Source organism: Equus caballus, chromosome 20 (genome assembly GCF_041296265.1).
Source record: "Equus caballus isolate H_3958 breed thoroughbred chromosome 20, TB-T2T, whole genome shotgun sequence".
Classification (NCBI taxonomy): Eukaryota; Metazoa; Chordata; class Mammalia; order Perissodactyla; family Equidae; genus Equus; species Equus caballus.
Window position 1 is genome coordinate 13,758,558 of NC_091703.1, and position 1,125,893 is coordinate 14,884,450.

The 1,125,893-nt window shown below is 41.6% G+C and overlaps 6 protein-coding genes, 6 long non-coding RNA genes and 1 other non-coding gene across 36 annotated transcripts; 6 read left to right on the forward strand and 7 right to left on the reverse strand.

The window, feature by feature from the left end:
• Positions 1–205,658: 205,658 nt before the first annotated feature.
• PHACTR1 (phosphatase and actin regulator 1) lies at positions 205,659–705,579 on the forward strand. 21 transcript variants are annotated; one of them, XM_070244095.1, is made up of 16 exons: positions 205,785–206,224; positions 206,801–207,034; positions 208,010–208,162; positions 233,441–233,587; positions 510,221–510,385; positions 597,303–597,383; positions 618,700–618,867; positions 620,986–621,192; positions 637,445–637,766; positions 657,298–657,545; positions 660,407–660,563; positions 692,025–692,080; positions 696,794–696,855; positions 701,468–701,608; positions 703,857–703,933; positions 705,091–705,579. In XM_070244095.1, the coding sequence occupies exons 3-16, from the start codon at positions 208,060–208,062 to the stop codon at positions 705,104–705,106; spliced, it is 1,950 nt and encodes a 649-aa protein (XP_070100196.1). In that variant the 5' UTR covers positions 205,785–206,224; positions 206,801–207,034; positions 208,010–208,059; the 3' UTR covers positions 705,107–705,579. The 21 variants fall into 21 exon arrangements, with proteins under 21 accessions (XP_070100199.1, XP_070100196.1, XP_070100194.1 ...); XM_070244093.1 differs by having other exon boundaries at positions 205,818–206,224; positions 206,801–206,847; XM_070244102.1 differs by lacking the exon at positions 620,986–621,192 and adding an exon at positions 207,558–207,724 and having other exon boundaries at positions 205,982–206,224; positions 206,801–206,847.
• LOC111769264 (uncharacterized) lies at positions 351,432–366,570 on the reverse strand. Its single transcript, XR_011429511.1, has 5 exons — positions 366,455–366,570; positions 358,364–358,478; positions 353,539–353,829; positions 351,896–353,085; positions 351,432–351,753 (listed from the first exon to the last, which is right to left on the reverse strand). It is a non-coding gene; the product is annotated as an uncharacterized lncRNA (long non-coding RNA).
• Positions 678,769–684,397, reverse strand: LOC111772298 (uncharacterized). The gene is made up of 2 exons (XR_002806153.2): positions 684,285–684,397; positions 678,769–678,865 (listed from the first exon to the last, which is right to left on the reverse strand). It is a non-coding gene; the product is annotated as an uncharacterized lncRNA (long non-coding RNA).
• Positions 689,734–696,346, reverse strand: LOC138919357 (uncharacterized). Its single transcript, XR_011429510.1, has 2 exons — positions 696,061–696,346; positions 689,734–692,668 (listed from the first exon to the last, which is right to left on the reverse strand). It is a non-coding gene; the product is annotated as an uncharacterized lncRNA (long non-coding RNA).
• Positions 705,580–708,105: 2,526 nt separating the features above from the next.
• Positions 708,106–719,974, reverse strand: LOC106782322 (uncharacterized). The gene is made up of 3 exons (XR_001379311.3): positions 719,784–719,974; positions 709,073–709,185; positions 708,106–708,378 (listed from the first exon to the last, which is right to left on the reverse strand). It is a non-coding gene; the product is annotated as an uncharacterized lncRNA (long non-coding RNA).
• A 2,005-nt stretch (positions 719,975–721,979) lies between these two features.
• On the reverse strand, positions 721,980–742,937 carry TBC1D7 (TBC1 domain family member 7). Of its 3 annotated transcripts, none has more exons than XM_005603581.4 (8): positions 742,621–742,937; positions 741,183–741,302; positions 740,070–740,150; positions 736,442–736,629; positions 732,005–732,142; positions 724,871–725,016; positions 723,644–723,773; positions 721,980–722,568 (listed from the first exon to the last, which is right to left on the reverse strand). In XM_005603581.4, exons 2-8 carry the CDS (start codon positions 741,292–741,294, stop codon positions 722,482–722,484), a joined length of 882 nt encoding a protein of 293 aa, XP_005603638.1. In that variant the 5' UTR covers positions 741,295–741,302; positions 742,621–742,937; the 3' UTR covers positions 721,980–722,481. The 3 variants fall into 3 exon arrangements, with proteins under 3 accessions (XP_005603638.1, XP_005603637.1, XP_070100214.1); XM_005603580.4 differs by having other exon boundaries at positions 742,663–742,925; XM_070244113.1 differs by having other exon boundaries at positions 742,838–742,913.
• Positions 742,938–742,975: 38 nt separating this feature from the next.
• LOC138919358 (uncharacterized) lies at positions 742,976–774,926 on the forward strand. Its single transcript, XR_011429512.1, has 2 exons — positions 742,976–744,157; positions 768,536–774,926. It is a non-coding gene; the product is annotated as an uncharacterized lncRNA (long non-coding RNA).
• Positions 774,927–775,391: 465 nt separating this feature from the next.
• GFOD1 (Gfo/Idh/MocA-like oxidoreductase domain containing 1) lies at positions 775,392–882,838 on the reverse strand. Of its 2 annotated transcripts, none has more exons than XM_001492454.7 (2): positions 881,539–882,838; positions 775,392–782,335 (listed from the first exon to the last, which is right to left on the reverse strand). In XM_001492454.7, exons 1-2 carry the CDS (start codon positions 881,789–881,791, stop codon positions 781,416–781,418), a joined length of 1,173 nt encoding a protein of 390 aa, XP_001492504.1. In that variant the 5' UTR covers positions 881,792–882,838; the 3' UTR covers positions 775,392–781,415. The 2 variants fall into 2 exon arrangements, with proteins under 2 accessions (XP_001492504.1, XP_070100215.1); XM_070244114.1 differs by lacking the exon at positions 881,539–882,838 and adding an exon at positions 824,529–824,589 and having other exon boundaries at positions 780,157–782,335.
• Positions 882,839–956,673: 73,835 nt separating this feature from the next.
• Positions 956,674–991,971, forward strand: SIRT5 (sirtuin 5). The gene is made up of 9 exons (XM_023624472.2): positions 956,674–956,805; positions 964,745–964,894; positions 968,468–968,601; positions 970,957–971,182; positions 973,966–974,053; positions 974,872–974,925; positions 976,320–976,443; positions 978,572–978,687; positions 991,464–991,971. Exons 2-9 carry the CDS (start codon positions 964,780–964,782, stop codon positions 991,537–991,539), a joined length of 933 nt encoding a protein of 310 aa, XP_023480240.2. The 5' UTR covers positions 956,674–956,805; positions 964,745–964,779; the 3' UTR covers positions 991,540–991,971.
• LOC111769373 (U6 spliceosomal RNA) lies at positions 981,776–981,882 on the forward strand. The gene has a single exon (XR_002802363.2). It is a non-coding gene; the product is annotated as a U6 spliceosomal RNA (small nuclear RNA).
• A 1,249-nt stretch (positions 991,972–993,220) lies between the features above and the next one.
• On the forward strand, positions 993,221–998,474 carry NOL7 (nucleolar protein 7). Its single transcript, XM_001915240.4, has 8 exons — positions 993,221–994,626; positions 994,713–994,773; positions 995,432–995,490; positions 997,002–997,033; positions 997,292–997,379; positions 997,694–997,815; positions 997,896–997,973; positions 998,266–998,474. The coding sequence occupies exons 1-8, from the start codon at positions 994,361–994,363 to the stop codon at positions 998,340–998,342; spliced, it is 783 nt and encodes a 260-aa protein (XP_001915275.1). The 5' UTR covers positions 993,221–994,360; the 3' UTR covers positions 998,343–998,474.
• Positions 998,475–999,210: 736 nt separating this feature from the next.
• Positions 999,211–1,091,930, reverse strand: RANBP9 (RAN binding protein 9). Its single transcript, XM_023624471.2, has 14 exons — positions 1,091,222–1,091,930; positions 1,078,307–1,078,418; positions 1,032,100–1,032,152; positions 1,031,017–1,031,184; positions 1,026,568–1,026,590; positions 1,018,814–1,018,998; positions 1,015,895–1,016,007; positions 1,014,258–1,014,366; positions 1,012,433–1,012,623; positions 1,011,164–1,011,308; positions 1,007,329–1,007,450; positions 1,005,454–1,005,605; positions 1,003,393–1,003,504; positions 999,211–1,000,203 (listed from the first exon to the last, which is right to left on the reverse strand). Exons 1-14 carry the CDS (start codon positions 1,091,799–1,091,801, stop codon positions 1,000,073–1,000,075), a joined length of 2,196 nt encoding a protein of 731 aa, XP_023480239.2. The 5' UTR covers positions 1,091,802–1,091,930; the 3' UTR covers positions 999,211–1,000,072.
• Positions 1,024,967–1,026,491, forward strand: LOC111769265 (uncharacterized). Its single transcript, XR_002802137.2, has 2 exons — positions 1,024,967–1,025,220; positions 1,026,356–1,026,491. It is a non-coding gene; the product is annotated as an uncharacterized lncRNA (long non-coding RNA).
• Positions 1,091,931–1,125,893: the final 33,963 nt, after the last annotated feature.

A 1,125,893-nucleotide genomic window follows, 5' to 3' on the forward strand; every position in this document is an offset into this window, starting at 1 on the left:
ATCCTGGCTGGCTCTGCACCTGCCAGGCTCACTCCTGGCCCACTCCTCTACTCGTTCTCTTCTCTCTCTGAATGTTTTCCCAGATTCCCACCTGGCTTGCTCCCTCACCTCTGTAAAACCTTTGCTCAGCTGGTCCCTGCTGGTGGAGGCCTCCCATGTGAGCACCCCATTGAAAGTTGGACCTGTCCCCAGCACTCTCTCTAATCCTCATCTAATTTTTCTCCACAGTACTTCCCATCTCAATATATTTTATATATTTGCTCATTGTCCGTCTCTGCCCTCCCCGCCCCATGACGAAAACTCTGATGGGTCAGGACTTTTCAGCCGTGTTGTTCACTAGTGTATTCCCAGAACCAGCAAGAGTGTCTGGCACATAGCCTGTGCTGCATAAGTTACTGTTGAATGAACAAATTATTGAACTTTTCAGCTTATATTGTTTGCTTAACTGGTTAAGGAGCGGGGTGGGGGGAATTATCAAACCAGAGAATAGAAGAGAGGGAAGAGGTGCAGCAGAGGAGGAGCAGCCAGCACCTTCTTCAGGGGAACGGTTCATGGAAGCACCCTTTCAGAAGCCGCAGCCGGGGAAAGTGCCTCCTACGTCCAACAGCTGTCTATGCAGGCTTGCGTGCGTGCCTGCCATCTGAGGAAGGACACTGGTGAGAACCAATTGGTCAAGCTTGGGTTGATGAAGGAGAAGCAGAAAAAGGGAAAGTCGTGGCCCTTCGGTAACTGTGTATGGTCTCTGAGTCTGTGTGTTGTCAACGACAACAACTAAGTGACAGACTATTCAGTTACTACCTTAGCAATGAAGCATTCATCCTTGTTTGTTAAACGTCACAGAACAAAAAAGTCTGTATTAATACTCAGCAATCCTAAGTAGTGAGGTTCTAAAAAACTTTTAAAAACAAACCTGATTCTTAGGTACTATTTACACTGAAAAACAAAACAAAGGGTTTGAAAACTGCAAGTTGTATGAATTCTTTTGACATCGTTTTGTGACATTCTCTGCATGACAGTTAGGAAATTAGATTTACACTTAACTTTCTGTTTACACTATCAGAGGGAGGAGACTCAAGAGATGTCCTTGCACTTTATTCTAATGTTCTTCTGTTTATTGCATTTACCTAACAGAATTGTACTCTCCCAAAGTGTATGAACTGGACTACCAAAACCTTTCAAATAAATTATTCTCACTCCTGTGAACTCATGGACACTAGTTCTCGAAGGCTCTGCATGAAAGGAGTGTTTGTCTTTGTCCAAACTTTTTCCAAGCCTATATAATCTTGTTTAATATGACCTGTTTCCATTTATCCTATTTCCAAATGATTCAGAGTAGAACTCCTTAACTGTCTTCCTCAGATTTCTATCTCCTTGGATGACTAGAAAAGCCTTAACATTATAAAAGCAAGGGGTGGGGGAATGACTTCATTCTCTAAGCTGCAACTCTTTCATAACCCCTCTTGGACCTAAAGCAGAGCTGACCTGCCAGAGAGAGCATTTCACTGTTGCCTTGGCAACTTCCTGACTCATTGACTATGAACCACTCCCAGAAGTCCTTAAATAGCTGTAGCCGATGTAACCACTATCAGAATGCCCACTTTGGTCCATGTTTACTGTTGCACACCCACCCAGTTGAAATGCGTTTTGGGCTAAAGGTGGGACAACCAGTGATTGCTTGCCCAAACATGAAGAGGCAGGCATCTCAAAATCAGGATGTCTTGCCTGGTACAGCCATGGATGACTCAGATGAGTTGGATTTGGGGACGAATACTTGTTAAGATTTTACGAACCAGCCAGCAGCATGGTGCTCATTTCACTAAGAGGTTCTCTGTGTCACATTGACTAATGCGAGTTCATTCTGTTCTCTAGAAACAGTGAAATAACCTAAGGAAGTTTGTGTTCAATCAGTGTTCATGTTGGACACAGGTTGTTATAATTTAGGGCTTGCCTCTACCTTCAACTCCTGATTGTGCAAAGCAGGAGAGGCATTTCTTATATAGATAACCAGTCAATAGGATTTACTAGGTCTCATTTGTTTGACTGCTGTTCTCAGCTCTGTGGTGGTAGTTGGGAAAGACGTAAAAGAATTATAAAATATTGTCTCAGGTTTCAGAGAGGCTGTGCTCAAATTATGAACACCAGGATGATGAACTGGTGGTGGAGAAGCAGCCTCAAAGCCTATTTGCAAGTTAATTTGCATGGAAGGGAAGCTCCTTTGAGGAAGAGGTTTGCACAAAAAGGCTTCCAGCTACTGGTGGGGAAAGGCTGGATGTGGAGAGCAGATGCCTCTCTCCCAGCCTGGCCCGTGGACTCAGTGAGAGCATTCTCAAAAGAGAAACTGCAGACAGAAGCTGAGGAGGGGACTTTGAGAGATACAGATGCTTGTGCAAAGCGGCTTTGAGGCCTCAGTGACAAAGGGCAGCACATAATGAGGACAGAGAGAGAATGAGGAGGAGAACATTCTCCCTGTGTATGAGTGGGACACAAACTGCACAGTTCAGGTGCCCACAGGCCTGCAGCTGGGGGAGACTCAGCATTTATACTCCTGCAGTGGATCCAGATGCTAAAGGGCACAGGCGGTAGTGGCCATCGCATGGGCCAGAGTGGACAAACAGAAAAGGACTCTCGGTGAACATGTGTGAGAACCACCAAGGGAATCCCAGCCGTAACTGGGAGAGATTTAGGGTGGCGAGGTGAGGGCCTCATTGTGTAAGTAGGTGCAGTGAGCCAGTAAATTTCACCTATTACTCAGCATTACCTTATTTGTACCCACATGTTGGAGATGATTTTCCTGACTTGATTTTTGGAGTCTCTCCAACATTTATTAAAAAAATAGTGCTGAGGCAGTTCTTTCCAGGACACGGCTAGTCAGAGAAGGAGCAGGCTGGGTGGAAACAGAGGAGAGGCTCGGAGCCTGGGTCAGTCCTGAAAAAGTGAGATGAATGATGTGAATGTCATTTCCCATTTCTCTTCTCTTAGTTAGTTAGAAGATTTTGGACTAAAATGACTTCAGAGGGTTATAAATTCCTGGACTGATAGAGAACAGACGCAGAAGGAAACATTCTAATGGAGGTTAGGTAACATTAGTCCAGTGGAATATTGCTCCCACATGAAACACTATATTTACTTGGAGGGGAGTGCTCCAAGTGACCACACACACTCTGCTGATTATCACCTCTCTCTCCTGCTGGCTCAGTAAGGCAGAGGTGAACTGGTTGACTGGCTATGTGAGTAAGGCAAGAAATAAAGTTGAGGCTCAGTTAATACATGCCGCTCTAATTATTGACAGCTGCACATGAGCATGCGTCTAATCAAGAGATCATCAAGTGAAGAAAGATTTCACCTCTTTAAATAAGTCCTGCAGTCTCCATCTTTTTCTCTTTTATTATCTGACACTTGATCCAAATCCTACTTATGCTAATATAATGATCAGAAACCTAAAAAAAGATATGCAGCTTGTCCTCTCTTATTTATTGTGACTTCCGCAAGCTTGAAAATGCCTGGAATTGTCTTTTGCTGGCATGTTACTTGCTTTTGGAAAACTTATCATAAGAAGGTTAAAACAAATATGCAAAAAAGAACTTTTATAGGTTCTGTCATCCCCTGCTTCCCTCTATTAGCACCAGAAATATCTGGTTTTAGGGATATTTCACGACTGAGATTTTGGGATGAAAAGTCGGTTGTTAAATTGGTGTATTCATTCTTCTCTGAAATATTATTTGAAATAAAATACTAGAATTCCTTTACAGATAAGGTCTTAGAGGAAATATTTTATGTTTGGTTCGTTATTAAGACCATCCATTCAGAATAAAATGATTTCACATATTCCATGTGTCAAAAACTGAAGGATATAAGGTTTTACCATACTTATAAGCTGACAAGTTAGCCTGCCAGATTCACGGATGCGGGTGGAAGACATGAGACTCCTCGGTCAAAGACAAAGAACTTTGTTGACTCACAGCAATAGCAAGAGGCCAAGTATCAGCATTCTCCTGTGCCATTTCCACAAGCCCAATTGCACAGTGCAACTCAAAGAGCCAGGTGACATCTGTATGAACAGTGGGTTGCATTACAAGAAAGGAACCCTGAGCTCAGGGAACCAGAATCTTTTATAGTAAGCATACCTGTCCTTTGCTCCAGAGGGAGACCTATCTCTGTCTTCAAAGGCTATTATTCACTACACAAACGCTTTTGAAAAGATAGTCCAGAACAAAACCAGTCAATACATCTGCTTGCAAAATGTGCAGAACGTGAGCTATCCATTGAGAGATGTTTCCCAACCGTACACATATTTTTCAAAAGTGAACATCCATGTCATGTCAAATTACATAAATTAAAAGTAATAGGCCCTCAAAGTAACATTATAATATGAATTTTACTTTACAATATATAATCTTAATTTACGTCATGTTAAGATTCACTTCCCAATAAATGTTTTTATAAATATAAGCATAAGATAATGACACTATAAAGAAATACCACTCTTTTCTAAAGTGACAAATTTCTATTTGAACTGAGGTTATTAATAAAGTTAGGAATCAAGTAGAAAATCAGTTTGAGAAGGCCTTTGCAAAATACACTCAATTACAAGAATATTAGGAAGAGAAATAGGTAGACTTTGTTGAGTATTGATTTGAATGGAGAGACACTAGCGTAAATGAATAAGCAAAAGGAAAATTGCTTGTTCTCCTTGCTGAGAAGGAAGATCTTGGGCAGGGCGTTGGGGAACTGGAGGACATAGTCCATATGCTGGCAAAGGATACCCCAAAAATGCAGGAGGCAAAGAAAAGAAATTGTCCAATTCAGACTTTTCTAGTGATAGGTAAATACTAGTTGACTAGTGCTTGATCTTTTTAATTTTTGGTTTTCTTAGTCTTAGAAATACTTGATTGCTGAAATACAAGTTCTTATCTTCTCTTTCATTTTTCTTAATCTTTATACTTTCCCCATCCCAAGCCAGGAAAGATAGTAATCCTATAAATCCTGGTTACACACAATTTATTCAGATACAAAAAGTCTCCGTGGGTTATGCGTCCACCCTCCAGAACTTGACATAACTTTAAATACTAGCCTATTGAAATTAAATTAAATTTAATCTCTTCCATTTTCTTATTGAGATAAATATGCACCCATTTGGCTTCTGACATTTTTAGATGCTTGGACAATATGTCTTTATGATCTATGATGATGTTAACATTGACTTATGTAAATAATCTTACACAAATATAACTTGAATGTCCTAGAAAGCTGTCCCTTACAGTTTTCCCCTCACATATTGACTAAAAATAAAAAAACAAATAAAATTATATTTGGGCGTCAAAGTACATGAGAGTTTGTAAATGGCATTTTTTCCCCCACAGAGGATCAAAGCATTGATTCCAGAGACAAAGGGTCCGGGTCCAAGTCTTTGCTGCACCACTTCCCAGCAGTGTGACCAAGGGCAGCTTCTCCACCCGCTGATGCCTCAGTTCCCCAACTGTAAAGTGCAGATAACGAGGTTTTACCCTGGTGGGTTGCTATGAACTAATATGTATAACATCTTTAGAACAGTGCCTGGCACATAGGATGCCCTTTATAAGTGTTTACTAATATTATCTCAAAAATAGCATTTTTTTTTCTTGTATTTTTTTCAGATCAGAGTGAAGAGTGGGCCTTGGCAAACATAAAAATATTCACATCAACAGAAATTTTATGAGCATGGTGTCAGGCGCATGGTAAGCATCCAGTAATTATTTGTTGAACAAATGACTACATTAAATGAATACATAAACCGATGATGCTCACACGCTCATCTCTTTATTCTCATTTTACCACAAATCCAATGATTACATTTAAAATTAAGTGAAAGGGAGCTGGAGAATAGCCCTGAGCCTGAGCCGGTTCCTCTGGCAATCTCTTGAGCACCTGCTTTGGCCAACACCAAATTCCTCCCTCCTTTAGACAGTCTGATATAATTTGGTCAGTGCACGTTTGCCTCTTTCTCTCTTACGGTATTCAATTGTGGTGGTGGCCTTCTGGATAAAACAAGACAGATCTATGCCCTCAGCTATAATGGATAATTAAGGTGGAAAGTAAAATGTACCCAGTCACATAATGTCCTTGGAGATTATAGAAGATGAAAAATAAAATTTTACACAATTCAACCGCTCTGTGGTCTGACCTTTAAAACTCGGAGTCATGGCATTCCACGCATAGCTTGATCTACAGATTTTACCCTCCATCACTTCTGGGTGAAACCTATTTGTAGTGTCATTTGGTTAGGAAGCTCTGGAGTAGAAAGGACTGTCTCTGGGGTGTTTTATTTTTAATTCCATGTAATTACTCAAGTTGTTCTATTTCACTGCCTGATTGAGTACAGCCCGAGGTAACCCGACAGATATTTTCTGACATATCTTGGCAATTGCCTGATGCCCCACCAAAGGCTTAGCTATGAAAACAAAACAACTGTAACTTGGTCCCATTTGGAGCGGACTTGGTGTTGGGAATTGTAGTGGTGCGGCTCCTAGGCATCAGGGACTATGTGAATAAGAGGGTGGGTGGAGCCTCAGTAGACATTACAAGTGTCAGAGAGATTTTCACAGTTATAACATCACTACTATTGCTATCAGAATATGAAGGACCTATTTTGTTCTTAAGAAAAATAAACTTGGGAAAAGTTAGCACCTGATACTGAACCGACTTGGAAGGAGAGGGCACAATGTGTGTAGTTTAGGTTTGTTTTCGTAGTTCCAGAAAGCCATCACACAGAGTCAATGGAAGAAAACAAATTTTTAAAGAGACTTTTATGAGCTGAGTTGTCTCCCTCTCCCCAAATTCATACTTTGAAGCCTTGACTCTGAGTGTCTCAGTGTCACCATTAGGGTGGGTCATAACCCAATATGACTTCTGCCCTTATAAGAAGAGGAAATTCACACACAGACACAGAAAGAGGGAAGATAAGAAAAATCAGAGAGAAGGCAGCCATCTAGAAGCCAAGGAGAGAGGGCTTGTAAGAAACCAACCATGCCAGGACCTTGATCTCAGACCTGTAGCCTCCTTAACTGAGAAAATAAATTTGTTCAAGCCACTCAGTCTGTGGTAATCAATTATGGCAGCTTCAGCAAACTAATATAGAAGACTAAAGACATTCAGAGGCAGAAAAGCAATGACTCAAATTTCTGGGGTCAAAACTGTCATAAGGGTCACGAGGAGAGTGGAAAGCTTTGATAAAAATGAGTAGTGAAACATTTTCACACTCAAGTCTCCGCTATTTAGTTTTGCACAATCATAGTCAACTTACATAGTATTTCTGGACTTTGATTTACTCATCTCTAAAATGAGCTGTAATTTCCTTAAGGCAACCACAGGGACTTTTCTCTGTTTTAATATGAATCTAGCTCACAGAAAACAATATTTTTCTAATAAATGAATCAGTGGTTCTAGAAAAAGAAAGCGAAGCAGTCCTCTCTCTTCAAAGAGCTTACAACTATTTAGAGGGAGATGCATTGCATGCACAAGAAATATAAACAGGAGGGGGGTAAATGCTGAGTACTCAAAAGAGTGAGGGCTGTAAACCTTCCAGAAGGAGTGATCCTTGAACCTGGGGTGATCGTGGAAGGCTTCAAGGAGGAAGTGAAATTGATTTACTCTTTGAAAGTTGAGTCGAGATTGGGTATGAAGAAAAGATAGACATGCACCAGATAAAAGCAAACAGGTAGAAAATGCGATGTATGTTTTAGGGACAATGAGAGGAACAGCTTGTAAACGTGGAGCCCTTTGCACACTGAAGAGAACACTTTTAGGTGTTCATGTCGTAGGTTAATTCTTTGTGAGCCATGGCCTTTTAAGAAACAGTAAGGAAATGTGACTAGTTGTTGGAGGCAGAAGGAACCTTTCCAATTATTAAAACCAATCACGCTATTATGAATTCTATCACAGTGAGTGAACGTTTCATCCAATAGAAAATGTTTCTTTCTACTCCTTCTGACCTGGATAAAGAAACTACGCTGTTCTATTGCACCCCATTGACACTTGGGGTTATTCGGACAGGGACTGCACTACAGTTACATTTGCTCCGTCTAAGAAGAAAAGATCTGCCAAAGAAGCAAATGGAATAAACAAGACTCCAAAAGGAATGCTCCCAGAGCTTTAAATACCAGCTCCATTCCAACTGCTACTCTAATTATGAATCCTTTTAATCTTTTCATTGAAATAGAAATCTGGAGGATTGCCATTTGGCATTGCCCTTAGGCCTGTTTAATCCATTCTATATGTCTTTGAAAGCAATGGCTCTATTTTACAATTTCAGCTTTCAATTCAGATTGACCTTTACTATAGTTACGCAAATGCTTACATTTTACTGGACTGTACTGTCAATCTTCTATGAATTAAATCAACAGATAGTTATGGAACTTCTACCACGGACAGAATTAACTTTAGGGAAGAAATAACCCTAAAATAACTGATGACGATACTGTGTGATGTACAGATTTTCTATGAAAGCCATGGAAGGCTCCAAAACCCTGGCAGTTGATAAACATTTTACTTAAATTGAGGTAAGAATTGGTGGAGAGTTTTGGATTTTGAAGATGATGAAAGCGGTCAAGTCATAGATTTATTGAGGATAGTGTTACTTGGAGAAGGCTGACAGCTCTGCTAGCCATGAGTATCTTTACCAAAGAGGAGTGGGGAGGGAGAGTGAGAATAAACCTCTAACAACATTTTGCTCCTTATTGGTCGCTTGGACTAGAACTTCATGAGTGCTGCTGTTGAAGGAAGCTTTGTTGGAAAGGGCATAGGGTCAGAGAAGCAGGTAACTATTGAGAGAAAGGCAGGGAGAGACCAGCTTATTATCTAGAGCTTGGCTTTACCTTAGGAGCAATGGGGAGCCATTGGTGTCCTGGGAGTAGGGATCTAATGAGATGCAAATTAGATTTGGTGAAAATTGTTTTAGCAGCTATCTTCAGAATGTGTTTCAACTAAAGAGGCAAGAAGGCAGGCTATGTAAGACTGATCATCTGAGTGAGATTTATAACAGTGTGATGGGGAAGAAGGTAAGAATTCCAACAATGTTGGCATAAAGACTGAACAGAACAAGAAAATTTGGGGAAACATCAAATCAGGAGACCAAGGTGACTGAAAGCTGGCAGACCTGCCGCACAGAGGGGCCGCCTACAGGACAAGCTGTTACAAAGGTTATTTAGGATGATTTCCAAAAAGAGAGAGAAGAAACACAATCAGCTAATGTCACAGTTATTTTTGCTCATGTCTTCCAGTGTTTTCAGAAATCTACATGCGCTCATGACACACTCATGAACTACTCAGAGACTAAAGTTCCTGCCTTCTTTCTTACCTACTGACAACGATGCCAATGAGCAAAAGAACTGTTAGCTGTTTCATGAAACATCATCTGGAAGAGCTACGGCTTTATCTCTCGCTGTCTCCAAAATCCCAACCTCTCTACCAATTCTCACCCTACCTTGAGTAGAATTGTGCACTTCCTTTATATTCACAGGGCTCACACCACCCACAATGCATTGTTCGAGTTCATGCCGCCAGATTAGGGGACCAAGTGAAGAGCAATTTTTAAAAGTAAAAAAAATAATAATAATGAAAAATAAATACATGCTCAAAGAAGAAAATACCAACTTGGGAGTATATTTCCTCCACCTTTCATAGCGAGACAAGAGTTAGTAGAATTCCTCTTCTCTCAAAGCATTAAGTTCCACTCGCTGACAGTCTATGGCGAGGAAAGAGGAAGAGGACCAAATCAGATCCTGAAGACCTGGTTGACAGTGTGAGCTGTGTAATTTCTTAGTTTAAGACCTTAGGAAGCTACCCAGACATCCGAGCAACACCTGCCACCTCTGTAAAATGAGATTTTACCCATGAGGCTCAAAGGAAATTACTTTCAATGGTCTAAGTACTAAATGACAGATGTCATTTCTGTTACTGTTTTTGTTGCTATTCTTATGATGTCACTGCCCTGCTGTAAACATGGGCTGTGTGACATTTCTGAACTATTTCCTGCACTGAGGTGGGAGGAGCTGATGTCTCAGGCTTGTCCTAGGTTTGGCCTCTTCCGCAATCTAACTTCACATCATTTTATTTTATTTTATTTTATTTTATTTTATTTTATTTTATTTATTTTTTTGAGGAAGATTAGCCCTGAGCTAACATCGGCCGCCAATCCTTTTCTTTTTGCTGAGGAAGACTGGCCCTGAGCTCACATCCGTGCCCATCGTCCTCTACTTTATACGTGGGATGCCTGCCACCGCATAGCATGCCAAGTGCTGCCATGTCCGCACCCGGGATCCGAACCAGTGAACTCCGGGCCGCTGAAGCAGAACATGCGCAGTTAACCACTGCTCCACCAGGCCGGCTCCATGTCATTTTATTTTTATAGAAGATTGAGAAAGGAGATTTATTTTGGTGAAGGTGCTTCATAAACTATAAAATCCTTTAAATGGCAACAGTCTTTTGAGAGGAAGATTTTCTTGGGAATGAAGAACTGTAGAAGTAAAAGCAACGAATGATGGTATACCAGGACAGCTGTGAGCCCTACAGTTGGTTTTTATTTAATTCACAGAACTTCGTAATGGTCAGTAATGACAGACCAGGATAAAAGCATGTTTAGGCTTCCCATGTGTTTCATGGATTTGGACTCAGATCAGGCAACTTCTTCCTCAGATTTGGGGGGGGTCCCATATACGTTCTTGAGCTCTTTTTCTTAAAGCAGTAGTTCAACTCTCCAGTTTGGTCATCAAGCCATAAGTCGCCCATGGACAGCAGCTCTTACTTCAGATAAACAGTCTACAAGCTGATATTTTTGGCAGAAAACCATGCTCTGGGTAATAGGTCTGGTATCTGTAATAACCTTATCTTCGCTCTAGTTTGCTGACCTCACTTCTCTTCTGTGACTAAAGCCACTTCACAGGTGAGTGCGTGCTTCTTGGAGAGAAGTGCTGGGTGCACTTCCAGTTCCCTCAGGGACTTTGTGACCTTTGACAAACCGTAGAAACACTTTGTGCCTTGGAGACAGTTACTTCTCATTACCTCCCTCTGACAGGTGCTGTCAGAATTAGAAAGCTCTGGAAGATCCTCAAAACATAGACTTAATATAATAATTATAATTAATAATAGTAATTAGCTTTCATCACAGGTGACTCATCTATGCATTGGAGCTTCAGTGATAATATGTTTCAAAGTTACCCCTTAACATTTCCTTACTTGCTCAGTCTCACTCATCATAAAAGATAAGTTGCATTTTATTTTTTATTTTTTACAGCTTCACTGAAGTATAATTGACAAAAATTGTACATATTTAAGGTATACAACATGATGTGTTGCTATATGTGTAAGCTGTGAAATGATCAGTACAATCAAGCTAATTAACTCATCCATCACCTCACATAGTTACCATTTGTGTGTGTGTGTGTGTGTGTGTGTGTGTGTAGTGAAAACACTTAAGATGTACTTAAGATCTACTCTCTTAGCAAGTTTCAAGTATACAATACAGTGTTGTTAACTATAGTCACCATGCTGTACATTAGGTCTCCAGAACTTATTTATCCTACATAACTGAAACTTTGTATGTACCTTTGACCATCTTCCCATTTCTCCCACTGTCCAGCCCCTAACAGCCACTATTGTAGGTTCCATTTGAAGGAAAATATTCATAGTTTTTGAAGAGAGCCGAGAAAAGTTTTCCTATCTTATATTTAATGCATTTGGATGGCTGATATTGGAAAAAAATGATTTTTTCCTTAAACCACAAAGAAAAAAAAGCAGTACATATTTTCTAAGATAATCTGTAATTCTATATCTGTAATTGTGTTGATACTGACATTTTTGCTTTTAAATTCCTTCGATATTCAACAGGGCAGCTTATCTCCATGAAATGTTTCCTTCTTCCCCTGCCCAATAACAAATGGATGGGAAGTTCAAACATTTGTACTTTTTCTTTGAAGTAATTGCCCTAACCTGGTAAAAGCTGTTTCATCAGCCACAACTTTGAGTATTTTTATTTCCTCCTGATAAAGTCTTCAGTCTGTACTCATGAACAAGAAATATGACTGTCAATAATCATCTTTTCAGCAGATCGAGTCAAAGCTGGTTTATCAAACATGACAAGTTACTGTTCTCCAGGTCTTTTTCCCCCGTGATGTATTGCCCAGTTATTTCACATTCTTGTAGTATAAAACAAACACGCTAAGTCTGTTGAGATTCTGCTGTAGTTATTTATTTTTCAAATTTAATAAGAAGGAGGAGGATGACCTCTCCCCCTAGGACAGGAAACAGAATTAGACCTGACAGTGATTCATTATCAATTTTCACGACTCTGAAAATATTCCATAAAGCCAGCAGTTCTCTACACTCAGGTGACCATCCACACGGGCCAGTGGAGTCATAAAACCCAAATCCTTTCAGGTTAGTTCTGAGTTAATTTTCCATTTGCTTGCAGGGTTTCATTTACTCTGGCAAGTTTGATAACCATGCATAATTATGTCAGCTTTCTTCCTCGTCAAATTCCACTACATTTTCGGGCCAAAAGGAGCATATGATTCTCTTTTCGACGCAGGTAAAAAGAGCATGGGACTCTGCAAACGGGTTTAGCTGAGGGATGTACCAGGGTAAATTTGCTTCATAAAATTGAACCAAATCATTTTATCTTCCTATATTTACGTTTCTTATATAGACGAAGACAACATAAATAGGTTCTCCTACCCGGCAGAGTCATGACCATGAAAATGCATGATAAAGTTAAAGAAAACTACATCTATATGTACATACCAACTGAAAAAAAATCTGTGGGCAGTCCTGGGAGAAATGCAATGCTTTCAGACACCCTCATTTTTCTGTAATCACAATTTAGGATTTGGTTTAAGTGAATATGCTCTCATAGCCAGAAGCAGAATACTGATAGGTGCAAGGCAGTCAAGGGCAGCAAGATTTGAAGATTCAGAAGCATAATGTTGTTTAGAGTCGAGGAAATTTATTTCTAGACCTCGTACAGACATTGCAATTTCTGTGGCAAAGGGAGAAAGTAACAAAATAAGCAAAGAGATGAATCCAAACAGCTCTCCTTTGAGAGCTTAAGGAAATAGAGGTACTTCTCTACATCAATCCTCAATAAAATTCTCTAATTTTCATCTCTATAGCTCGATTCACAGTTTTGCTTTGTTTTAAAGGGGATGGATTTGGGGGAAAGGAATGGTTACTGAGTCTCAGATTTTTAAAAAATGCAACACAGGGAGAATTCTGATGAGGGCCCCACAGTGATTGGATTCACTGTTTTCCTCTCTCTGGGTGGTAGATTGATGATGAGAAAATACAACCCTGTCATCATTACTCTCTTTTCTAGGAGTTTCAGCAGAAAGGAGTCTGCTCATTGTATTCAAGCTTCATGAAAATTGGTTTGGAAAAAAGAAAATTAGTAAAAGAAATAAGTACAAGATATTGTCAATAGTGTTAAAGTTGAATCCTCTGAAACGAAGATATGTACGTACTAATGTCAGATATCCATACGAAGATTTGGATTTTCATGGCCCGGGTGTTCGATTTCAATGTTGGTCTTATTTGCTTGGGATGCAATCCAGGTTAAAGGTTAAAGCCCTGGGAGATATAACAAAAAACATCCCCGAGTCCAAGTCAGTGCAGATCCATTACTGTTACTCCCAATTTATTACCATTATGGAAATATATCTTAGCTGTTATTGGAAATAGAGTGAATCAGGATGATGTTTTGAGGATCATGCTTTCATACTTTGAAATTCTAGATAATACATTTCCTTGTATTAATAAATACTATGGACAGTTCTACAGTTTTTCCTCACTTTTATCTTCCTCTCCAACCCCTTCCTCTTCTCATCATCACGTTGTCAGCAGGTTCCTAAATAATTTCGGATATAAGCAAAGTTTTTCTTTTATGAATGAGCAGAATGCCAGGTTCTCTTTGGGGGTATATTTACACATTTTATTACAAAGTTTAGTTTTTGATGGTGCATTTGTGTTTGTGCTTTAGATTTCAAGATTGCAGTTCCTTTCCTTTCCAAGTTTTTCTCATTGCTAAAACAGCCTGATGTAATTTTTTAAAAATTTCAGTAAACAAATTTCTGTCCATTGCAACCACAAGTAAACAACTTTTCTTCTTCTCTAAGTTAGTCATTTCATCTGTCAGTCGTGGAAAGTTACCTATGTTAGAGATTGACAGCAAGACAAAATATCCTATTAGGTCATATGTACACCTTTTCCTTCAGGGCTTTTTTTTTTCCTTTCATTTTTGATCTTGCATAAAGCACTTAAGAAATTCTTGATGTGGAATAAATTTTATTGTGGTTAAAACTTATTCTTTCTGGGGATGAAACTGCCAGTACAGAGTCACCAGAACATTTCAGTCAGGCAGCAATAATGTTTTCCAACTCTCAAGCCACCAAGTCATCCACACTCTGGAGCCATCCTCCTGTTTACTGAAAGACAACTGTCTGTAGGAAAACAACTGTTCCAACTTGCAGCTGTATTAGAACAGAGTCTTGTCTCACATCATGGCTCCTTGGCCTTCTTAGGGAAATCATCAGTGAGCTGGTTAGGCACATTCCAGGCGAGGATTTGGCACTCAGCATGGAGAGAATAGTTCTGCTGTCAGTTCTCAGTGAAATGTAAATAATTCCAGAGAGGAGCAGAAGAAAGAAAAAAAAACAATCTCTTTCTAGTCTTTGTCATGAGTTTTACTTATGGCCAACTTTCTAACTGGTCCTCTCAGATACTGGGATAACAGGACTTTCCTCCTTCGTGGTTAAACCAGACACCAATGGCAATGGAAAGGATCCCTAGAAAGAGACATGTTTCCCTCCATTCTGCTCCCCGGTCTCTCTCCTGATGGGACTCCAGAGGGTAAGTATGCTAAAGATGCAGATGGAAGTAGTTTGATTGAGGATGTTCCTTGAGATCCCAGGGATCTCGACAGATTTTCCTAAGGCAAGAGATCTCTCAAAGAAAAGGCACTCCTACCAAAAACTGCATACTCTTCTGGGACTTTTGGTAACAAGGGATAGAATCCTAACTCAATTTAGTTTAATAAGAGAAGAAAAGAGAGAAAGAATTTCTTGGAAGTCTAGATATGATTGGATCCTGGATTTGAAGGTTGTCCTCAGAAGTGCATACCCCTGTTCTGCTCTTACATTTACAGATCAGCAACCCTGAGTCTACGTAGACCTTTGAACTTGTGATCTCAGAGGATGAGATGCCATCTCTTCCAATAGCTCTGACAAGGGTCAAGAGAGTGCTCTGATCAGCGTGGGTTGGATCACTGCCCATCCTTAATTCAGTCTTTGACTAGCAAGATGAGTGGCCACAATTGAGTCAAGTGTCAATTTCTAAGGCTAGTGTGGGGTTAGACAAAGATGAGGGCTTTGGAATCACTTGGAATGAATGGTATTATTGAAGACTGAGGGAGAATTGGTTCCCTAAAGAGGTATTAGAAATACAGGAAAACGTATGTCTACTGCACACATAAGAAGACCTTGCTGGAGCATTCACTGAAGGAGACCATAAGCATCTTGGTGCTTGAAGAAGTGGAGGGTCCTGAATGAAGCCTGCATAAGGCATAAAGTGAGCTGGAGACTGGAGCCGTGGACTGGATTGTGAGCACAATCAGTTTCAAGAAATTTCAGTGTACTGTGCTGGTTGGTCTGGTCCTGGATAAGACTGTGAACTCAGTTACAGTGGGGTTTTGTGTGTCTCTCTTGCACCCATGGTTCTGTTTTCTTTCCCTTTCTACCCACTGTCCACCAAAGCTCTTACAGCTGCCAAGCCGTCTGATCCTGATATCCCACACCTGAGCAATGACAGGAACATTCTACCCCTCATTCCTTCCCAAATGACCTGCCCTATGCTTTAAACTTTAAAGACCTTCAGGGAAATTGACGACTAACATAAACTAAAATGACCAGACCAGATACTATTGATGTTTTAAGAAAAGTTATCCCTTAACCTTGCGGCTTCCAGACTTTGAGGTTTTCATAGACTGGTAAAATGAGAGAGAGAGCATGATAGCGAGAAGGGAAGGGGAGGAGAGAGAGGAGGAGAGGGGAGGTTTAGGGTTTAGCATTTAAGGTTTAGGGTTTTTAAGCATTTTCTTTTGTTAAGGACCTTAAAAATAGCCACAAAAAGCCTACTATTTAATATCACCAAAATTTTATAAGAGGAAGGATATTCTAATACCGAAATAATTTTAAAAGGGCTTAGTTTTATATTCAAAGAAAATTCCGTAAATTTTAAAAATTATAACCCTTTTGCAAAGCTCACTGACGTGTCCTGAATTAGCCAGAGATCATTGAATGTTTTATCCCAAAGCAGCCCTTGCTAAAGATTAGTGTTTGGGAACCTCAGCGTTACCCCCAAAGTGTTTAATGGAGGGAGTTTTAGGGCTGTGGCTCATCGATGGGAGAATTTTATGGCCATTGAGACTTCACACCATGAAGATAAATAATTCCTCTGTCTGTAAAGTCCTGGCCTTGGTTCCAGGCCAGGGATTCTGGTAAAATATACACACATGAGTATCACCCTTGATAGAGACCTTTCCTCACTCAGCACAACCTACTCTTTTCATAGAAGGGGAAACTGAGCCTCAAGAGGTGAAAGGCTGGGTAAGGCCACACTCTGCAAGTGAATCCCATAGCCAAGGTAGGACTTTTATGAACCAGGACTCAGCTGGTATTCGGAGAGAAGGGTCAGGATCTGAAGACTGAACACATCTTTGGATGGGCCAAAGTGGAGAGTGGGCAAAGATGGCCATAGGTGATGGGAAGGAGTCCAGACCAGCAGGTGGCACACTTCAGCAAAAGAGAATGGTGTCAAGGGATAGATCCCAGCCTGGCCATCAGGGGGTTTGTGGCTGGGGTGTGCAGCAGTGGAAAGGACCCAGACCATACCTCGGACTTGGCAGTTTCCAGGCAGGCGCCATGAAGTCTAAGCAAGACCATACCCCTAGAAACACTAGACCACCAGGCCAGTTGTCAAGACGTGGGTTTGGGCCCCCTGAAGGAAAGATCAGGACCTGAGTTCCTAGAAACAAGGGGTAGGGACAGCTGGAGCAGTAGCGAGAGAGACCTGATTGACTTCAGAATGTCAGAACAGTGGGAGGACAAGCTGATTCTGATATGAAGATTAGAACGTCAGCAGCAGAAGGAATGTTTTGCTGCAAATATGCGATTTGGAGGGAAGAAATCTGTAGGATGTTTTTCCCAGTAAAATTGCCGTTATCTTTAATATTTTCCTGTGATTTGAGCTCCAATGCTGACAAAAAAAGCACACATCAAGGACTGTGTTAGAAAAGGTGTGGCCACATTAGGTTGAGGGGTTGTTTGGTTAAGATTGTAAAATTGTAAGGAATTTAGAAAGAAAAAGAAGAAATTTTGGTGAAACCATGGAGAAAGACAAAGACTGCCTCTTAAGAGAACTGGAAATTAGTTAAAAGTAGAGTGGCAATGCTGTCTCAAAGCACCCGGGAAAAAATCTCAACATGAAGCACAGGCAGAGGGAGAAACGCAATTGGAGCTGAGAGTGTAAACCGTATGGAGGTTCAACCTCTGCGGCTACTTAACAGTTCTGAAATCTGGCGGAACCATGGACCCCTGCCATGTCTACTAAGAGACGCTGAGGACAAGGTAAGCCTAAAACCAAAAGAGGTGGCCTGAGCTGGGAGTAGGGATGATACAATTTTTTGAGAAACTTAAAAGACTAAAAAAGAGGAAGCTCAGACTGACTCCCGAGGAAAGACATGCAGTGGTCCAGTGGGCATGAGCCACACCCAGAATAAACACAGTCAGGCATGCCTACGATTCTTCAAGGCTTTCAGATCTTTGGAAGCCATCCCTCAGGAGTATTTCACATTGCAAGAAATTTTAGTTCTGTCATTTCTAAACTGATTAACTCACGGTTGAGGGGAGAGGGGTCCGAAAGTGTGGCACTGCGCCCCTATTTCTTCTGGAACACAGCAGTGCCCTGGATCTGAGAAATCTTTGGTGAAAATATCAGCATTTTCAACAAATAAAATATCCTTTGACTTTAATAATTAAACTTTCATATCTTTTACAACAAAAACAATACTCAGAGCGCAGGCATTACTGGAAATTCATGAAATGAACCCTCTTTTTTGGGTCAGTGTTTACTACAATCCTGATTGTTTCAGAAAGAAAACTTTATGAAAGGAAATCAAGAGCGTTTCTCCAACCCCACGAGTACTGCAATAACAGGAAACAAAACTCCTATTTCTGTAGTTTGCCAGATAAGAACTGAATAGTAGATTTTTTTGAAGGCATGTGGCAAATACTGTTAAAGACGTATAAATTACTGTCTATTGCACGGTCTTGGCTGGGTGACTCACATTGTAGCTTCTATTTCTGGTTGGGGGAGACACATACATTTGTCATTGCTTCAGAAAATGCTAAAAAAATGACAAGTTGGCAGAAGAGAGTTTGTTGCTAAGAGTGAGGCCCTTTCTGCCTTGGTCATTCGGTGGAGCCACTCTGCCCCAAGAACATTCTAGAACATGAATTTGAAACAAAACAAGGGCCAATTTACTAAGCAGTTGAAGGTACTTTCCATTGGACTCCTGAGCTGCTGCAGTTCAGATGTTCTCTAAGACTGGAAGAAATAATGGCACCCAGTGGCCTTGAATAGGATCTTTCTTTCAAATATACAAGGCGATGTCTTACACACTTTAGTCCAGGGTAGATTTGCTTTTTACATATTTTATAATGCAAGTACAATAGCTAGCTGGCCTATTACAATATACTTCCTCAAACTTTTCTCAAGTTATGTTGTAACAGCAAACATAATTAGGGAGGTATGTGTTTTCGTTTTAAAGTGTATCCTCTTCAGTAGCTTTGAAAAGGGCAGGAAAGACAGCAAGTAGGTCATTTAAGACATAAATCTCTCAAAACACACCTTCTAAGATTATATTGCTATTGAAATGCGTACAATGAGGGATTCTTTAAGCGATAGTGCAAAGGTTCTTTTCTGGTCACGGTTTTCAGCTTTTCAATCATGACAACTGATTATCAGTTTCCTTATTTGCTAAGACATCACTGATGTCATCCATTGTTGGCAAGGTGCAAAGAAAAGAATTTTTAATATAGGATTATGTCAAAAATTGTGAAATGTTGCTGAGACCAAGTAACAGAGGATGAGATTAGTGCTTCTGTTGAATGTATTATTGTTACAACATTAGGGAATTATAAAGATGCAAAATAAGGTGCCATAATTCAATCCCCAAACCCGGATTCAGTCACCACCAGCATTTTGCCGTGTTTGTTATGCGTTTACTTTTTACCTCTATAGACTGCATTTATCCACAATTTTGTATCCTGCTTTTATTTCACTTAACTTTGTATCATAAACAAGTTCCTATCTATTAAAATTCTATGCAAAGATCATTTTTATAAATGTGTCCACTTTGTATGAATATACCATAATTAACATAGCAGGTTGTTTGCAGTGTTTCCTGTTGTAAATAATTCTGTGTAAAACATCTATGTAAAAGTACCCCTTTTCTTATTACTTAGGATTTCCTCAAGATCCTTAGGAGTGAAATTACAGGGTCAAAGATATAAATTTTTTAGAACTCTTGACACATATTGCCAAATTCTTTAATGGAAAGGTTGTCCCAACAGAAGTTTATGAAGGTAAGCAGGAAAATGTGCTTAATTTTCTTTAATTTGGCCATAGTTTTACGAAAAATTATACTATAGTAAACAGAGCATTTACTAAAGACAAGCCGTTGAAATATTTTTGTTTAAGGTAAAATGAATGAGGAAGGTATCTTTAAATTACTAGTAAATGCTAAGAATTTAAAAATATATTAGTCAGGAAAACATTGCAGGCACTTTTTTAAACTCCTTTTCTTTTTTTGGCTGAGGAAGATCAGCCCTGAGCTAACATCTGTTGCCAATCTTCCTCTTTCTGCTAGAGGAAGATTGTCACTGAGCTAACATTTGTGCCCATCTTCCTCTATTTTATGTGAGACACTGCCACATCATGGCTTGATGAGTGGTGTGTAGGTCTGTGCCCAGGATCCAAAACGGTGAACCCCAGGCTGCCTAAGCAGAGTGCACAAACTTAACCACTACTCCATTGGGCCAGCCCCTAAACTCCATTTTTTAAGAATAAAAATAATCCCTTATATTTTCCACCTGCTTAGTTGCTTGCAAATACCTTCATAAATGATCTCTCATTAATCACCATGAACTTTAGCAAATTCTGAAATAGCTTGGGGTCTACCAGAAACCTTCAAACACAGTCACATTAAAAAATATCTCACAAAGTTGTCTTGCATTTTAAATTTATTTTCTCACTAGTTTTAAAATTTATATTCCCATGAAAGATCTCTCCTCAGGGTAAAGGATAAATTCTGTGGCCTGGTTCTTTCCCTTCCAAGCAGCATAGGAAAGCAGGGCTGCAAGATCTGCTGGATAGTGTCTGCGTGGCTACCTGCCTTTGCATCACCTTGAAATCAAATTAGGGAAAGGGAGAAACTTGCAGCTTCCTTGAACACACCAGGCCTACCCCGACCTTGGAATCTTTCTACTCGCTGTTCTCTTAGCCTGGAGCTCTGCCCTCACCCTTCGCCGCCATAACATCATGGCTTCCACCCTCCCTTCCTCCAGATCTTTGTTCAAATGATACAATCTCCACTGGGCCTCCTTAAAATTAAAAGCATGGCTACTTAAAATTGCAAGCACCACCATCCCTCCCCCCAGAAAAAGGCACTTCCCTGCTTCGTTTTTCTACATACTGTTTGTTACCATTTTGTTTGTTTCACTTAATTGCTTGTTTTGGTCTGTCTTCTCACACCTGACTGTAAGCTCCATGAGACAAGGATTTTCATCTGTTTTATTCACTGCCACATTCCCATTACCGGGAACAGTGTCCACTATACGGTAACCAATAATATGTCTTTGTTGAAGGAAAGAATGACTGAATGGACGTGGGGCCTGGAGTTGTCTAACGACTTTCTGGATATGCCATAAAGGAAGAGAGCACTCTCCGGGGGGGGGCCTTTGACTTTGACGCCTACCTTGCTAACAGCTTGCCTTAGAGTATGACATTTGTCCCAAGGCTAGATAAGGAAAATTAGGGACCAGGGAACCAACGTTTATTGAAATGTGCACAGACAGACTCTGTGCAGTCAAAAAGTCCCAAGTTTGCCACCTTCGTGCTGTGTGACCCTAGACAGTTGGTCAACCTCTCTAGGCTTAAGTTTCTTCACCTGTAAGATGAGAATGGGGACACCCACCTCTAAGAATTATCGTGAGGATTCAACACAGTGACACAGGCAGTACCTGGCACATGGAAGTGGTCAGTAATTGTTAGCCTTTATTATGCAGGCGATACTGAGTTAAGCATTTAATGTACATTATTGTGCTTACTTATCACAGCAACATTAGGAAGCAGATAAGCTCTTCTGAATAGGTATTCCGAGGGTCTCCAAATAAGTCTGGATAATGCTAGGTAATTCATACCTCCACTGGAGATCCCTATTATGTATTCACTTATCAAGGTCTGCAATAAAGAAACCTGCTCAATTTTAATTTGATTTTAATCTCTAATTTGTGTCTAATCAAGCATTACCCAAAAGATGCTTTTCATTTTTTACACAACATGCATTGTCATTGTGTGAAGATGGTGATTCTTATAAATCCCTTACCAAATAGAGAATATGTGATTTTCTCCAATTAACAGGGGAGAAGCTGAGGCTCAGAGAAGTTGGGTGAATCACACAAAGTCACATAGAGAACAAACTCCCTCACAACCTGATTCAGGAGACTAATCGCACCACCACTTTACTGCACGTGGCCACCAGTTGCCTAACTTGCTTATGATTACTCCATGCAGAAATGGCAAGACAGCAACACAGCAGCATTTCTAGAACTGTTGAAAATTCAAACTCAACTGGAAAATGGATTTGGGATAAGACTGCATTTCGCGAACATAAAAGAAGCATGTTGCATGAACTCCAAGTGCCCATCCACGGCTCGGTGCTCCTGATGACTTTCTTCTTCCTGACATTTATGTTGTAGACGGGCAAATAAAAGTAAAGCTATTATCTGAAATGTAGAAATGGCATGATTAACTTATAAAGATTAAAAAAGAATCGAATTTAAATCAGTTAATTAGAAACACATGGAGACGGACATGAACTCTGAAGCTGTTTTCCTTTTGTCAGGAGAAAACTGGAAACTTTCAGAACATTGAACAATAAAAGAAAAACTGAGCTTCCAAAAAATTATAGGTCTCTGCTGTTTGTTAACCTGGGGTGAGCCTCATAGACAGAAATCCCAGCGAGGCAGGCAGCCTTGCCCACGGATAGGTGGGGCTTGCCTGTTTTGGAGATGTGCTGATTTGGTTTCTGGATCAGTTCATCTTATGTAACCATTTAGACCTTTTAAAAATTCTGACAAAGTGAGACCATGGGGTTCAGAGATGAACAGAGATTACTCAGATTTTTGTTGTTCTTCAAATTTATATTTTATTGAAAGTGAAACAAAAACAAGAGTCCATAGTAAATAGGGAAATCATATTTGAAGTTAATGAGATCTTTAATCTCAGTCTCCAGAAAGGATTTCCAAGGAGGGATTGGCAAAAGTGACGAGAAAACCCAGATAAGATGAGATGCCAGAGAAATATCACAATTGTAAATTGCATTTGGTGTCAAGACAAATCATCTCAATTTAGATAAGCTGGAAACAGTTTATCTGCCTTTCATCTAGCATACCATGTGAGATAAATAAGACTGGAAGGAGAATCTTAAAGATTGGCTCATGTATTCATCTAGTCAGTTTGTTTCGCAATACTGTGTCATTTTTATGCCCCTCAATGGCCCTCAATAACTGTACCAAGATAGGAATTGGTAGAAATATTCAAGTTATCATTTTCTTTTGTCCGAACCATGATAAGCATACCCAGGTACCTGTCCCAGCCCCGGAATGAACTATGTAGACTTCTCCTGAGACATTCCGTGTTTCCTGTACAATTTCTTTGTGTTTGTAAAGACAGTACACAGGTCAGATCTAAGCAGGGATTCTTGGGTATGCTTCTGTGCAGTGACACAGAGGCAAAATAATTCCAAGTCACTGTCAGTGGCAACCCTGATTACAGAAAGAACATGAAGTCATGCCCCATAATCACCATTTGCTGAGTCCCATAAACAACAGAGGGGATGAGACCCAAGTGCATGGAGGATGGTTCATTGCTGTCGATGAAATAAACTTCTTCTATCCCTGCTTACACCCAGGTTAGCAGTCCTAGAGTACTGGGAAAAAGGACCTCTTTATATTCTTATGATGTCTTATAGGAATAATAGCCTGCACATTTCTAGCATGCCACTCTTTTAAAAATGATTAAGGATTTTGGTTTTGCCAAAAATGCATTTCCAGCAGGGCTTGCAGTGTCAACCTTAGAGGTTTGTAGGATATCAAGTATCTACGCTTAGTGCAGTTTGTACATTTGGACAAGGCTGAACTATTTATTTTGAAATTGAAGTGTCTCCAAGCAACCGTGCATTACAAAACACTTTAGAAAAGCCTTTTGGCAGTGGCTAAGGAGAACTTTCCATATATATGAATAAGCATGTGGAGATAATGGGCCTAAAACCCATTTTCAACTTCTGACACTTCTCGCGCCTGATCTTACCTTAGAAGAAACAGCGAGTGGCTTGCGTGCAGTGACTTGCTCTGTACAACAGCTTCTGAGCCAACTTTTTTTGACATGAAGTAATTACACATGATGTATACTGCAAGAGCAAGGCTAAAGTTTATCTCAAGGAGCTATATTACTAAGTTCATTTTTCAGATAGTTAACCTCCTAGGAAAGTGCCCTTTAGGCTAAACATTTTCTGCTCTTTCCCTATATTCTTTGGGCAAATGGAAATGCCTATTTGAGAATATCTATCAAATTCCATAATGGCAGGAAAAGGTGGGAAGAGAAGCCTTTGGGCATGAAAACGATGATTATTGTTTATTAGTATATTTACTTGCACTGCAGATGGCATTTCTAGAACTTTCTCTCCTGGTTGACAGGATAATGGAGATTGCATGACATTGTCTCTCTATTATGGGGGCTCCTGAGGCTAGAAGGTAGGAGATTACTCTCGATGCTCTGCTGTTGTTAGGACAATTCTCAGTCAACTGGCAGGACCTACCTTTTGGGGTTAACTTCTGGCTTGTCAACGCCTTATAGAATTGATTTACATTTGGAATTTTCTTTTCTTCCTGACCATGAACATTTTGAAAACCTTTCTTTATTCGCACAGGGATCATCCTTTAGTTGAAATTGCGTCTCGGCAGCATCCTGTATGTTATACCAACCAGAAAACAATTACTTAGTTAAATATAATTCAAGTTTTATACCTCAGCAAAACTTCTAAGGAGTCCTGCAAATAAGCACATCATCAAATGCTAAAATCCTTGCTAAGCTCAGACTTTCCCTATGAGAGCTTGACGCATTTTAGCACTCAGTTCCTTGAACTCCTCATGTTCTGAGTCTGAGCACATTCTGAGTGTGATTTGTCTCCCCACGCAGGTTTGACTAGAGAGAGAGAGCTCACTAATGACACCAGCATGAGTATTCCAGTTCCATGACAGTTCTATTTCTTTTTACAAACTATACGTTGGATACATATGAATGACGCTCTACGTTGGTTCATTCGAGTCTGCCTGCTCTCATCGCGTTAACAAACTCTGGTTGCAGAGTCCACAAGGCTGAAAGTCAGACTTGGGTCCATGGTAGGTAATTTCTCCAAGACCTTCTTGGCCAGGCAGATTGCTGGTCTGCTCTCCTGGAGGCAATCCTCAGATATCACCATGTGGAAACTGCTTCTTCTAAATTTCTATAATCGAGTTTGTATTTTTGCTCTAGGGAAGTTTAGAAGCTGTATGAGCAAAAGTATTGTGAAATTGGAGGTAGATGTTGGGGAAATTGAAGTGATACGACTGTAGAGGGAACACTTGCTTTGAAGGGTAAAAACACTAGGTCAAGCAAGGATAGATTCTATATCCTTCCATAGAGTGTCCACAACATTGCTGGCATGCCAGTGTGAGGGAAGAAGAAAGGCTTCGACAGAAGGGAATGTTTATCTAATGATAGCCAAATTTTGGAGGATGAGGAAAATAACAGTTCCCTATCTATATTAACTTGCATTTGTCTCTACCCTTTATCATTAATCACTGCTGCAAACAAAGTTAATGGGAATGTTATGGCTCAACTTCTGTGGACTGGGGAAGCTTATCAATGGGGCTGCCACTTCCTAGCTACTTGTGGAATTTATCTGTGTTAAATGAGTTCACTCAGGGATGTCACGAACGTTATAAATTCTGGCCCACCAGGATGACGAAATATTAGAAAACACACATTTAGAGGAAAAAAGAAAGCTCCTAAAACCCTACTTCTGGGGCCGGCTCCGTGGCCGAGTGGTTAAGTTCACGCGCTCCGCTGCGGTGGCCCAGGGTTCGGATCCTCGGTGCGGACATGGCACCGCTAGTCAGGCCACGTTGAAGCGGCGTCCCACATGCCACAACTAGAAGGACCTGCAACTAAGATATACAACTATGTACGGGGGGGTTTGGGGAGATAAAGCAGAAAAAAAAAATGAAGATTGGCAACAGTTGTTAAAAAAAAAAAAACCCCTACTTCTTCCCTCCATTCTGCCATGAACTTCTTGCTCAGAAGACTTTTATAATTACATGCAGTAGTAAACATCAATGGAGCTTAATTATATTTTAAACCCAAATCATTTACAACACTATTTTTGAAATACAGGTTGTTATTATTCAAGGACGCACACTTTTAAGAAAGAATATTATAAAAGATCATAAATGATAAATTAGCAACACAGTGAGTGGTTGCTTTCTTGGGAGTAAATCGACCTGAATGGCTTACAGTCTGAGACAGTTGCCTTTATTCATATAGATGTACAAAGTTGTTTATTACGTTATTCATCTATTGAGTCATTCCTACTTAAGAACTCTTGATTCCTACAGCAAAGAAACAAGGCCACATCAAGAACACTGTAGCTGAGTTACAAAGGACTGTAAAATTCTTGCCCAAAATGACATAGAAAACTGCTTATAGAACCAATTCTTCTAGTTAAAGACACATCCACTAAGTTCACTAGACTACTCTGTATTTCAATTAAATTGTGTCTTTGAGCAAGAAGAGTGAAAAGCAAATGGTTTAGAGATAGTAGCAGCATTACTAAAGGAGTACCCAAGAACCCTGCTATTTGTCTTTGCTAAGCTCTGGGCTATTTATGTGAAGATTTATGGTATTGAGAGCCCAGATAGCTTTAGTCATTTTACGTGTTACCACAGGGGTGGGGTGAAAGGATTAGGCAAGAGGGGAAGGACACCTCACTAAAGAATGTCACCCGCCCAGTCTTCCTTTAAAGCTTGGGAAGAATTCTACACTTTAATTTTAAAAGCCACTATGTGACTTTCAGATTGTGTCTCTTAAATGTACTAAGACAGGGCTTTCTGGAAGGGTTATGCAATATGAAGCAACTAAATTAATTGAAGTAGCTCAATTTCACAAATTTTTTTAGGATCTCCAATATACTGGCTTAATCAACATTTCTAGAGAGAGAACTGTCTTCCTTCCTCTCACCCCAAACCTCTATTTCCACATTATTCACAAAAAGTATACCTTTTTGTGAATTAGAATTGATTTTATTTGACTTTGAATTTCCTTTAAGAAAGAGTCTCCTGATAACTAGGATGATAAAATACTCTTTGATATAAGATATATCCCTAAGGATTTTGCTAGGATGCTAAAAAGAATAACTTTTATTTCTCATTTTCAAGTTCTGTGGGCTTTGGCTATATAAAAGCTTCTCTACTCGTAGCTAGGTCATCTTGGAGATGCTAGTTCAATTCTCTGAGCTTTGGTTTCCTCATATACACAAATGGGAGGCTAGTGATTCCTACCCTCCATGGTAGTCATGAGGATTAAATTGGATAAACTATATAAATTTTTTGGTGCCTAGATTATAGTAGGTGTTCAGTATTTGTTGCCCCTATAATCCATTCAACCACCACTAGATGTTAGCCTTCTTTGGTACTATGGTAACCAAATTTACCTATTATTAGTGCATTTAGTCATCAAAGGATGATATGCAAATTGTTCATGACAGAATATAAATATATTTATTAGAACCATAATCAAAGGCATTAGCTTAAATATGCTTTATTAGTAGTATTTTCCCAACACATAGTACTTAATTAACACTTCATCAAATTCTAATGTACATATTAATTCCACTGGCAAGAAGATTTTATGAAAGGATATGACATAAAAGGAGAAGGAAGACATCGTAGGGCTTCTCCAGGCAAATCAACATGATTTTATTCTTCAGCATTTGTATGATACATAGACTTCTTTTCCCTACTTACCTATTTCATGGTGGTATCATCAGGTTGTAGCTTCTCAGAGTTTCAGAATGTGATCTCATGCCACATATTCAAACTTAAGTTTCACTGTTCCGGCTGTCTCACTCTTTCTTCTTTTCTCCCTTTCTCACAGAAACATTGTATACATATATGTGTACATATATGATTACGCTAATTGTCAGTGCCATTTATTTTACAACTTAGTTGTCCTCTTATTTCACTCATAAGAGTTTTCTCTCTAAACTACATTGAAAGGTATTCCTGCCCTGACATACCTTGCATTGTTTTTGGTACCTCCTCTATTAAAGCTCTAAAATATCGTGACACACACAGACAGCTCCCAGGACAGGAATACATACAGAAAAGATGGGCAGAAAACGCTTTTAATTCACAGATTCCACTGGTCTCAAGAGTGATTAATTGTACACAACAGGATGAATGAGATCAGCAGCAGTGAATGTTATAAACACACAAGCTCCTGAAAGATATTGGAAGGCTAAATCAACATACGAGAGAGTTGGAATGTGTGTGTCTTATTTCTTTACCCTTTGGCTATTTATTCTATGTAACCTAATTTAATTTGAACATTTGCATATAAAAATGCTTGCCTACCATCAAATAATACTTTCTGACTTTGCTGAATGTCTGAGATGACCTTGTCCTGAAGACATTGCCCTCCATCTTTCAAACTGTTTTTTTAGATCCTTATCCAACTCAGTGGGATTTGTATTCAAAAGTATCCATTCTTTTCCTTGCAAAATTTACTTTTTAATCAGACCTCTTATACCTCTTATCTGTAAGCACAAATTAGCCTTCACTGAATGCATGAACTTAACTGATAAAGGATTACATTATAGATGTGTAAAAAAAAAAAAGTATGCTGTTTAGATGTAGCAAAATTTTGTGGATGATTGAGAAGTTAAAGAAAGGAAAAACTCCCTGTAAGGTATTCCATAATTCTTGCTTTTAAAATTTGTGAAATTAGATAAGTATGTCATCTAACATAAGGGGACTGGCTTCCACTTTGAAATCTGTTTTTCCCTAAGTTGACCAAAGCTTTTTCATTGCCCTGCAGAACACCTTGCAAAACAAATTTTTTAAAAATTCTTGCACTGTGGTAGTGATAGATGGAGATCTACATGTTCAAGGTTTTTAATTTACGTGGATATATATGTTTAGATAGAAATTTTAGTTGATTTTACAAGAATCCAGCCATTCTATGGAGCTATCTGAGTTCTTTTTAGACCTTTTGGCACTCTGCCAAACTATAGGTAGGAGAGAGTATTGGACAGTGTAGATGAGAGAGGGACAGTTTGGAAAAGGTGAAGAAGAAGAAAAAAGAAGGCTTTCTAAAGTGGAAGGGTTGGAAAGTAGCCCCGTGCGGCAGAAAGGGAAATATCAGCGAAAGAGACATCAAAAGAAAATGGAAATGAAAGACTGCATGGAATCCACAACATCGCAGATTCCCTTCTCATCTTTCTCTACCCTCTTCTCGTGCAATCTGTTATACTGCAAAACTGAGAAAATGAAAACTACATTTCCCATGCTCCCTTGCAGCTGGGGGTTCTGGACATGGTCGAGGTTCTATCGATCAGAGGCAGCTTTGAGAGACCTGAATTTAGCACTGAACCAAGTGGGGAGCCAGACAGCGGCAAGTCAAGCATCGATCTTTCTGACAGATACCATAGTGGATACCAAGCTCTGGAGCCAGTCATTCTAATGTTGGCTCCCTTATCCCCAGATCATAGTTCAGGACATGTGATCCTGGAGATGGTGACAATCTCAGCCCTAGATTGCAGATAAGCTTAGGACAATGGCTTCCTGATTCTCAAGCTTTTTGATTGTGGTAGAGATACAGCGTGTCCCTCCAGTACTGATTCTGTGTTTTGAAGCTTTCACTCATTAAAATAGATAGAACGTTTTCTATTATCTGTAACTGAAACCTGATCAATACACATTACTTTTACTTAGTGGCCCTAAAGTATCCGTGAGAGAAAATTTAGGAGTAACTGCCTTAGGAAATAAAACTTCACTTTATCATTGTCAATGTACATTAGGCATGCAATTTACACGTCACATCTGTATTGATAAATGTAGTTAACACTATCGTTCCAAGGTCTGCTCCTCCTCCTCCTCAGCTGTCCTGACCATAGCCCCTAGTACTGGAATTAAGAAGCAGAAAGAGCACCTGGATAATTCTCGTAGGTCCTCATTTGGTGAGCACTAAGAGTATCACTCCGCTCACCAAGCCGTGCTGAGGTGGCATCCCACATGCCACAACTAGAAGGACCTGCAACTTGAATATACAACTATGTACTGAGGGGCTTTGGAGAAAAGAAGAGGAAAAAAAGAAGAATATTGGCAACAGATGGTAGCTCAGGGCCAATCTTAAAAAAAAATTTCCCACTACTTTTTCACATAGCCTACTTAGTGTGGTCACTAAATCAAATTGGTGAGTTTTAGCTGCCCCTCCCTTTCTGGCTTTACAGTAAGGTCCAAGGCAACAGACTTTGCCTATAACCAGGAATGGGAGGAAGGAAGAAACGAGGGAAGGAAGGACAGAAGGAAAGAAAGGAAGGAAGGAACAAAAGTTATATGTATGTGTGTATAGCTGTTTATTTGAAAACCCATAGGAAGTAGAGTGAAAGTCTGCAAGGATGTGTAACAAATCTTAATGGCAATGCCCCTCGGTAGAGAACCTAGGATGGGGAATACATGAGGGGAGGAGGTGTACAGAGTGAGGGGCAAGAAAGCTGGAATCCTCTTTGACTCCCTGTTCACCCAGATGTAGTCATCACCAAGTCCTTTCAATACTGCCTTCTTCATAACTTTAGAATTTGTTTTGAGAAATAGCCATCCCCAACTAACCTTCTTGGTCTAGGCAGCCATTATGTCTCACTTCAGCTTTGAGCTACTCTTCTAAGTGGTCTCACTGCTTCTAGTTTTTCTTATCCACATCATCCCACTGCAGCCTCAAATCTATGCTACTGCCTTAACCATAATTATTTTTAAAATCTTTTAATTTTACGATTAGGTATCATACAATTACATATTATGCATTAATATATTTTCAAAGCAGAAAATTCAGATATCAAATCATCCAAACATTTCCTATCTGCACCCGCCACCCCCCGTATCACTTCCCAGCACATTCTCCTTCTAAATTCCATTTCCCTCCCTAGAGGCACTATGAGTGATTTATTATGCATCTCTCATCTCCTTTTTATGCTTCTTAACACACACACACTTCCATCTACCTTCTTCTCTGTTAGTTTTTTCAAAAAGCATGATTATACCATATACACTATTCTGCAGTTTTATTTTTCCTCCAATAATTTATCTTCAATTTTCCATGTGTATGTAAGGTCTATCTTATTCTGTTTAACTGCTGTAAACTGTTTCATAGAATGGATATATTGCTATCATTTACTGACAGACATTCGAGCTTATTACACTTCCTTGCTGTTAAAAAAAATGCTATGTTTCTGGGGCAGACTCATTTCTATAGAACAGACTCCCTAAAAGTGGAATGCTGGGAGAAAGTGCATGAATTCTTTCTTTTTTGATACGTGCTGCACCAAATTACATTCTAAAAACTCTTCACTACCAGCACTTCCACCAAATGTGCTTGTTTCTGTAACCAATTTTGTTTACCTTTTAAATTTACTTATTATAAATTTGCACTTACTTATTGTTTTAATTAGTAATTCCAGAGATATTAAGCATATTTTGGTTTTGCCTATCTCTGCCTCTGTGTTTTGACAAATACATGCTTTTTTGTCCATTTTAATAACTTTTTTAATTGATTTATATTAATTCTATCTATTGATTGATTACTCTTTCATCTGATGTACAGATCTTTTGGATTTTTTCCTATGCTCAGACTGTCCTAAATACAGATTTAAAAATTATTCTGTATTGTCTTCTGATAATCTATTGGGAATTCATGTTGTTTATGGTGTGAACTAGAAGAGTCCTAACTTTTCTTTTTTTCAAATTGATAGGCAATGGTCTAAGACCTTTTTTGTATAGTTAGTCATTTTTCCATTGATATGAAATGTCGCTTCACAATAAACTACAACACCACGTAGACATAGTCTGATTCTGGTCTCTCCATTCTTTTTTACCAATGTTTTTATGTTTTATGTTAATGCCACAATGTTTTAATGATTATAGCTTAAAGACGTGTTCTTATATTTAGCAATGCAAGTTTACTTTCCTTCTTTTAAAAAATTCTTTTGGTTATTTTCATACATTTTGTTTGTCATATGAAATTGAGAGTCAGCTTGTCAAGTACCATGAAACATCCTGTTGGGATTTCAGTTGGAGTTATGTTAATTTCATGGACGAATTTGGGGGAGAAACAACTATATTGCAACAATGAATCTCCTTGTCCAAGAACATGGTTAATTACTTAGGTCTTCTTAAATGTCCTTTCTTACATTTTTATGGTTTTGTTTTATATGATTTCTTGTACATTTCTTGGGTTCATTATCAGGACTTCTGTTTTTATTTTGTGATTGCAAGTGGATCTTTTAATTTCAAAATATTGTCTAATTAGTCATTTCTGTTATTTGGGAAATTTTTTAATTTATGTTTTAATTTTCAGTCTACCTACTTTTTAATCCGAAATCTTTGTGGTTCCTTTCCTAACTTCTTGCATTTTATGCTTTATATTTGGGAGCCTCTGCCTGGTTCCTTTTGAGTTACCAACATCTGCCTCTGTTGAGAGTATGACCATGGTGAAAGTGCACCACTGGTTGTTAAAAAGTCCTATCTTTCTTCTTTTTAAAATTTTATTGATAATTGACAAATACAATTATATATATTTAAATTGTACAATGTGGCAATTTGACACATATATATAGTGTAGAATGATTACCAAGGTCAAGATAATTAATATATCCATTACCTCCATAGTTAACAAAGGCAGCTTTTTTGTGTCTGGTGAGATTGCTTTATACCTACTCTTAACAACTTTCAAGTATTCAATATTATTTCAAGTATTCATATTATTAACTATAGTCATTATGGAAATAGTATGACAGTTCCTCAAAAAAAATTAAAAATCGGACTAGCATATGATCCAGCAATCCCATTCCCGAAGAAAATTTTATATGTGTGTGTGTGTGTATATATATATATATGTATATATGCAAACACACACAATGGAATATTAGTCAGCCATTTACGACAACGTGGATGAATCTGGAGGGCATTGTGCTAAGTGAAATAAGCCAGGAAGAGAAAGAGAGTCCTGTTTTTCTGAGAGGCCAGTATCTTTCCTGGAGTGCTTCTGCATCTTCCTGGCTGCAGTGTCCACCCTCACTTATTCAGTGCTGAGTGCACACCATGACTGCTTATGTGCAGCCCAAAACGAGGAAGGAAGTCATGAAGGGCCAGGTCCCAGGGGCTCCGACCACAACCACGGTGAGTTCCATGATGTTTCCTCCCTGGGTCCTTTGACTGAGCTGGGAGTTCCCCAAAGTTGCTCCAACTTCTGTAGCGTTTTCCTCCCCTGAGGTATATTCTGGACACAGGAGAGAGTACATTTTCTTTTATACTTTTATTCTCCAGGAATTCCTCAAAATCACAGATCCACCACTGATACTGTTTCCTGTTTTCTAATGTTATTATTAGTTTATTCTTCTTCTATCATCTTTTCTGTCTCATGGTTTTGGGATACTGGCAGGTAAATAGAAGTTGAATTAGTTCACTAACCTGATCACCACAGTGATTTCCTCCAGATGTAAATCTTATCACATCATTCACTCCTTTAAAATAGTCCAGTGATTCTGCAGCTCCCTCCTTTGTCTCACAAGGCCCTTCACCATCCAGTGCCTGCCAGTAGTCCAGCTTCCTTTCTTGTCCCTTCCCCCAAAGTCCAGCTCTCTTTTCCAAGCTGGAGACATGCTGACTGAACTACTAGTGTTCCCCAAACACACTCTATCTTGCCAGTCCTTGGTATCTGCTGCCCCTTACGCTCTTCATTAGTCATGTCCATCTCATCAGTTAGGTTACAGCTAACATGTCAACTCCTCCAAGAAGCTTCCCCTGACCTCCAAAGTTAAGTTAGATGCTCTGCATTTATTCCTCCATGATACTCTCTACTTATTCCTGTCACTGCATTTGTCACACCATATGACAATTTGCCTTTTACTTATTCGTTGCCTCTTTAGCCTATATTTTATGTGAAGGGCAAGAATTGTAGTTGTAAGCTCCCTGATGTAAGGAACTGCAAGTGATTCTTATCTATATACTTTATAGGACCTGACAGAATGCCTTAAACATAGCTATTGTTAATAGCAGGAGCTTTGGAATAAGGCAGACTTGGGTACAAAGCATAGTCTGGCGTTTATTAGCTTTGTGCAGTGCTGGCTACATAATTTGCAGGGGCCAGAGCAAAATGAAAATTTGGGTCCTAACTGAGGTGGGGAACTCAATCTCCTCTTCCCACAAGCCCACCTCCCCAACTCACAGCCGATGGGCAATCCCCAAGGGGTTGCAACCTCCTGGTTGGGATGGGATTCGTACCTGGACTGGGAGCAGGTGAGTGGCTCTTGCCATCACCTGCCAAACATGGCATGGCACTGTCAGCCCAGGGTAGAGACCTCTTCTGCCTTGCTCCTCCCAAGGACCCGACCCTCCCTGTTTGTGTGTGTGCAGGCCCTCCAGGGGACTGATGGTGATGGTGGAACATCGGACTCCCCCGTGCAAATGGTCACTGCCCTGGTCATAGGGTGGAGGCTAATCGCAAGGATGGGAGGAGAGAAGGTGGTGGTATCTGATAGGCTACAGGAGCCAGGGCCACTTCTAAGCTGAGGCTTCAATCCTGGCGCATGCTCCATTGTCCCCTCGGACTTCACTTTAAAAACACAAATTCAATGATAAAATATTGAAAATGTCAAGAGGAGACCACAGAGCATTGATCGCAAGCACAGGCCCCTTCTGAGTGGGGAGTCCTATGCAGCCGCAGCACTGCTTCCAAGCCCACGAAGCTGGCCCTGACTCAAGATCTAAGAAAAGTTCACCAAATTCTGAGCCTCAACCTCTCCACCTGTAAAATAGGTGGGATGAAATCTATCTCACGAGGTTCTAGTATGCCTTAAAGAAGTAGTGTCCCCAAAGCTCGTAGCACAGCACTCTCATGTTTTTAGGGGAAATTAAACATCTACCGCTAGAATTTTTCAATGCAGTTTTCTTGGTAATGCTTGAAATATTTCATAATTTACTCAGTCATTAAGCATTTTAGTCATTAACCCATTGCTTAGCCATTAACCCTTTTGGGTTAGGTTGTGAGGTAGAGGAGGAAATGGGCACAGGATAATTTCACCTCTTTAGCCTACACCTGCACCACGCTGTATGGACTGGATCTCAGCGCACACCTCAGAGCAGCTGCTGATGGTTGTCCCAAGGTGCTTAGAAAATACTATTTCCTGAGCTCCGATCAGAATATCTGGAGAAAAGATCCAGGAATATATGTTTTTGGCAAATCTTCCAGAAATTTTTTCTCAATATTTTCTTATTTTTTTCCCCCTTTTGAGGTAAACTTACAGACATGGAATGGACAGATCTTAAGTGCACAATGCATGCACAATTTGACGCATACATAGACCTATGTAATCTAAACCTCATCAAGACATAAAATATACTATGGACTAAGTGTTTGTGTTCTCCCAAAATTCATATTTTGAAGCTTAATTCCCAACGTGATGGTATTTGGAGGTGGGGCCTTCGGGAGGTAATTAGATTATGAGGGCAGAGCTCTCATCAATGGGATCAGTGTCCTTATGAGAAGAAGCACCAGAGAAATGCTCTCTCTGTTGGCCATGTGAGGACACAGTAAGAAGGCAGCTGTCTCGAAGCTAAGAACCTGGCCCTCACTGGATACCTCAGCTGCCAATGCCTTGATCTTGGACTTCCCAGCCTCCAGAACTGTGAGACATAAATGTTGTTGAAGCCGTCCAAGCTGTTGTATTTTGTTATGGCAACCTGAACTGACTAAGACAGAATATTCCCGTCACTCCAGGACATTTCCTCATGTGCCTTCTCAGTAAATAGACATGCCCGGCCTCCCAGAGGTAACCACTGTTCAGATTCTTTTCCAACATACATTTGTTGGCCTGTTTCAGGATTTCACATAAAGGAATCATTTATTACTACGCTTTCCTGTAAGGCGCCTTTGATTCAGCATGTGTTGGAGATCCATCCATGATGCTGCCTGTGTCAGTGGTTTGTCCTTTCTTTTTGCCGAATAGGATATGAATTCCATGAATTCTTCCTGTTATATAAATATAGTACCATTTGTTTGTTCATTATCCTACTGACAGACAACTGTACTGTTCTCAGTTTGGGGCTATTGTGACTAAAGTTGTCACTAACATTTTTGTGTGTACTAGGCTTTCTGTGAACACAGGGCTTCATCGCTCTTGGGTAAATACTTAGAAGTGGAATTGCTGGGTCATAGAGCACATGTATATTTAATTCCATAAGAAAATGCCAGCTTTCCTTCCAAAGTGGTTGTAGTATTTTACACTCTCTCCAACAACGTTTGAGAATGCTGGTTGCTTCTCATCCACACCAACATACAGTGTTGTCTTTTAAATTTAATTTTAATCATTCTGGCAGATATTTAGTGATATCTCATTGTGGTCTTAACTTTCATTTTCCTGACAACTATTGATTTTGAGCACTTTTTGCATATGCTAATGGACCATTCAAATATCTCCTTTTGTAAAATGTCCATTAAAATCTTTTTGCTGAGGAAGGTTAGCCCTGAGCTAACATCTGTTGCCAACCCTTCTCTTTTTATGCTTGAGGAAGATTAGCCCTGAGTTAACATATGTGCCAATCTTCCTCCACTTTATATGTGGGTAGCTACCACAGCACGGCTGACAAGTGGTGTAGGTCTGTGCCTGGGATCTGAACTCGCGAACCAGGGCTGCCAAAGTGGAACATGCAGAACTTAACCACTGCGCCACAGGGCAGGCCCCCCTTTTGCCATTTTAAGTTAGGTTATTTGCCATTTTATTATTGAGTTGTAGGAGTTCTTTATATATCCAAGATGTTAGATATTCTTCATCAGCTATGTCTTGCAAATAGTTTCTCCCAGTTTAACCTGTCTTTTCATTTCTAAATAGAGTCTTCTGAAGAGCAGAATTTTTTAATTTTGATGACGTTCAATTTAACACTTTGTTCGTGTGTGGTTAGTGCTTTCTCCCCCACCAACTTTTAAGAACCCTCCTCTGTATTCTCTCTTCTCTAAACTCCTAGCTTAACCATACGTGTGAAACAAGCAACATAAGGGGCCCTCCACCATTTCCATTCCTCCTCACTCTGGGATAGTCTCCAAACTCTGCTCGAATGACCTCTGAAAGAGAACTTCTGAGGAGGTAGACTCAATAGGCACCTTTAAAAAGAGCCCCCTGCACATGATGCCAACGTTTGGTAATTATTCTTATTTGGAGAAAAGGGCAGCTGCCTTTGTTCCCTGCTGTTCATATTTTTCAGAGACACAAACTCCTTTCTATGTTTAAAAATTCCTGAGAACATCAAGCTCAAGGCCAAGATTTAAAACCTTTAGAATTATGAATTCACAGTGGAAGGAGAAGGGAAGATTGGGATAAATGTAGTGAGCTTCTCAGGCTCACTTTTTTTATTGCTCTGTGTTTAGAAACAATTATCTGAAGATCCTCTAGCATTTGACAGAGAGTTAAGTAGCAAGGTAACCATCTTCGGTGAGAAAAAGCAGACACGGGGAGAAAGCACGTTGCCTAAGGCCACCATGGGGAGCTTGGAACAGACGCCAGGCCCCTATCAGGAGATGCCAGTTGCCTCTGAAATTCCACGATCTGCACAAGCAGAACACAAAAGAGAAACCCACTGAGGAGAGGAAATGTTTTCCCACAAAAGCAATTTCCTCCAATTTGTATTCCAGCAACAAATTTGTTTCCAGTTTCAGATGCCACTATTCAAAAATGACCTGTTGCCTCTCGACTATAATAGAACCTCTCTTATTCTTCAGTGATTTGCTTGTAAATATTTACCAATACAGCTTGGCCCTTAGCCCCCTTTCTCTGACTTTATGGTGGTGAGCCCCCAGCCCCTGTAAGCATTTCTCAAGCCTTGATTACTGTTGTCTTTCACACGAGTTGATGTATTTTCTCATGTGGTGTATGAGGTGCTATAAACATTTACAACTGAACTGTCAACATGAATAAATAAAGCACTGTAAATTTTACAGTTCTGTGACCTTTATTATGCTTTCTATACTCTTGCATAGGTCCAGAAGATTTGCTTTATCTCAAGAAAGTGGAGCAAGAGATTAGGTTAGTTTAACTCTATTACTCAGTACCAGTTGCATGAAAATCCTGAAATTGTCGCCTGCCTAGAATTAGATGTGTTTTTTTTCTTTAGTTAGAATCTGGTTTATTAATGATAGAAACAAAGCCTTGATTAAAATTTCAGTCTTCCTCTCATTGACAACTACAGTCGTCTAAGGCAACAGCTCTAAAACTTTAGCAGGCATCAGAATTCCCTGGAGAACTTGTTAAAACATAGATTTCTGGGCCCCACCTCCAAAATCTTGGATTCAGAAGAGCTGGGGTGGGGCCCGGAAATTTGCATTTCTAATAAGTTCCTGGTGATGCTGATGATTCTGGTCCAGGAAACTAAAGCATTGATTTGGTTCTTCCATCTGAAGAACCAAGGGTACTTAATTTCAGTTTTGATTTCCAACAAGTGGTACCTTATTTCTATATACGTGTCTATTGAGCTACACAGAATAATAAGGCTTATTCTTCACAGCAAGCAGGGCTTGCCTCAGGTGAAATTGGAGAGTAAGTGACCCTCACACATAGACAAACATACATCTCAAGGTCCTGGGGGTGGGAGGATACCAGAGGGCACCCTGCCCGGTCTCAGTGGCCTCTGGCTGTGCTGGATCTCTCCTCCTTTGGGAAGGCCTTGTGAGAATGTTCTAATATGCTCTTTGCTTTCTCCACATCACTACCTCTTTCTAGCCAGCTACTTTTTAAACTTCTTCTGCAGGAATCTGTTAATCAGGAGGACTCATTTCTCATTCAGTCTTACCCTCCACGCCCTCATCTGTTTTAACCAGACATCTACCCACACTTAAGGCTCAGCTCAAATCTCACCCCCTCTCCAAGGTTGGAGAGCATTTTGGTCACATCTCACTGAACACATGGTCTTGCACTTTTCTGATTATATGTTTGTCGCTCTTTATGAAACTTGGACTCTTCTAGACAGAGCAGTGTATTATTTATGTCTATCACCCTGCAAAGTTGCACTCAAAAAATTAAGGGAAGAAGGCAAAATGGAAGGAAGGAGGAAGAGAGGAAGTTCTGCTCCCAGGGAGTATGTACACATTTATTGTGGAGGGGAATAGGATGGTAGCTGAGTGGTTGGGGAAAAGAGTGGGGGCTGCTACCAACTGTGACAATCCAAAAGATTGATCCTGACAGCAACAACAATGGAATCAGCCACGTAAATAATTTTGCTTTAGCAAAGACATGGATCCAGCCCAGTGATAGGGGAAGAATGCATAGTGCATTGTCTGAACCCTTGTGGTTTTCATGGCTCTTTGGCAGACATGGTGCTGATGCCATGACAATAGCAGGCGGCTCTTGGAGGGGATTTTGTTTCAGGCTAAAGGATTTTGAGACTCAGGAAGGTGGACGAGATAAAGTAAAAACAAAGAGAGGAATAATATTTGCAAATAGAGTCGCTCATCATTGGCCACCATGTGCCAGGCACTGTTCTAGGGTAGATGTACAATGGTATTGGTTAGTTACATCGAGGTTTATGTAATACGTTAAAATAATATGTGTTTGTCTCTTCTTCATGTTTAAATACTATTAGGCTTTCCCTTAATATAGACTCTTTTCTATTATCTATCTCCAATATCTTGCAATGTATGAATGATGAATAAATTCATATCATCAATATATGTCTTTTTGCTGCTTCCAAAAATATTTTTAAAATATTTCTTTCATATAGCCACATTGTAATACAATTTGGCAGTATCTTACAAGGTAAACATAGTCTTATTGTACAATCCAGCAATCATACTCCTAGGTATTTACCCAAAGGAATTGAAAACTTATGTTCACATAAAAACCTGCACATGAATGTTTATAGCAGCTTTATTCATAATTGCTAAAAATTGGAAGCAACCTAATGTTCTTCAGTAGGTAAATGGATAAACAAACTGTGGTACATCCATACAAGAGAATATTATTCAGCGATTAAAGGAAATTAAACCAGCCCTGGTGGTCTGATGGTTAAGATTCGGTGCTCTCAGGCCACCACCTGGGTTCGTCTCCCAGTCAGGAAACCACACCACCCATCTGTTGGTTGTCACACTTCGGTGGCTGCGTGTTGCTGTGATGCTGATGGCTGTGCCACCAGTACTTCAAATACCAGCAGGCTCACCTCTGGTGGGCAGTTTTCAGTGGAGGTTCCAGAATAAGACTGACTAGGAAGAAAGACCTGGCCACCCACTTCCAAAAAAATGACCATGAGAACCCTCTGAATAGCAGCGGAGCATTGTCTGATATAACACCAGAGAGCGAGGGGCACACACTGGTTAGGGTTCTGCTCTGCTGTAGCCAGGGTCACTAGGAGTCGGAACCCACTCGATAGCACTGATGACAAAAAAGAAATGAGCTATGAAGCATGAAAAGACATGGAGGAACCTTAAATGCATATTACTAAGTGAAAGAAGCCAATCTGAAAAGGCTACATATTGTATGATTACAACTATATGAGATTCTGGAAAAGAAAAACTGTGGAGACAGTAAAAAGATGAATCGTTGCCAGGGATAGGGAAGAGAGAGGGATAAATAGGTGGAACAGAGAAATTTTTAGGGCAGTGAAACTACTCTGTACAATGCTGTAATGGTGGATACACGGCATTATACACTTGCCAAAACCCAGAGAATATATAGCACAGAGGGTAAACCCTAATGTAAACTGTGGACTTCAGTTAATAATAATGTATCAATATTGGCTCATTAATTATAGCAAATGCACCACAATAATGCAAAGTGTTAATTAAAGGGGAAAATGAGGGCAGGAGAGAAGGAGCACATGGGAACTCTCTATACTTTCTGTTCAATTTTTCTTTAAACCTAAAACTACTCTAAAAAATAAATAAAATACGACACAGGAAAAAATATATTTTCCTCGTTTTATCTCATTGCATTCTCAAGACATCTAGAGATCCGTTCTTTCCCCAGTTCCCAATGTCTTGTTATTTTTAAAGTTGAATTTTTTGTGTGTAACTCGCTGTTGGCAGAGTACACGACATTTCCTCTCCCCTAAGCAAAGGGAGATAATATTTAATGCTGATTTCATGAAGACTTACGAGGAAGTCAGTTTCATGAAATAGCAGTATTTCTGAATGAATGTATTACAAACTAAGAGAGGAATGGGTTGGAAATTCAGACTTAATAGTATCACTCTTAGGGAATTTGGTCTACATCAATTCAATCTTGGCAGCTGAGCATTAGGGCTTTGAATGGGTATATCTTGAAAAATATTCTAACTTCTTTGGTGGGGTAAGGATGGGGAAGAAGAACATAAAACGATTTTTTCTTTAACAAATTTCTATTTGGAAAGTCTAGTCTCAAGACAATTCTGGAAATGGATTTCAAAGACTGCTATTAGATTTCTGTTTTGTGATAAACAGGTTTTATAAAGTGTCAAATTGATAGTTATAGGGAAGCCTCTTTATAATAGTACAGCACATTTTTATAGCATTTTTAACTTGCAAAAGTGCTTTTCATATATTATCTAATTTGATATTCACAGTGATCCTGGGAAAATTATAGAGCAGATGCTAACAACCAAATAAATAACCACAATTTCACAAAGTAAGAATACTTGCCTAACTTTTCTTCTGGCTTTTCTCTCATAATCATGATTTTCGGTAGGTGGGTCTGCTGGCCTTAGAAAAGCCATGCTCAAACAACACGCCTGTTTTCAAAACCATCAAAAATAAATCGTCTGGTAACTCTCAGTCTAGGATCATTATGAAGAGTTTTTTAAATGAATACTTCCAATTTTTCCTTCTGTCTTTTGTGAAAAACAGTTCTGCATATCAAGTGCTTGAATGAAAAGAAAAGACTTTTCCCATACATTATAACCAGAGATGAAAATAATATTGAATTCGAGTAAAAATAAATATGTAATCAGAAATAGGCATCTCTGAAAACAAAATGTAGACTCTTCTAGCAAGCATTGTTCTCCCATTTGTGCTGTCTTCTGTTTTGAGTGTGAATGGAAATGTGCATCATTCTGTTTGTATCCACCTGCATGTATATTCTCCACTTCCGGGGTCTCTCTCCTTGAGTCAGGGCCTCAGGTAAAGATCTAAATGTAACATTGGTTAACCTTCCCCATAGGATGCTGGGGAGCCTGCATATTCAAAGTTTTTTTCTGGAAGCTTTATTGGACAATACACTTTCCATTTTGGCTACTATATGGGATTATTGTCAGAATTCCACAGAGACAATTGATGTCTATAGAGGTGGGGAGACCAATTCAATGAGATTCATTGTTAAAGTGGCCTGCTAATCCTCACATGCTCTCAGACCCAGGAGTTCGCCAGGGGACATTCAACCTATCTTTCAGAGCAGGACTTGCTGAGATTACAATTGTTCAGGTTTGGATTTAGGCCCAGACTGCACAGAAATGGAGTAGAATCACTCTGATTCTAATCTTGGATGTCTGTCTAAGGTTTTTGTCTTTCTGGTCCATTTTAGGGAGTGTGCCCATTCTTATAATTTTTGACCTTTTAGTTCATAACTGTACCTATACATCAAAAGTCCAGATATTTTTAACACAAAATATTTGCAATTGAGGGTTTCATGTTTTGTAAACATCAACCCTTTTTTTCCTCCTGATCTGTTTCATGTGGAGAGAAAACAAAATGTTGGTTCATTAGTTCCTCTTTCTAGACATGTTGTAAATTACATATAATTATAAGAATGCTACTCAGTGTATAATAATTTAATTTTGGGATAAAAAAACAAAGTTTGCTGTGATATGTTAAAATCAGGAAAATACTTTCTTTTATTCAGATCAGTTGCCCGTTTATGGTGCTTTTATTTAAGCAAGTGTCTCTTTAAATATTCTAGGACATTCTTACTACCTCTCCTTCCAGAAAGGCTAGAGTCTCTTCGGGCAATCTTGGGTCTGCAGGGCTAGGTAGGTGCATTTTCTCATTACCCAAGAGTGTCTTGGGATCCACTACTGCTTTTTTCTAGAGAAAGCTGCTGATGTTTGAAAGAAAAAATCTTCTAAGCTAATAATTATGCCTGTGTGTGAGGAAGGTTGGGAATTGCTGGGAAATGCTACCAAAAAGTCAACGCAGGCTTTCTACTCTAAAGGTGCCTACAGGCCAGTGGAGGAGAAAGATGCATTTCCACTAACTCTAATACAAGAGGGACAGTCACCATCACTTGCAAAAATGATATCAACATGCAGCACAGAGGAGGAAACAATTATTTTCCACCAGGGTGTGATGGAGGGGAGGTGATGTCTTTGTCTTGAGAGATTTGGAGCTCCCTTTCTTTTTTTTTATTTATTTATTTTTTTTTTTTTAAAGATTTTATTTTTTTCCTTTTTCTCCCCAAAGCCCCCCGGTACATAGTTGTGTATTCTTCATTGTGGGTTCTTCTAGTTGTGGCATGTGGGACACTGCCTCAGCGTGCTTTGATGAGCAGTGCCATGTCCGCGCCCAGGATTCGAACCAACGAAACACTGGGCCGCCTGCAGCAGAGCGCGCGAACTTAACCACTCGGCCACGGGGCCAGCCCCTGGAGCTCCCTTTCTTGACAGATGAAATCAGTGCTGGATGTATCAGTAAATTCCTACAGTTAGAAAGAAGCAAGAACACAGCACTCCACTTATACAGTCCCTAATGAATAATACTGAGAAAGACCTCCTTAGACAGCGGAAAAAAAACTTCTCCGACATAAGTAAATCAAGCCTCACACAACACAGCTTTATAGGTTTCCAATCCTCCTCCTTCGATCTTTTCCACAGCAGAGTTTATGTCCAGTGGGAAACTTCCATGGCCTTCCTGAGGGAGGTGGCATCTTTGCAGCTCCACCTCGATGCCAGTGGGAGGCTTCTGTCCAGAGCACACACCTGGAGGTCCTTCTGAGAGCACTCCCTGACTCCTTCTCACAGGGCTTACCTGTGGGGGTAAGGGAATTGAGTTCCCCCTGTAGGGAAAGAAAGGGTAAGTTCATGCTATGGGTGTTTTGGTTACTTTTAGCCTTAATTGATGCCATTAATTACGTTCTCTATCATTAACTGGTGTTAAATTGCCCTTTAGGAGTCCACAGTCCTCTGTGGTTATTCAGTCCAATTCCTGAAAGAGACTGAGCTGCCAGATTGCATGACTTTACTATTATTACTGTTACTATTGCTATTACTCCCAAACCACGAGGAATAGCATGTAGACCTGTAGACCTTGGGAAGACGGGGGAGAGTTCGTCTCTTTACATTAGAACAAGGAGAGTAATCTAGTTTGCCTCCATTGTCCTAACCAGAGAGATGGAACACTCCAGTAACACTAGCTATCACTTATAAAAATGGAGGCAAGTGTCCGTTTACACCAACTCCCCCTGCAATTGGCTCTGTCTAGTCTCTATCAGACATGTCTGTCAAGGGAACACGTAATGCAAAGGGAAGAGAGGGACTACATTGAGGAGTGGGGCTTTACTGACATTTGCTTCTTTTATGGAAATTGTGTTAAGTGCACAACAGGAAATAAGATATTGGACAGCTGTACAGTCTTCCCTCCCCTCAGTTCCCCAAAAAGTGTGATCTACCTGTAGATGTACGTGTGTACCTTCACATGTAAGTGACTAGCAGCATGAGTCACACTAATGGCTTGGGCCATTTAATGGTCAATGTTTTTGGAAACTTCCATAAGAACCCTCTAAAGACACTCTAGAAATAAGAGAACAGACACATGAGTTAAGAGCGTCTAAGCTGTGCAATTATGTGTCTCATATCTGGAAAATCTTACAAATCTCCTATTTCTCCTCTTGTAGGAGAAAAACTAGAGGAAGATTCTGTAAACATACCCAGATAAATCCCCTCTATGGTTGCTTATGTATTTTGCTCTGTGACATTCAAGGGAGTTCAGGGTTTGTCTGCAGAGCTGTCATTGCCAGGGAAAGAGGACCTCATCAGAATGCAGCTGCTTCAAGTTGCAGGGCCCCAGTTACTGGGTCTTGTGCTTCGTCTATGACACACATGAATCTCTGTATCTAAGAAAGTTATTTTCTTCATATGAATCTATTGCAAAAACATATTTGTCAGCTGGGTCGAAACAGAATACCACATCTCGTTGCCTGATTAGAACTTGCTGATGGAAAGAGAAGCAGAGCTGGAGGAGAGACCATTCCATCCTTCAGAAAGAGTAGATGATACTAACCGGGCCCTCTCTACTGAGTGCCTTCCTGTCAGGAGTTCTCCAGAGACCAAGAGAGCTTAAATATTTGTTTCTAATAGGTATGTACTTCATCTTCTATGAGAACATTGTAATTTTACATGGCCCAGGTAAATTCAACATGGGCTGCTTCACAACTAGAATTGACACTAAAGTTATCTAAATCTTTAAAGCTGGAACCAGTGATCTGAATTCCCTGACCCTCAGCTATTATTGGAAGCTTTCCCGGAAGCAACCTAAATTCTTATTGTAATTTTAGATTTGTTCCAACCCAAAGGCCTGAGTGATTTCTAGAGAGTATGTGAGCTGATACGAGCTAGATTTCAGCTATTCTGAGTGTGATAAAAACCCCAATGAGGTATTTCCCCATTTGCATAATCATGAGTCTATATGTATATTGATTCAATAATCCAGGAGAACGATATTTTTTATGTAGAAAAGTACCCTTCAAGGAACCATCTTCGTCCAATTTTTGTCTTATTGGCGATAAGCAACCTGACTTTCTTATTCTTGCTATAGAGAATGGTATAGCAAACAAGCTGACAGGTTCATCCAAGAAAAATCTGAAATGTGGAAATTTCCAAAGTGTCTTCTTTAGGAAGGCAAAGAAGATGTGGTAAAGTTTGATTATGAAGGCTCATTTCACACGCACCATTTAGTTTTTAAGTAAAAGATCTTGAAGTTTAACTCTCTGGAAAACTTCATGCTCTTTCTCTACTCTGCCATTGTGTTCCTCTGTGCATGATATTGATATTTCCAAAGTTTTACTCTCTGTTTAGGGTTTATCTTAGGTACTCTATCAGTTTTTTTTATTGAGGGAACATTGGTTTATAACGTTATATAAATTTCAGTTACATATCATTATATTTTGACTTCTGTATAGACTACATCATGTTTCCCATCAAAAGTCTAATAGCCGAGGCCGCCCCGGTGGCTCAGTGGTTAAGTTTGCACGTTCCGCTTTGATGGCCCAGGGTTCGCCAGTTGGGATCCCGGGTGTGGACATGGCACTGCTTGGCAAGCCATGCTGTGGTAGGCGTCCCACATATAAGGTAGAGGAAGATGGGCGCAGATGTTAGCTCAGGGCCAGTCTTCCTCAGCAAAAATAGGAGGATTGGTGGCAGATGTTAGCTCAGGGCTAATCTTCCTCAATAAATAAATAAATAAATAAATAAATAAATAAATAAATAAATAAAATAAAAAAGTCTGATTTCCATCTGTCGTCATACAAATGTGCTTCTTTACCCCTTTCACCCTACCTCTTCCCCCTTTTCCCTCTGGTAACCACCAATCTGTTCTCATATCAATGTGTTTTCTGTTTGTTTATCTTCCACATATGGGTGAAATTATATGGTATTTGTCTTTCTCCATCTAATTTATTTCACTTAGCATATTACTCTCAAAGTCTATCCATGTTGTTGCAAATGGCAAGATTTTGTCTTTTTATGGCTGAGTAGTATTCCATTAGATATATATACCACATCTTCTTTATTTATTCCTCTATCGATGTGCAATTAGGTTGTTTCCCAGTCTTGGCTATTACAAATAATGCTGCGATGAATGTAGGGGTGCGTGCATCTTTTCGAATTAATGATTTTGTGTTATTTGGATAAATACCCAGGAGTGAAGTAGCTGGGTCATGTGGTAGTTCTATTTTTTATTCTTTTTTGAGGACTCTGCATACTATTTTCCACAGTGGCTGCACCAATTTACATTCCTACCGGCACTGTATGAGGGTTCTCTTTTCTCCACATCCTCTTCAACACTTGTTATTTCTTGTCTTTTTAATAACAGCCATTCTGATGAGCGTGAGGTGATATCTCATTGTGGTTTTGATTTGCAATGCACTAATAATTAGTGACATCGACATCTTTTCATGTCACTGGATTCTGCATGGCTGAGGGACTCTACTCTTATATTTTACTTTTAAACTAGTCTCCCAAAGTTTCTGATTTTCACTAATAATTCACATTAACTTACCACTGCATTTCCGAAGGACATCCAGAACATTTTTTTAGGCTTTTTCCTGATAGTGTCTGCTTGAAAATAGCATGATTTCAAATGAAATTCAGTTTAATTCATTAGGTCTAGACGGGGAATTTACTTATTCTCCTGACAGGCAAATTCATGTTTAGTTGGGTTCAAGTAGCCCACAAAATCAAGCATTTCTGGATGTGATCTGAATGTTTATCCCTCATTCTTATAGCTGGGGCTATTTGCCAGGTCATTTAGCAACTTAAAAATGATTGTTTAGAGCAAGACAATGTACTCATGTTGTGGAGTGTGCAATGTGAAGCCCTAGCCTAGAAGATTGACACTTAAAACTTGACAGAAACATTCCTTTTGCAGTAAAATAAACAGTTTTCTCTCCTCCTAGATAAGGTAGAGTCATTTTTTTGATTAATCCATATGGTTTGTCCTCTTGCCTAGGAAACCACTAAAGACAACAATTTTCCAGCTCCCTTCCTCCAAGTTTTTATTATCAATAAATGCCTGTGATATCAGCTGAGACTGTTTAGCCCACACATCCGGGCTGTATCTTAATTGCAATAACTTCTTGTCACAAACAGCTAATGCAGTGATGTATGGAAACACTTGATTTTTTTCCCTCTCCTCATGCTTCCCCTGTACCTCCAGTCCCCTTCTCTCCATTCCCCATTCCCAACCTCATGGAGCCCGGAAAGTCTTGCAGCATTCCTGAAAAGTTACATAAGACATCAGAAGTAGATAACATTGTATGTTTCAAGTTTAAAATGCAGAATGTTTATGCCTGTAGGGAGAAAAGAATGAAAGAATGTCCCTTTCAGGAATCATATCTGAAAAGACTGGGAGGCTGACAAGTGCTTCCCTTATTGTAAAAATGATGTTTAAGGAGTTTGGGTGTTCTTTACTACCTGGTAAATAGCACGTTCTTTGTTCTTCAAGAATAAGTAATAAGGATCTAAGAATCCGTGTTACGGCCAGCTGGGCTGAGATTTCCAAGGTTTCATTTGAGGCAAGGGCAATGGAAGAAGAAACTTAGATCCAAGAGCAGCATCTTAGTGCTAAGAACTGGTCTTCCTTTAGTGGTATGGAAGGAAAGAGATGGAGGACACCACTCTTGGCTTGGCAGGAAAGAAAGGCAAGCCGGGTCCTCTTGATGGCAGTTGATCACATCTAATGGCTAACTTGCAGATACGGAGAGTAAGTTCTGTTCAACATCCAGCGTTTTTAATCACAGCAGCTCTTCTCGTCTGTCATAATACAATCCTTCTCTGAGAACAGATGCAACTGTGCTGTAATTTGGGAGAGGTGATCATTTAGTTGGAAAATGGAGGCACCAAAAAGAGGTTTAATGTGTAAACATATCTTCCAAATCAATATGCCACACAGAATTGGTTCTTCCCTAGCCTCCTGACCTTGCCCTTCCCTTTGGCAAGGTCAGCAGCAGCAGACACGCAGCCCCGTGGTTGATTCCAACACATTACAACAGTCTCCAAGACAACACAGACTTAAGGTCATCTCAGTGCGGCTCAATTTCCAGGAAGCTTCTGGGGCACTCTGTTCTTTGTGGTCTGGCATCGGGGTGGAAAGTTTAACTTGAGCACAAATGGAAGCTGGTCAGTCCCTTCAGACTCTGTGTTCTTTTCTCTGGTACATCAGGGTTGTGAACAAGGATTGGCCCCCACCTATAATGTCAATATTTTTTAAAGGTTCGTAGAGTGTAGACATAACCTCTGTCCAATGGACTTGCTACCCATCTAGATAAGTAACGAAGGAAGGGAAATACAGTGAGCATCTCTTCTCACTTCCTTAGAAGGGAACGTGACTTGGGAATAGCAGTAAATGAGGGAGGAATGAACAATACAAAAGGTTTGGAGCAGTTTCTTCCCTCTGTCCCTATTAGCCCCTGTTCTTATTGTTCCTTTGACATCCTGCTGAGCTTATTTATTTTATTTTTTGTAATAGAGTTATGCTACGGGTGGGATGGGGAGTACTTAATACAACCGAAATAATACACAGTGTTTACCAATGAATCTCCTCACAGCAATGACTCCTCTTGATTTTATTTTTTTAATTGAGGTAGGATTGACATACACAAAAGCTGTATACATTTAATGTGTTCCTCTTGGTGAGTTTGAGTAAGTATTCCCCTTTATTTTAAATATTGTCTCAGCCAGTTTTTTCTTGCATGAGTACCTTCACTTAATATCATTGATGATATTTATTCCTGCAAGTATTCATCAAAAGATCATGGACCCCCTACTAAGCACCAGACACTGTACTAAGCCCTGGGACAAGGAAACAGACAATGACAGTGCAATCTGTAAGCACTGTGGAAGTCAGGAGGAGCAATGACCCTCCTGATGGAGTGTCCAGTGTAATGGCCTTGAAGGGATGTTTTTGAGCACAAAGTAACTGAAGGACACTTCACCTGCTAAGATACTTAACCTCTCTGTACTTTGGTTTCCTCATCTGTAACATGGGGGCAAAAACGGTATGTCTTATAAAGGCATCTTCTGAATTGTATCCTGGCTTAAAGTGATTGTATCTTCTACTTGTAACTCATCATTGGCCACGCAAGTTCAAAGAGATTACCCATTTGCTCCCCAAGTTTGCAGTGACTCCCAGTGCTGAATGGAGTAGGTATCCTTACTGGGGATGAAAGAGGAGTCGAGTTTACTTCATTTGCTGGGACCGATTCTTCCTGCATCTCCATCAATTTGTAGGATTAAGTTAGACATAGATGTGGCAAGTCCTATCCAGCTGGGTGAAAACCAACTTCAATCACCCAGGCCCTGGGCACAGTGTGGCTCACCAAATCTCCAGCCATTCTAGAAGGCATGAGAATGTGAACATCCATTTGTCTAGTGTGTTATGTCCAGACAGACTCAAGAGAAAAAAGGCAGTTGTAATTCACACAGCCAAGAGCCAGGATCACTTTTACAAACAGGACCTTGTATCCCATGATTCCATCTGGAGTGGCCACATCTCAACACAGTAGCTCACACAAAGGAAGATCCTCATGAGGACTTTAACTGTTTGCCATACCAAAGAACCAAAGAACTGAAGCTGATTAAAATCTTTCAGAGACATCATCACTAGCTTTGAGGAACGTCCACAGTAAGACTAATAATTTTCATTTGACCTAGAAGATCAAGGTAGGACGAAGAGGTTTGAGGCAGTGGAAGTTGGTGGTCTTGTCTCTTATCTAAGAGATTTACAGAAAATCTCCACTTATGCGGCTTCTAAACTACGGATGCTAGAAAAACTCTAAGTAAAAATTTTCATACTCAGCATTTAAGACAAAGAGCCAAAATCCAGGGAGACGTGCCATATAAGTAAAATAAGCACTCAACCAAAAAAACTCATAACTCTTCACAACCACCTCATGAAATGGATGTTATCCTCATTTTACAGATGAGGAAACTTAGGCTTAAAGAGATTAAGTGACTTGCACAAGCTCACCCAAATCACCTTTCACTGGCTCTAAAACCTGAGAACTTAATACAGCAATACTTTTACGTCACAGATTTATTTATGTCAGACGCACAACTTCCAAAAAGAAGCAACATTGGAGGCTACCTAAAGCTCTGAAGCCTTAACCATAATATGATACTGTCTGATATTAAGAGATTTCTTTCAATAAATCATCTTCTAGGGTAGGGGTTTGGAAAACTACATCCCATGGTCCAAGTCCGGTCCTCTGTCTGCCTTTGTAAATATGATTTTATAGGAATAAGCCCATTCCTTTATGTATTGTCTATGGTTATGTTCAAGCTACAATGGTGGAGTAGAGTAGCTACAACAGAGACCATATGTCCTGAAAAGCTGAGATTATGTACTATCTGGCCCTTTACAGATTAGTATAAAAGAGTTGGTGTAAAATGAATCCATCTGCCTATGTATGATACTCACTCAATATTTTACAGCATTCATAATATTAAGCCTGAGACTCCTTGCAACCTCTGAAGGTATCATCTAAATCATAAAAGACTCAAGCCTACTTGGTTCAGTTTTAGGGTTAAGCGTATTTTACAATATTGAAATCTGCCTTAGGTAAACAGCACAATTCTCTTAGCTAAAACATTCTATCTCTTAAACATCCTGGATAAATAAGATATTGGTGTGAAAATACAATCTCTAGTGTATAGCTCAAAATTGCTACAGTTACAAGCTGCATACTGGTTGTGGACTCAGCAAATTTATTCATATTAAAACATAGTTTAGGTTTTAACTTTGTTTTATAATCCCCTACTTGTACAACTTGATTTCTGCTGCTTGCTGTGCTTTTATGATAAGCAATGTATCTCTCCTTCTCAGCTTTTGGGATAGCTTTTGCCTTTTTCTACATATGAATCGTCAAACAACCATACAATGAGTAAACGGCAATTGTTCCTCTCTTTTCTATACCATCTATTTTTCATTCCCATTAGCTTATGAACCTGCTTTTATTTTCTCTTATCTTAAGAAAAATCCCAAAAACCAAAACATTCTCTTGACCAAACTTACTCTCTATGGCCCTACTTCTTAACATCTCCTTGAAGTTAAACCTCTTCAGAACTTTTATCAATTTCTCTTCTCTCTTCCTTTGTAAGCTTTTCCATTCAGTCTTTCACCCTCTCCACTCTCACTCCAACTACTCTAACTAAAATTCTTCTCAACTAGGTCAGCAATGACCTTGTTAAATCCGTATTCAACTCTCGATCCTCATGCCGCATGACATACTCCCAGTAGCATCTGCTATACTTGCTTGCTCTGTTCTCCTTGATATACCTTCTTCTCTTGGCTTCCAGCATGCCACACTCTCTTGGGATCTTAGGTTTTGTCGTAGTTCACACCTAGAACTGTGCCTGGCACATGGTATGTGCTCAGTAAGTAACTGTTTAAGTAAAGGAAACTGGGACATCCAACCTCATCTGCATCACAAAATAAATTCACACCACTGCCAACAGGACACTATCAAATGTTGTTTAATGCTTGTTAGGAAAATATATTTATACTAAATCCAAATGATCACATTCCAATGCAAAAATATCAAGTACTTTTAACAAAATAGCCAACCCTCATTGATATACTATCTATATACTACCTCCTTTAAGGTGTTTAAAGAAGCCATAAAGTTTTTGTTGATAAAGTGATGACAGAATTTCATTCTGAGATTACCACTCATTTTCGAGAAAGAGTTTCAAATCTGGGTGGGTCACTGATTGAAAAGCATGGCCTGACATCTTTCTTCTTTAGTTAACATTATATTTGACAGAAATGGTAAGAAGACCTCAGGAATATATCAGTGATGGATATAGTGGTAGATAGCCATATTGGTAAAGCCGTTTCAGCAGAAAGGATTAGGATGACACATTAACTAGGGTGTAGTCTCCTCTGGTGAGATAATATGCGGCACATGTGTTAGGGAAACCGCCTTCCCAGCCTTCCCACTCCCTGTTAAATAGAAGACAAGCTCATTGTGGGTATCTGATAATACTTTGGAATGGAATGGAAATGAAAAAAAAAGGGTCCTGGTAAATTTTAACTGATTAAGATTTGATTTAAGAAGGATTTTATTCCGTATGTCTTTCCTAAATCAAAATGCTATATGTGGTAAACAGAAATTTAGAATCCAGACTCTCGCAGTTATTCAAAAGAGTCTTTGAGAAAACTGAAAGTGATTTTAATCAGCATCTGCACGTTTCATGAGAAGAAAGTCACGTATCACAAGAGCACTATAAACATTGTGTGAGAACGAAGCTGGGATTGTGATGCACAGGGCTTCCTCTGGGTGGGTGACATGCCACCAAGACAAATGGCATTCCAGCCACTCAGTTGGCCAAAGTCTAAGATTATTAACCAATTTCCGTCCTGTTCTCTTTTTATGGGTTTTAATGACCAGGCGAGATTTCACTGTTTAATATTTAAACAAGTGTTTTTATGCTGAGACAATAAGCCACTGTTGAGCCTGGATAGAACTGTTTAAGATTCTCCCGTATGGCTGACTGCCGTTCCCACCGGAGTAAATGGCGTAAGTTGATTTCTAGAAATGGTGAGAAATTAAAGCTCCCTTTTTGGTGACACATGTAAATAAAATCTCCTTGAGTTGCACACATTGTATACCAGGTGCATCTGGTCTGCCCCACAGGATTTCTTCTATTGTTCTGGCTCTTCTAGCAGAACACGATTTGGTTAGCATAGCTTGCATTGGCTAAACACCAGACTTGCTTCCATGTGCTGCTGCTTCTCTGCATTGACCCTTATCAATTTACTGACAATAGCCTTTAATAAGCCCCTTCTTAATTATCCATCATCAAAGGCAGCTGGGTGACAGGCTTCCATTTTCAGGTTGAATATCCCTTATTGGCAAGATGAGCTTTAGCGAACCATGGAGGTAAGCTTACTTAGAGTGGGAGCATGTTTCACATGAGGCAGGACATCTCTCAAAATCTGCTTTGACCTATTTACACAGTACGTTTATATTTTTTCCTCAAAGTTGAGTGTTATAATGATTGGATCTGACATGAAGCAAGAAGGCTGACTTTACAAAATGTTCAAGATCTTTTATGTACCTAAAAAAATTGTGATGGACAACTTTGAAAAACATCTTTGAATATACCCTGAAGTTATATACCATCTACTGTAAGGTTGGGCGTGGGAAGGACAGGTTGCAAATCACCATCACTATCCCAGTGGATTTTTAGACATACAACCCTGCAAAATATTGAGGCTGTGAATTATACCTGTACCCACCATGTTTTAACTAGTTTCTTCCCTAGAAGAGATGGGTTCCAAGATGGAAGCCAGCAATTTGAAAGAACAGTGTAAACCATCTTAAGTTGCACAACCACAGCAACAAAACAGGGGCCGATTAGAATCTTAAGTTAAACCATTTGTTGATTTTTATTGTTTAGCTTGCATTCTTTAATAATAATCTATATATATCTCAAAAGTAAAAAATAAAATCCTTTGATTATTTTTGTGTATAAATTCTAAAGCTTCCATAACACACTGTCTGATAAATAAGAACGTGATTCCTCCAACCCAAAACCCAGAGCATACGCATTTAAGAGCACACTTTCTCAGAACAGGTATGAATTGGTATAAATTCATCCACATTCTCTCACTCAGCTTTCTCAGATTCACAATTTTAGTAACAGCTGCCTGCGGCCAGGAAACCATGTAAAGCTACCTCGCCACAGGGAGAAATGTTTCTCAAATTTGTCAAATCAGAAGAATCACTTGAGGCATTTGTTAAAAATATAAATTCTCGGCACCCTCACCCACCCACTCCTCACTTCAGATTGACTCATTAGATATGGCTTGGAGCCCAAGAATGTGGATTGTTAACAGGATAGTTCTTTACAGCAGGAAATTGTGTGAAACCCTTCTCTAGGATATATCCCAAAATCATGACCTCACTGATTGAAGATGTACCAATTTTATGGCTTAATGTATTTACAGGGCATGAAGAAGAGAACCAGAGAAGAGTTAAGAAGTGTAAAACATATATAAAGAACGTATATGAAGGAGAAAAAGTAAATAAAATTAAGTATGACAATATAATATCAGCAATGAATAGTGACTGGAAACTTAGGATGTGGGAAGATGACAAAGATGACAAAGAGACAAAGACAGAGAGAAAGAGAGAGACGCTTGGAGAAATTTTCTTTCTCACATCTACTCTAAATTAGTTTTGGCCTTCTCTCCAAGGTCAAGGTCTTTCTTCTCATTACAGTGCTCTGCTCAATAGCCCCTACCTTTTTTTGTATATGTAGTACTAGACATCTGGAAGCTAATTAACAATGCTTGGGGTTTCTTTATTTATGTATTTATTTTAAAGTGGAAATCATTAAGGAAAATAAATAGAAAGAGTAGGAAATGTATTGCTGGAATAGCTACCATTTATTTAGCATCCAGTTATGTTCCACACACCATCCTCATGTTATATCATTTCTTTATTGGCCTTCACAACAGCTCTCTGAGAGAGGTTTTATTAAAATTTTATTGATAAGAAAACAGAAATGATTTAGTCTAAGGTCACATTATCTACAAGTGATAGTTGGGATTTGAACCCTGATCTTTCTAGTGTACCCTATGTTAGTGAGAGGGAAGGTTGTGGCTCATGAGGCAAGAAGCTTGAATTCACTTCTTAGGTCGCCTAATAACTCATTGTGTGTATTTAGGATCCTTTGTGCCTCAGTTTCCATATCTTCCAGTCTGTAGGCAGCTTTCCTGTTATCTGGTTTTTAACAACCCCTAATATAGCTCCAGCTGATGTCAATACAGGACTTCTATTTGGGTTCTAAATCTGGTGTGAAATTGAGAGGAACATTACAGAAATCTGTCAGTTGCTATCAAAATGGCAGCATTCACAGGTTAGGGAGCCCATTAAAACAGTCCAAAGCACCACCTGCCTAACTGGGAACCATCTGATAAGTTATTACTGTCTTTCTTTTTCCTGGAGAGTTGGGGGGCATGCGGCAGGGGATGTTGTGTCTGTCATTTACCAAATTGTAGTCATGAGGGCAGAATGGTATCTTATCTTTTTTAAAATTTAATTTCCTAAATTAATTTTTATTGAGGTAACGTTACTGTATGATTTCACTCATATGTGGAACATAAACAAAAAAACAAACACATGAGAGAGAGACTAGATAAGTGGTTACCAGAGGGGAAGGTGGGCAGGGGGAGGGCGAAAGGGGTAAGGGGGCACTGTGTACAGTGATGGATGGGAACCAGACTTTTGATTGTGAACACAATGTAGTCTATACAGAAGTTAAAATATAATGATATACAACTGAAATTTACGTAATGTTATGAACCAACATTACTATTGCCTTTTGACCCTCATACTTGTGAGCTTGCTAAACTCTGACAAAAATGACAGAGTGGAGCTACTATCTAAAACAAAGCATTCTATTTCAATTGGCAAAAGGCAAAGTGGTCTCCCAGCCTCTTGCGTAGAAATAATCATTCTCTAATGAGTTGCTGTTTTTATTAAATATTGCGTAGAGCTGATTCATCCTCTTGGATTACAAGAGACACAAACATAACGCAATGTGCTTTTCCTATGCATAAGCTTTTTCCAGACTATGTAACAAGTCCCTAGTGAATCTCTACAAATCAGTGATATTTGTACAGATTTAAAGAGGTTTGCACAAAGCTTTGAAAGAATTAAAAATAAGCATTTTCAAACAATCACTTCTAACCAAAGGACTGTGCTCCCTGGTGTCAAGGCGTATCCTTTGCACGGAGCTGGGGGACATGAAAAGAACATGAAATTTAATGTTAAGAAAACAGATGTCCAGAGCCTTAGGGACTAGCAAGGCAATTCCTGAGCAAGAGAGCTATAAAGTGCAAATGAGTCCAGGAAGGAAATGTGATAATGTAGGGGAGTGATGTCTATTGGGTAGGTCCTAGGTCTGTAGGGGTTTCATATTTTCAGCAACAACTCAGTGATGGCACCAAGAACATATTTGTGTTCATTATGTTAATAGATGACCCCAGGCTGACCCAGAGAAAATTAAAATTCAGAATGACTTTATTCAATATTGGGGGAGGAAGTTTGTGAAGATTTTAAAGATTTGTTTCAGGCAACGCACACACAGAAAATAACATGGCAGGAGAAAATTGTTTGGGGTTTACGATGAACTTCAGGTGTCTCTAGGTCACCAAAGAACAATTGCAGTACAGTTTCCAAAGGAGCATGTAGGATGTACAATGTTCAAATGGAAAAGAAGTATATGGTGGGCTCCCTTTTCTTCAGTCAGTAAAGCAAAGGACAGAAGGAGATAATAGGAGGGAATGGAGATTCAGATCAACCAAGAGGATGAGATTTGCAATACGGAAAATTGTTCAACACCAGAATATATGGTTAAGGATGTAATTATCATCCTTATTATCACTTTTATGAGATCTCTAAAAATCATAGAGGTTCTTGTCCAACTGGGATGACTTAGATGCCATTATGATTATGACTATCATCGCAAATGGCATCTAACCTTAGATAATTCTTTTAGGTCCTCTTAGCCTGATATTTCTGTGGACATGAGGAGGAGAAAGTGCAGGCCCTGTTTGAAATTTCCCTAGGGCCCCCTCCTCTCATTCTGGACCCAAACAGCTCTCAGGATAACACAGATTTAGGTTGTGCTGGCCCTTCATCTCTCTATGCTTACTGATTCTTGGAGCATGCACCTGTTTCTTCCTACTCTGTTCCTCAAAATGGAACCAGACGAGTTCATTATATCCTGCCCTGCACTAGCTCTGAATTTGCTAGCTCACCTTCTCAAATTTAGTTGTCCCACATACCAGACTTAGATGAAAAGGCAAAGAAAAAGACAGGGATAGAAAGAAGAGAAAGCAGAGGCAGTGCCAAGAGGATGACTAGGGACTTGAGCTTTGGTTTAATTTCCTTTTGCACATCATGGTAAATGGCACTCAACCTCAGTTAAACAGTATCTTTGGCTGTGGAAATGCAGCTTTAACACAAATTGTTAAGCTTCCCCCTTCCAATCAATTTGCTATCCTAAAACTAAAAACGCTGGAGCTTCCAGTTCTTTTATATTGTCAAAGAAGTCTCTGATTAAAGAAATGAAGACATCTTGATCTGTAAGAGACATTAGAAGAAGATCATCTAGTCTAACGACTTTATTTTACAAATGAGCAAACAAATAACCAGACAGATAAATGACTAAACCAAAACTATCCTCCTCTAGTACAAGAGAGCAAGGTTTGCAGTCAAGATTGTGGGCTCCATGTGGGCAGGACACTGGTCCACATTTTTTCGTGCCATATCCTCAGAACTTAAAACAGTGCCAGGTGTATAGTAGGAACTCAATAAACACTTACTGACTTAGTGAATGATCTATGATTCCTAATGTCCTTTATCATGTTCTTTCCATTCAAGTACACATTTAGCTCTCCAAAAAAACCCGAAAAACAATCTGAGGACCAATTTAGCTCACTTCACCCCACCTTAAGCCCTGAAATGACCTAATATTTTATCTTGGAATGTTCCACTGTGTTTCCAAAAATTTCTAGTATGCAGTGGTGTGGTTTAACTTAATTCCATTTTCATAAAAACAGTTTGGCTAAATGATCCCTTCACAAATGCTCCATTGTTAGCACCAGACTCAACTTTTCACCAGTGAAAACGCGTCACCTTATTAAATTTTCGGAGTTTTGATTCTAAGGTTTTTCTTCTATTGTTTACAAAAATTTTCCCATTCCCCAAACTGAGGGAATTCTTTTACCTTAGTTTATAGTAAAAGTGAGTTTAGCATACTGTAAGCCATATGCAGGTAAATCTCACTATGTATAAATTCCAATATCAGAAAATCTCATTTCAAAACAGATACACTGCAGGAGAGACCAATTCTTTGTAGTACTGAAGGATTCACCATAAGATTCCTTTGAATATTGGTCTAGGGTGTAAATGTGTTTCAGATCACATGCAACTTTTTAGGAACACATTTATTGTGCAAGAGAGGTAACTTTTCCGAGGCAATCACAGAGTAGGCAAAGCAGCCAAGTGATGTGGCATGTTTTTGGAGTGACTCAGGGTATTAGGAGCCAGAGTTCCCAAAGTCGTCTAAAGCATGTGGACTCTGTCAAACTCTAGAGGTCAAGGGAAACCTAAGAGCTACCATATTTAAAATTGCTTCTTCCACAGCCAGTTAAATCCAAAGATGGGAGTTGAATTGAAATAGGGAAAGAACATTTTAACCCCTACTGGAACGTCAAATGCCCTAGGCCTTGCTAACTAAAACTTTAACACTGAGGTATTCGTATTCTACATTTTGAACCAAATTTAATAACTTACGGGGACACATAAAATACAATAAAATTGATCGACCGTGCATGAGAAAAAGGATGGGAATATAAAAACAAAGAGAGAAGCTAATATAACAGTGCATACCATAATGTGTACTATTATAAGAGACATTGATGTGACTCCTAGCTTTAGTAGTCAATGAGAAAAAGAAAAATGATCAGCTACATAATTCACTGTCTTCCTAAGGTTTTCTTAAATGCTCAAGAAAGTATACCAGAAAGAAATATGTCTCCTAAGTCCTCATAAATGGTACTGGATAAATAGTAAATAACATCCCTAATGATATACTTGCTGTAGACCAGTGGTTCTCAAACTTTAGAGTACATCAGAAGGACCTGGAAGACTTGTTAAAACACAGATTTCCAACACCACTCTCAGAGTTTCTGGTGCAGTACATCTGGAGTGGGGCCCAAGTATTTGTATTTTTAATATGCTCCCAGGGGATACTGATATTGCTCGTCCAGGAACCACACTCTGACAACCACTGCTGTAGGCACCAGGCCAAAGTTCCCAGGTCCTCTCCTTAAAGCATCCTTCCATGTAGACTGATGGCAATGCAGTAACTGCAACTGAGCAGTTCCCTGGGATTAGTTCAATAGAATCCAGGTGCAGTCCCTCTGCAGGTCAACCCATAGTAAGAGGTACCAATGTGAGGAGGTAATGGCCATACCATTTCTCATTCAGTATATTTGCTATCTTGTTACTTAATGTAGTCCAACCCCATTGGTTTACTCATTGTCTTCCCCAACAAACTTATGGATTTCTTCAACACTCATCAAATTTTTCTGCAACCCAGAGCAGGAGGAACTCTACCTATTGGAACCCAACCATCCTTCATCAACAATCACAAGAACAAGATTTTCTTTTTTTTTTTTTAAAGATTGGCCCTGAGCTAACATCTGTTGCCAATCTTCCTCTTTTTATTTTCTCCCTAAAGCCCCCCAGTACATAGTTGTATATTCTAGTTGTAGGTCCTTCTAGTGCTTCTGTGTGGGATGCTGCTTCAGCACAGCTTGATGAGGGGTGCTGGGTCCATATCCAGGATCTAAACCATCAAGCCCTGGGCCACTCAAGCAGAGCACACGAACTTAACCACTTGGCCATGGGGCTGGCCCCCAACCTTTTCTTATTGAAGACTACCTCTTAAATGTCAATAGATTTTTGCACTTACATTACTTACTACTTAAATGTTCTCCTTTTATTATTCATGTACTATTCAACTTTTTAAGACTGAGATTCTTTGTATTTCCAACCACAGTTCATATTCTATGAGCCATGTCTTAGGCTTCCTTGTCTCTCTAAAACACATGGTATAGTCCTTTGTATAAAATAGGCACTTGATTATTTGAGTGCTAAACAAAATGCTTAAGAAGAAACTGGAAGAAAACTGTGAAGCTGATAACTAGTACCAACAGAGGAGATTCCTCTTAGACACCATAACATCCCTTCTTTCTCATAAAGGTACACTGTATTAGATTGACCACTTTCTATTGAGAAAAAATGTGTACAGAAAAAATGTGGTTTTCTTAAAAATATAAACAATGTATGGTGTGGTTATTCTCTTTGAAACAGAATTTTTTCCATTTTTTAAAGCTGAGTTCATTTATTTCTTCAACAAATACTTCCTGAATATTTACTGTACGTAAAGTAGTAGGAAAACAAAGAGGGTATTCTTAAGGGGCTCACAGCACAATAGGGAGGATAAACATATAACCTATAAACATGACCCATGCTAGACTAGAGGTACACACAAGGCATGTTGGGGAAACAAGGAAGAGAACACACAGTCAGTTTGGGAGTGGCAGAGGGTGGGCCTACAAGGTTATCATATTTGAGGTGGCAGAATGCATATGGAGGGTGGCAGAACATTTTAGGAAAACAGGACTCAAATTCTTAGGAATTGGTATGCCTTGTACCATAACAGGTGAAACACGCAAACTAATCCACTAATCAACATTCTACTGTGCGCAAGGCAAGCACAAAAATAGGAGGACTGAACTGACACACATAGTGATACGTTTTGAGAGGAGCCAGAAAGGATCCCTGGCCAGAGATCCCACCATGGACTGCCACAGTCCTGACATTTCACCATTAAGAAGCCATTCCTATACATCTTAAGGCTCTCTGGTTTTGAAAAGTCCTCAGGAAATGCTATTTCTCCAAAGACAGGATCTCTCGACCTTGGTGGCACTATTGACTTTTGGGCCAGAGAATTCTTTGCTTTGAGGAGCTGCAGGTACATCATAGGATGTTTAGCAGCATCTCTGGCCTCTACCCGCTAAATGTCAATAGCAGCCTACCCCTTAGTCATGACAATCAAAAATATGTCCAGACATTGCCAAATATATCCCCTAGGAGGTAAATTGTTCCCTGTGATCCAAGAACAGCTCTCCTCTCTCTGAGGAGACTTATCCACTCCCCCCGCTTATCCATGATGCAGCTGAAGGAGAAGGGACAGACCAGCGAGGAAGCAGGAAGACAATTGCCTGCCAACCTAATTGGCTGTACCAGCTCTGGCTGTCAACGGAGCGACAACTGTCACCTCCAACTGAAATTTAGGAATCAAACTATTTGAGTATAGCAGAGATCTCAAGTGAGGGAAAGGAGATAAATCAGAGTACGCCAAATCAAAATGGCCCAATTTTACATGAGTTTGAGGAAGAATGTCTAAACTGAATCTTTTCTATTTAGATATATCATACAGCAGAAAAGAATTTTACTGGTGATTTATTGATTGACCAAATGTCTATAAAGTATGTAATTATTATTGATTTATTATCAATAATCTTGAAAATAACAGTTTCCTCTACACATATATAGTCCTTTACAGCTTTAAAAATCCTTTTCACATAGTACCTTTTCCAAAAATTAGCAATATGTACTGACGTTTCAAAAATCAAAACAATCTGGAAAGGAAAAGAATGAAAAATCTCATTTCCACCCTTGTCCTATCCATTCCATTCCCTCCTCACTGCAGATAACTATTTTTATGAGTTTCTTTGGTATCCTTCTAGAGCTTCATTATGAAAATATACAAATATATTTCTTACACAAAGGGTATCATACTACACATTCTATTCTACAGTTCGCTTTTTACTTTTTCCTCTTAACTTCTAGGAGACCATTCCATACAGACAGCTCTCTCATCATTTGTTCTTGTAGCTACATGTCTTTCATTACACAGATTGCCATCATTTGTATAAATAGTCCCCTATTGATGAACAGTCATATTGCTTTCAATCATTTGCTATTGCATGCAATGCTGCAACAATTATCCTTGACTGTGCATCGTTTTACCTGTGCACATGCTACCTTTCTCTGATCCTTACATCAATCCTATGAGACAGGCAGAGAAACGATCTTTCCTCATTTTACAAACTTGATTCTTTTTGTGTGGTAAAAAACACATATAAAATGCATGATGTTAATCATTTTTCAGTGTACAGTTCAGTAGTGTTAAGCATATTTACATTGTTGTGAAACAGGTCTCCAGAAGTTTTTCATCTTGCAGAACTGAAACTGCACCCATTAAACAAGTTCCCTTTATTTGTCCCTACCTCCAGCCCCTGGTGACCACTGTTCTACTTTCTATTTCTATAAATTTGACTACTTCAGACACGTCATGTGAGTGAAATTATACAGTATTTGCCTTTTTGTGACTGGTTTATTTCACTTAGCATATTGTCCTCAAGGTTCATCCATGTTGTAGCATGTGACAGGATTTCCTTCCTTTTTAAGGCACGTAGAATTTTGTTGTTTGTATATACCACATTTTTTTTATCCATTCATTCATCAATAGACACTGGGTTACATCCTTCTTGCTATTGTGAATAGCACTACTATGAGACTGGGTGGACAAATGTCTCTTTAAGTACCTGCTTTCAATTATTTTGGATATATATTCAGAAGTGAGATTGCTGGATTACGTGGCAGTTCTATTTTTAATCTTTTGAAGAACCACCATACTGTTTTCCATGTTGGTGGCATCATTTTATATTTTACATTCCCACCAGCACAAGGGTCAAAATTGATTCTTAAATACTCTAAAGTTGATAGCATTGTGTATGCAAAAACCAATACATGCTGCAGCCTCACCGATAATACAAAGCTGAAGAGGGACAGGCCCACAGATCTTCTTGACACCATCTAGTGCCCTGTATCATTCTATTTATTGCATCAAAGTCCCAAGTGAAGCAAACAATGCAGATGTTATTTTTTGTCATCACTAAGTTTAGTTATACCTGTTAGAGTTCCTGTGATAATTTTAGCCGATGGACTTTTGTACCCTTTGAAAGAATAAATCTTCCCTTGTTCCTCACTTCTGCTACTGGTCTCCCCCAGCACCACCACCCAGCTTTACACTCCAAAAATATAGAAGATTGGTATACCAGCTCATTGGTTGTTATTTAACCTGGGTTATATTCATCCTCCACTATCCATAAATTAACTGAAATCCTCAACTTGGAAACAGAATGATGCCCCAGTGGCCCAGCACTGGAGAAAGAGCCCTGAATGACTAACACAGTAACCTGGCAGGACGTGTTTACTAACCCAAAAAGCTGTGATCTCTGGGCCAGACACGTGGGGCCAGAGGAAGAACTAACTCTTGGCTGTATCACTGGATTTTTCCACCAAAGAATTATTGCAGGAAGACAGGTCACAAAGTCAAAGCATATATTACCGAGCAGGGAATACCATCAGAGGCAAAAACAAACACCAGCAGGAAAAGAGGAAAGCCTGGCCCACTCTCCCTCACACGTCTCACCTCGAAGATGTTGGTAGCTGGAAGCTGTTTCAATAATGATAGCTCAAACTGATGACAATGCTCTCTAGAACTGTCCTTGCAATCCAGTTGTTTTACATTTCATAAAACATCCGACGAAGAAAAGGAAGGTCATTGCCATGGGGAAGGATGTGACTGAATGTTGTTCAGCAGAGTTAATACTTTCCTGCTCTACACATGCCTCAGATCAGCTTTCAAAGGTTTTGTGCTCTGTCAAGGAGCTTGCCGCTAACAATAAAATAATAATCTCTGACACTGGAGTGCACATATCGACATTTAAGAAAAAGATGCCTTTTATGCGTGAATGGAATAGCTGATAATCTGCTAAGAGTACTGGAACCCGACATAGCAAGGCAAACTAGCAAGGCACCATTTTGGTCTAAAGAAATCTGAATCCAATCCAGTTCCTTCGGAAATAAGCCTTGACCCTGAAATTCCTTCTACTTCCCACTGATCAAAACCTGAATCTTTTCATAAATTACCTAATCCTTTATCTTAACACTTTGATTTACTATATAGTGTAAATTCTCCCAGAAAACAATAACACATGAAGATATTTTTATCCTGGTATCTATTGTAACTCTACTCATAACTATCCACGTAGCTAAAGCAATTAACTCTTTTGAGCCTCAGAATTGATCAATTCTAGAAGATTGAAGCAAGTTAAGGAATGAAAGGTAAATAAAATTAACTTTTTAAATCAATGGTCTACTCTATTAAAATAATTTCTTATTTCTCATAAAATTCTATACTGTGGATATTATCATTATTAACAGTTTTGCTAAGTTATAGGTGAGGATACTGAAACACAGTCATTAAGTAACTTGACCAAAGTCATGATAAGCAAATGGTGGTAATTTGCAAAGTAGGATTCAATACACAGTAAGCCCCAAATGCTTTGCTACCATATTGGACATACTGCCTCACTAAGCCTCTTTCTAGTACTCACGTTCTATTGTTCTTTCTAGTACTCACGTTCTATTGTTCTTTCTAGTACTCACGTTCTATTGTTCTTTCTAGTACTCACATTCTATTGTTCTTTCTAGTACTCACGTTCTATTGTTCTTTCTAGTACTCACATTCTATTGCTATGTAAGAATTTAAAAATCAGAATCAGTTTCCTGTTCTATAGTTAATATCATGTCCTTCATATATATTACTATATTTCATCCCAGCCTCAATAAAAGAAAGCTTGTGTAATGATTTATTCTCCTTCAAAGATTAATTTCTCAATGTGAATGAAGCACCTGAAAGTAATTGTGACTGGTTGTTGAGAGAAAGAAGAAAAATTTTCATTCATTTCTGAATATTTTAGAGGGACTACTATGTTCTGGGGCCCATACATATATCAGTGAACAAGTCAGAACAAGTTGCTGTTATGAAGAGTATATTATGATAGGGAAGTACATAAAATAAACAAGTAGAAAACTAATAATGGCATTTAAGAAAATGGTAATTGCTATTAAAAAATAGAAAAATAGAATAGAGAATGACTGATAATCAGGACAGGGCTGCTGTTTCAGCAGAGAGGCTAGGAATTGCCACTCTGAGATAGTGATCTTTGAGAAGAGTCCTAAATGATGAGTTTAAAAGCCAGTCATGTTGAGATTGGGGTCTCAGAGAAAACTTTCCAGCCAAAGGGAACAGCAAGCAGAAAGACCCTAAGTAAGGAGACGCTTACTTAGTGGCCTGGGGTATGTATGAAAGACAGAATGATTAATGATTTCAGAGACATGGGCAAGTCTAGATCATGTGGGACCTTGTTTTTAGTTGGACGCCACTGAAGGATTTTATTACATCACTCTAACTATTGTTTGAAAAATGGAGTTGCAAAAGCAGTACAGGGAGTTCCCAAATATCCTTCACCTAGCTTCCTCCAGTGTTGACATCTTACATAACCACAGTACAATGGTCAAAACTAAGAAATTAACTAAACTACAGACTTTTTTTAAATTTCACCAGTTTTTTTCTCTAATGTTCTTTTTCTCCTTAAGGACCTCACGTTGCATTTAGTTGTTACGTCTCCTTAGTCTCCATCAGTCTATGATAGTTCTTTAGTCTTGTCTTCCATGACCTTGCCATTTTGAATAATGGTCACCTACTTTTGTAGAATTTTCCTCAATTTGAATTTGTCTGATGTTTTCTTACGATTAGATTGGAGGTATGCATTTTTGAAAAGGATATCACAGAAGTGATTCTATTCTCTGTGTATCACTATATTAGAGGGAACATGATACTATTACTGCTGATGTTAACCTTGATCATTTGATTAAGGTATGGTCTATTGGGTTTCTACAATGTACAGTTATTAATTTTCCATTTGTAATTAATAAATATCTTGGCAGAGATTCTTTAAAACCAGAAAAATATATTGTTTTTCCTCAACTTTGTGTCCACTGATTTTAGCATACATTGGTGACTCTTGCCTGCAAAGATTATTAGTGTGGCTTTGACTACTGCAAAGTAGGGGGAGCAGAAGAAAAAAATCTAAGGCTCATTCAAAGTGGAGAGTCTAATAGGAGACAGCACAGGCTGAAATAAACCCACTCACAGAAGGGAACATCAAGGAAAATTGCCTGCCTTAAACTTAATGTTGTGTGGAGGGCAAAAATATTTCCTTTGGGTTCATAACAAAACTCTGTCTTTCATGTAGATTTGCTCCCCAAACTCAGACTTGGCAATCTAATCCAAAAAATCTCAATCCAAAATTGTATTTTAAGGTAGCTTTAGGTTACCAGTGTTCTGGTCAGCTCACAAAAGCAAGTGAAAATAATCTTAGCAGAAATCCACTCCCAACATTGACCATAAGATATTTCCCCAGATAAAGTCCCACAGAACATAAATTCACAGTTAGAAATTACAAAACACACAAAACAAAAGTATGCCTTGAATGGGAGTCAATAGAAACAATGCGTAGTAGAATCAGATAAGCCAATATTTCTGACAGTGGAATTTTTCAATAAAAACACTTAATAGGTTTAAAAAATAAAAGCAGAAATTAAAATATGAATACATAAATGTCTATATAATAACCAAACAAATTTGAAAAAAGAAAAAAATCACTTAAAAGTGAAAACTATAATAATTGAAATTTAAAACTCTGCATGAACTAAACCACATTTTAGATCAAGTTGAAGAAATAATTACTGAACTGGAAAATAGAGCTAAAGAAATTACCCAGAATTTAACATACAGAGTCAAAGAGAGAAAATATGAAAGAGAGTTTAAGAGACATGGAGAAGATGAGAGAGTCCAATATCAGACAAGGAGAGTACAATTGGAAAGAAAAAGAAAAGAGAGGAAATACTTGAATAAAGAATAACAGAATTTTTCAGAATTATAAAAAGTAAGAGATTTCAGAGTCAGGAAATCCAGAAAATCTTACGCAAGATAAATAAAAAATATTTGCAAATAGGCTAACCATAGTAAAACTGAAAAACACTAAAGACTAGGTAATAATCTGAAAATTTGTCTGAAAGAAAACATATTACTGACAGATTAACAATGATTTCATTAACTGATATCTCAATAGCAGTCATGGAAGACGAAACACCTTGAATGATGTTTTCAAAGTGTTATGTAAAAACAATTATTGACCTAAAACTGTCTACTTAGAAAAACTACCTAATAATGATATTTTTAGGAAAAACTAAAATGAGATAATTTTCCACCAATAATATTTACTAAAGGAAGGTATCAAGAGAGTCCTTTTGGGGCCAGCCCGGGTGGCACAGTGGTTAAGTTCACACGTTCTGCTTCTCCATGGCCCAGGGTTCACCCATTCAGATCCCAGGTGCGGACATGGCACCGCTTGGCAAAAGCCATGCTGTGGTAGGCATCCCACATATAAAGCAGAGGAACATGGGCATGGATGTTAGCTCAGGGCCAGTCTTCCTCAGCAAAAAGAGGAGGATTGGCAGAAGTTAGCTCAGGGCTAATCTTCCTCAAAAAAAAAAAAAAGAAAGTGCTTTAGACAGAAGGAAATAATCATATATGGAATGCGTGAGATGTAAGAAGGAATGGATGAATAAAGAAATTAGTAAGGCATATGAGCAACTTACACAAACAATGATTGTATAAAATAAGAGCAATAATTTCTAATTTGTTACAAAACACAAGAGAGAATAAAAATACAGTGCCCTGACAGTATTTAAGACAGGAGGAGATGTTTAGGATTATAGTGCTATTAGGTTCTATAATTTTAAGTACCAGGGCAAAGGTAATTATTAACTTTATGTATTAGTCAGGGTTGTCCAGAGAAACAGAACCAATAGGATATTTATTATAGGAATTGGCTTACACAATTATGGATGCTGAGAAATTCTCCGATATACTGTCTGCAAGCTGGAGAACCAGAAAGGTTGGTGGTGTCATTCAGTCCAAGTCCAAAGGCATGAGAACAAGAAAAGCCAGTGGTGTAAATCTCGGAGTCCGAAGGTTTGAGAGCAGGGCAGTGCTGATGTCCGAGGTCAAGGGAAGATGGATGTCCCAGCTCCAATGGAGAAAGCAAATTCACCCTTCCTCTGCCTTTTTGGTTCCTCAATGGATTGAATGATGCCCACCCACATTGGAAAGTGCTATCTGCTTTACTCAGTTCACCAATTTAAATGCTAATCTCTTTTGGAAACACCCTCACAGACACACTCAGAAATAATGTTTTATCAGCTATCTGGGCATCTCTTAGCCTAGTCAAATTGACACATAAAATTAACCATCACACTTTAGAAATTAAGTTAAATAGGCATCGTAAAATTTTATGGTAATTACTAATGAAAAAGAAACTGAATTTATAATTTAAAACCAGTAGAGGGATAGATGGAATGAGAGGAAAAACTTCAAATAATTTCAAAGACAAAAAGGAAAAGAAACAAATATACTCAGAAACTGAGAAAAGGCAGGAGAAATAAAAATGGTAGAAATAATTTCATATATATCAATAATCACAACAAATACAAATAAACTAAATTTAGTAGCCCAATAGCAAGGATATTACACTGGATTTAAAAGATTCACTTATATGCTATTAACAAGTGAAACATACAAATTACAGTGAAGAAAATTTGAGAGTAAAAGACAAATATGAGCCAAAAGAATCCCAACATCATTCTATTAGTGTGAAATCCAATAGACTTTATAAAAAGCAATACTGGGATTACAGTCACTACACAATGATAAAACGTTTAGTTCACCAGGAGAATGATATATATAGCATATCACCAACATATATGAAGTAAAAATTGGCAGAACCACAAGAAGAAATAGATAAATCTACCATCATGTGAAAGACATTAGCACATCCTTCTACCTGATAAATCAAGCAGTAAGTATATGGCTATTTGAATAACAAAATCAACAAGTTCAGTATAAGAGAGATATACAGAACATTGCACCCAAAAATAATGTTTAATCATGCAAAACAAGGAATTTTTTTAAAATTTGACCTGTAATATTCATAAATCATGAAACAACAAATCTCAAAATCTGGTATCATGCAGACTTCATTCTCTGCCCATGATACAGCAAGATTAGTAATTTTAAAAATACAATCAGTATTGTTCCATATATCTGGAAATATCCATAAAAAACACATAGTTCTAAATCTTAGTCACAAAAGAAATAATGAATATCCAAAATTAGAATTATCCAATACCAAAAATACTGTATATGAAAACGTGAATGAGATTGAAAAAGCAATACTTGGAAGTATAGAGCTTAAATTTTTATATTAGAAAATGTTAAAAACTGAAATTTAAAGTAATAATCATCTAACAAGAAATTTAAAAAGAACAGCAGAGAAAAGAAGAATGTAATGATAAAGTTAAATTTGAAATTAGTAACATGGAAGGCAGAGATAAAATACAGAGTATTAACAAAGCCAAAACTTTATTCTATGCAAATACTAATAAAATTGACAGCGTCTTGGCAAAACTGATCAAGACCAAAAAAAAATCAGTTTTTGAAAGATACGTTATTAAAACTGACTCAAGAAAAAATAGAAAACTAGCCAATTAAAATATTGAGTCAGTAATTTAAAATCATAAGCCAAACAAACCAGAAAACACTAGGCACATCAGTGAAGATAATGGAAATCACTGTAGCTAATTTATGAGAAAAGGATTTGGTAGAGGGTGTGTTCACCTTTACAAAATCACAGCAAAGGCTAGCCTGGGGTTGGCAAACTTTTTACGTAAAGGACAAGATAGAAAATATTTTAGGCTTTATGGGTCGTATATAATCTCTGTTACATATTATTCTTTGTTTTTGATTTTTAACGCTTTAAAAACGTGAAAAACATTTTTAGCTCATGGATTATATAAAAGCAGGTCACGAATTTGGCCTACAGTCTGTAGTTTGCCAGGACCTGATCTAGGCTGAACATTCTGGAATGATTCCCAGAATCTCATTAGAGAAGTTACCAAAGAAGTAAGTACACCAGGAGATAGGAAGATGTGGGCTCCAGGAACAGGAAATCCAACATGTGAGAGAAATGGAAGGTATTCCTGTAACAGAGGAAAAGAAATCCTCTTCCAAGAAGACAGTTGTTTGCAGGCCCTAGAGAGCAACCCATCCAAATTAGAGCAGAAGAAAGAAGTCTCTGAAAGAATTGACTCCAAGAAAAATATGGAACTGATAAGGAAAATGAAATCATAGGACCCTACATGGTTCAATTATTAACACCTAGGGTAGGGGCAGGGAAGCATGTAAAACTGTTAAAACTTCATTTTTAGAGCAAAATGTCAATAAATAATAAACCGCTTTAAAAATCAAGAAATTATTGTGTAATGGCGTTGTTTAAAACACGGTACTAAATATCAGCTAATGTTCTGAGATTGAGTATCCCTACACTCCACATATCACCTGCCTCCTAGTAATGGCAAAATGGATCTGGCTTTTGAGGAGCCAATAATTGATGTTCGGCCCTCAAAGCTGTGTTATTTATTTTCTGCGCAGAATGTATAAAACCAATTTATATTCTTGGGAATATGCATTGTTAGCTTTATGAAAATATTATTATTCTCTTAATATAGTCATATCTGGATGTTTCAAATGCACCCCTATTAGGAGGTGATGTTCCACAGGATTTGTATGGGCTTAGCTACCATCTATTCTTTCTGACAATGGATTCCTTTTAAAAACTCAAAGACCTGCTATATAAATAAAAACTAATAACAGCCCAGAAATTTTTGCCTCCCTACTCACTCAGGACCTAGCCCTGTCAATACCCTCTGAAATATCTCATAATTTGCTTAAAAACGAACCATAATTATTGAAACCTAGGAACAGTGGAAGGAAGTGGTTTTGTTGCCCACGTTTATGGATAATTGCTAACTCTTCACTTTACTTGATGCTCTTTAAAATTAGGAGCACTTTATATTCTATCCTCAGGAAAAGTTAATTAGGAAAATAAAATGCCCTCAAAATTCCACAGAGCTGCTTTCTGTGCAACTGTGTTCAACATCAACTAAAGTTGAAATATTTGTTCCTATTTTCCTATACTTCTAAATAAATTATTTTCTTTCCCTCCTTTTTCCCTGTATGTCTTTGTTTATTAATATATATGTTTACCATAAACAAAAAAAAAGTTCATATAGCTATATAGACATGTATGTTTCAACCACCATATATTCATATTATATATTTATATCTAATTATAAAAATATGAGAAATGTTTCTGTTATCCTATTTTCTCATAGGTGTCACCTCCATTTGAGCCTTCCACACCTGTTGGCTGCTTACAATTCCATGCATTTAGTGATTTGCTTATCACTTTCTTGTCACACTACCTAGTGTCATTTGTTAACTAAACATCTCAACCACAAATACATTTTAGAAAGAATGAGATATAAATAAATCCAATAAATAAAATATAAATCATGAAAAAGTGTGGAAAAGATGTTTATAGCATATAGTGAGGAGCTTCACTGTGTTCCAGATATGGTACATGACAGTAAAAATCACAACTGATAATATTTTATTGAAATTCGTTGTCTGGAATATATATCAGCGAACAGTATTCTTTCATATGTCAATTCCTTTTAGTTTATTCACTTTCATCTCAATCTATCATGTCCTGAATATGTCTTGAAGCCATGGTAGTTCTAGAGATCTAGAATATCTAGAATTTCTAGCCCCATTAGAAACTCCTCCATTCCATATGTTTATACATTTTAATAAATGTTAACAATTTGCATAGGGTAAAGAGCTACCAAATTAAGCTGCTGGTTGAAAACTACAATGTTTCAACTCTCCCTAGCCCACCATCTCTTTATTATATATTCTTGCTGGCCATTTCAAAGGGGATTTAGGTTGCAAATTTGCATTGAAGGCACAGGGCACATCTCCCCTCAAATCTACAATGTAGCAGATAAAGTGGCTCAGAATCTCCCTGAGGTGGAGAATCTCCCTGAGGTAGAAAAGAAATTAAATGACGTTCTTTCCCTGAGTTCTCAGCTGGAGAGAAAGAACAAAACAACCTGTTCATTGCCCTCTATAGAAATTTGGATCTAATCAAGGACTGAATATTAATCGTGTTTTTACAGGAAAGCGACATCAGGAAGCTCTTCTAGTTGAAAAGAAAAAAGAGAGAAAGAACAAAAATAAAGCAATGCACTGCACAGCTTTGAGAGTTCTGAAGATGACTCATCAAGCAATCACGTCAGGAATGCATGGCTGTTAGCAGACGGCTGGTTCGGGTGTCAGACTGTGTTCCTGAGATCCAGGCTGAGGGAGAGAGTGTCTCCTTTACACCAGACCTTAACTTAAACTTGTTGAGATCTGAGCCAAAGTGGAGATGGAGATTGGAGTGTTCCCGGGACACACGGAGAGTGCTGTGCTCTCAGCTCTGAGTTGACTTGTGGAAGAAGCAGATTTGTCTCAACTCTCTTCTCTGTATCCCAAATCAACAGAAGCAGCCATGCCTCTCGGTGGTGCAGCACATTTCTAGGAATACATATACATGTGGGGGGCAATTCAAATCATACATAGATATGCACTTAGGTGTGACTCACACTATCTTGTCTACTGTCTTTTTATTTCGATTAATCATGTACTGCGTTATGGTGTTTCGTATTTATGTGTAACACAACTTAACCTTTGTATGATTTGATTTTTCACTTATTCTCTCATCTACTCAAGCCAACTGTAAGCTCGTTGACAACAGCGGTCATGTTTTTTACCCTTTTGTGATCCGCATAGCGTCTAGCTTGAATTGGAATTCAAACATATTCTGGATTTCAAATGAATTTTAAAAGTCCTTGTGATATTCTTCCTGTAAAGGAATTCCGTGAGCTAAAAAACCATCAAGATGACACATTCCCCACAAGCTCATCTTGTTTTTATTGGAACCAATGGCAAAAACTCTTTGGATGGGCAAGGTAATTGGTGATCTATAATGTGTTCCTCACAGATGCGCTGGGCACATTGCTTCTTCCTGGAGCGTAAACACTGGTGATGCCTCCTTCTACTTTTCTCTTCCTGTTGGATGTCACCACTGAACTCGAAAGCAAAATTACTTTAAAAATCATCTAAAATATGGGGCTGGCCCCGTGGCCGAGCGGTTAAGTTCACGCGCTCCGCTGCAGGCGGCCCAGTGTTTCGCTGGTTCGAATCCTGGGCGCGGACATGACACTGCTCATCAAACCACGCTGAGGCAGCGTCCCACATGCCACAACTAGAAGGACCCACGACGAAGAATATACAACTATGTGCCGGGGGGCTTTGGGGAGAAAAAGGAAAAAATAAAATCTTTAAAAAAAAAATCATCTAAAATATAAAGCAATTAATCAAAACATTGTTACTGAGAGTCTACTATGTCCACGGACTATTTTTAAGAAGTGAGTAGGTGTTATAAAATGAAAACCAGAATGTCGTGAACGCCAAAACTAGACATCACTGTAGTGTGCTACTATGACTTGCAGTGTACTTATTCGGAAATAAATTTTAAGATTGAGTTCTTTAAAGGAGGTATCTTACTACTTTATTCTAGACACAAGAATCATGACCTTAATTAATCAGATAGGCACTACTGAGTTTGACAATACCTTAGAGCAGTGTTTCCCAAACTGCACTCTTTGGTACACCAGTTTCTGGCAAGAAGTCAGTAAATGTTCAATGAAAACAATAGTTGAAGTCAAACAATGATTAAGTAAGTTTGGGAAATGGTGCCTAGTGTATCACTCACTTGAATAATTCCCAGGACACATAATAATAGTAATGATTCTGAGAAGTCCTTCTATTAAGAAATCTGCTTAGCTTTGTTTTACTCAGTGTTTCCCAAATTAATTTGCCACCCTCTTTTGTTTTTAATGATTTATTAACATTTTAGAGGGCCCTAATGTTCCCATACCAACATTTGGAAAAAGGTCCCTAAGGAGTTTTTTCTTTAATTCAGTTCTTTCTGAGGACAACACAAGGATTAGTTGAGAAAAACCACACCTGCTTTCTTTGGTGAGAACTACACACAGTTTACTCTGCATAAGTACATTGGTGTCACAGCTAGCCTCTCCTTCCTAAGAAGCAGGTAATAACCTGTAACTAGGAGGGTAAGGGACTAGTTTCTATTCTGTCTCATCTTTATTTTTTCCCCTTCTCTTCTCTCTCCTATTCACTGGTATTGCCCATCCATTTGTTTTTTGGGTTTTTTTCCTTGCGATAGAATATTTCCTTCTTGTTTCTCGCCCCACGTTACCAAATGTAGAAAAGTTATTAGCATTTCCTTTAGTAACCACAGAAATGACTTGTTGCTTATCACTGAATTTCTTTGTCTTTACAACTTGTCTGTATTCTCTCTGAAAGATCAACACTCTGTGGTGCTTGGGAGAAAGCAAAAGATGTACTCCCTGCTCTCTTGATAATGTCTTTGCCTTTATCCTCCAGAATATTCTGTGATGATTAATAACCCATGTCTTCAACTTCTTTCCTCAACTGACTTCATTGCCTCACTCCATAAACATGTTCCAGTCTCCTCTCTACTAATCAGACAAACTCTCTTGACTCTCTTGGTTATAGCATTGTTCCTCATTCTACTCTCAGCCAAATTTCTAGGAAATGGTTGTTTTTACTCATTCTACTTGTACCTCCAATTTACTCTTCAGCTGTCTGCAATCTAGTTTATACTATATTCTTCCACAATCCACTCTATCATATTGTTTTAAGAGCACCAATAACCATGTCTCTGTTATCTTACTTGATCTTTTTGCTGCAGCTGACACGTTAACCAGAGCCTTCATGCACTTTCTGCTCTTATAGTTTTAGTTACACCAGCCCTTCTTGATGATTCTCATTCTTGGTCACCTTCTGGGATTCTCTATGTCCATCCAACCCTAGCTTGGTGTTCCCTGGTGTCTGCTCTTGCTCACTCTCCTCAATCTATTTGTTCTTTCTGAAGAACGCGTTTCATTCTCAAATATTTGGCCTCCACTTGTTTGCTGATGTTTGCAATTGCCTGTCTCCACTATGAGCATCTTCCCTGTATCTCAGACTCACATAATCAAATGTCTCCCAGACACCTTTATCTGAATGCTCCACATGAACTCACAGGCAACATATTCACAACAGAACTTTTCACCCCTTCCTCCTATCCCACAAAGATCTACTCTCCCAGAGGTAATCCTTACTATAGTTGGTGGCAACATTATAGTCTTTGTCATCCCCAAAAGAAACTCGTGTTCTGCCTCCATGCAGCCAGCTTCTGTTTTCTTTCCCTTGTTTTCAACGTCTAAGAGTGACTTGGCCCTTTCAATTCTACCACATTACTATCTGGAATAGCCTCTGAACTTGTGGTCTCACCCATTCAAATTTATTGACCACACAGCTGCTGAACTGTTGTACCTAAAACACAAATCAGGTCAAGTCGTTACTCTGTTTAATGTCCACTAGCCAAAGTCTAATGGGAGACTATTGTCTACACAAGCAGTTCTCCTCCAGGTCGTCTGTGAATTCTTCACTTTTTCAACTATCTATCTCTATGAGGCTGGAATTTTTTCGTATACTTAAAAAAATCAACATAACACAGCAGATTGAGTGCAAAAACAGATATGAGAACCCAGCTGTCTTCTCTTAAGCCAGACATTAAAGAGATTTGCAAAAATGTAAAGCAAAGCCACCCTTCTCCCAGGGTGAGAATAAAAGAAATTTTATTCTTGTTTTAGAAAATATCTTAGCTTTTCATAAAAATAGGTTATTTATGTTATCATACAATAAATTTATTGTTGTTATTTTGAATGAATGAATAAGTAAACATTTTTAGATACCTCAGTTATAATTTCTAACAGTAAATATAGATTGATGTAACCTGTATAATATAAAGTTCCTTAGGATACTCTATCATTTTTAACAGTGTAAAGTGGTCTTGAAACCAAAAACTTTATAAAATTCAGACCTAAAGGCTAAAATGCAAGCTCCTTAGCATTCAGGTGTTCACAGACCTATTTAATGCTTTTCCTCATTCATGATTTCTTTAAAAAATCATAATGCTGCATTTGATCCGCATCTGATCCAATCAATTCTGGGGTCACCTCCTTGAGAAAGGATTCCCCAAACCCCAGTCTGGATTAGGTTGTTTCATTTTGGTGCTCCGATTATGCTGAAATAACTTGTTTTTGTATATCTCTTCTAAAGGATTGCCAACTCCTGAAGAAGATACTGTATTTTATTCACTTTTATATTCTCGGACCCTAACTCAGTGCTTCAAGATAATCAACAACTGGCTGTTGACAAATCAAAGATGAGTCTTTGGCTGATTTTCAAGAAGTTTTCCATTTTTGCAGCTGGCTTTCTTCCTATTGCACCCAAAGTTGGATCAGTCTCAGATTCTCCTAACTCATGATCAGAGACCATGCATTTCATATACATGCTCACTTATACATCTATTCAAAAATACCGGGTGCTTACTGTGTCTCAGGCACTGGGTGAGGCACAGACTTTTCAATGGTGAAACAAAACACACATTTCTCTTCCTATTTGGAGTGAATTGTCTACACAGAAAACTCTCCTTGCACCAATAAATGCACAAATAAGTATATACTTGTAAATATTTATCTTCTTTTTATAGTTTTGGAATAAGAGAAGGATTTCCTTAAAGGATGATATTTAAGCTGAAACTAAAAGGTGGGGGGAAAAGCCAGATGTAGAATGGAGAGAAAAACAGGAGGTGTGAAGGCCCTGGGGTAGTAAGGACCTTGTCATATTTGAGGCTAAAAGATGATCAATGCGGCAGGAGTTTCATGAGCAAAAGGCAGAACGGCCTGACAATGTTGAAGAGAGGACAGACGCCAAAAGCACACGGGGGTCTATAAGTAAAGTCAGCATAACCTCATCCAGACTGGGACACTTTGGGAATAAAAGTGAGTGGTTGGAATAAGAACTTAAACTGATATAAATAAGACAGTCTTTGGAAAACCCAGACAGATGAACACCCTACTTATAAGACATTTTAAGGTGGTAAGGTTTTATTTCAAGTGAAATGGGAAGTTACTCAAGGGTCTTGAATCACTCCGGTTGCTTTCTGGAAAATAGAAAATGAAAGAGTAAAATTAAAAATAGGAAAACCATTTAGGAAGTTCTTGCCGCATCCTAGGTAGGAGGTAATAGTGGCTTAGACTGGAGTGGAAATGGTAAAGTTTGAGATCAATTGGGAAGTAAAATCAACAAGGTTTGGTGGTGAACTGGGAGGAGGGGCTTGAGGGAAAGGCAGGAGACAAAAATAATCCTACATTTTTCAGTTGAGCAACTGGGCAGATGGTGGGTTCTTTTGTCGAGAAGGATGTCTTTGTGAAAGAGTAAGTTTATAAGGTGGGAGGAGTGGGCAGAAATCAAGAATTCAGTAATTTGGATACTACATTTGCAATTCCTGTGGGACATTCAAGTGGAAATAGATGAAAGTTGGCCTTTGTATATACAAAGCTTAACTCAGAAAAAAATGACTGGCCAAAAATATTAATATGGCAATCGTCAGCACATAGACAGCATATAGGTAAAATAAGATTTTCAAACTATCTCCTTTTGCCTCTTCTTCCATTTAAGAAAGCTGAGATAATTCCTACCCTCCCCCATCCCATGTTCGTGATAAAAAACGGGGTTAGAAATTGGCATCCAAATTTAAATTTTGAAAGCTTTGCTATCCTATTTTAGGGCAACTTCAATGATTGATCATAGCACATCTTTTGAAAGGCTGAATTTTCAGCTTTTCTGGATGAGACTTCTACTACAGAATTGTGGTGTCCCTGAGGGTTTAAGCGTAGACCAATTCTGGAAAATTAAGTTCTTTTGTAAGTGTATGAGTGAGATGAGTTATTATTATATTAATCCCATGGTGACAGTATCTATAAAGTTAGGACTCTGGTGAAATATCATTCTGTAATATTTTGTTTGATAAGTTTGGATTTTCTATACCAAGTTTTCTTGAACAGGTCAGACCTGAATTTTGTTTTTAAAGCTGATATAGTTATTTCCTCTATGGCAAAAGCCTACCAGCCTATCTAGGTCAACATTATTTCATTAATTATGGGTGGGTCTGTTTCCACTTTTAGACTTGAAGCTGAAACTAAATTGCTTAGGTCATTAATCTTTGTACTTCCAAGTCATGTAAGAATTCATGCCTGTGGAATTAGTGATTTCAAGAATTTCGGAGAATATTCTAGTAAATCTCCCAAAGGTGTATTACCTCCTCTCCAATCAGTACATGTAACACATAAATAAAAATAAATTACCTTGATCTGCCAGCAGAGCTTAGCCCTGATCTACTTTTACTATTAAATGGAGATGGAAGGCGTGCATGCTTGAAAAAACATCTGATTACATATTTTACACACTAGTTTCCAGGTGTTGCTAGACATGAGGATCTTAAATAATGATATACTACCAAACTTTTCATCTATCCTTTGAAGATTTTGTAAGAATAATACCATGATTCTGGCTAAGTAAGTAAATTATGTATATGTATGTGTATATTTGTGTGTGTATATGTGTATACGTATATATGTATGTATCCACAGCCCTACTGGATACATAAGCTTACCATTAGGTTAAGCCCAAGTGCTCTCCTCAGCACAGCCCAAGTTTATTTCCTTGTCAGGGAACCACACCACCGTCTGGGTGTTGCTGTGATGCTGAAAGCTATACCACTGGTTTTTCAAATACCAGCGGGGTCACCCATAGTGGAAAGGTTTCAGTGGAGCTTCCAGACTAAGACAGACCAGGAAGAAGGAGCTGGTCATCCACTTCTGAAAAAATTGGTCATGAAAACCCTATGAATAGCAGCAGAGAATTGTCTGATAGAGCACGGGGAGGTGAGAGAATGCTGAGTCAACAGTCTGGGCAGCATTCTCCTCTCTTCTGCACAGAGTCCTAGGAGTCAGAATCCACTCGAGGGCACTAACAACAATATGTGTGTGTATGTGTATATGTATGTGTAGTGTATGTGTATATGTGTGTGTAGTATGTACAGGTGTATACATGTGTGTGTATGTAAATGTATATATGCCTAACTGAAAGGATAGGTACCAAACCATTGATAGGAAGTTCCTCTGTAGAGGGGAATAGGAATACATGGACCCACGAAGTGAGCTTTCGTGTTTATTCTATGTATGTCCATAATATTTGACTCTTTCACGATGTGAATGTATTCACATTTCTTGTGTAATTTAAAAAGAAAGAGGAAAACAAGTAAATAGCTGGATATTTTATTTAAAAGAGCAGGAGGATAAGAGAGAGAAGGAGAATAAAAGGATGACTATGAAAAAATAGAAATATGGCAAAAGTATCTAAACTTGCTTCAATAATTTACTTTCCATCTGGAAAACTGGTGCAAAGATCTGGGATTTTTTTTTTATGTAACCATCTGAACTTTGGCTAGACCAAATGTCCCCAGTAGTAATTGGCTGGTTATAAACAAGTGGACCTTTATCTACGGTTTCATGTAGAGAGATCCGCCACACCCAAGAACCCTTCTTTTGCTGTACTCCTGCCACCTCACTCTGATGCTGTCCATCACAGGGATCCTTCAGCAGATGAGTCATTATCAACAGTATGCTGTAGGTCTCCATTTTAGGCTCCCACTATTTAGATGGCTGACCTTGGCTGAGATCCTTACACTTTTTGTTTTTATTAAGTTCTTTTTAAAAACAAGCTTGTGTGTGCTGTACTCCTTTTTCCTTGGAAATGGTCATCCCAGTCCTCATGAGTCATAAATTCATTTCTTTAATCTTCATTAGTAGTTGTTCAAGATGCAACTCTCAGGAGAAAGAACTTGCGTGGGCAACTCCTCTCAGAGAAGCAAAACCCTCTAACCCCTGGGGAGAATTTCTCTGTGTTATATACACCCTGCCCTCCAAAATCTGCAGATCCCCAGATCAGGACATACATTATGGAAATACCTGGATAAATCTGCTGAAGAGTCGAGCAGGACCTTGCTACCATGAATACAGTGATACTTGGGTGAAGAAATCTTAAGGGGCTAGAATGATATGGGTTTCATTCCTGACAACAAAATATACTGCTATTCCTTTATCTCCTTCTGCTCACATCCCTATCTTCCTCCTTTCTCTTCTCCCTCTTTCCTTCCCTTCTACCTTTCTCTTCATCTTATGCCCAATACCTCCCAGAGTCTTCATTTGCAGAAGGCTGTCTACTCCAGGGCATGTGTGACTTTTCAAGAATGAAGCCCACTGGTACAGCTCAAAGTCAGTGGGCCGGCCTCCCTGGCATTGCTGGTCAGAATGATGCAGGACCCTCGCAGCAGGGGATGGCCTGTGGCTCTGGGTGATGTGCTCTCTGAAACTGCGAGTCTCTCTCCTCCTTCACTCCCTGCCCAGGGGCAGGTTGGAGATCCTAACTCACACTCTGCAGACAGAAATAGGGCTGCTTCTTTGCCTCAGAGGAAGAGCAAGAGGATCTGAAAATATCTTAAAATTTTCTCCCATCATCATATCCCATTTGGTTAACCGCCCCTATCTCCTTCTAAAAAAATAAAAGAAGGAGGAGAAGAGAGAGGGTGAGGAGGAAGGGAAGGAGGAAAAGACAAAGATAGCTGCATAATCTCCTTAAAGTCTCAAAATATTGTATATTCTATAGTGAGAAGTGGCACTAAATAACATAAGCTGTTAGGTCTTCTAGGGTATTTGGGGCTGTTTTTAGTATTTAGTGGGAGAAACCGATTCATTAGAGAAAGAATGAAATCCTATCCGTTTATATTTTAGTGTAAAACTGGTACAGAATGTTAGGTTGATAAACTGAGATGTGTCATTTCTTCAAGGCAACATGTTTTAGGCTTCCTCTGCCAGGACCCTGTAGAATGAGACATTCTCTGAGTTTATTTGCCTCATGTAAGTGATTTAATCCAATAAGTCATTGACTGAGTATGGAACTGAACTTTTTGGAAGTAAATTTCATGTTTGATATGTTTCTTGATAAGGACTGGCTGTTGAACAAAAAATAGTTGACATTTGACTCATAAAAATTTCCAAAATGTGCACGAGCAAGATTTTGAAGATGTAGGTAAGGTTATTCAAGTCTAACTTAAGCCATATATCACAAACTTCCATTGAAACAATGATGACAAAATTATCCCAAATAAAGAAACAAAGTCAAGAGAATTTAGAGTAATTACTTTAACTATACTTTGCATTTTGAGCCCAGAACTTTATCTTCAGGGCAATTCTCGCCCTGTCTCTATTAAACTAAGAGCCAGAGAATCACTTGTCAGCTTGAAAAAATCCACCCAGAAATATCCACCAACTTTCATTTCTCACCAAGAAGAAAGGTTGGCATTGTTAAAGCGTTTGAAGACCCCTTCTATTTGTAGGTATATATCTAGGCATTTTGAAGGGTGCTCATCCCCCAGGCAAACCAGAGCATAACATTTCCTTGCTCTGGGTCTTTAACGGCTTTGCGTTTGCACCACACCAGCATATAGCACCCTAGCACTGCTGACTTTCAATGACTCAACAGGTCCAGACTCATAGGCAAGAATTTTAGAGCCATCGCCCAGGCCTGAATCAGCCAGGACTACATCCAATTCGCCACTTTGCAATCATATTTATTTATTCTCATTCCAGATACCCTTCAAAGAAAAACAAAACCCAGTGGAGCAGGGTGCAATCTGTGAGCCTGAAAATAGCAATTATTTTAATGAAACTATATAGAATAGAACCATGCTGTTCCAAGGATTCTTTTGACTTCTACTTTTATTTAAAGTGACCAAGAGAATCAAATGTCACCATTATTATTTATTGTTCTTAAGGGAAAAAAATGAGCAACATCCAAAGCCTTTTAGAAAAGAAAAAGATGATACACCAGAATATTCATAAGCCTTCTATTGTCCCCAGGTTCAGCTACCTAAATTCCAGTGTATCTATGGATGCCTTTTGGGTTAAGCCAAAATCTGTGTTCATTGTCAGGAATTATCTCAGGGAACATCTGTCTCATGAATCTCCATCTAATTTTTTATACCTTGGTTGAGGTGACTCTAACCTTATTATTGACAAATCACTCCTTATTCTATTAATCATCTGCATTCCCATTTTGGGAGCAACAAATACTGAAAATCTGGAAGTATTCCTTTTCTTCCTCAAAGCCCCAGAATTACAATTTATGCTTGTATTTTTAGGTCCAACCAATAACTCTTTCCAAATTCTAACATCTCTAGAGGATGCCATCTCACTTATAAAGATGGTCCTGCCCATGGATGGGGTGAAATCCCTAAGAAGGCAGGAAGGGGGGAGAGGCAGACTCTTTCTCCCCCTAGCAGGAGCCCTGATTGCCCCTGCTTTTGGAAGGCAATATAGTCTCTATTTTTACAACAGTGATAACATGACCAACCTACAAATTTCAAAGGGTGCCCTGCTTTTGCCTTAAAGACAAATTAAAAAAAAAAAAAAGACATGTATTTGTTCCCAACCTCTTGGAAAGAATTAATGAGGAGCAGGGAAGTCTGAGAAAAAGTGCCGCAGCTTATAAACAGGGGAAAGTTTCTGCTTTTGTGTGGGTTGAGTTGGTCAATGCTCTGGGGAAAGCTGATAATTCTTCCTCCATGCCTATACTAGAAGGAACAGGCCTCTGAGGCTAGCCTCTTTCAAGAGAGCTGGGTCGGCCTCTGAGTTTAAATTGACTACCTCAGAAAACTGTGGATGATGCTCTGGCAGTTTGTAGAGACAGTTGGAAACAACTCATGGAAGGTATTTGGAAATAATTGACTATTATGGGTCAGTATCACAGCTGTACAAATGGTTCTTTAAAAACTCTGACATCAATGAGGTAGTTCAGATTGTTGAAGTAGTATACTTATCATTATGACATTTTATGGGACTGTTTATTTGCTAGTTGTGAAAACTCCCATAGAGCTTGTTCAGACACACTTTGCCTGCAACAGACAATCCATCTTGCTGCAATTGGGGTAAAATAGATTTCTCAGAAGTCTACAGGAAACTTGAACCACCAATAATGAATAAAGAAATAAGCCATACTTAAACTAAATTTTGGTTGTTTTTTCAAGCAGGTAATTTACTAAAGTGAGCATCTTGGGGATTCCATTTAAAACACCCTCCAGCAGAACTACTGATGGATGGATTTAAAGCATGCTGATACCTGAGCGTACTGTGTGCTGTTACCTCATGATGGCTTGAGTTTGCATTTGAACCCATTAGTATTCAAATGAAACCTCCCTTAGCACTTTATCCATATCTGTCTTTTGGGATTTATCTCTTTTGATTAATTTCCGAGTTATGCTTCGGTCGTGTTCTAACTCCTTTACAGTAATACCCGTGTTGGGTAGACACAGATCTGAATGACTTTTCCTTACTCACTATTACTCTAGTGACTAATAGTACATACTCTTGGTAAATGAATTGTTAATAAGTATCAATAGATACTGTTCTAAGAATATTTCCTTTCTTCTAAATAGAAAGGTACATATTTATACATAAAGGAATATGTTGACTGTGGGTGAAATCTCATGACTGGGAATGTCACTGTTCCTATTTCAGGGTTAGATGATATTTAAATTCTTTTAGGGAAAATTTTCTATTACAGGTTCCCAAAAATTTGAAAAAGAAGGACAGATGGAAAGAGTGAGACTGACTGACTTTTGGAAACCTCTGATGTTTCTCTCATATCTGGCCTTAACTTCCTGTTGGTGTTTAAGCTTGTTTTCTTTTTAAAAAAGAAAAGTCAGTCACTGCTCCTCTAAAAAAAAACCTCTTAAAATCCTATCAAAAATACTATACACTTAATTATGAGTTAATACTTATAGTTAATTGAAACTGCAAATCTGAGATACATATCCAGGGATACTCTGAAAACTTAAATTTCATTTATTTATTAAATTAGTCTCTATTCTACCAGGCCTAATGAAATTGCCAAAAGAAAAGTAGTATAATCTATAATTGATATAACGTTATGGGTAGAACTACAACCTAAAATGGTTTCTTTTCACCTACCAGCTCTCAAGGAGAAATGCCCTCAAAATACTGGAAGCGCAATTCATTTTGATCATCAGACTTTTGCGTCTATTGCATCCAACAGTTGGATAGAATTTTTGCCCTGTTCAGACAGACACCAAGTTTAAAAAAAAAATCCCAAGCACCTTTTTGATCTAACTTTAAAAAGCATTGTCAATGTCAAGAACACGGAGACTGTAGACTGTGGGTTGTTTATTATGCTAGAAGGAGTCTTCTGTGTTGTATTGTTTGTGTGGTATGAAGCGACATTGTACCCCTGCTGTCCCTCTGGGACTCTCATGAAAAAGAGATTTTTTATCTCCCTATCTATGACCATAAATGAATTCTGCAAAGTAAATACTATATATAAACCCAAGCCTGGCTCCAAAGTCATGCTATGTACCTCCCTTGGGCTATAGAGGAAGTTACTCATGCTTATCAGAGGGCCAAATTTGATGCACCACTGTTAGGTCAAAGGCAATGTGGTTACAGGACATCACTAAGTGGTTTCTACCAACAGGGTATGCCAAGACATGATCCCCCAGCCTACTGGCAGCTGGGAAAGTGCTCCTTACCTTATCCGTGAGGTAAGGGAACTTCTAGTAACACAGAGAGAAGTCAGATCCTTTGAGGACTGGCATCAGATGACTAGTTCACGTAGGGAAGGTGGTTAAATACATCCATTTAAAAAGACGTTTTCACCTCGAAGATACTGAAGTTTAGAGAACTGGAATTTGTTTAATTTTATTATTTTATTTTATATCTAAGTCAATCAAGAATTACTTGTCTCCCATGAGGAAACCAAATATGCAGGAGTTTAGCCACTTGACATAACTGTGGCCACATCATAAGCCAGACAATGAGAAAGGACAATGGAGAAGTCAAGTTGGAATTATATTGCTTCATGACTGAACCATGCCATTTATTTCCTGTTCCTGACTCACAGCCTCTTTCGCCTCTGTGTATTGGTTTTGTCCATTCCTTTCCTATTTCTCCAGATGCTTCAGAACCTTTGTGTTTGATGTCTGTTGTCAATGCAATCGCATTGTTGGGGTTAAACAAAATTGCTTTGAAGCCATGAACATCTGGACTCAAATCTTGACTCTGCTACTTGCTATCTGTGTGGCTTTAGAAAATAGCTTTCTGAACCTTGCTTGCTTTATAAAAGCATTACAGATTTTATAAAACAACTATATGACATCTAAAACAGAGTAATTTCATGGAAAGTGAGAATATGAAAGGGGATCGTCATTCTAAGATACATCTTGAGAAAAACAATTCATTGAAAATACTCCTGCTAATTTTTTCTAAGATGAAGAATTAAATTGAGAAGTATTTGGTTAATTACCATCCTAAGACTTTTAGAACTTACTATGTATAATGTCTTAGCATAAGTAAAGATTTAATTTTTACCGAGACAACCTTGAAACTCAGCTGAAAATATTGGTCAGATATTACTAGATTCAATTTAAAATTTAAAAATAGAAATAATTTAAATTTTTAGTTTTTGTATTGAGATATAATTAAAATATAACATTATGTTAATTTCAGGTGTACAACATAATAATTCAATAGTTGTAAGTGTTACAAAAAGATCAACCTGATAAGTCTAGGTAACATCCATCACCATACATAGTTACAAAGAATTTTTTTCTTGTGATAAAAACTTTTAAGGTCTACTCCCTTAGCAACTTTCAAATACACAATAAATAGTATTAACTGTAGTCACCATGCTGTACGTTACATCCTCATGACTTATTTTAGAAATAATTTAAAATTTTAGATCTTAAAAATCAACCATAGGTGTTTGTGAAAACATATTTGAGTCCTATAAGCTCCTCTTTTCTTTCTTTCTTTCCTAGGGAAGTCTGTCTCAGAAGCTCAACACTTTTCTCAACATTTTGGCCAATATCCATCATATTTTAAATCTGCTAAAAATTTTAACTTATGATGTCAGCTCAACCAACATTTCAATCACATACAAGGCTAAAAAATCAAGATTGATTCAGCAGGTCCAAATTTTAGACACTGAGGCACTTATGGCAAAACTGGAAAATATATCTTTGGATTTTCTGTGGAGGTTAAGGTGATCTGCCTCGGCCTGTCTCCTCCTTTCTACCGTCTCAAAGAGTAAACAAGAACCTGTCAAGTACCAAATGAAGTTGGAGTAGATTTGCCCAGCAATGATGTCAAACTCCTGAAGAGTACTGGTTTTAAACTGAGTATTTCAAGGGGCAACGTCGATGTTTTTTCCTCCCATTACTGATTGGAGAAACTCAAGGACCAAACAATTAAGATTTCCCGACCTCCTTCAGTAGAAAAGGAACCTGACTATGGAAAGAATCCCTTACGATTCTGGTCAGCGTCCATCTGCTTGCTATGGATCCGTGTAAATTTCCATTATAACAATGAAAAACAACTCATACTACCCTCAATACGACGGGCATCTATTTTGTTTCCTTTGGTGATTTAAAAACATCTCTGGCTCTGGATGCGTGTGCTTTTGAAACTGCAATTTGTCAACTTTGTTGTTTATGGCATTTGTCAGATTTGATTTAGCCTTGTCTTTAAAAAAAGAAAAAAATCTTAAAACCGTGCGCCTTTATCAGAAGTCGCCCCTTGGCTATTTACAAGTGCCATGGTTACAGTCCTGCTAGACTGATGATATTCACATGCAGGAAACAATGCAAGGAAAACAGGATTTGCACGGCTCCGACTGCACTGGCCCAAGAATTCCAGGAAGTGATTGTACTTTATGAAACCGTCTGTGCTGCGGTAGATTGTCTATAGCTTTTAAGGTCAAGTCCTATCACACTGAGTTTGCAAGGCCCTTTGTAACGACGTGGAGTGTTTATGAAGCTGAGTACATGCTGTATTGTTTACCAAGCCGTATGGTTTGAAGGTGCGATACCCCAGTCTGTTGTTAGAACGGCACAGGGAATCGATCACGGGCTTTTCTGACACAGCCTTGGGATCAGTTCAAAGAGTCACTAGCAACACTGACCGCGACACAGTCCAGTACATGGAGAAAGTCACGAAGCCCACGGTGTCTGACAGGAGAGACGGGTGAGAGTGTAGAAGATAAGTGCTGGGAGCGCTCTGAGTTTAGGTTACAAGATTTCTGTGCTTCCTGAAGCAGCTAAGCAGTCTCCATGGAGGCAGAAAGGTGCTGGCGTACAGTAACTGCTGATTCTGAGAGTGCGGAAAAGAGAGTGAGACAACAATGGAATTTACTTCTTAGTAAGAGAGCTGGGAGGCAGCCAAGCATTCCAGGCCCTAGCTCTCGAATTCTTTGATTTCTCTACAGGGCATGGCTAGAGATTCCTGGTACTGCTGGGCTCAGGGCTGCTGGAGCTCGACAGTGGATGCATAAAACTGCTCCCGTGCAGAGGCAGCCTTGCCTGCTAACCTCCCTCCACAACCCTACCCAATCTCTTTGTAACTGCCTGATCAGATGTGACCGACCAGACCTCTTCTTGTTCTCCGTCCATGAAGGATGTTGACGCTAGGTTGAACAAGCAGTAATCCATGGTCGGTGGTAAGGATGCTATAGCAACTGGATCATCTGGGCCTGCATTCTTTCAACTAGGAATGTTCGCTGCTACCCAGACTTAAGTGAACTGAAGCGTCCTTCTGGAGATAGTCCCATGCTGTGCCCCAAAGTTGTGGCATCTTAGCGGCAAACATGACAGCACTGATGTTTTTAAATACGTGGACTTAATGAAACTTCATAGGTGATTATTGATGTCAAATCCATCAAATGAATTTAAGGATGCCTATTAGTTTATAAGTGACTCGCCAGTAGGAGCTGTTTCCTCCAGGGTGGGAGAATAAATGGACAGCAGTGAGGTACTTTTCCTCCAGCCCCACGTTAGGTACGCATATTTAGATATCTGGTTTCACAATAGAGGATTGTATTTTCTTGAGCAAATTTTCATTTATTTTTAAATTTATAGGCATCTTTACGTTCATCTTTAAATTAATAGATACACTGTGGGCAAAATCACACAGCTATCTTTAAACCTTTTACTCAAACTATTATTTCTTTCAATAGGTTCATGGAGGGTCATTGTTGGATGTAGTAGTGAGCAGGGCTGCCTCATAAATGGTTGATAATTACTGGTCAAAACACTCAGAACTAAATAAAAATAAAAAGTGCCACTCATCAGATAAGAATATGATGGCAAACACGAGATCAGAAGAGATCTGAGATCTTCGTTCTGCTTTTAGCTCTGGAACTAACCGCTAAGAAATGGCACCTCTGCTGTTTATAGATTTGGGGACAGCATTCCCTGGACTTTCACTACGTGATCTCTAAGGGCTTTCACATCTACAAAGACAGAGTCTGCAACATGTGGCCTCTAGAGAGGAAGGCTCCTTAGAGAGGGAGAGCGAAGGCCTCCTCAAAGAAGAAGGAAAAGACGCATATGAGCAAAACAACCACTCTATAAAATGTCGAGGATTAATCCTGCCATAGGAAGAAAAATAATACTTTATATTTGCACAGCATTTGTTAAAAAGTGCTTCCACATTCATTAAGTTCTCAGAAAAATTCTAGGAGGTTGCCATTATGGTTTTCAGTTCACAAATAAGGCAACTGAGGCTTGCTGAAGGTACAGAGTGAGGAAGGTTTGAGTTTAAAAATACATGAAGCTCTCAGGCTCCAAGACTAGGGATCCTTAAAAAGTCTGAATGCAAGGGCAGTGGTGCCTAATGAGGGAGAATTTCAACTGAGAACATGTCCTTTCTTGGTTTTTCTTGCTATATCATGTTCAATTTTCTCCATGTTTTAGGTGGCAAAAACGCAAAGGCCATTGGCCCTTTGTAGGAACATTTTCCAGTGTTAACTGTGCAAATTTTATTTTTCACCCTTTTAAGACGTGCACACATAAAAAAGAAAGAAAATTATGGAGTTATTTACTTGCGGAATATCTTAGTTAGCCCGCCCTCGGGGTCTAATGGTTAAGACTTTGCACTCTCACTGCTACCATGGCTGGGTTCATTTCCTGGTCAGGGAACCACACCACCCACGTGTTGGTTGTCACACTGTCGTGGCTTTGTGTTACTGTGATGCTGAAACTACACTACTGGCTTTTTGAACACTAGCAGGGTCACCCATGGTGGACAGGTTTAAGTGGAGCTTACGGAGGAAGACAGAGTAGGAAAAAGGACCCGGCCACCCACTTCCAAAAAATTGGCCATGAAAATCCTGTGAACAGCAGTGGAGCATCGTCTGATATAGGGTCAGAAGGTCAAAAGATGGCACACAAACAGACTTGGCAGGGCTCCTCTGTGCTGTACACAGGGTTGCTAGGGGTCAGAATCCATTCGAGGGTACTAACAACAGAGAATACCTTGGTTAAGAGAAATACATACATTAGATATGATGAAAACCATATACTGTGCCTTAAGCGCTCTCAATACATTGTCAGATGATATAAATAAAACGTCAGGTAATTGCTTTACTTATTCAATATTTATGCAGTTAGAGCTTAAAAAAACGCGATATACTATATATACTAATACAAAACATGTGAAGGGAAAAAAGAAGTTCTTAGGGAAAAATACAGTTTACAAATCGTAGGAAAGAGGAAAAGCCTAAAAATAAATTAGCTTAATACCCATTCTATGGAATTAGAAAAAGAAAAACAAAATAAAACCAAAGAAAGGGGAAGAAAAGAGATAATAGAAATAAGCACAGAAACAGACAAAACAGAAAGTAAAATTTCTTATAAATATTCAAAAAGCTAAAAGTTATTTGAAAAGACAAATGTCCCGTAGATTTATCAAGAAAAAAAGAAAGAGAGGGGCCAGCCGGGTTGCATAGTGGTTAAATTTGAGCACTCCACTTCGATGGCCTGGGATTCACCAGTTCAGATCCCAGGCACAGACCTAGCAGCACTCATCAAGCCATGCTGTGGCAGCATCCCACATAAAATAGAGAAAGACTGGCACAGTTTTAGCTCAGCAACAATCTTCCTCAAGCAAAAAGAGGAAGATTGGTGACAGATGTTAGCTCAGGGCCAATCTTCCTCACCAAAAAAAAAAGAGAGAGAGACAGAGAATACGCAAACAAATAGCATTAGGCATGAAGAAGAAGAAAGAACTATTGTTCTCTCAGATATTTAAAAAAGAAACAAGAAAATATTATACACAACTTTAGGCTAATAAGTTTGTAAACTGATAAAATACATGAATTTTTAGGAAACATAACTTATAAAAATGACTTGACAGAAAGTAGAAATCCTCTACAAATTAAAAACATAATTGAATCTGTAGTTTAAAATCTCACATAGGTAAGTTCATGCCAGATTATTTTACTTGTGAATTCTACCAAACATTTCTTACACAAACTCGTCCAGGGAGTAGAAAAAGATGCAACACTTCCCAACATATCAATATAAAAACTAGCTTAGGACAAAACACAAAATGAAAATTACAGGTCAGAATAATTGGAATTCACTACATTAACATGTTAAAGGAGATAAAGCATTTAATTGCACCCACAGTGGCAAAAACAAGGTGTCAAATAAAGTTCAATAACCATTTTTGATAAAAATTTTTGACCAAGTAGAAATAGAAAAGAATGTCTTTAACTTGACAAGGAAGATCTATAAAACTCTAGAGCAAACATCACACATAAGAGTAAAAATTTTGGGGGCCGGCCTGCTGGCACAATGGTTAAGTTCACACATTTGACTTTGGCAGACTAGGGTTTGCTGTTCGGATCCCCGGTGTGGACCTACGGACTGCTTGTCAAGCCATGCTGTGGCAGGCGTCCCACATATAACATAGAGGAAGGTGGGCACAGATGTTAGCTCAGGGCCAGTCTTCCTCAAAAAAAAAAAAAAAGTAAAAATTTGAGACTATATCTCTTAAAATCATGAGCAAGAAAAGTATGACCACTCTTACCACTTCTCTTCCACGTTGTAGTGGAAGTCCCGACCATCAGGGTAAAACCAAAATAAATAAATAAATAAATATTTCAAGAATTGCAAAGAAAGGAACAAATCTCTCATTATCAATAGATGATTTATCAACAAACTCAAAATATCAAAAGATAAATTATTTAAATTAATTATAAAAATTAGCAACAAATTAATTAGCAAACAAAATCCATTGCATTCTAGATACAAAAAACTCAGATGGAAAATTTAATTTAAAATGACTTTTACAAGGGCAACAAATTACATAGAGTACATAAACGCAAAGGAATAAATCTAACAAAAGGTATACAGGAATGTATAGTTAGAAAGATTTGGAGTTCATTGGCTATCTCAACTAGTCGAAAAATTCACCATGTTCTTGGATAAGAAGAGTCTATATGTAAATCATACTAATTAAGTTACTAACCACGTGATGTTGCACACTAATTAACAAATAGACCAAAGGAGCAGAATGGAGAATTTAGAAAGAAATCCACAAACATGTGGAAACTTGATTTATGACAGACATGGTATTTGAGGTCAATGAGGAAAAGACGAACTATTCAATAAATGCTACATTCAAATTTTAAAAACTGAAATTGCACCCCTCCTTACACTATACACAAAAATCAAATTCAAACAGGATTAAAGAAATAAATATGAGAGTCAAACCTATACAGTCCTAAGAGGAGAATGGAAGAGGTATCTAAAACTTGAAATGCGCATACCTTAAAGAAAATGACCAAAGAACTCTTTGACTTTAAAATTAAGAATGTTTCTTTGTCAAATGAGCCCACCAGAAGAGTGAAAATAATTAGCTATGGGGTGAGAAAAGATAATTATCCTACGTATAATTTATAAAAGTAAATTGACTCCACATATTTAAAATTTTTGGCTGTCACTCTCCCTACTCTGATTATTTAAGAACTCAAATCAATTAATAAGAAAAAGAGAAACAATAGAAAAATGGGCAAAAGACTTAACAAGGAATGCCAAAGAAAAGGAAACACATATGATCTACAGTAGACACATGAAAAGATGCTCAGCTTCTTCAGTAATCAGAGAAATGCAAATATAAGATCACAATGAGATTTCGTTTCACATGCATCAGACTGGAAACAAATCTTTTCGGTCAATAGCATGTGTTAAAGAGGATGCTGAGCAATGGGAACTCCCATCTACATCTAGTGGGGACTTAAATGTGTGCTACCACTATGGAAACCAGTTTGGAATTGCCTAGAAATTTGAACATTCATAGTCCATGACCCAGCAATCCACTTCTAGGTTTATACTCGGAGAATCTTGCATATGTGCCCCAGGAGACAAGTACTCGAAAATTCATACCAGTGCTCCCTGCAGTAGTCCCAAACCAGAAAAAACTCAAATGTCAATCAAAATCAGAATAAACAAAGCAGAATGGATAAATTCAATTATCTACCAGCTACAGAATAAGTGAATTTATATGAAGGGATACTATACAAAAATGAAAATTACATTTCATTGATGATGCTACGGACACCAGCATCAACATGGATGAATTCCTAAAACATAATTTTGAACAAAAAGAGTGAGTCCCAAGGAAATATAAATGGAACATTCCCTTTATATAAATTCCCCCAAAAGTCAAAACTAACTATAGGTTGTTTAGGGGTGTATACATGTATATTAAAACTATAAAGAAAAACAGGAAATGATTAACACAAAATTCAGGATAGTGGTTACCTCTGATGAGGAGTGGGGGAAAAAATCATTGAGGTTCACATGGGGGGACAAACTACAGACCACGCTCCATTTCCAAAGCTGGGTGGTAGGTACGTAGGTATTCATGTTATTGTCACGCTTTATAGTACACTTTTAAAAGTGTAGACACTTTTGTGTATGTATGATACAGCCCACAATAAAAATAAAGAAGTTTATGTTTACCACAGCTTCCATGTCCAGAGACCCTTCAAAATATCTTATTCTTTGCCACTGGATCATTTTGGTTGGAAATGTTTAAAAAGCCCTGTGTTAAAGTTAATCAATGTAAATAATGGATTTTAAGGTTTGGGTGGCCAAGACAAGAGGTAGCGAGAGAGGCCACTGGCTACCCAGGGTGGACATGGAAGTTCGGAGGACAGGAATTTAGTGGGCACCACTGTCAACATGCTTCTCACAGCTAGTAATTTCACCTAACAGGGTCCCCGCCTGCAGAATTGCCACAAGTTGGAAATCCCACATCAGTCACCACTTCCCTGGTAACCTTAGTTGTTCAAGTAAATTCTGAATAATGGAAGGCTGGATTTTAATCACAAAATAGAAGGAAATGGAAAACAAAGAGAGAGCCCCAGAAGTGGAATGCCAGTGCTGGGGTTGCTCCTTAAACTTAGTCCTTTACGTGTGTTGATGTTCTCAGTTAAGTATTTGGAAAGCACATCATATTGTAGGAGGTTTTTTCCCTAAAAAAGAACAGTTTGTTCCCATATGAGGAAGAATGACAGCTCTTTCTTCCCTTTTTACATGACAGCACCATCTGACACCAAAAAGCAGGGATCTTGTTTAGGAAGACATACGTGTATGTCAAACTATAAAGAAAAGCTGGGAACAATTAACTGAAAGTAAAGAGAGCAGTTACCTCTGGCAAAGGGAGAGGAGAGGACATGATCACGGAGATTACTAGGGAAAGGCTGTGGTTTTTCTTAATCTAGTTGATAGGTACCTGGCCACTCCTTTTATTGTTATTCTTTAAACTGTACAGACACGTTTTATAGCCTCTTTTCTATATATTATATATTTCACAATGCAGTTTTGTTTTATTTTACCTGAAGTTCTATCTAGATGCCAAAAAAAAAAAGCAGAAGTGAACAGTGAGCCCCCAAAGAGCAGGTCCCGGAATGAAGGAAGGCAACGTGAGAGGGATTTTTCATGTGCACTGGGACGCTTTTCAGGTTTCAGCCTGTTAAATACATGCCTTTCAGAAGAGACATTTTAAATGCTTTCCCCTGATCCAGACAAATAACGAGCATTTGCTGGGATGCCACAGGTCTAGTGAGAAGACAGAGGGATACCAGAAGAAGAGAAGCCGCTGAGTTCGCAACCCAGTTGGACCACAAGAAGCAACTTGAGAAGGACTCCAGAAGCAGCATGTCGGCAAATGTAAGACAATATCGAGTCAACTAAACAGCTACCTGGAAGCAGGGTGATTGTGTGTACCAGTTCGCCTGCTGTAGCCCTCATTATGTCTTCTGTCCCAGAGTAATTATTAACAGCACCCTCTTTCGCTCTCAAAAGTGTCCCAACTTGACAATAAGTTATGTGATCATCCTGTACACAAAGGAAAAAGTTGTGATGATGCTGTGGGAGGTAAAGGGCTCATCCAGGAAGACTTTGTAAAAAAGGAGAATCTGGAGCCTAGAGGCTACGGCTTTTATTGGCAAAGGAGAATGGAGAAAACTTTTTTAAAAGAAGTTGAGAGAGAGACAGACAGAGACAGAGAGGAGGGAGGAGGAAGAGAAGAAGGAGGAAGAAGTGGGGAGGAGAAGAGAGAGGGGGAGGGGGAGAAGAAAAAGAGAGGAAGATGAAGAAGAGGAGGTTATTTGTGTATTTGTTCAAATCTGGATCGAAAAGAAAAGAAATACACTGAGAGTAGCTATTATTTCCTTGACAAACTTCTCTTCTGCTTTGTGCTTCTGAAGAGCTTGCCTGGGCTTTCTTTCACCTCAATTCCCTTTTCATCTGAGATGAGTAAAAGATACATGGGGACTGGAATTATCAGAGGTGATTTAGAGATCGGGGGGGGGGGGGGGTTCCTTTCAAGCCCACCATCCTGTCTGTGGAGGAAAGGATGGAAGCTTCCTACTCCTTATCACGGAGCTGGTGACCTGTAATTCTTGCTATTTCTTGTGGCTTTGTTAGTTAATGAAATGCTGTTTTTTGTAAGCTTTCCTCTTCTGACCCTTTAAGCTGAATTTATCAACATTTTCCAAATTTATTAACAAAAGAAAAAAACTATTTTTAAGTGTGATGACCACATAAGGCTAAACCCAGACCGTCCCAACCATGTTGCAATTCTGCCAACTGGTCCTGTGAGGCTTTCTCCTACACGTAATCTCAGCTCGTAAGTCATTGTTTTGCAAACCTTGTCCTAAGAGGACCAAGTCTCAATTTCTTTTTTTTCTTTCAAAAATCTCAATTTTCATATAACCATATGGTGCATAATAGCTTATAGGAAAAAGAAGAAGGGACAGAGAGACAAAACAGAGTAAGAAGGAGTGAACAGGAGTGATAAAAGATCACACAGAAACCAGAGAACTACAAGTTATTTAGTGGCTGTTCCATTTGTCTTCCTCCATCTTTTCTTTCTAAACAGTGGCTGAATTGGGATGGGTAAGATCCAATTGGGATCCAAGATGCAGTATCTTTGTGAATTTGTGCATGAGGAGATGAGGAATTCTTGGAGGAAGGGGATTCAAATGAGCAAATTTCAGCATCCCTCAGGCAAACACAGCCTTGAGTATATCTCAGCCTCCAGAGTCCCCCAAGAAAAACACGAATGGTGGAGGCTCTGGGGATAAGCCGTTTGATTTGACTCAAGAGAATGAGTAGAAAGAAAGGCCCAAGTTCCCAGCGTTGAAATCCGACATTCCTAGGAGGAAAAAAAAATGGCATTTGCTAGTTTATTCATGGTAGTCAAAAAGAGTAACAGCAATCAAATCATAGTTTAGCTACAAGGGGAAAACTTTATTTATGGGTTCCAGGCATGCTAAGCTCTGGGTATCAATTTTCCGGGTATAGGAGGATCACTCAGAATTACTCTAAAATGCTGCATCATACCCAAGAAAGGTCCTTGACAGCAAAAAAGACTCACATCACACAAGTTTAACCAAGGTAATACCAACTCTAATGGCTCAGTAAACATTATGAGTGTCTTGATTTTTCTTGATTTTTCAGGCTGCCATTTTTCTACATAGGCAACTCAGTTCTCCCTTATAGTCTCTGCTTAAAAAGAGATGAGTTGCGAAGTCATATGTTAGACTCTCCCAGGAGACTTCAGGACCAAAAGAATATTTATCCAGTATTGAAACTTATGAACATAAAAGAAAGTGACAGGGAAATCTACAAGAATTCCTTCCTGTCAACACAGACTCCAGTAAATGTCCTAGTAATTAAGACTTGGGAAGTGGAACATTTTCAGTAAGGTAAGAGGTATGGACACTGATGGGTGTGGGAGTGGAGGCTGAAGAGAGATGGCAAAGACGTCAGGAAACAGAAAATGATAGAAGAGGAAAGGGGAGATGTGAGGAAAAGGAAGATTAATTTCACTAATTTAAAACTCTTATCTGAACTGGTTCTGGTCGTTCTAGGAATTAGGTCATGCAATGCGGTACCATGCCTGTTCATCTGGCGAAACTTTGTTAAACACCTCCTGTGTTCCAGGCACTCAAGTCAAGTTTAAGGATTCAAAACTGAGCCAGACATAGGGATGGCTTCTATCATGCATCACATCCCAAAGGAAATTGCATCTACATTGAGCACTTAAGAACGCACAAGGATCCATAAGAAAAGCAGTAGCATGTAGCAGGACATGGCTGTTTAAGATTCCGGTTCAAATGGACCCTCGAGCATTGCTTGTAGCTCTTTTGCTCTTCCCCAGAGCAACTCTCTACTCTTTGTCTACAGGAGCCTTCAGTACTGCCCCATATCTACTTACTGTCCAATACTGCCCCATATCTTCTTCCTGTCAGGAGATGACTTAGTCTCATGATTCTCAGAGGAAAGAGGGGCCACCATTCATGAAATTCTTCAATTTCTCTCTGTCATCACCCATCCATATCTTCCCACTCCCACTTCCTCACCTTGTCTCGTAGAAAACTGTATTCATCCCTCCTCCTTGATGTAACTAAGCCTTTCTTCAAATCTTTGAGAACTCGACCTTTCATATCTCAACTAGAATCTATGATGTCATTATCCTCATTCTCTCATCTGTCTTCATTCTCTTTCCTAGCCCTAGTTGAACGTGAAAAGTCTGAGCTCTTCTCCCTCTTAAAAAGCAAACACACACACACTCTTACACATACACAAATTTTTATTAAAACAATTCCAATCTGTTTTTACCCCTTCCTGTACTTAAATTGTTTTATTAACCTCTTCATTGATAATCAATGAACTCCTCTCAATTCTCATCCTAATTGAACTTTCTGCACTGTTAGATATTGCTGACCATTTCTTCCTTCTTGCAATGCTGTCCTTTCTACAATATCAACTTCTGCTCAGTTCTCTTACCATCTAATTATTCCTTCTAGATATCTTATATTCTTTACCCTTTAAGTGTTTACAGCCCCCAGAGTTCAGGTCTTGACCTGCTACTCATTCCATTAACTTTCCCAAGTAATTTCATTCACTTGTAGGGCTTATACTCTCTGACTTCCCACATCCATCCAAGAGTTATTTCTGCTAGATCTTTCTTCCTTATATTTATCAATTCTAACCTCCTCTTTAAACTCAACCTATTGTCGTTTCACAGTATTAGCCATCCTCATCTCTCACTCAGTTCATTTTTTTAATTTTAATTTTAATTTTTTTATTGTCATAACATTGGTTTATAATATTATGTAAATGTCAAGTGTACAACATTATATTTCAATTTCTACGTAGACGACATCATGTTCACCACCCAAACGCTAATTATCACCAGGTTTAGAATTAAAGCTTCCTGATGCACCTCTCTGCTTCTCGTCTGGTGACCCTCCAATTCGCCATGCTTTGCCAGAGCCATCTTTCTAAGTGATAAATCTTATCATTTTGCTCCCCTGCTTAAACACTAGGGGTGGCTCTTCATTGCCTTCAGGATAAAGTCCAAAGGCTTATGAAAAGTCTCAGTGTGACACAGAAAATCATTGACGATCTGTCCCAATCTACTTTTCTAATGTCTCGTCCCCTTCTTTATCCTCCAAGCATACACTTGGGGAAATTTTTCATCATCCTTCAACCATGCCTTGATTTTCACACCTCATGCCTTTGCTTCTGCTTAATTTGAGCCTGGATTACCTTTCCTGAATTTCTCCACCTGGAAAAGTTATACTTATTCTTCAACATTTCAAAAACTAATTACATCCTCTCTGAGGCATTTCTTGGTATTGCTCCTTGCTCCCTCCACCCTGTGAAAACACATCCCCCAGGCAAATTTGATTACTGTTTCATCTTTGCTCTTACAGTATTTAATTCATTCCACTACTTATAGCCCTTACCAGAACATTTCATGGTCATATAATAGCTGTGTTCCTCCTGGGAAATTAAGGGCATGGACAGTTGACATCACAACGGGAACAACAATGATCTAGAACACTTAAGCTAGTGAGCGATCTCCTATGCCATGTTGCATGGTTGATATCATCCTGCCAGAAGGGAAAGAAGTAGATCTGATAACCCCAGAAGTGTCTGCCTGTACTGCCGTGATTCTATGAATCACTTCTTTGACCATTGCTTCACCACAGAATCCACATTGCTGAGGCCTTTGTTTTCTAAAGGCCCCCCTGTGAACAGCAGCAGGGAAAACAGCCTCTCTCTTACCATATCATAGGCATCATTATTGAAGGTGGTATCTTGATAGTGTTCAGGCTTATTCTCATTTCCGAATGCCTAAATAACCAGAATGACATTTTTAGGGCTTCCCCATAAGTGGAATCATTTTAAAAAGGGCCACAGTTATCTGAGTGGTTGGGCTTTCTTGGAGGTGATTTGTTCTGGCTTACAGACTACTAGATACAAATTTATTGTGCTTAATTGACATGTTAGTTCAAAAGATCCTCCTGAACATCAATCCAAACACGAAGCTGCTTCTAAATTCTAAAGAACCTTTTCTTCCGTAAAACGGTAATTGAAATGGGGATGTGGTTTCAAACTTGGTGCGATTATATAATTTAATCTAATTGTAGGTATTGGAAAACTCAATTGAGCGTCTACTGTGTGCCAGTTAAGTAAAATATAAAAAGACACGTGACTGTGCAAATAGCATGGATTGTAAAGAATTTAACGTCCCTGGATAAATTCTTGGATCAAATCCTTTTAAGCAATAGTTTTATAATATAGAGTGGAAGTCGTGGGCCTCATGTGAAAAATATATGATCCATATAAAACGGTAGCAGTTCAACTTTAAAAATTTACCCTGTTCTTTTGGGGAGGTAAGGGAGTGAAGGAAGTGAAAAAATTTGGTCTAAAGGTTAGAAGGAGCTTAGGTCTCCTAATATAGTTCCTCTCTAGCTGCTTATATGACTCAGGGGAAGACAACCATCTGGTGCCTCTTCTTGTCCATGAAGTATGAATAAAAACGTGTGCCTCACAAAGAGATATGGATTAAGTAAGATAAGTAAAATGGTATTTGCCTTGGTTCATAGGAGAAGCCACACACTATAAGGCCAAGGTATTTGCATCTCTATTGTATTATTAATTCACTGAGCACCTACCATGTGTCAAGCACTATTAGTGTAAGGATGACTAGAACACAAAAGAGACAAAAATCTCTTCTCTTTAAGAGCTGACATTTAATAGAAAAAGAGAAAGCAAACAAATGAAAAACGAAAGAAATATGTAAACAGTATAGTAGAAGATTGTAGATAGTGTGGAGAAAAATGGAACAGGGAAGGTAGACAGGGAAGTCTGGGGTTGGAGGTGGATTTCAATTTTCATGGAATGATGCTCAGGGAGGACCTCACTGAGAGAGGGACACTTGGAAAGCACTGAAAGAGGTGAATGGGATGAGGTGTGAACATGAGGATGTCTGGAGGAAGGGCATCTGGGCAGAGGGCACACAGGTGTGAGGGATTTGAGAGAAGCATGACTATATTTTCAAAGAATAGTGAGAGGCCGGGCTGGTTGACTGGTAGAAGGAAGGTCAGAGAGTTAGCAGGGGGCCAGATGCACAGAACCTTATAGCCCATTGAAAGGATTTGCTTCTCTGAGGGAGATGGAGAGCCACTGGAGGGCTTTGAGCAGAGGAGGAAGATGGTCTGACTTGCACCTTCAAGGCATTTCTCTGGCTGCTGTTTTGAGAATAGATAGTGCTCAGGTAGGAGAAGCTGGGAAGCTGTTGCCATAATGCGGTTAGTGGTAATGACCAAGATGGTAGCGCGGAGGCAGTGAGAGGCGGCCAGACTGAGTCTATTTTTTAGATAGGGGCCGCAGGATTCGCTACTGGAATGAACTTAAGGAATAAGAGGAAGAAAGGAGTCAAGGTTGACAGCACGGCTTTTGTCCTGGCAAATGGAAGAATGTACTGGCCATTATAACTCCACTGGTGTAAAACTAGTTCACTTTAGGGGAAATTTAAGGCAAATAACTTAACACCATCTCTTCTTCTACATTGGTTTCTATCTTTCCAAATGGTAAAATGAGAATACTCAGTTGAACATTTTTAAAGAGTTTGATTGAAAGATGTTATATACTAAACTTTTTTTCTTGCATCTATGTATTACTTGAAAAGGCTCACTTGATCGTAGCAAAATATCTATGATATAAAATGTTTTACAAAAGAGATCCATGAGAAAGGGACAATAGGGTATTACTACCCAGGTTTTACAAATGAGGGAGCCAAGGCCCTGATAAATAGTCATGCAGCCAAGATCCCGTCTTTCTGATGTCCCTCTCCAGAGAACTTTCTGCCAGGAGCACTGCCTCTCTGACAACATCAAGCCCCATGCATGGTACTTTCATAATAAGAGTAATGGCTCTTTTAATAACTAGTAAGCCCTTCGTCTGGAGAATATAGATTGCTATTATAAGACACAATATATTACCAGGGTTTTTTTTTTCTTTAAATTTTATTTGCTCATCCTTCAAGTCAGTCTTTAACCTGTGACTTTTGTTGTTCCCTGTGTATTAAAAGTAAAACGTGGAGGTTGACTTGAAATGCAAACGCTGCTTTCACATCTTTTCAGCACCTACTTCTTGTATGAATGCTAGGAGTGCAAGATAAATAGATTGCAGTCCAGTTTTTTTCCTGCTTTTTAACTGTCTCTACTTGCTCTTGTAGAATGATCTGAAAGGCAGCCAGTTATGCTAGAAGAGAAAGTTTATAAAAATTTGTGTTTTCTCTGCTGTGGAGCAAAGAAAACCTTAAATGTCGGTTTTACAGTCTTCCCTGCTCTCAAGGGAATTTAGGTATGCAGAGCTTTGGCTGAGATAGGAAAGGAACAGCTCAGAGGTGGAGACTGCTGCTTAAAATGTTCCTTTGTTTAATTTTTTTCCTGTTATTGTATATGAAACTTTGAAACCATCCTAACTTTCCATTCCAAAGGCACACGCCGGCACAGGTGCCAATTGTGGCGACAGCCTGGATGAGGGGTGTACATGACTTCTGACTTTTATGGGACTCAGAGGGAAAGCAGAGGGGGTTTTCATGAAGAAGGTTTCATGATGAGATTAAGACGTTTGCCTTCTTAGGGGAAGCTGTAATCCTCTCACCTTTGAGTAAAGGGTATCCTGTAAGGAAATTCAACACGAGAGATTTCCAGGTTCCATACAAACAAGCGTCAAGCAGGGTACTAGTAGCCCAAGAACTGAGTGGAAACTCAAAGGCTGTGGATTCTGAACTCGGTCTGTGTTCTCTTGGTTTGTAAGCTGGGGAAAGCGTCTTTAATTCCTTCTGCCTCTATTTCTTCATCTATTGAGTCAGCTGTTATGTAAATACATAGATATTATCATTTCTTGAAAAATAAATGCTTTATTTAGCCAGAAGGGCTGTCTTTTATGTAGAGCAGGGTGTGAATCACAGCTCCTGGGTCCCGCTCCAAATTGTTAAAGATATGCTGAAGATAGTCTGGAAAAGGACTTTCTTTGGCTTTAGATACTTTACCTCATTGCAGTGCTGAGCCAGTGGTATCTCTGTAACGGCAGAGTTGGGAAGATCTGTTTTATTTTTCTTTTTGATAAATCGCTCTGAAGCAATGAACTGATGGATCTGCTGGTCTAGCTATTTCTTCTTTGTTGAACAGCGAGTACCACCATTAACTTGCTGGATTCGTCTCCCATACCACCTCCCCACCCAAACACACACACAGGCATACACACCTGACACCTCCTCACACTGGTCATCTGCCTGATTTATACAGTACGATTTGAGGGATGCTGAAATGCTTCCTGCTGCCACATATATGCACTCCTAAACTTTTCTCCTCTTACAACATTGAAACCTGTTATTAAAATGGAAAGGAGAAAAGTCAAACATACTCCACTGTTGCTAATGGTATCAGATTAGTGTTAAAAGTGTGAGCACTGGGTTTGAATCCCAGCTCTGTCACTCACTAGCTGTGTGACCTCTCTGAGCCTCAATTTCATCATCTGTGAGATGGCGACGGTAGTAGTATGGCCTCATAGGGTTGCTGTGCGAAGTGAAGGTGATAATGATGCAATGTGCTTAAAACATTGCCTGATACATAATAAACACAGCTTCTGTGATTATTATTGACTAGCCAGTCTCCAGCTAGAGCCACAAGAAATGGTACAGGGGAAGGTAAACCGTGATAGTGAAGAGAAACAGAGCAAACCACATATTTGCACCGACTGTTTATGAGTGTTTTATTCTGCTTCTGCTGATAATAAATTTTAAGGGCTTACGAAAGCTACCCTATCTTGTACACAAAGTGCATGCTAATCACTCTATTGCTAATGACTGGAGTGACCTCTAGTGGTAATGATTTTTTCATACTGGAAAAAAAAAGACGCTCAAATTAAAGGTCATTATTAGCATCATCTTTTACTATTTTGCTTGTAAACTCAAAATTCAGAAGTTGATTAAATGGAAACTACTGTAGTGTTTAACTGAGTTGACTGATTTTATACTGCAAACTTTACCTCCACAGAGTAGTTTCCATAATCCCTTCTGGATACCACCACACCCACACTCCCATCGGGTTTCTATCTGTTACTATTGAGCCATGGGAGTCATTCATTCACATTCAATTAAAATGGGTTGGATGCCACCCAAGTGCCAGACACTGTGGTAGACAGAAAGGACATATGAAGATGAAAACGGCCAAACCCCTGCCTTCAAGGAGCTCCTTATTTTGTGGGGGGAGTGGAGGAGAGTTGGAGGAGAGAGGAAAGTACCCAAAAAAAGTATCTACTTCTGAAAACGTACTAGAACAGTGTTGGTACAAAGAATTACCACCATTTGATGCTTCATAGACAATCTTTCTTTTTCTGATAGGAGAAAACAAACCCTCTTTGAATAAAGCAGAGCACAGTTTGTATATCCATTGAGACACAAGAGAATTCTCTCCCATGGGCTGGGAAGTATTGGCTGAGAGTAGAACCAGTTATCAAAAAGAAAAGTACTCTGCTATTATTTAAAAAAAATCAATGTCAAATAAAGCAAAATTCAAAAATCATTTTTAAAAGTTGTGTTAAATTTGTTTTGTTTATTCAGCAACCATATCTCACTTCCATATCTCACTTATTTTCTGGGTAATTCTACTTTCAAATAAACTTACTCCTTTCTATGAAAGCAATGCATTAAATACGCAAGTGAAAATGATAACTTTTTATACCTTTATGTGACTTTTCATGTAACTAAGTTCACAAGTCAGAAAAATATTTTGTCAGATCCTATTTTATCTTGGAGAAGATTGGCAACGTACATCTAGTGTGTGTCTAAGAAAGTAAGATTCCCAAAGAGAATGTTAGTGCACTGATAGAACGCTCATACTTTGATCATTTTTATTTTATAGCTATAAGAAGCTAAAGAATATTTTTAGCTACCCATGCAAAGTACAGTCATGTCTGACTTCTCACTTGCTCTCCATGAAGACTTTAGTGATGTCTAGTTGACAAGCTAATGGCCTTACCACAAAGAACTATTCAGACTTGGCAGAAATTTAGAAATTCCTCAAGACTAATTCAATCTAAAGGCCACAAAATGAATTCACAATACTTCCGATTCCCCCTTATAACAACTTTATTTGGTAATAGTATGCAGAGGATTCACTCCAAATATAATGGCACTGGAATTTTCCTGAGACATTGAGTTCCGTCATTGAGAATTCCATTGCATTTCTATTCAGGGTTTCTACTGAGTGTTGTTTATGTTCATCCTTCTGTCCTGGGAGTACAGCAATAGCCAATTGGGCACATATAAAAGTTTCCATTTTAAAACTTATTTTTTGATTTATTCTTATTTATATTTTCTTTATTTTTCTTTATTCTTTCTTGTTATATTTCTTTATTCTTCATTCTATTTGCGATTGATTTTATTTATTTTTAGCTAAGCCCTTTCGTAAGCCCTTAAGTTCAATTTAAATAAGCTTGAAGACATTCACATCTTAAAGGTGTTGACTTCAAGCTGGGGCTGGGGCTGGTTAGGAGCTAGAATAGAATGGAACAAACTGTTCATAAAGAAATATTACAGGAAAGATTTATAGACAAACAATCAAGTTGAGAATTAGAATGTTATCTGCATCTGCAGAGTCTTTGATTTCTTATTATCAAACTTATTGTTTCAATTTTTTATTTATTTTACATTTAAAACTATATCGACAATCTAATAATCTTCCACAGGCAATTAATATTCTTAGCCAACATTGAGTGGTGAATAGTAAACAATTGAACAGCTTATACTTTTTTAAGTATTTGTACTAAGCATTGGGCTTATAGTAAATTTATTTTCTATGTTGCTTTTAATTATTTGAACCTAAACATTACCACTTAAAACAACTATAAGCACATGTCTAACACAAATAAAAGAGATTCGTTGGCAACACAAATTTAAAGATAATTTGATGAATGAGGGAAGCTGTGATATCTGGATATCTGTTTTTGACTCCAGAGAAATAATAAAACTAGATATGGTCTTCACTAGAAAAGTATTAGGGCCTGTTAGGCATATAAGTCTGCTCTCTGCAGTTAAAAAGTAAGTAGATATAGGAGCCGGCCCAGCAGCATAGTGGTTATGTTCACGTGCTCCGCTTTGGCACCCCGGGGTTCTCAGGTTTGGATCCCAGGCACAGACATACACACAGCTCAACAAACCATACGGTGGCAGCGTCCCATATACAAAGTAGAGGAAGACTGGCAGACGTGTTAGCTCAGGGACAGTCTTCCTCAAGCAAAAAGAGGAAGATTGGCAACAGATGTTAGCTCAGGGCCAATCTTCCTCACGCACACAAAAAAATAAGTAGATGTAGCTTCAAGAAGCTTCAAAAAATATTGGGAGCTGTGATAATTATAATTATGACTTCGAAGCTTTGCAACCGAGTGTCTTCTCTCATACCACTCAGTTTTATCCACGTGCTATTTGCATCACCTCCCTTTGAATATCAGGAACAGGTTTTGAGCGTCTTTGTCCCTTGGTCAATTATTTATCTCAGCAGTTTGCTGCCACCTAGTGTCCAGGATAGGGTGTCATCTATTAATTCAGATTTGGTGACCAAAGGGCAAACTTGACACTCCTCCCCAGAACACACAAGGCAAAAGCCAGAGTATATGGGGGATGATAATGGTCCCCACATTGATCCAATAATGCCATCACATAAGACTCACCTCTCATTAATACATGTCTCACAACAGGAATGACGGTGAAGGGGATGTGGAAACAGTTCCAGTTTCAAATTAATTACAAAATCACCTTACACATTTTCAAGCATGTGAGTTTCAAGTCATTAAATCAATTATGAGACTTCTTGTCGTTGCAACCCTATCACATGAGTTTAGTTAACACAATCACAAAATTTTGGTAGAATTCCGGAGGGATTTACATTGAATTAGGTCTGCCATTTTCAGAGATACTTTCGGATACTAAGCCCTAGGATAATGGAAATTTCTCCTTATTTTGTCTACAAAATTTTAGATTCCTCCACTTAAATCTCGCGTTTATATTCAGCTACAATTGGACCGTATATTACTTCTGAAAGTCTAGTTGTTGCTAGCATATGACACACAGTGTTTGACATCCACTTTCTTTCTGAGTCTATTCCACTTATAGCTGTTCCGAAGAATAGTTTCATTTTGGGAAGCGAACACAGTGCTGTTACATAAAGTCTGATTGATGGGAGTTAAGGTGGGCAGAAGTTATCAAAATCTGAAGATGAAGTGTTGGAAGGGGAAGGAATGTATTATCATTAAAGAGGTGGGAGGATGGAATTGCCTGCTCTGACTGAATGATGGATTGGAAGGACCAGCCTCCATTGTAGGTCCCAAGAACTGAGCCCACTGTCCTCGAGAACGTGCTCCGCTGTGCTGACCTTCTCAGAATACATTGAAGCCACTTGTCGGAAGTCGATCTTGTCACAAGCAAAGACTTGTTGGTCATCTCCCTATATGTCTTACTAGACTAAAATATTGTAACGTACAAGGAATGACCTCAGCAAGTCAGAGCCCAAAATGAGATAAAGCAGTGAGAAAAGGGAAGAAAAACTCAGGCTCATATTCACCGTAACGTCTCTCTCCCTAGCCATCTGTCCCTTTCCTCCTGCGTATTGTCTCACGATTCTCACACTTACCCATTCTCTGTCTCCCTCCTACACAGATACAGGTACTCACACATTCATCTCTCCTCTGTATTTTCTGCAAGAAATATATGCACAGGATCGCTCTCCTGGTAGTGGAACAACCACCGAATTATTTAAAACCTGCAGTTGTAAATTTTTTTCCTACTCACTAAATTTCCCAATTGATTGCCAATCCTCCTCATCCATTTCCTACATGCGCATAGACTTAAAATGCTGGCACATAACACAGAGAATCCGTGAAGGGAGCAAACAAAAACTGTGCGTTTACTTTTATAATTCTGAATATTTTCATTTAAACAATCTCATCGATCAAGTTTAGCCTCAAGCAAAGGTGGACTTTGTCTCTGTTTTGATCATCGAGCCCTTGGCTACCTGACAGGATTTTGGATGAAGAATATATTCTCACTATACTGGCTCTGTTGTGTCCCTATGTGTCCAATGACATTCTTAATGAAGATAACTCACTAAATCTGTTACTGATGGGAAAAAAATACTTTAGATGACAAACAATAATGCAAATTGCATGTATGTGTGGCGATAAATAAATATGCACTCTGCACTATTGTTCTACATGTTTGAATTATTTTTATATATCTGGCAAAGAAAAGCTCCTTTTCTGAAAAAGTCACATACTTTTCCGGTGGAGAACTAGAGTTACAAATTCCTAGTATTCATAATAAGCCTGATGATAATACAGTGTCTATTTTTTGCTTTAAAAAGTCTATTGACAGCTACTATATTATATAAAGAAGGCTGAAAATCCTTTTGCACGCTATTCTATCAATATAACAGAAAATATCCATCAGTTGTGATGGTGACCCTATTGATGTGCCCTTGGTATGATGTTAAGAACAATCTTTTCTGTAAAAGGATGAAAAACAAATTGAGCAGTGAAAGATTGCACATTCCAAGAATGTTAGCTAATTTCCTGCAACGGAGCATAATGAAAGGGCATGTGAATAGGGTGTGTTGTTGTGCTTTATCTGTAAAAAAAGGAATAAAAAAGAAACAAAAGCATCACCATATCTTTTGGTATCCTGATATAAAATTTACTGAGTTGAGCTGTAATTTTGAGCCACTTTGAAAATATCATCAATATTATATGCCACTTTAAACAACAAAATCTTCCTTTTTGTTCTCCAGCAATCTTACATTTTAGTGAAACAGACTCAAAATAGCACAATGCATATTTCTAGGTTTGATCATTAAAATTCATCATCTGTAGACTGCTAGCCACAAATAATCAATGTGAGAAAATAAACCGAACTAGATGGTTTTCCTGTTCTTTTTAACCACTTCTGGGTTTTTTTTTTAACCTTCCCTTCCTACTTACTCAACCAAAGATAGCCTAAACAAAGAAAATCCAGCCCTTTGCCCAATCTTTTCAATCTACACCTGCATAAGTCAAACCAGAAGTGACCTTATTCCTTGTTTCACTAAGAGGAACTCAACGACATTTCTAAAATTCCCCCTGGAGAAGAGAAATATGATTGGCCAGATAAATAAATTATAAGTAAGTCAAGGTTTACCATAGAGAAACAACAGGAAATATCTACGAGGTTGTTTACAGCTTGTACAGCTGACAAATATAAGACTATATATGTGACTTACCATGACAATAGTTTAAACTCTGGAATTTCCTTCCACTGTAATAAATTCCACGGTGCACTTGAACCAGGAAAGAGCATAGTGTCCAGGGAGGAAAGACACAGGCTTTGCTGATGGACAAACCTAAGTGTGAATCCCCGAACAGCCCCTTACCAGCTGGGGGGCTTTGGCAGTTTCTTAATGAATCTGAACTTCTTAATTGGAAAATGGATATAACAATTGATCCCTAACATTACGGTGTGAGAAACTGCAGATAATATACAGAAAGCACCTAGACTATATCTTTAGCCATTATTGAGAGCATTATAGGAGTTGAGTTATGGAAGATAGAATGGAAGAAGATTTTGTAGAGGACACCAGTAGAAAAAGGCTAGGAATTAGGACAAATTAAATACATCTATAGCAAAAAGTTTATTTACGATCCACCCAGCACAATGAGGCAGGTAATCCAGATGATAAAGGCTTTGCGAAGTCTACACTGTCCTAAACCAGAACTGCTCTACTGTGTCTAGCACATCTCAGGGATATTTCTGAAAGGCCGTTGTAGAACAGGTACTGTAAAATGTACTGCTCATGGGAAAAGTGTCTTTCTGCAATAATCAGCTTAAAACCAACCTTGTGAACCGCGATGCAATCTTGACAAACACAAATTTGCATCACCCATTGGGCACATGCCAAGTTGACATATTCAGAATTTCATCTATTACTGAATCTACAGAAAGTGCTTTTACTTGAAGCTTGTTTTGCTACGTTATTGAGTCAGGAGACTAATCACTCTGCAGAAATATACAGTGAGGGACTTATATCTTAACTTGACACTATTGTCGTTGATGTAAAAGTGTTGTCGCCTTTCAAGCAAGAGCTGCAGTGAGGTGCCTGCCCATATGCTTTGGCAGAATTGGCGTATCTGTAAGATTCAGTGCTAAGCTCTACATGCCTTGACACAACAGCTGCACAGATCAGTGTTCCTGGACTTGTGCTACGTACATCACCACATAGATTTGCAGAAATAAGTCAGAAATTTTAAATCCACGGGACAAGGTTTGCTACCGGAAGTGTAAGCTGATTTAGTTTTGCAAACCTCTGTTACAAAAATCTTTTCATGCAAGTCACTGTATAAACATTATTTAATTTTTCAGCTATCTTGCCCAGAATTCTAAAAATCTGCAAAAATTTTTTATTTTTGCCTCAAAAAACATTCTTTGAGGATGACCCACAGCAGAGTGGTTAAGTTCACATGCCCCACCTCAGCAGCCTGGGCTCTCACCAGTTTGGATCCTGGGGGCAGACATGGCATCACTCATTCGGCCATGCTGAGGCAGTGTGCCACATAGCCCAACCAGAAGCACCTACAGCTACAACATACAACTATGTACTGGGGGGCTTTGGGGAGAAGAATTACAAAAAAACCAACCACCACCAAAAACAAGGAAGATTGGCAACAGATGTTAGCTCAGATGCTAATCTTTAAAAAAAAAAATTTCCACTGGATAAAAAAGCAACATACAAAATTTCAAAGAAGGAAAACATATTTCGGAAATCTACCTATATTCACTATGGTATGATTAGAAATAAATCTTGGATACATACAGATTTCTTGGACAGGACAGAAAAAGCATTACCATAAAAGAAAAAAAAAGATAAATTGGACTTTATCAAATTAAAAATGTCTTATTATCTTGTGGCTCCATTAAGAAAAGGAGTAGACATTACCACAGACTGAGAGAAAGATTTTTGTAATACATATCTGAGCAAGGACGCATACCCAGAATATATTAAAAAACTACTAAAAATCACTAAGTTTAAAAATGCAATACATATTGGCAAAAGTTTTGAATAGACACATTTCACAAGCAGATATACCAGCACACGAAAAGTTTTAATTGCTATTAGTCATCAACAAAATGCAATTTAAAACCAATAAAATACCACGTTACACTCACTAGAATAGTTAAAATTAAAAACTCTGACAACACTGTTGTCAAGGATGGGGAGCACCCGGAATGCTCGTACACAGCCAGTGGGAGTGTAAATGGTAAACTACTTTGGAGAACCGTTTAATTTCCAGCATTTCTGCTCCTATGTATTTACATAAGAGAAATGCTAACATATGTCCACAAAAAGATTGACTTGGACAAGAATACTCACAGTAGCTTTATTTGTAATAGCCAAAAACTGAAAACAGCCCAAGTGTCCCGTAACAGGAAAATGGATACACAAACTGTGGCATATTCATATAATAGAATAGCACTTAGTAATAAAAAGAAAAGAACAAGTGAATCAGACAACAAGCTGAGTGAATCTCAAAAATGTCAACTGAATGATAGAAGCCAGGCACAAATAACTGTATGTGATGTGATTCCATTTACATAAAATCCAAATTCAGACAAAACTATCTACGGTTACAGAAATCAGATAGCGATTGAGAGGAAAACCTGACTAGAACGGAGCACAAAGAAATGCTCTGTAGAGATGGAAATGCTCTATATCTTGTTTTGGATGAAGGTAAAAAGGGTGTATCCAAATGGCACAACTCAGTGACTGGAGGATTCCACTTCTGGTAATAGCCTGGCCTCTCCTACCAGACCATTGCACCCACAAATAATAACTGTAAACTCTGGGAAAAACGTAAAAAGAAACCACATGTGGGCATTAGAGAGCAACTAAGGCTCAGACAGATACTGGAAGGTGGGTGACACCTGGACAAAGAAAACAAAACTGGGTAAATTGCATGTTTGCATGGCTTTCAACCTGAGAGCAAGCCGTAGTCTGCACCTTGCCAAGCAGCTAAAACTCAGATATAAACCCACTCTGTTACACCTTGAAGAACAAACGGCAGAGGTTGGGCTGACCACTGCAGCTGGGAAATCAGAGAGTAATCCCAGGGAAAAAGAGAGACAGAGAGAGTGAGGCGCAAATACTGTCTGTACGCTTTCCTCAAGCCTTTCATTAGCTCCTAAACTACATGTGCACGTGGCAAACTTCTAGCAGTCCAGTTAAAAGAACTGAACTGAAATTTCGGCTGCCACCCACAGTTCGCAGTTTGAGTCTAGTCAAGTCATCTGCCTAACACTAAAAGTCAATCGTTTTGCAAAAACGTTCCAGAATCCAAAGTGTCTACAACATATCATTTGTCCAGAATATAATCCACACTTATTCAGTAAAGGAAGGGGAAGATACTACCCGTACCCAAGAGAAAAGGCAATCGGTGGAGACTGACCCCAAGATGATCCAGATATTGGAATTAGCAGGCAAGGAATTTAAAGCAGACATTACAACTATGTTAAAGTATGTAAGAGTGCTCATAATGAAGGAAAAGATAGGCAATATGGAAGAGAAATTGAAACTAGAAAAAAAGTACCAAATGAAAGTTCTATTTTTTTTAATTTATTTTTATTTTTATTTTTTTTATTTATATTTTTTTAGGAAGATTAGCCCTGAGCTAACATCTGCTGCCAACCCACCTCTTGTTGTTGAGGAAGCCTGGCCCTGAGCTAACATCTGTGCCCATCTTCGTCTACTTTATATGTGGGACACCTGCCATAGCATGGCTTGCCAAGTGGTGCCATGTCTGTACCCCGGATCCAAATTGGCGAACCCCAGGGCGCCGAAGCAGAACATGCAAACTTAACTGCTGCACCACAGGGCCCGCCCCCAAATTGAAATTCTAGAACTAAAAAATTAAATAACTGAAATTAAAAAATTCATTGGATGAGTTTATCAGCAGATTATAAATTACAGAAGAAAGAGTTGTCTTGCAGACAGAGAAACAGAAATTATCCAATCTGAAGAAGAGAGAGAAAAATATGATTGAAAATAATGAATAGGGCCTCAGGGAATCATGGGGCAATTATCAAGAGGTTTAAAACAGAATTTTTGGAGACCAGTAACAAGAGGAAAGAGAGAATGAAGTCCCCTAAAAAATTATTTGAAAAAATAATGGCTGAAATTTTTCTATTTTTGGTGAAAGACAAAATCTATACATTCGAGAATCTCAGCCAACCGTAAGTCTAAGTGATAGAATATGGATGTTCACTGTACATATATTTAGATTTTTCTCTATGTTTGAAAGTCATCATAATAAAATGTTGAAAAATAATATAAAAACTCATCAAAATGAACACTTACATCTGTATGTTATATTGTATGTTAATTATACCAATTTTTAAAAAGTAATCTAATTTGAGAATGTATCCGGTGCATATTCAAGCTTCAAGCATTAACTGAAAGATACAACATTTAACACGTTTATGATTCCTGCTTATTGAAGTAAAGTGTGGCCCATGGAAAAAGGGGGCAGATGATTGGCATTATCTGATAAAGGGTCTACTCCCATATAATCTGTTAACTCATCAATCCTCCCATCCCTCAATGAAATATCCTCTTCTCATCTCAAGGATAAATATACATAACTGATGAAAAGGTAAAAAAAAAAAAAAAGGCAAAGAAAGGAAAGATGGAGACAACACACACACAACTTCCTCCCAACTTTCGTGTTGGTACTGTACTTTATCAGCAGGAGTATGCCGCTGATATTGGTATAATAATGATAATAATATGCGTTAAAAGGGGGCTGGCCCCGTGGCCGAGTGGTTAAGTTCGCGCGCTCTGCTGCAGGCGGCCCAGTGTTTCGTTGGTTCGAATCCTGGGCGCGGACATGGCACTGCTCATCAGACCACGCTGAGGCAGCGTCCCACATGCCACAACTAGAAGGACCCACAACGAAGAATATACAACTATGTATGGGGGGGCTTTGGGGAGAAAAAGGAAAAAATAAAATCTTTAAAAAAAAAAAAAAAAAATATGCGTTAAAAGGATATACAACAAGCCCAGTCTTCAGCACTGTATTTGGGGCATATGATGATGAAGAATACTTCTCAGAAAATTAGTGTCCTACCTCTCTCTTTAACAAGTTGTGTTGACTGTAAGTAAACCCCTAAATTTATTCAAAACTCAATTTCTTTCCTACAATATGAATAGCTTAAGAAAAGAATTGCTCCCTCAAGCCCCTTTCATGCCTAATATTTGCTGTCCTGACGGGGCTCTTTGGAAAAGGATAATAATTCTGTATTTCTGGGAACTCTTCTGTGATGCCAGGTGAACCAAGTTTATCTGAGACAATCTCTCTGGCCAAAGTCTAGGACCAAGTATCCGTTGGCCCCATTTGAACCCAGCAGAGCTGAACATTTTCAAATAAGCATCACAAACTCTGAACAATTGTTCTTTTTTAAAAAAAGGGAACTGACATTAGCAACCAGGTGGGTTTTAAAAGATACGAAAATCCCCAAAGAAAAGGTAATGTGCTGTGATTAAGTTCGTACAGAACTGACATCATGTAGGGGGAACGGCAGAAAACCACCTACAATAAAGCGTAATGCCTGTCCCTGTTTTCAAGTTCTTCCCACGCATGCACTGCTTCTGTTGAAACTTGTTATTGGGAAAAGTACTTTTTTATCATAAAAAGAGCTATAGTTCTAAAAGAGACTATTGGCACTCAAATTCAGCTTTGGTGTTAGAGGTGATTAAATTATATTTGATAATTTCTTTCCAGAGGCATTTAATATTGTCAATGTTTAATATTGTCACTGTTGTCAATGTGCCCAGGAGAGGGGTGCTTTCTGTCAATCATAAATACAGAAACAAATATTATACCAATTTTTGAGTATTTCTTTTTGAAGACAGAGCTAGATTATATCAGGCAATAACAGTAAAAATAAAAACAAAGATCTAGCTATCAGCAAAAAGCAATGTATTTTCCATTGCTAACCAAAACACAAAAGTAATTGTAAAAGGATCGTCTCCTAAGTCAAGGTGCTTTAAATCCAGAAAGTTGTTTCTAGAGTAAATCTAAAATACAACCAGAGTCTCCATTTAAAAATATAAAACCTAGTTTAGACTAATTCTCTGAACAAGTAACGATGAGCTGAAGACCAGTTACTTAGCCTTTTGGGAATTAACTATCAGCGTGGCTCTGATTTGCACTGTTCTCTCTTTCTTTCTAGCTCTCCATAGGTGTAAATAACACTGAAGCAATATCTATTTACTTTTTAATTAGCAAACTGGGCAGACTTTTTCTGCAGCTTTTGTCTAGGCACCCAGAATTGCTGGCTGCCACTAAGCTTATGGTCATATATATATATATGTATATTTTTAGGCTAGAATCCTATCAGTTTGTAATTATAATTCAGAAATCATTTTATGCTAGGGCTGAAAAAGACAGAAATTGCCCTTGAGTTCTATGGAGATGCATCGAGGGCCTGGCCCAATTCAAGTAACACAGTCCAACTTATTCTGTTTCTCTAAAAAAATAAAATGGATGGAAATCATGGATTTTGTCCAACTCCTTCAACTTAAAGTTAAGAAAACTGAAGCCCCTACAGGGACCTTTCATAAGGTAGCTCAGCTAGAGGATTTGGACAAGTAACAATGATTGGACCAATAAATATGAGAGAAAGAGAGAGAGAGAGGGAGGGCTGAAAACATTATCTTGTGGTGGTACATCATTTTTCTCAATTATCTTGGGTAGATTTCATCCCCATGATGTATCTCATGTCTATTTTGTCCTTTTCATATTTGTTCCCACCATCTTGGTTTAGGCCCCATTTGTTCACACTTGGACTAGACCGTGTCTCCCCTCAGCCAGTGTCTCCTCCCTCCAATCCATTCCACCCCCTGCTACCAGACTTCCAAATGACCATGTTACTGCCATGATGAGAGATCGCCAACGGCTCCCCTTTCCCTTCTTCAGTGCTTCCCAGGTGCGGCCCCCAGAGCAGCAGCCCCAACGCTACCTGAGAACTTGTTACAGATGCAAATTCTCAAGCCCCACCCAGACCTACTGAATCCAACACTCTGGGATTGGGGCCAGTAATCTGTGTTTTAACAAGCCCTCCAGGTGATTCTGATGCACACTAACATCTGAGAACCCTCGTCTACAGAATAGACTCCAAATTCTTTGTACCAACATTCCAAGTTGTGTATCATCAGTTTCCAACCTACCTTCTCATCTTTATCTCCTATTGCTTCCTAAAATGTAACCCATGTTCCACATAAACTACACCATTCCTTTGACTCAAAAGATGACAAGTTTTCTCACTTACAGGCCGTTTTCACTCTATTGCATTATGTGGATGTCTCCTTCTCTCTCATCCATCTCTCTTGAAGACTTACTTGTCTTTCAAAGTCAACCTCAACTGCTCTTTCAAGATATCTACATAGTGCTATAACTTCTCCTTATTCTGAATACCTACCGCACTTTCCCACACTTTCTTTGGTTTACTATATCCTCACTGAATTATAATTATTTGTGTAAGTGTCCTGTCATGGCTACTAGATGCCTTAAGCCCTTGAGGTCAAAGGCTGTCGGGATTTTTTTGTTTTGTCCCTCACAGTGCCTTGCACATCGTATATATTCAGTAAATAGTTGTTAAAAAAAAAGAAAAAGACTAAAGATTTTCTGAACCCAAGAACGATGTCCTCCTTGGCATCAAGCACAAGATACTGCATATAACAGGTTCTTAATATGTTTATTACTTGAATGAAGACAAGAATAGCAATCTGCTTCGAAGGTCTGGTTTCCAATTTATGGTGACACTCTTTGCACAGCATCCTCTCTATATCAATATATTATAGCCAAAGGACAAAAACTGAGGATTAAAAAGACCTCAAGTCCAGACCAACTAATAGCTAGTATGTAACTTTAGATATCACTTATGTTTTCTGGATTTCAATGTCCTCATTCTTAAAATGAGATTTTTAGGCAAGATTTTTTTAAGCTATCCTAATCCTTAAAATCTATAATTTTATAGATTAGCATAGTGCAAGGAAAAGAGCATTCCATCAACAGACACAGAACCATTTCTCTGTTAACCATTCTGTTAGGCACTAGAAATTAATTTGAGCAGAGGACACAGTTCTCTCACTGACAAGCTTTTTGTTAGTCAAGCTTTTTAAGTGAGACTTCAATTCCTTATAAAATCAAGAGAGTTTGCTGTGTGATGTTTATTGTAAAAGATCATCTCTTCTTTCATTTTCTTTCTTACTGTACTCACACTGCCTTGTGTTGTAGCCATTAGTGCAGACTTTTCTAAAAGTCTTCTAAAGAGATAAATCATTGCTCATCTTTATCCCCTATATTATATCTTATCTACATAAAAAATGTTTAACAAATGCCTGCAGAGTTTCATTGGAATAAGTATATGTTTCCTTTCAACCCATTTTAAGATTTAATAATTCAATGAAAACATGACACTATAGTTTTCTATTAGCATTTTTAAACCTAGAAAATTCTGGAAGAAAACAACCAGAGATTCTGCTGTTTCATGGAAAAATCTTTAGATCTACAATGGGATAGTGGTACCATATTTTACTTGGACCATTTCAAGACTGGCAATTTCTTATAGCAAAATCAATTGGTAGTGGCAAAGTTAAAAGATCATGGTGACTGGAGTAAAACCAGGCGAAGAAAAAGAAACTAGGAGACAATCTTGAGAATCAAAAAACAGAAAGGCTGGAACAACCCAAAAGTCTGTATTAAGGATGGTTGCCTTAGGACACTCTCAAATCCTATAATGCCCTTTTCTGGGGATAACATGCAGTAAGATACATACTACGTTCATGATGCTGAAATTGACCATGTGTGAGAGCAGATCTTCCTTGGTAGAGATGTTCCATTTCTCAGATTATGGCTGGAGAAGGAAATGTGTCTTTCTGTTATCTGGATGCTACAGTGGGATTCTTTTCAATCAGCATCTGAGGAAAGAATTCTACCATATTCTGGAATTACATAAAGGGGAAGATATCCTTTCAAATCTTGGCGTGGGAAGAGTGAGTTAAGATGGGCATGAAGTCTCCCAGATACCTTCTCATCAAAATACAGATGTTGTCCCTCCTTGTACATAAAATAGCCCCATCGCTTCTCAGTCTTTTGGCTGGGATCAAGTGTAAAATAGCCCCACCTCTTTCCCCAGACCATAGGCAGAAAACCAAGGAGATAACACAGAAGGGAGAAAAATAACCAATTGGAAAACTCTGATTATCGAGTGGTTGTACGTCCATTGATCCTGAGACAATTTTGGCTTTGAGGCTGTTGTAGGCTAAGACCAAAGTGCCATAAATGGACATGAATGGAAAACTCCTGGGTCATCCTTCAGTGCAGGAACAGTAGAGGGAAGACTGACCCAAGGCTGGCATAGCAAGGATTTCAAGGCCCAGAATCTGGTCATCAGGCTTGAGTGATGTTATTTGCCAAGTAGCCAAATTACTAACTTACTTGGTGATATAAGTGGTTTCTGGGCACTAATAGAGCTGAGAATATAAAAGGCGGCAAAATCATCAATTTCCATTCTTCTGATCCCAAAGGCTTCACATTCCATGTGAATTACTGACATCGCCAAAGTTAGGGTGCACTGTGAGGTAGAAGGAAAGAAAGTCCTAAATGTCCTTTGCATTTTTCATTAGCTGCTTTGAATTAAACTCATGTAAAAAAAAAAAAAGTGAACTCTTTCCAGTTTGTCACACTTAACCATTCTTGAAATAAAACTAAAGTCAGTGGTCCAGTCTCACTCATGAGCCCAGCCACCTCAAAAGAGCACAGATTAACAGATCTGGCCTATTGCAGATTAAGTCAATGTGGTACATTGTATTTTTCTTCTCAAATAGTCACTGCCCCTCCTTTGGGAGAATTAAACTTCCCCATCTCGTTAACATGAGGCTTGGCTGTGTGACTGGCTTTAGCTAGTGAAATGTGAGCTGAAGTGATATTGAGCGGAACTTTTAAGAGCCAATGTGTGGCTCTGCCAGCTCTCGCATTCCTCTACTGAGATCTGTGGGTGCCAAGTTGGGGCTACCCCTCTAAAATAAATAGATTGCGAAGAAGAGCCAGAGCCACTCTATAACACACATGAATTTGATCAATAAACTTCTGTGAATGTAAGCTTTTGAGTAGAGGGGTCATTTGTTACCACAGTATAGCTTAGCCTAAGCTGACTGTACAGTCACATCAGGTCATAGAAATTATTTGCCGAGGGGAATCTTCATTTCAGACATCAGGAAGTGCATTAAGGTATTTTCATAGAAGGGGAAAAAAATCACTTCTATGGACATTCTGTTGTATAAAACTTAGTCATAAAACCATACTTAACTGCAAGAAGATTGGGGAATGGATTTTGGTGAGCAGCTGGAAGTTTTAGCCACACTCAGTCAAACAACTAGCCCCATAACTGATGGCTCAACACAGATGCTCTCCAAGCAGTAAGCCCTGTCTGTGCAGAGAGCCTCGTAGTGCTCATATCTGGTTAAATATGAACAAGCATCCAAGAAACAAGATTGGGACACAGTAAAAATGGAACCATAGGAAAACCAGAAAAGATTCTCAGAAATTAGAAGTATTAAAGCCAAAGTGAAACAATCAATAAAAATGTTGAAAAACAAAACTGAAGAAATCTCCCATAAAAGAGAATAAATCGGGAAGAGAAGTCCAAGAATAAAGGAGAGGGAAGGAAAGGAAAGGGAAGAAAAAGAAAGAAAAGGGTAAGTTATGTAAGAACATGTGAGGATCATTAACACAGCAACATTGAAAGCTAAAAGCAAGAGATCAATGTCTTCAAACTTTAAATGAAAATTTATACTCAGCCAAATGATTAACCAAGTGTGATGACAGAAGAAAATATATGCGAAGTTTCAACAAATTTATCTTCCACAAATTCTTACTTAGCAAGCCAATAAAGAATGTGTTCAACCAAAAGAAGGGAGGAAACTGAGAAAGATAGACCAGGATCCAAGAAATAGGGCACCCCAAAACAGAAAAAGAGAGGTGAAGAGAATTCTCAGAATGATAGCAAAAGGATGACTCAGGAGAGTTGCATAGCAGGACTAGAGAAAAACAAGTATGTATTGAAGAACTGAACAGAAGTCAATAGAAGGGGTCAGCTCAAGAAAAAAGAGAGTGGAACTGATCATCAAGACAGATTTCACAGGGGTGGCCTGTGTTGCAGCGGTTAAGTTCGCACATTTCACTTTGACGGCCTGAAGTTCACCGGTTCAGATCCCAGGTATGGACCTACACACTGCTTGTCAGGCCATTCTGTGGCAAGTGTCCCACATAAAAGTAGAGGAAGATGGGCACGGATGTTAGCTCAGGGCCAATCTTCCTCAGCAAAATAGAGGAGGATTGGTGGCAGATGTTAGTTCAGTGCTAATCTTCCTCGAAAACAAAGAAAAACATATTTCACCATATGGAAATGTTATTGGGAGGTTTTTAAACAGAGTTAGTGGATAATATGGCAAAACTTGACCATGGGGTCAAAGAAAACTAAGCAAATGGAAAAATAAGACTATTAATTACAGAAAAAATTAAAAACTATACGGAATAAACATAATCACAGTATACAATAAGACAGAATAAACAGTTTTTATATAGTCTATTAGTTATTTTTGATATATAACAAACTACCTGAAACTTAGCAGCCTAAAAAAACACATCTTTGTTATCTCACAATCTGTGGTTCAGGAATTTGGGCATGGCTTCGTTGGGTCTTATGTTTTGTGGTTTCTCACAAGGCTGCAATCAAGGTGTCAGCCCAGAGTCTATGGTCTCATCCAAAGGTTTGACTGGGGAAGGATATGCTTTCACACTCACTCAATGGTTGTTGGCAGCATTTGGTTTCACACAGGCTGTTACAAAGGGCCCCAGTTCCTCACTGGTTTTTGGCACAAGGCCACTATTATTTCCTTGCAACATAGGGCTCTCCAATATGGTAATTTGCGTCATCAAAGCCAAGAAAACAATAGAGATTTCATCATATGATGGAGTGAGATGTTCCCTTTGTCTCTCTCCTTCAATCTACAATGAGCAAAACACTCATAAGTCAACAAAGTCTACCTTGCCCAACACACCAGGACACAGAGACATCCATACATTGGTGCATATGAAGATGGTTGAATTGGAGCACATAGAGGAGGCAAACTGGGAGAACAGCAAAGGCAGTGCCCACAATCCTGCCCACCAGTCATAGTGGCTAAGCCAGACACCTTCAGCCCCAAAGAACTCGGTGGCAGTAGTGGAGGCATGCACACAACTCTGGCTTCCTAAGCACAGGGTGCCTGCAGCCGCAGGGAACTAGGCAACAAGAGAGGTGGGGCCTCATGATCCTAACCCCCTAGTCATGGTCTAGAACCTGGAAGCAGCAACAGAGGTGCACAAATGACTCCAGCCTCCCACTTGCAGTGGCACCTGAGGCCACAAGGAATCAGGCAACAGCAGAGGCAGTGCCCTGTGAAACCAGTTTCTTCCCCACCTTCTCCTTCCCCCTGCCATGGTGGCAGTCCTTGCAACTCAAGTAATCCATGATGGAGTGGATGCACCTGCCATCCCTGTGCTCCCAGAGGTGAAGCCAGCAACTGCAATAACATCAGCAATAGTAAGGTATACCTTGGAGGCACAGACAGGGAAGGTGTGTGTACCGGCAACACCCCTAATAAAGGTGGTAGAGGGTGGAAGGTACCAATTCTCAAATATAACCAGAGGCTTCTTAGGTAAGAGAAAGCAAAAAGTGGTGCTATAGTGCCACTTACTTAAAAAATAAAAGAAAGTCATCTAATCACCAACCAATTGAATAGTTAGAATCAAAGGAAACAAAGCTATTCCTAAATAAGAAAAGTGTTCACTACAACAAATGCTCTGGCAGAAGAATAATTCATCAAGCTCCATGAAAAGTCACAGTAACCCAGCATCACAGAAAGAAAATAGCAGTTCTCTAGAATCCAAACATAAAGTCATGGAAGATTGTGATCTAACTGATAAAGGATTATAAATAACTATCATGAAGAAACTCAACAAGCTACAAGAAAACTTACAGGGGCCAGCCCAGTGGTGCAGTGGTTAAGTTTGCACATTCCACTTCTTGGCGGCCTGGGGTTTGCCATTTCAGATCCCAGGTGCGGACATGGCATTTCTTGGTAAAAGCCATGCTGTGGTAGGTGTCCCACGTATAAAGTAGAGGAAGATGGGCATGGATGTTAGCTCAGGGCCAGTTTTCCTCAGCAAAAAGAGGAGAGTTGGCAGTAGTTAGCTCAGGGCTAATCTTCCTGGGGAAAAAAAAAGAGAAAACTCAGAAAGGCAATTCAATGAGCTCAGGAATAAAATTAATGAACATAAGGAATACTTTACCAAAGAGACTGAAACTCTAAAAAAAAAGAACCCAACAGAAATTCTTGAGCTAAAGAACTCAATAAACGAGATGAAGAATGCATTATAAAGCATTGGATATAGAGCAGACCACATGGAAGAGACAATTAACAAGCTTGAAAATAGAAATCTAAAAATGATGCAGGTAGAAGAGGAAAGAGAATTAAGATTTTTTCTTAACGTAGAAATTCTGTGAGAACTATCCAACTCCATTAGAAAGGGCAACGTAAGGAAAATGGGTATCCCAGAAGCAGAAAAGAGAGAAGGGAGCACAGAACTTATTTAAAGAAGTAATATCTGAGAACTTCCCAAACCTGAAGGAAGAACAAGATATACACATCTGTGAAGCTAGTAGAACACCCAATTATCTCAATGCAAAAAGACCTTCTCCAAGACACATCATGATAAAACTGTTGAAAGTCAAAGACAAAGAAAGAATATTAACGATAGCCAGGGAAAAAATTTTTTAAAAACCCAATAACCTATAAGGGAATCTTCATTAGTCTACCACCAGATTTCTCAGCAGAAATTCTACAGGCCAGGAGAGAGTGGAATGAATATTCAAAATATTGAAAGATAAAAACTGTCAGCCAAGAATACCATATCTGGCAAAGTTACCCTTCAGAAATGAAGGAGAAGTAAAGGCTTTCCCAAACAAACAAAAGCTGAGGGAATTCATCACCACTAAACCTGCTTTACAAGAAATGTTGGAAGGAGTTCTCCTACCTGAAACAAAAAGGTAAATGCACACAAAACTTCAAGCAAGGTGATAAAGATACAGACAGAGACAGAATCAGAAACCTGCTACTCTATGTCAGAATAGGTTGGTAAACATTTAATTATAACACAAAGGTTAAAGGGAAAGGAGACATTAAAAATAACTGTAACCACTTCAATTTGTTAATGAACTCACAATACAAAAATGGATAATTTGTGACAACAACAACGTAGAAGGGAAAAAGAAAAAAACCGGAATGTGCATAGGCAAATGAAGAAAAGATGCTATCGGCAGAAAAAGGACTATTTCATCTATGAAGATCTTTTATACACACCTCATGGTGACCACAAAACAACAATTTAGAGCAGAGACGCAAACGTTAAAAAAGAGGAAACTTAGAAAAACATCACAGAAAACCGTCAAACTGAAATGGGAGAGAGAAACACAAGGAATAAGAAACAATGGAAATATAGAGTCATCAGAAAACAAAAGATAAAGTGGTATACTAAGTCCTCATATATTAATAATCCCTCTAAATGTAAATGGGTCTAATTCACCAATTAAAAGACATAGAGTGCCCGCACAGATTGAAAACCCAGACCCAACAATATACTGCCTCCAAGATACCTATCAGCTCTGAAGGCAAACATAAGCTCAAAGTGAAGGGATGGAAGGTGACACTCCAAGAAAATGGCAACCAAAAGAAAGTGGTGTAGCCATACTGATATCAGACAAAGTAGACTTCAAGTAAAAAAAGGTAACAAAACACAAAGATGAATATTGTATAATGGTAAAGGGGGAATGCATCAGGAAGACATAACATTTATTAACATATATGCATTGAACATAGCAGCATTGAAATATATAAACCATTACTAATAGACCTAAAGGGAGGAATTGACAGCAACACAATAACAGTAGGGGACTTCAATATCCTACTTACACCAATGGATAGGTCATCTAGACAGAAAGTCAACAAAGAAACATTGGTCTTAAAGGAAACAAGATACCAGATTGACTTCATAGATATATAGAGAGAACATTCCATCCAGAAACAGCAGAATACAGATTCTTTTCAGGTACAGATGAAACATTTTCAAGGATAGACCATATGTTGGGAAACAAAATAAGTCTCAACAAATTTGATTGAAATCATATTAAGCATCTTTTCTGACCAGAGAGATGTGAAACTAGAAATCAGCTACAACAAAAAGCTGGGAAAATCACAAATATGTGGAGACTAAAATATATGTTACAGAGCAACTATCAGATCAACAAAGAAATCAAAGAAGAAATTGAAAAATACATAAAGACAAATGAAAATGAGAACACAACATATCAAAATTTAAGGAATGCAACAAAAGCAGTACTACAAAGGAAGTTTATAGCAATACAGGCTTACCTAAAGAAACAAGAAAAATATCAAATAAACAATCTAACATTACACCTAAAGGAACTAGAAAAAGAGGAACAAATGAAACCCAAAGTCAGTAGAAGGAAGGAAACAATAAAAATCAGAGAAGAAATAAATGAAATAGAGACTAAAAAGACAATATAAAAGATCAAGAAAACTAAGAGCTGGTCCTTTGAAAAGATAAATAAAATACATGCACCTTTAGCTAGAGTCACTCAGAAAAAAAGAGAGAAGGCTTAAATAGACAAAAACAAAAGAGGAGAAATTACAATAAATACCACATAAATATGAAGGATTATGAAAAGCTACTATGAAAAGCTATATACCAACAAATTGGATAATCTAGAAGAAATGAGTAAATTTTTAGAATCAAATAATTTTCCAAAACTGAATCAAGAAGACACAGAGAATCTGAATAGACTGATCACTAGTAAGGAGATTGAAATAGTAATCAAAAACCCCCCAAAAACAAAAGTGCAGAACCATACATCTTCTCTGATGAATTTTACCAAACATTCATAGAAGATTTAATACCTTTCCTTCTCAAACTCTTCCAAAAAATTGAAGAGGAGGGGACACTTCCTAACTCATTTTATGAGGCCAACACAACTCTGATACCACAAATCAAACAAGGACAACACAAAAAAGAAAACTACTGGCCAATATTGCTGATGAACGTAGATATAAAAAATCTCAAAAAAATATCAGCAAACCAGATAGAAGAATACATTAAAAGGATTATAGGGGATTGCCTGGTGGTGTAGTGGTTAAGTTTGCACACTTCACTTTGGCAGCCCAGGGTTCACCAGTTCAAATCCTGGGTGTGGACCTACACACTGCTCATCAAGCCATGCTGTGGTGGCATCCCACATATAAAATAGAGGAAGATTGGTACAGATGTTAGCTCAGGGCCAATCTTCCTTACCAAAAAAAAAAGGAAGAAAAGAAAAGGATTATACACCACAGTACAGTGGGATTTACTCCAGGGATGCAAGGATGGTTCAACATCCCCAAATCTATCAGCATGAAATGCCACATTAACAAAATGAAGAATAAAAATCCTATTATCATCTCAATATATGCAGAGAAAGCAGTTGACAAGATTCATCATCCACTTATAATAAAAACTTTCAATTAAATGGGTATAGAAGGAAAGTACTCAGCAGTGAAAAACTGAAAGCTATCCCTCTAAGAACAGGAACACGACGAGGATGCCCACTCTTGCCATTCTTATTCAACATACTATTGAAAGTCTTAGCCAGAGCAATTAGGTAAGAAAAAGGAATAAAAAGTATCCAAATTGGAAAATAAGAAGTAAAACTGTCACTATTTGTGGATGACATGATTTTATATATAGAAAACCCTAAATAATCCACCAAAAAACTGAAATAATAAAGTTGCAGGTACAAAATCAACATGCAAAAATAAGTTGCACTTCTATACACTAACAATAAACTAGCAGAAAGAGGAATCAAGAAGACAATTTCATTTACAACAGCAACAAAAAGAATAAAATACCTAGAAATAAATTTAACCAAGAAGTTGAAAGACTTGTACACTGAAAACTATAAGATATTGTTGAAAGAAATCAAAGATGATACAAAGAAATGAAAAGATACTTCATGCTCATGGATTAAAAGAATTAATATAGTTAAAATGTCCATAAACAGCATGGGATTTGTGGGGAAACAGACAAACAGATGGATGGAATAGAACTGGGAGTCCAGAAATAAATCCATACATATATGGATAGCTAATTTTTGACAAAGGAACCAAGAATATACAATGGAGAAAGAAAAGTCTCCTTAATAAATGGTATTGGGAAAACTAGACAGCCACTTTCAAAAGAATGAAACTAGAACACTATCTTATACTATACACAAAAATTAACTCAAAATGGATTGAAGACTTGAATGTAAGACTGGAAACCATAAAACTCCTAGAAGAAAACGTAGGCAATGTGCTCTTTAACATTAGTCTTAGTAGTATCTTTTTAAACCTATCTCCTCAGACAACGGAAATAAAAGGAACAATAAACAAATGGGACCTCATCAAACTAAAAAGTTTCCGCATAGCAAGGGAAACCATCAACAAAATGAAAAGACAAATTACTGATTGGAAGAAGATATTTGCAAATCATATATCCAATGAGGGGTTAATATCCAAAATATATGAAGAATGTATACAACTCAACTACAAAAAAACCGAACAACCCAATTTAAAAATCGCAGAGGATCTGAACAGGCATTTTTCCAAAGAAGATATATAGATGGTCAACAAGCACAAGAAAAGATCTTCAACATGACTAATTATTAGGGAAATGCAAATCAAAACAACAATGAGCTGTCACTTCATGTCCATCAGAATGGCTATTATTAAAAAGATAAGAAATAACAAATGTTGGAAAGGATGTGGAGAAAAGGGAACCCTCATACACTGCTGGTGGGAATGTAAACTGGTGCAGCCACTATGGGAAACAGTATGGAGATTCCTCAAAAAATTAAAAATAGAACCACCATGTGATTCTATTCCACTTCTGGATATTTATCCAAAGAACACAAAAACACTAATTCGAAAAGATAAAAGCATCAGTACTTTCACTGCAGAATTACTCACAATAGCCAAGATTTGGAAACAACCTAAGTGACCATCAATGGATGGATGGATAAAGGAGATGTGGTAAATACAATGGAATAATACTGAGCCATAAAAAGAAGATGAAATCTTATCTTGCCATTTGCAACAACATAGATGGACCTTGAAGGTATTACGCTAAACAAAATAAGTCAGACAGAGAAAGCCAAATACCATATCATTTCACTCATATGTGGAAGATAGAAAGACAACAATGAACAAACATGGATTCAGAGAACAGATTAGTGGTTACCAGAGGGGTAGGGATGGGGTAGGGCTAAATGGGTAAATGGGGGCATTTGTACGGTGACAGTTGGAAACTAGACTATTGGTGGTGAACATGATGTAGTCTATACAGAAGTCAAATTATAATGGTGTGCACCTGAAATCTATACAATGTCATAAACCAATGTCACCTCAATAAAAAAAAATAGAGATAGTATGCAAGCAAGGCGGAAGTCACACCCTTGTGAAACCTAATTATGAAAATGATAGCCTTTCAAAAATGTTGCCATGTTCTACTGGTTAGAAGCAAGTTGCTCAAGCAGAGGGGATTAGGCAAGGTCATGACTACCAGAAAGTGGGGATAATTGGAGGCCATCTTAGAGGCCGCCGACAACACATAATCAAGATCAGTTTTCAATTTTTATGGATTTGGTTCCATTTTAAAGACTGAACCAAAATGTAATAGGATTCTATTGGGAGGATGGAGGGAGAGGAAAGGAAACATGAGAGAATTAAAATTCCTCATCTACAATGTAGAAAATCAGTAAACAATATCTAGTAGAGATCAACCAAAGGATAGTAATACAAACATAGCATTTAGGAATATGAATGTAAATATCAAGAGAATCTCAAAAAAGTTGACATTGATTGCCTCTGGGGAGAAGATGGAGCAGGAGACTACTGTCTATTTCCCCTAAGTAACATTAACTGGAGACTTGATATTTCTCAAATGAATCTAAATTGAGTAACTTTTGATTGCTAAAGGAAACTTTTAATGTTGACCAAATTAATTGGATCTCAGAGTTTAAAAATAGCCTTTTTATTACTCTGTTCATTTTATGATTTTTTAACATCAGTTGCATTGATTTTCGCCTTCTCACAGGTATAGAATATTGTCAGATATTCACTGTTATTCCAAGTTTTCCTGTAGTCAGTACAACAGGCTTTACTTAAATTTCATATTTGTGAGTGTGTGTGTGTGTGTGTGTGTGTGTGTGTGTGTGTGTGAAAGAGAGAGACATTTTGCAGAGATTAAGGATCATTTTGTAACTTTCAGTGTTAAATGGCTGGATGACCTTTCTGTTAAAACTTTTCTTTAGTGCCCCACAGCTCATCTCCTTAGGTGCCTTATGTTTATTTTTTCACATAGCAGTGGTTCATTCATTTTCACGGCAATAGCAGTCTATCATACAAATATACCATTATCTATTTATCCATGCTACTGTTGATTAATATAAACATTTTTCACTTTTCTTTTCAGTTTTTTAATATTTATTTTGGATGAACAGAAAATTTGGAAAAGATTGAAAACTACTCTCTATAGGCCCAAAACGTCTTATCAAAACCATTTTTTCCAAATGCCTAGTTTCTAAGAAAACTAATGCCATATGTTTCAGTGTTAAAAACAAAAATGAAAAAAAATAGTCCCAAAAATGATGCTTAAAACTCTCTGGTTTTGGATCGATTTTCCTAGCCCCACTCCCCATCTTCTATATCAACTCCAACTTTCTCCAAGGACCAGACAGCTTGAGGCAATGACCCAGGGAAGCTGCTGGGCAAAGAGAGAAGGAAGGGTGGAAGCAAAGAACCTGAGACTCATATCAACCACGAAAATCAAGGGGGAACCAATCCTGAGTAAGCATAGCACACAGGCAATAGGCTGGAACCCTATTCCTTCCTCAACACACCTCTCAAGTTCCCCATCTGCCACTTCTTTTTACCCAGAGAGTTTGTGTGTGTGTGTGTGTGTGTGTGTGTGTGTGTGTATCTAAGAGAGAGGGAAGCACAGAGCCTTTGATAAAAACAGCAGTGAGAATATTTTTCTTCATATTAGGATTATAGGCAAGCTATCCACTTAATTCCTGGGACCTATGCGGCACAAGAGAATTGCTTCCATGCCGCCGAAAAAGGTGGAAGTGTTTCTGAGCACAAAGGAAGGAAAAGGCATATTGTACAAAATGTGTCTTAGGAATGAGGACATTAATTTATACCATTAAATAAGCACTTTTCTCTTTAAACGGGAATCTATCTAACTGCTCTTCCACATTCTCTTCTAGTACCTGTGGGTTCTATCACATCTCTGCTTATCGATATTTTAATAAGAAATTGAAGAATATTTAAGTGAAATTGAAGAACAGAAAGGGTGAAGGAAACCCCTGGACAAAGACTGCTTTCAATGAGGGGAAAAACGAGACTTCAGACAAGGGTAGGCCGTATGTTTCGCCACCTTTTGCTGTGACCAGGGTTATGGTCACTAGGTAGAGTGAACGAAGGAAATATTACACATTGGATATTTTGATATTTTTGACATTTCCTCATGAAAACATAAAAACCCCTCTTGGAGAGTTCCCTCTGAGAGAGAGTTACTACATCTTCAACTGTATTCCTGAAATATTTTTTTCTTTGTAATTAAAAAAAAGATTTTCCTTAGATTAAAAAACTTAGGTTTGCAAATCCAATTTCTATCTGCATTTCTTAGAAAGTGAAAAAGAGTCTGCAAGTAAACCTGTGCTTTTTTTATGCATAGACTTTTACATAGTTCTTTTTCGTAGTCATTTATCAGTTCTTTATAAAGATGACAAGAATATAATTTTTTCTTTCTTTCTGATACAACTTTTAATTATTCCTAAAGATAACTGAAGGAGTACTTTTGTTATGTTGATCTTCATATTTACTAGATTTTTTTGAGTTTTCTTGACCTAACTGATGGAGTACTTTTGGATTTAGGCTTAAACTTTTTCTAAAACTAACTCTGGGCCACTATTATATTCTTTGAATGCCTGCATTGCAAGCTGATCTATGAGATAGGGGCCCAACTACTTTATGTACAAGAAAGCAGAGGTGAAGTCCTTTGCTCAAGATCACATGTCTAGTTAGTTCCAGAAACGGGAGGATGCCTTGGTCTCCTGACAGTGGAACAGTCAACAGTCTTTCCACTATGCCTAAAATTCTTCCACCATTTCTTCTGGTAAATAAATGGATATGAATTTGTTTTATTTTATTTCATTTTTAGAATTTATAAATATGCCCTTCCATTACTAAGGGAGAAATTAACATATGTCCACACAACACCTATACACTAACGTTCATAACAACATTATTCATAATAGCCAAAAAGTGGAAACAATCTAAACGTCCATCAATTGATGAATGAGTAAGCAAAATGTGGTATATTCAAACAATGGAATATTATTCAGCAATAAAAAAGAATGAAGTAATGACACATGCTATAGTGTGGCTGAACCTTGAAAACATTATACTACGTGGAAGAAGTCAGGCACAGAAGTCCTTATATTGTATTATCTCATTAATATGAAATGTCCAGAATAGGCAAATCTATAGGTACAGAGAGTAGATTCCTGGATGCGTAGAACTATGGGAAATGGGCAGGAGGACTTGAGGGTGATGGCTAAGGGATATGTGGTTTCTTTTTAGAGTGATGACAATGTTTTACAGTTGATTGTGGTGATGGTTACACAATGCCCTAAATACACAAATGCCATTGAATTGTACATTATAAATGGGTGAATTGTATGAAATATGAATTAAACCCCAATAAAGCTATTAAAAATATGCCTTTGTTGATGCTCATTTTAAAGAAAATTTAGATTTATACCACCAACATTAAGATGAGAAGAAATAACCATCAGCAACCATGGACATAAACAATGGCCAAAAAAAAGTCACAGATGGCTCAGAATTAAAAGGAATTTAATATATTTTGCTTTCCTGTGTTTTATCTTATTTATTAGATCCTCACTGTAAGCTGTGCTAGGAAAGAATTCAAATGCCAGTTTACTACTCTGGGGTAGGCTCATTCACTCTGCAAGTATTATGGATCAACCACCTACTGCCATAAACTGTGCTGGACACTGAGAGAATGATGAACAAAAATATGAAGTCTACTCAGGGAGCTCGTGGTGAAGATTCCAGTTTTTTAGAAGAAATCAAAGAAGTTAGCATTCGTTGAACATATTCTCTGTGCCAAATACTGTGCAAGCCGTTGTGCATAAGTTTAAAGTTGTAATAATGGCCAATTTCAAAACCATTTTTCATGCTACAGTTAATATCGGTTGGCTATTAAGATAATTGAAGTCATTAAATTGGTCAGTTGATGTCTATTTATTTCATAAATAAAGTCATTCACTGTCTTATGCATCTCTGTATCTCAGAAACCTATTCCACTAATGATAATCAAAATACAATTCACAATAAAAGTTTGTTGAACTCTCAGAGGTGGTTAATGATTTAGCAACATGAGGGCCTTGTGACTGTAGTCCATTAAAATCCAAAGAGCTGTCAAACAGTCATCTTATTGATTCTTTTCATCTCCAGCTCGAGAGAGCAGAAAAAGGAAAAATATTTGCACAGGCAGCATATGGAGAGATATGAGCATAATTTGAAAGCCTGCGTCAAGCCAGTGCAAGTTTATGGACTATCATGAATATTGAGGTCTGATGATTTTTCAAACGATTTGCAAGACTAACCACTGCTTTCTGCTTTATTTCACATGCCTTTCAAGACTCCCCCAGGCACAATCGCTGCTTTATTCTTTTGTACTTGAGCCTGAAAATTGCGTCTCTCTTTATTACATATGCTTTGGGTACACGGCATGTGAAGGCAGTAGAAAGCCTGGCCGGTGACAACACTTGCCCCGGTGCAGTCAGGTGGGTAATACTTACTCTTCTAAGTGTGATCTTTCTTCTGAGAACAAAGTGCTTTGCAGATGTTATCTGACTGAGCTCAGAACCCCAGCAGGGAAACTAGGAGATAGGGACTAGTAGTAAACTATTTCACACCTGAGGAAATCAAAGAAAAAGAGACTTGCCAACTCAGATGAGAGGAAATTTTAACCTTTTAAGTACTAGAGGCAAATGGCCCAAGAAATAATTTGAGGGTGAGTTTGCTTCCTGCATCCTGACAATGGCAACACAGCCCACAGAGTTTGGGAGTATTTTGCTTCAATTGCAGCCATCCGCCCTGCACAGATCCTGGCAGCACAAATGGCACCTTGTGCAGGGAGGTGCCCAAAAACCATGCCTTGAGCCTAGTGGGCTCTGGACAAATGGCTGCTGAATTGATTTTGGAAAATGTGGCAGTGATTCTGTAGTGTAAAAACAAAACAATCTCTATAAGCATGCTGCACAAGATCATCTCTGCAATAACTGCCACTGTGACCATAATAAGGAGATGTCAGTAGCATGAGGTCACTCGCGATGGACTTAGATTGTGCCTACCCAGAGAAAGATCTGGAAATTTTTAAACACACACACTCACACACAAATTAAACGTATATATTTAATTCAGTCAAGGAATGATGAATGGAAAGTCACAAACAAACAACCAGGGTTTGAGTTAAAGCCATTTTTAAATTAATTGATCTCCATGTGTGGACAGTTTCACTCTGTTGTTTTTTGAAATGATAAGAAGCTAAAAGATAATATGGCTTTGCCCTGGGAAGGTTAAAGTTTCAACTGAACAACTGACTTCCATTTGATGAAAGTGCGAATCCTGACTCTACCACTTACTAGCTATACGACTTGGCCAAGTTATTGAATCTCTCTATGCTTCAGTTTCCTCATTTTCAAAATGGGAATAATGGTCATGTCTACTGCAGTGGGTTACCACAAAGAATAAATGAGTTAATAACATAAAGCGTGCATAAGAGTGACCAGCACAGCACGTGCTATATAAATGCTAGTTATCTCTGTTGTTATTATTATTGTTGTTATTGCTGTTATTACTGTCATTTCATTCATATAATAGTACTTACAGTCCAAGAGTGAAACAGACACTGAGCAAGCAATCACTACAAAGCGTGACGAGTATTAGGATGGGGAAGTATAGGATGTTCTTGGACAAACACCAATACCTTCTCCAAGCAGTGCCAACATTTTCTTTCCTCCTTACTATAGCATGAGCACAGGGTTCAGATTCTAGTGAAAGACCCAGGAAGGGCGTCCTACCCTTAAATTCTAGGCAGACAATTTTAACTTATGGATAATGGAGAGAGAATTCTGAGTCTAAGTGGGAGAAGGTTACCTTCCAGTTCTGTTCCCCTGAACAAAGGGACTGAAGCAGCAAAATCTCCCTAAAAATTGAAAGGGAAAGTTATCAGCAGTATTGGAACCAGTGATGGCAACAGAAACAAGGGACAGCAAGGACCTGCTGGTAGCCTTCAGTGGCCCCTGGTGTCAGGCATTAACACTCTCGGGGAAAGTTGGCTTCAGGGTGGACATCTTAGGGGGGAATCAAAAGCCCAGCAGGACCTTGGCTTGGTATCGGGGCATGGGTGCCATTTTTGTCACTGCCAGCAAGATAGCAAGAAATGAGGGAATTGGAGGATGCCAGCTGGTATCCAGGAAGACGTGTGTCCTGTCTCAAGCCTCATGAACCGGACATGTCTTAGGATGGGTCCTCAGATAGGTCTGCATTTGAGGGGCTGCCACTGCTCTGGGGACTCCCAGGTCAATGGGAGGAATTAGAGAGGAGAGGTGATTTCTGCAGAGCAAAAAGGATAGTGTTTTGTTGCAATAATTGTGGCATTGTTTTTGCCGCAGATTACTGTTGCCAGAAAAAAAAGACGTTATATTCACCCTCCAAAGGATAATATTTTTAGTACTTTTAAAACCCAATTACCAAAAGCCACATGTAATTATAAAATAACGTTGTGTTATTCTAATCCTCATAGTACCAACAAGAAAAATAAAATCCAAAAATTAACTACAATAAAGTTTCTTGTATGCTTCTAAGTGATACTGACATTGTAATTTTTAAAATAGCCTTTATATGGTAGAAATCTAAATTCTCTAATTTTTTATTTGTTTTTGCTGACATGATTATTTCAGATGTATTACCAATGACCAGTCTAAGTCAAAGGGATATTTCCAGTGTAAATTATCAAGCGTACATGTGCCTTTTCTCTTATACCTGTGACTACAGATAATGCATCACACTGTCTCTACGTACCCTGAACTAGAATTTCTTTAAATGCTTGAGGATAAGATTTTATTTTTTTCATTTTTCTTTAACTTTTCAGTAAAGTTATTTTTACATTAATCAAGATGTTTAAATGCCTTTCTCTTGAGTCATGCTTATCAGAGATGTAAACTCAGGGTTGGCTTTAGATAAAATTGTAAAAAGGCAACATTTGTTTTCATGACCCCAGTTTACCCAATCTGTTTTGTTAACCTTCCCCATCCCTACCTCACACCTTCTTTCCTGTTCTCCAGAGAAAACTGTCTGTACCATCTACCTGATTTAACACTTCAAAACCTGTCTTAGAAACAACTGCTGATATTAACTTACCATCACCTCCTCTTATCTCAGTGTATTTCCCCACAAAGTGATAACTGAATTTTAACAAGAAACAATGTCTGAGCTTCTCACATCAGGCTATCTTTAATCCTAAGAGTGCATTTCATCTGCCAGAGTATGCAAAGTCTCAGGAAAAATTTGGTACATCTTCCTGAACGTAAATAATAATTTGTATGTTAAAACTAGGATGGCTTTATAAATTGGGATTGCAAAGTATCCAAGAATTATAAAGACGAACACAAGACTGTAAGGAAATCTTATAATAATTGTGATAAACTATTTGAGCTAAAGCCCCAAAGCCTCTCATTCCTCTGGTATCCAATATCACACCCCTCTGCAATGAGATGAGTATCCATAAAAGAATTTAAGCAGCACAGGCTCCAGTTAAAAGGATGAAGTCATAATGCGTAATTTCAGTACCATCTCGCTAGAGAGATACCAGAAATTAGCAAGAGGACGATGACTCTTATGTAACAGAAAGAAGTTGAAGCTCCAACATTTACTGACTGTGTGACTTTGGGCAAGTCATTTAACTTCTCTGAGTAAATCTCCATATCTGTGAATTGGAAATGAAGACTCCCAGTTCAGCGTTCCTCACAAGAACTGGTGAAGCTGAAAGAAGACAGCCATAAAACACTGTTAATTATAGAACGCTACATAAATGTAAGCTACCCTTGCTTCTGTTTTGGCTTGACTACTTGTGCTGTGGAAATGTTCCCAGGCCTTCTCCAAACCCTGGAATCCCATCCCTACAGCTGAGCCCCCCCTGCCACTAAGTGATTGCTGGTCTCCTGTTCTGGTAGGATGTACTGGACTTCCAAACTCAAGTTGAGAATTGCCTAGGGTGGAGTGCCAAAAGTGGATCACAAATAATCTTTGTTGCATATTAAGAGTTGACACAGGAATAGAAGGACATGTCTACGTTTTAAAGCATCTGTGCATGATTTCTGCTCACATCCTTCCTCCACCTAAAGGAGCTGTAGGAGCTTGTGAGGAATGCAGGATTGACGCTGGTAATGGCTACTTCAGAAGTGGAGGTAGCTCCAGAAATCACATTCCTTTCTTTGGAACTAAGATTACATCTATCTTTGGCTTATTTGCCATCTGTGCTGGTAAATCTTTTGAGGAGAGACGGATATATAGCTCTAGATTTGAGGCCCTCAATTAGCTATTTATGAAAATAGAAAAGTGTTTTTATCTGAACTTGGAATTCTTGCTAGTGGGTTTGGATGTGGAGAATGCTTCCCGTGTAGAAAGGCAAGACATACCAACGCTCACAGAGAAGTCATGCAGGGTCTTCCACTCCTAAAAAGCCTCCCAAGTGCAACGTTTGGTAGGAACGATTTTCCCCTTTGATTGCTACTGCATTCTCCTTGGAGTGGGGACAACTGGGAAGGTTGAGTCAGCCCTGGGGCTGAGGAGTTGTCATCTAAGAGACACAAAATGCGTGACCACTTTAAAGCTCCAAGAATAGTACCTCTCAAGGAAGGGTATATTAGCAACCAGAAATTGAGTGTGCTTTCCTAGAGAGACTTCCAGATAATAACACCCAATATTTTCTGCTCAAGTTTGACAGTCAGCACGTTTGGCCTCTAGTCCCAGTTCTTCCACTGATTGCACAAGTGGTAACCGGAGCCAAGCTCCTGCCCAGCTGGCATTCAAGGAGGCTGTGGCTGAGGAGGGAAAGGCAAAAGCAGACAAACATTCTAAGAGGATGGGGACAATCCCAGATCTCATCTTTTCCTTAACTTTGAGCAAGTTCATTTAAATTTCACAAATTTACTTTCAATTTTAAGACACATTGTTCTTATCTTTTTTCTTTTCTTCTAAGAGAGAGAATTCTCTTTCACATTATTTTATGATTACACAGATAGTACATGCTTATTTCCAGAAAACACAAAGAAGATAATAAAAAGGACCATTGTAAATATGTTGAAACATTCCTTTGAAGGCTGTGAACTCTGTATATGGGTGTGTTTAAAAACCAGAATCATAACACAGAGACATTGAATATTTGCATTTCTTCCTTAAACTACTCTTGTCCTTTGCCCAAATTTTTAAGGAGCCATTCATCTTTTTCTGATTGATTTGAAAACCCTATTTATAATGTAAAGATAATAACACCTTATAAACTAGCAATTTTGTGCCTGATTTATTCTTATTCTTTAAACTCATTTTTTTTAAGTAAAAGTAACCATAACTTTTGAATGACAAAAGCAAAACATGTCACTGTGGGAAAAAATAACAAATAGTAAAATGAAGAAAATGTTGAAAGAGAAAAGCTCACATTAATCTACACCTTGAGATAACCACTATTAATACCCGGCGTGTATCTTTCCTAATACGTGTATCTACATGTACACAGATTTCCTTTGATTGTGTTTACCTGAAAATTGTTGCTCGTTATTTTTATTTATTTTTTTGAGGAAGATTAGCCCTGAGCTAACATCCACCTCCAATCCTCCTCTTTTTTTTGAGGAAGACTGGCCCTGAGCTGACATCCATGCCCATCTTCCTCTGCTTTATATGTAGGATGCCTGCTGCAGTATCACTTGATAAGCTGTGCCAGCTGCGCGCCAGGCTCTGAACCAGCCAACCCCGGGCCACCAAACCTGAGCGCGGGAACTTAAGCACTATGCCACTAGGCTGGCCCCTGTTGCTCATTATTTTTAATTTTGACTTAGCCATGTCCTTTTGCTTTAGATCTATGCTCAAAGGCGCCACATAATTGGCTTCTGGAATTTTCCTCCCTCTAATCTGAAAGACCAAACATGGCAGTTAAAACCATTTACTCTTCTAACATGTTTTCCCATTTACTATTCTTTTTGCTATTATTTATTCTTTCAGTCTTTTGACAAATAGACTGTTTCTCTATATATATATTTTTTATTTTTATATATAGCCTTTCGTGTTTTATTAGTCATCACATTCTACTTTCACTTAAACTTATTCTTCTCTACTCCTCAATGTCAAAGACAAAAAGAAAAATTTTTCAATTCCCTCTGTGTAAGAGGAAAAATATTAGCGTTACCTCCTTCTATTTTTTTTCCTCCTTCACATAATCTAGAATTTTAAACTTAGATTATTACTGTGTAATTACTATTTAATCAATTCTTTAATTATTAGTGTTTAAATATTATATTGTTTCCCTGTCAAGAATTTCTGATTTTTTTATTATGTTGTATGTGCATACAGGCGGGCCTGGACTCACGACGGTTTGACTTAGTCGACTTCATGATGGTGTCAAAGCGACAGCATTCGGTATAAAGCGCACTTCAAATTTTGAATTTTCGTCTTTCTCTGGCTAGCGATGTGCAGCAGGATCCCCTGTCCAGATGCTGGGCAGAACAGCAGCCACAGCTCCCAGCCAGCCACGTGGCCATGAGGGGCAATGACATATACTTACAACAGTCTGTACCCATCCAACCATTCTGTTTTTCACTTTCAGCACACTTTTCATGAAATTATATGACACATTCAACACTTTAGTTTAAAATAGGCTTTGTGTTAGATGCTTTTGCCCAACTGCAGGCTAATGTAAGTGTTCTGAGCACGTTTAAGGTAGGCAAGGCTAGGTCAGTAGGTTAGGTGTATTAAACGCATTTTTGACTTAGAATATTTTCAGCTTATTGGGTTTATCGGTACGTACTCCACTGTAAGCTGAGGATGAGCTGTATTTATGTAAGTTAGATTATCTCTAATATTAATTAATTTCAAGGCTCATGTACATTGCCATTTCTTGTTTCCCATAATCTACACATTTATCAGTTTTCTATTTCGATTTCTTACTCAGCTAGCTGAAACTGACAGAGACCCAAGTGCATCTTCCAAGACCTTCGTGTGTAAAGTCCCACGAGGGCTCTTCTGTCTCTTCTTACGAGGACGTGGTGAGCCCTCTCGTGTGTAGACCCCAGAGCTCAGGAAGACTTTCTTTAGTCATTGCTACGGGTTCATCAATAGCGCCCTCTCTCTCAGAAGTTCAGTTCTGCATAAATGGGACTCCCTAATCGTGTTCTACATGGTTCGCCTTTTCTTTTTCCTTCTGTCTCTCATTTTGCTCTTTATACTTTCTGCCTTAATTTCAGGAAAAATGCTTGAGTTTCTCCTCTACTTCAGAAATTTTGTATTTTCACTGTCCGATCTTCTATTTATTATATAGATCACGGTTTTTATAAAATACTTGTGTTTTTCATCTCTATATATACCACTCTGATTTTAGAAATTCATGACTACTTATTTTGGATTTATATATGCAAATTTTCTTAAGGCATATTGATAACACAGTCAGAATCATTGAACAATTTTTTTCTTACTGTTTTTTGAAGCAAATCTGTTTCAGAGGGAAGCATTCAGAACTGTTGCTTGTATTAGATTGAAGCATATAAAATTGCTAGCATTCCAGCCATCTTTTAATTTATAAGCATGGCAATTTTATATGGTTTAGTCTAAAAGAAATGTTTTATCTTTACCAGGATTTGTGACTTACTAAACCTTCCAGAAGCAAGTCATCGCTCCCCATATTGACTTATAGTCAAGTCAAGTGAAGCTGGGTTTGCGAGAGATTTGTTTGTGTCCTTGTTACTAATCCTTCAGGTCCAGGTACATAGGGAGAGTAGGTATTGTTCCTAAGATAAATTTACCTTGTCAGTTGAGCTGTCCTAAGTACTAGGTAGTAGGTAAAGAATCGTCACCACAAGCAGCTCCACAGTCAATTTTGTCCGTGTCATTTCTATATGTGATTGTGAGTGCCACACGGTAGAAAACCCCACATCTCCTTAGGACAGCTTAGTTGCCATTTTTCTTTTCAATAATCATGGCAGACAAAATCAAGGTCAGTGTGTTCTTTGCTGCTACACACAGTTGCCAGATTTGGTAACTAAAAATACAAGATGCCCGGGTAATTTCAATAAGCAGCAAATAATTTTGCAGTATTAGCATGTGCTATGTAATATTTGAGACATACTTATACTAAGAAATTATTCATTGTTTGCCTGGAATTCAAATTTAATTGTGCATCCTGTATTTTATCAGGCAATCCTACTGCTCAGCCAAGTCACAGCATTAAATTCTCAACACAACCAGGCAGTCAGTATAAATCAACTCGAGTTGACATGTGAGTTGATGTCCATTTGGCATCTTGTACTGGAGTTTAACTGGCAGGGTTCAAATTCTGCCAAATAGGCCATGCTTGTCTCCAATCCTTACTTCTCTGAGTGTTCCTATGGTAGCCGGTGTCTATCAGGATCTCCTCCACTCACACCCAGGGACACCGCTCTTATACAAGAAGAAGGGGTGGGTCACTCTCTGTAACTTGCATCAATCTGGATTCATCTCACCACCTCCCCTATAAATTCCTTAGATGTTATGAAGGTCATGAGGGCCCTTCTCCAGTTTCCAGTGCTCACACAGGTTTCTATTAATTATTTCAAAGGGATTTGGGGGAGAAGAATATTAGATGACTATGATAGAGTCATTTTACCACCTAACCTGGATAGTCGGGATAATTTTCTTGATCTGAAATAAAATGAATTCTTGTACATGGTCAAATGGGCATTTTCCACCTTGAACTTTAATAATCATATAAGCCCAGTTGTGATACTTATTCTTGGGATGGTCAATATTTTTATGAATGGATTGTTCTGGTTGTGAAAACACAGAGGGTTTTTTGGGGGGTTTTTTTTAAAGATTTTATTTTTTTCCTTTTTTCTCCCCAAAGTCACCCGGTACATAGTTGTATTATATTCTTCGTTGTGGGTCCTTCTAGTTGTGGCACGTGGGACGCTGCCTCAGCGTGGTTTAGATGAGCAGTGCCATGTCCGTGCCCAGGATTCGAACCAACGAAACAGCGGAGCTCGGGAACTTAACAACTTGGCCACAGGGCCAGCCCCAAAACATAGACTTTTTAAAAAGAGTAATCTCAAAAGAATTTCCCTCTTGCTCCTGAGTTTGAGTGTGAGGCAGTGTGCAGACACTAAGATTTGCTAAATGAGTGTTGTGAAATAGGACCCTTTAGAGGAACACAAATGAAACGCTGGGAATTTCATATTATGAAAATTTCTTCTTTAAACACACTCTGACATCAAATTTCAAATGAGAACCCATTGAGAATAAAAATCAAACAATGTAGACAGCATCTCCAAAATGTTAGTACATGGCCTCTTTCCTTCCCTTGCTTTATCTCTTCCTCTCCATAGGTGACATATGACAGACGGACAACATTCCGTAGCATTAAATCAGATTTCATCTTCATTATTATAATCATACGTGCATCAATGATACATGTCCCACTCTTGCTTAAATCATGGAGATTACGGGGAAAGCATTCCTTTGGAGAATTCAATTTGTTTCCCAACTTTTACAGATTATAAAATATACTAGAAAAATAAGATTTTGATATAGATATTCTAGATTGATGCTTTTATTTGAAATTTTCAGTAAGCACTAAGGCCACTGGCCGAAACTATTATGATGCTCTAAGTACTATATGAAATTTCAAATTTTATTCATTTTCAGGTAAAGAAGTATGTTGTTAACAGTGCCCCACTGTTCCCACAGTAAGAACCTGACTTTTCGTTTTTTGGTATAAAGATAGCTTTGATATTTTAAGTTTTACATTTAATGCATATTCAAAGTAAAAATCAAAAAGTATAAAATCGTTTAAAGAAGACATGAAAACATTACCTTTAATTCCAACATTATGAGATAAACTTTAGCATTATGTTGGTATATCCTCTGGACATCTAGCCCTTCACTGTTAGAAATACAAATGTGAACATATATATACACACAAAGGTCCAATCAGAATAATTAACTTTATTTTAAGTATAGTGTGCTTCAGCACTTTATTTGAATTCCGTTTTAATTTTAAAAGGTACCCAGCTACCCTATAGAGTACATACTGTTATCATTCTCAATTTATAGACGAAGAAATTTTGAGGTAGAAAAAAGTCAGCTTGCCCAAAGTCACACGCTAGCAAGTGGTGAAGCCAGAGTTTAAAACGAGGCAGTCCAGCTGAAGCCTGCAATACACGAGGTGCTGTTTATGACCTGCATTCTTCATTTAACGAGATATCATAGATACCTTTCCATGTTAACACATATCAAAATATGTACATCCTTTTATGGCTGCATAGTATTCTATTAGATGGGGGCACCACACTTTACATAAATGATCTCTTCATGATGGAGTTTGGTTTGGTTTTTCTCCTCATATTTTTTTTTCACTGCAACAATAATGCTCTGAAGATCTTTGCAATATGTCTTTGCTCATTTTTCTGATTACTTATTTAGGACAAATTCCTAAAAGTAGAATTTGGGAGTTCAATTGCTTTTTGATACACATTGCCAAAATGTACTTCCTAAAGATTAAACCAATTTATACTCCTACAGACAGTACATGAGAATAACTTTCCTTCATACTTGCTCCACTTAGAAAAATTATTCTTAAAACCTCGCATTCTAAGACACTTTGAAAGCAAAAACCTCTTTCCACAGTGAGTCATCACTGTAACTTCCATAAAGCCCAATTACTTTAAAGTCCATGATGCTTTATGGACCAACGGTTCCGTGTTTGCAGGGTCCTATTGTCCCATCGTGGCCAGCAGGCGGTGCTCACACACAGATTAGAAAGATCTCTGTGGTCACATTCACTCTGATGCACAAGTCATCATTTATACCATCTGGAGTTCTTAGACAACACACCATGGGCTGCTTGCTTGAAACTTATGTGATGGTTTGTCCAATAATCTCTGAAATTCAAGTTCATTGTTATTCTTCTTACATCAATGTCTTGGGAGGAGTCATGTTAGCAATGTCCAAATATGCCTCGGACTATGAGGTCCTTATATACAGGCAATAGCTCCCTGGGACCCATTCAAGTGGCTTTTCAAGCATCTGATCTTAAACATTTAGCAGCCAACCTTAACCTCCCACCTCCTTATCTATACTTCTTGTCTGTGAAGTGGTCATATGCCAAAACACCATCCAATGCTCTTTCTTTTCTATACTTCACTTGCCTTTAACTATCTCATATTTCTTATTAAAAAGATGGCTAAGATCTTTGTCTTTGCAAGCCTGAGGCAGGTAAAAGTTTCTCAGTGTTTTCCTTCCTCCTAGAGCCTACTTTATTTTTCTTTGAATGTCTTCATATTTGGATCTATCACACTGCCTTGTGCTTAATATAAGAACATTTCTGACTCTTCCATAGTTTGGCTGCTAATACCTTAAAAAGCAGAATTCAAATGGAAAGATTGAAGAATGTGACTACACAAAATTTAAAAATGTCTGAACATCCAAAATATCAGAAAACAATTTTGAGAAAAATATTAACAAATAAGACATACAAAAGATGATGTCCTTAAGAGATAAAAAGTTTGTACATATTTATTAAAAATAATAAAACCCTACAGAAAAAGAAATGGACAAGAAGCCGAACAGAATTTATAGCAGCACAAGTAAGTACAGGTATATTTTAAGAAAATATTTCATTTCATTAGTTTTGAAAAAATACAAATTAAAATTACCTTTGTTCAAATTAGCAAAGAGTAGCTCAATGTTAGCAATGACGATTAGGATATTGCAAAGGTCAAACTCACATCACACACATGGTTAGTGGAAATATATAACCATGCTAGAAAGATATTGTATAATGCATAGCAAGAGCATTAAAAATGTTGATATCCTTTGAACCAGTAATATGCTTCTGGAAATGATTGGAAACTTAGTCAAAGAGTATATATGGAAAGTTCAATCTGGCGTTATTTATTCCAACAAATTTTATTCAGCATCAAATATCCAGTAATGTAATATAATTTTAATATACATGTATTTTTAATATACATATGCAGAAAAAAGAAAGGAAGAATATATATCCTAGTCTTGACATTTGCTTTCTCTGGATATAGAGTAATGGTTTTGTTTCTGTTTTTGTTTTTTTGAGGTAACATTGGTTCATAATATTATATAAATCTCAGGTGTACATCATTATATTTAGATTTCTGTATAGACTACGTCATGTTCACCACCCACGACCTAATTGCCATTCATCACTGTACAAATGTGCCCTTTCACCCCTTTCATCCTCCCCCTACCCCTTCCCCTCTGGTAACCACCAATCTATTCTCTATATTCATCTGTTTTGTTGCTGTTGTTGCTTTTTTTTATCTTCCACATACGAATGAAATCATATAGTATTTGGCTTTCTCTGCCTAACTTACTGCACTTAGCATAATGCCCTCAAGGTCCAACCATGTTTTTGCAAATGGCACGATTTCATCTTTTTCTGGCTGAATAGTATTCCACCACATGTATATTCTGTTACCAAACCTGAAGTGAGTTCTCTCACCCGTTGCACAGCAAGCCAATCTCTGACACTGGGTGTGGTGGAAGAAAGTAGGAATTTTATTTTGCACAGCGCTGAGCAAGGAGAGAGGGCAGCTAACGCTGAAATCCCAAACTCCCCGAAAAGCTAAAAGGAAGGGTTTTTATTTGGGGTTTTAGGTAGGGGAGGGGGAGCATATGGCCTTGCTGATTGGAGATTTCCCACCAGCCTGCCTTTGGCCTTGAGACTACTTGCAGAAAGGAGGGAGCCCATGACCTTGCTGGTCAGCAGCTTTCCCATCAGCCTGTATCTTTTTGCTGGAGGAGATAGTCCAGGTGCTTGTCCTTGACAGTGTCTGTCTCCATGGAGGATAGTGGATTCTGGAGCCAGGAAACCAGTGAGTAAGCAGGGAATGAGTGTTTTGGTTTTAACCGCATATATGCTGGGTTTAATGTGGGGAAACTGATATCAGGGTCGGTATCAATACCACATCTTCTTTATCCTTTATTTATTTATTTATTTATTTATTTATTGGTGAGGAAGATTTTCCCTGAGCTAACATCTGTGCCAATCTCCCTCCACAGCATGGTTAAAGAGTGGAGCAGGTCTGTGCCAGAATCTGAACCCAGGAACCCAGGCCGCCAAAGCAAAGGGCGTAGAACTTTAACCACTCAGCCACGGAGCCAGCCTCTTCTTTATCCGTTCATTTGCTGACGGGCATGTGGGTTGTTTCCAAGTCTTGGCTATTGTGAATGCTGCTGCAGTGAAACAGGGGTGCATGTATCTTTTCAAATTAGCATTTTTGTGTTCTTTGGATAAATACTCAGAAGTGGAATAGCTGGATCATACAGTAGTTCTATTCTTAATTTTTGGGGGAGTCTCGATACTGTTTTCCATAGTGGCTGCACCAGTTTACATTCCCACCAGCAGTGTCTGAGGGTTCCCTTTTCTCCACATCCTCTCCAACATTTATTATTTCTTATCTTTTCAATAATAGCCATTCTGACAAGTGTGAGGTGATATCCCATTGTAGTTTTGATTTCTATTTCCCTAATGATTAGTGATGTTGAACATCTTCTCAAGTGCCTATTGGCCATCTGTATATCTTCTTTGGAAAAGTAATTTTTTATTTCTCACATTTTTGTATAGGAGATTGTATTACTTTTACAATGAAAAAAACAGATTTTAAAAGTCAGCTTGATTGAGGTATAATTCTCATACAACAAAATGTACATAAATAGAGTGTAGAATTCAGTGAGTTTTGACAAATGGTACCCTAATGTTATACCCAACATAATCAAGAGAGAGAATATTTGCAGTCAAATCTCTCCACCCCCACCCCCAGCCACCACTGGTCGCATTCTGTCACTGTAGATCAGTTTAACCTTTTTGAACATTTCATATAATAGAATCATGCAGTATATCGTCTTTTATGTTTACCTTCTTTCACTCAGTATAATGTTTCTGAGGTTTAAACATGATGATACATATATTCACATTTGTTCCTTTTTACTGTTGAGGGTTGACTTAAAGGTATACAACAATTTGTTTATCTAATCAACTAACGATGGACATTTGGGTTGTTTCCAGTTTGGGGTTATTATAAATAAAGCTTCCAATCACATCTGTGTAAAAGTCTTTCTATGAACATATGCTTTAGTTTTTCTCAGGTAAATACCTTGGAGTGGATTTTCTGGATAGCATTGTAAGTGAATATTTAACTTTATGAAAGAATGCCCAACTGTGTTCCAAAGTAGTCATACCAATTCACCCTCTCAACAGCAATGTATGAGAGTTTCAGACGTTCTACCCTTTCACTAACATCATTTGGAATTATCAGTCTTTTTAATTTTAGTCATCCTATTGGTGAGAGTGGGATCTCTTTTTCCCCTGATTGCTAATGACTTTTTAGCCTCTGTTTGTGTGCTTAATGGTCTTCTGTACATCTTCTTTTGTGAAGTCTGTTCAAATCCTTTTCACATTTTAACTGGGATGTTTGAAAACATTATTGAGATACAGGAGTTCTTTGTACTTTCTAAATAAAAGGGTTTTTTTGCCTGATGTGTGTATTGTGAATGTATTCCCCAGTTTGTGACTTGCCATCTTCTTAACAGTGTCTTTTGAAAAGCACTTTGGGATTTTAGTGAAATATAATTTATCAATTTTTTTATTTTATGGTTTATGTTTTTGGTGTCATGTCTAAGAAGTATTTTCCTCCCACAAGGGAGGAAAATGCTACTATGCTATCTTTTTAAAGTGTCATACTTTTAGCTTTTATGTTTATGTCAATGATCTATTTCTAGGGGGTTTTTGTTGTATATGTTGTGAGGTAATTTAGAGATTCATTTTTCGTATGGATATCTAATTGTTCTGGCATCATTTGCTTAAAAGACTATTTTTCCCTAATGAATTACCCTGAAATGTTTATTGGAAATCAACCAACTCTAAGTGTAATTTGCTTGATTTGCTATTCTGCTGCATTGATCTACACCTCTGTCCTTACAGCAAGAATCATCAACTCTAACTTTTCTGTCATCTGCATATGGTTCCATTGTTGGACACTAAAACCATCTAATACCGTGGACTTTATAATTGGAAGAAATTTCTCATGAAAACTCAGCTATTCCTCTAACTAGTAAGAAACACCACACAAGCAAGTCATTTAACTTTTCTGAACCTTAATTTCTTCACCTATAAAATAGGTATATTAGTACTCACTTTCAAGGATGTTCTAATAATTTAATCTGATGATAGCTTAAAACATTTAGAGCAGCACCTGACACAGATGAGGAAACCAAGATAGGTTAGTGTCTTTTGAACAATCTTGGTCAGTCACAGCCCTTACATGATAGTCAACAAAGAATGCATTTACCATGGGAATTTCTAGACCTAATTTTGCATTTCCAGTCATCTGATTTTCATTTTGATTCATCCACTTACTTATCTGATGACGCTTTGGTAAGTCATGTAATTTCTCTGGGCCTCAGTCTCTTCCTCTGAACAGTAGGTCACTAGTCATTCCCTCTAGTCACTCCCATCTTTAATCATTAGGATTCCAGGGGAGGTACTAGTATTACAAGAGTCTATGCTCTGTAGGTTGTGCCTGGGGCATGGTGTTCAAAACTGTATGATTCTCTGTAAGAAAGGCATTAATAAACAGGAGTGCAGATAGAGTGCTACTGCCAGAACAGCCCAGGTCTGGAAACCAGAGCACATGAGGAATGATTGAACAAACTTGTTATGATTAACCTGGGAAAGGGAAGACTGGATGGATACACAATAATGAGCTTCGAAGCTTTGACTGTCTGTCATGTTAGAAGAGTGAATGGATTAGTTGCTCCAGAAGGTTATATTAAGATCAAACAGGGAATATTAATGGAAAGACAAGTAGATTGCTACAATGTACATTTGTCCGTATTTAGAAAACAGTCTGCTTTTACAGAAGTGAGCTTCCCATCACTGGGAGTGTTCAAGTCCAATGTCAGATCATCATCTAACAGTGACGTTCTATAAGAGATTCCTGCAATGGGTAATTAATTTGTCTAAAGGGCCTTTAGAAGCCCTTCCAACTCTGCAATTCTGTGATTCCATGGAAAGCTTGCAAGAACTCAGTAGAATACTTGAAAACCTTTATCATAAAAAACTCACAGCTTCTAAAGCCAAAATAGCCTATGAATAGTCATCTTTATCACGAATTTAAATGCCAAAATAGAAGAAGAATCAAACTTTACTTTTTTTGTTATCTCCGTAAGTGAAAAGACAGTCTTCCAGATCCTGAAATACTGAGTGCCTTCCCTACCCTCCCCGGTCCAGAACAATAAAAATAAAAAGATAAAACAACTTGAAGAAGAGAGGTGTATGTTTTTGCCCTGAAAACGGAATTAACTAGGTCCCACTAAGACTGGAGGGGAAACAGGCTGTAATTATAGGGAATCAGACCACAAATAGGAACTTTAGAATACAAGGAACCATAGCAGCACTGTATTTGTTACTTTGTAGCCTGGTACACATTCATTAGCATCAAATGTATTAATTGCACACAAAATTTTCAGTGTAGGTCCTCTTTTATCATATTTTCTCAACTCCACATTTTGAAATATTTTATTACTACAATTCCAAATATGAAATATGAATTTCTTATACCATGTTGCACTCTTCAAAGACCTTTGTAAGTGTTGGTGTTTTTGATTGGCATAAGAAAATGAGGTTAACTTGACAGAATTCCTCCTGCAGAAGATGTGCTGTGGTAGATCAATTGCATTATGGCCCCAAATCTTTATCCCTTCTTGTTGCCACATCTTTTATCAAGCTACTTTAGAGTTCCTCCTCTAAAGGTGGAGCATTTCTCCATCCCACTTGCCTTGCTTTGACCTTTAGAATCAGTGGAAATGACACTCCTAGGCTAGTTGGAGTGTCCGATCTACTTGTTGTCTCTTTCTCCCACCATCCCCATGAGAACATGCCCCAGCACGTCTGTCAGAAGATGAGAGACGTATTGAACAGACCTGAGCTGTCCATCATCTAAGCCACGACCAGCCTAGATCAGCCAACCCTCGACAGGTGAGTGAGCTCAGACAAGAGCAGCAGAGACTCCTGGTTAACCCAAAGCTGACCCCACATGATAAACGCATATCACTGTGCAACAGCAGAGCTTTATGGTTGCTTATTATGATGGCAATAAGTAACTGAGACAATTATCTTGTGAGCTTTCTTGCACATGACATAACATATCCATTATGCTTTTAAACACACTGAAATGATGAAATCCGGCCATTTGTGACAACATGGATGGTCCTTGAGGGTATTATGCTGAGTGAAATTAGTCAGAGGGAGAAAGTCAAATACCATATGATCTCACTCATAAGTAGAAGATAAAAACAACGACAAACAAACACATAGCATTGGAGAATGGATTGGTGGTACCGTAGGGGACGGGGGGAGAGCAGAAGGGGTGATTAGGTTCACACGTGAGGGAATGGATATAATTAATTTTGGGTGGTGAACACGATGTAATCTACACAGAATTTGAAATATATTACGAGGTACATCCCAAAGGTGTATAATATTATAATCCAATGTTACTACAATAAAAAAAAAACATTGAAAATAATCCTCAAATCTCTTTTGTTTCCTTGAATAAGTAATAAGGGTATTCTGGCTTACAAACAGATCTCTTCTCTATGTGTGATCATAACCATTGTTACAAATATGCAGCACGATCTGTCAGATGTGGGTCCGTGAAACACAGAGCAGGATTGACTGCCTTCATATGCTGTCATGCTTATTTTTAGTCTCAAAAATTAATTTCTAAGTGAAATCCATACAGCCAATAAATCTATATTCAATATAGATGTGTGTATGTATGTGTATATGTGCGTGCATGCTTGCATTATACATACACATTCTTTTTAAATGCCCTTGAAATATTTTTAAAAGGATCATATGCTAGTCTGCAAATAAAACTACAGCACATTTTAAGAAATACAATAATACAGACTACTTTTTCCTATCTCATTATATTAACACCAGAAATTTATAAAAAGATTAAACCAAAAGCATGAAATTACTTTAAATAAAACCCTCCTAAAATATTTTTATGCTAAAAAGAAAATAATTCTCATAAATTATTAAACTAGGAATAACAGTATTCTTCCTAAACATAATAAAGAGTTTTAGTCTAAAACCAGAAACCACATCATATTTACTGATGAAATACTTGATTTATCACATTACTATGAGAAACAAACAAAATGTATGATGGTACCACTGTTATTTATCAGCATCATAGAAGTGAGAGATCATATATTAAAATAAACAAAAGATATCAATACTAGAAAAAATGCATTTATCATTATTTGAAAGTAATAACATTTTCAATGAAAGATATTCAAGAATATTGATAAAAAATATTTAAAGTCATAAGAAGGTAGCTGATTAAAGCACAGACAAAAATCAGTTGACATCAGACAATCCAGCACAGCATTACGATTTCTATCATTGAGAATTGACTTATCCCAAATGGTACTTTATATTAAAAATGCTAAGAAATGGCATTTAATGTGAGAATTTTTAAGGACTTGAATATGAGGCAATACCCTTTTTACTGGGGAATAATTTGGGGGAATATCATCTCAGGTTTGGATATACATATACCAGCACGTAGATATTTATATGACTTTCAAAATAACCAAATACTTATATTCAAAATAGGTAAAAAAATCTATCTATATGTCTAAATGGATGATATACTAGTTAACAGTGATGATGATGGATACATGGATAGATAGATAACAGCTGACAGATAGAAAGAAAAGTAGACTAGCAGACAGACAAATAGATACAGATTTTTTTTACAAGTGGAATTAATTTCTATAATAGGCTAACATTGTTGAGAGAATGTTGAAAAATGACCATGGGAAAAATCTTGGAATAAATTAAAACTTGATTGAGGGCTAATTTTACTAATGCTAGGAAGACTAGCAGAATTAAGGCAGGACACAGAACAAGTACTATGAAGTAAAAAGTGGCTAATTTTTTTTTTTTTTTGAGGAAGATGAGCTGAGCTAACATCCTCTGCCAATCCTCCTCCTTTTTTTTTTTTTCCTACTGAGGAAGACTGGCCCTGAGCTAACATCTGTGCCCATCTTCCTCTATTTTATATGTGGGACGCCAGCCACAGCATGGCTTAATAAGCAATGTGTAAGTCAGCGCCTGGGATCCAAACTGGCGAACCCAGGGCCACTGAAGTGGTGCATGTGAACTTAACCATTGCGCCACGGGGCCAGCCCCAAAAGTGGTTAATTTTTTATTGTAATTTATTCCTATGCATATTATACCATGCACACCAACTAATCAACAGAAAATAAAAAGTAAGCGCTATAAATATATAATGGTTATCAATATTTCAACTTATACCACAAAGTCATTTGTATCTGTGATTGTGAATGTCCACATTTGCCTAATTATTTCAATAGTCAGCAGTAGTAGAAAGCATCCAAATAAGAAAAAATGTTCATTGTTTTTAAACGTGCCTATAGCTATGACAAACACACTCATACACTCTTTGTTTACTCTGTGTGAGGGATATGTTATTTTACATTTGTTTGTATTCTTTTCACATGAGTTTTACACTTGGTTTGCATAAGAATCATTTCTCAGAGAGAAGCAATTCCACTTTGCACTATGAATTCAAAAGATGCTGTAACAATACGTGCTAGGGTGGTGAGATGCTTGCAACAAGATCACAGACGGATGGACTAGAGTTCATCTTCTCTTCCTCCTTCAGCTTACTGTCTGGTAGAGGTGTTAATGAACACTGAAGTGACCATATGCTTAGTACACAAGAAGAAACACAAAAAGAGAAAAAGAATCAGTATAGCCTGTTCCTGAAATTCAAGTGTCTGCTAGGCCCTAAAGACCACCCAATAGAAAATGAGTAACAGACATCAATCATCAAATCACAAATAAAAATGATATAAGTACATAGAAAGCTGATAAACCTTACTGATTATGAAAAATGAAAATTAAAACAATGAGATATAATTTTTGTCAACTACATTGGAAAACTTTCAAAAGACTGAAAATATTCAGTGTCACCAATAGTGTGGGGAAATGGGCATTCTCATAAAATGCTGATAGGTAGATAAATTGATACAACCTTGCATAGGATAGTTTTGTCTGCATGTAATAGAAAAACCCAACTAACACTGGATTAGAGAAATAGTGTTTATTTTTAAAACATAAAAACTATCTGGGAGAATGGAAACTGTTGGTCTTGTTTCGCTTGCTGTCTTTCGATCTTACTGCCTCATCATTTCAGGGTTGCGGCTTTTTTATTTCCAGGCTTATTGTTCCATGATGGAGAGATGGCTGCTGCAGCTCCAGGCTGCTACATGAGAACACCAAGCAGGAAGAAAGGTTCAGGGCCCAAAAGACACTGGTTTCCAAGGTTCTGTCTTTTCATTAAAAAGAAAGCTCATTCAACAGTCTTCCCCTTGAATCTCACGGACCAGAACTCTGATACGTGTCCACTCCTAGACCTAAACAATTGGAGAACTATTTGAGATAAATAAGGCTTATCTTTCCTGACAAAAAATAACTGTTGAATTGGGCATGAACTTGCATCAGTCATAATTTTTTGTGTGACATTTTAGTAGTATCTACCAAAATTTAAATAGATAAATCTATCATAGTGCAATATTCTTTCCAGGAATTTAGGCCATACATACTTATAGAAATACTGTGCAAAGATATACCTGTTTGTGAATGTACTTCTGGAAGTATTTCCATGTGTGTTTATATGTGTACATCTATATATCTTTGTATACTACTTCTGGAAATACATATATTCATACTGGCATAATTAATAAACAATTGGAAATAACTTATAACTTAAATGTCAATTGATGCATGTTAAACACTTGTTACAGTATACCAGGTACAATTAGTGCTAAGTTAATATGCAATGATGTTTTTGGGTTTGGTGTAAATTTTTTTGTTCTGTTTATTTTATCTCCATCAATACAAGATTAGTTAAATCAACTGTAGATACCCACATACTGGAATACTTCACAGCAATCAAAAAGAACACCCTTGGTTTACATTCACTGACCCTGAAAGATGTACAAGATACATTGTTCAGAAAAGAATAATGCAAGTTTCTTAATACTATATGTACATCATCTTTTTTTTCTTGTAAAAAGCTAGGAAAAATAAAGCTGAGGAATATGATTGGGAAAGAGAGCTTTCATTTCAATGTTGTCATATTTCTTTCTATTCCTCTAAGTGATTTTAGATTTCCTCTTTGTTTTCAGTAGCTTTAATATGATAGACGTGGATATATGTTTGTATTTAACCTGCCTAGAGTTCTTAATCCTTCTTGCATTTATGGCTTCATGTCATTGATCAGTTATGGAAAATTCTCAGCCATCATCTCTTCAAATAATATTACTGCCCCATTCTCTCTCTTTTCTCCTCTGGCACACCAATTACACATGTGTTATATCTTTTCACCATATCTTATATGTCTATTTTACTCTTTTCTGTATTTTCTATCCTTTTATTTCTTTGTTCTTCAGACTGGATATTTTCTTCTGTCTTATCTTCAAGTTTACTATCTCTGTCTAGCTATTTCAAATATGCTGTTAAACAATCTATTGAATTCATAGTTTCAGATATTGTATTTTTCCATTCTAGAATCTCCATTTGATTCTTTTTTGAGAATCCTCCACAAATCTCATTTATTTATTTTAATGCCTTGAATGAACACTATGCATTTTGAAGTCCACAATAACTCCATTATCTGCATCTGAATATCTATTCTCTGGTCTTTCTCTTGATTTTTGGTGAAGCCTTGTCCTTTCATGTCCCTGATTATTTCAGACTGAGAGCCAGATAGTCTGTATGAAAAACTGTAGAGACGTTTTGAGATTCTAGATAATACAATCTTTCTCCAGATAAAATTTAGTTTTTCTTCAAGCAGGCAGTTATGCTAGGTGCACTAGCAATCCAAGATACACTTTTCTTTTTCTTTTCCTTCTTTCTTTCTTTTTTTTTTTTTTTTTTTTTTTTTTTTTGCTGAGGAAGATTTGCCCCTGAGCCAACATCTGTTGCCAATCTTCCTCTTTTTTTTTAATGTGGAACACCACCACTGCACATGGCCACTGACAGACAAGTGGTGTAGGTCCACACCCAGGAACCAAGCTTGGACTGCTGAAGCAGAGCTCCCTGAACTTAACCACTAGGCAACCAGGGCTGGCCCCCCAGTACATACTTTTCTGATCAGGAATTGAGATGATCTAAAATAGGGCTTAACTCTCTATACGGAATGTTCTATGTCCTCCTTACTTTACCTTGGAGAGTCCTAAACAAAAGACTGGTATATTTATGAGGCCTCCCCCACATTGTTGAACTTTGAAGCCTAACTTTTGTAACCTTATTCCCACCCCAGCCTCATGAATCTGTTGATAGCTCTGCTCAGCTTTCAACCTCTCAGCATTGCTTTGGAAATTGGCAAATGCCTTGAGGGATAAACTCTCTGGGATTACCTTCTTTTTCTGGCCTCAGGTACACAAATCTTTGCCCTCCAGTTTTCTAACTGTTTTCAGGAATAGGATATGTGAGAAACAAACTAAAAGACCATTGACAAAGTACAAATCATAATCAATGTTTTTTAAATTAGAAGAAAGAAAGAAAACAGAAAATTGCATTAGAGTAAATTACACTTTGAGCTAATATCTGCCATTTATATCAAAATGAGAATGAAAAGAGACATCCTGATGGGAACTTTGGACTTAGAATTATATGCTAGGAGTTGGAACCCTAGAAAATGTGAGGGGAACAGCTACTTGGCATAAAATGGTTAAAATGGGAATCTGGTTATCTTCAAACTACTCCTTGTCTTAAGGTTAATCCCACTGGAAACTGAGATCTATGAAAAAGTATCAAAGTGACCAAAGAGTAAGAAAGAGAATAAAATTTCTGGGTTAACATGTCAACACGAAGGCAGACCAATAACCTCCTTTCATTAATACTATTAATACATGCTGTCAAATCAATTGCATTATTTTTTCTTAATAATTTATTTGGTATATCTATCAATGTCAGCAAATCTCAGCTATTAAAAAATTTAAGACAAAACAATTATCAGTAACAACCAAGCAAAGAAAGGGCAAATAAACTTCCAAAAACAATGGCCACCAAGAAACTGAAAATTCTTTTGTCATTTCACATCTTCTAATCCCACAACTACCTCTCAGAAGTCATATCAGTGAATAAAATCTTGCAAAATCCTGAAAATTTTCACTAATATCCATTTCCCAATTTAGTAAGCCCAGACTGGCAGTAAGTAGAACACTCAGAGAAAATTCAAAGGAAAAAAATCATTAATGAAAGCATCTACCTACTATCTCAGGATCTCAGCAAAGGCAAGAAAAACTACCATAGTTCATTTGTTGTGGCTACACAGTCACTGGTGTGTCCCAAGGTGCCCTATAAAGAGAACTGAGCATACCTCCTGAACAGAAGGAGTGAACTCTGAAACAGGACACAATACAATCTTGGAAGAGAGGACAGAGTCTACACCCTCCACTAAAATCTGCAGCAGAAGTCTCTTCATCTCTTCTCAACTTGCTTGTCACGCTCCAGTCCCCACAAACTACAGAAAATAAAATAAAACTGTACTCCTGCTACCCTTGAACTGTAGGTTAAAGGGGGAGCCATATTAGTACGTTGGTATCAGATGAATTAGAAATACTGTTAATGAATGTTAATTCACATTGTATCAGAAAAATTTAAGTCTGGACAGAGTGACCCATCTTAATCGTGAACAAAAGAGAAGGAACAACAATAAAAGAAATCATAAACCAAAGGACAGACAAAAATTCCCACTCAGTGTTACATGTTTAGAAAAGTTTTAAAAGAATATAAATTTAGGGGCTGGCCCCGTGGCCGAGTGGTTAAGTTCGCGCGCTCCGCTGCAGGCGGCCCAGTGTTTCGTTGGTTCGAATCCTGGGCGCGGACATGGCACTGCTCGTCAGACCACGCTGAGGCAGCGTCCCACATGCCACAACTAGAAGAACCCACAACGAAGAATACACAACTATGTACCGGGGGGCTTTGGGGAGAAAAAGGAAAAAATAAAATCTTTAAAAAAAAAAAAAAAAAAAGAATATAAATTTAGTCAACTCAAAGTTAAAACAACAAAACCAAATAATAAGAGGGAACAGGGAAAATTCTTTCCAGCCGAGGAAACGAATTGACAACCAAAAGTTCACGATTACCTAGCCAACAAATAAATAAATTAGAAACCTTAAGGAATGATTAAGCATGGCTGAAAATTAAATTACTGACAAAGAGGAAAGCCTTTGAGATAATCACAATGAATGCTGAGGAAATAGGCCAACAGATAAGGCAAGTGGAAAGAAGATAATGGACATAAAAGATAGAGAAATACAATCTATCATCAAGGTAGTTCCTATCCCTGAGGTAGAAAACATAAATAAATACATTTAAAGATATTGTAATACGAACACATGCAAATAATTTTCTTTCACCCTAATGCCCCACTATAATCATAGAATAATAATAATAATAAATGTAATAATGATAACCTTATGGAAGAGAGAACAAAGAAGAGAAAACTGGAATACAATTTGGAAAGCTGAAAAACAGGTGGACCAATGATAATTGATTCAGCAAATACAAAAAAAGCCAAATCTTAAGGCAGCAGTGAAGAAAGCTAAGGCTCAACACAGTTTTCTTTATAGATTTTTCAAAAGGTATCAGAACTGGCAGCTTTAGATCCCTCTACAGCTGAGAGTAAATGGAAGAGATGCCAAAATGAAGAGGATGACTGAGAAAGTTGTTTGCAAAGAAGTTAGCTTCTTGGTTCCCTTTCCTGCTCCATTCTAGGCGTTGAGGTCTACTCTGGAGATTTAGATCCAGTGTCTGTGTGCCCACTGATTCCTGACTGCAGAGATCACAAGCATCGCCCCACCCCAGCTTGCTTCCCCACTTTGGCTTCCAGAATGATGGTATTCAGATCTTTACTCTCCAGGTGGGAGAAGGAAATACTTGGGACACTAGTCAGCCCAAGAGGACATATTTAAAGACACTGATATTTGGAGTTCCTCAACAAGAAGCCCACTCAGGTCACCCTACAATAAAGCTGTAATACACCTAACACAACCCATGAATTCAATGCTTCCACTTAGCTTTTAGAAATTCATCTTAATCACAAACAGACAACCCAGAATTACCAGAATTTAAGGAAAACGACGAACGTGGAAGATAGAGCCAAAACAAATAAACAACATGAAAGAAGACAAGAGAAAAGAAAAACCCAAACTAGAGAAAACTGAAAAGACTATGAAGGAAAAAAATCTTCAAAAATCATATTACTAACATCCTCAGAGAGATCAGAAAAGATAATGCGTTCCTAAAATGAGATTAGGATGTTCTTTAAAAAGGAACTTTTAAAGAACTAAACAAAAGTCTTTAGAAATGGAAAACATGAAAATAAAAACTGAAAAACTCAATAGATGATTTGAAACTATAATTGAGGAAGTTTTCCAAAAAGGAGTGCAGAAATACAGAGATTGAAAGAAAAGGTAAGAAAATCAAAAGGCCAATCCAAGAATCCAACACTATAAGTGCTTCAGAAGGAAGGGATAAAAACAACTGAGAAGAGGAAGTCATCAATAAAATGATTTAAGAAAATGTCCCAGAAAAGAAGGACACGCATTACCAGATAAAAATTATATGTTATAAGACAAATAACCTCATATAAAAATTGACAAAAGATCTGAATAGACATTTCTTCAAAGAAGATAAACAAATGGTCAACGAACACATGAAAAGAATCTCAACACTATTGGCCATCAAGCAGATGCAAATCAAAATCACAATGAGATAACGACTTCACACACACTAGGATGGCTATAATCAAAAAGACAGACAATAACAGGTGTTGATGAGGATGTGGAGAAATTGGAACCCTCATACATTGCTGGAGAGAATGTAAAAATAGCATAGCTCCTTTGGAAAATAGTCTAGAAGTTCCTCAAAAGGTTAAATATAGGTTATTACATGACCCAGCAATTCTACTCCTATCTATAGACACAAGAGGATTGAAAACATATGTCTACACAAAAACTTGCGCATGAATTATACATTATTCACAATAGCCAAAATGTGGGCAAAACCAAATGTCTATCAAGAGGATGCATGAATAAACAAAATATGGTAATTCATACAATGGAATATTATTCAGCAATAAAAATGAATGAAATACTAATAGGTGCTATAACATGATATACCTTAACAACATCATGCTAAGGGAAAGAAGTCAGTCACAAAAGGTCACATAGGGTATGAATACATCAATATGAAATGTTCAAAACAGGCAAATCCATAGAGCCATAAAGTAGATTAGTGCTTGCCTAGCACTGGGAATTCAGGTTGGAGATATGAGGAGCTAGTGCTAATAGGCAAGGTGTTTCTTTTGGGGGTAATAAAAATATTCTAAATTTGACTGTGGTAACAATTGCATAATTTTTTGAATATGCTAAAAAACATTCTTACACTTTAAATTGGTGAATTGTATGGTAGGTAAATTATATCTTATTAAAGTTGTTTATATGTGAAATACATTTCATTAAAGCATTTTTTAAAAAAATGATCAGCTAAGTTTCCAGTATAATGGATGAAAATAGATGCATACAAGTCACATTGTTGCCACATTTGAGAATACCAAGGACAAAGAAAAGATTCTGTAAACTTCCAAAGAAAAACTGGTTAAAAAACGAGAATCAGAAATCTGAATGGCTTCAGACTTCCCAACAGCAATCAGAACCATGAAGAAATGCAGCAACACAGCCATGCTTTCAATATTCTGAAGGAAAATATTTCCAATATAGAATTCTATAGTTAGCCAAACTGTAATCGAGTATGAGGGTAAGATAAAGACATTTCCAATACATTAAGATCTCAAAAAGTTAATCTTACTTACTTTTTGTCAAGAAACTACCAGAGGATGTGCTCCTTTGAAATGAGCATCTGAACAAAGACAGAGGAAGACATGGCGTACAGGAAACGCTGTGGCTTTGGGTGGATATTCTGCTAGACATGGTCACTGAGTACGCAGGCTGAGAAACACCCTGATTCTCAACATCTTGTTTCCACCATTGCTGTGGAACGTTAAAAAAGAGTTGGCCTAACACCTGCTCTTGAATCTGCCACCCAGAAGTAACATACATCTCCTACACTCCTTGCACATTGGCAAGAGTTGGAAACATGACCCCATCTGACTGTAATGGTCCTAGGAAATGTGGCAGATCACATGAATATACGGTGAGCAATAAATATCTCTACTATATTAACTGGGAAGCAGAAAATACCCAGCAGCCCAATCTCTCTGCGCATATTTTTGTCAGATATCCAGAACCTGGCCCACACTCCACGCCCACCAGATGCCCCACCTTGCTAAACCCTGTGTTTCCCAGGACTCAGTTGTGACCTTGTCCACTTATGTCCCCAGAGGAGGTTGTTGTTAATTCTAAAGGAAGCTGAAGCTAGAATATGGCACAGAATGTTCAGCTTATGTTTCCTTCATCCAATCAGCCCTTTCCTAATGTAATTAAGTTGGTGCTTGCTATGCAAATTATCAAAACTAAGAGCAGGTAGATAAGGAGACAGAGCGACAGAGAAGGAATGGTTAACACAAAAGTCAAAGAAATGGTTATCTCTGGTGGAGAGAAATGATAATACCACTGGAAAAATTGAAAAGTAATGTATTATATTTCTTAATCTGGGTGGTAAGTATTGGGTCCATAGGTCTTTGTTTCATTAGTGTTCTTAAATCTATCTATCTATGTAATCTACCTGTATGTGTATCCAGTTTTCCTGTTGTGCAGTAAAGATTGACCTTAACCAAAGAAAGTTTTGGCCCTCGACTAGCTCCTGAGAAGAGTGTGCTTGTTATCTGAAGGCCTTGGGCCATGCCATATCAGCCCGACCTCTGGAGAGGCTGGAGATGAAAGTCAGCCATGTGGGAGATCAGTCATGCCTGTGCACCTAGCCCCAGTGAAACCCTGATACCAGGGCACGGTTGAGCTTTCCTGTTTGGCAATACTCCATGCATGCTGACACACATCACTGCTGGGACAGGTAAGCCCTGTCTGCATGACTCCACTGGGAGAGGACAACTGGAAGCTCACACCTGGTGTCCAGGATGCTGCCCTGTGCACTTCCTCCCTTGTTGATTTTAGTCTCCATCTTTCTGCTGCAATAAAATGTAGCTGTGAGTATAACAGCTTTGCTGCATTCTGTGAATCACTTTCCAGTGAATCACTGACCATGAGGATGGTCTTGGGGACCCCGCAACTGTACCTATAAGATATCTTTCACAATTAATTTTTAAAGATATAATAGAAGAAAATTTTCCTAAATATAGAAAGAACTAAATCTGCAGAATACAAAGATATTTTGTGTTCTGTGGAAGATTTCTTTTAATAGATGATCTACATCAAGACATGCCACAAAGAAGTTACTGCACATTAAGTATAATGAGAGAAAATAAATCTTTAGTCATCCAGGGAAAATGCACTTCACTTACAAAGAGGAAAAAATAACTTCAATGAAATTCCAGGGAATAATATAAAAACATTTATAAAATCTGAGGAAAAGTACTACTGAAGAATATAATACTCAGCTTAAATTTTTGCTCAAGTATTAAACTAACAGAAAGACATTCTTAATCAGGAAACCATCAGGGGGTGACACACCCAGAGGCCTTTGCTGAAAGCAGTCACTGCAAAGTGAAATCCATGCAACCGAAACATGAATCAAGACAGAGATCTCAGGAAAAAAAGACACTGAAGTGATGAGTACTGAGCATTCAATGCATTTCAATGTAGAAACTGATTAAATAACTACTGGAATTATGGATGTAGAGCAGAATGTAGATGTTAAACCTCTTAGCTAAATAAAAATAATAAAATAGGAGTCAGAATGTGAGTGGGAAGGAGGTGGGAGGGAGCGGGTAGGAAACACTATAAATTCCTCCACCTTTCATGGCAGACAACTATGAAATTCTTTTCAAAAATGGACCTAACCCAAAAATGACTCCCATCTTGATGTTGGTCATAACCAGTTTTCCTTAAAATAAATCTATATACTTGAGTCAACATAAAGATAACTGACATTTATGAATCACTATATTCTAGGCACTGTTCTAAAGGTTTTGTTTATATTATTTCTTTTTATCCTCACAACTCCTTATGATTTAGGTACTATAAATCCTATTTTACAGATCAGAGATCTGAGGCACAGAAATGCTAAGTAACTGGCCTGAGTTCCCACAGAAAGTTAAGTAGTAGACTCAGGAAGTAATATTTTTTCATATGCGGACACAAGTCTATAATTATTTTTTTTAATTTTAAATATTTTATTTTTTCCTTTTTTCTCCCCAAAGCCCCCCGGTACCTAGTTGTATATTCTTCGTTGTGGGTCCTTCTAGTTGTGGCATGTGGGATGCCGCCTCAGCATGGTTTGATGAGCAGTGCCATGTCCGCACCCAGGATTCGAACCAATGAAACACTGGGCCGCCTGCAGCGGAGCGCGTGAACTTAACCACTCGGCCGCGGGGCCAGCCCCACAAGTCTATAAATTTTGACTTCAGTTTTTTTATCCATTATGGTCAATTATAATTAAATTCGAAACATTTTACTTAAAATAATATGTATAGCGTAATTCCATTTTTATAAAAATTTCTTTTATCTAGCATTTTTCTAACTGTATACATGTGCATAAAAAAATGTTCAGGAATGTTGCTCACCCAACATTAGAGAAGGTACTTCACAGAGTTAAATTTGGGGTGAGATTTTGCTCTCTGCTCTATAATTATTTATATTGTCTAAGCATGTAATTAGTAAGGTATATAAAATTAATAAAATATTCTTTAAAAGAATATCTTCTAATTTTTGAAAAAAACATGTTTCTGTTGCATCAATACCACAAAATTTTAAGCAGCTGTCTAAAGTACCTGTGTCGCCTGTTAGAACGGCTATCATCAAGAAGACGAGAGACAACAGGTGCTGGCGAGGCTCTGGTGGAACGAGAACACTATACATCGTTGGTGGGAGTGTAAATTGGTCCAACCAGTAAGGAAAACAGTATGGAGGTTCCTCAAAAAATTAAAAATAGATCTATCACATGATCCAGCAATTCCACTTCTGGGTACATACTCAAAGGAAACGAAAACAGGATTTTGATGAGACATATACACTCCTGTACATATTGCAGTGTTACTCACAATAACCAAGACAGGGGAACAACCCAAATGCCCGTGAACAGATGAATGGATAAAAAGGATGTGGTACATATATACAGTGGAATATTATTCAGCCATGAGAAAGGAAGATATCCTTCCATTTGTGACAACATAGATGGACCTTGAGATAAGTCAGGCAGAGAAAGACATGTACTGTATGATATCACTTATAGGTAGAATCTAAAAAAGTTAAACCTGTAAAAGGCAGAGTAAAATTATAGTTTCCAGGGATGGGGAAAGGGATAAGAGTGATGATGTTTAAGGGCAGCAAATAAGCCATTGAGATCTAGTGCACAGTATAATGAATATAGACAATAATATTGTACTATAATTATACATTGTGATAAATATTGCTACATCAGCAGTCATATTATAACATATATAAATGCATCAAAGTAACATGCTGCATACCTTAAACTTACACAATATTACACACCAAATTTATTCAATAAAAAATAAAGTGCTAGTGTTGATTAAGATGTTAATAGATAAACTTACTTTTGCAAAGACAGTTTGCAATACAATATGAAAAGTGCATTTAATTAAGTAAAATTTTAAATGTGTGTGTGTGTAGGGCCAGCCAGAAAGACATAGAAGTATGTTTCCCGGATATTAGCAGTGGTTATATCTGAATGATAGGATTTTAGATAATTTTTACTCTGTTCTTTATTGTTTTTGGTGCTGGTCAAGTGATTAACCAAAAGCATGTTATTAATTTGACTAAAATTGAGGGGAAATTAAAAATTACAACTTGGGGAACAGTAAAGGCAGAGGATACATTTTTATTTGTCCCTCACAGAAGTTCCCTGATTTCTCTACTCTCGCTGCTTGGCAAATGTATGGGTGTTTGGGTTTTTTCCACTATTTTTTTCCTTTGAGGATGATTGCTTAAAACCTCGCTCTTGATTACCCACTTTGAGATGCAAGACAGCAGGAGGCTTTTGGTATTGAGTCATTTTGCCCGGAAGGAAAAAAAAAATGCTCCAGGGCTAGTTGAACAACAAGAAAGGAATTGATTATATTTTTGACCTGTTGCTACTCAATTAGATGAATTTGACCAGCTGCGGCAAGATTGCCCCACTCTGCTTAGAGAACATCTCGTTCTCAATCCTTTTCTAGACTGACTTAGCCCCTTGCTACTTAAAATGTGGTTTGTGGAACAGCTGCAGAGTTCTCCCCTCAGAGTTTATTAGAAATCATCCTCAGACGTACTTTTATCAAGATCCCAGGTGATTCCTATGTGCATTAAGGCACAAGAATCACTGACTTGGAGAACGTCATGTTCCTGAGTCTCTCTGCTGGTTGGTCAAATGTGAAACTGCATCAAGGTTAGAGAATCACAGAAGGCAAATGGACAAGCCCCACAGTCCACACAGGAGAAACCTGGGGCTGAGAATAAACCGACGCCTCGCTGCAAACCACGCCCTGGATAAATAAATGTCCCAGAACCTGCAAAACCACAACTCAGAAATGTAAAAAACAGCTCTAATTAGCACATCTGAAGACCGTAACATTTACAGGAGAAATTGGAAACTACCGTCCACATTACTCGAATGTTCTGTTACCTCTTCAGGGCGTTGATTTCCAAGCTCTTAGAGCAATTCCTGGCACATAATAAAACACTCAAGTTTTTATAAACACATGAATTCTAGGGTTTTAACCCAATAGAGAATAAATTAGATGACCATAAAGCTGACAGAAAATTAGGACACACAGAGCTTGGTGGACCAGCCCAAAGTCAATGCTAGTTAAAGATAAATCCAAGATTTGAGTTTAAGTCTTTTCATTCTTGTTCAGTGCTCTTTCTACCTCCCTTTCCCAATCTGGCTTTTCTGCTTGTTCCCCTCCTATCTGCTCCTCTACCATCTAAGTAGTATAATAGATCAAATGGAAATTTCGATTATCTCAAGAGTAGCCAAAATGATAACTGGAAAAATGCTTCCATCCTTTCCTGTTTGTTAAAATTATCAGACTAATGGAAGTTTTCTGAACAGGATTAAATCATGTCAAGCATGCTTGGTGCTGAAACCTCAAATTCAGGGAAAAGACAAGAAAAAAACATTCACAGTGAGTAACAACAGAACTAAAAATCATAGAATACCTGGGAATAAACTTAATAAATTCAGTGTAATTCTAGTTAAAATCCAACAAAATGTTTTTAGAAGTTGATAAAACAGGTCTAAATTTCACCTGGAAGAATAAACAAGGGAAAATAGCCAGTAAAATTCTGAAAGAGAACAGTAATTAAGTGAGACTTGCCCTCAAAAGATTTAAGCATTTACGGTAAAGCTATAGTAAATAAAACAGTATCTTACTAGCGAATTTAATTTGTAGTGTACATTACATAGTAATGATATTTTTGTAGCATTGAGTCTTTCTGGCTAAGAAAAAGTATGTGTGTTCCTTTAATAGTTTATTAATACATGTCCCTGAGAGTTTCATAATATTTTTTAATATATTTATATCTATTAAATTTATTTATAGGTATTTTATGTGAATTGCGGTAGTTGTTTTGTTTCTGTCACTATTTGTGTTGCTGCTATTACAAATGAATCCTTTCCAATGTTATATTTTCCACCCTTTATAAAAAAGCAATTCGATGCTTAAGAATTAAACCTATAGAAATACTCACAGAAGTTATAGATGTACATATACATAATGTTTCACTGCAGCGTGACTTCAAATAGTAAAAATAGGAGTCTGACCAGTAAATTATGTTCTATTCAAATAATGACATATTATGGGGTCGTTTTTTAAAATGACATGTGTGTATAATGAATTGACATGAATCACTGTCCAAAATATATCATAAAGGAAAAGAGAGTTAAAAAAGACACATGCAAAATAGACTATGTTAAAATATATATATGAACCCATACGAAGTAATTTTTATTGAATAAGTAATACGTTAGGCACTATATGAAGTGTCTTACTGTTACTGTTTGTATTTCACAAATGAGGAAACTCAGGCCTAAAAAGATTAAGTAATTTTTCTAAGACCATACATCGTAGCTGGGAATCAGACTCAGGTATGACTAAATCCATGCTCTTCACCTTTATGTCATGAGGGGAGGCGGTTGTCTGTGTGTGTGTACAAGAATATTCCATGAAGTGATCATAATTTTTTCTCTGAAGTATCAGATTATAAGAAATCTTATTTTCAATGCACAGTTTATTCAAGTATTGTGCTTAACTTGAGAGAAATAAAAGTAGTTTAAGAAAGAAATTTGATAATCAGAATTTTAAAAACACCATACTCCCATGATCCTGCCCCAAACAATATTAATATTACAATGTGTGTTTTCCTATCTTTTTCTATGCTAACTTGTAAGCGAACTACAGGTAAGTTTATACCTATGTAGGCGCTCGTGCTAAAATATACTATTGTGCAGTGTGCCATAAATTAATTCTTCCCCTACGATTGGGTATTTAGGTTGCTTTCAATTTTCCTCATCCTGAAGAACACTGCGATGTGGATCATCAAGTAAACAGTAATATTTATTAAATTTTAATTTCAACGAAGGTGACTTTCACATTGAAGATCTCAAGATTGAAATTACTGCTGTAGCGTTCATAATTATATATAGATGCATACCATCAGCAGAACAACCACTTGAGAAATGAAAAATTCATCAAAGCTGTTTATCTGAATATTTTTATAGACACAAAATGGTTATTTTACTCATTTGCTAACTGATTTTTATCTGAAATGCTTTATGCGCTTGATACCCAGAATAATTTAGCAGGGTAGAAATCACTTTGGATCACAAAGATCAGCTGTCAATTCTTTTTGTTGATGTTTTGAAGGAAGAATTTTAAAATGACCTATAACTAGGATATAGGGGAAAGTCCTTAAGTTTCTTTTATTTTATTCTTAAATCCCCATTTAGCTAATAATAAAAATTAAATAAGTCAAATTGATTTGAGTTAGTAGAGTGCACTAAATACAAGCATATTGTTATTACAGGTCACTGCAGAGAACATTCAGTGGTTCCACATGCTTTGTCAGTGAGAGAATTTGAATGTCTTTTTGCCTGAGAAAAATGGATCTACAGCACACTGAGCCAATGATGCGATTCTACCAAATTTTCCAAGAACTAAAGCTCCTAATGTTCATCTACTAAGGCATGTGTCTCCAAGGGTGCACCCGCAACATACGTTTAGTAGTTCAATTTGTGGGATTACTACAGATAAGGAGAATATTGTACATTTCTATGGAAGTTTCAACTGCATCTTCTTTTTCTCACCTGCACAACACTCCTGGGATGAGCTTAGAGTTGGTATTTATATCCCCACTTTACAAATGAAGAACTGAGCCCCAAAGAGATGTACTCCCTCAGCCAAAGTGATGGTAAATGCCACCCAGATGTGTTCTATTTGAAGATTAACGATTCTCCATGGAATGCGGGCTCTGATTTGTTTGTCAAGAAAGCAAAATACAAGGCTGGCCCAGTAGCGCAGCAGTTAAGTTCGCACGTTCTGCTTCAGCAGCCCGGGGTTCACTGGTTTGGATCCTGGGTGTGGACCTAGTACCGCTTATCAAGCCATGCTGTGGCAGGTGTCCCACATAACATGGAGGAAGATGGGCACAGATGTTAGCCCAGGGCCAATCTTCCTCAGCAAAAAGAGGAGGATTCGTGGCAGATGTTAGCTCAGGGCTAATCTTCCTCAAAGAAAAAAAGAAATCAAAATACTCATTAGATAGATTACTTTTAAAAATTAAAAGGATTATGTAAATTTCCAACTACTTCAAACTGATTTAAGCATGCAAGAAGTCATTAAGTGGCATTTAAATGTGAGTTTTATATCTAAGGTGGATGAAAATCTAAAGTCGCCCTTTATGGAGAGGGGACGGGATTTACTGGGAAAGGCATGAGTGAGCTCTCTGTGAGGTTGGTGATATTCTAGATGAGTGGAGAGGTGGATGGATATGTGATAAAATGAGAATAGTAAGATTTAATGGGAGAATCTTGGTGCATATTCAGTGTTGTAAAATTCTTTCAACTTTTCTGTATGTTTTAAAATTTTCTGCATGTTACAAAAATGTAATAAAATGTTGTGGGAAAAAGGCAAATTTTTAAAAATGGAGTTTTAAGCCAATATATGTTAGAAACCCATGTCTAGGCACACAAACCACCTATATCTATTTGAGAAACACAATTTGAAAGAAGGTACATAAAAATTATATCCTAGAGAGGCATTTGGAACCTTACTATATTTCTTGGGAAAACATTGATTTGTCCAAATTGTATTCTAACCTTACCAAAATGAATACTGAGATTACCCATTCTTTTCTGAGTATTTGAGCACTACATTTTGTGTTCAGGATAATTTATTATTAATGAATTTCATTACTATCCTTGTTGTCAGCATCTGAATAGATTTCCTAAATCATGTTATTTTCAAATAATCATATAAATTTAATTTCTCCTTCATTCTCTTTTCAAATGATCTCAGTCTTCTTAGGATAATCCGGAAAGAAAGCAAAGCAAAAATATTTCCCTTTTTAGATTTTATTCTGTCTGGGATAACCTTGCCATCCAGCTCGCTTATGTTGCTCTTTCTCTGGTGCAATGGAAAAAAACGACTTCCTCTGAAGGAACGCTCCAGTGACAGACAGCTGCCCGTGCTGGCTGAAGCAGCTGGCACTGGTTTCCTCCATTCCACTTGTCTTTTGATTTCACAGTTCAAGGAAAGAAGCGGAAAATAAACAAACAAAAATTCCTTAAACAGCCCAAGTGTAACTCTCAAAGGAAACTATTTGGGACAATCTTCTTAAAAGAATAGGTAGCAATCTTTTTAAAATGACCTTAATGATGTAGCAGTTTCACTTTCCTAAACATGATGGATTGATGAAAGATCCGTGTTTCCTCCCTTCAGTTCTATCAGGCATGTACGTATACGAGCTTGATAAAGGCAGGCAATCACTGCACCTTATTCTTTCTTGAAACTCCAGGCTGTCAGAACACCTACCTTTGTTATGTTTCTCCTACTACACATGTTGTAGGTGAGTTCTGCTTGCTTGCTGAAGATATTAAAGCACGCTAGCAATTCTTTGTTAATACTTATATACCATCCGAGGCGTTTTCTGATTTTTAAATGTTTCACTAGGCTATCTACCTTTACGTCATTTAGTGGTGGGAGCTAACCCCTGTTTTAAGGACCATTTATACATTAATTCTGTTCAGAATAGTTCTAATGAATTTTTCACAACTTTCAGAAACCCGGGCTTATTTGTGAAAGCGCTTTACTAGATTATCAAACAACGATTGTGAAAGCTACGCTTATTGTGATATCGTTGTTTTTTTCTAGGAGGGATTTCCAGGTTATTGACATAAAAATATAAGAAGGAGAAGAAGTATCAGAGGCTACTGGCTCCTTCCTGTGAGCCCGAAGCGGTGGATGACACAGAAGTGAAGGAGGTTGATGGATCTTAGAACCTAACATAGAAACAGAGGGAAATTCCCAGGAAGAGAAAGAGCTGAGTCTTTGGTGCCATGTACGTGGTGGGAACAGCAGTGGAGAGCCAGGAGCAGAGGATGGGGAACCTGGTGGGGATCACATTTCACTTACGTCCTTTTCTCTCCTCCACTACTTTATCTGCTGTCCTTGTGGAACAGCAAACCTGTAGTTCCAGCTGAACGCCAGGTGGAGGAGTGGGTACATCAGAGAAACTCTGGAACCCGGTTTGGGAGTGAAGGGGATAAAAACTGGTGAGCTAAACTGGCCAGGCCTCTGTACATTCCTTCCTCCTCCCACCCGACGTCCACCCTTGGCTTGATAAGTATAACTAAGTGAGGAGGCTCTTCAAAAAGAGCAGTGCCTGGGCAGAGGTGCTGGGGCCTCCTGCGGAACAGGGCCCATTAATGGTGGGGGTGGATGTGGAGCAACTCAGATGTAACTTCAGAGACTCTCCAACCCGGACGTAGGCTCCTTTCCCTGATTAATTCGAGGGGGTATGAGCTACAGCCGAGGCATTTGTCCCTCCCTCTGTGTGTGCATCACCAGCCAGTACCGCTCATTGACCCAAAAGACTATGAGCTCGCAGAGAATGATGCTCTCCTTTGCAGGGAAGGAGATACCTGCAAAGCACAAGCAGTTTGGAACTTAGACTACACATGCTAAAGTAGGCAAAATCAAGCAGCACAGGGAACCAGGATTTAAAGTAAACATAATAGAATTCTCAATGAGATAAAAGAGAATATTGCAAACGTATTCTGGTCAGCAATTACAAACAAGAAACATTTGGTGAGACAGGGCATGAAAAATGTTATAACTACATAAAGACTTTAAAAGGTAGTTAACTAGCAGAATGAGTATAGCCAAAAAACAGTTATTAAACTGGAATACTAGATCCAAGAACTCTCCAAGAAGGCATTAATAAGAAATAAAGACATTAAAAAAACAGAAAAATTAAGAGAGATGGAGAAAACAAGGAGGAAGTGAAAACGGCCTATTTAATATGAGTCCTAAAGAGAGGGGGAAAATATAATCTATGAAAGGAAAGTAAGTGTAAACATCTGTATAATATAGGAGCCCCAGAGGAAGAAGAAAAAAATATAGAATTTAATCAAGGGAAAGTAGAACTATGGAGAATATAAAAAATAAAAGAAAATATGGTCAATAGAAAACATGACAGGAAGAAGTATTCACAATAAATATAAATGGAATGAATTAAGATCTAAGATCAAATGATAAAGCATCTCAGACTGGTTTAAAAACAATACAAACCAAACAAAATAGAACCCAGCAATATAGTCTATGAGACATAGTTACAATAAAAGGACAGTAAGAGATTAAAAATAAGCAGGTAGGATATCAGGGAAACATGAGTTAAAAGAGCATATTGTAGCTATTTTAATATTAGTTAAAATAAAATGTAAGACAAAAAATTCTCAGGGATCAAAAATAGATTATTTACTATAGGAGTGATTATTGAGCAAGGCACCAAACCGATCTGGAATATAATTGCATCCAATTATATAGCCTCAAATACATAAAGAAAAACTGATGAAGACTAATCAGCTTGTAGTTGAATATTTTCATATCCCCTTCTCTGGAGTGGATTAGATATATCATGGAGAGAGAAAAGAAAAAAGACTTAACAACACAATTTATAGGTATATCATTTAAATATATCAGGAAATACACATTCTTACTAAACACATATCAAATATTCCCAATAATTGACCATGAATTAGGCAAGAAAGAAACTTAAAAAAATTCTAGAGAATCAATATTATACAGATTACATATTCTGATCAAAGTGCAATAAAATTAGAAAGTAAAAACAAAAAGAGATTCAATCTGAAAAGTCAAAATAGTCATATCCAGTTCCAAGGGGTTAAATTCAACAGACGTTTATTAAGCATCTGCTACCTTACAGTCCTTGGAGACCCACAGAGTATTCAGTAATGCCCACGGAGATATTGGAAAAAATATAACGCTTATTTATATTTACATTTTCTTTTATACTTTTAAAAAAATCTGTTTGCACCTGTTGTATAATGTACATAATACATTGAGCAGCACTTCAAGTATATGAAGTATCAATAAATCTTTATACATATTGGTGTTTGTATTAGTTTCCTAGGGCTGCCATAACGAGTCACCAGAAACTGGGTGGCTTAAAACAGCAGAAGTTTATTCCCTCAAATTCTGGAGGCTAGGAGTCCAAAATCAAGGTATTGGCAGGACCACGTTCCCACAGAAGGCCCCAGGGAAGAATCCTTCCTCGCCTCTTCCTCGCGTCTAGTGATGCTCAGCAATCCTTGGTGTCCCTTGGCTTGCAGCTGCATCACTCCCATCTCTTGCCCCCTCTTCCCACAGCCTTTTTGCCTCTGTGTGTGTGTTTCTGTGTCTCCCCATCTCTTTCACCTATAAAGACACCAGCCATTGGATTTAGGGCCCACCCTAATCCAGTATGAACTCACGTTAACTTGACTACATCTGCAAAGACCCTATTTCCAAATAAGTTTACGTTCATAGTTATTGGGGGTTAAGTCTTCAACATCTCTTTTTGTGGGACACAATTCAACCCACAACAGTGGCACATGCTCAAACACTTTTTTCAGTAATAGAAATCCAAAGAATAAAAATGGAAAGCACTGATGTGAAATTCTGGGATAAGTACCTTGGGAGACGTAGGCATACATCAGATATGGCCCCTGAATTTAGCATACTAGCAACTTGTAGGAGATATCACAGGTTCATTACTTACCATAATATATCTTGAAAAGGTAAATGTCACAAGAAGAGTCCTGACAATGTTCTAAGGCAGCTCAAAGGAAGGGTCATATCCAGGTGAGGGGATATGAAAGGCTTTGTTAAGGGTGTAATGTGTGTTTTCAGCACTGAATAGCATTACATCTGAAAAGATGAACACTCTATAGAATGCATTTCTGGCACAGACACCGTGCCCAGGGGAGGGGCAGGAACACTGAATATAGTTTGGTTTGGAGTGATGGACAGAAAAAAAGATGAGATCATATTGCAACATCCCTTGGAAACCAAAAGGAAGATTTTATTTTGTTGTCGCTTTTGTTTTCTGGGGTTGTTTTTTTCTTTATTTGGTGATAATAGAGAGCCACCGAATGTTTTTGAGAAGAATGTTATTTCGGCAGCAGTGTGTATATAATGGATGGGGAGATGGATAGGCAGGAGATGTGGGATATGCCGTTTTAATACTAAGCCAAGGAGAAATAAAGACCTAAAGCCTCATAATGTCTATGAGAATAGGAAGAAGGAAAGTGATTTGAGGGCTGTAACAAAAGTAGAAGACAAGAAGCTGGCAAGTGATTGGGTTGAAAGACGAGTTGGAAGAAGTCAAGGGGCTCAAGTAACCAGGATGCCAGTAAAAGTGGTCATGAAAACAGAGCAGGCAGGAGGAAGATAGAAATTGTTTTTGTAAAAGTCTGAGGTTGAAGTTTTGACAGAGTGAGATTTAAGACTACCAAATAAGGAAGTCAGACAAAAAAAATAGAGAAGGTGTGGATGCGGGTATGTCATCCAGGGTAGAGGTGTAACTTGGGGAGTTGTTTTCCTGGACCAAGGTGACAACTGAAGCTCTGAGAGTCTATTTGCCCTTGAGGAAGAAAGTAGAAAAGAAGCAGAGATGGGGTAGGATGGAGTTGGGGGTTTTTAATTTAACTGCTTAGTTTTTTTAGATATCTTCCATATTCTCCAACAGATTTTACAAATTTAATTGCTGAAGGATGCTTTTATGGCAAAGCAGGCCTTTCCTCTGAAGTATATTGCTTTTTTTCCTCCTCATATGCTCGTTGTTTATTCTTTGCCTATTAGGCCACCTAATTTCAAGCTAATTGAAGTGGATGTCCACAGAGAATTCTGCGGTAGGTCTGAATTTTAATAAATATCTTTGAAGATTCAGAGACATACACACGCACACATACAAGTATACCAAGTGTTGTGTTAGGAGCTGGGATATGTGGGGAATCCTGTGCCTTATGGAACCTCCAGTTTAGCGAAGGAAAATTCAATCATGTAGGGGAGAATGGGCTAAAGCAGAACTGAAGGTGTTTGATGGATGAATGAGTAGCCAGGCTTCATTATTTAGATCACGATCGGATATGTTATTTTAATGAGACTGGTGATGATGCAAAAGGAAGAAAAAAGGCAGTAACTTTCAGGTTTAGCAGAGTCAGAGAAAATATTACTTTTATTTTTATTTTTATTTTTTATTTATTTCTTTATCTCAGAAGGCTTAGCCCTCCCTCCATGCAGCTAATTGTCTAGGGGGAGGGAGGAGGTTGTGTGCACTTGTTTTGGGGGTTTTCCCCCCCAGTTTTATTGAGAGAGTATTGACATATAACATTATGTAAGTTCAAGGTGTACAACGTAATGATTTGATATGCATTATATATATTGCAAAATGTTTACCACCATGAGGTTAGTTAACACATCCTTTACCTGACATAAGTACCATTTTGTCTCTTCATTTTAAAGGAGGATTTGGTGTTTCAATTAATTATCCTGTACCAGCCAACGTTTAGCTTCCCTCTTCTTTCTGAAGAGGAAGAGAAAAATGTGGAAGTTATTTAGGGTGGAAGAAGAAAGTTGAAGTAGCAGACATTGGATAACCAATTGGTAACATTACTACACTTTGAAGACAAAGAATCCTTTAACATGCAAGTAAAAATATCAAGGGGAAAAGAATCAGATTGGTTTCAGACTTCACCACAATATTAGAACATGAAGTTCTACCCTAAAGTCCTCAAAGAAAGTATGACCTAAGAATTGTATACCCACCAAGCTGTCTTCCATGTATAATGACAACAAATATCTTGGAACATGAAAAGGATTCAGAGACTACCGTCCCAGACACACTGCATATCGCAAAAGAAAGGAGAGTGAAAAAAGTGTTCGCAAAGCAATTAACACGTAAGTGAATATCCCTTCCTTTTTGTATTATGCTTCAGATACATTTCTTAGTTAAACTGAAGTGCGTCTCCTAGCCCAGAAAACTAACTACATATGAAAAAATTTATTTCTTCGGAAAAAATGAGTTTCAAACCAATTTTTAAGTGAAATTTGTGAAATAAATTTATTCTGAGGTTAGAGACTGTTGACTACAAAACCAAAAACAGCTTGTAATATTACTGAGTTAATATGTAATTAATACAATATATTGCTTGAATTTCTAAACAAGGGAATGAATGGTTACAACAACTTAGAAACTTTGACTTAAATAACAGATGTTAGAATTTGTCTTTAAAAAAAAATTTTCATGCTTCCTAGTCCCTTCAGTGTTTGGGAAAATCCCCATCTTATGAGTTTTTCTGAGAGACAATCACCTGCCAATGAAGGCTGAAAACACCAAATGCTAGTTTTGCTGGGCTGCTTTGGAATGGCTTGGGCACCTACCCAAGGCTTCAGCTGTCAAATGTACCCACTCAAGACCAATGAGGAGCTCAAGATGGAAAGATGTGCCTGCAGGGAAGTTTTGGTGGCGGGCAACATCAATGGCAGCAGCCACATTGCCTTTCCAGGTGCCACAGTAGCCAAAGTGCAAAGGAGTCACCCAACAGCCAGTGCTGGCAGCAGGGGCCCAGCCTGTGACACAGGTTGTTTAGTGGTGAGGGCAGCGCTGTTCCCACCTGACTCAGCTGCGGTGAGATTGCAGCATTGGTTTTAGTTCCCATCTTCTGCCCAACCACCCTCTTATCTACCACTGTGGTCCCTGGAAATTCACAGAGGGGTCTGCAGGAGACACGTATATACACACAGGAAAATTCTAGAGTTAGTATTAGTTAGTTGGTGTGAGAAAATTCTAATGGAAGTACCATTTCACCTAGCGTACATTTCCAGTCTTATCTCCCATTATTACTGTACTCTGCAGCCAAATGACTTATTAGCTACAGTTTTCCATTTTCGAGCCCCTGAGATTCCTTGCCTGGAATGAAATTTCCCTGTCTCTCCAGTGACTCCCGCCTTTTAGAAACTTATCCTCCTTGACAAAACCAAGCCAAAGATACTGATTGCCTCAGTGTTCATGGACTGTAAGAGGACTACACAGGTACATCTGGAGAGAAACCCATCCTGTATTTCTGATGGATGTTGGCTCCCTGCTGGTTCCCAGGTGCTGGGCCACTGGCCATCTCCCAGAGAGCAAGGAGGGCTGGCTTATGGATTGGACTGAGTGAGCTTGTTCCCTACCTAGCAATGAATGGGAGGGGACATCCTCCCGTCTAAGTGTGTGAATCTCTCCCTAGCGTGCTTTCCTACCACTTTTCTCTCTCTTCTTGTAGTGATTCCCTCTCCAAAATGACATCCCTAAACAAGAACCTTGTACTTCATTAGCTGATGCACTACCCCTGCTGGAATGAACAGAAGAATTAGCCTTTTTCTTTCTTTCTTTCTTTCTTTTTTTTTTTTGGTGAGGAAGATTGGCCATGAGCTAACATCCGTTGCCAATCTTCCTCTTTTTCTTGAAGCCCTGAGCTAGCATTTGTGCCCATTTTCTTCTATTTTGTATGTAGGATGCTGCCACAGCATGGCTTGATGAGGAGTGTGTAGGTCCATGCCCACCATCTGAACCTGCAAACCCCAGGCCACCAAAGCAGAGCATGCGAACTTAACCACTATGTTGCTGGGCCAGCATCTAGCCTTTTTTTGTTTTTTAACTACATCCTCATTGCTGTTTATTTGTTTTATTATACACAAAAGAGGACCTATATTAGATGGTGCTCCAGACCCCATTTTCACTAGCTAGACCTCTTGCTATACTCCTTAAAGTCCCACTTAAATGCCAAGCCCTTTTAGTGCATTTCCCAACCCCTCTTCTGCCCATTTCCCATCTCCTGTCACATTCAATCCCTTCCTTTGCATTGCCACATCAGTTAGTGCTTCTCTTAAAGAAATCATATGTATAATCAGATGTAACAATTACAGATGATGTATTCTCCTTTTATATCTTTGCTTTTCTTGCCCCTTTCCTGTATTTTAAGTTACCAGAGGAAACTAAGAACCAGAGCTGTCCACAGATTCAGTCCTTCATTCAATAATGACTTGTGGATTGCTCATTCGTTTAGGCATCATGCTTGGCTTTGGACACACAAAGAGGAAAGCAACAGATTCTGACCTCAGGGAACTCAAAGCCTAGTGGGAGAGATGTAAACATCACAAGATTATTGTCAGTTCAAGCAAAGAGAAACATGCAAGTTATGGGATCCCTTAGGATCCCATGAAACACAGAAGGTGAAGCTTGAGGGGATGCAGGGGCCAGATCACAGTGGAACACATATACCATGTTCAGAAGTTCGGGTTTCATTCTGCAGGTTCTAGAAAGCCAGGGAGGGATTCCAAGGTGTGGAATTACTTAGTTGGTTTAATATTTCGAATAGGTTACTCTATTGGCTTTGCATAGATGAATTTGAGAGGGGAAAATACCAAAGGTTAGTAAAATAATTAGGAATCTGGTGCAATATTCCCCACCAAAGAACATTTGTTCTAAGACAGGGGTCGTAAGGTGAGAGAGGACATGATGGATTAAAGAAAAATTATAAAGTAAAAAATTGATTGGGTTAGGAGATTAAGAGGAATAGAGGAGTCAAGGATGCTCCCCTGGTTTTGTTGTCTAGGAGATATTGTCAACCTAGAGAAAATACAGGGAGCCAGAGAAGATGACAATGTCAGTATGGGACAATTGAGTTTAACTGTAGTGGAGTTAATACTTTGGTGACGATAAGGTCACTAGGTCCATCAGCAGTTAGGTAAACATCTGAATTTCAGGTGAAAGTTCTGTACTAGACAGATTTGGGACTCATTAGCACTACGGGGCAGTTGTACACATGAAAATGGACATTATTTTAGAGAGAGAATGAGCTGAGAGAATAACATTGGGCTGAAGCTAGAACACGGGTATACCAACTGTAATGGGGGGAGGGAGCAAACAAAGGGCCCTATACAGGACTTAGAGATAAAACGTTCAGAGGAGTATGAGGGGACCAAGAAAGTCAAGATCTGAAGTGAGAGAGTGTGCTGTAGCGATCAGATAAAAACTGAAATCAGTCACTAAATGTGACAACACGTCCTTGTGTGGGGATAGAAGCTAGAAACCAAACCTCGGAGAGTTGAGCAGTACATGTGAAGTACGAAAGTGGGAAGACAAGTGAAGTCAATTCTTTCAAGAAGCCTAGTTGGTGAGGGGTGGGGAGCAAGTGGATGAGAGAGGAGGACCAGAAGACTTGGGAGTTTATGCAAAATCAGCTTGACGTAGTTGAAAACGTCATGTCTGCAAATCGCCTGTACCCCTACCTGAGCACAATTCTCAGAGCCCCTCCCCCTGCCTTGAACTCTGACCTTTGGCTGTGCCTCAGATGGGACACAGTCGGTAGCAGGTGTTCTTAAGATGGGTCAAGCTGACAAACTGATGTGGATGGTTAAGTAACTGTCTAGCAAAGTTGGTTAAAATAGATAGGCCAGCCATGTGCGCATTTTAAGTTTTCATCAGTCAGCATTGCTATAAAGCCAAATCATTACGCTAAGAGCCTTCATTCCCTGCTAAGGCATTGCCCACGGACAGTTTTCTGTGCAAACCAGGCAAAGAGGCAATTAAGGAAAACACAGCCTATATGAAAAGGCCTTTCAGTCCATATCCTTGTCTCTGCTGTTTGCTGCGTTCTCATGCCCTCTGCCTAACTCTCTCATGCCAGACTCCACACACTATGGTTTGTTTTCCTCACTATCCTATTTTGTGACAGATTTACAGATGCCCTCAAACCTGATGTTCAACGGTAAAAGTCATTTTCTCTGCTTCAGTCCAGCTTTTTCTGACCAGCATTCATGATAAACATTTGGATCTCTTTCAATACTGAAAGAGGCAGGGGGAAATGCTAGATGATAGCCCAAAGACACCAGTCACAGGAAACATTTTTTTTAATTGTCAGATTGGCAACATATTAGGGTCACTGAGACTGTATTCTATCCACTTGAAAACCAGGATTTTAAAACTCTGAGATAAAGGCAGAGACCTTATGTGATAAACTAGATAGGCAAAAGTATTCTTTCTCTTCCCTGCTCCAACAAATGGGCAGCCTGGGGTGAATGCCGAGGAGTGTGTCTGACCATCCAGCAGAGATCCTGCTTGGTTGCTTTCTGTGGGTTGTGACAGAAACTGTCATGAAACATGAAGAGGGTGGAAGGCAGGGGCTATAGTGGAAGCATGGGCCATTTCTCCGAGTCTTTTGCTCCTCTATATACGTTTAATTTCTTAATGACCAGCACACCCTCTTGTTTCAGGAATGTATTCTGTGATATCTTTGTTTGGTTTGTAGACTTACCTTTCTCACCTGCCAGGAATGGCTGAGGGTGTTAATCGACGTCTCAGTAACCTACTTCCTATCACCACAGGGATCTCAGGCTGAGCAAGTGACAACTTGAATGGCTTCATGTGCTACCTCATTAAGAAACGCAGAAAAATGTATATGTAAAATGAATGCATCTTGTGTCCCAAGACACTTTCAAATTTGTTGATTTGTTTTCTCTTGCTTGGCTCAGGTCCTTGTGTGTTAAGAAAGAGAAAAGAATGTCAATCTCTCTGGTTTTCTTTGCTGAATCAGCAAAGAGCAGCAAGGTGCCCAGGAGGGTCTCCTGGCACAACAAGCTCAGCTGTGTAGGGACTCATTGCCAGGCAAACACCACCGGAGCCAGCCCTGCTACCAATGAGGGCGTTCCAGGCAGAGATTAAATCACGATCATTCCTACACACACACGCCCCTCCCCAATTCCACCCCAAATACCAGCTGTCTTCCAACTGTGGGAAATTCAGATTGGATTACTAGGTGCAAGGAGTCCATTTCAACCTGAAATACTGGCAGTAATAGGATCCTGGCCACAGTGTCCAGTTTAAGAAAGGGGAGGAGGTCTCCTGCTCAACCAGGAATTCAGGCACAGGTCCAAGAGATGGTTTAAGAAAGGTTGGAAACACAATGTATAGAAGAAAGACCAATGAGGAAAACAGAATGGAATATGAGTCTCCCCAGAGATTTAAGAGAATGAGTGCAATCTTTTCTTCAACTGTAACACTGAAACTGTTGTCCTGTTTTGAAGACCATCTTCCTCGCCTGGCATATAAGCATAAAAAGGCATTAGGAAATGCTGGAGCATGGAGGTCAGGCATGCTAAAGGCCCTCATGTGAGTGTCCCTTCAGAGGAAGCAACAAAAACAGTAGCAGCAACTAGAGAAAACACACAGAAATGGAGTGGAAGCATGAGAGAGTTAAAGCTCACTATAAAGTGGTCAAGCAATAAATTCTGCTTCAACGAAGATCTTAATAAGGATGACTTTAGTGGAATACGAGGCAGGGGAAGGAATAGGAAGTAGGATTAGGGAGAGGTAGAGGAGGTGATGAGAGGAAAAGGACTGTGAATTGTGAACATTTTTTAAAGGTGAGAAGAACAAGTATTCTGTCTGGAGATAAGTCAAAAAGCCAAAGATATTACTGAAGATCAAAAAATACACAGTGAAGAGCGTGAGGTGAGAGAGATGTGGGTGAAAGGGTGGAAGAGCAGCAATGTGGGATGGAAATCAATTCAGGAAGACAGAGAGAAATTCTGGAAAGATAGGGATATGCATGGAAGAAGTGCAAAAGTTGGGAGGAAACACACATGAGGATAACTTTGAAGAGAACGTCCTTGATTTATGATAGTCAAATCACATGAACATGGTTAATGAATTAGTGATGGATAACCGTTAACTAATGGTAACACTGCCTTTTAAGAAAACTTAAAATGCAACAGTAACTGGCAGGAAGAAATGTAAATTCAAATTATTGAAAGTGATCAGAAAAAGGGCAGTAATGGGAAGTATGAGATCTTATCTTGCTCTAAGCTCTTAGGTAGGACCTGAATGTCACCCAGCTCCCCAGATCTCCTGCTGGTACTGTCTTTCTATTAGGCAGCAGTTAAGGTCCTTGAACAGATTTAATTATATGTCATAAGGGGAAACCAGACCATTATAGAATACAGCCCATTTGAATTTTTTTTCTCCTCCACAGCTTCTGAACACAGAGATACATTTTTTGAGTTAAGCGTTGACTTATCCAGACATGCCTCTCTAGTGACATCATCCCACAGGACCCCAGCTCAATCTGCTTTATTTACTTCCTTCCAAAACTTAATCTAGTCCTAGCTCCCAGAGGACAAGAGTAAGAGGGAAAAAAGGAAGAAACAGGAGGAAACACTTACAGGATAGAAATCTTACCCATCACAACTGCAATGGGTGTCACAACAGGGCAGTTCTGGAGGCCAGGTTATCGCTTGGGAAAATATTTCAGGATTCCAGGAAATAGATGATGGTGGTCTGTGTTAAGGTGGAGGAGGAGCAGAGAGAAACTGACAACTTGAGAAATACGTAGCAGGTAACTGTAAGGACTAACTGGTTTGGGATGAGAAAGAGTAAACAAGAGATTTATAGCTTGAGCAAAGTGGTAAATATGGTGCTCATTACTGACTAGGGAACAAGGAGAAGGAGGTTGTTTGTGGAGTGAGATGATTACTTACATTCTGAATACATTGAATATGAGGGACCTGAAAGATGTGTAGATGGGACCATCCAGTAGGCAATTGGATATATACATCTGAGGCTCAAGAGGCAGGTCATCCCTGCAGATACAGATTTTTTGAGTTACCAGAATTTAGGCAGCAATGAAAGCTCTGAGGTTACATGCAGACTCCCAGGGACCATAGCAAATCCATCAAGTCAGAAGAGCAAAGGGCTATAAGAAACCCCAACATTTAAGGGACTGGTAGAAAGAGAAGCCTAGAAAACTTAAAAGGTGTGGTGAGAGAAGTAGGAAAAATCTAGAAGAAATTGCTAGAAGGAAAACTGAAGTAACAGTGTTTGTAGAGCATCTAGAAGATGGTGGCAGGGCACACAGCAGATTAGTTTTTGGATCCTTCTAAACTCACCACATAAAAGGAGAAAGACACTAAATAGCAAAACCAAAACATATGGACAACATGTGGAAGAAGATTCAGTAACAAGATATCCTTAAGAAAATACAAGGGAGTGACAACAAACCATCAACAGTGACAAAACCCGCGTGGTTTCAGCATCTGTGTGGGAGAAAGCAGATGGAAGCAACACCTGACAGACCTGAGAATAAGAGAACCCCAGTACAGCAACAGGAATTCACTGACAGAAGAGTGGGCCAATTTGGGAACAGCAGCTGAAATGGGCTCGGGGTTCCTTACTCTGATAGTCTTCATTTCTGAAATGGAGGCACCCACCTATGAAGGTGGGCAGGGTTTTTGTAAGTCTTGACTTCTCGAGATGTGCACACTCAAGTGTTAAGTTGGCCAGGACAACTCGTGGCTCCTAGGTATGAACAGGTCCTTCAATGTCTTGGGCTGCAGACAACTTCATAGCTAGGGCACCACACACAAGAGATAAGACAGGAAGCCTAAAAACCCCAAGGCATTTCAGGAAAAAATGAGGGAGGGGTAGAGAGAGGAGTTGTGATGCAGCATCCCGTGGGGGGAAATCAAGCACAGAAGGGAAGAATACAGAGGGATGGAAGGCAAGCCAGCTTCAATCTGTGTTAACTGCAGTTTCCATGTGATGGTCAGGGGATTGAGCTCAACAGGTCCTTCAGGAAGCTCTCTGGATCAGTAATTTCTGATAATTGATCAGAACTCCTTGAAACAAAGAGACGGAGTAGACTTGCCCCTCTGAATTCTTGAAACTGAACTTTCAGGGCTCCTCGCAGGACAAGCCCTCACACTGGAGAAGTGAAACCAAAACTGAGCATATGAAAGAGAAGTCCAGGACAAAGTAGGGGAGGGTAACAGAGACAGGAATACTGAGAAAACAAGGCACAAAATTGTTTAGCAGCATGTGAGAATGACGGAGGAGTTCTATAAAGTTAGAAAAGCTATCAAAACCAATCTCCTTCTAAAAACTCAGAAAAATTAAATTGCCATAAAAATGAGCAACATAAAATTAACAAGTTCAAATTTTTTACAAAGATTCTGTAAGATCTAAGAGAACAAGGAGCAGAAAAACATCCTATAGAGAATAAAAGCATGCCAAAAGATACGTTCAAAATAGATCAAAATGGTCACATACATAAAACGAGCTAAAAGACATTAAGAAAATTACACAAGATATGAAAGATCAGCATATATCAGAATTAGAAAATCTCAAAAGAGGTGATCGAACTCCAAAAGAATTAGAAATAAAAGAAAGAGTCATTTTAGAAGTGAAGACTAGACTAGAAGGAGTACAAGAGTGAATAAACACAACAGATAATGCTTTAAGAAAAATAAAAAATGAAAAGGCAGAACATTTTTAATTCAAAAAGAAACAAAGACATTTCAAAAAGGACTCAAGAAAGTGACAAATATTGAAGACAGACAAAGATGATCAAATAAACAGATAATACCAAAGAAAAGAAAACCAAAAGCAAGGAAACAGAACAAATACTCAAAACTAGAATTCAAGAGAATGTTTCTGAAATTAAAAGAAAAAAATTTGAGTTATATATTAAAAGAGCACAAGTGCAACTGAGAATATAGACCTCAAACAACCAAGAGTAAGACATATTCTAGAAAAATTGCTGAACTTTAAAAAGACTCATAAGGGAAAGAAAATGAGATAATCTTTTCGACCTCAAAGTTTTGTGCCAGATGAATATGGAGTAAAATACTTAGATATTCACAGAAAGTGATTGCAAACTAAGGATTTTATATCCAGAAAAACAGATCATCGAGTACAAAGAGTGTGGAAAAGATGTTATCACTAAGAAAGAGCTAAGGAAATATTATTCCTATGATTCCTTCCAAAAGAACCTAGTAGAGAGCAAGCTTTGAACAATCAAATGACTAGAGATACATTGACATGAAGAGAGGTAAGGAGCGTTAAATATATAACAGCTCGTAGAACTAAGACCAAAAGGGAATTAAAAGGGAGAGAGTTTAGTATGTGATAGCTATATTATCTGACAATGTAGACATAGTACAGTCATATGTAGTGTATAAGGGGATTGGCATGTGCAAACAAAATTTTTAACCTGCTTTAGTGATAGTAATTGATGGTAGTGGCATTAGTATTACTATTCTGAGACTATCATGTATGCATAATATAGGATAGTAGGGTTTCTCAATCTTGGTACTGTTAACATTTTGGACCAAGTAATTATTTGTTGTGAAGGCTGGTCCTGTGCATTCAGAATGTTTAGCAGCATTCCTGGCCTCTAGCTCTTAAGATACCAGTAGCACCAATACCCCTCCCGAAATTGTGACAACCAAAAATGTCTCCAGACATGGTTACATGTCCTCTGAATGATAAAAATCACCCCTGTTTGAGAATCACTTGCATAAAGCAAGTGAGAAATCATGGGATATGCTAATTCTAATTCATCCCCTGCAGTCTTCCTTGTAAACCAGGATTCTTGGTATAGAGGAAAAGAAATATGGATTACAGTATACACAGTGAGAGGAGAGAAAGAGAGTTTGTAGCACTCATATTGTAGTCTTCAAATATTCTTTCCCCTTAAAAATAAACAGGGTTTGTTGGAGAAATGCTGGCTCCAGATCTGGGGCAGGAAATATACAAGATGATCCTGGAATACCTTGACACGCCAGATATCAAGGAAGAAATTAAAGACTTTTAGGGTCATGTAAAAAGACTCAGGATTAACTTGAAGAGGCCCCCACTGACAAAAGTTCAAGCAATTTGATCTTCAATAAAAGTAAGATTTTCAATAGATTGGAAATTATTAAATACGTTTAAATCCATGAGTTAATAATAATGTTTTTAAAACAATAACTGGTTATCTCTAGAAGATGATAGGGAACCAAGTTATTGTCTTGAAAATTTATAAACAAAGAATATTAATCAAGAATTTATCCAGCCTTTCCTCAATTAACCAAACAGAAGATGAGAGCAAGTGTCTCCATAAAAGGTTTTCAACTAATAAATTCAAAGGAGTAGTAGATTAGAATATCATCATTTTGCAAGCCCCTGTGATTTAATCAATCTAGGAATTGAGAATCAATGGCTATTAAGAGCACAAAAAGATAAACAACCAGACATAATGTGCTTCCTGAAAAAAGAACACGCCACCACCTAGGGTGTTGGCAAGGAAATCACACCTGAGTCTGATCAAGTGTCTGGGCCCAGCTGACAATTTACGTGAAAGAGAGAGGACAGAGGAACATGCTACACTAAACCAGGAGTGTGCAATGGCAAAATTCAGATTGTGGGAAAATTGGCGGAAAAATAGCCAGGGTTCTTTCACAGTCAAATTGTAAGGGAAAGAAAAGAAGGAAAGAGGAAACTATGTGAAAAGAGACTAAAATACTATCTCAAATATTTTTAAATGGGTAAGACTAAGCTACAATGTCTAGGGATGCACACATGAGTGAAAACCATTCAGAAAGGCAAGGAAATGATTATTATAAAAGTTAAGTTAGGGGTTACTGTGGTAAAAAGAGCTTCTGGGGTGGCAGGCATAGTTCTATTTCTTGGCCTGAGTGATGTTTACCAGAGTATTCAACTTATAATAATTCATTAAGTTATACATTTATTCCCTGTGATTTTCTGCATCTGTTTTCTTTTACAATGAATAGGTAAAGGAGAGCAATAGAGAGGAGAGGAGTAATTATCAAAAATGAATATTTCTAGGGGCCAACCCTGTAGCATAGTGGTTAAGTTCTGCACATTCCACTTCAGTGGCCCAGGTTTGCAGGTTCGGATCCCTGGTTCGGACCTACGCTACTCATCAGCCATGCTGTGGCAGCGACCCACGTATAAAGTAGAGGAAGACTGACACAGATATTAGCTCAGGGCTAATCTTCCTCAAGGAAAAAAGAGGAAGATTGGGGCTGGCCCACTGGCATAGTGGTTAAATTGATGTACTCCACTTTGGTGGAGTGATAGAAATGCAAAATAGACTGAAGTAGAGTGAAGAGTGAATGAGAGAGGGAGAAATGGAAAAAAACGAAGAATAGACAACTCTTTCAAGAAAGGTAGCTTTGGGGACTGACCCCATGGCCAAGTGGTTAAAGTTCCATGCACTCCACTTCAGTGGCCCAGGTTCACCGGTTTGGATCCTGGGTGCAGACGGACTCTACTCATCAGCCATGCTGTGGAGGCATCCTACATACAAAGTGGAGGAAGATTGGCATAGATATTAGCTCAGGGCTAACCTTCCTCAAGGGAAAAAAAAAGAGGAGGATGGGCAATAGATCTTAGCTCAGGGTGAATCTCCCTCACAAAAAAAAGGAAAGGTGGCTTTGAAGAAGAAATAAGAGATGTGGGAATAGATAGAGGGCTATGTCTAGAAAGGAGAGATAAGTATGTGTAAATTCTGGTGGAAAGCAGAAAGCAGAAAGAGAAGTTAAAGATACAGATGAGAGAACTGCCAATGACCAAATCTTGAAAATTTGAACATCAAAATAAATCATAAAAGAAATAGATAACTCATTTGTTTAAAAAAGTAAAATCCATAAATCCACAGTAATTTAATTAATTACTTAATTGAGGAGGAGAAAGAAAATCCCTTCCTTTCAGTAAAATGTCAACGAATAAATATGGAAGGAATGGCAGAGTTAGAAAATAGGCAATTTTCTATAGGCTAGAAATAATAGGATACCAAAATTCATGAGTGAAATATTGATGAAGAACAGGATATTAACATAGTGTCAAATTATCTCCCCACAAATAACTTATTAATTACAAAGGTAAAAATAATAACTTTACAGTAGAGCAATGTGGCAGACACCATCTTAAACCAGTTAATATTACCAATATTGGGACAAACCAACATCATGTATGTCCTGATAAAATGTGCTGAAAAAGACACATTGTGTCTGTTATATTTCCACCAAAAATAATTAACCTGAATTCTAGTCATGAGGAAATAACAAACAAATCCAAATTAAAGGATATCCCAAAAGTTAATAGATGTTTGTTTTATAAAATTGTCAAGGTCAAGAAAGATAAAAATGGGTGAGGAACTATTCGAAATTAAGGAGACTCAAGAGATATGACAACTAAACGCCAGAGGCATCTGGGATTGGACCCCAGATGGGAAAAGGAAATAACTAAAAAGAACATTATTAGGAAAACTGATGAGATTTGAATATGGACCATGGGGTAATAATAGTATTGTTATCAATCATAAACTGCATGATTTTGATCGCTGCACTGTGGTTACGTCAGAGAATGTCATTGTTCTTAGGAAACACATCCGGCAGTATTTAGGAGGTAAGACGTATGCTGTCTCTCCAATGTATTTGAAATAATTCCTTATGAGTCTAGAGAGAGAAGCAGACGGGGCAAAATGTAAACAATTCGTGAATCTGGGTACAGAGTTCATGGATTTCCTTGTACTATTCCTGCAACATTTCTGTTAGTTTGAAATTACATCAAAAGCGAAGTTAGAGAGAGGAGGGATGATTGACGCGTTGAGGTCAGTGAGATGAAAGGGAAGAGGACTTAGAGCATGTGCAGAGGGAAGAGCCTTAGACTGGAGGAGGCACACTTCGTCCACTGTAAAAGGAGCGAAAGGGGAGATGTGTTCTGCCGTCCGTTGTCTATATTGGTTGAGTGGAGGGAGGAAAGAATTGGTTTTTATAATCTTACTAGCAAGGAAATAAATCTTTATATTACTCTCTTCCACTTTTGAAAGTTGGTTAAGGAAGGAGCAAGTACGATCCTGGAGCAGAGGGACCATTACTGAGCAGCGAGTGTTCCTGAGTCTCTAGGGATGCAAAGGAAGTTTCAGGTTGACTGTGTGAGCACACAGCACAAGCCGACTCCTGCGTGTGTAGGGGAGAGAGATTGGGCGAAAGAGAGGGAGAGAACACATAACACAGGAGGACCTCACTCTCACTCTTGTTGGAGAGAGAGTGGTTCAGAAGGTAGTAAGACTGTTACCCTCCACTAAGGCCCAAGCTAGGATGTCTGGTCCTAGTTCCGCTTATGATTTTCCCTTAAGCTGCTTTTCATAGAACGAGCCTTTGGGCTATTTTTAAACTAAGGAATAAAATATGTTTTACCTGCAAATGTTTGCATAACCGCTTGCCTTAGTCATTGCTCAAATTTAAAACCTGTTTGTGGAAAGATGAAATCCTACAACAAACAGTGAAATACTCATGTTGTAAGCCCATCTCTGTAAGTACAGGACAGCATTACTTTCAGGGTTTCTATTAAAATGCCCCAGAGACCAATAGCCAAGATAGATGCAACGCACTTTCATTGAAAAGTGGGTTTTGCTTCCTTCTTAGGGCTCAAAATTTTCAACATCACCTCTATTCAGCTTGATCAATTCCAAGATGCACTATAAGACTTAAAAGCAAATTAAAAATCTGGCCCCCAGAGATAGCTTTACCTGTATAATGGTGCAACTATTCAAATACAAAGTTTAAACACAGTGTTCCTTACACAAGGGAGAATCTAAGCCCATCTGAAATTTTTTAAAAATACATGAGTGTTTGCCTATTCAAATGAAGTAAAAGGCCTATTGTATAATTTTGGAAATTAGAAAATTTATTGACTGATTGTTCTAGGTCCTGTTTCTCTCAAAAAGAAATTTCCTGAATGAATGTGTAGATTCACTGGATTCTACAAGAGAAATAGGCTTATACAGGTCCTTCCCAAGAGAGAGTCTAGATTAACGGTTTCAAAATTGCTTATTTTGTGGGTCTTTCTGATGGGAAAATAGAGTGGGTTTCTCTCTTATGAACAGAATAATTGCCCTATTGTTCAAAAAATTGCTGTGATATCTATGAAGTAAGCCTTTTGAGAGAAATAAATATGTGGAGAAAAATGGTGTGTGTGTCTCCCCTCAGCCATTTCAACTGAGCAATCAGAAAATGTGGAGAAGTACAATTTAGTAAGGTTACTCAAGAATTAACAAGCAAAGAACTCACAGCATCTTATTTTAAATTTTCAAACATAAAATTATTTACTCACAAGTTGCCAAAAATATTTCCTACTATTTATGGGACATATAAAGTAACATAAAAAATAAAATGAAATAAACCCCTCACCGATAGTTTTTTAGTTTCCTCCTGATGTCTCTTAATCCCTTTTCAAGTTTTGTTTTATAAACTTGATTTTATGACTTAAAATGTCTGACAAAAATTGATTGGATCAGAATGGTTGAATCTCTCATTACCTTGCCCTCCAAGGAGAGTTTTCACTTTTTGATTTTTTTTTTTAAATTGCTACAGTAATTGTTTAGGTTCCAATGGGGAGGTGGGAGAGGAGGGCACTTACTGAGCCCCAGAAGGAAGGAAGCTTCATCTCTCCTCTTGGAAGCTCTAGTTTATTATATGATGCTACAATCGTGAATAAGTTTCTTACTTTCTATCAAAATTTAAAAACAATCAGCTTAAAAATATTTTTTACAGTAAACTATAAATGACTTCTAACTCCATCCCATTGCAGCCACAGCTGTTTTCCATTTTGTTCTTCATGCAAAGATTTTCCATATGGTTATAATAACAATTTACGCATCGATATTTTTCAAGTTTTTTTCTGATTACATAAAGTCTGATTATACATTAGGTCAGAGGAATCTGGGAATCCTGGCTTGGGTGGCAGTCTGTGAGTCCCTCTTGTTTCCAGTCCTCTGACGAGGATACTCAAAATGTTTGACAAATGACATCTACTGCTCGAAACAGGAGAGCTGGCCCCACACAGCTGGATCTTTAGCTCCGAGAGATGGTGCAGTGCCGGGCCGTGCAGAGAGAGGCATCTCTGTGCTGTTGTGTACATGCCAGTGGAGAGACAGAGAAGGAAGTAACAAACCACAGGAAATTTGCACCTTGCAGGGCTGGGACAAATTTGTATCTGATATAGGGCTAATGACAAATGGTTTTAAACATGACTTTTAAAACTATCTAAATAGTTACTAGAAAAAAAGAAAGAGGGACATACAGTCAAGCTTCCATTTGTTAAATATTTACTTCCGGCTACTAAATTTAAATATCTCCACATGTTTACAAGCCGTTTGTATTCCTGTTTGTTTCATGTCTTTTGCCAGTTTTTCTGTTGAGTTATAATGGTTTTATATAGTAAAGATATTAATTCTTTTCTGCCTCACTTTATTTATGATGTTTTCGATTTATAGAAATTTTCAGTTTTTATAGTCAAATATTCTAGTATTATCATTTGTTATTATTTCTGTTCTTTTGATATATAGAAAGTTTTCCCCACCTAAATATTTATTCAATATCCACATAAAATTTTTCTTGTTTTCGACGGTTTCATTTTTTTACATTTATTTTTAAAGTCCATTGGAATTTGTTTTTTCATATAGAACAGAATAAAGACATAAATAGAAAAATGGCACATAAGCCTCATATTATAAATAATATAGCAATGAAGATAATTACCATATATTTTTGCTACTGTTGAATGATTTCCTTGTGATAGATTCTTGGTATCACTAGGTCGAAGTCATCTTTGGCTTTTAGCTATATTCCTTTCTAGAAGAACTATGTTAACCGAAATGTAATAATGTACCTAAGCGAATGTTGTTGGCAGTTCTGTAAAACTTTGTTTTATATACCTTCATGCCCCCTACCCTCGGAAATGTTCTGCCACAGACGAATATGACATGGTTTGTAGGAACCAGGCTGTTTTGATAGGGCCTTGATGTTATACGAAATGCTCTATATGTCAGTTTCCTAATGGGAGCCACACGAAACTAACAGAAAGCGTGAACTCATCTCTCCAGTGGCTGTACAAATGCTACATGAGTCTAAATTTTGTGGACAGAGCAGTGATAAGCTAAAAGAGGTAACTAGTAAAATGATTTTAGTAATATGGAAAATATTAATCATATAAATTAGGAAAGCAGGGTGCTATGTTAAAAATACATACATAGATATACATATGGAAAATATAGTAAGGTAATGAGGGCTGCCAAGCTGACAACTCTAGGGGGCATAGTTCATATTGAATTTTATGTAAATGGTGCATCCTGGTGTTTTGCAAAACTGTGGATGTGCAGGTAATAATTCATCATTGAAATTCAAACATTGCTTTTGGACAATACGATTAAGAATTATTCTTTTTTGTATACTGTTCTGTATTTTCAATTACATTTGAAAACAAAGTTCTAGTTCTTTAAAAATATATCTGAAAACTACTGACCTAATCATGGCATCACATAATCCCAAAGAAAATGTGAACAGAGAGCATTTGAACTAGAAAATATACCTAAGCCACCTATTCTATTTGATAATTAAGTCTGGAATTCAAACTAATTAGTGACTGGACAAACAAATTTAGCCATTGGGTCATGTATTCATCAGTTCAAGTATTTACCTAAAATATACTGAATGTCTGTTTCAGGAACTGTACCAGGTGAGCAAAAGCAACCACAGTCAGCCATAACTATAGTATAATACTACACAACAAAGTGTAATGCAACGTGCAATAGGAGTCCCATTGATTTTAGAATTGGTCCTGTCAGTGGTAAGTGCCCAATAAATATGTGTGAATGAATGATGGATGATGAATAAATGGGTATTATACCAGCTCAGATGTCAAAGCAAAAGTGATATTTGGGTCTCATATACAGTTCATTTTTTGAAGAAAGGAAGATGATACAAGGTTTACTCAAACACTGAAATCAAGCATAGATTGCACACGACAGAAACAAGACAATGTGTCAGACATGCTTAAGAGTGTATTTGGATTTACAACCATTATAACTGGACCACACCCAGAAGCCAACTGTACTTTTTACAGATGGTTCTTACTATGAGCCATCCGAAAGGCAAATACCTAGCAAATACTGTGATGCTTTACTCATTCATTCTAGAGACAGTATTACGTTTGAGGCCCTCTGTTAAAAACTGAGGATAAAAAAAAGAATGAAATAATTTTTATCTCAGAAAGTTCACAGCCTAGAATGGACGATTTATCATCATCATCCTCATCACCATTATAATACAATGGATTTAAACAATAGAAACATGGACGTGGTATTATGGAAGTATCAAAGAGGGAAACAAGCAGGCTGTTAACTCAATCATTAGGAGTTGGTCTAAGAGTATTGAAAGATAAAAGAGACTTACACAGGGAGAGAAAACACACTGGGCAGAGGAAGAGAACGTACAACGGCAAAGAGGCACGAAAAAGCAAAAAGCCTTTAGAAAACAGCAGTTTTGGTCTGACTAGAGAGGGTGATGCTCGTGGAGATGCAACGATGTAGGGCAACTGCTGAAAGGAAAAATCTGGGGGTTCTGTATGTCACACTGAAGAGTTTGAACTGCATCCTGAAGAAAGAAGGAATTGTCAAGATTACTGTTGCTAGGTAGAGACAAAATCTTCCTGCTTTGAAGGTTTTAGGCTGTCTTCTCAATTTAGATGGTTTAAAATAAAGATTCTAAGAGGAAACGCATTTTGAATGATCTAAGTTTACATTTACAAGCTGTAAATCTGCATAAAAGACAGATTAACCCAACAAAAATGATCTGTTGTGGAATCTTAGCATGCAAAATATTTCTCTCAACCACTTATGGGAATGCTTGGGATTTTGCTTCTGCTCTTCCGTGAAATTGTTGGTATAATCACCCCTTTCTGGATTTCTAAACAGCTTTTCTTTTTTTCTCTTGATGTGTTAGCCATTTTTCCTAATAGTCTCTTTCAGGATCAAATCCAAGTGGGCCCTCTCTAGGCACCTGGGGATAATTTCCCAAGAGGGTGACGCATACAGCCTCAAGTAGTTCAAGTGTAGTTTGAATCAATGCCAGTGAGTAGCGTAAAATCTGACATCAGTTCCCACAAGACACCTAGGCAATAAGAAGAGACTGACACATTTCAATTATACATGAATCTCTCACCCTCTTCACGGTGGTGGCAACAGTAACATTTGAAGTCTGGTTTTGTCTTAAGTCCATGATTCCTTGAGAAAGAGACTTTGTCTGATTGTAGTTTTCTCAGCATCCAAAGGATTATACTAGTTTCTATTCAGAAAGCGTTAAAACAACAGTTTCTACTCTCTCTAACAATTTTGCAAAGCTTTTCTTATGTGAATTCTGTGCACCCACTTATTGGCAAATCTTTAGTTCCCCAAAAGCGTCATTGTATTGAATTTGATTTCATATACTTGAATTTTTAAAATGTATTCAAATAATCACTGTGTTGCCCAAACTTTTGGATAAAAATGTTTTTTTGTAGAGATGAGGAAAGCCCATTCTAGGTTTGAAAAACAACATTAGCAATGGCTCTCAGGAATGAGGATGTACAGAAAATTTCAGAAGAAGACCACGTGGCTTCAACATCTGGTACATCTGAGAGGCGAGGCTCGCCTAGGAGGCGGTTTTGTTTACCGTGACAAGAAATGAGTGAGAGACACATGCTGGGGTCTGGATGCGTGTTAGTGAAGGATTTCAGGCAAGATAGTGACATGCTCAATTTGAATTTTAAGGATTCATTCTAGCATCACTGAGGGGAATGGGTTAAGGGGAGGCATGCCTTGGATCCCAGAGACCATCAAAGCCTGTTCAAATAACGGAAACAAAAAATGATGAGGCAGTGGGCATAGAAAGTATGGAAAATACTCATGAAGAGGAAAAGTTGACTGGACCTAGTGAATGTTGGGATCTTGCTGGATGGAGGAAATACAGGGATTTAGGATGACTGTCGGATTTCTGGATGAGCCTCCCCAGATGATGACATGCCATTTACAAAAAAAGAATGCAGGAGAAAGAACAGTTTGGGAATACATAATGATAACAGCTAAAATTTATTCAGTGCTTACTCACCACTCACTGTACCAAACTCCTTGTATAATCTTATGTCAAAGGTGAGCTCTATTTTGGGCATGATGAGTGTGAGAGGTCTATGACTATCCAGGAGAACACCCTCAGCAGCAGCACTGGGAGGATCTGTGAATCTGTAGCTTAGAAAAGCTCATTGGTTTGGAGACCAAAATTTGAGGGTCATGAGGATAATAACAGCTGACATTTATTGTTTGCCATGTTCCAGGTACTGTTCCAAATACCCATTTAATTCCCACAACATCCATAAGAGTTGGGAACTATTATTAATTCTTTTCACAAAAGAGGTCTAACAAAAAATATTGGGTGAATTGCCCAAAGTCACAAAGCTAGTAAATGGCTGAAGCAGAATCCGAATCAGGACCACATTCCTAACTCTTATACCTTGAGACTGAAGAACCAAGGAAAGTTATTAAAATGAGAACCCTGAACCACACTTGGCTTCCTTTGAAAGTAGATTCACTTTATTGCATTTTCTGTTGTGTAGCGGTGTTCTACAACCCAGGGAGCAAATGTCATGTCTTGTAGGGAATTTAGGATAAAAAACTGGGTTTGAAATTCTTCTTTCTGTGATTTTAGGCAAATAACTTTATCTCTGTGAGCTTCACTTTTTTTTTCAGTCTGTCAAAGTTGTATAATACGACCCAAAAGGATTTTTCTGAGAATGAAATAAAATGGATTTATTTGAAAGTGGAGCACATAGTGAGTACGCACTAAAGTCTATCACATATTCAAGCTTCTTTGATCTGTAATAGCCTATTCACTTCGAAAGGGAGCCACCATCATAAAATACCAGGGAACAGACGGGGCAGAGGGGAGCCGATATTGCAGAATGGGCTCCCTTTACATCTTCTTTGCAAAATTAGCATGTCCAGGTGAGAAAAGCAACAATGTTTTTATCCTCCCTATTTCATGAATTGGAGTGAACAGGTAATTATGCCTATGGTTCAAAGTGAAAGAGAATTACAGGATATTACAACTTCTGAGGCCAATATTCTTTTTCCTTAAGTCGGCATAATAATTTCTTTAAAATGCATCGAATATTAAGCCATCTGTTGCTATATTGCATTCCCATATCATTGGAAGTATATTACTGTCATTCAATTTTTAAAACCTTGAGCATTATGACTTTACAGATTTTCTCGATTTTAAGTGTAATTTTATCGTATCTTGAAAATGAAATATTTTCCTGAGACGCACGACTCTAATTGCTTTTGTTGAACAAATGTTGAAGCTCCTCAAGGACAGAGAGTGTCTTGCAGTTCTTTCATACTATCCGTCCGTACCCAGGATAGTTTGGAGAGCTTACCAACCACCTATTGAATGCAACAGTACAGACGTTCTATACAGAATCATTCTGCAGGTAGGTCACTTTTGAGATTACTGCAACACATTAATTATAGCATGATTTGGGCATTTGGAAAAATCTTATTAGGATCAGTGCATAAAACATTCTTGGATAATTACGAACTCCTAAACTTTTTGAGATCTCATTTTACATAGTTTGAGCTAGCCCGCCAATGAATAAGCTATATGCTTGAGAAAATTTGCAGAACTATTGAAAAACACATGGCTGAAGTCTTTCTCCATTCTTGGAATTGGGCATAACCCACCTGATTACATTGTAACTCAATATAAGCAGTGCTGTAGAATCAGTCACTACTTCCTTCTCCCAAACTTGGTTTCCAAGGCAGAGGCATGAAATTCCCATCATGCTCTATAATTTAGGTATTAATCTTTGACTCATCCTTGACATTCTACTTACACCTACACAGTCTTTCAGTCTTACAAAATGCCACCGTTTCAGGGTTTAGCAAATTGAGGCCCACAGCTCTTTACCACTAAGAGAAAAATATCTCTCCTTCTCCTGACTTCTTGCTCCCTCCCTCTCCCCAAACTACTTTAACATGAGACAAGTTTTTAGCCTGTCTCTGCAAACTTTAAAAAATTATTGTGTAAGTTTGCTAAGTTAATTGAAACTCTTGCAAGCTAAGAGCTTAATAAGAACTGAAAGGTTTCCTAAAGAATATGCCATCTTTTATGTCATCAATGATACCTTCCAGAAATTACCTTCACGCCACCCTGTTGCACAGCAACTAAACCTTCTATTATTAATACATTCCTAGCATTATGCTCTCATTGTTACAAAAATTCCTATTATATTTGATTGAATTTAGATTTTTGCTTCCCGTTAAGACTTCTTAGCACAATGATTCTTTTCTCTAGCTATACATTAGAATTACCTAGGGAGCTTTTAAAATACTAATGCCTGGGCCACACCCCAGAACAAATAAATCAGAATCTCTAGGGGTAAAGTCTGAGCTTCAGTATATTTTTAAAGTTATGAAGGTTCTTACAATGTGCAGCCAGGGTTTAAACTACTGTTTTAGCAATTCAGGGAGTACTTAAGGTGGGTTTGGCCAGGTCTGCCCATTTATCTTCTAAGGATGACCCATGATCTATGCAATGGCAAGACCCTGGTCGATTCTAACATATGAAGTAGGTTTTTAAATTTCAATATGCATAGATGTCACCTGCAAATCTAAGTAAAATTCAGATTCTGATTCAGTAGGTCTGAGGTGGGGCCTGAGAGCCAGTATTTCTAACAAACTGGCAGGTGATAGAAACTCTGCTCTGTGGAACACTTTCTCTCCTAAGTGATCACATTTGTTTTTACTGCTTCAACTTCCAAATATGCTGATTGGGAATCAATATCTATAGGTATGACTTCTCCCTTTAGACCCCAATCTTTTATTCCCTTTTAAACAGCTACTCTGGAAGATATACAGATAGCCAACAGGCACATAAAAAGATGTTCAACAACACTAATTATTAGGGAAATGCAAATCAAAACCACAACGAGATATCACCTCACGCCCATCAGAATGACTATTATTAAAATGACAAGAAATAACAAGGGTTGGAGAGGATATAGAGGAAAGGAAACCCTCATACACTGCCGGTGGGGATGCAAACTGGTGCGGCCACTATGGAAAACAGTATGGAGATTCCTCAAAAAATTAAAAATAGAACTACCATATGATCTTGCTATTCCACTTCTTGGTATTTATCCAAAGAACATGAAGTCAAAATTTCAAAAAGATATATGCATCCCTATATTCATTGCAGCATTATTCACAATAGCCAAAACTTGGAAACAATCTAAGTGCCCATCAACAAATGAATGGATAAACATGTGATATATATATACAGTGAAATACTTCTCAGCTGTAAAAAAGATGAAATCTTGCCATTTGTGACAACATGGATGGACTTTGGGGGTTTTGTGCTAAGCTATAAGTCAGATGGAGAAAGACAATTGCCGTATGACTTCACTCTTCTGTGCAAGATAAACAAACAAACACATAGATACAAAGAAGCGATTGGTGGTTAGCAGCGGGGAAGGGGGTAGGGGGAGGGCAAAAGGGGTAAAGGGCACATGTGTACAGTGATGGATGACAGCTAGACTTTTGGTTGTGAACACGATGCAGTCTATACAGAAGTCAAAACATAATGATGTACACCTGAAATTTATATAGTGTTATAAACCAGTTACCTCAATTAAAAATAAATAAAATATCTACTCTTGAATATTTCTGAGACACTTGAAATTCACGTGACTCTAACTGAATTCCACTGTCTTAAGTCAAGTCCTCATCATACTTTGCCTAGATTTTGTCAACGGCCTCTTAAGAAGATTCTCTATCTCCAGTCTAGAGAATAATGTCAGAATAGTATATCCTTTACAGTGAGGTTCCTGCTTACCTCTTCATCTCCCTCTGCCAGCATTTGAACCCTTCCTCTGGAGGAGCCCCTGCATTGCCTTATTCCTCCTGAAATAAGCTAGGCTATTCCTTGCTTCCATGCCTTTCTCAAACTGCTCCCTCTACCTAAGACCTCTTGCCCACTTTATCTTCCAGCTTAACTGCTACTCAGCGGTTAACTTAGGTCAAACAACACCTGCTCTTAAACACTCTAAATTCCAAGATGAGTTAGTCAAATTCCCTCCCCATGTGTCCGTTAAAGTGCTTCAAACTCTGAATTGCAATTATTTGTTCACAACACTTTCCTTTAACAAACCTAGAGTCAGCCCACCACCTCCGCCCTAGGAAGCAACTCTTGTTTCTTTGTTGTTGTTTTTTAAGCACAAATCCTTTTGAATCAACTAAAGAAATTACGAGACGAATGGATGGTACCAAATGATCTGTAATGTTGCCTTCTTTGACTCTCTCAAAGAATTCAGGTTTTGTTTGCTTCATTCTTTTGTTCAATAAACATTTATTTGTTTAAGCTCTAATTGATTGCTTAGCTGCCCTAGAGAGCAGCAGAGTTAAGAGATGTCGATTTACCAAATAGAAAAAACAAGCACTCATGTAGAAGGATGAATTCCAATGCATAAATGGTGGTTTTTATTAAGTAATGTGGTTGCTTGTGTCTGTATCCTTCGTTCCATGCTTAGCCCCAGATAGAAGTATCATGCTCATTACCACGAAAGCAACTCAAGATCCATCCAAAATAGGTGAGGCAGTTTCAAGGGTATTTTTATTGTATTATGCTTTACATGGCTTTTCAGCCATTGCAGTTTGAACAAAGCCAAATTTCCAAGCTCAATTCTATAAGTGGAAATCGGAGGCTATGGTTAAGTGAACAGAAATAGAATTGACAACCTAAATGCGTCAACATCCATGAAAAGTGACATCAGCAGATTCGGTGTGCTATTGCTTTTTTTTAAAGGTGAGTAGGTGTTTAAAACTTTTAAATGTTTAGAAAGTGTTCTCTTCAGCTTATTTTTTTATGTAATTTTTTTAACAAGAAAGAAGTTCTTTGCAAAGATTAGAAGTATGTTAACACCAACAAATGTAAAATCATGTATCTGGAAAAAACAGGGGCATCAAGAAAGACTATAGTCAACCCCCAAGAAATATAATTTGGGGATTAACATAATCCTCCCAAGTAATTAGAAGAGGCCTCTGCACCTTGGGTCTGATCGTGACTATCCACAGAGCCGACTACCGTGAAACATCACCACTTGGTTCTACATGAACCATTTGATGACAATTTCCTTGCTGATCTCCAAAGGATTTGCAAACAAATTTTGTCAGAGGACAAAAGAACAGATCAGTTTAAAGTTTCCAAGCACAAAAAGAAGAAAACATTCCCAGGCAATTCTCCTTTATCATCCTCCTCAAGGTTGTTGATCTTATTACCTTCAAAATGAATTTGTGAGCCCAGAAGAGAAAATGTAGATTATTCCACGAAAATATTTCACCTATATTGGTGAATGGCAGTCAGTAAAATTCCTGTTGAAGTAAAGTTAGCCCCTCCACTCTCTTTGCGCCCAAAATTCTGCATACGTGCGTGTGTCTGTTATAGAACACTCATGTTTATCATACTTTGAGTCTATTTACTTCAGTAGACTGTGGTTCTTTGAATGAGGGGATTTTATTTTTAATCATTCTGAATGTTTAGCACCTCACTAGTGTCTGATGCTTTGCAGGACAAAAGCGGTTCAATGCCAGTGATTTCATAACTGTTTAACCCAATAATTGTTCAGTATTTAATGAGTGAATACTCAGTCAATTGCTGTGCATTGCTACTCCATTTACCGAAGTTGGGCTTTTCAAGAGGAAAGTCAACATTTATTCCATGACTTTTATGTTTTACGGTGTTTATGAAGTGATAGGAAGTGTCGATTGCTGGCTTGATATTATGCGGATTTGTCCAGTGTTTATGGCATGAACAATTCAGCCCTGATAGAGATCAAATAAGAAGATCTCTGTGCCTCATTTTATTCTGATAAATTAATTAAAATTAATTAAAATTTTGTAGATCTTTTGACTATGAAAATGCTTGTTACTAGAAACAGTTTTTCATTCAGTATGTGCAGTCACTATATATATATTGACCTTTCTCAATATTTCTTAAGGATAGACAAGAAACTAAAATGGAAAAAGTGAACTCTGGAAGACTGGAGATGTTTTTCCACATTTAAGTGAGCTGCGGGGGAAGATGCCTCCTTCTGAAGACAATTTCAGAGAAATTCAGACCAGCCAGTAAGCTAAAGGATACCAGAGTCAAAATCAAATTGTATAGAGCCATATTTTTGTTAATCGCATTGCCCAAGTGATGATATGAGAAATTCTTTAGACCATGTAACAATGTATTTCAACAATAGCTCATTCTGTGATACAGGATAGCCACATAACCAGTCCAAAGAACCATTTTCACTTTTTGATTATACGTCCATCCCACTTAATGACATTTTGGCTTTGAAACCACTACAATTTACCCTAATATCTCAAAAATGTACCTTCCTTCATATATTTACCTCTTTTAAGACCAGTTCACTTCTGGCATTAGTGTTCAAAATGACTTGCTGCTGTGAGAAATAATTTCACCAAGAATTGCCACTTGTCTAATATAGAAGCCTTGCAATAGGTTGTACATGTTTAATAGTAAGATAGATATGGTAAAAACCCTTTAAAATACTGTTGGGCTGGATTAGGTCTCCAGAAGTCAGTCTTTCAATCTCCCAGAACATTAACTAAAAGGAATAAGGTAGAAAAAAATCAATTATGGTATTAAATTTTCCTGCAATTTTCAAAAACAACCTTTTTTTTTTTTTTTTTACTGTTCGTGGGAATGTGAAATGGCGCAGCCACTATGGAAAACAGTATGGCAGTTTCTCAGAACAAAAAATCAGTATTACCATATGATCCAGCAATTCCACTTCTGGGCAGACACCCTAAAGAACTTAAAGCAGAACCTTGCAGGGATATTTGTACACCTATGATCTTAGCAGCGTTATTCACAACAGCCAAAAGGTAGAAACAGCAGATGTATAGATAAACAAAATGCGGTATATACATACAATGGAATATTATTCAGCCCTAAAAAGGAAGGAAATTCTGACTCATGCTAGAACATGAATGAAGCTTGAAGACATTATTCTAAGTGAAATAAGCCAGTCACAAAAACACAGCTACTATATGATTCCACTTATGTGAGGTACCTAGAGCAATCAGATTCACAGCGACAGAAAATAGAATGGTGGTTGCCAACAGCTGAGGGGAAGAAAAATAGGAAGTTAATATTTAATTGGTACAGAGTTTCAGTTTTGTGAGACGAAGAGTTCTAGAGGTAGATGATGGTGATGGTTTCACAGTGTAAGTGTAATTAGTACCGCTGAACTATATACTTTAAAATGGTAAAGATGGGAAATTTTATATGTCTCTTCTATCACAATTTTTTAAAAATTTTAATTAGAAACAAACGAAAAAAGAATCTCCAGAAGGCACTATCCATTGTTCTGGTCTTTGATGTCAGTGTGGATGCACAGAGCAACGGTGGGCAGCACAATGAATATTCTGTATCGAATACTATAATATGGAGACAATGATATAATATTGGGCTTGGCAGCGAAACATCTGGGCTTTTGTCTGGGCTCTGTGTCTTACTAGGTCAAACAAGTCAATTCAGTTCTCTAGGCTTTGAGTCTGACCCTTTCCGTAAAATGAAGTTATAATCTCACTCCTGATTTCTACGTGATGTTGTTATCAGAAGCAAATGATGATTTTTAAACTGAAAAATGCTACGTCAAGTTGTGGGGTGGGTAGGATCTGACAAAGGGCTTCTACGTCAGGAGACTCTATTAATAAACAAGGGAGGTTTAGGGAGGACAATCTGAAGGCAGCCTATTGGACGCTCCTTCCCCCTCTTAGCTGACTGGCCATGTGTGGAAGTCTACCCTAAATCTTTCCTGGGTTCACCACTTAATAACCTATTCATTGTGTCACTATAAGCAAGTTACCTAATCTCTTTGCACTTTAGTTTTCTCATCTATTAAATGGGAATCATAACCAATAATAACTTCATAATGGGGTGGATCACAGTGCTTAAAACAGTTGACCTTGCTGCCAAGAAATTTATCAATAGAAACACAACCTCTGTAAGTACTCTATGTCAGTGGTTCTTAGATTTTAATGTGCATGTGAATTTCCTGAAGAGCTTGTTAAAATGCAGATTCTGAAACAGTAGGGCTGGAGTGGGGCCCAAGATTCTGTGGGTCCCAAGTATCCAGGAAATGCTGATGTTGCTCATCCATGGACACATTTGAGCAACGAGACTCTATACCGTGGGTCTCACAGTGTGGTCCACTTCTAGACATTCTAGTCTCACTTTGCAAAAATAAAGAAAAAGTCAGAGAGATTTAATCAAGCCCCAATTCTATTGACTTCAGTTATGGAAATTCCAGACTTTTGAGCAATAAGCTTCTTAGACTTAGAGACTAAATAGTTTAACATCTCCATCTTACAAGTGAGGGGAAGAAAAGCCCAGAGCGGATAAGCACGATGCCTAACAGTGCAGAGCAACAGATCTGGGATCAACACCTGGGTTTCTCAGCTGCCAATCCTTACACTCACCAGGAATACATTGATCCGGGACAGAGTCTTAACCAACACCTCCCTAAATATACATCCTAATAGAGGAAGCATGGCGGGCAGAAGGACACTGGTTAGCTTCTGGAGAGAAGCCAATAAGGGCATCATGCTTCTCTCTGATACAGAATGTTTGTCTGAACCTTTCCAAAGGAATGGAAGTGAATGACTAGCCCACATTTTGTCAATATCTTGGAATCTAAGCAAGTTTCGCGCAAAACATCGCAGGCCATCTCTACCCTGAAAACAATTTTTTTCCTTGAAAATTTAAAAAACACTCAGCCAGGATTCAGCTGTCTTCGCTAGGCCTTTGGATCTTTGCTATCCAGGCTTCAGGTTCCCACTCTTTAAAAAGAGAAGCCCTCCAGGAGAACAGAGAACCGCTGGAGTCCTCTTCGAAGAGCAGGCAGTCACGGTGACAGCCAACCCGCTATGAGACAGTTGACACAGAGGGGGTCTTTCTCCATGCCCATGACTAACCACTCCAGCTTCCTGAGAATGTGTTATAAATGTTCCCAGAGCTGCGCTGCAGCCCAGTGGGTGCCTTTTGGCTCTGTCTCACCACATATGTTATCTTCATGGTAGCTGCTCCCAAAAAGGGTTGTAACTCAAGGGAATCTCTTCACAGATTCATGTCTGGCTTTAAAACAAGAGCTCTCAAACCTGTCAAATCAGGGAAGCAGACGGTGTCTCTATTTTGGGGTCCATTTTCCCACTGGGTTCGTATAGGTTTCCTCTGGGAAGACTCTTCTCTTTTACATTCACGGGTTTGATTGCTTACATGTTGGAAACTAACTCTGTGTCTGGAAAAGAGCCTTTTTCAAGGTATACAGTTTAGTGAGCTTCAGGTTGAATCCAGAGGGAGGAAGGCAGCAGAAGGTGGGGAGGTACACAATGCACAGCTTAATGTACACAGCATGTAGCATTAGTTGAATACTTCTGTTGGTTGCCATAGGAATGAGAAGACTTTTGATTTTAAATCACAGTTCCTCTGTAGCTATGTTAAAAATGTGACAGTGGATTCTTGCTGTTTACCGCTACCAGCTTCTTAAATCAAGGACACTTTAAAAAATGCAGCCCAAATGTTTACCCTGCCAAAGGAGGTTACGCTAACCTGAAAAGACGTCACTCCCAAAGCCCAGATAGCTAAAGAACATGGACTTCTCCCAATTGACTTGGGCCCCACAACTTGCAGGCGTGTGAAACACAACGTAGTTCTGTTATTTTCCTCCCCAGAAGGAATTTGTGAAATACACGAAAGAGCCTGTAACTGGTGGTAACTCACCCAAGGCAATTTATCGTTACATTGTTGTGAGAGAATATTTAAAAACCAAACAATTGGTTTAAAACCAATAGCTCTTGAAACTATTTTAAAGATCATTTGTTTAAAACATGGTGGCATCCATCTGTATGTGTTTTCCCCAACAGTCAGCCCTCTAATCATTTTCATTACAAATTCAAAGTTCTGACATTGAGTACCAACCTGCAAATTAAGTGTTAACCACCACACCAAGTTTAATTAGTGTCTACTCCTCCCTTCCCCCACTACCAACTAGACACTGAATTTTTCACCTAAAAGCTATGGAGAAATTAAACTCATTAAAAGTTGAGCACCTTATATAAAACTTCCCAACTGGCATGCTAAGATGTTGCCCCTTCAGCCCTGGATGGCTGAGCCCCAGAAGCTGACTTTCCTCTGGACACATCCACTCATTTACAAACATGATCATTTTTGATGTATGCCTTAATATGAAAAAAGCTGAATCTAAGTTCAGCTAACTTGGAATCTACTTGAGAAAAGGAATCAGTCTAGTTTATTATTGAATTCCCAGAAACTCATGCAATGCCTAGCACACAGTGAATGATAAACAATTATCTGCCAATTAAATAATTATGAATAAATAAATAGCCTCTGAACATTTAGATTGGACAACACCTTTGGACCTATCCTTGGAAGAATAGACACTTGTTCATTACTCAATGGATAAAGTGCCTACTCTGTGCCAATTATCTACATATATCATGTCATTTAATTTGGCTGAGGAAAGAAGAGACGAGCTTATGAAAAACAGTGGCCAAAATTCTGCTATAGTTTGTAACTCCCTGTTGCAAACTTCTCTTAGGAAAGCAGAGTGGTAAAAAGAATAAGAGATGCCCTTTTGGTGAGGATATCTTGGCGTGGCTCCTCGATGCTCCCAGACTTTGCATGGCTTTCCAGGAAAAGAACACGCATTGAAGAGCTCATGAAAGTCCACCTGCTCTCTGTGAGGGAAAATAATTATAATAACTAACACTCCGGAGGCTCTTACTCTGGGCCAGGCACCATTCTAGATGTGTTACATGTATTAACTCATTTAGTCCTCATGCATACATAATAAACTATAACACAAGTTAGAAATACAGACACAATGCGATGTAATTTCATAAGGCCAGGAGCTTATTTCCAATCAAAGTGACAGAGGCAATATTTCAACTGATATATGACACACATGCAGTTGGGGTGCATGGGATTGGGTGTCTTACTCCCACAACTCCTTGCATTTGTAAGCTGTTCAAAGAATATTTTAAAGTGATACCTAACCTAAATACTTCCTGAGTGTCAGGTTCTGTGTTGTCTACATAGTTTATCTCATCTGATTATTTTTATTCCTATTCGACAGAGATGAGAACTGAGGCCTAAGGAGGTTAGCTTGTTCAGCTAGTAAGCAGCAGAACCAGGATTCCCAAGCTGATATTTTTAATTACTTTACTGCATTGTCTCCTGATTGTGTGGATAACATTTCTGTGGTGTGTATTATACAGCAATGGGTGTTGTGAGGTTAAACATGACATATGCGTTTTTTCCCCATATTAATAATGCTGGTGCAAAATTAAAATTCAGTGAATACCAACAAGGTTCTCTTTGTTTCAGAAGTAAGCGCCCACTTACCATCACTCTGCTTTATGAGCATCAGGGAGCATCTATCTTTAATCCACTAGGAGCAGAGAATGCTGATTTGGAAACCTGATACCTGTGACATGACACTCCTTCAGGTGATAGATCCTAAAGACATTTAACTCTGAAATCAAACCAAGAACTGTGCCATGAATAATAATATTTGTTATGGAAAGATATGCATCAAATACCCTTGTACATATGCATAAGGAAAACATTTAGTATTGATATTTGAGCACATAGAACTTGCTATAGAATTTGTCAGTGTATTCAAAACCTAAAAGGAATAAGAATGACTTATTCTGTTTTGTTTTCTATCTGTATATATATCTGTCTCTATCTCTATCCCTGTCTCTATCTGTCTGTTCCTAATCTCTACTTCTACCTCTATATTTATCTATCTATCTATCTATCTCTCTATCTGTCTGTCTGTCTAACTTATCTATTAGCAATCCTAACTTTGCATAGTGGTGTGGGATTGTAAAAATGGCCTTACAATGACCTAAAAATGACTTATACATTTTTATATACAATTCACACTCACTCCCTATGGGCTTTCACTGCTATATCCAATCCAATTTTCTTAACGTGTTTTGGAAGTTCTGGGGCCAGATCTTCTGTGCAGGATCTGTAAGACTTGTATAAGGCCCTCAGAAGTCATTATTCTTTCTTTCTTCAACAAGGCTTTGGATATTTTCAGGTTGTCATCTGGATTTTTAGGAGGATAGGAAAATGAAATTGAACTTGTGGTTAATCTTTTCAGTTCCCTCCAGGAGAGCTGAGAACAAATCACAGACACACACACACAAAGAATCGAGGGTAATGTGATTTTCTTGCCAGAGAGGATAAAGTCAAATATCATTATTAGATATCCTCAAATTCATGTTAAGAAAAGCTACTACTGTCAATACATTTCTCCATCATTAGAAGCCCATTTTCATGTCTTCATATTTAGATATTTGAGAGTTATAGTAGGTAGAGAGTTGCTTGAGAATTCCTCATTTCCCTACTCAACATTTCCTCATTTCCCCATTTCCAAATAGTTAGATAAACACTGAGATAGGGATACAATTTATGAGTATTCTTTCTCCGAGTAAAGAGACTTCCACGTTATAAGCAAGATCAACTTATTAAAATCTAGCTGGTAGAAGGGTAAGATGACATTTTGAATCCTGTTCTTCACTGAACTGTCCCTTCTACAAGATTTAAATTAATCTTGTATTTGATTTAATAAGATTTAATTAAAAGAGGGGAAAGGATATTCTCAGAAGTGGGCCCCACCACTTTCAGAAGTACCCCACCAAGGAATCCAAATTGTCTCCACCCTTTAGGCAAGCTTCTAATATTTTAAAGTTAAACTTAGTTGCATTTTCTGGGAAAAGAGAAACTTCCCCAAGATTTCATACAGGTAGAAGGCAGAACTTGACGTAGTCCAACACAAATATAAAACATGGTCTTCTAGAGACCTCTGGAATATAGTAAGGCAATTAAACAGGAAAAGTCAATTGTAAAATTGTCAATAAAACAAAGCTTTTTGTTTCTTAGTAATCAGAACAAACCCAGACTGACTCTGATGGAAGACAATTGGAGAATATAAAAAGAGCAGAAGAGCAAATTTTCTACTTACCAATCACGTGACCTTCTTCTCCAGAATGTTTGGGTCTTGTGCCATCCAGTAGAATAAATAAGTAAACTGCAAAGATAAATGAATACACCCTGACATCTTTACTGGTCTCCAGATTCCATTTTGAAATACGCCTCCAGTTTGAATTAATCAAATACTTCTTCCCTTTGTGTATAAAATATACATACTATCCTCTTACCACCAAACTGAACAGAAAAGTATACACATCTCTGTCCTGGGATGTATTTTTAATAATCCTAGATTATTTATTTCAGCCTTACAGTTATAAACTTTCCTATTATGATGCCATTGCTATAAAATATATAACTGCTTTGGCCTTTTATGAAATAATTTTTTATTTCTAGCTCACTAGATGTATTAACAGTCTGAGTTCACTTTCAGAACTGATGTCTCAAGGATGTTTTGGGCTGAACTGTTCAGTGCTGCATAAACGTTATTCTGAATACTTGCTCTAAACTTGCCTTCTTCTCTGTCTGGTTCTATTACACCTCAGAACAAAGGGCCATTATAAATGTTGCTTCTGAGTGGATTAAAGTTATAAAGTAGAGCTGAGCTGATCAGATTTTGATATCAGCTTTTGAATATAAAGTGCTTCCCCACCTTTAAAAATAATTCCTCACACAGATATCCCTGTATAAAATTGACAGCTGTGCTCCCCAGAAGTAAAATCATTTTTTGAAAATCTATTTCAGAAGCTGGTCATATTATGTTAAAGGACTCAGTCGTTAATTGCTTAGCAAAATGAAGTCCCTTTTAGCATGTAATAATCATCCCCTTCCCAAATACATTTCTCTTCTCTAAGTTGAAATTTTCTTCTCTGAGTTTTCTTAAGCCATGGCCTTTTCACATTATATGGTCATTTTGTAAGACACTTTAAGTTTCCCTTTCTTGGTCAACTCTCCAGAAATGACTGACTTGCAAACCCATCCCCTAACCCCCAGGAATCAACTCTACTTTTCAAATATCCAATTTGGCTTGTCCTTCAGTCACACATTCATTTGCGCTCACCTAAATGTTTGGTGTTTGCCAGCAGCAGAAGATTGTGCAAATTCTCTCTCTTTCTCCTTCTCAACTATGAGTCATCACAATTTCAGTAGAATCACAATAGAAGTTCAGAACCTGTCGCCCACACCTTACTGGAAGCTAAAGGAACCGGAAGACAGCTTTCTCCTCTTGTAAATGTCAAGTGTTCAGCACGTCTCCATTGGGGGCCCAATAGAAATGTAACCTTACGGAAGTAAGTCCTTGAGTCTGGGCAAAGCTTTGAGGGTTCTGAGTCCAAAGTTTACTTTCCCTCCAATGGCACATGATTGGTAGTTTTGGCTTCCTCTTGCACCAGACCTAACTCCCTGCAGCGCCAGCTTCGAGTCTGATTTGTTTTGATTGGGTGGGAGAGCCCACAAGACAAACAGCAGGAGGTTTTCAGGTTTGTCTCAAGTGCAGCCAGCAGAGTTGTGTACACGGGAGTGGGGAGTCTGGTGGTCTTCCTTCCAAGGCTTCTCAAATGTAGCTTCTGTCTCTTAACAATCCAACACACCATGCCATACTTATGACCAATTCTGCTTGGTTAACAAAGGGTGTAAGAGGGTTATACAAAACTCACAATAGGGCTTGTATTTGGCTATCATTATATCTTTCATGAGCGGATCTCAAAATATTGTGCCTAAAAGTCCTTACTGACGTTTGGTTGGGAGGATATCCAACCTGAATAAGCTCAGGTATCTGACCCAAGTTTCTTTTTGCCGTTGCGAATATTTTGTTACATTCAGACAGAGAGGAATGCATTTAGACAAATTGGCATGATTTGGGCTGGAGATTTGACCAAGCAGTCAGTGGCAGGAAGAGGAAGAAAGGCCAGGGAAGAGGGAGGGGGCGAAACCAAATGTTCATTCTGTATTTCACCCCAAAAAACAGCTCACAATTATAAATACCCACCTTGTTTTGCAGCTCAGAATAAAAGTGGCGTTGCACCAAACCCTACCCCAGCAGCCGTCGTGATTAGAAAGTACTCCACACCTTGGAGAACCGAGGAGACACGAGCATAATTTTAAATGCAAATTAAATTGAGGGGGTAGCAGAGAGAACACATAAAAGACAGTAAAACAAAACCTTTCAATTTTCTTAAATTAGCAGTCTAATGTGTTCTAAAGAGCAGCTCCACTCAGATCTCTTCTTAGGGGTTGCATTTCATCACAATATAAAATGGGCAAATCCATCACTTTCCTCTGCTCAGCGCTCTTGAATTGAGATTGAAGGGAAAATTAGAAGCTGTTCATTTGGGCTTGCGGGCTCAGCAGCATTGCACGGCTTCGTTTTATGCTGTACGGTGTCCTGTGGAAAGGGGACAACAAGTGCTGGTGAGTATCTGCTAACTTCAAGACTCTTTCTCTCATATATCTTTTCTGGCTACCTTTCCTTTATGGGGTGGAGAAATCTCCCCAAAGATCTATGTTATAATGCATCTCTCAAAACCTGGGAAATTTCAGACAGCTTTTTAAGCTTCTTCCAGAGACTGATTCGCAGAAGGGAAGAGAGTTATTTTAAGCCTAGATGCTGGTGACTGATCTGTGTATTAATTATAACAAGGGAATGTTTAACATATGCTAGCTAAAATGGCCTTTCTACCACCTTTAGCCGGCATTAGGGTAAGAACTGGTGCCCCCGACAGTTTCTAGACAACTTTCCTTCCATATTAACTGTTTAATCATGTAATCCTGTTGTAATTGCAAATCAAAGTGGGATTTGGGGCTATAAAAATAAATTATTAAACCAAAAACCATTTTTTAATGATTATGACACTTCTCTGCGTAAGAAATGGGAGGGGGAGAGCGAGATGGAGAACAGACCCACGTGATGGTTACATGTAGATTTTGATGGTGATGGTTTTCTGCCAAAGTTTTACACGGGAAACTGGTCATTTTCTTCCTTAACAGTGGAGGATACAAAGAGGCTGAGGCTGGCGTCACCTTCCGTTGCTAAGGTAACGTGCTCTGGCCATTTTATCTGATAAAGGAAGTCCAGTGGACGGTATACATTATTCATCACCGTTCTAATCAAACGATAAAAATTGTTTACTTTCACTGGGAATATTTAGTGAGATCAAAGACATTCTGGCTGAAATTCCTCTTGGTTTTACTCCCGGAAGTTAGCCCTTGATTTTTTTTGCAGTAAGTATCATTTGCCATTGGGGTACCTTTGGGTATTTTTAAAAGTTTCCTCTTACCAGACTCGGATTCTTAAATTAAAACGTGCACTGTTAGAAAGAGAAACCAATTGGATTAGCTTTCTGAGCTTGATTTTAATGACTTTGCCTTGTTAATTCTTTGCAAAAACAATCTGCAGAAATAGAGATACTTCATTTGTGCAAGAATCAGGGAAAAGCTCCATATGCTAGAAAGAACCCAACAGGCTGAATGTTTTAAATGAAGGATGCTAGCTTCCTGACAGGCTAGTGCATGATAATGTTATGGGGATCATTGCGATTCTGAGATAATTGTCACTGCCGTACAAACTAGAATTCTTTCTCAAAAGCAGCCTGTGTTAGGCGCAATCAGATGATGATCTTGGAGCACTTTATAAAATGTGCTGGAGGAAATCACTAAAAAGGAAGGGATTCAAGGCATTTTTACAGCAAACGTGTCAGCATGTGTCATAAGTAAGGCATCTATAAGTGGAGGCTCTGATTCCCAGGCAAGTCTCTCTGCTGGAGGGCAGTCGGAATTCCCTGGATCAATAAAGGACCAACACTCGGAACGGCTGACACTAATGATGCCATTAATCACAGAGACCTTTTGAAAATGGATAGCACATGAATTTCACAGTATATTTTCCAGTTAACATACAGCAAGGAAAGACTGGTAGGTTATCTCTCTTTAGACTGGATCATCTGTTTTTTCTGAGTAAAATATATTACTTTTAATGAATGTTGGTTAGATGTTGCATTTTTCTCATACAATAGAAAAGCTTTGTTGAGAGGTGGCTCTAGAATTTGAAATGTCAGTAAAATAATAGAATATTTCTTATTCCAAAAATTGTAAAATATATATACATATCTATACTTATTTATATACATATATACTTAGGGCTTTAAAAATCTATTTGACAGTCTAAAATATTGTGGGGTTTTTTTTCCTCTTTCTTAGGCATACAAGTGACTATTTTATCTTAAAACTCTTTTTTTGGAGCATAAAGGATGGATTACCCCAAAATGGATTATTTTCTGGATGTCGAGTCTGCTCATAGACTCTTGGATGTTGAGTCGGCTCAACGATTCTTCTACAGTCAAGGAGCTCAAGGTAATCAGATGGGAGAAAGAGAGGAAAGTCCTCTCACCTGCATGTTGGTTTTATATTAGTGCAGTGCCGACTGTAGCCATTTAAGCTCTACTGCAGAAGTTCAACAATTGAGATTTCTAAATTTTAACCTCTACCCAACCATTGATGGAATCAAGGCAGGCATATAATAGAATGAATAAATCCAAACTTCTTGGATGTGGTAAAAAAGCAAACTACCCAAGTTTCAGAACAAATCCTCATGGAAAACGATGTTGGAAAATGATTCCCCCACCTCCTTGCACCCAAAGCCTAAGTTTGACAGGCATCGGGGATGCTCTTACTGGCCAGAAAAGGTTGCGTTTGCGACCACTGCACTTGATGAGATCTAGGGCACTCTGAGCTAGCTGACTGAAATCCGGTTGGTTTAGGGGCTCCTGAGATAAGCTTTGAGCTTCTGGAGCTGCCTTCTCTATTTTAGATGAATTCAGTTAATGCCTCAAGGAATTAACAGTATACTCGGGGAACAGTAAGAAACAATCCTGTCATGAAGCATGGCTGATATGCACATTTATTACATATTTCCAGATGGTCAGTTGGGCTCCAGTTTACTTGTTCTTCCGTTCCAGGGTGCATTTAGAACATTTTGCCAGCATGTTACAGTACAGAAGGAAGCTGGAGTGTTTTATGGGATCTCCTGACAGGCAGGAGATTTTTTTGAATCATTATTTTTCTCTTTTCTATGGAATGCTATTTAGGGTATTCAGTCAAAGCAACCTGATGATGGGCATGTCCCAAATGGTACAAGTGATGCGCTGAGGAGAAGGGCAATGACTGTATTCTTAAACAGAAAGGTAGTTGAATTCTTGGAAGTCACAAGGCAGAGCTGAGAAGGAAATGCTATTTTGATAACGCTGGCATCTCTCACTCGTAGGTGGTGAGGGGTACTTCACGTGGGGCACCAATCATGTTCTGCCTTGGCTTATCAATGATCTCTTCTGAACTGGTTTTACCTCACTCTCAAGCCAGTTTCTCATGGCAACCTTGAGGGTTTATCACCGCCTCCTTCTCCTCCTCCTTCATTTTCCTGGACATGATCCAGTTTTCTTAAAGTCAAGAGGGGCTGAAAATTGCCTGGTTGATTTGCTTGGGTCAGTGTGCTCATCAGCAGAGCTTAAATTAGCAAAGTGATACAATAGCTAATTCTCCTCATCCCTCTGGTTGCGTGTCTCAGCATTGCCACTCTCAGCCTCTTAAAGAGACATGAAGATGTATTGAAGTAGGAGAAGGGTGAGAGGTTGGCTGGAACCTCCAGCCACCACTGGATCTGCCAGTAAGAAGATGCTAGAAGTAGACGAAAAATGGAGGCTGGAAGGGGATGAGAGCTGTGGCAGCGCTCAGTCCCATCTCCAGTCCTGTGTTTAAACATTGCTACATTTGACCCATTCAATTTGAATGAGAGAATAATGTTCGGTGGCAGGGTCATCCACCTGAGCTGCGTAACTGTGGGCAGAGCAGAGAAGGGGAGCGGCAGTTAATTATAGATAGTAAAGATGTCCACTTTGCCTTGCAGCAGAGACAGTTTTAGCCTTTAAGAAGACTGTGGGCTCTGGGCTTTTACGGAAGGAAAGCAGGCAGGGTGTGGGAGGCTCAGAGGACTGGAGGCAGCCTGGTGGTTGTCAGCAGATGGAGCTGGGGGCGGAGTGGTCAGAATTGTCACCATCAGTGCCTGTGGTTTAGACACCAGAGCTGGAGTGACTAGAAGATGCATGGGAGGTGGTAGCATAAGCTATTGCTGCTCCCTGATATCACATTCATTTTAGGGTAATCAGAATGGTGTTCCAATCAAAATATCTTTCATTTTTAGTAAGGGTGGGGGTTCCCTAATCATCATCTAGGTCAATTTCCAAAAGCCCCAGATGTCCTGAATCAGAAGTCCAGGAAAACAGCCCAGGAGTTTGCATTTTAAGCAAGAGCTGCAACGATGATTACCTGGCCAGCACACCAGTCTAGGGACCTGCATTTAAGAACCAGTCCATCCAGTCCAATTTCTCTCCCTCCACCCCAGAAAAGGAACACCTTCCTCAGCATTAGAGGCAGCATAACACAGTGGTTACAGATCCTGGACCCTGACTGCCTCAGTTCAAATCCTGGGTCTGCCACAATGAACCTGCAAATTAACCTTTATGATCTTCAATTCCCTCCTCTGCATAATGAAAACAATAATAGTGCCTAATTCACACGTTGTTAAGAGCATTAATAGGGTAAGATTTTAAAGTGCTTAAAACAGTGTCTGCCACACAGGAAACACTACACGTAAGCAAATCAATAAAATAAACAGGCCTGGCAAAAGGCCATCTCTCCTCTGTTTGAGATTTCGTGAGGAAGCCACGTACTTGCAAACAAGAAATGTGGCCCGAAAGGATTTTAATCTCCTATTTTGGGGAAAAAAAATTAATTTTAAATAAATGTTAAAACACAGTGATCATTTTCTTGCCCCATCAAAACCCAGCTCAGGGCAAAACTGAAAATTAGCAAAAGCTTGTCTTGGTACTCCCATCCACCTCTTCCTTCATTTGTCTTGAAAAGTGAGAGCCCCTTTCTTTCCAACACCTTCCCCAGAGACCTACCACCTAGGACCGGTCACCCCTAGTGTCTCCTCTCTGGAGCTGTGCTGCCACTGTGACATGGAACTTGTCACTGCATTGCTCTGACTCCTCCACAGCAAGCAGCTTCCTTCCACTCAGCACAGACTCCACAGTCTTTCCTGGAAGACAAGCTCTTCAGCCTGATAAAGGGCTCCAAGTGAAGGGGCAGATGCCTGAGGACCATGGCTTGCACCCCTCTCTTTCTTAACCAAATGTACATGTTTTAGAGCAGATGACTAAAGCCTGCATCTCACCAATGGCAAGGCTCTGAGGATGAGAGGAAGGAGGGCAGCGTGGTGGCTGGCTCTTGAGAAAGGCATCTGAGGCAATTAGGGCCTTGTGCTGCTGCTGAATCACAACACATGGCAGCTCTCTACTTGGCCAGTCCAGCCCAGGTACAGAGGGATATCAGTAAGGTCAAGTAGGCCCAATCTGATACCCTCTTCTGTGAAGAAGTTCCAGCTGGGAATACAGTTCAGAGATGAGTACCTGGAACCTGAGTGACCTAGGACTTGGTCGGCTAACCTGGTGTGTGACTATTGCCTTTTTGAGTTGTCGATTCTCGAGTTCATACAGATGTTTCTGCAGACTGATCAAGTGTTCTCACAAGTGTAAATGCTTTTAAAGGGGAAAGCAAGAAAATATGAGTTTTTCTGATTTCCCACATTGCTATCCTTGCATCAATTTATTTACTAATTCATAAACTTCTTGGAAACCAACCCCTTCTCTATTAATTACATGCAAAATGGTTATCCAAAGCAACAAGACCAGAATTATAATGTTTTTGACTCCATCATGTTTGTTTATCAATTTTTCTTGGAAAGTGGCAATACTCCTGTCCCTAAGTAGAGGATATTTTTAGCTAGTAAAAGCAAGAGGAATCCAGGAGAGTGAGAAGGAGAAAAAGAAGAAGAAAAGTGATCGAATTTATCATGGGACAGATGATTCTGGAAATCCCAGGGATTTCAAAAGTCAGTCATCTGCTCTGCTGAATAAAGCAGCCTGTTATTTTCCTGTTTCCATTTTTCCTTGGTTTGATCCCGAGGTAGGGAAGATGAGCTGGCCTCTCCAGGGCTTCTGCTTTAGAAAGCAGGATGTGTTGCAGAGAGCAGAAAAAAGTCCAGGGTCATCCTGTCCATCTCCTGCCAGTGGAGAATGCTCTCCTGATTAACCTGTGAGTGCTTCCTGAACAGGAAATCCTGCTCGCACAGAGGGAGTTCTGTGAAGGTCCCCATCAACTCAAAAGGAGAATTCTGGAGGTTGAAGATCAGCTAGGTCTTGACATCAAAAAACTTGACTTCACCCATCTTCCAGATTTCTAATAATGATATCTCACACACTCAACTTCAGACTCTGTAATTTTTTTTACCAAACAATTGAACTGGGAGGGAAGTCATAGTATAAAATCTCAAAAGTAGCCTAATGGCATTTTCAAGTTGACAGACATTATAGCTCAGGGATTCTCTTGGCTCCTCCCTAACCTAAGTGAAATAGAACGTGTGAGGGCCAGACCAGGTCCAAGGGCTACATTTTCAACAAGCCACTAGGTTATTCTGATGAACACTGCAGGTTGAGAACCACCGATATGGACCATCAATCGCTTGCTACTCATAGTATGGTCTCTCAGACTAGCAGCATCAGCTTCATCTGGGAGCTTGTCGTAAATGCAGAATCTCAGGCTCTCTAGGCCTAGAGAATCAGAACCTGCATTTTAACAAGATTGCCAGGTAATTTATGTTAAAGTTTGAGAAGGAATGATTGAATCTGATGCACATTAGAAACACCTGGCAAGTTTTAATGAACTCAGGTCTGAATCTCACGGCAGACCAATTAAATCAGAATCTTTGGAGGTGAGCCCCACACTTGGGAATCTTTTTAATTGTCCCTGGTGATTCAAATGTGCAACCAGGGCTAAGAACTACTGGTCTCTCGTTTTATAATAAAGGAGGTTTTAGCACATTGTGCAGCTCTTCTTGCCTGAGCATCTTTCTCTGTCTAGGTCTTTCCCTTTAAATGAACCCAAACCATTGGAAAGGTGCAAATGGGCTTAAAAAAAAAAAAAAAAAAAAGGACTGCACAATGTGTCAGTGCTGCACTTTGCATATTCATTGTATCCATTAATCCTCAAGGAAACTTTGGGAAAGAGGAATGATGGTGCTCATTTTGCAGATTAGAAAAGATGATATATTTAGATAGCAGCATAGCCAGGATTTGAATTCAAGTATGTCCAACTCCAACAGCCCCACACAGGATGGTGAAGCTCAGAGTGCTTTAGTCACATGCCCGAATCACACAGTTTGTAGTGAGAAAGTGGAGACCAGAACAAGATCTTTTCGTACCACACACAGTACGCCCTTTCCACTGCTTTAGGTTTCTTTGCTCAAAGACCATCAATATCCTTGGACATTTAAATTACCTTCACAAGGGAAAATACATTAAAAGGCAGCCAATTGACTAAAGTTACTAGGCAATCAAATTTATGACTCCTGCTCACAATTTCCCCTCTTTTATCATTTTAAATAACTCTTGGCATTGGAACCAGGTGCTGTAGTCATTGTGACTTCGTCGTAATGCATCTTTTCTGTCGTCTACATTGTCTTGCTCAACAAAGGAAATGCCAGTTTTGACAAGTGATGAATGCCACAATGAGCAGCTAAGAGTCTCTTCAAGTTGCATTTGGAAATAGAGAAAAATTCATCTAAACCCCGTCTCTCAACCATTTCCTCCCCCAGCCCAATAGCCTCCCAGCTTCACCTTTTGCACACTCTCTGAAATGTGTCAAAACAGCTAGTTTTTCAATTTTTAGCTTTAAGTTAAATGTACTCTAAACCTCTGGGACTTCTTAACATGCCCAGAAGAGACTAAGACCCAACCTCACTGTCACCTCCTCTGTGAAGCCTTGCCTGACTTTTCCAGGCCTTTCTCCCATGGCTTTCTGTTCAGCCTGCATTATAGCCCATGTCATATTGTATTATTCTGCTTCCACACTTACTAGATTCACGAGTTCACATAAATGGAATGGCTTCACTTCTCTAAGCCTCAGGGTCCTAATCAAAATTGATATAATGCTAGCTCTGAATTTACAAGAGTTTTTGAAAATTAAAGGAGGTATGCCTATAGAGTGTTTAATACATTATTTGTTGTCATTGGTTAGTTATTGATGCTATTGTTTTGTTATTACTTAGGAGTCTTTACCAACCTAGATCATGATGATCTCCTTGAATACCATTTTCTGGGTGCCTGGTACCATCCTTGGTATATGATGGAAGCATTAACATTTATTAAGTGTCTGCTGAACTGAAGGAATGAAAATGCTTAAATCTGCACAACAAAGAGAGACTTGGGATTCAGGGGAAGGACTTTTTTGCTTCAAGATTTGGAAAATTAGAACCTCCAAAGACCTTGAAAGAATTAACATCTTTAGTTGAAAATATAGACTCCGCTTAAGGCTGAAGGGAGGGATAGATAACATTACTTTTCAAACAGAGATGCAGGGAATGGAAGAAAGTCATCAACTCTGATACGTCTCCTATAAACAGAAGAAATTTAAAAATCAAAAGCAGAAAGAAAACACAGCAGGAGGGAACTGGTGTACTATTAAAGAGAATTAACCTTTTAAAATAGATTTCCAGGGGTCCCTGAGTAGTATCCTTCTTAGCAGGGCTTTTTAATATACAATAGTCTGTGAAGACTGAGGTTTTATTCTGCCTAAAAACAAAATTGTGGAAAAAGTGACCACTCAGTGTTTACTCTGATGAACTCAATTGAGATCAATTCAAAAGCTGCTCTGAACACGTTGAGGAAACCATCTCTGAGCTGTACCTTAGTTGAGATTCCCCTGCCCCTTTCCTCTTGAGATCCTTGCTGCCTGATCCAGTCCTCACACGTTTTGGCTGATTAATCCTCAAACCAGCCACCATTCACACTCCTGCTTCTGAGCAGACCCAGTGGAAGGTAGCTTTAGATGCCCACCTAAGCCCCATGCTGGAGACATGAACTTTGAGAACTGCCCACTGAAAGCCTGGCCATTGCATTTCCAAGAGTCTTGCTGAGTGGATGCATGTTGCCTTCCTTCTCTGTGTCTGTCCCCTAGGCTTTAATGTCATGGTCTTAGATGTGGCTCATATCTGGACCTGTGGGTCTAATTTGTTCCATAAGGACTGAGGCAGAAACAGTGATTGCAAAGCAACCGGATCCTCATTTGAGGCATTATTGCTAATCGGATTGTAACCCTTTCCATTCATCAATGGAATTCATTTTCTAATGTCTCTCCACCTGCCTCTCAGAGTCCTGCCAGGACCAGCACAACAAAACCAGCCACATCTCTCTGGCTCCTCATGGCGATGACCTAGCCAAATTTTTCCCTGTAATTCTACCGTTTCCCAGACCGTTGTCTCTGAAACGTACTTCAGATGACACTTTTCTTATACAGTTTCCAGCTTGTTTTTATGGTGCTCAAGTCATCACCCTCAACGAACACTTGTTTTTTGATTTTTGCTTCTTCCTCTGTAACTTTAGCCAGGAAGCAGCATGCTGTGCTTCAGTCACAGATGACAAGCTAACTACCAAGCCTTCCCTCCTAACCTCCCACATACTCCATTTTAGACCTCTAATTGTGCACACCCAGGCCTTCCAAACCTGTGTTTAATATAGTGAACATTTTGTGTGAAGGATAAGGTGAAGGCAGATCAAGAGGAAAATATTGTGGAGATAGCCAGCCTGTCAATTCCATTCATAGGCATATGACCATGAAATCCAACCTTCCATTTCTGGAGTGTGCCCTTGGAACAGGACAATTCTCGTACACGATGCTGCATTCTTGGTCCTGACAATTAACCTGCACACGGCCATCCAAAACTCTTCATGCCTCTGTCCCCCACAAGCTTCTGCTTTGCCATGTATTGTGACTCAGGGCTCTTAAGTAAAGTGGGGCATGAAGACAAGAGGAAGAGAAAAGATGAGAGGATGGGAGACAGAGAAGAAAATCATATGAAAATACAATGAGATAATTCCAATCAATTAATAACTCCTACTCTCACATAGGCATATGAGAGAGTGATGCAGCCCACACGCAGCCAGCATCAGCCACGACCCAATTAGCATAAACAATTCACAGGTGCTTGGGAAATAATTGCCACTCCACATTTGACCAAGCAAATCTGTTTTCCCAAAACCTTTCAGTACCACCCTCTGTGACTGAGCTGGCAGAGGCAAGGATGGGGAACCTAGCACATCAAAATCAGCTCATGGCCAATACCATTTTTAATATTTTTAAGGATGTTTCAGTAAACAATCAGGCCCACACACTCACACAATAACATTGAATGAGTATTGCCGTCGCATTAGGCTTCTGAAATTCTAGGAATCAACAGAGAGATTATCTTACAGATCTATGTATCCTTTTTCAACTATAAAAGTAAAACAGGAATAATATTAAAGGCTTTGGCAAGAAAATAAAAAGGAAAATCAACCCTACACAAGTATTTTAATTTTTTATGCTTTCGGTCACTTTCATACACATTCATATTTTTACAAAGTTGCAATTATGGCATTTACAAAATTGGGGGTATGAATGAGAGCTTTTCCAGCACTGGCTGAAGAATGTCATAGTGTTTTAGAGCGTAGGCTTCACAGTAACACAGATCTGAGCTCAAACTGTGATTTCCCCTTCCTAGCAGACAAGTTATTTCATCTCTCTTTGCCTCACTTTTCCCTTTTGAATGCAAATAATAATAAGAGTTCTTAACCCAAAGGGTTATTTTGAGGATTAAGTAAAACAAAACAGCATTTCACAAACTATGGTCCAGTATATGATTTTCAGGTAATACATGAACTCTTTTATATAATAATGTATTTATTTTATTGTGTTTTAGAAAAAAATGTAAATTGAAATGTAAAAATATATAACTAGACCTCATACTTATGGGCTACTGCTTAAAACAAGGAAAAAAACAAGCTGACTAAAGTCCTTTCAAGGAAAAACATTAAGGTGATAATAGTGTAGATGACACCTAAATGTAGCAAAATCCATAAAAGTAATATAGGAATGACTAAAGTTTGGAAACACTGAACAAATAAATATAAAACACTAAGCAAAATGTCAAGTATCTAATATGCATTCAATAAACATGAGCTCTCACGTTGTCTTAATTTCGTCAAGCCTCAGAGGAAATGGCGGGGCTCCAGCTTCCCCAAGAGAGAACCCCCTACCCTGACCCATCTCTCATCTCCTCTGCCGCCATTCATTCCTGATGCAAATTTTTAAACCCTTTGGAAATGTGAGATGGTCTCAAACACAAGAACAAGAAGAAGCAACAGAACTTTGTTTTTTAAAGCAAAATTGCTAACAAATCCCCAAAGAATTCTCTTTATAGTTCTACCACTGAGAATTTTCTTCCTTCAAACTCTCTCAAAACAGTAGCTAAAATGTACCAATTTCCTCTGAATTTACAGCAAACTCTAGTTTATCAGAATATGGCTTCCAGGTGGTGATTTAAATGAGTCAGTATCTACCTAGGAATGAGGAAATAGATTTGGGGGAAACCACTTTAAATCATATTTCCCTTCATTCTTTTATTTTGTTCCTTTAAGAAAAACATGGTAGTGTGAAGAAAGGGACATCAGAGTACCTGGTAGATAGTTCTAACCCAACCATCAAACAGCTGTGTGACTGGCTAGACAAATGGCTGAACTTCCACATGCCTTTGTTTCCCTACTTAAAAAACAATAGCAATCTCACAATGTTATTATTATGATGATAAAGTGACATAAAGTAATAAATTTAGATTAGTAGATTCTCAATTTAGATAGCAGATTCTCAAAAAATATTCATTTAAAGAATGAATAAGTTGCCACATTAAGGAAAAGAGAGAACATTCTAGAGTAACTGTTCTCTGTCTTCAAGAAGCTCACAGACAATATAATACAACACACAGTACCCTAATAGAAGAAAAAAAAGGATAGGCAAAATAGAAGCACAATTCAGAGAATTCTTCATGGAAGAGTTGATGCCTAAACTTCACTCTAGTGTTTGCACAATAGTGGGGCGTTCCTTGCAGAAAAAGTTAGCACGTACGAGTCTTTCTATAAGCAAATCAATATGATAGGATCATAAAGTGCAAGAAAGTGAAGGTGATACCTGAGATTGGAGAAAAAAAGCAGCGTTCAAGGAAAGAGACCTTGAGCATCAGACTAAGAAATTTGGAATCTATTCTGTTGGAAACAGAATATTTGAAGGATTTCTAAAGCTGAAAGAGCGTTCCTGGGCCAGTTGATCACAAACTTTGTTACGTACAAGAAACACATTCTACAGTCCCTGCCAAGGGTACTGATCAGAATCTTTGGGAGCCAGTTGTGCTAATTTGGGTTTCTCTTATTTTTAGGGGTTGTTTTGTTTTATTTTTGCAGCTCCCAGATTCATTGATTCAAATAGTTTCAAGTCTGGAATTTGAGACCCACTGACTAATCTAATTCTTTACTTTTATAGATGAGGAAAATAGAGCCCAGAGGGGTAAATGAATGAAAGGGAATTAAAAAAATCTAAGATTGTATTTATTTATAATTCACTATTTGTTGAATCCTAATCATGTTTTGGGGATTCAAACTCAAAAAAGACACATCCCTGGGCGTCAAGGAGCTAACCATCTAACATAGGGACAGATAAATAAATCAATGATTTCAGTTTCAAAAGGTAAATGTTGGGAAAATGTATACATTGAGAGTTTTGTAAGCACAGATGAAGGTATCCCAATCAGACAGAGATATGTTAGTGTGTGTGTGTGTGTGTGTGTGTGTATGTTGGGGACAGAGGTAGATATGTTTCCAAGTTAGCATCCAGAGGAGATGACAGTTAATCTGCCTTAAGTTAGATTTAGGTAGAAGAAAAAAAGAATATTCTGGGCAGTGTGAAATGGCGTGTGATAAGGCCTGCATATATCAAGAGTACAATATATTAGAGGAACTGTATGTGTTACAGAATGAGGGATATATTGTAGATTTGGGCAATGGAGAGAGAAGAGACTAGAATAGTAGCAGGAGGCAAGGCATCCAAGGCTTTTCATTTAAATATTTCAAATGAAATGCCTAAATAAGGAATTCCAAGTCTAATATTGAATCCACTAAACAATCTAGTATGGAGGAGGTCTGTTGTCAGATCTGTTTTATCAAGACCACAAATATGGAGGACAGATTTAAGGGAGTAAGATTAGAGGCAAAGAGAACCCTTAGGAAGCTACTGCAGTGGTCCTAGCAAGAAGTAATGACAACCTGAAAAGGGAATTGAGAGAGTGAATTCTGCAGGAGAGAAAGACCTTGGAAATATTAAGACGCTTCCCAGATTTTGTGGAGGCAGAGTGAGCAGACAGAAAGTGACAAAGGGATACTTCCAATCATCTCCAGTTTTACTTGGACCCACTGGATGGATAATGAAGCCATTCACTGAGAGAGGAAATAGGAAGAGAATCAAGACGGAAGGAGGAAAAAGATAAATTCAATTTAGAATATATTGAGTTTGGATCTCCTATAGAAGGGCCAAGCACAGAGGGAATAAATTCTATAGGTGTAAAGCTTGGTAGAGACCTTGCAGAACTATCCAAAATATTCGACATGTGTAGGTAATTCCTAAAATAATTTCACTAAATTTTTACATCTGCCTCTAAATATGTGGTCCCACTGGACCTTTAATATTCCTTTCACATTATCTAAAGGATTGGGAGATTGTTTAAAGGAAACATTTGTTTTCTAAATTAAAAGTTTTCACTACAAATACAATATTTTCTCGCTGGCATTAGTACTTAAAATTAATAGTCCATTTGAAATATTTACATGAATGAAATGTTTGAAGTTACCAACATTATTTCAAATTCTGGCTCGTGTTTTTATAAGAAGCAAAATTTTGAGTTAACACTTATGAGATCATCTAAAGAAAACAAGTTTTTTTTTAAATCTCAATGCAGCTAAATCACTTTGCAGAACTATAGGCAGTCACAGAATGTTGCAAAAGATGGAAAAAAAAAGAGGTTCAGCTATAGCTAGTTAAAAATAGATCTTACTTTGCTTTTGAACCTATGCAGTAAGATCTTCAGTTCTGTTTAGTTGATTAGGCACTATTTGTTGACTAGACTTGATAGATGACAGGCTGAGAAAAAACTACTTGGCTTAGCCCAATTTAATCCTTGTTTCTGGAAAGCACAACCACTCTCCAAATATCATCCTACCAGACAGATTTTTACATTAGCCCCGTATCCTATGCTAGCTCAATAATTTGGACACGTACACAGAAGTTGTGAAAGCAAAAGAGTGAGAAAGGGATTCGCATTTGATGTGCCAGGGGCTTGGTTTAGTCCTGGAAAAAGAAATTTGTGAAGTACTTGTTATTATCCCCATTTTACAGACGAAGTCAATCCATGTTTCCAATAATCAAGTAATTTTCCAAGCTCACATATTCCCGTTAGGAACAGAGCCACAATAATAATCCTGAACCTTTTGATTCTTCCCACCACATCTTGTAGCCCTATGTTATATTGGTGACCGTGACAATACTAGGAAAGATGTGTGGGCACACATGGTTCGTGCATTTCCACACATTCAAAGGCAGAATGTCTCAATACTACAAGATATAAATGTGGCAAGGGAGTCATCTTATGTAATTATAAACTTCTTAAAGTGATTTTTTACCTTTTTTCTTGGGAAATTATCACTATGAAATGGGGGGTTTCTGTCCTGTAGGTTGAATTGCAGGGCCCTTGGGGGAGGGAGGGAGGCAGTCTTCTTATTATACTCCTAGCTCGTTTTTCCCTCTCAATGTAACACACAATAATTATAGAAAGTTTAGAAAACATAGACAAACAACAAAACTCAACTAGACTCATCACCTAAAAATAGACGCTCTTTCCAACCTGGTGCATATTACATTCTTTTTATACACATGGGCACACACTCAAACACAGACATATTCTTTTAACCTAAATCGAGCTCCTCAGATTTATTACCTTTAACTTTTCTCTGTCTTAATTTTAAAAGTAAATGAATTCTCATATCTGGGGGCGGTCAATTCTAACTGATGTAGGCAATAATCAGGCACAGTTTGGGTTAAAAGAGAGAGGTCCACCACACTTTGTTTTTGCCCGAAGGGTGACTTTGCCAGCTGGGTTGACGTGCTGGATCTGTTCTGCTGTTATTTACTAGACAGACTGTCTGACTAACACCCTGTGATCTGATCGCTGTTATCAGCCCATCTGTAGACGCAATAGACTGCAAACCAAATAACTACCAAATCTATACTGGGCAGGCCTTCCTCCTAGACACAGACCTTTAGAAATGTTTGTGCTTTCCCCTCTCCACCACCACAATATACTTTTATTCCTATTAGAGCCAGATATAGCACTTCATTATGTACCAAGAGCAAGTGCCTAGATTTTTCTAATGTTTCATTTAGCGATATAATTCCTATAGTAATAGAAAATCCGAGCCAGAGGGACTTAATTCAACTGGCCCATTTTACAGGTGATAAAACTGAGGCTCAGGGAAGCAAAGAAAAGCAAAAATTTGTCATTAAATACCTAACATATACCAGATGCTATGCGTGTCTATTTCATGCAAAATCACAAACTTAGGAGTTCGCTATGCTTGTCCCCCATATACAGGAAATTAAATCTCGGCGGAATCATACAACTATGAAGAGGTGGAGCCAGGATTCAAACAGGCTTTCTGACTCAGCTTTCCCCTATAGCATTCTGCCTTTCTGGAAGCAGGTGACACCTAAACCAGAGAGCCAGATAGTGGCGAACCCAGCCTCCTGCTGTCTAGTCTGATGCCCACATCTCTACCTCCTATTGTTGCACATGGGGCTCAAATGGGATTCAAGCCCATGCTCTTTGCCTTTAAGAACACTTTTCAAGTGACCAAGTCCAGCACTTTGCCACACAAAGATATGCCCAAATACATGTCACCATTTTGTACAGTGAGCACGAGTTAGAAATAGTAGCATCTTTAGATTTCAAATTATGTCATTAATTACAGCAACTACATTGAAAATCAGCTATGTAGAAAATAGAAAATTATAATAAATAAGTTTTAACATTACCTGTACTATTAAACAAGATCAGAAAAGTGACTTGTGTCTCTTAGCCAGGCATGTTCAAAATTTAAGTAATAGAAAGCTGTTAGGGCTTATGTCCAATTCAGTTCAACGTACCCAGCCCAAAGCACATTTTCCTTTTTTTCATCTAGCATGTTTTAACAGCCAGCCCCCAACCACGCTGCACAGTGTCTACTTTAAGAAGCTGAGAGGAAAGGAAGCAATGAACATTTGTTGCCCGCCTACCATTTGTCAGGCTCTGTGTTAGGTGTTTTACATTTATTATATAATGTTTTATCCTCCCAAGGCCCAGCGAGAGAGTTTATATATAAGGAAACTAAAGCTTGGAGAGCTCACTAACTTTTTTTCCAAGGTCTAATAAGCATTAAGCTTGGGAAATATGCCAAGGTTTAATTTCATAGTGACAGCCTTACTTGGAGCAGGCTAGTAATAATATTTTTAAAATAATAAATGTTTATTGGGAACTTCCTTTGCCAAAGACTTTATATAGATTACGTGTTTGATTCCTCATAGCAACCCTAAGATTTAGGTACTATGTAAGGCCCATCTTATAGATGCAAAGAGGTAGGTGACTTGTGTGAAATCATACAACTACTAAGTATGGAATTTGGATACAAACTCAGGAAGGCTAACCTCACAGCCTGTGCTGTTAACCTTTATTTCACATTGTCTGGAAGGAAAATAATATCCACATTATTGTGTTTGTATATTCATATAAAGTGAAAATTACCAAGTGCCACAGGTGGACAGAGATAAAGAAAGAGGAAGATGCTACAGTCTCACAGTGGTGTTGAATTGAGGATGAGAATAAAAACATTCCAGCCAGAGACGATGGGCAGAGTTTGAAAGGCAAATATGAGGGGAAAGAGGAAAAGAAAGATTTTTCTAGTGGAAAGATTTGTACTGTCATTTGATAACATTTTCTTAACTTTTGTTTGGATCTTCTGTCTTAAAATTAGCTAATTGAGTTTGGTTTTCTGGTAGACATAGATGGCATAAGCTTTCATGACTGATGCTCTGGGTCCATTGAGAACCCATGTGTATTACTTGTCTACTGCTGCATATCAAATTACCCCAAAACTTAGTGGCTTAAAACAACAAAAATTTATTATCTCACAGTTTCTGTAGGTCAGGAATTCGAGAGTGTATTAGCTGGATGGTTCTGGCAGCCAGTTCTGAGGTGGCAGCCAGGATGCTGGCCAGAGCTGCAGTCATCCAAAGGGGCTTTCAAGGTGGCTTATACAAGTGGTGCTTGGCAGGATGCCTCAGATCCTTGCCACGTGGTCCTTTCTGTAGGCTTCTCGGGTGTTCCTGTGACATTGCAGCTGGTTTCCTCCAGAGCAAGAAACCGAAAGAGAAAGCAAGGCAGAAGCCACAATGTATTTTATGACCTAGCCTTGGAAGTGATGCACCATCACTTCTACCATATTCTAGTGGTCACAGAGACCAAATCTGATCTAATGTGGGAGAGGACTACACAAGAGTGTGAATACCAAGAGTTGGGGATCACTGGGGACCATCTTGGAGGCTGAATATCACAACATGCAAGTGTTTATAGGAGCAGAAAAATTCAAAATAAATAGAGAACATGGCTCCTATACTTGAACAGGTTTTGCTAATATATCTCATATCATCAAGTGGCTTTTAAATTATGCACAATTTTACAGAAACCAAAACATAGTCCCTGAAGGGGAGAAGCCACTATGTCAATGTTAGGGTAGCTATTAAATAGTCTTGAATCTATCTTTGTCCAGGCATCAATTCAAGGAAAGCTAGATATTCAAGCCTTAAAGGAAGAGTCAGAACAAAGTCAATTTTAGACCCAGATCTTTTTTTTTTTTTTTGAGGAAGATTAGCCCTGAGCTAACATCTGCTGCCAATCCTCCTCTTTTCGCTGAGGAAGACTGGCCCTGAGCTAACATCCATGCCCATCTTCTTCTACTTTATGTGTGGGACACCTACCACAGCATGGCTTGCCAAGTGGTGCCATGTCCGCACCCAGGATCAGAACCAGCAAACCCGGGGCGCTGAAGCAGAATGTGCGCACTTAACTGCTGCGCCATGGGGCCAGCCCCTAGACCCAGATTTTTATAGGAAGCAAGGCTGTCCTGAATGCCCAGGCATGGAAACATCTCTTAAGGGAGCCACCACCACTGGGGTATGGCTGCATAAGTTGTAGACTTCACAATTCCATAATTCTACTCTCACAGACTACTGTGGGAATGGTGCACCCCTTAAGTTGTGCAAAGTAAAAGACCTAAATTGGGGCCAATAGGAACACTGTGGAGCTGGAATACCTGGTAGCAATGGTAAAAGCAAGGCAGCCATCCCCTCTTGTTTGTGAATCCCACAAAATTAGCTAGATAGAAGAAGAAATTAATATCAGAACTCTCTAGAGTGGACAGCTCCTTTAATGACAAATTTAAGCAGAAAGCACTAAGATGTACCAACAACAACTGCTCAGATTCTTGTTTCTCTAGCAAAGTTTGCATATGTATGAAAAGAAAAATATCTCGGCAGCTACACACTAAATTTAGTTGTAATTAAAAAGTCCAAAAGCCTTTTTGGTATATTTTTGTTAAACCTATTTAAGATATGCAAGTTACTACTGCAATCTTGTTCGATTGTCATTTACATTTTGTATTTTCTACATGAATGATTTTCAATAGCATCACCGTAATTAGTGACATCATACTGGGTTTAATTGTGAGGTATACTTCTAACTCATGTTAAATATGCGAAACAGCAACATACGTACTTCATCTATCCAACTCAGATTCTTAATCTGTTTGACTCTACTATGCCAGAATCAATTTTTTAACAAAAATTTAAAGACTTCTAGCATAAATGGAGGACACATTACCCTTAAGATCAATACTGTAGTTACCCACAGCCTGCAGAGATACCTGACAATGGTAAATTTTCAGAAAGATTTAAAGTAAGGATGGGCCATCATCTCTAATCCTTGGAAACTCTCCTAAATAGAAAGAAATAAACATGTTTTTACTGGTACTTTTTAACTTTTATTGGAAATAATTTTAAATTTATAGAAAAGTTGCAAAAATAAAATTGTTCAAAGAATACTTATGTACACTTTACTCAGATTCACCTACTGAAAAAATTTTACCCCACTTGCTTATCATTTGCTGGCTCTTGTCTCTATCAATCGATTGATCTATCCAGAGAAGAATGTAAAAGTATAAAGAGAGACAGCTAGGGGTGAGAAAGGGAGGGAGAAAGAGAATATACGTGTGTGATTGTGTCTGTGTTTAGTTTTGTGTGTATATATACACACATAGTTTTTTCTGAACCATCGTGGCTCTTTATCCCTAATATTTAACTGTGCATTTTCTAAGAATAGGGATAGGATAGTCTCTTCCAAAGCCACAGCACGGTTATCAACTGCAGTACTCTCGCATCGATACTTTAATCTGCTCTTTGAATTTTAGTTTTGTCAGTTGATCCAAGAATGTCCTTTATAGCGCTTTTCCCTTGCAGGACAGGATCCAGTCTAGGGTCAGTTCAGTCTAAGATAAGGGTCCAATACACAGTCCAGTCTAGGGTCAGATATCTTTTGCCTTCTTTTATCTGGAAATTCCCACAGCCTTAATTTATCTTTTAGAATATTGGCAGTTTTTAAGAATACAGTTCTCCTCCCCTGTTTTAATAGTCTATTTCTACTTTTGAGCTTGTCTGTTTCCTCACAGTTCAACTAAGGCTATGCATTCCAGGCTGAAATATTCCAAAAATGATGTTATGTCTTTGTCTAGGTATCACATCCAGAGGCACCCAATGTCCATCTGTCGCTTATTGGTGGTGATCATTTCGATTGTCCAGCCAAGGTGTTGTCCAATTTCTCCCTTGAAACTAATAAATATGTAGGAAGAAATTTTAAGATCGTGAACATATCCTATTACTCATCAAAGTTTCCCCCTAGGCTTAGTATCCTCTATTGGTTCTCACTTGATCTTTCCTATGATGGCTGCAAGATTATGATTTTGTAACTCAGCACTCCGTCCACACTGACGCGCCAGCTCTCAGCAATCTGCTGTAAGCAAGAGCCCTCTGCCTTCCTGCACTTACTTATTTTGTTATTTATTATCATTTTTTATTCATTTATTATTTGTTATTAGGACTCATGAGTACATATTACTAATGATGTATCATTCATTAGTGAGCTTAATTGGTTTTTTGTGCCCAAATGGTCCCAGATTTGGCCAATACAAGCCCCTTCGGTCTGGCTCCTGTGTTCCTATGACATGCCTCCCTTTATTTGGGGGAATGCTGCTTTGTTTCTGGCATGACAAGAAGCCCGCTGTCATTATTCTTTCTTTGTCGCTTATGTACATTTCCACTTTAGTTATTTGCTGTTGCTTTTAATGCAGCACAGAATGCTAGGAGCAGGAATTTTAAAAGATCATGGTTATAAGGGGTGGATATGATGATAACCTAAAATAAGGCTAAGAAAGAAAAAAAACCTACAGAATTTTGGCATAGTAGAATGTTGATATTCACAAAGACGGCCCGAGTCACTAAGAAATTATTTTAATTAATCAAATCAAATTAATTGTTATTAATAGTGTGGTTCTGTAAATATTTTGTATTTAAATGCAATAATTCTCAAATTTATTTTTGAATCTTAATAAATTGGAAGGTTTTTTACTGTTAACAAAGAGCTTTTACATTTATTTTCAAATTGATAATGGTTGGTATGAAATAACTATGATAAATCACATACTATGATATTTTTTATATCAGGATATATTTGTTTATAAGAATGATGTAACAGTCTTACTTCTAAATGTGAGGCTATTGGTAGCTGGAAAAGTGTTATTAAACTAAGTATAACTCTGTGAGCTGCAAGCTTTTTAAAATTTATTTTTTGTGGCATATAACTTACGTAGAGTGATGTACGCAAATATAAAATGTATATCTTGATGAACTTTTATGAAGGTAATCATCTTTTCTCAAAGGCATAACCACCACTCAGATCAAGATACAAAACATTTCCTACATCCCAAATGATTTCTTTGTGCTTCCTCCAAGACAATATTTTTCTAGTCCACCTTTTATTGCCATATCTTAGCTTTGCTTTTTCTTGAACTTCATATAAAGGGAATATATACATAATCATACACTATATATTCTTTTAGGTCTGGCTTCTTTTGTTCCACATTTTTCCAATGAGACTCATCCCTGTTGTTGCTTGTAGCAATAGTTTGTTCTTCTTCATTTCTGTGTAGTATGACTCTGCAGGAAGATATTAGAATCATTTCTATACATTTTCTTGTTGATGCCATTTGGGTTGTTTCCAGTTTGGGGCCATTATGAATAAATCTGCCATGGAAGGCTTGTCCATGTCATAGGGTATATGTATGTTTACCTACGTTATGTAGACTGTGTATACACAGTTTTCCACAGTGTTTCTACAAGTTTACATTCCCACCAGAAATGTACAAGGGCTCCAATTCCTCCACATCCTCACTAATACTGGCATTGAATGCTTTTTACATTTTAGTCACATTGGTGCATGTATAATGATATCTCATAGATGTTTTTATTTGAATTTACCTTTAAGTAATGATGCTCAGCATCTTTTCTTATGCTGATTGGACATTTGGATATCTTCTTTTTGTGAAGTGCCTATTCAATACTTTTGTACAATTTTCTTTAAATATGAGTTTAGTTGTCTGTCTTTTCATTATTGTTTTAGAAGTTCTTTATATATTCTGGTTACTAGTTCTTTGTCATTCATAAAATTGAAAATATCTTCTCCTGGTCTTTGTGGCTTGCCTTTCTACTCTCCTTATGAGGTCTTTTCTCTTTTTAAAAAGAGTGCATAAAGTTTAGTTTTACTAAGTTGTTGACTATCTGAGCATAAAGATGTTTGCAGTATTCTCTAATTATCCATTTAATGGATTTAGGGTCTATAGTGATTGCCCGCATTTGATTCCTGATATTGGTGTTTTGTATCTTCTCTATTTTTAATTTTGTTAGTCTTGGTAGAGGTTAATCAATTTTATCGGTTTTTTTGGAAGAATGAGATTTTGTTTCATTTATTTTTCTATTGCTTTCAATTTCATTGACTTCTGCTCTTACCTTTATTTGTTCCTTCCTTCTGCTTGCTTTAAGTTAATTTTTCCCTTCCTTTTCTAAGTTCCTGAGGTAAGAACTTAGATCATTGATGTGAGAGCTTTCTTCTTCTCTAATGTAAACATTTAGTGCTATAAATTTCCCTATCGGCACCATTTTAGCTGCATCTCACATATTTTGGTATGTTGCATTTTTAATTATGTCTTGTGATGAACAGAAGTTCTTAATTTTAATGGCATCAACGTGCCTATTTATTCTTTTATGGTTAGTGCTTTTCACGTCCTGTTTAAAAATCTTTGCTGAGGTCATAAATATTCTTCTATGAAAAAATTTTCCTGTAGAAACTGTATTGTTTACTTTTCACACTTAGGTCCATGATCCATTTGGAATTGAATTTTGTGTATGGTGTAAGGTAGGGATCAAAGTTTATTTTCTGCTACCATATGGATATTCAAATGGTCAAGCATTATTTTTGGAAAGTTTATCTTTTCCCCACAATAGTGCAGTGGGCCTCTTTTCACAGTCAGGTGACTGTTAATATATGGGCCTGTTTTCAGATTCTCTGTTCTCTTCCATTGGTCTATTTATCTTACTTTGTTTTTGAATTCTATACCTTTACAGTAAATCTTGATATCTTCTGTAAATCTTTTCTTATTTGTCAAGATTTTCCTGTCCCTTTGAATTTTCAAATATTTTAGAATCAGCTTGTCAAATTAAAAAAAAATCTATACTTGTGATTGGAATTTCATTGAACCTATAGGTCATTTTGAAGAAGCTGATGTCTTTACAATAGTGTGTCTTTCAATCCATGAGCATTGTATATTCACCCCACTCACCATTTATTTAGGTCTTCTTAATTTCTTTCAGGAATGTTTTGTAGTTTTTCTTGTAGAAGTCTTACTCGTCTTTTGTTCAATATATTCACAGGCATTTAATGGTTTTGATACTGTTGTAAATGGTCCCTTTTAGTTACATTTTCTAATTTTGCTAGTGTATAGAAACTAAATTGAAATTTTATACTGCTATTGCATCCAATGACATTATAAAATTCAATTACTATTTCTAATAGTCTGGATTCTTGTGGATTCTGTATGTAACAATCATAATGTATATGACTAATCACAATTTTATTCTTGTTTTCCAATCATTATAACTTTTTAATTTCTTTTACTTACCTTATTGCCCTGAATAAGACTTCCAGTATAATGTTGAATACAAGTGATAGAGTGAATATAGAAGCTTGTTGAAAATCTAGATATCCTCAAAGTTCAATAGGTCCAGGTTGGGTGCCTGGAAAAATCTACATTTTAACCAGTATTCCAAGAGATATTGATATAGGGGTGTCCTAGAAACACAATTTGAGTAATACTTTTAAAAGATAAATTTTACTCACCTAAAGAGTTTTTTGAATAGGATGGAATTTGCACTCTTCTTTCTTCCTCCCCTTCTCACATCCATCCTCTTCTATGCCTGAGATGGATGTATCAAATGTTATTTTTTTGAGCACTCTATTGTGCTACTTCTCTTTCTCTGGCTCTACCTCTGGGTAGAACAAGCATGTAAGGGTCTTCAGTGTTAAAACATTGACTGATCTTAGAAAAGAAAAGAAAAAAAACAGCCCTTATCCTGAGTCAGCAATCATATTCAAAAAGAAGCAATCTTTTAAAAAATATAACAAACTGTATTTGGAAGTTTTTGAGGTCACAGTTGAATTAAAACCTTCCTATACACACACCCACATCCGCACTTGCACATACACAAACAGTCATATGGGTGTCGCCACATGATGGAAACAGTATGAGAAAAAAAGAAACAGATTCTAAAGGATGCACAGTTACGTAAAATTGACTTGAATAATATGAAATCACTTGAAAGAAGTATGGATACCATGTGGTTTCCTAAATATGATTGGTTATGAATTAAAGGAACAGTGTATTTTCTTAGATTTGGGGACAAAATATGCCATGGATATTTATGGAAAGAAGTAGAGATACAAGAATAGCTGCAAATACTCAAAGAATACTAGAGCTATGCAGGGCCTTAACATCATGTTACTGACCCTTGCATTCTCATAGCTGAAGTGACTGCAACCCATGCTGGTAGAGTGAGTGACTTGCGCAATGTTACTTGGGGAGGTAGTGGTACTCACTGGGAGCAGAGTACTGGGAAGACTGGGAGCAGCCCCCACCATCCCTGATTCCCACCTCAGGGCTCTTCCCTTGATGTCACTTAGTCAGATGTTTTATGATAAGAAGTCATGTATGTGAAAAGAATCCCAGAAAATAAAGAATGTGGAAAGCTTGGGACAAGCCCACAAAAGTGAATCCTTCATGCAGGATAAGAGGGAGATACATGAAAGGGGACTGACCTTGTAAGGGAATTGTTAGAAAGAACTAAGAAGGATGTGAGAAAAAAGAGGCAAAGTGAGAAGAGAATGAGAAAAATATAGATGAGACAAAGGAGACAGTAAATTAGGGAAACCGAAAAATGGGAAATAATCAGAAATAAAAATGTGATAACACAATTCAAGAACATGAAGAGAGACATAGTATTTTTGTCATTTTTGTCAAAAGTATATCTATCTAGAACTATTTCAATAATAAAAATAGTCCATAATGAAATAATATGAAAGTGCATTTAAACTCCTTTAAAAAGAGAAGATAAACCTAAAGTGGTAGCAATATTAAGTTCCAAATCTTCTGAAATGTTGAATGAATGAGAAACAAAAATTCAAAGATGTAAATCTCCATATCAAGAACTATTAATATATAAAATCAAAGAAACACAAGAAAAGTTAAGGCTCGGTATTCCTTCAAACGACTTTATTGGCTTTTTTAGAGACATGGCTGATGAATGAAAATACAAGGGGGTGGGGAATCCCAAACATTCTGAACAACCAAATAACACTGCATTAATTCAAAGAGAGGTATAATTTTTACAGTATTCAGAATTGTGTGAGTTTATTTCCCTACTTTTGTGCTTCCCTAAGAGGCTGAAGCTAAATGTTATAATCAAAATATTGGTTGGCAGCCTGATTAGTCATCTACAAGCATTAACTTTCATGGTTCATTTGATGAGCCAAATGCCCCTGTTGTGCCTCCTGGGATAGGAGACATCCATTTTTTTATCTATATTTAACAGAGATAAATGGAACATAATAATGAGGCAAATGTCATAGGAAAGTGAATTGAAAATGTGGCTAGTCAACCAAATATATATGCTTAGCAATCAATGTATTGGTTAAGAACACAGGATTTGAAGTCAGGCAGACATGGATTTGGTCTCTGATTCAGCTACTGATTCATTATGTAACCTTCCTTCACTTCTTTGTTCTCTTCTCTCCTTCCTCCCTCCCTCCCTCTCTCCTCCTCCTCTCTTCTTTGACTCAAAAATGTCTGTTGAACATTTACTATGTACTGGGTTCATGCCATAGACTAGTGGCCAGCTATCTTACATTCCTGAAGGAGAACATGGAAAGTTTATAGGGAAGAAATTTGTGGCGTGCAACACAAACAAAGGTGCAGATGCAGAAAGGAGCCAGACTTCTTGGGTTAATTCTGAGCAGACTAGAGGTAAAAAATGGGAGATGAGTTCAGAAAGACAGGTTAAAGTCAAACAGGGAAGGGCCGTGAATGCCAGGATAAGCAATTTCAAATTAACATGCAGAAAATTGGCTAACAATTAGAAATTAAGCAGTTAGGGAAGTAGTGTAGTATAAGAAGGCTAAAGGAGGAGATTATTTCAAGAAGGATAGATTGCTACATACTTCAAAGAAGCAAAGAAAGAAATGGATTTAGCTGTTAGATGGATGTTGATGACCTTTAAAATAACTTTGGTTGAGTGGTGGGGATAGAAACCAGTGGTAGGGATGAAAGGAGGGAATTGAGAATGAAAAGAATGGAGCCTGTGGGGCCAAGAGTTTCAGGGGCAGGTTAAACAGAATGGGAAGAAAATAGTATGATAGAGACTGAAGAAACAGCAAGGCCAAGGGCAGAGATATTTTTCCCAAGATGAAGAGTGACTACTTACAGGTGAAATAAGAGACCAATATAGAGAGACTGAAGATTCTAGGGTGCAAGAATGCAAGATCAGAGTTAGAACTGACAGCTGAAGTGGAGAGTGAAGTCTTGCAGCGCCGGGGCAGCACCTCTTCCTCTGAGATTGAAGGGCATGACTTGACACTGAGATTTCCTTTGTAGCAGGAAGGGAATCAAGGTAACATTTATGTGGTTACTCCAGGTGGGCTCTTATTAGAAAGAAGAGTGGCAACATCAGGCCACAAAAAGACCAAGTGCCTGAAGCTGGAGAAAGACAAACATAAAAGAGGTTAACCCATCAATAGATTCAGTAGGAGCATCAAACCATTCTGATTCACACTCCAGAAACCTTTCTAGGTTCTTCTGCTGTATAACATGGGCAGGTCGCAGTGCCAACATTCTAAGAAATGTAAAATCCCCTTGATCTTCACTTCTTCTTCGGAAACAATGGTACAGGGTCATAGAGACTACTAGTCCAATCCAAAGGTGATTATTTGTGCTCTAAGTCATCAAATAAAGAGAGAGTTGAAGGTTAAAATGAATGGGTATTTATGTAGACATAAACACATCCGAGAATTTGGTGGTTGTAAAAGAGGGCCGCCCAATTCGTGTGAATATGCCTGGTCTACATTCAAAATATGGACTCTTAGCAAATTTACTCCCAAACTGCTCCCAAACTTGTATATGCTTTTGCTCTGCCCTCACCTCTCAGGCAAGCTCTCAAAAGAGCTTCTGAGGCTTTCTCATCTGATTCCATCTCTATCTGAGCTCCAGGTTGGGCAAAAGGGAGCAAAGGGGTACCATGGGTGCAGTGCCCTCCTCCATGACCAGCTGGGTCTAGGCTTGCACCTCAGGAGTAATCACTACAAGCAAGGAAAGCTGAAGCTGGGATATCTGGCCAGGCATCTTCAGACTAGGGAATCCTGTGGGTTAAGGAGACCCTAGTGCCTGCTTGAAGAGCAGAGTAAGTGCGTTTGGCGGGAGAGGGCACAGTGCTGACTGGGCATTTTGCTTTGGAGTCTTCCCTTTCGCATTAGCCTATCTGTGCCAAGAGCTGAAAACTGGGGCTGCGGGCAGGAGGCGGCGTGTCAGTTGAGAGTACTGACCCGTTGGCCCTGTGGCTGGGAGAGGAGTTAGGGGAGCCCTGGGCGCAAGCCGGGGATAGCCTGATCTCTGCTCCAGTCCACGAATCCTTAACGGATTTTCTTTCTCTCCCTTCACCCTTTTCTCTCCTTTGCTCTCTTTCTTTCTCTCTCCCACTTTTTTCCTTTTTCCCTCTCTTTTCCCCCTCCCTCCCCGTCCCCTTTCCCTTCCTCTCCCATCCCCCTCTCCCCTCCCCCTTTCCATGTGTGTGAGCCTCTTCCTTTCCCCTCCTCCCCTTTTCCGCCTCTCTCCCTCTCTCTCTCCATCTCCTTCTTCCTCTCAGCTCGCCGGGCGACCCTGCTCCTGCCTCCCACATTAATGGCGGCATCTTCGGAGGATGATATAGACCGGCGGCCCATCAGAAGAGTCCGCTCCAAGAGCGACACGCCGTACCTCGCGGAGGCCAGGATCTCCTTTAACCTGGGGGCAGGTAACGACGACCCTCCTGCCTTGCTCTCTCTCCCCTACCCTGCTTCCTTCCCTTCCTTCCTTCCTTGCCAGCTGGCTCAGCCCCCCGCCCCTCCTTTGGTCTCCCCCTCCCGGCAGTGCCCTCCTCTCCCGCCCCCTTTCCTACCCAGCCGGGCGCCGGGCGCTCGCTCACTCGCTCTCTTTGTGTCGCCGTGTAAGGAGTGTGTGTGTGTGTGCGCGCGCGCGTGTGTGTGTTGCGGAGATGGGGGAGGGTAGTGCGTGGAGCCCTACATCCGCCCAGGAGTCACACGCGAGCTTTCCCTTTCCATGAAGAGAAGAAAGTGTTGTCACTGATAACAATGATCATAGGAATAACCAAGAGCTGGGTCAGGACACAAGTGCGCTGCCTGTGGGCGGAGGGTCTGGCAAGGCTCAGCTGGTGAGGTTTGCTGGCTGGGCTACTACTGGGTGGAACTTGTTGGTGACATTCAGACTCTGGTGATTTTCTGGGTTCATACCACTGCGGTGTTAGAGTGAGGAGAAGGGGTGGGGTTGATAGCTGGGAACAGGACCTTTTCCTGGCACCAAGCAGTTGGCGACCATAGTGATGATAATAATAATAACATGGTCTACAGGATACATGTTACATGATTTGATGCTGTCACTGGAACTGGTGCCCAAAGTGGCTCAGATGGAATTAAGCAAAAAGGGTAACTGAGGTAGAGGAGGGAGGGATGGAAGAAGAGAGGAGGATAGAGAGTAAAGAAGGAAGGGAGAAAGGGAGAGAGGGAAGGTGGGAGAGATGGAGGGAGGAGAAGGAAGGAAGGAGAAAACTGAGGGATTCAAAGGGTCAAATTGCTTCAGCTGCTACCTCTCAGGGCTACCTGATAAGAAGCACCCAGTGTCTGCTGTCCCCACCACTGCTGCTGCGCCAGATTCACAGGCTCACCTCAGCTCCTGTTACCAGTAGGGTCACTGTCACTGGGAGGAAGTCGCTCACCACTAACTTCACAAGCTGCCTTTTCTGAATGACTCCTATACCTCCACCCTAGCTTGTGTATCTTCCTTTCTAGCATCCCTTAGTATTTTAGCAACTCCAATGCAAAAAGAGTGAGGGCATTTTCCTGAAGACCCTCCTTCAATATAAGTTTGAAAAGCAGACGATACCTTTTTCTTTAGGGAATTAAACCCTTGAAAATGGAACTGAATCAAACAAAGAGTGTGTGTATTTATGTTGGAGCAAAAAGAACCTTCGAATGATAAGTATTGCATACACTATCAAGAAGTTTGGACAAAAGAGAAAACTCTGCATAGGGAAACAAGATGCATTGACTAAAACAACCATATCTTTATGACTGGAAGAATGGCAACTGAACGGGTCAAAGTGGCCAAGTTCCTTGGAGTGTAATTTTCCTGTGTTTGTGATTTCGATTTTTTAATCATATGCTTCCTTGTCACTCCTGAAATGTTTGTTTCTGGATTTGGAGGTGGGGAAAAGAGGACCTTATTGGGGGAAGCTTATTGGGGGGCAGTTTTTGTGGCATGTTGTAATAGCCTATGGTCTCACTTTGGAACACTTAATCCTGTGCTCATATGTTCCAGATTCAGGATATGGTTGTGAGGGGTCTTGGAAAGGACTGAGAAGAGTCTCTTTTAGGACCAAGATTGTTTTCCCACCCAGCAATATTAGCAATTAGTCCACTGACCCCTTTGCTATCAAACTCTGGTATATTCCCTACGTGTCTTTGGCTTAGCACAGGAGGAAACAAGCCAAAGCAGCAGTTAGTAAAGGTTGCTTACTTTCTGCTAGTACTTTTACAACAAGATAATAAAATAAAGCACTAAAAAAGAATTTCAAGTTTCAGCTACTACTGAGTTACATTGAGCTATTTTGCCACCAGATTAAATCCAGTGACTTGCAATCTTTTATTCTGGTTAAATTGCTCTGGAGGTCAATTAAAAGACTTTTCAGACAGGACTTGTGTCCTTTCATCTGGAAATAAACAAGCCAAACAAGCTCCCAGTCCCTTCTATATGTCCCTTATAATACCCCTAAAAGCAAGGTGTCAAGAAAGACGCCAGTGGGAAAGAGAAATGCGGTGGAGAGGATGTTGGTCCAGGAGGGAGGGCTGTCACAGTGGGCTCTGTTCTGCGGTTAGGGGAGCTGTCCTTCTCCGTGGTGCTGAAACGAAGGACTGTGTGACTGAGACGTGACTGTAAGCAGGGCAGCAGAGGGAGGGGTGCTCAGTTCCTCTCTGTGATGGAATCCTAGAGAAAACGCAAAAGATCTGGCCACCGAAAACTTTTCTTTCCCTGCACACCTACATTTGCTGCCTGTTTACTACGCCTCCCGCCTACTGCTCCACTGCTCAAATCGGGCAGTTTTGCTCTAATTTTGCAACGGCTGCTCACTCCTGGGTCTTTGTTTATTTTCCAGCTGGTTTCTGGTTGCTTTCCTGACGTAGTAAGATCTCCTCGCAGATGTGCCTTTCCCCCGAGTTTAAGAGTAATTGTAACCCCTAGTTTAAAAAGCAAGCAGCCTTGTTTATCTCCTTGAGCAGCAAGTTGTAATTAAACGATTAGTGCTGTTATCAGCATTGCTGAACAGAGAAGCCTGTACACTCCGGATAAATTACATAATTTGGGCATAGAGTGAATTTTGTTTGTCTCTTAAAAACAATTTATAGACAATTAAGCAAGGAAGCTTTCCTCTGCCCTTTCTTCCCATTCCTCTCCTACCCCCAAATAGTCAATTGTTACTTACTCTTTCCAGAGAAATTCTTTATTGGTTTAAATTATTTATGTTTAATATTTGCTTTCCCAAACCCACTCATTATATATAAGTCCATGTCTAATATTTTGTTTAATAATGCTTCAAGGAAATAAATACACATATATTCATTTTACTTGGATATCAAGAAATCATTTTGGTACCAACTCCCTTAAACTAATCTGTACAGTTGCCAAATAAAGTGCACTGGGCATATTGAATACTTATGAAATACTTAAGCATTCCTTCAGCTACATCCTGTCCCTGATGGTCCTTAATAGTATCGTTTCAGAAATGACTCCAAAGCTTGAGTGAAGGATATACTTATTCACCTACAGTCCCATGTCAAAGAATAGTACCAAAATGTGAATCTTTCATCACTTTATGAAGATGCTAATTTCAAGGATCAGCCTCAATTAAGAGAGGAGAGAACAGAAATTTTCTAACCATGACTTTTACTTTCCTAAAAGAGCCCCTTTTGTAGGTGTTTAACTTCTATTTAGCATTTAGTATATTATGTAAACATTAATAGATGATTGTTTGCTGAAGATAGTATAAATGCTGGAGAAAATTAAGCCAATATATTTGCTGAAAGTTTCCCCAGACACATCAGACTTCATTTAAAAGATTGGAAGAGCTTTTTTTCCTGAGAAATTCAGATATGTTAAAAGGACATTGTGTAATGGAAGAGTATGTTCACACTCTTAGTAGCAAGTTTCTAATTGTGTTCTCACTTAGTAATGAACATCACTGACATTTAGCTTGTAAGAACTTACCCTGCCTTATGAGGTCATTCATTCACTGCATTGAAGTGAATGCAATGAAAAATTGCAGCTCATCTGGTAGATATTTTCCTATGGGCTAGTGTATTCTATCTACCTTTATATTGACAGTATATAGAAGAGTGTTTGATTCATAGAAGGTGCTGAAACTGAAAGGTTCTCTGTCATTACACAGTAAAATAAATGAAAGCACTAAGATAAATAGAAGATTTAAGCACATCTAAAATTTCTCAAAGGGATGTCAGAAGAAGGAAAGCTGGTCATCCTGATGATTTAGGATTGTTTAAAACACAAAACCAATATTGGGCACTATTGAGAAGAGTAGGTACTTCTCTAATCACAAGGAGGTTTAACCTTTCTTGACATTTCAGAATTGCTTCATATGGAGGAGATTTTTAAATTAATAGTATGGTCAACCCCAGAATACTTATCCTCTTTGGAAGGCTGAGATCTGTTTTAGTTCCTGATATCACCCAAAGGTAGCTATTTCTGACTTCCTTTGGTCTCCTCCACTCGTTCAGGTCTGGAAGCTAATGGCAGTCAAAATTGGCTTGCTCTGGCTACTTATAAGAATGAATGGGTCAGCCAAATTGTTATAAACTGGTCTCAAGAGGTCTCTTTCCTACCTTTCTTGAGGAGAGAGACCTTTATCCCTTAGCTAAATTATGAAAGCCCATAATACTGAGAAGTGACAGCCCAGCATGTGCTATCATCACTTAGCAGTGAGAACTGTCCCTAGGCAAAATTGTGAATATCGTCACGCTGAATCAATTGTTTCACCAATCTAAAGGTCTTGGTAAGCATCCTCCTTCGCTCTTTTACTGAAGAACACCAGTGTATCCCTCACAATATTTTTTGTTACTGATTTCAAAGTGAAGGTAGATCATATGGGTGTGGCTTCTATTTGGCGGGCCCCAAATCTCCTTTAAAATATTACTTCTCACATTCAGGAGCCAGAATCCTAGTGACTGACCACGTAGCTGGCCAGGATCCTCTATTGTGGGACTCTCTGAGGGTCTACCCTCCTTCTGTGCCATTGTTAAAGCTAGCTAACCTGGTAATCTCATTTTGTCATGCATTAAGGTGGTACTGATGAAGACATCTCCAGATAATATACATAATATAAACAAGGCACAGGAAAGTAAGTAATGAACACTCTGAGGAAATGGGAAGTCCTTTGTCATAAATATTTAACTTGGCTGCTTACAATGTCATTGTTTCAGCAATTCATACATTTATGAGACAATTCAAACACAAAATCTGTGTTGCGTGGTTAAATTTTCTTAGGATCTTTCGTCTGGGCATTATTAACTTTTTTTAACATCTAAGTATTATATTTACTATTATCTTATCACTAAATGGTAAGTTACTTGTTTGGCTTGCCTGTATATGTCCGTATATTTTAATTTCATGGAAGACCATGGAGGTGTGTTTTATATGAAAAATATGGATGAAGAGTCAGAAGAACGTGATTCTAATGCATCTCTTCCTCTAAGATCATGAGCAAGTCACTTAACCTTTCTGGGCTTGATTCACTCAGCTCTAAGATGAGGGATTTAGATTTAAAAATCTCTAAAGTCCTATCCAATCTAAAAATTTTGTATGAATGACTGGTACATCTAACTCTAGTGTACTATCAGATACATACTATACCACTGATTTTACATATAGTCTTATTTATTATATAAAACATATAGAGTAGCAATAATTACAATAATAATTAAAATATTTTATCACAGCTAAGCTATGAAAATAAGTTGAATTAAAAGAAAAATTAATGTGTAGTAAGAATTTAATAAGTTATTAATAATAATTAATAATATGTTAGAAGGCATATTTATACATACCATATTCATTAAAATGTTTTTAGTTTGAATATTCAAAGATCAGAATCTTTAATAAGTTATTAATAATAATTAATAATATGTTAGAAGGCATATTTATACACACCATATTCATTAAAATGTTTCTAGTTTGAATATTCAAAGATCAGAATCTTTAACACAGTTGATGCTCCATAAGTGTTTGTTGTATGACTGAATGAGGTATTGGAGAAATCTTAGCAATAAATGAAGAGTAAGAAAGGGAAATATTAATCCAGTTCCCAATTGGTGTTTTAAGTCTTTTCGCCTATTCTCTTTTATAATTAAAATGAAATGGGTATATAAGATCTATATTTTCCCTTTATTCTTTTAAATGACCAGGGAAGGTGAATATGCCTGCAGACTAGTTAAATGGCAGGATTCAATCAAGCTGCAGTGTATCCCTTTGGATTTCACAGATAGAATAATCCTAACTTCTAGGCACTGACTGTAAACTTGGCCACAAACTACGAAGAATTTTTTTTCCTTTTTCTTCACAGGCATATAAGTTGACAGGAGCAAACAAACTGTTGATCAGAATAAGCGCAGCAAATGGACGTTGATACATTTTCATAAATACATTTTAATACTAAGCAAAAATATCTAAAACCTATTTGTGTAGTTGCCTTTGATGTATGCAACTTCAATTCATGGTCACTATTTGTTGTACAAGTAAAAGTTAAAATTCAAGTGGGAAGAGAAGATAATTTGACGAGCTAATTATTTTTCTCCTTGACTTAATAAGGTGAAAAAGGGGACATACATCATAGCCATCGTGTTATGTTATGTAAACAAAAGAGGGCTTGAAAGAACAATTAATAGATATAACATTTTTCTCATCTTATGATACAAGAAGAACTCTAGCATTTTCATATTTTGTTTCATCATTCTCTCTACCCACTTTGCTAGGTGATAAACTAGATGTGATTTCAGGGGGGAAAAAGGTGGGCCATGCTGACATTTTAATTGATTTAATTTACAGGTCTTTTATAAAATGAAGGAAAGTTAAATAAAAGACAAAGTCAATTTTATGGTCTTATTGAATGATGATGGATTCTCATGACTTTCTACACAGGTTATCGGAGGACAACAGGAATAATCTCATGCTAGCAATGATTTCACATTTATAAAGGCAAGTGTTGTGTAAAAGCCTGTAGGTTTCCCATTGATCTTTTCTGCCACATTTGTATACCCTAAACTAACAATTCAGCAGCAGAATCTTTGAATAGTAAATACTGGGACTGTAATTGTAGACATGAGGATTCAATATATATCATGATCTTGAAACTATACTGAGCTTTATCAACGTGATCATTTATTATTTATAAACATCAAGAGCCCATTATTTCTGGATCTCTACTAATCAAATGACAACAAGTAGGTTTAGTACTCAATCACGGTTTAATCAAAAGTATAGAAAGAGCTTTATTATGTTTGAATTTATCCCTTATTCCATCTGGGTCTTGTTTTGATGGGGGGTGGGGGAAAGTGAGAAGAAATAATAATATTATAGTATTCATTTACTCAACAAACATTAATTGAGAAGTTAAATATGTATTAGACCACTTTTAGACATTTGGGATACATTAGTGATCAAAATAAACAACATCTTACCCTCATGAATTTTAACTTCTAAAAGTGGGCTGTGAACAATAAACAACATAATATTTATTGAATAGTATTTTATAAGTTGTGTTAAGGCAAAAATAAATAAAGCAAGATAAGAGACAAGGCATGTGGGGGCAAAGAAAGGGGTGGCTTGCAGGATAGGCAAAATTGAGAAGAGGGAATTTGAACAAAGTTCTCCAAAGTAGGTGAGGGAATGAGCAATGAGCAATGCCAATATGAGGTGGAGGACAGGGTGGGAGAGCTGAGGGAAAGCAAGTATACAGACTCCAAGCCAGGAGAGTTCTCTGTGTATTCAAGACTGGCAGGGGGCCCAGCATGGCTGGAGAGGAGTGAGTGCAGGGGAGAGAGCATGGAGAGTGCTCGGAGAGATTTGTGTGGGGACAGGGACCAGATTACATAGGGTCTGGTGGGCCACTGTCAAGACTGACTTTACTCTTAGTGAAATCCGGAACAATGCAGGGATTTGAGCATAAGAGTAACACGATCTGAAATAAATTTTTAAAGGCTCACTGGGGTTGCTGTAGGTTAAGGACAGACTATCGTGGGGCGACGAGGAAGCAGGGAGGCTGGTTTGGAAGCTATTACAGTCACCCAGAGAAATGGGGGTGGCTCTGCCGTGTGGTACAGCAGAAGCAGTCAGATTCTGTATGTATTTGAAAGTATAGCCAATAGGCTTTCATGGTGGATTGAATGTGGGCTGTGAGAGAAGGAGAGGAGCAAGGAGTACCTCAGAGGTTTGGCCTGAGCAACTGGAAGGAGAGAAGGGCCATTTTGGGGTCTGGCGGAACGGTCAGGAGTTCAAACACAGACATGTCAAGTGCGAGATGTCTACTAGACTTCCAAGTACAGGTATTGAATAAGCAGTTATACAAGTCTAAGGTTAAAAATGAGGTCTGAGGGCCAGCCTGGTGGCACAGCGGTTAAGTTCACGTGCTCCGCTTCTGTGGCCCAGGTTCTCCAGTCCAGATCCTGGGCGCAGACCTGTGCACCACTTATCAAGCCGTGCTGTGGCAGGCATCTCACATATAACGTAGAGGAAGATGGGTACAGATGTTAGCTCAGGGCTAATCTTCCTCAAAAAAAAAAAAAAAAATGTGGTCTGGCCCAGAAATAAACATTTGAGTTGTCAGCATATAGAGAGCATGCACTAACATCTACTGTGCCAAGGGGTTTATAAATATTTGCTCATTTATTTCTCATAATGACCCTATGAGATTGGCACTATTATTACTATCCTTATTTTATCCATGTGGAAACTAAGTCACTAAGAGGTTAAATAACTTAGCAAAGGTAATATAGCTAATAAGGGAAATAAGAGGAAGAATTGGAATTTGGATCATGTTTTTTATGGCTTCAAAATCTATATTTTTAATGGCCATGATTTATTACAAGAGAGTAAGCTTATATTATCAGCTTTGCTATGAGGTCACATTTTAAGCTGAACATGGCCAAGGAAAAGAAAGAGATAGGACTAGGAACGCATCCTAGCTCAGGATTTAAAAAAAACGTTGGCTAGGATTCACTGTGAGAAATGCACTTTATGTCACTTCACATAACACACATAGATATAATTGGAATAAAATATTCCTCAAAAAACTCCTATAAAATGTAAATGTACTCTGATGTTTTCTGTATTATCCTATCCCATCCTTTCCCACTCCATTCCATTTAATGTATTTCAGTTATGAAAATGCTAGTTATGACCCCTCTAAATTATTTTACCCACAGTTTAAGAAACATTACTTAATTGGTAGCTTTCTAGGTGCTATTTCTGAACTCAGAAGAACTGTTTGCAAGGAAATCCCACTTTAGTACTTCCACCATCCCCCTAAGAGAGTGGTAAATTCATTCTCTTACCTGGACATGAAGCAAGATGAAAGAGAGAACCCCAGGGTCAGGGCCAGCTCAGCTACTGGACACAGTAGGCACAGAGGCCAGGCTCGCAATACATTTAGAGGCCTACAAAAATGCTTTCATCTATTTTAAAGTCAGAAGAAAAGATAAATATAATCTGACCTGGTTTATATTTGTCTTTATACCAACAAAGACAAAAAATATAGTTTTTAATATTTTTTGTTGTAAAGGGAGCCTACAAAGACAAAAGTGCTGAAACCCATGAAAGTCATAATGCAGCCCTTCAAGGAGTGGAAAGGGGAGCAGTGAGAAAGAATTCTCTCTTTTCTGAGGTGCATAGTGGCTAGGAGAATATACTGTGGAGCCAGGCTTTTTGGGCTTGAATCCCTACTCTATAACTTACCTAGCTGTGTGACCTTGGAGAAGACATTTAACCTCCCCCTGCCTCAGTTTTCTCACCTGTAAAATAGGACTAATAAGGTGACCATCTTGGAGGTTTACTTTGAAGAGCAAATAGTTTATTAAGTGTGAAAAACTTAGACTAACGCTTGACACATAGTGAGTATTCATTACACAAAGTGGAGAATGAACTGCATTATGTTTCTGTGTTCTGCCTCACCTTTGTTCTATTCTCCCAAGATACTAGCCCAAAAAAAGAGATATCTTTCTAGTTACCACTCTTACAAGACCAAATGAGCTACAAAGTAAGAAATTCTCACATAAGGAACACATTTTCTTAGCTAAATTTTACCCCCATTCAATCCTTCTTGCTTATACTACAAAACGAATATAACCAGCCCAAAATGAGAAAGGATCACCCACGGACTCTGAAAGTTAAGGAAGTTTACATTAAGAATAGTCTATCCTCTGACTAAAGTTGAATGGTTCAACCTTGAAATATCTTTCGCAAATAGACACAAGCAAATGGCCACATGGAGAAGAATAACCTACTGGACTTTCCAACCATCCTCTGAACTTGGAGGAGGTGTTGTGAGGGAAAGGGAAAAAAGAAAAGGAGAAGAGCAGAGAAAGAGATAAAAGTAAGGAGGGAGGCACAGAAAGAGGGAGAAAGAGTGAAAACACAGCTTCTCAGTTTGAGAGGCTCTCCATAGGAGAGTGCATCAATAATCACAGAATCTTGGCATTTGAGAGTCAGGAGAAACATCTCCTCTTCTCTGAAAAATGGACACAGAAATGGTTCTGTGATGGGTCTGGAGATTTGCTGGTTCCAAAATTTGAGTTTGCTACTTATGAATTGAATCATCTCTCAGAACTCTGAAGCCTGTAACATAAGGATAACACTCTGCCTAATTTTCATTGTTACTTTGAGAACCAAATGTGAAAATGCTTTGCCAACAGCCAAGTTCTATACAAACACAAGAAGCAGATGTGGTCTTGGTGAATGGGACACTTTAGATGTGTAGTTCTGGCACGAATAAGGCACAGGTATGAAATGTGAAAAATAGACTAATTCTGCCTAAAATTTTGCTTTTTCCGTGGCCAAAAATTCAACACAGCTTACTAGTCCAAAAAGACTGCGTATGGCATCTACCAATTTATCAATTTAGCCTATGTTCATGCCACCACTGTCAACTCTCATCATTGTATGGAATGTGGTCACCTTAGGATATTGTTATCCATCCATAAGAGATAAAGCTTGAATTTTTGCGAGTGTTTGTGAATTGCAGAAATCTGAAACTTCTTAGCCCCAGCCTCACTTCAACTTTCCACGTGATGACATTCCTCAAGAAGGTACCTGTCCGTTTGAAGCTAAAAGTAACCATACTGCACACTAGAACCACTGGCCAACGCCACGTGAGCCAGTAATCCAATTTGGCCTTAGGCAGACACTCGGCCAAATAACCAGGTGCACCCTTCTTTCACAATCTCCTCTCCCCTCTCTCTCTTCCCGCCAAGTGAATGCCCTACTTATTTGTTTTGACCTTAAAAAGCACAAGAGGTTTCAAGGCAAAATCTTCATTTCTGAGAGAGAGAGAGGCTTAAATGTGCCCTGTGTATCTTCAGAAGTCTAGCGCTGTTCATTACCTCCCACTCAAACCATAGAATTACACAGCTTGCACAGCTGTGGAGCCAGCTGCCCTGTGTTCACTCCAGACCTCACAGCACACTGCCTTCCAGCAACACCCTTGCTATATCTGGTCACGATGCTGGCTATAATCAGCTAAGAAACAACTATTTCAATAAGAAAAGTGACTTCTACCAGCAGTTTTGACATAAGACTCAGAGCTGCCTTACATGGAAGGAAACTTCTCAGTTCCAAAAACAATTTCTTCATGTTCAGTTTGTTCAATAGAAATAGAACGGGCAGAAACAAAATTATGAGTGACTGGGTTTTTCTTTTCTTTTATTTTTTGTCTTTGACTTCTACAGTTTGGAGGCTCCTCCTAAGCTGTGGATTTCACTCATATAAAAGCAAAAGTTTTCAGCTAGTATCTCGATCTGAAGCTATGATGAGCAATGCAGACCACGCCAAATTTTGGTTAATCATGGATTCCCCAGTATACATAATTTATGACACCACATGATTTTCATGAGTGTATTTTACTGTATTTTGACATAAAAAGATATTTGGTTAATACACTTTAAGCAAATTAAATGCTTGACACATTATTACAATTTTGCGAACTTCACAATGACTAAATCTTTTTTCAAGTTGTACAATGCCAGAGGTAGTTTTCCTTTATCCTTTCATGTAAGTAGTTCATTTTAAACATGCGGGAATAAATTGTTGGTGTGCTTTCTGACATTTCAGCCAAAGGTGATCCCTATACTCCATGTACCAGTCCATTCTCACCACAAAAATCCTGCCTGTTTTATGAAGCAGCCAGACAGCTTGGTTAGTGGTCACAGTAAAGGATGCTTGGCTTGCTATTTAGTTGATTTGAAAATTCTTTGTTTTCCAAAGTTTATTCATATGTTTAAGTCCATAGTGCAGCTCCTATCCTTTCAGCTGTCTTAAGAACACTTACACTTCTAGAAATAAAAGGTTTGCTCTTATTTTTCTTGTCCACCAAGATCTGAGTCAAACTGTGTCACCACTTGTCTCATAGAATGACAACCACATAAATGGAAGTGCGTATTAAGTCTAAGACCAACTAGAACCACCCTTAAAAATAATACCAGGTCAACCCAAAGTAAGCTCAAATCAGCCTTAAACTCACTTCATTGGCCTCTCTGTTACAGCTCATATAATATGATCTGTATGAACAATTTCTGCTGTAAAATTACCTCATAAAGAAATATATCATCTGCACAGTCCTTTCATAAACCCAATTATAGGAACAATTCAGCAGAGTTATAGCTACTAGGATCTGCGTTCTATCTCCTCCTTGGCTCCACTTATTAAAGACACTGAAGTGGAAATATTGAAGTGGAAAGGAAACAATAACTGAATTTAGCCAACATGGAAAAGGCTGGTATAATCACTCAATCAGGCATAGCTGTAGTTCTCTCTTATTGCCATGTTGCCAGCTTCATTTATTATAGGTGATTTGTCCAAAGAAAACCTAAATGCAGGCCCTTTCTATACAAATATGAATATATTTTCAATATCTCACTGACTTATTTACGTGAAATTGTGTATGATTCATTCAGAAGTATTAGTTGGCTATTAATTTAAATTCAATCATTATACTATTTTGATAGCTAAGATCTTTGATGGCAAGTTGTGGAGAGGAAAATAAGAATAACAATTAGTAAAACACATTATTAACTAATAATTGATAAAAATATATTGTGGGCGAAAAAGTCCAATTGAAAAAGATGTGATTCCTTTTAACCTTATACTGAGGCTCAGGCCAGAAGGTTATTAAATTTTATATTAAATTTTTTATTGCACATAGGGTCGAAATGGTGATACTGGTTTTGAAAAAAAATCGCATCTGTTATAATGAAAAGGCCTTAGAAACGGACCAAGTAGAGAAATAGTTGCTAATAATCAAATGAAAGCTTTTCTGCAGCCAAGACTCATCACTCAGAACTGGGAGAAAATGAGAAGCATGTGATGGCTACTAGTGCATCGATTCAAATATTTAGTGCATTTGCTGCAACTGGGCAAACACACTCAACAACACCGCTGTGTATTAAAGCTAATGTCATTTTTCTCCAGTTGCTATTTTTCAGCAGACTTTATTCTCTGTCAATCTCTAAAAACCTCAGATACGGTCCAATAACCGCAATGAATCCGGAGCGCATTTTAGTGTGCTTTTCTAAATCACGACTAGTTTCATGTCTCTCATGCTTGCTCTTTAGTGACCTAAAGAAAACAACTGTGTTATTTATGTGGGTTCATAGAAACAGAAATGTTTTCCATATGTCCTCAGTTGCCATAAATCTGTTCCTGAGGTTCAATTATTTTCCTCCGCTAAGTGGGAGAACAGTTTCAAGCCTGACGTTCACATAATTTCTCCTGTTACATGGCTGACTCTGCCTAGTGTTAGAATAAAACGCCTTACTGGGATGAAGGTTCTAGAGGGCATACGGCTGGGATCTGATAAAGAAAGTATGGCGGCGAGAAAAAGGTAGAACTCTAGTCTCCCCTGGGATAGATCTCCTGGAGCGTCGCTGATTGGTAATATACCCTCATACACGGAAGGAGGAAAATGTCTGGGGGTTGGTTCCCATGAGGAGTTCTGGTCAGGTAAAGGTGTAATGACCCTCAGACCACTCTTGAAGCATTGCAGATAGCGGCACGAGCCCGGACTTGTGTCAGAGTGACCTGGGCATGAATTCTGACCCTGTCGGGCAATTTTAGGGCAAATTTATTATGTTTATGAACTTCGGCGTGCTTAGCTATAAAATGGGAGTACTCATTTCTGAGTTGTTGTGAGAATTACATGAAAGGGAGGTATAAAGTAAAGTGCATGGAATAGCAGGCGCTCGATAAACTCTTTTCAAACATTTCAAGCAAGAAACATGCTCAGTTTAGTTTATTAACATAAAATCTTGATGTTGTATCACAGTGGCAGTTATTTTATTGGTTTACCAAAGCCCACGTATAAAACCTGGACAAAATTTTCGGAAAAGAAAGGATGACTTGTAATTGTTTATTGTGACTTATTTCATTAAATATCAATATACCAAACGTTTGTCAAAGGACTGCTACATGCTCAACATGAATTTAATAGTTTCATCAACAACTAAACCCATCAGTAGGAACATCAATATCCACTGGACCCTAAGCTTTCTGAGGGAGGAGACCATGTCTGCCCTATTCACCCTTGAATCCTCAGTGCCTAGCACAGGGCATGGCCCCAAAGAGGTGCTCAAAAAGTACGTGTCAAGTGAAGAAATGTCTAAGGGCAATGGCCATTTTGCTGTTAGTCTATCTTGATCCCAAACTTGTTGAATTTCTTCATATTTTTTTAAAAGGACTTTATTTTTTGCATTTTTGATATTTTTTGACATATAACGTTGTGTAAGTTTAAGGTATGATATGTGTTGATAAAGGACTTTATTTTTTAACAGCAGTTTTACATTCACAGCAAAATTGAGAGGAAGGTACAGAGATTTCTCAGATACCCCCTGCCCCTACACATGGACAGCCTCTCCTATTATCAGCATGTTCCACCAGAGTGGGGCATTTGTTACAATTGATGAACTGACATTGACATGTCATTATCAACCAAAGTCCATAGTTGGCCTTAGGGTTTACTCTTGGTGGTGTACTTTCTATGGGTGTGGTCAAATGTATAATGATATGTTACTGTCATTTTAGTATCATAGAGTGTTTTCACTGCCATAAAAATCCTGTGTGATCTGTTTATTTCTCTCTCTCACTCCCCAGTCCTTGGCAACCGCTGATCTTTTTATTGTCCTTATAGTTTTGCCTTTTCCAGAATGTCACAGAGTTGGAATCATACAGTATGTAACCTTTTCGGATTGGCTTCTTTCACTTAGCAATATGCATTAAGTTTCCCCTATGTCTTTTCATTGCTTGATAGCTCATCTCTTTACAGTGCTGAATAGATTCCATTGTCTGTATTTACCACAATTTATTTATCCGTTCACCTACTGAAGGACATCTTGGTTGCTTCCAAGTTTTGGCAACTATGAATAAAGCTGCTATAAACATCTATGTGCAGGTTTTTGTGTGGACATAAGTTTTCACCTCCTTTAGATAAATATCAAGGAGCGTGATTGCTGGATCATATGGTAAGAGTATGTTTAGTTTTTTACTAGACCCCCATACTGTATTCAAAAGTGACTATCATTTTGCATTCCCACCAGCAATGAATGAGAGTTCCTCCTCTTCATTTTTCAGTAACATCTATAGACATCTTCATATATCTGGTCCTTATTTCCTTCTGACAATTCCTGTAAGCAGAAGCTTTTGAGCAAAGAGAAGACAAGTTTCTTCCCTCAGAGCTGTCGTCAAGGCAGCCAGGCCTTTCAGCGTAGCTATATCCATCTCTTCGGCTGCTCTCTCTTCTGGTGAAGGGTCCAGAGACCTGATATTCTCTGTAGTTTGTGTCTAAGTCCAAATAAATGTGGAGTGAAGGGGTTATGTTGATTTTTACGCTTCTTACTTTATAGTTGCAATTTTACTTACGATGAAACCATTAACTTTTCTTCATCAATATTCAGTTCACGGTCTCCTCCCAAGTGATTCCCTGGACATGAGGAAGGGTTTGAAGTGCAATTTTTGCAGAAGATACCAGCTCTTCCTTCACTCATGCATCAGAAATGGGGATGCCTTTCACTTTGCCCATTTGGAAAATGTGGAAGTAGAAAGGAAGCAGGTACAATCAACCATAATGTGTTTCTCTCCATTGACCTGGCGTTTTTTCCTTCTTGAACTGAGCTATAGGAACTGACATCATTGTGACAAGATCACAGGAGCCTCCTATTTTATATATTTCTGCAAACTATACTGAAATAAACCTTACTGATACAGGAATAATGTGCTCTGTGTTGGAGGCCATCCTTCATCTCCAAGTCCTTAGAGTGTAAGTTCAGACTCAACAGAATTCTTTTTTAATTCTGCTGTCGTATTCAGACTGCCTTAAAATTCAGAGTAGGAAAATTATTAATAGTTAAAGAATTGAGCTTAAAGAAACTTTAGAGATTGCTTATTCCAGTTAACACATCCTGCAAATGAGGAAATTGTGTCCTAGAGAGTTCCGTGGTCCCCAAGAAGAGAAAAAAGGAAATGAAAGGGAAATTCGATAGACTCTGGACATTTGAAAGTAGCTCGGTTCCAGGAGTGTGCTAGAGCCAGCTCATATAGGTTGGGGAGAGCCAGCTAGCCACATCTCTTCCCAACTCCATGTTCAGTGAAATCATATCAGTAACTTGACATCGGCCGTGGAGGGAGTATTTACACCAAGGAAATCAGCAAACACCACTATAAATCAGAACTATTTTTAGAGAGCTGCTTGTTAACTATTTACCAGCACACCACTGCTCAATTCACAGAGTTGAGCCTAATATTTGATAGACATTTTCTAAGCACCTTCTAAGTATAGACATATACATACATACATATATATATATATATATATATATATATATATATATAAGTGGTTGAGGCATGCTTTATTAGATGCTAAAAATATCAAAAGAAAAATATCAGACTGGTTTTGCTTGACCAATTTAATTTGACAACTTAACATTGAAACCTTTATTTACTTCAAAAGATCTAGGAACATGTTGATAGGTAAAATTATTATCACTTCACTGTTACTTTAATATGGAAAAATCAATATGGCTAAGATGAAGGATATAAGCATGTCTATTGAAAATATGCTTTCATCTTTAGAATAGATATAAATATGTATGATACAGCTTAACAATTTTGTATAGAACATATTTTATCACCTTACGTTGTATCTTGGACACTTATGAAGATGAAAGTGGATTTCTTTTTGCAGTCCATTCAATAATAAGATCAAGTTGGTCAGCGTTTCAATATATTGTGCAGCATTTCCACACTTCCCAGCTAATGCTCCTGGAATAAATACATTAACCCTGTTTGGAATCCAGTTTCAATCAAATAAATGGTGAATTAGTTGCAACGTCCCCATACTTGCCTTGCCAACTAGCAAGGCGTGTCTTGAAGCAAGAAGTCAACAGATATTTAGCCTTCTCCCAGCCTATCTGTGCTTAGCACAGCTGCTGAACTACAGCAGGATAAAAAAAAAGTCAGTGGCCAGCCCGGTGGTGCAGCAGTTAAGTTCTCATGTTCTGCTTCTGTAGCCCGGGGTTTACCAGTTCGGATCACGGGTACAGACCTATGCATCGCTTGTCAAGCCATGCTGTGGCAGGCCTCCCATATATAAGTAGAGGAAGATGAGCATGGATGTTAGCTCAAGGCCAGTCCTCTTTAGCAAAAAGGAGGAGGATTGGCAGCAGATGTTAGCTCAGGGCTAATATTCCTCAAAAAAAAAAAAAGTTATCACGTAAAGACCTTCCAGAGAGCCTTTTAAAATTACGTTTCAGTTTCTGGAGGTCATATGCATTTTTCAAGCAGTAGAGAGAAAGGTTTTCTCATTGTTTTCTGAATAGGTGTTAACTTACAGTAAATGCAGCTGTAGATGAAATGAGGGTCCCAGAGGAGCACCTGACTTGCTGTAGGGAATTTGAACAACCTCCTTTACATTCTTTTCTTTCTTTTCAAAATGTGACTCAGGGACAATCATAAAGGAGTGCATGTGCGTACACTAAGAAACCAAATTAGAATTATGCATTTATGGATAAGGGTGATATAGGATAAGAAATGAGAATATTTGCTCTCTTGGTGTGTTTTAAAACTCTCCAGGTCATTTTCGGGCATTCCAACATATAGAAGAAAATGTATAAAGGGATTCAAAATGAGAGGTCATTAATTAAGAAAATGGCCTAAGGCTGGAGAATTCCTGGAAAAAATGACAAGACAAACTTAAAAGGCGTTGATAAATCCTGTTTGAATTGCTTTACATATTCTAGCCGAGTACACGAAACAGGAAGAAAATGCGTATGTGGCCTAAATATTATGGCATAATGGTCTTGGCATTTTTCTTTGATGTAGAAAGCATTGGGACAATAGGTTTGTCAGTGGAGGACTGGAATGACCTGCTTTTGACAGGTTTGATGTGACTAGGTACAACAGTGTCTCTTTCTATAGAAACAATTATTTAGAATGCTATCGAACCCTTTTTAGGGAACACATCCTGTGAAGAACAGTTATCACCATCAAACCCCTGCTGGGCAAAAGGTCCTGAAAAGAGACTGGGTTTTACCTCATTTAAGGTCTTGATAGGATGAATTAGTATCGAGGACCAGAAAATCTCCTTCCACCTTCTTTCTCTTTTTGAGACAGGAATGAGTTCCGATCTTGATTTTGATTCGGGTCTGTGAGTTAGACCCTGGACTATGGAGTCCAGTGCCCTGGGTTTGCATACCAATTCCGGCCCTCACTGAATATGAGAACTTGAGTTAGTTTCTGAACCCCTCTATGTCTTTCTTCCTTTTCAGTAAATCAGGGATAATAATAACATCTTTAACAATAACGTCTTTTTAAAGTCGTGAGGATTAGATTCGGCAACACGTAAAAGTTCTTAGAAGAGTTTCTGATACACTATAAGCACTCAGCAAATGTTCACTGGTGTTATTAGCAGGGACTGCTGGCCCAGGCAGCCCAGGATGCTGACAAGCTTTAGAGACTCAGCACCTGCTGGGAGAAGAGCTGCAGACAGACTCGGGGTGAGCAGAGCCAGCTGGTTCAGCTGTGACATCCCTCTGTGAGTCGATGCTTTTGCTTTGCTCCCCCTTCTGCACAGATCTGCTTAAAGGCTCAGAGGAAACCCTTTAACCCCCTATGTTGAGTCTTGGCTGAAGCAACCTGTGCCAAGCCATCTTTCAGGCTGTGACTAAGCAGATTCAAGATTCAAGCCTCTTTAGGATAACTCAATTTATGGGGTTAAGTATTTAACTCAGTAGGGAGGTAAAAGATGTGATATACCAGTGTTTAGTCACTTATAATTCTAACTGCTTGAGATGACTATGCAATTTGAAATGCCACAAGTTGTGGGAAGCAAGGTATGAGTCAGTGAAGACTCAGGTCCTCTTGCCCTTTCATTTGGAAAGCCTCCTGGGTGAGTCCTCCCACTGTGAGGACTCTTAAACCTGGCTTCACAATTATCCCAGAGGGGTGACAGGGGCACCAGAGTTCTAAGTATTAATACAGCTATTTTCATCATCCCTTTGTTTAGCATCCCTTACACCCAGACCTGTCCTAGGCACTAGGGACACAAAAATAGGTAGCAAGCCCCTAGTTTTTAGGAGGCTGAGTCTGCTTGGGTAGAGGGATAGTAGACAGATGGTTCCAATGCAAAGTAGCAGTGTCATAGTCAAGGCACAGACAATGCATCACTGGATGCAGACAAATGAAGAGACAAGCCCGGCCTGGGAGAGTTGGGGGATCTTTATTGAGTAGGGCACGTGAGCTGATCCTCAGAGGATGGGTAGGATTTTTCCCATGGATGAATCCATGTGTGGAGACAAATGGAGGATGGGCTTCAGGAATTGAAGGGCATTCTAATCAGAGGAAACAGTCTGTACAAAACACATTTGGCATTTAAGTTCCTCTAGTTCCACAAAGGTTTTTTATCTGTTCCTTAAAAAAATATGCATATATGATCTGCAAGGCACTAAACTAGCTATGGACATCTCTGCCATTAAGGAGTGCAGACTAGAGGGAAGACAGTTATGGAAAGTGACTGCCATGTAACATAAGTGCTCTAAAAGTCAGCAGAAAAATAGGATCCCACCCAGCATAGCCTTGGGAACCAGTGGGGGCTCATAGTGAAGGTGGTGCTTGAGTAGGGCTTAGGGAATGAGTGGTATCCCCCAGGAAGGTGTAGGAAAGCGTGTGTATGAAGGCATGAAGGCACATTGTGTGCACATACCACAAAGAGCAAGAAAACTGGTAGGACTGGAGCACATTGTGTGAGCAGGGAATTGCAAAGAGGAGACGGGAGAGAATTGGATAATGCAGGGCATCGTCTGATACTCAGGAACAATGAGGAAGACAGATTGGAGAAAGCCAATCCTGGAGGCAGGGAGGTAGTACTCAGTTTACCTTAAGCATTTGGCAAGACAAGATAGAGTCCTGAGCTGGGACAGTAGCAGCAGGGATGGAACATTGATTTAGAATCAAAATATTTTAAAAGATGGAATAGCCAGGACTTGGTAACCTATTGACCATGAGGGATGAGGGAGAGGGATGGAGGGCATCTAGGGTTCTTCCTTGGCCAACTAAGTTCTATGTACCAGTTCAAGGAACAGAGGATGGGGCAGACATTCATGGGACAAGTTAATGAGCTTATACATAGACAGGTGGGTTTTGGGCTGCCTATGTGACATCCTAGTGGAGGATCCAACAAGAAGTGACTGCAGGAACTAGGGAGAAGTGTTCATATTTACTAAAATCATAGGTGGGTAAGATCCCCTAGGTCAAAGATTCTTGGTCAGTGTATCATCAGTGACTGCCTTGTGCCAAAGTATGGATACCCTCAACATTGTATTAGTTTTAGGTGTACAACATAATGGTTTGATATATGTATATATTGTGAAATGATTACCACAATCAGTTTAGTTAACATCCATCACCAACCTTTTCTATATTTGCCATGATCTGATGGAAAGTTCGGAAGCCCTATGCTAGCGAAACCATGGTCAGAGACAGAAGAGAATTGGGACAAACCCTCAAGGAACATCCATTTTAAAAGTGTGCAGAGAAGAGGAGCCAGCACTAGCAGCTGAGGAGGAACAGAAGGGCAGAAAAGAAACAAGAGCAAGCCAGGGGAGAAGGCCTTTTCTGGGGAAATAAAATGGGCAGCAGATTCACATGCAGCAGAGAGACCCCGGGAAGACTAAACCATGGTCCTTGTATTTGGTGCCTTTATCAAAGGTTACTTGTCAAGTGGTAGAAGCCCAGTTGTGGTGGGTAGAAGAGTGAATGGAGGTGAGGAAATGGACGCGCTAAACATTGATTCCTCACTCACGGGCATTGGCTGTGAAGGAAAGGTGAGAACAAGTACCCTAGCTGGCTAGCTAGAGTAGGACTCCCTTTTGTTTTCAGTTACACACGGAAGCACGGCTAATCTGATTTCCTTAGTTAGGTTACAAGCTCCCTGAAGAAGCGACCGTGTTTCCTACAGCTCTGGGTATAGTCCAGACGCTAATTCAGGATGTGCAGGTTTACACATAGATTTTTGTCACAGAATTTATTCAAACAACGTTAATTGTGTGTACACCAATTTAAAATGTAATTTCTTAATACATTTACAAATATATGTATATACACATTCCCTAAGGGGAGAAAGGTTTTCTTAAGTTAACAATAATGGATTTATTAAAAATATTTTGATTCAATAGACAGTTGTCCTCTTCCTATGGAACTTTTCTTTTTCTAGACTTATTTTGAAGTGTAACAAGATATTCCGTGCCCGCTTTTCTTTTGGTAATGGCCTTTCTCCTACATTCATCTGTTAAGCAACATTTTCTCTACTGTAGTGCTTGAACCACATGTTCCCCTTCCGTGGTGTTTTTGGCTTTTTTTGGTGGGGTAAATGGTATTTGAGAGTGGGTCTCATCATTCTCAAATACCAGGCAAATGTACTAATTGGGCTTAAGCGTGAAATCAATTCTTCCTGGGCAACATTTGTTGATGGAAAATATCAGTGTTGCCATCACTCTTAAATTGAAAGTGTTGGTTTACACTGGGTAAAGCATGCCCCCCAAAGTATGACCGTCTATATTTAAAGTTTCTGTTTGCACTAGGATGTGTCATTTAAGCTCAGAAAAGTGTTAGAACCGATTACAGATCATAGCAAATGGACTCTATTTTCAACTCCCATTTTTAATTTAAACTTGTACCAAATCCAGTAGGATTCCCGGACTTTTATGTAAAGATGCAATATGGACATGATAGCAAAGAGACCTTTAAATAAGAAAATATGCCCTTTAAAATAGTGGAAAGAGTAAAACAATCTGGTGAGCCGACTGAACGCATAGCAGAGCCTCTCTTTAGTAGAAGTTTGAAAGTTGCCCTTAGTGTGCAGTGATGTCTGTTTGCATTTTTCTAAATGAAATTGGGGGTAGATGTTAAAAGATGTTCATATCTCCAAATAAAAAGACTGGTTATCTCAGCTAAATTCCATTTCACGCTAAGGTTTCTCAAGGATGGGCAACAGCTGACGTTTCACATTCGGGAGTTGCCCCTTGGGTGGGCATGGGGATGTGTATATTCTGCATCAGCCCAGTATTTTAAGAGTGCTGTGACAAAACGTTCTGTTTTCCCCAACTAACTTCCAGTCACTATAGCTTGTACCATTTAGCTTTGCCTGATTCACCAATATATTTTGCAGACCTATACAATTTATCCCCTCCCTAGAAGTATAGGGAATGCAATTTTATCAATTCTATTACTTTGTTTTAAATGAGATACTTGAAAAACACCACACTGCAAACTAGTCCTAAGAAGCGTGTGCAATAGACCCAGAAGGCTGTCAAAGTCATGTCTCAATTCTAATATAAAACCTCAGATTTCACAGATCTCATAATATCTGAGCTGTGAATATTTGCCTCAGGCATCAACTTGGCATTTTTTTAAAAAATCTTTAAAACCACATGGACATTTCACTTTGGCAGACTATCTGCTTTCATATAATGCTTAAAAATATCAAACTTTAAGAAAAACATCCAATTTTTTCACATTCCCAGAGTCAGAAATCTCTTTTTTGTTTGCCTAGTTCATCTTTCTTTCTTTCTGTTTCTAAGCTAAGAACATACTTGTCACCCATTTTGTATGGATTGGTTAATTGATTCGTTAATCACATTTACTGCCCGGAAAATGCATTCCAAACACAAAACCCATTTTTCTCCTGGAATTTTTCTTTAAGACTTTCACTCTGGGAAATCAGGGAGGATAGATAGAAGTAAAGGATAAGAGAGAGCAGTGGACAAGAGAAAGAAGAAAGGTGTTCAGCTGGAAGGGGAGAGAGTTAATAAAATTTAAAATATGTGGCAATAGTGTTTCTTCCAGATGAGACAGGTACCTATTTTTGTATTGGAAATACTCTGTATTTTATACTTACATATATTTTTGGCATTATTAACTATCTTTGTACATCATACTGATGGTTAATGTTTGCATAACCCTCTACAGTTTACAAAGTGCTCTCATATCTTATCTCCTCAACCTCAAGATAAACTATTAGAGACGCAGAGGCGAGTTTGTATCTCCCTGACACTTCAGAGAGATTTGAATATGTTCAAACCAATACTTCTTTGAGCCTTTAGGTCTCTGTAGGATGTTTAAATGCAACGTCACATCGACAGACACAGACATATTACGCCTGGTAGTCAGTTTCCATAAAAGCTTTAAGAAAGAGGGGCAGGTCTTGGCACTAGATCCAGGTTAGTTCCCGAAAAGCAAAGCCATTTCCAAATAAAGGAAGGGAAGATGTTCCTGAGTCCCCTTTAGAATGTGTCTAGAGCTGAAGGACCCATGACTTTCTATTGTCTCTCCAAGGAGACTTCCCACTTGGGAAGTGCTGAAGAGATGAGGGTGCCAGGCAAGAGCGGCTGGGGCCTCTCTAGCCAGAGTAGACTGTTGAAAGGATGAGTGAGGGAAGTGTTCGGGGACCCCACCGACTTCTCTCTCCAGGACTAACTAGTCTCTCTTAATCTTTTTGACATATTAATTACCCAGAGACTCCCACACTATATCACATCTTATTTAATTTTTCAGATAACCAGTTTCCTAATACTTGTACTCTTGTGATAAATCAATGTTCTGTTGCCGAAAAATACACCTAATGAAATGACACCTCCTATTTAAAAAAGTTAAAATAAATATCTTGATTGGCTTTTAAAAAACATTTATTTAGAAGAAATTGGATCTGGCCATCTGGTGCCACATAGTCAACTAGTAATGTAGTAAATACAATTTGAGGACAGAAATCTATTTCCATTCATCGAACTCCTAAATCATGTGGTCTAATGTGACTGCACAGGGCCACTCATATTTTAAATCTGTATTATGATGGTAAAGGCTAATCCTGGGATACTTCATTTATTTTTGATTGCCAAATGACAAATTAAAATAGAATTTAATGTTGTGTTTTTTTTAAAAAAAAAACCCATTGTGGTGGAGAAAATATGCAAATTCATGTGAGTTGCAAAGCGGGCTGAAATACCATGTGGACATATGGGAATCCAAGAGCAGGTGGTTTTCTTCTGCTCTAACTCTAGTAAATTTTTTGGAAGCTTGGTTTTTGAAGATCTCAGAGTCCAAGATTCTCTCCTGCCAATAGTTTTGACTGGAACATACTGTACCACCAGGCTTACCTGCCTCCAGATCTGATAGTAGACAAGATTCCCAACCATTTTCATAGATTCTTGAGGCAAGAAACTGTTCATTAATCATTTATGTTCAAATCAATTCAAACTGAATCATTAAAAATAATTACTTCATTCAACAATTATTTATTAAATGCTCACTCTATGCCAGGCATTATGCTAAGCGGTGGAAAGACAATGATGAACATTATAGTCATGGTCCCTGTTCTAATGGATCTTACAATCTTAAAGGTCACCTTAGTCTGAACACTCAGGTGATCTTTCAAAAAAAAACAAAAAAAGACTACTGTCTAAAGATCTTTTTTCTTCAAAATGCATATACAACATTTTAACCAAACAAACATGAGGTTTTGTTCTACATCTTTTGGCTATAAAAGTTGGGTTTTTTTCTTTTAACTATACATATCCATGTCGACAAGTGTTGGTTATGTAGCCAACACTGTCTTTATTTTCCTTTTCCTGTTTACTTATAGATTGAAGAAAAGAGTCAGAATTTCTTCTGTTGTCTTAACACACTCCTCATTACTGCTTACAAATTTAAGTTCATCCAAAATAAGAAAACAATCTTTCTACTTCTGCCGGAAAAGCTTTCTCTGTACGGACTGAATCAGTACTTTCAGCAGCCCCGGCTAAACCAGGTACTTGAGCACGCCCACCAGCTGAGGCTCCAGTGCTCCTGGCAATCTACACATCCCCAATCTAGAAGGGTTCCACTCAGCTTCGAAAGCGTTAGACGGCAGTTGTCATTGGGCAGAGGTGAGCTCAGGTTCTACGGAAAATCAGAAATGCCTCCTGTAGATTATAATCAGTTCTACTGCCCTGCTTTCACATTTGAAGTTTCAGATATTCTGAATAAAATCCCACCCAACTATTAAATAGAGTTATTTAAACAAAATGGACTTATTTTTAAGTTTGTGTTTATTTTCATTCATCATGCATACTTATCTTCCCTATTTTGAGAAGAAAAGAAACCTCAGGCACTAGTTACGTAATCCAATTTGCCCTTACGTTCTTTCTGTCACTCATAGACTGAGGAAATAAGATGATGGACTGTAGAATGATATTGAAGACCCTTAGATTCTTTAGAAAAGGAACAAAAACCAGGTAGAGCTCTTTACATGATATAGCCTGTTACAAAATATCATTTTTAATATATAAAAATAAGAAGTTGTGACCCATACTTTTTCCACAAAATAGTCAATATGCTCCGAGAGTAGTAATTCCCATTCATTTTTTTTAGTAAAAATACTTTTTTTCCTAGGAAATATCTTTTATTTAATTTAAATTTTTTTTATTGAGGTAACATTGCTTTATTACATTATATAAATTTCCGGTGCACATCATTATATTCCAATTTCTGTGAGGACCACATCGTGTTCGCCACCAAAGTCTAATTGCCGTCACAGCAGGCATGTGCCCTTTTACCTCTTTTGTCCTCCAGCCTCCCCTTCTTCCCTCTGGTAACCACTCATCTTTTCTCTGAATCTATATTTGTTTGTTTGCTGCTGTTGTTGCTGGTTTTTATCTTCCACATATGAGTGAAATCTTAGGTATTTCTCTTTCTCCATCTGATTTATTTTACTTAGCATAATGCCCTCAAGGTCCATCCATTTTGTCGCAAAAGGCAAGATTTCATCTTTTTCTATGGATGAGTAGTATTCCATTGTGTGCGTATTTGTACATTCCCGCATCGATGGGCACTTAGGTTGTTCCAAGTCTTGACTATTGTGAATAATGCTTCAGTGAACACAGGGGTGCCTATGTCTTTTCGAATTAGTGTTTTCGTGTTCTTTGGATAGATACCCAGAAGTGGTATAGCTGGATCGTATGGTAGTTCTATTCTTAATTTTTTGAGAAATCTCCATACTGTTTTCCATAGTAGCTACACCAGTTTACATTCCCACCAGGAGTGTATGAGTGTTCCCTTTTCTCCGCGTCCTCTCACACTTGTTATTTCTCTCTTTTTTTTTCTTCTCCCCAAAGCCCCAGGTGTGATTGTATATCCCAGTAGTAAGTCCTTCTAGTTCTTCTATGTGATCCGCCACCACAGCATGGCAACTGACAGACGGGTGGTGTGGTTCCACAGCGAGGAAGCAAACCAGGGCCACCAAAGTGGAGAGCACAGAATTTTAACCACTAGGCCATCATGGCTGGCTCGACACTTGTTATTTTTTATCTTTTTGATAATAGCCGTTCTTACAGGTGTGAGGTGATATCTCATTGTGGTTTTGATTTACATTTCCCTACTGGTTAGTGATGTTGAACATCTTTTCAGGTACCTGTTGACCATCTGTATCCCTTCTTTGAAAAGATGTCACTTCAGATCCTCTGCCCATTTTTTAATTGGTTGTTTGTTTTCTTGTTGTTGAATTGTATGTGTTTATATTTTTTGGATATCAACCCCTTAACGGATATGTGATTTGCAAATATCTTCTCTCAATTGTTAGGTTGTCTTTTTGTTTTGTTGATGGTTTCCTTTGTTGTGCAGAATCTTTTTAGTTTGAAGTAGTCTCATTTGTTTATTTTTTCTTTTGTTTCCCTTGCTTGCAGAGACATGATATTCACAATGATTTTGAAGATACTGCTAAGGTCAATGTCAAAGAGCATATAGCCTATGTTTTCTTCTAGGAGTTTTATGGTTTCTGGTCTTGCATTCAAGTCTTTAATCCATTTTGAGTTAATTTTTGCATATAGTGTAAGATAATGGCCTACTTTCATTCTTTTACGTGTCACTGTCCAGTTTCCCACTACTATTTATTGAAGAGACTTTCCTTTCTCCAATGTATATTCTTACTCTTTTTGTGAAAAATTCTCTGTCCATAGATGTGTAGGTTTATTGCTGGACTCTTGATTCTGTTCCATTAATCTATCCATCTGGTTTTGTGCCAATACCATGCTGTTTTGATTACTATAGCTTTGTAGTATATTTTGACCACTCATTTTTAAGGTTAAAAATTTTCAAACACTGCCCCCATAAAGATGTGCATGATGTGCATATATATTTGTGTTTAATATCTGTTGATTGTTGTAAAAGATGAAGAAGTGAGTAATATTTAAACATTTTTTACTTCATTCAATACAACAATATTTGCGTAGATCTCAAGAATAATAGCATGGAGATATTTGAGATTTTTTCAGACTACAGTTAATAACTGGTATATGCACATGGATGGGATGGCGTCTTGTAATAACTCTGTGGTCCCACAGCAGTTCAAAAGGCGTGAGTGTGGTATAGAAGTTATAAGGAGATTTCTCAGGGTTGAGTAATGTATGGATCTTTTTAAGACCAAAAAAAATTTTACTAGACTCCTGGAATTGACTTAAATTCTTGTGTACATATGCAACATAATAAACATTTTAATAAATGTTAATAAACACGTTAAACCTGTACATATGCAAACTTGGTTCTAAACTCCTTACACCCAGAGGCCTTGTCCAACCATAAAATCAACACAAATTAACAATCAAATACAGGCTACAAAATCAATTAAAATCAAATTAACAAAATTAATTTAATGTGGCAAAACATGTTGTTTGGCTGAAATTAAATTACCACTCAAATGTGAATATGGTAACAGGGCTTTTGATTTCAGCATGCCTATATATTTCAAGTGCCAGGTGATAGTTTTCTGGTAGAACCCCATAAAGCCTTCGTTTCTTCCTTGGATTTACTTGGTGCAAATAAACATTTACTTATTAAGTCCATCTGGTAGTTCTCATTAGTATTATTTGTTGCTACTGCAAAAGAGGTTATATTAATTTTTTAGATTATCATGTGAATAAAAACATCAAATCAAATCAATGCCTATAGAGCATTTGCAGAATCTTAAAAACATGTCCAAGCTCTCCCTACCCCCATTCCTGATGACCATGGACACCAGTTTGAAATCAGAGCCCTAAAAGACGGTAAACCTTGTTCTTAACTTGTACTATGTGAAAGGGTAGCCTCTGTAATAATAGCACAAAGGTTTGAAATTCAGTATCATATTATAAAGCTTTTAAATGCACAGTTTAATTTTTCTACATGGTAAATTGCATGTTCACTACTAACGATATTGTTCTTTTGTGCAAATTATAAAAGTGTTCCCCTCTCAGCAGATGCAGCCCCAAGCAGGCACTCATGGCTTAGCCACAGGAGCCAGGCAGGATTTCAGCCTGAGCTGCTCCCTGGCTCGGTGACTTCTTGCTATGAAAATCTACACAACTGTACATAGCAGGCCCAGTATATTAAGAAGTTAAGGGGGCAAGATTCCTCTCCTTCATTTCATTTTCCAAAGAAAGAAATCCTGACTCTCAAATTGACTCATTAGCTAAGTTAAACCTTTTTGTAATGTCATACTTACTTCAGTTAATTAAAGCAAATGCACTGGGAGATGCTCCATGCAGTTTCCTTTGGGAAATTATTCCCGCTGACCTCATCGTAAATAAAGGACACCTTCTACCCATGAGTTCTATTTCCATTTATTTCCTTAATTTCATTGCATTCTTCCCATTTTTTATATGATATAATTTATCAAGTACTCAACCCTAAATTCAAGTCCCCCAACACCTTTCTTGATCACTTTATTTATTGAAAAGACTATTTCTTTGCTATGCGCGATATTGTGACTTATAAGAAATATATATTTGGTCATTCGAATGACCAAAATATATTTCTTATATATAATTGGTCTTTGTCCAAGGTTCCTGGCGCACAGCTCTTAAAACCCTTGGAATTTCCTGTGATAAGAGAATAAATATGTTTTCTATTATGTTAATAAGGTGACTTTTGGAAAGCCTTTAAGTAACCAAAGGATAGGGGTTGGTTGCCAGGAGAACCAATCATGTGATTAAGGGGTTGAAATTTTCAGTCCCACCCCCAGACCCCTAGGGATGAGAGAGGGGCTGGAGACACATCGATCAATGGCCAGTGATTTGATCAGTCCTGCCTACATAATGAAACCTCCGTAAAAACTCAAAAGGACAGGTTCCGAGAGCTTCCAGGTTGGTGAACACATGGAGATTTGGGAAGACTGGCACACCTGGAGAGGGCATGGAAGCTCCGAGGACCCCTTCCTGCATACCTTGCCCTATGCATCTCTTCCACCTGGATCTTCTTCTGTATCTTTTATCATGTTCTTTTATAATATGTCGATAATCCAGTAAGTGAAATGTTTCTTTGAGTTCTGTGAGCCATTCTAGCAAATTAACCGAACCTGAACAGGGGGTCACGGGAACCTCTGGTCTGCAGTCAGTTGGTCAGAAGCACAGGTGACAACCTGGGCTTGCAACTGGTCTGAAGCTGGGGGTGGGGTCAGTCTTGTAGGACTGAGCCCTTAACCTGTGGGATCTGATGCTCTCTCTCCGTAGTTAGTGTCAAAATTGAGTTGAATTGTAGGACACCCCACTGGTGTTGAACATTGCTTGTTGGTGTGGGGGAACCCTTTCCTCACAGTGGAATTGGTGATCAGAACCACCAATTTACTATACAATAGGGACTAGAAAGAAATATTTTTGCTATCTTCTATAGCAGTGTTTCTCAGTGGCAACACAGGGATGCATATTTTTTCTCATTTGCTTACTATATATATATATATAGTTTAAATAAAGTGTACTTTTCATATAGATAGAACATTTTGAGTAGGAATACATCATGGAGAATTATGTAACACTGTTATCTTGAATATAACTCACTGAGCTTTGCAATGCTACTTACATATCATTTCTCAGTGTGCAAGTCCTTGAGAAGGTCCACTCGTGTTCCCATCGTGTGCTAGCCCGGAAAGGAGGGAAGAGAGAAATTTATCAAGAACCTTTGGCAGGGAACTCTGAGATGACACCTGGAGGTAGAAATCAGGACGTTTAGGAGGATTTAGTCTTTCAAGAACCTGACTTGAAACAACTTATTGTTATTGTTGTTTAAATGTTTAAAATCTTTGATAGGTATATGCTAAACAAAAGCCCAATATCTAGAAGATTGAGCAATGGAAGCATTCCATTTTGTGTGTGTGTGTGTGTGTGTGTGATAGAGAGAGAAGCCATTCCATTTTGTGTGTGTGCATGCACATACGTAAGCATTCTGCAAGGCAACTTTATATGTGAGCATCAGGGCTTGATATACAGAAACAGAGAATTGCTGTTACGCGATTGTGAGCTTATAGTAAATCCTCTTTTCTCTAAACTTCATACCAAGCAGAATTATGCAGAGGCAATTTTACTTAGTGGATTGTGGCCATTTATCATGGAGTAAATCTTTGCCAGATCCCTGCAAAAGGAATAGAACACTAGGAGCTGCCTTCCACCTAACGTCGAAGCCTTGAGTATATCCCTGAACACCTCTCCTTGCATGCATAATGACCTTCCCTGCACAAGGAAATAAACGACCGCATGCTCAAGGCAGGTACTTTTATATACTGCCTTCCTGGTGTTTTCATACATTCATTCAAACTGCCGTAAGGTCATTCAAGCACATCTAAGCAAAAGTTACAGAAAGTTTTCCCCAAAACTCTCCAAACGTATGCAAGTCTTAAATGGGTCATTTCTGAAATACTAGAGTGCAAACTGACCCCGTACGTCATCCCCTATCTCAAAGATGGTTTTGGAGGACAGGTGAACTGGGGAAAGGAACTGGGCAAGACCTATTTCATGCCACTTCTATCTCCTTTTCCCTCAGCTACAGAAGGAACCTTACCATCATTTGGCACTCACACTATTCTCAGGCAAGTTGCTGGAAGTCACTCATGAAAAGATGAAACTCTTCATTCCAACTAGGGATGTAGAGCCCTCCCATTCCTTGTCACTCTCCTGGGGGAGTCTGGGGACTTGAAGAATGGAAATTAATGAATTCTTCAAATACTTTGGAGTCCCTACTATGCTCTGTACACCGACTTAGAGGCTAGCGGTACTGAATCTTTCTCTCCTTGTCTCCCACATTCTGTATCTGGGATGATTCTGACTTCACTGTGAGGTCCCTGTTCTGTGATAGCTTTGTTACTGAACCAGGTTTGTTTTTGCCCGTTAACCAGAAAGATGAACACTGAGATGACAAGATTGCAGCAGAGAGAGAGAGTTTAATCACAAGGCAGCCAAGTGAGGAAACAGGAGAATAAGTCTGAAATCCACCTCCCTGAAAATAGGGACTCAGGGATATTTATGGGATAGGGAGCAAGGTGGTCTGAGACGTGGAGATAGATGAGGAAAGGTGAGGTAATTGATGAGCTGCGCAAGCGTAGTCAGACTCCATGCCTCTTCATAGGACGCATGTTCACAAAATGGGAGCATTAGCATGATCTGAGGGTGGAATTTTTAAGCCTCTTGACGTCAAAATGTCACTTGTTGGACATCTGCACAGGCCCAGTTGATAGGTTGGTGGTCTCAACTGGCCTGAGGTGGCCAAGGGGGTTCTAATTCCTGAAAAACAGCTCAAACACCCATTACTATGGTGACCCAGGCGCCAGGGAGATGTTATCAATAGGAACCTAGTGGGAGTCAGATAGCATATGGCCTAAACAGCACGGTTAACAATGGGCGGGTGAACAACTAAAAGCTATAATCAGTAATTGCAAGAAGGAAAAAAAACGTTAGTTACTAGCTACTTAATCATCAATGGCTAACTGTTTACCAGGTTCAACTTTAGGCTGGAGAATCCAGACCCATTGTGCACCTGCTGTAGATGATAAAGTTTCTGATCGTTCCTTCAATACTAAATATTCATTCCACCCAGTATACATGAGCCTCTAGTGACGAAACCATTTTCAAATCAATCCTCACTCTAATAAAGAAGTGTTTGCTGTCTTCAAATGTTTGGCAAGCTATTTTCCAAACAGGTCCACAAGGATTCCAGGGTCGCCTTGTTTCAAGAGAACATTTTCATCAACTGTGTTCAGTATTAGCCAGGCTTTTCATTTGGAAGGAACAGAAAAGCTCAATTTGGTAATCTCAATTCATGAGAGATTATTTTAATAAAAAGCATAGCTATAGGGCAGCAGACATTTTATGGCAATCCGAGATCAATCGCTGTCTACACGCCCTCCTGGTGGGCCCTCCAGGACTCAGGCAGTTCTTTCCCATCTCATTGCCACTTCAGCAGCAAGAGTGTTCATGACTCTTTTCTCTGGTACTCTGCTTCTGGCCATTTCTACTTCTTCCTGGAAGGAGGCGGATGGTAAATCTTATTCTTCTCCCATTGCCAACTGACTGTTTATTTCAAAACTTTCCTTTCAAAACCCCAAGTGAAAGAATGTGTTCATACCGCGTCATCTCCTAGGTTTCTGCTCACCCTAAGGGTTGGCAGCCAGCTGCCCCTTCTTGGTCCAATTCATTAGATCTGGAGGTTTCAAACATGGCACAGAACATAAGCCCATGCACAGGGTACTGCGCATGGCTGCTTGCTTTGGCAGGGCATGTGGGCAAGGCCAGTGTCCTCAGAGAGCACATTAGATGTGGCAAGTACCTGGACTGATCTAGTATAATATCAGGCCTCAAGAAGACTATATTTACGAGGACAAAATATAATCAGCTTGTGTTTCTCATCCAGTTTCAAAGACTGTTTCTAGTGTTTGCATATAGATTTGTAATATGGACAACATGGCTAAGATTTTTCATAAAAATATCGACTGAAAAACATACCTTTCTTTCTACCTAAGTCTTTAAATCTAATATTTTACTTTTCGTGGGCTTGGATTGTGGTGGCACATGAGATAATTATAGGAAAAGTAGTAATAACAATTTAACTGAAGGGAGATGTGTTTGGCCTTTAGAGAATGTTAGATAAGGCTGGATAGTGGCCAGCAATAGAATTGAAAAAGAGGACTACTATTAAGTAGACAGGCAGAGTAACAGAGAAACAGAAAATAATGATTCTGGATGGCACCCTGATGATAGGAAATGAGGGGCCGTGAGGCTATCAAAAAGAAGAATTATTCAGTAGACATAGTAATTATCTTAGTGCCTGTTCTTTTATGAAATATTATAGCCAGCTGGAAGCTCAATTGGGAGATAGAGAGGGGAAAAAATAGACAAATATTTGTGTTCAACTTGTGTCATTTTGGGAGTTAAATATTTACAATGCTTAGCTATGAATGCTCCTTATGAACTATGGCCCCAAAATCTAGTTTAGCCGTGATTTAGGCAAGACAAATGAAACACTTAGAGTTGACATGTTTTATGAGAATGTCTCAGCTGTTGACTGAAAAGGAAAGGCTGTCAACAGCCTGTTGCTTTGCTTGCATATTGCTTGTTTAATGTCAGGAACCCTGGTTTCAAGTCATCGTGTTGTCTTGTCTCTTCCTGCATCCGTTGCCCAGGTGGGCTGCATCAAATACATAGATTCTTTTGTGTTGTACATCCTGGCAGGTAACTAGGAATACACTGATCAAAACCCGGGGGTGTGGGAGGGGGTTAAATGCCTCACATTTACAAAAATCAAATCCGCCTTGGGTTAGTGTTGGTTCAACATATAAGAATTATATTTAATATTCATTTATTAATGTGTTTTTTTAAAGACATATTCCTTTGCTCGCTTTGTGCTCAGAAATATACGGGCGGCAATGACAGCTGAGGTACAATGGTTAGGTAACAAAAACATAGAGAATTTGAATGGGCTTCGCCTATGTTCTAATGACCGTGAGACAACTTTTTACATCACTTTTAAACTTATTTTGTTATACTCCAAACCACATGGGTTTTTCAGTGTAGTAAACACATTTATAGAGTGCTATCATCTGCTTGCTGCTTTGATAAGCAAATCCTTGGTGGAATCCAAAATAGCGTTTTTCATCCTCAAGGAACTTTTGATCAAATGTGGAGAAAGGCAATCATAAAATTGCCATAGCAAGGAACATTTATTTTGCGTGTTAGATGCTTTATATGCATTCCTAACCATATACTAAAATATTATAAACTGCTGTCTCACTTTCACAAAGGAAAAAATTAAGAGTCAGCGGAGTTAAGTGACAAGACCAAGTAACTAGATAAAGGATTCGGATTCAGGTTATCTGAATTTAAATCCACATTTTTCTACTATATCATGTTAAATAAACAAAATGGTAGAATAATAAATAAAGTTATATGGGTAATTGCTCTAGAAAGTCAGAGAAAGGAAAGATCAACACAAAAGTTCAATTAGTCCCATCCTTTCTTGATAGCCTTTATAGGAGATAGTGCTAGAATGCACGCCCGCGCACACACACACACACAAGGATATATATATGCACATATACCTATATACATCTACATGCATATATACTCAATACACATATACATGATGATATGTACACATACTCACATATATACATAGATACATGATATATACACAGATATATATACACAGATATGTAGGTACACATATATACACACATACATATACACGATGTATACATACACACAATGATATATATACACATATATATATACACATACATATATATACACATATGATATATAGATACACACATAATGATGATATATACATAAATACACATATATACGCACATACACATACATAGACATGATAGATACACATACATGCATGCACACACACGTATGTTATAGAGAGAAAGAGAAAACAAAAATTAAACTCCTCCTAGGCGTTTATAGTCTAAGAAGAAATATAGGACATGCCACAAAAAAAATGCATTTCATCAGAGCTGACACACAGACAAGGACTGAACCTCACCAACTGTAACTGCACGTATTGCCATCAGAGAGAAGAGGTTGCTGTGTCCACCTGCTCCCTTTGTCTCCATTGCCGTTCCATAGCAGGGCTCTTACATAGGGTAATAAACCTAAGTATCTGCATTAGGTTGACATATAAGGGTAGAAAGTGCTTTTGCTTGTTTTGTTCAAGAAGGAGACCTCAGACAGCGGTTATGTCTTATGCCTGGCTGTCTCCAAGCAATGTGCAGACAGGAGTAATAGAGGAGTTGACGAATGACTGCAGACCTGCCAGGCTAGCTGCTGGAAGCTGTGGAAAAGCAGAAAGAAGACTCAGATTTCTTCCCTTGTGTTGACGCAGCAGTATTTTTACAGTATGTTGAGTCAAGACTCTCTGGTATCGCAAAACTAATTTAGAAGTTTCTTGAGATCTGGATGTCGTAGAGAAGAGATCCTTAATGCAGCCCTGATCTCCCAGGTACCAGTACCAGATGCCCTCTTACAAGCTTTAGTTGGAATAAATTGTTTTTGCCTTTGCCAGTATGGTTTTATTCATTTATTTATAGTATGTTATATATATTACAAATTTTATTTTTATCATATTCATTTATATTATTTATTCATTAATCCTTCATCATCACTTTATTTATTTATTCATTCAACAAATTTTTTTTTTCAGAGAAAGATTCCCCTGAGCTAATATCTGTTGCCAAGCTTCCTCTTTTATTTTTCTCCCCAAAGCCCCAGTGCATAGCTGTATATCCTAGTTGTAAGTCCTTCTTGTTCTTCTAGGTGAGCCGCTGCCACAGCATGGCAACTGACAGATGAGTGGTGTGGTTCTGCAACTAGGAAATGAACTCAGGCCACCGAAGCAGTGAAAGCACTGAACTTTAACCACTAGGCCATCAGGGTTGGCTCAACAAATACTTAGTGAGTATCTACTTTGTGCAAGGTAGTCTGGCATATTTCACTGATTGTGCTCACCCTATTGCTGATGTCCATTCTAACATCCCTGAAGGGAATTCTTTTTCGACAAGACAGCCCTTCAGAGGTCAAGGGTTATATCGTGCTCATAACAGCATAGTAGTTTTTAGATTTTAAAAATCATTAGTCAAAGGGAAAATAGGAACTTTTCTTCTTAATGCAACTTTTCCCTCTGCCTTTGAGTGCTTAAAACTATCAACATAGTGATGAAAGAGAAGGCATATTCATCCCCAGTGAATGGGACGCTTGTTAGAATAGTCTGGCTGTGTAGCCTTTAGTGTCTTTAATATGACACAAGCTTCAATTGTAAAAGGATGGGACTGGTTTTCTTATGCTACTCATAAACTGGTGGTAATCCGAAACCAGGAACTTCTCTTTTTTTCTTGTGTGTGTGTGTGTTTGAGCAATGCCAGCATTCTAAATTCATAGCTTTCTAAGGTGACTCTTTTGAATAGGAAAATAATTCTTAATACACATTCTGTTATTTTTTTAATAACCAATTTCAAAACACCAAATATAGAGATCAATACAGAGTGTGATATTTGCTGTATAATTGGGCTTAAGGTTCAAAAATCAGTACTCAAGTAAGGAGGGGAGAAGTCAAAAACCTTGAACTCCCTGGTTCTAGAAAATGTCAATTATTAGTGGTCGTACATATGTGCTTCAGGTTTACTCAGGATCAGTATTAACTGACAGATCCCCTTGCCACACTATTTGGAGTATTTGGGTGTAAGAAAGCTAGAGATCTGGAAATTGCTGTTCTGAAGTTGAGTTCAAAATGACAGCTGTTGGGCGCTAGCCCAGTGGCTCAGCAGTTAAGTTCGTACATTCTGCTTTGGCGGCCCAGGGTTCGCAGGTTTGGATCCCAGGTGTGGACCTAGGCACTGCTTGTCAAGCCATGCTGTGGCAGGCATCCCACATATAAAGTAGAGGAAGATGGGCAAGGATGTAAGCTCAGGGCCAGTCTTCCTCAACAAAAAGAGGAGGATTGGTGAAAGATGTTAGCTCAGGGCTAATCTTCCTCAAAAAAAAGAACAAAATGACAGCTGTTTCTGGAGTATAAGGGCAAAGCCCCTCAGTACCCACCATCATCAGTCTTGATGAAAGTACTCATTTTGTTAGTTTCTTCTCCTACTTTAGAAGCACTTAGCTAAGCCCCAGAGACAGAAAAAGGCATGCTTGAAATCATGGTCATGTATAAAAATATTCCATCTACAAAATTACATGTTTTATAACTCCCCAGTTAAATCACCTATGGTGGTGAGTTTTGGGAAACAGAGGATGCGACAGACGTCATGCCCTAACATATAACTGAAAGAAAATTATAAGTTTATAAATTCAGAGAGGTTAAGAAATAATTATGGTAAGGCATGAGCGAAGTACTACCAAGAAAAATATTTCAATTAGTGAAGCAATTGAAAATCAGGGCTATTTTCCAATTGACTGAAAAAGAGATGATTTGAATGGATAGTTCTTAAGAATATTAAAATAGAAGGGAGCCTAGAGGTCATCCCTTCATTTTACAGTTGAAGAATTGTGGCAGGAGAACCAGGAGGCTGAATCAAGGGTTGATGCTAACCTTTGATGCAAGGCTGGAACAGCTTGTCAGTTTCTTCCTACTAATAATGTCTTTTTAAGTTAGAACTTTATTATTATTATTACTATGGGTTACAACTCAGTAGGATGAGATTAAATGCAGGTGTAAACCATGAGAATTTTTAATTTTTACTTAAACTCTACACAGTTAAACGTTCTCTATAGAAAAACACTTCCTTTGAAAAAGACACCAGCATCCTCCCACGACTTGAATGTGAAAGGCAGAAGGGCCTTTTGTGGTGCAAATCTTACACATTCAAGGTCAAGATTGGAAAAATTCTGATGTATCCTGAACAAATGGCTTCCCAGAATACTGATGAAAAGACAAAGATATATTTGGGGGGTTTATTCCAACCTCCCTTTACAGAAAGGTTAAGCAGGCGGTGAGAAAAGGCTCCGTTTGGTTCTAATCTGTAGTCAGCTTTCTAAGAGGCTGGCAGATGCTGCTCAGAATCAATCACATGTCAGGCTGGGGTCAAACGCTAAATCAGAGCACTCCTCCTGGAGGGGTTCTGGCAGGAAGCAGGCGGTGCACTGACCCTGTGGGGTCCAGGGGCCTTATCAATTGCACTGCTCTACCCCAGGTGACCTTCCTAGCCAGGAACCAGCATCTCAGGATGAGTAAGGGAGCAAACTGGAGAGACATGGCTGCCACCTCTGCCCTGGCCTAAGCCTGGGGATCCAAGAGGGCATTTGTGTCCATTAACAGCAGATTCAGGCAAACTAAATGAAAGAAACGGAGCACTACTAAAGTCATGGCTTCTCTCCCCCAGTTCCCCACTGCATCAGCTGGTGTAACTACTTGTGATATTTTCAATTTGCTCCATTTAGCGAGATGGAGGCTTTGCAGAAATGAAACCCCTTCTCTCTTTTGCAGAAAAAGAAATCTAGAGACCACAGGCAAGAGAGAAACATTATCTTGTTGGAGTTATTTTTAGGGATTTTGAATGACCTAGCAATGATGTACCAAATCAGATATTTTTAATGAGGACCTCATGGTGTGATGGAGAGGAAGGAAAGATAACAAATGAGAAGATTTCATCAGGACACTGAGGATACATTGGGCTCTAATTTTCTATGACATTTTACTTCACGTTGATACACTGTTCTGATTTCTAGATGGAATAAGATCCAATATTAATGTTGTATTTAGCATTATTATTCCTACCTATCAAAATATTAATGAACCAAGGAATTAGTTAATTTATCTGAGAATATAAATTAATCTGACAGAGAACAGTGGCCAAGGCCTTGATGAGTGACCATTGTGTGCATAATTTTAGTACTCATTTATAAGAACACCAAAAGAACTTAAAACATTGTTTGTGCCTTCCAGGAGCTAATAATTTGGGGAGAGAGAAGACATATGAGAGAAGAGTAGAGTAACAATATGAGGCAGAATTTGATTAAGTGCTGAATGAGGGCACAGGAAATAAACGCTAAAACACATCTTCAGGGACAAGAAGGATAATATGAGCTGGACTTTGAAAGGAAGATAGGAACTGGAGAAGCAAGAGTGGAGAAAAAAAAGAAGGCGCTCAAGAACTGAATAGCTCTATTACTTTTCTATCTGTTGAGGTTCTTTGGATGATACAAACCACCATTTCTTTGTTCTTTGTTAATATTTACTGTCACAATTCCTCTGTTCTCATTCCCTCTTAAATCACCTGGGTTCGCGTTTTTGCCTTCACCTTTCCCTTATTTATATTGCTTTTGCTGAGACCAATAAGGCCTTCCATCCTATTAAATCTAAAGGTCAGTTCATACAGCTCATCTTTCTAGACCTGTCAGCATCATCTGGTATCATAGGACCCCACCCTCTTTCCTTTGGCAAACTTTCCTCATGTGTCTGGCTTCCAGCACAGCCCCTTCTCCTAGTTTCCCTCCAAAGTCACAGATGACTTATTCCCAGGCTCCTTTCGTAACCCTCATCCTGTCTCTGATCTTTTGACATTAGAATGCCTCAGAGCTGGGTCCTTGATCCTCTCCTCTCCGTCTACCCCAGCTCCCTTAGTGATCTCCTTTGGTCTCATGACTTTAAATAGCATATATGCAGAGACAACTTCCAAATTTGTGTTCCGAGCCCAGACCACTCTCCCAAATCCTGTACTCACATGTCTAACTACTTTTTTACATTTCTACCTAAACGCTCAATGTATGTACAAAACTGAACTCCTCATCTCTGCCCAGTAAAACTTGCTTCTACCCTTAGCCTTTCTGTTACTACTCCATCTTTCTGTTGCTTAGGCTAAAACCTTGGAGTCATTCCTGACTTTTTTCTTTCTCTCATCACCTACACCTGGAAATCCTGTTGGCTCTTCCTTGAGAATATTTCTAGTGTCTGACCACATCTTGCCACCTCTACTGCTGCCAGGTTGGCTCGTGTTACCGTCATCTCTCTCGGTTTATTCCAAAACTCTCCAAATAAGTCCGTGTTTCTACTTTTCCCACTAGAAATCTACTCTCAAAGCAGAAGCCAGAGTGATTCTTTAAAATTAAATGCCATGTCACTCCTCTGCTCAAAACCCTCTACTGGTTCCCAGTTTCACCTATACTAAAAGCCAAAGTCCCTACAACAACCTGCAAGGCCTTTCATGATCTGGGATCCTGTTACCTCTGATCTCTTTCCCTAGAACGGTCCTGCTCACTCACTCTGATCCAGCCACAATGAATTCCTTTCTTTTTTCCAACATAGCAGGTAAGCTCATGCCACAAAGCCTTTTTGCTGGCTCTTCCCTATGCCTGGAATGCTCCTCCCGTATATCACAGGACTCACTCACTCACTCACTCCTTCAGGTTCTTGCTCAAGTGTCATTCACCACAGTGAGATCTTCTCTAACCACTCTATTTAAAATTGTAAACTGCCTGCCCACTCCCAGCACTCTTATTTTTATATTGTTCATTGTCTGTCTCCCTGACGACATGCAAGCTCCAGAAGACCAGTGATCCATGTCTGTTGTATTCAGTGATAAAGACTTCATGGTATGTAGTCAGTAAATATTTGCTGAATGAATGAACAGAGACTGACTATGGCTAACTTATGGGAAATAGGAAATTATTGGAAGTACATGAGATAGGTCAAAGAATCTAAAGGAAAGTGATGAAGTAGGCTTTGAGAAAGACTGGAGCCCATCTCCTCAGATCTCCACCATTAGACTAAATCATGAGCTGCATTTGAATCAAGGTTGAAATTCCAGGAAGAGAGCTTCTGATTGGCCTACATTGGTCACCTGCCTGACCCATGACCAGAGGAGGGTGGGGCAACTGGATGGACTATTTTATCAAAACTAGATCAAATAGGGAAAGACCAATTTCCCCCTTTAAAGTCATTGTGCTGTTATTTCAAAAAAAGGATAAGGAATAATGAGCAAGCAAACACAACAGATAGACTATTCAGTAGTCATTCAACCAACATTGATTGAGGGCTAACTATATGTCACACACTGAGCTGCACAGAGCGAGGTGCATAAGAGGGACAAACAGTTGTGTAAGCAGTTACATGTAGTACAGTAGGCTAACTTTGTATGGGGACGTAGAAAAGGGAGCGACTGCTTCTTTCTGCAGCGGGAGAAGAGAAGTAGGTGAATGTTTTTCAGAGGACGTGGAGATGTTTCATTGGGGGGGGTCCCAGCAGTCTCATCCTTCAGCCCTCTCACCTATAGTTGCTAAAGTGATGCTTAGCGAAGCCCTTGTCATGGTAGTTTGAGGTACTTGCTCTTGGTCTCTCCCTGGAATGGAGGAATGTGTTTAAGGAATTAGATTAGCCCAGATATCCAGAGATGAACAAGACCTCAGGAACTTGTCACTGATCTCACTTCCTCCACAAATGAAGTGACCTGAGCAAAGCTTTACCACGAAGTATGAGCACAGTGTTCTCAGGGAGAAGTGAAGAGACTAGACCTTTGGCAAAAGAAGGTCCAGGCCCAGGAACCTTAGGAAAGAGAGGAAGGAGGCAGCAGAGCTGAGTGGTTGCAAGCACTGGCAGGCAGGGCTTGAGGCTGCCTGCTTGGGAGAGCTTCTTCACCTCTCTAAGACGCCCCTCCACGAGAAGGATAATAATGTGCCAAAGTCCTAACCTCTTTTCAGAAGATTAAATGAGAGCATGAGTTACCATGTATAGAACAACTACCATGTTCTATACCATGTATAGAACAACCCACACAAAATAAGTAGCCAATCAATGTCCATTCTTTCCATGAATGTTTGCTGAACACCTCTCTGTCCAGCTTCTGTTCTAGGTGTAGCAATGACCAGGACAGAAGAAATTGCTTCTTTCCTGGGAGTTACACCATAGTAGGGAAAGCAGACAGTAAATACATGATATGTTTCATAATATGCCAGTGGTGATGTGTCACCAAGAAAAATAAAGCAGAGAAAGAGGGATAGATAGTAATGGAGTAGAGATGAGTAATACTTCATTATGCACGGTCAAGGAAGACCTCTCTGATAATACGACGTTTGAACAGAGGCTCAAAGGAGGTGTTAATATACACGTGTGTATGTACATGTGTATATGAAAGTAGACGCAGGCATATATATAAATGTGTATATTCACATATGTATATACTTATATATTCATATTTGCATCATGGGTTATGGTTAGAAATAAGAGAATGAAGACACCATCCTGAAAAATTTAAATCTATGGAATAATTTTATTACCAAGAAAACTCAAATACAATGCTGTAGACATCACATTCATGCCCATATATTTCAAGCTACCCATGGTTGGGAAAAATTCAGTGTTTTTTGTATGTTAGAAATTAGTCTGTTGTGATCATATTCTTCAAATTTCTGTTTAGAATCCTGAAAATTAAACTTGGGTGAGGATTCTTTTGAACTCTGAGGCTTTTTAGATTCCACTAAAATGGAATTCAAGACTTAGGAATATTAAATAAAGCCGTACACTCATAAAGCTTGATATTCCCACAGTATTGCTACCTTAAATAAAAGGTTTTTTAAGGAGCAATCATCAAAGGAATTCTGAAGCTTTTCTATCTTGACTACGCCTACGTGTTTGCTATTTTTGGCAAGCTCCCTCCTGGTCAAAGACATCGCTTAGATTTTAGATTTTTCTTGCTCCCAGTCAAGTTTGAGATTTGTCATTTTTATTTTATCTTCAAAATGGTATTTTCCCCCCAAGGTCGTTATCAGCTCTCACTTCATGTTTAAAAAAAAGAAAAGGAAAGGATGATTATCAGGGATCATTCACATTAAGTGTTTCATTCTTTGCCTTACTATTTCTCAAGTGCTCTGATATAAGATTATTAAGTCAGTATTTCACGAGTGTTTTAGAATCAGAGTTGAACAAATGTCAAGTGTGTCCTTATGCAAGAGTTGGCAACCATTCCCCCTGTACTGATTCTAGAGTTTTATTGGGCTATAAAATCTTGCACCTGCAAAGCTTTGTATATAATTTTTATTTTCTTCAGATTTGTTATTTTTTTCCATGATTGGTATTTTTTAACATAAGCTGTTTTGTTAGGGACAGGGCTTAACTGAATGAGATTGCAGGGTTTGGGTTTCTGTGTCTTTTTCTCCATCCTTTTTGTACATTGAGTGAACATAAGGCAAATTTAATATGTCATTCTTTATCCTTCAAGATTTGAAAGGAAATGCAAAACCACAGAGAAGATCAAATTTGCACGCATCTTTGGGCTGGAAGACACCTTCTGCACCTACTCTGATTATATTGATTAAGAAACCAGACTCAGAAAGGTGGGGTGGCTATTTTAAGTTAATTTAGTGGTAGAAGCCATGTCATAATCCAGGATTTGAAATTACCAACCTAGTGGTGTTTCAGCCATAACATTCTGTTTTCCAAACGTAAGGGGAAAATGTGTGGTATAAATCAGCTTTTCTGAGATACAATTTGCATTTGTTTTCTTTAATGAGTCATCAAATTCATGTGTAATCAATATTACTTTCCCAAAACTCCCTCCAAAACTACTCTATGACAGTTAGTAATTTGAATGAGAGTAGAAAGTGTGAATTCATGTGAACTAGAAATAAATTTAATCCAAAAAGCATTTACTGTGCACTAATAAAATGTCGAGCCCTGTGCTAAGTCCAGGAGATAGAAAGAGAAGTAAATGCAAAGGGCACAGTTTGAAGCCAGAAGCTTTGGGTATGAAGCCTGGTTTAGCCACTTAGCAGCTGTGTAGCCTTAGAAAAATAAGTTACCTTCTCTGAGCCTCACCCCACTTACCTACTTGTGAGGACAAAATGGAACATGACACCTTGTAAAATGCCTGGTTCACTTTACACATAGTAAACCCTGAAATGTGAGTCACCCCTCCCTCTTTTAACTCACGGATTAATTATTCTAGTAAGAGAGATGAAACTGTGAACAGATGATTATAATGCAATTTGGGAAACCTACGGGGAGTTACCACGGAAGTGCTGAGGGCATCCTTGCTTCATCCAGAAGGAAGTGTCGGGGAGAGCAGAGGAAGTATTTGAATGGGGAGGACATTTGCCAGGCAGACAAGGTAAGAAAGAAAATTCCAAACCAAAGGAATTGCCCAAGCAGATCCCAAGCCTGAATGTGTTGGGTGTAGAGCATCGCCATTCAATGGAAATAGATGAAACTTTAAATTTTCTAGTAGCCACATTTAAAAAAGTAAAAGGAACAGTGGAAATTAATTTGGATACTGTATTTCACTTAGATATATATCTAAAATAGTATCAGGTCAACAAGTCATCAATACAAAAAATTAATGTGATATTTTACGTTCTTTTCACCATACCAAGCTTTTGCAATCCGGTGTGTATTTCCCACTTACAGCACATCTCAGGTCACACTAGCCACACTTGAAAGTGCTGAATGGCCACATGTGACTGGTGGCTACTTAGTGGACAGCATAGATAGAGACTAGTGGGCGTGTGGGTGTGAAGGGTCTCAGGGGCTAGAGAAAAGGGATTAGAGCAGAAGGCGGGGACCGAATGACAGAGGGCCTTGTAGGCTGGGGTATGGAAACGGACTTGACATTTTTTGGTAGGAGAATTATGTAACCAGATGTGTATTTTATAAAGATCACTCTGGAGGAGGGAGGGTTTGAAAGAAGGGCCATCGATTAGGAGACTGTCACAAATGACCTACGGGGGCTATTGCTTCTCAAACTTTCATGTGCAACTGAATAATCCAGGGATCTTGTTAAAATGCAGATTCTGATTTTCTAGGTCTGAGTAGGGCCTGAGATTCTGCGTTTCTAACAAGCTGACAATGCTGCTGCTGCTCTTCGAGTAGCAAGGATCTAGAATACAAACTAAAAAATAATTAAAGGATGATTTCCCTAGGGAGAAGGGAGAAACCCCAGTAATGATCAAATTATAACCAGTGACATAAATGCTTTGCAATCCAGAACCAACTACTTAGCATTGAGCCCCTTTTGAAGTTGCCCTTCTCCTGTAACTAGCAGTGTCAATTAAGGACGTGAATGACAATCATTATCTCGCATTTAAATTTTTTTTAACCTTTCCAGGAAACTCATTAATTCATGTTAAAAGGATAAAGACATTTGTAGCACAAACTGCCTGTGATTTCATGCTCCTGAGGAAGAACACTTTGATTCACAAATGAGTTGGAAACCACAGGCTATACCCAAATTGGATGTGTGATTAATGGGTCCTAGTGTTTGAGGTGGGTGCCTGCAACCAAGTGATAGGGGAGCGGGAGGGGAGGAGGGGGATGGTAATAAACCCAGTAAAGTTTTCAGTGTGTTTATACAAGCTGACTAATTTGGGAAAGGTCAATTGATCTACAGAAAGAGTAAGATCATGGTTTTTGAAGTTTATTTTATTTTATATACTTTTTATTCCCCCACTTTTTAAAGGACAAAGTCATTAGCCCATTGTATTGACTTTTTCTTTTTTCTTCTTTTTTCTTTTGTAAAAGAGGGAGAATTTTCTTCAGGGAGAATTCTTGATAGAAAACTTGTCTTCCCTTAACCAGAATTTGTATTTCAGGAGAATGAATGTTCAAGTTCATGGAGAAACATAAATTATTGTGCTCAAAATTTATTAAAGATTCCCAAATGATTCTTGGCCATTCAGTGAATTTAAGTAAACAAAGAATCAATATCTTAAGTTAGAAGAATTCCAACATATACATCTGTGTTCCTTTGGTATCCAAAAAATTAAACTGTTTAGCTTACTTAAACTTTGCCAAGGCCAACAAAGCTGGTTTTTTTCCTCCGTTAAGTTGGAAGGACTTGGGAAAGAAGGAAAACGAACAGCATTTAGGGAATATATGGGATAGAGAGATTTAATGACTGTCATTTCTAAATAGATGTATTTTCTTTTACATTATTTTGAGTACCCTCTGACTTGAGTAACCAGGTGTATGCTTTTTGGTTTATAGCAATTATGGATAAAACCCAATTTGGATCAAAACAATTTGGGCAAGAAAATATGCTCTTTTTCCCAGGGCCTTCTCCCTGGAAGACTGCTTGATGCCCATGACCGTCTGTTCTGTTGCTGTCTCATGAGACCTAGTGCCCAGCACAGATTTTGAACAAGCAGCCGTGTCTACCCTGCTCACTGACTGACTATTAGTACAGTTCTCTCATAGTCATGCTGTATACAGCAAGTGGATCTTTAAGATGCCTCTGCAGAATGAACCCAAGAGTGGTCTTCAATTAATGACTAATTTTCTTCTGATCTTTGGCTTCTAGGTTAGATTCCCAACATACCTGCTAGACGTTGGTGCCCAGAGTTTCCACAGACACCTCAGGAAAGAAGTGAGGTGGGAGGTGTGGTTTGGGGTAAATGAAGGTAGCATGAGACAGAAAAGAACTCTCACTGGGCCCTATGGCAGGTGCACAAAGGGACGCTCCAAGGCCAGAGTTAAGCAGAAACAAAAAGAGGCAACTAACATCTGTCTTTGTCCATTGTGTTCCAGATGTTGGGCTAGACAGCTCTGAAAAATTCCCATGGGCTCTGCACACCAACCCAAAGAGGAGGTATTATCGCCTCCATTTTACAGAAGAGAAAATTGAGGCTCAGAAATACAAATTAACTTGCTTATGGGCACAAAGTTTATCAATGAAAGAGCCAGACCTTAGGCCTGGTGTGTCAAACTCCAGAGCCTAGGAGTATGTATGTGTGTGTATGTGTGTGTGAGAGAGAGAACAGGGTGACAAATGAGAGAGGAACTCCAGTTGGAGAGAAAACCGATCTTGCAATACCTGAGGCCTTTCAGGAGTAATGGAGATAACTGGTCCAAGGCGTGCACCACAGATGCAGTAAGACAGATTGATGGGATGAAAACCCACTGACAATTCTGTAGCAGCCAGCTTGCAAACAGCCAAGGGGCAACAGGGCCCTTCCTGTAGGCCCTGGGAAAAGGGTGTATAACAGAGCTCAACAACCAAAAAACATGCATCCCTTGGCTGCTAGTGTGTAGTGATTAAAGGAAAGTGCCTTCATTGAGTTTTCAGTCTGGGAATCAGTGAATTTGTTAGCCACTAGCCCTTCATAGTTTGATCACTGCAGTGGCTCTAACCATGGGACATGCAAGTGAAAAGTAACTCATTTGTTACTTTTTTCAATAAATAATTCTTTGAACACCTTCTCCATGATCTTTTGGAGCTTACAGACTAGTAGGAAAAGGGAATAAACAATAATAATGCAAGAGAACAATTTCATTGCTTTGATGGGGGAGGCATTAGGTGCAGAGGCAGTGTAAGCAGGTGGCGGTGTAAGCAGGAAAGCAGGGGTAAGCCTTACGGACCCATGGTCCGTGGAGACCCTGGTCCATCTCAACCTGCTGCACCAACCTCTTCTTAGACCCCTCTCTCCCTCCCTCACCACACTCCAGCCACACGGGCCTTTTTGCCTGTCAACACATCAGGCTCATTCTTGCCTTGGGGCTTTGCACCCTCTGTTCTCTCTCCCTAGAACACTCCTTCCTTACGTGGTCACGGGGCATTTAGGTCTCAGCTCAAATGTCACTTCATCAAAGGGGTCATTTCAGAGGACCACATTTAAAGTAAGCTCCCTCTCTCCTCTGTCTTTTTTACATCTTTATGACACTTACAACTGTTTAACATAATAAACTTCTGTTTGTTTCCATGGTTATTTTCTTGGGACGCCCATCCCTCACCCTTTCCCAAACACACACTCAGAATAGCGATACAAATTCCACAAAGGGAGGGATTAGGGTTAATCGCTATAGCTATCCTTAGCGCAAAGTTGATAAATATTCATTGAATGAGTGAGAGAAGGAGAGAAGGAAGAAGGGAGGGAAGGAAGCAAAGAAGAAGACGAGGAAGGGAAGGAAAGTTTCACTGGAGAGAGTGGAGAGGTTTGAGTAGGCGTGGGTTTTTTTAAAGAATACAAGCAAGTTGGGGGAAGGCTGCCATATATAGTGGATGCCAGTGATATAATGATGTAGATGAAGCTGAAATTAAGGAGTAAAAAGTACCACCCCCTAAAATGGTAGGGAAAACCTAGGGAAAGAGGTCAGAAGTGATTTGAGATTCCAGCAGATTAATATGATTCACAAAAGCAGTGAATATTGGAAAGGCATTCCAGGCTCAAAGCACAGCTCAGATATCACACCTTAATTTGAAGTAAATAAAGCATTATAGCACAACTGACTTTGAATGGCAAATGACCAATCTAAAGTCATGCTTAGGTGACAGTGCCAACTGCTTCTTTCATGAGGTTTGTCATAAAGTGTTTACATCCTGCTTCCTCATTCTCTCTTGTCCTGTATACTTGGGGTGGTCACCTCAGGGGTCAGGGTATTGCAAAGGAAGCTGTTTTTAATTCCAGCTATCTTCCAGAGCATCCCTTTCTATTGTCTGGTAATTTTTGAAAAATAATCAGCATGAGTACCATGGCACAGTGTTTAGGACAAATTCACATGATTTCCAAGTGTCGACAGTTTATGGCAATTTCCTTAAATCTGCATGGTGGTAGTGGATGGTGTTTCTGTTCTTTTATTCTAGTTGTTTGTTCTTCTCTCCAAAAATTCCACCAGTTCCACTCAAAAGAATATTCAGATTCTTTCCGCTCTAAAATTGTTCTCTTTTCTTTCCTTTTTGAAGATCTCCAGGTAGCAAGTTGAAGCATTTCATTGACTTAAGGTTCTGTCAAATTGTGAAAAGGCTGAGTGACGCCTTCTAAATGTCATAGTCTACCACAGTCACTTTGGGAAAAGCAATATCTATTTTTTAATTTGACCTTTCTTTGGAGCATGTTTGGTACATGTGATTCACTTCAGTTTTCCTCATCTACATAAAAGATTCATACAAGGCTCCCCGCCAGTGTGACATTTCGTCATGATGCATGGAAAGGATGTTTTACAAATGCCGGAGTGTGAGGAAAGGGGAGGCCGTGTGTCAAGCTGGGGTCACGCTGGAGATGACACTCATTCAGAGAGACTTCGCCTTCATACCTTTTTATTTAATACCACCAAAATCAAAATGCATATGTAAATGAAACATTGTTAGCTTTCAAAGCTAGAGCCGGTTATTACATCTTCAGAATTTTCCATTTTTTCATAATTATTTTTTTGGGTGAAAAATAACTATGTTATCTTCTTGTTATAATAAGAAAACCATCTCGTAATATTAGGTGCTCCAATACCAATATTCAGAGTGATTTCACAGAAAATGAAAAACTATATCTCTTTTGGGTGTGGACACAAGAGACACAGGAAAGGGGCAGCTCCATCTCCTAATTCAGACTCGTGGCTAGAAACTGAGGGGTTACAAATTTTTGATGTGTCAGTAATCTTGGTGTTCCTGACCAGGCTGTACAGCCATGTGGTTAGACTTTATGATCATCTAGTGTCAATGATGTTTTCATCCTGAGATAACCTGAGTTTAATATGTCCTTGAAAATAATAAAGGAGAGATGGATCTTCATAGAACTTTTCATAGGCTAACTTTTATCCAAGTGGCCATTTATACTGAAAGATGTAGAAGAAAGGTAGCTGAAGATGATGCTGATAATAACAGTAATAATAACTCAAAAAACTCATTATGTTCTAATGCTACAGCACTATTTTGCAGTTGACAAAAAAAATTTCTCATACCTTATTTACTTTAATCTTTCCATCAACACTGTGTGAAAGTTTTAAATTATTCTTATTATTCCTATTTTATAGATGAAAACATTGATGCCAAAATGAATAAATGATAGACACAGCACTAGAACCTAGGTCTTCTGACCTCCAACCCGGTGTTTATTCCATTGCTCTGTCAAGAAAGAGTAAAGAACAATTGTATAAGCAGGAAGCAATGTCAAAGAAAAATTTTAAACTCCTTAACTTTACCATCTCTCAGCTGGATATTTATTCTTTTCTTTGATTAGAACAAATTTCAGGGGCTATATTGTCATATGATATCATGGATTATCATTCCCTATGTGCAAGAGAAAAACCTCAAAGTCTGAGCATCTCGTCAAAAGGCCACAACCCAAGAACAGTGAGTGAACAGAACACACAGGGAGACTGCCTCCATCCTTTTGGCATTTTGCGCCTGTAACAAACTTTTCCTAGCTTCAAGTTAAACAAATTGATTTTCTGTCTCATTGTATGCCATTGTTTTTTCTCTTAATGTCAGCAGAGTGATTCCTAATTTTAATATGTGTAGTTCATTAGGGGAGTCATAACAGAGAGGGAGTTGATCGATCTAGAAGATACTGAGTTAAAGTTTAAAACTCACGTTGCCTAGTTCATTTTCCATGGACCCTCCAGCTCTGTTTCTAAGTGCTGAATTGTGCCAATAAATTTTTGAGTATAATATTTTTAAAAGTAAAATGAAGTTACTGGGAAGATAATATACAGTAACTACGTGCCAGGGTTTGTTAGGGTCTTTGATTGTTGTATTCAAGATACTAAAGCTAAAGACAAACATAATGGTGTTCCTTAGATTAATAATTTGTATTGGGAAAGTAATTTAGGGAAAGATTTTGAGGATGTTAGTATATTTTTATAATAGTCTAGAGGGGAGAATCTACAGAAGACTGAAAAGATGGGTACAAATGCATCACAGGAAAACGCAATGTAATTTGGTAAGAAAGCTCAGTTGTGCATGTCAAGTTAGTGAGATGGTCAACAGGGCCATGGGACTGATGGGCTGGTCAGCAGTGTTGACGCCACATGCCCCGTTGGACCCAACGTTGGCGGACTTCACATACTGAACCATGTATGGCTTCGGCATCACGTTCTCATAAAGAGTGTAGGCAAATAAGAACAAGTTCAGAAAGGGGCCGTAAAAATAATTATTGTGGTTCATGCGTAAGAATAATAAGGAAGAACAGAATAGCCTGGCTGCTTGGCTGACAGCTATGCCAGGCCACGGATGGCAGACGGGGGAGGAATTAATTGCAAAGAAGGAGCTAAGAAGTCTGGAGAACTTAAGGACGGAAGCATTTAGCAAAATCTTGGAATTTTAAAGCTCTGTGTTATCTTAGAGATCATCTGGAGATTTGGTTGGAATTAATGAGGCTAAATTAAGCTGGGGAAACTTGAGATAAAAAGCAAGAAAAACTTCTGCAATTGAGAACTATTTAATAAAGCTTTATTGAGTGAAGTAGAAACTCTGCCTTGGTTCTTTCCCAATATCCTAGAATCCTAGAACATGAGATCCTTGTGCAACATATAAGCCAATATCTTTACTTATATTAATCAAGAATTAAGCTCCTAAGAAGTGACTTAATAAACTGTTGTCAAATCCAGTCCTTTTTTTTTTTGGTGAGGAAGATTGGCTCTGAGCTAACATCTGTTACCAATCTTCCTTCTTTTTTGCTTGAGGAAGATTATTGCTGAACTAAAATCTGTGCCAATAGTCCTCTATTTTGTATTTGGGACACCACCACAGTATGGCTTGATGAGCAGTGTGTAGGTCCATGCCTAGGATCCATACCTGCAAACCCTGGGTCACCAAAGCAGAGCATGCAAACTTAACCACTACATCACCGGGCTGGCCCCTGATCTAATCTTTTGATAGCCTAAGTTAGTACTACTTATACCATATTGGTAGCCTCATCTGATTCAGATTTATGGAATTGCATAGAGAAAATATAATTTCTAAGTTCAGGTGTGATAATTAACCTCATACAACCCTTAAATCATAGGAAAACTGAGCTTGTATTATTTTATATAAAATAGAGTAAAACAATAGAGTCAGTTAATGCCAAAGTTGACGAGTAGACACTAACGTCTCCCTATCTTCTTCTATTTTCAGCCTAACTTTTTTACTGACAAAAACAAGTATTTTTTAATCTTCATTAGTTTGTAGACCTCATTAGCAATGTATGATAATGTAGAAAAAAAAGGAACAGTCTTAGGAACAAAAAGCTACACACAAAATTAATCATTTTTATGTGCCAGCAAATGACAAAAATAACTAAGCTAAAATAGAAGCTGAACAGGAAGCAAATTAAAAAGAAAAGAGATGTATCTGCAAGCATCAAAAGAGAAGCAATTTTAAAGATGACCTGCCTGATCTGAGTGATTCTAAGAAATTTGGAAAGCATTTACTTTATGTCACTGAATCTAAAATGCCATCAATTATGGGATGTGCCATTATTTTCTCTGCGGCCAAGAAAGAGAAAACCAATTAAACCATGACACCATGCTTTCTTATCTCATCAATTATAGGATGCATCCTGCTTTCATAAATGTTAAAATGTTTTTTTAAATGTTTGTAGTAGAATCAGTGAAATATGATCTCTTAAGCTTAACCACGTGGGAATTGATGACCTCTCTAAACTTGGCATCTCCCTGATGGAAAGCTCCTTGACACCCAAGGACCTCAGCTCTTGTTTTATTCTAAGAGGAGAAAATTTTAAAGTGACCACAGTTTTGGGGTTTGTTGTCCTTTTTTAGAAGAAAATCAACTCAATCCATTCTCTGCTCTTGGACGACAGGAGTGGCACATATCTTATGTGAGGATAGCTTATGTGTTTGGCTTTTTAGGGAAGAGGAGACACATTCCATAATATAATGAAGGTGAACATACATGTTACAATATGAGGCTGCCCTTTCAAAGCCTGGGTAGTAAATTGTCATCTGTTGACAGGCTGCATTCTCTGATCTGTGCTCTGCTGAGGCTTGCTTCTATTTGGTCCCATTATTTTATCACTTCTCTGTGTCTTCTCTTGTTTGGAAGTCTGTGCATCAATACTGCTGCGCTCAGTAATTCAGAGAACTCTGGTGCCTTTGAGGCAAGTGTGGAAGCGAATCAGATCCTAAGAGCGGGGAGGAGGCGTGGCAGGATTTAGAGCTGTGGTCTGTCTTTTCCGTGTCTCCCCTTTCACCTGCCCTGCTAACTCTGACCTGACCCACCACCCTTCACAGAGAAGGGGAAGGTGGAGGCAGATTAGGAAAGGTGAGGAGACTGGAAAACATCTCCCAGGAGTTTGGGCATACCTAAAGGAAGCAGATGAAATTAAAGATCACGAAAATGCGCTAACCATGCCACTCTCGGGCAACTCCATCTTGAACTAAAAGACCTGCATTGTTAAAGCGTAAAATGTGTTTTAATAAATAGGAAAAAGAAAAACATTACTGCCTAGCCATACTAAAAAAGGCTATGAGTATCGATAGTTCAACTATATTCTTTTCTCAATTCCTCTAAACTGTGCTCCAACCCAGAGCTTCTCAACTTTGGCACTACTGACATTTTGGGCAGGATAATTATTGTTGCAAGGGGTGGGACTGTCTTAAGTATTGTGGGATGTTTAAGAGCATCACTGGCTTCTACACCCTAGATCCCAGTAGCACCCCTCTCTCAACTGTAACAACCAAAAATATCTCCAGACATTGCCAAATGGCCTCCCTATCCACTCCATTTGCGAACCTCTGCTGTAATCTCTTCAGAAAGAAAAGCTCCTGGGAATGGAGTAAAATTCCACATAGGAACAAATTATCAATTACTCATCTACAAAGAGCTGCAAAGGGTTCCTTGGCCTAGAATCGGCCAATACCATGCAGAGAGGGAAAAAATGGGATTTGAGCTGTTTTATACGATTGGTCTGACCTTAGCATGGCTGCCTATGCTGTAATTTCACTCTCTAACAGAGAAATGATCAACCCCACCCGTAAAACATTGTTTGGAACCGGCTAGTGCCTATTAGACTTCTTTTGCTTTTTAGGTTAAAACCAAACAAATGCCCATTGAATTATATGCCCATTGAGTTATCTGATGATCCTCACGCTCAACTCAAAGGAAAAAACTCTGCATTATTTCAGTGACTTCTAGGTGGCTCTTTTAAGTATTGACTTATGTTTATATGTCTTTTAAAATCTTTTGTCTCATGGATTCTTCCAAGTTCTTCCCATAAATTCTTTCTTGCTTGGAATGGCTGAGGGGATCATAGCCTAAGAGGAATGACGAAGCATCATGCCTAGGTTTAACTGGCTAAAAGGGAACAGTTCACTGAAATCAGATTTATTTGAAAGAAGATGATTGATCTCATCACAGAATGATTCTTTGCTGTATAAAATAATTCCTTATAGAAATTTTATTAAATATTATTTTATTCAAACTTATAGTACACATTGATTGAGCGTACTAGCACCTTACATGTGTGAAAAAAGATACTCCAAAAAATGGATAATTAACCCATAGAAATTTATTCAAAAATTTTGTCTTAATTTACTTGGTTGTCTCTACAAAATTGTTCAGTGATAGAAATCACTGTTTCATATGCTGTTCAGAATCTCACCCCTCCAGTCTTCACCATATGTATTGCAAAAGAATTTGCCTTTTTGGTTATATGTGGGTTGTTTGGGATTTGGCTTTTTAACATTTTTGGGTAAATTTGGGGGCAAAAAATTTATCAAGCTATCTTGTTAGTTAAGTCAGAAAATTTTGTCATGGAAGATATGACTCATCTGTGCTCCTGAAAGTATCACACTTGAAATCCATCAATTAGCACACTGTATGGAATTTATTTAACAATATTGTTTTGGGTGTCAAACTCTTCAACTTCTTTTTAAAATAAATCTCTTCTTAAATGATCTGGTTTACTTGAGGTCATAGTGCCTCAACTGTTTCCCTTTTCTAGAATGGCAAAATATTTGCATAGCTTTAAATTCTGGCTCACATTCTCTCTGTCTCAACAGTCGTCTTCAGCCCTCAGCAGTCTCCACTTAGTCACCTCCCATTCATACCTCAATCCCCAATTTCTGCCCCACAATGATGTTCTCTGAAAGACATCAATGAGTTACTAATTGTCCACTTGAATGGCCTCCTACTTGCTTCCTCAAATGTTTAGTAGCATTTGCCCCTGTGGACTGCAGTTCCATCATGAAACTTCCACCCCTTGGCTTCAGGACTATATATGTAGTCTCAGGACCAGCAGCATTAGCAACACTGAGAAGTTGCTAGAAATGCAGATTCTCAGTCTGAACTTATGTCTGCTGAGTTAGAAACTCTGGAGGTAAGGCCCAGCAATCTGTGTTTTAATAAGCACTCCAAGTGATTGTGGTGCATGCCTTTTCCTGTTCTCCCTGCTGAAATTTTCTGTCTTTTGAAAAATTGCTTAAATATGACCACTTCTGGAAGATTATCCCTAAGTCACTGCTCTGCTTCCGCAGCCATCTCTTATGTCTTTACCACATCATTTTCAAAGTCTTGCTTTGTTTCTCAGTTACATGCACATGTCACATCTCCTCTGGTGGATTTTAAGCTTAAGGATCCAGAGCTTGTGTGTGAGCATCTGTGTGTGTGTGTGTGTGTGTTCTACTTGGCTTTGTGCCTTATCTTCGTATTCTGTCATTTGTTTTCTATTTGTAAAAAATAGAGTTGAAAGCAGTGAATAAAACTTGCCTAATTAGTGAATGATGTAATTCATTAGACCCTGGAAGGTCATCAGGAAAAATGAAATAGCACTTCAAATTTGACAGAGTGGCTTTAATCTCCTAATAAAATAAATCCACTCTTTATTCTCACATGCTTATTCAATTATGAGAGGCCTGTCTGAGACTGTGGTACTGCCTTCGGAATATTTTGTCTGTCTGATCTCTAGAAAAAAAATTCTACCATACAGTAGCATCGTAGAGACAGGAAGTTGCATTTTGAGAATGTGCCTTATTTCACACGAAGCCCATGGCTACTTCTGCAGTTTGCATAATTGTTTTATCTAAAAAGCTGTCTGGAGGCAAAGAAGAAAGTTTCCCCCAGAAAAGTATGAAGTTTAAGTTTTAAAACCAATAGAATTAAATTCACCCAATTGCCCTGCATCTGTGATTTGAACTCTTATTATTCTATTTTATACTATTAATATTTATTGATTCATTTAAGTATAATTCAGTTATAACATGAGACCAAGTTGCTATGACTATGCCTGTATGTTGAATATAAATAATATTCACAGGTCCAATTTTTATCAGGTGGGGGGCAGAATTGGGGATGGGGGAAGAGCAGAAAAAAGGAAGACAGAAGAGTTAGGGTCTAGCTGTGTCACACGGGTGATGGTAACCAATCTACAATTTCAAATGTAGCCATAAACTGCTGAAGACCTTGCTTGAATTTGTTTATTGGAGATTGAGTGGGCAATTAAAGTAGTAGCTAATTCACTCTTCTAATGATTACCAGGAAGAATTCAAGGTAATGATTTCTAAGTTAGGAAAGTCATAAAGTGTCTACTCTATATCCAGCACTTCACAAATGGCACTTTAGTTCTTAAAACCTCCCAGAAGGAAGATACAACATCCCCATCTGACAAATGAAGATGCCCAAGGGAGGGTAAGACTCTTGCCCAAGGTCTACAAGCTGCACTGATGAAGCTCTCCCAGACTTCAACCTAAATAGGACTGTGGTCCCCTTAAAAGATTAACTTCATCAGTGCTCAACCTTCCTGTGCTTCTAGCCCTTTTGAATTCTAGACATTTTGGCAGTGTACTTGAAGGCATTCAAAGACTCAGAACAACTCAAGTCAGCACTAACTGCAGTGTAAACCCTTCTCCAGTAACCAGTGGCTGGGTGTCCATGCAAGCATCCTCATGTCCCCTACACTTATTCATGAGTTATTCCCCTCTGTGTCCTGTGGACGGAGAGTAGAGCTGTGTGTGGCTCCCACTGCACTCTTGCAGATCCAGGAGGCAGGTCTCAGCACTCCAGTGAGGGGACTTTTCTTTGATGCAGCTTGAAGTTAACTATGCATTCCACCTCTCCACTTTGTGACAGATCCTCTCAAGTCAAAACTCCATCTGACCGTCATTGTGGTATCTTCCGTTAGAACAGAAATAAGCTTTACACATTGATCCTGAGTTACTGATTACACTGAGGAGCCTTCCAGGCTCCTACCATACATCAAAATCCCTGTGCAAAATGACTGTCCTTAAAAAACATAGCCAATAGGACATATATTTTCAGAATTGTGAATTTGTTTGCATGATAACTACAATTACAAATCTGGAGTTTTTAATCTAGCAATCAGATGACAAGTTGAGCAATTACCATTCCACGCTTAACTATTTTTATGATGATTTTTTTTTCAAAGCAGCTGTCGTGGTTAAAAACACAAAGATTCTTATTTTTTCTTCCCATGCTACAGTATTTTGGCAAACAAATCTCTGTTTCCTAAAACATAAAGAGTCTGATTCTAAAAGATTATGATGTTGTAACACATGTGTGCTTTCATAGATTTTCCACTGCTTAATTATCTTGTAGAGATGGGCTTTTTTTTCTTAATCTCAGTGCTTAGTACAGAGTGGGTACCCAATGAATAGTTCATGAATGGATGAGTGGATGAATAATATTTGGATTATTTAAGCATATCTTTCTAAAAGCGATTTTGTGTGTGTGTGATAGCAACTGGAAAAGAAAAACCAAAATGTTTATTGATGCCATTTTCTTTTCTTTCTCAGCAGGCTGATGACACTAAAGAGGGAGATAGTGTTTCTCTGCAGAATTTCAGACCAAGAGAGATGCTAGTGTGCATTGGAGCATTTAATTCTCTATGTTAATTATTGTGTTAACCCAAGGACACACAAGAAACTGAGACAGATCGGACGGGTAGTGCCTAGATAGATGCTACTGACCAATGCTGACTTCAGATATTTTAGTTTCCCAGCAGACTGTTTTGGTTAGAAAGGAGGCATGTAAAATCCTCACACAGAGCAGGCATAAACTCTGATCAAAAATCTCATACCAACCCAGTCTTCCTAGTGAATCCATCTGAAAATGTTCTTTCCTTTATAAAGCCTTTATGAATGATCTCAGGGACAGCTTATTGCTGTCACTAGTCCCTGTGTCTTGAACTCACTCCATCTATTCTAGTACTTGTTACCCTGATCCCCCCAATATTTATTTGGATGTTTGCTCAGTAGCCTCGTGGTAGCTTTAATGGCTGAGACCATGTTTTGATATCTTTGCCCCTGCTATAATGTATAAAGTAGTTGTCCAATGAAGTTCGTTCTATTTGATTTGGGGAGGGTAAATGTGTTCAGCATTCACACTTCAACTGAGGTTATTTTAAGCAGATTTACAGTCTATTAGTATAACCTTCAGAGGTTGAGTTTTCCATTTAGGCTGCAGACCATTTCCATAATTTTAGTAAGATTGATTTAAAGTTATACAGCTAGTCATATTGGAAACACAGATCACAATGTAGAATTCTGCCCTTCCTATTTGTAGGAACTTTTTCTTATTTTCTCTGAGACGTCTCAAAGTAGAGTTTAGTATCAAGTCCTGACCCATCTAATAAGTCAAGATATTTGTGAAAAGCAGGTAACTTTTCCATTACACCTTTGTGTTTAAAAAAAGCATTTTTTCACCCACATAGTTCCAAATATGACATTAATATGATTCATTGTAATTATGTGTGCAGAAACTAGTTTTGGAAAGCTAATTGCTAATCTATAAAGCAGAATTCTTTATCAGTCTCTTAAATCTTAGTACCACTATTCAGTCCTTGGACACATTTAAAAATACACTTTCAACTTTTAAAAAGTTGGTGGAGAATAAGTTTTTATAACATTTCAGGAGGGCTATCCATCAATACACACCAGAGTAACTTGCATTAAATTTGTTCCAGCAATTTCACTAGTAAAAATGTATCCTGCCATAATAATCATGTAGGTGCCAAAAGATGTGGCTACAAAAATTTCATGGAATTGAGGTTATTACAATAGCAAACATTAGAAGCCACCATGATATACAAGAATAGTGGTTAAACTACATAAAACTGGTACAACAGACACAAGAAAGATATTTTAAATGACAGAGAAAGATTTTTGAGCCAGCCCTGATGGCCTAGCAGTTAAAGTCCACTTTGGTGGCCTTGGTTCGGTTCCCTGGGTACAGAAGCACACCACTCGTCTGTCGGTAGCCATGTTTTGGCAGTGGCTCACATAGCAGAACTAGAAGGACTTAGAACTAAAATATACAACTACATACTGGGGCTTTGGAGAGGAAAAAAAGAAAAAGAAAGATTTTTATGAGGTATGATGCAAGTTAAAACATCAGCTTGCAAAACTACATGAACATACCCCTTTTTTAGAAAATAATAGTTAGATGGAAAAAAAGGAGAGAATATATATAGCGTTGTTGCCATAACGCTGGGTGATAGAATGGTAATGATCTCTACTGTCTTTTTTGTAGCTTTCTCTGTTTTCTAACTTTCTACAGTGAACACAGATTGCTTTAGCAATAAGAAAAATGAAAGCTATCATTGATATTTACATACGTTCCTTCACACGGCATTGAGAAAAGTAAAACCCCTAGTGCAGGTATAGCAGATACTCCACACCCCTCACTTTACTTCCATGGAAGTAATGTAGACTAACAAGATGGCAGATATGAAGACAAAGGTCTTTCTTGAAGAACAAAAGAAATGATGCTTTAAATGAGCTTTATAGTTCAATTGTTCTCACCAGATCAGATACAGATGGAAAGACCTATGGATTAGAACTTTCCTTCCATCCAAAAAAAAAAAGGAAAGTACATCAAACACTGTCTTCTGTGGATAGCAAACCTTATTTATGATTTGATTATTTATTCTGACTAGTGGTTAGAAAAACAAATATATGTTAAAATAACTCTTATCTTCTTGATATTAAAGTCCAAGGCCTCACCCTTGGAAGGAAAAGTCTCCTAATCCTAGAAGATGAAAATATGGCATAAATGAACTGAATTTACTTAAAACCTGTATCTAGACAGCCTTCCTCCATTGCCTGGCTGGTCATATTTGCTTCTCAAGAAGTCTTTTAAGGGCCAGCCCTGGTGGCCTAGTGGTTAAGTTCAGCGTGCTCTGCTTCAGTGGCCCAGGTTCAGTACCCAGGCATGGACCTACACCACTCGTCTATCAGTGGCCATACTGTGACAGTGGCTCACAGACAAAATAGAGGAAGCTTGCACAGATGCTAGCTCTGGACAAATCTTCCTCAGCAAAGAAAAAGAAGTGTCTTAAGTCTTATATACATTCAGTTTGGGTGGATATGGAACAGAATTAATCAAATGGAATCTAACTGAGTTAAAAGTGAAATATTCGGGGCCGGCCCCATGGCTGAGTTGTTGAGTTCGCACACTCCACTTCGGCAGCCCAGGGTTTCACCGGTTCGGATCCTGGGCACGAACCTAGCACCACTCATCACGCCATGCTGAAGTGGTATCCCATATAGCAGAGCCAGAAGAACCTACAACTAAAATATACAACTATATACTGGGGGCTTTGGGGAGAAGAAGAAAGAAAAAGAGAGAGAAGATTGGCAACAGATGTTAGTTCAAGTGCCAATTTTTTTTAAAAAAGAAAGAAAGAAATATTCCCTCAGTTGTTTCTTTCTTCATAGTGTACACACATTTCAAAATCTAGTATTTTTAAACATTTTTTCTCACTGAGTGTTAAATCTAAAAAGGAAGGCCAAAATCGCTCTCTATTTTATGACAATTTAGTCTTGTTCCTGAATTGGTTTTTTCCCTTAAAATAATTCATATCACTCTTCCCAAAGACAAGATATCCCCTGTATATCCCCAGGCATTTCTAAAACACTCTCACTGAATTTCATGTAAGACAAATTTGTGTGAAGCTCCTTCAGGTTTCAAGAAACGGAGTGCATTTGGGTTCTCTCAGTGGATAAGGTTTCTGGTAAAGATCCCCCAGAGGTCTCGGCAGCTGCAGAATTGGAAGGCTGTTCCCTCTGTCATAGGGTGACAATGGCTTGTGTCCCCACATCTTCTCCATAGTGACCCAATGGTAACTGCCCTAGAGTGAGTGCCCTGCTCAGACCTCAGCTGTTGACCCCGCTTCCTTCACCAAGTGCTTCTTCTTGCCCCTCTACCACCAACTGCCTCCTTGCGACCTCATTTGCCTGCCGTGGCTTCTGCTTACTTCCTTCTCTCTCTGTTCTTCTTTGCTCCTGTTCTGATTCATTGTATGTCACCTCTCTCTGTGTGTCTCATTCAAACTCCTCAAAAAAGGGCATGTTTGGCCATCCAGTCACCCTCTAGTACCTGGCAGAGTATCCCCATGAAGCAGCAGAATCCTTAGGCTGCTGCCCAGACTATGAATGGTGGGCTGTGTGTCAGTTGTCTGTCCTCAAACCTATTAAGTTATCCTTTGCTTAAGAAACACCTCAGAAATGGTTGTGGATTCAGCAAATGCTCTGAGGACTCCTTCCATAGCATGTTCAGTAGAAGATGGATTTTCAAATTATTTTGTTAGCTGTAAGGTGACGTGGGATTTAGCATGATAAGAGGATGCCTCACTGCTTGTTTTACTGCCAATCATAGATTACACAGGGAGTTTCAGAAATCATAGGAGGGAGGAAGTGTAATGTTTGAGAAAATATTGAAAAGTGTAGTGGATTACAATTTACCTGGTCACATAAACCTTCAAAATAAATGCAAGACAAGATCGAGCCCTGGGTTTATTTAAAACCATTACATAAAATGCATCCCTGATTATATTAGGCTGCACTAGAGAATATAGTTTTATTACCTAAAATAACTAGTGGGTTTTAATAATTTGACTTATTTAAAGTATACATGTTTTCTTATGGGAAACATTCTATGGCTTGACCTGGGTGGTAGTTTCAAGGGTATATACAAATATAAATATTGAGTTGTATACTTAAGATTAGTGTACTTGATGTATTTTATTTATGTTTGCTATTCTTCAATTCGAAAGGATAGTCCATGATTTCTTTCTTGCTTCCCATCCCTGTCTTGACCAAATCTTTTCCAGTTTGGAGCTCTAGCCTAAATACCCCCCTTACTGCACTCCTTTCTCTTCCTATTATTCTCCATACTGATTACATCCTCCGAAGCAGCCCTGGTCTTGTTCTGTCTTGATCAGGTACCCTTTTTTAAATAACTCATGTGTCTGTCTTTTATTGCCTACTTAGTAGGTCACTTCCTTTTTTTTTTTTTTTTTTGCAGGGAAAGATTCACCCTTAGCTGCCACCTGTTGCCAATCTTCATCCTTGTTTTTTTTTACTCCCCAAGGCCCCAGTGCATGGTTGTACATCCTAGTTGTAAGTCATTCTAGTTCTTCTATGTGAGCCACCACCACAGCATGACTACTGACAGGTTGGTGGTTCTGCGGCCAGGAAGCAAACCCAGGCAGCCAAAGTAGAGAGCGCCGAACTTTAACCACTAGGCCATCAGGGCTAGCTCAGCATGACACTTTCTGAAGGCAGGCACGCTCACTTATTTTTCCTTTATGTCTCCATGGCAGCCAACACAGAACTTAACTCATAGTAGGATTTCAATAAAAATGTAATGAGTCAGGGAATGTCAGAACGGCAAGGAACCATAGAGATCCATGACCCTTCGGTTTTTCTGAAAGAGAAAGCTGATCTGCAGGGTGTTTAGGGGAAAGGACGAGCAAGCACTTATATATATACACATATATATATACATATATATGTGTATATATATATGTATGTATATGTATGTATATGCATATATTCTGGTGAAACGCATGTAAGATAAAATTTAGTACATTCACAATGTTGTGCACCCACCACCTCTCTCTAGTTCCAAAATATTCTCATCACCCCAAAAGAAAACCCCGCACCCATTAAGCAGTTTCCTCCCCTTCCTCCCTCTCCCCAGCCACTGACAACCACTAATCTGCTTTCTGTCCCTATGGACTTGCCTAGTCTGGACATTTCATATAAAGGAAATCATACAGTATGTGTGACCTTTTGTGTCTGGCTTCTTTCACTTAGTATAATGTTTTTGAGGCTCATCCACAAGGTATCATGCATCAGTACTTCATTCCTTTGTATGGCTAAAGGGCTAACACTTTTGAGCACTAACACAGGACCGATACCACGCCAGGTACTTTACATGTGTGATCTCAGCGAGTCCTTGTAACAGCCCTGAGATAAAGGTATTATTATCCCTATTTTACAGATCCGAAAACTATCCCAAAGAAGTGATGTGTCTAGCCCAAATTTATAAAGCAAACAAAGCACCTAACCAGTTCTAGGATCCAGATTCCTGAGCCCAAGTGCAGCATTCCTCCACTTTCCAGAGCTGTCTCTCTTGTCAGCTCCTGAACATCCAGCCCTGGTATCTGTAGGATCCTTACTTCTCATCCACATCTGTCTTTCCATTACCTGCTGACATGTTCGTGACATGGCCTGACATTTCAGAGTGGGCCTAACAGGCCTTTGCTTGTGGTTTCCCTTGTTTGAAATCATACATGTTAGGTTTCAATATAGATACTTTGCTTGTAGTTTCCCTTGTTTGAAATCACACGTTAGGTCTCAATATAGATACTGAAAACACCACAGACATCTCCATGGCTCTCCAGTGGTGTGTAATTGGAGTTTCATCAAACTGAAGCCTAAAAGCAATTTTCCTCCATTGCCTGGCAATCATCAGAGAAGAGGGCCTCTTCAAGCTCTGTTTAAAATATTGAAAAAAAGAGAGTGTTTTAAATATGCATGAGCATCACCGAAGAAGCAACAACAGAGGTGGATTTTAATAACTAATTCATTAAGCCGATTTATTCTTCTAATTGGTTGGGAAGCTTTGTCAAGTAGGAGATAGTAAAAACAATTAAAAATTTAAAAAATTTTTAAACATGGTGAAGTTTGGGTACTAACCATACGTAGAGAGATGAAAATGGATGGGTGGCCCTAATTATTTCTTATATAAATGTTTAAATATTTACAAATTGTGCTTCAATGAAACTCATTTTTATTTTTATAGATGTCTGCTCTCTGTATTTGTTCCAGGATATCGGTTTCTAACACCGGTTCCAACGGCTCTTTTAGAGTTGAAAGGCAGCATTCGTAACCTTGGGTTCATAAATCAGCTTCACAATTAATATCTTGAAATTATCTGGAAGATGTTTGCCTTGTTCTGGGATGAGGAGGCAGAGCTTTTGTCAGATTTTTATAGTTCAGGAACCACTGCTTCACAGCTTCTCTCTGAGTCACTGAGGACTCTGCTAACAGTAGTCTAACAGTCCAGGCACCCTAACGCCCTCTGCCACGTGAAGAGGTGCATCTGCACTGTGTGAGGGGGCCTCTACCATCCCAAAGCTCCTGATGGCCAACTGCCCCTTAGCAGGGGCTCAGAGCCCTTCCTGTGGCTACAGACTTGGAAAGGTCATGCTACACTTTCTATTTGTCCCTCTCTTACCAGCAAAGCAAATCCTACAACCAGTTCAGAGACTGCATCAAACACTGAGAGCGGCTAGATGAAGGCTAACACCCAGAAGCAAGTCAGCTAGTGGAGGTGGTTTTCTGGAGGTGCAGAGAAAGAGAGTTATCAGAGCCTCGCAACTCAAAATGTGATCTGTGAACCCGGAGCATCAGTGTTCTCTGGGACATGTTAGAAATGTAGAATCTCAGGCCCCACCCAGACCTACTGGATCAGAATCTGCATTTTAACAAGATGCCCAAGGGATTCCTAAACACAGCAGAGTTTGAGAAACACTAGTCCAGCAAGTGTTCTGTTCTGGACATTCTGTCCATTCCCAGCACAGTTCCCTCTCTTCCATCTCTTATATGAAGCCATATTCTCTCCATCTCCACCCTGATATTAACTCCTCTATGTCCCATGGAATTCCTAGTGTTCTCTCACGTCACCTAAGGAAGCAGCAGTTTCTAATGTTTGTGGTCTGAGCTCCAGCCCTTTCTGGTGCACAAACTCCTGTGACTGCTATCTCTTGATGGTGCTGGATTAAGAAGAGAGAAAGGCATCAGAATATCAGGTTCTCCAATCACTTTCTCCATGAGCAATACAGTCATGAGCAAGTCACAGCCTCCTGTGCCTCAGTGTCCTTGTCTTCATAGGGTTCTGATAAGGATCAAGATACTCATGAAAAGTACTTTGTGCCTCACACAGAGTAGATGTTCCAAAGATATTCCTTTTCTTTTTTAAAACCAATTTATTGAGGTATGATTGACATGTAAAAAGTTGTGCATATTTACTGTGTACAACCTGATGAGTTTGGGGATAAGTGTACACCCATGAAACCATCACCACCATCGAGGCCATGAACATATCCATCACTTCCCAAAGTTTCTTCCCGCCCCCTTTATTATTAATATTTTGTGGTAAGAACACTTAATATCAGGTCTGTCTTCCTAGGAAATTTTAAGTATACAATACAATTTTGTTTGCTATAGGTACTACCCTGTGCAATAGGTCTCCAGAACTTATTTATCTTGCATAATTGAAATTTTCTATCCTTATTCAACTTTCAGAAATGATAGTGAATCAGAAGTTAACGAATCTCCTTTTCTTTACCTGATCAGGCTTTGACTAGTTTTCCGTGAACTTGGTTAAGTCCCTTCCCCCTGTTTCCCAACCCATAAAATGATGCTTTACCCACAGTGCTCTCTAAGAGTCTTTCTAACTCTGTCATTTTATGTATTGCTCCCAGAGGAAGCCATCACCCACCAGATGTTCTACAAATGGTGAACAACTACAAGTGGTGTATAGAATTAGTCAAACAGTTGAAGGGTATCCCTTGAGACAAATGTATTTTCATTGTTCCACTTTCACAGACATGAATCCCTCTCCAGAAGCGATTCTTAGTTGCTGTGACGGCTTTATGCAACCCAGAGCCCAAATCCTTGGTCCTTTGTGAGATATCCTCCATTACGTTTCCCTCAAAACACAACACACTTCACATGCATTGAGCACATTGAGCAAATTCCTCTGTGACAAAATGAAAAGATTAATTTTGAGCTTCAGTACTTTGTGTTTATCCATCATGATGTCAACTGTCATGGTAATGATACAGTCTCCCATGCAGACAATTAAAATCATGCTCAAGGAATCTGTTCTAATTGCTTTGCTTTGAATTATAATTCAATGTAGAAACATGTCCCATGTAATGGGAGGGCCACCACGCTTTGTTTACTGTTTCAGAAATTCTTTAGCGACCTACAGATACTGCTTTTTCTCACCAAAACATCTCAAGGAGCCCCCTAGAACCAGGGAAATACAAAGAGTGGCTTCAGTCGTGCCTAGAATTCCTTTTCCCTCCATTCCTAGGCCCCCACCAAGCTACCCAAGATTGCTTTCTCTATCGAGAGCCTCACACTTTGGAATTTTCTCTACTTGCATCTCTCTACACCAAACTTACCTGTTTTGGTATAAATAAATCTGTTGGCTAACTATTCAGTTGGTGCTAATGAAGCTGCTCTTACTCCCTTGTGCTTTAGAAATGGAAAAGGAAGGAAATAATCATCCTCCCTTTTTATTGAGTGTAGGTTGGCAGTTGCAATGGGTGGGGGAGGAGGGAGGGAGGCAGAAACAGCTTTTTAACTCCACCTTCCCCCAAATTAAGTCAAATTCGAGAAATCCCAGCTCACATCCAAAACAGGGGGTCAAATACAGGCCTTTGGGGAAAGTAGTGAAAGAGGGATCCGTTTAGTTGTCCTGCAGTTATTTTTTTCTTCTATTTTTTTTGGCGGGGGCTTTTTGTTCCTGTGTCTCTTTTTTGCCCTAGCTTACTTTCATTATCTAACTGAACACAAAACAGTATGCAGAGTCTTTCCACAAGAAACTAAAGGTTTCTACATAGTCCAGTTAGTTCCCTTCTCCTTGTGTAGGTCCGTCTTCCACAGGAGCAAGGCAGGTTGTCATGGCTCTGTGCTCAGTTTCCAAGGGGAAGTCTCTCTAATGTGGACAAGAGGAAAAACAGCTAACTGAGCACATCTCTTCACCTCTTGGAAGGGACCATATTGGATACGTGAACCAGAGTTGTACATAAATATTATTATATTCTAAAACCTTCCACCTTAATAGCTTAGCTTAAATGGCTCCATGTCAACTCAGATTTGGAACTGAGTAAATGATTCTTAATTTAGAGATTCACGAACATTGGCATTAACATGAAGAAGCTTTCAACTTATCTGCTTAATATACCTGACGATACCTGGTATATTCAAAAGATATGTGTGCACTTACCTTCTTATGAGAGATGTTTCATTAGACCTGTTCTTTTTGAGTTTTAGAGAATGGATGTCATCTCTTAAACATTTTATCCCTCTCTTAATCAGAAGTTATCTCTAAGGTAAATTCAGGCATTCCCTTTAGTCTTCTAGACTTATGTAATTAAACTCTGTGGGTGTGTGTCTTGGGTTTCATGTCAGGAAGAGATAAAGCCTGATTAGGCTCACTCTCCAGGGGGAAAGTCATTACTCTGAGACAGGGAGCTTTTTGTTCTTGGGCCTTGCATTAGGTTACATCATGGTGTGGAGACATCTGTCAGTGTGTCATTGTCCAGCAAAATCATGCCTGACATCTTTCTTCTATCCTCACAACTTTGGAGTATCACAGTTTTTCAGAAATGATAAATCTATATAAATTGCAATAGCCACAGCCTAGAAAAGGGGCTTTAATTTTTTTCTTTTGTTTTTAAAAATCTTCCTGATCCTATTAACAAACCAAGGTGGTCGCAAGGATGTGTTAACAAGTGTCAAAAGACTTCAGGAGTCCTATTTTGAGAAAGGAGATCAAATCATCGAGACAATATTTAGATCAGAGCAGGATGTACAATGAAATTATGGCTTATCTTAACTGTAAGAGTCCCCACTGGATTTAGCCATGAGAAAGAAAAAAAAACACTTTGGCAACCCAGAAGGATGCTCGTAATTTATATTGTGGAACGGAGAGGAAGAAGAAATAGGGGAGTGTGTGTGTGCATGTGTATGTGTGTGTGTATGTGTGCATACATGTAATGACAGGATCTTTATGATGGTAACATGGCTTCGTTGATTGGCAAGGAAACAGGAGTTTGATCATACTTGTGTAGTGGTCTAAAGATGATTTTTCATAAACTCTTGCTGCTTTTTGGTATTTTTAGTGAGTGGTGGGAGAATAGACTCTTCTACAAGGGCACTTTAACCATGGAAACAGTGATAGAAAGCAAAATTATGAAGTAGGTCAAGTCTATCCATCACATTTTCTGTCTCCCTCTTCTGTAAACTTTTTACTCCTCTCTGTACCTCCTCCAGACTTTTCCACCCACTAAATCCTGGAGAAAGTTATAAACTTATTCCTAGCAATAATAAATGGCCTTGGAGGCCAAAACTTTAAGTGGTTAAAAGTTAGAAAGATCAGGGATTGAATCCTGACTGTGCCACATACTGTGGGATCTTGGACAAGTTTACCTCTCTGAGCCTCAATTTGTTAAACTAGAAAATGGGCAGAATCAAATCTTCCTTGTGCTATTACTGTGACTGAGTGAGATGTGCGTCTAAAGCACTGAGCACAGTAGCTGGGATATAGTAGGCGCCTAATAAACGATAGCTTTTGGTATTGATATATTACACCACTCAGAAGTAAGAAAAGAGATTTCAAACCTTTGGAATTTTTCTGGCAGTAAGCTGGAAGACTTTGGTTATATTTTTCAGGAGAGATGAGTACTGACATCAAACTGCCTTCTATTAGTAAGGTGGACTCTATATGTTGCATAAGATCACCATTAATTAAGGAAATGTTTATTTTTTTCAGCTTTATCGAGGTAAAATTGATAAATAAAATTGTAAGATATTTAAAGTGTACATAGTGGTGATTTGATATGCATACACATTGTGAAAGGATTCCTACCATCTAGTTAATTAACACATCCATCACCTCACATATTTATTGTTTTTTTTTAATGAAAACCTTTAAGTTGCTAAAAGAGCACTTTTAGCAAATTTCAATTATATAGTACAATGTTATCAGTTATAGCCACCATGTTTTACACTCTATCCTCAGACCTTATTCATCTTATAGCTGAAAGTTTGTACCCTTTACCAACCTTTTGCTATTTCCCCCACCCCTCAGTCCCTAGCAGCCACTTTTCTACTTTCTGTTTCTATGAGTTTGACATTTTTTTAGATTTCACATATAAGTGATACTATCAGTATTTGTTTTTCTTTGTCTGGCTTATTTCACTTAGTATAATGCCCTCAGTTTCCGTCCATGTTGTTCCTAATGGCAGGATGTCCTTCTTTCTCATGGCTGAACAGTAATCCATTGCATATACATATGCTACATCGTCTTTATCCTTTCATCTGTCACTGAACACTTAGGTTGTTTCCGTATCTTGGCTATGTAAATAAAGCTGCAATGAATTTGAGTATGCAGATATCTCTTCATTACCCTGTTTTCATTTCTTTTGGATATATATCCAGAAGTGGGATTGCTGGATCATATGGTAGTTCTATTTTTAATTTTTTTGAGGCAGCTTCATACTCTTTTCCTTAGTGGCTATACCAGTTTACATTCTCACCAACAGTGGACAAGGGTTACAGCTTCTCTACATCCTTACCAATACTTGTTATCTTTTGTCTTTTGGATGATAGCCATTCTAACAGGTGTGAGGTGATATCTCATTGTGGTTTTGATTTGCATTTCCATGATGATTAGTGATGTTGAGTATCTTCTCATGCACATCGAAGTACATTGGCGATTTCTATGTTTTCTTTGGAAAAATACCTATTCGGTTCCTGTGTCACTTTTTAATCAAATTGTTTGTTTTCTTGCTATTGAGTTGTATGAGTTCTTGATATATTTTGGATATTAACTCATTATCAGATAAATGATTTACAAATAATTTCTCCCATCCCGTAGATGACCTTTTCATTTTGTTGATGATTTCCTTTGCTGTGCAGAAGCTTTTTAGTTTGATATAGTCCCACTTGTTTATTTTTGCTTTTGTTGCCTTTGCTTTTGGTGTCAAATCAAAAAAATCATCACCAAGAGTGATGTCAGGGAGCTTACAACTTATGTTTTCTTCTAGGAGTTTTATGGTTTCAAGTCTTATGTTCAAGTCTTTAATCTATTTTGAGTTGATTTTTGTGTATGGTGTAAGATGGTCCAGTTACACTCTTTTGCATATGGCTGCCCAGTTTTCCCAATATCATTTACTAAAGAGACTGTCCTTTCTCTATTGTGTATTCTTGGCTCCTTTTTCATAAATTAATTGACCATATATGCATGGGTCTTTTTCTGAGCACTCTATTCTGTTCCATTATCTATGTATCTGTTTTTATGTCAATACTTTACTGGTTTGTAATATAGTTTGAAGTTAGAAAGTATGATGCCTCCAGCTTTGTTCTTCTTTCTCAAGATTTCTTTGGCTATTTGGGGTCTTCGGTGGTTCCATACAAATTTTAAGATTTTTTTCTATTTCTGTGAAAAATGCCATTGGGATTCTGATAGGAATTGCATTGAATTTATAGATGGCTTTGGATAGTATAGGCATTTTAAGTAAATGTTTACTTTTAAATTATTTTTCTTTTTAGGAAGTGTGAGAATGTATTAGTTTGCTTTGCTATGGAACAAACCATCTCAAAACTTAGCCTAAAACAACATTTATTATTTCTCATGATTCTGTGAGTTGCCTGGGTGATTCTTCTGGTCTGGGGCGGCAACTTTGCTTGGTCTGGATGGTCAAGGATGGCCTCACTCACATGTCTGGGGCCTCAACTGGGACAGCTGAGGTAGCTGGGCTGGCTGGGGCCTGTGTCCAAGTGGTTTCTTATCCTCCAGAAGGCTAGCCCAGGCTTGTTCACACGGTGGCAAAAGGGTTCACAGCAGCTGTAGAGGGCAAACCCCAGCAAGCAAGCACTTTTCAAGCCTCTATTTGCTAATCAGCCAAACCAAGTCACACAGCCAACCCAGATTCAAGGAGTGGAGAAATAGACTCCACCACTTGAAGGGGGTTACTGCAAAGAACTATGGCCATTCAGACTCCAAGATTCAGGGGTTTTAGGTTAGCCAGTCTTTTTTTCCTTCTTCTTCTCCTCAAAGTCCCCCAGTACATAGTTGTATATTCTAGTTGTAGGTCCTTCTGGCTTTCTGCTGTGTGGGACAACCTCAGCATGGCTTGATGAATGGTGCTAGGTTAGCGCCTAGGATCCAAACCGGCGAAGCCCTGGGCCACTGAAGTAGAGCATGCAAACTTAACCATTTGGCCATGGGGCTGACCCCAGCCAGTCTTTTTAATCTCCATACACAGCTGTAAAGAGAGTTCTCTAGAATATTCTCTAGTGAGTCTACAGTTTTGTTCCAATAAAGAAATCAAAACCTTTAGGAAAAAGTGCAACCCTTCTTAAAATACAGTCATTATCTACAAATCCTTGGCCTTTCAGCCAATTTCTAAGGTGATTGCAGCCGAAACAAATTGGTTCAGAACTCTCTATGCAAGTCAGAATCCTCTTTACTCTTGGAAAACATTTTAAAAAGTGGAGCAGTTCTGCATTTCCACATTTACTCAAGAAAATGCAGGAATAGGAAATGCCAGAGATAGCTTTGCAGGAGACATAAGCTAGAAAAAGCACAGAGTTTGGAAAACATTTGAACCAAACAAACAACACTGCAGCTGTACCTTTTGCAACTTCTCAGCCAAAGCGCTAAATCATGGTGGCTTGAAGACTATGAACAAGTATTCCGTAAAAATCCTTGGCATTTTCAGATTGTTCCATTGTCTTGTCTACAGCTCTATTTCTGTATCGTGGTGCTTTTCTTTTATTGAATTATTTGGATTGTTTAGATCTGTTATAACTTAAAGCTGTGCTTTCTGCAGGCAAAATATTCTATGGAGTCACTGGGTTTGCTCTTTTGTTCTGCAGTAGCTCTTGTGAATACCAGAGCAGTTCAAACAGCCAGTCTCTGGGTCCCTCGCTTGTTGTAACCACACAGGATGGAGTATTTGATATAGATGATAACTTGACACTTACAAAATAAGATAGGCATCTGGAAAAAACTTGGGTTCTAACTTTAAATTCACCCCTTCTTATCTGTGTGAATTTGGGCAATATAAACAACTTCACTGTGTCTCAATTGCTTCTTATATAAAATGGAAATATAAATTCTTGCCTATCCCAAGAGATATTGATGTGATTATCAATGAAATGATGTATAGGAAAGTGACTTGTAAATAATAAAAATATAGAGAGATGGCATTTTATTATTATCATTGTTATTGTTAGCTTCAAAAAGATCATGTCCCTAATCATTCAAAGCAGTAAGAGACTCAGTAAGCAGAAAGGTCTGTTTCGCCGTTTCAAATTAGGACAAATAATAAATCTAACACCGAGTGAGGAGCAGGAGAGCCATTTCTGTGGGTCAAGTGTCCTCAGTTTCAGCTCAGTAATTAGTCATCCTCATTCTAGCTTATTCTTGGGATTATCAAGGTGCCAGGACTTTCGGTTATTTAGAGACTAATTATCCAAATCATGGATTCCTTGCTTTTCGTTTTTGCCTAAATTTGTAGCAGCTCATTTCTTAGGTAACTACTCTACACATTAGCAGTACTTGATTCAGTCATGGGAAAGAAAATAAACACTGAGAACTTAAGTATTTGATGGGATGGAGTAGGGGTGAGTATTTTATATGAGGGTAGATTATACATTATCTCCCTAACTTTTTGGTGTACACGATTGAGTGCTCATTCTGTCATAACATCATCAGCGAACAAGTGTTCTTAATTTTTCTAAGGACAGTGAAAACTTGTTTCAGAGCAAAGAGATGCTTTATACAATATCCCTCTTGTCCTCGGTTATGTTTTTTCTCTCCTCCGTTCCCTTCTCTATGTGTACTCTGATTTCTTATCTTTGAGAACCATGTCCTTACAAAAGGGTTACTCACCAGGGAGATTTACAAAGGCACAGCCTCCACTTTGGCAAGAGAAAATGAAAATTAATTTGAAATCCAAGCGCTAAATATTTCATTTAAAATTGGAATCTTCTATTTTTTCACGCTTAAAAGTATATTCCAGTGTCCCTCTTCTGACTACGAATAGAAAAGGAAATTCTAAAATATCAGAACTGTCTGTACAAACTCTGTTTAAAAAAGTCAGTTATCGTCACCAAAAACCAAGCCAAAAAAAAAAAAAGGAAAAAATATACCAAAAAAACCTGCTCTTGAGAGATGATAATAATGCCTTATTTCGTTTGTTCCTTTCACCTTTTCAAATTACTTCCAAATTTTTTCTCATTGGAAAACCTAATGTGGAGATTTAGAATTTTCAGGAGAGACTTTTAGTTTGTGAGCATCTGTGCAAGCTAGACCGTCTTTCTGAGGTCAACCAACGTGCTGATTTAGCGTGGCCGTGTCTTGAATACTCAGATGAAAGAAGACGAGTGCATGAGAAGTTGAGCATCAATGAATGTGGCTCAGATCCTAAACCACAGGCCAGAAATCCCAGGGCATTTCTTACCTCTAACCCTCCCAGACTTCAATCTGTAGCTAGTCGTTTAATCTTTCATTGACTATATATAAATGGAGGTGACAAGGGATGTTTTGTGGGAAAAAAATTGAGTTCTTTTATGATACCTGTAATTCATTGACTGCCTTTATGTGCCGGGATATTGGATTAAATGCTTTACACGTGTTTTTGGCAATGTTTAAAACATCTCTAGATTTTTATTTTTTATTTGTTTATTTATTGCTGAACTAGACTTTTATTTTCATTCTTCTTTCAAAATGCAGTCATAAAATATAAAACTTTTAAGACATGTCATTTCTGCACAATGGGTCATTGTATATCACAGGATAGACTCTACCCAGTAACAACAAAAACATCTCTCGAAATTATTAGCACATTTTACAAGTAATGAAGGGAGGGTAAATAAGGCGCCAAAGTTCACCCAAGTTGATCCATATTGGAACCCTGAGTTGTGAGTAAATGAATTCAACAATCCAATTTTACTATGTCTTTGTAAGTAGTCTTCAGTAATCTCAAAACTCCTTGAAAGAAACTTTTTGAGAAACTAATTTTAATTGTAAGCCACATGAGGAGACTATAGCTGAGGTGCAGCCCCCTGGCTTTAACCAAATAAGGGAAGCTTTAAGAAAATCGTGAGAGTTTGTTGTGTGTCCTGTGGTGCTGGGGGAGTGCAGCGGGCTGCTATAGGACTCAAGCCTGAGAAATATAAAGGGCAAGAACTGGCAACGGCAGCAGAATAAGGGTCTGTAGCTTTGGAAGTCACTGGACTCCTATCAACTAGAGGTCAAAGGTGTGTGTTTCCAGGGGATGAGATGTGGGGCACAAGTAGAAAATTGACCTGGAGGTCTGCTAAGTGGACTTTGCCACAGAGGGCCACCCGGAGGGGCAATGAGATCCCAACAGGGAAAACTTGTGTGATGATGGACTCCTGAGAACCAGAGACCTAAGGGAAAGCCACAGGGAGCCAGCCAGACACCCCGGTCAGGGAGCCACAAAGGAGAGGTACCAAGCAAAGGAGAGCTGAGGGACAGCCAGGGGACATAGGGCCTCCGGACAATCCACAAATCTCTCCAGGACTGTTGACTTTAAAACTCTGAAGAAATCAATGCCAGCTCACAATAGTTCTAAGCGACTAAGACTTTCCCTGCTTCTTAGCTCTCTCTCCTTTCCCTGCCTTTCCCAAGCCCCGGAGGAGAAGGGGCCTGTAGCAAGTATGTGGCTGGAGGTGGGGGCAAGGGCAGTAAGAGGAGGCAGAAGTTCCAGCCAGGAAAGAAAAGTAGATTGGCCACTCTGTCTCAGGAGAGGCTTCCGGTCTGCAGCAGTCCTGAGTCACAGCTTTGACTTCACTAACCTTCAGCCTGTGGATAATAAACCAAACTGGACATGTTAATTATTGAATGGAGACTCTGAAGGTCTAGAGGGGAAAAAGGATGTTTTGTTTTGTTTTGTTATCTCTGGGAAGGTAGGTGAGCATAAGGCCACAGGGGGGGTTTGCAAGAGAGGTAGTGGGGGGAATGCCTTTTGATTTTTTTCCTTCAAGTCCTCCTTTAACAATTAACATTTGGGTCGGGGATATGAGTGGCTTAGCAGGGACAACAAATAAACCTCATGGTGCCTCGGAATAGATTTACTGCACAATATTGTGGTGATGAATATCTTGGTGTCGGATCAGAAAGGGTTGTAAATCAAAGCACAGTCACAAAACCTGCCCATCTGCAGACATCACCTAATTGCAGAGGCTCTGTCATCCACTGTCACCCATATAACGTTGGGGAAGCCACTTACGTTCCCTATGTTAAGATTTCTAATTCTGCAAAATGGGAGGAATAGTCATGCTTTCGTAAGATTTGGGGGGAGGAGTAAATAAGTTCACATACTTCAAGTGCTTAGAGGAGTGAATAAGCATGGGGAGCACTTAATTTGGTATTTTAAATGAACTTTATTAAAATCAACACAGTGAATCCAAGAAGTTAATTTGAAAGCATCCATGCATTAAGTGAATGGTGAGTTTAAAAACAATAAAATATAAGAAATGTTCCAATAGTTCCAATACCAATCAGATGCATGGAATTTTTTGAATGAGGTGAAAAAAAAAACTGTGTTAACTGCACTTTGTTGGTTATTATGTGCGCAATAAGCCCGAGCTTAGATTTGGACAGATCTGTTCTGCTGGTTTCCGTACAGACTGGAGATCCATATGGGAGGTGAAAGGCCTGGAAGCTAGCTGACCCACTTCCATTTCAGAACACAGCGTTGTATCGAATTACCCTAATTGATTTTTATAAAATCCCTTTCTCAATTGGAGCTTCAGATTTAGTCTCTATTTTGATTCTGTCTGTGGTTTTGTCTGTTATTCTAATAGGGTGGAAATAGTTTCCTATTATTTTAGAAGCTTCTACTTAGTGTTCATTCATCACATCCATTTTCTTTCCTTATTTTGCAGACAAATATAAGCTAAAATTCATTAGCTATTAGGGGTCATTTGCTCCTTCCTTGGGGTGTGACTTATTGATTTGATGCATTCCTGTGTTATCTTTTTCACGATTTTTCTTTCTAAGGAAAAGGAAGCAAAAAGTTGCCTGCCCAATGTAATTAGAGCAAAAGTTACCAATTTTTCCTTCCAAGGGAAAGAAAATTCTGTTGCCTGCCTGGTCACCTTAATGGGATTATATATCTGCATACTATTAAAGAAGAGAAAAGCTTTATAAATACTTTTCATTCTCAATCTACTTCCCTGGAAGAAGAAAGCTTAAGGATGGCATTCAGCAAGTTTGGAAGGGACAGGGAAGGCAGGAGGCTGAAAAGGAAATAGATAATGTAATGCTGTCCTATTTCCCAGCTCTGTGTTCATTGCATGCTTAATTCCTTCTTGATCACGTAATAATGGAGCCTATTAGTACACTTCGTCCTGAAGTTTCAGAAGATTAACATTACTATACGTGGTCTGACAATGTGTATTTCAATCTAACACGTAGTGTAGTGGTTAAGAGAGCATAGGTTCTGGAACCAGAGTGTCTGGGCTTGACTGTGGGCTCCATCCTCACTTACCATCCCATGACCTTGAGCAGGTACCTTTTGCTCTCTGTGGTTGGGCTGCCACATCTATAAAATGAGTGCAAAGAAAATTAAGTTAATATATTTAAAGTGTTTAGAAGAGTGAATGGTATTATTAGCTATTACTATTTGTCTGTCCTTGTTTCTGAATGAAATGATAGCTAATTATTGTGTTGTTTCTCCACTTTATTTGGGAACATACCAGCATATTACAAATGGAATAGAGTAAGATGATTGAAAAACATCAGTTTGTATTAACACATTCTATCTTTTTTTAAGAAGTTTGAAAAGTCATGTGCTAGAAGTGATGAATGCCATCATGCTTTTTTTTTTTTTTTTTAAGATTTTATTTTTTCCTTTTTCTCCCCAAAGCCCCCCGGTACATAGTTGTGTATTCTTCGTTGTGGGTTCTTCTAGTTGTGGCATGTGGGACGCTGCCTCAGCGTGGTCTGATGAGCAGTGCCATGTCCGCGCCCAGGATTCGAACTAATGAAACACTGGGCCGCCTGCAGCGGAGCACGCAAACTTAACCACTCGGCCACGGGGCCAGCCCCGCCATCATGCTTATTTTTGCATTTTGATTATAAAAGTTGCATCCAAAAGAAGCAGAGCATGCCCGCAGTGCATTTGCTGCCTTCTGCTTCCCAGTCACTTCCCTTCTCTCTCATTCTCCTCTGCATTATTATGCTGCTGCTTTTAAGAGATACATATGCATGTGCCTCATCTTACATCACAACCCTTTTTAAAGGAAACTACCCAGACTCAGCCTCAGACCCACATGCCAATTAATAGTAAAAGGAGAATTTAACCTCTACATTAAAAACAATGTCCAAGTTGACATTTTAGAAAAAAGATTGGATTTAAGATGAGAAGGGCACTTCAAGGGCAAATGGCAACCAGAAATAAAAGACCCCCAGTTCTCTGCCATCTGTAGCCAACACAACAATGGAGCAACTATCAAAGTTCCTCTTCACTTCACCGAGAGAACTCGCCCATTGAGGGTATAAACAAAATCCCCCTTCATCGGTCCATAAAGGTGCAGGAAACCGCTTCCCTACAGTTACGGAGCATTTGCGACTATAAACTCCAGCCAGGTGGGAAGCTAAATCACAACAGTACAACCTGTGGGTGAACTTGGCGTTCCAGCCCCTGATCATCTCCCAGGAGACTCCTGGTCATTTTGCTTCCCTCTGGCTACTTTTGCTTGCTCAGTCAACTCATGCTTTCCACCTCCCAATTTCTTTCTAGAGTTTTTCTTTCTATCTCCATTTTTGCTCCATCTTTCATCATAAGTTCCTTTGTGTGTTTAGCTGTATCATTCTTATCTGCTAGGGCACTGCCTTTTTTATCTTCATCTCATTAGGAAATTAAAGTTTCCTAAACTCACCATTACTCTTGAATAACCCCTCCATCCATAAGGACGTAAGCATTAAAAATAGCAAACAAAAGGAAAAGAAAAAATTTTAACAAGAGACTTTTTTCACTACATTAGGTTTGCATTACTAATGGGATTTTTTTCTAGATCGAAGTTTTCTTTGAATTTTAATTAATAATTTTAAGAGATTGTGAGTGTTTCTAGTATGGCTCTGTGCGTTCACTTAGATTACAAGGCTCTGTCATGTCGAGAGTGAAAGTAATTTTCCCCCATGGCTAACTCCAAAAATCCAAACATTTCACCGATTGACTTAGAAACAAGAAAGCCAACAGAATATGTTTATTATATGTTTTCATTTATGTATTTATCATTTTCTCCAGAAAGGAACTGAACAGCTTACAAGGATATATACTCTCTAACAAGATAAACTGAATTTAAAGTTGTGTTGCACCTTCTCTCCAGAGAAGAAATAAGATGAAATTAAAAGTAAAGTTGAAGGCAACTTAGAGCCAGAGAGGCTAAATGTATATGTCATGATGACCCAAACCTCTTCTTTGGATGAGTTCATATAGATGACTAGAAAAATGAAAATCTGATTGAATTTACCAACAATTCCAAATATTTTCCCCACCTCAACTTACGGGACAGATGACTTTTACCTGTGAGATGTCGTCCTCTGTGGGGACCTAACTGTAGCCAGTTTGCTGCTTGTTATTCATTCTCTCTGCCACTCAAGAAAGAATACGGAAATTCAGATCACTGTGACGTAGTTATAGGATATCCCTGAATCTTCCGTAAGTTATTTCATAAGTACATAATTTATAAACTTCATGACTTTAATATTAATAATAAAAACTACTTGCAATATATCTTAAACACACTGTGCTAGAGAACTTCCAGGTTGCACAATCCCCAATGTCCATAAATCAATATAAAAGAACTAACAGCTCAGGTTAAGGATAATTAATCTTGAAACACAGTCAAGCAGGGGTTCTCCTGGGACTCCTCATGAAGATGCGCAAGCTTTGATGCAATGAACGCCTTTTTCCATGACATCCTGACGGAAGTATCAAGAAATTCCATTGGACTAATTACTTTTACAGCCTTAAAAATGGGCTGTTAATAACGTCCTAGTAAGCACCTAACTAAAGGTAACTCTCTGGGATACCTACACTTTGTCACGGTTTTTAATTGTGTAGGACCATAAAGCTGATTATCATTAAGCTATTGGTTATTTAGGAAAGCACGCCATCTGGAAACAGTGTTCCTGGCTAAAATTCCCAGAGTTTTCTTGAAAGGACTTTTCCTGTGCCTTGCTTAATCACATCAGATACAAGGGCCATCCAAAAAGCGGCTGTGACTTCACTGCATAAGCAGGAAAGCAAATTTGCTCAGTTGTGTTTAATGTAGGGCAAGGGTTCTTAGACATTTTGGGGTCACAAATCCTTGAGAAAATGATGAAAGCTATGGAACTCTTTCCCAGAACAATGCACAAAGATTCATAATATTAAATTTTATGCATCATTTCAGAGATTTTATAGACTTCCTAGAGCCTGCACAAAGGCCTTCTAATCCAAAGATGCCGTTCATTCTAACTTAAATAACTTGGATCTGGTTATTTTAAGAAACATACACATTAAAAAGCCTGCATATGGAAAATCTCCCTCTGGGACTTAATTGGAAATGACAACATCAGTGTTAATAGACAGCCTTTTAGGGTGTTTTCATTCACTAAAAAGATAGCATAAATCTCCGCACAGATGCAGATCCAATTTACTAAGATTAACAGAACCTGATATTTATGAATGAGATATTCCTGGAGCTGCCAAAATTTACTATTTTTACAGAAGCAAAAACCAGCTTAAAATTGTCCACCATTCTTGAGAAGACTGGCCCTTGGCGAGCATACCAATGATATTAAAAAGGCTGAAGGGGATTCTCATGTAAACTTCCAACCACATTATGTGACAACATAAAAATGAAAAGAGCTTTATTTTCTGTCTTATGTGAAGGAAGGGGTCCTGCAATAAATAGAATATTTTGGAGCCAAGGTAATTCGATTGTGGGCCTTTTTGATACTCATTTGTCACTTTGGTTTTCAGTAATTGTTTAATGTCTGTCTTTCCCAGCAGAAAACTTAATTTTGGAATGTGATTGTCAGGTTAATCAGAGCTAGAATTATCTATACAAAGAAGTAGCTGTGGGCTTTGATTACCTACCTAACCTTAACCAATCACAGTTGGCTGAGTGGGTAGGCAATAGAGTTGTCATTCTGTGATTTTGCTATATATAATGCCAATAAACCCAAAGGATGTATTTATAGAACATCACGAAATTCTCAGCTGAAAGTGGAACATTATGCTTCTCTCTTCTCCTACTAATTAGGAATTTCCACCAATTTTTACGGTTATCTACTTAAATATCATTGGAACTGATCCTGTAAATTTTCTATAACATATTTATATGTATTCAGTACAAAAACACTACACCTGAGAACCCAGAGATTGAAGTAAATTTAGATTGTATAAAAAGATGTAAAATTATGTGAACGTGTTCTTTTTATAAGAAAATAACTATGAGAAGTAGATAATCAAGGGTGTTCTATGGTGAAGTTTCTATTCATTTTTGGTTTCTTTTGTTTGTAATAATTGGTGTCTTAGTATTACCTTAAATCCACATTTGAGAACTTTTTAAAGTGTAATATTCTTGTAAAAGGAGAAGGAAATGCATGAGAATTCACTGTGGTTATCTCTGGACAGTGGGATTATGGATGATTTCTATTTCCCACTGTTTCTTTATCTTTGTTTTCCAATTTTTCTGTAATGAAAATGTATTACTTTTGTAATGAGTAAAAAGCAACAAAAGAAACTTCATGGGGGTGGGGGGAATACTGCTCTATTGTAAAGGATGCAGGCCCTTTGAAAAAGCAATTTGGAATAGAGGCAAGACATACATTGCAGTTCTCAGCCAACGGGAGTCATTACAGAGGTGAGGCAAGGCGATGCCTGATTTGAAGGAGCATGAGTGAGAGTTCTCAAAAAAAAAAAAAAAAGGTAAAAACCGTGAATTTAGAGGCTAGAGAAAAAGCTCTTTCTCGTAGTGGAAAGAACTATTTACATGAAGTTGCATCTCAGCCTAATAGAGCCTTGAGGGACTCAGGAGATTTAATAGAAGAGTTTGGAACCACATTACAGCCTTAAATACAAGACCAAGGAGTTTTGTGCTTGATTTAGGAGGTGATGGGAATTCATTTGAAAGCATTTGAGTAGGTGGGTGATAAGATTAGTGCTATACTGTAGGAAAATTAATCTGCAACCCTGGGCAAATGGCTTGGGGAATGGAGTGATAATAGAATGAATTTTAGATGTTGAGATGCTGTAAAATGGCTCAGATGAGCTCTTGAACTGGGCTCTAGTTTTATGAGTGGAATGGATGAGATGAATAAAAGGTTATAAAAGAAAGTTAAAGGTGTCTTTAGTTCACTTTATGTAAGACATGCCATTTATTTAATCACAACTGACTGAATCTAAAAACTGGAAATAACCTAAAAATTCTAATCAGGCTTGATACCCAGCTAACCTGATTTGCCAGAATCTTACTCTCTTCTCTTTGTAGATAGGATTCAGGGTCTTAGAGAAAAACAATCTGCGAGAAAGACATTGATAGTAAGATATTATTTCTTTAAATCTCTGCTTTATGGAATCAAGACATTTAAAGCTCACAGTGGTAATTTCTATATTGAACATGTAAATAAAAATGATGAATTGATGGAGATACAGAGACACAGAGATAGAGAAAGATAAAAAACTGAAGGGCATGGAGCTTAGACGACTAGTTTACTATTACCTAGTGGCGGCATATACTAATTGAAAACTCACTTCTTCTAAGACACAAACAACATCTTAAAAAGTTGAATTATGCAAACCTAGGCATACGACGTTATAAAAGAACTGTTATTTTTTAGTTTCCCTCAGTAAAAGAAAATAAAGTTGAAATATTTCTCCATGTTTTCTGCTTAAAAATCCATTGCACTGCATGTAGAAGGTGCTCAACAAACAGCCACTGAATAGGTAAATGAACAAATAAATGCATAAACATTTAGTTATGGTGCATTTTTTAAAACTATGTGAACACTTGGGGATGCAATCTTAGTAGTTTATAAACATTGGGTTTTTTAGGGAATAAGGAGTGTCATGGTACAAAATGAGGAAAATCATCCAGAAAAGAACCCTTCACTCAAGATCTCAGGGACGTACTTTTTGTGGCTTGTACTTTGGTGACCTAGAGCAAGGGATGACGTCTTCAAAATAGGAGGAAATATCATCTATCATTTCATAACTAAGTAACTGACACATAGGCTGTACTTCAATATGAAGACATAATGCATGAATCAGGTGTCTGCCCCATGTTTAAGTTCACATTGGATGCTTCAGGTGTGGCTTACTTTGAAGTCTTTCCTGCCTCTTAGGACACTTTACTATTCTGGAATTATTCTATGTTCTGTCACATTCCTTGACAGACATAACAAGAATGCCAACCACCATATGATTTAAAACCATCAGTCTTAAATACTTGCACAGGAATTATGTTTAATCCTCTTTGCGAATTGGGCAACCTACAAGAAACGAGTAAATTCCTAGAAATGCGCAACCTACCGAGACCGAATCATAAAGAAATAGAAAATCTGAACAGACCAATAATGAGTAAGGACATTGAATCAGTAATCAAAAATCTCCCAAAAAAGAAAAGCCCAAAACCAGATAGTTTAACTGGTGAATTCTACCAAACATTAGAAGAATTAATGCCAATCCTTGTCAAATTCTTCCAAAAGATTGAAGAGGAGGGAACACTCTCAAACTCATTTTATGAGGCCAGCATTACCCTAAGACCAAAGCCAGGTAAGGACATCATAAGAAAAGAAAACTATAGGTCAATATCCCTGATGCAGAAACTCTCAACAAAACTAGCAAACCAAATTCAACAGCACATTAAAGGATCACGTGGGATGATCAAGTGGGATTTATCCCTGGGATGCAAGGATGGTTCAACATGTGCAAATTCTCTTGACTTTTTGGAGAAAAAGAAAAGACAAGGTTAAGTCTAAAGGTTGGGAAATGTGCGTCTCATAAATATGGTCTTGGCACACACAATTTTTAATGATTTCTTGAAATAGCTGATGTGTCTTTTAATTTCAGAGAAGAAAGGGATCTTAAACCATCTAATCTAGATACCCTCCTTATTTTAGAAAAGAGGAAACAAGATATCTTGAAAAAGTTAACAAGTCAGCAAACTTTTGTGCTTCTCAATTCTGTCAGAACCATGGTGAAACCTAGGGGTTCTCTCTTCATATTCTCTGAAGAAGTACTTTGAAAGTCTAGGATACAACATTTGTTGTGGGAAGAGCACTCAGAAATTACACGTTATATGAACTAGAAGTCTGAAATGGAATCCACAGTGTATAACCTACAACTGAGTTGTATGCTCATACATGTTTAGTTTTAGACTAATGGTCTCCTTGCCAGGTCAACATGTTGGTCACATTCTAGCATGAAAATAAAGAAAGTTTATCATAGTCCAGTTATGGATGTAGAACAGTAAACACTAGAAAATAATTCATGGCTGTGGCACTTCTTGGATAATTCATCTCTTGTCAACAGGAAGCACTTCTGAGCTCTTTCAATCTGGCCCTGGTAAGTGGGATGCAAATAAACACTTCAGAGAGTCAAGAACTTCTCATATGACTGTTTATGAACTCTCAAAGCAAGCAATATTGAAATGCTTTTATTAAATTTAGTGTAATGCTTAAGATTTCATTTACTCTGTTGCTTGTTTCAAAGTTCTCTGCCTCATGAAATAATTTAGCTTCAGACCTTTAAACTGTCATCCAGAAGAGAAAAATCCCCCCATCCTTTCTTCCCCTTATGTTGTCAGGCACATAGATGCACCAATAATAGACACAAGGATGTAGAAAGAGAGTCAAATCTCTTTCTATGCTAAATGCTAAAATACCTTTTCTCTCTGAGCCAGGACAATTAACGTGTTTTCCACCACAACCAATTAAAGTCTTAGAAAATATAAGATGCTTATATATAAGTAGGCTGTCTGAGATTTTCTTTAAAGTAAGCTGCAGCTTTAGACTATTAACTATAATGTGATCCGAAGGGCGGATTCCATATTAGCAATGAGCCTGTATATGGTGAGGAGGACAGGATGCGAGGAGACGTAGTCTTGGTTCTGGAGCCAGTTAATTGTATGTCCTCAAGGAAGTTATTTATCTATAAGGCTCACTGTCTTCTCATCTGTTAAGTGACCTCTGAGGTCCCTTCTAACTCCAAAATGCTGTGATGTAAAGTAACTAGCCATGTGTTATTTGGTTTTTTGCTTCCTTTTCTGTATTAAAGCTGGGCACATCTAATGTATCTTTTGGTATACCAGATAATCACTCTTCCAGGAACCTCTGTTACTTGAGTGAGAGAATCTGAATCTGTCTACTTCTCTCCGTATTCACTACTACCATCGTGTGTGAAAATACCACCTCTCACCCATCTGAATTTTTTACTGGTCTTCTGCTTCCAGTCTTGCAAACACACACACACACAGTCTATTCTCTGCATGGCAGCCAGAGTGAGCACTTTTGAGTGCAAATCCTCTAATGGCCTCTAAGTTGGAATGAAATCTCAACCCCTTAGCCTGCATTAGAAACTCTTCACGATCTGGCCCCTGCTTCCGTCTCATCCTTCTGCTCTTTTTCAACAGGTCCATTTATTCTGGCTTTGCTTTTCTGCTCCTCACGTGTACCAAGCTCACTCCCACCTTAGAGCTTTTGCACTCACAGCTCCCTCTATCTGGAATAGTCTTCCCCGATTATCATGCAGCTGGGTCCTTCTTGTGATTCAGGTCACAGATTGGATGCTGCCCCCTTGGAGAGCCTTTCCTGAACCCCCGTCCTGACAGTCTCTCCAGGTCCTCTCCATTTGGTCATCCTGCTTAGTTCCACCATAGCGCTGACCATTATCTGAAATCATATTATTTTTGTATGTCCACTGTTCTCTGCTTTTATTCCCATCCACCCCTAAATGTTTGAAGAGATTTTGCTTATTCTTTCCATTGATGTATCATTAGATCACTGCCTAGCACATACTAAGTGCTAATGTACTATGTTTTATATAGTGGTTTATTCTTTGCTATAGTTCCATGTTATCCTGTCAACACCTGTAAGGTAGCTAGGACAGATGTTATTATGTCTTTTCTACTGACAAGGAAACAGGCTTACAGAAATTAAGTAACATAATCCAGGCTTAGTAACTTTTTAGTAGAAATATCTAGATTAAGACTAAGTTTTTTGGGATATAAAGGAAAGAAAAGAGTTAAAGATAACCACAAATGAAACTTCACACATACTAATTTCATCCTCCAGTTTTTTGAATAGCTATGAAGCAGAAAGTTTTATATTCCTTTTGAGGCAAAAAATTTGAAATCATCAGCGTGCCTGCATTGTTTCTTTATAAAATCCTATCAAACATAATGGCCTTTTATTTAATACCACAAAAGCAGCAATAATAATGGTTGTGATGCTTGTGAATTAAGTGCTGGGACCTTTGTTTCAGTTTGAATTACTTTCTGAAACTTATCAGGAAGCCATCAATTTCACCTGCCTTCAAAAGGCATTTGAAAGCACACCCAGAGCGCCTTGAAACATTAAGGTAAAGCCTGGCTCTGAATTTTAACTTCTGTCTTTCTCTTTCTCTCGCCTGCCAACTCTGTTTCTTTTTTCAGTTTTAATTTCAGGATAAATGATGGAAGAAGATATTCTCTTTTCTATTGGCCAGGCAAGTTATTTGAATTCTTCTGGTGGCACACTTTGGTGAATTTAAAAAAGTAAAGTCAAGTCTTGATTTTTTTCGAGTTTTAGTTGTCAAGATTTTATCCCTTTCTTCTTTCCCTTTTTTGGGAGCCAATGGCATTAGTCCAGCACAAACGATTTTAGGTTGATTATAAGATGGAAAGTCTTCAGAACATTTAGAGAACTGAAAGGTAAAGAGGCATTCTCAAGTACTAATCGAGCTATCATCTTCACAAATTTTCCAGAACAAACACAATAAAGAATGATAAAAAGAGATGCTGTGTATCCCAGAAAGGGACTCCTTTGGCTTTAGGGTCCATTTCTAGAAGTGGTAGTTCTAGAAATGTAATTCTAGATGTAGAATAAATATAATGTAGTTCTTTCTGTGTAATATTGCTAGAGTCTAAATTATGTGCTTTTTAAATCACTGTCTTTTAGTCACAAAGAAGAAAGAATTGTTCTAAGAAAGCAAGTACCTCCTCAGTAATTCACTTATAATTTAAAATCTTTAAAATTAATTCTAATATTAACTGCATTTACAAGTTTCTCCAGGGAGCAGGGAGTTCCTAAAAGACATTATCTCATCAGTCCTATTAGTTCTAATGTGATGAATAAATGGAGCAAATATTTAAAATCTTTTTTATTCTACTGATGAAAAGTAAAAGATAAGCAAGAGACACCATTTATTCAACTTAACACATTTTGACCAAAGTAAGAGACAACACAAACAAACCACGAAAATCTTTCTCTCTATGAATTACAACCCTACCTCAAGGTAGCTGAATGGCCTTGGGCAAGTTACTTAACATCCCCAAGCATCAGCTGTCTCAGTAAAAATGTGGATAAAGCCTCCCTCACAGAATTATTGGGAGTATTGCACAACTACATATGTGAAAGTAACAATCCAGTGACTGGCAGTAATAGACAGCTATATTAGTTACTTGGAGCCGCATGAAAATACTACCTCAAACTTACTGGCTTAAAACAACAGTATTTACTATTTCACAGTTTGTATGGTCGTGGGTCCAGGCATGGCTTAGCTGGGTCCTTTGCTACGGGGGCTTACAAAGCTACAATCAAGGTGTCAGCCAGGGCCACAGCCTCATCAGAAGGCTCAACTGAGGAAGGATTCACTTCCAAGCTCATGTGTTTGTTGGTAGAATTTCAGTTCCTTGCAGTAGCAGTGTTGAGGAACTTGGATTTTTACTGGCTGTTGGTTGGAGGACCCTCAGTTTCTAGAGGCCACCCTCACTGCTTTGCCATGTGGGCCACCTCAACAAGGCCACTTGCTTTATCAAACCAGCAAAAGGGAGAGTCTCCCCATGCTACATAATCCCAGAAGTGACATCCCACAACCCTGGCTATATTCTATTGAGTAAAAGCATCTCACAGTTTCTGCCCACACTCAAGAGGAAGGGATCACACAAGGGTGTGAAAACAAGAAGGACGGGATCATGGATCTACCCTAGGGTCTTCCCATCAGCGTCCAATACTCAATTCCTCCTTTCCTATAACACTATCCCTTCCCTTTTTCTGATTTCTAGGTCAGAAGACCACGACCCCTCCTGCTCATAAAAATCTCCTTTGACTAGGTAGTTAAAGACAGTACTTTAGAATTTCACAGACTTAAAACAGAAAAAGACAACCCACAGTGGAAAATATTAAAATTAGTGTTTTATAACATGTTAAATTGTGCTCAGTAAAATTAATGGTACTCAAAACTTCATAAAATAGAAGGCTTTTTTGTTTTCTCCTCTTTGTTCATGCTTTTGATGCCATTTTGTTGGAGTGTGTTCAGAAAATGATTGCAAATCTAAATCAATGAGTACAAAAGCACTCATTGAATACAGGTGCTACAAAATAATTTCACTAAATAGCCTAGAAATGGTGGATTTTGTTCCCCTCCGCGTTGCTGAAAATAGTCACAAGCCCCAACATGAGGCAGAATGGCATCAATGCAGGTACTAGTCATTCAGGGTCGTTTGGCCCTGCTCGGTATGCCCTACGTGCAGCGCCGATTTCTGGAGTCTCTGAAGTCTCTGAGAAGTAGGGTCTTCCAAAGATGGTAGGGATTTTAATGACTATAAGGCTGTTGCTGCTGCCACTGCTGCTGCTGCTGCTGCTGCTGATGATGATGGTGATACCTAACATTTACTATATATTTATTACATGCCGGTTATTCTAAAATGCTTTGTACATGCAATCTAATACAACCCTGTAAGGAAAGAACTGTTATTATTCCTATATCACAAATGCTGAAACTGAACCTTAGAGAGATTAAGGTCACATGGCTAGCAAGCGGCAGGGCCTGAATTCTAACTATGGAAAGGTTCAATCTCAGAACCTTAGAACTTGCTGTAAGAAACCAAGAACTTTAAGACACAAACAAGAAGACTAAAGGTGGGCCTAAACATTCCTCTTCAAAATGTTATAGGACTGTCTTGTTGAAGATAGGTAAGAGTTGTACCTGTAGGTAAGAAGTGGTATCAGCTTGTGCTCTGATACTCACGCCATCCTAGCCACTGTGAAGGTACACCCAGGTACCAGCAAGCTGTTACCCCTTCTCTCAGAGCCAGTCAGTGGGGAGTGGGACAGGATATCTGCATCGCCCTCCACCCCACACTGAGTCCCTAATTGGATTCAGTAAGAGTCAGGCTTGTACTATGCAAGCAAGCAGAGTAGCCAGAGCACATCTGAGGTAGGCTGCCCCTTCTCAATACTCCACTGGTCCTGTGGACTGACCCTTTTCTACCTGGTCCCACTGGCCCATAGAATGGATACCAAATTACCCTTGTCCCCTCGGGCCTCAGCCTCCCAACTTGATCCCAAAGTCTGATGCAGTTATAGAAGCTGAATATGGGTCATGAACACATCAAAATGTACACATTTTGATGGACAGTGAGTCCATTCATGTCACATGATACATAGCTCTTTAAATTAAAATGAAAGAAGTAAGACTAGCTGGTAATGTTCCAGGTGCTTCACCTGGTCAGATGGGTTGAGAGTAGGCTGTGCAGAAGGAGAAAGTAAAGGTGTGTGGCAAGAAGGCAAGAATGTAGGTATAATACGTCTGCAAAGCAAGAACAAAGGATCATTACGTTGTACTTTTGTCACCAGAAATTACTCCCAGTCCCAATGTAGAGGAATTATATATTGCGGAGAAATCAAGAGCAGAGTTTTATGTGGGTGTCCTGTAGGAGACTTCAAGGAGATCCAGTTATGTCTCAGTAGCTAAATATTATTTTCAAGCGTTTATACTCTTTTTTGATGTTATTTCCTTCAAGAATGCATGGTATAGATCTTTACAGAATTTTATCTAAAAATGCAGAACAGCTGATTTTAGTCAAGCCAATATTTTGGCATATCTAATCTGATTTCTATAAACACTGGCCATTCCTTCCATTAACTTGCTCCATCATGTTTACAACCTAAACACAAAAGAGAAAAAGCTTTTGTCCATGAGAAAGAGGCTCGTGGAGCCTGTATCCAGAGATTGCCTTCTAGAAGCTGACTTCCAGACACTCGAACGTGCAAGGAGACCTTTTCTGAACTGCTACTTGGACCTGCTTCCTCATCCACAGAGAGAAACACCAATGCATCGAAGCAGGGGAACTTTCTGGGGCTATCTTATCATGCAGCTCTGAGTGAAATCCTATGTACTAATGGGCAATGTAGGCGTGAATTTTCTATACCTGTGCCTATACTGTCTGTATCAGCACACTTCTCACTCTTTTGGCCAAAAAAGCAAGTGCATAGGTCTATACCCTCCACCCCCAAATTTATGTATCTTCAAAGGTAGTGATTTCTTCTTGCATTTTTTTTTCTTTTTAATCTTCAGCGGTGTTATCAAGGCTTTGAAGGAGAGTGCTCTGCATGAAGGAAGCATTTAATAAATGCTTGTTGCACTGAGCTGGTAAGGCAACAATGCTGCAGACTCAGCTGCTGAGTTGACTTAGTGGATGGCATGGTCCCTCTCAGCCGTGTTCAGACAAGACCTTAAACAGATGACTGATGGGGACACTCTGTTGGAGAGGGCACCCTGCCTACATTAGAGTGAGTCATAATGAGAAATATACTAAGAACTAAGTGCTGTTTTGCTGTCTGTTGCAGAGTAGGCACTGCATTAAGCTCTTGGAATATAGTTACCTCATTTAACCCTCATGACAACTCTTTGAGGTAGGAGGGAAATAAACTGAGATTTAGAGAAGTTAAGTGACACAATCAAGGTCAGACATTTAATGCATTGTCAGGTGGGGCTGTGACCCAAGGCCTTGCTCTTTCCATTAGACCAATGTGTTGCTTCCTTCCTTTCCTCATTTGCTGCACAGAGTCACGTGTTCCTACTAAAAATAAAGAGCATGTCCCTACAATATTTGCACTAGGGTGATATGAGAGGCCACCACCTTGAACCTACTAAGGTTGGGAGACCATCATTAGGATTAAAACAGGTGGGACTTCATAGTTTCTCAGCTCTCGGCACTTTTAGTTGCAAGGAGGAGAGCATGATATATATGAATGGAGCATCAGATATCAAAATTTTATTTTTTGTTATAAGAATAATTTTTTGAGATGCTGATGACTACATTAAAATCAAATCCAAATCTCCATCGTGCTTGGGAAGAAATGTTAGTGAAACAGAATAATTTAGTATTTCGCTGTTTACCGTAGCCATCCAGCTGTCAAAACGGGAGATTAGAAATGATTGTTTTAAAAATAAATACTCTATTTTAAGAATTAAATAGAGCTGGCCAAGGAGGAGTGCTGTAAACATTTCAATTTTATACCAAAACTCATTCTGATAATAATCATGCTTTATCTGGTGTATCTCCTGTGGGAATCATTAGGCTCTGACAATGTTCTTTTCTATTGATATTATCACTTAATTAAGCAGCTTATTTCAGTTGCCTGAGGGCTTCTAACACCTTTATTTTAAAAATAAGAAAGTACTCTTTAGAACCTCTTGTTATTATCTTGACAATCTACTTCAGGTTTCTTGCATCGTATAAAGCAATCATGAGTTGTTATTTTTATGCCACTGGAAATAAGAAGTTTTATTCTGTGATAACCATGCAATTCTGTTCCCTACTGTTTCATAAGAGACATATACAAATAAAATAAATAAAAATGCGTATGTGAAATAACAGTGAGAAAAGTCTATATTTGACTAGGAAAAATGCTACCTGTTCAGTGTTCTACCCTTAAAAATTTAATTGAGAAATTTCTGAAAACAATCAGATGATTAATTTACATTCTTCAGGTATAATTAACTTAACCATTTAAAGAATAATTTCATGGCATATTAGTGACACTTCTCTCACTATTACACACTACATAGACTGTCTTCAACTTTTACCCAGGTTATTGAGAAAAATAGATTATAAGAAGTGTGTCATATTTTCCTGTAAGAACCGTGTTGCAAGTAGGGGGCTGTGTGATCTTGCCCCATGGCTCAATGTGATAAATTACTGATGATGTGTTCAAAGGAAGGGATATAATTTAAAATCTTTGAAATTATTTTAAAGTAAAACACACTTTAATAAATGCATTTAAACAGTAAATGTATTTTTTCTAAATTTTGCAAAAATCAACATTAACGTACTATACTTATTGATTATTTAAGGAATTTCAGTGTACCATAAGGCAGACATCTAGCACATATGTATCCTCTGCATCACAATTTGACTCATCTTCTCTTTATATACTATCTGAAATAAACATTTTCTTAACAAAGTTGCTTTTTGTCATTGGAATGTAGACTTTGAGATGATGTTTTGATGGTCCAAGTATCTTGAAGTTGGATCCGGTGGCACCCTTTTCTCTTGTTAAAATCCCTTATAGCAAGGAGAGTATTTAAAATGTTCCCATTACTAGCTAAGAGTAGTAATCACTTTGAGTCAATCTTTGAAAACATTAAAATAAAAGTCATTTTTGTAGCTCTACTGAGGACTTTAGCTCTGGGAGTTTGGACAGTAGGCACCTCATACCTCTAGCCTTTTGATTCATCTTCTTTTCATTGCTCCCCATTTCAATGACAATTTCATGGGAGCCTAGGAGAAAAGAGGAAGTAAATGGAGAGCCATAGAATGTAGCGAAGATGCTGAAAGTTTGAGGAAGTGGCAGGTGGGAAAGCAGGGCAAGAAGAGTGAGGATAGCAGTTACACACGCACATGCACAAACGCACAGGGATTTGCCAAGAAATATTTATTTCTTTTGAAGCTGAGGAGCAAATCAATCACCTGGAAACCATTGATTCTCCATAAGTGATATGCTAAACCACGCATTATAAATTGACAGCTTCTTCCCAATGCCAATGAGAATAAGATCAAGGATTGCAGTCCTACATGGGCAATTGAGCTCTGCAGATATGCAAAAGATGGTGAATAAAGACGTGAATTAAGCAAAGATAATATAGGTAACAGGCCCCACAACTGGGTGTGACACCCAGTAGGCAATCAATCAATCAAGTTCCCTTTGCCCTTCACTGAGAACAGGTCAATTTAATATTTGTATTTGTAGAAAATGTTTTATATGGTCATAAAAGCCTTTTCTTTCTTTGAATAAATATATTATAGTAGAAACAAAATATGTTTCAAAGTCAAATAGATATGGGTACGAGTTTCACTTGTGTCTCCACTAGCTGTGTGACCTTGTGCAAAGTGGTTAATGTCTCTGAATCCCAGATTCCTATGTAAAATGAGATTAAAAATCCAACTATAAGGAGGCTGGCCCCCGTGGCTGGGTGGTTAAGTTCTTGCACTCCGCTTCGGCGGCCCAGGGTTTCGCCGGTTCGAATCCTGGGCACAGACATGGCACCGCTCATCAGGCCATGCTGAGGCGGCATCCCACATGCCACAACTAGAAGGACCCACAACTAAAAATACACAACTATGTACCAGGAGGCTTGGGGGAGAAAAAGGAAAAATAAGATCTTTAAAAAAAAAAATCCAAATACGGGAATCAACTGTCCAGCTACGAGGATCAGCAATCCTATAGCTAAGGGCACAGGTCTTGGTGCACTGTACAAGGCTCCAGGCATTGTTCCCTGCCTTGGGGACACCACGGACAAGTATAAAGATCAGACCCTTGCTCTTAGGAGTTTATATATTGGCAAACAGGTTCAATAAATGATGGAATTTATTAATATATGCTAAACACGGTACCATAGAGTGAAGAGAAATACTAGACGGGATATCTGCCTTGTAGTTCTTCCAATGATTCAAGAAATATTTGAGGGAAGCAATAAATGTGAGAGAGGGAAAAAACAGCAGAAGAAGGTACTACTGGGGAAATCAGGGAAGAAGTGGCTTGGGGGTAAAATCAGGACCTCAGTTAAAGCATCTGTAGGCCTAGAAGAGAAACCTCTAGCCCACGTTTAGCCTTCTGTTGGTGGAAACCAACAGCTACAGTCAAGACCTGAGCAGCAGCAGGCAACCGCAAATGAACTGCTTGCACAAAGGGTCACCCACTTTATTTCAGTTCTTCCCTGGTATAAGATTTTGATGAAACAAATTTTAAAAACCTATAATGGTGTATGTGTGAAGTATATGTGTGTGTGTGTGCATATTTACATACAACTGCATCTGAGTGTTAGAGTTTATATTTTTCAAAACTGTGGTTTTTGACTTACAATGTGGTTATGTGCTAGGTGTGCTTATAAATCTGTGCATGATCTCTATGAGGGAAGGTGAAGAAATACCCTAAATTATTTTGGTCTCTTCTTCTTCACCAGATCTGCTGATGCATAGGCGTTAGCCGTCGCATATGCGACCAGGTCTTTTGTAAAGCCTTCCCCACTCTCTCCTTTGCATTTTAGTCTCTGCTGCCAGGTGCTTGCTCATTCTTTTGCAGGGAAAATTCCCCCTTAATGCTAAGCATTCTTTCTGCGGCTTTGCAGCATCAGATGGCAGTATTGTCATCCATGGCGCAGCAGGTATTTCACCTCGGGGCTTACTATTTCTGTTCAGCACGGAGAAAGTCTAATGTGCTGAGATTATTATCATATATATGGCTTTTGTGTACTGTTTACAAAAAAAAAAAAACCTCCTGGAAAGAAGATAACTACTGAGGTTAATGCATCTATTTAGCATGCTCCCTGCACGTCTGAGTACCAGATCTCTGTGCTTTATTAGGTTCCTTCTGTGGGCTCCAAGACCGAATTGTTCACATGCGTCCCTGCGATGCACATTATCTTATTCCTTTTAAAAGGCCATTTGTCTCACCAGAAGGCGGCATTCTCTTAGATCCTGCAAGAGTAACTTTGACTTCTTTGTTTAAAAAAGCTTTTGTATTGTCCTTAAAATTTCATCTGACAAAGTCAGCAATTAACTGTGAGCAGCATCTGCTGAAAGTATGTTTGTCTCTTCCCCACTATATTTCAAAATCAAGCCAACAAGGTGAATAGTTTAAATGTAATTTGTTTGCAGATGACAAAAGCAAGCACTGTGGAAAGGAGAGGAAGGATACCCATTTTGAAGCCATTTCTTAAAAAACAAACAAAGAAACAAAAAACTGAGCCTTAAATATTGTGGAATGGAGACTTCCTTTCGGAAATATGATTTAGCCCATGTTGATATTCGACTGCTGTTCAGTGTGCCTGGTGGACTGCCTGGCACACAGTAAGTGAGAGAGTAATGACTATCTGCGCGTGAATGACGCAAAGCTCATGAACCTTCATCCTATTAAGTACTTCTCAGTGCTCATTGAGTATCTATTACTCTTATTTTACATGTAGTTCTAACACACTTGGTTATTGGTATTGATGTTAGTATTAATATTGATATTAATAATGGCTAAGATCTACTAGCTTGCAGACAAAAAGTAAAACTATGAAAACAAGCATAAAACCTCAACGAGGATAGTGATCTGAGACCATCTAGTATAAGAGAAAAGATTACAAAGCACACCCCAAGGTGTTTCAGTGGCACAGTATCATGGTGAAAGAGTATTTAAAAAGTGCTGCTTTATATTTAGGATACTCTATTTCCAAAGGCGGGGAAATAGCTAATATATTTGGAGATATTTCCATCCAAAATTGATTCTAAAAAGTTAATGAGGATTTAAAGGAAGAAAACAACGTTCCTCAAAATTTATGTCTTTAAAATAATTTATTGGGGCCGGCCCAGTGGCATAGTGGTTAAGTTTGTGCACTCCACTTCCGCGGCCCGGGGTTCACATGTTCAGATAGCAGAAGTGGGCCTACATACTGCTCAGCAAGCCATGCCATGGCAGCATCCCACATACAAAATAGAGAAAGATTGGCACAGATGTTAGCTCAGCAACAATCTTCCTCACCAAAAAAAACCCAAAACAATTTATTCCTCAATGATCCTTTTTTCCTAAGATTTTAAAAATATTCGCTATTTCCTATATATTACCCTTTATTTGAATTCTGATATATCGCCTCATCCTGATGTGGTTAGGAGAACATTTCCTGGGAACAACAGCTTATCATTGGGTGATGCTAGTATACATGCACTATATACATAAGGAAGAAAAGTAAAATAAATGATCCATAATAATTAAATGTTATCCTCGCAGCGATGTGCCTGAATTTTCATTAATCCATCCATAGCTTTAGGCTGGACCAATAGCACACATTGATTGTAAACAGAGTGGTGCTAACCAACCCACACAGAGATCAGCCCTGCGTGTGCAAGGTTAAGAACTTTAACCATCAGAAATGATCTCTCACTGATGGCAGATCAAGCTATGTCCATTTTCTCTGTTTCTAGTCTTACAAATAGACTTGTATGTACATACACATATTTTACATACACAAGATTTTACATAAACACAAATATACTTAAGGGCACTTGACTCATTTTTTCTTTTCTACTATCTTCTTTTCCCAGGCTTCTTTAGGCTCCATTGGGCTGAATCAAGGCACCAATTCATTTCTAGTGAAGATCTAATGCAACTGGTAGAGACATTTATTTGGAAATTTGATAGCAGTTCTTTTAGAAGGGGGGGGTGGTGGCAGAGTTTGATGAAAGGTTTCTCAAGGCAGTGGGTTTGTAACATACCTGAAGATTATCTCGCTTTAAATAACATCTAATAGCTCTTTCTTCCTCCTGATAAACATTTCAGGGTAACTGATCACTTTGAAAACAAGACATGCGAACTGGAGCAGAAATGAGGAAAATAGCTAGACTTCTGGTTCTGAACTTATTTTCAAATGGCTGTCTGCTGACAGAGATCACCAAGTGAACTCCCCTGAGAAAGAAATACATCGCAATTTAAAAGAAGCACTTTTTTTTCTTAAAGAGAGTGCTGTAAGATTCTGGATTAACAGCTGAAAACTCAAGACATCCATTAGAACCACTAAAATGCCAAGGAAATGGAGACTTTTTTGCATTTCTCAAAGCACATTTAATCTGACTGCCTCTAATTATCAATGATTGTTCTATCTAGGATTTCAAAGACAGGCAATATTCTTTGCTACAACTCACATTACTCTATTGATGGTGCCTAATTCATTCTCCACAAATCAACTCCCTGTGAAGGTGAGGTGGATGCCACTTCTCCCCAGCAGGAATTCCCTGGTGTGGCCATGAGGACACTGCTGAGTTAGATTCTCCAGTCTATGAGCAATAACAGAAGTTCCCTGGGAATGTGTGAGAGAATGAACCAATTAGGAAAGCCTCAGCCCATTGTCAGTAGTTCTGGAAGACAACAACAGAGCCCCCACATAAAGCACTTAACATTTCAGTGTGGTAAGATCCCACGTAGGTGATCCAGACTTGCAGGCACTTCCCTGTAAGAACACATGCACCTGAGGGGAAGAGGATGCCCTGAGATGCGGGAAGGGAGGGGAGATGAAGAGGATGATAGGTGGTCTGCAGCCCATTGTGCAGAGGGCTGCAGGCAAAACCCGATGGAGACACGGATTATAGGTCAGGTCTGAAGAGCAAGGGTGTAACAGACAGCACACGTCATTGCAGCTGACAGACTGGACTGTGAGCAAGGAGGAGGGAGTCTGCGGACTCCTAGAAATACCGAGGTGAAGCTTACAAAGCTGGAGGCTCCATGGGAGCAGGAAGGGCAAGAGCCAGTGAACTTTGAGATTTTGCTGTTACTATGATTCCATGGCTGTGACAGAGCCAGTAAAGCCTGGGGTAGGTCAGGTTTCACCAGCTATAACACCAACAGTTATGTTCATATGCATCACATTCTGTGCAATGTTTAATGGTTTCCCCACCCTCCAGATAATCAGACAATAATGGTGAAAAAGTCTTCCTCTGTTCCAAGAATTCCTAGGAATATTCAAAGCACAAAACAAAAATATACAATTCTTGGCCACAAAGTTATGTTAGGAGGTTTAAATTTCCAGAAAATAAATAAAGGCACATTTATTCAAAATGAAGCGAGTAGACTGCTGAGAGTCACTGAGGTTTCCCCGGAGACTCCATGCTATAAAATCAGTGGCTCCTTCTTTCTCCCAGACTGGCTCCGAGACCTAAGGTGTTTCTTGTCTTCTGTGTCCCTTCTGCCCACATGTCACAGGATTTGACTGCCTGGACTGAACCCTGAAACAGTCAAGGATTCCTTTTTCCTTTTGCCTCAGTCAAATTTTACCTCTTTATCTCCACTCCCGGTTCTTACCCCCCAAGCCTCCCCTATACTGCATCTCCTTCACGACTTCCAGGAAGCTACTAGAAACACAATAGTTGCTGCTGCCCTAGCGTAGTAACTATCCTGCCTTCCTCTATGCTCCCTCCTGTACTTTTAATGGATGCCCGCACTCGTTCCCACCAAGCAGGTACAGATGCAAAATCCTGCTCCACCTGGGCTCCCAGCAGCCATTACTAGTAAATAGACTTTGCACAAAGATGAAATAGACTTGCCATTCCTCCCACATGTCGTTGCCTGGAGAAGGGAACTTCACTTCATCATTTGTCCTCATTTTAGCAGAAAATCACTTTCAATCCACTTGGGTCTCATTCAGTATTTGTATTAGTTTCCACGAGCTGCTAAAACAAAGTACTATGAACTGAGTGGCTTGAAACAATAGAAATGTATTGTCTCACAGTTCTGGAGGCTAGAAGGCCAAAATCAACGGGTCAGCAGGCCCACACTCTCTGACAGCTCTAGGGAAGGGCGCTTCCTTGCCTCTCTCAGCTTCTGGTATTTTCCAGCAAGCCCTGGTGTTCCTTGGTTGTAGGTACATCACTCGAGTCACATGGTGGTCTTCCCTTTGTGTCTTCACATCTTCTTCCCTTTCTGTGTGTCTGTGTCCTAGTTTCCCCTTCTTATAAGGACACCAGTCATAATGGATCAGGTCTTACCCTAATGACCTCATCTTAAGTTCCTTAAATATGCAAAGATCCTATTTCCAACTGAAGTCACATTCCAAGGTACTAGAATTAAGAACTTCAACATATCTTCTTTGAGGGGACGTAATTAAACCCACAACAATATCCCAACGCCCTGTTTTAATACTTCCATATGGTATATACTATTGTTCCCAATTTTGTGAAAGTTTGTATGTTCACACATCTAAAAAATTCTTCCTCACCCAGATTCCACAAACTGGATATGATCATTCCACACTCACACACAGGTAATAGACTCATGTAAAACAAAGATGCCCCTGAATGGAGTGATCAACAAGAATACTCACCATGTACCAGGGAAGTAGGTGTTGAGCAGGAGATGCAAAGAACATAAGATGAAGCTTTGGACTTTAAATAGCCTACTTCAAGTGATGCTTGGGAGCCACTACATTGATGGAGATTTAAATAACAATCTAGGACATTAATAAGGTAATGCAAGGAAATACAGTACTGTTGAGAATAGCAGTGGGTCATGATGGCGTTAGAAGACATTATTGCAAGGGAATCCAAGAATACCCAAAAATCTTGCCCTTTAAATTCGTCGACCCCCCTTCAACTTTTGTGAAGAAAACAGATATAAGTAATAATAGTCTAATACAATAAAAGTACCATTTTATCATTAATTACACAAGTACCCAATAACTCATGATGCAAAGCAATGGTAAAGCTGAATTCAAACAGAGTCCAGCATCTGAGTAATAACATATTTCATATACCTCTACTTTGATTTTTCAATTCACCTTAATAATCTGGTAGATTCCACATACTTATTCTGATGCATTTTGAACTTTAAATTCTGAATTTTCTTTTAAAAAAAGGAAAATCTTAAACAATTATGCAATGCTGTGCTGAAGCTCTCCTCTCTTGCCATGTACATGGTGAGCTTTGGTACTACATTTAAGAACAAAATCTATTAGTATGTTCCTACGTGTGGTAAGGAATATTGAGGTCCTGAAGAGAAATTCCTGAGAAGCCAATTTAAAGTGCCCTGACCCAACTATGGCCAAGCAATGGCCCAGAGCTGGGGTGACTCATGCCTTTCTCCCTACCTCCTACCCTACCCTATAAAAACAAACACAACCAGGGGCCAGCTTGGTGGCATAGTGGTTATGTTCATGTGCTCTACTTAAGTACCCTGGGGTTCACAGATTCATATCCTGGGCATGGACCTACACTCCACTCATCAAGCCATGGTGTGGTGGCGTCCCACATATAAAACAGAGGAAGACTGGTACAGATGTTAGCCCAAGGCCAATCTTCCTCAAGCAAAAAGAGGAAAATTGGCAACAGATGTTAGCTCAAGGACAATCTTCCTCCCCTCAAAAACCAACAAAAAAACAACTAACAAAAGAAAACAACAAAAATCTTACAAAGAAAGTCATAAACTCAATCAGAAGAATCTGACTTAAGAAAGATATGATAGGCAAAGCTTATAGAACTTGCTTTTGGACTATAAACTCCTCATGCATCCATGCTAATCTCTAGCAATCATTGACTCTTGGATCTGAAGAGTACCCAAGAGATGACTAAGTGCATTGCCTTGCTTCGACAGCATTGGACGTAAAGCATCCTACACGGAAGGGTTGTAACCTGTTTCCTAAAATCTCTAGGCAGGAAATCCTTGGCCTCTGTCAGAAACCTTTTCTATCATATCACAACCCAAATCATCAATAATCCATCCTTACTTCTAACCTAGGTCTCTAGCACTGCCCATTGCAATTCAGTTTATTCAAAGGACATATGTTATCCACCTACGAAATGTAAAAAAACAAGGCATTGTAGAAGGCATACAATCATATAAGAAACAATCCCAGCATCAAAAAGTTTAGTCTATTGCAGAAATGGCAAACCCATAGCGAATGTGCCACCACTGCCCTGCTCCAGTGTCCCTTGCAGACACCATTAATTGATCACTATCTCTTTTTCCCGCACTGGTAGACACAGTTTCAGAATCCTCAACACAACATCTAGGCAGGCAAAAGACGTTGATCAGATTCAGCATAGGAGATAAGATCTATTTAGTTAACCATGGTTGGCATGTCACCAGTAATGACGCAAGATAATTTTTTTAAAAAAATGCTAAGCAGAGATTCAAATAGTGTGCTGAGAGAGGGACGAGAAAGCACAATTTATTCTGAAAGGTTGGAGCAGAGGAGACTTCATGGAGGAGAGAGTATTTAAATAAGACTTTACAGAATGAGTATGATGTCTGTGGATAAATGTTTGGAGCAGGAGCATTCCTGACTGGGACAATACCAGGAACGAAGGCATATAGGGCCCGTGTTGACAACTCCATATGACTGGGTTGTGGGGTGTATAGCAGGGTGTAGTGGGAAGAAAAAGTAACTTAGATTCATGCCAACTTCCTAAATTTCCTTAGGAAATTTAAATTTTTTTCCTGAGATAATGGAAATGTTCCTTGGGGAAAATAACATATTACTTTAATCAATTCATTTGAAACAGAACCATAAATAAATAAATATCAGAAGTACTCATTTCTCCAAAGAGCTGCCAAGCACAAGAGTCCTCCAAAGTCTATTTAAAGTTCTGCCATGGACATGTGTATGTTTCTTTTTTATTTCACTTCCTCAGATATAGGGCAGTAGGGCAGGCTAATAGGATGTATTTTTGGTTGACCTGCTTGTCTTAAAGGATATTTGTACCTTGTTAGCATTTTCTTCATTTCTGTCAGGTCCTGATAGAATGCTTTGTTGTGTACCTAGGGAAGTGCCATGGTGTGATGGATGGCTTTTGTCTAGGGACTTTCTGAATACCTAATTTCTAAGAATTTGGCTCAGAATCTGATGACATGAGAGCAACCTGACACGAGAATGGGAATCCTGTGCAAGTTAAGAATTTATTACTTTGGTGTCTTCCTGGCAGAGTGGCTTACAGTGAATTCCTGATTTCTCTAAATAATTCCAGAGCCTTACAGCCCAGAGCATAGTAAACCGTGAGATTAATAGTCACAATCAAAAGCTGCTAAACTGGATTAAGAGTGGGACTAAAGGTAATGAGTATTCCTAACAGTGATGGTTTTAAGCGGGGCTCTTAACGAGGTTTTTAGTGCAAAAATTTAGTTAATCTGAATTCAGCTACCGCCCTAACTTCGGGGGCCATCAGGGGAGGATAATTGTTTAGTGTCTTCAACTCATTGTCACTGTCTATTTATGTTTAATTCCAAACGTTCACTCTTTTTTGAATTATCTAATAAATAACTGCATGACCAAATGCAAATCTTCCTTTGTGATCAACCAAATATACAAGAGCCATGTGATTACAGAGAATCCCACTTCCCACCAGATTTTTATTAAAATGCTCACCAGGACTGATGGTTATCAAGATCCTAAATTCCTCCTGCGTTGGCTGTTTGCCTCCACCAGTTCTTACAAGCCCCAGGGAAAGGGTCATGCTATGTCCCTAGACAATCTCTCAACAAAACACTGGTATTTACTTGAGAAATAAGCCAGAAGCCCCCTGAGCATTCTCATCTTCACTAACCACCGGAGACGGAGAGCTTGTTCTCCTGAGCAGTGGGACCACAGAAAAGAGCCCTGTGGTAGCGATGAGATCTCAGAATCCTCAGCTTATGAAAATTGAGGGCTTGGTCATTTTCATTCTCTGCTGAAACTGGAGATTATTCTGTTTGAGGAATATTGTGTTTCAAACAGATGCAAGCAGCTGACTGAGAGAAGTATGATTCCCAAACACAACACCTGGGAAACAATCTCCTATTCTCAGGGAGTAGCTCTGTGTATGTGGTAGATCATCGCTGAATTTATTCACGGGATATTTGTGTTTATTTGTCCTATTACCTATTTCAAGCCTATGGGCCACAATTAGATGGGAATTCATTGCTTAGATAAAAATTATGTCAAGTATTATCCTAAGAAAAAGATCTTTAAATCGTACTTAAAGCCAGATTAATATAGTGGCATGCTCAAAAAACAAAAACAAACGAAAGCACTAACATTCTCCTAGGCAGAAATAGCACTCAGCTGATGATAAAAATAATCACGCTGAATCAAGTAACAGTGTGAGTTTGGGGTTTGGAGTTTTTTTATATCACCAAAGCCTTAGGCTGTACCTTTCAGCCTTTTACTAAGATTAATGTCTCTCAGGAGTAGTTATGATTCTCCCACTCTTAAGACATAGATTCAATCACCCTGCTTCAGCCAAAGTCCGTGGAAACAAAGGAAGGGATTTATAGTCACAAGATCTGGGTTTAAGTCCTGAATTCACCATTTATTCACTGTAATCTTGGTCAGGTCATTTCAGTCTTTCAGCGGACAAGTATTGAATGCTTCTTCCATGCCAGTTACTGTTCTAGGCATTTAGGAGGCAAAGATTAAAAGATATAGCCTATTCTCAATAAATGTACTACAGAGAGGAAGACTAGATATACAATTACCTTGCACTATGAGAGTTAAAATAATGGAGGTTATAGAAGTTGGCATGGAAGGCACACAATGAGTTTGGGAAAAGATTGGGAAGACCTTTTAAAGGGACCTCACAAGGTGACAGTGATATTGATAAACTCTCCAACAGTCTGCATGTCACCCTTATTGCAGGCTCAGAAATTCTCTTTGGTCAGGTTCCCAGTGCCCATCAAGTTTGGGGAAAGACAACGCATGCCCATCGTACTCTGAGAAGGCTGAAGTATGTAAATCGTAAAACTGATTTGTAAATTTACAGGTGAACATATAGCTGCCCAGGGGATTGGATAATCACACCTGAAGCCTTAATTTCTCATCTATCCACGTGGCAATAATGATAATGACAATACATTCCCTACATACTTTGTAAGAAGGCAACTAAGTTTGGAGACCAAAATCTCGCTATCGAAATATCTACCATTCATTGGTTGTTTAAATGGAGAACTGTGCTACATTCTTTTATGTAATCCTTCCTCAGCCTTAAGATGTAGGTATTATTATGCCAGTTTTATAAAGGAAGAAACTTACTTGTTCAAGATCACACAACTGATAAGCCTCACAGCCAAGTTTTGAAGCCGGCATATTCCAAAACCTGTGGTGTTAAACACTAAGTATACAATTTCCCATGAAATAATAAAAATATGTCTGCAAGAACTATTTAATTGCAAACACTTTTACAAGAATGACCTAACAGGATGTGTGCAAGAACCAAGGGAAAGCTAATGAAAATAATTGCTGCTTTTAGACCCTGCCATCACAAGTGACCGGCTATTGTTTTGTACCCTCCACACATATTTTTTTGCCTGTTGAAATATGTAGCATGTGGGATACAACCAGGAAAGAGCTGTCCTAAGCCTTTATATGACACTCATAGCCAATATATGTATTATATAAATAGTATTTCTATACTGTATATATGGTAATCTACAGCTTTCCCTTCCTGTTCTATACATGTTGGTGAATCTTTGCCATGGCTTGTATATTTCATATATATTTCATGAATTCAATATTGTACCAGTGATGTTGTACTATGTGATACCTAAATCTTATACTATGGTGGGTTTTATGCAGGCGAAAGTCCAGAGATAGAGAAGACAGCAATCTAGGGGTTTCTGGGTTTTTTACAGCAGCGGTAAACACATTTGAAGAACCATGTGTGCAAAGTTCAGTTTTAGGAAGCAGGGCTATGAATTAGACCATCACCCAAGTAGCCTGCTTGTCCCACAAATGCTGACTGAGCTCACTTTCTGGTATGGATGGTGCCTCATCAACCATTTCTTTGTACCCTTGCCCAGAACCACTGTGCTCACCATCATTAACCAAGATTCTAGTATATGAGGAGAACAGATGTAATTCCAAATGCACAAGAAATTCTCCAGAGAGAACCTTTGAAAAACTGCTGGTATTGTTATATAGAGGCCTTTCCAAACTAGAGGCACCAACATCACCTAAGGCACCATCGAGTTTTCTATAAAAATTCTTAACCATGGGTTAAGAATGGTATCTTATGTGCACTGTTCTTCTGAGGTTATGATATAAGGATTGCTTGACAATTATGAGACTAATTGCTGGTGTATTACATAAACTATATGAATTTTATTGGGTAAGGAAGGCAGCATTATAAAGTAGATTTACTAATTTCAGACCACTCTCAAAATGTCATTGTCCTGGACATGCAGTCCACAGACAGAATGCCATCACAGGAACCATGCCCGTCTTCCTAAATCATCGCACACATTTTTGATACGCTTTTGACCGAAAACTATTTCCTCAATATATTAGAAATGAATTTCCAAACCGTAAACATTTTTGAGTGTGTAGTTATTCAACAATAAAGTCAGTGGACACAGTCTGTCTCATGTTGAACCTCTCGAGCTTCAGGGACTTGCCTGCTAAGCGGTGTCATGGCTCTATTTCTTAAGGGAAGGGTCCCTTGAAGAGGCTGAAAAATAGTCTCCCAACACTCCTGTTCAGAAGATGAAGGCAGCATGCACTGTGATCTGCCAGTCTGGATCTCATTTAGACTACACATAGGTCCTGTTAAACAAACATATTCAAATAATAATAATAACGCCATTCTGTTTTCCTTAAGCTAGGACAGCTGATGCACGGACCTTATGTTGAAACAAGCAGTTTAGCCATGCATTGGCCATATATTGAGTTGACAGGAAGAAACAGAGGAGCCAAGAAAAAACTTTACTCAATGACCTCCCATCAGTGCACTGTTCTTCCAGACAAATGGGCTTATCTACTGTTAGAGGAATAAACATATTGAAAGATCTATCCTTTCTATCTCTGTGCTATAAGCAAAGGAGACACCATTGTCTCTTTGTTTTACTTAAGTCAGTGATGAAGATGAAATTACTTGTTTTCCTTCTCAGTCCTTTTCTTTAACCTTGTTATTAACCATACTCTCCCAAGTACAAATAATCTGTGAAATCTAACCTCATCATTTCTGGCAAGCTAGAAATCAAGTGCACATTTTGACCAGAGCCAAAAACTGGCCCTTCATCACAATAGCTAATTTTGATTAAATCAGTCTTTAATTAATGTTTGAAATAAATATATAAATACATACTATGTACCTGTGAATACATATGGTAAATAAAGATGAATGTGTATGTGTATATATACTTTACATAAACTTTACATATATATTGTACTTTACACATACTAATACATAAACTCACATGTAATATATATCATAGTATATAATATATATCCTTGCATACATATATGTGAAGTATTATGCCAATTATTTTTTATATGTTGGTAGAGGTGAAGGTGAGATGAATCTACAGATGAATCAGATATTGTTTGTGCCTTTAAAAAAGCTTGCATTGTAGTAAGAGAGACCAACATGAATTCCAATGTAATATAAGGATGTGAATGAAAGAAGGGAGAGCAGTTGGAAGGAGAAAGACTTGTGCATGGACTGAGTATAAAACAGCCAGTTTCCAGATGAAAACACCAGTATTGGGGTACAGGCAGAGAGATCACTTCTAAATTCAGCCCAGTTGCACAGTCGGCCAATGTTGGTGAGCCCTGTGGTGATCTGGAGCCAGAATCGTGTGGCCTTTAGCAGAGAGTATCCTACTGAGACATCAGAAAGAAATAACACCCCTGGAGTCACAACCCAGGTCAGCTGGAAAGCACTGGAACTGGGAGATTATGAGAAAGGAGGAAACGCATGTCTGCTGTCCTGATCAGTTGCTGGCACACACTGAGAATGATTCTTGTCACAGTGGTACTTACGGGTTCCAGATCCACATCTCAGTTTCTTTCAAATCCAAGCTAGGAGAGTGGACAGTGGCTCATTATCACTCACTCGGCTCTTGAGAAGTCCAACAGTGAGTGTCTAGGCCAACACTTCTGCTGTATTATCACACACCACAGGTGCACTGTGCTTTTTCCAGTCAGCAAGGTCTAGGACAAGTAAGAAAGGAAATGGAGATGGTCCCACTTTGTCTGATGTGTCAGGACAACTGAGGGTCTTCTAGGGACCAAGAATATCTCTATGTACTTTCCATTACCAATTAATTAGAGCAAGCCAGGATATAAAAGAGCTTGTACCAGATTTTATATACACAAGTCTAGAGATGGCCAGGGAGATCCCTGTGCAATTGAAACAACTGTGTTGCAGTGGACAGAACAATGGTTTCTGCTTCAGAAGACATGAGTCCCACCCTAGCTCTACCCCTTACCAGCTGTGTCCTCGAGCAAGTCATTTCAGCTTCCAGAACCCCAGCTTTTCACCATTAAATGGGGACTCCCAATAATCCACGAAAGGGCTTTATGAACTCTAAAGTTTTATAATTGTCAGCATCATTTACTAACCAATATTGTAGGTAGAGAAGTTATGAAGTTGGAATATTTACTGCATGTATTAATTGTCTTGGGCTGCTACAGGCTGAGTGGCTTAATCAACAGACATTCATTTCTTACAGTTCTGGAGGATAGGAAGCCCAAGATCAAGGTACAGGTAGATTCTGTTCCTGATGAGAGCTCTCTTCTTGTCTTACAGACGGCCACCTTCTCACTGTGTCCTCACGTGGTGGCTAAAGAGAGATCTCTGGGCTTTCTTCCTCTACTTATAAGGCACTAATCCCATCATAAGAATCTTACCCTTATGATCTCATTTAAACCTGATTACCTCCCATAGGCCCCCATCTCAAATACCATCACATTGGGGGTTAGGGCTTCCACAGGAATTTTGGAGGGACACACGTTCAGTCCATAACACTGTCATATTGAGCTAACCACGCTTCTATTAATCCAGAGGAAAAAAGATGATGACTTGAGATTATGAAATGTTGGAATGAGTTCTTCCCATTTGAAGGCCAAGAGCCCCAGTTAGGATCTGACCACAGAAGGGCAGCCTGGCAGGGCATCCTTAGGAAATAAATGTGTCTTTTAAATAATGTTAAGAAAATGGGGATTGGGTAATCACAATTTCATCTTACAACATAGGATGATATTAATTTGGTGCTTATCTTCTTCATAAAATATATCTGTTATGTTTTCCCAGCTTTTAAAATAATAAAATATCTTTGATGTGATGCTAAAATAAATGGAAAGCCCAGTTGACCCTTTGCAGAATTGCAGGAACTACCAAGTGCCAAGTAGCAATTCATGGAAGGCTGGTTCTGTAGCAATTCGTGACTTATGAGATTAACTTGTTGCCAAGCATGAGAAAGATAAGTGAGAAGCAGAGAGGATAGCATTGTTTGAGTTTCACGCATCATGCTAAGATGTCATGAATCGGGAACTATGTGAAATATTTACCGTTGGTGGTCATATCTAAGACCCTTAACTGCTTGTTGTCCTTGACATAGAGTGATAATATAAAAGCTAGACTCAACACCTCAATTCTTTCGTGTCTTACTAATCCACTGGGTGTCAATCACAAATGAGAAAGATAGGGTGTGGGTACATTAATTCAGTGTTTCTCAAATTTTTGCTGCGTATATAAGAGTCACCTGAAGGGGACATACAAACACAAATTGCTGAGTCCCATCCCCAGAGCATCTTATTCAGTTGGTCTGGGACGGGGCTGGAGAATTTGCCTTACATGTTCCCAGGAGATATTGATGCTGCTGGTTCAAAAGAGTGATGCTCTTTCAAACTCCATGTAATTAAGAAACAAATTACACCACAACACTGAGTCTTAAATTCTAAGAAATAGTTCCTCCAGCTAATTTGTCCATTTGAAGATATCTGATGAAAAATCATGAGCTAAACATGGAGATGTCCACAGACTAGCACATAGGACTTCATTTCCATTGGGGGTTTCCCCAGTAACTTAAAGGATTTCAGGGTCGATTTACCAGCCCAGCATTTTATAATTAACTGCATTCTTTGTTCTTGATTTTCTACCTTGTATCATTAACTGAATATTCTTCATCTCTATCTGCACAACTAAATTTGGTGTGTTAGTGCTAGTTAAAGCTAGCCAAGGGCAAGAAGCAGAGGGTAGGGAAGAATAGGTAGAAGGTTGGGTGGACAACTCATCCCAGTTTGCCCAGGTACTGTCCCAGCTTTGAAAACAGAAAATTCCCCATTTCAGGGTAACCCTCAGCCCAGGCAAACCAGGAGAGTTGGTCATTCGAGCAGGACAGCTTTCCAGCGGCTTTGTGGGAAGGATGGGGAGAAGGAAGGATAATGACTACTGATCATGTCAATTATACTAACATCACTGCTTCAGACTGGTGAAATCTTTTGACAATGATGGTTTCAGGGGTGTAGAAAAATATCCTTCAATAGTGATGAATTGGTTGGACAAATGCCAACAGGGTCACGCATGCTGCCTTGCGTCTAGATTCCAGTGTAAGGCTATTGTTGAAATACTGTGCAATGCTTAACAGGGCCAAATGTGTAAGGCTAATCCCTCCTTCCCAAGCGCTTTTCATCTTCAATTCCCTGGTCTTTTCGCTCTCTCTAATGGCCATCTTTGTACGCTACTCCCATCGGCAGTGTGCTGGTTGCTCGGTAGTCCAAAGCTGTCATAGAGTGCCATTGTGAAAGCTTCCTCATTCTCTGCTTATCAGCACTATTCAAATATTATTGTTTGCAAAGCTATAAAATTAAAGATTTTAAGTTCTTGGTTTTCTAGGACGGTCCCACTTTCAAAGAGCTTGTTGCATTGTCCCCACAAATATCCTTGGCCTTGTTGCATTTGAGGAATCAATTTTTGGTTTGGGAAGTTTGATATTATGTTTTCCTCCAGCTGTAAAACCTTACGATTTTCTTCCCCAAGGAATGCGAATGACCCAATAATAAAGTTCAATGGGACAACTTGAAATTTTGGTCTTTCGTTCCCTTCTTTCCTTCTTACCCTTTGTCTCCTCCAGCCTCACCCTACCTCACCCTAAGAAAGGCACCCTCTTCTCACAGGAACAGCTGAAAAAGGCTCCGAGTTTCTCCCTTTCTGACTAGAGAGAGATACTGGAAGGAGAGACACAGCTCTTTCATCTGTGAATAGGCATGGTACCCAGAAAATTTCAGCATGAGCAATGCCTAAGTAATTCAAGCTGATGATGGTGCTTGTAATTGCAGACTTAAAGCTTTTCACTCCCTCTCACCCAGAATAAATGGTATATCAAGCAAGCAGATTTAATATATTATAGGACCTGAGCTTTTCATAGTAAAGGAAAGAAGTTAGAAAAATATTTTGGTTGCATTTTAAACTTCACTCATGGGCAATTTTAACCTCTTCCTCTCTCCCCACCCCTCCACCCACATCCTCGGTGAAGGACTGGTTCCAGGCAACTCTGAAATTCTCTCATCCATCCCTCTCTCCCCAAAAGAGAATGGAAAAGTTTCAAGAATTCTCCCCCCACAGCCCAGCACTGCTGTTCTTTATGTCAGAAAGAATTGATGCCTAAAAGGCTCAGCCTGCTCAATCCTCTTTCCTCCCACACGCCACGTTTTTGCAGGTTGAGATGGGGAAATTGAGAAGGCACATTCAAAATGTTCCATTTATGTTCACAAAGGTTAAGGAGCCTCCACAGGGCGCCTAACTTCCCTCTGAAAATAAAACATCATGCAAGTTGCCTTGCTGAGAAGTGACTCGGTGCTTTGGTGACAGAAAAGAAATACCAACAATAGATGGGAGGTTTTCTGCAGGGTTGTATGCTAGGGAGTCAAGTGGCCCGTAGGTGCCAAATTAGTCCTTCTGTTTTTCATTTCTGTTCAGCTAAAATAAAGATTTCAAAGGAAACACATGGTTCCTTATGGGTTACTGGGCTAGAGTTCCACTTTACAAAATGCCTTTATTTTTCCTCCTCTCTCCTCCCCGCAATGGCCTATTGTCTTTACTAAGTCCTGAGCTTAGCTATTGGTTAGGAACTGATCATGGAGACAGAGAAGAGAGAGAGACACAGGAAACATAGATATAGAGATGCAGAGAAAGAGACAGACAGAGATACGAGAGAGAGAGAGAAAGAAAGAGGTACAGAGAGAGAGACAGAAGATAAAGATACAGAGAGAGAGAAAGCAGGAGAGACATAGAGATACAGAGAGAAAAAGAAAAAGACCTAGATATATAGAGACAGAGAACTGGACAAAAATGTCCTCTTTTCTGGGGATGATGGATGACCTCCGTGGGGACAGCCCTTCTGGGCAGAGTAGACAGGATGTAAAGCAGAAGGAGACACTGAACTTGACTTACATAAGCAACATCCTGGAGAATCACAGAACTTAAGGAGGGGACAATCTAGTTTAACCACCAGCTTTTACAGATGATATGAGAGGAGAAACCAAGAGAGATTTCATGGCCTGTCTGGACTCACATTGTTAATTATGGATAGTGCAATTTCAAGACTACTAAGCTGCTTCACGCACTGGTGAAAGAAAAAAGTCTGACCTCCAGCAAAGTGGATTTTGCAATGTGTTTGGGCAAGCACTCCCTTTTGACCAGCAGCCTGGTCATTTGTACTGGTAGTCGCTTGGTCTCTTCAGTTTGGAGGTCAAGACCCAAATCTAAGTCATATGACCCCTATGCAGCTCTCTGATCATAATGGCAGGCTCTACCTTGTATATCTGCTGGGGTCTTCAGTGCCAGGTGTTTTAAGGGGCTAGAGGAGAGCAGAACCTCTCTAGGCTCATTGCAAACAGGCCCTGTGGCATACTGGTTAAGCTCACGCACTCCACTTCAGTGGCCCTGTGTTTGCAGATTCTGACCCCAGGCACGGGCCTATGCACCACTCATCAAGCCATGCTATAGTGGCATCCTACATATAAAATAGAGGAAGACTGGCATGGATGTTAGCTCAGCAACAATCTTCCTCACCGAAAAATCAAAAACAAAAGCAAAAAAAACAATACCTAACTGGTCAGGTTCTTCCAGGATTAAATGAAAAGTCATTTAGCAGATACTTGTTGAGCCCTTCCTATCTGCCATGCTCTGTTCTAAGTGCTTAACGTGAATTAATTCATTTATCCTCACAGTAACCGTAAGGATTCCAGCTCAATTATTGTTCCCACTTCACAAATGAGGAGATTGAGGTACAGAGAGGGCAACTGACTGGCCCCAACTGACTAGTTAATTAACTCGACATTCAACAAGTTACTAGTTAAATGGAGGAGTTAGATTTTTAACCCCAGTAACCTGACTGAGAGGCCCAGCCCATTATCACAGCTCTATCCCAATGCCTGGCAAACAGCAGCTCTTCACGAAATCTGAATTCACTGTCATTATCAATAGTAAGAGTTTTGGAGTGATAGTGACCTAGATTGCAAGATGGGAAAGATAGACTAAAGTTTGGGGGGCTTTCCCCCTCCCTTTGTGTCTCGCTTCACTTAGCTAGATTATTGGAAGAATGATGGAAGCAGGAGGGAAGAGCTGGTCCACAATTCACATGTGGGTGAAGATATGGGACAGTCTGTGTGCCAAGGCCTCTTTTCAGACTAACATTGCCTCACATCCACACCAATCAATGTTCCCATCTCACCTGACACATTGGTGGGAATAAGAAGTTCATGTGCATGAGAGAGCCTCTCAAACACTTCCGTATCTCTACAACCTTAAAGAATGATAGCCAGCTTTTTTTCCTGTTTTTCGTGATGCTATCTGAACCTACACTCTAAAGATGTATTCTGTATGAAAAGACATTTCTAGAGATGGCAAACTCAATAGAGAAATGGAGGAGAGGACTCGTGAAGCAAGGAGAGGGTGGGAGACAGTCTATAGTCTATCAAGACGTGTGAATCAAGACCACCTCATCATTTTCACCAAAATAGCACTGGGGAGGGGCAGATAACTGTTATAGTGAACAGGAACACAAGGTGAAAGAGAGAGAAAGGAAAGAGGGAGAGAAGGGGTGAGGGGAGGGAAGAGAAGAAAGCTGTCAAATTCTTATCTGTCAAAATCTTACCATCCTAAAAATAGTAAAAGGCGTATGTCCTGGCCTTTTCCCAGGGGATCATGCAGAGCGTTAGAAACAGTTTATACTCAAGGACCATTTAAGACATGCCCAGGATCCACAGCCCAGGCAAGACTTCTATTCATTTAAAACAATGAAAAGTTAATATCTTCTTGTAGTCCCTTCACCAAAAACCAGGAACCTCAATTCTGTCCATCAGCTATTATAGGTGAGAGAAGCCTAAAACTTGCCCTCTCTTAAGTTCCAGATCTTGGGTAACTTGTCCTCGTGAATTTGTTTTCTCATCAATAGCAAGGGTCCAGCATCCTCTCCTTTTCATCCAAGCCCCTTCCCACTTCAACCACATCCTCCTAATCTACATCCACCTCAGGGCTGTCATTGTGCTTCAGGTATAATAACTCTGAGCTGGGAGAGAGACTAGCAGGGCATTGAGATATTCCAGCCCAGCACTGACAGTTCTTCCCCAGGGCATACAGAATGAGGAACAAATCTAGGATGACATTGACTTCCTGCTATCATCTATCTCCACCTAACAGCCCAGCCCTATTTCCCATTCCTGCACCATGTACCTAATAATCCAGGTCTATCTCATATTCCTTGGATCTCCACCTAATAACCTAGCTTGATCTCCTCCTGCCTGCACCTCTACCTGATGGTCTGCCACTCTCTCCCACCCTCTTCACCTCTACATGATGGTGCATTCCTGTCTCCACCCCTTGCATCCTCTACATAATAGTCCAACCCTATCTCAACCCCTTATACCTCTCCCTGATGGTCCAGCCCTATCTCCCATCCTTTGTACCTCTATCTGATGGCCTGGCACTATCCTCAACCCTCTGCACCTCTACATAATAGTATAGCCCCATCTCAACCCGTTGTACCTCTCCCTGATGGTCCAGCCTATTTACTATCTTTTGCACCCCAATTGATGGTCCAGCTGTATCCACAACCCCCTGCACCTCTACCTAATAGTCCAGCCCTATCTCCCATCTCCTGCATCTCTCCCTTCTACTCTTGTGCCACAGTGATGGTCCTACTGCAATTCTACCTGATGGTCCAGCCCTGTTTCCCACCCCTGAAATTCTACCTGAGTTTCAGCCCTATACCCTACATTTCAGCTAAACTGGACTCTTCACCGTGTACCAAACCCATCCTCCTCCTTCCTCCCAGCCATGGTGCCTTCGTTAATAAAGTTTGCTCTGCCTAAATGCCCTCAATACTCTCTATTCTTGAAATCTTACCAACTGCATGAGATCCCTTTGGATCAGAATTTCTCCTTCCATCTTCTCTATCTATGGATCTTTTTATTTACCTTGCTTGGAGTACTTAGTACATTCTATTTTTATAGTTATATGCATTCGTGTATATCTTGTCCCCATACACAAGATTGTAAAGGTAATGAACTTGGGTGCGATGCCTCAGATTCTTTTAACAAGTAGTCCCTGAGCTCCTCCTCTGTTGCAGACATCATCCTAGGTGCTAGGGTTATAAGGTGACTAAGACATGGCCTTACATGACCTTATTTTACAGTCTGATAATTTATATGCCCCTACAGTGCCTAGCAAAGTGCCAGTAACAGGTCCTCTGTTCATTTTGTTGGATAGAATATGAAAAGGGGAAAGCAAATTAACTGGCTGAATGATCACCGTAGCTGAATGGGGCACAGTAAAAAACTGCAATGCTTCCCATACATCAACAACATCCCTAATTGGCTCAAAGAAAACATGCACGTTTTCTTCAATAAGATGTCAGAGACTGTGGCGGTACATGTAGGTGTAATAACACATTCACTCTGTCAATTCAAACGGGTTCTTTGACACACTCATTTCAGGGAAATGTGTATCTTGTTTGGAGTGCTTTTCTTTTTCTTTTTTTCCCTTTTTTTCAGACAGTTGCTGTACAACCTAATTCAATTCATCTAAATGGAGGATTCATTAATGTATGATTACATGTTTCATCAAGGAGATTTTATCAATCCCCTTTTTGGAGAGGAATTTAATAGAATGATTTTTATTAGAAAATGTCAGCCTCTGAAAAGTTTAAAACTATAATCATCCAGAAAACACACTGGAGCCTCATTCCTTGGGAATTTTATTTGAAGGGTCTACAGCAGGTACATCCGTAACTGCACACATACACACACTCACATGCATTTTCTCTCTCTCTTCCTTTACGTTAGGTTCCCCCCCTTCAGAGTACCTCAGAGCTTCATAACCCCATCCTCATAACACTTACAACCTCATAACACATACTTTCATTTCCATCTAGGGATAAACAGCCACACATATTCCTTCCGTTACAGGAATCTTTGGACTGGTAAGAACTGGGAAGCTGACTTTTATCAACTTCTAAAGGTCTTCATCGATGAGATTTTTTTTGTCAACTCACTCTAAGAAACAAGTGTTAATATCGGTACATGAGGAAAAGTAGGTAGTTCTCAAACCCAGGAAATAAAATTACCATCTTGGAAATAACACTATAATTATTGTCTATAATGAATAAATTTATGCTTGAAGAGAAGTCACAAAAGTCACAGGAGACTATAGGTAAATGTGTGGCTGAAATATAGAAAGACCCAGATCCACTTAGTCCAGGGAGGGATCAGAGATGTATGATGGTAATTACGAAAGTTGAAACCTAAGAAAGAAGAAAGCCTTCCTAACAGAAAATGGCCTGGTGGATCCCAGGAGAAGGGGACAGATAAAAGAATTTGCCAGTATTAGTCCAGCATTAGGAGCTGCTGGACTTTGGTACATGAGTCTGAAGATCATATACCTGATCCATTAGGCATATGCATGCCTCAGATCTCCCTCAAAAAAATGCCTCAAAACTCTTCGCTGTGTTCAAATGTCCTAACTCTCTCACAAACGGCTTTTTTAAGTTAGTCTGTTCTAATCAAGATCCAAAAAAAGATTCTCACATTGCATTTGGTTTATAAGTCTTTTAAGTGTTTTTCAATCCAAAACTGTTCCTCCTCTTATCATGCCATTTATTACAGAAGTAATCAGGTCATTTTTAATCTGTAGAACCCCCCACATTCTAGATTTAGCTCATTTCATCCCCGTGGTGTCATTTAATGTGTTTCTCTGTTCCCCGTGTTTCCTGTAAACTGCCTTGATCAGATTCAGTTCAATTCTTTGCCAAAAATACTTCATGAGTAGTCAGATGGTGTCCAGTTGTCCAACTTTTAGTGATGTTAAGATTGATTAATGGGTTTAGTTATTGTCAGCCTAATCCATCCATTCCGAAGTCCTTCATCAACCTTATATCTAAGTATTTTAACAGCCATTGATGATTGTTAGCTAGATGCACTATTTTATTAGAGGTTGAAATGGTTTTTTATAACTCTTTCATTTCTTCTGCATCTATTAGCTAGAATTCTACTCTATCTAAAGAAAAATGTTCCCTATGAAACATTTGGTTACCCTGAAATACAATTTGTGTGTGAAAGGTAGGATATATGATTGATTTTTTTCTTTTATTTATCAATTTTCAGCATAACTGGTTGATGACCAGTGAGTTTTTGTACCATTATGAACACATGGATTTTAAAATACCAAATGTATTTTAATCCATTGCAGTCCTTATTCCTTTTGATGTTCAAAGTGTGCCACTTTTGGCCAGTAGGAGCCCCTTCAAGTTAGCTCCTGTGCCTTCTGAAATGGCTCCAGTAGTCTCTGATGGCATCCTTGCTTTCTGGCACTAAGATATTCATAGCTTATTTTATACATTTCCTATCCTAGACCTGGAGTCAGCCATCTCTCCAAAGAGCCCTCTCTCCTTTTTTGTGGGAAGTGATATTTAAAAACCACAATCTGGATGCTAGGGGTGTTCATTACTACTGGATCTTCATTGTTTCTAAGCTTTATCATTGGACGGAGCTTGGAAATACAGGAGGGTATTGTCACTACATTAAAAGAAAACTTTTTCATCTGTTAAATGTGCATGGGGCAGTATGTGTTAGTGATATAAGACATAATAGCTTGAATTTGTTTTAAAATATCCTAAGTTTTGAAGAAAGTAGAGAAATGGAAAAAGCAGCTTGGAAAATGTTCTTAAAAGTGAATGATGGATATGTGGGAGTTTTTTTATACTATTAACTACACTTTCACTGGATATTTGAAAATCTCCATGATAAAAAGTTTAAGAAAGGGGTGACATCACACACACACACCCCTACTTTTTCACTTCTCTCTCTGATTTCATGTATGTAGAGCAACCTCTTAATTGCTTAATTCTTCCAAGGAAGAAAGTAGAGGGATACAGGATGTAAGTATTTTAGTCCCAGAAAGGAGAATCCCCTATTATACATTAATGAATTGTGAGTCTGGATTGTTTTAATACTGCGATTTTTGTAGTTCAACATCTTTCCCCCATGTCATCAAGATGCCCCTGAAGTGCTTCATTATTCTTGTTCTTCACTGTGTTTCTTTAGACATACTGGATCCAGGTACATCCTCAAGGCAAGCAGGGACCAAATCTTTGTCATCTTCAGTGCCTGGAACTCCCACGGCTGGAAAGCTCTTCTAGGTCCATTTTTTTCTTTGGTTCTGTATATATCTCTTAAAGTAAGACCAGCTTAGATCAGAGATGAAAAATTAATACATATTTACTCGGTACACACTGTCACTATGCTGGGCACCAGATATGCAAACATAAACAAAACACAGAGCCTGCTCGCAAGGAAATTTCATTTTAGTGGGAAAGAAAGACATGTAAATAAGTGCGTGCATACAGAGCCTTTAAGTAGCTCAGAAGTTGGTGGAAGAGAAAACCAGTTTGAACATTAAGTACAAGCGCTGCTTTAGATGTTCATGTAAAGGGCTTTTGAAACACAACGAAGAACCAGTTACTTCTGAGGAAGCCCAGAATAGGAAGCCTAGAGAAGAGGTAGTGTGTGAAATGAGCCTGTAAAGGTGAGCAGGGATTCCCCAGACAGTGAAGGGACTGGAATCAAGGGAAGGAGGAGATATTTAGGGAGAGGAGCGTGGATGTCCACAGGCAGAGGAGAATGAAAGGCCAGGGCAGGGCCTAGGGGAGGGGCCTTGCTTTCCTGATCCTGCAGTAACAACACATGCCTGTGACTCTCGGCCCTGCAGACCAAATCGAGCCCCCACCTGGTGTAAATCACGGTTACTGGACCACAGCCACACCCGCTTGTTTACGGATTGTCTAGGGCTGCTTTTGCGCTACAAAGGCAGAGTTGAGGAGCTGTGACAGAGACCTTTTGGTGTGCAAAGCCTGAAATACTTACTATCTGGTCCTTTGCAGAAAGTTTGCCCACCTCTGCTCTAGAAAAATATTTCTCAAACTTTAATGTGCATTTAAATCACCTGGGAATCTTGTTTAACTGCAGACTCTGATTCAATAGGTCTGAGAGGGCCTAAAATTTGAATGTCTAAGAAGCTCCCAGGAGATGCCAATGTTGCTAGACAGTTCGGCACACTTTGAGTAGCAAAGATCTAGAGAAACCCTGGATTCTCAGGGCTTATTCTTCCAGAATGACAATCCATCAGAAAGCATCAGAGAGTTGAGACAATGGAGAATGCTGAACTCATTTCCAGACACAACCTGACTTACCGAAGTTCACTGAGATGGAAGCCCTGTTTCTGTTACACTTTAAACTTTCAGGACAGTTTTATAAATGCCAAATGGCCATTCATCATGTCTTTCTTCTTCCTCAAAATAAAGCTGATACCATAGTCACCATATGCTCTGCTTCCATTCTCAAAGTGTCTCCATTTCTATTCGTTTGAGCCGAGGGTCTCCTCAGCGGTAGGCTACACAAGGCACCTCCATGCACTTCATCCCCACTGAGCTACCCACAGTCTACCTCCCTCTCTTAGCTGCAATAATATGGTGATCAAACACATTTCCAAATGTAGTATCAAACTGAAAGGACCTCTCGTAAAACATAAAAAGAGCAAATCTGGTGGGTCTCTATCTTGAACCATATCTAATAACAATGCTGATTTCCACCCACCCCATTCCAAAGTCCTTATGACATTACAGTAAAATAAGAACACTTACTCGAATGACTTCACATATGCTTTGCTTATTCAGCTTGCTGGTATGAGGGTTGAAGTTGTGAACAACCCCTTCCCTACCCTTATTCTTAAACAGAGGATTAGAATTAACTCAGATTTGGCAGATATCGAGTCTGAAAGAAAAGTAAAATCCTCTGGCATTCAGATGTGTTTATTCCTGGCAAAGAGCTTCCTATTTCTGCATCCAAAGAAAAAAGAGTTATATAAAGAATCAAGCTCAAAGGGCACTTTGGACATCAAATAACTCTCAGAACAGCCACGTTTAAATGAGTTAACTCCAAAGGACTCAGAAACATAAGGACTGAATTCCCACGGAAACTTTACACACAGACTTTATACTTAATGTGTTCAATAGAGTGCATGTTACAATTTATCTGGAAAAATAATTTATCCCTCATCATGACTCCAGAAGTTTCTTGGTTCTCCAAGAGCCCAGGGCCAGGAGCCAAGAGTGAAAGTCCCCACTCTCGGTTATGTTTGGCAAGTCACTTAAACTCACAGCCCCAAATCTGCATCATGACCGCTAAGCGCAGAATTGGGTGGATTTGCCCAAGGTCACCCAGAGCCAAGCAGAGCCAGGAGTCAAGCTCAGTCTTCTGATCTCGAATCAAGGGATTCCTTCAATGTTCTGTGCAGTCCCTATGAATAAAAATCATGCATTTATTACCTTGCTCTTAAAAGACCAGTGTCAGAAGCTGCCCAGCCCAACTTGATCTGTAAGTACAACCCCCAGCATTTTTTAGTTGCCATTTCTGTTTTCTGGGCTAACATTGGAAATCACCTTTGTGTGAGCTCCCATGCAGCAACGGAGAATTGTAGTTAGTTCAAATCAATGGAGAAATTGCTAGATAAGCTTGGCTTGTGTTGTCGGTATGTTTCAAGCTTTTCTGAGAGGGACTGAAGAAACATGTGCCTTAAGTGTTGCTTGTGAAGTGCCATGATTCAAGTGGCTAAGGAGGAGGACCAGGGACACCCATGGAATGATGATGAAGATCTGCTCTACTGTGTGTTTCTTGGCTAAATGTTATAATAAAGCTATGAATATTAGAAACACGAATGGAAAGATTGAGGACACTTTACAACTGGTCTAATGAAGCTTTTCAATCTATCTGTTTCACAAATATTTCTCAATGAACACAAAATAAAGAGAGCAAAGGGATGTGAGCAGATCAGGGCAAATTCATCACCTCTACAAGCAGGACTGCTGCCAGCCCATCCAGTGCCTTTGTGCCAATGAGCAAAAGGGGCCCCTCTGCATGGCATAGCCCTCAGTGAGCAGAGCAAAAGCTAGATTTCACTCACGCTTTCACTAGGGGCCCCCTACAAGAAGAAATATTTAAATATTTAAATGTGCCTGGCACAGTTCTAAATGTAAGTATACATTAATTTTGTAACCTTCATGATAATCCAACAGTGTATTATTTACAAGAGTAACAACACTCATATTAATATCATTATTCCCATCTTACAGATGAGGAAACTGAGACAAGAAGCAAGTAAGAGATTTATCCAAGGTCACATAGCTAGTAAACTCCAGAGTTAGAATTCGCTCCTGGTGAGAAAAGGATCCTCTGAGCTTCAGCTTGTACTCGCCTTTAGGAAGGAAAACACATCCCTGTCTTCCCAGGGAAGACTTCTGCAAGGCCAGGCCCGCAGCTACTTCATCTGACTAAAGAAACCGTACACAGACTCAGATACATTGATTCCAAAATTTACATCAAGAAAAAATTGCCCCAAACCTGCAGCACCCTTAGGCAAAGTTCAGAACAAAGCCATCAGCGTGGATGCGAAAAGTCTTCAACGGGCTGCAGTAAAATGACTTGCACGCATGCTTGTATGATTGTCATGCCTGTGATGTGTGTGTTTTGGGGTGTATGAGGCTGTTTCCTTCTGAAGCTCAGCATATGATCATCAAACACTTGGATGTCCATTTAGGGTGAAGGTAGAGTCATTTTCAAGACTGCACATTGCCTGGAAGAAAGTACTGGTAAACAGTTCATAACGGAACAATGCACACCATCCAGTCCCTAGCCAACCAAAAGAGAATAGAGAGCACCTACTCTATACCAGACCACCCAGTGTGCAGAAGAACCAGAATGTGTAGTCACAGAGCCTGGCCTTCGTTTACTCCTCAGCCTTGCTCCACACCCCATCACGCTGTTCCAGCACACAGAACTCTGGAGGTTCTCTGGGTGTGCCTTGGGTGTGCCCTGGGCCTTCACACTTGTGTGGCTTCGCATTTGCTCTCACTTCTACTTGGAATGAGTTACTTGCTTGTCTACCTAGCGAACTGCTCCCCATTCATTGGATGACTCATATCACTACCCTGTGACGCTTTCCCTGTCTCCCCCCAAAACTTTCCTTCCTCCATCAGCTCTCCCACTGCACTATGGGCTCCCCTTCATCAGAGCGATTTTGATTTACCGTCAAGAATTCAGGCTTTGGAATCAGATGGTTTTCTCCCCGCAGGGGCTCATTCACTCTCTGGCATCAGCTGACTCTTCCTCATATGGGGATGATCAGAGCCTGTGCCTTCCAGTGAGGAAAGATCAAGTGACAGACTCACGTATAATTTCAGAAATTTTCTAATACGTGCTTCCTGCTCATCTCATGTTGGACTGTAGTTGCCTCTTTAGTGTCTGTTGCTCCTTGAGAACAAAGTCATGCTTTTTCACCTGATTCCAGAGCACTTAGCAGAGTGCCTACGGCGGAGGCCTTCAGTGAATATTTAGTAAATAAAAAGATGAACAAACATGAAAGCATCAAAGGATCTCAGAGAGGATCTTATCTAATATTTTTCCATGTGTATAAGGACCCCCCTTTATAAATCAAAGCTTGATTGTTTCCACAAAATCATAGATATTTGAAATATCTGTGGACTGGGCAAATAATAAGCCACTTGGATTTACTGATCCAAGTGCATACATGGATTATTTTTTCCTTCTTCTTCTTCTCTCCAAAGCCCCCCAGTACATAGTTATATATTCTAGTTGTAGGTCCTTCTGGTTGTGCTATGTGGGACACGACCTCAGCGTGGCCCGTCTGAGCCCAGGATCCAAACTAGCGAAACCCCAGGCCACTGAAGCAGAGCGCATGAAGTCAACACTAGGCCACAGGGCTGGCCCCAGGATGATCTTTTTATGAATGAACTTTGAAAGAACTCTGCTGCTCACTAGGGGCTTACAGATATAATTCAACCCCTATATTTGAGAGATAGGGGGAAACTGAGATTAAAATTAAGTATTTCCAAGGTCATAGAACCAATGGGCAGAACAGCCAGAACAAGAAAGTAAATCTCTTGGGTCCCTGGTCTCTATCACGAGGGAACTTACCCTCTTGCAAGGAAGCCTAGATAACTTCCACATGGAATACTTTGAAAGAAACACAGCTCTGTAAATAACCAAGGGCTGAGTGGCGAGCCAATATCTACAAGTGCAGTGGGAGTTCAGCCTGGTAATGTGGTTGCCCTGGGGATTTTTGAGTGGGCCTCTGAGAATTGGATCACTTCTGAAGTATTTAGAGCACCTGTGCACTGCTCAGCATCATTAAGTTGTCTCGTCTCCCTTTTTACTTCCCTGGGTCCTGAAAGGGTTATATATTATACTTTGGAACTGTTGTCTAGAACAGGAGGGGGTGGATAAAGAGGTATGAGATGGATTCAAACACACTGTTTTCAATGGACTCATTTGGAATTTATGGCTCCATGCAATCAATCTTTCATCCACTTAAAATTTTACCTCTGCCTCTTCCTGTATCAACAGCACTGAGGTGATACACGTAGCAGCAGGGGGTTGTTAATAGTCTGGAGACGCAGTGCGATGGCTCACAGTTTCAATATTTTAATACAGTTCTTGCTTGCAGCCATGTTTTTCAAGCAGGTTAATGTTGCTCAAGTGTAGAGCGGATTACAGAAGCATGGCTGGAGCCAATGAAGATTTTAGGAGGCTGTGGCAATCATCTGAGCAAGAAACTTGAACTCGGAGTTTGAAACAAAGCAGAGACAGTGGGGCAGATGGAGAGAGGAGAGACCTGAGAGAGGGTTAAGCTCTCTGAGGAGACAGCCCAGGTCTGTTTTGTCCAGTTGAATGTGGAAATTGAGTAAGAAGGTGGAGTAGGGAACAATGTCATTGTCCAAGGCCACTCAACCAATTTAAATATAATCTCCTGCAGGGAAGTCTTGCAACTCCCAGTGAATCAGGCAACTGGGAGGCCCTGACAGCCTCCTCGGCTCCTTTCTGCACTTCTGGCTACTTTTCCCAGGTGCCCAGAATCCTCTGGAATTCTCCAGAATCCTCCAGGAGCTTCAAGGCTCATGCTCTAATTATTTCCTTCCTCCTGATGTCCGTCAAATATGATCTATGCCTCTTCCCTCAGGATCTTTGTGCCCCTGTCGGAGGCTTATACACAGCTAGATCAACAACAACATCACTAGTAATACCAAGAGCCAAGATTTATTGAGTACTAAGTTACATTCATTATCTTTATTTGGTCCCCATAAGAATTCTCTGAAGTCGATAATATTATCACCTCCATTTTTCAGATGGTAAAACCAAGCAACACAGAGGCACAGTGTCAGGACTGGAAGCCAGGCAGTTTGATTCCACCACTCGCACTCCAATACCACACTTCTTCCACAAATAATCGGCAATGAATCTGGTCCACTCTGGCAATTGTTCTCTTCCTTACAGGACCTTCTCTCTATCCTCATAGTAGTTAGAAGAATGTTATGCACATATTTATTGATTTGAATGGATCAATATTGAAATGATATTCGTTGAAGCCACATTATTCCCAAAATACGCTGGGCTGGGATGCAGACAGCTTACATTTATTAAATGTGTACTATGTGCCAGACTAACTACATGCTTATGTGCATTCACTCATTTAAACCACACAACGACCCTCTGAGGTGGGCACTGTTATCATCAACTCTAGTTTATAGACAAGGAAATGGAACCCCAGAGATCACATGGCCACTCAGGGACGGATCTGGGATCCAAACTCTGAGACTGTCTCCAGAGTTCACACTCTCAGCCACTATGGTCTGCTGCAAGACTGGCATGCTCAAAGTTATCTTGAGGAAATTTACTCATGATCAAGAGCCAAAACAAATTGATTCCAAAATAATTCGTGATGTGGGTTTTCATGGCCTATGGAGAACACATTATTGAGGAGAGAAGAGAAGATTAGGCAAGAATTGAGCAAGCAAAAAGAAAAAGGCACAGCCTTCCAGACACAGAGCTCAGTGTGAGAAAACGTGATGGATAAAAGCAAAATAGATTTATTGATGAGCAGGGTCCAAGATTTCATGTTGGGGGAATGAGTGAGTTGTAGTTCAGAAGAAGCTTCGAGGCCTTGTTTATCAGGCTAGGAAACACGGTCTTTTTCATGTAGATTTCTTAAAAAGAAAAGAAATGGCAGAGTGAAAGCTATGATCTATGAGGGATACCAAACCTCAGTTTCTCCACCTGTCAAACAGACCCAAAATATTACTTCACAGATAGTATGAGCCAATGTGTTTTAAGTGCAAAGCGTAGTGCCTGGAATGGCGTGAGTGTGTGATAAATGGTAGTCGGTCATCTGACTGTGGATGAAGAGTATAGGCAAGAACCTGGCAACAGGGAGCTACATTAAAGAGTGGAGGATGTAGGAACAGGAAGGACATTAGGGACTCATTGATGCACCAAATATCAGGAAAAGGACAATGATATGTGCTAGGTGACTCTCAAGTTTCCAGCCTAACTGGTACTAAAGGAAAAGGTGAAGAAGCCAGGAAAGAGAAACAGCTGGGTTTTGTGGAAGTATTGAGTTTGGTTGCAGACAAGCTGTTCCTGCAGTGACGTGGTAACAGCCAGGAGGCAGGTGGAGAGAGGGAATGAGAGCTGTTTAAAGTCATGAATTGTGGCCTTGAGTTCAGAGTCATCTGTATAGATGCCATTTATGTCTCTGCTCCACTGCCCGAATATTCTTCCCCCAGAGATGCCCAAGCCTGCCTTATCACTCAGGGCTCAGGTCAAATGTCACCTCCTAGGAGGAGCCTCCCCTGGCCACCCTGAGATAGGGCAGTGGTCCCCTGTACTCTCTATCCCATCATCCTGTTTTACTGACATCATACCACTCGCCTCTCTCTGCAGGTGTAATCTGTCTGTTGACTTGTTCAGCGTGCCTCCCCCAGGAGGACAGGGGCTTGGTCCGGTTCCCTACTAGATCCAGGGCCTAGAAACATCTGGGATATAGCAGGACTCACTATTCCTAGTAAACTGTATTAATGCACTATTAAAGTCAGTAAATATAAATACATTTGAATAAATGAAACTATAATGTTGGATGTGCGCAGAGGGTAAGGAGAGGGAAGAACAGAATGTCACAGTTTGAGCCCTTGGAAGCATCTATTGGGCAGGAGGCAGGAATGAGATAGAGAGTGAAAATGAGATAGAGAGGTAGGAAAAGAAGCAAGACGCAGAAGTGTCCTGAAGACCAAGGGCAGAAGGGATGTCAAAAAAAGAAAGAAAGAAAGGAAATTCAGCATGGCCAAATGCTGCAGAGATGTTAAGGAGAATGAAACAGAAGAACAAGGCATTTGTGGGGGGACCGGGGCTCTAGTGGACTGTGAGCGCCCATCGGAGGGTGAGAGAGAAGGTGGCATGGAGGGAGGCAGGTACCACTAATGCCAATCCCTGGGAATTCTTGGACGGGAAACAGGGTTGAAAAGTAAGACAGCAGCTTAAGGGGGCAAGAATGTAAGAGGAAGTAGTTCCTAGAAAGGAGAGAATTAGGCATGAAAAGGGAGAGATTGAAGATGCTTAAGAAAAAGGGACAATGATGACAAGGAGAATATGTCTGTCTCCAAGGGAAGGCAGACAGACTGAGCAGATCTATGAAATCGACTATCAAAATCCACAAAATGGGGGCCAGCCCTGTGGCTGAGTGGTTAAGTTCGTGCGCTCCACTTCAGCAGCCCAGGGTTTCGCTGGTTCACATCCTGGGCACAGACATGGCACTGCTCGTCAGGCCATGCTGACGCAGGGTCCCACATGCCACAACTAGAAGGACCCACAACTAAAATATACAACTATGTACTGGGGGATTTGGGGAGGAAAAAAAAGAAGATTGGCAACAGTTGTTAGCTCAGGTGCCAATCTTTAAAAAAAAAAATCCACAAAATGACTTTGTTAGGACTTGTAGAAATTGGTCCCATTACCATCCAGTTATAACCCAAACATATAAAGAGAAATATAACAATACATACAAACAGGGGCCAGCCCGGTGGCACAGTGGTTGAGTTTGTACACTCTCCTTCCGTGGACTGGGGTTTGCTGATTTGGATCCTGGGCACAGATCTATGCACCGCCCATTAAACCATGCTGTGGTGGCGTCCCACATATAAAATAGAGGAAGATGGGCACAGATGTTAGCTCAGGGACAATCTTCCTCAACAACAAAAAAATACATACAATCAAATACTAACTAATGCCTTTGCCATATGGAAAGAAACATTTTCATCTGCTTAAAACCAATTTAGGGGCAAACTAGAGCATCCAAAGCAAAATCAGAAAATAATTAGAGAAAGAAGAAAATAGTCAAAATAAAGGAAAGAGAAGTATTAGGACTCCCAACACCATGTTGGCTAGCTCCCTGGTTGAAGCAAGCCCCTCGCCCTTGTGGAACAACAGCTGTCCGCTGTGAAAAATGGGATGGTTCCCAGTCTCTTACCTTCCTCGTGAGATTTCTGCACAGGTTCAAAAGAAAAACAGTATGCTGTGAAGCACTTAGAAGTATGTTATAAATGAATGTGAGCTGGTGTGGTAATACCTGAAAGTGATTCCATTATCCTAAATGTAACAGGACAGCTTTGTGTACACCCATTGAGAGGTGATTAATGGGTCTCCAGCAGCCTCATGCAAAGGCCTTTGAGAGCACCTGTTTGAAGGAGGCGCTGGACCAGCAGGAAGCTTAATGACTCCAGTGGGATGCTGCTGCGGCCCGGGGGCGGGAATCAGCAGCGTTATCACAGGTTACCTAAGTGATAAATCAGAGTTATGGGGAGGGAGATCACAAGGGGACCCCCTCCCCAGCCCCCGCCTGAGGGGGAGCCAGCTCCGTTGTTCATGCACTCTCAGATATATCAAAACAGGAATGTCAAGCTTTTTTAAAAAAGGTATAAGATTTGAGGAAAAAAAAAAAGTCAGACGACAGAGAAAAAGAAATGCCCCAAACTCCAGGCCCCAAGGGACTTGAGTTCTCAGAGTTCCAGGCTCTGTGGGAATGGTCCAGTGCCTGCCGCCCCCGCCTCTCCTCTGGGGGTCAGAGCTGGGGCAGATTGATGAAGCTGGGGCTTAGGACTGATGGCTTATGGAATCTTGGTGGTGCTCCCGTGCTCCTCTCTCCCATGTTTCCTATCTTCTCCTATTCTTTTTCCTTTCCTCCTGCACATCATCTTTGTCTTCTCACTCGTACAGTCCTTTGGCCTCATCTGATACTGTTGTGTAAGACTGCAGTATATGTATATTTCCATCTGCCCACCCACAACCCCCACACACTCACGCCAGGCGCACACCTTCTCACAGCAGATTATAAGCGCTTAAAGGCAGGGACCTATGCCGTACATTTTTTTCTCCCCGTACCTGGCACAGTGCTATGCTCAGTAAATCTTTATGGATTTTATTTCCATTTTTGTATCTTTTTATATATTTGTAAATTAGCAAAGACTTTCATTAAAGGGACCATACATACACAGAGATGAGCATCGTGATCTGTTCTAGAAAATTACAGAATGAGACTCTTGAATTCTTGGAATTTCTTACACCTCACAATGGCACCAATACGTCATTCATTCATTCATCCATTTATTCAACACCACTGAATGCCTATTATCTCCAGGCACCATGCACACTACACACACATACACACACACACACAAATCCTGCTCTCTAGGAACTCAGTTTTGTAAAAGAAAGACTAATCATAAATAAATAATTACAAGAGGGCTTAGCGTATTCTAATAGGAGTGCTGGATAAAGGACCATGGGGGATGTCTTGATAATCAAGCAGTGGTCACAGGGGAGTAGGGTTCCGAAGGATGAATAGGAGCATCCTTCAACTCACCTGGAGACAGTGCAATCTAAGGGCACCACTCATGTGTGCTGATATCTACTGACGGGCACGAGGTGGCCGTGCATCCCTGTGGACTTCAGGGAAGGTCCCTGATCCTTGGCATCAGGCCCAGACAGCCCCACTGCAAAGAGATGTTTTCATCCGGCTCTAGTGGCCTTTCCACATTCACCTGGTGCTGTTTGAGAAGGTTTTTCCGGGAGAGTTGCCCACAAGCATCTGTCCAAACCCCTTGCAGCCGCTCAGAATGCTGAAGAATTTATTAATTTGGGTATTTTATGTCAGCAATTTTCATTTGACCCATTTAAAGGGAAATGCCTGCATGCCTTTGATCAGAGAATTCCTATTATCTGGAAAATAGGTTTTCTAGTAACCTGGGGTAGGAGATGTTTGAGGCTTTGCTGATTTATTTCACTTTGAAGTTTTAAATGGTAGTCCGGCTCTAGAAACGGCAGAGGTGCATTTCCTTGCTGTCTCTCTCCACTCCCCTTCCAGGATTTGTTTCATGAATCATTTCACCAGAAGGATCGTGGTTTGAAAGCTTCCCTCACAATGACACAGCTGCTTGTCAGCTGTGTTCCTAGACAAGACACTCATCATGATATACATCCTTACAAGCGTGGGAAACAGGGGGGCTCCCATCTGATGACAGGGACCCAGGGAATAAGGTCTGGGAACACAACTCACCATTTAAAACCCTGTCCCAGAAGCCTGACGAAATGGAGAAGAGCTCTCTGATTCTACCTCGACCTTAAGATATTGGCTCCTGGTTGCATTGTGATAAAGCAAACCATGCATACTATACTCTCACATTAAAGTGGTTGTCTGCTTGCTAAAAAGAAAAAAAAAACCACATTCAAATGTCACAGACTTACACATTCTTGAAAACGAAGGATAATTTTTGCAAGTTAAAAGGTCACTCTCAATGCTAGTGATTCCCACATTAGAGACAAGTGTCTCTTTTATTCAAAGCCTTCTTACTGAATGCTTGTTTGCACTCACACTTTAAATACACTTTTTATATAAAATATTCAAAATAACTCTTCAGAGTAGCATTATCACGCCCATTTTACAGATGGGTAACTTGAGAGAAGCAGAGAAAACAGGTAACTTCCCCAAGGCCTTGCAACCAAAGGAACAGCAAAACTTGGGCTCTCAAGTGCCCCGTCTGCTGTTCCCACATAGTACTTTGCTGGGGGAGACAAGGAGGCAACAAAGACAGCTAGCCAGGCTTCGTACATGAATTGAAATCCTAGCTTGAAAGCTAGGTGACACTAGGACCAAATGTCATAGACAATGTGGGGCTCCAGTCACTAGGACAGATCTCAAACCACACACACCCAAACAGAGAGATCTCAGCCAGAAACCCTTACCTGCTCAGGATGGTGTGGGATGCAGAAAGGGGAGGAGATTGGGGGAGGGGGGGCGGGCAAAGAATTGTTCTGTCATTATTCGTGTCTAGTGCCTGCCTCTCTGCTGGGACTGTCAAGATTCTGAGCAGGTGGAAACTTAAGGAATGCAGATCCAAATAATGCTTTAGCTGCCACTTCAAAAAACAGTAGAGTGGGGCTGGCCCGGTGGCGTAGTGGTTGAGTTTGCACACTCTGTTATGGCAGCCCAGGATTCACAGTTTCAGATCCTGGGCATGGACCTACACATTGCTCATCAAGCCATGCTGTGGCAGTGTCCCACATACAAAGTAGAGGAAGACTGGCACAGTTGTTAGCTCAGGGACCATCTTCCTCAAGCAAAAAAAAAAAGAGGAAGATTGGCACTAGATGATAGCTCAGGGCCAATCTTCCTCACACACACACACACACACACACACACACACACAAAAGCAGTAGAGGGAGGGACAAGGGGCTGTGGATCATGAGGCAAAAACATTTGGTTCCAACCAAGCATAGGATCCCAACAGAAGTCGGAAGTTGGCTTCAGACCAGCATGCAGCTCCATGAGATAAGATGGCTCCCTCTCCTTTGCCTTCACTTTCTCTCACCTCCTTCTCTTTTTAATGAGCTGGAGACTTTCCCAGGCAGCCATGTGCTGTCCCAGTGAGTCGATCAGCACAAGGGGCCTCCTTTTCCTCCAGTTTCGCAATCCCTCCTGAGTTTGGGAAATAAGACCTCTCCTGAGCTCCCCATACTCTGCTCCACCTATCCCTCTCCTCTTGGACTTCTCTGCCTCTTTAAACATGCATCAGCAGGAAGAAGGAAGGGATGTTCATGCTAGAACGCCCAGTGCCTGAAGACAGTAAAGGGGAGGTTTTACATTACAGCAAGCTTAATACATCGCAGCCTTCGCCGGGTCCCCACACTGTGGAATGCAGCTCACACCTTCTGTTCTTCATTCCCCCAGATCCTCCTGACTAACTCAAAACCACCAGCAAAGCTAAGCTTCATAATCTCCCTCTTCCTCTCATCACTTTCTAGGGTCAGTGATGACCTTGTCACCCTGTAGTGTCCATCCGTGGGATGTCACCTCTTCAGTTGCAAAAGCAGCAATTCTCCAGCACTGAGAGCGTGATATTAGCACTTTATTGTTTTACTTATTTTTGCATTCATTTCCCACATGGTTTCGACAAGACCATTTATGGAGTCCAGTATGTGCCAGACATTTTTCTAGGTGCCAGGGTATAAAGATGGGTACAACACTGTTCCTAATCTCAAGAAGCATATAATTTAATAGAAAGATTTGAATGGAAATTCAAATTTTAATAAATTATATCTAGGTTACCATTTTATAATTAATCATACATTTTAAAATCCCAAAGTCATCAAAAAGGAGTTTTACTTAACTTAGCAATTTGACTCATTATAAACACCATGAATGGAGTAACATATTTTTGGTAAATAAAACATATGTTTTCTATTAAATTTGCATTCTAAGAAATAAACCCTGTAGCTAACTAGAAAATGCACTCATCCAGAACGACTTTGTATTAGTCAGCTTTGCTGCAGTAACAAACAATTCCAAAATCTCAGGAGATTGCAACTTTTCTTTCTCACTCTTGTTACTCGTGGGCTCTCTCATCAGCTGTGGCTCCGTTCCACGTGCCTTCTGATTTCAGAACATATGCCAGAGGTATCTGGAGCATGCTGACCTCAGGCAGGGAAAGAGTGAGAGAACTGGGGGAAACACAATGCCTCTTAAAGCTTCTGCCTCCAGGAGATGTATGTCACACTCAATGATATTTCATTGTGCAAAGCAGGTCACAACTTCAAGGTCAAAATCAATGGGGTGGGCATATACTCTTCCTACAGACAATGGGTAAGGGAGGAAAAATATTTACTGAATTTCAAGGCCTTCAGTAAGCCCATTTTGCAGGCTGGATGAGGCTGTTTCTATGTTTATATCTATATCTATCTCAAAGACATATAATGATGAAACACGCACTAGTCAAAGCATGCTGGGAGAATTACAAATGTCCAGAAAACACCGTACTCGAGAATGTGTGCTAATCTGACACCAAGGTTCTAACGCTGTTCCACCTTGCACTTTGGTGGTCTGGAATGGAACTGAAGTGACTTTGTCAGCCTTCTCTCCAATTTCTGTGACATTTGGGAGCAGATGGCAGCAAGAAAGACCCACCGAGGAATCCACTGAACAATCTTCCTTTCACCAGTATTTCAGTGCCATCCATTGCCATTTCGATGCATTGCAAGTTTGCATTTTCACAGATTCATTCATTTCATAAATGAGATAACTCAAAGACAGATTTAACATCTGATTACAGCAAAACTCTCCCATGGTTCAATTTATTTTTTTAACTATCCTCAAACTAGAAGAGCTTGATTGGAGGCTAGCTACCAGGGATCTTGCACATACGTAGTCCTGCCTTGGAAGTGCCATCTTGCCAGTTTCTCTGCCTTCACTGCTACCAACTGGTCCACAGCTCCCTCAGATCACCTGGATTCCTGGCACGCTCCCCGGACAGGCCTCCTGCTCATGTCCTTGCTCCCCTACTGTTCTCAGCACTGCTGCCAGAGGGAACCTTTGAAATCAGACATCAGATCACATGCCCTCTCTGTTCAAAACCCTGAACTGGCTCCCGTTTCATTCGGAGCAAAAGCCAGCTCCCTCCAACCGTCTACCTGGTGGTACCTGATCTGGGCCTGATGCCCTGTTTCCTTCTCCCTCCCTCCCCACTCACTCTGCTTCAGCCTCATTGGCCTCCTTTCCCTGGAAGCAAATCTGTTCCCATCTTAGGACCTTTGCTCTAGGCATTCCTCTTCCTTCTGTTTGGAAGGATCTTCTCCCAATATCTGCTTGGTTAATTCCCGCACTTACTCAAATCTCACCTTCCCAGTGGGGCACACACTGGTCACCATTTTTGATCATGAAAACCGCCCATCGCACTTCACAGCCTCCTGACCCTGCTCTGCCTATTCTTTTTTCAATAGCACTTTATCACCTTTTAACCTTCTTGATAATTTGCCTGTCATACTTACTGTTTCACATCTGTCCCCCCCCATCTCTTACATGAGCTTGATGAGACGAGGTGTCTTTGACTACTCTGTTCACTGATTGCTCCCAATTGCCAACATTCATGCTTGGCACCAAGTCAATGTTCAATAACTATGTCTTCACTGAGAAACTGAATCCCTACCCTCATTCCCTGAAATACAAACATGTAAAGAATTTTTTTAGATCACTAGGTTACTCCCTTCATCATTTTACTTGCTTTTCAAACAAAAATTATTAAAAAATATTTTGCATTTTAAATATTCTAATATCAGCCTTCATTCATCATGTTTGAGTAAGGAGCAATTTCCAAAGGGGTATCAATTTCCCCTGGGGAAAAAAAATCAGCATACTCTACATCATCATGTAACATTTGGATGATTAATGTGAAAAACTAGATGTTACTTCTCCCATATTACAGATCATGCCATTGAGCTCAAGTGGGTAGCTATGATGTCCCTCGTAATTTAATCCATCTCTTAATCTTTTTAACTGCCCTCTTTCCACTGACTGACTCAAGTATGAGTTGAATGCCAAATAGATGGAGACCTCCTTAATACTTTGACTTTGCTACAAAAATGATGCTGTCATTACATACTTCGAGAAATGTATACATTTTATTACAAGGAAAGAAATAACTAAAATTTGAGGATGCTACCTAAATCAGAGCCTTCCAATGGATAAACCTCAGCAATGGTACTCCAACTCACTCCTATTGTTCATGACTTAACTTACACTGCTGTTAAAAAGCCTTCCTCATCCCCCAAGGCCACCTACAAAGTTCCTTAATGCCTGGTGCCTCTGTGAGAGCAAGCACTGGTGCCCCGTGACAGCACTTTTCAGAGTCTGAATTTTATCAACATACAACCCACCCTTGATTAGATAATGAACAATGAACCAGGAAAGATCTGGTTTTGCTAAGTCTTACAAGGTTTTGCACATACTAACCATTAACTCTGAAATCAAACTGGGCTTGAATTCCATCCACCTGCTGGCTGCATAACCCTCAGCCAGTCATTTAAACTCCCCAAGCCTCATCTGCTAAATGGGCATAATAATAGCCACTCATCAAGCCATGCTGTGGTGGCATCCCACATAGAAGAACTAGAAGGACCTATAACTAGGATATACAACTATGTTCTGGGGCTTTGGGGAGGAAAAAAAGAGGAAGATTGGCAACAGATGTTAGCTCAGGGCCAATCTTCCTCACCAAAAAAAAAAAAAAAAGTAGTCTTTGCCAAAGGAGCACCTGAGAGAAAATCGTTCTCTTTGTAAAAACTGAAAAGCCTAGGACAGTGTCCAGCTCATTTATAATTTAATGCACTTAATGAGGGCTTCACTTTATGCAAACCATAGACTACACCTGCATAACTTCTTTTGTCTGGATAATTGCTCTTCAGGCTGGGATCAAATAAGGATAGAACTGCACCTGGCTCTGTCAGAGGGCAGTGGCGAAACACACACACCCATGTGGATTTATAGTTACATGGGGTGTTTTGGACTGAGTTGCAAAATCTTCCAGTAGGGGATCCAGTCTGGTCGTTAAAATAAAATAATCTATTACAATGTTTCCTTTTCTTTGAGTGTATCTTGAGCTAATGGTAGAGCAGAGCAGAAGCAATGGCAGTTACTGCTTTAGACACATTTTTTCCTTTCTATGGAGACAGGATAGTATGAGTAAGCGAATTCATTCTTCCACTTATTCAAAGAGATGTGGAGGACCTGTAAGACACTGTCATGATGTCCGTCTTCAAGGAATACTCACTGTGGGGCAGGGAAGGTGGGAGACGTGGAAACTACCATCTCCAACTGGCTCAGACAAGTTCTACAGTGATGTGAGTGAGGCCAGGAGAGGAGGGTTCCTTAGAAGGCCGTTCAGGGATGGGGCAGTGGGGTTCTGAGAAGAGGCAGCCCACCTGAGCCCGGCTCTGAAGTAATGCTGGGATTTCTTAAGGCAAAGAAGGGAGAAAAATAGGCTTTCAGAGAGGGAGGAGGCAGAGAACAATTATAGTCTTGACAGAATAAAGGGTGTCCAGGCAACACACTTAAGCCAGTAATGTGGCTAAAAATTAGATTGGAAAAGAAGGAAAATCCCATTATTCCAGCCCTTACTATGTGCTGGACCATGCTAGGTCCTTTATAAACATGATTCCCTGACTCTGTAGGTCCCTTGTAGAGGTGAGAAAACCGGAAGCTCAAAAATGATCACATAGCTCAGAGGATCATGTCCCCCGCTGAAGCTGAGCTCCCAGCTGGCTGACTGCAGAGTCTATGCTCTTTGCATCAGCTACACAGATGCTATGTAGGCTGGAAATTTGAAATCCAAAAATAGAGTCAAGGGGACCAAGACTTTGCTGTTATCTTTCAATAAACTTTTATTCGTCAACAGGAGAGCATTGCTGCTATAAGGTTCTCCCGCTCTCCGCACCTCTGCACATTCTCCACTGGAATTGCTATCAGGATAATAAGCAACAGCATGGCTTAAAAGTTAGTAAGCAGCAAGATAAGTCATAAACTGGCTAGCTAATCCCCGGACAGGTTCTAGATATATGCAAGATGGCCCCATGATCTCTTCATTATTATATATGGGATTTTTAAAACGTGTTCTGGGCGCCCCTTATCCCTGCCCCCTGTGACCCGCTGCGCCGGCTAGCCTGCAGGATAACAGCTAACACCATTAGCTTTCCACCAACCTGGCAGCCCCCCTTCCAGCCTTCAGACGGACCAAAGGCAAAGAAACCATTTGCTTTCGTCTTTTCTCTTCTTCCACCACTACTGCAGATACTACGTCTCCCTCGGGGATAACAGCTGAGGGCCTCTCCCCACAGGCAGCTCTCTCAAGGCTAAAACCCTTTCTTAAATCAGGAGTCACATGGACGTCCCGATTCAGCAAAGCAGCCCTGTCGTTCAAGGGAGAGAAGAGTCAAGAACTCCCATTTCTATTGCTATCTGCGCCCTCTGCCGAGCGGGGTAAGGGAGGGAAGACTCCCCAGGCGGAGAATCCTCACTCTGTCTTGGCTGTTAGCTCCCCGGAACGGCAGTCGGCCCAGGAACACGTCTTCCACGCCTAACCCGGGGGATTTTTACTGAAACCCTGCTACTTTCACTTTTTAAACTTTACCGCCATCTCGTGGCTACTTTCAATATTGCATGTGAATGAATCGGCACAGGTTAACCAGCCTTGCAATCATTCATTCACTCCTTTATTCAACAAGTACTTTTTGAGCTCCTAACATCTCAGGCTCTTGAACAGAAAAACAAGCTGATAAAAGTAAAGAGTAAGAAAGCCTTGGAGTATTATTGTAATTTTTTATTTAATACGCTTTAAACCTCGACAGTCAGCTTGGCACTGCCAGGTTTAAAAAGACAATGATCTTCTGCAGCCTCTGGCTGACCTTTAAGCCCAGCCATACTGTTGCCCCGGCTATGGGACAAGTCACTTAACACGTTCCTATTAGAGTTGCGGGACATTGAGAAACGGAATGGAATATACCTGATACACATAAAATTACATAAGTAATAAACGCCCAGCATAGAAAAAAATCCAAAAAATAAAAGAAAATTAAAATCATCTTCAATCCCATCACACAGATATGTCAATTAACACTTTAATTACATTAACTTTTTAATATATAGCTTCCATATTTTTAACCTATATGTTACAAAGTATTATCATAATATGTATGCTGTTTTTAAACTTCCTTTTAAAAAAATGCTAATGCCTTTCTTCTTTGCCGCTATATTCCTAGAGCCTAGAGCAATATTTGGCACACAAGAGGTTCTCTAAACATAGTTCTTAAATAAATGAATGTGAATAAACAGTTGCATAATTGCTTTTAATGCCTGTGTAATATTCCACTTTGGGGCTATCCCATATTTATTTAACTAATCTACTCTCATCTGATCATAAGATTCTTTTTATTTTTTATTATTAACAAAACTACAATAAGCAAAGACAGGGGACTCTTATGAGATAGTGGCATGGTAAAGGGGGTCCCTCGGTCAACCTTGTGATTCTGAGACCAGAGCAACACTGGCGGTGACTGCTTTCGAAATAAAATACCAGTTCTGATGCATAAGGTTGCTGTGTTCATGCAAATTTTACCCATCCAAATAAGACCAAAGGGACATCATCTTTCCTAGAACTTTAATCCATGAACCTCAAATCTGCAGATTAGAATTGCCTGGGGAAATTTTAGAACAAGAAATGCCTGGGTCCCAACCCCCGGAGAGTCTGACTTAATTGGTCTCAGGTGGGTCTCACCCACATGTATTTTCCAGAACCCCAGGGTAATTGTAAAGTGCAGCCAGGGTAGAGAAACTCTACTTTAAGTGGAGTTACCCACAGATTTCATGTCAGGGAGACCTCGCGAGAGGGGAGACAGCCAGAGTAAAGTAAGCCTCCTTGAGCGTGCGTGGCTCAAGAGGAACGCGTGGCTGTTGTGGCTTCTCAGATACAAGGCAGCGAGTTCTGCATCCTCCGGTTAATGGGAACCCTTCAGAGCTCTTTTAGGGAATTAACAACAGAAGTGAAACAAATAAATATCTACTAGATGACTTGCCAATACCACAATGACTCTACAGACATCCATCGTCACCCTTGTGCACATAACCACAGGCTGCATCTCTACTGTAATATAGGGAACTCAGTAGCTGGCGTTCTCCTCGTAACTCAACGTGAGTGTTAAAATAGGCTTCGATGCAAGGGAGAGGAATTCACTTGGGAACTACATACATATGTTGTCATTGGCTTTGCACCATCTGGTAGATTTATGAGGGAGTTTGTCCTCTCAGATTCTCTAGAAATATAGACCACATATTCCTTTGACAATTCCCTTAGCCTGATTACTGTTTCCTCTCATTTTACATAACCAGACGTCTGAGCAACCCTTTCTGAACTGAGCATGCCCAGATCACTCACCCCGCCACCTCACCCCAAATTACAATTCAGTGCTTCACCTGGGACCAAAATCCCAGACAGTCCCGTGGGACGAAAATGAGCTAGGGGACTGGAGGTAGTCCCTGCTCCCCAGGAGAGTCTAGTTAAAAATTAAAAAGTAAACAACCAAGAAACATTCTTCGGTGCCGAAACAGTTCTGGCCATATTTCTTTGGGAAATAAAATGTCTCATTTTGAAAACCCCCATGAAGTGACCATTCCCTGTATATTTTCCTTCCCACCCTGTTGGTTTTGATCCGTGTAGTTCTTTCTCGTCTTTTAAGTATCACTCCTGAATTTTGTTTGGAGGTGGGGGAGGGTCTCTCTAGAGAACTGGAAAGGTCTGTTTTGTATCTATCTCCAATGTGCTAAGGGTAGAATTCAAAAGAAAGTAACCAAAAGTTCCATTGATGCCTTCTTGACATTGACGTTGAAGTTCCCAGTATGGCTGCTGGAGCAGTTTGCTGTCACAATGAATTCCACTAAATCCGGTCACTTGGGTCAGCAGCCCATGTGGAAAAGTTGAATTCAAATATAAGTTCTCAAATCCAGATGATCACATACATTCTTCCTAAAGGAGCCACTTCTGAAAATAGCACCTATTTGATCTGAGTAATAAGTGAGAGTCATCGTCAGCCTTGGTTTCTGTGTCCCTTTGTTACATGGTGGACACAGATAATATTTCACAACCTCTCCTTCTACTATGTTCTGCTAGAATATTTCCATTAGCATTAAACGCCCAATCCCTCCCATGCTGAAAAACAAAGCCCCCTTCAGTCCACATCCTCTCATTATTGCCATGGGCTGTCACCCTAACCCCCTACCCTGACACACACACGCTTCACCTAGTTTTTAGTGTCCACTTTCTCACCTCCACTTGTATCCTCAATCTGGCTTCTGCTTCTGTCACTCCACTAAATCCTCTCCAGCCAAAGAGACGAAAATGTCTTGTTCCAGAATGCAAAGGGCGCTCGGCAGCCTCCACCTTACTCATAGACCTTTCAGGCAGCATTTAGCACTGAGGACCACTCTCTCCTTGAGACACCATTTTCCTTGACTTCAGGCCACCACATCCTCTTGGGATTCTTTTTCCTACTTCTCTGGCCACTCCTAGGGTCCTTTTTTGCCTCCTTTTGTCCCCTGAATCTCGTAGTCGCACACTGTCCTGCCTGCTACCCATCTCTCTTCTCTCCATAGTGTCTCTGCCTAGGGGACCCATCCACTCCCACGCCTCCAACCACCAGCTGTGAGCTGACGACTCTCAAAACCCCACTTCAACCCTGATCACTCTCAGCACCCTAAAACCGTGTATCCACAGACCCCACAAGCTCAGCGTGTCCAAACTCAGCTCACCCAGTCCCTCTCGGCCTACTTCCGTATTCCCTGTCTCTGTGAGTGGTGACCCCAAGAGCCCATTTGCAAAACCAGAAACCTGGCAATCATCTTTGACGACTAAACCGTCATATCCTATCAAGTCTAATTCCTAAATGTCTCAGACACAATGCCTCTTTCCGTCCCAACTACTGTCTTAGTCCGTTCAGGCCGCTATAACAAAATACCAAGACTGGGTGGCTTAGAAAACAACAGAAATTTATTTCTCACAGTTCTGGAGGATGGGAAGTCCTAGATCAAGGTGCCGGCAGATTCTGTGCCTGGCGAGAGTCTGCTTCCGGGTTCGTAGATGGCCGTCGTTTCACTATAACCTCACATGATGGAAGGGGATGAGGGAGCTCTCCCGGGTCTCTTTCTCCTTCATGAGAGCTCCATCCTCTCAACCTCATCACCTCCCAAAGGCCCCACCTCCAAAAACCATCACACTGGGAATTCGTTTGCAACATATGAATTTGGGGATGCAAACCTTCAGTCGATAGCAGCTACCGCTGCTTTAATCTGGGCAGCTGGCAGTGTCCTGCCCTAGGATCATCTCAGCCACCTCCTGACAGGGCGCACCGCTTCCATTCTCTCTGATCCAGTCTCCACACCGCAGCCAGGGCACTCTCCACACCGCATTCCGTCGTGGTTATCAGGACCTCCCCAATGCTTTAGAGAACGAACCCCTCGGCACACGCTCTGCAAGGTTGGCGCTGATCTCCCACCTACTTGTCTTCCCAGCCTTCTCTGTCAACCAGCTCTGCTCACTGCACCACAGCACAGGGCTCAGGTACTTGCCTTACTGTGTTTCACCCCAAGCCCTTTGCATATGCTGTTCCCTGGGCCTGAATCACACCCTGGACCGCGAGCTCCCCCATCCCGCTCTGCTGCTTTGCCTAGTTATCAACTACATCTCCTCACACATAGCTTCTCTGGCAAAACCTCCCGTCGGCCCCCACGGCTGTGATACCAGCCCCCTGTGCTCACCCAGGGCATGTATGTATTTCTATCACATCACTTATTACGCTGGACTGAGATGGCCTGTTTGTCTGTGTCTTCTTGCCTTAAGAAGACTGTAAATTCCTTAAAGCTGGAGTCTGAATCTTGTTTATCACTCACTCTCAAAGTCTATCACTTGCTCGACAAAAAGTAGGTGATGGATAAATAGCAGTTGAATAAATGCTGCATGATTTTACTTTCCTAGTACAGGGATGGTATCAGGAACAGTGATAGAAACAATCATTTTAAAAGCATTAAAGTAATAAAAGCACCCCCAGCAGAAAGATGACAAATTAGCCCTTTCCCTGTTAGCCTAGTTAATGTAATTTTAGTCATGTCTACATGCCACAATATATGCTAATAAGATTCATTTAATTTTTCCAAGCAAATAAAACTATAATTAAAAGGTGTGTCTCTATGTGGACACCCCCAAGTATTCATAAAATTCTGACACTAAGGTAATCAGGCAGCCCACTGGGGAAGGAGGCGAGCTGACGTTTCCTAGTTCCGGGTCAAGGTGCGCTTGCCTGCGCCCTCTTCTGGGTAGACTAAGAATCGCTTAGGTGTGAAAGACTCCGTAAGGAACGGTAGTTTAGGATCAACCCCACAGTGTGGTTCTAGGTTCAGATCAGCCCAGACTTTCCAGAGAAGAATGAGTGGTTGAAAACTCAGGGAGGAAATGTGTGACATTACCGTGGGTCAGGAAACTGTGCCGTTCTGCAGTATTGTGCCAGGTCATCTGTAAGAGGCTCATGTCCTCGTCCGCACCGTCGTATCACCTGATGTCCCTCCAGCTGAGAGGAATGGGCTTCCTGGTGGCAGTACCAGGCCCTCAATCCTGGGCACACGATCCCACCCCCTTCCAGAAAACCAAGTCAGAGGACCGCCTCTGTCCAGCTGACTCTCTTTAAGGCCTGATTGCCAGATTTAGCAACTATTCGGCAGATGTTTTCTTTTGTCTGGCAACCCTCTCTGACATGCTCAACTCTTCTGGTCTCCTGGTGCTGCCTTGCTTCTCTTTTTCACCTCACTTGATCTTCCTTCTTCAACTTCACTAGTCTCTGAAAATGACTTGAACTTAAAAATTTTTTTCTTGGAGGCTGGCCCCGTGGCCAAGTGGTTAAGTTCGTGCACTCCTCTTCAGCAACCCAGGATTTTGCTGGTCCAGATCCTGGCCACAGACATGGCACCGCTCATCAGGCCACGCTGAGGCAGCGTCCCACATGCCACAGTTAGAAGGACCCACAACTAAAATATACAACTATGTACTGGGGGGATTTGGGGAGAAAAAGCTGGAAAAAAAAATTTTCTCCTTATTTATTTATTTTGAGGAAAATTAGCCATGAGCTAACATCTGTGCCCATTTTCCTCTACTTTAAATGTGAGACGCCTACCACAGCATGGCTTGCCAAGCGGTGCCATGTCCACACCCAGGATCCAAACTGGCAAACCCTGGGCCACCGAAGCAGAGTGCACGAACTTAACTGCTACACCGCCAGGCCAGGCCCATCTTCTTTATTATTTTTTACTTGTGTTAATCCCTTCCCCATTCTTTTAGTTCATTGTTTTGCTTTCTATTAGCTGATAATTTAATTTTGTCTGGTGATTTGTTTTTATTTTAGCCTACTTTCACTCCTTCTCATCTTTTCACCGAGAGACTTTCAAGCTTTGAATTTCCTGGTCTCAAATTATTTGTGCTTTTACATTGTCTTCTTTTATGTTAATATTTTATCAACTTTTTTCTATTGAAACCAATTGCGATATTTGAATTTGTATATGAAGTATTCTTCATTTTTACTTTATCTACTTTTCACTAATCATTCCTAACTCTTGGGCGTGTTTTTCACTTTAATTTGACATTTTACTTGACATTTAAGCCTCTTTTGCTTTGTTTTCTTATAATGTTCAGTCAAGTATTATCTTCCGTTTTTATTTAAATTGTTGCTGTTTTTCTCTTATTTTACAATGAGCAATTCAAGAAACAGGCTGATAAAGGGGACAATACCAAGGACATCTGCATGGTGAAGGAGAGCACACGATTGGTTGTTCCTCCCGAGAGCACTCCTAGGGGAGGGGCCAGGTAGGCGGGGGCCCCGGCGACTTGCTCTCCTTCGAGTAGTTTCTTTGTGAGTAAAGAAATACAGGACGTTGAGTCAGCAAGTCAGGCAAAGAATGGGATCTTGGCGTTGGGCTACTGCTGGCTAATGAGGATTCTATTTTCTGCTTATAAGAGTAATTTTGCAACAAGATCTATGCGTCCGTACCAAAGACATGTCACAGATAATTTCAGTATAGACAACTGCTCCTTGGCCTTTCTAAAAAGTGGAGAAAGTTGAGGAGACCTAAGAACAAGAGGTCCCTCCTATAGTCCTCCCCAAAGATGGTGCTATGTTTATAGAAAAAAATAAAAAGCAAATGCAAAGAAAGGAAGGGAGAGGTGGAAGGAGGGGAAAAAATGAAAATGCAATTTCAGGAGTTTTTATACCAACCTTCTTATTGTACAGTCTGAGAGGGAAAAGAGTCAGCACCTTAGATGGACTCAAGTCCCTGAAAATTAAACCCCAGGGTCAATGCTTGAACCAGTGGTTTTCAACAAGGGGAGTGGGGGACATTTTGTGCCCCAGGGAACATTTGGAATTGTCTGGAGACATTTTTGGTTGTCACAGTGGGGCAGAGGGGTGCTACTGGCATCTAGTTGGTAGAAGTCAGAAACACAAGTGGCTGGCCCCATGGTGTACTGGTTAAGTTCACGCACTCCGCTTTGGCAGCCCAGGGTTCATGGGTTTGGATCCCGGGCGCAGACCTACACACCATTCGTCAAGCCATGCTGTGGCAGCATCCCACGTACAAAATAGAGGAGGATGGGCACAGGTGTTAGCTCAGGGTCAATCTTCATCACCAAAAAGGGAAAAAAAAAAAAAAAGAACTCAGGGATGCTGCTAAGCACCCTACATGCACAGGACAGCAAAAATCACCCAGGCCAAAATGTCAATAGAGCTGAGGCTGAGAAACCTGGTATGATGACAGTGTTCCTAACAATCTTCCTAACACCTTAAAGGACTTCTATTCACTCCCATTTGATGACCTCTTCCCCAAACATCCCCTCTGGTGGACACAGTATCAGCTCTATCAACCAACCGTCTCCCACATGGCTCAGTCCATCTCTTATTTCTCTGCAAGTTATTTCTCCACACCTCTTTCCCAGGCTGAGCAGCTTCGACCTCGATTGTCTCTTCCCAGCATCCGTTTCTTCCTCTTGAGCCATAGTTCAGTCAACCTGCTCTCACTGAGGATGCGTATCTGGCCTGGGGAACGTGCAGCTTCTCTCACTACACACAATGGACCATCCGTGCTTTGACTAGAGACACGTAAACCCGCGCTGCCCATCTCAACAAGTCACTAAGCAGCAGCCTAGCCCCCAGGGAACACTCAGCTTCCCAAGGATGATAGCTCCATTTCTCCAGATCCCGCAGCTTCCCTGTGTCGGCTTCCCCCACAAGCTCTGAATATCCCCAGTGGCTCCTACCCATTCAGCTCATACGCCTTAGGCAAAGGGGAAAAAGGGGTTATGGACAAAGGGAAGCAGATGTCCACGTGGGAGGGGATAGAGTGCCGGGTGAAGAACACGGGTGCTGGAGCCAGAACACCTGATGCCGCCTCCAGTTCTTGGTCACCTTCCTTAACTCCTCTGTGCCTCAGTTTCCTTATATGTAAAGTGGGGATGTCTTAAAGGGATGTTGTCAGGATCAAATGAGTTAGGACAAAGGAAGCACTTAGGACAGTAGCAGGCACAACAGCGGCCTGGTAAAGGCAGATACCATTAAACGGGAATCATGCCGGGAATCAATAGCGGAGAAGTCACTGTTCTTGCTGCTAATGCCACCCTCAGATAGTATTGTATAAATGTATCAACCAGATGGTCAGCACGACCAAAGGTTACCACTCTCCAAGGTTAAGTAAAAAGCTAAGCAAATTTCACTTCCTTACAAGGGCAATGGGACTGCACTCCATCCTACTTCGCGTTGATTCTGTTTCCTCTGTGCCGTTTCGGAAGGAGCACACTGTGTACCGTTCTCCAGGCTTCCCGGCTGCTTCCTTCTCCTGTGTCCTCAGGGAATTCATGGCCTTCCCTCTTATAACTCAGCACGTAATTATTACAAAACACAAATGAAATGGGATTTTAACTATTTTATTAAAGGTGAGAAATATGGCTGTACCCTGGAGGTCACAAAAAAGTAATTTTTAAATCATTGGCCATAGTTATGTTTTTCCACCAGCTGAATTTTAAAATGTGTGAAAAGGCTGAAGTAAACTAAGAGAGATTTCAGCCTATTAATATTCCTAAATAATTCTAAACAAGTCAAGAATTCAGTTGTAATATTTTTGGATTTTGGGGGTTTCCCCATTTCCTGATGATACCACAAGTGTTATAATCTAACATCTTTTTAAGGAGGAAACTGCCTTAAAACCTTTAAAATAAAATCCTGTTTTTAACTTTCAAAAATATTTCTTTTAATAGAAAGTTTGCTTATTACTTTAACAGAATACCTACATCCATTTTAAGTTTTGGGGGTAATCAAGCTATTCTTTTTCGTTTCCCCAGCACGTAATATGCGTCTGGAAAAGAGGAGACATTTCATTATGTTTGTTAAATGAATAAAGCATACGTATGAATTAACAAATGAAATATAAAAGCCATAGCTAAGATTTTATTTTGGTGGTTTTTTTAACTAGCTTTTTTTGTAGAAACGACTTGTAGTAATAGTTTCCCTGGCATGAGAATCACATTAAACATTAAACCTTTCCATCTTCATTTTCCTGATGCCTCTTTGACCTGGGCAAGGAGAAATGGCTCATTATCTACAGGGTGAACCAGTTATATACCCTGGGGTCACTGACCAGTTATCAGTCCTGCATAATCAGAATCCCATTCAACCAGCCTAATCTAGTATTACGTAAAGGGCATGGTCTGGCTTCTGAGAGTTGGGTCCCAATCTAGGCTCTGCTGCTTCTTAACCCCTCCCCCTCAATTTCCTCGTGTATCAAAGGGAACAGTTGCGATTTTGTTGAGATGATATATGTGAAGTGCCTGGCATACGGTGAGCACTCCATACATTTGTTATCTATTAGGCCATGATCCCAATCATTTCCTTAGAAGTAACAGGAAAGTCATAAGAAAGCAGACTGGATGTAGGGAGCGCTCCTACCCATTAACCATATTGCTGTTTCTCAAGCTTTGGCTAAATGTTAACATCACCGGCTGAACTGAAAACTTCTGATGCCTGGTACCCCCTGCCCCAGGAAGGCTGATTTAAATGAGGACAGGGCATCTATATGTTTCTAAATTTTCCTCAGGGGATTCTAATGGTCATCCAGGGCTGAGAACTACCAAACTAATGGAGTACAGGACCTGCTGTTCCCCTCATACTCTAGTAAGCCATAGGTTTGGTGGAAAACGACCATGGAAGCACATTTTCATGGTGAGATCCATTTGAATGTAAGTTCCTGTCCTTCAACTCAATTTAATTTAGTGTACTGGATATCTTTTAAGTAAGATCTTCAATGCTGATTCTAGGGTCCCCCTTCCTCCCATAGTGTGATGTCTAATCAGCATTCATGTATTCATTGAAACACATAATTTATCAAACATAACCTATGTGCCAGGAACTGTGCTATTCCTCTGGGATCCAGAACTGAGCCTGACATAATCTTTGCCTCATGTTGCTCCCGATCTAGTGGAGAAAATAAAAGGCAGTGACAGTTCCGTGTGACATGTTTTCTCACATTAGTGCACACTGGAGAAAGGTCACCAATCCAGACTCAAGAGAGAGAGGGCATGAGAGCACATCCAGAGAAGGTGATGATAAGGATGGACAGGAATTAACTGGGCAGAGAAGAAAGGTCCAAAGGCAGGATGTTGGTGGCACAGGTGGGGAGGAGGGTTTGTCAATTTTATATAATAACCATCAATTAATATTGCTTTATCTTAAAATTATTAGCATAAGTCTGTAGGCACCTATCATACATTTAAGTTAATATTAGGATAATAGGGGTTTAGAATATCCCTAGGTGGCAACATCCCATTAAACAAATTCCCTGGGAAATATGTGTCACAATATCCTGCTGTAGTATGTCAAAGGAGTTGAATAAATGACTCCTAATAGTCTTCCTAACTTTAAGTTCTAGAACACATGTGGAATGATTTTGCAAGCTTTCTTTTTCTCATTTTATTTCTGCTCTTCTGTTTATCTAACAGACTAATTAAGACAGATCTTGTACGCCTGTCATTGTTTGTATATGGGATAGAAGAATGGAAATGTCAGTTGTGTTGTGAGTATAAAATTAATTCCCAGATAGCTGGCCTGTTGACAGCTCTGGTTTTAACCATTTAGTCAAAAGGATTAAAAATACATTATGTCTTATGTTCAGTGATATTCAACCATAGATTATTGAATTTAGGAATTGAAAGAGACATCAAAGCATTGCAGAATTGATACTTGACTTAAAATACACACAAATTCTTTTGTTCCGTGTCCTCATTTCCTATTATCATAGAGCTGGGCTACTCAGGGGTCAACTTTTTCCCCTTCCAAGAACATCATGTTTAAAAATGCTTTCAGATCTTTAAATGAAAAGTGCTATTGATAATAAACTAAAGTATTTCCTTCCCTATGATAATCTGTATGTCATAGCTTTGAGAGTTAAAAAGCACAGTTCAATACAGGGTACATAATTAGTCAGTATTCTTTCCTTTGAAATCCAAAATTAGCTTTAAAAAATGCAGAATTTATTGGCTCAGAGGATAGTAATACTTCGGGCAAGGATGAATGCAGACCTCCACCTGATATCATTAAGACTCTTGCTGGGTCTCTTCATTGCTCAGTTTTGTTGACTTCATTCTCTAGTAGGTTCTCTCTACACAGAGGGGAAGCTGGGCCCTGACAGGTTCAAGACCCCAAGATGAATGTAGTTCATGGTCTCTGAAAGGGAGACTCTCTCAGTGAATTAAATCCCCCAAAGAACTCTCATTGGCCCTGGTTGGATCACGTGCCCACTCTGGACAAATCACTATGTCTAGGGAAATGAAGTTTTCTGATTGACCTTCGGTTCCACCACTGTGGTTAGCACTCTTGATGGACAAGGCCCATCAGAACCACTAGGAGGAGGAAAGACTAATACCCATGAAAGGAATTGGGGGCAGACAAATTAAGAGATGACCATTACTGGTAGTCGTGTTATTATAGTGTTTGTCTTTGTTCCCCCTTCAAAATTTTAATATTTCCACTAAGTGCACAGTGAAGATCCAGTAAAAAAATTAACCACATTATGTATTTAGCACTTCTTCCCTTTGGAAAATCCTTTCAGCTACTGACACACGTCCCTTCAGTGAACAATAGGCTTTTTGTATAACATCACAAAATTTTCTTTGGTTATTCAACTGCCTGAGAAAATTTTTGCTTAGTAGCTCATATAACTAGTGTATCAGAAAAAAAGGATTATGGTCTTATAAAATAAAAATAAATTAACCAAACCTAATTAACTCGAGTTTGTTATTTCTCCAGAGAAGCAGACAGGGGTTGAGGAAGAAGGAGGTAAGATTGAAAGTTAGAAGCAATTTCACTTTTGTGCTCTTCGCCATGTAAGACTTCTATGAAAAGTTGTCGGCACGTATGTGTTTCTATGTAGTGATTGCAGTTTGAAAGGCTTTGGTCTCCACTCAAGGAGCCTGGCACGTGGATAGAATCTAACAGCATAGAGCTAGCTTAGGAAGGTCACTTTGGTCTAAGAACCGTCCTCAGCTTTGAAGATCCAGAAATTTGGTTGTTTTCTCCCAATACATTCAAGCATTATCAGTATCTCCAAGTCTGGCTAATACCAACCTCACAGGAGAAAGCTTGGAATCTTCTTGAGCCCTCCCCTCACACGTATTTCCATAGTAACCAAGCCTTCCTGATTCTGTCTTAATAGTTGCCCCTATTGTCATCCTCTCTTTTTTATCCCCTCTGCCTCTCCCATACACAGACCCTCATAATCTTTAACCTGAACTACGGTTCTACTCTCTGATATCCTGACTCAATCCTTCCACCTTATTTAATCCATTCTTCACACTGAAGTCAATATTCACATTCAAAATGTAAATCTGAAATGAACTCCTTAACCTGGAGCATTGGGACAGAGTAAGCAGGTCCTCAATTAATATTTGAAATGGTACTATTTGAAATAGCCAGCCCTGGTGGTCTAGTGGTTAAGATTCAGTGCTCTCATCATCATGGCCTGGATTCCTTTCCCAGTCAGGAAACCACACCACCCGTCTGCCGGTTGTCATACTGTAGTGCTGCATGTTGCTGTGATGCTGAAAGCTATGCCACTGGTTTTTCAAATACCAACAGGGTCACCCACGGTGGACAGGTTTCAGCAGAGCTTCCAAACTAAGACAGATTAGGAAGAAGGGCCTGGCCGCTCACTTCTGAAAAAATTGGATACGAAAACCCTATGAATAGCAGGGAAGCATTGTCTGATACCTCACTGGAAGGTGAGAGGATGGTGCAAAAAAGACCAGGCAGGATTTCGCTCTGCTCTACACAGGGTCGCTAGGAGGCCAAATTGACTCAACGGCACTAAAAAAAAATAATAAAATAAAACAACTATTTGAAATGGTAGTTCAAAGAGAGGGCATAGTAAGTGATTTCTCTCCCTCAAAGGAAATCTCTAGAAGTCAAATTTTAATCTCAAAGTTGCTTTGAGAACATGAAATATTAGCAAGATCTATTACTAGGATCATCTTAAAGGTTAGCGGTGTCGAGCTGTGCCAGTTTGATTCATCCTTATCCTCTTTGTAGATAAATTGGATCATTAAGCCAGCTGGTCATAGAATCTTCTTTCAAGGCTTTAATAAAGAAAACTCTCAATTTCTCCTTTTCTTAATTCCATTTTTTAAGTTTCCTGCTTACTATAGCCCTTCTGCTGGTGTATTCTTTCTTTAGAAATGGCAATGACATTGACAAGCTCCAGCTGGACACTATTCTTCCAGCTTTAGGCTTCAGAGACTATTCTTAAGGAGAAAAATGATAGATTAGATCCATCTAATCTATCTAGGTCTAGAAAGACAGATACAAAGATATATAGATAGATGATAGATAGTAACCTTAAAAATATGTGTGTTTGATTCCATTCTTCGTGTATGGATTTCACCTAGTTTAGCTAGTTGCCCCAATGAGACATTTCTCTTATACAGCCTAAAATAGTATCTTGACTCTCCTTCATGAGCGCTCCGTAAGTATTTATTAATGGTGGTATAATGAAGAAGGAAGTACTAAAACTATAAATCACTGAATGAGAAAGTATCTTTACTAGTAACACATAGAACCATACAGACATTGGTCACCAGGGAAAAAGGACTTGCTTCAAATACCTACCAAAAATCAGAGTTGTCCTAACCCCTCTTGCTAGTCGCTCCCAAAGATAAGCCTTTACACATTGTCACTTCCATGTAAGTTCCTGTTTAGTGATTTTCCTGAACACTAGGTGGGCATCTCTGGCTGGTTAGGCCATGGGCAGACTGATAGGTGGTGGCATAAAAAGGCCATGTATCCCTGGATGTCAACAGGTGTGAAGTGAGTATAAAATGCCACCACCTGGCTGGGTGACCGGTCAGATTCAGTACCTTGAGAGATGTTTCTTTGGGACAGTGGTAGTATGTTTCTACACTGACTAGAAAAATGGAAAAACATGATTAGTGTTCTGTTCAATAATGCAACAAACGGCATTCAGAAAACCAGTTTTTCTGTCCTGAGATTAAGTTAGAGGACTTCCTCTAATTTTTAGCCAAAATGAATTTTCAGGTACATCACATTTCAAATAGCCATAGTCATCTTTAAGAGGATAATTTAAAACTAATGTGAGTCAAATTTCCTCTGGGGCTTTAGTTAGATAATAGAAAATTGTACTTATGAGGTTGTATAATATAAAGAAGCCTAATTTGGGACTGTACAAGTCTTGGAAGTTGCAATAAAACTGGAGTTTATAAAGAGAGAAAAAATGATCAATTAACTTTGTGCTACCATAATGGTCCAGCATCTCAGATTCACCATAATCATTTTATCCATCCCCCATACAGCTCCAGAAAGAAAAAGCAGCATAAAATGATGTAATACGTGAAATCTTGGATAGTGATGGCTCCTTCATAACTGTAATGAAGCCATTGGAAACTTCATAGTATGAATTCCTATTATTTCTCAAAATGTACAGGCAACCCTTAGCAAAAACAAAAGGCTCAAACATTTGAATGAATTGAAACTATTAACTAAAAATAAAAACTGTAACACAACCATGATGTTACCTTGGGGTCAAGTTAGGAAAGTAGAAGCCTTTTTTTCAGTTCCATCTTCAAGAATCATGAGGACACTCCCCAGTAAACATGAAATATCATTTGCAAAAATCAGAATTTTAAATGTTAAAGTATGTCACAAACCTTTCTGAAACTACATCATATATTCAATAATTATCCTGATAAAACAAGTATTGATATCTTTAACTTTCAATAATTGGTATCAAGCATCTGAGGATCGTGATATAGGCAAATCTGGATTCTGACAATTTCATTTATGGGTTTATTTTCTTTGAGATATAGAGAGCTAAGGTAATGAACATCAATGCCATATTTTAATTGTTATCTCATAAAGTAGACAGCCAACCAGTGTGGTCATCCATGTGATACTTGAATAATTCCTACAAAATCTTCAGCTTAGCCTAAACACTTCAGTTATCAGATACTTACCACCTACCTCAAGAGACAGCTGATTCTCTCTTTGAACAGCTAACATTTAGTATATTCTTCTTGATATTGGTCCATTATCTGTCTCACTGTATCTTCCATTCCTGGACCAAGCTTCACACCCAGGCCCAGGTAGAACGAGCCCAAACCCTTTTCATATGGCAACCCTTCTAATACTCCAAGACAGTGATCAAGTCTTCCTCCATCTTCTCTTCCTTAAACCAGAATTTCTTTTTTCAAAAATAGAATTGAACAATTTTATAGACTGCCCATTATAGATCAAGCGGTGAGCTAAGTTCTAGTGATAAATAGGACATAAAGATTGGTGGCTGTCTTCAACAGTTCACAGTTTAGTGAAGGAGACAATACATAATCAGTACAAATTTTTTAAAATGTGATAAGTGCAGTTGCAGAGATTGAAAACAAGATGCTGTGTGGCACATAAGATAGAGGAGATAATTCTGCCTGGAAGAGTCAAGAAACACATGACAAAGGAGGCGATGTTTGAACTGAGTCTTGAAAGGCAGATAAGAATTGGGCAAGTGACTAGGGGATGGGGCTTGGCTAGGAAGAGAGTCTGGATGCTTCTCTACTTAGAGGGACTGCAGGCAAACACAGTTGCAGCGAGGGTAAGAACAGTGTGTTCATGGAACTGCAAGTCAGCCAGGCACTGGACACCCGGGTCAGGGGAGGAAAGGGACGGAGGAGATGGTACGTGATATGGAGGAAGCAGCATCTCCAAGGTCCTTATAGGTTTGCTTGGCAACATGAGAAGTGCTTATCCTACAAGTCCTAAAGAGCCAGCAGATGATCTTAAGCAGAGAAATGCCTTTGTCAGATTTGCGTTTTGGTAAAATGTTTCTGATGGTTGCACAGAGAGGAGAAGAAGGGACAAGGGCACAAGGAGAAAGGCAGAAAGATCAGTCCACAGCCGTGTTTAGGCGACAGAAATGGAGAGGCAGGTGGGGTCCCAAACCGTCAGCAGGTGAAATGCTCAGGACCCACTACCCGACTGGATGTCAGTGAAATGTATAGTCAGGAAGAATTTTTTTTAAATTTTTTTTCTTAAAGACTCCAATTTTCCCAACCATTCCACACCATACTGTTTCCCATCACCTCACTATTTGGTTACTTTCTTGATATTGGTGGAACCTGGTGATGCTTCTACCATAATTTAATTGCAACCTATTCTTACTCACAGCATAAAGGTCCTGAAGTGATAGCAGTGTCACTATTTCCATCACGATGTCAACTTAAACTGCAATTAAGTCACAGTTCCAGGCTATTAGGAACTGTTGTCATAATAGCTATGGCTTCCTTTATCTGCGAATGCTGAGTTGTGAGCTATAGACCTATAGGCAGGAGTAATTACTTTTAGATTTATTTTTCTAATTATATTAATTGAACACGGAAGTGAATTAAAAAATACAAAGGGCATGGCATTGAGCCTGATGCAATGTCTTCATAACAAGTAGATTAAAGAGATGATTATTACCAGTAGCTGAAAACAAATCTTGCTCATTTGTCCTAGAGCCATGTAGATACAAAGACCCAGGCATCCCCTCCCAGTTCAGTGACTGTTCAGCACATTCGCCATGAGGAATCCTCATGAGAGTCACTTTGAAAATGGACTGACGCCCAGAGCCAGAGAAGGGCATCCTGGTTGTCCTGCTGAGGCTTGGGATCTCCAGCATGCCCTCAGACATCACCAGCGAATACTTGAACTTTCCCTAGGGGACATGCCAGTAGCCTCTGAGCTCACCACTCATACATGCCCACAGCCAGGCCTCCCACGACCCCCACTCCAGCAAAACCAACAACCATCTGTAACCTCTCCAAGCCCCTCATCCTAAGATTCCAGTTGCCCCCAGGACCCATCCAGTCCTGCTCCGGCACGCTCCCCAGCCCTTCTTCTGGTCACAGCAGTGCATTCTGCAGAATGAAGCTGCTTAATCTCCCTTGGCTCAGCTCCTTATTATGCGCCCATCTGCTCTTCAATTCTGCACAGATTAGAGCCCAGTCCAGCTTTTGAACCAAACACTTAGGGGGCCCAGGCTAGCCAAGAGGGAGGTGGGGACAGGTTCTTGTCTGCACATCTTCCTAGACCAGCTCTTCAACATGCCACAGAGCCAGCCAGGAAATGCTTGCTGAGTAAAATGCTTGCAATACTGAGTCATCTGCTAGAGGGCAACGTATGTTAAATAAGAATGTGGCTGTTTTTCCGTGTGATGACACTTTATGTTTTGGTGAGGAAGATTCTCCCTGAGCTAACGTCCGTTGCCAATCTTCCTCTTTTTTTTTGCTTGAGGAAGATTAGCCCTGAGCTAACATCTGTGCCAATCTTCCTCTACTTTGTATGTGGGATGCTGCCACAGCATGGCTGAGGAGTGGAACAGATCTATGCCCCGGATCCAAACCCGCAAAACCAAGCCACCAAAACGGAGCATACAGAAATTTAACCACTCGGCCACGAGGCTGGCTGGCTGCTTTTTTTTTTTTTTTTCTTTTAGTTCAACAGCAAGGTCTAGAGCCTGTGAGAGACCCAAATGCTTTCTTGTTTAAAAAAAAAAAAAAAATCCACAATGTCCATAGGCATCTCAGCTGAAAAACAACAGCCTTTGAGTTTTTGCTGTTTTTCAAGGGGTTTATAGTGGACAGCTTTATGCCTGCTTTTGTCCCCTTCGAAACAGATTCACAAAATAACCTCAACATGATTCAAGGCCACTATCCTCCGCCACCAACTGTGAAATCTTTGCCTGAAAGCTCTGTTAACTTACCTCCCTGAAACCAACAGATGAGAGAAGAAGGTGGAAGGAGAACACATCACGAGGACAAAGGGACATTTGATGAGTGTCGTACTCCCCAACTGTGTTTAATCTCAGGAGTCGACAAGCACAGATGTTTAGGAGACCCCATTTCTAAACCTAATCAGAGGGTCCAGGTTAGTGGTGTGATTTCATTCTGTGGTACCCAGATTGTGTTGTCCAAAGAGAGAATCCATTGTTTGGTTTTGAAAAGGTTTTGTTGGCGGGTAATATTTGCACGGATCTATAAAGCTAGGATGTGCCCCATGTGAGAAAGAATACGCAGGAGGTGCAGACACTGCCCTGTGATCCCATCACAACCACACCTTCCACTCCCCCCAGCCCAACAGCATGCCTTCTCTAATAAATAGGTTATATTTGGTCCTTGTGTGTCAAGAAACGACAATTTTTGAAAACTGGCATTTAGAGTCATCATAAAAAATGTATCCATCCTACTTGAAAAGGCTTGCTATCTGTCCTCTCAATCCCCAGGAAGCATAGTTCAGCATATCAGATTAGATATCGAGTTTCCTGCAGAAAAGCTCAGTGTAGACGTACAACCAAAACATGAACGTCAAATGACTCTATCTGATGAGAGCACAGAAGATGATCTCCCAGGTCTCAATGGAAAGATCATTCAGAATTACAGAACAGCACGGGATCCAGAGGTCCGTCAAGTGACTTGTCTATGAAGCCAGGCTGCCAGGCAAATTGACCGTGAGCTCTCTCAGTGTCCTGAGGGCGCTTAAACTGTAGAAAACTGCATGCATATTTTAGCACTCAAAGTCCCAAGACCCTCTTGCTACAAATCCAAGAGCCATATGCAGTTAGGCACTGGGCAGCTTAGAACTTGGTAGGGTTGATCAAACCCTAACACCTTCCATCTGAGACTGTCTCGCCCCAGGAAATGTCTGAATGGACAAGACAGTGCTCAGATCATCCAGGAGCTCCCAGCTGACTCCAGATCCACCCTGCATGCCCTCAAGTCCAAGGGAATTTCTAAGAGGTGGAACTATTTTTCCTGATATCCTTATCAAACTCCACCTCTGGTATAGCAAAAATACATTGCACACTTGTTCCAGGCCTTTCTCAATGTCAGAGAGGATCTCACAGACTCAAATTCTGAGAGATCTAAGTGATTTTCACGGTCCGAAGACACCATCAACTGAGCTGTAAACCTGTGGGTGTATTTCACAATGAAGAAAGGGCAGCAACACACCAGGCAACCCTTAATAACATTTCACTCGTTGCAAACAGGAAGTGTTCACAGAGGGGACAAGTTTCCATCCTACACATTTTCTTTTTTTTTTTGGCTGGGAAAGATTCACCCTGAGCTAACATCTGTTGCCAATCTTGCTCTCTCTCTCTCTTTTTACCTCCTCAAAGTCCCAGTACACAGTTGTATATTCTGGTTGTAAGTCCTTCTAGTTCTTCTATGTGTGCTGCTGCCACAGCATGGCAACTGACAGACCAGTGGTGTGGTTCCACGCCTGGGATCGGAACCTGGGCCACCGAAGCAGAGTGCACCAAACTTTGCCACTATGCCATCAGGGCTGACTCACATCCTACACATTTTGACGTTCTTGAGGATGTTATCCCTGAGAACACCCTGAACTTCCAAGTAAACTCTGAAGACAACCTGATTCTGTTGAATGGTCTGAGACATATTATTATCTCCTTCCCTGGCTCCTGCTTGTTCTCCAGGACTGCTCCTCTCACCTCTTTTGCTAACTCCTTCGTTCTGCCTAGTCCTTAAACTTTGGGAATCCTAAGGATCCCATTCTCGGTCTTCCTTACCTCTGAGATGCTACTTGTCTTCCCCAGGTGACCTCACTTCAACTACCACGTATGCGCTCAAGATATTGGTATCATCAGCCTGACTTCCAGATCCTTGCCCCAGTCATCTATCTGATTTCTCCACCTGGAAGTCTCACACACGCCTTAAATGCAGTAATTGCAAATATGAACTCATTGTCTTTACCACCAAAAGGTGTTCTTCCTCGTCCATCCCAATTAGGGCCACTATCCACTCAATTGCTCTATTGGCTGGGTCCAATCAGGAGCTGGAAACCTCACAGTAACTGAAAAGAGGAAGCTTAATAGAAGAATTTTTAAACTATGATAGGGAACTAACTATAAAGATGTAAAGAGGATTCTAAACGGCAGCCTTGGGCTGAGGGAGAGTACCCAAGGAAGGACAAATTTGGAAGTGGGTCCCTCTCCCCAGGGCTGGGGTTCAGTCTCACTGGAGAAAGTGTGGTTGCAGCCCACTGGATGATGGAGAAGTTGACTGGGTGTCCAGGCCAGAGATGATCAACAGTCACTGGGCAGCAGGAACTGACCCTCTAGGGTGCAGAGGAGCCCAGGCTGGTGGGCAGGTCACAGAGGGAGTGAAGACACCATTGTGAGGACGAGGCCTGGAATGTATTGTATCTACATAGGGAGAGCTACAGCAATATGGTACCAGGCCAAGCCAGAGCTGCAAGATGACCAAGGGACTACAAATTTTGGGTATGCATATGGGGCAGGGAGCCATTGGATGTCCCTACACATCTGTATCACTGCAGGACCATGCAGCAAGAGCAAGAAAAAGCAAAACTCGGTACACCCAACTAGGAAGAGCAGCTCCCTTCTTGCAATGTCCCTCCAGCACCCTCTACTGACATGGTCAAGGAGAATTGCTTAAAGAGTCCAGTTCATTATGGCAGAGCAGATACTGAAGGGTGAATTTGGAGCTGAGCAGTAATAAATTGATGGTTGACACAGTTGCCCAAGCTAAACTTCTCCCTCCCACTCACTTCCTCACATTTAGTTACCAAATCTTGCTAGCCACTTAGCGGATAAATGTCTCTAGAAGAGAATCCATCCTCTCTCTCAGCCCTACCATGCCTGGCTTGGTTCATCCTCTTCTCAGCTGTCACACGGACTTTGGCCATAGGCTTGTGACTGGTCTTCCTGCCACCAGCATATCCTGAGTCCAGTCCCATCACCACGCAACTAGCAGGTGTCTTCCTAAAACAACAAAATCATCCTTATTATGCCCTAGCTTAAAAACCTCTGGTGGCTAATTGGCTGATGCAAGACGTTAATAACAGGAAAACCTGTGGGGAGAAAAAGATTATATGGGGATTCTCTGTACTGTCTGCTCAGTTTTCTATAAGCCTAAAACTGCTCTAAAAAATAAAATCTATTAACTTAAAGAAAAAACAACACAATGCTCCTCTGTGGCTCCTCTTTGCCAAACTCCTTCTCTTGGTACCAGGTCATTCCCGGTCTTCACATCTATGCTGCCTCATCTTTCGGTTCTCATCAGACTGAACTTCACATACCAAGCCCTAAATTTCCACAACTCTCCTTCAAAACAAGGCACTCCCCTTGTGTGGAATACCCTTCCTTGCTTTCCTCTGCTGGAAAATTTCTACTCCAAGTCCCAGCTCAGACGTCAGCTTTCAGCAAAACTTTCCAGACAACCAGGGCAAGCTAGTTGTTTATTTCCCTCTGCTCTCCTTTTATTTCTTAGCGTGCAGTATTTTTAATCACCTGTTTACATGTCAGGCTTTGTCATCTGTTTATAAACTAGAGGGCAGGGACTGTTTCTTACTCAACTCTTTGTCCCCAGCACCAGGCACAGAGTAGACACTCAATAGATGTTTGTTGAATGATGAATGATGAATGAATGAATGATGAGAAAAACACAAAGAGCCTGTGTAACAAACTTATTGCCATGTCTCCACAGTTGAGAGAGCATGTCATTTAGGTAGTCGGGATACCTATCTTATAGTGGAAAATAATAGATCAACATAAAAATGCTAGACCTTTCTATATGTACACCCTTAATAAAAGTATAGTGCTGACAATCAGTAATTTTATAATTGCTGACTCATAATGATTAACAATTGATAAATCTCAGGAGATCTGGAACTCCTGGACCTGGGCTCCTGAGTAGAATAATTATCAAAGTGATAAATGACTAATGTTTTTTACTTTCAACATATCAGCATTTGGGGATGTTGTGGCCCTTCACCCATGGTGACTCAGAAATCCAGATGGCTTCGTTTGTCCATTGCTGTTGCACAGGACCAGTTGGAGTCTAACTCCAGACCTACAGCTTTTCAGGTTGACCCTAAGAGGGACTTATGCCATACCAGAATCACCCATGTTCGTTTTGAGCTTGCTACCTTTGGTCAGTTCTAAGGAGAGAGCCACAAATGAAAAGCAGCTCGAACCGAGAGTTGGATGTTGCCCCTCAATTTGACACTAATCCTCGCTCCCTGAGCTGTGCTCAGGAACTCAGAGGTGACTGGCAATGCAGGCGCCACTATTCTGATGGCACCACTAAAAATCAAATCCAATTGGTGCTTGACAGTAAGCAAAAATAACTACAAAAACACTACCCTGCCTTCCAGGGCATAAGCTTTAGCACCACCCATAGTGATAGGAAACAGGTCTAGTGACATCAAGAACAGCATATCCACTCAGCTTCCATCCTGTGCTCTCCCCGAGTGCCACGCTACTCCTAGCCCAATGAAAGCATTGCACAGCGGCTGTCCTTTATAAATCAGTCCCCCACTAGAAGCCACAAAGTGGCTTCCACCAGACAGGACTTGTTATGGTCTTAGAGGGCTGTCCATTTGGTCCACCCACAAATCTCCTCAACTCTTTCCTCTTCATCTAGGGACTATAAGACAGTTTTAGGAAAACACCGTGCTGACATTTTAAAACTCCCATTACTCCTTTGAACAGCCTAGAATTACTTTTCGTGCTATCGCCGTTGTAGTCACACACCCATATCCATACTTCAAAACACAATTTGTTTTACACATAGTTACATCTCTGCCTAGTGAAAGGAGTTGAGCACGAAGTTTGACAGAGCATTTGTAATTGTATTTGCTGACATTACTTCTGCTATTGTACGTAAAATTAGCCACGTTTTGTAAAAGCTGCCACAGCTATCGATCTTTATTTTGTCTGCTTATAGAGGTCGTCTGGTTGTATTTTTAAATACTTATTAATTTGATGAGATATCATTCTCAGCATAAAACAATGTGTCATAAGTGAGCTCCCTACATCTTGACTTATAGTATAAAATCACTGGCCAATGCCTAAATCTGTTGAGACATGTTGGACATGTTATTAAATCTAAAGATAGAAGCAAAAAGCGTAATCTTAACCAGAGCCTTAGAAGTTGGCCAGGTGTCTGTTGCTGAAGGAGATCATTTGAATTTAATTTGCACTTAGGGTAGAAACAACCGTTTTTCTAGGTCACTTCAACTTTTACCCCTTAGTGGTTATCCAGGAGCAAGAAAAGAATTGCAAAATTTCTTTGATTCTAAAATGCCATTGTTTTATAGGCGTCATCACTGATATTATAAAGGCTTTTAAAGAAAAGGAAATACAATCACATTGGATGTGCACATTGCTAAGATATATCCTTCCAATCTAGAAGTAGTGTTTTAGACTCAAGGAAATATGAAAAATATTTTACCCAAGTGCCTTACAAAACTTAGAATTAACTTTCTCACGCAGAAAGTTCTGGGTTATTTTTTCATTGGGGTGCTTCCTATAGCTTCTAACTCCATTTCATCTGGGATTCCTCACTGAAATCATCAAGAATTTCTAAAGTCTGCGTAAACCATCATTTTATGTGTGGAGAGCAAAATGCAGCAACAATGCCCTTAAACATGTACTATACTTAAAGTCAGTGTTATCTTTGCCAGACTCTAGTCTTCTCAAGGAGAGACTCTTGCATTTTTTGCATCTTTTTATTCCTGGGGTCCAGAACAGTGCCTGGCATTGTAGAAGCATTGGGGTACAATGGAAGGAGAATTGTCATATAGATCTGGACACCATTCACAGTCCACGTTTTACTTACTCTCTGTGTGATAGTTTTCCCGTCTTCAAAACATTGTGAAAAGCAAGATCTACCTTGAAGGATGATTGTTAAAAAGAGAGAGACAGAGAGGCCGGCCTGGTGGTATAGTGGTTAAGTTCACGAGCTGAGCTTCAGCAGCCCAGGGTTCACAGGTTTGGATCCTGGGCACAGACCTACACGTTGCCCATCGAGCCAGGCTGTGGTGGCATCCCACATACAAAATAGAGGAAGATTTCCACAGATGTTAGCTCAGGACCAATCTTCCTCACCAAAAAAAAAAGACAGAGACAGAGAAGCTAATGTATGAATATGTTGCCTGAAACACATTACTCCCTCAAGAAATGTTGGTGGCATGATTATTGCTGCTATTACTGTTAACTGTTAACAGATAAATGTCTGCTCAAATGTTTGCTAAAAGTGTTCAAATGAACTTAATGGGTGGTGAACAAATGAAGAGAGTAAAAGAATAACAAAATTTGTGTCTGTCCTGCTCCCAATGCACATGACAATGAAAATATTGAAGTATAAAGCTTTCTATACTTATAAACCAGTGAAAATTTCCAGTGAATTGCAGGAAGACCAAAATCCACACGATGGAGGGTTACCTTGAACCTTCCGTCCCATCTGCGTTTGTGAAGCTTCAGCTGTTTCCTTCCTGCCCAGTTTGAGTCACTTGTGAGGTTAACAGAGGAGATGAAGCACTCTTCCAAACCCGTCACCTGAAATAAACTGCCAAGGAGTCTGGATTCGCAGAGATGTTAATGACTGTTTTTCATTCTCTCTTCATTAATGGTAATCCATGCATTATCAACCTTTTGCTTTGCTTCCTGTCTCTGTTTTCCCTTCCTGGCACTATAAGGACTGGGACCGAATGCAATAAGGGAATAAATTTTTATCTCCATCATAATTAACAAGTTGCAGAATTACGTGAAAGTAAATGGACTGTCATTATCAAAGTGTCCCTTTGAACAGGGCCAAGACAACGCCAAGGTGAAGTAGGAGCAAAATAAAAGAAAGAAAGTAGCTATGAGAAAGCCTTCATTCTTGTGTTAAGTAACTTTTGGGGAGATAGGAAAGAAGAGAATCATGCCTTAAAGTCATGCCTTAAAATCATGCAGTATGAGCCAGAAGAGAATCCCATTTACAAAATTATATGAAGACCTCCTGCATTTTCCTAAAATCAGTCCCTTGATGTTGAAAGGATTCCCACTGAAGCATCTATGATATCATTATCCTTGCCAATTTTTTTTCCCTTTCCAATTGTTACCTGACCTAACCCTTTCAGAAGCTCATGTTTCCCTGGCTTTGCAATTCTCCATCATCATTTTCACTCATTCCATGAGACCACACATTCTTCACAAGACTTGCTCCTTCACTCTCTTTTTTTTAAGAGCTAAGAGGCTAGAAACATTTTGGGGGGTTTTGTTTGTTTGTTTGTTTGTTTTGGTGAGAAGATTGGCCCTGAGCTAACATCTATTGCCAATCTTCCTCTTTTTTTTTTTCCTCCCCAAAGCCCCTGTACATAGTTGTATATCCTAGTTGTAAGTCATTCTAGTTCTTCTATGTGGGATGCCGCCACAGCATGGCTTATGCACAGGATCCAAACCGGTGAACCCCAGGCCACGGAAGTGGAGTATGCAAACTTAACCACTCAGCTACAGGGCTGGCCTCTGCTGCTTCTCTTAACAATTAATTTGTGTTGTGTTGTCAGATAAAATTAGACATCAGCAAGATACAGATCTTCAAAGACAGGAGGGGCCTGACGAGGCACTAATGTAAAGAAGAGAGATGAGTGATGAATTATTTTATAGGTGGTAGGTTTACACCTGACATATTTACATCACAATAATTTTTTACTTCTCTGCACAACATCATAAATGTGGAAGTTTGGATAATGAGGAGGTCCTGTTCGTGATAATAAAGTAATGTTCTGAAGAAACTCTGAATATCAAACTCTTTAATTTATTGATTCAATCTAGAAAGATATGATCACCAAATACAAATTGCGTTTTTTGTTTTTTTGGTAGTATTTTAGGTTATATGAAAGATTTGCCCTTCAGTGTAAATTTAGCTTTATTGTAGATTGTTGGGATTATCGGCTTCTAGATACTATGTGTGTGTACCTATATAAACATATAGATACTGGCATGGATACATAGATATAGATAAATATGTGTGTGAGTGTACACACACATGTACCAACATGTGATGATTCATAATGATATTTAGATTATTTAAACTATATACAAATAAAAATACAAGTTTTATTATTGGCTTTATTATGTGTTTCTATAAGCAATTACACCAAACTTGTTAAATTTCCCATTAACACTAATTTGCCAAGTTTTTGGCAATGTACTAATTCCCGTGAATTCTTAATGAGCTATAAAGTGAAACAAATTTTTTTTAAATTATAGTAAGTAATCATATTTTGCAGTTGCTTACACTCATTTGGACCCATCTTAAAATGCATAAGTGGTTTTTCTTATGTATTTGTCTTACAAGTTGACGATCATAATGGAAATAGACATTTGCAAGTCATTTCTTTTCCCATTACCCTGCAACACGTACCATTTGTGATAGAAATCAACTGTGAGAAGCTCATTATGCCAGCATGGGTTGTTCCTCTGGTTTTGATTCTCTTTCAGATCCATCACCTAAGTTGCTTATTTATCCTGCACATGCTTTCCTGGCCATAGCTGCCAATATGGATGCACAGCCCATGTCATTTGTATTTTATATACAATAAAATATCTCATAGGAAATTTGTGATGCAAATTTAAAACACAAGTAACTCCCAACAACCTTATCACCTTTTTATTGAGAGCTCAACTGACCCGTTGATGTCATAGAGTTAAGTTGTGACATCAGCTTGGTTGAAAGCGAATGTTTCTCTACTGTCTTTTTCCTCCAGGTTATACGTATGAGTAAACACAAAAGCCTATTAATTCATCAGCAAGGACTGAGAGCCTATTTGTTGCTCAAGATGATGGGAATGGGGGTCACAGAAGGGGTATAAGATGTAGTAACTCGTCTAAAAGGGTATAAATGTAAAGAAGAAGATAAATGCTCATGACTCTGTCATACTCACTTGGGATGCGCAAGGTCATCCCGGTCAACAGTTCTTAGTTTTCAGGCCTCTGTTGATCATCTCATTAAAGCTGTGAACACTCTCTTAAATGCCACATATACATACACAAAAAGTGGAATAAAATGTCAAGAACTTCACGCATCCATAGTTTAAGAACCTCTGTTTTGAGAGACAAATTCCTACATCATATAGTTATTCTGAAGATTATATTAGGTGATGGATATAAAACTGCTAGCCCTGGAGTGGAATTTAGCAGATGTCTGATAAATATGGGTACACTTTCCCCATTCCTTTTAATATTTGGAATACGTATTTTACTTGAAAAGTCTTAGATTTGGCCAGTGACTGTGTTCCCACTAGAGCCACATATAAAAATGGCACCTCATCTTGCCATTGCATTAACATTATAGAAAGTTCAGACTTGAGCTCCAAAGGTCAGCAAAAATGGCCTGGGAACTCCTGTTTCTCTACTACCCACAAAAGGGTCTCCCATTTCTCTGCTACCCAAAGCAGAAACATATCATCCTTTTCTAGGACCTTCTCTCTCATATATCTTCAAATTCACCCTAATAAACCCTTCCTTTCCCTCAAGCCATTATCACATATCTCTTTTTCCTCTCTTCACTAATCTCTTTGAAAAAATAGTTTATATTCCCTCCTCCACTTTCTTCTCTTAAATTCTCACATCCTCTCCTCTGCAGTGTGGCGTCTGACTTTACCTCACTACTGAAATGTCTTTGGTTAGGGCCCCATGAACTCCTGAGTGCTGTCTCTCAGACCTCATACTGCTAGAACTCTCAGCAGCTATTAGCTCTATTGGCCTAACTTCTTCCTTTTCTAGATTTATGGTCACCCCTGATGTCTTTCACTCCTTCCACTCTCTCTCCTGGATCTTCTCCACCATTTTGGGTCCTTTTTTCCCCCTTTGTCTCTTGTCTTCCCTTCCAGTCCTTTATTAGTGTTTCTCAAGGTGTTGTCTTGGTTCTTCTTCTCTTCTTATCACATACTCTGCTTGGTGAATCTCATCCCTTCCCATTGCTTCAATTCTGCCCTATAAACTGATGACATCCAAATATGTGCCCTGATCCTCACCTGATTTCCAGATCCACACCTACGTTTGGATATACCGCAGGTACCTCAAACTCTATGTTCCCCCAAACCCAAGTCCTTGCCTCCCCCCAAGCCAGGCCCCAGCTGCTCCCTACCCTGTTTTGTAACATCAGCATCCATCAAGTCTCCTGGGCTAGATGACTTGGACTCACCTTTGACTCATATTCCTTATCTCCATAGAAAGTTTCTCATCAAGTCCTGAAGATTCTTCCTTTGTAGCATTTCTGGTTTTTGCTGTTTCTCCATCACAACCTACTTTGGGTCCTCATTCTTCTTATCAGGATTCGTAGAGTACCCTTCTCTCTCCACTCTATTTACAAAACCGTATCACAAATATCCAGCAGACACTGAGCTCAAACAGAGCTGATCATGAGCTCACAGTGCTTGTGGACAAAAGACCAACTTCTTTTGTTTGGCATTCAAAGCTCTTCACACTCTGGTCCCACCAGGGATTCTAGCCTATGAAGTCACAACCCCTTTTATGCCTCTGTGCCTTTGTTTCACTGCCCTTTCTGTCAAATCTTGCAAGCCTTGTTAACTCTAGTCATCACTTAAGATACAGCTCAGATGCGACCTTCTCTGTGAAGATTTATTTGCTTTTCCCACTCCAAATACAATAACCACAATTTTGCTAATGCTGCTGGCATAGCACATATCACATCTGGTCATTATGCACAGTTCTTCGGATTGTTCACTGAGCAAGGATACCTGGCCAAGAGAGCAGGGATCTAAAATCCAGCCCACTGGCAGAAGGGACCATCTATTAATTCACACAAAGGTGCAATGTAGGCAGCATAGGCCAGTGGTCACCCAGTGTCAAACGGGACTTCAGTTTAGTGCTCTTGAATGCATTTGCCCCTCTAGACCATGAACTCTTTGAGGTCAAGTCCCCCTTGCCTTTGTATCCTCAAAGTCTAGTGCAGTTTCTTGCATAAATTTGCAAAGACTGTCGGTTTTGAAAGATTAGTAACAGCAACAATAATAATATCAACATTTTAAATCCCTTATGTTGTAAGAACAATCCTAAATGTTTTTGAATGTGTAATCTTAGCTATGATAATAAGCCTGTGAAGAAGGTACTATTGTTACTTCCGTTATACAGATCATAAAACTTGGGCTCAAAGAAGCTCAGCTGTTTGCTTAAAGTCACACAACTGGGACTTGAATCCAGGCCTGTCTAATTCCGGAGACTGGGCCCTTAAACACCACGGCGAATAGAGCAGGTACCTGCATGCACAGACCAAAACAACACTCACATGCCCACCTGATAAAACCTGGGGGCCAGGACCATTTTGAGAATCCGCACTTTCTGTAGGAAGCAGGCTGATGAGAGCAGACAAGGGGCATCCTGATGCTCACCTGTAAGAAGGGAGACGTAACCTTTCTGCACAGGAGAAGCATGAGTTCAGCCACCGCTGTCTCTTGGCAGTCAAAGAGCAAGCATCCTGCTAGCAGGTTAGCACCTCTCAGAGGGAAGGGGGTAAGCTTCTGAATGCTGCCTGCAAGTGTCTCTTGCCACCAGAATCATCTCTCTCTCACCTGCAATGAACCTCAGCCAGGTTGTTGGCTCTCATTCAAGTCCCAGTCACAGCCAGACTCTGCGTAAACTATGGCGCCCCTTTGTCAGGCTCAGATGAGGAAGGGCAGTAGAGCCATCCATCATTGCCAGGATGATGGCGTCCATCCCCACATGCCCACTCTTTCACCAAAGATTCATTAGCACATTGACTGGGAGAAGGACAAACACCTCCTGAGAGGAACGCCTGCCGATGGGTGAATGATGATCTTCAAATGACCATGAGAGAAGGGCAAGATCTCCTTTCAAAGCAGTCTTCACTTTGTGTTTTAAGAACCGTGGTTAGTCCTTCTGGAAGGCTGCCGAGAGGAGCACTAAAAATGTGTAGATCGCCCTGCTTCCATCTCGCTACCTAACACCAAACTGGCTTGAAATTAACCCCCAGGATTCTAGATAAACCAAGAAACTAGGATATTATAGGGATTTCTTTTTCTTTTTCTTCAGAATTCTGGTTTAATTTCCACCTTTCACTCAAAGCCTGCTCCAGCCCTGAAGGACTGCTTCCTCCTCAGAGCTCCTGGAGCATTTGTGTCTGTACAACTTATTTGAAAAGTTGCAGTTCAATCCATTCATTCATTCAAGTAACAAACACTGAAGTTGTCCTCTGTGCCAGACAATGTGGTAGGGGCCAAGATAGATGAATTAAAACTCATCCGTATCCTCAAGGGACACCCCAGTCCAACGGGCAAAGCAGATGGGTAGAAAGACAGCTTCAATAGAGGGGGATCAGTTACATAATAACAAAGAGTGGCAAAGGTGCCAGAAGAGAGCAGAGTTGATGTGTTAACCCACCTCAAGGTGAGACTAAAGAAAGGTTGCACAGAGAAAAGGCACATGTGTCTTGAAGGAGCAGAGGGGGAAGTCAGGGCGTTTCAGGCAAAAGCTCCTTAAATCACAATGTCTGAGTGTGGATGCAACACAGTGGTATTTTTTAAAGATCTCCGGAAGATTCCAATGTCTAGCTGCGTTTGAGAAGCACTTCTCTGGAGAACCGCCCTAAGCAAAACAGAACTGCTCTATCTGGGAGGTTATGCTCCAGCCGTTCACCACCTTCCCCCCCCCCCCCCCCCCCGCTAATCCCCCCCCCAGGGCAGCTGGTAGCCAATGAATGAATGACTAGCACAGAGGGACAAAGGGCTGACTGCTTGCCTAAAGGTGAGACCAACTCTGTGGGGCAATTCATGCTTCAGAGCCTCCCATGGGCTCAGGCTGAAGCTAGAATCCAGCTGAGAGCACCTCCTTGCTTTTAGCCCCTTGCCTGCCCTAACCTGTCCCCCTGCTCACTCTCTTTCTCCTGACAGCATTCATCTAGCAAGTCACATGCACCCGAATTGCCCTCTGGGCTCTGCTGTAGGGCACCTGACTCCAGATCCCCCAGTCCTTTAAACTGTTCGTTATTGACACTCCATGTGGATCTGTTGGTAGTGATGGCAGTGAAATTTCCTAGACAGAGGATGCATGGACTCTACAACATTATCTGCAAATGATGCTTTGTCCCTCTATTGGAAGAACGTGGTGGACAATGGTTAAATCAAGGAAGTTAAGGCAACATAGTGACTCTCAGACTTGAACCAGACAAATCTGAAGAACAAATGACTCATTGTTCCTCAGTCACACCACATAAACAGCTGCCAATCTCACCTCTTCTGAGGACTATTTATTCACAGCCAAAGCCTGCAACTTCTTCACTGTGTTATCTTAGTTTAGAAAAACACACCCAGGATCCCCAGATGATATTCTTGAATAGTATCTAACTGATCAGCCTGTACTGAGATTGCTCCTTCATTCAAGCTTGTCAGAAGTAATCATTTTAATTTTCTGTAAATGCCTTCGTGGCACTTCTTGGCTGAGTAATCATTGCTTTAAAATGTTGATGCAAATGACAATGTCTTTTGAGTCACCAACGTGGCTATTGTCACCCTTTAATTTTTTTAATACTGCTTTTTTTTAATAAAATATTTTATCCCCAAAATACTGCAAGTAGAAGACTTTCTAATATGTTAGTTAAACCTCCAAACACTCCCTTTGAACAGAGCTTTCTTATGTGCCTGGAGAACCTCTTTGGGGACTATATGAAAAGAAGGAATAAGTGCCAAAGAGCTGAGGATGAGTCCTCAAACAATTACTCAAGCATTTGATCAACATTGTCTTTGCTGGGGTTGTTATAACAGCATTTGTATGTCAGCATTGCCAGCCACATCTGTCCTTCAGCATTTACTTGTCCCTTAGACAAGAACCCTGGATTCTGAGTCACTGTAAGGGAGGGGACAGAAGACTACATCTAGGACTTTAACTGCTTAGAAAGCATGGAAACAAATATCAATTCAAAGCCAGTTCCAGATATGAGAAAAGATTCATCAGTACCATGATTCTAAAAGTTTGAGCTGAATCTTAGTCCAGAAAGGTACCAAATGCAGAGAATAACCATGCAGGCAATTATATTAGTTAAGGTAAAGGCTAAGCCACGTAAGAAACAGGCCCCAAAATAAAGTGGCTTAAACAAGATAGGAATTTGCTTTTCTCTAACATAACAGCCTAGAAAGGAATGGTCCAGGGCTGGTGAGGTGGCTCTGCCATCTTCATTATGGAGCTTCCAGGATTATTTCAGCCATTGTCACTTCTCAGATAGTGTGGAGGGGAGAAAGAAAGTCTGGGGAAGCACTTTCCTCTTTAAAGAAGATAACCCAAAGTCACACACATTACTTTGTCTCATCTCCTGTTAGCCTGAATTTAATCTCATAGTCAAACCTAGCTGCATGGAAGGTTGGCAAATTTAGTTTTGAGCACAATGACTTTATATCAAGCTAAATTCATGGGGTTCTCTTCCTAAAAGAAAGGAGTCAGCAGTCTCTACCATGGCAAGTTAATATAAATGTCCGGGGACCCAAAATAAATCCAGCAGAAGATTGGAAGTGGAGTCTAAGTAAGCACATACCATAGGGCTGTGCACATTGTAACTATGAGCACATATTTAAAGGCTGGGTTGATGGGTAAAGGAGTAAATGAATGAATGAAATGAAAATGTTCATGTCAGCATCCAGAGACTCCAATTAAATAGGGGTGATATTCACCAAGCAGAACCCCACACAGAGTCAGATAAGCTCAGAAGACCCAGGACTATGCACTCTGGCTGCCCTTGTATACTTCCTGCTAAGTGCAGGCAGGCAGAGGTTGCCACGTGTGTGCTGAGAAACAGAGAAGTAAGGGCTTACCACTCATTTCATTGTGGTCTCAGTATCTCGCAGCTGGGAGATCCAGCCAGCTGGGACAGAGGCCGCTCCCCTGGCATTCAGATACTCAGACAATAGGAATCTTCCACTGTCAGTATTCTTTCCTCTGTAGATCAGTGGTTCTCAGAGTATGGTCCCCAGACCAGCTATATCAGCATCATCTGGAAACCTAGGAAAGCAAATCATCAGGCCCCACCCCAGACCTATTGAATCTGAAATTTGGAGGATGGGACCTACAAATCTGTGTTAAATTAACCCTCCAGATGATTCTGATGCATGTTTCAGTCTGAGGACCACACCTCTAGACAACTACTTTCCTTTAATGACATGTTTTCTCCTGCCTGTTACTGAGCCATTACCACTTAATGTTTTCAGAGAAAAAGTGTAACCCAGGATATAGCTTGGCTTGGCCTGATTTCACAGGAAGAGAGTGACAGATCCCGTTCTGGAATCATCTTCTAGGAAGGAATTTCAAAACACTCTCCTATTCATCTGCCTGTCTCTATAGTAGAAAGTATGCAAATGATCCAAGATAGTAATTGTGGCCAAGACTATTCCCAAATATTTCTGAAGATGGAAATTATAAGTGTTCCTTGTTAGCTAGTTCCAATGCTTAATCAGCATGTAGTCAAGACGTTTTTCCTTTTAGATAACCAGACTCTTTCTCATTATAGTGTAAGCCCATTTATTCTTGAGTAATCTTCCCAAAAGATCTCCAATCTTTGGTCATTTTAATTATCATTTATATACTCAAAGATATTTTTTTTCCTGGGAGAGATTTGCCCTGAGCTAAGATCTGGGCCAATCTTCCTCTCTCTTTTTTTTTCTCCACAAAGCCCCAGTGCATAGTTGTACGTTCTGCATGTAAGTCCTTCTAGTTCTTCTATGTGAGCCCCCGCCACAGCATGGCTAGGGACAGATGAGTGGTGTTCCCCACCAGGGAACTAAACCCAGGCTACCCAAGCAGAGTATGCTGAACGAGGCTATCAGGGCTGGCTCTCAAAGACATTTGTTAAATCATTATTTATTCTTCTCTCTTCTAAGCTAAACAATTCCAATTTCTTAAACAGTAAATTTCTTTCTTTTAATTCTGAATGATCCTGATGGTTTCTGCTATAGTCTGAATGTTTGTGGGCTCCCCGCTACACCCCACCACCCGCCACAATTCATATGTTGAAATCCTAACCCACAAAGATGATGGTATTAGGAGGTGGGCCTTTGGGAGGTGCTTACATCACTAAAGTGGAACCCTCACGAATGAGATTAATGCCTTATGAAAGAGACCCCACAGAGATCCCTAGCTCCTGCCATCGTGTGAAGATACAGCAAGAAATCTACAGCCTGGAAGAGGGCCCTCAGCTGACCATGCTGGTACCCTGATCTCAGACTTCCAAACTCCAGAATTGAGAGAAAAAAAATTCTGTTCTGTATAAGCCACTCAGTCTGTAGTATTTTGTTACAGTGGTCTGAAAGGACTAAAACAGCTCCTTCGGCCTTCATCAGCATTATCTCATTAGTCCTCATAATAACCCAAAGAAACAGATGCTGTTATTTCATCCCATTTTACACATGAAGAAACTGAGGTTCAGTAAGATTAAACTGCTCACCTGGGGTTACAGAGTTTGGAAATGGGTGGGCCAAAATTCACAAGCAGAGAGTCATTACCTCGGCTCTTGGTATCTATCTATATGTCTGGCATTTAATTTATTTCAAATCTTGGTGAATTAATGTTTTCACATTTTTCTTCAGGTTGAAAAGTCAGTTGTAAGTTTTAAGCTTCAAATGTCCTACAAGTATCGGCATACTCAAGAATGATATATGAATTAAAATGTTCACGGGAAATAACGTTTTATTTAATAAAACTAGATGTTCTAAAGAGATGCTTCAAAAAATTATGGTCAAATAATCATAACTTGAGAACCCAAATGCTATGAAAACTAGGAGAAAAGAGAAGGAGGAGACAAAGGGACAAGCAGACCCGTTAGAGTTGATGTCTGTAATGGACACTCCAAGATGACTCTGATATCTTCATGGGGATGGCCACCAAAAGTCCCAAAGTACCTTTTTTTCCAACCTGCTTCCTGGAGAATTCCCTGCTATGTCCCCAGCACTGGAAGAGGGCTTTGCACGTGGTATGTCTTCACTATGTACTTGTGGGATGAATAAACGTGGCGTCTGTTCTTCATCTTCAAATGGGACTTCCAAGGAAGAAAGCAAAGTCAGGTGGCCTTCAACACCTGCCTGCTGGGATGAGAATTATCCCTAGAGACCTGCTAGTCTAGTCTCTTTGTTTTCAGATGAGCAAACTGAGACCAAGAAGTTACATATGTTCAAAGTCTTATAGATGCATAGTGCTTAGAACTAAAACTCAGTTTTCCTACGTGGGTTATACATTTGTCAAAATGCGTCAAACTGACGCTTAAGATTTGTGCATTTCACTGTATGTACATTTTTAAATGTGTATTTAAAAGAACTAAACTAATCTCAGTTTTCCCAACTCTTTTTTTTGTCATCTCTCTTCCATTATGCTTCCCTGCTAGAGGATGAGTCAGGACAAGGTAGCAGATATGGTTCGAGGCTACAAACAGCCTAACCCAAAAGGTCAGACTTTGAACTTCCATGGAACAAATTATAAAATTTCAGTGAGCACTCAGGAATTTACATAGGAATACCAACTTTGTTTATTTTGTCAAGGGAGGAAATTAAAAGAAAAAAACCTTAATATTTAGAATCACCTTCATTTCATAAAACAAAGGACATGTTAGCATTTTAAAGATAGGAAAGGCGTATTCTCAGAAGAAAGACAATATTTCTCAAACAAAGGACAGTTTTTGTTAAAAGCCTCTGACAATTTTTTTCTAAAGGTATGCTTTTGGGTGAGAAAACTTGGCCTTGCATTAACACCTGTTGCCAATCTTCCTCTTTCTTTTTTTTTCCTCCCCAAAGCCCCAGTACATAGTTGTATATCCTAGTTGTAGGTCATTCTAGTCCACCACAGCATGGCTTGATGAGCAGTGTGCAGGTCCACGCCGGGATCTGAACTGGCGAACCCCAGGCTACAGAAGCAGAGCATACGAACTTAACCACTTGGCTGTGGGGCCCGGCCCCGATGTGTGAAGATTCTTAATGGACCAGCACAGGCCAGCATCTGGAACTCCCGGGCCAAGTCAGAAAGAGCCAGCAAATGAGGCTCACTGCCAGAACATTAGACACCTGAATGCACCTAATGATTGTTTTTCTCCTTCTGACCTGTACTCATACCTTAATATCCTCATGTCCCCGTAAGATGCAGACTTTTCCCCTTTTTCAGGATATGGATGGAGCAAAGTGGGACCAGCAGTACCAACTCTTGAGAGGCCTCTTCGACTAGATTTCTGTTCCCTAGAAGCCCATAGACTCCTCAAGAGAGCCCCTACATAAACTACATTAGCCCACACCTTCTGGGCCCCCAGCTGCAGCTGGGCAATTTTCTACTCAGAGCATGTGTCCTGTTCAAGGAGTTAAGAGAAAGGAGAGGGTCTGGCTCCTTTTATAAGTCTGAAAGGACATTTGCTCTTTGATCTATTATAAAATGGAAAGTATGCGTTGGTGTGAGTAATGGTCTCCCAGGATTATTGTAACAAAGTGCCGCAAACTAGTGGCTTTAAACAACAGGAATTTATTCTCTCCCAGTTCCGGAGGCTCGAGGTCCAATATCAAAGCGTCAGCAGGCCTGTGCTCTCTCTGAAGCTTTAGGGAAGAATCTTCCCTTGCCTCCTCTAGCTTCTGGTGGCAGTCTGCAATCCTTGGCACTCCTGGGCTTGTAGATGCGTCCCTGCCGTCTCTGCTCCGTCATCACGCAGCCTTCTCCCCTGTGTGCCTTCACATCATCCATCCTCTGGGCATGTCTGTCTCCGGCTCTCTTCTCTTCTTATAAGGACACCAGTCAAACTGGATTAGGCCCACCCTAATAACCTCATCTTAACTTGATTACATCTGCAAAAACCCTATTCCAAATAAGGTCACCTTCACCAGTACTGGGGGTTAGAGCTTCATGTATCTTTTAGGGGACACCATTCAACCCATGACAGTCCATACGATTTACTCCATGGCTCTGGTGAGCCGCGGTTTTGAGGAGGATTTCAGAACTGCATCAACTCCCCCAGGACCCTGACAAAGCCCGCATTTACTCCTCAGATGGGTTAAAACTCCGATTAATAGTTACCTGCTGGTCAGCTTCTATGTGTTTGTACTGCCCTGTGAGGGACACTCAAGATCCATAAAACCCTGTCTCTACCTTCAATCCCAGCTCTACCCCCACCAGGTTCTGTTCCTCTCTGTGCCCCAGTTCCCCTGTCTGTGAAATGGGGATAACAGTGACGCCTTCCTCAGAGCATTGTTATGAGGATTAAATGAGATAATAGACACTGTGTAGAAGATAGCGGAGGCCCCAGAAATGTGACCAATTGCTCCAATGGGTGAACAAGACATAGCCATAGTTTAGAGAATAAACAAGAACCAAAAGCAGGATATAATATATATATTGATGCTACGATATAGAAGTTCGGACAAAGGAAAGGGAGCATCTCAGATACTGATTTCTTATCTTATTTGCACATATTTGTGTGTGAATGTGTAGATGTGGGTAACTCTGTGTGCGTGTGTTTGGGTGTGGGGTAGTTTGATGGGGAGCAGTAATCTGGAGGAGGGGTATCTTTCCTGAGACCAAAAAAGAATTTAAGACCCTCTCTTCCTCATTTTATTTCCATCCAACCACATGGTTCCTGCAAAGCCCCAAGGGCAAACTCCGCTGTGGTTGGCCCAGCCCTCATGGGGGCTGCCAGCCTGTGTGCCTTGTGTGAAATGACATAGGCTCCTGAAAAACCTGAGACTTGTGCCTGAGTGGGAAGTCACCCCATGACTGAGATTTGTCTCCTTCTTTTGCCTGAGAAGAGATCATTTCTGGACCCTAAAGTCCTCACACCCTGCTCAAACTCCCTATTCCCTGAAAGCCTTTGATCAAGGCTGCTGTCTGTGATTGCAGATTGAGCAACATAGAAAATAAGATAAAGAGAGAGTCTTGTTCCCCCTTAAAGAACTACCCATATTTGTAGTAAGAACCGGTAGAGACATAGCAAATCCGTCAAACAAAAAGTAAACCTCATCCCAACTCATCCAAACCCCTTACGTGCCTTTAGAATTCCAGGAAGAATCTCATTTTTTCACTTCAAAATAGTCTAAAAGGATTTTTCACAGCCAGGATCTCTTTATTCAGAAGTAACGGATCTGGAGCTATTCTAGCCACCTATCCACTTATATTTATATTGGTATAATAATAATTATAATATTAATTGATTAATTTAGCCCAAGGCACTCAAGCGTCTGCACACAAAATTAGAATGTAATTGCAACGATAAAGAGATCAAATGAGATAATTAAAACACAAAAGATGACAAATGCTAACTCAAGAAGTCTTTTGTATGCACTGAAACGTGTGCTACTTATTTATAAGGCATTATTTGCAGATTCCTAAGGAGAGAGTTCAAGGCAGAATAATTTCAGTAATCTGTTTGCACACAGATATCAAATGAAAGTACTCACATGAGGATTGATTGAAGTATAATTGTAGGTCCGGGCATATATTCCATAGAGCATTGTTTAAATGCATCTTTATAGAAGACGTCACATTGAACTGGCTTTGATGCCATTTTCACATTTCTCCTAAATCTACAAACTTGAAGAAATAGCATTTACAGGAAACGTGGCAAGAGGAGGATAAGACAGACAAATGGAAGCAAGTCAAGAATTAATTCCTTTGAGGTTTAGATACATAATCTGCATTCATAGAATTAAAAAGAAGGAAAAAAGTCTGGGCAGGGCTTGAGTTACCCAAACCAGAACAAATTGGCTGCATTTTCAAGGGCTTCTGGAGGGCAGAGGTGACTTTGTACCTTGGACTCAGTTTTCATCCAATTTCTCTTCTAATTGACTATAAAAGAAAGAGTCTAAGGATGGATCATGTCAATGTTTTTATGTTCACAAACTTTCTAAAATGTAAGATTTCTTTTCTTCATCATTTTAGTAACAGTCTCAGGCCCTGATCTTATTTTTTTTCGAATACCTTATTCAGCCTGTGCAGTCTCTTACTCGTGCAGAGCCAGGAATGAAATGAGATTTGGGGTTTCACTGATCTGACCAATTTCAGGTCTCCTTTCCATCAGGCTACGTCTGTGTGTTAAGCCAGCTGCACAGAATCATAGAGGACGATAAACCTGTCCATGTCACCAGCAACAACACAATTATGACAATGACAACAGTGCATGCTACCACCACACTGCCACCATCACCAAGGAAGGTGCTTGGAGTTAATGCAGTCATTCATTTATTCAATGTGCACACATATTTATTGAGTGACTTTTATATTAGTGAACCAAACAGACAGTCTTTGGTCTCAGGAAGCTTACGTTTCAGTAGAGGGAGACAGAGAATAAACAAATAAACCAAGAAATTATAACAAAACGTCAGATGATGATAAGTGTTAGGAAGGAAAATAAATCAGGGGAAGGGTCTAAAAAGTAACTGGGGTAGGGGTACTATTTTAGAGAGTGTGGCCAAGAGAAAGTTCCCTGAGATGGTGCTGAGCAGAGATCTGAAAATCTGCATGAACTTGTCTCACTTTAATATTCCTTAAATAGATTCATGAACTCAAATTTATGGGAATGAGATGCAAAAGATAAAATAGAATTCTTTCTCAACGTTTCTGGGAAAAATAATAATAAGAGCTAGTATTTATTAAAGACCTCACAGGTATTAACTCATTTAACCCTCATGGAAATTTTGTGAGGCAGGAATCATTATCACGCTCCTTTTGCAGATGAGGTTAATAATTCACTAAAAGTTACACAGCTGATGGATAATGAGGCGAGATTTCAACTCCAGGCCCCCTGTGGTGTTTTGGTTTTTATTTTTTGGAACAGCTGTGTTGAGGTGTAATTGATATACCACAAATCACATCCCTTCCCACTCCCCTCTCCACACTCCCATCCCCAAGCAACCACTGATCGACTTCTGTCACTAGAGATTAGTTTGCATTTTCTACAATTTCATATGAATGGAATCATACAGTATGAACTCTTTTTTGTTTGACTTCTTTCACGCAGCATAATTATTTTGAGATGCATCCATCCACATTGTTGCAGGCATCAGCAGTTCATTCTTTTTTATTGCTGACTAGTATTCTGTTGTATGGATATACCACAATTTGTTTATCCATTTATCGGTTAACGGACATTGGGGCTATTTCCAGTTTTTGACTATTACAAATTAAGCTGCTATGAACATTCATGTACAAATCTTTGTATTAGGCCCACATTCTTAATCATTAAATAATACATCTTCTCTAAAGAAAGATAAAAACAGGACACACAGAAGCTGCATTGTGTGGCAAAATCGTGCTGAACCAGAACTAAGACCATTAGCTTCCAAAAGCTGTGTTCTCTCCCTCCTCCAAGGATAATGAGGAGCCATTGAAAAATACAGTTGCAAAGCCTTTAATTCAGATGTCTCTTGGTTACTTCATAATCTAAGGAGAGATTGCCTTGGATAACCTAGCATGAAAATCCCTGGTTTGCGCTCTCTCTCCTTACTAACAATGTGACTGTGGACAAGTCACTTGTTCTCTCCAGAACTCTCTCCTCATCAGTCAAAATCCCAGCCATTTCCGAGGCTGACTCCAGCCTCGTACTAACCGGAGGAAAGCAGATTATCCAAGTCGTTGTACATTCATGCCTCTGCCTCCTCTTTATTGCTACACCCTTCTGCCCATCAGGATCCTGGCACCTCAGAGCTGCGCGCAACCTAAGAAAGCATAGAGGAAAAGCCCAGTCGCAGAGAGTGAGGGAGGCCGAGGTGCCCCCGCCAGTCACCCGCAGAAGGGAGCTCCGGTCCAGGTTTCCTGACATCTAGTGCAGAAATTTTCCTCCTACACCAAACTGCTCCTTGTTGATTGTTCCAATTTTGTATCAAGCAAATGTACTGAATTAAGTGAGTGCATTTTTTCCATTTTATAATGAATTAGGGTGGCAGTCATCTGTCTCAGAATGTTTACTACACAATTTGTGATCAAATCGCAGATGCTGAAGTCCTCAGGACACAGAGTAACACCTCCCTAGCTAGGTAAATGCTACAAGAAAAGAAACATGTTTCAGGGAGAGAAGCTGCAATAACAGAGACAAATAAATGATTCATTTTCCCTCTGCTGTGAGTATAACTTATAATTATCCAAACTTTAAAAATAAAACCTGAACAGCATCTCTGTCTCTGCCGCCCAACGGCAAGAGCACACCCCGTTGCATAGCTCAGATCGCACATTTCACAACTGCTGGTTTAGGTTTAGACTAATTAAGGAATGATTCTTGGTACGTCTATTTCTACTGCAATTAAATAACTCACAGTGTAAGGACGGAATTGTTAAGACTTCCTAAAGCTGCTTTTCTTTTCATCTTTCGGTGTTAGAAGATGAATGTCTCATATGTAACACAGCTGTAAAAGGTTTGTGTTTTAACTCAAGAAAGCCTCGGTATATTGGTTTAGAGTGACTTCTTTAGATGGACTTAAATAACAGGGTAATAGGCTGGAAGAGTTCCTATTTAGGATGGTGAAATATTCAGTGGAGATAAAATTGCTTTATAGATGGCTGACCAGGACTCAATTTAGAATTCATAATATACATCAAAGCTCGAACAGAAGGAGCCTTACGTTCTCACAGAGCTTTGTTGCTTGGGAGCTATGTTCTGCCAAGAAGTGATGAAATGCACATTTCCAGCCTGCCTGGGTCACGTCCTGCATACAGCTCCTCCTGGCTTTGCCGTGTTAAAAGCTAACAGGTTGGAGATGTTTATGTTCATGGTCATGTGTAATGAAGCTCTGAGTGTTACACTCATCTACACCATCTGAGTTCCTCAGCCTCCCATTAATAGATCAGTTGCAATGCTTTAACATGCTTGCCTCTCAGGGTGTATCACTTGGAGAAACACTTGCTATCTTCTCATCACAGGTACTAAGACAGAAACTTGGGGCAGACTGAAATGATTCTTACTACCTTCACCGAAGACAGCAGTGGCTTCCAAATGTCTACATAGATTGGTCTTAGGGATTTCAATATGGTTGAAAGTGAAGGCTGGAGGCTTGGCCTTTAAGAGTTGTTTGCATAGCAAGCATATAGTTTTCATTTGGATGTTAGGCTTGTTGGACTCCGTATGGCATCAATTCCACATGAGCAATCATTTGCTACTGGCAAGGTTCATGACCAAGGCCACCCCCTCACGGCCAGTTCATCTACAGATATTCCTTGAGCCCCAGTAGATTTAGATAAACCTTCAGCTGGTGAAAAGCTAAACCAGATCAGCAGTAAATGCCCCTTTAAGGAGTACCCCCAGAGTAGAAGCAAATTAATGACAGGCAGATGATGGTTAACCAGCCTCCTATATCGTGCCTGTGGCTTTGCCTGTTGCATGTGGTGCTCTTAACGACCATTTGTTATGACATAAATCACCCCTGTAAAGTAGATGAAGCATCTTCCTTGCATATTACAACAGTGAACAAGTAGAAAACCACGGCACAGGGGTGCTGACTGAAGGGAAAGAAGAAATACAGGTGTCTCATCACCCAACACACTGCTCCAGACATTTCCTCAGCCTGGAAAGCTCACAGCTGGATGCCATTCCCTCTCTCTCACCACTTCCTATCCTTCCACTTGAACCTGCCTCTCACTCAAGGGGGATGGGAGCTAAAAATGTTTTAAGTTTAACACTGGGATTCTGGGAAGCTGCAGAGTTGTGAATTATGGGTGTATGTGGGTTCAGTGAGCCACCAGCAGACATGAGTCAGGGATACACCATTATGATAAACCAAAGCATATTATAAGCCAAGAAGAAGTATACAAGCAAAGGTATATACAACCTGATGTTTGTAGCGCTGAAGGCATGCACTGGCATAGAAAATTATGAAAAGTAGACTGAAATGTTAACATATAGGGCTTGCAATCAAAATACCCTAGGTGGACCTGAATTAATAAAAATAAATTGTCTAATACAGTCAGAGTTATCAGATATTTCCTTTTGGAGAAGCTCCTCCTCAAGGTATATACAAGTTTGAGCAGACAACACCAGATTCATGAACTCACCTATCCTTCCCACAACTGACCTCACCCACAAAATGATTAAACAGAAATCACCCACGAGGGGATCTCTGCCTAAGTTCATGGACGTTGGCTTTCCAATGTCAAATCCCATCTCTTGCTCATCCTTCAGGAAATGAAATATTTCAACTTGAAATTGAAAGAAGGAAGGAAGGAAATGAAAGAAGCTCATAAACCTCAAAATGACTCATTTCCCATTAAACATGTCACTTATTCAGATATGATTAAGTGCCTTTTATGTGCCTAGGAGTGTACTACTTAAATATCACAGGGATACAAAGAAGTATAAATACAATCCAAGATTACATTTCTTCAGCGTGTATTAGCCAACTGATATAATAAGTCTTTTAAATACACTGCCCTATTCAAAGTAACCACAACTATATGTTGTCGTTACAGCTAGTTCCCCCACTTACACATGATGAAATTTTTAGAGGTTAAGCAATTACTTTAAGGTCATACACTGATTGATACATGCTAGGCTTGATGTTGACATTCACATAATCCAACTCCAGTGCCCAAGTGCTTGACAACACAGGTCTACTGCAGAGCGTAGCTTATAAGCTAATGGAGAGACCATTCACCCCACACAGATCTGCCTGATCCACAGTGATACAAGCAAGCACGTTCCAGTGCTCTATAGCATTTTCATTAAGGCATTTCAGCCAGCGTAGATTTTCCCTACCAAACACATTCAACCTTTGCACAGTCCTGGTAATATTCAAACAAAAAGTATTATGTGTTCCTCAATAAGTTAAACATGGAATTTCAATATGACTCAGCAATTCTACTCCTAGGTAGATACCCAAAAGACTTGAAAACAAGTGTTCAAACAAAAACTTATACAAGAATGTTCAGAGCAGTATCATTCATAATTGCTAAAAGGTGGAAATACTCCAGATATCCACCAACTGATAATGGAAACACCCGAGACATCCATCAACTGATGAATGTATAAACAAAATGTAGTGTATCCATACAGAATATTATTCAATTATAAGAAGGAATGAAGTATTAATACATGCCACAACATAGCTGCACCTTGAAAACATTACGCTAAGGGAAAGAAGCCAGACACAAATAGCCACATATTGTATGATTTTATTGAAGTTAAATATATAGAACAGGGAAATCCACAGAGAGAGCAGATTAGTGGTTACCAGGGGCTGGGGAAGGAGGGAATGGGGCGCGACTGCTTGTTGGGTACAAGCTTTCCTTTTCAGTTGATGAAAATTTTATGCAACTAGATAGTGGTGATGGTTGCAGAACATTGTAAATGTACTAAATGGTACTGAATTATACACCTTAAAATGGTTAAAATGGTAAGTTTTATGTTATATATATATTTTACCCCAATTTTAAAAAGGTCTTATGGATCTGGGGTAAGGCATTCCATGAGGTATTTTTAGGGGTTTATAGATGTGCAAGACACATTCTCTATCCTCAATGAATTTAGAAATGCACTGTCTGATGAAATTAAGAGGTTCATGTCTTTCCTTCTTTTCCGTGACCATGAAGGTGTCTTTGCTTTGGTGACAAATTGTGTCTCTAATCAAATAATTGCTCCACCGATGGATGAATTGACATCTGTCAATGTCTGATGATTTATGGAAGTTGTACAGCATTCAAAAAACCTGAATGGCATAAATTCGTAAGATCTGAATGGCATGTGTACATTTCTTTTCTACTTGAGATTATATTTAGGAATTCATGATACTATAAGTCTGTAGGCTTTCTATGCATCTAGCCTTTGAATTTTCTTGCTTATGCTGGGACAATAGAAAAATTACTGATAAAAGATGATTGTTCTCCATATTTAGATCATAGGTCATTTTATGGACTATTAACTTTGCCAACTGCATGTGGGATTAATTGGAAGCAATTGGAACGTTCTCACTACATTGCACCAATTCCTTTCATTAATTAAGAGACATTACCCTCTGTTCTAGAGGTGACAAAAGGAAGAGCTCCTGCTTTTATTACCAGACAGCAGCCACAGAAAGAAAGGCAGCAATTACAGTGTATCTGAGAATTGAGGCAGCGATGGGGGCAGGAATCCCAGTATGGTGGCTTCAGGGAGAGATGCTGATTCCAACCTCGAGGCTTTTAGGTATGCTCCAGTCTAAGCATCTAGTTCATCTCCCAATTACAGTTTACCCCTCTATTTGATGGGTGACAAAAGCAAGCTGCCTAAGAACGGAAAACATGTTAAAGGGGATTAAACAACAAAGGAGTTAATTAAGAGAATCGTCTCAATATTCACAATTACGTATCTATACTTTTTTTTTATTAAGGTTATAAAAGTTAACATCCTTGTGAAATTACAGTTGTACATTATTATTAGTCATGTTGTAGGTACACCACTTCACCCCTAGTGCCCTCCCCCAACCTCCCTTTCCCCAGGCAACCACCGATCAGTTCTCTTTGTCCATATGTTAACTACCACCTATGAGTAGAGTCATACAGAGTTTGTCTTTCTCTGTCTGGCTTATTTCACTCAACATAATACTCTCAAGGTCTATCCATGTTGTTGTGAATGGGACAACTTTGTCCTTTTTTATGGCTGAGTAGTATTCCATTGCATATATATACCACAACTTCTTTATCCAATCATCAGTTGCTGGGCACTTAGGTTGGTTCCATGACTTAGCTATTGTGAATATACTTTTTAATTAAAAAATAAATTGGAAATAAAATTAATAAAGCAACATCTATATACATTTTAACAATAGCTTTTTAAAAAGTAACTCTCTTATTTTGAATTTATTAAGAGTGTTGGGGATGGAGTATGTGTGTGTGTGTGCGTGCGCGTTTGTGTAGGCTTGTGCTTCAACAGATCCTATTTGTCTCCTTAAAATAATAGTGTGATCAGATTACCATAAGGGAAATAGCAATTTAACAAACATTTTTAGAATTTCCTCTTTGTAAGCCAGATAGGGTAGAAGGACAGAGGAAGATTCTGGGAGTGGGGATGAAAGGGGTATTGAAGATTTCATGGTGACCTTTGGGTAGAGATGTCTTCTAGTCGCTCAGTCGTCCCAATGCTCCCTCTGGTTTTAGGACCTTCACAAGCAGTTGACCCTGCCTACATCACTCCTTCCCTTCTGCCTCCGATTTCTATCTGGCTAACTCCCACTTCTCCTCCAGGTTCCCATGTTAGCCACTTCCTCCAGGAAACCCTCTCTAACCGTCCCCAGACTGATGAAGTCCTATCACTCTGCAATGCCACAATTCTATTTCCCCCATGATAGCTCTGACCACACTTTGTGGTTGTTGCAAATTTACTTATCTTCCCTTCAGGCAAAACTATAAGCTTTGTGACAGCAGGCACTATGGCCATCTTGCTTTTATTCTTCCCCCAGTACATTCACCAGTGCCTGGCATGGTGTTAAACAAATATTTGCCAGGTAAATGGATAATGGACAGATGAAAAATGAATGAATGAAGAGGATTTGAATATATCAGTATTTCCCAAAGGATAGTTAATAAACTCTAGTTCCTCAGGGTTTCCAGAAGAAGGGGAATCCAAATTAGGAAATTTGGGGATAAACAAAGCTAACCAGGTTTATTTGTTGCAGGACTTCTCAGAGCATTTGAATGCTAAGGTGCATGTAACCTTCAAGGGGAAGGCGGAATCTGGTATACAGTATTACTCAGGACCATTGACCACAGCTCCTGTTCTTTAGTACAGCGTTTCATGAGACCAGTATTCTGAGGAGAATATAGTGGGAAACATTACAAGAGACAGAGAATGAGGGAGTGTGTTGGCCGATGAGAAGGAAGGTAGGGAAAGATGAAGTGTATGGAATACCAAGAAGTCTATTATAGCAGAAAGTGAAGACAGGGATGCAGGGCAAGATCAGGAAGCACCTTGAATGCCACACTAAAGAGCTTGAACTTTATGCTGTAGGGGAGCAATGTCAATCTTTGAGGAAGAGTGTCATGTGGTGGCCTGGCTTTAGGAAGATGATTTTGGTGGCAGTGTGAAAACAAAGCTCAGAGAGACAAGCAATTTGCAAATGGGACACCAGTTGGGTTATTATGACAGTTCTAGGAAGACAGGCTAAGAATGTGAATTAGAGAAATTGCAATTGATATAAAGGGGAAGGCTCCAGAAAAGTAGATTAAAAGATCAGAAGAGAGGTCATTCAGTGAGGCATAAGACCAGGAGAGAGATTAGGAGAGAATCCAACATTTAAGAAGTAGGCAAATGGGGAAAAGAAAAAGAAATAAGTAGAATTCGTTTGTTTCTCAAACAGTAGCTTAGAGTAGGTGGTGTTGTAGAAGTCAAGAGAAGAATCGCAACATGCTGTCCAACACGGTAGAGGGCTCAGAGGTCTAGAAAGACTTTACATACAGTAATGCTGGTGGATTTTTTTTTTTCCTTTTTCTCCCCAAAGCCCCGCAGTAAATAGTTGTATATTCTCTGTTGTGGGTCCTTCTAGCTGTGGCATGTGGGAAGCCGCCCCAGCGTGGCCCGATGAGCAGTGCCATGTCCGCGCCCAGGATTCGAACCGATGAAGCGCTGGGCCGCCTGCAGCGGAGTGCACGAACCCAACCACTCAGCCACGGGGCCAGCCCCTATGCTGGTGGATTTTTAATGGCAGTAACTAGATCATTAATTTTGTAATATTTCCAACTTTTAAATAAAGGAAAGAATGTCATAAACTAGCACATGGCCAGCTAAGCTCTTTCTGACTGTGGCTCTTTCTGCTGCACTATTTAGATAAGATATTCTATATAACCCAACCCCTCACTCCGGCTTCCCAAGTATAACCTGCAGAAAGATAACTAGTCCTGCTGTTCTTTTCTGTGATGACACGGGTTGCCTTGTGATTCTCACATCAGTTCATGCTTACTGCATTAGGTTCTGTAAAGAGGGATAAAAAAGACAGGGAAAAACAAATTTTTCATTTTTGAATGAGTGATGAATTAATGACTTGGGAAAAAAACAAAATCAAAAGTAGTGAGACTTTAAAAAATAATTATAATAATTAGAAAATTCCTCTAAAAGCACAAACGTGGGAGCCAGACTCTCCTGGGTTTGTGCCCTGACTCTACTGGCTACAAGTCTACTCTGTTCCAGTTTTGACGCTAAGTACTTAACCTGGACCATTTCATTTATCCCACAATAATTCTATGACCTAGGCATTATTTTTATCACCTTTTTAGACATGTGGACTTACTAAAGGTCACACAGCTAAAGTAATAGGGTTAATTTAAACCCTGGTCCTCCCTAATTCCAGGGCCTGGGCTTTGAGCCCTATGTTACTGTGCTCTAGGAGAGCATAATGGAGGCGCTATTTCTCTTCCGATTAGGTTTTGTTGCATGTTCAACATTTACATTTCATTGACATGGATCAGGAATTCAGGAAGGGCTCACCTGGGTGATTCTGGTTCCCAACTCTGATGAGGTTGCAGTCAGACAGTGACTGTGGGGGGTGGGGTTGGAGCATCTGTAACTCTCTTTATGGGCTCTCCACACGGGCTAGGTTGGGCTCCCTCATGGCGTGGCGGCCTCAGTGAAGTCCACTGCTTCCCTGCCAGCTGGAGGCTTCAAGAGCAAGTGGTCCAACTAGTAAGGGAGAAGCTGCCTTGCCTTTTATGACCTAGCCTCTGCACTCCCACAGAATTACTTCTGCCACCCTGGCTCCAAGCGTATTCCAAGCCCACCCAGATTCAGAGGGCGGGGAATTAGATCCCACCGCTCAACAGAGGAGAGGCAGGGTTCTAGGAGAGTGTGTGCAATGGGAGATACAGTTGTGTCCATGTTTGGAAACTATAATCTGCAACGTGGAGGTTTGGAGTGGGGGTAAGAGGGAATACCCACTCATGCAGTACTGACACTTTGCTGGAGGTCTCATTTAACTTGGGGCATTATAGTCTTTTTCTGTTTTAGACATGAAGAACGGAGACTCACAAACCTACCTGGCCAGGGTCTTTCAGCACCTGCTGTATGGCAGGCCACCTGACAGATGCTTTACAAAAGCCACCTCAGACTTCCCCCCAGTTTATCATTATCAGCATCATACACAGGAAGAAACAGAGGCACAATAATCTGCCCCAGTGAGCAGGAGGCAGAACTAGAATTCAATCCATTCTCCGCCTTTTAAACACTCATTCATTTGTCTCATTATAAGGGCCACTGTGTATCTCCTCTCCCCTCTTGTGTCTTTTTTGGGTCTTAGTCCTATTTGGCCACAAGTCATCACATAAATTCCACACCATGCTTTGGAGAGAATTAAAGGAAGCAACGAAACTACCTACGTCTCTGGAAAACCGCCTTTTTCTATTGTCCTCTCAAAGTAAAGCTGTCATGTAGTCATTATGCTGAGCTGGCCAAGAAGCAATTTGAAAAATGGCTTCTGAGATTGGCAGTGGCATTGAGTTGGCAGGGAGTGGGGTATTAACTGCTCTGTTATAGATTATGCCGGAGGCCTCAGATCTTGTTCCTGTCAGGCTCAGCCTTCCTTCTGGGAAGCTCTGTGTACAGCAGCCCCCTTTGCTCTGAACAAGAATCCTTTGACCTCGTACCTTTCTTGTTTGTGATGTTGCAGGCCTTCCAAGAGCATGCAGAAACAGGCTGGTCTAAGTATAGCAACCTAGTGAGCTTAATATGGCTTTGGCAAGAAGATCCCGATACAAAGAGCCTTAGTTAGCTGGCCAAGAATAGCAAGGGACAAAATTAATTCAGTTTAAAAATAATAAATGGAAATGGAGAGTGAAAAAGAAGGAGGGAGGCAGAAGTGAAATAAAGAGGGAAGAAGGGAGGGATAGAAAAAGGAAAGAAGAAAAGAAGGAAGACAGAGGTCTTGGAAGTCAACACGTTCACCATCTGAATATGTGCCAATAGTACATTGAGTAGAAAGAAGGTAGGGTGAGGAGAAGAGCACTTCACCAGGCGCTGCCATCTCTTGAGCTCCCTAATCCCATCTCCAACACTTTATTATTACCGTGTAATATCTAATAAGGCTTAATATTAAGAATAGATATTTTCCATTAATTGACACAGACATTAGCCAATTGCTCTGCCAAGCACTCTATAGATATGATCTCATGTAATGCCCACAATACCCAACAATATCCTCATCCCCTTTTTACAGGTGAGGAAACTGAGGCTTGCAGGGTAAGTACCTTGCCCAGCAGACAGCCCTGCTCTGTGCGGCGCATTGTAAATCCAGCAGGTGGTGACAAGGGCTGACCCCTGGGGACACATAGAGAACTTCAGGATTGAGTCAAGGAGGGAGTTAAGCTTTCCCAAAACTCAGCTACTCTTCTAGCCCCTGGCCAGGCCTCCCAACACAACCCCTCCTCAAGTCTGAGGCTGTACCAGGCTCCAGAGTCTCCAGAAACCCCATCAGTAATAGTTTTTCTGTTGACGTTAAGGCTATTATGCTGTTTATGTGGGTGGAAGTATGCATTTATTATGTGAAGCATTAAGCGTATTTTCTCTTCATCTCATTTAAAAGAGAATTTATTAATCCCTTAGTACATGAACTGCCATTTATTTAGAGGTGTTGTGGAAACAAAGCAGAGAAAACAATTAATAAACTTGAGCAACTGATAGCCTAGTAGGAAAACAACTTGCATGTCATACCGGAACCCAGTGAGCACAATCCTTGGGCACCCATGAGCAAGCTGTTCTCTAGTCCTTCCACTTTAAAAAAAAAATAGACTTTATTTTTTGGAGCAGTTATAGGTTCACAGCAAAATTGAACAGAAATCACAGAGAGTTCTCACATAATCACATACCCGCACAAACGCGCAGCATCCCCCGCTGTCAGCACCACAGTGCTCCATTTGTGACAACTGATGAATCTACATTGACACATCATTACAATGCCTACAATGACAGTTACTACAATGACTACATTGACACGCCATTAGCACCCAAAGTCCATGGTTTACATTAGGCTTCCCCCTTGGTGGTGTACATTCTATGGGTTTGGACAAATGCGTAATGACATGTATCCAGCATGATAGTAGCATACAGAGTAGTTTCACTGCCCAAAAATCCTCTCTTCCACCTACTCATCCCTCCATCCCCCCAACCCCTGGCAACCACTGATATTTTTACTGTCACCATGGTTTTCCTTTTCCAGAATATCATAGTCAGAAGCATGCAATATGGAACCTTTTCAGATTGGCTTCTTTCACTTAGTAAAATGCATTTAAGTTTCCTCCGTGTCTTTTCATGGCTTCAGAGCTTTTTTTTTTTAGCATTGACTAATAGTCCGTTGTCTGGATGTACTACAGTTTATTTATCCATTCACCTCCTGAAGGACATCTTGGTTGCTTCCAAGTTTTGCCAGTGATGAAGGAAGCTGCTATAAACATCCATGTGCAGGTTTTTGTGGGGACGTAAGTTTTCAATCCATTTGGGTAAATACCAAGGAGTGTGGTTGCTGGATCATATGGCAAGGGTATGCTTAGTTCTGTAAGAAGCCATCAAACTGTCTTCTAAAGTGGCTGCACCATTTTGCATTCTCACCAGCAATGAATGAGACTTCCTGTGGCTCCACACCCTTGCCAGCATTTGGTGTTGATCCCTCCACTTTTTAAAGCATTACTAAACCAAATTATGTGGAAACAACTAAACAGCCGGACATAAAGCCAAAAATGCCTCTGAGTAACAAAACTAAATGTGACATCCTGTGATGTCCGTGTGGCAGGGTTTCTTCTGCTCTTATTCAAAAACACCCTACTCTTCCTCTGCACAAAGTACTATTAATTAGGTTTTCTGTTTTCTCAGCCCACTAGGAACTGGAAGCATTAATGAGATGGAGACACTAAAGATATAAAACAAAACTCACATGCATCAGCCTGTTAACAAATAACTTAACAAATAAGTGTGTAATCCTGTATTCTCTGGATGCATAACCGCACATCAGCTTGCCATAACTGGTGTTTATAAGGATGGCTTAAAACACTGGTTGAAAGAATAAGATGGTATTCAAGATGCCACAGCTATTAAAAATTGACCATATGTCCCTATCTTATAGATTTGTTGTCAGAATTAAATGAAATGTATGTACATGCTTAGCACAGTGTCTGGTACGTAGTACTGCTAACAAGTATTGGCTGCTAAGTAGCAATGGTGATTTGGCGATGGCAATGACACCAAGTGGTTAGACAGTTGGAAGGAGGAGAAATGGACAGGAAAGGGTATTGGAATGCCTCAGGCATTTATTGAGATCCTCCTACGTCCAGGGAGACTTCAAAGGTAAATGGCATGTGGTTCCTATTCCTGAGGAAATCCTTGCCTAGCATGGCATATAATTATAATAGAAGGTGATCAATGTTATAACACACCTATTTATAAAGGTGGTGTGAAAACATAGATGAGGGGGCTGCTAACTTAGACTGCAAGATCAAGAAGAGCTACAGTAAATATTGAGCTAGGCATGAACGATTGTGCTGTTTGGTGAGGGGTAGGTATTTTAAGGAGGGACATTCCAGGCAGAGGGAGCAGACTTTAAACGAAGGCATAGAGTCATGGAAATCAGGGCCCAGTCAAGCATGTAGACGAGGGCAACTCAAAGAGAGTGTAGTTAAGTCAGGAGATGGGCCAGCAAGTCCCCGGAGGCCAGTTTATGATCGCCTGTGTGTCATGGCAAGGCGTATGGATTTTATTTGAAAGGCAGCAGGTTGCTATTAAAGACTTTAAGCTGAGAAGCTACATGATTAAATGTCTGCATTCAACGCACATTTGCACTGAAGGCAGGATAGAAAATCAACTTGAATGGGTAGACACTGGAGGCAGGGAGACCAGGCAGGCGTTCTTGGGATATCTGGGTTATGGCAGAGGCCCTGGGACTTGAGAAGAGGTGACAGGTAGACTGGACGAGACAGGAGGTCTGTTAGAGAGGCTGTGAGGAGAAGGGAGAGAGAGGAGATACGTAGAAAGCACATCCAGCATGTTTCTGAGGTTCCTAACTCGGGCGATTGGGGAAAACCAAGTAAGGAACTTGTTACAAACCTGAGATTTATTTTTTAATCTTTATGATCCTCTGGTGGCATGAAAGAAGCTGAAACTTTAAGAGCCTTTCAATTCCGAGCTTATTTGATATTTTCTTGCTCCACCCAAGATAACACCACTTGAATTATGCCATAAGGCTAGAACCCAATGCATGCAATTTATTTTCCTAAAAGTTCCAAGTAGGGATAGACAAATGTGTACTCAAACAACAAATTCCAAGCCAAAAATGACCAAATATAGTTTAGGACTGGCCTGTCTAATGTGGTCGCCACTAGCCACGTATGGCTATTGAACACTTGAAATGTAGCTATTCCTAATTGAGATGTGCTGTTAGTGTAAAATACATATAACTCATATTGTATTTCAGAGATTTAGAATGAAGAAAAGAGTAGAAAATATTTTCTTATTAATTTTTATATTGATTACATGTTGAAATAATATTTTGGATATATTGGATTAAATAAAATATATAGCCCAAATTAATTTCACTAGTTTTTTTTCTTCGTTAATGTGACTATTAGAAAATTTGAAATTACATATGTGGCTCATGTTGTATTTCTATTGGACAGCACTGGTCTAGGAAATTCTATTTTTGCAGTGTCAATATTTAATGACTACATACAGACCAAGGATATTTATATTTAGTATTATTGCTTCTCTTCCCATTATTGTAGAGGGTCTCACCACCTGATTTTTCTAATATCTTACTATATATCCTTATTCTCGTTAAGAAAGAAGTAGTTACCATAGTGACTGCTCTAACATAGTGTATTTACTACACTTGGAGGGAGAGATATAAACAGACATCAATCTGTCGTTCAGGTTTACACATGTGTATTTTTTTCATGTGTATCTTGGTCTTCCCTTGCAAAATAGAGCGCTGAGACTAGGAGACCTGACATCTAATTCCTGCCGGTGTCCCTGGCTTCTTTAGGTCTGTATAAGGAGAATAGTAATTATCCCATGCCTACTTCAGAGGGGGCTATGTGGACAGTTACAAAGTATTTTGAAGGTTATTCCTAAGGCACAGTATCAATCTAATGAGACAGGTTTATATAGTGATGGTATCTGATATTACTCACAGTGCTGGAGAACGGCAGGAAGGAGAAGGTAGTGTTCTTTGGTGGAATATGAGTGGGGGAATGCAGAAGGGAGAAAAGAGGTCAGACTAGGAAAAACCAAAAGAAGATTGATCAATGTTAGCATTTGTTCCCATCAACTTCCACAGTCCTTTTCAAGTACTTCCCATATTCAGCAACAAGTCTCCACTGGCTGGGAGAAAACTGGGAGCCCAGAGCCCCCTCTGCATACAGTTTATCCTGGCTTAGACACGGAAAAAGTGAACAGGTTGGAGTTTTTTATGTTGATCTTTGTGTTTCATGATGCTTTAAGTGTCATGCTCATTTATGCCATCTAAGTTTCTCAAAGAGCCTGTCGCTCATGGGTCAATTCTGTGTTTTAACATGCTTGCCCCTTGATAGAGATCATTTGGACAGAAATGACAGACACTAAGAAAGGGCAACTGGGAGAGACTGAAATGATTCTTATTACCTTCACCCAAGACAGTGGTGGCTTCAAAATATCCGTGTGGATTGGCCTTGGGATTTCAACACGGTTGAAAGAGAGGCTGGGGGCTTGGCCTTTAAGAGATATTTGCACAGCAAGCAGGCAGTTTGCAGTTGGATGCTATGTTTATTTGAGGCAGCTCGGGGAGGGTTTATCACCATCAGAGTCAGGGCAGGTGGGTTGGTCAAAGACCCCTCAACTCAGTCTATCCCTTTGGCATTTCACCAAACTTAGGTATGTGGCAAAAGGAATCAACATTCTAGGTTTTAGACTTCATTTGCACATGTGTTATAAATCCGTGTGAGGCTTTTCAACTGATGATTCACTCTCTCATTTGAAAATCCATTCAGCGACTTATCTAATCTACAGACAGCTACCCTAAAAGGAAATCAGGGGAACTGTTACAGTTACATCTGGAGATGTCACTTCTGGAGAAATCCCTGCTAACTCAGCACTGGCATTTAGGGGGTCCTCCACCCAAGTCGGATCAGACCAAAGGGAAATAAAGATACGCTGCAAAAATGCAGCCCTCCTCCTGAAGTTTCAAGAAAGGTTAATTGCCATTGTTTGGTGTTTTAAGTGTCTCCCTCTCTGCCTCCCCCCCTACTGCAGGGGGAGGGGGTCAGGCTGGGAAGAGGGGAGTGGAGGGGAGTTTGGTTTCCTGATCAGAACTCGAATAGCATAGTTTGAATTATATAATGGAGCTGCCGTGAGTCAGATGACAGGCTCACTGAGTAATTCCCTGCAGAAGGAGACAAACTGCATGTTAAAAAGCTCAACAAATACTCTTTAAAAAAAAAAAAAAAAAGCCCAGGCCGTGAGTTCCAGACTTCCAAGCTGCAGTTTCCTCTGTATTCTATCCGGGCTGGAACAGCTGGGCGTGCGGGCTGCGTCCGAAGACACGCAGAGGCTGCTGCCGAGGGCCAAGTACAAGTCGGGGTCTCGTGTGGATCACCGGGTTACTTTCTGTTTCATTTCGAAATGCACCCTGCTCCTCAAACTGGTTGCCTCCAATGTCAAGTAAAACGCATGACTCCTTGGAGACTCCAGCCAGGCTTTTAAGAACTGGGGCTTTGTGAAGGTAAGAGGCGATCCGTGTCCTGCCAGTTGGGGGCTGCCGGCTCGGAGCGGTCTGGGTGCCTGCGGAGAACGCCAGGAGGAGTCTGCCAACTTGTTCTGGGATTTGAACGAGGCTGGAGAAACCATCTGTGGAGGGGTTTTCAGGTTAGGAAAAGGATAAGATGGACCCTTTCCACCCCGGATGGGTGGCCACCCGGTCCGTAGTGAGTTGAATAGATCCCCAACTCCTGCTGGCTCCCTTCCCTTCCCCATTCCATGCCATGTAGGAGTGGGTCAGCCGTCAGGGAATTGGCACGGGCTGGTCCAGGGCCGGGAAGGAAGGCGAAGGGGCTGCCTGGCACCGAACGACTGTATGGGCGTGTGTAGCATGTGGATTTCAGAGCCCGACACTTGAGGAGACTCGCTCAGTCCAAGAAAGCCCAGCTATTGGCGAGCCAGAAAACAGACCCAGAAAGGAGGATACATGTGTGAGTAAAGAGCTTTGGGGAATCTGTAAGGTAGGCATTTGAGCCCTAAAGAATTTTATTGCTCTTTGTGTACTTGTTAGTTGGATTTTGTATTGGTTTTACGCTTTGTTCTGTTTAGGGAATTTTCCCTTTTTGGAGCTGCCGATATCAATTGATTTGGTTTTCACTCCTGGACCCGGTTCCTAGGATGTCTTGGAACCCACTGGTGTCAGTGTAGATGCTCCAAAGTCAGAGGAGATGGAAAGGAATCTGGTGGTGGTGTTCAGACCTGGGAGCTTCGCTCGCCAATCTCACTGCAATGGAGAGTTGCTGGGAGTCTGGACGCCTGCTGAGCCCGGCAGCTTAGGAACCTCAGGAAGTTTCTGACTTAAAGAGACAGGACAGGAAAACTCAAATCGGCAATGTTAGTTCAGGGGAGGTGGGCACAGGGAGAAGTGATCGATAAAAAAGAAAGATGGCTGGGAACGTGGAAGGATAAATAAAGGCATCGGTTCCACGGGGTCCCATCTCAGGCTGTGGCATTTTGAGGTTTGCGGCATGGAGATAAAAATCAAGTGGGAACTGATAACAGCTTGCTGGGGTGAATAAGAAATACTACAATGGATTCCTTTTTTTTTTCACTGACTCCCAGAGAACCTGAGAAAGAGGCAAGGCATTAGTTTGGAAGAGTTCATTTCTAATTGCTATTATTTTGGCCACATGAGGTGCTCTAAACAAAATAAGGTGATGTTAGGACCAAAGGGAAAATGTGCTTACAAGGATGCCTATAAAGACATATTCCAGATTTTGCTGCCCCTCACCCCACCTCTGCCTTACTCCCAGTTTTGGCAAATTATATGAGTTGAATGTGTCTGATATAAACAACTCTTTAGAGTGGTACGGTTATCACTGCATGTGGATATTTGGCTATCAAATAAAAATGATCTTGAATCAGTGGTTCTTAAATCTTTGAGATCATGGACCATGTTTGGGAATCAAAAAGGTTTTGTTGATCATGAATTTCTAGAGTCCTCTCTCTACTGTCGCCCTATCACTCTCATCTCTTTGGATGCTCAGCAAACAAAACTAAATGATGACCACCGAATCAAAAGGCATAGCATAATGAGGTTTCTAATGAAAGGCCACATTTTAAATATAGATAGTATAATATTATAAATATTCATGATATAAGAGAACAGCTCGTGGAGCCCCCTTTGCAGGCAATGGCAGTCCCTCAAGAAAACACTGCTTAAATAATTAATAACCTAACACAGTACGTTCCTTTTATCCAGGTTTCCATCCATTGAAACTTGCTGGAAAACCTGCATTTATGCACTTCAATAATATAATGAGGACTCGGATTCCTAAGGATGACATCCAGACATTGCAAGACCCATCAGTGCCTTCCAGATCTCGGAAGATAGCATGAGAGGCTCGGAATAGTTTTAGTGTTGAGTGTATTGCCTTGCACTCTAATTCTCTAAAATTTGGTGATCTGCCTAAATCTTGGTGCCCACATTTTCCACACCAAGAACCAGGACTTTTGGTCTTACAAAGGATTTTTGTGTTACTTTCAGTGGGAGAGTCAGCCTGGGAAAGGCAGTTGGGATGCAAAATTGGACGTCCATTCTGGGACAGTTCAAAAGTTAATGGGACAACTCATCAGAAGATATGAAATAGGATGGCTTTTGAAAATCCTGTCCTCATAGAAATGTAGACACTTTGGTTAAAAGCATAAGTTTTTTGTGTTCAGACTGACTTGGGTTTGCATTCCAGTTCTGCCACCTGTTTGATGAGTGACATTGAACAAGTTTCTTGACCTTTCTAAGGCTCAGTTTCTTCATCTGTAAAGTTGGATAGTAACAATACCTACCTCATAGATTGTATGGGAAGTAAATAAAACACTGTATGAATAGAACAGCACATAATACGGTGCCTGGCATAGTTAGCACCTAATAAACATAACTGCTATTATTATTGGTATCAATTATGGTACCCAGTGACCACAAAATATTTGAAAAATCAGGTTATTTTTTCCTTTTAAATGCCAGAGAGCAAAGAATCTGTTGTGCAACCTTAGATCAACATTCACAATCCTCAGAATGTTCTGGAATTAAGTCTTCCACCCTTGTCCAGCCCACGAAGGACTGCATTTTTATTTGCTCGTTGCAGTCTCCTAACATGGCGATTTAAAGCTTCCCATAAAGCAAACTTCCGACCATCTACTATAAAGTCCAAAGACAGGTGCATAATTAATCTGAAGGGCAAAGATGTCTTTTGCATTCTATAGGTGTTCAGCTTTCTGTTAAATTCAGGATCCACAGCTGCAGGGAAGGGGGTAAGAGAATGAATTTCATAAAAGGTCCTCCAGGTATGGCCTGGGCTTCTCGAGGAAACTAACTGAATACAAAGATCCCCCTGGGATTGGTCCTAAAGATGGCAGAGTAAAGAATAGTGTAGCATGTCTCCTTCTGAGAAATCCCCCACAAAGACAACGTGAAAGCCTAAAATGACGAGAAACAGAAAGAATCCGGTGGAATTATAGAAAAATAAGACACAAGATTCAAAAACAAAGAAACAAATTATGAAATGTAGAAACACCCCAAACTTGGAAATACGATAATGCTAAGGAAAAAGAAAGATGAGTGGACTGTGGGAGAAACAGCAGAGAGAGTGGGGTTGAAAGACTTGGTTGTTAAGTTCAGTACTTTACCCTGGGTTAATCACTCAGTTAAGTCTATTTCCTCGTTTGTAAAATGACAAAATAATTCCTCCCCTGCTCTCAGGGCTACTGAGACCAACAAATGAGCTACTGTGTCAAAACTGAAGAGATGGCAGGAAACTTAGAGTACTCCCCCCCAACAATGCTGGGACCCTGAACCCCACCTGGGCCTATCACACAGGTGTTGGTAACTATTTAGGATTAAAGAAAATTGACAAGAAGGAATGTGTATGTTATTAAAAAACAGGATTTTCTTCTTGATAGTACACAATAATTAATGAATAACCAATAACTATTGTCTTAGTTTGCTAGTGATGACATAAGAAAAAACCCCAGGCCAGGTGGCTTAAACAACAGAAATTTGTTTCCTCACAGTTCTGGAGGCTGGAAGTCCAAGGTCAAGGTGGGGCAGGGTTGGTTTCCCCTGAGGCCTCTCTCCTTGGCTTGCAGATGGCCACCTTCTTGCTGTGTCCTCACATGGCCTTTCCTCTGTGTGTGCATCCCTGCTGTCTCTTCTTCTTCTTGTAGGAACACCAGTCCTATCGGATTAGGGCCTCACCCATATGACCTCATTTAACTTTGATTACCCCCTTCTGGGCCCTATCTCCAAATACAGTCACATTTTTAAGTTCTGGGAGTAAGGGCTTCAACATATGAATTCTGGGGGAACACAATTCAGCCTATAATATCCACCAATTAAGAAAACTCATTGAAAGGTATAGTCTCATTTTAGGAATTTATCAGGTCCATGCGGGAAAATGACATCTCCCAATTGCCGTGGGGAGATGCCATGGAAGGTAGCCTGATAGACTTGGCCCCAGATTCAAGAGAAGCTTGACTTCCTGGTGTATTTCAACTAAGAGGGAAAGTGAGGACCTTGTTTTTTTGATTTCCACCTAGATGTTCTGTCAAAGAACTAGCAGATTGTCCCTAGCAAGATGGCATCTCTATGGTGACAGCTGTTCTTGGAGGATGGGTTTAACGTTTTTTGGAATTAGATGCTCCTTTGCGGTCAAAAGGATTATGGCATTTCGTTGGATAATTTTTCACTTCCTTTCAATATCTGTCTCTTAAGGGAAGTCAGAAACTGATCCTATAATCTGAGTTCCTTCTGTGCTTCTGTGTTCAGCATGATCACACATACTTTTCACTCTTTCTTTCTTTCTCTCTCTCTCTCTCTCTCTCTCTCTCTCTCTCTCCCTCCCTCCCTCCCTCCTCTTTCTTTCTCTCGTTCTCTCACTGAGGAAAATTGGCCCTGAGCTAACATCCATGCCCATCTTCCTCTATTTTGTATGTGGGTTGCTGCCACAAAATACCTGCCGCCAAGTGGTGTATGTCCATGTGGGGAACCAAACCCAGGCACCGAAGCAGAGTACATTGCACTTAATCACTAGGCCATGAGGCCAGACCCACCATTTCTTCACTCAGTCTCCAACTCTCCCTGTTCCCATTCAGTACGAACTGTGATGTTTAGTGACATGGTTACCTGAAATACACACAGGTATACACATGTGCACACAGAATGTGTGAGTAGAGAGGAAGGTGATTTAAGTGATATTTACACATCGCTTTCTTTCTAAATTCAGATCTTTGGTTGCAGAGCAAGACATCCCAGACTCAGCTCATGGCTGAGATGTCCCCACAAATATGGGAAGCACAGGGGAACTGACAGCTATTCTAAATTCACAGACATAAGAAGGCCTGAAAGAGAAAGTGGAACGGGAGGAGCAGGTGATTCGCAGGTGTTCATAGATGAGGGTGAGCATGCTCGCTGCTTCCTCCTCCTCCCCACTCTCAGCTGGACCATTAGCTGGACCATTTTCACACTCTTGGGGGGTACATCCCAGCTCCCTGTTAGCAGTCTACATGCTGGATCCACACAGGAAAATGTGACATAAGGGGGAAATCATGTGAGCAAGACATGTACCTTGATTTTCTTCTTAAAATGACTGGTGGCAAAAAATTATATTGAAAGAAACAAAGAGGCATACGTTTAGTAACTTGTAAAGCAGCCTGTTTTGTCCTTTTTCTTTAAAAATAAGGAGTGCCTCCAGTGCCCAGGAGGGAAGAGCCAGTTCCCCGAGCATCAGGATCAACCTCCTCATCCTTCTCCTGTGCAGTTTCAGCACAGACAAGAACACAGTCCATTAGCACTAGACAGGTTTCTCCTTGTACCAGGATCCGTTTCACAGGCAGGGGAAGTAATGGGTTAGTGCTCAATTAGTTGGCCCAAACTTCAAGCAATTTGGATGCAATGTTCTCTCCAAGTGTCAAGGGCTCTTGTTTGGGTTAGTAGAAAGAGGCTGTTGAAAGAAACTATGATGTAATTGGGAATGTGTCGGTGCCTGTATTATTTAGCCCTGATTTTAAGGCCCATGACTTGCCCAAAAAAGGAGCTGAAGGCTGAGAGTGATAAGGACAAACACTCAGGAACCAGCCACCAGACTTTAAGAAAACTTTAAGAAGATTAGTATTAGTATTATTGACCTTCATATAAATTAGGAACATGAATTAGGAACTCTTATTTAAGTTGGTTTGTTCATATATAGAATTTCTCAAATAAAAATGTGGTTTTTTCGATAAAACAAAAAATGCCCACCTCGGGATTGTTGTTGTTGTTGTTCTTGTATTTAATCTGTAAACACTTATTATCTACTGAACTAAGGACGAGGTGTTGTGCAAAGAGTTTTGCAGAATAAGAAAAGATGAATCAGATCTGCCCATATCTATTTAGGGAAATAAAACATGTACATAAAAGTTTTAATAAAGTATAGAAAATGACAGCTTCATGAGAACAAAAAAAAATGGTTTTGAAGTTGAAAAGAAGGGGATATTAATTCCAGCTAGAAAAGGCTTTAGAAATGTTTTTAACAAGTCTTTAGGGCTGAATAGATAGATTTCAGTATGGAGGGGGAGGAGGGGGGATGGGGAGGCAGGGGACGTTCCCAACAGTCGAGAGGAAGTAAGTGGGGAGCAAAAGCATAGAGGAAGCCGTGCCTGGATTGTGCGTGAGGCGTGGTGATCGGCCAGCTTTGTTGGAGGAGGGGATGAAAAGAAAGCGACCAGTTGTAGGTACGTTGGAAAGATTTTGAGTATCAAGGACATGGTTGGAGCTTAAAACTATGTGTAGGGTGGGCTGAATGGAGAGAGATGGTGAGGGCACCAATCAGTTGCAGTGCTATTGCAGTAGTGGAGAACATAACCATGGTTAATAATAGTAATTAATAATAATAATAAGTAGCTCTCACTTGTTGAGTGCCTAGTAGTTATAAGCATTTCCTTTAGATTATCTGCTTTAATCTGCACGGCAAACTTGCAATGTAGGTACAAATATAGTTGATCCTCATTATTCACTGACTCTGTATTTGCAAATTCGCTTACTTGCTCAAATTTCTTTTTAACCCCCAAATCAGTACTCGCGATGCTTTCACAGTCATTCATGGACATGTGCAGAGCAGCAAAAAAAACTTTAGTTGCACCACGCGTATATTCCCAGCTGAAACTGAAGGAGGCGATGCTCTGCCTCTTTGTCTCAGCTCTCATACGTTTTAAGCGTCATTTTCATGGTCTTTTGAGTGTCATGTTTTTTGCGGTTTTCTGCTTTTTGTTGGTGATTTTGCTGCGTGGAATGCTCCCCAAGCGTAGTGCTGACGTACTGTCTAGTGTTCCTAAGTGCAAGGAGGCCGCGATGTGCTTTACAGAGAAAATATTGTATGATGGTGATAAGCTTTGTTCAGGTGTGAGTTATAGTGCTGTTGGCCATGAGTTCAAGGTTAATGAATCAACTGTATATACTAAATAAGGTGTCTTTAAACAGAAACACACATAAGACAAGTATAAATTGACCAGTTGCTCAAAACTGTGTGACCAGAGGCTCACAGGAACCTCACCCTCTGTTTCCCCTGGGAGCCATGATTCTGTGGTCACTAATCCGGTTCACAGCAGCTTTATAGAACAGGGCTACTGTGACTATCAAGAATCCACTAGTTGTCTCCTTTCCACTGAGAAGTAAACTAAGGCTGGGAGAGGGAAGGATCTTGCCTGAAGGCTGCCAGCAGGCAGAAACCCGGTCTGGCAGACTGGAATGTCATAATATGATGACATACATTTGTAAGGACGTAACAAGGGCCTGGACCAGGTGATAGCGATGAAGAATTGAGGGGAGGAGGTAAATGATAAATGGTTTAGGAAGGAGAATCACCAGGCCTTGGCCACTGACTGCAGGGGGAGGGCCGAGGAGGAAGGTGTCCAAGAAGACTCTGAAGCTGGATAGAGGTGATCAACTGCTGGACCGGGAGGGCCTGAGAGGCCAAGGTTGCAGGGAGGGTGGGCAGCAGGTGCTGCAGGGATCCGGGACTGTGGCTAGAGAACAGAAATGCCGGCTGTTATTTTTGGGTGCTCGCTATCTTCCAGGTGCTATTGAGAGGCTCTGTCTAAATGATCTCATTTAACCCTCACAACAACCCTACGAGGTAGGGACTATTGTGCCCATTTTACAGATGTGGAGAGTGAGGCTCAAAGAAGTAAAGTAATTTGCTCATGGACACCCTGCTTGTAAACAACAGAACAGAGAATTCAAACCAGGCAGAATCACCCCGGAGGTTGTAACCACAGACAGAAGTCTTGGAATTTGAGATCTTGACAGGGGAGAAGCATTAGCATTAATGATACTCTATCTTGTTCTCTAGTTTCTTGTTTATAATTTTATTTTTTCTAATATTCTCTCCTTATGACCGCATAGTTTCCTACCTTCATGTTTTTTTTCAAATTCTTCTCTCCCACAAGAATGTCGTTCCTCTCTCCTAGCCTTTAGGTTTTTTATGTTATGGTTTTTGTTTTTTTTTTTTATGTTGCAAAGCAGTGGTTAAAATTATTTGATTGCTACAGAAATTGGACATGTTGTGTTATGCTGTGCTGTTTAATAAAAAAGTTTGAACCTTTCAAGGTTTCCTAGGATGTAATACATGTTACTTAAGAAGAATTATTCTTCCAATCACTCTTGCATTTCACATTAACAGAGCTATGAGTTATTTACAGCTGTGCTCATTAATAGAGGAAAGCATGATTATGCTATTTGTGTGTTAGATTTGGATAACCTGGCTTAAAAAGTCATGGTCCTTGTTTTACATTTCATCTTAGATATCAATTATCTTTGATCATTTTTTTAAAGATATGAAATCTCTCTTTAAATTTCCAAATCTGTATCACTGAGACTTATTTGCCCATGTCCCGGAAATATTAAAAATTAAATATTCCCCTGACCCTTAGATATTAAGGCTTATTTCCACAGCACTGGTAGTAGTGCTATGCCCGGGGATGGAATGGTTTCCAAATGCAGATGGTGTTTCATCTAAAAAGTGCCAGAGTTGCTTATTATATTCAAAAACATGTTAACAGTATACAATAGGGAAAAAACTCCTATCAGAATCTTGGGCTCCTTCTTGCTTTCTAAAATGCCCCCTTGCGATGTGGGGAAGGTGAGCATTCTTCCTGACCACACAGAAGGTGCTCTCCGAGCCGTGGCTGTCCATCACAGCGCCTCTGCCCGCAGTGTTCAAATGCCGGAGGATGCGAGAACAGAGAGCTTGAATCTCTGTAGGTTAGTGGAAAAGAGTTCACCTACAAGAGTTCCTCTTCTTTGAAATAACTCAAGGCTGAAACTCCTCCTTTATAAATTAGAAAGAAACCTCTTGAACTATTCTGAAACCAGAAGAGAGCGAGTTGCAGTGCAGCTGGAAACTGTACTATATACTCAGTCAACTGTAACTTTTAGGTGAATAAATTCTGCATTTGTAGAGAGATCTGGTAACTTAGGAACAAAAGCTACGACAAAGAAACCTTAAGAAATCTTTGTCCTCTTCTTAAACTGCGGTGGCGTAAAAGGGAACTGGGAAAAGGGAAGCCATGTTAGATTCAACAAACGCTCGAAACCATCTTTCAAATATTCGCGATGGAATAGAGTCCAAAGTGTGTTTTGCCAAAACCGAGGGAAATTCGCTCCATATGTTTCTGATTCATTTATAGTTTAATCATCAAAATATTGCTTTGCAAGGACTAATTATGTCCAAGGTACCTTTTATGAGCCATTTTAAAACATTAGCTTGAAAACAGGAAGCCCTGTTTTGCCAAGAACTAACAGATGCCTGGGCAGAGGTTCTGGGTTTGGATGTGGGGGGCAGAGCCCTGGATACTGAGATTTCTAAATCTGGCACAGCTGACTTTATAATGCCTTTGGGGAATCTGTGCTATGTGTCTGTCTCCACTCACTAGAATTATAGAAATCCTTCAGGGAAAATAACCCAAGGGCAAGGTGACTACTGGCTTCCACAATTTCCACTCAAACTCATTTCCTTTCATGGAATGCCATACCCTTTTCACCATAATCCACTTGTACATGATAATTCAGGAGATAACTTCTCTACTGGAATCATATTAGTAACTTAGCCCTTAAAAACCCAAAGTAGAGTGTCATAAATGAGCTTAGAAAAAGCTTCAGAGGAGACGTTGACTCCAGGAACAGGAAAAAAAATTTTCTCTTTATTTTTGAGTTTTTTGTTTAATGAACTAAAATTTTCAGAATTGAATCCTCCAAAAATGGCTTTAAATAAAATACTGTTTGTGCTGCTTTCTCTCTCATTGCTCTTCATCGGTGGTTTTTAACGTAAGTTCCCTGATCAGCTTCACCCGGGAAATTTTAGAAATGAAAAGTCTCTGAGCCCACCTCATACCTCCTGCTCCCAGTGGTTTTCAAACTCCCTATACATCAGAATCATTGAGGGCTTCTTAAAACACTTACAGCTGGGCCTCACCCCTAGGCTTGCTGATTCAATAGCTGTGGGTGGGACTGAGAACTTGTATTTCTCACAAGGTCCCAGGTCCGCACTTGGGATCGTCTACTGTATGCTCTTCCCAGTTCTCGCCACTGGCTTGCAATTGAATGCAATGAGATGGGTACTAAAGAACAGTTGTAAGTGGAGACCATTCCAGGTGCATCTACTAATGGTTACTTGGGGATGTGTTTCAATGATTTAACAAGGATACTGTCTCTTGAAATTCCTGTGGACCATTATTCATGGCCAAAGAAATGAAGTAGTTTACATAATTATTGAAATTGTGTAAATCTGTGGCCTCCGCAAAGCTTTAGTTTGTGAAATAGGAGTACCATCAAGCCACTGTATATAAAACATCTATAATTTTTAGACTTTCATGAATCAGACTGTCTGCAGACTTTAAAATTATGTAAAAGTAGTAACTAAATTCATCTGGTGACATGAGCTTTCTTTGTCATTAAAATGTAAAATAACTTTTTTTGCATGAATTCTTGCATAAGGAATATTGGGTATATAAAGGGAAAATGTACAATTGCATAATTGACACTAATGGACCATACTGATCCTCAGGCAAATCGTGAAACTGGAGCTCAATGAAGGTATTTCACCAGCGAGTTCTGCTGGTGTGCTGCTTTTTGATGATTTGTCAATACAATAAGGTCATGGAACCCTCTAAAAAAAGTGGTTCTCAAACTTTCAAATGCTGTAGAATCACCTGGGAATGTTGTTAATATACCAATTCTGATTCAGCAGGTCTGAAGTGGGCCTCACAGTACTTCATTTCTAACCATCTCCCAGGTGATGCTCATGCTGCTGGTCCATGAACCACGCTTGAAGAAGCAAGGTTCTAAAATAGTAGTTCCTGACCCTGGGAAGCCTTTAAAAAATTCTAAATCAAACATTCTGGGTGGGACTTGGGCATAGGTATTTTTAAAGCACCCCTGGTGGTCCTAAGGTTCCGCCAGCATTGAGAAGCTCTGACCTGGAAAAACAGAGTTAATGTTTCTAGGCTGCCTCTCTCAAAATCAGATGTTTTGCCTGAGTCTTGTGGGTGTTAGATTGCAGTGAATTCATACTTGACTTCTCTAGCAAGAGCCTTAAGTGCCTATTTCTATTTTGCTGATAAAAGAAAGAGCCAAATGCTTTAGATTCCAGATGTGCTGACTGTAGCATTGACATTCAGCTTTGAAAATTTAGCAACCTGTCTTGTATCCTCACCTCTATAGCAGGTCTCCCTGCTTACCCTTGTAGGCGAGCACGGATTTAACTATGGGTACACCCAACAGTGATACTCAAATAAAAATGTTTCATATGCGCAAGTACTTAGACGCATATTTAAGAACTAAGAATCCTGCACAAAAAACCATCAAGAGAAAAAATTGCCTTAAAAATGGGAAGAACAGATGTCTCAATCCAGTTGCCTCCAGCATAAAATAAAGGTAATATGACTTCTGTGGAGCATCGGATTCTGCTTGGAACTGTACCCCAATACAGTTGGATGAGTCTGTTGCGAAGTGCACCCCTCAGTAGCTGAACGTGCTATCTGTGGTTGGGGTAATTAAATATTAGAGAATGCTGCCAAATGCAACGATTTCAGTTTCAGCCTAGTTGAAGCTGAACTTCTCTCTCTCACGATAATTAGCCAACATTTGCAGTTACTTCTTAAAGTCACTTCTAACTTCTGATAAAACTATGGCAACACAGAAAAAGATGTATCACTGTTTATTCTGGCAGATGGATGCAGACCCAATTTGTCTAGTAACTATATCAAGTTATTTAACTATTAAACTCAAAAGAAGGGGATTTAAGTACACAGGATATTTTAAATTTTAAATTTAATCCACCAAAAAGCCTTCTGATCCCACTCCATTCTTTTGCTAGTAGTGTGATGATGTCAGGCTGTAAAGAATTAAAATTTTGGCTGCCATATAAATATTTCCCATTTTATGCTATGGGTGGTCCATGGGTATGAATCTAAGAATGACAAAAACAACAATAATGGCAAAATTCTTCTTCACCATATCTCCATATCTCTGAAGAGTGTACTTGGGAGTAAATTGTGAAAACTCAAAGAGCTAAAGTAATTCTATTTTTGCTGTCATTGCTGGTCGGGGTAGGGTGGGAGATTGGTAAAGGGTGAGACTGGAGAGGTAAATATGGCCAGGAAAACAGCCTCCATGTATGATTCTATGAAATGGCCAGAAGAGGCAAATCTCTAGGGACAGGGCATAGATTTGTGGTTGTGTAGGGCGAGGGTGGAAATAAGGAGTGATGGTAAATGGGCACCTGTTTTCCTTTCAGGATGTTGGAAATGTTCAAAAATTAGATTGTGGTGATGGTTGTATAACTGTGTAAATATACTAGAATTTATTGAATTATACACTTAAAATGAGTGAATTTTATGGCACATAAATTATGTCTTAGTAAAGCTATTAAAATAGAAGGGCATCTTGTAAACCCTGCTAAGAGAGTTTGATGTTTTCCCAGTTGAGGCAGGAAAGGACTAATAGTGTAGATTCACACACCTGCACTTTAGAAAGCGCCCTGTGGGATCATACACAACCTCTGCTGTGTAAGGTTGAGGGGAGGTGGAGACAACTGACTTCTATTGAGCGTCGACTGTATGATAAACACTGTGTAGACAACTTACGCATATTATCTCACTTCGACCTCACGATAACCTACTGGAAACTTTACCCTGTCTGAATGGTTCATTGCTGTTGCAATCGAAATGTAATTCTATTGGATCCGAAATACAGACAACCACTGCTTTACCTATGAAGCAATTAGGCTCAGGCAGGTGAAGTAACTTCCCCCAAAGCACAGAGAGTAAGTGGCAGAGCCAGGATTGGAACTCAGGGGATGTCTGATCTCAGGCTTTGCTCTTTCTCCTCCACCCTGCTGCCCTGAGATTGGTGAATTAGTGCACACAGCATGGGGTTGAACTGTTTGGTAGATTATACAGCAGTAATATTTACACATACTCTTGTATTAGTTTCCTGTTGCCACTATAATAAGTAATCACAAATTTGGTGACTTAAAGCAACACAAATGTATTCTTTCACAGTTCTCGAGGTCAAAAGACCCAAATCAGTCTCACTGGGATAAAGGCAGAGTTGGTTCCTCCTAGGGGCTCCAGAGAGAATTCGTTTTCTTGCCTTTTCCAGCTTCTCAGGGCCACCTGCATCCCTTGGCTTGTGGTTCCTTCTTTGTGATGGTGTCACTCCAACTTCTGCTTCTGTAGTCACATCTCCTTCTTCTCTGACTTGACCCTCTTGCATCCCTTTTATAAGGACTCTTATGATTACATTGAGCCTATCTGGATAATCTAGGATAATCTCTTTATCTCAAGAATCTTAATTTAATCACATCCACAAAGTCCCTTCTGCTATGGAAGGTAACATATCCACAGGTTCAGGAATTAAAATGTGGACATCTTTGGGGGAGCTATTATTCTGCCTACCACACTCCTGCTCTAGAAACCTAGGTTTGAAAGGAGTCTTGGAATAAATGTAGTCTTCCATATTTTGACCTTGAACATAAACTCAAAAGCTTCTCTTTATTCATAACAACCAAAATCAAGACAAATCAGACTATTATTTATTTATCTCCAATTTTAAGTGCTGCCCTCCTGAAATGTTAGAGGAATAAAATAAATAAAAAACTTGATGATGTGCCATTAAGCGTATTATTTTCCTTTGAAGGTATTATTATTAGTTGATAAATTGCAGGATTGCTTTAATAGGTCAAGCCCTCAGAGAGATCTCATGCCAAAAGAATGTGGAAGTTTGGACAAATGAGAACAAACACATGCAGAATAATATTTAGATTGCTCATAACTGTTTTGAAATACGCTTTCTCTTCTACAGTGTCATTTAAGACAACTGCGAGCTTCACGAAGCGCTTTGTAAATAGGCCAGTGTCTTGTTTTTTTAAAGGTTCTGTGGCGTCCATTTCCCTCTAGGTTTATCCCCTAAGGAAACTGCTGTAAATTGTCAAAGTCGAGGCACCAAATTCCAACAGATGAAGAGAAAAACCAGAGGCCATGAGGCAGCTTTGAATGTGTTGACCAAAAGCACAATATGGAGAAAGGGGCTTATCTGTTGTTATTCAAGGGTCCAGGGCTCTGAGGGGTTGTTCTTCCAAACCACATATTTTTTAAAAATATACATTAAAAATATTGAGTGGCAAGTATTTGGGTGTTGAAGAGGATGGGATGTACCTTTAGCTCTTATGAAGATTTTCCTACATATTCTCATCTTTCCTTGACTAATAATAATAATACCTTTCTCTATTACTCCTGTCACTTTCAGAGAATATATCATCCTCTTCATTTTTTTTTGCACTCTCTACTCAGCATATCACCATGGACTTTTTCTAGTCTTCAATTCAAATCCCAAGACATACTTCTGCTAAAAGTAGTGTTTTAGTTCTAAAATGTCCTGGGTGGTTAACCAGGTTTAAGACTCACTTTCAGAGTAGCCGTCATGGGAACTCGGGGTATTTGCTCTTTGCCATTAAGTGCTTGTGTGACTTCAGGGTCCATCTGTCTGGAGCTGTTTTTCCATATGAAAATCAGCGCAGTCAGGGTTGTCTAATAGGTCTGTGAAGTGCCTTTCCATTCCAATATCTTATAAGCTCAGAACATTGAGTGGATATGGGGACTATGTGTTGGACCTTGGTTTGGGATTTCCAAGAAGCTGACCCAGAGATAAGATTTTGAGTTCAAGTAGTTTATTTGGGGGGCATACTCAGGAAATACTAGCAGAGGTTTGGGGAAATATGACAGAAAAGAGAAGGAGGGCAGTGAAGAGTGTATTAGCAAGTCAGTTACCACCGGATGCAAACACGCTTTAAAGTTATTCCAATTTAGAGACGTGCAAAGTGGGTATTCACGTACTCCTTCTCCATTATAGGTTGAATGATGCCTCAGGGGGCATTGTCTCTCCAGCACTTCTTGCACCTTTACTCCCGTTGTCAGAAAAAAGCCCTCCATTTAGAGTTGCACGTGTTTCCAGTAAGCTTTCTAATTAAGGAACTAAGTGCCAATGGGATATGGGCGGGGTGCTGACTGCGTCTGCTACAATGTGTGTGAGAGGTCTGGGGGAAGTAGGGGAAATGAATGGTCAATTAGGAAATGAGGTCTCTTTTAAACTTGCCATGAGAGTTCCAGAGATTACAAGGCATTGTTCTGCAATGTTGCAGCCTATCCCTGCTCCCTTCATGGTGGGCATGGACGAGAAAATAAATCTATTGCTAAACATTAAAGAAGAGCTCACAAAAACCCTGACCAGAGTGAAAAGCGTGGTGTGTTAGTTAAGTTATGGATGCTCTGCGTTATTGATATAAAAATGCTCTTAAAACATCACTCTGCAAAATCTGCAATAAAATTTTCTCTTGCTACCCATTCTTCAGAAAATGATATTAAAATGTTCTAATGCTATGACATTTTGACAAGAAGGAGCTCATTTTTAATTGATGGTATGGAAGGTTCAGTCTGGGCAAGAGGCTTCCCTTATGTATTGTGGGTCTTTCCTTTATTGAATAGCCAGTGCTCTGTGTAAAATGGGCCAATAGGTTCTGTGATCATCCATTGCTCCTTGAAAGGCTTTGGCATTCAGATGTGCTCTTAGAAATAAGTGGGGTGAAAGAAATGGCATAATTCAATTCATTTTCCCCTCTGAACTTTATTTCTGAGAACCCAACTTGCCAACATCTATGAAATATAGAAGAGGCTTAGCAACCAATCACTGGGGCAGGAGGTGATGGAAGGGGAAGGAGACAGCCGGCCGAGGAACTCTAAGCTTGAATAATTTTGTATCTCAGGACAAGAGAGCAAGATTGCTGACTTTTAGGTTTCTTTTGAGAGGTGGAATGGGAACAGCATATTGAATATTCTAATAAAGCCAAGTATAGGTGTAGCTCCTTTAGGAAACAGCCAAACTGGTAAAAATGAAACTCCTTGGGTGAATATTAAATCAGATTTGACTTACATGCAACTTAGAATCTTAGAATAAGAACAGACCTGCTAGAGCATCTAATTTGAGCCTCTCTTTTGACTCAAGAAGAAACCAAGACCTCAAAAGGCTCGGAGATTTGTCTACCAGGACCACAGAGCTTATGGACTCACATATTCTGACACCCCGTCCAGTGCTCTTTCCACCCCACTGCGTTGCTATATTGTTCCTCCTCTTCTTCTTTTTCTTTTCTTCTTCCTCCTGATACCGAACCTCTTAATCTCAAGTTCGTGTACCCAATGCACAGTAAACCACTCACTGAGACATGGGTGCTTGGAGATGGAGAAAGCTTTATTTGAATTGGCCAAAACAAGAAGGTGGGAAGATGGGTTCTCTCAACTCTGCCTTAACAAGAGCAGAAAGCAGGGGGTTTTATAGAGCTAAGTGGCTTGGGAGGAGGAGCTTTGGAGAAACAAACGGGTCACTCCTATAAGCCCCTGAGCAATCTGACTTCTGGGCATCATCGGCTGGTGATCCGAACCTCCCCAAAGGCATTCTCTTTCTTCTGCAAAAGCAGCTCACAAATCCTCCAGACCTTTGAGTCACCCCTCAAGTTAAACAGGAAAACAGCATATTGACGAGATTAACTTCTCTTCATCTTGTCTGTGTTGAGAACAAGGTCAAAAGGCAGTCATGTTCTCATTGACTATCCACCATAACCCTCAGGTACCCGGATTCACTCCTTCTCCCCCTCCTCTCCCTGCTCCTCCTTTCTCTAGCTCTCAAACAAGAATTTCATTTAAACAACAAAACACCTGACTTGAAAGGACAACTATCTGGGATCCATTTCTTTTAGCTTATCCCTACATGTAATAGCTTCACACACACATCCCTTAAAAAAGTTATGAAGTTGCCCTTGGCTTTACAATGATAAAAGTAAAACATTGAAATCCTCCAGTCAGACAAGGTCTGCAAGGATTTGTGCTGTGGTTATTTGTTTAACACTGAGAGCAAAATAATTTACTGTTATGTAAGGACAGAAGTTGAATGAGCATGGCACTAATGGAGAAAGGGGATGTTTTCACAGAAGCAGTCTTTTTCCAGACTTTGTCCCTATTTGATCTTCACATTGACAATGTACCATAGATCATTTAGTTTTAAAAACAAAAAAAGCAACACGTCTGCATTCTCTGTCCCACTTCGTCTGCCTGACCTGCTCTGTTGTTAACTGACATCGAACATCTCTAAGCCTCAATCTCCCCGTGTTTGAATGAGGCTTCTTGGCAGGGGTGGATCTTGTTTTGGAGGGATCTTTCTAAGAAAAAATACAAAAATATCTGACTTTGGAAATTTAGGAAAAACCATGTCCCTGCGAACACATTGCTAGGTCCCCTCTCAGGGCCTTGGAGAGGACCTGGGCCTAATTTAAGCATCATTGACTTCGCCAGAAACCTGCCTGTATGTCCCAGTGTGCTCCACAGTGTTTCCTTCCATCCCAAGAAATCTGGCCCACATCCTGTCTGGCTAGGTTTACTGCAGCCCCCTGTGCTGGTCCTGTGTCTGCCTTGAGTCCCATCGCTCCACAAGTCCGTCTCCCACTGGCTGCCCAAGTTAAGTGTTCAAAATCGACATCACCCACCTCGTGTAAGTCCTCTCTGATTCGCCATTATCTTAAGGCTAAAACCAAATTCTTAGAAAGGCGTCCAAGGCCTCCAGAAGGAGCCTTTCCCTGTCCCTCGGATGCTTTCTCCTGCTCGGCCCTCAGGACCACCTTCACACCCCAGCCGTCGCGCTGCCTGCTGTTCCCGAAGCAGGTTGGGCTCTCCTGTCTACGTGCCTGCCGTGTCCTGCTCCTTGTCCACCATCGTCTGTCTGGCGTACCCCTCTTTGTTGACTCTTCTCCCATGTAATCCGACAGTGAAGCCGCTCCAGGATCTCCAATAAAAACGGCTGCTCCTTCCCTCACTGCGCTCACACGAACACACCTGTGTCTTAACTCCTGGGACACTTTATTGTTCTGATGAGCTTCTGTATCTCTCCCCCTACAAAGCTTGAGGACAGTCTTATATGTCCCTGTAGCCCCAATGCCGGAACATGGTTGTTGTGGAATCAGTGTTTATTCAATGAAGTCCACGCCATATTAACACTTTAATCATCACAGCAGTATCAGGTCTCAAGGGGAAAACGTCTGACAATTTTTCGGAATGAAATAAAGGAACTAATAAGATAGGAAACTCAGAACGACCCCATTCAAGTTATTTTAACACCAGGATCAGTATCGTAGATTTTCACTGGAGTATTCCAGTAATCATCAGGCCTGGTCTACCCCTTTTGTAGATCTTTGCAGCAGGAAAAACAGGATGGGGATGCTCCTAGCGTATTTTTGTCGTCATATGCTCAAAATGATTATTGATTCTAAATCAGAAAGTTCTTGGCAATTCCAAAATTAGTCACATCAGCCTATTGAAAAAGCCGGTACTAACTGCATTTTCCAAAACGCAGCGCTTGTGCCGGAAAGAAATCAATGCAATGTTGCATGGAAGAAGCTGGAGAAGAGAGTGGCCCAGAGACCCCTCACTTGAAAGATGAGGCCAAATGGCCCTCCCCGCTTCCCACCTCCGACCCAGCCTCTGAGCACATTGTTCCTGAGGGATCAGAGGCTGCCTTGGCCAGAGACTGTTGTATTTCTCTTTCTTCAGGTGAGGGAAGAGGGAGAGTCAGTCTTGCTTTCTTTTTGCTGCTTGAAAAATTCCCCCTGGCCCCTAGTTTCTCCCTTTGCACTGATTCCTTCTAATCATCATTATTATCTTTAAACATATTTCTGAATCCATCCAGTGCCTCTCTAAATGTGGCGATGCTGCACTAGGCACAGAACTGAGGATGCAAAGCAGCCAGTGCATCTTACCTCCAGGAGGTCATAGTGCAAATGTGCTTAAGAGAGGAAAGTCATCGAAGTTCAGGGAGCCCTCCTGGCTCTCCTTCCCACTTGGCAGCGGATCTCTAGCGGTCAGACACAGGGAGAGACCCAGCCTGCCCTCCCAAGGACTGGCAATGTATCCAGCTTGCATACACCTGCATGCATTTGTTGCTTGCACTGTATCGTTCTGGCATAACTTCAGCAGCATTGTGAGCCTCACACACAAGTGTTATTGTTTCAAGAAACAGTTTCTTTCCATGTTTGTGCACGGAGGGGATCCAATGCTGTAAATGCCATGAGTTTTCCTTTCATGTAAATGACCCCCAGAAAAACCGTACAACACGTGTTGCAGTGCATTCTGGGAATTCCGTAAGACACTATGATTCTTTCTAAAACAAAATCAAATGCTGAAAGTTCTCTCATCCTTTAGTTGTCAAACACTTGCTAAATAACAGCTGATTTGGAATGGCTGATTTAAGACTTGTATCTCATTCCGAGGATGGCTCTCCGAGTGGTTGCTTTTTGTTTGCACCGGAATGAAATCACTTTCACAGTTAGCATGATTTATTAGCCACAAGCCGAGACAGTTCTCTTCACGATATATAGAGATGTTCAATCTACTGCTGGTAAAATGATAACATAATTATGATATCCTAGTCAAATTATGGAGAGTTGTTTTGTGTCATAGAAAAGGAAGGTGGGATAAGTCCTTGATCTAACAGACTTTCTTATCTAACAGTGTGAAAACGCTGGTGACACTAAAAGCTTATAGAAAAAACCATAAATCGTGTGTGTCTGCACGCATGTGCCAAATGCTAGAAGGGTTTATTATTTTGCCTTATTCACTCTCTTTGCTTCTGCATATCCATTCCCCGAGGGACCTTCAAATGACCAGGCTGAGAGGAGGATTCATATCTCCCACCCCTCACCCTTCCCCCAGCCCCAGACCTCAGGGCAGCAGGGTTGGGAGTGTCAGGCAAGAGTCACAGAAGTGTGTGTGTGTGATGGCCATAGAGAGGTCTGTGCTTTGCACCTGGCAACCTCCCTGCTTTTGCTCACACTTCGATCCGTGCATAGAATATTCCTTTGCCCTCTTCCCCATGGCTGTCTGTCCCGATGTAAGTATGACCTTCCCCAGCATCTTGTGCTGCTCCTCCAAGCCAGAAGCTTTCCCTCTAGTCACATGTGTTCCGGGTCTTTCTACAATGCTAATCATAGTCATTGTTTGCATTGCTGTTACTCTGCTATTTGTCTTCTCATTTTATTTTTTTATTATTTATTTATTTTATTTTTTGAGGAAGATTAGCCCTGAGCTAACTACTACCAATCCTCCTCTTTTTGCTGAGGAAGACTGGCCCTGAGCTAACATCCATGCCCATCTTCCTCTACGTTATACGTGGGACGCCTACCACAGCATGGCTTTTGCCAAGCGGTGCCATGTCCGCACCCGGGATCCGAACCCGTGAACCCCTGGCCACCGAGAAGTGGAACATGCGAACTTAACCACGGCGCCACCAGGCTGGCCCCCTGTCTTCTCATTTTAATACTGTAAGCTCTTCAAGGGAATGAGCTCTCCTTGGCTTCTGCCACCAGGATTGCACATACAGTGCCTGCACACACTTAGTAGCACCCCATAAACATCAGATTGAATGAGTTTGGATTCACCATTTCTGAGTCACAAACAGAATGACTTCTGTGTGTGGTTGTGGCAAGGAGGGTGGGATGAAGTGGGCAGATTTTTTAAAAAATGCCCACTGCATGTCTCTGAAAACTGTCTATTTGAGACTTCCATCTCCTAAGTCCTATACAAATTCTTGTTACTGTTTGTTAGAGACACAGATACAGACCTAAGATAAAGATGGCCCAGAGAGAGATAGCCTTGCTGTTATTTATATGCCTTTATAAAATCTTTCCTTAGTCTTATTTTAATTTTTCAGAAATTCCTGTGTAGGACTGAATCTGCCTACACAATTTCTTTAAAATTAAACTTGTGCATCAGTATTCATAGCTCCACCTACTCTTCTTCCCATTTTTGAGCTGTGTGCAGGTTATACAGATGTCTGGGGATGTGTTTCCATTCTGCTTGACATAAACCTGGCCAGCTTCCCCCAAGTTTACTGGTGGGAATGCTCACCAAACAGGATTGCAAATCAGAAGTCCTTCGCCACGTGACCTGTAACAGTTGGGTGTGTCCATACAACATTGCATTTGGTTTCTCGTCCTGCATGAATGCTACATTTTGGCAAATGGTGTTAATCTTGGCCTTTTCAATGGGCTAATGCGACTAATTTTTGGAACTGCCAAGAACTTTGTGATTTTTTGGAGCAGATTTTGTGCATATAACAGTAGAAAGTCTTATAGCAAAAAGTAGCCTGAAAAAAGATACTAAAGACAATGCCATAAAAACTATTCCCCATCTCTGCCTCCCTTGCAAAACAGACCAATGTGAGTTATTCAGCCAAATGTCTTATTATTGCATGCCTTGGCTCTTCTTGGTTCCTACCACAAACAGGAAAACCGTCAGACTGAAAGAAATAGCATGTATGTCCCTTCTTTCTCCTGTTAGAATGTGAGCAATCAGAGAAAAACTCACATTGGAAAGTTTCTATTCTGGTGATGTAGGAAAAACTCCACAAAGCATCCCCAAATGTAGGCTCTTTTCTTTACATATTATTTAACTTCTAGACATTTTCTCCCAAGTTAAAAGGTTAGGAGTTTTCCGGTTCAGAATCTCACCGTGGGATAAATGTCTTGACCCATGTTCATTTTCACCCCTCACTCAGGTATCGCATGACCTGTGAACTGATTGAACCAGGAAGTTCCTGAACTGCAAGGGGAAGACACTTGGGTACAAACCATATATAAGTGGACAGTTGTAGGAGAGAGCTTAACCGTGAGCCTCAACTCGTTTTGACATATATGGTTTTATGTATATTTTCCATCTTTCGTGCTTTATTCCCAGGGCCTTGTTCAGGTCAAAACGACTTGGCAGTTACTTGAGCCCCATCAAATTGTTTGCATCCCCAGAATTCACTTTCCTGCTCTATTTTGCGTCTCCTCTTTCTTCCCAAACCTCAGTAAGCCTCTTTTCCTGATTGCCTTTGGGAGGCGATTAAATGTTCACATATTGACTTGAAATTCCAGAACTGAAACTGAGGTAAACTATAAAGTTGCATTTCACCCAAGGGGCAGGGCCCAGCATCCCTCTTCTGAAGGCTTTTCCTCATGCGACTTCCCTGAATAAACTCACCTCCCTCTCCTTGCTACACGCTGCTGCTTTTACAACACCACACACCTTATATTCTCCTACCTGGAGCTGCCCAAGTTCTGCTCCCCACGCGGCTTTTTCCAGCTACTGCTTACATCCATTTTTAGCTCTTTCCTCTGAGACGTGAATGATGACTTTTCTACTGCTTGTCAGTTATTTACTCATTATCAGGATTAATCTATCTAATGCTGCCTTTCTAGGTTTGCTCTCAAGAGACAGTTTACACGCATAAAAAAGACTAGACCTGAATTCAACCAACTTGGCGCCAAGCTCCAGTGTCTATCACTGTTAGAGCCTCTATTTTCTCATCTGTCCAGTGGTTTGGTTCCTGACCATCAAAAGATGTTCTTCTTTCCTGGCTACAACTACTGAGGTGTATATTCACAATAATTGTGTAATGGGAGATATTACAGTCAGTGTAAATGCGAGTTTTAAAATGTCTTCCTTGATCCTTAAAGCTAAGACCCTTAAAGATATGAAGATCAATTTCTTTTCTTCCCCCCCCAATTATTTTATTGAGGTCATAATGGTTTATAATATTATGTAGTTTCGAGTGTACATTATTATTTACCAGTTTCTGTATAGACTGCATCGTGCTCACCACCAACAGTCTAATTTTTATCCATCACCATACATATGTGCCCCTTTACCCCTTTCGCTCACCACCTTCCCCTCTGATAACCACTAATCTGTTCCCTATATCCATGTGTTTATTTATTGAAGACCAATTTCTTGATTTTATAAGTGAGGGAAGTGGATCCCACAAGGTCCCACAATCAGAGAATTAGTGGATCCCAAGATCCCACAATTGGAGAATTAGCAGCAAAGCTAAAAACAAGACCCATGCCCCAAGACTTCCAGTCCGTTGGGTCTTTTCCTATATAACATTCTGAGTTTGCAGGCTCAGATAAATACAAATTGATTTAATGCTTGCTGCAAGGAACTGTGTTAAGCTCTGAAGGTACAGAAAGAACGCCTAGTTTCTGCTCTCAAAAAGCTTATGAACAAGTAGAGGAGAGAAATATGTTACCGACTAATACAAGGCAGAATGAAGCGAATGCTAAATAAAGGTAAAATATGGTTGTAATTTCTCTAATTGAAAGAGGAGATGGTATTTAAACTGGGCTTTGACCGTTATGAAAAATTTGGAGAAGTGGAGAAGTTGGGTGTAGGAAGTGCATCCCAGGCAGAGGAAATGACAAAAGTAAAACCAGAGAGTCTTGAAAATGCCTGGTGTGGACTGGAAATATAGACGAGACCAGTGTTAAGTAGAGTGTAGGATTTCTAAGGAGATGTATTTAGAATTAAGATTAAAAATATGAATAGTTTGGGGCCAATATTGTCAAAAGCTCTGGGCTTTTTTTAATAAATGAACAGCCCTTGCAGGTATTGAGGAGGCCAGGGTGTGAGGTAATTTGATCTTTTAAGAAAGTAACACCTAAAAATTAAGTCTAGGTGAGGTTGGAAGGGCCAAGAGAGTAATGGAGAGAGGAGAGCAGATTCTAGAAATGTGCCATGTTAGCATTGAACGTAAATCGACAATTCTAACCTTAAGAACTTACATCATTGCTGACTTCTAAGCTATCCTCTCTGGTCTTCCAAAAAAGAGTATCTTTCCATATGGTTTCCTCATCTCATAGACACCAATCAGGTTGCATCTTTCATTTAGCGAATATTAACTAAAACTAGTTTCTAAATATTTTTTGTATTATTGCTGTAAAGAGAATGGGGTAATGTTGCTTAAACAAGTAAGTAGCTTATTTCATATAGAAAAAGCAAACGTTCCAATTCTGGATCTATAATACTGGAATAGCCACTGATCATAGTTTCAGAACATGTGCTTAATAAACAGGAAGCCCATGGAGATTTATAGCACGTTCGTGTTAATGTAAGAATGGAATTTGACCAAGAAATAGTCACTTTGGGTTTGAAAGTTCTGATTTACAAGTTCTGGAACTAGTTCTATACTGGCCAAAAGCCAGGTTGTCCCTTAATGTCAGCTAAACCACAATATTCCACTGGGATATACCATTGAAATTTTATCCAACTGAAACCATTTAACATTGAATTGTCATTAATAGAACAGGAGGTTTGTTAGCATTATCCTCATTCTAAGTTCATATTTTAAGAAGTACTTTGAAAAATACTCTGTTCATAATTTCTCTAATTCACACCTGATCTACCATAAATCATCTCAATAATCCAAATTTTCGTATCGTGCAGATTTCCTCTGCAAGTAAAAATCTAAACCTAAGGTCTCACCTCCAAACGAGAAATTAACCTGCAGAGACTAGATATCTGACTTTTCATGGGCTCAAAGCAGCAGGTACAGGTTTAAAATGGATGGAGAGTACACACAATTGGATCTCCGATATTCTAGCAGGTGGCTCTCTTAATTTTCATTCCAATGAAAGACCAGGTTCATTTGTATTTAAACGTGGCTACTGTTTACACCTAACATACTGCTCCATCAGAAGTTTGTAAAGTGCTACAAATTATATTAGATACGTATATATATTTATGAAAAATGAATGAAAACCTTTCATATTTTATTAATGCTATTAACCTCTCTTTCTCTCTCTCTCTCTCTCTCTCTCTCTATATATATAAATTCTAACCTTAGGAACTGCTATTATTGCTCACTTCTAAGCTAGCCCCCTCTGGCCCTCCAAAAAAGTATCTTTCAATATGATCACTACTTTTGATGTTGTCATTTCATAAACACTAACCAGGTTATACCTTTAATTTATAGAAAATTAGCTAAAGTCAGTTTATAAATATTTTTTGTACATATCAATATGTATATGTATACAAGTATGTGTGTATATATATATGGAGGTTAATAGCATTTTTCATAAAAGCTAAAACCTAGAAACAACCCAATGTCCTTCAAGAATAGAATGGATAAATAAATTACGATATAATCATACAATGGTATTACATAGCAGTAAAAGTAGCAAACTACAATCATGTAGATGAACCCCACAAACATAGTATTGAGTGAAAGAAGCTAGAATACCTATTGTCCAATTCAATTTATATAAAGTTCAAAAAGATTCACAATTAAATTATACTGTTAGAAACAACTTACTCTGAACTGGGGAGGAGGATGTGGTCAGTGACTGGGAGGGGGCGTTAGCGGGGGCTTCCGAGGTGCTGGCCACCTGTGATATCTTGATCTGGGTGATGTCTGCATGGATATTCCTGGATTTCACAATGATGAAGTACAAAACTGTAAATTGTGGAGCTGGGTATTGGATTCGCTAGAATCTGTTCCAGACCTTTCATTCCTAATTGGGCAATATTTCTATCATAAAAGATATGATGTTCTGGAAACATAGGTAAAATCGACAAGTATTCATGGAGGCTATGTGTCTATTACTGTGGAACTTAAAAATGACATAAAAGTATGGTTTCAGTCTTTAGCTCACTAGATGAGAAGCCATAGTAATGTGCATGTACTCATTAGGCACCTAGCATTTTTTTTCAATTATTTTATTGAGGTCATATTGGTTTATAACATTGTGTAATTTCAGGTGTACATTATTATATATCAGCTTCTGTATAGACTGCATCGTGCTCACCACCAATAGTCTAATTTTTATCACCTAGCACTTTTTAATGCCAGCTTGGTGCAGACATGGTGCTAAAGATACAGGGATGGATAAAACACTCCTTGCTCTCAGAGAGCTCCCGGTCTTGTCGGGGTGATGGGTGTGCACACATAGTGCCTATATGACAGGGGCACATGCATGCCAAGTACCATGATGCCAGTATATTAGAAACCCATGGAAGATTGGGGTGGGGGAGCAGGATTCATCTTCACCATGAGGATGGGATTTAAGGAGAGCTTCATAAGGGAGGTGGCATTTGGACAGTTCTCGATTTGCGCCTATTTGAGAGAGCCTAGTACGACAATGCAATTCAGAGGGAACAATGTCAGTAAAGGCCAAGAGATGTGAAAGGACATGGTTTGGTGGGAAACACATCTGAAGGATACCTACCAAGATGCTAATGGGCCTGCCTCGGAGAGGTAGATTTTTCCTACTTCTTTATATAGGACTATTGTTTACACATTTTCTACAACAAGAATGTACTATATTCACAATCAGAAAAATATATATGTATATATGATTTTAAAAGAAATGTAGTTTGGAATATTGTGATCATAGCCAATAATCTATCATGACTAGGTTAAGAAGGATTCAGAATCCTAAAGATTTGGATTTTATTCTATAGGTAAATTGGAGATTAAAAAAAAAAGGTCTTTTTACAGAAGAGTCACATTATCAATAGAAACAACTGGAGAAGAATTCAGAGCAGTATTTGATTCAGCTCGAAAATGTGTTACATCAACGTATCCAACATGTCAGGGAAGAAAATAGCACCGTGGACCGGAATGTTAATGATAGGCTGTATGGAAAGACGTGGAATCGGAGCTCATCTTGGAAAGATTTGTAACATTTAGATAGAGAAAAAAAACAGGGAAGAGGACATGGCAGGCTGAAGCAAAGTGTGAGCAAAGGCAAAGTAATGAGGACGAATGTTTCTGTTTGGAAATAATGAGATCTGGGGATGCTTGGGTGAAATCGTGGCATAGTAAGACAGCTTCGAGTTCCAAAAGGGAGGTTTTGGACTTGATTGTGTAAGCCAGGGGAGATTTCAAGCAGGAGAATGATAGGATAAAAATAGTTCTGGAACAAGGAAAGCTCATTCGGTAGCGGTGTTCAGGGAGATGTGGTGGGAAAAGCACTAATAACCTCCACGTGGGGCGGTGAGCATGGAAGGAGTAGGAATGGAGCGGCAGAGACAGCACATTTTAAAATTAAAGACTCGATTGAATGGGTAAAGATTGGCTAGAGACTGAATGAGAGGAAAGAGTTAATGGTGCTTCCATGGTAGAACAGAATCTAAAGTCCTGAAGATAACTATAAATTGCCATAGAACCCCATTCATATGAAAATGGCAACACCGATCCCCATCATGAGGGCATGAATGTCATGAATTTTTCCAGCAATTGTGCTGGACTGGACTAGCCACTTACATTCTCCTGCTGAAGCTCCTCAGTGGACCATGGTGGGCATTTATAAAGGGTTGATCAGCGTATGGCCAGGGGAAAGAGCAAACCTATCTGATAACAGGGGCACACCTCCAACTCTAACCTTACACATGCTGTGTGACAGTCAATTAAGGTAATGAAGGTGAATTAATATTGGAAATTAAATGGTTTGGGCTGCATTTCCGGTACATACTGGTGGGCAAAAGACATAGAGAATAAAGGTACCATTTCCTTCAGCACTTCTTTACAACAATCGTCATAAGCAATTACAAATTAAATAGTCTTCATCTGGACTGATTGCTGTAGATGACCTAGAAATCATCTCAAAGTATTATGTGCCACAATGTCGCATCACACAGATCACCAATTACCACGGGCAGGTAGCAAAAGGGTGTGACAAGTGCTTGAATGCCATGTTAAATATTCATAGTGAAGTATTGAGCAGAAGGTTCCCCTCTGATCCTTGGTTACAAAATTATCCACAATGCTGGTCGGGGTGATGCATTATGAATGCATGTGAATGACACGTCCATCAGACAATCCTAGAAAACTACCACCAAGAGGCAAAATGATATTACTTGCAAAGCATTTAAACATCCTTTTAATCCCTTGATCTTATCTCCCCACAGTATAGAGTACATTTTTCCTCTTTTTAGATAAGAAATTTAAAAAGACTGCTGAGATGTTAAACAATTTGGTGGGAAAAACTCTGAGTTGGTGAAGAGAGTCATGTTCAAATTTTGGGGACCAGGGATGCATCAATTAACCAGTCTGTTGTGCTTTCTCTTCCTATGAAGGAAAAGCACCTACTCATGTCACAGGGTTTTTGAGAGAATGAAAGAGATAATGGATGTAAAAGCAGGGTTCAAATGCAAGATACCGTCAGTGTGACTAGAATGTAAAGCTCCCATGCGTTTTTGAACTTTGCAGAGCTCCCTAAGGAATATTGATCCCCTAGAACAATGTGCTTCTTGCTCTACCTGCTGCTGCAACAAACGTTTAAAAAGGAAACTACTGTTTTTAACCACTCAGTATGAATATTTAACATGGTCTCACCGTGCCTGTCATACAGCTTTGTGCCCCATGCAGGGTAATCAGCGATTAGCACAAGGAATGCTACTATATAAGACAAGCCATTCATTCATTAATTTTCCAAACAACACTGCTATTCCATCATGTATCCAGGCACTGTAGGCACAAAGAAATACTTTATATACATATATATGTATATAATTATAATATTATATATAACATTACATATTAATATATAATATATAAATATAGCATTATTATATATATATAATTGCTTTCCAAAGAGACTCAAAGCCTAGGGGGGAGAGTTGGAGGTGGAGAGAGAGCGCCACGTATTCACAAAGCCAGGTGAGAGCTGAGGCATGAAGAAAATGCTGTGGGAGCACATAGAGAAGAGTGAATAACTGCCTAATCTGCCTACATAGGCAAGAAGGTGTCATCCGGAAGCTGATGTCTGAGCTGCAGGTCATCCGATGTCTGGCAGACCAGCTAGATACGATAGGATTGTGGGCTGTTTACGGCAATGTAACCTTGCGGTTTCTGAGTCAGGCTCTGCATCTCAGAACACTCGCCTCAGCCCCTCATCCCTCCAGCCTTCATTTAAGAGCATCTTTCTTGAAATTTTCTAAGGCTTCTTCAGGTGCCTGGGACTGGAGGGTTGGCAGCTGTCTTAGTGGGGAACTTTGGACCTAGACCGGAACTCATGTGGGTCTTGGACCTGTTCCTCCTTTTTAGGGTATCCTCCAACCCTATAACTCCATCCCACCCCGTGAGGTTGATCAGATGCTCCAAGGAGCTCAGAAATCCCGCCTCTGCATTGGTTGTGGGCTTTGTGGCCCGTCCCTTCCATTCTAGGAGGGTGGCCTGCCTAGCAAATTGCTCCCACTGGCCAGCAAGCTCTTTCTTTTGTAAATCAGGTGACATCAGTGCTGAGGCGCTGATTTGGAGTGGCTCGAATAGTTTCTGTAGACAAGGAGCCTGCACACCCTGGGGAAGGCGGTGGTTTGCAGGGCAGCCGTGTGTGTCTCCGCAGGGCTGCCCCACCTTGGAAAATTCTCCGCTTAAAGAGCTGACCAGCAAGTCAGCACTCAGTAATTACAACAGCTCATTCCATGACGACAAAAATACCTGCCTGACAGAATGATTGCTAAAGAGGCTAGCAATACAGAAAGGTCGTCTTCTGCTGTTTCTCTGATCTCATTAAAAATATTCCCTTATGCGCTTCGGTTTCTTCTCTGACACAGTCCTGTTTCTACATCTTTTTCTTCCTCTGGAAAAAAAAAAAAACAAACAAAACAATTATAACTGAAGAACTCAAACTCCCTCATCAGCATTTTGTTGCCATATGGAGCTGGCTGGCCTCGGAGCAATAAGTGGAGGCCTGGATGACGAGGCACATTGACAAAAGTGGCCAGCACGCTGTGGTAGGCCCCGAGGAGGGGATGGACTGAGTTCAATTAGATTAAACCATCATGGTGGGGCACAGGGAGGGGAATCACATGAACAATATTTTCTGAACACACTTCATTAAAAGCTTGCTCAGGATTTCAGATAATGAAAATATCAAGTACTCAATGTGATAAACTTTACAAATTTCACCTCAGAGTACAATGCCTTACTCAACTGTGGCATTAACATAACTATATTTCTGGATATATGTGTGTTTATTATTTTGAAAGTTCTTTCCATCCTAATTAGTATCTGCTATTTTTTTACACCCAAAATCCACTGGCAACACATGCATTGTTATTTTCTATGTCCAAAAGGTAAACAAGTGACTCAAAGTAAGTTAATGAAAAGGACGAGTTTGGTTGGTAACAGACAAGGCTTTTCTTTCTTCTTTCTCCCTCCTCCAATTCCCACCCAAATCCCCCAGCGACGGATGTTGAAGGACAAATCAGAGTGCCCTCCTCTTACAACGGAAGTAACTTGAAAATGAAGCACTCCAGCATTTTTAAGAAACAGAAGATCCAGAAAGATGTTAATTAAATTGTCAAAAAGCTGCTTGCCTCACTTCAGTGCACTGCTTAACTAGGTAGCCAGAAGCTATATATAGCATCCGAGCGCTATTCTTGGGTCTTGATATAGTTTTAGTTATTTAATTTAAACAATGTTTCAAACAGTGAGGGAGAAAACTGTTGAAGACCAGGTCAGAACAATCAGGTACCACAGACATCTCCAAGCGACTCTCTCTAATCCTCCTTGGTATCTGACACATCTCTTACCTGTGTCTTAGAAATATTCTACATCATGCTGCAAGTGACAAGTTGTAGGGAACTCTTTAGTAGATGTCAAACTCACCTAAATTAAAGCCATTCATTCATTCATCCATCCAATGTTTACTGAGCTCCTGTTTACCAAGTGCCAGGTCTATGCTAGAAGCTGGGAGAGCATAGCAGAGCAAAATAATGGGTAATAAACTGTCGTTCTTGCCTTTAGAGATGTTTACTGACCAGTGAGGGAGACAAATATGTAGAGATACAATTAGAAGCATTTTCAGCAGCACAGTCAACTGAAATGATGTTCCCGTGGAGTGCCTGACCTGGATATACAACCTAGACACTGAGGGCTGTAGTTTCAATACCAAATTCAGGGACAAGAGATGGAGCCTTGGCCTTGCTTTAGGGGATAAGCTAAGACCCTGCGTAAGAGAAGGCTTCTCAAGAGTTTGCCCATATTTAAATGTGGAAATAGGAAAATAAAAACCAAGACTGCCTGGAAGGACAGGGAAGTAGTAAGGCAGCCTTAAGCTCTGGGGATCTGGGTAGAGGCAGGAAGGCCTCTGAGAGAAATGGAAAGTGCAAATCTGTGCCACTCTTTATGTGGGATTCAAATTTATACTACCACTAGGATTCAGGAATCCCAGCACCAAAAGTGAACACAATTTTTTGTTTCCTGGCCCATTGGAATCACTGGGATACTGATGGAAGCAAATGAAAGAATCACCCTAGAGGGAATGAAAACCATCCTGTTGAGCATAAATTCACAATGAAAAATTCCAAATCACACGGAGAAATAGACCACAATACCGAGAGTCGGCAGATGCAACAAGGGAAGAACTAGAAATAAGAGAAAAATCTAAAGGTTATCATAAAATATAGATGTTTACGATAAGAAAATTAAAGAACTAGAAGCTGTCGTGAAAGAAGAGACCACCATGAAAAGCAAACACAGACAGACTAGAAAAGGAAACAAATGCAGCAACTAGAAATGAAAAATATAGTCTTTGAAATGAAACACTATTTGGATTAAACAGCAGAGTGGACGTAGCCAAAGACAGAATTAGTAAACTGGAGGATCTAAGGAAATCACTTAGAATGAAGCCTAGAGAGATCATAAGAAGGAAAATATGATGCATTAAGAGACGTGGAAGATAATAACAATAAGGATACATAACACTTGTTAAGTCCTCACTGTATACCAGGCCGTGTTCACATTGCTTCTCTATATTAACTCACTCAAGCCTCATAATGACGCTCTGGGGTAGATACTATTCCTAGCCCCAATTTTACAGATGAGAAAACTCATGCAGAGAGAAGTTAAGTGATGAGAAGCAGGGGTGAGGAGGGAACTGGGCATCTTCTTCCCAAAGAACTGCTCTAAAGCCCCATTTCTCCTACCAGCTTGGGATCCACCTGCACTGTCTTTTTGGCTCATCGTGAAGCAGTAGCGAGTATGGAAATGCATTATTTAGCATCACTTCCTATTTTTTCTTGCCTTACTCCTCCCATTTATCACACTTATAGCCCTGGCTTTGTACCATCGAGATAAATCATTAGCAGTTAACTGATGTCTACCATAATAGATCATTAATAAATAATATTATAAAATAGTGAATTAAGGGAGTATTAATAGCTACACTATTTTAAAACATGGAGGTTAATACCTTAAGGAATAGTTCCCCCAAAAAAGTTGAAAATTGTTATCTCCGGGGGAAGTAAGCCTACTACTATTAGCACTATTTAAAATTTTAAACTGTTTACATGCATTTCTTGGATGATAATAATTAAAATATATAAGATTGATGCTGACCATATGTTTGATGATACAGACCAGATGTTTACTATGCATAGGCCCTCACTAAACAATCACGTATTATTCAGAAAGAAAGAAACTGAACCAAGAAAGAAAGAATGGGATTCAAGAAGCAGATGTGAAGTTGACAAATGTGTTTGTAAAAGGAAAACAAAAACAAAAATGATGGGATGTTTTTTAAATAAGGGGATTACATAGCAGGTATAACTAAAAGCAAGGCTACAATAATGTGGAAGATGGAGAGGGGTGATCAGGTATGACATTATATGGTTGTTCGGGGAATACTGGCCAGATAGATCAGGCCAGAATACGTTGAAGTTTGAATGGTTACTGTAAAGAAAATAGATATAAAGCATATAACTTCCAAGCTAGTGGAAAGGAAAACATAAATAAATAAAACTCTATAAATCAGAGACCAAAGTAATATGATACAAATGAGTCACAATAATTGTGAAACCTCCCTGCAAAAAGTCAGAGAAAAAAAAGATGATACAATAGGCAAATACTAACCAAACGAAAACTAGTATACCAGTATTACTATGAAATAAAATAGATTTTAAAGCCAACAACATTATTAAAGATAAGGAAGGTTGGTACTTAATGATAAAGGGAATATTTCATAGGATGATATAAAAAAATCTAACAAAATAGCCTCTAAATATAAAAAATATAAATGATCAGAATTATAAGGAAAAATTGACTAATCCAAAATTATAAATGGAGATTTTTAACAACACTTTTCTTAGTAACTGATATATCAGCAACTTAGTAAATAGGGTGGAGGTTTGAACAACTCACCTAACATGTTTTATTTAATGTACACATTCAACAATTGGAGATTACATGTTCTTTGAAAGAATATATGGACCATTTAAAAAATTAGTTACAAGCTGCATCATTAAAAAGTCACTAATTACAAACTATTAATATCATACAAAGCATTTTCTCTAAAATGCAATAAAGCTGTCAGTCAAACTAAAATGTTACGCAATACATATGTTTGGACTTAAATATCTTAAGAAATTCATAGATCAAAAATAAATCATAATGGAGTATATAGAACTAAACAATAATTTAAAACCACTTACAAAATAAATGGAATTTGCAGGAGGTGGTTAGAGGGAAATTTGTAGCCTTAAGTGCATATATTAGGAAATAATTAATATTAAAATTTAGTGAGCCACACAGTCAATCAAGAAGTAAGAAAGGATACAACAGAGCTAGTCCAAACAATGAAGAAGGAAAATATAGAAATAAGAGATGAAGTTAATGGCAAGGAACACCAAGATACAATGGAAGACTCAAAACCAAGCCAAACAAAAGCTAATGGTTTGAAAATATTAATAAAATAGGCAAATCTCTGGCAAGATTCATCAAGAACAAAAGAAAAGAAGGCACATTAAAAGAATATTAGAGGGGCATAGTTAGCAGATAATTTTTAAACATCTTAAGGGAATATTATGATCAACTTTAGACAGCTAGATTTGAAAACTTTGATAAAATGGAGAATTTTCTAGATAAATTATAAATCACCAATATTGACTAAAGAAACAATAGAAAACTGAAATCTCTGCCATTTCTAAAGACATTGAATCCACAATAAAAAAAAAATCTGGTAACCAGAAATCATTAGTCCCAGAAGGTTTTGCTGGTGAGCTTTCTGAATATTCAAAAGGGGTTACCTTTGAGTTATATAAGCTGTTCTAGAGAATAAAGATGTAAGCTCTATCTTATACAAACTGTTCAAGGCAGTAGAAAAAGAAGGAATACAACTCTTGATATAAAAGCTGGACAAGCACCATAGGAGAGGGAAATTTTATAGACCAACCTAACTTATGAACATAACTGCAAAAAATCCTAAACATTTGAAACCAAAGCCAGCAAGCTATTTAAAAGTATGATACCAAGGCCAACTAGAATTATTCCAAGAGTGTAAGGTTGGTTTAACCTAGGAAATCTACTTAGGATTTCACCACATTAATAAATCAAAGAAAAAATACAATGACTATCTCAATAGATACATAAAAAGCATTCAGTGTAACTCAATATATTGGAATATGACAAAGATAGCTTTATAAATCAATGAGGAAAGAATGTACTATTTAATAATAAACAGTTCTCAGGAAAAAATGTCTCTCTATATTGAAAAAAATAAAATGGGATTTCTAGCCCACATCATATATGAAACAAATTCTACATGGATTAAATACCGAAATATGTAAAGCAAAGCTTTGAAACTTTTCAAAGAGAATAAAGGTGATGATTATATAACCTCATCGTAGGAAAGAATTTCTTTAAAAGTCCTAAAACAGAACAAAACATAAACAACTGATAAAAATGGACAAAAACATAGGCAAGAAATTTGCAGAAGAAATCTGAATACCTAACAGGTAATCAGGATATAGCAATTAAATCACACCCAGCATACAGAAAAATATTAAAACATTGGTAATCCCAAGTGATGATGAGGTGGAAAGGGAAACTTACATATACTGTTGATGAGATGATAATTGTTACAATCACTTTGAGAGCTATGTGTTAGTATCTAGTTAAGCTAAAGATGTGCATATCCTTTGACACAACTATTCCCATTCTATTAGTATTCCTGAAAGAAACTACTGCACAAGAGTACAAAAGAGAACTTTATCCAGACGCTCGCTGGAGAATTCTTTGTAATTGCCAAAAACTTCAATACCAACTAAATAACCCTCCATGAGGGAATTCATGAATAAGTTGTGATATAATCCTATATCGGAAGACCAACACAACAGGAAATATGAGTGGACTGGATTTATGTGAATCAACATGCAATAATCTTAAAACACTATGTTGAATTAAATGTGGAATGTTACAGAATGATTCTTAAAACGTGACGCCACTTATGTACCTTTGAAACCCACAAAGCAATAGTATATGATGCTTGCAAATGCATACACATATGGTAAAAGTATAAAAACATAGATGAGATACACCAACATCAACTTCAAGGTAGTCGTTGCCTCTGGGAAAGGGGGTGAGAAAAGGAAGGATAAGGGGTCTTTGACTGTATCTGTAATTTTTATTCCTTTATATACTTTCTAAAGCACTAAAACAACTAGGAAACAATGTGAAAATTTTAAAGCCTGAATCATGCACACATGAATGATATAGTAGTCACTATCTTTTTCTGCATCTTTGAAATATATCATAAATAAAAACAATATTTGCAAGATGTTACAACAAATGTTCAATTAGCGGTAAGTTCCAGTGGGGCACTGACGACTGAGCAGGTGGTTCTGTCTGCCTAAGTGTGCTGGGGGATCCTTCGAAAAGGGCACCCTTAACACTGTGCTATGAAAATGAGAAAGAGGCTCCTGGGAAAGAAGGGGACTGTCTTCAAGACGAGGAAATAGCATGTGGGAAGCCATGACAAGGCATGATATTGTGGGAATTGTGAGGCACTGGAGTAGCTATCCATGAAGAGATAGGAGATATGCAAGGTGGTGGAAGATGTGGCTACAGAGGAAGATTAGGCCTGTCTTGGCTGGAGGTCAAGATCTGATATGTCAGAGAGGTTAAACGCTCCCTGAATACTCTTGCTTCTATCTAGAGTGTCATTTTCCTCTTCCAACACAATCAGTTCTTTACGTTTCTTTCTTCCTCGAGACAGAGACACTCTTCCAATAGTTGCAATTTAACATCTGTTCGAGTTACAGAATTGCATTTTTGGGAAAGACCTTTGCAATCGACTAGTCCAATTCCCTCATTTTGTCCACCAAAGAATGTATTGATCACTTTGAGGGTTTTTATCTTTGCAATCCAAGTTAACTCAGTTGGCTTTCTAGAAGGATTGATTCCTAGGAAAGATTTATGAAAGAACCAGGGAAAAGACTGTGTCCAGAGAAGTTGTTCACTGGTAGAAAATTTCATGAAAGTAATACTGTGATATATACAGATGGATGCTTAATAAATTACAAATTATTTTGATGGATTCTTAATTCTGAAAATTAATAAAAGAAGTCTCTTTAATTCATTTTCTGAAGAATGATATGGGGTGCCATCTCATCCCACCCTCAACTTTGGGGATTTTTATCAGAAATGAGAGAAGAATTAAGATGAAGAATGCATAAGGCTTGGTCACTGTATGCAGAAGATGAGGAAGAAGTGATCATACATAGCACAGAGGATTCAAGTCCAGGAGACTGGGAGAAGTGGGAGACCTGGGAAGGAGCAGCAGTTTGCACATGGAGACAAGGATAATGGTTTGGAACCAGAGTGTTGAATTTCAGAATGTGACTACATATTCCACATCAATCTTATTCATGCCCCTCCCCCAGCCCCACCGCTTGCAATAGCTCAGATAAACATAATCAGGTCTTTCTCAAGAATTCTCTGTAGGGTTTTGAAAGATGGTTTCTGTCACTATAGGACAATCTCTTCCTTTTCTTGATTGAACTTTGCCTCTCAGGAAAAATTTGGCCGTCTGAAAAGTGAAATCCAATAAATAGTGTGCCCTCACTTTGGGGAAGTGCTTTCTTATTTCTGGTCTTCTCTCCTCCGTCTCACTTTGGGTTGAAACCTTTGTGCTTCCTAATCCTCCAGGTCCTGCTTGAGCCACAGGAAAATCAGAACGTCCATGAAGAATTCCTCCAATTTATAAGACTCCCGTCACTGGATTTTTCGGTCCAGGTGGCACTGACAGGCGATTCGTGTGGATAGTAGCATCAATCTGGGTTTGAAGATGAAGATTTTATTTACTCATTCATTCTTTCCTCTGACAGTTAGTGATCTAAATAGTTCTGGGCAGTCTCTTCACGTTGTCAAACTTATGTTCATATTTATAATTAAGACCCAAAACGATACATTTGCCAGTAATGGACCCTTTCTTTCCTGGGTTACCTATCTTCCCTCTTTAATGCAGCTTTGAGCTAAAGTCATTTTGGAGAACCCAGCAGCACATTGCTCATCTCTTTTAGCAAACAATACAGCGTCTAGGTAAAGCAAAAATGCCTGCTGTATTAGCTCAGCCATCCAGATTCTTTCTTGACCCGGCAAAATGCCACCGTAAACTACAAAACATTATATACATTGCTGCTCGCTGTTGTTGTTAGTTGCAAATATTTATTTATAGGAAAACAGCTCAGCTCTGTCTTTATTCCAATATTATATGTGGAAATCTCTCATTATTTACATGCCAACAAAACCTGAGAAAAAATTTAAGCAGAAAGCATTTTCTAGGATGTTTGTGTGTCTCTGGTATTACTTTCATGCTTAAAAGCACAGTAACACAAATGACAAAGCCTGTCTCTGAAAGTATATCTAAGATTGAAACGATGTCAGCTATTGGTTGAGTATGTGCAACTGTCAAAAACTAAGCTTAGTTTTGCCAATGCCTGCCTTGGGAGTTTACTCTAAAAGAATTTAAGGATGGGCAATAGTCCCCAAACTGTGTATAAAATGTTCTAAAAAACTCACAGTTGACTTGATAAGCAGCATTTGAGAAAAATTAGCAGATCCTAATATGCAAACATGCGAGTATGCCCTGTATGGGCTCATGAACGGATCAGCAGGACAGCTTTATGAGTGATGCTGGTAACTTATACGCATTAGTGCCTTTGAGCCTGTCGGACAACCTTTAACTTTTGAACATCAGGTTCAGGCTATGGAGCAATGTCTCTACCTTTCTCTTTTAAACAAAACAGGAGTATTTTAATTTTAAGATAAAGTTGAGATTAGGATTTAGAAGAGCGAAAGTCCTCTTTGCCTTTAAGGAATTGACAGATTTGGGGGGCACTGGCCTGGGAAGGCCTGATTGTTTTCTTGAAATCAAGGGATCTTAACCTGGGGGCTCAAGATCTCCCCTGACATACTATGAGTTTTGGAAAAGGAAGAGAAAGGGAGTCTGGAAAAGGGATTTCGCATAGTTAAAATTTTTGCAAGATTTACTTTGAATAGTTTCTATATTCATTAGGTTTGGTAAAATATAAAAATATGTTGATTTAATGTCCAGAGTGGCTGAATGTTTCTCTAATGTCTTATCATAATCACGTGTTTTCTAAGAATTGATCATTCTTGTCAAGGCTTAATAATTCTGTTTTTTCATCTGCTGAGTTTCAAGAAAAATGGCTTTTTTTTTTTTTTTTTTGCTGGGAAAGGTTCTCCCTGAGCTAACATCTGTTGCCAATCTTCCTCTCTCTCTCTTTTTTTTCTCTGCAAAGCCCCAGTGTGTGGCTGTATATCTTAGTTGTAAATCCTTCTACTTCTTCTATGTGAGCTGCCACCACAGCATGGCTACTGACAGACCAGTGGTGTGGTTCTGTGCCTGGGAACTGAACCCAGGCTGCCGAAGTGAAGCATGTTGAACTTTAAACACTAGGCCGTCAGGTCTGGCTCAAAAAAAAGGCATGCTTAAAATGTTTTTGAAAGTAAATTACTTACAAGATTTGGGAATGAAAGAATGTTCATTTCAGTCCTTTTTTTTAATCCATAGAATGGAATGGTAGATTTACTTGCAGTATAAATGAGTAGATCCTCACAAATGTAACAGATTTGCCCTTAACCTTTAGGAAGCCCTCCAGGAGTTTCTTCCTAAGTTGGCTTGGAAAGATTTTTACCTTCACTATAGCCTCTCTCCCATGTGCAAATTCCTCGACAGCAGTGTGATATAGTGGAGAGTGACTGGGTCTCTGAAGGGTGAACGGCCTGCATGCGTTTTGGATCTGGGCTCTGCCTTGTCTGTACCATGGAGCTTTGTGCAACTTCCTCCACCTCTCTGCCTTCTTCCTTGTCAGGTCGTGGTCAGAATACCTCAAGTCTTGGAAGTGTTGTGAGGATTAAATAACAACTTTTTAGTTAAAAATATATAATATTATATAACATTTAATTTTCAATATATAGTATTAAATATATTACTACATAAATAAATATATAAATACAAATATTTAATGTATTTATTAGTAGAAGCCCAGCAGAGTTTCTCAAACACACTGGAAGCTCACCAAGTGATATGTCGCTCTCTGCCTCCCCCCCTACAATGGACTGTCTTCCTCCACAAACTCATCATTGTTACCCTAAGTGGGTTTTTAGAGTATATCCTTATCTATATATCCATGTATATCTATTCTTCTACTCTTTTAATGTCTTTTTCTCTTTCTCCCCAAAGCCCCAGTACATAGTTATATATTCTGGTTGTAGGTCCTTCTAGTTCCTCTATGTGGGACTCTGCCTCAGCATGGCTTGATGAGTGGTGCTAGGTCCACACTCAGGATCTGAACCGGCGGACCCTGGGCTGCCAAAGCAGAGCACGCGAACTTAACCACTACGCCACCGGGCCAGCCCCTGCTCTTCTACTCGTACATTTTAACAGCACACTCTAATATGATCTCTCTTTAGCCTCCTCTTGGCTTTTTAATTCACCCTCCCATTCCTGTCAATATTCCTTTTACATGTAAGATGGCTACAAAGTGTTCTTATAATAATTTGTGTGGCTAATAACATGTATCACAGAGGAAAAGCTCTATTGACGTATAGTGGATAAAAATACATATAATTCCTCTTCAGCACGGCTTCTCTACTGTAAAAATCTGTCTGGAAGCTCCGGAGATCACAGGAGCCTGGCGCGTTGGGAAGAGGAGTACCACTGGGCTTGTTAGAAGCAAAGATATTCCTTTGATCACTGACTTCACAAGTCTTAGAGCATATTGTAATGCTTTCCTCTGTGAATAAGACCATCTCATTTTCCGTGGAAGAAAGAATTTGCATGTCACACACTTAAACACCTGCCATACTCATGTAAACGCTCCCCATAGCTGGCGACTCACAGCCGCACACAGTTATGTTTCATGTAGAACTCAAATTCTCACACTTGGAAAAGGGCCAACCTGTGTTTCTTGCCAATGTTACATTATCCTATTACCTTGTTCCTGCACCTGCTCGGTACAAACACAATTGTGATTCTGTCCTAATGGCCAATTATCATTAGCTGATCATGAGCTTTTGTTAAACAGTCCTGAGGGGCTCACCACACTGCAGATACAGCTCCAGCCCTGAAAGGATAACGTTGGTGAGTAACAACTGCGGTCTGTTTTCAAGATTGAAAGGGCAGGAACCTGCCAATATGAATGATAGATAAGAACCTGTGCATCCTATTTTTACCCCTGTTCTCTTTGCCACCAGCAGCTATGCTCTGCATGGCAGGAAAGGTTTCTGTGTCCTCTGCTTGTAGTCTGTAACCTTTCCTGGTTGTGTTTCATGATGCCATATGTTTCTGTCCTAAAATAGTGCTGAGGGTCCTCTGAAGAAAAACTACATAGCAGCTCTCTGCATGTCAGTGGGATGGTTGGAGAAGGAAAGGTGTGCTTTGCTGTCAAACATATTTGGGCTCAGATTTCTAGTTGGTGAAATGCTAATTGTGTAACCTGGGAAATTTATTTAATCTTATTGAGTTTGTTTCCTGAAGCATAAAATAGAAATAATAGTTTCATCTTATGATGTTGGTGTGATAACTAAATAAGGTGATCCACACACACACATTTCTTGTTGTTGTATTAGTCTTGATAGGCTAGATTGCAGTAAAAACAACTCCAAAATTTCAGTAGCTTCAAACAACAGAAGTTCATTTCTCATACTACATGCTCCTTGTGGCTCAGCAGGTAGGTTGACTCGCAACAGAACCAAAAGGAAGCAGCAGCCACGATCTTGAACTTCCACTCATCACTCATAGATCAGAACTAGCCACCTGGTTCCATCCACCATACGAGATTTAGATATACAAATTACAATCCCATCATATACCTGAAGATAGTAAATCAGAAATTTTTAGAGAACAGTATTAATGCTTACAATATTTGTCTTACAAAAATGAGATCATGTTATAGTCAGTTCTCTGAATGTTAATTTTCTCATTAACAATACATTGTGGAAATCCTTCCAAGCCAACTTGGTTAGATATAACTCATTATTTTTAGTGGCATCATGCTATAAATAATCCATAATTTATGCAGCCATTTCTTTATTGTTGGACTTTATTTTATTTTATTGTAATATAAACACACTTGATAACATCTTTGTTTTCTGGTGCTTTTATTTCTACAAGATAAATATCCAGGAGTGTCTAAATCTGCCAAAATTAACCTGTTTCAAAAAAGAAAACATAAGGCTATGTTTACAAGGGTATCTCATTTTAAATTGGATTTATAATTTGGAGCAAAATGTAAAGAAACTAAATACTTTGGAACAGCAAACTTCTCACTTACTAATCTTTAACAATTCTCAACCTCTACCTAACCTATCCTCTCTTTTCCCCTGGATGTGAGCAGAAATACTTGATCCCCAATTTTTTAATTTAGATTGAGAGGCTTCCTTGGATTATGGCAATACAGACTTCAAAGATGTTTGACATAACAAGACCTTGCAGAAAATTTCCTACCAGACCTGATCTTCTTTCCATCACAGACACAAAAATTATATTCACTCTGACAACGTGGCCTGTGATGGAGAAGTTCCTCTTATTTAGACTTCCCATCCACGGCAATGCAGAAAGAGAAAGAAACATTCCAAAATAACGCCGCAATCAACAAACTACAGTTTACTGCTGACGGCTCTCCCTCAGTCACCTCTTTCTCCACCTGTTTCGTCTAAATGCTTCCAATCTTCCCTTCTCATCAGGTTGCAATCTGCTAAGTGTTTGCAGAACAATTTGCACAGAACAATCCCTTAGTAAGCATAATTAGCACAAGCCTAGAAGTAAAATTGCTTTTTATTCAAAGTTTTAGGAGGAAAAAAAGGGAAGTCTTAACTAAAATGAAGAGGAACCACACAAAAACACAAAAAACTCCTTATATCATTTAGACATCTCAACCTTATTTTTAAGAATTCAAGTTCTAAACACAGAGATGTGAAATTGTTTTTTCCAACCTACTGTCCACTGACCTCCCCTGGCTCTTATACCAAAAACCTGCCAGGTTGGATTAAGAAATAATATGGCAAAAGCTAAGGCCAAAAGAACTTTTGCGATTGGCTCCAAAACACAGTTTGAAGGAAAACACTGTGGTAGAAAGCCCTTCTTTTAGGAGATTAAAAGCTTGCCAATTGTACAGCTGGTTTCTAGCCTTTATCTGCAGGAGTGACATTCAAAATATTTAATAACTACACTTGCAAGAGTCAGAAGGATAATCAACCTATCAGAACAGATGCCATCCGTAAACAATCCATACAGCTGTATAGTGTGCAAGAGCTGAATATGAGTTCTACTTACACATCACTGAATTGCCTAAAGAATTTAAACTGGTCTCCCACAGCAAGCTCTGATCATATCTCCTTGCTCGGAATATAAATGCATTATACTAAATACGAAAAAGTCTGGAAACTGTAGGCCCCTTTTAATGACGGTCTACTTCCATTCTATTCCGTACTTCCATTCCAGCATCCGTAAAAACAAAAACACAAACACAACACACGCACACACAAAAGTGGCAGTAGTGTAGCACAATTTTGTGTTCTTGAGCCATTTGGAAGTAATTTTTAACCCTGTTCTTAAATTTATACTTTGCAGTTTGGCTTAAAGTCCTGGTTTTAACATATTACACATTTAGATCAAACTTAGAAAAAAATAGATGCTATTCTTATATTTGAAATATATTGTTAACATTTAGGGAGTGTATTAGATTTTTAGGGCTGCTGTAACAAGTTACCACAAAGTTGGCGACTTAAAACAACACGTATTTATCCTCTCACAGTTCTGGAGATGAGAAGTCCAAATTTAAGGTGTCGACAGGGTCTCCATCCCTCTAGAGGTTCTTGGGGAGATTCCATTGCTTCTCTTCTTCCAGCTTCTGGTGACTGTTGGCATTCCTCGTGACTGCATCGCTCCAACCTCTGCCTTTGTCTTCACATTGACTTCTCCTCTCCTGTCTCTGTCTTCTCCTCTCTGTCTCTGTTTTGCTCTTCTGTGTGTCCTTTATAAGGACACCTGTCGCTGGATTTAGGGCCATTCAGATAATCCAGGATGACGTCCTCATCACAAGATCCTTAATTACATCTGCAAAGAAACTTTCTCCAAATAAAGTCAAATTCACACATTCAAGGGATGTGACAGGGGCATATCTTTTGGGGGTGTCACCATTCAACTCACTAGGGGGAGGATAGGAACAAGAAAGGAGGGCAGGAACAGACAGAAACAGGAGGAAAATGTAATGGATAGCTTGAGTTTAAATCAAAGAAAAAAATATTGAGGAAGAAAAAATCTGTTCTTACCTCAAATACGTGTAGTGCTATTTATCTAAATACACCTCTTTGAGTAGCCCCATTGCTTTGCCTTGTACTGACATTAAGATTTTGTATTTCTACTCTATCTTTTTCATAAGAGTTTATGCAGTGTATGAGCATTTCCAAATTTCTACCCTTAACTTTGATTTTGACTTCCTTTAAGCCTAATAACTGTTGAGCACTAAAAGGAGGGCGGGGCATAGACGAGCAGAAAGCAGAACAAAATCTCAGTTCCAAGTTGGTTGCACAGTTTCCCACATTCAGACTTGGGGAATTTCAAGATTCATGGTTGCCTTTACATCATCATAATGGTGGTGTCTTCTGGAAAGCCCAATTTCCACACACTACCTTGCTGGGTGTAACAGTCCTGCCAGGCTAATGACCACCCTTGACCATCCCGTCCCCCCCACCGTGAACTCCTTCTAGCTTACATGCTTGCATTCTCCTCACATTGCTACCACCCCAGTCACCACCCCTCCCCCCCAACTGCTTCAGATCAACTTTCCCAGGGAACTTCTTCGTCAGCTCCCTCTCTTCCACATTAATCACTGCAAAGCCCCCTTTACACATAGCTCCCACTCAGATACTAAATGCATATTTCTGCATGGCTGCTCCTACTTACAAACATGCACACGTGTTTTCAGCTCTGTGTGCTCTGTTATTCTTATATGTCCTTTCATTGAATGCATCTTCTCTGCTATTAAATTTTAAGCTCTGTGAGATCAAGGGTCCTATCCATCATTTACTTAGGAACCAAATTGTGAATTCCACTGGTAGGCAATTAATACTATTATCGGGCTGCTTCCTAGGGGGTGGTTCTCAAACCTTAATGTGCCTCCAGATTACCTGGAGGTCTTGTTAAAAAGCAGATTCTGGAGTAGAGCTTGAGGTGCTGCATTTCTCAGGCTCCCATGGAACCAGGATCTGCTGGTCTGTGGGATCATACTTCAAGTAGCAAAGTCTTAGGGCCCCAAACAAGTTTCAAGGAGGGGATTTACCAGTCAAGCATATCCTAAAGAGGGGAGGGGGATGACATTGTCATGCACCTCAGTGACACTGAGAGTGATCACAGAGGACTCTTTCACATTTGGATCATCTGGGTGAAAATGCTATGCAGGGGGCTGGCCCGGTTGCATAGTGATTCAGTTCACGTGCTCTGCTTCCGCAGCCCTGAGTTTGTAGGTTCAGATCCCAGGCACGGACCTAGCACCACTCATCAAGCCATGCTGTGGCAGCATCCCACATAAAACAGAGGAAGATTGGCACAGATGTTAGCTCAGGGTCAATCTTCCTCACAAAAACAAAACAAAAAACAAAACAAAATGCTGTGCAGCCTACATAGGCCCTATGTTGAGAACCCCTGTTATGAGTGATAGAATGCTCTGGACTGTCCTTCCCTTCAGTATTTCCCTCCTTCCTTTTAGAATAGAAAACAAAAGTCCCACAATATTTTTTTCAAGAATGCTGTAAGTTGACTGTTTTCTTCCATTATCAATGCAGGGAGATGATTATCAACAGCAGCAATAGAGCTGAGCCATAATTACAAGGATTGTAATTATGGGATGAGACAAACACACTCTGTATAAGGAGCTCTAGGACGTTAGAGTAATGGATACCCGAGGAAGGCTTCACTGAGGTGCATTCAGGGTACAGAGCAGGGTCAAGAGAAAATGTCAGATGTCTGTGCACACCTGCCCTGCTCCTGCTGAGGGTCAGAGGAAAGGTGGTGCTGGCAGCCACCAGACACAGCCATCTTCTTCCGAACTGCTGCCAGCTCTAAAGTATCTTCCCTCCTGGTTCCCTCTCTACCCACGTTCTGTTGTAGCAATAGGAGATAGTGCTTCCCAGCTTCCAAATCCAGTCCGAGACACTGAAATTCACACATCTGCTAAGGGCAGCATGGTCTTATAGAACTTTCAGCTATGTCAGAAATGTTCTACCATCCAATACAGTAGCCCCGTCGAATACAGTAGCCACTACAGACATGTGACTATTGGGCACTAGAACTGTGACTAATGCAGCTGAGGAACTGAAATTGAATTTTAGTCAGTTCATGTGTAAAGAGCCACGTGTGGCTAGTGGATCCCATATTGGACAGCACAGGTAGAAGCTGAAAACTCAGGGAAGACAGTTTAGGAAGATGGAGCACCCAACAAGGGAATGGCTGTCTGTGGTACAGCTTCATCTTTTCACATACTTCACATTAATAAAGAGCCCCCACAACTGCGGGCATCGCCTTTAATATTTGAGCTTACGCTGGTGGTCCTGCCAGTGTTCTCTATGCTACAACGCCAGCTGGCCAATTAAAATAGAGACACCCAGAGCCTTTAGGCTGGGACTTAGTATTCAGTGAGTGAATAAAAGATTGCAGTGGGCTCAGTTGTTTTAATAAGACCATACTGGGTCTAGGCAGGTCTATGTTCTGAGGCGTGCAATTAAAAAAAAAACTCATTTAAGAAAAGATGTAATTTTTTCTTTTTCAGAAGGGAGTTAAGAGATGACACAGTTTGGGGGAGGGATCTGAGGATTAGGAAAAGAGAATAACAAATGTTTGCCTGTGACACGATGCAATAAATTGCCTCATACACTCCACCAGTATAACAGATGGGTCCTTTGCCATCTCTAAGATAAGGCTTATAATTAACCAGAGACTGAGTGACATGAATCTGACATGAGCCGATATAGTGAGATTTACCTGTGGCTGGTTGGGCTGGTAATCCAGGCAGAGAAGGGAGGGGTCCCCGAGAGCCCCAGGGGGGCATCAGGAGAGACTTGGTTTTGAGCTAATTAAAGAGAGTACAACTCCAACACTCAAACTGCACTTCAGTGCCTGATGTCTCCTTCTGGAGCAGGCTGTGGTCCTGGACACCCCATGTTCCTAACTACAGAATGCAAATGAAGCTCTGAAAGTGCTGACTGGGGCAGAACATTTTGCAGATGAGAAGTAGGATAAATGACAGAGTGGTAGAATTGGAATGATCAGAAGCATATTATAGCACAGTAATTTACTGTCCCCAGTGGAGTGTTGACCCTCTTCCCTGGGAGGTGAACTGTACATGTAGAATTTGCCCTGTTGGAGGAAGGACTGGCAGTGATCTGCCCTTTGTGGAAGGTGCAGTCACAGTGTATTATGAAATTCACTTTGGGGAAGTTTCTGGAAATAACTGGTGGTAATGGTGCACCCTTTAACTTACACTATTTCCATAGGCAGGAAAAGAGGGTGAGGGTTGTGGCTCACAGGGGTGGGGTGGGATGACAGAGGCTCAGAGTCAGACACACCTGGCTGTAAATACCTATTTCACCACTTCTGCTTTGCATCAAGATCACCTGGGGAGCTTGTTCAAGCTACAGATCCCCAGGCCCTACACTGACCTACTAAACCAGAATCTCAGGGCTTGGGGTCCCAAAGTCTCTATTTTTTAAATAAGCACCCAAAGCAATTGTGGTATGAGGCTTCTGTAAGCCTTAGCTCTCTTAAAGTGATGTAGGATTCACAACATCTGAGTCAGGATTATTGCGTAGACATTGTGTGATGTTTTAAAAAAGCGCAGAAGACAAAAGGCTCAATAACTTGTAGCTGTTATTATTATTGAGCCATTGATGTACCTTACTGAAGACACTGTTCTTTCTTTGGAAATCTCCATAGATGTCCATTGCTTTGCTAAGCCTTATTCGCTGTGCTAAGACAGCTGGGGAATCTTCAGCCAAATTAGCTGGGATCCCAAAGTTGCGAGTTGTTGTTTCTGAGTATTGATAAAAGCAGCCTTTTCTGTCCCTTTTTACTCTAAGTTTCAATGACACTGGTGTAAGAGCCCCTTCAGGCTGAGGAATTTCTATTGAGGGTGAAAACATCAATTATGTTGTAACAGGTTGTCGGCTCCAGGAGAAGTCAAGGGCTGTGCGTTGGACCCACTAGAGAATGATAATTCTGGCCTCCGAGAGGTGCCTGCACCCCGAGGGCTCCCAGTGCAGCGGCCGTCAGGGTGGGACGTCTCGCTTTCAGATTTGGCCGCGTGAGGCTTAAAGAAAAGGGGGAGGGGGAGGCTGGCGTTGTGCCCTGAGCTCGAGAGAGAGTGAAGGTAGCTGCAAACCCAGCAGGCTCAGTTGCTGGAGCGGAGATTTACGGAGGGGTGGGGCTGCCAGGGGAGGATGTGCACGTGAGGCCGCGAGAGAGGTGGGAGTGGAGCATCTCAGGTAGGACCGAGGAGCGCCTTCCGGAAAACCTCCTCCGGCCGCGGGACTCGGATTGGCTCGGTCCACGAGGTCAAGACCCTTTCGGCGCCTTCCCCTGACCCGCCCCGCCGTGGTCGCGTTGCTGTAGAGACGCGGGAGCGGGGCGGGGCGGGGGCATGCTGGCCAGGCGGCTGGGCGCGAGTGGCAGCGCGGGCGCCCGAGCAGCGGCCGGCCCGGGGCGCCCGGGGGCCGGATGGCGGAGCCCACGCGCGCCGCGGAGCCGGGGAGGTTTGCGCTCCGCTTGCCGCGCTGCAGGGAGGGCGCGGTGCCAGGCGCGAGCGCCCAGAGACCCAAAAAGAAAGCTTTTTATTTGCTGAGGATGAAGCCCCTGAAGGAGCCCGCCCCCAACAACAACAACAACGTATCCTTTGTGATCCATTGTCAACTAGGCAAGGAGATCAAACACATTTGCAGCAACTGCAGTCGCGGGGAGGACGCCCGGGACGGTGAGTGCCGGGGCCCGTCGGGGCGGCGGCGAGCGCGGGAGGCGAGGAGGTCGCTCTGTCAGTCCCCAGTGTGGGGACACAGCCGGCGTCTCTGCCTGGATAACTGCGGGGACATCCGCCCTCTTCGCAGGCGTGACCCGCCTGCCCGGCACTTTGCAGAGTGCCGCCCAGAGCCAAACCCAGACCGCATCCGTACCTAGACCATTGATGTATGTGCTCCCCCAAATAAGGGGTTTGAAACAGTTAAAGGGACAACTCTGACATTTTCTTTGGGAAGGTGGGGTTTTCGGGGATTTGTCTGGGGCAACATTACTAGCTTTAACATGGTTATTACACCTGCTTTCTGGGCTGCTTAGCTGTACTCCCATCCTTGCGTTGTGATGGGCTATAGGCTTTGCTGGGCTGCGTTACAGATGTGGGCTTCAGGGGCGTTCACCTCGGAGAGGTGGTTTGGCCTCGGCTACAGCGCCCAGCGCCCTGGAGACTTGTGGAGTTGTTGAATGATGTCTGTTTAGAGTAAAACATGGCCGTGATTTTGGAGTGCCGCGCCTGGCCCCTTTGGAATGATGCCTAACGGCCAAAATGTGGGAGGTGGGGGAGGGGGCGTGCCGCGGCTTTTTCCAGGTGAGCCTGTGCGTGTGCGAGCCAGAGCGCTCCCCCAAATCCCTTCTGAAGTGGGGCGGTGAAAGGGTGCCAGGCTGCCAGTGAGTCTGGGCAGAAGGAGCCAAGAACGAGGACTGCTCGGCGCGGACCAGGCAGAAGCCTCTGCAGATGTGGACGCGCCTGTGTGGCGGTGCGTTTCGCAGGAGCCTCCAGGCGATCCGAAGCAGCTCCCAGAGCCTACTCCTGAGGGCCACTGAAGGTCGCGGAAAAGTTTTAGGCAGCGGATTTTGCAGGGAAAGCATTAGCCACTGGCCGGCCTGAAGCTCCTCGCCTCGCTTGACACTCACACCTGCTTGGGCAGGCAGATTTTCCTATCCACCAGGCAGGTTTCGCTGGTTCCCTTTTGGAAGAGCAAATATTACTTAGGATCCCTCCCCCGTTGATTGTTCTGCCTCTGAAGTGCAGAGTAATGAAGTGACTGTGGCTTGGCTAATGTCTTTTCAAAATTAGAGTCTTGCTAGTGTAATTATACTTTTCTTTGATTAAACTACAAGAGACGCTGTGCAGAGTGGAACTAGGCATCTTACGGAAAACCGGCTGTACTGGAGGCAGGCAGGCTCGCAAAACAGCTAAGGCTGCTCCTGTTAGGTTTGGGGGAGGATATCCATTTATGAGAAGCACACACCCGCTGACATGTGTTTGGTCCTGTGGTTACTATATAAGCTGATGACACTTATGGAATATAAATGGATTAATGGGATGATCCAAAGCCAGACTTTTACCATATGATGTGATAGAGCGTGAGATGCTGGCTAAAATATTTATTAAATGAATCACTGTGTTGCCTGAATTGCTTCCCAAATGGGCTGCTTGCAGAACCTTGGGGGTTTATTTAAACTGGGATCTCTAAATGTTGCTTCAGGAAGGAAAGGTCTGTGTCTACACTCAAGGATGCGTGTTTACATGTGTAATTATGAACACCATCACTGGTAATGTTAGACCGTACGCTGTCAGTGGAGGTGGGCATATATTTTAGCATGCAGCACGTATTTCTGCTTGCAACATGCATCATGTCTGCAGTCTCAAACATTCCAGCATGTCTTAAGGAGATACCTGTGGATGTTCATGTGTCATCTCAAATGACAAAAATACTTAATTTCAAAAGATGCTTGTACAGAGGAGACCTCCTGTTATGGTGCCTAACTTTTGCCTAATTGTACACTACACTGCTAATCCTGCCTTCCTTGAGTGTGTGCACTCATGTCATTACTGAAATAGAATGTCAGAGGTTTAAACCTTCTACTTTTACTACCAGACCCGAAAACAGCACTGCCCACTGGAAAAGGAAAGGAAGTGGTCAAATCAGTTTCACTTTCTGCAAAGGTTGCCCTTTGATGGTAGATTGTTCTGAGCGGATGTTCTGTTAGATAACTTCTCCAGAAGCTGCTTTCCATTTGAGTCATCTTTTATGGCTGCCAGGAGAGCCACTATTTTAAAGGTAATGTATAGTAAAGATTGTAGCAATACGAACAGATTTGGTAGGGCTCGCTGGAGGAGGATGTTTGTTGCTGTGGGGCATGCCCGCATCCTGTCCAGCACCATGAATGTGTTTGGTTTCTCATTCAGCACGGAGGAGGCCATGTAGTGGCAACCAAGGAAAATTTTGATGCAGCTGGAAAGCCCTCACTTGCAATTTTACACAGGTAAAATTTTACAGAGGTATTGCTCTGTGAGTCTCTCTCGTTCTTAATTTCTTCATTTATAGTATGCAGTTATTTTAAATATATTTAAAACATTTTAGTCACTTTCAGTTTAAAGACAATCTATCACTAAAAGTATTTGACTTATACAGAATAAACTTTCAAAGGAAAAATATTCCTGGCTAGTCGAGCATATGTAAAAGGTGAAATTACATTTTAACAATTGCTGTTTTATTAAGAGTATTTTTTTTAAAAAGTTCCTGGTATCCACTCACTAGTATTAAAGATGCTTTACTGACCTTATTTTAAGTAGTTTTCTATTAAAAAAACAAACCCTATAGAATACAGTTCACCATTAACGGCCAAAGATAGTTTGTGTTTCCTTCATCATTGCTGTTCTGGTTGAATACTAAAGCTGTTTTCAGATGAAGAAGCAAGCTTATATAGCACTTCCGTGCTTTGGCCGCAGAGCAAGTACAGGGTGGAACAAAGATTCAAAACCTTGTCTGTCTTTAAAATCTAGATGCTTTCCCCCATGCCATCAAGGTGATTTTTTTTAAATGGCACCTACACTGAATGTAGAAAATTAGGTACTGCGATGTGTATGTGTTATATACAGGTGCAGCCTCGACAAGCCAGGTATATTAGGATACAGAATTAGAAGAAATTGCAGAATTTTTTTAGTACATTCCATTTTTTAAAAGTCTGCCTTACCTACTTGATAGAGAGGCTAACATTGGTAGGAATAGAAGGAGAGAAATTTTTAGCTAAGTAGATTAGAAGTTATGTACCTTGTAAAGCTACAGGAAACAGCTAAATCATCGCTGAACTTATATTGGAAGTTAATAGGAGACTATGATTTAATTTACAAATAGTTAAAAATCAACTTTAGGGAGAAATCTATTCTAGAAGGCAAGATATTTCTGTATATAATTTCCTTATATACAGGAAATTTTCTATTCTCATTTGAATTCCTTTTGAGTCTGTAAATAGAGAATTATCATAGGGATTGTAACATCATTAATAATTATGTATTAAGATGTAATTTCAATAGAAATACAACATTTTAACTTTTTTTCTTTTTTGAGGAAGATTTGCCCTGAGCTAACATCTGCCACCAATCCTCCTCTTTTTTACTGAGGAACATTGCCATGAGCTAACATCCATCACCAATCCTCCTCTTTTTGCTAAGGAAGATTGACCCTGAGCTAACGTCTGTGCCCATCTTCCTCTGCTTTATACGTGGGGTGCCTGCCACAGCATGGCTTGATGAGTGGTGCATAGGTCCGTGTCTGGGAGCCGAACCGGTGAACCCTGGGCCGCCAAAGCAGAGCGAGTGAACCAAACTGCTACGCCACCGGGCTGGCCCCCATTTTAACATTTTTAAAACAATTTTTAGAAATATTTCAAAGCCTGTATCTTATAGTGGCATATTTAAGAAGTAATCAAATGATAATGCATTTATAAACAAGACATATTGATTACAGCTGTTACTCAGTGCCTTTTACATGTCATTAATCGATATTTCAAGGCTGTCTTCATTTCCCTAACTATGATTCCTATTCTTCACATATTCATATACAAATTCACTCCATTGACTCACTAGACACACTTCCAAATTCTGTGTTAGGGATTCGAAATAGTGAACATGTTTTCTAATGAATTCCCATGTGAACCTTTAGGAATGACACTTTGTCATAATACTTCTCCATTACTCTGACCGTTGGATGCATTCAGCAAGACAGCCTTTTAGAAGAGAATGCCTTTTAAGTTTGTATGGGTCAAATCCCTCATTTTGCAGATGAGAAAACTGAGGCGCATAAAGATTAGGTGAGCAATCCTTCAAGATCCATCCACCGTTGGGTGTCAGGGCTGCTGACAGAACTTGTCCCTTGTTGAAGGAAGCCATTTGTAAGCAGTGGGCCAGAGCTGGGTCCTGGAACCGCACTGCTGTTTTCAGATAACAGCTCCTCCCCTTGCTAGCTGGGTGACTTTAGGATACCACAATATTATTTACTGCCTGGGGTTGTGCGAATTCAATGAAGTAATTGGTACAAAGCCCTTAGCATGGTGCCCACAAGAGAAAGCCCTTGGGAAATATTAGATGTGATTTCTATCATTTGTATTGTTACCGTCAAGTCTAATTTTGTCTTGGGTTTTTCCTCCTGCTGGACAGCACTGCTTGACCTCTTCTGTAATTAAACTTTCTTGGATTGGGTCCAAGATGAAAGCACCCCGTTCAACTCTATATCTAACAGTTAACACATACATTTCTGATAAGGCGAGTGAAGTAAGAGTGAGCCTGGCAAAGAGCCCCGTCAACAGTGCGCATGTCAGCAGTATTTTGTTTTGCTTTTTCGGTTTTAATGTTTCAACAATCAGGACCAGTACGTTGTAGGTAAAAGGACTCACCACATATGTCTAAATTTACAATGACTGAGCATTTTTTGGTCGGTTTGAGTCATCAAAAAAATAGGCAAGGTGACATCCATTGTTTCTCAGGAAGAAAGAAAAAAGGTGAATAGTTGAAAAAAGTAGTTACTGGGGGGCTGTCCCCGTGGCCGGGTGGTTGAGTTCACGCTCTCCACTTCAGAGGCCTGGGGTTTGCTGGTTCGGATCCTGGGTGTGGACCTACACACCGCTCATCAAGCCGTGCTGTGGCAGCACCCCACATAGAAGAACTAGAGGGATGTACAGCTAGGATATGCAACGATGTACTGGGGCTTTGGAGAGGAAAAGAAAATAGTAGTTACTGGAAAATTCTGTAGTCGTGGGTCTTGTGGAATCTCAGTTAAACGGACACCTGTGGAGGATTGGCTGGAAGCAAGGGGTAGCGGCTGGGAAACTGCTTCCTTAAGATCAGGAGAGCCTCGAAAACGCTGACTGAAGCAGGGTAGAGAGGTGGTGTGGAACCCTGAGAAGAAGGGCCCTTGCTCAGGCAGCAGGAAGAGAGAGGAAGCCGGGCTTAGCAGGATGTGGGCAAGGGTGTACAGAGTGGGGGATTCTAATGAAGTTGTGCACTTAGAATTCTGTTGGAGTATCCTGTCCTCGGACAACGGAGCTGTTGATTGATGCTCTTACATTCGTTTGTAAAACTAGCAGCTTGTGTGTGCTGGGCCCCCTCAGCTTAGGGAGAAGTACCAACAGATACAACGACCATTGTTCCCCTTAGAGAATTTGGACTCTAGTGAGAGCAGCAGGAAAGTAAACTGCTCAATTATTGGAGGAAGCTGTTAACTGTGCGGGTAAGGCAGGAGGGCTTCCCAGAGGAGGTGATATTTGGACTAGGACCTAGGGGAGGAGTTTTCCCAGATAAAGAGAGAAGGGCATTTCGGTAAGGAAAAAAACACACTCAAACAATTTAAACTGTAAAAGAGTGCGCCTTCCTTGGGAAAGGGGAGAAGGTCAGCAGGTAGAATTTGTGGAATGTAGACAGGAGATAGTCTGGAAACGTGTTGGGGCATCTCATCATTTTTTTCCAGCAATACATTTTTGAAGCATTTTTATGTGCCACGTTAAGCATTGGGGATATAAAAATCAGTCAGATAGTATGGCGTTTGCCTTCAGAGACCTTATAACATAGCACAGGGAGATAGACAGGTAGACAAATACATGCACAGAAGTTCTAAAAGTGCTGGAGAGAGAAAGGTGGTGTTTTAGAGGTGGGAAGGAGACAGTGGTAGGTCCTACTGTGGGCAAGAAGGGGGTCAGGAAAAGCCTCCTACAGTTTCCAAAGGAATTCAGATTTCATCCAGTGAGCACTGAGGGCGGCACAGGGGTTTTTAAGCAGAGGTGACGTGATAAGTTACTTTCTTTTTAACTTATATTATGGAAAATTGTACACATAGACAAAAGCAGACATAAGAGGATAATGAACCCACATAGACTCATCACCCACATTCCCCCGCTCCTGGATTATGTTGAGGCAAATTTGAGTGGGTTTGTGTGATGGTGTTCTTATGATGGTCTAACCAGGGACCAGCCAAGAGGAAGGGCCTGGGTCCCACGGCCACTCAAAGCTCAAGAAGGGGCGTCGCAAGACCTTGAGCAGTACGTGTGGAAAGACCAAGCTTCTGCTTTTTTGCTACAGACTCATGCAAAGGGCCAGTGACACTTTCAAGCATCTGCGATTCAAAGGCAGTTGACTTTATTTTTAGCATAACTTTGAACTCATACATAATTTCACTAATAATTTTCCCTTCCATTCTGGTATCTGACACTTTACAGACAACATCTGTAAACATTCACTTAATTTAGAAGAAGAAATGTTAAAAATATTTATAAAATCTTGAGCTTGAAATATACACATATGTCTAAAGGAGCTAAAAAAGATCAAACTAGGAAGATCAATAGACAAAATTTATACATAAAATGTTATTGCAAGAGAGGGATAAATACTTGTTTGCTAGCCCCAATCATTCGTTTCTGTCGTTTGCTAATTAATACGTATGGTCAGCATTTTTTGGACTTGAATAGGTGTTCAGAGTTTTAAGGTGTGTCTGAAAGGAGGGGACACGATGAGCCAGGTAGGAGCCGCCTGCAGTGGCTCCACGGTCCATGCCAAGTAGGCAGTTGTGATGGAAGCGATGAGGTGCAAGGGAGCCTGTTGAAGGCAGAGAGCCAGGGGCAGGAGAAAGGGTGAGCTTCCCTCAGCCCGAAGGTTGACAGGGGAGCAAAGGAAAGAGCAAGGAGGCCAAAGTTGCAAAGCTCTGGGTAAGAGAACCGGAAGCAAAACAAGAATCCAATTGTTGGGTTGGAAAAGAAGAAATGAGTAGTAGGGATTTTCTGCCTGGGGAAAAATCAGCCACAATGTTAGCAGCAGCCCACGTGAAAGAAATAAGGGGATGGTTGTTTTTACAGTTGTAGTATTTCTATGTTCAAGGCCAGAGGAAGGATAGAATGCGGTCATTCCTTTCTTACAAGGCTACTAACAAGCACTGGGGCCTACAGAGAACTTGATGTGTGAATATAGAGATACAGGATGAGTTCCTGCCCTTGGAGAAACTCTCAGTCCATGGGGGAACATTGCTGTATAGGGGTGGGCTCAGGATGCTGTGGATACACACGTGGGGACTCTGTCTCCTTCTCCAGGGAGAAGGCCAGCGAGGTCGTGTGGGAGGAGACAGCACTTGAGCTGAATTGTGATGGGTGAAGAGGGTTGGGCTGGCAAAGATGCCTGAGGGAAAGTCACTCGGGCAGGATGAAGCATGTACAGAGAAAGGCTGGGAGGCCCAAGGAGGGCATCCCATGTCAACTGCTCAGGGCCAGGGTCTGCCTTGTCTCTCCTTCTATCTCCCTCGCCCTAGGCAACCACCAATCTACTTTTCGTTTCTGTAGACTTACCTATTCTGGAAATTTCTTAGAAATGGAATCATGCAGTATATGGTGCTGTACCTGTCTTCTTGCACTTAGCGTAATGTTTTTAGGGTTCGTCCATGCTGCAGCACGTTATCAGTACTTTATTTTTTTGCTGAATCATTGTATGGATATGACACATTTTGCTTATCCATTAATCAGTTTTTTTCAGGCATTTGGGTTGGTTCCACTCTTTGGCTGTTGTGAGTAATACTGTGCTGAGCATTCCTGTACAAGTTTTAGTGTGGATGTATGTTTTCATGTCCCTTAAGTGTATACCTGGGAGCAGAATTGCTGGGTCGTATGGTAACACTCTGTTTAGTGATTTGAGGAACTGCCAGATTCTTTTTTCTCTTTTTTTTTTTTTGAGGAAGATTAGCCCTGACCTAACATCTGCTGCCAATCCTCCTCTTTTTGTTGAGGAAGACTGGCCCTGAGCTAACCTCCATGTCCATCTTCCTCTACTTTATATGTGGGACGCCTGCCACAGCATGGCTTGCCAAGTGGTGCTAGGTCTGCGCCTGGGATCCAAACCTGCAAACCCCAGGCTGCCAAAGCTGAGCACATAACCGCTATGCCGTGGGGCCGGCCCCCAGATTCTTTTTCACAGTGGCTGCACCATTGTACATTTCCAAAAGTAATGAATATATGAAAGTCCTGTTTCTCTACATTCTCTCCAATGCTTGTTATTATCTGTGTTTTGAATTATAGTCACCCTGAAGGATTTTTAAGAAGGAAAGTGAGAAGGTTCTGAGTTGGTGGTCAAGAAGAGAGTTAATTCAGTCCATTTCAGAAAGCCAGTAACTTTAGAAAACATAGATGTCTTACATAAGTGTATTTCTGTTATACTTTATACTTTGCGCGTTATTTCCTTGTAATCATCAGAACAACCTTTTAAGGTTGGAATCACTATCACGACCCTTTTAGAGAAGAGGGAACAGGGAATCAGAGTGGTTGTGGCTTCCTGCATGTCACCTGCTGGTGTGGCTGTACCTGGGCCGTCCCTCTGGCTCTGCCTGCGCAGCCGGGATTGACTGCTTCTGAGATGTGAACCTCTAAGAAGAGAGAGTTATTCTGGCCAAGGAAGTTTAACTTCTTAAAGTGATTACTTAAATGTGAAAATGATTCAGGAAAATCTGGGCAAAAACGAACACTCAAAGCAAACTGTCAATTCATTAAAAATCGAGAGAGGAAATTATGTGGCGGAGAGTGTGTTTGGTTGGAATCAGGAAGCCTTGGGGACCACTGATGCTCTCTACTCACTCTCAAGTCACCTTTGTCCTGAGTTTCTTCCATGTGCAAAACGATCTTACTTCTCTTCTCTGAAGACCTTGCTGAGGTGCCTAAATCCATCTCGGTCATGGGGTGGTAAGCTGTGCCCCATGACCCGTCTGCCTATTTTTGTAGGTTGTGGATTTTTTTTACAATTGCAGATGTTTGACCAAAATCAAAGGAAGAATACTAGTTAGTGACACGAGACACTTACGTGAAATTCAAATGTCAGCGTCTATAAATAAAGTTTTACTGGAACACAGCCACAGCCACACACAAGCGCTTACGTCCATGGTGGCTTTTGCACTCAACTGCACAGCTGAGAAGTTGCACAGAGATCCACAAGGCCTGAATACTTACTCTCTGGCGTTTATCAGAAAAAGTTTGCTGACCCCTGACTACATCCAAGTTCCTGTGATTAGCAAATACCACTGGTAATCATCTTCGCACTAAGATCATCGGATCTTAGAATTGAAAGGGACCCGGTCACTGTGTCATTCACGTGAGCTGCAGTTTTGGTTTTTTTCAAAAGCCTTCTTGATGTCCTAGTGTATGCGGAGGAGCAGATTTAAAATGAAAATCGACCTGAAAAGAAACTACTCATCTGAACTGGTTTGTGGAGTATCTTTGTTTTCCCCGCCCCGACCCTGACCTTTCTGTGGGCTTCAGGCTGGCACATTGACAAAGGGGAGGGGTGTCTAATCCCCACCTAAGAGCTAACCATCTTGACTCCGTTATTGTTTTGGTGTGAACTTTAGAACAATCGGCTCTGCTGTTTTGGCACATGGAGATTTGCCTCCACGGTAATTATTTAGCAACCCACAAAAGTAATTATAAAATCAAATAATTATCTTCTAAACAAGCTGGAACCCCAGCAGTGGCTCTTGGGGGGGAAAAAAAAGTTCCCGTTCCTTAATTTTCATTTTTAGGGCTGTGACATTCTGCTTTGCTTGCCCCCTCACCTCGCTTGTTGTGTTATTTCAAGGACAATAGCGATCTGTGAGGAAGCGCCAGCTTCTTTAGACGCAGCCTCCTCAGAACAGTAGCACTGCTCCAAGCTGATGAGCGGAAGGACAGAGGAGCAGGCAAGAAAGGGGGAAAGCAAAGGCTGATTTAATCCTTCTGGTAATAGGAAATAAGATTAAACAGGAGAATAACAGCCTACCAGACTATGTTGCTGGTTGGTTTGAATTATCGAGAGCTGCATTGTATAGTGAGGCCGCCAGATTCTGAAGGTGTGCTCAGTAAGAGTTGGCACCAGTATTTCCTGGCACAAAGGGAGCAATGAAATCTGCTCACAGTTAGCGACCATCCGCCTCTGACAGGCTGGGCGTCTACCAGAATTAGGTTATTTCTTGAGAGACGTAAAGGCTGTTTATGGGCGAGTGTTGGTCTAACATGTTGCAGATATGGTAAATAACATTTATTTATATGTTTGGAAACTCACTTATCTGATAAGCCAGGCTAATGCACATGTTGAAAGGGTGTATAGAGAAGCAGATCTTGGCGACGGGGACCATCAGGGTCTGCCACACATTCAGGAATTTCCTTCTTAAAATTTCAGTAACTCACTAATTTGTGATTCCCTTCGCCAGCCCACTGAAAAAGTCAAATGGGCCACAGACAGGAGCACATCATCCCCGAAATGAACACATGGTGAACCTTTTTGGCTTGCGGGAAGCCCTAATGTTGCCCTGTCCAGAATGGATAGTGTGTTGCGATTTCCTGCTAGCGGTGACATGAAGTAGGCATGTACTGTTAAGCAGCCTGTGGTCAGAACACCACTACCCAAAGTAAAACTGAATACAAAAGAAAAGATTTTAATATTTGCAGCTGAAAGAGCCCTTTGCGGTGGAAGTAGGAATGATAAGCTGCTGGACCCTTCCCATCCTTGCCCAGGTCTTCGAGATTGAATCATGAATGTAAATGTAAAGTTCTTGTGATAAGACAGTAGAAATAGCTTGGAATACTTGGTGAGTGCAGTAGTCATTGGGCTGCGTGCCTAGGTTAATTTTTCAAGTTTTTCTAGAAGGCGGAAGAGGGGAACATATACACAGAGTATCTGTATTCAAGAGGTGAAAGTAAAGAAAAGAAGATATAACCGAAGAGTTCTTCTTTAGAAGAAGAAAATTTACAAGTACCTTAGACCCCCCCACATATAAACCAGATAAAAGAGGGGTTGTTCCCCTGCCCTCCCATTGACCTAGAGGTTTTCGGAGCCACAGTATGAGTTGTTCACTGCTCTGCCCCATTTAGATGAGACGTAATGTGTTGGAGAGTGATTATTGTATTTCTAGAATATGAACATCACCTCATAACAGAGGATTACACCCCAAATTTTAATTCTTTGTAGATGATGAAACATCTAACAGAGCAGCTTTGACATAAATAAGTTATAACCCAATAAGTTATAAATTATTCGTATGTGTATGGTACACCTTAGGGTAAAGTTCGTTTGGGGAAAATGTGTATATTGGCTGAAGAGTTACATTACGTCATATATAAATGGGTAGGAATATAACGTATAAGGTTTTTAGATTCAAATTATTTCAATAGGAATGTTTAATCTCATGCCAACATTAATAACCATCTGTTAAAAAAAAGCAACTGCTTCAAATGAAATTGGATCAGATACATAGTCCCTTTACTCCCTCCTTAACGTTGTTGACAGTTCCGAAGTTCACCATTGGATTTATAAGCAAGTATTAAGGACCAAACAGGAACGATATTTAGCATTTAAGCCATAAGTATGACAGATGGGTCAGTGTGTGTTACTAGCTCAAAGGACATAATTCAGCATGAATGAAATGGCACAAATTACTTTGAAAATATCATAATGTAAATTACAGTAAGATTGAACCGGGAGGATTTCCACCATGATTTTAGAAAGCAAGCACAGCTTATTTTTATAGCACTATCCTAAGAGTGCAATTCCTGGCAGTGTTTACCATGGAGAAGGAATTAGCAGCCTCAAGGGGAGGGTTAGGAAAACAGAGCACCCTCTGGGATGCAGGCTTCTGCGTCTCGGCTCCCGTGGCCTCGGCACCGCCTGGCCTCGGACAAGTCATTCCGTCTCGGCCTGTTTTCCTTCTTGTGAAAGAGGCAGGAGGATGGGAGGATCATGCTTGTTTTTCCAGAGGGCCTTGAGAATATTCAGGAGGTATCTGGAACATCTTCAAAAGTAAAACACACAGGGGGATGTTGTGCTTTTATATCCGTGGTGCCAGCTTGCACATTCCATCGGGAGGAAGGAGATGAATTTCTCGTTTCTCCTCATATTCTCCTGTCTGTCCAGGGTGAGGGTTGATGGAAGAATGGAGGACTGAACAGGCTGTGCGACCTGTAGGACCGGGAAAGTGATAGTCGTTTTATCTCAAGGTGAAAGAGCAGAGGGATCCCCTGAGCTGGGTGAACAGATGGCAGAATCATTGCTGCTACACTGCGTCTGGCTGTGAGTCCTCACCCCCATACTCAGCCGAGCCCTTTTCAGACTGTGCGGGTCACTGAGCTGTGGCGAACTCTGAAGAGCAATCTGCTGAAGGCTATTCTAGAGATCAAGTACCTTGCCAATGGCCACTCCTCCTGCCCGAAAGACAAAGGCTGCGTGCTCTTAAGCAAGCAGGGATGGGCTGAGGTCCTCTAGGAAGTACAGATCCTCTTCAGAATTCACAGTCCTCTGCTGTTCAATTAAATCCATAGATATCACAGAGTTTTAAAATGAACCAGTAACGTCTATGACTTAGGGATAAAAGATGTCAGAGTGGCTTAGGGGCTAGTCAGGAAGTGGGTGGGAAAATTGGGGGACTTTGCACGTTCATCTTTGGTTTTAATTTGCTCCCTTACTTTGCTACCTTATGGTTACTCAAGATCATAATTTCTTGTGTTCCTCCTGAAACACAAAAGTTTAAGTTAGCCTTATTGCTTGTGGGAAAATAATACTTTTTTGCCTGATGTCTAAATGTGCTGAGGTCTGTGTCGTTATAACCAATCCAAGGTAATAAGTTGGAAGCAGCAAGTTCTTCGATACCATGTGGAAATATGTTCTGCCCAAATTCTAGGGTCTGTGCCATTCCAACAGAGACCAGCAGCAGCAATGCTCTTCCTGCCAAAGGCTTGTGAAGCTAAGGGAGCTGTGTCATGCCGCTCTGCTATTTCAAGTCCCAAAGCAGCTCTGATTACGGTGTGAGAAGCTTTAGAACTCAAGGTCTGAAGTCCAATGTGGAGATTTTTGTCAACTTTACTGAGATGTTTTCCAAAATTTGTTCCATGTAACACTTGCTCCATAGGATGGTAATAGATAGTATGGGAAAAATGTCAAGATCAAACTAATTTGGAAAACTGAGCTGAACAAAGTGAAGTAGATTGTTTTAATCTCTGAGCCCCTTGGTACACCCACGTACGTCGTGAAACGTCAAGAACTGAGAGTGTATACTTCTTTACCCAGATTTATTTGTCACACACAGTGTTGGGGTTTTTGGGGGTTACAGGAGCAGAGCATCACCCCATAGGAGAAAATAATGAGCTGCTTCAGAATTCTCCCATAGAAAATACTAGATTGATTGACTGTGTTTCCCACTTGTGAGAGATACAGAATCATGCAAAACAATGAGGTTTGTTCATGCATTTTTCTTTCCAACCAGCAGCAGTTAGCACCAAACTTTACATGGTAACAGAGACGAGGTAGTTTCACTTTTGCTGGACGTATTTATTCAGTGATTTTTGGTTAAAAGAGCTGTGAATGCAAATTAAACTGTTATATTGATTGTACCTGAGCTTCAGTCAATCCAGGAATCAGGGACTTCCTCTGTTGCCCTAGTCAGGCCACACTATAGAACTGTGTGTCAGGTCTGGGGCTTCCAGAGCCCTTGTAACCTCAGTGTGCAGGACATTTTGGGTCAGTATTTCTCAACTTTAGGACTGTTGACATTTTCGACTGGATAAGTCTTGTTGGGGGGCAGGGTATTCTGTGCCTCGTAGGATATATAGCAGCATCCCTGGCTTCTACCCACTAAATGCCGGTAGCATCCACTGTCTTAAAATGGACCTGGGATTTGTTTTAACCAGATGTGGTACAAGGACAGACACAGAGACAACTACCTTGGACAGAAGATTTTATTACTTACAATTCCTAAGTGGAGGGGGCCTGCCAGGCTGTGCAGGGCCACATGGAGAAGTACCAGGGCCACTCAGGAGGCAGAAGCACCGAGGGGAGAGCATAGCCCAGAGCCTTTATTGTGGTTTTTGCAGGGAAAGAAAGGGTTAGTCAGGGTAGGCAAGTTTGAGCAAGTTTAAGATTGGGTGGTTTGAATAATTTTGACTGGGTCAGGCTATAGAGGTGGTCTCTAGTTGTCAGGGCCCTGGCCCTCGAGTGATTTAGGGCAGAGGAAATATTAGCTTGGTGTGTGAGAAATACTCGAGGTGGTGGGATCAGGCCATAGGCTTGGACTGGTTGGTTTGCCTATGAAAGACATGCTAGCAGGCCAGTTGTTTACTATCTCAAGGAATTAGCTAGCCTTAGGAGGGGCAGTCTCTCCAGGCCCCAGGATGTCAGAGCATCATAAAACACGGGAAATATTAAAAACATGATTAATACACCCACCACCTAGTTGTGACAACCAAAAATGTCTGTAGGCATTGCCAAATGTCCCTTGGGGGGCAAAATCACCAAAGCAAAGAGCGGTGTGGACTAAAGTCCCAGGAGAAGGCTTGGAGTGAAGGTGCTGGTTTGGGTTGACGGAAGTCAGGCAGAAGTCCTGAGTGGAAGGAGTCACACGAACATGAACAGAGGGAGGGAAGGAAGAGTAAGTGTACTGCTTTTCACATAATAAAAATAACATCTTTTATTCCCTTATTCTGTGCTGAGCCCTGTGCCAATGATGGGAATTACGTACTCAACCTTCCCAAGAACCCCATGAGATAGGTACAGTCGTTTCTCAGGATGCGTGGGGGATTGGTGCCAGGACCCTGCGGATACCAAAATCCCATGGATGCTCAAGTCCCTTAGTCCACCCTCCATATCCGTGGATGGGGAGCCTGCAGCTATGGAGGGCTGGGTGTACCATTTATCTCAGCTTGGCGGAAAAGGAATGAGACCTGGAGGGGTTAAGCAACATGCCGGGGCTCCCCCTTGTATGTGTTGGTGTTAGGATTTGAAATTGGGTCTCTTTTAATAAAAGACTGTGTTAATATGATTAGAAATAACAGGTAGAGTTAAAGATGTTAAATTACAGACAGAAGTGTCTGGACTTAAAGGGATGTGCTACATGGCATGATGGCAGATTCTTCAGCAGGTGGGTGGTGGGTGACAAGGGTATTTCGGTTCATCTCGCAGCATCAGCTCTGCAGCAGGCACAGGGAGCTGGTTGCAAGTGGGCAGGGATGTTGTGGAGCTGAGCGAGATCAAGTAACACAGGTGTGATGGTCAGTGCTTGGCCAAGGGTGGTGACAGAAAGGGTTGGAGCAGAAAGGGTTGTTAGAGAGATGTTCCCAGACAGCAGGAAATAAAGACTGAAGAAGTGGAGAATAAAGGGTTACTCCATTGTGTCTAAGACAAAAGTCTAGAAGAATGGTGATGCCCCCCCCCCCACCCCCCGCATGGAAAGGGCATAGGTGTAATAGTGAGGCGGGCTAGGATCTCAGGGGTGTGGTGGATTCTGGACTCACTTAAAGTTTTGAGTTTTAGTTCATTTGCATACCTTGTTTTTAATTTTCATAATAGCACACACTCATATTACACTTAATATGAGCCAGACACTGCTGTTTGCATATATGCGTATATCTTTACATGTATGAACTTGCTTATTGCTCACAATGACCTCTGAATATGATCTCCCTCTTACAGATGAGGAAACCGAGGCTCAGAGAGGTTCAGTAACTTGCCCCAAACCTAACTCCCTGGAGCTATACTGCCTCTGGAGCATGTTATTAATACTCAGCTGCTGGGTACTCTTGGCAGCTTTATCTCCTGTCATCACTGGGCGCACTTAGCCGCTTCTTGGTTTCCCCTCCTATGAATTGAAGGAGTGGAGCTGATAAATCCTTTTAGGTCTACCATTTTGTGTCCATAAGTAATAATTCTTACTGAACAAATAAGACATAATTCTATTATTCAACATAATGGAGACCTTTTTCTTAAAAAGAGAAATGAGCTTTCAGATGTTGTCATCTCTTTTTTTTTCATTTTCTACAAGAATCAGTCTAGAATTTGTTCTTTTTCAAGTGGTGGCTCTTTTTTTTAAAAAGAAAAATTTTTTTTAGTGAGGAAGATTGGCACTGAGCTAACATCTGTTGCCAATCTTTCTCTTGGCTTTTTTTTTTCTTTTCTCCCCAAAACCCCGGTACATAGTTATATATCCTAGTTGTAGGTCATTCTAGTTCTTTTATGTGGGATGTCTCCACAGCATGGCTTAATGAGTGGTGTGTAGGTTTATGCCCAGGATCTGAACTGGCAAACCTCGGTCCGCCAAAGTGGAGTGCATGAACTTAACCACTCCAGCCATGGGGCTGGCCAGTCAAATGTCTTCTTTCTGGGGCCTTAGTTGGCTTGGGAAAAGAGGCTTCATTCCCCGAAATCCTAGGCGCCTGAGCAGAGTTCATAGGAAGCCATTCTGCTGTGTGTGTATCTGTTTCCCCTGCTCATCTGTGAGCTCCCTTGAGGGCAAGATTATGTTTTATTCATTTTTGTGTTCCTGGTATGTAACTTGTTCCCAGTAGAAGATCAGTAATTGCTTCTGTGTTTCGTTTTTTGCTTTTTAATTTCAGACTGTGAGGCAATCAGATGTAGTAAGTTTCACGTGTATAACATTATCATGGTTCAGGTAAACTCTTTCCTGAAGAAAAGGACAGTATTAGCCCTCAGGACGGCTGCAGAAATAGAAACAGGGAGTCTTGTTGGAAGGAAATGAAGCTTCTTGGCTGGGAAGTGTGAGAGCAAAGGGCTTCCAACGCCTAATTGTAAGGAGCACGAGGTCGAGTGGATGTGACTTGGTGTTGAAGCATTTAGACAGGTGGCGGTGGACTTTTGCTGTAAAGGGCCAGAGAGTAAACATTTCAGGCTTTCGCCATATGGTCTCTGTTGCAGCCGCTCAATTCTTTCGAGCTGTTGTAGCTCAAAAGCAGCCATAGGCAATATATAAATGAAAGAGCGTGGCCGTGTTCCAATAAAATTTTATTTACAAAGACAAGCAGCAAGTCAGATTCGGACCGAGTGTCATAGTTTGCCAATGGCTCGTGTAGACTCTCAAGTGTGACAGAACAGGTCACAGCTGTGCCACTTGCTAACCGTGGCCATCATCAGATTAAGCCTCAGTTTCTGCATCTGTAAAATGGTGACTGTAACAGCATCCACACCTAGGACTGGTGCTAGGATTAAATGAGATATAATATAAAGCCTTTGACACTGACCCTAGCATATAGTAAGCACTCAATAAATGGTGGCCCTTTTTGTTCTTATTATAAGTAGTAGTTATCGCTTCCTAACTTTTTTTCCTTATTGCTTTTCATTGTATTGAGTGAATTCACGTTGAATTCAAGCTTGTGAGTGCTGGGTCAAATGCTTTATTTGCAGCTCTCTCTGTCTCCAGACTTCTTGAGTTTGAAGAATAGTAAGGAAAATAATATCTGTAGTTCCTAACAATGAGGATTGTTGGAAATATAAAATTCATGTGCAGTAATTCACAAAATGCCTGGAACATAGCACTCAATATATCGTAGCTAATAGGAGGAGGAAGGAAAGAAGTTGAAAATTGTAAATTTTTAAAATAAAGAATGTAGAGCCATTTACTAATTACATTAAAATCTTGCAGAATTTCACAAATAGGAATTCTAATGGGGAGATTTTCGCATTCAGTGTCCATAATGACTTAATTTTTTTACATTTGGAATCAGTTAATTGCTTGGCTCTGTTAATCAATGATTTCCTAATGTGGAATCCATTGCTCATAAACTAGGAACTTTAAAACAAGTCAAGGCATTTGCTTTTCAGAATGATCTGTTTGTGTTATAGCTGAACCAGGCTGGATCACATTTGCAAAACAGCAGTCAGTGGGTCATGAAGAACAGTCTCTGTTTTACATATGGGAACACTCGTGATGAATAGTCGTATATGTGCTGAACCGTGGTCGTACAGTTATATATCCAGGAGGTGAGAGCAGAACTTATCCAATTAGGCCTGGCTTCTTCTGAGTCATGTGTTCTAAGGTATAGAGAGCGAGGTTTCTTGTCATCGGCACTGTGGACATTCTGGGCCAGATAATTCTTTGTTATGGGAGGTTGTCCTGTGCGTTGTGGGATGTGGAGCAGCATCCTGGCCTCTATCCAGTAGATGCCAGTAACAAGCCCCACCCCGCCCCAATTATGACAACCAGCGTGTCTCCAGATTTTATCAGATGTCTCCCTCCCCGCTCCCCCTGCGTTGAGGAGCACTGGTGCAGACTGATGGTTAAGAAGTGCCTGGAGACCTCACGTTCCAGCATTTCCAAGCAATGATAACTTATTCCTATGGAAACACACTTGCCAGATTGCTCAGGAGAGTCGTAATTTCAGATATTCTGCCCCACGGGGCCAACAGGTGTACCTACGCTTGGATGCCCACACAGGCTGACTTTCTTAAGTTTGAAAATACGGTGACCATCCTTCTGCAGGGTTTGTCTTGTTTAGACCCTGAAGTTTTAGTGCATTTATTGTACCACTGTTCGCTTCGTCTTTATGAGTTTTTCTTAGACAAATTGTTGACACACTTTATACTGGTTAAGGACATTAAATGTGATTATATACTAAGAGTGATGTAAGTCTGCTGTTAGTTTAATTGAAACACGTTTCATTTAAAACTTCACTAAGCGGAGCAGTACAAGGTTTTGGTCTGATTTTTCCCGTATTGGTGCTAAGGTAAAGCTTTTTTGGTGGTTTTCACATATAGCATATAGTTGAAAAATAATGGTGGCCCATAGTTTATATACTTGGCTTTCCAGAAACGTAGTTACTTTAGGCTCAACCTATTTATTTTGTCTGAATTTGTGTATATGTAATCATTTGCATTTATTTCCCATTTTATAGCATTTGACTATGGAAAAGGAACTGTGTAAATAAATGACTCTCTCTGTTCATTTTGAGCTCTCAGTCCTTGTGAAGTCATGGCTGTGCAGTAGAAGGAATCCTATTCTTGTGATTATAGCAGTATTTTCTAGATTCTTCTTCTTAGTGTGTACAGAATATCCCTTGTGCCTTGTATATTTATGAGATATTTACTAACTCTGTTATGAACTTTTATACTTTTTGAGAATATGGAAGATGATATGAGATAGATTTTTGTTATTGGAGTTTTGGTCAAAAGTTCCAATTAGAGAAAAATCTCAGTTTTGTGAAACTTACTAACTTTTGTTCCTGAATGTCATGAAAATGAAGCTAACTTCTCCCTTTCCTTCTCTTTTTCTGTACTTTCGTTTTTCGTTAGTGCTAAGATTTTAATCTTTACTTCAATGCCATTTATAAGGAGAAAAATCTGTGGAGAACGGCAGCTGATTAACAGCCAAATCGGCTAAAGTTTCTGCATAATCGTGTAAATATAGCACTGGTGCATATTCTTGTCATAGAAATGGCCTATGGCCTCATTACTCAATGACCTCCTCCCCTGCCCCCAGCCAGAACCTCCCAAAATTAGGAATAACATAAAATTGTCTTCAAATTCTTAAACGTTAGATTTTTTTTTTTTTTGAGGAAGATTAGCCCTGAGCTAACATCTGCTGCCAGTCCTCCTCTTTTGGCTGAGAAGATTGGCCCTGAGCTAACATCTGTGCCCGTCTTCCTCTACTTTATATGTGGGACGCCTACCACAGCATGCCTTGACAAGTGGTGCTAGGTCCGTACCCGGGATCCGAACTGGTGAACCCCAGGCGGCCAAAGCAGAATGTGCGAACTTAACCGCTGCATCACCTGGCCAGTCCCAAACATTGGCTTTTTGGCAGGGAACTGATTTGGAAGAATGAAGTGAGGATATTTTTCTCTCTTTCCAGCCTCAACTAAATTGTGGACATGTAACTATTTGAGGTTATTTTTCATTTTCAGGGTGCAGTACTGCATGCACTTGACCTGTTCCAGCTACAGTTCTCATAAAAGTACTATACACAAATATTTTTGCCAGTTTTATGGACCAGTTATCTCATTATGGGTGCATTCCGTGAAAAGGTACCATTATATCGTTGATTCTTTCTATAAACAACCTTACACAGCACTTATTGGCAATTAAGCAAAAAAACTTTTTAAGACCACCTTATAATGCTGTTTGTCTCCAGCTGTTTATCCTAGTTGGTTGGCCTCAGAACCAGAAAGGAAAATGCAGAGGATAGCAGTGATTCAATCTGTCAGAATTTTGAAGCTTAATTCATGCAAACCTGACTACAGGCATAAACGTTGCTTCGACTCTTATAGTATGAATTGTTCTAGAAAAGAACTTTCTTGGTGCTATAAAGGTAGAGCTGACTTGCCTTCTTCCTGTCCCACAGAGTGACCTAAACAAAGTGCTAGTTTATGGTTTTTTTTAATAAAATTGTCTGTATCTGAAATCTTTTTTTTAATCTTTTTTTTTTTTCTGCTTTATCTCCCCAAACCCCCCCTGTACACAGTTGTATATCTTAGTTGCATGTCCTGCTAGTTGTGGGATGTGGGACACCGCCTCAACGTGGCCTGATGAGCGGTGCCATGTCCGCGCCCAGGATCCGAACCCTGGACTGCCGCAGCGGAGCGCGCAAACTCAACCACTCGGCCACGGAGCCGGCCCCAATTGTCTGTATCTTATACTGAATATAATAGAGCAAAATGGTCCCAAGAAATATTTCTGCTAAAATCTGCACATTCTTATTGTCAAGAAAATCTGAAAATTGTCTCCGTATCTTGTCTAAGCCGTTAGATGGTTGTGTGTGTGTGTTTCACAATATTGTGAGTACTTCTGAAGAGCAGACACTCATCTTTGTGTAATTCACAATGCTGCGCACAGAGCAGATGCTCAATAAATGTTTATTGAATTGAATTCGTAAAAGGCAGCGGTTTGTTGGGGAAACCAATTTTTTCTTAAAGTACTTAATATAGATTTTTTTCCCCCTTCTAACCACTTCCTCTCATATTTTATCTTAGAAGTTCGGTTATTGCTCTCTTGGTGAGCTGAGAAAGAGCTCAAAATAAACAGCTACTGTTTTTCCCCCCAGTGGATATGTGGCTGAGTTCTCCAGATAATTAAAAAAAAAATCCCCATTATTGGCTTTGGGGTTGCGGTTGTATCTGAGTGTTGTAGAGGAGACTTTTGTCAGACTTAACTTTTCTGACCGAGTTTTCTCCATTTGCAAATAAGAATTCCCTTCTCCTGGCCTGTTCTCCTGAGTTGAATCTTTCTCGAATCCGTTCAATGCTGTAACTGCATCTAATTTTTAAATAAGCACCAAAGAGAACAGTTGTATTTGCATTTGAACCAGTACGAATAGCAAAAGTTCACTTTTCTGGGTAGCAAAAAGCCAGGAAATAGATCAAGAAATTACCTTCAATGTTTTTTGAAGGATAGTTCAACAAATATCAAATGCTGTTAGAAAAGCAATGAAAATATTGACTTCATGGTGTCTCGTTTCTTTCTGCTTAGTAGATCTACACCAGATCTCAGGCAGTTTCCATTTAAATATGTGCCCCTCAGGCCTGCAGTGTTCACAGAGTGTTTTCCTTGTGCGCTGCTTGATAACATTGTGGACATTGGAATTACTCTGCTTTTTCAGTCAACTTGGCTATAAGATTAAAATCCAAATGATTTTCCCCAAGACAAAAATTAATTGTAGCTATGTCTTATTAGACCAGCTGTGGGCTTTTTAAATTTTAAAGTAAAAATACTTAATGATTTTAAGCATAGTCTGTAAAATACTAGACTTCCGTTTTTCATTAGCGTGCCATTCTCATGTAAATTAAATCCTATAGAATAAAGATGAATTTGGCATTTAACTAGATTTGAGCTTACTTTATTTTGTAGTCTCCTCTCATAAGAGCTTCCCCATTTCCCCCTCCACTTTTTAGATAGTGTATCTCCTTTCAAAATACAAATATTCCAGACAAGTTATATGTGACTGATTTTTTTTTTAACCTAGGAAACCATTTTAGTGCATTGTTCTGGTTTCTGTTTAAATAATTCATACAAGTCCATTTTAAAATGCAGGAAGTTTGTTTGGTAAAAATTATAACTAGTAGAATGTCAAGGCAATATTTATTATATTTAAAATATAATTTTTGTGGTGAACTTATAATAATAATATTTGTTGGGTTCTTAGCTATGGCGAGGAACTGGCATTCAAGTATATTGTCATAGGTAATACAACAGCCTGATAAAGAGGTATTGTTACTCCCATTTTAAAGTGAAGAAACTTGCCTTAGGTCGTGAGGCTCATGTCTGCCCTCTCCAAAGCCGTGCTTTTAAATGCTGCATCCCACACGCTCCAGGGAAGGCCTCTGCTAGGAGAGGTAACGTTCAAGTCATCAGGATTCCTTTATGCCCTGTCCACTCAACCACAGCTCCACTGGGTACCATTTGTAGAATTCTGTTAGACTTAAACACAAATGCAGTGTTCACATTACAATAATGGCCATATGCTTTTCATGATATAATAATCACAATGGCTAATATGCTGGATACTGTACTAAATGCTTTACATATATTCATTCATTCTTCATAACAACTTAAGAGATGAGTTTTCTTATTTTTCCTGTTGAACAGAGGTAGATACTAAGGCTTTGCACATGGCTTTAGATGGCAGAGATGGGATTAAATTCAATCCTCTCCCCCCTAAAGTCAGAAAATAAAATTATAGAGAATTTTAAGATCATTTATGACTTTATGACCCAAGTAGATCCACTGTTTACTGAGTTTCTTCTTCCAGATCCTATGCCTTTGCGTAGATAGATACAGATTTAGATAGGGGACTAAACTTCTCTTTTAGAAAAATCAAATTATACTATACATAATACATGGCAGCTTATTTTCCACTGAACAAGAAACCATGGCAGTTTTCATGTCAGTCATTAGAGATATCCATCATCATTTTTAATGGTCACATAGTCATGGATTCAATGATTGTCCTTTAATTTAGTGCCCCATGGTTGGACATTTGGGTTACTGTCTTTTTATGCTGTTAAAATACAAATGTGGTTTAGTTTGTGATGTCACCCTTCAATAATATACCAAACTTGACCCAAGTCAGCAAATCTCTTGTGTCATATGGGACAAACTTTTGTGAAAAGCCAGCGATCAAGTTGAAACAAAAGCCTCAATTCAGTCAGACTTGGAATAACACTTATAACTAAGACAACTCTTTCAAGAAACGTGGCAGCCTCTCCTTTCCCTTGCATGAGAGAAAATTCCCCCTGTGTCATTTCTTACCTATGGCTGGGAGGTAGACACAGCGCCTACTCCACAACCCCACCCTTCAGCCATGGCTCTGCCTAGAAGTAAATAAAGGATGAATCTGAGCTATAGTTATTTGTCCTAGCCATGAACATTCCATGAGATGGGAAATATTATATATATCCAAGCCAGATTGCATCCTTTGTCTAAGAAACACTCATGTGTTCATTGAAAAAATATTCAGTAATCATTTTCTATGTGTCATAGATGGTCCTTGTGCTCCAGAGTGACCAATCTAGTAGGAATAGATCAATTAGGATGCTTTTGGCTGCAGTAAGAGAAGACCCTGTGCACCTTGGCCTTAAACAATAAGGTCGTTTATCGTCTAACATAAATTCGTACGTGGGGCAGCCTCCAAGCCTGATTCCATTACCCCGTGATTCTCTGCTCTGCCCTCCTTTGTTTCAGGACTCCATCCTCAGGCCAGTGGCAAGATGGCTGCAAGAGGCCTCACATCCTGACACCACAGTGACCAGAGGCAGGAATCAGACTGTCTCTTTTGTCCATCTCTAAGAGCGAGGACCCATTCTTGAAGCCCCATCACCTACAGGCATCCCATCCAGGTCCCAGGGCCAGGTCTGGGCAGCCTACCCACCCTTTAATCCATTACTGACCAGCGAGCCACCCACTCGTGCTGGCTATGAGGTCAGCCTCTGGGAAGCTCATGGACCTGTGGAGAAGGGATAAATGGCTGAGCACGATCGGAGTTCTGTTAGGAAGGAAGACAGGCAAAAAGGGACGCAGCATTCTCTGTTAAAGAGGAAACTGGCATTCAGAAGTGACATAAATAATTAATCACCCAGGCAGAGGGAACAGCAGGTGTAAAGGGCTTGAGGCAGAAATGATGTGTTGCTTGTTGTGTTTGAGGGAAAGAAAGATGAGTGGGGTTGGAGCCAGTGAGTGGAACAGATCGTGTTCCTCTGAGTTGATGTGAAGACTCTGGGTCCTTCTCCTAGGAGCAGGATGCCTCGGGGGGTGGGGGGGGGGGGTGGTTAGAGCAGAGCGCTATTATTATCCCCATTTGACAGATGTGGTAACTGAGACCCCGAGCAGTTATGTAACTTGGTCAGAGCTACACGGTTAATAAATGAGTCAGTTAGAAGAGCCTTCTAGGCTGGAAGTATAAATTCAGAGATCTTCAGCTTATTGATGCTAATTAAAGCCATGGGAGTAAATGAAATTGTCAGGGAGAGCTGAGCTTGGGGCAATTCCATGATTTAAATCAAAGCCTGAGAGACACAAAAGTACTGTAGAGGAGGCAGGAAAGGAGGAAGGGAGGAAGAAAGTCTTCCTGTAGGTTGACTTTGAAAAAAATGAACGTTAAAGTGTTAAAATAAAAACCAGAAAAAGTATTTGGCTCCTTTACAAGCTAAGAAACAGGTTGTAAAAGGTTCTGAAATTTGGCCAGAGACTGTGTGGAACATGGACATGTATGTTAGGACTTGGCGTTCTGCCCCTTACAAACTGTGGTTTGTATAAACTTAAAGCAAGTCACTCCTTTGGATTAAGATTAGGTTCAAATACATAAATAAACTCAAAATAGTAACAACAAGATAGGGGTTTCTTTCTTTCTCACAGAAGAGTGCAGAGGCAGCCAGTTCAAAGCTGCTGTGTATGATGGCTCCACAAAGTTCTTAAGGATCAAGGTGTCATCTTGCTTAGTGCTCCTTCATTACTGTGAGGTGCCCTTGTCCTCGTAGTGGCTGCCAAGTTCCAGCCATCACATGTCTGCTTTAGAAAGCTGGATGAAGGGAAAAGCAGACCAAAGAAATGGTATATCCCTTCCCTTTAAGCAGACTTCCCAGAAGTCGCTCATAAAACTTCAGCTTACCAGCTCAGTGGTCAAAGCTTGATGAATGGCCACACGTACCCTTAGAGGAGGCTAGGAACCAGTGTTTTAGCTGGGCAGAAAACCAAGAAGCTTTCACTAAAGAGGAAGGGAGAAATGGATATTGGCAGGCAAACAGCCGTCTCTGCCACTGTCGATTTGCTGTTCTGTAAAACAGGGATTAAAATATTCTTGTTGCCTCTCTTGTTGATTTATTGTAGGGGTCAAATGATGTGAGAACTAGGGAAACGTTTGATAAATGATAAAACACTATTCAAATAGTTGCTGTGAGAGTGACCCTTGACTCCTCTCGCACACAGTAGGCCCTTATATTTTGAATGAGAAAATCTTGGAAAAAAGTTAAGATTTTCCACTAATTTTAATGTTCAAAAGCAGGAAATATAAATTGAGGAGAGAGAATATTTTTCTACAAATCTTGCATTTCAATGACAAAGCCTTCCTTAGCTTTCAGAATCAATTTCAGAATAGTCAAGATTGATACTTGATTAGCTCTGCAGTAAAATGTCCCAGCAATATTGCCTGGGGGCCCGGCCCGTGGCCGAGTGGTTGAGTTCTCGCGCTCTGCTTCAGTGGCCCAGGATTTCACCGGTTCGGATCCTGGGTATGGACATGGCACTGCTCATCAGGCCATGCTGAGGCGACATCCTACATAGCATAACCAGAGGGACCTACAACTAAAATATGCCACTATGTACTGGGGGCCTCTGGGGAGAAATAGAAGGGGAAAAAAAAAGAAGATTGGCAACAGGTGTTAGTTCAAGTGCCAATCTTTAAGACAAAGAAGATATTGCCTAGTGGCTGCTGAAGCCAGGCCCTGTCCAAGCAATGCTTCGTGGTAGATCAAGCTGGTGACTTATCTCCTCGTTAGCCCGCCTGATCCTCGCCGTTCTTACTTATTGGTAATGTAACGGGGATTCTAGAGCAAAGTCCCTCGTGGTGACTGCATTTAAGGGAAGGGATCTATCATTTGGAAACTAGTTGCCGTAATCATTAGGAAATTGAATGCAAAGACAGCAGGCATTTTAGATCTGTAGCTGCATACTGTGCCTGGAGATTCTCAGGCATAGTTAAAAGCAAATGAAGTTCTTTTTCCTCTTAAAATAAATTGAGGGTAGTCAGGAATTTTCTGTGAATATTGATACTCTTTTTACATTTTGAGTTTGGCTCCAGAAAGACGATGCCTTTGCATTAAATAATAACCTTTAAGATGATTCTGCCTAGCAGAGCAGAGCATTTTTGTTATCTTTCATTAGATGTGTGCTTTCTATGTCCAGATCAATTTCAACTTCCTCTAAAAATAGAATAGTGTTTGCTTTTGTGTAGTACTTTTCATTTTAGGATTTTAAAGAGTAGGAACTTCATCTTCTCGTTCCTCCAGTCCCCTATCCTGTAACTCGAGTTGTGCAATAAGTGTGTGACGAATGTTTGCTGAGTTAATGCATCATAGCCTCGTGTGCTCGTGGGCCATGGTACTTCCTGAAAGTGCCTGAAGGGACAGATATGAGAACAGAGGCCTGAACTCAGCCTATTCCTTGTGGCATCTCCTTCTCCCTTTCCTAGACCTGATGCCTTATCATTCAATGCCTGGAAACTTTGGAAAGGGAAAAGGGACTAACCCAGTTAGAGCTAATTTAGTTATGACAAGTTTTATTCTGTAACCTCAAAGAAAAACTGGAAAGATGCTTTATAAATTAAAATGCCATATTGCAAGTAAAGTGGGAAAAAATGGTTAACATATCGTAAGCCAAACTTGTAACTAACAGTTCAACTTCAACAACGTGGGGATTTTTCCCAGCTGGAACTGGTGCTGTTCAGTTAGTTTCACCGATGCGCTGGAGTGTGAGTCCTGTTTGATAATTATTAACGGTGCTAATTTCTGACGCCCTCCAGCTGAGACACAGCAAGCCTCCACCCTTCCACACCCTCGATGAGATCAAGTGGAGCCGGAGTAAATTCAAAGAGTAACAGTCAAAATCAATCAACACTCTAGATTTGAAGTTAAGAAATGTTTAATGAGCACACATTAAGTGCCAGTTATTATTCTAGAGTTTAATATAAACTCATTATATGTGTTAATGTAATGATTGTATAATCAGAGAGGTAGATACTGTCCCCGGTTTGCAGTTAAGGAAATGCAATTCTGAGAGGTAATTACCTTGCCTGTTGTCAGTGCTAATTGATGAGTGGCACTTAAACTTTGGTGTCCAGAGTCCAAATTCTGGGCTCTGAGGTCAATATATTCAGTCATTAAAAAAAAGAAATAAGAATTTAAAGGTAAACTCGAATGTAAATTCAGAACTTCCTATGGGGAAAAATTAACCAATGACTCTCTCCATTGAGACATCTTTAGAAATTGAACCTCTTTCATGGAGAAGAATAATGAAAGGTCCCCAATGGAATTACTGACAGGACAAAAAAGAGCAGGACATTTACCTCTTTAAAAGCAGTGATGGAACTCAATGTCTGTGTTATGAGACAAGAGAAATTAAGAATTCCTTGTGAAAGTCCCAAAAAATATAGAAGCAGAGTCCCTTACTTTCTCAGTAATGTCAAGGCAGGCCCAAGTTAGAGCTCTCGTGGGTAATTGTGCACACACGGAAAAGGGAAAGAAAACAGGATGTTTTAGCAGGAACCAACATTCTTGCTAAAATATTTCTTCCAGGGGTACTGTTTAGATTTCACACAGTCACCACAGAAATGACAAATGACACTGAAGATTGGTCTGTGAACTAATGGAAGGTAAATAATGAAACTGTAATGTCACCAGAGACAGAAAGTGGGAAATCTGAGCTCAAAATGAAGCAGGCTCAAGAAGTGATTCTTCAGTGAAACGTGAGGTTTCCTGAGGTTCTCTGGGGTCGTATGTTCAATAGGTAACTGAGTGGCTATTATTATGAGATCTTGGAATGAGCTCAAGGAGGGAAAAATGCCGAGGAGCGTATTAACCTTGACAGTGTTGTGGAGGGACAGGCTGAAAAGCGTTGACTTGAAAAGCTATCCTGCCTGGTCTTGAGCATTCTCTGGCCATCCAGGATGTATGAGGTGTGAGTGATGGTTGACTCGTCTTTGAACTCAGGAGCCCTGAGCCACTTTAATTCCCTGTGTGAGTTGGCACATTCTGGGCAAATCGCTTGACCCTGCGTCTAATTTCCTGCAGCCATAGAAGGGGACAAAAAAGATACTACCTCAGCATTTCACAGATTGTGTTCCATGAAACACTAGTCCACTATGAGACCTTGATGGTGTCCCACAGGGAAACACCGACCAACCATATTTGGGATAAAATCAAGTTTGGGAAACAGGTTAAACGAAGTTTAAAAGGTTTATTGCAGACCTTCTCAGAGCCTTAAAAAAGGCTAAATTGTGATGTGATTCTTTGAGAAAATAATATGTTAATCATAATCGTAGGGAATCAAAGTTAGGAAATTTGGTACCCTACGTACCTAATGGGGATGTTCTGAAGGTCTAATGAGATAATAGACGTGAAAGCCCTCGGAAGGAGTAAAGCGCTCCATGAACATTAGGCATCTTTGAAGAATTCCCAATGATGTGAGGGTTTGGGGCTGGCCAACGCCCCAGAAGCATGATAACGGTTTTCTACACTAGGGGTCTTCCTCCTGAAGGCTATAGATTTAATTGGGGAGAAGGGAGTCGGATTCTAGGCTTTTGCAGGAATGCTGTAGGTTGTTGCTCAGAGTGATTCTCAGCACACTCGCATCAGCATCACGGGGCTGCTTGTCGTGCATTCGCTTTCTGGTTCGGCAGATCTGAGATGGAGACTGGGGATCAAAATGTTAAACAGATTCTCCAGTGGATTCTTATGTACACTGAAGTCTGAGCTCCCCCAGCCTGGAGGGTCTTGGCACAGTTCAGAGCTTCCGAAATGTTTAAAATTCCTGTAATCCCTTGAGGGACATCCTAGTGGTGAAGAGGTAAAGAACCTCACCCCAGAGGAACCCTGTTCTGTGCCCCAAAAGGGTGCTTGTAAGTACATACCTGTTAATTCTTACAAGTCAGTATTATTCCCATGTTATAGGAGAGTGAGCTGATGAGACTTTCCTAAGGTCACACAGTTAATGTGTTAGGACCCTTTTGGTTGCCAAGTGAAAGAGAACCCAACTCACCCCGGTTTAAGTAGAAAAGAGAATTTATTGGTTCATATAAGGAAAATGTCCAGGGTTAGCAGGGTTCAGGCAGGGCTGGATCCAGGGGCCCCAGTGATGTAATGAGGTCTCCATCTCACCTGAGCCATTCCTCCCTCAGCTCTTGTTCTTCTCTCTTGGCTCAATTCTCAGGCAGGCTCTGCCCTCAAGGTAGCAGAAAGAGTACCAGCAGCTCCATGCTATGTAGGACAAGAGTTCGCAAACTGGGCTGGCTGCCTGTTTTTGTAAATAAAATTTTCTTGGAACACAGCCATGCCCATTTCTATGCATTTGTCTACGGCTGCTTTCGTGCTGCGACAGCAGAGTTGAGTGTTTGCAACAGAGCTGGATGGCCCTAAAGTATTATGTATATAAAGCGAGAAGTAGTCATGATTTGGCTTTACAGTGTTGGCTGACCCCTGGAGGGTAAACCAGGTTCTGTTGAGGTTTGATTTGAATCTGTGAGGGGCACTGTTTATTTACTTCAAGAGTATCAGACCCTAAGGTCTGAGGTTTTAAGATGAACAAAGAACATACATTGTTTAAAGATTGTTGCTCTGGATTAACACAAGACTTGGGAGTTCATTTACAATCTAAATAAACAAGCTCCATTACCAACGCAAATATATCCTATAGATTAAACCAGTAATAGAATGTATTATACATTTTTGTAGTGATTACATACTTTGGGGGTTGAAGGTTAGATTCCTGGGAGAGGAAACAGGAATTTTGAATCAAATATCCCAGGAAGAACTTTGCTGATAACATCTACTATCTCAATAAATATAACTACACAGACTTATATAAATTTAGATTTAAATAAGACTTTTTCGCCACCTGTCTGGTCTATTAGCAGTGCTCTTTATTCATTGACTGCCTGTGGCCGTGGAATATAAATATTCTCTCAGCACAGTACTTAGAAAATATGAAGTATTTGACACAATAGGATTGTTTCCTCTCAAAGCATTTGAATTACCTTTGTGACCTAGAAATTCTTCAAGTCTGAGCGAAGGTTTTTAAATTTATGGCCTCTGCTTTGACCAGGCTTAGAGCCTGTCTAATCTGCAAGCCCAGTTGAAAGAGCATGTCTATCAATAGCCCCAACAAAATCCAGAGCTGCGTCTCGTTGCCCGGCTAGGCTCAGTTGCTCATCCCTGAGTGAATTGCCGGGGGTGGAGGTGGGGAATGCCGTGTTCTGATTGGCCAGCACTGGGTCTCATGCCCACCCCTGGAGTCAGGAGAGACGTTATCCTTTCCTGAACTGCCTGAACTGGAAGTGGAGGAGGATGATTCTCCAGAGGAAACTCAGGAAGCCCGTGCCACCTGTTAGGAGGCCAGAAAGAACGCAAATCCACCAATAGCTATTCCGTGGTAGATTCTGGATCTGAACCCGCATGCTTCTGGTTTCAAAACGAACATTCTTTCCACCATACACACTGCATAGCATTTTCTAAGTGAAGGAAATCTGAGCCTGTTTCAGGCCAAACTGGCACCAGCTGAGTTCCTAACTGTAGCCTGTGGCAGAGGAGCATAGTATAGAACGTCCTTATGGTTCCACATGTCCTTCCGGCCCACAGTGGGTATCCTCTAGGCCACCTGCATTCAGGTATGTATATATTTTATGACATCTTAGGATAAGGCAGATAACACCCCTTTTCTCTTGCTACAGTAGGATCAATTTATATTGGCGTCTATTTTGTAGCCTTTTCAAAAAGAAACTCCTTTCCTCCCTCATCCCTGAAGCCCCCCATTACTTCAGTCAGGGAGATTCTAAAACCCGACCTTTCATAGAGTGGGCAAGTGTTCTTGAAGACAGACAAAGCTTAATTAAAAGCATGTCTTTCTCTTCTTCTGGAATCCTGTCTTCCTATTCATTAGTTCCTCCTCGATTTTCCCCTAATGTAAGATAGGGATAATAATAACACTTCCTCGAAAGATTAGTGTGAAGATTACGTAGGGTGATACATTTTAAGCGCTTTGGTGAGTTCTTGGCACAGACTTAGTGACTGAAAAATGGTAGCTGCCCTTAATACTTTTAGATTATCGTTATCACCATCATCATCGTCATCACCATCAATGCCCAGGGACGCGCTGTCCTGTTTAGAATCTCCCTCCCCATTAGGAGGAAACCAGAAACCCTGTTAACAGTCTGCAGAGTTCTCTAGACCCCACTAGCCATATAGCATCTTTCTAATCCAATGGTGTACAATTCTAGAACCAGGAGAGCTGCTCTTTTGTCCTCTTAAAAATCTGTACATCTTAGGGCACACGATTTAGGGGTATTCTCATGTTCCTCTTGGATTTCAGTTACTGCTTCAAGAGGAGAGTAACAAGTGTGACTTGGACCATCTTTGGTCCCATGGGATCCCTGAATTCCCCTTCCCTCCTCCCTCCATCGCATGCTGGCATAGTGTCCTTGTGTCCTTTTGTCAAGGTGTCAGTAAGGGATGGTCTCTGCCTGTTCATGGTGCCAAAGGCAGTGGCAAGCTTGTGAAAGCATCCTTTGGGACCTGCTCCTGGTAGCAGGTGGAACTGCCTCCTACTGGGCAGAAATCTCCGGAGCCAGAAAGAAGGGAGGAAGTTGGCCAAGCGCCTGAGAAAATATGCTGAGAAGTGTTAGCCCAGGTATATGCAGCCTCGCTCTGTTCTCCCACCATCTCCCAACCAGAGTGTTGTACAGGCACGCCCATTATTGGTTCTTCCCCTGAATAATTCTCCTGTTAAAAATGCCCTTATAGCAACAAGATTGATTAGCAACTCTCTCGATATAAACATTTTCATGTCCCTTTAGGGGTACAGGGAACAAGACTCAAATGTCGTGATGGTTTATGATGGTTGTGTCTGGAGTGTGAGTGTGGTTTTGTGTGGCATGAAATTGGTATTTCCTCTGGTGGTTCCCAGGTGCAGAAGGCAGCCACCTGTGTGTCCGGAAAACTGAGGGACACCAGAGCTCTCTCCCCCTCTCTCATGGGGGCCTGCACTAGGCAAGTTAACCAGCCTTTGGATTAAGATGGGTAAACCCTTTGTTAAATGCAGCTGTACTCTCATTGGCATTATGCTAGGCCGTATCAGTGTTCATACTTAGTTCTGATATACAGATTGGATTCATCTTTGACTCTGTGGTAAGGGATGAGGAAGAGAAGGGTGGTACACAGAGTGTGGAAGACTGGGTAAGGATAGTGAAGGTCAGGGAAAGGACAGAGTGAGGTGGTGGGTGAGACCGCCACAGATCCTCCTACTCAGCAATATTAACACCAGGGCGCCTTCAGGCATCATGTCTGTGTTTACGCCAAACCTGTTAATAGCTCCGTGGGCAACGTGGCGGTGTCGGTTCATCTCACGGCTTTAGAATTTTTATTATTCTAAATAATATATTTTATTATATTATTATAATATAACAGTTTTATATGTTACTCCTTTTTTTGTTGTTTAAACACACCTCATAGTTAATACAGATCAGTCCCAGATTGGCCAGAACTCTTCCAAGGGATCCCTGACCTCTATAAGAGAGTGTGATATGACTTCTTATGGAGTGAAAAAGGGGAAAACTGCCTGCTTTTGCCTGATAATTCATATCAATCCTCCATTTCCCTCCGATGAGGTATCTCTGTAAAACTGAAAGTGCGTTTTTGAAAGGGGGAAGCCCCAGTCGTCGAGAATTTTCTAAATGGCCTGGGTGACATCATTTTGCAGCTGTAAGAAAAGGTAACGCTGCTGGCAGCAGAAAGGTGACAGGTTTAGTCCCCGGACAGCTCAGCGTGGTTAACTGACACCCCCATCTTTGGCTCCCATTCCTAGGATGGTGAAGTCTGTATGGTGAAAACATAACCCTTTCTAATAAAATTGGAAGGAAAAGTGAATGTCATCAGATCCTGCTACATAAGCGTTCTATTTTTGAGTTCACTTTGGGTTGAGAAGCAAGTCTCCAATCTGTGAGAATCTTTGGTCCTCCAAGTATCCTGAGAGCACTTGGCACATGGAGAGATCTACAGTGGGGGCCCCAGATGTCCTGGCCTGTTGGCCTCTGTTGTTGACTAGACATCAGCTAGCACAGACACCATGGCTTCCTTCTTTCCAGACTTCTCAAGGGGACACCGTATGATTAACACTTTCTCGGCCAATAGGACACCAAAGTTGGTGCTTTCTTTGGATAAAGCTTTTGAAAACTAAGCCACCATGAAAAATATAATGATAAAAGTGCCAGGTGGAGTGGCCCTTGCCCACCATACTCATTGCGTGCTCTAAGAGCCCACTAGGAGCAACCCCAGGCTCCCACAGCGGGTGGACTTCAGAGCACAAGCAGACACAGCTACTTGGGTTCTCGGTCATTAAAATCATGTCTAAATCAGGTATTTTCTCTCCTGCTTTTCTAAAGAAAAAGAAAAATCATCTCCTAACCATTTCTCTCCCTATGGATAAAGCAAATCCCAGTCAAATCATAAAAGGGATCCCAGGCTGTCTGGTCTCTTAGAGAGTATTTTCTTGGATGGTGGCGCTCCTTGGAAAGGACCCAGAAATCCTCTGGTCCAGGCTTCCCTTTCTTCTTCTCTCTGAATCAGCTCGGCTGCTCAGCTTCCTACCTTTTGATTCAGCATTCTCGGTGCTGGCAGTTGACGTTCGAGCTGATTCATGTCTAAGTGAGCATTTTCTTCAGACAGCTGTCTCCTCTCTCGGCGGCACAAGGAGCCAGCTTTGAGGGCAGTGGGCTTGGGGAAAGCAGCTTTTTCATTATCTGTTTCAAAAGAAGGCTGTTTTCATAAACACGCCTGGCCCGTGTTCCTTTTCTCTCCCACTTGCCTCCCTTCCGTGCTCTCATGGCCCTGTGGTTGGTCAGTCAGAGACCACTTTATTCTGAGCCCTGTTTTGTTTTCTTTTGTTTTTCCTTCCTCTTCAAACTGTGTTCACAGCTGGCCTCCTTCCTTACGCTTAAGCCTTCCAATTCCATTGTCTGGTGGCAGAGCAGTCAGGTTGAGAGCTAGCCTCTGTCATCAGATGAATTGGAAAAAACGCAGTGGCATGATTAAAATATAAATCATTTAAACGTAAAACCATCCAGTCTGCTCAATAATCTACTGCACTTAAGGGCTAAACATCTTGAATTTAATAATATACTTATTAAGGATTCACTTAAGTATGGAGTTATAATTATGCCTTTTTAATGCTCTGTCAGCTCCTTGCCACTCTAGGTTTTTCAAAGGCACTCCTAATTTCTTATAATTATTTTAATGTGGTAATTTCTGAATAATTTTTACTCATTTCTTAAAGATGTGATTATGAAACAGCTTTTTGGTCCTAGGGGTGCATTTTTCTGAAGACAAATATGATACTGATTTTCATACCTCTCAAGATGTGTGTGAATGCGCGGAATCCAAAGCCCTCATTCATTTGCTTATTCAGCAAATCATTATTGAGTGCCAACTCTGAGAGCAAGCTCAGGACCAAGCCTGAAGAACTCGTATCTTGATTTTTTTTTTAGGATTTAGTACCTAGTCTTTCCCTTTAATCTTTAGCAGAGGATGTTGTGGGTTGGCTGAACTCAGAGAAGCCTCAACCTGAATACTTTTAAAATTTTACCTTTTGTGTCTTAGACTGCTTGGAGAATCAAAAGAAAGATGGAAACTCTTCCAACCAAATGCAGATACCCAAATATGCATGCAATGTGGTGCATCATTTCCATGGTCTGGTGGCCCCCTGGAGCCCATGGGGATCCAGAGACCCCAGGATGAGGCCTCTGCTGCAGGGACTGTTTCTTTTTGGCTGCTGTGTGTGTTTAGAGAGGTCCCGGAAGATGATTCTGAGTGGGTCATTCAGGTGGTGGAGGTTCCTAAAGGCCAAGCCAAGAAATTAGAACCTTCTACTGTAAGTTGTGGGAAGCCATTGAAAGTTTTTGAGAAAACAGGCTTCTAGGAACAGTATAAAATAGAGGTTTGAAGGCAGGAGACTGGGGTTGGGAATGTAGGTTTGGAGACTTGCAAAATGTGGACAAGCAACAGCAAGGTTGTAAACCAAGGTAAGAAATGGGGAAATGGATGTGACAGCGATCGTGATCTTGGGAGTCAGATCACAAGACTGTTTTGACTTTGCTTCCGTCCTGGACTCAAAGCCTCCTTGGTACCGTTTCCGGTTGTCACTACCTGTGTGGCTGTACCCAGCTACTGAGCATTGCTGAGGAAGCACCAACTCAAGCTGCTGAGAGCTTTTAGAGAGAATAATTTCCAAATGCGATGTTGCTCCGGAGGCTGTTGACTTGCTCCATTTGGCTTCCTTCTCATTCCTCATTGTAGCTGCGTTGTTTTTTTTTTTTTTCTTACTCTCCTCAGCCACTCTGCAGCCCAAACTTACTTAAAGTCTTCTCGATCTTTATCTTCTTCCCTTGAGCCTCTAATAATCCACTTTATCCACTGCTGTTAGATTAATCTCCCTGAGGCCCATATCTGATCTTTGACATTCGTGTTCAGAGACCTCAGTACAAACTTTCAATAACTCAGAACAAAGTCTTCCAGAGACTAACACTTTTATATGTATTTTTGACCCACCTACTCTTCTCCTCCCTAAAAACCCTGTTTTATGGGTTTCTCAAACTCTTTCCTATATCTTTAACCTCTTACTCTCCACTAGCTCTTGCAGCTCAGCCTACCAACCAGATGAAGTCTCCCATCCCCATCCCAGCAAATATCTCTTCAATAGTTCTCTGTTACCTTAAGAAATAAAATCCCAACCCCTAAACAGACTTTGCCAAAAAACTGCACTGTCTCCAAAGCTCTAATCATTGAGTCATCATCCTCTTCTACTTTTTCCTTTTATGGTCAAAGTTATTCAAAAATGTAAAGTTTTCACTATCTACGCGGTCATGAAAAGCGAAAGCTTCAACATTCTTGCTTCCTTGTCCTCCTCATGTTAATCCAGAAAGTCACCAAGACGTGTTGATTCTACTGGCTGGCTAACTCTCATCTTTTCTCCATGCCCCTCCTTGGATTCTAGTCATTACCCCTCAAGACTGTTGCAGTGGCCTCCTTAATACTCTATCTGCCACCTGTTTGTTCACACTCCAGTTCGGGTTTCCATTGCTATTAGAATAACATTCCTAGAAACAAATCTAATTGTGTCCTGATCATGTACCTTCTCAGTCAGGCTAATTAAAATTGAACGCTTCCCCTGCCCAGGCACTCTTAATCTCCATTACCGTGCTCTGTTTTTTCTTTTATTTTTTCCCCAAAGCATGTATCTTCTCACACACGCTACAGTTTACTTAGTTTTCATGTGTGTTGTCTGCTCCCCACCCTACCCTCCCAGTGTGAGCTCGATGAGTTGGTATTTTTGTCTGTTTTGTTTACTGATATAACCAAAGTGTTTGGTATATAGAGAGCACTCAATACATATTTGTTGAATGTAGTAATGTCAATTCCTATTTTCAAATTCTCATCCTTTTCCCTTTGCTTATAGAATACGACCCAAGCACCTAATAAAACCTTCCAAAAGCTTGCACGATCTGGCTCCAGCCTCCTCCAAACCCCCACCTCTCACCCCTGGCTCTCCATCTCACTGATGCTCATGGTTGCCTGGGTTTCTTGCAGTTCCTAGACATGCTATGTTCTTTCAGCCCTCTCTGTTTCTTTTGGGTCTGTGTCTTCTTCCAGGGATCCACTTCTCCCTCTTCCCCAGGTGGTGAGAAAAGTTCCTTCTCTTTAAAAATCTAGCCAAACATTACATCCCCTGGGATCTTCTCCAGCACTAAAGCAGAATTAGTCACTCGCTCCTCTTTGCCTCCATTGATTTTTACCCAGCTGCCCCTACTGCAGCACAGTTTTACACACTGAGACCTCCGTCTCCTCCTCTAGACTCTGTGCTCAGCCACGTCCAGTTCTTCTGTGTATCTGCCCCCGGAGTGATGACGGTGTCTGGCGCTGTACTAAGTGGTCACTAAATACAATGATTGAAAAGAGGAGCTGCTGGTGCATTGAGCCGTGTAGTCAAAGTTTTAAGCGCCGTCACCGTGCAACATGTGCAGATCGTTGCTGCCCTCACACCCTAACCTGTGCTCCCTGTTTCCATGAACAGAGGATGCCACTCCGCTGAAGTGCATATGGGCGTCGGGAACGATCTTCCTCCTCTCCCTCAGGCCACCCAGCCAGTCACTAAGTCCTATTGACTTTGCTTCCCAGACATCTCTCAAAGTTGTCTACTTCCTTTCAGTCTTGCCCAGGAGCCTTTACCAACCCGTCATCCTCTGTCACCTCAGCACACTGCCTGACACACGGTTGAGGTCCTGTATATATATTGTTGAATGAATGAATCTCGTGAGTTAAAACCATTCCGGATGACGGCAGGCAGACGGCCAGGCCACAGGATTGAGTTTCCAAGGATAGCCAACGTTGCAAAGTCCAGGAGATTTTTCTGGAGGACGGTGTTAGAGGCCCAGCAGAGTGGTTTTGGATTGGCCACAGCTCTAAATGTAATTTGACTTTCTGGAAAGGCGAGTCCCTCCCGCCCCCTTGATGTTGCCAGGGAGGTTATTTTCTCTGATTATTCCTGTCTTAAAAATTCAAGTCAGGGTATGTTTACCTCGCTGGGGTATGTCAATGCTCGTGTACGTTGGGGAAGAGTTTGTTTTATTCCAAGTGATAAAAGAGGTCAGAGTGATTGTGGCCTTTAAGGAAGGGTCCACCGAGCATTATGAGTTTGAAGGTCTCAGTGTCCTCAAATGTGAAGTTATTGGGATTGGTGTAGATGGTTCCTACAGTTCCTCTCCATTTCTAAGAATTTGTTATTATTAAAGCGAAAAGCCAGGAACAGAGAGACCTAGAGGACTTACGGCAGTTGTAAAACCTAATGAAGGGTGAGTGACTCTAAAACGGGTCGGTAACCCTAAGGTGAAGCCGCTCACCAGACTCCAGTGCTTCCGCGGGGCTGGGGAAGGCAGCGCAGGAGGCAGGAGAGTCATTGTGGTGGAGACGTTGGCAATGGGATAGACAGTTGATAAATGTTTTCTCCCTCCTCTTTCCTCAGCAGACGGTGTTATAGTGATTGCATCTGCCAAGTCTTATTTGAGAAAGTGCTGGACCAGTAGTTACACTGACGGTCATTTGACTCTTCTGACACCCTCTCCCTACCTCATGGGGGAGTCTCTGATGTATCAAGGGGGCTCTGCTCTTTTCCTCCCCCGCCTCATCCTCCTTCTCAGCTCTAAGCTAAGGTTGGGCCAATTTGGTTGGGGTGTTACGAATCCCTAGGGTTTGGCTGACTGTCCCCACCCAGCCTTTAGAACACATTGGTATGACTTCCATTCCAAAAGGCAAAAAGAGAAATGGAACCCTGGTCATGTGGTTTCTGTTATCTGTAACCATGGAAAACGTCGGCCATCTGTGAGGCTCCCATTTTAACACTTTTTTTCTCTCTCTTTATTTCCATCTCTTTCTTGGTAAAAACAAGCTGAGGAAGTGGAGAGGCTGGCGGCGATGCGTTCTGACTCCCTCGTCCCAGGTACCCACACCCCACCCATCCGGAGGAGAAGTAAGTTTGCCAACCTGGGAAGGATTTTCAAACCTTGGAAATGGAGGAAGAAGAAAAGCGAAAAGTTCAAACACACGTCTGCAGGTAAGGTGATTTTTTTCCTTCATTTCTCGTTGGATGTTTGTTGGCTTCAACTCTGTATGTTAATTAGTGGAGTGTTAATTACCATAGGCTGTCTGAACCAAAGGAAAAAAATCAAGCCCTAGAATTGCTCTTGTGTTTAATAATTCTTGAATGTGATTGAGAATGGCTTTTGGAGCCTGTGTATTTTCTTGTGTCTCAGGTTTTTTTTGGTTGTTTTTTTTAAATTAAAAAACCACCAGTTTTATTTGATCTGTAAATATCTGAATTTAGAACTCCACCTTTTCTGTAATTGAATCCTTTCCTTCTAGCATTGACAGTCTGTTTCTGATTATTCCTCCTTATTTTCACTGCTCCACTGAAAAGCAACACACAGCCGAAAAGAAGTTATATATGGTCTTTGATAGATAAGAATAGGTTATTTCATGAAGGAACAATCTTGAATAAATGATTCTTGGATATGGAGGGAAAACACAGGAGAATGGAAGTGAAGCATCATTGTAATGACAAAAATAACTATGCAGTTCATTGCCTAGTGGCCAACAAAGGAGTTTGGAGAAAGTCAGCCTGGCTAAGGGGTGAAGAGCACAGACTGAAGTCAGACAGCCTGGGTTCAAGTCCCACCCCTGATACTTGATGGTTAGGTGACCTTGCTCAATTTATTTAACTCCATATCTCCATTTCCCCATCTATAGAATAGGGGTAAGAATGGTACCTTGCATGACTTAATATTATAGAGAGTTTATGTGGCACATTATATGGGTATTTTTTAAATAAGTAAGAGTGCGCAGAGGGAAATGCATAGGGAAAGAAGCACAGAGAGTTCTGATTTCACGCTGTTGGGTTTGAGATGAGATGATGGAAGAGCTATGCAGATTCTTTTCTATTGCTTTGTTTTGATTTTGCTAATTATATGCCTGGGTCGTTCCAGGCCTGCTAGAGGGCTTTCATTTCCTTCTTCCTCTACAAAAGCTCATCCAGCTCTCTCCCCTCCTCAGAATCATCATCTCGTCTTTTTCTTGATCCCCTCCCCCGTTTGCTCACCCTCAGACTGTGCGATAGGAGATGACCTGCTTCTTGTATCTGAACTCTCATCCACAGATCTGAGAATTTTAACGCTAATTGCCTTGGGGAATGAACGAGAATAACAAACATAGGAAAGTTGCAGAAAGTCTTGAAATCTTACACAGTTCTCATGGTGGACATCTCCCGTTCATGTCTTCTGACTCGTTCTTTGATGGAAGCCCACATGCCCTGTTGCTATAATCTGTTAATTCCTGAGAGTAGAATGAACCTTTAAATTGTCACCCATCTGACTGAGTCCCTTCACCCGACTGCATTCTCCTCCACCCTCTTGGTCATTGTACAGATGTGTTAAGGTGTAAGAAAACACACAGGTCATCCATGCACTCCTAAACACTGCTGAGAGTGTTATATGCAAGTGACACTCTAAATGATGACTCCTCTGTATCCACCCCTCATGCCAGGGTGAAATCGCAAAGGGCGTTTAGATCATTTCCTTGGAGAGGATAAGTCTAAATGAAATATATTCTTTAGGCAAAGTGAGGTATAAGATACATAAACAAGAAAGAAAAAGGGAATGTTCGGTAAGCACTGGAAAAAAAAAAATAACAAAGATTCCTCAAGTTCCCTTACAATGGTCTTCCAGACTTTGCTATGAAAAATGGTTTATAATAATGCAAACGTACATTTAAATAATTGTCACTTACCTGCCTGAACCCCTGAGTGATGGTGTGGTAGGTGCATTTCCTCCTGGCAAATCAAGAGCTTCCCTCAGTCTGTTTGTCAAGGCCGGAAGGCAAAGCTCCATGCTTCTCATGTGAGAAGGCACCTGATCAATTATGCTGCCTCCTTCAAGAAGTTGGAAAACTTGTCCTTTGATAGATGCAAATACAGTGGCATCAAATTACTCACGAATCATTCAAAGTCTGAAAAAATTTTCATTTAAAACTCTTTGGGGAGGAAGAATTAAAACATGTGACAGGCAAAGTTGCAACTTTAATCATTCTTCTTCTTAACTGTTCTTGGCTAGTCCCTGTGATCTCTTTGGGCAAACTGATGAATTTGACAGCTGAATGTGATATTTGTATGTAGTTTGGGTTTTTTTTGAAGAGACATTCAGCTCCTGAATTAGAGGAGGTAGAGGATGTGTGATGGAATGTCTTTCTATCATGATAAATGGATGGGTACGTGATATAAAGACAGTTATTCTAGTTTAAGAAAGTCAGTGGTTTACATTGTAGTATCCTTTGTATTTAACTGGATTCAGAAATATTTTTTATTTATGGAAAGGAGAGACTTTCTGTGCTAGTTCTTAGCCCAAAGGAGAAAAAAATTGACATCATAAGGATGTTTAACATGATGAATTGTATATATATTCGAGTAATACTTTGAAGTGCGAACTTCCGTATGCATGGATAAGAGTCAGATATTAAATATAAAAGAGGATTGCTTGATTGATTGTGGGAATGTTAATTGACCGGCCAATTTTAGCTGGTATGCATGTATTTGTCTTGGATATGTCTGTTAGTAATGTCCTTTCATATGGACAGTAATGTCCACAATTTTAAATACAAAGAATAAGTCTATATATTAAATTTATATTATGCATTTGTATTTAAAATTGTATACTTTTTGAATACACTAAACAACATTAACGCAGTGCATACTTGGCCTATTATTATTTCTACATTGAGTTACATTTATAATTTGCCATAATTAGCTATACTGTACTTTTACTGTAACTCAAGTTCTGGGACATGTGTGTCTGTGTTTATAGCATCTTCAAAGGTACACCCGGAAATATGGCTTTGCAAGTTGTGTAGCAATAAGAAAACTACGTTGGAAACTTATGATCTCAACATTTTCCTCAATTTGTTATCAACGATAATATGAGTTTTCAAAGATAGCTCCCCATGTCTCCTTATGCTCAGACACCCTTCCTATTCCAAGCCAAAGGCTGGTGTCCCCTGAAGGCCTTCAGCATTGAGACCCAGAGACTTAGCTCTGGGAGCTGGTGACAGCGCTGCAAGACAGAGTTCCTCTCAGAAACGTCCCTGCGTCACGTGTCAGTTGGAGGAAGACAGTCATGGACAGAACATAAAATAATGGGTCCTGAAGGAGACAATCTTGACGTGCTTTTCAGCCCATCCTCAGAGGCTCGCCCAGGGCCTGCAGAGCAGTTAGCCTGATGCCCAACTTCTTATGTGGAATCAGCAGCGGGTGTCCACAGCACATCCCGACACCTGCCCCAGGAAGGAAGACGGATGACAGCATCCCCTCCGAAACAGAACAGACAGTGCCTCCCCAAAATAGCCAACTGCAGCCATCTTATCCAAATTCCTTGAAAATGGGAACTGTATTTATAGAAAGGTAGAACTGGCAGGAATAAACTGTGAAGATGCTGCCGAGTTACACTTTTATTTCCTCTTGATAGAAAATCATAAGCTGCAGGGGTTGGCCCTGGAAATCTACGATGTGCTACAACTCCCTTTGTGCTTCTAAGCTTTCCTGCATACCTAGGGCCTTGAGGAAAAAAAAAAACAAAAAACTTGTACTAAGTGCCTTGCATGTGCTAAGAGTGTACCTGGCTCTGGGAATATAACTGTCAGCAAAAGCAGACCTTGCTGGTGACCTCATGGCCTGCATGGTGTAGCAAGAGAGGTAGACAGTGAAATCACAAGACTAAAGGTAAGACCACAGCTGTGATAAGGGCAGAGAAGGAAAGGAACTTGGGAGAATGAGAGGGAGACTTGACTCAGTCCAAGGGATCAGGGAAACTTTCCTGAGGAAGAGAAGTTTGAGGTGAGATCTGAGGGAGAGGTAAGAATTTAGAAAATTAGCACTCCAGGCAGCAGGAACAGCATATGCAAAGGCCCTGTGGTGGAAGAAACAGGGGCAAGCAGTCTAGGAAAGCAGTTAAGACCCGTGGTGGGAGACTGGAGAGCTGAGAGTGTGGTTTGGGCTGAGGCTGGAGAGGTAACCAAAGACTGGACCCTCACTGGCCTGCATCCTGTAGAACAAATTAGACAAGAGCGTGAGTGACTGCAGGACCAGTTAGGAGACATTGTGCAGATGATAGTAGCGTGGACTAATATTTGGCGGTAGAATTGGATGGCTTTGGGAGATGTTATAAGGAACAAGTGACAGGACATAAGGACAAGTAGGATGTAAGAGGCAGAAAGAGAAGTGTCAAGTTTGACACGCCAGTGCTGGTTTAGGATATGTGGTGTGGTCTCACCTGAGATGAGTACATGGCCAGAGTGGCAGGTTTGGAGGAGTGGGGGCTGGGTGGAGTGGGGGGGGATAAGATTCCAACTTTAGTTATGTATTTGAGTTGACATTGTGATACATCCAAAGGTGGCTGTTGGATAAATGGAATGCAAACAAGAGGTGTGGGCTGGATATATAAATTTGGGGTCATTTGCATATGCATGTTAATTAGAGTGATTGGCTAGGGAACAAGTAAAGAATGGAAAGAAAAGAGGGCCAGAGACTGTCTTAAAGACAAAGGAGGAATATCATCACTAACGACTGGATGGAGGAGCGCGAAGCTGTGAAGGAGATAGAAAGGAAGCGGCTGGAGAGAGAGGAGGAACGCCAGAGGCACGTGGTGTGGTAGGAGCCGGGAGAAGACGGACACACGTTAGCTGTGCTCAGTGCCGTGAAAAGTCGAGTGAAAGAAGTGCAGAAAAATGTCCAGTGAGTTGAGTGATTCTGCCCACCCGGAGTCACTGATGACGTAGCGAGGACTGTATGGCTGGATTCTTTGGGGGTAGATGCCCATTAGTGAGGAGTGAGAAATTAGGAGGAAATGGGAACAGTGGGAATAAGTTTTCAAGAGGTCTGGCTGTGAAGTGGGGAAAAGAGGTAGGACAGGGATGGATGGTGGAGGAAATGTGCTTGTGTTGGGGGTGACATAAGCATAAAAAGCCAATGTCAAGGATCCAGTAGAGATCAAGCGGCAGAAAATATATGAGACAAAAGAGGGAGGGGAAGGGTGCTGAGAAGTTAGGAGTGGGTGGGATATAAAGCCCAGATAGAAAGGTTAGTATCAGAAAGAGAACAAACACCTCCTCCACTGAAGAAGGAAGGAAGCAAGTGGTCTGGGGCCGAGGTAGGGAGGTAGGAAGTTGGAAGGGACCGTAACTGACGGCTGAGCTTTTCTAGGTATTAAGTGAGGTCATTCTCCTAACAGGCAGAGGAGGCGAGGGACCTGCAGAGTTAAGCCCATTTCAGATTGAAGATTATGAATCTACCCAGCGCTGGTGACTTTTTTCAGTGGATTTGGCTGTCCAGCTACAGCAATGGATAAAGCATAGTTGAGTCCATCCAAGGCTGGAGTTTTGCTAGATGGGTAAAAAGAAAAGGATGGGAAAGGGAGATTAGGGTATTTGTATCAATTTCCTAAAGCTGCTGTAACGACTCACCACAAATTGGGTAGCTTAGAACAACAGAAATTTATTCTTTCTCAGTTCTGGAGGCCAGAAGTACAAAATCAAGGTGTCGGCAGTGTCAGTTCCTCCTGGCTGGGGACTCCGAGGGAGAATCTGTTCCCTGCCTCTCTCCTGGTTTCCAGTGGTTGCTGGGCAATCCTTAGCAATCCTTGGCATGTAACTGTGTGCCTCGAATCTCGGACTGCCTCACGTGGCCTTCCCTCTGTGTCTGTGTCTCAGATCTTCCTGTCCTTTCTCTTGTAAGGACACCAGACGTCAGACTTGGGGTCCACCCTATATCCAGGACAGTCTCCTTCAGAGATCTTTAACTTAGTTATCTCTGCAAAGACCTTATTTCCAAATAAGGTCACATTCACAGGTATGGGGGTTTGGACTAGGACATGTCTTTTGAGGGGAGACAATTTAACCCACTACAGTGTTGAACTTTGAATTGGGTAAGAAAGGAGAAGTCCAGTGGTGGAGAAGAGTTAGAAAGCTCAGTGGACTTTAAGTTCCAAAGAAGTCAAAGAATTTTAGAACTGTCAGTGGGAGCAGTTGCCAGAAGCAAGCCAGAAGGGCAGGAGTTTGTGGGTACAGAGCTGCATCTTTGAATTAGTGATTTTTTCAAAGTGGAGACAAAACACTTGGACTAAAATCATGGAATTGGGTAGCTGAGGTGGAGGAATAATCAGGAAATTATTTAAAATGTGGTAAATGATCCCATCTACTAATAGGCAGCTATATATATTATTTGCCAAATTTTGTGCTAATTCAATTTGCCATTTTCAATAAAGAAACAAAAAGTACTTTTCTCTTTGGTTTTAGCATTCAACTAATTGCTGAATTGATGTTTTCTTGAAAAACTTCTCTGTTTTCTTTTCCAAACTGAGATGTTTCAGTCCGTCATACTTTTAGGCTAATAAAGTACTGCAATTTAATTGATTCATTGAAAATCAAAGGTTGCTTTTTAAACGTTCACTCGAGCTATTAGCGAACCCACCTAAGGTAGATAAAGTGGTGTTGTAATGAGGCAGCAACTTTGAAATAGGAGTAATTGATTGCCTGTTCTTCTGCCACATGGTTGGGAACCTGTGAAGCATGGCGTCAGTCTTTGCTTGTGCCAGCCCCACCCAACTGCCAGCAGTGATGAAGGGCCAGGCCTGAAAGCCGTTGGGAGCAGTCTGCGTGCTTCTGCCCAGTGTTTCCTGTGCAACACAACACTGATGTAATGGTGTTTGTGGGCAGGAGAGTCTTAGGTACTCACATGAGCACGGAGCTCCCGCCTGCTCATTAAGCCCCTCTGACTGATTGCCCTTCTGCTGTCGGTTCTGCTTACCCCCAAATCCCTCAGTGGAACAAGAGACAACCCTGAACCCTGGCTGTTAGCTAACCTCTTCACCTAGATGCTGGCTGCCCCTTCCCCCCAGGGCCAGACTCTGCTTCCTTTATTTCTGTCATCAGTTCACCCAGAGGTACTGATGACTTTAGCAACCACTAGTTTCCAGGAATCTCCTGTCTCTAGAATCGTTCCTCTTCGAATAAAACTCCTTGGATAATGAAGACAGTCTAAACTGGATTCTGCCTTTGGACCTGGTGTGGTGGGCTTCTGGGCTCTTCAGGAAGAGTTTGTCCCTGAGATCCAGGATGGTTGGTTCCCATGCTAACCCCACATTGCTAATTCCTCTCTAGCATGCCCTGTGATTGGAGGAGGGCATTTACAATTTTTAGAGGAGAGAAATAAACCCTAAGGTTTACTTGGAGGTTTATCTTGACATCCTTTTGTAGTATAGGATTGAAGATCACTGTTAATAAATGGAATCGTTGCCTCTTATCCAGCATCACTTCAGCTATGTCCACTACGAAGGCCCTCTGGACCATCTCTGCCAGAGCTCTTGAGCTGGAAGTTTCTATTCTCCCCACTTAGACAAAGAGATGAAACTGATAGGTTGAAAACACTGATGGTCATGAGTAGGCGCCTGTGTGCTGGAAAGAGAGCCGATTTGGGCCTGTGACCCTAACTTTAAGTTCCCTTGCAGTTCCCTTTGTTCAAGCTAATAAGGTAATGTTACCTACTTGTTCAGAGCCTTGGACTTTAGACTTCTGTAAACCATAGGAAGTCCAGAAAGGATTCCAGCTTAGCATATTGCATTTATTCATGTGCCAGGCACGGCTGTTGTCCCTAAAAATGCAGCAGTGAGGGCAGACATGGCCCCTACTGCCCAAAAGTTATGGCCTTGAGGGAAAAACAGGTAATTAAGCTAGTGATTATGATAAAGTATAAGTGATATGATAGGAAATGCACAGGGGCTCCAAGAACTCAAAAGAGGCAAACCCAACTGAGTTGCAAGTTACTAGGAAAGGTTTCCTAGAGAAACGGATGTTGAAGCAAGGAGTTAGGCAATGAATGTGCAAGAGTCTTCTATCCTGGTGGAAACAACAGAATGTGAGAGAGCCTGGAGAAGAGAGAAGGAGAGATTGGCACATACATAGCTTAAAAAGAGGTTATGCTGGGGCTGGCCCCGTGGCCGAGTGGTTGAGTTTGCGCGCTCTGCTGCAGGCGGCCCAGTGTTTCGTTGGTTTGAATCCTGGCGCGGACATGGCATTGCTCACCAAACCACGCTGAGGCAGCATCCCACATGCCACAACTAGAAGGACCCACAACAAAGAATATACAACTATGTACTGGGGGGGTTTGGGGAGAAAAAATAAAATCTTTAAAAAAAAAAGTTATGCTTTGAAACGGGGGAGAAGTGGAGAGTAGTGGGAGATGAGGATGAAGAGGTGGGCAAGGGTCTTCTCATGAAGGGTCTTACAAGATATATTATGGAGTCTGGACTTTGTCCTAATAAAGCTGTCAGAGGACTTGCCTTTTAGGAAGATCATTCTCTATAGGATGGGGAGAGTTTGGAGTGGTATCAAACGTTGTTTTCAAGTTTGTAACATAACTACTTCTATGTATTTGTGTCTGTAATGAGAGAAAATATACTTGTGATGGAATTAAGAAGACACCTCATTGCTGTCACATCAAATGGAGTGTTAAGTGTTTCTGTTGATTCTGGTAACGAGGAAACTGGTTAGGCAGGTGGTTGATTATAATGTTGGGGAGAGATGAAGATAACCTAGACTAAAATAGTGACATTAGGAGCTGAAGACTATGAACAGTTGCAAGAGATATTTCGGAGACAGAATGAGCAAGACTTGATTACAGATTGGATGTGGAGGATAAGGGAAGAATAAAGAACCACTCTTCAGTTTCTTGCTGAGCAGTTAGATGGGTGGAGGTACCCTTCACTACGTCAGGGACACTGAAGAGGGGTGGGTTTGTGGGGAAAATGATCATTTATTCTGGGGCATGCTGGCTTTCGTGTGCTTCCGAGACATCCAAGGTGGGGGTATATTAAACATGGGGACCTGGGATCAGGAGAGGGCTCGCTGGAAATGCAGATCTGGAAGTCAGGGGCACCTATGTGATCACCGGAGCCATGGGATGAAAACTCCAAGGAGAAAATGTGAAGTGGGAAGCAGAGAGGGTCTATAGCAGCACGCTGAGGACCGCTGACCTGCAGCTTATGAGCAGAGGCAACAGAGCCTCAGAGAAGCCAGACAGAGCTCATAGAGAGTTAGGAGAACCAGGAGAGGCTGGTGGTGTCACCTAACCAGAGCAGGACAGAGTTCAAGGAAGAAGGAGGGTCCACTCTGCCAGCTCCTGAAGAGATGGTAAGGCCTGAGAAGTGTCCAGGGGCTTCAGTGACAACTCATCGCTGGTGTCCTTCAGGAGAACAGTTTCAGGGAAGCTGTATGGCTGGGATTTAGACAGCAGAGAGTTGAAGAGTCAATGAGAGAAGAAGAAGTAGACTTCTTCTGTGAAGAAGTTTGGCTGGGAGGGAAAAGGAGAAATATACACGAATCCCCAAAAAGGGATATGAGCCTGAGGGAAGTGTTTTCTGTTTAAGATTGGTCATATTGTGTCAAGATGCAAAATTTGCCTTAACATGGCTTCGACAATTCAAGGGAAACGGAAACATCAGCAGAGCGGCTGTTAAGCCAAATAAATATATTTCCACACATTTTTCAGTAATGACAATTCTCGTGACTAGGAAAAACAAACGTGCAAATAATCAGAGCACTATTTAACCATCTGATTTTAATAAGAAATCATCAAACCAAGTTGTATAGCTTTCAGCATCTGGCTGGATCGCACATTCTCTGGGTGATTAGAGCATTTGATTTCTTTAAAAAAGAGGTTGGGCATGGACAGGCAAAGAGTATTCCTACCTGCATATCCATCATGACCCGAGACCCATCATGGAAATCGGTACCTTCCTAGAGCTGAGGTTGTGAAGGTGTAGTTGTTTCTTCTGAAAGTGGACTTTATCCAGCACTCTTTGCTTATATGCCAAGGCTATAAAATCCTTAATGACAGTGACCCTGCCTTTTCCCCTTTTCTCTCGGCCTTGAGCAGAGCACCTGACATAGTGGGTACTTGAGTGAGGTGGCCAGCCAACTGTATTTTTGAGGTCTTCTGTTTACTGAGATCTGAAATAGGAGAGGAGGGGCAGTTATCGAAGCCTAGGACAGGAAGTGGCAGCCTTTGAAGAACTTGTCATCGTTTATGATTGTTTTCAGTTCATCCAAGTTTTACACAGGTCAGGTTAAGTGACAGTGTGTGTTGAATCCCAGGTTATTTGGGCCGCACTGCTGTTTGGGTTATCTGTTGCTGTGTAACAAAACACCGCAAAACTTAGTGGCTTAAAACAACGACCCAGTTGTATTATCTCTTGTGATCTAAGGATTGACTGGGCTCAGCTGGTGATTCTTCTGCTGGCCTCTCTTGTATGTGCAGACAGATGAGATGGGGATCATCTGGAGGCTTGCCTGGGACGTGGGACAGAGCTGGGCCCTGCTCCTTCTCTACGTGTTCTCAGTGCTGTTCCGTGGGGTCTCTTCCCATGATCAGGTTAGCTCAGGGCCCCCAAGAGTGTAAAAGAAGCTGCCAAGCCTTTTTAAGACTCAGGTCCAGAATTGGCCCAGTATCACATTCTCATTATTCTACTGGTTAAAACAGGCACAAGACCCGCCCAAGTTGGTTGTTGCAGCAGATTGAACACGGAGCCGGGAACGCCAGGAACATGGTTTTTGGAAGCTAGCTTCCACCGTTGTTCAAGGTTGTAATGCTCCTTCAGCTACTACTCATTCCCTTCTTTCCGGGTAGAATGTGCTTCAGCAGTTTTTTATGGACAACAGCAGCAGTCACGTCATCTATTGAGTTTTCTTTGTATGTGAAATGTGCATGACCCTTTCCCTTGCCTTATTGACTTTAATCTCATAACAGATCTACATGGTATTATTAACTCCATTTGACAGGCGAAGAAACTGAGGCACAGAGAGGCTAAAAAATTTCTAGTTAGAAATGGCAGAGCTGGGATTTGACCTCAGCCTGCAGTCTTATCATCTGTATTGCATTTCAGATCCGTGAGTGTGGGAACTCATAGTTCAGATGCTTTGAAACGCGTAATTCATCTACACTCAACAGTGATCTTACAAGCTGCTTTCTTTTTCTGACATATCTCTGTAAAGCTGAAATGTGGGGAAAGAGAAAGCTCAACAATAAAAACACTGACAGTGGAAGTCATAATGTGAGTCTTTCTTGAGTGCCCTTAAAAGCAGCATTTAACATCTTACTCGTGTTTGTTTCTATCTCACAGTATCTAGTTCGATCCCATGTACAAGGCAGAAGCTTTCTATTTGTTGAATGAATAAGAAAAAGTAAACTGATACTGGCTCCAAACAAATACTGTTCAAAATCATTGCATTTATGTTTTCAGTGGACACGACCTCTTTCTGCTGTATGACGTACAGGAACAAAATATGCATAGAGGAGGTAGGCGGACAGTGATCACACAGGCCTCCAGAGTGCTTGCTAGGTTTGGGGCTAGATATTTGCAGAACTAATCTGGGAAAGGACACCAACCTTCCAGCATTTCTATCATAAGGTGTGTACTTGGCCACTGACTTCTAAGATCAGTAGGAGCTCCGTGCGAGGAGGTGGTATGGCCTATGTTTAGGGCACAGACCCTGCACCCCGACCACCGAGTCCCCTCAGGCAGCTTATTTGTACTCTTTGTGCTCAGTCCCCTCGTCTAAAATAGGAATAAAACCGACACTTGATAAAGTTGTGAGGATTGAAAAAGAAGTTAATTTGGGAAAGTTCTTAGAATAGTCCCTTGCATATGATAAGTTTTATGTAAGTTGTATCTACTGTTATGTCTTTTTCTAGAAATGCATTGAAAAAACAAACGTGCAAGAGTATAAAGAAAGAGTCCTTATTTCATAGTTTTAGGCTTTGGATGGTGTGTGTAAAAGAAGACGATTCTGAGGAGCTTCTCTTGGGTTTGGGTGGTGTTTGTTTAGGTGTGGGTAGAGGAGCCTGCTGTAAGATGCGTTGTACAATTCCACGAAGCCAGAGTTTTCCCCGGTCCCAGCGAGTTAGTTCACTCAGGCATTTCCTCCTCTGTGTGAATTTACAATTAGGTGAACAGACTCAATGGGCTCTGAGGAAGTGCTTCATCCTGTCTCTGCTTTGCTGCATCATGGGCAAAAACACACATGATCTACGAAGAGGTGTTCTTGGGGGAAAAAACAATGTGGGTGTGGTCTCCTTTTGAAAATCAGGGATCTCTGGCGAGTCAGAAGGCTCAAAAACAGAGAGAGACATAAACAGGATGACCATAGCCCTCATTTCCTACACCTGAACGTCTTTGAGAGTAAACTGAGGTGCTGTTGCTACTTCAGCCAGGATAATGAGTGTGAAACGGGCCTGTGTCAGGCAAGGCAGGGAGGATGGTCACTCCTTCCAAAACCACCTGGACAGAAGCTGCAGACCCTGAGGTCAGGTCTGTTGTACAAACATAAAAGGAGTAGCAGTTAACTTGCAAGAGAAAGTAGAAGGGATCGTTGGAGCTGAGACCCATAAGAACAGCAGAGTGGCCCTCAACTGTCTGCCATTTCAGTTAAATTAATGGTTGTTGAGTCCCTTGGCGTCTTTACAGAATTAGATTTCTTTGCTCCCAGCCCTCAAACTGTGCTGCTGCCTCCTTTCCCGCGCTTCTGCTGCTGAATGTCTTGATTGGAAATTCTCTCCCGCTGCCAGTTTCCTGCACCAATAATTTATTCTGTCTTCCTTCAACACGTCTCCCTCTCCAGGGTTCTTTACTGCTGCTGTCCTCAGCTCCCACGCCAGCAGGCCCCGTGCGTTTCCCCACTTCCGGGTCCCCCAGGGAGGGTCCCACACGCTCTGCTGCCGCCTCTGCCTGGACCAGATCTGGAAAGCGTGTTTGACTCACCTTGAGTGCTTCTCCTCTGTGTTCAACATATTATTCTTTCTTTATCCCTCTTCCTCAGCTCTGTTCCCTTCTCATGCTTTCCCTCCCCTTTCCTTCTTGGAGCACTGATTTATCCCATCTAAAGCCCTGATGTCTCCTAAGTTCATTAAATTCTCAGACTTTTGCTGACTCCGTCTGTATGGCAGCACTGGACTCAGGTGTCTGTTGGCAGGTCCAGCCTCCACCTGGAGGAGAGCCCTCTGCAGGACCCTTCCACTGTCACCCCGAATGAGTATGTATGTACTAAATCCATCATTTCTGCCCTAACAGTGTTACCCTCCAAAAGCAGCCAGACTCTATGAAATGGATCACTTTGGGGATGCCTTTGAATGAAGTCTCTATTTTATTTTCTTGTCCAGTCCAGTTACAGACACGTGCGCTCCTTTCTCCACTCACGTGAATCTGGGTCTCCTGTGTTCTCACAGCCTCCACAATTCTAGGAGGCAGTTACTCCTGACACCTGTGTTATAGACGAGGATAACAAGGCTTAGGAAGGGTCAGTGACTTGCCCAGAATCCCCCAGCTGGTTAGTGGTAAAGCCCTAGAGGATTTGAATGCAATCCTATCTGACTCTAAAGTCTTCCATGCTTTGCTTGGAAATATCACTGTTCCATGTGACTTGAAAGCATAAAGAGTGAAAAGGTTAAGATGTGTGTCTATCTGGGTAGATAGGTGTTAAACTTGAATCAGAAAGCTGATTTCATTAAGAAAACAAAATAATGTTGGAAATAGGACTTGGTGATTTCAATGACTGATGCTGGTCTTCCTAAGGTGGAGAAAGATACCAATATGATGGATATTAACTTGTCTATTGAAAAAATGGTGCCTTTTGTTGGTTGGTTGGTTAATTTATTTTTTGTTGTTAGTCTCCTTGTTAAGTGGTAGGAGATAATAGGAATGACGTTAGGCAATGAATCAATTATGATTTGGGGCTTGTTTGGCTAAAACAAATGTCAAATAACCTTAATAGAGAGAAAAATAGACGTGAGCCAGCACATGCATCAAATAGTTTTTGAAGGTCAATTTTTAAAGTCTTCCTCCTTCTTTTTGTTAGCTTGAGGGAGAGTTGGGCCGAGGCGATGTGTGAATATAAAATGTGTGAGATGCTAATGAAATCACATGAGTGAATGAACGCGTTGTGTACCAAGAACCTGCCTTGAGTGGCAGTCTGACCTGGGGAAGGAGGATGTGGGTAATAACCTCAAATGCCTGGGGGGACTTTCCTGTCTAATCACAATGAGCTATAATTAGGCAGCCCTGGGAGAGGTCTTTGTGGCGCAGAAGTCAGAGAGGAGTGTCAACGATGTTTAGATACAGATATAATTTCAGCATAGAAGACTCTTGTAATGTGTAGTCTATTTTTGTCCCCGGATTAACCAAATGTGAGTTTCTAAAGAGAATGAATGTCTCTTCCATGGCACAGCAGCATCTTTGTGTCCTCTGAAAAGCTGCTCCGTTTCAGACTGCTGGGGTTTACGTTCCCTGGCTGCTTGGGAGCGTGAGTGGCTCTGAAGTTGTAGGAAGCTGCTCAGTACCACTGCATGTTGTTGTCAAGCGCACCTGTGAAAGGGGCCTTTAAATTCTCCCAGCATACAGGAAGGGGTTGTTTAACTCGGTAGTTTGAGCATCATGCTAATTACATTTCCAGATATTTCTATGAAGATTCTATGAAGCAGCTATGAACTGTTACTCCACAACATCATTTTACAATCTTATATTCCTATGTAAAAAAAAAAAAAGTTACACAATGTATCCATCATAGCACAAAACTCTATTTCATGCACTGGACAACTGGAAAGATTCATTACCAGAAAACTTGCTGTTACACCCAGGATAATGCTCTCCTGCCTCATGAGTGGCTGACACATCAGTTGATAGATCTGGGTCAGGTAGATATTTACAGAGATACTCATAATAATGTGCCTTCCCTAATGGCCAGAGTCACATCAGTTTCTGGTGGTTCTGTAAAGCCCAGTGGGCTCTTGTGTGTGGAATTCTAATCATAGCTATCTAGATAGATATCTCTGAACAAGTCACTTAATGTGTTCCTCACAAACTTCATCCCCACGTAAGGTGATTACTATCATAATTTTGTATTTAGATTAGAAAACTTGAGAGATGTTTTTTAAATAAAAAGAACAGATTCTGGTAAAGTTTGAAAACAGAAAATTCACCCTCCATCCTGGCATGCTTACAAATTATGATCGTTTATACAGATTTGCTTGTATTCTTCAATAATTTCACATAGTTGAAATCAAAATGTAAATATAATTTTCTCACTCTCATTTTAATTTTTTAACTTAGCGTTATGATGTAGTGGAATTCTGGCTCAGAGTCAGCTGGGTCACCTTCCTAATGACTGTCCAGCATTTCCTTGGGTGTGTGCTGTCATAAATAATCCTGCCACAAACATCTGTGTGTGTGGCATTTCTTTCTTTTGTAGTTTTTTCTTTAGGGTAGAGACCTGGTTCTGGGGCAAATGGTTGTGAATATATTTTTGGTCTTTGCTTTCCAGGAAGGTTGTAACGTGTTGTGGAGAGTAATGACTTTGCTCTCAGCAGGGCTGGAATATAGAGATGTGCAGTGGTGTTAGGTTATAAGTGGGTCAGTGAGAAATCAAGCAGGAAGGAGTAGGCCCTTTCCTAGGGTTGGACAGTCTGTGCAGAGGGACCTCAGAGAAACCGTGATCATTGGCCTCGATTTGGACTGATTTCTTCTTCTATAGTTTATTTTAACCTTCTGGTGTGAATATTGCAATCCACTTGTCATCTAACATTTTCCCCATCAGAATAGCTGAACTTGAGTGATAACTTTAGTAAGAGCCAGCTAGTTGATATCTAGATATCGTCACCACTATAAACTAGCAGAAAACATAAAAGACATATCATTTACAAAAGGTCTCTGATAATAGGATTAACTGGAAAAAAATACTTGAGGAAATAGTTGAATGTTTCATAATAATTCTTCACTTAAGGTGAATTATGTGAAAATTGGTATTCCTTCAACCGATCACTCAATGAATCTTTACTAATGTAGGCACGATGTGGGCTGGGAACCACAGACAGCCAGCTATTACTGGACCACTAATTTGGGGCAAAGGTAGCAACCACATGAGAGATGAGGCTTAGAAAGGATCAGCTCACAGGCCCCTTTTTGTCCAGTTAGGTATTCCAGCCTTTATCCTATAGGCATTACATCACCACTAAAGATTTTAAGCAGGGAAGTAGCAGAGTTCATATTTTTAATTCAAAACAAATGTTGGGGCAAAGGATATGAACTAGCAAATCCAAGAAAAATACAAATGTCCCATAAATATGAAAATATCTCATCCTCACTCATAATTAAAGAAATACAGATTGAAACTAGTGAGATACCATTTTTCATTATGACTTTGATAAAAGATAAAAGAAATTGATAACTACACTGTGTCAGCTAGTGTGAGAGTGGAGTGAGAAACAGCTGCTCTCATATAATGTTGGTGGAAGGATGAAGAGTAACCAGAATTTTAAATGCACTTACACTTGACCTCGCAATTCATCAACCTAGCAAAGGATGGTGGGGCAAGGAAGAAGACTCCTGACATAGGAAAAGAAAATGCTGCACAGTTACAGATTTGAGGAAGGGCATGCCTAGAAAAAGTTGTAAATTTCCAGGGATTTAGCCTACATTTATGCTTGCAGAATTATTAAGATGGATGTACAAGGTTGATCTTTACAGATTGTTTATAATATCAGAAAACTAAAAACAAGACCAATGCCATCAAGGGGGACTGGTTACGTAAATCATGGTCTTTCTATACAATGGTACTAGTGAGCCACAAAAAAGCACAAGATAAATTTATATCTTTAGATATGGAGAGAACTTTAAGATGCAGAGTTAAGTGGAAAAAGCCAGGTGAGGTGCAAACCAGTATGTGTATTATGATCTTATTCTTAAGAATTGTATTTATTTTACTTCTGCATTTCATCTTTTTAATTTTATTTTTAAATAAAAATTATATATATTTAAAGAGTAAAACATGATTTGATGTACATATGATGAAATGGTTATTACAGTCAAGCTAATTAACATGTCATCTCCTCACATAGTTACCATTTTTTTGTGTGATGAAAGCACCTGAAATCTGCTCTCTTAGCAAATTTCCAGTATTCAAATAGTATTATTAATTAAGGGATAGAATGTATATACACATGTTGGTTCTGAATAAAATTTTTTTCTCCAAAAATATGGAAGAAACATTTGAGTGTAGTGGTCTTTGGGGCATAGAACTGGCTATTGAAATTAGACAGTGGAGGAGGGCTTGGCATTTCATCATATTCCTCTCTTTGCATTTGAAGGATTGCCATAGGAATGTGTTACTTTTATACAAAATAATTACAAAAGCTACCTTGTCACCGAATTTTAGTCAAGCATCATCTTTGCCTAATTTACTCTGAGTTCATCAGCACATCTATTATTTATGTGCCATTCACTCTTCCAGGCTCTTTACGTTTGTTAACTTGTGTTAATCATCGCAGACCCATATAAGACTAGAACTATTTTTATTCCCATTTTTCAGGTGAGGGAATGGAAGCACGGAGAGGTTAAGCAACTTGCTCCAAGGTCACACAGCTCTTAAAGAGCAGAGCCAAGGTTTGAACTCTAGTAGCCTGGTACCCCAGCCCCACTATACCTTTGCTCAATTATTATTATTATTGTTATTATTATATATATTTTTTTTGCTGAGGAAGATTTGCCCTGAGCTAACATCTATTGCCAATCGTCCTCTTTTTGTATGTGGGCTGCTGCCACGGCATGGCCACTGACAGACGAGTGGTGTAGGTCTGCACCCAGGAACCTAACCTGGACTGTTGAAGTGCAGCACACTGAACTTAACCACTAGGCCACTGGGGCTGGCCCTTTGCTCAGTTATATTAATTTGCCAGCATTGAAACAGTTGTTTCCTGGAGTAAGCTGTTGGTATAGACCCATATACCATTACTTGTTACTGATTTGAAGTTCTTTTTTTCAGTCACTAAATAGTTTTATTTAGTAACAGGCTGAAGTTATTTCTGCCTCTGCTCCAAAGAGGTGTCTCTGTTTTAAATGCAGAATTTGTTCAGCCTTCATCTGCCCACAAGGAGGCTCTTATGTAAAGGCAGGAACTGCCCCTTGAAGCCCCTCCTTCCCCTTTATCAACCCTGGTTTGGCTTCCTGAAAGGGAAATCCGCAGTTATCCCTTGCAGGCATGCTGTGAGCCCTGAGACCAGCAGTTGGCCAGGACATTCACATCTGTCTTCTATCATCCCAAGCTGCGGGCTCCCAGCCTGAGCCACCTGCCTATAGCAGAGCGCTTTATAGCTCAAGGTCATATGCCAAGGGATTTTTCTGTTCTCTGACTCTCTGTATCAGGCTTGGAAAATAAAATAAACCAAGCTAGATCCGAGGCCAGGGTGATTAGATGACTACAGCTAAGAATTTCACTCTTTTCAGAATTACACCCTGGAAATAACAGTAGCATTTGATCAGATATGCCTTCTTAGCAATGGAGTATTTGAGAAAACAATGCAAAGGAGTGTCTTTCTTTTTCTGATCGTCTGATGCTGCTTAATGGCTCACAGTGCCCCAATGTTGTTTCGCTCAGGTTTCTCCTGCAAATTCCTTTGTTCAACAAATACTTACCCAAGATCTCCTAAATGCCAGGTTCAGATAATTGAGAGCTAAATAAGACAGAGTGTGCCCACCCTGAGCACCCGCTGATGGAAGAAACAGGACTGGCAACCAGTAATTACAAGGCTGTGAGTTACGTGATCAGGAGGTGTACACAGAGCGCTCTGGAGGCACAAAATAAGTGATTCCTTGATTATCTTAGTCCCGCTTGAGAATTACTGCACGGGGCAATGACCTAAAGTCTCCATCGGGAGATACTAGTGCCTCGGGTTATTTCAGCCCTTCACCTGTGCGCGCATGCATGCAACAAACACTTATGTAGCACCTAGAAATGCAAGCACTGGTAGCTGGGTAAAGGAAATAGGAAAGAGCCACTCCCCATTGAGGTGCTCCCACCGTCTAGTGGTTTGACGTTTGGTCTGCTTGTTTTGTGAGCGTTTGTTTTGTACTTACTAAGTGTTAAGCACTAGGTTAGGCCCTTGCACACAAAGGTGAAAACATACGGTTCCTACCCTCAGAAACTTGAGTCTGGCCCAACTGGTGCAGGAGCAGAGATGGCAGCAGAGCGCTGAGGAGCAAAGACAACAGAGTGAGGTTCTGCGGGGAATTTGAACTGGTGGTAAAGGTCTGTAGGAGAGAAGAGGCCATCCAGATACGGGAAGAAATGATGCAGAGTTATGGATTTAGGGAGGGGCATGTCCAAAAGGAATTATAAAAGGAACGTAATTGTCCTAAGAGCAGTTAGTGGGGATGCTATGAGAGGTCAGGTCAGAGTGCTGTTCCCTCTGACTCCCACACAAGTGTTTGTGACTAACAGCTGAAAGTTGTTGAATGCGTGGCGTGCCGGTTACGATTCTAAATGTGGTTCATCTGTTTTCTTGTGTAATTCTCACTGTAGCCCTGTAGCCCCATCAGGTATTATTTCCTCGTTTTGCATTTGTGGAGGATGAAATGCAGAGAAGTTCAATAACCTGCCATCGTCACATCTCATTGAGCAGGGCAGCCAGGATCGATCGGTTCTTTGCACTCCAGAGCGTGCAAGCTTAATGACAGCATGACAGCTATCCTCCTTAAACAATGGCTCAAAGTTTGACAGACAGAATTAGGGGCGAGGATATTCCACACAGAGCAAAGGGGATGAACAGAGGCGCAGAGGCGGGAAATCTGATGTGTGTTTTAGAAGTTTGGCTTCGTTGGGGCCTGGGTTCATCATAGGCCAGCGCTGGGAGATGTGTAGGGTTAGATCATGGGAAGTAGGCAAGATTGCAGAGCCGGCTTTTATTCCCTTGGAGACTTTTGAGCAAGGAGGTGACATAGTCACAGCTGGCCTTTGGGTGACTCACTGGCAGTTACAGATATAACCCACTGGAACAGTAGAGAGCCTGGGAGGGGGAGGCCATTTAGAAGGCTGTTAGAACAGTCTAGGCAAGAGATAATTGGAGTCTGCAAGGGGTGGTGGCACCAGGAATGAAAAGGAGAAGAGATTTTGAGAGACACAGGGGAGGCAGAAATGACAGGACTTGGGAGATAAGATGTGGGGGCGAAGGAGAAAGAAATCAAAGGTAACTCTGAGGTTTTGACCTGGGGTGACTCATGATTGCTAGTGCTTTTTTAACAAGAATTTTTGACAAGGAGTCCTCACGGCCACAGAGGATCCCAGAGGCCGGCATCACACAATGAACGAGAGACCGTCTACTGGGAGTGCAGGGCCAGGCTGGGTTCCCTCATGTCTTGGAAGAGAGGGAAGAGTTTCAACCCTATGAGGCAGTTGTATTCGTTTTCTGGGCCTCCCATAACAAAGTACCACAAACTGAGTGGCTTAAACAACAGAAATGAATTGTCTCACAATTCTGGAGGTTGGAAGACAGAGACCATGGTATCAACAGGGTTGATTCCTTCAGAGGGTTGTGACAGAGAATCTGTTTCATGCCTCTTGCCCAGCTGCTGCCGCCTTTTTTTTTTTTTTTTTTTTCTGAGGAAGATTTGCCCTGAGCTAACATCCATATGAATCTTCCACTATTTTTTAGTATGTGAGCTGCCAGCACAGCACAGCTGCTAACAGAGCAGTGTAGGTTCATGCCTGGGAATTGAACCTGGGCTGCCAAAGTGGAGTACACTGAACTTAACCACTAGGCCACCAGGGCTGGCACTCACCTAGCTTCTGATGGTTTGCCAACAACCTTTGTCATTCCTTGGCTTATGGATATTGCACCCTAATCTCTGCCTTCATCTTCACATGATGTTCTCCCTGTACATAAAAATGGGAATATGTCCATATTTCCCATTTTCATAAGGAGTTTACTCATATTGGATTAGAGGCCCATCCTACCTCCAACATGACCTCATCCTAATCTAATTACACCTTAAATGGCCTTATTTCCAAATAAGGTCACATTCTGAGATTCTAGGGGTTAGGACTTCAGCATGTGAATTTAGGTGGGGATCCAGTTCAACCCCTAACAACAGTGAATAAGAAGAAGGGCTTCTTTCTCTCAAAAGGTAACCAGGCTTTTATTCCCCTTAGGCATCTTCTGGAGATTTGTGAGCAAGTCATTATTAGCTTAAAAAATACTATCCAGCCAATAAGAGCTGAGATCCGTTGACAACTCCTTACTGGACTTGCACTTTTTTTTTTGTGAGGAAGATTAGCCCTGAGCTAACATCTGCTGCCAATCCTTCTCTTTTTGCTGAGGAAGCCTCGCCCTGAGCTAACATCCGTGCCCATCTTCCTCTACTTTATATGTGAGATGTCTACCACAGCATGGCTTGCCAAGTGGTGCCATGTCCACACCTGGGATCTGAACCACCAAAATGGAACATGCGCACTTAACCGCTGCATCACTGGGCCGACCCCAAGACTTGCACGTATTTTTCATCAGCAAAAGAATGTCAGTACCTCAGTTATTCCTGTGATCAGCATTCTCCTGGTTTCTCAGCTCTAGAGCACTTTTGAGTGATGATAATCCTTCTCCCAAATATCATAGTCCAGGAGCACGTGCCTGATAGAGCTCTCTCACTTGGTAGTAAGCCGCTGGAGAGAAGGAGCAGGTGAGGGCCAGAGCCGGAGCTGGGAGCACCCAGGATGTTCAGGTGCAGATAGAGTGCCACATTTGGTACCCAGTAGGAAGTGATTTTTGTCCTTTGTTCTGCTTTGGACATCAAGCTTTGCCAATAAAATAGTTTACAGTTTTTAACTCGAATGGAATTTTTCCTTCTTGGAATATGAATTATATCACCTTGTTGAAAAAAAAAAATCCTCCCTCCAATTTTTTTTTAAAGTATCTGATTTTTTCAAATTTACCCTCATCCTCCTAAAGCTTAGGGGCTGTTATACCCAAGCAGGATCAGAGAAGAAGACATTTGGATCAAGAGACATGGTCCTTCCTCATGAAAAGGAAATGCCAACTCAAGGAGACCCGGGCTGCGCTGTTTATGTCGGATGGCTGTAGGTTTGGGCAGCCCAGAGATGGATGGATGCCTATGAGTGAATCACAATGAGCTCTGCCCTGGGTCTTTATAATTCAGATCCAGCCCTTTCCTAAATAGCTCTTTGGTGGTTTTCCATTTTTGTGCGGGTATATTTACATTTACACCCCATTTATATGATTTGCCAGAGCTTGGGGCTGATAGCTTAAACCTTTCCCTTCACGTCCAATTTTCATTGCCTTCCCAATCTCTATAGCCCTGAAAATGAGCTTTTCTGAACTCCTCATTAATTTTTCACTCCTCTCCCTGCAGGAGATGCACAGATAGACAGCACTAGGATTGCAGGCCAAAGAATACTTGGCAAGCCACTGCTGGGCCCAGCAGTAGGTTTCAGAAACATACCTCCAGGGATTTTGACAAGTGAAATGACCAGTATCTGTTTGCATTCTAATTATGGGGTTCCCATTAAACCTTGAAAAACTTGTGCTGTATCCCAATATCAGGGCATGCCGTGATTTGCTCTTTTTGTAACTGGGTGTTGAATTAAGAGTAGCAGTGTGATATACTGGCAAGACCACAGGTCTAGCTATTACCCAGCTGTGTGACCATGGACAAGTGAGTTACTTCTCTGAACTCAAGCTCTTCGTCTTCAAAATGGGAGGCTCAGACTAGACCATCTCCAAGAGTCTGTTACATCTAACCCTCCTCTCATTTTGACAGCATCTGGTCATTCTTCCCTACAGGAGTAAAGCAAAATCATTAAGCAAGTTTCCCTCAGTGTCATTATTTCTCCAGCCAAGAACAGCCAACATCTCTGTGTTGGAAGGCTAAAAAATTCACCTACACCCACTTTACCTAAGAAACATGCCACATAGGAATCTTCCCCTTAAACCAGCTCCATTCCCGGCTGTCTGTCTTGACTTTGGATGCTGGCTGCCTCCGGACCTTCACTGCCCTCCCCGTCTGACCCACACAGCCATCACTCCTGGTTCAGAAGAATGAACACGTTTCTTTAGGGACCTTTTAAAAAGTTATTTCAAGTGCTGGAGTTCTGGGTTCTGTAGGACACGAGTGGGCTGGAGACCTCTGTAATGAGCCTAGAGTCTCGGTGAGCATGAACTTACTCAGCTGGCGAAATTACCCCTATTGTAATTTTTACCCAGCTGACTCACTTGGAACTGGGGTGTCTACAGGGTCCAAATGGATAGGGCTCTCAGGATGCTAAACTAACGAAATCACTGGTGCACAAGATTTCCTTGTGCGAAGTCCTCTAAAGTGAGAGAACCTTCTGAATATGTAGATGGTCTTCCAAGAAAGAAGAATTCAAATGCTCAGTGAACAAAATAGGATAAAAGCTGGTTTTCATCACCATGCACTGCCTATATCTGATGTCTAGAAGTAATTATCTTGGGAGTGAACTCTTGATCAGGAGCCTGGAATGCTGCCTGTGAAAACTAAATTCCCTTACATTGTCCTTGAGGACAATAAACAATGTCACAAGAAGGAAAATATAAAAAGAAAACCTGGTGGAAAAGAAAATAAAAAGTGTTAGAGATTAAGTAGCACAGTTATATTAGAACTGTCCCCACCTAAATTTTCTATCATCCTAGGTTAGAACTTTTTGTAAAAGAAAAAACTTTTTAGTGGCTTGCTTCCCTGACTAGTAGAAAACCAGAGGAGTTTTCAGCCTGAGCTAAAAATGAGAATATTTTTAGAAAAATACAGCAAGCACTTGGAGTACAGACAATTTGTTTCATCAACATTAAATCAGAATGTGTTGAAAAGCCGTTGGGTTATTTCTTCATGCGAGCAGAGAGTAGTACACAACACAGTATTTAAAACACTGGGTAAGAAAACCCTAAGAGTGTCGCTCTTTTCATGTACCCAAAAAGCGCTGGAAAATAAAACGGGTTTAGAGCAATAATTATTATGAGTGAAGCCCTGCCAGTATTTGAAGTCCTTGGCGTAAGCCCATTTTCCTTCCCGAATTGAATTCTACTCCTAGATTAACTCCCCTGGCGTAAGCCCATTTTCCTTCCCGAATTGAATTCTACTCCTAGATTAACTCCCCGAGAGTTCTTTTTCTCATACATAAAGTGAAAGGTTCAAAATAGATGGTCTCTGAGGCCCCTGTCAGCCCTAATACTCTTTGGTTTTAAATCAACACATACGGGAAAAACATGTCAAATTTTATTAAGTTTTCAGTTGCATTCAAATATAGTAACAGCAGAAATGATAGACGCAATATTTACCCGTTCTGTTAACAAAATCTCTCTCTTTGCACAACACCCTCCCCAACCACCACTCCAGATTATAACTCTTTCGAAAAGCTGTATGATGTTATTTGAAAACTTATTTAAGAAGGCAAAAAGAGGTATGGTTTTCTCCTTTAAATGTTATAGCAGTAGCCTTCCTTAGTAGGGAATTTGCAAATACATTAATAAATGATGGCTCTCTCATCACTGCTAGTTCCTTTCCTAGTTTCACTAACAAGTCACAAAGGATGGCAGGTAAGATTATTCTTGCCACCCTGTCTTTTGACCCAGAGCAGATGTTAATACTTCAAGAATACCTGTGGGCCAAGAGGGGATAGTTAGGCACAGACTTTTGGGGATACCACTGATGGCCCTATATCATCCACTCCACATTATTCCGCCTCTTACCTCTGTTTATCATAATGTCCTCATCCTTTTTCTTCTTCCCTTATGAGTATCTGCTGCCTGCTCCATGCCTGCCTTCTCCTCCCCCGAGTCACCAGTGTCTCCCTTAGGCATCACTTTTCTCGAAGTCAATTCCCTGGAGATGACTGACCATGCAGATTCTATCTTGAGAGTGCTGAGGGGAAATACTGTTAACCAGCAGTTTTGTGCCCCCCCCAGATAAGCCATCATGCTGGTGAAATAAAAATATTTTTAGCAGTAAAAATCTAAAAGAGTTTACCACAAAGAGTTAGTCCCAAAAAATAATAAAAAAATATATATATAATTCAGGAAGAAGAAACTAGAACCCACAATAAGGGAGTAGAATGCAGGAAGCAATAATGAGCAAAGAAACTGGTAAAAATTTATGAATCTGAATAAGTGCTGATTGTTAAAAATAATTAAGCATTTGGGGGGTTAAATAAAAACAGGACCAGTATGCTATGATAACAGCATATAAAACAGGAGGGTCTGATCTGAGTAAAGACTTTCTCAGCTCACTGTATTATTCTGGAAGTAGGGTTAGGAATTCATTCTGAACTTTCTAAGTCAAGTAAGCATGTTAAATATTTAAGGCTAACCACTAAAAGAGTGGAAGTAGAATGTATAGCTTAAACCAGTGAAGGGGGAAAAAGAAGAAGAAAAGAAACCTTAGCACTCTAGAAGAAGATAATAAAGAAGGAAAAAAGAAAGGAGAATCATGATAATTAGCATAGAATAAGAGTAGAAATAAATCGAAATATATCAGTGATGATGATAAATATAAGTGGTCTGTATATACCAGTTAAAAGATTGAGGTTACTAAAAAGTATGTAACGGAATCTAGATATAAGCTGTTTATGAAATACACATAAAACATAAGGATATAGAAAAGTTTAAAGGGCATAAAAAGATACACCAACCAATATTTTTTTAAAAGAATGCTAGTTTATTTACATTAATATCAGAAAATATATATTTTAAGTCAAGAAACAAAGTGGGTCATGTATTGATAAAAGGAGCAGTTCACTAGGAGGATATAATAATTTAAAATATGTATCTAACTAACCTCATAGTCTCAAAATATATACAGTAAAAGTTGGCAGAATACAAGGATAAATGACCAAATCTATTAGTGTATGCCTCTCAATAATTGATAGGTCAGGCAGATAAATAAGAAAACAAAAATACACAATTAACAAACTATAAGATAGACAAAGCACATCATAGGTTTAGAAATTTAAAAATATACATCTAAATATTTTATAGATTAAAGAATAAATTATATTCAATATTAAATATCTAAAAATCATGCTTTTTTAAAAATAACAAAGATAGGGGCTGGCCCCATGGCACAGTGGTTAAGTTCAGCAGCCCAGGTTCATAGGTTTGGATCCCAGGCACAGACCTACACCTCTCATTCAGCCATGCTGTGGCAGAGACCCACATACAAAGTAGAGGAAGATTGGCAACAGATGTTAGCTCAAGGCTAATCTTCCCTGGCAAAAAATAAAAAATAAAAATTAAATAAATAAAAATAAAAAAGAGGGGCTAGCCCGGTGGCTCAGTGGTTAAGTTCACATGTTCCACTTCAGTGGCCTGGGGTTCACAGGTTCAGATCCTGGGTGTGGACCTACGTACTGCTTGTCAAACCGTGCTGTGGCAGGCATCCCACAGATAAAGTAGAGGAAGATGGGCTCGGATGTTAGCTCAGGGCCAGGCTTCCTCAGCAAAAAGAGGAGGATTAGCAGCAGATGTTAGCTCAGGGCTAATCTTCCTCAAAAAGAAAAAAAATAAATAAATTTAAAAAACAAACAAACAAAAAAAGATAAGCCTACGTGGTTATTTAGCCAAATTCTACCCAGCCATCAAGAAACAGCTACAAATCATTCCAGAGCACAAAAAACGAGAGAATGTTCTCTAATCATTTTAAAGTATAACTATGATACCAAAAAGACATTATGACAAAGTAAAATTTGTAGAGCAGTTTTACTTGTAAACATAGATTAAATACCATCAAACTGAAGCCAGCAATTGGAGGGAAAATCATGTCCAAGTGGGGTTCATCCATCCAAGGACAGGTTAACGTTAGAAAATCTATTAATGTAATTTATCACATGACCATCTTAAGAAGAAAGTTGTACAATTATCTCAAAAGAAGAAGAGGGGCCGGCCCGGTGGCACAGTGGTTAAGTTCCATGTGCTCTGCTTCGGCGGCCCGGGTTTGCGGGTTCGCATCCCAGGCAGGGACCTACATCACTCATCAGCTGTGCTCAGTGGTGACCCACATATAAAGTGAAGGAAGGTTGGCTCAGATGTTGGCTTGGGACTAATCTCCCTCAGCAATAAAAAAAAGAAGAAGAAAAAGCATTTGATGAAATTTAACAGCCATTCACATTATTAAAGAAATAAAAAATTTTAGCAAATTACAAATAAAAGCAGACATCTCTGACCTGGTAAAGTGTACCTACAAAACACCATATTGAATGATGCAACGTTAGAAACATTCCTACTGATAACAGCTGAAAGAGAAGAGCGTTCAGTGTCACCACCTCTATTTCATGTCGTCTGGAGGCCCGACCCAGAAAAATGAGATTCCGTGACTTCTACAAACAGAGTACGAGAGAATCTATAGAGAACTTAGAATGAATATGGAAGGTTTGGCAAGGTTGCTGAATACAAGATTAATACATATATAAAAAATCAACAGAATTCATATATAACAGCTAAAACTAAGAAGAAGATATAGTGATAATATTTTGAGATTCCATTCTTTTTTTTTTAAAAGATTTTATTTTTGCTTTTTCTCCCAAAATTCCTCCAGTCCATCGTTGTATATTCTAGTTGTAGGTCCTTCTAGTTGTGGCATGTGGGACACTGCCTCAGCGTGGCTTGATGAGCAGTGCCCTGTCCACACCCAGGATCCGAACTAGAGAAACCCTGGGCCGCTGAAGCAGAGCACGCGAACCCAACCACTAGGCCATGGGGCCGACCCCAAGAGATCCTATTCTTGACAGCCACGACCTCCCCACCCCCCAACTATGATTCTGGCTTCTGTAGTTGATGATCCATTTCACCCCTGAAGGACCTAACTCTTGATATTGCCGCTAGGAGAAATTTGGTTCTCCCTATACCTTCTGACTTCTTTACAAATACCTGTACGCAGCTGGTTTTGTCCTCCATGTGTGTATGTATTGATCCCTTTAATTTTATTCCTAAACCTTTATTAAGTAACTATTATATTTTGGGCACTTTTTTGTGCAGTATCTATTTAGCAAGTTTCCATTTTTTAGATCTGGAAAAATTCCTCTCAACAGCTGTTCTCTGTGGCCCTCTAAACACAGGTCAGATAGTCATTGTTTTGACCCCAGTTTCTGTATATATATTCTTTTCTGCCCACCTGTGATTCCGAGCCTTTTGGATGTCATAAAATTAACCCCATAGTAATCCTGATAAGAGCCCCTGTAAAGTCAATGTCAGCGTTTAAATGACTGTCTTGTCTGCAGGAAGATGGGTTGCAATGCAATACACGATAAAATGTTTCCTCATGTGCAGAGAGCAGGGAGAGTCTTGCAAAAAGAGGGTGCTAAATTATATTTTTAACGGATTATACAAAACGTCAAACGTCCAGAAAACAGAGTGATTTAGTTTAGATTTTCTGCAAGCAGGTCAGATGGTGCTGCTTCATCCCATCTGTCTCCTTTACCTTCTCTGTCACTGTTCAGTCATGAAGTGACCTCCCGTAGGGCCTCCACTAACGTTTGTCGGGCCTGGATGAGAGTACAAATGCAGTCTCCCCATCCCATCTCCACCCTTTCTTGGCCATTGGCTTGTTCCCTTTTCTTCCCACCATGGGCCCATCCCCCCCTGCAAGGAGCCTCTGGGGCATGGGTGTGGACACCCACCAGCACACCTCCTCAAGCTCCATTCTCTCAAGGCTCTTGGCCATCATCTAGACAAGGAATTCGGTGGTCCCGAATACCTAGTACCCAGAATGTCGTTTCAAAGGGGGTGCAAGCTTCAGGTGGGCACACTCCCTTGGCCCAGACATCTTGCCCTGTGTGGAGGGGAAGAGCTGAGGGGAGGTCTTCTCGGATACCAGGCTCAGGGCAGGCTTTCTCTGCTTCCTGTGCAACCAGGAATACATCAGCTTGTTTCCTGAAGAATTTGACTCAACATACAATCATTTTTTAGGTCGAATCGTAACATGTAAGAACTTGAGGAGCCCTCTGAAATCATCTTATCCAAACTTTTCATTAACTGTGGGAACCAAGGCCAGAGAAGTAAACTGACTTGCCAGTGGTCATCTGACGGGATCAGCCTTAGTAAAGTCATAGAAAACCAGATTTCCGGAGTGCAGATGACCCTTCCCAGTCCCATTCTTCTAGCTGTATATTCAGTGCCCATCCCTGAATGCTTTGGCAGACTATGTTGCTAGCTCTGTTGCTAGTGAATGAAATTGGCAAATTGTAACCACAGTGGAGCAAACTCATACGCAGAGGGCAGAGGAAAATGCAGCCACATGCCCTGCAGCATCTCTCTAACAGGTTTCTCCTAATTGTGAGATAATAAATTCCCTATGATGAAGAGGATATGTCATTTAGAATCAGAAGTGGACACCAGTGGGCTATCAGATAAGTAGAAACGCCAGAATCCAAGTAATACAACAGGAGGGACTAGCGTTGCATTGTTGGCTTCTATTAAAGTTGTCCATTTTCATCCCTTCAAAGGTCCAAATCAACCATCACTCAGCCTTGACTGCTATTCCTGTAATTCACTGAGTCTATTCTTTAGTGAAGTGAGAAGAGAAAGAGAAAAATAGCTTGGGTCTCTCTCTTTTCATTCATTTGTATTGTTTGTTCTTTCAACAAATATTTATTGAATACTTGCTACATACTAGGTCCTGTGCTGGGTTCTAGGAATATAGAGGGGAATGAGGCAGACAGTCCTTGCTCTTAAGTAGCTTCAAGTCTATTGGGGAATCATATGAGATCTTCGAGAGGGAAAAGAAGTATATGAAAGAGCTAACCAAGAATTTAGGAAGCCCCTGATAGAGTAAAAACCAAAAAGGAACTCTTACGTGTTAATGAGCCATGATGGAGATGCTGGGTGCTCTGCTGATGAACATTGATGAGGACTGATGTTTTCATCTTCACTGAGAACAGAGTAATAGCCTGAGGGATTCAGGTGAAGTAATGTGTCCATCTTTTAAAAGTTTTTAGAATGGCAACTAGACAGCTAGAGGAGATTATGGAATATTCTGGTCTGATGATCTTTAAAATAGACCCATTGGGCAAGGATGGTTTACCCATGATCTTGTTTGTGTCTGTGAGTGATGGATTGGGGAACCCCTCAGGGTCAGTCCAAGCTTGATTTACCTTTGTGTGACTGAAAGAATGCTTAGTGATATTGGGCAATAGATATCTACTTTGTATTTAGTAACTGATGTTACAATGTTTAAAACTGATGTGAGATTTTGTAAACTATGGGTGAGAGATAAGTAAGTCACAAGCAACTAGTTTTTATTGGGCTTACTTTTTAGCAGATTAATATTGAATTACAAAGAAGAGGCATTTTCTGATTTTTTTTGTAACAACTTAAAAATGTGTTAGCAATCAGCTGTATTTAGCCAGAGGAATACCAAATGTATCCAAGTTTGTAAATTGAGGCTTAAGCCAAGAGATCTATAAAAATTATCTTCCCAATTACTAGAAATAATCAACATGAAATTGCTGTCATCATCTGCCTTGGTCTGTTGTTATTATTCCAGCCAGCTTGCCACACTAAGCACTATGACAGGAAAATAGCAGTCATGTTATATGTTTTAAGACAATTTAGTTAGTAGCTACACCCTCAGCACTGATAGATGCAACTACTGCAGATAAGGCAGTAAGATAACAGATTGAAAACACGGGCCTCCATGCCTCAAATTACTTCATTTCAGGTTGTGACTAAAGTGTGTCTGAATCTCTATTATCTACATTGGGCTTTAGTCAGGTTCTTCTGTTAATATTATATTTATGAAAAGTACTTCTGTTTGGCAAAGACAAAAAATACCAAACACGGATTAAAGACTAGAGTGGATGTTAAAATAGTCCAGTAAATAGATAGATTTGGGTTCAGGACAGAATCTGATTTTGAAGAACCATTGTTTCAACAGGGTCTGCTATTTTCATTTTAGGTTAAAGTTAGCTAAGCAAACTTTTAATTTTAAAATTAAAATATATTATCTGTATCATACTTTTTTCCATAAGTGTATCATTTTTTTTAAAAAAGTAATGTATCTTTATGGCTTAGAGAAGGGAGCAGGATATAGCTAAGGAGCCCAGGAAAGAGGATAAAGATGACAGAAATGGAAGCATCAAATTGACGTCTATGTTTGATAACACAAATATACTATGAAGTTTTGACATTGATGGGAGTGTAAAATTATGTTCATTTGATTATACATATACCACAAAGTTCTGAAGAAAAAATATACAGCATTATTTCCTCACTCGCTCCTTCTTTCTCCTTGATATGGGCCTAATGTTTATGTCCCCCACAAAATTGATGTGTTGAAGTTGTAACCCCCCATGTGACTGAATTGGAAGATGGGGCTTCTGAGGAAGTAATTGAGGATAAATGAGGTCATAAGGGTGAGGCCTTGATCCAATAGGATTGATGTCCTTGTAAGAAGAGACGGCAGAGAGCTTGCTTGCTCACTCTCTCCACACACAAAGAAGAGGTCATGTGAGCACCTAGCGAGAAGCCGGCTGCCTACAAGCCAAGAGAAGAGGCCTCAGAATGAAACCAACCTTGCCAGCACCTTGAACTTGGACTTCCCAGGCTCTAGAACTGTGAGAAATAAATTTCTGTTGTTTGAACCACCCAGGCTGTGGTGTTTTGTTATGGCAGCCTGAGCTAATACCCTCCCTGTTTCCAACATCACTCCTAAGAGAGGAAGCCCAGTTGAGGTTGTGGCTGCATTAATGGCCTGTTAATTTATAAGATAAGCAAATAAGCAAAGGGACAGAGCCTGTTATCTTTCAGTGTGAGTGATTTAAATTATGTGTCAATGGTAGTCTTCATTACCGTCCTTGACTCACTTTGGCTCACTTTTGGTGATGCTCTGCTCGGTCTGCCCGACACAAGTAGAACAGGTATGATCTCTGTCTTTTAGGGGTCTTGTTGACTTCAGTCATTTACCAGAGAAGATGTGCATTGTAGGATCTCCAAAATATCCTAACTTTCCTGTGGCATTCCTATGCAGGAATAGGGAAACTGAAAAAGCAAGCCTACCCACAATGGGAAGGTCATCCAAGGATTTAAGTGCATGGAAGATGAAGGCAAACAGTAGAGGAAGGGATGCGACCTTGAACTTAATTTGGAAATGTAATTGATACTAAACTTTAACAACTAAAGTGGATTATTTTGGAGTTTTCTGTTAGATCAAAGACTTGTAAAACTAACTGGGTAACTTATCAAGAGGAAGAATTGGGTTTTGATCCATTGGCTTGTCACATTTCATGTCTATGCATTCATGTCACGTTTCACGTCTATGTGCTAAAGTCATGTAAGTACAAGAAATCAAGTGGTTAGGAACAATTGGAGTTTTTGAAACCCAGAAGGTAGAAGGGAGGTCTCTTTTGATATACGTGTCATTTCTTTTAACTATATACTTTCCAATAGCTAGAGTCTGAAATAATTGCATCTGGGGATGATATTCTTTTCCTTTGTGCTCTTTATTTTTTTAAACCTCATCCTCACAAATGATGTTAACTTTTGAGTGTTTGTGCTGCTCCACAGCCAGCCAGCGTATTCAGGCGACCTGTGGAGGTTAAAATGAGTCTTCAACCCATGGGTTTTTTTTCTCTCTCTTTTAACCAACATACGTTCCTGGATAGAGATCAAATTAAGTTAAGGAAATAAATTTGGGCATTTCTTTTCCACTCCCTTGGTATTAATTCTATTATCCTAAGGGCAAACAAGTGCTTGGCTCATTCACAAGACTCTCAAAAGGTAAAAGAGAAATTCCTCCTCTGCTTAGAGATTGATGCTTCAAGTCCTTCAAATACATAGGCTAATTAGATATAGTTGGATGGCCCTTAGAGGACAGAGCCTTAGAGGAAGGCTCCCTTTGTATGTGTCATCTTTTTGACTCTTTAAACTTGGGGAAATCATATTTGGGAAGCTTCCTCAGAAAGCAAATCAAATCTTAGTGATGCTGTGGGTGCAGATTAATATTAGCAATTAGACTTGTGGGGCTGTGGACATTGAACAAAGCTTTGCACTGCAGAGAAGAGAGCAAGTGGGAAGATAGGACATGACAAATCCCGGGTACTTGAAGCTTGGGCAGAGACTTCAAGGTCTTTGTTTTTTACTTGTTTCTGAAATATTCTGATTTGAGGTATAAGTCAGTATTGTGATGAACTTGTTTATTAAGCATAGCTTTTGTGAGTGTTACTTTTAGGGAAGGTCTCCATATATAGAGATGCCAGGAAAAATAGCAAGTAAAGATTGACTCTATTCTATGAATAGTTTCAAGAGGCATGAAGCTTCTCTCTGCTATCATGCGTGACCTCTGGAATATTGAAAAGGTCTTTTATTGCATCTGTGCTGAAAAGGAAGAAACAAAGATGGTGTAGAAAGGCAGGGTAGCTTAAATTTTAGACGCATAGAGAAGAACTAATCTGGTATTTAAGAAAGAGAAAGATTCAGCCTCTTCATTATCATAAGCATGCATACCGTTGAGAGAAAATAATTGGAAACTGTGTTTCCCATAAATGCAAATTTAGACAAGTCAGGCATAAGCTATTTTTCCTGATCAGAGTTAACTCCTGCAACCCCCAAAGTTGTGGAGAGGGTCAGTTTGACCTCCCTTAAGCTCTGCTGGTATTCCAGCTGAGGAATACTCTTTCCAAATCTCCGAATGGTCTGCTGGATGTCTTTATATGTTTTCCATGGAGAATAGAAAGCATTGTACCTATTAAAGATGGATTTATTCCTAAGAAAGTATTATCCAGGTTGATGCAAATTAGTCTGTGCCTGGCCCTCCCTAATCCATTCTCCCCTCCCCCTGTCCGCTTCCTGCCCCCACGGCCACCAGCAATGGTATAAAGGAGTGATTATACTCTAAAGCAGTTCATTGGGGGTGACATTGTTATTTTTGTACTTAATCACGAGTTATTTGTAGTAATATTCTGAGATTTTGTTTTCTCGGTTGTGAGAGCAGAGGAAAGTTATTTTACTTTTGAGACTTAGAAAACCATGCACCTTTGTACAAGGAAACTGGTTTAAAGTTGAAGAATGTCCCTTTCGCCCTGGCTACCTGGCTAGAATGGGCACTCAGTAGTTCATAACTGGATTCACATCCAACCATGGCAGATTGCCCTGCCGTAAACCCGGCGGCCTGAATGGGGCCTCGGTGCCCCTCCAGCAGTCCCACTAGGTTTCTGTAGTATCTTCACATTTGCACTGTCCTCAGTGACTCTAACTTCCGCACCTCCCCTCCTGTTCTCCTCATTGCTCCCAATCCCCTACTCCTGTCCCTGCAGTATGATCTTACCTTATGAGGCTCATATAGAGAGCAGCAGCCCTCAGACAGGAATGCTCCCAGCTGCCCGCCGTCTAATCTGTTTGTTCTCTGTGTTCTCCTGTAGCAATGGAAGAAGCATCCTTCTACCTTTTAAAGAAGCGTCTGGATCCTGTTCTCTCACCTACTCAGCATCTCACTTCCTCTCCTGTCTCTCCTAGAATTCAGTTTTCACGTATTACTAGGTCTTTCCCCTACGCAAAGATGCGGTAGCACCTCCCAGTTTAGAATTCTCTCCCTTGACCCCGTGGCTACTAGGACAGTAGTTTTATCTCTCAGCTGAACTTCTCAAGTTGTTCACTGCTCTATGGAAACTGCTCCTTTAAGGTTCCACGCCCTACATGTTGGTGCTTCCAGTTTTCCTCTTCCTTGACATCCCAAGGACATTTGCCCCATTTACCAGTCCCTCCTTTTGAACTCCCTCCTGGCTTCTGTTTCATTGCCCTTTGCTTCTTTTCCTTCTCTCTCCCTGGCCACTCCTCCACCTCTGCCCATTCTCTAACCATTAGAGTCCCTGCAGATTTGGTCCTGAGCTCCTTCTCTTCTGTACTCCCTCTCTAGAGGATTCTGATCATGCACTGGCTTCAGGTATCATCTACATGCTGACAAAACCCAAGTTTATGTTTTCATCCAGATTTTCTTCTCAGCTCCCGACCCCTAGTTGATAGCTCTACTCTGTCTCACAAAGACCTCAAATTCACTATGGCCAAAATCAAGCCATCATCCACCTCCCCAGACCTGATGCTCATCCTGTTGATTCCTTCTTCCATCTACTCTCTTACTCAGGATAGACACAGAGAGTGATTCTGAACACCTCCCTCTCTGCCACCTCTCACCTTCAGTCGATCTCTAAATCCTGTTGATTTTAGCTCGTATTTATTTGTAGGACATGTTCACTTTTCTCTGGTTCCAGTGATTCCTTTCTAGGCCAACCTCTATGTTTTCCTCTCTGGACTATCACAATAGCCTCCTGTGGTCTCCTTACATCCACTTAGGTACCCTGCGATTAAGTCTCTGCCCTACAGCAGCAGCGATAGTATAAAATTGAAAACATAGTTTTATTCCCTCTTTAAGACATTTCAGTAGCTTCCAACACACTTAGGAAGTGCACAATACTTGACATGGTCTATGAGGCCCTGCTTGAACTAGCCTTGCCTGCAAACCTTCTGTATCCCCTGCCACCCTCCCTTGGCTTGGTTGCTGCAGCCACACAGCCTTCTCTTTGCTTATCTTTGCTACTGCATAGCCTTGGTACATGTCCTCCCAGTGCTCATCTAGATAAACTCCTACTTATCCCTTTAGTCTTAACTAAATGGCACTTAGACACCCTCCAGTTTAAATCAGGCACCATCATCACAGTTGTTCATCATAGCTTTTTGTTTCCATAGAACTTTCTCGATTCACAGTCATATGTCTCCTCTTGTGATTGTCTAACATCTGTCACCCCCAGTAGACTGCAGGCTATGGGCCCTCTGTGTGTTCAGTCCTAGATGCTGCTGGCACATGGTAGATACCAATGAGAGTTGTCCAATGAATTAGTGAGTTAAAGATGAATAGAAACATCCTTCTGGAACTGACCTAGAACTCTGGTGGCTCAGACTGGCTCCTTTAGTGCTGCTAGTGAGGGGACAGGCCCCATTCCCATTCCCATGGGGTCTAGCTGCTTCTGAGGTATAGCAATGAGTATTCCTGCTTCCTGTCAAAAATCACTCCTAATGGAGATATGTATGTTTATGTATACATACACACATACGTGTGTGATCCTTTTCCCTTCTGCTTCTGAAGTGTGTTTAATCTTTAAGAATTTCTAAATAGACATGAAAGATAACTTGTCTGCTAAAATCCAAACATAGTTATATTGACCCAGTAAAAGCACATTAACTTGGAATCTTTCAACAAGAGCTGTTCTTGCTTAAACACATTTTTCAGCTCTCACTTTATCATGATAGTTTATAGTTCCTTCTTTTTAATTGGGAAAAGAAACAATACATTTGAAAATTAGCACCTACCCCGTGAAAGTCCTCTGTAATTTCTAAGTGTCGTGGATGATGGTAAATCAGGAAGGGGGGCTGACTTCATGTCACGTCCAGGCTTAGTTTTACCCTGCTCGACTGCATAGTCATCAACAGTGTTCAAACAAGCCGACGTTGAGTGTGCTGTGAAACCCTGGAGGTTCGGGAAAGAGTGATAGGAATAAAATTAAGGAAAGAAGCTATACATCATTGCAAAGGACTGAAGCCCCAAGCAATACCGTTATACCCAAGGCCACTCACCAGCAGAATGTTTCATTTTGTCTTGATTAACAAGGAATGTTGTCAAAATTTCAAATTATTTCTGTTCTGAATCTTTCCACCGATCTCATGTTAAGGCAGGCAGTTGAGTCAAGATCCATCTTGAAACGTCTCAACAGTCACATTAGAAATCTTAGGCTCTTGGAATAAAATATGTTTCTAGGATTTGCAAAAGAAAACTATTAGCCTCACTCAAAGACCTGGCCAACAGTTTAATTCCCAACACTGAAACTTGATAAATTGTCCACCTAGGGTAGATAGGACCCAAAACTATGGAGATGCAGCATTCTGTAAATGATTGGAGAAAAAAGATTTTTCAGCTCCCCACCCACTCCCCTCCAAAATTCTGTGTCCCTGTACCATAGCCCATGTTTATGCATGTTATATTTGTGCATTTATTCCTCTTCCACCCTATAATGGCATTCTGGGTATTCCTCTCTCTCAGCTGCTTACATCCCACATTGTGAACTGGCTGGTTGCTTGCTATTTTAACATAATTGCCTTCACCAAGTTGTGTGATTATCAGCTTCGGGAAACCCTCTGTGGAATTGAACTAATCAATTGACAAGCACTTATTATGCAGCTATGAGTTTACAGGGAAAGATTCTGCAGAAGATAAAAAGGTGGATGCTTGAGCCCTGTTCATACCTCCCTAGTTATTTACCGAGGCTCAGGTAATTGGGATAAGGGAAAGGGTAGAGAGAAGAGGTGAAGGGATGTCCTAGATTGCAATTATAATGATTCCAGCTTGTTTAGCCAGTTCTACTCAAACTTTAGTGTACATTAGAGTCTTTTGAAGATGTTAAAACTCATGTTGCTGGGCTCCACCCCCCCAAATCCTCCAGAGATTCTGACTCAGTAAATCCTAGATGGGGGCCTATGCATTGTCCTTTTTTTTTTTGGTAAGGAAGATGGGCCCTGAGCTAACATCTGTTGCCAATCTTCCTCTTTTTGCTTGAGGAAGATTGTCACTGACCTAATGTCTATGCCAGTCTTCCTCTGTTTTGTATGTGGGATGCTGCCACTGCATGGCTTGATGAGCGGTGTGTAGGTCCACACCCAGGTTCCGAACCAGTGAACCCTAGGCCACCGAAGTGGAGCACACGAACTTAACCAATAGACCACGGGGCTGGCCCCTACACTGTCATTTTTATAAATTTCTAAGTGATGCTGCTGCTGATGGTCTGACCACACTTTGGGTAGAACTGGTTTAGTCTAGACAACAGCAGGAGCAGCTGACTCATAATTTCCCTCTCTCCACTCTTGCCACTTCTGCTATTAACCTGTGTTAAAAGAGAGGGAGGAATAGCTGAGAAAATATAGGAGAACCTGTAGTTATGTAACTCACAGAGTTGTACGGTCAGAATATGGTGGGGGTGGAACTCAAAACAATGTATTGACTGGTGACAGTATTCAACCATTGGTCTGAGCGGCCCGTGGGCTGGCTAGAGAAACTTGTGGAAACTACGCTGTCTATCCAGACTGCCAGAATCTGAATAGGTAGGAAAGGACAGGACATCTCTGAAGAGATAGAAAGAGCTTAACTTCTGTAATAAGAATGCTGGTCACAAACTCAGTGGTACAGCTTGATGCTGCTGCTTCTAATCAACTGAGAGCTCTTCACCTCGTGGAGGCCCACCCTGTCCTTGGAGGATCCTCCTTGGATGAAGTCAGATGCTGAGAACGCTGGGTTTCCCTGGAGGGTTCTTGTTGCCCCCAGGTTAATACCACCAGTTTTCAAAAGAGGTTCTCTTAGACATCCACTCTCTAGACACCCCAGAAAGCCTCTGAAAAGGCTTTCCCCACCAGCTAAAGGATGCTTCCCAAAATTTGGCTAACTGGGAAAACATTTGTATTGCTCACTGACCCAGAGTTGCATCTCTGCAGTTACTGTCATGAGCCACATAATGACGTTTCAGTCAACGATGGACCACATGTACGATGGTGGTCCCATAAGATTAGTACCATAGAGCCTAGGTGTGTAGTAGGCTATGCCATCTAGGTTTGTGTAAGTACACGCTATGATGTTTGCACAACGACAACATCACCTAAGGATGCATTTCTCAGAATGTCTCCCGTCATTAAGTGATGCATGACCCTAGAATAGCACTTTTCTTTGTTTTCCCTGAGGGTGAAGCAGTTGCCAAGTATTTAACAATCAGCTTCTAACAAGCCCCATGGAAGGAGCTATCGATTGGGCTGGAGGAGAAACAAATACAATTAAGTTTCAGACTAATCATCAGAATTCAACATTGATTGAATTGTTCCAGAGATTCATTAAAACCCCTCTCCTTGGCTGTGAGTAAGGGAGTTTCTGGGTTTATCGGAGAGGGTCATCTGCAGTGTGGAAAACTGTGGTTTAGCAATTTGGAATGTTTTCTTACTATAAGGGATCAAAAATGAAATGAATAAAAATTGTAAATCCCGACAGTAGTTTCTGTAATTAGAAATGAAAGGCAGGGAGAATTTTAGTATTTAACAGCATAACCTGTTCATTCACAGCTATTACACCATAAATTATGCGTATTTTTTGTCTCGTGTTGTTTTTTTTGCCTTAGGAACATTGCAGAGCAACCAAGGCTATTGCCACATCTGTTGTAGGTGCCTAGGTAGACTGTGCAACCTCCAGGATGGACAGAATTGTGTTGAGAGGAAAAAAAATTGTTTCTGTGTGTCTATCTACATTTAGCAGCAAAAACTGTTCTCACTTTGAAAAGCTCACAAAACATCCTGGCATAATAGCAATGTATATTACCTTGATGTTGCATTATGTGTTATTCATATGCAAATCATGCCTTTAAAAGTAATCTCTAAAGTGACAGATGGACAGACACCCGTTGCCTCTTTTATGGCCAGACAACCTCTATGAACTCTATCCAAGAAGGTCGCTCGTTAAAGGAGCTCATGACCTTCACTTCACATTTTTGTAGTGTAAGGAAGTCCAAACTGTGCTATTTTGTTTCTTCAAGAAGAGGCTCAGCCTGCCCAGGTTCAGATGTGATTGGAATTACTTTTACGATACCATCAAAACAAAAGAGAGAAATTTCTACTTACTTCCACCTATTAAGGTTTGTCACAAATATGGCTTGGACACATTCTAAATAAATTACATTGCCCTGTTGGAAAAAGTGCCATGCTGTTAATTTTATTGCTTTTCTGGCAAGCTTATTGGTGTTGAGCAGTAGACATAATTGGAGGCATATTATAAATTAGACATGACCAGTGCTGAACACAAGATCTGTTCCAGCTTTAGATATAGGCTAGCATCTGAATTCTTTTCCAAGGAAAAACAGGAGAGATGCTAACAAACCACCTACCAGTGGTTTGTTAATTGTTGTGAGAATTTGCATATACTTTCCACAGTGTTCCAATGGTGATTATGTTATTTTTATAATAAGAAATTATAGTAAAAATACCAGGTGTTACAATTTGCAGAACTGCTATTATTTCACCCACACCCCTTAGTCGCTGCTTAAAATGGACTTTCCTCCTTCCAAAACCAACTGTACTACTAAAAAATATAAAAATGTTAATATGGGGTAGAAATGTTTCTTGTTTTCAACTTTTAGTTTTGACCTAACTTTAGACTTACAAAAAAGTTGCAAAAATAGCTCAGAGCTTCCTTATACCCTATACTTTGCTTCCCCAAGGTTGGCATCTTACCCAACCGAGGACAGGATATTAACATTGGTACCATGTTATCAACTAAACTGCAGACTTTACTCACATTTCATCTATTTTTCCATTAATGTTTTTTTTTCTTTCCTGGATCCTATCTAGGACCTCAAATTGAATGGAACTGATATTTCTCTTTGGTCTCCTGCAGTCTATAACAATTCATCAGTCTTGCTTTCTCTTTCATAAAAATGTTTCTTAAAGCAAGTTTTTTGTGTGTTTGGTGAAGTATATATGGGAAGATCATGTGTGTGTTTAGGAGGTGGGTATGGTAGTTGACCAGGAAGCACTTAAACTCCTTGTTTGCTTGAAAAAAGATATTAATGATATACGACAACTTAGTCTTATTCAGTGAACTTTCCTAATTCAGATTAGTAGAGAAAAAGCCACTAAGTTTTAGTTAAAAACAAAGTCTGTATTTTAATTTTAAAATCTAATATTTTAAAGTAGATTGGGTTTTATTTCTTTAATTTTTATAAGACTCTAAATTGAAATAGATTATTCATTCTAATTATTGTCTAGGAGATCTCATTACTGAATATGTAAGGCCAACTTTATAGTAGCATAAGTATTATTTCTATGTTGTAGATTATTTCAACTTCAAAAAATAATTTTGTTCCTTAAATATCTTTCCTAAGAAGGCTCTTTATCTTTTTTTTCCACTATAAAAAACCATTGGCTAAATAAAGATAAACCGCAACCGGAATCTTTCCTGTATTCTACAAATTTCAAATTAGTGTGAATCATATTAACAGGTTTTTGTTGTATGAGAAATTTAAAGTTGTTACTAAAGTATGATTTTGAAGAAGAGCTGAACCACTTATAAACTAACTTATTCTTCTTAGTACATTGGTTCTCAGTCTTTTCTCCCACCACAGCCACATGTATACATGAGGATCATGAACATGGTCTAATGGGTAAAAATGGCAGGAATGGAGATACACACACGGCCCAGTTCCACAAACATTATTTGTTTGTTTTTTTAAAGGTATGCTTTTTGGTGAGGAAGGTTGGCCCTGTGCTAACATCTGTTGCCAATCTTCCTTTTTTTTCTCCCCAAAGCACCAGTACATAGTTGCATACCCTAGCTGCAAGTCTTTCTAGTTCTTCTGTGCGGGATGCCGCCAGAGCGTGGCTTGATGAGTGGCGTGTAGGTCTGCGCCCAGGATCTGAACCAGCAAGCCCCGGGCCACTAAAGCAGAGCGCGCGAACTCAACTGCTTGGCCACAGGGTCAGCCCCTCCACAAACATTGTTTTATCCTCTTCTGTTTCAGCTGTTCTCACACCAACTGGGTATACTGCAATTCAGTTCTGACACTAACCATCCAGACTTAGCTCAGACCCCACAAATTAAAGGGCACAATCTGGAAGACTGCCCTTACTTCAGAGGCCAGCAGCAAGTGCGGTCCCCAGGCCACCTGCACTTTTGACTGCCAACCTGTAAAGCCAGGGTTTCCCATCACTAATTCAGTAATTCTCTGGATGGATTTATAGCACTCAGGAAAGCACTTATACTTATGACTGCGGTTTATTATAAAGGATACAGATCGGGAACAGCCAAATGAAGACAAGCACAGGGCAAGGTCTGGGAGGGCCTTGGATACAGAGCTTGCATGCCTGCTCCTTGTGGAATGAGGCTGTGTCACCCTCCCAGCACATCAATGTGTTCACCCACCAGAGAGCTCCGCTGAGTGGCCTTTTTATTAGGGTTTCCTTAGGATGGAACACTGGCCACTTGATTGAACTCAATCTCGAGCCCCTACTTCCCTCCCCACAGGTCAGCAGGTCACACTGCTATCATGTGGCTCAGAGCCCCTACTGTCTAGTCATGTGAGTCTTTCCAGCATGACCATCCTGAAACTGTCACACCATGGGTCGCCTCATTAGCATAAACCATGAGGACCAACTGTGAATAACAGAGACACTCTGTCACTCAGGAAATTGCAAGAGTCTCCCTCCCAGGACAAAAGACAAATTCCTTGGGTTTTTTTTTCCTTCTTTAATTTTTTTTTGTGATAGTAAAAAACGTGATATTGCATACTGTTTGGAAAGTACAAAAGAATTAAGAGAATAAAAAGCATCCATAATCTTACAAAGTGATAACACCACTGTGAATATTCTGGTAAACATTTTTAATATTTTTTCCTCTTTATTTTAAACAATATTGAGTCATGGTCTATAGATTTTTTTCATGATTTGTTAAGTTTATCCCTACGTAGTTAATGTTTTGATGCTGTTGTAAATAGTATCTTTAGAAACTTCATTTCACAGCTATTTATTTTTAGTATATAGAAATGCAAATAATTTCTGTAATTGTCCTTAGGATGTTCCAAATATACGATCATGTTGCCTGTGTCAATGCAAAATAATCAATAACCATTCTATAGACAAGAGAGATAAGGTGAGTTTTACTTGAGCCAAGGTGAGGGTTATAATCCAGGAAGGCCTTTTCCAGAAAGGAAGAAGACATTCTGGAGAAGCAGGGTTTTCAATACCGTCATATCTTTTTAGAACAAAGAGTCATACATTAAACATGCCCAGGATACATTTTCATCAAAGTTTCAAAGAGGTATTCAGTTACAGATTAGCAGGTCAACATGACCCTGATGTCCAGAAACGGACCAATAGGGCGTTACCGTTAGGGTGGTGGAGAGGAGGTAGCATTCTTATCATAAGAGAGTGCATTCTTTACTTTAATGGTTAAAGCAGATGTACAATGTGTGTTTGATAGGCCGTAAGTCAGGCTTCTTTAGTTCAAGCCAAATCAGTGTGGAACCCAAATAGTTACCCAGTATACCTCAATATGTGAAAATCTCTTGTCACCTGCAAATGAAGAAAGTTTTATTGCTTCCTTTCCAAGTTGTATTCCTTTTATTATTTTTTTTTGTCTTGCTTCATTGTGCTGGCTACCTAGAATGTTTTTCAGTGCATTTTATAATACAATGCAATGTTCAATAGAAATAGTGAGAGTGTACATCCTTGCGTTGTTCCGAATCTTAGAGGAAGTAGAAGTAGTTATAAGTACTGAAAGTTGAGTCTTTCACCATGAAGTGTGATGTTAGCTGTGGTTATTCATAGATGCCCTTTATTAAGTTAAAGAAATTTCTTTCTATTCTTAGTGTTCTGTGAGGTTTTTTTTAAATCATAAACGGATGTTGCATTTTGTCAAACACTTTTTTCCCCCACCTTTCAGGTGATCATTTGATTTTTCTCCTTTATTCTTTTAATATGTTGGATTGAAACTGAATGACTTCTGAATGTGACACCAACTTTGCATTTCCTGGAAAAAAACATCATTTGGTCATGCTGTATTATACTTTTTGTATGTTGCTGGATTTGTTAAGGATTTTCACGTTTATATTGATGAGAGATACTGGTCTGTAGTTTTCCTGTAACGTTTTGTTTGGTTTTCTTAGGGCGAAGAAAACCTTATAAAATGAGTTGAAAAATGTTTCCTTCTCTTCTATTTTGGAATGAGGTTATGTAAAGCTGTTATTATTTCCTCTTTAAATGTTTTATAGAATTCAGCAGTGAAGCCATTGGAAACCAGAGTTTTCTTTGTGTCAAAGGCTTCAGTTTCAAATTCAATATCTTTAATAGATATAGGACTATTTGCATTTTCTCTTTCTTCTTGCATCAGTTAGGATAATTTGTCTTTCAAGCAATCTATCCATATCATGTAATTTGTTGAATTTATGGCCTAAAGTTGTTCACAATGCCCCCTCATTATCCTTTTAATGTCTATAGTATCTGTAGTTGAAACAGAACCTCTTAATCTCAAATTCATGTGCCCACTGTGCAGTAATCTAGTCACTGAGACATCCGTGCTTGGAGGTGAAGGCAGGTTTATTTGAATTGGCCAAAACAAGAAGGTGGGAAGATAGGTTCTCTCAAATCCACCTTAATAAGAAAAGAAAGCAGAGGGGTTTATAGAGCTAAGGGTCTTGGCAGGAGGAGTTTTGAGAAATAAAGGGGTAATCAGTGTTTCTTTCACTTCAGATAAGCCCTTGGGTAATCTGACTTCTGGGCATCAGTGGCAGCTGGGGGCTGGTTATCTGGAGATCATAACTTCCTTGTGGGCCTTCTTTTTCTTCTGTAAAACAAGCTCATAAATCCTTGTGACCCTTGAGTCACCCCTCAGGTTAAACAAGAAAACAGCAAATTGACAAGATTAATTTCTTTTCGTCTATGTCTGTGTTCGGAAGAGGTTGAAAGGTCATCATGTTCTTATCGAATATTTACAGTAACCCTCAGGTACCCAGCTTCATAATGATGTCCCTTAGTTCTTCTTTCATTCCTGATATTGATAATTTTTGAAATTCGCATTCATTCTGGATCGGTTTTGCTAGGGGCTTATCAATTTTACTGATCTTTTCAAAGAACCAGCTTTTAGTTTTATTGATTTTTACCTGTTTGTTCATTTGTCTTCTTTCTCATTGATTTCCAGTCTTTATTATTTCCTTATCTCTACTTACTTTTTAAATTCAATTTTGCTTTTCCAGTTCCTTTAAAGTGAGAAGCTTATATCATTGATTTTTTTTCTATAATATAAGCATTTAAAGTTTTATGATTTTCCCTTTAAGTGCTTTTTCAGCTGCATCCCACAAACTTGATAGGCTATATTTTCATTATTATCCAGTTCCAAATATTTTCTAATTTCTCTTATGATTTCTTCTTTGATCCATTGCTTGTATATACTGGTATTGTTTAATTTTGTAACATATAACTATTTAAAAAATATTTTTGGTTTTGGCTTCTGGTTTAATTTCACTGTAGTCAGAGAACATATTCTGTATGATTTCAGCTGTTCTGCATTTATTGACACTTATTTTATAGCCCAGCCTGTAGAATATCTTGCTGAGTGTTTCACGTGCCCTCAAAAAGAATGTGTATTTTTCAGTTTGAGGTGAAGTATCCTATAAATGATGATTAAAGCAAGCAGGTTGATGGTGGTGTTCAGGCTTTGTTTACCCTTACTACGTTTTTGTCAACTTTTCTAGCAAACACTGCAAAAGGAGTATTGAAAATTTCAAGTATAATTATGAATTTATTTCTCTTTTCCATACCATAAGTTTTTGACGAATGTATTTTGAAACTCTGTTGTTAAAGGTTGTTATATATATCTTCTTCAAAAATTGACTTATATCATAATGTAATGACATTCTTTCCATCTGGCACTTTTCCTTGTCAGGAAGTTTATTTTGTCTGATATTAATGTAGCTATTCCAGCTTCCTACTATTAGTGTCTGAATAGTGTATCTTTCTTCCATCCTTTTACTTTAAACCAATCTATCTTTATATTTAGTGTTCTGTTTGTAGTAGATAGCATATAGTAGGTCTCTGCATTTCAATTAGTATATTATTTTAATGTAATTATCAATATGGTTGGATCACAATCCACATTTACATAGTATTATGCCACTTTATGTATAATGCAAGAACCTTAAAACAGTAAACTTCTGTTTCTCTCCTTAGTTCTTGTGCTATTGTTGAAATACAATATTATTTTATTTTATTTTTAAATTTATTTTATTTCTACATGTATTATAAACCCCACAATGCATTTTTATTACTTTTTATATAGTTAATTATCTTTTAAATAAATTAAAAATAGAAAAAATTTTTTCCCTTTGTTACTCTTCATTCTTTCATATAAATCTGAGTTTTATTTGATGGAATTTTCTTGAGCCTAAAGAACTGCGTTTAGTAGGTCTTATAGTGCAGGCCTGCTAGTGATGAATTCTTAAAACTGTTATTTATCTGAAGATTTCCTTATTTTACCTTCAAGTTTGTGGAATATTTTCTCCGGGTATAGAATTATAGGTATTAGTTTGATTTTTCTTTTTGCAATTTAAAGGTATTGTTCCTTTGTCTTCTGGATTGCATTATTTCTGATGAGAAGTCAAGATTATTCTTATTTTTGTTGACTTTTATGTAATGTATCTTTTTTCTCTGGCTACTTTTAAGACTCTCCTTATCATTAGTTGTGAATAACTTGATTATGATCTGTTTTGGTGTCACTTTCTTTGTATTCATCTTGTTTGGGGTTTGTGGACCTTTGAGGATCTGTGGGTTTATACTTTTATAGTTTTTATCACATTTGGAAGAAATTAACCATTATTTTTACAAAAATTCTCGGCCCCTTCTCCTCTCTCCTTTTCTTTTGGAATTCAAATTATATGTATATTAGGACATTTCATATTATTCTCTAGGGTCTCCTAGACTCCATTCAATTTTTTCAGACGTTTTTCTTTTGAATATTTTCTAGTCCTATATCTTCAAGTTCACCAATCTTTTTCTTCTGATTGGCTAATCTCCTATTATTCTCACTCAGTGGAACTTTTAATTCAGATATAGAATTTTTCACTTCTACAAGTCTTTGTTGGTTCTTTTTTATATCTTAAATTTCTCTCACTTTCTATTATGTTAATGTTTACTTTTCCATCCTTGGGCATAGATAAAATAGCTGTTTTTAAGTTCTTATCTACAAATTCAGTTATCTCAGTTATTATTCCTGGGTCTGTTTCTATTGATTGATTTTTCTCCTGGTTATGCTTTACAATATGCTGCTTTTTTATTTGTCTAGTGATTTTTGGTTGAATGCTGAGCTTTGTGGTGTCATATTGTTGACTCTCTGGATTTCGTTTTACTCCGTTATAGAGTATGGAGTTTCATTCTGCTTAGCAATTATTTGCATGATCCTTCCAAAGCTTGTTTTTAAGTTTGTTTTGCGTGGGTCTGGGGTAGTTTTTCCTCTAGGGCTAGTTTAGTGCTTCTCCTGAGTCTTTCTGGGGTCTCTACAGAATGCAGCAGGTGTTTAATGAATGTTCTCCACTCTTAATGGTTAGAATTGGAATGAATTTAGCTTTCTGGTAGTTTTTCTTTCCCTAGAAGTTGTGATTTGCTCAACAGCTTAGAATCTCAGCTAAAACCCCAAGAGGATTTCTACATGTGTCTACTCTGTGTAGCGCTCTCTCCTTTCTGGTCCTCTACTTCTCATATTTCAGCTGCTTCAGCCTCCCTGTGAACTCCAACCTCTGTCTTTTTAACTCAGCAGGACCACTAAACTCTACTTGGTATCCATGTTCCTGGACCACAGTCTGGAAGGTGCGTCCAGACAGAAAGCTGGAGAGAGCATAGGGCTCACCTCATTTGTTTTCCATTTCTCACAGATCACAGTCCTGTTCTGCTTGTCTGAACTGTCTGAAAACTGTTGTTTTTTTAAGTTTTGTTCAGATTCCTAGTTTCCTATAGTCAAAGGTCAAGTTAGGTTTCTCTGTCATGGCTGGAAGCTGAAATTCTGCCCTCCCTGCACAATTTTGTCCCCTGTTTTTGTTTGTCTGTTTGTTTTTCTTTCAATCGCTTTTTATAATTTAGATCTTTTCCATGCTCTTCAAAAATTCTTTTTTGAGTGATTGGAGAGCAGTCTTTTGAATGGATATACCATAATTTACATAAGATCCCCATAATTTACATAAGAATATAGACCCCTGTTGTAGTGCATTAATATTAATATAGTTTTTTATTATTTCTGTAGGATAAGATGAAATTACTGTGTCGAAGGAAGTAGACATTTGTATGGCTGTTTGCACAAATTATCAAGTTGCCATCCAGAAATATTCTTTTAGTTTAAACCCAGCATTGCTATATGAGAGTCTGTACATCATCATCACCTTGCTTAGTACTGGATATTAAAATATTTTTTAAACCTTCAATTTAAATAAAAATTGATATCTTATTGTTAGAATGCCATTTACCTAGAAATTTATTTATTTTATTGTTGCTTTGTTTGAATTTGTGTAACACCGATTGGCTATTTACATTTGTTTATTTAAATTCTATCAAATTAAAATATGTCCATGGTTTAAAATATCGAATAGTAGAGAAGGTCTTATCATGAAAGGAGCCATCCTCTGTCCCGCATCTCATCATCCTAGTCCTGTCGCTCAAAGGAAACAAGTTTTAATTCTTTAGATTTCTAAATTAGATCTTATCATGCCACTATTTCAGTTATTAATTTTCATGTCTACTCTTTACTTCCTATTCTTTGAGTTAGACTTACTCCAATCTTCTACCTTCCTTCCCCCATCTTGTCAATACCCTTCTGTAGTTAAATCAGTAAGCTGTGTTTACATTGTTGTCTCTGTGGGATGATGTGCTCTGCAGAGCTGATCCTGTTACTGCAATTCTCATATTGCATGGCTTTTATCCTTCCTAGAGTGTTTGTTTTTCTTTTCTTCCTGCATTATCTTCCTTAAAATAATTTTATTTTTTAGCTCCAGCATGTTTGTATTTATTGAGTGCCTCCCTTTTTCTGGGAGACAACCTCATTTTCATATTCCTGTTTAAATATGGGTTGTCTACTCTCAAGACCTGTCATTTTGTCATTAGGAGACTTTTCCTTAGCTATTCTCTGCGTGAAACCCATTGTTTTTTCCTGGATCCCATATCTTTACTCTTTATTTTTCTATGGTTTTGCTGCAGCATATTCTCAAGTAATTCTAAAGACTCTCACACTTTGATTGAATATAGAATTCCAAGTTTCAGATAGCTTTCATAAAAAGATAAGGGTATTATTGTTGTCTTGTAGCACTGAGTGGGTTTGAGAAGTGGATGACATTCTGGTTTTTTTTCTTCCAGATATGGCCTTTGATTCTTTGGAACAGCTGAGGATAGTCTCTTTATCTTTGAGATGCTAGAATCTCACAATTGTGCACCTGACACTCCTCATGCCTGGCATTTGATTGACTTTTCAATCTAAAAAGCCTTGTCCTTCAGCTCTGAGAAATTTTCTTACATTATTTCTTTTAGAACTTTACTCCCTTTGACTTTCTCTGCTCTCTCATTCTGAAACTTTGTCTGTCAGATGTCAGATTTCACTGAGTGATTCTCTTAACTTTATTCTCATACTTTCTGCCTTTTGTCTTTTGCTTCTGATTTCTGGGGTATTTTCTTGACGTTGCTTTCTAATCCATATACAGATGACATCACTTATTATTTTGCTAATCATGTTTGATTTTGAAGAGCTCTTTCTTGTTCTCTGTTCCTTTTTCATAACATACAGTTCATCTTTACTCAAAGGGCTTTTTGTGATATTTTTTGTTGTTGGTCTTTGTGTTATCTATTTCTCCTAAGACTAATTTTTTTGTTTTATTTATCATGGTATCCCTCTTTCATATAGGAGTTTCCCTTCAAATTCCAGGTGATCATTTTCTGTGAGTTTATATTTAAGAGGGAGGCCTTGAAACTTCCATTTCCAGCAGTATTTTGGATTAGATTCTCTGAAGGGCTGTCCGGCCACAAAACAGTTAGATCTTGGATAAGTCATACCATCATGCTTTGCTGAATTTTCAGGAAGTGATAGAAATTTTGAAACTCCCCTCCCACCATAAAGCAACCACTGCAATAAAAAGGCAAAAACAGCAAAAAAAAAAAAAAGAAAAAGAAAAAGCTAAAGTAGGGTTACTGTGAAAGCAAATACTGATCAAAGGCAGCAACAAAAAGGTAAATTTAAAATTTTCTGTTAAATGTGGAACTTAAAAACATGCACCTTAAAAACAGTGGAACTTAAAAACAAAAAAACAGTGGAACTTAAAAAAAATGGAACTTAAAAACAGCTCATGGGCAAAAAAAAAAAAATATAATGGAAATTTAAAATGTTTAGAACAACAAATAATTTAAAAACTACATATTAAAATTTGTAGAATGCAGGGAAATTCACAGCCTTAAGTGTTTATAGAGAAGAGAACAAAAATTAAAACATCCAACTTAAGAAACCAGCAAAAGCAAAAAAGAATAAATCCAAAGAGAATAGAAGAAAGCTTCCAAAGATACCGAGACAGAAATTAATAAAATAGGAAAATATGCAATGCAGAGGATCCACAAATAGGACCACCTGGTGAAGACACCAAGAGAAAAAGTGAAAAGGTGCATAGACGATATTAGAAATGCAAAAGGGGACAAAGTTTAAAAAAGTAATAGGAAAATAGAGTACTCAACTTTAGGTAGATAAATTTTGAAATTTAAATAAAATTCTCAGAAAAAGATAATCAAAATTGGTCTAAGAAGAAATAGAAACGCGAATAAGTCTGTAACCATTAAAGAAATTGAATCAATGGATGAAATTCTTTCAACAAATAAAACACCAAAGCTTTTCAAGCAGGTTTTACCAAACTTTCAAGAAACAGATCTGTAGACTCTTATCCAACCTCTTCTAGAGAAAGGAAAAAGAGGGGACACACCCTACCTCATTCTATTGGACTCAGTTCATAATTCATATTAAAAAATTATGGGAGAAAATACATATCATTTCAGTAGACACAGAAGAATTATACTACAACTTTTTTTTTTTTTGAGAAAGATCAGCCCTGAGCTAACATCTGCTGCCAATCCTCCTGTTTTTGCTGAGGAAGACTGGCCCTGAGCTAACATCCATGCCCATCTTCCTCTGCTTTATATGTGGGATGCCTGCCACAGCATGGCTTGCCAAGCGGTGCCATGTCCACACCCGGGATCCGAACTGGCGAACCCTGGGCTGCCAAAGCGGAATGTGCGCACTTAACTGCTGCGCCACTGGGCCAGCCCCTATGCCAAAATTTAACACCTGCTCATGACAACAACAAAACAAATAGAAAGGGAGCTTTCTTCCGTTTATAATAAAATATACGTACAACAATAAAAACAAAACCAAATAAAATGAAGAACAGAAGCAAGCATCTTTTTTAATGCTGAAATGTCAGGGATCATTTAAAACCAGGAATAAGACAAGAATGCCCACTATTCAGGCTTCTGTTTCACCGTCGTACCAGTGGCCCTGGCCAGTGTAATAAGTCAAGAAAATTATATTAAAATTATGAGGCTTGGAAGGGAAGAAACAAACTGTCATTGTTTGCAGATTGCGTGATACTGTAGGTAGAAAAAAACAACATGAAAAGCTCTAAGACTATTTATTAGAAATAATAGAAGTATTGAACAAGATAAGCCATAAGTAAGGAGCTTTCAACTGGATAAAAAGCAATAAAACTGTATGAATTTTGGAAAAACAAAAATTCTAAGAAAATCTGAAAAAGAAACAAAAACATTTCACTAACAGCCATGCACAGTGCAGCTCTCTGGTCTTGAAAGTAGCTGAGTCCTAGACACAGGTTGCTGGTCCCCCTCAGGTTCCCAGCCCCCAGCCTCCCAGCCTCCCAGCAGCAGGGTCATCCTGGTGGCTTCACTCTCTCTCTCTTCCCTCTGCCAAGAGCTGTTCCAGCTGTTCTCACAGGTTAGCTCAAGAACACTACAGTTCTTTTCTTTCCAAAAGCTCTACGTTCCCCTGTGACGTCTCAGAGTTGAAGTCTCTAGAGTGGGGAAGGCATCTGGTCTGAGTTCATCCCTGGAGCTCCTGTTATTGGTACATCTGCAGGAATAATTGCTTGGTCTCTCCGGGGTCAGGTGCTCCTTTCAGACTTGATCTGGGGCATCTAGTTAAATCTCCTTTCCACCAGGAAATATTATTCTATTAGAAGATGAAAGTGTCAAGACACCAGAAGTATTAAGAAACAAACATACATACACAGCAGGAAGACATGTTTTCTCATGATGAATTAAATTGCAGGATCAGGAATCAACAGGGTTAGAGTTAGAGCCTAATTTCTCTAGCTCAGTGGTTCTCTACTGGGGCATTTTTGCCCCCAGGGGACATTTGGCAATGTCTGGAGACACTATTGGTTGCCACAATTTGAGAAGGCGGTGGTGGTGGGTGGTGGTGCTACTGGCCTCAAGTGGATAGAGGCCAGGGATCTTGTTAAACATCCTAGAATACAGAGCCCCCACAACAAAGAATGATCTCACTCAGAATGTCAGTAGTGCTGAGGTTGAGAAACCCAATTCTAAACTAAGAACTCATCCTGCAAAAGTTGTAAATCTAAACTACCCTCACACTCATAACAATGAACGCTTATTGAGTACCTAGAACATCCCCGACACAGTGCTAAATAAATGATGTACATATTCTCCTGGGACCTCCATAGCTACTCCTGTGAGGAAGGTACTGTTCTCGTACCTATTTTATATATGAGAAAACTGAGGCTTAGAGATGTTAAAAATTTTGTGTCAGGTTACCCAGTGACTAAGGGATAAAGCTGGAATTCAAACTGGTCTGTCCAACTCCAGGGCCAGAACTTTCAACTAGGCTAGACTGCCTCCCAGGTTAGGGCCAATGTCCTCATTTTAGAGATGAGAGGACGTATGGGATCTTCATGTGGGCTTGTTCCTCTTTCAGTCCTTATAGTTAAATGTGCTAATGACTTGGGAAAGGTTTAGCCCAGAATTGTTTTTATACTACCAGAGGCCTGTTAGGTTGAAGACCTGTATATCTCTTTGTTTTATTACTGCTTGACTCAACAAAAATTGACCTCACACACATGCTCCCAGGTATCAGTCTGTATGGCACTTGATCTCACCTACCGTCCCACAAAGGAATGCCCTTTGAAAGTGCACCTTCTGCTCCCTTCAACCCGCGTCTTAGTTTGACGTGAAAGCAGAGCCTGAGACAAGGGTTTGGGTGCAGGTAGTTTATTTGGGAGGCGATCAGGAAACGGGAAGAAGGCAGAGTAAGTCAGGGAGGAAGAAAAGCCAATATGAAGGCGTGTTATTCAGGTTGCCACTGTGACCGTTGGGAACTCCCATCCCCATTGCTTTAAATGCTTCCATTTCTGGACTGTGCTTGTGCTTGGGCTGAGTGTAACAGGGCTTGGGGCAGACAGTGGGAAGATACAGCTGAGCACTCTATGCTTGAGGAGGGATGAGCTCATTGAAACTGGGTCTGAGCTCACACGGAACTGTCCTCTGCAGCTACAGCTGAATTCAGGGTTAGGCCAAAGGGATCTGAACTCCCTTCTTCTGAAAGGTTCACTAAGCACAGTGACAAAACAGCGGATGCATAGTGATTTCTCCACTAAGTTTTGAATATGCTTCTGCTTTGGATAAATAGAAAAAGATCTGCTGGTGTCCCATGGAACTGTCATGGTGTATGATCAGATGGGCCCAGTATGGTTGCTGTGCGGTAGACAGACTGTCTTCTTGACATAGTAGCTCTCCACTCTTTTTCTTTCGCAACGCTGCTGGAACTAGCTCATTTTTCTATAAAAGTTCTGGACAAATCCAGTCAACAGGAGGCGATCCTCGAGGCTTCAGTTCCTCATTGCCAGTCTTGAGGAAGCCAACGATAGCTGTTAACTAGACTGCAGTGGGAGGGATGTGCAGTGAATTAATGCAGTCTTACAAATCCAGCATGCCGTGAAGCCTGACAGCCATACTCGGAATGACAAATGTGAGCTGGTGAGGCTCTGAGACAGGCTGATTGAGAGGCGCTCCGTGCAAGTGCAATTACGAAATGAGAGTAACGTGATGTGGGGAAGCAGAAAACTGCTTGAGTGTGCCTTTAATTTCCTTAAAAAAACAGTGGCCGACATTTACTCAGCACTTACCATGCATTGTCTTTCAAGGCCACCTTGAGAGAATGTTAAAGTATTTTAGAAGACAGAGCAGTGCCTCCTTTTAGGGAGAATGGAGGGAACTGGGATGAGGCAGAGCCCAGTGAGGGGCTCTGTGGAGGTGGCAAGGTTCTAGTTCTTATTTCAGAGTGCTGGTTACACAGATGTGCTCTTTGTAATACGCAAGACATTCATGATTTATATGCTTTTTGTTGTAAGTATATTTTTTGCAATTAAAGAAGGTGAAAATACAAAGTTTGCTTAATGACTGGATAGACAAAGTCTAACTTCTGAGACTGACACATTTTCAAGCCTTCTATTTGCGTTATCTCATTTCATCCTCATAACTCCCTGTGAAGTAGATGACAGTACTATTATTCCCATTGTCATATCAGGAAGCTGAGGCACACAGAGTTTAAAGTGCTTGTCCCAGGTCACACTGCTGGTAGGCGATAAGTTTTGGTAATTAGACCTGATAATTTTGATGCGGGGATGGCGAGCCAAAGAGTCGAAAGAAAGATTTCTTGGACTGTCAAGGTCTGGCAGTAGTGCTCTTTTATTTAGAGAATAGTGTGGAATAGCATGGGGACAGGACCGATGGGTAGTCAGAGCTGCTGCTGCAAACATGGGTTGAGAGTAGGGCTAAATTTATAAGGCATGGATACGTGACTTATTTTTATTGGAAAAAGAAAAGATGATGTAAAAAGTCATTAAATGGTTTCAGTGCAGATGGGGTCTGGTTATTGTGTGGTCGTATAACTTTAGATATGAATCTGGTCATATAGATCGGCATGTAGGCGAGGATGCCCTGGCCTTCTCTCCCTGGGGCAGCCTTAATCCACACCATAAAATCCATCGGGTCATATAGATCGGCATGTAGGCCAGGTCACCTTGGGCTTCTCTACCTGGGGTAGCCTTGATCCACATCACTTTGACTTTCTAAAGTGTGAGAGCTGGCCCATTGAAGTGAGGTGCTCAGCAGCTTCTTGGCTTATTCAAAACAGGCAGTCTGGAAATGCAAGCATTCGAAGAAACAGGGACGGACAGGAGATCCCAGTGCTCACAGCAGCAGCCTTAATAACACACCTTTATGTTGGCTTTTCTTCCACCCTGACTTACTCTGCCTCATTCCTGTTTCCTGAGATCACCTCCCAAATAAACTACCTGTACTCAAACCCTTGTCTCAGGCTCTAACTGAGCCTTAGGCCCTCAGAACCTTGAAGCCCAATGTGACAAGGGCAAGGGCCCCATGGGAAGAAGTTGGCCGCCATGTTGTTTCAGAGCAGCTGACATTTTTCTGTGGAAACCTGCCACTTTTCTCAGTCTCTTGGGTTTTCCTTTAAATTAAAAGTTACCAGATAATTGTAGCAGCAAAGACAAGAGACTGCTTATTCTTATTTTTGCAGACTTGACCCTGGCAAGGTGCCATGTTTAATAGTTTGGGATTTGGTTTCAGTTGACATCCTTTCCATCCTGTGTCAGGGCTGGTCATTTTGTGAAGCTTGGGCTCTTCTTCGGTACTGATGTCACATGGGTGTGTTTGTGAAATGGAGGTCTGTGAAAATCTCAGAGGATGGTTAATAAAGGGCAGTAAATATCAAATTAAAATACATTTTTAACTCTTAAAGGGCTGAAATTTGAATCCCATTCACCATCTGACATGCTTGATTCCATCAAGCAGGCATTTATTTGGCATCTGTTTTGTGATGAGTTTGTACATGTAGTAAGTTTCACAAAAATGTACTCTTTGGTCAGGAAGATGGGATATATGCAAATGTGTGCATATTTTAAATCCTACCCAGCTAGGCTTTTTAAATGAACATATAACATAATTCTCAGTAATTCACCTTGTAATCTTAGCCCACATACATCACATCACTTTCTCCATTATGTTTATTAGTGATTGTAGCACTGCATCCTTCTGTCAGCCTCCGAGGATTGTCATCTCCTTTTTTTTAGCCACCTTCTTTTCCACCCTTTTTACTCACCCTTACAGCACTGAGCACAGAGCTCTGCACCTGGTAAGCACTCACCAGATGTCTCAAATAAATTAATGCACACCATAGCCTCTCCACTCAACTCTTGATTTTTATGAGCAGGGGGATAATTTTCAATATTCATGCTGTATATAGAATCGCTTCTTATTCCTTTCCTTAAACCCATATGTAGTCCTCAGTGCTGGTCTTAGAAGCTAGATGGAATAAAAAAAAATACAACATTCAGTCCATTTCTACTGATGAATTAAAAAGTCAGAAAAATAGTTTAAACTTTCTAAAATGGAGCAGTGAACAGAATGTCCGGATAGATTTTCTGCTTTGTCCATTTTTACTGCCTGGAAGCACCAAGGTTTCATGGGTAAGAATTAAGAATTACATGTGCTCTCTGAGTTATGCTCAGTCACTGCGGCTCCCTTCCTGTCCTTGGGAAAGGCCAGAACTGAGGTATTGGCCACAAGGAAGCAAAGAATCAAGAAGTTACTTGCATGGGATTTTTACCCAAGTCCGAGTGGCTTATTAGGTAGCATCCTTTCCAGCCCGTCCATGAGGTCACTGCTCTGTGGCATCCGTACCAGGGGCCCTCTCTGAGAGGGCCAGTATGTACAGTGGAAGGAACCCAGGCATTGGAGCTAGAACCACTGAGTATGCACAACTGCCCGGCCACATTCCAGAATCCTTCTTTTAGCACTGTTCCTGTGCTGCTGAGCCTTAGTCACCTCATCTGTAAAATGGTAACTGGCGTATTTAAAATGCCAGGTGGTAGTGAGGGTACCTGTGCATTAAAAACACCCAGCACATAATAGGCCCTGAACAAATATTTTTCTCCCCTTATTGGAGAGTTTATAAAAAAAAAATCTCCTCTCCTTATCTTCCCCTTTCAGGCTTTCTCTTTGTTTTTTCTGACTCATAAGGAACAGAATGAGCTATTTTTTTTACATCATTTCTTTTTCTCCCCAAGCATATTTTTCATATGGTAGAAGATAGCAGATTAGGCCTGTGCGTGGGGAGACAAGCATCTCTTCCAGAGAAATTCCAATGTGATGCCATGTGTTTGTGAAAACCCAGGGAGCTGCATTTAAGCTTGTAACACTTGTTGGAAAACACCAGTTGGCTTTGAAATTGACTTGAGATTTTTTTTCAGCCATAAAGGTTAACAGTTTCCTGATAATCGGTCACTTTGCTCATAACGTTGGAATGCTACCATAGAGTGCTGCACATATTGACCTTTTTAGTGTTAAAGTGAATGTTCTCCAAATCCGAGGAAGTTGGTGATGTATGATGCACAGGGAGTGCTGAGGGCTCCCTGCCCTCCATGGAGGCCTCTCTGGGTCCCTGGGTCCAGGACAGGCCCTGGGGGAAGAGGCCCCAGGCTCCTAGCCCCTGCAGCTACAGCCTGCAGCAGAGTGGCTGCATTTCCATTTCTGCATCCTACCAAGAAGTTTCGGACTGCTGCAAAGCGTCTGCCCCTCTGATCTCAAACACCACATCTCCAGTCCGGGAACACTTCCAGCAGAACAGATGTTTCCCTGCAAAGCTGACCCTCGTATTTTTCTTCTCCCTGCTCACGATTTCCTGTGTCATCCCTGAGGAATCTAAACTTGTAGAGAGAAACCCCGAGTGGTAAGAAAGTGTGCCAAAGGTTTTTCCTTGCACAGGGGCACCCAGGTCAAACCTCAGCCCTACTTGATACACAGCTGCCTACTGAAGATGCGCCCTGTCAATGGCACATCACTGACTTGCTTGATAAAGTACCTGGTGAAGGAGAACGTGGTCACGTGACCCATCTCTAATCTTAACTTCTGCTTCGTCTTGGTTCTAGAAGTGCCTTTCTCCTGTTCCCCGGGGGGCAGCACTTTCCCTGGGCAATGTCCCAGGGGTGTACGAGTCTTTTGTGAATTGTTACCACATATAAATGGTAAATGCAGAAATATGATAAAGGACTTCTCTCCTGGTCTGCAAGCTACTTTTCTAATCTATCTTTCCCTCCCTACCTCTTTTCTTCCCCTTCTAAAAGGAAAAGCAATCCATTTAGACAAACTAGGAAAACAGAATAGCCAGTGAAACTGAATGATGGGGTGCCCCGCTGTAGCATCCTAAACGTGCACTGCTGAAATAGGACTTCTTGGCATGGAGAGTTAATAGGAAAATGAGGACCTTAAGTGAGTTGAGCACAGCGTCAGGAAGGTCTGACAGTGGACGCGCATTGCTGGCCTGCTTCTGTCCTCACGGTGGGGAGAAGGAGGCGGTGCAAGAGTGGGTGGGAGGGTGACAGTTGAAGGAGGTACAGGGTAGGGAGGGTTGTCTTTCTTCTTTGTGCTCACCATTGGGTTGGGGCCTCATTTCTTCTTCCACAGACGGCTGAGTTCATCTCTCTCATCGTGTATTCATTGGGGTTTGAGCATAATCCGTAAGGGCTCACGCAGTCCTTGTGAGGGATGTCATTTTAAAGTATATGTTTGCCTCTTTTGAAGGAAACTTGTATCCAAGATTCTTGCAGGTGGCGTCACTATATTCCTTCACATCATTCTAATTCAGATGAGTAACCAGTAGTTGGGAGCTATCATGCCAGCACTCCACGTGATAAAGAACAAGTCGTGCTCCTCAGTCTAAAGAATGTGCCATGTGTAGGGTATTCAGACAGGTGTGCGGCTGACAGCAGCACAAGGCAGAACCAGACCAGGGCCTAAAGGAGGCAGGGCTGCTCAGAGTGCGGAGAGGGTGCTGTTAGCTCGGGCCTGGGGCGGCCTAGAGAAAGAATGTTTGCCAGCTCAAGATGAAGGGAAGCGATGCCAGCAGAGAAGCACAGTGTGCTTGGAGGGAATAACTAGAGCGCTGGAGGGATTAGAGTTGGAGGCGCCGAGGAGACAGTATGGAATAGTGGTTAGGGACACAGCCTCCACAACCAGACTGTCATATAATGACATATAACCCAATTCTGTCATATAATGGCTGACTGATCTCAGGAAGGTTACTTAACCGCTCTGTGCTTCAGTTTCCCCATCAGTAAAATGGAAAGAATAGTACCTCCTTCATTGGATTGTTGTGTAGTAAGTACTCTAGTAAGAATATGATATATCATGTATCTTACGTTATTCATCATGTAATATATAATAATTACATAATTTTATTTGAGGCTGTATATAGTATATTATAATAGATCGCTATTATAATTTGAGGTTCACTGACATAGGGCCTAAGATGCCAATTTAATGAATGTCAGTTTATTCTGTGAGCAGTGGGGAGACTTGAAAGGGGCTCAAGGTACGTTTTATATGGTCTGACGTAGTTTCTAGAAAGTAACTCTGGGAGCAGTGTGAAGGATGGGAGAGAACAGGGACACTGGCCGCGAGAAGACATGTCATTGCCTCTTTCAGTCAAGACAGGGTGTAAAGAGGGCCGTGACCAGGGCTGCAGCAGTCCGCGTGGAGAGCAGGGCTGGGAGTGAAATGATGGCAATCATGAGCAAAGCCTCACAGTGAATCCATGAGGGAGGCAGGAGGAGAGGGGCTTCCTGGACTCAGAGTGTGTATCATGCAACACGAAGTTCAGGACTATGGGCTTTAAATGTGTGTATTTACGTGCATATGTCAATGTGTGTATATCTGTATCTATGTGTGTGTGTATATATATATATCTATCTCCACATACGCAGAGTCTTGTAGGAAAATTATAGGCAGTGTTATGACATGCCACGTGTTTATGATGTCATTGGGCACTTGTCTCTGTGTGATACAGGAACGACCTGTTCCTGAGCCCTGCACCCACCACTCTTCAGTAAGAACTCATCTCTGTTGGAATACTTGCCAGCGTGTTCTAAATAGTAAATAATCCAATAACAATTAAAATTGCTTTTTAAAAAATCACTCTTAAGAGTTTCAGTCCATTAGGACTTTGTTTATCGCATCTATATGTCTTGTGTTTTTCAAGGGTTATTTTTAGTTAGAGTTGTGACCTGTTACTGATTAAAGCCCCAGATACATATTCATTGATGTCTGTCATTAGACGAATGAAGAGAAGGTGTGGGGAGCTTCCCCCCTCCTGATGTGAGAAGAACTTTGTGTCATAAGAAATAAAGCTTTAAAAACGCGTGTGTACATCCACATGACGCTTACAGATTAAGACGTCCTGACAATGTCAAACTGTCTACATATCGTTCTACCCAATTGTGGGACATTTACTCTAGACATGTGCCAGCTTATTTATCAAACTTGTAGGCGTTTTAGTGACAATTGTTGAAAATGGGGGATGAGTAGATGGTGCTTCATTGTACTACTCTGTCTACTTTTAGACACTTAAAATATCTCTCTTTTTTTCTTTAATTTTTAAGGAGAATTGAACTTGTGGAAATCGGAAAATACTGTTAGGAACCCTCCCTAGAACGTGTGTGGTAGGATTTTAGGGCCATGGAAGGGCCACCTAATCCATGTAGCGGGATGTGTCCATCGTGAGATTGACTCCTTTGGTTAAGGTTGTTGTCAATAGTCCTTTCAAAAATGAACTTGTGAATTTACACAGTGTCCTACAAATATTCATAGACGGTAGCACATAGTCGGTGTCTTGTTTTGTTTAATGAGCAAGCCTCTTAGAAGCACAGATGAGGTTGGGACTTCTCAGGAAATGGCTCAGGGGATAAATTTTGAAGAAGTAACATAAAAAAGATCAAGAACATAGCAAACTTCCCAAGGATTGTGGCTCCCAGAATTTGGAAGGTTAAAAGGGTTCTAAAAAAGTGAAAGCATAAGTAGTTTAGATGCTGAAGACAAACGTTTCTTGTTTAATTTCACCTAAAGCCAGCTCAGCCCGTATCCAGCTCCTGGGTGTGGATAATGGTTTAGAAGAGAATTTGATTGCCTTTCTCCTCTCGGAGTGACCAGATTACAGCTGAGCTCCGGAGGGATCAGATTTAGTAGTGGGCATGTCTTAAAGATGTTGAGGGAATCCAAATCTGCGTATCCTTACAATTGGAAGAATAGTGAGCACTGAATGGGGTTGTCACAGGAATATAAACACAGGACAAGAAGGAGAGAGAGAAGCTTAACAGAGGGTCCCTTTCTCACCCAGGTGCAAAGCATTAAACATTTAAAGGCTTATAACGGGTGTATGTCTCAAAATGAGAAGTGCAAGCCCACTTAAATTTAGATCCTACAGCCAGCTCTGATGGGGGGAAATAAAAGTCATTAACATCCTCCATCCAATTGGCAGACATTTGTCCTTCTTGCTGATTTGAGGGGGGGTGGGTGGGGTGTTTGATTGTTAATTTCTGAAATTTTGACAAGAGTGCCAGTGTCCATAACCGTTCCTCTAAAACAAATAAAAGAATAACAAGTTGAACTCAAGAAAACACTTATGAATTGCATTTGTTTATGTTGCTGTAAATACTGGCTCCCATCACATCCCTTTCATTACCTGTGTCTTGTGCCAGGTAGACGTCACTTGCATTTAGGCCATAGCAGTAGTGTGTGGTCCTAAGTAGGGGCTAGGGGTTCAGGCAGTCCTGAGGGGCAGTGTTGCAAATTGCTGGTTTGCAGATGAAGGCAGTGAACCCTGCTCAAAGGTCAGACAGCTCAAATCTCAAAGAGGCAAGAGAGCTTGCCGTCTGGAGTTCAGGAGGGGGACAGGTCCTCCCATTTTCAAATGACCCAAGGAAACGATGTCCCCAGTATCCCAAAGGCTAAGTAAAACCCTCATGAAAAAGATCCAAGGAGTCTGGGGGTGTTGAACCGCAAAAGCGTTTTCCTGAGCAATGCTCCGACATCTGTGCAGATCCCCTCTCCCTAGCATTTGAGCCCGAAGCGCCCCACTGGGACCTGGAGGTGTGGATGCTGGGGCAGGGCTGCATCTCCCACCCACTGGGAAGAACCACAGAGCACGGCTCCCCATTCCAGGGGATTCCCCAGCCAGTGGTTCCCCGGGGTTCAGGTCATTAAAAGCAGTTGTAACATCTGTTTCCATTTGTTTTCTTACATGAATCAATGAAATAATTACTGAAGTCTGTTCCCTGTGAAATGAAACCATTTGAGAGCCTTTGAGTATGCTGTGCAGTGGTCAGAGGTGGTCCAACTGCAGGCTCGTTATGACTCGGTCACTGGGTGACTTTCATTCAGTGGTACCTCGCTTACCTGTGTACATTGTGGCCACTGATACAGTTCAAAATCATTTTTATTCTTAGTTGAATATTGTTTCGTTTATATCTATAAAGGCCTTTTGATTAAAGGCAGGAACTTGTGTTAGTCTGCTCGGCCTGCTGTAACAAAATACCACAAACTAGGTGGTTTAAACAACAGAGAGTTATTTTTTTGTAGTTCTGGAGGCTGAAGGTTAGGGTGCTAGCATGGTTGGTTCTGGCAGGACTCTTCCTGGCTTGCAGATGGCCACCCTATCGGTGTGTCCTCATGTGGAGGAGAGAGACAGCAAGCTCGTGGTACCTCTTATTATAAGGACATTGATCCCATTGTGGGGACCCCATCCTCATGACCTCATCTAAACCTGATTACCTCCCAAAGGCCCCATCTCCAAATACTATCAGATCAGGGGTTACAGCATCAAAGTATGAATCTGGGGGGGGTGGGGGGAAACAAACATTCAGTCTACGACAAGACCCAAATCTTGAAATGCAGCCGTAGGGCATCCAGGCAATGTGGTGGGCTGAACACATGACTTGGTCACCATGCCCTCCTGAAACACTGGTAAATGATATTAAAGGGGAAAGAGGCGTGGACCCACAGGACAAAGAGAACAGCAGAGGATGCAATAGCAAAGATAAAATTCAACACACTTTAGAAGCTGGAAAGCGGGTGAATGGACTGAGCAGACCAGAGCAAAGTGGAAACTAACTGCTGGCAGTGGGAAGCCACAGGCCAGACTGTCCATGCTGCAGAACCCCAGGAAGTTTCAGGAGCTGGGAGCTTCAGGGAGCTCTCAAGACAGGGGTGCAGATGGGGTTGGAAAAGGTGGGTTCTTTGAAAGATCATATAAGAAGGAGTTAGGTCCCTGGATCCCTTCATTCACCCCATAGAGAGAAGTACCTGCCCCTACCAACCCTGGCAAAAGGAATGGTGCGTCATCTGTGTGGAGGCTGAACCAAAGTGATTATGGCCTCATGGACCAGGCGCCTTGGGGTAGAGGAACACTGTAATGGTGATGCACGACAGCATCCTGACCTGTGGCGGGACCCGTCTCTTCTCTCCCCAGGGGCCAGGAATTCCAGCAGCCAAAGCTTGTGTTTTCCAAGCAGGAAGCTAGAGGATTCTTAACTAGGGAGTGTGTTCAGGCCGCAGGAAAGACTTCCAGCTACAAACAGTCTGGGACCCTCTACAAAATGGAGGGCTCTCTGCCTGAAGCCCCTCACCTGACAAACCACTCACCTCGCTCTGTGCCATTCAATACACTCGAAATGTGGCTCGTATGCTGTGGAGCTGAATTTTTATTTTTATTTAATGAACTTCCATTGAAATCGTCACAGATGGGTCGGGGCTACCAAATTGAACAACACAGGCCTAGACAACTCAGAGTTTGACTTTGTGTTTGTCTTTCTAGAGGCTCTGACCTCGGTTCTTACTGAAGCTGTGGTGTTAGGTTTTATACCCCGCAAACAATTCCTGTGGAATTTTCCTTCTGCCAGGAGAACACATTCCCTGTGTCAGTCATTGATCCCATTCTCATTCCTCCTTTTCAAACCCTTCCTACCCTTGCAGGACTGCCATGTGCCTGCCCAGGTGTCACGTCACCTCTGTCTGAGGGAGCAGTCTGTGTCTGTGTTGGAGCGTCAGTGTGCTCATGTTCACAGGGATGTAGATTTGGGCCTCATCTTACAAAAAAGGCATGGTTCCTTCCAAATCGCGTTCCTGTAATCGAGTGCTGTAGTTGAGGTGCTGGGGCGGTTTGATTGTCACCCTCTTGTGGCTTCATTTGTAAGGAGGATAGACTTAATCATTATTCATGGATTTCATATTTGCGAATTCACCGACTGGCTAAAATTTATTTGTAAGCCCAAAGTCAATACTCTTGGTGCTTTTACGGTCATTTCCAGACATGCAGAGCAGCAGAAGATTTGAGTCCCTCAATGCACACATCCCCAGCTGAGGTCAAACAAGGCAGCAATCCGCCATCTTGTTTCTTCACTTGTGTGGCAAGTGTGTCCTTTGTGCAGTCTATTTGGTGCCACGTTTTTTGTGCTTTTCGTTGGTGGTCTCTGTTTAAAATGACCCCCAAGCATAGTGCTGAGGGGCTCTCTAGTGATCCTAAGTGCAGAAAGGCTGTGATGTGCCTTGTGGAGGAGACACTTGTGTTCAAGAAGCTTCGTTCTGGCATGAGTTACAGTGCTGTTGGCCGCGAGTTCAAGGTTAATGAGGCAACAACATACATGAAATAAGTATGTGAGGTGATGGATTCCCCACTTCCACAGGGGGAATCCTTTTACTATATATATGTATATTAAACAGTCACGTTGTACGCTTTGAATATCTTACAATTTTATTTGTCAATTATACCTCAATAAAGTGGGGAAAAAAAAAAACCCCAGAAACACACATGAAACAAAATTATGTGTTGACTGGTTGACAAAAATGTTATGGTCAGAGGCTGTCAGGAACCTAACCCTGTATGTCCCCAAGGAGCAAAGGTTCAGCACTCACTAATCTGGTGTTTGTACCGATGTTATACAACATGACTACCAGAAATGATGAGAATCGACTGTAATTACTTCCTGCTGTAGTTGTAGTTTTAGGTGGTTTTAGATGTGTACTTGCTCTGCTCTAATCTTCACTTGTATTCTTAGATTGTAACTAGTAAACCCAGTGGCAATATTTCTATTACACTTATTTTTTTTATAACTTGATTTTATCTTCTTTTCAAGACCAGTGCTTTTCAAAGTTGTCCCAGCTTACCTTTAAGTCTTTTTCTTTTTCTTTGCTGAGGTAGATTCACCCTGAGCTAACATCTGTTGCCAATCTTCCTCTGTTTCGTGTGAGCGGCCATCACAGCATGGCCGCTGATAGACAAGTGGTGTAGGTCCACTCCCAGGAACCAGACCTGGGCCAGAGTGTGCCAAACTTAACCACTAGGCCACCGGGGCCGGCCTCCTTTCAGTTATTTTTAATGTTACCTTCAAAGGAAGAAACCCACTGAGAAATAATTTATGATTGCTACTCCTGTGATGTCATCTTCTATCTCCCTCCACCAGAGGAAGAAATATATCATTCCTAAAAATCAGTAAAAACTTGACTCTGTGATAGAGGATTTTAAGGGGAAATCTTCAATATTTAGAGGCATACGTTTTGGGTTTTAAAAAATATAGTGTTGAACATAGTCTGAGCTAAATATATGCCTTTTATTTGAAGATATTTCCACGTGGAAGATATCCAGGCTGTGCATCTGTGGCTGGTTAATATTTAATGTTAAGAATTTAGTAATATTTAAAAGCATTTCTCTTATTCAAATAAGATTTCCTTCTTGGGATTCAGACCACCAAATAACTGAACAAGGAAAAAAAAGTAGCTCAAATGATATCACTGAATTAGTTGTGTGTGTGAATTAGAAATTATCTTAGTTAATCTACTAATTCATGAAGATACATTATTGCATTTATGTTTAAGTAACAATAAACATCAGTGTATCTGGAATCTAGATGGTGGCAAATAAATGTTTTTGGTGGGGGGGAGGAAAAGAGGGAAAGGCAGAGAATGAAGGAGAAGGAATTTAGCTACTTAATTCTTTAAATGTGCAAGAAAGGAAATAGCCACAGATGCCCATAAGATACTACTTGCTAATGGAAGCCTACTAAATGCCGGACAGACCTCTTCAAGTTAGGAGAATGGGGAACTGGTTTACACCAAGATACTGAGGCCCTCCCACGAAAGATTGGAATGGCCTCGAACAAGCCTCTTAGGCCTGGAACCAGAAAGCGTGACCCACGACAGTATGCAAGCTCAGTGTCCACCATGTACTGAGTGTCTGCCTGTGCTCATTGAAACATCAAAGCCATATTATCTGGCAAACCATTATTTCTAATCTACAAACAAGGAAGCTAAAGCTCAGAGAGCCTCAGTGACTTGGCTAGGGTCACACAGCTAGTAAATGGTGGAAATGGAATTTGAGCTCAGGTCTGTTCAATTCCAAAATCTATGCTTCTAACCAAATGTCAAAACTTGATCATGCTGCCCATTTTTCTGGATGCCCGTTTGGTTTGCGGGAGATATGCTTCAGTACTCTCATTTGCCCTTTCTGTCTTAGCAGGTGCTGTAATGGGGGCATTAAATAATGTGTTTTGTTTGTTTGTTTGTTTTTTTAACTTTTTTACTTTTTATTAAGGTTATGAAAGTTAACATCCTTGTGAAATTACAGTTGTACATCATTATTAGTCATGTTGTAGGTACACCTCTTCACCCCTAGTGCCCTCCCCCCACCCCCTTTCCCCTGGCAACCACCAATCAGTTCTCTTTGTCCATATGTTAACTACCACCTACGAGTGGAGTCACACAGAGTTCGTCTTTCTCTGTCTGGCTTATTTCACTCAACATAATACCCTCAAGGTCTATCCATGTTGTTGTGAATGGGACGACTTTGTCCTTTTTTATGGCTGAGTAGTATTCCATTGTATATATATATACCACATCTTCTTTATCCAGTCATCAGTTGCTGGGCACTTAGGTTGGTTCCATGACTTGGCTATTGTGAATAATGCTGCAATGAACACAGGGGTGCATGGAACTTTTGGAATTGCTGATTTCAGGTTCTTAGGATAGATACCCAGTAGTGGGATGGCTGGGTCATAAGGTATTTCTATTCTTAACTTTTTGAGGAAGCTCCGTACTGTTTTCCATAATGGCTGCACCAGTTTGCATTCCCACCAACAGTGTATGAGGGTTCCCTTTTCTCCACAGCCTCTCCAACATTTGTCACTCTTGGTTTTGGATATTTTTGCCATTTTAACAGGTGTAAGGTGATATCTTAGTGTAGTTTTGATTTGCATTTCCGTGATGATTAGTGATGATGAGCATCTTTTCATGTGTAAATAATGTGTTTTTAAAATGTTCTATAGAATGCAAACAGTTGATACTATTTCTAAAGAATCATATGGAAGTTAGCTGCAGAAGTCGATTACCTTGCTAGAAGTTTTTTTAATTTTGGCAGATATTGACTACCTGGAGAAATTTTAACTATTACCCGTGGGGAATTTCCTTCTTCCTCCCCTGTTTCTCCCACCTGACTCTAGAAATAAGATCCATATGAAATGCCTGTCAGCTTGTTTAGAGGGAATAAGAAGACTCGAAGAAAGAGAATGGAAAGTAAGAGAGTTTTGTGTACGACGTGTTAGTATGCATCTGACCTTACTGAGATCGATTCTTGGTGTGGGTGCAAGTGTCCTAGAATTGAGGTTTTGGTCTCAGTTGTTGTGTTAACCTTGAGCACATATTATCATTGGAACCTCTCTCAGCCTCTGTTTCTTGGAAGGTTGGAATAGAAAATCTTTGACTTTTTATGCATTCCTAAATTTTTTATTCTATATCTCTTTCATATTTACCATATATTCATATAATATGAAGACATGTATGCTATATTTACGCCACAGAAAGAATTTAAAGTGACTTATGGGTATAAAGATATAAACACATATGTACCCCTGATGTTGTATTGTGTATGGGTGATTCATTATGCTTGAAGGCCATTGCATTTTTTTCTGTGCTTGAGTTTGCCCCATCTTTGGGTTGAGTGGTTTATATAAATTATGGCTTGTCTTGAGCAATATTTACATTCTTTCATGTTTGACCAAAGAAGATATTACTTAGAAGAAAGAGACCAGTGGGATCCCCAAAGTATCCTCTTACTCTCTAAGTGGTAGATGGCTTTAGTGACAGCTGACCAGAAATTTTAGCTGCCACTGGCCTTTAGGAATCTAGATTTAAATGAAGTAAGCTGGATGGGCATTATGTATAGAATTAGAACCGTGTTCTGGCTTCATCACTTTGAAAGTTATTCTAAATTTCAGAAAATGCATATTAAAATTGTTGAAGTGCTTAGAAAATAGTAACATCAGTATACCTCTATTGAATTGTTAATTTCTTTGATTGATATTTCTAATCAGGCACAGGCACACGGTATTATATAGCTCTATAGATAATCATGTCTCCGCGTGATTTATGTCAATTTACATCATTATGGAAATAGAATGCTTCATTAAGTATTAGGAAATTAGGTGTTATGTATGAGTGATTTTACCAAAACATGATCTCTCTTAAATGCCTTAAAGAATTTTTTAAATCAGTCTTCAATCGAAGTCTTTTTAAAATATGTACTTTCCCATTTCTCCTTCAAGTAAACCTAATTTTATATTTTCTTGATGCTTAGGGTCCTTATTAAAACATTTCTTACCATGCCATGTCCTGAATAATGATGCTCACAGGGGCTAAGAAAGGGGGTAGGACGATTTAGTCTTTTTAGCTTTAAAATCCCCTCCCTCATCTCCATTTCTGTAAGCTGCTACCTCTCCTGTCAGCCTGCCTCTTGCTTTCTAATTTATCTTTCTAATCTGGTATGGGCTAGGAAAGCAGACTACCAAACCCACTTAAATTGTAACTAAAATTAAAGTAAACCAGCTAGGAGTGGGAGCTTGGGGAGCTCTCAAAATGATTTAACTGCGTGAGTTTTAATGCATGGATTTGTGCCATCCGTTCTGATGGCTGTGTTGCTTTTCTCGCTTCTTGCTAGCTAGAAACTTGACTGCAATCTAGATAAAAGAATGCTGTAGTGACTTAAAACTCTGGAAGGCATTTTAAAGTAACTCTTGGATTCATATAGAGGAAGACCATTTGTTGAATCTATTTCAAATCCATAAAAGTGAAATCCCTCTAATTTTAAATACATTAATATAAAGAAAAAATATTAGCTGAGCTTCAGAATCGTACTCTAATTGGCTCACTTGCTATTCCAGTGGTTCCTTTGAATTGGGAAAAAAATTGACACAATGTGGAAGACTTTTTCATCCATTAGCTTCAGCTCACAATCTGAAGGACTTGTTTTTTCTTTCATATTTTTGCTGAGCAACCATGAGCCCAATATAAATTTTGCAGTTCCACTGAGGCAAATTAAAATTTTAACCGAACCTTCTCAGAAACTGACAATGTGGGGCTTGAAAATAGTTTAATGACCTCGTTAGGAAATTCATCCAACTTGTGGTTTTAGACAGGCAGATTTTAAAATAAGGGTTTAGCTGCATTCTAAATAAACACAGCCTGGTATACTTTAAATGAGGCCATTCCTATAAAATTCCCACATCACATTTGTAAGCTACGATTTGGATTTTCTTTAACCCTTTTTTCCTCTGCAAATCTATTTCTTTTTCTTTTTTTTTTTTTTAAGATTTTATTTTTTCCTTTTTCTCCCCAAAGCCCCCCGGTACATAGTTGTGTATTCTTCGTTGTGGGTTCTTCTAGTTGTGGCATGTGGGACGCTGCCTCAGCGTGGTCTGACGAGCAGTGCCATGTCCGCGCCCATGATTCGAACTAACGAAACACTGGGCCGCCTGCAGCAGAGCGCGCGAACTTAACCACTCAGCCACGGGGCCAGCCCCTCTGCAAATCTATTTCTTATCTTTGGGGTCTTGACAGGAGAATAAGACTCTGGATTTTCTCCATATCTGAATAAGTCAATGGTAGGCAATTTTCATAAATGGAATATCCATACTAGCTTTGAATATGTAACTTCCTTATTTGGAAAATTAAAATGGCTTTCCTCAGCTATGCAATTTAGGAAATGACAGAAACTTTAAAATGAACGTTAAAAAGGTAAAAATTATACTTTGAATATGAATGACAGTAAATCCCGTCAAAGGTGTTGTTCAGAAAATAATTACACAACCCTTGTATGAAATAGAGAACCTCAGGAAACAGAGTAATAATAATCCTTACATATAATATTCAAAATACTTAGAATTGGTTAAAGCTCACTTTCCAACAGCCTTGGTTTTCCTCTCTTAACTTTTGGTGGATATTTTTCTTCCAGCCTCGTCACTGTGGTTGTCTCTAAGGCTCACTCATTTCTCTTTTGTTGTTTCTCATCTAATTTCATTTTCCTGGAAGGCCCCTTCCCTCCCTTAACTTTATACTGAGCTCTGTTTGGTTGTCTCTGCTTCTGACTTCTTGTCAGTTCTCCAATTACATATATTCGGTTGACCATAAGACACTGTCATTTGGATATCCCAAGGCATTCAAAAGATAATACCACCTCCTCTGCCCCACCCCCTGCCCAAAGCAGGTGCATACATCACTAGGAGAATGAAAAAGTAATGGGCAGTCATCTGAATACATTTAGGTGGTTGGGCAATCAGAGTCAGGAAAGTCCACAGCAGAAACTCACACAGAAGCCTGAAGATTGACATGCACGATTGCATTCCCTAGCAAAAATCCTTAGGGAAAAAAAATCCCAGCAAAAGTGTAAGAAACAGGAGAATCTTAGTCTCTAAGAATAGAGATTTCAAGGATGAAACTGAGAAAATGACTGTCACTGAACCTGGGCTTCCAGTATCAGAATACTGGGGCAGAGCAAGATTAGCCTTGATTTTTAATACCAGATCAGGGGTGCTATTCACCTCTCTGTCTCCACTGCTTAGCTGTGTGCCTAGAATGTAGAATGTGCTAAAATCAAAACAAGCAGAAATTATTGGAAGAAAGAATGCATGAAATCTACAGATAAAATATTCAAAATTTGCTCGTTGACTTGAAGCAGAGCCGACACATGAGGTCTGGTGGGCCTTCGTGGGTAGTGTGAAATCCCACCCTGAAGCTCGAGGCACTGGAGGCCTGCAGAACCAGCCTCTGGTCGGGGTGAATCTTCCACTGAGATCCAGCACTTCTGGTGAGATCTGTCCCTGGTGTTTCTCTAAAAATATCTTAAGTCACAAAAGATGAAGATGCTACATTTAATTCCTGTAACTCTTAATAAGTCAAGAGCAAGGCTTATTTTTAAAATTTCTTCAGTTAGTATTTCCCTGTTTCAAAAGCCTATTCAAACTTTGAGAAATTTTAGTTCCATTTAATTTGATAACTTGTGTCATTCTGTTTTTAAAATAGTAATTAAAATATTTTAAAAGCTTCCTCAGCATGTTAGCCCTGTTGGGTAGACCTGATAAGTATTTTTAAGGATTCGTTTCAATGATTTGACTGAACCTCAAACACAAAGGTAACATTCCCTTAATCCTCTCATGTTCTTATAATAATGTAGAAAAGAGCTTTCACAAAGCCAGAAGTTTAGAAGAGGAAGCTTGAACTCACATGTCATTAAGAATTTGACCTTCCTGATATTTCCTAATCTTCTTTCTTCCACATCCTTTCCAAGAACCATTGTAAGAAAACAGTACACTAGACCCCCCTTCAGGAAAAGAGATTCAAATGGCCGCTCACCACGTGACTGACATAGACATGAAACTTTGAAGATGGGCTCACATCCCAGACCTCAATTGCTTCTATTAAAGTGGAGGTTCATGTAGAACCTTTCAGAATTAGTAACTCTGAAGGGGTTACAGTGACTTGGTGAGAGACCTGGTTGAGGCCTTTGTTCTAGTTCTGGTTAACTAGTGGACTTCCTGGCTCAGGTTATCAGCACTGACCTCTGCCTTCCCTTCTGTCCCAGCCCTAGTCCCGCCTCGCTCCACCTGCCAGGAGGCTGCTCCCTCCTCTGAACCCACGGCAGCCCCTGCTGTCCCCCCGTCACTTGGACCTTGGCTGATCAGCCTTCTCCAGAGACCTGTGCTTTATTCAGACTGCATGTTCTGCAAACACCCAGGCCGCCCACCACCCTCCGCAGCCTGCACCTAGTAAATACTTAGCAAGTGTCTATTCATGACATTGTGGTTCATGATGTAGTGATGGCAATTACTGTTTATTTCGTTAGGGGCAGTAACTATCTTTGGGAAGCACTAAGGGAAAATTAGCAGTTAAGGCTTCTGAGTTAATCAGTGGACAGTCTTTTGTGCCTAGGATAGGCAAGCTTCTTTGTAAAGCCTGGAAATATGAGGCATTAGATTTTGGTTTTGTTTTGGTCTTTTTTTCTTTTTATTTAGTAAGTACAGAAGATAAAAAGTAATTTTTCAAGGTGTACCTAGGAATCAAGTTGATGGAATGTGCCTATTATTAAAGCTAGTCCAGTGTCTTAACTATAAAGATACTTAGTATTTGGTGACTGAATAAATGAATGACTGAGTGAATGAGTTAGATTTGGACACAAGCCATCCTAATTCAGAGATTCTACATAAGATGGTACTTTTGAAAGTTGCCTCACTGGTAGGTTCAAACTATTTGGATTAAGTCATCCATATAGCTTTTTTCACCCTCTTTTGTCCAAAATAGAAGTAAAATAACGCTCAGGTTTCTGTATTTGGTCATTCCTGTGGTTTGAATCCCATGCTGCTAAGATGTGGTTGTGCTGCACAGGCGACCGTGAGCATGTGGATTGGGTGCGGGAGGCCGAGTCCGTCCTGGTATCATTCACCTAGACAGAGAGGCCTGTCTCTCTAGAAGTCTGCACCTTAGAAGGCCGCCTCCAGGTCTCTTGGACTCGCCTGTGAAGTGTCAGTTGGAAAGACTGCTTGGGCCTCTTGGGATTGGAAGGGATGATGTATCTCAAGACGTGTTAAGGAAAATAAGAGGAGAGAGTTTTATCCTTTTTGGGGCCTGAGCGTTAAAGATGGATCAGTGTCTCCTGAAGGCAACATGGAGCAGTAACCACTGGCGAAGAGAAACAAACCTGGACACTAGTTAGAGGTAGTGAGGAAGACTTTATTCCTTATTGTTGCAGGAGAGGAGAGGCGAGGCTGCACTGTAACCTGAGCTCAACTCCATGGAGAAAAATGCAGGAGACCTTTGAGACACAGGGGTGTGCCCGAGGAAGAGGTCTCAAGGGCGTGAAGGGGTGTGTCTACTAACTTGCTCTTATCCAAGCGAGGCTCCTCCCCTCCCACAGAGCCTGGGAGGCAGGGGCTCTGTCTTCCTGATGGTTCTGTTTCACAGGAATGGCTTCCACAAAGACACTTGAGAAAGACACTCCTGGGTGGCAGAAGATACATACACATCTCAAAGGCACAGAGAACAGTGTAAGTTTTCTGAAGTAGACGCTCTAAGAAAAGGGAGCTGGAACAGTCAGTTCTTTTCAAACAATGTTGCACTTTCTCAGACATTTTCAGGGGCTAGAGTCATCGTCCTAGCGACATGACCTTGATCTGCTGGGAACTATGCGAGTGTTTCTTCAAGTCTCTTAGTGTGGGGGTGGACGAAATCCTTTTTGTTGAAAATCGAGTCCTCATGGACCAAGGTTGAGGCCTAGTTGCAAAGAGGACTCAGAGGAGCCTGACTAGAGTTTGGTCAAGGAAACTCTCTGTCGCCACCTTGGGAAGAAAAGTGAGATGGATGTCTGAGGGCTATTGGCCCAGCCACCCACTGGGGAGGAGCTTTTCCTTCCTGCGGTTACTGTGGAACCTCCACTTGTATGTTAATAAGGAAAATGTCATTTCTTTATGGCAACAACAAGAATTTAAGTGACTAGTGATTAAGGATGCGATTTCTGCCTGTCCACTTGAGATTTTCTTCTTTGTAAAGACAAGCATTAGCTTTTAAGGAAGTTAGGATTTCAAGTTTCCACATTTAAGGTTATGTTGACTTCCATCTATTGTCAACTTCTTTAGATCAAGGATCAAAAGCATGAACATGACATGGAGCTATGAGATGCATTTTTTTTTTTTTACCTGAAAGCCACAGTTTTATACTTAGTTTTGAAAGAAATCATGTGGGGTTTTTTTGACCACAGAACTTGAAGGTTTGTTCCTTCTCCTTCAACTTATGAAAAAACTCTAATTTTTAAGGTTTTTTTCTCTTAGGTCTTCTACAACAGGGGTTAGGAAACTATGACCCATGGGCCAAATCCATCTCCTAGCCTGTTTTTGCAGATAAAGCTTTATTGGAGCACAGCCATGCTCATTCATTGGCACACTATCTGTAGCTGCCATGGCAGAGTTCCGTGGTTTCCACAGAGACTGTGGCAGTCTAGCCCTTTACAGAAAAGTTTTGCCTACACCTGCTCTAAATATTCACAGACTAATTCTTTTTTCCATTAAAAATGTATTTTTTATCTGTTTGAAACATGGAGCTGGAAGGCTTACAGAATCCATACTGATACCTTTGGACTTAATTATATTCCCCTCAAAATCTTCATCTGAGGAATTCAACTTGAATGGACAGCCTTGTTTCAAGCCCCAGTGAAGCCTCAAAGAAAGAGACCAAGTGTGTCCCTGGTAGCCAGGTTTCCTCATCAGCTAGAAACTTGGGCTCAAATAATTAAAGACCTTCATCACACACAGTGGAGGGAGATGCAAGTGTTCACAGGGAAGCTACCGTCCTTCCTTAATTATGAAGAAATTTATGGATAAGTGTCTATTTTGAAAATAAAATAAAAATAATAACAAAACCTTTATTTATTTCTCTGAAAAATGTAGCCTTTCCTCTTAACTTATTCATCCTTTCCATAAAATCCATTTGCTTTTCCTCTATAAAGAAAGAAAGTCTCAGAATCTCAATGGGTCAAAGGAGGCCTTTAGTTTCTGATTTATTTCTGTGACCTGAGGTGAAGAAATGGCAACTTCAAAAGCAGTTAGGCTCACAGCCAAATATTATATCTCTAGGTTTTCATAATTTCTCTCTCCCTGAGTTTTGACCTCTTAAAACTAAGCTTATCACCTCACACCCATTAGGAGACTATTACTAAAAAAAATTTTAAAACGCCCAGAATTTAGCAAGTGTTATGAGGATGTGGAGAAATCGGGGTCTTTGTGCACTGTTGTGCACAGAAAACAGTATGGTGATTCCTCAAAAAATTAAAAATAAAATTACCACATGATTTCAGCAATTCCACTTCTGGTATATCTCCAAAAGAATTTAAGCAGGCTCTTGAAGAGATATTTTCATACCCATGTTCATAGCAGCATTATTCACAGTAGCCAAGAGGTGGAAGCAACCCAAGTGTCCATCAGTGGATGAATGGAGAAACAAAATATGGTATATACCCACAGAGGCATATTATTCATCCTTAAAAAAGGAAGGAAATCCTGTCACATGCTACAAAATGAACCTTGATGACATCATGCTAAGTGAAATAAGCCAGGCACAAAAAAACCCAAATACTGTATGATTCCACCTACGTGAGATACCCAGAGTAGTCAACTTCATAGAGACAGAAAGTAGAACGGTGTTTGGCAGAGACTAGGGGAGAGAGGAATGGGGCATGGTTTAATGGGTATAGAGTTTCAGTTTTGCAGTTCTGGAGGTTGGCTGCACAACGCTGTGTATGTACCTAACACTGGTGAACCGTACACTTAGCAGTGGTTAAGTGCTAAGTTCCATGTTGTGTGTATTTTACCACAACTTAAAAAATACTAAGCTGATGGCATCACTGAGGTCATAGTTTCAACACAACGTGTGACAGAGTCCAGACCATGTCTTTTTAGGCTCTGTCTTCTTGCTTTCACAGCGGTTAGTTTATCTAGTTAGTTCTGTCCAGCGACAGGATGTTTTAATAAGGGAAAGAAATCAAATCAAGTTGATTGATGTGTTTTCATCGCTTGTTCTTGTAATATTGTGTAGGTACAACCTCAGGCAAGGTTTCCTATTAACCTGATGATGAGGCCAGCACAGCCCCTTTTATGGGTTTGCGGGAAGAAAGAAAATGGATTGATGGTTTACTTTGCTTGGAACACCACTGAGATAACTGGATTGCCATCAGCACCACGGGCACCAAATACATCATCCCCTCACTCACTCAAGCCAAGATGGGACTGAGTCAGAATGTGCATTCTCAAATGCTGCCCTGACTCAGACCTCTACTCACATCAGCGCACAAGTAGGGGTCAATCCCTAGAATTCAGAGACTGTTGGTCGATACTATGGGACAAAGTTCCATACATGATGGCGTAAAGCATCAGTCTCAAGCAAATGAAAGAAATTGAGTTCTGCTATTTTTATTTGTGAACTAAGGATTGCACGTTTGTCGGCTTCCACTATGCATGCTACAGTTACTTCAAAAGAAGTGCAAAAATACCCATCAGAAACTAAACTCAGAAGTTGCAATCACGAAAGACGAAAGGAGATGGATAAACGTTCGTTTAAGGGAGCAGTATGCTGCTTGTGATGGCTCACTGCCTTGTCATGACTCTGAGGACTGATGGCATTCTGTAAGAACGAGCAATGTCTCAAGGAAAGCTTTGAGTAGCTGTGCTTCTAGACCTTTCTTCCCTACTGCGTACGATATGAGATTTCTCCTTTTTATAGTGGTTATGTTTTTCAATTTTTTCCAATTGCTGTCAGGGTAAATGTTTGATTCACAACTCTGCTATTCAGAAATGCTGGGGTTTTATTCAGGGATAATATCTAGGCACTAAAGGTTGATTTTTCCCCCCTCTAATACAGATTAATAATTCCCTTCTCCTATTGAAAGATAATAGATATTGGCCATATTGTTTTTATCATAAGCTGGCAATGATTGGATGAAGTACAGCCAAACCCAGTCCCTATTTCTTGAAGCTTCTTATTATGCAAAAGGAGAAGACTGAGACAGAAATGAAAAGATATATTTGATATCCAGAATAGGAAGGGATATTCCTAAATTACTTGGACTTTTTCTTAGCTTTGGAAGGTTTGGTTTTATTGCAAGCAGTTATTATGCATTTCTTCCTCACGAGCCTTTCTGTTCCGCTTTGGTGTTAAAGTCTTGATGTAGCTCAATATTGCAAGGATAGGCATCAAAATGCATAGCAAAGGGGCGCATTTCTTTCCTGTGTAGTTCTCTTCACCTGAAATGACTGAGGAGAATTAATTGAGGAGATATTCACCTTTGTAAACATGGACATTACTTATCGTATTCATATAAAGGAAGAGAGTGAAATTATAAATGTGTGTGTGACTCAGTATTTCCTCTGGCCAGTTGAACTTTTTCCTGAAATGAACAGTGGTGATAATAACAATCACATGGTTCATCGAGCTTTATGTGAAAGGCAGTATGCTTGGTCTTCCTGTGTGAAACCTCATTCAATGACAACTAAATAAATGTAACCCTAATAAAGTGATTAAAGAAGTGATCATAGTTTATAAGCTACAAATTTTACCCAAGAAAGAGCAAAAATTATATATTTGGTTCTTCTGTATCTACACTACTGCTTATGTGTACAAGTTTGTTCGCTTATAGGTAGGCTGGACAAATTGTGAGGCATAGTCCTAGTTTTTAAAGTTTGTTAGATGGACGGTATCATGTTTAAGCGTCCACACACTGGAATCACATGGCTTGAGTTTAAGTCCAACTTTTGCCCCTTGGCAAAATGGAGGTAATACCAAGCTTCTGGAGTTGTTTTGAGACTTATGTAACGTACTACATGGAAACACGTAGAGTAGCGCCTAACACATAGCAAGTGTTACTATAGCAATGGAAGGGAGAAATCAAGTCCTCACACAAAATGTCCCTTTCAGGCAACATATTTGAGCGGACATCTGACATTATTATGCAGAGTTATGATTTTTTAAAATTGTTCAAAATTATTAGCTGACTTTAGTTCTGACTGTACATAATAAGAACAAATAAAAACCCTCAGTCTAATGTTGCTGTCTTTTTCTGCCTTATAAAGTGTCAGAGATGTAAGATTTTAAAGCCTAAATATCTTAACACTGCCTTCTAAAGGCTTCATTGCAGTGGGGTTAATCTGCCTGTGAGTAGAAAAACGAGCAGTGAAGCAAGCAAGTTTATTTCCATTGACTTGGCACCACAAAACCCTCTGAACAAGGACCCCATTCTCTTTAGGTAACAGGTGGTAGCTGTTCTGGGCAGGATTTCAGATTTCCATTCTTCACTGCTTTAGGCAGTACACTTCTATCATAAAGCGATCAATAATAATTAGGTGTCTGGAATGAAATACAGTACAGCATTCTGCTTCCTCCTCTGCAAGAAAAAGACACTTAACTAGCTCTAAATCAATGAATTTCCTTTTTATTCCTGCGGGGAGTGTTAGAGGCAGCAGAGAACATGGTGGAAATGTGAATTGTGGCTCAATGCACAATCACAAAAAAATTAGATGTTATGACACACTTTCCTACAAGTAATAGAAGCGAAGCCCAAAGCATTCAACCTTTATTCCTAACGTAAACACTTTCATCACCTTGCATTCTCTCTCACTGTCGAGCCACCTGCTTCACATTTAATGAAAAAGTCTGTCCTAATAGGTGATACATAGGTGAAGGAACAAGGGGAAGGTTGTAAACAGGACTTAACGTAAATCGTTTTTCAGATCTTAGTTTTATTAAATCATATTCTACCATGTTCCCATAACAGGGCTAATAAATAGAGGAGGAATTATTTGTTTGTGTCTCATAGATCTCAGAAGAGAAAACTGATGCTTATTCTGTTACAGTTGGATCTGAAGCCTCTTTCCTGTGCAGATTAGGGTAGAGAGAGAGAATAGAATCCGTAAATGGTAACATAAACTTTCCTCATTGCCCTCCCAAGAGTGTTGAGCCTGGTCCTTGCCAAACTACTCCCTCTAAGTTGCTTCTTACTCGTCATTTCAAGGATGGACTCTCAGAACAGTGCAGCCTATTTTCAAAATTTGGAATCCTGGGGCCGGCCCGGTGGCGTAGGGATTAAGTTCACACTCTCCGCTTCGGCAGCCCGTGGTTCACGGGGTTCGGATCCCACACACAGACCTAGCACCGCTAGTCTAACTCCGCTGTGGCGTCATCCCACATAAAATAGAGGAAGATTGGCACAGATGTTATCTCAGCAATAGTCTTCTATAAGCAAAAAAAGATTGGCAACAGATGTTAGCTCAGTGCCAATCTTCCTCACACACACAAAATTGGAATCCTTACTTCTGCAAAATTACACATCTCTAAAGGTTTCTGCCAGCTTTCTCCCCCCAGAACTTCAGGTCCCTATCTCACTACCTAGAGACTTGCCAGCATTCAGAGCAACCCTTCTGCGCTCTTGTCTGACCCATTTGAAGAAATGATCAGGAAAAAGACTTGTGGCTTTTATTGCCTTCTAATCACACTTTCTTTCATTAACAAGAGTTAGTCTGCGGGCCAACTGCATAATATCATTCTCTGGTGGCTGAGTTTTTTATTCCCCTTCAGAGACTATTGCAGCGGTACAAAGAGAAAGCAGAGTTAGTAAGAATGTCCTTTTAATGTTTTTATTTTGGAAAACAAAACATACATTGAGAAAATGCATTAGGCATCAACATAGAGTTTAACAGATGGTTATGAAGTAAACAACCACTGCCCAAGTCAGAAAAGGAAATATTGACAGCACTTGGAAGCCCCTTAAAGTGCCTTTCATTTTTTAAATGTTATTTCATTATTTTTTTTTACTGTGGTAACATTGGTTTATAATACTGTATAAAGTTCAGGTGTAATTAATGTGCCTTTCTGATTGCAATTCCCTTCCACACCAAAGGTAGCTGCTGATGTGATTTTTATTGTGATCTTACATCCTTGCTTTTCTTTGTGGTTTTTTTAAAGATTTTATTTTTCCTTTTCCTCCCAAAGCCTCCCGGTACATAGTTGTGTATTTTTAGTTGTGAGTCCTTATAGTTGTGGCATGTGGGACGCCGCCTCAGCGTGGCTTGATGAGCCGTGCCCTGTCCACGCCCAGGATTCGAACTGGTGAAACCCTGGGCTGCCAAAGCAGAGCACGTGAACTCAACCACTCGGCCACGGGACTGGCCCCTCTTTGTGGTTTTAAAGTTTAGGAATATGCCTATCTAACCCCTATATTTAGTTTTGCCAGTTTTTGAACTTTATGTAAATGGAATCATAGTATGTGTTCTTTTTCCATGTTCTTTTCATTCAACGTTACTTGTAAAATTCATTCATTGTGTGTGTGTACTTTTCTTTTTGAAAATTTTCAAACACAAGAGAAGCCAAGAGAACTGTATAGCAATATTATTGTATAATTGTGTTGTTATATAGCCATCACCTAACAGTTACCAAGATTTGATCATATTTGTTGTGGGTTTTTTTCCTGCTGCATTTTAAAGTAAATTATAGACATCTCTAATCATGTGTCTTTAAAAATAAGAGAAATGTCTTATATAACCACAAGACCATTATTATATGTAGCAAAACTAATAATAATTCCCTAATAGCATCTAATGGCCAGCCCTGGTGGTCTCGTGGTTAAGATTCAGTTCTCTCACTAACGCTGCCTGGGTTCATTTCCCAGTCAGAGAACCACGCCACCATCTGTCGGTGGTCGTACTGTGCCGGCCACGTGCTGCTGTGATGCTGAAAGCTATGCCACTGGTATTTCAAAAACCAGCAGGGTCGCCCATGGTAGACAGGATTCAGCAGAGCTTCCCAACTAAGACAGACTAGGAAGAAGGACCTGGCCACCCACTTCTGAAAAAATTGGCCATGAAATGCCTGTGAATAGCAGCGGGGCCTTGTCTGGTACAGTGCTGGAAGGTGAGAGGATGGCACAAAAAGACCAGGCAGGGTTCCACTCTGCTGTAGACAGAGTCCTAGGAGTTGGAATCAACTCAATGGCCACTAACAACAAAAAATATCATCTAATACCCACTCCATATTTATATTTTCCCAACTCACCCCAAGATGCTTTTACATCTGATTTGTTCAAACCAGGATCCAATCAAGATCCATGAACAATGTTCTTTTAAGGGCACGACTTACAGCTTAAAATGAGTCTATGATCCTTTCTTTTCCCCATACGCTTAATCAGTGGATAGAGCTCCTGTGGGACGTGGCTGCAGGCACTTCTCCCACAGTGAAGAGGAAAACAAGTCGCCTTGTCTGTGCTAATGATACGGTCTGACTCTTACACTCTGTGACTCCAGAGGAAATGATACTATTTGAATTACTGTCAGGATGAAGGACCTAATATCAATTATTCAAAACCAAAATTGTTATTTGGGGCCAATACTATGTAGTATTGAGCTGCTCAGGGTTGAGAAGCCTAGTCTTTACATATCTGGGGAATGCGTGGGGGGCTGGCCCATCAGGGTTGCTCATTGGGATGCAGACTTCTACCCACGGAAGTTTCCACCAGGACCGCAAGCGGATGGGGAGATGATGGCTGGTCACTTTGCTCCATTGGGGTCTTCCAAGTCAGTCGTGCCTTGCTCATGTGATATTGCAGGACTTTGGGTTTTCAGTTGTGTTTGATTCAAACATTTGCCAGAAAGCTCTTTACAAAAGAGCCTGGCCCCGCGACGTAGACCTCTCTCGTTCGTTTTTACAATGGAATACCACGTTTGCTTCCTGCAACCTGGTATTTAGATCAGAATTTCCCAGAAGATAAAAGGGTCATATAGTCAAATGAATTTGGGAGAAACCCTGGATTAAACCAAGGTAAACTTGTTTCTTCATTAGTCCTCTTATGCTAATGAACACTGATTCTCCAGTGGTACTTGGCATTTCCCAAAATGATTGTCCTCAGAAGCCATTCCTCAGAGCATCCCTGGGGGTTCATATTCTGCAGAACAGACTTTGGAAAGTGCTGATCAAGATGACTTAGGTGTGATCACAAACAGTTAATAAACAATCTCATCTCCCACCCCCTGGGCGATGAAGAGTTTATCCAAGCTGGCTACGCAGCATTTCACAAGTACAGTAGCTGGGTCGCCATGTTGGAGATGAGGAACTTTGTTCACATGCCCCTCTGCTTGGACCTGTGCTGAAGTTCTCACTGTAACAATGGGGGAATCAGGATCTATGCCTATTATCATGTGATGAGGACACTTACACCTTAGATTCTTTTTTTTTTCTTTTTGCTGAGGAAGATTCACCCTGTGCTAACATCTGTGCCAGTCTTCCTCTGTTTTGTATGTGGGTCACCACCACAGCACGGCTGCCAGCAAGTCAGGTACGTCCACACCTGAGAACCGAACCCAGGCTACTGAAGTGGAGCGTGCCGAGCTTAACCACTAGGCCACAGGGCTGGCCCCCTAGATTCTGTCTTTTAGATGGAATTTCCACATGGTTTGGATTTTTAAAAGGAAAAACATTCTAAACTGGTCAGCCTCTCTGAGTTTGAAAATCATTTGGCCTTAATTGCCAAATATTAAAAAAAAATTTTCATTTTGAATTAGTAATTCAGTAAGTTTTCTCTGGATAATCAAGTACTTGAAAACGTTCTTGCCCAGTTATTCCATATTTGGCATAATGTTTAGATAGTCATATGACTCCTGAACGTCTTCTGAGTTAGTGAAAAGCATAGTGTTGGGTGCTTATATAAATTGCTTCTAGATTAAGATGACTTCTTCTTGAATATGTTTCTCATACCATTTTGTCTGAAACTAGACATTTAGAGTTGCATTCTTTTTTACTTTCCCTTCTTTTTTCAACATAGCATTTAGATGGACAGCCTTGTTGCTTTTCTCATTAATTTCCTTATGAAATAAAAGATCAACTAGCATTTTCCATCTGATCTTTCAAAATGGAAGACCTCTAGGTTTATCCCACTGCTTCAAATCCTCGCTCTCCTTTCTCCTCTTTTATATATTATATGTATAAATTTAATTTTGAAAGTCTCTTCATCTTAAAAAAAAAGAAAGCATTTTCTCTGAGGTTAGGGTAATTGTGGGTTGATTATTTTATGTTGGGTCCTTCTAGGCTGTAGTTCTTGCGTCATATTGATAATCCTCATCGTTCATAGAGTCAGATGGGAAGTGGAGGTATGTTCTAGTTTCTCAAGGCTCATTCCATTTGTCACATGTAGATTTCTAGCCTTCACTCGCTTTCACTAGAGTTGTAAAATTTTAAAGGGATAAAAGCCAGAGATTTTACTTGCAAGTTGATTATTTTAATAACTGTGAAGGTATAAGACTCTTCAGTAAGCTACTGAAAGCTTCATCATTTCTCAATTGTTTTTCCTCCTTCAAAATTCTGTCCACTACAGAATGTAATTTAAAGGCCATTGAGCAGAGAATTCAGCAGAGATAGATTATTCCAGAGAAAAAACTGAACAATTCCTTGCTGTGGTACTCTGAGTAGAACCAAATGACTTGCTGTAGCATCAATAATTGCTTCCCCCCCCTCATTTATTCACTTTTTTGAAGAAAAAAGCAGTACTTAGAAGTTATGGAACATAAGAGTTTCTTTTTTCCATCAGTACTGGGAACACATAAAATATACCCTACCCCAAAATTGTACACCTAGTGATATATTGTAGAAGAATTCTTATACCTGTTCAGGTGGGTGACCACAAGTATATTTACAGTAGCAATGTTTGTATCCCCCAAATTTGAAACAACCTAATTTACCTTCAGTTGCAGATGGTTAAGTAAATTATGGTGCTTGCGTCCCATGTAATGGTGTGCAGGACTCCAAAAGAATGAGGGGCTTCTGTATCACTGATGGGAAGATCTCTAAAACACATTGATAAATGAGAGGAGAAACAAGACTTGTAGAAAAATATGAGCGGAGTGATTCCATTTATGTTTTTAAAGCCTGTGTTTATATACAGTGTAGGGGTGTGTGCATATGTGGGAAAGAGGAAAAGAAGGAGGGAGGAAAGGAAAGAGAGAGACAGAGAGAGAGGATGAAAATATCAAAGGAAGGTGGTAGTGAGATTTGGTGAGTTGGGTCTATGGAGGAAGGCAGGTGAAAAAGGACTTTGTTTTCCCTGGATTTCTTGAATTATTTACAGTGAAAATATTTTCATGAATAAAAAAGTAAATGCATATATTTGTGTGTGCAAAAAATAAAAGAGAATATTCTAGTCGTTCTTAACAAATTTATCCAGTCGAGGCATTTGCTAGGGAGAATGAGCCCATCCAAGATGGCCTGTTTTAAATTCATCAATGTCAAAGGAACATCAGATCCTTGGCTTAGCATAAACCCACGTGGATAAGGAGAATGGAAAATGATTAAGGAGAGGTGATGGGGAACTGGCTTTTGGTAAATGTAGCATAGACTGCAGTGGTGGCTCAGAAGAGTTTACAGAGTGATTAGATGAGGACTAGTGTCACTCCATCATAAGCATTAGTCTCTGGGCTTTGGTGGAATTTACTGCCGAGGATCAGTTCTTCACCAGCCTCCCCGTTTCTAAAGCACGTGCTCAAATGTAAACAGACTTCAGAACAATAGATTGGAAATAGAGCTGTGGAAAATCCCCTTAGTTTTTCCTTTGTTTACAAACCAGTGCAAGGATGGGTGTGTTTTAAAATGTAGGTTTCATTATTATTCAGGTATAGTGAGCCAGTAGATCAGGAGACAACTGCCATCGGGAAGACAGTTTGTTATACTCACAGGTCCCGAGAGAAAGGGCCATGCCATGCCACAGGTGGCCACATGGGGAAGCACCAGGGCCGGTGAGGAGGCCAAGACAGTGGGAGGAAAATGTGGGGAGAGCCTGTACGGTGGTTTCCACAGAAAGGAATGGGTAGGACAGGGTCAGCAGGCTTCCCTGGCTAGTTGGAATCCTTTTAGTGGGCTCGGGGCATACGGGCTGTCTCTGCTTGTCTGGTACCTGGCCCTGGGCTGATTATGATGGGGGAACAGTGGCCTGTGGTGCAAGAACTTGATGCAGGTGGTGGTTGAGGGTATGGGCTCTGGATTGGTGGGTTTGCATATGAAAAGTGCACCCACAGACGAGTGAGTCATTTACTATCTGTAGGGGGTTGGGGAAGAGAGAACATGTAATTCGCACTAAACTTGCCCAAAGGATAGCGGAATAAACCAGATAAATAAGAACCAAGACGTGATGTGAAGCCTTGTCTAACCCCACAGTACGGGAGGTTATTTTTAATATGTTCTGGTGGAACCAGGTCCCTTTCTTTTAAGAGGTCTTATCTCAGTTTGCACTCACACGTTAGGAGAGGTCATCATTTGGTGACTATGTAAATCACACATTGGTCTGTAAACTCCCTGAGGGCAGGGACTGTTCCTTTGCTCACCACATCTCCAGCCCCTGAGAGATCTGCTTTCACCGTGCACAGAGGGCCCATGGCTGTCGAAGGAGTGTGGGGAGACAGCTGAGGTCCCGGTGGCCAGGCGGTTGGCCTGAGTGGATCCACGCTCCACTGATACTCGCCGTCTCAGACCTCCAGGGCCTCCACGTCCAGGATCCACCCCCTCGTTCCAGATAGTCCCCCTAGTGCTGTGGATCAGGCTCATCCACTTTCTTCTCTGCTTTTGAAAATCTCCTGGGAAGCCTCATTTTGTTTGAGAGAAGTCTGTTCAGTTTATGTGGTTCGATATAGGATGGCAAAGCACCTCTTTATGCTTTTTGGGGGGCTTTATGTCACTCAAAAGATGTTAATAAATTCCTTTCTTAAAAACCCCTGCTCCACCTTGTCTGTCCAGTCTCTTCCCACTGGGCTACTAAGCAAATCTTTTTAAAAATCAGGCAGAACTTTCTAACCTAACTGCACGCAGTTTTCTTCCCTCTCCGGGCGTTCCTCTTCTGCATAGAGGACGTCCACATCATGTCATTTGGTCTGAGTCACAAACCTCCTTCGCCCCCAAAACAAACACTGCTTCGGTGGTTCCTATACCCACCTTTAACCCTTGTCCTTCTATCCACCCCTCCTTCTCCCACTTCTATGGGCATATGTTTAGATGTGTCTATTTTATTATCAATATGTTCTCAGTAAGCTATATGGGAGTGCCACCTAACCTAACATTGATTTTTTTGTCTCATACCACTTAATTCATCATAATTTAAGAGAGGTATTTAGAATATAACTTTTTGTGTGTGTGTGTGGAAGATTAGCCCTGAGCTAACATCTGCCACCAATCCTCATCTTTTTGCTGAGGAAGATTGGCCCTGAGCCAACATCCATGCCCATCTTCCTCTATTTTATATGTGGGACACTTGCCACAGCATGGCTTGATAAGTGGTGCATAGGTCCAGGCCCAGGATCCAAACTGGCGAATCCTGGGCTGCCCAAGCAGAGCGCACAAACTTAACCGCTATGCCACCAGGCCAGCCCCTAGAATATAACATTTTTAAAAGAGTAAGTTACAAAATATATAACCAGTAATTTTCAGCCTTGTGATGCCTGAGAATAATCCAGAGAGCTTTTTATTACCATATAGATGTCCAGGTGTCACCCTGGACCTATTAAATCGGAGTAGCTGGGGCTGAGGCATCAGTGTCTTCTCAGATGGGCAAAGTGACTTGACTAAGGCCACATGGCTAGTGGGTAAGAGAGTTAAAAATCACAATGCCTATTTCCTTGCTTTCTTTCTAGTTCTTATTCATATTTTTTGAACTAAATTCCACTGAAGGGTGTATGTGTATGTGTGTGTTTAATTAATCTGTATCTGAATTTGTCTGCATAAAATGGTTTCCTTAATTTATAACAGCCTTTTTCCTTCCTGAAGAACTGTACCCAAAGGATGTGGAAATTCTCAGGCTGACAAAAGCAACTGAAGTAACCTCTCACCTCCTCCACTCCGTTATTTCCCCGGAAGGTGGAATGTCAGCTGCTGAAGTCACTTGCTTGGGTCCACAGGATCCACCCCCTCCTCCTTGAGCCACAGGCCTACCCTTCTGTGCTGCCCCTCACTTCTTCACTCCTGGGCTCCATTTCCACGCGAATTGCCCTCCATCAGGCCCACTGGTCCAGAGGGAAGGCTCCCCTCCCCTCCTCCAGCCCCCACCTGCCTGAGCATTCAGCTCAGGGGAGGGGCCTGGGGGTGCATCTGGGAACTGAGTAGTTCATCCCCCACCTGGGAGCCTCAGAGAGCAGAGCAGTGGGTGGGCTGCCCCGGGAGGTCTGCCCCTACCCCCTGTCTCTTCTGGGATACCAATCCCAGAGCTTTGTAGACAATATTTTCATGCCATTTTTTTATAGTTGGAAAGCAAAACAATCCTCAGTGAAACAGGATCTGTATGAACTAGATCATGAAAAAGAGAATTCCCATTATGAGGCACTGCCACTCAGGAAAATGCAATATGACGCAGAGGTTAAGCCGAGCTCAGAGGTGGCATTTCTGGCTTTGAATCCTGGTGCCTCTTCTCAATCGGCTTGTGACTCTGACAAGTTGTTATCTGTGCTACAGAAATTGGGTTAAATAAAGGGAAATAAAAATGGCTACCTCACAGGTAATTTGAAGATTGTCTTGAAGATTAAATTAAATAATCTGATTAAAATGCTTCTCACAGCATCAAAAGATGTTAACTAGTATCATTAACTTACACTATTAAAGTATAATTTACAGAAGCTTTCATATGCTTTACATTTTAATACATATTACAATATAAGCCTTTAGAAGACAATGTCTTTACCTACTGACACCTGCTTCTCTATTTGTGTTTTGCTTGTAGCCCTGGAGAGGAAAATATCCATGAGGCAAAGCAGAGAGGAGCTGATAAAGCGAGGGGTCTTGAAGGAAATCTATGATAAAGGTAAGGAGGACTGCCCCACCCTCCATGGGCCGGGAAGCCGTGCGTGGAAACTGTGTGTATTTCCTGGAGTTAGATTCAGTTTTTTGCATCGTTTTATCCAAGTTTGAACCTTCAAAACTCCAGACAATCCTGGAGAGACAAGAGCACGTAACAGATAGTGCTAAAGCTATCAGTATCACATAAGAGGAGAGAAAAATGATGTGGCTCCAGGAATGATGTAGGTGGTGGTGGGAGCCTGTCGGTGTTCGAGTACACACAGCTGGGGGGAATTTAACTGCTTAGCTCTTTCAGGCACTGGGGGTTCCCAAGACAAATGTTAAAAATCCACAAGCATCTAGAATTTCCCTAACAGATTTTTTTTTTTTTTTTTGGCAGTCCGTCTACCCATGATAGGAGAAATCAGAGTGGGGAAAACTATAACATATAACTGCACACAAAGGATATTTCAAATGATAATATTTACAGAGATTCAGATGCTCTGTGAGGGTGTCCACAAGTGTTTGCCCATGAATACTGTGTGTCTTTTGCTTATTGAATTACTGCCTTTGAATATGAATGTGTAAGTGGTTTACACAGTATATTAAATCGTCTTCACTCCTCTTTTCGAAGAGCTTTGCTATTTTAAATTGTACTCGCTCTCTCCATTTCCCCTGAGAACCACGCTCTCCCTGGTAAGGCTTTGAGTGAAATGACGGAGTGCTGCTCCCAGCGTTGTCACAGTCATCAAGAGTCATTGTCTCTTTCAGGTCTTCACGTTGTTTGGGGCTGGATTTGGTGGGCCAGATTATTAAATCCCGTATTCTACTTTAAAGCTCCACCCTGATAGTCCCAGTGACCCTGTAATTCCAACAGCACAGTCCGTTCGCCATGTTTGTTTGTGTAGGTCTTCCACAGGCGCAGTTTCTGTTCCAGTTCAAAAAGGCAGGCTGTTTCTAGCCTCACAGCTTCTCTCTGATTCCACTCTTGCAACGTGAGTTGGTCCTTATTTCTCTGGTACCTTTCGCCTCATCCCTTCCTGTCATGGGGCCTCCTGATGGCACTTTTGGAGAATTTTCTCTTAGCACCAATTGCCACCCTGAAATGCTGCAGGTAGAGCTGGGACGCGCTCGCGCTGCCCTTGTGGCAAGGGCTGCTGGAAGCAGGTGTGAAGCTCTGCCGTTTCAGATGACCTTCTGTAATTATCAGAGCCTCCTCCGGCCAAGGGACCCATGTGGCGAGCCCCTTGATCCTTCCACTTCTGCAGAAGGCCGTACTGAAATACAACTTCTTTGGTGGGTTGAGCTTTCCAGGGAAAAAGACTTCATAATGTTGTCACTTTTCTCCAATGTCTTGCTTTCTGTACAACCCCCTCAAACCCCTTCTCTTGTCAACCTTAAGTCTCATGCCTCGTCACAAGCTCCTTTCTTCATATTCGCTCCCAGGAGGTGTCTGACATTACATCATGAGCATGCAAGTGTTTAAATAAATACTACTGTCACAGCTAAAGCCTGTTCAGATGCAGTTAAATAATCCTTCCCCTCCCCCTTTCTTCCTACAACCTTTATATTGCACTCTGTGGAACTTCAGAAATACTCTAGAGAATACATTTTACTCTCTCGTTTGTTATTTCCATGACACCTGGTAGCTGGGTTAAGGTCAGTATTGCCTAACTAACTTCCTGACTTAATCAAAGAAGTGATAGACTGTTAGAACAAAAGCCTCATGTCACAGAGAAAGAAACAAGGGGCCACTGAGGCTGGGGCCTGCCAGCACCACGCCAGCATTGGGAGTCCCCGAGAGTGAGCGCTATGTCCTGTTCACAGGTGTTTCATGGCGTGCACTCAGTAACTGGCTGTAAAGAAAGGGACCAGTCTAGCCTCCTCCTGTCAGCACAACTTCCTGTTTTATTTTTGTCTGTGCACTTATCACTGTCTCCTCTCTCCTCTTTGGTTGTTGGCTGGCTTTCGTCACTAGCACCAAACACCAGGAGAACACGGACCTCACAGACGTACTGCCAGATGCCCCAAGCCTCAGATAACGCCTGAGATAGATAAGGCCCCCAAGAATATTTACTGTTGGGTGACCGGAAAAGGAGAAGAAAAGAGGGACTAAAAGTAGAAGTCCGTTGCACATAGTGCATGTAGAAGTTTGTATTTGCTGTGGGTTTTTCTGATAAAAGCATCCATTTTGTGTCACTGTGGATATTAATTGTATTACCTCCTATTATATTTTAACAGTTGTTAGGAACGTGAGCCCTGGAATCATATTACTTGGATTCGATTCAGTTCCACTACTGCCTCCTGACTAGCAGTGCAACTTTAGTCAAGTTGGTTAACGTCTCTCTGCTTCTATTTCTGTATCTGAAAGTATGGATAATATTGTAGTAAGGAGGGTTACATGAGCTAACATACGTGGGTTAATTTGCTAGGGCTGCAGTGAGAAAATACCACAGGCTGAGTGGCTCAAACCACAGAAATTTCTTTCCTCACAGTTCTGGAGGCTGGAAGTCCAAGATCAAGGTACGAGCAGGGCTGGCTTCTGTGAGGCCTCTCTCTTTGGCTTGTAGTTGGCGGCCTTCTCGCTGTGTCCTCTCATGGCCTTTTCTCTGTGCAGGCTCGCTCCTGGTTTCTCTTCCTCTTCTTAGAAGGACCTCACTCTTACTGGATCAGGGTCCCTGCTTATGACCTCTTTCAAAGCCCTCTCTCCAGATACAGTCACGCTGGGGGTTTGGGCTTCAACATAGGAATTTGTGGGGGGGATGGTTGTGACACAGTTCAGTCCATAATAACATGTAAAGTAGAATAGTGACTGTCATCCCGTAAATTCTCAAGAAGTCATTAACATACCATTTGTAGTAGCAGTCTTGTCATCATCGTCTTCATCATCCTTTACATTTTTTGAAACCCTTTGCGTGCCTTACCGTAGGTCAGCAGGCCCAAGATTTAGGAAAGGACATCATTGTCCCTTTATATCTGAGGTGCATCGATCTGCAGCCCCCTAAAATGGTCTTACACATTTGGGTGGCCAGCAAAAACCCAGCCCGCTGGCCTGACTCAAGTCTCTTCTCACACCGTCATCCCGCCTCCCCTTAGCCTCTAAACGTGTTGTTTTCCTGTCGCTCCTTCTTCCCTTTCTACCACACCGTTCACCCTGCTGTCTCTGGAATTCTGGTGGGTAAAACAAATAAAATTTTATTGCCACAACCTGAGCGAGCAGCAAGTGGCAAAGAGAGTTTTAATCGTTCGTTTTTCCGGTTGTTTGTTTCCAAGATAAATCTCATCGACTTGGAGGGATTGTTCCATGTTGCCTGACTGGCAGTTACTCATTTTGCATCGCCTCCTGTGTTGTGTAACACCCATGACTCTAGTCTCCTGGCAGCAAAATAGTTTCCCCCCAGAGATGCGTGGTCCCTGACAGCTGCCGTCGGCCAGCGTGCAGCCTGCGAGGGCCGGCCTCTGGTACTCTGCGGTTATACTGTTTTGCCCACGATATTGCTCATGTGGCGGAAAGCGTTTATCTTTAGTAGGAAAGCTTTTCTCTTCAAACTTCTTTACGTTATTGATTTTGCTTAGTAATGCCCCACTTGTTCACAGATTGTATAAAAATAAACTGTAGTGATTTGAGATTTGTAGCTATTTGGTTAGGGGAACTCAGAATTAATGAGGTTTTATTACTCGAACAGTTCTCCTCAAAATTCTTCGTGTTTTTGTTAAAGCAGGTTAAAATCCCAAACTGATGAATAAATTCAGATCAGGCAAAATGAGAGCCTAGATCGAAGAGGGGAAATTATCTCAAATCTCTACAGGAATTAGCTCGGGAATCCTTCGTACAACAGAATATGTTAGAAATAAAAACCATCAGCTGCTCGCTGGCTTGTGTTTTTTATTGGCTTCCATCTAGAATCACAGAGTCCGGAAGGAACTTTAGATAAAAGTTTAACCATGAGGGAAAACTGTTTGATCTCTGGATATATTGAGGCCATGGAAGAGCATGGCAAACTTTGAAACTACATAGGAAGAAATTTTTAAATTACATTGATCCTGGTACACGAGGGACATAAAATTGTAAATCATTTTTCTCCCGTTTTCCACAATCTGGTCATCACAGTTGTGTGAAGAACACAGGGTAAACATTAAGATGAGCCGTTGTCACCCTAAAGAGTAAAAACCTTGAACCAACTCATGGTGGAAAACAATCTGTGATTTGATAGTTTATTTTTAATTGTTTATTCCCCCATCTCATGGCCTCTTTGTTTGAATTAGAACTTAAGGGTTCTCCTTGACTCCTGAACGTTCGTTCGTTCGTTCATTCAACGAGTTGGTCCCGAGCACCCCCTTTGTGCCAGGCGGGCCCCTAGGTGTTGAGCTACAGAGATAACCACGAGAGCAAAATCCTCACCTTTTCAGAGGCTGCCTTCTACTAAAGGCAACAGGAAATAATTAATGAGCATGAGATCAGTTGTCAAGGAATGATAAGCACTATGAAGAAAGACAAAGCGGCCGGGTAGAAAGGTGAAGTCAGGGGGAGTGGTGATTTTAGATAAATGCCATCATGGAGAACCTCTGGAGGAGGTGATACTTGCACAGAAACCTAAATGAAGTGCTCGGTGGCTGAAAAGGGGGCATTGGTCCTACTTTTATAGTCAAGTGCCACATAGTGACGTTTTGGTCAAAGATGGGCCACATATACAACAGTGGTCCCATAAGATCAGTACCATGGACCCCAGGTGTGGAGCGGGCTATACCATCTAGGTGCGTGCAAGTACACTCCATGCTGTTCACGCAACGACAAAATCGCTGAACGACACATTTCTTAGAATGTATCCCCATCGTTAAGCGATGCATGACTCTACTTCAACTTGTAACCTAATTCATGAGCTCTTAAGTTCATTAAATTGATTCAATATGTTCCTTTTAAATTACAGCCTCTGTGTTGCATTTGCCTCTCTCTCGGTTCTCGTTAAGTCAGAGCACATCACCCCTTACTCAGAGCCTGCGGTGGCTCCCATGGCACTCAGAGAAATTCCACGTTCCTGCAGGGAAGCCCTCCATGATTTGCCCTCCAACCCATTTGCTTCAACTCCCTGGCCGCATCTCGTCATGACTTCCTCTCTCTGGCATCTCTCCAGGACTGCTTCCCAGCCCTTGAGGTTGGCACTGGCCACTCCCTCTTCCTAGAACCCCCTTCCCATCACATCTTTGCTCAGGTGTCACCTTCTCAAGGAAGCTTCCCCTGGAGCCACCAGATTTTAAATTGCCGCCTCGATCCCTAAGTCCTTAGTCTCTGACCCTGCTCTACTGTGTCCTTTCTTTCTGTCTCTTATCACCGTCACTCATGCTCCATACATTACTTACTTATCATGTGAGCCTTTTTCTCCTGTCTCTCCTCTCTGAAGGGTAAGCTCCCCCAGGCGGGGCGGGATCTTCCTCTGGTTTGTTCACTGATGGAGCCTAAGTGCCTACAGTAGTGCCTGGGACGTAGTTGATGCTCGGTTGTTGTTTATTGAAAGAAGCACAAATGCAAGCCTTAGGCTCTCTCTGTGTGTTCACACGACTTGGTTTATTCACTTGTGTTGGCAAAATCCAGAACACTAGGAACTCTGATCGCCTTGCTTATTCAGTTTTAGGGTCCATCAAATTTAATTGCCAGTTATTTAAATCGGCACTCTTATAGTATGATGGATGTATGTATACATATAGTATGTATATGGATGCCAGATACTCTACTTTCAAATAGTAGCTCTTCAGTGTTATAGAGAAAAACATCCTGAAAACAAAGAAGTGTTCTCCTGTTAGTAAAATAGTGACGAGATTCGTCAGACTTAGCAGGGATCTCAAGCGGTCACCTGACCTAACTACTGTTATTTGTCCACTGTAGAGATGAAGCAGCTGAAGCCCAGCGAGGTTATTGACTTGCCTAAAGGTCTGTGGCCAGTGAATGTGGACTCTTAAAACTCCCGCTAAGACCATCTGTCCTCCATTTGGAATTTATAGGAACACAGGAAAACTTTGTAATACGTTGCCTACTGATGATCAGAGGATCTCAGTAAGCATTGCTATTAGTGGTTATTGCAAATAGTCTCTACTAATAAACGTAATATTGTATTTAAAGAATATTAGGGATAACAATGGTCATTGCACTAGATTTTCATCACTGGATTTTCCTATGAAACCTCGATTCTGTCACAAAGTCGCTTGCTTTGTATAGTATGGGTATGTTTAATTCACATGAATATATATATATATATATCAATCACTTATCAGGAGGGGAAGAGAAGGAAAGGAGAGCATCTCCCTGCTATGGAATGATACACCATTGCCCCTGCATTCTATATACTTCCACACCCTAAGTGGGAACAGGAAGCTAGAACATGGGGCAGCCTGCAGGGCTGTAGATGAGACAGCTCACCTAGTAGTTTCTACTGCAGTCACAGCAAGACCTGGGGGAGGAGAGAATCCCACCGGAGGGGATAAAAAGACCAGGGGCCCTGTAAGAATAGAACTGACTGTGTGCCCATGAGCGACTTCGCTTTTCACTGTGTACTGGGAATTAGAGATGTTTCACAGCAAATAATAAAGTGCATTGAGGTGTGCTTTTTTCCTTAATCGAGTTAGAGCAACATTTTGGAAGGTGTTATTTTTAATTATAAACACAAACAGAAGCTCCCTGAAATGGACAACTCTTTTATGCAGAGGCTGCATTTTCCCCTTTCTGGCATTCAAGAGAAAAAAGCCTGATATTTAATTGAAAAGGTCATCATCTTTTAAAAATAAAACTAAAAATTTCCCACTGCATCAGAGGAGACGATTACAGTAGGCTTGAGCCTTCCCGTTGTTTATCTGGTAGCCCAGGTGCGTCAACTTTTAAAGTCTTGAAGTTTATGGGAAATGCTTTTCACAGCCTTTTCTAGGCACTGTTATTTTGTCACATTTTTAGCTCTTTCCGATGTCTCACCTAGAAATGGCATCTTCTGAAAGCTGTGATTTGGAGCAACTGTCTGAAAATGAAAAGAGTGTTTACTTCCAGCATCGTTGACATATAACCACTGCGTAGCACCGCGGCACCTAGGCAATGGATCGCCCGAGTCGGGGAGTTGGAAAATTGTTTAAACAATAAAGAGAAGAGAAATTGTGATCTGAATTCTCTTAAGCACCACTGCTCTTTCAGAAAGTCGCTATCCTGAGCCAAAAAATTAATGAAATTATTATTATAGCAATGAGCAAGCATTCCCCAGTAAATTTACTCATGACTTGTATATTTATATGTTGCAGACACCATTCTGGGCACCAGAAATACTAGGAGGGACAAGCCAGGCCCCTCTGGCTAACAGAACTCATAGTCCTGGGAATGGGTCCAGTTGCTTGGCAGTGATGACAGAGAAAGTACAGGATGTTCCAGGGTACATTCAAGCATCACCCGCCCAGGCCTGGAGGCTTAGGGAAGGCGTCCTGGAAGGAGTGGGGTCTCAGAGGGAACCTGACTATGCTAAGAATTATCCTAGAGAAGATGGGATGAGTAGGGCGATGTTACAAGTGGAAGGACTAGCACATGTAGAGGCAGCAAGTCGACCATAAGTGAAAGAGAGAGAGAGTCCAGCGTGTCTGTAAGGTGAGGGAGCGTCGGGGCAGATCATGCAGGCAGGAAAACTATATTAGTTGTTTATTCCTGATCCTGAGAGCAGGGAGGAGCTTCGGAAGGGTTTTCTGCACAGTCAGATTTGCAGCCTCATCACTCTGCCTATGGGGGAGAAGCAGTTGGAGGAAGACCAACACATGAGTGAGAGAGACCAGTCAGCTGACTGTTGCTGGGGTTCAGGTGATGAGATGGGACGTGGCAGGAATGAGGGCAGTAGGAATGGGGAGGAGGGTGGGAAGAGGACAGACTGGAGAATTACAGGAGATGGAGTCAAGAGGGCCCTGTGACTGCTCAGATTTGGGGAGCGAAGGGGAGGGTGTAGGCATGGCTGATGCTGAGGATTCTGGCTTGGGTGACTAGATGGACAACTATAGGGGACATTCACTGAGCTGGGGACCCGAGAGAAGTGAGCTTAGGGCACAAAATATTGAGATGGTTTGACCACACTGAGTCTGAGATATCCAGATGTCTGAGTGACAACTAAATCTACAGATTTGAAGCTCAAGAGGGAGATCCAGGTTGGAGACGCAGGTTTGGGATTGTCAGTGTATAAACGGTCATGAAGTCATATAAATTGGTCATATTTCTCAGAGAAGATTTAAAATGAGGAAAATAAGTGGCCTGATTGAAAACCCCATGGAAACCATCACTGAATGATCTGAGAGTGAGAAGGAAAATGGTCTGGGAATAAGAAAAACCCTCAAAGACTGCGAAGTGGACGCAAAAATCAAAAGTAAACCAGAAACGTGTAGCGTGATGGAAGGCAAGACGAGACAGTGCTTCAGTGGGGGGAAAGTGGTCCAAAGTGTCACATACAGACACATCAAATAAGATGAGGACCAAGAAGTGTCTTTCTGATTATTTTTATGCTGTTTAATTGTAGGCTCTTTAATTACTTGTGAAGCCAATGTGCAACCAGCAGGGCGTGAGTTAAATTGCTTCTGGTTTCAGATAACAAAAAACTTAAAGAAGCTGAAGCAATAAGCAAATTTAGACCAATGATCTTTGTGTGTTGTGTGCTCTAAAGTATTACAAATGCCTTGAGCAATGTTTGGCATTTGTCAGTGCTTATGTAATATTTATTGCACGAATGAGTGAGAGAATGGATGAATGCATGAATTTCTCATAATGAAGTCCAGGGGTAGGACAGCCCTAGGGGTGGTTAATTCATCAGCTTAGTAACATCGCTGAGGGATGCCATCCTCAGGCTACACCTCATGGTAACAAGATGGCTGCAGTAGTTCCAGCCTCACATGCAGACGCAAGATCCAGAGGTGAAAGAAAGAGGGCTACCTCTCAGTATTTCTTTGTAAGAGCAAGAAAACCTTGCCCCAGAGGTTCTCCAGTACTACTCTCATTTCTCATTGACCAGAATTTTTGGAGAAAATCACTAGGTATTTTTTTTCCCTAATTTTGACAGATGTTTCCATAAACTAAAACATTTTAGGTACAGTCAACTCCTGAGAGCTGCTACCTACTATGAGTTATCCTTGGAAAACCTACCATAATACCACCCTTTCTGATTGCCTATTGTGGACCCCACCTATGAAATCAGGGCAGGGTACCTTGGGCACTGTGGGCATCACTACCCCGCCCACATGTCCCCAGCCTTCTCATGCTTGATCACTCCACAGCAACTGACCTGCACTGATGTTTGTAATGAGAAGGCAAGCCCAACTTTGGCCAGCTAGTAACTGATAAAGGGAAAGCTGCTCATACTTAGAAGAAAACCTTTCCTTTTTACTTTTGTCTAGGACTTGTGTAGAATTAGACAAGTCAATGGGGCATTCAGTCTTAACCCCCACATAAATGTCTTTAAAACAACAGCAATCTCCTAGGAGCCCCACGCCCGGGATTCTGGTCCCAGCTCTCTCGTCTTCTATCTATACAAGGTGCAGAGCAGCTTTTCACCTCTCTGGACTCTGCTTTCTGAGCGAGTGTAACCCCAGGATTCTAGACTGCTCCAGCCAGCAAAGCCTTGCTTTCTTGTAATCCTCTCTCACTACGCCTAGCCCCAGCCTCCTTGATTGAAGGCAGTCTGTTATCAGCCAGGTGGTCCTCCTTGTGTCTCTGGGAATACCTGTGCAATGGCATACCCTTCAACTCCATGCTGCCCTTTCTTGTCCTCTCATAGAGTTGTTGGAGCATCAAAGGACATAATCCAGTTTGGGCTTTTGGGCCATTACCTGCCCAGAGTAAGTGTTCAATAAGTGTTAGAGATGGTCTTCGCCAGGCATCTGGTCTGTACTGCTCTTCGGCCCTTCTTAGATGCCTGCCTTCCCTCAGCCTGCCTCCTTTTCCTGGTTCCCCTTCATCTGAGCCTAGACTTTCTGTCATTCTGCCAGGAGAGCTGAGATTCAGTTGTGAGGCTTCAGGACTTCTCGGAAGGCTGCGTCCAGCTCTGTCTGTAGTTCTGTGTTGCTGCCCTCAGGGCTCCCACCATCCACATGTGCCCTGGCACACGTCTCCCCTCCCCACACTCCAGGCTTCCCACCGCTGCAGTTTCTCTAAAGGAAGAGTTATCCACTAAAATGGCCATTCACTGTGATGTGGACCAGTTTAGCAACATTCACTGTTGCATATTCAGTAGGCCCATTATTGTGATTTTCAGGTCTGTCCTGAGCAACACTGTCCAGTAGAATTTTCAACAATAATGGAAATGTTTTATCATCTGTGCTGGCCAATGCAGCAGCCATAGCCACAGGTGGTTGTTGAGCACTTCAAATGTAGCTAGTCTGACTGAAGAAGTGTATTTAAAATTTTATGTCATTTTAATGAACTTAAATAATAGCCCCTGGTGGTTAGTGGGTACCATATTGGAGAGCTCAGCTAGAGAAACAGAACTACTTAAACTTTGAAATGGCCAGCCACTATCACTTCCCTCCCCAACTCTAGCCATTAAGGATTTTTTAAATTTTGGATTCCAGTTTCAGCTGTACTACCCTATTAACTGTGTAAGGCCCTTTGTACAACGATGTATGATTCTGTGAGATTCACCCTGTCATCTATTAGTGTGGGAGAGAAACTGTGACATTCTGTTAATTTTATATTCAATCTCTGCCCCAGTTGCATTTTATTGTTTTATTTTTTATTTTTTTGAGGAAGATTAACCCTGAGCTAACATCCACCACCAATCCTCTTTTTTTTTTTTCCTGAGGAAGACTGGCACTGAGCTAACATCCATGTCCATCTTCCTCTAGTTTATATGTGGGACACCTGCCACAGCATGGCTTGACAAGTGGGGCATAGGTCCGTGCCTGGGATCCGAACCCGTGAACCCCGGGCTGCCAAAGTGGAGTGTGCAAACTTAACTGCTACGCCACTGGGCAGGCCCCTGCCCCAGTTACATTTTTGATATCGAATTCCCAGGAATAGCAAGATAGTGAACTCTTTCAGCTACAAACCTCGGAGCCAAAGTCATTATTTGGAAATAGTAGTCAGAGCCGTGACACTTCATCAGGATAGATGGTGTCAGAACCAATGGGTTTGGCATGAAGATTGGTGAGGAGGCGTGGCTGTGCCCAGGACAGATGAAAGAAACACCCGCAGGAGAGACACACCACAGTTTGAGACCATGAGTTGTTTGCGGTCGGGAAAGCGGCCGAGAGTCCACGTGAGCCATGGTTTGTTGACCACGAGGTCCAGAAATAGGCAGCAATTGCTGATAAATCCGGCAGGAAACAGCTACAGGGAAGTGCAACTGAAACAAGCTACTCAAGGTCAATGCCACTTTTGTGACAGGAAGTCGTTGCAACTCACATATTTAATGCTTTAGGCAAAGGCCTCTGAGCAAGATGGAAAAAACTAACATCAAAATAGGATATTAAATCCAGAACAATAGCAACAATTAAAAAAGCAAGGGGATTCTCCAAGCACAAAAGCATGTACCGTTCCATTCTATGTAAGAAATCATCCAGTCAGCAGATCACGGAGTCAGTTAAATTCTGAGGTTGAAGTACACCTTGCTGGATTTTCAGGGTGGTGGGTTTGAAAGGATTCTGTGAGTTAGAAAGATGAGTGTAGCAGACAGAAAGGAACCTCATGGCTCTTCAAAATTGTGCCTCCATATATAGGCTGGTCAGAATAATCCAAAGACTTCTGGCCACACATGGAGATAAAAGATAAACTGGAGGATTCCCTAACTTGTGGATTCCGAAAACGTAGGTTCCCTGATCCTACAGAATCCTGCAGTGTCTGCCTTAAATCCTGGTGGTACACAGATTCTTTTCAGCACACACAGACGTGTGTGCACACGCACACACGTACACACACACATGCTGACTTTTCCTTGCTGGGAAAGAAAATGCACCAGGAGAGAGAAAGAGAGGGAAAGACTATAGTTGTTTTGTTTTTGCAAATAAGACTTTCAATTCAAAGCTTTCTAAATGCTTGAGAATGAAATACATTAATTAGTAAATAGGCAGTGTTTACTAAGAATGTAGTGCCTTCGGTGTATGTTTAAAATTCTGCAAAGTGATAGCTGTAGCACTCTTCCATTTAATCACCTCAGCTCCCTGAACTCAGGCAAATGGCAGAAAATAGCTTCGACAAAAGTTGACAAATGCTAGAGAGCCATTTCCGACTTCTTAGGTGGAAAGCTTTTAATCTTCAATGAAATCCTTAGATAAATTCTTTCTTAGCTAACTGTTGCTCAGCAGTCATTCTGCTGACTGTGCCAGCAGCTAGTGGCTTTGATTGCAATATTTGAAAGGTAACTGGAATTAACGAAGCTTTTTCAAAACTCTGTATATTGTTGCTACAATGACACCTTTGTAGTTCACAAAACAATGACTGTGTCCCCTTAATGGGTGGATTGTTTTCCACTCTAAAGGGGAAAGTGTATCAATGTCAAAAAAAAAAAAAAGACATTGGATGAAGTGCTTTCGTTTCTCGCTCATATTGGGACCACCACTGCCAGAGGGACAGTTCTTGGGGAAACATCTTTAGCTCTGGGGAAGCGTCTTTAGCTCTGGGGGTAACTCATCAGCCACTCGATGGAGATGCCCTTTTTGGTCAAAGAGCACATCTGGGAAGCTAAGATGAGACCATGGAATAGGCTGAACAACAGCTCTTGTCTCAAAGGGAAAAAACAATTAGCAAATTCTTGCATTAGGCTCTTCTTACCTGTCTTCCCAAAGATAATTATTTGCTTTAACATAGGTGCCTTCGCTTTTCGATTTTGCTTTAATTATAGCCATTGGTGATCACCAGTAAATTAAAATCTGTTTGAATTTTTGGAAGCGTGCATGTGTAAATTCTACGCATTTGCTTAACCAACAAAGATACAGTTTAGTTAACACTTCCTAATGTTTTCAGTCTAAAATTGTCACGTAACTCTTCACTTCCATAATAATTTTTCTTTACAATGGAAGCATAAATGTAGCCACAGTTTCACGATGTCGTTCCTTATTCTTCTCTACTGCCAGTAGTAACAGTAACAGAATTTGAGAGTTTTGTTTTTGTTTTTGTTTTTTTGGTGAGAAAGATTGGCCCTGAGCTAACATCTGTTGCCAATCTTCCTCTTTTTTCTTCTCTCTCCCCAAAGACCCCCAGTACATAGTTGTGTATCCCAGTTGTAGGTCCTTCTAGTTCTTCTGTATGGGATGCCGCCTCAGCATGGCCTCATGAGCAGTGCCGTGTTCACACCCAGGATCCGAACCTGCAAAACCCTGGGCTGCAGAAGCGGAGCGTGTGAACTTAACGCCACGGAGCCGGCCTCCAGAATTTGAGTTTTAACTATGACAACTACATGTCTTATTTGTAAGGGATTGCTATATTGTTCTTTTGCCATTCTTAAGGAATGAAAATTTCAAAATAAGTCATTTTCAATGAGACCACACATACGTAATCTTGCCACATCCTAGCCCAGCGTTTCCTAGTTATGAATTTACACAAGTTATGTAAACCACCTAATTTTCACTTTTCTTTAAACAGTGAGGGTAATTTTGGAACGAGCTTCATAGGATTGTTTTATGTATGTATTCAGTGAATGAGTGCCTGGCACATCATAAATTCCCGAAATATTATTAAAGGGGTTGGTTATTACTGTTGTAGATGAAATGTCCAGCATATTGCTTGACACTGAGGATGCTCCAAATGCTCCAAAATGCCCCAAAAGTGTTTCTTTCACCATCCCTCTCACCTTTCCTTTCTTCCTCCCTATCTTTCTGCTGAGTATAGACTTTTTATGTAGAACAGGAGCCTCTAGCCCTACACTAAAACTTTACTTACCAGTTTTTTTAAATGCAAATGTAAAGCGGTATTAGCTAACAATAAACCTGAAATCCACCAGCGTCCCTCCCAGTTCTTGCTGTGATGTGCCCCAACAGAGTAAGTCGTACAAGAAATGGGAAACCTAACTGAAAGATGATTTGCTGTTTCCGCTTATCTATTATTTCGGGCTTGTTTGCAAGTTCTTTGGGGGCTTATTCTCATTTCTCCCAACTGTCTTGCAGATAATACTTTGATCTGGAAGGGAGTTGAGCATCATCTAACACAGTCCTTCTGTCTTCAAGGGACAGAAACTGAGGTCCCAGAAGTTTAGTGACTTGTTGCAGGCAGGTGATTCCAAAACACTCACACAGCCCTCCCCACGCTCAGAGTCTGGCGACTTTCCCCTGTGCCTGCTGCTTCTCTCTTCCCAGCTCTCCTGAGAGTGAGTTCGGGGGGCCCACCAGCACCCCTCTGTTCACTGAGATGCAGGTCTCCCAGGAAGACGTGGTTTATAATATCATCCTTTCTATCGCCCACCAGTGGGTCCTTCGATTTCTTTTTACCTGAGATGGAAAAAGCATTCTCTCTCCTTGAGTCTCCAGACTGTTAAGGATTTGAGGCCTCCAATCTCACCATTCTTCCTTCGTCTCTGAGCTTCTGAACCGTTTGAGAGGCAAGACAAACAGGAGATCAGAGTCGAGGATCACCTTTATTACGGATGAAGGCTAGTCTGGAGGAAGTCGTAGATGGGCCTGAATGCTCATTACTCGTGCCCTCCGCCAAGCCTGGACCTCCAAGAGGGAAAGTCCAGTCCTGAATCCACGCTGGTCCAAGGCGGTGAGGGAAGGATGCAGAGTATGCCTTTGTGCGCACTGTTTGGATAGATTCGCTCCACCCGGTGGAGCAACAGGGACCAGTGGTTGCATCCTAGCAATGAGGTGACTCTGTAGACACGGATAAGAAGCTGGGCAAAAAAATACGGAGGGCTTAGGGAAGATGCCTCCTCAGGAAACCAGAGGAGTGAGGAAGGAGTTGTCCTCCTCCAGAAGAACCCATATTTTTTCATTTAATTTAACAAGGCAGCATGCAATTTTTTTAGTTTTTTATAAATGTAAGTACCTTTACTGAAAAAAGTTAATGATGATTAAACTCTGCTTATATCTTGCCAGATTTACTTCAGAACCTTGCCCGCCTGCGTACATATTTCATTTTGATGTTGTCCGTCAACATGTACATATTGTTCTCCGTTCCTGCTTGGTACTTGACGTGATTTCAAACACATTTTTGTGTATCAGCGTCACCCACACCCATTTCATTTGCGTTTCTTTCATTCCTAACAAGGCTGTGCACTTCCCAAGTGGCACCTGGGACTTGATTTTTATTTATTTGAACAAATACTCTTCATACTTGGAATGTTATTGTTTTGTTAGCTACATTTAGCTCATATTTCCCTATTATGCTGCTTTCCCCCCCTTATATTTGGTGTACAGCATTTTATTTTGCAAGTTAAAAATCAAAAAGTCTTATGAGTAAATCACAAGTATCCACCTGGCTTCCCACTTACACAACCTGAATAAATAAATATCTGTGTGCGTGCGTGCATGTGTGTATGTATATAAATATTTCTTTATACTATTTATTCTGGTTTTAAAGTTTTATTTTTAGTTTTTTGATCCATGTGAAATTTATTGCAGTAGTTGTTCAATATATAGATTTAAGAAAATCTTTATACTCATATTTAACTATTATTTATTAAATAAAGATTTCTTATCTAACTAGAAATACATTTTCGAACATAGGTTTTTATATAAACCATAATGCATTGCCTAGAAAATCAGATTCAGTAGTGAGCTTAGGTTTATATTAAAGTATTTTTTCAGAATTGAAATGGATACTTTTTTTTAATCTTTAATTTCAAAGGGCCATGAACCCTGAGCCCTCTCAGAACGAAATATCTTCCATACAATTTGTATTGTTATTTGATGTAAATGTTATGCATAGTTACCTGTGAGAACCTAAAAGAATTGCTGTTGCCCATTCTCCATGATGACGTTCATCTGTAAAAATATGACTTCAGTTAACCTTAAGCTTTGGGAAAATTTAGGTGATCAGAAGTTGGTGCCAATCACCCTAAAACCAGAGAGTATTCCTAAAGGAAAACAACCAACAATAACAAGACAGCAATCCAGAAAAAAACAAAACCACTTGGGAAATAGTCATAAAGGTGACGTCCAGTTATAGGTGGATGCAGTTCCCAAAGAAACCAATACAAAACAAAGCAAAACAAATTTTCAATGCATCTTTTGAGCCAATCCTCTGGAACACAGCTTTTACATGAATCGTGCTTTCAGAACATTAAATAAATTCTGTGCAGGACAAGATCCTCCTCTGGTATGTGGTCTGCATCCACTCTGAGCGCATGTCTTCTGTCTCCCTTCACCCCTTATTTTTCATCATCGACTTCTCAGGGCTTAACTTCTCAGTTTTGCTTCCTCTTCCCAACTCTCGCACCACCACCTAGCTCACACCGATTCCTCTCTGTGTCTGCATTTCTTCATCACACCCCACTCCCTTCCCCTAAGGCAGATCTGTGTTCTCCTTAGCGTTTGGCGCCATGCCTGGCTTGTGAAAGGAGAGGCAGAGTAGCCAGGTAGGATGTGGTAAAGCTCCTGGGCTCTGGAGGCGGCAGACTGGGCAGTGGTTTCTAGAAGTATCGTATGGAGCTAGTAGCAACCGTCTGCTCTCCTCACAAGGTCATTGTGACAGTTGGCGGTTTCTGGTTTGTGATGCCCGTGGTTAAATATAGGCTCTCAACACAAGTTTGTCAGTTGAATGAATCAGTTCACTCTCACTTTTCCCCTCACTCTCCCTGATTTGGTGTTACCCTGACTCTGCCAACGTCTTCCTTTCTTATGCCTCACCACGAGAAGAGGAGAATAAGGCTGGCACACTTTCCATGGCCAGTTCTATAGCTTAGATTCTATCTATGTCCCACTTAAAATTCATGACATTGACCTGCACTCACTTCTGCATTCTGTTCTCTACCACTTCTGTGACCCGGTTTTACCTTGTTAGCTATGTGTGCATCTGGCTCACATTTTACTTTTCCACTCCACCCTGCTGCTCTCTCCAGCCCCCTTGTTGTTTGTGACCAGTTCATATTCATGATCCATGATTAGACAATGTGACCTCCTGCTTTCTGGTCCTCTTTCAGGTTTAAACCAACTACCTCTGTTCCATGTTAGCCATATAAACAGCATTTCCTGCCCTAAATCTCATCATGACAAGGCACTGTTGACGTTCCAGGTCCTCTTCCCTCTGACTCCTTACCGCCGTTCCACTGATTCCCAAAGTATGGAATCCTGACCAACAAAAGCAGCTTCAGCATCACCTAAAAGCTTGTTAAACATGAGTATTTTTGGTCCCACCCGAAACCTACTGGGTCAGAAACTCTGGGGGTGGGGCCCAGCAATCTGTGTTTTAACTTCCCTCCATGGAATTGTGACGTCCACCAAAGTTTGAGAACCACTACCTCAAGCCATGTAGTCTCTTCTCCTGCATTCTGCCTTCCTCCTATTAATGCTTTACTAATTCTGGTAGGAAACATCTTATTATTGGAGGTCATTGTGTGCCGTTTTGAACATCATTATCACAGATAATTTTAGAAGATTGTGTAAAAATCAAAATAATTTCTAATGCTCAGCGAACTCTTTCTCATCCATGATAACAAGATATGGTGATGATCTAGAGAGATGAAGTTACAAATAATCCATGAGACTCATCTTATTCGGGAGGGTTAAATTTGTCCTAGGAAAAAAAAGGTTTTCTAATAATGCTAATAAAAAAATGCTGGTAAAGATGCTGTTAAATAGCGCTTGTAAATAGTAAAAAGACATAGAGAGTTAAATAGTCTTCAAATTAATCAAACTTGGAATTACCAAGCATCAGGAATTCCCAGCTAATTGATAAAGAGTATACGGGGTCCATCACATGAATGTTTCTACTTTGTGTATGTTTGAAAATGTCATAAGAATTTTAAACTAACAGTTACTTAACAGTGGCAGCATCATTCTATCCCCATATTATATGAATCCAAATCAAGTGTTTTTCACTTTTGTCACTACCAATCTTGGTCATAAATGGTACTAATAATGAATTTGTTGTGCCTATTGAATGTTTTTTGTTTATTTCTATTAGGTATGTATATACTTATATCTATGTATGTATGTAGATAGGTACGTAGGTAGGTAGGTAGATAGACAGACAGATAAAACATGGTTATCAATGTTAATGTTGAAGAAAAGACCCAAAGCTAAGAAATTTGTGTGGTCTGTACATTACGAGTGTGTAAATAGAAAAACCCTCTAGAAAAACCATTTCACAAGATCCAAGTATGTGTCACTAGACATTAAAATATTAATATACATAAATTTCATCTATTGGAATCTCTCCTACAGGGGGAGAATTCTAATTGCAGAAAAGATTTTGTACAAGAAGATGGTCAGCAGAGCTTTTTTTTTTCTTGTGAGGAAGATCTGAGCTAACGTCTGTGCCAATCTTCCTCTATTTTGTGTGTGGGATGCTGCCACAGCATGGCTTGATGAGTGGTGTGTAGGTCCATTCCTGGGATCCAAACCCATGAACCCCAGGCCACCGAAGCAGAGTGCATGAACTTAACCACTATGCCCCTGGGCCAGCCCCAGAGCTTTAAACTTTGGAAATCCGTTTGTTTCTAACCATAGGGAGATAGCTAAAGAAATATCAGTTTATTTATCCAGTGTAATCATTATGAAATGAAATTATGCAAATTATAATGCTTATAATAGTAAAAAAAATGACACAAAATTTGATACATAATATGGTAAACTGTGAGAAATATATACAGGAAAACAACTCTTTCTGTTAGCGTGGTGAGGTGATCAGGGTCTTATTTCTTTTTTCTCCGTGCTTATTTTTTCAATGGAAATATATATTTAGAAATTATGGCAGTGGAATTCTGAAGGTTGTTTCCCCTTCAAGGTGGTTTTGGCCTTGGCGACTTAGCAAAGGCACTTTAAATCCACAGGGAGCTGCTTTTTTCGAGAGTTAATGCATCCCAAGGCATGCTTCTCTGTTATTCACCAAGCCTCTGGCACCAGCCTCTAGCCAGGTGCCTCGATGAAAGCCAGATGCATAGACAGAGTCTAAAGTAATCTCATTGCAGGTGCATCCTTTTATCCCAATGTCGCTCCTGTGGTATTTATCTGTTAGAAAATACAGCAATCATTTGGTTGCATCTTCGCCCCAAAGAAGCAGGACTTGGCCATAGCGCTCAACCCCTCCTCCTCTGGTTGTCTTATCCAGGACCTTTATTACATTTAGAACATCAAAAAATCAAAGTGGCTTCAGGGCTAGCCGGATGGCGTAGCGGTTAAGTTTGTGCACTCCGCTTTGGCAGCCCGGGGTCCGCCAGTTCGGATCCCAGACATGGACCTACGCACCACTCATCAGGCAATGCTGTGGTAGGCATCCCACATACAAAGTAGAGGAAGATGGGCACAGATGTTAGCTCAGGGCCAGTCTTCCTCAGCAAAAAAGAGGAGGATTGGTGACAGATGTTAACTTGGGGCTAATCTTCCTCAAAAAAAAAAAAAAGTGGTTTCCTGGAGACATATTAAACTGAATGGCAGCTGTGTCATTATTTCACCAACGGGGAACTTTCAGCAGAGCCTCTTCCCATGGCGTCAGTTTGAACATGCTAAATTGAGGCATATTAAGAGGACTGGGGACCATCCGTTGTGGGACAGTGATGCATTAACATACCTGCAGCCCTTCCCATCCTGAAGACTCTCGGTTGGTTCAGTAGTGTTCTTTCCAGAACATTGGCTTTAGAATCTGCACTGCTCTTCTCTTATTAATGAGGCATAGTAATCGTACTTTTAATCACAATTATAATTACTACTACCGTTTGGGGCATACAAAAAGGCCAAATCAAAAGAAGAAAAAACCCATAATCTTCAAGTGTCGATGCTTTATATTGTCTGCTTCAGATGATTTTTCACTATCTAATATATATATATATTTATATTTATATATATATATATATATAAAATACATATTTCTTTTTTGTTGTTGTTGTTGAGGAAGATTGGCCCTGAGCTAACATCTGTGCCAGTATTCCTCTATTTTGTATGTGGGATGCTGCCACAGCATGGCTTGACGAGCAGTATGTAGGTCCACACCTGGGATCCAAACCCACGAACCCCAGGCCACCAAAACAGAACATGCAAACTTAACCAGTTCCCTACTGGGTTGACCCTATTATTTTTTTTTCTATGTTTATAGAAGAGTCAGGTCAAATATCGTATGTCCTTGAACCGTATGCTACCTAAAGCCTGTCGGTTTGTAGTTACTCTGTTGATCGTGCATTTCATCAGCCATTTCTAACTGGGGTGGGGGGCTGGCAGAGGATCCTTTGTCACCGCATATCAATCATTGAATATAAAATGAAAGCCTTGGGAGGAGCATAGCGAAAGGAAAGGATTATTTATCCAGGATTAACATTGGAGTCATTTTGCTGGTTCATTTCTACAAGTAAATCATCTTTCTTCCAGTTTTAAGGCCACCGATTGCTTTGCTAGTTCCTGTGTTTCTGACTAAGCATAACACAGAGTCTTTCATCTGGCTATTTATTCATCTTACGGGAACAGCTTTCAGTCCTCTTTAAAAATTAATTTGACTTTAATGTCTAGTTATCTAGACTCCCCTGGGCTAGGATGAAATCACACGGGGGGAATTTTGATTTGACAAATGGTCATTGTGCGGGAGCCTTTGATCCTCCACCATGGTGTTAACCAGCTGCCCCTTGTCTGGCTGAGCTTTAAGCAAGATCAAAGTCTGCTCCCCCACAAGGCGTGATCACTGGGGGGCAGCGGGAGAATTCTGGCACTTCCCCGCATCCCTGGGCTGCTGTGGCCCTTCCGCTGGAGCTTAGAGCCCTGCTAAGCATCTATCTACCCAGAGAAATTGGATGCCAGCAGAGGTGAAGAGAAGACAGACAGGGTGAGTTTTTCCTGGGACCTTGGAGTCCCACGCTTCTGGCACTTGTTGATAGGAAGCCCTTTGCTCCCTAGAGTAGGAATTCCTAATTCTGATTTTCCAGTCTCTGAGGCTTGCTCAATTTTTCCAAGTTTTCAAAAATTATGAAAAGTTCATTTTAACTCACTTTCATTTAAAAAAAAAAACATACAACATGTGGTATATTATAGTTAGAAAGAAGGAGAGAAAACAGACAATTTGCTAAAGATCTTTGGCAACTGTTGCCCTCGTGGTTAGACGCCACATGTCTAAAAATGAGATAAATGTCTTAAAAGCAAAAGAACGAGTGTAGACTTCACATACTCCCCTTGATAAAGATTGTTCAAAAACATCCAGCCTCAGTGAGCTGGCTGTACATGTCCCCCTCCCCAGGAAGGCAGGCGCTGTCTAACTCTGCAATCTCTTTCTTCAGATGGGGAGCTCTCCATATCGAATGAAGATGACTCCTTGGAAAACGGGCAGTCTCTAAGCGCCAGCCAGCTGTCTCTGCCTGCCCTGTCCGAAATGGAGCCAGTTCCGATGCCCAGGGATCCCTGCTCCTATGAGGTGCTCCAACCTTCAGACATCATGGATGGGACAGGTAATGCCACTGGCAGAGCTGTAGAACAGGTCTCCAGCATGTGGCTTTAGGGACCTTTGTCCTGGCTGCACTTGAGGTTCTATTTTGACCCACTCTCAGCGTAAGAATCTCCTGGAAATCAGGGCAAAACTGACCAATTAGTACATACTGGGTATAAAAACAAGGAGGATATTTACACTTATTTTTCTATAGTTTTTAAAGACTTTTTTATAACCTTATCTCTTTAAAGAAGATATGCCTTGTTTTTGTACTATTGATGATTTAAAAGTGTCATTGTTTTGTTTTCTAACACTCATTTCTGTTAAGATCAAGGTGAAGAATCCTACGTGTCTATGTGGTACCTATCCAGTTCACCTGTTCATAAGGCCCTGGCGTGCCCTTTAATCTGAGTCCCAGGATACCAGTTAATAGTTGTATCAATTTACCAATTATATCAATTTACTGTTACAATCAATTAATGTGTTCATTGGCTATTAAATTGTATACAATTTACTGATTAACTTGTATCCTGCTGACAGATGATTTTTGATGCCATCTGACTGTCACTCCCTCTTTGGTCCACAGCCCTCTGAGTGGCCAGTATTCCCTCAGAAGACTTGCAGGGTGGTCCTCATTAGCCTGAAGATAGGACCCTCCCATGGCCAGTGAAGAGTGGTCCTTGTTGTCAGGAGACGAGCCTGGGGGAAGGGACCTCTTGGAATCTCTGGCATGTGGATGGAAAGGCCACGTCCTTTCTCCACACCGTGTGCAAAATCTACATCAGCAGAACACGGGTGGGAGGGTGGGAGAGATGACGTTTCACCAAGTCAATTCCCATGTTTCACTTTGGGACCTGGTGAGTCATTGCTCCATCAGTGTGTCCAACACTGATAATAATAGTGTCCCTTGAGACGGGGGAGAATTTAGTGCTCATGAGGATTATTTGCAGGCTTTGATGCTGCAGGGAACACTGCTACCCAGATTAGAGGGGAAGAGAGGGCAGGGAAGGAGTCATTTATAGGCATTCTTAGTAGCAGTGATGGGAGGAAGGAGCATATGCAAGTGAGTTACATTCCCCCCGCCCCACCACCAAGCTGGGAAGACTTTTCCAACTAAAGCCGTGAATTGTGTTTTGTATCCAGCCTTCCTGGTGACGTTGGAATCAGATGGATTCGATTGTTAGAGTGAGATCTGTCATCCCAGTGAATCATAGAGTGCCAGTTTGTCATTGGCCAAGCTGCCAGCATGGAAGGAAGGCCTGTGCTACTACCTGTAACAGCTCTTAACTGGAGCCAGTTGGGGTTCCCCGTGGGGAAGAGAAGAGTCAGGCTCAGTGCAGAGAAAGAGAAATGGGGGAATCGAAACAGGAAAACCATAATTCTGGTGAGTGAGAGGAAAGAGGAAGGGGGAAGACAAAAAGGTGTCGAGTTGGAGCATCCTTCACCTTGTCAGGGATTATAGGAGCCAGCAGGGGCAGGAAGATGCCCCTAAAACTGCAGGGTGCCCACAGGAGGCTGCTGCCCAGCTCTGGCGGCTCCCAAACATAGAGGAGCAGCCCCCCCGGGCATGTAGGGGTAACTCATCTGGTGTCTAGGCTGTCTTCATTACTCAGTCCCAGATCTGGGAGCAGAGACACAGTGAGACCCAGCGGGCAAAAACAAGATCCCGGAATCCACTCTCTCTTCTTCCTAGCAAAGGGCAACCAGGCCCAAAGGAACATGCCAGCGATTGGTGCTCTTTGTCCCTGATCCACTACACCTGCCATCCGTGGATTGCTGCTGTGGTCCCATGGGTCACATTTAAGAGCACCCATGGAATTTGTATTATCAATGCCGAGATCGAAGCGGTGGCGCTTTGGATGGTTTTGAGAAAATGTCCTCTTCCTTTTTCTCCCTCTTGCTGCTTCTGCCTCTCCCTTTTCTGCCTCTGGCTCCCCACTGTGTCCCTCCACCCCCACCGCCCTGCTTTATTGGATTTCTGGTGTCCCCTCTTTTAACTCTCCACTCACACATGACAACCTGGAACAGCTGGTGCTCTGCGGTGTTGCTGCCCCACGTCCCTGTGCTGTGTGTTCCCGCCGGCCCCACCTGCACTGCGTTGGTGTAATGTCTCCTGTGTGTCATGTGGTTGTCCCCTCAGTGTCTGAAGAGAGTCCCTCTGCCAGTGAGTCTGGAGTCCTCCTGTCCCAAGATCCTTCAGCCAAACCAGTCCTGCTCCTGCCCCCAAAAAAACCTGCTGCTTTCTCTGGAGACCATGAAGAGACCCCAGTGAAGCAGCTGTCCCTTCTCAAGCAACCCCCTGCCCTGCCTCCCAAACCCACTGCCAGGATTGCCAACCACTTAACAGGTGAGTCAAGACGTCTTCTGGGGGCATGCAGCCCTGCCTTCCCTTCCCTTCAAGGGATGATCTCTTGCTTTTTTTCTTTTTATCTGAGGCCTGACGCACCTCTTTGGCGAGGTTGCTCTGTGGGACGTTTGGGTGTTTCCGTGTGTGTCTTGGTACCTGCAGTCATGACCTGGGTTTATGTGTTTGTGTCCAGAAGCGTTCAAGGTACACCTACCAGTCGTATGCCAAGAGCCTTCAGTTGTGTGTATCTGCAAATATGTGCATTGGTATTTATGTGACTGATTCCGGATTATTTGCCCATCTAGGTGAATCACATTCAATGTCAAAATCTTTGCAAAGATAAAGAGTAGTACGTTGTTCCTTTCGTAATGAATTTGTCAAAGCTTTACATTTTTTGTCTTTAAATTATTGCTCTGAAGCCCAGTGTATTTCTTCTATTAAAAAAAAAGCAAAGAAAATCTGCAGAGTATTGTGGGAAATACTTTAAAAGCAGAATAAGCCTAGGACTGCTGTCCTAAAATGATTTTTATTTTTAAAATGTTATTTAATGAATGGACCTACGGTTATTAAATTGAGCATCTAGTGGAAAAGCACTTCACTGCACATTAGCCTGTGAATCGGACCCCACTTTGTGGTTTAAGTTTGTGGTTTAATCAGAGATTAAAGATTTCAGAGGGTTGTTTCTCCAGCCTCGATAGTATCCCCACCTGATACTACCAACTGCCTTTTTACAGTGTGTTTGGTATTTTTATAAATAGCTTCAAATTGATCTCTGTACATTTTTGTAAGATGTAATGGGGCTGGAGGTAGGGAAGAGTACGCAGCTATTTTATAGTAGAAAACGGGTTCAAGAAAAGTCAGTGACTTTCCCAGGGCTGGCAGGAATTCTGCACTGGAGCCACGAATAGATCCTGCGTTCCCAACTCCTGGTTCAGTGAACATTGTTTCCATGAGAGGAGGAAGTCTCTCACGTGGTGCTGGGTTTTATTAGAGTCCAACCTAAACAGGGTTGCGTCAAACCCTTCTATCAAGGTATGCGCCCATGAAAGTCAGATGTATGTGTTTCAGAAGAGCAAATTCCATCGAAAGGAACCATTCAACACGTTAATAACACTTTAGTTCAGTGCCCCCAAATTTAAATGCATCTACAAAGGAGAAAATGCTGTTGTAAACCTCCCTCTACGAGATTACCACTGTCCATCTGTCCATCTGTCTATCTAATAAAAATCAAATACTGCTGTATATATTCTGTATCACTCAGCAATATCTCATGAACGGATTCTCATGTTAGCAAATATTCCACAACACAGTCTTGTCAGCTGCCTGGTGTCGATCAGGATTACTCGATTGACCCCTTAGGGGTTTTTCATCTTCTCTGTTGTAAAAAACACAACAGCGAACATCTTCAGCAGCTTACATGTATATAAGCATCTCTGAGTTTTCCATAATTTATTTCTGGAATTAGCAGTTAGAATTAGCAATTCTAATTCTAGAAATAAGTTACGTACCTTATCTAGAAATAAGTTTATGTTACTTTTAAGAGCTTTACACCTTTTAAGGCTTTGCTGCCGAATTTCCATTGAGAAAGATTAAATATTGCAAAATAAACGTCCACATGTAATACGTATTTATTCAGCACACCTACTTTAGGCAGAATACTGTGCTGGGTCTCAAAGCAGATACAAGTATATGACAGTTTAATGAGTGTGTGTGTGTGTGTGTATATACACATACATACATATATATTTGTGGTTATAAAATAAAATGTGAAAATAGCTACTGTCAGGAGTAATACTTCCAGTTCAGTGCAATCTGATAAAAGAATTACTGGAGAGGGCTGAAGCTTGAGCTGATCCTTAAAGCGTGAAGGGCATTTATGGAGAATGAGGGAAGAACATTCCAGAAAAGAAGACCCCAGACAGAGGCTCAGAGGAGGAGGCAGTGTTTCGGGTGGGAGGCGAGGTGGCCAAGCTGGGGTGGAGGGTCTGTCTTGGGATGTGTTGAGAGAGAGGCTCATTAGGTAAGGCATGTGAGGATTTAGATTTTATTCCTGCAGCTGTGGAAAGCCTTTGGAGGTTTTTGAGCAGAGGAGTGATGTGATGAAAACCAGCCTTTAAAAAATTTTCCCTGGTCACTGTAGAATGAACAGAAAGAGGAGAAGGTGGAAGGCCTAACCGAGAAGCCACTGATGCCAGCCCCATGCCTGATTCTCCCAAATCGCTTGTTGAATGAAATTGAATGATTTGAGCCAAGGCCACTATTTAAGAGCCTACTTAGGTAGAAATCTGTGCTAACAAGCATGTGGCTGATAGCAGTGGGGAGAGAGAGAACAGAACAATAGATAAGACATTTTAAAAGAAGAATTGACAGAACTTCTCAAACCACCCTCTAATTTATCTAGTTATCTAATTAATGAAGGCATACTTCATTCATTCATAGCTTCAGCTATGAGCCCTGAACTTGAGTAGCTTGGTATCCGCAGGACTCTTTTGATGTATGAGGGACTGCAGATATCTAAATTGGACCAATCTTTCTGGCTTCCCTCATCCTTTCCCATGGACCGTGGACTTTTTCTATTATCTGTAAACCGCACCTCTATACCTGGGATCAAATGGATAAAAATACATAAAAGCTAACAATCCTTACCATATTGTACCTGGTAGCCTCTTAAATCTGATGAAGACAAGATAGGTGGAGATGTCTATATGCTGTAAATCTGGTGCTTTTTGGGTTAAAGTCACTTAGACTTGCTTAATTTTTGTAAATGAGTGTCAGTCATAACGAATCACCATGAGGCAGCTACATTAACCCTGTTCTGTTACTAATTACTCTAGAGACTTCTGTGCCATGTCAGAAAGAATTAATAAACTAAGAATTCTAGAACTCTAAATTGAGACATGAGTTTTAACATGTTCTCAACGTCTGTTGTTCTGTCGACGTGTTTGAAAGGAAACACAAGACAATTTGAAAGACACCAAGCATGATGAATAGAGTCACAGTGGTTCTTGGTCTGGTAGGATGCTGGGCGAAGCATAAGCCTGAACTTCTTCCAGGTACACCATCAGGGAAAGACGTACAGAACTCTCTCTACTTTGGCATTTGTTTCCACTTTATCAGGAAACCATAGTTAACTTGGAGACTATTTTTCTTACACATTTTCTCTGTTCTTCAGCCAGGGAGAGAGAAACTCTTGCTCTCCCAAACTGTTTTTCTTCTTCTCCCACTGTCATCCTCTTTCGTCTCTTCTGCAACGTCAGCATGCACAGTGGCGTGTAATACAGGGTCAGGGGTTTGCGGCATCAGATTCCCTTCTATTCCTACAGCAGAGCTGGTTGCATAAGTATGATTGGAGATGAATGATTCTCAAAATGCATCCTTCTTGGAATGATGGCTGACCCCAGAGGAAGGGGGTGATGGAGGCAAAAAACCACGGTCTCCTCCTTTCTAAGTCTTCATCAATCACCTCTCCAGCCATCCTGGCTCCAGAAGTCAAATGTTGGACGTTGCATGAATAATCCATGCCTTCTGCATAAGGTATTTGTGGTTAGGCACCCCATAAGTGCCATTTGGAGGAAGGATAATCACCTTTGTGATAGTTGGACTTTACAGTCCGACGTTCACACTTGGGTATGAATGATGGCAGCTACCATTTTTTGAAAACTTTATGACATACCTTTAGTCCTGTGAGGTAGACACTATTATCATTATTCTCTCTTTTTCCTAGAAGAGGAAAAAGAAATTTAGAGAAGTTAAATGACTTGGTCATGGTTACCTAGCTAGTAAGGGGCAGAGATGGACTCAACCCATTTTGTTGGACTCCAGAGTCCTCACTTATAACCATTAATTTACACCGTCTCTACCAAGATACCTATTCTTAAAATTCTAAGAAATGAAATCATTAGTTTTCACTGGTGTTTTGTTTTGTTTTGTGTTTTGTTTTTTGCTTTGTGTGTTTTAATCTGTTGAAGAAATTAGAAAATCTGCTTCTTTAACTTTATAACTCAAAGACAAAAAATGGTCCAGTCTTTCAAAATTAAGTAATGTTCTCAAGGCACTTGATTCTAAAGAGGAGGACCCAAGTACGTTTGGGTTGGGTATCCATGGACAAAGGGCATGCCAGAAGGACAGAGTGTGTAAGAATCAAGACTGGGACAAATCACATGGGAAGCATTTGACTACAATTGGAGACTAACAATTTGGCAAAGAAAGGAAACTGTTGCTGATCCTTAAAAACAAGTCCTTCTGCTGCTGTGAACCTGCCCAGGGCTTATTTGCACTATCTTTAGAACCTGAAATACAAGGAAACTTACTGTACTGTCAGAACTTGGTTGATTGCTAGTTTCAACATTGCAAAGTATTTGCAACTGCAATTACCTGAAAAATGGTATCCATGCCCTGTGGTATTTTTCAGTCCCAGCACGTGTCCAGTAAGAATCCTCTATCCAGTGCCTGTCAAGCCAAAACCAGTATTCCTACTTATAGCTGTCTCTCTCGTCTTGTGGGCATTGTCTACATTGAACTACAGTCACTTTCTGATGTGTGATTTCATTATGTTTCTCTGTTGCTCTCTGATCGTCTGTCTCCATTTCTCCCCAATATCCCACGCCCCCTCCTTGTTCTCCTCTTTCAGCCTTCTCTCCGGCCCTGCAAAATCTTCTAACTACTTTTGCCTCTGCCCTGGCACTCCCTCTTGCCTCTGACAGGGCAAGAAAACTGGTGACCAGACTGCTGTGACCTTGATCTCATCTGTGCCTCTAAAGGGAAAAAATTATTTGTAACCCAGAAGCCTCATAAAGAGGTTTAAGGTTCACACTCTCTTGATAACTCATACCTTGAAGGAATGGGAAATTTACCTGAATCTACTCTTTATACCCATTTGTCCGTATTTTTCCAGTTTTGATTTTCTTTTCTCAAAATGCAGAAATTCTTTTCTTAGTGCAGGTAAGAACTATCCATTGATCAAAACATTTTTAAGAGTGCTTTCTGCTCTGACCTCTATGATCAGGATGAAGATTGTAGCAAAATGCTTTTTTTTTTTTTTGTAGCACTGTTAGATTGGAGATTTAATTCACTTGCCACTTTTTTTTCTTGTGGTGAAAGCACATAACATAAAAGTTACCATCTTAACCATTTTTAAGTGTACAATGTATAGTGTTAAGTATGTGCATCTTGTTTTACAACAGATCTCCAGAACTTTTTCATCTTGCAAAACTGAGACTCTATACCTATGAAACAACTCTCCTTTTTCTTTCCTCTCCCCTTAGCCCCTAGTAACCATCATTTTAATTCTTGTTTCTGTGAACTTGATTACTCTCGATACCTCACATAGGTGGAATCATACAGTATTTGTCTTTTTTTTTTTCTTTTGAGCTAACATCTGCCACCAATCCTGCTCTTTTTGCTGAGGAAGACGCCTGCCACAGCATGGCTTGCCAAGCGGTGCCATGTCCACACCCAGGATCCGAACCGGTGAACCCCAGGCCTGTCGAAGCAGAACATGCCAACTGAACCACTGTGCCACCAGGCCAGCCCTAGTATTTGTCTTTTTAAGACTGACTTATTTCACTTAGCATGATATCCTCAAGGTTCATCCATGTTGTCACATGTGACAGGATTTCCTTCCTTTTTTAGGCTAAATGGCATTTATGTTTTGAGTGCCCACTATGTGCAAGGTGCTCTGCCAGACCCGATAGAATTTACAAAAGTGTTCCCTCATCGAGGCCAACCTGGTGGCATAGCAGTTAAATTTGCACACACCGCTTCTGTGGCCCGGGTTCGCAGGTTCAGATCCTGGGCATGGACGTAGCACTGCTCATCAAGCCATGCTGTGGCAGGCGTCCCACATATAAAATAGAGGAAGATGGGCATGGATATTAGCTCAGGGCTAAGCTTCCTCAAAAAAAAAAAAAAGCATTCCCTCATCAGCTGTAGGAGTTGTAGGCAGTTGTAAGCTACAGAAAATGTTTACTATGAAGATGTATAAACATGGCTCTAAAGAAATTCAAATAGTAAGAGATCAGATCCTTTTGGAAGAATCAGAAAAAGTGTCATAAACAAGGATATATTTAAGACAGGTCTAAAGAGGAGTAAAATTTTGATGGGTGGGGATGGGAGAGGAGGTTGCTATGAAACAGGCAGCAGAGGACAGGAGGCACGTGAGTATGAGGCGTAGTATGTTCAAGAAATAGCAAATAGCCCAGCTTGACGGGTTTGTGGGATTCACGTAGGGAAGTAGTGAAAGATCAGGTTGGAAGGGGATTGCAGCAAAACCGTGGAGAGCCTCAAATGCCCTGCTATGGATTTAACTTGGGCGGGGGACGTGGGCGTCTTCTCTGGACTTGTAGCAAGGCTTGCCAGATTTCACGAAAGCCTGTCTCCTCGATATTCTTGTGGATAAGATGGACAATAATGCTGTTGGGTGATTTACAACTGGATGTACGAATGTAACCGGGGGATGTTCAGCGTCAGCTTGAAATTGCAAAGGGCACCAAGCTGCTGCCCTTGGTTCTTCCTCTTGGACGTTGTTTAAATGTCCCAGGAATAAATTTCCTGAGGACGGGGATTTGGTCTGCCTTGTTCCCTGCTCTGCCCTTAGCTAGCACTATACAGCAGCAGAACGGGAGGCCTTGGGAGGGAGAGAAGCCCCTGTGGCTGGGGCATTTGCCCACGAGTTCATAGCAGGATACTTGCTCTCCGGCGCTGACTTCCACCATAAATGAAATCTGAGTCTGTTGTATTTGAAAGAAACACGGTAACCTAGATGGAAAAGCAACCCCTTATATGAGTAGCAGGTAGAACATGACAGTCATCCATCAGTCAAACTTGTGATCCAGCCTTAAGTGTCAGAGAGTACATTAGTAATGTCACAGGGAGATGGAGATAACCTTGTGGACACCAACTGCAGACAGTTAGACCAGCCACCACCATTTCTGTAAATGCAAGAAATCTGAGTCTGTCCCCCAACAATGAATAAATGTCGTGTATCAGATGGATGCAAGATGAGAAAGGAACTGCACCCATCCTTCTTTTTCCTTTATATATTTGTGGATCTAACTTGAACTTATTTGTACCTTCACCATGAATGTTCTACTTCTTGATAGTTCCGTATGATCTGTGTAGTATTTCATTTTATATGCTCTACATTTACTGCTTTCAGACTTCAGACGTGTATCCCCTGGTTCTAGTGTTCTGAGATCGGATGAACATTTTGTTGCTTGCCTTCGTGACTTTGTGATCTTGATTCGACCCCCTCTCAGCTTGGGCCTGGATACTCACAAACAGCAGTCCTCCCAGTAGGCACTGTGGGATCTGTGTTCCTTTTGGGTGTCCATCTCCGACCTTCTCACCTTCCATCATGCCTGTCTTGCAGAAGGCTCAGGTTCAACAGCTCAGTTATCAACTGAATGGCACTTGCCTTGCCGCGCCTCCTTGGGAGCAACAGCACTAGTCCATTGCTGCAAAAATAAACAGTATAATGTGTTTATGTATAAGTGATTTATAATTTCTAACAAAATACTGATCTTTTCAACAGATGTTTGTTCTCGTGATTATAGGAACATCTATAATTTTGACTCTTTGAGAGCAGTTTCCTGACAATGAATAATGTGTAATCTTACTTTAAAAAAAATCTAATTGAATTGCTTGCTCTGCAAAGATGACATGCTAATGTGACTCAGCTGGTGAATGACCCCCATCCACTGCCCAGCATCTCCATCTCAGAGAGGCACATTCCTTCCTCTTTCTTGTAGTCTTCCCAGATGGTCTTAGGAGGGGTAAATTTAAAAACAAAAATCTTTCTTTGTGGAAAGTGGCTCTGAAACAAAGTCAGTTGCTGGTGCTGCATATGCTATAACAGCCTTCAATTTTAGGATTCTGGAAGGTCTCAGGACATAGTCCTCTCAAACATCAGGTATTTGCTGTAGTCTTCATGTGCTTGCCTGGCTTGGGAGAGCCGGCCAAGCTTGGGGCATTTAACACAAATAACTTCTTTGTTACACTTGTTTCCTTCCACACCATCCCTGTCACCACAAGGGGTCAGTCAACACATTTTGCCTTTGCAGGCATTTGACCAAGGATAAAATGTCAGACTGCCGTAGAATCCCTAGGATGGCCTGAAGGGATTGATGGAGCTCCTGTGAGCACCTCTCTTGCAGCCAGGGGGAATCTGATTCAGTACTTTAGCAATACTGGACTCTTATTTAAGTACCAAGTCTACTTCTTATAGCCCCTCTATGTCTTTGGGTGGCATGCCTGTGTCTATGCAAGGAGATAGAGATCCTAACCCACTGGAACCAGGTGGCAAAAGGCTGAGACGTTCTTACAACACCTTTGTTCATTAAGACACTAAGTGCTACTATCATTGACAAGTACTTCCGATACATCAGCAGTTACAAATGGCTTCCACAGCAGGTGTTAATAAAAGTGAGAAGAGAGGCTAGGACTGTTTTTATTTAGCCCAGACTCCTTCTGTTATAGACTACAGTCCTGTGGCATGAGAATCGACTAGAGAAGTAATCTGGGATTTTCATTCCTTGTCCGAGTCATAAGTCAGAGCTGTGTCATGGTTGGAAATACAGCCCTCTTGGGTTTTATGGCTCTGTGATACTCATAGTTTGGGTTTATTTTCCTTGTTCTCTGGAACTGGTTGTTTTTGCTTTTTCCACTCCATCAGCAGAGACAGTTTTATGAATCTTGAACAGTCTGGCTGCAGAGGACTTGACCAGTTCTAAGTCAGCAAGCAGAGCTGTGTGTGTACCCCAGCAGGACCAGCCACTGTCCTCATTCTGAATGCAAGAGGTGGAGTGTGTGCTCCCACAATCCATAAATATCATGCACGGGATAGATGCAAAGCGTTTTATTCAGTGAGATGCTATCAAAGGAAAGGAGGCATTATATCCCTGGATATTTACAGGTAAAAGAGCCTGAGTCCCAAAAAAGGTTAGCTATCTTTCCCAACTAATGAAGAGCAGAGGACCCAGGTGTTCTCACTCCCAGTTCTGCTTTCTTTTCCGCTGACACAGCGCGGCATGCATCTGAACAACACACTGAAGCCTGGATGACCCCACCTTTTTCTCTTCCCACGATGCTTTGTTGCAAACGTGGAAAACTGCTCAGATGGTCCTTGGAAGCCTCTTTGTTCCACTACTTCAGTCACTTTCACCTGGCATTTTCACCTACCTACTTAGAATACAAACACTGCCCCCGCTGTCACTTTCTTGGCTTCCGTCATCCCACCCCAGGCTGGGGAGCATCCGGCTAGGTGATTCTCCCAGGTGTGGCAAGAATCCTGCTACTAACACTGCAGGTATATATAGTGCTTTGCAATTTATAAAGCGTGTCCATATTGTCTTGTCTTACATTCACAGCAACCTATGGGAGAGGCAGAGAATATATTATTTTTTCAGAATCCATTAAGACCTTATCTGTTGAACTCCTGTTACATACCAAGGACTGGACTAGGGGTATTTTGTACTCAGGCCCTCTGCTAACCTGTATGGGGACTTTGTAAAATTATAAAAACCTGGGGCCGGCCCGGTGATGCAGTGGTTAAGTGCGCACATTCCACTTCAGCGGCCCGGGTTTCGCTGGTTCAGATCCCGGGTGCGGACATGGCACTGATTGGCAAGCCATGCTGTGGTAGGCGTCCCACATATAAAAAGTAGAGGAAGATGGGCATGAATGTTAGCTCAGGGCCAGTCTTCCTCAGCAAAAAGAGGAGGATTGGCAGCAGAGGTTAGCTCAGAGCTAACCTTCCTCAAAAAAAAAATTAATTTAAAAAATTATAAAAACATGTCCTTTGGAGGAATGAATTACAAAAGCTGCCCCTTCCTCTGGGGTGACTCAAGCCCATGCCAGGACAGACCTCGGGCTGGGTTTCAGCCCCCTCATCCCCTCAGCATCCCCCATCAGAGTAGACCATAATCCATTTACTTCTCCCAACAGGCCTATCAGGTAGGTAATTAATATGCCCCTTCTACAGATGAGAAAACTGAGGCTCAGGAAAGCTGAATGTCTTAGGCAGAGTAACAGAGCCTCTTGATCTTGGTGCTGGGATTAAACCCCAGCTCTTCTGAGTTCTAAGCTACTGGTGATTTCACCAGGGCCAAATCTCATCCTCCAGAAGGCCTTGGGCATTGTCACTTTGCTGGTGAAGGGAGCAGTCTCTTCACCAAGGAATGGCTCTTAGAGGGTGGCTTCTCAGACTTGATTGTGGCATGGTCCCTGGGGACCTTGTCAAGGTGAGGATTCTGGTTCAGAAGGGCTGAGCTGGGCCCTGAGAACCTGCATTTCTCATGGCTCCCAAGAGGCTCTGCTCTGCTAGTCCACGGACAACACTGATTAGCAGAGCCTTAGTGTAGGAGAAACAGGTCCCTAAGTTCTTTTCCCACAGCTCTAAAGACATGATGAGAAGGAAAACCAAGGCATACTATGCACTAGGCCCAGCCCTTGCTAGGGAACAGGAGATGAAACAGCCACATCCACTGTGATCTAGTTAATGCGTCGTGTCCACCTACTGCAAATAAAAATCAGCAACAAGTCAAGAAAAGTGAGATGGGTCAAGTCGACCCTATATGAAATGCTCTGACAAAGGGAAGCCCAGGGCCTGGTGAGAGCCCACTGGTGGGCGCCTAAACCAACCTTGGGGAGAACGAATGGGCTTCCTGAGGAAGCAGTTCAATAATGATAGTAATGCTGGCAACAAGAAGTATAGTTACTATTCATTGAGTAACCAAATGCCAAACACTATGCTACATAGTTTATGTACTTTATCTTATTTAATTTTCACAATAGTCCTATGGTAGATTGATTCATCCCCATTTCACAGATTGGAAAACTGAACAGCAAAGAGATTTAAGCAGTTTGCTGACGCTAACAGAGCTGGATGAGTGTGTGATTTTTACATTTTATCTTCTACTTTAGTAAGACAAAGTTTGGTAATGATTTTGTGCTTCTTGGTCCTATAATAACTTATGGCACTTTCTCAAAGTGTGGTCTCCACCTGGGTCAGGGTGATCTGGGGGCTTATTTACAAAGCAGACCCCCAACCCCATTGTAGACCTGCCGAATCTATGAAAGTGAGGCCCAGGAATCTGCCTCTCCCAAACCTCCCTAATGAGGTTGGAGAGATCACTACCCTCAGAATTTGACATTTTGGAAAGAACAAGGGGGTGGCATGCAGGACAGTCCCGATCCATTCATCTCACTCTGTTACCCTTACTACAAAAATGTTAGTGCCTCACTGAACAGACATGAGTATTGGGTATATGTTTCTATATTCATTTGAGAAATACATACCGTACACGTAGGGTAAATGAGAAATCAGCAAGGAGGAACAAGAGAACTCTGATGCACTGAATCAACTCTGTAGGAAAAGTTGAACATTCAGTTAAGTGTTTATTGCATGAGACGAAATTTTGAAGAATGGCTTTTTAGGCAAACTTGTCTAAAATGTCCTTAAAGTCTTCTAAAGCTAATAAGATACAATAGTCCACCCAGAAGGATATAAGAAATCGTATCATTCACAGAATGTCAAGGATAAGTGATTTTTATAAATATAAAATTAAATTGAAAGTGCCCTCTGACGAATTGCTTTAAAAACAGATCCTTTAACTGCAAACCTTAGATTTAGGCAAGCTAGTCATTAGGTAAACAGATTTTAGGCAAATTAGCTTCCAGTAAATTGGTTTCCTGCAAATTGCTTTTACTTTTTACACGTTGAGGGCATAGAAATAGAACCTAGAGACTATGCTGATGACCTCTCAGGATGGGCTTTGCCCAGGGGCTGGGCGGAACTGATGCCTCCTGGCCATAACTGATGCCTCCTGGCCATCGAATGCTGGGATGGCCCAGCCTCGGGCAGCATTGTACTACGAGCAGTTTAACACCCCGAATCAGTGAGTCTCAACTCCCTGTGTGTAGTAAGCACCTGTGTGTAGTAAGCACCTGGGAAGCATTTAAAATCCAAATTCCCCGTCCAGAGATTCTGATCCAGTAGGTCAGAGGTGAAGCCCAGGAATTTCAACTTCTAGCCGGCATCAAGGACGGTTGCAGGTGGTCCAAGAACTCCACTCTAAGAATTAGTGCCGTTGTTTGTTTGTGTTCAGAGAAAAGGACAAGAATAAGAGGCTCAGAGTGGTTTTCAAATGTGGCTTTCCAAAAACAATGCTGGACACTCCCTGCACCGCCCCGTAGAATCCCTGAGGGGGCGTGGGGGTTAGCTTCGGGGTGATTCTAGGGTACCCCTGGATGAGGCTGCAAGAACGCTTGGCATGGAGTCCTGGGCCTCACTACTCGGAGCACCCTGTGGGGAGTGCTGAAGCGTGCCTGGGAGGAGCCATCCAGGACCCAGTTGGGAAGCCAAGGCTAACCCAAATGGAGCCAGCAGTAACCAGCACAAAATCGAGCAGAATTAAATGAAGGTGCTGATTATCAGGGTCACAGGAGTTCAGGGCGGAAAGGCTGCAAGGGGCAAGTGGGGCCCTCAGTTGTGCTTTGCAAGGTGAATGCAATTTTGATCATCAGGCAGGAGCAGGGAGGGGATTTCAGGGCATGGGTATGACAAGGCCCTGAGGAAGGAATGAACATGGTTATTGGAAACCCAGTATGGAAACTGGCCTGACTGGAGCAGCCACAGTGGGCCAAGGAGAGGCAGGGCAGGAGATGCCTGGCGGAGCAGGACACGGCTGACCCAGAGTCTCACCTGGACTTGCAGCATTGACTGCAGCAAGGGCTCATTGTGGGACCTCAAGCATGACCTGTGCTTTAGGGAGATGTCTCGCGCAGGGTGAGGGATGGATTAGAGGACTGGGACCCCATTATCTGCACAATAAGAGGAGATGAGGTCCCAGGGCTGGTGTGGTCAAGGGGGCAGAGAACACAGAAGTTTGAAAGGGAAAGATAGAGAGAGAGACAGAAACTCAGAATGACAGATCACATACAGCTGGTTTCAAATTGTGCCTCCAGATCTGTTAGGAGGAATGACTTGGTATTAAGATGTCATAAAGATATAAAAATAGACATTGCCAAGTTACTGAAGGTCTGAGCTGCCCAGGCGCTCCTCAGTTATCCACCGTGTTGGTGAAAGATGGAGACCACAGAGCTAATTCACTAAGAGCAGACAATTCTACCTGATTTTAACCAATTTCTTAATTTCCTTTCTTTTTAGCAAATCTGCTGAGCCAAAAATTATTTTAATCGATTCACTTTCTTTCTCTACTCGTATTTAATTTATGACCATGTGTAGTGAAACCACCAGAAGGGAGACGCAGGCAGGAGAGAAGAGGGAGCTCTCCATGGCCCCAGCATGCCTTTCCTAAGACAATAAGAGTAACTGTCTCCACTAATTTGGCCCCCCCAGTCATTTCTTCCTTGCCTGTTTTGATAGAGTTCCTGGAGGCCACTGGCCATTTTTCCAGTGTTAAACGGAGTAAGTTTTGCTATGGAAGCCGTGACGAGACATACTGTGGTGGAGTGTGAGCAGGAAACTATAGCTTAGCAAGATGGATGGAACCCAGTGTGGTCACTGTCCCTTCCTGGGTAGACATTTCCATGCTGCCCTCCTGGCTCTACTTTCTCCTGCTCAAGTGAATGAGCACCTACCTGCTGCAGACAACTAGACCCAAGAATGAAGGAATTATGGGTCAACGATTCCTGGATGAAAACTCGTAACACGTCCAGACACGTGACGTTTGCTAGGTTTGCACTAAAGTTTCCAAGAGCCACAGGAGTAGACCCTTGAGTAACAGGAACTGGACAAAGGTGGTGAGTTTCTACATCTCAGCCACTTTGGAATTAGCACCATTTATGCTCCTGGACGTGGTTTCCCTGTGTGCTGTGCATGGGGGATGGTAACGAGCAAGATGAGCCTTCCAGGAGGAGCGTGAGGGAGGCTTGTTTTTATGACTGGTTCGCATTTTGGTGTTGGGGGGTAATCTTACCAGGCACCCTGGACTTGTTAGGCTTTTCTGTGTCTCAACTTTAGGATCAGCAGTTTCGTGTCTATACACCCACAGCTGCATGATCCTAAAGTTTTGATCCATTTTATTTTCACATCACCCTCCTAGAGTATCTGTTTCCGGGGAAGGTGTGAATTCATCCCATAGCAGAGCATTGTGGTTTTGGATCATTCTGTAAACATGTTTTGAGCCTCTTGCTATGTTAGCTGGGCACTGTAAAGATGCCAAATATATAATGTCAAATTATTCACAGTCCTTGTGAATGTGTGGAAGGACAGTACAGTGTCTTCAGAGTCAGTGCCATCGCCTGTAAAAGTGAGAAAATAATGGTGCCTACATCACAGGCTGCCTGTGAGGTTAAATCAGTTAGATATGAAAGGCACTTAGAACAGTATGTGGCACATAGTAAGCCTGGTGTAAAGCTTGGCTATAATGACTGTTGTCATCATCAAGATTGCCATTGTTGTTAACACTGACATACCTACCGCCCACCCGCAGTAGGTCCAGTGGGTGTGGGAAGGAAGGAGTGGTGTAATGATCAAAGGAGGTTTTTCAGGAGAGGTCATTTTTGAGCTGCATCTTGAAGGAAGAGTAGATGTTGACCAAGAAGACAAAACAGAGAAGAATATTCCAAGTTGAGGGAAAGTGACAAAGGCCCAGGGCTATGGAAACACCGAGTGCTTTGGGCAACTCACGGTGCAGGAGTGAGGGGGATACCTGTGGGTAATGGTGAGAAAAGAAGCTGGATCCAGAGGAGCCTTGAGTGCTCCCCTGGGGTTCTCTGTGAGACAGGAGAGGGAACCTGCTGAGTGAGCCGCCTGGAGCAGGCCGGGGAAGATGGCAGCAGTCCACGTGGACACTGTGAGGGACAAAGACCAGCTGGTAGGACTTAGCTCAGGGTGGAGACTGAATTTGTAGGTGAGAAAATAAGAAAAATCCACTCGTCATAGGAGAGACTCTGATCAGAGGCTCTTTTGGGTGCAAGAAGGAGAGATGATTTCCAACCGGAGGAACCAGAGCAGACTTCATAGAGGTTGTGTGTGGACGTGAAAAGACTGAACAGCAAACAGACCCTGAAGACTTGAATGATGTGTCAGGAAGCTGGACTTTATTTCTAGGCCACTGAGGGTTTTAAACTGTGGAGCCACATGATCAGATTTGTGCTCCAGGAAAGGCATTTTGGCAGGACTATGGGGGCTAAACTGGAAGAAGGCCACACTCAAAGCAGGCAGACAGTTGGAGAAAAATCTAAGGCCTCAAAGACCTAGAGTCAGAACCATGCTGTGCTCGCCCCACAGGCACCAGGGGTGAAGGCAAAAGTGTTCTGCCCGCCTCACACACCTGCTGCTGCTACCTGCCCTCCCCCGCCGCCCTTCCTGGCCATGCTCCTCCAAGAAGGCCTGCAACCCACAGGACTCAACCATGCCCCTTTCCCCTCACTGCTAGGTGCTTTCCAGAAATGTGGGGTGCAGGCAGAGGACTACAGGGTCATCCCAAAGATGCCCGAGGGCAGTCTGACCCTAAGACCCCTAAACTGGAGCATCTCTGAGAAGCTTCAGTGCCACAATCGTGGAACCAAGGGGTTGGGTGTACAGAGGTTCCACCAGGCCCCCGGAGTGCCTGATGGAGCCTACCTACAGTTTGAACGGCCCACCGTGGATGCCACAGGAGTGGGCCAGCCAGCACATCCATCATGCTCACACCTTACTCCCACACAGGGCACTTGAGCCCTCTCTGTGATAATTAATCCCCACAAAGCATCCTCCCTGGTGGGATGAGCAGCCCCAGGTTACAGATGAGGAATTAAGGTTGGCACTAATTAAAGTCACTTGTGGAGGGACGTACTGTTAGTAGTCTTGAACCTAGGGCTGGCTTCCAATCCCATGCCTGTTAGAAAGTGCCAGCTGAAAGGATATTTTCACATTACAATGGCAACATTTTAGGCATCATGGCATACCTTAGAAAAGGTCCTTCGAAGGTCCATGGATTTCCATGAGCAGAAGAGAGCATCGGGATCATTCTCCCTTCTTGCTGCTGGTGAGCTGGTGACAGTGATGAGACAGACACCGCTAATGCCAGGTCCCCGAGAGCCCTTGGAGCCAGCGGCTTTGAGTGGGAAATGAGAGTTTGTGGGTGCTTGTCGAGTGGCACTCACCCTGCTTGTGTCTTCATTTGGTGCATTTTATCTCAGGGGCCCACCTCAATGACCTTGGTCCCAAGGTGGGCACAGGTGGTGTTCTAGGTTTCGTTCAATGTCCCCATGCTGACATCTTCCTCTCGCCCTCCTTCTGCCGCAGATCCTGGCGCCCCTGTGAAATTGCCTTGTCTGCCAGTGAAACTGTCGCCTCCGCTACCTCCAAAGAAAGTCATGATCTGTATGCCTGTAGGGGGGCCAGACCTCTCCCTGCCATCCTACGTGGCTCAGAAGAGTGGCCAGCAGGGCGGGGCCCAGCACCACCACACGGTCCTGCCGTCCCAGATCCAGCACCAGCTGCAGTATGGCAGCCTCGGCCCGCATCTCCCCTCCACCACCGGCTCCCTCCCCATGCACCCCTCGGGCTGCAGGATGATAGACGAGCTGAACAAAACCCTGGCCATGACCATGCAGAGGCTGGAAAGGTAATGGGGGTCGGGGGTGGGGGGATGAGGGCAGGAAGGGAGGGCTCGGCTTGCGGCGGGGGCAGTCGGGAGAGGGGTTGGGGATATGACCATGACTGAGGAGTGTGGAGACCAGGGCAAGGACTCATCCCCACTGGGGGGAAAAAAGTTTGAAGGTAAAATCAAACCAAAGATTGAATGTCAAGGAAAGTAAGGAAGAAAAAAATAATGCTGTCAATTGCCAGACTACAGAACAATCACATTTATCAAAAAGAAAAAGTAACATATATGTGTATGTATGTATTATGCTGGCACATATTAGGCTTCCGTAAGTCTTAACATGTTTTGAAAGCATGTACACATAATCATTAATAGTGGTTACCCCTATGGCAGGGAGATGAGGAAGAAAATCTTTTATATTTCATATCTTTCCATACTGCTTAATTTTTTATTTTGTGTATATTACTTTTATGATATAAAATGACAACTTGGGTGTAAAATAAGAAAAGACAAGAGCTGGTAGAGCAGTAGTGAAAAATGGGGGATGGGAAAGGTGGAGAGGTGTGCCCTTGTTCTTGCTGATGAAGGAAGCAGAGTACTGTGTAGTCATGCATCACTTCACGACAGGGATGCATGCCGAGAAATGGGTCATTAGTCAATTTCATCATTATGCAAACATCATGGGGTGCACTTACACAAATCTACATCATATAGCCCACTGCCGATCTAGGCTGGATGGTACCTATCTTATGTGGCCACCATTGTGTATGTAGTCCATTGTTGACCAAAATGTTGTTGCGTGGCATTTGACTGTTGTCTGACTGTATGAGTGTGAGTCCCTAATATTTAGCAATAGCCAGTGCAGCGTTCTCTCGCTGGAATCTGCCTCCAACAGCATTGCTGGGAAATCTGCCAAGACAACCCCCAAAGGCAGGCCTACAGCAGAGACCCTGACTCCGTACCACCCAGGGGAATCTCTCATGCTAGTTCTGAATCGCTCTGAGGGGTGTGTGTGTGTGTGTGTGTTCATTCATTCATTCAAACATCACCGCCCTGGTGCCCAAGAGATTTCCCATTATGATTCCAAGGCGTACTGCTTGACCTAGTTCCCTGGCATGACAAGAAGAAAGTATCGAGATCTGGCGTGAAGGATGTGTCTGAGCTGGGACCCTGAATGCCTGTCCCAGGTTAGTGACCACGGTTAACTGGGTCCTGCAGATGGGAAAACTGCAGCCTGGAGGGCCCAGCCGGTCACTAGGCAGAGAGCCAGAGGCTAGATGGACACGGTTGGGAACTTTCCGTTGTAGTTTTCTGACTCGTAGAGGTTTTCTCCCTTCCTACCTCTCAGCCAGGTATTCTATGCTTGGAAAATTAGTGACTCCAAGGGAATTTGTTGTCGCTAGGAATTCTGACTTGATTGTACCACGGTAATATCTACCTTTACTGAAAAAAATATTTGGCCCTTTGCCATCATTTTCAACTACTGTTATTATTAATGAGGCCAATAATCATTTAAAATTTGGATGGCACTTTTTAGTCTATTACACAGTTTTGTTATCATCTTAGTCCACACACTACCCAGGGAGACTGAGTAAGTGGAGAAACTAAGGGAGGCTGAGTGAGTTCCCCAACGCCAGCTACTCAGATGTGGTCCACAAACTGTTTGTTGCCCATCGGCAACCATATAGGTGCAGAAATTGAGAGCAAGCTTTTAGACACTTTGGTAGCAATTTGACAGAATCATTTTATGTCTGTTGAATCTTATGATAAAAAAAGAGTTTCACTTTTTATATATTTATTATTTTTACAAAAGCATCAGTTTGCGATGGGTTGAAAATGAAAATATGTAAATCAACCAACCAGCCAAACTGGTCCTTCCCTGCACTTCCCCTTGAAAAGCGCTGCCCTAGTCGGTAAGTCTCAGGGCCACCCCTTAAAGCTTGGGTCTTCCTACTGCAAATCCAGAACTCTTTCTACTGTAGCACAGCTGCTTTCCCAAAGACAGCTAGCGGTCAACATAATTTCCTATCCCCCTGTCTACTGTATATCCAGTGAGTTTCTCTATCTCTCAGGAGCTTTAATCCATTGAAAAAGATGCTCATGACACTATATTAGGAGGATATTGCTAAATACGTTTCCACTTGAAGCACACCATTTTAAAAGGTTCAATTGAGAGTACTAACCAACACGTTACACTGTGTTCAACAATTTCTGTGTATATTTGTAGAATATTTAAGTTGAGCATAGACAAGGGGTAAGTCTGTTGGACCTAAACTGGGTCAGGTTCTTTATTGAAATGAATCAAAGAGAACAAACGGGGGCGAGGGGCGGGAGAGATACTGTGATATTGTAGGAGGAGGGGGTGAGGTGGGAGACAGCATGATCTTGGCAGCTGAGCCAAGATCGTCCCTCGCGCTTTCTGCCACCATCAGACTCTTGTTACCTCCTTCTGTCTCCCACCCCAGATCAAGGCAAAGGGTTATTCTGATAGACCAGCTGGGACATAGGGAGCTAAGGCATACATCACTTTGACAAGATGGCCCTCCAGAGAAAGAGAGGCCTTCTTCCCAAACATAGAAAGATTGAGAGATTTTTCTGAGCATCCACATCATCTTGCAGGAGTCCTGGAAGGATCTGAGAGCAGAACAAGGTCACAAGCCCCCTGTCAGTTTAGTGTGGAAACTGCTGTTGTCTCTGGTGATGTTGCCCTTTTTTTTATCATCTAAAAATTCTCCCGGTTGCCTGTCAACATGATTTCATTCTTGTTCTGACCAACTTTAATATAGAAGGAAAGAATTACTTTTCTCTTCTGGCAATTTCCAGTGACCCCAAAAAACACTGCAAGAAGGAAGAAACATTACTGAACGTTTAGACATTCTGCCTGCAAAGACCTTGGGATCTCATAACACATCACCTGTAGGGCGTTAGTCCGGACCTAGAGTCTGACCCTGATGAAATTGTAGGTAATGTGAAAACCGAGCAGAGAATTAAACAGCATTACCGCCTGTCTTGGGACCATAAATTTAAATAAATAGCCATCTTACAGTTGAAAGGGATCTTAAAGACCATCCCAGCAGCCAGCCCCCTGCCCACTGCAGTGTTCCTCACTGTTTGTCATCTAGTCTCTGCGGGAACTGCTGGTCCAAAGATAGCCCACCTCATTGTCGAGAAGACCTGATTATTACAAAGTTCTTCCTTATATTAACTTAAAGGTTTTACTTATTGTAACTCTCCCCCACAGTCTTATTTCTAATCTTCCTTTCCTGTGAAAGCCTTTCAAATCTTTGAAGGTAGCCAACATTTACTTTACCTAAGGACTTCTCTCTTCCATGCCAGTACTCCCAAATTCATGTAATCATTTACTAAAATGGTTTCTCGACCTTTACTATTTTGTTTATGTTCTTCCAAATCTGTTCTGATTTGTATGAAGAAGTTCTTAATCATTGCCCAAACCTGAACCTGCCTGATGACACTGAAAAACGACACGTAGTTAATTCCTTACGGCATTGGCACACCAGATTCAGGGGGAGGGGTGCAGAAGGAGAGAACTAGAGACCAGTTGATGCAAACGTAAAGAGTTCCATGTTTATTTAAATTCACGGGGCTGCCCTAGTCTTCATGGCCACACTGGAGTCATGGCGAGTCCGTGGGCTCCAGACTCTAACTACCAGTGTTTCAATCTCAGATACACTTCTTTGTGACTATGATTCCTCATCTGTAAAACAGTGATAATAATAACACCACCAACCTCATTAGGGTTGTCTGTGAGGAACAAATGACTTCATCCGAATCAGTTGTCTTACTGCATGGCATAACAGGAAGTGTCCAATAAATGGTAGTGAAGATTGAGCAAAATTAGATAGCACACAAAATTTGCCTTCAACGCCCCTAAAAGGCATATTGCAAATAGGTTTGACCCCATCTTCTTGGAGATTTTATTTGTGTCAGTTTCCTCAATTAGATTTTCTCCATTTGTTTTCTCCCCGCTTCTGATTCATATCTTTTTTGAAGGTGACATTTTATAATTTCAAATATTATGCAATTACTTTTTTGTTTTTTTTTAAGGAAGATTAGCCCTGAGCTAACATCCATCGCCAATCCTCCTCTTTTTGGTGAGGAAGACTGGCCCTGAGCTAACATCCATGCCCATCTTCCTGTAGTTTATATGTGGGACGCCTGCCACGGCATGGCTTCATAAGCGTTGCATAGGTCTGTGCCCCGGATCTGAACTGGCAAACTCCGGGCTGCCGAAGTGGAGTGTGCAAACTTAACTGTTGCGCCACCAGGCCGGCCCCTACAATTACTAAGTTTAATGTCTGCAGTAAACTCTGATCTAGTTAGCATCAATCTTGGAATTCAGACTTAAAATCCTAATCAGCCACTAATTTTCTTTCCCTTCTTAATTCAGTTGCTCAGCTCTCTGTGCTCTGGTTTCCCTCTTGGTAAAATGAAGGTGGTAGATGTACCCTGGGTGACCCTAGAGAAATTTTAGGAAGATTCTTAAGGGAATGCACTTTAAAGAAGTCTTTCTCTTCTCAATTAAAGGGAAAGGGAATTCAACTTCTAGTTGATCAAGCTAAAAATCTTGGGGTCACCCTTGATACCTGCCTTTCTATTGAACTCCACGTCTGGTGGGTCAGCAGATCCTATCCGGTCTACGGTGAGACAACATCTAGGATCGGCCACTTCCCACCTGCTCCTGCTGCTGCCCCGTGGTCTGGGCCTCCATTGCCCCTCACCTGGCATGCTGCAGTCCCGCCTGCCTGGTCTCCTGCCTCTCCCTCTGCCCCCTCAGTCCATCCATAACACAACTGTCAGAGATGACGGTTAACAAAACTCAGATCATGACTGTATTAATGTGCTGGGGCTGCCTTAACAAAGTACCATAGAGGGGGTGGTTTAAACAGAAGAAATTTATTCTCTCACAGTTCTGGAGTCTGGAAGTCCAAGATCAAGGTATCAGCAGGGTTAGTTTCTTCTGAGGTCGCTCTCCTTAGCTTGTCGGTGGCCATCTTCTCCCCGTGTCCTCACATGGTCTTCCTTCGTTGTGTGTCTGGGTCCTCATCTCCTTCTTTGAGGACACCAGTCATTTGGTGAGAACCCCCCCTAATGACCTCACTTTAACTTAATTACTCCTTTAAAGGTCCTGTCTCCAGATGCAGTCACATTCTGAGGTTCTGGGGGTTAGGCTTTATGCAGATGAATTTTGGGAGAACACAGTTCAGCCCATAACAGTGACTATGCTCTCTAAGAGTGAAAAACAAAGTCCTTACCGTGGCCCAGAAGCCCACCGAGGCCAGGACCTCTGTCATCTCCCTGCCTTCATCTGCTGTTGTCTGCATTGCTCAGTCTCTCCTACCACATGGCCTTGAACATGCTAGAAGGTCCTCCTGACAGAGGGCCTTTGCACTGGCTGTTCCCTCACTCTAGACTGCTTTTCCCTCAACTATCCTTAAGGCTCCCTCCCTCACCTACCTTGGGTCTCTACTCAAATGGTCCCTCCCTCAGTGAAGCCCTCCCTGACCTCCCTGTTTAAAATTGCAACCTTCCTCCCAACACAGCATACTCTCCAGCCCCCGTTAATTTTTTTTTTTTTCTGAGGAAGAGTTGTGCTGAGCTAACATCCACTACCAATCTTCCTCTTTTTGTATGTGAGCTGCTGCCACAGCATGACCACTGACAGACGAGTGGCATAGGTCTACGCCTAGGAACCAAATCCAGGCGACTGAAGTGGAGCACATCAAACTTAACCACTAGGCCACTGGGGCTGGTCCTCCCCTTTATTCTTATCATAACATTTTCATCATCTAACGTTCTATATCATTTACCTTTCTTCTTGCTTGTTGCTCTTCTCACCTAATAGTTCTATTAGGTGGACACACAGTCCAAAAGGCAAAAACTGTTTTCTTCACAGTTGCATCCCAAGTGCCTAGACAGGGCCTGGCTTACAGGTACAGTAGGTACTCAATAAATGTTTGAATGAATGAATGAATGTAGGACCCCTAGTAACTGCTAAGGTTTTCATTGGATTATTAATCCACTCCCTATTGATGGATATTTAGGTTGCTTCTGATCTTCTTTTTTACTGTTGAGCTTTGAGTTCTCATAAGACACATTATATAAATATTAAGTGGGGGGGGGCAAATCTTTAACCTTTTATATTAACCTCTCTCATTATCCTAAAATTGGGAACTGTTCCTTCTGTGTGGAATGCACTCTCCTCTCTCATTCACTCCACCTTGTTTTGCAAGTAAAAATTCTACTTATTCTTCAGGACTTATTAAAGTACCACATCCTATGTGATCTCAGATTCCCACACACTGAGCTCTGCCTCCTGGGCTACCTCTCTCTGCACAGACCCCTGCTGCACAGGTTGCCGCACTGTGTGTGTTTCTCTGTATCTGCTCTCGTAGATGTGGGCAGGAACCATTCTTGTCTCCCCACACCGCCCCCCCAGTCCGTCATAGCACCTGTGGTGTAGGAAGTATTCAGTATACATTTATTAAATGAATATCATTAAAAGTTATTCTGATCTTTGGAATGGAAGGGTATTTTAATCTATGATTATAATTAATGTTTTATTAGAAACTCTCTTAATTATAGAAAGTGGCTTTAGCTGTGTGTACACTCCCAGTCCCTTTGTTGAGCTCTGCCAGTTTGGTTTTGTTTTTGCAGATACCAGAAACAAAGTGAAAAGTTCTTCCTTTAAATGAAACCTAGGTCTTTGCTTGTCACATTTAGTGTATCAAACTCGAGCTGAAGATACTGTAATGTTGATCATGAACCTTATCCATGTAAGTTCATTGTTCCTTCATTTAATTCTCGGAGCATATTCACCATATATGATAAAATGGGGGGAACAACCATCCATTAGCTCTTCCAGCAAATGGTTGAGGTGTCGAGTTTCTTATTTGATCGTCCAGCTGTCTTCAGTATCCTTGGACTAACACTAAACACTAGCTTTCAGAATTTTACACTGAGACGTGAAAGATTGGAGCAACCAGCTGAAGAGGAGTGAGGGGACATTCTGGGCGCATTAGGGCAAGGATTGTGTTAGACAGTAGACCAGGTAAGTCCACGTGGAAAGAATCATGGGAATCTCTGTGTTTAAGCTAAAAAAGCAAAATATCAATGAGCTTTTGTTACTGTTATCACTCGAGTATATCAACAGCCAGTCGATATTTCTAACGTGTCTTATGTTCACCCAGTGTGTTTGGTTTAGGAAGTTTCGAGTACCATACATTCAGTTGTATGGAGATAGATTTGCTTACTACATCAGAGCATTAGAAGTAGACGAATAAATACATTTCTCATAAATTCATTCTCCCTCTGCCTTTTCCTATCCCAGAATTGCTGAACAGATAGATCAGGAAAGCTCTGACATTTGCCAGGAGAAAATTTGAGGCAATCACTGATGCTCAGAATTTGTAAAGCTTAGTGAAAAACAGGCTTTGCAAAGGAAGAGGAAGGTACCTGTGTTTCCTTAGCACCTGGAAGATCACCCTGCCATCTTTTGTTGAGCACCTTTTCTGGACCAGGTTCTGTGCATGGTACTGGGGATACAGCAGTGAATGAAATGTAGAGGACGGCTGCTCTGAGTGGAACTTGAAATTTGCGGGGAGCATTAACTGGGCGAGTCAGTACCGGTGAGGGTGCAGGGAGGGAGGGGCACATACAGGAGTGGGGCAACTGATAGGTGGGATTCAGGTGGGCTTCTCTGGAGAGCTGCATCTAAACTGAAGTCTAAAAGATAGAGGGGCCAGCCCGGTGGCGTAGTGGTTAAGTTTGCGTGCTCCGCTTCGACAGCCCGGGGTTGGTGGGTTTGGATCCCAAGCATGGACGTACATACCGCTCATCAAGCCAAGCCATGGTGGTGTCCTACATATAAAGTAGAAGAAGACTGGCACAGATGTTAGCTCAGGAACAATCTTCCACACCAGAAAAATGAAAATAAATAAACAAACAAATAAATAAATAAATAAAAGATAGAAATAACCAGATGAAGAGGGAGAAAGGAAGGAGAGAGCATTTCAGGTGGATAAGAGGAAGGAGTGATTTACTGTCTCGAAATGGGTGATGAGATTTTTATTAAGAAAATGCAGGAAGTTGACAGTTATTCTCCCAAGTTTTCCAAGGACCAATCGTAGAGAATGAGAGAAATGGCAGAAGATTGTAGTTAGGCATAGGAAGAACCTAGGAACGCTTGGAGAGGATACTGGAGATCTTTAAGAAAGATCAGGCTAACAGCTGTCCCAAATGGTTTACTCATGTGCTTACATAAAGAAAAACCTTATATGTGAGATTGTCTCCTAAGGACTGGTCCATCTCCATAACTCCATGTTGGATATATTGAAGTAGGGCGTTCACTCTAATGTGAATGTTTTTAGAAATAGAATGGTTTTACCTCTTCTGAGATATTAAAGGTGCATCTGTGTTGATACAGATAGTCCAGACCAACGATGGTCATCCATCCATCCAGACCCAGAAAGGCTTCCAGAACCATCTTGAACTCTTTGCAGCACTTGTTGTGCACTGCATGCCAAGCATTATGGTAGACACACGATAGCAAAACATTTACTGTCTTTCCTTTAAAATAATAATATTGATAAATTTAGGCATATAAACAGTTTATTTTGTTTGCTTATAATATCCCCATTTTTATATTTGTATATTAGTTGAGAGTAAATTACTACTTGTCAAGAATATTGAAAAAAGAATAATTTCAACATTGGACAGAAGAAATGGAAATCAGTAGCCCTCAAGATCCTTTCAATCTCTACAATTCTATTCTGTAACTATTTTTAGGCCTTTGAAAGAGCATAGTTCCTTTATTATCCTAATGTAAGTACATTTCAGGGTGACAGTTACTTTTCTTCATATGACCTCAAGGGTCACAGGAAATTCTAAAGAATAATTCTTGGTCCTGAACTGCATGATCCCCAGGGTTTCTTATAGCCATAACAAGCAGACGTAATTACTGCATTGGATTATGTTAGTGTTTCTACCTGCAAATAAGAATGTTCCATGATGATAAGGAGATGTACATTGGCGCACCAGCAAGAATAAAACTCTGAATACCTGAGTGTTACTTGCTTGTGAAGTAGCGTTTGTTTGAAGTAGTTCAGTGTTTTGTTCATTGTATAGCAAATGGCATGCCTTTTTAAATGAAATGCGTTTTCAGGGAAAGATTCTCTTTCTTATATTGATGACCATCTCCTTAAAATCTTGTGTAACTCTGGTTACGCATTTGTCCCTGACCCTTTGAGGCCAGAGTTATCAACCTCTTACTTGAGGTCAGTTCTTTGATTTTAAAGCCTATATTTATCATCTGTAAGTGGCTGCGTGTAGATACTGTTTTGCACCTTAACTGCTGTTCCCACGGCCATGATGAGATTTCAGTGCAAGGTATTGTCACTGTGAGCAAGACAGTCCCTCCCCTGCAAGGTCGGTAAACAGACTGGTTAGAGGAAGGTTAAAATGAGACTATACAAATGATTAACATCTTTTGAAGTCTTAAGAGAATTAAAAAAGGAAGTGTATTTTCAAAAGAGAGAGATCAGCTCCTAAATTTCTGTGTGTACATCAGTGGAAACTCTGCCCTTGCCCAATAAATAAATATGGATTCTTTGGTCTTCTTGGAAACTATTGTCCAGAAAGATTTTTGCATGCCCAAAATATAAAAACCCTGAAGGAAGTATTCTAATAAATTACTGGATTATATCCGAAATGACTGGTTGATGATAAATTGCTGATGTTTAAGTGCATCCCTCGTTAAGACAGCATCTGTTAACATCGACGTTCACGAAGCACCCTGCGCCAGCGTTATCCTCTGATCTTGCAGCTGTGAGGTGGGCAAATAGATCTCTCCATTTAACAGATGAGGAACCGAAGACCAAGATGCACAGCTAGTGAGTGGCCCAGCTGGACTCAAACATAGGCCCGCTCACTCCTGACACCACCACCCAGCCATGCATGACCTGGGGCATTCACTGATGTCTACGGACAAAGTCATGTGGAAAAGCCACCCCATTTGCTTCCTCCGTCAGAAATGGAAAATGCTGTGAGGAACGGGCTGTTGGTCAGACTCTGTATGTCATCTGGTTTTCTTCATCACATCCATCACTAGATTTCAGAAATGTGGGTCATTGGTCCCTGGAAAGACAGAGATAGGGTTGTGAATGATTTAAATTCATTACCACTGCTGGGAAAAAAGAAGCTCAACACATTCTTTACTCAGGAAAGCTCAGTACCCAAGTCTGTATATAGAATGGCATAGTTTCCTGCTGACTAAAGACCAAGAAAAAACACAAACGCTGTAATGTTGAGTTTCTTATCTTAGAATGCTAATCCAGGGCCATGATAAAAAGCACAATGTGTGCCTGCTTTCTCAAAATGAAGCTGATTAACTATTTTCTTGGGTTTCAGTGGTTATTTCTGTCATTTTTCAGCCTTAGGCACTGCAATTTGTAGCATAATTTCTCACACATTTTTGGTCTCCAAGAAGAAAACAGCGAATTGTTCTCTCTCTCCTCTGAAAGCTCTCTTCATAGTTCGTGCAGACTAAATTACAAGAGCTGTTCCTGTTGAAGTTTAATTTCATTTTCGGTGTCATATTTGTAGATAATAAATTTTCTTTGTCCTTTGAGGAGATTAATGTCTTTTTTTTTTTTTGCATTTTAACAGTTGTTGCATTTGCAATCAGGTGCCAGAAAGCAATATCCCTTTATTACATGTTTTCCTCTAGAAATGATGGTGAAATGGTTCCCAAGTATTTTCAAGGAAGATTAAGGATTTAAAATAGGCAGTGAGTTTTAATTTCAAAAGCTGCCCCTGATTTCCTACAAGACAATCAAAGGTGTTTGATAACCTGTAACCCCCCGCCCGTGGGTGAGTCACAACACTGCTGCTCATCTGCCCATTACCCTGTGAGGGAGATAAAGCGATGATTATAGAGCTCCCTCGAAAAGGGACCAAGTGTAATGACCCTGAATTGTTGTAGATGTCTTGACATTCATTTCTTTATGAATTATTAAAAATAAGCTGCCTCTCCCTCACCCGTAATGAACATACAAGGTAAGGCAGTCTCTTCATTTTCAGGCTAGGGATTCCCTAGAAACATGCGACCATTTAAATGGTAGGAAGATGGGGGTTGGGAATGGGGATCTGAGGGTGCCATGGTATTCTCAATCTCTGTGTCTCCTACTTGGTTTAGTAGAGTCAAAGAAGAGAGTTGAGTTTTCCAAACAGAAGACTCGTTAAATGTTCTTGGCGGAGGCAGGACCAAGGGGCGAGAATAAAGCTTTTCACTTCGCTGACACAGCATGGGGACGTAATGAAGGAGAAGAGAGTCAGAAATGCTTGCTTTTTACCGATTTAGGACTGCCATTTCACTCTCAAGCTTTCTGAATCCTTCTATTTTTAGTGTGTCTCTTGTGAGTAACAGGCCTCCTGTTTTAGGTAAACTTCTGTTTATTCTTCCCTGTTCGTTCATTTTTCTCATGAAGGATGATATTCTGGCTGTTCCATCCTCTGGGGAGACAGCGAGGACAAAACAAAGTTCCCGTCCTCGCGAGCTTACCTTTTAGTGGAGCAGAGACAGATGATAAACCAATGAATGTGTCGTGTGCTGTAAAGTGGGGGTGGGACACTGAAGAGAAGTAAAGCGGAGGAGTGGGAGGAGATGATGGCAATGACTTCCTGTTCTCAAGGAGCATGTCATTAACGTGGCCACAGTAAACCCATTGCATTCCCTGTTTTCATTGACAACACTCCATTATCCAAGGCTGGATTATCCAGCTTGGTAATTATTCTCTCCTCTCTCTTGCATCCTGTTCTCTCTGCACACCTACTTACCCCCAGCCAAGTGTTACTCACTCTAAACCTGTTTTACCACCCAGGTCTAGAATTCAAACCTGCCTCTGTGTTCATAATAGCCTCTAACCTTGGGGCTCTGCACAGCAAAACTCATAGCAAAAGAGTAGTTGGCTTCTGTGAGCATCTGTTATCCTTGCTTTTCGTTGTATGGATAATTATTATATTCTATGCTTTTTTTGAATTTGTGGTGCAGATTGAATTTCATAGTCAGCATGTACACGTACAAGAAAATAATGGGCATCGAGGGTTCTCTGAGAGAAGGCAGAGTGGTTCTCTGGAGTGAGAAGACCCAAGTTCTCACCCTGCTGGGATTACAACCAAGGATCCCTTCACTTATTTTCATGGAGGCTTAATGTTCTCATCCATAAAATCAAGATAGTAACACTACCTTTCCTAACTTTGCAAGTTTTTGTGAAGATTAAATGGAGTGATGAACATTTACAGAACACTTTTATAAGCCCACAAAGGATCATGTGTGGTAGCTATTGTGGTTGAAAGATGGCCCTGCTCCTTCATCCTAAGCTGCGGAGCCCCCCTGGTGTTTTTAATTAACAGAATGGAAATATTCCAGAATGGTGCAACTCTCCAATGTCTTGCAAATGTCATGGAACGCTCTTAGGTTTTCACATGTTCATCCCTATTACACTTGTCAGGAAAATTGCATCATTTAGAGCTACCTAGATAGGAAACAGGATCTCATCCTTTTTTCCCCATGGAGAATAATTTAGGGTCTTTGGTGTTTACTTAAATTCCTTACAGAATGTCATATGAGAAGAAACCTTCTAGATCTCATCTACCCCAACTATCTCATCTTACAAAGCAGCCTAACTCTGGACGTTCTTAATTCTTAACTGGCCTAATAGCCTGTAAGTGCAGAACTGGGAAATGTGATAACCTTAAGCTATCTCTGTTACATCTTCTGTGACACGCAGTCCCAGGATGGAAGGCACATAGGTATTGTGGCATTCTTCCTTGCATAGATCTCTGTGCCTTATCTTTTTGGATTATCTTCTTAGGAAAGAACTCGAGATCACTATTTCCACAACTGTAATTCTCCCTTCACAAGAATACTTTCCCCACAACAGCAAGACTCCCAGGGTCAGGGATCATTATCTTAGTGAATTAAGTGATGGGAAATGTAATATGGCCCACTCTGATTCCAAGAGACTTCAATACAAATATTCAATTGACTTTTCCCTCAGTTCCAAAAATATGCACAAAAATAGGACTGGGATATGAAGATAATTAATAATCAGCCTCAATCTTTGAGAGGCTCATAGTCAATAGGGCAGGAAGGGTAAATGCTTAGACACATAATTATAACATAATGTAACAGATGCTGCAACAGAGTTGGGAATGGAGACTGTGGAAGCACGAGAAAGGACTGATTTCCATTGGAAAAATCGAAAAAGGCGGCTCAAAAGAAAAAGGCACTCAGGCTATCCCTGAAGGATGGGTAGAATGCTCCAGGCCAAACCCTGAGGGGATGGTCCTGAGGCAGAGTGATGGCAGGAGCAGAAGGAGGAAACAGGAAAGCCACAATGTGCTTGATAAGTGGCAAGTGTCCTGGTATGGCTGGAACGCTGGGTGTACGGCAAAGAATGGTAACAAATGAGATCAAAAGGAATTGTGGAGCCAGATGGGAAGGCTCCCCCTAGTCCATGCCAAAGAGGCTGGGATTTATCCAGTTGACAATGAGACCCTTCAGAGGTCTTTTAATTGGGAGAATTACATGATCAGACCTGTTTGACAACAGTAAAAAGTGGCCTGGGTGGTTGGGGGGGCGTGTGGCTAGGAGAGACACTTCTGGAAGAAGAATAAGGTTCGAAGCCACTTCAGGACTGCTGCTTCTTCACAGGTGGCAGTGTAGTGACATCAGTAAGAGATCAGGTCGTATAGTCCTACTGCTTGCGTTCAATAATGCCTGTGTCCCTCTAACTGTGACCTTGGCCATGTGGGACATCCACAGAGGATACCCGTAGTACCTCTCTAATAGGGTTGTTGTGAGGCTTAAACGAATCAGTGCACGGTACTATGTGAGCATTTAAAATGTTAACTTTTACATCATTATATACACTAGTCCAGTAAGAATTAAGGATGAGGGGCTTTATGTTTGCCTGTGGCTTTAGTTCCTAGTCAGCCACTTGGAAGAGGAACAATGAACACAGCCCACATGCAATGAGATCCATTTGAATTCCAAGCAAACTTAAATGCCTAGTCCCGAAGAGTTTTGACGTGAATGGTCCAGAATAGATTTTATTACGTGAGTCAGCTTTCTTCAGGGAATTTGACAGGTACTCTGGAAGATGTGGTGACTCTTTCAGGCCACTAGAGTGTCGTTCTGTAAATCACTGATCTGGGCCACAGAATGAGAAAAGCTGCTTCACTCAAGAGTCTGTTTGGAATTCTTACGTTAGTGGGGTAACTGCTCAGAGACTAGAGATAACTTACTCAGTGGAACCCTAATAGCATCAAAGTGTTGGAACAACCCCCAGGGTGCCAACCTGAGACACAACAAGTCCGGAACTTAGGAGCTAGGATCTGTATTCCATTTCCAAATGGGCAATTTTGCCCCCTGGAAGACATTTGGCAATGTCTGGTGATATTTTTGGTTGTCACGACCAAAGGAGATGCCACTAGCATCTAGGGAGTAGAGACCAAGGTACTGCTAAACATCCAACAATGTACAGGATAGCCCCCCACCACAAAGAATTCTCTAGTTCCAAATCTCAGTCATGCAGAGGCTGAGAGAATCTGCTCCAGGCCGTCATTTAACCAAAATGATATGTACATCATTGGTGGTACATAAAGTGAGTTTAGGACAACCTTTGATAAAAGTTTTAATAGTCACATATTTATTTTAGCATAAGTTATAAACACGATTAGCATATAAAACCTATGACTACAGAGATATTGCTTAAGATGAGGCTAAATTAGTATTTAAAGTTTTTTAAGTGTAGACTTAAAAATTTGAAGTAAATAATAGTGTAAATGGACTTTAAATATGGCACACACACAAAAAAAATTGAGTGTGGGTGTGATCAAGGTTTAGGAACCACAGATTTAGACCAGCGGTCAGAAAACTTTGTCTGTAAAGAATCAGATAGAAAGTATTGGAGGCTCTGTTGCAACTACTCAGCTGTGCCATTTTGTTGTAAAAGTCACCATGACAGTACGTCAACAGATGAGTCCTTTCACCATCCTGACCATTATAATCTAATGTCTAAGGTGAATCCTTTAAACTCAGTGCCCCAGGTGTGGCCTGACCATGGCAGGGTAGAACACTCTTATTTACCCAGGTTAGTAGGATTTAAAATATTTATAAAATAATGCCCATATTTTACAAGTGTTATTGACAAGGCATGATGTTTCCTCCACCTTGCATGTGTATAGTTAGTAGGGTTTGTGTTTAATCAAAGTACACAATCTTACAAGTATCACAAATCAACTTTTGGATTCAGCATATTGAAACAGGGTGGGTTCAAATTCCAGCTCCTTCCTTTACTACGTGTGTCTTCATGGGCCTGTTTATTACCCTCTCAGAGCCTTGATTTCCCGCTTAATAACATGAGGATGCACCTCCTGCAGAGTTGTTATAAGGATGAAATGAGATACTGATGTGAAAGTTTCTAGAACAGGGGGTAACACACTCAGGAAATGCTGGCTTTTTTCTCTCCCTTCTTTCCTCTCTACCTCCGTTCTTCCACATATTTGATGAGGTTGGCCTTTTGTCATTAACCCATTGATAAAAGTGCCAACCAAATCAACAACCACACTGAACCCACAGCCCTGCACTACACCACTAGATACCTCCCTGAAAATTAAAAATGATCTCTTTATTAATACCCTTTGAATGTGATTTGTCGGCCACTTACAAATGCACCTAAATATCAGTGATTCCAGCCCATATTTCTTTCACTCGGCAAGAACAATAAACAACTTTGTGTCAGACATGGTGCTAAGCACCTGATACAAACATGAATTAGACATGGTTCCTGCCCCTCAAGGAGCCTACAGCTTGGTTGGGGAAGGGAAGATAGTAAGCAAACAGATGTTCACAATTGTCACAATTGTGGAATCTCACAAGAACGTAGGCAAAGTGTTGCCTGAGACGAGTAGTAAAAGATAAATAGAAATTAACAAGGTGAAGGTGGGATGGGAGAGCATTCCAAGCCAAGAGCTTGCAGTACATTCTTGTGCATGACCAAGGGGTGAGGTAGTTGGGAACAGAGGCTGGGTGAATAATATGGGTCACATTGTGCAAGGCATTGCATGTCATGCTATGGTTAAACAACTGCTTCCAGGCTAATGGTTTTCACTGTTCTTAGCAGTAAGACCTATTATTTAGAGCACGTCTTTAAGTGACAGCTCCATTATATAAAACCAGCATTACTAAGACTGTAGTTCAGCTGGGTGTTCCCCTTCCTGCCCACAACCAGCAGGGATGGAGGCCAAATGTAAAAAGATGCTACCTTTAAGTTGATTTAGTTCTTTGCCTTGAATGGTATAGCTCATAATGTGTTAAGTGGGTTTTCCATTGGTGTCACCCTTAGAGCACTGGTCTTGTAGACTGGGCAGGCATTCAGAGTTCTGATGAGTGAGACAACTAGATCAGGGTCTTAAAAGTTGCTCTGACAACAGTATGGAGAATAGACTGAAACTGAGAGTGTTTTGAAACCACTTGAAAAGCCATTTCTGTAAATAACAACTAAGGGTCTCACTTAAGGGCATGTCAATGGGACACATCACATGCACCAGCCTCTGAAAACAGTGTGGTTTACCCACTTTTGCAGTTGAGTAAGCTAAGGCCCAGAGAGGTTAAATAATTTGCTCAACATCAAGAGATCGTAAGTGGCAAAACTTGGACTCAGATTTATGTCTTGACTTCTCAAACTGAGGTGCCATAATAAGCTTTCTAACCTCCTTCTCAGCCAACGCTTCTCTCATTTGGCCTTTCTTGCTATTCTGTGGTTCTCCAGAGTTACCAGATATATGGGATCATCTGGGTCTTTGGCTTCCTCCCTCTCAGCACCTCTCCGGACACATAGTTGGCAGTCAGTGGATATTTATTAATAGACTATTTCAAAACACTTTTGGTGGATTCACCTGGCTTCCTGGAAAACACCTTCATCCTTATGGGAAATTAGACATTAGCTGCTAGATTCACACTTCAGGAAGGTGACCTGATTGGCCAGGCAAGGTCTCCAGCTGTTTTTACAGCGCCCTCAGCAGGCAGTCGCTGGTCACCGTGGCTGGTCCCTATTTTACAAGGCTGGTAGCATGATACCTACTACCTAGCAAGGCAGCTGGGGGATCCGCCTTAGAATCCTGTCTACTCAAGGTCTCACACTTCCCGTGTGTTTTTGAAGGAAGAGACACCAGTCTCCTGTTTATCACAGACTACCTGTGAGGCTGTTTCTTATCTTCCTTTGCATAATATTTCTCCTTTCTCTATCCTCTTAAGGCACCTTGGAGCCTTCTACCTTGAGGAACTCGTGCTTTCTCATTTCCAACGTTTATTTCCTCAGAAGATTCGTCCTACCACACAAGAATATCTATTGGCTGCTTTTCATCCCTTGCTCCTGACTGTCATATCCCCAGATCTGTGCCTTTGTAGGAACCATTAATTAAACTATAAATGGGGGAGAGGAGGAGGCAGAGGTGGGCAAAACATGGGCTGTGGAATTACATTTTTGCCTCTTCCATCCCTACTTCCCTTAAGATCCAACGTAGAAATCCAGGCACAGCTGGTATGCAGTGCGTGTCATTGCCTGATGGAAGGACCGCCTTGTGAGGGGGGCAGTGACTCCCCAGTCAGCCACCTTTCAGTCAACTATTATGTTTGTCACCCTGGAGGCCATCTATCATGTACCCCACCTTCTTGCTCTCTTTGCCATTTATATTAAATTAGGTGGGAAACGGATCCCTTAAACTGCTAATGTCTAATAAGGTGCTGCATTTTTGTAAATGTGTGATTTAATCTTACTCAATAGTTGAAGGTTTGTTTTGTTTTTAAGTTGATTTAGTGCATTGCCTTAAACGTTCATAGCTCATAATGTGTTAACTAGATTTTCCATTTGTGTCACTGAAGAGTTATGTGAAAAATACAGAGAGAAAAACAGCCCTTGGGAAACAATGGAAGGAAGAAAGTTAATTGAATTTAAATTAGACGTAGCAATAATTTAAAGCGTAATTGAAAGTTTCAAAGGAGACTATCATGTTCATATGTCATGAGTAAGATTGTTCTTTTGGATAAACTAGTCTAATGTAAAATTTTTGATATATAGTATTACCTTGCACTCTATTTCCTTGTGAATGTCAAACGCTTTTGGATGGTAAAATGCACTGAGTTTCCTATGTTTAGAAATTCCTTAAATGAAAGATATAAATTCCACTTCTAGTTAATCTGAAAAAGAATTATAAAATTTAACTATGTGTTTCTGGCTCCATTGTTCTTGCTGGACTTCATTTAGAGACAGTCATAGAAAGGATTCTAAATTGCTATTGGAGCCTAGGATAGACTCTATTAAGAAAATAACTACTTTATTTTTGAAGATATGCGTTTCCTAATTTTCCTACGATGAGCTTATGTGGCTTTCATTATGAAACAAATCATTTTTAATTAAAAAATATATTTTATCTGAGTTGGCTCAACTTAAAAGGTAGAATCAAGAATATCTTCATCATTGCTTTCTGGAAAATTGACATACAAAAAACATCATACTGGTGTTACCTGTGGTTGCTGAGGGTCTGACAGCATCCTTGGGAGAGAGCTTTTTGTATGTCATCCTTGACCATGTCCAGCCTGGTGTTCATGCATGGGTCTCCGGCCTGATGATCCCACCTCTTCTCTTTCTTTGCATCTCCATCCATGACATTTCAAACAGTCTCTCCCACACCCACTCCCTACCAACCACTCTGTGTAGCTTTGAAAGCTAGAATCTCATGCATTATCATTTTCTTTCCTGGATCTCCAGCTTCACCATCAAGTTAATTCTTTTACTCCTCCTCTGAGACAAGTGGGTTGCAAACGAACCTCCCTTTGCACTTGGAGGTATCGATCTTAACCAGAAATATTTGTGGAATTAAAATTCTGTTTTAAATTTTGTTTTTATTTTATTTTATTCTTCCCTCTTTTCCTCCTTTTTTTTTTATGTGAGGAAGATTAGCCCTGAGCTAACATCTGTGCCCATCTTCCTCTGCTTTGTATGTGGAATGCTTGCCACAGCGCTGCTTGAGAAGCAGTGCAGATGTCCATGCCTGGGATCCAAACTTGTGAACCCCTGGCCACTGAAGCGGAGCCCGTGAACTTAACTACTACGCTACCAGACCAGCCCCTGTTTTTATTTTTTTTAATTGTGGTAAATACACAGGACAGAAAATTTACCATCTTAACCATTTTAAAGTGTACAGTTCAGTGTCATGAAGTACATTCACATTGCTGTGCTGGCATCACCATCATCCATCCATAGAATTCTTATTTCCTGTTCCATGCTGCTACTACCATCAGGAAACTGCTATCCTAAAATGTTTAGCTGTGATGAGAAATGAGACTTCAGTTGCCCTGTAGACGCTTTGTCTCTTGGGACTGGACAACTGAGTTTTAGAAAGGTTCTGATGCATTTATAGGATGTGTTAGCCAGAAGGAATGTCTTCTTTTCTCTTTCTCTTTAAACAGCTCTGAGCAGCGGGTCCCCTGTTCCACTTCTTACCACAGCCCTGGTTTGCACTCGGGTGATGGTGTCACAAAAGCAGGACCTCTGGGCCTTCCGGAAATAAGACAAGTGCCAACTGTTGTGATTGAATGTGATGACAATAAAGAAAATGTGCCTCATGAATCAGACTACGAAGACTCTTCTTGCCTGTACACGAGAGAAGAGGAGGAGGAGGAAGAGGACGAGGATGACGACAGCTCATTGTATACCAGTGCGTGCATCCCAGGTCTTCACCGAGGTGGGAGGGGTGTGGCTTATGGAAAGAGAGCTGACTGAGCTGCCCAGCACTTTCAGTTCTAATCCGGGGTCTGGTGTCAACTGGCCCTGGGTCATAGGGTAGCTCAGTTAACCTCTTGGGGCCTCAGTTTCTTCACCAGTAAAATGAAAGGGTAAATGTTCTTCATGCATCCTCATAGCTCTAAAAATTGCAACACCATGCTACCACCTCCTACTTCTTAGATGACTCTTTCTTTCTTTGATTTCTTCCCTTGGGATGCAACAACTTTCCCTCAAAGAAAAAAAGGCAGGGATCCCTAAAATTCAATTTCAGGCTGCAAAATACTCAGACATACTAACCACTGTGTATGCAACAAATTCATTTTTAAGCATATCTCAACAACTTTAGAAGACCTGAATTTAAATTTTTTTAATTGAGGTCACATTGGTTTATAACATTATGTAAATTTCAGATGTACATCATTATATTTTGACTTCTATATCGTCTGCATCATGTTCACCACCAAAAGTCGAGTTTCCATCTGTCACCATAGATGTGTGCCCCTTTACTCCTTTCAGCCTCCACCCACCTCTTCCCCTCTGGTAACCACTAATCTGTTCTCCTTATCTGTTTGTCTGCTTATTTAGCTTCCACATATAAGTGAAATCATAGGATACTTGTCTTTCTCTGTCTGACTTATTTCATTAAGCATAATAGCCTCAAGGTCCATCCACATTGTTGCAAATGGCACAATTTCATGTTTTTTTATGGCTGAGTAGTATTCCATTGTGTATATATACCATGTCTTCTTTATCCATTCATCTATTGATGGGCACTTGGGTTGCTTCCACGTCTTGACTATTGTGAATAATGCTGCAATGAACATAGAGGTGCATACATCTTTTCGAATTAGTGTTTTCATGTTCTTTGGATAAATATCCAGAAGTGGAATAGATCATATGGTATTTCTATTTTTAACTGTTTTGAGAAATCTTTATACTGTTTTCCATAATTACACCAGTTTGCATTCCCACCAACAGCATAGGAGAGTTCTCTTTTCTCCACACCCTCTCCAAGACTTATTTCTTGTCATTTTAATAATAGCCATTTTGATGAGTGTGAGGTAATATCTTGTTGTAGTTGTGATTTGCATTTCCCTAATAGTTAGTGATGGTGAACTTCTTTTCATGTGCCTGTTGGCCATCTGCATATCTTCTTTGGAAAAACATCCATTCATGTCCTCTGCCCGTTTTTTGATCAGGTTGTTTGTTTTTTTTGTTGAGTTGTATGAGTTCCTTATATATTTTGGAAATTAACCCCTTATCAGATATATGATTAGCACATATTTTCTTGTTTAAGGCCTTTAAATGGGCTAAGAGAGAAGAAATGAAGAAAGCAAAGTTCAAAATCTATCATTCTGGCCATGAACAATAAATAAATTTTAGTTAAGTGTTTATAGACTGATATTTGGTCAACTTTTTAATTAATGAATTTATATAATAGCAGCCTTTTACTATGTATAAACTGTGTGTCTGACAACTTGCTAAGATTTTCTTCTCTTATCTGCGTCTTACAACACCCAGTGGCACAGACTCTATTGCCCCATGTTATGGATAAGGGAAGAAAGTGGAGAGTAGGTGACTTGCCCAGAGCCTCACATCTATAAAGTGGCAGCGCTGGGATGTGATGCTGGCTGCGTCTCATTGCAAAGCCCATGTTCTTAAAACCAGTGGGGGAAGAAAGAAGACAAGCAGTATAAAACAAACCCCAAATCCAAAGAAGGAATCCAGCAAACTTGCTGCTTCCCAGTCTCTTCCTCTTGCTTTACTTACCAGACTTCAGAGACCCAGCTCAATTCGAGCCGGTCAGAGTACTGGTGACCCATGAAATGATCACAGTAATGTCAAGGAGAGAACCACGGAGGGGCAGCCAAAGGTCGAAATGATTCACGAGTGGAAGGAGCAGCTGCTTAGCCTCTGCTCGCCGTTTCCTGCCAGAGCATTGAATGTTTTATACTACAGTCTCTCAACCTCGGCATTATTGACATTGTGGACCAGATAATTCTTTGTCGTGGGAGCTGTCCTGTGCATTATAGGATGGCTAGGAGCATCCTTGGCCTCTACCTACTAGATGCCAGAAGCAGTCTCCCCGCCAAACCCCAGTTTTGACAACCAAAAATGAGAACCATGGATTTATTCCAGATGGGAGGCAGCCCTGCCCTGGCTGCTCAGAACTTCTTATGTTAAGAAGAAAAAACAATCCCAGAATATTACCTATTTCAGTGACCTCAATTCCATTCCAAACTGACCCCACTCCGTCTGCTCAACTTTATTTTCCTTTACATATGCCCAGCTCCACTGGAGCTCATCTCTTTTGTTTCCTGTGATTACCTGGCTTATTCGTCATCTGTGAGCTTTCCTGCCTGAAGATGTCCACTGGCTTGCTGCCTGTTCACATCTCATCTATCCTGCAGGTGCCAGCTCCTCCTCCTCTGTGAAACTTCCCATTCTTACTACAGGCCTCTGTCCTCTCTCTCCCCTTTGCATTCTGTTGCACTCCACAGTCTGTCTTTGCCTCCTTTGCAATATTGCCTGCATGCTGGGAGTTCTTGGAGAGCAGAGATGCAATCACAGGCTCCCCATGTGCTCCTACTTGCCCAACACACTATTAGGCATGTAGAACATGTTGGTTGCAGGAACTCCATCAAAGTGGCCTTTGAGGCCTTAACCACTCTCAGATGTTGAGCCCATGGTGTCTGTCTTCCTGCCTTTTACCTTGTGGGCCACGGTTGGCCCTGTGGGAGGCCAGGCAGGTTTGTGTCAGCATTAACTGAAACTTGTTTCTCCCTTCTGCAGGCTCCCTGGCCATGAAGGTGTGCAGAAAGGACTCCTTAGCCATCAAACTCAGCAACAGGCCCTCCAAGCGAGAGCTAGAAGAAAAGAACATCCTCCCCAGGCAGACAGATGAAGAGAGACTGGAGCTGAGGCAGCAGATTGGCACCAAGCTCACCAGGTAGGACAGCAGACCCACCAGCTCTGTGGGTTTTAGGAGAAGAATGGAGACATCAGTCCTGAGTGTCTCTTGAAGAGGTTACTGCAGAAAAAGTCAATGGAAAACATCCCATTTTCTTTTCCAGGGTTGCTTCTATAGTCCTTTCCCCTTCACTCATCCAAATCTTGCAAATTTTACTTGGTTAAAAGTTCAGGGAGAAGCTGAGCGGCAGGTTTCCAGGGAGAATAACCATCTGTGGAAAGATCATCACCATCCAGGAGAATTGATGACCTGTATACATAGGAGTTGTCGTTTGATGAAGCACAAAGCAATCAAATAAATGCCCTTTCTGCTATATTATACAACCAGAAGAGGTCACTGGCTGTTAGTGATGCCTCATTGCTGAACTGTGACTTCTCTTGAGTGATTGCTCTTGTGTATGGACATTATAGACGGTCATAGCAGTATGTTATATTAATATGTTAACACCTATGTGTGTATTTGTAATGTAGGCCATGTTTATATGGTATTAGCTAACATTCGTGGAGCACTTAGTATTTGCCAGGCATTCTTCTAAACATTTTACATGTGTTAAATCATTTAATCTTTGAGCTGCCCTATGAAATGGACCTTTTTCTGCCCATTTTACAGATGAGAACACCAGACGCAGAGAACTTTAGTTACCTGCGTAATGTCACATGCAGTGGCCCCAGAGGGCTCCCTGTCTATAACAGTACTTATCACATGAGCCCTTCCTTGGTCCCAGGCACAGTGCTAAGGGCTTGATGCAATGTGTAATCGTCTCCAGGGTTTCATCCTGACTCTCCCTCTTACTAGCTCTATAGCCTTGAGTAAGTCACTTATTTTCTTTGCCTATGTTTCTGCGTTTGTAAAATGGGGAATGGTAAGAACAAACAATATAAGTAAAGCCTTTGAGACAGTGCCTGGCCCGTAGTAACCATGCAGTTAGCTGCTGCTGTTATTCCGTTTTCTCTACCTGACAACCCTGTCAAGCAGCATTCATTGTCATCTTCTAAGTACAGGAGAGGAAACTGGTGCATAAACAGGTTACAGCTGCAGAGACGTCATCCAACAGTGCGCTGGTGTTCTGCCCTCCCACCGGCCTCATTTCGTTACTTAAGGGCAGCTTCTTTCTCGTCATTGATTGGTTTACTTGTGGAGGAGGTTGTTTTAATGGTGCAGGGCTGTGTAAAATGGCCAACACTGATGGATGATTTGGCCTTGTGTTATGCACTCTTTAGAGTCACAGAATGAAAATATCTAACCACCTGCCACACACTCATACTCGTTGACTGCGGTAACATGTCCACACTTTGGTCATCCAGATCTCTCTCCATCCCTCAGTGATAGTTCTCACAGCACTCCGGAGAGCCTGTCCCTTGTTGGAGAGCCGGATTGTTAAACGTTCTTCCTTCTATTGAACTGATATCTCTGTCCATGCAACTCCCACCCATTGGTCTTATTCTCTTCTCTCTGCAGCTACACACAGCCTCTCCCTCTTGACATGCTTGCTTTAGGGTACTTGGAGACAATGATCCTGGCCTCCCCAAGTCTCCTCTCCTGGACTATGTATAGCCAGGTCATATCTCTGGGGGTGGGTGGGGTGGGTGGATACAGTTCTGGTCTGCTTCCTGACCAGCTTGTTCAATTTTACACCTAATACAAACAGGGCTATCCTTTGAGGGGCTAAGAAAGAGAAGGAGCACATCCTTGACCCCAGCCCCTCTGCACCCGTCTCCTACCTCCTTAGTGTGGGCATCCTTTATTGTAGTTCTTTCCCCTCACTTCCCATTCACCCGGCTCTGCTAGAGTACAGCAGAGCCCCAGGTATGTGGGGAAAATGGAAGATTTCTCTGCAGATGTCAGTGAGATGCCAGCACATCTGGCTGACCAGAGGGGCATCTTCTGTGGAGAGAATGAGAAAGATGGGAGATACAGAAAGCAGATGAGTTTGGTTGGCCCACATGTGTGCTGCCGGCCACTCTGCTTGTCCACTGTAGAGCCGTTCCACCTGGAGGTAACTGACAGGTAAAAGAGGCCCTTGTTCTTCCAGAACATACTCCCTAAAGAGAAACAGCCCCCAGCTTCTTGTGCCTGAATCCGTATCCATATACCACCGACATGACCGGCTGGCAGTGGTAGTGACAGAACCCAGAGATGGGAAGAGACATAGGTTATCCCTGCATTAGAAGAAGTTCTCTGCATTTGAAGCCTTATCCTTGTAAATCAACCCTTTCCTAACCCTTCCTCTGTACCAACACTTAAATACTGCTTAGAATTCATAAAATCCACTGAAGGATTACCGTAGTGTGCATCCTCTTCCAGCCCTCTTTCACCCTGGCCGGTAGAGGAAGAACACACACTGACTAGAGAGAGAAGGATGGAAGTAGAGAGGGCCGTGTGGGGCATATTCTAGGTGTTGAGCTGGCCTGCATCCTTGCCCTGAATCCACTTTGTCTTTGTTCACTCTTTGAACTAGGAGTTTATATCCTTATAGTAAGATCCGGGGCATCTCTGGCCAGATTACAGGAATTAGGTCTAAAGGAGAGGACATCAGGAGTGTTTAGCAGATTGACAAGGTTGTACAGAGTTCAGCAATCAGGTGGATAGGCCAAATCTGCGTCTCCGGGTCTTCTCTGAGGTAGTGCAGCCACTGATTCACACCCAGGGGGTTTAAGGACTTTTCCCTTTAGACTGAGAACCCAGCTTTGTGCTTCCAGCCACTCACTCACCCTAAAGCCAGGGCGGAGTGAAGGGGAAGTCTGAGAACCAGAAGGTGACGGTGGCAGAGAGAGAATAACCTGAGGTCAGGAGCCTTGGCTTCTACCTCTGGTCTGCAGTTCCCTCCATAGTCATTTGCCCTCCCTGTGCCTTTATTTCCTAATCCAAGGGGATTAGACTGGGTCATCTGATCGTCGTGTGCGAAATGTGAGCTTTATTATCATAAAAAGGAAAAGAATGTAGCAATCTGTTGTAGAGTTTGCATTTCTGAAACCACAGGCCTGCCGCCTTCTTTGGCTATTTGAGGTAGCAAAACTGTGCTGGAAAGCTTAAGCGCTTTGAAAAGCTTGCAGCCAAGTCTGCAGTCCTCATGGAGTAAGCAAGATATAAAACATAATTTTAGCCTGACAGTTTTAATAGCATAAAAAACCCAACAATTCAGCACTTCAAGAATAATTCCAAATTGGGGGTAGGGAGCAGAAACACCAAGTAAAATGATGTCAAGCATTAAGGCAGAGTTTCTACTTAAGAATGCAAAAATATTAATCTTCCAAAAATGTTTTCTCATTGATGCTGTTGGGCAGACTCTCCTGAACCTCAGTCAACAAGGCATCTGGATGTTTTGATGATAAATAACTATTTCAACCAACCGCCACTTGAGAAGTGTGGGCTGCCCTTGAGACATGAACATGATCAACTGGGTGCACCATCGCACTGCTCCTTACCAATGCAGACTCAGGATGGGTGCACACAGAACCAAGGGACGAACAAGGCCACCTGCCTGGCTGTGGGGGGGATGAAAATACCAGAACATGTATTTAAATTTCTTTTATATCATTCTTTTTAGGTTGATTGCTTGTGTCTATCTTCTGATGTGCGTCACCCATCAGTGCAGTAGTATTTGTATGTAATGTAGATAAAGAAATGGCATATGTGGGGATACATGCTTAGATTTTTATTGCTAGAGTTCTGAAAAAGCTTAGAGTCCACAGGTCTAAGGGTCCCTTCTCGGGGCTCTGTGGGCAGGTCTTTTTATCTCTGGTGACTTCTAGTCCGTGGAAATGTGGAGACCTTAGGGCAATTCCTTACCCACCAGAGCCCCCCCCCAAATGCAAGCGCATGCTGCTTTCTCTCTGGGTCCCTTCTCGGGCCCTTCAACCTGAACCCTAGGAAGTGGTCAGCCTAACTGTGTGATCTTACTATGAGATTCACTTCTAGTTCCCTTCATTCACCAAGCTTTTTATTCCCCTAAGAAAAATATTTCATGCATATGACTCGAATTTACCACAAAATCATCATTTAAAAAATTAGACATGGAGCCATGCTTCTCTATGTTCGTAGTTAGGGTGACCTGGCAGGGTGACCTCTTGATCAGCAGTGCCTTCTGGCCCTTCTCTACTTTCCAGCTTGGGGAGTTGATTGGTTAAAGAAGTGAAACCCCCCAAAGGATGGAGCTCAGGACCACTGGGAATGGGGTATTCAGGGACTAAAGAGAAGTTTGACACCTAAATAATGCTTTTGTTTCTGAAACATCCCTTAGAAAGTGAACCATTATGTAAGTTAGCAGGACTACTTATTTTACAAGGAAGGAACTAAGACTCTGAAACTTGACCTGCTCATAGTTCCTCAACAGCCAGTGCACTTAGGCCTCTTCTTGGAGAAGAGCAGCCTTCCCGACCCCGCTGGCCCAGGATCTCTCCAAGTGAGATCCTTTCCTCAGTGCCCTCCAATACCCTCTGTAATGTTTGAAGCAGACAGGGGGAGGAAAGGCCTGGAAACAAAAATAAAACAGAAGGTGCCTTGCAGCGTATGTAGGAGTATGTAATCTAAATTAAGCTCAGGAGTAAATGAGGATGTGGGCAGTCTGCCTCCCTGACACACTTGTTCCCCTAAAATAGCTCTTTATCCTTAAAATATCACCCTCCTACTATGGGTGAACTGTCATCATCTTTTTTGCTGTCACAGTTGACCAGAATTTTTTCAGCACCCATCTGAGCTGGAACAGCATAGCCCCCACTTAAAACTGAAAGCGTCTCTATGGGGAAGCTCTTGGAAGGCTTGCTTGGTTAGGGAAAGAATCTTTCTCCTTGTAATGTCCTTTTCCTAGATCTGATGTAGCCAGTGATTAAGGCCACTCACCTATGATTCTTCCCAATGATCAAAGGAAGATGCTGGCTTAATTCAAGCTACTTGGAGTATTAGTTTTCTAAAGCTGCCATAACAAGATATAGACAAACAAAATTTATTGTCTCAGTTTGGAGACTGAAGGTCTGAGATCAAGGTGTTGGCAGGGTTGGTTCCTTCTGATAGTGATGAGGGAGAGTCTTTTCCCTGGTTCTCTCCTGGCTTCTGGTGGTTTGCTGGCCATCTTTGGTGTTCCTTGGCTTGTAGATGCATCACCCTGATCTCTCCCTTCATCTTCACTTCTCCCTGTGTGTGTCTCTGTGTCCCAATTTCCCCTTTCTATAAGGACACCAGTCATATTGGATCAGGGCCCACCCAATGACCTCATTTTAACTTGATTGCCTTTATAAAGACCCTGTCTCCAAATAAGATCACATTCTGAGGTACCAGGGGTTAGGACTTCAACATATGAGTTTTAGGGAGACACAGTTCAATCCTTAACGTTTGGGGAAGTATAAAGTGGCTCTACCTAGAAATGCATGCTGGGCCCAGATAGATATCAAACATGAGTGAAGCAGGCGGTTCCAAGAGTGTTAACAGGGACTGTTGGGAATGGGGGCGAGACTGAAAGTCCACCCCTTATCTGAAAGGGCCATTGCTATTCAGCTTCAGCCCCCTGTCATTTTGCAGAAACGAAGGACCAGTTTATCAGATTTTCTGAAAAAAATATGGATTTTTTAAATCGAAATTCGAAATTTCTGAAACATTATACAGACCAAGCAGAATATATTTATGGGCTAAATTCAACCCAAGAACCACATCTCAGCCTGGAGCCCCCTGGTTTTAATCTCTGACCTAGAAGCCACAGTTTTTCCTATCTACAGTATAGTCATAAACTTTATGTGCGTGCACTACAAATTTAGTGGACGTGAGACAGAACTATTCTGTGTGTTATAAATGTAAATATGGAAGTGTGCGTGTGTGTGTCTGTAGCAATTTGAAATTAACATCCTGTAGGATCCAAATTAAGATGAATGTAGTTATTTATCTGGATTGATCATTAAAGCAAAGTACCACATTCCTAAAAAGAACTTTTGATCCAGCCCTTTCTGTTTGAGGAATTTAAGTCGGGTGGTCTTTAGAATGTTTACAAACGACTACTGAAGAACCCATGAAGTTGGATAAAGAAGTTGGTAGAAATAGTTGTAACTACTTTCTTTTCTTTAATGCCCTGGAGTCTGGGCATCAGAAGGATTTAAGGTGAAAGCACCTGGTGAGTGTTGATCGTTTGAATCTATAAGGCATGAAAAGCACACTAAGCACCGTGAGATAGAGCTGATGCAGGAGCCTCCCCTGAAAAGTACCAAAACTCCATCTTCTCTCCTCTTCGCTACTTATCATTGCCATCACTTAAACATCTGTTGTCTTTGTGGTGGCAGGGAGGTGGTGAATGAGATAGCAAGGTGGAAAATGACAGCCTGATCATCCCCCTGAAACCTGTATGTTATACTCTCTTATTTAGAATTTAATAATAGGCTAGAAAGAAAGAGTATTCTAGATCTGTATTTTATGCTCCTAAGTAGTTCACACTATAGGCAGTATAGGCAGAATATAAAATAATATGTACTGAGGATTATGTGCTGCTTTAAATCATAATACAATGTTCAAGGGAGAAAATTGAAATCCATTTTTTATGCTCGAACCACAGGCCATAAAATATAGTGATCCTGACTTCTAACTGTAGCTTGCACACTGTTTATGGTTTGGGAGAATTGGTGCTATGAGTCTGACACACCAGAGCCTAATTCCAAGGTGGCAAATGGCATCTGCCCCAAAAATCTGAGGACTGATACTAAGTGTGACCTGGCATCTCTGCAGGCTAGGTAATTTCTGCTGCTGCAAAAGCACTGTCTAAAAATAGGAATAACAATCAAAGGCTCTATGAATTTAATTCAGCTTTGACTGACTTAGCGCGCCCTAGACATGCGTCACCGTGAATCACTGGAAAGAAAGAAGGGAAGAAAATAGACTTGAGTGAGTTTTGGAGTAGCTTCCTTGTAGACCTGGCCCTTGCAGCCTTGCTCCGTCCTCGTCTTCATCCTCATCCTCATCCTCATCACTTTGGCTGTGGTGTAGCATGGAGTAGAGCCCAGCTTGGAAGGGACCAGAGAAAAATGGAAAGAGGACATTTGTGACTGCTCACTATCACGTCCAAAAGCCTGGATGGGAAGGGCTCAGATGAGTGGACTTTTTCTGTAGATTCTGAGACCTCCCATAAACAAAACTGAAATTAGATAGCAGTCACCACACTGAAGGTGAGTGATGGAACAAGCTAAACCAGAGTGAAAGATGACTTGACCGTAGCTATTGTGTTCTGCAGCATTTGCATGACAAACACGTGGACTCTTCAGGTAGCTCCGCTGCTTTCTGATGATTTGACGTCTCCCATTAACTCTGCACAAAATAGAAAATTCTTTGTAAAAGCCCATCAGAAATGCTGACATCTTTGGAAAGGTGCTGAGTTGAGCTGAGACTACAGCATTACCTGTCTGATGGAAAGTTAAGGGCAACCACATATTCATTGGGTTTTTTTTTTTTTTGAAATAAAAGGTGTGAAAGCTGCCCTAATAAGCTTTGAGTGAGGCATATTGGGAGGAGGTGGAAAAAAACTTCGAAACCACATGTATAGTGGTTCTGGCATTGAAGCATGAGCCACACCCATCACAGGGACCCACAGCCACTGAACACGTCTCAGAGCCTTGCAGTGAGGTTTGTAGCCTCTTACCCTCTCACCCCAGCCTCCAGCTGTTAAGAAATGCAGTGAGTGGGGCCAGCCCCATGGCCAAATGGTTAAGTTCGCGCTCCGCTTCGGCAGCCCAGGTCAGTTCGGATCCTGGGCGCGGACATGGCACCACTCCTCAAGCCATGCTGAGATGGCATCCCACGTGCCACAACTAGAAGGACCCACAACTAAAACTATACAACTATGTACTGGGGGGGCTTTGGGGAGAAAAAGGGAAAAATAAAAAATCTTTAAAAAAAAAAAAAGAAATGCAGTGAAGACTGAGTTCTTGACATTCCTGTTGCCAAGACAGAGTTTCTGAGCCCTGGCAGTGTGTGTGTGTGTGTGCGTGTGTGTGCTCATGCATGTGTGTGTGCATGTGCACATGTGTGTGTGTGTCAGGAGAGGAGTCAGGGCTTGCAAGCCCCACGCTGGATATCCAGGAACAAAGCCCCATCTTGTCAGGCCTCTATGTTGGTGACTGGCAGCTGTCCCAGCCGCCTGTACATTTCTCAATGATACAGTAAGTGTGGAGGACAAAGAGCTGCGTTTTGACCCAGCAGGAACAGAATCAATCTCAGTGTTTAAAACTTGCAAAGGTTTAAAAAAAAAAAAAAAGTGGCCATCACTGGGGGATAGCGAGTCTTGTTTAGTTTTCTATTTCATAGCTTTCTGAAATGGCTGATTATTCCAGCAGCATTTCAGATTGAGGCCCAGGGGATGGGAAGGACATAGCTATTTCAGCTACAGGCTGATCAGAGGATGGGTGAATCTTCCGGCAGCTCCATGACCACATTTTAAGAGCTTCCTCTTAACCCAAAATAGTTAGATAAGGGGAGGCCTTTTAGTTCCCCAGTGATTTTTCTCCTAATTGTTATTGGGATTCTCTGTGATGGTTATTCTTGTTTGTTATTAATCTGAGCAGATGGCAGAAAGAAAGACCCTGTTTCTTGGAATATTTGGCTAAGTAAAAGAAGAATCAACCTTTCTATGTTTAGAGACAACCACTCAGGGTGATGGTCCATGACAGAATATTATCTAAGACTTTAGAGCCCTTTGCAGTTGATACAGTACTTTCCCATCAGCACCACAAGCCCGCAAGGTGGCTGCTCTTGGGAATCCTGTCTTGTAGGTGAGGAAACTGAGCTAATAATCTTAGAGATGATAAGCAGCAAAGAGAAACACATCTTCCAAATCTGAGACTTTCCTCTTTCAGGTAAAGATGCTGAGAAAAATGTTGAGTTTGGTTTAATTTTTATGTTGAACAGAATTTCCCTCCCAGGTTCCTGTGCTTGGGTAAGGCTTGTGTAGGATGGTGGAGTTCTACATCGGTGGCTCAGGCTCAAGTATACAAATGTCCTCGAGGGAGAGATAAGCCATGGAAGGAAGAGGGAAGAGGAGATTTTTCTCCCATCTTGGAGCTAACTGAGCTTTTTATTGCATTTCAGTAATACTGTCCACACTAAGTAGGAAGGTCTGAATCACTTGATGCTGAGGTTTGGGTTTCAAGACACTTGTGTCTGATGCAATGTGGGAAGCAACGTGGTCCCACAATGTGATCCCTTGGTCAGTGGCATCAGCATCACTTAGGAACTTGTTAAATGCATGTTTTCAGGCCCCACCCAGACTCTGAATCAGAAATTCTGAGGATGGGGTCCAGAAATCTGCATCTTAGCAAGTGTGATTCTCACGTGCACTAAAGTTTGAGAGGCAGTGGTCTGGCAGAAGGAACAATCGAAGACTGTGAGGCTGAACCTTACATTGAAAGCTCCATCCACTATTTCCTAGCTGGGTTCCTGTCGAGCCTTAGTTTCCATATCTGTAAGATGGACCTCCCACCAAGGTCATCAGGAACACTAGATGAGTAAATCTCATTATTATAGTAGATAGAATAATTATACTAGATAATGAACATAGTTCCTTCCCTCTCATTGTGAATCTGAATGCCATGTTATGCTAGACTCTATCAGTCAGAATAAGTCATGCGAGTTGCCCAGACAGGCATACCCTGAATCCCAAGGGTTTAAGGCAGTAAAGGTTTATTTTTCACTGAAGTAAAGCCTAGTGTGCGGATCAGATGGCCTCTACCCATCATGTAGCCATTACATATTTGTAGAACGCATGGCTCCAACGTCTCAATAGCAAGGGAAGAGGGAGTAGAGGAGATGCACACACCACTTCTGCTCATAATCTACTAACCAGAACTAGGCTCAGGACCCCAGTCCACGGCAGGGGGGGCTGGGAAAGGTAGAGGAGCACTGGGGTATGTGATGAGCACAAGGTGGCTGAGCCTCACCTCCCTTGAGCCAACGCTTGTCATGGCTCTTTGTTTGAAGGTTGTGCTGGTCATGGCTCCAGTCATATAAAAGGGACTGTCACATCTCAAAAAGACTTGACTAAAAGACTTTTGTGGTACATATATACAATGGAATATTATTCATCCTTAAAAGGAAAGAAATCCTGCCATTTGCAACAATATGGGTGAACCTGCAGGTCATTATGCTAAGTGAAATAAGCCAGACATAGACAAATGTTGCATGAACTCACTCAATGTAGAATCTTAAAAAACCAAAACAAAAAAACTTGAACTCATAGTAACAGAGAGTAGAATGGTGATTACCAGAGGCTGGGGAGTGTGGGAAAAGGGGGAGATATTGCTCAGAGTACAAACTTTTAGTTATAAGGTGAATAAATTCTGGAGACCTAATGAACAGCATGGCAACTATAGTTAACAGTAATGTATACTTGAAAGTTCCTAGGAAAGCACATCTCAAGAGTTCTCACCACACACACACACAATGATAACTTACTGTGGGAGGTAATAGGTATGTTAATTAATTTGATTGTGATAATCATTTCACAATGTATACAGATATCAAAATATCACACTGTACACCTTAAATATATCCAGTTTTCATTCGTCAAAACTAAAAGTAAGTAAAAGCCTTTTCACAGTTGGCTGAAGGAAAGTGGCAGCCAATTGGCCATTGGAATGCTGAGACTGGTTAACCTGAGGGGAGCAGACCATGCGGAGAGTCTGTGAGGGTCTCTGTTGGAGCCAGTGTCACTACATGTCCAAGGTCTGCATCGATGAATGAATTGCTCCTGAGGTCTAGTTTAGTAAAGTGACTCATGGAAATCAAAATAATCTCAATTAGAGAAAAATGAGACCCAAAATAAACACTGCTCCTGTTTAAAGAAAAAACTAGCTTAAGTACAACTGGGAGACAGCACAAAGGAGTGGTGGACCTTGAGCCGAGTGAGTTTATTCTCTGTGAGTTTCAGGTTAACTTCCCAGGGACACGAGTTACTAAGGGAGGCCATGGAACCTCAGCTTCAACAAATTGATTCTATTGGAAAGTATTGATTAGACATCTGCTGTGTACACAACAGTGTACTAGGTATCAGTTAAAAGAGCTAGATAATCATCCCTCTGAAAGGATCAAGACTAGCTAGTCAAGGAATACTCATTGTTCTCTGGTTTCGTCTGGGAGAGAGATGCTAAAGGCAAGTTCTGTGGAGAAAATGTGAGTCTATCTGGAGCACATTCTTCTATTGGTGAAAATTTATTTTAGACTATTTCTCTTTCCATTCTTTTTTAAATGTTCCCGAAAGAATGGGGTTGGGGCAGGGCTCTGGGTAATTTAAACGTTGAATAGTCTAAACATTTGATTCAGAGTTATTTTCTCTTATGAGCATTCCTATGAACAGCTTCAACTCGAGTTGTCAGGCCACTTTTCTTGCAGTACATTTTCTCCTTCTTTCCTACAATCTTTTGATCCCCTTATAAACTAAACAATCATAAGAATGTGTCATTTCTATCATACTTTTATCCCTGAAAGGATCTCTCAGAGCCATTTGTGAATTTACCAGGAGGCAATGAATAAACTATGAGTTAAATCATCTTATGAAGCATCCAAAGTATCTTTCAAACTTTGGTTGAAAGATAATTTTGTTGCATGGAATCCTACCGCAGAATCCGGTCCAGTGCGTTCAGGCTGACTTATTCGGAGATTGTTTTTCACTGTGGGCTTTGTGCCTGTGTCTCAAGGAGCCCATTTGTGGGTTTCTTCACATACTTCACAACTGCATCTTCTGGATCTGAAAAAATAATGGAATTAGAGCTCCAGCAGACAGTCATTCTCACTGCCTTTAATACCTTTAATTTTATAGATAAAGAAACAGAGGCCAAAAGAGGTTAAGCTGCCAGCCAAGTTCACATGGTTATTTCTGGCTATACTAGGATGTGGAACCAAGTCCTCTTTAAGAAACATTTTCAGTAATCAAAAGGCCTGTGATAAAAGGAATCCTTAAATTCTCCCCTCGGTAGGTTCTTCCATCCCACTTGGCTAGAAGAATTAAATTGAGTTCAATGCATACATGAGAGATGTTTCCGCATGTAGCTACCTGCTAGTTCATCACAGCTGAGGAAGCTTCATTAATAATTTTGAAGAAAGAGCAGGTACTTTGGAGGATTCTTCAGCTGGTGCTTAGTTTGGAGTTGGCCTATTCTGGTGATTCCACCATTCAAATGATAAATGAAGCGCCGATCATTTATACTTATGAAGAATTCTTTGTTCTTTGTTTCAATGGGGAAGTTGGCATTTCCAGTCTCCAGAGTACTTCCCGTGGTACGTAGTGCTCTTTCTCACCTACCAAATTTGGCTTCGGGTTTTTATGTGATTTTTCTGCAGCTCCTCTATAGAGCTTGCACGCAGTCCTGAATATTTAAATAGCAGAACTGGATCACAACTGAGAAATGTGCAGTCTAGTTGTTTTCCATGTGTCCCCGCACATCTTTGTTTACTGGCAAAACACCTCAAATCTCATGCAAAATGCTAATAAGGTAATTCACTTTATTTATCTTCATTTTGTTCATTTCACTCTTCTTGGTTAGAATGCAAAGATTTTTATAATAGCCTCGAAAATTGCATATATGCTAACTAAATAGTAACTTTTAGACAGAATATAAACAGGAAAAATTATCCAAAGATACAAACCCTGGAAAATCGCTTTTCCTTCTGATTCTAAAGGCAATTCCTTTGACATATAAGTGAATACGCTTCTATTTTAGGAAGTGTGATTCTGAAAATTTTGTGTTCAGTGCCCATTGAAACATTAAAACAATAGTTCTTCAAAATGGGCAGCCTTGTTAGTTCCTTTGGAAAAAAGTAGGCAGACAGATAAATAGTGGGTGCTGACGGGTAATCAATGTGTTTCATAACTTTTCAACCTCCCATAAATCCAGCCGTCCTTTTGACTGTTCTGATTTCCCTTGTTTTCCTCCTCTTCATGTTGTAACTTATCAAGCTCCGTCTTAAAAGATGCTAAGACAGGTAATTGCATCTTCCTGTGTATTAAAATTACGTACACCGGAGCTGCCCTCCCCAAATTTGATTGAACCATTGAATCTGCCACCTACACGGTCCAACCCAAGAAGCCGGGTCCATGTCCCATCCAAGAGAAGCCATGAGCTTGCCCTCCTTAAGTGACTTGGTGCTGCCTTTATATTTGTCGAAGTTGAGTGGGTGGTTTCTGCCTGGAGCCTGCCATGTCAGCACAGTTGGAGCACCTCCCCTGCCCAGTGTAGGCTCTCGCTCTGTCTGGGTTCTCTGTCACCTTGCTCTCTCTATTCACAGTCCTTAACCAACAGAGCCATTCAAGAGCCACAGCCTGCAAAATCTGATTCTCACCCCACAGTCAACAGCAATGCAACCGAGAGATGCTGAAGCATTTCCCATGAGGGAACTGTAAAGTCATGTAACTTTGTCTAGGCAAAAATAAAATAAGTCTATTCATTTTTTTTAAAAGCCTATGTATAATGTCGGGTTTAGACTATCTAAGAAATTAGTTAAAATTTGTCATAAATTTATCTCATGTGTTACATGATATCAGTTTACTAATTTATTAATAATAGAATGCTGAGGTATATGTAAAAATATATAGAACAGTTTCTTAAACATTAAAACTCTCAATTTCCATGAAAGTTTTCAAGCTGCCTGTTTGACAAGTAAACTTGATTTAAGGAGAAATTCTGATCTTTATGTCTGTCAAAGTCATCCTCCTGTTGAGTTGATAAGGCCCTAAGGCCATGGACCCTTTGAGAGGAGCTAAATCATCGTTGGAAGCCCAATTAATAGATGGGCAATAAATCCTCTTACAAGAAGCATGTTCTTAGCTGCCACAGTGGAGGAACTCATAGCCACAGCCACACCCTGCAGCTGTAATCCAGCTGGAGAGCCACCAAAAGTCTAATCCTCACATGGGCCAAAGCATGAGCAAGGGACAGATGTCCGGAAGCCACAGTGGAGCAAGAGAACTCAGCAGAGAGAGAGTGTGTGTAAAAAACACCCAACAGTAACCAAAACAACATGCCAACTAAGAAAAGCCAATGCATCGTCCAGATATTTTATTCATGATGATGGTGATGAAGAGGAAGAGGATATGATGTTTGGGCTTCCATCCTGTACTGCCACCCACAGTCCATAAATCAGACTGTACAATGGTTAAAGACTTGCCTAACTGTTGTTAGTCATCAGCATCATTCTCTGTGGCCCCTTGGCAGTGCTGTTTTTCAGTCTAATGTGTTGAAGGACCAGCATATTACATCTTTCTTATGGGGGTAAGAGCTACACAGCACATGACTAAAGAATCGCCTGTTTTGCATTGAGGAACCAAAATAATTTGCATTGAGTAAGCTCTGACAGTTCTTGTGGTTCCACTCCACTGGTTTATGCTTTACGGACAGCGTTTTCAGGCACTGCTGACACGCTAGGCCAGGGGCCGGCCGGAGGGCCAAATCCGGCCCACCACTTAATCTTTGTAAATAAAGCTTTCTTGGAACACAGACTTGCTTTTCATTTATGTAATACCTATGGCTACTTTCACATTATAGTGGCAAAGTAGAGTAGTTGTGACAGAGGCCATGTGGTGCACCAAACCTAAAGTATTTACTGTCTGGTCCTCTGAAGAAGAAAGAGATGACACATTTAAATTTCTAGACTGAAGACTTAGAGAAGATGGCCTTGCTTTCACAGTATTGACACTAGATCCATTTGAAAAGTACATAAGCTTAAAATATCTCCATTAGAGGGAGAAATTCTATTTATCTTCACACAAATAGGTTTTTCTTTGTGCTAATTTCGCTGATCATCAAAATGGTTCCATTTACTTTTACTTATTAGTCCAAATCTGAAGCACCATATTGCTTTACAAATTATCCTAGGGATACTGTTCATTCTTTTCCATTTGATTTATTACCTGAGCAATTAGAGAAGCTATTTCAAGGACAACCAGGTACCATCGAAAGCTGTGTGGCTCAGCTGTTGGCCAGCTAAGAAGGGCCTGCTTCTCCAGGAAGGAGAGACAGGGAATTGATTTTAGCAGAAGATGCGTGTTGTCTCAAGAAAGAAAGCACCGCTGCAATGCCAAGCAGGCCTCCCTTGAAAAGGAACATCCGCAGGGGATGAGTGTCTTCTTGTTTATGCTGCCAAAGCCAGATTCCAAGGCCTGCAGGAAGAGGCGGGGGCCAGTGAGAGGGACACCAGTGAGTAGAAGTCAAAAACTAACATGGGACTCCTTGAGCGCAAGACAGGCCTAACCTCAAAACTCTCACCTCAGGACAGGTGACACAGGTGATACCTAAACTAGGTGTCTCGCAGATATGAAGAGAGATTGTGGCAGCAACTCCAGCAAATTTCAAAACCATAGATTTGTGGGATGTGTGTAAAACTGGTGACGAGAGACGGACACAACACTTATGGCATGAAGAAAGCCATGTGTGTTTTTGATGCACACATAATGTCAGGAATCCGTTTTCTAACTAGAGAAAGGAGGTGCTGAGAGGGGTCCCTGGGTGTTGCTGTGGTTGATCCTGTCCCCTCCACCAGCTTCTCCGTGAACACGGGCCTGGCTGAGAAGGGTGGCTTTCAGGGCTCTGAGTGGCCGAGTGTTCCTATCCCCTGCGTAGGATGCTGCTTTCAGACCAGCTCAGCCTCCCAATGACCCCTTGTTGAAGACACAGTGCGGTCAGGATGCCGGCCGCTCTCGGCGCTCTCCTGGAAAGAGGCGATGGCTCCTGACTGAGGAGAATGTTCTACAATCAGCCGTTTCCCTCAGGATGGAGGAGGGTGTTTATCTGACACCTCAGGAGTTGGTTTGGCGGTGCCTCCTGTGAGGGACAGTACAGTCCCAGCCCAGGGCTGCTAATGGATTCTGCCCAGGTTTTCCGTGGCTCCTTCTGGGGCATTTCGATGTGGAGATCTGCCTGCTTGCTTGCTGGTGCTGCCGTGGTCTTTGACTTCCCTCTCGTTTCACATGTCGAAGTGCACGTGCAGGAGAGTGAGGGTGTCTGTGTGCTGTGTATCTGATGTGCCCAGAATGTGAGGAAATAAAACAAAAAAGGACATAAGGCAGGGAAGAGGACGTGGACTAACATTCACCAGGCTGGGAGCTGACAGCCCTGTGGTAGGTATGTTATATAAATTCGTGGTCTCTTTTTAGGAACATATTTGAGGGGAACAGTCTCTTCTCACAAGGGATCCCCCAATGCATTGGGTCGATAAGGCCAAGAAAGCAGTGAGAAATCATTTGTATTTGTTTCCTATCTAATCAAGATAAAGTCTACTTGAAGCATCCATAGCACTCCCCATTTTTGCGTTCTTTTTCCTCTTTCCCTTTCCCATATAAGTAGATCCTTTCCTGGACCAAAAAAAAAACCATTCCATTATTCCTGACCGCTTTAAAATTAACAAAAAGATTTTCAAAGAATGCGAAAATGCAAATCCAGACTGGTTAGACATTCCTAAAACCCATAATGCTACTGGGGAGAAAAATGGGGTGTGTGGTGAGGAGGGGGTCCTTTTTGTTGCATATACACAAAAATGTATTTTGTGAAAGATTATCAGGCCACGGGAAAGCACTTATAGTTTAATGAGAATAACCACATTCTGTGCCACTCCTTTGGGCTGTCAGGCTATTGGTTTAAAAATGAAGCTTCACATTTAACATTGTGGAGAGATGTCTCAGGAAACAGTAGAGGAAATGAGATTTTCATAAAAGAGAAGTATAGAAAACTTTGCAAAATAATGTGACCAAAATCCCCTCCACTCAAGCATCTGAGACTCATTGGGGCTTTTGTGTTTTTGTCTCCAGGTTTCTAAACAGCATGGGATCTCATCTGAACTTGAGTTGTTATTTTTTCCAGAAATAGGAGTGCAGGAGAGGCCCTGGGAGGCAGCTGGGGAAAAATAGCTACAGACTCATTCAATGAAGAGGGGAAAGGAGGCCAGGGGATTCCTGCCACCTGTCTGCTGGCTTCTGCCTCACTTCTACCCTCAGACCCCTCCTTGGGAAGTGCTAACGTCCCCGAGATGAGAGATGGGCCCATTGGGGGTGAACATGAAAAAGCATGAGCTGCACATGTTCTGCAGGTCCTAGGAGGAGTCCAGGTGTCACAGTCAGAGTGGGACATGAGAGGAGCATCCTAGGGCCTATTTCCAACTTCTCATCCCTCGCCTTGCTTTGGAAAGTGATCAAGGGCTATATATGCTGTTTATTGAGGCCCAGCAAAGCAGGGGCACTGGGAAAATCTGGAACCATAATACTTTTTGAATGAATACATGAATGCGTGGATGAATAAGTATATACTCTTAGGACGTTTTTGTATTGTCTGGGCTGTGCGTGTCAACATAATCATGATATTGTCTATTACAGTCACTCATCAGTGACCCCCAGAGCTTCCTCTCTTCATTTGAATCGCTCTTTGTCCTTTCCCAAGAGATCTGTGTTCATCCAAAGCAATATTCTTTAAAGAAGTAGGGAAAATAAGTACAGGGATACCCAGATAAGGCTCAAGTTAAGAAAAGTCTACCTAGATTCCTGTGCATACTGGAAGTTCCTGCTTGAGCCTGAATCAGGTTTTTTGCTGAGTTTCAGACAGTTGTGGGTATGTTTGGTGGGCATGTTCTGAGTCCACCAGAGGTCTACTCTCTTGCAGGAGGTGGGCTCCATTGACATGGACATCTATGTCCTCACGCTGGGCAGACATCTTTAGCAGTAGTTGAAATGACCAGGTGTTGTCAGGTGGCTTTTCCAGCAGTAAAGGCAAGAGACCTCACTGAAGGGGCTAAGGCATAAAAGGAAGGAAATGGCCAGTGTCATTTGATAATGATAGGACATGTTTGGGGGACATGTTAAAAACCAAGCGAGGACTCCCAGAAATAACTGGGATAATTTGCGAAGATTGGAGATTATGTGTCTGTGGGACACAGGGAGTATTGTGTGCAAGTCATCCAAATATTTTTCTTAACTTATTCCTCTTGGTTGGAGCGTTGTGCCCAGTTTGAGCCTCTACCTTTAAAGAGAAATGGTACAAAAATAATCTAGTCAGGATCGCCATTGTCTGTCACTCTGTCAATCACCAGAGCTGATATGCTTAGCTGACTGTCAAAGCAAATGTGTCCTTCTCCTTTGATATCTTCAGCCTCAAATCTGAACAGCTCCATCAAAAAGGAAGGGTCTCCCTACCGTGATCTTCCCATCCACCAAGGTTCCAACAGAAAACAGATGGTTCACTCATTATGAGAACTCGAGGAGGGTTTATTTACAACAGGACTGATTACAAAGGTGTGGGCAGGCTTCAGAATCCTTCTCAACACAGAGCTCCAGGCAGCCCCTGTCAAACAACCAGAGTTGACCAATGAGATGACTCTGTTTTTCAATGTGATTTATATAGATTACTGTTAGTTGCATCTTCCCTAAGAACCAAGAAAGCAGAAGACTGCTTATCTATTTTTACATGAAGAAGTTATAGATATGTGGGAGATTCTCAGATGCACCAGGTTAAGAGAGGAGGTAAATTCTGAACAGAGAAAGAACCCCATCATAGCTCCCCAAGGCCAGGAAGCTACACATCTCTAACTCCAGAGAGTTTTATTACATATCATATTTATCTTTTTAATTCCCATCTACCCGGCACCTTATCTAGAAAATGTTCAACAGATATATCTTGAATCATATTGAATTGAATATAATTAAACTGAAATATAATAAACACTAAATAAGTGTTAAACCCATTTGTCTAAATTATGGCTGCTAACTCCTTCAGGATCTTATTTCTACAAGATAGAAAACAGATCTCACTTCTTCCCCCTGTAGATGGAGGCCAACATCTTGCCCGCTCCATTTCTCGCCTGATTGCTCAATGATCTCCCTCAATTCAGCCAAGTGAACAATGACTGAACCCCCTTCAGGATATACAAAATATCTCCAAATCCTCACATGCTCTCTCATCTTCCCCATTTGCCTCTTCGGCACCCCAGCTATTGAAGCAGCCTCCTCCAACGTTTTATAATACCATCCAGAGCCCGTGTTCTCACACTTTAATGTGCATGTGAGTCTCCTGGCGATCTTGTTAAAACAGCACCGATTGCTGGGCCCACTCCCAGAGTTTCCGATTCAGTAGGCCTGGAGCCCAAGAATTTGCATGATTAACAAGTTCCCAGATGCTGCTGATGCTGCTGGCTCAGGGACCACCCTGTGAGAAGCACTGATTTAAAGGGATGCTTCATAGATCCTAAGGATACGTTCAAATTACTTGGGAAGCTTTAAAAAATATATGTCTGTGCTGGCGCTCAACGCTCATATATTCTGATTTAATTGGTCAAGAGTGTGGCCCAGCCATTGGTATTTTTTAAGCTAACATAGGTTATTCTAATGTGCTACAGGATTGGGAACCACTGACTCAGAAACAATGGAAATGGCAAAATGCTATAAGAGAAGGACGAAGGATAGCATTGAAGGTACAACATAAGGGTATGTTTTGTTCCCACTAGACTAGTGAAGTGTGGTAATTAGGGGCAGTAGTGATGTAGTGGTTTTGCCTCAATCTCAGTCTTTTGCCTTAACCTCTTAACCAGATCATATTAAATTTGTAGAAGACTCTGATGGAATGTTATTAAAAAATGCTTTGTGCTCCTAGGGAGAATGTTAACTTAGTAGGACTATCTATTGGAGGATTGAAAAAAGAAAGGAAGGGCTACAAAGAAAGGAGACGCTAAGGGCAAAAGATAAAACAGTATCTATTTGATGGCAGAAATTTATTATATAATCCACACACAGCCATTCTTGCTAATGTTTGTAGTTCTTATACTTAGCTCTCATTGAAGGCCTAAACCAATGTCTGGTATGTGATGCATGGATGGATGGACTCACACATGGACAGATGGGTGGATAGATGCATGCATGCACAGCCAGACAGACAGATGCATGGATGGATGGGCAGATAAGATTAAGCTAAAGGTGACCAAAGCTCCTCAGTCACTTTGAAGTGACAGAATAGTGGACACTTTTTTTATTCCCACATTCTTTATCTTTTAACATCACATTGTTTTAGCATTTGTTTTGATTAATTTTTCATATAAAGGTAGCCTTATTGAAATGAGTATATTCTTTATTTAATTTCATTAGCTGTCTCAATTTCTGTTGTAACAACTCAGATTCTCTTTCAAAGTGCAGTCTTCCTGATTGCTAACATTGGCTTTATGGCAAATAATCCTAATAATTCTAAAAGTATTTGCTGTGTAGGCCCTCCGTTTTTGTCCTGTTTTTTTTTTGTTTTTTTTTTAGCGGGTTTAATGCCTGGCAACACACGCAAGTCCCATTGTTATTCCCAGAATGATTTCAACTCAACATGACCAGAATTATTTCAGTATTTTCCCTGGTTATTACTTCACAATACCTTGTCTTAGCCTTGGGGCCTCACATTGGGGCCACAGCCTCTGATGAATAAAGCCAGAATCATTTCTCTCTTAACAGTAACCTATTTATCTGTTTGAGGTAAGAAACTTTTTTTCAAGTTATAAAAAGAATATTGCATGCTTTCTACTTATTTTTAAAGGAACTTTCACATCTGCTTCTCATTCAGTCCTCTCGACACTCCTATGCAGCAGGCAGGCTAGATGATTGATATGGCCATTTGTCATACGGAGAAACCCGGGCGCAGAGGTAAGGCAATGTAATGTACTGAGCGACCTTCTGGTTAATGGTGGAGGCAAGCCCGGAGGCAGGCTCTGGATCCCAGTCCATTTTCCCCTCTCTGGGCTATTTCCTATGCTGTAGCCAGGCTATTTGTTACTGGCTTGAGGGGAATGATGAAGAGGAAAAAAATAGAAAATTATTGACTGAAAGTCCTAGAAAGAGTTGGGTGCGTTGATCAACAATTTTAAGAGTTTTTATGTCTAGTTTGCAGAGAAAGGGTAGAAGGGCGTAGTTCTGAGATATAAAAGCAAAATTGCTATCAGCCTTCCCAGAGGAACCTCTCTAGTGGCAGGAACACCTTATGCAAGCCCAGAGTCCTGGTCATCCCCATGGGCACAACTCCAGAGTTAAAGTATTATTAATTTACGTCCTCATCAAAAATCTGTTGAGCCCCTCCTGTGTGCCAGGCGCTACACTGAGCCTAGAAACACAGAGATAAATAAGACATAATTTGTGCCTTTGAAGCATTCATGGTCCAATTGAGAAGATCTTCGTGTAGATGGGTATTATCAGTGTAATGGATGAGGCCATGATCAAGCTGGGGGGACACAGCAGAGAGATTCACTAGTTCGGCCTGGTGGAGTAAGAGGGGGCATCGCAGCTTCTCTAAAACAGGGATATGTGGCTGGGTTATCTCAACGTGAATAAGAGAGAGAAGGTGAACAAGGTGTGGGGCCGCATTGCACTGACGTTGCAGGCCATGGTGAGAAGTGAGTCTCAACTTTATTCTTAGTGCAATGTCAAGCCACTGCAGGCTGTTAGCAAAGGAATGGAACAATGTGGCTAAGGCCTTCCCTTCCTCCCTTGCCCATTTTCAACACCAAAGTTCTAGGAAATCTGACAGAGACTGGCAATTAAAGGATTTCCTTTGCTCCGTTGCACAGGAATGAAAAGGCAGCAGCGTAAGAGGAATGCCAACTCATCCAAGGTCCCACCCCTGTGAGGTAGTGACCCACGCTGGTCACTGGTATGCATGGGACTGTCCCTGAAGCTATCCTGAAGGAGAGGGCACCTCTGGGGCTTTTGTCTTGCTTGAAACCTGCTGAGAAGCAGGAACTAAGAAAGTGAAAAAAGAAGATGTGAGACCTCTGAAAATCTAGGGAAGAAAAAGATTCCAGAAGTAGCTATTAGTCAAAGGTGTCATGTGATAGAAAAAGGTCAAGTAAAATGAGGACTTTACAAAGGCCACTGGATTTGGCAATGAAATCCTCAATGACCTTGACAGGAACTGATTCAGTAGAGCAAGGTTTCTCAGCCTCAGCACTGTTGATGCTTTGGACTGGACCATTCTTTATTGTGAGGTTTTCCTGTACATCATAGGAGGGTTAGCAGCATCCCTTGCCTCTACCCACTGGATGCCAGTAGCATCCTCCCCAATCATGACAACCAAAAATGTCTCCAGATGTTAGCAAAGGTACCCTGGGGGGTAAAATCGTCCCCAGTGGAGAACGTGTGCAATGGAATGGTATGGATGGAAGCCAAATTGTGATGGGTCTTTTGAGAGGTCTGGCAGCCAGGAGCAGGCAGGAGATGGCATTTCGCTGGGGGAGGAGGTGGGGTTAGGAGGAGGTTGGTGGTGGTGTTTTGTTTTGTTTCTAGTGGAGAACACATGTATTTGCCCTAGGGAAAGAACTAGAAGAGAGGGAAAGGTTAAAGACAAGGGATAGTCATGGGGCAACATTCATTTCATTATTTCACAAATGTTAAGTATCTTCAGTTACCAGAATCTGTGCCAGGCACTGCGGAGCCATGGTGAGCAAACGAGGGGTTCTTTGTTCAAAAATGATTGAAAATTTCAAAACGACAGCAGAACATTGAACCCCCAACACAGGACTCTTCTAAGAAGGAGCCCCTGTACAACTGCCCAGGTCATAGGCTTGTGAAGCGGCCCTCGTGGTGAATGGGACAGATATGGCCCCCGCCTCACAGAGCTTAACCCCTGGGGTCCTGGGGAGATGGGTAAGAACAGGAAATGTAACAGGCACCAGATGGGGAGCCACAGGACTGCTGTGCACGCTGTAGAGGCGCCTTAACCAAGAGGGTAGTGAACAGAGGAAGTGATATTTAAGATTTAAGCTACAATCTTGGGGATTGTTGCAGTTAGCCAGACAAAGAGGAAAGGAAAGAGTGCTTAGATACAAGGAAGAACATGCAAATCTGGAAGGAATCAAGAGAAGAGGGTTATGTCTAGAGGACAGGATGGGGGGGATTCTTGGCAAGTGGCCAGATCATGAAAACTTTTATAGGACATTGGGTATTTTGACTCCCTCCTGCAGGCACTGGGAAGGCATGTATAGTTTTCAAACAGGGAGTGGTGGGACCAGATTTGCATCTGTCTGGGGTGGGGAAGGACTGGAGTGGGATAGGCTGGCAGCTACCAGGAGAGATGCTGGTGGCCTGCTTTCCCAAGGTGGTGGTGGTGGGATGGAATGAAAAATGGTTTGGACTTGGTGGTTGATCGGCTGTCAAGGGTGAAGTACAAGGATAATGATTCCAGTTTCCTGGCTTGGGCAGCTCACTAAGGATGGGATGTAAAACTAGTGATCCGGAGGGGAAGAAGATGAATTAATTCATTTGGGACCCTTTAAGTTTGACAGCCTGGTAGGAGTATAAGGCGGCAATGGGAAAGGTGATCTGGAATGCAAAAATATGACTGGAGCGTATAGATTTTGGAGTCACGGGCATATAGATGCTAACTGAAGTCGTAAGTGTTGACAAGATGTTCCAAGGAGTGTGTATGGCATCAGAAGTGGTAGGATCTGGGTTAAATAATTGCTAAATAAGCACCAATTATGTTCTCTGTGGTCTCCTAGGAACTGGGGGTGCAGTGATAACCAAGGCCAGACAGAAATACCCCAGCCCTCATGGAACTGACGTTCTTGGGGAGGATCCCGAAGGAGGCATGGGGGACAGAATTCAGTGCTCCTTCCCTTTCCCCTGGCCCCAACACGCCATCTCCACTTGTTCCGTTTCCCATCTAGGCATCTGTTGGAAAACCCTGGTCTCCTCCTGCCTTAGGAGAGAGGACCTTGTTGTCTCTCATTCTCCACAAGTACCTCTGCGTTTTCTTTTTCCGTCTGTCTGAAAAGGCAGTTACCTCCCTCTGGGGCTGAGATGCAGAAAACCAAAGTCACTTCTGCTTTTCTTTTTCCTGAAATACAGATAGAGCTTCAGAGATCCAAACTTGAAAATCAGGACCCTCAAAACAATAAGCAGTTGTAAGTACTAATGAAAGCTGTGACCTTGCTGTTCTGAAGCCTGCAGAAGCTCATTAGCTCTGTGCAGCAGAACGAATCCTTGTCGGCGTCGGCAGGTCAGACCAGCGAAACCTACAAGGGTTTTGTCACTTCTCTGGGGAGATGCTGTAATGGGCAAAGACACCGCTCCCTGCTCTGCATATATTTAAAGCATCTTGCAGCTACGTTCTCTAGCAGTCTCCTTTTTCCAAGGCCAAAACTGAAGTGCTGTTTGTTTTGGGTTTTTTTTTTTCACAGTCTTTTCTTGCAGAAGGAAAAGCATTAGTTTATTTGGCTGTTTCTTATGGTTACTAGTATAGAGTTGTTCAGATTGATTAAAAAAACAGTCCATTCTTAAATTTTGAAAGAAAATAGAAGGCTCACGTATGGCGATTGATGGCATGTGGCATTTAAATGGGAGCTCACTGATTTTTCAGTTCACAGAAAATGGCAATCATTTAGCCGTGGTCCTTGGTAAAGAAGAAATCATTTGAGGTGTGGAAACAATTTTGCTGCTCAGAGATATCTCATAGACCCAGGATCACATATATAATAGCAAAGCTATTTCAGTAGATCACTTGAAAGTATGTTAAACTTTTAGTTTTGGATAATTCATTTTATATAAAAGTTTAACTCTCAAAAAGATTTCCCTTGCCACCTAGCATATCATTGGTCATGTCTAAATATACAGTCAGGAAAATTTTTTTAAATCTAATGTTAGTCTAAATCAGATACAGTTACTTAAATCAACTAGCAATGTAGGCGTAAGAGAGAGACAGTACATTCAGCAGGCATCTCTACTTTTATTCTTGGAGTTGTCATATTCTTGGGATTATTCGTAAAGTTGACCACTTCATTAGTACAGCAGTTGTGTTCTGCTCTTCAACTATTAATCAATACCTTTTTTTGTTTTAAAGATTGGCACCTGAGCTAAAGCTGTTGCCAATATTCTTTTTCTTTTTTTTTTCTGCTTTTTCTCCCCAAATCCCCCCAGTACGTGACTGTATATTTTTTTAGTTGTGGGTCCTTCTAGTTGTGGCATGTGGGACGCCGCCTCAACATGGCCTAATGAGCAGTACCATGTCCGCATCCAGGATCTGAACCAGCGAAACCCTGGGCCGCTGAGGCGGAGCACGCGAACCCAACCACTCAACCGTGGGGCCGGCCTCTTAACCAATATTTCTGCACAAGGTAGATCTTAAAAGAAACCAAGCAGATGGCTGCTTTACATGGTGAAGAAGGCAGCCTGGTCCCCTAAAATTCTTTGTTTTTTTCTCTAAAGATTGGCACCTGAGCTAACATCTGTTGCCAATCTTTTTTTTTCTTCTTCTTCTCCTCAAAGCCCCTCAGTACATAGTTTTACATTCTTGTTATAGGTCCTGCTATGTGGGATGCTGCCTCAGCATGGCCTGATGAGCAGTGCTAAGTCCATGCCCAGGATCTGAACCGGCGAAACCCTGGGCCGCTGAAGCAGAGGGCGCAAACTTAGCCACTCGGCCAGGGCGCTGGCCCCTCCCCTAAAATTCTCATGACTAGAATTCTGAAGCTAGAGCTTTATCCCTTTCGTTTGCGAATCTGGCTCTTTCAAAGACAAATCCCTCAAGGAAAGATAATTACGTGTGTGTGTGTGTGTATGTGTGTAAGATGGAAGATTGGCCCTGAGCTAACATCTGTTGCCAGTCTTCCTCTTTTTTGTATATGGGTCACTGCCACAGCGTGGTTCAGTGAATGCTATGTCGGTCTGCCCCCAGGATCTGAACCCATGAACTCTGGGCCACTGAAGTGGAGCATGTGAACTTAACCACTACGCCACCAGGCCAGCCCCGGAAAGATAATACTTTAAACTAATATAAGTCGCCTTCTTATAGTCCAACATGAAAGAGTAGGTAAAAGCCATCAGTTGAGAACGTCCTTATTAGTTCCAGTACCAACCATACAAACCTACATACAATGCGCTCTATCCTACTTCCCTCGTATCTCGGTAAAGACTGTCCCGCCTCCATTTGAAAGATGAGGCCTTCTCTGTCCCTTGGATCCCAACCTCTCCTGCCCTCTCAGGATGCCCACACTATCAGTTGAGCCTTCTCCCTCCTTATATATTTAGCTTCTCACCACCACCACTTAGTCTGGATTCTTTCCATTAAACACATTCCGTCTTCTCCCATTGAAAAATATAAACCTCACTGGAGCCTCCTTCACCTCTAACTCTCTTGACCCCTTCAAAGCCAGGCTTCATGGGAGAGTCCTCCCTACTTGTTATGTCTGTTTTCTCACCTTTGTTCTCAACCCTCTCCAGCCTGGCTTCTCTCCCCACACCCCTGAAAGGGCTCTAGGGGAGGTTGCTAATAACCTGCCCAGTGCTAAACCCAGTGGGCTTTTTATCAGGCCTCATCTGACCTCTCAGCAGCACTCAGCACTCCTTGTTGACCACACCCATCTGCTTACTTTGCTTCCATGATGCGACACTCTAGTTTTTATCCTGCCTCCATGCACTGCCCCTCCTCGGACTCCCTGTCAGGTTCATCTTTCTTCGTCTGAGTGTTAAGTATTAGAATTCTGTAAGGATCCATCCTACGCCCTGTCTTCTTCTCATCCTATATGCTCTCCATACTCCTGACTTCAAATATTATCTATATTGCAGACTAGTCACAAATTTCTGTTACTGGCCTGGATCTCTCATCTTTATATATATCCTGCTGCCTACTTGACATCTTCACTTTGATGTTGCAAAAGCATTCTGACTCAACAGATCCAAACCAGACTTGTGGTTCCCTTCCACCCTTCCCCCATCCTCCACCAAGATGCCCCAGTCCCCTTCCAGTGCTCTCTGTCTCATTGAACAGCATTACCATCCATCCAGTTGTGTGAGTTAGGAAGCCTAAGGGATATCCTATATACCTCCTCCTTCTCCCTCTGTCCATATACACTGTGTCTCCATGGTCTGTCAACTTGGCTTCCTAAGAACTTGCACATCTACCACCATAGCCTAGCCCAAGTGTCCACTGTCTTCCCAGGTGTGCAGTAGCTTTCTAAGGCTTCTACTCAAACTACCTCTTGCCTCCCCCACTCCATTCTCCATACAACAATCAACGTGATCTATTGTAAATCTGAAATATTCATTCACTGCCTGCTCCCACTCACTCTAAACTCTTCAGTGGCTCCACGTTGCTCCTTGAAAAAAGATGAAAATCCTGAACTCAGCTTACATGGCTCTCACGGCCTGGCCCCTGCCTTACTTCTCACCATCCTTCTTCCCTTGCTCTCTCAGCCCCAGCACCTTGGCTTCCTCCATCCTTCAGATCTGAGCACAGTGTCACTTCCTCCTTTCCTGGTGTCCTAATTTAGTCAGATCCCAATGTTATTGTCCCAGGTGCATCAACATGGACACCCTAACAAAAGTTACATTTTATTCTTATTTCTGTGACTGTGATTAATGACCGCCTTCTACACCCCCGTTCTAGTCTTTAAGTTCTAGAAGGACAGGACTTTGATCTGTTTTTGTTCATCACTATACCCCAGTGTGTAACACAGAACCTGGCACAGAATTGTGTGCTCAGAAATAATTTGTTATGTGAATGAATGAGTTTACATTTGAATGTGGCTGAGTATATAGCATCCATTTTTAAGGACAGGTTTGACAGGAGTGAGAGAGAACAGGAGTTATGACATAATTTTAGGGACTTGAGAAGAGTCCAGGGGGTAGAGTCAAGACAGAACCTCAACAAAAACTTTATCTCCTTCACGATTTTGCCTGGCACTCAACCGCACCTTCCACATATCTACTGATCCGTTTTTGGCTGACCCTCTTGATAACCAAGCTGAGATGCTGCAAGAATCTGGAGTGCCTCCTAAAATGCCCTGAAAGCCTAAATCCTGTCCAATTTGCTTATCATTTTGAGGACATTTTATTATAGTCTAGCTTTTGAAAATTGTTGATCCAATTGTAACGTGCACATTTGATCACTCACGTGCACCTCCGGGCTGTGAGCTCTCAGGAACTGTCGGTGCCCAGTCCTCAGTAGGGTTGTTAGTCAATGGTGGGTAGATTGGTGGATGAAAGAAGGAAAAGGAAAGTTAGGGTCCTTGTGACTTGATGATCTCACCCAGGGCTCGCAACCTCAGAGACCCACAAGGGCCAAGAGTGATTGGAAAGGAAGAAAGCAGGACAGATGTCACCGTGCTCACACGTCGTATCTGAGCGGGTGCTGGGGACTGGGCTTACTGGGACCCACACGCCCTATCTACAGGCATTCAGATAAGAAAAAACTGTAACCTCTGAGCATCCAAGGAAAACTTGGAGAGTCAAATCCAGCCCACCAGACGCCAGTTTACAGCTTCTGACTAGTAGAGTGTTATGCTTGTCGTAGACAGAATATTTGTACCCCCAAAGATGTCCATGTCCTAATCCCCAAACCTATGAATATGTAACTTTTCAAGGCAAAAAGGACTCTTCAGCTGTGATTAAATTAAGGATCTCACAATGAAGGGATTATCCTGGATTATCTGGATGAACACAGTGTAATCACAAGAGTCCTTATAAGTGGAAGGCAGGAGGGTCAAAGTCAGAGAGAGATTGGAAGATACTATACTGCTGGCTTAGAAGAGGCACAGGGAGTGCAGGCAGCCTCTAGAAGCTGAAAAAGGCAAGGGAACAGAGTCTCTCCTTCCAGAAGGAACGCAGCTCTGTTGACACCTTGATTTTAACACAGTGAAACATATTTCGGAATTCTGACTGCCACAACTGTAAGATAATAAATTTGTGTTGTTTTAAGCCACTCAGTTTGTGGTAATTTGTTAGAGCAGCAATAGGAAACAAATAACAGTGGTTAAGAGTCTTCAGACTATAGAGACAGAAGGCCTGGGTTTCAGTCTTGGCTCTGTCACTTGCTAGCTGTGTGACCTGGGGCAAGGAAGGCAATGTTTTGTGCCTCAGTTTTCCCATTTGTATGATGGAAATGTTGATGGTACTACCTCAAGGGGCTGCTATGAAGATGAAGTGAATTAACATACATACCATTCTTACAACTATGCCTGCACATTATAGGCATTAAATCAACCTTAGCTTATTAAATTGCAGTTGTGCATTGCTTAACAATGGAGATACATTCTGAAAAATGCATCATTAAGCGATTTTGTGTTGTGCAAAACATCATAGCGTGAACTTACACAAACCTGGATGATATAGCCTACTGCACCTCTAGGTTATATGGTACTAATCTAATGGGACCACCATTGTATTTGTGGCCTGTCATTGACCAAAACATCATTATGTGGTACATGACTGTGCTGTTTATTATTTGCAGAGAAAAGAACATAGGCCCATAGGGGTCCAGTACCTTCTCCAAGGACAGTAGGTACAGAGCAGAGCAGAGCAGGACTAGAATGCAGCCCCCCTAAGTTCTGAGCTGTTTAGTGCTTTGTCATTACAATGCCACAATATCATTTTCCTACCGAATCTCATTTCAAAGTCAAAACAGCTAATTACAGCACATCCCCTTCGGGAGGGCTTAGCTAGATTTCATACCTATGCTTAGCCTTTATGTTCTCAGATCCTTTCATGAGAAATGAAACATAGAGGGCCTCATTTGAAATCATGTGTGTTTGACTGTAAGGCTGCCTAGTTAATAGCAGAGTTTTCTCTGGTTATAGTGCAGCCACTCATTGTTTTGTCTCCTCCAAACATGACCCATAAGAAAAACAAAAAGCAAAAGGCCAGCACAGAACCAGGCAACACATCTGGTAGTGGAATAAATGGGCTGCTCGGCACAAGCCAGAGGGCAAACGTTCTGGGGACACTTGTGGGGGTACAACATTGGCCCTGTTTCCAAGATGCAAGCTCCACCTTGAATCCGAAGGGGTTTTTCAAAACATGCTGCCCCCAAAACCCTAGCTTCATTTTAAAGCCTGGGTCTTATAAAGGTGCCATAAGCGGTCCCATAAGGGTGGCTGTGCATCCCTATAAAAGAAACAAGTATTCTTGAAAATAAATTGAAAGGTGAGGCCTAGCCTCTAAGACGCTCATTCCCGGTGGAGTCAGTAGCTGCATTCCAGACCTATGACATCAATTTGCTCAGTCCTGTAATCTCAAGTTTCCTCCTACAGTATGAGATTGGTATTTTAGAAAGGACTTAAAGACTGCTGAGTCCAAATTTAGAACCTCCAATATTGTAAATTTCCAAATACACAGCTGGCCCTTATCAATGGGGATAAATAATGCCATAATGGGATGTTTTGAGGAGAAAATGACTAATGAATGTGAAAATGTTCTTAGAAACTTAAAAACACCTTGGAACAATTCCCAGCAGTTTCCAGGGTGCTATAAATTTTACAGACATATATCTGACCAAAAATCTTTTCTCTGGCATTAAGCCTGTTCCCTATCTATAGCATAGACGGTGATGAAATTGGGGTAGCACAGATCAGTTGTTTTCTGGCCCAGGGCAATAAAGAGAACTAAAGTGAGAGTAAGCATTGGATTTAAAATATTTATACTTGGTGACTCCACGGACTTTATATTTCCACTCTAGCTCTCTCTTCAGATTCCATGATGCCAACTGTGGACACTAGTTGCCGATATTTGGGAAGGGCCTGCAACTTCTGCCACTAGGAGAGCACTCCTTCCACCTCTTAGGTCCCAGTGGAGGACTCTGAGAAGCCTCAGACTCCTCCTACCATTTTCTCATCTCACACACACCTCATTCCAATGGGTGAAGCAAAATGCTGAATAATTGCAGGGTTGTTAAGTAATTTCCAAGAACTTCAAAAATGCACTGTGAGTGCTGAGGCCCATTGTTTTTGTGTTGATCATTCCTGGAACTTTGTATAGGCATACAAGCATGTAATTCTCCTCTTTGGTGCCCTCCTCGTTCTCTGGAGATTTCTATCACTATGGGGTGCCCATCCGTTGTCTGTCCCCACCCCCTTCTGTTGCATCATAGCAGGTTCGTGCCCCTGCTATGATGTTTCACTTGTTATGACTAAATTATATGCCCAGTATCAGGAGTGTCATTTCTGTTCTTGTTCATTTGTCATTCCATGTCTAATAAGGCTCTGGTGGTAATGGGTGGGGACGAGAAGAAGAGCAGCTATTGTTCTTTGCAGACAGACGCGCTCTCCCATGTCTCCCTGGGGCCATGAGCCTCTTTGTGTTCCAACTGGGTCTGCACAATCAGGGCAAGAAGCAACCTCTAGCCTCAGGGTGGGGGAGAAAGGCAGAGGCCACGTTCCTGGAGTTAGGAGGCCACAAGGAAAGAAAGGGACTTCTGTGAAGAGACGAGTCCACTTGCCTTGAGGCACCGGAGGAGCAGGGCTGGGGAGGGGCCAAGGAAGTGAGGAAGGCGGAGGGTCAGCTCAGTGTGACATGACGCATGGTGCCTTTCCTGGGGTTGAATTTGAGGAACCGAGGAGGCGGTGGTAGTGAGAGTCAGTCTTTCAGAGCACAGGATGGAACAAGAACTCCGGCCACTGACTCTGTCTCATGTATCTACAAGGGCTGAGGAGATTAATGACCCAAGGAGGATGTGATATGGTCCAAAAACTTCTCCTGGATTTTTTCCGCAGGCGCCTGAGCCAGAGGCCAACTGCAGAGGAATTGGAGCAGAGGAACATTTTGAAACGTAAGTGACTAAGCCCATGGCAATCGCTGATGTAGTGGGTGGCTTTGGTTAGTATTTAATTGTGGGCCACAAGGGTTCTGCCTTGTGCCTGTGTGGAAATGATTGAGAATCCCTCTGATGGTTGAGGCTTCATCCTTGCGTGTTAGAACATACAAGACAACCTCCCCATTGAGAAGGCAAATTCTCATCTACTTGGCTCCCTAGAAGCTCACGGACCGGAAGAGGAACCTTCCCTTTAGTGGGCTGTAAGGTCAGAGAAACTGAAAAATTACAGAGAAATTATTATTAAATGATTTGGAGGAGAGTTAGGTCACCTTTAAGCCAAAATTGGCTTAAAAACAGCAAATACTCTATTGATGGCTAATATAAGGCAAATAAGCCATTTGAAAACTGGGCCTTAGAAAACATGACTTTCCATTGCAGCTGGCTGCTGTTGATAAAATTCCCCTTCTCTTTTGAACGTTAAAGTCTAAGAAAGCAATTCCAAGTGGAAATGCTCCGTGTCCATCTCTCAGGACTCCCACAACTGGGCCATGGTATGCCGGCCTGATGCTCTCATTCAAGAAAAACTCAGAACTGCCACTGTGCCTGTGGACAGAAAACATAAATGAGCCTCTTGTTTGGTTCAGGACACAGAGATATTTGAATATGTACAGAGAATCCATTTGGTGCTTAAAATATATATGTATAAAATACACAAATTAAACCTCTCGTGGACATCAGTATGCCTCAGTTTAGTGGGAGATAGTCAATAATTAAAAATAAAACCTCTCTGCTCACATCTGCTCCATCATTACTGCCACTCTCACCCACGCTTTCCTCAAGATGGTCAACAAATAGTACTTTTAGTTTAATTCATGGCCCTTTTCTCCCCACACACACACCCTTTTCTAATTCCTCTCCGGCATAGAGAAATATCTGCTGTGCAGAGTTTCATGGAAATGCTATGCACGCACACACCCCAAGCACATGAAACCTCAGTTTGAGTGGCTGGGTATTTCCACTTAAACCAAACTAAAGCGTTCTTGATTTTACGTTTTTACCCGTCCTCGTTGTGGTCTTGTGACTTGGTCAGCACTGAATGGTTTGCTGAGAGTGAGCTGCGAACTTCCCCCAGGGAAGGCTGCGGTGGGAGGTTTGTCGTCTGCAGCCTCTCCAGTGTGCCCATCTGTGAACTGTTGGCCTTTATCAACATCCTGCCTGCCTGGGCCAGGCCAGCCGCCACTTCCCCAACTCTCAGCGGTGTTATTTTCAGGATTGGCCTTCCTCAGTTCTGAGGGCACCTCATGTATATCCTAGGTCTCTAGGAATTCGTCTGTATGTTTTTTCTAACCAAGGGATGCCCATAAAAGTTTCTAAGCTTAATATGCTACAAAGTGGGTTAGAACTTTTTCAGATGATTCCCCTGATCAGGGAAGCACTTGGCCTGTGTGATGTCTCCCTTTCTGCCCCAATCTGATACCTGGTCCATTCTAATCTTTCCACTATTCAAGAGAAAGAAAAACAGAAAGGTGTCCATTTATCCCTAAAATCAGAAATCGGGTGCATGTGCTTCCTTCTGTCTCTGCCGCTTCACCCCCCGCGCGTGCCTAACACCGATCTGTCATCTTCTGAAGGAATCTCTGTATAATTTACTCAGGGGGCCACACTGTACTTGGGGCCTCCAACCTGACTCCTAAACTGAAAGAAGCTGAAAACTTCCGGGCGATTATTCAGATTTCAGAAAATAGTGCTCCTCTCAGCAGGGGCGAGGGTTTTAGAAAGAGAAGATATAAAGTCCCCAGCTCCCGTCTGGCTTCCTGAAGGCCCCAGCCCCCACTTCTTGCTTGCCCAGATCCGTGGGAGATCACAGGCAGTGGCCTCGTGGTAGGCGTTGATTGCCATCCAGAAACACTGAGATCTCAGAGACAGTTGCTTGAGTCTAGTAAGCCTGGGGGCTTAGAGTCAGGGGACCAGAGTGGGCTTAAAAGATTGTCACCTGGTTCCTTTTCGTCCTTTCCCCTCTTCTTTCTTGTCTTGTTCAAACAGCTGCAGATTAAAGAACTGCTTGGCCAAATTCAAACAGGTTGATCATTTCTGTGTCAAAACTTTTTGGAGAGGAACTTATTTTTCCCATTAGTTCTTATTTTTTTCCCTGCATCCTGGAACTTTGTTTTCTTAAATAATTTTTTTTAACCTCGTCTGCTTGTCAAACAAGAAGTGTTTAGTGGTATAAGAAAACACCTCAAGCCGTGTATTCTAAAACTTATTTTCTGGGCTTTCAGTCATTTGAGAAACCATCTCTCTGAGGATACTGGAGAGTGGTACACAGAGACGTCATCCTTGGGTGATGGAGCTTGAGAGGCTGCCTCTGGCTCCCAGCCCCACCCTGCCCAGCCCAGGTGGCACTTGCTTTGTTCAGCAGCCAATGAGACACTGTGCACGTTTGAGCACATAATGAGCTCACTCTGATGGTGGTAGCAGATGATGACAACGTTGTGGGCCTTTCTTGGCCTGTCCTCCCAGTTGCCTAATGGGGTTGTCTTGGTACCCTCAGCCTGAGAATTCATGACCTTGCGTTTGTAAATGGCTTTGAACTAAAGGTATAGATGCCATGGGTGGTAGCTTGGGGCCCTGCCCCTCAGAGGGACCAAAGAAAGGCCCATCAGAGATGAAGGCTCTGTGCTTGGTCACAGAATGCTGACCTTCATGGCTGGGAAACGGGGCCTGTAGGATGAGGAGGCCCCGACTAGAGTCTGAGGCCAGTAACCCGTAATGAGGAGGAGGGCCGGCCCCAAGCAAAACATGACAGGGGAAGAGGCAGCGTGTTCTAGTGAGAGAACTGTTTGTCTGACTAACTAGCCGTGTAGGGTGTGACCAGCCACTTCACTCCCCTGGGCTTTCACATCCTCATTTACAAACAGTGGTAGACTAGGTGGTCTCTCGGCCTTTTATGGTCCTAATAGCCTGTGAGTCTATACATTTTAATCAAGTGTCTTGCCCTGCCTCCTGGGCACCCACCATCCAGACTAGACGTTTCCTCCCATCCTCCCTCCCACCTGCAAATACACCTGTCTGGGGTCTCCCTTCTTCTGGGTCTTGCTGTCTGCCTCCCGATTTACCTCCGATAGATTAGTTCATACTAAGATATTAATGGCTGACTAGTTTAATGGGTTTTATCCAAGAGAATTTGCATATTTAAAGGGAACTCTGGGAGGGAGAGAGGATTTTTAAATCCACAGGAAAGAGCTCTCACGTTGGGGTTTGGAGCACTGTGGGGCCAACTGCAGCAGGGACCTCTGGGGACCTTGGCCCACTGAAGGATGTGGGCATTTCTTGTGCTGCCCCCATACAGGATCCTGAGCCCCAAAGGCAGGCAGAGCAGCAGCCAATTCGTGCCCCTGGGGGTTTCACTCAAGGGCCTGAGTTCTGCTCTCACCTGCCAGCATCCCTTCTAGTGGGAGGTGTTGCCACCGGCAGCGTGAGTTGGGTGTGGTTGTGTTTGCTGCTGTGAGAGCTGGCAGGGAGGGGCAGGGCGGGACCCCACTTCTGTGCACAGGGGCTTCCCTCTTTTAAAGATCTGTCCTGTACTGAGGTAGCTGGATTGCAAGTGTGCACTGATAACGATAAGTTAAGTTATTGAAACATCATCTAATAACAGTGATTTCAAAATGGGAGAACGAGTGCCCGGGGTGCTCTTAATGCACCCTATGCCAGATCAACTGGAAGCAGCTTCCTTGTCCTAATGCCATTCTAAATTCAGTGGGTGAGAATCACAGGCCTTCTTTGGCACAGGTTGACTTCCGTGATTTCCTTCAAGCTAGACAATGTAATGCTTATATCCATGCTTCCCTTCCAAGGCCCAGAAGGAAAGTGATGTACCTGAGGTCGTTCAGGTAGCTTAAAGGAGAAACAAGCCCACGTTGTCTGCCCCACAGATCTCTGCTCTCTTCCCCAGGTCTTTTACCTATGGCTCTATAAACATCTGATGAATAACTCACCCCACATATTAAACTGAGAACGTTTAGGCTCGCAGTCTGCTCTAAGACACTCCTTAAAAGTCTAGATGCAGGCAGTTGTATCCCACGCTCTGGCCTCACACGTGTTCTGTGGACTTCTTGGAAGATTCAAAGAATTAATGGAATCAGGGCTTGCGAAAGGTGAGCGTTTTGAAATTCCTCTTCCTGCAGCCAGCCTTGCGTTTGGCAGTAGCTGTGCCTCCTTTTGTTCCTGCAGCAGGTGACAGGCACCCCCGAGGGGCCAGTCTTCTGTTCTACCCCACAGTGCACCAGACACAAGGCCGCATCACAATGAGCCCCCTTCAGTTGCCATGAGGCTCCAGGCAGAGCTGAGCGAGGCCCAAGGCTTGTCCAAAGAAGGGAGCCTCACCTCTCCCCAGATGCCCTTGTCACTCCTAACAGCACCCCCACGCCTTTAGGACCCACCTCCTTGCGTCTTGGCCACATTTCTCAACTCAGCATTTCCTGAGACTTGAAACCCCAGGTGACATAAAGAAAACAGAATAAGGTCAACCTGCTCATCACCAATTTGAAATAGTGGAGGCAGTTTGGGAAGCACCCCCGCAACAGAAGGGTGGCCGGGACAGGGACAGGAGCTCTCTCTTCCCCCTTGCAAACTGTGGGGTGCTTGGCCTAGAGCCTGCAAAGGTTCAGGGATGTACCTGTGTGCCACGCTGTTTAGCAAAATCAAAAGCATCTTAAATGTTTCTTTCAGCTCGGAATGAACAAGAGGAACAAGAGGAGAAAAGAGAGATCAAGAGGAGGCTAACTCGAAAGGTGAGGTGGTGCTCCGTGCCTCCAGAGCCGGGCCAGGGGAAGGTGGGCCACCCTCCGCTCCTGCGCCCCCTCTTTGTCGCTCAGCTGCCTGGCCCGTTGGAGGCAACATTAGTGGTTCCAGTCCTCGAGTGTCAGAGCGTGCAGCTCTCCCGCCTCCACAGGACCTCTCCAGGGGACAGTGTTCCACTCAGTTTCATGACCTTCAGTCCCTTTGACTGGTGACAATCTATGTTACTTGATTTTGTGACACTCACCTACTCCAAGCAACTTGATGTCAGGTGCATTATATTTTCAGTTACAGTGAACATTTTATTTTTAAAACTTCACTCTAACCCCATTAAGCAATTGGAAATTTACTATCAAAATCAATAGTTCAGGGGCCGGTCTGGTAGCATAGTGGTTAAGTTCACGCACTCTGCTTTGGCAGCCCGGGGTTTGTGGGTTTGGATCTTGATCATGGACCTACACACCGCTCATCAAGCCATGCTGTGGAGGCATCCCACATGCAGAATGGAGAAAGATTGGCACAGATGTTAGCTCAGGGACAATCTTCCTTACCAAAAAAAGAAAAAAAAATCAGTAGTTCAAATATAAGTAGTTATTTACTAGGACCCTGGGAAAGCATGCATGTTCCTTGTCTCCCTGATACGATTTCTTACCTATTCCCTAGGAGCTATTTGACTTTATTATGCAAAATCCAATTTGAATTACTGAATTAGGAGAATGCCAAAAGTACTAATAAATGTAATGAAGATGTTTGAAAAGCACTTAGATAAAAGTCATAAAGCCAGAATTCTTATATGTTTTTAACCCCCAAAATAGATGGCTTAGCAATGCAGTGTAGCCCCAAATGATTTTAATTCTATATGAGTGGCCTCTTCAATAATAAACTCTTATTTGAGGCCATTCTTGGAGGATATTGACAAGTTTAATTAATTGATGACACATAAGATAAATACTCTATTCTGTCTGACTAGAGTGTTTTCAATCAGCGTCCTACAGTGACTATCTTGAGAGAAAGATACTCAAATCTTAGAGACAGTTAGGAGACCCATTAAAATTAATTTTAAAAGGTTTATTAATGGATTTTTCTCCCTAGAAATACTATGCAGAGGAAGAAATTCAGAGATCCTAAAATATCATACCAATTATTAAGGTGATGATTTGTGCTCCTCAACACTTTCTCTCCCTTAGAGTGTCCCATACATCTGGTGACAAGCCAAATGCCATCCCAATTAAAAGGAGTAGGATAAACAAGTCCCTGAAAGGCAAGTGACACCTGGTGTCCCCCTGGTGGGGACTAGAATAAGAGCTCAGTGACCTCACTTCATCAGGCACCCTCACCCCTGTCAGGGCCTGATGCTTACACCCTTGAGACTGCTCAGTCTTTGGATGTGGGGCATCCTTTCTCCCAAGACTGAGCAGTGAGAAAATCGGGGAAAGGCATCAGGTTGTTCTAAGTGTGTCTTTGAAATGACAGGTTTCAAAAGGAGGCTGGTGCTACCCCCTCATGTCTGACATAGAAAGGTCTAGACATTCAGAAAAATTCTCAGATTTTCATAAAGTTCCTTAGTGTTGATTGCTGGGACCCCAAAATTGTCCTAAACTTTATGGTTTCTTACTAAAAACTAGTCATAGGAAAATACTTAGATATGTATTTAATTCTTATCTCTTTAAGAAAGGTATATGATTTTGCAGAGAAAACCTTGGCTAATTGATTATTTGGCAGGAGAGGGAGAGAGAGGAGAGTTCCCTCCCACACAACTCCCCTAGGATAGAGGATGCTAGGGATAAGCACCCCCAAATGGCCCCTAGTTTTTGCAGGCCTTCAAGACAAGATAAATGCCTCTTCCTCCTCCTGGTTACCTCTCCTTCCTTCTCCCAGGAAAACGGCCTTGTGATTTCAGCGTTTGCCCTCCCCTGGGACTGGCTTGGTGAATTAGAATTCATGAGCTTGAGTGAAGGGATAACTGTTAATAAGGGAGAGACTGGGGGAAGCTTTCACAGAGATGTGGTGCCAGCCAGCAGTTGGGGAATCCCTGTCACCTCCTGGCTCTGGGCAAGTTCTCTTCCTCTTGAGCCTTTATCATACCAAGACCAGATGCCACTGATGGTGGCTGCTGCTCAGTTACTTCCCCTCAGCCCGAAGATTTCCTCAATATGGTTCTAATTAATTTTAATGTATTGAGAAAAATAAAACACAGTAGCTGCTGCTGAGAGCAACAGACCAGTCATTTTCTTTAGCCAAATTGAGACTAAGCTAAAAAGTATATGCTTTCTGTTTTAATAAATCCCTGCCTCCCCCTCCCCCAAAAATGCTAGCTAGCTAAATGGATGGACGGATGGGAGGAAGTGAGGAAGGAAGAAAGGAAGGAAGGGGGGTAGGTGGGAATGAGGGAGGGAGGAAATGCACTTGGGTTGGGTTGTATTAATAGTGGAATTTGGGTCTCAGTTTACTCTTTTGTTGAGTATTTGGTTGTAAATGATGTTATTGCTGCCATAGATTGAAACATAATGCTGCCAACTCCTGCACCCCACCCCTTCTTCCACCCAATCATCCCCAGACAACCAACTTTGGCCACAAAGATCATTTCCTTAGCGTCCGAGGAAGGACTTTGGGTTCATGTGCCCGGAGGGCCACATCCAGCGGTGAGCCTGAGGCACATCTCCTGGGCCCCATGTGTTCAGGGGCGTGAGCCCACGTGCACAAAGAAGAGTCCTGGCAGCCGTTGGTTGGTTGGTTCGCACACCAGCTGAGACTCACCCAGCAGAAGTCAGTCCCCCCAACACTCACTGCCTCATACCACTTGGGCTAGTGCCTTATCGACTGGGAGAGGCTGTGTCTAAGGCCCACACAGGATTCAGGCATGAAAAATCATCCCTGACCTTCAGAGCTAGTTTTCTAAGTTCACTCCAGACTCTGCCACAGGCAGTAAACTCCAGATCATGATTTCCAGAAATATAAACTAGAAATTCCATGCTTAACAACCTTTCTCACGTCATGGTGCACTTAAAAATGAATACTATTTATCTAACACCCCAGGGTAAACCTTGCTAGTCCTTAGAAACACAAACTGGGATGAATTTGAATAGGAGTCCTTATTTGTCTGGGGTAAATAGGGTAAACATTAAATGTTTGTATATATTTTAAAGGTAGTACAAAAGCTCCCTGCACTCACATTTTGGGAAACACATTCTGGAGTCAGGATGGGCCGCCATTTTTGTTTATAGCAACCCCACCTACTGAGCCTGGGAAATCTGTGGTTTCCTGCTACAGGCCACCACTGATGCCAAAATGTCCTGTCCCAGGCAAACCAGGGCCACCTCAGGACAGACTGGAACCACTTTGAGGGGGAACTACACACAGTCTAGGCAAGTGGACCAGTAGTGGCACAGTCTGGTTGGCCTCTGATCTCCAGATCTTCCCACCATTGGCCAAGGGGGAGCTGCACGCTGCCTTGGTCCTGTCCAGAGACTAGCAGTACCCATCACCATTCTATTTAATACCAGCCAAGCAATCATCTAATTATGCTGTTCCATTGTAGGCTAGTTGGCAGCAAGTTGGAACATTCTGGCACCAGCCAAAGGTGTATGGCAGCTGCATGATACAGAGTCAAAACAGCCAGGGTAGTTTGGAATCACTTGTGTGTGTTTGTTTTAGAGGCCTTTGTGGTAAGATTCTATCTGACTGCATCTTCTATTAATAGAATTAAATACAGTCTAGGGCTTGGAGGAGAAATTGCTTTTAAATAACATCAGTTAAACATGAAATGACAGCATCCTAAAGAGAGAGCAACTGTGTTGCTCCAGAAGAAATAAACCTAGTGACAGGAAGAGATAATAGAAATGTCAGCCTGTGTTGTTCAAGTACAAAGGAAGGGTGCTGGTGGGTGACACTGGAAGGTGGTTAAATAAATATGAATTTTCCTTTTACTTGTTTCATTCACCACAGACCCACCCAGAAGGCCCATCCCGGGTCTTCCTTGGCATACATGCGTTTGTGGACTCACCTTTCATTTGGAGTTCTTGAGGAGCGGAGTCTCTTCTGACCTCATAAATCAACATATTCCCGTTTCTGCATACCCCAGAGTTTGTGTCCTGTTTGCTCACACACTTTTTTGTGTCTAAAACACACACATGTGTTAAAATGATTTACAAACTCATCTTTCAGAGAGCACTAAATCTGACACACAGATGTAGACTCACAAATCCAAGATGTGACAAAATCATTGTAAGATTCCTGTCACCTGATGGCAGAAGTAAGACAGTCACGGGAAAATCCATAACGGACACCCACACGCACATACAGAGACGAGCTGCTGGTAGAGACCCAGACACTGCACTGTTATTAAGAAAGAGACAGCCTGGCTGTCTATCTGGATAGGCCTGGAGGTAGTTCAAGGGATAATAAAGCTCTTCCTTAGAGTTCTGGAAAAGTCCCAGGTCCAGGAGTCAGGAGCCCCGGGTCCCCACCTGAGCCCTGTCCCTTGCTCGCTGGGTGGTCTCTCTGCTGCCTCTCGGGACCTCATTTTCCACACCTATCAATTCCCGGACAGACCAAGCGATCTAAGCTTCTCTAGTTGACTGCATCTGTCTCCCTCCCTCCCTGCAGCTCAGCCAAAGGCCCACAGTGGAAGAACTTCGGGAAAGGAAGATCCTCATCCGCTTCAGCGACTATGTGGAGGTGGCTGACGCTCAGGACTATGACCGCAGGGCCGACAAGCCGTGGACCCGCCTCACCGCTGCCGACAAAGTAAGCAGAGGGGCGAGGAGAGGGGGCGGCCAGTCCTCACGCTTTGGTTTGCCCCCACAGTGGCTTTCTCACTCACTGCTGGGGAGCCTGTATTGAGATCAGCAGCCAAGCCGTGGTCACAGTCTCGGTAATGGGGCATGAAGTGCCCGCTGCTTCCCGACACCTTTCCCCAAGGGCTCCAGATGATCTGCGGGTAGGTCACTGAATTGATTCCTCACTGCTCTGGAGAAGGCACAAGACAGACACGTAAAACTGTGCTGCTTTACAGGAGGAGGAAAGGCAGCGTGAGAGCCTGTGCCGGAAAAACAGAATAGCACTGTCTGGGCACAGAGCAGTTCAAGAGCGCGGGCTCCTGGCTCATCACAGATCTCCTGTGCAGAGGACACTGTCCTCGGCACCCAGCGCGGCTTCGAAAAACTAAAGGAGACAAAGTCGCTGTGTTTGCAGTTCTCGTAACCTAATGGGAGAAGTAGGACACAAATCACAGAGACAGCGAGACCTGCCTCGCTACACAGAACTCTGATCGATTTGGAAAACAAAGACTAATAATAATCGGAGGCTGAGCTTGTTTTAGAAGAAATGCAGTGATGCCAACGATAAGTCATTCTCATCTGTCCATTGGACCATGTATCAAAACGAACCTCTGCATGGTAATCCTTTGTGATTCTAGTCCAGTCACCATGAGGAACTGGAGAGCTAAGGCCCTTTTTTAAAAAAGTCTAAAATAATGACTGTCCAATGTGCAAGTGACAATGAGGAGACTCTGGGGTACACTTAAGGGCCTTCCCCTGGAGGCCTGCTTTTGCCTCCTCCATTCTGGGGGCCAGTGGCCTCCTTACACGGGATACAGGAGGTGGTCTACAGCACAACCTCTGGCAGGATCCAGAAATTGCAGGAAACGGGAGCACAGGGAAGCTACTGTTCTTGGGTGGGACTGATGTGGCCAGAGGCAGAGAGACCTCCCAGAAATGCCTCTCACATGCTGGGTCAACCCCACAGATCCTAATGAATGGAAAACTCCACCCTCGTCTTAAACCTAGCACTGATCTCTTCCCTGTACAGGAATTTGTGGTGAGCGACCCCAGGAACTGCCACCACCATGCACAGGACAGACAGACGCAGTCCAGCAGGCAGTGTGTCATGTAAATGTGAACAAGGAAGGGGCCCTGGCCTTGTTCACTGATGTTCACACTTTGACTGCAGCCTCCTTCCTTACCAAGGATGAGGGTGTCAGCACATGTCAAGGGAACGTACGAGATGTCTCCACATGCACGAGTTCTGAGTAGCTGTTAGGCAGGGATCCATCCAGTTCTCAAAGGCTGCTGGGGACAGAAGAACAGGAAGGGGTTCCCCCCTGAAGTTGATAAACAGGCACTTAAACCCGAGGATGCCTTCTTTCCCCAGGGGGAGCCACTCTGCTCCTACGTAAAGACTTTTCCATCCTCAGACTCTCGGTGCCTCGATATGTTCCCATCGAGCGAATATCAACCTTGGAAGGAGCTCTGGGAAAGGGCACATGTTTAACATTGCAGCCCCCGAGGAAGAAGGGAGGTCTTCTTCAACCCCAGAGGTTCTTCTAGTCCAATCCCTCCTCACGTCTCCTTGCGGTCTGATTGCCCAGCCTCCCCGCTCGGCTGCAGCCACATCTGTGAGCATGCTGTAAGGATGCAGTTATTCAGGGTTATCTCAGAATATCTGAGCTTATTCAAAACGTATCCCGCACCCTTTATGGTGAAATATATCACCTGAGTCAATACAGTTATAAAAGAGCGAAGGCTTTATCCATCACAGAGAAAGGAGGAGCTCGCCATCTCCCGTTCCCTTAATTTGGTTGGGAAATTTGATCCACTCCTTCTAGAAGTGTCCATCTTGAGGCACCTCTGTGCCTGTGATGAGCTAAGGAAGATGAGAGGTTGACATTTAAATGTGTACTGGGGAGCCCAGGAGTGTGGGGCAGGGGCACACGCACTATGGATGCCTAGCTGGACCAGCTCTGTCAAGACAGGATGACAGAGATGCTCTGAGTGAGAGCCCAGATATCATCATTTGCCATAGACACTTAGGAGGAGGGGGATTCTTAGTAGGTTCTAAAGGATGTCTCAGATGATTTCTTTCCACTCAGTGGAAGAATCCGTCTTACACATTTGTATGGCTTTGTCGAAGAAAGAAAATAGTTCAACATAAAATAAAAAGTGAACTTCTTTCCATCTGCCTTCTCTGCATATTCATGGGCTTCTCTTCATTCCAGGCTGCCATTCGAAAGGAGCTCAATGAATTTAAAAGCACTGAAATGGAAGTTCATGAATTGAGTAGACATTTAACAAGGTTAGTATGGAGTTTGGTTTTTCCCCCTCAAATTGTAATATTTAAAACTAAATATTACATACTATTAAATATTACAAACTAAACTATCCAGTCTGCTTCTGGATCACAGGTGGTGTGGTAGGTGCAGTGGGGGAGAAGATAGAAGAAAGGTTGATATGAAGTTCCACTGTGGTTCTTGAAACTAGGGGAAGGAGCAGGAAAGGCCCAGGCTAAAAGCAGCTTTCTGAAAGCCTAGTATTTGTCTGTTTGTTTAGTTTTTTCGTGTTTTTTTGTTGCTGAGGAAGATTGGCCCTGAGCTAACATCCACAGCCAATCTTCCTCTTTGAGGAAGATTTGTCTGTACCAATCCTCCTCTATTTTGTATGCAGGTTGCCACCACAGCATGGCCACTGATGAGTGGTGTAGGTCCACACCTGGGAACCGAACCTGGGCCACCAAAGCAGAGCACACTGAACTTAACCTCTAGGCCACCGGCGCTAGCCCTGAAAGCCTAGTTTTTAACTCATCCAAATTAATGATCTAAGGGCCAGTAGGGCCACTGAAGATCTAAACCCCAAAGTGGGTTTTCATGAAAGCTGAAGCTTAAGAGGAAAGATCATTGCCCCCATTTACAGCCAGTGAGCAGAGGCCAAACCTGGGCAAAATGCCAAATCTGGTACTTCCAAAGTGGGTTCACTTCTGTGATTCTGTATCATCCTCCCAGAGAGTCTCGTATGGTGCTATCTGAGGGGGAACTGATGGACGGAGAGATTTAAGGGGCTTGTATAAGGTCACATGGCTAGTTAGTGATGGAGCCACCGACTGAATTTTCATGACTCTCCCCTTTATGAGCCTTTAGAGGGGCAGTGCCTGGACTCAGACTCGGAGGGTCGAGGGCGGGTTCTCCACCTTGTGCTGAGTCCAGGCTGAGGGCATGGGCTGAGTGCCACCAGGGCCACCCCATGGGGCCCCGAGGAGCTCCAGATTAAACCACTCCAAAAGCCAAGGTGAATCTGGGGGGCCTCAAGGATGGGAGGAGTTCTGTGGGGACATGCCTTTGGTTGGAGATTTAAAGCTCCCCGTCGCTGTCAGAGATAAGGAATCTGAGGGTGGGAAGTTTGGGCTGTTGAACCTGACATCTTTGACAGCCCCTTGGTCTTAATTATTTGTTTTCCCAGGTTCCACCGACCTTAACCGTCGAATTCCTCTTGAGTGCTATGCTGTCTTCAAAACATAAATTTATAAGAACCATAAGTGCTGGTATTTATTCACTTCCCCATCACGATGTAAATCTTCTGAACTGCCTTTTTTAAAAAGAAGAAGAAGAAAAATAAAAGGAAACACAATCAGGATTCTATTTGTGAAAACGCGATGGTGACTGCTCCGTGGTCAGAGCTGCTGGGACCACTGCTGGTACCGAACTGTATCCCGTCCCCAGCAGGGCTGAGGGCACCGGCACAGCCTCACTGAAGACTTCCTGGCACTCGGAGCAGCCCTGGTCCTCTGCGGCCAGGCCTGGCAGGTGCCCCATTCAGTTAGGCTCCAGTGAACCTCTTCCTCGAAAATGTCTGTCACCTGAGTCCAAAGAAAGCTGAGGCGGTGGGTTTGGCCTGGGGATGATCGTGCAAAGTAAATGATCTGGTTGGCCTTCTAGACTTGGCCAAACACACTGGCTCCAAGCATGGCATCTGGTTTGGGGGCCCCTTAAGAGAAGCTTGTTGAGAGGGAGCACTGTTTTCAGTTGCCCCTGTCCTTTCTCTCCCTTCAGCCATCATCCACGCAGTGAACAAAAGGGAAGAGCCCTTTTCTGGGGGAGTCTGGTTGACTGCCGGTCCTGACAGTGTGTGCGCTCCAGGTGTGGAAGGCTGGCACTGAGCACCCGTCCTGTCCCCTCCGACTGAGCTGAGCTGCCTTCCAGGAAGCTCTGGTTTAGAAGGGGAAAGTTATCATCTGTTCAGTTCAAACTAATTGACCCATCATATCAAAAAAGCCAAATGTCACAGGTGATCTTACACACACAGCCAGCCACTGCTAAGGTCCTTCTGTGGTGGTCGTGAGTATGAATGCAAGGGCGTGCGCCTGTTGAGGGCACAAAGGCTGGAGTAAGAAACTGCTCGGCTAATGTTCCTCATTTTCTCTGCGTGCCCCAGGGCCAGTGACTGTATGGCTTGGAAGTTAATGGCCTCTGAGTATAGGACCAGTGCATGCAGGCCAGAAACCATTCCTTAAGGACTGGCTTTCCAGTCACTGATGGACTGGTACTACTTGATAGCCTTCTAGTCTCCTTTTTTTTGCACTGAAGAGTTTCTATGGAGAAGCCCCAGGGTTCAGCATATCCAGAATCGTGCAAACACCAGCCTTGCCTGCAATGCTGTACCTTCCCGCTCCTGTTATCCAGAGAGAATCCTTCCTCTCCCTCATGATGCTGGTGAGAGGCATGATTACACATTTGAGATGTATTTCTAACTGTCCTCCTCACTTGGGACCACAGGAAAGAGGGCTCTGTTGACAGGGCACCACCGAGGGTAGGATGTACAGAGAGAGGAAGGACAACTCCCAAACCCTAACAACTATCTTAATAAGGCCACTGCAGCTGCTTTCGTTTTGTTTTCCTTCCTCACAGAGCTTGTGGGGCCCTCCATCGCAAAGCTCTGCCTGGCCTCCTGCAGTGGTCTCATAGTTACCACGATCTTTCCAGGTGATGGCTCGCACTCCACCACACATGCCCAGAATTTAGAAAGATGCCAGTTTGGCCTTCACAAAAAAGGAGTTAACCACTCCCCACCCTGAACTGTGGGGGAAGCACGTGACTCTTGGGATGCACACCCATCAATGAGGCCATTTAATGTTCTGCAGGCATGAACTGCTCCTGTGGCCAGCAGTAACCCAGGAGCGGTGCATATTTTGGGGGGAGCTCAGGGCAGCTTTTTAGGCAGTGGCCAGCAGCTGTGGCAAAGCTGTCAGATGCTTTCCTCGCACCCCCTGGAGCGAGCCCGCCACTGCCCACCCCCAGGAGTCCGCCATCACTGGGTCCTTTTTTTCTTTGAATGTTGAATCTCAATAGTTACTGCCGTGGGGAGAGGTATCGTTCAGGGAAAATGTGGTCAGGATTTTAGTGTAGCTGTAAACACCGTCTTCCCAAAAGGCTTACTGACATTTGAATGTGCAAATGGTATGACGAGATGTAGGGCTCTTTCGTTTCACTCCTCTATGGCAGGCACATGTTCCAGGCGGAGGAGCCCGCCTTGCCAGGGGCTGAGTCTGAGCTTTCTCTATCTCACAGCTGTGCGGCAGGTGGCCCGCAGCACCTGGCATGGCAGTCAGGCCTTCCCCTGGCCCAGGAGCGAGTCCTAAGGGAACTCATTCCACTGCCTGGACTCCTCCTACGAAGGCCAGGGGCTTCTCTGCTGGCCTTGGTTCTTGGGCCTTTCAGATTCCCAGGGAACATGACGCCCAAGTCGATGTCGCTGCAGCCAGCCAGGGTTTCCGCCCAAAGTGCAGTCCGCCTAGTGTTGCAGTCCACTTGGCGCATGGAAGAAAGTGAACACAGTTTCTACTTCTCTTCCTGCAGAGCACCCTTTTCCAGAAGTCACCTGCACAGAGATAGGGGGGCACCTCCCATGCCACTAAAACTCCTCCACCATCGAAGTGGGCTACTTGCAGCCCATTGTAAGTGGCTCAGCATACTCAGTAGACCACAGGGCGGGCCCTCTGCTGTGTCTTTCTTGAAATCTTGAGGTCTTTCTAGAAATCTATCCAAATTTCTTTTTTGCCACATTGTTACAACAACTGAAAAATGTGTGTTACCTTCAAAGATGACAATTTGACATTAATTAGGGAATAAAAAGAGAGAGATGGGCTAGGTGGTTTAAAATGCATCTCTTTTCTAAGAAAGCTGTAGTTTTCAAGTTTTATCTCGTGTGTTATAAATTCCCAGTTCAGCCTTTTGTCATTTGGATTAGCATGAGAGGCAAAATGTGAAATTTCTCAAATCAAAATGCTTTCCTCTCAAAATTAGACATTGGCCCGACCTCCCACCCACTCCATGACAGAAGAGACAGCCATCTGCCTACATACTCTCTCGGAATTGCTGACATATACCCACCCCCCCCAAAGGCCCTCAAAGCCCTGTAAAACTTTTAAAACTTTAGCCTTTATGTCAGATTAGAGAAACCAAACAATGTGACGGTAGATGTGATGAAAACCTCTGAGTTTATTTTTCTCCCGCTTATGAACGTGTATTTATATTTGCCGAATGAAACTCGTGGTGTGTGCTTCGATGAATGGAATTTCAGACTCTCCCTGTGCACAGCCAGTGGGCAAAGGTCACCTTAAACGACTTTTTCTTCTCATTCGTCTTTTCATCCCCAAACCGGTTGCTTTTTCCACTTGCTTCCCGGGTGTCTGTACATAGTTCGTCTTTGTATGGGAGCGCTCTCCCGTGTTCTAATTTAACAGATGACGGGCTGTATGAGGAAGAACCATGTAAATAGAGTACAAAGTAAACTGGATCTCTATGGCCTAGGTTTTGTACATACAGAAACTGCATGGTATTTAAATTATTGTTTGTCTCTGATGATGTATGCAGTTTCTTTAAAAACAAACCAAAAAAAAAAAAAAGTCTAAAAAAAAATCCTTGACTCCTGTGTGTTTTATCAGCCACCAGCAGGAACCGCTGAGAATACTATTTGGCTGGGGACGGGGGTAGGTCCCCTCATCAGCAAAAGAGTAAGAGTTACGGAGATACAGGACCACCTCAGGGAGCTGGCATTAGTGGGGGAGGAAGGATTCTTGCACATAGGCTAACTGTCTAGATAATTTTTGTATGCTAGGACCTTTTTCTTCCCAAGGTTTTTTTAAGAATATCTAAAATGTACTGCCCAACTGTCTTTTAATAATCCGGGAATGATGAATATAAATTAACTTGTTACAGCACTCAGAATCGTGTCCGTAGTGTCAGATATCAGACAGCCTTACGCAGCAGCAATGCCCTGGGGGACCTTTGCGGGGTCACTGCCTGGAAGCAAAAGCCCCAGACGACTTTGCTCTTTGAATACTTACATCTGTCTCCTTTCTTGAGAAGCCTTGAGTCCTGTAAAAAGAAGCCTTTGTCCTGTAAAGCAAAGAGCTTTCTCTCTTAACCTTTGGGTCCTAACTTACCTTTTGGAGGTTTTGAGGGAAGCAGAAAGGGCTGCAGTGCTTGCTGGCTGCATTTAAGGTGGGTGACCTTGCTGGGTGATATATCCTTGGTCTGGCAACGTAGGCAGGTGGCTCTGGGAAAGAAAGAGGAGGCTAGCATGGCGCTGTTCCCCTGCACCATTGCCAGGAATCACCGGGGGGGTCTTGTTAAAGGGCAGATGCCAACTCAGTCGGTCTGGGGTGGGGGGCCTGAGAGTCTGCTTTTCTGACTAGCTTCCAGGACATGCTGATGCCCTTGGTCCTAGAGTCCCATTTCTGAGTAGCAAGGGCTTGGGAGTACAATCCAAAGGGAACCGCTTTTCCTTTGCCTGGGGATCTCCAGCCTCGGAGAAGTGGAATGACTGTGTGTGCTGCTTATTTCTTTGCTGAGCAGCAGCCGCAAAGCCCCCACTGGGTGTCAGCATCCTGCAGCATTGCATCAGAATATCTGCGCAGGCTCTCGCCTGTGCAGGCCGAGGGTCGCTGGAGCAGGAGTGGTCACAGGAGAGAGGGCCTGTGGTTTGCAGAAAGGATTTCAGCTTTCGAGCTAAGAGCTTCTCCCTCATTTTGCGACCTCCTCCCCTTCAGAGCACTCTGACCTTAATAAGTCTAACCTGTAGAACTTGACTGCGGTTATGCAGAGGAGAGAAAAGGCTAAAGGCAGCTTTGGTAGAACCCCAACAGGCTCTGCCTTGCAAGAGGGAAGGAAACTGGCCATCATCCTAAGAGGGAGCCCTTTCCAAAGTAAACAAGGTCACAGCTGCACAATCTCAGTAGGCAGAGGTGCCTGCTTTGTCCCTCCTCGGCTGTTTACACCATCCTGGGACAGAGAACTAGTGTCTCTGCCACCACACCTGCTGGGCAGTGTGGCCAAGTCACTTAATTTCTCTGGGCTTCAGTGTCCTCATCTGGAAAATGGGGGCTTTGAAATAGATGTCCTCTAATGTCCCTTAGGGCATTGGCTTTCTGTGATTTGGGTTTATCTGAAGTTTTGAAACACTGAACCTTAGCCCCTAGGAAAGAGCAGCTTTAGGCAAGTCCTGCAGGGCAGGCTCTCAGAGAGCAGTCTAGATTCCTCTCCATCAGACCGCCTGCAGGTCTGACGTGCTGTGCCTGCCCCCACTCCCTGCCTTGGGTTGGCCTCCGGGAAGGCTAGGAGGCACTGGGACCTGTCCTCTGCCTGTGTCTTCGTGAGGGCTCGTCCTGAAGCTGCTGTCAACCAGATTACCCTACTTTGTCCTGCCTCCCCCTTCCTCTGGGCAAAGCACCCTTGAGGGGCTTGTGGACCTCGGGCAGTGATGCTTAAGACACAGCCTGCTGTCCTGTGCAACACCTCAAGTTTGCAGGCGCTTCAGTGATGTGGTTACATCTAATTATTAATCCAAAGGCCACGTTTGACACCGGAAATGCTCCCTGGCTGGCTCTCCACAGGTCTGAAGCACTCTCCTGGCCTCAGATGACTCCAGGTCTACAGCTATAGCTCAGATCTGCCCTGAGCGCCTGACCCAGGTGTCCAAATGTCACAGAGCAGCAGTGTAGACGTTAAGAGCATGTGGCGTTGAGCCCAGATGCCCTGTGGTCAACTTCCGGCTCTACCCGTTACTAGTTGTGTAACTTGGGGCAAGTTACTTAATCTCACTGTGCCTCAGCTTCCTCATCTGTGAAATGGGAATCATGGCACCTATTTTATAGCACTGTTAGGCTTAAATTAAATGATATGTGTAAGGTGCTTAGCACCTTGGGTTGGCCTTACTAAATGTTAGCTCTTACGCTTGACATATGTCTCAGAAGCGCCTCAAATTCAGTGTGTCCCAGAATACTGTTTTCATATTTTCAAGCCCTGCCCCTCGACCCCAATCCTGTCCCTCTCTAATTTCCTTTTGCAGTGAAGCTGCCTTCTCCTTTCCACTTCCAGCTGATCATTGGTTCTAGAACTATTCCACTGCTCTTTAATTAAGGCCCTCACCGCCTGCCTGGCTGAGCGCAGCCAGGGTTGGCTTGCCTGGGCCTGTCCCCATCCAGTCTTGCTGCCAGAATCCTCTGTCCAGACACAGCCTTGCTTGCACCCCGCTCCCGCTCGACCTCTGCCGTGGCCCCCACTGTCCCACCGATAGAATCCCAGTCTCCTGTGGGCCATCCTCGGTGCGAGTGCGGCCCGTGCCGGCCACGTCTGCCTGCTCAGGGGTCCCGGAGCTGGCCCCCGGGTGTGTGTGGCCATGGATCCCTGCGACGGGGCTGTTGACGTGGACAGGCTGTGGGGACGACGTCAGGGACAACCAGGGCTAACAAGGCTGTGGGGTCTGAGCCCTAAGCTTGCCTGAGCCGAGTCTAAGAGAAGCCTCACGAAGTGACCTGGGAACTCTCATAAGGAGCCAGAGTGCTCACACATGCAAAAAAACCCAAACATACGCACCTAAGTATGAACAAACAGCTGTCCCCTGTGGTCCCTGACGTGTGGCACTCCTGATTTCTAACTCTGGCTGCCTGGACACTTGATTCCTGTTGATGCCACGGCTCACAGTTCCCAAACATGAAACCCTCACTCCATAGCTGGCACTGTGCTCCTCCCTTTCATGCACAGTTTTATTTCATCCTTACAAACCCGGGTCTGCTCGACTCTAAAGCATCGCTCTTAACCCCCCTGCCAGGCCCATGCATGCACTGCTTCACCTCCACTTACTTGAGTTCACACTTTCTCAGCTTCCATCCAATTACCCCAGTTGCCCATCTTAAGTGATAACATCATCTTCTGACACCAAGAACCAGAGATCAGGAAAGATACCCGACAATCTCCCAGCCTCCGGGAAGGGGGAAGCTGTCTCCTCGACCCAGCTCCTTCCTCTCCCCTCCTGGGCGCTGCTGTCTGTGGGCAGCTGAGTCTCCCGCCAGTGGGCACCTCCCACAACCAGGAGACAGTTGGCCCATATTTACGACTTCCCTCGAGGGAAATAATGTCAAACAAGGCACTTGCGCAGCGTGGGTCCCACCTAGAGCTGCGGCGAGGGCAAGAGGAGACCAGCACGCTGCCTAATATCAGAGAGGAAGAACAGACCTGACAGTCCATCTTGGGCATGCAGCCAGTCCCTTTCCTAAATGCTATTTTTGGTAAAAAAAAATAAATAAAAGGGTTCTGCTCTTTTGTGCCATTAATCAAAAAATGCTCTCCTTATTTCATAATAGGAAGCCATGATCATCCAGTCTTTCCACGGGGCACCGCCCCGATTAAGGCAAAGGGCCCTGTTCAATGAACTGATGAATTCGTTTGCAGAAGTGACAGAATAAACCACAAAAGCAGAATTTAGCTGCTGCTGCTTCCAGGCTATGGCAGCCGGTTCAGAGGCCTGCTATCCTGAGCTGGAAGTCGACGCCCATTTCTCGTCTCCTCCATAACAGATGGAGGCTTTGCGTCTCGTGTCGTCTCCGAGGCTCCGTGGCTCTTGTCTGGTGATATCATTGCTCTTGTTGTTTCTTTAATAAAACATGGGAGGCAGAATGGTGGGAGGGAGGGAGAAAATGTCACTCTGTTCCTTAATTACTGATCTGGAGTGGGACAACTGTCACTGACACCTTGCCCAGGGCGGTGTTGGGGATCCATGAGAGGCTATGTCTTTACAAGGCCTGTGACTTCAGAGCCTCCACCCACAAGAGGGCAAGTCTGTCTCCAGCTACGCAGGTAAAAATCCTTTACACACAAGCTGAGCTTCTTATCTCTGAAAGTCCCCCCATGGACGGAATGAGGGTAAAGGCCTCACCCCAGCATCCCGGGGGGCCTGCCAGCTGTGCTGCGGGGGCAGTGCACCTGTGAGAGCCCTCCTGGGCCTTGTTGCCTCCACACCTGAGCCTCCAGAAGGCCTCGGCAACCTCGCGACAGCCTCAGCGTGCTGGCTGTACAAGGCCCTGGGGTTAAAATAGCAAAAACAGCATCTGGCAAGAGGCTGGCCTTGTGCACACTCTGTGCTGCCTTGCTGTTGGGTGGTGGGGACACTTTCCCAAGCCAGCATTAAAATGCTTGCTGTCACCCCACCAGCTGCACCCTCACCCCATCGCTCAACACCCAGCCGGCCGTGGCAACAAGAGCCCCTGCTGCGGTGTAAGTGTCTTAGGTTTTCCTCAATCCTCTCTCAAGGACTTGGTTACGACAGCCCCAAAGCGGGCAGGACAAACCCCGATGCCATCCCTCTTCCTTCCCAGAAGAGGACACGCACGGCCAGGCTGGGGTTTAGGCTGACAGAGCTGCTTGTGAGAAAGGGAACTAGGGCCCGCGGGGTGGAGGAGTCACTGTCCATTGCATACCCTCTGGTCCTGTTGCCTTTTATCCTCACATGCACATAGCCTTTTCCATTAAAAAATTTAGTGACAATTATTTTATTATTTTTAAAGAAAGAATTGAAAGTACACACAGTGCTGGCTGCCTTTGGTCTCACCTGAACAAGGAAACTTACCTATGAGGAACAAGTCTACACGGATAGACCTTATTTCAATCATATCACATTTAGAAATCTAGGAACAGACCACAGGCATTTTTCAGACCATGTAGCAGCTGGTCAGAAAATGGAGCCCACGGGGCCAGGCAGTGAGAGGTCCCTATGGAGCAGTCCTGTTTCAGGTCCCCACCCGCCACCCACCACCTTCCAGGTGAGAGAGAAGTACATCTCTTGATAGCTTTGGTTCATTGTAAAGATGTGGTCTGCACCCTCCAGGAACGAGCTGGCTCTGCAGGAGAGAAACAGTGCAGGTGCCAACCGTAATTAATTGGGGTGGAAATAGGGGAGGGAACAAGAGTGATGCCTTTGGGTTTGGAGGGTGGTAGAAAGAAATCTGAAGCGAAAACGGTCTCTGATTTGGACAGAAGAGGTGTGGACGGCTCTGCTGTGGTTGCAAACATCTTACTGCGGTTCCTGTCAGCAAGAGAGCGCGAACACTAGCTGTTGATCACGGGGTCCATTCAGCTGGCTTGGGGCAAGCGGCTGGGGCGAGCCACTTGGGTTTCATCAGCTAAGCAATGGGAGAGGCACTGGGAGAGAGCAATGAGGAGCTGAGATGTTACCTGGGCCACCTCCCGGTCCTCAGCCTAGAGGTCCCTCAGCTGGGGGAGGGAGGACTGAGCTGAGGCAGGTTTCTCAAGACCCAGCTGAAAGCTACTCATGTTGCCCCCTTTCCCTGAACAAAACCACACTCACAGAACATTAATGGTAACCGGGGCACTCAGTCAACCCCTTCTGGTTAACGTACCAGCGGTCTCTGCTGCTCTCAGCACACCGAGGTGAGCACCCCAACAGAAGCCCTGGCAGGTGTGTCAGTGCCCATGTCCCCACGCGTCCCCATACTGCTCACATCGGCACTGGTCACTGCTGCTGGCCCGTCTCGGTGTCCTCATACCATCATCCTGAGCCCCCGGCCCCCGCAACACCAGCAGAATGAGTTCTGCACCCCAGCACCGTGCGGGACACTGTCATCTGTCGTCCCCATTTTACAGGCGAGGGGACTGAACCTAAAAGGAACAGGATCACACAGCTGGGAAATGGCACACCCGAGCTGCGAACCCCGGGCTTCTGACTCTCAATCCAGTTCCCTTGGCTCCAACATGACTAGGGAATCCCACAAAGGGTGCTCAGGAGGATGAGAGTTTTAGACACATTTAAACCTGTGTCTGCCTGCATCTGCTCTGGGGGTGTCAGTTTAGTACTGGGTTCAACAGCCTTCACATAACAGGAAACCCAAATAGTGGCTAAAACAACTGAGCTTTTTCTTTTTTTTATGTAAAAGAAGTCTGGAGTTAATCAAGGAAGAACTTGTGACACCATCAATGTGCCACAGCTGTTTTCCTGCCCCACCAGCCTCCTCATGTAGCTTCCATCCTCTAGGTTGCCTCATGCTCCAAGATGGCTGCTGGAGTTCCAGTCATAATGCATGTGTTCCAGGCAGGAATTAGGAGGAAAAGTTACCTGCCAGCTGAGTAAATCCTCTTTGGATAAAAACCCTTTCTGAAAGTGCTACCTAATGACTTTGCCTTCCATCTTACTGTCCATCCCTCTTTGCACGAGAGGCTAGGAAATAAAGTTGTATTAACACATGCCTACCTCAAATAAAATTGAGGTCTGTTTAGGGAGAAAGAAAGGGAGGATGGACACGGTTGATTAGCTGCCACAGAGCTATCCTTGGTAATGAGCTGACGTGTGATAAGGTTATAGTGAAACCACTTCCAGTGACCCAGTGGAGAGAGAAAATTCATAGAGAACACCTGCCTCTCGGTACAGAGATTCTATTGAGGTTCTGATGGAGTGCTGTATAAACTTTTAGCAATATCCCCACCATCGCCGAGAAATGAACTCAGACTAATTTAAAAATGAGAAAATGGCACAGGCAGGTGGCATTCTCGGTGGCATCTTTCATTTTCTAGCATCAGGGTTGAACCTTGTACTAGGTGAAATCCACATTCCCTAGGTCCCTGCTACTCAAACTGTGGTCCCCGGGGACCAGCAGCACCGGCAAAATCAGGAAGCATATTAGAAATGCAGAACCCCAGGCCCCACCCCGGAGCTACTAAATCAGAATGTGTTTTTTAACAAGGAACCAGGGGATTCCTATGCACATTAAAGTTTAAGAAGCCCCGTTCAAATGCATGATTTTAAAGAACCTGTAATGGGCCTCTACTCTCCTTAAAACCCCTTCTCAGGAAATAATCACCAAGACATTTAGTCTGTAGTAAGACTGTCACAATGCCACCTCTCTGAGGAGAACACACATTTTAACTGTTATCACTTGTGGAGCAGTAATACCTAATGTCTGCGGAGTGCTTATTCTGTGCCGGCACTGATCCAAGGTACTATGTGTCTCTGCACTTAGTCCTCCTAACACTTCCATGAGGTGGCTACTATTACTATCAGCCCTCCCATCTTACAGATGAGGACCCGGTGCCAAGTTACCCAGCCAGAAAGCATCAACTGGAGACATTTGGACAATGTCTTGTCCAGAGGAAGGGATTTTAAGGCTCAGAGAATAGATGGGGCAGTGTTTCAGGATGAGGGAGTAGCTTGGTGAAGTGAAATCGATGGGAAGCTAGGATGCCTGGGTTCCAGAGGCTGCTCTAGACAGGGAGCCAGGATGCCTGGGTTCTAGAGGCTGCTCAAGACAGGAGTTGGGATGCTTGGGTTTTACAGTCTGCTCAAGACAGGAGTTGGGATGCCTGGGTTCTAGAGGCTGCTCTAGACAGGGAGCCAGGATGCCTGGGTTCTGGAGAATGCTCTAGACAGGGAGCCAGGATGCCTGGGTTCTAGAGGCTGCTCTAGACAGGAGTTGGGATGCCTGGGTTTTAGAGGCTACTCTAGGCAGGGAGCAGGGATGCCTGGGTGCTAGAGGCTGCTCGCCTACCAACGGTGACCCTGTATAACCCCCTTTACCACCTGGAGTCTCACTTTTCGTATTTGTGTGATGGGGAGGGGAGTGTCGAACCAGATGACCTGCAAGCGTTACTCCAGCTCCAACATTCCTCAGATCTAGGTGTGCCTCCCTGTGATCTTGAAATCAGTCGGCCTTAGCAGCTGCCTGACTGACTTTATCCAGGGTCACTCAACTGCCACCAGGTCTGGCCAGAGCCCAACTCAGTCTAGAGACCCAGATGTTTATACCCTGGGGGAACCATACACCCTTCCCAGCAAGAGGCAAATAAACACAGCTGCTGCCAGCTACTCACCACCCAGCCCTCCCACCGAACCCAGGTGTGGGGGAAGGAGCCAGGCAAAGCCAACACTCCATAGACTTCCAGAATAAATTAGACTTGATATGAAATGTTCACAGAGGAAACACCTGGCCCTTAGAGACACTGCCAAAGCTGCCAGTGGGATGTTCCCACTCTGCCCACCCCCATCTGAAAGGGCTGGCTGGGCCACCCTCAGACTAGCTGGCAGAAACCAGAAATAAGTGGTGAAGGAAAAGCTACCTAGACTTGATTCAAGGCAGCAGGCGCCTGTTGCCCCTCCTGGCACCTTTGTAGGGCACATATCCAGTCAAAAGCTTTGCTAACTGGAGCAGAAAGCTTTTGAGAGCGTCCCCTCAGTTGACAGTGGACCCAATAACAATGTCCCTCACTCAGCCCTCCTGCACTGCCATGGACACAGGGGAGGCTCCTGGAAGCCATGTGTCTGCTGCCTGACCCCTCCATCTCCATCGCTACAGATGATTGATCCATGGGCAGCACCAGAGCCAAGCTGGACCACAGCCTCTTTCCCACAGATTCAGGAACTCGGGTCAAGAGTCTCTGTCTCCAGAGGCTGGACCTGTAAGGCATCTTCCATCAGAGCAATCCTGACTGCAGAGAAAAGGACGCAACAGACACACAGAGTAGGTCACAGATGGGAGGATAAGAGGGTCCAGAGTCTCTTCAGTCCTGCCCCAGATTCCAGCCCTCCCCCTTTGGGCTCTGAGCCTCACCCCTTTGTCCTATAATAAAGTCTCCTTTAAGCAAGCTAGCTCTGGAACAATCCTATTACTTGTCACCAAAGGAGTCCCAATCAACACTGAGCCAGGCATTCATGCATCCAACTCATATTCATGGACAGGCCAGGCGGCCTGAGATGTGCTTGGCACTGAGGGAAAGAAAAAGAGAATTAGGCATGAGCTCTACCCTTGAGGAGCTCGCAGGCTAGTGTGGGACCTAAACAGGTCATTCTAAATCAGTGCATTAAACGTGGTGGAAAGAATGCAGAGCGGCATGGAGGGAAACAAGCCAGGGGCAGAAGACAAGGAACAGAAAGCTGGGAGAGCTTCCTGGAGGAGGGGATGCTTGAGCTGACCCTTAGGGATAGGAGGATATAGCACCGCAGTGGGGAGAGGACACTCCTGCAAAGACCACAGCACGCCCAGAGAAGGGCAGGGACAGCACAGTTTGGGGGAGAAAACAAGCATGAGGAAGGGTACTGGGTAAAGTGGGGGTATGAGAAAGCAAGCACGACACAGGCGTCAAGAAGCCTGCATTTCAGAGGGAAACCACATGGAAAGCTTAACAGAAGTTCGAGACGACCAAACAAGAGGCTTCCCAACAGTTACTGCTGAACGAGTCGTGCCTGAGACATCACAGAAGCTCAGAGGAACAAGGCACACTCAGCCTGGAAGGCGACGAGAAGCGTCTCAGAGCGGGCAGGGCCGATGGAGACAGAGGCAGCGCTTGGCCGCCTCCCATGAACCACACTGTTCAAAATGCTGGTGCTCCACGGAGCTCTACGTTTCTTACTGTGCTTTCACAGTCAACTCATCTGATGCTCCCAAGCAGGCTGAGGGGTGAGGAATGTGAAAGAACTGCTGGGGAAACTGAGACACAGACTGAGCAACCCCCCTGGATCACAGAAACAGTGAGTGTGGCAGATGCTCAGACCCTCTCCCCATGCCCCTCGCCCCCAGCCAAGGCTCTCTCTGTCACCTCTTCCATTAACAAGGGAAGGGGACAAAGAACCACACCTCTCGGAGCAATTCTAACCCTCCTCTGGAGCTTCTGGGCCAACCCAGGTCCCTCTCCCTTGTGTGGGAGCTCAGGACTCGAGAAGCACTCTGAAAGACTGCCAGAACAAAATCTACTCCTGTTTAACTTAATATTTGTCTTCCCTGCGTGGTTATGAGCACCAAGAGGGCAGATACCACATGACTTGTTCAGCAATTAAGCTCAGTCAGTACCTGGCCCATAATTAGGAGAGCATTCAAATTTATTTCATGATTGAATGAGAATGAATAAGACAATAAACAAACCAAGCAGAGCGGAAGGGGGAGAAATGGGGGGTGGACGTAGGCTGGCTGCCCTGGAGTGAGCCTTCTGACATTTAGAAGTGAGTCATCCCCGGCTCTCCTCCACCTGGCTGCCTCCCCCACAAACCTTCCCAGCAGGTGGAGGAGGGACAAGGGGGATGCAAAACCCACCAAGTACCAGGCTGCTACTTAAGACTCTAGGAAAACATGGGCGGGGGTGGGAGAAGAGACTGGAGAGGAGCGACGGAGGCCGGCGGAGCTCCATCGGTCCCCAGCATGTGGATGTCTAAGTTCTTGGTAAACTACAAAGCAACACCTACATTTTTGGTAATTTTGAGGTCTGAACACTAAGCACTTGCTGTGATATTCTATTTGGAGCTCTGCTCTGTCAGGACATGCTTTTTGAAGGACTTTTCCCATGCTTTCTCCAATCACAGGCTTGGACTCCCCCTCTGGTTGCCGTACAGTAAAACCAGCCCCCAGGAGGACGGGGGGAATGTCTCCTCACCAACAACTAACTGTCCACTTACTTTCTAACCTTCCTAAAGCAAGGCCGAAAGAGAGGCCAAAAAGGAAAGGGAGCAATGGTCAGGAAAGCAGGAAGTGGCCGGCCGGCAGCTCTGCCCCACCCCGCCCCAGGGTCCCACAGGAGAGCTCCCACCTCCTCCTGCTCTCATCGCCCCCTCTTCCTTCACCAGCCCTCCCTCCTACTCAAACTGGCGCCGACTCTGGATAAGCAACAGCTGATCAGAGACGTGGTGCTTGTGCCAAGAGCCACGAGCAGTTTCATTTGGCACTGAGTCTAAAGGAGAAACAGCTCTTTGTTTCATCCAGCAGAGGGAATGCTACCAATTCCCGCTACAAAAATTCCCACACTCTCCTCTGCAAGGCAGAGAACAGCGTCCTCCTCAAGCCCATCCAAGCCCAGAACACTCAGCTGAAGACAAAAGCTGCTTACCCTGCATGACCACTGGCAGATGCAAAACGCAGAGCCAGACGCCCTGCCAGCGCCCACAGGCTGCCTTTGGCTAAAGAGCTCAGACGCCACTCCTGTTCATCTCACAGTGCCAGCAGAGGCCGGCACTTGAGTCTTCAGACCTAGTCCTGGGCAGATATGCTCCTCCCCACAGACCTCCCTCCATATTCCTCAATTTCAGGAAGAAAAAATAAGCCTCAAGTCCCAGGGGGAAGGTGATGACCACATGGCAGGGGACCGGTCACAGCCAAGAAGGATTCTTCAGCGGTTCAAGACAGGGCAGGCATGTCTCCCGCCCAGAGCGACAGGGAACGGAGGCCTTCAGAGCGCTTCCTACACATCACGTGATTTGAGTGCTGTCCCATGATTTCCACGCAAACTTCCCACTAACAAAAAAGCATTTCATTCTCAGGAACCCTGACCTCACTTCCTGAAGTGGCCTCACACACACACACAAGCCTGTGTACATACAATTGGTCACTTCAATTTGTCAACAGGCAACAGCCACACACACACACTCCGCAACCCTCCTTGGCCTCTGTGCATACCTCCTAGCAGAGCAGATTTAGAGCTTCTCTCATCTGTGTTTAAGACGACACAGTGGAGGGGAAGGACGAGAAGCTAACTTAACGATGTTAATCCCAGTTTTCCAAGGGAGAGGGATGAACCACGTATTAGCCGCAACAGTTGTGGCTCCAACAGAAACCCCAGGCTTTAACATAGAGGAAACACTCTGCAGGATCCTGACTTTTAAAATGTTTCGAATAAGGGGAATACGAGGGTATTTCCATCAGGAGCTATGCTTTTCACGGAAGGCAGTGGGCAGAAACACTTTCAAAATACTTGGCTCTCAGCAAAATAAAGTTCTGATATTAAAATGATCGGATCCTCACTTATTCTATCACCGTCCTCACAGTGGGCCTGAAAAACTGTTCTGCTGAGCTGGAGCTGTTTAGTTTTTTTAATAAGGAAAACTTGATGGCATCAGATTGACTCACTTGAAGAAAATCCCCATCCCACACCCTATAGCCAGAAAGGTTTTACCAAACTGGGTTTGACAGAATATACTTAGTGTAGAACACTTATTTTCCGATCCGTTAGCAGTACAGTAATAGTTTTCCCTTTCAGGTCATCTGGACCTGCCAAAATTGTGACGAAGAATATTCCAGTCCCCTAAGCTTCCTCCCCAAGAGCCCCAGGTGCTGTGGTCTCCCTCCGCCCCACACTGGCTTTGCCGCACGCAGTCTCCCCTCAGCATTTATGTGTGAGCGAGCAGGAGCGCATACCCTGAAACTATCTTCTTGTTGAGAGACTGCTAATTATCTTCTTCTTTTTTTGGAGTTGAGATTCACTAACATCACTGACTTCACAACCTCCATTTTACTAAAAAGTTGTATTAATGATATGTGGCTCGTAAATAGAAGTAAAATTATTTTGCTCTTATGACTTCTCTGTGAATTTCAGACATGCGCCGAGATCACCAGGTAGCAGACAACTGGAGCAGGAATTCTTTCTCACGTGTTTTTTCTTATCTTTCCAACTGCCTGGAATGTTCTCCGGGGGCAGAGGTGAGCACTGAAGAAATGTAAAGTATGAACTGCAGACAGCAGTTTGCTTTAAGAAGTTTCCTTCTGAGTGTATTTTTTTTTGTTTTGAAAAATCAAATACTCCTGGATAGGTTACTATCCAGAAGTACCAGCTGGTTTCAACAGCTCACTCTGCTCTGAACTCTCCCTCCACAGTTCTTTTACACATGAGGGAGGGACTGAATTCTCAGAATTATAACTCCATGATTTCACGGGCTCCCTCCTCTTTTGGGGGAGGGGTAGGTGAAGAATCCAACTTACCACTCAGGTTCCTGCAGGCCTGAGAGCCCAATCAGTCGTAAACAAAGGCCGTGTCTCCCTGGCCAGTCTCAAAGCCCGCAGCCGTCCAGTGAACGTCAGTTACCATTCTGCAGTACAATACGGCCCGGGCTCATTAGCTATTAACCTCACCTACCATTTCTCCCACTCCTATTCTGGGTGGCAGAGCGCTCCCCAAAGCCCACCCAACGTTTAATCACCCATCAGGAAAAGGCACGAGTCCAGCAAAATATCAGCAAGTACTCTCTCTCCTAGTAGGCAAATTTAGACATATTTGTTCAATAACTGTTTCATTCCAACTGGCACAAAGAGAAAAAAATATATAAGGCCTTTATTTAAAGCTATTTAGGAAGACAAAGCCTGAGAAAGCAGTCAGCTTAGATTTAAACAAGGACTGCAGCAACAAAAGCCGAATCTGAGTTGTCAACAAAAGGAAGTTGTTCTTTATTTCAGAAATAGACCTCAGAAAGTAAGTCGCTTGGTGCTAATTAACGAGAGCAGGGCAGGCCCAGTCAAGCACAGCTTATTCAAGCCCCCACCCACCCCGACGGAACAGCTTCAAAAACTGGGAGCTGTTTTCTAAAAACCCTTTTAAAATGCTATTCAGAGCTGAACTCTGTACTTCTGTGTAACCAAAAGATGCTGCTCTACAACACAGCAACACCAGAGATCTTAATTAAATAATTTTACTGGAAAAAAATTACACCTTGAGCACCAAAGTAAGAACCCTATTTTCAATCAGTTTAGTAGACCATGTTCCAAGAACAAAATGCTCAGGGTGGTCCCAGTGGACTGTCCACAACCGTCAGGAGCAGTCAGGCTGAATGCACCGGGGTCCCACAGTGTTTGTGCCATAAGTCGATGGCTTTGCTCACAATCGCATCCGAGCTGTCCTGGGGAATCTGTGAACAAGCAAACCAGTCTCCGTGAAATTCCAGCGTCTACAACTTCAGTATCTCCCTCATTCACTGCTGCATAAAACTTATTTCCACTGGAGTTTTCACTGTTTATCAGAAAGGGATCCCATAAAAGGCTGCTACCAGGATCCCTGTTTCACATGCCACCTGAGGACATACTAAGGCGCTCTGGTGTCAGACTGCCTGGGTTCGAATGCTGCACTGCCCACTAACGGTGGGCCCCTGCGCAGGTTAACCTAAACTACCTGGCTTCAGATCCCCATCTCTAAGGGAGCCAATGAAAGCCCCACCGCACAGGGTTGTTCACAGGGTTACATCAGATGATCCATGAAATTACTTAGCACGGGCCCTGGCACTGTTAGCCACTAATTACTATAATCATGATGATTCATTTAGTCAACACACATTCACTTAGTACTTATTATTTACTGGGCCACTGTTCAAACGTTAATATTGACTGATTAAAAAAAGTAGTAGTATAGATTTTGGGTCCAGTGAAATTCACTGAGGCATAAGTCTTTTTACTTCTCCCTCGTGCCTGGTTAAGGGTAGTCTAAGAAACAGAGAGAAGGAAAAGCTGATTCATTTAGACGTTTTTTTCAATATGCGCTAAGTTTATGCTTGAGCACAGTAACAAACCCAAATGGGATTCCAACAGAGATAGTAACAGAAATGAAACAGCTTACAAAATTCCCCAAACATCGGGATTCCTTTCCCATTAACAAGGATTACTCTTCCTAAAGTGACAGATCTCACCTCTTCCTTTTCCTGACAAGCCTCCTAGTAGTCACATCAGGGGACAAGACTTTGGTCCTAAGTGCACACCCATGGTGTGACATGGTGACAGTCTCGCTGCTCAGACCATCGTCTCTCAGAGGATGTAAACTATAATCCACAGATCAACTTTAAGCTAAACTTTTTCAAGGCAAAAAATTGTTTCTTATAATGTAAAAATATACTGTATTATTTCTCTGAAATAATCTGATGCAACAGGAAAATCTGGCTTGCTAAGCTGACTTCCTTTCTAGATTCAAAATCAAATAAAATAAAGCATACTTACATTTTCCAGAAACTTTGTTATCTTCTCGGCACTGTTCAGTGCCATTACTTTTATTTTAAAGGTTAATAAAATTTCCACGGCTACAAAAACTAGGATCTTACAGGATCCACTTACAACTTTATCCCAAACCCTACAAAAATAAGGAGATATAGTCAAATTATGTGAGCTTGAAATTTATGTTTACCAAGACATCTCGAATTACAAAATTAAACCAAATTACTCCTTCCAATTTAAGGATAAGCTTCAGAAAGAACTATAATGAAATAATTATTTTAAAAAACCCAAAACAAATCGGCCATTTGAAATCTATTTCAGACACAATCAGGATGGGAGGGAAAAAAGGAATGACCACTAAACAGTGCCTGCTCTGCTGGAATCGGCCAAACGCCCGTTCCCTAAAGCTTCACACCTGACTGTCGGGGAAGGAAAGGAAGTCCTAAACCAAGTCCAGATTTCACTAATATTTTGTAATGCTAATATAATCATTACCTACTAAGAAACAACAACAAAAGCAGCATATGAAATGAGATAAATTCAATTTCATTTTTCCAGTAGTTCAAAGTCCTTAAGCTTCTCCAAGGGCTTAAGGAACTACTCATTGATCTGCCACCACTCTAAAATAATTATTCTGATAATTCCTCTAACTCTTAAAGCTGGTATTAAGCTCCATATGCTTAGCTATGTGTTGCCTTGTGTATTGCCTTTCTTCTCAACTACATCATAAAGTCTTGGAAGGAAGGGCCAGGACTCCAAAGTACCCATAACACACGTCTGAAATGAGTGAAAGATCTGAGTTGGAGTCTCAGAACTTTTGCTGCTTTCAGCTACTTGCAAGATGTCATGATGAAACTAAGAAATATCAAGATTTTCTCTAGATTAGGATCTACCACATTCCTGGAAAAGGCCATGCCTATATAAACTCCTGGAGACCATTTCAGATGTGAAGATTGCACAGCAGCTAACACTTTGAGGGCCCTCAATTTTTATAACTGTATATTCCAATCCTTATGTTAATTATATTAATGTTAAAGTAATATGATTAATATTCTAACATTTCTACTTGTATATATAAGAAGCAGAATCATGTGTTGCTATGTCAGCTGCTGGAGAAGTCAGTTTCACATTATTGTTCTAAAGCAAATTTACATTCTGAGGGATGAGCACAGGAAAAACCAAGATTCTTCTCCGACTCCAAGCCTTCAGTATGTCTTTGAAAGAAACACTTGCCTCTGTAAACTGGACTCAGGCAAGCACCCTGCGAAGCACCTCTTGAACCAGAGATCATAAGGAAGTTTGGACACTGCAGAACAGGTCTTCAGATGACTCAGCAGTCTGCTATCTTCCAGATTCAAGTATTGTTCAAAAGCCTTTGGCTAAGGATCAAACAGGAAGAAATTACTCGTTCGCTGTGACATAACATTACCCCATTTTACAGTCTGTGATGAAAAAAGGTATGTCCTGAATGCAAGAAAGTGCTGGAAAACAAAGCATCAGAGTCACCCAAGTCACTGGGGACGCAGCAGTTTCCCAGGTCAGCACTAACCAGAGCAACCAAGCGTCTCTGACTAAGGGGTTTCCCAGGACAGTCCCAGGCAAAACGGAACAGCTGCTCAACCTAATGTTAAAGGCACTACCAGATTCAACAGCCTAAGGCAAGAGGCCAAAGCAAAATTCAATTGTTCTGGGGAGCTCAGAAAGGCCCATGATGTTCCTGGCTGCTCTAGGGCAGCAGATTACATATACAGGATAAAGGAGAAAGGGGAAGACTAAGACGAAAGAACTAGAATGGGGCCAAAGTGGGGAAAGGGAGCCGGGAGAAATGAGACAAAGAGCTGGAGATGAGAAGGGCCCACCACTCACCGACCACACATATGCTGACCCACACTGAGCACTGCCGTGCACCACACCAAGGGGGTTCACACAACAGTGGTGTCCAGAGGAGGAGCTCTGTACCCAACAAAGCGTGCATGAGAATTCCTGGGAGGCAGAGGAATAACGCAGCGGGAACAAAGTACCCGGATTCCGTTTGGTGGCCTCTCTCACATATGGTTATGCAGCAGCCAACTCTAGAAGACTGGGAGAGCTAACAAATCCAGCTCCCCAGACCAGGCCAAATCCACCTTGCGCTGGCTGCTGTATCTAGGATCCAATGCCTAAGAATGGACCCTAAGGGTCAAACCTAACGTCTGTACTCCCTATCTAGAAGAGCACAACCAGATCCCTTATCGCCTAAGCAAATGCAAATGTTTATTTTACTAGGTATCTGTATCTTTGTGCTTCTGCCAACAAGGCAATTCATAACCGTTACAGTGCTTAATCCATGACAGCAAGACACCATGCTACATACAGGAACTAGAGTAAAAGATAAAGTCCCTGCCTTCAAGCAGCGTACAGCCTGGCTGAGACAGACCAGTAAAGAACTAACTATAACACACTGTAACACAGCAACGATGGGGACAAGCACAGGGTGTGGGGTACGTCCAGGTGGGAATCCTCACCCAGGCTTTAGCAGCCAGGAACAATTTCCCGGGGAGGCGACATGTGAGCTGGCCCATGAAGAATGGACAGGAGTTAGCAGACAAAGTGGGCCCACATATTAATATCTGGTCCAGTTTTCCCCTATTTCAGGGGGTCTCTAACTCTCTCCTGTTTCTCTAACTTTCCTCCACTCCTTAACAGTTCCTAGAGCTCCTCAAGAACACTACAGACAACTCCTCAAACCAGGAGCTTTTTTCCAAAGCACAAGTTGCCAAAGGGCTCCTGTTCTGGCCTTTCACCTCTGAAACCCTATTCTAGAATTTTGGTTGGTTCTGCCAATGGCATACATGTACTTTTCTCACAGCGACATGGATGAAAACACACACACACTCACATTTATATATTATGTCTCACAGCCAAGAAGATTTCATCCAGAAGTCAGTACAAATAACAAACAAGATACAGATAAGTGAAAATTTTAAACTGTGTTGTCTTTTTCCTTTATCGGACTGTAAGCTCAGTGAGGGCAGGGACTGTCTCTGTTTTGTTCACTGCTAGTTCTCCAGCACCAGAACTTTACTCGGCATAGTAAGCACTCAATACATAACTGTTGAATGAGTAAACAGAATACTGCAAATTAAATGAAATTTTGAAATATATTAATCAACATTTTGATAACCACTCAATGTACAACTTTTTGCCATTCTTATTAAATTTTTCTAAATATTTTTTCCTGATTTATAATATGCTCATTATAAGAAATCTTGAAAATATAGAAAAGAATAAAGAAGGATATCGAGATGACGTATACTCACACTACCCAAAGAGAACTAGTGATAACATTTAGGTTGTATGGCATTCATTTGTTTTCCCGTAACATGACATACACACTTTTATTAGTGGACTCATACTGAATACACAACATAGTATTTTGCTCTTTGCACTCAACATATTAGCCTGGCATTTCCCCAGGCTAAAAAACAACCTTAAAGAGTGACTATCCCTAAATAAAGAGAGCCTCTAAAAATACAGAAGAAAAAAGCTAAAAACGCCAAAGGAAAAAAATGCAAATGGCTTTCAACCATATGAAAAGATGCTCAATCTTGCTATAATAAAAGAAATGCAACCTAAAACTACACTGAGGCATCACTTCTCACCTGTCAGACTGGCAAAAAGGACGTAGCACGTTGGCAAGGCTGTAGAGAAACAGGCGCTCTCATATATTGGACATGAGGATGCAAGAGAGCATGACCTCTGTGAAGGGGAAGATGGAAATATCTAGCAAAGTAACATATGCATTTACCCTTTGATCCAGCCAATCTATTTCTAGGGAATCTACCCTAAAAATATACTGGCAAATATATGAATAGATGTATGCACAAAGCTATTATCTGTAACATAAAGCATATATATATGCTTTTTTTTTATAGTGGAAGGAGATAACATTCATATAACCTGAAATTTTTAGTACTCAGCAAATGGTAGATGTGATTATTATAATTATATTTTATTACTAAACATTTAGGTTATTTCCAATATTTCCATGACCCTAAATGGTTACTTGATGAAGAAAATAAAGCATACTTCATCAACAGAAGGTAAAACCTCAAAAAAGAGACTTAACTATCCTGAGAGGAATTTTTATTAAACTTAGGAAGAGGCTGATAATAGCGTTTATTAAAAATAAAAACAAAAAATCAAAAACCTTCTGTTTAGCATAGTTTTTAAAAAATGTAGCAATAGCAATGAAAGCAAGCTCGCTTACTTTAATGACTAAACATAATTTAGTGTGAGACGGCTTAAGGACAGTCTCCTTTGAACAGAGATTAACAAGAGGTCTTCCACGTCACATCACTGAAGTTGGCCTCTATTCTCCTTGGCAAGCAGAAGCCTCAGCAAAGAGCAGAATTTCCAAAAGCTTGTAAGGAGAGGAGAAGACGTGACGTAATCCCGTAAATCGGAATACTACAACATAACAAACACGTCACCACTAGACACATTCTTATCCTCTTCTGATGCGAAGCGCCCACCATTGTCCATCACACGCACATTTCCCTAGGACTATAAAATGAGCTGTGCTGTGTCACAACAGGTTTATTGGTAAAACCACAAGAACTTGAAAAGATGACAGACAAGATTATGGAGACTGTACTTTAACAAGAAGCTAGGAAGAAGAGATCCTCTATTCAACAATAATAAAAAATTTTAAGGTAGACTAAACACAGTTTAACTAAAGAGAAAAGTTTAAGTAAATCACTTGCCTAAGTCAAACAGCAACACAAAGGAAATTTAGTTTTTCTTATACAGCCTGTAGAACTCTAAAAAAAAATTTTGTAACTATTTAAAACTACATACTAGGCACTATAATGTACATACTAAAATAAATGCCTTTTTTGAAGATGAGGAAACTAAGGTTTAAGGGAGACGGGGACATTAAGTATCCTGCTGATTCTAAAATTCATTCCTAAAAAGGAAAGTTCAAGGCATTTTTGAAAAAGAACAATAAGAGGGAACTTTCCTACCAGCTATCAAAATATACCAGGAAGTTATATTAAATAAATCATCTGGTATTGGCCCAGGAATAGACAAATAGCTTGATGGGGGGAAAAAAGGAGTCAGAAAGAGATATAAATATATTTGGAAATCTAGTATATGATAAAGGTGGCACTTTGTGAACAAAAGGATAAACTGACAAATAAATAGCATAAGTGGACGTTCTACTGCTTACTAACTGTGTGAGCTTCAGCAAGTTACTTAACTGCTCTGTGCTTCAGTTTCCTTGTCTATAAAAAGAGAGAGATATGTTAAAATGAAATGGTTCATCAACAAAACAAACCGAGCATCGCCTGGCATGAAGCCCATTCTCAGTAAGTGCTAACCAGAGCGGGGAATCGGGGCAGGGCAGGAGCGCGCTGGCTGAAGCTGTGCCGCAGGGAACCACAAAGGAATGAGGGCAACTGTGTGTCTGATAATCACAGAGAAAATCCCTCACAGAATAAAGGACTGGATTTTTTTAAAGTTTAAATATTTTAAAAAGTTAGAAGTAAGTTTTTAAAAAATATTTTTTAATCTTGGGATGGAAAGGACTTCCCAAATAAGATACAAAAAAAAAAAAAAGAAAAATATCAACAAATCTAATGTATCAAAACTTAAAATCATTGTATAACAGTCAGGGAGAAAATATTTTCAACATACATAACAGACAAAGGATAAATATCCAGAGTATATGGAGAACTCTTCCAAATAAAAAGAAAGAAGCAAACAACAGAAAGATGGACAGGTACAAATGACCAAAGAAACATATTCAAAGCTGCTCAAACTCACTAGAAACTGAGGATACGTAAGTTAAAATAGGATACCATTTCACTATCAGATAAACAAAAATGTAAGACATTGATACTATCCAGTATTGGCAATGGGGTGGAAAACAGGAAATCTCATATCTGTTGGAGGAAGCACAAATTGGTAGGGGTTTTGGGTGAGCAACCCAGCAGTTAAAAAAGTGAACTATGTCTCTCCTTCAACTGAGCACTGGCCTTCCAGGTACCCACTCTAGGGACCCACTCACACACATACACAAAGGAACACGTACTAGCGCGTGTCGACGTCAGCAAGGATCTGCTATATTAAATTACGGCAAACTCTTAAGAGGCAATACTATGAGCAAATTTTTAAAAAAGAAAGAAAGTGGTTCTAAATGAGTAGCTCTTAACCCTAGCCACACTTCAGAATCACGGAGCTTTTGAAAAATCAGAATTCTGGGGGTGCACCTCCAGAGATTCGGACTTAATTCGTCTGGGTGGAGGAAAGAGACTGGTAATTTTTAAAAGCTCCCTGGTGGTAGTAACAGGAAGTCAGGGCTAAAAACTATCTGTACTGACTTGGAACGTGCTCCAAGGCATTCAGTTTAAAAAAAAAATTGTAGTGCCATATGAATAGTATGATAATATTTATGTTTTAAAAAAAGTAACATGTGAAAGAATATATAAAAATCACTACGTATGTGTGTGCGTGTACATGTATGCACATACGTGCACACACACCCCCATCCATCCTAACGGACATAAAATAGTCTAGGAGAACAAACAAGCTGACGACAATGTTTACTTCTCAGAAAGTGGAGGATGGGGAGGCGTTGGTACAGATCTATAGGAAAACTGGATTCATCGGCATTGTTTAATACTTCAAGAATGTATTTATTTATTGTTTGTATTATCAAAAATAAAGAATGAATTTTTTAAACATAAACTATCAAAATGCCACTAAATTTATTCCAATATTAAACAAGAAAAGCTAGTTAAATCATGGTATAATTTGGACTTTTTTTTTAAAGAACTAGCGCTTTTTTTTTTTTTTTAAGATTTTATTTTTTCCTTCTTCTCCCCAAAGCCCCCCAGTACATAGTTGTATATTCTTCGTTGTGGGTCCTTCTAGTTGTGGCATGTGGGATGCCGCCTCAGCGTGGTTTGATGAACAGTGCCATGTCCGCACCCAGGATTCGAACCAACGAAAGACTGGGCCGCCTGCAGGGGAGCTCGTGAACTTAACCAGTATAATTTGGACTTCTTGATCTAATTAGGCAACTAACATTCTATTTGCATATAGTCCAATGCCATGCTTGAATTATTTTTATAGAAATCAACTAAGTGGATTAAATTTTAAAATTCTAAAAGCCAAGTTTTACTTAGTTGCTATATATTAAAAGAACATCCTTGTCCAGTGTTCTACCAGCTGAGGGTCTTGCCAACTGCCCTGACACCTGTACAGCTAGAGCAGTGGTCCTCGGGGCCCATCCACCCTCACGCCCCTCATGTGACCCTGCGCCCTGGACCACAGGGACTGCTTTCAACACAATTTCCAAATGAAACGATGCAATGATTTAAGAAGAAAGAAAGATTAATTCTTATAAATGAGAGGAATAAGGAAAAAAACTGGAAAAAGAGAAGGGCAAAGGACCACAGGCTTTTGCTGATGAAGCTAGTGCTGTTTAGTTCTCTGCATTCCCAGGTCAGAGTGCAGCAGACAGCCCACTGCCGACCCCACACCCATTCATCTCTCCTTCTTCACTAACAGAACTCCTATTTTAATGGGAGATCACAATGTGCTCAGCTTAAGAAAAAACACACATTTCCCAGCATCCACTGCAACAGGGGTGGCCAGGTGACACGGTCCTACCACTAACAGATATGCAGAAGGAAAGTCTGTTAAAGGGGGACAGGCTTAACTGGGTTGTCCCTTCTATTCCTTTGCTTTGTCTTTGCCCTTCTGTTCTTGCCTGCCTAGAACATAGATGTAATGGCTGTCGCTCCAGCATCCATCTTGTGTGCATGAGAGGAAGGCTAACACCTAATGCTGGAGCAAAAGGACAGGAGCTGGGTCCCTGTTGACACTGTGGCACAGTGGCACCAGCTCTGGACTGTCTTACCCCTGGACTTCTGGTTACATGAAAGAAAACAATAAAGCTTCTGTCATTTGGCTTTCCATTATATGCAGCCAAACTTAAACCTTAACTAATACAGAGAGATATTTCTAGATAAAGCCAGTGGATTCTAGACCAGGATAAGGGATACTATAGAGCAGGGGTAGGTAAACTATGGCCCGCAGCAGGCCAAATCCAGCCAGGACCTTTCTTTTATGCATTGTTGATGGCTGCTTTGGTGTGACAACAGCTCTCTGAGTGACCGTGATAAAGACCTAGAGACCATCTGGCCCACCAAGCTGGAAATATTTGCTATCTGGCCTTTTACAGGAAACATCTGCTGACTCCTACTATAGAGGGTCCACTCATAATTGTAGCAGCACCAGGAGGTAAGAGCATTTCTTGAAGACTCCCAGTACCAGTGCTCACCCCGACCCCGCAATGGCCAACAAATCATCCCTCACCAGCTGGGGTAAAGAATCCCGGTACTTGCTATTTAATTGGTTCACAAAGCATCGGATGATCCAGTAACAGTCGACACTATCTTCCACCATCTCTTCCATGGCTTTAGCAATGGCAAGAAATACTTCATCCTCTGGCTCCTGAAAGATTAATAATAAATCTCAAGAGGGGGGCAGCAGAAGAGAGGAACACATATTTCTTTAATAAAAATGAAACCCTGACCCCTAAATTTGGAAGCGGCTGCACTAGTAAATCAAAGAGGAACCAAAAAGCACACAGTCTATCACTAGAAAGAAGACCAAGTGGGAGATAAGAAGGAGGAAGCAGAGAAAACCATTTGAATCGGTGCTGCTTACAAAGACCTGGGTTTCAGGCTGAGCACTCAGAGATTTTCCAACTTTTAACATTAAGGCCAAGACAGAGTTAACATAAATCATAAGCAAAGGGCTGACTGCCTCTACCCAAAAATATTCTCGGTGCTAGCAGAGAATTCCCTTCAAAAAGACGCAATAAAGAGCGTAAGTAATAATTGGAGACATCTGTCAATACAGTAATTTGCAAAACTCAAATGACTCCAAAAGGACTAACAAAGCATTTATTTCAAAGCAATCATACACACCTTTAGAATTCTGTTCTATCTTAAAGCACCTAAAAAGTTAAAATTCCCTAGAAGCAGAATTTTAGCAATCAGAAGAAGGGCATTTCTCAAACCTTGTGTCAATACTCAGAACATGAAAGTAAACCCTCAAGTAAATTTCAACACAGAAATCTTACAAAACCTGGAATCCACTTGAAAATCTATTTTGTTTTTAAACACCATATCTTACATAAAAAGCTTTACATTTTCATCTAGGACTTAATAGCAGAAGGATTTTAATGTTAAAAAGAAACTAAAAAGTGTCTTTCTACTCTCCTAAAAAATCCCAAGTTAAATTAAAATTCCTATTTTGATAAAGTATTTCATTTTAGACCTTTCAATTTAGCCATATTTTATAAAACGTCAAGAGTAACAGTGTTGGAATTGTAGAAAACAAATTTCTCTCGGCCTTTGTGAACGTGTCAGAGGAGGAGAGAAAAGAAGAAAAGGAGGAAGAAAAGAGATAGGAAGTCTCCTTTCTTGGACGCCCGCCCAGAGCAGGCACCGTGCTAGGTGCTCCCTCACTTCTGCTCCCGCCACTCTGAGAGGCCAGGGAAGGGGACTGACGTCCTTCAGCTGACTGTGTTCCCGACCCTGTGCCGAGCACTGTCACCCACTCTTTTTTTCTTTTTTTTCTTTTTTAAAGATTGGCACCTGAGCTAACAACTGTTGCCAATCTTCTTCTTTTTTTTTTTTTTTGCTTTTTCTCCCCAAATGCCCCCAGTACATAGTCGTATATTTTAGTTGTGGGCCCTTCTAGTTGTGGCATGTGGGACGCCGCCTCAGCATGGCCTGATGAGCGGTGCCATGTCTGCGCCCAGGATCCCAACCAGCAGAACCTTGGGCCGCCAAAGCGGTGGGCGCAAAATTAACCACTCGGCCACAGGCCCGCCCCATATCACCCACTCTTATAACAGATAAGAAAAATGAGGCTGAGTAGGGCTTGGTGATCGGGGAGACAGGGTGGCAGAGCCTAAAAACAAACTCTTTGACAGCACGTCTGCCTGAGACTGAGTGAGGCATCTGGGCTTAAAGCATGGACAAACTGAGTAGGGATGAGGTGGAAACTAGAACCTATTATTTAGATTTCTTAAACTAACAGAACATCTAACCTAATTTAATATATAATTTAAGAACTCGTGTAATACTACCAACTTCACTTTGCCAATGACACATGAAATTTAAAGACGTTTGTTAAGAGTTCCAATTATTTTCAGGGACGTTCTCTCTTGATAAACTTAAAAGAAGCGGGCAACCTAAGGTTTGTCCACGGGAACCATGTCATTAATCTCAAAAAGAAAGAAAAAGTTGAGGCTCAAATTGCTGTACTGGTAGGTTGCAATCTGCAATAAAAAAAGTTTTATAGAATAGCACAGTTTGCGGGCAAATCCCTATTTTGAACAACTCACTCTATTTTAGCAAAAAGAAGTTGAAAGGCCTAGAGTGAACTACAAACAAGACAGCCAAAGCCCAAGAGCCATCATCATTCCTTTGCCCGTCCTCTTCCTCTTCCCCTCCCTCTTTCCTTCACGAATAAGTAATCGGAGTAACTACAGTGAGGAGTCTGTCAAAGACAAAATTTAAAAAGCAGGTTGGGGCCTGTGGGGCTGAGGCCAAGGCCAAGAGGCAGCTGGTAGTGTTGGTTACATACAGAGGAATAAGCAAAGAAATAAATATATTGAGGATAATGGAAGCCTTTTCATATTTGCAACTGTCAAGAGAATGAAGATGCGAATATGGAAAGGGTGAGGGCTGGAATGAACTTATGCTACTAGATTGAAATGGAAGTATTAGTGTGAACTCAGGGTTTTTAAAATATAGAGATAAATAGACACATAAATATATAGAGGTGTGTGTGAATGTGTGTGTACACACAGATCTATTTCCTAGCTCTGTTGGGGAGAGGGCCTAGAAGAAATGACACACAGGAACAATGAGCATAACTACCAGCCTGTTCTGGGTTTCTAAACAGCCCACTCCATTCAAGAAAGAAATGGCTGATTCCAGACCTGGGGTAGGGAAAGTACAAGATGAGTCTGGAATATCTCCTCATGCCAGAAAGTAAGGAAATGCTCAAAATGATGGGAACTTGTCAAAAAGACACAGAAGTCAGCTTGAAGGGCTCCAACTGGTCAAATCTGGGACAATTTGGACACCAAAATCAATAATGGTAGTAATGGATTATAGGCCATTGAATAAAAGAGGAATCCATAAATTCATACTGATATAAATAAATAACTGAGGAAGAAGGGAAAACACTTCTTTATAAAAGAATGCCAACTTATAAATGCAGGAAAAAAATGACAGAGTTAAACAATCACCATTTGGCAATCAGCATAGTACAAATTGTTTCTGGCAAGAATCATTAGGTGATGGATATTTACATAGTCTCAAAGTACCTCGCTACAAGTTACTTATTAATTACAAATGGAAAACTAGAAACCTTACATGGGAGAAACCTGGCAGACACCATGCTAACAAAGTGACCAAAGTTAGCAGCAACAGAAATAAGTATCATACTTCTGTGGTATTCCTGCCAAAAATGCATAAGCAGATTTTAATCACGAGGAAACATCAGATAAACCCAAACTGAGAAAAGCTCCACTGCCCAGTACTCTTCAAGTGTCAAGGTCATGAAAGACAAAGAAAGGCTGAAGAACTGTTCCAGATTAAAGGAGACTAAGACATGGCAATAAATGTAACGTATGATCCCAGATTGGACCCTGGACCAGAAAAAGGACATCCGTGGAACAATCTGCAAAATTTCAATAAGGTCTATAGATTAGTTCATAGTATTGTATCAGGGCTAATTTTCTGGTTTTGGTAATTATACCACGATTATGTAACATGTAATATTTGAGGATGCTAAGTGAAAGTATATGGGAATACCAGACCATTTTTGCAACTTTCTTCTATATGTAAAATGATTGTGAAATGAAGAGTTAAAATATTTTAAAAATTTACATCATCAACAAATGGTATAACTAGTAGGTAAAAGTTTAATAAGAAAGTTTGATAAGTTTGTAACCAAAACTTTTACTGTCTGCTTGTTTGTGATAAAGGGCATTATTGGGACAACTAGTCAAATGTGAATGGAGTCTGAAGATTGGATGTTAATTTTGTATCAATCTCAATTTCTTGGTTTTGATGATTGCATATGGATACCTAGGGGAGCGTACTTATCCTAGGAAGTATACACTGAAGGAATCTGAAGAAATGGATATCATGTCTGCATCTTGTTCTCAAATGGGTTAGAAAAAAATATGTATACACATATAGGAAAAATGACAAAGCAAGTGTAATAAAATGTTAACAAGTGAGAAACCTGGGTAAAGCGTACAAGGGAATTCTTGGTAGTATTCCTGCAACTTTTCTGTAAGTTTGAAATGACTTTGAAATAAAATATATTAAAAAAAACTGGCATGGTGCTGGACCCGTGGCCGAGTGATTAAGTTCACACACTCCACCTCGGTGGCATGGGGTTCACCAGTTCAGATCCCAGGCACAGACCTAGACACCACTCATCAAGCCATGCTGTGGCGGCATCCCACATAGAATAACTAGAAGGGCTTACAACTAGGATATACAACTATGTACTTGGGCTTTGGGGAGAAAAAAAAAAAATAGGCAGATTGGGTCACAATGTACAGGGCCATGAATGCCAAGGAAAGATGTGTTGCTTTTATTCTACAGACAATGGGGAGCCGCTGAAAATCTCTACGGCAATATATGATGCAATCAAAGGCTGGCAAGATGGGATGGTCTAGAGTTGAGCTAAGTGTCAAACAAAAGTTCCACTGACCCGTGGAAAGGAGGGACTTCGAGGCAACTTTCCTGACTCCAGCTGATACATGCGGAGATAGACTTCTACCTGGGGTGTGGCATCACTGACAAAGCGAACGACCCTCAGCGCATGAAGGACATCAGAGTACTGCTCCTTGCGATACATCATCACCTGGGCATGGGACTCGTGGTGTGGAGGCAGGATCCCTGTACAGAGACCCAGAAAAAAAAAAAGGCAAAATACTGAGGCACCAATCCAAACCCCTAGAGCATCCTATGAGAAGCTGCCCATCACAATTAGACTAGAACTTACACAAATATTTTACTACCATACAAATTCTCTTGTAGAAATTCTCATTATAAAAACAATCTTAAATTTTAAACACTATTGATATTTGAATGGCAACTGCATCATTGTTATGAAAGAGAAATGAAATGGCATCATAAAGCCCTTGAATAAGTGTGCCATCTAAATTCAAGATAATAACCACATCATTTGATTCCATTTAAGTTTGTTAGCCTGGGGCTCCTCTTAGTTCCCAGAGGCCTAACTCCAGTTTTTGCACTTGGCCTCTGCTATGGACTAAACTGCGTCCCCCCAAAATTCATATATCAAAGCCCTTTCTCCCAGTGTGCCCATATTTGGAGATAGGGCCTATAAGGAGGAAATTAAGGTTAAATGAGGTTATAAGGGTGGAGCCCTAATCCAATAGGGCTGGTGTCCTTATTGGAAAAGGAAGAATATCAGAGCTCTCTTTCTCTCTCTCTCTCTGCCATGTGAGGACACAGCAAGAAGGTGACCATGTGCAAGCCAGGAGGTGAGGCCTCACCAGGAACCAGATCAGCCAGCACCTTGATCTTGGACTTCCCAGCCTCCAGAACCATGAGAATATAAACTGTTGCTTAAGCCACCTGGTCTGCAGTATTTTATTATGGCAGCCCCAGCTGACAATATAGCCCCCTTGACCTTAGAACCACCAACCACCCATCAAATCCTTCTCTGCCCCAACACTTAAAGCTCGCTCAGTATCCTATCTCCAGGACGAGAGAAATCTCTAACTTTCACTGGCGAGGCCACCTTACATTACACTTCAATGCCATTTTACGTTCATTAACCCATTTAAACATGACATCTACCCATTAGACTTTGGGGCAAGAATCACATCTTTTTTATAAACAAATGGCATGCAGAAAACATAGCAGAAAGAGTGCAGGATAGGCCTTCAGTAAACCTAAGTGCCATTCCCAGATTGGATAACACCAGGGCTCTCACAAACGTCTCTCTGGGCTCTTGTTTCCCCATCTGTCAGAGGTGGGAAATGGGACAGATAAGCATTTCACCAAATGTTCTTGCAGAACACTAGCCCCAAGAGTCTTCACGAGAAAAGGGTACTGTGGTCAAATAGATTTGGGAAACGGTGACAACGAATTTTCAAGGCTCTAAGTTTTGCTATAAAGAAAAACATCTTACTTTATTTATTCTAGCCTCATTAAACTTAATGAGACTGAATAGCAGCAGACTCTGGAGTTAAAGCTCCTGGGTTTGAATTCTAGCTCTGTAATTAACCGACTGGGTGACCGGCAACAACTTACTTGATCTCCCTATGCCTTAGCTTCTCCATCTGAAAAATGGGAATAATAATACCTATCTCGTGTAGTTGTTGCGATGAATAAAAATTAATATACATAAAGCACTTAGCAAGGATATGGCACATACTAAGCTAGTCTAAGTGTTAGCTAGCACATCTGACTATGGATCACTCTTTGGTGCAAAACACCACAGATGCAGCATTCTAACGAACATTCTGGGAAACACAAGTTGGATGAGCTCTAAAGACTCTAGCTAACATGATGCCACATTAATGTTAGAACCAAACTTGCTTAAATGTTCTTTTTCTTGACATAAATCTTTAATTACCTTAGCTACGGGGTACTGTGCTAGGCTTCCAGAAAAGCCAGGGGAACACATTCCAGTGTCTTCCAAATCTGGGCTAATACAGATTAAACAGTTGTAGTTAAACTCTCATCTTATTACTACAGGCGGCACAGTCCTTTCCATGTTAAACCTCAAACTTGTTTTCTAAAAGCTAGTCCTAAAAAATCTCTCTCTGATATTAACCTAAAGTGGTATGAGGAAGCAAGCATGCTGAGACCCCTGAGTAATGGGCCCCCTATGCTAGGAAGAGTCAGCCCGTCTGCTGCATAGCTGGCAGCTCTAAATCTCTAGTGCCTTTAACTACCTCAAAAATACCAACAAAGACTTGCTGATAAAGACAGGTAGGAAACACAGAGGTGACCAACAAGACCTGGCATTTATGAAGGGCCACAAAGTACAAATATACACCTCCCACTATTCCACTGGTATTATTAATTAATAAGACACATAGTAGTTCCCAGCAGAGACAGAAAGTATTGACATTACCACCTAAAAGGCATCCCAGGAAGGCCTTTATTTTGATGGCCACTGGAAACACTAAGATTTAAGAAAAAAATGCCCAGGGAAAAATAAAAATAGCTGTCACCTGTTCTCTAGATGGTACCTGCACCATCTAGATGTGCAGTGATCTGCTAGAAATATAAGCATACAAAGATGGCCAAGATGCACAAGAAAGTCCTTATGTAGTGCTTTCTAGTATGGTCTGTATTCCCTCGCTGCCTACACTTTACAAAATCATACTTTGCACCAGACTGCCGATTTCTCAAATTCTGAAAATACAGGACATTTTGGAAAGAAAATGAGGTCTATAATCTATCCTACCTTCAGATGGGCTCTATAAACCAAGGTTTCTAAGCTATCTCACCTTCAAACGGGCTCTACTAAACCCGAGCTCAAATCCTCACTCTGCCACTTACAGGCTGTAAGGCCTTAGGCAAGTGACAGAGGCTCAGAGTCTCTTCCCCATCTGTAAAACTGTGATATTGATACCTACCTCACTGGGGAATTCTAGGAACCCTAAGATTTTTTTTAAGAAAGAAAGGAAAGTGGTAATGGATGGGTACTATATGCGTCAGCAGGCTCAGCAATGATAGAGAAAGAAAACTTTTGGCTCAAAAGGGATGCTGCCAGTCACTTGTGGCACCTACTACACTTTTTCTTCTACAGAAACTGAGCAAGGTTGTTATTCCTTCTCCTTCAGCCACTCATCACTGGATTTACTCATTTGTACTTCTAAGAAATAAAAACTCTCCAATTCCTTTTTGACTCTGATAGCACTCACTAGAAAGTTAGACCTCTACCACTGGGAATCACAGAACCTAACAAATTGAGAGCTAAAACCAAGGAGTTAATTTAGCTCAACATCCTCATTTACAGATGCAAAAGAATGAGGCCTAGCAGGGTCTTCCTCAAGGTGACCCAGTTCTTTCTCTCGGTACAATGCTCTTCCTACACCTGATCGCAGGAAGCTACGTTACTTTCTCTTCTATCGTTAATAAACTGACACCCTTTAAATAACAGTTAATGTATTGCCGCTGAAGTCACCTTCTTAAAGGCTTTCATAGTGAGCAATAACTCAGTCTCCTGAGGCTAGACGCAATACTCAGTAAAGGGCCTAAACAAATCGTCCTTTTTCTGACTGATAGAATGAGAAACACTCCCATCATTCAACATTTTTGAGGACAAATCTTCCAACTCTTGGGTCTCATACCTAGAAGCACCTTCCATACCAACGCCCGGTACATGGATGGGAGAGGGAACCTCTGACTAAAAGTACAAAGCTTCTCAATATCTAGAGAAAGAAGAAAACAATTAGTTAGAAGCTATTCATGCTTATCACAATATGTAAAACTGCATTTCCTTTTTGAAAACTTAAAGTATAGTAAGACATTTCTGCGGAGGCAGTCTGCTACACAGTGAGCCACTGGAGGAAAGGCAATGCTGGTCTGATGTCTAGCCCAGGTGTTCCACCAACTAGCTATTTAAAAACAATCAGTGTCTCACAGCATAGGAGATGCATTTTGCATATATTACTACATTTCCTATAACGTGAGCAGTAGTTACTATTTATAGATTTTATTTCATTTAATCTACATTACAAGCTTGTTGCGTCGTTATTGTTTTAAAGATGCAGAAACTGAAGCTCAAAGCAGTTAAGTGACTTGGCTGAGTTAACATGGATAGTGAGTGGCACAGTCAGACCGCAAATCCTCACATCTTCCAATAAACCACACACAACTGTCCTGGACCTCAGTTCCCCTAATTGTCAAATGCGAATGATAATACCAGACATACTTAAAGCACAGACTGTCTAGTGAGGATCAAAGATCAGGTGGGAAATGTTTTGGAAATTTTAAAAGCACTCTATGCATATAAAGTACTATTTTTAATATGGTTCAGTTTATTTTACTTTAGTCAACAACAGAACAGACCTTATTATTACTGGCTTAGAAGAAACTAAAATGTCAATACATAATGCAGGCTCAGTATTTCCATAAAAGAAAACCCTGGCAAGAGCTGTTGTAAACACACCCAGAAGCTGTGATGACACCTCTAAAAAATTGAGAAAAGAAAATATACGGGTCTTATATGAGAAAAAATATCATTGACTTCTTAAGAGGTCTTTCAAAAATGTCCGACTCTGTCTCAGTGAAATATAAACTTGAAAAATCCGTAACTTCTCCTAAAATAAACCATTCTGCTGTCATCCCATCACTAAATACAGCAGGTAACAAATACCTCTGGACGTCTTTGAAGGTAACATTTATTTCCGAACACCTGGGATGACTGAGAACCAATAAACAATTTAACTTATAAAACTCACCCAGACGGTCATCTTTTAGGAGAATTTCTAACGATTTCTTTTCTTCGACTCCACGAAACCCCACTTTCTCATAATATACTGAACGAAAGTTTCTCTGAGAGTCCTCAGTCATGGTTCATTCTTGGAGGAAAGAGAGACAGAGAGTAGGGTTGGGAAGAAAGTGAGCTTACAAAGAATGAAGAATTGATAAATTTTTCAATGACTTTCTCCAACTTTTTCATGAACCTGATATACTAGGATCAACTGCCTGTCCTTGCATAGGACTCAATATTAAATCTTCCCTTTTACACAACTTTAACAGCAACTCACCTCTGTAAATTGGCCAAAAATCAAGACATAAAAGAAAAGTCCCCTTAGCTGCTAGATTAGATGGCACAAGGTTCACGCACTAGGGCTCCTACTTACGAAAGCATCTAACCATTACACACATTCAAAGAAAAAAATTAGTGAAATAAGCAGACAGACTAGATGTCACACAAAAGGGATTACCAAACAGTATATGCTACGATTCTGTTTTTGTTTTTACAAATATTGTGCCTAAAAGAAAATTAAGACTATATTCTGAAATGTCAGCAACGGTTATCTTTAGGTATAGCAGTCCAGATGATTTTAATTTTCCTTCTTTGACTTAGTTCTGTTTTCTTTTAGAAAATGAAAAATTAAGTGATAAAAAAGGAAAAAGCAACAAGTTCCTCACTTAGCTTTCTCGTCGTTTAAACACAATCCTATCAAATGTAATTATCAAAATTCAAAGCCCACACCAGATGAACAGCATTAAATTATAAACCAGAGGAGAGGCTGGAATGTAGCCAGTTGACAAATGATGCTACAGAGTTGGAGACAGAATAACGACTTAAAATCTGGCATCAGAACTCAAAAAGTTCAGTGGTCTCCTGTTCTTTCACAATAACCTTCATAAGATTGATAGCAACTCATCAAGAAAAGGTCAAATTAGATTGGTATTCTAAGAATAGAATGGCTGTGATGCATTTTCCCAAAAGTACTGCACTGCCCAACCCAAATGTTTAAAGTGTCGGTGCTAAAAAAGAGTATAATCCTCCGGTTTTAGAAATCCTGAGATGTCTCCAGTGACAAGGGCTGAGTTCCAGACAGCCACGACCTTCCTTCATGAAAAGATATGCTCCCAGTCGATTCAGTCACAGGAAAGATTAGGATTCGTTTAAAACGAGAAATTCCAAAGGGTTCTGAGCTTTTGGGACAAAATGTTTTTTGGAAACAAAACTCCAAAGCTCTAAAACGCTAAATGAGTTCAGGGATTTAAAACAAGTATCTACACATCTGCAAGGCGATGGGTGCCTGCTGTCTAAGGGCACCATTCTCAGAATGCGCTACAACCGCAAACGCGTCCTCCTGCAGCAGACACTGTAAATTGCATCCCTGCCCAGGAGCGTCCACCTGGCAGGAACAGTAAACGCACCCTGGTCCAAGCCCGCAGGTCCCACTCCCCGGTATGCTTCACCTCTAGCAGTGGAAACCACACCCGGGTTGAGACTAAGTGGTCCGGGGGAAGCAGCGGAAACCGGGCCCGGCGCGCTGACCCGCCAGCCGGCAGGCGGGCGACGCGGCAGCCGCCCAGGGTTGGGGGTGAGCGCGCCAGAGGCGGGCCCGGGGGGCGGAGGGAGGCGGCGGGACACCTGGGCCCGGTGCTGCCCGCCCGGGAGACAGCACTCCGCCGCCACCGCAGTCACTGCCGCCGACGGACGTGACGTCAGCCAGAGGGGCGGAGCTGAGAGTGTACGTGCGTCGAGAGCATGCGCAGACGCTCCACTCATGCAGTGGGGTCCTCACCCTGAGGCCCAGTCGCGTGAAACAGCGGAGAGCGCCGCGGCCGGATGCCTCAGGCTCCTCGCTTGCGACTCTGCTCCCCTGAACCTGTCCCCCTTGCTCCCCTGACCCACTCTTGGTCCGGAGAATCTCGCGGCTACCTTACCCCCGCTGTCCTGGCGGTGCGTGCCTGGGATGCTCTCCCCTCTCCTGCCTTGGAGGTACCTCCCAGGAGGCGACCTCGCAGCCCCAAGACGGTGCTCTTCAAGCTCTCTGCGGTGGAGGACCCTTGTTTTGTTTTGTTTTTCCGGTGTGTGGAAATAAATGGAAACCAACCAAGTGAGAAATGCAAGGGCGGTTTATTCAGAGCTTGCTGTACAAGGGAGTCAGCCACCATCACCCGTTTCGACAGAGTCTGGCAGGCAGAGCAGCGGGAAAGGTTGCCAGTGGAAAGGAGGGAAGGCTTCGGGTGTGCGCTGATCGGAGGCTGTGGCTCTGGGGAAGCTGTGGTTGGACTAATTAGAAAGACGGCATCCTACGTGATTGTTAGCCGTGTTTGGCCTCTGGTTGGTCCTAAGTTGGAAGCAGGGACAAAAATTAGGGAAGCTCTCAGTTATTCATCAAGTCATGGACATTTGGGGCCAATTGCTATAGTAGTTATTGTTTAGCTTCCTGGATTGTTACTAAAACTAGCCATCTGGCTTCTTAGGCAGGTTATTGTAGATAAGAGCTTGTTTTTTAGGCAGGTTGCTGCCGGTTGTGAGCCCGAGTTATATTTTTATATATGGTCATACCACTGTGTATTCAGCTTCTCAGGTTAAAACACTGTAAAAATAAAGTATATGAAAAATAAAGTTTAAAAACAAGATAGACTAAATACAAGCTCCAATTTATTAGAGTCAGCAGACATAAAATTACTCTTTAAAATGGTTATTAAAGTTCATAAACACTTGCAGTTTCTTTGCTTGTCACACACCAGCACCCATCCCGGGACATCCATCTGAGCAGCACTGACTGAGTGGGATTTTAAAGCACTGCGGCTTGAGAGGAAGCCCCTAGAGAAAAGTCGGTTCAGTGATGAGTGCTGCCTTCTCAAAAGCCCAAATCGGTACCCAACAGCCCAGACGGAGCAAGCTCTAGACGGAAACTTATGAATCACCGGTACAGAAGTCAGTCCAGTTGCAGTGTCGGTAAGTTTGTGGTGCCGTGGCTAGACAGAACTTTAAAATAAAGAAGCATTTGGTGGTTGAACTTAAACGTTTATGCTCCTCCCGCCCCCCAGCATCACCATCTTTAGTTCCCCAGTACTGGAGTAATAAGCCTTGCTTAGGCGGTGTTTCTTCACATTGGTAAAGAGAGTTCTTCAAGTCAGAGCTTTCAAGAATTGCATTTACTTCATCTAAACCTTGGACCAGTCGCTCACTTTTACAATCTCCTTTTCCTTGTCTTTAAAATTGAGCTACTGGTGACAATATCATAGAGGTATTGGAAGGATTAAATAAGAAATTATGTAAAGTGCTTGGTGCAGAGCCTGGCACATGGCATAGTGAGGATATGTGTGAATCGGCCTGTTAGCTACATGGTGACAGAATATGGTTGCATTCACTGTGCTTTTTTTTTTTTAAAGATTGACACCTGAGCTAACAACTGTTGCCAATCTTTTTTTTTTTCCTGCTTTTTCTCCTCAAATACCCCCATTACATAGTTGCATATTTCAGTTGTGGGTCCTTCTGGTTGTGGCATGTGGGATGCTGCCTCAGCATGGCCTGATGAGCGATGTTATGTCCACACCCAGGATCCAAACGGGTGAAATCCTGGGCCACTGAAGTTGAGCACACAAACTTAACCACTCAGCCCCGGGGCCAGCCCCTCACTGTGCTTTTTGAGGAGCCAATAAACAAATATTGGGAAGCTTCTATAGGAAATAAGTCTGCTGGATACTGTTCTTAATACTGCAGCCAGAGTGACCATTTAAAAATGTCCTTCCTCTGCTCAAAATCCTCCAGTGGCTCCCCATTTCACTCAGGGTAAAAAAAACCAGTCTTTTTGTTATCTGTCTCCTCTTACCTCAACCTCATCTGCTGCTAGGGACCCTGCTGCCTTAGGATCTTCTCATGTTTGTTCCCTTGGCCTGAAATGCTGTTTCCCCAGAGAGCCACATGGCCTAGTCCCTCACCTCAATGGTGCTCACCTGTCCTCTACAGAGGCCTGCCTAAAATTGCAAACCCTTTACCTGAATCTCTGTTCCCCCATGCTCAACTCTGCTTTTCCCTTCTTCCACAGCACTCGTCACCTAACACGCTACATAATTTACTTATTGTAGTTTTTAGTGGTTTTTAGGTTTTTCTATTTTAGTTTTATTGTCCTTCCACCAGAATGTCAGTTCCACAAGGTCAGGAATCTTTGCTTTGTTGATTGACGCATCACAAGTTCACGGAACAGCGCCTGGTGCAGAGTAACTGCTTAATAGGTACTTATGAATGAATGAAAAGAAATCGCACACACTCTGAATGGGCGGCCATTCCTTCCTTGTTAACATTGTATAATTGGGTTGTGGGCTACAGAGGGCAGTATTAGTCGTTAGAAGCTTAGCACGTCACAGAACATAGAGGGAAGTGGGCAGGTGTGATACTGGGATCTATAATAATATATTTGGTCTTCCTCCCTGTTTCTGACTGAGAGTTCCCAAAAACCCTTGGAATTTCCTAAACCAGGAGAGTGATGAAGGTGTCGCTTGTTATGTTAATGAGTGACTCTTGGACCCCACCTAAGGATGTAGGCTGATTGCCTAAAGAACCAACCATGTGATCAGACTTAGAACTTTCAGTCCCACCCATCTCATGTTTGAGGGAGAGAGAGGGGATGGAGGTTGAATCAATCACCAATGGCTGATAATTTTATCAATCATGCCTGTATAATAAAGCCTCCAAAAAATCCAACAAGGAGGGGGTTCAGAGAGCTTCCGCTTGGTGAAGATGTGATTTGGGAAGAGTGGTGCGCTCATGGAAGCTGCACGCCCTTTGCCCGTATCTTGCCCGCCAGTACATAAATTGCCCTATGCATCTCTTCCTTGTGGTGGTTCCTGAGTTATATTCTTTTATAATAAACCTGTAATCTAGTAAGTAAAATGTTTCTCTGAGTTGTGTGAGCTGCTCTGTCAAATTAATTAAATCCAAAGAGGAGGTCGTTGGAACCTCCAGTCTGTAGCGCATGGGTCAGAAGCCCAGGTGACGACCTGAACTTGCGATTGGAACCTCCATTGGGTGGTGGGGCCACCTTAATCTGTGGAATCTCATGCTATCTCCTGGTAGATGGTGTCAGAATTGAGGTAAATTGTAGGACACCAGACAGGTGTCTGAGAATTGGTGGTGGTGTGGAACGCCCCCCCCCAACACACACATCAGGATTGGGTGACATAATCTTAGCGGGCAATAAAATTTTCATGGAATTTAATTGAAATAAGAATTTTAAAAGTCACAGGTGCACTTCATTCGCGTATATACCTTGCTGTCCACTTGTGGCCAACATCACTCCTTACTGCCTTGTAACCCGACTGCCCCCTGGTGGTTAACTGTTCTTACTGAATAATGGAATGTATTGCTAGTCAAACAAGCAAATTTCAAGGTTGAAAGGGAATTCAGCTTTTAAATTCATTTGGGTAGGATAGTAATTATTAAATACCATGAACCTCAACCCCTTGCCCCTCTTTTTTCAAGAGATGAGGAAATGGAAACCCAGTGAGGTTATAACTCTAAGGCAACTGTCCTCATTTTGAGTAGCAACTAAAATTAACATAATGAAAAATCCATTACCACATGGTTGGTAAGTACATAAATTCAGGTAATTGATGTATCAAATCACATCTCCAAAACATCAGAAGAGAGACAAATCTCGATGCTCCTGGAGGCTCACTTTCTCCTTCATTTTGCTGGTTTGCCAGAGAACTGGTTCAGCAGGTCTGAGCTGGCTCCATCAAATCTGCAGATACCAGCGCTGGGACTCCAGAGGCTCCCCGTTTCTGACCGGGGAGCTTTCCTTGTATCACAGCAGTTCTCTACCTCACCCCATCCAGAACCCCATCTTTGTAAATATGAGACAAATTAAGGGCACGGGGACCCCCTCGATTGGAATCTTGGCCACAGTCCCCGTAGGCCCTCCATGCCTGCCCTGAGCTGTGGGATAATTAGATGTGAGGGATTGCATGCACTCGACTACCTTCTACTTGTAAGTTTTTCCTCTAGTAAACCCTATTTTATACCTGCATCATTTAGCTCTAGTGGTGTGTTTTCATGACCCTTTTTTGGGATGCATAACTCTACACAGAATGTCCTGTTAGAGGGAGGAGACATTACTTTACCTGTCAAAACTGATGGCATGTGTATTCTGTAGATGTGGTTATAGACTTTCAGTAATGTCCTGGTATATGGAATCTCTGGTTAGAGCTGTGGGTTGCCTAGTGCAAATGGGGTCATTTAACAAATAAAGAATCCATTAACCGCTTGTAATTATGTGGCCTTGCCCCTCTCTTACATTTTGCATGACTCTTTGACCCTTCTTATGTCAAGATGGCATGTAAAGTCAGCGGGATAAAAATGAAAACTCCATTTTCAGGGAAGCTAGGGAAAATTATAAAGTAGGTGAAGAAATTTTCAAAAGCAGTGGAGATTAAACAGGGCACATGTAGGAGAAAACAGAGGCCCCAAAGCTGCAGGTTTCAGAAAGAGCCAGCAAAACACACCCCATAAAGGTGTTTTTATTAGGAACAGATGCTGGAATTTGCCAAATGTTTTTTCAGCATATGTGGAGATAATCACACAGCTTTTCATGTATACTTTGTTAATATGGTTAATAACATTGATTGATTTTCAAATGTTAAGCAAATTCTGCCTTCCTGGGATAAACTCCTCTCGATCATGATGTATTGTTTTTGTATATTGTTGGATTTGATTTACTAAAATTTTGTTTATCAATTTTACGTCTATTTTCATGAGGGATATTATTCTGTAGTTTTCTTTCTCTTGTAAAGTATTTGGTTTTAATATTAGGGTAATGCTGACCTCACAGAATAAGTTGGGAGGTGTTCCCTCTTCTTTTTTGTGGAACAGTTTGTGTAGAATTGGTATTCTTTCTTTCTTGAACGTTTGGTAGAATACACCAGGGAAACCCTCTGGGCCTAGAGTTTTCTTTGTGAGAATGTTTTTTGTTTTTCTTTTTGTTTTCCTCCCCAAAGCCCTAGTACGTAGTTGAATATTCCAGTTGTAAGTGCTTCTAGTTCTTCTGTGTGAGCCCTGCCACAACATGGCCACTGACAGTGGTGTGGTTCCGCGCCTGGGAACCAAACCTGGGCGCCAAAGCAGAGCGCACCGATCTTCACCCACTAGGCCATCAGGGCTGGTTCTGTGAGAAGGTTTTCAGTTACACGTGTAATATCTTTAATAGGTAGAGGGCTATTCAGGATATCTATTTCTTCTCGATAAAGCTTTGGTAATATAGTCTTTCAAGAAATTTTTCCATTCCATTTAAGTTTTTTAAATTTGTCAGACAGTTTATTTCCATATCTTGGTTATTGTGAATAATGTTGCAGTAAACTTGGCAGTGCAGATATTTCTTCAAGATACTAATTTAGTTTCTAGTAGATATATAACCAGAAGTGGGATTGCTGGATCATATGGTAGTTCTATTTTTAATTTTTGAGGAACCTCAATACTGTTTTCCATAGTAGCTGCACCAATTTACAATCCCACCAACAATGCACAAGGGTTCCCTTTTCTCCACATCCTCACCAACACTTGTTACCTCTTATCTTTTTCATGATAACCATTCTAACAAATGTGATGTGATATCTCCTTCTGGTTTTGATTTGCATTTCCCTGATTAGTGATGTTGAACACCTTTTCATGTACTTGTTTGCCATTTGTATATCTTCTTTGGGAAAATGTTTCAGGTCCTTTGCCCTTTTTTTAATTGTTATTTATTTTTTTGCTATTGAGTTGTATAAGTTCCTTATATATTTTGAATATTAACACCTTGTCAGATATATGGTTTGCAAATATTTTGTCTCATTTTTTAGGTTGTCTTTTCATTTTGTTGATTGTCTCCTTTGCTGTACAGAAGCTTTTTAGTTTGATATAGTCCCACTTGTTTACTTTCACTTTTGTTGCCTGTGCTTTTGGTGTCATATCCAAAAACTCATTGCCAAGACTAATGTCAAGGAGCTTTTCCCTTATGTTTTCTCCTAGGATTTTTATGGTTTCAGGTATTACATTTAAGTCTCTAATCCATTTCAAGTTAATTTTTGTGAGTGGGGTAAAATAAGGGTCTGGGTTGCTCTTTTGCATCTGTATATCCAGTTTTCCCAGCACCATTTATTGAAGAGGCTTTCCTTTCCCCATTGAGTGTTCTTGGTACCCTTGTCAAGTATTAGTTGACTGTGTATGCAAGGGTTTATTTCCGGGCTCTCGATTCTGTTCCACTGGCCTGTGTGTCTGTTTTATGCTGGTACCATATTGTTTTGATTACAATAGCTTTGTAATGTAGTTTGAAATCAGGAAGTGTAATGCCTCCAGCTCTGTTCATCTTTCTCAAGATTGCTTTGGCCATTCAGGATATTCTATGGTTCTATACAAATTTTAGGATTGTTTTTTCTATTTCTGTGAAAAAGGCCAGTGGAATTTTCATAGGGATTATATTGAATCTTTAGGTCACTTTGGGCAGTATGAACATTTTAACAATATTAATTCTTCCAATTCATGAACACAGGTTATCTTTCCATTTATTTGTATCTTCCTCAATTTCTTTCATCCATGTCATATAATTTCCAGCGTAGAGGTCTTTCACTTCCTTGGTTAAATTAATTCCTGAGTATTTTATTATTTGTGGTGCTATTGTAAATGGGATGGTTTTCTTAATTTCTCTTTCCAACAGTTCATTGTTTGTGTATAGAAATGCAACTGATTTTTGTATATTGATTTTTGTATCCTGCAACTTTACTGAATTTGTTTATTAGTTGTAACAGTTTTGTGGTGCAGTCTTTAGGCTTTTCTGTATGTAAGATCATGTCATCTTCAAACAGAATCAGTTTTACTTCTTCCTTTCCAAGTTGGATGACTTTTAATTCTTTTTCTTGCCTAATTGCTCTGGCTAGGACTTCTAGTACTATATTGAATAGAAGTGGTGAGAGGTGACATCCTTGTCTTTTCCTGATCTAATCGGAAAAACTTTCAGCTTCTCTCTGTTGGGTATGATGTTAACTGTGAGCTTGTCATACATGGCCTTTCTTTTGTTGACGTGCTTTCCCTCTATACCAAATTTATTGAGAATTTTTTCCTGAAAGGATGTTGAATTTTGTCAAATGCTTTCTCTGTATCTATTGAGATTATGCTTTTCACCCATATTTTTATCATTCTGTTAATGTAGTGTATACATTTATTGATTTGTGTATGTGGAACCATCCTTGCATCTGAGGGATAAATCAGACTTGATCACAGTGTATGATCCTTCTAATGTGCCATTGAGTTCTGTTTCCTAGATTTTGTGGAAGATTTTTACACCTATATTCATTAGGGATACTGTAATTTTCTTTTCTTGAAGTGTTCTTGTTTGGCTTTGGTATCAAGGTAATGCTGGGCTTCATGAAATGAGTTTGGAAGTCTTACCTCCTCTTCAGTTTTTTAGAAGAGTTTAAGACGAATTGGTATTATTTTTTTTAAATGTTTAGTAGAATTCATTAGTAAAGCCACCAGGTCCTGGGCTTTTCTTTGTTGAGATGTATTTGATTACTGATTCAGTATGTGTCTGTTAGGTCTATTTGGTCTAAAGTATAGTTCAAGAGTTCAAGTCCAGTGTTTTCTTATAGATTTTCTGTCTGGATGATCTATCTGTTGTTGAAGGTGGGATATTGAAGTCTCCTACTATTACTGTATTGTTATCTGTTTCTCCCTTCAGATCTGGTAGTATTGGCTTAATGTATTTAGATGCTCTGATGTTGAGTACATGTATGTTTACAATTGTTGTGTTGTCTTGATGAACAAACTCCTTTATCATTATGTAAAGATCTTCTTTGTCTCTTGTTACAGTTTTTGAGTCTATTTTGTCTAAGTAAAACTACTTCTGCTGTCTTTTTTTTTCACATTTGCATGGAATATATTTTTCCATCCTTCACATTCAGCCTGTATGTGTTCTTAAAACTGAAGCGAGTCTCTTGTAGGCAGCATATAGTTGGGTCTTGGGTTTTTTTGTTTTTTGTTTTTAATCCATTCAGCCACTCTATGTCTTTTTATTGAAAAATGTAATCCATTTACATTTAAAATAGTTATTGAGGCGGCTGGCTCCGTGGCCGAGTGGTTAAGTTCACGCGCTCCGCTTCGGCGGCCCAGGGTTCAGATCCTGGGCATGGACATGGCACTGCTCATCAGGCCACGTTGAGACGGTGTCCCACATCCCACAACTAGAAGGACATGCAACTAAGATATACAACTGTGTACAGGGGGGGTTTGGGGAGATAAAGCAGGGAAAAAAAAAAAGATTGGCAACAGTTGTTAGCCCAGGTGCCAATCCTTAAAAAAAAAAAAGGAAGATTGGCAACAATTGTTAGCCCAGGTGCCAATCTTAAAAAAGTAATAATAATAATTATTGATAGGTAAGGACATACTAATGCCATCTTATTAATTGTTTTCTGGCTGTTTGGTAGTTCCTTTGTTCCTTTTTTCATCTCACACAGTCTTTTTTCTAGTTCCTTGAGGTGTAAAGTTAGATTATTTACAGTTTTTCTTGTTTCTTCATGTAGGCATTTATTGCTATGAATGTCTCTCTTAGAACTGATTTTGCTCCATCCTATGAGTTTTGGCATGTTGTATTTCTATTTTCATTTGTCTCAAGGTATTTTTGGATTTTTGATTTTTTTTCTTTGACCCATTTGTTGTTCAGTAACATGTTGTTTAATCTCCACATATTTGTGAATTTTCTAGTTTTCTTCTTATAATTGATTTCTAGTTTCATACCATTGTGGTCAAAAAAGATTCTTGACATGATTTCAGTCTTCTTAAATTTATTAAGACTTGTTTTGTGGCCTAACATGATCTGTCCTGGAGAATGTTCCATGTGCACTTGAGAAGAATGTAGTCTGTTGCTTTTTGATGGAATGTTTCTGATAATTTTGTTATATTGTGTCCTGGGGAAGATATCTGTGGGTTTAATCTGTTTGTGGACCCATAAGCCTCATGAACTTGGATGTGCAAATCTCTCCCACACTTAAGAAAGTTCTCAGCCATTATTTCTTTAAATAAGCTTTCTTCCCCTTTCTTCCTCTCATCTCCTTCTGGGATGCCAGTAGTGCATAAATTGTTTTGCTCGATGGTATCCCATAACTCATCTAAATTTTCACTCTTTTGCATTCTTTTTCTTTTGTTCTCCCCTAGCTGAATAATTTTAAGTGACCTGTCTTTGATTTCACATTCTTTCTTCTGCTTGATCAAGTCTGCTGTTGATGCTCTCTATTGTATTTTTTATTTCATTCATTGAAAATGAATTCTTCAGCTCTAGATTTTCTGTTTGGGTTTTTTAAAAATAATTTTTATCTTTTTGTCAAACTGCTCATTTTTTTGTATTGTTTTCCAGATTTCTTTGAATTGTCATTCTGTGTTTTCTTATAGCTCACTGAGCTTTCTAAAACAAGTATTTTGAATTCTTTATCAAGCAAATCACAGATCTCCATTTCTTTGGGGATGGTTACTGGAAAATTTTTGTGTTCCTTTGGTGGTTTCATGTTTCCTTGAAGTTTTGTTTTGCTCTCTTTGCATTTGAAGAAGCAGTCACCCTCTCCAGTCTTACTGACTGGCTTCAGGAAAGAAACACCTTCTGTCATCCCTGCTAGGGATTGTGAGGGTTTCTCAGACTTTTTCTATCAATACTCTTGCTCCACACTTCTTGTTCCCTCTGGGGGTAGGTGGGTGTGGAATTCTTTCGTTTTATGTCTTCTTTCAATCCTGCAAAGCCAGGCCAGGTGCTAACAGCATCCCATTTGCTTTCCCTAGGGCACTGCTGACTGCTAGTTTCTGTGCTTTCTCCCAATCCTGCAGAGTAGGGCCAGCTTTCTGTGTGAGTTCACTAGGTGTAAAGGCTTGCATTTGCTGCCCTCAGGGGGCATGCACAGGGAGCCAGCCAAAGGGTAGGGGGTTGTATGAGTGAGGTGCACAGAGCACTGGGGTTGCCCATGGGCCAGTTGGGGGTATCCACAGGTGAGACATTCCCAGTTGCTCATGGGAAGGCTTCCTGATGGAGTCTGTAACGTAACTAGTAGGATCCATGTTTCTTTGACACATTCCAAGCCTTGGCTGCTGTTTTCCCAGTCCCTCCCTGCCCCTCAGTCATGCAGCTCACCTCAGTATTCTGGGTGAAATGAGAAAGAAGTGGGCCTCTTTGGCAGCATTCTGCACAGCTGGGGACACTAGGCACACACTCCTGTGGTCTCACTTTCCCTTGTGGGAGAAACCAGGGGCCAAGACGGTCTCTCTTGGCACTAAGCTGTGCCACCTTGCAGGAGGGGTGCCTTGGGTAAAGTGAAACCATTCCTCTTACCTTCTTCAACGAGTCCAATCTTGGAGTATTTTGCTCCAGTGATGTGCTGAAACTTCTCCTCTGAACTCCCAGACTTCCACAAAGATACTCTTGACACTGAGTGATTGTCAAAATTGGTGTTCTTTTTGGGGGAAAATAGAAGGAAACTCCTATTCCACCACTTTTCTGATGTCTCTCCCTGTTCTATTAATTGTTGAGAGGGGTTATTGAAATCTCCAACTATAACTAAGGATTTGTACATTTCTTCTTGTAGTCCTATCGGTTTTTGCTTCATGTATTTTGGAGCTCTGTTATTAGGTGCATAGTTTTTTGCATTATTTCCTCTTGATGAATTGACCCTACAATAATTATGAAATTACCTTCTTTATTCTAAAATCTACTTTGTCTGATAATATTATAGCCTCTCCAGCTTTATTCTGATTAGTGTTAACGTGTTTTATCATTTTTCATCCTTTTACTTTTAACCTATTTGTGTCTCTAAAGCACATTTCTTGTAAGCAGCATATAGGTAGGTCATGCTTTTTTTGTCTAATCTGACAATCTCTGCTTTATAATTGGAGTTTTTAGACTATTTCTGTTTAATGTGATCATTGATTGTTATATTGAAATTTATTTCTTGCTATTTATTTTCTATTTGTCTTACCTGCTCTTTGTTCTCTTTTTTCTCCTTTTCTGCCTTCTTTTAGATTGAGTACTTTTTATGATTCAATTTCATCTCCTTTAATTTATTAGTTCTAACTCTGTATTTTCTTATTTTAGTCCTTGATTTAAGGTTTATAGTGTACATCTTTGATCACATTCCATCTTCAAATGATATTAAACCAGTTTACCTATAGTATGAATAAGAACTTTAGAATTGGGTACTTCCATTTCTCCCCTCATGAGTCATCTTTTTTTTGATCTGGTACCACTTGTCTTCTTCCTGAAGGATTTCCTTAAAATTTCTTGTCATGTGTATGTGCTGGTGATGAATTTTCTCAGCTTTTCTGTGTCAAAAAAAGCCTTCATTTTTGAAAGGTATTTTTGCTGAGTATAGAATTCTGGGATGATCGGGTTTTCCTTTCCGTACTTTAGAGTTGCTGCTCCATTGTCTTCTCACTTGTATTGTTTCTAATGAGAAATCCTCTGTTATCCTTATCTCTGTTCCTTTATACATATTTTTTTTTTTTTCTGAGGAAGACTGGCCCTGAGCTAACATCCATGCCCATCTTCCTCTACTTTATATGTGGGACGCCTGCCACATCATGGCTTGACAAGCAGTGCATAGGTCTGCACCCAGGATCCAAACCAGTGAATCCCGGGCTGCTGAAGCAGAATGTGTGAACTTAACTGCTGTGCCACTGGGCTGGCCCCTACATAACATATTTTTCTCCTCTAGCTGCTCTTAAGATTTTGTCATTATCACTGATTTGGAGCAGTTTGATTATGATAAGCCTTTTTGTTGTTTCTTCATGTTTTCAATGCTTTGGTTTCATGGAGCTTCTTGGATCTGTGAGTTTATAGATTTTATCAAATTTGGAAACATTTTAGCCATTATTCTTCAAATAAATTTTTGCTCTCCCTCCTTTGGGTACTGCAATTACTCGTATATTAGGCTGCTTGAAGTTGTCTCTCAGCTCACTGACACGCGCTTCATTTTTAAATTTCTTTTTCTCTCTGTATTTCATTTTGGATAACTTCTATTGTTATGTATTCAAATTCAAATTCACTATTTTTTTTCTTCTGTTTTGTCTAATCTGCCATTTGTCCCGTCCAGTGTACTTTTCATCTCTAGAATTTCAATTGTGGTTCTTTTATATCTTCCATGCCTCTACTTAACTTTTTAATGTAAGGAATAGTGTTATAATAACTGTTTTAATGTACTAGTCTGGTAATTTTAACATCTGTGTCAGGTCTGGGTCAGTTTCAGTTGATGGATTTTTCTTCTCATTATGGGTATTATTTTCTTCCTTCTTTACATCCCTAGTAATTTTTTATTGGGTGCCAGACTTGGTGAATTTTATCTTTTGTGGTGTTAGGTATAACTGTATCCCTGTAAATATTCTTGAGGTTTGTTCTGGAATGCAGTTCAATTACTTGAGAACAGTTTGATCCTTTTGGGTCTTGCTTTTAAGATTTGTGAGGTAGAACCAGAAACATGTTTATTCCAGGGCTGATTATTTCCCACTACTGAGGCAAGGCCTTTCTGAGTGTTTTACCTGATGCTCCGTGAATTATGAGGCTTCCCAGTCTGGCTGGTGGGAAAAGGCACTAATTCCCCCTCACCCCAGTGGATATAGCTCTCTCTAATCCTTTTGGGTGATTCTTTCCCCAGCCCCAGGTTGGTTCCTCTCATGCATGCACTGATCAGTACTCTGCTGCAGATCTAGGAGGGATCCTCTGTAGATCTAGGAGTTTGCGTTCTGTGTATTTCTCTCTTCTCCAATACTCTGTCCCATGAACTGGAACCGTCTTGGTTTTCCTAGTCTCTTGGCTCTGTCTGCTCAACTGAAGGAGTCCACTCCTTGGGCTCCCCTCTCTGCCCCACAGCTTAGAAACTCTCTCCAGGCAGTGAGCTGGGGTAATCATCGGGCATATCTCATTTGTTCCCTCCTTCATGGAATTGCTGTCCTTTGTTGCCTGATATCTAGTGTCTTGAAAACCATTGTTTCATATATTTTGTCCAGTTTTTTTGTTGTTTCAGGTAGGAGATGAATCTCTCCTTCTTGTTCTGCATCTTGTTAGCAGTAGAGGGCCAAAAATTATTTTTAACTCTATCATTTTCTGTAACAATTCCCAACATTTCAAAAAAACATTTTGTCAGAAAAAAACTTAAGAAGAAATTCACCCAATTAACAGTGCATTTGATGAGGGCAACCTGAGTAGTACATAAGAAATGCTGATGGGCAGTGGTAAGAAGACACTGTGGCGGAAAGAACATTTGAGCTGAGTAGTAAGGAATTTCTGAGAAAAGAGGGTATTTTTTTTCCTAATTTGTTTATTGTGGTAAAATGCACAGGACATAAAATTTACTATTTTACCCATTTTGAAGTGTATATTTCAGTGGTATTACATACATTTATAATATGTTAACATGACTACCAATCATCTCCAGAACTCTTTTCATCTTGTAAAACTGAAACTCTAGGGGCCGGCTCCGTGGCCGAGTGGTTAAGTTCGCATGCTCCGCGGCGGCCCAGGGTTCGGATCCTGGGTGCGGACATGGCACCGCTCGTCAGGTCACGTTGAGGCGACATCCTGCATTCCACAACTAGAAGGACCTGCAGCTAGGATATACAACTGTGTGCGGGGCGGGGCGGGGCGGGGCAGCGTTTGGGGAGATAGAAGCAGAAAAAAAAAGATTGGCAACAGTTGTTAGCCCAGGTGCCAATCTTAAAACAAACAAACAAACAAAACTGAAACTCTAGATGCTTTAAGCAATAACCCTCCATCCTTCTTTCCCCCCAACCCTTGGCTACCTCCATTGTACTTTCTGTAACTATGATTTTGACTACTCTGAGTACTTCACCTAAGTGGAATCATACAGTATTTGCTTTTTTGTGACTGGCTTACGTTACTTATCATAATGTTCTCAAGGGTCATCCATATTGTAGCATATGTCAAAATTTCCTTAGAAAAGGGGTATTTTTGACATAAACTGCAGAGGAAATGATAATGTGTATATGGAGAACGGGAGTCGGCCTGTGGCAGCTGTGTGGGTGTCATGAGAGAAGGCTTGAGCTCAGGAAGGGTCAGATGTAGAAGGCCAAAGGAACTTCGACCAAGTGTGGACAGTGGAGAGGGTCTCCGATCAGAGAGAAACTTCAGAACAATGAATTTCAAAGACCTGTAAAGAGAAGAGATTTGGAGGCAGGCGGGCATCTCTGGGGGTGCTCAAAGCCCTTGCAGAGGGAGGGAGGGAGGGGTTTGGGCAGCTGAAAGGATATGAGCAGCCACAGCTCACTTAGGACTCAAGTCTGGACATCTGATATATGGGGGCACAGAAAACCAAAATGAGGAAGTCAGCAAGGAGAAGGTTTGAGAACTGGCTGTGTTCGGTTGCAAGTAGGCTGAGCTTGCAGTAACAAAGATCTGCGTTTGGTGGCAATGTCCGGGAGCACTTATAGAGTGTATGGAAAAATGTAAAGTTGTGATGTTAAAGGCCCTGTGGAAACCGAATTTTAGGGTTTTCAATCAAATCCTGAACAAAGAGCATGTTGATGATTCTCTCCACGTGGGGCTGGATTGTGCCGGTCTTCCAGCAGTGGAAGCTCGGCTCGGTGTAATTCTCCACAGCAGCAGCAGAGGGCAGCAACAGTAGGTAGTTGGGACGTTCCTCACCCTGAGCTAAGGGGAACTTCATGGTCATGACCATCAGTGGAGCTGCTGGAGGATGGAAAGGAGCTGCTCCTTCATGTTTTAATAATTGTCCTGGGTGTTCACTTCCCTGTAAAAGGAACATATCTAAAATCCTGCAGACCCTGACATCTGTGTTAGGAACTCTACTGCAGTGCTTCTCAAGCAGTCTTGCGGCAAAGAACTTATTCCTACTCACTTACCATGAAAAATACCTGGTTTTCAGCTGAAAGGGGAGCCCTTGGCCTCACTCCAGATTTGGCATCAAAGAATTGCTATTTAGGAATATGAAAAAAAAAGTTCTTCTGGGAGAAGTGGCATTTCTCAGAGAAAATGAAAATCAAACAAAAAAAGAACTTGTCAGGGCATCAGCAAAATTTAAAAATGGGGGTGGAGTTTGTTAGAGCAAAGGAGGAAAAACTCGCAGTGTTCTTTGTCCATTTGCAGGTGTTCTTCTCCTCGAGGAAGTGAAGGGAAAATGCTTAGCATTCCACAAGCACAGAGGAGATGGGCAGCCGTTCGACATGATTTGTCGGGAAGTGCTTCCCAGTTCCCCCCAGTTTCCTCCTCTGCTCCTGCTCTGCGTTTAAATGCCATTTCTTTGGCTTAAGACTCTGTCTACTGTTAGAAAGCAAGGAGCCCTGGAAGAATCAATACATTCAGCTAAATTGATCGTTTGTGTCCTGGGATGCATGAGTTTATCAGATTCAGTTTATCAGATTCTCCAGAGAGCAAGGTTGATAGGACAGAGAGATGGGGCCGGAGGGGGCTGCAAGAATTCATTCTTCAACAAACATTTTGATCTCCACTATGTGCCAAGCACTGGGAATACATGTCCCTACCCTCAAGGAGCTTAAAGTCCACTGAAAGAGATACAAATGGATCCAGAAAACTACACTGATATCTGATGCTTTAATGTGTATACAAGGCAGTATGTAGGGGTGGGAGGAGAATTCATGCAGACTGGGAGGGATCATAGAAAATGAAGACATGAGCAGTTTGATCTGAGAGTGATGGGAAGGCATTGAAGGATAATGCCTGGAGGAGGCACAACTGGTATAGAAATGGGGGCCTGAGCCACTGCGCACCAATCTTGGGGCTGTGTACACATAGCCCAGGATGATGTCAGGCTGTCTGATTTGGTTCCATTTGAGCCTATTAAGACTGATTAAGGGCAGTTTACTTTGGAAAATCACATTTGATTTCCATCCCTCTATAATTCAGCTCAAAACCAATTTTTAATTCAAGTTCAAGTCAGGTTTAGCTCCCTCCAAATTAGTAATTGTCATTTTCATAACATAAAACTTTCTGGCAACAGGGCACAGACACAGTCTGGCTCCTGGATTTGCTAATTAGGCAAATTACTTAACTCCTCAGTGCCTCATTTGTCTCTTCTGTAAAATGGGGATAATGCAACTATTTACCTCATAGGGTTATCAAGAGGATTAGATAAAGTAAATATGTAGAGTGCTTAAGGTTACTATGATTTCTTGTGGGTGACATCCATACTCAGTAGTTTGATGAGCTGAGGGACCTCTTCTCTCTGTGTATAAGACAGTCCCAGGGTTTGGAAGGTGGGGGTTGGAAGTAAGGAGTAGTGTGTGGACACCTGAATGAATCCTCAGAGAGGGTGGAGCCATTGTTAGGGCCAGAGATGTTCCCCAGATTAGAAGCAGGCGCTTAAGAAGAGGCTTTGGTACAACACAAGCTTAACAGGAAAAGAGAGTAACTTTCCGCTGGCCAAGCAATGAGCTGGCAGGACGTGCAGCCACAGGACACCATCCTCAGTTGAGGACACACAGCAGATAATCAATTTCCAGCTAATCTTTCCTGAGCTCCTACTATGTTCCAGACCCTTTTCCAAGTGCTTGGGGTGTGTCCATATAGATAAATAATACATAAAAAATAAAAGATCCTGCGCTCGTGGAACATACATTCTAGTAAGGTAAATGGACAATAAATAATATATATAATAAATAAATTTATTTTGGGAAAGAAGAAAAATTAGATGAGAGTAACAGTGGTTGGGTATTTGGCGGTGAGACTGCATGTCTCTGTTTACTTAAGAATGACAAGGAGGCCCGTGAGTTTGGAGGGGAGTGACGGAGGGGCAGACAGTAATGGCGGTGGTCAGAAAGGTTAATGGCGGGGTGGTTGGATCATGCTGGTGACTGGGAGGACTTTGGCATTTTCTTTGAGTGAACTGGGGGAGTTTGGGCAGGGGAGTGAGATGGTCTGACTCATATTTTAAAAGAACTACATTTGCTGCTATGTTGAGAACAGACTTCAGAGGGACATGGGGAGAAACTGGGATACGTGTTAAGAGCCATTGCAGAAACTCAAGGAAGGGATTGTGTCAACCACATTGCTAACTTCTGTAAACCTGATGCTTTAACATCTGCCCTAGATGCCTCATCTGGACAACCTGAATCTGCCTGAGTCAACACATACATGTCTCCTGTCTCCCCCATTGCCCCCCTTCCTTATGAGGAGTCCTTCTTCCAGGGGTGTGTTTTTCAATTACAAACTGACCAATCCAGAGCCCACACCCCCACCACCTCCCTTATTGGGCTCTCACACTCTGGGCCACTGTTCCCTGCCCTTATCACCCCAGGGCCAGGGACCAGACAACTAGGCATAGCCCCTGTGCCCAGAGCCCACTGTAACACTGTAAAGCTATGCCCACAGCACCCACCTCTCCCTCTGCCTCCTGACTGACCCTGGTGCTTCCCTGTGTGTCCCCCCCAACCACCCCACAGAGGGGGCATACCCCCTCCTCATGGGAACTGTGAGTCTAACACACTATCCTTTCAGTGACCGTCATCTCTTGATCCTGTTGGCCTTACTATACCGCAGATTTTCTATTAATACACGATACTTTAGAACAGGGATGACAATGATGACTTGGACAGGGAAGTAACAGTATATAGGGTGACGAGTGGTCAGACTATACATATGTTTTAAAGGTAGAGCCAACAGGTTTTCCTCACAAATTAGATATGGGGAGTAAGAGAAAATAAAAGTCAACAATGACTTGGAGCGTTGGGCCTGAGCAACTGAAAGAGTTGGGAAGAGAGTACGTACAGCAGGTTTGGGAGGAGAATTTAGACACTTGTTCCATTTTGGACGCAGTAAGTTCGAGATGTCTATCAGGCATTAGTGAAAATGTCAAGAAGATGGTTGATCACAAGTCGGGAACATCCCAGTTAATTAATTGCCTCTCAGCTGCAAAGCCATCTTTCATTGCCTGCTCTGTGATAATGAAACCGAACCCTGTAAATGATTTTACTTTGCCCCCTGACATGATATTAAGTTTCCTCGCAGAGTGCACTGGAGGGACACTGCAGGAGGAGAGGATTTCCTTCCTGATTCTGGTGAACTCTTCTTGGCAGGTGTCTGCAGGGTGCAGTGTCTACCGTGCTGGGCCCTTGTAGTGGGTGGCAGCCAGTGCCAGCACTTGGCAGGCAGCAGCACAAGACACCTCCTGGCGAGTGGCTTCCCCCAGTACCCTCCTGTGTGGCTTTGCAGCAAGTTCCAAGGGACAGCACCAGCCTTCAGACAGCTTCCCCAGCATCTGAGAGGGCCAGTTCTCAGTAGGCCCTACCAGTGCAGCAGCTCAGCCAATGTCTCCACCATCCCCTGAGTCACAGCTGTACCCTCTCCAACTAGGCCTGGATCTCAGCCCTGGGTGTGAATGTGGGTCCCCTCTTCTAGATTTGTTCCCTCCTTGGCTCTCTCTCTTAGCCCTAGGGGTAATGGCTATTCCTTATAGCTGCTACTCCTGTATTCTTTAAGAGTTTTCTTTACCCCTTGCTAGCCAGTCCTGCATTACTCCAGTCCCCTGTTATAATTACAGTAAACTGTCCCTGTTCAAATTACTGTGTGGTGTCTGTCTCCTGACTGGGCCCTGACTGATAGGTGGGGTTCAGGAGAGGCAGGAAATAGAAACTCTGGGGCTATCAGCACATAAAGGCTACTTAAGAGCCAAGAGATCACCAAGGCAGTGGGCAGATGGAGGAGAAAAGAAAATAGAGGACCACCCCCACATTAAAAGGACAAGAGAAGGGGAGGAATTCGTATAAAAGACCAAGAAGGAGCAACCAGTGAGGTGGGAAGAAAATCAAGAGGTTATCCTGGCAACCAGGTTTAAAAAGTATATCAAGGAGGGAGTGATCAGCCATGTCAAATACTCCTGATACGTCAGGTAAGGAGAAGACGGAGAACAGACCTCGGGAGGTCATTGATGACCTTGACAAGGTCACTGGGAGCAAAAGCCTGATGGGAGCGGTTTAGGAGAGAAGTGGAGGAGAACAATTGTAGACAGAGCGTATCTGCAGCTCTTTTGAGAAGTTTTGTTGCAAAGAAATGGGTGCTCGCTGGGGTGGAACCATGAGGAAGTAACGTCCAGATGAAGAGACAGCATGTTGGTGTGGTTATGGAAATGGTGTGGTAGCAAAGGAATAATTGCTGATTCAATGGGAAGGGGAGAATTCCTGGAGCCACGTCCTTGAGTGAGGAGATGGTCTAGGATCTGGAGTGCAGTTGGGGGATTGTGCACAAGGCCTCTGAGAGATCTGCCCCAGGGCCAGCCTGAAGCCACAAAAGAAAAAGGCAGGCTTTTCAACAGGTGGAAACAGCCTGGACAAAGGGCAATGAGGCAAGGGAGAGCACAGAAGTACGTGTGCCAGTAAGCTGTGTCTCCCAAGCCAGCTATGGCTACTCGCTGGGTAGCTCAGGCCAAGGAGAGCATGCCCTGTTAATATGTGTGTCCATGCTTCGGTAAAGGAGAGAGAATCAGACGTAGTGGTTAAGAATACAGGCTCTAGACCAGACCACCTGGTCTGAATCCCAGCTCTGTCACTTCCATGCTCCATCACCCTGGACAAACAACTCAGTTTCCTTCTATTTCACCTATAAAGGGCCATCTTGATAATTATGGTACCTACACCAAAGGCTGTTGTGATGATTAAATGAATTACAGTACACATAATGCTTAGATTGGAAGCTGACACATACAAATAGTGAGCACTGTAGAATATTAGTCAAGATTTTTTAATGTTGCCTTTCCCTTAGTTTCCTTTTTAAATTGTTTTACGTGCATTTAGGAGAGGAGGTATGTCCATTTCTAGACTAGGATAGCTGAAGTTGGGTCTTTAGGGAGTGACCTAAATCAAAAGGCAAGTGTAGTAGCAGCTGAGAACTTGGCGGTTGGCTCCAGCTGGGTCAGGATGGGGCAAGCTCATGTAGGGGTGTAACAGGGCTTCAGAATCAAGGCTGCATTTCTCAGCCTTGCCCGCAGGCAGGTGTGACCATGAGACTAAGTCCCAGCCAGAGGACGTGAGGGGGACATTATGTGTGAAACTTTGACTCATGCCCTTAAAAGGAAGGGACATGTTCTCGCATTTCCTTTTTCCTGCTGGCTGAGATGCAGGCACAGCAGTGAGCCATCTAGAACCATCCAGACGAAGACAACTTCCTAGAGAGAATGGAGCAACCAGAGAAAGAAGCCATGGCCCTGACAACTTAGCAGGGAAGACCCACCATTCCAGCTTCAGCTGTTACATAGAGAGAAAAATACTCTTACCTTGCTTAAGCCTCTGTTATTTTGAGACTCTGTTTTAGGCAACCAAACATATTCGATTGAGTACAGATTTCCACAAAAATATGCCCTCGGGGCCACTTTGAATGCCATAAAACCAATTTGAACGGAGATGTGAACATTCATAAAGGTGCCAACGTTACCTCTATAGGAAGGTGGCACTGCAGAGGGGAGAGACCCAAGCCCTTCGCAGGCTAAGGAAACTAGACTTAGCAGAGCCACCCCCGCCCCCTATTTCTGAGTGCTTTTGGCCTCCTAGTCCTGTGATGTTTATTCTGAATCTAATCCCTCTCTCTCTCCCTTTCTGTGAAAGCTTTACTTTCTTCTTTGTTCCGCTTTTGTCCAAGCTATCTTACCATCCACGCCACCTCCAAAATGCCTGAAATGCAATCTAATTCCTCAGCTCTTGTACTTGACCCAATTATCCTGTTTCAAGTCAGAGGAGACTCAACTCTGTTCTCCTAAAGAACTCTCTCAACACATTCCCTCCTCCATGTCCTCCCACCATCCTGGATTGGATTCCCCTGACATGTGGTACCCAGAAGGACCCTAAAACCATTTCCTGAACCAAGAGACAGCTTACCCAGTATAAGCCCACCTTTCTCCCCTTCCCCACAAACACTTAGGAAGCTTTTCTTCTTTGCCAGGGGTCAAACCAGGCGCCAGCCTACACCACGAACACCAGCCGATGCAAGTGCAGAGCCCAGCACCACGTGGCACAGAAGCGTGGAGGCTCACTTCTGCCCCTAGATCTAAGACAGTTGTGATCAGGGAAGGGGGAGGCAGTATGTGAGAACTTCTCTGCATGGGACTGGAGAGAATTTCAACACCCTATGAGGAATTAAAGTCTAATTTTAAACAACTGGGCGCTAGGTAGCCTTTATAGGAAAGCTAACTTAGGATTTAGGACATTTCTAGAAATCTACATGCTAGCACACTAGCAGGTACTCTGCTACCTTGAACATGTTTTTTTTAATAAAATAAATTGCATTGCAAACCTCAGCTCAAATTAATGATGTATTGGTTTATCAAGCAAGTCCAATGGGAAGCCAAACTGATCTGATTAATTATTTTTATCCAACAATCCAAAGCTACATTTTGCAAGTTGTAGATTCCAGAGTCCTCTTTGCTTTGGATCACTGGAAAAATTTCTCCTTGGATGTTGTCTCTCAAACACTATATGGAGATCTGTGTGTCCTGGCCCTTCTCCTTCTTGCCAGATCAATAGGAGATTCTTAACGTTGATTAGATGAGTGAAGTTATAAGATAAAGGTAGGATTGCATTAGACATCACTGGCATTTCAATGTCATCTACTGTCTAAACAGATGTTGGTCTGGGTACCACATCCATCACTTGCTATCTGTGTTACCTTTGGCAAGTTACTTAACCTTTCTGAGCTTTGGATATGTAAATGAGTATTAGCAATAGCTAGCATGGTTGTAAGGATTAAATGAAGGCACTGTCACACTTCCCTGGCTGAATGGGGCCCTATCTCTTGCCAACTCCATGGACAAAATTCTTGCCCACCTCTCCCTAAACCTGCTGTCAAATGGATGCCATAATGAAAAGGCTCTGATCTATCAAGCATCTTTCAGGAAAAAATCAATAAGCTGCTTTCTCCCCGGGTTTTTGTACCTTAGGATAGCTAAGTCACTGACTAGTAGGGTGAAGTTTCAGGTATGAACCATAGGATGGAAGAGAGAAATTTTGGGCTGAGGCAGTTCCAGAATCCTCAAATCATACCAGCCAGACCAGTTTATTTCACCATAAGGTAGCTTCTGTTCATTGTAGAATTGTACAACGAGCTTGTCACCTAAGAAACTTTGAAAAGATGTCTTAACATGCACATGTCATAAAACCAAAAAGATGGAGAAGTTGTCTTGGAAGCTAACTCTATCTCATCGGGATTTAACAACAGTTAGAAGTTAAAACATCCCTTCAATGAGAAAAAAGTGAATCAAAGATGCAACCAAAAAAAACAAACAAAACACAAAAATCTCTCTAGTCAAAAAGGCAGTAGCAACTCCAAGAATTAGCATGTGGAATCTACACATCTAAAGCCTTACCTCTCTCCCTGAGAAATTTCTGGGTAGCAGGATGGGACTGCAGACCTGGGATCCAGAATACCAGTCTCTTCAGCTGCAAGGGGAGAATATGTAAAAGAGAATACAAGGCACTCGCCTTGCTCAGAACACCAAATAAAAAGCACAGCTATCATTCATGACCAGGTGCACTTGAGTTTCCCAAATTCAAGCTGAGAAAAGGCTAAAGGGTTCAGAACCTGCACAGCTCACTGGCTGTTGGAGGTCCCTTTCCTCCACATCTCTTCGAGAATAGGGATGTTCTCTGATTACTGAAATGGAGTAGGGAGTCAGCATTACGAGGAGAAGGCAGAACACCAGCATGTGGAACACAACACCCAGATCTACGCTGTCCACATGGTGACCCAGGCCACGTGGGAAGGCCTAGCTGGGTTTTCTGGCCAAGTTCCTGGGTTTCTTTTTTAGTTTTTCTTTCTGAAGGAATTCTAGACATTACAGGTTTACTTGTCTATTTGCAGAGTACTGTCGATACAATATCAGCTTGAAGCAATGTACCATCTTCTCTCAGCCTTCTCATCCCATTTCTACTGTTGGGAGTGGAGTGCAGGAGGGAGAGGAATACCAAATTATTCTGTTCTCTGGGAAGAAAAAAGTGAGCCTACCCAAAACATGAGGCAACTCATCTAGGAAACACTTGACCTATTCACTTTCTCCATCCTGGCCTACTCTACTGGTTTTCCATGGGAGTTTATGCATTAGTGGGGTGGGGCAGACAGGCTCCTTGAAGATTAATCACAGACTGATTATTGTACAATTTTTGCAGAGCCAGAAAAAAAAGTGAAAATGAAGGAGTGAGGAGGAAAGACGAGTAGCTGGGTAGAAGTGAAAGGAATCGGATGTCCGTGAATGTGAGGAGCCAGGTTGAACATGAAAATGGGCTGCTCTCCAGACAGACTATGGAGGGCCCGCTGGAAGGTTTTAGAGCAGAGTAAGAACACAAACCATTGTAATGGCTTCCTTTTGGGCACCTGTTTGCCTGAGTACCAACTTCTTTTAGACTGACTCCTATTTGTCAATACTGGAAAAACACAGTATTGACCCACTCACAATATTTTCTGCCCATCCTGGAGGGAGTAAAATCACGATTAGCAATTCTATGCTGAAGACAAGTTCTGACCTTTTACAAGCTCTTAGAATCAAAGATTTATTCTTTCGGTAGAAAAGCCTTTAAGAGACCATCAACTGGGCTCTCTGACTTGAAGAAAGGAAGGAATTATTCATATAATTTCTGTTTTAGAGATGAGGCAGCTAAGCCCTGGAAAGATGAGAGGAATTAGTTTTCCCGAAGTCCTGCAGCCTGTAAAGGGGTGGGGAGTTGGAAATCCTGGTCTCCACTTCTGGCAATGCTTACTTCCTGTCCTCTCTGGCTGATGAGTGATCGTGATGCATTACAAGGGATGCATTCCTTCTCTGCTGGGAGGAGGCAGTGGGGGACAAACAGGTGGTTACTGATAAGGCTGCCAAAATCTGAAAGAGAACAGCACAAATGGTTCTTGAACCCTGGACATCCATTAGAATGACCTGAAGAGCTGTGATTGGGCCTCCTGGCAGATGAGTTCAATCCGAACCTCTAGGGGTGGAGCCAGGCTATCCATATTTTGTGAAAGCTCTCCAGGTGATTATAAGATGCACCCAGGGCTAAGAGCCACTGTTCCGCGACAATGATTTTTTTTTTTTTTTGAGGAAGATTAGCCCTGAGCTAACATCTGCTGCCAATCCTCCTCTTTTTGCTGAGGAAGACTGGCCCTGAGCTAACATCTGTGCCCATCTTCCTCTACTTTATATGTGGGATGCTGCCACAGCATGACTTGACAAGCTGTGGGATCTGAACCACCAAACCCCAGCCTGCCAAAGCAGAACATGCAAACTTAACAGTTGCACCACTGGGCCAGCTTTTTTTTTCTTTGCATGGGAAGATTCACCCTGAGCTAGCATCTGTTGCCAATCTTCCTCTTTTTTTTTTCCTCCTCAAAGCCCCAGTGCTTGGTTGTATATCCTAGTTGTAAGTCCTTCTAGTTCTTTTATGTGAGGCACCACCCCAGCATGGCAGCTGACAGACAGGGTGGTTCTGTGACCAGGAAGTGAACCCAGGCCGGCCAAGCAGTGAGAGTGCCAAACTTTAACTGCTAGGCCCTCAGGGCTGGCTCAGGACCATGATTCTAAATGGGCAATAGATGGAAGACAAAGACTCACCTAGAGCAGCACCTGCAGTAAGCGCACATCACACTCACCTGGAGGGCTCACAAGGCCAAGCCCCCGGAGTTGCTGATTTGCTAGGTCTGGGGTGGGACTGAGGATTCGTATTTCCAGCAGGTTCCCTGGGTGGTGCTAATGCTGTGGAGCAGGGTGCCAGGCTTTGAGAACTGCTAACCTGGAGGTAACTTTTCCGACTATGCTTGCCTGTCTCCAGCCTAAGAGTCTGTTGGACTAAGAGTGGACTTGGGGGGGGCTGGCCCCGTGGCCGAGTGGTTAAGTTCGTGAGCTCCGCTGTAGGCGGCCAGTGTTTCGTTGGTTCGAATCCTGGGCACGGACATGGCACTGCTCATCAAACCACGCTGAGGCAGCTTCCCACATGCCACAACTAGAAGGATCCACAACTAAAATATACAACTATGTACCAGGGGGCTTTGGGGAAAAAAAGGAAAAAATAAAATCTTTAAAAAAAAAAAAAAAAAAGAGTGGACTTGGGGGCACAGGTAGGGAAGAGGGTAGTCTGATGAAGAATCCAAGCAAAATGATTACAGAGCACATAACTCCCATTGTAGTTTGTGCTCTCTCTCTTAGGTGTCTTGGAGCAGGAAAAAGTTGCCAGCTAGTAACCCAGAACATAAAAACCAGAATTGAACGTTGATTATATTGCTTTTCTTAGCTGAAATTAAAATCTCTTGAAACTCATACTAGAACTGGTTAAGTTTTGGGAAACAGCTTTAAAAAGGGTGTAATGGTCTATTCTCAGGCACCATGGCAAGCCAGCAACCGGGAGCCAGAGCTTTATCTCAAGACAACCAGCTTGCCAGGAGATTTGGGGCCCATTCTGACCTCCATGGGGCTTGTCTCGACTCCTTCACCTTATAAGGTAATTGCCAGGACTTCAGTCACAGAATCAAGTCTGCGAACAATCTGATCCCAGAGGAAACGTAGCAGTGAAATGAAAACACGATGGGCGTGGAAGCCCCACAGTTCTCTGAATATAATACCCAGGTCTCTGCTGCTCCCTAGGGTCTAGGTCTTGAAGATGAACCCTGCCTGGGTCAGGCAAGGCCACCATGGCTTAAAGGAACGGTGTGTGAACAGGTGAAATCCGACAGGGCGGACAGTGGAATACAGTTCACAAATGCATGGACAGAGTGTTGGTAATATGGGAGGAGAGGGCTACGTGATGGATGAAACATTCCAGACAAGTGGCCATTAGCAACCACGTGGGAAGCAGAGAACTGAGAAGAATCTCCAATGAACTTATAAGTTCAGAACCATGCCTCGCAAACCAGACTCCTCCCATGAAATGTCAATGGATGCAGTGACGTGGCATAACACTCTAGGAAGTGACACAACATGGGGAAAATTCTAATCTCCAACAAGTAACCTCTCCTGTAGGACCCTACCACTGAGACTTGGACAAACCCACGGAGCCAAGCCACCTGAATGTGGGAGGTCCTGAGACGTTTAAAGTTGAGATTTTTAAGTAACTCCTTAACAGAGAGATAAGAATTTGGGTACCACAGTAAATTTCCCAGGTCACCAAGGCCCTTTTGGCAAGAGTCAGCCTGTAGCGAAGGCATACTTCGCATGGACTTGTCTTTGTGACACAGATGGACTGAGGCTCTGGGAGAATCTGCCTGGGGTTGAAGGTTTCACAACGCTATCCTCTGAAGCAGGCTTTGTTCCCTCAGATCTGAACTGCTCCCGAGTCCAGGGATCAATGGAAGTACATTAAACTGTACAGATACACCCCTGAGTTCCAGGGGATTTAACTTATCTGAGCATGTCGCTTGTGAAGAGGCTTTTTCCAAGCCCTTTAGCTGGGTCAAGGACACTGAAATGCCAGTCAAAGAAAGTACAAGGAGGCTTTAGTGCGGGCTTTTGGGGTTGTTTGCAACCAGGCTTGAGTTTGTTTCACAAGCCCTGGCCTGATTTCTGCAAAGCTTTCAACACGGAGGATGAAAGGCATTCCACAGCTGAAAGGATTCTCTCCTCGCGAGTGCTTGGACTGTCAGTGGTAATGCCAGCTGTCTGCTGACTCCTGACAGGCTTGGGGGAGAACCCTTTCACGCCCCTAACACTCTGTGTTAACAGCACCCGTGAAAAGGAGATCATTTGTTTCCATAAAGAAATACAAATCGTCATTTTGCTTCTGGGTTCTCCAGAATGAGAGGGCTCTGAATGGTGGCAAAGAGGCAAATGAGAGTAGGTGTCCCCAAAATGTCAGTCTGGCTCCCCTGACCGAGGGAAAGCAGTGGGGCAGGGGAGGGGGCTGGAGCTGCAGCTCAGTTACCTAGGGAGTGTAAAACAATTTTTTAAAATTGTGATAAAATATGCAAAACACAAAATTTACCATCTTCCCATCTTTAAGTGTATAGTCCAGTGGCACTTAGCACATTCAAATGATTTTGCAACCATTGCCGCCATCGATCTCTGGAGCTTTAAATTTTTTTAATTAGAATTTTTAATGTTGATTTCTTTCAATAAAGCTGTTAAAGAGAATGAGGTCAGTCTTACATGCTGATGTGGAAAGATGTTAAAAATATATTACTAAGAGAAAAGGAGCAAGACACAGAACTGTGTGTACAGTATGTATAATGTGTGTGTATCCGCTCAGATGACTTCAGGGACAGAATACAACTGTTGATGGAGGTTACCTCTAGAAAGTGGACCTGAGGGTCTAGGATGGAAGGGGTTGTCGCTTTCATTGCATACCTCTTTGGACGGTGTGAGCCTTTTAATAAATGCTGGTGTTGTTCGCATTTAAAAAATTTCCAGCTACCTCTTCTGCCCGAAGATTCCTTCAGGTGGTGTGGTGCGGTGCCCAAGAATCTGCTCAGAATAAGGTGGCGCTTTTGATTCTGGTGCACAGCTTTGTTTGGGAAACAATGCTTTGGAGCAAGAACTTCCTAAAAACAGGGGTTTGGAGATCCAGAAGGGGTCTTTGGATTTCAGAGTATCTATTTTAAACTAATTGTGGCATTGTTTAAGTCATATTCAATAAGAATGGAAAATTTTTACGTTTGAGAGTAAGGATCATGCTAAGGCTATTTCCGCCACACTCAGGGGTTCTCAGCTATTTTGTGCCACGTATATCTCTGGCAGTCTGGTGAAGACGATGGACCCCTTTTGAAATAATTTTTTTTCCCCGGAATAATATTTTTATATGTATAAAATAATACATGATTACAAAGTAACAAATTATATTGATATATAGTTACCCAAAATTTTAAGAAAATTGTGATAAGGCAGGGTGTGGGCTTTTTTTTGAGGAAGATTAGCCCTGAGCTAACTACTGCCAGTCCTCCTCTTTTTTTGCTGAGGAAGCCTGGCCCTGAGCTAACATCCATGCCCGTTTTCCTCTACTTTATATGTGGGACGCCTACCACAGCATGGCGTGCCAAGCGGTGCCATGTCTGCACCCGGGATCTGAACCTGCGAACCCGGGCCGCCGAGAAGCGGAACATGCGCACTTAACCACTGCGCCACCGGGCCGGGCCCAGTGTATGGGCTTTTTACTGAAGTATTAAATAAGATCTGGCTGTCGTCTAATGATTTTTATAATTTCAGAGAAGTGATGAGTATGAGTGACATTTTAAGATATATGCAAAATGAATAATGAGAGCTGAAAATATATATAATTTCCATCGGTGATAAAGACACAGACGCTGCTAATAAAACTGTAACTTGGTGCCATAATTGGAGAAAATGCTAAATTTCAGTTCAAGTTAGTAAAAATCAAGATGTGTTTTTTTTTTTTTTTCTCCCATTCAAGTTCAAAGATTCCCCAAATCCATACTCTGGCCTAACTGAAGGATGAGGGAAGAGTTCAGTGGACAGGGAGAGGTTCAAGGTGGAGAATGAGGGCAGGCTGGGAAGGACTGAGACCCAGCATTAGGAGGGAACGATGCCTGCCTTTATTTCCTGTGCAAGGATGACGAAGCAAGTCAGAGACAACATATATTAAATGACCTCAGTTTGGATGAATGAAAGCGAGAGGCCATTGTAAACAAGTAAGGGAGAAACCTGGATGTCACAACCAACCTGATGAGAGAGAAGATCCAGGACAAATCTGAGGCCTGAGCCAGGAAGTCCAAGACAGCAGAGGCCAGGCTGGATGTAGCTGATGAGCATCCGCTCCTGCTGGGCTGGGCCTGCTCCACTGGGGATTTTCTTCGGAGATGCTCTGGTGCAAGAGGAGAAAGCAGATGATAATGACGGTTTGGTGGTCAGGATCTCTGAAAGCTGAGGATGGGAGAGAGACCCTGTGTGCACAAAAAAGGCTAAATGTCGGATTCCTGAGTGGAAAGTGTCCGGAATGCCCAGGAGGGGACTAACACACAGGGTGAAGTGGCAGATGTTAAATCCACAAAGACTCCAGGTTTGGGGAATTGCAAATAGGAACAGCAACAAGAAAGGAGGATGGGATCCCAGGTGTGCCTGGAGTCTGGTGCTCATTTAACACTGTGGTTGGTACTGAAAATTTTCTAGCAAATGCCAAGAGTTCGATACCTTTGAACAGCTCTAGAAGTGAATCAGCCAGGCTTTTTAAAATTCCTGTAAGAATTCCTCCCTCATTCCTTCTCATCTGCTCTCCTCCTCCTCATACAAGCTGTTCTCAGAGCAGAGATTAGGCCTGTCAGCAGCAGAGGAGGCTCATTTCAGATCATGTAACACTGCCCAATCCTTGGAACCTTCCATGTCTTATAGGCACATCTCTGGCCTTTCATCAAATTTCCCCCCTTCATCTATTTTCACCCTTGGCATGAACTACCACTTCTGCTCCTGCCCTCTCTTCCCCGTGCTGCCCCCCACTACCGCCAGCTCCTCCTTCTCTTTTCTCTCCCCATCCCTTCCCTCCCACTTGCTTCCTCTGTGATACAGTTTTAGCACTTCACAGCCAGAATGATACACAGCTGTTCTTCCAGGCTAGCTCGCTCTTCTGCTCCATGGCAGAAACCTGAATGTCAAGTCCAGACCCCTTAGCCTAGCACACTGAAGAGCGACTGACTTCTCCAGGCTCACCGGTTAGCTACCACATCCCGGACAAGCAGCCCCAGCAGGCCTGGAAAGACAGTGGGGCTCTGCTCTTGCTCCCCTCCCTGTAGTCTCTCACTAGCTCTTATGCCAGCTTGGTCTTTGATTTTGAGGAGTCTGGAGTGCTTCACCACTCCCAAGGCAGCCTCAGACAGCCTGGTCTGACTGAGGCCTGATTTAGACCCTTCAGTGATCTCTGAAAGGGAGCGGGGGTTCAAGACTGAGAACTGCCTGGAGCCTTGAGGGCTTTGTGGACATAGTCTCCAAATCCACTGCAACCACTCAAGCTCCTCTTAGGGCTCCTCCTCCCCAGGGTGTCCTTCTTCCAAGGCACTGATGGCCAGTGATCAATGGGCAGAGACAATGGGGCAGACATCCATGTACACCCCAGACTGTAATTCTGGGATTGAGCCCCATCAATGTACAAATCATTGACCAAGAAATTAATTAATCTATAGTTGTCCAAGAAGGGTCTTTCAAGTTAGCCTTTCATTTTCATGGCTAAAGGGTTTGATCCAAGGTGATCAGAATCTGTGTAATATTAGGAGAGAAAGGTGTTCCCATAATTAGAATGAATTTCAGAGGAAGTCAAACAAGCAGCCTAGAGATGGTAAGTTCATCTTGTAGAGCTGTGGTTGGCCCACAGCAATGCTACCAACGCTGTCAGAACGCAAGTCATCTCTCAGGAATTTACCCAGTGGATGTAGACTCAGAGATAGGATTCAAGAGGAAGCCTGAACTTGAAATGACCAAGGCGAAGAATTTTGAATGTTTTGTGTCAGCTTTTTTGTGGCGGTTTGGCTCAAGTAAGCCATAATGCTGTCTAGCTGGCTGTGACTTGGCCCAAACTCTATGAAGTGGTATCTTTTTGACTTCTGTCGTCTACATGTCTTGGACAGCCTTCCAGCAGGGGGCACGGCTACAGACAAATGCACCTAGGGACTCAGATAGGGGCTTCTTAGACGAGATTAAGATAAATGTGGGTTAATAAAATGGGAACTGACTACTTAAAATGAGGTGAAATTATTTTTTTTCATTTCTATACAAACTTCTGCATACTTTGTATATGTGTAATTCATTCTCATAACAATTGTAGCAGTCATTTTACTCTCCAGACTGTATCAGCCAGACTTGTCAAAACAGGTGCTAAAAATGCACAAGATCAAAGAAGCAGGAGGTGAAACTAGCAAATGCTTCTGTGTATGTGTGTGTGTGTGTGTGCGTGCGCACGCGGTGGGGGTGTAGATAGGAGACACAGATTTCTCTCCATTTGACCAGTAAACAACGTGAATGACTTGCAATGTAATTGCGTCTATCCTTTTTAAACAGCAGTCCAGACTATGAAAGCAATGTGATCATAGCCTGTGATTTAGTAGGGCGCTGTATAATCCCTGGTTTACGTAATAAGAAATGGGCCTAATTGGAGAGAAACCAGCATCACAAAGAGATTCCAAATCTGTGAAGGAACCGCTAGCTCCACGATTGAAAATGTACATAAATGCTTAGGAGAGTGGAGTCTTCCATCAGGGGCTGGTTCCCAGGCCACTCTGCTGGAAGAACTCAGGACTGGACCCCATTGCAGCCATATTTCATATTTGGGCAAAGGGTGTTCTCAGCTTTGACAAAGCACTCTCTCCTACTGCCACCTTCAGAACTGATCTTAGATTTGCTACAGTGCCATAAGATATGAGAATGTTATGTGTGCATCATAATAATCCATGTGAATGCAGGGGTTTGCTGCAACTTTATTGTCTTAATGGATGGCCTGTGTTCTGAATGCATTAACATCAGGACCTGCTTTTGCATCCTTCTTACTAATTCTTAACTCTTTTCAAGTGAAGGAAAGCATGGCCCAGAAGAATTACCTGTATGCGTTCTCTAAGACAGCAGAGGGTGGAAAAGAAAGGTCAGCCAATCCATGAGAGAACTCATGTCATGCAAATTTGAAATTAGGCTGAGCTCAGTCCAAGATGGTTGCCCTTAAATGCTACTAAGAATGAAGTAAGCAAAGATGCTCTGGTAAATAGTCAGCTGTGCCGGTTAGAAAGTGTCTTTCAGAGCTTGGTGTGAGGTATTAGGTTAAGATATTAAAATAATAGAGAATTCTAAAATTTGGTCCCCAATCTAAAGTGTATGTTATCATCTTGTTGTCTGGACTAGCTTTTCACACACACACACACACACTCTCTCTCTCTCTCTCTCTCTCTCTGGATGTACCACCATCATTACCACCTCCGTTCTTGCTTCAGCTCTCACAAACTGACCAGGTGCCTAACTCATGAGCTGGAACACCTGGGACTAATAAAGAGGAAAACAGCTGGAATTGTATCTTCTCTTCAATCTTTATTTGCTACTTTCATTCCTTTATCCTACCAATGCAAATTGTGGAGGACAGCAGGAAGCCACCTTTGACATGGCACATGCCAGCTGGCTGAGTGATGCTAACCAGGGCCCCTGTGTGTTGCATCAGCGCCTGGGCCTGGAGCACAGACTGCACAGCGCAAGGCCCAGAAGGGAAGGCCACCTCCCACAGTAGTTTGGCCTTTAAAACACCAAGAACAGTTGCATCAGTGTCCTTTTTTTTGTTTTTTGTTTTTTTTTGCTTTAATAATAAAAGAGAAAACCAAAACCTTCTATAATTTATAAGCTATTTTTTGCTATCTACATTATATATAAAATATAGACTCTGTTGACTTTATAACACACATCTTTTCCCCTTGATAAATAACTCTTTAAAATATCTAGTATACATGCCTTGACATTTTATACATAAGTTTGGTTTTATACATATACATACATATATATATCCATGTTTGTAAAATACAATAAATATATACTCAACAATGACAACCAAACAAATGCAATTTTGGTGAAAAAAAAAAAAAAAAAAAAAAAGGACTGTAAAAGCACCAGGCAGCACACAGAAAGCTGTAATTGCTAGAAACTTCTCCCTCCCCTGGGCAAGGCACAGGGCAGAATACTAAATACATTTGGAGGCCTGAAAGAGAAGGAGGGGAGCAAAGGAGCTGGTCAGGTGGCTTGTTTTTTTGTTTGTTTCTTAACCTGGGTTAGAGTAGAATCACAAATAAGTCATCACATTTATCAGGAGAAACCAAGGGGCTCATTCAACAACTTAGCCCTTGTGATGGCTGCAGGGGACAACAGAGACCTCAAGGGGAAGGAGAGAGCGACACAGCAGACACCACGGTTATTCTGCAGGCCCTGGTCACACCCACCCAGGCAAACTTGAGGCCGCACTAAGCACAGAGCCATTGCATATGACATGGTCTCGTTATGACTCTACTCACTGCTGGGGTAAACAGAAGAGGGTGCCACAGATTCAAGAGTAGTCATAGTGCAACACTATCGGAGACTGACTGAGAGCCAGACGCTGCCCTCCCAAGAGCTCTGGCAAATAGGGACTGTGACGTGGGGTAGAGAAAGGTCAGGAGGCCACCACCTTCCATCGCTAACTGATGTGGTCACTCAAATACAGTACCGGCTTCCCTTCCAGACCCCAATGAGACCACTGACTCCATCAGCTCTTAAAGCAGCACAGGAGGTCTTCACTCCTCTTGTGAGGAGTCCTGAGAGCCTGACTCAGGGCTGTCCCCTGAAACTCAAGCCCTCCCCTTCTGCCACTTCTCTGCCCAGGGTGGGACAGGCTGGGCAAGGCATGAAGCTGCGGGTAAAGGGTGAAGCCACGCTGCAGACACACGTGGCTTTTCTTTCATTGCTCCCCTCCCTGTCCCCAAAGGGGAACTGAAATGTGGGGCTCTGATAGTTGATTTTTTTTTAGGAGCTCCCTAATGTCATGGCCCCTGCCCTATAAACTTTAGGGCTTTGATGGCCAAAAAAATTAGGAAGTGGGTGGAGCAGGAGTCCTAAGCTAGTGAAGGCCTAGCTCTGTATCTGGAAGAGGGGTGGGGGCGATATAAGTAGAGTTGACCTCAGGAAATCCCAAAGGCGAACATCTGAATTTACGTCCCCCATCCTTGCCAAATACAGTACAAATTAGGGATAATTGTCCACATTACAAGCACAATGGAAAATTTTCAACAGTTTTCTGAGCAATTCAAGACACAATTGAGTTTCTAAAAAATTGATTCAGCTGCGACAGTTGGGGACTACAGCCCATTGCAGGTCTGAGTTCTAACTGCGACTCTTCCAGCACCCAGCTGTGGGTCCTCAGACAAGTCCTTCCTCCTCTCCGAGCCTCCCTGTCCCCATCTGAGAGCTCTGAAGATGCTGTGTAAGGCAGGATGTGACTTAGAGTCAAGAAAACTGGGCTTCTAGGCCTGGCTCTAACACTAAGAAGAGGTGTGACCTTGGCCATCATAACCTCTCGGGGACGTAAAATCAAGGAACTGAATATATGTGGCTCTGAAGTCCCTTCAGATGCCAGTGGATTTACTTCTCCCCAGGATATCATTAGCAGTGAATTTCCCTCCTTGACCGCAGGTCAAATTCAACAGCTGCGGCTGTGAGACAAGATGAAGAGAGTGTAAAGGTACAAATGCAACACACAGCTAAACCCCGGGTCACAGACAAATGAACTTTAAGAGGCCCACTCCCTGAGAAAAGACGGTTTCCTATGTTATACTCAGAACACAAAGACCAAAGTCCAAGGCCATCTATAATAATCGGCCAATGACGTTTTGAAAATCCTCAACTCTGTGGTTTGCTGCATCACCTTCAATCAAAATCAACTTAGGAAGTCCATTCTAAAAGAAGCTAGTGATATTTCCATTTTGGAAGGGGAAGAAAAACCGACTACTTCTGTTTGCAGCTCCATAATGAACCTTCTGGCAGAACATCAAATGTGGCATCCTGCTCAAGAGGAGGATGTCAGCGGCAGTAGAGTGGAGCCCCATGCAGGTCCCATTCGGCTCTAATCACAGTTGCTCCAGAGGGCATGAGAGCAGACCCCCAGCAGCGTTCGACAGGGAGTGCTTTCCTGCCTGGCGACAACTGCAGAGGCACAAATTTTCTCTCTTGGGAGGCAACATGGTTTGGAGGAGAAGAAAGGTTTTGGATTCAGGTGACCCCACTTCTGCTTAACAGTTGTATGACTTACTCTTCCTCTCAGAGCCTTGATTTTCTCATGAGTAAAACGGGAATAACAATTCCCAATACTATAGGGTTTTTATGGATTAAATGAGATAATATACTTAAAATACTGTGCACACAGTGGATAATCCAGAAATGTTGGAGCACAGAGGGTACTGGGATGGCTCTGCAGATGGAGAAAGGTCCAGAAGAAGTTCATCTTGAGTTGGAGTCAGCCACGACTGACCCTATAGTCAGATAGACCTGACACAGAGGTATCTGCCATCAGGTAGGCTAACAGGTATCTGTGGTACCCTGCAACGCCTCTCCCATTGAGGGGAGAAGTCGGAGAGAAGCTGACAGTGGTCATGGACTCTCTCTCCAGAAGAAAACTCCAAAAATCCAAACTTTCCACACAAGCACAGAGCGTTCCCAAACACTTGTGGCTACTGGGTAAGAACCCCTGACCTACACCCTCCCTCAGAATTTGGAATTTGGGACATCTGCAGAGGCAACTAGTGGCATGAGCAAAAACTTCCAGTACCAGAGGTATCCACACAATGATGGGAACAAATCAGGCAAGGGGGACTAAATGTGATGACCCTGAAGTGGTGCCTCCATGACACCGGGTCCTTGAAACACATTAAAGCAGCAAGGGGCTGGGATATCTTCCTAGGTCAAAGTCAGCTGAAGATCCCCAGACCCCTGAGAGCACTATTAGAGGGGCTGGGCTGAAACAAAGCCCTTCTACAGAATGTTGTAGAAAGCTTGAGATTTCAGCTTCATATTACGGTTCCCAACCCAGTCTTTGCAAATGGTAGGACAGGGACAAAAAAGAGCCCTTAAGAAGTAACATAAACCCATTTACTGTAATTTTTGTATTAAAAAAATGAACTATCTAGGTCTTTTCTTCCTCTCATTCCTGCATCTACCTACTACATGCATTTCAGTAGATAAAATTTGAGTACACTTACTAAAATATTTTTCATGCTTCTTTTAAGAATATATATTCTTTCTATATACCCGAGCCTCAAATGAGAATTTCTGTTTTAGACACTGAATATTTATCACAGAGCTCAGAGGCCTTTGAGGGGAAGAAAACTCCCAAGTATTTTGGGTAAGTACAGAAACATAAATTGAAACTCCAGGAATATCTCTACTTAGATTATAAACGATGTAGAAAAATGAGACCCATAGAGACACCAAGTTTCCTTGCCCTTCATCCTTAATCACAGCCTTTTAGGCTAGCTAGAAAAACAAATTCTTTCCACTCAGTTTCCACAAAAGCTGTTTATCCAGGGGGCAATTTAGGAGAACCTGAACCAAGAGTCCACGGCATGGCCCTCTGCTTCAGCTATGACTGGGAGACTCCCATCCTACCACATTTCTAGTTCTGAACTGAAAGCTACAGACGCTGGCATGCTCACCATGAAGTCTGTCAACAGATCAGGGAGCATAACGCACCATCGAGACTTTCAGCTGAGTAGCCTTACCGTTGCCGTCAGGCCACAAGGAAGTAGGGTGATTCTCTCCAGGAAGGCAATTCTTACTCCTCTGTGCTAGAAAATGACCAACATTCCAGTGGAGTTTGGAAAAGCCCACACGGTACCCACGGGCAGCCTGGGCATCACAGTATATTGACCCTGGGAGGAGAATGGAGGATGTAACTGATCTCTCAGTTGTGCTGCTCGTTTTCAGATTCTGCCTACTCAGCTCCTGGGGGCGCACTCCCGGCCCCTTATAGACCCTTCTAGTTCTCTTGCCAGCGATCTGAAGAGAAGTCTAAACCTCGGTTGTGTGCCAAAGACAACTGCTGGATGTCTGCGACCTGTGAACAAAAGCTATGCACAGTTACAAGTCACGGTCTCCACATCCAGCCTCGACAAATGTCTTCTGTGGGGTGAAGGATTGTGAAAAGAACAAAAGGATGACTCCCTGTTTGCAAAATGTATTTGGCTTGGTCTGTCTTTCAAGACCAGGTCTGAGTTTTTTTGGAACGATTTTAGTGACATTTGGTGGCAGTGAGCATTCACAAACCCATGTTTGTATGTCTGTGAGTGTGTGTGTGACTCTGGTTATTCCCCTTTGACCTGACCCCTCGTCCGGGCCTGCAGCTTGCCATCTCCAATAAAGCTCTGTAAGCAGAGGGTGACAAGACAAGAGAGACAGAAGACCAAGGAGAGGAAGAATGTGTTTTCCAACATTAGCCTTCTCAATGCTACACGGACATACACCTCAGAGCGCTCTGAAGCCCCCGTTTTAGAAACACTGAACATTATGTTCCTGTTGTCCTTTTGTTTTGTTTTGTTTAATACCTATTCAAAAATTTTCAAGTGTCAGAATCGTCAAAGGTTAAAGCTAAGGAAAAGAGCCTTGACTTTTTTTTTTGTTTTTTTTTTTTAAGGGAAGAGGATTCTATCTAGTGGAACTGAAGGCTTGCCGTTTTAAATCCCCAAAGCTGGGGGAGTCTCCTAAAAGCCCTTCCTCAGCTTGGTAGGAGAGATGGGTGTTGGAGCCCAAAGCAAGTCCAGGGCTGGCTCCCTTGCCCTTCCACTGGGGGATCCCCACTGTAACACTGGGGCCCGCAGCCACCCCCAGTCCCTGAGGCCAGCGTAGCGAACCCCTGGTCAAGCCCACACCCCCTGCTGTCTCCTCGGGCCTGCCTGGAGAGCCGTGTGAAAGGACAACCTCAACACTTCACTGCTGAATCCCTCTCACACCCATATCCACTCTGCCGGAAGTAGTGTTATAACGTGGCTCCTTGCAGGTTCTTAATTGTTGACAGATTCAAAGGGATATTTTATTCTCTGCCTTGGCTGTTTGGATGTGCTCTTGCTCTTTCCTTTGGGCTTCAGGGAACCGTCTCTCTGCTTGCTGTTCCTGGCACTCCCTCACCCCACCTCAGGCCAGGTGAAGGGCAAGCAACCGATTAGGAAGACACTCCCTCCTGCTTCCTATGAGGAAGCCCAATCAATCAAGAAAGCTGTACACTCTGCTACCAAGTGCTTTTTCCTTCAGACACTTGAAGTGGCTTCCTGGAATTTGAACTCTCACCTTAGCCCACTGCACCCCTACCCGTCCCCAGACTAACCGGCTTGTGCGGGCATGTGAGATGTGCTTTCTCCTGCCAGTAGTGGGTGTCAGGGAAGCTGGCACCAACTGAGCTTGCCATCCGATTCAGGGCCTTGACCCCGCAAGAGCATTTGGCTTGCAAAGGAGGCCAAGGCGTGGCGAGGGGATGAGGTGCAGAGGGAAGCAACTCCTCTCTCCATAAAGGGTAGCAGAAGCCACTAAACCTCCGCCCTCTCATGCAAATACCCAGCAGGAAGGGCAGGCCGTCTGAACACTCCCAGGATATCAGCTGAGCCCCTCAACAGTTCTGTTTGGGGGTATTCCCCTGGGCTGGGCCTCACCTTCCCAGATGCCATTTACTCACACTGCCCCTTCACTTCCCCACGCCCACACTCCTTGAGGCTACCTCTTTTTCATGCATTTCCCCCTCTCTCGGACCCACGCAGAAGGCCTAAGCCCCCCTAGGTCCCCAGTCCATGCTAACAGTACAGGGACATCCTGCTCCGGCGCATGGCCTCGCTGATCAGGTAGGCGGGGCTCAGCTCTGGCTCCTCGGTCATGATGGCAATGTTCTGCCACTCGCCTGTCTGGCTGGACCTCTTGATGGTGTCCACCACGCACAGGGCATAAAGGCAGTCATCGAAGGTGGCGGCCATGGTGAGTGGCCGTCCATCCCACGTGCGCCGGTCATCCTGGTCCTGGAAGGCCTGGCGCACGGCCTGCATCATCTTGATGGTGCCGCGCAGATAGGGCGAGGGGATGTCACTGAAGGCCTTCTCGGGCAGCAGGGAGTTGCTGACGGGCGTGGCATCCTGCAGCAACAGCTCCTGCTCTGGGGCGCTGTTGCGTTGCCCGTAGAGGTCCGTGCCCACTGCCAGCAGGCGCCCAGCTGAGCCCACCACGGTGACGTCCTGCTTGAACTCGCCAGGCACGTTGAAGTTGAGGGTGACCGTGCAGCACACCCCGCCCTCCAGCACCATCTGGAAGGTGCAGAAGTCGTCGCTGGTGATCTGGCGAATGCCCTTGATGTGGTCGGTCTGCTTCACGAAGGTCTTGAGCAGCCCGTGGACCTTGACGGCCTTCTGGCCGGTGAGAAAGGTGAGCAGGTCGATGATGTAGGTGCCTACCGAGTGCAGGCCGCCGCCGCCCATCAGGTCGTCACAGCTCCAGTTGTACTTCTTGCCCAGCAGGCTGCCGCTGTGCACCTGCACCTCGCACACCAGCAGCTCGCCCACGTAGCCCTCCTCGATGAGCTGCTTCATGCGCACGAAGGCCGGCAGGAAGCGCAGCACGTTGCCCATGATGCTCATGAGCTTGGGGTAGTAGTGGGCGGCCGACATCATGCGGAAGGCATCCAGCGGCGTGGCCGTGCGGTCGCAGATGACGTTCTTGCCGATGCCTGCGGGCAGAGGAAAAAGAACGGATCAGGGCGCTGGGGCGGAGGCAGCGGTGGGGGCACTGTCGCCCCCAGACGTCAGTGCTCAGAACAGGAACCGGACCTGATCACAAGTCCATATTACAATCTCAAAATATTTTACAACGCCTTTTATTGATCCAAAAATAACACATTCTATATATTTCAGTATTATTTTAAAGATTTAAGTCGAATTATATAATTTTAGCATTAAACCATAGGCATTGATTTAAAGATGAAGATTTATTTTAATATATAATAGCCTATATTTTAGAAATATTTTTAAATATTTGCCAATATAATACAAAATGCTTCGTTTAATATTTTATGGTAATCTATAACATTTTATATACAAATATATTTTACTTATAAAATATTTATATATTTAAAATATTATTTAAATATTTACGTTATATTTTTATATCTTATATTTATATAGGATAGTTCCATTAAAGTATACAATATAATCTTTTTACATATAAAATATTTTATTAAAATTATTTTACATATGGAATGTTTTGTTTTATTTTATATGTAAAATATAACTTTTGTTAAAAATATCGTATGTAGAGAAGAGAATAGTGTCTCTAGCTGGACAGAACCAGAATATATAAGTTTATATATTATGTGTCATGGCCAAAGTGAGTGTGATTAAGTATGAGGAAGGCTTTCTTACGGACATCCTTCAAAGGTCTAAGCTCTTAGCTGTCTCCCCCACAACCACCAACAAAGGATTATATTTTAAGCGTTATCTTGCCTATTTATTCTGCATTATGGATTAGGGCTGGCGGGGGTCACAGATGTGTTTGTTTAATGTTTCCCTGCTCCTTACGGGAAGGGTGGACCCTCCCTGCATCTGAGGGGTGGGCAGTGGCTGGTCCCTCCCCGACCCCCATCTGTGTCACGATGGGATTTGGTGCTTTTGGCCAGTGCAGCTGAGGCCAAATAAGAACGAGGCTTATGTGATGAGTGTAATGGGTGCATAAATTACAGGTAGATGGAAGCCCTTTAGGAGACTAAGCGGTTCTGGGTCTGGAGAAAACAAAGGATCAAAGAAAAGGAGCATGACAGGGAATGACAAAGGGATTTATTCCATAGAAGCCAAGAGTTGGGAAAGAAAAACAACTCCGCGGAACCCAGAGAAACAGCCAACTAGAACTGAAAACAAACAAACAAACAAAAGAATTATATGGATTTTGTTAGCAAGCCAGAGTAAAGGATGCTACGTGAATAGATTTGGGAAGCTTCTGAGTGAAGGTATGTGGCTGCCTGTGGCAGGTCTCTGTTGTCCAGTCCTGCTCTGCACAGAGACCCTCTCATGGGGACTGGATACTCCAGCCACAGATGAGGGGGACACCGCCAGGAAATTAGTTGAGGAGACACACACACCCATCCCTGTTGTCCTGACGATGTGCACCTGACTTGACAAAAATCCATGAACTCTTGAAACAAGCTGAGCGAAGACAGGGTTCTGTGGAAGTCCTGCACCTGCAGGTGTCTGTCCAGTGGACACGCCTGGACAAAACCACAGCTTGGCACATGGCTCTCTCATTTTCCCATTAGAAGAACTAGTCAAACGATAGACGTGGTCAGAAGAGATTGTAGAAAATAACTACCATCAATGGCTGTCCATTTCCATGTGCATATCTAATTTTGGTGCTGAGTGAAAGGCCTGGAGCCTCCAGTGAGCATATCTCCTTGCTTTTCCATGTGGGCAGAGCTGGCTGGCTTTCCTGATGACCAGGAATGAGTCAGGAAGAAGCTCCTTTAACTCCTAGCAACCAGGTAAGGACTGAGACTCCAGCAGAAGGATGAGGAAGCACTAGTTTGTATTACCAAAGGTGCCACACACCTGTGTAATGTTCTGATAACGTGAGCCTGGTGGCATTAGGCTCATGGCACCGGCTCATGCTGGCAGGAACAGATTTATATGTAAATAGATTGGTAGGTCACTGCAGGGCCAGGTGACAAATGCTGCCAAAATCTGCCTCACACCTGTTGGGTAGAGGCTATGGCCTCTCCTATACCCTACCTCAAGTTCCCACAAACCAGAAGCCTGACTACCATTTTATTTTTTCTATTATAAAAAACTATAAAATAAAATAGTAAAAGAAAAAAATAAATTGAGAAAAATAATTCACTCCCTCTCCACATACCCAGGACAATCCCTGAATGGGTAATTCGCCAAAGCTCTGTGGATGAAATGAAACTGATGAAAGCTATAGACTCCCTCTCCCGAAAATGCAATATGAACCGACGCCCAGCTCTACTCCATCCTGAAACCCGTGCCTGGCTCCTCCAGGGCTCTGAGACACAGGCATCTCTTCCTTTAGGCTATTTATGTATGTTGCGGTTCCACACTAGACAGCAAGTTCCTCAAGATAAAGGCTGGGTCTTGTACTTTCTTAAGTTTCTACTTAATGCCCACGGCATCTAGAAGCGTGTTGTATATGCGGCAGGAGCCCAGTGAGCATTGTTGCCTGGCCCCACCTCTCCGCCCACAGTCCTTATCGACATCCACACTTTACAGATGGGTCTCCGCCTTATCTTAACACACAGTATCTTCATAAGTCACAAGAGACTTCGGGGAATCTATCATAAAGAAGTCATCTAAAATGTAAGCACAGCCGCTTGCCCAAAGAGGCTTCTCACTCCATGACTTATCAAAGCGAAAAACAGGGAACAATGCAACCGCCCGACGGCAGAAGAATGGGTAAGTGAGCTGCAGTATAGCCACAAAATGGAATATTGTGCCACCACTGAAAATGATGCTTACCCAGACTTTCTAATGTCAAGCAAGATGATCATGATGTAATGTTAAGTGAAAAGGGCTCTATTTCATAGACCTACTGTGATCTCAACTCTCTCTGCAAAAGACAAAAGAGAAAGAAAAAACCTGGAAGGGAACACCTCAAAATGTTTACAGTGGTCAATTGATTAGTAGGATTTGACTGATTTTTATTTTCTTCACTACATTTTTCTGTATTTTCCAAGTTCCTACTTTTTTTTTTTTCCTGAGGAAGATTAGCCCTGAGCTAACTACTCCCAGTCCTCCTCTTTTTGCTGAGGAAGCCTGGCCCTGAGCTAACATCCGTGCCCATCTTTCTCTATTTTATATGTGAGACACCTGCCACAGCGTGGATTGACAAGTGGCGCGTAGGTCCGCAACTGGGATCAGAACTGGTGAACCCCGGGCCGCCAAAGCAAGAACATGCAAACTTAACTGCTGTGCCACTGGGCTGCCCCCTGTAAATTGTAAGATAACTTCTTGAAGCCCTTAGGACATATTGTTAAATATAAGATAATGCTTCCAGTTTTAAAAGGAACCCAAAATGCAGAGCTAGCAGACCCTTCACAGACTTGCAAGGCAAAGTTTGTTTTCTCTCTGTTCTGGACAGTCTTTTCTCAACCCTACCTCTTGGTGAGGTTTCTGCAAAGCCCATTCTGGGATCCCTGCAAGATCCTTAGGTTCTATTTCTCAGTGTTCCCCTGCAAAAATCTGTCCTACCAACATGCCCAGAATGTGAAATTCCAAGGCTCTTAGCAGTTTAACAAGAATCAAGGGCTTAGGCTGAAGGAATATGATTCTAATTGTAGATTTCCAGTCTTCAGACCCTGTGTGTGTGTGTGTGTGTGTGTGTGTGTGTATGCACTCGTGTGGCACAGAGCATTCCCCTCACCCCTAAAATCACCTACAATGAAAGAGAGCTCGCATTGTCTGGGCATAGGGTTGACAGCCCACAATCCTGGGTGTGTCGGATGCCATTGAATATGTGTCAGCATTTCTCCTGGAGAAAGCAGACAGACACCTGCCTTCCAAAGCACCTGTCCGCCTGGGCTTTGGGTCTGACTCTCCAGAAATACCACAGGTCTTTGCTGTCTTCATGATTTTCATGTGTCTTAGCACAATGCCTTTCTTGCCACCTCCAGAGAAAGTACGAGAATGGGCTCTTCAGAGAAAAGTCCTCTCTCCATTTTGTGCTGGAAAAAAATTAATAAGTAGAGGCCCCCCTCCCTAAACATGTGGCTCTGACATTCCTTTGATATGAAGGTAAGTAGATTCCACCAGGGAGAGAAACTGAAGAGTTCAGGGAAAGGGAGAGGCCCCTTACGAGCCTTCCCCCAAAACAGCCATGATTGATTCCTAAGGGGAACCATGAGGGAAAAACACAGCCCTGGCTTCTGCTCTGCAGAGACAGTCTGCACTTCATCACTCCCTAAGGGGGAGGTCTGTGCTTCCTCACTCCTGGATGGACAAGTTTACCAAAAGGACGGAAGAGCCATCTCTGCCGCCCTGAGTCCACGCATCTTTCAAAGCACCATGCAAAACACACTCCCTTTAGGTTTGGGGTTCATATTCTCTAGTGGCAAGATGTCGTGTCCTCCTTCTAAAGCAGAAGCCCCCAAACTTTAGGACTTCAAACAATCTTACAGGAAATCATGCTGCAGAGAATCAAGCACAGGGACTTGAAACATATGGACTTGATTTCGCTCCTAATAAACAGGCAGTGGAAAATGGAAAGTGGGGAAAAATACGAAGTGTCTGAGAAAAGGCGTCTTGTGTTTTGCCAAGCGCCAAACATTTCCCGAGCAGTTGCAAAGTGTCAGCAAAGCCCACCGGTGCTTACAGCCCACCGGTGCTGTAGAGGCGCAGTGGGAGATTTCTGAGCACTCAGGGGCTATGGCAGATGGTGGCCCCCCCTGCTGCTTTCCCCCGGGGGCTGTGAGCCATTATGCCACCGCCCCAGCTCAGCTCGCTCCACCGAGGGGCCTGTCGCCGCACCCAGGGATGGATGTCTTGGAATCTTGCCATATTTGTCAAGGTGGTACAGTGCAACTGCGGGTGGGTGGCAGAGAACACATCGGGACTGGCCTGACACATGGGGAAGTCTTCGGAACCCGCCCCCACGTAGGCCATTTACCTCTTTGCATGAGGACAAAGAGCTCAGGCTGTGTCTTTTGGGGACCTCTGGGCTGTAACCAACTCAGTTTTTCAAGACCAGAACCCCTCATCGGCAAACAAGCGAGAGCTCCCTGTCCATAAGATTGTGGGACTAATACCTTCTCACCTACGTCACAGAGCTGAAGTTGGGGAGAAAATGAGATGGATGGGAAACTTCTGAAGGGTGAAGAGCGCAACGTGCAAGGCCGTGTGCCTGTTCTTTGTCAGAAGCTTTTAAATTAAACAATTTCAGAAGGAGCTTTTCTACCCTACTGAGATCCCTCATGGGGAAATAGAAAACTGGCTTCCTCCGAAGCCTGCTGAATGTGTTCTCTGTAACTGAGCCAAAATACGCGTGGCCTCGTGAGGAGTCAGTGCTACAGGGAAGCAGTTTCCAAGCAAAAGACCCCAAAGCCACCTTCAGGCAGCTGCTCCCCTCACACCCTCCACGCTCAAGGTCTCCAAGCTGGTGCCGAGTACCCACTCATATCTTTTTCCAGAGACCAGGGCTTTTGTGGGGGCTGAGACTCCATCCAAATGGGCCCCCCAGGAGTCAGGGCAAGGAGCTTCCCATTGACCCTTCCAGGGAAAAACACATGCTCTCTGCTGTCCCACGAGCAGCTGCCCTTTCCTGCCCTTGACCAGGTAGGTTATCCCTGGGTACCTGGAGTATGGCTGCCACCTGGCCACCCAGAGACCAGAGCCATTCCCTAGCATAATCAGCCGGGAACTTCAAAGCTTCCCTCCCTGCCAGCACATTTCCGATTACATGCTCCCTTATCTAATCAATGGTGGAAATCGATGAGGCCGATGCTCCTTTCCCACCAGCTGTTCCCGATTATTCCACTTGTGTTGACAGCCTCTTATCTTCTAGAAGCCAAATGGATGCTGATCCTGCAGGCTGGTCTGCAGCTGTCTGGGTAGATTGGCAGAGCCCCCACAAGAAGTCATCAGATACGGCTTCCTATTTTTTCCTCCTGTTCACAGAAGGTAGAGAGGGCTTTCTCTGCATTTCAAGCAGGGAACTCACTGTCTTCATTTATACTTCGTTCCATCAACATTTCTGTGCTAAGCACTGGGACCAAAAAACGAGTAAGAAAGATGAATAAGAACTCACAGTCTAGTAGAGGAGACCAACAGGAAATGAGTGATCATGGGATCTAACAGATTGTGGGATTTAACAGATTACAGGATCTAATAGAGGGATAAATAATGAGAGCACGGAAGGAGGAGCTGCCCAATTGATTTGGGTGCAGTAGAAAGCTTTGCTGGAGAGGTGACTTTTGAGCAGGGTTCTGAAGTATGTGTAAGAGTTTGCCTATTCATTCAGAAGCTTCAGGTCCCATTTAGAAAATGGTCTAAAACAAGGGTGTTTAACCTGAGATTTGAGAAACCACTAAAATTGGACTGTTTACAAAAATTGCATGTGAAATTGCATCCTGATGTTTAATTTTCTAAGGGAGAGGCTCATTAGAGTCTTAAGAGAGTCTGTGATTCAAAGGAGATCCAGCAGAACTGGAGGTTAAAGTGAAGAAAAAACAAAAGCAGGTCAAAGAGAAACCTCTGGTTTTAATAGAATTAAGCATCTGAACAGACAAGACTACTTATAATGGCTCTTTCTCTGCTCCCTGGTATGTGGGCACTTGGTCAGTTTCTCTCACTGTAGTGCTCCATTTAGTCCAGCTCTGTCTCTTTCTTCCTTTATTTTCCCCTCTGTATCTCCTCCTTGCCCCTCAACACCCACCCACACCCACACACCCACACCCACACACACGCACGTGCATGTTTTCTTTCAGTTTAGAAAGTGCAAGAGAAGTGGCAGCATCAGCAGGGATGACTTGTCAAAACCCCGCTCTCCGCCCTCCAGCCCTTGCTCCATGTAAACCGGGAGGAGAGCCCCTTTGGAGAGATTAAATCCCCATGAGAGTTGCTGACACCAGCTTCCCAAACCACTAATCTGATCTGTTCACAATAATAATGACGTAATTTAAAACGGAAACAACCACCATGTATCGAGCACTCACTTTGTGCCAGAAGAGGACAAGTGTTTTACATCCACTTCCATTTTTCAGTCTATACAACCCCAGGAGGCAAGTAGTAATATTGTCCCCATCTTACAGATGTGGAAACGGAGCCCCTGAGAGGGTCAGCAACTTGCGCACGGTTCCATGACTCAATGAGTAGGAGAGCTGGGACTTGAACCCAGATTGCCTGGCTCTGGGGCAAGCCTGGGATTAATTTCCACATTCTTATTGCCTTCTGGACACCTGTGTCTTAACGCTGGCTGGGTTATTCTTTGCACCCATATCTAAAGTGTATACAACATCCAGAGATGACATCCACCTCCCCAATACATGCTCCCATTCTCACCGGCTCCATGTGCCTGTGCACAAGACGCAATGCCTGTGACACAGGCACCACAGGAGGGCTCTGAGCAGAGTCAGGTGACTGACGGTGGTGTGTGAGCATCAGAAACCAGGGCGGTTGTGGGGTGGGGGGGGTGCCTCGTGCTCAGCTGGGTGACCAGCAGAAGCCCAGAGCAACTGGATTGAGTTTCCATTCTAATTTCAAACTTGAGGTGGAAATGGGTCAGGGTGACCCACATTCAGCTCCTTTTGTCAAGGCCCCTGATGCTGTCAGTAAACCCTGAAAGAGGGGACAACCAGAGAGAGGAAGCTGGCACAGCTACTACTGCCAGGACCTGATGTTGAATGGAATTAGATGTTCAAGTACTTTTCTATATATATCCAGCCCGCCCGTAAGGCCAGCCCCATTCCCCAAACCCCTTTTATGGACTTCCCCCCATGACTCAGGGCTGTTGTCTTAGCCCTCCTTTTGCACAGGAATCTCGACCAGCAGTTCAATTTTCCCAGACTGTTTCATGTGCAGTAGTATCATCTAATTGAGTCCATAACATCCGTAAGGGGGATGGTACTCCTGAAACACCTTTCATTTTCGGTTCCCTTATTGGTAAATCCCACACACTCCATCACTACGGCTTATACATGTTGACAATGAGGACATGATGTTGGGAAGTCACTAGCCAGCTCCTTCTAGCCTGGGCATTCCCCAGGAGAGAAAAGAAAAGCTTGCTACTTCTAGCCCAAGGGAGATCAAGGAGAGAGGTTTAGAAACAGCAGTTAGGTAAGGGGAGCCAGAGACCTTCCGGGCTAGTGGCAAGCTTCCCAGGTGGGTGGCCTGAGGCAGCCCTTCCCTGTAGCTGTCTCATAGGGACCCAAGTGTGAGGGGCAGGGAGGTGCAAGAGGGCCCCTGGACAGGCCCAGATTCAAAGGACACCACCTGGATCCAGGGAACATAGACAGTCCAGTAAGCCACACTTGCCCCACAGAAGCAGCCCCCTTCTCGAGTGGAGGGGGCAAAGGGCAGCATGCTGAACAACTGGGCCACCAGAGCCATCTAAAAGAGACTGAGCTACTTAAAAGAAAATGTGAATGACTGGGTCAGGTGAGATTACTGGATTGGACTATAATTCCATTCCCCACCTACCCACCTAAGGATGGGGGCCTACAAAATAGAAATAAAGAAAACCGAACTTGCTCTTCCTGGGTGTGGCGTGAATTCTCATCACACATCCTGAAGGGTGGGAGCCTCGTGTTGTCTCCCAGAGCTCCCACAGAACCTCAGTACCTAATTGTCATTGCAAGTCAACACTTTCAAGAGAAATACTATCCTCACTGTGCATATATAAGACAACAGACTTTAAACTAGGCAACTTCTCAAAAAAAAAAGGAGGAAGCTCTCCATTCAAAAGGGGTTATGCTTTAGTGAAGGGATCATAGGTATATTTACCCAACAGAGGAGTTTAAGAATCAGGATATTTCTTCAACAATTCAAAGAGATTTATGCACCCCTATGTTCATCGCGGCATTATTCATAATAGCCAAGACGTGGAAGCAACCTAAGTGCCCAATGACTGATGAATGGACAAAGAAGATGTGGTATATATATACATATATATATATATATATATATATAATGGAATACTACTCAGCCATAAAAAAAGACAAAATCGTCCCATTTGCAACAACATGGATGGACCTTGAGGGTAGTATGTTAAGCAAAATAAGCCAGACAGAAAAAGGCAAACACCATATGATTTCACTCATATGTGGAAGATAAACAAACACATGGACAAAGAGAACAGATTAGTGGTTACCAGAGAAGAAGGGGGTGGTGGATGGGGGAAAGGGGTAAAAAGGTGCATATATATGGTGACAGATAAAAATTAAGACTATTGGTGGTGAGCACAATGCAGCCTATACAGAAACTGATATAGAATAATGTACACCTGAAATTACACAATGTTATAAACAAACATGAACTCAATAAAATAATTGAAAAAAAAAAAGAATCAGTATATTTCACACAGTCTAAGTTTTTGGCCTCTCTTAAAAAAAATGGAAAGATCTGGAAACATTGGGTTCTTCCCCTAGAGCCTCTTGCTGACAACAATCAGTTGGAGCTGAATAGTCGCTTCCATAGTTAGGTGGCACATGCATCTCCAGTATACCACAGTCCCCACCAGTCCCTATTGCATTGTTGTATTCGTTTTCATTACTGCTTAACAAACTACCACAAATATAGCTACTTAACACAACATCCACTTATCATCTTTCAGTTTTCCAGATCAGAAGTCCAGGCAGGCTCAGCTGGGTCTCTGCTTAGTTTCACAAAGCTACTCTGGAGAAGAACATGCTTCCAAGCTCATGAGTTTGTTGGCCAAATTCAGTTCCTTGGGGCTGTAGGCCTGACGTCCCCCGCTGGTTTCCTTCCTGGCTGTCCAGCTTCTAATGCACATGCATCCCTCATGTGCCATGCCATCTTCGGGCCAGCAACACCAGCATGTGGAAGCCAATCCTTCTCACGCTTGGAATCTCACCAGCTGGAGAGAACTCTTTGTCTTTAAAAGGCTCCTGCGATTAAATCAGGCCCACCCAGATCATTTCCCTTTGGCCATATAGCTAATCACAGAAGTGACACAGGGGGTGAAGGTCATCTTAAAATTACTCCAGTCCAGTCCACTGATTTGCGCGAAAGCCCCAGAAAGCCCTGCTAAGAGGAAGACGCTCAAATACTCTTCAGAAGTAAAGCACCTCAGACACATGTCGACGTTCCTGTCAAACCTCCCTTAGTTTCTATGTTCTTTCAGTAGTTTTCACTCTATCAAAAAGAAAGACTCAGTGAGGTACTCTAGGCCTTTAAAAAACCTATTATTAGTCTCCTTGTTACCACGGAGATTGTGTCCCCAATTCAGGGCTCCCTGTAGGCAGCGGTAATAGGAACAAAGCTGAGCAGGGTGGCACCTGAACTTGTTCTGTATCCAGCGGGTGCCTGGGCCTCCTGTCAGCTCAGTTAAGCATCATGTTGGCCCCATTATCCTCATTTGTCCAGAATAGGGAACTGAGGGTCAGAGAGATTATGATTGCCCAAGATCATTGATATGCTGCACATCCTGGCCGCAAATTCAGTTCTGTGACCCCAAAGCAGTATGTTTTCCATTTTGCATCTAGGGAATGGCTGCAAGCGGAAGGGTGGGAGCAGGATCAAATGGCTAAGCCTCCGGGCTACCAGATGGGTCAATAAGAGAAGCCCCAAACTCTTTGGGCCCCACTGGACCCCAGCGTCAAGATGAGAGTGACTTGGGAAGGCAGTGGAGGGAGGGCAGAGGCTGTTAGTGCTTGAAGGGGAAGAGCTGGAGAGCAAGAAGGGCCAGAGGCTCGACATGGTAGAACCATAGCAGCTGTGTTCTTGAAAGGCGGATGTCCAGTTGCCCCACATCTGTGGCGGTGAACTGGCCAGCGCTAATGAAAGAAAATGATCAGGAAGCAGAGTGGCTGGGGAAACAGGCCATTGCGGTGACTGGGTTCCCACAGCTGAAGAAAGGGAGCGCTTCAGGGCTCCAGCCTTCTGCACAAAGGCACCTGCCATCTTGGCAAAAGGACTAGACGGCAATGGGCTTGAAACACGCTTCACCTCTAAGACGCAGTGTGCCAGCAGCAAAACCACAGCGGGGCCACACTACCACCACCCTGTGAAGCTCAGGGATGCAGATCCCAGGGGGAAGACTCCTCAGTGTGGCCACAACTTGCTCAGGAAAGGAAAGCAGCCCAGCGCTCCTGCTTCCTCACAAAGAAACCATCTATCTCCCGCCTCAGCCGGAAGCAGAGGGAGACAAGCAGCTGTGAGACAATCTTCCACCCAAAACAACAGCAATAAACCCCTCCCACGGCCAGGAGACAAACCAGATCCAAGGCTCCCGGGTTATCAGGCGGGGATCATCATTAACAAACTCTTCCCAAAGCACTTTCACCCACATCATCTCCACATTTTAGACCAAGGTCTGTGACAGTTGTTGGGGGGAGTGGTGGGAAGGTGGTGATGGCTATAAACAGAGAGAGAACCTATAATTAGGTGTTTGGGTGTGTTTGGGGATGGGGAGCAGAGTGGAGATTTGCAATTTTCAAGGGCTGCCCAGCACCTGACTCTCCTTGTTCTCTCTGGGAAATTCCCCACCATGTGAGTCTTGGTGGGAGGTTGAGCTTCTTCCCACAATGGAAGCCAAGCCAGGGCTTGCTTTCCCAGAGGCCTTTGCAGTGAAGGCATGAGTTTGGCCAACCAGGGATACCACTTGAGCCACTTGAGAAGCAAGGTGGAGAATCCACGCTGGCAGTGGGGGTAGCAATGTCCAGCTTCCAAGCGCTGGATATTGGCAGTGATGCCAATGATGGCACCTATGGTCCAGTGCCAGCACCATCACAAGCAACAGGGTCCGTCCACATCAGCTGGGCTCCCTGGTATGATCTAGACTGTGATTCCAGCTGCCAAGCCTTTCTTTGTTCCTCCTGTTTTCCAAGCCTACCTCCCCAGCCTGTGATGAACTAATGTCCTTTCAAGAAATTCCATTCTGCGAAAATCAGCCAGGCAGTTTCTGTTGTTGGCAATTAAAATGCTTCTCTAGTACAAGCAACAGGTCTACGAACTTTCTGGACCCCCTCCTGAGAAGATGGATTTGGGCACAGAGAAGCTGCCCATTAATGAAGCAGCCCAAGATCCTCGTGATTTATTGGAAAGGGAAGTGGAATGTGGGTCGGGGCACATGGGTTGAAGTTCTGATTCTGGCTTTTGGAACTGTGTGGCCCAAGGCATTTGACGTCGAGGAAGCTCAGTTTCCTTATGGATAAAACTGGAGTAATAACACCTTCTTCAGAAGGCTGCTGTGAGAATGAAATGACATACAAGCACTGTCCCAACACGAGAAAAGTGCTCATGAACATCTGCTGAAGTCAATAATGGATCCAAAGAAACACTGCTCACGTCAGCTCCTAGAGCTACAGGAATTCAAAACAAGTTGCAGGGCAAGGAGGTAAGTGCGTGGCAGCATGGTGCAGGGTGGGGGGGGGGGGTGGGTAAGGTACCAAGACTTGAAATGGAAAGGGGTTCTAGGTCTGGCCTTGCCATGGTTCAACGTGCAATAACTATCCAGGACACGGAGCTGAGATCTGGCCCTGCCATCCTTGTAAGACTGCTGAGAGTATGAAATGAACAGTGTGGGAAAGTCTGCTGGGAGGAATAAGCCTATTACAAGAACAAAGTTACTGCTGAGATGCAGTAGCAAAAACCCCCCAAAAACCTCAAAACCAAACCTACTGCCATGCTCTCTGCCTGCCATCCCTAGGATGCTCTCCTGAAAGAAAACAAAACGCGGAGCCCACGGCATGGCTGGGGTGCTGACTCCCTCAGCACCACACACACCCAGGCGGGGACTTCTCTTGGCCTTATTGGCTCTATGGGGTGGCGACCAGGTGGCAGGGCCGGGCGGGCAAATGTAAGGCAGAGGCCGGCTGAGACACTTAGCTGAGCACCTTATCAGCTGCCCCCAGTAAATAACTGAGGCTCAGCCAGTGATCGAGGCTGCAAATTAGAACCCATTCTTTCCTGAGAGCCAGATTTCGCCCTTGGTTACAGCCGATATTTTGACAGATCTGGGCGACTGTCATCACTAGAACGAGGATCCTGTCAACAGAGCTCAGAACCTCAGAAATGGGCAAAGTTGGGAGGGGGAGGGGGTGGAGTTTACACCTAACTAAACACCCAGACGCTAGCTTTCTTGGAACAGCCAGATGCCAGCGATGTCTTCCCTCCTCCAGCCTTTTCTCTTAAAGGGACAGTGCGCCACTTTTCATCTTAGGACCAGATGACAAACCCCCTGCGCGAAGCTGATGGTTTCAGCAAGCCCAGCCATCTCAGGTGGAAAGGCTGAAAAACCGATTACTGATGGTGGAGACCAGTTGTGCTGCGTGGCTGCTGGCTAAGGTGAGGTCTTAGAGTTTTGTTGTTTTTTTGGTAACAATTTGCAAGCATTGCAGACTCTTTTTAAAGGCAATAAACCTAGTTGGCAGGAACTCCCCGAAAACTGGACACACCTGGGGCTGTGTTTGCCCCAGCAATGGCAGTTGAAAGCCTCAAAAGCTGGAAAGCCGGTGGCCCGCCTGGTGATGTCACGTGGCAGCAGCGCCATTAGGAAGAAATAGGCTAAGAGTCAAGAGTTCAAACTTTCTCTTCCACATAACACTATGAGGCCCTGGGGGCGGTTGGGATACTCGCATACAGGTGATAAAGGCTCCCACCTCTGGGGAACAAGTCCCAGCAGGGCTGTACTGGCTCCTTACACATCCTGCACATGCTTCTGCATGCAAGCGACTCTTCCTGACCCCCAGGAGAGGCCTCTGCATGGGCACAGCACAAGAACAAGCCTGGCCAGGAGCTCCTGAGCACCTGGTCACTCATCAGACTTGCAGGTGGGGAGATGTCTAGATGTCTTAGACACAGCTGATGCCCTAAAGCTGTGCCAGATACAGAGAACAAGGACAGAGACCCAGGTTTGGCTTGCTGTGCTCCCCAGTGGGGACAGGGTGTTGGTGAGGCCCTCTGAGAACAGAGAGGTGCGGCCTCTGCTAAGGGGCCTCACTGTGGATAGGCCCTTCCCTCCCGGCAGGGTGCTGTTCTCCACCTCATCCCTCACAGGCCCTCCTCGCATTAACACCTCATCCTGAGAAAAGCCTGTCATGCTCAATCACACTGAGGTCTAAATGCCCACCCAGGAGTAAGAATTACAGAAACAACATTGATTGCAAGGCTTACTATGTACCAAGCTCCTGGCAAAATGCAGTTGCATGAATCATCTCATGAATCATCCCAATCCCCTGGGGAGGTCATTGTCATTGCCATTTCACAGACCATGAAGCCAACTCCTCAAGAGTCAATGCCCAAAGGCACACCCTAGTCAGTGGCAGAGCCACATATTCTGGCTGCTCCCCCTATCTGTGGCTCATCTTGAACAATATGTTGCAATGCTAAATGCAATTTGATAGGCAGTAAATCATGATTGCAAAGGAGTCAAGTTGTAACCATGGATTTTCACGTAACCATTCATTCAGTCCACAATCACTGATTAATGGCCTCCTGGGGAAGAAATGGGAGGGATGCCCAGGCCTCCACCTGATCGTGTATTTTCCACCACTAGTTTCTGCGCTTTAGAACTCTGGTTCCCAGTGTGAATGCCTGCGCACCCAAGGCATCCAGGGGTCCCGCAGCAAACTCACAGGGGCACTGCAGTGTATTGTAAATTTTTGAGGCAAACACGGTGGTGCTCGACATCTGTTGGACACTGCGGGAACTACCAGCTCGAGGAAGCTCACAGTTTCAATACTGGATTGCACTACATTCCTTTCAATAACATCCAATCTCTGTGAAGCTCGCTTTTTGGCAGTTGCTGTGATGAAAACAAAACAAACAAACAAAAGCACCAGGCAAAAATCAAGGTAGGACAGGAAATGAGAGTGGCTGTGTTCTACCTGATTCCAACGTTTGAGAAACTGTGCAGTGCCCAACAGGCACACATGTCCCGTTAGAACTCACTCTAATTAGTTAAGAAGGAAAGACAAGTATTTTTATTCTTTCAATTTATGTTATGTTTTCAAGTTTCTGCCATGTTGTTAGGACATATATACTTATTTAGATCTTATTATTGGATCCAATAAAATCCAACTGGCTCTTATGATTTGACTTACTAAATTGAATTGCTGGATCTTTCTTTTGGCCTAGGAGCACCATGAAAAAATTACTAAGACACTAAAGATGCCACGAATGGACAATGTTTGGAAACCTCTGATCTAGAACATTCTGTGTACTCCCTCCCCTCACCCCTAAGTATAAGTTCTTTAAAGGCAGAAGCCATCCGGGGCCGGCCCAGTGGCACAGTGGTTAAGTGCACACATTCCGCTTCGGCGGCCCGGGGTTCGCCGGTTCAGATCCCGGGCGCGGATATGGCACTGCTTGGCACGCCATGCTGTGGCAGGCATCCCACATACAGAGTAGAGGAAGATGGGCACAGATGTTAGCTCAGGGCCAGTCTTCCTCAGCAAAAAGAGGGGGGTTGGCAGCAGTTAGCTCAGGGCTAATCTTCCTCAAAAAAACAACAAAAAAAAGGCAGGAGCCATCTTACACCAGTCAATACTTTGGTTTCCCCTCAGCCTAATACTTGGCTTGCTATAGATACTTTTTAGCACTTGTTCACAATTTACCATAAAAGACTGAACCTGGCCATGAGAAGCCCTTAAAGGTCCACAGAGGTCCAGCGAGGCATGAGTGATTACGGGGCACTACTGACACTCCAGCTCACAGGTCCCACTTACTGGGAGTCACAGACATTTTTGGCACCTTCTTGAACCCTAGAGAATAAATACAATTTTCTGTGCTCTCTGATGCAAAGTAATATAATCAGGGTTTTGAATACAAATAAAGATATAGAATTTAGGTATAAATCACTTTGAACTTCTCTGGCATTAGGAGACTTCTTTGCCCGCGAGGCTGAGATTGTTTTATTTAAGCTGAATCTATTATCATATCATTGATCTAGATCATTCTTTCTAGCCTCAAAAGGCAGACCCACACCTCCAGGAAGAAGGGGCCTTCAGCACACAGGGGAGGGTCAGAGCTACTGGGCAGCAGCAGAGTTCAAGTTCCAGCCCCTGGGTGTCTCCCAGCTGGAACTCTCCAGCAGGAGTTGCTTCTATATCTGCTGACCAGGAGAGCCCAATAAACTGGTTTCTTAGCAACAGCTGCATCCTGCTGGCTGCTGGGGAGAGCAGAGGAGGAGGTGTGTCTCAGTGTGAGGCTGACAGTCTAATGTCAGGCACGTGCAGTCTTCCGTGTGGGCATCTCAAGATAGGACCAGCAGGAGAGGATTCACCCAGGCTCCCGCTCCCACAGGGCTCTGATCTTAACAGCAACCTAAAAACGCCATTGGAAGCCGTGTGAAAGATTTCAGTGAACTGTCTTAAAATTAGCAAGTGGTCAGGGCGGCCCCGTGACCTAGTGGTTAAGTTTGGCATGCACCACTTCGGCGTCCTAGGTTCACAGGTTCAGCTCCTGGGTGTGGACTTACACCGCTTGTCAGCCATGCTGTGGCAGCATCCCACATATAAAATAGAGGAAGACTGGCACAGATGTTAGCTCAGGGTGAATCTTCCTCAGCAAAAAAAACAAAAACAAAAAACTGACAAGTAGTGATGGTGGGAACCTTCTGTAAAAACCAACTATTCTGCCACAAGGAATGGTTGCTGTCCCGCTTGGGGCTGGAAATGGGAAGATGGGGATGTGGGGACCAGAGAAAAGTCAGATCTTGCATTTCTGCTAGGCTAGGAAAGGAAATAACAGAATCATTTTTCTGTTTTTGCAGTGCATGAAGATTAAGCAGTCATCAGGGGTTTTATGAGTAGAAACGGCCGAACTGTTCTATTAGCTCTTTGAACAACTGAGTGCCTTTTGTATGCGGGTTGATTTCTGTTGGGAGTTGGGGAGGAAGGAGACGTGAGTATGAAACAGCAGTATGGGGGAGGGGCAGGCAAAGGCCAGTACTAAAACAAGACTCCTCACCCTCTTCACGGGCAGAAAGCCTAAAGCGTGCTCAGCGAAAGTTCAAGCACTAGAGTAAATAACAACAAAACATAACAATAAATACTAATGTATACGAACAAAGCCACTAACTATTCTCTCCTCATTCATCTCTCTGCTCCGCAGAAAAAGGGCTCGGCTCTATGCAGCTCACTTCTCCTTTAGATTTCCTTTCACACCCCCTTCCCCTCAAACGCCAGTTTATAAGACTCTACCCTTATCAGTTACCTTAGGCCAGTGAGTTTTAGGCAACTACCCTATTTTTCCAAACAACAGCTTTGGCGTCCATGGTCCTCTGTTCTCCCTTTATTCCCAGACCCTAAAGGATCATTACGTGGAATGTCCCAGAAAGGTCCAGTTCACCCAAATCCTCCTTAAACACAGGCAAACAAACCTACACGACATTGGCGCTGGACACACGCCCAGTCATCACGTTCTAGAGCCACTGCCTGGAAACTGACGCAAGGCAGCACCTGGGGCCTGACTGCAGAGGAACCTTGTCCTCCTCGAGGGACATGGGGCTGTCCCCTACCATCCGGAGTCAGCAGAAGTGTCACTCCCCTGGTGGAACCCGCTCTCGGCGGCCATCATCCACTCCTCCACCAGTGAGCATCAGCCCCCACAAAGCTCATCTCGCCAAACGCCCCTCTTTCTGCGCTCTCCCTGGTGGTCTTCTACAGGAAGTGTCACCTCCAAGCACACCTCTACTCTCACAGGCTGAGTAATCAGTACACATGGGCATGAGGCAGGTGACAGAGTCGAGACTTTATGTAGATCCCTGTTCCCAGGTCCCAGGTCCCAGTCCCAACTCTGCCACTATTCATTCTCTCATCTGCAAAGGGAGAGGACCGGGCTAAAGAAGTGTTTCCCAAAGTGCTTCTGAGGAACCCCCGTCCTAGGGGTGTTCGTTGCCGTGCCATACACGAGGAAAGGATTCTAGGGTCAAGAAGTTTGGCAAGTGCTGTTAAAAATGCTAAAAAATTTCAGTGCTGTGTTCCACCCCCATGCCCAGCCTAGAGCTGATTTCTCACAGTCCCAGGAGAGAACGGACATGCCAAGGACCGCCCTCGCCTCATATGCTTCTGTGAGTTTCTGTTTTGATGGTTTTTGAAGCAATTTTAAGCACCCAGTTACATAGGCACACACCAAATAAACTGCGGTTGCAAGCATGCTCTGCATAAGGAAAAAGTTTCTCTAACATAGGACTTCTTTGAGTCATTACTGTTTACGTGAATCTCCAAAGAATCAGCAACATGGAACAATCCCCAAATTATCTGACCATTCCCTTTTATGGTAAAGCATGCTGGGGGGAAGACGGACGGCTAGTGTTTGGACTAGAGGTTCTACAGGGTCCCTCCAAGGATAACATCCCATGATTTATGGTCTTCATATAGTGCCTTGCTAACTAAACAGCCAATATGCATGTACTGGGGGGCGTAGGAGCAGAGAGGAGATGAGGGGGCCAGAGGGGCTCTGACGCTAAGTCAGGGCGATCTATGGTGCGACCAGCTGGCGTTCCACACGACCTCCAAAGAGGAGAGCACTTTAACAGTTCTAGAAGCTTCAGGGAAGGAGGGGATGCGAAAGCTCTCAAGAACATGTCGGGGAGCACATGCTCCTCACCCTCCATCACTCACAAAGCTTCAAGTTGAGTGAGTAGAAAAGAAAGAGGTATGGTAAACTGCAGAAAAAAAATCTCAGCAACTGGACACATGAGCAAGTCATTACAAAACTCAAATTAAGGTGCTATTGCCAACTGCTGATAGGCAGTCAATTTTCTAAAGGTCCATACTGTGTCAATACTGTGTCTTTAAAAAATGTCTAACACCGCTTTCCAATTTATCCTACTTTTAATCTTTTCCAAATATTGATATACACACACGTCCCTCCTATTTAGAAACTTAATCTTTGCCATTGCCCATTGTACAGCATTTGGGACTTTTCATGCCTTGGCCATGATTTACCTCTCCAAAGGATTCTCTACTTTCCCTCTGCGAAGTCCTCAAGTTCAAACAGATTCCGTCTCTCTATGCACTTTCCCACCCTCATATCTTTGCTCCCTTCCTGCCTAGTCCCCTAGGATCCCACTCCAAGGTCAACTTAAGTCCCATCTCCTCTGAGACATCCTTCCCGAGGACCCGAGGCCTAAAGTCTCTCTCCTTCTCTAATACTTGCTGCCTGAGTCAGTTATAACTTCCTGAACCTTTATTATATAACATCTGGAATTTTCAGTCATATTTTCGCACGTAATATTGAAGATCCCAACCATCTGTGAACTCGGTAACTGTGAGAAAGTTCACCCAAACCTTTTGGGCTTCTGTTTATTATTTTTGACTTCTATAAAATAGAGATAATAATACTATCCACTTCAAAAGGTTGTTATGAGGATTGAGATAATGCATGTAAGCTGCTTAGCACAGTACCTAGCATAGTAAGTGCTTAATAAGTGATAGGTATTATTAACCAGATGGTGAAAGCCTTTAGAATAATCAGGAACCATATCTATTTCTTGGTGTGTCCTTCGATGGCCTAGCACAATGACCGTCTTCAACGAATCTTTGTTGCTTGAAATTAACCCAACAAGGAGGAAAAAATGCAGAGGAGAGAACATTGAAAGGATACTCAGTTATGATTTTCAAGAATATAAAGAGTTATTTTTACAAAGGATGGTGAACAATAGATTTTTTGTTTCCTTGAAGGCAGAAGATGAGAAACGGACTTAAGTTTCAGTAACCTTGGCTGGAACTTTCTGATGGTGCCAACGACGCTGCAGCAGAGAATACTGACAAAGGACACAGGTAGGAGAGCCAGACCAAGGACGGAGTCTGACCTCAAAGCTCTTCCACTTATTTGGACAAGGAACTTGCCCTCTCCAAGCCTGTGTCTTCATCTGTGAAGTGAAGATAATAGGAGCAGAGACTTCATTGGAGAGTTGTGAGAACCATCTCAAGAGCTTAGCACAGGGTCTAGAACATTGTAAGTGGTTAATAAATACTAATGACGGTCATGATATTATTGGACCAAGGGATGTTGTGGAGTTTGTTTCTTTAAAATGGTAGATAAATAGTTACTTTTAGGAGATAGTTGGTGAACAGGCCTGCCCACGGCACATGGGGGAACTACTCAAGGTCATGAAATTTCTTAGACCAAGGACGACTCTGGTGGGGCCAAACAACTCTGCTGACCACATATACAGCCCACTTCTTGCTTCATTAAGAACTGCTTCTCCTTAGAAAATATAGAGTACACTCTTTGATATCCGTCTTAGAAAGAACTTTTCGAATACCATGTCTACTTGGGCAAGGGAAACAAAAGAAAAAATTAACAAGTGGGAATTCATCAGACCAAAGAGCTTCTGCAAGGCAAAGGAAACCATGAAGAAAACGAAAAGACAACCCACCAACTGGGAGAAAATATTTGCAAATCGTATATCCGACAAGCATTTAATCTCCAAAATATATAAAGAACTCACACAACTCAACAACAAAAAAACAAACAACCCGATCAAAAAATGGGCAGAGGATATGAATAGTCATTTTTCCAAAGAAGATATACAGATGGCCAATAGGTACATGAAAAGATGTTCAACATCACTAATCATCAGGGAAATGCAAATCAAAACTACACTAAGATATCACCATATACCCATTAGAATAGTTATAATCACCATACAAAAATAGCAAATGTTGGAGAGGATGTACAGAAAAGTGAACCCTCATACACTGCTGGTGGGGATGCAAACTGATGCAACCACTATGGAAAACAGTACGGAGATTTCTCAAAAAATTAAAAATAGACCTACCATATGACCCAGCTATCCCACCACTGGGTATTTATTCAAAGAACTCGAAATCAACAATTTAAAGAGACTTAAGCACCTATATGTTCATCTCAACATTATTCACAATAGCCAAGAATTGGAAGCAACCCAGGTGCCCATCAACTGATGAATGGATAAAGAAGATGTGGTACAAACACACACACACACACACACACACACACACATATACAATGAAATACTACTTAGCCATAAAAAAGACAAAATCATCCCATTTACAACAACATGGATGGACCTGGAGGGAATTATGCTTAGCAAAATAAGACAGACAGAGAAAGACAAACACCATATGATTTCACTCATATGTGGAAGGTAAACTAACACATGGACAAAGAGAACAGTTTAGTGGTTACCAGAGGGGAAGTGGGTTGGGGGTGGGCATAAGAGGTGAAGAGGCACATTTATATGGCAACTGACAAATAATAATGTACAACTGAAATTTCACAATGTTATAAACTATTATGACCTCAATAAAATGTAAAAAAGAATTGCTTCTCCTCAAATAAGTTGAAATTTTATGACATACACCTGAAATTGATATAAACCAATGTGACCACAATAAAAAAAAAAAAAAAAAGAATTGCTTCTCCTGGTCAGTGTGTTTTGCTCCTGGATCTTCTCAGATATTTGACTCTGGTTATGTCATATCGGCAGATGGCGTGAGCAATGAAGTGGATGGATAGGAGCAAAGAAGTCAAGGAACTTTCCAGGGAAGAAAAGAAGTGACAGGTGACAGGCTGTCTGTGGTCGCGCTCCTGGGCTCACCATCCCTGTGGAAAGGCATCCATGGGCCAGTCCAGTGGGACCCTGCCACAGTGCAGCCCCCCAGGGCTCTCCATCTAAGCTGGAGCAACTGGGTCCCATGAAAATACTTTCTCCTCCCCCTCCCATTGATCTGGAATCTGGTGACGCCAAAACTTACTGAAGGGTTTCTTTTTAATAATGCCAAACAGTGCTTGAGTTTCAAAATTTTTTAAAAAATTGATTCATAAGAACTTATTTTTTTGGTGGGGAAATCACTACTTATTCAGTTAATTTGGACTCTACAAAATACTACATTCTTTTCCTTGGCCAGTTTCTTAAAGAAATAATTTACAGGTATTTTGCTAGCTAGCTAACTGATAAATAAATATGTAGCCTGTTTTTAAAAGATTTATTTTAATTGTCACTAAACATCATCTCTTTTATGATTTTACATAAATTCTGTATTTCACATAAAAAAGGAGAAAGCTCTTCCTACATGACATGGAAAGTGAGACAGAAAGTGCAAGATGCAGAATAATGTTCATGGCACAGAAAGAAGAGCACCAATGTATATTTGCCTCTGTTAATGTGAAATATCTCTGCAGGGAACACTGGTAACCAGCAGCATTGGTTGTCTCTGGGCAGGAAAGTGGGGGGCTGAGGGCGGGGATGGGAGGGAGGCTTCTCAGTGTCTCTCGTTTGTACTCTTTGAATTTTGAACCGGGTGACTGCATTACCAATTCAAAAATGAATAGATAAAATTACAATTTTTATTCGAAAAGGAAAAAATAAGCCTTATCGTATCTTTTGGGTGGAAGGGGGTCTAAGTTTCGGGAGGGAGGGTCAGGACAGACTAAACAAGGAATGGGCATATCCAGTGACAGCCATGGCCTTCGGCATAGCCCTCTGCCAAGAGGCACTGGGTATGCGATAATGAGCCTATAAATCACCCGATAAAACTCATATATCATGGCCTTGCCTCAGATAGGGGAATCTTGTTTTTCCTTCTTGTAATACAATAGATTCAAGAATTATCCAGAAATTTAGATATTGCAGTGTCATGGGCTGGCTGGCTTCGAAGTTGGGCAGATGCCAGACCCGCCCCTATTAGCTGTGCAAGCTCAGATAAGACAGTTACCCTCTCAGGGTTTAGCTTCCTCATCAGGGAAATGTGGACCCTGACATCCTGAGGGGTGAATAAAGATAACTTATGTAAAGTGACCGGCCACCAGGACTCACTCACAAATGAGATAAAGAGCCCAGAAGCCACCACAGGAGGAGGCTTCATGAGCTCCCTGGTCTTTGCTCCCTGCTGAAAGAAACTTCCATGGCATAAAGACCAGCCACTGCCACCTCCACCGGAGTTAGTTCCCAGCCATGAGCAAGACAAGGTGGGGATCTTCCCCGGGGAGGTCCCACGCAGGCTGGCACTATCACTGGTCCGGGGTCCTGGGGCAATTCCAGGTCCAGCTTGAGGGTCATTCATTCCAGGGAGATCTGATCCTGGGACTAAACATGCCAGCCACTGAGCCCGGGGTGAGTGCAGGGCAGGCAGAGGGAACACGGGACTGTAAGCCTAGGATGTCACTGTCGACTGCCTTTCCAGACTTGCAGCAGTGGCTTTTACAATGTGGGAGCCTGGGGAACCGCATTTATGTGTTTAGTTTAGTTAGTTTTTCATAACCATGTAAGCACCCATGAGGCCACCCAACATGCAAACTAAGCTGAGGAACCATATCAGTCCCATTTCTATGTAGCTCACCAGAAATTCTCCAGATAATTACAGACATCATTTATTGAGCACCTGCTGTTGGCCGGCCACAGTGCTAGATCCTTTATTTTCAAGCTTCTCTGCAAAGTTAGATTATTGCCACCATTTTACAGACGAGGAAGCCTCATTAAACCTGTGAGAAGTCTGAGAGCTAACAACTGGGTCAGGATTCGAACCCGGGTCTGAGTGCCCATGTGCTTTCAAATACACCTCTCAAAGTGAGTGCCACCCTGAGTGTCTGAGAGCTGGGCCAGCCGAACCGTCACGTACAGGACAGGTGGCCTTTCCCAGGAGTTGGTGCCAAAGATTCTGTGTCCCCTGGTGTGGCAGGCTGCATGTCAACATCCTAATCTCCAGACCCTGTGAATGTTCCCTTCTATGATGGCAAAAGGGACTCTGCGGATGTGATTAAGTTAAGGGCCTTGAGATGGGGAGATATCCTGGATTATCTGGGTGGACCTGATGTAATCACAGGGGCCCTATAAGAAGGTAGCAAGAGATCAGAATGGATGGTAGAAGATGTGTCGTGGAAGCAAGAGGTTGGAGTGATGTGAGAAAGTGGTCACCAAGGAATACAGCCAAGACAGCTTCTAGAAACCAGAAAAGGCTAGGAAATGAATTCTCCCTTGAAGCTTCCAGAAGAAACACAGCCCTGCCAGGTCCTTGCACTGAGACTTCTCACCTCCAGAACTGTTAGAGAATAAATCTGTGTTGTTTTAAGCCGCAAAGCCTGTGATAACTTGTAGAGCAGCAATAGGAACTCATAGACCTGGATGTTGCGAGTCAGAGGGAGGGGTCTCTCCCTCCCAGGAGGGCCCAGAGCACAGGTGCACAGTGACTCACTGGAGGTCCCACCCCTTCAGAGCCAGAGAGAGGCCTGGCTGCAAAACAGTGCTTGGGGAAGGACGAGGGCACCCATGACCATCACTTAGTGAGCTCATAACAGTGACTGGGGACTGTTGGGCCCCCCAGAAGCCGGCCCTCAAAAGGAAAAGGGACGCCAGGCTTCAGGCCCCTCGCCTCTCCATCTGAGGACAGCCAGCCGGCTGTGAGAAATTTATCTGCACTTTCACTCTATGGCTTTTCACTTCCTCTTCCCCTCCCCGGCCCTGTGTCATCTCTGAGGAAGCGCCTGCCACAGCCTGAAAGGGTGGGAGCCAGAGGTACCGTCAAACCCAGGGGTGGACCACAGAGCAGCCCTGCGGGCCCTCTTACCACCTGGCAGGGCAAACATTTGCCTCCAGCTGCTTCCACGTTAGAAGCCAACACAAAACGAGAGCAAGTGGGGAACAGGAGCTATCTTTGGCCAAGTACCGGTTCAGTCTGAGGAGTTATGAGAAGACAGCGGTGTCCTGCAGTGGGGGTGTCAGAATGACACGAGGCCCAAGCGCCATCTCCCTGGAATGTCCTTTGACTTAATGATTTGGGGGGGGGGAGGTAAACATTTTTATATTAATATATTTTATCTTAAACACAGGCATATTTGAAACTGGATGCAAATTTTGCATTAACTTTTAGAAGAAATTTCCGACTGTAAGCTAGGTCCCCACATACCTCCTCTGTCTCCCAAAGTACGGGCTCCCTTTACTCTGTTCCTAGAAATATTTCAGAAGAGAGTGGAGAAGCCTGCGTTAGGGAAAAGTGCCAGCCCTGGAGCATTCCCAGCTGTTTGGACTCCTGGTGCAGCAGAGAGGGCGGTATCATATTAGTTACTGTATTATGTTACATAATATATATGATATATATAAAATATGTAGAGTATATATATAATATAATGTTATATAACCATATATATTTTTTGCGTGTGTACATGTATTATGCTAGGCCCTCCTCTGGGCCGCTGTTTCCTCATCGGTATGGTGGAAATGAGAACTGGTACCTCGTAGGGATTAAGCGAGATCCCCAGGGGACAGGCTCAGAGCCTACTGGGCAGTTATTACCATGTTCACAGTATTGCCTAACTAGGATCTGTGACAAGGCTCATTTCCTTACCAGAGCCTGGGCTGGGCAGGTAGGGTTACACAAGACCAGGTGAGGCCTCCTTTTCAAGTTTACTCCTTTAAATGTTCCAAATCTTGATTAGGGTGGTTATACGTGTCTATACATTTATAAAAGCTCATCAAATTGTATACTTACTACAGGTGCATCTCACTGCGTGCTAATTTACCTCAGTAAAAATTGTTTTTCAAAAGAATTGCCCTTTTGTACTCAAACACCCATGTTGCATATTTGACCCTGAATGTCCCCATCAGTACACAAACACAGAGTCCAAGGGGCTGACCTCAATGTCGAGCTGTGATGAATGGGCAACCCTGCACTCAGAGAGGAAGCCGTCCAGGATCCCAGGGCCTGGAGGCAGCACATGGGTCTGTTGAGCAGTGAGCACCTCTTAGCTGCCTGCTCAGCGTCCTGGCCTCCTGATGACTGGTGGCTTCTCTTTCCTGCCTGTCAGGGCTCAGGCACGCTACCGAGAACAGCATCCCAGAGGAGGAACCAGAGAGGAGCATTCGCGGGCTCAGGGTTGTTTTTGAAAGCCTTTCTATCAACAAGGATGCTACAGACACCAGTTGACTCTACTCATTCTCTTTATTTCCTTATCACGAAGCCTGAGCTAGTTAACAGTAATGCTGGGCATCTAAAAGAGAAAGCACTTTTGGAAAACAGGCAGATTTTTAATAATATAAAACGTTTATCTGCCCTAAAGCCCAGCAACCCCACTCCTAGAAATGTACTGAAGAGAAATGAAAACACACATCAACACAAAAGACCTGAACAAGAATGTTCATAGCAGTTGTACTTACGATGGCTAAAAACTGGAAACAACCCAATGTCCTCTAGCAGCTGATGGATAAAGGAATTGTGGTAGATCCCTAAAATGGAATACTACTCAACAATAAAAGTAAATGAACTACCAAGACATGCGTCAATATGGAGAAATCTCAAAAATATTACGCTGAGTGAAAGAAGCCAGAGGCAAAAGGGTACATACTATATGACTCTATTTATACAAAATGGTAAAACAGGCAAAAGTAAGCTATCGTGATAGAGAGCACATCAGGGCGTACCCTGACTGGGGTTGGGGCTGGGCGGGTAGAGTATGGACCACAAGGTCATGCAGGAAACTTTCTGGAATGATGGAAATATTCTGTATCCTGAGATTGGGGTAGTGTTACATAGGCATATACATTTATTAAAACTCACCAAACTATACACTTGAAATGAGTGCATTTTATTGTACGTAAAATACCTCAATAAAGTAAAGAGAAAGATGGACAGACAGGGGTAGAGAGAGAGAGGGAGGTCTGATGTCTTTGATGGCATGCTCCCTTTTGAGGAAGCCAAAGCATTGTTTCTCTGTCTCCTGAAATCCTCCACACAGTTATTCACAGACTCACAAAGGAGCTGAGTTTCATCCTGAAGGGATTATAAGCTATGAAACCACGGGAATACTAATTTTTGTTTTTAAAAGAAGAGTCCTCTGGCCTTCGGATATATTGGAGAGACAGAGAAAGGACTGGGAAGGCAGAAGCTCTAGAATGGACACAGTACAAGCTACTACACTGAAACGTGCACATTGCCTGGGCCGATACTCAGCCAGCACACAACCAAGTCAGGCAGTCACATTGGAGCTGGAAAAGAAATTAAAACTTGTACTTAACAGTTGGTAAAGAGCCGCTGCTCTGAGATTCCTGAGCATCTCCCCATGACCCAGGAACCCTCCCCACCTCCGTGTGGTCCAGCAACTTGAAGGGTTGGCAGCTGCACAGCCAAGACCCTACCCCAGTTCCAACGTGGCTTCTGTGCTGCTGGGTTGGTGCCTGGCCATACTGGATGGGGAGATATTTTGGATGCCTCCTTGCCCAGAACAATATAAGTTAGAAGTAATCCACAAGCATATGTGATTAAAACAGCACCCATTTTGTCAGAATGGAGTGCTGCCAATGGAAAAAACCACAAAAGTGGGCTGTTTTTAGGCATATGCCATGTAAACACTCTTAAGGGATTTTTCCACTTGTAAGCCCTGCTTTGACCCTAATTGAAGACTTGTGTTTGGCTTCCACATCAACATTTTAAATGAAGGGAAGAAGGAAGAATCTTGGAAGAACAGAGAGAAAAGCACATCTGGTGACTGGAGGCCAGGGATGAGAAGTGGGGCCTGAGAGGCCCTGAGGGAGAAACTCTTTCATGGGGCTGCTCTCTACCCTATTAACTCAAGTGAGATGATGGAGAGCCCTCTTGGTCACTCCTTATAACAATTAGTCATTGACGCTCAAGTGGTGGGGCCGGGACAGGAAACAATGGCGTTCTGTGGGATATCGTCAGCAAGGGTTACTTCTCCTCAACAGGTCCTTGGAGGCCAACAACAGCATTACACACCTGTGCTCACCAGTGGCCCCACTGCTGGAGGAAATAATTTTATGTTTCCAATTTCTTTATATGAAATGAAGCAGAAGGGATCTGAGCTCCATTTCATGAGGATTGACTAACCGTAGATGTTAGCCATGTATGAGGCTAGAGACTCACCATGGTTGAATAATATAAATTCAAATCCTTAATGCATAAAAGAAAAAAAGAAAATAGCTGTTAGAAAATTGAGGAGACGTGCAAGATATAACTGCCAGGTATAATGGGAGGGGTTGTGTGGACCCTGATTTGAGAAGGCCAACCATGAGAAGACATTTTTGAGACAATCAGGGGAATCTGAGTCTGGACTATGTAGTGGATGAGAGCAGGGAATTCTTGTTAATTTTTATGGGTCCAACAGTGGCATGGTGGCAAGAAGGAAGGAAGGAAGACAGGAAAGAAGGAAGGAAGGAAGGAAGGAAGGATTGAAGGGGACCAACAGATGCTAAGTTAGGCATCCACAGGTAGAACATCATGTGACTATTTGATGGTGTGACACTATTTAAAATTTTGCAGAAAAATGAATTATCTGAAAATTAAATTAGGAAAATAAGTTCATTTAGAACACCACGAAAAAGGATAAAATACTGAGAAAAAAATTTAAGACATGCAAAACTTGTACTCCGAAAACTAAAAACGTTTTTGAAAGAAATTAGAGAGGACCTAAATAATTAGAAAGACAGCCTGTATCCATGGATCAGCCGACTTCATGTTAAGACACAATACTTCTCAAATTGATGTACAGATTCAATGCAATTCCTGTCAAGAGTCCACCTGCTCTTTTTGTAGAAATGGACCGGCTGATCCTAAAATTCATATGGAAATGCAAGGCACCTAGAATAGTAAAATCTTAAAAGAGAACAAAGTTGGAAGATTTATACTTCACAAGTTCAAACTTACTATAAAGCTACAGTAATCAAGCAGGTGTGGTACTGATATGAGGATAGACAAATTGATCAATGGAATAGAATTGAGAATTCAGAAACAAACCCTCACACTTACAGTCAATTGGTTTCCAAGAAGGGAGTGAAGACCATTCAATGGGGAAAGAATAGTCTTTTCAATAAGTGATTCTGGGACAACTGGATATCCACATGCAAAGAAGTCGGACTTTTAACTTAGAGCACATGCAAAAATTAACTCGAAATGGATCAAAGACCTAAATGTAAGAGCTAAAAACATAAAACTTTTAGAAGACAACAAAGGAGTAAAACTTCGAGACCTTGTGTTGGTAGATTATAACAGTTGTCATCCAAAATACATGGGCTTGAACCTCAGTTCTGCCACTTTCTTGCCGTGGCCAAGTGGGTGGCGTAATTTCCCTGAGCCTCAATGAAAATGAAGATATGATCTCCTCACAGGGTCGTTAGAAGAACTATATGAGCCAACACTATCCTGGCATCTTCCAGAATATGAACTCAGTCCATGTGAATTAACTGTTAGCCATGTTTTTAGCAAAAGAACTCTACAGAGTAGAGTCTGGGAATGGATTTGGGTACAAAATTTAAAATAATGTCATTTCAAAATTTTAAAAAGAAATTCCACTTTACAACGGTTGGTTTGAATTATCTGCAATGGGTAGTTTTCATGGACTCTGTAGCATAAAACAGTTTATTTTAAAGTTTTAAAGTTCCCAAGAGTAGCATGCTGGAGTCCTCTGAGCCAAATTCCACCTGAAGACATTGCTTATGCAGCACTCAGTGTTATAAAATTTTGAATTTGGATGCCTTCATATAGGTCACCTCACCCCAGTGAACCACAAGCCCTACCCTTCCCTATCGATGACCGCAGGCCCATCTCACTTGTTTACATCACTACCTGGTTCCTGAAGGTGATTACGTTTCTAGACTCTATCTCAAATGCTAGCAACTCTTTATTGGTTATCCAACTTTCTTTTTACAAAGGTTTGGAAAGTCTCTTTTCTTTTAAAGACTTTTCAAGTTTGGGAAGGTTTTTACAGTTCTTTTGAATATTTTCAATAACTTAAAATATAAAGCTCTAAAATCTATTAAAAGATAACATAAACCAGCACTGCCCCAGTAGAAATATAACACATGCTGCAAATGCAAGCCACATGGGTAATTTTAAGTTTTCTCATAGCTACATGAAACAGTAAAAGATTAATTCATTCTTTTTATATGAAAAGTAAAAGAAATAGGTAGAATTACTTTTTTTCTTTTTTGAGGAAGATTAGACCTGAGCTAACATCTGCCACCAATCCTCCTCTTTTTGCTGAGGAAGACTGGCCCTGAGCTAACATCCATGCCCATCTTCCTCTATTATATGTGAGACGCCTGCCACAGCATGGCTTGACAAGCAGTGCATAGGTCTGCATCCAGGATCCGAACCGGTGAACCCCAGGCCGCCAAAGCAGAACATGCAAACATAACTGCTGTGCCACTGGGCCGACCTCCTAGAATTACTTTTAATAATACATTTTATTTAATCCAATATATCCAAAATATTATCAACATATCATCAGTATAAAAATTTGAGATATTTTATATTCTTCTTTCAAACTGAGTCTTTGAAATCCGATGTGTATTTTCACTTACAGGACATCTCAATTTGGAATGGCTCCATTTTAAGTGCTCAATAGCCACATGTCGCCAGTGGCTCCAGAACTGGACAGTGAGCTATAGACAAGCAATGATAAGCCATGGAATATAAGGTCTTAGAGAAAGAGTGAGGATATACAGGAAAAGAACATCTACCCTGGAAAGGATTTAAGCGGCCGATTCTAGGGTTTTGGTGCTTATGGTGGTGACGACGGTCATGCCGAAGCTTGAGGTTGCAGGAAATTGAGATCACCTTATTCCCACGCAGAGGGGAGGGGAGGATATTCAGGGCTTCTATTTCTGCTGTTGTTTCCATGTCTATCCTTCCTGCACCATGTGTTTTTGGGGTGGGATAGGACTGGGTTGAAGAAAAATAGAAAGCAGTGTTGAGAGATTACCATTCCTAATAGTATCTCTGCTTCAAGCTCCGGCCCCAACCCGTCAGTGGCCAGAAGGGTCCCATGGTCCCATGGCCTGGAGGATGCTGGCAAGGATTTCTCCTGCAGCTCCCGCCCTCCCCTCCCCTCCCCAGCTTCTGAGGCAGCCTTCTCTATCTCCAAAGAACAGACCTTCTGCCTCAGCTATTCAAGGAATATTATGTTCTCCCAACTGGGATATTTTGGGTCTTTTTGGCAGGAGGTGGGATGGGCAGGGGTGGAAATAACTCACGAATGTTCTCTAACGAGGAACCAGTAAAGTACAGACATCTGGCCCCAGGATGTTGCTGGCTCCAGGGACATCGCTGTAAACCCACTAACACTAATTGCTTTCACGTCTGCTCCCATTTCTAGTGGAAATAAAATGCCTCTCTGCCTAATGGAAAATGAAACGCCCGTTTGCTGTTTGTTTACCACATTATGTAAGAGCTCTCTGTACCACCGCTCCCGCCCCAGCCCCGACCCTGAAACCCTCTAAAGGACCTCTTGCACAAAGCCTGCAAGGGCTGCAGGCAGACACGGTAACAAGGCTCCGACAGGATGCCTGCATTCCTGCTAGGTCTGCAGAACTCCTTAATCCTAGACTCAACGGGTGGGAGGGGAAAGCAGAAAGAAGAGGGACAGAGAGACAGAAAAGGGAAGGAATCCTACTTGTTTTTCATTCGTGCTTCCAGGAATATTTTGGATCTCCTTACTTGACATTAAATATAAAGGTCTGAACCTTAACTTCTGAATTCAGTTTGACTGCCAAAGAAGGGAAAATACAGGGCCAGCTGAAATCGGGGTTTAAGAAAATGGCTGTCAACCCATCGGCTCTAATCCAGTTGTCCTTTAAAATGATTTACTGCTGTAAATCACTGGGAAGCCTTCTTTGACAGTCCTTTTCTAGCTTGGCTGCCTGTGTTTACCCCTGTGTTAGGATCTATTACACAATGTGGTCTCACATGCCTTATCTATCTCCCCAGTGACCACTGGCAGGACTGCATCTTACATACCACTCTGTTTCCAGCTCCTAGTAGGGGTCCCAGCAAATCATAGGTGTAGAGAGGCCCCTGGCTGTCCCACCCCTCCCCATAACGGTTCCAGTAACAGAACCATTAACTTTTAGCTGGGCCCACGGTTGCCAAGAATAAAAACTACATTTTCCAGTCTCCTTTGACGATAAGTGTGGCCATATGACTAAGTTCTGGCCAATAGGATATGAGTGAAAGTGATGTGTAAACTTTCCATGGTGCAATTCTCTATTTCTCCCCCTTCTTGTGTGAATACTAACAGGGGGTGTGGCCATATTAGACCATGCAGGCAAGAGCAACACCCTAGGGATGGTGTAGCAACAAGAGAGAAGATCCTGGATCCTAGATACTGTGACGTCCCGAACTGCACAGCTACCAGATTGCTTTCAGAGGGGCTGTCATGTGAGGGAAAAAAAATCATTATTCTGGATCTGGGTTATAGTACCTGAAATTATATGCTTAGGATTTATTTGTTGAAAGGAAGAAAGGAGGACACCCTTAAAATAGATAACCCCACTATGATGGTTATTTTATGTCAACTTGACTAAGCCATGGGGTAACCAGACATTAGTTAAACATTATTCTAGGTGTATCTGGGAGGATGTTTCTGGCTGAGATTAACATTTGAATTGGTAGACCGAATAAAGCTGACTGCCCTCCCTAATGTGGGTGGGCCTTATCCAATCCGTTGAAGACCCGAATAGAAACCGTTATTCTAAAGCCGTTATTCTAAAACGGCTGAGGAAGAGGGAATTCCTCTTTTTCTGCCTTTGGACTTGAACTGAAATATCGGCTCTTCTTAGCTCTCAAGCCTGCTGGCTTTTGAACTAGAACTTATACCATTGGCTCTCCTAGCTCTCAGCCCTTTGAACTTGGACTGGACCACACCATCGGCTCTCCTGGGTTTCCAACTTGGTGACTATGAATCTTGGAACTTTTCAGCTTCCATAACTGTAGACTCAATTCCTTAGAATAAATCTCTTATTATTGGCAACAAGGGGTCCAGCTAAAAGTCAATGGTTCTGTCACTGGAACCATTGTGGGGAGGGGAGGGACAGTCAGGAGCCTCTGCTACACCTATGATTTGCTGGGGCTTCTACTAGGCGCTGGAGACAGAGTGGTGTGTAAGATGTAGCCCTGCCAACGGTAAATAGGGAGATAGACAAGGCATTGCGTAACGACACATACCATGACTATGACACCCACTATCTGCTTTCATTCTGGAGAACCAGCCTCTGGCTCTTCCTACCTCTCTTACTGAAGACTCTCACATCCCTAACTAGACTGATGCTCCCGCCCTGCAGAGATCCCTCTTCCTCAGCATCCTCTTTTGTCTCCACCTCTCCCTGTATGCTGCTGACTCCAGGGCTGGATGCAGAGGAGCACTCCTTGACCAGACGGCCTGAGTCATTTGGAACAATGGATTATCCTAAAAACAAAGCTGTTGGTCATGTTTCTTTGGAGTGCCTTTGAGACACTCTGTTACAACCACTGAGAAAATGGTCCAAGATGGCCAAATGCAAAGGGCTTATCTTAGAATCAAAACCTTCTTCAAAGCAGAGATTGGGTTTTTGTATAAACGCCTTCTGTGTAGCTATGAGGTTCTACGTAGCAAACTTTGGGGAAAATTAAGGTCAAACGGAGCTCAGAGGATCGACTGTTTCAACAGGATTTTGTCCGATCGTTTCTCCTGAGTCACTTGGTTTCATCAGGAGAGAATTGCAAACACAAACCCTGTGTTTAACATAGACAGTGATGAAATAAATAGGATGACTCCAATTCAGCCACCTCCCATCACACTCACCCAACCAACCCTCCGAGATTGCCCAAGAGAAGAGCCCAAGTTCACAGAATCTCTCTTCTTGGGTCAGCTCCCAAAGGATGGGAGCACTGGGCTTTGCTCCCAGAAAAACTGTGATGGGGCAAAGGTATGTGAACAATGTGCCCTTCCCTAGGGTACACTGCAGAAGAAAAGAGTGGCCAAGAGCCCTTCAAAGTGGCATTTGTCCTCAGTGTGGAGAGTGTTTATGAACTGACACATTCTCTCTCTAGCTCAGGAAATAGCCGCCAGAACACAATTGACCATGACCTTGGGCCCCACTGCGACAGGCAGAGGTTAACTTCCTTTCCTCTTAGGGCAGGCCCCCGTTCCAATTGTCTCGCTTTGCCTAATTAAATTTTCTGCACAATGCCTTATCTCCGGCATCGCCGGCAAAAGCTTCCCCTTGTTCCTCTTGTGGTTTGAAGTGGAAGTTTGATAAAGGGCATATTTTGCTTTTAAAAGAAAAAACAGCATTAATTGTGAGGAGAAAATACTTTTTCTGCTGGTGGCTGCTATTCCAGTAAAAATTTATCACTGCCTGTGATGACCTCCCATGTGACCCACCTGGCAGGGAGAAAAGATAAAGCAGCCGTGTAGAGGAGCTCAGGTGAACCACTCAGGACCTGAAGGAAAGTAGGCCAGTGGGTCGAAACAAGATCCAGCCACAAGCAAACAAAAGATTTCATAAACAGGAGATAATCTGATGCCAGCACAGTCCTGGGGCCCTCACCCTCAGCGCTGTCACGGCCGACAGTGCTCCATGCTCACCTGCTTACTACGCTCTGTTAAGGGAATAGTTGGGCTGATATATTTGTTTATTCATATATTCATTTATCTTGGCATGACTTTACTGCTTTTTGGAGGAATGACGCATATTCCTTTTTTTTTTTTAAGTAAGCAGCTCAAAAAAATCTGAAGAGGAAAATGAAAGTCCAAATACCACCAACCCATCGAGCATCCATCATTAGGTTAGGTGACTGTAATCCAGTTACCTCTTTATGCACATAGACAGCTAGGAAGATGGATGGATTCACGGGTAGAAATAATACGAAAGGGAGTAAACCACACACTATCCTTAATGACGGGGATGCCAGTATTTGAACTTAACAGACAAGAAAGAAACTGAAATAAAGCAGAACCTGCCAAATTTCTGAAAGGATACAGATTTTTAGCCTAGCAGGATTCTAAAGGCAGGCTGAACGTCCAAGGCCAGCTGAGGTAAATGACATCAAAAAGGCAGGTCACACAGGGAAATAAAGCCCCAAGCCCTAAGCCATTTGAAGATGCTTTCCTTGGCGCTCTGGAGAGGTGGCCTCAGGTGAGGTAAGGATAGCAACTCCTCTGGGCTTAGGATTCTAAGAGCCCAGAGTTCCAGCTCCAACAAGGTGGCTGGCGCCCCCAGTGTTGGATAGATTATCTGACCTCTTAAGAAGAGAGCGTCTACCTACCTCTGGGTAAATCCTGAAGACGACTGTGAGAGATGGAAAGAAAGATATTAATCGCCTAGTATGCTGGCAGAGGGAAAGTGGAGAATAACTTGAAAGCTCAGGATTAGTGTCAGGGGACTTCCAGGATAGACCAATGGAGGTCTGACCAGTTTGGGTCAAAGAAGAAAAAGAGAAGTGAAAGAAGGAAGAAGAAGGAAGAGGGTAGGAGAAAAAGACATAACTTCTAACCTTGACAGTGGGAACCAAAACCATACCTACCCCAAAACCCCACTCCTCACCTTCTGCCTTGGGCAACTAAGGCCACAGAATTATTCACACAGTGTAGGAGTTTAACTTCAAGGAGACAGTGGGAAGTACTTTCTAAGTAACCATAATTACATGGTAAAGCCTTAAGCTCTCACCAGGAAGAGCCCAGGGCCCTACAAACAGGCAAGCATGTACATAGTCCTATAAGTAGGCTGTCTCTGTATCACAGCTCTGTCAGAGGGAAGGAGGAGCAACAGAAGGAAGGCTCCAGGCAAAGGGACACCTTGGATAGAGAAGCCAGCTGTGAAAACAGCGGGCTCCAAGCCCTGACGGAATCAGACTATAGCTACTGGGCCTGCCTCCTGCACCACCCCGTGAGGACCCGCACAGACATCACCTGTCCATTTTCATCACTTGCGGCCTGTTTGCCTCAGATGCAGTAACAGAGCATCCCCTGGAGGACGTCCTTCCCACGTGGAGAGGTCACCGCTGGCCCCACAGATGAAGGCCTGTCAACCCACTATGTGATAGGAACCAGGCATGAGTGTGAAACAGCACCTCAATATTTTCTTCTCTTTAATGAACCGGGATTACCTCTCTCCCAAACCTGCTCACTGACATCACTTCCGGAGAGAAACTCTGGTAAAGGCTTTACTTCAGAGGACACATGGAGAGGCTGGGCGCATGGGCTTTGGAGTGAGACTGCCCGCTTCAAGCTCTGGCTCTGCCGCTTTCTACCTGCTGGAGTCAAAGTATTCAACTTCTTTGTGCCTCTGTTGCCTCCTCTGTAAGAGGATGGACATACCAGCAGCCAGAGTAAAGCTACTGCAGGGATTAGAAGCGATGGTCCACACAAAGCGCTGAGAGCAGTCAGCACATAGTAAGGGCCACGAGGACCATTGCTACCACTTGGCACATAAGTGCTGGATTGCATCCCTGAAAATTCCTATGTTGAGGTTCTAACCTCCAGGACCTCAGCACGTGACTGTATTGCCCGATAAGGTCTTTAAAGAGCTAATTAAGGTAAAAGAAGGCAAGAGGGTGGGCCCTAATCCAAGAGGACTGGGATCCTTATAAGAAGAGATCAGGGCACGGACCTACAGAGAGAAGACCATGTGCAGACACAGGGAGAAGGTGGCCGTCTACAAGCCGAGGAGAGAGGCCTCAGGAGAAACCAACCCTGCCCACACCTGATCTCGGACTTCCAGCCTCCAGACCTCTGAGGGAACAAACTCTGCTGTTGAAGGCACCCAGTGTGTGGTACTTTGTTATGGCAGCTTAAACAGACTAAAACACAGAAATTGTCTTTTAGCAGAGCTGATGTTCAGCCAGTGTGGACCAGGATGGAAGCACAGCCACTGTCACATCTCATTGGGGATATCAGTTCTAAAATATTTCAAGGATTTTTAACATCCACCCCTTCCCCCCATTTGTCTTATCCCAGTGGTGCCAACCCTTGCTGAGGGAATCAGCTTTAGGCTACAGAAATCAGCAAGAACATGTCTGCTTGCTGCCCCCCTCATCTTGCTTTCCTTCCCGGCCTTACACGGTTCAGTGCCCTGCGTGCTCTTAGCACACCCACCTCCTTCCTCTGAAGCGTGAAAGTGGTGATGACCAAGTGCAGTGAAGAGATGAAGGGGACTCCTCTGAGCCAAGCCATCATCAGACCCTCATCTGAGAAGCCCTTTGGGATCCTGTCTGCTCTGGAGAGTGTATGTGACTGAGGAATAAGACAGGGTTGCTATGACGATAGGCATGCTTGCTGTTTGCTCAGCACCATTCACAGTCTTTCAAGTGGTCTCAGTGGCATCCACTATACACACAAGAAGCCCAGAGAAATCTGAACTGGGAAAGAAGTTGTATCAGAGCAGGGGGTAAATGTAGGCCATGGCCCACCCCCTTGGCTCTGCCATTAGGTTAGTCTTTGCCAACATGTCCCCCTGGAATGTCTGCACCCCAGACTATGTGCCACTTTCACCTGACATTCTCTCTCTTTTATAAGGTTGCTGGTCACACAATTTGATGGAGCATTTGCCCATGATGCTCTGACCCTTTCACACTCTTTTGGGTAGCAGGAGGAAGGAGCAGAGGTGAGCTGTCAGTCTTAAAAATCTGCCTGGAGACAGGTACCATGGAGATTAGGCCACCCACTTGCTGGGGATTGTCTAGCCTGCCACTGGCCTCCAGCATTTCTCCTGCCACCAAAGTATGTGAGCGCAGCCAGAGTCGGCATGCATGATGACAAGTAATAAGCATGCATTCCTCGTCCAAGGATAACCAAAAGAAGAGGTCTGATCCAAGAAAAACCAACAAAATCCTTTCCAGTGGAAGGTACCCACAGTGGCAGTCTGCTCCAGAAGAGCAGGGAGCTCCCAGATGGCTGTAACTTTGCTCCTTACTCTCCTCATCCAAGGTAAGCCAAGGGTGACGCAAGCTGAAAAGAATGTCTGAGCATTCTTTGGCCAAAATGGGCAAAAAAAAAAAAAAAAAAACCGCACCACCCTGAAACTCCCACACATTGCCCTTCCCTCCAAGGCCACATCAGCTACCACCCCCTGGCCCTGTGCTCCTTCTCAAACAAGCACGTGTGCAAATCAACCCACAGCAAAACCAAACAGAAACAACCCAGCAGATCAGACTCCCAAGGCTCTGCCAAGCAAACGAGGTTCAATCTCAGAGCTCAGTTTGGTTCTGTCTTTTGAACAGATTATTGGGAATAGCAGTCACCTTAGGAATCATACAGCACAAAGATGCCCAAGATAAAGAGGCCAATTCAAAATGCACACGATGGTCAAGCTCCTGAAGCCTCCCAGAAATCAGGTTCTGGAGTCTATAGATGATGTTTTCCATCTGTTTGACAGTTGCCAAAGCAAATCGCATTTGTTTTACAAAGAGATAAGGGCTTGTTAACACCAGTCTAATGCAAGTTTGATCCACCTGTAAAAGGCTGCCACTTAAGCAGAGGCGACTCTGTCCCCTAGGCAGACTAAGTGGTACTAAACCACTTCTAAGCACCCACTAATATGCCAGGTGCTCTGGGGAAGCTGGAGAAAAACAAAGTGCAGGCCCTGTGCATAAGCATCTTGCAGTCCGGATGGGGAGAAAAGATGTGCATATTTGGAAATGACTTGAGATGGCGGTGCGGTCACACTGGACAGAGTGCCAGACTGTGTGACGCAGGCATGTGTGCTAGAAGAATTCAGAGAGCACTCGAGTCAGCCAGCCCCACTGCAAATCCAACCAACTCAACAAAACTAGCCCGCAAAGACTTAAGAGGCCAAGAGCTGAGCTGCTTGCCTTAAATAGGGAGGGTGATGCATTTGGAAGTTCAGGGTTATCACACTGTCTCTGGAAGGACGTGCTGCCCAGCATGGGGTTGAAGAGAGCATGTCCGAGAGCTGCTCTGCATGGGTTCAATTCCTGGCACCACCATTTGCTAGGTGTCAGACCTTGAGCCCCTCACATGAGCTCTCTGTGCCTCCATAGCCCCATCTGTGAAATGGGACCAATGAATAGTACTTACATCACTGGGTTATTGTGGAAAGAGCTTCAGCACAGTGCTGGGCACACAGTAAATGCTGGAAAAGTGTTAGCTGTTGTTATCGTGGGCCTGAACTTCTAAAGAGGTTCCCCTCAGTTAACAGCAGGAATCAGGATGTTCAGTCCAAGTCAAAAGACGGATTAGGTAGCAGAAAGTTATTTTAATTTAAACTAGATTTTCTGGGGTGAGGGAGGGGGAGGCCCTAGATTCCCCAGAATATGGTGTTAGAAGAGGCTGCAACTCAAATAAAGGCCACTGCGACCCCAGCTAATGCAGTGGCTAGGAACAGAATGCAGCCTGCCATTCCCAAGGGGGATCTGCAGCTGCAGCGTCCTAGTGGGGAATGGACGTGGGCGCTGAAAAGACAGCGCATCAGTGACGATGTCCCAGAGCCGCTAGTGGCAGGGAACGAGCCCAGCCATCTGCCGACGCGACTCACTCTGCAGCCTTCGCTGCTTAGATTCAGACGACTCCCCGGCACTGTCGCCCTTTCAGGTGAGAGCACTAAACATATTCCTCAGAGGCTGGACCCAGACACGCAACCTTTCTCATGTCCTCCTCGTCAGTCCCCTCCCCTCATCCACCATTCCAGATCTTGAACATGCGGGCCTCCTCGTGAGACAGTTCTAGAACATGTTAACACGGGAACCATGACCTTTCTCTGCCAGCCAGTTTGCCCTGCCCTTCCGCCCACTGAGCCCTTTCAACACTGACTCCCCTCTCAGGGCGCGCATTCTCTTTCCTGAAATGAACGCGGTATGGTTGAGTCACCCACCACCTCCCCCCATCTTGTCTTGGCCACTCAAGCTCAGAGCACAAAACAAAGTCCTGAGAAAGCAGATGCTCCTGGGCATGGTCCAGCCCCCTGGGTAGCTGCAGGTCTCGGATGTCTTCCCAGCACTCATTTCTCCTCATGGTGAGGCATCTGTCCACGTCCTGGATCTGAGGGGGATTTGGTACAACATCCATGGGGCTTCAAATAACAGACCAGACCCTCTGAGGCTCTGGATTCAAAAGCTGGGCAAGTTTACCCATTTGATGGCTTACTTCCTCATCAAAGGAGTATCTATTTTGGATTGTGGGAATAGTTAAATGATATAATGAACACAAAGCAGGTAGTCTAGAGTTTGGCACATAATGGCCATTTGCCTAACCAATGATGAGTATTATTATCCATATAATTATTATGTTAGCATCCAGTTTCCCATTCATTCTTTCAACAAACATTGATTATATTTTTCTAGCATCCACCATGTGTCAGGCACACAGTGGTAAAAGAGAGACATGGACCCAGCCCTCATGGAATTCAGGGACTAGGGGGAGAGACAGCCAACAGACAGGTAAACAAAGACAGAAACATTATTGCAGGTCATGGAAGTGCTATGAAGGAGTCAAAGGGAATTTGTGATAGAGAATAATAAGAGAGAACTTACGTTAGATAGAGTGAGGAGGGAAGGCCTCTCTGAAGCGATATTTCAGCTAAAACCTTAAGGATGAGAAGCAGCTGTGCCATCACAAAAGGGAAAGTGCCATTGGGTGGGTGGGAGAGTTGGGCAGGGACTAGCTGTAGGCTTGGAAGGAAATGTGATTGTTATCCTATGGGTGATGGGGAGTCTCGGAAAGGTTTTAATCAAGAAATGGTACCTCATACAGATGTATCACGCTTTCTTCAATTATTCATGATAAGCATTTTCTATCTACCCCTTATTCAGCACTCACTAAGTGCAGGCTCTGCACTAAGAAATTCACATGCATTATCCAGGTGTGACATGGGCACGAGGGTGATGGCAATGGGAACAGAGAAGTGGACAGATTCGAGAAGTATGTAAGAGAAAGGAGGGTGGTGAGGTTTTGCTGATAGAATGAATGGGGCCCAGGGAAGAACCAGCTCAGACACTGCCACTGGCTTCTCAAACTATCCTATCATCATCATCATCATCTCATCATCATCATCATCATCATCCCCAAGTCAAAATTATCAGTCAACCAAAGAACAAGATTAAACCAACTCATCTTCTTCATAAAGCACCTACTATAAACATTGCATCTTGAAGGACAACGTGCTCAATAAGAAGCACATGGTAGGTTTCTCTGTACTCTAGAACACTCTAGTACTCCATGCTCAGTACTCTGTCTTTACCTACTTCCAATGGCTGAGTCTAAAAACAGTTTCCAGAAGAACCTGACAAGTGCTGAATGGTCCAATCGATTTAAGTCAGCTCCAAGAAAAAAGCCAGAGAAGGAACCTAAAGACACAAAGTACTAGTGCTGTTGACCAACGCAGCGGTGCTGCCAGTACAGACGGCATCACCCAGCATGGAGGGCTTCTCACTGCATCACACAGCCTGGCAGACAAAGACCCAGAACAATGTCAGGCTCAAAACTGCAGCAAAGCCCTGAGCCCGAGGACAGCATCTCATAAAGGCACCAGGAAAAGATTGCTGGAACATAGGCTCTTTCAACCACAGCATGAATAACACTATCAATTGCCACATCATCACAGAAACAATAATGCATGTCTGGAGAGGGAATCTGCTGGGAAATGATTCAGTTGAAAGAGTGCAACCCACCCCTCAGTGAAGAGCACATGTACTCGTCTTAGCAAGAATGCATTCTGGGAAACATGGACTGCCTTCATCACTGCATGGATGAATTTCACAACAACAGGCAGCGGGCGTGCAGAGAAAGTGAAAACAAAGTGAGAGCAGAAAGGGACTTTCTAAAGGTGAATGCCTGGGACCTCCCATCCTCATATGCCTGGGAGAACGTGGTAACTCGCAGGTAAGAAGAGAGAAAGGAGGCAGGCTGCCCTGACCTGGCTTCAGCCCCAGACCCGGGCTGAACCGTCACTTTTGGAAGCAAGCCACTTGCCCACTGTGCAAAACCTACACCGAAGCCACTGCGGGGAACAGGCAAGACCATAAATCATAACAAAATAGGCAAGGGACCGAAAAAAAATTTTAAAAAGAAGGCTGGAACTGGAAGAAACAGCCATCTCTTGGGTGGGTAATAGTCCCTCTCTCATTACTTTCTCTTCTGAGATGCAAAAATTCAACCCAGACACACAGTCTGATTGACGCATGGCTGATCAAGCTAGGCCTTTTGCAGAGTATGCAGCCATCAGGGATGATTCTCCTTGAATGGAAGTTTTCTTATCCCAGCCTTTAGTTTGCTTATCTTTCATTTAACAGAATGTATCAAGTCATACAGCCTCGGATATCTGGAAAATAATGAATAGGGAGGCCCCAAAGGGTGCCACAGAGAGCCATGCCCTAAACTCAGACCTGGGCCACCACTTGAAGGAATCTCTCTCTGGAAGCCGAGAGTATTGGTTTCATCAGTCACCTCTGCTCCTTGTTTCTTACTTATATTCTTACTTAGAATTGTAAGATGTTAAAGCTGAAGGGCATCTTAGAAATCACGCTATCTAGGACTCACCTTAAAAATTAAAATGCAGTCCTGGCAAGGATGGATGCTCCAGGCCCACATCTGGCAGACTGGAATGAAAACTAAGGTCTCCTGAGAACCGGTCTAGTGAGGGCCTTCCTGTTACACTGGGAAATGTTTCACAGCCTTTTTCACTAAAATTATCAATAATGCAAAACCCTAGAAGGAAGTCAAACAGGTGCTGAAGCTGACAGACATTCAAAATGCGTCCTGATGACTGTCTGTTCCGGTTTCCTGATCGGATTGTGTGGCTGGGGAGCTCCAGCAGGTGGTTCCTGGTTTTGTGTTTTTTTCTTAAGTTCCCATCCAGCAGGAGGCTTGGCATGGAGGAAAAGAAACAGATGCTTCTCGCTCAAGTCCAGATGCCATGCTGGGCTTCTACTGCATTTCCTGTTGAAGAAACAACTTGCAAAGAAAGATCTGTGCCCATTTGAGAGGGGAGCATCTTTCCAAAAGGAGAGGGATAGGACTGAGACCCGGAGGTCAAGATTCCAAAGAGGGAACAGACTATTTTAGAAGTTCCTACTCTTCCCAGGGGGAGGGAAGAGGGCCGGGGAGTGGCCCCGGCCTCTACTGGCCAAAGCTCTACCTGCCTGGGACTGAGTGAAGCAGATGACATTGGACATCCCTACAGTGTGCTCCCAAATGGGCCACTCCCTACTCACCAGAGTTACCACCATCCTCTCCCACATGGACCATGACAGTGGCTGCTGGTCTCCTTGCTTCCACCACTGCCAACTGCTAAACCAGAGCCAGAGCCAGCCTCTTACAGTAGGACGTCAGATCATGTCACTCTCCTATTATCAACCCTCCCATGGCTTTGCAGGACATTTAACAAAGAACCCTGTCCTTCCTGTGGCTTACCAGGCCGTCCACAGTGCCCCCCTCCTCCACAGCCCCACGCCACCACTCCTCTGACTTCTCCCCCTCACTCGTTCCCTTCCAGCCCATGGCCTCCTCCATGGCTGTCACGGAACGTGCCAAACACACTCCCACCCATTTGTGCTTGCTGTTGCTTCCACCTGGAGTGTCCCTAAACATTCATGTCTCACTTCCTCATTTCTTTCAAATCTCTGCTCAAATAACGTCTTTTCAGAGAGCCCTTCTCTGACCACCCCAGGGAAGCCAGCATCTCCCTCACCCCCACCCGCCCCCACTCTATCCCCTCCCTGCTCTGTTCTCGGTCCCCACACTTATCACCAGCTGAGGGGCTGCAACCATCCCTTTCGTGGGTCTCGTTCCCCTCCCCGGAAGGTGTGTGAGCTCCACACAGGCAGGACCTGGTCTGCCTGTTGGCTGCCCTGTCTCCAGAGACTGGGAATACAGCTGGCACAGAGAAGGCGGTCAATACATCCTTGTTGGCTGGCATGGAACAGAACTCCTGCCTTCAGACTGGGTCTGGATGGAGAAAACACGATTTCCACTGGGAAACCCCAGGCCAGTTGGGGCCTCTGGTTTCTTTGTATGCAGAGGTTTGTTCCTAAATACATATCCTCCCATCTGTGCACATAGCCCAGCTTCTAAGGGGTGACAACCATGCCTGAGGGAATGCAACACAGACACCTGGCAGGGAGACAGAGGGAGAGAGCCTCCCGCTGCTCAGACACAAGCACGGCCCAGACTCTCGGGCATCTTTCAGGGGAAGACCCCACCCCCTCTCCTTCTGAGATAACTTATGAGAGGAATGCTAAGGAAGCTAAGCATGGAAGAGAAAGCAGAGGAAAGACAAAAGCTGTCACAAACCCAGACAGAACCCAGAGCCCTCCAGAAAACAGCCCAACTCCGTGGGAACAAAGTCTTGCGTTCTTGCTTTCCAATACAACGCCTCTAATTTGCATCATTTGGGGACCCAGGAAAAGAGCTGCTATCTTTTTTTCTAAGTCTCTAGAATCAACTTTGTTCAGATATTTATCTTAACTTTCAGGACTTCTGTCTACGCAGCAGGCTGATCCCTCTCCTTCAAGGAAGGACGGCTTCCTCCGAGTCTTTGGTAGGCAGTAGGCACAGGCATGCGCCTCTGTCAGGTGGGAGTAGAACATGGCACTACAGCAATGCTACAACGTGTTTCAAGCATTTTTTTTTAATTCCCTGCCCAGTAATTGTGCTTAAAGGAATCCACTCTCAACAGGATGTCATAAATCAGGCAAAAAGTTATATGCAAAGATATTCATCTAAGCACTATAATAGAAAAAAAGCTGGAAACGACCTAAATATCTAAAAATAAGAATGGGAATGCATGTAAAATTCTTAGCCCACTGCCGGGCACACAGTGAGTGCTCAATAAGGGGTAGATATAACATTTTTATTGTGAATAATTAAAGTGTGGTACACTATATGATGGATAATCTTTTAAGACTTTTTTCCCTATTGGTGTTGTCACATGCATATAAAAATCTTAGTTAAAAAAAACTTTGGGGCTGGCCCCGTGGCCGCATGGTTACGTTCACAGCTCCGCTGCAGGCGGCCCAGTGTTTCATTGGTTCGAATCCTGGGCGTGGACATGGCACTGCTCATCAAGCCACACTGAGGCAGCGTCCCACATGCCACAACTAGAAGGACCCACAATGAAGAATATACAACTATGTACTGGGGGGCTTTGGGGAGAAAGGAAAAAAATAAAATCTTTGAAAAAAAAAAAAAACCTTAAACAATGACCTTTCAGCAGGAGACTATATATCCACCTGTATTTTCAAAAAAGTCCCATCAGTGTCTTCCTACTACCCCAACTCCTGCATCCGACGAGTGCACAAAAAGCATATGCCACCCACAAAATCTGTTCTCTCTACCAGAAGAACTACTGCTTCATTAGTCTTTGTTAGCCTTCCCTCTGAGAGGCAGATGAAAAAGACATCATTCTGTAATTCAATCAGCATTTTTAGCATCTATCGCATTTTGAGCCTTGGCTAGAATGAATGTCACAGGAGGGACTGCTCAGACCATTGGGCCAAAAGCCCCTACTGTCTAAGGAGTGAGTCCAGAAGGGTTTGCTGGGCAAGAACAGCCTTTCTACAGGGCTGTCAATCTAATAGACACAGCAATCTGTGATGGATGATAGATTAGTGGCTGGTTTCTTGGGAAGCACCAATGGGCAAAAATCTGAAATTATAAGCTCTAATTTCTTTACAGAGAAATATATCCAAGGCAGGCAGGAAATAAATCAATAGGCTTTCAGAAAACTAGGGATAAGCTGTGACTCCTCCCCCATTTCACCTCTATGCACACACACAGGCACATGGGCTCACACACACGGACCTACTCACAAACATGTAAATACACAATGTACAGACACACATGAACACGTATGATCTCTGTCTCCTTGAATCATGTCATTCACCAATTAAGGCTGCAATTCAATCCTTAGGTTCCAATGACCACGAAAAGAACAAGAAGTTCATTTTTACGGTTTGTGACGCTGCGAAAACCCCAAGTGGAACCAGAGGCCCACAGAACAGACGCTGCCCAGCTAGGTTCTCAGAAGAGAAAAAGACTCTGCAGGTGCCAAATGGACATGAGAGACCACCAACCCTGCAGGGGAGGATGGTGAGGTTTACCAAGTGATGCTTAGTGTCCCAAGATGCTACAGAGTCTCTGTTCTCTCCCCAGCTCCAACCCCAGTGGCCACCCAACCAACGCCTCCTTCACGCTCCAACTTCTCCACTTATTCATGATTTATTTAAACAATGCCTTCACAGGACAGAAGCAGACACTTCCCAAAAAGCAGAGATGCCAACATGTCTCCACTTCAACCCTTTGCAAGTAAGTCACTAGCTATTTCAGGTGGATGAGGAGAAGAAAAAAAAAGAAAGAAAAACCCACGTTCCTCTTGATTCAGATCATTTCCATCTGAGGAGGAAGCATGTGCTCACCCAGATACCAGTGGGCTGGTTCCTTTGTTTAAACAAAAGGCTTTCCTGAAAGCTGCAGAGAACCAGAGGGCAGGGATTCTTGCAAGAATTTTCTCTTGCTAAGCAGGAGGTGCTCTGACGGGAATGACTTACCCAGGTTTGACAATTCTGGAAATTCAGCTCGCAGGGTAGACTGTGTGAAGGTGTGTGACTAACGATTTCACCCAGGGAACTATTTAAGTCCAGCTTGCTTTAATTGGCTATTTCTTCTCCATCCTAATGCCGTTTTAAGTACATATCCTTCCAAATGAAGAGCATGCACGGGAATGAACAGGGCCCTCACAAAGTGCTGTGTGACTGAGGTGTCCGAGGGTGCCACGATACCCACCAACTAAGAGGATGCCTTTGAAAGTCTGTGTCACTTCCAAAAGAAAACAACAGAATGAAACCCCAGACAGCAGCATATCTGAAAATAAATCTAAAGTGCCCAGCAGAGTACCCAGCAGACAGAGAACAACATAAATACCAGACCCCTCACTCTTGCATTCAGCTGAGACCAGATTCCCAACAAGAGCTAAAATTCACACAGTTACGCTGACATGGACACTGTGTCTGTTTACTGAGCATCTGCTATGTGCAAAGCACTAGGCTAGCCATTCTCTGCAAGTGTCATGTGTTGCCCTGAGAATGTAGTCAGACCCAGTTTACCATACAGAGGAGGAGGCAGAGGGCCCCAGGTTATTGGGCCAAGGTCATTCAGTGGCTAAGTAGCAGAGCCATGACTGGACCCACTTTGATCCAGAATGCATGCTCTTCCCACTGCATTATGCTGCCTCCCACGAAGGAGCTTCTTAAAGTATTCCAGAGATGGGTTCTTCCTTAGACAGCAATTCGACCTACCTCCCACCCAAAGCAGGAATGTCCCCAGCAGATAGGCATTCACCCTTTGCTTAAATAATTATAGTGACAATGGGTGTAGAGAGCTGCCACTGCATGGCTGAGCTGTGACCCAAAGGTCAAAAGTTCCGTCTCTACAACTGGGCAGAAAGCTGCCCTTGTAAACCTTCGATCCGTTGGTCCTAGGTGTGCTCAATTCTGGAACAGATTTTGCAAACGTCAGGAAGAGGATGATGACAATGATGACATCAATGTTCATCTTAAATCCTCTTTACACAGAGAAGCCAGATGTCAAGGGGTTCCCTTTCAAACCCAACACCCCAGGAAGTGTGAACAACAGAGAAAACTTAATACATTATGTCATCCGAATGATGGAATATCATGAAATTCCTAAAATCAGGTTTCAAAGGAGACTCCAAACCATAAGAAAATGTTGTAAAAGCAGTATAATCACTATTTTGTAAAAAATAAAAAATAAAATCTATATACATACAAAATGTAAAGAAGAAAAGGCAAAAAAAATATAGTAGTTACCCTTGATGGATGTGGACGGCTTTAAAAAATGTCTTCCTTTTAGATTTCTGCATCATTTTGAAATTTTACAAAGGTTTTTTCTAAAAAACCGTTTTAGACATAACCATCTAATCTAGAGAACTCTGGATGAGCACATTCATATAACGATTATAATAATAATAACAACAATAACTGTAGCAGCTCTAAACCTTACATTACACTTACCATATGCCAAGCTGCATTCTAGGCTTTATACATATTAACACATTTAATTCTCACCACAACTCTTTGAGTCAGGTACTATCACTGCCACCGTTTACAGATGAGAAAACTGAGGTCAGAAAGATTAAGTCACTTGTCCAAGGCCCCAGAGCTAGAAAGAGGAAGAGCCAGGATTCAAGTCCAGGCAGCCTGACAAGGGGCCCACGCTCTGGGCCACTACTCGAGGGCATACGTTCCACCAGACCTGAGCCAAGAAAGCCAGGATTCAGAAATGCAGACAATGGCTCAAAAACCCATCTGATCCACTTCTGAGTCTATACCTCAAATAAGTGAAAATAGGATCTTGAAGAGATATTTGCACACCCATGCTCATTGCAGCATCATTCACAATAGCCAAGAGGTGGAAGCAACTTAAACACCCATCAACAGATACATGGATAAAGAAAAGGTGAGATAGATAGATAGATAGATAGATAGATATAATGAGATATTATTCAGCCTTAAAAAGGAATGGAATTCTGACACATGTACAATGTGAGTTGTCCTCATGGGTGAACCTTGAGGACATTATGCTAAGTGAAATAAGCCAGTCACAAAAGGACAAATATGATATAATTCCACTTATATGAGGCACTTAGAGCAGTCAAAATCATAGAGAAAGTAGAATGGTGGTTGCCAGGGGCTCAAGGGAGAGGGGAATGGGCACAGAGTTTGTTTAATGGGTATAGAGTTTCAGTTTCACAAGATGAAACGAGTTCTGGAGATGGATGATGGTGATGGTTGCACAACATTATGAATGTATTTAATATCACTAAACTGTGCATTTAAAATGGTTAAAATGGTAATTTTTACATTATGTGCATTTTACCACAATAAAAAAAATTGGAAAAAAATTTTAAAATGAAAAAAAACCCATGTGAAGATTGCAAACTTGTTAAAGTCCCTTGTGGGGTACTCGGAGAGCTAAACCAGGGTCACAGTTCTCATTCAGGTCTAAAAGCTTCAAGGTCTTCTCTCCTCCATGCATCTTCCTGATAAGTATACATGGCCTGAGCTCTCTCGCAGCCTGGCCTCTGTCAGGTCTCACCAGAAAGCCAATGAGAAGTGGTCTCCACGAGGCTCTTCTAGAAATTGAGATTAAAATGACAGCTATGTTCACCAGTTCTTCCTACAAAGAGGAAAAGCATCTGGGCCCTCCTGCTCACACAGCTGGCGACCCAACATCACCAAGTTTGATGGACGTCATCCAACGCGGGCAGCAGGTGAGTCAGGCTGAGACGGGGTCTCTGGCTCTCTCCCCACCCACCTGGCTCCGCTCTGCCCACTGCGAGAGAGTCCTGGGCCGAGAAGTCCACACACAGGGCAGACTGCAGGCCCAGCCTACCTGGTCCTACAATACAGGAGACATGAGTGCCAGGAAGACACAGAAACAGACATTGATGAGGCTTGGTGTCCCACATACAACCCCGGGTTTATCCTACCCCAGTCCTTACTGTGTGATCTGGGTCACAAAGCGAGGTAGAAGCTGTAACTAGGGGTGAGACACTGACCTGCCCAGCTTCCTGTAAGATGACTACAGCCTCTCCTCCAACCTTCTAAAGCCTGCCAAGGACCCTGCCTGCCCCTTCAAAGCCTGGGAAGTTGCCTTCTGCCCCCTGGGATGCCGAATGAATACCCCACTGGTATTCTGCAGGCACCCAAGGAAAGTATGTCACAACTAGAACCTGAGGCAAGCAGAAGGAACAGCTCCCTTGGGGAGCCAGAATCAGAGTCTGGGGGGATTGATAAGGAGACCCCGAGCAAGGAAAGACTCGGTACCTTATAAGCAGGATGGGCACTGGGAACTAAGCTGCAGCAGTGGACAGCGAGCCTTTTGCCAAATGTTGCAAGTTCTCTGCAGTTTTCTCCTCCTCTGGGAATGGCTGGCAGTGTCGACTGGGGACAGAACATGGCCCTGGTGCCAGAAGGCTGGAGTTGGAGCTCAGCTCTTTCTCTTATTATTTGTGTCTTGAGACAGGTTATTTAACTTCTCTGGCTCTCAGTTTTCTCCTCTGCAAAGCAGGAATATAATGATATTTATCTAACGTGGTTATCGTGATGAGCAAAACTATGGGAAAGCATTTTTGGAAACCACAAGGAAGTCGGAAATGGCCCCGATGTGGTGTGCTCTGGGAACCCACAGAACAAACTCGAGGTAACAGGGGCTGATGACACTACAATTTTTCCAGTTTGACTTCACCATCTTGAAATTACATTTCCAAGGCCATGCAGAGTCTGCCCAGAACCCACGTGCTCTGCACGGCTCAAGCCTTTGAAGAGAGAATGTGTGTGCGGGAGGGCTTGGCTTCCAGAAAATCTAGTAACTGCAGAAATCCAAACTGACAAAATGGGAGGCCCAAGGGAGACATTAGACGTAAGTAAACTGTGATAAGCTGAAAACATGATTTTAAAAAGTCTTGCTTGTAGCAAACTTCTCTGACGTCTTTGGGACATTCAATTTACGTAAGTCTGAGTTACCTACACTTTACAATGTCACTGTCACATCTGATAATAAGGGAAGATTTATGCCACCATCTGCTGTGCCTGGAGCCCCCTTGGACTATGCACATACAGGATGCTGGGGGCCCCTGATGGGCACTTCCCCATCCTTAAGAGGCCCCAGGACACCAGACTGAGCCTTTTGACATTGTGGCCCCCAAGCATGGGAAGGGACTACTTAACTTTGAGGTCAATCCTGCCAAAAGAGAAAAATGACCAGTCCCCGATGGAAAGCTGTTGACTGCTCCCTTTGCAAGTGGCTCCTAGCCGGGCAGAGCACAGAGGCCTGACAGAGCGCCAAGCTCCCTCAACACACTCAACACCCCAAGACACACGGGCCTGGGAGTCCCGGGTACCACAGACTGAAAGGCTAGTTGGAAATAAGTTGCCTTCTCCATCGACCACCTTTTAATGCTGAATTTCCCTTTCTTCTTAGTGTTAGAAAAGAAAAGGAAAATCAATCCACTTTCGGTAGAAAAGGACAATCAGACACTTCCGGTGTCTGTAGAAGGCTGTGTCCTTCCTGTGCCCCTCAAGCCCACGTGAACCTCCCCTGCTCCCGTCCTGGTGCCTCTTTTGACAAAATGTGAGCCTTACTCAGCCCAGGGTGACACTAGTCACAGTGGTGTGAAAACTGGGGGCCGGGGAGGAAGTGGCGAGGATGTGTGAGCGGAGAGGGTGCCTCAGAGAGCCCTGCGGCCAGCGGTGGAAAGGCAAACTTGACGTCTTCATCTTCCTGTCACCTTCTGATCTTAGGCGCCCAGAGTGACTGTGCCGGCTTTTCATTTCCACTGCTGTTGACACCCAGCGCATTAAAGACCGCCTCAAGAAAAAAAAGCTCAAGTGTTTACCTCATGGAGCTGAGGAGCCAGCAGACAGGTTCTCTCTCTAGGTCCTCCAGATGAAGCACCCAGAGCCTTCTCCCAGGGAATCCCCCTGGCCTCCGCCCAGGGCAGGGGGAAAGGAGAGCTACTTTCGATTATCTGCACTTGTGCAGCACACGCCACGTTCATGCTTCCATCTACAACCCCAGCTGTAGCTGAAAGAGGCTCAGAAACGCTAAGCAATGGCTCCAAGGCCACTTAGCCAGAGTCAGGACTCAACCCCACACCTCCTGGTCTTTGCACTCTGCTGTTCTCAGCCTCTCTGTATCCAAAGAGAACATGGTCCTACCCCCCCACCCCCACCCCCGACTAGCTACTTTCCCACAACTTTTCAGACTTCAATTTTCTCTGTGCTCTCCCTTTAAACCCCTCTCTCCTGCCTTCCTCTAGGCTGCTGTGAGACAATAGAAAATACATATATTGGTCTCTGCCCCCTGTTCCTGGCACAGAGCTCCTAAAACCCTTGTAATTTCCTAAGTGATAAGAGTACAAGGAGCAACTTTTGTTCAAATATTTGGTCTTTGACCACATCCCTGACACAGGGTTCCTGAAACCCTTGGAATTTCCTGGGGGACAGGAGTGTCTTTTGTTCTAAAGAGGTGACCCCGGGTGGGCTCCTGGATGGCTCCTGGTTGGGGGCTGCTCACTGGAAAGACCAAGCCAGGATTAGGAGCTTGGAATTTTTAGCCCCACCTCCCACCCCCATTCTCTTAGGAAGAGAGAAGGGCTGAAAATAGAGTTAATGATCGAGCATTCCTAAATAAGGAAGCCTCCATAATATCCCAAAAGTACCCAAAAGGGGTTCACGGAGCTTCCAGGCAGGCAAATGCATCCCCACCAGGAGGGTGACACACCCAACTCCTGCGCTCAGGACTCTCCCAAACGTTGCCTTTGTAACGCTTCAGCTGGCTGTCCATCTGTATCCTTTATCATATCCTTCAATAAAGTGGTGAACATAAGTGTTTCCCTGCGTTCTGTGAGCTGCTCCAGCAAATTAAACGAATCCAAGCAGGGTATCACTGGACCCTCTGATCTATAGCTGGTTGGTCAGAAGCACAGGTCATAACCTGGACTTGTGACTGGCATCTGAAGTGGGGTGGGAGCAGTTTTGTGACACCAAGCCCTTAACCTGTGGGATCTGACAGTGTCTCCAGCCAGATAGTATCAGAATTGAGTTAAATTGTAGGACACCCAGCTGGTGTTGCAGAATTGCTTGCTATAGGGAAAAACCTCCACACATTTGGTAACCAGAAGTGTCAGAAGTGAAGTGTCCTGTGTGAGGAGTAAAGGAGACTCACAGGGAAGAAACACGGTAGGGAAGAGCTAGGTTATTTCTGATACAGGAAAGAGAAAATTGAGTTTTTCCTCTACAGCTGCCATACCTCTAAATCACATGGGGAATGGACCAGCCCAGGCCCAACTCCAGACCCCCTGCATCCCAGTCTTATGCTGGAGGAGCCCTCCCTCCAGGCGATCCCACCCTCACCAATAGGGCCAAATGCCCTTTCAGCCACAGAGCTTGGTGGCACTTTGCTAACCAGAAGACCCTGCACCCACTCTCTTCTCTATGTGATCCTATTCCAAGTAGCATCATGCAAATTGCATCTTAAGAATAAAGCTTTTCGTTAATGAGAGAAAAATCCCAAAGCGATAACTAGCACCTCAACGCAAACTTGAAACAACCACTTACATCTCGTTCCCAGGTTGCCACCAAGTGTGAAACCTCACCAGCTAAGAACCTCTAATTAAACTCCTTTCCCCAAGGTCCCTCTTCCCTTTCGCCTGTCTTCAAAACCCAAAGCTTGGCAGAAACAGTTGACTGTTCAGAGCCTAGGCTTCCAATGACATATTTCACGGAAAAAGCAACTCTCTCCGCCTTCGATATTTATAGTCATGGAGATGAAGGCCACCTCTTCCCAGCGGCATCCTCGCTCTGCTCTCTTAATGTATATCAAGGAGGAGGGGCTCCTCACTGACTCAGCCCCAGCCCGGGCCCCCTGCACACCAGATGGCTTCAGACAGAACCCACCCTGAGCAGCCAAATATCAAAACAACAACCTACAGGTGCAACCGCACAGATCGGTCACAAAGCAGAAGACAGCCATCAGCATGCAACCAGGACCCAGATTTGGTCCTGGCTAAATGACGTTCTAAACGGAAGAGGGAGGCAAGGCAGACTCCTATTTCCATGTCTATGATGACACTTCTGTGAAAGTGAAACTTCAGGGGAGGCAGGGTCATAAATAAAGTTTCCCCATCCAGTGTCTTCCCCTTCTGTGTCAGTCAGTCTGGGCTGCTCTCACAAGATACTGGGAGACTGAAACCACAGACATTTATATCTCACAGTTCTGGAGGCTGGATGTCTGAGGTCAGGGTGCCAGCATGGTCTGGTTCTGGGGTTCTTTTCCTGATTTGCAGACGGCTACCTTCTCCCTGTATCCTCACATCGGGGAGAGAAATCATCTCTCTCATGTCTCTTCTTAGCAGGGCACTAATCTCATCAGAGGGCCCTCTCTCATGGCCTCATTAAACCTAATCACCTCCCACAGGCCCCACCTCCAAACACCATCACACTGGGGGTTAGAGCTTCAACATATGGATTTGGGGGGACACACAACAGTCAGTCCATAGCACTCTCCTCTTATCAGGACACCCTCCCACATGGTTCCCCTTGTGGTTCCATGCCTGCCAAAGGCCTGCGTGTGAACGCACCAAGCCAGTGTGGTTGTTCCAGGAGTGGGCAGCACAAAAGATCTTGCAGCCTCTCCCCAGTGCATCTCCCCGTCCTCTACTCCGTTTTATTCCAGCAAACCTGGGTCCACATAGGAGAGGGGTGGAAAGCTTTGATGAACAAAGCAGTGATCTGCCCCCAAACTCACTTCCTCTTCGGTATCTCTGGTCATTAAACACCCCCTGGAGAATGTCACTGGTCATAATTAGAAACATTTAACATTTACTCACCCAGCCCTAGTCTACGCAATCAACACGTGGCTAAGCCACGGTCCGCTTAACACAGGGTTTCTCCACAGCAGCTCGACTGGCATTGTGGGGGGCATCATTTTTTGCTGACTGTCCTGTGCCTTGGAGGACATCCAGCAGCATCCCTGGCCTCTACTCAGCAATGGCTGGTAGCACCTCTCCAGTTGGGACAACCAAAAATGTATCCAGACATTGCCAAATTTCCCTGGGGGGCTAAATGTCCCCAGTGAAGAACCTCTGAGTCGACCTGCAGGAGGGCCTCCATGGGGGAAAGGCTGCAGGAGAGTTGTCACACAGTGTCCTCCCCCTCTCCCCTCCACGCCACCCGACCTCACCTTCTCCAGCTCTTCAGTGGGTTTGCACCTGATGCCTATCGCTTCCTCTCCACTCTCCCCCGAGGGTCAGCAGAGAACAGACCCCTTCCATGAAAACTTTATGGGTTCCTCCAGTCCACACAGCATCGCCTGCTTCAGGTCCTAAAGGCACTTGTCTGCCGACTTTTCACTCAGCAAACATTTTCTGAGCCTTCTTGTATGATCGCACCAGGCCATGAATACCAAGAGTAAGCAAGCACAGACCTGAGAAGCAACACATTCTGGGAGAGCATCAAAGTCACAGGCAGAGGGCTCCACAGCATGGCGCAGGGCAAGCGCACGATGGAAACGCAGGAGTCAAGCACCCGACTCTGGGCTCGGGAGAGGAGGAAGGAGCAGACATGCCCCAGAGAAGCAAGGTTCAAGCCTCGTCTTATAAGACCAATGGGACCAGCCAGGCAGAAGGAGCGGGGAGGGCATTCCTTGAAGATGGTGTGGAGTGAAACACAGCAGGTTCTCGGAAGAGGAGGCTGGACGCCAGTGCGCAGCAGAAGCACCAGAAGCAAACAGCAAGGCAAAATGTGGTTGGAAGGCCAGAGACCTGGAGAACTTGCCACACGCTCCCGGCCTCTGATTCACTTCAACAGGCCACTTGTAGCAGTAAAAGGTCACTGGACAAACTCACACACCCTGAAGGATGTATGTCTCCAACCAAACAGCCCCCAACCCCCAGGGCAACCTCAGAGGTGCTCCTTTCTAGACTTTTCTCTTTTGGGGCACCTCCAAGTACATGCTGTGCTACACTCATGACCACTACCCCCTCTATTTACCCTCCCAGGAGGAGAGTGCTAACACAGAAAAACCAAACAACTAAACTCAAACACAGAGGAACGGAGAGCCCTTGAAACATGCATCTTTGATTTGTAAAATGATGGTTGTGGTCGGGGTGCTATAAATCCTCTGCTTGCATCAAGAGAAACTGACTGGGGGCTGGCCTGGTGGCGCAGCAGTTAAGTGTGCACGTTCCGCTTCAGTGGCCTGGGGTTCACCGGTTCGGATCCCAGGTGCAGACATGGCACCACTTGGCAAACCATGCTGTGGTAGGCATCCCACATATCAAGGAGAGGAAGATGGGCATGGATGATAGCTCAGGGCCAGTCTTTCTCAGCAAAAAGAGGAGAATTGACAGCAGATGTTAGCTCAGGGCTAATCTTCCTCAAAAAAAAAAAAAAGAGCAACTGACCATGTGAAGCCTTTGCACATGCTGTTCCCTCTGCCTGGAATGCTGTTCACCCCCTTTTGCCAACCCTCGCTTCTCCTCCAAGTTAATTTCCTACTCACCCTCTCCTTTCAGAGGGGACTTTCTTTACTGGTGAACTACTGCAGACCCCTGGAATATGTTCTTGTTTTTCCTCCATCTCTCCTACTATAATTGTAAGGAAATAATCATTCCTGTGTTTTCCTCCACTGGACTGTAATCTCCAAACAAACAAAGCCCACAGCAGTCCTGAGCACCACATCTCCAGCTGGTTCTGCCCAGGTATGACCCCCAGTACAACCAAGCAGGTCGTTAAAGTGTTGAGATATTTCCGCACTGGTTGGTAAACAGCTACTGTAAATAGCTACTGTGCCAAACCTCCTGTGTGCCTTCTCCAGGACCTAGACTGAGTCTAAGGAACGGGCTAGCCTGGGACTCTGAATTCTTGCCTTTTTTCCATAGCTAATAGACTTGGAAAAGTTGGGCTTCTTCCCCAACTAGCTTTCTTTCTAAAACCTAATATGATAAATACAGGAACAGTGGGGGAGGGAGCAAGAGTGCTGGCCAGAGGGGATTTTAACATGCCTTCACGTTCACGCAGGTAATCAGAAAGTTACTTTTTCTGTACATGCGTAGAATAGGTCTGGAAGGATACACACAAGACAAGTAACGTGGGTGCTCCAGGAAGGGCAGCTGGTGACCAGGGGAGAGAGAAGGAGGAAGATTACCATTGTATGGGTTATTCTTTTGTACTTTCAATTTTGAATCACATGCATTCACTCCCTGTGCCAAAAAAATATACAAATGAAACAAGGTTTTTTTGTTCTCTCTCTCTCTTCTTTTTTTTTGGTGAGGAAGATTGGCCCTGAGCTAACATTTGTTGCCAATCTTCCTCTTTTTCCTTGAGGAAGACTGTTGCTGAGCTAACATCTGTGCCAATCCTCCTCTATTTTATGTGGGACACTGCCACAGCATGGCTTGATAAGCAGTACTAGGTCCACACCCAGGATCCAAACCTGTGAACCACAGGCCGCCAAAGTGGAGCACACGAAGCAAACCACTATGCCATTGGGCTGGCCCCGAAACAAGTTTTTAAGAATTAAAATTTCAAAGTATATAAATAAAATTTAATTTTAAAATGAAAGTAAAATATGGACATGTTCTATTTAAAATCTAACACTACAGTAGGATATAAAATGAAAGTAAGTTTTTTTCCCTCCCCAACCCCTGTCCATTCCCCAAATAAGATTGTAAACAGCTTCTTGCATAGCCTCCTGGAATATTTATCTTTTTAAAATGGGATCATGCTAGACATTCTATTTCACATCTTAATTTTTCACTCAACACTATATTTTGGAGATCTTTCCATATTAGCATATCAATCTAAATTATTATTTTATAGGCTGCATAATATTACATTGTATTAATATGACACAACTTGCATAACCCACTCCTCTACACACAGACACTTAGGGTGTTTCCAGTTATTCAATATTATAAGTAATGCTGCAACAAACAGACGTGCTAAGACATGGAGGTGCCCGGGAGAAGGATGGGTGTGACTTTCACTTTGATTGCTATTGCTGAATTGCTGGGCACACACTCAATCACACTGTGGCTTTATTTTCTCTATTTGTAAATCAGGAGAATGTGGATGGGCTATCAGGGTGCTCCCGTAAAAGGCTTGTTAGCCTGAGAAATACAAAGCAGGATCATTTTATGGGGCATTCAATCAAAGGGATTGTGTTCATGCAAAGTTCCAACCCAGAATTTTGTCTGGGACCCACACCAGGCAGGACCACTGGTCCGACAGCATCGGCCATGGCGGCCCTGGACGTCCTGTGGCCAAATAACCGGCCTGCCATGGCCAGGAGGGCCTGTGTTTTCCCCCTAAAATCACCTTCAGAGAAAAAAGGGTGTTGTCGTGAGTAGGGTATGAGAGAAGAGGAAGGCCAACCCAAAGGCAGTGGGTCTCGGTGAAGGCAGCGACGAAAAGTAAGAGTACCAGGCTCAAAGCCTGGAACTTTGGAAAAATCCATGAAGATCCAAGAAAGCTTGAATTTCTGCTGCTTTCCCCTTACCCAGCTCCATCATGCCATGCCAAGCCTCACCGAAGATTTCACCCTGGAAAACTTCCTCCCTCCAACCAGGGCCAATGCAGGAGAGGCTTGAAGTGGGCCCTCTCCCCTCAAAAAGTCACTTTTAAATCCTTTCCCGCCCACCCTCTAACGCAGCGCTGTCCAGGAGAACTTTCTGCATTGATGGCATTGCCCTCTATCTGTGCTACCCAATACGGGAGCCACTAGCCACCTGTGACCATCCAGCACTCGAAATGCGTCTAGCGCACCTGAGGAACCGAATTTTTCATTTAATTAATTTAAATATAAATAGTCACATGTGGTTTGTGGGTACAGTATTGGGGAGAGTAGCTGTAATGGTGGTTAAAGCACAGACGCCCCCTTTGGTCTAAATCTCTCTCCATCAGCCCATTTAAAAAGACAGACAAACCCTCCGGCTATCACGTAATAGACGATGGGCAGCAGAGAATACACCATGGACCAAAACGTTGATCGTGACCTTGGGCAGTCGCTGCTTACACCTCGTGGCACACTGCTGCACACCTGACACCAGAGGGGAGCACACCCCTGTGCGCTTGAGCCTGCGAAAGAGAAGGCACCCTCACCCCTCATTCATTCAACAAACATCTATTACATCTGTGCTGGGCTGGGCACTGGGGTGACAGATGCATCAGATGCTGAAGAAAAAATATAAGCACACATGGAGCGAGGAAGAGAACATGAGTCACGTGCTGAGCATTCCGTGGTGCTTTCCCACGTGCTGTTTCATTTAGCTCAGCGAAGAAGACATGCAAATGCCAAATGAGAATGCAACACGATAAAGGGTGCGCAGCCCATGCTCAGAGAAGTCAGGGAGCCTCAGGGGGCCTGCGGTGAGCTGAGCCTCTACTGCCATCCCTAAGTGTGACCGTGTGGATTCAGTCCTGAAGATGCCAGCACTGGACACTCCCCTCACCCCCCACCTCTGTGCACAGTTGTGACCATTCTAGCAAAACCTAGAGCAAAGAAACTGTGCAGTGGGGCCAGCCCCGGTAGCCTAGTGGTTAAGTTTGGCGTGCTCTGCTTCAGCGGCCTGGGTTTGGTTGCCAGGCATGGACCTACACCACTCATCTGTCAGGGGCCATGCTGTGGCAGTGGCTCACCTACAAAAAGAGGAAGGTGGGCACAGATGTTAGCTCAGGGCGAATTGTTGTCAGCAGAAAGGAGGCAGATTGGCAACAGATGTTAGCTCAGGGCAAATCTTCCTCAGCAAAAAAGAAACTGTGCACTTAATGTTTACATAAGAAGGAGCAGAAAAGAATTCCAGCACAGACATAATAGATGTTTGTTAAATTATGGAGGAGTGAGGGTGGCTTTTCTCCTCTAGACCCAAGGCAAGGGCAAAGAAAATGTTGAGGATCTGAAGATGCAATTACCTTCTTTACTGAAAAACCACTTGCAATCATACACATAACTTTTACTATATCTCATAAACACCGGGGCCAGTTCCCAAGCCTCAGAGAAAACTCAGTGCCGTCTATGAATATAAAATCACACCTCAAAAGTGAAGAGAAAAAAATTAATTTAAATTTGGAAACGTACAATTTGATACTCAACTAGTAATATAGTAACTATAATATACAACATTATATATGAAATATATATAATATTATCAACCTATATTACTAAGCACTTGTTAAGGACCTGACACATATACTATTTATATTATTTCTAATCTTTATTACCCATCATCCTGTAAAATGGGCACCAGTGTCACCATTTTACAGATGAAGAAACCAAGGCTCGTGACCAAGCGCAGCCCTAGGCTGCTACCCCAGACCTGCTGAGGTCTGAAGTCCCTGCTCTCCATGCTGTCTCACGGCCTCACTGCAGTACTGGGAACTCTACTGCACTCCAGAAGCGAGCCCTCGGCATTTTTTGCCAGCATGGTGGCAAACAGCCAGCAGCGCGGAGGTATCTGTAAAATCTCCCGAACCAGTGCCCCTGTGTCAGAGCTGCTGCTACGGTGAAGGCAGCAGCTGGTCATGTCCTGAGAGCAGAATCATTAACCCAGACACAATGCATTCATTTTTTATAACTAAGATTTACAGAGGTGATAGAGACACAGATCAATATTCCATAAGTAGACATGATTTTGCACCAGTGAATGAGAACAGAATCACAGACACAGAGCCCAGCTGCATTCTCGGCTTCTAGAGACATCCATCCCCACAATCACAGCACTTGGGAACGAACTGTTCGAGAGGTACCAGGTAGACAATCAGAGAACTACCCAAACTTTCCGCATCTTTGATTTTCTGGAGACTGCCCCCTGTCGAACGCTACAATAGGATCGATTTTTTTTTTTTTTTTGAGGAAGATTAGCCCTGAGCTAATATCCGTGCCCATCTTCCTCTACTTTATATGTGGACGCCTACCACAGCATGGCTTGACAAGCGGTGCCATATCCGCGCCCAGGATCCGAACTGGCAAACCCCAGGCCACCAAAGCAGAACGTGCGAACTTAACCACTGTGCAACCGGGCCGGCCCCCAACAGGATCGATTTTTAAGCAGCTATCACAATGCCTAGTCAGAGGGAGGATAGACGACAAACAATTCAAAATAAAAGATGATGCATTTCTGTGATTTCAAATGGATGTGGGGGCGCCTGCGGGTCTGAGGAAGTCAGATGCAGCAGCTCGGCTGCCCCGTGCAGGCATAGCCCAGAGGGGCTCCGACGCTCAACCCTGCTCTGTAACACCACTGCAGGCTTAGAGGCCGCCAGTCAGGCTCAGACACGTGCAGAACTGCCATGCAGAGCCTCCCTTCGTGGACGTGAGGACAATCCCGTGTGCATTTCAGGAGTTTTCTTTGCAGGTAGAGAGGCTGAGCTGGTAGTGACACAGGTTGTCATTTATTGAGTGCTTTACTATGTGCTGGGCCCTGGACCAAGCACCTGGCATGCGTCAGCTCTTTTTATCTGCACAGGAACTATATATGTTAAGTAATATTACCCGCCCTCTGCACACAAGGAAATGCAGCAAACGAGCTAGCAAACTTCTCCATGGCCTTCCTTGAACAGTTACTTGAACATGGTTCTCAACATGGTTGTCCATTGCAGGGGAAGACAGGGAATACTTCAAAAAATACCCACACCTGTGTCCTACCCCAAAGATTCCTGTATCCTTGCTAGAGGAGGCAGCCGGGGCATCCAGAGTTTTCAGAGCTCCCTGAGCAATTCTGTGTGCAGTCAAGATTGAGAATCACTGAACCAAGGCAAGCAAGTGGGGTAGTAGGATTTGAACCCAGGTCCCTCCAATGCCAGAGCCTTCGATCTTAACTGCTTACCGGTACTGCCCTCCATGCTGAAATTAAGAACATTAGGTGCTGGCAATCAATAATGGTTACAGGAAATCCAAGCCAGACCAACTCTACCATTCCCGGCTGCCCAGGTCTTCCATGTCGTCCGGGTCTTTCAATGTAAGGGTTAAGATGAGTTCTGTGTGAACCGTGCCCACCTCCTGGACTGTAATCAGAGAATGTCCAGATGACCGCTCTCGAGCCCTGCCCCTGGGCAGCACTGCTCATTTCTAGAAAACCAAGAGCTCAGACTTCCTCCCATTCCAGGACTGGCCTGGGCTCCTGGCAGCAATTTTGCTAACAAATGTTTTCAGAAATCAAAACCAGATACGTTTCCTATTAAATCAGAGAACAGCTTTCAATGTAAACAGTACTCGGGTTATTACCCAAACATCCTACTTCATTTTAAGAAACGCAGAACCCTTTAAAGACTTTACTTTAAAATAAGTGCTTATGTTGTTATCTTTTAATGCTTCAGCTTTGCCAAAACCGCCCAGGTGTGTGTCTGTCCTGCTTTGATATCATCTCTACTCTCTTCTCCTCCCTCCTGTTTCTCCCCATGTGATAGACGGGGAACCACCGCAATTATGTGAGTATTCAGATGGAGAGGAATTAAAAGAATATGGTTTGAGCCTATTGCACTGATTACTTCATCCGCTAATCTAAAAGTTATCAGACCGTTGTGAAGAAGTCATTCCACCATCCACCTCTGTTGGGATGATATTATTTCATTATATCATAAGCACTTAACATTAAGTTCTCCTTTCCAGGCTTCTCTCCAGAGGCTAAGGCAATGCTGTGCCCACGGAGGTACCCTCCTCAGTGAAGACCAAAATGGGTTACAAACATGTCTGATGTAAGCTCATAGGACAGGGAGGTGAAAGGGGATGCACGTGTAGCCCAGAGCCAACCCTGTCTGTCCCTGGGTTCAAATTGTTTGTCCCTGTTCATGGAGAACTAGCCAAGTCCCTGATGTCACAGAGACCACCGGACTGAGAAACCAGACTTATCTCATTGACCATTTCTTTTTCTAACTAGCCGTGCCCTCAGGCAAGTAACCTTGGTTTCGGGGCTCCAGGATCTTCCTGGATTCGGAGACTCCCTCCAGCTCCACACGTCCATGAGCGCCAGCATGGATGTCGCTGTCCTTCGTCCTCTCATACAAATGCTGCCGCCAGGGACATACCAGCTTTGACTTCCCTTGTTTCTGAACTGGTGGGGCTTCTGATGTAAAGCTTCTTGGAAAACAACAAATCTGAGATCGTTGCAAATGACAGATCTCTTTAAAACGAAATACAGCACACACCGCCGACACATCCCACAGATAACACGTATCCGAGAGAAAAGGAGAAAATATTTGAACTTAGAGTTCTCCTCAATTTCATATTTTGTGCAAAGAATTTCTCTTTTTTCAGCTCCACTACAAAAATCAACCTCCTCTAATTACTAAGTGAATCTCCCCAAAAGGTAACTTGATTAATAACATAAATACCAGTCCTCCTGTAACAGCACATTTATTGTCGGTAACACAGTGACGAACCAGCTTATGCACACAGTGCGGGGGACTAAACATGGCAAAGACTCAGTTCAGCCTCCGGCAGAAGGTACCTGGATGAAGAGCAAGGAGGGAAGCAGTCAGCATTCTGATAAAAGCAACAGCTGGCAGCTTTCCAAGCCTGCAGATGCTCCAGAGCTCCTGTCTCCACAAAGGGCCAGATTTCCTGATGCTGGTGGAGCACCACTTCTCATATTCATATGTGAATATTCAGGAACTAATATGCATCTCAATGAGATCTAGAGATGTGTGGCCACAATCTCCTATTTGATCACAGTAATAATGCTCTGTACTTATACTGGGCCCTTAATCTAGGGAGACCAAGATCAGACCCACCTTTTCCCTATCAGCAGAGCCGTAGGACTCAAACGATTTAGGAAAGCAAGTTCTCGTTTCACATTTTCCAGAGCCAAAGGCCAACAGATCTTGTCCTTTGGCAATGCCTGGCTTGTTTCCTCTCAAAGGCACAGTTCTGAAGTGGAGAGAAGATTCCTTCCACCAAGGAACATGAAGGAACCTGAAGGAACCACGGCTGGGTCTGGCCTTGCTGTTCTTTCTAACATGCTTGCTTTCAAAAGAAAGGGAGCATTGCTCCCTTACTTCTGCAGAATCAAGAGATGTGCTCTATAAGAAGACATCTTGGTGCTGCAGCTTAGAGGACGCACAGGCACGATAAAGCGCAGGTCTAATCCTTAAGAGGCCAGCAGCAGCCTCAGGCCACATGTGACGCAGCCTGTCCTGCTGGGTTGCACAGCCCACACATCCGACCCTGGCTATCCTAAGCCTCTTGGGCGAGACAGAAGAGAACAGTGAAGTTCTGGTCTCTTAAGAGAGCATCATGCCAGGGAGCCAGCCAGGTGCGGCAGGCTGGATCAGAGCAGAGAGAAGGGTGGAGAATATCTGCTTGTTCAACCGCAAAAGGAGAAAAATGATGCAGGCAGGGACCAAAAAGGACTAGCCACATGCTAGAGTTTGGACCTACCACTTTGCCCACTTTGCTAACAAGCACAGCCCCCTTCCTAGCATCCTCAGAGGCCAAGAACTGTAAGTCAACAAAGTCACTGCTCTGGGGACTGTAACACGACAGAGGACAGGCTTTTGAAATATCCATATCATTAAATGGAATTTATTTCAAATGACCTATAAAACTCCCAAACATTGATCTATTTACTTGCGTACTTACTCCCCAAACTGAATTCTAAAAACCAGCACTCCTGGGCCACTCCAGGAGAATGAGGCTAATGGATCAAAATAGAGCCCCTTATTTGTTAGAACTCTGGGGGCCACTGGTGGGGTGATTAGTGATATCATCTGGTGGTTGTGATCTCTAAGCTGGAGGCTACAGGGTGGGGAGGACCATCCTTCTGGAAAAGCCACTTGGCCCAGGAAGAGCCTGGGTGCACAGCCCAAGGAGAGGAGGTTGAAGCCAGGAGAGTCTGGGCACTGGCCAAGGGTCAAACCAGGCCTGCTGTGGCCACCTGCTAATCCCAGAGTGACATTCTCAAGCACTGTCAGCAGATACACCCCCAACACTGGGGGCAAATAACACGTGCAGGCTGATTTTATTCTTCCAGACACATCTATGCAGGTGGCAGCCAGTTACAGCAGGGGAAACCTTGCAAGGAAACAGGGGTGCCAAGAAAGAGGGTGAAGGCCGACATGCTCCCTTTAATCCATCCTGCAGACAGGGAAAAGGGCCTTTAGAGGCCGGAAGCACACATTTGCGCCTCTCCTCCATTGACCAGCCAACAACAACATGTCCCTTACCCTCCCCAGACCCTTCTCTGCCCACCTCCTAGGGGCCCAAAGCAGAAATGACATTCCAAATTCTAGGCCCATCCACACTAGGTGTCAATGTATTTTGGCAAAAATTTGCTAATCTGAAAGAGAGTGTTTAAGGATATTTTTTGGAACCTCTGTGCCCTCCTAAATGTTAAAGTCAACACATCCCTATTTCACGCTCATCACAAAAGATCAAAGATTCAAGTTGGAAGGTATCTTAGTCTGCTCAGGCTGCCACAACAAAGTACCACAGGCTGGGTGACTCCAACAACAGAAGCAGACCACCGCACAGTTCTGGAAGCTAGAAGTCAGAGATCCAGACATTGACGGGGTCGGCTCCTTCTGAGGGCCATGAGGGAGAATCTGTTCCACACACCTCCCTTAGCTTCCGGTGGTCTGCGGGCAATCTTTGGGTTCCTTGGCTGGTTCTACATCATCTCATCTCTGCCTTCATCTTCACATGGAGTTCTGCTTGTGTAAGTGTCTGTTTCCAAATTTCCTCTTTTTATAAGGACACCAGTCATACTGCAATAGGGCCCATCCAATGATGTCATTTTAACTTGAAGACCCTATTACCAAATAAGGTCACGTTCTGAGGTATTGGAAGTAGAACTTCAACATATCTTTCTTTTTTTGGTGGGGGAAGAGGGGAGCCACAATTCAACCCATAACAGAAGGGATCTTAGAGATCCAGGGATTTTCAAGCTGTGTTTATGGAACACCAGCTTTTAAAAATGCTCTGCAGAGCCAGCCCTGATGACCTAGCAGTGAAAGTTTGGTGCGCTCTGCTTCAGTGGCGCGGGTTCGGGTCCCAGGCACAGAACCACACACTCCTCTGTCAGTAGCCGTGCTGTGGCGGCAGCTCACATAGAAGAACTAGAAGGACTTACAACTAGAATATACAACTATGTACTGGGGCTTTGTGGAGGAAAGAAGAGAGAGAGGAGGACTGGCAACAGATGTTAGCTCAGAGCAAATCTTGCCCTACAAGGAAAAAAAAAATGCTCTGCAAAAGGAAATCCTTCCACAGGTATATAGTTATGTCCAAATTCATCAAGTTCTATGCATTAAATACACATAGCTTTTTACATGTCAATCGTACCTCAAAGTGTTTTTTAAAAACTAAATAAAATTAAATAAAAAGGTATATAAAGTAAAAAAGAGAGAGAAAACCCCGTGGTCCAATATGTTTGAGAAACGCTCCAAATCTATCCTAGAGATTCACTATTACAACACAACTTTATGAAGTGCCTCCTCTGTATCAGGCCCTGAGCTCAGCTCTGAGTCTCTAAAAACAGATAAGACTCAGTTGCTGCTGAGGAACTAGGTTTTTTGAGGGGGACGGGGTGGGAGTGTACAGAGCAGTAAATTTCAGTGGTAAGTGCTATGACAGACGCAGGTACAGGTCACTGTGGGAGCCCAGAGGAAAGAAACTTACCTTAGTCTTGGAGATGGGGAAGGTGTAAGAGAGGCTTCCCAGAGGGGACAGCTGGCTGGGTTTTAAAGAGTGCATAGGAGTTTGCCAGTCAAATTCGTCAGGGAAAAGGCATTCCGGTCAAGAAAGTAAAGGGAAGTGAGATAGAACACAGCATACGTTTGAGGCAACATCACAAGCTGAATACTCCCAGATGACAGGACAAGGGAAGCAGGGTAGAAGGCGAAGATGAAGAAGCACAAAGGGCTAAGAAGGACTTGAACTTCATCCTGAGGATGAGCAGGAGCCAGCGGAAGCGCTTACACATGGGGGTGATGGAATCATAACCACATCTGAATAGACTTGGGGTGGATAGGCAAGAACATAGGCAGGCGGCCCCATTGGGAGGCTGTTTGTCGCACTGGTCTAGTTCAAAGATTATGGCAAGGCTAGAGATGGAAAATCATCATTTTGCAGCCATCATGATAAAGAATAGATGAGATACGCACCATGAATGGATGCTAAATCTAGGGAGAAATTTTGAAGGTGAGCCAAATAGTCTTAAAGGGTCTCCCCACAGATCACTTATTAGTTGCAATGGAAAAAATAGTAATAGAGGAGAAATTGGGCATGCCTTGACCAGGAGATCAAAATTAATACCACCAGTGCTGGGCAGATGGGCATCGTGTCTCCAGATGTGATCCTGTTCGGAATGCATCACGTGCTTTTAACCCTGAGGAAACCCAGACAAACCCAAACTGAGGGACATGTTATCAAACCAGAAAAAGGAACCATATTCTTCTAAAATGTCAATGTCATAAGAGACAAGAAAAGGGTAGACAATGTTCCAGATTAGCAGTTAGAGACAGAACAGCCAAGTGTAAGGCCTGACCCGAGGCTGGAGCCCGTTTAGAGGGGGAAATGCTGTAGGAGCTATCATTGGGTCAACGTGCAAAATCGGAATATGCAAGGTAGACTGGAGAAAAGCATTGTATCGATGGTTAAATTCTTTGTAGTGAGAATATCCCGGGTTTTAAGAAATACACACTGAAGCATTTAAGAGTAAAGGGTCGTGATATATGCAAGTTACCCTCAAATGGTTAAAAAAAGATTGTATGTTATGTGTGTATGTGTGTGTGTAGAGAGAGTGAGAGGGAACAAAAGGAACAAAATGTTAACAGTAGTGAATCTGGAAAAAGGGTAGATGCACTGTTCTTGTCTTGCAACTTTTCTGTAAGCTTGAAATTAATTCCAAATAAAAAGTTGGGGGGGGGGGGCTGGCCCCGTGGCAGAGTGGTTAAGTTCGCTCGCTCCGCTGCAGGCGGCCCAGTGTTTCGTCGGTTCGAATCCTGGGCGCGGACATGGCACTGCTCGTCGGACCACGCTGAGGCGGCGTCCCACATGCCACAACTAGAGGAGCCCACAACGAAGAATACACAACTATGTACCGGGGGGCTTTGGGGAGAAAAAGGAAAAAATAAAAAAATAAAAATAAATAAAAATAAATTAAAAAAAAAGTTGGGGGGAAAAGGATGCGGATGGCCTGAACCGGGGCAGCGCTGGCTGCATTGGGGAATAGAGAAGGTAAAGTCTGGGGCAATTGGTAGGATTGGGAGGGACAAGGAAGGGGGACACCTAGAATGACTTGCACATCTCTGGTGTGTGTGCCTGGGGGGCTCGTGGTGCCTGAACCGAGGCAGGGAAGAGAGAAGGAGAGCAAGCTAACATCGTGTGGAAAAGATGATTCTGAGTAAATGGCTGGCTCTAATGGTTCTTTCAAAAGCCTCTTTCTTAGTAAGTTCTCTAATTGGCCCCACCTGACTCTGGCTACAATCCAGCCCATACAAGGGATGCTCACATACTCAGGTATTTGCCATTAATTTACATTTTTCTTTGCAAGTGCCCATCAGTCATTTCTCCCAGGGGATGGGAGGGGCTGCAGGGTTGCCGCCTTGTCCAGCCCAAAGGGAAGCTCTGGAAGGGAGAGCAGAAGCCTCTTCTCCCAAGTGTCCATCCTCCACCACCGTAAGGCACGCAGCACAGCGAGTCCTCCGCACGCAGGGAACGCTCAACAACAGCGACGGGCCAACGGTTTCCTTTCTTGTCATTTTAGCCCCAAGGAAAGGGTGCTCTTATCGGTCTTCCACCAACGTGGGATCTTGTGAACAATTTTGAAAAGAAAATTAAAGTTGCCAAAGGCCAGAGCGACACTGAGACTTCTGACAAATGCCAAGAAAGGCAGCATATCTGCCTGCTCCCCACACGTTGTTTGCAGCAGCTCCTTGTGCGAGTCAACGCCTCACCTCCACTCCTCCAAGAATGAAGGAAAACGCAGCGTGAGCCACATGTAGGGACAGTCAGTGTCTCAGCCACTGAACTGCCAGGGAATTTGCAGACGCTCAGAACAGCCTCTGCGGGTCATGCTTCCAGCGACCCGCTGGCTGGAGTTCTGGCAGCACCTCCTGAGATGTTCTGTTCCTAAAGCTGCTGACTTCCAGCTCTGGCTCCAGACACAGAGCCAGAAGGCTCTCTAAAGCAGGGGCTAATTTTAAACGCTGGAATACGAAGAGTGGTAGAATGATCCTTCTGCCCTTGGAGAGCCAAATACTCAACCCCCCAGGCAACCCAGGCCAATTGCAAACAGAAAAGAGGAGTGCTTCAAGCATCAAAGACTGTGATTTGGGTCGCATGGTCCATAAAGATGTGAGAGCCAGACACAATAGTTTATCCTCTCCACTACTTACTTAGAGATTCACAGTTCTCGCTACTGAGGGTGCAAGACTCTCCCTTCCCAGAACAGAACTCTATTCTAAACAGATGTTTTCCTAAAGCATTCAGGAAAAGGTACGTGATTTCTATGCAAAGTTCATGGAAACAGTCTAAATATGGTAAGGTTAAGACCTTGCATTTCCTCTCAAATGATCTTTCCCCCATCAGTAATGTTTTCCTAACTTATATAAGACTAACTGGCTTTGCTGACTTGGCTCTGGAGAATCTCCAACCTCATTTGATAAAGAATCCTGAAGCATGCTGATAGAGTTGCCCTGATGAGAAGGCATGCCAGCCAAACTCCATTTCAGAAAACTCCCTCCGCATTCTGGAATGTCAAGCTGAGCCAAGAGTTCCTTGCTGATTTTTTACACTTGGACCACGAATGACCTGGCCTCCCAATGGACAGCACAACTTCTGGTTTCGGTGTGGGGCTGGTGGGGACATTAGTGCTCAGGACACAACAATCACAATTTCTAACTAAGCTGAAGCTCCTCTTTGAATAGGCAGAGGAACCCCGAACCTCTGTGCCACGAATTAGCACTGGGGAATTGCCCAGGGATCCCCAAGACCACCCCCAGGCTTGGTAGGAGGTGAACTGGTAGAAGGATTCGCACATCTCAGCATACAGTTATACCCACGGCTATGACTGATTACAGTAAAAGAAGAGGAAGCAAAACCAGGAAAGGATAAAGGCTCATGGGGCAAAATCTGGGAGAACCAGGCCCAAGTTTCCAGGACTCCTTTCCCATAGAGTCACACAGAATGTGCTTAATTCCTCCAGCATCAAACTGTGACCATAGGTGTGAAGCGTCATCTACCAGGGGAGACCATTAGAGACCATTAGTGTCCAGGGTTTTTATTGGAGGCTGGTCACGTAGGTGCTTGCGGCCTGGAATGTACCAAAATTCCAGGCTCCCAGAAGGAAAGCAAGTGTTCAACGTATGCCATAATCTTTGCACAAGCAGTTCAGGCACAGTGAGCCACGCTTATCCCTTAGGGAAAGTTTTATGTCGGTGTAAGGAACTGCGTGCAGTCAAGATCCCAGACACCAGCCAAGGGTCAGCCTTGCAAGCAGGCCTTTCTAAGGCTAACAGTCTCAAGCCTGCACAGTGAGTAAACCAAGACTCAGGCCAAAGTGTGGGAATCCCAGACCACAGCTGCCTTGGGATGGTCCAATTAAGGTTCCCTAACCCGTGATGTTAGAGAAGCTCTCACTTGCAGCTGGCTCAATTCCACATGTACACTATCCTCTTTATCAACTGTGATGCTCATTCTTTGCACCCGCTTGGCAACTCCTGCCAGAGTTCTTGATGGACATCACAGAATTTCTCAGAACCAGAAGAGCCCTGGAAGAACATCTGGTTCATTCCCCTCAGGACACAAAGGAGGAAAGAGACCCACAGGAAGGGTAAGTGACTTGTCCAGAGTAAGGCTGGATTTGAAAGGCTCTTTTCCTCTGCCAGACTCTCCTGGCCTCTGATACTGGCCAGGCCGTAATCCATGGCCCTCAGCCATGACCCATGGGCCTGAGAGGAGGGAACAGACCAGTCACATGGAGGCCTGAGCCCAGGGAGCAGCCTGGCTGTGTGACTGGACCTGGCGAGGCCAGGAAGGGGTGGCCAGCAGTTCAGTCACGATGAACGAGAGATCGTGGAGTGCACAGCGTCAAGTCCAGTGCATCTTGATGAACACAGGGTCATCCTGCAGGCGTCTTGAGACTTCATCAGCAAAGCCCCCCAAGTAGTTGGCAAGCAGGTGGTGGTGTGGTGGCCCCAGAGGCCCATCAGTTTGAACCAGTAGCTTGGGAGCAGAGCAGCCAAAGGCCAAGCAGCTTACCATGACCCCAAGCAAATGGCTGCACAGTCCTCCCAGAGATGTGTTATCCCACCGCCGATCAGCAAAGGGAACAGAAGGCAACGGACCCAAGCAATAAGGACCAAGGCCAGAGGAGTGTTCACCCCAAAGATGCACTGGATACGAGGTTAAGGTCGGAAAGACTGATAATGCTGGATCAAATCCACACTGGAAGGAGGGCACCTACATGCCATGTTTTCTTTAACCAGACCCCCACCGCCACCCCCATTCTTCATTCTCGCACATGGAAAGGAAGCAGACACAGTGGGATCTGGACTGGACTGAAGAGACTCCAGCTCAGTCTGGCTACTGTCTTAAATTGAGGAGGTATAAGGCCAGGTTTTGGTGGTAGTAGCTGTTTTCTACTGCGTGGATTAGGAAACAGAAAGTCAGTGGTCAGAGAGAGAAGCCCAGTGGGAGACAAAGGGAGAAGACCCGCTGGTTCTTTTTGTTTGTTTTTTATTTAGTTAGCTTTTTTATTTTTCCTTCTTCTCCCTAAATCCTCCCAGTACATAGTTGTATATTTTAGTTGTGGGTCCTTCTAGTTGTGGCACGTGGGACGCTGCCTCAGCATGGCTTGATGAGCAGTGCTAGGTCCATGCCCAGGATCGGAACTGGCGAAACCCTGGGCTACCAAAGTAGAGCGCACACACTTAACCACTCGGCCACGGGGCCGGCCCCTAGATCCCCTGGTTCTAATCCTTCCTGAGGCTGAGCCACAGCTCTGTCTGGGGCTCCGGGAGATACCTGTGCCCTGATCATACCTCACCCACCCACCCTGTCCCCTGTATGCCTCCTCCTGGAGCTGGTTTCTGTGACTTGTAAGCAAAACTGGCTTAATGAATACCAGAAGGATCGGCTGACCCAAGCTTGCAGAGTTAGCATCTTCACTCTTACAACAAAGAAAGCCTATGGAAATGTTCCAGATTAAAGGAGTCTAAAGGACAAGGCAAGGCATGGCAGGGTCCAACAGGTAAGATGTCTGCCCTCAGTCCTGATCCTCCACCTCAGAGTCACGCAGTGACTAAGCCTGGGGACCTGCAGCCAGGCTGCCAGCTCTGGGGGCTGATTCCAGCCCTTCAAAGCTTTGAGACCTACATTAGTAGTTTAACTCCACTGGACCTCAGGGTTCCTTGTCTGTAAAACATCTGATTTGCAGTACACGCCCATGATCCCTTTCCCAAAATCTCTGGGGCCAGATGTGGGTTAGAATTTCCCAGATTTTAGAGAGGTAAGATGGTGCATTTACTGGATGTCATGCATCACCCCCAGAATTTTTCTACAGAGAAACATGTGAACGTTCACATGATGTGGGGAAAAAAAATTAAATAATAAATTGCCTCACATCAGTTCAGCTCAGTTTCTGTAATCAAGTGAGTTTGCACCAAACCAAAAGAAAAAATTCAATTTTCAGAGTTGTTTTTTTTTTTTTTCCAGATTCAGAATGGAGGCTTAGGGACGTGGCCCTGTATCTATCCATCAAACGATCTGGAGGATTACACGAGTAATGCAGGGGCAGAACTTTGCACAATGCCTGTTACCGCCTACGAGGGGCATTGCTTCGTGTCTGTGGCTCTCACCAGGCTGCGAGCCTCTTAACACCAGAGACATTATCTCTGCCATCCTTTTTATCCACCCTAGCACCTAGTGAAGTGTTTTGAGCACAGTGAGGCTTGAATACACGTTTGTTAAATGAATAAACCTAGCTTCAAAGATAAATGTTTCTCAGTATTCAGAACACAATGGATCCTTGCAGATTCCCCAGAGAGGACGATTATTTAGTCATTTGAAGATGTACATATCTAGAAATTCAGGTGGTAACATCCTTACTCCTCTCAAGTCACCCCTTTTTAAAGCATCCTCGATAACACGATGTTCTCATAACGTTAAACAAACAATTGAAATGGTTTTTTTTCTTTGCCCATTTTACTGATATAGAAGCAAGGCAGGCAACTTGCCCAAAGACACACAGCTAGCAAATGGCAGCCTTCGGTCTGAGGCCATCAGACCTCATAACCTATGCTCCTAGGCCTCTCACATCAGGTGAGCACAAAATCCCCTTGCATCACCATTATGAGCTGACCTGTGCCCACCTCCCCTACAAGCGATGTTGAAGTCCTAACCCCAGTGCCTTTGAATGTGACTTTATTTGGAAACAGTGTCTTCGCAGATGATCAAGTTAAAATGAGGTAGTTGGGTGGGTCCTAATCCAACATGACTGGTCCTTATAAAAAGGGGACATTCAGACACAGAGACAGACACACACATGGAGAACATCACTGAACATGAAAGCAGAGATGGGATGACGCTTCTACAAGCCAAGGAATAACAAAGATGGCCAGCAAACCACCAAAAGCTGGGGGAGAGGCCTGGAACGGATTGTCCCTCAGCCCTCAGAAGGAACCAGCCTGCGGACACCTTGATCTCAGCCTCCTGACCTCTAGAACCAAGAGAAGATTAATTTCTGCCGTCTAAGCCTCCACCGATTGTGTAGAACTTTGTTACAGCAAGCCCAGGAAACTCACACAAGCCTATCCAGCTGATAAAAGAAGCTGGCCCGAGCCAGCAAGGCCGATGCCTCCTTCTCACAGACAGTCCTGCAGAGACACATGCATCACACAGTAACGCACTCTTGCTGGACTGAAGAGCGAGAGCTACAGGACGCTAACGGGGCTTCTTGCTCACTGGCACATCCCCAAATCCTACTTCTTGTCCTTTCAGTGACTACTTCTTTTAAAACCACCAAAAAGAAAGAAAGAAAACAAGAAACCAACAGAAGACACATTTGCACACTGCCCACTAGCTCCTTAGAATGAGCCATAGCACAGCCCCGGTCCATGTGCACACATGTTCTCACACTCGCACGTCACCCACGGAGCAGAAGCTTTCCTCTCCACTGCAGGAGTCCACGCTCCACCTCCCACAGACCAAGGCTCACTCATGATTCACAGACGACAGCTGACAGCCGGGGACTGATGCCAGCGCTTCCCAGTCCTTCTGTGGGCCGCAGGAGGGAACAGAGGTGGCCCCACATGGGATACCGGAGCAGGAGGCCGGGAACGGGGAGGGCTACTTCAGACCCCAGGATCTTGGCTTCCTCCTCTAGCTGTCACTCACAGCAAACCTCTGGCTGCCCCGCTATGAAAAATCTCAAATAGATTAGAAAGGCATTTTGTACCCTTCGATAGTGTGGATCCCGCTGGAGTTTAGGATTTAGTCATCTGAGGCCCTCTAATCTAAATCTCTCTGCCTGTGCGCCTGGCACACACATGCATGTCCCTCTGGCCCCCCAAGGCTCCTGTCCCCGCCAGGGTCGAGGCAGAAGCCCACACCTCCCAGGGATGGAGAGCTTGGCAGGGAGCCCACACACCCCGAGAGGTGAGTGGCAGGTCAGGTTTCTGACCTCATCTGGGCTGAGTTTTATGCTCAGGGTTACTTCTTCCAGAAGTCCTTATCACCAAATCACCTTGGTAATTCCAGACGCCCATCAGGGGTTTTGTTTCCTGAGAAGGAAGCCAACCACAGGCTCACAGAAGCTGTGGTGAACCATCCCAGGCAGGGAGGCCCCTGCAAGGGGAGGGAAAGCCACCTCGTCTCTGGTCTGCGTTTGGTCATAGAAACACCCGAGATGTGAGCCCATATTATTCTAAAGAGAAAATCCTCATGATATCTCACCAGAGATTGACAGATTGATAGGGAAATGTCAGAAACCACAGGCATAGGGGTATCATTAAGCCCAAACAGCAGCAAACCAGAAGTCCAGCTCCTGCCAGTCAGCAGGGCCCTGCACAGGCCCCTGGACATCGTGTTTGAACCACAGAAGCCCAGGCAGATGAGGCAGAAATGCCTCGGCCAGATTGAGCACAGTGGTCCACACCAAGAGCTGCGTCAGAGCAGGAAGGGCGCAGGAGGTCACAGTGTCCCGTATCCTTCCTGCACTTCTGTGTTTGTACCCCCACCTGCTGGACCCCCGCTCAAAGAGAGGAAGCTTCCTCCCCTGAACGCCCCGTCGGTCGGAGTCAAGCATCTGCCTGGTCAGCCCTCTGTGGACAGCACCCTCCAACAGACTGTGTGGAGATTCACAGAACCATTCCTCCAGCTTGACCACTGCTAATTATTCTTAAAATATTTCCGGGCATGACTCTGGTACAGCAGGCCTGCCAGTATGGGGAAGACCTCACCCCACAATGGACGTGGGTCTCAGAGGCGGCCCAAAGCACAACTGCCCTCCCTCGCAGCAAGACCCCAGAGGGTGGAGAGGAGGTGAGGCTTCTCATAGAGCGTTTTAGCTCGTCCTGACTACACATCTGGTTTATTCCACTTTCTTTTGTCCATTAAATACAGGTGAATTTTTAAACTACCCTTTGTAGCCACCTCTAACCCTTTCTACAATAAAGCAAGAATCTAAATAAATATATAGACAGATCTCGAAGGCTCTCTTCCTGCAGACGATCAATCGTGAGCAGAATGTTTCGTCCTGATGTAGAGCCTCCCAGAGCTGTGCTTCATACACTGGGGCACCTGCATCCCCTCCCGACACACGCCAGGCAGGATGGCAGCCTCCTGGGAGCAAAAGCTTTCATTTTATTCATTCCTCGCAGGGACATTATTGAGTAGAATGAAAAGCTCACACGAATTCTTCAAATGAGAACAAGAGGCCTCAAAGAGACTTGATTGTCCCTGCAGGAGGGGTGGAGCTATGCCCCTCCCCCACCCTGGGGTACCTGAACAGGAGTCTGGGGTCCCTTTGCAGGGGCACTCATTCTCCTGACATACGGGGGAACATTCCTGCTCCTCCCTGTTCCCATGACTAACAGATGACATAGATGCCCACGTGGCAAAATCAAAGGTGACGCTTTCTATCATAAACATGAGGCAAAGGGGCAACACTTGCATTGCTGTGCAGACCAAAACCATATCTGCTCGACAGGGGACATGCAAGACTGCAAGGGGAGCTTAACCCTCCCAGACATGCTCCCCGCTGCGGATCCTGAGTCAGACGCACCAGAAGCAAACAGGGATTTATTTGAGGGGTGACCTGGACTTGCTGTAATTTTCCAGAGTCTAAAATGGAGGAACGGTCTCTAGAAAGTTCTACAGCATGTAAAACCGTGCCCAACAGATAGCATAATAAGGCTGCCACCAGCAGAGAGCCAACCAAGGAACTTGGCTCCCCCATCCACCAGGAGCACCGATATTGCACCATGGTGCCCAAGAGTCTCCATTTTTAACAAGTCCCTCGTCCACCTTGACCACCCAGGATCCTCAGAAACACTTTGAGAAACTGATGAAGAAAAAAAGTCATGTGCCCAGGAAATGATGGAGGTAGGACTAGAGCCTGGGTCTAGATAATGCCACATGTGGTGCTTCTCCCATGCCAGAAACATTATTGATTACTGATGGAGATCAAGTATTTCTCACTAAGTGTCAGCAACCATCTATCTCAAATTCCTGCAGCTGGATGTGATTCAGAGTAAGCAAGACATCCTCAGTGCAGTTCTAAACTGGCCTCTGTAACTTATGTTCTTCGGAAGTGGCTGCCAGCCTGTTCTGGCAAGAAAAATGAACGCGGAGCTTTCACTGGCTCTGTTTCTAGAGCTCTTAAATCATTCGCTTGGGCTACTTCAGCGACAGCCTTCCGTCGAAACCAAGAAGCGTGTTCTGCCCAGGCAACAACAGAGGTTCCAGCTACGATTCCTGGAGCTCAGGCTGGAGTCAGTCATTCAAAAGGATGATTTCACTCCTGGCCATCAGCCTGTCCCATCCTACAAGCCTAGAGGTTTCAGCTCATCCAAAGGATGCTTGAACTCAGGACAATTAAAATCCAAATCTGATAGTTTCCTAGTCCCTTGGCCTTGTTTTCCCCATCCATATTTTCTAAAACCCCTGTTTGTATTATATCTCATCTTATAAACCATTTCTAAACTCCTTTGAACTAGAGATGTAATCAATAATGCTCCCCACTGAATTCACAGGGCAACGCAGTGCAATGGAGAAGTGAGACCAACCTTGACTTCAGTCACAGACCCTCCAGATTAGCTGCGTGACCTTTAACAAGTGACCTAAATTCTCTGAGCCCCATTTTCCACCTCTATAAAACGGTGTTAATATCTGCATTATAGGGTTATTACGAGGATAAAAATGAGATGATACAAAACTGCTTTGTGGGGTGGTATTGTCCTAATTGTCATCACTGCGGCCGCCAGAAAAAGATCGTATTGCCCCTTGAGCAAAAGAAGTGAACAGAGAGGGAGCGGAGGGAGTGTTCCTGATGTGATTTCTTGTAAGAAGTGACATAGAGTGGAGGGAACAAAAGCCCGAGGGACAGTCACGATGGTAACAGAGAGATCAGACCAGGGTTTCGTGCATCAGAGGAAGATGGACAAAAGGAAGAGGAGGCTCTCTCTTTGTCGTGTCACTGAGCTGGAGCGGCTGAGGAGGAGAGAGGATGCCCAGGTCAGAGGGGACAGGTGGCGTCTGCCCTCGCAGGCCCAGCCCCGCGCAGACCCTTGCCGCGATGCCATCAGAAACGTCCTGGCTCTCCCACGTCAGCTAACACAGCTGTGATCCCTCCAGAGTAGCCTCGGTCGGCTGATGAGCCAGAGCAGCCTCCCCCTTGTTTTTCCATCCACCATCAGCTCCCACCTTCCACCCTCCGGAGCAGGGTGGTACCACTCTGCCCCAATACGGCCCATCCCTCCTTCAGCAGCTGTTTCCTGTCAGCTGAATCTGAGGGGTGTACTGTTGTTTTTCCCTTTATCTGGTATGCACGGGGTACACTCTTTCTCCCTCACTGTGAATTCCCCAGCTCTGACTTCAGAGAGAAAGAAGGCCCCCTCTCCCTCACTCCACCTCGCCCCAGCCCCAGCTCTTCGCAGAGAACACACCAGCCAGGCTCAGCCTCCACCGAGAAAGCCAGGGAGCAGAGGAACATTTCCGCCTCTCAGAGTGACAGGCACCGAGGATGCCAACATGTGCCTCAGGAACCATCTGCGTGCACCAAGGATGGTGCAATGAGTCACCAAGACTCTGGGGCACAGCACGCCACAAGCAGCTTGTCAGGCCTTCAAGTTGAGAGGCAGCACAGCAGTTGAATAGCCTGAACAGCAGGTTTGGGTTCTGACAGCCAGTCCCCAGCTGCATAACATTGGGCAAGTTACTTAACCTCTCTGTTTCTCCCTCTGCAAATGAAGATAATTACTTCTTCAGAGTGTGGTGGTAAGAATTAAGTGAGATGCCTGGCACATGACAAATATTGTATTTTTAACAAAAGGGGTCTCATTTACGTGCAGGGGAAACTGACATAGCTCATCTTCAATGGTATCACTGCACCGTTTTTAAAACTGTTCTCATTATCTATACACAGAGAAAACAGAAGTAAACAAGATACAGTCATGCATCGCTTAACAACAAGGATGTGTTCTGAGAAATGTGTCATTAGGGGATAGAGTCGTGTGAACATCAGAGTGTACTTACACACACCTAGGTGGTATAGCCACCACACACCCAGGCTCTATGGTAGTGATCCTAGGGGACCACTGTCATATATGTGGTCCATCGTTGATCGAAACATGGTTATGCGGCACCTGATCATAATTGCTCCTACCAGCCCAGGTTATTTAATTCCAATCGGTGGCTGGTTAGTTTGTTCTCAGTTTCTCAACATCATGAATTAGGGCTCTTCCTAGAATTTCTATCACTCTTTCTACCTCTCCCATCAGAGCCAAAAAGAATTGACAGAGCATCTCAGACCCCTTCTGGGCTCAGGACAAATCAGCGGGCCGCGAGCTTCTCACCCGGCTCACCTTCAGTGTGGTCAACTGTGAGGTCCTGGGAGAAGAAATCATTTTCTGAAAAGCAAAATAAGCTGAGTTATGTGTGCTGCCAAACCCCACCTAGTCAAAGTTGACTCTTATTATCGGAACTTTCCAGAGAGTGAGGAAGATATCACCTCCCTCCATCCTTTCCTGGGTCCTGTAACTTTTCCAGCAGGGCCCTGAGGCCAGTGGAACGATGGGTCTTTTCCATTTCCAGCTGCTGGGATCAAAACAAATTCTGTCCTCCAAACCTCAGATGGAATCACTAGCTTTGCAAACCACACACAACAAAAACAAACCAACCCCCTGACAGTTTGCACCCAAATTCCTGCTGTCATCTTCCTTCGGGCGGTGACACCTGTCTGGAGAGAGGTTTCCTCTACTGGAGAAGAAAGCAACTGATGACAGCAAAGCACCTCCTGTTCAGGTTTAAATGCCACCCACAGAGCTCAGCGGTCCTGAAGACGGGCTGAGCCGATTTCATTAAGCAGAAAGCATCTCTCTTTCCAAACTGTCAAGTCACACAGGTGAGCAATTAAGCCACTGAAAGGGAAGAAGGGAAAGGTTTCTGAAGGAGCATTTAAAAATGCAAAGCCTGCGTTATCTGTAACAGCACCCAGGGCACTTAACTAACCCTATGCCCCAGGTGAGCCTTAAGCCTGGCTTTCCTGACCACCAGAAGCCAGAAGGATGGACCTGGCAGCCCTGTGCAGATCACTGAGTCCAGCCTGCTGGTTTACAGACGCTGCACCAGAGGCCTGGGGGTGGGGGACGGGGGTGTGGTGAGGGTAGGGACTCACAGGCATATGCTCGTTAGAGGGAGAGGCAGGGCAGGACCCCAGGTCCGTGCTGTCCACCAAGGTGCCACTAGCCCCAAGCGGCTACTTACATTTAAATTAATTAAAATGGAATCAAACTTAGAATTCAGCACTGAGCACTAGCACAGCTCACGTGCTCGACAGCCACAGGCGGCCAGCGGCTCCCACGCTGGACGGCGCGGAACAGAACATTTCCATCACCACAGAAGGTTTTCCTGGAAGTGCTGCTTCAGACCACAAGACTCTCCAAGTTCTCTCCACTCCTCCACCCAGGCTTGGAGTCTCATTTTTACAGCAGGTAGCCATCCAACAAGCCGATTGTGAAATCGGTTCAGTGGGACACCAGCAGCTTTTCTTCCTCTTAATGAAATAGACGAGAATAGAAAACACCCTAGTGTATATAATATGCCAATGAAATAAGCTTAGCTAAGCACCAGGTCATAAACCTTCTTCAGTTTAGTTATACACACACACACACATTATCTACATCTATACATTTACGGTTATGTATTTACTGGGCCACGGTGTAATACGTATTTCGTCCCGTGGGTCCGGGTCAGAAACAGAGCCCCCGACTACCGCGTGCTCCCCCTGTCTATAGATATGTGGATGCTTTTCCGCCCACTCAGCTTCCCCTTTCCCGGGTGACTCAGATCATGAGGGAGTGACCAGTGTCTGCTCCAGAGCACCACACACAGCTTTTCCTCCAGACCTGATTTTCCCTGCCTGCTCTTCCCTGTTCGTCCACTTCCCCTGGGCACGGACTCAGGCAACTGGAAGGATCCAGACACTGGTCTGGGCTCCAGTGCCCACACACACGGGCAGGGGCAGAGGCGAGGGTGGGCAGACAGACCCAGAGCCGAGCCCACACCGACTGTGGGGCTCGTGAAGGCCAGCTCTTCTACATTTACAGCAGAACAAAGACTTGTTGGAACGTCAGCAGCAAAGATGAAGAAGTGCCCAGAAATCATTCTTGCTCCCTTGGCCCACAAGCTCCTCCCACTCCAGCTAGAATTCTATAGTTCACAGAGGCCAAAAGAAACTGGAATATCCTCCCCTCATTGTGATGGTTAATTTTATGCGTCTACTTGGCTAGGCCACGGTACCCAGATATTTGGTCAAATGTTATTCTAGATGTTTCTGTGAATGATTTTTAGATGAGATTAACATTTAAATCAGCAGACACTGAGTAAAGCAGATTATTCTCCATAATGTGGGTGGGCCTCATCCAATCAGTTGAAGGCCTTAACAGAAAAAAGACTGATCTATCCTAAAGAAGAGGGAATTCTGCCAGCAAACTGCCTTCAGACTTGAGCTGTAACGCTGACTCTGCTCTGGGTCTCCAGCCTGCTGTTCTGCCCTGCAGATTCTAGACTTGCCAGTATAACCAACGTCTTAAAATAAATCTCTCTCTCTCTTTCTCTCACTCTCTATATACATATACACACACACACATCGTATCAGTTCGCTTTATCTGGAGAAACAGAAGTTTCCTTCACTAATACAGACTCCCAGTCTGCCCAAAGAAAGCCTCCTCATTGTTCAAGGGTCTCTCAAATGTCACCTCCTCTGTGCAGCAACCCTGATTTCCTCTGCCAGAATAATTGCTGCTTCTTCGGTGCTCATTTCTGTAGTATATCACTTGTGCCACATTTTTTCCAAACATAATTATTGTGCCTTGTTCCACGGTTAAGATTTAGATTCTAAACCTTGTTACTCAAAGCTTGGTCCCTGAACAGCAGCATCAGCATCCCCTGGAAACTTGTTAGAAATGCAGAATTTCAGGCCCCACTGTAGACCGAGGGATCAGAATCTGCATTTTAACAAGATGCGCAGGGATTTGTATCACGCTAAAGTTTGAGAAGCCCTGTTTTAAACAAAGCTCCTTAACTAGTTCCTACCATCAGAGACTCTGATGTAATTGGGGTGCAGCCTGGGCATCAGGATGTTCAAAGCCTTCCCGGGGGTTCCTAATGTACAGCCAAGCTTTGGAACCACTGTAAATGAACCCCTTTTTTTTAAGAGGAATTGAGACTAGCAAAGTTAAGAGACTGTCAGGCCACAAAGTGAGTTAGTACCAGGAACAGGACCCCACCAAGGTTTCCTGGCTCCTAAAAATGTTAAGAAAGGAGAAAAAGATCCATATGCACTGTTAGCAACTTTAAATGAAAGCAGGGTCACCTGCCCCCCCAGGTGATGCAGGACACTGTCATTACACCGAGCATTTCCTCTGTAAAGAACCAACAGGATTCTCTAGGAATACAAGGAATGACTCAGTTTAGGTGGGATCTCAGAACCCTCCCACTTATAATGACTGTCAAACACTGACACCAAGCATAAAATTAGTGCTGGGAAAGACAAGAGCCACCCCGCAGTCTAGGGTGACCCAAAAATGTCCCACATGGACACAGACACCGCCTCCATCGACTGGCTCCTTCTTTCTCTGCTGGTCCCTGATCCTTGCTTATGTAACTTCCATGGACGGTACAAGACGATGATGTTACCGCACCCTCTCAGCGTTGCCATATGGCATGGATTTTTAATCTGAGTTAGGAGAGAACAGAGAGAAAAGACGAGAGAAGCAAACAGACTTCTTTTCCTTTCAATACCCTCTCTGCGTTTTATCTTAATGCCGGCCTGGTGGGATCCACGAACTCCTCCACCAGGGTTATGATCACTAACAACGCAGTTTCCACCCACTGTTTATTCATGTCACATGCTCTACCTTTTAGGAAGGGTGAGTACAGGCTGAGGGGGCCCATTGTGGGCAGACACAGGCGTAAGAAGTAGCCATACCCAGCTAGTTACTTAAGTGTGATGGGGTCACGTTCTCTATTGTCTCTCTCGCTTTGGCCTCCTATAAACTGTCCCCAGTACAATTTCTGGCCTGGAGTAGCTTAGAATGAATATCCCTTTGATCTGCTGCTGACAGTGCAGTAGATATTCTTGGGCAAAACGACATCGTTCCTTAGCGCAATGGGGCACAATCTGCTTCACGAGGCAGCAGCGGAAAAAGCTAACCCCGAACGCCCACTGTGCTGATAAACTGGTGCCAAGAAATTATACCAAACCTCACTCACTCACTAGCTTGACAGCTGGTAGTAGCAGCTACCCATACAGCTGTGTTCTCGGCAGTGACATTAAGGGAGAAAAAACCCCACACCATCAAGGGCACAAGAACACACATACACACACACACACACACACACACACTGTTAGCAAGCAGCCTTCCCACTAAGCCGCGCCAGCCATGCCACTTTGCCCCCAGAAGGCATCTCCTCCCTTGCAGATAAAGGGAGGAATGCTTCCTGGTATAAAGGAGAGCTGTGTGTTTGTGCAACACATTAGAACAAACAAACGAAAAACCAAGCCGATCAACCGTATGACAGCCACGGTAATAAAACCGCACTTAAAAATACTTACCACACCAAATAATTTTGTCCAGTCAGCGCCAAGCTTTTAAAGTGAGTTATTGGAATAGATTTACAAGGCGGGAACTGGCAGGGACGCTTATAAATCGACCCTGGCGCCTGCATTTGATGGTTAATGAAACGAAAGTCTAGGGAGGTGAGGTCACTTGCCCAAGGTCACCCAGCTAATTAGTTGTGGTGTCGGGACAAGAGCCGCCTGTCCGGGCTCCCAGGCCAACACCCTTTTGGCTGCACCCCATCACCATCCCCACGGCCCAGAAAGAAGTGCCAGCAGGTGGTGATGAATTTTCTCAGAACCAGGGTTCCGCAACTGCTCACCACCTACACCAGCACAGGTTGAGCGAAAAAGAAAACTTCTGCAAAGAAAAGGGGAAACGAAAACTGGAAACGTGGTGATTGCACCATTCCTATATTTCTTTGGAAGGCTGAAGGCGGCAAGAGCTGCCCTTCCCACTCTGGGGCCAGTTCAGGAGGCGGGAAATGATGGCACCACACCAGCGCTTTCCGGCCATGTTTGGGTTCTGGCTGCACGACGTTAGAATTACAAATAAATCACCCACAGCCAAGAGCCTATGGCTTCTCCCCAAACTCACAGTCACACGCAGTTATCTCCCTGAACAACGGCAGAGTTCCTAGACCCTGACACACGCACTTCCACTTCCTAGAAGACTTCCTTTTCCCTTTGGCCAATGCCAGCCCGATCTTTGCCTCACCATAAACATCTGCACGAGCCTGGGAACAGCGCCCCCAGATTCAAAGAATCACAGAATGTAAGAACTGGAGAGTCGCCCCAACCAAACAATTTTTCCCATGTTATTGTCTCTTTCTTTTGAAAAATAAATGTATTTTGTCCATTAAGACCATATTTTCAAAAATTAAAAGTTTAGAGAAGAAAAAAACAAATCCATAATCCCAGAATCCTATAAGAACCATCATTAGGAATTTTGGCTTATTACCTACCAGACTTTAATTTTCTGGGCTGTATCTTTTTTCTTGACCAATAATTATATCATAAAAATTCTGCATATTGCTACAGCCTTCCTATACATAATTCCAATGGCTATTGAGTATTTAATCCACTGTATTTACCATATTTACTGAACTGCTCTCCTGTGGAACATTTACCTTTGTTCCTACTGTTTTGGGAACATAAATAAGGCTTCACTGAACACTATTGTGTATGCAGTTTTCTCCAAGTTATTATTTGAGGTTATTTCCTTAGGACAGCTTCCCAGAAGTCAACCTCCCCCATTTTCCTTATTGTTGGAGAAACACGGCCCCAGCCCTGAGCGACTAAAGATCTGACAAGGTACAAGGAACACTCGAGAGACCCAAGTTTGGTCCTGACTCAGCTGTCAACGATTAGCTGTGTGAATACCCATAAGCCACTCAACTCCTCTGAGACTCAGTTTCCCTGATGTGTCAGGGGATAGGTCCCTCCACGGCCTGTCCCGCTGTTCTAATCACCAGGAGTGTTCTCTTTCTGCTGTTCCACACGGCCTCCCGTGAGACGCCAGATCGCCCAGCCAGCCTCCCTTCTGCTTCTCTGCTTTTCACAGCAGCTGCTCAGGAAAATGACTTAGGGAAAGCCCACTGTGGGACCGGATTTGTTTCTGCCCGGGGGGCCGTGCAGATCAAGTCTAGGGTGTGCAGAATGTGGCAGTGGGATTGGCTGTCTCTCTGCTTTCTGAATCCAGGTCAGCCGTGGAATTCAACAGACCTCGCTTCATACCTGGGAGTGGTGACCATAGGGCACTGTGACAACAATAAACACACACAGGCCAGCACATGGGGACAGAATTCAGTCATGCGGGGATGGGAGTTGGCCTACGTCTCCTGTAGTGGTTCTCTAGGACCAGTGGTCACAACCCGACTGATCCCTACAGATCAACACAGCCCACTTAGCCCAGACCACTTGAGAACAAAGGGAGGAATGAACCCCTCGTGTTTCTATCTTGTCCATACAACACTTTGCCATTTATTTTGGCCTCTTTAAAAAATGAATTATAATCAGCAGAGAAGGGAAGATAATTAAATAAAATCTTCTCAATCTTTCAACACCCTGTTTGATAAACGCAGTTCCCCACGCGACTATCTCCCCAGCTGTGGAATTAGATGACGTGAGGCCCCGGTTAATCATCATTTCCGCCTTTTCATACTTCATTGGGGAAAATCACATGCCCTTTGCACATAGGGACCACGGAACTTGCCGCCTGGTGAGCTGGCACACGCACAAGCTTCGGAGTCAGACAAACCTACGTCGACTCTGATTCCACTGCTTAGCTGAGAGAGCCTGTTTCACAGAAGCTAAGACACCCCTGCAGACCTACGATTATTTTACTTACCACAAGAAAGAAAAGTCTCTGCCAATTAAACTATGACATGACATCGAGTGTAAGACATATCCCTATTTTAGATGTTAAAGTGTGAAAAAAAAATGTGTCTTAGAATCAATGATTTGTGATATCTAATCTCTCTACAGTTAAATTTCTCACTTGTAAGATGGAGACGCTACATGCCCACCCCGAAGGCTGGTTGTGAGATGGGAATGAGATGACACTCGGACTGTGCCTGACTCCGGACTGGGTACACAGTCGGTACTCAATAAAATGTTAGTTCCTCTTCTCATTTCAAAAGTGATGGGCAGGGGCTGGCCCCGTTGCATAGTGGTTAAGTTCACGGGCTTTGCTTCAGTGGCCCGGGGTTCACGGGTTCAGATCCCGGGTGTGGACCTGTGCACTGCTCATGAGGCCATGCTGTGGTGGCATCTCGTATACAAAGTAGAGGAGGAGGGCCAGCCCCGTGGCTGAGTGGTTAAGTTTGTGCGCTCCGCTTCGGTGGCCCAGGGTTTCACTGGTTCAGATCCTGGGTGCAGAGATGGCACCACTCATCAGGCCAGGCTGAGGTGGTGTCCCACATAGCACAACCATAGGCACTCACAACTACAATATACAACTATGTACCAGGGAGCTTTGGGGAGAAGAAGAAGAAAAAGAAAAAAAAAAGGAAAGATTGGCAACAGATATTAGCTCAGGTGCCAATCTTTAAAAAAAAAAACACAACAAAGCAGAGGAAGATTGGCACAGATGTTAGCTCAGAGACCATCTTCCTCAAGCAAAAAGAGGAAGATTGGCAATGGATGTTAGCTTGGGGTCAGCCTTCTTCACCAAAAAAAAAAAAAAAGCAATGGGTAGGTTCTAGATAGATTATAAGCTCTTTCAGAGTAGATACCAGATAATAGACCTCTTCTCACCCCCACCCATGACCTAGAATATTGCCATACACATTGTAGGCACTCAATAAATGGATGGGAAATATAAGTGAACCAGCTGAAAGCTGATAAATACCCAGGCAGGGAACCCCTGTCGGAGGATGTGGTCAGTGCAATCTTGCTGGCGTCCCCGGCACATGGAAGTGACAAGCACACCTGCCAGTATGGTCCTGACTGGGTTGTGGGGGCTGGAAAGGAGCAGAGCAAACGTCAGCTGCTTGGGGCACAAGCCCATGGAATCCCCCAGGCAGGCGGGCTAAGGAGGGCAGCCCACTGCAGCCGGGTGAGCCCGAGGAGCTACGTCTCAGTTCCACAGACAAATGCAGCCCTGTGGTGCCCCTGGGCCTCCCGGGGAAAGCTGGGCCGCCTCTGTGCCCCAGATGTGAACGGCTGTGCATATTAAGTCAGACAGCCTACATCCCCCAGGGCTCTAACCCCGTCCCCGAGGACTCTCTGAGACTGGCATCAGGCGGTATAAACAAACGTCCCACGTGGGTGGCGCTGGAAGGATCATAAGTTCAGACAAATAGAGCAAGCTGCATTTTCCCCCCAAATGTTTCTGCCTGCTGCTTTTTCCCCCTCGAGTGCCCCAGCTCCATAGGAAAAGGGGATGGGACAGAGCAGGGGAACGGATCTCGCCTTCCACAGCCCACTTTTGATTATTCATGTTCATGGAGGAGAGGAGAAGAGCCCCAAAGTCAAATTTAAATAAGTAGCAGTCTAGCATCCTGACCCTGCCCTTGACCTTGGGCGACAGACAGTCTGTAGGAGGCACACTCGGGCAAGCGTGAGCTCACACCCTCACGAACGCACACTCGCCTCTGCCCCCGAGCGCCAACCCGCTGGAATTTCATGGTGCCAGTTCCCTATGGTGCCAGTTCCCTAAGGAACGTTCACGCAAATGGATGTTGCTTTCGCAGAGTGAATGGGACTTAAAGAAAAAAGAGAGAAGCAGCAATAATTAGCAAAATAGAAATTAGCTATTGGTTGAGGCTGCAGGCTTCACTACTTGGTTAGCCTTTCCAAGCCTCAGACGAAGCACAGGACGGAGAGTGGAGAGACACTCAGAAACCTCATTGTCCCCGAGTCACAGAGTCTTGGCAGGAGAGGACAGAGCAGCCGTTCTGGGAGGTCAGGATCCTTCCCCAAGCCGAGTCCTCAGGCACTGGCCTCGAGGGGGTCTCTCGCAGGATTAAAAGGCCTGCCTCTAGTCCCCTCCCCCACAGCCCTCCTTGGCTTCTCTCTGCTTTGGGCTCTACAGCGGCCAAAAGAGGAGAAAACCTCGCAGGTTGCCGAGAGGGTTGAGGAAATGTCTCCTGTGAGCAACGACAGGAGTCCCGCCCTGGTGTCACTCCAGCCCCCTCTGGGCCATCTGCTACCTGAACGACCCCAAGGTGGGGAGGTGTGTCATTTATCTGGTTGCTCATTCCCGTCATCTAATGGGGATTTCAGGAAACTTTCCACAGCACATCTCTTTCTTATAATAACAGAGTCCTACGAATAAACAGAGAAGGGCATGCCCATACCTCATTAAACATCTACTAATTAGTTTTGAGACACTGATAACCCACTGTGTAGACTTCCTATCATCTCATTCCTGGGAGAAAGCAAAACACACCCCAAAATTTGGGTCCTCAAAAATTCATGTTTATGGGGCCAGCCCGGTGGCGTAGCAGTTAAGTGTGCACATTCCACTTCTTGGCGGCCCGGGGTTCGCCAGTTCGGATCCCAGGTACAGACATGGCACCGCTTGGCATGCCATGCTGTGGTAGGCATCCCACATATAAAGTAGAGGAAGATGGGCACGGATGTTAGCTCAGGGCCAGTCTTCCTCAGCAAAAAGAGGAGGATTGGCAGCAGATGTTAGCTCAGGGCTAATCTTCCTAAAAAAAATTCATGTTTAGATCAAACATAAATGACTGCTTGGTTCACTGTTGAATCCCCAGCGTCGAGATTCGTGCCGTCCAAAAGAACTTTCTGCAATGACAGAAATGTTCTATGCTCCCCTGTCCAATATGGTAGCCACCAGCCAGCCACATGTGGCCTTCAAGCACTTGAAATGTGGCTAAGGCAACTGAGCAACTGAAGTTTTAATTTTATTTACTTTTAATTTTTATGTAAATTTAAAGAACCCCATCTAGCTAATGTCTACATAGTGCAAAGCACAGATCCAGAGAGTGCCTGGGAAATAGCTGGTGCTCAATAAATGTGTTCAAGGGCAGAACGAATGGACAGGAGCTCACTGTAAGTTCTGATTAAGCGTGATTCTCTTGTTTATCGAGCACCGACTTTAAACAAACCACTGCTGAAGTCAACAACCTTCTGAGCCAGTACTTTTATCATCTCTGTTTTACAGATGGAAAAACTGAGGCTCAGAAGAGTTAAGCAGAGGACCCACAGGCACGCTGAATGTGGCAAGGCCAGGATTCAAGCTGAGGCCACGTGATGGGGGAGCTTCTTAAAACTGGTCGACTTTTTCCACTGATGAAAAAGCATTCGGGTGCCTCACTTTACTTTGTACAGAATGACACCAAATTGAACCAGGAACTTTTGCTTCTGAAACAGAGCAACGAAGAGACACAGTGGTCACATTTGGGGATCTTTTAAAAGCCTAGCCAGCACACGCCCCTAGCAAGGCTCTGTTGACTGACTCTGGATCCCAAGTCAAGAATCAACCACTGCGATCTTTTCCTAAAACCATCCCCTACAACAGCAGACTCTGCAGTAGCCTCATGATCATCATCTCCATGAGCTCTCACCTCCTAATGCTGACAAGCACGTCCACACGTCACATCCAGCATCCGAGCATCCAAGGAGATGCTTTCATCCTTTCCCATCAAATAAATCATAGCCCCAGCCCAACAGTGACCCTTGGACCATAAGGGGGTACAACAAAGGGACACCATCCTCCGACACAAGCACAAAACCAGGCACCGAGCTCGGTCAGCTACCCAACCCTCCTCTCCACCATAGCCTCCCCCCGACTCCGTCCCACAGTGGGCTTTGTCTTCACAATGCTTCTTGCTGAATCGATTTCGCAGCTCTTTTCACACCCTTGAAGGCGGCCATTTGTGCTCCTCGCAATGGGGTTTCTCTCCAACGTTCCTGCAAGCTGTTTCCTCTGCCTACCCCAGAGCCCTGTCATCTGTGACTGTCACCATTTAGGATCCAAAGGGAAAGATGCAAGTGGAACTTACTGCTGATGAAGGAGGGGGAGGGGAATTTGCTAGCAAAAAAAATTTTTTTTTAATTCTGGGTAAGAAAAATATTTTTTAAATGTTGGACATTCTTAAACCACCCTAACTTTGTCCCAGGCAGCCGACCATAGGAAACAGGGTTTTCCTCAGAGTGTTACTACAGAACCGAGCAGTGCCTTGAAGATTGTATATCACAGAGCCTTCTATATCTTCCTTTCCAATTATTTACATCCTACCCCCTCTTCTTGGTCCAGTTGAAGCCCCACCTTCTCCAAAAGGTCTTCCTGGACCATTCCAGCTCTCAGGAATCCTTTCCTCAGCTTTCAGGCAGCATCCATTATCTGGAGGGCCACCTCCTCAGGGACTCACGCTGCCTGCGAGAAGGGCACTGGGAACAAGCGTGGCCTTTCCTCACTGGCCCCTCGCGTTTTATCTCTAACCTCAAACTCATGTTCCCCTCTCAGCAAAACAAGAGATCAGCAGTGAACTAGATCCAGCCCTTCTGGAAGGGGACACAGCGGTAACTCATCACCTGTTAGAGGAAGCCGCTTCCAGGCCTCACCTGCTGCAAGTCCCTCACTCAAGCACGTGGCACTTTTTCTTAGGGGAATCCTGTTCAAATACTGTCTCCATTTTTTTCCCTTTGTTTTAGCGCCCTTTATAGACTAGCACTGGGAAGCTACCCAGTGGCCAACCCTTCATCCGATACTGGTATTTTGGGGTTACTCAAGGGCCTTAAGCAAACACTTCCTGGCATTGCAGTGTAACGATCCCTTCTGTTCTGAACCAGCTATTTCATCTCACAGCCGTTGGTTTGCAAGTGCTTATCTTCCAGATCTTACTATCTGGGGTATTTCTCACCATCACTGACACAAGGCTACAGACACTCAGTAAAAATAAATGAAAAAAGAGAAACACTCTCCAGACACAGGGCAAAATAAGTGAGTGAAAGATCCTGGAGCACCTCAGATGATCTTCACAGTGGAAACGTCCCTCCGAGCGTGCTGAGCACACCCTCGGGGCCCAGGGCACAGCTGAAGCACCGGTCCTCAGCATCCGCTCACATGGTTGTCTGGCTCTTCTGAATAAGGAACCATTGCAATGGAGATCAGGCAAAGTTAATTCTACTTGGGTTAGAGGTTAGTTCAGCTGGGTCTAGCTCCAAAATCAAAAATAAAGGGGAGTATTTGAAAACCAAAAAAACCCTATCCCTACCTTAAGAACAAAATTACAAAACCAATGCTTACAACTCCATAATGAGAGGACAAACAACCCGATTTAAAAATGGCCAAAGGATCTGAATAGACATTTCATCAAAAAAGATACATGAATGACTAATAAGCAAATGAAAAGGTGCTTGCATCATCAGGGAAATGCAAATCAAAATCATAATAAGATGGTACACATGTACTGTAATGGCTCTAATAAGAAAGACTGACAATACCAAGTGTTGGTGATGATGTGGAGCAATTAGAATTCTCCTACGTTCCTGGTAGGAATGTAAAATGGTGCAGCTGCTCTGGAAAACAGTTCAGCAGTTTCTTAAAAAGTTAAATATATACATTCACACAACCCAGTAGTTTCACTCCTAGGTATCTATCCAAGAGAAACGAAAACACGAGCCTAAAAAAGATGTGCATGCAAATGTTCACTGCAACATTATTCATAATAGCTAAAAACTGGAAACAATACAAACATCCATCAAATGGTGAACGGATAGACAAAATGCGTTCTAGCCATACAATGGAATATTACTCAGCAATAAAAAAAGGAATGAGCTGCTGATACATGCAACCACATGGATGAACATCAAAAACATAATGTTAAGGGGCTGGCCCCGTGGCCAAGTGGTTAAGTTCGTGCGCCCTGCTGCAGGTGGCCCAGTGTTTCATTGGTTCGAATCCTGGGTGTGGACATGACACTGCTCGTCAAACCACGCTGAGGCAGCATCCCACATGCCACAACTAGAAGGACCCATAACGAAAGAATATACAACTATGTACTGGGGGGCTTTGGGGAGAAAAAGGAAAAAAAAATAAAATCTTTAGGAAAAAAAAAAAAAACATAATGTTAAGTGAAAGAAACCAGACACAAAAGACTACATATTATATGATTCCGTTTACATGAAATTTTTAGGAAAAGCAAAACTGTAGAGATAGAAAGCAGATCAGTGGTTGCCTGGGACCAGGGGTGGGAATGGGGACTGATCACAAACAGGCATGAGGAAACTTCCTGGGGTGTTGGAAGTGTTCTAAAACTTTTCGTGGTGATAGTTGTACAACTGTATTTTTTTTTTTTTTTTTTTTTTGCTGAGGAAGATTTCGCCCTGAGCTAACATCTGCTGCCAATCCTCCCCTTTTTTTTTTTGCTGGAGGAAGATTAGCCCTGAGCTAAAATCTGTGCCAATCTCCCTCTTTTTTTTTTGTATGTGGGATGCCTCCACAGCATGGCTGGTGAGTGGAGTAGGTCCACACCCAGAATCCAAACCCACGAACCTGGGCTGCCAAAGTGGAACACTGCTGAATTTTAACCACTCGGCCACAGGGGTAGGCCCTGCTTTTTAAAAAACTTTTATGGAGGTCATAATAGTTTATAACATTGTGAAATTTCAGGTGTACATTATTTTTTGTCAGTCACCATATATACGTGCCCCTTTACCCCTTTCTCTCACCCCCCAGTTCCCTTCCCCTCTGGTAACCACTAATCTGTTCTCTGTGTCCATGTATTCATTTATTTTCCACACATGAGTGAAACCATACAGTGTTTGTCTTTCTCCATCTGGCTTATTTCACTTAACATCATACCCTCAAGATCCATCCACGTTGTTTCAAATGGGAGGATTTTGTCTTCAAAAACCTATTTTTTAAAACAGCAATGCTAACGCTGCACACCAACCTAATCTGAGCTTCAAAAATCTACAGTTTCAGTTTACAGATATTACGCTAACTAAAAGAGCATCTCAGTACCCTGAGGGTTATTACAGCTGGAAATGGGAAATTTTTAAAACATTTCATATCATTTTAATGTAAAGTTATTTTTTCTGCATTTTTAAATACTCTACAGGGTATTAACAATTCTCCAGGAAAGTCGAAACCCCAAGGCACCCCAGACTTGCCCGAACTCAAGAGGCCAGCTTCCCCAAAGCCCTGTTGACAGGTCTAGAACTGGTCAGAGAGAAGGGTCAACGTGGCTCTCAGCGGTGAGCAGGTGAAAGCCTTTGCCCCGACATTCCCCTTGGCTTGAGTCTGAACCCAAAAGAACTTTCACCTTCAACGTCTTCCTGCTTAGAGGACAATGTTCGGAGAGTGCTCTCCTAGGGGCCCCCACCCACCAGCAGAACTCACTGGAGCAGCTTCTCCACCAACATGTCTTTCCAGATCCACACTTAGGTGACACATCTGCCAGGTGTCTCATCGTCCAGCTTGCCTGGCCAGGTGGCCTTGATCCAGCCAAAATTTGTATTCATCAAGGTTCTCCAGAGAAACAGAACCAACAGGATATACAGAGAGAGAGAGACAGATAGATTTATATTAAGGAATTGGCTCATGCATTATGGGGACTGGCAAGTCCAAAATTTACAGGGCAGGTCAGCAGGCTGGAGACCCAGGGAAGAGTTGACGTTGTAGTTTCCAGTACAAAGGCAGTCTGAAGGCAGAAATCCTTCTTCCCCAGGGACCTCAGTCTTTTTCCTGACCCCTGACTCCTCACTCCTTTGAGGACACACACTAATACTTGAAGACAAAGGGCCTATGCCTCATCACAGGCCTCTGTTGGTGCCCACCATGCAGGAAGAGCTTGGCAAAGGCTTGCAAACCAACAGACGACCACAAAACTCCATGGATTCATCATGTTTACCTACTTTCCCCTCACGTTCCTTAAAAATACATACATCCTAAATTTAATAATAATAATGACAACAACAAGGCCAGCATCATTAGATCATCACATATATTTTTCCCTTCCACTGTTTCACTGTGGTCATTATAAAAGCAGAAAATGGCAAATGTGTATTTCGTAAAGTGAATAAAGAACCTACATAATCAAAAAATGTCTACGTTTGTAAAATCTTCAACCCAGTCTGCGTTCTTATAATGAGCACCTTTCGGGAATGTGGTCCAGCTTTGGGAGTGTGACGGATGATCACCCTCCACCCCTCCTGCCCCCCAGTAGAGAGGGCCCCCCGGCATTCTGGGACGTATCCCCCCACACTATGAGATCATCACCAAAAAGACTGAGCCAGGAGAAGGCATCGGGCACAAGCAGGGACAGCTGGGAGTGAAGGGCAGAGGGAGGGCTGTACTTTCCAAGGGGCTGAACCTGTAACATTTGCACCTGGGAGCTGCCTGTGGCCAGTGTTCCACCCACCACACGGGCCCACGATGCAGAAGAGGCTGATCTACAAGGGACGGACGGTGAAGCTGACACTCGGGGAGGAGCAGAACACAAAGTGACAAAATTCCTAGAGTTTATGGTTTCCAGCCACCTGGTGAGACCCAGCTACATCCCTCTCCTGAGTTCCACGGGACGGCCCTGCATCCTTCTCACAAGGGCTGATCAATCTTCCAGGACCATCCGCACCTTCTAGATACATGATCTGATACATGTGAAGCAAGTACTAGATTCTCAGCAAATACAACAGCTAAAGCCTGGCTTATGCACGTTGCCTTTTAAAAATAAGAAAACTTTTTTTTTTTTGAAGATTGGCCCTGAGCTAACATCTGTTGCCAATCTTCCTCTCCTTTTTTTTTCTCCCCAAAGCCCCAGTACATAGTTGTATACACTAGCTATAGGTCCTTCTAGTTCTTCTATGTGGGATGTCACCACAGCATGGCTTGATGAGTGATGCTGGGTCCACGCCAAGGATCCAAAACCAGCGAACTCTGGCCACTGAAGTGGAGTGTGTGATCTTAACCACTGGGCCACGGGGCCAGCCCCAGAAGTAAGAAAATGCTTAACCGTATTTTCTGAATCTAGCACGAGAAAATCGTCTCATCAGAAAATATGAAAAAAAAAATCTTCAAAGACACCGTTTGGAATAGGCTAAAAGAAGTGATCACATTGGGAGGAAGTAAGACTAACATTTATTGAGCTTATGCAGATAACTAAGGGGGACTTCGGGCTAGGTCTTTACACACCCCCTCCCATTTTAATTGTCACACCCACCCTATACGATAGTATCATTAACTCCATTTTATTGATGAGAAAACTGAGGCTCAGGAAGGAGGGTTCCCTCTCCCAAAGTCACACAGTTGTAACCTGACAACTTTTCCTATCATTGGTGAATCAATAATAGGAATTGGTGAATCCTATCTGAATCACAACATCTTATATAATGATGCTCTTTTCTGGACCATGATTGCCCTGAATCAAAATACATAACTAATTGCCTGGGTATTTCTTTCTTGGTGAAACCCTTAAAACATGCTATTTACTTCCACTTTTTTATTTTTATTTTTTGGTTCGTCCCCAGTTTCAGGTATCAAAATGCCCAACTTCTTCATTTGGCTTCTTCCCATTCCAATTTAAACTTCTGCAGAATTGTACATTTTCAAAGCCAGATAGCATCAACGAAATAATCACTCAACTGTACCTGATTTCAGTTAGACGCAATGAGATTGGTGATGCTTGACTTTTCCTAACAGTAAATAGAGTCATTTCTTTCATTTACATAATGCCCCAGGGCTTCCTCCACTCTGCACCAAACTGATAGACCAAAATCGTTTCACTCAGTGCTCAGGGGCAGAAACTCCGGAGAGTAAAACACAATGACCTTTCCCACACAGTCTTCAGATAGGAAAAGATCAAGAAGAGACTTCAAGGAAGAAGTGGAAATGCAGAGTTTGCTGGGATTTCACAACAGTTACCATCCAGTCCAAATACACCATTCATTATCTGCAGCCGGATCTCTACCGGTGTGGCAAGCATGGCCAGCGGGTCCTGTCTCAACCCCGTTTCCTCCCTGCTCTCGCCCCTGTCCGGGCAGCCCTCCTCAACCTTGAGCAACTCCTGACACCGTGAAGTGGGACAGGAAAGGAAACACAGCTCCAGGACCTCAGCTAATGATGCCAAACAAGTTGGGGCAGGATCCATGTGCAGCAAGATCAAAGATCAGCGAAACCCCACAGCCTTATTCACCATCTCAAAGGAGCTTTCCATCCCATGGAGAGGCTTCCCCAAGAGAGTCTGCACTACTATCCCCAAAAACAGGGGCAGGGACCATGAAAACAGATGTCACATTACACACAAAGGCCATGGGTATCTTAACAGTTCCCTTGCCAGGTTAATTACTCACGGCAGGGGATATCCTCTTTTCCCAAAGGCAGGGAGCCATCACCTCTCTGTGTCTGGCTGCCTCAGCATCCACATCACCTGGGAGCTGGACGGAAATTCTGAATCTCGGGTCCCGCCCCAGAATCTGCATTTTGACAGGATCCCCAGGTGATAAGACAGCACGTCAAAGTTTGAAAAGCACTGGGCTACTGCAAGCAAGACAAAAATGTCATTATTGATCGACACATCCTGTTTATAACCTTTGCCTTCCCCAAACATTCATTCATTCGTCATTCAACAAATATTTACAGTGTGCCTACTAGGTGACTCAGTGCCAGGCACCGTCTAGGGGAGATAAGGCCACCCTGGTGAGCAGAGCAGATAAAAAGCCCTACCTGGAAGAATTTCCATGCTAGCTGGGGAGACAAATAATAAAGAAGAGAACACGCAAATGAATGAAAGAGATCATCACAAACTCCCACAGTGCTACCAAGAAGACAAAGAGGATGATGGTGGGCTTTTCCTAGAAGTGATGGAAGCCAGGAGCAGAGACACGATCGGGTCCACAGTTCTTCAAGTGCGATAATTCGGGCAGCAGTGTGGAAGCTGGAGAGAGACACAGGTGGGGAGGGGCAGGCTGGAACCTAATTCAGAAACTAGGGAAGGGCCTTGTTCCTTCTATGGAGGAAGCAATGACGCAGAAGAGGGAACAGATACAGGAGAGATTAAGGAGATGACATCAACCAGATTTGGGAACTGATTCCATGGGTAGGAAACACATGAATAAAAGATAACTCCAATCTCACCTTGGCTGCCATTATCTGAGAGAAGCAACTGAGGCAGAGGAGCAAATTTAGGGGATGGAAGAGAAAGAACTAGTTCGGGGGAGGCAGAATGGTTTCAAATCCCTAGTTATACGTCCTCGGGCAGTTTGACTCAGGTCTCTGAATTTTAGTTGCCTCATTTGTAAAACAGGGCTAATATCTATCTTGGAGGGTTATTTTGATCATGAAACGAAATGTTTTGTATACAGCACCTAACTCATTGCCTGGCACATAGTGGTACTTAACAAGAGGCAGCCCTGGTCACCGCAGAAATTATACATTGTAGAAAAGCAACAGAGAAATGCGTAGTTCACTAAGGTATGGATTTCAAGGAAATTTTTTTCTTTGGGGGTTTTTTTGGTGAGGAAGATTGTCGCTGAGCTAACATCTGTGCCAGTCTTCCTCCACCTTCTATGTGGGATGCCACCACAGCGTGGCTTGATGAGCAGTGAGCAGGTCCGCACCCAGGAGCCGAACCGGCGAACACCAGGCCACCGCTGAAGTGACCACTACAACACCAGGGCAGCCCTCAAGGAAATTTTTAGAAATTAAAGAGGGATGTGTGTGATTCAATTGAGTCCAAGCTGCATTCCGCTATGGTCCCTGGACCAGCCTCTCATCTTGACAGGCCCGTGATCAGTTACGGGTACGGATGGAAGGCCACAGATCTCTCGCCCTTGCTGGCCAAGCAAGTTCAAGCCCAGGCCTTTGTAAAAGAAGGACAGTTCACCAGGACTAGTCAAGATGGGCTCGTTTCAATTCCAGGCAAACACGATCGCTCTAAACCCCCAACGGCCAGACCAGCCTGGTAACCGCTTGGGGTTTTCCACTTCCTGTGTTGTGTGGGTGTCGAGCCTCCAACAGTGACAGCAAAGCAAACCAAGACGACCACCCTGCTGTGTACTCACAGGCTCTAGAAGGAGCATGATGTCCGGGGATTTTCCAGTGAAGATGAAGTCGGGAATGAGATGAGGTCCAGCCACATCTAAACCCAATGCCTCCACGCTTTCTACAACCACAGACTACCTCACATTACCTGCCAGTCAGGAATTTAAAAAAATATCTAATACCTACCACGAAAACATGAACCAAACCCCATTCCTTAGTCACAATTATTAAACTGAATCTATTTCGTACGCCTCTTACACTTGGTTTTGAAGAAATAACTCCCATTACTCTTGTCAAGGAAAAAAAACTGAGATTTTTTAAAATAAGAACAGACGTATCCAGAAATGTATAATTTGTGCCACTTCTCTCGAAGCCAGAGGCCCCAAATACTTTCACGGCTAAAGTTCTGGAGATGGTCAGAAAACAGGAATATCCTTGTTTGCCACATTGCCACCCTCCTGGAGACACGCTCTAGGACTGCTCTGTGGGTCTGACTTGGAGGACTGTGCTGCCAGAGAGGGGAGACGTGATGTTACAACAAGGTCTTTCTGATATGACCAGCCATAAGCCCTCTAGTAGAGATGGGGCTCAAGACGGACCTGTTTCATGTAATTCCCCTAACAGATTTATGCTACAGGATGGCTATAATCTATGCCATATGCACAGATCCATTGCAAGCACAGAAGCTAACTGTACTATCAACATATACGTTAGATCAAACAGAAAAAGAAATATTAGCCAGAACCCAATGACATTCAATTCAAGGCCAAAGAAACCAGGCCACAAAGGTCAGATGCTTAATAAAATTAGCGTGAAAACTGACTGCCGGGGGCACTCTCCTTCGGAATGCTATGGGATGTCCCATCTGAGTCAACAGCAGAACGGCCTGATAAAAACGGTTTTCTAGGGAAAAAGAGCTCTACGCTTGGTCAGAGGTCTTTGAAGATAGAATTAAAATCTCTGTACGTTTCACCTACCCTGAATCCATACCCATTTTTAAAACTAAAACATTCTTTCCATGACTGCATAAATTACCATTGGTTTCTGAGTGCTGGCCCTGTTCCTTCCAGTCTTTCCCTTGGAACTCTTCTCTAAGCTGGCACCCTGTGCCATACGCATTGTCTCTTTCCTCATCAATAGCAATTCCAACTTTCAAGGGTAGGCAATACATTTTCTCCGGAGAGTAAGGAGTGTGCATCTTCCTGGGATTGTCTTAGGTGTGTGTGAGAACTGCTGATGCACAAAACATGCACTTTTTTCCTCTGGGCATGGCACACACGCCGATACACTGTCTGAGATTGTTCAGTCCGCCTGGGTGAGGTGGGCAGACCGGATGGTGAGGCGTGGTGAGCTCACCCCCAACCGGCTAGTCAACACCAAGGATTTAAGGAATTAAGGAGGGATCGTTGCACGCTTCCAAGTGAAACTGGCAGCGCTGGGCCTTTTCCCACAGGTGCCTCTGGAACTACTACGACCATCCCCTAAAAATCTAAGATCTGTAACTCCAGATCTGCGCAGAAGACAACTCCTAAACTGCCGCCCTGGAAAGTTAAATCCCTCTGGTTTTATCAAACCAATCTTTACTAACCTACGGCCCGGTCCCCGCCCCCGCCCCAAAATGTCCCAATAGATTCCCCCCAACCCCCCTCCAACCATTCCCGCCATCCTTGCTTTCAGCAAAGATGAATGATTCCCGCGGATGGTCATATCTCTAATCTCACACTAAACTAACTCACAGTAGAAAGAAACAAACTACGCTAGCAGGGCGCCACAGCTGCTAAACGTCAGGTAGTCTATCGCCCCTAGGAGCACCCGAGACACGTGTGCAGCCCTTTATTCAGGCGTTCCTGGGCGCGCACTCGCCTCTCGCAGGCGCGCATGCACGCACACACTGGGGCACCACACACACAGCCGGGGTCTGTTTTCTCTCCCTCAGAGCTGCCCATCCCCAATACTCAGCGTCTGGTCTGCCTCGTCCCCCATCCCCGGAACACACGCCTCTGCGCCACACACGTGGGGAAGCGCGTCCAGGAGGTGTCAGAAGGGAGGAGAGAAGCGCAGAGGTGGGAAGGCCACGGATGAGGAAAAAGAGAGCTCCGAGCGGGATGTCGGATCTCAGGTCCCCAAGTCAGAGTAGACGCCGTGTGAGCTTCTGGGATGAAGAGGGGGCGAGAGGAGAAAAGCAGCAGAGAAGGAAAGGAGAGAAGGCCGAAGGAGAGTTGGGGGAGGGGGTCGCTCACCCAGGGTTTTGACAGCAATCTGCCTGGTGAGGGGCGGCGGCAGGTTGATGCACACCAAGTCCACGTCCTGATGCAGCAGCACTTCGTCAATGCGGCTGGTGTAGAAGGGGACGCTCATCTCCTTGGCCAGCTCCTCCGCTTCCTCCGGCGTGCGGCCCCACAGCGCCTTCACCGCGAAGCCCTCGTCTTTGAGCAGCGGGATGATGACACGGGCCGTGAGGCTGGTGCCGAACACGCCCACCCCGGGAAGCATGGCTGCTCGGGTCCGTCTGGTTCTGCTTTAGCTCGGATCTCCAGTCGAACACGCGCACACACACCCCTCTAGCCACTCCTGCACCCGGCTCGCTGCGGTGCTCCAGCCGCCGTGCACCGGGCAAGACGCCCGGGTGCCGAGAGCGCTCCGAGCCGCAGGCGGAGCAGACTCGGGGCGCCTCAGTACGCTGACTGCTGCAGTGTCCGCCACGCGGGGCTCGCGTCCTTCCCGGACGCGGCGGCAGGGATCCCCCCGGGGCGCCCGAGGCCCCAAAGCCCCGCGGAGCCCCGGCTCAGGCGGCGCCTCCGCCGCAGCGCCGGCCGGCTCCGTGCTCCCAGCCGAGGCGGCTCCATGGCCGGCTCATCCCCGCGCCCGCGCCGCCGCAGCCAGGGACCGGCTCTCTCCCGCGTCGTTTCCGCAGCCGGTGAGGCGTCCGCACAAGCCTCTACACCGTGCCAGAGCACGGACCGGCTCGGCGGCAGGGTCCTCTTTCTCCCCGCCTTCCACTCCGAATGAAATAATCCAGCGGCCACCAGGAGGCCGGCTAAGCATGCGGCTCGGAGGGCGCCGGGCGCGGATCTCGAGCTGCAGCGCGGCGGCGGCCACGACCCGGCGCCAGCCTTCTCATTCTGCTGCCATGTTCGCTCGCAGCGCGAGTCGGGCGGCCTCGGCCCCAGGCCGGCTCGGGTCCGGGATCCCGCGGGGACGAGGGCGGAGTTGGTGAGTTTGGCTGTCACAGGCCGGGTGTTCCTGCACCGCCTCCGCCGCAGCGCCGCGCGCCATTGGTCGCCGCCGCGCGCCACCCCCGCCCCGCCGCCGCGGGCTCCGGGTGCGCGCTGCGCCCGGGCTCAGAAACCCAGCCCGACTCCTCCCCGCCCCGCCTCGCTCGCCTTCTGCCCCTCCGCTTCTTCCCTTTCATTGCCCTCCGCCACCTTCTTCTACTCCTCGCCCCTTTCGAAACCCCGCCCCCAGCAAGCAAATAAATCCATCAAGGCAGGGCGCGCTCCAATAGGCTAGTCGTCGGTCCCTTGGAAGAGAGCAACGGGCGCCGGGGCCCAGGGGAGGCCAGCTGACCCAGCGAGGTGTGAGCAGCGGGTAATTACAACCTCGGCTCCGGGAGCGTTCGCTACGTGCCGGGAACCATGGAAAGCCGGGAAGCTTTCCAGGCGTTCTCTCTTTTAATTCTAGCACCAACATTAAGGTTATTGGACACCCATTTAATTGATTATGTAACTGAGTCCTAGAGAGGTTAAGTGACTTGCGCAAGGTCACACAACCGGTTGGTAAGCAATAGGTCAGGATTGGAATCCAGGCCCCAGAGCTTGAGCAGCGAACCGGAGAGTTCTCTCTTTAAGAAAGCCTGCGCCAGTGGTGCGCCACCCCCACGACCCCGGCCGCGCACGCACGGTGCAGCGGTCTTTCTCCCAGACAGTCTTGTCTTGACAAGCTGTGCATTCCCTATGAAGCCGGCGCCCGCGTAGACGCTGGTGTGCTCGGAGGTCGCAGCGGGGCAGGGGTCCCCGAAGCGGCTGCAGCACGTGTGTCCGTGTCCGGGTTTGGAGACGGAGGGGTCGCCCTGGCCCGATGCCACGCCAGCCTCTCTGGCCTCGCGCTTTGGCTCTTTTCGCCGCCCCTTCCTGTGACCTCCATCCCCTTGTCCCCCACCTCTACTCTCCCTGCTCCCTTCCTGAGCCCTCGCAGAGGACCAGGGAGCAGGCTTTGGCTCACCCCGTGCCCCTGGAGCCGTGAGGACCCTGCACATGTCTGGTTTCCCTCCATATCCTCGGCATCTATCACATTGCCTGCCTGGCATGTAGTAGGCACTCAATAAACATTTTCTAAATAAATAAATGAATGTCCATTGACTGCCTGCTTTGCGCCCTCTTGAGGCCAGGAGGGAGGGCCCAAAGCTGAAAGGCCGGGGACCTGACTTCTAACTCAAAGTCTCTGGAGAGGTCAGGGTTCCAGCCGGGTTCACCTTGTCTTCAGCACTCAGCTTAGTGTGGCCCGTGGTCCGCTCCTACACATGAGTGGAAAACGTGCTACTTGCAAGCGTTTAGGACAACTTGTAACAACTGCCAGTGAGGCGGGGCGCGTGGAGAGAGCAGGATACCAAAAAAGCTTGTGTGTGGCAATGCGGGGAGGAGCCCAACCTCAGGACATGGGAAGAAAGGCACAGAGGACACTGAGTGCTCGGGGTGGCTGCCAGCAGCCTGGGAAGGGCTGAGACAAAAGGGGGTGTTGCTATCAATACTGACCGAGGTTTTGTGAGAACCGAGGCAGGAACAACTCTGGGGCAGGGGAGCAGGCAGTATTGTTAGACAGGAGGCCCCTTCTGAGTACAGAAGAGACCCAATCACATGTCAGAGATGGCAGGCTCACAGGATGCAGGGGATGTGCAGTTTGGCTTTGGGATTGAAAGGGGAGCCAGAGCACCTGAGCTGGACTCCTGGCTCTCCCATTTACTAGCTGTGGGACCTTAAGCAAGTTACTTCACCTCTCTGTGCCAGTTTCATCTGTAAAATGGAGGGAATAATGGTGTATACCACAAAAAGTTTTAGAGGATTATATGAGTTAATTTTTTATAAGGTCCTGTTTATATTTAGAATAGTGTCTGGCACATAGTAAGCTCTCTATAAATGTTAAATAAATAAATATGGTGTGTTACCAACATCATTTCCGGGTAGGAGCAACAATTGTGCAAGGCAGCAATGTCTAACCAATAAGAGGGAGTTTTGCTTGTGTTCTTTTAAAGGGAACTCTACCCCTAGCTTCAGTGTGAATAAAAATAAACCTTCCGGGCCGGCCAGTGGTGACCCGTGGTTAAGTTCAGGGCCCTCCACTTTGGTGGCCGGGTTCCGGGGTTGGAATCCTGGTCGAGACCTACACCGCTCATCAAGCTATGCTGTGGCGGAGATCCACGGCAAAATAGAGGAACGATTGGCACAGATGTTAGCTCAGGGCCAATCTCTGTCACCAAAAAATTTTTTTAAAATAAATAAACCTTCCACCTACGTAATCTCAAAAAAAAAAGATCACATTTGATTCTCATTAGAAATGTGTAAAATAAACATTGTCCCCATTTCATAGAAGACAAAACTAAATCCTTGCAGCAACTCCTGATTAGGGGTCTAAAACAAATGCTTCATTTCCAGCCCTGCCCCGAACTGTTTTTCCTGCAGTCATCCCCATCTCAACAAATGGCACCGCCAGCCCACCAGCTGGCCAAAACCCTCGGAGCCATCCAGGACTCCTCTGCCTCAGTCACTCTATAGCCAGGCATCGGCAGATCCTGTCCGCTCTCCTTGCAGAATGCGTCCAGAGACCTCTTCTCCACCACTGTGGGGAGTTGCAGTCCCCATCATCACTGTCTGGACCACAGCATCTGCCTCCTCACTTGTCTCCCTGCTTCCACTCTTGGTCCCCATAGTGCATATTCACCACTCAGCAGTCGGAGTGATCCTTTAAAGGATAAGTCACATCCTAACCCACCAGGCTTGACACCTACCCATGAATAGACCCCGAAGTCCTCGGGATGGGCAGAGAGGCTCTACCTGACCTAACCTCCCACCTCGCATTTCTTATCTCCTACCACTTTCCAGCCCACACCCTGCATCCCAGCACATGGCCTCCTTGCTGTGCACTGCACGGGCAGAGCCTGTTGTCTCGGGGCCTTTGCACTCACTTTCTTCTGCCTCACCCCGCCTCCACTCCCCTCCACACATATCCACATGGCTTATTCCCTCACTGTATTCGGATCTCTGCTTAGATGTCCCCTCCTCAGATTGCCTTGCCTGAGCATCCTATCTAAAATGACATCTCTGTCACATTTCACCCCTTTGTCTGGCTTTTTTTTCTTTATGGCTCCTCTCACTGCCTCACATTATATTATATACCTGTTTATTATCCCTTTGCCTCAATAGATGATAAAGTCTTTGAGATCAGAAATTTGTGTGTCTTGTTCACTTCTGAATCCCCAGTGCCTAAAATTATATCTAACACCTGCTGGACACTCAGTATACATTTGTTAGACAAATACATGTTCTTCTAATAACCGTGTGTTATTATGAGGATTGTGTGAGTTCATATTTATAAAGTCTTTAGAACTGGGCCAAGTGTTGTGTGCAAGAACGGTTCAAGCCCTGGAGAAGCAAGACTGAGTACGCAGGGCCCCTGCCTCAGGTTGCTTAGGCCTGGTGGCCTGTTGGTTGGGGACATGAATTGACAATGGCAGTACCATGTGACCCATGACATAGGAGGGGCCTGAAGGGGATGACTTGGGAGCAGAGGAAGGCTTTGAGATCAGAATGAGAAGCTTTTGAAGATGTGCAGAGAGAAGAGTGGGCTGGACCTAGATTTTGAAAGATGTGCAGGAGTTAGCTAGAAGACAGAGGAGAGAATATTCTAGAAAGAGGGAGGCTAAAAACAGGCTACTCAAGGGGGAAGGGTCCATGTAGAGGAAGCCAGGGAATCGATGAGCCACTTAAAGCAGACAATGAGCAATCAGATTGGCATTTTAGAGCCATCACTCAGGCTCCAGTGAGGTGGGTGGACTGCAAGGGGGCACACCCAGCGCAGCCCCTTCGAGGACACCACTGCAGTAACCCCAGAGTGAGGGCAGGGGGACCGGACAAAGGCGCCAGGCATGGGGAGAAAGATGTGGGCACAGGTACAGGAGACAAAACAGGGCACTTCGAGCTAGAACAAGGAGATTAAGTCTCCGGGGCCTCGTAGCTTACTGGACGTGGGAGGTGAGTGAAGAGTTGGGGTGACTTCCCAGAGTGGGCCTAGTGGAGAAGCTGGGTGTGCATTGTGTCTCACTAGTTCAGCAGGTCCTGCTTCACGAGGACTGGGCACAAGGGCATCACTCTCAGCGCGAATCATCCTGAGCTCCTGGGGATACTGACGGAAACACACTTGTGCATGTGGTACCCTCGGAAACGTCACATGGTTATCCTCCACGCTCTTCATTTGAAACGCTCTTAAACCGGGATCCTGAAACGCAATGCAACCTGACATCTTGACATCTTAAAACAGTTCTGCAAATAAGCCTAAATTTTCCTTCCCCTCATTCATGATTTAGCTGCCAACCTCTACTATTTGCATTTGGGTAAAGATTTTAGGCCCATTTTAATGTAATTTAAGATCATTGTCATGTGACTCCAAAAGGAACATTCTAAACCTACTTTTAGAAATAAAAATAGAAGGATTTATTTTTTATTCACAGCCCTAGGATCATGATAAAATGGAATTTCTTCTCATATTAATTTAGTTTAGTGATAATTTAAAATACCTTTCATTGTAAAAGTCGCTTATACATTTACAGAAATTTCAGAAAATAAGATGAATTCTACCTTCTTTTCTCCATCCTTATGTAGCCACTGTAAACAATTTGGTTTATTTGCTTCCACAATTTTGGAAATATTTTAATGAAAAATAAATGAGAAATTCTTGCTATTTCATTAGATATGTTTACTGTTCTTTTTGATGCAAAGTGGAAACAGGCTTTGGTTATTTTTAGCTGAGTATCCGTAAATACCCAATATCCTTATAAATCTTAATGTTGGTAGAGTGAAATGCTTTTGCTCTTTGTAGAAATAGAGCTTTGCCAAGTTGAAAAATTTGAATAGTTGTGACTGCTGAAGATCCTAGAGCCATTCCCCTAAGCAGTTCTAACATGCATGGTGCTGAAATTTATTCCCAAACTTGTTTTCATTAGTATTTTTCATTATTTAGTATTATTATTAGTATCATTATTAGTATTGTTTCATTATTTATTTTCCCTCCCCAGAGCACCAGTGCACAGTTGTATATCCTAGTTGTAAGTCCTTCTAGTTCGTCTATGTGAGTCAATGCCACAACATGGCAACTGACAGACAGGTGCTGTGGTTCTGTGCCCAGAACCGAACCTGGGCTGCCGAACTTTAACGGCTAGACCACCAGGGCTGGCTCATTAGTAGAGTTTTCAAAAGTACCCATTCATCATTACACTTTCAACTCTTAGGGGATTTTTTGTCAGTAATAATAGCTTCCACTTACTGAGTGCTTGCCGTACGTGAGGCACTGAGTAGTATTTCATATGCATTTACTCCTCCCAGCCCTTTCAGATGAAAACAGTTATCCCCATTATTCCAAGTAAAGAAACTGCTACATAAAAAGCTGAGTGACTTTTGGTTAAAGGTTGGTCATACAGTCAAGCATTTGACTGAAGTCACCTGACTTCAAAATCACAGTATGTAACCACCCAGCATGCTGTCCTTGAACTTAGGTTAGATGCCACGGACCCTATTTGCCCCTGACAGCAGGGCACGTGGCCCTCTGGAGAAGAGAAGTACACTCATGTTTCTCTTCTACTTCCTTCTCCCCTTCCCGTAGCACAGGTCAGCTGACTCCCTGAGGAGCCGTTCACCAGAGCTGCCATGGGGTCAGAACAGGGGGCTGGGCTTTTACGCTGCTCCAGGGGGACAGGGGCACGGGACAGTACTGCCCACATCGTGTCTCTCCTGGACACCACAGTAGCCTGCTAACAGGACTGGCCCTCACACCCTTGCTGTCTCCCATCCGTAAGTGGTCAGGGTTTTCAAAAGCATTGGCCACGTCATTGACTTGTTGGCAGCCCTCTGCTGCTGTCCCCCTGTGCTGTAGTACAATCTAAACCCATCCCCATGGCCCAGGAGGCCCTCTGCTCTGTCCCTCCCCCTCTTTTGTATGATACTACTCACTCTTGAGCTGACATTCCTTCTGTCAATGACACTCGCCTCCTCTTGATTCCTCTTACTTTCTATTCCCTCTGCCAGAATGCTGTTCCTCAGCCCTTCATTCACCTGCTGGCTTGTTGTCAGCCTTTTGGGCTCAATTCCCATGTCACATCCTCCTCACCCTATGATGGTAGCTATTCCGCCCCCACCCAACCCTGGCTACTGGCCAACACCACCCTGTTTAATTCTGTTCCCAGCATTCGCACGATCTTCTTGAGTTGGCTTCCTTGCCCATGGCCTGCCTTCTCCAGCTGGAATAAGGACACCTTGAGTCTGTCGGTCTTGTTGGTCTCATTTATTGCTATATCTCCATGGCCTAAAAGAGTATTGGTACCTCACGCGTATACAATAAATCCATGTTGAATGAATAAATTCACCACGTAGGCATTAAAACATTTTCTAATGTCCTGTAATGGTATGGAAAAATGCTTACAGCATAATGTTACGTTTAAAAGACCAAAACAATATTGCTTATGTAATATTATTGCAACTATATGCTTTTTGTCTTTTTATTGTAGTAAAATAGACATAACATAAAATTTATGGTTTTAACCATTTTTTCCCCTTCTTCCTCTTTTTCTCCCCAAAGCCCCCCAGTACATAGTTGTATCTTCTAGTTGTGAGTGCCTCTGGTTGTGCTATGTGGGATGCCACCTCAGCATGGCCTGATGAGCGGTGCAATGTCTGCACCCAGGATCCGAACCCGCAAAACCTTGGGCCACCGAAGCGGAGCACACAAACTTAACCACTCGGCCATGGGGTGGCCCCTTTAACCATTTTGAGTGTACAATTCAATGGCATTAAGTACATTCACATTGTTATGCATACAGCTACATATTTGTAAGAAGAAATAACCTATAAAATGAAAAGGCAACTCCTTCTCTCTACATTTCTGTATTTTACTTACATTTAAAATAAAAGAGAAAACCCATTTAAATGTTTTAAATGAACTAACAGTTCCGGTTCCATGCTCAGAAATCTCTTTTGTCTCCATTGCCAACTCTGAGTAAATGAGCTCATGGAGGGAGGGAGCCCAGAGCATCTAGCTAGTTACTGATCCTCTGAAATACCAGAAATAATAGTTGACTCCACCAGGTTGTATAGCAACAGGTTTCTGATCTGTGTCACTCACCCAGCCAAGGGAAGCACAGACACTTGTTAAAGCATGGTCCTTAGGGGTTGGATTGGGATTAAAGGAAACACACAGGGCCTTGAGCATCACAAGCTTGTGTGGAAAATACAGAACTTTCCTTCTTGATGTGTGGAAATGCTCCGGGAACTTGGCCTCTTCGTGCCCGCCATTCCTCTGGGATAATGCTAGTCTGTGTAACTTTCTGCTGCCTCAGTCAGCGTTAAGGCATGGGAGCAGATGATATCATTGTTCTCTACGTAAACAGAAAGTAAGTATGATGCTTTTTCCAGAAAGATCAGTAAGTACGCTGGAAAATGATTTAGCATCCCAAATCATTAACACGCTGCTTACACACACAGCTTCGCTCACCAGGAAAACAACCCTTGTAACAGTCTAGCAGAAAGTGAATTCTATTTAAAATTTTAATTTGCAATGGAGAGACAATGAATGGCCTTTGCAATTCAAATTAAGGGCATTATTCCACTCCCTCCATGTCTGATGTAAGGGTAGGCACATAAAACAACATACGCTCCATTTTAAACAAGTCTCTCCTATTTATTAATTAGGCAACGTGCAGAATCCAAAATCAATCACTCGAACTGTGAGTCTGAGGGTGGTGATGCCATAACGTGGGCTGTGTCCTGTAACAGAATGGTCCAGGGGAGGGCCGTTCAGAGGGCTGAGAGACTCAGGCGTTGCTCTCAGGTAGAGGTCAACAGGGGCAAAGTGCGGCCTGGGAGAAGGAGGGCAGAGACAACAAGAACGTGTCATGTAATCAGCACAAGATGGGGGGTACAACGAAATGAAGGGCATTCATTCATTCATTGACTCACCCAGGGATGATAGTGAAATCATTTAACATCGGGTGTAGACAGCAGGGGTGCCAACCAATCTAAAGAAATGCCACCACACCTGGAACAGGGTCTTGGAGGCCCCCTGCTAGATGGAGCATCAGCATGTCAGTTGCCGGGTCATGGGCAGGCCTGGGAGACATGGAGAGAGGTCGGGCAGTGAGGGGGCAGAGCAGCCCTCCACGCTGAGCATTCAACCAGCAGTACAACCATCGTGGAGTGTGCTGCCAGATGACCACAGCCCCACGTCCAATCTACGTTCATTTCCTGCCTGCTCTGTCCGCGTGCCTGAGTGGCTCCCTGGGCATGCAGAGCTCACAGGCTCCGTCATGGTCCTTAGGGAGCTCGCAGCCTTGTGCATCAGACAGACAAGCAGATGGTGTGAGAGAAAACAGCGCAACGCAGTGTATGAGAAGATCATCATAGAGGTGACCTGCAGTTCTGTGGGAGTGACACACACACAAACCATGGGGTGGCGGCACGGGCGGGCCCGGGGTGGTAGGCAAAGTACGAGGAAAGAATAAGGAAATGCTCCTTGCCTCCATTAAATTAAGTGTAGGGCCTCCAGAGTCAGCAGTGGAAGGACAGTCCACACGGAAGCGGCAGCCCAGATTCTCCTGGGGAGATTCTCTTTCCCTTCGGAGTCCCTCACCAGCCATGGCTACCAACACAATAACCCACTGTCCTCTCCCCCACCCCACACCATCCCCCTGCCGTAGACACACAACTTTTCTTTTTCCTCTTCACGCACAGCCAAGACGTGACTACAGCTTGTACACAGAACTTTGCCGAGGGCTCAGAGCTAACGGCAGGGAAGTAACATCAGGTCTAACATGAAACTTGGGAATGCGGCTCACAAATTAAAGCATGTTTATCTTCAGCGGCAGATCCCTCACAGAACTTCCCTACCTTTACCGCATCATGGCACATAGAAAACTAGTATCTGATAGCACACGGGTGTAAGCCAAGGAAGACCTCAGGCATCTGGGGGTGACCGGCCTGTGGGGCCTTGGGTACCCTGAGGTAGGAGGGACCATCTCTCTAGCAGGTCTCTAACTCATTGGCGGCCCCTGGGCCCTCTGGCCATGGGTGCGGAAGCTTGACTGTGCCCCAAATAGAAGAATGTCAGGTGCCAGCCTGTGGCTGAGTGGTTGAGTTTGCACCCTCCATTTTGGTGGCCCGGGGTTTGCTGGTTCAGATCCTGGGCATGGACCTACACACTGCTGGTCAAGCCATGCTGTGGTGGCGTTCCACATAGAAGAACTAGAATGACCTACAACTAGAATATACAACTATGTACTGGGGCTTTGGGGAGAAAAAAAAAAAAAAAAGAGGAAGATTGGCAACAGATGTTAGCTCAGGGCAAATCTTCCACTCCAAAAAGCATACTTAAAAAAAAGAAGAAGAATGTCATCTAGCAGTGAAGCAATATTCATGGTTGCGCAAAGTCACAGTTAGAGAGAGAAAAGGAAGAGAATCACACGGGTAGCCCCTGGCTACAGAAGAGCACAGCAACAACGCTGAAGGAGGGAACTGTCCACGAAAATAATCCATAACCAATCTATAAATGAAAATTTGGGTGAGTTTATTCTGAGCTTAAATTTTAGGATTATAACCCAGGAGAGTCTTTCCACAAAGGAACAGAGCACTCCAAAGAAGTGGGGGTACGTAGGGCGGTTATATACCCTCAAAGAGGGTGCTTCACATATGATTGAAATGTCCCTCCCACAATAGTCACAAGGTTGCCCTGTCGGCACAGCGCTTGATGGACACAGCAGGTATTGGGTCTGCTATCTTCGTGGGCGTAGCAGGAGCCAAGTCTATTGTCTCTAGCTGGGCGGTCACAGGTGAGCGCAGCAATCAGTTTCTAGCCTAAGGAAAGATGCTTAATCCTTAAGGAGACGCCAATGTTGGGAGGGGGAGGGAAGTTGCACCTTTATCTCAAGGGTCTTTTGCTCTTGCCATAGGGAATCTCTAAAGCAGATATACAATGCATGCTCAATGGCCTGGGTCAGGCCCTTTTGGAAAGACAAGGTCAGGCCGAATTAGGTTTACACCAAAATGGCCTCCTCATATATTCCAATATATCCTATTACTTGCCATTTTTATTTGACTAAAGCATTGTCTATGAGAGTCCAAACTGAGAACGTTAGAGAGAAGTCAACAAAAAGTTCCCATCCCAAGAATTTCCAATGACAGTTCTCCTCACTAAAAGAAAGACCCAGCCCCACAAAGACTCACAGGGCACTGAAGGAAGGGCTGGTTATAGGACAGAGATCTTCCCTGGCCACCCTTAGATAGAACACCCAGCCTCAGGCCAAACTAAATGAGCATTCAATTCACTTTAATCACTTCAATCCAATCAGATAACGTCCCAAGTCAAAGAGCCCAGTCGGGTATTGGAGAAGGAGAACTATTCCACACAGGAAGGGCCCAATTATCCATGGAGCCATAATCGTGCTGTCTGGGCAGACGACTCCCGCGTCACCTGCTGGGTCTCTAGGAGCACAGCGGCAGTGACACAGGTGACATTCACACCATCCTAACCTTCTCGGTCGAGGGCAATCGTGTTACCTTAGACCCTCTGCAGACTGGGAGTCAGAGGGGGCCGGTTTTTCCAGGCCTAGGTGGAAGCTGGTGCCCTTGGGTTCCCAGGGTCTGACTCAGGTTCTGCTTCTGGAACTCTTCCTCCCTTTCTGATAAGACAAGCTTCCTAAAAGACAGACCCTTTTTTGACTCCTCTTTTCCAAACAATAGAAGTGTTTATTTATTATGAAAACAGTACGTCGTATTTAGACATAATAATAGATATTTAGAAAGAATCTTCGCTCAACAAATAAAGAATACATATCCTTTATAAGCCCACTCAGAACATTTACACACTTGACCATTTGTTAGGCCGCAGATGAAATCATAACAAATTCCAAAGGAATGCGGTCATCCAGATGGTGTTCTTTCACCACAGTGCACTGAAAATAGAAACCAACAGTAGATGTGTATTCTCCCATCCCATAAATTTGACAATAAAAATATCATTCTAAGTAATCTCTAGATTAAAAAGGAAACCATGATGAAAATGAAAAATATTTAGAACTGATGCACAATGCAAGCAGGCATATGAAAACATATCAGGTACAGCTAAAATTGTACTCAAGGGGAAATTGAGAGCTTAAATGCACTTTTTAGAACACAGATTTAAAATTAATGAATTAAGCATTCAACTGAATGATCTAGAAAGAGAAAATAATTAATAAATAATCTAGAAGGAGAAATTAATATAAAACACAAGCATAGAATCTAAAACCAGAAATATAAAAATGATCAATAAAACTAAAACATTGTTAATGAAAAGACAACTAAAATAGACAAATCTCTGGAAAGACTGATAAGACAAAGGAGAAAAAGCTAAATAAATGATATTAGGGACAAAAAATACTATAATCAAATTTTTGCCTATAATTTTGATAAATTTTTGCCTATAATTTTGAAATGGACAACTTTACAGAAATGTAACAATTAAAGAGTGACCCAAGAAGAAATAGAAAATCTGAATATGCCTGTAACTATTAAAATAATTGAATGGCTAGTCAAATATCTCTTCTCAAGAAAGGCAACAGGCTCAGACAACTTGACAGGCAAATTTAACCAAACCTTCAAGGAACAGATAATTCCTATCTTAGCCAAACAGTTCTGGATAGTAGAAAAAAAGGAAAAAGCTACCTGATTCCTTTTATGATGTTAACGTAAGTGGAAAAGGACAGTATCTTTTTTTAAAAAAGCAACAAAAGAAAAGTATAGGCCAATATCATTTATGAATATAAATGCAAGAAGTCCAAATAAAAAACTAGCAAATCTAGTTTAGCAGTATATAAAAATAATCCTAACTTATTAGGGTTTATCTTGTAAAAATGTATATGACTCAACATTAGAAAAATGTATCAAGTTACTATAAAATATGAAGACGTTAAAGACAATACAATCATATGATTAAATCAGCAAATATAGAAAAATGTAGGCAATAAAATTCAACACATTCACTTTTAAAAAGTCAAATTTTTAACAAACTTAGAATAGACAGGAAGGTTTTTAACTTGATAAAATATTTCCCACCCCCCCCCCAAAAATCCCTGTAATAATATCATACTTAGTGGTGAAACTTTTAATATGTTTCTATTAAAGTTCGGGTACAAGCCGGGGTGCTCATTATCACCCCTCCCACCCAGCATTGGACTGAAGGTCCTTGACAGTGAAAAGAGACAAGAAGAGTCAAAAGAATCAGGAAGAGGTATAATGCTCATTATTTGCAAATTGTCTGCATTGACAATCCAAGAGAATCTTCAGATAAACTATTAGAAAGAGGATTCAGCAAGGTTGCTGCACAAAAGACCAGCATAAAAATCATTATCATTTCTTTATACCCTCAATAGCCAATTAGCAAATGTAGTAGAAAAAAATTCTCCTTCACAATAGAAACAGAAATTACAATGAATCTAAGAATAAGTTAAGTAAATGATGCTAGGACTTTATAGGGAAAATATAAAAAGTTGTTGAAAAAGAAAAAAGAAAAGGTGAATGTATGGACAAGAAGGAGACTCAGTATTCTTTCCCCAAATGAATCTATAAGTTCAATGTAAGGTAATTTTGAAAAAGAAAAGCAAGGATGAGCAAAGAACTATGTCAGTTATCTGTTGATGTATAACAAACCTCCCCAAAGCTTAATGGCTTAAAACTACAATCGAAGTGTCGTGATAGATCAGTAAGGAAAGGGTAGGCTTTTCAAAGTAAGTGAGCATGGGACAAATGACTTTTTACATTAAGGGTGGATTTCAACTCCCACAAGCTCTTTGATACCCCTCCCTTAAGATGCGCGGTGTCATCCCCCTCCTACTGGGTGTGGCCTGGCGTAGTGAATGGAGGTGGGCTCACTTCTAATGAACAGAATAAAGTGGCGGTGACAGTGGGTGACTTTAGAAACCACGCCATAAAAAGCCCTGCAGCTTCCTGCTTGGTCACACGTTCTCTCTCTGGAATAGATGACTCACTCTGGGGGAAGCTAGCTACCGTGTCATGAGGATGCTCAGCAGCCTGTGGAGAGGCCTCCGTGGGGAGGAACAGAGGTCTCCTGCCCACAGCCAGGTGAGTGAGCCATCTTGGAAGCACAGCCTTCAGGTGACTGCAGCCGACATCTGACTGCCACCTCGGGGGAGACCCTGAGCCAGAACCACCCGGCTGAGCTGCTCCCAGAGTCCCAGCCCTCAGCAACTGTGAGATAATAAACATCTGTGGGTTCTAAGCTGCTAAATTTTGGGGTAATTTGTTATGCAGCAACAGATAACTGGTACAATACCTCATCCCCAAAAGAAGTAAAATGGAATCCTTTCTCACGCCTCACACACAAAACTTTAGAACTTTTTAGAAGATAATGTGGGACAATATCTATGGTTATAGAAAAGATTTCTTAAATGACACACATACACACAGGGACATACCATAAAGGAAAAGACACTATAACCAAGTTTAAAAAGATAAATGACAAACAAGGAGAAGATATTTGCAACCTATGGTATCCAGAACATGTAAAGAACCCCATCAAATAATTAAATAAAAGACAAACAACCCAATAGAAAAATAAGTGAAAGAAAGAGATAATTCATGGAAGAGGCAACCTAAATGATTATTATGCGATCTCACTAGTAACCAGAGCAAATGAAACCAGATGAGGTTCTATTCCTCATCTATGAGACTGACGAAAATTAACAAATATAAAAATATCAAGGGTTGACCAGGATGCGGACAAGTGGGAATTCTCACATATTGCTGGTGAGAATATACATTGTTATAGCATTTTGGCAGCGTTTGGTAAAACTGAAGCTGTACATACGCTGTGACCTCTCAAGTCCACTCTTAGCAATTCTAGAGTTTCCAGAAAGACTCTCTGGCATGGTTGCACAAGATGCCTACAAGGATAGTTATTGCCAAATTGATTGTGGTAGAGAAATATAGGAAACGACCTAATTCCATTTGTCCATTAACAGAATAAAAGATGGTATATTTAAACCAAATACTACGCCAGAGGAAAGGAATTAACTGCAGTTACAGATATCTGCAGCCAATATGGATTGGCCTCAGAAACACAACGTTGATTTTAAAATAAAAGTAGAATTACTTTTGTACTGATTTTGAAATCACATGCAAACAATTCTCTCTATAGTTTTATGGGTATTTATGTGGTTTGTGTGTGTTTAAAAGAAGCTCGAGGGGCCAGCCCTGTGGCATAGTGGTTAAGTTCACATCTCTGCTTTGGTGGCCTGGGGTTCACAGGTTTGGATCCCGAGCGCAGACCTACATTGCTCATCAAGCCATGCTGTGGTGGCATGTCACATATAAAATAGAGGCAGACTGGCACAGGTGTTAGCTCAGTGACAGTCTTCTCAAGCTAAAAGAGGAAGATTGGCAACAGATGTTAGCTCCGAGCGAATCTTCCTCACCAAAAAACAAAAGAAAAAAAACTGAAGAAGAAGAGGCTGGAAGAACTCATAGGCCTGTATATTAAAACCAGACATAAATTAAACCTCAATATGTGACTTAAAAAAATAGATCTAGAAGACTGCGATGGTTAATTTACGTGTCAACTTAACTGGGCCACAGGGTGCCCGGACATTTGGTCAAACATTATTCTGGATGTTTCTATGAGGGTGTTTTTGGATGAGATTAACATTTGAATTGCACTGAGAAAAGCAGATTGCACTCCCTAACGGGCCTCTTCCAATCAGTTGAAGGCCTGAATAGAACAAAAAGTCTAACTCTCCCTCCAGTAAGAGAATTCTTTCCTGCCCGACTGCCTTCAAACTGGGACTTCGGCTTTTTTCCTGCCTTTGGACTTGGACTGAGACATCAGCTCTTCCTCAGGATCCAGCTCACCTGCTCACCCTGCAGATTTTGGGACTTCTCAGCCTCCATAATCACATAAGCCGTTTCCTTATGTACGTATATGGAGAGATACACACACACACAACCTATTGGGTCTGTTTCATATATCTATACACATGCATAGATATATACATATCCTATTGGCGGCAGATGTTATTTCAGGGCTAATCTTCCTCAAAAAAAAAAAAAAAGAAAGAAAGTAAAAATTACTCATGATTCCACAATTGTTGGCATTTTGGTATATATATATTTCTAGGCTTTTTATTTACATATAAATATTTCTTTACATATACACATAATCCCCACCCCACTTTACGTAAAAAATCCCTCCTGTTTTATAGCCTGCTTTTTTCACTCAATATTTTTAATGGACATTTTTCCACATCAGTATTTTTAAAGACTGAATACTATTTCAGAAAATGGTTGCAGTTTAATTTACTTAACCAATCCCTAATTCAGAGATATTTAAGTTGTTTCCAGGGGTTTTTTTTTTTAAACAAATATTATTACAATGAAAAGCCTTGTTTACACATACACTTGTCTTTTTATTTCCTTAAGCATAAGTTCCTAGAACTGAAATCATTTATTCAAACGATAGCTACATTTTAATCACTTTTGAAACATATTGCCAAGTTATCCTCACCTCCAGAAAGTTGTACCAATTTTCACTTCCCCACGCCCTTGCCAACACTGAAAGCTGGACGCATGAAGATTGTCTTGACCAACATCTTCTCTGTGGTTTATTTATTACCTCCAAGAAGACTTTAGCTTCCTGCAATTCTTAATAAAATCCCCAAATCTTTGACAAATAACATAGTTTGCACCAACACCAAACTGAAAAGTCTTTTAAAAATATGTATGATGCATATATTTATATATTTATATATATGTTGCAAGAATAGATGGATGTGTATTGAGTTAATACCATTTTATATACATATTTAGTGTAGTCCTAAGTTCCCATTTCCATTTAGACTAATGAAATTTCCTCTTGTTTTAGGAGCCATAAATTTTAGTTTCAAACACTCTTTGAAGTCACCTAGAGTTGCTAAACAAGTTCTGGGTCCTTTTCAAAAAGAGACCTGCATTTATGAAAGTCAGAGGATGTGCAAGGTGTCAAAAAGGCATCTGTGTAAATTACGTGGGCAGGCTCCTGCAAGGTTCATGGACCAGGGCTCACTGAGCACCTGGATTAAAAGCAGGAGCTTGTCCCAGTGGAGGCATTGCCATGTTATGCAAGGGTCTCCAAAGGGAGAAGCACCAGTTTCATTTGCAATTATTTGGCCGTTCAACTTCTCAGGATGTCTTCCTTCTGTGGACAACTTCTGTTTTCAGTCATTTTCAACTTCCAAAGGACTCTGCTTGGACTGAGTGTCCAGCGTGTGACCTGTCTCTTGTTGCCTACATTACAGAAATAGAAACGAGGCCACATTTTTATTTTATGTTGTAAAGAGAGATAGTAGGACAGTTCAGAGTAGCAACTGAAGCATCTTAGGATTGGTCCAATGCCGAAAGGGAAAATGCTCACTAGAATGGAGACAGGCAACCAATCAAGTGGAAATCACGGCATTTAGTCGGAACTCTCAGTAGAGGTAAGAGTGTAGGACTTTCATTGGCAACATCTGAGATGGCAACTTGAAAACCAAGCTTTGGAAATAGAGGCTCAGGATAGAGCCCTGGGGATGGATGGATGAGGGAACGGGTTTGTAAACGCAGCTATGCCACGTACAAATGGGCAGTGGAGTGACAAGAACTGAGAAGCCATCTGCTGTGGCCTCTGATTCTTGGATCAGCCTCCCTACCCAAAGTTCTGCTAAGTAGAGCAGGGGACAGCAGCCCTATCCTACCAGCCAGGGCGTCAGAGAGAGAAGCAGACAAGATGAGGGGGTACCTATAGCTTCTCTCCACCTTTATGGCTGGATTCTGTTGGCTGCTCTGGCCTGCAAACTCCTTATCTGAAAACTGAGAGGATTGTGTGAGTAGGTGTCCAAGGGCCCATCCAGTTTTCATAAACCTCTATCTATTCATTCCATGAACAGTTAAGATCTGTCAGGTGCTGTGCTGGACCATTCTGGAAGGGCCTATGCCATAGGGGAAAAGACAAACTGGAAGTCACTGATCCAGTAGATTTTTTTGAGTGTACACACAAACAAGTGGTCTATGGTGTAACTACAGACCAGTCCAGGTCTTGACCTAGAAGGCAGAAGGCTGACTTTATTTTTCTTCTCTGTGGCTTCCTCTAACCATAGCATAGTCTTTATAATACCTGTGCATAGGTTTTGTGGTTAAGCAGAACACTCCTTGAAAACTGGCTCTGAAACTCAGTAAGCACCTTTTTTCTCTGGGAACAATGGAAGCACTGATTACTACGTGTACCGTGTGGAGACCTAACCATCCAATATGCCCATACTGGACACTACGCCAACCTCATCAACATTCATGAGATGCCAAAGATACAGGGCCTTGGAAAGGAAAACTTGGGTAGTTGGTTTTAATCTTTCAGGAACTCGATAAATAGTTACTTTTAGAAGGATCATGTAACCCATCAGTAAGGAAATTGAAATACACAGAAAACATTTCATCACTTGAAAACTTGGAAATGTTCTGCACATATATTTGAGTTCCAATCCCATGCCAAGAGCATGTCAAGATTCAGAAAATCAAATTGCACTAGGAAAGAGTTGAACTGTCTAAAGGTGAATTCTTTTTTTTTTTAAAGATTGGCACCTGAGCTAACAACTGTTGCCAATCTTTTTTTTTTTCTTCTTCTCCTCAAAGCCCCCCAGTACACAGTTGTACATTCTAGTTGTGAGTGCATCTGGTTGTGCTATGTGGGACGCCACCTCAGCATGGCCTGATGAGCGGTGCGATGTCCGTGCCAGCGAAACCCCGGGATGCCGAAGCGGAGCCTGCAAACTTACCCACTCGGCCACAGGGTGGGCCCCAGGTGAATTCTTTCTATTTCTTCTTTCTAACCAATAGAGAAGTGGCTATTTTTAATGAACTATAAGAACACTGCAGTTTATCTATAAAGAAAGCTATAAGAGACCCAGCACCACAGCCAAGTGGTTAAAGTTCCGTGTGCTCCACTTATGGTGGTCTGCATTCACCAGTTTGGATCCTGGGGGCACAGACCTACTCCACTCACTAGCCATGCTGCGGATGTGTCCCACATATAAAATAGAGGAAGACTGGCATACATGTTAGCTCAGGGCGAATCTTCCTCAGCAAAAAAAAAAAAAAGAGAGAGAGAGAGAGAGAGCTATAAGAATCTTTACTCTATAATCAGGAGACCAATTGATTAATTATTTTTGTTCTAACCTAAAATGTTATACTGATGTCAATTCTGGGTATTCCAAATGATTCAAAGACACGATGTGTACTTTATAATGGAGGCTACCTTCTAACTAGATGAAGTAATGAGGATGAGATTTAGGGGAAAGGAATACATTTTCTCAGATTTAGATTGCTCTCCGAAAATATTAAAACTCATAAGGTTTAGAATGTATATATGTGTTCTAAAAATTTGTTATCAAAGAGTTCACTAATCAAAAGGGGATAGTGAATTATTACAAGGTGCTCATCTCTGTGTAACCACCTCCCAGGTCAGTAAATGTAATATTACCAGCACCCCAGAAGCCCTCCTCAAACCCTCTATACCGATATTTCCTCCCCACTCCCAACGTTAACCGTTATTCTCACCTCTAACAACAAAGGTTAGTTTTGCTAGTTTTTAAAATATTTATATAAATGGAATGTTATAATGTGTATTCTTTTCAGTATGACTCCCTTTATTCAATATTACGCTTTGGAGATTTGTCCAGAGCGTTATGCATAGCTGTACCTAGTTCATTCATTTGATTGCTGTGTAATATTCCATCTTATCGCTATACCACCATTTATTCATTCATCCTACTGTTCATGGATATTTGGGCTTGCTCACAATTTGAAGTTAGAAATTGTGCTGGTATGAATATTCTGGTACACGTTTTTTAGTGTATGTCTCTGCGTGGATTTCTGTTGGGTGCATACCCAGGAATGAAGTTGCTGGGTCATAGGTTATACAAATGTTCAATTTTCAGAAATAACGCCAAACAGTTTTACAAAGTGGTTGTAAAGCTTCGTTTATTCTTGGCAGTCCTTTTCCTATTTCTGGCAAGGGGAAGTAGAGTGAGTAGGATTTTTATTTTCTTACAAGTTTCTTGGAACAAAATAGCTTTTTACAAACACTGTGAATGAGTAAAGTTTAAAGTAATTAAGGGCTTAGCGATTAAATTTCTTTCTAAACTACAGACGTTTAAAAAAAAGAAGTGTAAGAGTGCTTGGGGCAAAGCACATTTGGGATTTCCTTCTTGCCAAAATATCTGAAAAGTAATTCCAGCTGCTCAGCTCAAATAACCCATAGCTGGGCTGGCCGACCTCTGACCTGATATCTTCCCGGGGTTTCAGTGAAAGAAACAAACAAAATACAGAGAGAAGCAAGGATCCCCAATATCAGAGCAATGTCACTCCCGTGAACTTATGCAAATGAGCAAACATTTTCAGTATAGCCATCATCCCACCAAGACGTGGGGCAGGTTCGAAGATTAAAAAGTTTCTAAGGTTGGAAGTTTCCTTCTCCCTGGTACGGAAGACAGGCGGAAACAAACAATCTGTAGGTGGAAATGTTCGTGTAGAGCTGTCTTTCTTCCCCCGGAGAGGCTTGGAATTCTCTCTCTGGCAGGGCTGTGAGAGAACGGGCTCACCAGCGCCCCCTGTGCTTTAACCGATTTCTTGACAAGATTAACAAAGTCCCAGCGGAAGAAGTTAACTTTTTTGTGTGTACAAGTACGTAAAGGCTACATAGCCCATTAAGAAAAGTCTCCGGATATCCCACATTAAAAAGAGTTTGCAATTAAAACGAATAAATCCGTTGCAGTATATTCACACAATGGAATACTATGTAGCAAAGAGAATGAATGAACTACAGCTACAGGAAACAATATACACAAGTTTCACAGCCGCAAGGTGGAGTGAAAGAGGCCAGATACAAAAGAGCAGATACTATACAATCCCATGTACAGAAAGTTCAAAAACAGGCAAAACTAGTTTATGGTGACAGAAACCAGAATAATGTGCTGGTGGTGGGGCCTGAATGGAAGGGGGTGCGGGATGGGCTTCTGGGGGGCTCACTGTGTTCATTTCTTGAGCTGAATATTGCTTACATGGGTGTGTCCATTTTGTAGAAGTTTAATGAGGTGTGTACTTAGGATTGTGTACTTTTCCGTTGTGTTTATCTTTCAGTATTTTTTTTAAAATAACATTGCTGTTGAGAGAAAAGGTAGGCTGACATTGTGATTTTTTTTAACAGTCCAGCAGCTTAGGGTAATATCAAATAGCCCACTCCTTGCTCAGGAGCCAGGAGCATCCTCAGATCCTTAGCACTAGTAACTACCCTTTTATGGAATAACAGCTGTGTATCAGGCTTGGTATTCCCTCCAGCCTTAAAGCAAACCTTCCAGAGAGGTAACACTGTCCTCAGCTCGAAGATAAGGAAATAAACTTCAGAGATGTTTAGCAATTTCCCCAAGTCACCAGCTAGTCAGTGCCTGCGCCAGATCTGGGTGCAGCCTACCTGCGCTGAAGCCCAGGCCCCCTCCTGAAGTACGACCCCGGCAAAATTCCACTGTGGCCAGTCAGCCAACTCCACTCCCTCTGGAGGGAACCTGGATAAGCTGAGCATCCATGGCCCCCTTGAAGGGGCTCCACTCAGAAGGCCTATTCACAAGAGGGCAATGTGTAGTCTGAGGAGCAGGCGTGTGGAGGGGTGGGGCGCAGGCTGCCAGGCCTGCTGGTGCAGGTTAAATGCAGAGACCTTTCTTATTTTTATTTTTTGCATAGCCAACAATTTCCTCCCTTCTTCCTCCTTGTCATCCAGGCATCTAGGAAGTCCTCCTGGCTCCCCACTGCTGCAGGGCAGAGGGAGGTGCGGGCCTGGGGCAACATTCGGATGCACTGCGCAGTAGAGGCTGGCCCACCAGCTCAACCGACATCAGACAATGTCCATTCGTAGGAGACAAATTCAGCTCAGGATTACTCCGTAGCGATTAAACCCTGATGGACCGCAGCTCGCTACCCGGGAGCTATAATCACAGCTTGGAAAGTTTCCTCCGCCTCTCTAAACCAAGCACACACATCACCTCCGCCATGAAGCCTTCCCAGCTATGCGAGACCACTGGGCCCTCACTCGCATTTTAGGGAATCCCCTCCAAGTATATGGTTTGATTTAATCTTGACAAAAAGTTGCCAGTAAGTGCTATCCCCTTTTCACAAATGAGGAAAACAAGGCCTCGAGGGGTTAAGTGGTTTTACTCAAGGTGAAAACGCTAAGTGGTGGAGCTGGGATTCAAAGGTGGGTTTTGTCTCCCATCCCCTCCCTTCCCACTTGGACCTAAATCTCCCTCCTCTGTTTCCCCACAGCGCCCAGTGCTAGCATATCTTTGAATTTATCACCCATTCCGGTAATCACTGACTTCTCTGCATGTCTCCCTGACTAGATGGGGAGGAGAACTTGAAGAGGTTTATTTGATTGTCTATCCCCGGTCCTTAAGTACCTGATAAACAGGAAGTACTCAAAGAGGTGACTGAAAGGTGAAAAGATGAATCAATGCATACTAATCCTGCATCCCTATAGCTAGACATTAAATAACGAACAGTGACTCAGAGACAGGGCAGTTGAGGGAGGTCAAAGCACGGGCTGTGGAACCACAGAGGCCAGGTTCAGATCCTGACTCCTCTGCTTACTAGTGGTGCATCTGTGGGTAGAAGACACAATCTCTCTCCGTTTCCATATTTGTTAAAAGAATGTAAAAGTCATCCCCATTTCATAAGGCTGTTCTCTTAGTTCGTTCAGGCTACTATAACAAAATGCCACAGACTGGGCGGCTCAAACAGAACACATTTATTTAGCACAGTTCTGGAAGCTGAAAGTCCAAGATCAAGGTACTGGCGGGTTCTGTACCTGGTGATGTTGCAGATGGCCACCTTCTCGCTGTATTCTGAGTTGGTGGAGAGACAGGGAGTTCTGGTGACCCTTCCTCTTCTTATAAGACACCAATTCCATCACCAGGGCTCCACCCTTATGACCTCACCTAAACCTAATTACCTCCCAAAGGCCCCCCTTCTAAAGACATCACGTTGGGAGTTAGAGCTGCAGCATATGAATTGTGGGAGGACGCGTTCAGTCCAGAACAGCTGTTATGAGAAGTGAATGAATTGAAATATGTTAAGCACTTTACGTAATACCTGGTACATAGTAAAAATAGACATACCTAGTACTGGGCAAAATTAGCCAAGTTACCTGGGTAGCATATAAACAAAACCTCTATGGGGGTACAGACTCCAAAGGAGAGAATTGTCCGCTATTCTTGGATGTACACTAGAAGCCAGGCCCTGTGATCTACGTGTACAATCACCACCTCAATAGTGGGTGGTAGGGATGCTATTATCCCTGTTTTACATATGAGAAAGCAGAAGCTGAGAGAGCCAAGACCACTCACCCAAAGTCACCCAGCCAATCGGTCGTTCGGCCGGAATGTAGACCCAGGTGTGCCTGTCTTTGCGGTCCATGCTCTGAAGCTGACTGGGGCAACGGGGGATGGCCTCAAGGGTGAGGTAAGATGTGAGATGAATCTTGAAAAATGAGTCAGGTTCTAAGGAGTGGAAATGTTTGTAGCCCTCATCTTGGTACTTAATGATGTTCAGTTTTGTGCTTTTGGCTAATTGCTTTGGCTGTATCAGAGTTTCTCAACCTCAAGGCTATTAACGTCTGTCATGGTGACCATCCTGTACAGTATAAGATGTTCAGCAACACGGTTGACCTCTACGCACTAGACGCCAACGGCATACCCCTCTCTCCCAGTTGTGACAGCCAAAAACATCTCCAGACTTCCCTCCCTTGGGGGCAAAATCACCTGTGGTTCAGAACCACTAGTCTATGTGTGTATGCGATCTCCATAACTCAGCCGTGAGCAACATGAAGCCAGGAGCATGTTATGCCCTTTTGCATTCTCCAAACAAATAACCCAACTCTGGAAACATAGCAATTGCTCCATAAAATACCTGTTGAATTAAGTTGTCATCATAATCACCTTATACCTTTTTAAGTAGCTCCTATTTGTCCTTCAGATCTCACCTCAAATGTCACCTCTTTAGGGACACTTTTCCCAAATCCAGACTGGTCAGGTTTTCTTTTCTTACTTTCAGTGAAGTGCTGCCATCTGTGTTATCTAATTTATCCCTCAAGCACCCTTGGCAGCTAGAAGAGCATGCTCTAAGCCCTATATTTTAATTAAAGAAACAAAGGCTCAGAGAACTGATGTGGCATGTTCAAGATTACACAGCAAAGAGGTGACAGACTGAAAACCCAGTGACACAATAGCAGGCCAGGCCCCTAGCGGGCCAGAACAGCGGATGCTGAGCAGAACATCAAGTGGACTGGCATTTGGGGCAGCATACCTGTCACAGAAGAAAATTGAGGTTTTAGGAGGAAAGTTCGTCAGGAACCAGGGGCCGATATGGTGGGAGTAGAAGACAGCATGAGGTAGGGTACCCCAAAAACGCACTCAGTACCAGACTCCAGCACAAGACTAAGCCAAGATGAAGGATTATGCCCCATGGATAAACTGACCGGTGAATCTGAGGATGCTGAGAAACTTCTGGCCTTGGCCCTGATTTGAGAGGTGCTGAGCTGCAGGTCGAGAAAGGAGGAGTCTGCATGAGGCACAGTTTATCGATGAGTCGGCCCAAGGGAGTTGGTTTCCTAGTGTGCTGAATTCACTGTCCTCTCTCGGGGACGTGTCAGTCATTCATTTAGTTACTGATGTTGGTACTTGGCACCTACTGTTGTGCTGGGTCCTGTGATAGGTGCAGAAGACGCAAAGGTGAGCACAACAGAGGCGGTCCCTATCCGTCAACCCTGATCTAATTATCTCACAAATAAATGTTTAATTACAAACTGGGACGGGTGCTAGGAAGGAAAGGTACAGCATGCGGTGAGAGCTCATAACAAAAGGACATCGCGTAGTGTGAGGGCTGAGAGGTTTCCCTGAGAAGGTGGGAATTGAGCTGAGATCTGAAGAATGAACAGGAGCTGATTGTGTTCCATGTGTGTGTTGAGATGGTAGATGCCTCCAGGCTGAAGAAACAGCAGGGCAGAGACTCTGAGGCAGAAACACGGAGGAATGAGGTTGAAGATTGCACGGCCGTAGACATACAGTTCAGAAGAGAGAAAGAACGAAAGAAAGAATGAGAGAAAGAAAGGTGAACATGATTAGAAACAGAAAGTATAGCTAATCCTCCACTCAGTGTTCCAGATGGCGAGGGGTTCCCCTCCCAAGGGGACAAAAATAAACATACTACCTCAAGAAGAGAGGTAGCTGGCTTTGCAGGCAGGCTCCCTCCTGATGGTCAGTCTTGGTGGGGTTTCAGTCCAGAGTTCAGTGTGAGAATGTCCAGCAATTCAGTTTTTCCAGTTCGTCTAGTCAATCAGATGCAGGGGATTGAGTCACCCTGACCAAAATCACGGAAAATGGATGTATACATCAAAATGCCTATGTATATTTTGCCATGAGAAATACAAGTGCCCAGCAAACCAAAATGTTCATGTCTGTTGGTCAGGCCACTCCCTTCCCTGTAAAGCGGTCCACAGGGGAAGACAAATGCCGATCAGAAGGTAAGTGGGCGAGCAGGAACTGGAACAAGCCAGCTGTGGCCACATGACACACCCTTCTCCACTAGAGGTAAGCATATTTTCGGAGCCCCGAATCAGAACACAGGACTTAACAAAGAACTCTAACCTGATATATGAGTGTCATTCATTCATTTACCTGTCCTTATTGGGCCTTTATTAATAAATAATAATATTATTAAATTATTACATAATTAATGTTATATTATATTATCATATAATAATATAAAATTAGTTATTTAATTATATTATTATAATTAATTATAACTGTAATATAATTAAATTATATTATAGATTTTTAAATAAATTATATTATAATTATATTATAATTATCATAATATAATTAAACAATATTTTGTTATATATGGAATAAACTTCCATTATTAGAAAGAATAAAATAACATGAAAAGAAATACAACACTCAGCAAAATATATATTTAATTCAATATTTGTTTTGCCATTTTTATAAAACATTTATCTATCCAAGTTGATTTTCTACTAACACTTTTTTTTATTAATACTCACTTTCCTCAATTATTATTTTTTCACCTAATTAAAAAAAAGTATTTGTTAAAAACTCTTTGAGTCATTTAATTTAAGAGATTTTTACAGTCTCACTCATTAATGAAGACACATTCAATTCCTCAGTGTTACTCATCAGACGGAGAAGCAATGACGACTCAATGATAATAAACAACTCCAGCACTACATGTGAGTTCTTACTAAACGAGATCAAGGCTCCTTGGAGAAACAGCCAATTCGAGATCTGGGACAGAAATTGCTCAAGAAGAGGCTGGAACATGTTATGCCTGAAGTTGAAGCCACTATCAAAGACCCCTGGGCTAAGGGCAAAGGATACGGAAACTAACTTGAAGGGGCTGTCCCTGGCCATAGTTGGGTGACTTTGAACACCAGAGAAGATAATCATAGTAGACTGAAATACATCAAATACCTGAAAATCCAATATCTCACATAATGATAATTAAAAAACAAAGCAATGACGAGTTTTGGAGGTGGCTGGGGAACCAACTCCTGACAGGCTGTTAATAAAAGGAAAGGATCTTAACGCTGCCTTTTCTGTGTCAACTGTATTTCAGGGTAACCAAGTAACTCATATGGGAAATTCTTTCTTTGTAGAAGGATCACTGCAAATAAAAGCAGAAAGAACGACAGAATTAGAAAATCATCATTTTCAAATCTTTATTGAATTAATGGATCTAGGCCACGCACATCAATGGCTGCAAAACCCATTAGGTGAAAGGTTCCTGGGGATCTTTATTGTGGATAGATCAGGCCAACAATATCTAGAAGCACCAGTCAACTTAAAATCCCTAAAGGCATAAGCATACGACATCATATTTTTTCTGATGTGAGGAATAGGAATGCGCTCTGAACTCCCTTCAAAGAATTCTTGCCAAAACGAACCTGAATCTAATAAGACTCCAGGTTTAACCACCTGTTTATAGGAAACATAGGGTCAATTTGACAATGAGTCAAATCTGGAATGTGAGCATTTCTACAGGACAAATGTCGCAGTTTCTCTGACAAATGGCATCAAAAGGGGATGATAGTGAGGGAATGTAAGAAACTTAAGAAGTATACTGTATTAGTCATCTCAGGCTGCCATAACAGAATCCCATAGACTGGGGGCTTAAACAACAGGCATTTATTTCCTCACAGTTCTGGAGTCTGGAAGAGTGAGATCAGGTACCAGCGTGGTTGGGTTCTTGGGAGGACTCTCTTCCTGGTTTGCAGACGGCCATCTTTTTGCTGTGCCCTCACATGGCCTTTCCTCAGTATAGGCACATGCAGAGAAACAGACATCTCTCTCTTCCTCTTCTCATAAGGCCACCAATCCTACTGGATTAGGATCCCCACCCTTAAGACCTCATTTAACTTTAATTGCTCTTAAAGGCCCCGTCACCAAATACAGTCTCATGGGGGTCATGGCTTCAACACATGAATTGGGGCTGGGGTGTGGGGAGGGCACAATTCAGTCCATAATGCACATCAACAAGATGCCATGTGTGGACCTTGTTTGAATCCTCATTGCAACAAACCAACTGTAAAAAGACATTTACGGGCCAATCAGGGAAATTTTAACATCATTTATTGGATACTAGACAATGTTAAGGCATTATTGTTAATTTTTGTAGACATGACAAAGATGTGTGGTTATGTTTTTAAAAAAGATTACTGATCTCTTAGAGATATATACAGAAGTATTTACCTTTGAAGTTATACAAGGTCTGGGACTTGTTTTAAAATAGTATATAGAGGTGGCAGTGGAGGTGGGGAAGGGGTGTAGATGAAACAAGATCATCCACATATCAGTAACCACTGAAGCTGGGGGACGTGCACACGGGGCTTGACTTACTATTCTCTCTACATTTGTGTATGTTTGAAATTTTTCATAATAATAAAACATAATGATCATGCAAAAGAGAGAGAGAGAAATAGATTCAAGGAATATACTGACCACATACAACGTGTAGGCTTTGTTAAATCCTGATTCGAACACACCGAGACAGTCGTGAGACAATTGAAGCAAATTGATCATGAACCGTGCGTAAGATGATGTTACAGATTACTGTTAATTTTTTAGGTGTGATTGTGAGTTTTTGTTTTTTGAGGTCCTGATGGTTAGAGAGACGATTGAAGCATTTACAAGCTGTATTAGTCAGCCTGCTCCAGAGAGACAGAGCCAACAGGATATATATGTACCCAGAGAGACATTGATTGATTGATTTTAAGGAATTGGCTGACATGATTGTGGAGGCTGGGAAACCTAAAATCCGCAGGGTAGTCTAGCGGGCTAGAGATGCCGAGAAGAGCTGCAGTTTGAAAGGCCGTCTGCTGGCCGAATTCCCGCTGGCTCAGACTTTTATTCTCCTAAAGCCTTCAACTGATTGGGTGAGGTTCACCCACATTATGGAGGGCAATCTGCTTTAACCAGAGTCTGTAGATCTAAACGTTATTCTCATCCAAAAAAACGCTTTCATAGAAACATCCAGAATAACATTTGACCAAATATCCTTGCACACTGGCTGCTATGGACTGAATTATGTCCTCCTCAAATTCACATGCTGAAATTCTAATCCGAAATGTGATGGTATTTGGAGATAGGAAGTGATTAAGTTTTGATGAGGTCGTAAGAGTAAGGCCCTGATCCAGCAGGGTTGGGGGTCTTATGAGGTGCGCACAAAGAAGAGGTCACGTGAGCACACAGCAAGATGGCAGCCACTTAGAAGCCAAGAGAAGAGGCCTCAGAAGGAAACCTACCTCGCCGGCACCTTGATCTTAGACTTCCCAGCCTCCAGAACTATGAGAAATAAATTTCCGTTGTTTAAGGCACTCTGTTTTGGTACGGCAGCCCAAGCAGACTGCTAAGATGGCGCCGCCAAACTGGCACACAAAATTAGCCATCACGCAAGCATTTATATTATCTGGAATTTGCTTTGAAATACTTTTTAAAAAAAATCAAAACAGGGCAGGTAGATGAAACACGATTGGCAAAATGCTGATAATTGTTGAAACTGGGTGAGTCATAAGTGGAGTTTCATTACATTATTATCTGAATTTTTCTATCATAAACCATTGAAAAGAAATGTTCTTGAGACTACCGTGTTCCAACCCAATAATGACAGGAAGAATTCACACACCGTCTTTCTACTTGGAAGATGAATGTTTTAATAATGAAATTCTTTAAGGACTTTTGTCCAGCTCTGATCTGTAGCTTCCTTTTTCCTATTCAGCCAGCAAATTCTCATTAAGATATGACTCAAGGACACAGAGTTCATTAAAATGATCATCGTATCACATAGTGGGAAGAAAAGTGTCAAAAAAAATTCCCGGTCTCTGGCAGAGCATGTCATTCAGGGTTTTCTGCGACTGAAACCACAATAGCTGATAAGGGTTTTTGAGATTTGCCTTCCAGAGATCTAGATAATGTACCACATTAGCACACAAATTCCTGTAACAAGGCTCAAATGCATTAAGTACTATTGTCATACTTCCACAGTTCTCATACTTTGCCTGGAAAAAGCTTGGAATATTTTCTTCTAAAATTGTATATAAATGCAAATATTTGTATACAGCTTCCCAGTATACATTTCTGTTTTAGCTAAGTGAATGCTAAATGGTGTCATCTGTAAAAAACAACCCGAACCAAAGTTATTGACAATCCTTGATTTTTTTTTATAAGAATAACAGGAACTTTCTCATCTAATAAAAAATGCGCTCTTGAAGGCTGAACATTTTTATGGTTTTAAGAATAGGCATCTTCTCGGGCCAGCTACGTGGCATAGTGGTTGAGTTTGTGTGCTCCACTTGGGCGGCCTAGGGTTTGCTGGTTCAGATCCTGGATGTGGACCTAGCACCGCTCATCAAGCCATGCTGTCATGGTGTCCCACATACAAAATGGAGGAAGATGGGCACAGATTGTTAGCTCAGAGACAATCTTCCTCACCAAAAAAAAAAAAAAGAAAAAGAAAAAAGGGCATTTTCAGATTCCTCATATGCTATGTTGAAATCTGCAAATAAAAAAATCCTTATAATTTTCAGCACAGGCAGAACTGGGTCAGAGAACATATTGAAGTGGACAGAAAGGAAGACTCTCCCATCTGCTCTGTTCTCGAATAATTCATCAGGGGGGCCCAAGCAGGCTTGAAAAATGGGACTCAGCATAACAGTTTCTACGCGAAACTGTGAAATCGGGTTTTTAGGGGCACTGATTGGTGGGCAATCTCGACCCGTATGATAAGAGCCTTGCCGCCGGGTGCCCTGATTTGACATTTCAATCCACGATGCCAGCCTCTGAGTGTCCTCTTCTGTGCTGAGAGGTGTGGGCTGGGCACGGCGAGAGCCAGGCTTCCTCTGAGATGCCATGTCCCACATCAGCCTGTCTGGGCTGCCACACGCTGGGTCTTCCAGGCCTGACAGCAGCGAATCCGATATGTGTTGACTAACTGGGGCCGAGTGACAAATGAGGCAGAGGAGACACGCAGTGCCGGCAGGTGTCTCTGCCAAATGAACGAAACAGAAAGAAAACATTCCGGGAAGGGGGAGTGGGTCAGTCTGTCAGCGTCTAAAAATACCCAAGGAGGGCACAGAAACATCCCGTCTCCCAGGGCAATCAAGTGAAAGTCACACAAGAGTGTGTTTGCCTGAAAAAGAAGAGGGCACCAGGAGAGGAGAGGAGAGCCTGGAGACGGAGAAAATATGTATCTGGGTCACTTGAACGCCGGCACAATAGCCTTTAGGAGACAGAGGCTGGGAGAGCCTCATAAATAGCCTTCGGGTTCATTGCCAGGGATAGCATTTGTGTCAGGCTAGCAAGGCCCCATGGCGAGCACTGAGTCCGAGGGGACTCGGGCCATGCTAGAAGAGGTCAGCAAGGCCACAGGGTGGCCCGTGGGCCCTGCCAACCCTGAGCCACAGGATTCTCCAAAAATCACCTAGAGCGAGGGGAACTGGGCATATCACACGTGGATGGTAGGAGTCTAGAGTTCGAGGGATAAACTGAGACAAGTTAACAGCAGTCATCATCCTGCACCTTTTTACCAGAAATGCCTGTGGACACAGGGCCGCTTTGGGGAGGGCAGAGGAAGAGCTATCCACTAGGCAGAATTCAAAATGTTGGCTGGTACAGAGAGGCCCGCTTAGAGGAAAGCAAACACAGTCCCAGGGACAGCCTCAGGCTCCCACAGGATCTCGGGGTCCCACTGGGCTGGGCCCTGCAGGTAACCAGCAGTGCTCTCTGCAGCCTCCTCCAGCTCTCCATTCCAGGTATTCTCTGCGCCAATTCTTCCTTGTCCCCCAGGTTTCCAGGCTCATCCTCAGTCTTAGCCAAGGAGTGCTGGCCTCGGGCTCCTGAAGAACATCGCACCTGCAGAAAGCTGAAAAAGTGTCTCTCTCTCTCTCTCACACACACACACACACACACATACACACACACACCCGCCATCCCCGTTCAGATTCCCTCCATAACCACCATCCTGCCTTTCTCTTCTCTTCCCTGGATTAACTACGTTCCCCACAATTACTAAATGGGGACCACACACCCATTTGTCCTTTGGGAAACCCTTCTAGAGAGACAGTAACTCATGAACCAAAGCAAAGACCCACACGTGATGGACAGGAACCTTCCGTCACCGTGTGGGTTCGACCATCTTCTCTTTGTAGGGTGCCTTAGAGTTTACAAAGACCTTTCCCACACTCCGTCACATTTTGGCCTGGCAACCACTGAGCGAGACAAGTGTTATTGATCCCATGCTAAGAATGTAGAAACTTTGACTTGAAGAATTTAAGCGATTGTTCTAAAGCCACCCAGTTATTCACTGGAGGAGCTGGAATTCAAACTTTGTCATTTAATTCCAAGTAAAATCTTTTCTTCAATAAAATAATAATAGCTACCATTTATTAAGCACTTCCTGTGTGCCATGCCCTATCCTATGTGTCTTCCATGCTTAAATTTAGTTAACTCTCATGAAAACCCTACAAGATAAGGTAATGCTATTATACACCCACTTTGAGGATGAGGAAAACTGAGGCACAAGGAGGTTAAGCCACTGCCCCAGGTCACACAGCTATACCACACTCTCCTGCAGCTGCCTAAAATTTTGCTATTCCTCCTTTGCTGCAAAAGACGAACTCAGGCTAGGAAACGCAGTAACGAACAGGCAGTGACCCAAATAGGAAGTTTGGGAAGTACAGAGCAAACAGCTCGGACCCTGGCAAGGGGTGCTGTCCAAAAGCTCAGGCCACAAGCAGTCAGCTGTAAGTGTTTGCTACTAAATCTGGACAGACAGGCACCCCCAACTTATTTTAAGCCTAAATGAAAGGAAGGTTTAGTGACAGTATCAGCCAGGGCCCTGGCAAAAAACAGATGGCACAGCCCAAAGTGTTAAACTGAAAAGAATGTAATGAAGGGACCATTTACAGAAGGGTGGGCAGGATTAAAGGAGGCAACAAGGATAATGAGGCCCCAGAAACAACAAATGCTGGAAGTTATTGCCCCTCCAGGACCTTAGGCGCAAAGGGAGGGAACACGTTACCAGAACTCAGTGACCCCTGGAGCCAGAAGAGGGACTGCTTGCCGGGGGCTGTGGGACGCAGCCACTGACAGCCTGCCCGTTCTCCCTTCCAACTCCTGCAGACGCCCCCACTAGCGGAGGGCACCAGGAAGCCAGAGGGTGAAGGGGTCCTGTTGAAGCTGTCTCCAGACAGGGCGCAGGAGGGCAGAGAATGAAGGGGTGGGGGGTCTACATGTGACTGACACTTCTCATCCTGACCCTGCCCACCCGACGGCTCTAGCTAAAGCCAGACAGTGCCTCGAACAGAGCCAGTGTGCCCCGGCTCAGGCTTTCTCCAAAAGTGCAACTGCCTTAAGTAGACCAAATACTAAAGGGAGCATCCCTGTTTGGTGTATTTCTTTCCCCAGGACTGCATGGGGCTTCAGTCCCTGCCCGCAGAGCCCTCCAGCCGCGCCACATGACAAAGGAGCATTCTCCCCCAGATCCCCCTCCTTTATCAAGGATGAGCGAAAGCCATATCCCAGAGCTATTTTTCTTCTTTGCACCTGTCTTTTAACCCTTAGCTTCACTCGCTTTTTTTTTTTTTTCAGTTTAATTCAAGAGGAAGGCAGCAACAAAGAGCAAGTCAATTTCCAGACTGGTTGTGCTTACATGGTCCTGGGGCCATGAGCACCGTGGCTGTCTCTGCAGGCAGAGGGCACAGGGAGCGGTGCGTCTGTCTGCTAAGCCTCTAGGCTGAGCAGGGAGGGACGGCCAGGGTGGGAGTCGAAGGGAGGTCTCCATGTGTTACCTTGCAAAGCGGAGCGGAAGGGCTTTCTCCTGCTAATCAGGAGCGCAAGGAGAGAAGAAGGGAGCTTCAGGGCAAAAAGCAGCCTCCACGGCCTGAAAACGAAATAGCCATAATAGAGGAACTACTCAGGGCCAGCCCATAAGGCCCCGCAGTCCAGGTGGCCCTCCCAGCACCTGGCCAGGCCATTTAGGAGACCAAGCATCTCAAAGTTCAAGGGACAAGGTGACAACTGTTCTGCAACTTTTGGGTGGGGGCAGGTTGGAAGAGGAATTTTCATACTTTGTTTTTTTTTAGTGATGAAAATGGATCTTATCTAAATTGTGAAGACGGGCTTTCCTCCCTCCTGTTAGACTTGTCACTCAGCTTCCTCTCCCGAGGCACCTGGAAGATCAGAATCCTGATATTGTTTGACAGAACTGCTCTCAAGTGGAGAATGATTATACAAAACATCAAGTTAGGGCGAGGCCCGTATGACAGATGAACGAGTCACAAATGCACGGGGTGAGGGAGAAGGCGGGTGAGGAATTGTAAGTGGCCCAACCTGTGTTTCTTAGTCTTGGTTTTGGGGTCCCACACATTTTCACTTACTCACTGTTTTCACAAAGGGTCCATGGTAGTAACTGGGGACACAGTGGAGACAGAGGCAAAAAAGGTCACGATAAAAATGCTTGGTGGTAAGGCCAGCCTGGTGGCGCAGTGGCTAAAGTTCACACATTCCGCTTTGGCAGCCCAGGGTTCACTGGTTTGGATTCCAGGTGCAGACCTGCGCGCCGCTTGTCAAGCCATGCTGTGGCAGGCGTCCCACATATAAAGTAGAGGAAGATGGGAACGGATGTTAGCTCAGGGTCAGTCTCCCTCAGCAAAAAGAGGAGGATTGGCGGCAGAAAGCCACGTGGTGTCATAAGCCTGAGCTGTTCTACCTCCAGTATTGTCCTGTTAATGGCACACCCATCAACCTGGTCTCTCGGGCCCTAAACTGGGGAGTCATCTTGGATTCTTCCCTTTCCCCCATCATCCTGTATGCCAGCAGATATCAGGTCTGGCTGAAAGGTCAAGTAAAAAATATTTATTGTGCACCTCTGATGTGCCATGCCCAGTCCAGGTGCTGGGGGATTAGAGCCATAAGGACGTCATGGTCAAGGAGCTTACAATCTTATCAGGTGAAACAGTAATAAATACATAAACAAACGAAACCATCTCGGATTGTACAATAGGCTGCATTTGTCTGTTAGGTAAAAGGAACTGCCTTAATTCCAGTTGTAGAAAAGACTTCAAGGGTTGATGACCAGTGGTTCAAAAATGTCATCAAGGACCTAGGTTCTTTCCATCTCTCTGCTCCGCCATCTTGTTTTGCTTTATCCTAAGGCTAGAAGCAAGACAGCTGCAGCAGCTCCAGGCATCACACTCAGATGTTCCTGAGGCCAGAGGGAGAAGAGAGGTCTTCTATTCCTTTGGCTCTCCAAGGAGAGAGGGACTTTTCGAAGGAAGCCCTCATGGACTTCCTCTCATGTCTCGTTAGCTAGAATTCGGTCACCTGCCCATTTCAGAACCAAATATTAGCAGAGCGAATAGGATTACCTTTAGATCAAGCAGGATGGAGTCTCTGCCCCAATGGGGCTTGTGGGATGGTGATGTCTGATCAAAACGAGGGCTCTTTTAGGAAGGAAGAAGAGGGGAACAAATTCTGGGTTGGCAGCCAACAGTGTTGACAACAACATTAAAAGGCATTAAAAATAAAATGTAACAACGAGACAGAGGGGTCAGGACGGGCTGCCTCAGCTCTCGACCCCATTGCCACTGCCTGGGGTGATGGCGGTAGCCTCATAACTGGTCTTCCAGCCGCCAGCCTGCCCTCCCCCACTCCATGAACCCATTCTTCACATTGCCTCATTGGATCTGCCTAAAATGCAGCTCTACCAATGTCATTTTCTTGCTTAACATGCTCCTGTAGCTTCCTATTTCATATGGAATAAAAAGACAACTTTTTGGCATGATGTGATAATTTAGTAGTTACTGCATGTGAGACACTATTCTAAGCACTTCTATCATCTTACTTAACTTACCTCCCAGGAGATCCCTTCCATGGAAATGCTATTATAGGCCCATCGCATAGACGAGGCGATCAGGCACTGGGATGGTAAATAAAAATAAGTGGTGTCTGTATTAGTTTCCTATTACTGCTGTAACAAATTACCACACACTTAGTGGTTTAAAACACAAATTTCTTATCTTATGTTCTGGAGGTCAGAAGCCCGAAATCAGTTTGTAAATCAGGATGTCCGCAGGGCTGCGTTCCTCTGGAGGTGCTGCATTTTCTTGCCTCTTCCACCTTCTAGAGGCTGCCTGCACTCCTTGCCAAGTGGCCGTATCCCTCCACTTATGTTTCCACCATCTCATTTCCTTCTCTCCTTTCTGATTTCCTGCCTCCTCTTATAAGGGCCACTGTGATTACACTGGGCTCACTCAGATAGTCCAGGATAATCTTCCCATCTCAAGATCCCTAACTTAATTACATCTGCAAAGTCCCCCTTGGCATGTAAGGTAATAAAGTCACAGGAGACGGAGACTAGGACAGGACATCTTTAGAGAGCCATTATTCTATCCACCACTCCCAAGGTCGTATTCCAAGGAAGTAGTGGAACCAAGGTTTGAACTCAGGCTCTGCAGCTTCCAGAAGGAGCCATGCCCTCCCTTCCAATATGGTTTTGTCTTCCACCTGGAAGGCCTCTCTTGCACGTCCCAGCCCCTCAAGTGGCTAATTGCCGCTTAAGCTTAGGAGCCAGCTCACAGTGACCTCTTTTGGAGAGCCTTCCATGACAGCCTTCTTCCCCTTTTCCTCTACTCCTGGTCCCCTCGGCTGGGCTGGATGTCCCTCCTCTGTGCTCCCATGTACCAGAGCTTACTACTAAAATATCACTCATAACTCTAAACATGAGTTGGCTTCCCACGGAGTTCACGGAGCTCAGGAAAACTGATGGGTTGGTTGACTGGTTGGTTGGTTAGTTGGTTGGATAAATGAATCAGCTAAGGGTAAGATATTTGAAAGAAGAAAAATAATTATAAGAGCTAATAAATATTAGGGAAAGGGGCCTTTTGGCAATAGTTTTTTGAAATCTGTCTTGGGGTTGGGGTACATTTTGGGGTGTGGAATACCTTATTCTTTCAAGAATCAAAAGGGATCAATGTGGGGCTCAGGAAAGAGGCAGGTCAGCGGCCATCTCAGACTGTTCTAGTTTTCCAGCTCAATCACCAGGTGGGATAGGAAGTGAGTTTCAAGACAGGAACTGGGTTCTAGAATAAAGAGTGAGCATGCGGTTGTGGTATATCTCTCGGGGACAGGGGTGTGACGGATGAGGCACAGGAGGAGTGACAAACTTTTAACCACTCCCTGACTTGTGAACGTCCAGTTCATAGAGCTTGGGGTTTGAAGCCTACGTTACACACACACACACACACAGATTGGGGCACAAATAAATTAAATGTGTAGCCACAGTCACAGAACTAGTAAGTCCTGGAATCAAGCTTTGAACCCAGGCTGTCTGGGTTCAGCTCTGTGTTATTTTTAAAAGAAAGCAATATGTGGGGACTTTGGAGCCTGGCCCAGGGGGCAGACAGGTCACCCACAGAAATGAAGTCTAGGAGAAGAGAAGGAGGAAGAACTGGTGAGGACTAATTTCAAAGGCCGCATCTCAAAACCAGAAGTCGGGAGGACAAGCATACCAGCACGCCCACGCGCCAGTGTCAGGCCAATTCTTTGTCTTCTAAATGACTTTTCTTGTCAAAATCTGCAATGCGCATTCATTGAGTATTATGATTTTTACCAAATAGAAAAGAATCTTAGATATAAAAGAAGTTTTATTGCTATCATTGTAGCTAATTAGTTCCCGTAAACAAAAGGCAGAATAACTTCTCACCCAGAAGCTTATATTTAATTCAACTATGTCATTTACCAATGAGTTGAATCAGTCAGGGGTTCCTCAAAAGCCCTGCCTGATATTCTGAGCTATATTTTTTATCAAATAAAGTAAATATAAAACCCCTCTGTTTCCTGTTTCTAGGAAAGCTAAAGTGAGAACACAAGTCAATGCAAGCCGGGGCTCCCCTCAGCAAAACTGCACACACTTTTGTTGGCTAATAGAGGGACTAGGGCTTTCATTCGTATTCCCCCAAAAGAGGTATTAATATGTACCGCAGGCGTGGGAATGCGTCATACATGCGCACACACTTCAACTCTGCTTACCCAGCCGGAGGCACATCTCTAAGATGAGCCAAAAACCTTAGCATGGCAGGGCACTGGCAATTTCCAAGTGTAGACTTTTCCTGCCAATATGAAGCCTGCATCCCTAAAAATTGACCTATGGCTTGCTTAAACCCACAATAACACCTTCAAACAGTGAGGGTCATATCTCAGACATCATCCAGCCACCATTTTACAGAGGAGGAAGTGAGGGCAAGGGAGGTGCATGGCTTACTCTAGGGCCTGGAGTGTGGGGCAGGGACCCAGCTGGAGGGACGGGTTCAGGAGCTTCAAGATAACCAAGAAATGAGCCAACCCGAGACGGCCACATTTAAGGGGAAACAGAGGAGAAAACCAAGCCAAGCAGCCCAAGCAGTGCTCCTAAGGCGGAAGGAAGCTGAGAGGGTCCAGGGTCTTGGAAACAAGGGCAAGAAGACATTCAAGAGCAGTCAGTTTTGTCATATGCTACATGGAGGGCACGAAACAGAAGGGCTGGGAAGAGTGTGGCAACCAGAGGACATGGGTGATCTTTGGCAGAGCTTTCAGCTGAGTGGTGGGGACACAATCAGACCCTAACGGCTTGATGAGTGGGTGGGAGGTGAGGAAGTGGACACACAGTGGGGGGCTTCCTTTAAGAAGCTTGGCTGTAAGGAACGAGGAGAGACAGTGCTCTGGCAGGAGGGGTCTTAGGGAGGAGGGAGAAGTTTGTTCATGCTCCTGACCTGTGGAGAAAGCCGTTAAAGCCGGAAGACTAGAATGGATGGCAGAGAGAGAGACTAAACAATGGAGCCACCATTCAAAACCCAGCTGGGGCATACCCACCAGAGGAACCTGATAAGAAATGTCTGCTTCCAATGACGTTAGGAAAATTCACTAAAATCTTGGTTAATTGAAGGACTTAGAGAGGACTGCCTTAGATGTCAATGGTGATCCCCCAGCCTGGGATTTGAAAGACTCTAGAGAGGCCCCAGGTCTCTCTAAACTACTGTGCCTGACCAAGGTGCCCCCGTGCTGACAATTTCCATTTCTCGAGGGCAGGAAAACATTAGAGATATGAAGGGAATTCTTTCTGAACCCAGTCTATCAAGGATATTTTCTGATCCTAACAAATGACCACAGAGGACTCCCAATGGTTCTTAATTTGGTATTTTGACACAACCAGTAAGCCGTTTGGGGGAAGAATTCATAAACTGGCTGGAAACACTGACTCAATCATTTTTCAATGATTGCTGTGGTCTTAGAAGGAGTTCGTTAACATTGGCCCTGCCTGTTACCCAAAAGCTCCAGTAACTGAGGAGTGTTCTGTATTGGTCCAGGAGGGAATAAAATCCAGTGCATTTTGAGGAGGTCAAGGGTGTCAAATGCAGCACAGTGTCTGTTGTCTCAGGAGTAACAGAGATCTGAGAAGAAGCCTCAGCCCAGACAGGCATATGCTGGCCATGAAGTTAGTGACTCGGCACTTTGTGCCTCAGATCCTTCATCCAGTGGCAATAAATATATTCATCAGACACTTAGCCTGGGCCAGGTGCTTTCCTAAACATTTGACGCATTTCCTCTTCCCGACAACCTGTGACATGAATATTATGTCTCTATTTAACTACAAGGAAATCAACGTTCAAAGAGATGAAGGAATTTATCGAGAGTCACACACTAGTAAGTTCCAGAACCCAGATTATGAGCCAGACCTGTCTGACTTGAAATTCCTACACTTAACTGCTCCACGGCCTCTACAAGACGGGGATTAGACAAGTCTGGTCTCGCTGTTCATTTTGAAAATTAAATGAAATAATGACTAGAAGTGTTGTGAAAAACTAAAAGAGGAGGAGCGAAGCCTTGTTACTGGTCTCTGCAAACCTCCGAGTACGGTCATACAACCTGAGGAGCGGCATCCGCGTAGTCAGGGGACCCTGGGGAGCCGGGTGTTTTCAAGCTACTGACCAAGTGTGCTGACCCCATCAGGGCCCATGGAAAGTTTTTTGAGTGAATGAAGTGTCTTGTTGCCTCTCTGGGTTAACACATCCTCATTTCCCATCTCACCTGGGGAAGAGTAATTGTAGGTGCCCAGCCAGCTAGTTCTGGAGGGCCGTGGTTAGGCAATGGAGATGTTGGGTAGGCTAGGGCTCCCTTCAGTGTGTACTAAGGAATTTGGCCGAGGGGGCGAAGGCATGTGTAGGTGTTTCAACCTGGCGCTCTATAAAGGTTGTAGAATGAATCCCAGAACTCTCTTGGCCCAGATCTTCCTTTGCCTGACTCATTGTTCAGGTCTCTCAGCTCAAATGTCTCTCCACAAAGTACCCCTTTCCCATTACTCTGTTTTATTTTCTTCATCTCTATTCTTAAAAATTATCTTTTTAAAATTTATTTGGTGCATTATCCATTTTCCACACCCACTCCCCTCAACCCTAAAATGAAAACAGAGGTCTGTTGTTTGTCGTATACCTGAAAGAGCATCTGGTACATCAGAGACACTCAAAAATATTTGCTAAATGGATGGATGGATGGATCAGTGGATGGATGGATGGATGGACAAATGAATAAGATTTGTAAATGTTGGTCCCTTTCTATTTGGTCTGCTCCCCTGTCCTCAGACTCAGGGAACATTCTCTTTCACTGATGACATGGATGGTCCAGGACTTAGAAGCTAATCTACCTGAGAGCATGATAGGAGAGAGGGGTTCTGCTTCCTAAAACTTCAAGAAGAATGATATCGGGTGGTGAAAGTGCTGCAATACATTCAGCGGAGAATGGCAAAGGCACAGGTGCCAAGAGGCCTGGAGGAGCAGAGAGCTGCCCTTTGTGGTCTGCTGGCATGGTGAGGGCTAGGCCGAAGAGGCTGGTAAGGAGGTGAGAGTCAGGCAGGGAAAGGCCATGAAAGCCCAGAGGAGGAGTTTGAGCAGTAACTCATTGGACATAGGGAGCCTTGAAGGTCAGGGCAATGCAAGCACCTTGGCCCTTGTGGCTGCCAACAGCGGATGTAAAACAAAGTTGAGGAATAACGAATAACGAGAAGTGTGATGAAGCCAGATCATGAGCCATGAGTTCGGTCTCCACTGCTCAGTCGCTGCTTGTCTCTGAAGGGCCAGGTTTGTCATACTCATTCTAGAGTCTCAGGTAAAGAGAGCCATGAAGGCAAGGACACCAATAAACTATTGGGGCTGCTGCTGAAAAATAACGCATTTCTTCAGTATCAAACATATAGCTGTATGTGAAAATGTATCAAGCATGTGATATATACCAAGGTCACAGATATGTTAAAAATTATCATTAATCATTTTTTTAAATAATACATACTTTTTTTTTTTTTAGATTGGCACCTGGGCTAACAACTGTTGCCAATCTTTTTTTTTTTTTTCTGCTTTATCTTCCCAAACCCCCCGTACATAGTTGTATATCTTAGTTGCAGGTCCTTCTAGTTGCGGGATGTGGGATGTGGGACGCCGTCTCAACATGGCCTGACGAGCAGTGCCATGTCCGCGCCCAGGATCCGAACCCTGGGCTGCCGCAGCGGAGCACACGAACTTAACCACTCGGCCACGGAGCCGGCCCCTAATCATTTTTTAAAAATCATTAGTACTACGTATTCCATATTCCCCAGTTCTTTCCATTCTTTTTCAGTGTCAGGGCAAGAATTCATCTGATAATAGTGATTCTCAGCAGCAGGAAAAATACCTGGCCAGGTAATCAGTTCAATGGCTGTGAGTTATGCTTTCAATTCTCACTAAAATATGCCCAATCTATTTCAGATACCTATCTTCAAAAATGGAGTCCTTTTCTGCAAATGTGACTTTCAGTAAAAAACCAATTAAGCGTTTAAATTGTATTGTCTGAAAACTATTGCTACAGCATCTGAAGTTCTTTTTTTGTGTGTGAGGAAGATTGGCCCTGAGCTAACATCTGTTGCCAGTCTTCTGCTATCTTGTACGTGGGACTCCACCACGGTGTGGCCTAATGAGCAGTGCATAGTTCCGCCTTTGGGATCTGAACCTGCGAACCCCAGGCCACCAAAGCAGAGCACATGAAACTAACCACTACGCCACCGGGCCAGCCCCTGAAATTCTTCATAAAAATTCCAGGAAACCTATTTGTAAGGAGAAAGGGATACCATACATTTGGAGAAAACGTGGATCACCTGGGCAGTGGTTCTACGACAATCACTTTTTAAAAATCCAGATACCCCATCACACCGTAGGCCAATTATATTCCAGGCCTGGACCAGAATCTCTCTGGGGAGCTGGCGGGGGGGGGGGGGGGGGGGGGGGGGGTGATGGGGGGGAGGAAGAAACCTGAATACCGGTAGTTTTTAAAACTCTCTGGTGTCTCCAATGAGGCTCACAGACCTAAGTCAGCCATGAATATAGAATGACCTGGAGAGATTTTTAAAAACACTGAAGTGTGGGCCCCCTTCTTGGAGATTCTGACTCAAATGACCTGCACAGGACCTGGGCATGTTTTTAAGGTGCCCCGCCATGAGTCGACCACGCAGCCAGGATTGAGATAAATACCCAGTAGTAGGATAGCTGGATCATATGGTATTTCTATTTTTATTTTTTTGAGAAATCTCAATACTGTTTTCCATAGTGGCTGCACCAGTTTGCATTCCTACCAGCAGTGTATGAGGGTTCCCTTTTCTCCACAACCTCTCCAACATTTGCCATTTCTTGTCTTGTTAATTACAACCATTCTAACGGGTATACGGTGATATCTCATTGTAGTTTTGATTTGCATTTGCCTAATAATCAGTGATGTTGAACATCTTTTCCTGTGCCTGTTGGCCATCTGTATATCTCCTTTAGAAAAATGTCTGTTCATATCCTCTGCCCATTTTTTGGTCGGGTTGTTTGTTTTTTTGTTGTTGAGTCCTATGAGTTCTTTATATATTTTGGAAATTAAACCCTTCTCAGATATATGATTTGTAAATATTTTCTCCCAGCTGGTGGGTTGTCTTTTCATTTTGTTTGTGGTTTCCTTTGCCTTGCAGAAGCTTTTTAGTCTGATGTAATTCCATTTGTTTATTTTTTCTTTTGTTTCCCTTGCCTGAGATGACATGGTATTCGAAAAGATACTGTTGAGACTGATGTCGCAGAGTATACTGCCTGTATTTTCTTCCAGGGGTTCTCATTTGGTTCATACACTAGCCACCCGTGGTACAGATAGCTAAGCAGGCAGTGGGAGGGTGACTTTGAAAAATTCAGGCATGTAGCAGCCTCCAAAAATGGGAAGTTGGTGGGGGTGACTGAAAAGAAAGATACATTTGTGTGTGTGGCGGGGTGCAGGAATTTGAGGAAGTTCGCACCCTGTGCAATAAAAAGAATTATCTATCAACAAACCCCCTGAGCCTTTAGAGAAATGAAGTAGTTTCTCCAGGATAACCAGGCCCAGGTTCAAGGCCAGGTATCTGTAAACCCAAAGTTGGTTTATTTTTCTCTGACTTGTGTAGGCATTGTGTGGAAATAGGCCCACAGTTGCTCACTTGAAACCTCCAGGGCCGGAGTGGCTTGGAGTTTAGAAAGGTTTATACATTAATATTCTTGCAGCAAAACATATTAATATTTTCAAAGGGGTCAAGAAGCCTCAGATCAGCCTTTTATCAATTCAGGCCAGGCCGTACCACCAAACTGAAGGTTTTCAGTGCTTTTTGCGATTTGGGATTTGTAGATAAGGGATTGTGGAGATGAATATCAAAGAAGAGAACTCTACATAGAAGGGACATTTATTGCGCAGTCAATATTTGCCAGCTATTCTGCAAAGCTCTGGACACTCATAACCCTGACAATACCCTTGAGAGATAAGGACTATCTCCATTCCAAAAATCAGTAGACTAGGGCATGGATGCGTTAAGAAACTTGCCTAAAATCCCCTAAATCCATTCATTTGCTCAGTCTCAGCATCAATGAAAACCTTATAATTGAAAATATTTGGAGAATAATTTTTTTCTAATTGAATGGTGGAATATTTCCAGAATGACTGGCTGGGCACAAGGCTTTGATAGGAAAGTCTTTGCTTCGTCGCTTTCACTTCGCCTTCTCTCTGTATTCTCTGTCTTCCCTTAGTGGCAGCTGCAGGGCCTCCCCTTTCAGCACTGTTAGAAGCCTTGGGAGGTTCAAGGGAAAACTCATGGTCGATTCAATTCATTCATTTGCTGCTTTGAACACCCACAAAGTCCTGGCACTTTACCAGAATTAGATCGACTTGTGACAAAGCAGAACACAGCGTGTGAACTTCTACTGAAGCTGTATTGTAAAATTAATGTTGGACGACAGAGCAAGGCTTTTCCTTAGTAATGAGACTGCTCATGGAGATGCAGAATTTGGCCATAAACAGTGCATTCTGCCTTCTGCATAACTCAGTTTCCGCTGGAACGATAACCTTTGCCTTCCTAAAGTAAGCTGATAAAACTCACAGGAGGGGTTTCCTGCTACTGTGCCTAATGTTTTTTTGAATACACTTTAATTGCTCTCAAAGATTTATCAGAAAAGCATCAATGTTCTAATAATTATTGAAATAGAAAGTCTTGAACTCCACACAATGACTCAAAATTCTGGAAGAACAATGTGCTTTGTTTAGTTAATCTTTCGTTTTTTCCCCTTAGAATTTAAAACTATTGTGCAAAACATATAAACAACCCAAGCTGTCATACATTCATTTTGTGATTAGCTGAATTTCGTTGTTTCAGAAAATTAGAAAATTGTTGTCTTGCCTTAAATATATTCTCTAAAGACTTGTTGTTATCTTAAGAGTGATTTTATTATGCTTAGGTAATGAAAATATCCAGATAATAAAATCCCATAAGAAGAAGGGTTTATCTACAGAAATTCAGTCTATTTGCAACTTTGAACAAATGCATTCTTAAAAAAATAAATAAATCAGTGTCCTTATGCTGGGTTGGCTTACCCGACAACATGGTCTGCTCCTTTCTTCTTCACAAGGCTCCCCCTGGTGTTTAATAAAGTCCAATTTTCCCTAATTCTTTTTGGACTCTTAGTGGTTTTAATTGTCCTTAAAAGCTATCCATTGATGCATCACAAATTATTACCAAAGCTAGAACATTTGGCCAAATTTTGAAAAAATATTGAGTACACAGTAATTCTTCAACAAGTGTTTGTTGAATGCGTTGGGATATTCCTACCAACCTTATAGCATAAACCAGGCAACCAAGGCAGAAAGAGGGAACTTAGCTCTAAACATTCACCCACTGGCTGTGTGACCTTGGACAAGTCACACCACTTCATTTATTTATTTATTGGACAAACATTCATTCATCATTAGTTCATGCCAGGCACCATACCACCCCCCAACACACATACACCCACACCCAGCCCCCAGGGCTGGGGACACGATAGTGGGCAACAGGTATGGTCCCTGCCTTCACAGACCTTACAAATTGAGAGATTCTGAAAATTGGTTTGCATCAGGATCAGTCAAAGGACTTGTTTAAAAAGGTTGTTAGGGGGGCCAGCCAGGTGATGTACTGGTTAATTTTACGCACTCCACCTCAGTGGCCCAGGGATCGCAGGCCCAGATCCCAGGCGCAGACCTACACGCCACTCAGCAAGTCATACTGTGGCAGCATCCCACATATGAAATAGAGGAAGATTGGCACAGATCTTAGCTCAAGGACAATCTTCCCCAAGCAAAGAAGAGCAGGATTGACAATAGATGTTAGCTCAGGGCCAATCTTCCCCACCAAAAAGAAAAAGGTTGCTAGGTCCCACCCTGAGAGTTTCTAATTCACTAGCTCTGGGGTGGGATCTGAGAATCTGCACGTCTAACATGTTCTCAGGTGATGGTGATGCTGCTAGCCTGGAGACCCTGCTTTGAGAACCACTACTCTAAGAGGAATACAGTCACAACAGTATAAGTGCTACGATAAGCAGTCTATGGCAGTAGAGAAAGTTTCTCCAGACACAGCATATTTAGTTAATTCTAAGACCTTAACGTCTCTGAAACTGGGTTACAATAAACACGGACCATTCTTTTTAATATTTTAATAGCTCCAAAATAAAAATGCGTTTGATGAAATACTATAACAACATTTAAACAGAAAGAGTAATCAAGACAATGAGGTATTGGCACAAAGATAGACGTGTAGATCAACGGAATAGAATGGAGAGTCCAGAAATAAATCCACACATCTATGGCCAACTGATTTTCAGCAAGAGTGTCAAGACCATTCAATGGGGCAAAGAATAATCTTTTCAATAATTGATGCTGGGATAAAACATGTGAAAGAATGAAGTTGGACCCCCATCTCACATCATATGCAAAAAATTAACTCAAAATGGATCAAAGAACTAACTAGAAGAGCAAAAACTATAAAACTCTTAGAATAAAATGTAGGGGTAAGTCATCATGACTGTAGATTTGGCAAAAGATTCTTATATAACACCAAAAGCATAAGTCACAAAAGAAAAAAATAAATTGATTTCACCAAAATTTAAAACTTTTATGTTTCAAAGGACGTCATCAGTAAAGTGAAAATATAACCCACAGAATGGGCGAAAATTTGAAAATCATGTATCTGGTAAAGGAGTTAAATCTAGAATATATAAGAAACTTTTACAACTCAATAATAAAAGACAATGTAATTTAAAAATGGACAAATGATCTAAATAGACATTTCTCTGAAGAACATATACAAATGGCCGATAAGCACATGACAAGCTGCTCAACATTATTAGACATCAGGGAATGCCAACCAAAACCACAGGGAGACACCACTTCGCACCCACCAGGATGATTGTAATTAAAAACACAGATAACAGCAAGCGTTAGCCAGGATGTACAGAAACGGGAATCTTCATACACTACTGGTGGGAACGTGAAATGGTGCAGCTGTTTTGGGAAATAAGCAGGCAGTTCCTCAAATGATTAAACACAGAATTACCATATGACCTAGCAATTCCACTTGAGGGTATATACCCAGGAGAAAGGAAAACACGTGCCCACACAGAAACTTGTACATGAACGTTTATAGCCATGTTTGTAATAGCCAAAAGGTGGAAACGACCCAAACGTCAATCAATGGACAAATCAATAAACAAAATGTGATATATCCATACAATGGACTATTATTCAGCCTTAAAAGGGAATGGAGTACTGATACATGCTGCAAGGATGAACCTTGAAAATATTATGCCAAGTAAAAGAAGCAAGTCACAAAAGACCACATACTATATAATTTCATTCATGTAAAATATCCCAAATCGGGAAATCTACAGAGACAGAAAGTAGATTAGCGGTTACTCAGGGCTCGGGGTAGGAGGGCAAGAAGGGGAAATAGGGAGGTAATAGCTTAAGAGTACAGGATTTCTTTTTTGAGGTGATGAAAATGGTCCAAAATTGACCTTGGTAACAGTTGCACATATCTTGGACTGCTAAAATCCACTGAACTGCACACTTTAAATGGGTGAATTGTATAGTATGTGAATTAAATCTCAATAAAGCTGTTTAAAAAAAAAGACATGCACGCACACAACATATAAGCAGATCCCTGATGGATGATGACAGTTAACCAGGCAGAAAGTGGGGGTAGGGAGGAGAATGGAAGGATGGAGAGGGAAGGAGAGAAAAGGAAGTATGTTCCAGGCAGATAGAACTGCGTGTACGAAGGCCTGGAGACCATGAAGAATCTAAGAAAACAAAAGAATTTCGATATGGTCGGCAAATTTTCTCTTTGAGGGAGAGAAGGGCAAGAATTAAGAGAGTGGGGCCAGGCCACAAAGAGCTTTGTTCTCCCTGCTTACACTCCAGGCCAGTGGTTCCCAAAGTGTTGTTCCGGGATCAGAGGCAACCAGAAGCAACCTGGATCAGAGCGTCACCTGAGAGCTTGTTAGGAATGCAAATCCTCCACCCCAACCCCAACCCTGTGGGCCCCACCCCAGACCTACTGATGCATCAGGAACTCTCAGGGTAGGGTCCGGGTATTAACAAGCTCTCCATCAGCACCGAAGTTGGAGAACCATTTCTCTTGTCTTCTTACAAATCTGACTTCCCTACAGAAGCCTGTTTTTTTTGATAGTATAAATCTAATCGTGGCACTCCTTCCCTTGAAATTCTCCAGTGTTCCCAGTGCACTTATTTAGTAGGCAAAGAGCTAACCCAATTGGACCTACACCTTTGAAGGACCCCTCTGGCTGCTCTGTGGAGAACAGATTAGACAGAGCTAAGAATGAACACCTGGAGACAGATGACGAGGCCGTGCAATAATCTAGGTGAAAGCCTTGGGGAAGATTGGGCTGGAAAACACAATAAGAACAGCAAAGGATTGTTCCAACCATAATGATCAAAAGTTCTTTTCTTCATAATTCAGTGTTTCTTCCCTTTGCTGTACAATAGAATCACCTGAGAAACTTAAAAAAAACTAATACCCGAGCTCTACCCCAGAGAAATTGTCAGAATTTGGGATCGGAGAGGGAATGAAGAGGTAGAAGGATATAGGCGTCTGTTCAATAAGCTCCTCCAGGAAGTTTTAATGTGCAGCCCAGGTTAAGAACCACATGGCCTGCTGAGACCTGCTGCAGCCACTGATTACCTACCCTACGCTGTTTCTTGGTTTACTTCTTCATTTTGATGGAACTCATCCTCCAGTAGCCTCCTAAGAATGGTGCATAAGATATAAATTTTCTGAGTCCTTCATTGTCTAAAATGTCTTTATTTGGTTTCACCCTTGACTAACAGTTTGCCTATACATAGTAATTTATGTTGAAAATAATGATCCCTCAGAATTTGGAGGCATTGTTCAGGAATCCTGGGTTGTCCTTGGAGATTCTTACAGAGCCGTTGACAAGCCTCATGCCGTTGTTTTCTCATTCATTTGATTGGGACCTATTTTTCTCTCTGGAAGCTTTTATGATGTTTATCTCTGGTGTTTTGAATTTGTGGTTCAGTGAGAGAGAGGAAAGGGGAGAGATTGGGTTTATATATTGTGTGGGGAATATTCTTTCATCAGGAGACATGCCAAATGTTTTAAAAATTATTTCCTTTATAATTTCCTTCCCTCCATTTTCTCTATGTTCATTTTCTGGGACTCCTACTAGTTGATTATTTGACCTGAATTGACTGTTCAGGTATTTTTTTCTTGCCCTCTCAAATTTTCTAGTTTTACCCCCAAAGACTTCTTTGACTACTTTCCAACCTTATCACTGAATTAATTTCCCTCTCTTTCTTTTCTTTCTTTTTCTTTCTTTCTTTCTTTTTTCTTTCTTTCTTTCTCTCTCTCTCTCTCCCCATCCCTCCCTCCCTCCCTCCCTCTCTCTCTCTTTCTTTCTTTCTTTCTTTCTCTCTCCCTCTCTCTTTCTTTCTTTCTTCTTTTTTTGAGGAAGATTAGCCCTGAGCTAACTGCTGTCAATCCTCCTCTTTTTGCTGAAGAAGACTGACCCTGAGCTAACATCTGTGCCCATCTTCCTCTACTTTATATGTGGGACGCCTGCCACAGCATGGCTTGCCAAGTGGTGCCATGTCCGCACCTGGGGTCCGAACAAGTGAACCCCGGGCCGCCAAAGCAGAACGTACGTGCTTAACTGCTGTGTCACCTGGTCGGCCCCTGAATTTCTTATTTCAGCCAACATCTTTAATTTCTTTTTAATGCTATTTCAGTAAACATAACAAAAATTTTTTCTAGGAGTATTCAGCTGATATTGACATTTATTTGGGAAAATAAGCAAGAAAAGCCAGAAAAATTCTAAGAGAAAGCACATCGAGAGGGGACGAGCTCTATCAGAAATTAAAACATATACAAAGCCTTAGTAACAAAAACAGTGTGGATTTATGCCTGAAAAGACAAATGGATCCTTGGGGTAGAACAGAAAGTCCAAAAATAGATCCAACCTTGTAGATAAACTTAAGGTGACAAAGGTGACGTCTCCAATCAGTGCAGTAATAACGAACGTTTTAATAAAAGATACTGCAGTAATGGGGTAGCCACTTGGAACATGATAGAATTGGATCCATACTTCATGCCATACTTCAGAATAGACTCAAAATGGATTAAAGATTTCAGTGTAAGGAATTAAACTGTACAGTATACAAATATCTAACAGAAGAAGATAGGGGTGAATTCCTTTTTAACTCAGGAGTAGAGGCAGCCTTTGTAATTATGATTCAAAATTGGAAGTCATCACTGAAAAGATTGAATAACTACATATATAACAAAAACATTTACACAGCAAAAACACCAAAAGCAAAATCTAAAGACAGAGTGGGAAAATATTTGTAAATTATGTCACAAAGGCTAATCTCCCAAGATAGATAGATAGAATAGATATGTATGAGTATAGATATATATATATCTCTACACACACACATCATATGTATCTACATAGTAGAAATCAAGACAAAAACAAAGGGTGCAGGAGGCCTTCCCATTTTTGTGGGCACAAAACCATACAACCCCTTATGGAGGGGAATCTGAAATATCTACCAAAAATACAGACGTATTTCCCCTTTGACCCAGCGATCCCTCTTCTGAGTATATATCCTACACAATCTCCTACATAAGTGTGAAAGGACATATGTACAAGTTCATTGATTGTGTCATAATTTGTAAAATTTAGAGATTATAAACAATCCATGTATTTAGTAGTTAAGTACTGGATAAATAAACTAAGGCATACCCATTCAATGGAGTACTGTGTAGCTGTAGAAAGGAAAGTGGAAGATTCATACTGTTGTGAGGAGATCTGTCTACAAGCAAAAGTCATTGAGTGATGAAAACAAGGTGCAGGGCAGTGTATAGAGTGTATTATCCAATTGAATGTATAAAGTGTGCTACCTTTAGTCTAAAACAGAGGGAATAAGAGTATCTTTTGTATTTGTCTTCATTTGCATAAAGAAAATTTGGAAAGATAAAAAACTAGTAGAAATATTCTCTTTGGGAGTGTTGGGACCACTCATGTAAGCAGAACAAGTTAAACAATAATCTTTATGTTACACATAGACATTAAACTTTGTTCTTATTGTCCTTAAGCTAAGTCAGAGTATAGGGCATTGAACTGGACTCTAACACATGTCCAGTCTTTGGGAAGACAGGAACACCAGTGACAAAGGAGGAAAAACAGAAGCTTATAAAGAACCTAGACCAGACCTTGAAGGCTCACCTGGAGACCAGATGTCTAAAGAAACCACATTCCACAAATAGTTTCATGCATGCTTGCACATCCTCCGCCCTATATAACTGGCCTGTAGTCTTTGTTCCGGGAAGAAGGGCTTTGAGAATGCTAGTCCACCATCTTCCATCTTTGCTGGCAAAAACGAATAAACCCTTTCTATTCCCCCAACTTGCCTCCTGACTTTTTGGCTAGTCTCGCAGCAAGCAGAAGGAGCCTGTTGCTCAGTAACAGGAGGACTGATTAATCAATACTCAATTTCTCTAAGGGTATTAAACAGATTTGAGTGATTTGTGGGAGTTTTTTTGTTTTCCTGTTTCAAGAATTATTTACCTTGGTCTCTTTATCAGTTAGGAATAGTTTCAGCTACAAGTAACAGAAAACGTGAATAAACAAAAAGTTTATTTTTCTCATATAACACGAAATATAGTGATAGGCAGATGCTGAGTGCTGGTTAGGGCTGGTGACTCAGGGATAGTTCTTTTGGCCTGTCCCTCGTGACCATAAGATTGTTGCCACAACTCCAAGTATCACATCTGTATTCACAGCAAGAAAAAAGGATCAAATAAGTAGTGCCAGCCATTTCTGGCACTTTTATCAGCAAAGCAAAAGCTTTTACAGAAGCCCCTAACAGACTTCCCTAAACTGGGTCATTTGGCCGCCCAAAGAGAACAGGATTCTCCTAACTGGCTTGGACCAATGATGAGTCAGTATCCAGAACTGGGCACATTACCACCTTGAGTATATTTAAGGTTTTGTTAAAAGAAAGAAGTGGAGAATGGCAGGGTAGGCTATAGTTTCTTTCTGTCATTTTGGGAGTCTTCCTCCTAAGTCACTGGTTACCCATTCTTACCTAAGAACGAGGTGTCAGAAAGAGCTGCTGGGAAGAGGCACACACTGGGCAAGGCTCATTGCGGGGCAGGCCTCATTGTGGGGTGATCAGCCAGAGTCTGTCCTTCTTTTGCAGAACCCCAAATATGAGTATGGGGAGATGGTTTCTGTGGCCCTGTTCAGTTCCTCCAGTAAAGAGTCCTTCTATAGAGATCTGCCCATTTAACTGGGCATCCTCTATATCATGTGACAACCCTACCCTCAGGGGATGTTTGCAACGTCTGGAGACATTTTTGAGTTCTTACATCTCCACGGGTGGGTAGATGCCAGGGATGCTGTTAAACATTTTACAACACCCAGGACAGTCTCCCATCGCAAAGAATTATCCAGAATGTCAACAGTGCCCAGGTCCAGAAACTCTGCTCTAAGGCAATGTCTTCTCCTTTCAGCTTCTTCAGAGAATAAATCCTCAGACCCCCGCCTGACATTCTGTGCCCAGGGTGGGGCACATTCATTTAATGTTTTTAAACCTCAGCATGATCTATTTTCCATGGTCACAGCAAAGACAGAAACATTCTTCCTTCTTAGTTTTTTTCTATATCTAATCAGCAGACCAAGGAAGGGCTGGCCAAGATAAGACAGCATTTATTTTAAGTTCAGGGGCATGAGGGCCAGCCTGCATATGTCCCTTGAGCCTTTTCTTGGTAAAGCCCAAATTCAGAGCCAGCCTCACAAAGCAGCCCTGAAGAGCTGGGGGCAGGGGGGCCGTGGAGGGAGCCTGCCCATCGCGCTCAGACGGGAGTACCACCTTCCTGACTGCGAGGAGAGGGCTGTGAGCTGCACACAGCTGCGCTTCTCATGAAGAGAGGCTTTCTTTGCAGGCCCAGGGGCGGGAGGGGAGCAGGCAGCAGAAGGTGGGGATGGTATGACACGGCTGTTAATCAAACGACTTTTCACAGAACAGGAGAGGAAGGAAGCAAAGGGGTGGGGAACGTTCTGAATGTTTTCTGGTTTTGAGATGTGTATAAATTCATGGGAGGTTATTTGAGGATATTTATCCCAAGCTCTATTCACAGTTGTCCTTGAAATGAATACTAGAACATTAGAATTCAGGGGTAGTCGCTCCTTTTCTGCTACAACTGGCCCCCGTTTCCTTCCCTCCCAGCAGACCCCGTGTATCACACATGTTGGTGCATGTGCTAACAGAACGGACACAAACCATTGTCCACTCAATCTGTAGACCTTGATGTCCCTAGGAAAAAAATTACTAGTAGGTTTTCCCCCTTTATTAATATTTAAAGAACATAAAAACTTTTTTTTCCTAAACCACTAACTGCTGACTCAAGGATTGAGATGAGGTTTTTTTTGAGAATTTAAAAATAAAAATCTGTTCGAGCATTCATTGAGTCAAGCAAGATGAATCAGGCTTTTGGTTATGTAAAAGTTTGGCTTTTTCTGGAAAGTCTGTCTTTGCAGTTCTCTGCTTGCTGGAGGAAAGAAGGCAAGAAGCACAAGCAGAGGGGCTGTGCAGACAGCTTCATAAACACTGGAAAAGCCCCTTTGAGGCTCAGCTGTGGCCTCGCGTGGCCTGGATAACAAAACCCGGTGGTGAGGATGAGGAGCTGGGGGCGGGCAGCCGCTCCCTCCTCAATGACTGGTCTTCAATTGTCCGTACAGTAAAGTCGCTGAGTTTACAGCCAAGTAATGTTTGTACTTTCTATCTGAACTTCAGCGACTTAAACTATTTCTCTCATCTTCGGAAAGTATTATAAACTAAACTAAATTATATATATATTTAAAAAAGAACCTGATCTTTTCGTGCATTTTGATTGTAGTGGAGATATCCCAGGAAGAAAACTCAGAAAACATAGAAAAAAGTGAAAAGTAGAGAAAATAATATTGAAGCATATTTGAACCCATAGTCGCACACTCACAAAGAGAACTCCTGCCTTTGACCTCTTTCTTTCCAGGGTTTTCTCTAAGCTTAGTTTTTGGATTGAAATCTCACAATGACTCTTTAAATGCAAGAATATATCCTTAATATAGATCTTATTTAAAAAAAATAAGAACTCGGGGGCCAGCTCCATGGCCAAGTGGTTAAAGTTCTGCACTCCGCTTCAGCGGCCTGGGTTTGCAGGTTCGAATCCCAGGCATGGACCTGTCCACTCATGAGCCGTGCTGTGGAGGCATCCCATGTACTAAATAGAGGAAGATTGGCACAGATGTTAGCTCAGGGCAAATACTCCTCACCAAAAAAATAAAATAAAATAAGAATTACCATTTTTTGAGCAATTACTATTTGCCAGACATATTGCTAAGCACTTTATGTACAAAATTCCACTTAATTTTCAAAAGAATCTGATGGAGAAGATACTGTTGTTACTTCCCATTTCACAGATGAGAAACCAAGACTCTTAGTAGCCACAGAAGTTAGTAAGTGGTAGAATGGGGCATATCCTACTATTTTCACTTAATATTGAACATGACCTTTTCCATGTTATAACTCTAAACATAATTTTATTGTCCAATATTCTGAGTTGACATATCACAGTTTATGAAACAGTCACCTATCATTGGACATTTGAGTTACTTCCAGTTTCTCATAGCTGTGGGTAATAATGAACTTCTTTTGTTTGTGATTGTGGATAATGTAAAGAGCATCTTTGAGAAAAACTATTTTTGGATTTAGATTTTTGTTTTTTGAGGAGGAAGATTAACCCTGAGCTAACATCTGCTGCCAATCCTCCTCTTTTTTTGCTGAGGAAGACTGGCCCTGAGCTAACATCCATGCCCATCTTCCTCTACTTTATATGTGGGACGTCTACCACAGCATGGCTTGACAAGCGATGCCATGTTCGCACCCAGGATCTGAACCGGCAAACCCCAGGCTGCCAAGAAATGGAACGTTGCACTTAACCGCTGCACCACCAGGCTGGCCCCTTGGATTTAGATATTTTTAAGGATAGATTTCCAAAAATGAAAATGGAATTGCTGAAAAGCGTTTTTAAAGAGTTTTATATAGAGAAAGTCACGTCCACACCCAAATAGGCCCCTTTCTCTGTATCTTCATCAGCAATGAAAATTATTATTGAAAAAAAATTTAGTTGGTTTTTTAAAAAGGAATTTACAATAAGTTATTTGAATTTAATTTTGCCTTATAAGTAATCAGGTTGATTTTTTTCCCACTAATTTATTGGCCAGCTACAAATCTCCCTTTATGAATTTTTTTATCCCATTATCTATTGGGGCTTTAATGTTTTTCTAACCAATTTCAGAGAATAGTTAGCAAATATTTTGTCATTTGTTAGAGTCTCAGTATTGTCCTCAGGTTGCTGTTTTCCTTTAACATTTGATTACTTTGTCACGTTAAAAAATGTTTATTTAAACCTCTCGGTGTTTTCCTTTATGGCCTCTCTCATGTAGAGCTCAGATACTCACTTCTCTTTTCTCCGAGTAACCTGTTTTTAACACTTCTAAGAGATTTCTCAGTAGTATTTATAAAAATTAAGTTTCAAAATAACGCACAGAGGAAAAAACAGAACACTCTCTCAACCCCAGCTTCACTTGACCATTGATTGCTGTAAGCTAGGGATCTGAAACCACCCAGACCTGATTTGTGCAAGCCAGCCCCAGGCACACTCCTGGCTCCTCCACTCCCCTGGCAAGCCATCCCTGTATTTAACAGCTCTCATTATGTGATGTTGAAATTCTCCATTACAGCTAATTTGAAACTCTTCTTCTGCCATGCGGATCCATTTGCCTTTGTTCCATTCTCAGCGGAGACAGAACAGCTAGGCATTGTTTCCCAGGCAATTATTCCTCGTGGGTAACACTTGCCCAGAGCATGGTGGGCTCTCCATAACTATTTCTTGATTAAAGCTGATATTTTAAAATCTCTAATTAGAACTATTCTCAGGCTTTCTTTCTCTAAGTAAATGAGCTAACAACTTTTTTTTTTAACCCCTTGGATAATTTCTGTGTTTCTCTCTTCCTTCCTTCCGGGAGCCCCGGGTTCTCTTGAAGCAGTCTCCAAGCTGAGACAGAGAGGTCTGCCTCCTCCAGTTGCTCCACCCCAGAACTCTCAGGGGTGGGCTGAGAGTCATTAGCACCCTCACCAACAGTTTGGCCCTCCTGGAGATGTGGTGTAGATGGCCTTTTGGCATCTCTTTCTCCCTGGAATAGACGCAGGCGGAGATGAAGATGTAAGGCCAGGGAAAACAGGGCTGACGGGGGACAGAACTGAGCCATAGGTCCAGGAGTGCCAGGCACAGGCAATAACGAACTGTGGTTCACAAGCTGACATCGGGTTGCAGATTAACCGTTTCAACAGTAACGAATTGTCAGTAGTAGTTAAAATATTTATCATTGACATAAGACAGTATATTCAAGTCAACAGGTAGTCCTATACGTAACTCTCAAAATGATTAAGATACTTTCTTTTTTTCTGAGAACAGCATGCATTCCTCAGTCCTTACAATCAGACTAGTAAAAATAATAGCGCTGTAAAGCTTTGGTTCCGTGTCACTTCATATTTGAGTAATCTGCTGGCAGATGTCCTCATTTTGGACTTTGGAATAAAGGAGCTGCAGCCTGAAGTCAGGGCCTTGACTGAGCCCTGTTGTTCTACTCCATTTGATTGTACGCGGTTTGAACTTTAAATTTCTCTTTCCAATGTTGGACAACCTTAGTCGTTTCTAAAATTGACTTGACAATGAGTGATGTGAGGGCTCAGATGCTGGATGAAAACCTCGCTCATGGGTGAAAGCCATTCTCAACATAGGCCGAAAAGAGACTGGCCCCTTTGCCCTGGGGTTAGGGCTGCTTAAAGACAGAGCAGGAAGATCCCAGTTTTCAAAAAGGTTTAAAAGTGGAATAGGGGAAAAGATATGTAGTCTTTCTACCAGAAAGATGGCCACAAGACAACAGCAGAAAGCGTGTAATCAGAACTAGTCAAACTTCTTTTACTTTAAAAGTCTTATAACCCTAAAACATCAATTAGTTATACATTTCTAAATTTACTAATGATTCTTGCCAAAATATACTCATATTTTTTGATAGTTATGGGCCCTGAAGCTAGGCCAGAATTTCTACTAGTAATAACATAACTACCACCAACACCATTACCACCAGTTTACTACATCCCAAGCACCTTAGCAAATGCTTTATGTGTTATTTTATTTAGATAAAAAACTAAGGCTCGGAGAAATTAAGTAACTTAGCCAAGACAGTGGGACCACAATTTAAACCCAAACCTGTCTGATTCCAAAGCATAGACTCTTAACCCTTAGTCAGAGCTGTGTGGAGCCTGGTTGAACCACTGGCTATGTGGTCTTAACTAAGTTACTTAAATGTTCTGAGCCTTAGTTTCCTCATATAGAAAATGGGCTTCTGTAGTGCCACCCATTGTTTTTGCCAGCCCAGCATCCATTTCCCCTTTGATTTCTAATAGCATCTTCATTTTCTCTTGGGGGATCACCCTCCTCTATTCTTATTTAGTACATGTGGCTCAGATGGAGGGGACCCACCTCTCTACTCCATAGGAGGACGTGTGACCCAAGGCTGGCCAATCACCATCTTCCAGCCTTATGGCCCCAGTGATTACATTTAGTTTGGTCACATGACTCAAGCTAAGCCAATGAGATTCAGCCTGTATTTGCTAGACCCTCTGGGAAAGAGATGTCTTCCTCTTACTGGTATAAATCTAGAACTACTGGTAGCCATCTTTACCGCCACCTAGAGAGAGCTGACCTGAGAATAAAACCAAAAAGAAGGAAAAAGCTTAAGTGTATGTATGCACTTTACCATTTCTGAAGTTTTTTACACTACTGGTCACAACAATAAGTGAGAAAAGTTCTCTTTTCCTTAAGCCAATTTGAAGTAGGCATCTGCCTCTTGCAATAGAAGTTTGGATTAAAGCGTTATGGAAAGTGCTTGGCACAGTGTTTGGCACATATTAAACCTTCAATAACTGTTAGTTATTATTTTTAGGATATTTTCCCAAAAGTGTATACCAGATTAAAATATATATATATCTGTTCTGTTTTGTTTTACGTATTTGGCCTAAAGAGAAACACATTTCCCATTCCCCTCCCTACCCCCTATTTAATATTTTGTCAGAGGGAAAGGAGTTACATGGCCTAAATAAATGCCCCATGTCACCTTCGTTGGATGCTAAATGAAGTTCCCAAAAAAGAGAATCTTCATCTTACACTGTTAACGTTCTGTGACTTCTGTTTTGTAATCATCTCTGTTTCCATACATCTTTAAATCTGGAACATCCGAGATATCAGATTTGTGTGAGGCTTTCATTTGAAGAAAAGATTCTGCATCTTTAAAAAGTTTGAGAACCATCTATTCAATCCTTAGATTTAACCGACTAGGAAATATGTCAGTGAGCTTGGTCGTGCTCTGCCCGGACTTTCAGTTAAGTGTTCTTTCTAGCACCATTCCTGTTTACCTTTTGTAACCTGGACTGAAACGTGGCAGAACTCCAAGTAATTCATTTTCTCTGTGAGCCAGCAGCAGGATTACTCGATGCTCAGTTTGGAAAGTGACCTTTCAATAGCTTAGCTGATGGGTTTTGTTGCTCCACACGCAACAGGCTCGGTTCCCACCTGCTCTAGGTCAAGTGACCATATACGTACTTGCCTTCCCCGGAGTATTGTTTTCTGCTGCCTCAGAAATAAACAGCTGACAGTGAAGAGCTTAGAACCGTGGCCTGGTGGTTGAAGTTCCACACGCTCCTCTTCGCGGCCTGGGTTCACGTGTTCTGATACCAGGCGCGGACCTACTCCACTTATCAGCCATGCTGTGGAGGCATCATCCCACATACAAAGTAGAGGAAAGATTGGCACAGATGTTAGCTCAGGGCGAATCTCCCTCACCAAAAAAAGAAAGAAGAAGAAGAATTAGTTGTAGCCAAGAGGCTAGAATGCGAGAGTAAACAAAGAAGTCAATTTAGGTGGCAGCTTCTACTGAGACTGAAGAATGATCCGTTTTCTTGGATTCTCTCATTGAATCACTATTGCTTTATTATAGGGTTCTCCGGAAGGCAATAGAAACTGAGCTTGAATTCCCTTCTAGAGCTTTTCTTCAGCCTCTCTGAGGAGCATAAGAAGGAAAATTGGAAAACAAGCACTATTCTGAAGCTAAAGCCCAGAGGTAGCAACGATTGATTTCGCATGACAATGCCCCAGGATCCCTTTCACAGCTTTTAACCTTTCCTTGCTTGAGAGTCCGACAAAAAGGCATAGCATGTTGGTCGAACATGTTTTAAACTGACCATACTATTAAGAAAAGAATAATAGACTATTAACTACCAATTGCATTTAAGAAATGACTACTATATTAAGTTAAAATTCTTCCTCTCTGAGATCAATTTTAGTGACCTGGGTCTAAATCACCTCTTCCCTTGATCCCTAGGAAGGTCATCTTTAGAACACGAGTGTGAGTACATAAAAACACGGGGAGAAATACGTCAAGGGACGGTTTTAGTGTCTACGGTTAAGGCGCTAAACTGGATTGATTTACAAGTCCTTTTGATGCGGGCTCGGCGAGCCGAGGAGTCGAAAGAAAGATTTCTTGGACTCTCAAGGTCTGGCAGTAGTGCTCTTTTATTCGGAGAATAGCATGGAGTACCATGGGGACAGGACCCATGGGTAGTCAGAGCTGCAGTGGGTTGAGGGTAGGGCTAAATTTATAAAGCATAGGTAGGGGAGTTATTTCTTTACAAGACAAAGGAAAGATCGTTAAAAAAAAATCATTAAAGTGGTATCAGTGCAGGTGGGGTCTGCTTATTGGGTGGTCCTATAACTTTGGATAGGAATCAGGTCAGATCAGGTCAGGACGTCCTATACTTCCCAGAGGACGATACAGATCAGTATGCAGGGCAGGACGCCTTGGACTACTCTCCCTGGGGCAGTGTTGATCCTCATCACTGTCACAGCAAAATGATTGACCCTTCCCTGGACAACACTCCTCTAAGCCAAGCTTCGAAACAAACCAGCTCAACACTTAGTCTTGTCTTTCCTTTGACTTTTAAAGTGGTCTGGATCAAGTGCAGCCTTCTTCCGATGAATGATATCGTGTTGGAAACTGCTTATTCTATTGAATCATATAAACCCAGGCTTGACAGGGCCTCCCGCCCTGACCTTGTGCCAGTCACTTAACCTCCACGTCCAAGTGGCTGCACTTAAAGTGGAAGATGTTAATGTTGATCTGAAGATTCAGGAAAGAATAACTTATTAATGATTTGAAAGCACTTAGAACCTATAAAGCACTATAAAATTCCCTCCTGCCATAATACACTGATAGCATAAATGAGGCATGATAGCCAATCGCCAAAGTGGAAATGAACCACTTAGGTGCCATTTTGGTGTTCTGTGAAATTTAAGCAAGGGAGGGTACCCCTTTTCCACCACAAGGTTTTTGCCAAAGGGCAAATACATCAATATAGATGGACACTTGTGAACTTGCCTTCTACTTATTTCCCTGTGGCTGTATTGTAATAATTTGTTGTGATTCAATGCTGTTTTTGTGTGTCAAAAAGTCTGGGGTCTCCTCATTGCCTTTGGCCTTTTTTGACCAAGGAGACAGAAAGCAAAGCTTGTGTTATTAAACACGTTGTAGCAGAAAATGCTGGCAGATTTGGAGTGTGTAATGGTCTGTCTAGAAACATGTCATGGAGTATGTGGAAGAAGAGATGGACAGGCAAGTGGATACCCTCTTCACCACCTCCGTTTTTTGAAAAATGTGTAGGTGCGCTACTGTAATGTAAGGCATTTCTAGACCAAAAGAGGCCAATTTAAGAAAACATTTTAAAGAGGATGGTGCTTACTGTTGTAGTGGATACTGTCCTTCTTTTTGGCTGCTCAACATCTGTACCCCCTTCCAATGTTTGGGGAATTCTCCCACCTTAGAAGGTTTGGTGGGAGGCAGAGTCTGCCTTCTGCTCTAGAAGATGAAAACAAAAGATAATAGCTTCCCCAGGGCACAACCAGAGAATGGAGGCCTCCCAGACAGACGCACCTGCCCTGGACCTTGAAAACAGAACTAGTAAAGCAAAGAAGGGACCAGAAGGAACTCTATCTGACAGTGGCAAAGCATGCAGAAACTCAACTTCTTGGGCAGCAGAGAGAGAGATGCTGCGGCAGCCTCCATATTCAGAATGAGAGTCCACGGCCCAAGCTCAGTGTGGTTCCCAGTGGTGGTGGCCACAGAGGTGTTCTTTCTACAACAGTTCTCCAGTGGGATTTTGAGCATTGCTCCTGGCCGGAGGTCCCAGACCTGATCCCAGGGATACTGTGAGATACCTGGTACCCTTTTATTATTAACTTCTTAATATGAACATTTCCAAACATATACAAACCCTCTATCTCCCACTGTCTACTCCTCCTGGTATAATTTACTTACCGTAAAATTCATACACTGTAGTTGAACAGCTCAATGAGTTTTAGTAAATTTACAGAGTTGTATAGCCACAATCTAGCCACATTTTTGTTCTGTTTTAGTATACAGTTCTAGGAATTTTGACACATGTATAAATTTGTTTAACCACCCCCACATCAGGATACAAAATAGTTTTGATCATCTCAAAGAACTCCCTCCTGCTATTTATACCCTCCCTATTCCCAACCCCGGGCAACCACTGCTCTGTTCTCCATCTCTAGAGTTTTTTCTTTCCTAGAATGCCATTGTAAGTAGCAACAAACATATTCCATCAGCTCCTGAGTATTTCAAGTGTTACAGTACATATAATTGGAATTGTATATTGGGTGGCCTTTCGTGTCTTTGCATAATGCCTTCAAGAGTCATCCAAGTGTTGCATGTGTTAACAGCCCATTCCTTTTTATTGAGTAGTATTATACTGTATAGATATACCACGGTTTGTTTATCCATTCATCTCTTAATGGACATTTGTGTTGTTTCTGGGTTTTTTCGGGGGGCAATTATGAATAGAGCTGCTATCCAATATCTTTTTCTAATATTTTTAAAAATGTTTTCCAGGGGCTGACCCCATTGCCGAGTGGTTAAGTTCTCACGCTCTACTTGGGTGGCCCAGGGTTTCGCTGGTTTGGATCCTGGGCACAGACATGGCACCGCTCATCAGGCCATGCTGAGGCGGCATCCCACGTAGCAAAACCAGACACACTAACAACTAGAATATACAACTATGTACTGGGGAGCTTTGGGGAGAAGAAGAAGAAGAAAAATAGAAGATTGGCAATAGATGTTAGCTCAGGTGCTAATCAAAAAAGAAAAAAATATTTTTCATTTTGAAACAATCACAAACTTACAGAAAAGTTGGGAGTACCATACAAATCACTTTTTTTCTAAACCATTTGAGAGTAATTGTTAATCTGACATCCCGTTATCCCCAAACACTTTTGTATTTTCTGCAAACAAGAGCATTCTCCTGCATAACCACAGTACAACAATCAAAATCGGGAAATTAACCTCAGTACATCACTACTGTCTAATCCTCAGACCCATTCAAGTTTATTCAGTTGACCCAATAGTGAATTTTATAGCAAAAGTATTCAGGTCCCAATCACATGGAGCATTTAGCTGTCTGTTTCTTCAGCCTCTTTCTGTCTGGAACAATTCCTCAGTCTTTCAGTGGCTTTCGTGAACTTGATGCTTTCAAAATGAACAGTCCAGTTCTTTTGTAGGATATCCTTCAACCGGGTTGTCTGATATTTCCTCGTGATTAGATTATCATTTTTGGAAGTGATTGTATCCCATAATTTCTGTTTGGCCCATGACTGGTGATCACTTTGATCCTTTGATTTAGGTGGCTTATACCAGGCTTCACAATTTTGTGGGGTAGTGTTTGGAAACTATCTACACATCCTGTTCAGCATCAAAGTTTATACAGATATATACATCTTTTCATGTATCTATATTCCTATGGTTTTCTGGGTTTTCTGACCCCCTTTCTCCAATTCCTTCTCCCCCGACCTCCCATCTTTGGTAACCACAAGTCTGATCTCTCTTTCTACAAGTTAGATTTTTTTGTTTTGTTTTTAGATTCCACAAGTAAGTGAAATGATACAATATTTGTCTTTCTCTGCCTGACTTATTTCACTTAGTATGCCTTCAAGGTCCATCCACGTTGTTGCAAATGGCAGGATTTCCTCTTTTTTCACAGGTGAATAATATTCCATTGTATATACATACCACAACTTCTTTAACCATTCATCCATTGACAGGTGCTTAGGTTCTGTTTCCATGTCTTGGCTGCTGTAAATAATGCTCCTATGAACATGAGAGTGCGGATATCTTTTTGCATTAGTGTTTTTGTTACCTTTGGATATAGTCTGAGAAGTGAAATTGCTGGATCATATGGTAGCTCTCTTTTTTGAGGATCCTCCTTACTGTTTTCTATGGTGGCTGTACCAATTTACAAACCCAACAATGCACAAGGGTTCCCTTTTCTCCACATCCACACCAGCATTTGGTGTCTCCTGCTTTTTGATGATGGCCATTCTAACATGTGTGGGGTGATAGCTCAATGTAGTTTTAATTTGCACTTCCCTAATGACTAGTGATGTTGAGCATCTTTTCTTATACCTCTAGGCCTTTTGTATATCTTCTTTGGAGAAATGTCTATTCAGATCTTTGACTATTGAAAAAAATTTTTTGCTATTGAGTCACATGAGTTCTTATTATGTTTTAGATATTAACCCCTTATCGTATATACGGTTCGCAAATGTTTGTTCCCATTCCATAGGTTGTCTTCTTACTTTGTTGGTGGTTTCTTTTGCTGTACGGAAGCTTTCTAGTTTAATGTAGTCCCACTTGTTTATTTTTGATTTTGTTGCTTGTGCTTTAGGTGTCATATCCAAAAAATCGTTACCAAGACCCATGTCAAAGAGATTTGTTCCTATGTTTTCTTCTAGGAGTTTTATGGTTTCAGGTCTTATATTTAAGTCTTTAATCCATTTTGAGTTAATTTTTGAGAGTGGTGTAAGATATGGGTCCAGTTTCATTCTCTTACATGTGAATATCCAATTATCCTAGCACCGTTTATTGAACACTGTCTTTTCTCCATTGAGTATTCTTGGCTCCCTTGTCAAATATTAGTTGACCATATATGCCTGGGTTATTTCTATTCTGTTCTGTTGGTCCATTTGTCTATTTTTATGCCAGTACCAGACTGTTTTGATGACTGTAGCTTTATAGTATAGCTTGAAATCAAGAAGTGTGATACTTCCAGCTTGTTCTTCTTTCTCAAGAGGTCTTTGGTTATTTAGGGTCTTTTGTGGTTCCATATAAATTTCAGGAGTGTTTTTTTCTACTTCTGTATAAAATGCCATTGGAATCTTGATAAGGATTGCATCAGATCTATAGGTGGCTTTTGGTAGTATTGACTTTTTTTTTCCTTTTTGGTGAGGAAGATTGGCTTTGAGCTAACATCTGTGCCAGTCTTCCTCTTTTTTGCATGTGGGATGCCACCACAGCATGGCTTGATGAGCAGTGTGTAGGTCTGCACCCAGGATCTGAACCCATGAACCCCGGGCCACCGAAGCAGCACACACAAAGTTAACCACTATGCCACCAGGCTGGCCCTAGTATTGACATTTTAACAATATTAATCCTTCCAATCCATGAATACAGGATACCTTCCCATCTATTTGTGTCTTCTTTGATTTCTTGCTTCAATTTCTTGTAGTTTTCAGCATAGAGATCTTTCACCTTCTTAGTTAAATTTATTCCTAAGTATTTTATTGTTTTTGATGCTATTGTAAATGGGATCAATTTCTTTATTTCTTTTTCAGAAATTCCATCATTAGTGTTAATTTTCTGTTTTATTTAATGGGTTATAATCCTTTATTATCATTGTTTATTTTGATGCTCAAATTTCCCAGATTTGGTCAGTTGGGAACCCCTTCACACTGGCTCTTCTGTCCTTCTGATGTCCCCATTATTCTTGGAGCACATTCTTGCTTTCTGGTACTACAAGATGTTCCAAGATCATCTTGCTCTTTCCTTGTGCCAAGAATGTTAATTGACACTGGGGTATTGCTGTGCCCAGCCTTTCAGTGGACAGAACTTGGGAAAATATATATGTACATGCACATACACATACATTTACATTGCATCTACATTTTTCTTTTTCTTTCTTTCTTTCATCTATCTATCTATCATCATCTATCTATCTAATGAAAACAATAGGCTTACAGCAATACCTCCAATTCCAAACCAACATTACAGAGTTTATTTTAGTTTTTATTCTCCTTTCTTGTGACTCCTTTGACTTCCAGCGAGAAACATGACTCACTTTATTCCTGGATCATACAGTATTTTCTATTTTTAATTTTTTGAGGAAACTCTATAGTGTTTTCCATAGTGGCTGCACCAATTTACATTCCCACCAACAGTGCACAAGGGTTCCCTTTTCTCCACATCCTCATCAACACTTGTTATTTCTTGTCTTTTTGACAATAGACATTCTAATAGGTATGAGGTAATATCTCATTGTAGTTTTGATTTGCATTTCCCTGATGATTTGTGACGTTGAGCACCTTTTCATGTACCTGTTGGCCATCTCTATGTCTTCTCTCGAAAAATGTTTATTCAGTTCCTCAGCCCACTTTTTAGTCTGAATGCTTTTTTGCTATTGAGTTGTATGAGTTCTTTATATATTTTAGATATTAATCTCTTATCACATATATGATTTGCAAATATTTTCTCTCATTCCATGGTTACCTTTCCATTTTGTTAATGGTTTCTTTTGCTATACAGAAGCTTTTTAGTCTGATATAGTCCCACTGGTTTATTTTTGCTTTTGTCGCTTTTGCTCTTGGTGTTGAGTTAAAAAAAAAATTATTCCAAAGACTGATGTCAAGGGGCTTATTGCCTATGTTTTCTTCTAGGAGTTACATGGTTTCAGGTCTTATGTTCAAGTCTTTAATCCATTTTGAGTTGATTTTTGTGTATGGTATAAGATAGGTGTCCAGTTGCATTCCTTTGCATGTAGCTGTCCAGTTTTCCCAGCACCATTTATTGAAGAGACTGTCCTTTCCCCATTGTATATTCTTGACTCCTTTGTCTATATAATTAACTTCATATTGTAGGTTTATTTCTGGGCTCTCTATTCTTTTCTATTGATGTATGTGTCTGTTTTTATGCTAATATCATATTGTTTTGATTACTTTAGCTTTGCAATATAGTTTGAAATCAGGGAGTGTGATGCCTCCAGCTTCGTTCTTCTTTCTCAAGATTGCTTTGGTTATTTGGGGTCTTTCGTGGTTCCATACAAGTTTTAGGATTGTTTGTTCTATTTCTGTGCAAAATGCCATGGAAATTTTGGTAGAGATTACAGTGTTTTCTGAAGATTGCTTTGGGTGGTATGGACAATTTAACAATATTATTTCTTCCAATCCATGAGCATGGAATATCTTTCCATTTATTTGTGTCTTCCTCAATTTCTTGCATCAGTGTGCACGTTTTTACCTCCTTGGTTAAACTTATTCCTAGGTATTTTTTTGATGTAATTATAAAGCAGATTGTTTTCTTAAATTTTCTTTCTGATAGTTTGCTATTAGAATATAGGAATGTAACTGTGTTTTGTACATTGATTTTGTATCCTACAATTTTACTGAATTTGTTTATTAGTTTTGACAGGTTTTTGGTGGAGTCTTTAGGGTTTTCTATACATAATATCATGTCATCTGCAAATAGAGATGACATTCCCTTCTCTTCTATTTTTTGAGAGATTTTGAGAAGGATTGGTATTAATTCTTCTTTGGTAGAATCTCCCATGAATCCATTTGGTCATGGACTTTGGTTTATTGGGAGGTTTTTAACTACTGATTCAATCTCTTTACTAGTAATTGGTCTGCTCAGATTTTCTATTTTTTCATGATTAAGTTGTTGTAGGTTGTATGTTTCTAGAAATGTATCCATTTCTTATAGCTTGTTGAATTTGTTGGTGTACAATTGTTCATAGCAGTCTCTTAGAATCCTTTGTATTTCTGTGGTATCAGTTGTAATGTCTCCTCTTTCATTTCTGATTTTATCTATTTGAGTCCTCTCTCTTCTTTTCTTGGTGACTCTGGCTAAAGGTTTGTCTATTTCAAAAAAAGCAGCTCTTAATTTCATTGATCTTTTCTACTGTCTTTCTAGTCTCTATTTCATTTATTTCCACTCTGATCTTTGGCATTTCCTTCTTTCCTCCTACTAATTTTGCACTTAATTTGTTCTTCCTCTTCTGGTTCCTTCAGGTGTAAAGTTACATTGTTTACTTGAGATCATTCTTGTTTCTTAATGTAGGCATTTATCACTATGAATGTCCCTCTTAGAACTGCTTTTGCAGCATCCCATAAGTTTTGTTTGTTGTGTTTTTATTTTCATTTGTCTCAAGATATTTTTGGATTTCTTCTTGGACCTATTATATGTTTAGTAGCATGTTGTTTAATCACCACTTATTTGTGAATTTTCCAGTTTCCTTCTTGTAATTGATTTCTCATTTCATACCATTTTGGTGAGAAAAGATGCTTGATGTGATTTCAATCTTCTTAAATTTATTAAGATTTGTTTTGTGGCCTTTCATAAGATCTATCATGGAGAATCTTCCACATGCACTTGAGAAGAATGTGCATTTGCTGCTTTTGAATGGAATCTTCTGTACATATCTGTTAAGTCCGTTTGGTCTAATGTGTCTTTCAAATCCAATGCTTCTTTATTGATTTTCTGTCTGGATGACCTATCTATTGATGAAAGCGGGGGTTTTAAAGTCCCTTACTATTATTGTGTTGCTGCCTATTTCTCCCTTTAGGTCTGTTAATATTTACTTTATATATTTAGGTGCTGCTATGTTGGGTGCATTAATATTTATAAATGTTATATCCTCTTGTTGGATATCATTATATAATGCCCTTTTTTGTCTCTTATGACAATCTTTGGCTTAAAGTCTATTTTAAGTATAAGTCTGATATAAGTATAGCTACTCCAGCTTTCTTCTGGTTTCCATTTGCATGGAATATCTTTTTCCATCCCTTTGCTTTTAGTCTGTGTGTATCCTTAAAGCTGAAATGGGTCTCTTGTATGCAGCGTATAATTGGGTCTTGTTTTTTATCCATTCAGCCACTTCATGTCTTTTGATTGGAGAATTTAGTTCAGTTACATTTAAAGTAATTAATGATAGGTGTGGACTTATTACTATTTTGTTAAGTGTTTTCTGGCTCTTTTGTAATTCCTTTATTCCTTTCTTCTTCTCTAGCTCTCTTCCTTTGTTATTTGATGCTCTTCTGTAGTGGTATGCTTAGATGCCGTTCTCCTTATCTCTGTCTATCTACCATAGGTTTTTGCCTTGTGGTTACCATGAGACTTATATAAAACAACTTATATTTATAACAGTCTATTTTAAGTTAATAACAACTTGTTCAAATGCATTCTAATGCTTTAAAGCTCTACATTTTTACTCTTCCCCCTCCACATTTTATGTTTTTGATGTGACAATTTACATCCTTTTATCTTGTTATCTATTAACAAATTAATGTAGTTATAGTTATTTATTTAATATCTTTTTAAAATAAATTCGTTTTTCTAATTAAGCCAGGCAGAATTGATTTCTACTGCTTTCAATTAAGAACCAGATGGTGGCAGGGGGAGGGTGAAAGGGATAAAGGGGCACAAATGTATGGTGACAGATAAAATTTAGACCCTCGGTGGTGAACACAAAGCAGTCTGTACACAAACTGATACATAATAATGTACACCTCAAATTACACAATATTATAAGCCAATATAATCTCAATAAAATAATTAAATAAATGAAAAAGAAAACCAGATTGCTATTCTTCTATAACTGGAATGTTCCCAGACCTCACCAGCTGAGGGTACAAATAAGGTCATTTTACTACTTAGACAATTATTTTGTTAGTTAAATAGCCCACATGTGTGTAACGACAGTATCCCAGGATTATTGTTGTTGCTGTTTTCCAAGTGCTTGGTGTTTGTGTTCCTTCTCATATTTGTGGACATCTCCAAGCCCCTTCATGCCACTGCCCATTTCAGCAAGATGACTCAGCCTCATCCATTGCTCAACAGTCTACTTGGGCCATTGTTCACATGTCATTTCTCCTGTGTAATGGGTAATGACTTGTGAATACTGCTCTTCTTGGCTTACATTCTTAGAGGCCCCCAGGAGAGATCCTTAGCTCTAGGCATCACAGAGTTTAATGAGCTGAATGCTTTAATTTTACACAAGCTCTTTCCTCTTTAGAGTTCATATGTTGTCAAGAGGACTGGCCTGGGGCAGGTTCATGTAATGACTGCTATACTTTACCTGGAACCACTCTTCTCCTCCAAACCTCAGGCTTGTTGCTGAGTCCTGCTTAGCATGCCTGACTTTTCCTTCTCTTAGGATGAGTTCATTCTCAGAGGCTCTGTAGTTATTGCTGTTTCTTCTTTTGAGCTCCCATTCCCCTGCCAGTTCACCAGATATGACTTTTTTGGTGGTATCTTCTACCACACATGTCCATCATGGAGTGGATGAGCAAGTTCAAAGGACCCTGGACCTGGATGAAGCCTGACCATATGGAAATTTCCAAGAGTGTCCATTACTTTCTTCTCATCGCATGCCTAATTCTCCTTCTCTGTTTCCAAAAATATCAGGGGAACCCCTCTTTAACCCTGTGGAGTTGAGCACCTTGTCCCCTGCCTTGGAGATCTGAACTGAGTCAGAGGTGAGAGGCTGCCTCTCCTACCAAATCTGTACAGGCACTAAGTTATTTCTCTTGATTTTGGCCCTTCCCATTTTCTTCCTGCCACGGATATGTGTATTACTTGTCTATTTCTATGTAATAAATTAACCCAAGACTTATTGGCTTAAAGCAACAAACATTTATTATCTCACAGTTTCTGTATGTCAGGAACACAGGAGCAGATTAGCATGCAGATCCCCCAGCCCCAGTCGAGCCTTCAGATGACAACAGCTCCAGCTGACACTTTAGCTGCAACTTCATGAGAGATCCTGAGCCAGAACCACACAGCTAAACTGCTGCCAAATTCCTGACCTACAGAAACTTTGAGATAATAAATGTTCGTTGTTTTGAGCTGCTAAGTTCTATCACAATTTGTTACATAGCAACAGATAAGGAAAATAAACTATGTCCTCATTCTCTGCTTATAAAGTACTCATAGCTCTTATTTTTTGAAGTCAAGTTCATTGAGATATAATTTATATACAGTAAAATCCTTCCATTTTAGGTGTACAGTTTTATGAGTTTTGACAAATGTATATAGTCATAAAATCCCCACCATAATGAAGATATAGAATACTTCTATCTCTCACCAAAATTTTCTCATGCCCCTTTGTAATCAATTCCTTCCTGTATCCCCATCTTCTGGCAACTGATCTGATTTTTATGTTGACAGTTTTGCCTTTTCCAGAATGTGATAAAAATAGAATCATACAGTATGCAGCCTTTTGAGTTTGGCTTTTTTCACTCAACAAAATGCTTTTGAGATTCATCCATATTGTTGCATACGTTATTCATTTGTTCCTTTTTACTGCTGAATAGTATCTTCTTGTAAGGCTGTACCACAATTTATTTATGCATCAGTGGTTGGACATTTAGGTTGTTTCCAGGTTTTGGCAATTAAGAATACAGCTGCTGTAGACCTTAGACTTGAGGTGTTCCTGTGGACATATATTTGCATTTCTCTTAAAATACCAAGGAGTGAGATTGCTGGATCAAAATGGATCACATTTCTAAATGTAAAACCTAAACCTACTATACTTCTGCAGTAACATTTTCCAATAGAACTTTCTGTCATCATGGAAATGTTTTGTTATCCTGTGCTGTTCAATACAGTAGCCAGTAGCCACACGTAGTTATTGAAAAGTGGAAATGTGACTAAGGAACCGAATTTTTAATTTTATTTAATTAGATTTAAATTAAAGTTAAGTAGTCACATTTGACTAGTGGCTACCATATTAGACAGTGCACTTATAGAAGAAAACATATAAGAAAAGCTTTGTGATTTTGATTTTGGCAAAGATTACTCAGGACAGAAAAATCAAATCACTAGCCATAAAACAAAATATTGATAAATTGGACTTCATCAAAATTGAAAATCCTCTGCTCTTTGAAAGATGCTTGTTAAGAAAATGAAAAGACAAGTCATAGAGAAAATATTTGCAAAACACTTATCTGGTAAAGGTCTCTCACAACTCAATAATAAGAAAACAATCCTTTTGGGATGGCCCGGTGGCACAGCCGTTAAGTGCACACGTTCCACTTCGGCGGCCCAGGGTTTGCCAGTTCGCATCCCAGGTGCGGATGTGGCACCACTTGGCAAAGCCATACTGTGGTAGGTGTCCTACATATAAAGTCGAGGAAGATGGGCACAGATGTTAGCTCAGGGCCGGTCTTCCTCAGTAAAAAGAGGAGGATTGGCAGCAGTTAGCTCAGGGCTAATCTTCCTCAAAAAAAAAAAAACCCAAGTTTTAAAAATGGCAAAATATTTGAACAGACACTTCACCAAACAGATTTACATAACAATTAAACACAGGAAGAGATGCTCAACGTGTTCACGAGAGAAGTGTAAATTAACACCACAATGAGTTGCCACCATACATATGTTAGAATGCCTTTAAAAATACTGACAATACCAAGTGTGGGAAGGGATGTGGAGCAAATGAAACTCTCACATATTGCTGGAAGAAAGGCAAAATGCACAGACATTTGAAAAATAATTCAGAGCTCTTTTTAATTGGAGATTTTATCAATTATATTTCCAAGGAAACTTTATAAAACATCAGCCACTAATTACTTAACATCTGGGGAAAAGTGCCTCAGTTTGCCCAATCCTCAATTCTTCCCCCCTAACTTTAATACTCTTTGCTCTGTAGATCAGGAGTCGGCACCCCTTGCATGCAATGAAATAAAAGACGGGTTTTATGTGCTCTTTTTGATGAGAAATATAGTTTCTGGGTTTTGGTTCCAGCTGAAAACAGATCAATTTTCTGTTGGATGCCATGACTTTCTAATACAACCCCATGTAACACCCACCCTGCTTGCAGCAGCTATGTATAATAGCTTTCCACCCACTGGTAGATAAACAATGGCGGAGCCTGCCAAACTTTAAAGTTCATAGGAATCACCTGGGCATCTTCTTCAAACTCAGGTTCTGACTGAGAGTTCTAGGGTGGGGCTTGACATTCTGCATTTCTAACAAGCTTCCAGCTATTGCCGAAGCTGTTGGTTCCAGAATCACACCTATTTGCCATAAAGCAAAAATCAGAATCCCATTAATATTTGTTTCATACCTTTCCAAGATAGTTGATGTACTGCATATTTTCAAGGAGGTTGATGAAACAGTAGGAGGATAAGGGGATGGATAGTTGCAAATAATAACTCGGATATTCTTTCAAAATGACATCTGTAAGGCGATTCCATAAACTAGTTCTGGAAAGCAGTAAATTAACAGCAACTGCTTACTGGATGCTACCGTATACTAGGCACTGTGTTAAAGGCGACCGTGTCCTTCTCATAGCTTCAGACCACGGTCTGACGTAGGCTTTTGCTCACAACCTTGCTTTCCTCACTGCAGAGCACACAGACACCTGCATCTGCATCTCCTGTCCATCACCACTCAGTTCAGCGAGTCACGTCAACTTTATTTCTTAAGCACGTGCTGTGTGTGTTGTTGCTGTAATATGTGTAACCATATTGTATGCGGATGTCCTGACCAGCTGATGGAGGTAAGAGCTGCCCTTCTTGGGTGCTATGTCGGGATCCCACTTAGGGCAGGGTCATTCTTGGTGTCAGCCGCTCCTCAGAGCTCACCCTGGAACCTAAAGAACTTGGGGGCTTGTGCAGAGAGGGTGGGAGTGGGTGTGTGGTGATGAGCATTACATTGGCATGTTCTGGTGGAATCAGGCTAGAGCTGGGAAACATAGAATCTAGTAGGCCTGGGACTTTGCACAATTTCTGGATTGTGTTTATATCTCTTGTAGTTTTGCGATCTTGATGCGTATTTTCTTGTTATTCTCCCTTAGCCTTGAGTAAAACCCTTAGACAGTTTCAGCCTTCTCCTAGTGTGTCCAAATCAATCAGTCGATCAAAGCTACCAAGCCTAGGTATTTATGTTCATGTTTATATTCGTACCAGAGGCTTAAAGAGGACAGTCCACCCCTGAGGTGCATGATAAACGGCAAAGAGAGTGACCCAAAGAGGATGTACAAGTCGGCGGGGGGGGGGGGGGGGGGGGCGTGGATTCTCTTTCCAGAGGTAAAGCTTTGCATGTCAGAATTTCACTAGAGAAAGGAGGCAATGCTACCTTCTAGAGTATGCAGTCCCAAATTCATATCACCCAGGAAAACCTCTGTCAGTAGAGTGAGTTATTAATAAACTGTTTTATTGTGCTTGTTTATTTCTTGTTTTGTGCTCCTAGGGACTCATAAGCAACAAGAAAAAGTAATATGCTGCTTCCTCATTTTGGTAAAGATAGCCAAGCCATTTATCCTCTGAGTTCTGGGCTGCTTTTCCTGTGAGGTTATTCATTCATTCATTTAATCTGAATTAAATGAATTAATAAATTCAGCATCTTCTGTCAATCACTGCAAGGGACTAGCAATGTCATGCTGAGCAAACAGAGACAAAAGGGTCAGCTTCTGGGAGCTTACAGCCTGGTGAGGGAGAGAAAATTTAATCAAATAAACAGAAATACATTTGAAATCTTCGCTGGGATAACTGCTATGGGATTGTAAGAGCCTGTGTCAGAGACAAGGAATGGCGGTCAGAGAAGTCTTCCTTGAAAAAGCGACAACTGAGCTGAGACTGGAAGGATGAGCAGAGTTACTATGGAGGGAGGGGGAAAAGAAGATTCTAGGAAGAGGGAACAGCCTTTGTTTTAGAAGGACAAGGCCATCAAGAAATTAAGCTGGAGTTCCTTGAAAGATGGAAAGGATGGTGGCTGATGCTTCAAGAAGAAGAGGTAGCCTGACACTGGTGAGGAAGGGTCAGCTCTTCCAAGCCTGGGGTTGAGGGGTGGTGTGGTGGGTAGCTGTGGCTGGTGGACTCCTGGACCTTGATGGAACGCAATGCCTCAGAGGTGGCTGAACCTGTGGGTGATGGCAGAAGGCTGCATACTGGGCCTTGGGACCACCGAAGGTTGCAGTGAGGGGCACTGGGCCTCCCCACTCCCCGCCCCCCAGGGTCTGAATAAAGGAAAGGATTAACACTTAACGGCTAATGTTACAAACACAAAAGCAAGGGAACAACAACACTTTAATGAGAGGCAGTATATGTGGCGGCAGGGACTTCTGCTTGGAGCCAAAGCACTCACGTTCAAACCACAGCTCTACTATTCAACAGCTTCCCGCCAAGGGCAATTACTTGACCTCCCTGGGACTCGAGTTTCCCCAAGGGTAAAGTTGGGATAACAGCATCTATTTTATCAAGTGGTGGAGAAGATTTAAATTGGTTAATGCACGTGAAGTTCTTAGAAGCGTCTAGCACAAAGTCATGTCACATACATGTTAAGGAAAAAACAGCAGCCAGATGTGAGGCCCTCCTTCAATTTTCTTGGACTCCATAAGCCCCTGAGGGGCTGGTATAGCCTAAAGGAGAAAAAGGAGCTCTGAAGTGGGCTGAATTTCTAGACAAACTGTGGGAAGTAGTGGAGGTTTGAGTTGGGAAAACAAATGTTAATGTAACATTTTTTGTACCGAAGTTCTCAGACCACTTCCCTTTCGGATCCATTGACACGCCCATTGGCACGCCCATAAGCAAATCCATTCTAGGAAAAGTAGCGCTGGTGGTAAGCCTGAATCAAAGAAAAAGAAAGATGACCGATTTTAAGGGAAATCAGACACGTAGAGCTACGTAGGTCACCGAGTCCTAGAGGTCCTGAAACTGTTCCCTTGGAAACCCGGGTGAGGACCTCAGCACCAGCACGCAGGTCCAGTGGGCTAGCCTGGGAACCTGACGAACCATCACTAGAAATAGCGTTTCAGGGAAAGCTACCCCAACATTTGAAATGCTGTGTCCCAGCTTGCGTTATCCAGCTGTGGGCTCCAAGAGGAAAGCTGGTAGTAATTCACGACATATCTGGGAAGCTCACAAGGACGAAGTAAAACACCGCCCCTCCCACACCCTGCCCATCGCCAAAGAAAGAAAAGCAGCGACAACCGTTCAGTGATACGCAAGACGAGAGCCTCCGGCAGAGACAACAGAGGCGCGGGAAGGTGTGTCTAGTCCCCGCCCCGCCCCGCGGCCTCCTGCCCGGCCCCCACGCCCAGGCCGCCCCGCCCCCGCGCCCAGACCACCCCGCCCCGCGGCCTCCTGCCCCGCCCCCGCACCCGTGCCACCCCCGCCCCGCCTCCGCGCCCAGACCACCCCGCCCCGCGGCCTCCTGCCCCGCCCCCGCACCCAGGCCGCCCCGCCCCGCCCCCGCGCCCATACCACCCCGCCCCGCGCCCAGGCCGCCCCGCCCCGCGGCCTCCTGCCCCGCCCCCGCGCCCAGACCACCCCGCCCCGCGGCCTCCTGCCCCGCCCCCGCGCCCAGACCACCCCGCCCCGCGCCCAGGCCGCCCCGCCCCGCGGCCTCCTGCCCCGCCCCCGCGCTCAGACTGCCGCTGCCGCCGCCGATCCCGCCTCCCGCAGGTGCGTCCTAGCGCGGGCTGGGGTCTGCGGGGCCTGTCTTGGCTGCGGTCCCGGGGATCCCGGCCGAGCACGCACTCGAGCGGCCCTGCGCACACAGCACAGTGCGGAGTCTGGGCTCCCCGGGGCCCGGGGCCGGGCCGTGCGCGCTGCGCCGGCAGGGCCCAGCTGCTTGCCGGCGTCCCAGGGCCCGCGACGGTGGCGGGCCCCGGAGGCTGCCTGGCAGCAGCACGTCTAGAGGCTGAGCACCGTTCGGGGCAGAACGCAGGCGCAGCTGCGGCCCGAGAGACGAGGGAGGGGGTGGGAAAGAAGGTTGGAAAGTAACGCGGCCCAGCAGGTGGGCCTGGTAGGCCGCTGGGAAGGGGCAGCCCCACGAGGGCTCTGAGCGGAGCGCCGCCTTGAGCAGAGTCATTCTGGCCACTGCAGCAGCCCGGGTGTTAGAAGGTGGTGGCTGTGGGCGTGGGAGGAGGGGTCGGATGCTGGAAGTAGTTTAAAGGTGCAGCGGTCAGGATTTGCTGACCAGCCTGGCTGTGCGGTGTGAGACGGGAGAGAAAGGAAGAAAGTGCCCAGGAGGACGGGCGCCTGAAGGCTTTGTGGGGAGGAGCTAGCTATAGGGAAAGTTCCAGAGCTCAGGCTTGGCTGTGTGAGGTGGGAGCGGTCTGCAGCCCTGGGAGGATGGGAGATCCCCAGAGCTAGGAGGAAACTCATGAGAGGGTGGCGTCTGGAAGCAAGTGTTTCCTGGAGAGGTGATCAGATGGGTCAGAGGTTGGACGGTCAAGTAGGAGGATGGAGACCATTGGGTTAAGCAAGGTGGAGGTCGCTGTGACCTTGACAAGAGCAGGTGGCAGAGGGGTGAGAGGAAATGAGTCTGCCAGTGTGGATAGCTGGGGACTGGTACATTGCGTTTATTTAGCTCATTGGTGTGCAAAAGGTGTTTACTGAACTCCTGTACAAATTTTTGCAGTTCCTTTGCAGTGTACTTATCCTATATTTAATGTTTTTTGTACTTTTTTTTTCTCTCAAACTCCTGATCTAACCTTTCATTTGTTGTATTTTTAAGAATTGGGAGGGTGTCCCTTTTTTCACAAGGACCATACAGATATTTTTCTTTTTTTCTAATTCAGTAGGTGAGATTCAGGTTTCACAAGAAAGCCTAGTTAAACAGGGGACTGCCGTTAACCCAGAGAAATGTCCCCGGCACCCAGGCAGCTCCCAATGACTGTTTTATAAATGAGGTTGTTTCCTCCCCTGAGGCCTGTCTTCCCATCCTGAAGAGAAAATCAAGGCAGAGTAATTGGGGGCTTCACCCAGGGCGGTCTTCACCCCTGAGGGCTTCTGGACTAGATAACTGAGTTCTCCATCTTCTGACTTGGCACAGTGGTGGCCTTCTCGCTCTCTGGAAACTTGCTTTTACACTTGAACAGGGTTGTAAACTTGCAGAAGGCAGAACCACTGTCTATCCCCATGCCCCATAAAAGCAGATAAATGTTGGTACAGAGGATCCGTCCATCATATACTTTGTGGGAGCATCTTGAAAACAGTCTTATGTTGTGAGCATTTCGTCTTGGAAATAAATTTCAGGTGGCGTTGTTCAAAAATGTGTAAACGTTTTCTTTTTAATCTCTACTTTCTTTTCACATTTACTGAGAGGCTGCAGAACATCTTGTAAATTAATGGAAAATTTAGCAAAGCAATTCCCACGTTCATTAAAAAAAAAGTCACGTGAAATGTTGACTAATAATAAAACAGGCAGTGGAGTGGGTTTTGTCAGCCAGGAGACCAAAATTCTCTCACTGATTCATTGCTTCAGATAGACATGAAAAACTTACATTCCACTAATAAATTAATGAGTTAGTGTTCGCAGAAATTCAACAAAGTAAATTGAAACATCTAATTGGCTTTATTCAATGATTCATGAATTGGGCAGCGTCCCATCTAGTAAACAGAAAGGCACTCTGAGGAGTTTTACAGGGAAGTTATTAGCAAAAAAAAAAGAAAGGAATGTTTCAGGCAAGGTCACCTTTCTTTGGGGGAAGGGCAGCCTGGGTCTTATCAGGCAGAGGACCTGCTAGTGTTGGTCAGGCATCTCCAGACTGGTGGGTTTAAGGACACATTCCTGGGAGGGGCTGACACTGCAATTCAGTCTTGGCTTGCTGTCCTGGGGGCAAGCGACTCCACCTTGGTCTTGTTTGTTTTTTTTAGCGGTATGGTAGAAGATTTGAAATAAAAAGAATATACACGTTTAGAAAGAGCATTTTAATTGTATACAATCCATGAGTATATGTATGTGTGTAGATATACATATATGAAATGTGTGTATGTCATTAGACATTATAATTCACATAAGATGAGAACTAAAGCTGTCTTCCCAAAAAGTACTTGCTGATTGCATTTTCTTAGCAAAGAATCTAGAAACTGTTGATTTTTTGGAACTGCTGAAACGGGAGCAAGTAAAACTTTTTTCTGTTCTTTTGAGTTCAGTGTTATGGTGAAAGTAATTCTTGTTACTCAATAATGAGAATATTTGAATATAAAAACTTGGATGAAAAATTAGTAACCTTTTACCCAGATAATACAAGTCCTAATGTTATCAATCTTACAATGAAAATTTCCTTAATATTCTCAATTTTTTTTTTCTTCTTCTCCCCTAAGCCCCCCGGTACACTGTTGTATATTCTAGTTGTAAGCCCTAGTTCTGCTACGTGGGACACCACCTCTGCGTGGCTTGATGTGCGGTGCTAGGTCTGTACCTGGGATCCAAACCAGCAAAACCCTGGGCTGTCGAAGTGGAGCATAGGAACCTAACCACCAGGCTTCAGGGCCGGCCCCAGTATTCTCAAGTTTTTGACAACTCTTTATAATTAGCAACAAATTCAACACTCACATTCAGGATAGAATGAAGGTTTGCCTTCACTTTACAGCTCTCTAGCAGAAGACTCAGCATTTAGACCCTCAAGCAGAAGAGCTGCACGTATGGCAGTGCAGGTATAGTCAACTGCTTTATGCTGATGCTCTCTTGATTGGATTTTAAATTGTTAAATTCTTTCAGATTCTTTATGCCTTTTAAAATCCTCCCTTCACATCTGAGAAAAAAATAGGACAGTTTATTCAGGAGTTATCTAGAATTCTTGACAACAAGTGGGAATATTTCTTAACATTTAAAAACCTACAGAAGAAGAAAAGAATTTTCTGGATCTAATTGATGTTTCCAAATTTAAAGATTAGAAAGCAACAGTGGAATCAAACATCTTCGTCTTTGAGAGAAGTAACTAAAATAGATATGAAGCTCAAAATGATAGCATAAGTAACTTTGCAACAAGTAAGGAGCTTTTGGTAAAGTTACGCAGTATTAGGAACTTTAATCTTCACAGTTTTCAAGATATCCAAATTTAACAATTATCATCTATGACAATATCTTAACACCTTAAATGGATCTAAGAAAACCCCCTTGATAATTATTGAAGCTAGGTGATGGGAACATAAGGGTTCCTTATATTATATTTATATTTTATCTAAATGTGTATTTATGTTTCATTATATTTTTGTATATGTTTAAATTTTTCCATAATTAAAAGAAAACAAAGTATACTAACACCTCCCTTGTCCCTTACTGAGGTGTTCCAAATAATTAGCTTTTTCAAATAAAATTAAAATTTGTCAAAAGCTTATTATGCCCATGCTGGTTGAAAATCCTGCCAAGCCATTTTGCCTATGCTTCCTTTAAATAGAGTGCTGGGGTGATTTTCGCGATGGTCGGTCGCCCACTGGTGGGCGTCTGGGTCTGCCCACCTCCCCCCACTGGCAGCCCTCAGCAAGAGGCTTTTTTTGGCGCTCCCTTTGGCTCTGACCTGCATTCCTTCTCTGCAGGAATGACTCCAGGCAGCCGGAGGGTTTTGTCCCCTGAGGTTGTTCTGGAAACCAACACGACACCATTTTTCTCGTAACCTACTCTCTTTTTCGGTATTCTCAGCTTCTTGTGCAGTCTTTTTGATGACAGCAGAGACAAGTTACAATGAAAAGTCGTCGACATACTTGCTTCTTGTTATTTTTAAGTGAGGTTTATTGAAATACAACTTATATACTCGGAAATTCACCCTTATTATTATATAGTTCTATGAGTTTTGAAAAACCACCACAAAATAAAGACATGGAATTCTCCATTGCTTTAAAAAAAGTCCCCTGGCCCTCCGTGCCGCCCCTCCCCCAGTCCCTGGAAACCCCAGATGTGATTTCTGTGCCCGTAGTCTTGCCATTTCAGAATCTCAGATAAATGGACTCAAACAGTACGGAGCCTGTTGTATCTGGTTTCTTTCACTTAGCGTAATGCTTTCCTTTTTTTAAAAGAAAGCAGCTTTATTTTGAAATAATTTTAGGTTCACAGAAATGTTGCGAAAATAGTACACAGAGTTCCCATATACTATTTACCCAATTTCCCCTAAGGTTAACATCTTACCTAACTAGAGTCCGGTGGTCTAAACTGGGGCGTTTACACTGATACAGTACTACTGACTAGTTTGCAGACTTCATTCACATTTTGCCGGTTCTCCCACTAACGTCCCTTTTCTTGACTTGAATCCAGAATCCCACACTGCATTTACTTGTCATGTCCCCTATCTTTATCTTTCATAACGTTGATAACTTTTATTGAAGAGTGCTGGCCAGTTTTGCTCCAGAATGCCCCCTCAATTGGGGTTTGTCTGATGTTTTCTCATGATTAAATTGAGCTAATGCATTTTTGGGAAAAATACTACGGAAGTGATGTTATGTCTTTCTTGTTGCATCATATTGGGAGGTAGATGAAGGCAGAATATCTAATTGCTGGTGATGTTAACTTTGATCACCTGGATAAGGTAGTGTCTGCCAGGATTTTCACTGTTAAGTTACTATTGCGTAATACTTTAAAAATTCACCCATGTTGTTGCATGTATTAAAAGTTTGTTCTTTTTATTGCTGAACGGCATTTCATTGTATGGATGAACCACAATTTATTTACCCACATGTAAGTTGATGCACATGTGGTTTGCTTCCAGTTTGGGGCCTGGCACTATTTGATAGGCCTTGGTGTTCTCCTGTGAACATAAATGATTTCACAGAACACCGCCATCAGACAAGGCTGCCCTGTGACCACAGTGAATCAGGACAAAAATAAGCCAACTCTCTAATTAGGTCTGAACCCAGACAAAAACAAGAACTCTGTCTAAACCACAAAAATGACAAAACATCCTTCTTGCCTGGCAAGTATGAGGTCCTGCTCTTTCTTGACCAATCACAGCTCTAGCCTCACTTCACTCCTTCCACCTGTTAGATAAGATTCATTAAAATAACCAATCACAGTATCCTGTTGCTGACAGCATCCAATCCAGAATGCAGCCTCCCTTCCATGCGCCCTCCTCAGCCTTGCCTAACACAAGCCCACGTCCTGTGATAAATCCTTTCCAACACTGCTGCTGAGACACCCTGCAGGTCCTCAGGTCTGCTTCTCCCTCCTTGCCACTTGCCCCATGGCAGGTGTCTTCCTGGTCTTTGGCAGGAGAGCACTGAATGCAAACAGAACGTCAACACATATATTGAAAATCCTCGCTTACACTCTTGTTTCCACACATCCTGTTTCCCATCCCACCACCAATTCTTTTTACTAATTTCTTGCAAATTCTCCCATTTTTTTTGAACAGAAATGCAAGTAAGGACTATGGTATATACATATATCCTGTTCCCTTTCTCTTACAAAAACTATTTGTCCTTGACTTTTTGCCCTGAACGTTAGATTCTGAAGATCTGTAACAGACAGAACATTTTCATTCTGTTTGTTTGTTTTTAACGCGTGAAATCTGAACAATGGAACAGTTTATGGAATTAAGCTGATTTGGCACTAACAGGTTTTTGAGCCTCATCTTCCAGACGTTTATTTTTAATCTCTCTGAATATCCTCTGGTCTGCTGATAGCAACAGTCATTTCTGAAGCCAGCAAGCTGTCTGCTTGTAAATACTGAATCAACCAGCACAGCACGTTTAATTAGACTTCGTTCATTTGTTTTTTTAAAATTGTAGTAAAATTGTAGTAAAATACACATAACAAAATTGACCATCTTAACCATTTTTAAGGCTACAGTACAGTGGTGTTAAGTACATGCACCTTGTTGTGCAGCCAATCTCTAGAACTCTTTCGATCTTGCAAAACTGAAACTCTGTACCCATTATTTTTAAATATAGTTTATGTACAGTACAATTAACTCTTTTGTTAGTGTAGAGTTACAGACACAGTCATGTAACCATCATATAATCAACATGTAGGACAATTCCTTCACCCCACAAACTCACCTCGTGTCCCTTTGTATCCACTCCTCCCAGCTCTGGTAACTGTTACCAAACAAAGGGGGTTTACCGCCCGATGCCCATAAAAAAGCGATAATTATTGCACCGGCTTTGAGAAAAGAGAAGGCTTTATTGTGAGGTTGGCTGGCAAGGAGGCAGGAGGCAACGCTCTCAAATCTGTCTTCCCAATCCAGGGCTTGGGGCACAATTTAAGAGGCTATGGGGAACAGGCTGGTGTGCGGAAGCACCGGCAGGGAGGGTTCAGTTGGAGGGCTACAGCCATTTACAGTAGGGTGTGGAAACCCATTCTTCCTAGACAGCGGACCCCTCGCTTCTGATGAGAGTCCAGCTTTCAAGTTCTGGTTGTGTCCTGGTCCTTTGGTTCCTTGCGGGGAGAGTCTTTGGTTCTAGGTGTTATTTCAGGTCAAGATTTTCTCCTCTGCACATGCTCTGGCTTGCTGGTTTTGGCTCATTGTCCCTGAAAAACAACTTTAACCTCCTGTTGATAAGATAGGGTGAGATAGGGCGCTGATATGTTTTCTGTCCCCGTAGCTTTGTCTATTCCAGAATCAGAATCGTCTACTTATTCCACAAGTAGAATCCTACATACATTCTTTTTTAGAGCAGCTATGTTGCATATGGTGGGTGTGCCATTGTCTGTTGAACTCATCCCCTGCAAATGTACATCTAGGTTGTTTCTGGTCTCTTGCTGTTAATCACAATGGTCTACAGAACAACCCTGTAGTCATTTCGGATGTGTGCAAGTCTCACTGTTGTAAAAATTCCCAGACTTGGGAGTGCTAGGGCAATGGGGAAAACGCATTTGTAATTGTGATAGGTTGTCTTCCAAAGGGATTGTAAGATTTTAGGCAATGTGTTATTTTTCTATTTTTCCTTTATCTCCAGACCTTTAATCCTGAGTTCTTTCAATAGTTTGACCCAATAAATGGAAGTCAGCTCTGCCAATTACCCTTTTGATGTTATTGACCCAAATATTGTCTTTTTCTGTCTTTTTTCTTTTTATAAAATTCCTCAGGAATAAAGATTTACTCAATGTGCCTTAAGACTCCCAAGTTTTTTTAATACAATGTCATCTTAATCCTATTTGTTGTTATAGTACATGTCTTCCCTGCTTAGTTCAGTTTTCAGTTAGAATTTACATTCTCATGGACATTGTACTTTGACCAAAAGTTGAGAGGCCAGTGGTTTTCATACCTTTTAAAAGCAGCAGAACCTGTTTTTGAAGTGAATTCTCACATCTAACTCTTTCCCAAGCCACTAAGGCCATGTTTCTCAAACTTGAGCATTCATCAGAATCACCTGGAGACAGAAGTCAGCTCCAGCTCCAGAGTTTCTGATTCAGTGGGTCTGGGGTGGAGCCCATGACTTTTCTTTTCTAACAAGATCTCAGGTGATGCTCATGCTGCTGGTCTGGGAACCACACTTGGAGAACCACTGCTCCAGGGTCCCTCTGCTCATCTAGGAGCACCTGAGAAGAAAAATTGAAAACAGCTAGTTTAGAGGATGAACACCGTTTCTGTTACTAAAGATTTTTGTTAAGGGCATTCTTACATTTGTAGAAATACGAATCTTTTCTGATTATTTGTTTGTTGTTGTCGTTTTTCTAAAGCCTATCTCAAGAATTAGGACTACAAAGAAAACCTGATGCGACCTCTCCAGATTGTCCACAGCCGATTAATTTCCCGGCTGTGTTGTGGATTAAAGTCTGCAGCCTCCACACAAACCAAGATTTGCCTGACGATGGCTCGTCCGAGTTCAAGTAGGTCCTTCTTAGCTGGCCATCTCCTCATTGCCCCTGGAATTGGAAGTACCTGAAAGTTCACACTTTGTGGGGGAATGTCTGTACTGACGTGGGTGCTGGGCAAGATTCTGGAGACAGTCACTCTGTCCTCTTCTCCTTAGGCAAGCTCCTTCCAGGACAGGCCAGAGATTCGCTCTTAATAGTCAAGTCCAGGGGCCAGCCTGGTGGCTCAGGGGTTAAGTGCCCACGTTCCACTTCTCAGCGGCCCGGAATTCGCCGGTTCTGATCCCGGGTGCGGACATGGCACTGCTTGGCAAAACCCATGCTGTGGTAGGTGTCCCCACATATAAAGTAGAGGAAGATGGGCATGGATGTTAGCTCAGGGCCAGTCTTCCTCAGCAAAAAGAGGAGGATTGGCAGTAGTTAGCTCAGGGCTAATCTTCCTCAAAAAAAAAAAGTCAAGTTCATTCAAGACATTTTATTGTTTCTCCCAGAATATTTGCATTTAAGCTTTTCACACATGATTTGTATTTTAAACTCGTCACTTATTTCCAGGGGAGGAAAACTGGTGGTTGTCCTACAGGGTAATATGGGGTTAAATTTTCTACTGGAGAGAAATGATTTGTATCTGTACCTGACAAAAACCTACAAGTTAACATACCTGGGCCCTTAGTCTATGGTGAGTGTAGAGTCTTTAACAGATTTGTATAAAAATGATCTTTAGGTGGGCCTGTTAAACAATGCTTCAATACGGCATTGAAGGGCAAGATGACCTCTTTTTGCCTCGTTTTCAGCTTTTGGATAACTTTTTCTAGTCCTATGAGTCTGCTCAGATCTAATAACTCCTTCATCCATTTCACCCAACCTCAGGAACCGAAAAGCACCCAAAGAACCTAGTTCCACTGAGCTGCCCAAGCTCTTGGTGTTCATAGCTGTGCAGGGCAGGCTGTGAGAGGCTGCGGCTTGGCCAAAAGTGGGCTGTCTGGGTCGGGAACCACAGAATATGCTAGTGTGTTTTCTTTAGCAGTTGGGAAATGTCCTTTTTAGAAAGATTTTGCACCACTTTTAACGTCATTGTATCTTACATCCTGTTTTCTAAGAACCAAACCTGAGTTGACTTTTATTTTTTGCTAGGAAAGATTTGCTCTGAGCTAACATCTGTTGCCAATCTTCCTCTCTTTCTTTTTTTCCCTCCCCAAAGCCCCAGTACACAGTTGAATATTCTAGTTGTAAGTCCTTTTAGTTCTTCTATGTGAGCCACCACCACAGCATGGCTACTGACAGACAAGTGGTGTGGTCCTGAGCCCGGGAACCAAACCCTGGGCTGCTGAAGCGGAGTGTGCCAAAGTTTAACCAGTAGGCCATCAGGGCTGGCTCCTGAGTTGACTTTTTTGTTTGTTTCTAGAAGTTGCTTAAAGTGATACCCTAACAGAAATAACTCTGACCGAAGAATCTATTCATCAGTAGGATGACAGAGTTTACAAGGGGTAGAAAAGACCTTTAGGGCTGGGGAAAGTGTTATGTGTGAACTTTGACGTCCTTAAGGATGTTTTTGGGGTTGGAACCCAGGAGTCACACCAATAGTTCCTAGAAAAGTACGTGTACATTTTCTTCATAAGCATCTTATTCTTTCTAGGAGATTAGATCAGACTACAAACTCTAACCCACCCAGACTGGGTTTCTTTTTTGGAATTCCTCCTGGTTGGATGGCTTTTGTGGCCTTATTTTCCACACCCGTCTATCCCTGAAAGGGATGAGAGTTGAGGCAGAGTGTTAGCATCGTTGGCAGGTGGTTGGGTTGGTTGTATGTGAAGGGAACAGTGTGCCAGAACCATCTTCACTCCTCTGAGCCTTTCGCTGCTGAAAGCGGGGTCCCAGGGAGCTCCAGGAATGTAGCCAGAGGGAACTGGAACCCTCTGCTGCTTTGTTCCTAAGAGCCTGCTTTTACTCTCTGTTCATTCTGACCAGCAGTCAGAGAGGAAGAGAAGCGGGGAGAGGTCGAGCCTTCTTTCAGAGTCTCCATCCTGGGCCAGCCGTAGAAGCGGCTCTGGGCTCTCGAGGGGGGCAAGCCCTATCCCTGCCTGGAGGGAGCCATCAAGTGTGAGAAACCAGCAGAATCCACCTTACCAGCTGGGGGTGCAGAGTGGAGTCACATTCCCCTCAATGCTCAAGTTCATCGTCTCTGAGCCCCCATCCTACCGTCTTTCTTCCTTTCCTCCATCCCATCTGTCACCAGTTCCATCTCTTGGGATGCTCATTCGGTCCAAGGATTAACTTTGGTTGCCATTGCCTCCAGGGGGCAAGACCAGAAAGCCTGCCGCATCAGCTGACGAACTCGCTTCCACTTTTGGAGCAATCTTCAATGCTTGAGCACAGGTTGGCCACTCCTGGAAGATGCCTGTGTCTGGGGCCACAGGCCATGCTGGTCTGGCACTCACTTCTCCGGGTGGAGGGCAGAAAGAGAGTCTCTCGTCTCCTGGCAACTTATGCTCAGCTCTCTACCTCTTAGGCCTGGCCTGCTGAGCCCGCAGCATGCACTTAGCCCACACCCTGGGGCCTACAGAGCCACAGCGCCTGGGAGAGAAGGGTGTTGCTGTCAGCCATGTGCTGTGCCCTGACCCAATCTCTGCCACCCAGGAGAAACAAAGGCCATTCCAGGTCTGGCTCCTGATTCTTGTCCTGGGATGATGACATTTATTTCCAGGGCAATCTCCACCTCAAGATCCGTGTAAAATGCTTTGTGCAGAGCTCAGGGCGAGGTGAGCCCTCACTGAATCATGGCTGTGGCCCCTATAGGTTTGAGGTCAGGCAGGAGGATGCCTGGAGGTGCAGGACAGGGCCTGTGACCCCGGAGGGCAAGCCACAGTCTGTGATCATGTTCACCTGCTGTCATGTTATTCTCTGTGTTCATTTCCTTTCTGTACCCCAAGTCTCTGGTGACACATTGAAAAGTCCAGCTCTTATTTGGGGTGTAAAGGAGAAGGTCATGTGTCCAAACTGGGGCGGAGCATTTGTTCACAGGGAGGGGCCCTTGTCCTCACCTTGGTAGCGATGCTGAAGGAAGCTGGAATTGGCAAGATCCCCAAAGAAAAGGGAATTTGGAGAGGAAGGGAAGGCTTTGGGGCCTATTGGGCCTCGGGTCAGCCCTCACACACACACACACACACACACACACACACACAAGCCTGTTTTTACTTTCATGAAGGAAGATGCATGCCCACCCATTAGCCTTTTTTAATCTTCCTAAGAGCCTGGGTCCAGGGAATGCACTATTGTGCACATGAAACAGCAGAGGAAACCCAGGATAGCAGGGGGCAGTCATTCACATAAGATCACACAGAGGGATGGAGGCAGGGCTGAGATCCACAGCCAGCGCTGGGTGCCCCCAGCCCCTGCTTCTTTCTTAAGGCGCTCTTCACTCACACGTCAGGCCCCATGGACGGCGTCTTCATGGTGTGGGAATAATTTTTATTTGGGTATCTTCAAGTATAATTTCAAACAAGGTCAACTTTTAAAATATAGTCAATTGATATGGAATATAAATGTCCAAATGGTACAGCGGATTGACAAAGATTTTTACTCTCTCTTTAGATATGGCCGATTTTCGGAAGTTCTTTGCAAAAGCGAAGCACATAGTTGTCATTTCAGGGGCTGGCATTAGTGCTGAAAGTGGGGTTCCGACTTTCAGGGGAGCTGGAGGTTATTGGAGAAAATGGAAAGCTCAGGTGAGTAATGTTTCCAGAACATTCAGGGGCTCCTCTGAATTAAGCCATAGCAGAGTTTGCCTCAGAACCTCTGCTGATGCCTGGAACCCAGAGGGAAAAGTTTTGAAATTCACTATGACTCTGTTGTTCATTTTGGCAACCACACAAAGTCTGTAGTTTAAGAGCTCAGCTTTAAGCAAAGCAGCCGCTTTCCTTACTTTCTAAATATGTGTCGATTACGTCTATTCGGATAACAATTAGATTTCTTCTAGTAATTAAAGCAGAATCAGAAAACCTTGATTAGCATAATTCATTACTTTTCCGTAGATATTGAAATTAAGGATTAGAAATCTTTTTCAAAGTTTCTGTGAACTTTTCATATTAAAAGCAAACTTGAATTGTTGAAGGCTTAGGGCCTGATGTTCCAAACTTTATACAAAAACCATTAGACCGTAAGTTCTATGAGGGCGTGGATTTTTTTAGTTCCATCTTTATTGAGGTATTAATATACATACAATAAAATTCACCAATTTTAAGTATACAATTCAGTGAGTTGTAATAAATGTATACAGTTGGGTAACCATCTCACGATCATGTTCTAGAACATTTCTGTGCCAGAATATCCCTTCAAGGCCCGTTGCAGTCAGTCCCCTCCCCTCCCTCTGGCCTGGGAAACCCCTGGTTTTGGAGGGCAGGGCGTTTTGTGTGTTTTCGTCATTGCTCTATCCCCCGCTCGCAGAACTCTGGCACGTGTTGGTGCTTAATAGATTTTTGTTGGCGAATGGAGGCAATCATAAATAATTACTTCGATACCTGACTTCCAAGCTTAGTGGGTAATTTCTGGTTGAGTGAACCTGCCCTTTCTTCCTCTGTCAGATGTCTCAGGCTGGCAAATGCTTAGGATGTTTTATGCGCTTTCTGCTGCCCTCCAGGCGAGGCCTGGGGCTGTAGATTTGGGGATCATTGCCTTAAAGGTGAAAGGGGGCAGAAAGGAGAGCAGAGGGCCTTTAGGGGCCCACAAGAAAGAGGAGCCACACAGAGCAGTCCCTGAGTTAGACAGGATGGGGGCTCCGAGGTACAGGAGGAGCTCCGAGATCCCAGAGGGACGGTCAGTCATGTCAGAGCAGCTCAGGGTTTGTGGGGAAGCAAAGAAGTCAGTAGAATGTGTTTGACTCCAGCTGTGTTCCAAGGACACATACGTATAGGTTCATGTGCCACCTGTACACGGCTTCAGGCCACTTTTGTTCTAGGCGGAGGGCAGGAGGGAGGGAAATACAGGGTCCACGTGGATAATCCACAGCAATGGTGATCCACTCCCCAAATGAAGGCTGACATTACTACCAGGTAGAAGGGTGACCTTTTTAGTAAAATAGAACACGTAATCCTACCGCCGCCACCATCAAGATACAGACTATTTCAGTCACCGCCGAAGTCTCCCTCACACTCTGTCCCTGTCAGCTTCCAGCCCCAGACAGCTCCTCCTCTGCTCTTTTTTTTAAAAGATTGGCACCTGAGCTAACATCTGTTGCCAATCTTCTTTTTTTCTTCTTCTTCTCCCTAAAGCCCCTCAATGCATAGTTGCACATTCTGGCTGTAGGTCCCTCTGGTTGTGGCATGTGGGACGCTGCCTCAGTGTGGCCTGATGAGCGGGGCCACGTCCGTGCCCAGGATCCGAACCCGTGAAACCCGGGTGGCGGAAGTGGAGCGTGTGGACTCAACCACTCGGCCCCAGGGCCGGCCCCTCCTCTGCTCTCTTTCACTGTAGATGAGATTTGTCTCTCCTAGAAGAGGAATCATACTTTAAAATATATGTATTTTTATATATTCTGTTAATATATGTACTGTGCTGCATACTTGTAACTGTGCGCATAGCTATAATTATAGTCATAAAAACTGAGTTTCTCAACTGTGGTCATTATACCTCAGTTGGGCATTTTGCATTTCACTTTTTTTCCTGGATAAATAAGACTGACTTCATATATATTGGGGCTCCATGAAAAAGTAGATTCAACCTAAATGACCTTCCTGCCTATTACTTCATGTTCATAACTTACTCGAGTGGAAAATGGGACAGGACGCATTATCCCTGCCCTTTATAATTGGGGAAATTAAAACCGATTTCTCCCAGGTCCCTTGTTAGTCCCAGGCTTGGGACACAGGCTGGTGCCCAGGCCCCTGTTCTGGTTCGCCACACTCTGTGAACCTACAGCAGCTTGCACCCTCCCTAAGCTGCCCACCTCCGTTTTAAGGAGAAAAAGGGGCCTGCGCATGTCCCCCACGTTTGGCTGTCACCTCCATGGTTCGGCACCCCTCCACCCATGTTCCAGGGTGTTAGTGCTTCTTTCCCTCCCTGATCCCACCTCCTCTCACCCGCAGGACCTGGCCACTCCCCAGGCCTTTGCCCGAAACCCATCCCAGGTGTGGGAGTTCTACCACTACCGGCGGGAGGTTGTGCAGACCAAGGAGCCAAACCCCGGGCACCTCGCCATCGCCCAGTGTGAGGCCCAGCTGCACAAGCAGGGCCGGCGGGTCGTGGTGATCACCCAAAACATCGATGAGCTGCACCGCAAGGCTGGCACCAAGAACCTTCTGGAAATCCATGGTGAGGGACCCTCAGCCTCACAAGAGGAGGGGAACTAGACTTGAAAACACGTGTCCTGCCACTTCCCACCTGGACCCACTGAATCAGAATCTATATTTTGACCAGATGCCCTGGTGTCTGGTCTGCACAGCTGCATGACCTCCCCTCGCGGGGGAGTTCTCTGGAGGGATATTGTCCTCTGAGACAACTGTCCAGCTGGGCTGACGGGAAACAGGAGGTTTGCGTCTTTGACCAGCTGTGGCTTTAGCAGGAGCCTGCAGGAGAAGACTGGCATTCCTGGGGGTATCCATCTCCTTCCCTTTGTCCCCCGATTGGCACTCTCCGCTGAGGCTGTGCTTCTGCTTAGCCCCTGAGCCTTTAGGGAGCTGCCAGCTCAGTGAGCTTCACTGCAGCAAGCCCCCCAAGTTGGTGACACCTCGTAGAGTTTGTCTTGGGTCCCTTTGGCTTCCCTTCTCTACCCTTGATGATCCCCTCCTTTTCCCTCTTATCCTCTTAATCCTCTCCCCTCTTTGCTCTCACCAAAAATCTAATAAATTCATTCATACAAGAGCATCAGTGGGCGTGCAAGGATTTCTTCCCAAGGGCACTGGCATTTAAGAATCTACAAAACTTCACTCCCAAGGAATGTGTTTCTAATTGTGGAATCTCCAGAGGCCGTGACTCAGGGGGGAGTGTTGCCTGTTTCTGTGTGTGTGCAGTGAAGTTGCTCGTTTTCACCCAGGCCTGTGGTCATCCTGATAATGAAAGTCAAGCACTGTTTGCTTGGATCCCTTCTCTCTTTGGTGTCCCAGCAACAGTCAGCCACCTACTAACCAAGTGTTTTTCAGGCACCTTCTTCTTCTGGGCCACCTTCTGGGCCTCTTTCCACGTGTCTCTTCTCATTTCTCTGCAGTGTCACTTGCCATGTGTAAAATGTGTAAAAGGGGGATGATAACACCTGTCTTATAGAGTTGTGTTAAGGATTAAATAAGATAATATATGCATATTAGTTGGGACTTTTTTGGTTGAAAGCAATGAGAACTCTTCTAATTTAGGCAAAAATCAAAGAAAGCCTCTTTTTTCATCAAAGTGAAGATGCCATCAATTTTAAGATTAATCTTGTTTTTAATGTGACACTTAGGAAGAAAATAATCTGCCTAAACCATGACATTTTATTTTGTTGTTCCTTAGAATTATTATTTTATACCTAGAGGCTTTTTAGAAATTGTATCACTCTTATGCAAATAAAAAACAAAATATGATTGAAATAAAGTGGTTAAGGTATTTCCCACTACCCAGCTCTTCTGAATTACATCTGAATGACTCCGAATCATCCATGCCTGCGTTTTCCACACACTCTTATGCTCTGCGCCGCCAAGGGGCTTGGTGATCCAGCATTTCCAGAAAGAATGCTCCTCTGTTATCTCTGGGGTTCTCATCCAAGCTGCTGACACACATTCTGCATGTTTGATGTTGGGCCTTTCCTGATCTTAGCAAAAGGTGTCAGCAGAAATGTTCTAGACAACACCCGGGATTCATTTTCTTCCCCAAATGGCCCTTAAGTGGTTTGTCAGCTGAAACATCCAGGAGTTGCCTTTGTCCAGTCAGGCCACCGAGAACAACAACCAAGTCACCACAGGGTTCAGTCATTGGTGTTATCCTTCAACAAGCCTGTGCAAGGGCAGGCTCCAACAACCACATCACATCCGGCCTCTGGCCAGTAACAATTTTAGGACACAACCAAATTTCAGAGGTCTTAACATGGGGAAAAATGGCCATACGAAAAGTGACAAATATGTATATTAGCTCACGAAGTGAGGAGCCCTGAGGAGGAGCTGAGGTCATTAGCAGGCTCCCTTCCTTTCTCTGCCTGCCTCTCTCCCTCGTCTTCCCTCAGCTGTGTACTCTTTGAGTTAACCTCACCTCTCCTCTCTGCAGTGGATCTGCCCCGAGGCACCAGCAAAGGTAGCATCCGTGCAGCGCCTGGCTCTGGTTTAGCTGTCTCCTCAGAAAATAAGCCTCCGGATGGCCTTCCTTGGTCACATACCTCCCTTTTGACCAAACACTTCCGTTAGAGGGACAAGGCACAAAGATCGGACCTGTCTGGAACTTGTGCCCAAGCTTGTATTTTGGAATGTGAGTGACAGCTCCATCAGCTTGGCATGGGATACAGGAGAGATGGGTCCCCAAACAGGGAATACTAGACAGAATGGAATAACATGTGTCCCCTGTGGTGTGTGACATGCTCAGCACAGCCCTGGGCATAGGGCGAATATTTAGTGAATTGAGGTGGCCATCATTGCTTTAGCTCAATAAATGGTTGCTTGGGTTAACAATGATTTCCTTCATTTATTAGTTGATTATTTACTCGTTGAGCAGCTTTTGGATAAAAGATTCAAGCTTTACTAAGTCAAAATTAAGATTTTGTAAACAGATCCCAAGCTACTGACCGGTTATCAGTCATATACCTAGTGAGTCGTGCCCTCAGGTTTAGGTTCCCTCCATCTGCCCTACCGACCACCTCAGTTCCACCTGAACATCACTCAAGGCAATCTGAGAGCTCTGTAGTCACGCAGGAAGTTACCCCATCTGTCTCTCCCCTCTAGATTATGAAGTCCTGGAAGGCAGTTGCTCTTGGCTTGTTCATTAGTATTGTATGCCCTTACGTTTCCCATGATACCTAGGGTAGGCCCATTTGCTAAAAAGAACATATAAAAACTAAATTATTTTGTACCCTTTTAGACAAGGAGATGATTGCTCTTAATTATACTAAATCCTGATCTTGTTTAATTTGTATTTCTCAGGTAGCTTATTTAAAACACGATGTACCTCTTGTGGCGTTGTGGCTGAGAATTACAAGAGTCCAATCTGTCCAGCTTTATCAGGAAAAGGGTAATTATACTGCACTACAGAATAAGTGTGTGTGGTTTCCTCTTTTAAACTGAACATGAATGCGAGGAAATTGAACATTAATCTAAGATTCCCATGGATATTTATGAGAAATAAGACTAGATACAGTACAGCTATATGGTAAAATAAATAGTTTGCTCACAATTTACAATGTTAAGTGAAAACCACAGGATCTAACTCTATACAATATGATCCCAGCTTTGTATTTAGACACGTACACACACACACACACACACACACACACACAAAACATGTTGATATATCTATATTTAGATAAAAAAACAGAGGGAACTATTGCAGAATGTTAACAGTGATTATCAGGAGTGGCAGGATTATTGGAAATTTTGATTTCTTCTTTTTATCTTTCTGAATTTTCCAACATTTCTCTGATGAATATGTACCACTATTATAATTAGGGGAAAAATTTAAGAGTAGATTCAGAATATTGAGAAAAATTCCACCTGACCATTTTAAATCAGTTAAATTATGTAGGTAGTATATTAATGTAGTATCATTGCAGAAGATTCAAATTATGGTGATGCATACAGTGTAAATCATGAAACTCGCCCTTAGCACATGGGGCTGCCCCACCCCCTCCCCACGTACAGATTCCCTCTCTTGAGGTAAAACCACTGGTAATGAATTGTTTGCTATCTATCCTTCTAGTCTCTTCTAAGTCAGTATTAATTAGGAGTTTTGTACCATATCCTTCCAGGCAAATATAGAAACTTACTGGGTTATGTTATTTCTTTGTTCTGTGATTATAACAAGGACATCTTTCTTTTTATTATTTATTTCAGCTCTCCAGACCCTGAAACTCAAAGTGCCAGAATCCCAGCTGAGAATCTTCCCCGGTGGGTAAAAATCTCTGATCTGTGTTTGGTGTTCCAGATTGCAAAAAAAGAGAAAATTAGGAATCAAAATCTAAATTCATTTGGTGAGGTGCCTCTTAAATGCGCAAATGCAAAAACCAGCCTTGACTTCTGAGGCCAAGGGCGAAAGGACAAAGGATGAACCAAACCAGGGTTAAGAGAGCCGCTGCTTTCCACTCCCCTTCGCTTTGTGTGATGGTGGGATAGTTTCAGGTCTGGAAAGGTTCCGAAGCTATTATGCCACGGATGCTTATCCGGTGTCTATAAAGCTTAGAGGCTGGCATCCTATAACTGGTCAATAAATGTCAACTGCTATCATCTTCATCCTCCTCATCGTCATCACTGTTAATAATCCAAGGTTATGGAGGTAGTAAAAGATCTTGCAAAGGTGAAATTATAGGACCAAACAGAACTTTTGTAAATTTTAAAAAAAAACCCTAGACGGGTTTTTATGTCAATTTTTCAAAGCCAGAGATTAAAACAGTGCTTCCAAAAGTGTTTCATAGAGCTCTAGGTCCATGCGATGTTGATGGGCATTACTTGATCAAAAGATGTTATATGCTCAATATGGAAACACTACATTAAACAAAGTTAAAGGACGTTTGCCTTACTGCAGGACTTCTCAGAGCATTTAATATGCTAAAGTACATTGTTACTCTCTAAAAAGTGGTTGTAATATGTTAATATTTCACCAGTTTATTTAACCACAGAACCCTTGTTATTTTTCTTAATACAGGTTTTCATTACTAAATTCTAAATTTCAGTCTAAAAGAATAGGGAATCCCAGGGGTTCTTGAGTAGGAGATTAATATGATGAAATGTTTGGGGGAGACTATTTTAGGAGGTATATATAAGATGACCCAGAGGAGCAGGGAGTGAAAGAGGAGAGATTTTTAGTAATCAACACTGGAGAACTTGGCTATAGACAGGGCACGAGAGAGGAGAATCTGAGAGTAAATAAAAGGAGGCCATTGATGAAATTAGGGGTGGTTGGGGTGTTGGAGGCAAATCTGAGTCCAGTATTCCTCCCAGGTCTGGGTTACTGTGAGCCCAGTCATGCCAACAAGGGTGGTGAAGTAACTGGGAAAGAGAAAGCTGCTCAGAAAGGGAAGGGCAAGCTTGGCTGAAACACACTTGTCAACAAATAACCCAGTATATCCAGACAAAATAAAAACTTTATAAGGGCAGCTAAAATTAGTACTACATATTCAGGACAAACTCATGTGGGCTGGGAGGGAAGGGATGGGGGATAGGAAGGCTCGAAGGGGCCTGTCTGCACAGACTGGATTTGGGGTTGCCCCTAGCCTTCCTTGGATCCACCTGGGCAGACCTGACAAGGTGGCTCTTGGGTTGGGTTAAAAAGAACGTCCTTACAGGTGTGAAGAGGCTGGGTGCGGGGGCCTGCTGCGACCCCATGTAGTGTGGTTTGGAGAAAACCTGGATCCTGCCATCCTGGAGGAGGTAGACAGAGAGTTGGCCCTCTGTGACTTATGTCTAGTGGTAAGTCACGCCCTTGGAATTTTCTGGAACAACTGAGCTGGGATGGAGTTTATTGTTGTTTCCTCCCTCCCACCTCCCTCACTTCCCCCCTCTCCCCCTTCCTTCCTCCCTTCTCTTAAGGCGTGTGTTGAGAGGTCTTGTGGTGCCCTACAGAAAAACCAAGAAGGGGCCAGCCAGTGGCTTAGTGGTTGAGTATGGTGCACTCTGCTTCGGTGGCCCGGATTTGTGAGTTCAGATCCTGGGCATGGACCTACACCACTCATCAAACCATGCTGTGGTGGCAACCCACATACAAAAAATAGAGGAGGATGGGCACAGATGTTAGCGCAGGGCCACTCTTCCTCAAGCAAAAAGAGGAAGATTGGCAACAGGTGTTAGCTCAGGGCCAATCTTCCTCACCAAAAAAAGAAAAGAAAAATTAAGAAACAGTAAGAATTTATCTTAAAATATAAACCTATGTAAGACTATATCTTGGGCCTCTCAAAGCTTTCTCCTCCCTCCCAAAATAATGAAAAGGGCATGTTATTGGTTCTGATTTTGAAAGTAATACATGCTCATTATTAAATTTGAGAAAATACACAAAAGTACAAAATTAAAAAGAGGAAATTAGAAACCACCAATAATTCCATCATCCAGAAATAGTTACTGTTAGCATTTTAGTGTGTTTTGTTCCAGACCAGAGGTGAGCAAACTGTGGCCTGTGGGCCAAATTTATCCTGCCATTTGTTTTTGTAAATAAAGTTTTATTGGAACACAGCCATGCCCATGCTTCTGTGTATTGTCTATGGCTGCTTTCACATTTTAATGGCAGAGTTGAGGATTTGTGACAGAGACTGTATGGCCTGCAAAAGCTAAAAAGTTTACTATCTGGCCCTTTACAGAAAAAGTTTGCCTTTTCTAGACCCTGTCTTATGCAGGTGTACATGTATTGTTTAAAATTCAAAAATGGGTTCATACCATATCTTCTGTTTTGAAACTATTTTATTCAATTCACTTAGCATATTCCATATCAGTACATCCGAATCCACATCATCTTTTAATCGGCTGCATGGAGTTCTATTATATGGATATAAAGTGACATATTTAACCCATCCTCTATTGTTGGACATTTAGGCTGTTTCAGAGTTTGTTTTTTAAACAGTGCTTTGGTGAATATCCTCAGACATAACTCTTAGCATGCTCTTCAAATTATTTCCTTAGGACAGATTTCCTAGAAGTGGAATTAATTGGAGAAAGGGTATGCGTATTTCAAAATTTCCTTAACACAGGAAAGGAAAAAGCAGGGGCCCTGTCGCATGGTGCATATTCATTCAGCCGGTATTTATCGAGTGCATCCCAGTGTTGAGCAGAGCGTCCGTGTTCATGACAGACAGTTCAGCGAGAAAAGCTGGTTTGTAAAACGTGTTCCGGTCTTCCTGTTCTTGTAATGAATGTTTATAAACATATATTCATAGGGAAAAACCTGAAAGAATATACGTCAAAGAGTGAACAGTGGTATCTTGGGGTAGTAGGATTATGAGTGACGTGTAGATGTTTTTTCTTTGAATTTTCTAACTTAAAAAATAAGAACATGGGTTATTTGTATCACTTCAAAGAGTCAAAGAGCAGAGCCAAAAATAAAACCAACCCCCGAAAGGGGATGATTGAGTTGTTTCTTTTTCACTCTCTCCGTTTGCACAACTCTCCTTTTCATATCACGTCTTCCTGAATTCTAGTCATCAGCCAAAAGCACACCTCCTGACTTCCCATTTGTCCTTTAGACGCTCTCCATTCATCCCATCCAGCTTAGCATTCCTCACACCTGCAACCACAAACCTGCCCTACTTGTGTGGGATTTTTTTGGTTGTTGTTTTTTTTTTTTGGTGAGGAAGACTGGCTCTGAGCTAACATCTGTGCCAGTCTTCCTCCATTTTGTATGTGGGATGCCACCACAGCATGGCTTGATGAGCAGTGTGTAGGTGCACACCCAGGATCCAAGCCTGCAAACCCCAGGCCGCTGAAGCGGAGCACACGAACTTAACCACTATGCCACTGGGCCGGCCCCTGCCCGAGTTTATGTAAGGTTTTCTGAAAACCCTGTTTCTTCTCTTCGTAATGTGGTCATTTATCCGTTCCCATTTCTCTGTAGGTGGGAACATCCTCTGTGGTCTATCCTGCCGCCATGTTTGCCCCCCAGGTGTCTGCCAGGGGAGTTCCAGTGGCCGAATTCAACATGGAAACCACCCCAGCCACAAGCAGATTCAGGTACAGATTACCAGGCGGGGAGACGGGAGGTAGTCAGCAGGTTTGGACATGGTCATCTACACAGGCTTTACCTACTGTTCTAATTAAAAAAAAAAAAGACACAGATTTTGTGTTTTCTTATTTGTCTGTAGTTGCTTTTATCGAAGAACAAAATAGCATTAACTGTGGACTGAGGTGGCTCTGTCTTGTTTCAGGGGCTTTGGTTTTCTCCCACTTTGAAAGCTCTTCTTTGATTCTTCAGACTTTTGTTTTCTTTGTATTTTTAAGCCAGATTTAGTACTGGCCCTTAGAGGCAGGCGAGCCTGGGAGACCCCCACGCAGAACCTCATCACCGCTGCCCTCACTGGGAGGCTCCCTGAGCAAATTCCTCTTTGGACTAATTCCAGGAGTATTTGTACTTGTGGCCATGTTATGATACTGATCCTGCTTCCCAAATTTGGGTGGAATGCATTCATCATCATAGGATGCGTTGTTAGTCTCATTCTGGGTTCCATTTTATGCCTTCACCTTTGTTTTGCTTTCTTTTTTCACCCCTGCTTTCTTGTCTTCACTTTTAACTTAGATTATATATTATTGTCAGTCTGCTTAATTCTTTTCTAGAATAAGGTAGAATATAACTAATGAATAAATAAATAAAAATAAGTAAAATGAGAAATTTCACCGAAACTTCTCATCATTACTTGAATCGGTGGTTGTCAACCTCAGATGCATACAGTCATGTCGCTTAATGTCGGTGACGTGTTCTGAGAAATGTGTTGTTAGGTGATTTTGTCATTGTGCGAACATCACAGAGTGTGCTTACACAAACCCAGATGATACAGCCTACTATGCACCTAGGCTGTATGGTACTGATCTTACGGGACCGCCGTCATTTATGTGGTCCGTTGTCAACTGAAACATCATGACGCAGTGCATGACTGTATTTTTAAAATACTCATGACTGGGGTACCACCCATGAGATTCTGACATAATTGGTCTGAGGTGTAGCCTGGGCATCATGACTTTTATAAGCTTCCTAGGTGATTCTAAAGTGCCCCCAGGATGAGAACCTCTGCTCTAAGCCTTCATTAGGATAAAAAATGTGCTAACGACTGTGTGGAAACACACTTAAATATGATCCTGTCCAGGTGAGTTAGCTGGTTTTCATCCTAGTCTTCTCCAGGTCTCTTTATTCAGTTACAGCATGTGTCCTTGCTCCATAGTTCTTCATTCATGTTTGAGTGGTGGGAACTAGGAAGACATCCTTTTAAAAATTTCCTTGTTTGTAAAACTTATACTCTGAAAACTACAGAACATTGTTGAAAGTAAAAAGAAGATCAAAATAAATGGAAGGACATCCCATGTTCATGGATCAGACAACTTAATATTATTAAGATGGCAGTATTCCCCAAATTGGTTTATAGTTTCACCCAGTCTCTATCAAAATTGCAGCTGGATTCTTTGCTGAAATTGAGAAGATGATCCTAAAATTCATGTGAAAATGCAAGAAACTCAAAATAGCCAAAACAAAAGGAAAAATTAAGTTGGAGAATTCATACTTCCCAATTTCAAAACTTACTACTAAGTTACAGTTTTCAAGATGGTGTGGTATTGGCATAAGGACAGACATAGAGATTAGTAGAGTAGAATGAGAGTTCAGAAATGAGCCCTCACAGTTATGGTCAATGATTTTTGAAAGGAATGCCAAGACAATTCAGTGAGGGAAAGAATAGTCTTTTCAACAAATGGTGCTGGGACAACTGGATAGCCACATGCAAAAGAATGAAGTTGGACCCCTTCATCACACCGTATACAGATTAACTCAAAATGGATCATAGACCTAAATGTAAGAGCTAAAACTATTAAATTCTTAAAAGAAAATATAGGAGTAACCTAAGTGACCTAAGATTAGTTAAAGCCTTCCTAACTATGACACAAAAAGCACAAGTAACATAAGAAAAATGGATACACTGGACTTCATCAAAATTTAAAACTTTTGTACTTCAATGGACACCATCAATAAAAGGAAAGATGACCCACAGAATGGGAGAAAATATTTGCAAGTCTAATATTTGATAAGGGACTTAAATCCAGAATATATGAAGAACCCTTACAACTCAATAACAAAAAGACAAATAACACAAAAAATGGGTGAAAGATTTGAATAGACATTTCTCCAAATAGAATACTCATGGTCAACAAGCACACTGAAAAGATGCACAACATCATTAATTATTAGGGAAATACAAATTAAAACCACAATGAGATACTGCTTCATAACTACTAGCATGGCTATAATACAAAGAAAAAGGAAAATAACAAGTGTTGGTGAATAAATTGGATCCGTCATCCATTGCTAATGGGAAGGGAGAATGGTGCAGCTGCTTTGGAAAACGGTCTGGCAGTTCCTCCAAAGATGAAATATAGAATTAACATATGACCCAGCAATTCCAGTCGTAGGTGTATAGCCAAGAGAAATGAAAACATGTATCTACACAAAAACAGTACAAGAGTGTTCCTAGCAGCAGTGTAAACAATAGTCAAAAAGTGGAAACAACACAAATATCCATCAATTGATGAATGGATAAACAAAATTTGATATATTCTTACAATAGAATATTTTTCAGCCATAAAAAGAATGAAGTACCAATACATGGTGCAGAATGGATGACCTTGAAAACATCAGACTGAGTGAAAGAAGCCAGTCACACATGACCACATCTTGTATGATTCCATTTATATGAAGTATCCAGAGTAGGCAAAGCAACGGAGACTAAAGGTAGATTCATGGTTATCTAGGGCTGGGGGTAGGGAGGAAAGGGGAGTGACTGCTAATGGGTATGTTTTCTTTTGGGGGTGAAGAAAATGTTCTAAAGTTGATTATGGTGATGATTGTACAACTCTGTAAATATACTAAAAATACCATTAAATGATACATTTCAAATGAGCAGATGGTATGTGAATTATATCTCCATAAAGCTGTTCTACTAAAAAGCGAAATTGTCTTCTAACTTATCCCCTGAAAAATGGAACATTAGGCCTCTAATTTGCAGTGTGGCACATAGGTGTAGTACCTGGGCTAGTTAGCATCATTAAAAGTAATATCAGGGTGCTCGCTTCGGCAGCACATATACTAAAATTGGAATGATACAGAGAAGATTAGCATGGCCCCTGCGCAAGGATGACACGCAAATTTGTGAAGCGTTCCATATTTTTTTCAAAGCAAAACAGATAAAGAAAGACAAAGAGGGACAGTATATAATGATAAAAGGGACTCTTCACCAATAAGACATAACACTTATAAATATATACGCACTCAACACAGGAGCACCAAAATTTGTAAAGCAACTCTTAACAGAACTAAAAGAAGACATCAACAACAATACAATAATAGTAGGGGACCTCAACACCCCATTAACACCAATGGATAGAACATCCAGACAGAAAATCAACAAGGAAATAATAGAATTAAATGAAAAATTAGACCAGATGGACTTAATAGATATATATAGAACACTTCATCCAAAAACAGCAGGCTACACATTCTTCTCAAGTGCTCATGGAACATTCTCAAGAATAGACCATATTTTGGGAAACAAAGCAAGCATCAATAAATACAAGAGAGTTGAAATAATATCAAGCATCTTTTCTGATCATAGTGCTATGAAACTAGAAATCAACTACAAAAATAAAGCAGATAAAGGTGCAAAAATGTGGAGACTAAACAACACGCTACTGAACAAACAATGGATTATTGAAGAAATTAAAGAAGAAATCAAATATTATCTGGAGACAAATGAAAATGAGAACACATCATACCAAATCATTTGGGATGCAGCAAAAGCAGTCCTAAGAGGGAAATTCATTGCAATACAGGCTCACCTCACTAAACAAGAAAAAGCTCACATAAGCAACCTCAAACGACACCTAACAGAATTAGAAAAAGAAGGACAAACAAAGCCCAGAGTCAGTAGAAGGAGAGAAATAATAAAAATAAGAGCAGAAATAAATGATATTGAAACAAAAAAGATAGTAGAAAGGATCAATAAAACAAAGAGTTGGTTCTTCAAAAAATTAACAAAATCGACAAACCCTTAGCCAGACTCACCAAGAAAAGAAGAGAGAACTCGCAAATAAAATTAGGAATGAGAGAGGAGAAATCACAACAGATACCAAAGAAATACAAGGGATCATAAGAGAATACTATGAAAAACTGTATGCCAACAAATTGAACAACCTAGAAGAAATGGACAAATTCCTGGACTCTTACAACCTCCCCAAACTGAACCAGGAAGAAATGGAGAATCTGAATAGGCCAATCACAAGTAAAGAAATAGAAACAGTAATCAAAAACCTCCCCAAAAATAACAGTCCAGGACCAGACGGCTTCTCTGGAGAATTCTACCAAACATTCAAAGAAGATTTAATACCTATCCTTCTCAAACTATTCCAGAAAATTGAGGAAGATGGAGTACTCCCTAACACATTCTATGAAGCCAACATCACTCTGATCCCCAAACCTGACAAGGACAACACAAAGAAGGAAAACTACAGGCCAATATCACTGGTGAACATAGATGCAAAAATCCTCAACAAAATTCTGGCAAACCGAATACAGCAATACATCAAAAAGATTATACACCATGATCAAGTGGGATTTATACCAGGGACACAGGGATGGTTCAACATCCGCAAGTCAATCAACGTGATACACTACATCAACAAAATGAGAAACAAAAACCACATGATCATCTCAATAGATGCAGAGAAAGCATTCAACAAGATCCAACACCCATTTATGATAAAAACCCTCAGTAAAATGGGTATAGAAGGAAAGTACCTCAACATAATAAAGGCCATATATGACAAACCCACAGCCAACATCATATTCAATGGACAAAAACTGAAAGCCATCCCTCTGAGGACAGGAACAAGACAAGGGTACCCACTTTCACCACTCCTATTCAACATAGTACTGGAGATGTTGGCCAGAGCAATTTGGCAGGAAAAAGAAATAAAAGGAATCCAAATAGGCAATGAAGAAGTAAAACTCTCGCTGTTTGCAGATGACATGATCTTATATATAGAAAACCCCAAAGAATCCATAGGAAAACTATTAGAAACAATCAACAGCTACAGCAAAGTTTCAGGGTATAATATCAACATACATAAATCAGTAGCATTTCTATACACTAACAATGAACCAACAGAAAAAGAACTCAAGAACTCAATCCCATTCACAATTGCAAAGAAAAGAATAAAATACCCTGGGATAAATTTAACCAAGGAAGTGAAAGATTTATACAATGAAAACTACAAGACTTTCTTGAAAGAAATTGACGACGACATAAAGAGATGGAAAGACATTCCATGCACATGGATTGGAAGAATAAACATAGTTAAAATGTCCATACTACCTAAAGCAATCTACAGATTCAACGCTATCCCAATCAGAATCCCAAGGACATTCTTTACAGAAATTGAACAAAGAGTCCTAAAATTCATATGGGGCAGCAAAAGACCGCGAATTGCTAAGGCAACCCTGAGTAAGAAAAACAAAGCTGGAGGCATCACAATCCCTGATTTCAAAACATACTACAAAGCTACAGTGATCAAAACGGTAGTGGTACAAAAACAGGTGCGCGGATCAATGGAACAGAATTGAAAGCCCAGAGATAAAACCACACATCTCTGGACAGCTAATCTTTGACAAAGAAGCTGAGGGCCTACAATGGAGAAAAGAAAGTCTCTTCAACAAATGGTGCTGGGAAAACTGGACAGCCACATGTAAAAGAATGAAAATTGACCATTCTTTTTCACCATTCACAAAAATAAACTCAAAATGGATCAAAGACCTAAAGATTAGGCCTGAAACAATAAGTCTTCTAGAAGAGAAAATAGGCAGTACACTCTTTGACATCAGTTTCAAAAGAATCTTTTCGGACACTATAACTCCTCAGATGAGGGAAACAATAGAAAGAATAAACAAATGGGACTTCATCAGACTAAAGAGTTTCTTCAAGGCAAGGGAAAACAGGATTGAAACAAAAAAACAGCCCACTAATTGGGAAAAAATATTTACAAGCTACTTATCTGACAAAGGATTAATCTCCATAATGTACACAGAACTCACACAGCTTAACAACAAAAACACAAACAACCCAATCAAAAAATGGGCAGAGGACATGAACAGACATTTCTCCAAAGAAGATATAAGTATGGCCAATAGACACATGAAAAGATGTTCATCATCACTAATCATCAGGGAAATGCAAATCAAAACTATGCTAAGATATCACCTTACACCCGTTAGATTGGCAAAAATATCCAAAACCAAGAGTGACAAATGTTGGAGAGGTTGTGGAGAAAAAGGAACCCTCATACACTGTTGGTGGGAATGCAAACTAGTGCAGCCACTATGGAAAACAGTATGGAGATTTCTCAAAAAATTAAAAATAGAAATCCCTATGACCCAGCCATCCCACTACTGGGTATCTATCCTAAGAACCTGAAATCAGCAATCCCAAGAGTCCCTTGCACCCCTATGTTCATCGCAGCATTATTTACAATAGCCAAGACGTGGAACAACCTAAATGCCCAGAAACTGACGACTAGATAAAGAAGATATGGTATATATACACAATGGAATACTACTCAGCCATAAAAAAGGACCAAATTGTTCCATTCGCATCAACATGGATGGACCTTGAGGGTATTATGTTAAGCAAAATAAGCCAGACAGAGAAAGACGAACTCTATATGACTCCACTTATAGGTGGAAGTTAACATATAGACAAGGAGAACCAATCGGTGGGTACCAGGGAAAAGGGGGTGTGGGGGGAGGGCACAAAGGGTGAAGTGGTATACCCACAACATTACTAACAATAATGTACAACTGAAAAAAAAAAAAAGTAATATCAGGGTCAGCCCCAGCAGCCTAGCGGTTAAGTTCGGCATGCTCTGCTTTGGCGGCCCGGGTTTGGTTCCTGGGCGTGGACCTACACCTCTCGTCTGTCAGCAGCCATGCTGTGGCAGCAGCTCACATACAAAAAAAGGAAGATTCACAACAGATTTTAGCTTAGGGTAAATCTTCCTTAGCAAAAAAATAAATAAAGTAATAGCAGAGCCAGGTAACTGAAGCCTCTTGTCTGCCTGAAAGAGCATCTGACCACTCCAAGAGTGGGATGGGATAGACTTTCTGAAGCAGGAAATGAGCTACATCCCCAATTGCATTCTTCTTCTAATGTCGTCTAGTTTAGGTTGTTTGATCTTCAGTTCATCTCTAATGAGTATAAAGAATTAACACAAATCATTATAGAAGAGTAAGAAAATGCAGATAGGGAAAAAGAAGAAAGTAAAATTTGAGTGTTTCCACAACCCACAATGAGTTGCCCTCTACCCTTCGTGCCCTGGACTGAGCGGCAGGAGCTGGGCATCCCTGTGTGGTGGTGGTCATGTCTTCGTGTGGAAGGAAATTGGATTTGGTAGTGTTTCCTGCTCGTGAGGAAGAGATTCTTGGCGGATAATGTATGTCATTACGTCAGTCGAGCCTCCCCAACCACAGACCTGCTTCAGCTGCTGTTTTTCTTCAGCCACGTCCTGAACACCTGTGACGTCTCTGTTCAGACAAACTAGCTACTTGCTGGTTAGAAACTTTGATCAATTTGACAAGTTCTCGTCGGCCAGCATCTACACAAGAGCCACCATCTGTTTGTTGGCTTCTCTGGGGAGCAGCTGAGGCTGTCTGTACCACAAAGTCTGGGATTTTTCCCGGATGAGTGCAACTGACCAGTGAAGCCAGCAATGCTTTCATCTAGGAGCCATCCAAGTCGACATTTAGAAGAGAGCCAGTGATCATCGTCTCATCCTACTCAGTTTTTCCAGTGGAAAATCAAGCCTAGAGCGATTGAGTGTCTTGTTTAAACACACAGCTTAACGATGGCAGAATTTTCTCTTGCATCTCATGCGTAACAGACTTGAGTTGAACTTTACTCTAGGTCAGGGGTCAGCAAACTACTGCCTACAGGCCAAATTCACCCACCGTCTGTGTTTGTAAATAAGTTTTATTGGAACTCAGCCATCGCCAGGTGTTTACGTGTCTTGTACAGCTGCCTTTGCACAACAACAGAGTTGAGTACTTGCAACAGAGACTGTCTTGCCTGCAAAACCTAAAATATTTACTCTTTAGCCCTTTACAGAAAAAATTTGCCAACCCCTGCCCTAGGTTAATGAGAAAAAAGAAAATTGGAATAACATTTCCTGCTACTTTTAACCTGATTTTCTTTATTACCTAAATGGATAGCAGGAAAGCTGCCAACATTTTAAACTTGGATCTCACAAGACTCCTTAGATCTTGCACAAATTGTTTGGATTCTTTGCTCCAATTCTAATTTAGAGACAGAGTCATAGAATTTGCCTCCCACTGAAATGTACTAATATTTTCAAGGTGTTAATTAGTTCCTGTTATGTTTTTGTCATTTTTCCCATCCCTGATGGTTGTCTTGGATGATTTCTGATAGACCATTGCTGTTAGAGTAGACACTAGGCATTTTCAGATTTAGGCTGCAAGGTTTTGACTGTTACTCAACCCCAGGGGTCCCTGGCCTGTAGGGTCTGTGCATTTCCTGAGGCCAGAATAGGGTTTGTGCTAGCTGCGCGGCTGGTGTGTAGGGCCCTCCAGGCACCCTGGGCCCACCACACCCTGCAACCACCATGTTGTTCATCTTTGAATTTCTCTAAACTTGGAATTTAGTTGAAGTCCACAGAGATTTATTAAGTACCTACTATGTACCAGACACTGTTCTAGGTGCTTAGGATGGGATATATCAGTAAACAAAGCAGAAAACCTACCATGTGAAGATGACATTCTAGCGGTGGAGGCAAACAGTAAAGAATCGCATAACAAATGTGCAAACTCCACAGCTTGTTTGCAGGATGGTGATGAGGCTCTGGGAAGAAGCAAAGGCAGGGCTGGGGGAGTAGGCAGCTTGCAGGGCTTGGCTGGGCAGTTAGGGCAAGCCTCACTGAGAGGAGATCTGAGCAAATCTGAAGGAGGTGAAGGAGTTAGCTCAAGAGATTATCTGGCTAAGAGCTTTCCAGACACTGGGACCACCTGGAGCAAGGGCCCCAAGGGGCAGCTCACCTGGGAGGTCTAAGGGGCAGCAAGGGGGTCAGTGTGGCTGGAGTGGAGGGAGGGAGAGGGGGAGGAGTCCCAGCAAGGGGGGTCAGTAAGGTAAGGAAGTGACATGGGGGGGGGTGGGGAGAAGTGCCCCCAGCAAAAGCTGAGTACCCGCAGAGTTTAGAAGTCAGGAATTCTCAGCTAGAAAATGGTTTTATAGATGGCTTTGATGATGTATTTACTCATCGAGAGTGTAAAAGGCTGCTTCTTTCCATTTGCCTTTGACCGCATTTGGCAGGGAAGTCCAGCACCCTCCCTGGCTGGATGATCCAGGGTGGGTAGTAGGGGTCCTTTAGGCCATGCATTCTAGCCCCCAGTGGTCTGTTAATCAAAAAAGTCGTTTAGAGCCAGCTCTGATGGCCTAGTGGTTAAAGTTCGGTACGCTCTGCTTCGGTGGCCCGGGTTTGGTTCTGGGCTCAGAACCACACCACTCCTCTGTCAGTAGCCATCCTGTGGCAGCAGCTCACATAGAAGAACTCGAAGGACTTGCAGCTAGAATATACAAATATGTCCTGGGGCTTTGAGGAGGAAAAGAGAAAAAAGAGAGGAAGATTGGCAACAGATGTTAGCTCAGGGTGAATCTTTCCCAGCAAAAATAAATTAATTACTTTAAAAAATAAAGTTAAAAAAAGTCATTTAAAGCAAGAATAATAAAAAAGGATACATATATGCCTTAAATATTTTATTTTCATTTAAGGCATAAATGTGCATTCATTTGCTTTTTTTTTGTTTTTTTTTTTGCTAGAGCTAAAGGCCTTTTCTTTGAGTGAGAATCTGCTGGTTGGAGCTCACCTTTCTTGCATAAATCATACTCATAAGCCTGCTGGTGTTCCCTGAGTTTCCCTAAGATAAAAATCACCCCAGCCCTTATTTTATAAAACAAAACAGTCAACCAAGAACTCAGATCTCCAGGCCCCAGTCTAGACTTCCTGAACCAGAATTCCCAGGGCCAGAGGACTGCTTATTTGTCTGACAAGTGACCCAGGTAATTCTTATAATCAGGAAATCCTGGAAAACACTGGGTTACAACTTCCAGTGTGCTGTTTTTCTGGTTTTTTTTTTTTTTTCTTTTTTTAAGTGGAGAAAGGACATACAAAACAGAAATTGTGACGCAAGCTCCCTCTCCAGTCTTTTCCACCCACATGGAATTTCAATGAATTATTTTTGGGAACTTGCTATGTCTTTCCAAAGCATTCAGCTAATTTTCCTAGAAATAATCCTCTTTGCACAGATCTATTTTTGAGTTCATTACATAACTTTTAATTATGTTAACTAATAATTACATTAACCAATAAAGGTGGCGTAAACATATTCTAGAACAAGCACGGCAGTCTTGGTTATCCTACAGCTGGAGAGGTGGGGCCACGCGCACAGGGGCGCTGGAATGGGGGTCTTCAAACATTTTTGTTCATGGACCCCTTTTACCTTTTTGAACTTATCTAAAAATTTTTTTAGGGGCTGGCCCCGTGGCCGAGTGGTTAAGTTTGCACGCTCTGCTGCAGGCGGCCCAGTGTTTTGCTGGTTCGAATCCTGGGCGCGGACATGGCACTGCTCATCAAGCCACGCTGAGGCAGCGTCCCACATGCCACAACTAGAAGGACCCACAATGAAGAATGTACAACTATGTACCGGGGGGCTTTGGGGAGAAAGAGGAAAAAATAAAAAAAGAAAATCTTAAAAAAAAATGCTATAAAAGAGTGTTTTAAAAAAAATAAAAAAATAAAAATTTTTTTATCAAAATCATTGAAAAAGATATTATTCCAAGTGTATTGGAAATAAAATACTGACATTTTAAAATAACACTGCCATTATCATGGTTTGAAATGTATCCAGTCAAATCTGAGTGTCACAACCTCTTGATTCCCACCATCACCCATGTACAAAATAAATATACAAGCTCTTTTTAACAATTGGAACCTTCACGTTTTTTCTTCTTCTCTTTGAATTGATATTTTCATTCTATTTTCACCACAGAAACTGGTACTAATGTAATATATTTTTATGCTAGAAAATCTTTTGTTGATGACCCTTTTACACTTCTGCAACAAAGTATCATATGAATTATTTATTTTCAATTTCCTTAAAATTAAAAAAAGTTCTATTAAAAATTCTTCTAGACTGAATTATCACTGCAGTAATCTGTAGTACATAGTTGTTGAAAACAACAAATAAATGATAAATTTTGATTAATAATTCCATAAAATTAAAATTTTATTGGAAATGCATCTTTTTTTTTTCCCTGCAGGCGAAGAGTCTCCCTGAGCTAACATCTGTTGCCAATCTTCCCTTTTTTTTTTTCTTCCTTTTTCCTCCCCAAAACCCCAGTACACAGTTGTGTATAGGTGTAAGTTCTTCAGGTTCTTCTTTGTGAGCTGCCACCACAGCATGGCTACTGACAGATGGAGGGTGTGGTTCGGTGTCTGGGAGCTGAACCTTGGCCACCAAAGTGGAGCGTGCGGAACTTTAACCACTAGGCCATGGGGGCTGGCTCTACTCTGACATTTCACACATCCCTTTATTTGATTTCGCTGTCTGGGATATGGCACCATTGTAAGATCTGGGCTGAGTGAGGGGTACAGCTTGCTTTTGTAAAGTGGGAGCAGGGTGACTGTGGAAGGCACGCTTGAATGGACTTCCTCAGGACAGAGAACATATGGAAGTTGAGGATATGGCAAGTCCCTCAAAGCTCTCCCTGCCTGGCTGTAATTTGGGGAAAGTCCTCAAAGGACTGGAGCCGCTGTGCTCACGAGGAGCTTTCTGTCAGCCAGCGTTCAGCCTGCTGCGGCGGCAGGAGTCGGAGGCCATTTGGGCACCATGGGCACCAAGGGGAATCCATTAGTGGCACCCTGGCGAGAGAACTGTATGGAGGGCTTAAGGCAGTCACGACTTGTGTTGCCTCAAGAATAAATAATGTGAATGATGAATTACATCGAGCAAATGCTTTTTCCATTTTAAATTGTGCTCAATTGGTTTTCTTATTAATAATACACTGGAACATCCTGCTTTTATTTCTCATTCAGAGTTGGCTTTTTTCCCCCTGTCCTAAGTGTCTTCCTTTGAAAGAGGCAAAGATTATTGATTTTTCTTCTTTTTTCTTCCTCCTCTTTGTCTGTTTTTCTATCTTCTGACTGGAAGTCAGAACTAGTCATGAAGTCCAGTAGATGGTCTGGGAGGCTGTTGACTCAGCTGAAATCCTCATGGTCTGCGTGGTGCATGAGGTGGTCTTTCTTCTGTCCTTAGTAAATGTGAATGCTATTTTAGTGTAGTATATAGATTTTTTAAAACTTACAGTGGCAGGTATGAGTTTGGCAATACAATCACAAAATATACTTTAGAATCATGCCTCCTCCTACCCCTTAAAATAAAATTCTTATTTAGAGCACATAAATTCTAGGCAGGTGCTTTCCTAAATTCCCTTAGTCACAGGGGCCAACCCATAGTGAGGCATCTACGTCTTGAGTTGTCAGAAACTAGATGAAGGAAGTAGGCACGAAAATTCCTACTACCATATTTGTGAGAATTTGGATTTTACTCCAGGTGTAACTCAGGACTGTGTGCCTTGCTGAAGTGCTCCATTCATCTTGGTCGTAACTCTGCCGCATGTGTCCTTCTGTTTCAGGTTTCATTTCCAGGGGCCCTGTGGTACGACTCTTCCTGAAGCCCTAGCTCCTCACGAAACCGAAACTGTTTCTTAATTGTCCTGGAGAAGGAAGAAATTATAGTGCGTCTGTGTACTAGGCCATAAAGCGAGGAGAAACGGTCCTGAGGATGTGAGCTGAATATTGGGAGATGTAAAAATATCCTCTGACTCCCTGGCTGGAACCCACCCTGTTGATAAGATAATGATGGGGGCTTTGAAGTATCAATAGCAAACGTATTTAGAAGTCAGAGCACTGTAAAGTTACTGCCTGCCGTTTGGTTTGAACTTAAACATAAGATACCTCTGATGTGATTGGTTGGTTATTGGGAAGGAAAAAAATTTGTAATTAGATTGTCTAAAAAATGTAATTCTTCTGATTGTACTTTTGCTCTTTGGGTAGAGATAGAAGGAGAGGGATAAAACCCTAGTATTTCTGATTTTTGCACAAGTTTTGGTGGAAAATAAAATCACTCTCTACAGTAGGTAATTTATTGTATGAAGATGTTACCCCAAGAGATGCTTTTGGTGGGGTGGGGGGGGGGCTTTTTCTTTTCAGCGTTTACCTTGTTTGGCTGCCTTACCTTACAGTATGCAGGACAGCTTACAACCAGAACTCACGCAAGAAGGGAAGAGAAAAGGAGCAGCAAGGTAGAAGTCAGGATGAGGAAAAGCCTGATGCAGATCTCTGGACGCCAAGGATAGACACGGCCGCCTCAAGTTCAGCTCTGGCCACGAGGGAAGGGAGAGGGACGCGTGACAGCTTCTCAGTCTCATAAACACAGAAGCAGACAGTCCCTGCGCGGGCTGCCCAGCTTTCCCAGACGCTGACTTCTGAAGGGGGAGTTTCCCGTGGGACTTGAAAAAATTACACTCGTCTTACCTGGGCGTAAAGTAGTAAGAACACAGCTCGCTCCTCAGGTCCCGTCACATGACGCAGCACGCAGGGCCCTTGGAATGCCTGATGGCCGGCAAGGGCAGAGGCCTGACCGTGGCCCTTAGTAAACAGCGTAGGAAGGTCACACAGTCCCCGGGGTCAGGGGGCTCCCTGGGTGATTGCGCACCCAGCCACAGCACCTCAGCCCTTGCCGAGGTGCAGAACCTACCGGGAATCTGAAGGACCAGCCGCGCACCCTCAGGGCTCCATTCATATTCTACGTGGGCGCTTAGGCGTGCACCCTGAGGGGTCTTGGGATATTAATAATGCAGTTTTTGCAGATAAAATACCACCATTCACTTTTAATAGGTTTGTCCTCGGGCTTCTCAAAGTTAACTTTATACATTTTCCTAGCGTCTCAAAGACTCTGATTATATTTTTAATTGGTAATTTCGGTCTGACCGAGGCCCAGATATTTCAGAACTGTTCTTTGAAACTCTTCTCATCCTAGGCTTGTGGTACCAGCGGCACTTTTGGTTTCCGTTTTGTCATTTTTGTTCATGTTTTGGTTTGGTTGTTTTAAATTAGGAACTGCTTCTAAATCAGAAGATTGAAAATACAAAATTTACGTGAGGTAGAATTATTCAATTCAACTTACTATTTACTGAACATCTCCCACAGAGGTTAGAAATAAAATGATTAGTGAGACATGGACCCTACCCTCAAGGAGTTCATAGGATGGTCGGGACAACTGCCGTGTAAACTGTTATACAGTGTGGAAACTACAGTGACAGAAATTTCTGCAAGATTCTGGGGAGAATGCAATTAGAGATAAGCAGAGTAGGGATGGGGTAGATGAGAAGGTGCTTGAAGGGCTTTAGGAGGGTGTCAGCCTGAGTGGGAGTCTTTAAGCTATAAAAAGGAGGTCCACGTGGGGCAGTGTGTGTCACTAGAGGAACAGCATGCCCCAGTGCATGGCGAGTAGGAAATCACTTGGTTTGCTCAGAGAATGGTGAATCATTTAGTACTGTATAACGGGTGGGAGAAGATACAGACAGAGATCACGGAGGGCCATGGATGCCAAGAAATGAAATATACTTGCGGGGAAAAATAAATACAAAGGTACTAGGGCTGCAGTCACTAAGTAATGGTGAAGTCCTTCCACCAAATTCAGGATCTGCGATGGGCCGGCTCCTGTTCAAGGTCCTGGGGTTACCGCAGGGAACCAGAGGCGTCCCTACTCTCAGAGCTTATGGGGGGAGTCAGACAATACACTGTTAGGAAGTGGTGTCAGTGATGAACACGAACAGAGGCGTGGACAGGCAGTGGCCGGGGTTCCAGAGGTCAGGGAAGCCTGAGAGAGGCGGCCGAGGTCGCCAAGCACACGTTAGGCGCCGAGGATGGATTTAAGCCTCTCTGTCGACCCCGTTTCTTGTCGGTGACAACAGGACTGAGAGGCGTCGGGGTCCTGCCGCGATGGCGCATTTCTTCCCTCTGAAACAGCACTACTTCGGGGAGTGCGGGGAGCCGAAGCTACAAATACTGATAATTGGACCGACCAAGCGGATCCCGGGGCTAAAAAAGGCGGCACTGGGGGCCGGGGTCGGCGGTCACCGCACGGCGTGACCCACGCCAGCCCGCCTCGAGGAGCGCGGAGACCCAGCCAGCCCCGCTGTCAGCCTCCCAGCCGACGCGGCAGCACGATGGACGCTCGCTGCCTAGAAACAGCCGCACGTTCCCCGGTCTCGCAGCTGGAGCTCTCGCAGCTGTGGGCGGGGAGGGACCCCCCCCCCCCCCACTCCGCTCGCCCTGGGCCTCGCCCTCCCCCGCTCTGCGCCTGCGCCTCTGCTCGTCGTGGGGCCGCCTCCCGCATCCGCGGAGTTCGCTGGGGCCTCCGCACCTGCAGGGGGCGCTGGAACCCGCGACGCTTGCTCTTCACGTCACTCTCCGCTTGCGCGCTGCTTCCGGGTCAGAGGTCAAACGGTGTGGCGCCGCTTGGGTCATGGTGCAGCTGCGGCCGCGCGTGTCCCGCACCCCGGCGTCGGCGTCGGCGATGGTGGACGAGGGCCAGCCGGCCTCGGAGGAGGAGGCGGAGCACGGACTGTTGCTCGGGCAGCCCAGCAGCGGCGCGGCTGCCGAGCCGCTGCAGGACGACGAGGAGGGGGACAGTGAGTTTGACGAGGACGAGGCCCCGGAGGAGCTGACTTTCGCCAGCGCCCAGGCAGAAGCGAGAGAAGAAGAGCGGCGAGTTCGGGAGACGGTGCGCAGGTTCGGAGCCCGCGGCCGGCCGGGAGCACTGCCCCTGCCTGTCCTGTCTGTCCCTCCCTGCGCTGACTTGTCCCCCTTTGTCCCAGGGATAAAGCGCTGCTGAAGGAGAAGAGGAAGCGACGCGAGGAGCTGTTCATCGAACAGAAGGTTAGAGGGTAGGAAGCGTCTCCTTTTCGAAACAGCCCGGCTCGGGGTAGAAATCCCGTGTTTGAGGCCGAAGCTGGAAGCATGCGGGGCGGGGGAAAAGTCGCCAATATTTCTTCTGACAACGGTGAAAGCAAAGATGCTCCTTCTCTTTGCTTTCCATCGATTGAGAACGAGAGTGGGAGGAGCGTGAATGTGAAATCGTAGGGTTAACCCCGCCTCTGACGCTCAGCTGGCCGTGACCCCTTAGTCAGCGAGCCTCGCGGTGGTAGTTTTGTCTGAACCTGGGTTACCGTGAGGATTAAATGAGGTGCTTTATAAACTAAGGGCCTCGCTAGCCCATATTCGTAAGATTGGCCGCACAGAACCGACTCCAGACGGACGTAACGTAAGTGCTTTCACTGTGTAACCGAACCGAGGGTTGGAATGCGGTGGGCACCCTCTCCGGCCTTGACCGGCTCTTCCAACGAGGTGGAATAGCTTCTGAGTTTCGTGGGCCCCATCCTCCCGCAGCTTAGGGGTAGTGGGGGCAGTGCGCAGCCTGATTCCTTTATTTGCTTAGATTTGGGGCTCTCCTGAAAATCGGTAACTTCAGAAGCAACCCAGGGCATATCATCACGTACCTCGCTTTTTATTGTTTCTTAAAATGTCTTTATCTCAGAAAAGAAAACTCCTTCCAGATACTGTCCTAGAGAAGTTAACTACAGCTCCACAGACTACGTATGTAACGCACCTTTACTACTTGCTTATATGTCATCTTTGAATTTTACTCATACATTTAGTTCAAGCCACATAATTGAAGAAATTGTAAAGCCTAAATTTAAAAGCTACGTGGTAGACATTTGAATTTGATGGGAAAGTTGAAGGGAAATGCTCCACTTCCTTTCAGTCTTTGGCCTCCCCCCCCCCCCACTTCTCATAAGTAACTCCAGCTGCTGAGTTCCTGATCCCAGTGTGTTCATTCAGTAAATTTCTGAGTGACTGTCACTGTACTAGGGGCAAGGTAGATGGTGGTTAAAAAAAGTGTTTTGAAAATTATCACTTCGTGGTGTGGCAGACACTTATCCACAGGCTTCCAAAACTCAGCTTGTCCCATACTTGCCTGACTGCCACAACCTGTCCTTCCTCCTCGTTCCCCATTTTATTTAGCAGCTTTGCCATCCACTGATTGTTTAAAGCCAAATGTTATAGTTGTCCACTTCCTCATCTGTGCCATGGAATCAGTGAAACCTTACCAAATTTAGACTTCTAAACATTTGGTGTGGTTTTCTATCCCCCTTGTCTCCCCTTATTGCTTTAAGTTCAGAGGTTTAGCTCTATATTTTTTACCTAGGCCAGTGGCTCTCAAATTTTCAGTAAAACTTATTCTAAAGAGTTACTCAGATTCTGAACACATCAAACATATATAGGATCTGTGTGGTAGCACATTCCCTTTCATCTTTCAAGACCAAGCTCCAGTGTCACCTCTTCCTTCTCTCACCCCCCCCCCCCCCACCATTGCTTCCTCCTTGTACAGCTTTTAGTGTGAGTGCTGCTGTATGGGCCTCTCACATTGTATTGTCAGTTTATGTTTCTCCATCAGACCCCTAAACTGTTGAATAAACTGTTTGTGATTTCTCCAAATGCGGCAGGCCTACCACCTTTCACTTCATATTTCAAATACTGTTATTAGATAACTCATTCTTAAGTCTTTCACTTTAACTCCACTAACCACACAGTCTGCGTCCTTGGAAGCTTACTGATAGATTGATTTTAAATTTTTTTTTTTTTTTTTAAGATTTTATTTTTTTCCTTTTTCTCCCCAAAGCCCCCCAGTACATACTTGTATATTCTTTCGTTGTGGGTCCTTCTAGTTGTGGCATGTGGGATGCTGCCTCAGCGTGGCTTGATGAGCAGTGCCATGTCTGCGCCCAGGATTCAAACCAACGAAACACTGGGCCGCCTGCAGCAGAGCACGCAAACTTAACCATTCGGTCACGGGGCCAGCCCATGATTTTAAATTCTGAGAGTTACTCCTGTCCTGGTATATACTAGTTTTTGGACTGGGAGTTCGAAGTGCACTGGGCAGTAACTTTTGCTTTCCAACACTGGTTAAAGATCCCAAGTAAAAACTGAGGATGGTGGTAATGAAAGAGAGGTGTCTTATTTGTAAAATCAGATGAAACTGTGTAGTTGAGTAATCTTTTATCTCTGCCATTCTAAGCACGTTTTTTTTTGCTGTCCTTCATTAGCATAAAGAAATCACCCGGGAAGTTGAAAGAAGGTATGAACTAGTCTAATTTAAATACTTCTCATCTAAGAGTCAAGCGCATTTGCAGATCTTTGCGGTCAGATCTTACTGGCCCTTAGAGAGCATGGGAATAGGCCCGGCCAAGTGTAGCTTGGGCCTGTTCCCTCTATTTATTATAAATAAAAATCACATCCAAATTAGTGTGTAGCAGATATTTAAAGTGAAATCCAGTAAATGTACCTGATTTATTTTTACATAAATGATAATTAGAAATACAACTCAATCTTTTAGTTATTTTGCAAAAGAAAAATGAAGAATGTGAAAAAGGAAGTGACTCCAAGAAAACTAAAGAAAAAGTGCAAAAAGTACAGTCTGTTGGGTAAGAAGAGTCTTCTTTTGTTCATGTAGGACATAAAGATGACCTTTGGAGACAGTTAAAGCAGTTTCAGATCGGGTCCTCTGGAAAAATTAATTTTGATGTTTATATAAAAATACATTTGCTTTACTAAAATGTAAATATCAGTCTATTTCTTGAAAAAAGCCTGTAATTTAGTTTTATTCATCTTATGTGTGCATATACAAAGTTTTGATTTTGTTTTTTTTTCACTTTGAGACAGCTAACAAAAATACTTTATTTTGAAAGTAAGCACGTTATCAATCTCATTCATTTTTACCTTTTGTATTGATCACCAGCCACAATAAAAGCTACTTGGCTGTAAGGCTCAAAGACCAAGATCTGAGAGATTCAAGGCAGGAAGCAGCCAAAGCCTTCATACAGAATTGTTTATATGGTCCAGGAACCAACAGAACGACTGGTAATTTCCTTATGGACTGTTTTTCCTCCCTTTTCTACTGCAAATAAACCAAAGAAATGATAAGTAGTTCTCTTTTCTAGTAAATAAGTTCCTGTCTCTTGACAACAAGAGGTTACCAGTGAAAAAGGCTGCAGCCCAGTTTTTGAATAACGCTTGGGGTAAGATCCAGCTCTTGGCTCTGATAATTTTATATACCAAATGTTATTTTGTAAGGAGATGGTAAATGCCCAAATGATTATAAAATATCACATTTTTTCCTTAAAATGGCTTCTATATTAATGAAGTTGCTTCTGAAAAATAGGTCAGTGTAGTATGTATGCATGTCTGATACACACTCTAATATACCTAGTTTTAGTATTTACACTCATATAGAATCTTGAAAGTTTTTGAACTGCTTCTTGGGAATTTTCTCTCTCTAATATTCTTACTGCACAAAACTTTCTCTTCTAGGAACCCAGAGAAAACAAAATGCCAAGAGGTTTAAAAGACGGTGGATGGTCAGAAGGATGAAAACTTCTAAGAAGTAAATCAGAGCTAAATGAAGAACGAGTACTTTGTATGTATAGAACTTAGGATTATTTAGTGAATTTTTCTGAAAAAATTAACAAATCATTTATACATCATCTTAAAGGCTCGTTAATAAATCTATTTGGGAAGTACCCAGTCACATTTCATACTTCTGTTACAGTTGCGCCTTGTAATATTTGAGGGTCCTGGAAGGAAAAGCAGTTTAGAAGAATTGTTTTCCTTTATTTTTGTGTTTGTTTATGCATTTAGTTGAATACAAGCAAAACCCACACCAGTAAGGGCATCTCCTGTACCTGGCCCCATCCCTGCACTGTGGGGGTGTGGCGGGAGTGGCAGGGAGGAAAAGGAGCAGTGGACATCCTGGAGAAGTCCTTTCAGCTGCAGCTCCCAGATGCCTGAAGTCTTCTGGATATTTTGGTGCTATTGATGAGACTTTGTTTCATAGAATATGGAATAAGAAAGAAGTTAACTGTGGAAGAGTGCAGTATCTAAGTGTAGATCAATACTTGTTCTTTTTAAAGAAGGTTCAAGTTGTGGTGTAATACAGTCAACAGAGGCCTTTGCCAAACCAAAGGATTTGCTTATCCTGTCGAACGGCCTGTTGAAACCAGTCTAGGGGTTTGCTTTACTGGCAAGTCATATGCCACATTATGATTATGAAAATCAGGAGGTTTTCCGTTTCCTTTCTGTATCACCTACAGTATCAGGTTTGACCTTAATCCAGGGAGGCCAGTAAACTAAAGGCAGTCTTAGGTTGTAGAACTCAAATTTATAGTAGAAACCATTCATTTCAATTGCTCTCATTTTATATTAATCATAAGAAGTATGCAAAGTCCCTATTATATAAACTCAACTGACACTCTAGTATCTGTAGAAGTAAATTTTTAATGGCTGGTTAATTATATCACTACATTTTTATTGCAATATAGTACTCATTTAAGCACTTAAAAATGGAAGGTGTACAAAGATTAAATTAAGACACGGTAAATTGACTAAATATTTGGTTTTTATATAAATAAAGGTCATAACCACACTGTTGACATGTAATACTGTTATAATACAACAGTTAAACTTGTGAGTCTACAACAGAAGTCGGTCTGTAGTTAAACAGGAAACAAAGTTGAAAAAGACCATGTTAAAACAAAACTACTGGGACTAACAGGTCGGGATTGTAAGTAGCAACAAACATATTCACTCAGCTCCTGAGTATTTCAAGTTTTACAGTACACATTAAAAATGATTTCTTCCATCAACACTATAAATTCAAACTGTCGGATGTTTATGCATTTTGCAAGTTACACTGATTGAATGCTTATATGGGAGTGGGGGTCAGAACATCTCCCAATTTGAAGTTTACACCACCCACATGCTAACACAAACACAACTTGTTCCATTTCCTTCCCCCCTCTCCCCCCAACAAAGAAGGCAGGGTTTTTTGGTTTCTTTTAGGTAATTGTTTTAAAGGATTTGTGATGATCAATTTGAACGTCTGAAATTCAGTAATATTTAACTCTTAGACAACTAAGAGGTTAAAGATGGAAAATAATTTCTCCTAACACTAAGTTAGAAAATCATTTGCATCATGCTGTAAACTAGGAAGCAATGTAAAGCGACAAAAACCTGTCCCCAGTACATAATTAAAAAAATCTAAATTTCAAATCAGCAGAGCTGGTCTACTTCCATGTTGACTATATGCCACAATATAAGTGTGAACTCCTTAAATGCATAGCTAATGTAGGTAGTCTTCTACTGTGGCAAATGCACAGGATCCGATTCCTGATCGAGCCATCAGTCCTAGACATTGTGTGGCCTGTCCCATTGCTAGGGCAAGTGGAGGTTGCTTTGGCAGATTGTGGGTTTCTGAGGAAAAATGATTAAAAATGGAAATAGCAATTAGCACGACATTTTTAAAACCATCTCTCAATCAGGAAAATATTGCATTACTTACAAAATCATCAATGCCTAAAATGCTCTCAACTACTTAACTAGCAAAGGTAGTTTTTACACAAATAACGCCATGGACACATTACTCTGACAATGTAATATGGGTACTGGTATTCAAGTATAAGAAAAATTCTTGGAGAATTAGACTTTTAAAGTGTTAGATATGCAGGAACTTTTACTTCCAAGCTCTGATGGGAAAGATGTAATTTCTTATCTCGTATTTGTAGTGGGGAGTAAGGAATATTTAGTATTTCTCTTCTACTTGATCAAGGTCAGTTAACATTAACAGAGAAAAAGGCACCAGGTTTTCAGTAAAAGTTTCACTGATGGATTCTTGCCCTTCTGGGGACAGGACCCAACTGAGGCTGCCTAATGCTCTCCTGGAGAGCAAGTGGTCATGGGGACCATGAGAGAAAATAGAGCAAAACCACTCCATAATTTTGGAGGGGTTAATTTACAATTGATAGGTCAAACATTTTAAAAGTTGCCAATAAATTAAAAGTTTCCAGAGTCCTATATACCAGAAATTTCTTTGTCAGACAGTTGTACAAATGTTTAATTACCAAAATTTGTTCTTTGCCAGAGATGAAAAAATGAACTAATGGTAGAAGTGGCCAAACTCAGAAGCTGGTAATTTCTCCTTTTATGGAGATGTCCAAATTTTAAGTTTATGTAGATTCCCAATTAATAAAATTACTAATCAGTCCTTTGTAGACACAGCTGAGAACAAAGGGCAAGAACAGTGAGTGAGACATGGCTGGTAAGGCTCCATATGCTGCGATTCCACTCTTGCTTCTCAGGTTGCAATGTGGTGGGAGAAAGAAAAGTTCCAAAAGGGATAAAACAAAAATAAAAAGGAGGCAAGTTCAAGATTTAAAAGTACGAGAGAAAGTAAACTGGATTAGAAATATAATAATAAAAATACCTAAGAAAAGGTGCACAGATTGGTGAGAAGGTATGGTTTGAAAAGTAGTCCGTGGGTTAAGATTAAAGTACTACTGGCTGTTGTTTGGCAAGACACCATTTAGCCAAATTTTGATGATGATAAACATTTTTTGCCAACTCTAAACAGGACTGACTTTATAGTTTAATTTTACCTTAATTTCAATCAAGAACAATTTAATTTTTACGCAAAATCAATATAATGGAATAAACAGAAGGTTCACAGGGAAGTAACCTTGCTCAGAGGTAAGCATCTAGGGTACTTTATAACAACTTTACTTTGGCCAAGGGCGGCAGTAAGCATCTTTAAAGTGTTTTTTGCATATGGAACTTGTAGGAATTACATACAATTAATATAACTTTAAGCATTATTTACAGATGAAACTATAATACGGCACAGTATAAATACACACATACACCCACAGTGATTTAACAATCTTTGTCATTAATTTGGTAGGAATTAAATACTTTTAATGTAATAAATTTAAGCACTATTTATAGCTGAACCTACATAATAGATAGCACAGTATGTAAGCCTACATACATCTATCTTGGATAATGTCCTAGGTAATTTAATTTTAAAAAATGTAATTTCCGTCGAGAACCCATGATATAAAAAACTGTCTTCTTCAGAAATTCTTTCCAAGTCTGAGTGTTACCAAATACAAAGCAATTAGGGCTTCTTAATTACCTATAATGTAATTTCAACAAGACAACTATAGTAAACCATAATCTGCCTTACAATCCAAGCATTGCTACTAAGTACTCTTATTTTCACCAGTAGAACTAAATGAATTTCGTATAACCAAGGAAAATACAACACATTGAGCAAAGAAAATTCACATTATTTATTATGTATAAATTCTTAATTCAAGAAAAGTATAATACAAGACACTACTCTAGTCCAAAACTTCAGTATTAGACCTTTACACACAATGAATAATGAATTTGATAAGGGCAAAGAAAGAGATGAAGGGTCAAATCAGAATATTTTTTTTTTGGCACCTGAGCTAACATCTGTTGCCAATCTTTTTTTTTCCCTTCTTCTCCCAAAAGCCCCCCATACATAGTTGTATATTCTAGTTGTGAGTGCCTCTGGCTGTGCTATGTGGGACGCCTCCTCAGCATGGCCTGATGAGTGGCGCCACGTCTGTGCCCAGGATCCGAACTGGTGAAACCCTGGGCCGCTGAAGCAGAGCGCACGAACTTATCCAGTCAGCCATGGGGCCGGCCCCTGAATACTTCTAATTGCTTCTCTTACATTCCGTCTATAGGAGCCCTGACCCTCGTTCTGAGTCTCCCTGTGTAAATACTCTCTAGTCTACTCTCTGTGGCACTGCGCTGATATACCTACAATAGTTGGAAACATGTTGCTAAAAGCCCCCAAACCTGACAGAGCTAAACGGCACAGAACAAACTTCTAAACTGGTAGTCCCATTTTACCTGGGAAGTTAGAGTCTAAAGTCAGGTGAAAAATCACTCATCTAAATTACGTTTGAAAAGAATTGCCCAGAAATTAAAAGTTTTATGTAAACAGTCAACCCTATACTTTATATTTAAATGCACAAAATGTACAGTTACAGAATTCATATAAAGAGTGTATTTGTTCAGTACATCAACAACATACGCTACAGTGGGTTGCTCAGAGGAATGGCAACCAACAAGGGGCACAGCAAGTTCCAGTTTCTCCCCCTGGCTAAGCCTATTTAAACTGCTATCCTGCTCTTCCCCTACCCTTTTTATTTGGTGAGGGCACGTACTTAAATATGCTTAACTTTAATGCAAATATAATTGACTCCAAGGGCTGGTGTTGACAGGGCACTCAGAAGCCCCCTAGAAGTCCCTTGTGCCTCTATCTTAAGCATGGCGCGGAGCTGTGATGTGGGTGGCTCAGGTTAGAAATGCTTACATACATGCACACCAAAACTTACGTTTTCCAAACATCCCAAGAAGTACCCCAATGTACTGTTTTTCTTCCATTTGAATCTACTTAATCTGGAATTGAGATAATGGAGGAAGGTTTCTATATTTTAAGGTAATTTTAATTTTTAAAATGTAGAAAACATTTCCCTTATGATTTTACCAAAATATAAATGCCAACACAAATACCATCTCAAATATTCAGAGAATCTATACGAAGCTGTGTTTTTTGGCTTTACTTACCTAATATTGCACTGTTAAGAGCTGAGCACACAGGTTCTCTCTGAATTGGGTCAAGCTGATTTCCAACTGGGCTGTTCCAAGGGTCTGAATAAGCTAGTAAACTGAATGCATCCTGTTGAAAACATAGCAATTTACTTTTTAATTCAAATAGTTAAATTACTGTGCTCACCATGGTTGCAAGTTGAGAGACAGCGGTAAAATATGGCTTTAAGGCACGAGACTACTGTAACATTTTTTTTTATTCTTCTCCTCAAAGCCCCCCAGTACACATAGTTGTATATTCTGGTTGTGAGTGCCTCTGGTTGTGCTATGTGGGACGCCTCCTCAGCATGGCCTGACAAGCATTGCCACGTCTGTGTACCCAGGATCTGAACCAGTGAAACCCTGGGCCGCCGAAGCGGAGCGCACGAACTTAACCACTCGGCCATGGGCCGGCCCCTTCAATGGTTTTTAAAGCATCCAGATACCAAAAAGGTTGCGAACCTCTGCCCTAAACACACTGAGTACCTAGCAAAGAAGTACTCAGCTTCCCAAATGGATAACTTTAGATACCTAAAAGAACATAATAATAAAGTCTGAGAATTAAGTTTCTTAGCACTCCTGATATCAGAAAAGGTTCTACAAAGTTGCGCTGTGATGAAAATTTCCAATCTAGAAAAATCAGTTATACTTTTCAAATGAATTCGACTTCAATTTAATAAACATGTATTTAACACCCAGGTGCTATATGCATTAGAGGTATTTAAGGGGTGGGGTGGTAAGGAAAGACACAGTCTAACCTCAAGAAACAATCTTAAATGGCAAATGTGGACAGCCATTTTTCAAAAATATGAATGCCTGATTTGACTTTATAAATGAAAAATTGCTTAAATTACATAATCCACTAATTTTCTTTTACTTAGCATAAAAATCATAATTTACCCTTTTCTTTTGGGGGTTAGCTCAGGGTTGACCTTAGAAACAGCTATCCGTTAGACAAAGTACTAAATATGGTGAATACACCTTTCTTCCTGTGACAATGGCTGAAAACACAAGACAGCGTGCCAATACTTGGTTGTGTATACAGGTGGCTCCTTCACCCCTCCTAGACAGATACGTTCTGTCCACACAGATGCTGTACTGAAACGCTGGTGCAGGGAGCTACTTTATTCCTGATCTCTTGCCATATTTGGTGCTCCTAGGCGTGGTGACTGGCGCACTAACTCACTGCGGGTCAGGAAGGGATGGCAGGAGCCGTGCCCTTTCCTACCACACTCACGCATCAGTCTCAAGGGCATCACCTGCCACCTCCTCTGTTTTCTGGACTTCTTTCAAAACATTCAAGAGAAAATGTTCATAATGAATCAACTTTGAGCCCAACCGAATGCAGAACAAAACAACAACAACAACAAAACAAAGAATGGCAAGGTTAATGTTTCTAGGCTTACAGGCCGGTGGGACTTGGAGGAATAGGAAAACCACGTCTATACAACTAATTGCAACGCTGACTTATGGTGCGGAAAATCCATCCCTCTTCAATTGCTACACAAAATTGTGGCTAACTTATTGAACTGCTGAAATTCTATCCATCACAGACATCAGTCCGGCAGGGATGTGAAAATGTATTTTAATTATTCTGACTGTGAAAGATGACCCAGTCCTTCAGCAATCACCATCAAAACGAAGACCATGTATTATACAGTCAGTATGCTGCAACCCTGAGCACTGTTGACTAAAATAAAAATATCTCACATTTAGTTTTATCGGCAAAGTCACGTTTCTCCTAGTAACTCTGCCAATTTTACAGCTGAGAAACTCAAACTAATAAAGTAAGACAGGGCACACGACACTAGTGAGCGGCAGAACTGGGACTGAATCCCCATTTTTACTCCAAGGCCAGTGCTCGTCCCTAGAGCAGAGCCAGCGACCCCATCAAACGTGTGCGCTCTTGAATGCGCAGGAGGCCAAGGGGGAGTTCATGTCCAAGTGCTCCAACAAGAATTCCTAGCACTGCTCAATGTTTTACAAAACTACATTCTAGTTCCTGTGACATTTATAATTTTTCAAGGAAAACAAATTTACCTTCAACATTTTTTTATTTGCTGTGTTCTTGCCACACTCTCTCCTCAGCTGTTCGCTCATTGCTTGCAGCTCTCTTCCAAAGTGAATCATTCTTTCTATGGCGGCTTGACTTCCTCCACACAACTGGCGGCGTAACTGACCTGAATCAACTTCTGTGGGCAAAACAAACAAGCATCTTACTACCTGACCAAAGGGGGTACGACGGAGAAATAAACATAAATTGCTTACAACATTTCGGATGTTTCATTAAGTAACTACCACCTAATATTTCATCTAAATATGCAAACTTATTTTTAATTTAATATGGAACTTTGCAGCTAAAAGGTATACTTTATCTAGGTCTCAAGAGCCTAGGATCCAATATCTAGCATGCAGCTGAAAATCAGGTGACAACCTTCCAGTGTTAGGATGTACCTATATGTCAGAGAAGATTTTATGAAAAGTTAAGCACAACTCTCTAAAACTACATTAAGCAATACTAAAAAAAATACTAGCTGCCTCTCAGGCTGCTTTACCTGACAGAACAGAGATGGAATAAAATGATTCCTGGAGGCTAAGAGAGACTAAATGACTCCAATCAAAACACGGAAGATACCATATTATACTAATCAAAAGGGGTAATTACACCACTTTTAGAAATATACTTGCAGAAAATAATTTTATAGTATATATCTTGACACTGATCAATAACAACCATATAAATCACTAATAATAACATAGAAATTACTAATAAAGACATTGGTGTTGATGATGGTAGTTAACATTTACTAAGTACTTGTTTTGTGCTATTAGCTTTTCACAGATTAGCTCATTTAATATTCACAATGACCTATGAGGCAGTTATTATGACACCCATTTTACAGATGAAGAAACTGAGGCACAGAGCTCTGAAGTACTTGTCCAAGGTTACACAGCTAGTAAGTGGCAGTTGCAGAATTCAAATCCAGGTCATCTAGCTCTAGAACTCTTGCTCTTAATCGCTATGCTTACATTACTCTGAATGTGGAGGTAGCTGAGACCTGTTTGAGTAAACCTAGGCTGCCTTTTTACTCAAACTCCTTGCTTGACAGAGTGAATTATACATTGGAACACACAATCCTCAACAACAAAGTGGTTGTATAAATAATATAAGAATAACTTTGCATTTATAAAGTAGTTTCTTTTATATATACTCAAACAATTTGAATAAATATCTTTTAAAATACTAAGAAATCTAATGTCATGGAATTCTGACAAGAATTTATAAGCGTCAACAATTTTCACTCTCCAATTGATGGGAAAGCTTGCTGATGGTTTAACTTTATGGTACAATTTACTATACAAGTTGTCAACAAAGTAAAATCATGCATGTTAATATATCTTTCAGCTACATAACTGTTTTCTGGGGGAAGGGGAGTCATACTTAAGCATCTACTATGTGCCAGATACTGAACTATGCATAGTCACATATATTCACATTAAATGAATTTAAGAAATTCTGTTTGATTAGAATTTATAAAATCATCTCTACCCATTTGGCCTTAACTGCCTGTATCGAAGTAAGTGTAAAAACGTTTCATATCTCCACGCAACAGGTTAGTACTGCTGCATTAATGACAGCACTGAAGGTGCGCTGAAACAGACAGTTCAGCAGAGAACACTGTGTTCAGTATGTTCAGATCTTAACTTCAGAAGGCACTGAAAAGAAACTCTACTCTCCCTAGCAACCCACTTCACAAGAAAGTTTCAGAGGAGTAATATGTATCACTGTCAAATCCAATGGCACATACGTCTTTAAATTTGATTTATGCTCATCGTCTGTGAATCAGTACAAGTAAAAACATAAGCTTGTAGTCATCATTTTTTATTAAAAATGTAAGAAATATCACTGCAGACCCATTTCGGTGTCACAATCTTCCATTTCGTGGTCATGTTTAGAGCTACCATTTAGGAAACCATTGGATGAAGTTTCTCCAACTCCATTGGAGTAGTGATCTGTTTCCATGTCTACATCATTACTGAAAACGAAAAAACAAACCTAATTTTAGAAATAGCATACTTGCAGCTTAGTTTAAAATAAATTACTACTCAACTACATAGCCTACTTATACACTGACTTCATAAGGCAACAGCAATCTGCAAAAAAGGTATTTAGTTAAATCGTGAATATTTTTGAAGCCACATATGGAGCTGACTCTCAACAAATCTGTACTCCTGGAGATAAGGGGAAAAAAACAGTACAAGTACTTAAACGTAGTGGTTTTATGACTTTCTATCAATATGGAGAGATCGTATTTCAGCACATACTTCCCACTATTTTTCAAACTCAGATCTGCTCTTCATTCTTTGTAATCAACTCTTGCCCCAGACCCCCCACCTCACCCCAGCCTTAATTTCTCACATGTCGGGAAAAAACCTCGCAAAAACAAATGGCTCCTGGAACCCACTTCACCTCTTTCCTGCCCTCATATTCAGTTCGCTTCTAGACAATTTTTTCTTTAATAATCTTAACATTTTGGAATTTGTCCTCACTAATTAAAAATATACCCTCTCTCAAAGATAAATAATAATCTTAAAAGCTACTTGGTCTCATCCTCTCATACCTTTCCAGCACCCAACACTATTTTCCTCTCGTGAACTTTCTTCTAGGCTAACGATTCTAAAGTATTGCTGAATTTTTTTTTTTTTTTTTAAGATTTTATTTTTACCTTTTTCTCCCCAAAGCCCCCCAGTAAATAGTTGTGTATTCTTCGTTGTGGGTTCTTCTAGTTGTGGCATGTGGGACGCTGCCTCAGCGTGGTCTGATGAGCAGTGCCATGTCCGCGCCCAGGATTCGAACTAACAAAACACTGGGCCGCCTGCAGCGGAGCGCGCGAACTTAACCACTCAGCCACAGGGCCAGCCCCAAAGTATTGCTGAATTTTAATTTTAAAAATGCTGTCTTGGAATCTTAGATGTTTCTAGTTTTCACTCATTTCACATTTACTGAATGAATAAACTACATGCCAGTAACCACATCTGGACACACTGAAGTTGTCAGTATACGTCCTTCAGATCCATGCACACTCCATGCAACGGTAAATACCTCATCTTTATGATTTCTCCTATGAAGATCGAGGTAATGATTATATGGCACAGAAGGACACACTTCACAAAAATTTAGGAAATATTTAAATAAAATTGACCTTTTCTCATTAAAAAAGCAATGCATATTCATCTGTAGGGAAAAAACCTTGAATGCAGATGGGCAAAAACCACCCTCTGCACAGTGCCACGGGAGGTAACCCCTGGGGAACAGCTTGCGGTGCATGTGGGAGTTCACGTGTGGGTGCCTGGATGCATACACACTTCCAGCAGTAAAACTTACAAGGTAAAAAGACACAGAGGTCTAGGAAGAAGCGGCCAATGGCCCTAGGACTCCTTGTCAGTCAGAAAAGCTTGTTTACTACCTTGATAAATTTTGAGAATTGGTAAGAAAAATCAAACTTTAGAAATAATGTTTAATTTAATGGAAACCCTTAAGATCACAGCTTTTAGTGGTCTTATTAATATACTAAACCGTATTTTTGACAATTCAATATAGTATTTGAGAGGGAGTCTTTCATTCAACACACATTTAAAGCCTCTGAGCTATGTTCCATGTTAGGGGCTAAGGATCTATTGAAACAGCCTCTGCCCTAGAGGAATGAACAGCCTATAAAAAACTAATAACGTTACTGTATTACAGAGGATGAGTACTATGATGAAAGTTAACCACAAGGAGTGACACAATATTTGACGGGGATATAAACCAAGGAAAACATCCTGGAAGAGGTAACACCTGAACTTGAGTTTTACAGCTTGAACAGACGTTAGGATGGAGAGGGAGGGAGGGTGGGGAGAAGAGCATTGCAGATGGGGGAAGTACAACGGAAAAAGCACCAGTCTGGAAGTCAGAAACACTGAGCAGCAGTCTCAGTACTGCAACTTACTAGCTACTCATTATTGACCTTAAAAAGAAGTCATTTACTTTTCTGGTATTCAGCTCTACATCTGTAAAATGGTTTTAATAGTTACTACCATCTTTGTTTACTTCACAATATTTTGTAAGGAAAGCCATTACCAACTATAAAATAAGTGTTACTGTTTAGCAGTCCGGGCGGCCTTCCTTTCTTCTCCTGCTGTACTGTGCACAAAGGAGGATGCTGTGTCATCAACCCCTTTCGTTAAACTTGCTTCCCTGCATTCAGGTAATAAGAGGTCTCTTTAGCAACTTCCTGCCATGAGGACAGTATTTCAGAGTAAAACCCATGAACCGACTGCAATCCCTACCCTCAAACAATGGCAGAACCCTCTACCAACGACAAAGTACTCATGTACTATAAAGTAGTAAAGGCCTAACTTTTTAAGTTTCCATACATAATTTTTACTGCAATATTCTGATTTTGTGTTTTCCAGTATGTCATCTCTACTGTGAGACCACCCTGCCCTTCTCAGTGAAGACAGTCACTTTTCAACCATTCTTTGCACACCATTTTTGTAGACCTGGTTATACCATTTTATAACCTGTACCACACAGCACCATTACTTCAGTAAACTTTTGTTACTTACGATAGATAATTTGGAAATTCTGATTAATCTCCAAATTTGTAAATACAAAGTTTTACATGTACTTTCTCCAGAATAATATTTCCATTAAGATTCTGTGGTAAAAATTAGCTTCTCTTCCCTTCAACGGGAAATCTTGGCACTGCACTGATAAAGTGTGACCAATCCATAAGACCGAACGAACACCAAACAAATAAAATCTATCATTACTTTTATGAACAAAAAAGTTCTTCCACTAGTCTTGAACCAAAATGAGATTCAGATCCGGCTGATTTGGGCAGGCTGAATTCATAAGAACTTGCTTTCACACACTGGTATTCAATTCAAACGATTACATTTCACGACCCTTTAGGTTTCATGAATATTAAACCTGAATATGTCATAGTATATTGATATAGACATCTTTCCTCCCAAAGCTCTTCAAAGTCCTCTAGAGACCACGCCTAACAGAATGTTTGAGAGACAAAAATTAGACTACTGGTGGTGAGCACGATGAACTCTATTCAGAAATTGATAAATAATAATGCACACCCAAAATTACAAAATGTTATACATCATTACGATCTGAATAAAATTACTGGGGGAAAAAAAGAATGTCTGACATCCAACATCCAACAGGTCCTCAATATTGTCCTCATGCTATATGTTTACTAAATGACTTAACCATCTGCTCTATGCAAGCTACTTAAAGATAGACTCTCAAAAAAGATGCTTTGCAAAGTTAGTTATTTGGAACTCAGGAAACATTCTAAACATTTACACCAAAAAAACCCAAAGAGAAAAACAGTTGTAAACCTATCATATGTTAACATTACCAGTTAAATATACTACAGTGCCTTAACTTAGAAACCTAACAGATGGCAGGAAGACTAGAATGCAGAGCCCTCAATTTGTCCTTATAACCCCACTAGAGGGAAGGGGGAATGCAGAGTAAGAGGAAGGAACAAAGGAAAGCCCCTATGTGCATACCACGAGGAGGAAAAGCTTTGGGAACTGATTCCCTACCCTTTTATTCTCTGGGGGCTTGGGAACTCCCAGACCCCCACTATTGGCCGTTTAATTCAATTTTTCCAAATTATTAAAAATGATGACACCTATAATAAGCTTGCTTAAAGTAATGCACAAAGCTAGGGAAACCACTTACCTGGTGAAGTTACTAACTTGCTGTGATCTTGACATATTTATACTGTTCAGTTCTGGAACATTCAAATTGGACGACTGGTGTTTACTATGGCAATATGACTGATGTGCTTTATTTGATATTACACCATTACTACAACTTTCAAAACCTTGAAAAAGAGAAGAAAAAGATCCTTCATGAAAATAGAAACAAACACTAACTCATTAGCAGGTTGTAAACAATGTACCATATTCTGATTTTGTCTTTAAGTTTTAAAATGCAGGAGAGGCAATGGACTACTTAAGTAAGTAAACAAATGGATAACCTCTTTGAAAGAATATAAGGATACTTAATTGTGAGCTCTAACAATCACCTCCTCTAATGTTTATTTAAGGCTTAAGTATGGATCTCATTAAATCCTGACAACCCCCCCTAGGAGGGCAGTGTTATCATAACCCCACTTTACATACAAACACACTGAGGCGAAGAATCTGTCCGAGCCTGAGGTGATGCGTGATAGTCAAGAAGGGTGGTGGCTAAGGATACAAACATGAGAATCATTCGCCTTGTACAGGATGGTGATGTCAATAAATCGAGAGGTAGTAAGATAGAAAGTTATATGCTGATCGAGAAAAACCAAAGGTGTTACTTTACTCTATGAGAGGAAATAGTATTCGACTTCTGTTTTAGAAAGTTAAACCTATAGAGGAAAGATAATACCTTGGGGAAAACAGAATTAAAGACACAAGCAAAGGAAAAAGACTGCGAAGGATCGGAAATAAACTGGCAGAAGTGATAAAAGTCAAGTAAGGAAAGAATTTTAATTAAGAGAATACCAAAGGCCTTAGAGAGCAGACTGGTAAGCCAAGAAAGGGATAAGAGAAACGAACTGGGCAGAGCAGACACTTGCAAGAAGCTCAGCGGAGAAAAGGATAAGAGAGCAGACAGCCCAGCTAGGTGTGGTGATTGGTGGCATAAGATATGACAGCTACGTCATGGCTTGTACATTTATACTCTATTAAAACACACAATTACTTTTCATTACCAAATAGCTAGGATTTAACTTCTAGAGAAAACTGGAATGTTGGCCTTCCTTTACGAAGATCTGCTAATAACCTGCTCTCAGAAACAGCTCTTCTTTAAATTACTTCCTGGTACTAAAAATACATAAATCTGATCCATCCACAATTTTTCTTCCAGAACATCTTGAGATCAAATATACACATGTGCAAAACAGCTATGCAGACAAAGGAGGGTCAAATTTAAAGATAATGCCATAAGATAGAATCTCACCAGGAAAATGCGCAGTACTTCCTTTGCCCGAAGCTAGACTGTGGATATTCATTCCATGGCTGGGGCTCATACTTGGACTACTAAAAGGTCGAGGACTAACAGGATAACTGTCTTGAGATTTTGGACTTCGGCCTCCCAAACATCGTACTTCACTATCTGTACCATTCACCATTTCTATAAACTGACGCACTCTAAAAAAAGAAAAGAAAAATTTACTTAGATACTCTTCAAATGGCTGTTTATTTATTTAATAGCAACAGATTTCTGAAAGGAAACAAGAACTTATACTTATCAATAAGTTTGGCCTTTTAGCATGCTAAAAATACTAAATATGGTTTCGTATACTGTATTGCTTAGAATAAATTAAAAATTTTCCAGAAAAATGAGGGTATAATGCACAAGACACTATATCTCCATTAATTAAGATTTACTAAGAAAATGAAAATCTATTTGTAGCTATAATAAACAAAACCAAAATGGACCCTTGCTTTTAAGCTAAAAGTAATCAAAATATTTGCACTTGGTAGCAATTCAAATAGTCCATAAAAACAAGATGTCCTTTAATGTCCACATGATACATACAAAGTAAGAGCCTTACTCCCCACCCTGTCCTTAGCCCCAGTCCCATGGGCAACCTCTTAAACAAAATGGGCCACATTTAAACTTTTACTCTAAAGCAAAACAATTCTGACATCTGGCTTACAAAGGGTTTCTGGTGCTTAAAAAGCTGAAATCTAAAGCTTATTAACACCTGAATTTTAAAATAACAAAGATTCATAAGACCAATAAAAAATGCCTAATTAGGATGGTTATTATTAAAAAACAACAAAGAAATAGAAAATAAGTGTTGGCAAGGATGTAGATAAAGTGGAACTCTTGTACATGTTGGTGGGAATGTAAAATGGTGCAGGACTATGGGACTGTGAAGATTAATTTCCTCAAAAATTTAAACATAGAATTATCATATAGTTCAACAATTCCACTTCTGGGTATATACCCAAAAGAACTGGGAGCAGAGACTCCAACATATACTTGTGTACCCATGTTTATAGCAGCTTTATTCACAATAACCAAAAGTGGAAGCGGCCTAAATATCCATCAGTGGATTAATGGATAAACAAAGTGTGATACATAATGATAACGGAATATTATTCAGCCTTCAAAAGGAAAGAAATTCTGACACATGCTTCAACATGGATGAACTTTGAGGACACTATGCTAAGTGAAATAAGACAGCTATAAAGGACAAATATTTTATGATTCCACTTACATGAGGTACCAAGACTAGTCAAATTCAAATTCACAGACAGAAAGTAGAATGGTGGCTGTCAGGAGCAGGGCCGGGAGAGAAATGGGGAGTTACTGTTTAATGGTACCAACTTTCAGTTTGGGACAATGACAAGTTCTGGAGATGGATGGGTGAAGAATAATGTGATTTACGATCAGAGAACCGTACACGTAAAAATGGCAAATTTTATATTAGGTATCTTTTACCACAACTTTTAAAAATGCCACAGGCTTACAGTAAGTTACTTTGAGGAGAAAAACTAGATACCCATCTTCTAAATTAGATTTTCACAGGTTTAAACAAAGAGACAGAATGATAGAAGAGCAAATACATAGCAAAAGATGCCATCTGTTTCTAGTCCTCAACACAAAAGGTTTTTTAATAACCTATTACTTAAATGTGTTAATATTACAAAATTATATGTAAATATTTGAAACAAAGTAAAACAAAAATTAAAACTATTAAAACAAAAATAATTTTGGTTACATATAACACACACATATATAATAAATATAACATTTTATTAAAAAAACTCACTTTAATGTGAAAAGGAGATTAGGATTTCTTTCAAGTAAACTTGGGTATAACTGTTGTGTTGTTTCAATGGCTTCTCCCATTCTTCCTGCTAACACCAATTTCTGAATTCCTATTTAGAAAAAAAGCAAAAGATTAATTTTTTAAGCGTAGAAACATAAGCTTAGTGGACCTGCAAAAAAAGAGTTAGTAAAAAATCTTTTAATAAATTATTGTGATTAATTTCCATTTTTTTCTAAAATCATAGTTTCTATTAGGCAACCAAAGAAAATTTTTAGACATATTAAAAAATCAGAAAAACAGGTACTTTCATAAACTACTAAAAAAAATCACAAACTAATATGCAAGTAATATAAGAAAAACACCTGTTAAGCAACACTGAAGTATCAAACACTAAGATTAAAAAGAGGGATATGTTTATGGCATACACTGTGGTGATGTTTTCACGGACATATAATTATCTCCAAACTCATCAAGCTGTATACAGTCACGCACCATGTAACGGTGTTTCTGTCAACGATGGACCGCATATCCGACGGTGGTCCCATAAGATTAGTACCATAGAGCCTAGGTGCGTAGTAGGCTACACTGTCTAGGTTTGTGTAAGTACACGCTATGATGTTCACACAATGAAACAGCCTAATGATGCACTTCTCAGAATGCATCCCCAACATTAAGCAATGCATAACTGTACACTAAACATATACAGCTTTTAATATGTCAATCATATCTCAGGAAAGTGGTTTTTTAAAAAAAGATCATAGGAAACAAAGAAATAATATTCAAAACGTCTTCTCAAATACAATAACCTTTTGATCAAGTGAAAAAAGAATGCTAGCTTTTGAGTAAGATCTGAATTCAGCAGACACTCACTCAGCATTCCCTGTGGTCAGACATTTGTTAAATTAGATAAGGACAGGAAAAAACTAAGCGATCATCTCCTGTTCACCGGAGTTTATAACGCAGTGAGAAAGACAGGCATACACTTAGCTACAACACAGTGTAATCGGTGCTATAGCAGTTTGACCTATAAAAAAATTTGCTTTTATCCGTCATGATTTCATTCATCATGTTTTGTTTTTATCCCTATGCTCTCATCAAGTCATACCCTCCCTGACCAATTTTAGGACGGCTAACTGTGCAACAGTCATCATGCTGACCTGCCCTTGTTAGACAGCTCTGGCCACAAGCACTAGGACCTAAACAATACATATTTAAGATCAATACTATCTGAAATTTAGATAGCAATTTAAATGCAAAGATATTTAAATTTCTCTTACATATTATCTCCACTAACAGCTAATCATGGGACTACTTTACCAATTAAAAAAAAACACACTTCATTAAATGTTTACTTTCTGAAAGCTCAAGAAAACATTTTTAAAGGAAAAACGGTAGACATTTCTTACAAAAATTTCTCCAAAATTGTATCTTTCTACATTGAAAACACTAACACAGTCCTATGTGAATTTCTTAAAGGTGATCTTCAAAAATGTCAATAAAAATAAATTTCAGAGGCATCAATTTTAAATTCGTATATTTGAAAATGTTTTAACTAAAAAAATTAAATTTCTAAATATCAATGTAACCACACCTATAATCTGAAAACAAGTGTTAGCCATGCACCACAGGGTCCTTACTTTGTCTATTCTTAATGGAAGCTAATTCTTCTAGAACGGTCTGGTCTGTAGATCTGGCAAAGGCCTCTGCTGTGGCACAGTACCCATGGTGGACTAAATAAGACGAAACCATTCTTAAAATAAAAAGAAGAAACACGTCTTTTAGTCAAGAGAATACATGCTTCATGCTACAATTTATATAACAAGGTCGACTCCAGTATTACAAAACCAACCTATTCCCTTGAAACAATTAAGGCTTTAACAACCTCATCTTTAAAGTAAGTTCAAAAAATCATTTTGCTCTATTCATATGGTATTCCCAAAAAGCTAACTGCAAATGCTGTGTTGAGACTACTCTCCCTAAGAATAAATATTACCAGAGAATCAAGGACATTAAATGACTTTCTTTGATTCTTGGCACCCTATTGTCCCCAGGTCCTTTCCTATTATTTCCCATCCTCATATTCAATCCTACTAACCATAATTTCTGCTTCACCTTTATCATATGACTTATTCCAGTAAAGTTTTGGCATTTTGTAAAATAAAACAATTTAAAAAATAACAGATTAACTCTTTGTGTTCCAGAGCTCAACCACTTTCTTTGCCCATCAGTTACATGAGATGGGATCACCAGGTGCGAACACAAGAAATACTAAGGTGGACCTGGAGAGAGAATCTTCCAGAACAAAGTCTATGAGGGTGATAACTCTAAGCAATGAGGAGTCAGCCTTCTAATCTCAATCAGTATGGTTGTGCATAGGAGATTAATTACTCAAAGATGACTTACATGTAAGTGACACACTTCCAAAGAACAAGTTTATTTTTTTAAAAGCCACCAAGTGGTCAAAACACATATTTACATCTAACCACAAAATGTAGAAAGACGGTTGATTCAACAATATCAAATCAAACAGCTAATATATCTAAATATTCAACCTTTAATCCTGCCTCCATCTGACGTTAATAACGGCCTGGTAGAAAATGACAGGAAGCAGTGGTTCAGGAAAGCAAGACTGAGAGGGCATGGGGGAAATCTCCATGAAACAGATTTTTTCAGTTTATTTCATCTAACTGTTCAAACTAATTTAAGAGGGAAAGGAAGAACCTTTTAAAATGGACTTCCCAGGAGGTCACGGTGTCAGTTTTGTGAAGAACGGAGTAAAGTTGGGGGCCCTCATTGAACTCTGGCTAAAGGACTACGATAAATAATGTTTCCTTTGCTACTATCCTGCCATGATGCTCCGCGGCAATCATTTTTAAAGCATTAAAGGGATGTAACCCCAGGAGAGCATCCTATCCTAGCTCTAACTCATGGCAACTATGGGATTCTGAGGCTGGGTTCACTGTTCTTCAACTGTGCTGGACAGAAATGCTAGCGTGGAGGCTCTGTTCTCCCAGATGGTAACAGCTCTAGGGAAGAAGCATGCTTTCAGAATCAGCACCATGTCTTCCAGTCATTACCTCCTCCAAAAAACACACACAAAAAGTTTTATTAGATTTGTAAATTTAAGACTGTTCAGAGCAATTATACAGACATTTAAGGTGAATGTGTCAGACTGATGGTATCTGAAAGCCTTTGCTATCTTCTTGGGTTAGGTTACAGTAGTGAAAACGACCATTTAAACTTATCGGTATTTATTTAAAAAGGCTACGCTTCCTCAAAGTTTAAGAGCTGCTGTTCCGTACTATGTCATCTCCAGCCTTTCAGCAAAGGTACAGTCTAAAGTTGACTGTCACAGGAATTATATTTTCCTCCTGACTCCCATAATGAAATTCCACTTTTTCATTAAAAAGTAGACAAAAATTATCAGCTAAGTATTCACTAAAACAAGCTGAAAATTTTTGTAAAGAATGAGATAAAGGTTATTCATTGTATAGTACTTTTATTTGTTGTAGTTTGTTATTTTTCAATTATTTTATTGAAATCTGCAAACTGGTGCAGCTACTATGGAAAACAGTATGGAGATTTCTCAAAAAATAAAAAATATAGTACTTTTATTGACACCTATTGTTTGCTCTGCTGTTGCCCATCCTCCACCATCGTGATTATTGAATCCTTAGTACTTATCCCGCATTTAGGAATCATAACTCCATACTCCTGTGCCTTGGTCTTCATTCATTCCTGTTACTTTCTCTTGAACATCTAACAACAGCGCGTACAAGTAAATGGCATTAAAAATAATTAGTAAGATTTTTTAAAATTCCTCAAGCTGGAGGCTTTTGGTCAGATTTTACTATTCAGAATAGGAGCATTTATTATCTCCCTGAATCTACACGACAAATAATAAATATTTAGTAGAAAAAGGATCCTAGTGAGCAAAAATAGCTGACATTCTTACAGAGTAACCAACCCATTCACTGAAAAAATTTAGCCAAATCCTGAAACACGAAATGTACATATCAAGCCTGTACATAAATGATACCATTATTTTGATGCTTATTCTTACCAAAACAATAATTTTTCCCCATAAATATTTGAACTATTGCTGAACAACACAACCAAGTTCACGTCCAAAAACCACAGATCCTGAATTACACAATCTAAATAATCTTTCTGAATTTATCTTTTGCATGGGCATTAATTATTAATAGCTGAATCATGTAACCTATGGAAATCATTAAATCCTATTACTAAGGACAGCAAACGAATTAACCTAACAAGTGATCTAGTGTCACTTGATTTCCTCCTTCAAATCAATAAGTCAGACTAAAATACAATTCTGTAAGTGAGCCATTTCCAAATCAAACATTATATTTTTAATTGTTTTAGAGAAAATTACTTTTTATGAGATTAAAATATAATCAATAATACATTAAAATTATTAGGATATAAATTAGTAGATTAAAAAGCTTGAGCAAATATTCTTTTATACCAAAAGAATAAAATATGCTATAAAAATTGTACTTCTGAATAACGTCACTTCAGATTTCTTCACTTACTTTTGTATCATGGTCTGCCACTCTCCTTCTCGATCTCCAATAGGAAACCGGTCTATCTGCGCCTGTATTTTGGTTCTCCACTCCCGCATGTAGTCTTCTATGTCAAACACAAAAGGATGTTGCCCAAAATTGGCATCGACGACTTCTCCTGGTGTCTGGAGCCCAACAGTAGGATATAAATTTGGCTGTAAGACAACATATTTCAATAGGCATCTATCCCTTTTATGTTAAAGACATTTGTTCTTTCAAATTTAAAATAACAGAACTACAAACTTCACGAATATTTTTAAATCTCAACCAAAAACTAGTAGAGGAAGACTAAAGCAATGATCTAAAATACACTATATACTGCATAAAAAATACTATTTCCTGTAATCTAATCATCAAGAAAAAACTATGAAACAACCTACGCCACTTATTTTATTTATTCAGAGAACATGTGCAATCATACTTCTAATAAGCATAATTCTTGCTCTTAAGAATCTGTCATATGGTGGTTCCACAGATTCAAGTATAAGCACACAAGTCAGGTTTATCCTTTTATGTATGATGCATGTGATACAGAAACTGCATATAAAAACTAGTTACCACAGAAGTACAATCCTAACTGGGCGTGTACTATTTTAAGTTTACTAATCCCACCTATCTGTACATTTTGGACACTTTTTATAAAGACATAGTGATAAGAACTTAATTGTAAGCAAAGCAGTGCCATTAAGACTGGGGATTCTCTATATAAAAGTAAAAGACTCAAACGCACACATTTCAAGAGAGGAAAAGGGTAGATTTAAATATTCAAATTCATAAAGAAATGCATTTTGGTATATTCTAAGATTTTGAGGTTAAACAATCAAGTTTAATAGTTTCAAGTAGACAAAAAATACAGGAGTCCTTTCGGCTCATCACTAGTTGTTTCATCTAAAGGAGGAATGAGTTACCGCAAGTCTACTAAATGGCAGGGTTTAATCATTATAACAATCCCGTGAAATAATTATTATTACTTGCATTACAAAGATATAGAAATTGAGGATTAGGGGGTTAAATTACCTTGCTCATGGTCATTCTACACTATGGCAGGTGGGACTGGAACAGTTTTGTTTTTTTTTTTAAGATCGGCACCTGAGGCTAACAACTGCTGCTGCCAATCTTTTTTTTTTCTTCTGCTTTTTCTCCCCAAATCCCCTCAGTACATAGCTGTGTATTTCAGTTGTGTGTCCTTCTAGTTGTGGCATATGGGATGCCACCTCAGCGTGCCCTGATGAGCAGTGCCATGTCTGCGCCCAGGAGCTGAACCAGCGAAACCCCGGGCCACCGAAGCAGAGCGCAAACTTAACCATTCGGCAATCAGGCCAGCCCATGGAACACAGTTTTTATCTGACACCAAATTTAGGTTGACTTATTCTTCCAATAACTCTAAATCGTACTTCATCTTTGTTCTCCGTATTTCTGCCTTATTTCTTTGCTTTAATGGTTATCACAAGTATTTCCAGCACAAAATCCAGAAAGGATTAAGAGAGGATAATTTGTGTGTAAATATAAGATGCTTAGACAGTTTCACAGCAAAAAGCTAAGAGGATGTGTTTAAAAACAACTGATCAACCAAGCAACCAAAATCAGAAACAAAAGGAGTACTGTCTTAAAATACTGAGAAACAGAGTCACACTGTATTAGGGAAATAAATGGTAGTGCAATTTTCGCGAATGTACTGATTCCTCAGCAACAAAACTAGCAAGCTGATGGAACTCTAAGCCGAAGATAAGTGAGATACTTATTACAACCTTCTCATTTCATCAGCGAGAAAGCTGAGACCTGAAGAGTTTGAGAGAAATTTCCAAAAGACAGAGCTTGTTAAGGACACACATAAAGGAAAAAAACTCATGTCTCTCTACTTCTAGTACAGTATTCTTTCCATCAAAATCCACTGCAAAATTATGATACTTGAAAACAAAAGTATATAAAGCCAAATACACTTAATAAAGATATCAATAGAGTAAAAGGCAATCCTGTTCCTAAGCAGATATAATTCTGACATTCAGCATTGTCAAGAGATGCTTTTAAAACGGTTTGCTACTCTAAATTTCCTTGACAAATTCAGGAAAATAATTATAGCAACAATATAAAAGAAAATCAACATTCATGAATACTTTAATAAAATTGTGCCGTAAAAAAGTTTAAAATTTCCCTGAGACAAAACACACCATAAATGTCAAGACAAACGGACATTATTAAAAAAAACCTGCCACACATGTAAAGAAGGATCAATATTCCAAATCTTAACCTTGCTCAATTTTCTAAAATGCAAATGAAAACAAGATCATCTCTGTGCATATCAGATTAGTATTTAAAAGACTGAGAATCCCAGTGTCGATGAAGGTTGAGAAAATAAGCCCTCTCACCACTGGACACAGAAATGCACACTGGTCTAACATTTTAAGAAAGAAGTTTGGCAAAATCTATTAAATTTGACGAAGCCATTTCACTTGTAAGAATTTAATCCTGCAGAAAAACAAACGTGCAAAGATATACATCTTACAGCATTATTTGTAATGGCAAATAAAAAATTTTAAAAAGTGTTCATTCAAGGGTGGTTTTTTATACCACATTCATTGAAGCTCAGACTCCAATAATTGTAACATATACCAATATTTTATGCCTAAGAAAAAATACTGCCCATTAAACTCTGACAGGCCACATATTCTAAGATGCATCTCCACTTCACAAATGTGAAAATATGAAGAAATGTGCATGTTAGAATTGTGATAGAACATTTTACAGTAAGATATTATAAAAACAAGGAAAAAGAGTAAAAAAATTGCTTACTGATACGGAAAGATGTCCAATATATATCACTAAATGAAGAAAGCAAGCTATAGAATAGTGCATAAACTACGATCCCATCTTCTCTGTAAACATTTAAATAACGGAATACTGGCTAACTTAGGTTTAGAAACAGATCTGGAAGGATATACACTCAAGTTAACAGTTATCACATCTACGGAGGCTGGGATTATGAGGAACTCCTCTTTTGTACACTTCTGTATTTATAAACACTTCTTTTATCATTTGAATATTTAACACTATATGTTACTTCTATAACCAGAAAGTGATAAAAAACTGAAAATGATAAAGTCAGTTCGGCTAAATGAAAAGTAACTATAATTTTTATACCACTTAACCTTAAAACTGAAGAATTTGAGGTAAAAGGATTAAGGACACAGTCCTTAACTGGTGAAGCTATAAATTTTAAAAGATATAACAGAATTTTTAACTTGCTGGATTCTAGATTTCTAAAAGTAGAATGCAACAATGCAATGGCTTTTAGTACACCACAGAGTTGTGCGGCCATCACCACTATCTAATTTTACAACATTTTCATCACTCTAAAAAGTAACCCTGTACTGATCAGTGTCATTCCCCATATCCCCATTCCAGTAAGCCCTGACAATCACTTTCTGACCCTACAGATTTGCCTGCATTTCGTACAAATGGATTTATACAATATATGGTCTTTTGGGACTGGCTTCTTTCATTTAGCATAACGTTTTCAAGGTTCATCCATGTTGTAGCATGCATGTAGATTATGGATTTATGTAAAACAATGTTTTCCAGGAAACTGTTTCTATATTAAAAACAAAAAAACAAAAACCTCCTGCCTATGTAGAATTAGACAAAAGAGAGAATAATTTAAGTCTCCATGAAGAGAATAGAAAAACAGATTTCCTCATTTCTATTAAGCTATGAAAAAGATAAAGACGGATACTAAAAATACTACTCAAAAGCTAAATAAACAAAATAAAATCATGTTCTCAATAACACAGTTTTGTTCTATTAAATTTAAAAGATTTTTTTCTAATGAAAGTGAAAAGCAAAGAATGCATCTATAAAAAGCAGATTTCAAATCAGCTTAAGGAACTGGAAAGTAGCATCATCTTAAATGAGAACAGTTTCTATCACAAAAGGAATTTATCTAATCCCTAACTGAATCAATCAATTTACAGATGGACATCTCGCAAATTGGTGAGGTGAGCTGGGGGAGAAAGATGATCCTGAAAAAGCTCTAAGGTTTTCAAAACTGTATAAACACTTGACATCACAAGACAGGTGAAACAGTCTAGGTGAACTTCTCTAAAAGGTGCTCTCTACCAGGATTTAATGCCGCAACTGGCTAGAGAGAGATCACTATAAACATATGTTCCACGGTGCCTTTAAGGGAAAGACCAACTTTTTCCTTCCTTTTTAAGTGGAAGAGTGATACGTTGCATGTGGAAGTCCCAGAAGGTCTCACAGTCATAAAAATAAAGAACTCTCAGAACCACTATATTAAAAGGACACTTCTAACAACCACCTTCACCACCACTTCACTCACTGTTACAAAGCTGAACATCACCACAGGCTAATTATAGACAAGGCAAAAACCAGAACTGGCGATTCTAAAGAGGGACAAAAAATGATTAGAAGGCAAGACAAAAATAGTCAACATGTCTAAAACCAGCTAAGCCTTTCCCAACGACCATCATTGTCTACCCAGGAGAAACAAAAACTAACAAAAAATCTGCTTGCTCTGACAAGTTGGTTTTACTTGCTTAGTGCCACAAGAGAAAAAACCAACAACGAAACCCCCAGCTACTGAGCACCTTAACCAACTCCAAATGAAACTGAGTCTTACCAAAACCTCTGCAAACAGTCCCAACCACATCAACCCACCTACCAGCAGAGCCCCTACTCTCCGCACCCCCTCCACCACAGACGCTCTTCTCTGAAGCCTGCCCTCCTCCACCTGGACACGCCATCACAGACCCACCTGTCCACTCAAGGGGTAGGGTCACTATGCTACTTTTCCTCTCTCTACACTACACAGACTGTTTTGCTTGCTACTGAATCATTCTCATCACCAAACAAACATCCTGCTCAATCTAATGAAAAATCTTCTATCGCCCCCACTTCCGCCCCCACCTACTACATCCTATTTGTTTACTCCCCACTGTAGTGAGAATCCTCTCAAGTTGTCCACACTCTATAATTTCCCTCCTAATCCCTTTCCAATCAGGATTTCACCGTCGCTCTGCTGAAACTTTGTCAAGATCACAAGTGACTCCGCTCTGCTAAATCCACTGGTCAATCCTTGGTCCTTATCTTATGGGATGTATCACAGTGGTATTTGACATAGGTGATTACTCCTTCCTTCTTGGTGTATTTTCCTCGCTTGGCTTTGAGAACACTCAATTCTTTGTCTTCCTCTTACCTCACTGATTGCTCCTTCTCAATTTCCCTTTGCTGGTTCCTTCTCTTCTCCCAAATACGGCATGCCCCAGAACTCAGTCCTTGGTCCATTTCTCTTCTCTGTCTACACACACTCCCTTGTTGATCTCACTCAGTCCCATGACTTTAAATTTAAACCCCAAAATGCCAACAACTCCCAAATTTTCATCTCCAGCCCAGATCACTCTCTTGAATTTCAGGCTTGTGTAGCCAAATGTACATCTGACAACTCATTTAATGGATCTCCCCCTTTAAAACTTGCTCCACCTGTAAACGGCCTTCTCCCTAATCTAAGTGGCATCTCCATTTTTCCAATTCTTCAGGCCAAAAATCTTAAAAGTCAGACCCTCTTTCTCACATTGTCACATCCACTCCATTAGAAAATCCTCTTTGCTTTCAGTTGGATTTTTTTAAAAAATCATTTTTATTTATTTATTCATTTAACTCTTTAATGCATCTGGAACTTACTTTGGTATAAATATGGACACAAATCTTAAAATTATATATATTTTTTCAAAAAGATAAACACTTGTTCCATCACTGCTCATTAAATAATGCTTCTTGGTGAAAAATTTTGGTCTACATGTAGACTCGAAATTTTCCTTGGTTTAGCAAAGTTGTTTTCTACTACAACTCTAATTTATTCTGTTTTTTTCTAGGATTTTCTTCAGGAATATTAATCTATAGACTGGGTGTCTGTTCTCTGCCCAGGTCTCCTGTCACCTCTGTCAAAACACATCTGGAACTGGACTGTATTGTAATCGACGGCATCTTACATCTGGTCAGGCAGCCGTCATGGAGCAGCTGTCACTGCCTGCACAGGTGGGAATCTGTTAAAGAACGAGCTCACCGAAAACTGGGACTTGATTGTTCCACCTAGTGAAACAGCTGGATACTGTAACCAAGGAGACATTTTAGTCAACAAGCCTCTTAACGACCAACTGACTAAGGAATATCAGAGCCCTGGCTGTTGTTAGGAAACCTTCAGTTAATACCTTCTGGTAATACTAAGAAAGTGACAGCATCAGAACCTGCACCATGCGATCAGCAGCATGGAAGAAGAGCTCGTAAGAAATGTTCCTGACGGCACAGAAGATAACACCATGTGGAAAACCACAGACATCCATTCTAAAAAAGCAGTTTAAAAGGTTGGAGTCCAAATGCAAAGAAGTTTGACAAATACCTTAATCAATTTATATTGCTTATTTCATCATTTTTAGGTGTGCAACAAGTGATACTGATTTAAAAAATTTATATTTAAATACTCCAAGAGATCATTCAGTGAATATAAAAATTCTAAGTGATAAGAAAGCATCGTATCATAGGTTGTTAGCTTTTTCCCCTTGGTGTTATATATGACGCGTATTACAACTGATAATCTTACATGTGGTAAACCAGCTATCTAGAATCAAACCGCTTCTTACATCTCTAGTGATGTGAGTTACCGTCGTCTCCGGCCTGAATTTCTGCAACAGCCCCTCACAGGTCTGCTTGCTTCTACTCTTACTACCCCTGACAGTCTGTTTTCCACCCGGCAGCCAGTGATCCTTTAAAACCTAAAGTTATATCGTGATAACTAAAACTCTGTATTTCACTCAGGGTAAAGGCCCAAGTCCTTACAATGGCCCTCAAGGGCTAGAGGCCGTAGCTCGCCCTCCCCAGTCATTGTCCCTGACGCGCCTCCTACCACTCTCCTACCGCTCTCCGCCCTCCTCACATCTCTCCACTTCACTTCATGCTGTTCTTCAAACCTGCCAGCTGCCATCCTGCTCTAGCCCTGTTCCCCTAACTGTTGCCTCTGCTTGGAACATTCTTGCTCCACAAAAGTCTCTGCTCAAACTGTATAACCATATTCTGTCTTTGGTACTCCCATGCTCTAGTTTTTCTCTTTCTTTAAAAAGTACTTAAAACCTTTTAAAATATGTTACAATTTACTTATTTTTTAATGTATTGTTTATTCTCAAACTTCTCCAGCTTGAATACTCCAAGAGAACAGAGACATTTACCTGTTTTGTTGAATGACGTATCCCAAGTACAGAACCTGCCACACAGTATATATGTATATATATACACACAGTATATATAGACACACATATATGTGTCTATATAGACATGTATATATGTGTGTGTCTATATAGACATATATATACATAGACACACACATACTGAATAAACTACTATAATTGGCTGAAAAACCCAATAACCAAAAAAACATATTTCGAATGAATGCATACTGACATTAAAGAGAATATTTTAAGTAATCATTTCTGATTTATTCCTTAGCTACAACAAAGTTCTCTCGTGCAATGGTGTCCAGCGCAATCTGGAGCTGAATTTCTGCAATGGTGGCTAGAAAAAGGATCACTATTCTACGCATGACATATAAACCTAATAAATATCAATAAGACTGCATTCTAAACATGGTTTGTACTAGTTTCTTTATATCTCTTTTAATTAAAAATGTAAAACTGCTTTTAAAAGAAATTGTGTCTTACCGGTAGGTCAGTGAAAGCAATACCTAAAAAAAAAAAAAAGTGGCATTAGATGCTGTTTTTCAAAGGCATACTTTGGTGACATGCTGAACTTCTAACTAAAAATAAGGGAAAGAAAGACATAAGAAAAAATTAAAAGCCTAAACATAAAATAACAAGCCTAATTTTTTCTTAGTAACACTGACAGAGGTCTGAGTGAATGCTGTCCCCTCTCAAGATTACCATCCTTGCTAGTCACACACCAGCGTTATTTCTGGGGTACTGCTATGGCCTTCAGGGTTTCTGAAATGACTTCAGATAGCTCTTCAAAGCTATGTTAGGAGCCACATAAGAAAACTGGTTGCAAAACAGTCACAGTTGATTTTGGACCAGCACCCAACTGCTTTATCCAGCTTTATCATTTAATCTTCCTCACCTAAATTTAGCTTTTAAATAATTTGGGGGGGAAGGGAAAGGAGAGATTTTCTGCTATTAAAAAAAGGTGAACAATGGAAAATACAGCACTTTTGCTTCTTAAAAAAAATTTCTTATACAAGGACACTCTTAAATAACTTTTGACTACTCCGGAGAAAAAAATCAATTCCTCCTTCAAAAGATAAAAATTTATACAGTGAGAACTTCTCTTGAATGTCCTGTCAGTGATTTCAACACAGTCATATTCCAAATACATTTGAAAGACAGCAATATCACTGGAATAAATCTACTGGAATCTCAAAGTGATGATTTAATAATCTCCCTTCAAATATGTAAATATATTACCTAGCTGAAAATAAGATAATAAACCAAATATTTCTGTAGGACCTCATTCATATGTTTAAAAAGACTCAGTTCTTGGATAACAGGAGGGGGTGGTGTTGGTGAGTCAGTTAATCTCAATTCTTCTGGCCACATATTCATTAAAACAAAGAAACCACACCAGCACCACTGCCTCTACAGTGCTGATCACCAGCTAACACATGAGGGCGTTTCCGTTAAACTATCTTTAAGGTCTCTTCCCACTTGAGAGTCTATGGCTCTGCCACTGTGGTGTAGCAGCAGGCAAACACAACTATCTGACTCTATTTATTAAAGTAATAAAGTTAAAAGACACACTGACTATAAATCTCTACTACATGTTTTTAAATAAATGTATAAAAATGGTGCTTTGTAAAGTCCTGTTTTTATGACTTTTAAAAACAAGCAGTAAATTCATGTTGGCTCGTCAAAAGGAGAGCAAAGATAGATTCCCCTCCCCCATAGAACATTCTGATTACTTTTAGCTTAGCTTCATTAATAAATAGAAAGCAAAGTAACTGTGGGCCAAAAATGAAAATTTATTCTATAAATTTCAGAAAACTAAAAGGATACAGAAAACAGAGAATAAATTAAGTATTATCACACATATCTTTACCATTTTTCACAAAATAGCAGCCTAATCAATTATTTTCCTTAAAGATGTCTATTTATAACAAAGATTGTCTAAATTTATATTGTTTTAGCAAAAAAATTCCTTTGTCAGTAATTACTGAAATCCTCACTCTTTATCAAAAACTCTAATGAAAAAATCCAACTTAATTCCATAGATTAACATTTTTGAACATTGCCAAATATAGCTACCACAACCTATACAATTTCAGACAACAAAAAGATGGTCCTTTAACAAGTTGGTATAATTATTTAAATTTTACACATAAAACAATTTTTTATATTTCTAATTTCCTGATTTCTCAAAAGGCTTTTTGAAAACTGATTTTCAGGTGATGAATGATATTCAATAAAATCAAAAAAATTCAAATTAAGTTAACCTAGATACCGAAATGTTTCTTTTTCAATTACTTTCTCAAATAAAAATCTTTCCATTTCTCCTTTTTCTTTTTTTTGCTTGAGGAAGATTGTCCCTGAGCTAACATCTGTGCCAATCCTCTATCTTGTGTGTGGAACACCACTTCAGCATGGCTTGATGAGTGGTGTGTAGGTCCAGGCCTAGGATCCGAACCCACAAACCCAGGCCACTGAAGTGGAGCATGTGAACTTAACCACTAGCCCAGCAGGTCAGCCTTTCCATTTCTCTTTATATGGTAAGTTAACAGATATTGTGAAAACCTTCATGACACAGAAACTAAAGATGTGTCAGCTTTTGTGTAGAAATTATCCCCTTTGAGAAGTACAAGGGAACAGTAACTATTTGAATACTACTTTATCTCTAGATGCTAGAATCTGCACCAGAGGTCAGCACACTTCTCTTGTAAAAGGTCAGAGAATAAATATTTTCTGCTCTCTAGGCTGCATGGTCTCTGTTACAACTACTCAATTCTGCCATTGTAGCAGGCAAGCAGCCATACACAGCACAGAAGAGAACGGGTGTCGCTGCATTCCAATGAAACTTTATTTAAAAACCAGATGAAAGACTGATTTGGCCCATGGGCCACAGCCTGTTGACTTCTGCTCTAGAGGAGTAATCTCTGCTTACCCAAGTTTTACCACTGTGTCCCTGGCACCCAGCCCAGAGGCTGGCAAACAGTAATAAACAACATTTAGTGAGTACTCACTATGCGCAAGGCAATTACCTAAGAACTTCGCATGCCTCATTTCAGTTTACTCTAATAACCTTAATAAGGTAGGTATCATAATGACCCTATTTTACAAACTGAGGCACAGAGAGGTTAATTAACCTGCAAATGGTCACAGGGCCCAAGCCAGGAGACAAACGCAGACAACCAAAGAACCCATATTAACCACTGTTATAATGCTTCTCTCTGTGCTAAAAAAACATATTTGTTAAACTTAGGAATAATGCCAGACGTTGCAAATTTACTTAAAATTAGAATGTGATTCCATGATTAGGTACCTTTTTCTTAAAAAGCAGCTCACATCTTTAAAATAGCTTTCTTACTCAAGAGAAATTTTCAGTTTATAAGGTTTCTGAAAATCTAATAGAAAAAAAATAAAGTCACATCACCTATGATCTTCCCACCTTGCAAAATAAAATTTCTTCTCTAGAACAAAGTGTAAAGAACTGTAAAAAGACTAATTTTGGTTTTAAAAATAAGTCTTTTGCATTTTTGAACCAAAGGTCATACCTAAAAGCAGATTTCTTCTGTTTTCATTCAAGGTCATACATATCTTAAGCAGCCAAGCCAGCTAAGACTATCCCAGTTAACTGCTTTATAAATCAGAGCCAGAATAGTAACAATGGATAAACTAAAGGGGCTACATCCTTCTGGAAACCAGTTGGCCAAAACAATCAAATCACAAATACACATGATTTGCATGGCATCTTTATCAACATTCTTCTATCAATGAGAATATAAGGATCTTCTGCGGACTTGGGATAACCTTTAAGTTGGATAACACAGGACTTCAGAATCAATATTAATAATCAGAAGGAAAAGTTTTAAGCTGAATAAAAATTTGAAGACACTGACTTTACATTAGGAGCATCTTGAGACACTAAAAAAGAATAACTATTATCAATATAGCCATAAGTTTAGAATTTTCTACTAAGAAATGACAGAAAAAGTAGTTTTTGTATTATATTAAAGAACTATATTAAAATCTATTTTATGTCTAAGCATACTATTTGCAGCCTAATTTTTAAATACTATTTATAAGCAAACTGAAATTTCTGTCTTCTGGGGTTACTCAGTTTTTGCCTCCTTTCACTCCACCTAATCAAAAATAATTTGCTGAGTCAAGGATGTTTAAAACAATAAAAGTAATGCGAAACCTTATTATTTTTAAAGCATCAATCTATCATTTATCTATAATATAAACACCAAAAACATTTCTAAGAAAAGCGCGCATAACAACCATACACAATTTTAAATTTGAAGTGCTACAGGTGCATGTTTGACTAAAGAACCTTAATTTTCTATTAGTCTTTCAATGGACATGTTTCTTCATGTTTTCATTCATCTGCGTTTATTTATTTCTTAATTGCCACCTTTTATTCTCAGAAGTTTTGCTGTTATTTGCTTGTTTTAATTCTGCTCCTTTTGCAAAACTCACTTGTAGTCACCATCCTTCATCAATCGTTGTTAGGAGGCCTGACCTTTTAGTGTGTCAGTGCCCTTCACCTGAGTGACAGCATCAAGCTTTTCCATCCTTTGTGCCTACCCTCATACTATACTAAAAACTGACAGCCCTTCATTCTTAGCACCTGCTACCTAGAGATCATACTGTGAAGGGCTTGATTCAAAGCAAAGCAGCAAACACTTAGCATTTCTATTACTGGAGTAAATATCTGAGCATGGGCATCATTTCTATGGTTATTGCTATACGTGTAATACAATGTGGCCTTCACAAAATACAAATTTTCACAATTTCCTCAACCTCCACCTGGAAGGAACAAAAAAGTAATTTCCAGAGGCATCTATTTATAAAGGAGGATTATATAACAAACATGACTACTGTGCTGTAAGTACAATAATCACAATATTTGATTATTTTACATGCAATACATTATCTTAGTACCTAAACTATGTCCATTCTTGGTGTAGAAGCAGGTATTGTTGATAAGGTTAACACAACAGCCAATGACATCACCAGTCGTAAAAGTTGGTCCATAAGGTTGTCCCGTTCCAGAAGAACAAAATGAATGTCCATCATCCCCATGATAACCATACGAATGTTTATCCCAGCCTAAGGAGAAAGTTCCAGTATATTTACAATGAAAAGTAAGGATCCTCTGTGTTAGAGCTAATCACTAAGATTATGACAAGCAAGAACAGTACAACAGCTAGTACAAAGATAAAATTCCCAAATACAGATTTAAATTATCAACAATTACACTATTTTCTGTATTAAAACACCATTTACAACATTAAGGAAAATAAATTTCCCATACAGAACACTAAAACATGTATTAAACAGACAAGACTCCTACCAGAAAAAAAATAAACATAGCAAGACACATTTTCCATGCATATTTCCTTTGCTAATAGACCAAAGGAATTTTGCTTTGATTTGGTTTAAACACACACTCACACACCCAGTTTAATATAAAATAGAAGATTTTGCTGTTTATTCTCAAAAACATGCCCCCAAAATTAATTTTTAACATTAGTAAACAGAATATCAGAAAATAAAATTCAAGAATCAATCATTTCCACTGATTAATGGTTTTTGGAAACAGTTCTGCCATCTCAATTCACACCTTCCTTAGTTTACTTTTAATATCAGTCACATTCCCAGAATATTAAACAACTAAAAATGGGTTAAAAGCCAGGAATGTGTTGGGTAGCAAACAGAACCAACCATGTTAAAATATTTAAAGTAGTTGACATGACTACGTACTGTAAGTTAAAAACACCAAAAAAGCAAAACAAAACAAAAAAGCAACAAACAAAACAACACATAGTATCTATCAGTTTTGCTAAATAGCATAAAATTTGAATTTATTAAAACCACTCAGCTTCCACTTTGAACTCATGGTATAGGTTATTAAAAATAGAAAAGCAATCAGTTAAATACCATTTAACTATTTCAAGTTATCTGAAATTTTTAGCCAGAAGGAGTTACCCATAAGATTGTACCATAAACCAATTACAAGTGTACCTGGTAGTCTATTCATGTTCACACCTTGAGCAGAAAGACCAATTCCCATGTAACTGTTAAAAAAAAGAGAAAAGCAGACTATTATAGTCACATATGTATAAATTACCAAACACTTTCAACATTATCATAGGGTAGTACAAGAGTTATTACAATTCATTAAACAGCAAAAAGGGCAATTCTAAGCAACAATAAACCCAGATTCACAGTAAATTCATATAGCAATCATTCATAAACACAAAGTATTAATAATAATTATGCACTCTACCAATAACTACAAAAATCTCTTCAACTTATCTACACATAAGAATTTAGAATTACGACTTCTAACAAAAAGTATAGAAGGATTTGAGGAAGAAAGAAGAAACATTAAATAAGAAACAAATGTGTTTTCAAAAGGAAAAATCTAGACCACACACACAAAAAGGACAGAGATACATATTCAGAAAAAATGTCAAATTCATATAAAAATATCTGAAATACTTAATAAAATTACACTAAAAAGTGTATACTGGGGCAGGCCCCATGGCCTAGTGGTTAAGTTTGGTGTGTTCCACTTTGGCAGCCCAGATTCGGTTCCCACGTGTGGACCTACACTGCTCGGCAGTGGCCAAGTTGTGGTGGTGACCCACAACAAAAAAGAGGATGACTGGCACAGATGTGAGCTCAGTGTAAGTCTTCCTCACCAAAAAACAAAAATAAAAAACTGTGTACTGTAGTGCATCCATATATTGGTTTTCTAAAAGTGTTTTGGCAAATTGAGAAAATCAACCTAAACAGGAGACTCATTAATTTATGAAACTAGAAGAACAAAATTACCTCCACAAAAGAAATACAAGAGGGAAAGGTAATTATAAGGTATGCAATTCATTTTTAAAAGCTTATAAAATTAATAAAACCTGATAGACAAAAAGAAAGAACTAAATAAAAGAGCATACTGAATCCAGTTTCTTAAAAGGCTAACTGGCTAACTGTATCAAGATTTAAATGGCATTTGAGCATTTCAGCTACTATTCCTAATAAAAACTCAGTAACATAAGATTAAAAGGAAACTACATAAATATGCACGCTTTTTTCCAAATTTAATACAAGCAAGATATTCAACAGTGAAACACTGAAGCCATTTACATTAAAATCAGGAACATAGGGCTGACTACAACTGGTTAAATGTTGTTTTGAAGGTTTTAGATAATTTCATAAAATAAGAACACAAAATAACCAGTATATTAGAAGATACAAAATTATTAGTAGTTGCTGTGATTACATACAGAGAAAACTATGAAATATACTAAAAGCTTTTAGAATTAATTAGATATTTTAACTGACTGGATATAAGAAAAACAGTTTAATTTCTCTTCTAAGTAATAACCAGCTAAAGAAAGGAAGAGGTGTGTGTAAATGTACCAGTCACTATCACTACAGAAACCATAACAGGAACAAAGCTCTCAAGTAAGGCTCAAAAACAATGTGACAAGAGCCGTAAATAAATGGACATGCTATGCATCTGGATAACGTGACAGCATAACAATGGCAATCTCTCTAAAACTAATATATACATATAATGAAATTTAAGATAGAACCCAAATGAATTTTTGCAACAGGAAAATACGATTTTAAAGTTCATATTTGATCAAGAAAGGATGAAATTTTTTAAAAGAAAAATAACAGTGTTTGTCCTACTAGATATTAAAAGTCACAGTTAACTGAACTCATGAGAGCAATATTACTAAAAAGAGCATGTGCCACGTGAGACAATTGTGATAAACATTAAGACACAACATTCACATGTCTAGTCAAGAGGACCCATTAAATTTGTGTTTGAGGAGAGTGGCGGTGGCATCATGGCGGAATGAGCTCTTCCGTTAGTCTCTCCCCACTAAGATACAACGAAAAGGACACTCACTAACCAACAAAAGATGGACATCCACACAGCACAACTGATGTCTGAGAGATTGGCGCAGCCATACGTATGAATGTGGGGGGCCTGGACTCTCGGGCAGCAGTGGAAGGAGTTAGTGGATCTCCGCCCCCTCCCCAGTGGTAGTGATCTAGGACTCTCAACTCTGGGAAGAGAGAGGGGAACAGGAAGCCCTCTGAGGGAATGCTTTTGCTCTCGGAGTTGGTTCCCATCCCGCTAGAATGCCCCACACCAAGGCAGCTCAGACACCACGTGGGTGCCCCCACCAAGCTGAGCAGCCCAGGTGGACCACCAGTAAGTGCAGAGTGGGAATGCACAGGATTGCGCGTACGAAAGAAAGTGCACCTTCCCTCCAACTGGTACAACAGATCGGCCAGCAAGCCAGGGCAGAGGATCAACACCAGAGTGCCTGTGAGTGTGAAGCAGCGGTGGCCAACGGGCAGATGCAGAGAGCCCTATCAGCATAACTTTGAGTGGACAGGAACAACTTTCAATGGATGTGGCAGGTACAGAAAACACAGCTCCTGCCCCACCATCTCCCAGGGGTGGCAGTATTCCAGATACTACCACTATGCACCAGCAAAGTGTCACCCCACCTAATACCATGGAGAAATACATTAATACTCAAGGATGGATGAAAAATGACAGGTCCACAGAAACCAATCCTGAAGTCATAGAAATACAACTTGAAGAACAGAGAATTCAAAATAGTTATCATAAAGAAACTCAACAGGTTACAAGAAAATTCAGAAAGACAGTTCAATGAACTCACGAATAAAATTAATGAAAAGAAATTCTTCACAAAAGTTTACATCGAAACTCTAAAAACAGCCAAAAAGAAATGCTGGAGGAGCCGGCCTGGTGGCACAGCAGGTAAGTTCACATGCTCTGCTTTGGCGGCCTGGGGATTCATCAGTTTGGATTCCAGGCGCAGACCTACATGCCACTTATCAATCCATGCTGTGGCAGCATCCCACATATAAAGTAGACACAGATATTATCTCAGGGCCAGTCTTCCTCAGCAAAATGAGGAGGTTTGACAATAGATGTTAGCTCAGGGCTAATCTTCCCCCCCTACCCCCAAAGAAAGGAAATAAGAAATGCTGGAGACTAGGAACAGAGTGAATGAGATAAAACAATCTATAATCCTTAAAAAAAACAGAGCTGACATTATGGAGGACAGAATTAGTAATTTACTGGACAGAAATACAGAACTGCTTCAGGTGGAGGATGAGAGAGATCTAAGACTAAAAAGAAATGAAGCAATTCTCTGAGAAACATCCAACTCAATTAGGAAATGCAACATAAGGATTACAGGTATTCCAGAGAGAGAAGAGAAGGAGAAAGGAGCAGAGAGCTTTTTCAAAGAAATAAGAACTGAGAATATCCCAAACCTGGGGAAGAAACTGGAATTACAAGTAAACGAAGCTACTAGATCTAATTATATCAATGCAAAAAGACCTTCTCCAAGGCAAATACTAGTAAAACTGGCAAAAGTCAATGGCAAAGAAAAAATATTAAAGGCAGCAAGGCAGAAGAAAACAATCTACAAAGGAACCCCTCTCAGGCTTTCAGGGATTTTTCAGCAGAAACCTTACAAGCTAGCTCTCGAGTGGAATGATATATTCAAAATACTGAAAGACAAAAACATTCAGCCAAGAATACTCTATCTAGTGAAACTATCCTTCAGATACAACGGAGAAATAAAAACTTGCACAGATAAACAAAAGCTGAGGGAGTTCATCGCCACAAGACCCCACCCCCACAAGAAATGATCAAGGCAGCCCTCATATCTGAAACAAAAAGAAAAAGGTGGACAAAGCCTTGAGCAAGGAGAGAAACAGACACAAAATCAGAAAATTGCAGCTCTCTATCAGGACAGGTTAGCAAACACTTAAAACATTAAAGATAAAGGGAAGGAAGGCATCAAAGATAACTATAAACACTTCACTTTAATTATAAACTCACAACACAAAATGGAATAAGTTGTGACAACAATAACTTAGACAAGTAAGAGGAAAGGGATGAAACCTAGCTAGGCTAATGGAGATATGAAGCTATCATAAAATGGACTATCTCATCTATGAGATCTTTCATACAAACCTAATAGTAACAACTAAGCAAAAACAGCAGAACACAGACACAAATGATAACTAAGAAAACCATCATAGAAAATCACCAAACTGAAATGGCTATCAGAAATACATGGGACAAGAAACAAGGGAAATATAGTATAACCAGAAAACAAGAGATACAATGGCAGTATTAAGCATTCATCTATCACTAATCACTCTAATCGTAAATGGACTGAGTTCTCCAATCAAAAGAGACAGAGCAGCTGGATGGATTAAAAAACAGGACCCAGGGGCCAGCCCCATGGCCAAGTGGTTAAGTTCACATGCTCCGCTTCAGTGGCCCAGGGTTTCACCAGTTCATATCTTAGGCATGGACATAGTACTGCTCATCAAGCCATGCTGAGGCGGTGTCCCACATAGCACAATCAGAAGGACCTGCAACTGGAATATACTACTAAGTACTGGGGGGCTTTAGGAAGAAGAAGAAAAAAAAAGAAGTTTGGCAACAGATGTTAGCTCAGGTGCCAATCTTAAAAAAAAAAACAAAACACAAGAACCAACAATATGCTGCCTCCAGGAAACATCTCAGCTCTAAAGACAAACACAGGCTCACAGTGAAGGGATGGAAGATGGTGCTCCCAGCGATTGGCAAACAAAAGAAAGCAGGTGTTGCCATACTTATATAAGACAAAGCAGACTTCAAGATAAAAAAGGCAATGAGAGACAAAGATGGGCAGTACAGACATTCCACCAGGAGGACGTAACACTTGTGAATATATACTCACCTAAAACAGGAGCACCAAAGTAGATAAAGCGACTATTCACAGACCAAAAGGGAGAAATTAACAGCAACACAATAAGAGTAGGGGACCTCAGCATTTGACAAGATCCAACAGCCATTTATGATAAAAACTCTGAACAAAATGGGGATAGAAGGAAACTACCTCAACATAATACAGGCCATATATGACAAAACCACAGCCAACATCATACTCAATGGGCAAAAACTGAGCGCCATCTCCCTGAAAACAGGAACAAGACAAGGATGCCCTCTATCACCACTCTTATTTAACATAGTACTGGAGGTTTGGGCCAGAGCAATTAGGCAAGAGAAAGGAACAAAAGGAATCCAAATAGGAAGGGAAGAAGTGAAACTCTCACTGTTTGTAAACGACATGATCTTATATATGGAAAACCCCAAAGAATCCAGTGTAAAACTTTTAGAAATAATCAACAACTACAGCAAATTTGCAGGGTATACAATCAACTTACATAAATTAGTAGCACTTCTATACTCTAATAACAAACTAACAGAAAAAGAACTCAAGAACACAATACCATTTACAATCGCAAGAAAAAGAAGAAAATACCTAGGGGTGAATTTAACAAAGGAAGTGAAAGACCTATACAACAAAAACGACAAGGCTTTCCTGAAAGAAATGGATGACGACATAAAGAGATGGAAAGACATTCCACGTACACGGATTGGAAGAATAAACATAGTTAAAATGTCCATACTACCTAAAGCAATCTACAGATTCAACAGAATCCCAATGACATTCTTTACAGAAGTAGAACAAAGAATCCTAAAATTCATAGTGGACAACAAAAGACCCCAAAGTGCTAAAGCAATCCTGAGAAAAAAGAACAAAGCTGGAGGCATCACAATCCCTGCCTTCAAAATATACTACAAAGCTACAGAATCAAAACAGGGTGGTACTGGTGCACAGATCAACGGAACAGAATTGAAAGCCAGAAATAAAACCACACATCTATGGACAGCTAATCTTTGACAAAAGAGCTGAGGGCATACAATGGAGAAAAGAAAGTCTTTTCAACAAATGGTGCTGGGAAACCTGGAAAGCCACAGGTAAAAGAATGAAAATTGACCATTCTTTTTCACCGTTCACAAAAGTAAACTCTAAATGGATCAAAGACCTAAAGCTGAGACCTGAAACCATAAGGCTTCTAGAAGAAAATGTAGGCAGTAAACTTTGACATCAGCATTAAAAGGATCTTTTCGGACACCATGTCTTCTCAGACAAGGGAAACAATAGAAAGAATAAACAAATGGGACTTCATCAGACTAAAGAGCTTCTTCAAGGCAAGGGAAAACAGGACTGAAACAAAAAAACAACCCACCAATTGGGAAAAAATATTTGCAAGTCATACAACCAACAAAGGGTTAATCTCCATAATATATAAAGAACTCACACAACTCAACAACAAAAAATCAAACAACCCAATCAAAAAATGGGCAGGAGACATGAACAGACATTTCTCCAAAGAAGATATATGGATGACCAATAGGCACATGAAAATATCTTCATCATCACTGATCATCAGGGAAATGCAAATCAAAACTACACTAAGGTATCACCTTACACCCATTAGAATGGCAAAAATAACCAAAACAAAAAGTAACAAATGTTGGAGAGGTTGTGGAGAAAAAGGAACCCTCATACACTGCTGGTGGGAATGCAAACCGGTGCAGCCACTATGGAAAACAGTATGGAGCTCTCTTAAAAAACTAAAAATAGGAATACCATATGACCCAGCCATCCCACTACTGGGTATCTATCCAAAGAGCTTGAAGTCAGCAATTCCAAAAGTCCCATGCACCCCTATGTTCATTGCAGCATTATTTACAATAGCCAACATGTGGAAACAACCTAAGTGCCCATCAACTGATGACTGGATAAAGATATGATACATATATATACACACACACACATATATATATATACATCCATACACACACAATGGAATGCTACTCAGCCATAAAAAAGAATAAAATCATCCCATTCACAACAACATGGATGGACCTTGAGGGAATTATGTTAAGTGAAATAAACCAGATAGAAAAGGACAATCTCTGTATGACTCCACTCATATGAGGAATTTAAACACGTGGGCAAAGAGAACAGATTAGTGGCTACCAGGGGAATGGGGGGATGGGGGTGGGGCACAAAGGGTGAAGGGGTGCACCTATAACATGAATGACAAACAATAACATACAACTGAAATTTTACAAGATTGTAAACACGCTACTTACATCAATGGATGGACCATCCAGACAGAAAGTCAACAAGGAAATAATGGAATCAAATGAAAACCTAGACCAGGTGGACTAATGGATATATAGAGAACACTCCATCCCCAAAACAGCAGAATATACACTCTTCTCAAGTGCACATACAACATTCTCAAAGACAGACCACACGTTGGGAAACAGGGCAAACCTCAATAAACGAAATCACAGGGGCCAGCCCTGTGGCTGAGTGGTTAAGTTCACACGCTCCACTTCAGGAGCCCAGAGTTCACAGGTTCAGATCCTGGGCGTGGACCTAGGACCACTCATCAAGCCATGCTGAGGGAGCGTCCCACATAGCAGAGCCAGAGGGACCTACAACTAGAATATACAACTATGTACTGGGGGGCTTTTGGGAAAAAGGAAAAAAAAAAGGATTGGCAACAGATGTTAGCTCAAGTGCCAATCTTTATAAATGAATGAATGAACGAAATCACATCAAGCATCTTTTCCAACCATAATGCTATAAAACTAGAAATCAACTACAAGAAAAAAGCTGGAAAAGTCACAAATACGTGGAAACTAAACAACATGCTACTAAACAACCAATGGATCAAAGAAGAAATAAAAGGAGAAATAACAAAATATCTGGAGACAAATGAAAATACATCATACCAACTCTTATGGGATATGGCAAAAGCAATCCTAAGAGGAAAATTTATAGCAATACAGGGCCACTTAAACAAGAAAAATCTCAAATACGTAATCTTAAACTATACCTAACAGAACTAGAAAAGGAATAAACAAAGCCCAAAGCCAGTAGAAGGAGGGAAATAATAAAAATTAGAGCAGAAATAAATGAAAGTGAAACCAAAAAAACAGCAGAAAGGATTAATGAAACCAAGAGCTGGTTCTCTGAGAAGAAAAACAAAATTGACAGAGCCTTAGCCAGACTCACCAAGAAAAAAAGGGAGAAGGCTCAAATAAAATTAGAAATGAAAAAGGAGAAATTATAAATGGATACCACAGATACACAAAGGATTATAAGAGAATACTATGAAAAACCATATGCCAACAAACTGGACAACCTAAAAGAAATGCATAAATTCTTAGATTCGTACAACCTCCCAAAAGTGAATCAATATGAACCAGAGAATCTGAATACACCAATCACAAGTAAAGAGACTGAAACAGTAATCAAAAACCTCCCAGGGGCCGGCCTGGTGGCGGAGCAGTTAAGTGCGCCCGATCCACTTCTCGGAGGCCCGGGGTTCGCCGGTTCGGATCCTGGGTGTGGACATGGCACCACTTGGCAAAAGCCATGCTGTGGTAGGCGTCCCACATATAAAGTAGAGGAAGATGGACATGGATGTTAGCTCAGGGCCAGCCTTCCTCAGCAAAAAGAGGAGGATTGGCAGCAGTTAGCTCAGGGCTAATCTTCCTCAAAAAAAAAACCTCCCAAAAAATAAAAGTCCAGGACCAGATGGCTTGTCTAGAGAAATCAGCAAATATTCAAAGAAGATTTAATACCTATCCTTCTCAAATTATTCCTAAAACTGAAGATGATGGAACACTTCCTATGTCATTCTATGAGCCAACATCACCCTGATCCCAAAACCAGGCAAAGACAACACAAAGAAGGGAAACTACAAGCCAATATCACTGATGAACACAGATGCAAAAATCTTCAACAAAATATTGGCAAATCAAACATAGCAATACATTAAAAGAATTGTATACCATGATCAAGCGGGATTTATACTAGGGACACAGGGATGGTTCAACGTCTGCAAATCAATCAACATGATACACCACATTGAGAAACTGAAGAATAAAAACCACATGATCATCTCAATAGATGCAGAGAAAGCATTTGACAAGATCCAACATCCATTTATGATAAAAACTCTCAATAAAATGGGTAAAAGAGGAAAGCAGAAAGTACTTCAACATGATAAAGGCCATATATGACAAACCCACAGCCAACATCATACTCAATGGTAAAAAACTGAAGGCCATCCCTCTGAGAACAGGAACAAGACAGGAGTACCCACTCTTATTCAACCCAGTACTGGAGATTTTGGTTAGAGCAATTAGGCAAGAAAAACAGATAAAAGGTATCCAGGGTATCCAAATTGGCAGAGAAGAAATGAAACTCTCACTATTTGCTGATGACATGATTTTATATGTAGAAAACCCCAAAGAATCCACCAGAACACTATTAGAAATAATCAACAACTACAGTAAAGTTGCAGGGTACAAAATCAACTTAGAAAAATCAGTTGTATTTTTATATTCTAAGATCAAAGTAACAGAAAGAGAACTCAAGAAAACAATCCCATTTACAATTGCAACAAAAAGAATAAAATATCTAGGAATAAATTTAAGCAAGGAGGTGAAAGACCAACGTACAATGAAAACTATAAGACATTATTGTAAGATGTTGATCATAACAAAGAAATGGAAGGATATTCCATGCACATGGATTGGAAGAATAAACATAGTTAAAATGTCCATAATACCTAAAGCAATCTACAAATTCAATGCAATCTCAATCTGAATCCCAAAGATGTTCTTCAAGGAAATAGAACAAAGAATCCTCAAATTCACATGGGCCACAAAAGACCCTGAATAGCTAAAACAATCCTGAGAAAAGAACAAAGCTGGAGGCATCAGAATCCCGGACTTCAAAACATACTACAAAGCTACAGTAATAAAAACAGCATGGTACTAGTACAAAAACAGACACATAGATCAAGGGAACAATCCAAAGTCCAGAAATAAAACCACACATCTATGGACAGTTAATTTTCAACAAGGGAGCTAAGAACATATAATGGAGAAAGGAAAGTCTCTGCAATAAATGGTCCTGGGGAAACTGGACAGCCACATACAAAAGAATGAAAGTAGGCCATCATCTATTGCCATACACAAAAATTAACCCAAAATGGATTAAAGACCTGAAGGTAAGACATGAAACCATAAAACTCCTAGAAGAAAATATAGGCAGTACACTCTTTGATATCAGTCTTAGAATGACCTTTTCAAATACCATGTCTACTCAGGCAAGCGAAACACAATAAAAAATAAATGGGACTATATAAGGCTGAAGACCTTCTGCAAGGCGAAAGAAACTAGGAACAAAACAAGGCAATCCGTCAACTGAGAGAAAATATTTGCAAACCATATATCGGACAAGGGGTTAATCTCCAAAATATATAAAGAACTCATACAACTCAACAACAAACAAACAAACAACCCGATCAAAAAAATGGGCAGAGGATGTAAACAGACATTTGTCCAAAGGAGATATACAGATGGCCAATATGCACATGAAAAGATGTTCAACATCATTAATCAGCAGGGAAATGCAAATCAAAACTACAATGAGATATCATCTTATACTTGTTAGAATGACTATAACTACCAAGACAAAAAATAACAAATGCTGGAGAGGATGTGGAGAAAAGGGAACCTTCATACACTGCTGGTGGGAATGCAAACTAGTACAGCCACTATGGAAAACAGTATGGAGATTTCTCAAAAAATTAAAAATAGAAATACTACATGATCCAGCTATCCCACTACTGGGTATTTATCCAAAGAACTTGAAATTAACAATTCAAAGAGACTTACACACCCCTATGTCCATTGCAGCATTATTCACAATAGCCAAGTCAGGGAAGCAACTCAAGTGCCCATCAATAGATAAATGGATAAAGAAGATGTGGTATACATCACAATGGAATACTACTTGGTCATTAAAAAAAAGACAAAACTATCCCCTTTGCCACAACATAGATGGACCTTGAGGGTATGATGTTATGTGAAATGAGCCAGACAGAGAAAGACAAACACCACATGATTTCACTCATCTGTGGAAGATAAACAAACACATGGACAAAGAGAACAGATTAGTGGTTACCAGAGGGGAAGGGGATTGGGCAGTGGGCAAAAGGGGCACATATATATGGTGACTGATAAAAATTAGACTACTGGTGGTCAGCACAATGCAGTCTATACAGAAATTGATAATAATGTACATCTGAAATTTCACCATGTTATAAACCATTGTTACCTCAATAAAAAAAATTTGTATTTTGATTCAGATCTTTGTTCCAAATACAACACATTATTTATGTATTTATTAAATCCATAACTATAAGTATTTTTAAAGTATATTTATTAGCACTTATTAAAGTATTTATTTTAAAAAGTCTGCATATATTTATTAAAAAATAACATAATAAAGGACAAGACAATCCTTGAGGGGAAGAAAAACAAAGCTGTGAACAGGGATACAGCTACGGGCCTACAAAGCTCTGGGTGTATGAGCACTCACTAATGGCTAGAAGTTTCCCCTTCTGAGGAAACAAGGACTAACAATGCTCCACAGGAGGAGTATCAGCCATGCTCACTTGCTTAAAGCCAAAGGCTAGAACAGGCTTCCCTCCTGAAAGGAGAATAAGAAAATACTGATACCACCTGTTGCCTGGGCTGAAGCTTATTTGACATTATGGCCTAGCTAAGGGGAAAGAGAACACAGTAGCCTCTTGCCCAGGATCTACACGAGGCTGCTGAACGATCAGTGACTGAATCCAGGGAACTCCCAATATTACCTTGAAGAAAGAACCTGGAAACTCTAATGTAGACCTGGTTTTAGATTGGGGGCCCAGGAATTTGACAGCAAGTGCAAACTTTAATAAAGAGAAAATAAGTACAGAAAAAGACAGATGAACAAAACGGAGCAAAGTTTTGAACTTCCTAATCAAAATGAAGCTGCAAAAACAAAACTCTAAAATATATCAAAAAATACTTAGGGGCCAACAAAATATACAACTGGAACATGAATTCATTCTAGATGAAACTCATCAATGGACAGTATATCCAAACAAAATGTTTCTTAAGTACATTTAGGATATGTAAAAGAAAAAAGGAATCACTATCACTAAAAGATGAAGTGGAGCATCAGTATTTAGTGAGATGATTTAGCTAGTAATTTTCCACAATTGAAAATACGTTATTGAATTGAAAGCACACACCACATACATACTGTGGAAGATAAAAATAAGCTCATATGTAGGCACATGGTAGAATATCAATAAACAACATAATCCTAAAAGCTTTCAAAGAGAAAAGGTAGATTACTTCTGAAGGAATGACAATTAGACTGATAGCAGACCTCTCTCCAGCAACAGCTGACAGTAAACAATGACACATTATATTCAAAGTATTGAGGGTAACAGAGCTGTCAACCTAGAACTTAATTCCCAGGCAAAGCATCATTCAAGACTCAGGGCAGAATAAGATATTTTAAGACACTAAAAAGCTAACAACTCACTATCCACAGGCCCTCACAAAAGAACTCTATGAGGATACACTTTAGTAGGGAGACAAGTAAAAATGGGATAGAAGAAATACATGGGACAAATAAACAATAATAAACACATAAAATGAAATGTATCACTAAAATTAATTACTGACTATAAAAAATAGTATTCACAGTTTTTAAAATCTATAATCCATATATGATATGCTAGAACACAGTTCAAAATTACTTCACATATAGAGACAGGAAAACACGACCCATATTCAAGAGCAAAAACAGAAGAGAATGATCCTGAGATGATCAAGTGGTTGGAATTAGCAGATAAAGAATTTAAACCAGGGACTGGCCTGGCAGCACAGCGGTTAATTTCGCAGGTTCTGCTTCAGCGGCCCAGGATTCACCAGTCTGGATCCCAGGTGAGGACCTATGCACCACTTATCAAGTCATGCTGTGGAAGGCGTCCCACAGATAAAGTAGAGGAAGATGGGCACGGATGTTAGCTCAGGGCCAGTCTTCCTCAGCAAAAAGGGAGGATTGGCAGCAGATGTTAGCTCAGGGCTAATCTTCCTTAAGAAAAAAAAAAATTTATTACTGTGCTCTTATGTGCTTAGAAAGGGAAACAGACAATGAAAATTTTCCAGATCAATACATCAATACAAATAATTTCAAATTATACATTTATTAACATTATTAAGTAAAGAATGATGCTGCCAAATGTCAAATAATAGAGACTAAGAGGATTCATTTAGTTTAATTCTTAGTATAGAAGAGTTTAAGCCTACTATCTTTTTTTTTAACACCTGAGCAAACATCTGTTACCAATCTTCTTTTTTTTCTTCTTCTTCTCCCCAAAGCCCCCTAGTACATGGTTGTATATTCTAGTTGTAGGTCCTTCTGGTTATGCTATGTGGGACGCCGCCTCACCCTGGCCTGCTGAGCGGTGCCATGTCTGCGGCCAGGATCTGAACCGGGAAAACTCTGGGCCACCAGAGCGGAGCACATGAACTTAACCACTGGGCCACGGGGCTGGCCCCTAAGTCTACTATCTTGTTACTTGTCCCATCAGTTCTGTCCATTCATCCTTTTCTGGGTTCTTTGTATTTTTCAATTTTATGACCTTTGTCAGCTTTTTGCTATACATTTTGGTACTGTATTAATGAATACCAAATAAGTTTCTTAAAAAAATGCACCTTTAATATATTACATTCTTGATTGCATTAGTATATTTATCACATGCTGACAATGTCTGAAAACATTGTAAACACACAATTTTTGAAAACCTGTTTACCTCTTCCCAGTTTTTGCTACTGTTGTCATATTTTACTTCTTTATGTCACTAACTCCACAAGAGAGTTACCATTACTGCTTTATATAATTAATGCTATTTAACCCAATTAGATTAACAACAGACTTATCAAAAACCAAACAAGCACAGGCAGTGGGATGACATGTAAACCAAGAATTCCATTCCAGCGAAACTATACTTCAAAAATGAAGAAATTAAGACATTCTCAAATAAACAAAAACAGAGGATTTTGTCACTAGCAGGCCTGCACTATAAGAAATAGTAAGGCAGAAAGAAAGGAAATTAGATAGTAACTCAAATCCACACAAAGAAATAAAGAACATCAGTAAAGATAACTACAAAGGTATATATAAGAGAGTACTAATGTATTTTTATTTGTAACTCTTTTCTCCTAATTTAAAAGACATAAAGCAATAATTATAACTCTTTGGGCTTAAATTATATAAAGATATAATTTTATGACAATAGTAGCAAAAAGTGGAGAAAATGGAAGTTATTATGGAGCAAAGTTTAACATACTATTGGAATTAAGTTGGCATTAACCCAAATTATATAGTTTTTAACATATCATCTGAATAATCCTCCAGAGTTACCAAGAAAATACCTCAAAAATCACAGAAAAGAAACCACAATGAAATTAAAAGGTACATTAGGAAATATCTATTTCACAAAAAAGAAAGCAATAATGGAAGAACACAGAAAAAAAGACATCAGACACATAAACAGTAAATATCAAAACGGTAGACTTAAGTCCTACACTACCAGTAATTTCAGTAAATGCAAACAGATAAAATCATCCAATCAAAAGGAAGAGAGTCACAGAATAGATTTTTTTTAAAAGATCCAATAATACATTGTCCACAGGAGACATTTTAGATTCTAACACAGAAAAACATCAACAGGGGACTACAATACTTGAACACAACTGTAAACCAACCAGAACTAAGAGACACCTAGAGAATTCTCCACCAACCATGGCAGAATACACATGCTTCTCAAGGCACACAGAAGATTCTCCAGGATATATCAGGCCATAAAACAAGTCTTAATAAATTTGAAAGAACTGAAATCATACACAGTATATTCTCCAACCAGAAGGGCATTAAATTAGAAATTACAAACAGGAAATTTGGAATGTACACAAATATATGGAAACTAAACCACACAGTCCTAAAAAAACAATACAACAAAGAAATCACAAGAGAATTCAGAAAATACTTAGGAATAAATGCGAATGAAAACACAATACGTCACAACTTATGGTATTCAGCTAAAGTAGTACTTAGAGGGGTATTTACAGCTGCAATTACCTATATTAAAAATAAAGATCTATAATGAGTAACTCAACTTTCTACATTGAGAAACTAGGAAAAGAAGAACTAATAAACCCAAAGCAACCAACAGGAAGAAAATAATAAAGATCAGCACGGAAATAAATGAAATAGAGACTAGAAAAACAACAGAATCAATGAACCCAACAGTTGGTTCTACTAACCAAGAAAAAAAGAAAGACTCTAATTACAAAAACTCAGGAATGAAAGAAAGGATATTACTACCAAATTTTAAAAGATTATAAAGAAATGAAAAGGATTATGAGAAAAATCTGTGAACAATTATATAGCAACAAATTACATAACCTACTTGAAATGGACAAATCCCTATAAGGTCATAAACTAACAAAGCTGAATAGCAATCTAAAAACTTCCCACCAAGAAAAGGCCACATTCAGATAGTGTCACTGGTGAATTCTACAAAATATATAAAAATTATTATCACCAACCCTTCCCAGAAGTTAGTTTTCCAAAAAGTTAGAAACACTTTCTAACTAATTCTACAAGGCCTCTCTTACCTTGTTTCCAAAATCAGATAAACACATCGCAAGAAAATGACATAAAAGTATGCTTTATGAATACAAACAAATCATCAAGAAATTACTAGCAAACCAAATCCAGCAACATACAAAATGGATTATACATCATGACCAAGGAGAAGTTATCCCAGGAATACAAGGCTGGTTTAGAAACAAAATCAGTGTAACATACCATATTAATAGAATAAAGGATAAAAGTCACATGATCATTTCAACAAACATAAAAAAGATAGACAAAATCCATCACTCCTTCTTGATAATGACACTTAGGGGAAAAAGGAACCTCCAGACCTGATAAGCAGCACCTATTAAAAAAAAAAAAATGCCCAGCTAACACCATACTTAATGGTAAAAGAGAAAAGACTGAACACTTTCTCCTTAAAACCATTAACAAGAAAAGGATATCCTCTTTCATCACTTCTATTCAACACAGCACTGGAAGTTTGAGCCTGGGTAACAACGCACAAAAGAGAAAAGGGCATCTGGATTGGAAAGGAAGGAGTAAACATTCTCTATTCACATACAACATAATTTTGTATATAAAAAGTCCTAAAGAAATCCTTACCAAAAAACTATAAAATTAATAAACAAGTTCAGCAAGATTGCAGGATACAAATCCAATATTGCAAAAATCAGTTTTATTTCTACACTTAGCAGTGAATAACCTGAAAACAAATTTAAGAAAACAATTCCATTTACAACCAAATCAAAAAGAATAAAATATCCAGAAATAAACTTAACAAAAAAAGTGCAAGACTTGAACACTAAAAACAACAAAACATTGTTGAAAGAAATTAGAGAACACCTAAATGGGAAGACAACTATGTTCATAAATTGGAAGAAATAATATTGTCAATACTGTTAAGATGGCAATACTCCCCTAATTAATTGAGAGATTCAAGGCAATCCCTATCAAAAGTGTAACCTGCTTCTCTGCAGAAATTGATAAACTGATCCTGAAATTCATAGGAAATGCAATGGGGCCCAGAAGACTCAAAATAATCTTGAAAAAGAAGAACAAAACTGGCAGACTCACACTTCCCAATTTTAAAACTTACTCTTAAAAACACATTCTTTAAAAGAGTATGTATTACTGGCTTAAGGACAGACATATCTATTAATGCAAAAGAATTGAGTCTGGAAATTAACCCTTAAGGTTTCTGGTCAATTAATTTTGACAAGGGGGATAAAACAATACAATGGGGGGAAAAATAGTTTTTCCAACAAATGGTGCTGGGACAACTTGATATATCTATACAAAAGAACGAAGGTGAATTAATACCCCACACTATATACAAAAATTAACTCAAAAATGGACTAGAGAACTAAGAGGAAGAGCTAAAACTATAAACTCTTAGACAAGAACATTTGAATAAATCTTCATGACCTTGGATTAGGCAATGGTTTCTTAGATATGACACCAGAAACAAAAACAGAAAAAGATAAACTAGACCATAAAAATTTAAAACTTTTGTGCTTCGAAGCATATTGTCAAGGAAATTAAAACACAACCTACAGAATGGGAGAAAATATATGCAAATCATACTGCTGATAGGGGATTTCTATCCAGAATATATGAAGAACTCAACAATAAAAAGAAAACTCAACTAAAAAATAGGCAAATGATCTGAACAGTTATTTCTCCAAAGAAGACATACAAATGGCCAATAAGCAAATGAAAAGAGGCTCAACATCATCAGTCATAAGGGAAATGCAAATCAAAACCACTCTGAGATCTCATTCCACATCCACACTCGGATGGCTAAAATCAAGAGGACGTGTTGGCAAGGATGCAGAAAATCTAGAATTTTCATAGTTAGTGGCAATGTAAAATAAAATAGTGCAGCCACTTTGAAAAACAGTCCGGCAGTTTCTTGAAATGGTAACCATAGTTTCCTTATGACCCAGCAATTCAACTCCTAGGTATCCAGAAATAAAATATCCAGAAATAAACTTAACAAAAAAAGTGCAAGACTTGAACACTAAAAACAACAAAACATTGTTGAAAGAAATTAGAGAACTCCAGGAGAAGAGAAAACATATCCACACAAAAACGTTAAATGTTTGTAAAAGTATTATTCATAACAGCCAAAATGTTTCTAACTCCTGACAAACAGACAAACAAAATGTGATCTATCCTTACACAGAACATTATGGGGCGACAAAAAGGAATGGAGTACTGATAAATGCCACAGCATGAATGAACCCTGAAAACATCACACCAAGATAAATAACTCAGAAACAAAAGGCGTGGAATAAAGTATGATTCCATTTATACACAATGTCCAGTACAGGCAAATTCAATGAAACAAAATAGGCTAGTGGTTGCCTGGGACTAGGAGGAATGACTGCTAATGAGTATGGGATTTCTTTTTCAGAGGATGAAAATGTTCTAAAACTAAATAGCGGCAAGGGTTGCACAATTCTGTGAATATATTAACAACTATCCAACTGTATGCTTTTAAGAGTAAATTTTAAGAGTAAATATGAATTATGGTAGGAGAGTCAATAAAACTCTCATTAAAACATAAACAAAAGGACCTCTAGTTTCAGCTCCGACAAGAAAGAGCTTGGAATTTGTCACTTCCATTTTCACAACAAGGAAAAAAAGTGAACAAATTGGAAAGCAAAAACTCTCCTTAGATTCTTAAGAAAACTGAGTTCACAGAGCAAAATGCCTCCAGGAAAACTGCAGACAAGTGAAGACAGAGAAGGGGAGCACACCAGGAGCAGAAGCCTCTGAAGACTGTAGCTGGTAGGAATGCTTCAAAGTTAACTGATGAACTGGGGGAGGCTGAGCGTCAACTAGCTTGAGCTTTAAGACTCTTAGGCGCCCAGTCTTAGAGAAGCATCCACATTCATGAGTTTTACGTTTGGGACCTCCACCAGGTTATCATTTGGGGAAAAAAAATCCTTCCCAGTTTTGGGCACGAGAAGAGGAAAAGTAACCATTTTGAGATATGCCAGAGCAATCTGTTCTCTTTAACAAAGACCTGCCTTCAAGGGAAACTACTTTATCAGAGCCTTATTTGACCTAGAGAAAGGGCAATTAGACAACTCCAGTCCCAGGTAGCCTTCCTGACTGAAGTAAGGAGAATAGGAAAAAAAGACTAAAACACTTCTGAAGCTCACAGCCCAGAGACTCTGGCACACTACAATAACTGAGATTTAATCAAGATTACAGGACACTTCCCTTCCCCAGTACGTTATTACCACATCAACAAGGCTGCAATGCAATAATAATAGATTACAATTGAGAGAGCTGTAAGACACACAATCTGTTTAAGGAGTTTCTAAGGAAACCCAAAGCAACAGGGAAGACAAAAACAAGGAAACTAGAGGAAGATGAAGCCTCTGATGCCTACAAACAACACAACCTAGCAAACATCAAATAGAGCCCAACTCCTAGCCAGATAGTTATAAAACCTCACACTAAAGATCTGTTTACCTGAGTTCCTAATATGCAATAAATCATGTACAGTTTACAACAAAAAATTACACTGCATGCTAAAAAGCAAGAAAAATTACATTCTGAAGAGCAAAGCAAGCATCACAACCAAACTCAGATATAGCAGATTTCTGTAATTATCAAACTAAGAATCTAAGATAACTGTGATTAATATGCTATGGGCTGTAAGAAAGAATCAAAGCAAAATGCTAGAAATGAAAAACAGTAACACAAATAAAGAACACTCTCGATGGGCTCATCATGAGACTAACATAACTGAGGAAACAATCAGTGAGCTTGAAAATACGACAATAGAAACTTCCTAAACTGAAATGCCAAGAGAAAAAAGGAATTAAAAAAACCAGAAAAGAATATACAAGGGCTGCGGGACAACTGTAATACACACACAACGGGGCTACTAGAAGGAGAAGATTAAGTAATAAGGGCTGAGGATTTTTTCAAAATTAATGACAGATGCCAAACCAAACTTCCAGAAAGCTCAGAGAATATGAGACAGAATAAATCCCAAGACATCAACACCTAGGTTTACCATATTCAAACTGCAGGAGGTCAAAGAGGAAATCTTAAAATAAGCTAAAGAACAAAAAAAAGTTACCAATATGAAGAAGGATTAAGAATTACATCAGACTTCCATGCAAGCAGGAAGAGATTGGAGTGAAATATTTGAGTGTTGAAAGAAAAAGACTACCAACCTAGAATCAGTATATAGGGAAATCATCTTTCAAAAGATAAGGACAAATAAGCACTTTATCAGACAGACAAAAACTAAGGGAATTTGTTGCCAACAGACCTACCATGCAAGAAATATTAAAAGAAGTTCATCACACAGAAGGACAAGACATAGGTGAGAAGCTCAGATCTACATAAAGAAAAAAGTCAGAGAAGAAATAAAGATTAAGAAAAATCTTTTATTTTTTTTATTCTGAACTGATCTTAGATAACCGTTCAAAATAGTAACAGTTACAATGAATTGGATGATTATAAGTTATGGATGAGTGAAGTGAGTGAGAGCAATATCATAAGAGATGGGAGGAATCTGTTAAAAAGCACCTGCACTACCCATAAAGTGGTAAAGTGTTATATGAAAACGGACGTATATTAGTTGAAAATGTCTACTGCAAACTAGGCAACTACCAATAAAATTTTTAAAAGAAATATAATTGATATCTTAAGATAGGAGAGAAAAATGCCATCATAAAAAATGTTCAATTAAAACCAGAGAAGGAAGAAAACAAGATTTAAAAAAAAAAGCAACAAGGAACAAATGCAGTGAATAGAAAAGTTACAAATAAGGTTGGTATCAACTCAATTACAACAGTCAATGTGAAAGGTCTAAATACACTAATTAAAAGACAAACTGACAGATGGGATAAAAACAAGACCCAAGTATATGTCGTCTACAAGAAACCCACTTTAAATAGAAAGACAGATAGATGAAAAGTGAACCGATGGAGAAGGATATAACATGTTAACACTAATCAAAAGAAAGCTGGACTAGCTATATTAATTTCAAACCAGACTTCAGAACAAGGAAAATTATCAGGGATAAAGAGGAGTGTTAAAAAACGATAAAGCATCAATTCTTGAATAAGACAAAGCAATCCTTAATGTTTATACACCTAACAACAAAGTGTCAAAAGAAGTGAAGCAAAAACTGATAGAACACCCAGAAAAAAACAGTTAAACTCACTATCATAACTGGAGACACCAACAAATCTGCATCAATAATTGGCAGGTACAGCAGGCAGAAAACCCATAAAGACACAAACTCAACAGTACCATCAATCAACTGGATTTCACTAACAGTTACAGAATACTTCAACCAATAACAGCAGAATATACATTCACTCAAGCTCACAAAAACATTCACTAGGACAGACAACATTCTGGTCCATGAGACACACCTTAAATTTTAAAAACTGAAATAATACAATGTATTCTCTCAGACCAACACGGAATTAAACTAGAATCAATAAAAGATTGCTGAAAAGTTCCAAGTATTTGGAGATTAAACATCACATTTCTAAATAACAAATGGGTCACAAAAGAATTTTCAAGAGAAATTTTCAAATATTTTAGACTAAATGAAAATGAAAATACAACTTATCAACACTTGTGGGATGCAGCAAAAAAGTGCTTAGAGGGAAATTTATAGCACTTAATGTTATCATGATCTAAAATCAATAATTCAAGTTTCTACCTTAGGAAACTAGGAAATAAAAAATATGTATCAACCTAGAGCAAGCAGAAGAAAAGAAGTAATAAACATTAGAGCAGAAATCTATGAAATTAAAAACAAGAAAATCAACACAACTAAAAGCTGGTTCTTTGAAAAGATCAACAAAACTGATAAAGTTCTAGCCAAGCTAATCAAGAAAAAAAAGAGAATAGGTACAAATTATTAATATCAGAATGAAAGAAATCAGCAATTACTATTATCAGTAATAATATCACTACTGATCCGATGGACATTAAAAGGAGAAAAAGGAATATTATGAAGAACTCTATGCCCACAAATTTAATAATTTATATAAAAAGACCAATTCCTTGAAAGACATAATCTACCGGGGCCAGTCCGGTGGCGCAGCGGTTAAGTTCGCACATTCCGCATCTCAGCGGCCTGGGGTTTGCCAGTTCGGATCCCGGGTGTGGACACGGCACCTCTTGGCACACCATGCTGTGGTAGGCGTCCCACATATAAAGTAGAGGAAGATGGGCACGGATGTTAGCTCAGGGCCAGCCTTCCTCAGCGAAAAGAGGAGGACTGCAGTAGTTAGCTCAGGGCTAATCTTCCTCAAAAAAATTAGAAAAAAAAAAAAAGAAAGAGATAATCTACCAAGAGTCACAACAGGAGAAACAGATAATCTGAATACGCCTCTATATATTAAAGAAATTGAATCAATAACTAAAATTCCAAAAAGGAAAACACCAGGCTCAGATAGCTTAATTGGTGAATTCTACAAAACATTTCAGGAAGAAATGATACAACTGTCTACAATCCGTTCCAGAAAATACAAGCAGAGGGAACACTTCCTAAGTCACTCTATGAGGCCAGTATTACCCTAATACTAAAATCAGATAAAGAGATTACACGAAAGGAAAACTAGAAACGAAGATCTCTCATGAATATAGATGTAAAAAACCCCATAACAAACTACCAGCATATCAAACCCAAAAACGTACAAAAAGAATTAAACACTACAACCAACTGGAATTTATTACAGGTATGCAAAGCTGGTACAACATTTGAAAATCAATTAATATAATCCATTTCATCAACAGGCTAAAAAAGAAAAATCATATGATCATAACAGATGCAGAAAAAGCACCTGACAAAATCTAACCCACTCATTCATAAACTCTCAGTAAACTAGGAATAGAGGGGAACTTCCTCATCTCACCAAAGAACATCTACAAAATACCTACAGCTTAATGGTGAGAAACTAGATGCTTTCCCCCTAAGATTGGGAACAAGGCAAAGATGTCTCCTATCACCCCTTGCATACAACATCAAAAGTGAAGTTCTAAATGCAATGTGACAAGAAAAAGAAATTAAAGGTATACAGATTGGGAAGGAAGAAATAAAACTGTCTTTGTTTGCAGCTGACAAGAATGTCTAGGTAGAAAATCCCAAAGAATTGACAAAACACTCCTGGAACTAATAAGCAATTATAGCAAGGTTGCAGGATGCAAAGTTAATATGCAAAAGGCAACAGCTTTCTATTTACTAGCAATGAACAACTGGAATTTGAGATTAAAAACACACCACCATTTATATTAGCACCAAGAAAAAGGAAATACTTAGGTATAAATCTAACAAAATATGTACAAGATTTATATGATGAAAACTACAAAACTGATGGAAAAAATCATAGAACTAAATAAATGGAGAGAGAGTTCATGTTCAGGGACAAGATGACTCACTATTGTTAAGATGCTGTTCTTCCCAACTTGATCTACTTACACAACATAATCCCAATCAAATTCCACGCAAGTTATTTTATGGATTTCAACAAACTGATTCTAAAGTTTATACGAAAGGCAAAAGATTCAGAATAGCAAACACAACATTGAAGAAGGAGAACAGAGCTGCAGAATTGACACTACCCAACTTCAAGACATAAAATAAAGCTACAGAACTCAAGACCACATGATACTGGCAAAAGAGGAGACAAACAGATCAATGGAACAAAACAGAAAGCTCAGAAATAATATAGTCAACTGATCTTTAACAAAGACAACTCAATGGAGAAAAGAGAGTCTTTTCAACAAATAATACCGAACAACTGCACATCCATTTGCAAACATGAATCTACACACAGATCTTACACCTTTCAAAAATAAACTCCAAATGGATCATAAAACTAAATGTAAAACAAAAAACTATAAAATGTATAGAACATAATATGAAAAATTTAAGTGACTTGAGTTCAGTGATGACGTTTTAGATACAAAACCAAAAGCAAGATCTGTGAAAGAAAAATGGCTAACTTTGACTTCATTAAAATTAAAAACTTCTGCTCTTCCAAAGACAATGTTAAAAGTATGAAGACAAGACACACACGGGGAGAAAGTATTTGCAAAACACATATCTCAGAAAGGACTTGTATCCAAAATATACAAATTTGTCTTAAAACTCAACAATAAGGAAACAAACAACTCAATTAAAAAGTTGGCAAAAGCTCTGAATAGATACTTCACCAAAGAAGATCTACAAATGGCAAATAAACATATGAAAAGATGCTTAACATCATGTCATAAGGGAATTTCAAATTAAACAAAAATGAGATACCACTACACACCTATTATAATGGTTAAAATCCAAAAAAACTGACATACCAATTGCTAGTGAGGATGTGGAGCAACAGGAACATTCGTTCATTGCTGGTGGGAGTGCAAAATGGTATGTATGGTCACTTTGGAAGACATCTGGCAGTTTCTTACAAAGTTAAACATAGTCTTACCATAGGCTCCAGCAATCATGCTCCTAGGCATCTACCCAAATAAGCTGAAAACCTATGTCCATACGGACAGCTGCACAGGAATATTTATGACACCTTTATTCATAACTGTAAAAAACTAGAAGTAGGGGCTGACCCAGTGGCATAATGGTTAAGTTTGAGCACTCCATTTCAGGTGGCCCGGGGTTCGCAGGTTCAGATCCCAGGTGCAGACCTACATATGTAGTTCATTAAGCCATGCTGTGGTGGCGTCCCACATAAAGAACAGAGGAAGACTGGCACAGATGTTAGCTCAGGGACAATCTTCCTCAAGCAAAAGAACCCCAAAAACTGGAAGTAACCAAGATGTCCCTCAATAGGTAAATGGATAAACTGTGGGATATCCATACAATGGATTATTCAGTGATAAAAAGAAACAACCTATTAAGCCATGAAAAGACATAGAGGAATCTCAGATGGATATTGCTAAGCGAAGGAAGCCAGTGTGAAAGGCTACAAACCATATGATTCTAATTATATCAGATTTTACCTCTAGAAAAGGTAAAATTATGGAAACAGTAGAAAGATCAGTAGTTGTCATGCATTTGGAGATGGAAGGTAAAGGTGGGAGGGATGAATAGGAGAACCACAAGGGATTTTCAGGGCAATGAAACTATTCTGTACAATGCTGTAATGGTGGATACATGACATTATGCATTTACCAAAACCCATAAAATGCACAACACAAAGAGTGAACCCTAATATAATCATGAACTTTAGTTAATAATAATGTGTCAATATTGGTTCATCAATTATAATAAATGTACCACACTAATGCAAGATGTTAATGGGGAAACTGGGGGAGAGAGGGGATACATGGGAACTCTCTGTACTATCTGCCTAATTTTTCTGCAAATCTAAAACTGTTCTAAAAAACAAAGTCCATTAACTAGGAGAAAAAAAAATCTTAAACAAATATAAAGGGCAAGCAACTTAGGAGAAATAGTCCAGAATACATAATAAAGAGGAGTAATATCCTTAACACATAGCATGCTTAAAAATACTGTGAAAAAAAGCTTCACAAAAAAAACTTGTTTGCAAATATTTACCATCGCTGTACCCCAAATCGACATACACTGGAAACAACCCCAAATCCTTCAACTGGTGAAGTCCTGAATAAATGAAGGCACATCCTTACAGTGGAATACTACTCAGTAATAAAAAGCATTGGCCTATTGTTACAAGCATCAACGTGGATTAATCTTGAATGTATTATGTGAAATCAAAGAAGTCAGTCTCAAAGGTTACATACTACACAATTCTATTCATTAATTCAATTCTATGTCATTTTTGAAAAAGAAAACCCATGGGGACGTGGATGTTAGGAGTCGGCAGTGGGGGAGATTAATGAAGGGCATTCCCTTTCAGGGAGGTTTGGGGAGTGATGAAATTGTTCTGTATCTTGATCGCGACAGTGGCTGCAGGACTCTATACATTTGTCAAAATTCGTAGGACTGTCAGACCAAAAAAAGGTGAATTTTACTGTACGTTAACTAAAAATAAAATTTAAAAAAGGAAATACTCCAATAAAAAAATGGGTAATATTTGAATAGTTACTTCAGGAAAAAAAATAATAATCCCACAAATGAAAATAAACATGAAAAATATTCGATCTCACTAGTAATCAAAGAAATTCTCCTTAAAATGGCAAACCATTTTTCACTTCATGTATCCTAATAAAAATAATCATTGATATATGCAAAAATAGATACAAGAATGTTCAACGCAGTACCATTTATGTTATTTAAAAACCTGGGCTAACAACAAACAACAGGTAATAAATCACTGTATATGCACAGACTAAATTACGTAGCACTTGTGCCCCCTCTCAGGAAGGCCCCACACGGGCCCTGTCTACTAAGCAAACTCGATGGCTAGAGAAAGAGACGGCTCTACAACAGAGAAGCCATCAAACTCTGGCCAGGCCCTGCTAGAATCCACAAAGCCTTGAAAACAAAACAAACCTATGTGGTCATTATAAATGCTGCTATAAAAATAGTATTTAATAAAATGTAAAGATATAAGCAATAATGGGGGGCCAGCATGTTATAAAACAGCTTGTTCATTTGTTAGAAATGTAAAGTGTTCCAAAAGGGTAAATATGGAGGGTAGATATGAACCTTTCAAGTGAAATAATTCAACTTTTAGCAGTTTCAAAAAGACTAGTAAGCTAGACATTTCTGTCCCATAGGAGTGGAGTTGGCTTTCAATTTACAAGATAATTCATTTAACTAGTGCCTTATTTAAAACTCATAATCAATTTTATGAATGAGATTTTTATTTATTTTTTTTTTTTGGAGGAAGATTAGCCCTGAGCTAACATCTGCCACCAGTCCTCCTCTTTTTTTTGCTGAGGAAGACTGGCCCTGAGCTAACATCCGAGCCCATCTTCCTGTACTTTATACATGGGACGCTTGACAAGCAATGCATAGGTCCACATCTGGGATTCGAACTGGCGAACCCCAGGACGCCAAACTGGAACATGCAAACTTAACTACTGCGCCACGAAGCCAGGCCCTCAATGAGATTTCTTAACACAAGTGTTAACAAATTTCAGAAATAAAGAAAATTTCAAATTATGCGAAAAGTTAGCTGCTCAGTAAGCATTCATGTAATGGGCATAACAGTCCTCTATCAGATTCTTTGCTTGATGTTTTATTTTAAAATTTCAAATTCTGAATGGTTTCTTCATGTTACTCGAGGTACAAGAGGGATCTTTTTGTCTTACAGGACTTGAAAACTACTTAATATCTTCTAAAACAAAATGTTTTATTTCTGCCAAATGGCATCATGAATATAATGAAATAAGACTCTAAAATTAAGAGCTCTAAAAGATAACTGCTGTTGCAAGATACACAGGTGTATGTATACCTATCTATTTCTATATAGAAACTCCAGACAATTATCTGTAACTCACAAGCCACCAATCTTAAACACTTAAAAAAGATGTGAACATACACCCATTTCTTCTTTATGTGGAAGAAAAAACATGTAGCTACTTTTAACCATCAAAAGTGAACCACTGATCACCAACTGGTGATTCATACACTCGTGCTATAAAATTAAACCAAAACCATTTCAACAAAAGTTGCAGATGCTCCTGTGAAAATATTTCAATCAGGTTTTTTAAAAGATGCATATTTCAGGATTAAAAGGGAAAAAAATCACTAATCAAAAGGTTTAAGAACTTATTTAAAAAGCAAACAAAAAGAAAGCAATTGTCTAGAAAGCTAAGGTTCTGAAAGATTATGATGAGCACATCAGAAATTATAAATCAGAGTAAACATAAAATTTCCCTTGGCCACCATACCAGTCGTGCGTTCTATTTTCTGTATTGTATATGAAGTGTTGACATCTTAAAAAGCTTGCTGGCCAGGGAGAGACTGCCCCTCGCAAGGCTGGCCCTTTCTGAGAGAAAGCAAAGGACTTGGCCGGGAGCATGTCTCTCATACACAAACCAACCAACTGTAAGTCCACAGACCCAGCCATCTCCTTGTCTGCCTCCCTCACACACACCAGCCGATATTTCCCCTGACTTAAATCATCCCAGGGTCAGGTACTAGACAACTAGAGACCACTCCTATATGCCAAAGCCCACCAGAACTATTCAAATTAGCCACTTCTAAGCTGCTTACCCTGCCCTGCCTTGCTTTCCTCTCAGAAACCCCAAAAAAGGCTCTGGCCTAGGCCTTCCCCTCACGCCTGTCTTCTGTCACGTGACCAGAACCTGGTGCTTCCCCTGTTACCCTATGTGGCATGTGTGACTCCCTCTTTGGGACCTGTGAGTATAATAAACTTCCTTCCAAGCCTGCTCCGTTTCCTCTTGTGGCTGCAACAACTTGATCATACCATATCCAATATGTATATTCTTAGAACAGCCACTACTAATACACAAAAGAAATAAAAGAATATGCATATCCAAAATATTACAAATTAAGCACTAACCATTAGTTGATTATCTGAGCCAAAAGAATTGACTAAAAAATTTACAAGCGAAATAAGAGATAGTGGAAATTCTTTTTCTCAATAATATTATTCAAACCTACAGCATTTTGATTTCTTGTCTGTGGTACAAAATTCCATTTCAATCCTAATTCTACACTGACAGCAAAGCAGCTACTTCTCTCTCTCCACACTGCACCACTCCTCCCCTACTTCTCCCAAAGAACCACAGACAAAAACTGACAGGCTCTACTTCTTGCGTCTGGAAAGTCCACAATAATATATATCAACCCTTCACGGTTGTGTATTTCTCCCATTACCTCTCAAAGGGCTGTATAAATACACAATACCTTAAATTAAGGCCTGGCTATGTTTATGAAGATGGTGTTCAAGGACCTATTCATTTATCCTGTCTTTTAAGTCATAATTAAGACAATAAAAGTCTAAGACCAACAAAAGCAGAATACTAGTTTGAGAGTCCCTCTAATAACTCTGTATCAAAGAATCTCATCTGTAGTTAATTATAACAGCAGCAACAAATAAACATAACTTGGTTTCTTAACTTCTTAAAGTAGGTTGTTGTGTTAAATGTAGGGTAAGGAAAAGAATTTATCACATTATATGTATAAAACACATCCTACTTTTCACCTCATAAGCACTAAATTATTTATAACTCTAATAAAGTGGAATTTTTGGTTAATAAATTAATTCTTTATATTGCAATCTATATTTAAAATCGTCTGATTTGTCAGCATGTCTCACAAAATTGATAAACAATGAAGAGCAGCAATTTCAACTCATGCAAGTAAGTCAGTAAGAAACTGCCTCATATTTCAATTTTATTATTTAAGGCCAAACATAAAGGTGAACACCAAGATATACTCAAGTATCGATTCTTTAAAGAAAAATATTTTGGGCATCCAAGCAAAAGACCAAATTTCTTATAAGCAAAAAAAAAAGGCACAAGAAGTGCAAGAAGCTCACAAGAAACTGGGAGCCACGGATTTTACATCCAACCAAACCTTCAGATACACAAGGTATACACCATCACAAATAGTTCCGAATCAAGGACTTCAATACTGTTCCCACGAGCTCTTCCCGAGATCTCTAGTAAAGAATGAGCTTCAACGAAAAACCTCTAAGAAAAGCTTTGGGGTAAGGTCTGGTGGTGAGTAATAAACATATGAAATTCAGAACACTAAATGATGAGGTAATAGAGTTGTGTATGCAAATGTGATGTGCTTTTACAATATACAGATATAAACAATTACATAAAATGGAGAAAGGAGGAATTTACCAAAAAGGAACGAACTATTAATACACCTACCTAGATGAATCTCAAATGCACCATGCTAAGTGAAAAAACTCATAGTCAAAAGGTTACATTTATATGACATTTCCACTTATGTGACATTCTGGTTTTGAAAGGAAAAACCACAAGACTATGAAACAGATCACTGGCTGCCAGGAGATAGGGGTGGGAAAAGGATTCGATTATAAAGGGACAAGAGAGGGGATTTGGGGAGGTGAGGAAACTGTTCTATGTCTCAGTTGTTATAGTTGTCACATGATTCTATGCATTTGTCAAAACTCACCCAACTCTATACAAAAAAGTGAATTTTACTGCATGTAAATCAATAATAAATTTTTAAATGCCGAAAAAAAAAAGATTCTAGGGAAGAGGGAAGGGAAGGTGAAGAAGAGGTTACTAGCTAAGTCCATTATTGCTCACAATAGAGAATATCTTTAAAAGAGGGAACTACAGAGTATAAAAGTAACTTTTTTTAAGATTTTATTTTTTTTTTCCTTTTTCTCCCCAAAGCCCCCTGGTACATAGTTGTATTTTTCTAGTTGTGGGTCCTTCTAGTTGTGGCTTGTGGGATGCCACCTCAGCATGGCCTGATGAGCAGCGCCATGTCTGCACCCAGGATCCGAACCGGCAAAACCCTGGGCCACCGAAGTGGAGCATGTGAACTTAACCACTCGGCCACAGGGCTGGCCCCAAAAGCAACTTTCTAAATGTAAAAATATACTAAGTTCCCCCCCAAAAAAGCAAAGAAAATAGACTACATCATAAAAACAAAATTGAAAAGTGACAAAGATGGTTAAAGTTTCCTTTCACTCCTATCTCCAGCTAACCACTGCCCTCATCTAGAAGCAGCTGGTGTCAGCAGTTACTCGTGGTATCTGTTCAGGGCTTTCTATGGCATACTTGCTTCTATTTTCAAAAGGAAATAAAGCAAAGATAAACCAAGAACTAATAAAGGTCACCTGCACAAGAGAAGACCACAAGGATGAAGTGAGCCTTCTGTGAAATACTTTCTTGTACATTTTAATTCTGGAACAATGTAAATGTTTTATGTAAGAAAACAAAAATCAAAGAACAATCCCTAAAAACAGAAGATAAATTTAAATAAGTGAAAGTAATAATATGTCAAGTTGGTGGCAGAAACACAGAGAAAAGAATTACTTCAAGTAACTTTAAAGGACAGTATTTTGACTACCTTTCCCTAGTGGGATACAGTCTAAAGATAAAAAAAACTGTAAAGAAATCATATAGTACTCAATAATCTTTTTATTTATTTTTATAAATTCTTTTCATTTACTTTTAAATACCACTGATATTTTTTTCCAGTATTTCAACCTAGAAATGTGTAGTGATGTTCTAGGACAAAGCAAATAAAAAATTATGTCAATAACATTAGAAACAAAGATTTTCAGAGTAACAAAAGAGATACAAGTGTAAAATTAGAGAATTTAAGTAAAATAATCTGGAAACTGCAATTTTGAAATGCATTAAAAAATAAGATGGATTAATGATGGACAGATATGAGATAGAGCAAATATAGCAACATCCTAACTCTCAAATCTAGGCGGCGGTATATGGGTGTTCACTGCATTAACTCTTCTGTATGTCTGAAAATCTGGAGAGGAAAACTGTTCAGATCTGTACTATCTAAACAACAAAGAGAGAACCACTGGGATGAACATCTCATTTTAAACACTTCAACCACTCGTCCTGCAAAACCTACCCAAATCACCAAATCATCCACGAAAAGGTCTAGGATCTTTTCTCCCTTTGGAACATTCAGTTACACCTAACATGATCCCAGCAGTAAACAAACAGCAAGTATTCAACATATCTGAGATAAAGACAGTCACGCATGGCTTAACGATGGGGATACATTCTGAGAAACGTGTCACTAGGCAATTTCATCACTGTGTGACCATCACAGAGTATATTTACACAAACCTAGATGGTATAGCCTACTACACACCTAGGCTACATGGTACTAATCTTATGGGACCACTGTTGTGTATGTGGTCCAACGTTGATGGAAATGTTGTCACAGGGGCACATGACTGTAAATAGTCTGGTTACCAGTTGTTTTTCTGGTTCTGAAAAACTGAAATATGATTTCAAACAATACAGTCATTATGACAAAGCTATAAACCATAAAGCAATATTGAAAGATTATGAGTATCCTCAAAACATTATTAAAATGGGGTTTTCCCTTTGAATTTTTAATTAAACTCATTAATGTGAAAGTATAAGTAGTGGTACACGTGAGAATAATATATTTTAAAAATATCTTTTAGGTGATTCACATACATCTTGAACCAATTGTTTTTTCTTAGACGGATGCTAAAATTTGAATAGAGAAAAAAAGGCTGGGAGAATATACCTCAAAATGTCAACCATAGTTTAGTATGGGTAGTAGGATTGCAGAAACTTTTACAAATAGTTACACTTTTTTCTGTTTCACAAGATTTGTTTGTTTGATTTCCTCTTTTGCATTAAGAACACACCACTTTATAACTGGGAAAAAAAGTTCTTAAAAAAATCCAGGGGCCAGCCCTGTGGCCGAGCGGTTAAGTTCACGCGCTCCGCTGCGGCAGCCCAGGGATTCGCCGGTTCAGATCCTGGGCGCGGACATGGCACCGCTGGTCAGGCCACGTTGAGGTGGCGTCCCACATGCCGCAACTAGAAGGACCTGCAACTAAGATATACAACTATGTACGGGGGGGTTTTGGGGAGACAAAACAGGAAAAAGAAAAAAAGAAGATTGGCAACAGTTGTTAGCTCAGGTGCCAATCTTTAAAAAAAAAAAAAAAATCCACAAGCTGGGTATAAAATAACTGGTGGAGTAAGGGGTATGGGTGATTTGGGATTTCAACTATACTGAAGATAACTACCTCAAGAATAAGCTAAGAAAGGTGATAGTTACATATCTCTAGATCACTTTCCCCACATTCACTGCGTACTCCATTAAATAACATTTTCCTCACCACCAAAAATGCAGCTCCCACCGTCTTTGGTGGTTTTAAAACGTAGGTAAAGAAGAATCGAAAATCCAACACTTGCTTTATTCTCTCCATAAATACCAAGTACCTTCACTCTGCACAAGGCACAGAGCTGGGGACATACAGAAGAAAAGACCCTGTCCCTACCCACCTCCATGTGGTCCACATGCTTATCCAGCATCTGTTTTGTGCCTGGCCATTGTTCTATGCACTGAGGATACAGCATGAAACCACCAAAACGGACCGAAGATCCCTTCTGCTTCTCTTCACCTAAGCTGTTCTTCACTGCTACATCCTCTATGGCATCTTCAGCAACTCCACCACATCTCTTCTTCAATCTCACTAAAAACAGCAACATATAAATCTCTCCATTTTGTCTGAGTTTATCAGCTCCTTACTAATTTCATTTCTTCTGTATCCAGGCTGAATAAGTGTCCATTTAAATATTCCTTCACCAGTAACCTCAACTGCTACAACTGTTCTTCCCATCTGCCTAACCTCTAATTTCCCATCCTGCATCAATCCACAATTCGGTCTTCCCCCTAAGCAGCTCAGTACACAGAGAAAAAGGATATTATGTATGTAAACTGCTATCACAACAAATTTATGGTTTAAATCTCATGGTTCCTCAGTACTTTCACTTCCCTGACCAATGAACATTTACTAAGTAGCTATCTACACGTGGGACAGCACAGGATAGCTATGAAAAAGACAACAGTCGGTGCTGTCATGGAGTCGACACTCTAACAGGGAAGACAGATCTTAAACAAGTAATTATGAATATGATGAAACGCTATGAAGCAGTGCTAAGGAAGCAGGTAACAGAGGATCCTAACCTAGTTTAGAGGTGGAAAGGCTGTCAAGACAGGCTTCCCTAAGTAGAGATGTTCCAATCAATTCCATACTCCATCCCACCTTCCTAATTTATATTTAAATCCCCAACTCCACTCCCTTAGCAAAGGAACTCACCTCCTCAGTCTTCCCTGGGACTCACTAGTGATTCCCTCTCCTCAATTTATACATATGACCAAGTTTCTCCCATGCAAACGGAGGTGGACTCATCTTTCTGGAGAGTAATTTGGCCACTGCATCACAAATCTTAAAAATGTGCATACCCTTTCTTCTGATCCAATAATTCTACTTTAAAACATCCTTCCTAAGGAAACAGAGATAGATTTCATGCATAAAAATTATTTATAATAGTGAAAAGGGTTAAAAACAACTTAATAGGAGAAAAGCTACAGATGTGCCCTAACAAATATATGACAGACTATGTTGCAGCTGAAAAACAAAACAAAAAGAAAAAAGATGTTCAGCGCTTTTAATCTTACAAGAAAAGGCTTATAACTACCCAAGAAATACATAGTAATACATATGTATAAGTAAATCAATAATAAAAACAGGATGTAAAAATCTCTAAGAGTATAACTGTGCTTAAAACATACAAAAGCGTGGGAGTGATGTCAGCAACATGGCCACAGGAGCTCACCCGGGACTCTCTCCCCTCCAAATTACAACCAAAAAGAGCAACTGCTTTCCAACCAAAAAAACAATCCTAATAACACAGATCATCAGAGACCCACAGCAGCCAAACGATGGAGGGCAGAGAGGTTGGAGCCACCCTCGGAGGAGCTGGAACGGGGTAGGAGAGAACTTCGTTCCCTCCCCTAGAGACTGGGATTGCTGTGGCAGGCGAGGGAAGGAGGAGGGGAGACGCCACGCATCCAGAGATGTCCAGGACTCCCGCCACATGTGGAGTGGAAACCCTCTAATGGGGGAAAGCTTTCCGTGGGGGAACCCCATCAAGCCAGGGCCCTGGGAGACCACAGAGCAAGAGTTGATCCGAATCCAGGTCAGGACGCAAGAGAAAGTGACCCTCCTCCCCCAACCCACACTGCACACCCGCCATCGGGCTGAAGGCGGAGGGCTCAGAACGTGCGGCTCTCGACCCCCATCTAGTGGCAACAGGATGTAACTGCAACTGAATAATAGCAGCATGTGCAAAAACCATTCCTCTACCATCCAGCAATTTATAAAAGCTCCAGTCCACAAGGAAAACAATAAAAACACAGAAGTATGTCCTGAGAACTTGGAAATACATAAACTAAGTGAAAATGAGTTCAAAATAGCTATCATCAAAATACTCAATGAGGTGAAGGGAAATATAGAGAAACAAGTCAACGAGTTCTGGAGTTACTTCACAAAAGAGATTGAAACTATAAAGAAGAATCAATCAGAAATACTAGAGATGAAAAATACAATGGATCAGATAAAACACAACGTGGATTCCCTGAATGCCCGTGTAGACACCACAGAGGAGCAAATTAGCATAATCGAAGACAGACAGGCTGAATGGCTCCAGACAGAGGAAGAAAGAGAACTAAGAATTAAAAAAAAAATGAAGAAAATCTCTGAGAAATAGCTGACTCAATGAGAAAAATGCAACTTACGAATAATCAGAATTCCTGAGGGCATTGAAAAGGAAAATGGAGAAAAAAGTGTGCTCAACGAAATAATAGAAGAGAACTTCCCAAATCTAGGGATTGAGGGAGAAATGCGTGTGGAGGAAGCTTTCAGATTGCCTAGATTTGTCAATGTAAAAAGACCTACTGCAAGGCATATAGTAGTAAAAATGGCAAAAATGAATGACAAAGAAAGAATACTCAAGGCAGCAAGGCAGAAGAAAATAACCTACAAAGGAACCCCTATCAGACTTTCAGAGGATTTCTCTACAGAAACCTTACAAGCTAGGAGAGATTGGAGTGACATATTCAAAACTTTAAAGGATAAAAATCTTCAGCCAAGAATACTCTATCCAGCAAAAATATCCTTCAGATATGAGGGAGAAATTAAATCTTTTCCAGACAAACAAAAGCTAAGGGACTTCGTAGCCACAAGACCTCCACTACAAGAAATCCTCAAGGAGGCTCTCATACCTGAAAAAAGAAAAAAAGGCAGAAAGGGGTCACAAAACAGAGTAGGGAGACAAACAGATAGAACTGGAACAGGATAGCAAATATTCAACTATAGCATTAGGATAAAGGGAAGTAAATCATCAAAGCAAAGGCAATGTTATCACTCTAACCACAAACTCACAACACAAGTTGGAATAAGAGATGAAAATAATAATTTGGGAGGGGAGGAGGAAAGAGACTGAAACAGTCTAGGCTAAGTAAGTAAGAGACCACCAGAAAATGGACTATGTTATACACGAGATTCTGAACACAAACTTCAGGGTAGCCACTAAACTAAAAAACAGAACAGAGACACAAAACATAAATACAGAAAAATGTAAGAAACCCAGCATAAGAAATTGCAGAAGTCAATGGGGAGGCTAAAAGACACAGGACGAGAAACAAAGGAACACAGGAAAACGAGCAACAGAATGACAGCATTAAGTCCACATGCATCAATAATCACTCTCAATGTGAATGGATTGAACTCTCCAATAAAAAGACAGAGAGTGGCAAAATGGATTAAAGAACAAGATCCAACAATTTGTTGCCTCCAGGAAACACACCTCAGCTCCAAGGACAAACACAGGCTCAGAGTGAAGGGGTGGAAGACAATACTCCAAGCTAACAGCAAACAAAAGAAAGCAGGTGTCACAATACTTAGACAAAAGAGACTTCAAGATAAGGCAGGTAAAGAGAGACACAGAGGGACATATATATAATGATCAAAGGGACACTTCATCAAGAAGAAATGATGCTTACAAATATCTATGCACCCAACACAGGAGCACCAAAGTTCATAAAGCAACTATTAACAAACCTAAAAGACGATACCAAAAAGAACACAATAATAGTAGGGGACCTCAACACCCCACTCACATCAATGGACAGATCATCCAGACAGAAAATCAACAAAGAAACAGTGGAGCTAAATGAAAAGCTAAAACAGATGGACTTAATAGACATATATAGAACACTCCATCCAAAAACAGCAGAATACACGTTCTTCTCAAGCGCACATGGAACATTCTCAAGGATAGATCATATGTTGGGAAACAAGGCAAGCCTCTACAAATTTAAAAAAATTGAAATAATAACAAGCATGTTCTCTGATCATAATGCTATAAAGCTAGAAATTAATTACAAGAAAAAAGCTGAGAAAGGCACAAGGATGTGGAGACTAAACAATATGCTACTGAACAAGCAATGGATCATTGAAGAAATTAAAGAAGAAATCAAAACATACCTGGAGACAAATGAAAATGATAACATGCCACACCAACTCATATGGGATACAGCAAAAGCTGTATTAAGAGGAAAATTCATCACAGGCACATATTAACAAACAAGAAAAATCCCAAACAAGCAATCTTAAACTACACCTAACTGAATTAGAGAAAGAAGAACAAACAAAGCCCAAAGTCAGCAGAAGGAGAGAAATAATAAAAATCAGAGCAGAAATAAATGCTATTGAAACAAAAAAGGCAGCAGAAAGGATCAATGAAACAAAGTGCTGGTTCTTTGAGAAGATAAATAAAATTGACAAACCCCTAGCCAGACTTACAAAGAAAAAATGAGACAAAGCTCAAATAAACAAAATCAGAAATGAAAGAGGAGAAATAACAACAGACCTCGCAGAAATACAACGGATTATAAGAGAATACTACGAAAAACTATATGCCACCAAAATGGATAACCTAGAGGAAATGGATAAATTCTTGGACTCCTACAATCTCCCAAAGCTTAGTCAAGAAGAAGCAGACAATTTGAACAGACCAATCACAAGGAAAGAGATTGAAAGAGTAATCAAAAGCATCCCAAAGAATAAAACCCCAAGACCAGATGGCTTTCCTGGGGAATTCTACCCAACTTTCAGAGAGGATTTAATACCTACCCTTTTCAAGCTATTCCAAAAAATTAGGGAGGATAGAACACTTCCTAACACATTCTACAAGGCCAACATCATGCTGATGCCAAAGCATGACAAGGACAGCATGAAAAAGGAGAACTACAGGCCAATATCGCACAATCCTTGACTTCAAAACATACTACAAAGCTATAGTAATCAAAACAGCATGGTACTGGTACAAAAACAGGTGCACAGATAAACGGAACAGAATTGAAAGCCAGAAATAAAACCACACATCTATGGACAGCTAATCTTCGACAAAAGAGCTGAGGGCATACAATGGAGAAAACAAAGTCTTTTCAACAAATGGTGCTGGGAAAACTGGAAAGCCACATGTAAAAGAATGAAAATTGACCATTCTTTTTCACCATTCACAAAAATAAACTCTAAATGGATCAAAGACCTAAAGCTGAGACCTGAAACCATAAGGCTTCTAGAAGAAAATGTAGGCAATACACTCTTTGATATCAGTATTAAAAGGATCTTTTCGGACACCATGTCTTCTCAGACAAGGGAAACAATAGAAAGAATAAACAAATGGGACTTCATCAGACTAAAGAGCTCTTCAAGGCAAAGGAAAACAGGATTGAAACAAAAAAACAACCAACTGGGAAAAAATATTTGTAAGTAATACATCCAACAAAGGGTTAATCTCCATAATATATAAAGAACTCACACAACTCAACAACAAAAAATCAAACAACCCAATCAAAAAATGAACAGGAGACATGAAAAGACACTTCTCCAAAGAAGATATACGGATGGCCAATAGGCACACGAAAAGATGTTCATGGTCGCTGTACATCAGGGAGATGCAAAGCAAAATTACACTAAGATATCACCTTACAACCATTAGAATGGCAAAAATAACCAAAACAAATAGTAACAAATGTTGGAGAGGTTGTGGAGAAAAAGGAACCCTCATACACTGCTGGTGGGAATGCAAACTGGTGCAGCCACTATGGAAAACAGTATGGAGATTCCTCAAAAAATTAAAAATAGAACTACCATACGATCCAGCTATCCCACTACTGAGTATCTATCCAAAGAGCTTGAAGTCAGCAATTCCAAAAGTCCCATGCACCCCTATGTTCACTGCAGCATCATTTACAATAGCCAAGACATGGAAGCAACCTAAGTGCCCATCAACAGATGACTGGATAAAGAAGATGTGGTGTATATATATATATATATATACACACACACACATATATATACATATATACAATGGAATACTACTCAGCCATAAAAAAGAACAAAATCATCCTATTTGCAACAACATGGATGGACCTTGAGGGAATTATGTTAAGAGAAATAAGCCAGACAGAGAAGGACAATCTCTGTATGACTCCACTATATGAGGAATTTAAACATGTGGACAAAGAGAACAGATTATTGGCTACCAGGGGAAAGATGGGGTGGGGGGTGGGCACAAAGGGTGAAGTGGTGCATCTACAACACGACTGACAAACAATAATGTACAACTGAAATTTCACAAGATTGTAACCTATCATTAACTCAATAATAAATAATTTATAAATATATATATACACAAAAGTGTATATATAAAAACTAGAAAGAAACAAATTAGTAGCGATTATACAAGATTATAACTTTCTTCCCCATTTTTTCCATACCTTTGAAGCTTTGAATTGGCAGTGTATTATTTTTCTGAATGAATCAAGAATTATTGTTTCTCACAACAGCCACAGAGCTATGCAGTCCACTGGGTCCATTACTTCCATTCCTTACCTCTAACTGACACACTGCACCAGCTTCCACCCTAACTTTAAGGAAACTGCTGTAACAAGGATTAACAACCTCCTAAATGACAAACCAGTGGCCACTTCAGTTCTTTTAATTGACTTCCTTGGCTTCCAACACACAATACTCTCTAGTATCTTCCTTCTAGCTCTCTGATCATTCCTTCTCGGAATCTTTAGCTAGATTCTCTCCTCCTTATATCCCATAAAGATGGTGTGTCAAGTGTTCAGCCCAGGCCCTCTTCTCTTTTTTCACTACATACTTGGGTGATCACATCAATCCCCAGGGCTTCAACAACGTACATTCTGATGACTCCAAAATCCACCTACAGCTCAGCTCTCTCTCCTAAATCCCATTTATTTTTAGTCAAAGCCTTACTACTAATTAATCATCTAGATGTCCCACAGCAGGTCAAACACTGTATTGTTCCCATCGTCTGCAACTTCAAAACTCCACTTCCCTCCAGTATTTTTATTTTGTTTAGTCACAGCACCATCTATCTAATCAACTGTCCAAGCCAGAAACCTGGAAGTCACACTTCACTCTTTCTCTCTCCACAGCTACCCTTGCCACTCCCACTTCCTAATAAAGTTTTTTTTTTTTTAACATCCTAAATAGCTAAGAAATCTACTTTCCTTGTGACCACGCTACACAGATTAAGCCCTCAATTTAAAATCATAATAGGCCAACTGGTCCTCTGATGTCCATCTCAGACCTCTCTATTTTCCAAATTACCATCAGAGTAACCTCTCTAAAAGGCAAATCCAATTGTTATCATTCCCTTGCTTAAAAGGAGCACCTAAAAGACAAAGCGTAATACCCCTAGCAATCTAAGTCCCTTCAAGATCCTCTCTGGACACATTCCTCCCACAAACCTGGGGCTGCTCTTTCTCCATCAGCAACAGCAGCAACAGGTATGGGCACCAGCCACTCTAATAAGTACTTTAAGCAAATTATTTAATCTAATCCTATGAAGTTGGCACTATTATATCCATTTTATGGACGAGGAAACAAAGAGTCTGTTGAAAAGTACAGGCCACAGAACTAGTAAGTAGCAGAGCCAATATTCAAATGTCCACCTCTCCAATCCCAAAGAACTTCACTGTATTTCTTAGCAAAAGTACCTAATCAGCTTCCAAAACAGCTACTCATCTTTGAAAACTCTGCTTCTCTCTTGAGGGATCCCTGGGAAATTAGTCTAACGGGGTAAATGGGTGGCTCAAGGACAAGGAAGTGAGAGAGACCGAAGTTTAACAGATGCAAGCAAGCTTTCTATGGAGGCTTCCCTGATCGCCACCCTATCTTTCAACAGAGTTGGTCACTTTTTCCACCATACTTCTTCCCTAGTTTGTTCATGTATCTGTTACTATACATATTTTATACTATATTTAATTATTTACTGACATGTTCATTTCCCTTACCTGTTAAGTTCTGGAGGGCAGGGGTCCTGTCTTAGCCAATCCATCCTTACAAATCTTAGATTCCTATGTATCTGGTACATAACAGATATCCAACAAATTAAACCTCCTCCTCCTCCTTTCCTTTCTTTTTAATCTCTATCACAATCCATTCCTAAGAAACAGACTAATAACCTAACCCCTATCTCTCGCCGTCTTTCACAGTGCCATCACACACTGTATCCCCTCCCCACCCAGTACTCTATTTCTAAAACATATATCACTGGCCTACACAAAAAGACTGAAGGCTCCCTACTATCTACAGAATATTCCACCTTAGAACTATCAAGGCTCTCTAATATCTGATTCCATTCTTACCTCTGTAAACTCTTCACTATAATCCCTCAAGCCTCCAATGACATGGAGCCATATATCTCAGCCAAAGACACTATACAATTCCACTCCTCCCATGAGACTAGTCCAGCCATTTACCACAGTCTAGAATATTTTTCTCCAATAAAGCCTCTCAAATTCTTACTCATTTTATAAGGCCTATAAAATACCACTTCCTTTATAAATCTGTTTCCTTGAGCTAGAATTAATCATTCATACTCTCTCAGTCTCAAAGCACTTAGTACACTATGTCTTAATCTGGAGTTACTTGCACGTCTGCCCCCTGCCCTGCCCCACTGTACCCTCCAAACACTGAATGCGACATTCCTTAAGGGCAAGGATGCACATTCAGTTGACTCAATCCATTTATTCAGTTTCTACTGTCAGATTCTCTAGTAGGAAATACCCATAAGTCAGCAATGAATAAAATAATTTCTTACTTATCATTCAGCTGCTGACAATGTCTGACACATCGTACGTGTTCAGTACATATTTGTTAAGTTAATAAATATACTACTTACTTGTGTTTGTTCACATTTCCATCTGTGTTTCCATTTGCTGCTAATCAAAACTAAAAAGAAAGAGTTTCTAAAGCCTTCTAAAGCTAGATGGGAAGAAAGGCCTTTCTCTCTTTTCCATTCCGCCAAGAAATAATCCAGAAGATGAGTAGCACAGGAGGAACATTCTGAAGACTGAACTTTATTATCAGCAGAAGAATTTAGGAATAGAACAGAGAGTCTGGATTGCTCACTGGTTTCTTCTGAATCACTGGCTGAGTGGCATCAATATTTTGTTGGAAGAGCTAAAAATACCACACATAATAAATTCTAATTCTAAAAATTTTCAAATAAAAAATTTATTATCTCTCACATTTAGAATTAACTGTATCTTCAGTGCCTCTATTAGTATGCATAATTTAAAACTTGAATGAAATTCCTGAACTGAAAGTACATTCACGCGACAGAATGCTTTCAGAAATTCATCCTGACAGTCAGCAATCATTAACAAGAACACAAAGTAAATATTTACTCTCTAAATATGTCTCCTAAAAAAAGTTATGCAGATAAGGCGATTTAATTTTTTTGTTGCAAAATACATTAAAAATGTATTCTTAAACTAATCACAAAATTTAGACAGGCTATTTCATCTTAAAAAATTAAGCTTATTTTTTGCTGAACATACACAAAAACTATTTTTAGTTTAAATGAAAACCCAATGCAGAAAACAAAACATATTAGTTCTTTTACTCAATAAAAGGAAGTTCCTTCAAGCCTTATTTCTTAGGCGATAAAAAAATACAACAATCATCACAGTCATATTTCTAATTTTATACGGCAGACCCAGAAATAATGAATATCACTGATATATTAAGAGGCAATTCATATCCAACTCCTGCCATCTCATGGGAAAATTTGCTGCAATGACAATTTATCTTAAAAAACTGAGATCTTGGATCCAAGTATTTATTTACATGTCCTAATCTTGGATAAACATACTGTTTAAATGGAAACTCAATTTTAAATTAAGTATAAGAAACTCTCAGATGAGCATATATCACTGCAAATGAAAGGTGACTAACAGCTGCTCTTTCTGGTCCATTCTTTACAAAGATGCTAGGAGTTTAGGAAGGAAGTTTTACATCTCTTGATACAGTTCAATACATCTCCAGAAAGACATTACTTGGCCAAAATTAGCACTATGACTCTCTTTTCTTCCAGACGTGAATTGTTCTTCCCTTCCAAGCATTGGGCTGTAACTACAATTCTGTTCAAAAAGTTTACCAGAGAGATAAATAAAATCTGACCAAAGAAATACAACAGTTTTCTCCAAGAATATACAGGAGGTAAGTACTGTTTCTCATTTATTCTTTCATATAAATGCTAGCCATAAATTAAGTACTGGAGTTACAGAAATATAAAATAGTCCCTTTTTTTTTTTTTTGAGGAAGATTAGCCCTGAGCTAACTGCTGCCAATCCTCCTCTTTTTGCTGAGGAAGACTGGCCCGGAGCTAACATCCGTGCCCATCTTCCTCTACTTTATACGTGGGACGCCTAACACAGCATGGCCTGCCAAGCGGTGCCACGTCTGCACCTGGGATCCGAACCAGTGAACCCTGGGCCGCAGGGAATCGTTAACATGCAAACTTAACCGCTGCGCCACCAGGCCGGCCCCTAAAATAGTCCCTTACCCTTGAATCTGTAGTGTGTACGCCACCAGTAAGCAGACAATTAAGACAGTGTAGATATTATAATTACAGTCTGTCCAAAATGTAAAGGAAGCATAGAAAAAAAGCACAATCCTATTTTGGAGAAGAGAAAATGCCACAAAAAAGGTACCTTTAAACTAGGACTTGAAGAGTAATTAGTTAAGCTAGACAAATGAGGAAAGGGATAAGAGAAGGTGAATGTGAGCAGGAAGGAAAGAGTCTGCATAGAATTAGAAATAGGAGCCAGCATGTACAGGCAGAGAACTACAAATAGTACCTTATAGTGTTACATAACTGCTGTTACCCAACGCATTATTCGCAGATGCTGATTCTGATGAGAAACAGGTTCTTGGGCGTATTTTCTAACCTAAAAAGTTCGTTCCATCCCTCTCTCTTGAGTCACTTTATGTTGATTCAACCCTGTTTAGCACCTACTTCCTATTTTCTGGGGCTTATTTCTCCAAGTCTAAGCTTGCAGAAAAGTGGAAATGGAGATTAACTGGAAGCCTCGGTTAGAGCTTCCACAGTTCAGGAAAGAGGCGAGGTTTAAGGACCTTGAATTTAATTGGAGTAAATGACAAAATGAGAAATGCCCAAAGAAACATTCCGTTCAATTTAGCTGTCATTCAGTATTAAGTATATCTGTAAGTCATTTCTGAACCACCTCCACAGTCACTGACAAGTGATTAATTTAAAAATCAAAATAAGGGAACTATCGAATTTGTTAAAAAAAAAAAAAAAGTAGGTAAGAATTAAGGATTCTTCAACATCATTAGTCATTAGGGAAATGCAAATTAAAACCACAACAAAAAACCACTAGATATCTATTATAATGGCTAAATATTTAAAACAAAAAAACCTGACAATACGAAATGCCATTGAGGAGGCAGAGCAACAGAAACTCTCATACACTGCTGGTGGGAATGAAAACTAGTACGGCCACTTTGCAGAACAATTTGGCAGTTTCTTATAAAGTTAAAAATGCATTTAACATAAGATCCAGCAATCCTACTCCTAAATATTTATCCAAGTGAAATGAAAACTCATGTTTATACAAAAAACTGTACATAAATGCTTGTAGTGCCTATATTCCTAATTGCCAAACACTGGCAACAACTCAGCTGCCCTTTCACTGAAGCATGGATAAGGAAACTGGTTGGTTCATCCACATGATCAGCAGTAAAAAGGACTGATCTACCAACACAGGCAACAACAAGGATGAAGCTCAAAATGCATTACACTAAAAGAAAGACGCCAGACTTAAAAGGCTACACACTGTATGATTTCATTTATATACCATTCTAGAAACAGTAAACTGTAACAGAAAACCAATCAGTGGTTGCCAGGCGCTAGTGATGGAGAAAGGTTGTATACAAAAGGGTATGGAAGAATTTGGGGTGGTGATGGAAGTATTCTATATATCGATTGTGGTGGTGGTTACATGGCTGTACACATCTGTCAAAACTCACAGACCTGCACACTAAAAATGACAAATTTTGCTATATGCAAAATATACCTAATTTTAAAAATGAAAGGAAAAAAAGAATGAGGGATCCTGGTAACAAAGAGGAGACTGAAAAATTACAAAGGAGTTAGTCACATCATGAAGGACCCTGCTAAGAAGATTTAGATTTTATCCTCAAAGCAACAGGTGTACCAAATGATCTCAGGAAGGGGACAGACACAATTCAGTCCCGTATTAGAAAGAACACTGACAACAGTTATAGACTGCAGTAAGAGCAAAACAGGGAGCAACTGGGAGACAAAGAACCAACCACTTTAGAAATATAGGGGACAAATTACCAAGACCTGACCAAGGCAGAGGCTGTAGAGACGGACAAAGTTAAAAGCAGGAACTTCTCAATCTAGCAATAGTGAAACCACTAACCAAGCTGGTGTTGAGACAAACATTTTTAAACAAGCTAAATTTAAATGCCTGTGGGACATTCAAATGCAAATATCTGGTTAGACATATTGGTCTAGAGCTCAAGGGAATAATCTGAGATATAGCTTTAGATTTGAGACTCATCAGGATGTTTGTAGCCATGAAAATACAAGGTGAAGATCGTGCAAAGATAGAAATGTAGAGTGAAAGGTAAAGAGAACCCTGGGAACCATCCTGAGCAACACCAGCATTATGGGGTTGATGACATAATTAGAAGTATAGAAGAACCGGCTTACTGAGTGAGTACGCAGCAGTAGAGTTAGAAATGGTTACAATCATGTGCCTATTTCAATCTGAGGTCTCTCAACCACTTTATCTTCAGCTTCTCTGATTTTATCTTTGGCTTGATCACCCTGAGAAAACTGAGGCAGTTAAATAAAAAGTTATCGTTGAATGCCAAGGTTTCACTTCCTACTTTCCATATTGTTGACATTGAGAAGATTTAGCAAATAAAGTAAGAGGAATAATCTATTGAATACACTTATTTTGTCAAACACAGAAGCAGCACTAAGAGGGGGTTAAATGATTCACTTCAAATACAGGTCAATTTACTCACACAGTCCAATAACTTTATCTTGATACCTGGATAAATGACTCGATGGATGCTTTAAAGGATCTCTGATGCCACGATGAAGTTATCAGGAAATACCATAGGACACATCCATTGATTCTAGGTAATGAGTTCTCAACCAGAGATATGCACCAAAATTCCCTAGGAAGCTTCCTCAAAATGCCTTTCTTGCCCAAAGCTCTACTTCTGAAAATACTGATTTAGGAACTTCTGGGGTTAGGTCCAAACTACCATAATTTTTAATAGTCCCATAAGTGATTCTGATGTACAGACACACTCATTACACACTGACCCCAAGCTGAAAAGCAATGATAGAAAAGTTGGTTCCAGATCTATATGGAGCTCTCAGTTAGAAGCTTCTAAACTGCATCTTAATCCTTGGGCATCACCTCCAATTGAGAGCGTACAAACATACATTCTCTGATCCAAATCTAAAATTCTAAGTCTGAACCCCTGTAAAATACCTATGAATCACCTTTCGGCTTTGGTTAACTAGCTTTGAGAAGATTTAACTTCTCAGCAGAATTCAGAAAAGGCACGGAAAATGAGTCATCGTCTCTCTATTGTTTAATTCCAATTCTCCATTTTAATGACAAAACTACCAGAAAAACTTGGTTAATTTCACCAACTCAAGCATTAGCTTCAACAAGTATGTAAGCAGAACCAGATCCAACCTGTTATACTGGAATATTTATATTCTACTTTTCCAATTACCAAAATTCCCAAGATTCCAATTTTCCAATTACATCATAAACATTATGAATCAAAACAAAAATAATTATCCAAGGATAGCAAATGATTTTTGCCACCAAAATTTACACTTACCCATCTCTTCCCTTACTGACGATTTTTACTTCAAAATAATAAATCCCACAGGCTGCTGGTATTGGATGTGTAGCACGAACTGACGCTGCATCTTTTGGGGTTTTGCCATGACCTGCATATGAAACAGAGAGGAAAAAAGATCAAATGACATATTCAAATGAAAATCCTAAGAAATGATTCAGGAACAAATATAAGTTTTAGAATGACATATACATTTCTGCTCCCATCAGTACAAATAATCAAAGACTTAATGAAACATTTATCATCACAATTAATCCAGCATGCAAAACAGCCGAAGTCAGCCATGGAACTCTTCGTACTATTATTAGTTTTAGTAAAATTTCAGAATCTGAACATATTGATTCTAGCAGTCCTTTATGCAAATTAAATAAAGTATTTTACGGTAGACTATATTTTTAAGAGAAAAAAAGGCTGCATTTGAAGAACATGATGAGAATATGATTTTAATTTTATTAGATCTAAATTTGTATAAAATTTATAAAATTCGTAAACAACACTCTTGCCAAATGGCCTGTTTCTTAAACCAGAAGAATCTAAATCATATATTTTTAAATGAAATTTTATATAATTAGATTCAATTGGCAAAATAGCTTTCTTACTTTAAGAATATACAATTTTGTTCTTTGACATACTTATCGCCAATACTATACAAAGGCTGATCCATAAAATTTCTTTGGTCAGTTACAGGCTACTGAGAAATATATAAGCTCTAGTCGTATTTCTTTCTTTCTTTTTTAAGAAAGGAATGTAACACCATACCATTGCTGACATCTTTAGGAAACGTTAGATAATGGCTTTTAGACTTTTTAAATTAGCTCTTCCTCAATTCTAATCCCCAAGGGTTTCCTTCACTCACAATCCCCTCCCATCCCTCGGCCAGGACACAGATTACCTCAAAGGCCAGCACGTGAACAAAATCAAGTGAGCAGGAGAAAATATGCCCATAAAACCACAGAAGAAGAAAGAACAGAAGTTGAGGGAGCATGTCAGAAAGTACGCAAGCGAGTAAGCGAGACCAGTCTCCACAATCCCCACAGGGCTGTCTGAGGAACGACACTCTAAATCATCGTTCAGGTGTGCTAGTTAGATACGCTTCACCCAACACAAACTAACGTCAGGAATCTTTCAGTCATCCTATAACATTACCTTCATTCCCTTCTCACCTTTACCAGGACTGATTAAAAACTAAATACCTTCTTTTAAGTTAAAAATTATGTCTTAGGGGCTGGCCCTGTGGCCGAGTGGTTGAGTTCTCGCGCTCCGCTGCAGGCGGCCCAGTGTTTCGTTGGTTCGAATCCTGGGCGCGGACATGGCACTGCTCATCAGGCCACGCTGAGGCAGCATCCCACATGCCACAACTAGAAGGACCCACAACGAAGAATATACAACTATGTACTGGGGGGCTTTGGGGAGAAAAAGGAAAAAAATAAAATCTTAAAAAAAAAAAAATTATGTCTTAGCTATACAAGAACCATCATATGCCAATGAGAGCCCACCTTCCCTTACCATACTTTATCAAATTACCAATGCATACTCCACCATTAAACAGTTAAGTTTACACTCGCAAGGCAAATTAGCACATGTCCACAGGGCCCAAAAGAAACTAAATGAACTCATCCACTCTTTTCTATCACCATGAAAACTTGTATCCATAGATGCCATAAGTATACATGTTATGGGCAGAAGTAAATTCTCAGCCTGGTGACCACTGTGAGGTGATAAACTTGGCTTGGAAGATAAAAATGGAAGCAGCAATATATAGACACCCCTAAAACTGCTTTAACATAGTAGGTAATAGATTTACATTGAGCTAAGCAGAATAAAAAAATAACGGCATAAATCTGCAGAATGACAACAGTCATTTTTTAAAAATAGACATTTAATAAATTATGGTTTCAGCGAAACATCTATTTCAGTAAAAATATGTTCAAATAATTGAATTGCCTAGGAAAAGGTTATGTAAACTAAATGCATTTTTAAAATTTACACAGTTAAAAATAAATCTAAAGAAAATCCTTATTAACCCTGGAGTCCTAAATCAACTAGCTTTTATTTTTGGTTTTGGTTTTGCTGGAAGGGAAGTGACCAAAACTTTTAGGGATAAGGTAATCTCCAGGTATACTTAATGATAATAATAATAATAAATGATAATAGTTAATATACATTTAATACTACGTGAAAAGCACTCTTCTAAGAGCATTATATTTATTAACTCAGCACTCGAAACAACTCTAAAATAGATAGTATTTATTATCATTTCACAGTTGAGAAAACTAAGGGAAGATGAAAACTGGCCCAAGGTCACCCGGCTGTGTGAGAATTCCAAAGCAGGATCTGTGCTGGGGTTTAAATTCACGAAGCCTGATCCAGTGCAAGCTCTGAACCCAAAGGAAGGATCTGGTTACAATGAGCATTCTGGGATCACTTCGCGTGTATTCCCATCTCCTATTCTTGCTACTTCTGTGAGAAAAGCAAAAGAAACCTAGTATTTGAGGGTAAATAATGTCTCCAAGTATTATGTGCTTTTGTACAGATTTTTCTCATTCAACATCTGTGAAATAGGTATTTAACTTCATTTTTAAAAATGGAGAAATTCTTACAGAGGTTATATCACTTGCCCCAATCAGCAGAATCATGCATTAAATTAATATATGAATTAAAATTCTCTACACTTTCCATTGTGCAAAAATAACTGTGAAGAACCACACAATCATCAATCTTCAAGGTTCCGTTTTATTCATTACGCTTTACTAAGACATTGAAGAAAAATTCCATAAATGTCAAAGGATTTGTTTCATTTTTAAATTAAATTCAAATGCAAAGACCTAGGAAAAAGTTTAGATGCAAGATTAAAGGGATTCATACTATTTCTTAGACAAGACTAGTGAGATCAGAGTGGAGAGTCTACTTCTAATAATGCTCATCAGCAGGAAGTTTATTACCTTAAATTCTGTGGTGACCAAAAAACAACCTCACACTACCAAAGCGTAAACTTTTAAAACCACAAGTCTTCAATGTTAAGTGTTTTCTATACGGCTCAAGAAGAAAACACATTTATTGCTTCAAAACTCTAAGACTAGCAAGCTTATCTCTTTCCATCCAAACAATCTGTTGATTGCATTTAAGTGAAATGAGAAAGGTCTGAATAAAGCCCACCCCACCACCCCCTCCACTCTCCAACACGCAGCCAGGTGCCTTTCTGGAAATATAAATCAGCCTTCCTTGTACCGCCATCCCGCAAAACAACTAAAATTCCTTCCTACAAACCTCCCATTCCGCTTAGGAGAGAGAGAAATTTCCTGAACATCTTGTTTGATCTTGCCCTCCCCCTGCATTTTCCACCTCCTCTCTGTTCCAGTCAGCCGCCGGGCCACAGCCTTTGCCCAGCTCTTCCTTCTAACTGGAAAGCTCCACCCTTCCTTCTCAGCTGGGTTAGGTCCTCCTCGCCCCGCAGGGCTTAGCTCAAGCTGCACTTCCTCACTCACTCTTTCCCCGACCTCTCTGACTTGCTCTAACCTCCTTTTCACAGGCCCTCACAGCCAACATGTATCTTTCCCAGACAACACTAACAGACTTTTCACATCTGTGTCTATTTTACCATTTTTGCATTTTAATTCCTGGATCTCTTTATTCCCACTGACTTCCACTCTTATCTTCACTTATTCCTTCCTGGAGTCACACTGGATTCTGACATCACCTGAAACTATTCCGCCTCAGAAATATCAAATTCTAAGAAAGTCTGTTCTGCTACAAAATACATTTCTTGAATACAAATTAGCTCACATGCACTTCATAAATCCGGGAGTGACGTCAGCATTCCGGGAGTGACGTCAGCATAATAAAGAAGTCATATAGTTCAGAAGGCAGCTTTCCTCAGTACATAAATGAATTAAAGAGAAAATTAGGAATATACAAAATGCCCTACATCAAAAAAAGCCAAGGGGCTGGCCCGGTCGCACAGCAGTTAAGTGCACATGTTTCACTTCAGCAGCCTGGGGTTCACTGGTTCGGATCCCAGGTGTGGACATAGCACCGCCTGGCAAGCCATGCTGTGGCAGGCGTCCCACATATAAAGTAGAGGAAGATGGGCACAGATGTGAGCTCAGGGCCAGTCTTCCTCAGCAAAAAGAGGAGGACTGGCAGCAGATGTTAGCTCAGGGCTAATCTTCCTCAAAAAAAAAATTTTTTTAAGCCAAGATTCCTACTGAAGTGCATTCCTATAGTGTTTATCAGCTTCAGGAACTGCTAGACTTGCCACTTTATTAAGCCATATGGGGAAAACTCAAGAGCAATAGATCACCAAGTGCTAAGAGATCTCCTCTTTGTTTTTATCAGTATGGACTCATGCATCTCATGCATATTTATTTCATACTTTGGGTTATAATTCAATACTACTCTGTTTCTTCTGTTGCTCAAACTGTTCCCCCTTTAGCCACCGAGAGCTTTTTCAGTTGGCTCTTCTGGCACTTGGACACACCTCCATTGTATGTTTTTTCTTTCTGTTACTTTCAGGCACTTCGAAATGCTGGAGGCTCATCCTGTATATTTCCTGCCCCAGCCCTAGAATCAGCCTTTTCTTCAGGGGACCCTGGCTCCTTTTACTGGCAAATGGCATTAGAACCCCAGATCTAGGTACCAGATGTATTCGTTGTGACTGGGGGGTCATTGCTTTTAGGCCCCCTCATTGACAAGAGCAAGGAAATATAGGTTTTTACTAAACCCCTGTACATACACATATCTGTATTTCTATATGTAATCATCTGTCTCTGTATTAAACTAAGTTTGCCTTTCATACTGATGTCTCCAACTCTAATCCGTTACCACACAGATCATTCTAACCTCCGGCCCTTGCTTATCTGTAAAATTCCACTCCAAAGGTAAGAAACCTAGCTCCCACCATCTGCCATCCATTTATTTGTTTGATTCCACTAGACATACAGCAGTATCAGAACTGCTAACCCATATCCCCATGGGATACAACTTTGTCAACAAGAGCTCAGACCTTATGTAGTTTACTTTCCCTTTAGTTTAACAGACTCCACTGTTCCAAAGTTCTTTAGGTCAGCACCGTTTCTCTCCTCCTCTCTGAGGTTTTTCATACATTTGTAATAGATTGTTTTGTCACATTCTGCATTCTATCCTGAGATCTCTCTCTCCCTCCTCAATGATTTTATTAAATTTGCTGTAAAGTTCTGTGGGTTTGATAAATACATAGTGCCATATATCCACAATTACAATATCATACAGAACACTTTCACTGCCCTAAAAAATCCCCTGTGCTCTGCCTATCCCACCCTCTTTCCCTCCCCTTAAGCCCCTGACAACCCCTTAGCATTATACTATCTCTATAGTTTTGCCTTTTCCAGAATGTCATATAATTGAAAGCATACAGTATATACTCTTTTCAGACTGGTTTCTTTCACTTAGCAATATGCATTTAAGATCCATATGAGTCTTCACATGAATGGATATCTCATTTCTTTTTATCATTGAATAATATTCTACTGTATGGATGTACCACAGTTTATCCATTCACCTACTGAAAGACATCTTGGTTGCTTCTTCTTGTACACGATTAGGAGAAAAGCTGCTATGAACATTCACGTGCAGGTTTTTGTGTGAGCATAAGTTTTCAAATCAGTTGGGTAAATACTTAGGAGCTCAACTGCTGGATCATATGGTAAAACTATGTTTAGCTTTGTTAGAAACTGCCAAACCATCTTCCAAAGTGGCTGTATCATTTCGCATTCCCATCAGAGCGTATGAGAGTTCCTGCTGCTCTGCATCCTCACCAGCAATTGGCATTGTCAGGTTTTCTTTGGATTTTAGCCCTTCTAATAGCTAAAGGTACACCTTTGTTTTGTTTAAGAAAAAAATGGTGAAAATGGCTAAACTCTGAATCAGATTTTCATTTTTGCTTAAACAGCTGTCAAGCACTTACATCTCTAAGAAGAAAGCCCAAACCCCAAGGCTTAAGGCCGCAAAAGATCAGCAGCCTGTGATATTGCGCACAAATGCCAGTGGAAATTTAACTGGGCTCGTATTGTTATTTTTGTAGTGCTCTGGTTGCAAAGTTCTATAGGTTTTAAGTGGTCTGCCCAGCCCTATTTTTCCCATAAGCCCCATTACTTTTAGTACGCAACTTTATGGAAAACATAAGGTTTTTCCAGCAACACGTTTTTGGCATTCTAGTAGATATGCCTCCATCTTCCTCTAGGACACACTCTCCTCCCCCTCCCCATTCTAAAGACTTCATTTCTACACTTCCTCTTCAACATCAAGGGACCTCCAATTGCCTGAACCCTTACCCTTTCTTGTTTGTTTTTCTTTTTCCTCTTCCAGGATGGGGCTATACGGTAATCACTTAAAAGCTCTGAAATAGCCTTGATTTCCCTGATATGCCTATTATTCCATCACATCCACCAGCAAAACCACAGCCTTAGATCAACACTATAATCTACCTTCCCTACTCCTGCACCGGGCAGCTGGCCTCTGCTGAATAAAGTTCAAAAATCCTGCAATGGCCACAGCTATGAACTAATGCTGTTCAGCTGGGCTCTCCCACTGCTATCAACACCACATTCAGAAACCTTTAGTTAGCTTGTTCCCCATTCCCCTCAATGGCTAGTCCACACTTTTATCCTTCCCTTTAAGTGAAGTCCTCTACTCAAATTCAGTGAGCAAACTACATCACCTACTTTATCATAAAACAGGACTCCACCACTATATATGGTCATGATCCACTCTCCGCTCTATTACAAACTGGTCTCTGTCCATACTAGTCTTCACCTCTTCCGCTATTATCAGAGGAATAGTATGTAGTCCCCTCCTTCAACACTAACCACCCTGTGCTCCTGAACGACTTTCCTCCCTCCAAGCCCTTACCCTGTCAGCCTCCCAAGCTTGTATTTTCATCCTTTCCCAATTTACTCTCCTTCTCCTCAATTCATAAGGACGCAGTATTCAAAAAATATATATACTTTTCATAAAATTATATGCCTCTGTGCTATAAATCATTGTCAATAATGCACTGGGGTTGGTGGTGAGTCTAATAAACTTTTTTTAACTTCAAGGTAACAAAAACAGGTATTGTTACTATTTATGTTGTGTGTTAAAATATACGTTAAATTTTGTCGACATTTACTGAGACTCCATACCTTGGACTAACATCATACTCTCAGCTAACTTATGTCACTTCAGTTTGTACTCACACAGCCAAACTAAAACAAGACTTAGAAATGATACAAGAGTCTCTACTTTACAACAGTACTTTCCAAAGGAATTCTTAGGGATAATTTTGATTATGTGGATTTTCATTTTATACGCTGTCATTAGAAGCTAATCTCCAGGTACAATGTAACTTCACTATTAGCCATTTAGAAAAAAAAAATCCTGCCTTTACCTCCATCCTCCTCCAGGTACTGCCTAATCTCTTTCCTCAGCTATATTACTCAAGAGTTATCTATATTCACTATCCTCTTCACCTGGTCCCTTCTACTTACTCTGATTTTTGGCCCCCTCACTCAATTCAAACTGCGCTCCCTAAGGTCACAATGATCTAATTTCCAAATCCAGTCGGAAATTTTCTGTGCCCATCTCACTAAACCTATTGGTTACATTTGACCCTACAGATCACTTCCTCATTTCTGATTCTCCTCTGTCCAGGTACCTCCTAACCAGTTCTTCTTGGGCTCCATTCAGCCTTTTAATATTGGTGTTGCTCAGGTTCCATCTTTGGACCACTGCTCTTCTGACTTTACTTGCTCTCTCTGAGTTTCAACTAGCCCCTAGAGGTGACTCCCAAATCAGTCATGACCTAGACCTCTCTCCTAAGCTCAGGTCTATTATAGTACATGCCAACCCTTCCCAGAAGAAACTGCCTCACCACTGTCCCTACTGAAAGACTACCCTGGTGCCAGGCGGATGTTCTGTATTTCCTAACTACCCTCACACCCCCACAGCTGATTGAACACAGGTTAGCAGCTGATGTGAAGGCCACCAATCCATCCCATTAGGATAGAATGAAAAGCTCTACCCAACTAAGAATGATGGCAATTAGCTAGGCCAATCTGTTAAGTCTCTCAGGAATTTGAAATAGGAAGGAAAGGATAAGCTAGTCAGTAGGGAAAAGAGAAGAAAATAACAGAAACTAGCAACTGTAGCTGAGTCACTTTAACAGTAGAATCAAGTGAAAATTCACGAACTCCAGTTGTTGCAATTTCTTAGAGCCACCTTAACTTCAGAAGACCTGTTTCTGTTCTTTCTGTAAGGCTTGTTTCTTTGGCTTCTTCTGGTTCCATGAAGTCAGATCACATGACTAAGATTCCCATTGTTACTTATCTCCAAATATATTGTAATACTTCCTTGCAATCTTTATTTGATTCATGGTCCACTGCAAGAACCTAACAGAGCTAGAAACCCAAGCATCATCCTTGACTTCTCTATCATCCCATAATATCCTGCCAGTGTTTACTTCAAAACATATCATAAATATGTCTGCTCTTCCCCACCCCTACCACTGACCAAGTTCAAGTCCTTATTTCTCATATGGTCTGCTGCAACAGCCTTCTAAATGAGTTTGCTATTCCCAGTCGTGAACCCCTTGAATCCATCCTCCAATTAGTTGCATAATCTAACAAAAAATGGAAATATGAGCCAGTCACTTCCTATTTAAAATCCTTTGATGATTCCTCATCTCCTAGAGAATAAGATCTAAACTAAATAAAATATTCTATAAGGCCTCTTACAATCTTTTTCCAGCTGCTCCTTGTGATACAAATTCCAACAACCCAAGACTGCTTGCAGATCCAAACATAAACAATAATTCTCTCCTCTATGCTTTTGCGTATGCTTCTTCACATTGTAATGCCCAGCCCCTCCTCTTCCCCTATATCCTACTCATCATTTAAGATGTCCCACTGGCCAAGAAGCTGTCCATGACCCACCAACTTCATCCCTTTCAATGTCAGCCTGGGACAGGCGCTCCTCCTGTCTTCCACAGTATTCTCTCCAACATCCCTCACTCCCTCACTGTTTTATGTCCTTCGAGCCCTTTGAACACAGTATCTTATTCAAAACTTTGAGAGCCCTGAACCTGGCATAAAATAAACATTCATTAAAAGCTTGTTGAATAAATGAAAGAATGAATAGAGAACAAAGCACATATACAAACTGTCTAATAGAATATATACCCTATAGCAAGTGCTCAATAAATTATTATTACTGTTGTCTACTTTTCTGAATGATTATTAGATTAATTCTTGCAGTTATCAACTGGCATTTTTAAAGCTGAATTTCTCAAAATTTGGGCAAAGAGATCCCCAGGAAAAGCCCAGTCTTGTTTTTAAATTCTTTGATTTTCAAGATGTTTCTATCACCCTCATAATTCCTAAAAGACACAGGTACTGGCAGACAAGCAAATATTTGAGATATTTGTTCATCCTTAGAAGTGCAAGAAATTAGATAAACAATCAAATTCAGGAACTGTTAAAGGCCCAATGGCTGGGGATAGTGAGGGAGAGAGGAGTTAGGCATACCAAAAGTTCAACCCATTTGGCGGGATACTGTTAATAATGCCTCCAATAAAAAGTGCAATTCGCAACGTCACTGCTTCCTAGCATTCCTAACTTTCACTTATCTTGCGTTTATTCTAAGCTGCCCTAAATCAGTGTAATCCAGGTGTCTGGACTTTTCCGTGACACTAGTGTGCTCCAGGTAACATTTTTCCCCAGAGGAAGTACTTTTAATGCCAACTGTTTTTCAGAAAGTTCTAAATGTGATCACTAGATTTTATCTATTTGAGATAACTAAGACTCATACAAATCAAAATAGGCAATACTGGTATAGCGGAAAGAACACTAAATTCAGGGTCGGTGAAAATTAGTTTCCAATCCTGGCTTACTTGTGACTTGGAAAATCTACCTTCTCGGTGCTCCCACTTTCTCACATCTAAAATGAGAATTCCACCATCATGTCCCGATAAACTAATGTACATGTGAGTGTATGTACGTATGTGCATGTGTGTGTATCAAAATGCTTTGTAAAGTATCCAAATAGTGATAACTTCACAAACATAAAAATGTGATCTGCAACTGAAACATTTACACTAGTCAAGTCCATTGTCATATTCATTAAAATGCTTTAAGTTGGAATAAAGTTATCATTATAATTAAGTCCAAATTTGTCACATTTGTACTTATTCAAAGCCGACAAGAATTTTAAAAATAAAAGGAGCCACCCTTGAGCGTTTCAACAGTTGGTGTGTAACCACTAAGTGAAAGGTCTTTTCAAAATTATTAAAATATAGTCTACACACCCTGCTATTCCTCTGCAATCCGATCAACCTTGTCTGCATGTCTGGCATTGTTTAATACGGATCCCCTCAAATCATTTAAGAGGCCACACTGCTTCCAAAGACAGCAATTCCAATTTAGAAAAACAACTTAAAAACAGAATCTGTTCAGAGCAAAAGAAATCAAGATATTTCTATTTCGAAGGTAAGGAAAACCCTCATCATTCTGGAAAATAATGATCACCAATTTTTTGAAATTCTGCAATATGCAAAAAACTTCATGAAAAGCAGTTTTTCATGTTAAAAGTGTCTTAAAATGCTGACGTAAAATCGATGTGGCACAGTGATAGGTTAAATAAAATCCAGTCTTCTTATTTCATCGCTTCAGTTTTATTACCCCACTACCTACGACACTTCCCCTGCGCTCCCTTCCCTTATTTCTAGGACACAGTTGCCCAGTACTTTTGGTATGGTGCACTCAGAAGGCACTCAGAAAAACAACAGGAGGGAAAAAAAACCCATTAAAATAACAAGACAAGAGGAAGAGGCAGCAGAAGGGGGAAAAAGAGACTGTGTTTGTGACAAGGGGGGAGGGAGACAAAGGGGAGACAGAAGAGAGGGAGAGAAAAGAAAAAGGACGACAAACAAAATTTGTTCTTCCAGAAATAATGGCTTATGTTTATAAAAGAGTGTAGTTTCCAGACAGTGAATCTTGGTATTACACAACAGAAAGCAATAAAGAGGCCAACAGGAAAAATAATTGAGACAGCAGTGTCATAAATATTCCAAACTCAAGCAATTTCACATAAGCATGCACTTTTCTCCAACCCAAATCATCAATTTTATGTAAAAGGAGTTAGCAAAACTAATTAAGGCATGGTACAGTGCGAAACAAACCGTAATCACGAATCTTAGATATCATGGAAATTCAGAGAGCTGGAAATTTCCTTACCAACCATCCAGTTCAACTCCCTCATCACTCAGAGGAAGAAACTGAGGCCCTGTTTTGTAACATGCCAAAAATCACAGACGACTGCAGGACTCAGGAAAGCCGGGATTCTTTGTTCCACAATCTTCCATATCTTCTGCCTCTGATTTTAGAAGCTAATTATTAACCATCAACCATAAATTTAAAATCAAGTTTTGTCAAGTCTAACAAAAAGCTTCCTAGTAGTCAGAGCAGAAGTAAACACTTCATAACATAGTACAGTTCACGCAAATTAAAATACAAAATTAAACGACAGCCTTCACAGGGTATTAACAGAATGTCCTAACTTAAGGAAAAACACAGGTCCAACATTTTGAAATTTTCAGCCATTTAGAGTAAGCAACATAACATTTTAAATTGAAAGTACTTCTCTGGATCTAGGGATAAAAAGAAGCAATATTAACAAAGCCTATTTTTGTGTGTGATTCTTGGCAACCAAATCTTTTTGCAAATTGCTGTCGCCATTCTCCTTTCTGATTTAATAGTAACTTATTTATCAAGGTTCTTCTCAAATTTCAGTCCTGTAGACTTTAAGAATTTAACCACAACAGTTGTTTATACCCCCTATACCCATGTCACTAGGATCTGATTAAGACCCTCCCTTTGTAGCCAATCAAAATGAGGCTGCTTTGAATGTAAAAGCTCCTGCTTCAGGTTTGGGGCCTAAAAAAAATGGATTTGTTTCCAGACAGACTGATACATTAGATTGATTTTTTTTCCCTCCCAGACAAGTAAACTTGGCGCATGCTATTAATTTGGGCTACATTTCAAAATGCCACCGAAATTTATAATTTTATATACAATTGATCTGCTTAAAGCTTTGTTTTAACACAGGAGAGGTAGGTGAAGGAGGAGGGGGACAAGCACAAGGCTGAGGCTGTCTGTTTTCTCAACTGCAGGTGTGAAACATAAGCCAATTTTCTTTTAAAGACCAACATTTTAAAAGATCCCTGTTTTCAACAACACTTCATATAACGCCAACCCGTAAATATAGGGCATTTCCCACCAGCAGAGTAGGTTTCTGCTCCCCTAAGAAAACGCGGACTCCTGAGGTTTGACTGCTTCCCTCCCACTTGCTTTGAGTAAGATACACTGATGGGCAAACTTGGGCTCCTCGTCCTTTTGTCCCCCTAGACGATCTCTGGCCTAATTTTGGACAAAATCCTCCACTGATCACTCCTCCCCCTATATATCCCTGCTCTCCCTTAATTAGAAATCATACCTCGGAGTCGTGCGCCTCTCCAAGAAGAGAACGCCTGCCCCACCACCACCTGGAGAACAATGTAACCCAACTCCGAGTCCCTGGATTCCTCTGTCCTAGCCCTAAGGTTTATCTTAAAGGGAAATCAGAAAGCGAGTTCTGTCCTGTCATCCTGGATTCCCTCAAGGTGTCCCACTCCTGGCCTAGGATTACCAGCTCCATTATACCGAGGAGCGTTATACTCACCTTCCCTTCCCCAAATCTCGCACCTTTCCCGGGGACCCCCATCCCGCCCCCGGAGAAGCAGGCCGGCCGGCGAGTCACCTCCGAGGGCACCGAGCCCCGGGAGGGCGGGCGGGGGCGGGTCGCGGCGCTCGGCGGCCCTGCTCCCACCGCGGGACACACGCCCAGTACCTTTGTAGTGCACCCGCAGGTTGTTCTGCGAGAGGCCGATGTAGCTGAACTTGTCCTTCGGGCTCCAGGACCGGGGCAGCGGCGTCTCCTGCTCGTCCACGGCCGGGTAGAGGCGCTTCAGCCGCCGCTGCAGCTCCTTCTCCTGCTCGTTCAGGGCCGAGTCCCCGTGCGGGAAGGGGGCCGCGGCGCTGCTGCCCGCCGCCAGGCCCGGGGCCGGGGCGCCTCCGGCCGGGCCGGGGCCCGCGGCCAGGCCGGGGGGCGCGGGGGGCGCGCTGGCGGGGGCGGCCGCCGAGGCGGGCGGCGGGGGCGGCGGCGGCGGCGGCGGCGGCGGGGCCGCGGTGGCCGGGGGCGGCGGCGGCGGCGGCGGGTGCAGGAGCAGGGCGGCCGCCGCGGCCCCCAAGCCGCCGCCGCCGCCGCCGCCCGGCGAGCCGGCCGGAGAGGAGCCGGCGCTGACGGCCGGGGGCGCGGGCAGCACGACTCCGGAGACGGGGGCCACGGCCGCTGGCGGCGGCGGCGGCGGCAGCGGCTGCTGCTGTTGTGGCTGCGGCGGCGGCGGCGGCGGCGGCGGCTGCCCGGACATCCCGGCCGCGACTCAGCCTGCGCCCACCTCCACCTCTTCTCTCCTTCCTCCTCGGCTTCCCGGGGGCGCTGTCGCTGCGGCCGGCGGCACCAGGCGCCCCAGTCCGCCCGCCCCGGAAGCAGGCGCGGGCCGCGCGCCGAGGGCGAGCGCAACGGTTGGGGGGCTCGGCGCCCGGGGGAGGGGCGGCGGGCCCGGGGCGGCCCCGAGAGGACGTTGGCCGGAGCGCGGGCGCGGGCCGGGGCTGAGGCGCCGAGGGCGGGGGCAGAACGACAGCGCGGGCGGAGAAGGCGCGCTGGCGGCTGCAGCGGCCGCTGCTCTCGCGGCTGTTTCCCGGCGGGCGGGCCCGGCCGGCGCGAGACGCTGCGCGCGGGCGGCGCTGGGCGAGGGGGCGGGGACGGCGGCGCGAGGGGCGGGGCACGCGGGCGGCTGGCCGGGCGGCGGGGGTCCCGGGGCGCGGGCCGGGGCGGTGCGCCTCTCCCGGGCCGGCCGGCTGCTGGCGGCGGGGCGCGAGGCGGCCTGCGCGGGGTCCTTCCGCAGGTCGCGGCCTCCGCCCCACAGCCCGCCGCCTCCCCCTCCCGGCCGGCCCTCCCCGGGAGGATCTCCTCCTCCTGTGCTTCTTTTTGTTGTCGTCGCCCCACCTCCCCACCGTAGGGTTCCCGCTGGGGCGGCGGGGCTGCTTCTCGCCCAGGCGAAAGTAATCGAGCCCCGCTGGGCCCGCCGCGAGCCCGGCCCGGGGGCGTCCCCGGAGCGCGGGGGGTCCCGGGCTCCCCTGATGAGCGGAGCGGCTCGGCTGCGAGAGCCCCCAGCGGGCCCCGAGGGGCGCAGTCGGGAGAGCGCCCGCGGGGTGCTCGGGCTCTGCTGGGAGCTCGCGCCCCGGGACGGGTTCCTCTGCGGGAACGTACTGCTCCTCATCCTTCTCGGTAGTTACTACCTTAACACTTATCATATGGAGAGTGGAAACCATTTCTGAAGGCAAAGTCCCGTCTTAAAATATGGGCATTTTACTAATTAATTTTATGAGGACTTGAAAGTGAACTTATAGTGGTAGAGGGTGTCACAGGAATACTAATAAAGACTGGCAGCTCTTCAAAGAACCAGGACCATGAACTCCACGAATGCGAGGTTATAGCGTGTATTTAGTTTGGGCTTCTAGAGACGTCAAGCATTTTATAGACTCATTAATTTTCATAACGGGCCTCTTTGTTAGGTAGCAAAGAATTATGCCCATTTTTAAAAACAAGGAAATTTTCACTGAGGTCAGCAGAGTCAAAAATAGGACTTCCTACTTTGCAATTCCGATAGAGTGCTTTGCTTGGTCGACTAATTTGGCACAACTTGCCAAGTGTTGCTCTCTGACCCATCCTAGCGTCGCTATTTTGTTTTCATCACTTCCCTTGGTTTAGGTTATCCTTTCCCTAGCTGGCAAAATCGAGCTTTACGCGTGTAAACTACGTGGTATAAATTCTGGGATTTTGTTTGCTTCCAACGATATTGTGATTCTAATTGTTTAGCCAAATAAGCAAGGAACATTTTGCTGAATAAAAAATTACTTATTTTGCCTTGAAGAGCGTAGGTAAATGGTGATTTAATTGAAGGCCCTCAGTGTCTGGCCAGAACTAATAAAGTCATTCAGTCTAATTTCTCCCTCAATTACCCAGACAACTAGATGGCCTGTTGTTCTTTAATAAAAGTATCTGATAATTCTAACCTATTGTTTGATGACTTTTTTCATGCCGCTGCTCTTTAAATTACATGACGTCGTTGTGTTTAAATTGTTCTAAAACTCATTTATATTGCGAGAACAATGAGTTAAATGTAAGCCGAGCTGTATTTAAATGTTGGCTAGCCAAAGTAGAATAAATGGGCTCCAAGCCTCATCAAACTTTCTCGAAATAGTCCTCCAGGGTTAGTTTATGAAGAGGTAGTTTTTTCTGTCAACACACTTAGAAACCATTTAGAACTTGCATTTTCTAGGAAGGGTTGAGAGAATAAAAGTATCCAACATTTTGTCGGACGCTTTTTATAAGAGTGAATGATTGTTCTCCGAACAAGCGGCTCAAGAAATTAATGATTTCAGTTGCAGAGGAGGATGCTGTGAAATTGGCACTTTCTCGTACTGAAGGTGGTCAGGCACATTGATAAGGTCGTTGTAGAAAGCCACATATTCGGTGATGTTTATAAAGAGACATAAAGGTGTTTCAGGCCTTTCGACTTATTCCCACCAAAAAATCAAAACCAAGTAACAAAATCTAAAATGTGGAAGAAATTTAGGCCTAAAAATGTTCAACAAGAAGTACGGATAGATGAAATATGGAAGCAACTAGTCCAACACGAAGGGACTATTGAAGAAATTATCGTATATCCCACTCACTGGAATTAGCACTGTGGGAGCACATATAGCACATTTGTTGGAATTTTTTTTCAAATGCATCCCCTCTGGGCAGTGGGAATTACCAAAAGAAAGAGGCTGACCGGTTAGAAAAAGTCACTCCTTCCTCTCGACTTAGAGGATATTGGACCCAATTTCAGATCCACTCCATCCAGGCCTCTTGCACAGGCACTGCCTGAAATAAATATTATGTGACCTCTTAAAAATATGATTTTGAAGACATGGAAAAGTGATTATGATGTGCTAAGTGGAAAAAGGCTATATAATAATTATACACTGCAAAAATTGTTACCAAAAAGACATGAAGGAAAATCACAAAATGTTTCTATAATTTGTTGTTGTTATTGCCCTCTAGTAGGTTCTGACTCCTAGTGACCCTGTGTCCAGCAGAGCAGAACCCTGCCTGGTCTTTTTGCGTTTTCATGGCCAATTTTTTCGGAAGTGGGTGGCCAGGTCCTTCTTCATAGTCTGTCTTAGTCTGGAAGCTTTACTGAAACCTGTCCACCATGGGTGACCCTGCTGGTATTTGAAATACCGGTGGCACAGCTTTCAGCATCACAGTAACATGCAGCCACCACAGTATGGTCACACAACCAACAGACAGGTGGTGTGGTTCCCTGACCAGGAAACAAACCCAGGCTGCAGCGGTGAGGGCACCAAATCTTAACCACTAGACCTCCAGGGCTGGCTGTTTCTATAATGGGCAATTATAGAACATAATTAAAAGTAAATTTTTATTATGACTATGTTAGACTTGTACACAGAATATAAGTGGTAAAAATCCATTAGCCTTGAACTTGTCTGCACTCATTTTGTGCCTGTGTTTTCAGTTTTTACCATGCGTTGCTATAATATTGATATATATTTATCAACTGAGGTTCTCAGTACCAAGCAATAGAAACCAATTCTGGATCTCTTAAGAAGAAAGAACTTATTGGAAATATATTGGATGGTTCTCACAATTGCTCAGAAGCCTGGATAACCAGGTCTAAAATCAAAGACCAAAAGGGATCAGGCAACGTAAATAGACTGGCCAGGGCCCCACCACTGGTCACATCAGCCACCATCAGATGCCACCGCTAGCACAAGGACTGTCATCCTTCTGACCCCCAATCTTTTCATCACTTACTCAAGTTTCAAATTGGGCCAAGCTTAGGTTGCATGCCATGCCAAGGGGCTACCAGTGAGCAGAGATTCCCAGCTTATTTTATGGGTAGGTTATAAAGGTGCTGATTTATTGATGTCCTCAGCTCAGGATGGGCCTGGAGTGGCTAGTGCCTGTGGAGCTGGTCCCTCCCGGCGGTGAGCGGCCTCATGCATTCATAGAATACTTTACACATCTTATTCATCTTCTATGCATGGCATGACACGAAAAAGTTTAGAACACTCTGCCCTGGTGGGAAAAGGGCGGCTGACCACCACAGTTGAGGATTTTCCAATACTAGAAAGAGATTCAAACACTAGCCAGCCAGTTTCAGTAAATATCCATGACAGTATCCTTCTAGGAACTAGAAAGTTTGATGACAAATGTGCCAAGATCTACAATCTGGCTTTAGGGTCTGTATCAGATGTCTATTGCTGCTTAAAAAATTACCCCCAAACTTAGTGCCTTAAAATAACAACGTTTATTATCACACAGTTTCTGTGGGTCAGGAGTCTGGCATAACTTAACTGAGTCCTCTTCATTAGAGTCTTTCACAGGCATTCAAGGTGGCAGCTGGGGCTGCTATCATCTCAAGACTTGACTAGGGAAGGATCCACTCCTAAGCTCACTCATGTGGTTGTCAACAGGCTTCAGTTCCTTGGACCATCGGACTAAGGGGCTCAGTTCCTTGCTGGCTATTGGCTAGAAATGGCCCTCAGTTTCTTGCCAGATGGGCCTCCCCAACATGGCGGCTTGCTTCATCAAACTGTGCAAGCCAAGAAAGCAATAGCAGCAGGGCAGAAGTCACAGTCTTTTGTAATCTAATCACAAAAGCGATATCTGATCACTTTTGCCATATGTTTGTTCGAAATAAGACACTAGGTTCCGCCCATATTCAATGGGAGGGGATAACACGAGGGCATGAATACCAGAAGGCAGGGGTCTTGCCGGCCATCTTTGAAAGCTGCCTATCATGGAGTCGTTGCAACTTCTAGTGACCCAGGGGGACTGTCCTTGCTACATAGACATCAAATATAGCTCTAGACCAGGCATTGGCAAACTTTTTCTGTAACGGGTCAGATAGTAAATATTTTAGGCTCTGCAGGCCTTCTGGTGCCTGTCACAACTACTTAACTTTGCCACTGTGGACGAAAAGCAGCCATAGACAAATCATAAACCAATGGATTTGGCTATGTTCCAAAAAAACTTTACTTACAAAAATAGGCTGCAAGCTGGATTTGGCCTACAGGCTATACTTTGTGATCCCTGTTCTAGACTGTTTTATCAACATCCCTTATAAACTATTTTCAACACTAAATGGGAAGACCAAGTCACTAGCAGCGAAATCCCAGGAGTCCATAAATTCACTTCATTACCAACAATGCCTGCTGCATCCTAGAGTTTGGCACAAGTCTAATGTCGCACATGAATGGAGTCAGAATATTTCTACAGCTAATGCGTGGCAAATTGAAATGGATGGCAAATGGCTGAACAATTCTGGGAAACTACAGCAGGAAGGAGTCCAAATTGGGAAGAGTACTCATTCAGCATTTATTAAGCACCTATTATGTATGGAACCCTGTGTTAGGTTCTGGGCGTGGAATAAGGAAAAGAAGGAAGAAGGATTACAAAGTCCAACAAGGCAGTATTGAACCTATTCCTTCAGTGATTAGAGTCTAGCTGAGGAAGCAAGATTAGTACACAAGAATTAGAACAGTGCTTCTCCAACCTGATTGGGGAGATTTTCCAAGTAGCACCCCAGATTCTGCATTTCTAACAGACTTCCAGGTGATGCTGCTGCTGCTGGTCCATGGACCATCCTTTGACTAGTGAGGACTTAGTGTAACAGTTGATGCTCTTTAGAAACAAAGGTTTCAAAGAGTCCAAGACCAGGTAGACAAAGTCTAATGAGGGAGGACTTTGCTTTCTGTCTTGGCCAGACCAGGAAGGTGATGCTGGCTATACCACAAGCCAAGAGATAGCATTCCTGGGGCTTAGCCTTCAGGGTGAAAAAGATCTGCAGAAGCACATGGCATAACACAAATGCACTATTTCATATTCATGTGTGAATAAAATGGCTACGGTTCAGAGTTCATTAATAAAATATATGTGAAAAACCAAAAGTTATTAAGTTTAGAGGAAACGATATGTTTTATTAATCTGTTCTGGAAGAATTTGAACAAAAATTGCAATTTTGGCTTAAAGAACCTGAGCTAGCAATTACTTAACAAGTTAATCTATCAGTCTTCTGATTTTCCTCTTAATTGTTCCTTCTGCTTTTTCTAGTTCCACTGTAACTCCTCTTTCATTTGTCAAAATGCACATTCTTTCTTCCATATTGATTTCTATGTTCCCTCTTATTTTCTTAAAACAACACAAAAAGTCCATTCGAAATGGAGTAACTACAGAGAGCAGAATTCCCTGTGAATTTCCTAAACTCACTTCCTCTGCACAGTCTCCCTCAGTGGGTAGATACAGGCAAGTTCCTGACGGAATCGTGGAATGGGAAGGCTGCCCCAGAATTTCCCTGAGCTCCAGGCAATGCTACCTACCGGCCTAGGAAATGCCTGGGGGTTCAGTGGATTCTATATCACACAAGCAGCCAAAGACACAGTGTTTTAGTCCATTCGGGCTGTGTAATAAAATAGCAGAGACTGGATGGCTTATAAACCACCAACATTTATTTATTACCGTGCTGGAGGCTGGGAAGTCAAAGATCAAAGTGCCAGCAGATTCAGCGTCTGGTAAGAACCTACTTCCTGGTTCATAGACAGCCAGCTTCTCACTGTGTCCTCACACGGCAGAAGAGGCACGGGAGCTCTCTGGGGTCTCTTTTCTAAGGGCACTAATCTCATTCATGAGGGCTCCACCCTCATGACCTAATCACCTCTGGAACAGCCCACTTCCAGATACTACCACATTGGAAATTAGATTCCAACATGTGAATTTCAAGGAGACAGAAACATTCAGTCTATAGCAAATACAGTAGTGAGGAGTGAAGAGACAGGTAAAAGGAAGATAAAAGACAAAATTAGAAAAAAATGAAAGAGAGAAAAAAAAAGATGTTTCCCTAAAGAATAATCACGATAGTTCTGAAAAGTGCTATACAAGACTGAGGGCTCTAACTTCCTTCCGCACTGTGGGTTAGCCGCTAATCTTCCTGAGACGTGGGCTGCATTTCAGTCATCATTTATTGAGTACCTATTATATGCAACACACAGTGCTAGGCAGCATGTGGAAATTTAAAAAAATAATAAAAGGGAACTTAAGGTCCTTGCGCTCAACGAGTTTATAGATTTGTGGCAAAGAACATTACTTACATAACCAAGTTTTCAGAGTAGAGTTTGAAAAATGCTATAATAGAGACAAAATGCACCATGGCTATTTTTCTAATATCCCAGGACAAGTAATTCTCTAGCCCAACCCATTGCTATAGGTAAAATGAATTAGTTTTTCAATTTAAGTTTCTTTGTACCTAGGTTACAGCATGGAGATAATTAATACATATATATATTTTTTTATTATCATGGTCCTCAAAGAAGTTGCAGGGCCTAATTTGCAATCTAAGAAAATAGAAGAAAGTAATTTAGTGACGCGATTTATTTCACAATTCACTATTTCTTTCATCATGGCTATATATCATTTCGTTTTGGTAGTTAATTTTTTTTTAACATTTTTGTTTGTTTTCCTTAAGTGCCTTTAAAGATATGCAAGGAAAACTGTGCCAAGGAATTTGTAAGGCTTTTTAAAATTGTAATATTTCAAAGACGTCAGAACATCTGTATGTTAAAAAGCAGCGTAAACCGTTTCAAAGACTTCTTTAGTATTTTTCTGCTTCAGCTGCAATTAGTTTATCACACAAGTATTTAACTTAGAAATAGAGATCAATTATTTAAAGAGGAATGGCATTTGCTGTGGAATTACTGGTCTGTCTCTGACTATCACAACAGTTTCAGTCCCTCATATGTGCCTTATGCCGTTGTCCATCTGAAAACTTTCCATAGATGATTGATCTTTGGCATTCTTAAGCGGTCCAAGACCTTTCTAAATCCTTAAACTCCAAATCCCACCATAGCATGTTATGCTACCCCATAAAACTCAGTAAGTATAATGAGAATAATCTATATGATTAGGGAACCACAAAGCCACAGTGACATGTGGATGTTAGGTGGTTGACTAGACTACTCAACGACCAAGTGCGTATTTCCACATAGTGCACTAACCTCATCACACACGTGATGGAATTGGTACTTGGCAAAATTATGAACGAAAATTATATCAAGAGACTTCTAGACTGCTTCTAAAGAGTCAAGACTGTGGGTGTTCAATGTGAGTATAATTGTGCAAGTACTGCCCTGATCAGATTCTTCGAATGTGCACATCTCTCTTTACCTTAGTGTGTTGTATATGCTCACCTGTGTACACACAGTGGGAGACCCACAATGGCCCCCAAAAGATATCCACCTGTGAACCTGTGAATATGATCTTATTTGGAAGGAGGGTCTTTGCAAATGTGGTTAAGGATCTTGAAATGAGATAATCCTGGATTATCCTGGTATGCCCTAAATCTAATGGGCAAGTGTCCTTATAAAGAGAGGCAGTGGGAGATGTGAGATGGACAGATGAGGAGAAGACAAACACAGAGGGGAAGGCCATGTGAAGATGGAGCAGAGAGAGATGCAGCCACAAGCCAAGGAATGCCAGCAGCCACTAGAAGCTGGAAGAGGCAAAGAAGGGATCCTCCCCTACAGAACTGGAGGGAATACAGCCCTGTCAACACCTAGATCTCGAATTTCTGGCCTCCAGAACTATCAGAGAATAAACTTCTGTTGTTTTAAGCTGCCAAGTTTGTAGTAATTTGTTACGGCAGTCCCAGGAAACTAATGCACACATACACTTCAAACTTATTAGTTCTGGGAAAAAAAGTTGCACAGAGTTCTTAAGAAGATTAAGGATATGCTGCATATTATGGAAGCCAGAGTGATAGATGAACACATTTCCCTCATTAAAATGGCAATGCTTTTTTTTTTTTTAAGGAAGATTAGCCCTGAGCTAACATCTGCCACCAATCCTCCTCTCTCTAGCTCTCTCTCTCTCTCTTTTTTTTTTTTTTTGCTGAGGAAGACTGGCCCTGAGCTGACATCTGTGCCCCTCTTCCTCTACTTTATGTGTGGGATGCCTCCCACCACATGGCTTGACAAGTGGTGCGTATGTCCGGACCCGGGATCCGAACCGGTGAACCCGGGGCTGCCAGAGCAGAACGTGTGAATTTAACCACTGTACCACCAAGCAGGCCCCATGCAATGCTTTTTATTTGAATGTACATTTCTGTAAGATTCAGAGCTCGTGTGTCATAACTTGTATACCTCAGTAAAGCAAATCTAGATTCACTACTTGTCTTCTTAATTTTGTAGCTGAGTCTTTTTCTCTCTGTCTATTTCTCTCTCTCTGGGTTCTGACTGCATTTCAGTAAAGGAAGGAATTATAGCACCCTGGTTTGATGAAAAAGTAATTTTATGATTGGAGTATGAACCAAAATGGCTCTTCCACCTGGCAGAAGCATAAGTGCCGTAAACTGCGGTAAAAACACTATTTGGGGGTCACCTTGGCTGCCACAGCTCAGGGCTGTTCCTTTTTAACCATCACATGCTAAAGTCATATGTATTATGCTTTGAGAACAATTTAAAACGCTGACCCCATAAGAATAACTTTGTAGGACAGGTCAGTTGTCTTACATCAGGCTTCCAGGAGCAGAGCCTGAGATGGGGTTTCTGATGCACGTGTCTTTTGAGACAGTGCTCCCAAGTGAAGTCTGTAAGGGAATAGGGAAGCCAGACAGTGCAAGGGAAGATGCCAGGCAAAGATGAGCACTCGATGAAGTCTGGCTTCAGCCTGACCCCACAGAGAGCTCTGGAGTGCGACTGACACGACAGGATTGCCCCACCTTAGGCAAGAGTCCAGGACTTTCGTAACTTGTATTAATCTCTCATTAGCTGCAGACCATTTTCCTCCCTGGGGGAGCAAAACTTCCCGGACATCTCCTGGCAGGGAAGTCCCCTTCATGCAAAAGCAATTCTCTGGAGAAGGGTGCAGCGTGAACCATAGGCAACCAACACTCATGGCAGCCCGGGATGGGTGCACCAGCAGGTAATGGGAACTGGTCAGGGCACCAGGAGCACCTAGGGGTGATGGGCTCTGCTTCAGTTTGCATTTCTAATCACACAGCTGGTCATTTCAGTGAATACATCTGCCATTAGAGAACTCTCTGAAAGAAAACAGCATGTTTGCCTTACTGAAGAGTGTTGGAATTTCACTAGGCTTTCAAATCATATTAGGAAGATAGCATCAGCAAATACTTTCAAATTTTAAGAGGAATGATTTGGAAAGAGTGTTTCTTGCAAAGAACTTCATTTTTAGAATGCGTGTGTAAGCAGGAGCCCAGTCATAAGTTTGGCTAGGCCGTCACGCTCACTGCTGACCTCCATCGTGTTTATTTTCATCTGTACGTCTTTTTCCACTCTCTGTTGGCCACATGAATGGCTGTCTGTCAGCGTGGTTTATTTTAGTCTGTAAGGTTCTAGTAGGTACAGGCCCTTCTCTGTATAACATGTTGTGTAATTATCTGCTTGACATCTGCTTATTGTAGATGATGCAGTGTCGATATGTGACTATTTGCTTTTTGATGATGGCAGTGATGTTCTACTTAACTGCGCAGGCTTTAACCATATGACTAAGCAGCATCCTAAGCAGGAAGTGCACATTCAAGTACCTCCAGGAGCCAAACAGATAATGTAAAAGAGTGAGCCAGGTTACGTATAAATCAATAGAGAGCACTGGGAGCTGTAACAGACTGGAGAGTGTAAAGGAATTCAAGTCATACTGTTTGAAACACTACATGAGCCAAACAAAACACTTCTATGGGTCAGATCCGGCTAATGGGTCACCAGTTAGTGGCCTAAAGGCTGCTTTGAACTCAAAACTGAAAACTTAGGCCAATTACAGATGTCCTGGATGTGCTCTGCTGTCTAACATCTGCCTGGTTCACTGAAGAGCCAAGAACTGTTAATTATTTGCTTCTGCCCACTGTGGGTGATTGGCAGCACCCGATTTTTCAATGATGCCACCCTGCCTGTAGAACCAGACCTAGAGATCTTGAGATACTTCCCAGCTTGCCAGGGAAATCTGAGTCATAGGTGCCCCATTTATTCCACACAACCATGACAAACACCTTGAAAGAGCCCATTTCCTATTATAGTGCCCCACATCTGGTAGGCACTCCTTCAAAACTTCCTAATGCTATGAACAAGCTAGTGTAATAAATTCCAGCTCTTTATAATCCACCCCATGGTTTTCATTCTAAGAATGAAGTTTTTCACAGTTTGATTATGATGTGAAGATTGCATGTACTCATAGCCAAGCGTTGGTGAGGATGTGGAGAAATCGGAACCCTCATACACTGCTGGTGGGCATGTAAAATGGGGCAGCCACTGTGAAAAACAGCATGGTGCTTCCTCAAAAGGTTAAACATAGAGTCACCATATGACCCAGGAATTCTACTCCTATGTATATTCCCAAAAGGAATGAAAACATATGTCCACATAAAAACTTGTACACAAATATTCATAACAGCATTATTCATAGTAGCTGAAAGGTGAAAACGATCCAAATGTCCATCAATGGATGAACGATTGGATAAATAAGATGTAGTATATCCACACAATGGAACATCACTCAGAACAAAAAAGGAATTAAGTACTCACACATGCTGCGAGATGGATGAACTTTGAAAACATTATGCTAAGTGTAGGAAGCCAGTCACAAAAGGCCACATACTTTATGATTCTGTTTATATGAAACGTCCAGAATAGGCCAAACCATAGAGACAGGAAGTAGATTAGTGGTTGCCAGGAGTTGAGGGGAGGAGGGAAGGGGAAGTGATTGCTGATAGTATAGGGTTTCTTTACGAGGTGACGAAAGTGTCCTAAAATTTATTGTGGTGATGATTGCACAACTTTTGAATATACCAAACACCATTGAATTGTACACTTTAAATGGGTGAACTATGTGGTGTGTGAATTACATCTCCATAAAGCTATTATTTAAAAAAAGATTATATGTACAATGGAAGGTTTTTGTCATAGCCACCAAACACTATATATGTGAATCTACTACAGTATAATTTTCAATGCTTTGCTCACTATGTGGCTCATAGTAGGTGATCAACAGACATTTGTTGAAAGAATGTTAAATGGATTTCTTAAAAAATTAGAATATTCAGTGAATTGGGGTGGGGATTCCAGTCAAATGAATTTTCTAAGTTTCTGGAGGCTGTCCTGAAAAGCTATGGATTTTCTTTCCTATGGGAAAGAATCTAGCATGAACCCTGGCATATAACATGTTCTCCATAATAACAATTCCTTTCTCCTTTTTTCAAACAGTTTTACAAGCTGTTACTCGACTTTCTTTACTTCGTATCAACTCTGTGAGCTTTGTAATAGATCGTCAATGGAAATAGGGATAGGAATTCAAAAAGACCAATCTTATTTGTGTTCAACAGTGGTTAAGAAGTGGCTTTTTGAATATTAAGTTTTGAATAAATGGACTAGTACAGTGGTTCTCAAACTGTAGAGTGCATCAGGGTCACCTGAAGTATAGATTCAGGGTGGGGCCCAAGACTTTGCATTTCCAACAAATTCCCAGGTAGTGCTGCTGCTGATCTGGGGACCTCACTCCAAGAATCACTGGACTAAAATTTCTTCTTCTTCTTCTTTTGTGAATAAGATTGGCCCTGGACTAACATCTGTGCCCATCTTCCCCTATTTTATATGCAGGATGCCTACCACAGCACGGCTTGATAAACAGTGCATAGGTCTGCACCCAGGATCTGAACCAGTGAACCCCGGGCCACTGCAGCAGAGCATGCCAACTTAAGCACTGCGCCACTGGGCTGACCCTGAATTTCTTCTTTTTTTTAATTTATTTTTTTTTATTTTGAAACAATCACAAAGCTACAGAACAGTTGGAAATACATTACAAAGAATTATTTTATTATTTTTTTTTTTTTTACTGAGACCCTTTGAGAATAAATTTCCAATGTAATGCCCTTTAGTGTGGAATTCCTACAAAAATACTCTTCTACATAATCAAAGTACAACGATCATGATTACGAAAGGAACACTAATGCATTACTACCATCTAATCTTCACACCTTATTCAAGTTTTGCCAGTTGTCCAAACAACATTGTTTACAGTCAAAGGATCCAGTTCAAAATCATGCATTGCAGTCAGTTTCCATAGCGTGGGACAGTTTCTTAGTCTCCTCAACTTTCACGACCCTGACACTTTTTCATTTACTTTCAGTTGTGTTTTGGAGTGTCCTTCAGTTTGGGTTTGTCTGATATTTCCTCCCGAGTAGATTCAGGATATGCATCTTGGGCATGAATATCACATAAATGTCTGTGTTCTTCTCAGTGCATCCTATTAGGTGCCACATGATTTCAATGTTTCCCATTAATGATGATAACTTTGATCATTTAACAAAGGTGGTGTCTGCTAGGTTTCTCCACATTAAAGTTTCTCTTTTCTTCTTTGTAATTAATAAATATTTTGTGGAGAAGTATTTTGAAATAATCTAAATATCTCATTACTTATCAAACATTCAATTTATTCACTTATTTATTTCTGGTTCTATAGACACACGACTTCCTATTTTATTCAACAGGTTCGTACTCCATTACTATTATTATTTATTTTGATACTCAAATTATCCCTGATTTGGCTAGTGGGAGCCCTTTCAAGCTGGCTTCTATGTCTTTTTGACATATTCCCATCATTCTTTGAGCACTTCCTTACTTTCTGGCGCAAGAAAATGTTCCAGACTCATCTTGTATGTTCCATGCTGCAGCCCGGGAATCAGCCATTTCTCCAAGGAGTCATCGTTCCTCTTAGTTGAAAATGGTATTTGAATCCCAAACCTGGGCACTAAGTGTGCTCATTGGTATTACAGTGTTGTTTCTCTCAGGTCTTCTCAGTGAGAGCTAAGGTCTATAGACTACATGTACTAGTTATCTAATGCTGCATAACAAATTACCACAAACTTAGCAGCTTAAAACAATACACGTTTATAATCACACAGTTTGTGAGGTCAGAAGTCCTGGCTTAGCTGGCTCCTCTGCTTCAGGGTGTCACAGGGTCAGCAGGGGCTGCGGTCTTATCTCCAGGCTCAACTGGGGCAGGACCCACTTCCAAGCTCATGTGGTGGCAGAATTCAGTTCTTTGTGGATTTTTTGGGCTGAGAACCTCAGTTTTGTAGTGGCTGGAGGCTGCCTTCAGTTCCCAGCCATGTGGGCCTCTCCACAGGGCAACGCAACACAGCAGTTTGCTTCATCAAAACCGGTAAGGAAGAGAGTCTCTAAGCAAGACAGGCATTATAAACTTACGTAACATAATCACAGAAATGTCATCCTATTATTTTTGCTGTGTTCTATTGGTTAGAAGCAAATTATAGATCCTGCCACATGCAAGGGGTGGGAATTATACACGGGCATGAATACCGGGAGGTGTGGATCACTGGAAGTCATCTTAGGAGCTTCTTACTGCAATCAACTTACCAAGTGGCAGAGGCAGGGGGAGACCCAGGCCTCCCAAAGTGCGTAATTGGGGGCCACCTTAGAGTCAGTCTGGTACAATATATGCATATGTACATCTATGTTTATATTTCTATCTATCTATCTATCATCTGTCATCTATCTTTCTATCATGAAAACCATGGTTTATCCTACTACATCTAATTCCAATGCAACATCATTCTCTTTTCATTCTCTTCCTTTCCATATTTGTCACTCCCTTCTCCAACAGAAAGAAAGCTTCTTCATTTTTCATTTATTTTATCAATTCCCTGTCTCCACTGCTGTTCCTTCCTCTTCTGGAGGCTCTCCTCTCTGCTCAGGCTCTGATACCCCGTGTTAGACTGCCCTTATATGAGGATGCCTTGTCATTATGCTCAGGCTGACGTACACATGGAGCCACCCCCTACATGGATGCCCTCTCACCCTCCTGGGCTCTGACTCCCATGTCAGGCTTTCCCTGATGCATGGAGTCTCTCTTTACCTTGCTTGTGCTCTGACACACCACAGCTAACCATCTCTCCCCACACTGTGGCTGGCCACCTCACTCTGCCCTGTCTAATACCAAAGGACTGGAATCATTTGAGAAGAAAGGGAAGAGAGAGAAAGGAAGAGAGCACATTTCTCTCTAATGATTCCGTTTTTTCCTCACTAAATATAATTCCCCTCCCCCTCAAGATGGGAGAGTAGGTACAAAACATTCTCCGAACAGATGGTGTAAAATGCGAGTGGCTATTCTATAAATTTACAGCGTATTAGCTGGAGTTGGAGGAACCCTAGTGTGTGAAGCAGCGGAAGAAAACAGGAAGGCAGGACAAAGGGAAACGAGCCCGCACAGTCGCTTCACCCTACCTGTAGGCTTTGCTCAAGCTCATCTATTTTCCAGTCTGAAATGCGCACTTTTCTGCCCTTTACATTAATTCAATTCCTCACTTCCTCCAAGGGCCAGCTCATGAGGTTCCTTCTTCCAGAGAAGACCCTCACTAACCTAGCCCAGCCATTTTCTCCTCTTTGAAATTCCGATCCGCATTCCCACCCGTCATCGCATTCTGCGCTTGACTCACCGTGACCTGTGTGGATCTCCAGCTCTTTTACGTGTACACATCTTTTCTCCAAAACTAGACAGTAAGCTCCTTAAAGATGTACTTCACTGTGTCTTTCACGTGCTCGGTGAGTGATGAAAGCAGTCACCCTCTGTACGGACATGATATTGAGGGAGAGAGGGAAAGATGGCAAGCTTTTCAGAAGAGTGGCCACTAGCTCCCTCAACTCTGGTTCTCTCGTTTAGTCTAATCTCTTGACTGAAGGGAAGCACAGCATCGAAATGTTCCATAAATAGGTACTGAATTATAATGTAGCATGTACAGTAACTACAATCTCTCTGGAATACGTAGATCCCGGAAGCCATGCGCGTTGTACTTCACTCGCCCCAAATGGATGGTCTATGACATGCATATAAAATTAGAGGGGTGGCTTTATTTATGGCCCTGTTTTTCTGAACCCTGTACATAATACGAGCCCCATAATTAGAGGAGTCTTACTGGATGTGAATGCACGATTATATTTACAAACCAGTGAAAGAGAGGGATTGAAGATGAAGATCATCTGATACAGAGTGTGAATTAAGAATGGCAGCAGGGCCGGCCCCATGGCCGAGTGGTTAAGTTCGTGCTCTCCTTTGGCAGCCCAGGGTTTCGCTGGTTCGAATCCTGGGTGCGGACATGGCACCGCTCATCAAGCCACAATGAGGCTGCATCCCACATGCCACAACTAGAAGGACCCACAACTAAAAATATACAACTTTGTACCAGGGGGCTTTGGGAGAAAAAGGAAAAATAAAATCTTTAAAAAAATAAAAAATAAAATAAAATAAAATCCCTAGTAACTGTATAGGGGGTAGATATTAGTCATCATCCCAGAAATGTTATCTAGTTTGATCCAGGTCACTAAAAGGCACCAGACCTGGAAAACCTGGACCTTCTGCCCAGTACACTTCCCAAGAGTCCTTGTGGTTATCATCATTATTGTTTTTCTCGCTGGTGTTCACAATGAATGATAAGATAGTGGCTCTGGATTGTACATTGTTTTGGGATATTATCAAGCCTTCCCTAATCACCCGGATCTAACCCCAAGCTAGTCAGAACAGATCCAAAGCGTAACATCCCTCCATCACAACCTGCAGTACACCCATCCCACCGCTGCCGGGGTGACAGCCCCAGTTCCACTCTGCTGAACAGGGCTCCTTTAAGGGGTGGAAGCAGGAAGGAATGCATGCGAGCTGCCAAAACAACACGTGAGCCTGGTGAAGAGGATCCCGGGCTGGAGCACGTGAAGAGGGTGATGCAAACGTAAACATCGCTCTTTCTTCTTGGCAAAAACAAGAGACAAAAGACATCTCGTAGGAGAGAGAAAGAGTTTTTAGATGTGATAGTTATAGCCATTTTTAGAGGATTTTTCCATCAAATTTAAAAAATATGTGTTGTGTTTTAAAAATAGAACATTTGGGTCTAGTTCTATAGGTAATAGGAAGCACATGTACACACACACAGACACACATACAGACACACACCCCACTTGCCCATTTAGTTGGCCAGGGAATATCGGAAGAGATCACACCAGCGTTGTGACTTTTGTTCTGCGTGTCGGGGATCCCAGTGGTGGCCTCTGAGTGTTCTTGCTCCTTCTGAAGCCCTGAAGGGAAGGGCTGCGGGGTTTTAGGACAGCGTTAGCTCTACAGGGACTGCTTACTGAGGTTCTCCCAGTCCTTTGTGTGCTTGGCTGCCATTCTAAGTCAACGTACTCTCCTGATGAGGAAGAGACCCCGTGCAAAAGGAGACAGGACAATGGCAGGCAGCATAAATCCACTCTCAAACATACAAACAGTTGAAAACATTCCCTTTCTGGGAAACTGAGTAAAAAATGAGAAGGTTTTGCTCAAGAGGGTTTTTGTGATGAATTCTTTTGTTTAGCAAATATCCCAATTATTTTGGCTTTATATCTGAATCCTCAGTTATCAGATTTAAGTTGCACCTGCATTCATCAGAATGTTGTTGAAAAACACTGGAAGCAATTGCTTTTTCGTTTGCCAGACTAGTAGGTAGTGACAAGGGCACGGGCTTTGGAGCCAGACCTAACTATCACCCACTTCTGTCCGTAAATGACTAAGTAATAGCAGGCAGGTCATTCAGCCTCTCTGACCTTCAGTTTCTGCATCTGCAAAATGGGGGTCATTTTTCCGACCTCACGGAACACGCTGCATCCTCACTACCTTGCTGGCCCAGGCTGGGTACTCAGAATGAGAGTGGCCATGGGTTTTGTTAATTACAGAGTGAGAAGCCTGCAGAGCTTGCTCATCACGAAAGGTCAGCATCTCAGACCTAAGTCCTGCCCAGGCCTTGGAGAGGGGCAACTACCAACTCCTCAGAGATTTCAGGATTCAGAGTCTAGACTGCAAGAAGGGCTGCTGGAGAAAACATGTCCCTCAAAATCCACTGGAGACACAAAGGGACAAATATTGTATGATTCCACTTATGTGAGGGACCTAGAGCAGACAAATTCATAGAGACAGAAGGTAGAGTAGAGACTACCAGGGCTCGGGGGAATGGAGAATCATTGTTAAATGAGGATAGGGTTTCAGTTTGACATGGATAGTGGTGATGGCTGCACAACTGTGTGAATGGACTCAATGCCACTGAAATGTACATTTAACAATGGTTAAAATGGTAAATTTTATGGTACATATATTTTACCAAAACTTTAAAAATAGACCAAAATTTCGTTGGAATGAAGCCAAGCAAGATACATCCAATCATGGAATACTATGTAGCTGTTAGAAAGGATGGAGTAGATTTCATCCTACTGACTTAGTAAGATGCCCAGGACACACTGCTAAGTGGAAAGAGCCAGCTGCAGCCGCGTGTATAGTATAGTGCCAGCTGGGGTTTTTTCCAGCTTAAATTGCTTTCCATTTACTAGTTAATCTTATCTTTCAAACCCCTGCCATGTATACACTATTCTCATTACCCCATGATGAGGTACACTAAGGCACAGAGAGGTTAAGTACTTAGCCCAAGGACACAGATCCAATAAGTGGTAGAGCTGGAATTTGATCCAGCTCCAACCATCTGGCTCCCAAAGTCCGAGCTCTAAACTCTTCAGCGTTGTCCTCACCTGAGAGCATTTTAGAAATACAGATTCTTTGGCCCCACCCCAAACCTACTGGATCAGAATCTGCAGGGTAACAAGATCCCCAGGGGATTCTTGTGCACATTGAAGGCTGCAAAGACTGAAGCCCAGACCACTATGCAAGTCTGTCAGTTTTATAAGAATAATAACAAATATTGACATATACATAGGAAAACTTTACTTGGAGTTCTGTGGACTTTTTTTTTTAAACTTATTTTTAATGTTGTTTTTTTTTTTTTGAGGACGATTAGCCCTGAGCTAACATTTGCCGCCAATCCTCCTCTCTCTCTTTTTTTTTGCTGAGGAAGACTGGCCCTGAGCTAACATCTGTGCCCATCTTCCTCTACTTTATATGTGGGACGCCTACCACAGCATGGCTTGCCACGTGGTGCCATGTCCGCACCCAGGATCCATGCCAGCGAACCCAGGGCCTCCGAGAAGCAGAACTTGCGCACTTAACCGCTGTGCCACTGGGCCGCCCCAAGGTGAGCTATTTGAATGGAAAATGCCCAATCCAAACCAGGAAGACTGGCCCTGAGCTAACATCCATGCCCATCTTCCTCCACTTTATATGTGGGATGCCTAGCACAGCCATGGCTTGGCAAGCGGTGCCATTTCTGCACCCAGGATCTGAACCAGCGAACCCTGGGCCACCAAAGCAGAGCATGCACACTTAAATGCTGCGCCACCAGGCCGGCCCCTGGACTTTTTTTTTAATTTAGCAGTTTATTCTAGAAACTAGACAAAAGACAAATCTATTCTAAATTGACCATGGATCAGGTTTATATCCTGTCTTATCGTCATTTTAAGAGTTATTCTGTCAGACGTTTAGAAATGCTCTTCTCCAGAAGCTCGTGCCTAGGGCCTTCCAAACTGAGTCTTTAACAGTATAGTAAAACTTTATTAAGTTGAATTCAATTTTGAATTGTAGTGTATTCTGTGGAATATGGTGAAGTCTTTGAGTAATTTAAGAAGGAATTGTTTAGTAAATAAATCGTTGAGCTAGTCAATAGACTTGTAAGCGGGCATATTTAACTGACTAAATAACGCCAGCCCCCTTTTTAATTTTAAGGATTTTAGCACACTAATATTTCCTGATTGCAAAGGAGACATCAGCATTCGTTAAGGGAACACGACAGTGCTTCTCAAAAGGCCTTCCGGAAGTACTTTATTTGGTTAAACATAGTTTAATGTACTAGAACTAATTTCCTTAGAAATGATTCTATAATTCATATACTTTTCAACCAGTGTAAATTCTACCACCTTTCCACACCCACCCTTGTAAATGGACTCAGTTAATGTGATTTTATCTTTTGAACAGTATTACATAGTTATCATGAGTTGGATTAAACCCTGAACTAAGAAAGTTTCACTGAACATCTCTATGCCTCAGTTTCTCCATCTGCAAAATGGGTATATTAAGAGTTACAGGCAGGGTCTCTCCATGTGGTTGTGCAGACTGAGAACTGCACAGTTTCAGGGGCACCAGTCACACCCTGCACCCTGTCGGCTGCTGCTGTGCTTGCAGAGTTCCTGAGAGGATTCCATGAGTTAATACACACAGATCAAGTGAACTTGTGCCTGGTGGAGAATAAGCACTTTTTTTTCTTTTTATTGAGTTCATAATAGTTTACATCGATGTGAGATTTCAGTTGTAAATTATATCTTGTCTGCCACCACATAAGAGCTCCCCTTCACCTCCTTTGCCCACCCCCTACCGCCCTTCCCCTGGTAACCAGTGAACTGTTTTCTTTGTCCATGTGTTTGTTTATATTCCACATATGAGTGAAATCATCTGGTGTTTGTCTTTCTCATTCTGGCTTATTTCACTTAGCATAGTTCCCTCCAGGTCCATCCATGTTGTTGCAAATGGGATGAATTTGTCTTTTTTATGGGTGAGTAGTATTCCATTGTGTGTATATATATATATATATATATATACCACATCTTCTTTATCCAATCATCGGTTGATAGGCCCTTGGGTTGCTTCCATGTCTTGGCTATTGTGAATAGTGCTGCAATGAACATAAGGTGCATATGTTACTTTGGATTGTTGATTTCAAGTTGTTTGGGTAGATACCCAGTAGTGGGATATCTGGGTCATATGGTAGTTCTATGTTTAGTTGTTTGAGGAATCTCCACACTGTTTTCCATAGTGGCTGCACCAGTTTGCATTCCCACCAGCAGTGTATGAGGGTTCCCTTCTCTCCACTCCCTCTCCAACGTTTATTTTTAGTGTCTGTGATCATACCCATTTTAACAGGCATAAGGTGGTATCTTAGTGTAGTTTTGATTTGCATTTCCCTGATGATTAGTGATATTGAACATCTTTTCATGTGTTTATTGGCCATCTGTATATCTTGTTTGGAAAAATATCTGTTCATATACTCTGCCCATTTTTTGATCGGGTTGTTTGTTTTTTTATTGTTTAGTTGTGTGAGTTCCTTATATATTATGGAGATTAAGCCTTGTCAGATATATGATTTGCAAATATTTTCTCCCAATTGGTGGCTTGTCTGTTTGTTTTGATTCTGGTTTCTTTTGCCTTGCAGAAGCTCTTTAGTCTGATGAACTCCCACTTGTTTATTTTTTCTTTTGTTTCCCTTGTCTGAGAAGACATGGTAGAGAATAAGTGCTTTTGAAGTGTTTGATAATTTTAACAGAATAGGTCTTGATTCAAGAAATTATTGCCCTCAAATAAATACTGTAAAGATTGACAAGAGAAATGAATCTGGAGAGTATGATGTGATTTCTTCAATCAAAATCAATTGAGTCAATAAGCAATTATTATATTCTTCCACTTAAAAAAAATCAGAAAACCTACCTATAATACAAGATAGACATAAAATTTCTGCCTTCAAGCAACCCATATGTAGTGATGGATGATGCAGGCTCGGCGAGCCGAGGAGTCAAAAGAAAGATTTCTTGGACTCTCAAGGTCTGGTAGTAGGGCTCCTTTATTCAGAGAATAGCATGGGGACAGGACCCATGGGCAATGAAGAGCTGCAGTGGGTTGAGGGTAGGGCTAAATTTAAGGCAAAGGTATGTGAGTTATCTCTTTACAAGACAAAGGAAAGATTATGTAAAAAACTCGTTAAAATGGTACCCGTGTAGGTGGAGTCTGGTTATTGGGTGGTCCTATAACTTTGGATGTGAATCAGATGGGATCAGGTCAGGGCATCCTATGCTTCCCGAGGATGATATAGATTGGTATGTAGGGCAGGATGCCTTGGGCTTTTCTCCTTGGGGCCACCCTGATCCTCATCAATGAACACATAAGCACAACTTGCTGGAAAGGCAGCAGTGGTCAGGCGTGTGGGCTCCGGGGCCCCATGAACCCCAAATCCCAGCTCTGCCATCGCCAGCTGCAAGCCCTTCACCTTCACTTCAGCTTAACCTCCTTGAATCCACGTTTCTCTATTCGTAGAGTAGGCGGAATGATAATTACAACACAGGGCTGTCAGGAGGTAAAAGGAGAGGATGCTCTTGAGCACTGGCCGTTGTCTTGGGCTCCAGTAAACTCTCAGCATGCTTGGTTGCTTGCCTGTTTATGATCTCATCAACAGCATCATTATTATAGAAGCAACTGTCTTCTCTTTCCACTTTGCCTTCTGCGTCCCAACATGCCTGCTGCTTTCTAGAGGCCACTCACTCCCACCACTATGATGTCAATGTTTTTCTCCTCTCTAGCATTTATTCTAAACCCTTAAATTGAACCCAAGGCAAGACTCACCTCCTTGAACCAAGGCCTGGGGGAAAGGTCAAGGGAGATGGAAGTCTAGTTAGATTCCTTACTAACACTTAGCTTCCGCGCCTGTCCTTTAGGAATAGCAAAAGGACAATGGTTTTGTCCTCATAATATAAATGCCCTCAAAGGTAAAAAAGTGTCCTGGGTTTTTCTTTGTTTCATGTTTAGTCATTCCTTGCAACTAACCTTTAAAGTGGAAACATTAATTGTTGCTACACTTAGTAATTTTTAAAAGTGGGATTTGTGAATAATTGCTCATTTGTTCATTAAATGAGTCTACTGGACACCAGCTTCATGTTAGACATTGTGCTGGTGGGATACAAAGAGACATGAGGTAGACACTAGTCCTCAAGGAATGTGCAAGCTTGTACGAGAAACACAAGGAGATGTCAGTTATACAGAGGGGGCTAGATTCTGCCACAGAAATAAGCTCAGGATGCTAAGGGGTGTTTAATTCATTATGTACCATAGGCAGGAGCTCAAGGTCTGCATCTTTTGCCAGGAACTATACAAATGTTTGAGTCCTGAAAAAAAAAAAGTATCATGTCCAAAATATGAAAAGAAAATGACAACATCAAACACCTATGTAATTGAACGTGTCTGCAAAATGTTAGCATTGTGTGAATGACATCCAAATTAATTATTTGTAAAAAACTATTGTTACCGCCCACCAGGGGTCCTCTGCTAGCCACAAGATGCACCAATAGTCAAGAGGCAAGGTGGTGAGAGAAAAAGGACTTTTTATTACAGCTCGTTAGCAAGAGGGAAGATGATGGAGCGAAAGAACCATCTTACAGAACAAAAACTACAGGCCAGTTACATACAGGGCTGGTCTCCGCGTGAGGGAGGTGGTTGGTCTCTGGGTGGGGCCTCCATCTCATCTGGTTCCTGATAGTCCTTTGTTTTACTGGATATACATGAGAGAACAGAGCAACGCCCTATAACCGGATCTTTCAGTTGTCACTGATGATGGGTATCAGCACAGGCTCTCTGCCCCAGGATCATCACATTCTTAAGGAGCTCAAAAGAACAAAGTTCATCTTAAAGCAACTGGGAGGGGCCACAAAATCTACAGAGCACGTAAAGGCTAGTTAATCAGAGGTCATTCAAAGTTACAACATGATTTCTTTTCTACAATATGGCTTCCCTTGTGTCAACCTTGTGTTGAGCCAGTATCATTATCACATCTGAAAGCAATTTGTAAGCTAGATTTTTTTCGCTTTCCTACAATTCCCAGGTACACACAATGATTGCTGATATAAACAATTGTAAATTAAAACAATTACTCATAGTCAATTTCCGAAGCAACATTATGAAACAAATTCTTTCAAAAATATTCACACATAAAATTATATTTAATTTGGGATGTGGGTGCATTTTAATATGTGTAATAGGATGTGGGTGGGACATCCGAGGGCAGTGACAGGGCCGGTGAGGTCTTCGAAAGGCCCTGGGTGCTGCGTGAGCCCCACCCTGGGAATGATGAGCCATCCAGGCTGTGGGGGCCAAGAAAGGCCTCGGGTGGTGCCCGAGAGGAGTTCTGAAGTGAGTGCATTGGTTTCCGATGGCCGCTGCAACAAAGCACCGCAGTCTGAGTGGCTTAAGCCACAGACATTTATTGTCTCTCTAAATTTTGAAGGCTAGAAGTCAGCAATCAAGGTGCTGGCGGGTTGGTTCCTAGGAGGGCTATGAGGGTGCATGTTTCCGTGCCTCCGCCCTAGCTTCACATGGTTCACAGGCAATCCCTGGTGTTTCGTGGCTTGTGGCAGCATAACTCTGTCTTCACATGGCATTCTCCCTGGGTCTCTGTCTCTGTGTCCAAATTGCCCCTTTTCATGAGGACACCTGTCCTGTTGGATTAGAGGCCCACATTCCTCCAGGCTGACCTTAACCTAATTTGACTAATTACCTCTGCAATGACCCTATTTCCAAATGAGATTACATTCTCAGGTACTAGTGGTTAGAGCTTCAACACATGAATTTTGAGAGACACAGTAACAGTGGGTGAAGAGGGGACGGGAGGAAGGCCAGAGCCCAGGGGCAGGGAAGCCTGTGGAAGGCCCCGCGGGGACTAGAGAACACAGAGCTCATCCACAACAGATTCCAGAGAAGCAGATGAGGCCAGAGAGCATGCAAGGGTGGGTTACAAAGCAGCTTGTAAACCAAATATGAGTTTAGTCTTGATAAATAAACAGCAAGCAATAGGATATATTGGAGTCTATGAGGAAGCCATCTGCTGTAAAACTAATTTGGCCTGAACTGGTTTTTCCAAGAAGCCCTGAAGTGGCTGTTGAGCAGGCATTGTACAACCGCTTTGTTTACTGTGTCCCAGAGACAAGAACAATGCCCTTAAAGATAAGGATGGAACTTCCCCCACACTGGCATTTCCCTAAGGATAAGCCTCTCTCCCTAAACTAAGGATTGATTGCTCACCTGCTGCGCTCACCTTGTGACCACTCACCTTGTGACCACCCACCTGTGTTCACCAAGTTGCCGTGCCAGCAAAGCAATCTCGTGACTATCGTAAATGGGGCATTCCAATCATATGTGATGCATGCTCTTTGACAGTATATAACCTCTCCATACACCCTCACTTCTTTGCAGTGCTCCATTCCTTTGTGAGAAGACTCTCCTGGGCTATATGGTCCTCAGGGTTGGCTCATAATAAACTCTCCCCAATCTTGATTTATAGATTGGTTATGGATTATTTGCATCTCAGTCTAAAAACCAGAATTTTTCAATGTGATATTCAAAAATCAAAATAAAACAACAACAAAACAATCCTTATCCATCTCTGCCCTCCTTTTACAAAAACTCCCATTTAGATCCTGAGTGTCAGCTAGGAAAGGACCAAGCCCGAAGGTTTAGGGATTACTCTGGGTCACACAGCTTCTTCCCGGCACAACCCAGGTGAGAATCCGAGGACCTGAGTCTTGTTCCAGTGGCTTCCATCTACGCCCTGCTATTTTTATGTGTCTCACTTAGAAGATAATTCTTTGGTTGTTGTGGAATCTTAGATCATAATTCTTTGGATCCATTATTTAAAAGTGGAGTTCTGGAATAGTAAACGAAGTGATCTAGTCAACAGCACTACCTACATTTAAATGTTTTATGAACGTCGAGGGGACTGTGACTCAGGCAGAGAAGAAAAACCGAAACGACTTGTGGATGTGTCTGTTTCTTCCATCACCCTGTAGGCACCTCCAGGGCAGGAACTATACCATTCCTATATCCTGTACCATCCCTGTATCCCACTGTTAAGTACCACGTTCGGTAAATACTAAACTAACTGAGGCTCAGAGACCCCCTTCCTCAGCTTGGGAGGGTTGTTTTAGTTGGGGGGGGGGGGGTCTCGTGGTGCCCAGGAGAGGGTGCTGTGGACACAGTTTCAAGCCTCGGGGCTGGGCACTATAAGCCTTTTTCAGATGAAGGAGTTAATAGCCTATACTAACGTCCAGGAGGCCCAGACAACACCAGAGAGAAATCCCATGGTATGCCCGAAACCCAGGAGTGACCCTGCTCTAAATAGAAAAGCCAAACGTGCATCAGAAATCCTGAAGGAAAACTATCCTAAAAAAGACACAATCCAGAAGCCACAAGAAAAAAGTTAGACAGATTTGACCGCATGAAAAATATAAACTTCTAAAAAATGAAAGACATTTAAAAAAGTTTAAAGACGTGTGACAGGCTAGAATAAAATATTTACATCCCTTAGATCAGACTCAGGGTTAGTATCTTAAATGTACACCGAGCTGGAGAGAAAAACACAAACTCAACAGGAAATGAGGCAGAGGAGATGAACAAGTGATTTGCGTGTTAGCAGTAAAATGGCAGATAAACAGTCAAAGGCTCGCCAGTGATCCAAGAAATGCAAATTAAAACAGCAATGAGTAACTTTTTGCCTCCTGGATTGGCAAAAATGAAAAAGATCCAGAGTCGGTGAAGGTGGGGGTCAAAGGGCACTCCGGGCGGATGCGTGCCTTAGTTTATTTCTGGAGGGCAATTGGCAGCTTCTATCAAAATTTAAAAGGGAAACATGTTTGTGCCCAGAAAGTCCAATTCTAGGGATTGATTCTAGTCACAATAATAACAGCTAACTGAGCACTTCCTGTGCACCAGATCTCACGCAGGCACATTACGTGGGCCACCTCGTTTCCTTCACAAGACGGCCTGTTGAGTGTGGACTATAATTACCTCCATTTTCCAGAAGGAGAAACTGAGGCGTAGAGAAGTTACATTTCACAGTGAGTAGTCAGTGAAGCCAGGATTTAAATCCACAGCCCACACATATAATCACTCCCTTTAACAGGTCTCACACACCTGCGTGAGGCTGTAGAGACGAAATCTAAAACGAGCGGAATAGTTGATAAACAAGTTACAGCCACACAATGGGATACTATGCAGCAAGTAGATGGTTTTGTGTTTATTGATAAGGAAACTACTCATGTCATATTATTGAGTAGGGAAAAAGCAAGTTGCAAAATAACATGAGAAGTAAAATTGATGATTGTTTAAAAAAAAACAATATATGTGGGTGTGTGAAAAAGGACACATACCAAATCGTTTACAGCTGTTATTTCTTAGATGTGGAAGTAGAGGGATTTTCACTTCTTTACTTTAAATCTGTGTTGTTTAGGTCTCTTCAGCTAGTCAGTAGCAGAAAACCTAACTCAAATTAGCTCAAACGCTAAAGGAGATCTTTTGCTCATGTAACTGAAAGGTTCATAGATCTGGTGTGATTTGGCAGCTTGACAACGCCAGGATTGATGTGATTGGCAACTTAATAATGTCTTCTAGGAGTTGGTTTCTTTCTATCTCTCTACTCTGCCTTCAGTTGGCTCAGCTACATTCTTAGGCAAGATTCCCTCATGGTAGCAAAAAGGTTGCAGCAGTTCCAGGCTTCACATGTGCACCCCATGGTATCCAGAAACAGAGACTTGTTTGTGTCCCATAATTCTCAGCAAGTCTTCAGGTTCAATACCAGTTGGACCAACCCTGAATGAACCCCTGTGGCCAGGAGAATGGCAAGTGCTGATTGGCTTGGGCCTATATACTCTCAATAAATCACTGTGGCAAGGAGATGCGCTTAGATCAATCAAAGTGTCCCCTGCAGTTGGAGGTGGGGTCAGTCCCATGCAAATCACTCGTGGCTACCACACAATGGGGGAAGGGTGGAATATTTGTTAAGGAAACAACCCTACAATACACGTCTGTGTTATTTAAATTTTCTGCCCATTCTCTAGATACCGAATCATCTAACACTTTGGTAATTTTAAAATATAGGAATGGGCTTTATTTTTTAAAAAAGAAAATACATTGCAAATGTTCCATTTCATAAATGCCTTATTTCGTCCTCAATTTCAAATTGTCTAGATGAACTTCCTGCATCAAGGGGGTCATTCAGAGATGTGATGCAGTGTGATGTCGCAGGACAAGGGCTGGACTGAGAATCCAGTCGCAGCTCAGTCAGTAGCAGTAAGATCCTAGGGAAGTCACAGGACTGCTGAGCTCAGTTTCCTCATCAGCAAATGATGGTGTGGATTAGATAAACTTTAAGGTCCCTTCTACCTCAACCATCCCTCTCTTTTTGTTTATAAGATTCTTCTATCATCTATCTATCCATTCATTCATTTATGGTTTTTTTGGTAAAAACACTATATGCATAAAATATTCTAACAATATGAAGAGATACACAGTGAAAATGTAAGTTTCTCCCCCCACCCTTGACCCACAGCACTCCAGTTTCTGTTCCACCCTAACTACTCTTAACGCTCTATTAGATATGCAAATATTCTCCCCATGTCTTATTTATACAAGTAATAACATGCCACACATCTATTCTCCATTCTGTTTTTCTCGTGTAACAATCTATAAATGACCTGCTGGGTCAGAAGATATGTGCACTTTCTATTTTCATCGATATTGCTAAATTGTCCACCAAAAAGTACGATGCTTATTTCTCTAATACCTCATCAATGCCAAACATTATCACCCTTTCATTTTTGTTATTCTGCAAGATCAAAAAACCACATCTCATTGTGGTTTGACTTTGCCTTTCTTTTATCACGGATGAGGTTGAGAACCTTAACATGTTTAAAAGCCATTGACGTTTATTGTTTTGTAAATCATCTCTTCATGTACTTTGCCCTTTTTCTTTTGCACAGCTACAGTTTTTCTTGGAATGCACAAAATGGGGCAACCTTAACACCCGTCTCACGGAAAGATGGAACTAAAAGGCTGTCCATCCATACTTAGGCAGTTGGGCTAAAGGTGGGTGTTGGAGTGAGGGCCGTGGGTGGAATGGCCCAGGAGGGACCCACAGAGTGACAGGGGAGAACCACTTAGAACAGGCACACTCATCTAAGAATGGCTTTTACATTCCAAAGGATTTGAAATACCAACAAACAAACAAAAAAGGAAGACTACGTGATGGGGACCATATGGCAAGCCTAAAGTACTTCCTATGTGGCCCTTTACGGAAAACGTTCGCCGAGGAGGCTGTGGAGGAGCAGTCTGGGAGGCAGGAGGAGCTCAGGCAGGCTGGAGGCTGGGAAGAGTAGAGGCTCGAGTTCTCTGAGATTGGAGGGGTTCGCAGTGTAGGGTTTGCCAAGAATTCAGGTAGGGCGAGGATTTAGGAGTGCTTTGGAATTGGCAGTGAGGAAGTAAGTAGGTCACTGTGACCTTCGGTAGAACAGGTTTGGAGGAGTGTTGATAGACAGGCTTTTGAGTCACAGGAAAGAAAAAAATAGAGGAAGGGAGGGAACCAAGGGATGGGGAGGGGGAGAGAGAGGAAGAGAAGTCTGGGCATAAAATGTGAGTGCCTAGCAAAAGTTAGTTAAAAAGAACAAAACACTAGCATGACTTCTTTAAGACAAATAAGTACGATTACGAGTTCAAATGTTGTTTACTTCTTAAACTACTCTTTAGATGTGTCTGACCTAAACTGTGGCTCTCCCCTTCTCCAATCTCTCACTCTATAAGGAAGTAAATTCCTAACGGACATAAAAACGAAGAGTGTTAGCACCGAGTGGGACCTTGGTGCCAGCCAGTCCGTACCCAAGGAGTATTGGTGAGGCAGCCAAAGCTCCAAGAGGGAAAGTGGCAGGGCCAGGCCACACAGTGAACTTGCGAGAGCTGGAACTCTGGCTCTTACTTCCAACTCTTCCCCTGCTCTGTGGCTGCCGTTTTCATCTTCTTTGACAGCCCAACAGCACCTAACATCTTGCTGGCGTCCAGTAGAGCCTCTATAAATATTTCCAAATACTATACATTCATTTCCAGACATTGTATTTCGTTCTTTTTCAAACTTCTATTTTGAATACCTTCTTTCATTTTTGTAAAAGCAACATTATTGAGGTGTAATGTTTTTATTGTGGTAAAATACACGTAACACGAAATTGACCATTGTCACCATTTGTAAGTGTATAGTTCTATGGCGTTAAGTACGTTCACATTATTGTTTTCAAAATTCACATTAACTCCTATCCATCACCACCATGAAAAAGGTGGACTTTCTCATCTTCCCAGCTGAAACTCTGTACCCGTTAAACAATAACTCCCCATTCCCCTGGTTGGGGTATAATTTACGTACAATAAAATCCCCATTTTAAGTGTACATTTTGTTGGCTTTTGACAAGTGTACACACTTGGGTACTCACTACCATAATCAAAATATAGAACATTTCTCTCACCGCAAAATATTCCTTTATACTCCTTTCCAGTCAGTTCCCAAACTCTACCTCTGACCCCGGACTCAACCTCTGACCTCTCATCTAGATTTGTGCTTTCCTCAAAGCACATATTTTTGCTTTCCCACAGATCACAAAAACCACGCCTCATTGTGGTTTTACTGTTTTTTTAAAATTGTTTATGAGGTTGAGAATGTTTTTGTCATGATAGGTTATTTTCCTCTTTTGTAGAATTTTGTAAAAAAGGGGTCATACGGTATATACTCTTTAATATTTGGCTTCTTTCACCCAGTGTAATGTTTTTGAAATTCACCGGTAGTTTTTTCCTCTTTATTGCCAAGTAGTACTCCATTATACGGATGTGCTTAAGTTTGTCTATTTACTCACTTGTTAACAGACATTTTAGTTATTTTCAGTTTTGTTTTGTTTTTTCTATTGTGAATAAAGCCTGTATAAACACTCACATACAAGTCTTTGTGTGGACGTATGTTTTCATTTCTCTTAGATAAAAAACCAGGAGTAGAATTGCTGCGTCATATGGCGGGTGTAACTTTATAAGAAATTGCCAAACTCTTTTCCAACATGGTTATACCATTTCGTGTTCCCACCAGCCGTGGATGAGAGTTCCGCTGCTCTATATCCTTGCAAACACTTGACGGTGGTGTCAGTTTTCAAAATTTTAGCCATTCTAGTGGATGTGTAGTGGTATCTTATTGTGGCTTTAACTTGCGTTTCTCTAGTGAATAAAAGTGTTGAGCACATTTCATGTACTTATTTTATATCTTCTTCTGTAAAATGTTTGTTTCAATCTTTTGCCCCTTAAAAAAATTGGGTTTTTTGGTCTTATTATTGATTTGTAAGAGTCCTTGATATATCTGGATGCAAGTCCTTTGTCAGAGGTATATGAATATCAGACGTTAAAATTAATCAATTTATCAATTTTTTCTTTTATTATTTATGCTTCTTGTGTCCCATCTAAGGAATGTTTGCCTAACCCAAGATTGTGAAGACTTTTTCCTATCTTTTCTTCTAGAAGTGTTACAGTTTTAGCTCTCAGGTGTAGGTCTGTGGTTTATTTCCAGTTAATTTTGGGGTATGGTGTGAGGTAAAAGTCAAGGCTCATTTTTTCCATATGGTTGTCCAGTTGTTCCAGAACATTTTGTCGAAAAGATAACTTTAGCTCATTGAATTACCTTGGCACTTTTGTTAAAAATCAATTGACTATACATGTGAAGATCTATTTCCAGACTGTTTGCTATCTTCCATTAATCTGTATGTCTGTTCTTACACAAATACCACGCTGTCTCAGTTACTGTAGCTTCATAGTTAGTATTGAAATCGGTTACTGTAATTCCTCCAACTTTGTTCTTTTTCAGAAATTCTTGGCTCTGGGGCTGGCCTGGTAGCGCAGCAGTTAAGTTTGCACGTTCAGCTTCAGCGGCCTGGGGTTTGCTGGTTCGGATCCCGGGTGCGGACCCTACACACTGCTCGTCAAGCAATGCTGTGGCAGGTGTCCCCCATATAAAAAAGAGGAAGATGGGCACAGATGTTAGCTCAGGGCTAATCTTCCTCAGCAAAAAAGAGGAGGATTGGCAGCAGATGTTAGCTCAGGGCCAATCTTCCTCAAAGAAGAAAAAAAAGATTCTTGGCTGTTCTATGTCCTTTGCAAGTCCATATAGATTTTAGAATGAGCTTGTCAATTCCTTCAAAGAAGTGTGCTGAGATTCGATTGCATCAAGTCTACAGATGAGTACTTTTTTCATTTAAAAAATATCATTCAGAATTTATGCACTCTTATACACGAGGGCTTATTTCCTTGTGTGTTCTGAGATATTTTCATTGTGCGCTCATATTCCTTAGAAATTTATCTCTGATAATTCTTCGAGGCCTGGATTTAAAATGTGTTTTCCAGAGAAGATTTGTGTTTATTTTTCCCAGGCATAATTTACTACCCTGGCCTACTTTAGACAAAAATTTCAGGTTGGGTTTTTTGGGGGACCACGTAGCGTGGATTCCAACCCTAAGCCCATGTAAAGGTGAATTTATGAGTAAGTCCAATTTTTTCTCTTAGGTCTTGTTCCTCCAGAAACAGCCCCTGAGACCTGATTTGAGCTCAAGTAGTTTATTTTGCAGGTGATCTCAGATAGCCCCAGTAGGGGAGTGGGGAATTCAGATGAGAAAAGGATGGGATCAGATGCATCAACAAGGAGGAGATTATCACTGAACAATAGGGGCTCAGTCTAACCGAGGTCCTCTGCAAGATGGTACAGAACGTACACTGGATTTGTCTGATGTGAGGGGTGAGGAAGTTGGGGTATTTGTCTACCAATCCCCAATCATCATTGGTTGAAGACCGCTCCCCAGGGCATTTGCTCCTTACCTTTCAGCCCACCCAGCACGCTGATGGAAGATGCTCCTGCAGCCAGCGAAAGTCCCTGGCAGACAGTCATACTCCTTTTTACAAAAGGTTTCCCTCTTAGGTTCCTTGCCATGCGGAAAACTCAGGCAGTACCTCCAACACTGACATGCTTCTTTGCCTCATCATCAGTCTGTGCTCCTGTGCTGGAGAACTTTATGTGTTGACTTGACTGGGCCATTGGTACCCAGATATTTGGTTGAACTTTATCCTGGGTGTGTCTGTGAGGTTTTGGGGTGAGATTAATATTTGAATCGCTAGACTGAGTGAAGCAGATGGCCCTCCTCAACGTGGGCGGGCCTTGCCCTATCAGTCGAAGACCTGAATAGAACAGAAAGGCTGACCCTCCTGCCAGTCAGAGGGAGCTCTTCCTGTCTGACTGCCCTGAGCTGGGCCATTGGTCTTTTCCCGCCTCTGGACTGGAACTTACACCTTTGGCTTTCCTGGGTCTCCAGGTTGCTGACTGGAGATCTTGGAACTTCTCAGCCTCCATAACCTTGTGAACCAGTTCCCTGTCTATATATGTCTCCTATTGGTTCTGTTTCTCTGGAGCACCCTGACTAATACAGCTCCCGTGACAGAAGCTGAATATGAGCCCCCTCATTTTAATTCCTTTTTTCACCTGTGAGAGCTACGGAAGGGCTTGTTCCCTAAGTTATCTATGAAGTAAACACATTACAGAGACAATTTTCCTCGAAGTCCAGGGTCAGTCCAACGCTATATCAAGAAAAAGATGTTCCTCCTGTGACCGTGGCTCTGGTTTGACTCTTCAGGAACTATCCGTTCCCATGTTATTGTGCAGAAAAGCAGTGGGCCCCCTCCTGCCCACCAGACCCTGAAGGTGCCACAAACACTCAGAGGAATATTGAATAGTTTCTCTTTTTGTTGTCATAGAATAATGGTGCCCAATCTGATCATTTTGTTTTTTCCAGTTTTCCCATGGATATAAGGGTGAAGAAGATTGACCCGTTTAGGCCATAATACATACAGGAAAGATGCAGGAGTTAGAATTGTGTATTTTCTTCACGTAAGACTAATCGATTGGTCCAGGGTTGGATCAGGCCAACTCAGAGAGGACAGTCTTAATGAACTAAAATGGGGATTTATTTAGAACGATAGAACAGCTGAGCTTATTTCCTTTATTATAAAACTTGGAGCCAATCAACAACGGATTTAGTTTAATCCATCTTGATTATAAATGAGCCATAAAATGTAAAAATACATACATAGGTTCGCAATATTTATCACTGGTGGTGTGTGGAGGTGTGTTTCGGTGTGGCCGTGTCAGACAAGGAGTGTGTGTAGGGGAGGGGGAGGGGCTTGATAATGATAACAAGTGGATATTAGAACAGGTAGGGAGGGGGGGCCACAGACACAGGTGAGAAAATGGGTGCTCACCTGTAGGAGTGTTCTACATCCATCTGCCCGCTCCAGTTTCTAACAGAGACTGTTTTCCATAGAGATGGAATGGGCAATTCCAGTATCTCATGGCACCTAGACCAGCGCTTCTCAAACTCTACAGTACACATGACTCACCTGGGGACCTTATTAAAATATAGATTCTGATTCAGTAGGTCTGGGTGGGCCCTGAGATTCCGCATTTCCAACAAGTCCCTGAGCTAGTCCGCGGACCACGTTCTAAACAGTAATGCCTTAGAAAAATATTTACCCTGCAGTTCACACTTACCTGCCCCAAACTGCGCCATTAACACTACTTCTTTCGGTGCAAATACTATCTTTAGTCATTAACATATTGAGGCGAATTTGGTGATCAGATCTTTGTTGATGAGGTAGCAATGATTTACAGGCAAGGAATTAGAACATTTTTAACAAGAAAGTACTTTATTATTGAAAAACTATTTTAGCGAAGTCCCATTGTACATCACAGATGCTCACA

Excerpts from the sequence above, each read along its gene's own strand:
- PHACTR1 (XM_070244092.1), top strand. The coding sequence starts at position 471,193 with ATGGCGGAGCCCACGCGCGCCGCGGAGCCGGGGAGGTTTGCGCTCCGC. Across the intron at positions 510,386-597,302 it reads GTTCAAACACACGTCTGCAG|CCCTGGAGAGGAAAATATCC; the intron begins GTAAGGTGATTT and ends TTTTGCTTGTAG. Across the intron at positions 637,767-657,297 it reads ACCATGCAGAGGCTGGAAAG|CTCTGAGCAGCGGGTCCCCT; the intron begins GTAATGGGGGTC and ends CTCTTTAAACAG.
- TBC1D7 (XM_005603581.4), bottom strand. The coding sequence starts at position 741,294 with ATGACTGAGGACTCTCAGAGAAACTTTCGTTCAGTATATTATGAGAAA. Across the intron at positions 723,774-724,870 it reads CCTGAGTCCAGTTTACAGAG|GGTTTGGGATAAAGTTGTAA; the intron begins GCAAGTGTTTCT and ends TTATTTTTGTAG. Across the intron at positions 722,569-723,643 it reads TAACAAAGTTTCTGGAAAAT|ATTCCCCAGGACAGCTCGGA; the intron begins GTAAGTATGCTT and ends GCTTGTTCACAG.
- GFOD1 (XM_001492454.7), bottom strand. The coding sequence starts at position 881,791 with ATGCTTCCCGGGGTGGGCGTGTTCGGCACCAGCCTCACGGCCCGTGTC. Across the intron at positions 782,336-881,538 it reads GATTGCTGTCAAAACCCTGG|GCATCGGCAAGAACGTCATC; the intron begins GTGAGCGACCCC and ends CTCTGCCCGCAG.
- SIRT5 (XM_023624472.2), top strand. The coding sequence starts at position 964,780 with ATGCGACCTCTCCAGATTGTCCACAGCCGATTAATTTCCCGGCTGTGT. Across the intron at positions 974,926-976,319 it reads CCAGCTGAGAATCTTCCCCG|GTGTGAAGAGGCTGGGTGCG; the intron begins GTGGGTAAAAAT and ends ACGTCCTTACAG. Across the intron at positions 976,444-978,571 it reads TCTGTGACTTATGTCTAGTG|GTGGGAACATCCTCTGTGGT; the intron begins GTAAGTCACGCC and ends ATTTCTCTGTAG.
- NOL7 (XM_001915240.4), top strand. The coding sequence starts at position 994,361 with ATGGTGCAGCTGCGGCCGCGCGTGTCCCGCACCCCGGCGTCGGCGTCG. Across the intron at positions 995,491-997,001 it reads ACTACAGCTCCACAGACTAC|CATAAAGAAATCACCCGGGA; the intron begins GTATGTAACGCA and ends GTCCTTCATTAG. Across the intron at positions 997,034-997,291 it reads ACCCGGGAAGTTGAAAGAAG|TTATTTTGCAAAAGAAAAAT; the intron begins GTATGAACTAGT and ends TCAATCTTTTAG.
- RANBP9 (XM_023624471.2), bottom strand. The coding sequence starts at position 1,091,801 with ATGTCCGGGCAGCCGCCGCCGCCGCCGCCGCCGCCGCAGCCACAACAG. Across the intron at positions 1,078,419-1,091,221 it reads CCTGCGGGTGCACTACAAAG|GTCATGGCAAAACCCCAAAA; the intron begins GTACTGGGCGTG and ends TTTCATATGCAG. Across the intron at positions 1,000,204-1,003,392 it reads TCTTAACAGTGCAATATTAG|AAACCCACAATCTGCCAAAG; the intron begins GTAAGTAAAGCC and ends ATTTTTCCTCAG.